This window comes from Eleutherodactylus coqui, chromosome 1, assembly GCF_035609145.1.
Source record: "Eleutherodactylus coqui strain aEleCoq1 chromosome 1, aEleCoq1.hap1, whole genome shotgun sequence".
NCBI lineage: Eukaryota > Metazoa > Chordata > Amphibia > Anura > Eleutherodactylidae > Eleutherodactylus > Eleutherodactylus coqui.
In genome coordinates, this window is record NC_089837.1 from 404,370,206 (window position 1) to 405,523,638 (window position 1,153,433).

A 1,153,433-nucleotide genomic window follows, 5' to 3' on the forward strand; every position below is an offset into this window, starting at 1 on the left:
TGAGTATGTATAGCTGCCATGCATTAATTCAGGCAACAGAGAAAATTAGATGTATCAATGTTTTGTAAGGACCACAAAGGCTTTGCATCATATAAAATTATATATGGGCGACCATTAGCCTGCATGGTCACAGTCATCTTTGGTATTATTTAGGATTCTATGTATCTCTATAGATTGAAGTGCATTTATACAGAAGCACAGAAATCAATCAGATTATAAATGAGTGATTAGATTCTTCTTTGTGTGCAACCTATTTGTTCAATGCCTGGCACTGAATGCAAGAGGCCAGTGCCAAGGAAGATCAATAGTTTAACCAAATTTATAATGACTAATATTTTATCCATTTTTTGTATAAAGAACATTATCATGTTAGGGAAATCACAAACAATAAATGAGCAAGCTATCTAAGCAACATTGCACTGACACTTACAACCACAAGGTGGCACTGGCAATATATGTTGTGAAAATACTGATGCGCTATGAAGATTGTACAATGTAAACTGCAGACTTGTTTGAGCAAAGATAAATGTCATCTCGGTGTTATGAAAACAAAAACAAACAATAGTTTTGTGCAGCAGAAGGATCAACCCCCAGCTTTTCACAACTTTAGTTGATAACTATATTACTGCCAAACTTTGTTATATCTGATGTTCATGAAATCCACTGCTGGTCTGCTTTAATTACTGGGATTTGTGCTGATTGCAGCAAAACCTAAAAATAAAATTATATTCACTGACACTGGGCAGTGATTTCATTATCAGAACATGACAAAAGTTATTAACTCCTATGTCTTATGTTGTTAAGGCAGCAGTATGCAGTCCTAAGCTCTCACTCACAACCTGAAGGCTGCAGGTTCAATCCTCGCATGGTTCAGGTAGCCGGATCAAGGTTGAGTCGGATTTTTGCTGCATACATTCATTCTCCATAGCCTATCTTGGTGTGTATGCACATGTAATATGTGCCAAACTAGAACATCCCACAGTTTTTCCGTATGCGTATTTTGTGCACATAGTGTGAGTGGCACATTGTCAGTGTATGAATATTAGTACTGCTTATTAGGTGCGCAGAAACTCGGTGCATAACACACAGTGAACATACGCTCACGAAAGTGAACACTTGGTCTTCTCTAGAAACAAAACCATTTCAAAATCAAACTTGTACCTCATTGAAAAAACTGGTATTATTCAGTCATATTTTCTCTTGTTGTCCACATAACACATTATGTGACACATTAAATGAAATAATTAGTTATATATCTCTCCCACTATGGATCCCATAACAATCATTTTGTCTGCCTCTATGAGATGTAAGCTCCTGATTAATGGTAAGTAGTTAATGGAATAATCGGTTCGTGTTGGTATTGGTCTAATTCCACGAAAATCATCATGAATTGGGATGACTGATTCCAGGTTCACTAATCTGCCCTCTAAAAGGTCCAGAGTGCAGCCAAAGACCCCCAAATTGCACAGGAATTCAGCCACACATCTGGAGAACACTGTGCTCCTCCCAAAATTTGGTCAAAATAAAGTACAATGTTGTAGGGGTCAATCTTAGCTAGCGGGTGTCACTGAAAACAAAAAAGACCTACATATGGTCTCCTGGATCAAAAATTGCACCAAGGATGACTCTACCAGGTGAAGACAACACTCAAAATGGGCCTACTCCAGGGAATAGCTGTCAAAGCTTTACCATCTCCACCACTACCACTACCAACTCATCCCCTACTCCTTGATTTCTTAATGTTTTGTTTTTATCAATCTGCTGTGGCTGGACTAGCGACTTTGAATAACGTCTGTGGCTGCTGACATGCACTGTGTGTATTTGCTGTTTTTCTGTTTGTTTTTTTATTTGTTTTATAATAACAAAGAAACACCACCAACTAAATAGGCTGCAGTCCCCAGGAGACACAATATATGAGAACAGAAAGCCACACAGTACAGCTTGGGCAACCCCAATTCCAAAAATATTGCGATGCTCAATAATTAAATGAATGCAAAGAAAAAAGAATGCAATGATTTGGAAATCTCTTTATAACCATCCAGATCATTTATAAAATGTTGAACAACACTGGGCCCAGGCACACAGCCTTGTGGTACCCCACTTGATGCATTCTTCTATTTGAATGTGCAGCCATTTATGACCACTCTTTGAGTATGATTACTCAGCCAGTTCAGAATCCACCTAACAGTTGCCTTGTCAATCCCATATTTGGTCATTTTTTCAATAAGTATGGTATGAGGTACTTTGTCAAATGCTTTACTAAAGTCAAGATAAACTATATCCACCGCATTTCCCTGATCAACCCAGTTGGTGATTCTATCATAGAAGGAAATTAGATTAGTCTGGCATGACTTGTTTGTTACAAACCCCTGCTGGCTCTGGTTTATTACTCCATTTTTATCCAAGTACTTGCATACATGCTGTTTAATAATTTGTTCAAAGATCTTTCCCAGTGTAGAAGTCAGGTTTACAGGCCTGTAGTTTCCTGAATCCACCGTCTCCCCTTTTTTGAAGATAGGGACAACATTTGCCCCTTTCCAATCTCCTGGGACTTCCCCTGTTCTACAGGAATTTTCAAAGATTATGGCGAGTGGTTCAGTAATTACCTCTGCCGCTTCCCTTAGTATCCTAGGATATAATTCATCTGGACCTTGAGATTTGAATTCATTTAAGTTAGCTAAGTGTTCCCTTACCATCTCTCAGCTTATAGATAGTCTGCATTCTTTTATTGCCCCAATAGCACAGGGAAGATCAGTTGATGTTCCATCTACTTTCCGAGAGAAAACAGATACAAATTAGGAATTTAAAAGTTCAGCCTTCTCAACATCATTCTTAACCAATTCACCATTTTCATCTTGTAAGCATTCAATAGCATCTTCTTTTATAAAAACCTATATGGAAAAAATTAATAATGTAAAAATTAGATAAAAGCAGCAGGGAGACAGAGAGACTTATTACCAAAGAGAGTAAAACTAACTCTAAAGTGCTCTTTAACTATATAAATAGTAAAAAGATTAGTACTGAAAGTGTAGGAGAAATTGTGGAAGGTTATGTCAAGAAAACAAGTCTATTAAGTAGCTTTTCCTCCAGTGTGTTCACAGAGAAAAATGAAATGATGATGAGATGAAAATGAGATGAGATGCAGAGTGATAATGTAAACTCTCCGATAAATATCACTGGTCAAACCCAGGAAGAAGTTCAGAGCTGTCTTAAAAAGATTAAAATAGACAAATCACCTTGTCCCATTAGCATACAACCCCCAGGTTTTTAAGGGAATTAAAGGGGTTGTCTCGCGGCAGCAAGTGGGGTTATACACTTCTGTATGGCCATATTAATGCACTTTGTAATGTACATTGTGCATTAAATATGAGCCATACAGAAGTTATTCACTTACCTGCTCCGTTGCTAGCGTCCCCGTCGCCATGGTTCCGTCTAATTTCGGTGTCTTCTTGCCTTTTTAGACGCGCTTGCGCAGATCCGTCTTCTCCCTTCTTCTCCCTTTGGCTCCGCTCGGCAGCATCGGCATTTTGGCTCCGCCCCCTTGTACGCATCATCGCGTAGCTCCGCCCCATGACGTGTGCCGGTTCCAGCCTCCTGATTGGCTGGAATCGGCACATGATGGGGGCGGAGCTACGCGATGACGCGAAAAGGGGCGGAGCCAAAACGCCGATGCTTCCAAGACCAGCCGAAGGGAGAAGATGCATCTGCGCAAGCGCGTCTAAAAAAGCAAGAAGACACCGAAGTTAGACGGAACCATGGCAACGGGGACGCTAGCAACGGAGCAGGTAAGTGAATAACTTCTGTATGGCTCATATTTAATGCACGATGTATATTACAAAGTGCATTAATATGGCCATACAGAAGTGTATAGACCCACTTGCTTTCGCGAGACCACCCCTTTAAGTAATGTGATACACAGACCCTTGTTTCTTATATTTTAAGGACTCTATGGTGACTTGTGTTCCACCAGATTGGTGCATAGTCAGTGTGGTGCCGATATTCAAAAAGGGCTCAAGAAGTGAACCTGGAAATTAAAGGCTGGTAAGTCTTTCTTTTATTGTGAGTAAAATCTTTGAAGAGTTTCTAAGAGATGCTATCCTGGAGTACCTCAAGGAAAATGGCTGTTTAACTGTGTAGCAGCATGGGTTTATAAGAGATCACTCCATTCAAACCTACCAGATGAGCTTCTATGAGGAGGTAAGTTCTGGACTAGACCGGGGAGAGTCATTGGATCTTGTGTATCTAGACTTTTCCAAAGTGTTTGATACTGTGCTACATAAAAGATTGGTATATAAAATGCAAATGCTTAGTCTGGGAAAGAATATGTGTGAGTAAGTAACTGGTCAGTGAAAGGAAGCAGAGGGTGGTTCTTAATGGTACATACTCTGATTGGGTCAGCATTACTAGTGAGGTACAACAGGGGTTTGTTTTGGGCCTTTTAATTTAAATATATTTATTAATGACCTGGTAGAAGGATTGCACAGTAGAATATTAATATTTGGAGATGACTCAAAACTACGTAGAGTAATTAACACAAGAGAGGACACACAGCAGTTTTTCCCAGTGGTTTCCTATTTACTGACATGGAAAAGCACTTGGTGATCTTAGACACAACGATTTTCGCTCAAAAATCGCTCAAAACCGTCTTTTGAGCGATATTCGTTGTGTCTAACTGCATTGACATTGTGCAGTTTTCGTTACGCCGTCGCTGATTGCTGATCATTCAGCATGCTGAAAGATCATCGATCAGTTATTAGGAATTCACAGCGGGATGCAGATGATACTATTGTTTCAGCTGTATCCCGCACCCTGAAGACAAGCGGGGTATGAAGAACTCAGCAGTCCAGCTGTGTTCTTCATCCCCCGCTCGGAGAGCTCGGCTGTATAACAGAGATCAGCTGGATGTAGAAAACAAGCGGCCCGGTTGTCTTCTGCATCCCCTGCTCGAAGCGCTCAGCTGTATAACAGCCGAGCACAGGATGCAGAAGACAAGCGGCCCCACTTGTCTTCTGCATTCCACGCTCAGAGTATTCAGCTGTATAATAGCCAGGTGCTCCGAGTGGGGAACAGTTGGATGCAGAAGACAAGCGGCCCCGCTTGTCTTCTGCATACCTTGCTCGGAGCGCAAGGTGATCGCTCAATGTTTGAGTGATCACCTTGTGCTGTAAAAAAGCACACAACAACTATCGAACATAAATCGCTCAAAAGATTTTTTGAGCGATAATCGTTGTGTCTAAGCCAGGGTTATCTGTAAGCTTAACTGGAGCAAATAGTGTCAGGCAGCTGCTGCCAAGGCAAATAGGATCATGAAGTGCATCAAAAGAGGTGTAGGGGGCATATGATGAGAACATTGTTCTTCCTCTTTACAAGTCACTAGTTAGGCCAAACATGGAGTATTGAGTACAGTTTTGGGCACTAGTACTCAAGAAAGACATATCAGTGCTGGAGAGGGTGCTAAGGCGAGCAACTAGAGTTATAAACAGAATGGATGGACGGCAACACCCAGAAAGGTTATTGAAATTGGGGTTATTTAGTTTAGAAAAAGACAGCTGAAGGGTGACCTAATAACTACGTAGGGACAATAGAGAGATCTCTACCATCTTCTATTTATACCCAGGACTGTGACTGTAACAAGAGGTAATCCTCTACATCTACAGGGAAAGACGGTTTGTACACCAACAAAGAAGGGGGTTCTTTACTCTAAGAGCAGTGAGACTAGGGAACTCTCTGCCTGAGGAAGTGCAGATGGCGAAATCACATTAAAGAGTTCAAGAGAGGACTAGATGTTTTATGGTGCTTAGTCCTGGGCTTTAATCCCAGCCAATAGTAAATATACAGCGGGGGATTAAAGCCCCTGCTTCTGCAAGCAATCAGAAGCAGGACAGGTTGTCAGCTGTTAGTCACAGCTCATAACCCGCAGGAGGGGGGAGAAGTAGTTTTTAACCACTTCTGCCTTCTCCTTTTCCGAGTACACAGCACTCAATGAGTGCTATGTACTAAAGAGTGAAAGTGGAAGTGTTTCTTCCACTATGCGAGATGGCGGTCACGTAACCGCCAGGATCCCCTGGCACAGCAGAGTTACAGAGTCCTAGAAGACGCTGATGCCAGTGTTATTGTCACTACGGGGGGATGTTTTTCCTGTAACTGGGGCTCTTTTGGATGCCCCAGCTACAGTGAAAAAATGGCAAATAAAAAAAAGACCATGTGAATGTCCCCAGAGGTCTTATATAACATCATGGGGGACATAAATAGTAAAAAACATAATTACATAAATAAGTAAAACAAAATTACAGAATAAAATTAAAATATATACATAAGAAAGAAAATAACCTAAAGCCGACGCCAACCAAAACCGTTGCCGTATGTGCCCTGTAATCCCAAACCATACATATTATATATCAAAACGTCTGAAACAAAATGAGGAACCCATTCCCATACATTATATTAGTGTAAATATACTAATTTAAAAAAACAAACAAACTATAAATGTTAAAAAAAAATCATTTTTTTCGCTTTTTACCCCAATAAAACTAAAAAACATTTTTAAAAAGTCAGTGAAAAACATTTTTAAAAAAACAGCCTTATATGTCACGGAAGAAAAAACGCTGCAAAAATAATATTGGTAGCTGAAGGAAAAAAAAATAGGACAGTTAGCCCACTACATGGGTAAAATTCCTAAAAAGTGTTTGGTCCTTAAGGTACAAAACAACTTGGTACTTAAGGGGTTAAATATACATTATATGTTATAATCATTAATCACTTCAAAAGGATTGTTGACCTGGGGATTATTCCAATTGCCAGATTGGAATCAGGAAGGAATTTTTTCCCTTAAATGGGGAAAATTGGCTTCTACCTCATTAGAGTTTTTTTGCCTTCCTCTGGATCAACATGGAGCTGTAATAGGCTGAACTGGTTGGACTTATGTCTTTTTTTCATCCTTACACACTATGTTACTTTATGTGTCTAAAAATTGTGGAATAATTTAAGAAAAATGTTCATCCACATAAAATTGTAAAGACTTTGAATATCCCACTGTGAAGTAACCTAGAATAATGTTGTATTATATCATACCTTCATTACAGTTCACAAAGCAACATGTCAGTACCTTATAATTAACTGTTCTTTTTAAGTAGACAAAAGTCCTTGTAGTTGTAATTATGCCTCCAGATATTTTGGCATTCTTCATAGCTTATGTAGTAAACGTACTCTTTCAAGGCCTCATTTTCTCACTTTAATTATTTTATGTTACATCACTGATAGGCAATTCTTTATGAAATGCTTATTATTGTGCATAACCTTACTATAATTCGCTATGAATTGCTTATTGTATTATGATCGGATGCTGGCAGGGCGAGGCAAGCTCATGATCAGCTGCTGACAAGTGCTAAAGTTTGCTATAAAAGGTATATCGTTGTGGTAAAAGCAATAGGTCATATGTAAAAAAAAAAATAATCACATTTTGATTCATTGCACCCAGGTGGCCAATTAGTGAACTACACCAACTGCAATTTGTGGTATGTCATCCCACAAATGAGAAACCGTCAAATTCTATCTCTTTCTATAGGACGAATCAAAAAGATGGGGCAATGGGAATGTCTTTGTCTCTACTGAAAAGTTTGATAGATTTGACATACAACCTAATGCAGTCACCTTAAATATATGCAATAATGATACTTCAGAAGAGAAGCTTGAAACACCATCTTGTCTGTTTCACATGTATTCTTCATTGATGCATCATATATACAATTGGGCATACTTGGTTGATGAGGCTACGATACCCTTTGAGTCATGATTGTGTAAAGTGAATACTTCCAGAAATCATTGCCTGTGAACACAGTTCGCAGTGCAATCTACAAAGGCAAGTTAAAGCTGCATCAAGAAACACCAGTATCTTCTCTGGCCAAAGCTCATAAAAATGGACTGAGGCAGAATAGAAAACTGTTCTGTGGTCAGATGAATCAAAATTTGAATTTTTTTTCAGAAACCATGGACGCTGAGTCCTGCAGACTCAAGAGGAAAGGGGCCATCCAGGTTATTATTAGTGCAGCGGAATATGTTGGCGCTATACAAATAAAGATTATTATTAGTGCACAGTACAGAAGCCTGTATCTCTGATGGTATGGTGTTGCATTAGTGCCTATGGCATGGGCAGTTTACACATCTTGGAAGGCACTAGTAATGCAACAGCAATAGACATTTTAGAACAACATATGCTCCCATCCAGACAACGTCTCCTTCAGGGAAGGCCTTTAATATTTCAGCAGGACAATGCTAAACCACAACAACAGAGCTTCGCAGAAGAAGAGTCCGGGTGCTGAACCTGCAGTCCAGACCTTTCACCAATAGAGAACATTTGTCTCATTATTAAATGAAAAATCCGACAAAGAAGACCCAAGACTGTTGAACCACTAGAATCTTACATCAAACAAGAATGGGACAACATTCCTCTCCCAAAACCCCAGCTATTAGTCTCCCCACTTCCCAGATCTTTACAGACTGTTGTAAGAAGAATAGGGATGCTACACAATTGTAGACACGGCCCTGGCCCAACTTTTGTGAGATGTATTGCTGGCATCAATTTCTAAATGAACTCATTTTAAAAAAAATGAAAATGGAAAAATGTCTCACTTTCACCTTCTGATATGTGTTCTACATGACTAAAATCTATATAATTAAAGGCGAAAGCCCTCACTGACTGCCCCACTGACTCACCACTAATTCTCTAACTTCCCGATGTCATACAAACATGAAATTTGGCAAAACCATTCTTTAGGTCCTAAGTAGGAAAAGTAAGGGAATCACAACTCGATTATTTAATGCTAAGTGCAAAAGTAAATGAATCCCCATGTAATGTACCTAATCTAATTCTCTAACTTTCTGGTGTCCTACAAACTTAAAATTTGGCACGAACATTCTTTAGGTCCTAAATAGGAAAAGTAAATGAGAAACAACTTGATTATTCAATGCTAAGTGCAAAAGTAAGTGACCCCTATTTTATGTAACTTCCTGGTGTCGTACAAATGTAAAATTTGCCATGACCATTCTTTAGGTTCTAAATAGCAAAAGTAAAGGGGTCACAACTTGATTATTCAATTTGTAGTGCCAAAATAATTGCACCCTTATGTAATGTATCTAATCTAATTTCCCGGTGTTGTACAAACTTGAAATTTCGCACCACCATTGTTTAGGTCCTAATTAGGAAAAGTAAAGGGGTCGCAACTTAATTATTCAATACTAAGTGCAAAAGTAAGTGACCCCCCATGTAATGTAAATAATAACACACGTGAAATTTGGCGAAAGCATTCTGTAGGTTGTAAATAGGAAAAGTAAAGAGCTTGCAACTTGATCAGTCAATTCTAAGTGCAAAAGTAAGTTACCCCCTATGTCATGTAACTTCCCAGTGTTGTAGAAACGTGAAATTTAGCACAACCATTCTTTAAATCCTAGGTAGGAAAACATATAGGGGTTGCAACTTGATAATTCTAAGTGTAAAAGTAAGTGACCCCAATGTTATGTACCTAATCAAATTCTCTAACTTCCCAGTGTCGTACAAACTTGAAATTTGCCACAGCCATTTTTTTATGTCGTAAGTAGGAAAAGTAAAGGGGTCACAACTTAATTATTCAATTTTAAGTGCAAAAGTAAGTGACCCCGTATGTAATGTAACTAAAAGCACACATCTGAGCTGCAGAAACAGGAAATTTGCCACAACCATTCTTTATGTCCTAATAGGAAAAGTAAAGGGGTTGCAACTTCACAATTCAATTCTAACTGTGACAATCTGCGATACATGAGATAATTCTTTTCTCAGAAACCATAAAGCCTAGGGAAATGATTTGTTTACTGAGGAAAATCTACCTCACCTCTATGTGTATATACTGAGGAGAAGCTAACTGACCTCTGTGTGTATATACTGAAGAGAATCTACCTCATCTCTATGTGTATATACTGAGGAGAATCTACCTTATCTCTATGTGTATATACTGAGGAGAATCTACCTCACCTCTATGTGTATATACTGAGGAGAATCTACTTCACCTCTATGTGTATATACTGAGTAGAATCTACCTTACCTCTATATTTATATACTGAGGAGAATCTAATGCTCCTCTATGTGTATATACCGAGGACAATCTACCTCACCTCTATGTGTATATACTGAGGAGAATCTACTTCGCCTCTATGTGTATATACTGAGGAGAATCTACCTCACCTCTATATGTATATACTGAGGAGAATCTAATGCTCCTCTATGTGTATATACTGAGGAGAATCTACCACACCTCAATGTGTATATACTGAAGAGAATAAAAATGACCTCTGTGTTTATATACTGAAGATAATACAACTGACCTCTGTCTGTATATACTGTGGAGACTCTAATTGACCTCTGTTTACTTATATACTGAGGAGAATATAATTGATCTCTGTGTGTATATACTGAGGGGAATCTAACTGACCTCTGTGTGCATATACTGAAAAGCTGTAAAATACATAAGGAAGTCACGATAGACTGCAGGAATAGTGCATGCCTGTAAGGCTAAGAAGGGGCTGCAACCTCCAGTCTGGGGTTAAATTTGAATAAAAAGGGCCATTACCTTTAAGGGTAAAAAGTGAGGAGAATGGGAAGGGTGGCACATTCTGCAGAGGGACATCGGTACATGCAGTCTGAGGATAACTCAACGCACCTCTATGTGTATACATATTTTATTCCTCGGTTCCTCTGAAGTAACCACGACTTCATAAAATTTTCCATGCAAACAACAGAATTAACTTGGGTGAAGCCTGGCATATCAGCTAGTATGGTTATATGAGACTTCCAAATCACTGCATTCTGTTTTTTATTTACATTTTACACAACTTCCCAACTTTGTTGGAATTGGGTTTGTATATTTGTGCACTACCCCATTGCAATTGAATTTCCCTTACCCCACTGCAAGCTGCATAAGGCCTGCAAATAATTCGTAGTAGCCAAACTGGTGGCTTTGAACGACATCTGAAGCAGCGACACACACTGTGTGTATTTTCTGTTTCTTGTTTGGGTTTCTTTTTGTTTTATATTAACAAAAAAACTACTGCCAACTAAATAGACCACATTCCGTGGGCCACAGAGTATAGCTTGTATCTATGTAAACTGTCCCTGTTTGGTGCAATGTAATTGAATTTCCCATACACCCTGAAGTCCTGCAAATAATATATGGTTACCAGACTTGTCGCTGCATAACGTCTGAGGCCGCTGACAAACACTGTGTGTATTTGCTGCAATTCATGAGTGGCACGATATGTTGGAAAAGAAAGTCACACAGTACAGCTTGCATATTTATGCACTGTCCCTGTTTGGTGCAGCATAATTGAATTCCCAAAACCCCACTACTAGCTGCGTGAGGTCTAAAATAATAAATAGTGGCTGACTTGCAACTTTGAATGATGTCTCATGGCCACAAACAGAAAACTGTAATATGGGATGGCCAGAGGATCTGTCTCTATTTTTTGTTTTTCCGTTGTGTGTGTGGCTCAGGACTAGCAGCTATAGCTTTAGCAACATCGCTGTCTTGTAAGGCAGGATACTGCCCTTGTGCATTCAGACTATTGGGTGTCAATATATATAGCACTTGATATAAAGATTTGACATATAATTGGTAGTCTTCAGTAGAGTGAACAAATTGGCACTTACTGAAGAGAGATTTACAATCTATCGGATAGCTTACTTCCTAGTTAAAAGAACACACGCACCATCATTAGTCTATTGGACTTGGTGTTTCATAACACGGCGCTCAGCTCATTTCAGATATCCTTTGGACAAATTCGTCCCAGAGATCTGGGTACTGTCTGAATATCTATTGGAGACATGTGTCTTAGATCGATGTTTTCACTGTGGAGCTCTCTTTGTTCCTGATGATCCGCAAATATCAAGCAGTGAAACGCGTTGAAATGAAACATTTAAGAGCTTCAAGTTGAAACATCAGAGCTTTAAATAAAAATAATAATTACAAACTATATGAAAAGGAACATCCATAAGCTTGAAGTTGAAACATTAGCATTAGAGATGAGCGAGCACCAAAATGCCCTGGTGCTCGTTACTCAAGTCAAACTTTCAGTGATGTTCGAGAGTTCGTTTCGAGTAACGAACCCCATTGAAGTCAATGGGCGACTCGAGCATTTTTGTATATCGCCGATGCTCGCTAAGGTTTTCATTTGTGAAAACCTGGGAAATTCAAGAAAGTGATGGGAACGACACAGAAACGGATAGGGCAGGCGAGGGGCTACATGTTGGGCTGTATCTCAAGTTCCCAGGTCCCACTATTAAGCCAGAATAGTGGCAAGAGTGAGACCCCCCCCCACTGTCAGAATAAAGATCGTTCTCCTCTGCCACAGCTGTAACAGCTGTGGCAGAGAAGAACGATGTTAGCCCATTGAATTCAATACAGCCGGCTCCATTGAAAGCAATGGGCTGCCGGCGATTGCGGGATGAATTGTCGGGAAGGGCTTAAATATATAAGCCCTTCCCTGCAATTCATCCAGAAATGTGTAAAAATAAAAAAAATATATATTCACCTTGTCCCGGCAGAACGATGTTAGCCCATTGAATTCAATGGAGTCGGCAATACAGCCGGCTCCATTGAAAGCAATGGGCTCCCGGCAATCACGGGATGAATTGTCGGGAAGGGGTTAAATATATAAGCCCTTCCCTGCAATTCATCCAGAAATGTGTAAAAATAAAAAAAATATATATACTCACCTGGTCCCGGGAGACGGAGTTCAGCGCGGCCGGCGGCAGTCCTCCTGAACTGCTCTGAACAGCTGTGAGTAGTATTCAGCAGCCGGGGATTTAAAATCCCCGCCTGCTGAGTGAGCTGCCTCTAATTGGTCACAGCCTGACCAATCAGAGGCAGATTCTACTCACACACCCATTCATGAATTTATGAATGGGTGTGTGACTGCTGCCTCTGATTGGCTCAGCGGGACCAATCAGATGAGAGGCAGCAGTCACACACCCATTCATAAATTCATGAATGGGTGTGTGAGTGGAATCTGCCTCTGATTGGTCAGGCTGTGACCAATTAGAGGCAGCTCATTCAGCAGGCGGGGATTTTAAATCCCCGGCTGCTGAATACTACTCACAGCTGTACAGAGCAGTTCAGGAGGACTGCCGCTGGCCGCGCTGAACTCCGTCTGCCGGGACCAGGTGAGTATATATATTTTTTTTATTTTTACACATTTCTGGATGAATTGCAGGGAAGGACTTATATATTTAACCCGTTCCCGACAATTCATCCACGCGATCACTGGCAGCCCATTGCTTTCAATGGAGCCTGCTGTATTGCCGGCTCCATTGAATTCAATGGGCTAACATCGTTCTGCCGGGACAAGGTGAGTATATATTTTTTTTATTTTTACACATTTCTGGATGAATTGCAGGTAAGGGCTTATATATTTAAGCCCTTCCCGACAATTCATCCTGAGATTGCCGGCAGCCCATTGCTTTCTATGGAGCCGGCTGTATTGCCGGCTCCATTGAATTCAATGGTCAGTGCTCGTTTAATCGAGACGAGTACCGCGTGGTGCTTGTCTCGAGTAACGAGCATCTCGAGCACCCTAATACTCGAACAAGCATCAAGCTCGGACGAGTATGCTCGCTCATCTCTAATCAGCATCCAACGATTCTTAGATATTAGCAACCCATGACCATTACAACATACTGCATTGGCATGTATATTGCTGTTGATCGAACATTAGCGGACAAATAATGTGGTACCATATACATCAAGTTTGCTAATTCGGGTTGCACACTACATCTTTAGTCCACAATCACTGTGATCTCCCTTGCTGCTCACTTCCAAGAGCTTATTGTAGTTTTTTCATTTTTTTGCGTTCTTGTTCATGTCCCTGTCTGCCCAATTGTGAGACTAGTGACACTGCTCCTCTCCCCTTTGGGGCATTTTGTGCCCTCTAGTGTATATATTTTTTAAACTATAATCAATAAAATAATATTTTATTTAAGTCTATTCTTTGAAGGGCGTTATATATAATTATAGACTTTTTCTGCTTTTGTGAACAGAATGAAGTTACCATATCATTTTTTCCAACACTGTGAGCACCGTGAAACCAAGATTCCCTCCCCCACTTTTTATTTTCATTTCCCCCCACTTAGAAATTTTCAAAAGTCTTTTCAATACATAATATCACACATTAAATCATATAAAAAGCAACACCTTGTCCTGCAAAAAAGCCCTAATATGGCTACTTTGACAGAAAAACAAAAAACTCATAGATCTTGGAATGCGAGATGAAAAAATGAAAAAATGAGCAGCTGAAAAGTGGCTGGTCATTAAGGCCTCATGTCCACGGGCAAATTAAGATTTTAAATCCGCAGCGTTTTTCCTACACGCGGATCCGCCCCCCCTATAGGGATGCATTAGACACCCGCAGGTAGTTAAATACCTGCGGATGTCATTTTTCCCTGCAGGCGCGGGTCCCACGTGCAGGAAAAAATCCAGACATGCTCCATTTAGGTGCGGGTCTCCCGCAGGGACGGCTCCCGCAGGCTTCTATTGAAGCCTATGGAAGCCATCCGGATCTACAGGAGACCCGCGCCTGAATTAAACTCACCTGCTCCGGGTGATGCAGGTCTTCCTTCCTTCGCAGCCGGAAACTTCTTTCTTCGGCCCGGCAGATGTGCCCGGCGCATGCGTGCAGCACGCAGCCAGCGTGCCGAGCACATCCGCCGACCGAAGAAAGAAGATCCAGACGCGAAGAAGGGAAGACCTGCACGGCCCGCAGCAGGTGAGTTTATTCTTATTTTCAGCCCTCATGTCCGCGGAGGAGGAGGGACCCGCTACGGATTCTCCATGGAGAATCTGTAGCGGGCCTGATTTTCCCCGTGGACATGAGGCCTAAAGGGGTTCCTGCCGAAAAACAGCTAGAAGTGGGACAACCCCTTTGAGGGATTCATATTGCTACTCTCAAAAAATGTATCCAGGCCTTTTTTAACTCTTAGAGGATTCACCAAGGCAATTACCTCTGGCGGAGAGTTGCATAATCTCATTTTCTATGTTGGTGTAGAAACGTCCTGTTCTTTAGGGCAAAAACACGTGGGTATATACGCAACCAAGGTGGGATTTTTTGCATTGGGCCATTCAAACTATGTGCCATAGTGTTCGAGTTTGGAAAAAACAGCAGTAAGATGGGTCCTGCCCTATCTTTCCTGCACGTAGTAATTTATGCAAAAAAGGAAGATAGAACAATACCTCTGCAGCACCACCTATTGGATGGCAGCATCCCTTTAAATCAATGTACGACTCTTTAGCATGTAAAACAATGATTGGGAATAGGAAACCAAGCCAGAATCTTCCTTATTCATAAAATATGTACTTGTGCTCAAATAACTAAATTGGGCAATAATAAGACATTAACACTAAAATGGGCAAATTGAAAAACAAACAAACATCATAGTCCTACAAAAAAGCCGCATGAGAACAAGGGTACAGTAGATACAATATAATGATATGGTAGCTTAATGCCTAAAGTTGATAATATTGTTAATAATTGTAACTCAGGATGTAACAACATGAGGCTGAAATCAAACAAGGAAAAAGACCAATGGTGTGAAGCAATCAATGTAACACAATCTGCATATCCACACCAGATGAGTACATGGAAATAAAAACAGTAACACCAGACTGATGTAATTGAAAAGAACAATGAAATCATATGTTAAAAACAGATAATAAATACTCAAATAGCACAGATATAACTTGCAAAAAACTTTAAATGATGGTACAATTCTTAGCAATTTCTCAATCAAGAGAGGCATTTATGATTAGGACGTGATTGTACCATCATTTAAAGGTTTTTGCAAGCTGTCATATTTGCATTGTTTTATTATTTATTATCTGTTACACCCTGAGATACAATTATTAACAAGAAGCATTGAGTTACTATATTACTATATTGTATCACTTGTACCCTGTCCTTATGAGACTTCTAGAGGACAGTCATTTTTGCGTTGTACAATTTTGTTGTATTAATGTTGCCTGATTTAGTTAGGTCACCCCTGACACGTTATGGGAGTGATTACTTAGCGACGTCACCAGCCACTATTTCTCGTGGCTTCTAAATGCTTGTTCCTTTACTTGTTGGTTAAAAACAGCCCTAGAGAGGTACAATTCAGCATTGAAACACATTGCCATTAAAGGATATTAACTCACTGCAGGGTCTCTACACTTCTGTCAAGCACCCAACGGCTCCTCATTTTTCCCTGCATATCTTTTGTTCAGAGACACTTCACTGGTCCGTTTGGGGATGCAGCTGCTAACTGGCAGGTTCATTCTTGTGTTGGGCCATTGCACAACCATTGGAGGTACCATTTTTCCTTATCTTGTCTGAATGTCCAGATCACAATGTTCGGCCCCTTTGCCTATGAAGCTCTATTTTTTATTTTAAATGCATTTTTACAGATGATACTGAACTGTGGAAAGAAATTAACACAAAAGAAGATTCTCTTTTATCTTAATTACTTTACATAGTAAAGTTATTACCCACCCTCAGTTTTCCATCAGTAACCCAGTTACTTAGGTATTTACACAATTTTTTCCATAGTGCAAGCATTCTCATTTTATATGCCAACCTTTTATGCGGTCTAGTCTAGAACTTACCTCCTCATAGAAACTGATAAGTTACTGTGACAGGACCGATTCATTCATAAACTCATGCTGATATTGAGTTACATGTTTATTTTCAATGTGATATTTTAGGAATAACATCTTTTAGAAAACATTCAAACATTTTATATGATAGGGGTCAGACTTGCAGGTCTATAGTTTCCAGGCCCTCTTTCTGTCCCCATTTTGAATATTGGCATCACATTTGCCATGTGCCAGAACTGTAGAACCCTGGGACTATATTACATGGTCATGAATTGGAAATAGTGGATGACTACCATCATACCAATATTTTCTTGTCTATGTGGAATTGGAATTTAACTTAAAATACATCCATACACCCAAGTATATAACTCTTGCTCTGACACTGACACACAACATATAGCAAATATTTTATTGTGAAATGCACCACATCAATTTGAGTTATTTCAGAATATTTCTTCCTAATTTTGTAACTTTCAAAGTTGGCAGCATGTTTTGTTTTACTAGTTGACAAATATAGACAATGAATGTAATTTTTTCAAGTTTTCATACAGCATACCTGTAACCTGTACTTTAATGATGGAGCCAAATTACCAATAATTCATGCTAGAATTTTGTCCTAATAAGTAATGGTATTTTTTTTATTTGACTTCTTTACTTTGACATGAATGCTTGTTGCAGGCATATTGCCATCATGCTTATGGTATCCCGTACAATTTAGATCTAGTACTCAAACAGTATAAACAAATAAATCAGCAACAGTATAAAATGTTAATGAACTCTTCCTTTTCAATTGCTGAAGTAATATTTTGATTGGATACCCATTGATCCTTTAAGAGCTTGACCTATTTCTAGCTGTTTTGCTGCAGGAAGCAGACAGCTCTGTACATTGCACAGTGGCCCGGGTTGGCACTGTAGCCTGAGTTCTATTGAAAAGAATACGACTCAGCCTGCAGTACCAACTCAGACCACTAGGCAATGTACAGACCTCTCTGCTTTCTGCAGCCAAGAGCTTCTCTGGAACTTAGACACTGATAGCCCACTTTTAGGCCTGTTTCACATGGGCTACAAGACGCGTGTATGTAAAGCCCATGATTTCCAATGGGTTCATTTACATGAGATGTTTTGTAGCCTAAAAGAACCCATTAGAAACCATGGGCCTCACATACATGCGTTTTGTAGCCCATGTAAAGCAGGCCTTAATAAAGGTCATCAATGTTTTTATTAATGGGGAGTCCAACATTTGAGATCTGCGGATCAACACAAATTGAAATTGCACTGAGGAAGATATTCAATTGCTCATGATGAGATGAGCTAGACAGCTTGAGGACTTTGAGTCTCTAATTGAATTACTGGCATAGGGAGTAATGGGCATAGTCCAGTGAGATAAATGAAGTACAGGGTTTGCTCAGGTACATCCACTTGGTGATCCCACTAAATGTTATCTCAGCAGTAACAAATTGCAGTAATTGTGAGGATTGGGATTTTATGCCTTACTTGTAGCTTGTGGAGCAAGTTAGGAGTGTCTACCCAATTGACGTCAGTGAGTCATCTGCTACCACAATGAAAGCCTCAAATAGAAGTATTGTGATACCGTTTTGCATTATCAAATCTTCGGTCACAATTGTGGCAAAACTGTAGTATTAGGGAGCCTTCACGTGGTGTGTGTCTGGGGTGGATTCTCAGAGGTGGAATACCTGCAGCAAATGCCACGGTGCCCAAATCAACACCTAAATAGTGTGGACTTGGTTGTGTTTTTAATTGCAGGAATGCTGCAGATTTTAACCCTTTGCAATCCAATTTCCTAGGGAGCTTTTTCTTTCTGCTATTATACAATGGCACCATCTGCTGGCTAGAGCCAGTACTGCAGTATGCGACATGCTGGAGAGGCCCCCCGACAACAGAGCGGCCAGTAATATACAGTAAGAATACCCTGCCGGACGTCTTCTGACATTGGAGCTGTACAACCTTCAATCAAAATGTCTTCAGACGTTAGACAGTGGATTGAAAAGGGTTAACCTTTGTATTCCAAGACGTCTTCACACGGCAACCCTTGAAATATAAGGGTTAAAATTCACCGCATTTCTGCAATTAAGAACACAGCCAAATCCTTACCACTTAGGGCTTCTTCATACGACCATGTATGTGTGGATATTTGTGCACACAAAATCTGTGCACGCTAATCACAGAGAATAGAACTCATTGATGTCAATAGGTTGATTCTCATTAACGTGCTTTGCGGTAAAAAGTAAGAACTGCTCTGTATTCTTGCGGTTTGTGCAGAAAAAGCCACATAGAAGTCTATGGGAGGTGCAAAAATACGCAAGAGAAAGTGTATGACACTGCGTCAAATGCAGGGTAAATAACACATTTGGACCTCATAAGGCTTAAATGGCCATTAAATCCACGGGAAGGGTATTTCACGCATGCAACTCTACCTCAACAGCCTCGTTCATGCACAGAAATGTCAAGCAGAGGTGAGGCTGCTGAGGAAGGCTTGAGTTCCACAGAATCCATAGACATGCTGTGGATTTAGAATCTGCAGTGCTTTTCTGTAGAGTGTGAAGGAAATTTTAGAAATGTAAGGGTTCATGCATTCGCGGCTGCAAAATCTGCACCCTGAATGTGTAGCAAGTAGAACCCATTAATTTTGATGGGTTCCTTCATGTCTTATTTTTTTTCGCACGCATTTTGAGGGTTGGGAAAAAACCTGACATGCTCTATTTTAGTGCACACCGAAGGCCACCATCTTGCTGAAATCCCACACTGATTAATGCAAATTCTACAGGGTTAAACCATCACACATGGGACTATGACGTCAGCTGACCTGCCTACTAAGTCAGCTTACTCGTTTAGGCCTCTTTCACAGGGGGACCTATGCGCGCATAAAATCTGCAGAATCTCTACCATGTGCGAAGGCGCACCTAAGGGCTTCGAAAGACGAATGCATGCGCAAATACGCTTGCCACAACGGAGCGTATTTGCAGATGTACAGGTTTTGGAGAGGGCAATTATCAGACTGCTACACACGTGTCTGCACATAGTACTATTATTTTTGTGCTTGTAATGGCAGTTTACAACTGCTCATTACCCGCTTTTTTCTTGAAATGGAATGGCTATATAAAGCCAAATAAGGAGCAGCTGTCCGCTTTTTTCTGCGTTTTGCGCAGTGTCACACCCTTCCCTTGGTTTTGTTGATGCTGCCATAGACTTCTATGGCAGCTTGCTGCTTAAAACGCAGAAAGATAGGGCATTGAAATCAAGGGGTTCGATTTGCCACAATTTGTGTGCGTGATTGTCACATGCACAAAAACGTGTGCAAACACGTTCGTGTGTTCAAGCCCTAAGTTCCATGTGAAGGTGCCCTAGGCTGTCGATGGTCATAATACGACTCCGTGTGGCTTTCTGTGTTTTGTTCTGACGAGATCTGATCTCATTCTTGACACAAAATATACAGCGCCCACACGTAGCCCTATTAACCCTATTAAGAGACATTTATTTCTTACATTTCTTTTTTATTCCATACCGAATCAGCACACTATAAAACTATGTGTTTTAGTAACAGTAGTCTATATCTTTAAACAACCAAATAGATAAAAATAAAAAAAACACAATAAAAATGTTCTTAGGCAAACTGACAAGTGAAAATGTAAATGAAAGCAGAACAGATATAGTCACATAGCATTAGGTAGATATTCTTGCTGGATCATTTACGGCCCTTTTTTTAAGGAAAAAGTAATGTATAAACTATTCAATAAGTATAAAAGAAATAGATTAGAAATCACATAAATATGGAGTGGGTGACGTATATGGGTAGTGTGCCATTTAAACAATATATAATGAATGTGCGCATCAAATTCTTTTTATGTACAGGTACAATTTTATATTTTCTGAAAGCAATAGAATTTACATACTAAAAGTCTCTGGGAATGAAGACATTTATTTAGGGAACATCTGGAGTGAGATTTCTGCTGGAGTAGAGAAATAAAGACACTGGGATATGAGTAAGAAGAATGTACGTAGAAAATTGTCAGCATTTGGAGGGAAATGGTCCATTGTCCAGGCGTGTATTAAAAAGAAGATAATTGACTAGAACTAAAACAGTTTCTGTTGTTGTCCTGGAAATGTTTTGATTATCTCCATTGTCTCCCCAGTACTAGGACGATTGACGTGAATGGAACAACGAGTGAATGTTTAAGAGTCGGTGCTGCAGAATATTCCAGCTCTCTCCTATCTGGCTCGAAGGGTAGAGCTTCCGTGGTGATGTAGTCATACTCCGTCGGACAGATATCATCAGTGCAGCCACTGCCACTTCCTGAGCCGCTTGTTTCTTCACCTTTTAGAACACAAAAGACAAATATCCATTATATATTCCTCCATGTCTGATAGTAGCAAATAGACATGTGTTTTTGTCTATAGTGTATCAGTGTCCAAAAACATTCAAAAAGATCATGAAGCTGTCGTTACATGTTGAGAATAATGTATTGACTACTACTTTTGCTATGGATTAGACTTAGATGTGAGTGGGGGTACTTTCGTACATGATAGCAACTATTGCTCCATTGTCTTGTTCTATAGGAACGCTTTACATCATAAAATATAAGTGAAAATCAAAGCATCTCATTCACACCAGCTTTTAAATTGTAACTCATTGCAACGTCAGTGGGATTCAACATTTGTATGATTTCAATTAAACATATTAGTAGTAGCTGTATGGTGTTATGTCTCCTGCTTTTGACATGTATGCATCTGTTACGTCTAGTTCATACGTGAACTAGAGAACTATGAATGGGACTCACTGGCAGACCTAACACAACGACTGACAAACACCAAAACACTTACCTAGCATACCTGCACACATAAACACATGGAATCGCTACAGTACATACAAGATATTGGTTTGTATTTTGGCTAATATACTTAAGCCCACAAGCCCGCAACAAGGGTCCTCATTGTCTCGTGGGTCCCTACTCTCCCAAGACAACTTACTCCATGAATCCTGCATGCAGAGCGATCATCTCAGTAGGGACGGCTCCATGCTGGAACCTAAGGACCTGACTCACCATAGATGGAAAACGATCCAAGCAGAACAGGACACAGTTCACACCAACAAACAATGGAATGCATACCACATGGAACAGGACTGTTCACTTCAAGTCTGGCCACCTGCATAGACACACACAACACGTCGCTGTTCATACCTATACACCCTGAACAGGACTGTTTACCTCTTTTTTGTTCACCTGCACAGACACACAGCACATGTCACTGTTCACACCTACCCAAGACTATATGGATGCAAACATTAGGATATTGGGAGGGAACTAAGGAAACCAACACCCTCCAGCTAGAGGGTTGATATTTATATGCAACAGATCGGTGGTGATTGGCTGGCTGGAGAACTCCACACTCAGCCAGCTCAAACATCCCACACTTGCGGCAGTGTGCTCCCATAGAAATACAGATTCCAGGAGCACAACTTAACATATGGACTGTAGTCTGAAGAAATGAAGTGTAAAATGTAAAACTTTTCAATGAAGTATAGTAAATCTCAAGAGACAGGCCAATTTTACCTTGTGCTCCATTTTTAACAGAAGGAAGCATGAATCACATGTTGTCATCATTACTTTAAGGTGCTGTCCAACTTTTTAAAATTGTAGCTAAACAAGTCCTCATAGAGAAAAATAAGAAATCAGCTAATATCCACCTCTCCCAGCTCGCAACTATGTCCAGCACCACCTCTGTGGGGTCCTTTTCTGACATGTTGTTTAGAGGTTTCAGCAGCCTGTGAATGAGATGTGACAGGCTGCTGCAGCCAATGACAGAGCTCAGTGATTAATTGCTGGGTTGTCATTGGCTGGAGCACCCTGTGAGGTCCTGTAAACAGAGTGCTGCAGCCTGTAAGCATTGCATCAGAGAGGAGGCCTGGAGTGGCAACGATGGACATAGCAGGGGACTGAGAGAGGTGAGTATTCGTTGATTTGTTATTTTTTACCATTAGGACCTGTTTAGCTACAATTTAAATAACTTGGGCAGTCCCTTCAATGTTTGCCTAAAAATGGTACTGCTACTGTGACTTCTACTACTATTACTATTAATTCTATTGCTAACTATAGCAACTACCACTAAGGATAATAATAACTATGCTAGCCTCATGTGGCTAACTCCAATCCAGTTTTCATGGCATTATGTCAGGTAGACCTTAATTTCTCTTGGCTGTTAATAAGCATTCCACATTATGGAGCAAAGTTTTGCTGTCCAGGTTAGTGTTTGCTTCCCCACCAAACCTTTTCTATGACTCTGAGGCCAACTTCATAACTTATTTGTTAACAATGCAGTTCTACTTGAGAACAAAGTTTTGTATGGGATCTTACTACCTAATAACAGTGGGGATTGGGTCAACCAAAGATGGGTGCAACTCTCCAAGTGCCCCATAGCAGCCACATGATTTGTCTCAATGTTATTTACACTCATGTTGAAGGACTAATAATTCTCTTTTTCGTATCCATGCCTGTGAGCAAAAAAAAAAAGTATAGAAAATTGCACTCTGTGATCTAACCATGTCGAACTTCCGGGAAGCAGTAACCGTGTTGCTATCAGTATGTGAATAAGACCATGGAAGTAGAAGAAACAGGTATTAAATTCAGTCTTCACTTAAAAGTACTCATTTTATGCATAAGAACTGCTACAACTTACTTGTATCCTGAAAGTTCACGTCATTGCCAGTGAGAGCGTTCCTCAGCTTGTTTGTCATTGCTCGTAGTGCCATTATTTGCTGTCTTACAAATGTGTCCGGCCTTGTGATGTCTACATCCACCTCCGGATTATTGATCTGATTTATCAGGCCATCCGTCATGACTTCAGGCAGATACCTGGAAAGTCAAACTGTAGTTAATTTCATAAAAGTCGATTTCTAAGGAAACACAGTTCTGGATGACAGGATTCTGCCCTTCTTTTTCAAGGATTTCTTATGTTGGCAGCCATTCTGTCTTGGAGCGCAGAGGTCAGGCTTTGTCTCTTAGGCATTTTTCTTCATTTTTCACATTTGGACATTTCTCAATGTAGTAGAAAACTAGAGAAAAGTCTATTTAAGTGTTACAATAATTTCACAGTAAGTGCACTTGTAAAAACGAAATAAAGAGATCTGATGCTATGTATTACCATAATTTGTGGCTGCAGTTGAGAATTCAATGGCTGGGTACATTTTGTAGAAATCCATCTGCTTTGTCCTCTTCTGCTTTCATTTTCCCATCACACAGGATGTAAAGAACATTAATCTGTGTGAGATCACTTATCGTTGGGGAGCTCTCAGCTGCATTTCATGAGAGCGCCACAGTTCAATATCATGAATAATTTGTCAGCATGAAAATTTGCTCTATTATAAACATCTGATAGATTAAATGTTATAATAGCACTTGATTGAATGGATTTATTTTTGCAGGATGCTGCTTTATGATGCTTGTTTTCATTCCTAATGATGAACTATCCCTCTCCCCTAATATAATCATCGCTAATGTTAAAAAAGAGCCTAGAGAGTAAATCATCTCAAGGACTCTCTCTACTATGTGCCACTAGTTAAATCAGTGACAAATGAGCAGGACAGAGAGCACTCTCCTAGTGTTTTTCAAGCCTGTATTTGCCTATTTATCAATTTTTACCGTCTATCAAAGGTTATTGTATTTTGTTTGTCACTTTCATCAGTTACACTTTACAGGGCTGCCATGTCTAAACATGTTCAATAACTTTCTCGATTATATTTTTACTGGATCTGGTTTGCCTGGTCAGATAATAATGTTGAGGTATGCAGTATAGGATCGAGGGTAAAGGATGTGGGTGAGAGGAAGGAGGGGGGAATTAGTTTTCTTCTATTAAGGCTACCGACACACTTGATGCATGTCCGAGTTATGCTCCATAGTGGCTCAGGTGCAACTTGCATCAGACACCTGGCCATGTACAGTTGGATATACGAACAGTCCGCACATTGACATCCCAATTCTCATTGATGATACAGAATAGGACATGTGATGAGATCATACACTAGTGGCCAAAATTGTGGAAATCTTTTGAAAAAAGTGCATTTTTTATGTCTGTTGGCACATTTCTCCATTTGTTTTTGTAATATTACCATAAAATTATATATCTTTGGAAAAATCAATTTCAGTGTTAGAGATGAGCGAGCGTACTCGGAAAAGCACTACTCGCTCGAGTAACTTGCTTTATCCGAGTATCGCTGTGCTCGTCCCTGAAGATTCGGGTGCCGCTGTGGCTGACAGGTGAGTCGCAGCGGGGAGCAGGGGAGAGCGGGCGGGAGAGAGGGAGAGAAAGATCTTACCTCCGTTCCTCCCCGCTCTCCCCTGCAGCTCCCCGCTCCGTGCCGGCACCCGAATCTTCAGGGACGAGCACAGCGATACTCATATAAAGCAAATTACTCGAGCGAGTAGTGCTTTTCCGAGTACGCTGGCTCATCTCTATTCAGTGTAGAATGTAATGCAACTTTCTATCCAAAGTTATTTATTTTTTACTGGTGGAAGATGGGGGAGGAGGTACATAGTATGTTAGGCTGGAAAAGATATATCCATTTAGCTCAGCCTATCAACCCTCAGTTTTGATCCGGAGGTAGGCAAAACCCCCCCCCCAATGAAATAGAAGTCAATTTTTCTCATTTAAGAGGAAAAAAAATCTTCCTGACTCTGGCAATTGGAATAATCCCTGGATCACCAACCTTTCTGAAGTAATCAGTGACTATAACATTTAATATTTTAGATTACAAGGATGCCCTCTTGTTACAATCACAGTCCTGGGTATAAATACACTATGGGAGAGACCTCTGTATTGTCCCCTGATATATTTGTACATAGTTATTGGCTCACCCCTAAACTTAGCCACCCATTCCATTTATAACTTTAGTCGCCTGCCTTTGTACCCGCTCAAGCTCCAATATGTCCTTCCTGAATACTAGTGTTCAAAAGAACACGTAATATTCCATTAGTGGTCTGACCAGTGACTTGTAAAGAGGAAGAACAATCTTCTGGTCCTGTGCCCCTAGGCCTCTTTTGATGCACCTCATGATTCTATTTGCCTTGGCAGCAGATGCCTGACACTGGCTGCTCCAGTGAAGTTTACATTTAACTAAAGTCTCCAAGTCCTTTTCCATGTCAGTGTTACCAGTGGTTTCCCATTTAGTGTGTGATTCTGACATATATTTCCCCTGCCCATGTGCATAACTTTACATTTATCAGTGGTAAACTTCTTTTGCCACTTTTTTGCCCAATCCTCCAACTTATCCAGCTCTATTTGCAACTGCAATCTCTCCTCCCTTGTGTTATTTAGTTTTCATGGTTTTGCATCATCTGCAAATTTTTATATTTTTTTATGCAAACCTTCTACCAGGTCATTAATAAATGTATGCATTGAGCTCATGATGCAAATCTTTTCCGACTTTAGCAACATCCCTGGTTGCTTGTGTTGCATGGGTTGCATGGGTGGACCTCCTAAGAGACCCAATGATGCTGCAGGAAGCTCCAAGCAGATCACAGCCAGCAATCATCAAGTGCGGTAATGAAGAGGGGATCCCAATTTGAACTTTTGCACGCTTGAGCCCTTAGCTACAACCCTTGTGATGGCATAAAGTACGTAAGGAGAAAAAGTGGAAAAGATTTGCATCCGGATTGCCTTACAGCTACCATAAAGCACCCAGTTAGTGCTATGATCTGGGGATATATGACAGCAAAAATTATGAGCAGAATGTGTGTGATTAATGGGATTGCAAATGCTATACCAATACATGAATGAAATAGTTAAGTCCAAAGTGAAGCCTTCTGCATGTGATCTTTTCCAAGGTAATAAAGCCTTTGTATTACAGCCGGATTCAGCTCCAAGTCATGTTACTGCTGTGTGCAAGAAGTGGGTTCAGGATAATCATATTCCACTAGTAGAAGGAGATGGAAATAGCCCTGATCTTAACCTCATCTAAATCTTTCAAACTCTGCACTATTCCACGTGCGTTTTGAAAAAAAAAAAAAAAGCGGGAAGATAGGTCCTGGCCTATCCTTTCTCACTCGTACTATTTAACGGGTGAGAATACCGCTAATGAAACCATTGAAATAATGGTTTTGTTTCGTCCCGTTATGCGGTAGCATAACAGGACTAAATCACGCCCACGCATTTAAGCCTTAAGGAAAATGTAAAAAATGTTGCACCCGAGATTCTTGGGCGCAATTCAGATTGGACGGCACACAGATATCCTGTCTGTGGGCTATCCAATCTGTGGGACACTGCACATTGACATGTACTATTTTTATTCGAGATTCAGACAGAAATAGGACATGCTGCATTTCTTTTTTACTTGGACTATTTGTCCGGGTTAAAAAAGCCCATGTGAATACAGATATTTATTGGGGGCTATTTTCATTTGTTTTCTGAATTGATTTTTCAAACCAGACGGAAAAAAATGTCCGTGTGCCTGTACTATAATAGAAGCATTAACACAATCTTGGTTCCACATTATAACAGGTAAAGAACTAAAAAACCTTGGCTCACTCCATGGGAAGGCATTGTAAAGATGTAATTAAAGGGGTTGTCTCGCGAAAGCAAGTGGGGTTAAGCACTTCTGTATGGCCATATTAATGCACTTTGTAATATACATCGTGCATTAAATATGAGCCATACAGAAGTTATTCACTTACCTTCCCTGCGCTGGCGTCCCCGTCTCCATGGCTCCGTCTAACTTCAGCGTCTAATCGCCCGATTAGACGCGCTTGCGCAGAAGGGTCTTCTGCCTTCGGGTCTGTTCAGCAGCAGCGGCGTTCTGGCTCCGCCCCCTTCCACGTGTCATCGCGTAGCTTCGCCCCATGACGTGTGCCGATTCCAGCCTCCTGATTGGCTGGAATCGGCACACATGACGGGGCGGAGCTACGCGATGATGCGTAGAAGGGGGCGGGGCCAAAACACCGCTGCTGCCGAACAGACCTGAAGGCAGAAGACCCTTCTGCGCAAGTGCGTCTAATCGGGCGATTAGACGCTGAAGTTAGACGGAGCCATGGAGACGGGGACGCCAGCGCAGGGAAGGTAAGTGAATAACTTCTGTATGGCTCATATTTAATGCACGATGTATATTACAAAGTGCATTAATATGGCCATACAGAAGTGCTTAACCCCACTTGCTTTCGCGAGACAACCCCTTTAAGGCTTAAAAGGGTTTTCCCATTGCTTAAAGTTTCTTCACAGCCACTCTGTCCTTCCTGGTTGCTGTTGACCAGGACATGTGACTGCTGCAATCAATCGCTTGCCACAGCAGCAACATTCTATAGGCAGTGATTGGCTCCAGCAGTCACATGTCTTGATCAACAACAACCAGGATTGACAAAGTGGTTGTGAAGCAATTTTAAGCAATGGGAAAACCCTTTTAATAATTCCCAACTTGGCATTAACTGACATGCTGAGAAGTTTTGAATATTAGTTTTTTTTCTATGTGTTTCCCTTTTTTTTATCTATAACTGCTGTTCCACTATGTGTTCTATCATAAAATGTATTGCATTACATTCCACATTATGTTATCTTTCCAATGATATGTAACTTTATGGCATTACAACAAAAACAACTGTTATGAGTTATATGAGCCATCAAAAATGTACTTTTTTCAAAAGGCTCCCCAATTTTTGTCACTAGTGTAGTTCTACTTGAAAAAAACGGTAGAGTGCATTAGCCCCATAGGCTCTAATAGGGCCTTGCGCCGTCTGTGAATTAACAAAGACAGGAAATGGACCCAAATACGCTAGTGTGCCAAAGACCTAGTCAAAAGAAAAGCAATGTAAAAGAAAATGGCATGAGTCAAACTGTCCTAAAAGGAATAAATAAACTTCTGGAGCCCAAGTGACAACTAGACTGGTTCAACTTTCATACAAGAATTCTGTACTTTTACCTTTATCTCACTATAAACATTCAGGATCTGTGAGTACTGTACATTTTCAACAGTTGTTCTTAAAAAGGATCTACAACCTAAATGATTTATTATACCAAAATATGTTTAATATGGCAAATATAAAATCTTGCCAAGTTTCTGTAAACCTTTTCTGCCCTCTGTTCAGTGACATTTATGCCCTGACACTTCAGTAACTTGAGATGGACTGGTTGCTAACAACCTTCTACCAGGCATAGCAGGGCAAAGAGCAGTACTAAACATAGACAAAATCTGGAAAAGTAGGGATATCGGTATAGCAACTAACCACCGCTTTCCCCCATAGCCATGTATGGATGTAAAAGCTGAACTGCGAAAAAGTTGATAGAAGGAGGATTGATGTGTTTGAGCTGTGGTGCTGGCGAAAGCTGCTGGGTATACTCTGGACAGCAAGAGTAACAAACAGGGAAGTTGTGAATCGTATAAGACCCAATATATCACTGGAAGGCAAGATGACCCGGCTCACGCTCACGGATTTTGGCCATATAATTCAAGCAGAGTCACTAGAAAAATCTATAATACTTGGACAGATCCATGGCAAAAGAAGACCTAATAGCCAAAGAACATGATGGCTGATACTGTCAGAGCTGATACTGGCATGGATATCACACAACTGAAAGATGCAGTGCAAAACCGAAAAACATGGAGGGAGCCTTTAGGGTTGGCAGGGTCATGAATGACTAAACGGCTTACAACAACAACTACCAGACAAAGGCACTCACAAAGACTACTTGCTGGCATGTAAATAAAGAATGGCTGGGGGCCCACCTGGGAATTGTCTCTGGAGCCATGGGAATTTAATGGGTGAAATAAATATATTTTTTATTTTATTACGTTTCTTTTTATACTTTTTGAACCCCTTTTAACGTGACTCTTAATATTGGCCCTAAGGCTTTTCTTTTCATACACAAGTACATGAAAGCTAATTGTACCTCTGTAGGAATATATTTTGTATTGAAAACAGTGAGATTCAATTACATTTACTGTTCATTCTATTATATTTAGTTTATTTACCGAGCTTTGCTGTGACCATTCCAGCACTGTTCTTGATTGAGCTCTCCTACTGTCATTCTCTCTTCCTTGCAGATAGAATGCGGTAAAGTAGACCACATTTTCTTTGAAATCTTCAGTCTGTCTTTGATTTCTATTACCTGTGTAAAAAAGATAAATATGAAAATAAGTTTGAAGTGGTTTCATACATAGAATTTTTAGAAAAACAGCATTCCAGTTTTTTTGCCATTGTGTGGCAAAAAGATCTTGCCCTCAGATGATTGATGTAAGTAAGTAGGAAGGTATTAAACACACTGCAAACAGTGCATTTTTGTGGCGTGTCTTATTGCATCTATGCACTTTTAGGATTTTTGTCTTTTTAAAAAAAATGCAGAATACTCTAGGAATAACATTTTTTGCAGGTGGTTTTCCATAGACTTTAGAGATGAGCGAGTATACTCGCTAAGGCACATTACTCAAACTAGTAGTGCCTTAGCTGAGTATCTCCCCGCTCGTCTCTAAAAATTCGGGGGCCGGCGGGGGTGGGGAGCGGCGGGGGAGAGCGGGGAGGAACGGAGGGGAGATCTCTCTCTCCCTCTCTTCCCCCCGCTCCCCCTGCTCCCCGCCGCAACTCACCTGTCACCGGTGCCGGCTCCCGAATCTTTAGAGACGAACGGGGAGATACTCGGCTAAGGCACTACTCGCTCGAGTAATGTGCCTTAGCGAGTATACTCGCTCATCTCTAATAGACTTCTCTATAAGAGAAGGAAAGCCTGAAAAGAAATGCATGTCAAAAACCACTTCCAAAATGACACCCCAAAAAGTATGCGTGAAGGAAGATGTATATTAAGTCATTTATTTCTAGGTAAGCTGCATGACAAACAATATGACAGACATGACCACTTCCACAGGAGTTGTCACCATCTATTCTGGAACTCCCCGATTTGATTTAGAATCAGGATAACCAGGTAGCATCCGCTGGGAGAATTATATTAGCATTCATTGGACATCAGATAGCTTTCTCAAAAACATATTACATTTAATACGATGTCTGTGATTGGTTCATCGCTGCGGCGCTCGAGAACCACTTCCTGGAAGTGGGGATTTTTAACCTCAAAACCAAAAAATGCTCACTAAAAACTACAAGCAAGTCTGCCGAAGCTGCAGAGAAGATGTGCAGCACCTGATAGGTGATGTATTCTTTTTTTCTTTTTTTATGCAGATAGGCCTTATTTTCAAGGTAGGGATTATATTTCAACCCCCCCGGAAAATCGCTGAAAAAAAAAGCACTACAAATTCACACGACTTTGTAGCGCCACGCACAATTTTGTAGTGGCAAAAAATCATGATATCACACTGAACACAGATGCGATATCGCTGCGATCTTCTTGTGGCGATATCGCTGTTGCCCGTGTTAAAGATGCCTTAAGGTACATAATAACGATTTACACTGAATTTACTTGTAGTTTATCTCAATAAACCATCCCCAAATCCCTTCTAAAGGATCAATGAGATTAGAAAACATGGCTGCTTTCTTCCAAAGACAGGCAAATTCATGTCTGTAGCCGTGAGTCTGGTATTGCAGCCCTCATCCTTGAAGTGAATAAGATTAAAATGTAAGGGCTTCTTTACATAGGCATATGTGTAGCTACGCTCGCTGCTACTGAGCGTAATTGCGCATGAACCGTTTTTTTTATCTGGCCATTCAAGCCCCACACCAGAGCATGTGAGTTTAAAAAAAACAGCGGGAAGATAGGTCCTGTTCTATCTTTACCGCATGTAGTTAAAGGGGTATCGTCATAAAAAAAATTTCTATACTCACCTATTTCTTCCCTGTCAGCCTCCTTGCCACATCTTCTCCTGGCTGAGCTTCTGCAGTGCCCCGGGTCACCTAACTTCATGCTGACTGGCTTGTTATGAAGGCTGCATTCCTCACATTACTTCCGGCCGGGTCAGTGAAGGTCACGTCCCTGTGCTGTAGCGTTCACTGCCTTGGAAGGAATGCTGATCCACTTCTGAGAGAGCTCCGATGAGCTGTCTCTGAAGTAGATCAGCACTCCCCCTGCTGGCCTGTGAGCTGTGATGTAACGTACATTGGCTGGCAGGAAGGAGACCTTTTGTGAATATATGTAACCTCACAGCAAGGAGAGGAATCAGCCAGGTGGAGGTAAGGTGACTCCCTCCCCCTGGACTGCAAGAGACAGGAGAATATCAGTGAGGTGAAGATCTGGTAAGTAGACTGACGGGGGAGGAATAGGTAAGTATAGATTTTTTTTTTGTTTTTCAATGACAGAAGCCCTTTAATACCAATTGCGCAAAAGATAGGGCAAATCCTATCTTTTCTTGCCCATACTATTAACAGGTGAGTATATCGCTAATCAAAATGAAGCAATTGAAATCAGTGGTTTCATTTTGTCCAGTTATGTGGCCGTGATTATCACATAATGGGACTAAAACATGCCCCTGTGAAGAAGCTCTAATACAAGACGCAATCCATGCAGTTTTTACATTTTTAGAGTACTTCAAATGTATTTTACGTAGCCAAAGGACAGTTACAAACTGTCTCCCATTGGATTAAGGCCTCAGGCCTCAGTCACATGGGCTTAAATACGCTCATAAAAACCCACGGCGTTTTTACGCACGTAAAAACGCACCTACAAAAGATAGAACATATTGGTGGCAATGGACATGGTCGCACGTTTTTTTAAACGTGCGTATATACGCACGTATATATGCCCGTTTAACTGAGGCATCATGTCCACGGGCTTTTTTTTACTGTGTATTACACATGTGATGCACTGCTGCATGGTAGGTGGTGAATGGAGTCAATGAAAGTCAATGTACTTTCAGAGTTCCATTTACATTATTGTGTAGACACTGCGTATGAATATGCGTGAGAAATAGATCACAGCATGCTCTGTTTCTTTGCATACCACCCAGCGTGAGCCCTATACATTTGTATGGCAGTGTATGCAGCACTGTCCATACACAATATATTAGGCATGGGCGATAATTTCATTCACAACGCTGCTATGAAATAAAAAAAAAAGTCAGGGCTCCTTCATTGCGTACATGTTTGCATGCAGAAAATTGGCCACAGCAACCACAGCCATTAAAACCCATAGGTTTCAATGGGTTCACTCACATTGGTAGATTTTCTGCGCGCATATTTGCCGTCAGCAAAAATACGCAACATGCTCTATTTTTGCCTGTACACACCTGAGGCTCCAAATGCATGCCCGTGTGCTCGAAATCACTTATGACTTCAAGGTGATAATTACTAGCACTGGCGACTAATTAAGCTTGCGCGCCTACTCATTGGACTCTGCCTGTTCAAACATGACACACCCATGCCGATGTGAACAGGGTCCGCAGTGCAGAAAAGAATATTTACTAAAGATGAGCGAGTATACTCACTAAAGGCAATTGCTCGAGCACCGGGGGAGCGGTGAGTAGCGGCAGTCAGCTGGAGGGAGTGGGGGGCAGAGAGGGAGAGAGAGATCTCCCCTCCGTTCCTCCCCACTCTCCCCCGCAGCTCCCTGCCCGCCGCCGGCACCCGAACCTTCAGTCTCGAGCGGGCAGGTACTCGCTAAAGGCAATGCTCGCTCGAGCAATTGCCTTTAGCGAGTATACTCGCTCATCTTTAATATTTACCTGTGCAGGAACGCTCTAGCGAAGGGAAAATACATCTGAAGCTCATTAGGCTTTAAATAGCCAATAAATCCTTGGAAATGGTTGGTCATACATACATGTGAACTTGCCTTGCGGGCGCAAAAAGTGCAGTACTATGTGCAGACACGCACACAACATGCAGATTATGTACCTTTTCAAACCATGTTCATGTGCAAACACATTGTGCTGCGGTGAGAGTTTGCGCATAGAATTGTGTAAAGCAACCCTCAGAGTTAGAAATGCATGTATTTCTTTGATGTGGAAAGCGATACAGCTTATGTGTATTTCCACTGAAGCCTCAGCTGTTGTCTTTTCGCACTACTTGGCTATATGAATGAAGAAGAAAGCAAAAAAGAACATCCTATTTTTTCCCTCTGTTACTAAATACGTGCGTTACTTGATGTCAGGGGCGTAAATAAAGGCTCAGGGACCAGGGCGCAAAAGCTCAGCTTGGGCCCCCTCCCTACCTGTACCAGTACCCATACCTAAACCGCACTGCAAGCAGCTGCAAAACAAATTTCCATACATGATCTAGCACCTTGCCATAACCTTTCCAAACATAACTCATTTCCTGGACCACATGAAAATTTGTTTGTAGCCCCTCAGCTAACTTCATATAGGCGAGCGTGATATCGGGCCACGAATCACATCCCAACATCTAATATCCCCAGGGATGTGAGGCGTTTTTATATCAAAACCGGCAGAGGATTGCAAAGTGTCTCTCATTGTTTTCGATGGGAAGACTTCACATTGCACTTGCATGCAGTGCAATGCTGCCGCTGGCCCCTTTAATAACAATGGGCCAAGCAATGCGAGGGCACGCCCAAAGAAAGGACGGGCTGCAATTTGTTTCATGCCCAAAGATAGGATGTGCTGCAATGCGGGAAAAAAATTGCCGATGTGAATGACCCTATTCAAAAGAATGGGGTTCATATTCGTGTGAGATTTGTGTGTCTCGCAAAGCACAAATCTTGTGTGATTTTCTCAGCTATGTGAAAATGACCTTAGGCTGCAACCTGGAGCTGAAACGGCATATGGCAGGGGCCCATGGGCCCCTGTTTGCCAAGGGGCTGTGTCGCAGTTGCGACTGCTAGTGCTGTGGCGGTGCTTGATACTATGCAATACAAACAATCATCTACCTTTTAGACCATCGCTTTGTCCCTACTATGTACCTTATAGAAGATCCACCTTACTAGCTACATTTTTTTCTCTTTCCGTTATTATTAGTGATGTTGTTATTTTTCACTAGTTTGTTTGCTCAAAACCCGAAGCTTTAGTTTGCTTTATCCTGTAACCAATAAAACCTCCCATAAAAACACAAATGTTTAGATGGAACTAGTCATTTTTCCTAGACTTTTTTCACTTCAAATGCATGCAGCGCCTTCAGGAAGAAATCAAAATGTCTTGCAGATTCACCTTCAGGATACAATATCTGTGTATGAAGAGTGCAGGCTGAACTCTAAATACCTGTTCAGAATCAGGTGTCATACCCTACATTCATTTTTCATTGCAGGTAAAATAGTTTTACTATAGAAAATGCTCAGTTGTATAGATGAGATGATACAGAAAGTAAGGAGACGGAAATAGGGGTTAAAGGGATCTTGTGTATTAAAAATGTCTAATAAAAAATCTGTCAGCTGCAAATGTGATAACATAAGTAAAAAAGCCCGTACATTCTATATCCTCCATTGGAATATTCATTGTTTTAAATAAATGATAAAGTGAGATGATACTTTTTATGATTGTTACCCATGCACTTAGACCTGCAGCATTTATCATCGTTACTACATGCTAAATGTAAACTGAGAAGGTTTTTCACTATTCCCAAGTCCCTTGCCGATTGATCTATACCATACTTACAGTACATTAGAGAGCTTTGCAGGTTTTAGGTAAATAAACTGCATTCATAAAAAGTTTTGCAAGATTCTGAAATTTAGTAAAGACTAGCTGTCTTACGCCAGTCTTTACTCCTCATTTCCACCTTTTGCCCCCTTCCTACTCTCCACAAAGGTGGCATGCACCAAAATGTACTATTTTTTTCCGGTCAGGACTCTGGTGCAAATGCGTAGATGTATCCCCTGTTAAGGGCGGTTTCAGACAAATGGTATTTTCTCCCCTTATGCAGAACGGGACAAAACAAAACCACTAATATCAATTGACTTCAGTGGTTTCATGTTCCCTGTCTCTCTCCTCGGCCATTAATACTGCGGCTAAGAAAAGATAGGACCTGCCCTATCTTCCTGCACGTAGTGAATACAATGTGTGGGATTAATTGGCCAGGTGCTATCTTCCCGCGGCTTTTTTAAAACTCTATTAATACTAGGGCTGAGATAAGAGCTAGTGAAAACGAAACCATTGAAATCAGTCCTTTTGTTTTGTCCCGTTATGCAGCCGTGATAATCACGACCACATAAGGGGAGAAATACATGTTCGTCTGAAACCGCCATAAGTATTGCAATCCTCTGTCATTGAAACACTGAAGACTGTAGAAAAAGAGCACATGGTCCATCTAGTCTGTCCTTATATGTCTCTCTTAGGATAGATGTGTGCTTATCCCAGGCATGCTTACATTCATCCACGGCAAAAACACATGGGCGCATGCACTATTAAGCTCGCCACTACAGAGCGTAGAAGTGCATGAATCAGGGTTTTTCTAGACTATTCAAACATGCGCGAGTTTGAAAAGAAAAAAGTGAGAAGATAAGTCCTGCCCTATCTTTCTTGTACATGGGAAAACTACTATCTTTTCTCGCAGGCAGTATTAATGTACAAGAATCCTGATAGTGAAGACAAGACCATTGAAATCCATGGTTTTATTTTGCCCTGTTATGCAGCTGTGATTTTCACGACCGCATATTGGTACCACAACACGCCCATCTGTTTAAGCTCTTATTGTTGATTTTCCAACCACATCTGCTGGAAGTTTGTTCCAAGCATCTACCACTCTTCTCGAAAAATATTTCCTGAAATTGCTTCTGATCTTCCGCCAACTAAACTCAGATTGTTCCCCTACTTCATATGTTTAGTTTCTTATAAAAAAAACACACTTTCTCCTGGACCTTAATTATGTCTTTAAAGGCTTAAACAGACTAACGTGATTTGAACGGGGGATGTGGTTTTCATACTTACCCGGTTCCTATTGTGTTCTCCCGTGAAGTCCAAGAAAGGTCTGAAAGCTTGGCGCTTTTCAGACGGCTGTGCTTGTGATCTTCTATAGACGTTTATAGGAGAGCGCACACAACGGAATGAAAAGAATCAAATGTTCAGACCGTGCGTGGTCTACAAGGGTGGACACTGCAGGAACTGGGGAGCTGGTGAGTATAAAAATCACCACATCCCCAACTTAGTTTATGGTGCTGTTCTGTGGTGACAGTGTCCATTTAAAGGTTTCCATCATGTCCTCCCTTTCTCCTCTTTCCTGCAGGCTATACAAATTAACATTTTTCCTTATCGGTTATATACTTAAAGGGGTTTTCCAGAGAAATAATATTGATGACCTTGTAACTGCAGGCACGGTTCTCATTGAAATTAATGGGAGCCATGCCTGCATTTATAAGTGCCAGCCACTACATGGCAGGTCAGTGTGGAGACTTCCACTCCAAATATACAGAGGTCAGAGTGGAAGCCTCCGCGACGACCTCCTCACCGACCTCCTTATAGTGGCCGGCGCTTGTAACCACATGCATGGCTCCCATTGAAATCAATGGAAATCATGCCTGCATGTAACAAGCCCCGGCCACTACACATAGGTCGGCGCGTAGGCTTCCGCTCCAACCTTTGTGCATTTGTGGCGCTGACAGCATGCGCCCGCTCAGCTGATCGGTCAGGGTCCCAAGCGATAAACCTCAGCCAATCAACTATTGATGACCTATCCTGATAACTTTTTGATTATAGTTATTGATCCAGTAATAATAAAACTGTACTTTGTTTCTGTTTACACCCAGAGCCTGACTACTGTCCAGGATGTTCAGTCTAGTCCCGCTCTTAGCTACAAAGTGGATACAATCCTATTCAGTCTAGACAATGCTCTGTGAGCTAAACTGACTGCATTCTAAACAGATACATTGTAGCAAGCTGCCAGAGAGTGCAGAGGCTATTGATGTTTTGAGTTCACATTGAATAGTTGAAAGCAAACTTATTATTCAAACAAGTTCAAACAAACTATTATTGTATTATTTTATGCAAACTGGGTTGCATAAAATAATACAATAATAGCTTGCAGTATATTGACCTTATTATTGTCATCAACAGGGATTACATGTCAAGTGACAGCAGTAGACAGTGACTACCCACCAAGGTAATTAATATGTCAACCAAAGCGCTGTCACTGCAGCAGGTGCTGATTGGCTGTTCTGGTACCCTACAGAGAACAGAGGGTCTAGTAGATGAGAAGTGTGAGAGCGATAAGGTAGAAGGTTTATTATTTTACTTTTTTGGGTCCTTCTTAAAAGTATGTAGACAAATGATACATTTTAAGACATATTCTTACCCCTTCCAATTTCAGGGTTTTGTAAGTCAGTTGAGGAAATTACAACTTTTTTTTTCAATCAGTACATGGTAATAATGATAAATACTGCACGTCTTACTACAGATACTAAAAAGTCTAATCTCACTTTTATGACTTATTTAAAGCAGTAAATATTGTCCAAGAAAGAAAAGCTGAAGCTCGTCCTAAAGCCGAGGGAGCGATGCTCTAGTTTATTTCTGTAATTTTATTAATAATATGGCTGAATGTGTAATAGGTACATGGACTGCGATTGAACGTTCTTTGAACTTTACTTCAATCATCATGAGAGATTAGCTCCTAGATGGCCTTTAGTGGATGAAGAGCCCATCATATAATTGAGTACAGTGTATATAAAATGATGATTATCTCTGTAGGCTGCAAACCTCGTGACCTGGATACAAACATAAAATCATTCAGGACAGTGAATCACATTCATCATGTTTTATAATAGTTACATTTTTTTTAAAGCGATATAACATGCATCATTTTCTACTGTGAATTAGACCAAGTTTAAGAAAATATATTAGCTTTTTCTGCCACATTTTCTGATCTACTGTTTAACCCAATGACATCATACTGTGAACCCAATGATGTCACCCATGTAAAGCAGGGATGCTGAAAACATATTTGCTAAGGTTATCATGCAGATTATACTAAATCCTATAAAAAGAAAACATATGCTATTATTTATGTGCACTGTAGGCAAATGATATCCTGATCCAGTTCTTCCTTGTGACACTGCACTCTGCTGAAGTCTCATAACAAGTGCCACTATAGTCTATGGAAGACGACTTAGACTTTGGGTGATTTCCCATGAACATATTATGGGCGCATTTATGCATAAGTACCCTGTTTCCCCGAAAATAAGACGTGTCTTATAATAATTTTTGCTCCCAAATATGCGCTACGTCTTATTTTCAGGGGGTGTCTTATTCTTCAATGAAGAAGAATTCACATCTATTGTTTAACAAAAAAAATGAACACTTGTAATCAGGGATGGTATTGCAGCTTCTGGCCACCAGGGGGAGCTCATCACAGCAGACATGAACAGCAGGAACAGAATGTACAGTATGGCATTTTCCGGCCAGCAGGGGGAGCTCACGACAGCACACTCGTACAGCACAGCAGGGACAGGATAACAGCGACAGGAGAAGGGGTAACGGCAGATTTTCTGCAGATCTACCGATACATCTGGCAGTAGGAGACAACGGGGATGGCAGCAGGGGATGGGCCTCTTGACATGCCTGCACATTTACAAGCGATGGCCGTGGAAGGAAACATCGGGATCGGTGGCAGGTGACTGTCTTCATGTCCTGCATACAGCTGCTCTGCAATGGACGGTGAAGGTAGGGGACAGCGCCGGCGGGCTAAAAAGCATCCCAGCTGCATGCTGTGGTGTTCTATTCAGCAGGCATGCTTACATACAAACACACTTTACTATGCCTTACTATCGGGGGGGTGCCTTATATTTGGGACTTCTTCAAATGTTTTACTGTGTCTTACTTTCAGGGGGTGCCTTATTTTCGGGGAAACACGGTAATACAGGCAAGTGTCCCAGCCCAACTGCAGACCCAATTTCAGAGTATCATCAGAAACTATGATGCCCTTTATTTAGGTCAAGATTCCTGCGGCCAGACCAGGAGGCTAGTGCATACTATGAAAACATAAATGCACCCATAATATGCTTGTGTGAAACCAGCTTATCACTTTGACTCACTTGCGGGTGGGAATAGCGAATTCCCTGAATCCATGAATGGAAGAAAAATCGCAGCATGCTCTATTTACCGCGGATTCCGCTAGTATGAGCTCCACTGATCTCTATACATGTGTTCAATCTGCAGTGCATATGCAATTAAATTGAGTGTGGATGCGGATTCATATGCAAGTTGCTAGGAGACAAGATAACAAATGGAATAAAGAAAGCAGGAATTTGTTGGCAGACAATGCAGGACAGAGTCTGGGGTGCAACACACCCATCCAGTGTGTCTAAAACCTCCGCTTATTCTTCTGGGCTCTTCCTCCACAAGAATAAGTTTTTTTTTAGTGGTTTATACTACTTCCAAAAAAGTAGTGTAAACCAGGCAGGCCAAGAGAGCAGAATCCTGTTCTGAAGACATGGTTCTTAAAACATGTCTCACTATGACAGTAGAAGAGAATGTTGCTTGGGTGGTCGCCTGAGCGATAGAAGGGTGTTTCCCAGGGGTTAGGCAACTGTCTGAGGTCATTTCCTGATTGTGTTTGTACTACCACGCAGACGATACACTGTCCTTAAATGTACATTCACGTGGAAAACCACACGCATTAGCGACCATACGCAATTTGCTTCTGTGATTACATGCAGATCTACTGCTGCAAATATCCACTAGCAGAATCCAACCTGTTCGTGTGAGCCTGGCCTTAGTAGAGACAAGTCTGGGTCACTACATGTCGAGCACCAGTCGCCTGATAATAGTAGCCAGAGAACTAGCGTGTGGGCTCATAATTTTTCCCTTGCTGCTAGGTAGAGATGAGCGAATATACTCGTTTCGAGTAATTACTCGATCGAGCACCACGATTTTCGAGTACTTCCGTACTCGGGTGAAAAGATTCAGGGGGTGCCGGGGGGCAGGGGGAGGCGTGGCTGAGCGGGGGGTAGCAGCGGGGAACAGGGGGAAGCCCTCTCTCTCTCCCTCTCCCCCCCACTCCCCGCTGCAACCCCCCACTAACCCACGGGCCCCCCCGAATCTTTTCACCCGAAAATCGCGGCGCTTGGGCGAAAAAGGAGCGTGGCCGAGTAGGTTCGCTCACCTCTACTGCTAGGGTTTCAGTATGTCAAAAAGAAAACTAATGCTGAAATAACTTGTTTTCTTGTGGAAGAAGACAACCTTCCGTGACGAAAAATTAGATTCTGAGTCAAATGACAGTGAAGAAGATCACGTGAGTGTTGTGAAGTCCCAGATGAGCAAAGTACTAAAAATTTTGATGACGATTTGGAAGGTAACAGCGCTGCACTGCTAGCTGCTGAAAATTCCTGCTATGTAGGGAAAGACGGCTTCCTGTGGAAAAGAAATCCACTAGTGCCATGCAAAGTGAGAAGACCCAATATTATCAAGTTGCAAACAAATGTGGTTAAGCTTCCACCTTTGAAGATATTGGAGAGTCCAGTGGGTGCTTTGGATTTGTACAACACAAGTGATATTATTGAAAAAAATGTTAAATACAACAATTTAGAAGCGGAGAGAATTTATAAAGAAGAAATTCATGCTTTATGTGGCAAATTATGTGCGATTCAGTAGAAATTCAAGGTTTGATTGGACTGCTGGTCAAAGCCAAACAAATGTGGAATAAAGATCTTCTAGATATGTGACTACAGCTACTTTTACCCACTGAAAGGCTTGCCCTACTTGGGTAAAGAAGGCAACGTGAGGTTAACAAATATTGCATTCAAAGTGGTGAATGAATTGGCAAGAGGGTACTTCAGCGACCCATCGAAATATTACCATGGACAATTTCTTTACATCAATGGAACTCACTGACCACTTGCTGAAGAACGGGCTAACACTGGTTGGCATAGTGCGTCAAAACAAGACTTTTATACCAAAGGAATTTCTTCCCAGCAAACACAAGGCAGTGAAAAGTTCTCTTTTTGGTTCCACGAGAAACCACTCCTAAGTGTCCTATGTGCACAAAGCAGGAAAGAGTGTTGTGCTTCTCTCCACAATGCACCATTTGTCTGATGTTATTGCGGAAGACCCTTGCAAATGATAAATAATTATATTATATATAAATATATTATAATTCTTCATTACAATAACGCAAAATGAGGTGTTGATTCTCTTGATCCGTTGGTACAACAAGGAAATGCACCATTACATTATTCATGATCTGCATTGATGTAACCGGAGTTGCGGACTTGCGGACTTTTTGGTGAAGAATCCTGATTGGACTGCAAATTTAAAAAAAAAAACAGATATAAATCTTCCTTACTGATCTAGCTGAAGATTTGGTTCAGGTACATATTAGAAGGAGGTCAAAACAGGCGCTGCATAAAAACATCATTCAGTCTATAGAAGATGTTGCTTCTCCTAATGCCAGTAGAAGCTCATTGTCAGGATGGGCTGCTATCGGGGTCGCCGTGCCCGCACGGCGGACGCTGTCGCCCCCGCTGCGAGTTCGTGACGCAGGGAGACTTCTACGCTGGTCATCACTCCTGGCCGCACGGCTCCTACACGGCGCAGAGGTGCTAGGAGCATGGCGCCTGCTGCCCGGCGCCGTGTTCCTGTTTCCATGGCAGCCTGTTGCATCTCCTCTGACCCAGTTTGGTCTGCTAGTGCTGAGGGAAGTTCTCCCAGCACTCTCTGATTATCCTGCTGTTGTCAGGTGCTCCGCTCCTATCAGCTGCTGGGGCGGGAGCTCTGACAGCATTTAAACCCCTCAGTTGCTTCCTGACACTGCCAGTGTTTGTATAGGCTTCCTTGCACTCACCAGCATTTACTTGTATTCCTGAGCATTAGTGTTGTGACCTCGGCTTTTCCCCTGACCTGACTTTGTCTCCTTCTGTACTGCGTTTCTCCAGACTGACTTTTAGTGCTTGACCCTGGCTTGCTCCTGGACTGGTTTGCGGTTTTCCCTTTGTGCTTCGCTCTGGTTGTCTGTCTGTCCATTTGTTTTCTGTTTCCAGGGATTGTGGCTTTCCCCAGCATTCCCCTAGCCAGTGTAGGGACCGTCGCCCAGTTGCCCGCCTGGGGTTAGCGAGGAGTGGAGGCAAGTAGGCAGGGACAGGGGTTGTGGGCTACGTTGCAGGGACCCCCAACTCCTGCTTTCCCTGGTTCCCTGACACTCACCTGTCGCTACATCAGATACCGTATATACCGGCGTATAAGGCGACGGGGCGTATAAGACGACCCCCCAACTGTCACCTTATACGCCGGTATACAGTGGAGAAAAAAAAATAAATTCATTACTCACCTCCCACGGCGTTCTGTCGCGCTCCGGCAGGATGTCACTCGCTCCTCGTCACCGGCGCAGCATAGCTTTCTGAATGCGGGGCTTGAAATCCCCGCTTCCAGAAAGCTAATACACACGCCGGCAGCCATGACATCATTGAATGGCTGTGATTGGCTAAAGCACACGTGGCTTCAGCCAATCACACTATTCAATGACATCATTGAATGGGTGTGATTGCTAACACGTGCGCCTTCAGCCAATCACAGCCATTCAATGATGTCATTGAATAGTGTGATTGGCTGAAGCCACGTGTGCTTTAGCCAATCACAGCCATTCAATGTTGTCATGGCTGCCGGCGTGTGTATTAGCTTTCTGGAAGCGGGGATTTCAAGCCCCGCATTCAGAAAGCTATGCTGCGCCGGGGACGAGGAGCGAGCGACAGCCTGCCGGAGCGAGCGACATCCTGCCGGAGCGCGACAGAACGCCGTGGGAGGTGAGTAATAAATTATTTTTTTTTACACTTTTTTTTTTTTTGTATTACCGGCGCATAAGACGACCCCCGACTGCAGAGCAGATTTTTCGGGGTTCAAAAGTCGTCTTATACGCCGGTATATACGGTACATCGAAGAAAAGTACGAGCCACTTATGTGATCCCAAGAAAGGACATATGCAGAACACTGTATATGATAATTGTAAGAATGATGTATGCAGTGAATACTCTTCATCTACAAGGAAATGTCAAAAATGTTTTAATGCTCGCTAGAGAGTGACGTCATTGCGCTCTGCATGGAGCACGATCATGTCTTCTCACTGCTATTTCCACACAGGTAGCTATACTATTTTGCGCTGCTGGACCAGTTTACATTGGTTTTGAACTGGTTCAGCAGTCTAATAAGTCTTCAAAATGAGCAATTAGCACTATGAAATCGCGCTGCTACGCGAGTAAGAGTATGAATTAGGAAATAAAGAGAATACAATTAACTGTCAGTTTAATGGACTCACATGGAGGGTCCATGTGAGTCAAAAACCTTTGGAGTTCCAGGGTTAAAAAATGTAATCTGTTCATCGAAGAAATATGTGATTTTTTAAAAGTGGTTTTCCAGAAGCAAACATACGTATATCTTCTCTTCCTCAGATAGTTGACTATTTGGCCTCTTTTGGAAGGCGAGTCTAATCCTCTCACATTAAAGGGAAAATGTATTAAGATAGACATCTTAAATGCCGGTCTTAATAATATTTCTGCGGATGCGTGATGTAACTAATACCGGAAAAGGAAAACATCTTGGCACATCCATGCAGCTACGTAGAAATGAACACGAGATCTGATTACGCATTCATTTTTGGTACAATTTACATTAGTTTCTGGTGTAAATTAAATATATTGGTTTGTGGCAGCTACGCCCTCTCACATCAAGCCCCTCCTGCTTTAAAAAAAAGTGTCAGATGGAGGTGCAGAAAGCAAAAAGTCATACGTTTTTGCAAATTATGATTTTTTTTTTTTGCTTTGGAAACTAGAAGGAGAATCAAATGAAACTTTCTCTGTGTGATTGTACTGTTTATAAGTGATTACAGTATCAGAGCAAAATGATAATGTATTACGGAAAACTGAACACTTGATGGGAGGCTCTAGTACCCTCTGGCTTGGATAAAAGATGTAATGCAGGCATGGAGGCTCTAGTACCCTTTTGTACCATCTCTAGCTTGGATACAAAATGTGATATGGATGGGCATAGGGGCTCTAGTACCCTGTAGTACCCACTCTAGCTTGGATACGAGATGTGATACGGGTGAGCATGGAGGCGTGGAGGTTCTGTATGGTATCCTGCGGTATATCATTCCACATTTACTGTAACTGTGCCTCTAGATCGTACAAACTCATAGGCTGGTGAAGTTGGCGTCCCAGATGGTCCCATAAGTGTCCTATTGGCAATACTTCAGGCAACTAGGCAGGCCACAGAAGTGTGACAATGTTGTATTCCTGTGTGTGGCCAGGCATTATCCTACTGGAAAATGTTTCTTAGAAACCCAGCCATGAGAAACAACACATGTGGCTGCAGGATGTCATTCTCCCTTGTGCCACTACTTATGGTGATCGACTGTCACATACGATGGCCCCCAGACCATCACACCAGCAGTGGGATCAGTGTGCTGGTTTACAGCAAATTAGGATTGAGTTGCTCACCCCCAGGTCTCCAGACATGAACACGACCATCATCAGTATGCTGAAGACAACCCGGATCTACTCTGTAGCAGTCCAGGCAATACATGTAAAAAGCGCTGTGAGACCAAATTCCCTACAGCCAAGTGCCTGGAAAGGATTCCAATGGACACAGGGACCTATAATGATGGTGCCACCTGTCTCTGGATGGCAGACAACAAAATAGTTGGAGCTGCTTGTGCGACGATCCTCTCTACTGGTGGTCTGTCGAGGGCATCCTGAGCCCGGTCATTTTGTGTGTATGCCCTCTCATATCCACTGTTCCCAACACCTCCTAACAGTCTGGTCAGAACGGCCCAGGTGACGGGCAATTCATGGATATGACCATCCAACTTCTTGCTATACAATAATGTGCCCCCTCTAAAACTCTATTAACTGGTCAAAATCTTTTGGATTGTGTCGTAGAGTGTTCAACAAGCTCTACACCAGCGGTAAAATAGGTCACACTACACACAAATAGCGCCTGAGAGCCTTTTACTAGGACAAGGGTGGAACCACGTTTAGGATCTCAGGTGGCAAGACCATTGTTTTAATCATGAGCGCTATGAAGCCTGGGAAGGCTACATAGCGCCTGTGTATTTGTTGTGGATGTTCAGCGTGCAAAAGGGCATGATATTCTGCATGTATATGAGGGGTGTATAAGTACTACAGAACTTCCCAGTAATATACAACATGAAAACGTCCATGCACATTGCATATTCTACCTAAATCTAGAGCTAAACCTTCCTGCAGTATTTAGTTGCAAACTAAAGGAGGAATAGCACAATTTTTCAGTTTATTTAACCCGTTTATCAAGTTTAATGTTTATTGATCTTAATCACTGTATAATGAGACGTTCTGCAATTATTTATCAAGACTGTCTAACAGAAAAACTGGCCTTGTTGCTCATAGCAACCCATCAGAGTTCTGCTTTCATTTCCTAAACTGCTCAGGAGACGTGAAAGCTAGAGATGAGCGAGCACCAAAATGCTCGGGTGCTCGTTATTCGGGACGCACTTCCCGCGATGCTCGAGGGTTCGTTTCGAGTAACGAACCCCATTGAAGTCAATGGGCGACCCGAGCATTTTTGTATAGGACCTATGCTCCGCTAAGGTTTTCATTTGTGAAAATCTGGGAAATTCAAGAAAGTGATGGGAACGACACAGAAACGGATAGGGCAGGCGAGGGGCTACATGTTGGGCTGCATCTCAAGTTCCCAGGTCCCACTGTTAAGCCACAATAGCGGCAAGAGTGCCCCCCCCCCAACAATTTTTACTTCTGAAAAACCCTCATTAGCATGGCATACCTTAGCTAAGCACCACACTACCTCCAACAAAGCACAATCACTGCCTGCATGACACTCCGCTGCCACTTCTCCTGGGTAACTTGCTGCCCAACCACCCATTTCAGTAATAGTAGCAGTCAAGACAGGCCCCGGTAACAATTCCAAAGCAGCAGTATAGGGGGAGCACAATATTAGTTCCATTTCAGTAGTAGTAGCAGTCTAGGGTAATAATGAGCGACTACTACCCCCAGCAGACACGCAGTAAACTGAACACGGTCACAGGCAGCCCAAAGATTTTTTTTTCCAATTTTTTTTAAAAAAGCCCACTGCCTATATAGCCAGTATATCTCTTTCCCTGTACCACTGTCCCTGCCTCACCAGTACTGCCCCTATACTCTGTAAAATGACTGCAGACTGAGGACGCTATGGTCTGCACGCCCGATATACAAAAAAAAAAAAAAAAGTGCAAAACTGCTAAAAGCAGCCTCAACAGTACTGCACACGGTCAGATGTGGCCCTAAGAAGGACCGTTGGGGTTCTTGAAGACGAAGATAACAGCCTAACACTCTCCCTATAGCAGCTACAGCAGGACGGCACTTTCCCTAATGTCTCTCAGCGTGCATCTGTGGCGAGCCGCAGCCAGCCCCAGTTTATATACTCGGGTGTCACCTGATCTCCCCAGCCACTCACTGCAGGGGGGTGGGTTGGGCTGGAACTTCACAGGAGGAAGTTGTAATGCCTTCCCTGTGTTTCTATTGGCCAGAAAACGGCGCAAACTTTTCTGGGAAGAAAATGGAAGTGACTCGAACACCGCGTTGTGCTCGTCTCGAGTACCCTAATACTCGAACGAGCATCAAGCTCGGACGAGTACGCTCGCTCATCTCTAGTGAAAGCTGTTCTGTAGAGATGAGCGAACCTACTCGGCCACGCCCCTTTTTCGCCTGAGCGTCGTGATTTTCGAGTACTTCCGTACTCGGGTGAAAAGATTCGGGGGGTGCCGTAGGTGAGTGGGGGGTTGCAGCGGGGAGTGGGGGGGGGGGGAGAGGGAGAGAGAGAGGGCTCCCCCCTGTTCCCCGCTGCTACCCCCCGCTCCGCCAGGCCTCCCCCCGCCCCCGGCGCCCCCCCGAATCTTTCCACCCGAGTACGGAAGTACTCGAAAATCTCTGTGCTCGATCGAGTAATTACTCGAAATGAGTATATTCGCTCATCTCTACTGTTCTGTGATCAGTTGTTATGGGAAACAAGGCTGTTTTTTCCTATTAGATGGTTTTGATAACTAAGGCTAGTTTCATACGGACAATCGTGATTTTGCCACAAGAAAATCATATCAAAATTGCGTGTTTGTTCCTGCAATTTTTGAGCATCAGCGATGCTTTTTCTTGAAAATAATCTCGCACCGCATCACTGCTGCTTGCGATTAAATAGCGCTATTTTTTATCGCAAAAATCTATAGGACTTTCTAATGTTAAAAATGCATTGCACGAACAACGCAAGTTTGTATGTTGCGATGCGATAAAAAGAAGGCTCCATAGGGAAACATGGGAGCTAAAAAAAAACGACATCGCAAAAAGATAGAACATGCCGCAATTTTTTTTCTCGCAACACCACAAGAATGAAAACGTCGCAGGTGTGAAGGAAACTATTGAAAATCATTGGTTTCATAATTCTGCTTTTTTACTCACTTTTGCATCGCGTGCAAATCGTGTAATTTTATCGCCCGTGTGAAATTACTCTAATTGCAGAAATTCTCACTATACAGTAATTAAGATTTTTTTTCCGCACGCGGTGCGATTTTTTTTTCCGCGCATAAAATCCACTCCTCTGACCAAGTCCTTATGAATTTTAAAAAAGTTGTCAAGTAATTTGTGTCCATAACGCAGGTTGAATGTATGATTGCGTATGAATGTGTCAGTAAATAGAGGTTATTAATTCTTACTAACTAACATTAGTACATAGCCAACTATTCAAGTTGATGTACAGCATATACAGTGCTCCAGCCCGTCTGTAGGCTTGTGAGTGCCATGTACGTCCTCTAGATGCCACTATTGTTCAGTGATGGAAACTTACACAGAAAGCCAAGTGTAAGATGTGGGAAGCTGACGACATTCCTGCTCTTATAAATTCCAATCCGACAGACTGCTATTTTAATGATGTTTGTTGATGCCAAGTTTAACCAAATCTTCATTTTCCTAGAAACTATAACATCCTGGCATGTCATCTGTAAGACTGCTGTATGAATCCATTAGTGTACATCTCACTTCACATGCAGCTTCCCCATCTAATGATTCCACTGATACATTGGTGCCATAATAAGCATGGTGGCACAGCAGGTAGATAACTATAGGATCAGATCACAGAGTGTACAGAAATAATCAGGACGGTCGTGCAGTCAACATTAGGTTATTTATCTCTATTGATGAAAATTTCCAGTGTTTATATTGTCTCACTTTCCAGAAATTCCCAGACTTATCCCTCAGACATCATTATGTGCTATGGCATTCTATCTGCAAGGGGGCGCTCACTATGCCAAGGTACACTTCACACTTATATTCTAATCGGCTATAGGTAAAGGACCCAGGTACATGTTTAGAGAAGAAAAAAATCCTTCACTCCGCTTCAGGTGGAAGTGCCTTAAAAATATCTCTGCCAATGCTTGAAAAGGGCAAACCATGTAACTTGCCGAAACGCGTTGCATATTTGAATAAAGAAGAATTATATAGACCGCAGAGTCTATTACTAATCCTTGGGATCCAGGAGCGCGGACCTTTTTTTTCTTTTTGTCTGCCAATGAGTATATTCCACAAAACAGGTTTAATTGCTTAAAACCAATAGCATAAAAAGACCCCTTATAAGGTCAAACAACAAGGTAAGAAATGAAATAAAAACGAATGCATGCAACACGTTACCGCGGAAAAGTCCGCCTTTCTCAAGCATACAAATATCGCACAAACAGTGTCTTAAATAGTACTAAAAACATACCATATGGATAATTAGCCCAAGAGAAATCCTCCGTCTCTCTTCTGAATACAGCGCCATTAGGGCGCATACTGATGACGCCACTTACGTCTGTGTCATCAAGCAGTGCCATATGGAACGCACGTTGCGTTCCACACTACGTAGTGACAGACACAGTGCGCGATGACGTACCCCACGTGTGACGCGACAGAGTTTTCAACAGAACTCCCCTATATGTGTCACGTGAGGACGTGATGATATAGTGCGATAATATGTGATGAAAACCCAAATGGTGTAAGATTATGCACCTATGAGCACCACAGAAAGGCTCAAGGTTTTGTTTCTTCACACGCTCACATACACCGTACTAAAGCTCAAAGGTGATATTACTTCTACGCGTTTCACCGCTTTAATTTGGCGGATCATCAGGAAAGGAGTTGAGCTTGATTAGAGAGTAATTCTTATAGACATAGATTTTACGCTGATATCTAGTGTCAGTTTTTGTTTCACCGCTGTTCGTTTAGGGGATCAACAGAATAAATGAGCTTAATTAGAGCGTAAGTCATACAGATACAGGTTTTATTGTACTAATATGCAATTATCAGATTATTGGTTCGTGTTCAATAACATGAGCCAAATGTATCCATTGAGTGCTTCCACCTTACTACAAAGGTCTGGGAATAGATCTGTTATTTCAGTCAATCTTCTACTAAACTATTGCTCCTAAATAGAGCTATTTTACTATATTGTTTGTTAATTATAGGCAATCCCCACTCCCAGTCTTCACTGTTGATTTTAGTGCTAGAGAGCACCAGGTGTGGCAGAAAATAATAAAAGATGCATAGCCTCCGGCCTTGATGGTAGGTAAGGGCTTATGTTTGTAACAAGTTTGTATCATGGTTTAAAAGCCTCAAGCTACAACTGTGTCCCATCGTTATCATGACCTCCACCCCCCTACCCCAATGGCCCTGCATCATGCTTCACAAAATGCTTTGTCTGGAGCATTCCTCTAGAGGAGTATATACCCTTATTGAGCAAATGTTTATACCCCAAGATGTTTCAGTTCTGTGCCACCTGCTATTTCTATTCTGGGTCCACCTCAGTAAATGTTCCAAGGTGGTCACACATGCTCAGTCTTGCTTCTTTCTGCTCCACTAGGTATGTGGAGGGATCCCTGGTATGGTGAGCAGCTGCTTCTGAAGTTGCAGAAGAGATGCAGGTGATAAGAGAGTGAGATAGCATTACTGACACAGCAACTTCAGAAGTAGCCACTCCCCACACCAGGGATCCCTCCCCATACCTAGTGGAGCAGAAAGAAGCAAGACTGAGCATGTGTGACCACCCTGAAACCTTTACTGAGGTGGACACAAAGTAGAAACAGTAGGTGGTGCTTGTCAGGGTTTGCAGCTATCGGGGTCGCCGTGCCCGCACTGCTGACACTGTCGCTCCTGCTGCTGGTGTGCGGCGCAGGGGAACTCCGGCGCTGGTTACCACTTCTGGCCGTGCAGCTACTATATGCCGCAGAGGTGCTTGGGACACGGTGGCTGCTGCCCGCTGCCGCATTCCTGTTGCTATGGCAGCCAGCTGCATTCCCTCTGGCTTAGTCTGTCCTGCTAGTGCTGGGGGCGGTTCTCCCAGCACTCTGTGATTATTCTGCTGCTATCAGTTGCTCTGCCCCAATCAGTTTCTGGGGCAGGAGCTCTGACAGCATTTAACCCCTCAGTTGCTTCCTGACACTGCCAGTGTTTGATTAGGCTTCCTGTCACTCACTAGCATTCCTCTGCATTCCTGTTGGATGGTGTATTTGACCTCAGCTTTTCCCCTGACCTGACTCTGTCTCCCCCTGCCTGTACTGCATTTTCTGGACTGACTTTTAGTGCTTGACCCTTGGCTTGCTCCTGGACTGCTTTGCTGCTTTCCCTTTGTGCTGCTCTCTGGTTGTTTTGTTTGTCTGTCTATTCGTTCTCTGTTTCCAGAGATTGTGGTTTACCCCATCATTTTCCCTAGCCAGTGTAGGGACCGTTGCCCAGTCGCTGCCCTGGAGCTTAGGCCAGGGGAACAAGTAGGCAGGGACAGGGGTTGGGGGCTACGTTGCAGGGACCCTTGACTTCTGCTTTCCCTGGTATCCTGACAGAAACACTGGCCCAAGCATTTTCTGGTTCCTACATCCGTCCAGCCAAACTAAGTTCATCTATGGAAGCTGTTTCAGCACTAGCTAATCAGGTGCAGGTCCTGACAAGTATGGTGCAAGATCTAACCACACATTTCCAACAGCAGAAACAGGCCGTGGCTAGCGCAGCAGTGGTTCTGCCTCCCGCTCATGTGGTTAAGCTTGAACCCAAGGCTACCCTCCCCGATTTCTTTTCCATTCATTTCTAGCCATTAGAGCCGACCGCCGCCTTAGGCCGAGATGCACTCCCAAGACCAGTTCTGGGTTATCAGCCCATGGGACCAACATCCAGGGTTCTCCAGCCGTTTCCCCAGCATCCATGGAATTGGGGTCCATGTCTCCCAGACAACGCAAGGAGTTACGTCTGAAGAACTGACTCTGCTTGTACTGTGGAGAACCAGGACATTGAGTTGCATCCTACGAGATGCAATTTCTGCTCCTAAGTGATGTCCGGGAGGATCGCTTAGGAGCTCAGGTACTCCCGGAGTGCTCCAAGTTGCTATTAGCATGTTCTATTGTTTTTGATTCCTTCCATGTTTCGGGTCAAGCCTTTATAAATTCTGGGGCAGCCGTCAATTTAATTAATTTTGATTTCATAGCTCCCATAGCCAAGGTGTTAAGAAACCTTGAGCCTCCCGTCCAGGTTTCTGGACTGGATTCTACACCCTTACTAGCTGGGCAGGTCAGTCGGGTTACTCCAGAGCTTAAGTTTTCTGTGGGGGCCTTGCACACAGAGTTTTGTACCTTTCTGGTCATGGAAAACTTATCGGTGGACGTGGTGCTCGGCCTACCGTGGTTAAAGGTACATAACCCAGTTATCAGCTGGGAGACTCTGGAGTTTATCCGATGGGGGGCAGGGTGTAGTGATCACATGCCCGCAGTTCAGGTCCATTCTACTGAATAAAAGGATCTGACACTGCTGCACTATTTGGCCGAATTTGTGGATGTATTTTCTAAACAGCTGTCAGAGGCATTACCACCTCATCGCGAGTAGGATTGTAAGATCAACCTTATTCCTGGGGCTAAACTTCCGAAGGGGGGTATATATAATGTCACTGTACCAGAGTGAGAAGCCATGAAGGAATATGTTTCCGAGAGATTGGCCAAGGGCTATATCCGCCCATCTCAGTCTCCTGCTGGGGCAGGATTCTTCTTTGTAGAGAAAAGGATGGCGGCCTTCGGCCATGTATCGACTATAGAGGCTTGAATAAGATCACAATCCGTAACCAGTACTCTCTCCCTCTGAACCCTGATCTCCTAAATCAAGTATCGGGAGCTAAGTGGCTCTCCAAGCTTGATTCGAGAGGAGAGTATAACCTGATCAGGATAAGAGAGGGAGACGAATGGAAGATGGCAGGCATACTTTGATGTGGATTTGCACAAAAATTTGCAGGGGATTTTTAAGTGAGTCGATGCCAGTACACCTTACCTTTTATATATCAGGGCAATATGGTTTTTGCTGAATGCATCTGTTAACATGGAAAGAACAGGCATTATGTGGGCTTTAGGGCTTAAACAGACAAATGTGTATAGTGGTTTTTGCATGTGTGAAAATCACGCCGCCTAAGGGTGCCTACCCACTGGAGTTTTTTTTCCAGTTTTTTTTCCCTGCGAAATTCGCAGCATTTTTTTTCTGAAGAGGTCTATGGGACTTGTAATGTTAAAATCGCGATCACGCAAAATCGCAATTTACCGCAAAATTGTGGTAAATTGCGATTTTGCGCGATCGCGATTTTAACATTACAAGTCCCATAGACCCTGCAGAAAAAAAAAATGCTGCGAATTTCGCAGGGAAAAAAGAACTCCAGTGGGTAGGCACCCTAAACGTGATGAAGCGAAGGCATTATTTTAATTGTTTGATTCTCATGAGTATGTTTCTCGTGTGCAATTGCTACATGCAAGAAAAGATAGGTCCTGCCCGATCTTTCTGCTTTTTTTTGGAAAAGGGGAAAGCCCTGGATTTGAACAGTTAAGAAAATGAAGACCTTTAACTTGTTTGTGCGCAAATGCGCTATGTTGCGGTAAGCATATTTGCACATATGTTCGTCTGTTTAAGCCCGTATATGGAGTGAAACATTTCATCTATCTTTAAAAGTGTTACTATGATAGCATTGATTTAGTTGTAGGTATTTCAGAAAAAAATCCTTACATATAATGAAATTGTTAAATTATATTCTGGGAAGTATTCTTCAGTGGCTACAAATAATTTTCATGTGAACAAGATTTGACTTTTCATGTTTTGGGTTGAGTTTTCATGGAGTACACTGTTTAATAACAAGTGTATGTATAATTAAAGACTCTAAAGTGTATTCAAACAAATATTGTTCAACCAGATCCATTTGCTTATGGAAAGGAGCAGCGTGCAGGCTGTGGTGATGTAAGGCCAAGAACATAGCCTAATTACCCCCATTGAAAGCAGGGCAAGTATCTCCAGCATTATTGATTGGCAGATAATCTGCAATGTTCTGACTTTTGCTACTGCTGTTTTTTTGTGATTTAGTTGTAAGAACTCAGCATTCAAACAATCACAGAAAATGGCCATATACGTACTGACTAAGGAGTGCATATAGCTGCATCCTCCTCTCACCATGCAGGTAGCAGACTACCAAATGAGGGAGCCAATAACACCTGTAAGGGACACTGATGAGACAGCCACTCACACTGCCTCTTAATATAGCATAATCCCACACAGAGTGGATACAAAGTGGCAGACCTTCTGATACATGTAGTGCACTCTGTTTGGGATTATACACCAAGCAGCTACCGACTCTATATTAAGAGGCAGTGTGAGTGGCTGTCTCATCAGTGTCCCCCACAGGTGCAATTGGCTCCCTCATTTGGTAGTCTGCTACGTGCATGGTGACAGGATGGAGCTATATGCACTGCTTAGTCAGTAAGTATATGGCCATTTTCTGTGATTTTTTTAAAATTTCCCCTTCTGTGATGTATTTATATTAGTGTAGGGACCCACTACATGCAGGGAACCTTGATGTGGTTAGTGAGCTGATGTATCTTGGCCAAAATCCAACCAATGCCTTGCATTTATTATCTATCATTCACATGCAACGTGGCTTTAAGACTCCAGGGGTAGCCCAGGGTGGCAGTACCAATGTGGTTCACTGATGGAAGTGCAGGGCAACCCGACGAATTATCATGGCGTCATTAATAGGTTCCTGGTCTGTATGGTGAGCTACATATATCAGAATGGTCTGGCACTTTGTATCCACTATGTGTGGGAGTATACGCCAAGCAGCCACCCCCCCTCTATATTAAGAGGCTGTGTGAGGGGTTGTTTCATTGGTGTCCCTCACAGGTGTAATTAGCTCCCTCATTTGGTAGTCAGCTACCTGCATGTTGAGAGGATGCAGCTATATGCATTCCTTAGTCAGTAAGTAATGGCTGTTTTCTGTGATTGTTTTTATGTTTTTATATTTCCCCTTCTGTGATGTATAAGAAGTCAGCATTACTTCATTTTTAATATCCTCTTATGTGTGAAGCTAGTTGACAACAGGATGCTCTGAGGAAAGCTTTTGGCATAGCCTTTACCTTTTGTTGCTTTCTCTATCAGGTACTCCAGTAATACTTACCCAAATCTACTATTTTCCTACATCGTATGCCTCATGCCTTTTTGTGATTCATATGATGATACATAATCATAGTAATGTGCAACATTTATTTTGTTATGGTGGTGTGCAGCATGCTCCATTACAAGCCACAGTACCAAATTATATCCACCTTTACAACCCCTTTCAGTACTTCTAGTCAGGAACATGGTGCAGTATATAAGACAAGGATATTGAGAAAAAGGACTGTAATATTGCTTCTTATTGTGTAGTATAGTAGCATAATATGTAAGGCCAAAAAAGGCATATGTCTATCCAGTTCAGCCTATTACCCCCCAAGGTTGATAAGCCCACAAAGGCAAAAAAACCCCCAATGACGTAGAAGCTGATTTTTACCATTAAAGGAGAAAATTCCTTTCTGACTCCATTTGGCAATCAGAATAATCCCTGGTTCAACAACCATTCTCAAAAGAGACATCTAGGCCCCCCTTGTACTCTTTTATCAAATTTGCCATCCCCACGTCCTCAGCCAGAGAGTTCCACAGTTCCACAAAATTTTCAGCAGTATCGTAACACTATAGTTATGTTACAAATGTGAAAATCTACAGCCTGCCTTCAAATCTTGATTGCTTGATTACTTTGATTATGATTGCAAATGCTCACTGGTTCATAGGTTCAATTAAACAACATTCAGTGCAGTATGAGGAAGTTTGCTGATGTGGTAATTGAGCTCAATAAATAAGTGATCTTATGATAATTACTTTTGGATTAGGAATGCAAAGTGTTGGATAAAATAAACAAATCAACGTTTATAAGCTTTAGGTTATGCAGCTTCAGACAATAGTGTAATGTATATTTCTTTAAATCATAGCTATCATTATAATATATATTTTTTTCATAAGTCAGTAGCTCCATGTGACAACTCCCAGCAGCCTATAGATTCCCCTTCCTTGTCTACAGGCTTTCTACAAAATGTTCAACCTCCTCAGTCGGTCCCAAATTTGAAATTATATCATCAGACAATTTAAACAGACCCTATATGAACATGGTGGCAGAAAAATAAAATCAGTTTGCTAAGTATAGAAAATTCATACTTATCCTTTTAATCTACAACAACCTGCCTATAAGCAGAATATATAAAGCTTACAAATCTAAGATTTTCATTGGGGACTATAGAAGAAACTTTCAGAAAAAATTATATTTGCGTTAGATGAGAATAGAATTTAGGCCACTAGTATATACTATTCCCAACCATATAACAGTATAGATAATCTTGGAGATATGTATGAGGAAATCAAGTTGAAGATCTTTTTGTACTTGGTTGTAAGGTATTGCCCCATCCAAATTCCTGCGGGATCACAAGAATTTGAACGATTCTGAACAATAATCATCCCATGTAAATGGGCCTATAAGTCCATGTCACTTTATAAGTCAGAACGCCAGGTCACCTGGAAATTGCCGCAAGTACTGCGGGCTAGTGCTCTTGTTAGTGATACAAGTAGGTTACACAGTTACATGTTTGTTATTATGAATCCATAGATACTAGAGATGAGCGAGCACCAAAATGGTCGAGTGCTCGTTACTCGAGTCGAACTTCCCGCGATGCTCGAGGGTTCGTTTCAAGTAAAGTCAATGGGCGACTCGAGCATTTTTGTATATCGCCGATGCTTGCTAAGGTTTTCATTTGTGAAAATCTGGGAAATTCACAAAAGTGATGGGAACGACAGAAACGGATAGGGCAGGCGAGGGGCTACATGTTGGGCTGCATCTCAAATTCCCAGGTCCCACTATTAAGCCACAATAGCGGCAAGAGCGCCCCCTCCCCCCCCCCCCCCGCACTGTCAGCATAAAGATCGTTCTCCTCTGCCACAGCTGTAACAGCTGTGGCAGAGAAGAACGATGGTAGCCCATTGAATTCAATGGAGCCGGCAATACAGCCGGCTCCATTGAAAGCAATGCACTGCGGGCGATCGCGGGATGAATTTTTGGGAAGGGCCTAAATATATAAGCCCTTCCCTGCAATTCATCCAGAAATGTGTAAAAATAAAAAAAAAATATATACTCACCCGGTCCCAGCAGACGGAGTTCAGCGGCGTTCTCTGAACTGCTCTCTGTAGTATTCAGCAGCCGGGGATTTAAAATCCCCGCCTGCTGAATGAGCTGCCTCTGATTGGTCACAGCTATGGCAGAGGAGAACGATCTTTATGCTGACATATTTTTATTTTTTTAGTTTTACACATTTTAGGATGATTTTCAGGTAAGGGCTTATATTTTTAAGCCCTTCCCGAAAATTCATCCTGAAATCGCCGGCAGCCCATTGCTTTCAATGGAGCCGGCTGTATTGCCGGCTCCATTGAATTCAATGGGCTAACATCGTTCTTCTCTGTCACAGCTATGGCAGAGGAGAGCGATCTTTATGCTGACTTATTTTTATTTTTTTATTTTTACACAATCGTTCTGCCGGGACAAGGTGAATATATATTTTTTTTATTTTTACACATTTCTGGATGAATTGCAGGGAAGGGCTTATATATTTAAGCCCTTCCCGACAATTCATCCCGCGCTCGCCGGCAGCCCATTGCTTTCAATGGAGCTGGCTGTATTGCCGGCTCCATTGAATTCAATGGTCAGTGCTCGTTTAATCGAGACGAGTACCGCGTGGTGCTCGTCTCGAGTAATGAGCATCTCGAGCACCCTAATACTCGAACGAGCATCAAGCTCGGACGAGTATGCTCGCTCATCTCTAATAGATACCTTTATTAGAGATGAGCGAACGCGTTCGTCCGAGCTTGATATTCGTGCGAATATTAGGGTGTTCGGGATGTTCGTTATTCGTAACGAACACCATGCGGTGTTCTGGTTACTTTCACTTCCTTCCCTGAGACGTTAGCGCTCTTTTCTGGCCAATTGAAAGACAGGGAAGGCATTACAACTTCCCCCTGCAACGTTTAAGCCCTATACCACCCCCCTGCTGTGAGTGGCTGGCGAGATCAGGTGTTCGCCTAATATAAAAGTCGGCCCCTCCCGCGGCTCGCCTCAGATGCGGTGTGAGTTAGATGAGGGACAGTGCTGTTTATACCGGAGCTGCTGTAGGGAAAGAATTGGTAGTTAGTGTAGGCTTCAAGACCCCCCAAAGGTCCTTATTAGGGCCACTGATAGCTGTGTGTTGGCTGCTGTTAGCAGTGGAATTTTTTTTTTTCTCAAAATCGGCTCTGCAGAGCGTTGCACCTGGCATTAGGGACAGAAGTGCTGCATAGGCAGGGAGAGTGTTAGGAGTGAGTGTAGCCTTCAAGAACCTCAACGGTCCTTTCTAGGGCCATATTTATCCGTGTGCAGTACTGTCCAGGCTGCTGTTAGCTGTGCTGCATTTTTTTTGGGCTTCTCAAAATCGCCTCTGCAGAGCATTCCACCCTCCATTGATACTGCAGGGAAAGAATTGTATAGGCAGGGCCACAACACAGTTATTATTCATAGAATATACACAGTGCTGCCTTTTGGTGGAAAAACAAGTGGAAACAAATCTATTTGTCCAGCCTGTGTCTGTCCTTACGGGCGGTGGACACGTGTGAGCTGCGTGAAAAACATTGCTAAATCATACGCACCCAGCTACGCTTTACTGCTGGCTTCGCCATTTGCTTTCCTTAATTGGGAAAAAAAATACCTGCTCTGCCAGAGTTATAATAACTCTGCTACCCTCACGTTCTGTGACACATAAGCAGGGACACAGCACAGTTATTACACTTCTCATGTTCATTGAATATACGCAGTGCTGCCTTTTGGTGGGAAAAAACTGAAAACAAATCTATTTGTCCAGCCTGTGTCCGTCCTTACGGGCGGTGGACACGTGTGAGCTGCGTGAAAAACATTGCTAAATCATACGCACCCAGCTACGCTTTACTGCTGGCTTCGCCATTTGCTTTCCTTAATTGGGAAAAAAAATACCTGCTCTGCCAGAGTTATAATAACTCTGCTACCCTCACGTTCTGTGACACATAAGCAGGGACACAGCACAGTTATTACACTTCTCATGTTCATTGAATATACGCAGTGCTGCCTTTTGGTGGGAAAAAACTGAAAACAAATCTATTTGTCCAGCCTGTGTCCGTCCTTACGGGCGGTGGACACGTGTGAGCTGCGTGAAAAACATTGCTAAATCATACGCACCCAGCTACGCTTTACTGCTGGCTTCGCCATTTGCTTTCCTTAATTGGGAAAAAAAATACCTGCTCTGCCAGAGTTATAATAACTCTGCTACCCTCACGTTCTGTGACACATAAGCAGGGACACAGCACAGTTATTACACTTCTCATGTTCATTGAATATACGCAGTGCTGCCTTTTGGTGGGAAAAAACTGAAAACAAATCTATTTGTCCAGCCTGTGTCCGTCCTTACGGGCGGTGGACACGTGTGAGCTGCGTGAAAAACATTGCTAAATCATACGCACCCAGCTACGCTTTACTGCTGGCTTCGCCATTTGCTTTCCTTAATTGGGAAAAAAAATACCTGCTCTGCCAGAGTTATAATAACTCTGCTACCCTCACGTTCTGTGACACATAAGCAGGGACACAGCACAGTTATTACACTTCTCATGTTCATTGAATATACGCAGTGCTGCCTTTTGGTGGGAAAAAACTGAAAACAAATCTATTTGTCCAGCCTGTGTCCGTCCTTACGGGCGGTGGACACGTGTGAGCTGCGTGAAAAACATTGCTAAATCATACGCACCCAGCTACGCTTTACTGCTGGCTTCGCCATTTGCTTTCCTTAATTGGGAAAAAAAATACCTGCTCTGCCAGAGTTATAATAACTCTGCTACCCTCACGTTCTGTGACACATAAGCAGGGACACAGCACAGTTATTAAACTTAGATTATTCATTCACTAGAGGCAGTGGGGCCTTTCGTTTTCCCAAAAGGGCAAAAATTATATTTGGCCTGCAGTCTTGCGCCAATTTATTTCCTGCCTGTTAAATCAAATCACTGGTAATACAGCATGCTGAGGGGTAGGGGTAGGCCTAGAGGACGTGGACGCGGCCGAGGACGCGGAGGGCCAAGTCAGGGTGTGGGCACAGCCCGAGCTCCTGATCCCGGTGTGTCGCAGCCGACTGCTGCGCGATTAGGAGAGAGGCACGTTTCTGGCGTCCCCACATTCATCGCCCAATTAATGGGTCCACGCGGGAGACGGTTATTAGAAAATGAGCAGTGTGAGCAGGTCCTGTCCTGGATGGCAGAAAGTGCTTCGAGCAACCTATCGTCAACACGCAGTTCTGCGCCGTCCACTGCTGCAAATCCGAATCCTCTGTCTGCTGCTCCTCCTTCCTCCCAGCCTCCTCACTCCACTACAATGACACCTGCTCAGGAGCGGGAACACTCCCAGGAACTGTTCTCGGGCCCCTGCTTAGATTGGGCAGCAGCGGTTCCTCTCCCACCAGAGGAGTTTATCGTCACTGATGCCCAACCATTCGAAAGTTCCCGGGGTCCGAGGGAAGAGGCTGGGGACTTCCGCCAACTGTCTCAACAACTTTCTGTGGGTGAGGAGGATGATGACGATCAGACACAGTTGTCTTGCAGTGAGGTAGTAGTAAGGGCAGTAAGTCCAAGGGAGCAGCGCACAGAGGATTCGGAGGAAGAGCAGCAGGACGATGAGGTGACTGACCCCACCTGGTGTGCAACGCTTACTCAGGAGGACAGGTCTTCAGAGGGGGAGTCAAGGGCATCAGCAGGGCAGGTTGCAAGAGGCAGTGCGGTGTCCAGGGGTAGAGGCAGGGCCAGACCGAATAATCCACCAAGTGTTTCCAAAGCGCCCCCTCGCGCAATGACACCCTGCAGAGGCCGAGGTGCTCTAAGGTCTGGCAGTTTTTCACAGAGACGCCTGACGACCGACGAACAGTGGTGTGCAACCTTTGTTGCGCAAACCTCAGCCGGGGAGCCAACACCAACAGCCTCACCACCACCATGCGCAGACATATGATGGCCAAGCACCCCACAAGGTGGGACGAAGGCCGTTCACCGCCTCCGGTTTGCACCCCTGCCTCTCCCCCTGTGCCCCAACCTGCCACTGAGATGCAACCCCCCTCTCAGGACACAGGCACTACCGCCTCATGGCCTGCACCCACACCCTCATCTCCGCTGTCCTCGGCCCCATCCAGCAGTGTAGTTCAGCGCACCGTTCAGCCGTCGCTTGCGCAAGTGTTCGAGCGCAAGCGCAAGTACGCCGCCACGCACCCGCACGCTCAAACGTTAACCGTCCGCATAGCAAAATTCATCAGCCTTGAGATGCTGCCGTATAGGGTTGTGGAAACTGAGTCCTTCAAAAGTATCATGGAGGCGGCGGCCCCGCGCTACTCAGTTCCCAGTCGCCACTACTTTTCCCGATGTGCCGTCCCAGCCCTGCACGACCACGTCTCCCGCAACATTGTGCGCGCCCTCACCAACGCGGTTACTGCCACGGTCCACTTAACTACGGACACGTGGACAAGCACAGGCGGGCAGGGCCACTACATCTCCCTGACGGCACATTGGGTGAATTTAGTGGAGGCTGGGACAGAGTCAGAGCCTGGGACCGCTCACGTCCTACCCACCCCCAGAATTGCGGGCCCCAGCTCGGTGGTGGTATCTGCGGAGGTGTATGCTTCCTCCACTAAAGCACCCTCCTCCTCCTCCTCCTCCTCCTCTGTCTCGCAATCAAGATGTGTTAGCAGCAGCATGTCGCCAGCAGTCGGTGTCGCGCGGTGTGGCAGCACAGCGGTGGGCAAGCGTCAGCAGGCCGTGCTGAAACTACTCAGCTTAGGCGATAAGAGGCACACGGCCCACGAACTGCTGCAGGGTCTGACACAGCAGACCGACCGCTGGCTTGCGCCGCTGAGCCTCCAACCGGGCATGGTCGTGTGTGACAACGGCCGTAACCTGGTGGCGGGTCTGCAGCTTGGCAGCCTCACGCACGTGCCATGCCTGGCCCACGTCTTTAATTTGGTGGTTCAGCGGTTTCTGAAAAGCTACCCACGCTTGTCAGACCTGCTCGTAAAGGCGCGCCGGCTCTGCGCACATTTCCGCAAGTCCCACACGGACGCTGCCACCCTGCGTACCCTGCAACATCACTTTAAGCTGCCAGTGCACCGACTGCTGTGCGACGTGCCCACACGGTGGAACTCTACGCTCCACATGTTGGCCAGGCTCTATGAACAACGTAGAGCTATAGTCGAATACCAACTCCAACATGGGCGGCGCAGTGGGAGTCAGCCTCCTCAATTCCTTTCAGAAGAGTGGGCCTGGTTGGCAGACATCTGCCATGTCCTTGGTAATTTTGAGGAGTCTACCCAGGTGGTGAGCGGCGATGCTACAATCATTAGCGTCACCATTCCTCTGCTATGCATCTTGAGAAATTCCCTGCAAACCATAAAGGCAGCTGCTTTGCGCTCGGAAACGGGGGCGGGGAAAGACAGTATGCCGCTGGATAGTCAGGGCACCCTCCTGTCTATTTCTCAGCGCGTACAGGAGGAGGAGGAGGAGCATGAGGAGGATGAGGAGGAGGGGGAAGAGACAGCTTGGGCCGCTGCTGACGGTACACCGGCTGATTGCCTGTCATCCTTTCAGCGTGTATGGCCTGAGGAGGAGGAGGAGGAGGATCCTGAAAGTGATCTTCCTAGTGAAGACAGCCATGTGTTGCGTACAGGTACCCTGGCACACATGGCTGACTTCATGTTAGGATGCCTTTCTCGTGACCCTCGCGTTGCACGCATTCTGGCCACTACGGATTACTGGGTGTACACACTGCTCGATCCACGGTATAAGGAGAACCTGCCCACTCTGATTCCCGAAGAGGAAAGGGGTTCGAGAGTGTTGCTATACCACAGGACCCTTGCGGACAAGCTGATGGTAAAATTCCCAGCCGACAGCGCTAGTGGCAGAAGGCGCAGTACCGAGGGCAAGGTAGCAGGGGATGTGCGTAGATCGAGCAGCATGTACATCCCAGGCAGTGCAACAGTCTTTAAGGGCCTGGCCAGCTTTATGGCTCCCCACCAAGACTGTGTCACCGCTCCCCAGTCACGGCTGAGTCGGCGGGAGCACTGTAAAAGGATGGTGAGGGAGTACGTAGCGGATCGCACGACCATCCTTGGTGACGCCTCTGCCCCCTACAACTACTGGGTGTCGAAGCTGGACATGTGGCCTGAACTAGCGCTGTATGCCCTGGAGGTGCTTGCTTGTCCTGCGGCTAGCGTGTTGTCGGAGAGGGTGTTTAGTGCGGCTGGGGGAATCATCACAGATAAGCGTAGCCGCTTGTCAACCGACAGTGCCGACAGGCTAACACTCATCAAGATGAACAAAGGCTGGATTTCCCCAGACTTCTGTTCTCCACCAGCGGACAGCAGCGATACGTAAGCAATACGTAGGCTGCACCCGCGGATGGAAGCTACGTTCTCTCTCACCATCCAAAACGGGGACATTTCTGCTTCATCAATCTGTGTCTAATATTCCTCCTCCTCCTCCTCCTGCTCCTCCTCCTGAAACCTCACGTAATCACGCTGAACGGGCAATTTTTCTTAGGGCCACAAGGCTCACTCAAATAATTTTTCAGAACAATTTTTATAAGTTTCAATGCGCTTAAAAGCATTGGAACTTTAACTTGAACCAATTTTTCGTTACACTGGGCTGCCTCCAGGCCTAGTTACCACTTAAGCCACATTAACCAAAGCGATTAATGGGTTTCACCTGCCCTCTTGGCTGGCCATGGCCAATTTTTGGGATGTACATTAGTACTGTTGATACAGCAATTTTTGTGGGCCCTCGCCTACAGTGTAATCAAATTAATTTTTAGCCCACCTGCATTACAGCTGACGTTACCTCAGCTGTGTTGGGCAATGCAATTTTTTATGTACCGCCGCTGGGTTCCAGGGAGCCACCCATGCTGTAGGTGCACACTGAGTTTTTAATACATCTGTACACTTCTAAAGAACCCGTCTGACTGGGGCATGCAGTGTGGGCCGAAGCCCACCTGTATTACGCACGACATTACTACCTCAGCTGTGTTGGGCAATGCAATGGGATATTTCTATGTACCGCCGGTGGCTTCCTGGCACCCACCCAGGCAGTGGGTCCACAGGGAGTTTAACCTACATGTGTCCACTTGTAAAGAACCCCAGTCTGACTGGGGCATGCAGTGTGGGCCGAAGCCCACCTGCATTAACCCTTTCCAGTCCACTGTGTGACCTGTGAAGACATTAGGGTTTAAGGCTGTACAGCTCCGTTGTTGGTAGACGTCCGTCGGGGTTCTCTTACTGTATATTGCCAGCCTCTCTGCTGTCGGAGCCTATCCTACGTGTCAGCTCATGCAGTACTGGCTTTAGCCAGCATATAGCGCCGTTGTATAACGGCAGAAAAAGAGTAAGCCCCCTAGGAAAACCATATACAAATTGGATTGGAAAGGGTTAAGCACAACATTACTACCTCAGCTGTGTTGGGCAATGCAATGGGATATTTCTGTGTACCGCCGGTGGGTTCCAGGGAGCCACCCATGCTGTGGGTCGACAGGGACTTCACAATAGGGAGTTGTACCTGCCTGTGTCTATGAATTAAAAAGCCCGGTCTGACTGGGGCATGCAGACACCTTGACAGAATGAATAGTGTGTGGCACATAGGTTCCCCATTGCTATGCCCACGTGTGCAGCTCCTGATGGCGGTGGCACAGGATTCTATTTCTCATTGCTTCTGTACAGCATTGTGGGCTATCGCTCCGCCACTTTTAAAGAGGGTCGCTGCCTAGCCGTGCCAACCTCTGCAGTGTGTGCCTGCGGTCCCTCGTCATGGCAGACGCAATTCTAAATAGACATGAGCGTGGTGTGGCATGAGGGCAGCTGAAGGCTGCCCAGGGACACTTTGGTGTGCGCTGTGGGGGGGAGGGGGGGCGGTTGGGCAGCATGTAACCCAGGAGAAGTGTCAGTGGAGTGTCATGCAGGCAGTGATTGTGCTTTGTTGGAGGTAGTGTGGTGCTTAGCAAAGGTATGCCATGCTAATGAGGGCTTTTCAGAAGTAAAAGTTGTTGGGAGGGGGGGGGGGGGCCCACTCTTGCCGGTATTGTGGCTTAATAGTGGGACCTGTGAACTTGAGATGCAGCCCAACACGTAGCCCCTCGCCTGCCCTATCCGTCACTGTGTCATTCCCATCACTTTCCTGAATTGCCCAGATTTTCACACATGAAAACCTTAGCGAGCATCGGCGAAATACAAAAATGTTCTGGTCGCCCATTGACTTCAATGGGGTTCGTTGTTCGAAACGAACCCTCGAGCATCACGGGAAGTTCGTTCCGAATAACGAACACCCGAACATTTTGGTGTTCGCTCATCTCTAACCTTTATCCATTTCCAGTGGGTTGCAATTCCTGAGATATCCCTCCTCAATATTTTCACACACTATATGTAAATGAACCCCTGTCCGTCCCATGGGTAGTCCACCTCTCTCTGTGGTCGGAGTTTGCTTTCTTCCCATTGCCTGAAAAGCCACCTCTTTCAGTCTTTAGTGATGTCTTCAGCTTCACCCGCTGAAGACATCATGTGTTCTACCACAATGTGCGTATGTCACTTTGAATGATCAGACGCATGTGCGTTGACTGCTTCTCTTAAACATGCATGCGACTGATCAGTCAGAGCGGCGCACACACATTGCAGTGGAACGCATGGGGTCTCCAGTGGGCAGAGCTGGAGATGTCACCAAGGACAAATGGTGACTTTTCAGGCAATGGGAAGGGATTGACAGAGGTGGACCACCCCTTAACGAACAGGGGTTAATTGGCATATGACGTGTGAGAATATTGAGGAGGGATATCTCAGAAATGGTAACCCGCTGGAAACTGATAAAGGTATCTATGGATTCGTAATAACACACATGCAACTGTATAATCTGCTTGTATCACTAACATTAGGTGACATACTGCTTAGTGGCTGGCATAACTGATGCACTTGGTGATTGATTCACTGAAGCTAAGGTGGTAAACTTGGTATCCTGCAATGACTGCAATTAATTTACTGACTGCCTATTTAAATATAAAAATTTCTACTTTATTCCTTTTTATTTAAAACCAAATATGTAGATTTGGGAAAAAAAAGAAAAAAAAAATCATTGCAGAGTTACTTTCTTTCAGTCAGTTTCCTGTCCTCCATAGACAAGGTCTAAAATGCTGGAAACCACAAATTTCTGGGTGGTTTACAGATTTTTACAGAAGAAGCTACACTATTCCCTGTTGTGCCAGAAGCTAGAGGCCTTGGAGTCTATTGAATTTATGCTTAGACTTCAATAGAAGCAGATGGTATGGATATATGTGAGAAACACAGCCAAGATATTGGGAGACTGAATTTTTAATGGGAGTATATTACAGAAGGAGAAGTTGTGCAGCACACAGTTGACTGAATTATTTCGCCTCGACTTGCACAACTCCTTAAAGTTTTTTTTCTATTTTGACAGTTGCGAAGAATAGAACAAAGAAGATAAAGAAATGGCCCAGAAAGACCATCCAAACACTTTAGTAGGTTTTAGAAAGCTTCTTCTCCTGCATGAGTAGTTCTCTAGATAGAAAGAATTTGTGCACTGAATAACACTTTCGCTATTTGTATAAAAACAGCAAAATATAGAAGTAAAACTTAAGTTCACATTTAGTAGCAAGCAGTGAGATAAAGATGGCTCTGCATTTTCTCTGAATTATGTAGCTTTTTTTTAGCAAAGTCGAATGACATTCAATTGACACCTTTTAAGTTTTTCTGTAGGCTTGGTATTCTGTTATTTTAAGGTTTTATGGAAAATAAGACAATAAATGTCCTTTTTAGAATTCTCTTGGTGGTTTTGAAATGTGCGAGCTGATAGAGATTATTCCAATGCAGAAATATAAAGTTCAGAGGCACAGGACACACAATTACTTCCTCGGCGTAAGTTATAAGTTTGTTCTTTCCTATATATCAATAAATATTCAAGATATGACTCAAGTGCTCTCATCACATTGTCATGAAAATATATTTTTCACCTATCGTTGCTTCCCAGTAGAAATGGACAGGAGGGATATACACTCAGACGTTATAATTGCTATTCATCCTTCACAGTCAATTGCAGTTTCCCTACAGAATCTGTGTCCTTTTATGTGTGCCCCAACATTTTCCATGTCAAGTTTCAGAGATTGACCTTTACATCTAAACTAATGACTGCTATCCCTGCTAAGTTCTTGTGTATCCTACTGTCCTTCACGATCTTACTACCTATATCACTGCTACACCGGAATATACTGTACATTGCCAGTTTTAAAGGGCTAACTAGGAGGATGGCCACAGAAATGTCAAAGAAACATGCTTTATCTACAGTGTTTACTAAGGTCACAGAAAGGTATAATAATTAAGTTTTGTTCCTGCCATTCAAAACTTTTTTCTGTAAAAAATAAGAATATATTGGAAATAATAATTCAGCAAGAGAACAGGCAAAAGTGTAGTGTAAGAAAAATGCTTAAATCACTGCTTATATTTTCCCGTCAAGTTCCTGATGCTTTCTGAAGGTCAGAGTATGGCTCTCGTCACAGCACCATCATGGCTTCCATTCATAGCAAAGCTAAGAAACTGTGAGGGTTCATTTTTTTAAAAGGAATCCCAATGTATCCTGGCAGGTTTATTGACTTATAGTGGTTAAGCAATGGTTGAGGGTCCAGTGGGGTTTAAATCAAGAATTATGCTATCCTTGCAGTCAAAAACACCGGAACCCCAACAATGTGGAAAAATGTTAATGTGAACAGAGGCTGATGTAACATGTTTTATTCCATCCAATAACAAAATGGATATCTGACAAAAACATTATTGGCATTAGAGGATCATGCTACGTAGTAATAGGTCCTTTAAAACCATCATGGTTCCTGTAAAGATGGAAGCCATGATGCCAGTGTGAACTGAGCCCAATTCAGAATTATGTGGACCACAGGATAATAGCAGAGCATGATTATAATGCCCATCTTAATATTATGTGCTCTGCTTGCTACGCATAAACTGTAATTTTTTTTAAATAATGGACTAGCTTGCCTGTCACGCGTTACCACAAAGACAAACAGACAGACATACATTCGTTTTTATATATATATAGATAACAACCAATCACAGCGCAGCTTTCATGTTATCTCAGCGGTATAATATATAACAACTAGAGATGAGCGAGCACCAAAATGCTCGGGTGCTCGTTACTCGGGACGAAATTTTCGCGATGCTCGAGGGTTCGTTTCGAATAACGAACCCCATTGAAGTCAATGGGCGACCCGAGCATTTTTGTATATCGCCGATGCTCGCTAAGGTTTCCATTTGTGAAAATCTGGGCAATTCAAGAAAGTGATGGGAACGACACAGCAACGGATAGGGCAGGCGAGGGGCTACATGTTGGGCTGCATCTCAAGTTCCCAGGTCCCACTATTAAGCCACAATAGCGGCAAGAGTGCTCCCCCCTCCCAACAATTTTTACTTCTGAAAAGCCCTCATTAGCAATGCATACCTTAGCTAAGCACCACACTACCTCCAACAAAGCACAATCCCTGCCTGCATGACACTCCGCTGCCACTTCTCCTGGGTTACATGCTGCCCAACCCCCCCCCCCCCCGCACGACCCAGTGTCCACAGCGCACACCAAAGTGTCCCTGCGCAGGCTTCAGCTGCCCTCATGCCACACCACCCTCAAGTCTATTTATAAGTGCGTCTGCCATAAGGAGGAACTGCAGGCACACACTGCAGAGGGTTGGCACGGCTAGGCAGCGACCCTCTTTAAAAGGGGCGGGGCGATAGCCCACAATGCTGTACAGAAGCAATGAGAAATATAATCCTGTGCCACCGCCATCAGAAGCTGCACACGTGGGCATAGCAATGGGGAACCTATGTGCCACGCACTATTCATTCTGTCAAGGTGTCTGCATGCCCCAGTCAGACCGTGGTTTTTTATAAATAGTCACAGGCTGGTACAACTCCGCAATGGGAATTCCGTGTGCACCCAGAGCATGGGTGGCTCCCTGGAACCCACCTGCTGTACATAAATGTATCCCATTGCAGTGCTCTGGACAGCAGAGCTAACGTCAGATTAAATGCAGGTGGGCTTCGGCCCACACTGCATGCCCCAACCTGACCGGGGTTTTTAATTCATAGACACAGGCAGGTACAACTCCCTATTGTGAAGTCCCTGTGGACCGACAGCATGGGTGGGTGCCAGGAAGCCACCGGCGGTACATAAATATATCCCATTGCATTGCCCATCACAGCTGAGGTAATGTCATGTTTAATGCAGGTGGGCAAAAAATTTATTGGATTACACTGTAGGCGAGGGCCCCCAAAAATTGGTGTACCAACAGTACTAATGTACGTCAGAAAAATTGCCCATGCCCAACCAAGAGGGCAGGTGAAACCCATTAATCGCTTTGGTTAATATGGCTTAATTTGTAACTAGGCCTGGAGGCAGCCCAGTTAAAATAAAAATTGGTTCAGGTGAAAGTTTCAATACCTTTAATGAGCATTGAAACGTATAAAAATTGTTTACAAAAATTATATGACTGAGCCTTGTGGGCCTAAGAAAAATTGCCCGTTCGGCGTGATTATGTGAGGTTTCAGGAGGAGGAGTAGGAGGAGGAGGATGAATATTATACACAGATTGATGAAGCTAAAAGGTCCACGTTTTTGATGGTGATAGAGAGCAATGCTTCCATCCGCGGGTGCAGCCTACGTATTGTTTAGGTATCGCTGCTGTCTGCTGGTGGAGAAGAGAAGTCTGGGGAAATCCAGGCTTTGTTCATCTTGATGAGTGTAAGCCTGTCGGCACTGTCGGTTGACAGGCGGGTACGCTTATCTGTGATGATTCCCCCAGCCGCACTAAACACCCTCTCTGACAAGACGCTAGCCGCAGGACAAGCAAGCACCTACAGGGCATACAGCGCGAGTTCAGGCCACGTGTGCAGCTTCGACACCCAGTAGTTGTAGGGGGCAGAGGCGTCACGGAGGACGGTCGTGCGATCGGCTACGTACTCCCTCACCATCCTTTTACAGTGCTCCCGCCGACTCAGCCTTGACTGGGGAGCGGTGACACAGTCTTGCTGGGGAGCCAGAAAGCTGTCAAAGGCCTTAGAGAGTGTTCCCCTGCCTGTGCTGTACATGCTGCCTGATCTCCGCGCCTCCCCTGCTACCTGGCCCTCGGAACTGCACCTTCTGCCACTAGCGCTGTCGGATGGGAATTTTACCATCAGCTTGTCCGCCAGGGTCCTGTGGTATAGCATCACTCTCGAACCCCTTTCCTCTTCGGGTATGAGAGTGGAAAGGTTCTCCTTATACCGTGGGTCGAGCAGTGTGTACACCCAGTAATCCGTAGTGGCCAGAATGCGTGTAAAGCGAGGGTCACGAGAAAGGCATCCTAACATGAAGTCAGCCATGTGTGCCAGGGTACCTGTACGCAACATATGGCTGTCCTCACTAGGAAGATCACTTTCAGGATCCTCCTCCTCCTCCTCCTCAGGCCATACACGCTGAAAGGATAACAGGCAAGCAGCATGGGTACCCTCAGCAGTGGGCCAAACTGTCTCTTCCCCCTCCTCCTCATCCTCCTCATGCTCCTCCTCCTCCTCAACGCGCTGAGATATAGACAGGAGGGTGCTCTGACTATCCAGCGACATACTGTCTTCCCCCGCCTCTGTTTCCGAGCGCAAAGCGTCTGCCTTTATGCTTTGCAGGGAACTTCTCAAGAGGCATAGCAGAAGAATGGTGACGCTAATGATTGCAGCATCGCTGCTCACCATCTGGGTAGACTCCTCAATGTTTCCAAGGACCTGGCAGATGTCTGCCAACCAGGCCCACTCTTCTGTAAAGAATTGAGGAGGCTGACTCCCACTGCGCCGCCCATGTTGGAGTTGGTATTCCACTATAGCTCTACGCTGTTCATAGAGCCTGGCCAACATGTGGAGCATAGAGTTCCACCGTGTGGGCACGTCGCACAGCAGTTGGTGCACTGGCAGATGAAACCGATGTTGCAGGGTGCGCAGGGTGGCAGCGTTCGTGTGGGACTTGCGGAAATGTGCGCAGAGTCGGTGCACCTTTCCGAGCAGGTATAACAAGCGTGGGTAGCTTTTCAGAAAGCGCTGAACCACCAAATTAAAGACGTGGGCCAGGCATGGCACGTGCGTGAGGCTGCCGAGCTGCAGAGCCGACACCAGGTTACGGCCGTTGTCATACACGACCATGCCCGGTTGGAGGCTCAGCGGCAAAAGCCAGCGGTCGGTCTGCTCTGTCAGACCCTGCAGCAGTTCGTGGGCCGTGTGCCTCTTCTCTCCTAAGCTGAGTAGTTTCAGCACGGCTTGCTGACGCTTGCCCACCACTGTGCTGCCGTGCCGCGCGACACCGACTGCTGGCGACGTGCTGCTGCTGACACATCTTGATTGCGAGACAGAGGTTGCGTAGGAGGAGGAGGAGGAGGAGGGTGGTTTAGTGGAGGAAGCATACACCGCCGCAGATACCACCACCGAGCTGGGGCCCGCAATTCGGGGGGTGGGTAGGACGTGAGCGGTCCCAGGCTCTGACTCGGTCCCAGCCTCCACTAAATTCACCCAATGTGCCGTCAGGGAGATATAGTGGCCCTTCCCGCCTGTGCTTGTCCACGTGTCCGTTGTTAAGTGGACCTTGGCAGTAACCGCGTTGGTGAGGGCGCGTACAATGTTGCGGGAGACGTGGTCATGCAGGGCTGGGACGGCACATCGGGAAAAGTAGTGGCGACTGGGAACTGAGTAGCGCGGGGCCGCCGCCGCCATCATACCTTTGAAAGCCTCCGTTTCCACAACCCTATACGGCAGCATCTCCAGGTTGATAAATTTGGCTATGTGCATGTTTAAGGCTTAAGCGTGCGGGTGCGTGTCAGCGTACTTGCGCTCCAACACTTGCGCTAGCGACGGCTGGACGGTGCGCTGAGAGACATTGGTGGATGGGGCCGAGGACAGCGGAGGTGAGGGTGTGGGTGCAGGCCAGGAGACGGTAGTGCCTGTGTCCTGAGAGGGGGGTTGGATCTCAGTGGCAGGTTGGGGCACAGGGGGAGAGGCAGCGGTGCAAACCGGAGGCGGTGAACGGCCTTCGTCCCACCTTGTGGGGTGCTTGGCCATCATATGTCTGCGCATGCTGGTGGTGGTGAGGCTGGTGGTGGTGGCTCCCCGGCTGATCTTGGCATGACAAAGGTTGCACACAACTGTTCGTCGGTCGTCTGCACTCTCAGTGAAAAACTGCCAGACCTTTGAGCACCTCGGCCTCTGCAGGGTGGCATGGCGCGAGGGGGCGCTTTGGGAAACAGTTGGTGGATTATTCGGTCTGGCCCTGCCTCTACCCCTGGCCACCGCACTGCCTCTTCCAACCTGCCCTGCTGCTGCACTTGCCTTCCCCTCTGAAGACCTGTCCTCAGTAGGCGTAGCAAACCAGGTGGAGTCAGTCACCTCATCGTCCTGCTGCTCTTCCTCAGAATCCTCTGTGCGCTCCTCCCTCGGACTTACTCCAATTACTACTACCTGAGTGATAGACAACTGTGTCTCATCGTCATCGTCCTCCTCACCCACTGAAAGGTCTTGAGACAGTTGCCGGAAGTCCCCAGCCTCATCCCCCGGACCCCGGGAACTTTCCAAAGGTTGGGCATCGGTCACGACAAACTCCTCCAGTGGGAGAGGATTTGGAACCATTGCTGCCCATTCTGGGCAGGGGCCCGAGAACAGTTCCTGGGAGTCTGCCTGCTCCTCAGAATGTGTCATTGTAGTGGAGTGAGGAGGCTGGGAGGAAGGAGGAGCAGCAGCCAGAGGATTCAGAGTTGCAGCAGTGGACGGCGCAGAACCCTGGGTGTTCGATAGATTGCTGGATGCACTTTCTGCCATCCACGACAGGACCTGCTCACACTGCTCATTTTCTAATAAAGGTCTACCGCGTGGACCCATTAATTGTGAGATGAATGTGGGGACGCCAGAAACGTGCCTCTCTCCTAATCCCGCAGCAGTCGGCTGCGATACACCTGGATCAGGAGTTCGGCCTGTGCCCACACCCTGACTTGGGCCTCCGCGTCCTCGCCCGCATCCACGTCCTCTAGGCTTACCCCTACCCCTCAGCATGCTGTATTACCAGTAGTGCAGAAACAGAACGCTGTAATTAAATGTGCCGCTTATTGGCCTGTGGTTGGAGGCTGACTTCGCTTACGTAACGCACAGCAGAGCCCGGAAAGAATTTTGCGCAAGCCTGCTGTAACACTTAGCTGGCTGCGTATGAATTAGGACAACTACCCCCAGCAGAGATGCAGTACACTGAGGACAGTCACAGGCAGCCCAAATAGATTTTTTTCCCAAATTTTTTGGAAAAGCCCACTGCCTATATAGACTGTATATGTCTTTCACTGTCCCTGCCTCACCACCACTACTGGCCCTGGACTATGTAAAATTACTGCAGACTGTTTCACTCTGGACAGGATGACAGCGGTGATGTAAGAGGCAACGCAGAGCCAGGAAAGAAGTTTGCGCAAGCCTGCTGTAACACTTAGGAATTAGGACAACTACCCCCAGCAGAGACGCAGTACAGTCAGGACGGTCACAGGCAGCCCAAATAGATTTTTTTTCCCAAATTTTTTTGGAAAAGCCCACTGCCTGTATAGACTGTATATGTCTTTCACTGTCCCTGCCTCACCACCACTACTGGCCCTGGACTATGTAAAATTACTGCAGGACGCAATGCTCTGGACGCAATGCTCTGCACGGCCGATATACAAAAAAAAAAAATGTGCAACACTGCAAAAAGCAGCCTCAACAGTACTGCACACAGTCAGATGTGGCCCTAAGAAGGACCGTTGGGGTTCTTGAAGTCTAAAATTAATCCTAACACTTTCCCTATAGCAGCTCCGGCATCAGCAGCACTTTCCCTGATCTCTGTCAGAATGCATCTGTGGCGAGCCGCGGGAGGGGCCGATTTATATACTCGGTTGACACCTGATCTCGCCCGCCACTCACTGCAGGGGGGTGGTATGGGGCTTGAACGTCGCAGGGGGAAGTTGTAATGCCTTCCCTGTCTTTCTATTGGCCAGAAAAGTGCGTTAACGTCTCAGAGATGAAAGTGAAAGTAACTCGAACATCGCGTGGTGCTCGCCTCTAGTAACGAGCATCTCGAACACGCTAATACTCGAACGAGTATCAAGCTCGGACGAGTACGTTCGCTCATCTCTAATAACAACCAACAACAATATAAAGTGAACGTGCGTGCAAACAACCAACAACATCAGAACTGTAAACAGACATATGAGCAGACATCAAACAATGACTAACAACTGCCAAAACACTTACCAAGAACACCAACACACATCAGTAGATGGAATAACTAATAAATCTGAGTTATTGTTAGTGCTTTGGGCAAAATACAGAAGCTCACAAGCCCACGCCAAGAGTCCTCGTTGCCTTGTAAGTCCCTAGCAAGACAACTAACTCAAAGGGAATCCTACCTACAAGCAGGGAAATCACCCTGATAGGGACGGCTGCACACTAGAACCTAGGGGTATAATTTCGCCCTAGATGGAAATGAGCAGAAACGCAAAACAAGGAAGTTACAACATACAAACTGACCATGTCACTGTTCACACCAACAGACAAGAGAAATACAACATATCAACTGACCAGGACAGTTTACACCTAATGTTTGGTCACCTACAGCAGATACTGAACAAATAACTCTTCACACCAACAAACAGACAAAGAAATCCTACTCAGAACCTCATGCATCAAACCAAAGCAGAACATTTAAGACTCCAAGCATCAGGGTTCTGGGAGCTAATGAAATAAATGACAAATGGATAAATGACCAGCGCTCTCTAGTAAGAGAGGCTGGCATTTATATGCAGCAGACTGGTGGTGATTGGCTGGCTAGAAAACTCCACACCCAGCCAGCTCAATCAGCCTCCACACCTGCAGCAGTGTGTTCCTGGAAACCCACAGAACTACAGGTCCCAAGAGCACAATGTGACAATTTAGATCCATTTAGTGGGGCAGCTATTGGCGATGCTGAGATTGGTAGTCTGATTTTGGGCCCTTACAGTAGCTCTAAGAGGTACCAAGATGTGAATATGCAGTATTTGAATGTTTGCCTACAGTTAGGCCAGGCTCACATTATCAGTATGATAACCATGTATTATGCGTGCGTTGTAAGCTCGTATGATACACAGTAAGGTCTTAGTCACATGGGTGCATCGGCGCCCGTGTTACTGCAGGTAGAAGACGGCCGCACTTCAGGACGGACATCTCTCTGCAGCGCCGGAAGAAAGAACATGTGACCGGCTTCATTGCCGGTCATGTGATCTTTCTTCAGCGCTGCAGGGAGTTGTCCGTCTTGAAGTACGGCTGTCTTCTTCCTGCAGTAAGGGCTCAGTCACACTGTGCATCGGCGCCTGTGTACGGGTGCCGATGCGCCCGTGTGATTAAGCCCTCGCTCACAGGCAATCAAATACATTGCCTTATGCAGTTCTGCTCACATTAGTGTGTCGGAATTGCGTAATACACAAGCACATAAAAGAAGGCAGCATGTTCTATTTTGCTGTGTTTTTATTTAGTTGTCTTTAATATATAACATTTTATTTTGTTATATAGCTCATTCATTTATTTTTTAATTTGTATTATTATAGTTATTTACATTGGCCACTAACATTATTGCTAAGGGAGCTTTTGTCATCTTTATATATAAAAATGAATATATGCGTGTCTGTTTGTCCTTTATGCATTACTACTTCATCCGATCGCCATGAAACTTTGCATGTCCCTATTCCTTATCCCTTTTACTTTTTCCAGCTCTTGCTTGGGTTCTTTCTGTGTAAGTCATTGTTCCCATGGCCTGCACGGACGTAACCAGCCCTTTATATGTATTCCCCCTGGACATGGTGCGTCCTACGGTCAGAGCAAACGTGGCATAAATAAGACAGTCTATATGAAATATCTAATTGTACATCTAGTGTGCTTAGATCCATTATGAAAGAACATTCTCTTTATACGGTATTTCCTAAATTATCATTAACTTTTATATGCAAGAATAGTCCTAATTTGTATAATAAAAACAACACCTTTATTTGTATAGTGCATACTTTTAATAAAACTATTATTGTCATAAGATTTGGGAAACTTTTCATCTTTGTGTTTAGTTACCAAAGAGCTTCAGAGATGTGAAACTTGTATTATTTATTATGGTTCCACTTCAAAAACTTTTCCATATTTTCCAGAAGCTTATTTTGAAAATGGATTTTCAAAGTTCATTGAATTTATTATTGCACACTTGTGTGGGAGTTGCATTATATTTTGTAAAATGACATAAAAAAAGAAGTAACTCACTTATGGAGAATATTTTCAATGTATCAAAAGTATACCCACATTTCTTTTTAAGTGTTTTATACGTAGAGTAATATGGCTCTTCTACTGAACCACCAACGGCAGCACAGCATGGAACTGTGAGAGAATCAAATTAAGATTTATTTGTTGAAATATATCATTGTAATTAGAGATGAGCGAGCATACTCGCTAAGGACAATTACTCGATCGAGCATTGCCCTTAGCGAGTATCTCCCCACTCGGAAGAAAAGATTCAGGTGCCGGCGCGGGTGACAGGTGAGTTGCGGCCATGAGCAGGGGGGAACGGGGGGGAGAGAGGGAGAGAGAGACCTCCCCTCCATTCCTCACCGCTCCCCGCCCGCCGCCGGCAGCCGAATCTTTACTCCCGAGCGGGCAGGTACTCGCTAAGGGCAATGCTCGATCGAGTAATTGCCCTTAGCGAGTATGCTCGCTCATCTCTAATTGTAATCAAACATATTATACAGTCCAGAAAAATACATGGGAAATTATCACTGTCACCTGTCTAGGCATATATGGAAACACCAATGTAAAATAGCTGGAAATTCCTAAAAGAACTAAAAGCATATAAGCATCAGAGGAGATTTGTTTGACAGAGGGAGCCATGACACTCCAAACCCATGATATCAAGTACACGCTACAAAAGCAGATGTCTCCTTGGAGCCCCTCCCTCCAGACACTATGCAATCTACCAGCAATGAGCCACTGTCACACTAAAGGGCATGGATTGAAAATATTTATTAGCATAACAAAGTTCTATGGACATCAGAAGATTTACAGTGAGTTCAAATAATTCTTCAGACTCTCACTTTTTTTTACATTTTGCCATGTTGTGGCCTTGTGCAAATTAAAAATAAATTCAAGTTTTCCTCCTCATTCTGCACTCAATACACCATAAAGACAAGGTGAAAACGGAATGTTAGAAATAATTGTACATTTTTTAAAAAGTATTCAGACCCTGTAGTCAGTACTTAGTTGAAGCACCTTTGGCCACAAGTACAGCCTCCATTCTTCTAGAGTACAATGCCACAAGGTTTGTACACCTGGATTTGGGGATTTTCTGCCATTCTTATCTGCAGATCCAATCAAGCTGTGTCAGGTTGGATGGGGGCCATCTGTGGACAGCCATTTATAGATCTCTCCAGAGATGTTCAATTGGGTTCAAGTCATTGCTTTGGCTGGACCACTCAAGGACATTGGCAAAGTTGTCCCTAAGTCACTCCTGTGTTGTCTTAGCTGTGTGCTTAGGGTCATTGTCTTGTTGGAAGGTAAACCTTCTGCATAGTCTGAGGTCCCTTATGCTGTGGATCAGGTTTTCATTAAGGATATCTCTATACTTTTCTCCATTCAGGTTTCCATTAACCATGACCAGTCTACTTGACCCAAACGATGGAAAATACCCCAACGGCATGATGCTGTCACCACCATGCTTTACTGTAGAGACGTATGTAGTGCATAGTTTCCTCCAAATATAATGCTTAGAATTGAGGCCAAAAAGTTCAATCAAGGGAATCTGGTTTAGTACAGTCTGAGAGTCCTTTAGGTGTTTTTTGGCAAACTCTAGGTGGGCTTTCATGTGTCTTTTACTAAGGAGAGAGACTTCTTTCTGACCACTGTACCATAAAACGCAGATTGGTGTTGTGCTGCAGTGAGCTTCTGGAAGTTTCTCTAATCTGCACACATGATTGTGGAGCTCAGCCAGAGTGACCATTGGGTTCTTAGTCACTTCTCTTACGAAGGCCCTTCTTCCCTGATTACTTAGTTTAGTGGGTTGGCCAGTTCTAGGAAGAGTCCTGGTTGTTACAAACTTTTTCCATTTAAGAATTATTGAGGTCACTGTGCTCTTGGAAATTTTCATTACAGCAGAATTGTTTTTGCACTGTACTTCAAATCTGTGTCCTCAAACAATCCTGTCTCTGACGTACTTTCCTCATCATAGCTTGGTTTTGGCTCTGATATGCATTTGAAACCTTAAATAAACAGGGGTGTGTCTTTTATGGTTCAAAAGTATTTTTTTGTCAAGATGTGAATAATACATAATACAAAAGCATAGAAAAAAATTAAGGTATACGCAATGTTTGAGAACAAAATAGAGGTCAGTATGTACAGTAAATAAACCATATAGACATCTATGTAATGAGCATCGCCCTGCCAATCCACATCCCCATTTTTCAATATAACCAGCATACGTAAACAAGAACCTGAGACTAAAATTACCGGTAGACAAAAAGACCCCAAGACGGAGGTGAGTAGTGATGGGAAGCTGACCTGGCAGACAGAACAGAGTTTCGTATGAGCGGCTGGGACGAGGGGAGATTGTTCTTTGTCTATCTTTTCTTCTCAGTTTTTGGCATAGGATTTCTGACATGGACCTAAGTCAACTAAGACAGCCTCATGTGATTGCGAGCTGACGAGTCCAGGCTTGGTTTGATAGCTAAAACAGAAATCACTACATGCCCAATTATTGTGATATTTGGTAATGTCCATTTATGCCAGCTTTGTATTTTTTTTTTAAACGAATAGACATGATTGCTTATATGTTGTTAATACGCAAAAGGACATTTAAGAATCTGTTTCAGATGATCTGCAAATGAAAATTCTTTAATAAAAAGTAATTTAATTTAAAAAAAAGACCCCAAGACATAGGAGGCAAAGGGAAGAGAAAAAGGAACTAAAAAGGGGGAATCTATTGGAGAAGGAAATAAGGGAGCCATGTTAACAAAGGAAGGAGAACAATAGGTGATATTCTGGGCTACATTATGTAAGAGCCCAGAGCCGTATTGAAAATCTTGTAGCATAGAAACAACTAGTCTAGGGTACCTGTTGACATCCAATGAGCAAAAGCAGGAGACTCTCTAAACCAGCTCCAAGGCGACCACACCCGAGTAAAGACTTCAAAAGTGTTATGACCTGAAGTGGAAAGATCTTCCATCCTCATAATTGTATTAATATCTGGTCATTATGAGGTGAATCTCCACAACCTGGGAATAAGGAACCCTAATGGCCATCGAAGAAAGACAAAGGAGGCCCTTTTTAAAGTAGGACATTGTTAACGATGCAATGGAGAGCAGGACCAGTTCTGGGCTATTCAAAATAAAGGTTGGGCATAACTTGTTATATAGAGAAATAATCTCTCCCCACATAATGGGGTACGTATTTTTAAATTGTATCCAATCAGCTGAAATTACCACAGGTGGACTGCAATCAGGGCGTAGAAAAATATCAAAGATAATCAAGAGAAATGGGAGGCCCCCACACCTCATTTCAAGTGTCATACCAAAGAAAAATAGGATGCTTGGTTGATTTGAAAAAAGTGACTTGCTTTTATTTAAATTTTTCTACCATAAAATACAGGGAAACACAGAGAACATGTTTCCAACCTGTTAAATGGGTTCTTGAGATGAACAAGAGCCAGTTTAAGGGTTTGAAACACCCTTTTTTCTTGGACCTGGTTTAAAGGAAGCTGCTGTGATTGGGTGGCATGGTTTGACAAGGAGAAGTGATTTTGCGAGAGTGGACAGGTGCAAGATCCCAGCAAAGTTGAGCTCTCTTTTTTCTTTTTGAATCTATATGGTCATACCAAAGAGTCTCAATATTTGTAAAAAAATTACAAAGATTTCAATTTGCACAATATAACAAAATGTAACAGAGTTGAAAGACTTCCCAAACCCACTGCATTACTCTTATTCAAGAACATTCCTGTAGATAAGTGTCAGGAAACGTATATAGAGCTTTGTTGTGTTAAAAAAAATCTTCAGTTCAAATCTGCTGGCCTGATTTTAAGGATCATTGGAGGTAAAGTGTATGCAGGAGAAACTCAAAGGAGACATCTTCAACTGAAGCTCCTACTTAGCATCAGGAATTCGGAGTTAGATAGCTACTCCTGTGAGATGAGTCTCTTCTAAAACTCATATGCCCATGTCTCACAAGTGCTTGTAGTTTCTTCAGTGCTCTCCAATTGTTCTCCATTTCTGTTATCATACATATATACAGTATATATATATTTTTGCTGTGGTTGATAGAAAATGATTGGGTAGGTATTTCAGGATTTTGTGTGTGTGTGTGTAGAGAGCGGGGGATTCATAAACCCCACAGATGAGCAGATACAGTGGTGTTATCTATAGAGAAGGGAGGCATTTTTGTGAATTTATGTACATATATATTTTTTCTCTGTCTCTCTCCACCTACAGTTTTGTTCCTGTTGAGCTATAGTCCTTTGTAGTCCTTTCTGTCAGTAAGCATTATACATGACTTACAATGGTACTTGTCCAGGCAAAGCTCAGTTTCAAAGTTCTTGGTGAAGAGTTATTAAAAGGGAAACAAAGAGATAAATAGTAATAATAAGTCTTTCACATGTGCTTGCAGGCCTGAATTGAATTATTGAAAGTTAGAGTATAAAGTGCACATCATTAAAGGGGATTACCTGTTATCCCTTATCAACTGAGACCCCCACTAATCTCGAGATTGCCCCCCTCTGCCTGTCACTGGGGCAGTAATTTTCCCTCCCACAGTGACATCACAGTGAATGGACTGTTGGCCAACCATACATTGTCTATGCTCCATTCATTTCAATGCAGCTGATGAAGATGTATGGAAGCATAATACAGTAACCTAAAACATGTATGTGGCCCCACTGTACCTCATTTTTTTTCTATTTCATACTCTTTTTCCATATGGAATCCAACAGAGAAAATATCTGGCATGCTCCATTGGATTGTGTATTATGGAGGTTTTCTGTCTTAGAAGCATTGATTCTAGTGGATAATATCTCCATACTATGTGCCATACAAAGACACCATATGGGGAGGCACGAAATTTCTAGGGCAGCATAGCATGGTGCCAAAGATATAGTGTGTGACTGTGCAAGCCTCTGCGGTTATTAGTGATCTGATGAGTATAATTAAGATGTGTCTGATTAGTTTGAAAAACATCTCATGTTATTGTTATTTCTCTTGTAAGTTATTTTTTGAAGACTGTATAAAACTGTGACGTTATTCTCATTTCTAGAAGGATTTCTATGTCTACGTATTGCATTTTTTGATAAAAGGTTACAGAATAATTCCCTTACAAGCATTCGGTTTTAAAATTCATATGCCTTTGAAATAAACAATTACGTTTTTGTTGTTACTCTCTAAACTCCAAACTCCCTTCTTCCAACTTATTTGCCTGACAAATAAATCATGTTGAGTCCAGAATGCATAACGGCTTTACTGCATGAGGACATTCATGCATGTGTCAGTTAGAACTCAGAAAAGAGCATAGCATAATTTCATTTCCCAAAGGTAACAGCCTATGAAGTAAGAATTTCTTTACTTTATTTAAGAATGACTCATCTTGTCTGATCTACAAGGTGTTACGGCTTTGTGACATTTCAGATTAGGAGCTAAAAGAGAAATGTCCTTGAGCAACTTTAAATAAACCAAGCGTAATCCTTTGTTTAAATTTTTATTAAAAACCTAAACTTTATGAGTACAAAATAAGTTTCAATTCTCAACTTTATTACGAGCAAAATACAGCTTATACCTGCTGACTCTGATGTGCATCCATAAACATGAATATATAAGGTATTAAAGTGTTCACACAGTATTTTTCTAGTGACTGATTTTCTTCTATTGGATAACTTAAGATCAAAATCCTAGCAGTGAGCGGTTCACACAGGGTGTTCTGTTTTCCTGCTGCCATATGGATAAGATTATAAAATATTCAATAATTTGCTCATTGAATTTTTGGTTTTGAGATTGTCAAACATTTTTGCTTTGATTGTCTGGTATAATAGTGGTGTGTTGAGATCTCCTTACATATCTTAAAGGGGTTACGGCAAAAAAAAGTTCCTTATTATTATTGGGCTTCCTAATAAAAAATCTCCTGGACACTATGTTAGTTAAGCATTGATTCTGGAGATGTTCAGGCAACTGGTTAGTAACAAGGGGTGCATTTCATGGGTGACAATGATGGTTTTGCCTGCCAGGTCTTGTCTAGGACCTAGAAAAGGGCCGGAGAAGCATATCTCTGTGTCAATTAAGGAACTAGTCACTGAAGAACTCAATCTTTTACTGTCATAACTACCGTCCACATTTTGAAATACTTCTCTCACTACTTAAGGGCTTAGTCATACGGGTGCATCGGCCCCCGTACACGGGTGCCAATGGGCCCGTGTGACTGAGCCCTTGCTGCAGGAAGAAGACGACCGCACTTCAGGATGGACGACTCCCCGCAGCACCGAAGAAAGAACACACAACTGGCAATGGAGCCGGTTACATGTTCTTTCTTCCGGGTATGCAGAGAGACATCCGTCCAGAAGTGCGTCCGTCTTCCTCGTGCAGTAAGACGGGCGCCGATGCGCCCGTGTGACTAAGCCCTAAAGGGAACCTAGGAGCTCTAACATGTTGTCCAAACTGCAGGCATCCTGTTATAGGGCAAAAGTAGGTACCCATTTCTCCCAGGCTAAGATGAAACCACCTTGGTCACCTGGACGTTGGTAGATGGGCCAATGTAATTTGACTAAATTATATACCAAGAACCTTGCATTATTTAATGTGGTTAGAGTATTGATGATAGGTATGTATACCTCTGATAGTAAATGTATTATGAGTGCTGTTGCCATTTTTGGTTTCTGTTTCTTGTGTAGGTTGTAGCTGTGGTTTAATGTGCACCTATAGATTTCTATTGGGAGGTGCTGACCTATTTTAACTTTTTTTTTCTACAAATATTGTGAAGTTTTGGCTGCCTTCACCTGGTCGTGCACGCCTATCGCCCATTTACCTTGTGTCTCTCCTACTAGACCATGCAAATGGTATCTTACCTTCCCTGGTTTTATTTGTAGGCTTAGTCCCAAGAGAGCAGCATTCTGAGAGGTAGGTACCCATCTTTCCCAATTTAAGATAAAACCACCTGCAATTAGCGTTAGGACCTTTCTTAAAGCTTAGTCACTTGGACGTTGGTAAATGGGCCAATATAATTTGATCAAATTATATACCAAGAACCTTGCATTATTTAATGTGGTTAGAGTATTGATTGGTAAATGTATTATGAGTGCTGTTGCTGTTTTTGGTTTCTACTTCTATGTTATAGAGCAGGAGGAGCTGAGCTTATTGATAGTTTTATGGGGAAAGATTCAGTATAACTTGGGTTTTGCTTATTTAAACTTTTGCACATTCTGAGCTGAACAGTCCAATGGGCGGTCCTATCAGTGATTGCCAGTTACCTATGTATGACTATACATACAGGGGTAGCCATCTATTACTGATAGGACCGCCCATTGGACTGTTCAGCTAAGAATATGCAAAAGTTTAAATACATAAAACCCAAGTTTTACTGAATCTTTCCCATAGAACTATATATCAATCTGCTCAGCTCCTCCCGTCTATAACATCATGCCTGCAGTTTGCACAGCATATTCCAGCTGACAGATTCCTTTTAAATAATGTTTTGTTCCTTCCTCCTCTTCTCATGTTCCTCTTGCATGATATCCTCTTTGGTTTAGTGTCTGATATTTATGTGCTCCATGGTCATTTCATAAGTATGTGTTCATTGAAACGATTACTATAGCTTCCGTCTTCCGTTTAAGCTATTTGCTTCAGAACTTCCAGTAACATGGGTTTCGACCTTCAGTGCATTCTATCCACATCACCCCCTCACTTCTTCCCCCGCCCGTGTATAGCTGACACGGACTATTCACTTTCTGAAAACCACCTCAAACCGTCTGATTCTACTGTGAAACAGACGTAGCTCTCAAAAATCTCTCAACCGTCAGATCTCCCTCTCCATTTTCCTGCTACTGTGTGGGACACCTCTCCTAACCAGGTCCACCTGCTATGTCTACTAACTTCAACTTCTTACTGGTCCCTCAAATAAACTCTTCAAATCTGGTTAACAATTATTCTTTACCTTGTCCTGTGCCCTTTAAATGCTTATGCTAAAAAGATGTGTAATCCACTAGAAGTGGCCGTACTGTTGCGTGCTATATTAAAGTGTCTGTACTGGTAATTCTTTGTATGCTACTTAAAGGGGTTGTCTCGCGAAATCAAGTGGGGTTATACACTTCTGTATGGATCTCCCTCTCCATTTTCCTGCTACTGTGTGGGACACCTCTCCTAACCAGGTCCACCTGCTATGTCTCCTAACTTCAACTTCTTACTGGTCCCTCAAATAAACTCTTCAAATCTGGTTAACAATTATTCTTTACCTTGTCCTGTGCCCTTTAAATGCTTATGCTAAAAAGATGTGTAATCCACTAGAAGTGGCCGTAGTGTTGCGTGCTATATTAAAGTGTCTGTACTGGTAATTCTTTGTATGCTACTTAAAGGGGTTGTCTCGCGAAATCAAGTGGGGTTATACACTTCTGTATGGCCATATTAATGCACTTTGTAATATACATCGTGCATTAAATATGAGCCATACAGAAGTTATTCACTTACCTGCTCCGTTGCTAGCATCCTCGTCTCCATGGTTCCGTCTAAATTCGCTGGCGGCTTGCTTTTTTAGACGCTCTTGCGCAGTCTGGTCTTCTGCTCTGAGCACGAGCCGCTTCAGTGTGCTCGCCGCTACAGCTCTTCTGCGCATGCGCAGAAGAGCTGTATTTTCTCAGGAGCGCGCTGGAGCGGCCATTCTGCTACCATCCTCTCTTAGAGGAAGGTGCAGAGCCGCCCAGCCGCCCAGCAGAGCCGCCCAGCCAAGCCGCCCAGCCGCCCAGCAGAGCCGCCCAGCCGAGCCGCCCAGCCCAGCCGCCCAGGTAAGTGATGGGTGACGGACTGACGGGGGTGACGCGTGACGGACTGCCGCTGTGGCCCCAGAGCCTACTGCTGTGGCCCCGGAGCCTACCTCTGGGCCCCGGAGCCTACCGCTGGGTCCCGGAGCCTACCACTGGGCCCCGGGGCCTACCACTGGGCCCCGGGGCCTACCGCTGTGGCCCCGGAGCCTACCGCTGGGCCCCGGAGCCTACCGCTAGGCCCAGGGGCCTACCGCTGTGGCCCCGGAGCCTACCGCTGGGGAGCCGGGGCCTACCGCTGGGGAGCCGGGGCCTACCGCTGGGGAGCGGGGGCTAGCGCGGGGAAGCCGGGGCTAGCGCGGGGCAGCTGGGGCTAGCGCGGGGGAGCCGGGGCCTAGCGCGGGGGAGCCGGGGCCTAGCGCGGGGGAGCCGGGGCCTAGCGCCGGTTACCTGCTGCCTGGCGGTGGGTGACTGGTCGGCCGCATTCAATCCTGGGGTCCGGTCGGCGGCTGCGGGGCGTCTGGTTGTCAGGGAGACACAGCTGGTAGCGTCTCGGGAGCGCGCACGTCGGGCTACAGCAAGCGACGGGAAAAGAGCCGGTGGCCATCTTGGGGAAACTTTTTATAAGTTGCTGAAACGCTGGAACTGTAAGTAGAAACCGGCTAGAAAAGTCATTTACAGGGGGGCTTAGTAATGTATGCTTAATAAGGGGGACTGGGCAAAAAAAAAATTTCACTGCTTCCGCGAGACAACCCCTTTAACATTGCTGTGTCATCATTCTGACGGAAACTGAAGAGTGTTATAATTTGCTGCACTGTAAGACCTACATGCTCCTACATGCCTACCATGGAAGCATCAATATGGCCAGGGCAAATTGCTCTCTCAATAGAACAGTATTCCAAAGAAAATGATCCTTCTTCCTTTGCATGAAAGGCATAATGCCCCACAAACAATATATATATAACACAGCAAGATGCCCCTAAAATACAGTAGCAGGTGCTCTTTAAAAGAAGTGCCACACAGACACAGCTTATAAGAAATGACAAATTATGGAAATAATTGGCTCCAGATAACCCTGGAATTGGACAGTTTCATTTTTCAGATTGCAAAGGAGTGAAAGAACCCTTTCCTTAATTGACATCGGTGTCCAGAAACCAATGGTGTTTCTTATACAGTATTTCTTTGCAGTTATGATATTTTGCATGATATTTTAATACCGGTTAGGGCAGTTGCCTAAAGGTGGCCATATACATTACATAGAAGTAGGTTGATGTTTGAACAACTGTTGAATGAATGAAAATCTCGTGAACGATCATTTGGCAGATGTTGCCTTACAAATGTAAGTCTATATGGGCCATCAGTCATTTTAACTGGTCTTACCTTACATGACACCGGGCGATAGAGGAAAGATCTTTTTGGGAACATTCTTTCAAAGAAAGATAGTTTGTGGTCAAAAGATTTCTCATCCAGCAATCATATAAAAGTTACAAATGGGGCTGACTTCTTTCCGGTCTATTGTCGGTTGGCTAAAACGATTGGTTTTATTGAAATCATCCATTTTCATTAACTTAGTCAAATGTGTTTGGGCACCCTAAGCACATGTTCACACAGGGAATATAACTGTCAGATCCATGTCCAATTTTTCCTATGTGGATCTGACAATTTAATCTGTGACAAAACTCCAAGACTAGCCTCGCAGTTCTGTCATAAATTTTACCTGAACCGCATGCGAATTTAGTCCCAGTCAATGGAGCAGGTCCATGTGCGGCCACCTGATGTAGATTTGGCGCAGAAGCTGTGCCAATAATTGACATGTCAGTTCTTTATTCTACAACACAGATTTCAAAAATCCTCATTAGGAAAAATTCATGCCATGTGAACTACAGTGTGGATTTTCATGGCATTTAATAGAATGCTAAAATGTTATGGATTTCACTGCAGATTTGGATTCTGAATCCACACCCAAATCTGCAGTGAAATGACATCATGTGAACAAGGCTTGAGTTACATACTGCTGAGGTAGTATAATGCCCCGTAAACTACTATGTTTGCTTGCATTATGCCTGTGTGTTCTTGTGCTTTAGGATGATGTGCACTAGATGAGAATTATTGATGTACCATATTTAGGTTAAAAACTTAGAATGCTTACTGATTCTTTAAGAAAGGGGCAATGTTATTTGCCATGTGAATTCTACTTAGGAGTTACTTAAGGCAACAAATGAGTCACCTTTTTGTCCCCCAGAAAGTTTCTGAAGGATGCTGGAGTTGTCTCTTTTATTGATGTATAGGATGCCAGGCATTCCCAATAGGTGTGCTTAATTATTCCTTATTTTTCCTTATTACTAATGCTTATTGTTTAATATTCCTTTGTAATACACTTATGACATAGTATGTTAGGGTGAAAAAAGACAAATGTCCATCCAGTTCAGCCTATTTCTAGTCCCCTCATAAACTCTTCTATCAATTTTGCCATCATCACGTCCTCAGGCAGAGAGTTTCCCAGTCTCACTGCTCTTACAGTAAAGAACCCAGTTCTATGATGGTGATGAAACCTTTTTTCTCTAACCGTAGAGGATGCCCTCTTGTTACCATCAGAGTCCTGGGTATAAACACATCGTGGGAAAGATCCTTCTATTATCCCCTAATCTTCTTTTTTCTAGCGTGAATAATCCCAATTTTGTTTTAATCAAATAGTTGTTATTGAGCTTTTTCCAATTTTTCCAAAACACACAAATTCCTATTTCCCAGAGGAGCAAACAAAAACAATTTTAATGATTCTTTCCGTCCCTTTCCCTTCCAACTCCCTCTCATAATAACAGACCGAATTTTGGTGGAAGTCCATTACTTAAAATATTGCTCAAAATTTACTATATCTTACAATATACCAGTATAATCCGAGGTTCATGAGTTGCAATTAGGACATTCAACATCCTTATGAACAGTGTACTCAATGAATATGTGAACTTATTAAACTAAAGATTTAGACTATCATAAAGAACATTCACCGAATATTAAAAATCAGTGGGAATCATTAAAGGGGTTGTCCCGAGGCAAAAGTGAAATTGTTTTTTTTTGCACAGTCCCCCTTCTAAAGCAAACATTACTATGCACAAGTGTAAATGGCTTTTAAAGATGGTATCTACTCATCGTTCTAGCGTTTCATCAACTTATAAAACTTCTTCCAAAGATGGCCGCCGGTCCTTTCCCAAGGTGCACCGTGGGCTCTGTGCGGTCCATTGCCAATTCCAGCCTCCTGATTGGCTGGAATCGGCACACGTGACGGGGCGGAGCTACGCGATGACACGTAGAAGGGGGCGGAGCCAGAACGCCGCTCGTGCCCCGACCGACCAGAAGGGAGAAGACCCTTCTGCGCAAGCGCGTCTAATCGGGCGATTAGACGCTGAAATTAGACGGAGCCATGGAGACGGGGATGCTAGCAACGGAGTGGGTAAGTGAATAACTTCTGTAAGGCTCATATTTAATGCACGATGTATATTACAAAGTGCATTAATAATGCCATACAGAAGTGTATAACCCCACTTGCTTTTCGCGAGACAACCCCTTTAAGTAACTGGGTTCATACAGCAGTATTAACGTCTCAATCTATGCATATCTCTTACAGACATACTCCAAGGCAATAGACTATACCTGGGGTAGAGTCTTATCTACCCAGTAACATCATGCTGATCAGATTCATTGGGGCCAGTCCCGGAGTGTCAAACCATTTTTTCCACATCGTAATGAATTTCATCCCTGCATTACGTTTCATATATATACTTTTTTCCCACACCAGCAGCTCTGTCATGGAAATCTCTTATTGTAATAAAATATTGAACCGGCAGCATATAGGGATGGAATAAAATAGTGATTTGTTCTGTCATCACAAGATAGTAGCGACGTTTCGGCCTTACGGCCTTCCTCGAGCTTGGGGAAGGCCGTAAGGCCGAAAAGTCGCTACTATCTTGTGATGGGAGAATAAATCACTATTTTACTGCATCCCTATATGCTGCCGGTTCAATATTTTATTTCTTCTAGACTTTCATGGAGTTGAAGGTTTGAGGCTCCTTAACTGGCTTTGCACATGGTGGCCTGACCGGATTCGGGAGGATTTTGGTGCTGCTGATACAATCTGTATTTTTGACTTTGGAAATCTCCTATTGTAAGAGGTATCTCATCTAGCCAGTGCGGCGCTATCAGTTTTCTTGCTATATATAGAAGACTCGCCACTGCCACCTTTTTACGCCTCCTCTAGCTGCAGGTCATCTATATACACGAGGATACGCACTAGTGGTCTGTCCTCCAAGCTAATCTGAAATACAGCATTATTCAAAGAAATCACCTTGGTCCAGTATAGTTTTGGGCATCGCCATACCATGTGGATGAGTCCTGCTGATTGGGTCTTGCATCGTGTACACAGAGGATCTTTTTTCATTCCAATATTATGTAGGAAGGCTGGGGTATGGTACACCCTATCTAGTAGGTATATCTGTGATAAGCGATGTGATTGACTGATTGACAATTAGGGGGTCATCTGCAGTAGGTCATCCCACTGTTTATCTTCTATAGGGCCCAGATCTGCCTCCCATTTACTTTTAATCACATCTGGGTTTCTGTGATTTAATTGATTCTGTATTTTTTTGTATATAACTGATATTGTGTCTGCTGTACACCATGCTGTGCCGATAATGTCAACTAAGGCAAAATCAGAGATTTTTATTGGTGTGGAATTCACCTGGGTGTTGTAAGCATGTCTCACTCAACTGCAAGTATCTGTAGAATTGGGTCTGTGGTATATCAAATTCAGTCTCCAGTTGTTACAATGTTTTAAGCTCACCATTCAATAGAATTTTGGAGATTCTTTCTACACCCCTAGTTTTCAACCCTCCAACTCTCCAGCTTATGCATTTCAGGGAGCCATGGGGTGTCCCAGGTGGATGTGTATTGCGTACATTCTGCAACCTCCATCAGTTGTCTGACTCTCCACCAGATTTTATGCATGAGTGAGATTGTGGGTAGCACTTTAGTATTACTACAAAATCAATGTGCCTCTAAGCGTGGCTTCACACGAGTGTGTTTTTGTGCGTACATAGGTGAATGCTGGTCCGTGCATTGTTTTCAATGGAGCCGCGGCTGCTGCTGGCGGCTCCATTGAAAACAATGAACTGCCAGCACCCCTGCATTCTTTTTCAGGGAAAGGCTTTACATATAAGCCCTTCCCTGAAAAAGAAAAATTTTAGTGTAAAAAAAAAATATATATATATATTTACCTGTCCAGATGTTTCCTTCATATCTGCTAGTTAAAAGAATTTCCTGCTGCTACATCTGCCACATCTGTGACAGATGCAGCAGAGGAATTCTTCAATTCTTTACCGCAGCTGTCACACATGTCAGCTGCGGTAGAGGATTCTGCTGCCAGCAACTGATTTCAGGGAAGGGCTTTAAATATAAGCCCTTCCCTGAAAATCAAGTAAAAGTGGTTTAAAAAGCAAAAAAAAATAGATACTCACCTTGCTTCAGCTGCCGGGGCTCAGCAGTGTCTTCTCTTGCTGTCCCCTGCACTGTGGTGCTGATCTATCAGCAGGCGGGGATTTAAAATCCCCATCTGCTGAAAGAGCTGAATGTGATTGGCTGAGGTGCTCAGCCAATCACAGGCAGCTCTTGCCCGTCATTCATAAATGTACAAATACTATCACCATTTAAATTACCGACATAAAGTTACTGAACAAAACCTACTATACCGAGATGAACACTATCTATGTAAGGGCCAAATAATACTGCCTCAGGATGATCCTATACTTCCATCACATAGTGATTAAAACCTCAAAATCATGTTAATAGAAACTGCAGCTTGCTCCGCAGAAAAAGCCCTCACAGCCGGGGTGGGGGGTAAAAAGGTTAAGGCGGAGTCAGAATGTAGTGACAAAAGCAATTTTATTTATCAAAGAATTTTATTTTTTTAAAGCAGTGCACCATAACAACTATATAAGTTTGGTATCGCTATAATCATACTCACCCAGAAACCGAAGGTAACATGTAGATTTTACTGCAGTGTAAATGCCATAAAATAAAAATCTCCCCAAAAATGGAGAAGTTGTGTTTTTTTCCATTTCACTTCACTTAGAGATTAAAAAAAAAAATGTTCAATATATTATATTATGCATTAATACAAGTAGTTCCACAAAAAACAAGTCCTCATATTGTTGTGTCACAAAAAAATGTAAAAAGTTATGTAACTTGGAAGACGGGGACAAAAACCAAAAATATAATGAAAAATCTCTGGTCTTGAAAGAGTTAAGGAGGCGTATCCAGGAATAGAAGAAAGGGGTCTGCAGAAACAAAATCATGTCTGTCCACAAGATGTGCCTGATATTGTATCTCATCCCCATTCAAGTGACTGGACCTGAACTGCAATACCAGACACGGCCCATGGGCAGACGTGGTGCTCTTTCAGCAAACATAGCAGACCCTTATGTCTAATCCTGTTCAAAACCATTTAAAGGGGCACAGTCATCACCTTTGAGCCTCATGAACTAATTAATGGAGCTCAAAGGTAAGGAAACAAAGGGGTACCGGGAGGCGTCTTTCATACTCACCGAGTGCCCTGTTCCCGCACTGCATCCTTGCAGAGTCAACGCGCATCAGCAGAGCAACCCTTTCAGTACCTGCACTTCCCATAGAAATGAATGAGAAATGCACGCACAGAAAGATTCAACCTGCTGGCTCGTGCTGACTTCACAGAGATACAGCGCTGGAATGAGACTCTTGGTGAGTATGAAAGATGCATCCCTGGACTCTCCATTCCCTCAACTCTGAGCCCTATAACTTAGTTTATGGGGCTCAAAGGTGATGACTGTGTCCCTTTAATCTATGGTTATCTCTATATCTAAATTAAGAATCATAAAATAGTAGAGTTAGAAGGGACCTCCAGGGTCATCGGGTCCAACCCTCTGCTCAGTGCAGGATTTACTAAATCATCCCAGACAGATATTTGTCCAGCCTCTGTTTGAAGACTTCCATTGAAGGAGAACTCCCCACCTCCCGTGGTAACCTGTTCCACTCACTGATCACCCTCACTGTCAGAAAGTTTTTTCTAATATCTAATTTGTGTCTCCTCCCTTTCAGTTTCATCCCATTGCTTCTAGTCTTTCCTTTGTTGTTTTATACTTCCCTGTTATAAGTTCACAAAGGAAAGACTTACAACTTACATTTATTTTGAGTTTGTTAATTCATTACTGTACACAAACTAACACTCTGTGTCCTATAAGTTATTTGTTTGCAGGATATCCTTGACTTCCTACATAGTCAAATCCATCAAACTGACTGATCCGGGTCTCAAATTGCCCTGAGGTTAATGAGCGCTCATTAGAAACTGCTGTTATTGCATATCTATCCAATATATATACATTTAGTAGTGGGGCGGTAGTTGTGCATTATCTGTCAGCACTTTTTAAATTCATTTTACATATGTTTCACCAATACTTGTGCGTAAAAAAACCACTATTTATTTCCTAAGTTCTTTTTATTTCTCCAAAACATGAATATTTATAATATTATTCTGGTGGTATGGCCTGCAAGATAGTGTCAAAAATTATATATTAAAAAAGTGGTGACAAATAACCAACAAGTACTAGTGGGATTATTATGTAACAATAAAGGAGCCCCTCCACAAATCTAATTGAAGATTGCACTGAATTATCAAATTGATCGTTCTATGCAGAATTCCATACAGTATATCTGGCTATGTTGCTAGAATCTCTTTTATTGGACTGGTTCTACCTTTCCCTACGGCAGGCTACATCTTTGCACTTAAATATGTTGTAAAAGCTGTAATATTACAAATTGATGATTGCAAAAACTGGGATAAGGCACCCACATTTAATAGAAAATATGGAGTCAAAGCATATACCTGACCTCTCTTCTATTAACACCACTGAATATAATGCACTTCAGGGCAATATGCCCCTTCACCAAATAATGCTGGACTGTGCACTGTTACAAGATATACCAATGGAAATTACAGTCTATACTAGAGATGAGCGAACGTACTCGTCCGAGCTTGATATTCGTGCGAATATTAGAGTGTTCGGGATGCTCGTTACTCGTAACGAGCACCACGCGATGTTCTGGTTACTTTCAGTTTCCTCTCTGAGACGTTAGCGCGCTTTTCTGGCCAATTGAAAGACAGGGAAGGCATTACAACTTCCCCCTGTGACGTTCAAGCCCTATACCACCCCCCTGCTGTGAGTGGCTGGGGAGATCTGATGTCACCCGAGTATAAAAATCGGCCCCTCCCGCGGCTCGGCTCAGATGCCTTGTGAGTTAGCTGAGGGAAAGTGCTATCGTGTTGGAGCTGCTGTAGGGAGAGCGTTAGGAGTTAGTGTAGGCTTCAAGAACCCCAACGGTCCTTCTCAGGGCCACATCTAATAGTGTGCAGTACTGTGTTAGCACTGTATTTTTATTTTTTTTTTCAAAATTGGATCTGCAGAACATTGCGCCCTGCAATAGGGACAGAAGTGGTGGTTAGGCAGGGAGAGTGTTAGCAGTGAGTGTAGGCTTCAAGAACCCCAACGGTCCTTTCTAGGGCCACATCTATCCGTGTGCAGTACTGTCCAGGCTGCTGTTAGCAGTGTTGCATATTTTTTTTTCTTTCTCAAAACCGGCTGTGCAGACCATTGCACCCGGCATTAATACTACAGGGATAGAATTGTGTAGGCAGGGCCAGAAGACATACATTATTCATTGAATAGACGCAGTGTGGCTTTTCCTTTGAAAAACAAGGGAAAAAATTCTATTTCGCCTGCCTCTGACAGTCCTCAGGGCTCTGAGTACGTGTGTGCTGCGTGCAGAACGTTAAAAAAAATCAGACGCAGCCAGCTACGTTTTACTGCAGGCTTGCGCCAATTTTTTTCCTGCATGGGAAATCCCTGATCTGCTGTAGCGAATAACTTTGCATCACTGCAGTTCTGTGACACATTTGCAGGGCCACAACACAGTTATTAAACTTAGTAGTATTCATTGAATACACGCAGTGTGTCTTGTCCTTTGAAAAACAAGGGAAAAAATTCTATTTTGGCTGCAGGCTTGCGCCAATTTTTTCCTGCATGGGAAATCCCTGATCTGCTGTAGCGAATAACTTTGCATCACTGCAGTTCTGTGACACATTTGCAGGGCCACAACACAGTTATTAAACTTAGTAGTATTCATTGAATACACGCAGTGTGGCTTGTCCTTTGAAAAACAAGGGAAAAGATTCTATTTTGGCTGCAGGCTTGCGCCAATTTTTTTCCTGCATGGGAAATCCCTGATCTGCTGTAGCGAATAACTTTGCATCACTGCAGTTCTCTGACGCATTTGCAGGGCCACAACACAGTTATTAAACTTAGTAGTATTCATTGAATACACGCAGTGTGGCTTGTCCTTTGAAAAACAAGGGAAAAAATTCTATTTTGGCTGCAGGCTTGCGCCAATTTTTTTCCTGCATGGGAAATCCCTGATCTGCTGTAGCGAATAACTTTGCATCACTGCAGTTCTCTGACGCATTTGCAGGGCCACAACACAGTTATTAAACTTAGTAGTATTCATTGAATACACGCAGTGTGGCTTGTCCTTTGAAAAACAAGGGAAAAAATTCTATTTTGGCTGCAGGCTTGCGCCAATTTTTTTCCTGCATGGGAAATCCCTGATCTGCTGTAGCGAATAACTTTGCATCACTGCAGTTCTCTGACACATTTGCAGGGCCACAACACAGTTATTAAACTTAGTAGTATTCATTGAATACACGCAGTGTGGCTTGTCCTTTGAAAAACAAGGGAAAAAATTCTATTTTGGCTGCAGGCTTGCGCCAATTTTTTTCCTGCATGGGAAATCCCTGATCTGCTGTAGCGAATAACTTTGCATCACTGCAGTTCTCTGACGCATTTGCAGGGCCACAACACAGTTATTAAACTTAGTAGTATTCATTGAATACACGCAGTGTGGCTTGTCCTTTGAAAAACAAGGGAAAAAATTCTATTTTGGCTGCAGGCTTGCGCCAATTTTTTTCCTGCATGGGAAATCCCTGATCTGCTGTAGCGAATAACTTTGCATCACTGCAGTTCTCTGACACATTTGCAGGGCCACAACACAGTTATTAAACTTAGTAGTATTCATTGAATACACGCAGTGTGGCTTGTCCTTTGAAAAACAAGGGAAAAAATTCTATTTTGGCTGCAGGCTTGCGCCAATTTTTTTCCTGCATGGGAAATCCCTGATCTGCTGTAGCGAATAACTTTGCATCACTGCAGTTCTCTGACACATTTGCAGGGCCACAACACAGTTATTAAACTTAGTAGTATTCATTGAATACACGCAGTGTGGCTTGTCCTTTGAAAAACAAGGGAAAAAATTCTATTTTGGCTGCAGGCTTGCGCCAATTTTTTTCCTGCATGGGAAATCCCTGATCTGCTGTAGCGAATAACTTTGCATCACTGCAGTTCTCTGAAACATTTGCAGGGCCACAACACAGTTATTAAACTTAGTAGTATTCATTGAATACACGCAGTGTGGCTTGTCCTTTGAAAAACAAGGGAAAAAATTCTATTTTGGCTGCAGGCTTGCGCCAATTTTTTTCCTGCCTGGGAAATCAAATCACTGGTAATACACCATGCTGAGGGGTAGGGGTAGGCCTATAGGACGTGGACGCAGGCGAGGACGCGGAGGCCCAAGTCAGGGTGTGGGCACAGGCCGAGCCAGTGCGGTGGCCAGGGGTAGTGGCAGGGCCAGACCGAATAATCCACCAACTGTTTCCCAAAGCGCCCCCTCGCGCCATGCCACCCTGCACAGGTCAAGGTGCTCTACCGTGTGGCAGTTTTTCACAGAGACGCCTGACGACCGACGAACAGTGGTATGCAACCTTTGTCGCGCCAAGATCAGCTGGGGAGGCACCACCAACAGCATGCGCAGGCATATGATGGCCAAGCACCCCACAAGGTGGGACGATGCCCGTTCACCGCCTCCGGTTTGCACCACTGCCTCTCCCCCTGTGCCCCAACCTGCCACTGAGATCCAACCCCCCTCTGAGGACACAGGCACTACCGTCTCCTGGCCTGCACCCACACCCTCACCTCCGCTGTCCTCGGCCCCATCCAGCAATGTCTCTCAGCGTAGCTTCCAGACGTCGCTAGCGCCACAGTTTGAGCGCAAGCGCAAGTACGACGCCACGCACCCGCACGCTCAAGCGTTAAACGTGCACATTGCAAAATTGATCAGCCTAGAGATGCTGCCGTATAGGCTTGTGGAAACGGAGGCTTTCAAAAGCATGATGGCGGCGGCGGCCCCGCGCTACTTGGTTCCCAGTCGCCACTACTTTTCCCGATGTGCCGTCCCAGGCCTGCACGACCACGTCTCCCGCAACATTGTACGCGCCCTCACCAACGCGGTTACTGCCAAGGTCCACTTAACAACAGACACGTGGACAAGCACAGGCGGGCAGGGCCACTATATCTCCCTGACGGCACATTGAGTGAATTTAGTGGAGGCTGGGACAGAGTCAGAGCCTGGGACCGCTCACGTCCTACCCACCCCCCGAATTGCGTGCCCCAGCTCGGTGGTGGTATCTGCGGGGGTGTATGCTTCCTCCACTAAACCACCCTCCTCCTCCTCCTACGCAACCTCTGTCTCGCAATCAAGATGTGTCAGCAGCACGTCGCCAGCAGTCGGTGTCACGCGGCGTGGCAGCACAGTGGTGGGCAAGCGTCAGCAGGCCGTGCTGAAACTACTCAGCTTAGGAGAGAAGAGGCACACAGCCCATGAACTGCTGCAGGGTCTGACAGAGCAGACCGACCGCTGGCTTGCGCCGCTGAGCCTCCAACCGGGCATGGTCGTGTGTGACAACAGCCGTAAGCTGGTGGCGGCTCTGCAGCTCGGCAGCCTCACGCACGTGCCATGCCTGGCCCATGTGTTTAATTTGGTGGTTCAGCGCTTTCTGAAAAGCTACCCCCACTTGTCATACCTGCTCGGAAAGGTGCGCCGGATCTGCGCACATTTCCGCAAATCACACACGCACGCTGCCACCCTGCGGACCCTGCAACATCGGTTTAATCTGCCAGTGCACCGACTGCTGTGCAACGTGCCCACACAGTGGAACTCTACGCTCCACATGTTGGCCAGACTCTATGAGCAGCGTAGAGCTATAGTGAAATACCAACTCCAACTTGCGCTGCGCAGTGGGAGTCAGCCTCCTCAATTATTTACAGAAGAGTGGGCCTGGTTGGCAGCCATCTGCCAGGTCCTTGGAAAATTTGAGGAGTCTACCCAGGTGGTGAGCGGCGATGCTGCAATCATTAGCGTCACCATTCCTCTGCTATGCATCTTGAGAAGTTCCCTGCAAAGCATAAAGGCAGACGCTTTGCGCTCGGAAACAGAGCCGGGGGAAGACAGTATGTCGCTGGATAGTCAGAGCACCCTCCTGTCTATATCTCAGCACGTTCAGGAGGAGGAGGAGGAGCATGAGGAGGAGGGGGAAGAGACAGCTTGGCCCACTGCTGACGGTACCCATGCTGCTTGCCTGTCATCCTTTCAGCGTGTATGGCCTGAGGAGGAGGAAGAGGAGGAGGAGGATCCTGAAAGTGATCTTCCTAGTGAAGACAGCCATGTGTTGCGTACAGGTACCCTGGCACACATGGCTGACTTCATGTTAGGATGCCTTTCTCGTGACCCTCGCGTTACACGCATTCTGGCCACTACGGATTACTGGGTGTACACACTGCTCGATCCACGGTATAAGGAGAGCCTTTGCACTCTCATTCCCGAAGAGGAAAGGGGTTCGAGAATGATGCTATACCACAGGACCCTGGTGGACAAACTGATGGTAAACTTCCCATCCGACAGCGCTAGTGGCAGAAGGCGCAGTTCCGAGGGCCAGGTAGCAGCGGAGGCGCAGAGATCAGGCAGCATGTACAGCGCAGGCAGGGGAACATTCTCCAAGGCCTTTGCCAGCTTTATGGCTCCCCAGCAAGACTGTGTCACCGCTCCCCAGTCAAGGCTGAGTCGGCGGGAGCACTGTAAAAGGATGGTGAGGGAGTACGTAGCCGATCGCACGACCGTCCTCCGTGACGCCTCTGCCACCTACAACTACTGGGTGTCGAAGCTGGACACGTGGCCTGAACTCGCGCTGTATGCCCTGGAGGTGCTTGCTTGTCCTGCGGCTAGCGTCTTGTCAGAGAGTGTGTTTAGTGTGGCTGGGGGAATCATCACGGATAAGCGTACCCACCTGTCAACCGACAGTGCCGACAGGCTTACACTCATCAAGATGAACAAAGCCTGGATTTCCCCAGACTTCTCTTCTCCACCAGCGGACAGTAGCGATACCTAAGCAATACGTAGGCTGCACCCGCGGATGGAAGCATCGTTCTCTCTCACCATCCAAAACGGGGACATTTCTGCTTCATCAATCTGTGTATAATATTCCTCCTCCTCCTCCTCCTCCTGAAACCTCACGTAATCACGCCGAACGGGCAATTTTTCTTAGGGCCACAAGGCTCACTCATATTATTTTTCTAAACAATTTTTATACGTTTCAATGCTCTTCAAAGCGTTGAAACTTTAACTTGAACCAATTTTTCGTTAAACTGGGCTGCCTCCAGGCCTAGTTACCACTTAAGCCACATTAACCAAAGCGATTAATGGGTTTCACCTGCCCTCTTGGTTGGCCATGGCCAATTTTTTGGATGTACATTAGTACTGTTGATACAGCAATTTTTGTGGGCCCTCGCCTACAGTGTAATCAAATGAATTTTTAGCCCACCTGCATTACATCTGACGTTACATCCGCTGTGTTGGGCAATGCAATGGGATATATTTATGTACCGCCGGTGGCTTCCTGGCACCCACCCATGCTGTGGGTCCACAGAGAATTATAAATGCATCTGTTTCCACATCTAAAGAACCCCAGTCACACTGGGGCATGCAGTGTGGGCCGAAGCCCACCTGCATTAAGCACAACATTACTACCTCAGCTGTGTTGGGCAATGCAATGGGATATTTTTATGTACCGCCGGTGGGTTCCAGGGAGCCACCCATGCTGTCGGTCCACAGGGACTTCACAATAGGGAGTTGTACCTGCCTGTGTCTATGAATTAAAAACCCCGGTTTGACTGGGGCATGCAGACACCTTGACAGAATGAATAGTGTGTGGCACATAGGTTCCCCATTGCTATGCCCACGTGTGCAGCTCCTGATGGCGGTGGCACAGGATTATATTTCTCATTGCTTCTGTACAGCATTGTGGGCTATCGCCCTGCCCCTTTTAAAGAGGGTCGCTGCCTAGCCGTGCCAACCCTCTGCAGTGTGTGCCTGCTTTTCCTCTGGCAGACGCACTTATAAATAGACATGAGTGTGGCGTGGCATGAGGGCAGCTGAAGGCTGGGCAGGGACAGTTTGGTGTGCGCTGTGGACACTGGGTCGTGTGGGGGGGGTGGTTGGTCAGCATGTAACCCAGGAGAAGTGGCAGCGGAGTGTCATGCAGGCAGTGATTGTGCTTTGTTGGAGGTAGTGTGGTGCTTAGCTAAGGTATGCATTGCTAATGAGGGCTTTTCAGAAGTAAAAGTTGTTGGGGGGGGGGGGGGCCCACTCTTGCCGGTATTGTGGCTTAATAGTGGGACCTGTGAACTTGAGATGCAGCCCAACATGTAGCCCCTCGCCTGCCCTATCCGTTGCTGTGTCGTTCCCATCACTTTCTTGAATTGCCCAGATTTTCACACATGAAAACCTTAGCGAGCATCGGCGAAATACAAAAATGCTCGGGTCGCCCATTGACTTCAATGAGGTTCGTTACTCAAAACGAACCCTCGAGCATCGCGAAAATTTCGTCCCGAGTAACGAGCACCCGAGCATTTTGGTGCTCGCTCATCTCTAGTCTATACATAAGAAAAGATACAAAAAAAGATTTTAAAAAGATAAGAATGGGAATACAATAAAGGAGGAAACAATAAATAAGCATATTTATTGAAAAATACATTTTCGGAAAGTATTTACCCAGCCATATATAGTGCTGCTTCCAACCATATACAGAGGCAAAATACAGACAAGCAATGTGCAATGCATCTAAGGCTCCTTCCCACAAGCGTATTTTTCATCAGTATCTTCTGAGCCAAAACCAAAAGCGGGTCCAAAATACGGAAGAAATACAAATCTTTCCATTCCACCTTCTGTGCGTTCCACTTCAGGTTTTGGCTCACAAAATACTGATGAAGAATACGCCCTTGTGAAGGAGCCCTCATACTGGTTTTTGCTCTTACTGGTTTTATCATCCATTACACTCACTTATCATTAGTGTAGGCACTAATGTAGGTTGGCAGCATTGCATACAACGGCAGATTAGGAAATCAAGGTGGCCTGGAAAAAAAATTACAAAAGTGGCCTCATATTGTAGGTGGCCCAAACTGGCAGCAAGTGGGGCAAATACAACTAGGCAGGGGGTCAGCAAATTGCTTCCTACAGCCACAAAAATGATAGAAGTGGAGAAGCCTGTGCGGCATGCATAGCTATTCACAGCAACTTTTACTTTGAAGTACAGAAGATGTTAGAACTGTAGTAAATAGGTGTCAACTATTTCTAACCCGTTAACCTCCATGACATACATGATCTCATATGCTAGCTTGTCTTTAGCTGCTATGACAGACGTTTATGTCATGTGTCCTGCACTCACATCATGCCTGCGTTGACTGACAGCCGAGCTCTCTCTGTAATGGCCAGGATCAGACAGACTGTGATCTCTGTCATTTAACTCCCTAGATGCCACGATCAAAGTGACCATGGTATCTAAATGAGTAGACAGAGAAAGGGAGCTATCTTTCTCCCAATCTGCCCACCACAAATGCAATTGCGGGATGCCAATGTGTAACCATGGCAGCCAGATGCTGAGGAAAGGCCACCAGGCATGCCACAGCTGTGTGACTATTAGGCTGATCCCTCAGCATAACCTAATAGATTGTTTTGAAGTTTTATATGCACATGGAATAATTCTTCGCTATACTGAGTATACCAAAGATCATATTGTGGGTCTAAATAAATAACAAAAAAATCTTAATAACGTTTACTAAAAAAATTTGCGCAGTTAAAAAAACAAACATTTTGTAAAAGTGAAGAAAAATAAACCACACATACAGTATCACTATAATCATCATGGCCCATATAATTGCCTCCAAAACCCACTATACCAAGACCACCATTACCAATAATAATACTACATAAGGGGCAAATAATACTGCCGCCACCCCGTGATCACATATTACCACCACATAGTGATTAATATCAACATAATGACACTGAATAAAGACCACTGCAAAGATCAATACAACCAATAATATTTACAAGTGCCAAATAATACCCCCAGACCATAATCCCATACTATTACCACAGTGTTGCTGAAAAAATCATTACACAAAAACTAATATTACTTCCCCCCCACACACAGTGATCATATAGCTGTATATACTAGATCTACACTTAACTTTGCTGACCATTTAAATGATTACAGTACTGTTATATCTAGTGATCACAGGTAATCTCCCCTTTGACTGGAGTTGTTCACTTTCCCTTTTTCTTCATCTGGCCCAGACCGTCATGATGACTTCTCCCAGTCACAACTTGTCTCTGCAGAATTTGACACAGACATCTTTGACTCTTCAATTTTCCAGGAATCTAGCTTCATTTTCCAAATTTCTATATAATCTCCCCATCCATATTGCCCGAGACAGTAGTTATGCCACTTGAGGTGACCCACACCATAATAGTATCCACCTTTTTGTGCCCCCTGTAGATCCCACATAGTAAATGTCACTTTTCTTGTCCCACACACAATAAAGGTGCCCCTACATAACAATAATGCTCCTATTATTCTGTCACTCAGAAATAATGCCCCAAATAGTCCCCCACTTAGTAATAATGCTCCATATAGGCTCCCACTCAGTAATAATGCTGCATATAGGGCCACATGCCTTTCAAGTAATTTATTTTTTACCCCCCAGCAAGCTGGGTACTCATTTTACCAACCTCAGAAGGATGGAAGGCTGAGTCAACCTTGATCCAGCTACCTAAACCATGCAGGGATTCAACTCGCAAACTTCAGGTCATGAGTGAGAGCTTAGGACTGCATTCCTGCTGCCATATCGCTCTGTGCCACACGAGGCTCATAATAATGCCACATATAGGCCCCTGCACTGAAATAATGCCCGACAGGTCCACACTCTGTAATAATATCCCTCATAGACCCTCACCCAGTAATAATGCCCCATATAGGCCCCTGACTCAGTAATATTGCTCCATATAGTCCACTACTTAGTAATAATGCCCCATATAGACCCCCATTCAGTAATAATGCCAATTATAGGCTCCAGCCACTCCAGTTAGTAGTAGTGCCCCACATAGGGCCCAGCCTACTCACACAGTAACGGTGCCCTTTAGATATAGGTAAAAACAAAAACAAAAAAGGTTATACTCACCTGTGCCAGTGGGCCACTCCTCCGCTTCTAGCCTTTGCAAACTGCGCCCACACAACTCACCCACTGGCTTCCTGGTAGAGCGATTATGTGATCACGTATGCATGTCATATGATTGCTCTACCCAGAATTCAGCAGGGGAGGATATGAAAGTGGATTTCAGAGACCAGAAGTGGGAGGAGCAGCACACTGGCACAAGTGTGTAAAACTTTCTTTTGTTTTTGACATTTAACTGAAAAACCTCCTCCCTTTCACCAGCCCCAGGACTGATTGGCCCATTGGGAATTTTCCTGCTGCGTTGAATGGCTAGTTTATCCCAGACTGCATACGGAAAATTTTATGAAGCTGTGGTTACTTCAGAGAAACCAAGGCATAAAATATGTTCCACATTTTGCATGGTTCGTCGTGTTACCCAGGAAACAAGATGTAGAGGTGACCATTTGCAAACTTTAGCGCTTTGAATTGAAATAATGGTTGTGGCAAATTTCAAGTTTGTACAACAGAGGGAAGTTAGAGAATAAGTGATGATTCAGCCAGTGAGTGAGTGAATCAGTGAGGGCTTTCACATTTATATATAGACTAACTGATATACCCGAATTCGAGTTAAATTGGCACAGGTGTTTACCTGTTTTTCGCACGGAAAATTTTATAAAGTTGTGGTTACTTCAGAGAAATGGAGGAATAAAATATGTATACATAAAGAGGAGCATTAGATTCTCCTCAAACCGCATGTACCGATGTCCCTCTGCAGATGGTGCTACCCTCCCACTCTCCTCACTTTTTACCCTTAAAGGTAATGCCACTTTTTATTTAAATTTAACCCCAGACTGGAGGTTGCAGCCCCTCCTTAGCCTTAAAGACATGCTCCATCCCTGCAGTCCATGGTCGCTTCCTTATGTACTTTACAGCCTTTCAGTATATGGACACATAGGTTAGTTATTAGAGATGAGCGAACGTGCTCGTTTAGGACAATTACTAGAACGAGCATCGCTTTTTTCGAGTAACTGCCTACTTGGGCGAAAAGATTCGGGGGGGGGGGGGGCTGGGGGCAGCAGGGGGGAACAGGGGGGAGCTCTCTCTCTCTTTTCCCCACACTCCCCACCGCAACCCCCCGCTCACCCCCGGCGCCCCCCGAATCTTTTTGCCTGATTAGGCAGTTACTCAAAAAAAGCAATGCTCGATCAAGTAATTGCTCTAAATGAGCACGTTCGCTCATCTCTATTAGTTAGATTCTCTTCAGTATATAGACATAGAGGTGAGGTAGATTCTCCTCAGTATATACACAGAGAGGAGCATTAGATTCTCTTAGTATATACTAATAGAGGTGAGGTAGATTCTCCTCAGTATATACAGATAGAGGTGAGGTAGATTCTCCTTAGTATAGAAATCATTTCCCTAGGCTTTATGGTTTCTGAGAAAAGAACTATGTCATGCATTGCAGATTTTCACAGATTTTCATGCTTACAATTCAATATTGAAGTTGCAATCCCTTTACTTTTCCTATTTAGGACTTAAAGAATGGTCATGCCAAATTTCATGTTTGTACGACATCGGGAAGTTAGAGAATTAGTTTAGGTACATAACATAGGTCACTTACTTTTGCACTTGGAAAAAGTAAAGGGGTCACAACTTAATTAATCAATTCTGTTTATGACCTATAGAATGGTCATGCTAAATTTCAAGTTTGTATGACACTGGGAAGTTGGAGAATTAGATTAGGTATAATACATAGAGGTTCAATTACTTTTGCACTTAACATTGAATAGTCAAGTGTGACCCCTTTACTTCTCCTATTTAGAACCTAAAGAACAGTAGTGCCAAATTTCAAGTTTGCACGGCATCAGGAAGTTAGAGAATTAGATTAAGTACATTACATAGGGGTGCACTTACTTTTTCACTTAGCATTGAATAGTCAAGCTGTGTCCCCTTTACTTTTCCTATTTAGGACCTAAAGAACAGTTGTGCCAAATACACATTAGGACTTCTTCTCATGGGTGTGATTTAGTCCTGCTAAGTGGGCGTGATAATCATGACTGCATAATGGGACAAAAACAAAACTATTGATTTCAATGGTTTCATTTTCATTAGCGATACTATTAACGGGAACGAAAGGATAGGGCAGGACCTATCTTCCCACAGTTTTTTTCAAACTTTCTCACTATGGAGCGGAGTTTAAGAAGTCCAAGAAAAAACCCCGTTCATGCACAACTACAATTTGTAGTGGCAAGTGTAAGTGTGCATATACCTGTGTGAAGAAGCCCTAAAGTTGAGGTAGATTCTCCTCAGTATATGCAGAAGGTGAGTTATATTTTTTTCAGTATATACACAGAGAGTTGAGGTTGATTCTCCTAAGTATATAAACAGAGACGTAAGCTGGATTCTCCTCAGTATATACATATAGAGGTGAGGTAAACAATCAAGTTGTGACCCCTTTACTTTCCCTATTTACATACTGAATTTCAAAGATTTACTTTTTGATCACGAATTATCGCAGTTGGACAACAAATTTCTCAAAAAGGCCTGCTTAGTTTGCCTTAGACTCATAGAATGGTAGAGTTGGAGGGGACCTCCAGGGTCATCGGGTCCAACCCCCTGCTCAGTGCAGGATTCACTAAATCATCCCAGGCAGATGTCTGTTCAGCCTCTGTTTGAACACTTCCATTGAAGGAGAACCCACCACCTCCTGTGGTAACCTGTTCTACTCATTGATCACCCTCACTGTCAGAAAGTTTTTCTAATATCTAATTTGTGTCTCCTGCCTTTCAGTTTTAGCCCATTGCTTCTAGTTTTACCTTGTGCAGATGAGAATAGGGCTGATCCCTCTGCACTGTGACAGTCCTTCAGATATTTGTAGACAGCTATTAACTCTCCTCTCAGCCTTCTTTTTTGCAAGCTAAACATTCCCAGATCCTTTAACCGTTCCTCATAGAACATGGTTTGCAGACCGCTTACCATCTTGGTAACTCTTCTCTGAACTTGCTCCAGTTTGTCTCTGTCTTTTTTTAAAGTGGTGTGCCCAGAACTGGACACAGTATACCAGATGAGGTCTGACCAAGGAAGAGTAGAAGGGGATAATTACCTCATGTGATCTAGACTCTATGCTTCTCCTAATACATCCCAGAATTGTGTTTGCCTTTTTGGCTACTGCATCACATTGTTGACTCATGTTCAGTCTGTGATCTATTAGTATACCCAAGTCTTTTACACATGTGCTGCTGCTTAGCTCAATTCCTCCCTTTGTGTATGCGTTTTTTTCATTTTTCTTGCCCAGATGTAGGACTTTGCATTTCTCCTTGTTAAATACCATTCTGTTAATCGCTGCCCACTGTTCAAGCTTTTTTAGATCTTTTTGAATACTCTCTCTTCTCTAATGTTAGCTATCCCTCCTAGCTTTGTGTCGGTGGCAAATGTGATTCAGTGTGCCATCAATTCCCTCCTCCAGATCCCTCCCTTGATGACCAGAAGGTAGTGTGTGTGCAAAAAATAATTTCCCTAGGCTTTATGGTTTCTGAGAAAAGAACTATCTCATGTATTGTGGTTTTTCACACGTTTTTGCACTTAGAATTTAATAATCAAGTTTTGACCCCTATTGAGGACCTAAAGAATGGGTGTGCCAAATTTCAAGAAGCTGGAGGTCATATCGACGAATTGGTCACCACCTGGGCCGTTCTTACCAGACTGTTAGAAGATGTTGGGAACAGTGGATATGAGAGGACACGAACACAAGGTGACCAGGCTCAGGATGCCCTCGACATACCACCAGTAGAGAGTATCGTCCGACAGCACAAGCAAATCTGTTTAGTTGTCTGTCATCCCAAGACAGGCGGTACCATTGTTACAAGCCTCTGTGTCTGTTGGAACCATTTCCAGGTGCTTGACTGAAGGACATTTGGCCTTACAGAGCCCATTACATGTATTGCCTTTGACGCCCACCGTCGCCTCTATTTGCAGTGGTGTCATGAATGATGAAACCTGAATGATACAGGGTGGAACCGGGTTGTCTTCAGCAACGAATCCAGGTTTAATTTGGGCTGTATTAGTGACTGCAGACCTAGAGATGAGTGCCTTAATCCTGCCTTTGCTGTGAAGCATGACATTCCTCCCATTGCTGATGTGATGGTCTGGGGGCCATTGCATATGACAATAAGTCACCCTTAGTAGGAGTATGAGGGACAATGGCGGCTCAGCGATATGATCAGCACATTTTGCTGCCATGCAGGCTATGGCAGGGCTTCCAAAAGGCATTTTCCTGCAGGATATTGCTGGGCTGCACACAGCAAGGGTGTCATAGGAATGCCTCCACAACATTGTCACACTTCCATGGCCTGTCCGATTGACAGATTTTTTGTCAATAGAACAGCTATGGGACCATCTGGGAAGCCAGCTTTGACAGTCTACAACATTGCACAATCTAGAGGCTCAGTTACAGCAAATGTGGACTGATATGCCATAGGAAACTATACAGAACTTGTATGTCTCCATGCCCACCCATATCACATCTTGTATCCAAGCTTAAGGAGGCCCAACAAGGTACTAGAGCCTCCTTTCAGGTGGTCAGTTTTCCACAAGAAATGATACTTATGCTCTGATATTGTAATCAATCACTTAGATCAATGTTACAATCACACATAGAAAGTTTTATTTGATTCCAACAACTACTTCTAGGTGCTTGATTTTTTGACAATTAGATTGATGAGATATTCGCAATGTGAACATTAAATGGGTTCATTCACATTTGTGATGTTTCCCTGCATGGCACTGTGTTGCGATGCGATTCCTTCAGCCCCGCAGGGATGAGAGGCAGTTTCCAAGTGAAAATTCCTTACATCCAGGGGTTTCCACATGGATTGCAGGGACGATATTGAGCCGTGATTCATGGCCCCATATTACCCTCGCCAGTGTGGAGGAGCCATGACTCTCCCTAGTGGCACTGTTGACTGAAGCACAACCGCGCTGTTAGACTTAATATAGGAACTTTGAACTTACCTGACCGGTCACTCAATGTATCAAACTCAAATTTTATGATTTTATGGCGGTGGGGAGAATGTCAGAAATCTAATGACATCCAAATCATCCCCCAAAGATCACGCAAAGGGTTCCTAATGTGGTGCAAGAAAAGGCCGGAAGCTTTTTCATATTAGATACAATGTTTTTTTTACTTAGGCCGGTTTCACACGGGCGACAAAATTGTGGAATTTTCTTGCGATGCAACAGCGCCACAAATCGCATGTATGTGAAGCCCATGCTTTCCAATGGGTTCCTTCACATTAGTGATGATTTGTAGGTTGCTACATTGTGAGTAAAAAAAATTGTGTGTTTCTAAATATTGCCACAATTCGCTATGTTTTGAAGCCCATGTTTCCCTTTGGAGCTTTCCTTTTTGTTGATCACATCACAGGAAAACATGTTTTTTTAAACTTGAGAACCAATCAGAGCCAGCGCTTCCCAGAGGTGGGGATTTTGAACCCCTGATCAGGAAGCGCTAGTTGAAAACTAAAAGCAAGTCTGCTGCAGCTGCCAAGGAGACATGCGTCAGAGACGGACAGCACCTCTTAGGTGATGTATTGTGTTTTTTTATTGCCGCCAGGGCTTATGTTCGGGGTGGGGCTTATATTTCAAGCCCCCCTGAAAATCCTCGCAAGAGTGCTACAAAATCGCGATATCCTCACGAGAAAATGCAGCGATATCGCACAGAACATAGATGCGATATTGCTGTGATTTTCTCGCAGCGATATCGCTATCGTTCGTGTGAAAGAGGCCTTAATATCATGAAACATGTTGTCAGTTTCATTATTTTCAAGTGTTGTTTGAGTATTTCCTACTGGATATTATGCAGTTCAGCTCCTCCAATCTGTCAGCCAATCGTTGTGATTGGACATCTCATACATCTCTGGGACTATTTAAGGGCAAGTATTGTTTTTTGTGTGTGAGGATTGGTTGTAGGTCATTTGGACCTTATTTATTCGTTTAGCTGTTATATGTACACTTAAATATATTATTCTTAAGGCCTCATGCCCACGGCCGGGTCGGATTCCGCCTGCGAAATATTGCAGCAGAATCAGACCCAGCGCCCCCCAGAGACCCTATACTCACCTCTCCGGATCCAATGTGAGTATCTCGCCCGGCAAGCTGGCGAGCATGAGTAGTGAAACGCATGACGCGCTGGTGCTGGGCTGTGACGTGGATTCCTGAAATACTTCCGCTGTGCCCACTGCATGGAATGTCGTGGGACCGATAGCTTCCATTGACTGCAATGGAAGCCGTTCGCACGATTTTTTGCACAGAATAGAGCATGTGGCGATTCTCCCCCACAAGCGGAAAATCGCTGTTGATTTCTGCTCATGAGCATGGGAGAATTGTATTACACAGCATTTCTATGAATGGACATTGCAGCGGGTGTTTGAATTCCGCAGCGATAATCCATCTGTGGGCATTCGGCCTTAGTGATATATGTTTTATCTTTTCAGAATTGTTAGTGTTTTTAAATCTTTGTGTCCTCAGTAAGGCCTAGTGCCCACGGCCGTGACGGGATCTGCAAGTGGAATTCCGCAGGGGAGCCCCTCACGGCGCCCGTTCAGAGACCCCATACTCACCTCCGGATCTGCTGTTCGATGTCCCGCATCCTGGTGCCAGCGCGCGATGCCCACAGCGTCACATGATGCGCTGGCTGGGTCATATGACGTGGGTGTCGGTGGGCGGGGAAGCGGTGATACTGTGGAAGATAACGTGAAAGACGGCTCCCATTGACTGCAATGGAAGCCGTCAGTGCGTACACCCGCGGGTGATTACAGGTGATTTCACAGGGTGGAATTCCGCACCGTGAGCAGTGCGCTATTAGGTTCAATAGAATCTAATAGCTGCGGGTCAACGCCGCGGATTTCCGACGCGTGACACGCGTCGGAAATCTGCCCGTGGGAATTAGTCCTAAAGCTTATATATACATATCACCGAGGCAGATAAGTTCCCTTGTATTGAAAATGTTTCACCGTAGGGAACCACAAAATATTAAAACATAACGTTTATTAGTTCGCAAAAAGAAAAGAAAAAAGAGGAAATTTTGTGCGTGATAAATGTGACAAAGTATTCTCTATGCTAGTCAAATAAAAAAGAGATGGGGTCTGTTCGTTTCTTTTCTGTCCTTGAGCTAATACAATATCTTCGTAGCAGGAGTATTGTATTATCCAATATACCTTACATGGAGTTTGTGTTTGTAAACGTTATGACAATGGTCTACAGATTTTAATCTTCGCAATTTACTGGAATTTGTTGCTTTATTAAAAGAGAAGATAGAGTATATCATTGACCATTGTACACAAGACACCAGAATAATACAGGGTATTGTCCCCACTTAACTGCTGTGTATTATTATAAACAATGGAGCTTTACTATCTGTCTTCCCAATTTTCTCGCGGCTTTTTTACCGTATTGAGATGAAGTGTCTTATTAGATATACCTCTTCATTGTCTAGGGATTTGTATTAGACTCAAGTAGTTTGCCAAAAACAAGAAAAATGGCAAAGACGGAAATATCTTTGGATACATATATATATATATATATATATATATATATATATATATATATATAGAGTCTATTATGAGAGTGGCATTTACTTCTGTCATACTTAGGGCGGATTCACACAGGCATATTTGCGTATTCAAAATTTGAGCATGCAATACGCAGAGAACAGAACCCATTGATTTCAATGGGTTCATTCTCACTTTTTTTTTTGCATGCGTGTTGCACACCAAAGGTCTCACTGAAGTCCAATGGGGCGTGCAAATATGCACGCAATGCACAATGGGATGCGCAATATCAACTTATCAACAAATTACAGACAATATTTTCACAGACATTGGAAAAACATATGGAATGATAAAGTGATAGCTGTTTCTATGTCAGCTACTCATAAGAGCTCATTACCAGCATTTACTATGAGCTGTAAAATGACGATAATTACAGTCATAATAAGCTGCTGGAGTACTAACAGCCTCACAGAAGAACAGATGCATCCATTTTTTTAATGAACACAGGTAAAAGTGCCCTATCTTTGCAGCCTGTCTGTCTGGGAATTTCTGGACAGTTGGCAACCTTGCCCAATATAAGATGGGCCACAAGAGGTCACTATAACTAACAAGGGCCACAGGGGGGAGTAAAACTAAGAAGGGCCACAGACTCAATATGTTTAAGGGGAGCTACAGAGGGTGATTATAACTAAGAAGTGTCATATGAGGTCAGCATAACTAAGAAAGGCCACAGAGAGGCACAATTTACCAACTGCATTGTAGTTGCTATCAGGCCACGGTCAGATGAGCGTGCTTTTTGTGCGCGTAAAATGAACATTTCTAAAAGAACCAATGGGTTCCTATAGACGTGTGCATATGCGCTGAATTAGGTGCGCAAAATGCCACGCACCTGAGAAAGATAGGGCATGCACTGTCTTCGGTATGCAATGGGTCAAGAGTTTTTATTGACTCCTATGAGAGCAGGAGTTAATGGAAACTCCTGTGCAGGGAATAGCTTCCCCGCTGCTTACAGCAGGGCATTTAATAGGTGCTTCTGGCCAGCTCAGTATTCCTCCTGCTCCCCTGCCGCGCAATTCCCCAGCAGCAGGGGACAGTAGGGGACTTTCCCCACCTCTCTCCACCAGGAATTTCCCTATTGCAGTGAGAGGGAGGGTGGGGTTACAGGGCTTCCCTGAAAGCATGGGAGGAGGGGGCGGGGCTAGACAGATCACCCTCTAGCCCTGTCCCCTACAGTTTTCTATAGGGATTCTCACTCCTGCCCTCCCATGAACTAGTGCCATTTAACGACAAGTGAACAAACCTACAATGATTTTTACTCCTGCTGAAACTGAACGGCAGGATTCTTCTTGTTAGTCATTCAGTCATTAGCTTGCATGAAGATATAATGATAATTGTTCACTTTTGTTCGTTTGAGCAAATTTTGAGCGCCGATTGTTATGTGTAAACGGGCCATTAGCTGTACTATTGACAAAGGTATTAGGATGCAGATGTGAAATTTCTAAAACTGTTTCTCTGTTAGGTGACAAATATAAAGATGTGTCAGTTAAAAAACAAAAACTGGTACAACATATCTTATCATTTATACAATGCAGACGAGTGTCCTGGTGTTATTGTGTGCCTCCTGACCTGAACCAGGGCACCATCGGAATCAGTAGACCCAGGACTGGGTCATAAATGCGCCCATAATATACTCTTGTAAAAATATTTACTTGACTACATTGAAAACACATTATATCATGGTGTCTGGTCCCTGCCTATCAGCTCAGATAAAAGTGAAGGTTATAGAAGGAGCCTGCAGAGGAAAAAAACAGGTGATAATTCCATATACAAGTCATATAATAGCCAGAAATGGTTATTCTTCATGTACACACACAACAGCTGATTCTGAAAAGTCACCTGAAAAGTTACATAAACTTTAAAGGGAGCACCTAGTGGATTTAGTCCAGGCTCGCCCCATCTGAAACATCTTGTGAATTCATTGCTGCGCTATACAAAACCATATGTCCAGGCTGAAACCACATGTCCAAGCGAGAATTAAACAAAATATGTTTCACGTATAACAATCTGGTTTTACTCTCTAGACAGTGAATGTCTGTATAACAGATGTGCACTTTGCCAATACAGAAATAAAATCTGCCAAATCAATATGCAAAGTTGATAATGTTGTCCCTTCAATTTATTTACCAGTCAGTTTCAAGCAAACATCTGGAAGCACAGTTATTAGATCTCATCATTAAGAAGAAAGTTGCCATGTTTCCAGTAAATAAGACATTTATGATGGGATGAGCTGAACGCGTCTTAGTAGCAGATGTTTATATGCTCATTAAAATCAGATGATGTTTTCTGCCGTCTCTAATTCTTGGAAGTGTGTTATCATCTGCAGCACTCCAGAGGAAGTCAGCGGTACTTGCTTCAGTACTCTCACACACATTCTAAAATACAACTCGGATAGTTAAGAAAAGTCTTACCCTATACTGCATCGTTCTCCAAATTGTCCTCTTTAAAAGCATACAATATATAAAAGAGAAGAAAATGAGAAGTTAATAATAGCAAACAATATGTCTATAAGGCTAAGCATGCTACATTTTATAACTGCAGGATCAAGGGAAAATGTTCTCTTCCCCACAGCGATCACTTATTAGATGTCATTAGTGTGACTACATAGGACAGCTAGCCGCAGATGTCTGTCTGGTTGCTATGAGTTACAGAGTTCCACTGTCATTTCCAATGCCGGCTTCTGTTTAATACATCTATAACACGAGCGGCTCCTGATTATAGCCTGTCACACACAGCGTTTTGTATCCCAAGCCCGGTGCTATCCATAGTCACAAGCCTCTGCATGGATTTAGTAATATGTATCAATTTTTATACTAAGCAGGATTTAGAGCTCTCATACTTGAGGTATGTTCCCACGCTGCAGATTGGTTACAAATTAGTAGATTCGGAACAGAAAAAAGTGCAGTTTAGGGCTTAAACACACGGGCGTGTTTTTGGCCCATTTTGCTGTCGTGATCTTCACAGGAAGCCATTGATTTCAATGGTTTAATTTTCACTATTGGGATTCCTGTGCGTTAATACTACGGGCGGGTTTGAATAGTCGAAAAAAAAATAGCACTGGTTCATGTGCTAACACGCCTGCCCGTCTGTTTAAAGACCCATTTACATGTAAAGATTATCGTTCAAAATTTGTTCCAACAACCGAAAATGAGCGATAATCGTTACATGTAAATGTGGGCATCTTGCAGTTTTCACTTGAACGATGATTTTAAGGTGAACTTAAAATCCATCCTGTAGCTAGTGAGAGATAAAGTATCTCTCAATAGACCGCAGGCTATGATCTCCACAGGAGGCGGCAGATAAAATTGCAATCTGCCAGCAGGCATGAAGAGAACAAAGCAGCTGTGTGCAAACTTGGGTGTGTGCTTATTCACACGCTGGGCTCTGCAAACAGCTCCAGGAGGCCCTTTTACATGCAAATGTAGATGATAAAGTGTTAATGGCCATTAATATACATTAACACTTTATGTAAATAGATCGCAAAATCTTTTTATCTTTCAGTCGTTTGAAAGATTATCTTTGCATGTAAATGAGCCTTAATCCTTTACGTACATTACAGTGCATGTGAATGAAGTTTAACAAATCACACAGCACACATGTTGTGAAATCAAATTACAAATATACAATGGGTGAAAAACATAACCAGACGGTTTTGTACTGGATTTCTGGCCACTAGGTAGTGGATTATGAGTTTAGTTAGGGGTGACTTCAGAAGACCGCACTTGCGTGCGCATTGCACAGTAAATAGAGCCAATTACTTTTAATGGGTTCTTTCTCACGTTTTTTTTTGGGGCATGCAAAAAAAACAAAACTCAACATGCTCTGTGCACTTGCACCACTTGCACACCTAAGGCACCATAGGGGTCTATGCGCACCCGATCTCCATAAAATTGCGCAATGAGCTGCACTATTTTGTGGGAATATCAATAACACTGGGTACTAATTAGGCTGCAAAGCCTTTTCAACCACAGCGTGCGACATGGTCTCTAGCAGTGCAAAAAGTACAGCAAAACACATGTGATAGCACAACCTTCACAGCGCAAAAAGCCGTGATCCCGCTTGCGTTTTTATGCTTATGCTAAACTGAAGCCGCTATAAAGGTCCTTTTATGCAAATGTGAGTGCAAAAAAAGGAGATGTGAACAAACCCATTGAAATCAAAGTGTTCTATTCTCTGCATATTGTGCGTGCATGTGAAGCTGCCCTAACTGGGCAATCTGTCAGATACCCAGTTACAGAAAATACAGTCCTCTCCTGGGACCCAAATCATGAAGAGGACATTAAACAGTCATATGACCAGTAGAGGCAGCGGCATTGCCACAGTCTCTGTTCTATACACAGTACCTGTAAGTATGGCTGTCTACTGTGTACAGAAATACTTTAGTGAATCATGTCAGGTAAAGAAGTAATGACACCTGAGAATATAACTAATTAAGTTTAGTCATATCCTATATTCTGCCTATATTGTGAATTTCATTCCTGCATAGCTGTTTACTTTGGCTGTAAATTCATGCAGAAGTCAATACACAGCAGCTCCCATTATTAATCAGCAGGTATATGCTGAAGATTTATTTTAAACATTATAGGAACTGCACTTGTTTGCAATGATTTATTTGCTGCAAACATCGGTTCATAAATAAACAGCAGCATTTCTAATGGCATAGCACCATGGTGATAATTAGTGCCTATTACTGCTAATATGCGCTATACATTTAAGGAAAGTCTAAGAAATACTATTTTCAATGAGAAATTAAACCTATAAGGTAAAAAAAAAGTTGATGTGAACTTAAAGCACTTCTTTACAAATGTTTTTGTATGTTATTAAAAACAGAAAACAAACTAAAATGAAAAGATGACACATATTAAACAGCCACCAATGTCACACAGCAGAAGATAGGGTCACTCGCAGATTGTGGTAATATCAGTCTCACTGTAACTCGTTAGTGACCTTGTGTTGCTGTGCAGCATTAGCCTAATATGTAAAACTACTGGTGAATTTATCTGTAAAAATGCCTCTATTTTCTGGTCGTTGAAATAAATGAATTATTGCTGTCAATATAAATAAAAACCTAACCCTTAACCCTTTCCAATCCAATTTTGAGTTCAAGGTTTCTAAGAGGCTTTCTCTTTTCGCTGTTATACAACGATGCCATCTGCTGGCTAAAACCAGTGTGTGTGCACCAGAGAGGCTCCAACAGCGGAGTGGCTGGCAATAGATGGTTAGAATACCCTGTCGGACGTCTTCTGACATTGGAGCTGTACAAGCTTCAATCAGAATCTAGGAAGGCGTCGGACATTGGATTGGAAAGGGTTAAGGCTTCGTTTATATATATTTTTGGGTGCATTAAAGATGCCATGAAACATTGCCCAAAAGCTACAATAATATAAACTGACAGTTACTGTTTTTAGGCAGTTTTGGTCTACATGTAAGTCTAAATAGAAAACATTCTAGAAAGAATCCAAAACTAGAGTATGATGAGTTCCTAAATAATGCAATAAATAACTATGAAATGGGAAAAATGTACTTAGCCACGTACTCTAGAATCCCTACTCAAATTGCACTGAAAAATTGCCATACATGCTATGTACTATAGTTCTATTTTGTATTTTGGAAACTTTTTACACTTCGCTTTGGAAAAGTATCTAGAAAATGTAATGTGGCTAAGATTAAATGTAAAATACGCCAGATTTATTAAGGACATTATTTTAGAGGAAAATATTCCTGTAGAGCAAGGTATATTGCTATATTGGTATGTTGCGGTGGTGTAGGGAGAGAAAAGAGCTAACGTAGCAAGCAGCAAATTTGTGCCAAATTTGCACACAGAGTGCGCCACTGTGAGATATTTTGTGCAGTGCCTGTCAGTATTGTCTAGTTTTAAGCTGTCTAATGTTAGGACAATAATAAAAAATCTGCTGATATATGTGATGAGGACTTCATGTTCTCCTCTTAACTACTGGCAAATTTCAAGACTCTGTGATTTTAACAAGCAAAAACAACTAAAATGCCTCTGAAATGTGACTAATACATAAATGCTGGGTCACATCAGCATAACGCTTCCTCCAAATATAGAGGGAAATTTAACAAATCCTGTAAGCCAGTATTCTGGTATAAAAAGTTGCAATGTTTTGCACAAATTCCACTTGCTCAAAAATGTGAGAATTTTAGGCCCTTTTGCGCCCCATTCGCCATGTTTCTAAAAGTTGGCGTTTAAAAAAAAAGGAGGTGTAGCCTCATTGTCCCATAAGATTTACTATAATTTATGCCACAAGCTGGTGTATGTCCACTGGTGAAGATCCATTAGACGTCCCTCAGAAATGCGGCTAGTTGAATATGGGGCATATGGAGAGTAGCAGCAACCACTGCTGGTGTAGATAGATGAAGGGCAATACATAGCTGTTTTTGTGAAAAAAATTTCTGGCTTGTAAAAAATGCCATGAATTTCATATTTCATATTGTGTACAAGTATTTTTGTCTGTATTTATTTTTTTGATACAGACATTTCTGTTCCGTATTTTCGTTATACATTTTTCCAGTCCTATACAGAAGCCTATGGGAAAATACCTCAAATAAACGCCCCACCTAGAGTATGCTGCATTTTGATACAAATGAGCACAAAAAAAACCAACAAAAGTGAAGAAAAATGTCACACAAAAAAATGTCCCTTAGGCTGCATTCAGACGAACGTATATCGGCTCGGTTTTCACGCCGAGCCGATATACGTTGTCCTCGTGTGCAGGGGGGGAGGATAGAAGAGCCAGGAGCAGGAACTGAGCTCCCGCCCCCTCTCTGCCTCCTCTCCGCCCCTCTGCACTATTTGCAATGGGGAGAGGTGGGGCAGGGGCGGGGCTAAGTTTTGAGAATTAGCCCCACCCTCTGCTCGCCTCTCCCCATTGCAAATAGTGCAGAGGGGCGGAGAGGAGGCAGAGAGGGGGCGGGAGCTCAGTTCCTGCTCCTGGCTCTTCCATCCTCCCCCCCTGCACACGAGGACAACGTATATCGGCTCGGCGTGAAAACCGAGCCGATATATGTTCGTCTGAATGCAGCCTTAGGATTGAAGCGTGTCTACAACATTTACACTCTCTACATTTAGACCCCTGTATGCAAGTTAATAGATTCTATATGCAGCTATTTAAAATGTTAACAATGGCCCAAGTATCTCTTTCAGAGTAAGGGGTTAATGGGTTTGTCTGAACTACTGATGATCCATCTTCAAGATAGGCCATCAGTAGTTGATTGGAGAAGGTCCACTAATTGGATGCCTGTTATCCAGGAAGCTTACAGCTCTGGTCACATTGCAGCAGCCCAGGTTGTTAATGAATTCATTGAATTCAACAGGAGTTACCAACCGGGGTCTCTGAAATGTGCATGGCACTCTCAGCTTCCGGCTCTATACATACTGTCAACAGCCCAGAAAACAGCTGATCACCGGGGGTTTCAAGTGATGGATCCTCACCAATCAACTATTGATAACCTATCCAGAGGGTAGGTAATTAATAGTTCAGCCAAGGACAACCCTGTAAGAGAGATGTGTATAGACAGAATAAGTTTACAAATTAGTCATCAAATCCATGTATTGCCATTTTCTCATGAGAGGGATATTATTTACAGTACATAAAACAGGAAAAAACCTACAGGCATTGGCTTAAAATCCCTATTTCTGTCTAGATAGAATCAGACAGCATGGTTAGTGCATGTCTGAAGATATATAAACCTGTCAACCTGCTCAGTCAGTGAGTCTCCACATAATTAATTATAGGCAAACAATAAAACATTATGTCATTAATCATGTCAGAGCAAAAAACTACATTGACTCTGTTAAAGTGTATAAAGTAGCTATAGTGTGTAAGTGTATATCTATACAACAATGCACCAAAGAAAGCAAATGTACAAAGCAACTAAAATGGCTTAAAGGGGTTTGCTGTGGAAATACTATTGAGGACTTGTCCTCAGGATAGGTCATCAATAGCTATAGTTGATCGGCTGGGGTCCACCTCTCGGGACCCCAACCAATCAGCTGTGCACCGACCTCCCATGTAGTGGCCGGAACTTGTAACTGCAGACACGTAGTTACAAGTGCTGGCCACTGCACGGAGGCTGGCTCGGAGGCTTCCGCTCAGATCTCTGTTTATCGAGGCACTGACAGCATGCACTCGCCCGATCAACTATTGATGACCTATCTTGATGATAGGTCATAAATAGTATTTCCACGGAAAACCCCTTTAATTTCTTTATTGGAGCAGTGCCTAAAGTATCCTTCAAACCATTAGGATCCATAATATTTTCATAGTGGCGAGCCCAGAAAGCTTAGTTTAAACTTTTTCATGGATCTATCCTTTATTTATACAAAAGGAAAACAGTTGGGTAAAAATGAGACTACTTTGTAGACTTTATTCTGTAAGCTCATTTGTATATGACTATTGAATGGATATTATGGGAAAAAACATACCAGTCTGTCCATACTAGTTCCAGCAGCAGTTGTAGGTTTTTCATGTAAACTGTAGGGTTTGAAATATAAGTTATGCCTTACGGAGAATGATCTCAATGTTCTTGTTGAATGAAGTGATTTAGGTTGGCCACATCCAAGAAATACCTGAACAGATGAAGACAAATGACAGAAATTACTTGCATTACATTAAGTTTCTTGACAATACTTTTTGAACAGGTCTTAAATAGAGATGAGCGAGCACCAAAATGCTCGGGTGCTCGTTACTCGAGACGAACTTTTCGCGATGCTCGAGGGTTCATTTCGAGTAACGAACCCCATTGAAGTCAATGGGCGACTCGAGCATTTTTGTATATCGCCGATGCTCGCTAAGGTTTTCATTTGTGAAAATCTGGGCAATTCAAGAAAGTGATGGGAACGACACAGCAACGGAAAGGGCAGGCGAGGGGCTACATGTTGGGCTGCATCTCAAGTTCCCAGGTCCCACTATTAAGCCACAATAGCGGCAAGAGTGCCCTCCCCCAATGGTTCCCCAGAGGAACCATTGCTGCCCATTCTGGGCAGGGGCCCGAGAACAGTTCCTGGGAGTCTGCCTGCTCCTCAGAATGTGTCATTGTAATGGAGTGAGGAGGCTGGGAGGAAGGAGGAGCAGCAGCCAGAGGATTCAGAGTTGCAGCAGTGGACGGCGTAGAACTCTGGGTGGTCGATAGATTGCTGGATGCACTTTCTGCCATCCACGACAGGACCTGCTCACACTGCTCATTTTCTAATAAAGGTCTACCGCGTGGACCCATTAATTGTGAGATTAATCTGGGGACACCAGAAACGTGCCTCTCTCCTAATCCCGCAGCAGTCGGCTGTGATACACCTGGATCAGGAGCTCGGCCTGTGCCCACACCCTGACTTGGGCCTCCGCGTCCTCGGCCGCGTCCACGTCCTCTAGGCCTACCCCTACCCCTCAGCATGGTGTATTACCAGTAGTGCAGAAACAGAACGCTGTAATTAAATGTGCCGCTTATTGGCCTGTGGTTGGAGGCTGACTTCGCTTACGGAACGCACAGCAGAGCCAGGAAAGAATTTTGCGCAAGCCTGTAGTGAGACCTAGGTGCGTATGACTGAGCTAGTGGAATTCACAGCGCAGAAGCAGTCAAGTGTCCAAAGGCCACTAGTAGGCCTTAAGTATTTTGCTTCTATTTTTTTAAAGGCTGAGCTGAGACAGCAGACAGATACTGTAGGCAGTGTATATATGTATACTGTTTCCCTCTGGACGGGATGACGGCGGTGATGTAACGGGCAACGCAGAGCCAGGAAAGAATTTTGCGTAATTAGCTGCATAATAATTAGGACTACTACCCCCAGCAGAGACGCAGTACACTCAAGACGATCACAGGCAGCCCAAAGATAGTATTTTTCCCAAATTTGTTTGAAAAAGCCCACTGCCTATATAGACAGTATATCTCTTTCCCTGCCTCACCAGTACTGGCCCTATACTATGTACAAGGACTGCAGACTGTTTCCCTCTGGACGGGATGACGGCGGTGATGTAACGGGCAACGCAGAGCCAGGAAAGAATTTTGCGCAAGCCTGCTGTAACACTTAGCTGCGTAATAATTAGGACTAGTATCCCCAGCAGAGACGCAGTACACTCAAGACGATCACAGGCAGCCCAAAGATAGTATTTTTCCCAAATTTGTTTAAAAAAGCCCACTGCCTATATAGACAGTATATCTCGTTCCCTGCCTCACCAGTACTGGCCCTATACTATGTACAAGGACTGCAGACTGAGGACGCACTGCTCTGCACGCCCGATATACAAAAAAAAAATGTGCAACACTGCAAAAAGCAGCCTCAACAGTACTGCACAGGGTCAGATGTGGCCCTAAGAAGGACCGTTGGGGTTCTTCAAGCCTAAAATAACTCCTAACGCTCTCCCTATAGCAGCTCCGGCACCAGCAGCACTGTCCCTGATCTATGTCAGAATGCATCTGTGGCGAGCCGCGGGCGGGGCAGATTTAAATACTCGGGTGACACCTGATCTCACCAGCCACTCACTGCAGGGGGGTGGTATAGGGCTTGAACGTCGCAGGGGGAAGTTGTAATGCCTTCCCTGTCTTTCTATTGGCCAGAAAAGCGTGCTAATGTCTCAGAGATGAAAGTGAAAGTAACTCGAACATCGCGTGGTGCTCGCCTCTAGTAACGAGCATCTCGAACACCCTAATACTCGAACGAGCATCAAGCTCGGACGAGTACGTTCGCTCATATCTAGTCTTAAACCTCATTCCTGTCACCTAACACTTGTAAGGCTGTGATACCTGTATGAAGGCAGAACACTGCTGAGGCCAGCGCCAATGTGGATAGACAGCTCTGGAATGGCAGGGGATTAAATGGGTGTGCAATGTTTATGTTCTTTTATTTTCAGCATTTCCTGCCTTTAAAAAAACATTGTTTTATCCCAGAGAACCCCTTTAACTTAATTGCCAGTTAAACTGTGAGGCTCCTGCTCTAAACTTTGCTGTAGAGTCCTTTGAATCCTAGTTAAAGTGAAACTCCTGGCTTCAGGGAAAGTTTTTAGAATTAGTAAAACGGACCTAATAAGTTCATTTAAAATGCTGTGTGTGTTAATCATTTCACTCTGGTTGTTCAGTTGTAAGTTTCTACTATACTTTGTTCTCTGTAAGTCCCTAATGCCACAAGAAATAGTGACTACTGCTACAACATGTGACCTAATAACTATGTCTAAATATATCAGGGGACAATACAGAGATGTCTCCCATCATCTATTTATACCCAGGAATGTGACTGCAATGTGACTGCAATCTACGACTAGATGGTAATGGTGATGGTGAATTCGCTAAAAGAGTTCAAGAGGGGTCTGGACGCCATTCTTTAAAGTAACAATATTACATATTATAGTCACTAGATTATTTGAGAGGGGTTGTTCATCCCGGTTGTTATTCTGACCGCTAGATTTGGAAGGTATTTTTTCCCTACAATGAAAATTGGTTTCTACCTAGAGATGAGCGAGTATACTCATAGTAACATAGTAACATAGTATGTAAGGCTGAATGAAGACAATGTCCATCTAGTCCAGCCTGTCTATCCTACTGTGTTGATCCAGAGGAAGGCAAAAAAAACCAAGGCCAGAAGCCAATTAGCCCTTTTGGGGGAAAAATTCCTTCCCCACTCCCTAATGGCAATCAGACTGTTCCCTGGATCAATCCCTAATAGTTCCTACCTGCCTGTAAACCAGGATTGACACCTAACCTAATATTTATATCCTGTAATATCCTTCTTTTCCAGAAAGACATCAAGTCCCCTTTTAAACTCCTCTATGGATTTTGCCATCACCACTTCCTCCGGTAGAGAGTTCCACAGTCTAACTGCTCTTACAGTAAAGAATCCCCTTCTATGTTGGTGATGAAACCTACTTTCCTCTAATCGTAGCGGATGTCCTCTTGTTACCGTCGTGGTCCTGGGTGTAAACAGATCGTGGGAGAGATCCATGTGTTGTCCCCTCATGTACTTATACATGGTTATTTGGTCGCCTCTTAACCTTCTTTTTTCTAGAGTAAATAGTCCCAATTTGGATAGCCTCTCTGGGTATTCCAGTCTCGTCATTCCATGTATTAGTTTAGTTGCCCTTCTTTGAACCCCCTCAAGCACTGTGACATCTTTCCTGAGCACCGGTGTCCAGAATTGTACGCAGTATTCCATGTGAGGCCTGACAAGTGCCTTATATAATGGAAGGATAATGTTCTCGTCCTTCGCCCCTATACCTCTTTTAATGCACCCCAAGATTTTATTTGCCTTTGCAGCAGCTGACTGGCATTGGTTACTCCAGTTTAGTCTATTATCCACTAATACCCCCAGATCCTTTTCCATATCACTTTTCCCTAGTGGTACCCCATTAAGTGAATATTAGTGACATCCGTTTCTCCTGCCCATGTGCATAGTCTTACATTTTTCAACATTGAACTTCATTTGCCATTTTTCTGCCCAAGCCCCCAGCTTATCCAGGTCCGTTTGTAGCCGCACATTGTCCTCCGTTGCATTAATTATATTGTATAATTTTGTGTCATCTGCAAATATTGATATTTTGCTGTGCAGCCCCTCTATCAGGTCATTGATAAATATGTTGAACAGAGTGGGGCCTAATACTGAACCCTGTGGCACCCCGCTAGCGACTGTGGTCCAATCAGAGTATGAGCCATTTATTACCACCCTCTGCTTTCTATCATTGAGCCAATTTTTTACCCACTTACACACGTTTTCGCCCAGTCCGAGCTGCCTCATTTTGTATATTAGCCTATTATGTGGCACGGTGTCAAAGGCTTTAGAGAAGTCCAGATATACGAGATCAATAGATTCTCCCTGGTCCAGCTTAGAGCTTACTTCATCGTAGAAACTGATCAGATTTGTCTGACATGAGCGACCCTTCATGAATCCATGCTGGTGAGGAGTTATTCCCTTAATCTCCTTGAGGTACTCATCGATGGCGTCTCTCAGAATCCCCTCGAAAATTTTTCCCGTTACTGAAGTGAGACTTACTGGCCTGTAGTTACCAGGCTCACTTTTGCTCCCTTTTTTGTAAATTGGAACCACGTTGGCAATGTGCCAATCCAATGGTACTACACCGGTTTTGATAGTGTCTAGAAATATTAGGTATAGCGGCCTAGCTATCTCGTCACTTAGTTCCCTTAGTATCCTTGGGTGTAATCCATCTGGGCCCGGCGATTTATCAATTTTAGTTTTCTTTAGACGCTTCCGCACCTCCTCCTGCGTTAGGTATGAGATATTTTGTGAGGGGTTCGTTTTATTCCCCTGCATCTCGTGTGGCATTTCCTTTTCTTTGGTGAATACACTTGAGAAGAAACTGTTTAGTAGATTTACTTTCCCTTCGTCATCATCAATGATTTCTCCTGCATTGTTTTTTAAAGGGCCAGCGCTCTCCCTGCATATCCTTTTGCTGTTAATGTAGTTGAAAAATAGTTTCGGGTTGTTTTTGCTCTCTTTGGCGATCCGTCTTTCTGCTTCCTCCTTGGCAGTTTTGATCGTATCTTTGCATATTTAGTTTTTTTCCCTGTATGATTTTAGCGCTTCTTCGCTGCCTTGTTGCTTTAGTAGTTTGAACGCTTTCTTTTTTTCGTTTATTGCCCCTCTTACCGTCTTGTCGAGCCACATTGGTTTCCTTTTAGCTGAGTTTCTTTTATTTTTAAAGGGAATGAACTGCTCACATGAGGCGATTAGGATCCTTTTGAACTTTTCCCATTTGTCCTCCGTACTGATATTTTTGAGGATGTTGTCCCAATTAATGTTACCGATAGTAGTTCTAAGCTCATCAAATTTTGCTTTACTAAAGTTTAGTTTCTTTGTCACTCACTGATAAGGCTTCCTATTGATTGACAGCTGGAAGTTGATTATATTGTGGTCACTGTTCCCCAAGTGCCCCTCAACCTGCACCCCCGTTATTCGGTCCGGTTTGTTGGTTAGTACTAGGTCCAGAATGCCCCTCCCTCTTGTTGGTCCCTGCACAAGTTGGTTCAGGTAATTGTCTTTAATTACTCTCAAGAATTTGTCACCCCTGTGAGATTTGCAGGTTTCCTTCTCCCATGTTATATCTGGGTAATTAAAGTCCCACATGATAATTACTTCGTTTCGCTTTGACACCTCTTCTATCTGCCTTAGTAGTAAGTTTTCAGTTTCTTCTGTTGCTTTTGGTGGTCGATAGAAGACCCCTATCAGGATTTTGTTATTTTTTCCTCCCTGTATTTCTACCCACAGAGATTCCACCTGTTCGTCTCCTATCCCTATATCCTCCCGTAGCCTCGGCTTCAAGTTGGATTTGACGTACAGACATACCCCTCCCCCTTTCTGGTTCCTTCGGTCTCTTCTGAAGAGATTGTACCCCTGCAAATTCACCGCCCAATCGCACTTATCATCAAGCCATGTTTCCGTAATTCCGACTATATCATAGTTTTCATCAGTCATTCTCGCTTCAAGCTCACCCACTTTACCAATCAGACTTCTTGCATTCGTGGTCATACAATTTATATCATTTTTTTTGTTTTTTAAATTTGTTTTGTTGCTATTCGTACTTATGGCTAATCTATCAGTTCTAACTGTACTAACCCCAACCCCTGCTCGACCCCTATTCCCTTTGCTTGGACCCGGATCGCTAGTTACACTGGCTACCCCACTATTTCTCATTTTACCCTCCCCTCCAGTCCCTAGTTTAAACACTCCTCCAGCCTTCTAGCCATCTTTTCCCCCAGCACAGCTGCACCCTCCCCATTAAGATGCAGCCCGTCCCTACGTTAGAGCCTGTAGCCGACAGCAAAGTCAGCCCAATTCTCCAGGAACCCAAATCCCTCCTTCTTACACCAACTCCGGAGCCACTTGTTTACCTCCCTAGAATCCTGCTGCCTTTCTAGTGTGGCTTTAGGTACAGGTAGTATTTCCGAGAAAACTACCCTGGAGGTCCTCGCCCTAAGCTTGGACCCTAAGTCCCTGAAATCATTTTTGAGGGCCCTCCATTGACCTCTAACTTGTTCATTGGTGCCAACGTGCACCATGACCGCTGGATCCTCACCAGCCCCTCCCAGTAATCTGTCAATCCGATCCGCAATGTGTCGAACTCGAGCGCCAGGAAGACAACACGCCGTTCGACGATCCCGGTCTTTATGGCAGATTGCCCTCTCTGTCCCCCTAATAATTGAGTCCCTCACCACTAGAACCTGTCTAGCCTGCCCTGCGCTCCCCGTCTCACTGGAGCAGTCATCCCCCTGGCGTTCAGAGGGCATGTCGTGCTGCAGCGGTGCTGGCTCTGTAATGGCATCGCCCTCATCTGCCAACGTTGCAGACATGTTGGGTTGTGCCAGTTCAGGACCAGCCTCCCTGGATCTATTCCCTCTACGCCTCCTTCTATCTGACACCCAGCTGACTGCCTGCTCCCCCTGCACTTCCGTACTACCATCCGCCATCGCCTCTACCCCAGCGAGTGCCTGCTCAGTGAGCACCAAACTCCTTTCCATGATGTCAATCGCTCTCAGTGTTGCCAGTTGCCCATTTAGATCCAGAATTTGGGCTTCTAAATGTGCGACATGCACGCATCTTGCGCAACAGTATGCACCCTCGATCGGCTGATCAAGGACCGCATACATTGCACAAGTAGCACACTGGATGACATTGCCAGACATGGAGCTCATCCTAATGGGGATCTACAATTTACTTGTGGAAGTAGTGAAGATAGACTTGTTCACACTCCGCTCACACGCTGCTATAATCGCTCACACGCTGCTGCAACCGCTGACCCGCTGCTGCAACCGCTGACCTGCTGCTGCAACCCCTCATCCGCTGCTGCAACCCCTCACCCGCTGCTGCAACCCCTCAACTGCTCACACGCTGCTGCAACCGCTCACACGCTGCTGCAACCGCTTACACGCTGCCGCTCTCGCGCAACCTCTTACCCGCTGACACTTATGCGCAACCAGTCACAAAAATTTTTTTTTTAATTTATTTATTTATTTATTTTTTTACCCCCCTCACAAACACTTAGACCCCCAGACACAGACACACACAGAAGACACAACTAACCAGATACACAGAAGACACACACTTAGCTCACAAACACACACAGAATATACTTATCAGCTCCTCCACTCCTCCACTCCTCCTGGTGACGTCACCCACTGTCCCGGCGGCCGCTCACTCTGCCCTCCTGTCTCAGCTGCTCCGTTCTGGTCCCCTCCGCTGCTGCTGGTGCTAGACTCCTGGTGGCCTCTTGGCGCTGGCTGCTGCGCTCCGGTCTCTCCGGTCTTCTCCTTGCTGCCCCCGCACCTGCTTCGGCTGCTGCCCCCGCACCTGCTTCGGCTGCTGAGCTGCTCCGCTGTCCCCTTCAGCCCCCCGCTCGTGCCTCCATCTCGTGCCGCTGCTCCTGGCGTCTGACGTCACTTCCGGTTAGAAAACCTTACTCAAGCGAGTAGTGCCTTAGCCGAGTATCTCCCCGCTGGTCTCTAAAAATTCGGGGTCCAGCGGGGGTCGGGGAGTGGCGGGGGAGAGTGGGGAGGAACAGAGGGGAGATCTCTCTCTCCCTCTCTCTTCCCCGCTCCCCCCTGCTCCCCGCCGCAACTCACCTGTCCCCGGCGTCGGCCCCCGAATAATGTGCCTTAGCGAGTATACTCACTCATCTCTATTTCTGCCCCATGTTTTATTTGCCTTCCTCTGGATTAACTTTGCACAATGGGCAGAATAGGATGGACGTGTCTTTTTTCAGGCCCAAAACCTATCTATGTTACTGGCCTGTATAGGAGAAGTTGTCAAAATTACGCCCGCTTCTCTGACATCGCTCAGTGCTGCATCTTACAGATTTACAGCTGTACATTACACTATTAGACTGAGAACTATATGCTTCTTTAAGGCAATTCTCCGAGTTTTGTGGTCCAAGTGCAGGAGGAAAAAATCAAAATGAAGAAGAGAGATCTCGTTATTAAGTTGTTTTCAGAGCGTATTTTCACTAATACAGTAGTTCACTCTTTTTATCTGCCCATAATGCAGAGCTAATGTAAGGGCCCTTTTACACTGAAGATTATTGTTCAGATCTTCATGGGATCGCGGGAATCTGAACGCTGATCGTTCAATGTAAATGCCTGCACGATCTGAACAATAATTTCATGCAGACATAAAAATCAAATGATGATCTGTGTTTGTAAACAGGCAGTTGTTGATCTATGAATAACTGCCTATTGACTTTAAATGGAGGCGGGCGGACTAGAATGATCTCTGGCCCGCTCCGCCTCCATTCACTGAGCGATCCTCACTCCTGTGTGAAAGCACAGGAGCAATTATTGCTGGGATGACTGTTGGATGCTTCAATGCCCGAAAGTTGTCCCGTGTAAGATGAACCCCGGTCTATGAGTCTGTTGACATGAATGTATTAAATACACACATACATTAAAACTGCAGCAGGCACTACTTTCATCTGTTTTGCAGATAGAAAATTCCCATTGAAGACTATGGAGAGAGCTTAAAGTATAGCAGGTTCCAAACTGTGTCTGTATTGCATCACTATTCCATTGATTGGTATTATATTTGTCATTAATATAGATCCTCAATACAGACAAAGTGACATTAGTATTGCATTTGTAGTTGCATTGTTTGGTATTAATCTCTACTGGGGAAAAGTAGATTATTTTTGCTCAATAGTAATTATACTAGAGATGAGTGAGCATACTCGTTAAGGACAGATACTCCAGTATCGTCTCTTTCGAGTACCTGCCTGCTCGCCCGCAAAGATTAGGGTGCCGGCTGGGGGCGGCAGGGGAGAGCGGGGGGGGGGGGGGGAACAAGGGGTAGATCTCTCTCTCCCCACCGCTCCCTCCTGCTCACTCCCGCAACACAGCGCTCACCCCCACCGGCACCTGAATCTTTGCAGGCAAGCAGGCAGGTACTCGGTAAGGACGATACTCACTGGAGTATCTGTCCTTACCGAGTACGCTCGCTCATCTCTAATTAATACCAATCATACCAGATCCAAAGTGGACTTCACTTTGGCATCTTCACCTACACAACTCAGTAACATGCAGCAGTATCTGTTGCTGCTTATGGTTTAAAGGCCCTATACTGTACAGAGCAACATGGCAACTTGCATTTCAGGGACCAGAATGAAATAATTAATTGCCCTGGTAAGTTCACTAATCCAAATTGTTTCATTTTAGTAATTAAGAACATTTGAAGATAGTACTACTATAGTACTATGTGAAAGGAATGATTTCTGTAACTTGCTAATATAATATAATACAGTAGCTCTAGACTGGAGCTTTACTTTAAATGCTGCGATTGATTGTATCCTTACTATGGTATAGTTTGTGGGTTATCTGACTGCATCGAAAATGTTTTCTAGTTTAAAACGTTATCTTCAGTATTTAGCAGAATTGACCCTGGCTGTAAGGGTAATGATTGGTAATATATGGAAGTGGTATGTACCCATTCCAGGTAAGAGAACAGCATACTATTTTGATTTGAAATTGAAGTGTACATTTGTTGAATCTTAGATAGAAGGAAAATAAATTGGTTCTCCAAGACATACTGCCTGTAGAGTGACAATCTGTGCTAGTATAACTGCTAAATTTCTGAAGAACAATCCAAGTCGATTAAGAGTTTAATATTAACTAGCAAACAGCTGTAGGCATGCTGCAGAATACCAATAAATTGTATCCCTCTGATCAAATAAAGAGCTTAAATTGGAAGGCGAGAAATAACTATCATTGTAGATGTTTATTGTCATGTCAAAGGCTCTCTAAAATGGAGCAAATTGAACAAGTAAAAGACCAGAGAACTTAATAATATTTGTCCTAAGTGAATGCAAGACACACCACTTTGAATGTGAAATATATAAGCCATAGTTTTCTCTCATCTAAACTGATCAATAAACAAGCTCAAGCATCGCTTTTATTGCAGGAATAATAAAAAGGCGAACACTGATGGCTTCCTGTGAAGCTTATCTCAACAGATATCCAGGGACAAAACATAAAACATATGAGCCTATACGTATTGCAATAAATAGTGAAATTATATTTATTCTAAAATTGTAACATATCCAAGACTATTGTTTTCACTATCTCTATACTCTTAAGGGTACTTTTATACAAGCCAACAATCGCCCAAGTAATCACTCAATAGAGCAATAATGGGCAACTGACGGCCCTTGTAAGCATGGGACAAACAGTGCAAGTGAGCAAGAATTGCTCGTTTGTCAACTCACTTAAAAACCAAGCAACGATCGATTCGTTTACACAAGTAGTCATTCATCCATAGACGACTGCCTGTTTACTCCCAATAGGCAAGAGTGGCCAGAAGAGATCTCATGTGAGCTTAGCCTTCATTCAGTAAGAGATGATCGCTCGGATGACTGTCACTTAAGCACCATGACAGTCATCCCATGTAAAAGTACCTTTACCCCTTAGTGACCAGCGCATTGCCTTTTTATGTCCTAGCTTGCTGGGCCTTATTCCCTGAGGACGTAGAAACATGTTTACTGCAGGGATTAAAGGGGTTGTCCCGCGGCAGCAAGTGGGGTTATACACTTCTGTATGGCCATATTAATGCACTTTGTAATGTACATTGTGCATTAATTATGAGCCATACAGAAGTTATAAAAAGTTTATACTTACCTGCTCCGTTGCTAGCGTCCTCGTTCCCATGGAGCCGACTAATTTTCGGCCTCCGATGGCCAAATTAGCCGCGCTTGCGCAGTCCAGGTCTTCTCCTGTTCTCTATGGGGCTCCGTGTAGCTCCGTGTAGCTCCGCCCCGTCACGTGCCGATTCCAGCCAATCAGGAGGCTGGAATCGGCAATGGACCGCACAGAAGCCCTGCGGTCCACGGAGACAGAGGATCCCGGCGGCCATCTTCAGCAGGTGAGTATGAAGACGCCGGACCGCCGGGATTCAGGTAAGCGCTGTGCGGGTTGTTTTTTTAACCCCTGCATCGGGGTTGTCTCGCGCCGAACGGGGGGGGGGGGTTAAAAAAAAAAAAAAAAAACCCGTTTCGGCGCGGGACAACCCCTTTAAGGCCTTGCAAGCTGAGGATGTGACAGCTCCATGTTGCCAGCTCCAGGAGGTAGCCAGCAACCTGGAGCTGCCATTCCGGGCCACAGGTCCCCTCTCCCGGTCACATGATCTCCGGCATTTACCGAATGCCGGAGATCATATAAAAGTTAATAAGTTTTAAAAAGTAAAATATTCAGCTGCCTCGATGGATCCGATCCATCAGGGCAGCTAAAAGTACTCACCCGCATTCTCTGTGATGACCCGCGGTGTCCTGGCCTCCCGGGTCCCATCGGCGCCTTCTGCGCATGCGCATCAGACGTCGGGCACGCGCATAGAAGGCACGCGCGACCTGGGATATTTTAAAATTCTCCTGCTCCCGGCTCCCATGTGTAGACGAGAGAAGAGAGATGTCACTGGGAGCCGCTGTATGCAGTTCCCAGTCACATGATGGCTGCTATCCAATGGATAACAGCGATCATGTAAAGTAAAAAAAAGTTTTAAAAAAGTTAAAAAAAAAGAAAAAAAGTTTAGGTGTCATCTCCCCTCATGGATCATATCCGTGAGGGGAGATGAAATAACGTACCTAAGGCCCCGCATTTATCCGTGGACTCCACCACGGCTTCTGCCAAGATGGCGGACACATGTGCAAAAGTCGCAGATTGCCAGGGTAATTTAAAATCTCCCTGCTCCTGGTTACCAAATGTAGCCAAGAGCCTGGAGATTTCACATGGGCCTGCAAAACGTGGTTCCTGGTCACGTGATCGCCGTTTTCCAATTGAAAACGGCGATCGAGTAAAAGTAAAAAAAGTTAAAGTTTCACCTCCAATCACGGATCAGATTCATGAGGGGAGGTGAAATTACTTACGTAAGGCCTCTAGCGATGTCTCACGATCGGATCTTTATTTGCAGACCTTTCCCCAACTTTGGCGCATGTGCCCATTAGCAAAATGCCGGATGCAAGCGCAAAAGCTGTGGAGGGCCTGGGAAATTCAAAGTCTCCTTGCTCCTGGCTACTAAAGGTAGCCAAGAGCCTGGAGCAGTGACCGAGGGCTGCAGTGAGCAGTCCCCAGTCACGTGATCACCATTATCCAATAGATAATGGCGATTACGTAAAAGTTAAGACTGTTGAATTTTGATGCGCCTTTCGTTTTGAGCCCCATTGTGCAGACAGACATAATATTAGGGCCACAATGGGTATGTCTCTGAAAACAGGACAAACGGGGGTATCCATTTTGGGGTGAATGTCTTCATTCTTATGTACGCTATACAAAAAAATTGTTTTTAAAATGACACAATTGCCAAAAAAATTAAAATCGTAATTTTTTCCATCTGCTTTGCTCAGATTCATTCAAAAACTGTGGGGTAAAAATATACAGTACACCCCTAGATGAATTTGTTAGGGGTCATTTGTGGGGGTCCTCTGTCGTTTTGGCCGCTCATGGGCTATACCAGTGGGCAATGGGGCCTAAAACGCCTTCAAGATATCTGTTCTAAAAGCCACCGGCTGCTCCTTTCATTTTGGGCCCCATTGTAAATACAGACATAATTTTAGGGCCACAATGGGTATGCTTCTGAACACGGGACAAACAGGGGGATCCATTTTGTGGTACAAGTCTTCATTGATATGTATGCTGTACAAAAAAACGGTTTTAAAAGTGACATAATTGCGAAAAAAATGAAAATCTTAATTTTTTTCCTCCTGCTTTGCTTGGATTCATTCAAAAACTGTGGTTTCAAAATGCGCAGCACACCCATAGATAAATTCATTAAGGGGTCAAAATGGGGTTATTAGTGGGGGTTCTCTATCATTTTGGTCCATCAAGGGCTCTACAATTGGGCAATGGGGCCAAAATCACCTTTAAACAAAATGACTGTTCTGAAAGTCACCATCTGCTCTTTTCGGTGTGGGCCCTGTTGTGCATACCAACACAAGATTAGGGCCACAATGGGTATGTTTCTGAACACAGGACAAACAGGGGTATGCATTTTGGGTGCAAATGTGTATTTTCATGTGCATTATAGAAAAAAAATCCCGTCTTTTAAATGGCATATTTGCAAAAATATGAAATTTTATTTTTTCTCCTCTAAATTGCATTAATTCCTGAAAAAAAACTGTGTGGTAAAAATACTCACAACTCCCCTCAGTGAATAAATTAAGGGGTGTAGTTTTTAAAATTGGGTCATTTGTGGGGGTATTTATCATTCGGATACCTATGAGCCTTTGTAATCTTGGCTTGGTGTAGAAAAGGAAAATGTTCCTCAAAATGTTAAAACTCAATGTTAAATTTGCACGTCTCTTAAATGGTTAAAAAAAAAGGGAACTTTTTCCAATATGTGTCCAGAATAAAGTAAACAGATAGAAATATATATCTTATCAAGAATTTGTACAGTATGTTCGCACATATTTGAGATATCGCAGTTGAAAATGTGAAAAAATGAAATTTTTTTCAAAATTTTCCCAATTTTGATGCTTTTAATAAATATACACAAATTCTATCGGACTATTTTTAGTGCCTAAATGAAGTACAATATGTGGTGAAAAAACAATGTCAGAATCACTTGGATAAGCAAAAACTTTACGGAGTTATTCAATGTCAAAGTGATACATGTCAGATTTCCAAAATTTGGTCTGGTCATTAAGGCACAAACAGGCTTGGTCACTAAGGGGTTAAGGGTGCTCTATCTTTGGCTAAAACCTTAATTCCACTGCTATGGCTACAAAAAACACCTCTGACTCTGATCCAGTGGAGAGAGAAAGTAGACCTTATATATAATTTGGAGGAACTCTCCAGCTGGTCAAAGGGCTCACACAACAAATTTCTCCCGATCAGTTTTGGAGACGAAATTTAGTTTTTCAGGCTTTTGGGCTTCTGGGGGTTGAACGAGGTGAGAACGTGATTCAGACCCCACATCAGTATTTTTGTTTTCGAGACCCTAGGCGAGAAGTCGGAAGTGTCCATGATCCCATGACTGGGATTCTCACTAAATGGAACGCATAGTGCGTTTCATTTAAAACTATCTGCAGTTAAACCATACTTGACATATAAAACATATACGGTGAAAATCCACCTATAAAATACATTCCATCCATATAAAAACTCTCCCATTAAACTTTAAAGTTATCAAAAGAATAAATATATATACATATATACGTAGAAAAATCTTTTTCCAAATTCATACCTATTAATGTCTCCTAAAATAGGATTATATAAAATAAACATTATTATTATTATTTTTTTTGACTAGGGCACATGATCGGATCTCCGCCCTAGGGAGGATGAGCTTTCTGATGGCGTCCACTGCAATTAACACATGTGTGAGTCTTTTCCTGTGTGTATATAAGATGGATTTTTTTAATGTATTTGTATATGTTGCTTGAAAAAGGCAGTATTTGAAGGCCGAAACGCGTAGCAAAATAAATATTTTTGACAATTTACGGACCTGTGGTCTGTATCTGATGGTTAACCCTTGGAGCGCGGTGAAGAATTTTTGTCTTTTCTTTGCTGATTTGTGAAAGCCCTGGTTATCCTATGTGCTTTTCTTCCCGAGCGGCTTCTCATATTCAGTGAGACCAAGGATTTAAGAGGTGAAAAGGCAATCAAGGATACTAGGTGCCGGCGGATATGCCTTTGGGGGAATCTGCTGAGCACCAGGTGAGTGCTGTTTACTATTTTGGAGACATGTATTGGAGGATTTTGTTTTCTATGATCAGGCGCTGATTTGTGTTCCTTTCTATTACTTTTATGGAAATCATTATAAACACTAAATTGCTAACAAGGTTTCTATATTATATATTCCAAAACATATAACACAACATTATATTCATCTAGTAAGAAAACAGTATTTACTCCGGTTTAGCTTGAAGGTCTTCAGGTGCTCAGGCTGACTGTGAGTCAAATGACTTAAATAGCAACAACAAATAAAATAAGCTGGCTCCTTAAAAAAAACTTCTTTTATTTCAAAACATCCATAAAATTACAAATGGTAGATTCAGTGTTCTTGATCACAACTAACCAGCTGTGATCAAGAAAGTAGTCTCGTTCGAAACCCACCTGGAGCATAGACATAGCCTTCTATGGTACCTACCATTTGTAATTTTATTTTTTTTTTTTATAAAAGAAGTGTTTTTAAGCAGATAGCTTTTCTTCCTTTCTTGGTACATAATATATAGTCAACTGTTTACATGGTGTCATGTCTTCAAAGCCATTACAGCTCTAATGGATCTACCTTCAAATGGATCCCAATAAATTTTGATGGACCCCATTGACTGATCACAAGGTCCATCATGTTTCTTTTGGGGTTACGGTATTGTTGACAGAAAGAATAAATCTGCAGATGATTATCCTAGTCATCAAAAAGCAGCACTATCACTTATGAAACGAGAAAAAACAAAAATGTTGCTACAGCCTAAACAGTTGTGATTAATTGCAAGATTGACTCATTTGTCATATTTTAATCAAAATATCAGTGCTCCTCAAAACTGAAATTTTTGAAATGGGCCTGTCCTGTATCAAACTGGCATTTACTGTAGTTTGTATTAAAAAAGTAAGAAATCTCCCAAGTTCTTGCTTGATATCAAAGCCCCATGTGTGATGTTCTAATGAGATTCGATACTTTATCTTTGTTCATGCCACCCCAGCTGGCTGAGTCATCACTATTCCTCCACTATGAAAGTATCCTTTGGTCAAAGTCAATAACAGTATATCAGGAGATTTGCAGGAGTATTTGTTGTCTGAAGCGATCCCCACAGGAATTCTCCACAAAACTTCAGATCCAGAACTACAACGTCTATGGAGAAAGAAACTGTTCCTAAAGAAGAATCTCATTTTAAGGAACTCCACTGATTCTAACTCTAGCAATCGCATCCACCAAATACTAATTCCACGTTGGGATGCAAGTCAAGTCCTGGTGGCGTATCATGATCAGTCTGGACACTTTGGTGTGCACAAAACTGAAGCTACTATTTGACACCGATTTTATTGGACAGGAATGCAAGATGATATCAAAAAGTAGTGCCAAGAATCTTCTATTTGTGAAATGAAACAATGAACCAAAAATGATCAGAAAGCTAATCTTCAACCCATCATTGCTCGCAAACCTCTATGACTGTTGGTTATAGATCATTTGAAAATTGAAACTAGCTAATCAGCGTATAGTTATGTTTTGACCATGATAGACTATTATACCAAGTTCACACTAGCTGTTCCTATCAAAGATTTAACAGCCGAGACCGCTGCTGCCATTGTGTGGAAACACTTCATCCTCTGCTACGGTTGACTGAAAAAGATTCTCTCTGACCGTGGATCCACTTTTGAGTCACAGTTATTTCATGAACTTTGTTATTTCTACAAGTGCCAAAAAGTTATAACCAATGCGTATCACCCACAAGGGAATGAATTTTGCGAGAAAGCTAACAAACCATCCTAGACTTGTTGTGAACTATTCCTTCTAATCAAAGAGCGTGTTGGCCTGACATCTTCCCAGAACTCATCTATACCTATAACATTACCACTCATTATTCCACTGGCTATACTCCTTACTACCTAATGTTTGAAAGACAAGGGAAATTGCCTGCAGACTTGGAATTTGGAAACCAAGTCCCAGATTTGACAACCACAGAATGGGTCCAAGATCACCAATAGCACCTCAAAGAAGTCCAGCTCATTGTGGATACCTGTCTAGAAGATGTATGGAAGAAACATTAGAAAGACTTTAACAAAAATGCTTATGTTACCATATTATAAGTTGGACATAGAGTTTGGCTCCATTAAGAACATTGTACAGGGAAACTTGACTCTCGTTGGGAACTACAACCCTACAACATCACAACTGTACCTTTTGAAGAGAAAGGACTGTATTGTATTGAACAGCCTAACAAGAGATCCCAAATGGTACATCGCAATCAGCTCAAGATATACCTTGCCATTTAGAGACTCTGAGATAACAGACACTGAATCTGATGCTGAGACAGGGAAGCAAGACACTCTGTGTACATCTGCTTTTGAGCTGAAGCAAGACACTTCATGTCCATCCTCTTTTGAGCTAAAAAATCTGATTCAACAAGACTACCAGGAATTCCAGTACTTGCGACGGGAAGATCTACTAGAATTACCCAAGGATAACGACCACTACATTATCAAGAATAATTCTTTTCTTTATTTTTTTGTGTGTGTGAAATGGTTTTCCATTTTTACTTTTCTGTCTGGTGTTTTGTGGTCAATGTGGTATTTTTCCATTATGCCCTGGGATTGTAAATACCCCCTAATTTATAGAATACAAATACTGCAGTTTGTGCCCTGAGAAACTACTTGGAGAAGTTGGTAATGCTTGCGAATGCACCTCAAGAGACTACTTGAAGACTTATGTTGTTTTTTTTTTCTTGTTCTTCTTTTCTTCACCTTTGCCTGTTGTTTTCCATTGACACTGGACTAGGATACCGCAAGGTGCATCCTGGACTGTTGGTTTGTATGCTTCTCTGCTCCGCTGAACTTGTTCTTGTCTTCTTTCAGCAAAGCGGTCACCCAGAAGGTTTGCAAGCTTGGACTCAATAATGTCATGTTGCATGCTTCCTTTTCATGTTGTTTTCATGCATATGGACTTTTTAAAGAACTTAACAGTCATGATTTTTGTCTACCATTTAACCCTTGAATTCTTTCCCTTGCAGGTTTCCGACTGTACAGTACATATTTGAAATGTTGTTTCATGCATTAACCCTTTGCAATTCAATTTTGGATTCAGGGTTTCCTAGGGGGCTTTCTCTTTTTGCCATTATACAATGGCGCCATCTGCTGGCTAGAGACAGTACTGCGGTATGTGACATGCCGGAGAGGCCCCCGACAACAGAGCGGCCAGTAATCTACAGTAAGAATACCCTGCCGGACGTCTTCCGATATTGGAGCTGTACAGCCTTCAAATCAGAATGTCTTTAGACGTCAGACAGTGGATTGGAAAGGGTTAATGTAATTTATGCAATTTGTTTGACTGTAGGGAAAAGAATAATGTAGGGGCCCCATATCTAGCAGGGACTTAAGACTCCATCTTAGCCCAACGTGTTCCCTTAAAAATGGCATTCTTGCAAGTACTCTAGTTTCCTTAATATAAATGTGCTGTCATGAATTCCAGTAGGTCAACTGCTTCGTCCTACGGACCTTATTTCATGCTGAGGATGGCTGTGTTTTAAATAGGGGTAACGGTAGAGACCCGGAGGGTACTACAGGGTAGTCAATTAGTCTGAAAGTCCTTAATACCTGGCTATGAGCTCCTGTGGAGACATAGAAGGTATCTTTCAAAAGAGAGACTCTGTCTTTCCCCTTAAACTGTGGACTACAACTGTTCTGCTTGGCAACAGCTAGCTTTGGATTGGCTGCTTGCTAGCAATATTCTGATTGGTAGAGGGGGAGGTGTTGAGGCAAGCCTGGGAAAGTGAGCAGGGGAAGGCAGGAAATGAAGGAGGAGTTGAGGAGTTATTGTTTGGAAGTGATTGGGAGTGGAGTTAGACTGTGGAGCTGCAGTAGAAAACTAAAACTAACAGAGGTTGGGAGAGAGAGAGAAAAGCACCAGAAGCAAGCTGCAGTGATTGGAAAGGGACAAAGCAAAGTCTTCACAACAGTGAGTGTAACTTACACCTGGAATAATCCAGAGCCAGAGGAAGTTCAGTTAAGTCGGCCTGGTTTCCCCACCCCATACATCTACAAATAACTTCTTTGAGAAAACCCCCAGATAATTGAGTTTGGTGGGCTTATCTTGGCTAACAGAGTTAGAGTTAAGGAAATCTTGTGTGTTATTCTTACTCTCGGAACAACTGTTAAAGTTAATGCTTAACCGAAGTCTGCAAAGTGTGAACTCTTGAATGAAATGCAATTCTGTTACAAGCATAAACTGTGAACCTTCGGTTTACCACCAAGGCTAATTAGACTTTTCTCATTATTCCGTCTGCACTCACACGAGTCTTTTCCAAAGCTACTGGCATTACGTGACACTTCACCTACATACTTTATCATTGTTATTTTGCCATTACCACTATGTGCGGCCAAGCTAGGCCCTGCTCCGCCATTGTAGAGAGAGGGACCGTGGAGCCACCATTAACACCCATGTTGTCCCACACGGTCTTCCCTACAATGGCTGGTGCCCTCGGCACTGCACTGGCATAGATACCAACTTTGGCAAATGTATTGAGACTTAATACATTTGGTGCACTTCCACCTTTACTTAGAACTGACTAGATATATATAGTTAGCTGCACTTAGGTTTCTCATGAGGATGTGCTTATAAAGGGTGGTTTAGTCTCATGAACGGCAGTGATAGAAATCATAGCACTCTCTAAAAAGCTACTATATGATATGAAGGGGATAACTGTCTGATGAGCTGCTGTCCAAGCTCTGGGACCCCCATTGATCCTGAGAATAGAGGTCCTGAAGGTTCTTTCATGAATGGACCTCACTATTCTTTTCAATGGGACAGCTGGAGATAGACATGTTCAAGCTCTTTGGTATCTCCAGTAGTCCCAATGAAATGAATGGAGTGGTAGTGTACATGCTGACCATCTGCTCCATTCATGCAGAGACTTTTTGAACGCCAGTACTAATTCTTTACTTTCAGTCCTGGCACAACTGCTTTAAATACAGATTCCTCTCTGCTCCTTACCTTATTTTTGTCTACTGTCCACACCCTTTTACCTACAAAACTTATAAAACGTTACCTACAAAACTATATAATTTTTACACATGCCATTATTGATCCAGAATGCAGCTTTCCTAACCTACACTTTCTGCATTTATTTCCTCAATCTTTTTAGAATGTAGCTTTTAGGGTGCCTTCACATGGGATGAAATATTCTGCTGTCAAAATCCGCACCAAAATCTACAGGTCTAAATGTAGATTTTGATGTGGAATTGCCTGCAGAATTTTCAATTCTGCATCAAAATCCACATCCCAGACATACGTATTTTAGTGTGGATTTTTCCTGAGAAATATATTTGTCCCATGTAAAATACCCTTAGTAGTCAAAACTATATATCTTTAGTGTTAGATTTTATTTTGATGACTGTACTTGATTTTTCCCCCCAGTTTTGCTCTTCATTATACAGAAGATGATTACAGCACTTAATGAATAATTGTTTGAGCAACTTTCCAGTGAATAATATCTTCCTGTCTCACCGCTTCTAGAAAGTTTATGACCTGATAAGTCATAATGGGCATTGATTTATCACATTAATTATGATGAGTGATGTTGATTACCTTTCCTGACACTTGCACACTGTTTTCTTGCAGGTTCGTAATGGCTTCAGAAATTTTCACATCGATAGGATCCATAACTGACTCAATATTGAATGGCCCATCCAACCTGTCAGCAACTAGAAGCATAGCATCTGTCAAAACAACAACAAAAAAACAATCACAAGTTAAAGAAAGGTCAGCAACAAAATCTAACCGCCAACACTAAAAGGTCATATTACACACAGAACCCGTTTCCGAGCCAGGAGTTAATTGCTTCTTGACAATAAATAGATGTGTACACAGAATTGCAAACGCACCTCACATATCATCATAGACTACCTATAGAGAACTGCAGATTGATTGTTATAATAACAATGTTGAATACTTTAAAGAAAGTAATTGCTAACATTCATTTTCAATGCAAATATTTCTAAGCCAATAAAATACTTTTTTCAGTCTGGGACCATTCATAAAGTGGCTTACATATACTGTATGTATATGTGTGCGAGTAGATAAAAATTATATATACATTGTTACATCTAGGAGATTAGTCACTTCTTGGAACCAACACAACACATATACCTTGATGGACTTCATATCTGTATATACTCAAATACTGGCTAATGACCGGCTCATACAGCTTTATATACACTGACATGCCAAAAATCATGGAGAAAAACATCAAAGCAAACCCCTTTAGGCATCACAGAGTACCATAATAAATGTTGACAAATTGTTAACTCCAAGGATTAAATCAAGACCCATTGGGTGTGTGGCACACCAAGATCCACGTAGAGCCTTATACCAATAGGTGTATCACTTAGACAGACCAATCAGAAAACAATCCTTAAACCTCTGGTTGGAAGTGGGCAGCCCTTATGCTCACACCATTTTGTTATAGTATGTGCCAGGTAGTCCAGCAAAATGTGTTTTGACATTTGATGCCAGCTGGGTAGATTGGGGAATTAAAATCCTATTTAAATGTGATTACATCTGCTTTGTCTAATTTATTGTCCTGAGGAAGGGGATGCTTGTTGAAGCGTGTTGAGCTTTTTGTTATATTTTGTACAAACATTACTCGTTAAATAAAATCTGGTTGGATAAAAATTTATGAGGCTTCCAATTCACTGGATGAATCTTACTGCATTCTGGATCACTAATATGCCAACCTGGATTACAGGGGGTGAGCCATGACAGTCCTGATTTAGCTCCACCTGCTGTGTGACTATACTCTCAGTGATTGCTAAGCTATACACTATATCCATTTAGCATCATTATCCGGAGCATTGAATGCTTATCCTTTATATTTATTTTCTACACCATGCCAAAAGTCATGGACTAGCAGTATGTAAATTGATTATAAAAGTGGTGTTACCTCAAGTGAAGGCTTGGGAATGCTCACACCTGTATAAGTTTTGAGGTGGTATATTGTGAGTGAGGCTGAACACTGGCCAGTGTGCTCATGGTGTGGTGATGTGAATTGTTAAAGTTCGAATGAGGTGTGATATTGGGTGCCAGACAGATGGGACATTCCATTTCCAAAGTTGTGTGGGCATTTAATATTCCTTCATCCACAGTATCATGTGTGTACTGGGAATACGTCATTAAAGGCATTACCACCCACAGTGGACAGCACAATGACCCTCATGGGTGCTTAATGATCTAACTGGTAGAATCTGACTACAATTGTCCAAGAGGACAAGCGACTTTGGTAGAAAGTACATCCACAATCAATGCAGAAGGGCCCCACATGGAAATCCCACAGATCACTGCAATATTCTTTAGCTTATATAGAATATTGGAGCAGAAAACCCACTAAAGTGCCCCTGTTAACACCATGACAACAGACACAGCTTCTCACCTGGGCTTGTGAAGCTGCTAACTGGAGCCTAGACAACTGGCAACATATGGTATGGTCTGATGAGTCATGGTGAGGTTTTGGGCTGATGGCAGGTTCATATGTGGCGCAGACCCATATGAAGCCATGGATTCTAGTTCTCAACAAAGCATTATAAAGGCTGGTAGTGGTTGCATACTGGTGTCGGGTGTGTTTTCAAGGCATGAGTTGGGTCCACTGGTCCACCTTAACACATCAATTAATTATGCTGCTTGGTGACCAATTTCAGGCCTTAATAGATTTCATGTATATATATCATGAATAATTAATACAATTTGAAATTTATCTTGTTAAATAGAGGCTTTGCTTATGAAGGGGGGTTTTCCAAGAAGGGCAACACATGCAGTGCATGTGTGGTGTGCACTGGGATGTGAGCAGTCGGTGGTAATGGCGATGGTGGCTCCGCTGTCCTGCCAACCCACAAGCGGTGGCAACCAACAGAATAAAAATATAAAGTCTCTAGTCTAGTGTTTCTTTCTATGATGCTACCCATGAGTCGGGCAGGGTATGGTGGTAAATTGTGTTGTTCGTGATGCCAGCTCATATACAGGCCCAAACCTGTTCCGGGCAAAAATAAATTAAAAGGAAAAAATAAAATAAAATATGGGGGATGGAGTCCCTTCCCCTGGAAGGTGGTGTAGTACGCTTCAGTGCTGATGGTAAAGTGGTGAGAAGGAAAACTCCAGGAGTCAGGTTGAACAATAAAACATTAAAACAATTTCTGAGAGAGGTCATTTGATTCATAGAGTGGACACTTCTTGAACTATCTTGCAGAAAGTAACATAGACATGCTCTACTTCTGCATTTCATCCTAAGGTGAGTAATTACAGGTATCACATCTGTCCTCTTTACTTTACATTTATATTTTTCTCTTTGTATGTGTAAATCTCATTCTACTGCTATCCCTTTCTTTATCAATTTATCTTTCTCTATCCTTCTGCTTGTAATCTTCAGTCTCTAACCTTCTTCCAATATATAATCCTTGTCTTTATACCATGTTTCCCCAAATAGAAGCCCTACCCTGATTTTCAGGGGAGGCTTGAAATATAAGCCCTCCCCTAAAAATAAGCCCCAGCTAAACTACAGGCGGTGACACAGCACTCTCTTTCTGGGGCTTCGAATACCCCGCCTCCAGCAAGCGAGTGCTATGATCGGATCACGAGCTCCAATCTGAGTCGCGATCGATCATTCACAGCCATTCAGTTGGGCTGAGCTAGTGGCGCTTCTGATCCGATCACAGCGCTCACTTCCTGGAGGCGGGGTATTCGAAGCCCCGTCCCCAGAAAGAGAGTGCTGTGTCAACACTGAGAACACGGAAGTCTGCCACAGCGCCTGAGACCAGCTAGAGGTACTCAGATGCAGCCCACCAGGTGAGCAATAATTAATATAAGACAGTGTCTTATTTTCAGGGAAACACGGTAATTTTCTTTTTTTAATGCAATCCTTCTTTCTATATTCTTCTTCGTAATGCTGCCTTTCTATATGCTTTCAGTCCAATCTTTTCTGTTACTAACTACACCTTCTCCTTCCCATTGCACTGTATACCTTTCTCTCCTGCTCTGGTCTTTGCTTTTTCTCTCTTCTCCGGTCTATCTTTAACTCCAAACTAACACTGCTCTGACAGGAATTAACCGGCCATCCCATGCGGAGAACTGCTCCACCAATCCCGGGCTCTCTCACCCCAACTGTCCGGTCCTCTAATTAGTAAGCTGTTGCTGGGGATTACGCAAGCCAATGGAAATCAGGGAATTGGCAGCCAATCAGGAACGCTGCAGGTTGTCAGGAGGATTATGTAGTGAGTAACAAACATGCACTGAACATTTTAAAGGCATATACACACATTTAAATAAAAGTAACCACAAAAGTAACCAAATTTCAGGCCTTCATGCTTCATGGCTCTGGGCCACTACAAATGTAATTTTTTTAATATCAAGCCACATTTCTAACCCCATATCTAACTTTTCTTTGTGCCCCGACACAGCATCTCCGCCTGCTGTTATCGTAAATACACTATAGAACCAAACTCATAACCTAAATATGGCACTAGGATCAAACTCAGTATATAAATTCAGCACTCAAATAGAGCTCAATATATAAATTCAGCACCAGAACTAAGGTTAGAGCATAAATACAGTAGCAGAATCAAGTTTAGCAGATAAATACAGCACCAGAACTATGCTCAAGACAGGGATAAATTGCAAAGTGAGGTTATACCTTGCTATATTTGTATCGTGTGAAATTATGGTATGTCCTGAAAAATGTTAAATAAATGCAGAGAGTTGTTAGTTCACAAATAAGAATGCTACCACTCATTATCACACTGTAGACCATACCATAACTACAGGACTAATCAGAGACAGTCAGTGGTAGAATAAACAATGGCATTTAGTGACTAACAAGTGGTCTGATTTCCCTTTCTTGTCCATCCAGCCCTAAGGCTGCATTCAGACGAACGTATATCGGCTCGGTTTTCACGCCGAGCCGATATACGTTGTCCTCGTGTGCAGGGGGTGGGAGGATGAAAGAGCCAGGAGCAGGAACTGAGCCCCCCCCTCTCTGCCTCCTCTCCGCCCCTCTGCACTATTTGCTATGGGGAGAGGCGGGGCAGGGGCGGGGCTAAGTGGGGAGAATTAGCCCCGCCCCGGCCCGCCTCTCCCCATAGCAAATAGTGCAGAGGGGCGGAGAGGAGGCAGAGAGGGGACGGGAGCTCAGTTGCTGCTCCTGGGCTCTTCCATCCTCCCCCCCTGCACACGAGGACAACGTATATCGGCTCGGCGTGAAAACCGAGCCGATATACGTTCGTCTGAATTCAGCCTAACTGTCATGAGGACTTCTTCCAGTGATAACTAGTCACCGCAGTGTTTGCCACACAGATGTATTTTGCTGTTCATTTGTTGAAATCCTTAAAGAGCATTAACGTACTTCATGTGAGGCCAAAGATCATATTAAAAAATATTTCCATTTAATCAACTTATATGTGATCAGCAGTAAAATAAAAAAGCACATATTCCATTATGACACACGGAAGTATTTCATTTTTCTTGCAGTTAATGTAAAATGAGCTCATAATTTCAAATGAACATCTGGAATAGATTGCTGAAATGGATGCTATGCAGCAAAGGGCACATTATGAAATGAAAAAATGCATTCATAAATCAGAGTCAATCCCTGTTACAGAGAAACGGAGAAAAAATTTATGTGTATCTTTTGGTGCAGGAAACAGCTTTATAAATGCAAATCTGTTTTAACTTCCTTAATAACTGCAATGTTTTAGCTAGTTATACAAAAAGTAACATTTCTGGTGCACCTTATCTTGTGTAAATATAGAGATGAGCTAAATGTTTTGCTGCATTTAAGAATTAACAGCAAAATTAGATTGTGCCCAAGGTTTGTGAAAAGATTTTAGAATTGTAAACCAAAACAATCAATTAGGAGTGTTGCATGAAATGGTGACACAACCATCTATCATGAGGAGGTGCAGTGCAGGGCTATTTTCACAGAAGATTGGGACAGAAGGAGAGTGCTGCTCATCCAGTTATTGACAGTGCACCATTATAGGTATTAAATTGCTACCTTGTTTTTTGTGTTTTGCTGGTTTGGACTTTCATTCTTCTACCTAGGAAACACAACAAGGCAGCCATATACCTCATTTATCTAAACAGTCTAACGAAAGACTGTTGTTATTGACAGTAGCAATCAACCAGAGCTCAGTTTAAAAATTTTTAAACTGCTTTAGAAAAATGAAAACTGAGCTCTGATTCATTGCTATGAGCAATATGGACAGTTTTTTTTCTATTTGATAGTTTTAATAAATGAGGCCCAATGTGTTCTGCAGCAGTTTACAATTAGTTTTTCTTAATCTTTAACATGGTGTACTGTCATGGAGTCAAGAACTTTACTAGTTCAAATGGGCCTCCGGGTCCACTGATAAGAAGAAATATTCCAAAGAGTTGTAACATATGGAGTTTCCTTATTAACTGCTTCCTGACCAGAAGTTTTATCACCTTCCTTAAAGAAACCCTATGGGCTTCACCAAATAAAGAGCTTTTCTTTTCCTTTTCTCACTGTGGATACACTAAAAACACTCACTGTTGCCCTCATCCACTCTCGGCTCGATTACTGCAACTCGCTGCTGATCGGCCTCCCCTCCCCAGACTCTCCCCTCTCCAATTCATCCTAAATGCGTCAGCACATCTTCCTGTCCAGCCTCTACTCGGACGCTTCTGTCCTGAGCCAGTCACTACACTGGCTGCCCATCGAATACAGAATTCAATTTAAGCTCATTACCCTCATCCACAAAGCTCTCCATAGTACCGCGCTGCGCTACATTGCCTCCCTCATCTCAATCCACCACCCAGCCTGAGCCCTCTGCTCCACTAACGAAATCAGACTGAGTGCTCCTTTACTTTGAATCTCTCATTCCGGCCTCCAAGACTTCTCCAGAGCAGCACCAGTCCTCTGGAATGCGCTACCCAAAACTATCCAGGAAATCCCTGACACACAAAACTTCAGGCATTCTCTAAAAATGCCCCTCTTCAGGGTGGCATACCATATTCCCTAAACCAAACCCCTCTGTACTCCACCTGATAATATGCTCCTTGTCCCACACACTGCAATCCCTGCTAGCTTCCATCAACCGCCCCCTGCAGTCATACAAATTCAGCCACTATAAGGCTTATATCTGTCCATTGTCTATGTATATAGCATCCCATACTCTCTGTCTTGCCATACCTTGTACATCTCCAGCCCCTTTTATCTTCTGTATCCCTCTAGTATTTGTAGTATGTAAGCTCGTTGGAGCAGGACCCTTACCCCTACTGTTCCCATCAATTGATTACTACATGTAACCGTGGTTTTTGTATATTTGTACTTTTGTCATTCTGTATCTCCCTGTTTTTGTAAGCGCTGCGGAATATGTTGACGCTATATAAATAAAGATTATTATTATTATAACGATGGCCGCACCAGATTCTCTGATTACTTGATTCACACTGTGGATTATTATGTATCAGTAGTTTAGACACTACATCTGCTTTGAAAACCAGTGCTGTCCACATGAGTAGTGCTGACTAATCAGACCAGCGTGTAGTATCTTACACTACTGATGCATACTATGTACAGTAGGCATCAGGTAGTCAGAGCAGTGGTCCAGCTATCTTTGTTTCCCCATTTTTATTTCTAACAAGCATAGGCTACCTGGATGGTTATAGTCTACAGTAAATTAGAAACTTGTTAGAGAGTAAACAAAGTGTTTTAATCCTGGAAAAGAGTCTACGTTAAGTACTCACACTTTTTGAGAGGTCTATTTAAAAATTAAAGCAGCAATCTGGGGGCAACACCTCAACCTTTTCTTTGTACTAGGGATATATCTCTCCAGATATCATTACCAGTTTTAACTGAGTGGATAAAAAAAATGCTGGAAATTTTTAGCTAAGTATGTGATACTTTACTATTTACAGACCTCATTTACATATGAAGAGCACTAATTTTAAATTTCAATTCACGCAAATATTTCCCCACCTGTTAGATCATATTAACAAAGTTTATAAAGTTTATGTTAAAAATGATTCCATAGGTAATATCACCAGTCATGGCTCTTCTTTAATAATAAATATAGACGAAATTAAAATAGATACCTTTTATTGATAACTTGTTTAAAATTAGGGCCACATAAATCATATAACAAACACTAACATACGTGGACTAACAACATGAATCGTGCTGTGTGACTCAGTGACCGGATGGAGTAAGGGTCTAAGTTCCCCCCTAGGTATCCAGTCAGGTTAACCCCTATTAACAGAATTAGGGGACTGGGTCACTGGTTTATAGCGGTATGTCACAATAAGAAGGTTCCCAATCTAGCGTGGCTGGTTCCCAGCCGGAAACCCCTTGACCGTTATTATCGCTATTTTCAATAAGGATCATATGGTTGATCAAAAGATCTATGTTACACCATACTAGATACGTCGTCACTTGTGGTACGTATATTTTGACGTTAATAATGGGGGAATTAAACCCCTCAGTGGATGATCGCTCAGATATTAATATAGGTGTTCCAACGTCAATAGCTGGGTAGTCACTCAGTGCTCACTCAAGCATTCTTTTCATGTCTTGAGATAATTCCTCAGCAGGTAGGTGACTACTCAGATGGCTTGCAATGTTTCGGCACTTATAAACGTACTACTTCAAAGTTGTGTATTGATTTCACACAGCGAGTGACTGCTCAAGTATTTAGTGTACGTATTACGAATGGTCACTATAGTGGTCACTTAGACGTACATCAGTTTGGAGCAACGGAATAATTACTCCAAGAGTGCGTGATCACTTCCGTGGCCATTCGTTTGTTTTGTTACAGAATTGATTTACTTAAGGGATAGGACATTAGCTCAACGCGTTTCTCCGTCCCTGTCTGGGGCGGTTCTTCAGGAGCAGGGCCGAAAATTGCCCTAAATTCTATGTGATAATCCCTATGAATCCTATTTTAGTGAATAAGACCCTTGTTGGTAGTCCTTGTCTTTGTAGAAGGAAATAAGACAAAGGTTCTCCTCCTAATAGTTCCCTAGGCTCAAAAATTAAATATGAAGGGTCGCTTTGCTTGATGAAGATAGCAAGCGGACCGATGAAAGCCTACAGGTATATTAATAGCGACTTTACTAATTGCAGTGAGACCGGTTGTATTATATGATTCTCACGGCAAGTAGAGAAAAGTCGCAAAACTCGACTCCCCGTTCTCAGAAGGAATCTCAAGGGACGATTCCCTCAAAGACACGATTTGAGTCGTGCCTCAAAAAAAATAATAAAGGGCTAGTCCCATAGACCTGTAGTTTCAAGTCTATAGGTACTGGATCGGTGCCCAATTACAGCCTGTGGCCTGTAAAAAGTAGTCTAATAGGGTTGGATCAATCATCCAATACGCCAAAAAATAAATAAGTAGTGCTGCCCCAAATGCCGGACAGGGCTGCGTAGCCCTACTAGTAAGGGGAGTCAAGCTGCAAGAGGAAGAGAGGAGAGATATAGTGCCTGCGGCTCTGATGGTGAGCGGCTGGCAATGAAGTCCCAGAGCTCACAGCAGGGATTAAAAAGGGATATAGCTCCTCCTAGTTCCGGGGGCTTGTCAATGGTTAACCAATCTGTTCCCTAGTGGGGCGGGTCTGAACTTAACCAGGTAATTGGCAATGCATTCAACCCGATAACCCACTACCTATGTTATCTGTTGTGGTACCAATTCTAGTCCGGATCGTAGCGCTGTTGGCCCAGTATCTGCCATGACCTAGCGATTCTTTAATAGAGGGCTGCGATCGGCGGCATAGGTACGGATGCGGCACTTCCGCGTCCCATGCTGGAACGCATGCACCGTCGCCTAGTGACGTCATCACGCATAGTGCGCTCCCATTGGACGGGAGGGCGGCACTGCAATGACGCCAATTGGGTACTGTGTCCGTGGGCGGAGAGAATGTTATAACAAGGACATCCCTTAGGCAGCCTATGAGTGGTCAAAGCCGCTTTGTCGCTGCCTCCTCGAACGGTATACAAACGCTTCCGCGTTCCAAGCTGGAACGCATCCTACGTTGCGGAGTGACGTCATCGCGCACGCAAATCACCGCTTCCCCAAGGGGGCGGCGGCGCGATATCGTCACTGGCCGACTGAGCCCGTAGGTGGAGTATACAGGTAAGAGGTATACCACAGACACAGACAGTATGGGCGTGGTTGCACTTCTGTTTCTCCGCCCCTAGATGATCGGTGTGTCAAAACTGGTAGCAGATGGAGTACAACTCAACAGATAATAAAGATCGCAATGTCCGGAATTAGCCTCCTTAAAGGGGCAATGATGGTTTAAATCTGCATTATGTTGTAGTGGGGAACGGACTACTCATGGTAGGGAGCTCAAGGTTTATATATATCCCATGTAGTGATAATTTCTGGGATGTTAGTTATGTAAAGTATGTGGACCCCAAATATAATAATTTTTAATAGTCAGGGTTGTAATTTAAGCATACAGGCAGGGGAACAATGTACAACGGCACAATGTATCGCTACCAGCATGCTAAAATATAAGTCATGCGGGGAGGCTGTCATGGCCCAGAACAACATGCGAGAAATTTATCGCCAGTTTGTCTGGAAAATACTGGACATATATGAAGATAATCCCCTGTTTAACCCACAATAGGGCAGGGAGTAGATCCGACATGGGTCAGGAGTACCGGAAAACAGCGGAAGAGGCAATCAATTTTTTAGGGGGCTGAGAATTTTTTCACATCAGCGATAATCAGTCTAAAGGAAACAGTTGAAATTTAGGGTTGCATTAAGACCTGCGGGGGTTACCGTATTTAGCCTAAAGATCCAGGCCGCTTCTTTTCTAAGGAGCATCTTGTCAATGTTGCCCCGTCTGGCGTTCGTTCGTAGGTTGGCTGTCTGATGCGGGTGCAGTGTTCTCTGAAGGAGAATTTAGCCGACAATCTCAGGAGAACTCCATTAATTCATGTTTTAAGGAGTTGACGGCCCTATACCGGGAGTTCACCAGAAACTGGTGGGAGGTGCAAGGACTTGAGCGATACGAAGAGCATAAAATTATACCTAGAGGACTCAGAAATCCAATTATCCCCCCTAAACGTATCAAAAACCCAGAATTCAATAAGAAATGGGAGAATGAATCCACTGCATTCTCCCTTCAGCTAATCAAGCTATTATTGGAAGAGGAAAAAACTACATTAGCGGTTAATCAGAAAAAACTGGATGACTTGATAGCTAAAACTAAAACATTCTCCTCAGACCCAGATTTTCCAGCTAAGGAAAGAACTCTTCAGACCAATATTGAGAAATTTACTCTGCAAATCAAAGAACGTAAACACATACAGTTCAATAGAGACCTACAGGATTTTCGTGAAAACCGGGTTTATACAGATAGGGGTAGATTTCCTGAGACAGACATTAGCTCCTCAGAGCCTGAGCAATCAGATAGTGAGAGAAACAGCAACAGAAGACCCACACGACCACAAAGACGAGGCTCATTTGCACAACAATCAAGGAGACGTGGGAGACCAACACAACCTGCCGGTTTTTTAGAACAACCGATCTCTCAATACTTCCTGAGAGGGAGGAGAGATCTGTGATTAGAAAAGTAACGAATAAATCTAGAACCGGTAGGAGACTACCACAATACCGACCCAACCCCTCCTCGGGCTCTAATACAGTGGGGATCACACCTACAAACAAACTACAGGTGGTAAATCTATCTGACCACCACCTCACCCTGGACGAGAAACGAGTGTTGGAGAGGGGGCTGTCCTTCGTCCCCACGACGCAATATAATCCGTTCGTGTGGGCGAAGGACATCTCCCTCTTCACCCGTAAGTTGCGGTGGCATAAATACTTTGGCACTAAAAACCGTGAGCGTGCTAAAGAATTGGGGCTCGCTGTCGCAGACCTCCCTGGCCTGGACACACTTCAAGCCCTGGAGGACGAAAATATGAGAGAAATGGGAACCGGTCCCTTTACGGACCTTAAGGCACCTAACACCTCAAATCCTCCAGCATGTCCATGTCCAGAGATTGATATCTTTGAGCGCCTAGTCACGGCGGACCTGAAGATCATCAAGCCCCATAAAAAACGCCCCAACTTATCGCAAGGGGAGAGTATAGCATTACAAAGACTCAAAGCAAATGAAGATCTAATAATTAAATCAGCGGACAAGGGGGGGAATGTCGTTGTTATGAATAGGGATGATTATAAGCAGATGTGTCATCATCTGCTTGATGATCCTGCCACATACAAAGTCCTCACCACGGACCCAACATCACACTTCCAGAGGGAACTAAGGGAACTCCTCTATAAGGCCCGAGAGACAGAATGCATCGATAGGAATGAATTCATATATATGAATCCAACACATCCAACTGTGGCCACGTTCTACGCCTTACCTAAGGTCCACAAAGGGACAAATCCCCTGCGTGGTAGGCCCATTGTGTCTGGCATTGGGAACCTTACACAGAATATGAGTATTTACGTGGACGAGATACTACGCCCCTTTGTGACATCCTTGCGTTCCCATGTCAGAGATACCATGGATGTTCTCAGAATCATTGATGGGATTTCTGTCGACTCCGATACTCTCCTCGCCACATTGGATGTGGAATCTTTGTACAGTTCCATCCCCCATGAGGGAGGTCTAATGGCCACACGGTTCTTTCTGGAACAAAGAGGGACACAGTTTCTGCAACATAACCAGTGCGTTCTGAATTTTCTATCATTTATTTTGACCCACAATTTTTTTCTGTTCGATACCCAGTACTTCCACCAGCTCAGGGGGACTGCGATGGGGACATCTTGTGCCCCATCGTATGCCAATCTCTACCTGGGCTGGTGGGAGGAAAAGTACATATACCCAAATGAAGAATGGGCTGAAAACATCACCCTCTGGTTGCGTTTTATTGACGATATTTTGGTCTTCTGGAGAGGTTCTGAGGTATCCTTCCATAGATTCGTAGAAACACTCAATACCAATAACTTAAATCTTAAACTCACCTCGGAAATCAATTGCGAATCAATCACCTTTCTTGATTTATCGATTCAGAAAAATATCGATGGATCAATTACATCGACACTGCATCGTAAAGCAACGGCGACAAATAGTCTCCTTAAATGGGATAGTTACCACCCCTTTACCTTAAAGAAAGGAATCCCAAAAGGGCAGTTCCTTAGAGTCAAACGGAACTGCTCGAGGGAACAAGATTTCCAGAGAGAGAGCGAAAGTTTGAAGCAACGTTTCTTGGAAAGAGATTACCCATGCGATATAATTGAAGACGCACTGAAATATGCAGAACTACAGCCGAGATGCGATCTCTTAGTCCCTAGACAACGTAACAACTTGAGATCCTCAAGGATCATCGGGACCTTCGATACAGGAACGAGAGAGGTTCGCCATATCCTGGAACACTACTGGACCATTCTCTCCAATGACCCTGACCTAAGAGACATTATACCAACATACCCGATGATTACATTCCGGAGGGGTCATAACCTTAGGGATCACCTTGTCAAGAGCCATCTAACCCCTTGTTCAAAGGAAAACTGGTTGGGTAGCCTAAAACCATGTGGGACATTTCCCTGCCATGATTGCGAGGCGTGCACCTTTATATTGAAAAGCAAGACGTTTACAAGCGCCAGTACCAACAGAATCTATTCCAACAGAAGTTTTATTAACTGTAAAACACGAAATATCGTTTACATGGCGTCTTGCCCGTGCCCCAGGAACTACGTCGGTAAGACTATTCAGGAATTCCGGCGTCGTATCCTGGGGCATGTGGGGAATATTCGACGCCGGGAAAAAACACCACTGGCGGACCATTTCCTAACGGTGCACAATGGCAATCTGGATGACTTGAAATTCCAGGGAATTGAAAACCTACGAACGAACGCCAGACGGGGCAACATTGACAAGATGCTCCTTAGAAAAGAAGCGGCCTGGATCTTTAGGCTAAATACGGTAACCCCCGCAGGTCTTAATGCAACCCTAAATTTCAACTGTTTCCTTTAGACTGATTATCGCTGATGTGAAAAAATTCTCAGCCCCCTAAAAAATTGATTGCCTCTTCCGCTGTTTTCCGGTACTCCTGACCCATGTCGGATCTACTCCCTGCCCTATTGTGGGTTAAACAGGGGATTATCTTCATATATGTCCAGTATTTTCCAGACAAACTGGCGATAAATTTCTCGCATGTTGTTCTGGGCCATGACAGCCTCCCCGCATGACTTATATTTTAGCATGCTGGTAGCGATACATTGTGCCGTTGTACATTGTTCCCCTGCCTGTATGCTTAAATTACAACCCTGACTATTAAAAATTATTATATTTGGGGTCCACATACTTTACATAACTAACATCCCAGAAATTATCACTACATGGGATATATATAAACCTTGAGCTCCCTACCATGAGTAGTCCGTTCCCCACTACAACATAATGCAGATTTAAACCATCATTGCCCCTTTAAGGAGGCTAATTCCGGACATTGCGATCTTTATTATCTGTTGAGTTGTACTCCATCTGCTACCAGTTTTGACACACCGATCATCTAGGGGCGGAGAAACAGAAGTGCAACCACGCCCATACTGTCTGTGTCTGTGGTATACCTCTTACCTGTATACTCCACCTACGGGCTCAGTCGGCCAGTGACGATATCGCGCCGCCGCCCCCTTGGGGAAGCGGTGATTTGCGTGCGCGATGACGTCACTCCGCAACGTAGGATGCGTTCCAGCTTGGAACGCGGAAGCGTTTGTATACCGTTCGAGGAGGCAGCGACAAAGCGGCTTTGACCACTCATAGGCTGCCTAAGGGATGTCCTTGTTATAACATTCTCTCCGCCCACGGACACAGTACCCAATTGGCGTCATTGCAGTGCCGCCCTCCCGTCCAATGGGAGCGCACTATGCGTGATGACGTCACTAGGCGACGGTGCATGCGTTCCAGCATGGGACGCGGAAGTGCCGCATCCGTACCTATGCCGCCGATCGCAGCCCTCTATTAAAGAATCGCTAGGTCATGGCAGATACTGGGCCAACAGCGCTACGATCCGGACTAGAATTGGTACCACAACAGATAACATAGGTAGTGGGTTATCGGGTTGAATGCATTGCCAATTACCTGGTTAAGTTCAGACCCGCCCCACTAGGGAACAGATTGGTTAACCATTGACAAGCCCCCGGAACTAGGAGGAGCTATATCCCTTTTTAATCCCTGCTGTGAGCTCTGGGACTTCATTGCCAGCCGCTCACCATCAGAGCCGCAGGCACTATATCTCTCCTCTCTTCCTCTTGCAGCTTGACTCCCCTTACTAGTAGGGCTACGCAGCCCTGTCCGGCATTTGGGGCAGCACTACTTATTTATTTTTTGGCGTATTGGATGATTGATCCAACCCTATTAGACTACTTTTTACAGGCCACAGGCTGTAATTGGGCACCGATCCAGTACCTATAGACTTGAAACTACAGGTCTATGGGACTAGCCCTTTATTATTTTTTTTGAGGCACGACTCAAATCGTGTCTTTGAGGGAATCGTCCCTTGAGATTCCTTCTGAGAACGGGGAGTCGAGTTTTGCGACTTTTCTCTACTTGCCGTGAGAATCATATAATACAACCGGTCTCACTGCAATTAGTAAAGTCGCTATTAATATACCTGTAGGCTTTCATCGGTCCGCTTGCTATCTTCATCAAGCAAAGCGACCCTTCATATTTAATTTTTGAGCCTAGGGAACTATTAGGAGGAGAACCTTTGTCTTATTTCCTTCTACAAAGACAAGGACTACCAACAAGGGTCTTATTCACTAAAATAGGATTCATAGGGATTATCACATAGAATTTAGGGCAATTTTCGGCCCTGCTCCTGAAGAACCGCCCCAGACAGGGACGGAGAAACGCGTTGAGCTAATGTCCTATCCCTTAAGTAAATCAATTCTGTAACAAAACAAACGAATGGCCACGGAAGTGATCACGCACTCTTGGAGTAATTATTCCGTTGCTCCAAACTGATGTACGTCTAAGTGACCACTATAGTGACCATTCGTAATACGTACACTAAATACTTGAGCAGTCACTCGCTGTGTGAAATCAATACACAACTTTGAAGTAGTACGTTTATAAGTGCCGAAACATTGCAAGCCATCTGAGTAGTCACCTACCTGCTGAGGAATTATCTCAAGACATGAAAAGAATGCTTGAGTGAGCACTGAGTGACTACCCAGCTATTGACGTTGGAACACCTATATTAATATCTGAGCGATCATCCACTGAGGGGTTTAATTCCCCCATTATTAACGTCAAAATATACGTACCACAAGTGACGACGTATCTAGTATGGTGTAACATAGATCTTTTGATCAACCATATGATCCTTATTGAAAATAGCGATAATAACGGTCAAGGGGTTTCCGGCTGGGAACCAGCCACGCTAGATTGGGAACCTTCTTATTGTGACATACCGCTATAAACCAGTGACCCAGTCCCCTAATTCTGTTAATAGGGGTTAACCTGACTGGATACCTAGGGGGGAACTTAGACCCTTACTCCATCCGGTCACTGAGTCACACAGCACGATTCATGTTGTTAGTCCACGTATGTTAGTGTTTGTTATATGATTTATGTGGCCCTAATTTTAAACAAGTTATCAATAAAAGGTATCTATTTTAATTTCGTCTATATCTGTGAAGGGCATTTCTAAGGCTATATAGATTCGGAATACCACTGTGATTTTTCTTTAATAATAAACAAGTACCAGAAATATGGAGTTATTTATATTTTTAATGAAGGAAACAGATGTCTTGTTTACAAACCCAATGATAACTACTTAGAGCTTTTGCATATTTAATAATCTTAAATACCGTTATATTACAAGATGGAAGGCAGAAACATTACACACAACTGTACTCCAGTAATCTGATGCAGATGTGTGTCATAAACACTCAGCCACACCAATCAACGGTAATGTTAAAATAGGAAAAATAATCAAACAATATGTTACATTGAATCAATTCATTAATGACTATGTTAGCACACCAGATGTTCACCCGAGCTTCTGATTAGTGTGCATATTTCACTAAGGAGATGACAATTAACAACTTTGACAAAGATTGCAGAGCCTGCCTGAATATTCCCTCGGGTAGAAATTTTCCACTTGACAGAAATCTTTAAAATAATTGCATGATAAACAAGGTGTTTTTTTATTTTATGTTTCTTCAACTTTATATCAAATATTAATAGCCAAATAGCCATCAAATTCATAACGCATTAACAATGATATGATATCCCCATACCATTAAATATCCAGTCTGTGATTGTTGCACAAATAGTGGTTCCAAAGATGTGCAGTGGGGACACTACCTAGAAAGAACATGAGCCAGATCACCTGTGCAGTGTTTTGGAGGGGCCAACCCCCTTCTAGTGAAATTGATGATGGCTTTTACCATTTGGTGTAATCATGTTATTGCTTATGCATTCTAAATTTGTAGGAAGATTAATATATGATATAAAGTTGAAGAAGCATAAAGAAAACACATATATAACATGTTATTTTTATGTAGATACACAACTACGTGGGCTAGGAAAGGCCCTGGATTATGTACAGATTAAGTGGTTGACTGCTGTTTGGTTAGTTTCTCTTGACATAGGACACTTAAAGAAATGCCATATATCTGAATAAAGAAATAAAGGTACAGCACACTGGACATGCCAAATGTTTTGCTAGTTTAAAATAGAAATGAATTTGTTAACTGTCAAACATTTATATGTACTTTAAATTCTAATGTTATTAGTAGCAATCAAGGATTTCTATATACTACTACCAGTGTTTCTGGTGGCGCAATGTGCCACTTACTAATATAAAATGGTAAAAGGGATTGGGGTTGGTCAAAATATTTCTGTGCGCTACACGTGATTTATGAACTTCAGCAGCTCACTGAGAAGACATGTTGGCTCATTGCTTTCGCATATCAGCTGCATGTGATTTATGAACTTTAGCAGCTCGCTGAGAAGACATGTTGGCTTGTTGCTTTCGCATATCAGCTGCATGTGATTTATGGACTTCAGCAGCTCACTGAGAAGACATGTTCGCTTGTTGCTTTCGCATATAAGTTGTATGTGATTTACGAAATTCAGCAGCTCGCTGAGGAGACGTTTGCTCATATCTTTCACATATCAGCTGCACAAGATTTACAAACTTTAGCTGCTCGCTGAGGTGAAATTGTGGCTTGTCGCTGTGTCATGTAAGCTGCATTAGCCACACGGCGGCGTTCAACACTTTGTGGTGACATGTTTGCACAACAGCGATGGCTTGTTTCAACACTGGACAACGGTTGATGACTAGATGAAGGCTGGACTGGTGTTGGCAGCATTAGCACTTGAGATGACATGATATCACATTCAGGAGATGTGAAGATAGTGGTGAAAGACTATGCTTCAATGTTGTTGGTTAATATACGCCGTGAGCTATGCAGGTGTACATTTGTGAGGTGTCTTTTAATGGAGTCTCCATACAGGTGTCCAGCTGTCTCACAACCAGCTGCAAACTGCCAGACTGAGTACCGTTGTATCCATAGCAACTGAGGCCACGGAGGTTTGTTGGGGATGTAGTCCGCCTAAATCCCTTAATCAGTGCACAGGGATGAAGGACTTGTGATGACATCACTGTCATGTGATATGGGGCAGAGCTCAGAGCCCAGGTGACTGATTACATAATCATGACATCATCACGTGATTCACACAGTCACTCAGTCACTCATCACTCACAGACAGGTGGTTGTTAGTATTTTGATAAAGATAAGTGCCCATAAATAAAAGTAGGGATTCTTCCTGGGAAGATACGTCTTATAAAAATACAGTGAAACCGGAGGCCAGAAGAAACTACAGAGTAGGCCCAACTATTCACCTCATGCATCGCCTTTAGGCCTTAGTCAGACGGGCGTTTTTTCACGCGATTTGCGCATGCGTCCGGCGATTTTTTAAAACACATGAGCGCTTTTTATGCGCTCGTCCGATAAATTATAGAACAGAAATCGCAGATCGCACCTATCTGCGATCTGCGATTCCTGTTCTCTTCTCTATATGCGCTCAATGGGGTCGGCGGCAGCAGCGCCGACCCCATTGAGAACATATAGAAGACAAATCATTCTTCTCTGCCACAGCTGTATCAGCTGTGGCAGAGAAGAACGATGTTTGCCCATTGAATTCAATGGAGCCGGCAATACAGCCGGTTCCACTGAAAGCAATGGGCTGCCGGCGATCGCGGGATGAATTGTCGGGAAGGGCTTAAATATATGTATATTTTTTTTATTTTAACACTTTTCTGGATAAATTGCAGGGAAGGGCTTATATATTTAAGCCCTTCCCGACAATTCATCCCACAATCGCCCGCAGCGCATTGCTTTCAATGGAGCCGGCTGTATTGCCGGCTCCATTGAATACAATGCGCTGGACAGCTCCGGCCCGTTTCTAATGAAACGCGACTAGGAGCAGATTTTCGGGCACCGGTCACGCGATTTGCGGATGCGCATCCGTCATGCGATCCGCAAATCGCGCGAACAAACGCCCGTCTGACTAAGGCCTTAGTTAGAAATATAGTAATTGAGATGCTGGTTGTTCAGAAGAAGGGAAATGCTTATATTGGTATAAAAAAGTTACCATAAATGGTAAAAATCTATATTCTAAAATCATAATTTAACTTGCAAAACATCTTTTATACAGTTTTTATTAAACTTAAAGGCTTATTCCTATCTCAGACTTTTATAGTATATCTACAGCATGTGTCATAAAAGTAAAATAGGTGCATGAACCACCTCTCTCATCTCCTGTTCTGGCCCCTACTGCCTTTGGCCTGGCTACAATGTAGCTGAGGGTGGTCAGGATTATGAAAACAATCAAATGAGCTTCGCTACAATGTTTCAGTAACTCTCATAACAGTCAATAGGAGTTATGCAAGCAGAGTAGTGAAGCGAGCTACTTTGTTTCAATAACTCCCAAGTTACATGCGCTTGCTTTACTGATACCATAAAACCCATTGTGATCACATTTATGGGAATTAATGAAGTGACAGACGGAAACTTCCCGCTGTCGTACAAACATGAAATTTGGCACAACCATTCTTTAGGTCCTGAATAGGAAAAGTAAAGGGCGGTCACAACTTGAATATTCTATGCTAATTGCAAAAGTAAGTGCACCCCTATGTAATGTAACTTCCCAGTATCTTACAAGCGTGAAATTTGGCACAAGCATTCTTTAGGTCCTAAATAGGAAAAGTAAAGGGGTCACAATTTGATTATTCAATGCTAATTGCAAAAGGATTGTCCCTCCTTTGTAATGTTCCTAATCTAATTCTCTAACTTCCTGGTGCCAAACAAAAATGAAATTTGGCACGACCATTCTTTAGGTCCTATATAGGAAAAGTAAAGGAGTCACAACTCGACTATTCAATGCCAATTGCAAAAGTAAGTGCACCTCTATGTAATGTAACTTGCCGGTGTCATACAAGTGTGAAATTTGGCACAAGCATTCTTTAGGTCCTAAATAGGAAAAAATAAAGGGGTCACAACTTGATTATTCAATGCTGATTGCAAAAGTGCACCCTTACATAATGTAACTTCCTGGTGTCCTAAAAGTGTGAAATTTGGCACAAGCATTCTTTAGGTCCTAAATAGGAAAAGTAAAGGCATCACAACATGATTACTCAATGCTAAGTGCAAAAGTAAGTACACCCCTATGTAATGTGACTTCCTGCTGTTGTACAAGTGTGAAATTTAGCACAACAATCTAACTGGCTTCTGTGTGCATATACTGAGGAGAATCTACCTCACACCTATGTGTATGTTCTGAGAACAATCCAACTGACTTCTATGTGCACATACTGAAAGGCTGTAAAGTACATTAGCCTTTAAGGCTAAAAAAGGGCTGCAATCTCCAGTCTGGGGTTAAATTTGGATTAAAGGGTTGTTACCGTAAAGGGTAAAAAGTGAGCAGAGTGGGAAGGGGTGGCAGATTCTGTAGAGGGACATCAGTACATGCAGTCTAAGGAGAATCTAATGCTCCTCTATGTGTACACATATTTAATTCCTCAGTTTCTCTGAAGTAACAATGACTTCATGAAAATTTTTCATGTGAACAACAGGTAAAGAAACACCGGTACCAAATAACTCGGGCGAAGCGAGTATATCAGCTAGTTTTATATATGTGGGTATTATTGCTTTTTGGCCATGTATACTGCTTTGCTCTTGTTTTCTGTTTAGACTTTATTAATGTGTGGCCATTATTGAGTGATTGTACTCACAGAGTGGTCATAAATGGCTGCACATCCAAGTGGAAGAATGTATCAAGTGGGGTACCACAAGGCTCTGTCCGAGGCCCAGTGTTGTTCAACATTTTTATAAATGATCTGGAGGAGGGAATTAATGGGAAACTGATCAAATTAGCTGATGACACAAAGCTAGGAGGGATAGCTAACACTAGGGAAGAGAGAGTATTCAAAAAGACCTATAAACGCTTTAACAGTGGGCAGATAATAACAGAATGGTATTTAATAAGGAGAAATGCAAAGTCCTATATGTGGGCAAGAAAAAGGAAAAAAGCACATACAGAATGGGAGGAATTGGGCTAAGCAGCAGCACATGTGAAAAAGACTTGGTTATACTAATAGATCATAGACTGAACATGAGTCAACAATGTGATGCAGCAGCCAAAAAAGGCAAACACAATTCTGGGATGTATTAAGAGAAGCATATAGTCTAGGTCACATGAGGTAATTATTCCCCTCTACTTTTCCTTAGTCAGACCTCATCTGGAATACTGTGTCCAGTTCTGGGCACCCCACTTTAAAAAAGACATAGACAAACTGGAGCAAGTTCAGAGAAGAGTTACCAAGATGGTGAGCGGTCTGCAAACCATGTCCTGTGAACAGCTAAAGGATCTGGGAATGTTTAGCTTGCAAAAAAGAAGGCTTAGAGGAGACTTAATAGCTGTCTACAAATATCTGAAGGGCTGCCGTGGTGCAGAGGGATCAGTCCTATTCTCATTTTCACAAGGAAAGACTAGAAGCAATGGGATGAAACTGAAAGAGAGGATACACAAATTAGATATTAGAAAAGACTTTCTGACAGTGAGGGTGGTCAATGAGTGGAACAGGTTTCCACGGGAGGTGGTGAGTTCTCCTTTAATGGAAGTGTTCAAACCAAGGCTGGACAAATATCTGTCTGGGATGATTTAGTGACTCCTGCAATAAGCAGGGGGTTGGATGAGATGACCCCGGAGGTCACTTCCAACTACTATTCTATGATTCTATGATTATATATATTCATGTGTGGTGCCAGCCATCTTGCTTTAGTTTTCTTCTTTTGCAGCACTGCTGTACAAAGGCAGTTCTTCAGAACTAGTCCCTTAAACAGGTACTGGGAAAAAAATATACAGCAGTCATTAAAGGGTTCATCTAGCTGAGCTGAATGCTAGACACAACCATGGACAGGTGTTTTTCAAAGAAAATCCCTTTAAGTGCAGAAGATGAGAAAAATTTCAATATAGTTTATTTAAGTTAAGGCTGATTTACACGCCATGATTATCGCTCAAAATTCGTCCAAACAAAGGCTTTTGAGCGATAACCGTTGTGTGTAAATGTGTGCCCATCATGCATTTACCGTGCACTCTTAGTCCGTTCAGCTTAGCATAAAAGCCGTCATCCCTGATAAGAGGGACGGCATGCTGTGTTCTCCGCAGGCAGCACTGATAGAATTGTATGCATCCTTCTGCCCTCAGCAGAACAAAAGCGATGTATTTAGAGAACTAGCTACCTGCTTTTCTCTTAGTACATGCAAATGAAGCTAGTTAGCTACTAATAGGCTGATTAGCCCATTAGTATCTCATGCAAAATGATCGCTCAAACCTGTCAGTTCCAGAGGAATTTTGAGCGATCACCTTTGCTTGTAAATGGACCTTTCCTTATTGGTGAGTGCAGAAAATCTTTTTATTTGAAATCTTGTTATTGCCCTAGTGGTCATACTGTATTTATACATTCTGTGGTATAAAGTTACTGCCTAAAAATACAGGGTTTGTACTTCTCTAAAACAGCCATCCTACAGTCATATGTGGTTAGACCTAGTGTCCATACCTCATTACCATTCTACTGCATGGTTGGATGAGACACTGACTGTCACAGCAAGCCTACTGAATAACTGAACGGGGTAGCTTAGAAGTTCCCAGCAGTATGTGTATTATCAGTGCATTTACCAATGGCAGTAACAATACAGAATACTGATATTATACTGTGATGCATACAATATACAGTTACATTCATGTAATATATTTATTGCTTGGATAGACATAAGAAGAAGCCATACTACCCACATCTTTTATCCCTGTGGTTGTTAAGCCGATTATATCAGCAACTCTTTGGCATTTGACATTTTAATAATGTAACGTTATAATTCACATGGTTACTATGTCAAGAAATAGTGACTCTTAGAGCTTGTTCATTGATACAATGTTTCATTAGGATTTTAATAAAATAAAAGTTATATTTTAATCTAGTAGCCACACACCTTTCCCTCGTCTCCTTGTAACAAATTTATTATTAGGTGGTGTACAAATTTGTGACATTTTTTCATCAATTGTCCCTGTGATGTATGAAGGTTGAATACCTGCAAATCTATTTTAATTCAGCTATGAGAATACCCCTCTAGAAAGCAATTTTAACTGCAAATTTTGGGCTGTAATCTCAAAGACTTTTTAGGATTTTTTTTTCAATGTACTTAGGCGACAAAGGTAATTTATGCTGACATGCCCTACCACCACTGGCATAACTATAGGGGATGCAGGGGATGCTGATGCACCCGGGCCCATGAACCTTAGGGGGCCCATAAGGCCTCTCTTCTCCATATAGGGAGCCCAGTACTATGAATAAAGCATTATAGTTGGGGGCCCTGTTACAGGTTTTGCATCGGGGCCCGGAAGCTTCAAGTTACGCCTCTGCCTACCACTATTTGATTGATTTCTCTCTTTGGTGTTTTTATGGATAAGTAAAATAGCAAAAGTAAAATACCATATAAACATACAATAATAATAAGTTATCGCTTTATTTCATTTAGCTAACTCAAATAATTCCACAATGGGTCAATTTCGCATTTTAATGTATGTCTTTTTCTTAAACCATAATGTAATATGAAAGTCTCTGTAATATCCTGAAGATGTTTTTAATGCCTCTCCAAATCAATGAATGACAACATAACAAAAAAAGAAAAAAACAAGCCAGAATGTTCATCACCTCTTACAAATATATTCTGCTAAAGTATGTCTCTGCGTGTCTGGTGATATTATTTGGCTCTCTTATGAATAAAAAGCATAAAGATTCATGCAACTGTCCAGCGCACAAGTGAAGATAGCTCCAGTAACACTATACAAAAAGTACTTCCAAACAAAATAGCTATTCTGCCTTCAGCAACATGCACATAACAATTTGATGCTCCCCCTTATGTATTCTAGATACAGTAGAAATTTCCTTATTTCACACCTCTCCAATATTACAAACCCATGCATTTTAAAGTACAGATACACAACAAAAACTGAAGCACAGACCACAATACTATATCGGATCTCTATATATTCACAAATATATAGACTGCTTATTCCTCTTTGCTGTAGGAAAGAAAACATTTAAAGTGGTATTCCTATCTCAGTGTTTCATGGCTGAGAAAAGAAACCTCTTTCAGGTTGCAGCCCTACGCTATTTCCATAACTTCCATTGAAGTAAATGGATGTTATTGAAATTGGGAAATAGCTATGGGTTTCTTATCTGAGCCATAAAACTCTGAGATGGGAATACTCCTTTAAGGAAAATTAACGAGCCAATTTGTTTACTGCTATTATTGCAAATGTGCATGCTCAACCAGCCCTCCATCCATGCACTTGGCAATATCACAAGAGTAATAAACATATTTGATGTGTGGATTTAACTATGTGTCATTTATGATATATAAAAGGCCACTAAGAACAGAGTAATTCTTACAATGTATCAAAAGTCAAGTCTTTGGTTAATATCCGTTTTTACTCAAGCTGAATGATGAACCAACAAAGTTCAACCAAGCTTCTGATCCTATTATGTAAGTATATAACCACTGGGTGACTTCCATTCTTTATTCATGATGTCAAACATGTTTTATTTACAGCTTGAATAATTGTTGAACCACTTATGTGTTTGACTTAACAAAGACAGTAGATTTTAAGCTGTTTGGACATGTTAGGATATTCTATTAATAACTAATGACAAAATTAATTAAAATAATAATATAAAGAAATAAACTAAAAATAAGTGACTAGCAGGGCTTCGTAATTTATTTTTAATGACATACAGATGATGGGTTCTATAACCACTAGTATATATTAAGGAATCACCACATTTATGGGATATTGACCAAGCTTTTTTAGGCTTCGGTCAGACAAGCGCTGCCTCTGATTGGCTGAGCGCTGTGACCAATCACAGGCAGCGCTCAGTTGTCAATCAATGAATGGCTAAGCACTGCCTCTGATTGGTCACAGCACTCTGCCAATCAGAATAGGACTAAAACTGGCAGTGGAGAAGGCGCAACACTCCAGGTTAAAGCAAGTAGGAAGTGACCAAAAGTATGTGATCAGCTATAAAAACGCATTTTGGGCAGAACCCTTTCATCAGTTAAGCTGGTGTTTAAAATATACAAATAGTCCTACAAATGACCACATTTTGAAAACAAGACCGAATGGATCCATGAGGGCAGCTGAAACTTTAACTTTTTTAGACTTTTCTTTCACTTTTCCGTGATTGCCATTATCCATTGGATAACAGCGATCATGGGCCTGAGGACCAGTCACCGTGGTCCCCGGTAGCCAGGAGATTTCAAATTTCCCGGGCCTCCCAGCCTTCTGTGCATGCTGCTGATGTAATGACGTCTGGCGCACATGCGAAGAAGATCAGCATCAGATCCTGAAGCACCAGATCGCTGCAGGATAGCACCGATCGTGGGACCGGAGGGGGGGTTCTTCCCGCTGCCCCTCATGACAGCTCCAGGATGTCGACTACCTCTAGGAACTGACAACATGGAGCTGTCACATCCAAAGCTCATGTGGCTTTAATCCCCAGAGGAAGCATGTTTTTACACCCCTGGGAATTAAAGCCCACTAAAGCAGGATGTAAAAAGGCAATGGGGTGGTCACTAAGGGCTTAATAAAGCATTACTAATTTTCAATATGAGCGAACCTAGGTGACAATTAATATTGCTGCACTTCCTACTGCCACTTTAGTATGACTGCCACAGCTGAATAAAACAATGTTAAAACAAGTAAAATTATTAAATTTTGCCAGCTTATCTAACTTCTGAATTACTATTTTATTGTGTGACCATTTTTTAGGTTTTGAGTGGAAATACTCTTTAAAAAGCTATCTAGAGCATGGTGCGAAATATGTTCCAAGTTTTCTTGATTTGTTTTTATTAAATTGTAAAGGTTTTTATTTTGCTTGCTTAGTCAGAGCTCTAGTCTAAACAAGAAAAAGCATTCTGAAAAGCCATAAATCATGACAATAATACAAGTACTGTAGCAAATCACAGCAACAAACAACAAACACATAAAGCATTTTGTTGTATGATGTCGTATCATTTTTCAATTCAAAAATGGCAACAAGGTGCAAACAAAATGCAAGTGTTCAGAAATGATACGCACAGTAAACCCATGCCTTATAATTAACCTGGAGGCAGATTTATAATCATTACGATGCATCAGCAGGACTTGTCGACAAAATTAATCCATTATTCTAAACAGATTCTTTGCCTCACGAAAACTATTTATTAATTTAATAGTTTAAATCTGCTTTTTTAAAACTACATAAAAGTTAAAAATCCCTAAAATATTATTTGTTGTCAAAATAATTGTCTGTCCTATCAATGTCCTGACCCTTACTTGTTTTCCTTCTAATCCCAGGATGCTGTCATTTCCATTAATTATTCATAGGCAGTAATGAGAATCCCCTCTTTGAGTTAAATGGTGATAGCAAGAACCTTCATGAGAGAATTTGATTCCAAGATCTAATATACAATAATTGTATTTCAAATGATCCTTTATTCCCAGGTATGCATAATGAATGTGTAGCAATTGGAATAAGTATTTGTTAATTGACTAGAATGCATGAAGAAGAATGCATCCTCTATTACATTTATTTTATTATTTTATTGACTGCCAACGCTTGGCTAGATAACATTACATTTCAAGTAATGCCTTTTAGTAGACATCTAGAGCAGGGTTTAAATGATTAATTGCATCAGTGCTACACACAGTTGCAATATCTACAACGTCTTGATTTGTTCAAAATAATAATGAGGTACTCATAGATACTGATAAGCAATTTGTGGAATAATCGATTTGTTTCAGTATCGGGCCAATTTCACAAATATCATCGGGGATCAGGACAGTCGATTTCAATTCCCATAAAAGTCAATGGGAGGAAGATTCAGATTAAATAATTTGCCCTCCAGAAGATCACCAATGCAGCCAAAGCATCCCAAGTTGCATGTACAATTACATGTCACACATCTGGAGAACTATGTGCTGCTCACAAAAATTGGTCAAAATAGTCATTGAGGGGGTCACTTGTAGTACAGAGGAGCTACTGAAAACAAAAGAATGCCCATATAGGGTCTCCCAGATCACCAATTGCACCAAGGAAGACAGAAATTACATACATCTTACCATGAGAAATTGAACACAACACTCAAGCACAGGCCTACTCCAAGAACAGTTGTAGTGCTACCAAAAAATTTTATTACACAAGACAGCAGGTGTAGTGCTTGTTTTTAAAGCAATGTCATAAAGTTTGCAAATAACAAGTTCTAGCAGGTGAACAGAACAACCAAGCACGGGTCTACTCCAAGGAAAAGCTGTAGAGCTACAGCTGTTTCTTGTGCTTTCGAAAATTTTCATTTTGGGAGAAGGAAGAGGAGAAGAAAACATGGTGCAAGAAGGAAGAGCAAACATGAAGGAAGCAGGAGAAGAAGAGAGGCAGCAGTTCCAGCAGCAGCAATAGCACCTTGAGTGCAGAGTTTTCTCCTCATGGAAACATGACAGCTGTAGCTCCGTATTGCCATATTGCCATATTTTTCATCTGGGCGGGAAGTAGTAGGAGGAAACAAAGTGGAAGCAACAGAAGGAGAGCAGCAGCACCACCATCACCAACAGCAACATCACCTTGAGGGCACAGTGTGGTCTTTGATATTATTACATGTGAGTAAAAATTGCCAGCGTGCTAACTAATCAGTGGAATCTGCCATGGGGGTGTAGTTGTCAGGTGAAATTCATGCCTGGCTCATTTTTATGAACCTCAAGCGATCCACGTTTTCTGTCAACAGGAGGCTACGTGTTTAGTTATCACACTTCCAGTGCTGCTGAACACCCTTTCTGATATTACACTGGCAGTAGGGCAGGTAAGTACCTCAAAAGCATGTTGTGCAAGCATTGGTCCCTTGTCCAACTTAAATACCCAGAGATCAAATGGGCCACTGCCATGTCTGAGTAAATTAACACGGTTGATTTACTCTTGGCTGACATACTCTTGGATCATCATGCATAAGTGCTGCCTGTGACTGTGAATCAGACCTTGTGCTTTTGCTGCAGCCTTTAACGGGCTGAAAAAACTATACCACACCTCTGTTAGACTTTCCCTGCCACCACCGGTGTTGCTGCTGCGACTTCCTGCTTGTCCACCATGAGCGACAGAGCTGTGATCCATTGCGGATGCATCCCCGTGGCCATGGGAAAATGCTCTGTTCAAACTGCTTAACAGTCTATCCTAATAGTGCTGCATTTTGAGATCCTTCTCCAGTGCCAGAATATAGATTTGTCATTTTGGCCTTATAGCCGGGATCAAGGAGGGTGGCCACCCAGTAATGATCTGATGTTTCGATGTTGGATATATGATATTCCTGCTGCAGCATAAAAACACTCATATGCCTCAAAGTGTATTAGGGTGATGGCACACATTCCTCAGAGTCAAGGCCTAACTGTGTCCTCTGACTGGTCCGCAAATCACATAGAATAGCTGGGGTTAGGGATGGATGGAGGAACATTGCATAGCCCCCTCCCCTGCCTCTGGTCCTATATTATCCACTTCCTCTTCTTTCTCTTCTATACTTCTCCATGGGTGGAGAAATATGTAGGAGAAGATGACTCCCTTTTTTCCCCAAAGCCACCCTCCTTATGATGTTGAGCACTGGTGGACTGGCCAGACAGTTGGGAGATTGGTATCCCTTCCTCCTTCTCCTGTGACACATCATTGTCCCCGATGCCCTGTAGCATCTCTTCCAGCAGGCAGACAACAGGGATGGTCATACTGATCAGTGCAAGATCATGATTGACCATTTTGGTCGCTTCCTCAAAGCAGGCTAAAACGACACACACATCTTTGATCTGCAGCCACTCCACAGGCATTAAGTGACCAATCTCCGTACAGCATCTGCTAATGGCATACATCATCTGATACTCTGTGATCACTCTTTGCTGCTGGCTTAGCCTCTGTAACATGTGCAACGTGGAATTCCACTATGTAGGCATTTCACAGATGAGACGGTTTGGTGATAGCCCGAACTGTCACTGAAACTATGCCAGATGGCAAGCGGTGTTATTGCCGAAAGTGTGAGCACAGTTTCCTGACATTTTCAAGCACTCAATGTAATCTGGGTAATTGTTTAGGAAGTACTGCACTACCAGGTTCTGCACTACCAGATCCCCATCAGTCCCAGTTAGCTGCGGATGGTGCTCGATAGATTACTATGAGGTCTGTGTCTGTAATGGAGGCTAGGGTAAAGCTATGCTTTCTCTGTTTTTTCAGCATAACAGGGCCTCGTAACATTCACTGTTGCTGTAGTAGGATTCCAACCTATTTTTCTCCACACTGCACTGGTATAGAGACGTATCACGTGCACCACTGTATGAAGGTCAGATTTTATTATATACGGATATCTGTGCCGATGCAGAGGGTGTTGAAAGGTGGTATGAAGAGATGGAGAAGAGAAGGAGGAGAGGGCTGAGAAGAGAACAGACAAGAATGAATATCCCACAACTCTTGGGGGGTACCATGAAACATAGATCAACCCCTTTCAGTTTCAGGCCACACCTGCAGGACATTGACCCAATGTGCTGTTAAGGATATGTAATGCCCCTGGACCTGTCACTAACAGCGTTGTTTAATTCCAGGTACACGTTACCACTCACAAGGTGATGCAGGGCAGGGATGGCTTCTCAGGCAAAGAAATGGCAGCTGGGCATCTGGGTAATGTCAGAGTTCGAAAAATCTGAAAGTTAGGTAGATTAGGTTGTAGAGTATGGTGGTGGCCGCACTTTATTTAAAGAAATCAGGTAGCAGCAAGTTTTAATTTCAATAAGCGAATGATACCAATGATCCTTTCCCTGTGTATATTTATACTCAAAGCTTTTTAAAGATATAACATCTATATATATAAAAATGAATGTATGTCTGTGTGCGTGCGTGTCTGTTTGTCCTTTATGCGCTACTACACCATTCATCCGATCGCCATGAAACTTTGGGAAGTTGTTGAGTACACTCCTGGGAAGATTATAGGCATAGTAGATTTATCCTACGTTAAATGGCGCGCGTGCGAGCGTCGTCGACAGTTACGCCCCCCCCCCCACGTAGATCGTTCGATTTCCATCACTGCCACTAATTCTCTCACTTCCCAATGTCGTACAAGCATGAAATTTGGCACGAGTATTGATTATGTCATAAATAGGAAAAGCTAATGGGTCCCAACTCTATTATTCAATTGTAAGCGCCAAAGAATTAGCGTCCAAATTTTACGTACGGAATCTAATTTTCTCGCTTCCCAATGTCATAGAAACGTGAAATTTGTCACGGGCATTGAATATGTCATAAATAGGAAACGCTAATCGGTCCCAACTCGATTATTCAATTCTATGCGCCAAAGAATTAGCGTCCAAATTTTACGTACGGAATCGAATTTTCTCGCTTCCCAATGTAATAGAAACGTGAAATTTGGCAGGAGCATTGATTATGTCATAAATAGGAAATGCTAATGGGTCCCAACTCCATTATTCAATTCTATGCGCAAAAGAATTAGCATCCAAATTTTACGTACGGAATCTAATTTTCTCGCTTCCCAATGTCATAGAAACTTAAAATTTGGCACGAGCATTGATTATGTCATAAATAGGAAAAGCTAATGGGTCCCAACTCCATTATTTAATTCTATGCGCAAAAAAATTGGCGTCCAAATTTTACGTACGGAATGTAATTTTCTCACTTTCCGGTGTCATAGAAACGTGAAATTTGGCACGAGCATTGATTATGTCATAAATAGGAAAAGTTAATGGGTCCCAACTCGATTATTCAATTCTACGCGCAAAAGAATTAGCGTCCAAATTTTGCGTACGGAATGTAATCTTCTCACATAGAAACTTGAAATTTGGCACGGGCATTGAATATGTCACAAATACGAAAAGCTAATGGGTCCCAACTCGATTATTCAATTCTATGCGCAAAAGAATTAGCGTCCAAATTTTACGTACGGAATCTAATTTTCTCGCTTCCGAATGTCATAGAAACTCGAAATTTGGCACGAGCATTGAATATGTCATAAATAGGAAAAGCTAATCGGTCCCAACTCGATTATTCAATTCTATGCGCAAAACAATTAGCGTCCAAATTTTACGTACGGAATCGAGTTCTCTCGCTTCCCAATGTAATAGAAACTCGAAATTTGGCACGGGCATTGATTATGTCATAAATAGGAAAGGTTAATGGGTCCCAACTCGATTATTCAATTCTATGCGCTAAAGAATTAGCGTCCAAATTTTACGTAGGGAATCTAATTTTCTCGCTTCCCAATGTCATAGAAACTTGAAATTTGGCAGGAGCATTGATTATGTCAAAAATAGGAAACGTTAATGGGTCTCAACTCGATTATTCAATTTTAAGCGCAAAACAATTGGCGTCCAAATTTTACGTACGGAATTGAGTTTTCTCGCTTCCCGATGTAATAGAAACTTGAAATTTGGCACGAGCATTGATTATGTCATAAATAGGAAAAGTTAATGGGAAGTTGTTGAGTACACTCCTGGGAAGATTACTGGCATAGTACATCTATCCTACGATAGGTGGGCTGCGTGCGAGCGTCGTCGACAGTTATGCCCCCCCAGACAAAGATCGTTTGATTTCCATCTCAAGCACAAAAGCAAAAGGCATTACGAGCAACGGGATGCGTGTTCAACTACAAAATGATGCATCCGCCGAACGTATCACAAGACAATTCCTGGATATTGAGAATGCTGAGGTAAAATAAAAGCTGTGCTGTGATTGGTTGCTATATATTATACCGCTGAGGTAAAATGAATGCTGCGCTGTGATTCGTTGCTATTTTTTATATTGCTGAGGCAGAATGAAAGTTGCGCTGTGATTGGTTGTTATTTGTCTTACTGCTGACGTAACATGAAAGCTGCACTATGATTGGTTGTTATATTTTATACTGCTAAGGTAACATATAAGCTGCGCTGTGATTGGGTGTTATATATTATAAAGCTGAGGTAACATGAAAGCTGCGCTGTGATTGGTTGTTATATATTATACCACTGAGGTAACCTAAAAAAGCTGCGCTGTGATTGGTTGTTATCTAGATATATAAAGACGAATGTATGTCTGTCTGTCTTCGCAGCAACGCGCGATGGGTAAGCTAGTACTAAATAAAACGTATTATCTTAAAGACTTCACAAAAATCTTGGCATTAATGTAAAATTTTCAGGTATACTTTTTAAAGACCCACAAACTTGGCATGTTATAACACCATCTGCTCAATGTCAAATATTGTTAATTTGATCAGTGACACTCACTCCTACATTTACTTCCCGCATGCTTATGAGATAATAACCCATAAATATCAGCTTCCTCTTACTTCTTAGAATTTCATAATTATAGCTTCAAATTTCAGTCATATTGTACTTGACCAGCAGTCTAGAGTAAAGGTCACCATTAGGGCTTAGTCAGACGGGCGTTTTTAGCCGCGATTTGCGCATGCGCATGCATCCGGCGATTTTATAAAACCATTGCTTTGCAATGGTATCGGACACATGAGCGCTTTTTATGCGCTCGTCCGATAAATTATAGAACAGAAATCGCAGATCGCACCTATGTGCGATCTGCGATTCCTGTTCTCTTCTCTATATGCGCTCAATGGGGCCGGCGGCAGCAGCGCCGACCCCATTGAGAACATATAGAATACAAATCATTCTTCTCTGCCACAGCTGTAACAGCTGTAGCAGAGAAGAACGATGTTTGCCCATTGAATTCAATGGAGCCGGCAATACAACCGTCTCCATTGAAAGCAATGGGCTGCCGGCGAGCGCTGGATGAATTGTCGGGAAGGGCTTAAATATATAAGCCCTTCCCTGCAATTCGTCCTAAAATGTGTTAAAATAAAAAAAATTGTATACTCACCTTTCCGCTGCAGCCGGAGTTCTGCCGCGGCCGAACTCATGAATGGGTGAGTGACTGCTGCCTCTCATTGGCTCAGCGGGAGCTGCCCCTGATTGGTCCCGCTGAGCCAATGAGAGGCAGCAGTCACTCACCCATTCATGAATTCATGAATGGGTGTGTGAGTGAAACCTGCCTCTGATTGGTCAGGCTGTGACCAATCAGAGGCAACTCATTCAGCAGGCGGGGATTTTAAAGCCCCGCCGGCTGAATAGTGCCGAGAAGCAGTTCAGGAGAACTGACAGCGGCCGCGGCAGAACTCCGGCTGCAGCGGAAAGGTGAGTATACAATTTTTTTTTATTTTAACACATTTTAGGAAGAATTGCAGGGAAGGGCTTATATATTTAAGCCCTTCCCAAAATTCATCCCGGGCTCGCCCGCAGCGCATTGCTTTCAATGGAGCCGGCTGTATTGCCGGCTCCATTGAATGCAATGCGCTGGACAGCTCCGGCCAGTTTCTAATGAAACGCGGCTAGGAGCAGATTTTCGGGCGTTTTTTCGGCCGATTTTTCGGCGCTGGTCACGCGATTTGCGCATGCGCATCCGTCATGCGATGCGCAAATCGCGCGAAAAACGCCCGTGTGACTAAGGCCTTAAACTGAAGCCACAGTGTCTTAAAGACATCAGTATTCTTAAACGCTACCAAATTTCTCTATCATGGGATAGCATGGTGAATCATGTTGCAGAAGGCATCTGTCTCCACTAGCCTGAAGGACAGCATTTCTATTGCCAGCAGCTGTGCAATACTTGTGTCCAGGCTCTGTGCTTGTGGATGATTGGGATGGTATTTTTTTTTTACATTCTCATAGCTGGTAGATGGAGGACCAGCTGACCTGAAACATGTTGGAATATGGGGTAGATGTCAATGTTAGTGAAGGTGGTGTTGATGATGACAGCTCAACTTCTGCTCTCCATTTCCCACTTCTGGTTATGAAGTCTGTAGCCCAATTGTCGATTGCAAAGGAGAAGTCTGCAGTAGGCGTGCTACTGCCCCTACACAAAACTGCCCGTCTGTGCTCAGAGGCTACTCCATGAACAGGGAGGTAGATGAAGGAAGAGACAGCAACAGCAATGGAAGAGGGAGCAGGATGAGGCTGACTCTTTGCCCTCTGGCCCAGGTGGACTATCCAAGAAAGGTGGTGGGAATATCCAAGATATGTATGCGACTGTTCATACATGTGGTGTTGAGGTTGTTTACATTCCTGTCACATTTTAAAAGCTTACTGTATATCTTACAGATGGCCACTCTTTGGTCATTACGTGCGGTTTCAACGAATTCCCATGTAGATGGGAAGGGCTCAAAGTTGCACCGAAATGTTCATGACCAGATAAAAATGTTGTAAAGTTTAATAATTAATGATGATGATAGGTGTAGATCATGCATAATATGGTTTATTGCCATCTATGGCTAAAGTGCTGCTAATGTACATTGTGATGTTCTGTTGAAGAGATTGGTGGTCGAGAACATGTGATGGATGTGCCAGGATCTGGAAGGGGTTGGAGGCAGGGTCAGAGTGTGTAACCGCAGAAGCAAGTGGACGTGCTTTATATAAGGCATAGACATGAAAGCCTCATAATACATTTATCTCACCTGGCAGCACCTTTATGCGTTAGATGGAAACCTACACCAGCTATGAGCTGTAGTACGCTAGTATGATGTACACTAATTTCTGGTATTCATTATACTAAATGGGACTGGCTGTGCATGCTCATGCACTCTAATGCTAGGCCAAAATGTGACTTTTGTATGCCAGAAAATTGGTATATAGGGTATAATATATACTCTCCACTGAGTTTTGATTACATATGCACACTTACAGTATACTCTCTATGAGCATGCATAAAATGTTACAGTTACTTAGAGTTTGCTCCCTGCTCTCCACTGCCCCTCTCCATTCACTGTAAGCATTGGCCGTTCAGTACTGAACGGTTGCTGTTTACACTGAAAGATAGTCGTTCAGGATTTTAAGCTGTTTAAACTGAACGACTTTACGACTCTCTTCCAATCATTCAGTTTCTGCATGCCTTTACATGGGATGATTATCGTTCAAAACCCTGCAGGAGCGTAAACGACCAGAGCGATAATCATCCCGTGTAAGGGCCTTAAGTTGTGAGGTTTTATTTTATGAGTGAGGCTGAACACTGACCAGCATACTCATGGCAAGGCAACATGAATTACTCTATGTAACAAATTTTAACTTTTTTTCTGTTCTTGGGCATTAATTGTGTTTTCCTGTTTCCTTGTATCTAGAAAGTACAGAAAATGGCAATTATGTTGTAAAATGTTTGCTTTTGTGGACAGGACATTCATATGTGGAATTTGCATATTTTTACTTTCCATGTATGTGATTATGTTATACATTTGCATGCTGTGATACATATATACTTTGCCTAGGAAGAAATGATAAGTTGGAGCCACAAAATAGGGTGCCCAAATACCTTAATGTATAGAGTTAAAAGAATTCTATCTTTATTGAAGCCACCTAGGGAAATAGAATGGCGTCAAGAAGCTGCAAACATCCAGCAGACTCGTTTTGCTATGTCTGTGGTGAATTTCTCAAGACAAAAGCAAAAAAGTACTCTGTACAAGCATCACAGAGAGCGTGTAAGGCCTACAAAGCATATTTTGGAATGCTAGTTGGCGATCAGGATAAAACATGGGCACCTCATTTCACCTGCGAGAACCACAAAAGAACTCTAAAAGGTAAAGTAAAATTAAGGTAGTTGTTACTCACCAGATGTCTTAGTTTTACATTGATTTCTTTTTGTTCTTCTGCAGGATGGTACAGAGGAGAGAAAAGGGCCACAAGGTTTACAATTCTACAAATTTGGAAGGAACCTACTGACCACACAAGCAACTGTTACTTCTGCTTGGTGGACCCTTGAAAATGCCGATCAGGTAAAAATGCACAACCAGTGGTGTATCCAGACAGTCCTTTATCAATCGCCCAAGTGCCACACAGCTTAGAGTGCTCAGTGCCCACTCCACCAGCAGCCAAAAACAGGTAAGATCCTTTGAAAGTAGCGAATCAGACAGCGAAGGAGATGAAGATGCTGATCACCGACACTGCCACGGACAAAGTGCCATATTTCCCAAATCAACATGACCTGAATGATTTGATTAGAGATCTTGGATTCACAAAATCTAATGCTGAGCTGTTGAACTCTGAGCTCAAGCAGTGGAACCTTTTGGATGAAAGTGTAATGTAACAGACCAGAGGAAGCACCACCACGTTTTTACAAGTTTCTTCACCAGTCAAGATGGACTATGTTTCTGCCATGATATGAGACGTCTTTTTGATGCAATCGGCATCACATACAGTGAGAATGAGTGGCGCCTTTTCATTGATAGTGAATGCAAGAGCCTCAAGGTTGTCCCGTTACCTTCTCTTCTTCTGGCGCACTCAGTGCATCTCAAAGAGGACTATGAAAATGTGAAGATTTTACTGCACTGACTGAGGTATGATGAGCACCGGTGGGAGGTCATAGGAGATTTTAAAATAGTGGCATTTTTTGATGAGTCTCCAAGGTGGTTTTATGAGGTTCCCTGCTATCTTTGCCTTTGGATAGTAGGGACACTTATTCACACTACCATAAACAGGACTGGCCACTGCGAATGGAGTTTTTAGTTGGACAGAAAAATGACAATGTTAATAATAATAATATTTTATTATTACACTAGTCAACACAATTTTTATAGCACAAGGTGTGTTTTAGCTAACCTTGGGGTGCTGAATCCAAATATGTCATCAAATTTTGTCCATTTCATCAGGTTTTTGAAATATGAGTAAGTGCATTTTCACTAGAAATCGTAATTTTATGTTCGGCGTAAAAGAAGTAAAAATAAAGAGATACAACAAGTTTATTAATTTTGGTCATGCTATGGCTGCATAAACTTCCTCTTCTTTGACCTTATGTGATGCACAGTGTTTGGAACATCTCTCATAATGCTGAAGCAGTAATCTGCTATCAAATTGGAGTCCCATCGGCTTTGGTAGTGTTCTTCCATTAGATTAATATCTTGATGAAAGCATTCACCTTGCACTTCACCAACATCACACAGGTTATCTGGAAAGTCACCCAAGTGGCGATGTAAGTAGTGCACCTCGATACTCATTTTACATCCAAGTAATTGAAAACTCAAGAGCAGCTCCTCTACAATCTCTTGGTAGTTGTCAGCTTTCCTGTTCCCAAGGAACTTTTGCACCACATTAGAGAGAACATTCCAAGCTCCAGCTTCTGCTGCATCCATTGTTGTAACAAACTGGGCATTCCTGAGAAGAGTTCTTATCTGAGGTCCTTCAAATATTCCTGCCTTTTTCTTCTCGTCACTCATGCTTGAACAGGTTAAACATATGTGGTGGAAGCATGTCTCAGATGTGATCAAGGGCTACATATTGCTTAATCAAACCATGTTTTATGTGCAGTGGGTGAAATATTTTTTTCCTATGAACCAGAGGATCATTAATGACATTTTTGTCACCAGGCATTTAACTGATTCTTAGTGGCCAATCCTTTTTCACCCAGTGGTCTGTTGTAGCCCTACTGTCCTAATAGCACAAGAAACAGGGTCATTTTGTGTAACCTGCATGCCGGCCCAGCAGTAAGTTCACCATTTTCAAATTCACATAAATTACCCATCCATGTACATGATATTTCATATTCTCCAAAACAATTTTGATGCCGGCATATTCTAACTATAAAACAATCCATGCCTATCCGCAGTCATTAACCGTCCACAATGCACACCAATCTTTAACTGCCTAATATTTTATTTGGCTGCTGTAAAGAAAATGCGCGATGCCAGATGTCACCGGAAAAATAGCTCTGCATATGTTTCAGAATAGCTAGTAATAAAAAAAATCCTATAAACTGAGCTATGTAGTAACAACCTGCAATCATGACTAATGAAAAGGTAACATTACTGGTAAAATCCATGAAAATGGGGTATAATGAAAGCGCAAAAACGTGATGTGATAGAGCAAATTCGAGATTAGATTTGGATTCAGCACCACAATATTGGTCTATAACAGCTCTAACTTTCCTTTCCAGAAAAAAAAATGCTTTTAGTTTACCAGTGTTATAAATCTATATATCCTTAGAAAAAAAAATCACACCATATTCAAAAGATTACATTTTCACTTCTTAAAGAAAATATATATCCTGAGAACAGACGTATTAAAAAGGATCATCGAACAGGGGGTTAAATTTCCTTTTTTTGTAATGTAACAAAATAACACTGCTGTTTGATATGTAAAGAACATTGGATTTGCTTTTGGCCATTTTAATATATGACCTTCTACTTTGCTGCATCAGCTTATGGAAAATACAAAAGGTCTTTTGAATGTTATTAAGAGCTTTGTCAAAAGGTCATTTTTTTAAATAATGGAAAATGCAGATTTCTGTGGGTACTGCCTATAGTCAAAGGAACCAGAATTTTGATCCCTACAAATAAAAGTGCTAAGAAACACATTACATCACTGTGTGGCATCCCCCACCAGAACAATGTGGGCAGAGAAACAGCGTGCCGCCTGCTGTTATATTACATATTAAAACATGCAATGAGGTCCTTTCCATTGTCTAAAGTATGCCAGTGAGCATTAATATCAATTCGCATGTTATCTTTAATGGCACCCTGGGCAAATTCTTATACTGGTAGTGAACCATAAAATACATTTGCAGACTAAGTGGTTTCTTCAAAACTTACATGAATTTTACTTTTATAAACTATCAATGTGAGTGCTACTATTTAGGAAATCTATAAAACAACCAGTCTAATTGCACTTTTCATGTATTTATTTTTTATTTATCTGCATGCCTATTGTACAATGATTGCTTGATCAATGGGACCACTCTTTTGGCACCCGCTGACCTCAGCAGACAGTCCCAATAGTTGTCTATAGTCTATACTTCATGCATTGCTTAGAATAAAAAAATAACATGATAGATTAGTTCCAGCATTCCTATAAGATAAATCACTGTAGGGTTCGAGAGAGAAAAACTAAAATATAACTTTTATTAAATATTGCTTTAAAAGGGAACTTGGAATACAAGTTTCCGAGGGACACACAAAAAACATAAAAAAAATAAAAAAATTGCTCCCCAGCGGGTGATCCCGACAGTGCTCTAGTGAGGGATGCCGTATTTCATAGAGAGCAATAAGCTCCAATATAGTACGAATATATGTTACAGCTTTGACGATAGTTAAAGGCTACCCTGTACTGCAAATGGTGTAGCTATAGCCGTTTGATTAAAGGGTCAACCAGACTAGTATATTCAGAGTTTACTCAGAAATTTCCTTGGTCTACTGATAGATAATTCCTTGGTCTGGTTTGTGCCTGGGATATGTATAGTTTCCCTTTTATAGCACCCTTTCTAGTTATGACCAGACGGAAATTTCTACTGAAAGGAATCTTACCCTATCAGGAGATGGTGCACGGGATATAGATAAATCCCTGTTTTATGCACAATCTAACTGAGTCACAAGGACTAAGGGTAGACTCCTTTCACGAAAGAGGACGATATCGATGGACCGTACTTAACAGAAAACAGCCATAGGCTGCATATAGAGGATAAAGACGTCGCTTTCAAATGAAATCCGCGGTTCAACGCGTTTCTGCTGCAATCATCGCAGCGTCATCAGGAACCTATTTCTTAGCAGTACGTCAGACAGAAAGGTAGAAATATCCTCAAATGCTAAACAGTAGCGCAAGCCAAACTGTAGCTAGAGAGCTACCACAAGGGCTGGTGCTGGTACCACTCTGGTCTTTTTTATTTTTGAGGGGGAATCTCTACTCCTTCCTAGTGATAGTATTATCTATCTCTCCTCTCTATATCTCTAGCTACAGTTTGTCTTGCGCTACTGTTTAGCATTTGAGGATATGCTTTTAGCATATGAGTTTAGCAACCGCGGATTTCATTTGAAAGCGACGTCTTTATCCTCTATATGCAGCCTATGGCTGTTTTCTGTTAAGTACGGTCCATCGATATCGTCCTCTTTCGTGAAAGGAGTCTACCCTTAGTCCTTGTGACTCAGTTAGATTGTGCATAAAACAGGGATTTATCTATATCCCGTGCACCATCTCCTGATAGGGTAAGATTCCTTTCAGTAGAAATTTCCGTCTGGTCATAACTAGAAAGAGTACTATAAAAGGGAAACTATACATATCCCAGGCACAAACCAGACCAAGGAATTATCTATCAGTAGACCAAGGAAATTTCTGAGTAAACTCTGAATATACTAGTCTGGTTGACCCTTTAATCAAACGGCTATAGCTACACCATTTGCAGTACAGGGTAGCCTTTAACTATCGTCAAAGCTGTAACATATATTCGTACTATATTGGAGCTTATTGCTCTCTATGAAATACGGCATCCCTCACTAGAGCACTGTCGGGATCACCCGCTGGGGAGCAATTTTTTTATTTTTTTTATGTTTTTTGTGTGTCCCTCGGAAACTTGTATTCCAAGTTCCCTTTTAATGCAATATCTAATAAAAGTTATATTTTAGTTTTTCTCTCTCGAACCCTACAGTGATTTATCTAAATTGGCCATCTGGTGTTCGTCCTGCTTCAGTGATTTTTTCAGCATTCCTATAAGGTACACAAATTAAGCTGAAATTGTGTAAAAGAGGGGTTCATTATATTGTGATATAAGGCTCTGTATTGTACCATAGCAGTTGTGTGCTTTGTATTTTCTTTGCTCACACTTTTCACTATGAGTTTGACATGACTTTTAGTACTTTACGTTAGCTTTCTGTGTCACAGTTGATTTACTCTTTTAATTGCTTTACATAAGAGAACAATAGTTTTTTAATGGGTTAAGATTAGAGGTGAGCGAGCATGCTCGGTTTAGAAAATGACTCGAGTGAGCATCGGCATTTTCGAGTAACTGCCTGCTCGTCCGAAAAGATTCAGGGGGCGGCGGAGAAGAGCGGGGAGGAACGGGAGGGGGGGGGGGAAATCTCTGTCTCTCTCCCCTGCTCCCCCCCCCCCCCCCCGCAACCCTCCGCTCACCCTCACCACCCCACAAATCTTTTCGTACGAGCAGGCAGTTACTCGAAAATGCCGATGCTTGCTCGAGTAATTTCATTAACCGAGCATGCTCGCTCATCTCCAGTTAAGATAACTTAAACAAAAAGTTATCACAATCAAGTTAAACATTGTTGCATGTGTAGTGTGTGTTTAGTAAAAGAACTTTTGGTAAGTCTAGTGAAACTCATTATTTCATCCTGACAGGATGAACAGAAAGTGTTTCGGCTTTACTTTAACATGACTTCTGGGCATTTTAGAAGCAGATTGATATGACAAACCGCCTCTCGGGAACATTGCGTTTTGAATGTTCATGAAACCATTTTAGCTTTTGTTAATCCTAAATTACAGTATAATCTTTTGATACTACATAAATGTAAATGACGACCACTTTTCAAATCACACCTGTACACCTAAATTGCAGAAAAAGAGAGAAAAGCAACATTGTTTAGTAAAAGATCTGCAAAAGATATATTTCATACCAAAGATCCAGCGGTACTAATGGTAGAAGCAATTTCTTGTGACTCATATTGATTCAGGTATAAGTTTTGGTTCATCTGGATTTCTAACAGATTCACTGCATTACATTTCCAAGAATATCAGTCTATGACTGCAGTCCAATATCAGTAAAGACTGATATAATTAGGTTCTCCACTGCAATGTATTATTTTTACTTAAAAAGTAACTGTCCTATTTCGGGGAAGGGGAAAGGGGTTGACTTGAATATATAATTGTAATATACACACAGCTTCTGTACTGACAGTTGCTGCAGAGTGCTGTTTCTATGTATAATCATACATCACTTCTTAGGAAGTGGTATAGGGACTGAAGATTCTGTGTACGGGGGAGCGGTATTTTCTGCTGTTCCACGCTCCAGAAACAGAGGCTGTTTCAGCAAAACCTGTCTTCTGAGTATTGCCTCTTTAGGTTTTGCAGTCGGGATACATTTCCATTCTTGGTAGCAAACCCCCCCAAAAAAGTATCTGACTAGAGAAGTACTGAGCAGTGTGGATGTGATTCTGGTAGTTGTAACTCACTTACCAGTTAGCTGCTGTAGCATCTATGGTCTATGTGACTCTTTACTTTTGTCTCCTGTGTCCTATTCCCTCCATAAACCTCCATGGGCTACATGAGGCAACATCCCCCACTTACTATGTTCCATCTTGTTATCTCTGTTACTAGAGATGGACTTCAATTCAAAACAGGCAGCAGACAGCAACATAGAATGCAGTAAGACCCCTGATGGCCAACACTTTAGATTGCTTTCAGCACAAAAATGTAATTTTAGGAACATAATGTGATTTTCATTTTTGCTGGTGATCATACTGGCTATCACATAAGCACAAGTTTGTTGAAAAGTTAGTGACTATCTTGAGACTAAACCTGGTTTTGCCTCGTACAATTCTGCATATTTGACATTAATAAAAAAATCTATTTAATAAGCAAATAAATCACAATTTCATGACTTGTTCTATTTTCTGGGCAGAGTTCTTAACGGTAATCTATAGGGGGAGACGTCAGAATTTTCTGCTGCATTATGCCTATTACGTGACAGTCTTGTAAAATGAAGATTTATTTAGCTTGACGGAGTAACATATAGAATATATATACCAGAGGTTCCAACCTAGATGTGAAACAAGCCTTAAGCAGTGTTTGTAACTAAGCAAGCTACATGTCTGTGCCTCTTCTCTGTTTATTTATATTAGTTGTATGTCAATTAATGTTGTCATATTTAATATTAAAATCTAAACAGAGTATCTTTACTCTTGATTACTGGATTAAGTTAATTCATTCATTATACTGTATATTAGTAATGCAGCCAACTGAAGTCTGTATTAGATTGTACCTGATGTGGGCCTGTGTTTCTATGGCAACCTATTAATATCCATCTAGGTTAATAATTGTAATATGACTTGCATGGATGTGACAGATAAACAGCAGTACTTGAATGTCCATTTACTTTGTTACATTGATATTAAGCAGAGTTGTATAACTGAGCAGGCTACAGTACACGTGTGCCTCTCCTGAGGCAGACATCATTCTGCTTCCACACACCCATAGCAAAAGCACATGGGAAAGAGTCGTTCCTGCTGCTCCTTCTTCTGCTCTCTTCTTCCAAGTGATTCTCCTCTTGTGTGGCGATCCTCCACTTCCTTTGGCCGTTCCTCACTACCCTGTTAACCCCCTCCTATCCACTCCCCTTTAATTCAGGTGGCCTCTGCCCATGGCCATGCAGGCCCAATATGGCCTTTCTAGACCATCCTGGTGTTGGGAGATTTATTAAGACTGGCATTTCATATGCCAGTCCCAGTATTATCCATGTGAGGGCGAGAAGCACCTAATATATCAAGAGACGCATCTCGGCTACTTCAAATGCCCACACAGGAATCTACAGCAGATAGATTTCTAGTATAATTAGCACAAGTTTCTGACATAAATTATATATACATATGTCAATCTGGGGTGGCCATGTCCCCTCTAAAAAGCTACACCCCTTTCGGGAAAGTGGCATAGAACAGCGTAACTGTAAAAAAAATCACTAACTTTTTGTGACTCTTTTACACCACAAAACCTATAATGAATCTGCCTCTATATATTAAGTAAGATTTAACTAAATTCTACCATATAAATGTCCTGAAACAATCATTTTCAATTGAAAAAACAATATTACCATCTCAGATGGCAGCAAACAACAGTATTTGGATGATGTTGACATGTACTATAAACGGAGTGTTGTCATAGTCATAATAAGGCTCCTTTTACACCTGCCTAGGTCTGCAGTTGTCGAGCACTGATTTCAGTGCTTGTTTACCTGGCCTTTCACACAGGCCAAGTCAAACTCTATGTGGGACGAAAGATCATTAAACCTCCATTCATTTCCATCATGGTTGGCAGCACATACCCTGTTGACCCAGGAAGATGTGCTGCAAAAAATAATGGATTTTTCTGGTTGCACAAAAAATGCAATTTGCTAAAGAATGAGCAATTGCTGGTATGTTTGTTGATCACTACCATGTTCGAATGAATGCTCGTTCATAATCATTGGCCCATGTAAAATGGTCTTAAGATGGTAAATTAGAAAGCAAGATACAAGCACATCTAATTTAACCCCTTGATTCTGCAGTATTGATCCAGAAGCAAGAAGACAAAAAGAAACAGTCCATATGAGGCCGAAACCAATTGTCCACATTTTAGGAAAAAACATGTATTCTAGACACCAAATCAGAATAAATCCCTGGATCAATGATGCATCTATAGCAACCTAGTACATATGACCTGCAATGTTATTTCATTCAAAGACAGCATTCAGGCTGCAGTGAAAGTAATCTTTTATGGATTTCATTTTCAAAAATATTTTTGGAATCGTAATAATCCTACAGTGGTGACAGGGTGATAAATATGTTATCCCGCTTACGAATACGGCACTGATTCTATTTTATCTCCCAAACTGCGTCATGATAAACAATTCTCTAGAAATATTTGTGTAATACAATTAACATGTGGCTATGTTAGCAATATGAATGACCCTATACTAATTATACAAGTATAGCTGGTGGTTGGATATGTTTTTATTATAAAAATGTTTTCAAAGGTCCCCGTTAGGATATTTCTCGATATACATACGAGAACTTTGGTATGCATTTCCAAAGCTTTCACGTAACAGGTATCTTAATATTTTTGGATATAATGATATTGGTTCATGAGTGATGATTAAATTGGTCATCTATAATATCTGATCATGTATAATATCTAATATATTAAAAGGTGACTGTTGTAATAGCTGTTTCTGTATTGGAGTAGCATAACATTACAACTAGAGATGAGCGAACGTACTCGTAATGAGTACTTACGCACCCGAGTACCGCCATTTTCGAGTACTTCAGTACTCGCGCGTAAAGATTCGGGGGGCGCCGGGGGGCGGGGAGAGGCGCGGCGGTGCAGGGGGTAGCAGCGGGGAACAGGGGGGAGCCCTCTCTCTCTCCCTCTCCCCCACACTCCCCACTGCAACCCCCCGCGCCGCCACGGCGCCCCCCGAATTTTTTCGCCCGAGTACGGAAGTACTCGAAAATCACGGTATTCGGGCGAAAAAGGGGCGGGGCCGAGCACGTTCGCTCATCTCTAATTACAACATTTTTCATAATTGCTGTTTAAAAAGCATAGGTGGTAGAGATGAGCGAGTATACTCGCTAAGGCACATTACTTGAGCAAGTAGTGCCTTAGCCGAGTATCTCCCCGCTCGTCTCTAAAGATTCGGGGGCCAGTGGGGGGCGGAGAGCGGCGGGGGAGAGCAGGGAGGAACAGAGGGGAGATCTCTCTCTCCCTCTCTCCCCCCTGCTCCCCCCCTGCTCCCCGCCGCAACTCACCTGTCACCGGCGCCAGCCCCTGAATCTTTAGAGACGAGCGGGGAGACACTCAGCTAAGGCACTACTCGCTCGAGTAGCTTGCATCTCTAATAGGTGGCATTGGGCATAAATAATAAAATGCCCTCTCTATGGGTAGACCTGGGAAGGCAAGAATTGACCTTTCAACCCACCCTAGTGCCAACTCCCAAGTTGGGACTTGTCCATTGTGAACTAGTGTAAACTACAGGAGCGGAGTGAGTGCATTGTATGGGGCGTTAGGACTTATCCTATGTATCTGATAAGCGGTGGCAACATTAGTGACCCTGCATGTATTTGCGGGTTTTGTTATGCTCACTTTGTAGCCTGTGTGAGGGGTATCTGTGAGTTTGAGCTGCCAAATAATGTTTTCCATTATAGTTCCATCCACAAAATTAGTCCCAAAATTCTCTAAATGAGAGAGTCTTTACTAGAGGTGGTAGACATCATCTGATATTCATAACAAAATCTATTTAAAGTTTGAGATTCAGAAAGAATTAGAGTGATTAACAAATAATCAGCGCAAAATAAAACTTCTAAATATCCATTCACTATTGGTCACTGCAGTATTGATTAGTCTCTTGACTCTTTAAGGATGCAGACTATTTTGGAGTTAAGGATGTGGTGATGTCTTTCCAGCCTTGCCTTCTGAGAACCATATTTTCTATTAGTATTACATCTATATAACCATTTGAGGTCTTGATTTTTGGGAGACAAGTTGTACTTTTTAATAGCATTATCTGTGGATACCTATAACATGACTACCCACTGACATCCCTCATCCTCACATTGTACTCTATTATTGATTTGCATTGTACATTATTTCTAGCAGAGTTTTTGTTATGTTTCATTTTTATTAGTACTACGCACTAAATGCTCTTTTTTTCACAAATGTTACTTCAAATAGTAGAAAACCATTAACTATTGTGGTAAAATTCTTAAATCTATACGATCCTAAAAGCAGTTTCTTTTCAAAACATTGCTTTGTAAGGGCCCAGTCAGACAAGCATTCTTTTTAAATTTTCACATCTATGTGCGCAAAAAAAACCCGCTCCATGCATGTTAAAAATGCATGTGACTGAAGCTCGATGCCTATTGCTTTCAATGGGGCCGGTGTTACTGCAGCAGTGGGATGCAGGCAACCCCCCGCCGTGATTTTCCCCTTCACTGAAAATCATCCCTAGCTGGTGTAAAAAATTAAAAACAATACATACATGGCCTGAATTCAATGAATGCCTCTGATGCATCTGATTGGCTGAGCACTCTGAACAATCACAGGCAGTGCTCAGCTGTCATTTAATGAATGGCTGAGTGCTGCCTGTGAGTGGCTGAGTGCTCAGCTAATCAGACTAGCACTTTCTGGAGGCAGGGATTTTTAAATCTCTGGCCAGCAGAAAGTGCTTCTGTGCAGTGTCGGGGACCAAGCAACAAGACCCGACAGCAGTGGAAGGTGATGTATACTTTTATTTTATTTTTTACACCAGCTATGGATGATTTTCAAGGAAGGAAACAATATTTAGTACTATGACACATTGCTCATTCTGTACAAATTTAAGAATATGATTAAGATGAAAAAAATAATTTGGGAATGTGGTCAAGCATGCTCGGGAGTAAAGACACAGATAATGAAAACTGAACTACTGTATTCTACAGCAAACTGATGTTTTGCGAAAAGCATGACAGTCAAGAATAAAAGTGGGAAAATTACTTGCTTAATACTGAAGTTGCCCTTTAAAATAAGTAACACAAACCTATGGTCTACATGACTGTAAAGTCTTTATTGACAGGAACTACAATCCCACATGAAAGTACAGTGTTCACTAGGTTGGAAATGGATGGCTCACGTAGAGATCTTTCACTTCCTCATACAAAGGAGAGAGTGCTCATTTAAACATAAGCCATACACCCATAGTTTCTAGTCACACTACACAAGCTTAGCATTCTGTTGGTGAAAACTCAAGAGAAACAGGACTAGATTTTAGAAAACATATTACTGCATACAAGTCTGTTACCTGACATATAGCTGAGTAAAACTCAATGAGTAAAACTATGGCTGATTGACCATTGAAATTGTTCACGCTACGAAACATATGTTGTTTGCAGCTCTGAATGCTTGTGAGATTGCTTGTCCTTTCTCTCTTCTTCTCTGCTGTTTCGATTACGAAGAACTACAAACGCCTGTTTCCACAAGTGGATGTTCTGCCATCAAATGCTAATTTTTAAGTCATCATAAAAGTTACAATACACAACAAACCTGTAAATTATTGCAGATTGTTCACTGGCTGTGCATGTTCACACTATACAATTATTGGGAACTTTCACTCACTCTAATGATTATTTAAATGATAACCTCCCAGTATAAGGTATTGTAAGGCCTCCTTCCCACGAACGGATTTCCGCCGCGTAATTCGCGGCGAAAATCCGCTGCATTGCACGCAGCTATTAGGTTCTATTGAACCTAATAGCTCCATGCTCACGATGCGTAATTCCACCGCGGAATTACGCACCGCGATTTCTCCCGTCCTCACCCGCAGCATGCTCTATTTTCTGCGGGTGAGGACGGGCTGTACGCACTGACGGCTTCCATTGCAGTCAATGGAAGCCGTCCATTCACGCTATCTCCCGCTGTAACCAGCGGGAGATAGCGTGAAAAAACGCTTTCCCGCCCACCGCCGAGCGTCATATGACGCCAAATGACGCGGTCCGGCCGCATCACGTGACACGGCTGGTGACGCGAGAGCGGTGGGCGGTGACGAGCGGTGACGAGCGGTGACGCGGCGGTGGTGGGCGGGGAAGCGATTTCACGCTATCTCCCGCAGGTAAGTATAGGGGCTCTGGGGGGCGCCGTGACGGGCTTCACAGCGGAATATTACGCTGCGGAGCCCGTCACGCTCGTGGGAAGGAGGCCTAATACACATTTTTAGCTTTCTTCCAGGACGTTCGTCAGTTTGGCTGTCCTATCACTTGAAGGGGTTTTCTGGGACTTAAGAAAAGGTTAAACGGCCTAAAAATAAAGACAAATTGAATACTTACTTGTCCCCACTGAGTGAGTGGCTAAGCGGTCACGTGCACAGTGAATGCAGCGTGACCACTTGCTGCTTCTTTTGGGTTATGTGCGGCAAGCAATGAGACTGAAGTGCTGAACAGGGACTGTGAACACAGGTAACTATTACATTTTTCTTTATTTTAAGGCCCTTTAACCTTTTTTTAAGTCTTTTTAAACCCACTTTGTAAACACAACTTAGGTTGTGCACAGGCACATTATATGTACTGCAGGCTTTCTGCAGCAGAAAACCAACAGCTAATACATCACAAATCTGCAATGGCCAAATCCATACTCAAATGTTGCGAATTTTACTGCAGACTTTGATGTGGATTTGCCACGGGTGATGATAACACTTGTATTTTATGATTTGAAAACTGCAGCAAAAATCCACAGCATATTGTGAACATAGCATCTGCAGAGTATTTCAAATATGCTGCTGATTCTGTGTGTAAATTTTCTGCTCCATGTGGAAGAGATTTTTGAAATCTTGCGCACATGGTTTGTACTGTAAATGCTGCAGAATTTCTGCAGAGAAATCCACTGCAGAAAATCCTCAGCATTTATACCATACGTGAAGGCACCCTAATAAAGACATTCAATCAAACGTACACTCTGGATCCTTTTGGTGAAGTAGTCTTCACTAATTGTCAGTTGCTGAACTAGATTCATTGGAGAAGTTAACTCAGGCAAATAAAATCAAAAGGGTGGCGGTGCCTCTGGAACGCACTCCAGGAATCAGTGGTTCCAAATTAATATAAGTGTACTGCATTAATCTCTTTGTTATGTGTTTCAGAGTTCAATTGCCCCTTCTTCAGGTTTAAGATATGTCATAAAAAGCAATCTCAGGACTTATAAAACAAAAGTCAGTGGGATCATAATTCTTTGTTTAATGTATTTTAGCTCTTGATCTTGTGATCCTATGCACTTTGATGTGGTCTTAGCACCACTTTTTGTTTTAAAAGTCATGAGATTGCTTTATGTAATACATCTAACTGCCTAAAAAAGGGGCAATTAAAAGCCCTTTTACACGAGTGAATGATTATATACAAGAATTCATTAGAACAATTCTTCATTCGACCTTTGATCATGTAAAGAGGGCAGTGATCAGACAGCAAACAACCAAACACTTGTTTGTCATAGAATAATAGTATCATAGAGGTGGAAGGGACCTCCGGGGTTTTCGAGTCAAATGACCTGCTCAATACAGGATTTGCTAAATCATTCCAGACAGATGTCTGTCCAGCCTCTGTTTGAAGACTTCAGTTGAAGGAGAACTCACCACCTCCTGTGGCAACCTGTTCCACTCATTATCATCCTCACTGTCAAAGTTTTTCCTAATATCTAACATGTGCCTTCCCCTTTTCAGATTCATCCCATTGCTTCTAGTCTTTCCTTGTGCAAATGAGAATAGGGCTCATCCCTCTGCAGTGTGATAGACCTTCAGATATTTGTAGACAGCTATTAAGTCTCCTCTCAACCTTTTTTTTTTGCAAGCTAAATAGTCCAAGATCCTTTAACCATTCCTCATAGGACATGATTCGCAGACCGCTCACCATCTTGGTAACTCTTCTCTGAATTAGCTCCAGTTTGTCTATGTCTTTTTTAAAGTGGGGTGCCCAGAACTGGACACGGTATTCCAGATGAGGTCTGACTAAGGAAGAGTAGAGGAGGATAATTACCTCACGTGTTCTAGACTTTGTTTGTTCAGCCTCTGTTTGAAGACGTCCATTGAAGGAGAACTCACCACCTCCTGTGGTAACCTGTTCCACTCATTATCACCCTCCCTGTCATAAAGTTTTTTCGTAATATCTAATATGTGCCTTCTCCTTTTCAGATTAATTCCATTGCTTCTAGTCTTTCCTTATGAAAATGAGAATAGGGCTGATCCCTCTGCACTGTGACAGCCCTTTAGATATTTGCTATTAAGTCTTCTCTCAGCCTTTTTTATTTGAAAGCCAGATCCTTAAACCTTTCCTAATAGGACATGGTTTGCAGACCACTCAGCATCCTGGTGGCTCTTCTCTGAACTTGTTCAAATTGTTGATGTCTTTTTTAAATTGGGGTGCCAAAAGCTGGATACAGTACTGCAGATGAGGTCTGACCAAGGGAGAGTACAGGAGGATAATTACTTCACATGATCTAGACTTCTCTTAATACATCCAAGAATTTTGTTTGCCATCTTTGCTACCGCATCACACTGGTGACTCATGTTTATTCTGTGATCTATTAGTATAACCAAGTCTTTCCACATGTGCTGCTGCCTAGCCCAATTCCTCTGATTCTGTATATTCTTTTTTGATGCCCAGATGTAGGACTTCGCATTTCTTCCTGTTAAATACCATTCTGTTAGTTGCAGCTCGCTGTGCAATTCTATCTAGATCTTTTTGAATCATCTTTCTCTTTTCTCTACTGTTTACAATCCCTCCTAGCTCTGTATCATCAGCAAATTTGATTAGTTTCCACTTAATTCCATCATCTAGATCATTTATAAAAATGTTGAACAACACTGGGTCCCAGACAGAACCTTGTGGTATACAACTTGAGACATTTTTCCAACTGGATGTGCAGCTATTTATGACCACCCTTTGAGTAAATCAATATGCCAGTTGTGAATCCACCTAACAATTGCCTTGTCAATTAAATATTTAGTCCATTTTTAAATAAGTATGGTATGAGATACTTTGTCAAATGCTTTGCTGGAGTCAAGATATACTATATCTACCACATTTTCCTGATCAATCCAGTCAGTGATTCTGTCATAGAAAGAAATTAGATTAGTCTTGCATAACTTGTTTGTTACAAGCCCATGCTTGTTCTGGTTAATTACTCCATTATCATCCAAGTACTTGCATACATGCTGTTTAATAATTTGTTCAAAGATCGTTTTCAGTATAGAAGCCAGGCTCACAGGCCTGTAGTTTCTTGGGCCCACTTTCTTCCCCTTTTTAAAGATAGGGACAACATTTTCTCTTCTCCAATCTTCTGGGACTTCTCATCTCCAAGAATTTTCAAAGATTATGGCAAGCTTTTCAGCAATTACCTCTGTTATCTCCATCAGTAGCCTAGAATGTAATTCATCTGGACGTGGAGACTTGAATTTATATAGGTTAGCTAAGTGTTCCCTCACCAATTCTCTGCTAATAGATAGCCAGGATTCTTTTATTCCTTCAGTATCATGGTGAAGATCAGTTGATGTTACATTTACATTATGAGAACCAACAGATACAAAATAGCTATTTTAAATTTTTACTTTCTCAACATAATTTTTGACCAATTCGCCATTTTCATCCTGTAAAAATCCTACAGCATCTTTGACTTTTCTTTTGCATTTGACAACCTTTAAAGTCCTATTTTCATTGCTTATGGTCTCTTTTGCAAGCCTCAATTCCTTATTGGCCTCAGCTATTCTGACATTTGCCCTGTAGTTTCTGCAGACTGCATTATATTCTTCTTTAGATATGCCCCCTCTGTTCATTTGATAAACATTTCTTTTTTCCTTTTTAGCATGTGTTTAAGTTCTGTGTTCATCCATCCTGGTCTCCTTAACTGCTTCCCATTCTTCATTCTTTTAGGGATTTTTAAGGACTGTGCTTTGCAAATCTAATTTCACAAAATTTTCCATCCTTCTTGAACTTTTTTGTCTTTAAGAACACTCATCCATGTCATCCAAAAATCAAGGATAGCATAATCACTGCCTCCTAGGTCCGAGACACCCATACTTCCTCAACCATTTCGTAAAAATTGGGTCCAACATAGCAGATCCCCGTATTTTCTCTTCTACCTTTTGGAAGATAAAATTGCTATCAAGAGAGGATAATATTTTATTGGACCCATTAATTTTGCCTAAGAGATCCCTAACAAATGTCTGGATAATCAAAATCTCCCATGATCCCTATGTCATACTTATTTGAGAACTTGGCCATCTGATGTAGAAAGAGTTCATTAATATCTTCTGCTTGTCTAGGCGGTCTATAGTAAATGCCTGTAATGATGTCTTTTCTGTTGTTTTCTCTTTGTATTCTTACCCAGTTTCTACAAAATTACCATTCTCAGAAGCTTGAATCTCTGTGGAGATACATGCTTTCCTAACATACAATGCAAAAGTTTGTTTCTTAAAAATATATAGTAGCCTTCAAGCCTTGTATTCTAATCTTATGTCAGCTGATCTCACCTTTTGTACAGCCAAAAAGATGATTGCTCTCATTAGCACATTTCACTGTGTGAACTGAGTATGTGCTGCCAAGAGAGATGAAAGTGAATGAGGGATGATCAATCATACATAAGGCCATCCCGCAATAGAGACTGATTGGCCTGTGTAAAAGGCGGTTAAACATGTCCTGATCTTGATGATCGGCGCTCATTTAATGCTGATATCGACGCGTTTAAAAGAGCCCTGAGCTCAGAAACTTGTGACAAATAGATTAAAGTCTGCATTATACCTCTATACCTGTATTAATTCAAAACCATTGATTCTTAGAGTGTGATCCTAAGGTATCTCCATCCTTTTTTTATCTGCTTAATGCCAAAAATGTATGGGAGGCAGTCCTCATCCTATAAAATGTGCCAGTCCTTAAATAGTGAGCAAGTTTAGATACTTCTGAACTCTCACATGCTATCATGGCAATTTATTTTTGTACCAGTTCTAGGTATATTTTTCTCCTTACCCTCAATTAAAGATATAGTTATTTCTTCTTCCTATAAATATTCAGCAGGCTTACTTTTGCTTCAGGAGGTTTAGAATTTCTTATCAAGTGTTCTGTCTACACATCACTAAGCCTGTTCTTGTTAGAAAGCAAATGAGAATGTTTGAGCAAACTCATTCACTACTTTTAACACAACACAGCAAGTAACAGATACCAAACTTTCATGTCTCCTGGAGCTGACAGCCTGATTCTGATAATATTAGATCTATCCTATTTCATTATAGCAATACACGTACTAGTATTACATTTATTTATAAAGATGTACCGCCATTATAATTCAGATGGTACATGCACTAAGAAGATCAGACACTACAGAGTAACAAACTAATTAAGAATTCAGACCAGAGGGGTGAGAGCCAGCCATCTTTTATAAAACTGCACCCAGCCAATATCTATGTATATAGAGTTATGAAGTGTATTAATGAAGTGCATTAAAGGGGTTGTCCCGCGAAAGCAAGTGGGGTTATACACTTCTGTATGGCCATATTAATGCACTTTGTAATATACATCGTGCATTAATTATGAGCCATACAGAAGTTATTCACTCACCTGTTCCGTTGCTAGCGTCCCCGTCGCCATGGTGCCGTCTAATTTCAGCGTCTAATCGCCCGATTAGACGCGCTTGCGCAGTCCGGTCTTCTCCCTGGTGAATGGGGCCGCTCGTGCCAGAGAGCTGGTCCTCGTAGCTCCGCCCCGTCACGTGTGCCGATTCCAACCAATCAGGAGGCTGGAATCGGCAATGGACAGCACAGAGTCCACGGTGCACCATGGGAGAAGACCCGCGGTGCATCGTGGGTGAAGATCCCGGCGGCCATCTTACTAAGGTAAGGAAGAAGTCGTCGCAGCGCGGGGATTCGGGTAAGTACTAAACGTTTTTTTTTTTTAACACATGCATTGGGTTTGTCTCGCGCCAAACGGGGGGCCTATTGAATAAAAAAAAAACCTGTTTCAGCGCGGGACAACCCCTTTAAGCTGCCAATAGACATTCAAAAACTGTCGGATGAATGATCGTTCATCTGATAGCAATTCCCCTGAAAGCCCCATAGAACATGAAAGTTCAGCTCGGACGAACATTCATGTGCCTAGAAAGGTAAGCCACAGCCAGACATCTCTGATGCTGGCTTATTCCCTGATGGATAAAAGGGTGAGGGTTTGAGATTTAATGTCCCTAACCCTTCTTTCCACCAACATCATCTGCCGTCCCTGTACACAACACAGATTCATCAGGCCACACTGTAATTCGAAGGTCTGGATAACTTAAGTCTATGTATGGGGATCCTACATATGCAAAGAGTGTAAGAGTGCATAATATCAAAAGAAAGGATCAGGTTCTTAGGAATAATGTAGAAGGTGGTTAAAAGGAAAGGAGACAGATTAGAGAATGTGATAGGTCTACCAAATAGTGGTTTTAAATAGTTTTATATAGTTTTTGAGTTGAAACCAGAAGTGGATTTGAAAGATATGGGAAATATAAGGGCTTATGTCCACGGACGGAGCGGGATTTACACAGCAGGAGTACCACGGTGGTAAACAAAAAGTCCCTGCTGGTGATTGCGGAAAAACGCAAGTTTTTCTGCGGTCTGCATTAATACTATGTTAATAGAGACCTTCACTGCGGAAAAACACGATGAAATAGAACATGCCGCAATTTTTTTCCTGCAGAGGAAATCTGCGGCAGAATCACGCATGTTCAATAGAACCTCATAGCTGCATTCTTCCGCTGCGGGGAATGCACCAGAAATCCGTCCATGGGCATTAGCCCTTAAGGAAAAACTGAAACTTCTCCTTCCTGCTGAATCCAGTTCTACATATGGCACAAAAACTACAAGAAAAGCTGCCACAAAACTGCAACTTTAAAATAAAAATAAAATAACAAAACTAAACTATGTGTGAAGCCATCCTACATAATTGAGATGAATAATGATTATGATAAAGTTCTCAAACACCAATGAAATGTACCTTCATAAATAACAGTGTTTCTTCAAAGAATGACAGCATATCATGCTGTGACTTCCTGTCAGGTAAAAAGAAAAATGAAAACCTGACTGCATGGAGGGATTACTAATCATAACAGATCATAACAGATCTATCATCTGTTATGGATCTTGTATAAGGAAAAGCAATGTCATCAGTGGGAAATAAGAATTGAGAATACACATTTTGAAAAGACAAGTTTGTTTTACATTAGGATTTTTATATTTTCTAATGCTTGAAATGAGTCACACATGGGTCATAAATCATAAGGTGCATTGGACATGTCTCCATAGTGGCAGAATGCATAAAAACATCTTTACTAAAATTATTTAATGGATTCAGGCCCAGGTTATTTTTGCTTTTCGGAAACAGACATAGTTTAGCTGTCTTTAGCGTGTGTTAGTTTAACCCCCCTACAGTTTAGGACAAATTATCTTAATTCTGCAAGAAAAGGATATTATACCATAATTTTGGGTGAACAGAGCTTGACCTACTTCAAAGGGTTGCAGCTCTAGTTTTATCAGCACTATCGACATACTTTTGGTGGGACAGGGAAAGCGAAAGGAGAATTCCAAATCTTCTATGCAGCCAGCGTGTCCCCCTTCCCTCTCCCTCTCTGCTTTGTATACTGAGAAGTGACAGCTGTAAAGTTAATATTCACCACCCTACTTCAATTGGGTATAGCTCTGGCTCTTTAGATTCTATTGACACACTGTTGGTGTTATTTTAAAGCCAAGAATCTTGCAGGTGCAGCTCACATTGAGTTTAATGAGAGCTACACCTGCAATTACAAGTGCTGACCAATACGCAGAGGTCGGAGCCTTCTGCTTCCATTTCGACACCTGTGCATTATGATGCTGACAGCGAGCGCACAATCATCTGATCAGCCAGGATGATAAGTGGCTGACCCTAGCCAATCAACTACTGATAACTTATGCTGAGGATAAAACCCTTTAAAGGCTAGCCTATTATTAGGCGTAATGGTCAGTGGAAAAACTGCAGGATTGTAGCATTTTTAAAACATAGTTTGTGACATTGGAACCTAAAAAAGATAAAAATTCTTTAAAAATGTTTAACATAAAACTTTAGCTGTTTATTCTTATCTCATTATCTAACTTTAGAACTTATATGTCCCATAACTTGGGCTGCTTACTATCAGAAAATCGATCATTTCACCTTTCATTGTTAGATATGTGAACTGATTGAAATGTAGAAGCGCGTGCATTAATCTACGGCTGATGTCTTGGTATATGAAATATAAAAAAGAAATATAAACATATTTAAGATATTCCAGTAGACACAGGGAGAAGGCCATAAAATAGTTCACAAATAATATTGAATTAGTGCTACTATAGTCTGAGGTTTATCCAGACAATTACATTATAGCTTGTGGTTCAATAGGATAATAACTGCTGCAATCCCTCAGACAATCAGGAGGAGAGGGAGGGACCACATATCAGGACATGTATATAAACAAGGCTGGTTTCACTCCTGCCTCAGGGATTCCACTTTCCGACACCGTTTGGGGAACAGGAAAGTGGAATCCCTGTGGCCAAATGGCTCCATTGTAGGATGGAGCTTAACAGACCCTCTTGGCTATAATGGGATATGTTTCGCTTTCTGCTCAGCTGTCTGGCTTTTAACCAGAAGGAAAAGTGCTGCATGCAGTGCCTTTTCTTCCAGTATTTTTTTGTCCGATTTGCGACAGAACCTCAGACCGGAGTTTCCAATGCAGATGTGAAACCATTCTTATTTACCCATATAGTGCTCTGTATCCTTGACAAATTAGAACGGACTTCTCAGCCAAGTAGAAAGAAAGAGGGACTACACATGTGAACCCAATTTAATTAAGCTGTGAGGTGGGTATGAAACACACAGCATGCCTAATGTCTACTTCTCACTTTTTCATCCAGTCAGAAGAAGGGAGGGACACATTGGGACCCAGTATAAGAAACTCTGGCTTTATTATTCAGCCAGCCTAAATGGCTAAATGGCCACTCCAGCAAATCCACATGTTACCATCCCTGCACCCCTCACCTGATTGCCTAAAACATTCTGGACATTTCCTATGTATATTGTATAACTTCCATGCAGTGCAGGCTCCTGCCTGATACTTATGAGGCACCATCTTGATACTGTGATTTCTCACTGCTTTCACTTTTACTAATCTGTACTAGCAATCCCATGATGCATCAGCATAGCATCACATGAGCAGGTAGAGCCTGTACCATCTCTGCCTGCTGGGAGGATACTGTAATTATCATTGCTCTCTATATTCACCTAAATAAGCCACAGAACATAAGTATACAGTCAGGAGACTGATCTGTCAGCTCCTTCATTTTAACTGTGTGATATTAGCCTCTAATCTTTAGCAGTAACTGTGATAGGAGTTTCAGTGTTCTCTTCTAAAAAGCTTGTGAGGTAGGGTCCATCACACCGGATTTATGCTGACTGAAAAACTGACTTTTTGAAAAAACATAAAGGCAAGTAAAAATCAGCTTGGTGACTTTGACAATAGGCAAAGTAACTTTGACCATAGGCAGATTTTTGGTGTCCAGATGTGTGGTGCTAGTGTTCCTGAAACAGTCATACTTGTTTGCTTTTCCTAAAGCATGATATCAAGAGTCTAAAAAGACTTATCACTGTCTTGATGTTTAGATTTCTCCTGGCTTTCTCTTCCCCTATGCAGTGCTATCAATCCCATTTTGCATCAGCACAGCAACACATGAGGCAGTACCATCTCTGCCTTTTGGGAGGAAACTGTAATTATCACCACCTCTTGTTTTCTCCTAAAAATCTAAGTAGCATAAGTATACAGTCAGGGAGGATCAGCTACCATCTTCTTCATTATTGCTATAATAGGAGTTTCTTTTCATCATCAATAACTGTGATAGGATTTTCTTTCTCCACCTTTAAGAAGCCTTTGTGGTACAGTTCATGTAATATCAAACAAGAATTATGGTATCTAAAAAAGTAACTTCTTAAGAAAACAAAGCCAAGTAAATGTCAGATGGCCACAATGAGATCATATGACCACCTGAGGAGAAGGTCTCCAGGGATTTTCACATAAAAAGGAATAACTAAACAAGGTAATACTAGCTGACATATATACTGGGGGACTAGTTACATAAGGAATGAAAAAAAAAATCACAGAGATGGCTGTTTAACTGCTGTAATGGTCATTACTGACCCACAAATTAAGGGTACTGCAACATTACCATATAGAACCATATGCAGGATAGAAAAGCAACATATATCTTAAACATATTTAACAACTGATGTATAAGATGAAATCCAACGATCTAATAAAACAGATTTTTCAGGTAAGGAAGGTCACTGTGTGTCAACTGTTTTCTGTATGAGTAGTCTGGGAATAAAAATCCCAAATCAATTAATACATTTCACTTTTTAGAAATCCCTGTTAAAATGGAAGAAAAGTGATTTCTTTTCCTCCCACTGGAGTAATGTTTACTTTATTGTTTTATGTCTAGTGATGTTTTAGCTCCATATAACTGTATACTTATACAATTTATATAAAATTTGTATATTTGATGTTCAAGTTCTGATTTTTTATTGGACATTGTGTTATTCCTAATATCTGTCACAATTTATATTTCAGTAGGGTGCTACCCATTTAAAAGTCCTACATTGTATATTGGCGTATTATCTTATATAGCTGAAAATACATTCATGTTCTAAAGAAGAAGGCACCTACTTCTCAGGGTCAGATCTAGTTATAGTTTGCCCTCATTCAATATTTATAAACACACTATACTGTAGTTCTATGGTCAAGTACTGATGGAGAAATTGTCCTCAGCTATATCTGGAAAAAGTCAAGCCGGGACCTTGGCTGTTTCTTTTTCTGCAATTCTTCTTGCTTTTTGGAAGTTCAAATGCTGTTTTCCAAGAAACAACATTGTAATATTTTTCTTTAAAACTATACATTTGTATCAAGTTAAACAGTCAATCTGGTGAATTTCATTTTCATGCATTGTGCAACTAGCCCCCCAGTATATACTAAATACTCACTAGTACTACACAATAACAGGTTGGTCTACCGTTTTGGATGATCATGACTTTCAGATGTCAGGAAATAGATTCCACAAGATGGCAAACACCTTCCATACTCAAATTGACCCATGCCATAGTGGCAGAATGCATAAAAACATCTTTACTAAAATTATTTAATGGATTCAGGCCCAGGTTATTTTTGCTTTTCGGAAACAGACATAGTTTAGCTGTCTTTAGCGTGTGTTAGTTTAACCCCCCTACAGTTTAGGACAAATTATCTTAATTCTGCAAGAAAAGGATATTATACCATAATTTTGGGTGAACAGAGCTTGACCTACTTCAAAGGGTTGCAGCTCTAGTTTTATCAGCACTATCGACATACTTTTGGTGGGACAGGGAAAGCGAAAGGAGAATTCCAAATCTTCTATGCAGCCAGCGTGTCCCCCTTCCCTCTCCCTCTCTGCTTTGTATACTGAGAAGTGACAGCTGTAAAGTTAATATTCACCACCCTACTTCAATTGGGTATAGCTCTGGCTCTTTAGATTCTATTGACACACTGTTGGTGTTATTTTAAAGCCAAGAATCTTGCAGGTGCAGCTCACATTGAGTTTAATGAGAGCTACACCTGCAATTACAAGTGCTGACCAATACGCAGAGGTCGGAGCCTTCTGCTTCCATTTCGACACCTGTGCATTATGATGCTGACAGCGAGCGCACAATCATCTGATCAGCCAGGATGATAAGTGGCTGACCCTAGCCAATCAACTACTGATAACTTATGCTGAGGATAAAACCCTTTAAAGGCTAGCCTATTATTAGGCGTAATGGTCAGTGGAAAAACTGCAGGATTGTAGCATTTTTAAAACATAGTTTGTGACATTGGAACCTAAAAAAGATAAAAATTCTTTAAAAATGTTTAACATAAAACTTTAGCTGTTTATTCTTATCTCATTATCTAACTTTAGAACTTATATGTCCCATAACTTGGGCTGCTTACTATCAGAAAATCGATCATTTCACCTTTCATTGTTAGATATGTGAACTGATTGAAATGTAGAAGCGCGTGCATTAATCTACGGCTGATGTCTTGGTATATGAAATATAAAAAAGAAATATAAACATATTTAAGATATTCCAGTAGACACAGGGAGAAGGCCATAAAATAGTTCACAAATAATATTGAATTAGTGCTACTATAGTCTGAGGTTTATCCAGACAATTACATTATAGCTTGTGGTTCAATAGGATAATAACTGCTGCAATCCCTCAGACAATCAGGAGGAGAGGGAGGGACCACATATCAGGACATGTATATAAACAAGGCTGGTTTCACTCCTGCCTCAGGGATTCCACTTTCCGACACCGTTTGGGGAACAGGAAAGTGGAATCCCTGTGGCCAAATGGCTCCATTGTAGGATGGAGCTTAACAGACCCTCTTGGCTATAATGGGATATGTTTCGCTTTCTGCTCAGCTGTCTGGCTTTTAACCAGAAGGAAAAGTGCTGCATGCAGTGCCTTTTCTTCCAGTATTTTTTTGTCCGATTTGCGACAGAACCTCAGACCGGAGTTTCCAATGCAGATGTGAAACCATTCTTATTTACCCATATAGTGCTCTGTATCCTTGACAAATTAGAACGGACTTCTCAGCCAAGTAGAAAGAAAGAGGGACTACACATGTGAACCCAATTTAATTAAGCTGTGAGGTGGGTATGAAACACACAGCATGCCTAATGTCTACTTCTCACTTTTTCATCCAGTCAGAAGAAGGGAGGGACACATTGGGACCCAGTATAAGAAACTCTGGCTTTATTATTCAGCCAGCCTAAATGGCTAAATGGCCACTCCAGCAAATCCACATGTTACCATCCCTGCACCCCTCACCTGATTGCCTAAAACATTCTGGACATTTCCTATGTATATTGTATAACTTCCATGCAGTGCAGGCTCCTGCCTGATACTTATGAGGCACCATCTTGATACTGTGATTTCTCACTGCTTTCACTTTTACTAATCTGTACTAGCAATCCCATGATGCATCAGCATAGCATCACATGAGCAGGTAGAGCCTGTACCATCTCTGCCTGCTGGGAGGATACTGTAATTATCATTGCTCTCTATATTCACCTAAATAAGCCACAGAACATAAGTATACAGTCAGGAGACTGATCTGTCAGCTCCTTCATTTTAACTGTGTGATATTAGCCTCTAATCTTTAGCAGTAACTGTGATAGGAGTTTCAGTGTTCTCTTCTAAAAAGCTTGTGAGGTAGGGTCCATCACACCGGATTTATGCTGACTGAAAAACTGACTTTTTGAAAAAACATAAAGGCAAGTAAAAATCAGCTTGGTGACTTTGACAATAGGCAAAGTAACTTTGACCATAGGCAGATTTTTGGTGTCCAGATGTGTGGTGCTAGTGTTCCTGAAACAGTCATACTTGTTTGCTTTTCCTAAAGCATGATATCAAGAGTCTAAAAAGACTTATCACTGTCTTGATGTTTAGATTTCTCCTGGCTTTCTCTTCCCCTATGCAGTGCTATCAATCCCATTTTGCATCAGCACAGCAACACATGAGGCAGTACCATCTCTGCCTTTTGGGAGGAAACTGTAATTATCACCACCTCTTGTTTTCTCCTAAAAATCTAAGTAGCATAAGTATACAGTCAGGGAGGATCAGCTACCATCTTCTTCATTATTGCTATAATAGGAGTTTCTTTTCATCATCAATAACTGTGATAGGATTTTCTTTCTCCACCTTTAAGAAGCCTTTGTGGTACAGTTCATGTAATATCAAACAAGAATTATGGTATCTAAAAAAGTAACTTCTTAAGAAAACAAAGCCAAGTAAATGTCAGATGGCCACAATGAGATCATATGACCACCTGAGGAGAAGGTCTCCAGGGATTTTCACATAAAAAGGAATAACTAAACAAGGTAATACTAGCTGACATATATACTGGGGGACTAGTTACATAAGGAATGAAAAAAAAAATCACAGAGATGGCTGTTTAACTGCTGTAATGGTCATTACTGACCCACAAATTAAGGGTACTGCAACATTACCATATAGAACCATATGCAGGATAGAAAAGCAACATATATCTTAAACATATTTAACAACTGATGTATAAGATGAAATCCAACGATCTAATAAAACAGATTTTTCAGGTAAGGAAGGTCACTGTGTGTCAACTGTTTTCTGTATGAGTAGTCTGGGAATAAAAATCCCAAATCAATTAATACATTTCACTTTTTAGAAATCCCTGTTAAAATGGAAGAAAAGTGATTTCTTTTCCTCCCACTGGAGTAATGTTTACTTTATTGTTTTATGTCTAGTGATGTTTTAGCTCCATATAACTGTATACTTATACAATTTATATAAAATTTGTATATTTGATGTTCAAGTTCTGATTTTTTATTGGACATTGTGTTATTCCTAATATCTGTCACAATTTATATTTCAGTAGGGTGCTACCCATTTAAAAGTCCTACATTGTATATTGGCGTATTATCTTATATAGCTGAAAATACATTCATGTTCTAAAGAAGAAGGCACCTACTTCTCAGGGTCAGATCTAGTTATAGTTTGCCCTCATTCAATATTTATAAACACACTATACTGTAGTTCTATGGTCAAGTACTGATGGAGAAATTGTCCTCAGCTATATCTGGAAAAAGTCAAGCCGGGACCTTGGCTGTTTCTTTTTCTGCAATTCTTCTTGCTTTTTGGAAGTTCAAATGCTGTTTTCCAAGAAACAACATTGTAATATTTTTCTTTAAAACTATACATTTGTATCAAGTTAAACAGTCAATCTGGTGAATTTCATTTTCATGCATTGTGCAACTAGCCCCCCAGTATATACTAAATACTCACTAGTACTACACAATAACAGGTTGGTCTACCGTTTTGGATGATCATGACTTTCAGATGTCAGGAAATAGATTCCACAAGATGGCAAACACCTTCCATACTCAAATTGACCCATGCCAACTGCAGCAGCTGTTGCACATTTTACGAAAAAACACGAGTAGATTTCTCACAGCCCTTTCCGGCATAACTTAAAAATGTTAAATGGGGATTATAGTCCGATGAGTTTTGGGGCCAAAGCAGTGTAGAAAATTCATTGTTGTGTTCCTCTACCCACTCCCTTGTGATCTCAGCTCAATGATACAGAGTGTTGTCCTGTTGAAAGATGGCAATGTGGTCAGGGAAGTTTTCCTGAAAATATAGGTGCAGATTGTCAGCTAACAGGTCCCTGTAGCATTCACCATTCAAGGATTGTGGTATCATGACCAATAGCCTTAAGCCATGCTAGGAAAATGCTTTCTGACCATGACACCCTCACCACCAGCCCATTGAACTCCAATGGTGCACTCATGAGATACGGCTTCCTGCTGTTTACACCAGATTCAGCAGAAAATGAACCATATGATTTTGCAGAAAATGGGACTCATGACTCCAAACAATCTTCTGTTATGTATCCAAAGTCCATTGACATCTTTTATGCATTGTTGGCAATGACATGGGGTCATCAACGGCACCACTATCAGTCTTTGGCTATTGAACCCTGTCAATGCAAGGTACACTACATGCTCTTTGTGGAAATTTGTCTAACTTTACCGCTTTTGTACTGTTGGGTCAGTTGGACCACTGTGGAATGACATTGCTGAGATACCAGATGTGCTACCTGAAGCTTGCCTCTAGCATCAAGCACATATGACCTGCTGCAGTGTAATCTTCTTTCAGATGTCTGTCCATGGTGCAACCAGTCTTGTTACACTCTTAATACCATGTTTCAGTAGAAGTCAACAAGTACGACTGTTTCAGAAATACTAGCACCAAATATCCAGGCACCAACAATCTGCCCATGGTCGAAGTCACTTAAATCATCATGTTTACTCGTGACTGCCAAATATTGCCTTTTGCTGTGCCGAGGAGAGGTCAGTACATTATTTAAGAACAGATCATGATGCTACCATAATGTGGTATAGCTTTACTGATAACAAGATGTCACATGCTAGCTGCTCCTAATGGAGTGATCATTTAATGTATATAAGTTGGCTAGTATTACCTTGTTTTGTTATTTGTTTCTTTATGAAACTTCATGGAGTCCTTTTTCTCAGGCGGGTCATGTAATATCATTCTGACCAGCTGATATTTACTTGGCTTTATGTTTTTTCAAAAAGTCAGTTTTCAGTCAGCATAATTCCTGTGTGATGGACCCTACCTCAAAAGCTGTTTAGAGGGGAACACATACACTCCTATCACAGTTACTGATGAATATTGGAAGCTCCCGTCACACACTTATAATGAAGGAGACGATAGATCAGCCTCCTGACTGTATACTTATGGTTTGTAGCTTATTTAGGTGAATATAGAGGGTAATAATAATTACAGTATTCTCCCAGCAGGCAGAGATGGTTTTGGCTTGAGCTGTTGATGTGATGACAGGCAATCAGGTGAGTGGGGGAGAAATGGAAAAATGTTCTTTCACCAGAGTGACCCTTTAGAATTTTATTTTTATTTACATATTTGGTATATCATTTGGTGTGAGGTTATCAATAGCAATGTTATGCCTGAATAGATCAACTTTAATTTAAATTAGGTCTTAAAGCCCTTTTACAATAGCTGCACCACTTAACAAACTGATGACATTTTTGCATAAAAATACATGCGCAGATGTCTTTTAATACGCTCCATTTCTCTAATTAGCTTAAATAAATTTAGTAGCAGATGTTTGCTCAGGCAGGCATGTGTTTATGCGAGGGATTATTTGAGTGGCAGATTTCATTGTCTTCTCCTGGCATGAGTAAACAATGTACTCATTATGTATGCAAGGCAAATACAATGAGTACATTCAAGTCTGCAGGCTGCTCAAAAGACTGCATGAATTCCATTCAAATGGAACAAATTTTGAGCTGCTTGACAATGTTTTTTATGTGAGTAAAAAAAACAGCGGCCAATGACATATAAATGAATAGTGCATGACTGCACTCATTTACACGTAATGATTTTCGCTCACTTTTGGTCGTTTGAAAGAATTTTGAGTGATAATCGTTGCATGTAAAAGGGCTTTTAGTAAGTTTGTGATAAATTGAAAATTGCTTAGGAAAATTGAAACGCAAACAGACCTTTAGATAGTGAGCCTCCTGCCTAAGTTCGATAATGCGAGGTAGGAATAGCTTAAATATTGGATTGGTTTCTTACACAGGCGAAGACAGAGGGACTGAAGCTGTAGCATTTTATCTATCTGTCTATGCATTCGTTTATCTGGACCATTTAGAATCTAAATTTTAGAATATGAGCATGATTCAGTTACAGGACAGATTAAAAAGTTATGCTATGTCAGTACTGTCACAAATAAATGATACAATTTGCTTGAAGTGGGGATAGATTCTACTTGTTGAGTGAACAAATATTGGGTTCTTTTTCTGTTTACTGAAAACGTATCTAGGTTTGATTAGTATATAACAGGATGTAACATGAGCAATGAGCCTATTTTAGACAATTAAGTACAGCTTTGCTTTCTTCACCTTGTGAAACATATCACCATTTATTTATTGATTTTCTTCAGTGCCCTTCTGATAGCTTATCTCCTTTACTAGATTTCCTTGCAGACTTTTACCCTGCAAGCAATTGTTTATTTTTGTAATTTAAATGTATGTGATCAGTGGCTAGACAAGTGTCAGAATATCGTTTTCTGATGTCTACATAGCCTAGTTTATTGTTTTCTGTGAATAATAATAACAATCTTTAGTTGTAACCCCAACATATCCTGTAGCATTGTACAATTCAGAGGGCATGTACAGACAAAATCAGGCATTAGATGGTCCAATCATCGGTCCATCTGAATATGCCTGTAATCAGCTGATTGGATCTTTTATGTGGGAATAAAAAATAATTATTTATGGAGGTGCAGCCTGAGAGGCAGCAGGGTGTAGGAGCTCCCTCACTAGCTCTATAAAAAAGCAGCACAAAGCAAAATATCGGGTGATAACTCTTACATAAAATGAAAGAAGCACTTGGAGAGCTGCTCTGAGTCTAAGAGGAGAAAACCAGTGAGTAAGGCTGCCTGTCCATGAGTGGGTTTTAATTGCGTTCCCCGCAGCGATAATCCAGCTGCGGGGAAAGCAGTGATAGCTCTATACAGCGTTGCTATGGAGAGCGCTTCCCCCCTGTCCATGAGCGAAAAATCATTGCGATTTTCCGCTCGCGGTCAGCAATTGGCAGCAAGCTGTGAATTTACAACTATTCTCTGCAGTCAGCCTATCTGTCAGATACGCTGACAGCGGAGATCAGTCTGCTGGCTCTGGCTCCTGGGCGGCGGTATCCCATGGCGGATCTCCGCCGTAGGATACTGCAACGACCATGGACAGGCAGCCTTAGGTGCAGCAGATTGCCTTTCAGGTGTGGCCTAAGGCCCCCTGTCCACGGCAGTTTATTCGCCGGTGGTTTCCATTGCTATGGAAAGCGCCGGCACCTGTCCACGAGCGAAGAATCATTGCGATTCTCCGCTTGCGGCGGGCAATTTGCAGCATGCTGCAAATTGCCCTGATTCTCCGCGGTCAGCCTATCTATTAGATAGGGCTGACCAGCGGAGATTCGCCGGCGGCTCCCGCGACGGAGCTTCGCCGCTGGATACCGCATCGCCCGTGGACAGCCGGCCTAAGAAGGGAGAAGAATCCACAGATTCCAGCATCCATAGAGCAAACCGGAAGTGACCTCTGGAGAGGAGGTGACAGATAAACTTAACTGAAGGCTGCTCCGTGGGAGAGGAGAGGGAGGAGTGCCTTCATATCACTGCACAAACCTCCAGAAGAGGGACTGAGCACTGAGGCTGGAGGTTCTTCTACAACACAGGGCACTCAGAGCAGAGAGCTGCTATGCATGCTCAGCACAGGACTGTAAGCTGCTTCTCTGGAGAGGGGGGAGAGGAGTGCCTCTGTCCCCCTGTATGAGTCTCCATAGGAGCCATACTCTGCCCTGAAGCTTGGAGCTTATCTGTCACACTGAGTGTTATATGCATTGCATCTACAAATCAGATGCTGTTCTGAAGAAAGGTTGTGAGATATCTATAACACCTTGCACAAATAAGTAAAGGGATCAAGTTGGACATTGGAGCTGAGGGCTCAATAACTAAATGCTGCACTCAGATATAAGAGCAGTGTCTGTTTTATTCACACAACACAGACCGAAACCTGCACAAATTATCACAGAGAAACCACAACATACTAGTGCTCAGCTCACATTTGTATTATATAGCCCCCAGACGGAGAAGATGTATGCTATATCAACATCAACAGCATACTAGGGTGAAAACAAAACACAGACAACACCATCTACACTTTTCAACCAGTCATTGTACCCATCAGGCTCAGTAAAATATACTTGGGCTTGATGTATTGTTAGCATTTTATACATCCAGCCATGCCAAAAAGCAACTTGAAGAAATCTGAATCTATGAAACTAACCCTTTTCTACCCTAATCATCGATTGATTCCACAGAATTCCTAAAAGATCTCATATATCACAATCTACATAAAGAGATACGCTGGCAAAAATTATTCCAAGCAGATTCTCTTCAATCAACATGTTTGCAGACCTCAAAACTCAAACGCAGAAAGGACTTTGCCCCTTATACAAAAATTCTTTGTGAAAAGGAAATACCATACAGATGGGGCTTCTTAGTAAAACTGATTGTGCAAACAAATGGTACAGCCCATGTCCTTCCCTCTCCATCTGCAACAGAGTCCTTACTTGAAGAATGGTTTCCTGGCTTAAACCCGAAAAATAAAAACTCCCCAACAGGCCGCAGGCTGTCTGATCTTTCTCCAGAGTGGAAAAACATAAGCTCTCCCAAAAAATAACCATGAACATCAAGCTTTATTACGTTTTCTATAAGTGGTAATTTATGCCATAAATACTAATCAGCCCGATATGTTAATGTTAAATTTCATTAAGCTACATTAACGAGAGGGACAGATCCTCATTTCTTTATTATATGATGCAACATTTTCTCTTGCCTTCCTTATATCTGAAGAACAAATGTTGTTCTCAGCTAATTCATTTTGAACACATAATTTTACAAATATTGGTTAAATTGTTCTTGCTTATAATTTTATTACTAAGCCTTAAACATGACTACTTTGAGACAATTATGTCTTGCATACTTAAACTATCACATACTACCTGGATCATGCACCTGTCACTCTCTATGCATAGGTACTATATGACCCAACATATCCTACAATCATCTTACTACTCAGAGATATCACTTTTTGGATATGGTGTTTAAAATCTCTTACCTCAATGTTAAAGGGTTGAATAGCCCTTTTATAGATCTTTTTTGGGGGGCGAGAAAGCAAATCATTAAATTGTGATGTCCTGTGTCTTCAAGAAACCCATCTCCTAGCTACTGAAACCCATAGAATAAAACACAAAAACTTTCCCTATATTTATTTCACCCCAAATATTAACAAAAAAACGTGGATAGCTGTAAAAAATACTACAGCTTTTCAACATGTGAAACCCATTTTAGATAATCAGAATAGATATATTCTTTTGAACTGTGTCATAAACAAAAAATTTTGTATACTCCCCATATATGCACCAAACAAAAACAGGGCAGATTTTTAAAACATGTGCTTGGGATCCTGGACAGAGAGAAGTTCGGTTCTGTGATAATCTGTGATGACTTTAATAAAGTTCTTGATCCTCATTTAGATAAAAGCCATAGCACAACCAAAGAAAATAACTGATATATTTGATATCCTTTATAGGGAGGATCGTCTTGGAGAACTACACATACATCAGACATAGACTATACTTTTTTCTCTGATCCACATAAGATCTACTCAAGAATTGATTTCATAATAGTAGACAAGTGGCTCCTTCAACATGTCAGTAAAGCTTCCATTGGTATGATAACATGGTCTCACCATGCTCCTGTATCTATTTCTGTTAAGGAACAATTTGATACAATTCCAATGTCGCCATGGTGTCTTAATACTTCCCTCTTATCTTCTGACCCCAAAACCCAACAGATTGAAACAGAATTTAAAGAATAGTTTTTAAACAACAACCCAAACGATACATCCAGACATAATTGGTGTGCACATAAGGCCTACATAAGAGGTTGTTTTAGCAAGTTATCTTCCTCAATTAAGAAAGACTGACATAAACCACAAAACCTCTGAAATAAAATCAAATAATTAGAAGATTCCAATAAACAAGCTTTCTTGCACAGCACAAATACTGAAAAAACTAAGATACCAGTTATATCAAATTTTGTATTATAAGCACGAACTTGCCCTTGCTAGAACCAAAATGCTTTACTATTGTCAAGGCAACAAAACAGGGAAACTATTAGCCAATAAATTTAAAAATAAATCTACTACAACTAGAATTTCATTTATGTTTGACAAACACAAAACAAAAATTACTAACCCTCAGAAAATTGCGGACACGTTGGCTGATTATTATGTTAATTTATACAACCTTAAAGGATGTAGTTCTATAAACCATCCAACGGAGTCAGACTTTGCAAGGTTCCTTGTCAACCTCAACCTCCCAACATTAGAAGAAAATGATCTTGACTTACTCAATAGAGATGAGCGAGCACCAAAATGCTCGGGTGCTCGTTACTCCAGTCGAACTTTCAGTGATGCTCGACAGTTCGTTTCGAGTAACGAACCCCATTGAAGTCAATGGGCGACCAGAGCATTTTTGTATATCGCCGATGCTCGCTAAGCTTTTCATTTGTGAAAATCTGGGCAATTCAAGAAAGTGATGGGAACGACACAGAAACGGATAGGGCAGGCGAGGGGCTACATGTTGGGCTGCATCTCAAGTTCCCAGGTCCCACTATTAAGCCACAATAGTGGCAAGAGTGAGACCCCCTCCCCCCCGCACTGTCAGCATAAAAATCGTTCTCCTCTTCCACAGCTGTAACAGCTGTGGCAGAGAAGAACGATGTTAGCCCATTGAATTCAATGGAGCCGGCAATACAGCCGGCTCCATTGAAAGCAATGGGCTGCCGGCGATCGCGGGATGAATTGTCGGGAAGGGGTTAAATATATAAGCCCTTCCCTGCAATTCATCCACAAATGTGTAAAAATAAAAAAATATATATACTCACCTTGTCCCGGCAGACGGAGTTCAGCGCGGCCAGCGGCAGTTCTCCTGAACTGCTCTGAACAGCTGTGAGTAGTATTCAGCAGCCGGGGATTTAAAATCCCCGCCTGCTGAATGAGCTGCCTCTAATTGGTCACAACCTGACCAATCAGAGGCAGATCTCACTCACACACCCATTCATGAATTTATGAATGGGTGAGTGACTGCTGCCTCTCATTGGCTCAGCGGGACCAATCAGATGAGAGGCAGCAGTCACTCACCCATTCATGAATTCATGAATGGGTGTGTGAGTGAGATCTGCCTCTGATTGGTCAGGCTGTGACCAATTAGAGGCAGCTCATTCAGCAGGTGGGGATTTTAAATCCCGGCTGCTGAATACAACTCACAGCTGTTCAGAGCAGTTCAGGAGGACTGCCGCTGGCCGCGCTGAACTCCGTCTGCCGGGACCAGGTGAGTGTATATATTTTTTTTATTTTTACACATTTCTGGATGAATTGCAGGGAAGGGTTTATATATTTAACCCCTTCCCGACAATTCATCCCACGCTCGCCGGCAGCCCATTGCTTTCAATGGTCAGTGCTCGTTTAATCGAGACGAGTACCGCGTGGTGCTCGTCTCGAGTAACGAGCATCTCGAGCACCCTAATACTCGAACGAGCATCAAGCTCGGACGAGTATGCTCGCTCATCTCTATTACTCAACTCTTCTGTTTACATATCCGAATTAAATACAGCAAACCAATAACTAAAATCTTACAAATCTCCTGGTCCAGATGGACTGACCAATGAGTACTATAAAAATGTTTGCACATCCTGTCGCCTCATCTTCTGCAACTTTTATGATGACATTTTAAAAGGTGACAGCTTGCCTTCTGAGATGCTCAGTGCTACAATAATAACCTTGCTGAAGCCAGGCAAGACTCCAGACAGACCAGAAAATTTCAGGCGATCTCTCTTTTAAACAGCGATTTGAAAATCTATTTAAAAATTATTGTAAATAGAATAATTGACTTCCTAACTCAGTCGGTTAAAAACTATCAAGTTGGCTTTGTAAAATAGACAGACGGGAGACGCTACCAGAAGACTAACAAACATTATCCACTATGTGTCAGAATGTCGGATGCCTTCTCTTCTCCTATCTTTGGATGCAGAGAAGGCATTTGACCGAACACAATGGTGATACCTGGAATCGGTCCTGTGTAAATTTGGATTTGGCTGTCCTATACTCACAGCTATTTCAGCCCTTTACTCATCTCCATCAGCCAGGGTCTTTATATCTGGTTTCCTCTCTCAGTCATTTCCTATCACAAATGGCACTCAACAAGGGTGTCTACTCTCTCCTCTAATTTTTGCGCTAAACATGGAACCTCTGGCCGAAAAAATAAGAATCTCTACAAACATAAGAGGGTTCAGGTGAACTTGCATAAACCTTTTTGTAGGTGACATTATCTTGATTTGCTCCTCTCCAGAGGTCTCCAATATTATCTAAGCTTTTAGTGACACCTCCTACTATAAAGTCAATAATTCTAAATCTTTGATGCTAAACATGGGCCTACCAAAGACAGTAGAGTCCCACCTCCAGAATCATTTTCCTTACAAGTGGGTAAATAAGTCCCTTCCTTATTTGGGAATAAATGTCACCTATCCACTGAGTGATCTTAATGAAGCAAATTATTTACCTCTACTAAAAAATCTTAGACAATATCTTGCTAAACTAAATGTTCAGGGATTTTCATGTTTGGGTAGAATTGCGGCAATCAAGATGTTGTTTCCCCCCCAAATTCTCTATCTATTTAGAAATATCCCAACATATCACCCAATATCTTATTTACAACAATTTCAAACAATAATTATGCAGTTTATTTGGAAAAAATCTAAACCAAGAGATAAAGCTGCAATACTATTCAGACTAGTAAAGGATGGAGGTTTGAGTTGTCCTTCTGTATTGCAAAACTATTATGCCTCTCTATTAGATCAAGCAAAATACATATGGCAGGGTGACACTTCCAAGATTTGGGTCCAATTGGAATTATTTTTACCCTGTCAGATCTTTTGTATGCAACACGGTGTTTAAAAAGACGACTCAAACAAATCACTCCACCATAAAGGCTATATTAAATATGTGGTGCAATAAGATTAATAAAAGTAACCTATTCATATGTAATCAGCTACATTGGGATGTGACAATTTTGGAGGCACCCATACCATTTCTAAATTTGGAAATGTGGAAAGCCAGTGGTTTATTAACAATCTCTGACTTATGGTCAGAAGATAATATGGTGGATTTTATTACTCTATCTAAACAGTTTCTCTTCAACAAACAAGATTCCACTTTGCAAACTATTTCTCAACTCCAAATTTGGCTTACATCTACTGTGTTGCGAAAAGGAGGTATATCTTACTGTTATAAAATGCTTCTGAACTCTTATCCAGATGATATATCATCATACAAATCCCAATGAGAAAATGACGTAGATGAGCAATTTCTACCTTTGTAGTGGTCTATGTCTTTTTCGATAATAAGCTCCATATCCAAATGTACTTCCCACTTAGAACTAAATAGAAAAATTCTATATCACTGGTATTATACTCCTATACTCCTCTAACAAATGTTGAAGATGCTCATCGGTGGGCACTATGATTCATATATGGTGGGACTGTCTCCCAGTATTAAGATTATGGAAAAAAATAGGAAAACCATTTGCAGCTTCCCAATAATAATAAAGGCCCCTCTGGCTCTATTAGCTTTAAACATAGAAAATTATCCAAGAAACAGCCAAACCGTGATTCTACATTTTACTCTGGTAACCAAAAATAAGATAGCTAAATACTGAAAAACTGATAAAGTCGTCACCCCCAAACAAATGATAGCATAAATCTAAATTGCTGATATGAATCTATGATTGCATCCTCCTGTGATGAAAAAGCAATCCTTTTATAATAAATGGGATTTATGGTTATCAAGCAGACATAATACATTAATGTATTAAAAATCGCCAAGTAGTGACTATATATTCCATTGGAATAAAGAATCTGGATCATATATATGTTGGAGCACTATAGGCATGTATTTTTTTCATATATATATATATATATATATATATATATATATATATATATATATATATTTTAGTTATAAGTTGATATGCAATATCTTAATATGTTGAATATAAACCTGTGGTGAACTATTTTGAGCAAATTGATTGTATAGAACATGAAGCTATTACCTTAATATCATAGTTCAGTATAAAACTATACGTACCAGGAGGTGCTGATATGTCTTTTGCTTTTTTTTTTTGTTTGTTTCTATGGTAACGAATATTACATCAGATGAAAGCCTTATGTGTCTAATATATGTTTTCAAAATTATGTGCTTGTAGCTTATGGCAGCAGTGATCTAGGCACTGGTGGAGTCTAAGGCGATATTCACAGCAAGTGAGAGCAGAGGAGTGATAACATTCTTGTTTCTGCAAGGAAAGTCCGTGAAGGATATTCATGGTGATATGTCGCAGACATTGGGTGATCAATGCCCTTCATATTCTACAGTTAAGAGCTGGGTTGCCAAATTTAAAACGGGCCACTTCAGCACCAATGATGAGGGACATCCTGGATGACCGAGAGAGGTTGTTGTTCTGGAGATCGTCGATGCTGTGCACAACCTCATACTGGAGAATTGGACAATTTCAGCTAAAGGAATAGCAGACATCATGGGGATTTCTCGTGAAGGTGTTTGTGTCATTATCCATGAACATTTGCACATGAAGAAGCTATCTGCAAAGTGGGTCCTCAAATGTTTGACAACAGATCAGAAAAGCATGCGAGTGAAAACTTCCCAGTCCATTTGTCAGCGTTTCCTGACTGATAAGAACTTCCTGGATCGACTGGTCACTATGGATGAGACCTGGATTTATTTGTATGACTCTGAAGCCAAAAAGCAGTCAAAAGAGTGGAGGCACAGTGGTTCTCCTCGCCTAAAGAAGTTCAGGGTGCGAAAATCAGCCACTAAGGTGATGGTGTCTGTGTTCTGGGATAAGAATGGCGTGCTGCTGGTGGACTACCTTCAAAATGGTTCCACCATTAATGCAAGGTATTGCATTGAACTTTAGGACCAATTGAAGGCAGCTCTGAAGGCCAAAAGGCGCCGTAAGCCGTCCAAAGCAACGCCTCCGTTCACACTGCACAAGCGACCACTGGTGGAGATAGGCTTCCAGCTGGTTGACCACCCACCTTATTCACCAGATCTAGCTCCCTCCAACTTTGATCTGTTTCCAAACCTGAAGAAACACCTCAATGATACCAAATTCCATACCATTTTTGATGCCAAGGTTGCTACGGATGACTGGTTTGAGGCACAACCGAAATCCTTCTTTTTGCAAGGCTTACAGAACTTGGAATACTGAATACTGATGTAAGAAGTGTGTTGACATCAGTGGAGAGTAAGTAAATCAATGACGGTCCAGTCACTGGTACTACTATGATTGTTATAACTGATAATTCCAGTCCCTTTTTCCTCATTGTCTGCGTATTTCCACTGAAAAGGAGTTGCATGGGAGGGTGGATATTTGAATGTCTAGATAATAGTCTTATTACTTTAGAAGAAGCTCTTCAGGAACTGGTTAGTCTGTGCACTTTGAAGTGGAAGTTCATAAAACAGCTTATGACTACATGTTGAATACTGATATACTAATATGATTGATGGTCATGCGCTATACCTTGTAGAAATGCATATGTGATCACGCTTCGGAATCTAGTGGATAGGCTTTATACTTATTTAACTTACAGTCCCCTTAAACCAGCTCTAGTTGCCTGCATTGGCATAGGTTCTGTGACTCTGCATTGTGTTATAATTTACTGTATCCTTTTGCATAACTTAAAGGAGATGTCCCGAGGCAGCAAGTGGGTCTATACACTTCTGTATGGCCATAATAATGCACTTTGTAATGTACATTGTGCATTAATTATGAGCCATACAGAAGTTATAAAAAGTTTTATACTTACCTGCTCCGTTGCTGGCGTCCTCGTCTCCATGGTGCCGACTAATTTTCGCCCTCCGATGGCCAAATTAGCCGCGCTTGCGCAGTCCGGGTCTTCTCCTCTTCTCTATGGGGCTCCGTGTAGCTCCGTGTAGCTCCGCCCCGTCACGTGCCGATTCCAGCCAATCAGGAGGCTGGAATCGGCAATGGACCGCACAGAAGCCCTGCGGTCCATGAAGACAGAGGATCCCGGCGGCCATCTTCAGCAGGTAAGTATGAAGACGCCGGACCGCCGGGATTCAGGTAAGCGCTGTGCGGGTGGTTTTTTTAACCCCTGCATCGGGGTTGTCTCGCGCCGAACGGGGGGGGGGGGGTTTAAAAAAAAAAAAACCCGTTTCGGCGCGGGACATCTCCTTTAAATAAATCTACATATTGCATACATCCAATTCAATTACTACACTTGTTTCTGGAAACTTATGAGCAATTTGCCTAATTATGCAGCAAAGATTTTTTCTCTGCTGTAAAACATTCTCCCTTGGTGTAAGTGGGTTCAATAGTGAAACACCTGAAAATAGCATCAACATAAAAAGTTCTAAGGTCTCATTCACACCCGGCATATGCAATTTTGGTGCATGAAAATTGCACCGTTTTTACTGCAGATGTGTGTATTTACTACTTTTTTGTGCACATGCAGGATTTTCATGCACTTGCAAAAAGAAACAAACAAAAAAACTGTGATTGATGTCACTTTTATTACCCACTGTCTCCTGGCAACATGCATGGAAATGCAGTGAACACACATGCAACTGATCACATAGACTTTAATGGGCGATTTTGGTCTGTGATACAAATTTTTTTAATGTGTATAAAATGTGTAAAAAACGCAAGTCCGAATAACTAAATGCAAATCTATGGAGTTTATGCTGTTATGCTGTATAATGCACATAAAAAAATACATGTAATATGGAATGAAAATATAACCTAAGCCATGTTAGTGGTCTGCTTCCACTGAAATGTACAGATTTGTAGACAACCTCTTCTCTGAAAAGATTTACCAGCAATCAGCTGTTATTGTCAGGGAAAATGTAACTTTAAAGGGGTTGTCCCGCGCCGAAACGGTTTTTTTTTTCTTTTGCATAGGCCCCCCATTCAGCGCAGGACAAACCCAAGGGATGTGTTGAAATGAAAAAAAAATTTACTTACCCGAATCCCCTCTCTGCAACTTCTTCCTTCTTTTCCTCCAAGATGGCCGCCGGGATCTTCACCCACGATGCACCGTGGGTCTTCTCCCATGGTGCACCATGGGCTCTGTGCGGTCCATTGCCAATTCCAGCCTCCTGATTGGCTGGAATCGGCACACGTGATGGGGCGGAGCTATGTGATGATGCGTAGAATGGCGCGGAGCCAGAACGCTGCTCGCGCCCGGACCGACCAGAAGGGAGAAGACCCTTCTGCGCAAGCGCGTCTAATCGGGCAATTAGACGCTGAAATTAGATGGCACTATGGAGACGGGGACGCCAGCGCAGGGAAGGTGAGTATATAACTTCTGTATGGCACATATTTCATGCACGACGTATATTACAAAGTGCATGTATATGGCCATACAGAAGTGTTTAACTTAACTTGTGATCGTGGGACAACCCCTTTAAATGCCTGTCATTTATGTAAATGGTCAATCAGGGTAGGAGTTGCTCTTGTTTAGTGGCTCCTCTTGGACAGAGGATGTCTTAGTAAGAAAACCCCTTAGGACTCTTTCACACAAGCAACATACGCCCACAGTGTAGCAGCATGCATAGCTGGCGGCTACACTGCTCTAAAGATTGGGCTAATTCTAACTACGTCAAAATAGCCCATTCACACGATATGAGGTGTGTGGAGCATGCTTTCCAGCTCCCATAGAAGTGTATGGAAAGCACGTAGCAAAGATCGGACAGATCCTATCTTTGCGTGCACCTTGGAGTTGACATGCGACTTTGCACTCGCATGCTCTATCTTTGTTAGATGCACGGATTCCTCGCGTCTAACAATTGATCATGTGTATGAGGCCTTAAGTGGTATATACTATAGCTGTTACATGATAGATATGATGATAGTTCCTGTATGATATTCAGAAATGTATCAAGATATCACTTACTTTAACTCTGGTGCTCCTAATGTATTTTTAATAGGGTCACTATAGAGACCTTGTCTTAATTTCAGAAGGATATGATATACCGTATATACCGGCGTATAAGGCGACGGGGCGTATAAGACGACCCCCCAACTGTCACCTTATACGCCGGTATTCAGTGGAGAAAAAAAAAAAATTTATTACTCACCTCCCACGGCGTTCTGTCGCGCTCCGGCAGGATGTCGCTCGCTCCGGCAGGCTGTCGCTGGCTCCTCGTCCCCGCCGCAGCATAGCTTTCTGAATGCGGGGCTTGAAATCCCCGCTTCCAGAAAGCTAATACACACGCCGGCAGCCATGACATCATTGAATGGCTGTGATTGGCTAAAGCACACGTGGCTTCAGCCAATCACACTATTCCATGACATCATTGAATGGGTGTGATTGCTAACACGTGCGCCTTCAGCCAATCACAGCCATTCAATGATGTCATTGAATAGTGTGATTGGCTGAAGCCACGTGTGCTTTAGCCAATCACAGCCATTCAATGCTGGCATGGCTGCCGGCGTGTGTATTAGCTTTCTGGAAGCGGGGATTTCAAGCCCCGCATTCAGAAAGCTATGCTGCGGCGGGGACGAGGAGCCAGCGACAGCCTGCCGGAGCGAGCGACATCCTGCCGGAGCGCGACAGAACGCCGTGGGAGGTGAGTAATAAAATTTTTTTTTTTTACACTTTTTTTTTTTTTGTATTACCGGCGCATAAGACGACCCCCGACTGCAGAGCAGATTTTTCGGGGTTCAAAAGTCGTCTTATACGCCGGTATATACGGTACTTAATTAATTTAAATAATATTGCTTTTATTTTTTCTTATTGCAAATTATTTTTAAACAAATTAAGTTACAGTAATAATAATAACTCTGGTGGCTCTACCTTGATCGTTGCCAGCTTAGCACTTACTTCTGTTATTATTAACCAAGTTAAACATTTAACACATCATAATAGTATAATATTTGCCACATCAAGTTGTTTCTACAAAAAGTTTTGTCATCAAAATATTTTTTACTTTTTATGACTTTCTTTGGATTTATTGCAGCTATAACCTAATATAATCGTACACTGAACTCGCCTATCACACAAAGATTCTGGGATATCTTTTCCATCCACCTGCAGGCTGGTGTCTGTAATCCATTGCTTGAACAGTAAATCCTGTACAATTTAGGAGTGCTTTACAGAATAGACAATGCAATTATAGATTGAATTGTTGGAACAGACATAATAATATCTCACTGTAAGTTAAGAATATCTGAAGTGACTTTAGCTATATTAAGACACATGAAGGAATGGTAACAATTACTACTTATCCCATTTCAATGACTTTGCTGTTGGAAATACCCAAGGGCCATTGCTAATTGTGAAGGTGGAAACTGAGGCAAAAAATGACTTAATGAAAAGTAGAGGCAGCCTTGTTGTCTGCGTTATATCCATCACTTGGGTTATTCTTCTGATTCAAGCTACTGATAGGATTGCTGTCTGCTGCCTGTGCTTTATCATCTGTCTACTTTTTCACTATAGCTTCTGTATTCTAATACTAGGGTGATCTCAGCCACCTTGTGAAATGTTTCAAGGACTCACATGTACTTTATTTTTTAGAGAACTTTATAACAAAGAAGACAAATACTTTAGTAGCGCTAATTATGCTAATAAGAAGGACTATGTCTCAGATGTTATAATATAATGATCAGAAGTCCTTGGAACCTATCTACACTTTTCAGTTAGAGAAGACTGAGCCTTTTATTGCTGCTTTGTTTAACGGGAATCTTATTAATTATTAATGCAAATTATGATCTGTGATGACTATAATTAATAGAAATAGTATATACATATATATTTGCAACAAAAACTAAATCAGAAAACAAAGAAAACAGTGTAAAAATCAGAGTTGTGGTATGTAGTGTCTCAGCCATTGAATTCCACCCAAACCCATTCTGTTTTAATGATGGTGTACAGTGATGAAAACGAAATGTACTCTTCAATGGATTCTTCACTGATTTCTATTGCAAAAACAGCCATTTTTGAACCAGCAAACATTTCCCCAAGGCTGCTTTTACACTTCAGCACTTTATATATTTTTTTACAACCATAAGAAGATCCTAAACATCAAAAAAATTCTAATGGAAACATTTATAATTTTCAATCCTGAATCCACTCCTGATTTTGGCCTAAAAATGGATGAAAACTATTAATCAAATATTGAGGTTTGAATTTGGCCTAAAGGTGAGGGTCCCAGAAGGGAAACCTCAACTATTAAACATTTATGGCATACACCTTAAACCTATTGCTACTAGTTTAAAGGGAATGTGTCATTAGAAAATTACCTATGGTTCAAATCAAGTTTTTATGTTAATATTATGGTTTAAATATTGATGATTTTTGTTTTAATTTTCTATGTCATGTGTATTAAAAGAATCCAAATATCTTAAAGTTTTGACAGTGGCCACTAAAGGTGCATTTAGACACAAATATGATTGCTCAAATGATGGCTTTTGAGTGATCATTTTGCATAAAACTACTACTTGGTACTAATGCCTATTAAAACAATAGGTCATTTTCTAATAATACATGTCCTTTAGGCTCATAATGCATATGAAAACAGTATTAAAAAGAGAAGCATGTCCAGTTTGTCCACTAAAATATGAATGACCCAGATTCTGTTTACAGAGAAGTCCTGTCGTGGCTCTTTTTTTAAGTACCCAAAAATAATTAACAAGTACCATTATTACCTGAACATTAGGTAGCCCTCATGAATACTGACTATGTCTATGTGTTAATTTACTTTCTTTAATTTAGAGTGGTCAGTAGAGTTGAGCGAGCGTACTCTGTGGAGCTTGATGCTCATTCGAGTATTAGCGTACTCGATGGTTGTTCGACCCCACCCCAGTTTTTGGCTCCTCCCCGCTGTGACATGCCTTTTTTTTGGGCCCCGCCGCGACGCAGCGCGCGTCATTGGCAAATTGATCAAAAATGATCAAATTTTTTTACTAATCTTGCCAGCTGCATTGATGTCTCTATTTTGTTGTATTTTTTATATTTCTACTTTATGTAAAAAAATAGTTATTTTCCAAAAGATGTGGAATTGCTATTCCTATTCTGTAAATTTAAAATGACACATTTTATAGCAATGGTCACCTCCAAACAGGGACACCTAGAAGACTGTATATAAAAATGTTTTGTGACCTTTATCAAACAGTTTCAAAAGATCAACGCAAAGAATGATTATTCCACTTTTTTCAGGCCCTTATACATGCAAACAGAAAAGGCTTACCAGTCAGTGTTAAAAACAGAATGCAAGGCTCAAACTAAACATGACTTATGAAAGAACCATTTTCTCAGAATGAATAGAGCAGTCATTTCAAACAGGTTTGGAATTAAAGCAGTCAGATTTATGTGCACTATGGAAAGGTAACTTAGATTTAGTTTTTACCTTCTGAGACTTTTATGCATTCTTTCAGTGATATAAGCATGATATAAGGCCAGCCTCATTGCTTCAAACACACTCCTAAGATATTTGCATGTAAATAGTGTTGACATTTTTCCTTTCGAACAGTTAGATATATCCTTTCATTAAACCATGACAGTGGAGCATGAAAAATAGATAAAGCTCTTCAAACCACATTGTTTGTACAGATTGTGCTCCTGAAAGTAAATCGTGCTTCCCTTGCATTTTGAGTTACACATTGTTAATCTTGACAAGAAATTGCAGCTAGAAGTGGAGAAAGCTTAAAATGCCTTTGACCTTTTTAAGATTGTGGTAATTTTTGACGAGAGTATATCAGGTCTCAAAGGCATATGAGTCAAAAACTACGAACGGTTATTAATCAGTATCTATGTTGTATGTAGGCTACAGCATAAAATGTAGCATTTATATATCTGGATGATACAGACAGGGAAAAAATGTATGAGTATTTAATGATATCACTAATTACTAATCAGAATTTATTCCTTGGCAGCATTATTTGACAAAGGAGGTGAGCTTGAACTTTTTATGTCATTTCTATGATGGACTACAAACATTTTATGAAAATTAAAATGTTTGAACTATTTGGCTTCTGCGGTTTACATGTATTACAATACACAGCAAGATGCTTGATGTGATTAGCTATCAGGGCTCTTTTACATGAGCGTATATCGGCAGCCGTTTTCATGGCCGCCCGATACATGCTACGATCTGAGGAGTAAAAACTCATGAACGGGCGCACAAATCTAATGTTTGTGCGCCCATTCAGACATCATGGGCCCGGCACATATACGCTGAGGCCACCATGCCCCTTCCCTCCCCCTCGCCAGCTCACCTTCTCTCTCCTCCCCTCTGGCTGTTTGCAATGGGAGAAAGCGGGTTGGGGGCAGAGCTAAGCTCCTGCCCCTTGTCCACAGCGAGCAATGGGAAGAGGTGGGTCGGTGCCTAGCTCCACCCCATCCCTCCCCTCCCATTGCAATCAGCCAGTGGGGAGGAGACTAGGGGGAAGGAGTTTAGCAGTCACACTGCTAAACTCCCTCCCATCTCCCTTCTCTGGCCGCTGTCATTGGCTCCCATAGGAGTCAATGCAGCGGCCGACGTATTACGGACTGAAAGATAGTTCCAGGACTATCTTTTGGGCCTGACGTAAAAGCGCACGGTGCTGTATTGGCCGGCTGGGTGCTTTTACGTCGCTGGAATATAGCCATGTGATCTGATGCATTGAAATCCAATGCATCAGATCGTAGCGTATATCAGCTGGCCGTGAAAATGGCGGTCCGATATACACTTGTGTGAAAGAGCCCTCAGACTGTCTAACAGGCTGGCTTCCAGTCCCTCCTTTCTCTTCCTTAATACTCATCTGAGCTGAATTCTAAAAAAATTCAAATAAAATCAACTTTGATTTGATCACACTTCAGCTTAGTATTCAGTTTACAAATCCCGCAGTACTAATACGTGCTGTGTTAGAGCACTAATCTGTTAATGAGCCACGCCGCGCCTTGGCACAACTGTGCTAATTGTGTAGCACTGGTACCATTCACTATGAATGGCAGCAGCCATGCCACGCAATTACCATAGTGCGTCCAAAAGGCGCACAGCGGTCTGCATGATGAACACCCTGTTTGGCATTGCTACGTCTTTGGTTGAGTTTGAAACTTATGAATACCTTTTGGGTCTAATTTTTTACTGAATTGCCCTTTATGGGCTAAAAACATTTTTGTAATATTTTTACTTACAAATTTTGAACCATTTCGTTTTTACAGATTGCAAGTATTACAATTCATAGCAAGGTCCTCGATCAATTTCGATTTGATGAGAATTCAGCTCAGATGAGTGTTCAAGAGAAGAAAGGAGGGGCTGGAGACCAAACTGTCAGACAGTCTATTTGATTTGAATTGATAATTAACGGCATGGAGCAGCTTGCAATGTATCATTATATATTCAAGATATAAAAGCCAAGTGGTTTAAATTTTTTAATAAAAAGACCAAATGCTACATATGTTTTAATCCATAATACAGGCAATGCAGAAAAATAACCCAAAGCTGCCTGTAGACTTTAATTTATTAAGATGCTTAGTTAACTATTCCTTGTATTTTTATGATCATGATAACTAAAAGTAGTTCTTCCCAAATTTGTACCTTCTCTGCTATTTACTATATTGTATGTGTAAATTCAGGACTGAATTTAAAGGCATACCAATGCCAAATGACAAAAACACTTTTAGTGTCATAATGATAGAACAATACTTTATACGTTAAAATTAAGGTATCAGAAAAATTATTTTCTGCCACAATCATTCATGGCAACGATGATGTAAAATATAGTACTATAATGGACAGACACAGACAGGAGAGGGTCCCCGTACAAGAACAGTATATGAGCCCCTTGGTTATAATAGAGCACCCCCTCTTTAAAGGTGGCTTCACACGAGCGTGTTTTTGTGCGTACATAGGTGCGTACGTAAGTGCGCACCCATGTACGTGCAAAAACACGAGCGAATGCATTCCCTATGGTGTACGCATGTCCTATCTTTACAGGCACACACTTGTAAAACACGGACATGTGAACACACCATAGGGAATGCATTGTTTCTAATAGAAGGGTGTTTTTGTGTGTGCGTATGTACGCACAAAAGCACGCTCATGTGAAACCGCCCTAATGTCTTTGTATCAATCAAGAAGTAAATCTGAATCACAAAATTCATTAGCTCAGTCCTTTGCATGAAATTTAATAGATAGCAGAAGGTACTTTTAACCCCTTAGCCTGGGAGCCAAGTCTGCTTTATACACAGCTGGTCTTGGTTGTCTATGACAGCTGAGACCCAGCCACAACATTCGAAATCAGTGTTCAAGCGGATCATGGCTGCTAACCTTTCAAGTGTCACCGTGAATTCTGACAGAGGCATTTCAATGGCCTGATTGCCGATTGGAAGCCTCAAACAGCTTCCCTTGTGCTGTACAGGTGTCATGGTAGCCAGGGGCCTTCTGAAGGCCCTCAGAGCTGTCATGTATTTCGGCCTATTAGGACTGAAGTATTGCAGTTTAGGCCTCAGTCACACGGGCGTATTGGCATCCGTACACCGGCGCCGATACGCCCGTGTGACTGACACCAGCAGACGGACATACCTAAAGATGGCCGTCTCTCTGCAGCGCTGGAGGAAAGAACATGTGACTGGCTTCATTGCCAGTCATGTGTTCTTTCCTCCGTTGCTGCAGAGAGACGGCTGTCTGCAGGTACGTCCTTCTCCTTCCTGCAGTCACACAGGCGCATCGGCGCCGGTGTACGGTTGCCGATGCGCCCGTGTGACTGAGGCCTCATGGTGTAAGTTGTCAAATGATTGCAAATTCAAGACTCCATAGGGGACTAAGAAAAAAGTATGTGAAAAAGGTTTTAAAAAATAAAAAATGCTTAAAGTTTATTTTTAAATTTAAAAAATTTCTGGTATTTATAATAAAAACATAAAAAAAAAAAAAACATATTTGATATGCCCGTGTCTGTAAAAGTTCTATCTATCAAAATAATGCAAAATTTATTCTACAAGGTGAACATTGTTAGAAAACAATATATACAATTCCAGAAGTGCACTTTTTTTGATCATCCTGTCTCCAAGAAAAAAATTAATAAAAAGCAATCAAGAAGCTGAATGTGCTCCAAAATGGTACTAACAGAAACTGCAGATTAGCCTGCAAAAACGAGCCCCACAAAACCTCATTGATGAAAAGATGAAAAAGTCATGGCGGTCAGAAGATGACTTGTTGAAAATGTTTTCTTTTTAAAGATACTGATTTTTTTTTAAAGTAGTACAGCAAAAAATAAACCCTATAAACTTGGTGTAATTGAAATCACACTGACTCATAGAATAAAGTCCTCATATCATTTTTGCCATAGTGTGTACAGCATAAAAACAGCCCCCTCCCAAGATGGCACAATTTTGATTTATTTTTCCATTTCACTGCACTTTTAGAAACTTTTTCAAAGTTTTTCAGTACACTATATGGTACATTAAATATGAAAGATACAACTCATCCCACAAAAAAACAAGTCCTGAAACAGTTATGATGAAGGAAAAGCAAGACTTGTGAATTTTGTAGGAAAAGGGGAAATGACTGAATGAAAGAAAAACAGGACCCCATCATTGGTGCAACCTTCTGCTCCTTGGCAAACAAATATGGACGAATTGCTTCTCTGACTATCTAATACATACTGTGCATTAATATGCATTGGTTGACTAAGACAGTGTTCCCCAACTCCAGTCCTCAGGGACCGCCAACAGGTCATGTTTTCAGGATTTCCTCAGTATTGCACGGGTGATGTAATTATTGTTGGTGCCTCAGACATTGCCACAGCTGTTCTTACAATAGGATATCCTTAAAACATGACCTGTTGGAGGTCCATGAGGACTGGAGATGAGAAGCACTGGTTTAAGACACAACATGCTGCTCTGACTGGACAGTGCTGCTCACATGGGCACCACTGGCCAATTACAGCAGCCTGTAATGTCTTAGAATAATAATGCACTACTAGTTTTCCCTTAAAGTAAGACCTACTCCAAAAGTAAGCCCTACGCTGGTTTCTGGGGGAGGCTTGAAATAAGGCCTAGCTAAAGTACATGAAAAGAAAAAAAAACATCAAAACTCACCTGGCCTGTGGCGTCTGAGTCCCTTACAATGGTCTACGGTGCTACGGCAAGCTACCATGTTCTCCACTCTGAGATATTGTCTTCTTTCTGGTGATGGGGTTTTGAATACCCCGCCTCCAGCAAAGCAAGCGCTGTGATTGGACCGAGCGCCAGCCAATCATAGCCCGCGCTCGATCATTCACAGCCATTCAGTGAATGTCATCACTGAATGGCTGTGATTGGTTCATCGTGCGCCAGCACTGATTGGCTGGCGCTCAACCCCATCACAGCACTTGCTTTGCTGGAGGTGGGGTATTCAAAGCCCCTTTACCAGAAAGAAGTGGTTATCTCAGTGCAGAGGACACTGCAGACTGCCGAATCATGCCAGAGACCAACAGCGTGAGGCACTGGGATGCTGCGGACTAGGTGAGTGTAAAACCTACCGAAAATAAGACACGGTGCCTCTTTTGGGTCAAAAATTAATATAAGACAGTGTCTTATTTTCGTGGGAAACATGGTAGCAATACACAGTGTGCATCAGGTGGTCCGAGAAGCAGTGTGGCCATCTTTGTCCAGAACAAGAGTGTCGCTTTAAGAGGTTACAGTAGCAATGTCCTCCTTACATAATGGGCCTTTTTTTAGCTGCACAGGTTGCACATATAGTGTATCTGCGCCTGAATACTGTACTCTTTCATGTTCATGAAATCCCCTAGGCACATACCTAAAGGAACACTAAAGAGAAACACAATATCCGCATATTTATTAGATATACTTAAATGCAGTCCTGGTTATATTGTTAAATAAAAATGCATTTATGAAAAAAATTGAATAAATCAGTAAAAATAACCGAATGTTGTCAGTGATACAAAATCAGTACCTTAAGGCGTATTGTACTGACATAGGTACAGAATTATGCATAGTACAAGTCGGTGGAATATTATTTTCCTGATTAGCATAGTAATGAGCGCATTGGTACCAGGAAGTTTTTGTGCAGCGCTGGGATTTTTGGATTTGCTAATACAATATAATGGCTTTAAGTGTCTATTTGTGTTCATCAAATACCTGTTTATGCTGCACACATCCTCCACCATATGTGCCGCATTCAAGTCCGTTTCTATATTCGCAGCTATTTTCAGACCAAACTCTATTATCTAAGACAATTTTGTTTAAACATTTTGGCTGGCAAACTCCTGATTGACATTCACAGTAATTTGCTATGAAAATACTGTACTTGGCTGTTTTACACTAATCTACAAGTCCGTGAGTAGCACCCACCCTTCCAGCTACGCGCCATTCAGCAAAAGGCATCACGTTTCTTAAAATGATATTCCTAAAATATGTCAATGTTTTCTTTTCAGAAGGAAGCAAGAGGCACGATGGAGGGAACATAACTATGACTTAGATAAGGTAAAGCTGGACAGGATATTCTTGCTACATCTCTTCTCCGGGAGGAGGAGAAAGATTGTCTACAAAATGTTACTATTGGGATCTGAAAAGACACATTTTGGAACACTTGCACCTATTTGTTTTGGGGAATAAAACCTGATATAAGTATACAATGCGGAGAATGTTCTGCAGAGAATCATATTTGCAATTACACAAAATCCATGCTAGTTCATATTGGCAGTATGTTAGAGTACACTTTCCTCAGTCCTTTAATCCTTTCCATTAAGGTTAATGTACAAATGGGAATTAGATTCAATATAAAGTCTGTACAAAGGGAAAATATCTGACTGTATACAGAGATTTCTCTGTAGGCTTTAACCCTTTCCAGCCCCATGTTGTAGTACGAGGTCACAGACACTTTATCGTTCCCACTAGCCGCTGGAGAATTACACTGCAGTGATAGTGCGGGCTCAGGTGCGGTGCCCACACCATCACTTGTGAGTGCCAGCGGTATCTTACAGCTTACTCCACACTCTAAAGGCTTAAACACATGGGCGCATGTGCTAATATGCTCACTGCTATAGAATGTATTAGCGCAAGAACCGCCTTTTTTTCCCTAAACTATTCAAACTCTGCACTATTGCACGCAAATTTGAAAAAAAAAAAAAACGAGAAAAATCGGTCCTGCCCTATCATTGGCGCATGTAGAAAAACTACACGTGAGAAGAATAGGGCAAGTCCTATCTTTTTTTCTTGCATATTATTATGGTTTTGTTTTGTCCCGTTTTGCAGTGGTGATTTTCACGATTGGAAAATAGGACAAAATCACAGTGGTGTGAAGAAGCCGTAAGGGTTCCTCCAGAGGAGCATATTTGCGTGCGCAAAATTTACTGATGCAATACGCAGGGGATAGATCCCATTGATTTCAATGGGTTTGTTCTCTCTTCTGTATTTTGCGCACTGAAAATATTAGGACCTGCTATATTTTCCTCCATATTTGTGCCCAAGAGCCCCATAAAAGTTCATGGGAGGTGCGCAGTTCCATGGAAAAAAGAACTTATCCAGACCTCATTAGGGTAAGTAGTCTTTTAAATCACAGCATGGGTGTGCTGCATGTGCGATGTGAACAGTACATCCACAAAAAGTACAGTACTATGTGCTGATACGCTCGCAAACGTACCGCATCAACCTCGTTTCCTATGTAAATGCATTGCACTGAAGTGTGTGTAATTGCACACACAGTCGCCTGAAGCTGCTCTTAGGGATCATTCACAGGGACATTCTGTGCTGTTTATAAGGGCAGATTCACAGTGCTGTAGGCACAACTATGCTCAGCCGCACAGAGCGTAGCTGCGCCAGAATGAGGGAAATTAAAAAAGAGTTGGGAAGATAGCGGCTGCCCGATTTTCACTGCACTAACTGTCTGGAAAAGATAGGGCAGGTCCTATCCAAGGTGGTGAAAAGGAAACCACTGAAATCCCATAGAGAATCAGTGGTTTTGCTTTGTCCCGTTATATGGCTCTATAAGGGGACAAAATACGCTCGTCTGTATCTGCCCTTACACTAATATTTTTTACGCGTGTTATACACAGTGCTGAATCCTCATTGATTTGCATTGGGGTATTCAGATGACTTTCAATTGTGTGAAAAATATGCCGAATGTCCTATTTTGGTGCATATTACGCACCAAAACAGTCCATTGCAGACAGCGGGGGTGCGCAGATACGCAGTGAATACACGTGATACATACATATTCACTGTGTATTTCTGCATAAAATCAATGAGCCCTACTTGCTTTTTTTGCATGCCTAAATTAGCGTGCAAAAAATGAAGGAGTAATGAAATACACAAGGAATAGGTGAGAGTCGGTCTGTGAATATGCTGCATATTCATGGACCGAAATGTGCATACATCTGAGTGAAGGAGCCCTTAGATGTTGCGGTCTGCATTGACAGGACGGTGGGATGCTGATGGTTTGCCATGGCAGCTAAAAGCCTAAAAATGGGTCGGGTAGTTTAACCATTAATCTTTAGTGTTTCACATAGGATTATATGTACATAATGGAGATTGGACAATACCTCTGCAGCGCCACATTGGATGACAGCATTCCTGCAAATCAATGCTTGACCCTTCATACAGGCCTGTAGAGCAATAATTGGTAATTGAAGACCAAGCCAGAATCCATACACATACAGCTGTCTCATGGTTCTTGCCCCTCATTAGTGTGCAGTGTATGCATTCTGGATTGGTTTTCAATTCCCAATCATTGCTCTACAGACCTTTAAAAAGATTCAAGCATTGATTTGCAGGAATGCTGCCATCCAATGGGTGGCGCTGCAGAGGTATTGTTTCATCTTTCTTATTTGCATATAATCCTATATCAAACACTAAAGATCAATGTTTAACCCTTTGCAATCCAATTTTGGATTCAGGATTTCCTATGGGCTTTCTCTTTCTGCCATTATACAATGGTACCACCTGCTGGCCAGAGACAGTACTGCGGTATGTGACATGCTGGAGAGGCCTCCGACAGAGTGGTCAGTAATATACAGTAAGAATACCCTGCTGGACGTCTTCCGACATCGGAGCTGTACAGCCTTCAATCAGAATGTCTTTAGATGTCAGACAGTGGATTGGAAAGGGTTAAACTGCCCGACGAGTGAATGAGCCAGTGTTGGTTTTTATGCTGGCTGAAACTGAACGACAAGCAAGAACCTAACGATTCTCGTTCGCCGTTCTGTCGTTGGTCATGTTGAAACTGGACGATTATAATTAAGTTTCGCCTGTTTGCATGATTTTCTGAACAACAATCATCCAGTATAAACGCAGCATAGGATATGATTAGAGAGGCAGAGCAGGAAGGTTCACCTAATTAGGTCTTTAGCTTTCTTTCCTGACGCATCCCATCCTCTTGCAGGAGTAGGACGGCTTCTGTGTTTATTTATTGACAGCGGCCAATTTCATTCCCCAGGGATTGCACATCAGCAAAATGAGAGGTTAGAAATGACTGAAGCTATTTAGGGACCTCTTTATAGTACTGTGTATACTGCATTATTTCTATCTTTTTTATTTCATGGATAATCCATTTAAATAGTAGCATGGCTTATTTTATATTAGTTATATACTTCCCATTGAGCTGCATTCATCAGTTCTCACGCGAAGATTGTTTTAGATGACTAAATCACACAAATACACATGCCCTCCTCTCATACAGCAGGATTACTCCTGGGATGATGGGATTGACTGCTATATATTCTTTTCACACACTTCTTCATGGCCAAGAAGGAAACAAAATCACTTCTGTTACTATATATATTAATAAAGTTATACAGTCAATTTTGTGTTACAATACAGAGCAACTGTAGAATACTGATGTGACTGGTGTGAGAGGAAAATGATGTATTGCTGCCAATTCAATAATTTGTTTAAGGATTTAAAAACAACTTTATACTTCCAATTTGTAATTCTATGTTACCAATGTATTGATTTACTGTTGCTTATATAGCAGCAACATATATATCCCCAATAGGGTTTACAATCCAATTCCCTAATCTCAAACACAAGGCCTGGACTGGCCACCTGGCAGGTCTGGCAAATGCCTGATGGGCCAGTGCACAGTGGGTTGGCTGACAGTAGTTTATATTGATTCTGAAGCTAGAAGCCTATTCACTCTAGATGTTTAATCAAGCTCATCTGTATGTGGCTGCTAATCAGAAACTGCAAGAGATTGAAGGGAGGAGAATGAATTATGGTTATCTGCTCAATCAAGCAAGGAGCAAGCAATAGAGAGGGCTGTGCTCACCGAACCAGCCCAGAAGTGGTTAAGAGTTAGTAACTTGTTTTAAAGTGTCGTCATGATATCTGTAGCTGCATCTTCACTTCAATAATGATATTTGGTATTGTACAACACATATGGTCAAGCAAAATTGGCAAATTTAATTGACATAGATCTGAGAAAGCGAGTGTGGCTGGATATACAGGGGGTGGACAAAAATATGAAAACATTATACGAAACACATGAGATTTTAACCAATTTGCAATGAGCTGCCCTTTTGACCTTTGCTTGGCTGAGAGCTTTACCACCAAATTTGTGTTTACTTCACCACTTGCCCTGCTCTGGGTGGTTTTGGGAGCCAGCTGGTAACAGCAGCTGATTGGCTCAAACCCCTGACCAATTGAGCCTTGTTGACTGGGCAGACATTCACTTCTGCCTGGCAGCATCTGTGTAATATTACCTCCACTTAAAATTGGTCTCTACATTTTTTATTGAAATAGGATTTATAATCCCATTGTTAGTGCAAAAATCAATATTTGCTATACCATATGCTTTTGGGGTCCAAATTCTTAGTTAGAGGTAAAATGAGCTCAGGGGATTAACTCTCACCACAACAACACTTAGCATTGATTGACAGGCAACAGTTTTTATAGGGGCACATGATTAAATTATCATAAGTCAAATCTATTATAATTCATTTATTACCATTGGTCAAAGAAACATAAACAAAATATGAATATGCAAGATAAGGAATTTAAAAGCTAAAATGCAAGGCAAACACAACACAGGCGCAGAGACAATCATATGTGATTAACTTCTTAGAATACAAAAATACAGTAAGTATAAACAATAAGCTATTTGGAGAGTAATGGAAGAACAGGGTGTAATGACCCGAGACGTTCAGTTTAGAGCCTTGGAATGTTCTAAACATTGAGGTCTGTTTTTACTAACAAGATTTAAGCAAATCTTGTTAAAGGAAAAGTACAAAACATTGACACACACTATATCATACAAAACAGAACGAGCATATTATAAGACAGTCAAGGGAAAATGAAGTCCTATTCATTTCACTAACACCATGCAACCTAAGGCATGCATTTCATACAGTGTTTCCATATTTTTGTCTACCCCCTGTACTATATGTATATATGTTGTATGAGGCCAAATATCACTGAAGTGGAGATGCAGCTTCATATATTATGGTAACAACACTTTAAAAGAGGTTACTAACACTTAGCCACTGCTGGGCTGGTTGGGTGAACGCAGCCCTCTCTATTGCTTGCTTCTTGCTCGATTGAGCATATAACCAACCTCATTCTCCCGCTATAATATCTATAGCATTTTAGATTCAAATTTTTATTCAGAACCGGTCTGCCATAATTAGATCTCTACAAATTTTTCTTTTCAGCTCACATTGAAGGGAACTCCCTTCTATGTAAGGAATTCATCTTTGTAATAGCTTCCATCACAACACATCCATAGCTTCTTGCAATTTATGCTTCTTTATATAGCAGCCTATTTGAAATCGAAGTCATTTGTGTCATTGGTAAGTATTAATGGAAATTTCAGAGCAGTGCAGATCAATTGCATTTATGTCACCCTTACTACATTCTTTCTGTGTTTTAGTGTTACTATAAAATTAAATCAGGGTTGGATGACATGAGAGAGTGCTAATATCAATCTACTTCCCTCAAAGTAAAGGCAATTTTGTACTAAATTATGCATTGTGAGAGTCACCATGAGTCAGTAATACACTTGTGGTATAATAAATCGCCATTCATACTTGTGGCAGGCCAATACCATGGATTTACAGGTGTTCTAGAAGTGACAAGGTATGATTACTTTTTAAACACTTGAAATGAAACTGCATAGTTTTGCGTTATGTGTTGCATCTTTGCACATACTGGATGACTGATCTGCTTTGTTGTCTCAATATTACAGATTTATGATGGCTGAACAGATGAAGAATGGTATCAATTATTGAAAGTTAGATTTCCAATTTATAAGGAACTCGGCAATAACCCTTAACTCAAATTCTTAAGCTCTTAAGTTCCACGTTTTGTAGCAAAGGCATATCAATGCGATTAGGTACATGGGCAAAAAAAAAAAAATCAGCCACAGTTGTTGAGAATATTTCCTTATGGTAGGTTTACAAAGATGGAGAAGATGTTGTCTTTTCATGAATAACAGTAAGTATTAAGTGATGATATAGGAATACAGGACAGAACTAGAAGTAAGAAAAAAAAGATAAAAATAATTCTGTTTCTCAAGCTCTGTTAACTGCTTCAGAGATGAATAGAGCTTGGATTCATACAACTGTGCACCCAATTCGTTATATTGTTCTATTAGCTAATATGGTACTGGCTAAATCCTGGAAGTCATCCAGTATTAAAGAGGTTGTCTACCACCCAATCTGACATTGACCGTGGAGAGACGCAACTGCATGTTGGATAGTTTAGTTGATGAGTATTATGCATAGGTCCTAAGCTAAAGCTTGGTTGAAAGCAGATGATACAACAGGACAATGATCCCAAGCACAGGAGCAAATCTACATCAGAATGGCTGCAAATCCCATTAATTAGAATAGGACGCCTACATGATACTTGTTGGGTGTAAAACAGTTTCCCTACCACTAAGCATGTAGTTACATCTCTTCACCGGATGTCAGATCAAGCGGAAATGTGACCGGCTAGTTGGACCCCGTTAATGAAGGGCATCTATAGAGGTGCTGCAATAGTATGTGGTACATCACTTTACTAGGATCATCTTATGAAGTTATGACAGATTCCATTTAGGCATAAAGTTGAGGATAATGATAAATAATAGAATTTATTACAAACTCCTTTGTTATTGGAAACTTTTCCATAGAAAAGTGTTCACCAACTATATGAGTTTACGAATACTACTTATCACAAATGTACCACACTTAGATTTGTCCATTGTTTCATGTTTTTCCTTGCTTCATATACAGCTACTATACTGTGTCCACGGCATTACATTCTTTCAGAGTGTAAGACACTAGGCTTCTATTGTCATTATGGAAATTGAAATCAGCACATTATTTGCTATTTATTTAAAGTCATACATAGAAAAGTTCCAAAAAGTTACATGTACTTGCAGACATCAACAGAGACCAAATGAGCTTCCAGCAATGGCCTAGCCAATGAAAAATAACTTATTTACAGGAACATTAAAAGGTATGCATCTAGAAGTTACTAAATGTGTTTTTATATGGAACAATTATTGTTCGTATTCCCGCAATCCAGCGAGAATCTGAACGATTATCATTGAGTCTACATGCATGCACAGACTGAACAACATACGAGAAGTTATTAACTTTTGCCATCTCGTCCAACAAACGAGAAGTCATCAACTCCACTTCCATTCACTAGCAATGTTCGTTGCTGTGTAGAAGCATATGAATTATTATCACTGGGATGACTTGTCGGGCATCTGTTGCCTGACAGATTTTCCTACGTAAAAGCACCCTTAGGCTTCCCTCACACCAGCATATACAGAAACGCAGCGTTTTTCAACGCTGCGTTTACTGTGGTTTCAGCAGCGTTGTCATGCATTTTTGATGACATTTGGCTGTGTTTTCAGCACAGCTGAAAATGCAGCAAAGGAAGCTGAGAAAGAAAATCAATCCTCACCTAGCAGGCACCATCCGGATCCCTGTTGGTGTTCTCCATGGCTCCAGGCAAGCTTCCGATGACTTGTCATCGGAGACAGAGAATCTTTTCTTAGTGACTGGGTTTGAAGACCATGCCTCCAGCAAGAGATTGCTCTAATTAGCTGAGCTCTGAGGCTGAGCCAATTACAGACTGCATTGAATGGCTGTGATTGGTTCATCAAGAGCTGGCTCTGATTGGCTGAGCCCGCTGGCTCAACCAATCAGAGCAATCTCTTGCTAGAGGCGGGGTCATCAAACCCAGTCACTAGCAAAAGATGCACTGTTTAGGTAGTGTAGCTAGTGCTTGCATTTAGCACTGTTAAAAAATGTACTAAGTTTCAATGGGCAATGCACAGCTGAAAATGGCCAAAAATACAACATGCATCACTATCAAAGCGCAGCGTTGATGACCCTGTGTTTAGACATTTGTGTGAGCAGCCCCATTAAAATGAATAGGAGCATTGTACAGTGCTTAGTGCAGTTCTGAAAAAGCAGCAGTAAACGCTGTACAAAAACGCCTGTGTGAGGGAGGCCTTAGGTTTAACCAGAAATCACAGAGGAAGATGGCCACCTACCCACCATCAGGGCAGGAGGCCACACAACTCTCTATCTAAACTTAGCCTAATAGAAAGATGCTCTCTACTCAGCGCTCCTATTTTTAGTCTAGACAGTTATCTAATGCGGTCACGACTATCTGACCAAGGCTTGAGCTAGTTTAGCAAGCCGGTCGATTGATTACTTTTGCAGGTCTAGACTTAGGCTGGTTTCTCATGGGGCATATTCCGGCCGGAAATCCTGCGGTTTGGCCGCAGCAAAAACCGCAAGATTTCCGCCGGGAGAAGCGCCATGGAAAAAGCCACGGTGGCTTTGAAGCGGCCCGGCCGCTCGCTTTTCCGTTGCGGCCGGCGCTCCCATAGAGGAGAGTGCAGCCACGACGGAAGTAAACAATAAACAGACATGCTGCATCTTTTGAAACCGCGGCTGCCGCAGCCACGGTTTCAGCCAGACTTACCGCAGCGGATTGGCCGTCCCGTGTGGACGAGATTTCTGAGAAATCTCGTCCACATGGCTGGCTAATCCCGAGATTAGCGGCCACGGGCAGATTTGCCGCGGCGAAATTCCGCACGGCAAATCCACCCTGTGTGAACCCAGCCTTAGGCTAAGGGGTATTGCCCCCTGTTTTATGCTGAGCTTTGAAAGTTTTGGCTTTGATATCAGGGCAATGGGGTCATGGTAAACGGACCTTGCCTTAGCTAGCGATATTATCAAATCGCTTTGACCAATCTCTAGATATTAGGAGACGGGTCATATATTTTGATTGATATCTGCCAAATCAAGGGAGCTGTGATTAGTACCATCTAGTATGGAATAACTATCCTGAGGTCTCAAATCTTCTATCCATTGAGATCAGGATATATTGGTAACTACCTTTGCTCCTTCACAAAGGAATCAATTATCTAGATAAATCTATCCTGATGTCATTAGTCATATGTCTGTCAAGCTTGTACATGGACAGACCTATGAATACATTTTAGACCATTGACCACCTGGTTCTTGAAAAGTCGAGGGTCCAACTGAAATGCATTGAACCTTGAATTCTTAACCTCGAACTCTGAACTGATTACATTAACCTATGAAGGTCTGGAACTATCTGTTCATTTAGGCTAATTTTATATGAACAGTAAAAAATGTTTGGTCAGTCCATTAAATTGAATCAATAAAGGAAAGTGCTCAACCAAACCAACAATAAACTGGGACAATATATTGTGCGGAGGTGTGACCCCAAAACGATCACACTACAACACCCCAGATCTATATGAGATACGATTTGAAACATTGGTTTTTCTAATGGGAAGTTTTCTTAGCATGAGATTTACGTAGCTACATCCCAGACATATGAATTTAGTCTCATTCTGAAACTTCCCTTGTGTGGCAACACCGTGATATCTATGAGCACGTGTGTCTTGTTTGTTGTTGTTGTCTTGTCTCTGTCCTTTATTTCATCAGTTGATGATCGAGCCCAATGTGTTTTTTAAGATATTTGAAATAAAATATTATAGTTTTAAGGGATCTTCTGTGATTCGGCCTTAGGTTTAACCCTTTCCAATCCACTGTCTGACATCTAAAGACATTCTATTTGAAGGTTGTACAGCTCCAATGTTGGAAGACGTCCAGCAGGGTATTCTTACTGTATATTACTGGCCGCTCTGTTGTCGGGGGCCTCTCCAGCATGTCCCATACCACAGTACTGGCTCTAGCCAGCCGATGGCACCATTGTATAATGGCAGAAAGAGAAAGCCCCCTAGGAAACCCTGAATCCAAAATTGGATTGCAAAGGGTTAATGCCACTGGTAATGAGTAGTGATCAATAATGAGCATTTTAGTCTTCGCTCCTGAATAATATGTACATGGCAGATTATCTCTAGCATGGGGACAAATCATAGTTACTATGACAGTTCATCCTCATAAAAAATCTACTCAGTGGTAGCGCATCTGCCTTTTTACACGTGGAGATGCGTTGCCGACGAATTAACATTTTTAATGCATGCATAAAAAACATAATCAGCCAACAAATGAGAGAAGCGCTGACAGCCATTGGATGAGTACCCATGTGCATACATACAATCCTCAGACCTTCCAGATATGGCAGATATATGTATATATATATGTGTGCGTGTGAGCACAGGCAGATAAATATATAGTATATTTATATACTATATTTTTTCAGATATATCTAATTATAAGCGTGATGAAGGGACCAAGAAGTCTCAAAAGCTCACTGAAACATCATTTCCTTATGTTAATCATTAAAAGGTATCATATCTCCAAGATTTTATAGCTATTATAATGCATAATGTTAGCAGAGCAGTGTAGCAGCTCAGGCAACATGTGCCTATATCCATGTAAAGGCAACTATAAAAACTCACTATGCGAAAATAAAACAAATTACGGAATAATGTTTGTCAGCATCTGGTTTGGTAAGCAAAAAAATAAATAAATAAACGTTTTGCATTTCCTTTAAGATCATCTATCCAGGGTCAAGCTCAGGAGGAATGTGAGATCCTGGAGTAGAGTTATAGACAGAAATGGGCCTTAAGGTTTTTGGAATTACTTTCATCTTTTACTGCACTGAGCAACAAAGATCAGGTTTTTGGGTTTTTTTCATTTAACCATTTGAATGAACGCAAGTGAACAAGAAAAAAATATCAAAAGTGATATAAGTGTGACTAATCTATCTGTTTTACAAAGATACATGTTAGGGCGGCGTCACACGTTTGCACAAATATACTCACTGCAGCGCAACATATTTGCACATGAAGGTTTGAAGAGGACCACAATCAGGGTGTTGTGCACGTGTCTGCACAAATTACTGTAATGTTTGCGCGCACCCTTTCCGTAGAATTTGATGGCTATTTAAGCCTAATAAAGCCCAACTATCTTCTTTTTGATGAGATTTGCGCAGTGTCTCACCCTTGCCCTTGTGTATTATCGAAACTTCCATAGATCAGGTTCTTTTTTTTGGGCTCGCACAGGAATGTTTTGGCTCACAGACTAATTTTTTTGGCATGCGCTAAAAATGCGCTTATGAGAACGACTCCATTGAAATCACTGGATTTTATTCTGTGTCTATAGCGCATGCAAATTTTGTGGGTGCAAAAACGTTCGTTTGACTAACGGACATTTTACTAAGGTTAATAATTAATGGTGTTTTTTTTAATCATTTGAATAAAAAAGATTTTTTTTAATTTATTATTTGGATGATTACTGTAACCTGTGCTATGACAGTTTGGAAATGACAGGTTCCCTTAAAAAAGGTTAAGAAAGTCCATACATCCCTTAGGTGTTGAGTTCAGCCCAGTTTTACCACTATAACGTTTCTTGATATATCTCAAACCTGGAGAACACCATGCAAAACCTAACTTTATCCTTCATGGGTAGGGCCAACATCATAAAAATGATTGAATTCCCTAGATTGTTATATATATTTTCCAATATATTTATGCCCGAAGCATGAGAAACACATTAACTTTATCTACAGAACATACATCTGGGACGGAGTGAAAGCCAAGATTCCCTTTCACATTCTTCAACAGTCAAAGTTAAATGGAGACTTCAATTTCCCTAATGTCCATATATTTATAACCTAGCAGCACTGATGAGGCATAACGTATTGGATCAGTTCACCTCTTTTCATACTAATGTGCCACTAGATCAGACATTTTCTCCTGGCGTGTGGCTTGGCTGCTGGACTGAATAGCTGACTAGTGCTGACCTCCTGAACCTCCAGGGCCCAAAAGCGGCATTGCAGCGGCAGAACAAACAGCTAAATGGGCCTAATCTGTTGCTTGTACACCCTGGATGCTATGGAGGGGAAAGCGTCCAGCCGTTATTCCAGGCTAGCCTACTAATTTGTTGTTTTCACGGTTCCTGGAGTGAGACCAAGATGGTGCGCCCTGAAGCTCATGGGGTACCACTCCTTCATCAGAAGACCTTGTGCGAGCGCATGGATTCCATAGAGCAGCAGCAAGGTAACAGCTCCAAATCTTCACACATTAAGGCTTTTCTTCCTAGTCACACAGTTCTGATCGCTCCGGTGCCTGACAATTTTGGAGGGTAGTCTTGCAGAAACCAGGCAGGGCTCCTCTCAGATGCGCCTCTTCTCCCTTTGCTATCCCAGAAAAGCACAGGCATAAACTGGACACTCCAGAAGGGCCATCAGATGCAGAGGTGAGTGATTCATCACATACTACTGCTATATCCTCATCTTTAGCAGGCATTTTGGATGACATTCTGGTGACTGATAGATCAGTCATAGATACCACCATGAAAGCCTTGTTGAATGCTCTGCAAATTTTTATACAATCTAAATTTGTTCAACTTATACAACCCATAAACTTCACTATCACTGAGGCAGAATCAATCATGTGGAGACAAAGATGGCAGACTTTGTAACATCACATAACTCTTTGATGCAAGTTACAACTTGGAGTCAAAGCTAGATCAACTTAGAGCTAAGGTGGCTGACTTGAGAGACAGTTCACGCAACAACGTGACATTTTTAGGGATCCTAGAAAGTGTGTCTGGCTCTCAATTGATGTAATATCTACAGATTGCTGCTGGATTGTTCAGTATGGGACTTTCTAATTGACAGGGCACACAGACTTCCCTGCCCTAAACATCTGGAAGATCATATACTGAGAGATGCTTTAGCCTGGGTCTATTTCTTACACAAAGGAGAAACTATTGCAGGTTGCTGGGAAAACAAACCCTTTACCTGCGCTACACCAATCTGTGTTTTTGTACACAGACCTGCGGCAACCATGGCTCAAAGGCAACAATTATTCCCCATTATCATGACACTCTGGGATCACAAAATTCCATGCAAATGGGGATTTCCTATAGTCTTCTGATGACCAAAGACAACACCAATTTTGTTACAAGAACAATGAAACTTAAATGTTTCCTTACCCGCCAAAGATGCTACTTGATTTCCGCAACAACTGAAATCTCACAAGCAATCACAGCATTAACTGTATAGTATTCCCTGTTGGTGTGTTAAGACCCATTTAGATGGGACGAATGTCAGGCTTAACGATGCCCGACACTCATCCTCACATACACTCACTGCCGTGCTGTTGCACGAGAGCTAGTATCACTGGCTCGCTCACAGAGAGACTAGCAGGGGGACGGGACGGCTGCAGGAGATTTCACTCCTCACTCTCTCCCGCCCCTCTCCATTGCCTTAACATAGCGGCCGCTCGATACTAAACGGCTGCCATTTTCACTGAACGATAATTGTTCAGCTCATCATGAATCCTTTATACAGCATAAACAATGGAGGATGAACTGAACGATGATCATTCTGTTTAAATAGCAGCCGTTCAGTACTGAATGGCTGCTATGTTAAGGCAATGGAGAGGGGCGGGGGAGAGCGAGGAGTGAAATCTCCTCCACCTTCCCCACTGTGAGCCAGCGATACTGGCTCCCGTGCAGCAGATGATCGTTCAGTATAAATAGCAGACACTTTTTAAAGGCAATGGAGAGGGGCGGGGAAGCGCGAGGAGAGAAATCTCCTGCAGCCTCCCCGCCCTTGCTTGTTGCTCTGTGAGCGAGCCAATGATACTAGCTCCTGTGCAATAGCACAGGAGCGAGTGTACGCGGGGACGAGTGTCGTGCATCGTTTGCCCGACATTCGTCCTGTCTAAATGGGCCTTTACAAATGCTTACTTCGAAACCTTCCAAGCGATTTTATCTCCACACATGTGTAAAGCTTTTCAGATAGCAATCACAGAGGGTTCCTTTCCAGATGAAAATCAAGAATCTTAAACCCCGTAAGGACACGGCCTATTTTGGTCTTAAGGACGCAACGATTTTGATGGATTTTCATCTCCATTTTTCAAAAGCCATAACTTTTTTATCTTTCTGTCGATGCAGCCGTATAAGGGCTTGATTTTTGCGTGGTGAACTGTAGTATATATTGGTGCCAATTTTGGGTACATAGACTACATTGTGAAACTTTTATTATTTTTTTATGATAGCTGGGCGATAAGACACATAGATGTTTTTTTACAGCATTAATCATGCAGCATAAATGCCACAATAAATGTCTTCTGCGTGTCGGTACGATTACAATGATACCAAAATTTTTATTTTTTTAGGTTTTTCCACTTTTCTGTAATAATAACCCTTTTCTTGGAATTGTTTTTTCTAAATCGGTGCATTCAAAGTTCTGTAACTTTTTTATTTTTCCATGGACAAAGCTCTTTAAAGGCTTATTTTTTGCGAGATGAGCTGTAGTTTTTACTGTTACCATTTTGGGATACATAGGGCTTTTTTGATCACTTAAATAGCGTTTTTTTGGGAGGTAAAATGTTAAAAATTAGCATTTTTCTCAGTTTTTTTTTTACACATTTTTTCGTGCAGGAAAAAAATCATGTTGAACTTATTGTACGTGTCGTTATAGACACGACGATACCAAATATGTGGGATGTTATTTTTTTCATTTTTTATGCTAATATGAGAAAAAGCAAAAAAAAGGGGTTTTTTTTACATTTTTCTTTTTTGTACATTTTCTTTATCTTTTTTTTTTTTTTACACCATTTATGTCCCTGCGGGGGACTTGCATCATACCACCGATGATCGCTGTGATAAGGCATTGCAGGACTTCTCTCCTGCAATGCCTTATCACTTGTTATAGCGATCATAGGCAGTGGTAATACAGGACACCTGTAGGTGGCATCCTGTTACCATGGCAACCAATTGGGCTCTCTGCGATTACATCATGAGAGCCTGATGACGTCACAGAGGTAGCATGCTTCCTCTGTAAACCCTTCTACATAGATCACCAGCAGGGAAATGGTTAATAGCGGGCGGCGCATCTCTGATGCACCACCCCTTGTTGCAGCAGGAGGCCGGCTATCAGTGACTGCCAGATAGCACGAGATCTCTTCTAAAAAAGGTTAAGAAAGAGTAACTATCTTAGTTTGCCATTGAAAATAGTTCTTGAATTGTAATTCAAGCATATTGTTATGATTGATGACATAATTGTCAGATGAACTCAATAAGGGACTTTTCACACGGAACAGAACAAGCAGCAGAATTTGCCCCTGCAGATATCTGCACCAACATTTGCATGTCTGAATGTGGATTTTGGTGAGCAATTTGCTACATGATAGCAAAGGCAGCTGCTTGTTATGGACCATTCACTTTGTGTGAAAGGTCCCTAAAGCAGGTATGAAATGTGTTCTAGTTACACAGGTGACATTGATTATACAAAATTAAGTGAGTCTCATTTAGAAAAATAATATGTAGATAAAACAATCTTCTCTTCTATTGCTGCACGCGTCAAGATCCTCCTCCTGAATTGCTGGGTCGTTTTTCCCTCGTTATCAGGGGACAGGAGCATCTCGCTACATAAACGACAATAGTTGTACGTCAGTTTATGAATTCTCTGTTTCTGTATGTGGTCTTAGTTGATACACTGGTAAAGGAAGTACTTTTGTTAATAAATGTACAGGCAGCGCAATTAGAACAAGGGAGTGTGCCAACAAATCTGTTTCCCTAGCCACATTTGGTCTATTGTTGGTTGACTCAAATGGCTTTTAACCAATCTGTTGCAAATACTTAAGTTACGACGGAAGGTAAAAGCAGGAGAGTGAAACACTCACCGACAGTCCACCATCAGGGCTGTTGGTTATGCTACTGCTGTTATTTTCTATCTTCCTTAGCCATGCAGGCAGGGTTATTGCACCTCCTTTAGTACTGCTATTTTAAGGGCTGATCATTTGCCAGAGTTTCTAGCCTTAAAATGCATGGGTGAAACTATTTATTAGTCCTATTATGTTTCTGTATTTTATTTTAACACTTTACTGACGGGACCAGCGATAGTGCCTTCATAAATGCAGAGATATATGAGGTTCCTGATGAATTGCACCCTCCGGCCTTAGTCACACGGGCGTTTTTTCACGCGATTTGCGCATCGCATGACGGATGCGCATGCGCAAATCGCGTGACCGGCGCCGAAAAATCGGCCCAAAAATCGCCCGAAAATCTGCTCCTAGCCGCGTTTCATTAGAAACGGGCCGGAGCTGTCCAGCGCATTGCATTCAATGGAGCCGGCAATACAGCGGCTCCATTGAATGCAAGCGCTGCGGGCGTGCGCGGGGTTAATTGTCGGGAAGGGGTTAAATATATAACCCCTTACCTGCAATGCATCCTTAAATGTGAAAAAATAAAAAAAAAGGATGTTCTCACCTGCTCCCGACAGCTGGAGATCCCGGCGGTCGGCCTGCAGTGGGTGTGAAGGAGGTGTGACTCAGGCTTGCCCCTGATTGGCTCAGCGCTGAGCCAATCAGAAGCAAGTCTCAGTCACACCCATTCATGAATTCATGAATGGGTGTGACTGAGCTCAGCCTCTGATTGGCTCAGGCTGAGCCAATCAGGGGCAAGCCTGAGTCACACCTCCTTCACACCCACTGCAGGCCGACCGCCGGGATCTCCAGCTGCCGGGAGCAGGTGAGAACATCCTTTTTTTTTATTTTTTCACATTTAAGGATGCATTGCAGGTAAGGGGTTATATATTTAACCCCTTCCCGACAAATAACCCCGCGCACGCCGGCAGCCCATTGCTTTCAATGGAGCGGCTGTATTGCCGCTCCATTGAATTCAATGGGCAAACATCGTTCTTCTCTGCCACAGCTGTTCCAGCTGTGGCAGAGAAGAATGATTTGTCTTCTATATGTTCTCAATGGGGTCGGCGCTGCTGCCGCCGGCCCCGTTGAGCGCATATAGAGAAGAGAACAGGAATCGCAGATCGCAGATAGGTGCGATCTGCGATTTCTGTTCTCTAATTTATCGGACGAGCGCATAAAAAGCGCTCATGTGTCCGATACCATTGCAAAGCAATGGTTTTAAAAAGTCGCCGGACGCATGCGCATGCGCAAATCGCGGCAATAAACGCCCGTGTGACTAAGCCCTCCAGGGAAATGCGTTGAACCAGTGCATTAATGAATCTATCTAAACCTATTTATCGATTAGGAGTTTTGGCTTACTCTCTGCAATTTGAGACAGATTGAGTAGCAATCACCTTTTCTCCTTTATCCTAGAGAATGGACATTATCAATTACCAGGGACTATATTGAGGCCTGGGTCCTTCTGTATATATTTTGCCTTAGGAGACAAATTAGAATTTGTTTCTGCTCCTGATCTGTTACCGTCTCCTTAGTGCAGGAGTCTACCTATTAGATCCTCTTTCTTTTTGTTTTGTGTGTTTGTGTTTGTGTTATCCCTGAAAAACATCCATCATTTGTGTTTATACTATAGACTGGGGGGTACTGTGTCACTCATGTGTCTGCCTAAGGGCTCATTTACATGGGCATAATTATACACTGTATTGCGAGTGTATTTTTACGCTTCTTCATATAGGTTTGATTTTGTTCTGTTATGCGGTCGGGATAATCACAGCCGCATAACAGGATGAAACAAAACTATTGATTTCTTTCAGTAATTATTAGGACATTATAGTAGCAGTATTTCTGGTGGCCCATCACACACACAACAGATTGATTACCACACAAGACAAACACAGCTTGGATCCTCCCACAGCAGTGGCATCACCACAGGTCCTTTAGCCCACCGGATCTCTATGGTGGTGGTAGGTCAATGTATTCTGTCAGGACTGCTGAGTTGTAGGAAATAACAGTACTGGTGTTTCTGGTGGCACAATGTGCCACACAGCTATGGTTCATGCATTATGATCCCCACACATCACATACACAGCAGCTTGATTACCACACAAGACAAACACAGCTTGGCTCCTCCCACAGCAGTGGCATCACCACAGGTCCTTCAGCCCACCGGATCTCTGTGGTAGAGGTAGGTCAGTGTCTTCTATTAGGACTGCTGAGTTGTGTCTGAAATTATAATGGCTTAGTTGTATTGTCATTTTGTTATTTTTGTCTTTCCCTTTTCAAGAGCCCTAACTGTTTTGTTCTTCCGTCGGTCAGGCTCTGTGTTTTATACATGTTGTAGTACCTTCGATGATGTCACCAGGGGGCGGAGCATAAGGATCACTCACACACATACATACAGACAAGTGGTCATTAGTAGTTAGATACAGTTATCCTTCTGTGGATGCTGCGATCCAGCACTGGTGCCCGCTGTGGTTCATTAGTTTCTTCTGACAGATGATGTTACCGGAAATCATGTGACCGCTGCAGCCAATGAGAGGCTGCAGCATCATGTTCTTGAACTAATGGCATCATAGCATGCCAGGGGAATGACCAGTGAAACTGTAGATTCTTATTGGCTGCAACGGTCACCCAATTTCCTGTTACATCATCTGTCACAGGAATCATCTGGACTGCAGTGAGCTGCAGCACTGAATCCTGGTGCTAGGGAGGGTTAAGTATATTTCTGTTCATTATTTTCACACAAGGGGCCACATTGAAAAGAGGTGTCCAGTAACCGGACAACCTCTCTAATATTCCATTTCAAATTAAGATGCTAACAGCTTTACAGCCAAGAATTACTATTTAGCCAAAACATACTAATTACCACCTCCACCTAGACAAATTTTTAAAAAACATGCTCTTTACATATTGTGGCAAGGGGGTTTCTCGCTTGTGGATCGCCGACCTCTCGGAACAGAATGGGCACCACACATGTATACACAAATTCTCCAGGAGACTCTACTTTCTTTAACTCTGGTACCTGCCAGTTTTATTCTACAGCAAACACAATATATCACAGTCCATAAGCTAGGGTTTCACCAACCACGGGGTCCCAAACTGGTCTGCGCTGGACAACAGGCACTCCGTTTCCTCAAGAAAATTAGCATAAGCTTGCATGAGTGACTTTCCACTTTCCTTTACATTCTGGACCACAGTGTCCGAGCTGATTACATCTTTTGTCCCATTAGAAGTAGTCTGCTTTGCACGATTCCTCTGTATCACTAGAAGCATATTTGTGCTTACCACCACTTGGATGGTGGCTTAATTCTCTGTAGCACCCCGTTCAGACACTGGCTTCATTTGGGAAACATCTGTACACATTTTAGGTTTAGCATATATAACAAATATGCATTCCACAATCCCCGACACATTGTCAAGAATACAATTCTTAGACATATCTTCATTCAATATCCATGTACACTATGCAGCTTTTTCAAATCCATAAAACAGAACCTTTTTGATGGACTCTTCTCTGGACTTATATCATAGTTCCTTGGCAGGGACACCTCCAATTGTGCTCTTAAAGCCCCGCAGTCAGCTTCCAGCTGCATCGGGGTTTCCTCATTTTGCTCTTGGTGCTTGGCATTCATCTGCACCATCTCAGCATTCATCTGCACCACCTGCCTGAAGAGCTTCTCTATAGCTCACTCCCCAGCAGCAAAGTCATTCTTGCAGCAGAAGCAAAAAAACAAAGTCCACCAACTTGTCTCTCAGATGTACTCTGCATGACATTCATTGCACCTAAGGCAACTGCAATTTTTGGCCTCCTGGCCCTCTTAACCACTGCCTGCAGCTTGCAGCTTTGGTTGCTCATCGCAACAAACACAATTCAGCCTACTGACCCTTTAAATGCCACTTGCGGCTTTGCAGCAATGCTCAGAGCAGGCATCCACTTTTACCTCTGCAGTTATATGTGTGTCATTCCAGTTTGCCAACGCAACCTACCACCATATGAGGCAAGGGAGTTTCTTTCTTGCGGATCGTCGACTTCTTGGAATGGAATGGGCAAATGCTCCAGGGGCCTTTACTTTCTTTAAATTTGGTGCCTGACAATTTTATTCCACAGCAAACACAGCACATCACAGTCCATAAGCTAGGGTTTCACCAACTACAGGGTCCCAAACTGGTCAGCACCAAACCTCAGGCTCCAAGTCCATGACTCTCTGTCTCTCTCTGGTTCTCACTGCACCTTAGGCCTGCAGCCTGTCCAGCTTTGCTAAGCTGTCTCTTCTCCAGAGTGTGACAGAAATTCAGACTTTTATATTGCTTCCTGCCACACCCAGTTTCGGCTACAAAAAGCTGCTACAGTACTGTACTAAAACAAAAGTTGATAGTATATCTCTTTGCCAATGGAGAAATAGTTGTGTGGGAGGGTGAAACTTGTGAGCTGTAATACAGGTACAGCCACATCTGCTCTAACACAACAGAAACATTTAAACCATCTTAGAAAGGACATTTTTAAATCAGGGCTACTATCCTGCCTCAATTGATGACCAAATCACCAGAGCCACCAGGATACCCAGAAATCAACTACTCCAATACAAGGAGAAGGAAGGAAACAATTGTGTACCTATAGTAGTGACCTACAATTCACAGCTAGAGGTACTAAGGAAAACAGCAAACAAACTCCATCATACCCTACACATGGACCCTCCAAATTTGAGGAACTTTATAATCAGGATTACATTGCTCTCTGACACACAAACAGGAAATTATCCCTGCGATCTAAGGAGCTGCAAGACCTGCTCACATATACTGACCGCGGACAAATCCCCAACACACAGCAGGACTATAAGATCTCGGGAACATTCACATGTTCTACGGCCAATATTGTGTACCTATCCTGTGCAGTAAATGTCCTGTTGAGGGCCTTTATGTCAGAGAAACAAGAAAAAAACTGAGGTCTCAGTGCCACGCAATTAAAGAAAGAAAGACCGAGTTACCTGTGACTGAGCATGTTTCTAGCCACGGACACAGCATAGAACATATGAAAGTTACTATATTAAAAGGCAACTTCAAATCTTAACTTCATAGAAGAATTTAGGAGTAGAAGTTTACAACCATCTTTGACAGTCTCAAGAGAGGCACCAACATATCAAGGTATTTCATTCATCATTGGAGAATATGAGAAATCTGTAGCAGAGATAACATGCTGGCCTGGTGACACCCTAACACTAATTTAGAAACCATAAAACTTTTATATCCTCATCATTGGACTAATTAAGTACTTTGTCCTCTATTCGTCCAGTTCTGGTATTGTTTAAAATGAAAATTAATTACACTATGTCTGTGCCTTTTCATATGTATGTGTATATATATATATATATATATATATATATATATATATATATATATATATATATATTTCTTCAGATCTATTCCATTAAGCTTGAGGAAGAACCCTAAGTGGGTTTGAAAGCTTTATCATCATCATGTCTTTTTGTTAGCTATTAATCATTAATATGTATCATATCTACAAGATTACTTGGCTTCTCTTACTGAGAACAATCACATTTAAATGAGGAATAGCAATCTTTCTGCCAATTATATGACTAGTATCCTGTATTTTTCCCTGTGCGTGGTGTACATCTGTTTCCTTATACCCTCAGGACTGGTGGGACAAGCTGCTGCTGTGCTGGGTGGGCTGTACACTGTACACATTAAACTACTGAGATTCATGCTTTCTAAATGCTAATTGCACACACAGAGACATAATCTCATTAAGCAAGAGTGGGCATATAGACTTAATATGCTTTTAGATGGAATGATTATCATTCAAAAAAATCATTCAAATGAGCAAAAGCGAACGATAATTGTTTGGTCTAAAAGCAAGGTTACGACTAAATGACGACTGAGAATCAGGCATAAAAATCATTGTTAGCTCTTTCACTTCTCGTTCAGGTTAAACAGCGATCTTTAGTGTTTCACAAAGGAAATGTGTAACACCAAATGATACTGAACGATTTTCAATGAAAGAGTCAACATTGAATCTAAACAGGCTGCACAGGAACAAACAAGCTAGTGATGACGTCACTGGCTCGTTTGCTTGTGCAAACAAGAATCATTCAGTCAAAAAGCAGCCTTACCAATATGCATGTATATGAACAGCAGAAGCTTTCACCATTATCTCTACTTGTAGCTCTTTGTGCCTGAGTGTCTTTCTCTCCCCCTCTTCTCTGCATTGAGCTCAGTGAGCACTGATGAATCATCCCCTGCTTCATCCTAGCATCGCCACCTGTCAATGAAGAGCTAGCAGACAGTGAACAGCAAGCTAGCGGACAGCACTTCAGATGGATTTTTCAGAAAAATGTAAAGTACGTAGCAGTTTTGCTAATCATCACACTGACTATCATATAAACACAAGTTTCTCCCTGTCTAGGGTGTTTTGCTGGTCTTGCCGTTGCCGTGGGGGGGCCTCTATATTTTTTGGCAAGTCTCCAATACATAGCCCGAGAGTCTGTTCCAAACAAATAGGGGCAATGATAACAGTCTCTGAAAACATGTTTGCCTTACCAACATACATTAAACAAGAAAAGGAGATGATATACAACTCTGTGGTCATAGCGGGTCTGGATCTTTTTCTCTGTTTTCTTTTTTTCCCCTCTTTTTTCTCTTTTTCCTTTTTTTTCTTTTGTTTTATTACTTTTCTTTTTGGTTATATAATGTGAAAAATATGAATAGGGAGGATGTCCATACGTCTATCTGGTAATAGATAGCCACAGACTGTTATGCTATAACATTGTACATTTGGGTCCAGATTTTGGACAGTGAAAGCGTTAACAATGTCCGAGATATCACTGCAATGTTGGATTTGATTAATAAAAACTTTATTAAAAAACACACAAGTTGTTTGAAAGGTTAGTGCCCATTTAAACCTTACCACATGTCACACAGCATATCCCAAACATTCTACTATAGTAGATGATAGTAGATGTCAGATCAATAGGTGGATTTGATTTAGATTTCTCTATGTCCGTGTGATTTATGTGAAGTCAGTCTCTGGGCTGCTGTTCCCAGCTCAGACAAGGTGGATGAGACAAACAGACAGACAATCAGGAAATAAAGCATGCAGCAGGACAGATTTTGAATGATTTAAAGCCAAGTAAATCAATACACTCTCTTACAGGGTGAAGACCATCATGCAATATATAAGAAATTATCAGAATCAGTTACAATGACTTTGATTTTGTTATTTTTGGCAGTGAATAAATAAGAGAGAAAGTAGACTAAATAGAGTGCAGTGAGCATATGGCTAACAGTAATAGTTCCACAAAGCTGCTATAAATAATTGAAGCATTTGGAATGAGGCTGTTTAGTTTCAGACTATTGCAGCTATAACCAAAATACAAGCACAGCTAGCAAGGGAGCAGTTAAAAGTGGCACTGAAGTTATTCCACTGTAAAGTGCACACATATGTGACACTATAGTAATATGTAATAAGTCTGGAGGAGAAGTCGTACTGCATGGCTACATACTTTATATAAACTGCAGAGAATAATAACACATATACAGGATTTGACATTTTCTAGTGTTTCTGAACTCTATATTTATATTTTAAGTACTTGGGATAGAAGCGTCTGTTTATATTTTAATCATCTAATCTAAGCATAAAGGTATGCTTGAAAAAGGCACATACATGTGCCGAAACGCATAGCATTAGTCAATAAATACCCACGGATCAACCCTTTCCAATCCACTGTCTGACGTCTAAAGACATTCTGATTGAAGGCTGTACAGGTCCGATGTCAGAAGACATCAGGCAGGGTATTCTTACTGTATATTACTGGCCGCTCTGTTGTCGGGGACCTCTCTGGCATGTAACATTCTGCAGTACTGGCTCTAGCCAGCAGATGGTGCCATTGCATAATGGCAGAAAGACAAAGCCCCCTAGGAAACCCTGAATTTAAAATAGGATTGCAAAGGGTTAAACCTTATGGGAAGTTCTATGTAAAAAGTTTACTCTTTACCACTTCGAGCGCGGGGAATTTTTTCTTCAGTTGAATTAGCTTTACAACTGGCATCTGGTCATCCAGAAGGCTTGCATCCCGGTCGTCTCTCCTACCTCCAGTGGGATCGTGGATTGAGTGGATTTACTATACGCATACGCGGACACAAGGTGCCGATGGGGTTCCCTCTGTTAGGGTTAACCCATCGCGCACCAGGTAAGTAATATACCACCTACTACATTCACTTTTGTGAATAAGGTTTAATGCAAAATTTAAATTACAAGGCGCATTTTAATACAGAGTTTGTTTGAGTCCACTTCTATGTGAGTTATACAAACAGTGAAGGATACTTGAAATATTCCAGTTTTCACACTAGCAACTAGAGCACCCATACAAATAAAGTTCTATATGCATCTCTTCTATTACTATCTACATTGGGTGAGAGGCTTTTCTTCACCACTTCCTGAAAATGGTCTATAACATTTCTCTATCAATCAAATTCCATAAAGCCACACATTACTCGTGTTTCTTTAATATAACTGGCTTCAGGGAAGCTTTAAAAAAATAGCTACAACATAAAAAAAACTGGAACAAATAGTAGACTGGCCATATTTAAAGACTTTCCAGTCAATGTACTTTGACTGTCAAAATCATGTACTTATAAATTCTAGTAAAGACTGCCATGTAATTGTGCAAAGTGCACAAATGCACATATTTTACATTTATTTGATGTAATATTCAAGTGAAGGAGAAACAGACAAAATAGAAAAACAAAAATCAATTAAAATGCCATACACTTGTTTTGGAACATATTAAAAATTAAGCTTTGAGTAATGAATCTTCAAAAAACCCTGAAGCATGTTTTACCGTGGCATCTACTGGGGGTTTCAATTGATGCTATAGCGTTTTAATTACCTTTTCCTGTCTGGTTCATCTTTCTTGTTATGCTAGGCTTTGTTACGCTATTGATCTGCACTGTTAATAGCTTTTTGTCTTGTGTCAGGATCTTCTAAAAGTGATATAGCCTAAAAGCAAAAATCCACCCATGTCATATTTTAAATATATTAAAACTTGCAAACAACATTGTTTTAGAAAATTCAATAAAAGGAATCATATGATTTTAAAATTTCTTGAAAAGGGTTTAATTTAATCTTGGTCAAGCCATAAATATATAGTTGTGTAAATAAAACACATTATCATTTTATGCATACTATTATCTTCCATTATAACCCCTCTGTGTTTGGGATCTAGACCTGGATTTTGGCCTCATGTACACAGCCACCTTTCTGCTCTATTTTCTTTGATTAATAGGGCTCCCATAGAGGTCCTTTTGCCTATACTGTGTCTCCATATACTTCCCATTGCATACATAACCATGCAGAGTTTTGCTTTCTTATTCTGTGCAAAATTGTATTTACAGACGTAAAAAAAACTGTAAATTAAAGAGCAGCACCAATGCCTATTACATGGGCTAGTGTCACATTGTCTAGGTATTAAGGATGAGCGAGTATACTCGCTAAGGCACTACTGGTTCGAGTAATGTGCCTTAGACGAGTATCTCCCTGCTCGTCCATAAAGATTCGGGGACCGCCGCGGCTGACAGGTGAGTCCTGGCGGGGAGCAGGGGAGAGCGGGCGGGAGAGAGAGATCTCCCCTCCGTTCCTCCCCGCTCTCCCCCGCGAGTAGTGTGTTAGCGAGTATACTCGCTCATCCTTACTAGTTATGCTATTGCAAGTCCCATTCCATTGATATCTACTCTACTGACCTAGCACATACATCTGTATAAATTTAGTGTATACTTATTAGTCAGACAGCTTACACAGAGATGCTTTGACCTATAAGTGAAGTTAGGCCTAGCTTCAGATGAGTTTGACAACACCGACACACCAGAATCTTGCTGTGTAAGCTGACTAATAAGCATATACAGTAATACATTTATGCAGATGTGTGCTGTCTTTTTCCCATTGATTTCAATGGGTTTAGATGAAATGGGATACATTCAGTTTGATTCCGTTCCACTTTGGTTCAGTTTTTTTAACTTTACAAACAGGGTAGTGGGCAGTGCCATTCGTTCTGTTCAAACAAAACGGAACCATAACAGAATAAAATGAAACTAAATGCATTTTGTCTTTTGAAAGCCCATTGAAAACAATACAGAGAACAACAAAAACCTTTAATTCCATTTGAATTCTGGTTTTCAGCTCCAAAAATGAAAGAGACAGACTGAATTCTAATGGAAATCGCTAAAGCAGACATGAACAGGGGGTAGGAGGCATAAAAGGACACCTTTACCTTGTAATAATTCAATGTTAAAATGTTATCAACTATTTTTAGTTACAAGATAAACTTTCACTCAAAGTCAAAAGGTTTTTCACGTTTTTTAAACCATAATTTATTGTATGATTTATAGCTTATCCCAGTTATCTGCTTGTATGAGTGTCCTAGAATGCTTTTAATAAGATACTTGCTCCAAACACTTTCATTATTTCTAACTCTAAATATTTTATAGCAGCTTATATATATATATATATATATATATATATATATATATACTTCTAGCATGCAGCAGAAGAATTTTTTTTAAATATTTATTTTGCTTGTTTCATTAGTGTTAATAATTAATGTTATGACAAAAAAATGTGAAGGGAAATAGATATATCACATTACATCTGATTTAACCTCATTACTTTTTTTGTAATCTGAGGAAATGACAAAACGTTATAAAATGTGAGATTACCTAATTAAAAGTTGTGAATAGATGCAATATAATTTGTTGTTTTACAGGAATTCTATTTCCTTCAGGTGGCTGCTTTGGGTGTTATGATTTGATTACGTTGCTGGGCTTATTATTAGAGGAAAAATATTAACCCCTTGGAAAATACAATCTAAGGGAGCCTTCACACAAGCATGTGCGTACATAGGTGTGCACCCATGTAGGAGCAAAAACACGCGTGTTTGAAGGTCTGTCCATTGCCGTCCATGGAGTCGCGGCTGCTGCCGGCGGCTCCATGGAAGGCAATGATCTGCCAGCACCCCTGAAGTGATTTTTCAGGGAAGAGCTTTAAATTTAAGCTCTTCCCTTAAAATCATTCCTTTTAGTGTAAAAAACAAATAAATATAAAAATATATATATATATACTTACCTGCCGTGTCCCCCGCAGAGATGAAGAACTCATCTGCCACATGCGGTAGATGTTTTCTTCATCCCCACAGGGAATAAAGAATTCCCTGCTGCAACTGTCACAGATGTGACAGATGCGGCAAAGGAGTTCTTCATCCCTGCAGCGCCGACCCCATTGAGAACATATAGAAGAAAAATCAGCGCTGAGCCAATCAGGGGGCAGGTCTGACTCACACCCCCTTCACACCCACTGCAGGCCGGCCGCGCGGAACTCCGGCTGCCGGGAGCAGGTGAGTATATATATTTTTTTTATTTTAACACTTTTCTGGATGAATTGCAGGGAAGGGCTTATATATTTAAGCCCTTCCCGACAATTCATCCCACACTCGCCTGCAGCGCATTGCTTTCAATGGAGCCGGCTGTATTGCCGGCTCCATTGAATGCAATGCGCTGGACAGCTCCGGCCTGTTTCTAATGAAACGTGGCTAGGAGCAGATTTTCGGGCGATTTTCGGGCCCCGGTCACGTGATTTGCGGATGCGCATCCATCATGTGATTCGCAAATCGCGCGAAAAAACGCCCGTCTGACTAAGGCCTAACCCTTTCCCCCACCCTATTAAAATCGAAAAATTTAGAATATATATATTTTTTAAAAAGTGTTCATGCCACATAGGATGTCTAAAATTGGTGTACATGAGTTAGGAGAGGAGTTCACTTTTTTGAATGGAGGATGTTTTTTTTCATGTTATTTATTTGTGTTTATTCCTTTATTTTTTCGCGCTTCAATGTTTTTTTTACATGTTATACTATTTTCAGTTTCTACTTTAGGTCAGCATGTGTGCAGTTGAAGGCTGATTACTTAGCTCTTCACAGCAGGCAATGATCATTTCTGTCCTGAAGGAACCCAACATTCACAAGCTTCCCTCTTGTTCAAACCTTTTGCTACACCTGAACTGATCAGTTTCTGATGCATGCTTCTGGACCACAGGCCGTTAATTACAGCCAAAGCAGGAACTTTGAACCAGCAGGAAGCGTGCAGTTGCTGCTGGAAGGGGGATTATAAATATACAGCAGCTCGGCAAACTGGCAAACTACTGGCTGTTGTATATTTACCTGAGGTGGTTGGGAAGAGGTAATAAAAAAAATGCACTAGTAATCATCATACTGTATACATAGAAATAAGTTAAGAATATTTCTTACTAAAAAAGGAAAAGAAAGTAGAAACATTAGGAATTTAGGATACATTCACAGCAGTGAATTTTATCTTGATATGTTGAGGGATTGTATTACTGTTACATTTTTACATTTGTGGTCCAATACATCTTCCCATGACATCTTCGTGAAAAAAAGTCCAGAAAAGCATACATTTTTGAGATATGTGTTTTTCCAATGTGGTTTTTTTGTGTTGTGGTCAATGGAATATGGATTGGACAGCTGATGCTAAAATATATCAGTAGATTCACAGAGGAAGTAAATATATTAAATAAAATATAACTTTTATTTAAATACTTTAAAAAAAAACATGTCTTAGGCACTATACACATATGGACATATAACAAATAGTAATATGATCCCTTGGATATTTCCAACCCATATAGCAAAAATTTGAGTCGAGAGAGGGTACTCTATCCAGGTGGAGAAAACAGGCGCGGTAAAACGACCTTGGGCAAAAAAAAGCCCCACAGATAGATATCACTCTGTAAATATACACTGATTATAGATCCAATGCGTTTCAACTGTACCAAATCTCAACATGGGTCTATGTTCAGAAAAAAGAGAGTTAGGTATTTTCTGTATATTAAACACTTTATTTATGATCTTTATAGGAGGTAAGTATTCGTTTGTTTCTGAATGTTTCAAAGAGATTGCACTCTCCCTGTCGTTCTAAAATCCATTAGCATATTACAATATTTTTAATGTAAAGAGTGGATCAAGTGATCCCTTAAGTCTGGTAGTGCAGTAAACAGATTTCTAATGCCCCCCCTCCAGTTTTGGGGGAAAATAAAGCCCTTATACTATCTGTCACCTGCTACATAAATCACTACCTGTAATCACAAGTCAGTGGTCTATTTATCAAATAGGCTCCCATAATATGAAGGGAGCTGATAACCTTCAATAGCTTGTCACCATTTATCAATGTGATCCAACATCTCATCAGCACATCTCTCCCATTCATCTTTGTAGTAGCTTTCTACAGTGCAATCATTAGCATCGGTTAGCAGTAGAGTGAATATAGCACATCCTATCTACACTCCTAACTACAAAGATCAATTCACAAGTTCCTACCTTTCCAACTGCCTATAACAGCAGCACCAAATGCCTTTCTCAGCGTCTCAGGTGTAACTGGTAGCTGTGGTGAGTATAGCATTGGATTAAGGTTAACTAGGTATAACCCTGCCCTATTGGGGCATGTTTTATGACATCAATGACCAATCAGATACTGGTCATGTAACACAAAATCATTAGGTCACCAGACTGATGATCCAGCTCCTCCTCATTGTTTCCCAGGCAACAGAGACACAATCAAACTCTCTAATTACATAACTAGTATCTTCAGCAGCAATCTTGTTCTTTTTTTAAATACATGAATAGTTCAAACCCTTTCACACATAACAGTATATGGAATCAAAGTCATAATTTTAAAGCATCCTTACATGTAGTTGTTTAGCTATACATACAGTCAAACCTCTAAAGTCGTTGGTAATCTGTCTGAGAGTAATCTGCCAAACTCGAAATCAATGAAACTAGAGGCGTTTATTTCCATAGGAATCAATGTAAATCCAATTACTTTGTTCTAGACATTCCAATTTTCAGGAAGGGGGGTGGGTGGGGCTTAAAATATATGCCCTCCCCCTGAAAAAAGCCCCAACTACACGAAAAAAAAAATTACTCACCTCGCAGGCACTGTGCCCATTCCTCTTACTGCTCTCTAGGCACTCTGGCAAACTTCCGTGTTGGCTTCAGTGGTGAAACACCATTTTCTTCCTGACATTGGTTGAAAACCCCGCCTCCAGGAAAAGAATGCTGTGATTGGCTCAGAGTTGCAGCCTGAGTCAATCACAGCTGGCACTTGATGAGCCAATCAGAGCCATTCAATGATTGACCTAATTGAATGGCTGTGATTGGCTCATCAAGTGCCGACTGTAATTGGCTGAGCCACGGCGCTCCTGAGCCAATCACAGCATTCACTTCATGGAGGCAGGCTATTCAACCCACATTACCAGGAAGAGAATGGTGTTTCAACGCTGAAGCCGACACAGAAACCTGCCGGAGCGCCTGGAGAGCCGCGAGAGACAGAGATGCTGTCTGCGAGGTCAAGGGGGCCGACGGCCGCCAGCGTACACAGAAGCAGCCAGCAAAACTGGAGGTGAATTCCTGACTAAAATAAGTACTTATTCTGTTGCCGAACTCCAAAAGTGGGAACCAAACTAAGGTTCCTACAGTTTTCCCATGCTAGCAAATTTGCCAAGTAATACAGCAATATTAAGAGAGGAGATTAATACATTTCTATTCCCTTTTTGCTAGCCTTTGTTATGAGATGAATACTAGACATATGGACTAGATGTAAGGTAAGTTCAGTATCTGGGTAATTCCATTGTTCTGTTAGTCACTTGTTGTGTTAGTTACATTTTTTACTAAGTTATTTTTACTTTATTTTAATATTTATATTATTTTGTTTAAACCTTTTCATCTTTTTGTATATAACACAACCACCACAACTTGGAAAGTTTTTTTCACATGGAATTATCTACTTATTAGACTTCAGGTAAAGCTATGACCTAGTATTCTAAAAATGGGCCAGTGTAATAGCCAGTTTGTCTATTGCAATCAGATGTCTAATAAAACCAAACACAAACTACATCATGGATATCTATTTCTGTAAATATTTATAAGGCTCTGTTCAGATTAGGTTTGATCCTTTCATCAGATGTATATGCCAGGAGTATTACCGCCATCAAATGCCTTTGACATATGGCTTCGTATAGCATACCATTTGATTCCTATAGCTACTACTGTTAAAAATACAGCATAGTTTACATTTTTGGCAGCGGCCCACATTATAAAAAGGCACATTTTCTATACAGGTAAAAAATGTATGCTGATACATTCTTGGTGTACATTTCATGGATGGAGTCTTTGAATATGTTCGGCATATTGCGCTGGGAAGGTGTCCGGAAATATTCTATGCAAGCATAGCCAAACATTTCCATTAACAGAAGTGCTTAACTTCTAAGCATACTACACTAATATACCTTGGCATTTCTTTGATTGAAAGTGATGCTATATTATCTTTCCAGGAGATGTTAATCTTACTACACACAATATTGCTTCATGCTTCAACTCTGCATTCAAAATTCAATTTTTGTTAAGGAAGATAGCCAAGTCCAGCAGAAATTGATACAATTGCAATGGAAAGCATAGAACTATGTTCATTTTAAAGAACAAAACAGAAATTAGGGAATTAAGCTACAAAATGAAGCAAAGGGGTATAAGCTATTACCATGTGTAGAATTGACCCATACATTATTATTATTATTGTGTGTTAAATTTATTATTATTATGTGTTAAATGTTTAACTCAGTTAATACCGGTACCAAGTGCTAAGCCGATCAACGGTCAAGGTAGAGTGACCAAAGCAATGCAAAAATTGAACCAGTGTGTTGTTTGTGTGTCTTCAGGTCTACAAACTTCCAGACGATGTAACATCCATTTAGTCCGGCTGCTTTCTGCAGCAATATGAATATGTTTTTGTTTAGTTGTAAAGTTTGTAGACTTTTGTGTAGTTTATGTGGTACAACCACAGTGGTAGAAAGGATGACAGGCACAATGAGTATCCTATCCACTTTCTGCGGGCGTCAGGATAGGCTACAAGTTCAGTGCATATATTGATTTTCTCAGTATATGTATTTTGAACGTTGTGACTGTTTGGAATGGATATGATTATGATGGATGTGTGGTTTTGTTATGTTTGTCAATGAGTGTGAAGTCTGGTCTGTTGTGGTGGGTTGTTTTGTCTCTGTCGTAATGCAATTTGTGTGTGTTGTTTTCTAGGACTGCCTGTGGAGTGTATTAGTAGTATGGAATATGAGGGTCTGATAGTTGGTACTTGTATACAAGCTCTTGGTGGATTATATTTGCTGTTTGATTTTGTCTATAATCTGTCTGTGCCAAGAGCTTGCAACTGGAGGTGATGTGTTGTATTGTCTCTGCCACCATGTGGCATTTTCTGCACATGTCAACAGTAAATGTGGTGTCTTTTAGGATGTGTTTTCTGTAGTTTTTTGTGTTTCCGATTTGATCCTGTATGGCAATCATGAACCCTTTTGTTTCTCTAAAGAGCCAGCCAGCAGTTTGACGCAGTTTTGTCAACATGATTCCCGACTGAGGTCAAAGGCATGCCTACCATGGAGCTCCTTCTTAGTCTGTGATTGCTTAATGGTGTCGGCGGTTTTCATGTGTTGTGCAATGTCTAGATTACAGGAATGTAAGTTTAGAGGTGTGTTGTTTCTGTCAGCTAGAATTACTGCTCTATATAGCTGTGATTTCTTTTGTTTTATTATTATTATTATGTGTTAATTGTTTAATATTGGTACCAAGTGCTCAGCTGGACATTCGGAGAGTGCAAGTTTTGTATCATTTCAGATGTTATGCCTTGGCTGTTAACTTTTGTTTCATTGTGTCGATGTATTCAGCACTGTGTTTGTTATGTTACACTGCAGAATAAATTGGCGCTATACAAATAAAGATTATTATTATTATATTAAATTGAGTGTGTGTTTTCATTTTCCTAAAGAATTGTCTAACCTGTTTCATTAAATTAGGTTTTGTGTTGTTTCTAAAGTATTAGATGAGTCTGCCTAGTTATTGGTTAATGTAATTTATTTGTGTTCCTAGTATTCTGTGCCAGGCAAGCTTCTGAAAAGTGTCTTGCTTGGGTTTGTTTGTGGGTGTACCTTTAAACCATGTTGGGTTACCACAGTGACTGCACAGGTATAAGCTAATGTACACTAGCGTTCAAAAGTTTGGGGTCACATTGAAATGTCCTTATTTTTGAAGGAAAAGCACTGTACTTTTCAATGAAGATAACTTTAAACTAGTCCTAACTTTAAACAAATGCACTCTATACATTGCTAATGTGGTAAATGACTATTCTAACTGCAAATGCCTGGTTTTTTGTGCAATATCTACAAAGGTGAATAGAGGCCCATTTCCAGCAACTATCACTCCAGTGTTCTAATGGTACAATGTGTTTGCTCATTGGCTCAGAAGGCTAATTGATGATTAGAAAACCCTTGTGCAATCATGTTCACACATCTGAAAACAGTCTAGCTCGTTACAGAAGCTACAAAACTGACCTTCCTGTGAGCAGATTGAGTTTCTGGAGCATCACATTTGTGGGGTCAATTAAACGCTCAAAATGGCCAGAAAAAGAGAACTTTCATCTGAAACTCGACAGTCTATTCTTGTTCTTAGAAATGAAGGCTATTCCATGCGAGAAATTGCTAAGAAATTGAAGATTTCCTACAACGGTGTGTACTACTCCCTTCAGAGGACAGCACAAACAGGCTCTAACCAGAGTAGAAAAAGAAGTGGGAGGCCGCGTTGCACAACTAAGCAAGAAGATAAGCACATTAGAGTCTCTAGTTTGAGAAACAGACGCCTCACAGGTACCCAACTGGCATCTTCATTAAATAGTACCCGCAAAACACCAGTGTGAACATCTACAGTGAAGAGGCGGCTGCGGGATTTTGGGCTTCAGGGCAGAGTGGCAAAGAAAAAGCCATATCTGAGACTGGCCAATAAAAGAAAAAGATTAAGATGGGCAAAAGAACACAGACATTGGACAGAGGAAGACTGGAAAAAAGTGTTGTGGACGGATGAATCCAAGTTTGAGGTATTTGGATCACAAAGAAGAACGTTTGTGAGATGCAGAACAAATGAAAAGATGCTGGAAGAATGCCTGACGCCATCTGTTAAGCATGGTGGAGGTAATGTGATGGTCTGGGGTTGCTTTGGTGCTGGTAAGGTGGGAGATTTGTACAGGGTAAAAGGGATTCTGAATAAGAAAGGCTATCACTCCATTTTGCAACGCCATGCCATACCCAGTGGACAGCGCTTGATTGGAACCAATTTCATCCTACAACAGGACAATGACCCTAAACACACCTCCAAATTGTGCAAGAACTATTTACAGCAGAAGCAGGCAGCTGGTATTCTATCGGTAATGGAGTGGCCAGCGCAGTCACCAGATCTGAACCCCATTGAGCTGTTGTGGGAGCAGCTTGACCGTATGGTATGCCAGAAGTGCCCATCCAACCAATCCAACTTGTGGAAGATGCTTCTAGAAGCGTGGGGTGCAATTTCTCAAGCTTACCTCAACAAATTAACAGCTAGAATGTCAAAGGTGTGCAATGCTGTAATTGCTGCAAAAGGAGGATTCTTTGACGAAAGCAAAGTTTGATGTAAAAACAATGTTATTTCAAATACAAATCATTATTTCTAACCTTGTCAATGTCTTGACTCTATTTTCTATTCATTTCACAACGCATGGTGGTGAATAAGTGTGACTTTTCATGGAAAACACAAAATTGTTTGGGTGACCCCAAACTTTTGAATGGTAGTGTATGTCTGAGAGTGTTGAATCTGAATGAATGTGGTTTGGTAGAATGTGAGTGTTGACATAGTGAAGAGCTTCTCCAGCTTGTTTAGAGGTGTGTATTTTGGGTATTTGTGGTCTCCAACCCTATGTATTTAGTGAATGTTTCCTAGAATACAGATGACAGTTTTTTAAGTAAATCTGTATCTATATTATTATTAGTGGTTGCTGTTGTTACATCTACACTGTCATTGGTAAAAGATGTTGTATTATTGTGAATAAGTGCGCGATCCTCAGTGATGCCTGCAGGTTCAGCGTGTTGGTGTATATTTTTGTTGACTTGATGTTTAATATGTTCGAGTGTTGTTTATGGGATAAAGTTGTTATGTATAATGGTTCTTTTTTGGTCAACAACCCTCTGTTCAGTAACTGTGAGATGTGGGGATCTGTGTGTGAATTTGTCATGTAGCTATGTCTGTATGCTGTCATGCCTGTCTCGAGTTTTGTAATTATGTAGTATGTGGGGATGATAAATTCATTCATCTCATACATCAATTTCATCCATTGGCTTGGTTTTCCGGCCTTGGCAGTCTCTGGCTGTATTATTTCAGAGAAACACATTATTATTTTGACCTTTATCCAAGACCTTTGATAAAATATATTTTATTTTTTTAACTAATATCTAGAATATGGGTACATACTTTAAATAGTAGTTTAGGATTAGAGATGAGCGAGTATACTCGCTAAGGCACATTACTCGAGCAAGTAGTGCCTTAGCCAAGTATCTCCCCGCTCGTCTTCAAAGATTCGGGGGCCGGCGCCGGTGACAGGTAAATTGCGGCGGGGAGCGAGGGGGTGAGAGGGAGAGAGAGATCTCCCCTCCATTCCTCCCCGCTCTCCCCTGCCGCTCCCTGCTGAATCTTTAGAGACGAGCGGGGAGATACTCGGCTAAGGCACTACTCGCTCAAGTAATGTGCCTTAGCGAGTATACTCGCTGATCTCTATTTAGGATGCAGCACTTTTTTTTAAGTCATAGCAGTTTTTGATGCAGCTTTTTGAGCCAAAGCAAGTGGATCCAGCAGGAAGAAGTAGAAGTCCTTCCATTATACTTTCTTTTTTAGCTCAAATTTGTCTTTGTCTCAAAAAAACTGCAAAAACTATTTATGCTACCACTCTCAGGCTATGTTCACAAGCCTTTCTGAGGATTTTTGCAGCAGAATTAGCCACAGAAAAACAGCAGCATTTGCAGTATAGGCATTGTTGATGTGATTTTAAGAAATACCACTTACATACTGCAGAGAAAATCTGCAACACTGTGGATTTGAATCTGTAGCATGTCAATTTGTGGTGTGGATTTTCACAGCGGGTTCATTCAAGACGAACGTCTCTCTGCAGCGCTGAAGATAGAACACATGACTGGTAATGAAGCCGGTCACATGTTCTTTCTCCCGGCGCTGCAGAGAGACGTACGGCCGTCTCCTTCCTGCAGTAACACGGGCGCCGATGCTCCGGTGTGACTGAGCCCTAAAACTGAATCAAAATCCACAGAATCCTGCTGCAGAGAATCCTCAACATACCCTAACTGCTGCAAATATTGTTCATGTATGCTACTGCACATGTGTTATCTTGTCAACGGCAAACTTGCTTGAACTGATGGATCTATCAGTAAGAACTGATCATCTTACTGCCATTGAAAGAATGATTATCGTAGTCAACATTGCTTATTGTTTTATGGTTTCTAATTACTTCTGTCTATGTGAATTTTTAGTAAACACAAACCTACATCATCAACAGTCATTGGGCAACAGTTATTAAGCCTGTTGTTACATACATCTAAGGCCTCGGTCAGACGGGCGTTTTTGCCACGATTTGCGGATCGCTTGACGGATGCGCATCGGCAAATCGTGTGACCGGGGCCGAAAAATCGCCGGAAAAATCTGCGCCTAGCCGCATTTCCTTTGAAACGGGTCGGAGCACCGGAGCGCTGTCCAGCGCTGGGACCAATCAGGGGCAGCTCTCAGCTGTCATTCAATAGCTGAGAGCTGCCCCTGATTGGTCCCTGCGCTGAGCCAATCAGAGGCAGCACTCACTCACCCATTCATGAATTCATGAATGGGTAAGTGAGAGTTGCCTCTGATTGGTGAGGGCTGTGACCAATCAGAGGCAGCCCATTCAGCAGGCGGGGATTTTAAATCCAAGACAATCCAATTGCAGGAATACATCTTATTGTGGAAAAAACTTGCTTTTTATTTTCTTTTTGGTGCTTGAATAATACAGAGCACGCGTTTCGGTTATGAAACCTTGTTCACCTCTGACTAACAAAGCCATTGTGCAAACCTTAAAAAGGTTTAGTGAAAATAAGTGAATTAAAAACACATGTGCAATCAACCCATGGCAGTCTATTATTTCAATTACCAAAACCTGTCCCTCCTGCAGGAACTTGTCTTGGTTGTTATATATATGCATAATATATTAAATGATATATAGAAACAAACATTTATGTATTATATTATATGCTCCACTCAATAACAAAAATGTGAGATCTAAACATCATTATTACAGAAGCAAAAGTAAAAATAAAAGTAAGAATAAGAATAAACCTTCTGACAGCAACATAGAAATAAAACACAAATTATTGGTATATGGTAATGCAAGCAGTAACATATTATAATTAATAACAGTACATCATATATTATTGACAAAGTGGAATTATGTTGGAATTAATATCCATTTTTTGATGAACAATATTTACTGCAACTAATAAATGTATAAAAGGTCTGTTTTATAATTCATTCCTTTCGGGAATCTTGTGTTTAAGTTTAATATCCAAAATGCTTCCCTTTTAAACACTTTATCCGGGTTAATTGTTCCTTTCTTTTTGTTTATGACTTTTTCAATACCAAAAAATGAGAAAGTATTTAAATTTCCTTTGTGTTTCTCACAAAAGTGTTTTACCGCACCTGAACTATTCACATTATCCTTTTTAATATCGCGAATATGTTCATTGATTCGCGTCTTCAACTTTCGTGTAGTGCAACCTATGTAGTTCAAATTACACTCTCTGCAATGAATCGTATAAACTACATTAATAGTGTTGCAGTTAATAAAATTGTAAATTTTGTACTCTCTATTGCCATCGCTGTCAGAAAAGGTTTTTCTCTTATCCACTAAGTGACAAACAGTACATCTAGGATTACCGCAGCGGAAAAAACCCTGAAATTTCATCCACTGCGGTTTTTCCTTTTTGGAGGAAAAGGTACTAGGTGCTATTAGATCTCCCAAGTTTTTACTTCTTTTTGCAACACATTTAATTCCTTCCTTTAATATCTCATCAACAGTGTCATCCTGTCTTAAAACAGGCAAAAATTTGAAAAATATTTTTTTAATTTCATAAAAATTTCTGCTATATGCAGTAGAGAAAACCATTCCCTTATTGATATTCCCTTTTTTCTTTGTACATTTATCCTTAAGTAATACTTCCCTATTGATTGTTTCTATTTTGGTACATGCCTCATCTAATGATGACTGTTTATAACCTCTTTGATGCAGCCTATTTTTGATATCCATTTTAGCTGCATCAAAAAAGACATTGTCTGAACAGGATCTTTTTGCCCGTATTAGTTCCCCTACAGGGATAGCTTTAATAGTGTGTTTGGGATGACCACTATTTGCATGTAGTATGGTGTTACCTGCTGTCGTTTTTCTGTATAGTTTGGTCTCTATTCCTTTGGTGCAATTACCCCTCAGGGTTAAATCTAGAAATGGTACTTCTACATCGCTATGTGTCACAGTGAACTGTAAATTCACAGAATTATTATTGATATAATTTTCAAACTGACCAATTTGTTCATGTACACTATTTTGTTCCGGACCTTTGTTCCAAATGATTATTATATCATCAATGTATCTCGCATACCACACCATGCGGCCAGCAAAAGGATTATTATGATTGAATATAAAAGAATCCTCCCACCAACTCATAAAGAGGTTGGCTATAACCGGAGAAAATTTAGACCCCATCGGGGCTCCAGAAATTTGTAAGAAAAATTGTTGATCAAAGGAGAAAAAATTATGTGTTAATAAAAATTCCGTGGATAACAAAATAAACTCCTTTAATTCATTACTATAATTGCTGAAATTCTGTAAATGAAAACGTACTGCTTCTATGGCCGCATGGTGTGGTATGCAAGAATTAAATTCAAAGAATTAAATTTAAATACTTTCTCATTTTTTGGTATTGAAAAAGTCATAAACAAAAAGAAAGGAACAATTAACCCGGATAAAGTGTTTAAAAGGGAAGCATTTTGGATATTAAACTTAAACACAAGATTCCCGAAAGGAATGAATTATAAAACAGACCTTTTATACATTTATTAGTTGCAGTGAATATTGTTCATCAAAAAATGGATATTAATTCCAACATAATTCCACTTTGTCAATAATATATGATGTACTGTTATTAATTATAATATGTTACTGCTTGCATTACCATATACCAATAATTTGTGTTTTATTTCTATGTTGCTGTCAGAAGGTTTATTCTTATTCTTACTTTTATTTTTACTTTTGCTTCTGTAATAATGATGTTTAGATCTCACATTTTTGTTATTGAGTGGAGCATATAATATAATACATAAATGTTTGTTTCTATATATCATTTAATATATTATGCATATATATAACAACCAAGACAAGTTCCTGCAGGAGGGACAGGTTTTGGTAATTGAAATAATAGACTGCCATGGGTTGATTGCACATGTGTTTTTAATTCACTTATTTTCACTAAACCTTTTTAGGGCTCATGTCCACGGGCAAAATGACATTTAAAATCCGCAGCGGATCTCCCGCGCGCGGATCCGCACCCCATAGGGATGCATTGACCACCCGCGGGTACATAAATACCCGCGGATCGTCAATAAAAGTGATTTTAAAAAAAATGGAGCATGAAAAAATCTGGACCATGCTCCATTTTCATGCGGGTCTCCCGCGGGGACGGCTCCCGCGGGCTTCTATTGAAGCCTATGGAAGCCGTCCGGATCCGCGGGAGACCTAAAATAGGAATTTAAAGCATTTACTCACCCGCAGCGGGCCGCGAAGCTCTGCTCTTCCTCACGGCTGCATCTCCCTTGCTTCGGCTCGGCGGATGTGCCCGGCGCATGCGCGCGGCACGTCGACGACGTGCGGCCGATGTGCCGCCGGCGTCAGGAATTCATCCGCCGGCCGAAAATGAAGATCCGGCCGTGAGGAACAGCTGATCTTCGCCGTCCGCTACGGAAAGGTAAATGCTTTTAAATTGCTATTTTCAGCGCTCATGTCCGCGGGGCAGGAGGGACCTGCTGCAGATTCTACATGTAGAATCTGCAGCGGATCTGATTTTCCCCGTGGACATGAGGCCTTAAGGTTTGCACAATGGCTTTGTTAGTCAGAGGTGAACAAGGTTTCATAACCGAAACGCGTTCTCTGTATTATTCAAGCACCAAAAAGAAAATAAAAAGCAAGTTTTTTCCACAATAAGCTGTGTTCCTGCAATTGGATTGTCTTGCGTTTATTCAGAGCCAGAAGTAGCCGGATGGCAACAGCTTGTGAGTATACTTGCTTGCGGAACTGAGGCTTGCAGCACATGAAGATAAGGTGGGACTTTTGTTTTTTGTTTCCTGGGGATTTCAAATCCCCTGCTGCTGAATACTACTCAGAGCAGTTCAGGAGACCTGCCGGCCGGCTGCGACTGAACTCCGTCTGCGGGGACAAGGTGAGTATATATTTTTTTTTTACTTTTTACACATTTTTGGATGATTTTCAGGGAACGGCTTATATTTTTAAGCCCTTCCCGAAAATTCATCCTGCGCTCGCCGGCAGCCCATTGCTTTCAATGGAGCCGGCTATATTGCCGGCTTCATTGAATTCAATGGGCGAACATCATTCTTCTCATTGTTACAGCTGTGGCAGAGGAGAATGATCTTTGTAGTATATGTTCTCAATGGGGTCGGCGCTGCTGCTGCCGCCGGCCCCATTGAGTGCATATACAGAACACAAGGAATCGCAGATCGCAGATAGGCGCGATCTGCGATTTCTGTTCTATAATTTATCGGACAAGCGCATAAAAAGTGTCCGATACCATTGGAAAGCAATGGTTCTATAAAATCGCCAGACGCATGCGCAAATCGCGTGAAAAATCGCCCGTGTGACCGAGGCCTAAAACTGAAGTCTATTGGAGTAAAATGAGCCAGATTAATATGGAGGCTCTTACTATGAGCAGGCATAGATTTGTGCTTTTGTACCATTTCCTGGCTTAAAACAAAATCAAGTTATTAGACCACTCTTAACCACACCTTCTACTGATAAACCCCACCCTTTGCTTACCACTTTTTAATAGCGAAAAAAGAGAAAATAGTCACAAATTCTATTACAAAAAATGTTGTGCACCAAATATTGTGATTTTATGCCAAAATACTGGCACATAGCCTTGATAAAGTCCTCAAGTCTTTAAGAGAAAGGAAGATGGCAGAGAAGATATAAATAATGTCAATAATGAAGTTGGTCATACTTACTGGATTAAAATCAGCAAACCTTCTACTTTTGGTGGGATTGGCTGATGTTATAATGTATATAGGGCAATCTCATTAGTCCCCTATCACCTGCCATCAAGGAAAAAAAAATTCCTGCATGTTGGATCTTAACATGCCTGATCCCATTTCACTATGGCAGATAAATCTTTGCTGATTAAGACACTGCTATTAGCGGAAACATAAAAGCAATGTGTTTTTCTGTTATACAGCGTGTACACATATACACAGTATCCTTCAGCAGTTTAGAAACACCACTTAAAAATGTAATATTGGGAACAAATATTAAAAATAAATAGATAATTTGGGATGTTTATTAAGCTACAAAACAACAGCTCAATCTTCTAAATCACTCTGGGAGTCTAGAAATAACTTCATGTTGCGGACTCCTCAAAGTCCTCACCCTTTTCTGGTTTCACAACCCTGCATACTCTAAGAATGTGCACCATCAATTTTTAGTTTTTCTGGGGTTGGGATACCTTTCCATTTTTGGTGAAAAAGGATGTGAAAAGAACTGGTATGGAGGCGCAACCCTCTAAGCTACTAGAAGATGTCGATCAAAGTCCAATGTGTGATGGTGAAAGCACTTCTTTTTTATTATTTTTTCACAAATTAAAAACCAGCAATAGAATACGCGTTTCGGGGAAGAACCCCTTCGTCAGTTCGGCTGGATAGGACAACAGGATGCCTCGGGGTGACACGACTCCAAAGATGTATTGGATGTGTCGGAGGTCCAACAGGATGCCTGGGGGTGACACGACTCCAAAGATGTATTGGATGTGTCGGAGGTCCTGTGTGCAGGAGGGCAGGGGAGAAAAAAAGTGCTTTGCACCTCCATACCATTTCTTTTCACATCCTTTTTCGCTACACTCACACCCACACTGGTAGAGCGTCATCTGGTTGGCAGCACCTCCACCATTCAAAATACTCAATCATTGAAAGCTCTTTGTACTCCATAAATATTCCACCACCCTCACTGGGTCTTGCTCCACCCTCCTTTTTCATTTCTTTTACTTTCCATTTTTGGTGGAACCTCCCAGAAATGTTTCTAACTAGTGATTTGCTGTTTAAAGCATGGGATGTTTCTAAATTTGTAGAGAGCACTATATACATATTTTTTCTATTCTTTTATTTCTTTATTCTGCTGAACAATGGAAACACCATTTAATGTATTTGCACCACTATTAAATACATAGCACTGGCTTAAGGCAATATTCAGTATTTTAATGAATCTCAGATTAAACTGTTTCTAAAAGAGATGTTGCTGTAGCTGGATTAACATAGGAACATATCTGGCTCCTGGGATGCAGACTCCAATCCATACAAGTTATTCATGAACAATATCTTCTATTCAGATGACAGGAACAATAAAATACTCTAGACTCATTAAGATAATTTGCTTCAAGCACATATTGGGCAAAATCTATTTTTGTTCCCAGTCTTCTGATGTTAACATAGCCTAATGAAAATATAAAGGATTGTTCAAAAAGAAGCAGCCAGTTTGTGGATTTAATTATACACAAACTACAAAAGACAGTCCGCACATCATGGAAAAGAGGAAGGTTCAAAGTTTTTTAGAACATACCAGTGAGTTCTATTTTTTACCACACTGCAGCGCTGTTTCTTGTTGTTTAGAGTTTATAGGAAAATGGCGACACCGCAGGAGAAATCGTTTTGTGTGCTTGAGAGGGAATCCATTGTTCAAATGCATCTTGAATTCTGATGTTGATTCTAAAAACAGCTGCCTCGTCACACAGAAAATTATTGAACTTAGTTGCATACTCAAACAGAAAAGCACTGGTCGTCCATGCACGCCTCCTGAAAATGTGGAGCGTATAAAAGGCGTTCTTTAAATGAAAAATGAAACTTACTTGCACTCTTCTCAGTCATGTGCGGATTGTGTACCTGTCTCTTTTAGTTTGCAATAAAATCCTCAAATCTGCTCCCTCTTTTTGAGTAACACTATATATATTATAAAGAGAAAAGTTGTCTTAGGGCTCAGTCACAGCGGCGCATCGGCGCCTGTGTGACTCCCCCTCTCCCCTTATAGTCTTATTTTCCTTTAAAGCACTTAGGCCAGGCAGATCTTCAATCTCAAGGCCTAGTTCATTTGCTTTAGCCCTGTCTTTCACTCCATAAAATTTCTTCCATCTGATTTATACATTATTACTAGAGATGAGCGAACGTACTCGTCCGAGCTTGATATTCGTGCGAATATTAGGGTGTTCGGGATGCTCGTTACTCGTAACGAGTACCACGCGGTGTTCCGGTTACTTTCAGTTTCCTCTCTGAGACGTTAGCGCGCTTTTCTGGCCAATTGAAAGACAGGGAAGGCATTACAACTTCCCCCTGTGACGTTCAAGCCCTATACCACCCCCCTGCTGTGAGTGGCTAGGGAGATCTGATGTCACCCGAGTATAAAAATCGGACCCTCCCGCGGCTCGCCACACATGCCTTGTGACTTAGCTGAGGGAAAGTACTATCGTGCTGGAGCTGCTGTAGGGAGAGCGTTAGGAGTTAGTGTAGGCTTCAAGAACCCCAACGGCCCTTCTTAGGGCCACATCTACTAGTGTGCAGTACTGTGTTAGCACAGTATTTTTTTTTTTCTTTCCAAAATTGGATCTGCAGAGCATTGCGCCCTGCAATAGGGACAGAAGTGGGGGTTAGGCAGGGAGAGTGTTAGGAGTTAGTGTAGGCTTCAAGAACCCCAACGGTCCTTTCTAGGGCCACATCTATCCGTGTGCAGTACTGTCCAGGCTGCTGTTAGCAGTGTTGCATTTTTTTTTTTTTTTCTCAAAACCGGCTGTGCAGAGCATTGCACCCGGCATTAATACTACAGGGATAGAATTGTGTAGGCAGGGCCAGAAGACATACATTATTCATTGAATAGACGCAGTGTGGGTGTTCCTTGTAAAAAGCAGGGAAAAAATTCTATTTGCCCTGCCTGTGTCAGTCCTAAGGGCTCTGGGTACGTGTGTGCTGCGTGGAGAACGTAAAAAAATCAGACGCAACCAGCTACGGTTGAGTGCAGCCTTGCGTCAATTTCTTTCCTGCCTGGGAAATCAAATCACTGGTAATACAGCATGCTGAGGGGTAGGGGTAGGCCTAGAGGATGTGGACGCGGCCGAGGACGCGGAGGGCCAAGTGAGGGTGTGGGCACAGGCCCAGCCAGTGCGGTGGCCAGGGGTAGAGGCAGGGCCAGACCGAATAATCCACCAACTGTTTCCCAAAGCGCCCCCTCGCGCCATGCCACCCTGCACAGGTCAAGGTGCTCTACGGTGTGGCAGTTTTTCACAGAGACGCCTGACGACCGACGAACAGTGGTGTGCAACCTTTGTCGCGCCAAGATCAGCTGGGGAGGCACCACCAACAGCATGCGCAGGCATATGATGGCCAAGCACCCCACAAGGTGGGACGATGCCCGTTCACCGCCTCCGGTTTGCACCACTGCCTCTCCCCCTGTGCCCCAACCTGCCACTGAGATCCAACCACCCTCTGAGGACACAGGCACTACCGTCTCCTGGCCTGCACCCACACCCTCACCTCCGCTGTCCACGGCCCCATCCAGCAATGTCTCTCAGCGCAGCATCCAGACGTCGCTAGTGCCACAGTTTGAGCGCAAGCGCAAGTACGACGCCACGCACCCGCACGCTCAAGCGTTAAACGTGCACATTGTAAAATTGATCAGCCTAGAGATGCTGCCGTATAGGCTTGTGGAAACGGAGGCTTTCAAAAGCATGATGGCGGCGGCTGCCCCGCGCTACTCGGTTCCCAGTCGCCACTACTTCTCCCGATGTGCTGTCCCAGCCCTGCACGACCACGTCTCCCGCAACATTGTACGCGCCCTCACCAACGCGGTTACTCCCAAGGTCCACTTAACAACGGACACGTGGACAAGCACAGGCGGGCAGGGCCACTATATCTCCCTGACGGCACATTGGGTGAATTTAGTGGAGGCTGGGACCGAGTCAGAGCCTGGGACCGCTCACGTCCTACCCACCCCCAGAATTGCGGGCCCCAGCTCGGTGGTGGTATCTGCGGTGGTGTATGCTTCCTCCACTAAAGCACCTTCCTCCTCCTCCTCCAACGCAACCTCTGTCTCGCAATCAAGATGTGTCAGCAGCACGTCGCCAGCAGTCGGTGTCACGCGGCGTGGCAGCACAGTGGTGGGCAAGCATTAGCAGGCCGTGCTGAAACTACTCAGCTTAGGAGAGAAGAGGCACACGGCCCACGAACTGCTGCAGGGTCTGACAGAGCAGACCGACCACTGGCTTGCGCCGCTGAGCCTCCAACCGGGCATGGTCGTGTGTGACAACGGCCGTAACCTGGTGGCGGCTCTGCAGCTCGGCAGCCTCACGCACGTGCCATGCCTGGCCCATGTCTTTAATTTGGTGGTTCAGCGCTTTCTGAAAAGCTACCCCCACTTGTCATACCTGCTCGGAAAGGTGCGCCAGCTCTGCGCACATTTCCGCAAATCCCACACGAACGCTGCCACCCTGCGGACACTGCAACATAGGATTAATCTGCCAGTGCACCGACTGCTGTGCGACGTGCCCACACAGTGGAACTCTACGCTCCACATGTTGGCCAGACTCTATGAGCAGCGTAGAGCTATAGTGGAATACCAACTCCAACTTGCGCGGCGCAGTGGGAGTCAGCCTCCTCAATTATTTACAGAAGAGTGGCCCTGGTTGGCAGCCATCTGCCAGGTCCTTGGAAAATTTGAGGAGTCTACCCAGGTAGTGAGCGGCGATGCTGCAATCATTAGCGTCACCATTCCTCTGCTATGCATCTTGAGAAGTTCCCTGCAAAGCATAAAGGCAGACGCTTTGCGCTCGGAAACAGAGCCGGGGGAAGACAGTATGTCGCTGGATAGTCAGAGCACCCGCCTGTCTATATCTCAGCGCGTTGAGGAGGAGGAGGAGGAGCATGAGGAGGATGAGGAGGAGGGGGAAGAGACAGCTTGGCCCACTGGTGAGGGTACACATGCTGCTGGGCTGTCATCCTTTCAGCGTGTATGGCCTGAGGAGGAGGAAGAGGAGGAGGAGGAGGATCCTGAAAGTGATCTTCCTAGTGAAGACAGCCATGTGTTGCGTACAGGTACCCTGGCACACATGGCTGACTTCATGTTAGGATGCCTTTCTCGTGACCCTCGCGTTACACGCATTCTGGCCACTACGGATTACTGGGTGTACACACTGCTCGATCCACGGTATAAGGAGAGCCTTTGCACTCTCATTCCCGAAGAGGAAAGGGGTTCGAGAATGATGCTATACCACAGGGCGCTGGTGGACAAACTGATGGTAAACTTCCCATCCGACAGCGCTAGTGGCAGAAGGCGCTGTTCCGAGGGCCAGGTAGCAGGGGAGGCGGAGAGATCAGGCAGCATGTACAGCGCAGGCAGGGGAACATTCTCCAAGGCCTTTGCCAGCTTTATGGCTCCCCAGCAAGACTGTGTCACCGCTCCCCAGTCAAGGCTGAGTTGGCGGGAGCACTGTAAAAGGATGGTGAGGGAGTACGTAGCCGATCGCACGACCGTCCTCCGTGACGCCTCTGCCCCCTACAACTACTGGGTGTCGAAGCTGGACACGTGGCCTGAACTCGCGCTGTATGCCCTGGAGGTGCTTGCTTGTCCTGCGGCTAGCGTGTTGTCAGAGAGTGTGTTTAGTGTGGCTGGGGGAATCATCACGGATAAGCGTACCCACCTGTCAACCGACAGTGCCGACAGGCTTACACTCATCAAGATGAACAAAGCCTGGATTTCCCCAGACTTCTCTTCTCCACTAGTGGACAGCAGCGATACGTAAGCAATATGTAGGCTGCACCCGCGGATGGAAGCTACGTTCTCTCTCACCATCCAAAACGGGGACATTTCTGCTTCATCAATCTGTGTCTAATATTCCTCCTCCTCCTGCTCCTCCTCCTGAAACCTCACGTAATCACGTTGAACGGGCAATTTTTCTTAGGGCCACAAGGCTCACTCATATAATTTTTCTAAACAATTTTTATATGTTTCAATGCTCCTAAAAGCGTTGAAACTTTAACTTGAACCAATTTTTCGTTAAACTGGGCTGCCTCCAGGCCTAGTTACCACTTAAGCCACATTAACCAAAGCGATTAATGGGTTTCACCTGCCCTCTTGGTTGGCCATGGCCAATTTTTTGGATGTACATTAGTACTGTTGATACAGCAATTTTTGTGGGCCCTCGCCTACAGTGTAATCAAATGAATTTTTAGCCTACCTGCATTACAGCTGACGTTACATCCGCTGTGTTGGGCAATGCAATGGGATATTTTTGTGTATCGCCGGTGGGTTCCAGGGAGCCACCCATGTTGTAGGTGCACACGGAGTTTAACCTACATCTGTCCACTTGTAAAGAACCCCAGTCTGACTGGGGCATGCAGTGTGGGCCGAAGCCCACCTGTATTAAGCACGACATTACTACCTCAGCTGTGTTGAGCAATGCAATGGGATATATTTATGTACCGCCGGTGGCTTCCTGGCACCCACCCATGCTGTGGGTCCACAGGGAATTATAAATGCATCTGTTTCCACTTGTAAAGAACCCCAGTCTGACTGGGGCATGCAGTGTGGGCCGAAGCCCACCTGCATTAAACATGACATTACTACCTCAGCTGTGATGGGCACTGCAATGGGATATTTTTATGTACCGCCGGTGGGTTCCAGGGAGCCACCCATGCTGTCGGTCCACAGGGACTTCACAATAGGGAGTTGTACCTGCCTGTGTCTATGAATTAAAAACCGCGGTCTGACTGGGGCATGCAGACACCTTGACAGAATGAATAGTGTGTGGCACATAGGTTCCCCATTGCTATGCCCACGTGTGCAGCTCCTGATGGCGGTGGCACAGGATTATATTTCTCATTGCTTCTGTACAGCATTGTGGGCTATCGCCCCGCCCCTTTTAAAGAGGGTCGCTGCCTAGCCGTGCCAACCCTCTGCAGTGTGTGCCTGCGGTTCCTCCTCATGGCAGACGCACTTCTAAATAGACATGAGTGTGGCGTGGCATGGGGGCAGCTGAAGGCTGCGCAGGGACACTTTGGTGTGCGCTGTGGGGGGGGAGGGGGGGGGGCGGTTGGGCAGCATGTAAGCCAGGAGAAGTGGCAGTGGAGTGTCATGCAGGCAGTGATTGTGCTTTGTTGGAGGTAGTGTGGTGCTTAGCTAAGGTATGCATTGCTAATGAGGGCTTTTCAGAAGTAAAAGTTTTTGGGAGGGGGGGGGGGGGCCCCACTCTTGCCGCTATTGTGGCTTAATAGTGGGACCTGTGAACTTGAGATGCAGCCCAACATGTAGCCCCTCGCCTGCCCTATCCGTTGCTGTGTCGTTCCCATCACTTTCTTGAATTGCCCAGATTTTCACACATGAAAACCTTAGCGAGCATCGGCGAAATACAAAAATGCTCGGGTCGCCCATTGACTTCAATGGGGTTCGTTACTCGAAACGAACCCTCGAGCATCGCGATAATTTCGTCCCGAGTAACGAGCACCCGAGCATTTTGGTGCTCGCTCATCTCTAATTATTACTTGATCTATTGTCATCTGTGATATCGCTACTCATATTATGACTCATTATAGGTGATCCAGCAAGCATATGTGTGGATATCCTCCTGGAATAGCCCTCTATACCAGCGTAATGGCAACTTGTTCCAACATTTGGGCCATAATGAGGGGGTAAAATAAACTATTTACGAATCAACACCTGGCTGCACAACATCCAGGATGTTTTATGTAGGCTCAAATAGTGGTGTTCTAAGATGGCGTAATGGAGGGTGTATGTGGTTTGGTGGGGTATCTGACATTGCTTGGCAACCATAATCTCCGCCCATTAGGTGGGGAATTTGTGTTCATTTCCTATGATGTTTTTTGGTTGGGATGCCTTCTCCCCGTCCGGAATGGACCAGGCATTAAATCAATTGATAATTATGATGTTTTGGGATTGGGATTCTATCTCCCTTCCTGAATGGACCAGGCATTAAACTAAGTGATAATTTTTATCAGATTTACGTCCATTGCTTACCATTTAATTCCGCTTAGGTGCAGTATACATTATTAGGTGGGGAATGTGTGTACACCGTGGGATGACGTAGGTGCGCCGCAGACGTGCTTACGTAATCACGCTACCCGGAAGAGTGAAACCGCAGTCCAACTGTGTAGGGAATAGGATGGAGTCAGGAAACGTCATGACGCTGGACACGTGACCTGACGCGTTGCCGTTGCCTGGCAACAGGAGCCGCGGCCTCCGAAACGAAGGGCCCCTGATGGTGCCCCAGAACAATCAGCTGCAGGCTAAACCAAGAGGTGCACTCAGGGCACTTGCCCAGATACCGGTGGGGCACCAGATTGGTCTGATATATTAAATTATGGCACTGTGTGGACTGGTCAGCCAGGTCCAGCCCCCATTTAAAGGAGGATCTATACTGCCCTAAATCAGATTGGGTGACTGAGTACTTACCCTCAGTAAGTGGGTGGGAGCCCTGACACTATAAATACCTGACTTAGACACCGAGCCAGTCATTAGCCGCCAGCCTACCATAAGGGCTGGTGCTGCTGCCATTTTTTTTTTGTTCCTGTTTGGGATTTGGGTGGGGTGTGAGTGCTGCATTACTCTAGCTTCAGCTTGATAGGATCCACTATCCCTCACCCCTTTCTAGTATAGACGTTAATACCATATTGATCTATACAACAATGGGGCTTTTTTCAGCAGCTTCTAACTACTGCTGTCTCTATTGGGTTCCTGATGAAACTATCTAATGATAGTAGAAACGCGTCGAACCTTGAATTAGAACCTTGTATTATGAGAGAACTCTTAATCCTGAGATAATCTCGACTTTTGAGAATAGGATCTGAACTTAAAAATTTGCTTGAGAATTTTAATGTTCTATACTGAGATATTGCATCCAGAATATAGATATTTATAATGACCTTGATCCGTTTACACATACTGGATCACAGGAACAATACGATATGAGATTGAGGACCTAGTGGCAATGTGTCAGTTTATAGTTAGCTGACACCCTATCTTATCAGAATCCAGAAGTCACATATCTGGATTGTGACATTATAAGGTCCCTTTGTTGCTTTAGGGGTTAGATGTTTAGTCCCCTCTACCCGCACTCCGTAGCATTCACGGAGTACTGGAAATGATTGTTTTTTTGGACTTTTTTCCGTGTGTATATGTCAGACTTCAATTAAAGTCTTTTTAGATTTAAATTAAATAAACGTTATGTTATCTTACCTTAACAACAAAATCCATTGCAAAGCAGTTAAAAGAGTAAACAAGTAGTGACACAGAAAGTTATCATAATAGTTAAATCTCAAGTTAAACTCTGTTAAAAATCTGTAGTCTTATATTTAAGAAGCAAAATCTCCATGTTGTTTGTTTGCATCATATACAAATCCACAGTTCTGGTCTGATTTAAGTGAAATTTTGCATGAGAGTTTCCATTACCAGGTGACAAATACTGGGGTAATTAAAAATCTAAACTTACTGACTTCCCCTGTAATGTTTGTTGCGGATAGCAATGAATCACAGCCTAGCTTTCATTTCTTACACAGCTGAGGTAAAATGAAAGCAGCGCTGTGATTGGTTGCTATTTGCTATACTGCTGAGATAAAATAAAAGCTGTGCTGTGATTGGTTGCTATTTCCTACATTATTGAGGTTATGAGTTTGGTACTGGGCTCATATTTGTGGCACACTTTGCATATTCCAGGACTACTTTTCATAAATTCGCCCTGACAACGTAAGAGTATATCACCTGGTCCATGATAAAACAAGCAGCAACCAAAGCAGGTGAGAAACAACCCACACTTCCCAGGATGAGGACAAAATATGTGAGGTGGACTGGTCCTAGAGTTGAGTCTAGGAGAAAAAAATAACTTCATAAGGGCTCAGTCACACGGGCGCATCGGCACCCATACACAGGCGCCGATGCGCCCGTGTGACTGAGCCCTTCCTGCAGGAAGAAGACGGCCATACCTCAAGAGTTCTGAACACTACATTTCTGGTCTTGTCATCTTTTGCTAGTCTGTTTGTGTCATACAGCTCAGCTTTCATTTGGTATACTGCTGAGGTAAAATGAAAGCTGCGCTGTAATTGGTAGCTTTTTGTTATACTGCTGAGCAGAGGTGTATTGAAGCTCCTGGGTCTTATTGCAAAACCTGTAACAGGGCCCCAACTATAATGCTTTATTCATAGTACTGGCCTCCCCATATGGAGAAGAGAGGCCTTATGGGCCCCTTAAGGCTCTTGGGCCCTGGTGCAACCGCATCCCCTGCTTCCCCTATAGTTACGCCAGTGCTGCTGAGGTAAAATAAAAGCTGCCCTGTGATTGGATGCTATGGGCAACACAGAATTTCTTTAAAATCTCAATCCATGTTAATGTGTCTTTAGTTCAAGTTGTAAGACAAAATCTGTCTCTGTGTCGTACAGCTCAGCTTTCATTTATTACACAGCTGAGGTAAAATAAAAGCTGCGCTGTGATTGGTTGGTATTTCTTACACAGCTGAGGTAAAATAAAAGCTGTGCTGTGATTTGTTGGTATTTGTTATATTGCTGAGGTAAAATAAAAGCTACACTGTGATTGGTTGCTATTGGCAATACAGATTTTCTTTAAAATCTCAATCCATGTAAATGTGTCTCTCAATCAAGTTTTAATCCCGGGCAATGCCGTAGCTTAATCGCATACGTGGGCCAATGATGTCTGCCCGTTTGTGTAGGCGTAGTTTATGATGTGCACCCCCTTCCCCTCTGCCTCGCCGCATGGTGCCGGAGCCGTGGTGCGCCTGTGCATCACCAAATAAATCTGTCTTGTTGTGCTCCCTAGAGAAGTCTATAAATTTTCGGGATAAAACGTAGCCTATGTCCTTCCTCAAGATGCCAAATATCATCAAAATCGCTTCAACGGTTCAGCCGTGAAAAGGTAACAAAAAGACAGACAGACAGAGCTACTTTCGCATTTAATATATTAGTATGGATATCTATCTATCTATCTATCTATGCATACATATATATCTATATAGATATTTGTATATTTTTATCTATATATAGAGATAGATATAAATATATATCCATATATAGCTATATATGCCCACATTTAGTAAGTTATTTAACTTAGAAAATATCTATAAAATACTTTTCATTGTAACACCCTGAAGGATCTTTGTCTTTTAATATAAGTTTAAGTCTCAACATAAAAGTATTTCAAAAGTGAATATTACCATGGTAAAATCCAGAGGGACTGCTAAACTTGAAAGTATTTTTTCTACTTAGACAGCATTTTGTGCAAATGTATCCGTACTGCAGTTTTGTAAGAGGAATATATTAATAGCATTTCATATTCTCTTGTTTTGTAATTATTTAAGTCATTTTCTGAAAATTATTTAATTATTTTAATTCGTTTGTAACATTTTACATCAATCTCAATTTTCAGTAGTTTTTTTTAGCATGACCAGTGCGACTTCATAAATCTTCCTCTCAGAGAACATTGTTAAAATGGCTTTAGATTCTTCTAGGGTTTGACTTGAAGGGACAATCTTGTTAATGGCTGGGAGTCATCCAATACATAAAGCAAATTTTGACAGTGATTAAGTCTCTCGGTCGACATACAAAGACGTTATATGTTTGCATCCTATGAAAAACAAAAATTTCATCTCTCTTTTCCCTCATTGTGTAACCTCTGCAACCCATAGAATGTTCAAATTTATGGCTTTCCTTCTTCTCAGTCATTAAAGGGGTTGTCCCGCGGCAGCAAGTGGGTCTATACACTTCTGTATGGCCATATTAATGCACTTTGTAATGTACATTGTGCATTAATTATGAGCCATACAGAAGTTATAAAAAGTTTTTTACTTACCTGCTCCGTTGCTAGCGTCCTCGTTCTCATGGAGCCGACTACTTTTCGCCCTCCGATGGCCAAATTAGCCGCACTTGCGCAGTCCGGGTCTTCTGCTCTCTTCAATGGAGCCGCTCGTGCAGAATGCCGGCTCCGTGTAGCTCCGCCCCGTCACGTGCCGATTCCAGCCAATCAGGAGGCTGGAATCGGCAATGGACCGCACAGAAGAGCTGCGGTCCACGGAGGAAGAGGATCCCGGCGGCCATCTTCACCGGTAAGTATAGAAGTCACCGGAGCGCGGGGATTAAGGTAAGCGCTCCGGTAAGCTTTCTTTAGGTCCCTGCATCGGGGTTGTCTCGCGCCGAACGGGGGGGGGGTTGAAAAAAAAAAAACCCGTTTCGGCGCGGGACAACCCCTTTAATGTAAAACAAAGTCACTTAATATACTTTCACCAATAAAAATGTTTGATTGGAATAATTTTATTCAGGCATGTGATATAATGCTTTGGCTTTGAGAATCCAGGATTTTTTTTGTTACGTTCTACTATGTTCTATTGAAATTGGATATTTAATACAAATTGATCTTTGAGTGCCATCAAATTTTACAGTCTTGTAAAGAGATTATCATAATTCCTTATCTCCAGTGGGACACACAATCTAATTTCCTAATCTTGAACACACTGGCCTATTTCATAGGAAGCCAATTAACCTACCAGTGTCACATTAGCAGAGATGGCCAACCATAGAGCAGCATGCAATGTCTTAAACTATATTTGCACTACTAATGCAAAGTGTACATTGGGTAGTCAGAGGAGTGCTGTTGTCATCTTGAAAGACAAAAAATGGCCCTGAGAACTGGCACACTCATAGCAGAATGGCTGAAGAGGATACCAGCAGGTATTATTACTCTACACCCAGGGTTATTTCAAATTGTGTCCTTGGACCGAATGAAGGTCATTAAGGTTTTTCTGTCGACTAACAAGGTACATTTCACATTGTGCTCTGCAACTGACAACAAAAGTCACATCTTTATGTCATCTTACCCAGAACTGTATACTGTATTGCTTTAATTGGAACTGAAAGATTCATAAATGTTTGAGCTCCAGAGTAGTATGAAACTATTATGAGGCATACTATATGATACATTTTGGTACCATGTGGTAACAAGATATTTATACAGTTTAAATTCTTTTGCAAAGGTCTAATTATCTTAAATAAGTTCTTCTTGGGAAATGAAATATAATGCACACACCAAAATCATTTTATATGCTAGATTAACCCCTTTATGTCCACAATCTGTTTATAGCAGTAATAGCTGTTAATTCACCATGCAGCTAGGATATACTATATATGTAAGTCCTCGACTTTGGTAGCACATGTCATTGTATAGAGCACTGCTAGAAATATAGAAATTGGACCCGCACTTTGTCAATTCAGCCCTAATGAAGTGACAGGGAGTTGTAATGATCAGCTCTCAGCAATGAAAAGTGATAAACATAGCAGTCAAAGTGAGCAAAATTACCAGCAAGTGACAGGAGATACCAAAAAATAAATATGTGGACGGTAGCTCCCCGGTATTTCAGTGATGATAAGTTAATCAGAGTACAGATATTTGGTATTGTTATAAACAGGAGTGTGAAATTGTTTTTAAAAATCAGACTGGATTTTTTTGAAATGTATTACACTGAATTAGAAAAAGAAAAAAATGAAGACAATTTGAATTTGATACTATTTCTGCCCATTTTTTTCTATATAAAACAAAATGAAAATCTATTTAAATAATAATAATACAAATAATAATAAAAAAATTATATTATTATATATTATCCCTTAGAAATTACTGTTTTGAAAATATGAAATATTGATGTAGGCATCAAAAGCCTTGGTAACGAATAGAGATGAGCGAGCATACTTGCTAAGGCAAACTACTCGAGCGAGTAGTGCCTTATGCAAGTATCTGCCTGCTCGTCTCTAAAGATATGGGTGCCGGCGGGGAGTGGGGAGCGGCGAGGGAGAGCAGCACAAAGGTGTAGATTGTCGGCACAAATGTCATTAGTACATGACAAATACCATTGTCAATACTTAATGTTTTGTTTTGCAAAAGCAAATTGTTATAATTAACGCTGAGCCAATCAGGGGGCAGGTCTGACTCACACCCCCTTCACACCCACTGCAGGCCGGCCGCGCGGAACTCCGGCTGCCGGGACAAGGTAAGTATATATATATATTTTTTATTTTAACACTTTTCTGGATGAATTGCAGGGAAGGGCTTATATATTTAAGCCCTTCCCGACAATTCATCCCACACTCACCCACAGCGCATTGCTTTCAATGGAGCGGGCTGTATTGCCGACTCCATTAAATGCAATGCGCTGGACAGCTCTGGCCCGTTTCTAATGAAACGCGACTAGGAGCAGATTTTCGGGCGATTTTCGGGCACCGGTCACGCGATTTGCGGATGCGCATCCGTCATGCGATCCGCAAATCGCGCGAAAAAACGCCCGTCTGACTAAGGCCTCATCGTGCTAATTAGGGATGAGTGAGTATACTCGCTAAGGCACTACTCGCTCGAGTAATGTGCCTTAGCCGAGTATCTCCCCGCTCGTCCATAAAGATTCGGGTGCCGCCGCAGCTGACAGGTGAGTTGCGGCGGGGAGCAGGGGAGAGCGGGCAGGAGAGAGGGAGAGAGATCTCCCCTCCGTTCCTCCCCGCTCTTCCCCGCAGCTCCCTGCCCCGCGGCGTCCCCGAATCTTCAGGGACGAGCAGGGAGATACTCGTCTAAGGCACATTACTCGAGCGAGTAATGCCTTAGCGAGTATACTCGCTCATCCCTAGTGCTAATAATTAACTAATATGATAGAATGGTCTATAAAAAAATCATTACTTCCTTTACAAAGCATTCATATAATACTATGGCTCTTCCTTTTTGTCAAGTCTATAATAGTAGTACAGTTTTACTACTTTTAAATTTCTTTTTCTACTTTTTCTGCGATGTTGTATTGTGGTTTCATCTTTTTCCCTTTTTTCTTCTCCTATTATTCTCAACTTTATTATTAATAAGATGACAGTTACAGCATTCAGTTTTCTAAGAATGTGATAAACAGAGGCAACAATTCTTTCTTGAAATGAATAATGAAAATACAAAGCAATGTCTAGAAAATGAAAAAATGCTGAACTGAACTTTTATGCGTGTTGTAAAACATGAGTTATAGTTATACATGAAACGTTAAGCTGTATAGAAGCTAAAGAAATCAGTAATGGATTCCAAGGTAGGTTAGGGTTATTGAAGACTGAGAGAAAATGTTTCATTTCATGCATGGAATATTAAATGTTCTGCACTTTCATAAGGGGCTCATAAAGAAACTAAGAATATGTGATGGGTTTGTACAGGAACCTTGTCATAGGTGAAGTACTTCACATTTAACCACATCATCTGGGCACTAGAGGAAAATGGAGTTATAGGAAGTAATTTATGAGGAAGCTGAACATGCCAGAATGACTTTTCTCTTCTCAGTTATGACATTATGCACCTGCCTGGTCATGAGGGTTGTAACTTTGTATATCAATTTGCCTTTTTTTTTTTTGCAAATGAACACAGATTGTTTTGTAGATGAAGAGGATTGGAGTTTCCCATTAGTATAATGACCGATGGGCTTTGGCGAACTATTCTCAGTGCAAGTATCCATAAAGTAAAATTTGTCTGGAAAAATTTAACAAATTGAAGACATTTCCTATATTTTACCCAGAGAAAAAAAATCGCAGGAGATAAAGTTAATTTCTAATGCACAACATAAACCTTCTGCTTCATGGCTGTGTGTAATATGTAAATAGATATGATTAACATGATGTATTTCACAATTACAAACTTAAAAAGCAAACACAACATTCAGTCATTTTCCTTGTAAATATTTGTGAACACTTAGGGCTTAGTCAGACGGGCGTTTTTAGCCGCGATTTGCGCATGCGCATGCGTCCGGCGATTTTATAAAACCATTGCTTTGCAATGGTATCGGACACATGAGCGCTTTTTATGCGCTCGTCCGATAAATTATAGAACAGAAATCGCAGATCGCACCTATGTGCGATCTGCGATTCCTGTTCTCTTCTCTATATGCGCTCAATGGGGCCGGCGGCAGCAGCGCCGACCCCATTGAGAACATATAGAATACAAATCATTCTTCTCTGCCACAGCTGTAACAGCTGTGGCAGAGAAGAACGATGTTTGCCCATTGAATTCAACGGAGCCGGCAATACAACCGTCTCCATTGAAAGCAATGGGCTGCCGGCGAGCGCTGGATGAATTGTCGGGAAGGGCTTAAATATATAAGCCCTTCCCTGCAATTCATCCTAAAATGTGTTAAAATAAAAAAAATTGTATACTCACCTTTCCGCTGCAGCCGGAGTTCTGCCGCAGCCGCTGTCAGTTCTCCTGAACTGCTTCTCGGCACTATTCAGCCGGCGGGGCTTTAAAATCCCCGCCTGCTGAATGATCTGCCTCTGATTGGTCACAGCCTGACCAATCAGAGGCAGGTTTCACTCACACACCCATTCATGAATTCATGAATGGGTGAGTGACTGCTGCCTCTCATTGGCTCAGCGGGAGCTGCCCCTGATTGGTCCCGCTGAGCCAATGAGAGGCAGCAGTCACTCACCCATTCATGAATTCATGAATGGGTGTGTGAGTGAAACCTGCCTCTGATTGGTCAGGCTGTGACCAATCAGAGGCAACTCATTCAGCAGGCGGGGATTTTAAAGCCCCGCCGGCTGAATAGTGCCGAAAAGCAGTTCAGGAGAACTGACAGCGGCCGCGGCAGAACTCCGGCTGCAGCGGAAAGGTGAGTATACAATTTTTTTTTATTTTAACACATTTTAGGATGAATTGCAGGGAAGGGCTTATATATTTAAGCCCTTCCCGACAATTCATCCCGGGCTCGCCCGCAGCGCATTGCTTTCAATGGAGCCGGCTGTATTGCCGGCTCCATTGAATGCAATGCGCTGGACAGCTCTGGCCCGTTTCTAATGAAACGCGGCTAGGAGCAGATTTTCGGGCGTTTTTTCGGCCGATTTTTCGGCGCCGGTCACGCGATTTGCGCATCTGTCATGCGATGCGCAAATCGCGTGAAAAAACGCCCGTGTGACTAAGGCCTTACTTGTAAATTCCTTTTACTTGTGAATACTCTAATTGTGTATAAGGAATTCAAAAAACTTTCAGAAATGGGGTGCTCCATTTGACATAATAGACTTTTTCTAGACGTTGCTCATAGACAAAGCCCAAAAACATGGTAGATGCGAGAGTTGCCAAAGGTTTTCTTTCTCATATCATAATTATACTTTTCTAAAGCTATTTATTTATTGTTACAATTCCATCCTTGTTTTTTGCATTTCTTCATGCCATGCTCAGTGAGCTTTAAATAATTTCTAATTTTTTCCCAAAAGTCATTACAGTTGCAGCAATAGCATATACAGATGTAGCATAGTTTAACTTATCACTTAATGCTTTAAGAAAAGTTCCATGCCACAGTTTACTTGCCCTTTCAGTAGGTTTTTCAATGTCTTTTTGGGTAACCCTTTAGTGACCAAGTACTGTAAATATACAGTACTTGGTGCTGAGCTTTAAACCGCTGCAGTAGAAGGAATAGGGGATGTTAATCCATCTATGGGGATCCTGCTCATTAATGCAGCCTCTTTGGAAGGAGGTGGCGGAATTGTATAAGTTGATCTGTAATAGCCTAATTAACCTTACTGTTGAAATCACTTTGTTGTTCATGATTCCAGGCTCACTGACCCAAATAAAGGGTTCTCTTCTGAGTTTTTTTCTGCTGGTCATGAGGCAGATTATCCCTAGGAAATGGAGGTTTCCCTCCCCTCCCTCAAGGTTGATGTGGCTGGAGTCATTGGATAACCTAAAATATGTGGAAGAGCTATGTGCAAAAGATGACATGAGATTTACCAAAATCTATGCTACGTGGGCAATATGGCCACAATTTTCCTCCTCACCAGGATTGAATGCACGACTTATTAATGGTTCCATCACACCTTGACAAGGCACTCATGGCCTACTACCTACTAAACTGAATCCATGACTGGTTCCCTTGCTTAGTTTAGATTTTTGACCAAGCTGGACAGGTGAATCCTAGTTCCGGTTCCACTAACTTTATCCCCCTGCCCACCTCACCAGGGCACTCTTCTTCTTCTCTTTCCTTCTTTTCTTTTTTCTGAGTCTATTTCCTGTCTTTCTCTATTTTCCCCAGACCACCAGATCTCTGGGAGATACAAGTACTAGGGTTATTGGTAAAATTACTGCATAAGGCGATGGGTAACCAACCATCAAGTAAAACAGAAATCGTTTATGTTATTGTTCTTTTATTAGGCTTTGTAGACCATTGTATGTGCATTGCTATGAATAATGCAGTTGAAAAAAATACTTTTGAACCATAAAGCCCTGCTGTAGTAAATGTACGGCACAGGTTTAAAGCTCCTGCTTCTGTAATCTAGCAGGAGCAAGTTTGGTGATGAGCTGTCTACTGACAACCAAGCACCTAATGTAAGAGCTGGGAGTGGAGAAATTTCTGATTGCGACTGTTTAACCCCTTTCATGTGACGATTATTAGTGATCGCAGAAGGCTCCCCCTGTTACCTATTGGCACCTTGCAATGTGATCGCAAGCTACCGATGGGTTACAATAGCAGCAGGAGACCTCTGTGTATGCCATGTATTTCGGCCTATTAGACCCTGCCTTCAGTAGAGTCTGATTGGTTGACAGAATATGCATAGTATACTGAATTACAGAAGTAATGAAGTGTACTATATTAGAGATCAAAAAATTGTGCCTTCCATTTCCCTTCAGAGACTAAACAATTGTGTCAAAATAAAGTTCAATAAAGTTTATTTATCGTGTGTTAATGCAAAATGCTAGCTTTTCTTTTAAAAAAATTACAAAGATCTCTAACATTTCTTTTGTTTTCACTCTGTCATTATGGGGTGTTAAGTGTAGGATGATGGGGAAAAACAGATTTTTTTTTTATTTGCACAAGGCCACAAATAACAAAATGTAAAAAAGTAGAAGGGTCTGAAGTGTTTCCAAATGCATTATATTTACAAGTAGAGATGAGCGAGCGTACTCGCTAAGGCAAATTACTCGAGCGAGTATTGCCTTTTGCGAGTACATGCCTGCTCGTCTCAAAAGATTTGGGTGCCGGCGGGGGAGAATGGTGAGTACTCGCAAAAGGCAATACTTGCTCAAGTTATTTGCCTTAGCGAGTACACTCGCTCATTTCTATTTACAAGTTTTACTTACAATGCTTTGCCTATCCATATTGTTTTCCATTATGGAATATCCCTCCATGAGTGACCCCAAGCTGATAACTGTTATTCAACCACACCAATTATAGTACTACAATATGCATGTCAGTCATCTATGGTTTCTGCAGATAAAAAATTATGAATTATGCGTTTCTTGAATGTATTGCAGGATATAACATTAATGATAAATAATAGTTTTAAATGGCAATCATATATGTTGCTTGCAAGATAGATAGATAGATAGATAGATTACATTCAGAGTAGTTAACTATATTTTTACATAAGACGTTTTTCCAGATGCTTTCAAAAGTAGATGAATTGTTCATTTTCTCAGTTTTCCATCAAGGTCAAATGATTGTAACATTCTCTAGAGAGAAGCACAATATACATAAAGTATCAAAGACTGATGAACAGTGCCTCTCAAACACTTCTCACTATGTATTTTAGAATAAATGTGTTAATCCATGCTAATCTGATTCAATACTCTTCAAACAATTACATTTATTTTTCATACCACCTGGCACCCTGTCTGCTATTACAAATAAACTGCACTGCATATGATTTCTTCAAAATTGCAGGCAGCTGAAAAGCAAATATAAAAAAGACAATTTCATTTAATTTTTCCATTTTCAGAACATTGAAATATGTTTGAACAATCCATTATGTTTTATGTTCAATTTCCATAATATCATACAAGTAGAGTATTACTACAGTATGCATATGACCTTATCTTCTTAAGTGATTCAGAGTTAAATTTTTCAAGTGAAGGGTAACACTTATAAAAATTTATTGTAAATGTAGAAAGGGTTTTGTAGAAAAAAAAAATCAATATTAAAAATGAAGAATAGAAGGCCTTGTTAAATGAATGCTAATACTTTTCGAAAGTTCAACGAGTGCCACTTGATAGCACAAAAAATAATAATTATGTACCTAATATACATTTAATGCCACTAATTCTTACATGCTCTTTCCTTCTACATATTGCACTTTTACTGAAGAAATAAAGACATGGATTGTAACAATCATTTTCAGTAATTTTTCAATGGTAAAAAAAATTGCTATTGGTAGAAGCCAAATTAAAGATGTACTACATACAATACTGCATGCTACGGACATAAAATCTGTGTAATGTCTACAATTAGTTCAGAAAAGGTGGAAAAGCTGCAGAATGTCCGCTTCGTAAAACTTCATAGAAAATTCTTCAGCATTTCCGCATAAAACCCACATTAAATTCCCCACCCTAGCTACAGATTTTGAGCAGGAATCAGCTGCATATCCACAACTGATGTTACCAGTTACATCACTTTCCATCACCTTGGAATACATGGCACTGTCAGTATACCCCGACACAGGCCCCAAGTAGCCACTAGTGAGTGTCAAGCTGCTGGTCAGATGATTCCACTTCTGCAGGTTCTTATGCGGAAATGCTGCAGAATGTGCAGACAATCCATAGCATTCCTTCCCCATGTAAATGTACCCTTAGTGTTAAGGTTTTATGCTTCATTTGAATTTTGATTACATCTACTAAGGGTTTGACAATGGCTACACAGTAAACTGGTTCACAAGTGCTGGCATTGTTAATTAGAGAAAATTTTGTATATTTCTAGAGAAAACTGGCTTGTCTTGAGGCTGTATTTGTGATTTCATTTTCCTTGTAGTTGTTGGTGTGACTTAATGAAACTTAACTGATCTTCAGTCTCTATACCAAACCATCAAAAACACTACTGCAAATTCACAATTTATTTAGATTTCAATGTTAAAGCTCGGCAATCCACTGTTATCACTTGTTATACTGTTAAATGCAGCAAAGTACAGTAATAACGATAATAATCCAAAAACATAGCCTCTCCACAGAGTTGGGGAACATTGGCCATCTCTTTTTCTCTGGCAAGAACACAATGGCAACTCTTCTCCCATCTACAATAATACATATCTAAATCCTGACTAGGTAGAACAATAACCAATATGTGAGTATACTTGTATGTGTGAAGATTTATTTGGATCTTGATATGAACTGCAGATATGCACGATAATACTGAAATATTACTTTAAGACTTTCCTAGTCTTACAGATTTTGACTTTTCTGCCTGTAACTTCTAGAAGTCATATCTTTCACGGCACCAACATTGCTGTGACTTCCGGGTATTGGGCTGGACTGCCCCAGGCCACATAATACAACAGTCAGTGTATTTGCAATTTGAATTAGTGGTGAATATGGAGGGAGTAACACCTTCTTTTGATTCCAACTCTGATTGGCTGCCTGGGTTGTCTTTCAACCCAGTCAGCCTATCAGTTCTTGTGTAATGGTATTTAAACTGACTCCTTTGTGTAAAGGACACAGGTTATATGTCCTCCTGTTTACTGATTATATGCTGTGCCAGTGAGTTCTGTGTTATTAGCGCTAAGTGGATCTGTGCTCAAAAGTTCTAGTCTAGTGTGCAGCTATGTACTTTGAACCCAAATACTTTTAATTGGCATTCATTGATCAGAGTCATTGGTCCAACTTGAACTTGATGGATCCTTGCTTCTCTCCCACAGTGGGGTCACTGATTTCAGGGTGGGTGCTCCGCTTGAAGGATCAGTCTGGTTAGTTCTGGGTGCTATTGCCATAGTTAGTTCTTGTAGTCCATTAAGCCTTCTATGTTTGACCGCATTTATCCTGTTTATCTGTCCACTGGATAGTCCATGTGTTCTGCTCCAGAATTTGTCACCTTTATTTTTACAGATTCGCAATATCAGACGTGACAATATTTCAAGACTGAAAGCAGGTATGAATTCATATTGTAATTTTCTAAACTTTGACTTATTTCTTCTAGAAGATGTCCTTTAATTATTTTAAGCTTTAACATTACACAAAGTATGTAATTATTCGAATGGCAGAATTATACTAATTCTAAAATCATTACCAAATAATTTAGAGGTTTAATAAGTTCTCATTACAAATAGAGTTTATTAGAGAAAATAATGGGCACTAAGGACTGCTGTATGTTTTTCTAGGCTGTTTTAAGATGCTGTAACAGTACATACATGAATATATTATGCATATTTAATTTGGTTTGATCAAAAAAAACCTTTCCCATTACTAGAAAAAAAAAGTTTTTTTCTATGCTATTTATTTTAAAACTTGTCTTACTTACCTGGTAAGCTAATTACTTTCCCCCTTTAATTAATAATTGACTTAGTCAAAGTCATTATAATGTTGTACTTTTGAAAGTTTTGTACTTGAAAGTAATTAACTTTTATCATGTTTCATTGAAATTACCTGTCTGGATGAAAGCAGACTAAACATTTTTTTAAGTATTTTAAAGGACTTAAAGAAAACTACAAGAAGGTGAATTTATGTTAAGTAAGAACAACTCACAGCAGGAGCTTGCTTAGTCATCAAAAGTTTCTTTCAGCAACTTTCTTTTAAGTCAAACAAATTGAGTCATTACTCTATTCATACCTGTTACGGTTTTGAACAATATGACCCTAACATACTTTACAATATATTGCTGGTGCTACCAATACCTTTTGCATAGCAAAATCTATTAATGCGGTAATACCAGCTGTGTATCAGGTCATAGGTGATTGCTTGTCAATCTGCATTGCTATATCTTACACAACAGTTTTCTTTATTTTCTTTTTACACTCTTTTAAAACTCAAACTAATAATCAATCCTAAGGCTACTTTCACTTTGTTCTTGGGAAAATATTCTGCAGACAAATTGCAGTTTATATACAGTTCAATTGACTAATTACTCTTTTCTACAGTTGAGGCAAAGACATGCCAATATATACTGGCCAAACATATGCCAAAAGGATACTTTTTTCACATGCATTTGGCTAATGATGACTTATGAGCATATTAGACATATGGCAGGAAATTTCAAACAACCAAAATGCAGTATGAACCTATACTTCATATTAATGAATTTACTTTGATGTATTATTTAGTGCACTTTGTAGTAACAACTTGAAACAATCATCTCTTTATGATATCAGTAAATATTTGTCATTAATGTTGGTGATCTTTTCTACTTGAGTTTAATATAAAAATTGCTTAATTATTAATTTATTTAATTATTTTACTTTAGTAGGTAATCAATAGTGATGTGCGAACTTTTGAAAAGTTCAGTTAGCCCGTTTGCCAAATTTTACAAATTAGTTCAGACCTAATAAGAATTCATCAAACCCTTAATACTGAGAATGTTATGAAGGGATTTTATGGCTTTCAATACCAGTGTTCAGGACTACTGTTGAGTGAACTGAATCAGCAAAACCCTGTTTCAGGGAGAACTTTGCTAAAAGCTCAGTTTGGGTTTGTGCTGAACAGACCGTTTAGGAAAGTTCGACCCAAAACAGGGTTCTACTGGTTTGGTTCGCTCAACACTAGTGATCAAAATACAAAAATACTATGAATATTATTTAACACATCCATATATTAATACCTAGATCTAGTCTCTGTACTATGAAATAGCAAATGGGGTCGAGTAATACTGCAGATAGAGTTTTGTGGTCATAATTCAGCCAAAACAGGCCTTAGTAGCATGTCCAGAAACATACTGGCTGGTTAATTGGCTTTTTACAGTTGTATATGCGGCCAAATGAATAGCTGTGATGTGCGGCCATTTATGCAGTGCAGAAATGTTATTTACATAGCCGTTCATATACTCAGTATTAGATTGAATACACTACATAAATAGCATAAAGTTACATGGCATTCTACATTAATAGCATAGAGTTCCGATTGTTCATTTGGTTACTACGTCTGTACTATATTGGCTCAGTGTGTATGGGAGATAGGAAAATTTGATTATGAACTACACTGAGGGCAACGACTGATGAGTATGATGACAATCCCTGTACAGTGCAGCAGACTACTAACTGCGGTTTGATTTGTTTCTCTACTATTGGTCATCTGATCTGGCAATAGCACAACACACGCCTAATTCCCACGTGTACAACTGTTCAATCTACATCTATCTGGCTGTATTCCTCTGAGCATCTGAACTCTCACTACCAGCTCCCTCTTGGTTTAGCTCCCAGATTCTGTTCTACTCCTTTAGGGCTTAGTCACACGGGCGCATACGGGCGCAGATACGCCCGTCTTCCTGCAGGATAGGTGCGGAGAAAGAACACTTCACGGGCTCATGTGTTCTTTCTTTCAGTGCTGCGGAGAGTTGTCCATACCTGCAGTGCCGCCGTCTTCTTCATGCAGGAAGACGAGCGCATCGGCGCCCGGATGCGCCCGTGTGACTAAGCCCTCAGCCACACACAGTAATTAAGTGGGGTCTTGGATGCGCCATTCTGACTGAGCCTTGATAAGTTTTCCCCTCAAAGGCTTCCTAAGTCTGTCCACAAAAGAGGAAGCAAGCAGACACTTGTCTAAAATATTATGCTCACTGAAACCCATATCTGACCAATGTACCAAGAACTTATGTGCTCTTTTAAGCATCTTTTCACATCTTTTGACTGCCTGCTTGCCCTCCTGTTTGTCTACCAAATGCCTAGCAGTCTTCTGGGCAACGCCCTGTTCAGCGCCATTAATTTACAGGTTCCCCATAATTTCACTTCCTGTTTACTGTTGTATCTCCATATTCAATTTACACAGAAATACTCAAAACAAAACAAAGTCCTGTGCTAGCACACAATATGCTACACACCGGGGTGGCATATTATATACTACTCTTCCTGGCAGCATACCTTTTGGGGAAAAGTGGCGCAGTGCGTTATATACTACTCTCTTGGGCAATATATCTAAGCAATAAGCAGCTGAACACTAATATTGTCCTGATCAATCTCAAATTAAATAGTCAAAAAGGAAGAACACACCCAGGAGGGCAAAAGCAAACCCTTTCTCAAACTTTGCTCAAATTCACTTGTACTACACATATTACAATTTATGCGTCACATTACAATATTCTCTGGCTATGGGAGCAGGAAGAAGATCTGGACAGCACACAACCATTGCAAAATTAGGAGCATATAATCATCTTATTTGAATGAAAGTCTGGCAATAGTCTGTGGCAAGGGTACAACATGTAAATTAGGAGTATAACACTGCCGTCTATTTCTTATAGTACCTCTAGTCTCTTCTAAATTTACTGGGTATCTGCTGACTCTTATTAAGTAAGCCGTACAGTTTCTGTATTCTATATCTATTCTACAAACACTCTGCGGGCAGCGGTTCGTTAGATGATGAGGAGAGGCAGCTCAAACACAGTCAATTGAACTGTCCCCAACTTTACTGTATGCTGGCCTCCTGTGACATAAGATTACAAAATTAATCAAGTGCTAATGTATATGTTTGCTTCTAATTAAAGTCGAATTTATACAATAAAGCAGTTTTATATATATATATATATATATATAAAGTCCTCAGTCTGAGCGTGGCTTCACATGAGCGTGTTTTTGTGCTTCTGTTTGCAACAATGCATTCCCTATGGCAGTGTTTTCCAACTCCTGTCCTCAAGGCACCCCAACAGGTCATGCTTTCAGGATACTCTATAGTAAGATAACCAGTGGCAATGTCTGAGGCACCGACACAAATTACATCACCTGTGCAATAGTGAGGAAATCCCGAAAACATGACCTGTTGGGGTGCCTTGAGGACCGGAGTTGGGAAACACTGCCCTATGGCGTGTGCCTGCAAAGATAGGACATGCGTGCACCATTGGGAATGCACGCATTGTTTTCAATGGAGCCGCAGCTGCTGCTAGCGGTTCCATTGAAAACAATGGTCTGCCGGCACCCCTGCATTCTTTTTCAGGGAAGGGCTTTATATATAAGCTATTCCCTGAAAAAGAGAAATTTTAGTGTAAAAAATAAATAAATAAAAATATACTTACCTGTCCGCTGCTGCCGTGACCCCCGCGGGGATGAAGAACACATCTGCTGTATGCGGCAAATGTTTCCTTTATCCCCACTAGTAAAAACAATTCCCTGCTGCTACATCTGCCACATCTGTGACAGATGCAGCAGAGGAATTCTTCAATTCTCTACCGCAGCTGTCACACATGTCAGCTGCAGTAGAGGATTCTGCTGCCAGCAATTGATTTCAGGGAAGGGCTTTAAATATTAGCCCTTCCCTGAAAATCAAGTAAAAGTGGTTTAAGAGAACAAAAAAAATAGATACTCACCTTGCTTCAGCTCCTGGGGCTCAGCCACATCTTCTCCTGCTGTCCCCTGCACTGTGGTGCTGATCTATCAGCAATCGGGGATTTAAAATCCCTGCCTACTGAAAGAGCTGAATGTGATTGGCTGAGGTGCTCTCAGGCAGCTCTCCCCGAATGAATGATGCGGCTGAGGCCTGGCAGCTAAAGCAAGGTGAGTATCTATTTTTTTTGCTTTGTAAACCACTTTTACTTGTTTTTTAGGGAAGGGCTTATATTTAAAGCCCTTCCCTGAAATCAATTACCGGCAGCAGAATCCTCTACCGCAGCTGACATGTGTGATAGCTGCGGTAGAGAAATGAAGAATTCCCCTGCTGCATCTGTCACCCTTCCCTGAAAAAGAATGCAGAGTTGCTGGCAGACCACTGTTTTCAATGAAGCTACCGGCAGCAGCCACGGCTCCATTGAAAATAATGCACGGACCTGCATTCACGCGGGTTTTTGCATGTACATGGGTGCGCACCTATATACGCACCTACGTACGCACAAAAACACGCTCGTGTGAAGCCACCCTAAGGACACACCAGACAACACTTTCACACAGACATTCAGAAATTCCACCACAAGACATACCTTCTGTCAAGTTCTTTGGAACGGAAGCTTAGTACAACAGTCAATGCCCCTCCACGAGCAGTGGGGAGACAACAGATACAGCCTCAAGTCAAGAACGGTTATATTTGATAAGAAACGTTTCTTAGCGTCAGCAAGGTGTCACTCTCATTGGACCCACTGACTGTCTGCTGAAGTTTTGCTTTCTCACCACGTTAGGATATCCAAAATGTTACAGCACAGAAGGAGTGTGCTAAGGTAAATCTTATAGCTTCATATTATTAAGTATATTATATATATGTATATAAAAGCAGCTCAGAGGAAGAAACCCATTACACTCAGTGGTAATGAGAAAGTTTATGTTTTTTTTATTACATGCACCCTGGTTTTATAGACATTTGGAAACGGGATACATTATGCTTCCAACATGCGCATTAATCATCTCTGGCATGTATAAAAATATACATTTGCATGGTTTTAAGAGCTAGCATGCACAGATAATAATATTGTTCATTTTCTCGGCAACTTGGTTTAGGGCCTCATACACACGGCCGGGTTTGATTCCAACTGCAAGATTCTCGCAATGGGATGCAACCCATGCCCCTGCAGTGACCTCTCACTCACCTGTCCGGCATCTTCTCCCTCTGCTCTGCGATGTGCCAGGTGGCGCACAGCTGCACATGTGCAGAGCAGAGCCGGCGCGTCAGCGGTGATGTTTCTGTGCGAGGCTCTATGAGTAGAGATGAGCGAACGTGTTTTTCCGAGCTTGATATTCGTGCGAATATTAGGGTGTTCGGGATGTTCGTTATTCGTAACGAACACCATGCGGTGTTCTGGTTACTTTCACTTCCTTCCCTGAGACGTTAGCGCGCTTTTTTTGGCCAATTAAAAGACAGGGAAGGCATTACAACTTCCCCCTGTGACGTTCAAGCCCTATACCACCCCCCTGCTGTGAGCGGCTGGGAAGATCAGGTGTCACCCGAACATAAAAGTCGGCCCCTCCCGCGGTTCGGCTCAGATGCCTGGTGAGTTAGCTGAGGGACAGTGCTGTTTGTACCGGAGCTGCTGTAGGGAAAGAATTGGTAGTTAGTAGAGATGAGCGAACACCAAAATGTTCGGGTGTTCGTTATCCGGAACGAACTTCCCGCGATGTCCGGGTGTTCGTTTCGAATAACGAACCCCATTGAAGTCAATGGGCGACCCGAACATTTTTGTATTTCGCCGATGCTCGCTAAGGTTTTCATGTGTGAAAATCTGGGCAATTCAAGAAAGTGATGGGAATGACACAGTGACGGATAGGGCAGGCGAGGGGCTACATGGTGGGCTGCATCTCAAGTTCACAGGTCCCACTATTAAGCCACAATAGCGGCAAGAGTGCCCCCCCCCCCCCACTGTCAGCATAAAGATCGTTCTCCTCTGCCACAGCTGTAACAGCTGTAGCAGAGAAGAACGATGTTTGCCCATTGAATTCAAAAGCATTACTTACGTTTTTAGATGATCTGCGGCGCTCCTGCAGGCTGTCACTCCCTCCTAATCCACGGCAGACAAGCTTTCTCTATGAAAGGCTTTAAATCCCTGCCTCCAGAAAGACACGTGCCTTCAGCCAATCACAGCCAATGACAATGATGTCATTGAATGGCTGTGATTGGCTGTGTTTCTGGAGGCGGGGATTTCAAGCCTTGAAATCCCCGCCTCCAGAAACACAGCCAATCACAGCCATTCAATGACATCATTGTCATTGGCTGTGATTGGCTGAAGGCACGTGTGCTTCTGGAGGCAGGGATTTAAAGCCTTTCGTGGAGAAAGGAATACTTTGCCGTGGATTAGGAGGGAGTGACAGCCTGCAGGAGCGCCGCAGATCATCTAAAAACGTAAGTAATGATTTTTATTCTTTGCTCCACTGTATTACCGGCGTATAAGGTGACAGTTGGGGGGTCGTCTTATACGCCCGGTCGCCTTATACGCCGGTATATATTTTTAGTGTAACACATTTCTGGATGAATTGCAGGAAAGGGGTTATATATTTAACCCCTTTCCGACCATTCATCCTGCGATCGCCGGCAGCCCATTGCATTCAGTGGAACATGCTGTATTGCCGCTCCATTGAATTCAATGGGCAAACATCGTTCTTCTCTGCTACAGCTGTTACAGCTGTGCCAGAGAAGAAGGATTTGTCTTCTATATGTTCTCAATGGGGTCAGCGCTGCTGCCGCTGGCCGCATTGAGCACATATAGAATGCATCCATAGCGAACCGCGGGAGGGGCAGACTTTTATATCAGGCGGACACCTTATCTCCCCAGCCACTCACAGCAGGGGGGTGGTATAGGGCTTAAACGTTGCAGGGGGAAGTTGTAATGCCTTCCCTGTCTTTATATTGGCCAAAAAAAAGCGCTAACGTCTCAGGGAAGAAAGTTAAAGTAACCCGGACACCGCATGGTGTTCGTTACGGATAACGAACATACCGAACACCCTAATATTCGCACGAATATCAAGCTCGGACGAACACGTTCGCTCATCTCTAGTAGTTAGTGTAGGCTTCAAGACCCCCCAAAGGTCCTTATTAGGGCCACTGATAGCTGTGTGTTGGCTGCTGTTAGCAGTGCCATTTTTTTTTTTCTCAAAATCGGCTCTGCAGAGCGTTGCACCTGGCATTAGGGACAGAAGTGCTGCATAGGCAGGGAGAGTGTTAGGAGTGAGTGTAGCCTTCAAGAACCTCAACGGTCCTTTCTAGGGCCATATTTATCCGTGTGCAGTACTGTCCAGGCTGCTGTTAGCTGTGCTGCATTTTTTTTTGCTTCTCAAAATCGCCTCTGCAGAGCATTCCACCCTCCATTGATACTGCAGGGAAAGAATTGTATAGGCAGGGCCACAACACAGTTATTATTCATAGAATATACGCAGTGCTGCCTTTTGCTTGTAAAACAAGTGAAAATAATTCTATTTGTCCTGCCTCTGTCCGTCCTAACGCCGGTGGACACGTGTCGGCTGCGTGTGCAACCTGTAAAAATCAGACGCACCCAGCTACGTTTTACTCCTGGCTTCGCCATTTGCTTTCCTTAATTGGGAAAAAAAAATTCCTGCTCTGCCACAGTTAATAACTCTGCTACCCTCACGTTCTGTGACACATTAGCAGGAAAACAGCACAGTTATTAAACTTCTCATGTTCATAGAATATACGCAGTGCTGCCTTTTGGTGCAAAAAAACGGAAAATAATTCTATTTGTCCTGCCTCTGTCCGTCCTAACGCCGGTGGACACGTGTCGGCTGCGTCTGCAACCTGTAAAAATCATACGCACCCAGCTACGTTTTACTCCTGGCTTCGCCATTTGCTTTCCTTAATTGGGAAAAAAAATACCTGCTCTGCCACAGTTAATAACTCTGCTACCCTCACGTTCTGTGACACATTAGCAGGAAAACAGCACAGTTATTAAACTTCTCATGTTCATAGAATATACGCAGTGCTGCCTTTTGGTGCAAAAAAACGGAAAATAATTCTATTTGTCCTGCCTCTGTCCGTCCTAACGCCGGTGGACACGTGTCGGCTGCGTCTGCAACCTGTAAAAATCAGACGCACCCAGCTACGTTTTACTCCTGGCTTCGCCATTTGCTTTCCTTAATTGGGAAAAAAAATACCTGCTCTGCCACAGTTAATAACTCTGCTACCCTCACGTTCTGTGACACATTAGCAGGAAAACAGCACAGTTATTAAACTTCTCATGTTCATAGAATATACGCAGTGCTGCCTTTTGGTGCAAAAAAAACGGAAAATAATTCTATTTGTCCTGCCTCTGTCCGTCCTAACGCTGATGGACACGTGTCGGCTGCGTCTGCAACCTGTAAAAATCAGACGCACCCAGCTACGTTTTACTCCTGGCTTCGCCATTTGCTTTCCTTAATTGGGAAAAAAAATTCCTGCTCTGCCACAGTTAATAACTCTGCTACCCTCACGTTCTGTGACACATTAGCAGGAAAACAGCACAGTTATTAAACTTCTCATGTTCATAGAATATACGCAGTGCTGCCTTTTGGTGCAAAAAAACGGAAAATAATTCTATTTGTCCTGCCTCTGTCCGTCCTAACGCCGGTGGACACGTGTCGGCTGCGTCTGCAACCTGTAAAAATCAGACGCACCCAGCTACGTTTTACTCCTGGCTTCGCCATTTGCTTTCCTTAATTGGGAAAAAAAATACCTGCTCTGCCACAGTTAATAACTCTGCTACCCTCACGTTCTGTGACACATTAGCAGGAAAACAGCACAGTTATTAAACTTAGATTATTCATTCACTAGAGGCAGTGGGGCCTTTCGTTTTCAAAAAAGGGAAAAAATTATATTTGGCCTGCAGTCTTGCGCCAATTTATTAGCTGCCTGTGAAATCTAATCACTGGTAATACAGCATGCTGAGAGGTAGGGGTAGGCCTAGAGGACGTGGACGCGGCCGAGGACGCGGAAGGCCAAGTCAGGGTGTGGGCACAGGCCAAGCTCCTGATCCAGGTGTGTCGCAGCCGACTGCTGCGCGATTAGGAGAGAGGCACGTTTCTGGTGTCCCCACATTCATCGCCCAATTAATGGGTCCACGCGGGAGACGGTTATTAGAAAATGAGCAGTGTGAGCAGGTCCTGTCCTGGATGGCAGAAAGTGCTTCGAGCAACCTATCGTCTACCCGCAGTTCTGCGCCGTCCACTGCTGCAAATCCGAATCCTCTGTCTGCTGCTCCTCCTTCCTCCCAGCCTCCTCACTCCACTACAATGACACCTGCTCAGGAGCGGGAACACTCCCAGGAACTGTTCTCGGGCCCCTGCTTAGATTGGGCAGCAGCGGTTCCTCTCCCACCAGAGGAGTTTATCGTCACTGATGCCCAACCATTCGAAAGTTCCCGGGGTCCGGGGGAAGAGGCTGGGGACTTCCGCCAACTGTCTCAACAACTTTCTGTGGGTGAGGAGGACGATGACGATCAGACACAGTTGTCTTGCAGTGAGGTAGTAGTAAGGGCAGTAAGTCCGAGGGAGCAGCGCACAGAGGATTCGGAGGAAGAGCAGCAGGACGATGAGGTGACTGACCCCACCTGGTGTGCAACGCTTACTCAGGAGGACAGGTCTTCAGAGGGGGAGTCAAGGGCATCAGCAGGGCAGGTTGCAAGAGGCAGTGCGGTGGCCAGGGGTAGAGGCAGGGCCAGACCGAATAATCCACCAAGTGTTTCCCAAAGCGCCCCCTCGCGCCATGCCACCCTGCAGAGGCCGAGGTGCTCTAAGGTCTGGCAGTTTTTCACAGAGACGCCTGACGACCGACGAACAGTGGTGTGCAACCTTTGTCGCGCAAAGCTCAGCCGGGGAGCCAACACCAACAGCCTCACCGCCACCACCATGCGCAGACATATGATGGCCAAGCACCCCGCAAGGTGGGACGAAGGCCGTTCAGCGCCTCCGGTTTGCACCCCTGCCTCTCCCCCTGTGCCCCAACCTGCCACTGAGATGCAACCCCCCTCTCAGGACACAGGCACTACCGTCTCCTGGCCTGCACCCACACCCTCACCTCCGCTGTCCTCGGCCCCATCCAGCAGTGTAGTTCAGCGCACCGTCCAGCCGTCGCTTGCGCAACTGTTGGAGCGCAAGCGCAAGTACGCCGCCACGCACCCGCACGCTCAAACGTTAACCGTCCGCATAGCAAAATTCATCAGCCTTGAGATGCTGCCGTATAGGGTTGTGGAAACGGAGTCCTTCAAAAGTATCATGGAGGCGGCGGCCCCGCGCTACTCAGTTCCCAGTCGCCACTACTTTTCCCGATGTGCCGTCCCAGCCCTGCACGACCACGTCTCCCGCAACATTGTACGCGCCCTCACCAACGCGGTTACTGCCACGGTCCACTTAACTACGGACACGTGGACAAGCACAAGCGGGCAGGGCCACTACATCTCCCTGACGGCACATTGGGTGAATTTAGTGGAGGCTGGGACAGAGTCAGAGCCTGGGACCGCTCATGTCCTACCCACCCCCAGAATTGCGGGCCCCAGCTCGGTGGTGGTATCTGCGGAGGTGTATGCTTCCTCCACTAAAGCACCCTCCTCCTCCTCCTCCTCCTCCTCTGTCACGCAATCAAGATGTGTTAGCAGCAGCATGTCGCCAGCAGTCGGTGTCGCGCGGTGTGGCAGCACAGCGGTGGGCAAGCGTCAGCAGGCCGTGCTGAAACTACTCAGCTTAGGCGATAAGAGGCACACGGCCCACGAACTGCTGCAGGGTCTGACACAGCAGACCGACCGCTGGCTTGCGCCGCTGAGCCTCCAACCGGGCATGGTCGTGTGTGACAACGGCCGTAACCTGGTGGCGGCTCTGCAGCTCGGCAGCCTCACGCACGTGCCATGCCTGGCCCACGTCTTTAATTTGGTGGTTCAGCGCTTTCTGAAAAGCTACCCACGCTTGTCAGACCTGCTCGTAAAGGCGCGCCGGCTCTGCGCACATTTCCGCAAGTCCCACACGGACGCTGCCACCCTGCGCACCCTGCAACATCACTTTAAGCTGCCAGTGCACCGACTGCTGTGCGACGTGCCCACACGGTGGAACTCTACGCTCCACATGTTGGCCAGGCTCTATGAACAACGTAGAGCTATAGTCGAATACCAACTCCAACATGGGCGGCGCAGTGGGAGTCAGCCTCCTCAATTCCTTTCAGAAGAGTGGGCCTGGTTGGCAGACATCTGCCATGTCCTTGGTAATTTTGAGGAGTCTACCCAGGTGGTGAGCGGCGATGCTACAATCATTAGCGTCACCATTCCTCTGCTATGCATCTTGAGAAATTCCCTGCAAACCATAAAGGCAGCTGCTTTGCGTTCGGAAACGGGGGCGGGGGAAGACAGTATGCCGCTGGATAGTCAGGGCACCCTCCTGTCTATTTCTCAGCACGTACAGGAGGAGGAGGAGGAGCATGAGGAGGATGAGGAGGAGGGGGAAGAGACAGCTTGGGCCGCTGCTGACGGTACACCGGCTGATTGCCTGTCATCCTTTCAGCGTGTATGGCCTGAGGAGGAGGAGGAGGAGGAGGAGGAGGATCCTGAAAGTGATCTTCCTAGTGAAGACAGCCATGTGTTGCGTACAGGTACCCTGGCACACATGGCTGACTTCATGTTAGGATGCCTTTCTCGTGACCCTCGCGTTGCACGCATTCTGGCCACGACGGATTACTGGGTGTACACACTGCTCGATCCACGGTATAAGGAGAACCTGCCCACTCTGATTCCCGAAGAGGAAAGGGGTTCGAGAGTGTTGCTATACCACAGGACACTTGCGGACAAGCTGATGGTAAAATTCCCAGCCGACAGCGCTAGTGGCAGAAGGCGCAGTACCGAGGGCAAGGTAGCAGGGGATGTGCGTAGATCGAGCAGCATGTACATCCCAGGCAGTGCAACAGTCTTTAAGGGCCTGGCCAGCTTTATGGCTCCCCACCAAGACTGTGTCACCGCTCCCCAGTCACGGCTGAGTCGGCGGGAGCACTGTAAAAGGATGGTGAGGGAGTACGTAGCGGATCGCATGACCATCCTTGGTGACGCCTCTGCCCCCTACAACTACTGGGTGTCGAAGCTGGACACGTGGCCTGAACTAGCGCTGTATGCCCTGGAGGTGCTTGCTTGTCCTGCGGCTAGCGTCTTGTCGGAGAGGGTGTTTAGTGCGGCTGGGGGAATCATCACAGATAAGCGTAGCCGCTTGTCAACCGACAGTGCCGACAGGCTAACACTCATCAAGATGAACAAAGGCTGGATTTCCCCAGACTTCTGTTCTCCACCAGCGGACAGCAGCGATACGTAAGCAATACGTAGGCTGCACCCGCGGATGGAAGCTACGTTCTCTCTCACCATCCAAAACGGGGACATTTCTGCTTCATCAATCTGTGTCTAATATTCCTCCTCCTCCTCCTCCTGCTCCTCCTCCTGAAACCTCACGTAATCACGCTGAACGGGCAATTTTTCTTAGGGCCACAAGGCTCACTCAAATAATTTTTCTGAACAATTTTTATAAGTTTCAATGCGCTTAAAAGCATTGGAACTTTAACTTGAACCAATTTTTCGTTACACTGGGCTGCCTCCAGGCCTGGTTACCACTTAAGCCACATTAACCAAAGCGATTAATGGGTTTCACCTGCCCTCTTGGCTGGCCATGGCCAATTTTTGGGATGTACATTAGTACTGTTGATACAGCAATTTTTGTGGGCCCTCGCCTACAGTGTAATCAAATTAATTTTTAGCCCACCTGCATTACAGCTGACGTTACCTCAGCTGTGTTGGGCAATGCAATGGGATATTTTTGTGTACCGCTGGTGGGTTCCAGGGAGCCACCCATGCTGTAGGTGCACACGGAGTTTTTAACACATCTGTACACTTGTAAAGAACCCCAGTCTGACTGGGGCATGCAGTGTGGGCCGAAGCCCACCTGTATTACACACAACATTACTACCTCAGCTGTGTTGGGCAATGCAATGGGATATTTCTATGTACCGCCAGTGGCTTCCTGGCACCCACCAAGGCAGTGGGTCCACAGGGAGTTTAACCTACATGTGTCCACTTCTAAAGAACCCCAGTCTGACTGGGGCATGCAGTGTGGGCCGAAGCCCACCTGTATTACACACAACATTACTACCTCAGCTGTGTTGGGCAATGCAATGGGATATTTCTATGTACCGCCGGTGGCTTCCTGGCACCCACCCAGGCAGTGGGTCCACAGGGAGTTTAACCTACATGTGTCCACTTCTAAAGAACCCCAGTCTGACTGGGGCATGCAGTGTGGGCCGAAGCCCACCTGTATTACACACGACATTACTACCTCAGCTGTGTGGGGCAATGCAATGGGATATTTTTGTGTACCGCCGGTGGGTTCCAGGGAGCCACCCATGCTGTAGGTGCACACGGAGTTTTTAACACATCTGTACACTTGTAAAGAACCCCAGTCTGACTGGGGCATGCAGTGTGGGCCGAAGCCCACCTGTATTACACACAACATTACTACCTCAGCTGTGTTGGGCAATGCAATGGGATATTTCTATGTACCGCCGGTGGCTTCCTGGCACCCACCCAGGCAGTGGGTCCACAGGGAGTTTAACCTACATGTGTCCACTTCTAAAGAACCCCAGTCTGACTGGGGCATGCAGTGTGGGCCGAAGCCCACCTGTATTACACACGACATTACTACCTCAGCTGTGTTGGGCAATGCAATGGGATATTTTTGTGTACCGCCGGTGGGTTCCAGGGAGCCACCCATGCTGTAGGTGCACACGGAGTTTTTAACACATCTGTACACTTGTAAAGAACCCCAGTCTGACTGGGGCATGCAGTGTGGGCCGAAGCCCACCTGTATTACACACAACATTACTACCTCAGCTGTGTTGGCCAATGCAATGGGATATTTCTATGTACCGCCGGTGGCTTCCTGGCACCCACCCAGGCAGTGGGTCCACAGGGAGTTTAACCTACATGTGTCCACTTCTAAAGAACCCCAGTCTGACTGGGGCATGCAGTGTGGGCCGAAGCCCACCTGCATTATGCACGACATTACTACCTCAGCTGTGTTGGGCAATGCAATGGGATATTTCTATGTACCGCCGGTGGCTTCCTGGCACCCACCCATGCTGTCGGTCCACAGGGACTTCACAATAGGGAGTTGTACCTGCCTGTGTCTATGAATTAAAAAGCCCGGTCTAACTGGGGCATGCAGACACCTTGACAGAATGAATAGTGTGTGGCACATAGGTTCCCCATTGCTATGCCTACGTGTGCAGCTCCTGATGGCGGTGGCACAGGATTCTATTTCTCATTGCTTCTGTACAGCATTGTGGGCTATCGACCCGCCCCTTTTAAAGAGGGTCGCTGCCTAGCCGTGCCAACCCTCTGCAGTGTGTGCCTGCGGTTCCTCCTCATGGCAGACGCACTTCTAAATAGACATGAGCGTGGTGTGGCATGAGGGCAGCTGAAGGCTGCGCAGGGACAGTTTGGTGTGCGCTGTGGGGGGGAGGGGGGGCGGTTGGTCAGCATGTAACCCAGGAGAAGTGGCAGCGGAGTGTCATCCAGGCAGTGATTGTGCTTTGTTGTAGCTAGTGTGGTGCTTAGCAAAGGTATGCCATGCTAATGAGGGCTTTTCAGAAGTAAAAGTTGTTGGGAGGGGGGGGGGGGCCCACTCTTGCCGGTATTGTGGCTTAATAGTGGGACCTGTGAACTTGAGATGCAGCCCAACATGTAGCCCCTCGCCTACCCTATCCGTTTCTGTGTCATTCCCATCACTTTGTTGAATTGCCCAGATTTTCACACATGAAAACCTTAGCGAGCATCGGCGAAATACAAAAATGCTCTGGTCGCCCATTGACTTCAATGGGGTTCGTTGTTCGAAACGAACCCTCGAGCATCGCGGGAAGTTCGTTCCGAATAACGAGCACCCGAACATTTTGGTGTTCGCTCATCTCTATCTATGAGGCTCGCACAGAAATAGGACATGCCGCGATTTTGTTACCACGCAGATTTTCCACGATCAAAATCGCAACTGTCTGCGTAGGATTGCGTGCACGCATGCAATCCTATGACAGTGTGTAACGGAAGAAATTCCGTGCGGAATCTGGGCATTGGGCCTGAAGGGTATTTCATTATGGCCCATTATGGGTCCTAGACTGGAGAACTTTCCAGCCACTTCTTCATTCCTGCAAAACTTTGCAGGTCAGTTCCCCTGTGTAGCTTTCACATTCCTTAATATCAGCGACACTGAACCACAACTTGTAACTTGTAAAATGGCAAGACAAGGCCTATAATCTTTGACATATGTTTCACCAATACTATATAATCTACTTGACATCAATATGAATTATGACTGATTGATAAGAAAGTAATAAATAGATATAAGATATAAGGCAGAAATATAAAGCAATTAACTGTTTGGATATCGCTTGCCCTATCAAAAGCATCAGAGGATGCGAAATGAGCGGTCAACCTGTCAGCTACAACTTTCCGCCTTTGTGTGGATATTGCTTGCTAAAACTTTGTATGTCTTCTTTTCACAATAAAGTAGTTTTCTTTCCTACAAGATATATTTCTTTCCTTATAAAAGCATGCCAGGCAGCAGCAAAATTCCTTAAGAGTATAGTATCCTCATGAAAACAAGCCATCCAACATGAGTGATTAGTATTGTGAAACCCAAAGGAAGTCCTTAAGTGAGTTAACAGCAACTTTAGTGTAAACATATGTCACCCTATTCTGATGTATTAGGACAATATGGTGGGCAGAGGGAATCCTATGAGAACTTTAGTGCCAAATAGAAAATGCCAGTGGAGCCCTTGGGCATGCCATGCTAAGTTCAGCAACAGGTCACAATTATATTGCAGAGTATAATAGTTTAAATCTATGTCAAATAATAGTACATGAGTCCATAATTAGTGGAAAGGGGATATTGATGGTCATAAATCCGGGAGTCAGTTTTAATTCACAAGTATGCTCATTTCTACTAACAATAATAATGCTATACATCGATATATTTATATATATATATATATATATATATATATATATATATATATATATGCATATACTCATAGAGCACACATATACAGTATGTGAGCAAGAATGAGTTCAGGAAGTTGCTTGTCAAATTTTATAACTCAGTCTTAGCTGTGAATCTTCTACATCATATACATAATCATAAACAGTATGCAAATTTTAATAGTTCTTTGAAGTTTTTTTTAACACATAACATTTTAATGACACGCTGAAGTAACTATTTCCAAACTTATAGTGTAATAAAAAAAAGAACTTCAGCTAAGATCGAATAGAAAGACAACAGAGATGACAAATGAACATTTTATTTCAACAAGAAAGAAATCACTCAGTGTAGAAATGTAAATGAAATAAGGCATGCCATTAGAAAACACTGTCTTACATGACTGTTCAAAGCAGTGATTCTTCGATGCTCATCAAAACCTGCTTTGGCAAATGAATGTGCAATCAGGTATTTTCTGGAAACGACAAAATGCATCACAACTACAGTCTCAGTGTCGTTGCATTCCGAATGCATTTGATATTAATTTTGTGAAGCAATTATACTGAAAGGCGTCTGAATTTGCAAGCAATTTTTATTGCTTTGATGCATTCAGATTAAAAACAACTTAGAAAATAGACTTGAGTTAAAATAACCTCCTATTTTGCATCTATGACTCCTATGGAGAAGTATGTGTCTCCATGATTAAAGTTTTCTCACTACTTAAAATTGCTTCACAGCCACTCTGTACTTCCTGGTTGATGCTGACCGGGACATGTGACTGCTGCAACCAGTTACTGGCTGTAAAAACTGTTTGGTACGGTGTTAGCCAGTAAAGCAAAATATGATTGTTCTCAGTCAGAGAAACTAAGTAATCTTGTAGGTATGATACTTTTTAATGGCTAACAAAAATACATGATGTTACAGCAAGCTTTCAAACCTACGCAGAGTTCTACCACGGGCTTGTGGAATAGATCAGAAGAGGCAGAAATATATACACATACATATATCAAGGCATGGACATGATGTGATTGATTTGCACTTAAAACAATACCAGAACAGAATGAGAATAGGAGTAAATACTTAATTAGTTCACTGATCTAAATTTATCATATTCTCCACTGATGCAAGAAGCCCCCTCCAAGGATCATTTCGGTCCTAATAGTATCAAAGGTTGTTATAAATTTGTAATTCTTCTGTGATGCTGAGATTTAAAATTGCCTTTTAATATAATAACTTTCATATTTTCTATGGTGCCTCCATCTTGGGGCTAGTGATTGGCTGCAGCAGTCACATGTCCTGGTCAACAGCAACCAAGAAGTACAGAGTGGCTGTGAAGCAATTTTAAGTAATGAAAATAAAAAACCATTTAATCGTATTGTCCAACACAGATCAATTCTATCATCCATCCACAGGACAGGTGAAAAACATTGTCATATTTACAATTCACTCTTCCATAGACAATAAGCCTGAATACAGGCCTGAAAACAAGCAAATCAAAGAGGAGATTGAGAAGTGTACAACTCAATAATTGCCTCCATAATTGGCTGCTTTAGACCTCGGTCAGATGAGCGTGCTTTTTTGTGCGCGAAAAAAATGTGGTCCTTGCATAAGTGGAAAACGTGTAAATGAGCAAAGTTTTATATGTGCAGTGCAAGAAAATTGGCCTTACACTGGGGAAAAGAGCCAGACAGGGCTTTAGGTGAGTTATTATTTTTTTTTCTACAGCTAGGGATGATTTTCGGGGTAAGGCTTACATTTTAAGTCCCTCTTCCTCAAAAATCATCGCCTCGGGGGTTGCCTTCACCCCATTGCTTTCAATGGGGCGGCAGCAGCACCGGCCCCATTGAAAGCAATGGGATAGCACTGCGGTCCTCTGCCACAGCTGTGCCAGGTGATTCTTTCATCCCCGCGGGGAGTCCCACCATCACTGAACACTGTGAGAGCGTTGTCACAGCGTTCAGTGATGAGGGGCCTCCTCGCAGGAGTCCCCTCATCCTTGCGGAGACTAAGGGGTTAACAGTGGGACATTTATTGGGGTCTTCCGGCCAGAAGCATCTTTTAAATGCCCTGCTGTAAGCAGCGGTGAACCTATTGGCAGCGCAGGAGCTCCCATTAACTCCTGCTCCCATAGAAGTCAATGGAAACTCCTGCAAAATCTTTTTTAGGTGCACGCAGTTTTGCGCTTCAAATTCCACGCATATGAACGCTTCTATACAAACCAATTGAATCACACGTTAACAAAGGAGATTCATGATACAACTATTGTATATCATCAATTGTAATACTGTAAACATACAATGCATTCTGAAAGTCTTCAGACACTTTCACTTTTTTTCATTTTGTTATGTTCTGGCCTGGTGCAAATAAAAAAAAAAGTTCCAGTTTTGCCCTATGATTTTGCACCCAATCCCCAATAATGGCGAAGAGAAAAGGCATGCTAAAAATCATTGTATTTTTTTTAAATTGAAAAACTAATCTTTTGCATTGACATAAATTGGATATAAAAAGTCTACATAACCCTGTTAAAATGCTATGCTTTTGTCATGTTACAAAATGCAACAAAGATGAATCATTTCAGATCTATTTCCACCTTCAATGTGGCCCGTTATCTGTACAATTCCATTGAAAACAAACTGATATCTTTTAGGGTGGAAAAAGAAAACTAAAATAATGTGGTTCTAAAGAAAGAAACACCCTTTATTTACTCAGAATTCCCTAAAGGGTATTTGAGTTTGGGGTTTCTAAACCAGGCAATCTCTTTAATCAAAACTGAATAACCCCTTCTAATCTGGACAATATTTTTTTAATTGAAAAGATCCCCATTAATAAGATAATAATAAGCAGAGATAACCTGGCGTATCTGTAATCTTTGGGAAAAAAATGGCAAGAAGTGCTTACTGTCCCTGCAGTGCTACTACGGAGGAAATGAAATACACAGTTCTCATTGAAATCAATGGGCTTTTAATGCAATGCATAGATGAGCCACATCCTCCAGAGTCACACGCTAGTTGCAGCCACTTTCTGCTCTAATGAGAATACCTAATGGAGAATTTGAAAATGGGTTTTGTAAACCAGACAACCAATTCACAGCGAGCCTTTAGTTCACAGTAAGGCCTTAGTCAGACGGGCGTTTTTTCACACGATTTGCGCATGCGCATGCGTCCGGCGATTTTATAAAACTATTGCTTTGCAATGGTATCGGACACATGAGCGCTTTTTATGCGCTCGTCCGATAAATTATAGAACAGAAATCGCAGATCGCACCTATCTGCGATCTGCGATTCCTGTTCTCTTCTCTATATGCACTCAATGGGGCCGGCGGCAGCAGCGCTGACCCCATTGAGAACATATACTAGACAAATCATTCTCCTCTGCCACAGTTGTGACAGCTGTGGCAGAGAAGAATGATGTTTGCCTATTGAATTCAATAGAGCCAGCAATACAGCCGGCTCCATTGAAAGCAATGGGCTGCCGGCGATCGCACGATGAATTTTCGGAAAGGGCTTAAAAATATAAGCCCTTCCCTGAAATTCATCCAGAAATGTGTAAAAAGTAAAAAAAATATATACTCACCTTCTCCCGGCAGACGGAGTTCAGCCGCGGCCGGCCGGCAGTTCTCCTGAAACTGCTCTGAGTAGTATTCAGCAGCCGGGGATTTAAAATCCCCGCATGCTGAATGAGCTGCCTCTGATTGGTCACAGCGCAAGGGCAGCTGTGGCAGAGAAGAACGATGTTTGCCCATTGAATTCAATGGAGCCGGCAATACAGCCGGCTCCATTGAAAGCAATGGGCTGCCGGCGATCGCGGGATGAATTGTCGGGAAGGGCTTAAATATATAAGCCCTTCCCTGCAATTCATCCAGAAATGTGTAAAAATTAAAAAAAATATATACTCATCTTGTCCCGGCAGACGGAGTTCAGCGCGGCCGGCTGGCAGTGGGTGTGAGTGGGTGTGAGTGAGAGCTGCCCCTGATTGGTCCCTGCGCTGAGCCAATCAGAGGCAGCTCTCACTCACACCCATTCATGAATCGGTCACGCGATTTGCGGATGCGCATCCGTCATGCGATCCGCAAATCGCGGCAAAAAACGCCCATGTGACTAAGGCCTAAAAATGTCACTATACGTGTGGAATGTATAGTTAACATACCTGATGCTCCCCTTTTTATTCCTTTCAAGGGCAAAGTTTTTTCACGGTTTCATTTTTTTTGTTTTTTTTGTCCCCAACTTCAAAGAGCAAGGGAGTAGGTATCACAGAGACACACCATGCAGCTGCTATGGGGCTCATGGAGTGATGGGGGCCCAACAATATTTGGTTCTACTCCTTTTTCTATTGGGTGAAACCAGAGCATCATTTCTCTCTCCAAAGAAACTGAATTGCTTGAGTGGAAGGAAAACACCCGACCCTTCTATCTTGGGTGCCAAAATCCAGCACCTTATAAGGAGCCTATTTCATCTTTGCTATGAGGCTCCTTCTCCTCTATGTACGCCACTGTCCGAAAGCCAAACTTTAAAAAAAAAATAGGGGCAGGGCTTAACAGGCTAAAATCCCCAGCAACCAAATGCCACCCCATAGAAAACAAAAATACTAATTCCTGCAAGTATGAGATTCTGTTTTCTGAATATACATTATATATGCAGATAAAACTATACCTGTGCGATGTTCAAACCTGGATATCAAATGGATTTTGTTATTATATTTTAATACCAGTGAACTGTTGGGACACATACTATGTTTGCTTTTTAATTAAGGCACCAAAATTATATAATATTTACAGGCTCGTTACCAAATGTCTCCTTATTAGTATGTTGCAGAAGGATTATGAAGTCAGCTGAAACTTTGTTTGCAGTGTTTTATGAACCTTAATTGCATGGTTCTGTGAAAAGATCAGGTATTCCAATGTCAACAAATGTTATCCATTCATTTATATGCAGAGGAGCACAGTTGAGAATTAGTTAAGACCTCTATCAAAGCCATTCTGTCTTAATGGTCATTAAATCTAAAGCAGACGTTCACTTCCATAGAGAGTAAGCCATAAAGCTCATATATATATTTGTAAGGCACAAAGGCCTTATTATAATAAAGGATATTTTGGGTAGAGTTGTACTTGGGGAAAATCTATTTGAAGAAGGGATACACAACAAATGAAGGAATATGCAGCCAGCCAGTGCCATATTGCCATTTCTACTGACCTATAACATATATTTTTCATGAAACTACAGTACCTAGGTATCAGAAACAATAGATATAGATCCACTGATTCACGGACTGGTTTGGTTTTGGTCCAAATCCTGAGACAACACCTGAGGTACCCCATTGTTCACCCTTTAACCCTACCAGTCAGGATGTGGGTTTCACTCTGTGAAGCCCAAGTAAGTTACTCAGGAAATGGTCTCAGTACTATGATGGCTGACACTACTAAAGACCTAGGTGCAGTACCTTGGGGTGTGATCTAGAGCATAATCTAACAGTCTGGGACAGACCAGGAAGACCTAAATGTTCAGGCATCCTTCATAAGGGGGAGGATGTCTGATATAGTCAGATGTCAACCATTGGAGAGGGAACATTCAGTTTAGGCACACTGGGCCTTTAACAGTGCGGCTGGATGAGCATTAATGGAAGTGTGCATGTGTATTTGGTCTGCTATCAAAGCAAGTACAGATGCCGGGTACCAGCATCTGCAGGGCAATGGAACTGAGGTGTAAACTACTGCTGCAAAGAGAGGTGAGCGAGTCAGCGGCTGCCGCCACAATTTGCAACAGTAGCTAATATGTGAGGTCTCCTGGCTGTCTCTTGATGGCAGATGGCGTGGGAAAGTAGCGTCAGCCATGTTGAATTTCAATGTGCCTCATCCTTACTGCTGTGAAAGATACAGTAGCCGAATGAGGGGTCTGGCAGTAGCTCATTCACCTCTCCATATTGATTATGGAAATGTCAGGGAATGTAGCTGTCAGCCAGATAGCTAGCAGTTATCTTATGTGTATGGTCAGCTTACTGCCTTCATGCTCTGCACTGTACATTTATGGCGCACACAGGTGTTAGTTCCTTCACAGTGTCATAAATGTACAATATAGAGATGGCTCAGACTCATATACATACCGTATCACTGGAAAAGTGATCAAGATTATTGTATGCTCCAACAAAACAGCCATCACTAATGAGCAATACCTTAGAACATAACTTTTAACACTAATAAAACATGTGCTCATAATAATGATAAAATATCAAAATATCAACCACCGAACCAAAATAACACCACTGTACTGATGAATGGGGTATATTCACCATAACCAGCAAAAAAGTGTCCTGATATATTCCCAAAAGTTAGAGTCCATATAGAAAGTATCGGGCACAAGCCTTCTTTCAGATGGATGCATAGATACCATAACAATATCAAGAAGGTGCAATAAAAGGAGATGGTCGACCTAGTGTGTAATAACAAACTACTATCAATCAAAAACAGTATAATATTTTAACCCTCTCACTATTCTAATCAATGTCCCTGACAGAATACCAGCCCCACACATGAACTTAGTAATATGGCCTGATGTATCCCATTAGGGCTATCGAAAAAAAATGAAAACACCTAAAGGCCCATTTGAAAGACAATCTTTCAAACGACTGAAAGATTGAAAGATTTTGCAATCTATTTGCATAAAGTGTTAATAGTCGTTAACCCCTTAACGACCAGCCCATAGTGTTTTTACGTCCTCCTGAAGTGGGCTTTATTCTCTGAGGACGTAAAAACGTGTCCTGCAGAGAATAAAGCCCCTCGGGCTGTGGACGTGACAGCTCCATGCTGTCGGTGTCCGCAGGTAGCTGACAGCATGGAGCTGTCATCCCGGGCTGTTCGGACCCCCCCCCCCCCCCCAGCATTGCGATCGGCGCTATCCAATGGATAGCGCCGATCGCGAAAAAGTAAACTAAAGTTGAAAAAAAGTTACATATTCAGCTGCCCTGATGGATCGGATCCATCGGAGCAGCTGAAATTACTCACCCGGGTCCGGCACGCTGCTCCCCGCTCTCCCGATGCTCCGGGCCCCGTAGCCGTCCTTCTGCGCATGCGCGCCAGGCGGCATTACGTCAGCCGCATGCGCAGAAGGCCCGGTGGTGCGGGAAATTTAAAATCTCCTGGCTCCCAGCTCCTGTAGGTAGCCGGGAGGCAGGAGATTTTAGCGGGGACCGCGGTGAGCGGTCCCCGGAACCGTGATCGCCGTTATACAATGGATAACGGCGATCGCGGAAAAGTGAGGAAAAGTTTTTTTAAAAAAAAAAAGTTTCACCTCCCCTCATGGATCGGATCCATGAGGGAAGGTGAAAATACTCACCCCGCTTCCTCCATGTCCTCCGGCCAGTCTCCGGACCCCCCGCTGGCTTCTGCGATGTGCCAATGTGGCGCGCATGCGCAGAAGGCCGGTGAGTCCGGCAAATTCAAATTCCGCTGTATGCGGTTTCCAGTCATATGATCACCGTTATCCATTGGATAATGGTGATGATATAAAGTTAAAAAGTAAAAAAAAAAAAAAGTTAAAAGTTTATAAAGTTAAAGTTTCATCTCCCCTTACAGATCGTATCTGTAAGGGGGGATGAAATTACGTACCCAAGGTCCCCGGATTTGTTCCCTGATGGGATGTTGATCCGCGGACCTTACCCCAGCTTCTGCGCATGCGCCCGTCAGCATGATGACGGACGCATGCGCAAAAGTGAAATATTGCCCAAGAAATTTAAAATCTCCCTGCTGCTGGCTACCAAAGGTAGCCAAGAGCCTGGAGATGTCACGGGGAGCCGTGGTATGTGGTTACTGGTCACGTGATCGCCGTTATCCAATGCATAATGGCGATCACGTAAAAGTTCTTTAAAAAGTGGAAGTTTCGTCTCCCCTCACCGATGCGATCGGTGGGGGGAGATGAAACATCTTCTCGGAGGCTTCCGCATTTGAATCCAGATGCGATTATCCTCCATGGACCCTTCTGGTTGCTGCGCATGCGCCCGCCGGCAAAATGCCGGACACATTCGCAGGAGCCAGGGAGCCCAGGAAATTTTAAATCTCCTTGCTCCCAGCGACCAACGGTCACTGAGTGCTTGGAGCAGTGACCGGAGACCTCGTTGAGCGGTCCCTGGTCACGTGATAAAGTAGCGATCTAACATTAGGCCGATCACACATGACCGGAGAGGAATTATGGGTTCTGCATGCGCTTGATCAGCGGTAATCTACGGATCAATCGCATGCATTGGATTACACAATTCCCCCCAATTAGTGGGTCGGAATTACGTAATCCACTCACAGAAACAGAACACGGCATGCTATATTTTACCACGGATATCCGCGACCTAGAGTCCATTGTGCTCTATGACCGTGGATATACCCGCAGCCCATATGCAAACACATTGTGTACGGGCTGCGGGTACCCGGGTCATCTCTAAGCGACGGCACAGGAAATAAAAACAAACAACGGTGTACTGCGCATGACCGCCTGTGTGAGTAGGCAGTTATGCGCAGTACATTACGCGGCCATACGCAGGGTCACGGCCGGCTCACAGATGGGATCCGCTGCGGGCCTCCGCAAGCAGATTCCACCTGCGGCCGTGTGAGCCCGGCATTATTCAGACCGCTACCTGTAATCCGTAATTTACAATAAGCCCCGGGAACGCTCGCCTTCATGCAGTTCCAGGAGCAGCTTGTTGAGCGCCTTCTCTGTGAGACCGCTGCACCGCAGCAAGATTACAAAGCCTCACAGAGCGCCACTTTTTACACCCCATCCCCGCCGCTGAGGTTACAAAATACCCCCCAAAAAGCATGAGAGGAGGGGGGATACACGGTTTTCTTGCCCCATGTGCCCAACCCAACCAGCCTCTGTAATTACCCCTGTCTTCGGACATAAAACGCAGTCTATATTATTACCATTATCTAATATTTAGGGAATGCCAAAAAATGGGGATGGCGGGGGGAGGATTATTTTCAGGAAGTCAATTTTTTTCCGTATAAGTGGGCAATGGGGCCTGGAATTTATTCAGTTCTGCCCTGAAATCCAGCGGGCATTCCCTCCATTATGGGCCTAGCCATGTGTCCTGTAAGTAGATAAGGGCCACAATGGATATGTTTCTGAACACGGGACAAACGGGAGTATCCATTTTGTGGTGAATGTCTTCATTGCTATGTACACTGTACAATAAAAACAGTTTTTAAATTGACAAAATTGCCAAAAAATGAAAATCGTAATTTTTTCCTTCTGCTTTGCTTAGATTCATTCAAATACTGTGGGGCCAAAATACGCAGTACACCTCTAGATGAATTTATTAAGGGGTCTAGTTCTCAAAATGGGGTCATTTGTGGGGGTTCTCTATCGTTTTGGACGCTCAATGGCTCTACAAGTGGGCAATGGGGCCTGGAATTTATTCCGTTGTACCCTGAAATCCAACGGGTGCTCCTTCCATTATAGGCCTAGCCATGTTTTCTTTAAGTAGATTAGGGCCACAATGGGTATGTTTCTGAACACAGGACAAACGGGGGTATCCATTTTGGGGTGAAAGTCTTCATTCCTATGTACACTGGACAAAAAAAACTGTTTTTAAATTGACACAATTGCCAAAAAAATGAAAATCATAATTTTTTCCCTTCAGCTTGGCTTAGATTCATTTAAAAACTGTAAAGTCAAAAAAGTCATTGTACCTCTAGATAAATTCGTTAAGGGGTCTACTTTTCAAAATGGGGTCACTTGTGGATGTTCTCCATCGTTTTGGTCACTTAATGGCTCTACAAGTGTGCAATAGGGCCTAAATCTCCTTCAAGCAAAATTTCTGTTCCGAAAGCCACCGGTTGCTCCTTTCATTTTGGGCCCCATTGTGCATACAGACGTAATACTAGGGCCACAATGGGTATGTTTCTGAGCACGGGACAAACAGGCTTATCCATTTTGGGGGGCAAATTCTCATTTTCATGTGTACTATAGAAAAAAGGCCTGTCTTTAAAATGACATATTTGCAAAAATATAAATTTTAGTTTTTCTCTTCCAAATTGCATTGACTCCTAAAAAAAACTGTGGGGTTAAAACACTCATGACACCCCTCAGTGAATACGTTAAGGGGTGTAGTTTTTAAAATGGGGTCATTTGTGGGGGTATGTATCATTTTGACTCCTATGAGCCTTTCCAATCTTGGCTTGGTGTAGGAAAACAAAGTGTTCCTCAAAATGCTGAAAAGTAATGTTAAATTTGTACGTCTCCTAAATGGTTAAAAAAAACGAACATTTTTCCATTGTGCGCCCAAAATAAAGTAAACGGATGGAAATATATATCTTAACAAAAAATGTTTATATTATGTTTGCACATATTTGAGATATTGCAGTTGGAAATGTGAAAAAATGACGATTTTTTTTCAAACTTTTCCCAATTTTGGCGCTTTTAATAAATAAACACAAATTCTATCGGTCTTTTTTTTCCACCTAAATGAAGTACAACATGTGTCGAAAAAACAATGTCAGAATCGCTTGGATATGCAAAACCTTTCTGGTGTTTTTCCATGCTAAATTGACATGTGTCAGATTTCCAAAATTTGGCCTGGTCATTAAGGCGCAAACAGGCTTGGTCACTAAGGGGTTAATGTCCATTAACACTTTATCATCTTCATTTGTATGTAAAAGGATCTCCAGAAGCTGTTTGCAGGGCCCAGAATCAGATTAATCACATGCCTAGCTGAGCACACAGCTGCACTGTTCTCTTCATGGTTGTTGGCAAGGTACAATGTTATCTGCCGACTCCCATTGAACTAACAGCATGTGGTCTGTTGAGAGATACTTTATCTTTCACCAGCTGAATGATGGATTTTAAGTTCACCTTAAAATCACAGTTCAAGAGAAAAGTGCACAATGCCCGTGTTTACATGTAACAATTATTGCTCATTTTCGGTCGTTTGAACGAATTTTGAGCAATAATCATTACGTGTAAATAGGCCTTATTGCTCCAAAGAGTTTCCTCAAAAACTGGTTCATCAGAGGATAATCATCATACTTGTGGCACATATGACATCAGATAATATATACGCAAAAATCATGTAAAACCAACTCGCTTAAACCTGACGGATAACTAACCAACTCAATTACTATGCTAGTACAGATATATACAATGCCTCCTGCCAAAATTAACGAACTATTAATGATGGCAGACAAACATAAAGATTAGAGATGAGCGAACACGTTCGGCTCCGCCCCTTTTTCGCCCGAACACCGAACTTTGCGAACACTTCAGTGTTCGGGCGTGGCAGCGCGGGGGGGTGCGGCGGGGAGTGGGGGGGAGAGGGAGAGAGAGAGGGCTCCCCCCTGTTCCCCGCTACTGCCGCCCGCGCCGCCGCGCATCTCCCCGCCCCCCGGCGGCACCCGGACACTTACGCGCGAACACTGCAGTGTTCGGCAAAGCCGGTGTCCGGGTGCGGATGTGTCCGTAACGGACACGTTCGCTCATCCCTAATAAAGATGTATTGTAACCAGTGTGATATTACAACACTGTGTTTGGCGTTTCATATGTACAAACGCTCCATGGTGAAGCTGTGCCATCAGCAGGTGCCATCTGTAACATACAGCTGACACCTTACTGCAACTGCCAGGATTGGTGCCAACTCTGATCCCTGCTTTTTAACCCCTTAAATCCTGTGATGCCATGTATTATAGAAGTGATCAAATAATTGACATGGTCAAGTCCCAGAGTTGCAATAAAAAACCTGTAAAAAAATAGGCAATACAAAAAATATACACATATTTAGTATCACTGCTTTAAGCCCATCATCAATTATCTGGATTATAAATACACTGTGTTATTTGGAAAAAAAAATTAAAAAAATGATGCCAGAACAGTGGTTTAATCGCCCCACCTCTTACAAATAGTATACAAAGGGATCAAAAGGTCGTATACACCTCAAAGTTGTACTAGGAAAAGTAATCATCCGGCGAAAAAAGAAGCCCTCATTAAGCTGCATCAATGGAATACAGAGACACAAGAACAATTTTTCAAGTATTTTTTATTGGGTAAAAGTAATAACAAATAAAATGTCATTTACACCACATAGTGAATGCGATGAAAGCTAAAAAAACAAACAAACAAAAAAAGAATAATAGTGGAATTACAGTTTTTTCCACTCCACAAAAAAAATAATAAAAGTTACAGTATGTATTATATGTACCCAAAAATGGTAGCATTAACAATACATCACATCCCATAAAGAGCGAGTCCTCATAAGATTGATTATGTCCACAAAATAATAAAATAGTTATAACTAGAGAAGCTGAGATGGAAAAAAATAAATAAAATTGCTACACCCAAAAGGCTCCATCTACGCCACATTTTTAAGAGATTAAGAGTGTTAATCCTACCTGGGGTCATGCCAAACAGCTCAACTCTCTTATTTAGTTTGATTGACCCAATTTCTGGACTGAGGGTCTTTGCAGTATAAGTGTCCTGCTGCCTTGCAAGTCCGTGTAATGAAGGTTGATTTCTTATAGTCACCAATATTTTGAGGCCAGGTACCGTCCGATTGCAATCAATGGCAAATTCTGTCCTGCTGTAACCGTGGCAGCTACTTTTGGATCTAAACAGTATGTTTTGCCTCTCCAGCCAGTAGGGCATGTGGACAGTTCACCCAGTGGGCCCTGTCCACAGAATCCACATATGAAGGAGATACTCCTGCAACACTCCTTTTCCTAGACCTAGCACGCCACAACTGTGTGATCACCACTGGAAATCAGACATAAGACACTGAGGCAACCACATTCGAGGACTTCTATACTATCAGCTCTTCAACCTCGATGGTATTTAAAGGCATATTATAAAATTAAGGAAATAACATGGGGAAAAAAAACATATATAAATGCCCTAAATGAAAAGAGTACACTCTTTGTAAATCAAGCAATAATCAGTTCACAACATAAGACGAAAGATCTATCATTTTCATGTACATCCCGCCTAAGCTCCTCTGCTACTATAACATACATTGGTTTTTTTTGCAGCTTGTCCATGAACCCTCCCCCCTCCTGCCAGTCCATGCACAGTCTGCAAATGAAGATAAAAAATGGGACTATATTGGTTGGTTTGCAGATCCCCAATAAGTCATGACTAATCAGCACAGAACTCTTGTTGTCCAGGTAGAATGATGGTAAATGTATGTATAAATGAGGGGTGCAGAATTACTGTCCTCAAGGACCCCAACAAGTGATGTTTTCCGGATATCCTATAGAAAGAACACCTGTGGCAATGTCTGAGGACCGACAATAATTGCACTGAACACCTGTGCAATACTGAAGAATTCCAGAAAACTTGACCTGTTGGGCTCCCTTGAGGACTGGAGTTGTGCAATCCTGGTGCAAATGAATATTTCAAACTTAACAGTAGCATGAGAATTTTTTTTCTCACTCTTTGAGAATTCTAATTATCTTTTGTACTTTTTAGCATTTGTAGAAATCCCAAATAAAACTCAGTCACTATAACATGATTGCTGCTATTAGGATAATAAATTACTGGAGTATTATCGACTTTTATACCAATAAAGTAAATGTAAGCTCAAGACTTATCCCTTGTCATCTCCTATTATTTTTCAGAATTTTCTATCCGCTTTCCAATCACAGCAGTGGGGAATTGTTGTTGAAGGATTTACTAGTTTGTGTCACCTCAAATGGCACTTCAGAGATTTACCTGGTTTGTATTATTTTTCTATTCCTCGCTGTTAAAAGTATGGATCTTGCCGCCATTAAACTATTCTAAACATTCAACTGAAAATAGAAAAGAGCCATGGGACACTTCAGGTTTGAAAGAGTTGAAAAATATTTCAGAACACTATTTGAAGTGGACCTATCACCTATCTATTAAAAATGATGCAACAATTTCAAATGTGAACATTTTTGCAGTCTGTTATACACTTGTGTACTACTACATATTCACTTTTGTGACAATTTTATTAAATTGTTATTTGGTAGATGTATAGTAAAAATCTTCTCAGGCCAGTGACATCACATTCATTTGTCATGTAGCCTTTCAGCAGCTTAGCCCTATTCAAGCGAATTGAATTGACCTGTTATGCCAGGCACAGCTGCAATGAAATGTAGAGCACTGTTCCTGGCATGCATCGAAGAATCTGCGGAGCTTGCCCAAGTGCAGTAGCCCTTCAAACAGCTGATTGGTTGGGATACAGATTTAAGAGCAAAAACTTGGGTTACGAGCCTTGCTCTCAATGGGGCCGCTGCTGCTACCGGTGGCCCCGTTGAAAGCAATGGCCTGCCGGCAGCCCATGGGGTGCTTTTCAGGGAAGGGCTTTAAATATAAGCCCTTCCCTGAAAACCACCCCTAGCTGTAGTAAAAAATATATATTCACATGTTTCCTCTGGAGCTCAGGTGTGTCTAGCCGCTGCTTTTTCTCCCTGCATTTTTAATCCCTGCCTGCTGCAAAGCTTCAGAGCAGTGTAGGGAGAACAAGCGGTGGCTAGACGCGCCTGAGCACTGGCAGACAGGTGAGTATATATATTTTTTATTTTTTTTACTACAGCTACGGATGATTTTTAGGGAAGGGCCCATATATAGAAAATCACTGAGGGGGTGCTGACGTCCTATTGCTTTCAATGGGGCAAAGCCATCCCTATTAAAATCAGTGGGAGAGCTTCAGAATCCGGAACGGATTTATGGCTTTTCCATTCATTTCAATGGAGAAAATTAATTGACTTACGAGTGTTTTGGGTTAAGAGCTCCGTCATGGAACGAATTAACCCAAGGCACCACTATATTCATAACCTATCCAGAGGACATTAGATCCTGAGATCATCGATATCAAACTCATGTAAAATAAAACCTTTCATTATCTGACTTTTTCAACCACTCGATGCACTGAAAAATGCAGCTTTAGGCCTCCTTGACATGAATGTCATTTTGAAGCAGAGTAGGCGCATCAAAAAAAATTGCATCTAAAAGAGCCAATGGTTTCCTATGGGTTCTTTTAGACCAACAATTTTTTTATGCCGATATTTTAATGCTAAGCAATGATGGTGCCCCCCACTACTAAAATCTCTCCCTGTCCAGCAGAAAAGGGAGGGGGAGGGAGATTAGCAGTAGGGAGCACAGCTAAACAATGACGGATGTCCCCCACTCCTAAACTCCCTCCCCACTGGCAGAAAAAGTAAGGGGGAGGGAGTTTAGCAGCGGAGAGCACTGCTAAACAATGATAGGTGCCTCTAGTGAGGCATTTTATGTATTTGTACATTGTTCTGGAGGCCAAGACACCGCAGTCAGCCAGGCAAATTGCAAAAAATGACTTGGTCGCAGCTACTAATTGTTCATGCGATTTAGCGCTCAGATAGCCGTGATTTTTTAGTGCTATCATAGCGCTAAAATGATGTTCGTGTGAAAAAGGCCTTAAAGGAGTTATCCTTCTTAGGATAGGCCATATATTAGAATAGTGTGGGTCTGATTCTCAATCCCTCACCGATCAGCTATTTTAAGGGTTGCAGTCCTCTGTCACCTTCATTGTTCACCAGGCACAGGTCTGTACTTTGAGTAGTGACTGTAAATTATATTGCAGCTCAGTCTCATTGACTGCACTTGGACAGAGTTGTAGCGAGCTGTAATAACAAGCAAAGCTGCTACTAAAAGTACATAGCCTAATAAACAAGGTGAGGCATGCAGTCTTGCTAGAGAGCCGCAGTCCCTTCAAACAGCTGATTGTCAGAAGTGCTGGGAGGATAGTTCATCAATTTTAAAGTCCCAAATTTATCAGGTCACAGTCTAGCAATCATCTCATACTGTGTCCATAGAATTTAGAAGAATACATTGAGCAGAACCGTTTCTGCCTTTGAAGGTGACCATGGATATGTGATAATTGTTAGTCGAGCACGGTAAGAATTTAGCTGGAAACTATTTTATAGATGCTGTCAAAGTGCAATGGAAACCTGAATGAGGAAAACACCAGTACAAACAGAAAAAACTTCACATTATTAATTCCAATGTCATATTTTTATATTCAGCATAATAATGATAGTCCAGCAGTCTACAAATGATATAATGCTGTATTTGCTATATCATTATAGTGCTACAGTACTGAGCTATCGTTTCAATAATCTTAGCTTTAAGGGGCCACTCTAGTGAAAACATATTTTTACATCCCTGTCGCTTTACTGGATTGTCTGTCACATTCTGGAAATCTCCTATGTATAATGCAGTCACTACCATACAGTGCAGCCCCCTGTTTGATGCTTATCCAGCACTATCTGGAGCCTGTCATTTCTCTCTTCTCTATTCTCTGCTAAGACTTTCATGATGTATCAGTAGAGCATCACATGAACAGCTACCTCCAGTACCATCGCTACCTGCTGGGAGGACAGTGCCATTACCTTCTATATTCACCTAAATATACTAAAGACCATAACTATACGATGAGGAGGATGAGCTGTGATTAATTCATTACAAACACGTGGCAGGAGCCTCTAATCAGCAGCAGTAATTATAATAGGCTTTTTTGGCCCTTTCACCTATTAAATACTTGTGTGGTAGAGTCCATGTAATATCATCACACAGGGATTATTATGACTAAAAAAACACACTTCTTGGGAGAACCTAAAGGCAATAAAATTTCAGGTTGTCTGAATAAGACATGACCCACAGGGCAGAACGACTCCAGGAAGTTTCAAATAGAAGTAAACAACTAACTAAGGTAATAATACTAGCCAACTTGTACATATACTGAATGACTAGCTAATGAATGCAAGGAAAAAAAATCCAAAAATGTGAGTGTCGACTGTTTCTTTTTTAAAACTCTTTTTATTGTATCAATTTTTTTTCCATAAAACAAAAAAGTAAATAAAAATTAAACAGCATTCTCATACATTGTAAGGCCTCAGTCAGACGGGCGTTTTTTCGTGCGATTTGCACATGCGATCTGCGCATATATAGAACAATTGCTTCGCAATGGGATCAGTCACATGGCCGCTTTTTATGCGGATGTCCGATAAATTATAGGACACGAGGAATCGCAGATCGCAGATGGGGCCTATCTGCGTTCTGCGATTCCTTGTGTTCTATATACCCCATTGAGAACATATACTACAAAGATCATTCTCCTCTGCCACAGCTGTAACAGCTGTGGCAGAGAAGAATGATGTTCGATCATTGAATTCAATAGAGCCGGCAATACAGCTGGCTCCATTGAAAGCAATGGGCTGCCGGCGAGCGTGGGATGAATTTTCGGGAAGGGCTCAAAAATATAAGCCCTTCCCTGAAAATCATCCTAAAATGTGTAAAAATAAAAAATATATATATACTCACCTTGTCCCTGCAGCCGGAGTTCAGCCGCGGCCAGATGGCAGTTCTCCTGAACTGCTCTGTGTAGTATTCAGCAGGCGGGGATTTAAAATCCCCGCCTGCTGAATGGGCTGCCTCTGATTGGTCACAGCCCTCACCAATCAGAGGCAGCGCTCACTCACCCATTCATGAATTCATGAATGGGTGAGTGAGTGCTGCCTCTGATTGGCTCAGCGCAAGGACCAATCAGGGGCAGCTCTCACCTATTGAATGACAGCTGAGAGCTGCCCCTGATTGGTCGGTGGTCGTGGTCAGAAATCACTAAATCTTCAATTGTGGTCCTAGTAATTCTAGAAAGCAAATTAGAAGATAGCAGTATGTAGTCAATTCTAGACCAGGAATCACGTGCATGGGAGTAGTGGGTGAACTCATGGCCTTCTGGGTTAAACTCCCACCATATGTCTCTGAGTTCTTGCATAGATTTGAACCGTGGGGCGGTGTCATGATGTGTAGAAGGATTTTTCCTTGCAGCCTGGCTGCGACAATCCTCTAATGTACTAAATACTGAGTTAAAAATCTCCCCCTACTAGTTTATATTCTACCGTATCTGTCAAAAGCCTGTCTGATAATTCTGTGAAAAATTGTTTGTTACTATTGTTTGGGCCATAGACATTATAGATGCTAAATTCCTCCATGTTATTTTTAATATGTGCCTGTTGAATCCTGCCATTTGAGTCATGCCAAAGGTCTATTACTGTTAATCCTGACCCCTTTTTAATAAGCATTACTACTCCTGCCTTCAATTGGACTGCAGGTGATCCATATATCTCCCCTACCCATAACTTTCACATTCGGGTATAATCGGACTCAGTCAGGTGTGTCTCTTGCAGTAGAGCGATATCTGCCTTTAGTCGTTTCAAGTGGCGCAGAACCAACATGCGTTTTTGTGGTGACCGGAGTCCCTTCACATTCCAAGATATGACATGCATAGCTGACTTGAACTATACATATAAGTTGTATATATATACTTTAGAAATCACCACAATATCTTACCAAAAAAAAAAAATGTTAACAAAGATTTAAAACGTGGACAGTGGTAAAACAAACGAAAAACAAAAGTAATACGTATCTCACTTAATCTAAACAGAACAGATAATTGAGTTCTCGTGCCTCATGTCTAAAGTGGTGCAGAAATCCAAAAGAAAAAAAAATGCGGTCTCTTCTAGGGGAAAAAAAGTCTTACCAGAGCCCGAGAAGAGAGTGCATAAATTGAGGTCCTTTAATTCCACTTCGTGTGAAGCTTTCAAAAATAAAAAGATTTGCCTTGCTCTTTGCTCCTGTATAATACCATATTAGATTTACCACGATATTTCCGCTCCAGATATTTTATCTATCAATACTTAAAAAGTGAGCCATAACCCATAATGGCTATATACTTTTTTTTTCCTGCTTTCCCTTTCAGGCTAAATAATTACCAACAGTGAAACTTATAATACTATTTTGTCTAGTGTTCTGTGACAATCTCCGTTCAAGATATGTCACTTGATGTCGTATACTCATGACTCGCTTCATCTTCTCAAGTAGTAGGTGTCATTGTCATACTCATCTTGCGTCGCTGTTCTTTCGGTGACATAGGGGAGCCTAAGCGTCTTTCCTGCCAGTTCTCATTGTCGTTCCTCTTAAATTGGGGGTCACTGCTCTGTCGAGCTGGAAAAAGCCGAGGTGATGTTAGGCGCAATTCTCTTTCCGCTCTCTCAGGATCATAGAAAGTAAGGCTGGTACCGTCCCCGTTGTATACTTTCAGTATTTCCAGGTATACAAGTGCAAATTTCATTTGTTTCCTATAAAGGGCAGAGCAAATTGGTGAGAAGGCCCTACTTTTTCATTGGACCTCTGACGAAAAATCAAGCTCCAATGAGTTTTTGCGGCAGAATAAGAGATTTGTCGGTGTAATCTAGGAATTTAACAATGACTGGTCTAGGTCGAGTTTTTTTTAGGGAAGATGAATCGTTCGCTGAGGTTCGGACCTCTGGTCCCAAGCGGTGCGCACGCTCAGATTTCCAGGTGTGGAAGATTCCCAGTGCACTGGGGATAGTGAGCTCACATAGCTGGCGTAAGTCTTTTTGTAGGTATGTCTCCGGGACTCTTATGATACGAAGATTGTTTCATCTTGATCTGTTTTCTAGATCTTCCATGCGGTCCCAGAGTATTTTCTTATCTTTCCATAAATTATCAATGTATCTGTTTATTGAGCCGCGTTCTTCTGATATCTTTTCCATTTCGTACTCTATGGCCTCCAAGCAGAGGCGTAACTTGAAGCTCCCGGGCCCCGATGCAAAACTTGTAACTATAATGTAACTATAATGCTTTACTCATAGTACTGGGTTACCTATATGGAGAAGAGAGGCCTTATGGGCCCCCTAAGGCTCCTGGGCCCGGGTGCAACCGTATCCCCTGCATCCTCTATAGTTACACCCCTGCCTCCAAGCGAGTAACATGTTGTGTTACTTCGGCCAGGAGTTGTCGTAAAGAGCCTGCTACTGTAGTCGCTAGGGTCTCCTGGATGTCAGGAATATCAGCTTTGCCACATCGATTGCTAGCACCTTATAATCCATTGCTGGCATTTCTCCCTTACTGGCAGCCATGAGACTCTCACTCTCTGACGTTGTAGGGGAGGGAGGAGGCACAGTAAGCACAGATTCCATCCTATTAGCAGCACCAGTAGCTAGGGTTGTTTTCGTGCTTGCTCTTGGGCTTATATCCAGTTGTTTTCCTTTAGTTCGGCCCATTTTTAGGATAAAGTCCTCCATACAGTGTGTTGCTAGGCGTATATATGTTTACACGTTGTGTTGTTTAGATAGCTGAAGAATTATGCTTTTTGCTATATCTTAGCCTGAATAGAACTTAGGATTGTACCACGGTCGCTCCACCAACTCTCCCCCTCCGTCTTCTCTATATAGTGTAAAGGGTTAATTTGGTGTATTGTGTGTTCTTTTATTTTTGCTTTATTTTCTTTCTTTTACACAATTTTTTTTCTGTTTACACTTCTTCTGCCGCAAGGGACCCGGAGGTCATGTGGTCGCCCACAACCCCTGAAGTCAGCGTTGCAGAGCGTGACACCCCAGACCAGGAGTGGGGGAGAGCGCTATGGCTGCTGCAGGTCCTGTGGTGAACTGTGAAATCGTGTGTTCTTTTATTTTTGCTTTATTTTGTTTCTTTTACACTTCTTTCTTTTACACTATATTTTTTCTTTCTTTTACACATCTTTCTCTTTTTTTTCCTTTTTCCACTTTTTTTCCCTTTACACTCTTCCGCAGCCGGGTTTTAGCTCTGCTTTATGTTGCAGAGACCAGTCTCTTTCTCCTCACTTCCCCCTGGACTCCAAGATGGCTGCCGCTTGCACGTGGGAGCACTCAGTAGGAGCAGGAACACGCTCTCTCCTCCCTGCAGCGGCCCTATTCTCTGCAGAGGTGTGGCAGGCACCCAGACAGGAGTTCGGAATCACCTGCCCTGCTCCCGATCGCTGAATGGGCAGGAGCCTTCCCCCGAAGCCAGCCCTAATGTGTCAGGCCGGTGCAGGAGATACCCGGCGCCAGAGTGAGTGCAGGGGAGGGGAGTGGAGGGTTAATGGCGGGTAGCGCTGCTCAGTTGCCATCCACCCTGTATCTCCGCGTCTCGCTGTCAGCGCGATGTGTGAGCAGTAGCTGGTCCCGCTGTAGCAGGCTGGTGCAGGAGGTCCCCGTCATCAGAGTGTTGCGGAGGGGGGGATATAGACAAGGGTTAATGGCGGGTAGCGCCGCTTAGGTGACCTTCACCTCATACCTCCGGTTCATGCTGTCAGTGCAGTGTCTGAGCGAGCGGTGCAGTGGGGTCAGCGGCTTTGTTGTGCGAGTCTCTGGTGCGGTGAGGATGGAGCTGATGGCTGCTGCTTCCTCACTCCATGGCGCCGGAACCGGAAGTCTGATCAGAGCTGTTAACCCTTTAAATGCTATTGTCCATTCCACAATAAGATTGCCAGAATTGTGCTTTTTGGTCATCCTTTCTAAAATGTAATAAAAAGTGATCAAAAAGATGGTGGTACTCCAAAATGATGGCAATAGGAACTACAGGACGTTCCACAAAAAATGAGCCCAAGTAATCATAATGACCCATAGAATAAAGTTATCATGTCATTTTTGTTGCAGTATTTACACCGTAGAAACAAGACGCACCCAAAGATAACGGAATTTCATTTTTTTTCCAATTTCACTCCATTTAGAATTTTTGTTAAACGTTTTTCAGTACATTACATGCTACATTATATAGTACCATTGAAAAAGACAACTCAGCCCGCAAGACACAAGCCCTCGGACATCTATGTTGATGGTTAATTAAAAGAGTTATGATTTTTTAAAAAGGGAGAGGAAAAAATGAAAATAAAAAAAAAAAAAAAGTGCCGCGTTCTTAAGGGGTTAAGAGAAATATTAAATAGTACTATTTCTAAAACTCCTAAAACTCTTGAGACGGATTCCATTCCATTTAATTATTTTATATCACACTTTTCTTTCAGCTCTATCGTTTGCATATCATTTCTAGCAGATTCAATAGCCAGAGGAAATATGCTTTTTAAACCCATTGAAAACTTTAAATCAAAGCTTTAAATCATTTCAATATCAATGTATACTGTTCTAGAGCAGGTAACTTAATATATGGATCTAGTAGTAAATAAATTCTCAAAAACATTACATGTAAAAACGAGCACAATTATTTAGCGTTAAAAGGATTTGTCAGAACTGCAAAACATATGGCCTGTTCTTGCGATAGACCATCTATATTAGATTGGTGGGGATCCAATTGGCAGAAGCTTTGCTGATCGGCTGCTTGAAGGATCTGCAGTCCCCCAGTGAGTATCGCACTCTCTTCATTGTTTGCCAAACATAACTCTATACCTCTAGTAGTGGCTGTGTCTGGTATTACAGCTCTGTCTCATCCCAGCTGCAGTGAGAAGCACTACCAGACAAAGCCACTGCCAGAAGTATAGTTTCCAAATGAACATTTAGCGAGCCACATCTGTTTATTTACAAGCTAAATGTTTGGCATCTTGCACTATGTGTGTAGCCACTTGTATTCACACAGAGTCCCGTGCTAAGGCAGCAGAAATGCAGTGCCAAGTTCTGCTCATGACCTGAAGGTTGTGAGTTCAATCCCTGTGTGGTTCAGGTAACCGGCTCAAGGTTGACTTAACCTTCTATCATTCTGAGGTCAGGAAAATGACTACTCATGCATGCTATATTAAAGGGGTTGTCCCGCGGCAGCAAGTGGGTCTATACACTTCTGTATGGCCATATTAATGCACTTTGTAATGTACATTGTGCATTAATTATGAGCCATACAGAAGTTATAAGAAGTTTTTCACTTACCTGCTCCATTGCTAGCGTCCTCGTTTCCATGGAGCCGACTAATTTTCGCCGTCTAATGGCCAAATTAGCCGCGCTTGCGCAGTGCGGGTCTTCTTCTTTTCTGAATGGGGCTCCGTGTAGCTCCGTGTAGCTCCGCCCCGTCACGTGCCGATTCCAGCCAATCAGGAGGCTGGAATCGGCAATGGACCGCACAGAAGCCCTGCGGTCCACCGAGGGAGAGGATCCCGGCGGCCATCTTCAGCAGGTAAGTAAGAAGTCACCAGAGCGCGGGGATTCAGGTAAGCGCTGTCCTGTGTGCTTTTTTATCCCCTGCATAGGGGTTGTCTCGCGCCGAACGGGGGGGTGGGGTGGGGGGGTGGGGTTGAAAAAAGAAAAAAAACCGTTTCGGCGCGGGACAACCCCTTTAACTACACATATTGCCACACAAAATCGTACTTAGAAGTGCTACATCTGTAGGCTCTTGCTTTAATTATTACTCTGTAATGTCTGATTTTGTTTGTACAAATATTCGCTGAATTGTAAAGATAATTACATGTAGAATTGTCTGGCCCATTGCATGCCAAGGTTAACCCCATTATTCCTGAGTAGGAAAGCTTCTGATAATTTCAGAGCTTGGAATCCACATAACCATGATATATCAGAGTTTCTAAAACTTGTTCTTGAACTATACAACCAGTAAATGCTTTATGGATCCACTCAGGAGTGTAGCTAGATTAATTACTGCTTCAAACTATTTGATAAATCCACTTGTGCTTGTAATTAATCTACCATTGCTTCACTGATGAGATAAAAAAGCAGCCATTGCACAATCAGAAAGGCTTGATAGAAAGTCTTAGCAGCATTCTTCAAGACATTTATCACTACATCATTCATAAATCCTTCTTTTTCAGTTTTGAAAAACAATTCTTTTCTTCAACTCCGTTCTAATTTTCATTTTAACCCCTTAATGGCTACAGATAATGGTTGGTCAGTCATTACTCTATAACTCCACTTGGCTGGTTATCAGAGATAGTCTGCATCATAGAAAAGGAGGCAGACACAGTATTTTTCTTTTAAGACAGTAGCACTGAGTATTAACAAAAAAGTCTCCCCTAAAGAACTTTTGCCAAACTTCTGACTCCAAGTAGGGCATATTACATATCAAAATAATCCCATAATTATCTATTTAACCTCTTATCAATATATGTATATTTAGATCATAGTGTCCGAAAGGTGTGTGAAGTGGTCTCAAAAGTTGAGCTCCATACGTGGTGGGTGCTGGCTGTGTCATACAGCTGACCTCTGTCTGCAATGGACAAGAGTGGAGACAACTGTTATCCTGGGCGTTCAACCACAATGGAAGGAAGTTAACGTTTTTGTACGTGACTAAAAAAATTAGTTTGAACAGTAAAAAAGTAAATCCAACTGTTATGTGTGAAAAACATTTGGAATACAAAAAGGACACAAAGATACATTTAACTAAAATTAAATTAATAGGCATTTGAAAAGTATCTGAATGTTAGACACTCTCCATAGACTTTAAAGGGTATTTTCCAATTGTAAAATAAATGATGAGTTGAATCTTGTCATGTCTGACTGCTATCTGACGTCTGGTCTGAACTCTGGTGTATTGCTGTCTGTAGAACTCTTGTCTTACAGTGTTGAGGTCTTGTCAGTTACACTTGTTGCTGTCTTGCTTATCTGCCTACATTAGCTGGAGTATTGTAACAACTTGTTCCCTATTCTGTGGTTTTATAATGTGTACCATCTTTGCTACTGCTCCCTGCTGCCACCTAAGGAGAGACGGGTCATCCTAGTTTCCCAATGGGGAGTCACCCTAATTGAGGCAGGGTCCTCCGTTCCTGTAAAGACCAGGGTCAGTTTCCTCGTTGTTCATATTATGCCATGTAGTGTTATCCCCATTTGTATTAATAAAATATACATGTGTTGGCATATCTCTGCTTGTCATATTTTCATTCCCTGTTTGGACATAATATTGGTGCCCATGCATGCCTCATAAGTATAAGCCCGGCATGGCCGTAGTAGTTAGTCCTTTTAAGATATCTTACTAATGCTCTTGTACGCATGCGTAAATCAGTTCTGCATAAACATAACAGCAATCATGTCATACAACTGCAATAAATATGTTTCCATACCGACAAAGAGATTCCATTCAATATCCAAATCTGCCTGATTGGCCAAGCAGCCCTTCATAACGTTGAGGCAATAGTTGGTACAAGGCTTCAAATTGGGCATCCCACGACAATATGGACAATACAGCATCTTCAGTAACGCTCGGAGACATCCTGAATTTGGGCTGAGCTGCAAAGACAGAAATACATGACTGGCTATTTTACTGGAAAATAAGCAATTCCAGGATTCAACTACTTGTTGGTGAAAGACCAGTTTAGGTTTCCTCTATATAATGCTAGTTTCATATATTCCCACTTTTTCACCAAGGTACAATGATAATACTATGTTATCTGAGCAAAAGAAGGAACAACATAAAAACATGAACAAGCTCTGCTTACACCTCGTAGTCTTTACATAATCCATAAATGACTTTTTTATGAAAAACTAAAACTTTACAAATTTTAATTACACTGTAGAAAGGTTTCAAACACATTCAAAGCATGTTATTTTTTTTTTTACCAAAAGCCCCTCTGCTGTCTCAATTCAAAATATATAGGATCAATGGAAGTTTTGTTTATGTTGCACTCTATTAGCCAAAGGAAAAATGTGAGCCAAATATTTAAATGTAAAGATTCAAATGATAACTCATGTTTCCCATGAAAAGAATTAAATGACTTGTAAAGTCTTTATGATTGAATTTAAATGGAGTATGTCAATATGTCCCTGTATGAAATCAGAGGTGCCCAGGGGTGCAGTATCACTCATAGACTGTAATGGATATGTACTATTGCTCAATACAATGATACAGCAGTATGAAGGAGGCCTTTAGGTTCTTTAGACTGGCCAAGTTCTTGGTCCAGTCCAAGGGCTCAGTCAAACAAGCACATTTTCTCACATTATAGGAAAAAAAAAACGCACAACGCATGCACAAAAAAACAATCGCATGACCGGGTGCATTTCCACTCACATGTTCTAGCTTTTGCAGGTGCACTTCTAAAAAACGGACACATGACCGCTTTCATTGGAAAGCATTGGTTCTAATAGATTCGTTTTGAAAACTCACCTGTACATGAGTGAAAAATTCGCTCGTCTGACTGAGCCCTAATGAGCACTAATAGAAATGTATGTTGATTGGCGTGCATGTCATTTTCTTTCACATGGGCCGAGAATCGGCTTATGGGGACAGATGAGCGTGATTATGATTGTTAATCTGCATAGGCTGACTGCACATCTTCCTGTTCATACATGAAGATGTATAGCCAATCAACGAGCATGTTTATGCTTGCTGAAACTGAATGATCAGCTCTCGAATGACTGATCATTGAACCTTTTATGCAGCCCGATTATACGATGAACAAATGTTAAAAGGAACGTTCGGGCTGAAATCAGCCCTTGTAAAAGGGCCATCAGCTTTATAATCCTGAAAGATTTAATATAGAAATGTGCAAACAATCACTGGCTTTTAAGCATACTTTTTCTTATGGATTTTGGTGTAATGCATAGCAAAGGAATAGTAAGATGTTATCATACACACACAGTACAATAAAATAAACAATATGTTTGCGTTTTATTTTTCATATATATATATATATATATATATATATATATATGTGTGTGTGTGTGTGTGTGTGTGTGTGTGTGTAGATAGATAGATAGATAGATAGATAATTAAGATGATTCATAAAACAGGCAGATCATGATTTGAAATAAGCAACATTGCTTTTCATGCCATTTCTCTATGTATACTTCTCGGCCAGACGAGCATTTTTTTTTGTGCACCTGTTCAATGAATGGCTCTGCCTCTTATTGTTCACAGCACTCAGCCAATCAGAGGCAGTGTTTCCAGGAGGCGGGGATTTTTAAATTCCCAGCCAGAAAAAAATGCTGAAGAACAATGCCGGGGAACCAGAGAAAAGAAGTGCTGGAGCCCTGACAACACTACTAGGTGATGTATTATTATTTTTTTTTAATTCAGCTAGGGCCCTTCCCTAAAAATCACTGTGGGGGTTGCCTTCATGCAATTGCTTTCAGTGGGGTCGCAGCAGTGCTGGCCCTATTGAAAGGAATGAGAGAACATTGCGATCCTCTGCCACAGCTGTGGCAAGGGATTTTTTCATCCCCGCTGCAGTCCCCTCATCACTGAACATTGTGACAGTGCTGTCACAGTGTTCAGTGATTAGGAGACCTTGATGGAGCAGCTGTGCTTTTACAAGAACAGCTGCTCTAGTAACATGGAGCTTTAGTCATAGGCATTTTGCACAACCATGCAGCGCAATTTTTTTGCGCACATAAGTGACCGAGGGCTAAGAAATGGTTTGCCCAACATTCGTCCTGTGTAAATGGACCTTAAGTTCTCATTCTAGAGCCCCACTCATATGCTGGAATTTTTGCATGGATTCGGATGCAGATTATATGCCAAAATCAGTATCGGTGTATATGTGTTTACCACATGCCATTATTTTTAATTCTCTGAAATCTATGTTGTAAAAAAAAGTCACGCTAATTCTGGCCACAGTTTACTTACAGAAACTGCAGTGGATGATCACTAGAGATGAGCGAACGTACTCGGTAAGGCCGATTTCACAATCGAGCACCGCGATTTTCGAGTACTTCACTACTCGGGTGAAAAGTACTCGAGGGTGCTGTGGGTGAACGGGGGGTTGCAGAGGGGAGTGGGGGGGGAGAGGGAGAGAGCTCCCACCTGTTCTGCGCTGCTACCCCCCGCTCCACCACGCCACGCCCCGCCCCACAGCGCCCCCGAGTACTTTTCACCCGAGTAGTGAAGTACTCGAAAATCGCGGTGCTCGATTGCGAAATCGGCCTTACCGAGTACGTTCGCTCATCTCTAGTGATCACTCATAGTTTTGATCCACTGAATGGGGATAAGACCATGTATGGATCCTTAGGATTTTAATATACAAATTTGTGACAGAAATCCAAGGGTTAGTCTCGGATGTCTCAAGCGGGTTTTCCAACAGAAAAAATGAATAAATTAATGATGAAAAAAACTTTTGACATGTTCCGCTGCATGCCATATTTCAGAGGTGTCCTCCTCTACAGTCAGGGGCATAACTATAGAGGATGCAGGGGATGCGCTTGCACCCGGGCCAAGGAGCCTTAGAGGGCCAATGAGGCCCATCTCCTCCATATAGTAAGCCTAGTAGTATGAATAAAGCATTATAGTTGGGGGTTTTGCATTGGGGCCCAGGAGCTTCAAGTTACACCTCTGCCTAAGTCATTGTTGTACAGAGGTCCCATACCGTCCCGGTAGCTATGTAATGTTATGTCCATAACTTTTGCAAGAATCATACCTACAATTTTTGCTAGCTCCTGTTTATATTTATAGTCTGTGATAGTACAATATCTGAAGGACTACATTTGCAGGCAAAATACTGTAAATTTGTAAAGTCTGCTTTTTGGAGCAAGGTGAAGATAGAAGACAAGACAATGCAGGATTCCTCTGATTTACAGCACATCTCTTATCTTCAATGCCCTTGTATAAAATTTATTTCTACTCCAAATTTGTTGTATCTTATTTAAAATCTTCACAAAGTGAACTGTGTTCTGTTATGTACATAATGATATTCCTCATGCGAACATTGGACCGATGTTTAACACTGAGTTGCATTCAAAAGAGCGAAAGGGCATAGAAATAATATCAGTGAGGTTGTATATGAAATAAAGTAGCAAGTTGTGATTTATTGTTGATTTACTCTCAAGTTTTCATGTTTTTCTTCTATCTAAAAAACAACCTATGAAGTTCAACATCAATAACAGATGCAATATGTATGTCTGAAACTGATAGAAACACATAACATCGGCAGCAGGTTATTCATAAAATTGTTAAACAATACAAGAATACGTCTATTTGCTTGGAAATCATATTAAATCATATAGTATGTTCATGCTTGGTATTGTACTGGCATTTGAGATTATATACATGCTGTCATACAGATGCTGGAGACTGAGATCTTATGGTGCTTGTGCCAAGAAGAGGATCCAGATTGGGTATGCTGTGCCCATTGCACGTGCTTTAAGAGCTTCACACAGTTTCACACCTCTCTCTTTACTACAAGAGATGGCAGAGGGAATATTAGATGGAAGGGGAATTGGATCAAAGGGAAATATGTGCTACACCTAGGCTTCCCGTGATTATGGGGTATAGTGACAAAAAGCAGCGCCAGGAAGGGCCCACTTTTATATTTTTTGCATGCAGGCCCTTATATTTTTATATGTGTGAAAACATATCACATAGCTACATGTTAACACCCCTATAGTTTAAGATAAAGCACTGCGGAATAAGTTGGTGCTATACAAATAAAGATTATTATTATTTAAGACAATCTCTATTTGTTCTGCAGGAAAAGGACATTACAGTTTTGGATGAATAGAGCTCGTTCAACTTCAAGTGACTGTTGCTCCAGTTCTATTACCCAAGATCCTTGTCTTTAAAATGACATGAGCATCTTGTTTGTAGCACGAACATAACCCGAAGCTACATAACTGGGGTCGGAAATACTGAATTTACAATCTGTCACTTTTCAGTGTGTGTACAGAGCTGAGAGGGTACTAGCAGGCAGCAGAGATGTGTGATTCTCCTTTCATTACCCCTGTCCCAGGGAAAGTGTAACATGGACTTTTCTTTATGTAATCCCCCCCCCCCATCAATCAGAAAGCATATTGGCGCTCCCATTGTCACATATCAAAAAGTCATAAATACTTCAAAATAGTACTAATAGAAACTCCGAATAGTCCCGCAAAAAAAAAAAACCCTTGACAGAAAAATGAAAAATACACTGGTCTTGGAATATGGTGACACACAAGATTTTTTTTTTTTTTTTAAGTTTATACTATATAAAAGTAGTACAACATAATAAAACATCTTTAAATGTGGTATTGTCACAGTTGTAATGAGCCATAGAATAAAAATAACATAACATTTATACCACATGGTGAACATCTTAAAATTAGAGATGAGCGAGCGTACTCGGAAAAGCACTACTCGCTCGAGTAATTTGCTTTATCCGAGTATCGCTGTGCTCGTCCCTGAAGATTCGGGTGCCGCTGCGGCTGACAGGTGAGTCGCAGCGGGGAGCAGGGGAGAGCGGGCGGGAGAGAGAGAGAGAAAGATCTCCCCTCCGTTCCTCCCCGCTCTCCCCTGCAGCTCCCCGCTCCGTGCCGGCACCCGAATCTTCAGGGACGAGCACAGCGATACTCGGATAAAGCAAATTACTCGAGCGAGTAGTGCTTTTCCGAGTACGCTCACTCATCTCTACTTAAAATTCATCCTAAAAAAATGACAGTGAAATTGCTTTTTTTCCATTGCACTCCAGCAAAAAAGATTGATAAAAGTTATTCAATACATTCTTTGTACTCAAATTCAGTTTTTATAAAAACTAGACCTCGGTTTTTTAAGGCTAAAATCAGTAATGTCAGTAAGGGGATAACAATGCACTTAAGGCAACCAAGTTCTGTGCCAAATATATTTAAATGAGACTTAAATTCAAAATATAAGACAAAAAAGTTAAATGTTCACAAGGGTTTTTACCAATTTAAAGTGACTGTTGGGGGAGGGGCTAAAAGGAAAAGAAAGTAAACTGATTCAGTATTATATCTAATACCTTCAATCTTTGGTCAAGTCAGTGTTATTGTCTGATCGAATACTAAACTCTGTCCTTTAAGCAACTCTAGCAGCAGGAAAGCTTACATGACACAGGCAACTTTGCAGTTTTGCCAAAGCAATGAAACTGAGAAAAGTATTTCTTCAAATTGCACAGTCTGCTGAACAGATTTGTAGAGTAGTGTAGAGAAATGAGCAGCCTCTCACATTGTACGAAGGGACAATATATACAGCATTTTTCACCTGTATATTCATACTCAAATACTGCAATGAATACCAAATACTGCTTCCATACAATCTCCAAACAAAACTGCCATTCAGTGCCAACATAATTCCACCATCAATACCATTCAGTGTTTAATCATGCGTAAATGATGAAGGGATGGGTTAATAGAAAAGTTCCTGGAGGTTTGTAGCACTGAAGAGAATAGTAGCAAAGCTCTGGGAAGAGAGGGTTCACATGCTTCTGGGGATTAAGTCCTTGGGTGCCCTCCAGGATATAAAGACCCTGAATGATTGCCAAGCTTGAAACCCAATAAAACATGCCCAAAAAGGCAAGCTTAAGGCCTCATGTTCACGGTTGGGTTGGATTCCGCATGCAGGAGCCCGCAATCCTGTCTGGATTGTCACTACAGATCTGTGTGGATCTCCTGCTTTCCTGTAGAATCTGTGGCCCATCCGCAATTTAATTGCAGACAAGCTGCAGATCGGATGGCTTCCATTCACTTCAATGGAGCCATCTGTGCGGGAACCACAGCGAAATGGTGTATGTGGACCCAAAGGTCCACAAAACAAATCTGAATGCATTAATTCAGCTGCGTATGTCCATGTCTTCCAATGGCAGCTTGAACTGCAGAACGTCCACGTGGGTGCTCCACGCGGATTCCACAATTCAAATTTGCTGTGGACATTGGGCCTAATTGAAATGATTTTACTTTATTGAAAAATATAGCATGACCCACCAATCCATGTTTACCTCTTTTCACAGGGCTAAAACATTCAAATAGTTGTAAATTGTGTCATATCTTGGACATCTAAACCTTGTTAAATGTAACCCTAGAGACAATAACACAACCTACCAACAATGTTGGAGTAGGCAATATTTGCTCACATGACAGTGTGGTTGCCTTGTCGTCAAGGTCTGTCATGAGAACTTATTAAATGGGAAAAGAAAAAGTATTGACATAAATGATTAAATTTCACTCTTCTTTCCCTACACAGAGATAGCGAACATGAGTCTACTAGTAGAAGTGCAAAAGAGACTCCAGGGGTTACAATGTGAAACGTTAATAAAAGAAAATGGTAACTAATTTTGGCATATCTCCATATGATATATTATATACTCTGCAGTGAAATCCCATGGTATGGCTTACAGATTTACATTGGATCATGGGCACTTAGTAGTATAATATTTGAATAGCTTTAATGTTACTACCTAATTATACCTTTTACTAGACTATAACAGTTTTTATCTTTACAAGCTTGTCCAACAAAATTTTATTGATGTGACATTGTTTTTTGTTAAGCTGGCATTATCATTGTTTACGTAAAGGGATGAGCATGAAAGAACTATTAGACGTTTAAAAGGTAAAATGAGAAATGAAAGGTTGCCAAAAATGCCTCAAACAACGCCTTTTGTTATAGGATTTGCTTAGATGATGGCTCATTATTATGATGCCCCTGAAGCATGAAGGTTGTAAAGCACCAAAGCACAGTCGAGCTGTATGTATGGTATTCTGCATATTGCTAATGTTCATTCATTAGGCCATTAGACTTTTTTATTGCACCAAACAGTTGCAGCGGAATATTTCATAGTCCCACAATTCACAGAACAATATTTTATCAACTCTTTAATATTCTACATTATATCCTTATATTGTTCCCACAAGACATTAAAGTTGGCAAAGAGATAAATAAAAAGCATACTTTGTTTAAAACCCATATCTATAACTTACAATCTTTTTTTTTCCAGTGCAGCCATTAATTGCTCTATAATAGACTATCGCTGCATCTCAGTTTAATGTAACAAATGAAACATCTGTTGGGCTAACTAAATGTAACTTCACTTGGAGCCTTACAAATCTCCTACCGTCAGTCTTGGATACTCTATGAACAACTCAGACATATTTCAAAAGAAGGAATACTTTTAAATTATTGTAGATGCTTTACTTGTTTAGAATTTTTTGGCCTGTAACTTTGCATAAAGTTATTTAATACAGTGGGGAATTGCATAAAAAGCTTTTGCCTTATATATTGTGATTTGTGTAATTGTTCCCTTAAAGGTTGGATTCACCATGGACATACAGCATTCCTATGGGGGGACTAACGAGAATCAAGCGTAACTGCTCAGATCCTGGAAGATATTGTAAGGAAAAACAACAGGCTTATTTAACTAATTTGGTTTTTGGACAGAGCGAAGGATTTGTTAAGTGGTGTACAAAGGAATGACATCTTAATAACACACAAACTAGATCAAGAGCTTGATGCCTAAAAAAAACAACACAATCAGGTGTTGACGTTTTCTACAGAATTTAGTTTACAATACAGAAACGTAGTCAAAATAATTCAAAAACCTTTTCCAATTTTGTGTAAGGACCCCCTGGAACAGCATACTTTGCATAATAATCGAGGAAACAACAGGTTACAAAAAAATCCTGCGTTCCGACATGTGTGGTTATTATGCAAAGTAAAGGTATAAAGCTTAAACTTATTTCATTGAGGGGTTCATGACCAATGAACTCCTGAAAAATCCAGCTAAGCCTTGACAATAAATGCACATTTCATCCAGATTTCTTTTAGGAAAGTACATGCTCTTCTTAATTCCAAATACATACATTACATACATAGTAACATAGTATGTTAGGCTGAATGAAGACAATGTCCATCCAGTTCAGCCTATTTCCACCCTATAGTTGATCCAGAGGAAGGCAAAAACCCCAAGAGGCAGAAGCCAATTAGCCCATTTGAGCGAAAATTACTTCCTGACTCTATAATGGCAATCAGAATAATCCCTGGATCAACCTTGATGGTTCCTACCTGACTGTAAGAACCAGAACTACAAACCCGCTAGTGACCTAATGCCTATATCCTGTAATATCCTTCTAGAAAGGCATCTAGTCCCCTCTTAAACTCCTCTATGGATTTTGCCATCACCACGTCCTCAGGCAGAGGACAGTAAAGCACAGTGGAAAAAAACATGCCTTCCTCCTTTATCAAGCACAAACTGTAAGACTTGACTTACAGTTTGTGCTTGAGAAAGGAGGGAGGCATCTTATAAGGACCTGCGAAATGTGTTGAACTTTCCATACAGTACTTCAGTGTCTTAATGTATTTGAAATAAAGAAGGGAAGCAAATCTATCCTCCTAAAAGAAATCTGTATGGAACGTGCATTTAATGTGAAGGCTAACCTGAATTTTTGAGGAGATTCGTTGGTCATCACGAACCTCTCAACAACGTAAGTTTAAACTTTATACCTTTACTTTGCATATTAACCACACACTTCAGAACATGGGATTTTATGTAACTTGTTATTTCCTCAATTCTGCAGCCGAGGCACAGCCATGCCTTGGGCATTCCCTAGACACTCTCCCAGTCACTTTTGGACATCGATAGGGATTCACTGGTGGAGTGGATGACCATAATTGTGTCTATAGGTGAACAAGTATCAGCCATGTGGCAGCCTGTCTATTGACGGGTTGCTTACACCAGGTCCAATTTATTCTATACATACCCTCTGTGGCGCTGTACTCAAACAAATTGTGCACTTTACGTAATAATGTAAGATTTGTATTCAGGCGGCCCCAACCCTTATCTCCTAGCCTGTTTCTTTCTTGTTTTGACTAAAGAAGAACATGGTTATCCATCATTGGGTTTTTTCCCTGTGGTCATAAGGTGTGCATAACTTGCAATCATGCATAAAAGTCAGCTACATTTAAGTCATCAGTATCCAGTGTTAAATATAAAATACCTTCTTTCATAAATTGTAATACTGCAAATGTTTTTTTACTTAATCACTTGCCGACTTTTCAACATATAGTATGTCAGTTGTATAATGACAGCCTTTAAAGTTCACATCCTTCATCATTTGTCAGATGCCAGTGATTTTACAGCAATCAATGTATCTGTAGTATTGAGGCATTTCTCATCATTGCATGGTGGAGATGTCACAGCTTTTTTAAAAATAAGCATTAAAAAGGTGTTCAGACCCAAAAGAGGCGGTGCCTTGAAACGGACGTTATTAAATTGTGAGGCCAAGTGGATTTTCCTGATACATAGTCATGCTTCTATGGGAATGAACATCAGGCAAGGTGTATCATTACGTTATCATTAACATTACTACCATATGTTGCAAAAATGTTACACTCTGGCGAGAGTTACATTCAGATTTTACATTTGTTTCTCCTTTTCTGATGTTTCTCTACTGCCTCTACATTTGATTTATTAGTTTTATTCATGCGACTTTTCCCTATTTAGTAGCATTGGGTTTCGAGATATTCCTCTGTAACAAAGGATTCATTTCCGAAACGCATAGCTGTTGATCTTTTCTGCTGATGTTGATTGTATGTTTTTTAAATGGATTTTGCAATAAAGCGGAATACTAGTAAACATCTGTGACCATCAGAAAAGCCATATCTATGTATGTTAATTCTAAAGGGCTAAAAAGAGAAGGTTCACTGTTTATCAAGACACATAGTCCATATTATTATTGACCAGTGTTATTTTAAGAATACAGAGATCGAAATATTTTGTGTGTCCCCTGAAGTGCGTTCATTGCTTCTTAAATCATTTACTCCTCTAACCTTTTGATTCCTATTGCATTTATTGCAAAATTGATCTCTGGCAGCAGACAGTGATTAATGTACCAGAAAACTATTGATTCAACATTTCAAATGTACTTGGACATCGTTCACTTGTCTTCAGCTTAATCATTCACAAAAAGGGATTTAATATTTTTTTCTGACTAGGTATCTCCTCTCCCATTACTGCTAAAGATAAGAAGTTAGCTTATTAGTTCTCATTACTTAGATCCGTATTTTGGCAAATAACAAGGCAATATATTTTCCTAGAATTAAATATGCATATGATTACTAGCAAAATGTCAAGCTGCCACTATGTATAGATTAACTGTATTTCCTTTGGATTATAAATTTGCAGTCAAGCAGCCTTGTATATAGGTACTGTATATTCCACATTAAGGAAGTTTGTATAAGATTTTATTTAGTCACAAGCAAATAATTAATTTATAACTCGCTATAAAGCTAAGCAATATCCCAGGCTTTGAGCAATTTAGGAGTACAAATAAAATATCTAATGGCAGATTATGGCAGCAAGTGTTCAGTTCCCCTGTAGTGCCATCACAGAAGAAATAAAGCATTACAAAGTTCCTACTCAAAACTATTGACTTTCTCTGCAATATATGAATACATCGGGCGCTCCAGAAAAAAAGAGATATTGTTCATGGCTCTGGCTAATTGATCAGGGTGCTGAATAGGGAAGTCCCTTCTGTTAGAATCAGATTCTCTAGATGAGTATTGAAAATGGGCTTTCTAAACTAGAATACCTTCTTATAAAAGATTTTACTGTTGATTATTTTTTTATTTGCATCAAAGGAACACTAAAACTAGAAATGAATGATTAACATAAACAGAAGATAAACTTGCTGACACTCTTGTTAGTTTAGCGAATTTTCTTAATTTTCTTAACTTTTTCTGAAACTAACAATCATAGAAGTTCCTGCAGAGAACACAGGCGTTAGTTTCCTATTGAGTTCGTCTATAAAGGGCTGGTAGAGAGCTGAAGGGGGAGGCATAATAAGGGGGGAGAAAGTGGGTTCTCCGCTTTGGATAATCTCTATGGGTCTTTTTACATGAAACAACTGTTGTGTGCTTAAGCTTTCAGACAGAAGCGAGAATCGTTTACTAAATGAAGGTGGAGCACACCAAAGATTGCTTTCAAACACCCCCTCCATTCAGAGTAGCAAGCATTCATAGATAAATAACTGCTTGTGTACACTGTGTAGAGTCATAAACTGAATCACAAATGATAAGGAAAGGAATTGTTGCTTGTCAGTTACTGGCAATGTTTACACTGAACGATTAATTGTTCAGTTTCACAGGATCCAAGGATTAACTGAATGATAATCGCTCCTTGTAAAAGAGCCCTAATTGACAGAACTGTCTTAAGACAGTAATCAGATCTTAAAGTGTCCCCCAGCTACCCTGTTTCTCTGAAAGTAAGCCCTACCCTGATTTTTCAGGATTTTTGGGGAGGCTTGAAATATAAGCCCTACTCCAAAAATAAAGCCCTACCTGCATTACATTAAAAAAGGATTACATTACCTAGTAGGCTCAGTCCAGGTCTCTCCCACTGCTCTCCGGAGCCCCAACGTGCTTCTTGCAGTCCTCAGATGCCCACAGAAGATCACTTCCTGGTTACAGAATTCATAAATCCCACCTCCAGGAAGCGATGGCTCTGATTGGTTCAAAAGTACTGCTCAGCCAATCAATGCAGTGCTCAATGAACCAATGCGATGGCTGTGATTGGTTCATCGAGCACTGCATTGATTGGCTGAGCAGCGGTCGAAGAACCAATCACAGCCATTGCATTGTAGAGGCAGGATTTATAAATCCCATAACCAGAAAGTGATCTTATATGAGCGTCCTTGGACTGCGGGAACCACGTCGGGCTCCGGAGAGCAGCGGCAGGGACCAGGACCAAGTATGCTAGGTAAGTATAATAAGACCTAGTGCCTCTTTTGGGGAAAAAAATAATACAAGACAGAGTCTTAGTTTCAGGGAAACATGGTGTCAGCTGTAATTTGTGGGGCAATTTGGTAGTAAGTGGTCAATTTCCCTGCAGCACTACTACAAGGGAAATTATAATGTGAGAAAAAAATGAATGGAAGAGATTAAAGTTTGAATTTATTGGATATTTATTAATTTATTTTTGTACATTTTCTATGGGATAATTGGATGACTGAGCTTAAAAGTTCTCGATTTTAAATTGTGTAAATTTCATATTTTCGATATTTTTTTTACATGATTTATCTTTTCCACCCACCATTTTTTCATATTCCCCATATTGTATGGAGTGTAGATTGACATTTGTTCTGCACAGCTAACAACTGACCCATATGTAAGGAAAGATAACTGACATAGGATTGACATATGTCTAGATGTCATAAAACGTTGCCATGGTGGGAATAGATATTAACTGATAGAATGTAGAAGCCATGTTGTAGCAGAGAATAGCAAGGAGCATATACAATGTGTGAGCTAAATTGTTATAATATCAGGAATATAGATAGTGAACAATATTTAAACTATGAAATGATTTTCCTTCAAAAGACAAAACATGCATCATTAAACTATGAAATGAATACAAAGCTCAGTAAAATACTATATCTGTTACAAGGATGCCTGTTGCATTAAACTGAACTGTATTTAATGAGCCTGCTTTATTCATTTACATTTTGTGCTCACAGGGGGAATTTAAATTGCAGACATTATAGCGGAGAACAGATTGTGTTGGAACAATGTATAGCTCTTTTTAAGTAATGATCTTGTTTAACCAGTATCCCACGACAAGAATCAATATTCAGGCCACAGAACTTGCATTAATTTGCTTTTGGTTTGTCTCTAAATCCTGTAATAGTCTCACTTATTTGACACTCATAATTAACCTTGACTATAACCTAAGAAATAAATAAAGCAGTGAAATCCTATTTTCTTGATGGGGGTCAGTTATGCTCCCAAGGGTATTTATGATTGGATTTTCAATATATCTTTATTAACAAGATGCATGAACCAATTCCCCATCTTACACCATTAAACAATGAATCAAACTGTTTGCAAAACAATTCTGTAAAGTGAGAACAACCTCAACAGATCATTAGTAAATGTGATTCTCTTAATTTTTGGTAATCTTAGCTTGTGTATGTGCAGTAAAGTCGTGGCAATTTACTCTAAATGTCCAGCGTGTAGTATGGCTTAGGGGTGTCGCTGTCCTAAAATGGCACAATTGCAGCAAAAGAGAGACTTTAATGTTGTGTGCGGCAGATATCACAATGAGCAGGCAGCATATCCAAATCAATGAAGCAGCACAGCAAAACTTACCAACAGTGGGTCCAAAACTTTCAAGGACCATACTCCAAGTCCACAGTAGAGACCAACAAGATGAATAAAACCAATATCTTCTATGAGATATGCAAAGTTTATTCACCCAGTATCTCACAAATTAAGAAGACTATTGTGCGCCTATACAAGCAGCATTCAAGCATCTTCTATACAATGTGCAAGGTTTATTTATCCATGATATTTACTAGTAACACTTCTGATATCTCCCTGATGCAGGTGTATTGATGGCCAAATAAACTCAGCAGAATCTCTGTAATAACTGCATATTTGGCTCCTCCGGTGCCTACTTAAGACCTGCCTATCGCTCTGTTCCCAGGGTTACATCGCAACCTCCTCCTGGATTAAAAAGTGTACAGAACAGGACATCCACTCTCTTTGTTCAGACATTATCTTACCCTCCTCTGATGTGGCCTTTACTAGAAATATTGGCTTATACCACAGAAATCTTTTTTTCCTGCTAGGGCTTTTGCCATGCTGTTGTTGATGAGTAAAACCATCCCCTCTATAAAGTGTGACATGTGAGGAACATGGCACAAAAAGACCATGTAGAGTAGGTCCATACAAAACATGGCATCTGAGGCTGGAAATCCTTGACCTCTTATTAGTTGGGTATCACTAAACACAGCAAAGTTGATCCCACAGCAAAGCAGTGTTCTAAACAGTCTTAAAGACCTACCCAGAAGGGCCATGAGACCACAGGTGCTACAATGCAATGTTTGTTTTCTACATGGCGACATAGCAACAGATATATAATTAACCCTTGAGGTAAGTCAGTTGCTTGGAACTGCCATCTTTTCATGTATTGTGAGATGACTCCTGTGTATTGATATAATAGCAATTTCCAGTCCTGAGGTTGTGCACCATCTTTGAATGCCAGAACATAAGCTAAATCAAATAAGTAATGCATATGATATATTTACTTGTAAAATGTCAGTGTTTCCTTATGCTTGAGAAAAGAGGATATGTGATAACTTTGAAACACTTTGCAGTTGTCATTTCTTTAGCAAAATACACTGCTTAATACCTACCTGTGGAGGCTGGAATCTTTGGCTCCAGACAACTGATGCATGAATTTGTCTTGTGATAAGAGAACCTGGAAGGGGGTTGGTGATGGGGTTACCACTCATTGGTCCAAATAAGTCGATTTTGACTTAAAGAGGTTGTCCTGCGCCGAAACGTTTTTTTTTTTTTGCATAGGCCCCCCGTTCAGCGCAGGACAAACCCAAGGGATGTGTTGAAATTAAAAAAAAAAATTTTACTTACCCGAATCCCCTCTCTGCAACTTCTTCCTTCTTTTCCTCCAAGATGGATGCCGGGATCTTCACCCACGATGCACCGCGGGTCTTCTCCCATGGTGCACCGTGGGCTCTGTGCGGTCCATTGCCGATTCCAGTCTCCTGATTGGCTGGAATCGGCACACGTGACGGGGCGGAGCTACGCAATGACGTGTAGAAGGGGGCGGAGCCAGAAAGCCGCTCGTGCCCTGACCGACCAGAAGGGAGAAGACCCTTCTGCGTAAGCGCGTCTAATCGGGCGATTAGACGCTGAAATTAGACGGCACCATGGAGACGGGGACGCCAGCGCAGGGAAGGTGAGTATATAACTTCTGTACTGTATGGCACATATTTCATGCACGATGTATATTACAAAGTGAATGTATATGGCCATACAGAAGTGTTTAACTTAACTTGTCATCGCGGGACAACCCCTTTAATACACCTTTTGGCATTGGATTTCAACCCCTGAATACTGGTATTTCTTTTTTCTCCCCTATTCTTGTTTACTGAAATCAGTGTGGTTCTTTGGGTCGTTGGTACTCTCCATATGAATGCCATGTGGATAGGGGTACTTTTCATTCCACATGATTATTAAGGCTCCTTTGGACGTTTAGATGTAACAGTGGACCCTTTCTGGGTAATGTCTGTAGACCCGGTAAGTGCCATTTTTATTTCCATTAATTATTTTTGTCATCCCACTCAGGCCACTGTGTCCCTTTTTAATTCTTTCTTTTGAATATTTATTGCTTTACTGGTTTCTTGTCGAGATAACTGGAATGAGACGTGACAACCATTTTGTCTGAGATGGATCATTTGGAGAAAGAGAGGCATACACTACCGGCTTGGTTGTTACGTACACTTAGAAATGAATCTAATTGGAATCAATGGGCTTTGAATTTACCAGCAAATTTTGCACATTTTCTATGCTCCAATTCTTCTATAATCAACCATGAGCCCCTAATTAAGAAAAACATCCAAAATATGCTATAAAAATGGTATAAAGAATTTGTGGCAACATACGGTGCATTGGCTGTTTCTGATGATTTATAAAAACAGTAAGATAGGACTGAAAGGTTTGAGGTTGCCTTTCTGGATAGTCAATTCGCTGGAGAATGGAACCTCATGATTGATACTTTATCAAACTTAATTTGAAACTTTATCAAATTAATTGAAAAAAGGCAGATTGTGAGTAAACTTTGTTTGGATAAACTTCATTGAATACTAATCCATAATGAAAACAGGGATATAGAATATGCACTTAATACAACCAATAAATAGGAACATTTCATGTTTTTTAAAAAGCTGAATAAATTGAAAAGGGATTTGAGAGATTATAATGATAATCGAATTAGACTATAGGAATATAAGAAAACAGCACACTCAAAACTATTTAAGGAACCATAGTCAGGTACATCTATAAATAAAGCTCCTCATAAGAGTCAAATACACTACTCTAGAGCTTATAGTATTTAAAAAAAATAATTGTATGTTTAGATGATGAAATTTATTGCTAAATTTTCCACTTGAATTCTGCCTCTAAAAACTGCTTCAAAATCCACGTATTTCTGCTGCGGTTTCTGGCACGGATCAGCAAATGGACTTAGCTCTGTCAATGGGCAACAGCCGCATGCTTAATTACAACGTGGAAAATCGTGTCTGCATGTCAAGAAGTGATATGCCACTTCTTGACACAGAAATGCTCATTTCCGCATTGGAATTCTGTATGCGGATTTTGACTATTTTTAGGGCTAAATCTGTGCGAATCCATGCCAAAAACTGTGGCAAAATGCTGAGGATTTTGATTGTTTTTTTTAGGTGGAATTCTCAGTGAAGATTCTGGCACTGTCTGAACATACCCTTAAGATTCTGATCCTTATTCCATAAATAAAAAAAAGATCATAACTTAAATCTTAGTACCAAGGTCAGTCAATCTAGTGCCACAAGCACTAGAAGCTACACATTCATTCACAGTAAGTTCCACTGTGCAATAATAACATGTTTTCTGGCATTGGTAAGAAAAAAAACAGAACTGTGAAAAGTTATTGTCAGACTGGGGTTAAAAAGAGAGTGAGGTAGGGAAGACATGTTTTTTTCCAATGCCCAATGAATTAACCCCTTGAGTGGCAGGTTTCCTACCACCCTGTCGTGCCCACCAGGGCAGGTTTTTTTAAATGGTCTAATCATTGAATTTCAACTAGTTTTGCAGTTGCGTCTCAAGAGCCATAACTTTTTCATTTTTCCATTGACATGGCCATATAAGGGCTTGTTTTTTGCGGGACAAGTTGCGATTTTTTAAACAGGGGGGAGGAAAAAAAGAAATGGGGAAAAAAGAAAAAAAGGGGCCATGTCATTAAGGGGTTAAATAATGTATTAACTTCCTTCTCTGGGTCATTACGACGCACACGGATACCACATGTGTGATTGCATTTTTGATTTTTTACAAAGTAAAGGGAGACAAGTGTTTTTTTAATTTTTTTAATAATTTTTTTAAATTTTTTTTTTTTGTGTCCCTTTAGGGGACTTCCACAGGGATCCATCAGGACCCCCTGATCACATTCCGGGGGTCCAATGGTGACAGCCCTTTACATGCTGCAGTGACAGCCCTTTACATGCTGCAGTCACATAGACTGCAGCATGTAAAGGGTTAACACAGCAGAGATCGGAGGTTTTCTCTGATCTCTGCTGTAAGAGCTAGTACCTAGCTGTCCTCTGACAGCTAACAACCAGCTCTCCCTGCCACAGAGACCATCGGCTTGCTTCTGACAAGCCGATGCTCTCTATGGCAACTTGTAAACAAAGCAGGACATTGCCGACATGTCGGCAATATCTTCTGCTGGTTTTTCAAAGCCCTTGCTTTGTTCTCTGTGGGTCTGTGCAGGCAGAGCACACTGTCACAGCTTGTGGCATTGTGCTCTGCAGCTCCCATAGTGATACATAGCCTGGAAATCTTCCGGGCTATGTTGCTATGAGCAGTGGAGCTCGTCACGGAAATTTTCCGGGCGTGCCACTCAAGGGGTTAAGGGGTACGGAAAATTCCAACGTTCAAATTAATACAAGTTCTACACAAGAGTATTTAGAATTAGGCCTGTAAACAAAACTACCCCAATTAGTACAAAAAAGGACCATAACATAGAAAAGAGAATTATCAAATACTTCTTTGATAGAAGGGGATAAGCTGACAACAAAAAATCCAAGCATTCGGAAAGAAATACCAGAAAACAGGAAGACAACCCATCATTGCATCATCCCTAACTTTACAACAAATGGCAAGAGCCCTATTACACAGGACAACTTGTTGGGTACAGGTGCCCGACCAGTCATCCTAAATTGTTTAGACAGACCAATCCCTCGTTCAGTTTTCTACATGCAGAAACTGAACGACATATGAGAAGCAAACAATTTCTCATTTATTCAGTTAGGGCATGCAATTACATTGAATGATAACTGTTCAGATTCCAGCTAGATGTGGGAATCTGAATGATATATCAGCTTTTGTAAAAGGGCCCTGTCTCATCCTCCTCAATCCACACCAGTAATAGAAGCTTGTGGGAACAAGACCAAAATAAAAAACACACACTTCTTCCCATCAATATAAGCAAAAAAGAAAAAAATAGAAAGTCAAGTAAATATGGCATAAATGGGTGGGGGGCAGCATTATAAAGAAATTGAGAAAAGCAAGGGTTCTGTAGATGTAACAGAACATGGGATTTGTAATTATCCTCATCATCTTACAGATATTAAAATTAGTGTACTTACTGTAGGTTTGTGTCCTTCATATATCGCTAATCTCTGTGAATTTTTTGTTGACCTCACTAGTTTTTATCAGAAAATAAACCTTAAAATCATTAGATGGTACACTAAATAAATTTCCTATTATTACCCACAGAGACATGGAAATTGTTCCAAATAGTGGTGGCGGATGTAGCTAACCTTATATTTGATGCATTTCTCACAACAGATTGTTGAGTTTAATCAAAAATACAGAATGGAAAGGTACTTAGTTTGGGCATCTCTAGACTATACAGCCCTTTATACCCATATAGTACATGACTGAGTGTAGAAGCAATACAATACCTTTTAGCACAAGACCCTCTCATGCCTAGAAAACAACATCAATTTATTATTGAGGCTATTGAATTTATTCTCATCAATTACTTTGGATATAATAATGAATATTATCTACAAATAGGAGAAAGAGCCATGGGTACAATATTTGCCCCCAGTTATGCAAAATTATATATAAGTGCTTTTGAAGAATTAATAAGTGACCTTCAGATTAAATTTTATAGTAAGTACATAGATGATATTTTAACCCTTTCCAATCCAATTTGTATTCTGGTTTTCCTAGGGGGCTTGCTCTTTTTCTGCTGTTACACAACGGCGCTATCTGCTGGCTAAAACCAGTACTGCATGAGGTGACACGTTGGATAGGCTCCGACAGCAGAGAGGCTGGCAATATACAGTAAGAGAACCCCGACGGGCGTCTTCCAACATCGGAGCTGTACAGCCATAAATCATAATGTCTTCAGACGTCAGACAGTGGATTGGAAGGGGTTAATAATTTTAGATGGTAAGAATGAGTATTCAGAAACCTATATTAAAAGTCTAAATGTGCAAAATTGTAGCCTTGAACTCACGGGCTCTATAAATAATATTGAAATTACATTTTTAGATCTAAGAATTTTTGTGGAAAATAAAAACATTTTCACAGAAACATTTCAAAAAAGTAGATTTTTACAGTTCTTTATATTTTAACAATTTCCATTTAAAATAATTGAAAGCCAAAATACCCATTGGCCATTTTAAGAGAATTAGAAGGAACTGTACATTAAATAGGCATTTTATAGATTAATCAAGAGATTTACAAAAATGGTTTATCGATAAAGGATATCCAAAAGATCTGATACAGTCAGCAACAGAAAAAAAACAAGGAATTCCCTGCTGCAGCAGGGGATAGCGATCTTCTGCCATTGCTTTAAATGGGGCTGCACTATATGGGTGGCTTCATACGAGCATGTTTTTGTCCGTACATAGGTGCGTACATAAGTGCGCACCCATGTACATGCAAAAACCCGCGTGAATGCAGGTCCGTGCATTATCTTCAATGGAGCCACGGCTGCTGCCGGCGGCTCCATTGAAAACAATGGTCTGCCGGTACCCCTGCATTGTTTTTCAGGAAAGGGCTTTACGTATAAGCCCTTCCCTGAAAAACAAAAATTTTAGTGTAAAAAAAAATAAATAAAAAATAAACTTACCTGTCCACTGCTGCCGGGTCCCCCGCAGGGATGAAGAACACATCTGCCGATGACGGTCAAGAGCTGCCTGTGATTGGCTGAGCACCTCAGCCAATCACCATCCGCTCGTTCAGCAGGCGGGGATTTTAAATCACCTCCTGCTAATAGATCAGCACTACAGAGCCAGGGACAGCGAGGAGAAGATGCGGCTGAGTCCCGGCAGCTGAAGGGAGATGAGTATGTTTTTTTTTTGTTTTTTTTTACACCACTTTTAATGGATTTTCAGGGAAGGGCTTATATTTAAAGCCCTTCCTTGAAATCAATTGATGGTGTGCCAGCAGCAGAATCTTCTACCCAGCCGTCATGTGTGACAGCTGCGGTAGAGAATTGGAGAATTCCTCTGCTGCATCTGTCACAGATGTGGCAGATGTAGCAGCAGGGAATTCTTTTTACTAGCGGGGATGAAGGAAACAACTGCCGCATGCAGCAGATGTGTTCTTCATCGCTGCGGGGGACAGGGCAGTGGTGGACAGGTAAGTTTATTTATTTATTTTTTTTACACTAAATTTTAGTTTTTTAGGGAAAGGCTTATGTGTAAAGCCCTTCCCTGAAAAACAATGCAGGAGTGCCGGCAGACCATTGTTTGCAATGGTGCTACCGGCACACGCCTGTAAAGCACGGGCATGTGCACATACCATGGGGAATCTATTGGGGCTAATAGACGCATGCTTTTGTGCGCGCGTATGCACACACAAAATACATACTCGCCTGAAGCCACCCTTAGGCCTCGGTCAGACGACTGTTTTTTGCCACGATTTGAGGATCGCATGACGGATGCGCATCCGCAAAGCGCGTGACCGGGCCGACGATTCGCCGAAAAATCTGCAGCTAGCAGCGTTTTCGGCGAAACGGGCCCGATCAAAGGAGCGCTGTCCAACCCAATGAAATTCAATGGAACCAGCAATACTGTATTGCCGGCTCCATTGAATTCAATGGGCGAACATCGTTCTTCTCTGCCACAGCTGTTACAGCTGTGGCAGAGGAGAATGATCTGTGTAGTATATGTTCTCAATGGGGTCGGCGCTGCTGCCGCCGGCCCCATTGAGCGCATATATAGAACACAAGGAATCGCAGAACGCAGATAGGCGCGATCTGCGATTCCTCGTGTCCTATAATTTATCGGACATCCGCATAAAAAGCGGCCATGGGACCGATCCCATTGCGAAGCAATGGTTCTATATATGCACAGATCGCATGCGCAAATCGCGCAAAAAAACGCCTGTCTGACCGAGGCCTAAGTGTGAATTTTAGGATCATGTGCGAATCTTATTTTTTGCAGGTGCAAATTTTATTTGCCTGTAATAAACAGACAAGTGCTCGCTTTCAATGGAAATCATTGGTTTTAACAGATGCGAATCACAAATGCACCTAATATGCATGACAAAAACGCTTGTCTGACTGAGCCCCTATAGACACTTTTATACATGTGTGTATTTTGAGTTTAAGAAAATATGCAAATACTCTGCATAATTTTAACAACTCAAAGACTATACAGTGGTGTTGAAAGTTTGTGAACCATTCAGAATTTTCCATATTTCTGCTTATATTTTTTATATAAATTCTTTATGTATAGATTTGAGGGGGTTACAGAAGGAAAAAAGTAGAATAGGGGTACGGGTGAAACAGCACACCAAACTCTCACAACAATCATAATTGCAAAATTGCATTGCAATTCTATTACAATGAATAGAATTATAAAAAGTGAGCTAAATAAACAAGGGTAGGGGGTGGGACAGGAACAAGGGGTAATAAAAACTGCATCAGATTTTCACACAAGTCATAAAAGTAGATAAAGAATTCCAAATCAAACAAATGAGTCAAAGATATTAGACTTGGTGATTTATTAATTGAGGAAAAGGATCCACTATCACATGCATTTATGTGCTACACATAGAGATCTATGACACTGGTTTAGTCCTTACTAAAAGAACTAGTAAAATTACTATTTTGAAGCATCAATCGTTATTTTTGTTCACATTTTTCTCATTTTGTAGTGTAACTACTTGGCAATGTACAGCTATGTTAGCTCTTTTAAGATCTTATCTCGCCTTATTAAGAGAGGTGGACAATCTCTCTCTGAAATAATGACAATTTTACTGTTAGTAAGAAACCATCCTTATAAACTAGTGACTAAAAAGCATATCTAGCAGTAAATATTAGCCAATTTAAGGGCATTGCAGAGAATTTAATTGTCCAGACATGATTCCAACCAAGTGAAACAAGAACTAACATGAACCTTTCTTGTTATACAGAACTTTAAATTAATTGTCTTTTCTTTGCATCTGAAAAATATTTTTGGTAATAGACCACTTTACATTATTTTACTGAAATTGGCACATCAGAGAAAGTTTCTATTTCGAAGAGTGTTTAATTCCTGAAAGAACATCTTGCCAATTAAATTTACTGTGCTAATCGTATTACGCAAAATATCTACTCTCTCCACAAAGAACTTGTTAACAGTAATTAAATTTTAAGACATTCAATGATGAAAAACTGAGTACATCACTTTAGCAGAACTCTAATTACAATAACTGGAGATTTCTTATTGAAATGATGCTTTAGAAACAATGATTTAATTCTGAAGACAAGAAGAACACTGTGTTTCATCTGTAAACGTAACTAAAAACAAAATCAAATGTTGTCTATAATTCATCATGTTTTTGGCATGAAAGGCCAAAGCTCCCAGTAGAGAAGTGCAGTGATCCAAAACCCTGATTTGCAGCTAATCAAAACTGGTAGGGGGTGTCTGAGTTCAAGGAAAGAGAAGTCTGGTTGATTATTTGATGTTGCATTTTATGTTGCTGTTTTTGTAATTTAAGAAAACTTTATATTTTCAGTTTTACTTATAATATCCCTGCAGAATGGCTGCTCTGTGAATAAGCTCCTTCAACAGTTCTTCTATAGTGCTTCACACGTGATGTAGAATGCACAAATAACAGCTAAATTTCCACTTCGGAAGACACCTACCAACTGAAGACTTACGGAAAAATACAGGTCAGTCTAAAAATTGACCAAAACACATACATTTCTCCTCGGCAGTGCAGCATGACCCTGTTCAAGATGACACAGGCACTAACATCTCTCTCATCTCTCTCTCCACACAGCAGCATAGTGACGAGAATTTTAATTCCTCTGTTTGTGACTGACAGGATATTATGACAGGTAACAATAAGACCTCACTAGCAATATAGAAGCTGGACAAAAAAGATTATTTAATCTCAGCACAAGTCTCACCTTCAACAAAGGGGTTAGCTTTTTAAAAAAGCTCTTCACTCCATGATCTGAAAAACATGACCATAGGGATAGCTGGCCTTCTTTCTGGGACATTGAAACTTAAACTACCAATTGTGACACAACCCATTTAAGTAAATTGAATGAAAAAAGGTGAGCGATCTTGAAGATAGATCATGCCATTAAGACATTAAATTTAGAGCTAACGAACTACAGTCAGCTGTTATTGAGGATATGTTCCCACATGGCAGATTTGATGCAGATTTCCTACACTGGAAAAATAATCAGAAACTTCACATCAAAATCTGCACCATTTGGGTGTAGATTGTGGTGCAAATCTGCAGCAGACTTCATTACTTGAATTGAATTAGATTAAGGCCTCGGTCAGATGACCGTTTTTTGTCGCGATTTGCGGATCGCATGACGGATGCGCATCCGCAAATCCCGTGACCAGGCCCCGAAAAATCTGCAGCTAGCAGCGTTTTCGGCAAAACAGGCAGACACGAGGAATCGCAGATCACGCCTATCTGCGATCTGCGATTCCTTGTGTTTTATATATGCGCTCAATGGGGCCGGCGGCAGCAGCGCCGACCCCATTGAGAACATATACTACAAAGATCATTCTCCTCTGCCACAGCTGTAACAGCTGTGGCAGAGAAGAATGATGTTCTCAGCTGTCATTCAATAGCTGACAGCTGCCCCTGATTGGTCCCTGCAGTGAGCCAATCAGAGGCATTACTCACTCACCCATTCATGAATGGGTGAGTGAGAGCTGCCTCTGATTGGTGAGGGCTGTGACCAATCAGAGGCAGCCTATTCAGCAGGCGGGGATTTTAAATCCCTGCCTGCTGAATACTACTCAGAGCAGTTCAGGAGAACTGCCGGCCTGCCGCGGCTGAACTCCGGCTGCACGGATAAGGTGAGTATGTATATTTTTTTTATTTTTACACATTTTTGGATGATTTTCAGGGAAGGGCTTATATTTTTAAGCCCTTCCCGAAAATTCATCCCATGCTCGCCGGCAGCCCATTGCTTTCAATGGAGCCGGCTGTATTGCCGGCTCCATTGAATTCAATGGGCGAACATCATTCTTCTCTGTCACAGCTGTTACAGCTGTGGCAGAGGAGAATGATCTTTGTAGTATATGTTCTCAATGGGGTCGGCGCTGCTGCCGCCGGCCCCATTGAGCGCATACATAGAACACAAGGAATCGCAGATCGCAGATAGGCGCGATCTGTGATTCCTCATGTCCTATAATTTATCGGACATCCGCATAAAAAGCGGCCATGTGACCGATCCCATTGCGAAGCAATGGTTCTAAATATGCACAGATCGCATGCGCAAATTGCGCGAAAGAACGCCCGTCTGATCGAGGCCTAAATCGGTAAAATCTGCTGCAGATCCGCATCAAAATTCGCACCAAATGGTGTAGACTTTGCTGAGCATTTGTTGCAAATTTCTCAGCTGCTGAAAGTCTGTAGAAAATCCACCACATGGGAATATACCCGTGAAGAAATACTACATACCCATAATGCCTAAATTTTCATAATTGATAGAGGTCATCGTTTTTCAAAATCAAAAAAGCCCCAGATTACTCTCCCAGAGATTGTGAGAAAGATTTTTTTTTCCATTTCACTACACTTGGAAATCTATTAAAGTTTTTTAGTACATTATATTGTATGTTAAATAGTACCATTGAAAAATACAACTCACCCCACAAAAAACAAGCTATGTCAATAGATAAATAAAAGTTATGATTTTTTTAAATGGGGAGGAGAAAGCAAAAATTGAAAACAAAAAAGGGGCGTGTTCTCAGGGTGTAAATATTTGTAAAAAACCTCACCTGTTCTGTGTGTTAAAATAAAGAAACAACAGTTACACTTACAAGTTGTCACCTGAACAATTGAATTCAGTAACTTCTCCCTTTACAGATACAGAAGTAATCAAGGCTATCCACTCATTAAGACTAGACAAATCACCGGGTCCAGATGGGCTGTCAGATGGCTGTTATAAAAGATATGCTGCTGTTTTAATATCCTACTTGATTGCAATGTTTAATAAAGAAACATTTAATGGTACATTTCCTTCAGAGATGCCGTGCACATCCTAAGCCAGGGAAGGATCCAAACATACCAGAAAACATCTTTCTAAGGGCTTCTACTGACTAGTGTTTTTTTTTAACGCAGCGATACTGCTGCATTTTTTTCAATGGGACTTTCTAATATTAAAATCGCATCGCACAAAAATCACAAAAGCAGAAACCTGCGATTTTTGAGCAATACGATTTTAATAGAGATGAGCGAGCACCAAAATGCTCGGGTGCTCGTTACTCGGGACGAAATTTTCGCGATGCTCGAGGGTTCGTTTCGAATAACGAACCCCATTGAAGTCAATGGGGGACCCGAGCATTTTTGTATATCGCCGATGCTCGCTAAGGTTTCCATTCGTGAAAATCTGGGCAATTCAAGAAAGTGATGGGAACGACACAGAAACGGATAGGGCAGGCGAAGGGCTACATGTTGGGCTGCATCTCAAGTTCCCAGGTCTCACTATTAAGCCACAATAGCGGCAAGAGTGGCCCCCCCCTCCCAACAATTTTTACTTCTGAAAAGCCCTCATTAGCAATGCATACCTTAGCTAAGCACCACACTACCTCCAACAAAGCACAATCACTGCCTGCATGACACTCCGCTGCCACTTCTTCTGGGTTACATGCTGCCCAACCCCCCCTGCACGACCCAGTGTCCACAGCGCACACCAAATTGTCCTTGCACAGCCTTCAGCTGCCCTCATGCCACACCACCCTCATGTCTATTTATAAGTGCGTCTGCCATGAGGAGGAACCGCAGGCACACACTGCAGAGGGTTGGCACGGCTAGGCAGCGACCCTCTTTAAAAGGGGCGGGGCGATAGCCCACAATGCTGTACAAAAGCAATGAGAAATCCAATCCTGTGCCACCTCCATCTGGAGCTGCACACGTGGGCATAGCAATGGGGAACCTATGTGCCACACACTATTCATTCTGTCAAGGTGTCTGCATGCCCCAGTCAGACCGCGTTTTTTTTATAAATAGTCACAGGCAGGTACAACTCCGCAATGGGAATTCCGTGTGCACCCACAGCATGGGCGGCTCCCTGGAACCCACCGGCTGTACATAAATGTATCCCATTGCAGTGCCCTGGACAGCAGAGCTAACGTCAGATTAAATGCAGGTGGGCTTCGGCCCACACTGCATGCCCCAGTCAGACTGGGGTTCTTTATAAGTAGACACATGCAGTTACAACTCCCTGTGGACCCACAGCATGGGTGGCTCCCTGGAACCCACCGGCGGTACATAAATATATCCCATTGCAGTGCCCAGCACAGCTGAGGTAATGTCATGTTTAATGCAGGTGGGCTTCGGCCCACACTGCATGCCCCAGTCAGACTGGGGTTCTTTAGATGTGGACACATGCAGTTACAACTCCGTGTGGACCGACAGCATGGGTGGGTGCCAGGAAGCCACCGGCGGTACATAAATATATCCCATTGCATTGCCCAGCACAGCTGAGGTAATGTCATGTTAAATGCAGGTGGGCTTCGGCCCACACTGCATGCCCCAGTCAGACTGGGGTTCTTTAGAAGTGGACACATGCAGTTACAACTCCGTGTGGACGGACAGCATGGGTGGCTCCCTGTAACCCACCGGCGGTACATAAATATATCCCATTGCATTGCCCATCACAGCTGAGGTAATGTCATGTTAAATGCAGGTGGGCTTCGGCCCACACTGCATGCCCCAGTCAGACTGGGGTTCTTTAGAAGTGGACACATGCAGTTACAACTCCGTGTGGACCGACAGCATGGGTGGGTACTGGCCCTATACTATGTAAAATTACTGCAGACTGTTTCGCTCTGGACCGGATGACAGCGGTGATGTAACGGGCAACGCAGAGCCAGGAAAGAATTTTGCGCAAGCCTGCTGTAACACATAGCTGGCTGCGTATTAATTAGGACTACTACCCCCAGCAGAGATGCAGTACACTCAGGACGGTCACAGGCAGCCCAAATAGATTTTTTTGTCTCAAATTTTTTGGGAAAAGCCCACTGCCTATATAGACAGTATATGTCTTTCACGTTTTTCATTGTCCCTGCCTCAGCACTACTGGCCCTATACTATGTAAAATTACTGCAGACTGAGGACGCAATGCTCTGCACGGCCGATATCCAAAAAAAAAAAAATGTGCAACACTGCAAAAAGCAGCCTCAACAGTACTGCACACGGTCAGATGTGGCCCTAAGAAGGACCGTTGGGGTTCTTGAAGCCTAAAATCACTCCTAACACTCTCCCTATAGCAGCTCCAGCATCAACAGCACTTTCCCTGAACTATGTCAGAACGCATCTGTGGCGAGCCGCGGGAGGGGCCGATTTATATACTCGGGTGACACCTGATCTCGCCAGCCACTCACTGCAGGGGGGTGGTATAGGGCTTGAACGTCGCAGGGGGAAGTTGTAATGCCTTCCCTGTCTTTCTATTGGCCAGAAAAGTGCGCTAACGTCTCAGAGATGAAAGTGAAAGTAACTCGAACATCGCGTGGTGCTCGCCTCTAGTAACGAGCATCTCGAACACGCTAATACTCGAACGCGTATCAAGCTCGGACGAGTACGTTCGCTCATCTCTAGATTTTAACATTAGAAAGTCCCATTGAAAAAAACGCATTGATATTGCAGCGTTAAAAAAAAACGCTAGTGGATAGAAGCCCTTATATTGCTGCTAAACACAGACATGAAAGAAAACAGTATATGCTAAAACTTTTGTCAGTAGATAATTAAAAAATCTACCTTTACTTATACATCTGGAATAGGTATGGCCCATATTCAGCCAACAGGCTTTATTCGGTAACCGCCATTTCATCAATCTAAGGCTAAGAGCACACTAGCTGTGTGATTAAGTTCTGCCTCATTGGCTTTGGCGTAACTGGCATTGGACAGCACACTGTCTGTGTACTGTCTGAAATTCATGGACACGGCACATTGACATGCATTGGCATGTCCTAGTTCTTGTCTGTGAAAAAACGGTGCATGTCCTCATAGGCATATAATGGGGCTGTGTGCTGTATGTGGATTAACATGGACCACATAAGGCGCAAAATACCCTAGCCTAAATTAGCCTAAATTAGCATGTAGCACTCTCAGGAATTCCTTCACGGTTTCTTTCCCTGTATACAGAGAAGACATTTGACTAAATATATTGGGGATACCAAAAAGTGTGCTGGATAGCTTTGGATTTCAGGTATTTTTAAAATCAGTCATAATAGTACTTTACTCAAAGCTTCAGCCAGGATACATACTTCAGGATTCTTCATAGAATCATAGAATGGTAGAGTTGGAAGGGATCTCCGGGGTCATCTGGTCCAACCCTCTGCACAATGCAGGACTCACTAAATCATCCCAGACAGATATTTGTCCAGCCTTTGTTTGAAGATTTCTATTGAAGGAGAACTCAACACCTCCCGTGGTAACCTGTTCCACTCATTGATCACCCCCACTGTCAGAATTTTTTTTCTAATATCTAATTTGTGTCTCTTCCCTTCCAGTTTCATCCCATTGCTTCTAGTCTTTCCTTGCGTAAATGAGAGTAGGGCTTATCCCTCTGCACTGTGACAGCCCTTCAGATATTTGTGGACAGCTATTAAGTCTCCTCTCAGCCTTCTTTTTTGCAAACAAAACATTCCCAAATCCTTTAACCGTTCTTCATAGGACATGATTTGCAGACCATCTTTGTAACTCTTTTCTGAACTTGCTCCAGTTTGTCGATGTCTTTTTTAAATTAGTGTGCCCAGAACTGGACACAGTATTCCAGATGAGGTCTATAAAAAAAAATAAGTCCAGGTCCCCACATCCTCCAAGTTGCATGGATAGAGCATGGATACACTTGGTGAAAAGCTGTGTGAACACATGCAGGAGAAGAATATCCAGCTCATCCAATACTTGGAAAAAATAGTAAAATCTAAAAGCTTTAATTGAAAATTATTTAAAATATTTTGATGTGAGAGCCCAACATAACATGGTGTTGCTATTCCCTCTGACACATTTCCGATGCCATCCGGAACCCTTAGGCCTCATGTCCACAGGCAAAAGAAGAATTAAAATCCGCAGCGGATTTTAACTCTTCTCCTGCACGTGGATCCGTGCCCCATAAGGATGCATTGACCACCCGCGGGTAGATAAATACCCGTGGATGGTCAATAAAAGTGATTTTAAAAAAAATGGAGCATGAAAAAATCTGGACCATGCTCCATTTTCGTGCGGTGAGACCTAAAATAGGAATTTACTCACCCGCTCCGGTTCTTCCCTTCGCCGAGGTGCCATCTTCTCTCCGTCGCGACCAGATCTTTTTTCTTCCGGCCGGCGCATGCGCAGGGCACGTCACCGATGTCATCCTGCGCATCTGCCAAGCCGAAGAAAGAAGATTCGGCTGCGACGGAGAGAAGATGACGCCGCAGCGAAAAGGAGATCCGGAGCGGGCGGGAGGTAAGTGTATTCTTATTTATTCTCATTTTCAGCGCTCATGTCCGTGGGGCAGGAGGGACCCGCTACGGATTCTCCATGGAGAATCCGGAGCGGGCCTGATTTTCCCTGTGGACATGAGGCCTTAGACTTAGCTAATGAATTAAAAACAGAATGGAATAGTTAATAGCAAAACAACACCCGAAACTACTCATTGCCACCCAGAGGGTCAGGAAAAACACACCCATTCACTTAAGCACATGATCTAAGGTCCAACCGTCTAAAAATGAGCAATGATCGTTACATGTAAAAGCAGACATTGTGCACTTTTAGTTTGAACGATGCCTTTTAAGTTAAGTTTACTTAAAATCCATCATTCATCTACTGAAAGACTGAGTAGATACATTCCATTTGAATTTATTTTCCTCATCATTCAATAGACTGCACAATGTTCTCCCCATGGCATGTTTACACTAGCCACAAGGAGAAAAATGGAATCTGCCAGCAGCTGCTTGCACATCTGGGTTTGGGCTGTGCAAACAACTTTTACATGCAAATGAAAATGATAAAGTGTTAATTGCCATCAATGACCATTAACACTTTATGCAAATAGATCGCTAAATCTTTGAATCTTTTAGTCTTTGAATAATTTTCTCTGCATATAAAAGGGCATTAAGGCTGCTTGTCCACAGTTGTGATTCTGACGGCTATAAATCGCTGGTGAATCACGCTGTCTGAAGCTTTCCATAGCGTTGCTATGGAAAGCGCAGCTGCAGCATCCACGAGTGAAGAATCATAGCGATTCTACGCTTGCGGGATTCAAATTGAAGCATGCTGCGATTTGCCGCGATTCTCCGCAGTGAGCCTATCTGTCAGATAGGCTCAGTGCAGAGAACCGTCAGCTGTCTCCTGCTCCCTGGCGGCGGCTACGCTCGTGGACAGTCAGCCTAAGGCTCTAGCCCAAAAAAACTCACAGCTAATGGACTATCACTCAATCACTCTGGCACACCTGAAGCACTAAGAGCATATCTGCTTGCTATGCATATGTTGAACTGATAATTTTAAACACAGTATGCTGCATATGTTTGCTGTTAAATATTAAACATAAACAGAAGTGCACACCAAAGGGCATGCAACAGCGCCCCTATCAAAAAACAAACAGAAGTGCACACATAAGTAAAAAAGAATCATGTGAATGATCCCTTAGGCCTCATGTCCACGGGCAAAAGAAGAATTAAAATCCGCAGCGGATTTTAACTCTTCTTCTGCCCGCGGATCCGCACCCCATAGGGATGCATTGACCACCCGCGGGTAGATAAATACCTGCGGATGGTCAATAAAAGTGATTTTTAAAAAATGGAGCATGAAAAAATCTGGACCATGCTCCATTTTCGTGTGGGTCTCCCGCGGGGACGGCTCCCGCGGGCTTCTATTGAAGCCTGTGGAAGCCGTCCGGATCCGCGGGAGACCTAAAATAGGAATTTAAAAGAATTGACTCACCCGCAGCGGACCGGGAAGGTCTTCTCTTCCTCACGGCCGGATCTTTCTTGCTTCGGCTCGGCGGATGTGCCCGGCGACGTGCCGCCGGCGTGACGAGTTCATCCGCCGGCCAAAAAAGCAGATCCAGCCGTGAGGAAGAGAAGACCTTCCCGGTCCGCTGCGGGTGAGTTAATTCTTTTAAATTCCTATTTTCAGCGCTCATGTCCGCGGGGCAGGAGGGACCCGCTGCAGATTCTACATGTAGAATCAGTAGCGGGCCTGATTTTCCCTGTGGACATGAGGCCTTAGTGTCAAAGAAAAGGAATGAGCATAGATCTATAAGTGAACACTGTCATATAACTAACAAAATATACTGAAAAGTCACTAGATGAGTGCCCATTGTCCTCACATTTGCACTAGCTAGCACGGAAAGCTTTCCATTTGATTCCATTTCTGTTTTTACATGGAAGTAATAGCACTGCCAGCTGCACTATTTGTTCCATTTAAAAAATGGAACAGAAGCAAACTGAGAGCTTTCCATTAAAAAAAAAACATTGAAATCAATGGGGGAAATAACAGATTCATTGAATTGTATTTTAATTCTCTCTCTCTGTTCCAAACACAGAACAAAGAGACAGAAATCCTGAAAGTGGGCGAACGCTACTGTGAAGGAGCCCTAATCTTGGTCACATTGAAAGGGTTGCTTTTAAAGCCAGCCATATTTCTGTTAGTATCTATCACTCTTATTTGTGTCACAAAAAAGTGCATGGCAGAAAATGGTCTAAACTGTCATTTTCAACCATATAAAATGTTTACTGTATGGCCAGTTTTAAGGACAGTCGTAAAGCATCTACACATTTCCCAATGTGTTCATGTCATGGTATACAGAACATTTGTTTGACAAAGTATTATGCATGATGTATAAAAAGCTGATCAATGCTGGTAATGGATGCGCAACCTCTATTCAAGTTGGAACATTAAAGCATGCTAAAAGCTAACACATTCTTTTATCTCTAATAACCACTTTTCTTATTCTAAAAAAGATAGCATTGATAAGTATCTAGGAATATAATTCAAAGGATTCTCAATTTAGATGAAAAGGTTTATTTAAAAAAGTCACTGTATAAAGATACATTTCTACACTTATTATCAGTCTGAAGAACTGGAGACATCAGGAGCTTCTGAGTTTGGAGAATCTCAGACATAACCCAAGTACTCATGATATCCAGACTTCAGTAAACTTGGGAAGTCATAACTTTCTTAGAATTCCTCTTGAGATTCTTAAAGGAGACGTCTCGAGGCAGCAGTGAAATATTTTTTTTGCCCAGTCCCCCTTCTTCAGCATACATTACTAAGTACCAATGTAAATGGCTTTCAAAGCCGGTTCCTACTTACAGTTCTGGCGTTTCATGAACTTATAAAAAGTTTCCCAAAGATGGCCGCCGCTTCTTCTCCCTGCGCTTGCTTCAGCCCGACGTGCTCGCTCCCGAGACGCCGGTCACGCTTCGTATTAGCAGGGAGCTGTCCAGTGCTGATCCTTTCCCCCTGCACAAGTAACCCAGGCTTCGTAATAGCAGGGAGCTGTCCAGTGCTGAATTCTCAGCAGAAGGTACTGTAATGCCTCCCTGCAATTCACTTTCCACTGTTTTAGATGAAATAGTTTTTTCACCTAAATATATATGTGTGTGTATATATGCGTGTACACATTTTATATATATATCTATATATATATAGATAGATATATATAGTATACGTGTGTATGAGTATACGCATACGCGTATTCGTGAGTGTATATACACACACACATTATATATATATATATATATATATATATATATATATATATATATATATATATATACACACACACACATACCCACACGTGTTTTTTTATATGCGTGTGTATATATGTGTATGTGTATATATATATATATATATATATATATATATATATATATATATATAATGCGTGTGTGTATATATGCGTGTACACATCTTTTATATATATATCTCTATATATCTATATATAGATAGATATATAGAGAGATATATATATAGTATACGTGTGTACGAGTATACGCATACGCGTGTTCGTGAGTGTATATATACACACACATTATATATATATATATATATATATATATATATATATACACACATATATATATATATACCCACACGTGTTTGTATATGTGTGTGTGTGTATATATATATATATATATATATATATATATAAAATGTGTGTGTGTGTATATATATATATATATATATATATATATATATATACACTACCGTTCAAAAGTTTGGGGTCACCCAAACAATTTTGTGTTTTCCATGAAAAGTCACACTTATTCACCACCATGCGTTGTGAAATGAATAGAAAATAGAGTCAAGACATTGACAAGGTTAGAAATAATGATTTGTATTTGAAATAACATTGTTTTTACATCAAACTTTGCTTTCGTCAAAGAATCCTCCTTTTGCAGCAATTACAGCATTGCACACCTTTGACATTCTAGCTGTTAATTTGTTGAGGTAAGCTTGTGAAATTGCACCCCACGCTTCTAGAAGCATCTCCCACAAGTTGGATTGGTTGGATGGGCACTTCTAGCGTACCATACGGTCAAGCTGCTCCCACAACAGCTCAATGGGGTTCAGATCTGGTGACTGCGCTGGCCACTCCATTACCGATAGAATACCAGCTGCCTGCTTCTGCTGTAAATAGTTCTTGCACAATTTGGAGGTGTGTTTAGGGTCATTGTCCTGTTGTAGGATGAAATTGGTTCCAATCAAGCGCTGTCCATTGGGTATGGCATGGTGTTGCAAAATGGAGTGATAGCCTTCCTTATTCAGAATCCCTTTTACCCTGTACAAATCTCCCACCTTACCAGCACCAAAGCAACCCCAGACCATCACATTACCTCCACCATGCTTAACAGATGGCGTCAGGCATTCTTCCAGCATCTTTTCATTTGTTCTGCGTCTCACAAACGTTCTTCTTTGTGATCCAAACACCTCAAACTTGGATTCATCCGTCCACAACACTTTTTCCCAGTCTTCCTCTGTCCAATGTCTGTGTTCTTTTGCCCATCTTAATCTTTTTCTTTTATTGGCCAGTCTCAGATATGGCTTTTTCTTTGCCACTCTGCCCTGAAGCCCACAATCCCGCAGCCGCCTCTTCACTGTAGATGTTGACACTGGTGTTTTGCGGGTACTATTTAATGAAGATGCCAGTTGGGTACCTGTGAGGCGTCTGTTTCTCAAACTAGAGACTCTAATGTGCTTATCTTCTTGCTTAGTTGTGCAACGCGGCCTCCCACTTTTTTTTCTACTCTGGTTAGAGCCTGTTTGTGCTGTCCTCTGAAGGGAGTAGTACACACCGTTGTAGGAAATCTTCAATTTCTTAGCAATTTCTCGCATGGAATAGCCTTCATTTCTAAGAACAAGAATAGACTGTCGAGTTTCAGATGAAAGTTCTCTTTTTCTGGCCATTTTGAGCGTTTAATTGACCCCACAAATGTGATGCTCCAGAAACTCAATCTGCTCACAGGAAGGTCAGTTTTGTAGCTTCTGTAACGAGCTAGACTGTTTTCAGATGTGTGAACATGATTGCACAAGGGTTTTCTAATCATCAATTAGCCTTCTGAGCCAATGAGCAAACACATTGTACCATTAGAACACTGGAGTGATAGTTGCTGGAAATGGGCCTCTATACACCTTTGTAGATATTGCACAAAAACCCAGACATTTGCAGCTAGAATAGTCATTTACCACATTAGCAATGTATAGAGTGCATTTGTTTAAAGTTAGGACTAGTTTAAAGTTATCTTCATTGAAAAGTACAGTGCTTTTCCTTCAAAAATAAGGACATTTCAATGTGACCCCAAACTTTTGAACGGTAGTGTATATATATATGTGTGTGTGTCTGTCTGTGTATATATATATATATATATATGTGTGTGTGTCTGTCTATATATATATATATATATATATATATATATGTGTGTGTGTGTGTGTCTGTCTGTCTGTCTATATATATGTCTGTCTGTCTATATATATATGTCTGTCTGTCTGTCTGTGTGTCTGTGTGTCTGTCTGTGTGTGTGTGTCCCGGCGGCGGGAGGCTCGGGCAGCATCGGGGGCACGGCGGCGGGAGGCTCGGGCAGCATCGGGGGCACGGCGGCGGGAGGCTCGGGCAGCATCGGGGGCACGGCGGCGGGAGGCTCGGGCAGCATCGGGGGCACGGCAGCGGGAGGCTCGGGCAGCATCGGGGGCAAGGCGGCGGGAGGCTCGGGCAGCATCGGGGGCACGGCGGCGGGAGGCCCGGGCAGCATCGGGGGCACGGCGGCGGGAGGCTCGGGCAGCATCGGGGGCACGGCGGCGGGAGGCTCGGGCAGCATCGGGGGCAGCATCGGGGGCATGGCGGCAGGCTCGGGCAGCACGGCGGCAGGCTCGGGGGCATGGCGGCAGGCTCGGGGGCACGGCAGCAGGCTCGGGCAGCACGGCGGCAGGCTCGGGCAGCACGGCGGCAGGCTCGGGGGCATGGCGGCAGGCTCGGGGGCACAGCGGCAGCATCGGGGGCACGGCGGTGGGCTCCGGGGCACGGAGGTGGGCTCAGGGGTCGGGCGGTGGGCTCAGGGGCAGGGCGGTAGGCTACGGGGCAGGGCGGTAGGCTACGGGGCAGGGCGGTAGGCTAACACATCACCCCCGACCCCTCACTTACATGGGCGGCTTCTAGGCAGGGCTTCTAGGCAGGGCTTCTCGGCTGGGCTTCTCGTCTCCGCTCGGCTGGGCTGGGCTTCTCGGCTGGGCGGCTCTGCACCTTCCTCTAACAGAGGATGGTAGCAGAAAGGCCGCTCCAGCGCGCTCCCGAGAGGTTACAGCTCTTCTGCGCATGCGCAGAAGAGCTGTAGCGGCTAAAACACTGAAGCGGCTCGTGCTGAGCAGAAGACCGGACTGCGCAAGCGCGTCTAAAAAAGCAAGCCGCCAGCGAATTTAGACAGAACCATGGAGACGAGGACGCTAGCAACGGAGCAGGTAAGTGGAATAACTTCTGTATGGCTCATATTTAATGCACGATGTACATTACAAAGTGCATTAATATGGCCATACGGAAGTGCTTAACCCCATTTGGTTTCGCGAGACCACCCCTTTAATCATACTGACTGACAGCCAATGCTCTAACCATTATACACCAACATAAGCAAAATAAGTTGAGCCTCCTGGAGACTTGAGTTGGTGGAGATAAAATTTGGATATGGCCATCTTTACTAAAGATCAGAAAACAAATGTCTGAACAAATACATTAACTCAAACTTCAAATAACTTAGATCATCAGCTACTCCAAGGGGTTGTTTGAGTTGTATGTTTTCTGTAAAACCCTATTCCTCATGCACTAAAATATCTCACAGGCATATACGCACGTCTACCCACTGTATCCCACGCAGCTGCGTTGTCCTCTGCTCCAGTATTTGTTTTCAGGCTACAGTCCGCCCATTTTTACAGGATAATACAGGCACTGAAGCAAATGACAAAGCTCAGCAATCAAGTGCTGGGTGCTGTTATTGGCTGCAGCCTGTGGTCACCCCATACACAGCCTGGGGCAGCCTGTAAACCTGATGTTAGAGGGATGACCGGAGTGGCGGCACAGGACACAGCAGGTAGCATGAAGAGGCGAATGCATGCCTGTTACTTATTTCACTGCATAAGGAACAGGGTTTGAAAAAAAACTATGCAGTCAACCCCTTTAAACTTCTTCACACAATAGTCCAACCATACTTTTGGACTCCAAATACTCATTCGCCTCCAAGGAATGACTCCTTGGTTGTGAATCTGTCGCAGATTTTACTCCTTCAATTTAAGTTGAACTGTAAGGGTAAAATCTTCTGCAGATCAGCACTAAATAAGCTGTATGTGAATACACCCTAAGGCCTCCCTCACACAGACATTTTCAGCGCAGCACTAAATGCTGTACAACGCTCCTATTCATTTCCGTGGAGCTGTTCACACATGCACCAAAATGCAGCATCTTCAACGCTGCCCTTTGACAGCAATGCTTGTTCCATCTTTGGCAATTTTAAGCTCTGCGTTGCCCATTGAAAGGCGTGGGCAGTGGTTTCAGCACTGCCGAAAATGTGGCACAACTTGTTACCGCATTTTAGGCAGCACTAAGAGCCCTAGCTACACTACCTGAGGGAAGAAAAAAATCCATACTCACCTAGTAGGTGCTGTTGGGGTTTCCGCTGGTTTTCTCCATAGTTCTGGGCCAGCTGCCGAGCACTTGTCAAGCTGGCAAAGCATCTATTGCTAGTGACGTGGGTTAAGATCCCCGCCTCCCAGTGAGAGATTGCACTGATTGGCTCAGTCAGCTGAGTGACAGCCGACTCACCCAATCACAGTCAGTGCTGGATGAACCAATCACAGCCATTGAATGGCTGTGATTGGTACATCCAGAGCTGGGTTTGATTGGCTGAGCCAGCTGTAACTCAGCCGACTTAGCCAAGCAGAGCAATCTCTTGCTGAAGGCGGGTTCCTCAAACCTTATCACTAGCAAAAATCCTGTCGGCTTGACAAGTGCCCGGCAGCTGGCCCAGAACTACAGAGAAAACCATCAGTAACCCAATGGCACCTACTAGGTGAGTATGGATTTATTTTTCTCAGCATCCTTGGCTGCGTTTTTAACTGTGCTGAAAACTCAGCCAAAATGCTCCCATAATGGATACCAACACTTTTGAAATCGAGCTGAAAGCAATAAATGCAACATTGAAAAATGCTGTGTTTCTGCAAATGCCTGTGTGAGGGATGCCTAAGGCCTCATTCACACGGGTGTCTTTTTTGCACTGAATAGGCACGTGTTAAAAAGTGCCTATTAGAAACATTGGTTTCCTATAGAAACGTTCAGATTAAGGAATTTTAGACTTGCAAAGAACTCGCACCTTAAAAGGATAAGACATGTTTGGCTACAATGCACGCATCTAAGGTCCATGCTGGGTAAAAAGATAGGCCCTGATCTCTTTGGTGCGTGATCCACAGGAGTTTGCATAGACTCCTATGGGAGCAGGAGTTTAGCTGTGTCCGACGCTCGGAAAAAAAGATTCTTAGGAGGATTTCTGCCAAACATCAGCGGCACCACTACACCCAGAAACACATTTTAAATATCCCACTGTAAACTCCTGTTAGTCCCCAGGAGGATAAGGAGAAGCCCTGAGGGTTCAGTTCATCTCCCAGGAGGTTCCCTTAATCCCTGCAGGGACCAACAGGAATTTACAGCGGGACATTTAAAATGTGCTTCTGGGCAGTAAGTTTTAAATGTCCCACTGTAGGCAGCGGGGAATTCCTCCAATCCTACTGCTGTGCATTTCCCCAGCAGCAGGGGGCAGTAGGGGACTCTCTCCACCTCCCTCTCATCAGCGGGTTCCCCAAGGGTTTTCCCCATAGCGGGAAGAGAGAGGAGGGGGGGCTAGAGGGATCTGCCCTCTAGCCTTAACATAGTAACAGTTCGTAATGCCGAATGAAGACAATGTCCATCTAGTCCAGCCTGTTTATCCTCCTGTGTTGTTGATCCAGAGGAAGGCAAAAAAGCCCAAGAGCAGAAGCCAATTAGCCCTTTTAGGGGAAAAATTCCTTCCCGACTCCCTAATGTCAATCAGACTAATCCCTGGATCAACCCCTAATATTTCCTACCTGCTGTGTACCCAGATTAACAATTAACCTAAGATTTATATCCTGTAATATCCTTCCATTCTAGAAAGACATCAAGTCCCCTTTTAAACTCCTCTATAGATTTTGCCATCACCACATCCTCAGGCAGAGAGTTCCACAGTCTAACTGCTCTTACAGTAAAGAAACCTTTTCTGTGCTGGTGATGAAACCTTCTTTTCTCTAAACGTAGCGGATGCCCTCTTGTTAACGTCGCAGTCCTGGGTATAAACAGATCATGGGAGAGATCCTTGTATTGTCTCCTCATGTATTTATACATAGTTATTTGATCACCCCTTAGCCATCTTTTTCCTAGAGTAAATAATCCCAATTTGGATATTTGTAAAGTCGCAAAGAAAGTCTCACCTCGTCTTATCCACTTCGGCTTGCAGCATATATTTTACATGTAGGAGTATACTCACATACTTCATTAACCACTCGATCCGGTGGTATTTATACGTAATACAGATTCAGGCACGTGGGAACTTGAAGTGCCGTGAATAAAAACTCCTTTTATTGTAATCCGTGCATGTAAAAATCACAGGTCCAGAGGATTAGTTTCAGCTCCTCATGAGCCTTGATCACCCCTTACGAATAACATTACTAGCCTATTTAAATAGTCAAACTAATTAAAAACAACACCTGACTATTAACCCTTTGTTTACTCTTTCAAAACACTTCTCACCCCGTTACTTAAGGGTGGAAGTCATTTTGCTTGAAAAATCACTTAATCACAATTTTATGGATACACATGTAAACATGTATCCATGTAAACAACAGTAATGTTATTTGTGAGAGGTGATCAAGGCTCATGAGGAGCTGAAACTAGTCCTCTGGACCTGTGATTTTTACATGCACGGATTACAATAAAAGGAGTTTTTATTCACGGCACTTCAAGTTCCCACCTGTCTGAATCTGTATTACCCAATTTTGATAGCCTCTCTTGATATTCCAGTCCCTTCATTCCATGTATTAGTTTAGTTAACCTTCTTTGAACCCCCTCCAGCACTTACCCTCTCTCCACAGCCCCACTCTTTCTCTCCCTGCTATGGGGAAATCCTGAAGCCCTGCAGGGTTTCAGCTCTCTTTCCTCTTGGAGCAGCTGTGCTTTTTTTAAGCAACACGCTGTTCTAGTGAATGTGCAATTTTCACATGCATGAAGCTCGGGTCTTCTGCTCATGAAAAATTACCTGTTTATACGATTTTTAGTGCAGTATAGCCACAATTTTTTCACGCGCTTATACTGCGCTAAAACCACACCTGTATGAAAGAGTCCTAACAGTTTTTTTAATGCCGTCCATTGCATAAACACTATAGTTTTTATAGGGGAAACTTGATGAACCTGATTATTTCTTACCAACTATGCTACTCTTGCATTCTACTTTGTGGTAAGATTTTATTTGTGCATTCTACTACTATCCATCCAAAGTCACTTAACACTTCATGTTGATGGATTGCATTCACTAGCCAAATAAAAGTCTATGAACCTGTGAACACATAATTTGCTGTGAGTCATAGTTGCTTGTTAATCTTCTACCATTCAGTACTGCTTGTGATATATGATTTACCTTAATGTGAATCATAAAGTGTATTCTTTATTCAATAACAACTCTCATTACGAGTAAAATACGCAAGTCTCAAATGGACCCAACCCTTGTAAGAGCTAATTAAAATAGGACATTTGATTTGTATTTTATTCATTTGTATGTTAGTATATACAGTATGAAGTGCCACAACACAGATATGTTCTTCCTTACCTTTCTATTTGCCTTTAGAAATCCCAAGATATGTGACACCGTAATCTGCTCTGGAAAAAAAAACATGATTTTGTAATAGTGGTGCATCTATAGGGTTTGTAGGGGTCGCACTTGCAACCATGCCGCTATGCATGGGGGGCCCCGCAGACACCTCACACCACTCTGTGGCTGTATGAATTAATGGCTCACAGAGACCAGCGCAGCGATGCAGACTTGTGAGCAAGCAAGCCGTGGCCCGGCAGTAAAGATAGTTCGCAGTGACGGGGTAGATGGTTTTTGGCAACAGCTGAAATATGCAACTTCAGCTTACTCCTCGGGCTGTTTCTCCTGGGCATGTCTAACAGCTGACAAGTATAGGTTTGTGTCTGTGAAGATGGAGAAGGACGGGCAAGGCCACTGTAGAGAAAAGAACTGCAAGTACCTCTTTGTCCTTAGAATCTGTTGTATGCAGTCCCCACAGCAGCCCATTTTGCTGGTAAGCAAACAGCCCCCCAAAAAATTCTTTTGTTTGCTCTACTGTACTGGTCTTAGGAGAGCTGAGACACCATCTGGCACATGCCTCCATACTGCACTTCTTCAGGGCAGGCTCTGAAGAATATACGGGTCCAACATCACTAGGCTGGGTTTACATTGCATTTTAATGTGTGTTCAGCCATTCCATCCCAAGGTTCAATTTACTGCACAGGATAGCAGAGCTGACTATTATATTCTGTCCAGCAAAAATAATAGAAACAAACAGAAAACTAGTCAAACGGATATGAGAATTTAAAAATTTGGACTCCATTTAACTAATGAAAGCCTGTAATTTTATCTAAATGCTGTTTTTGGCCATTCAGATAGAACCCCAGATGGAAAGGCTGGGCACACACTGAAACAATGTGCGAACCCAGCTTAGGTATGGTCCCATGTGGTCACAAACATGCAAGTCTGTTCAGTTTTCAAAGTGACTCTTTAATATGTTAATATATTACTAATAGGCATGGTTTTCCTTGAAAACCATTTGACCATGTGACAGAATAAGAAGTGTACTCCAAAATGGCACTATTGGAAACTACAAGTCATCCTGCAAAAAAAACTAGCCTTCACATAGCTCTGTGTACAGAAAAATAAAAAAGTTATGGCTCAGAATACGGGAATACATAAAATTAATCATTTATTTTTCTGTTTTCTAGTACAAAAAGAGTAACAAAAACTATTACAATTGCAGAATTTCTGTCCTTTTACATTCTCCTAAAAAAAATACATAAATGATTTTCAACACATTATATGTATCCCAAAATGGTACAATTTAAGAATATAACTCGTCTTTCAAAAAAGTCATCATTCACCTATGTTGGTGGAAAAAAAATAAAACATTATGGATCTTAGAGGTGAATGCAAATGTCTGCAGTTCCACCTCCCTCGCCATGGAATGAGCCAGAAGGCTCTAGAAAGCGCTGAATCTGGAGGTGGAGACTAGGTTCTGCCCACTGTGTTGTCACAGTGGCCATCTTGGTCTGATGAAGTCATGCAGCTAGAGAGACACAGCTGAAGAGGAACTGAGCATGCGCACTAGAACAGCGATCTGTGAGCAGCAGAGAGGGATGAACACAGCTGTCCACAAGAAGGGGCCCAGCAGATGCCACAAAGTACGCGGCAGTAGCCATTATTTGTCTGGTATGTGCGTCACTGTCTCCATACTGGGAAGAAGAGCAAAAGAAGAAATGGGAAAAAGGGCCTGATGATCGGGACTGAAGAGGCAATGTCTGATATGCACTGGCCAGAGAGATCACAAGGACAAAAGATCCTGAAGCATGTGTGAGAAGAGGGAGTCTTCCCCCCCACACAATACTCAGTTCCAGATGATACAGACACGTATCCAAGCTGGTATAAAGACACAGGTGCCAGATAGTTGAAGTTGGTTTCCGGCGACTAACTGTGCACACACTTGATGCAAAATGACGGTGTGATTGACATGGACTAGGTAGTACCTCCCCACAAGAGCTTGTGTTATATGGGGACAGTGATGTTACAGTTTTAGTTGCTGTATTCAGAAATTATGACCCGCAGGACTGAGCCACCATGTTTGTTCTTCCTTATTTCTTCTCTGGAGGAAGAGGAGAAAAAATAACAAAAAAATAACATACAACGTCTAAACAGATGTTATCTTTGATTAAGTTTGAACCTAGGACCCCAGTGCAGCAAGGCAATAATGATAATGACGAAGCCACAATGCATTTTTTTCTTCTCCTTCTTCCTCCTCCCCTAGAAGAGAAAAAAGTGAGGGAAAAAGGGGAGTATAAGAAGAAAATCTTCTTCTTCTCTTTCTCCTCCTGCTCTGGAGAAGGAAAAAGCAGAAGGAAGAAGCTTGATGGCTCAGTGGTTAGCTCTGCTTTCTTATAACACTGGGGTTCTAGGTTCATGTCTGACTATGAACAACATATGCATGTTATCATTATGTTTCTTCTTCTCAAGCATGATGGCTCAGTACCTAGCACCGTTGGCTTGCAGTGTTGGAGTTGTAGGTTCAAATTTGGCCAAGGGTGACATCTGTATTGTTTTTTTTAATTTTCTCTCTGTATATTTTTCTTATACTTCTCTTTCTCCAACAACGAAAGAACAAGCCTGATGGCTCAGTTGTTATCATTGCTGCCTTTCAGTACTGGAATTGTAGCTTCAAATCTGACCAAGTGTCTTGGCTGTACTGAGGATTTTAAAAATGATGCTGCCCTTGATGAGATTTGAACCTAGGGCCTCAGCATTGTAAGGCAGCAACGCTACCAACTGAGCCAAATGCGTTGAAAAGGCACCTCCACCAAAACAGATGTATGTGGAAAGCTTACAGATGCTTTCCATTTTCTGATTTGTTTTTAATAAAACTGGATCAGTCAAAAAATGCTAGTGTGAACATAGGCTTATAAATAATATCCTTGATACAAATCTCATACAATAAAGCTCCATATCACTAGCTAGAAAATTATAAATATATAACAAATAAATAGAACAACAGTCAAAATAAATTGCTTTGCATTTCATTTTTCTATAGCTCAAGGCCAGATGCATAATGATCAATATCTGATACATTCTCTTTGGATGTTGTGCTTATGTATTAAATTGGAAAACTTTCAGAATGGATTTATACAGATCAGTAATTAAGAATTCATTATTTTCACATCTGTTACAGTAAAGAAGGCTAAATTGTGGTAGTTCAGCAATGAAAGTTTTGTATTCCAAATGCATCAAAGGTTTATCACACAGACATGCTTGTTTAGAGCCTGATGGGTGACTTTTCATGCTGCAAATGTTTTCCTTTCAGTAAGTTCAAAGGAGAATATGTTATGCGGATAGAGAATTATTACCCACATTTTACCATCACTTACAGATCCTTCTTCTATAATATGACAAAGATTGACAAAGTAAAAAAATTACAAAGTCAGTTCCCATTTTAAAAATCACCATGTTGGTCATGTACAGAGCTATCCAGTAGCATGGATTTTAGTAATCACAGATGAAAAAGAGTCCAGCTTGAAGACGAAAGGTCGATCTGAGGGGTGGGTGATTGAGCACATAAACTCGGGCTGTCTAGCCTGAGACAGATTTGCACACTAACATGTTGCCAGACAACATGGGTATTTGATAATCTTCTCTGTCGCTATCATGATAGTTAGATTTCCTGAATACCAACTTTTATTATTTTGTTCTCATTGGGATTGGATAGTCTTTTCTGTCGTTATCATGACCGTTTGTTTAATAAAGGTCCATTAAATTGACCTTAGAAACGCGTTGAGCTTGGGAGTGTGAGAGCTTAAAACTGCTGATATAGGAACAGATAGGGTGTTCTTAGAAATACCCAGCTTGTCCAGAAACAGTTGGGACTTTTTTAGGGGTGTCAAACTGGGTCATTATCACATTTATCTGACGTAACAATAGACACTAGCACCCACTAGAAGTATCCTATTAGAACAAGGTCTTTGTAGAGCAGCATCTACATTAGACTATGGTCAGTATGTATGCAATATGTTGCTATAGTCAATGTCAGGTTGCCGCTCAAATCCCCATCTAGGTGTAGCCACATGTTCACGTTTTTGACAAGTGATTATGAGTTGCTGTGAATTATCGATACACTGTGAGTGTGAAATGACAAGTGACCTTGTTATTATAAGTGTGGCAACAGTACGTCTCAGTACCCCAAGGAATAAAAGCAATTGCCATTTGCCTACAAATAGGGGGTTATTTATTGTTTGCGTTGCCTCGTTTGTAAATGAAGTTGTGGTCTTGTATAAAGGGATTTTTCTATAACCTCGTGACCGGGAGCTATAGTAATCACTCTACGGCTACAAAGCCATATATTTTGCGTTGTTTTTAATTATTATATAATAAAGGAATTATTTTTAGATTCAAAGCCGTGAGTAAATTCCTACTTTAGGGTGCATTCAGACCAGCGTATATCGGCTCGGTTTTCACGCCAAGCTGATATACGATGTCCTCCTCTGCAGGAGGGGGAGGATATAAGAGCCAGGAGCAGGAGCTGAGCTCCCGCCCCCTCTCTGCCTCCTCTCCGCCCCTCTGCACTATTTGCAATGAAAAGAGCCGGAACGGGGGGGGGGGGGCTAGGTTCTGAGAAGTAGCCCCGCCCCCGTTCCGCCTCTCCCCATTGCAAATAGAGGAGGAGAGAGGGGGCGGAGAGGAGGCAGAGAGGGGGCGGGAGCTCAGTTCCTGCTCCTGGCTCTTCCATCCTCCCCCATCCTGCACATGAGGACAACGTATATCGGCTCGGCATGAAAACCAAGCCGATATACGTTCGTGGGAATGCAGCCTTAAAATCACCATGTTGGTCAAACACAGAGCTATCCGTTAGCATGGACTGCAGTAATCACAGATGAAAAAGACTCCAGCGTGAAGACAAAAGATGGAATAAAACTCAAGCCTTACTGCAATTCCAGAATATATTGTCCAGATATTGATATATATAGGAAAGAGTCTATTCAATTACATGATCAACTAGCCCTATGGGGATACTCCCAAGTCCATACTTAGAGATGCAGCTTGCAAATTCGAGAATTCGTTCTGTCGGGATTTGATTTCCAATACTTCAGGTACAACAAAACAACTGAAAAATTGATCTCAGGTAGCGTTTGTTACAATTTACAATAGACAATTCAATACAGTTAGACAGAGTATACACAGAATTCCTCTGCTACATCAAAATGAGGTATTAAGCCACATGATTGGCTCAGGCATAATGATAACATCAAGAAAAGTGCACACATTGGGATCAGTTCTATCACCAAGTATGTTTGTAGAAATAGACAATTCTATGAAAACCCAAATAATAGTAAAAGGCAGTTATCGATGAAGACACAATAGGTACAAAGTTTGCCCTTTTATTGAAAATAATAAACATTTTTTCTCCTGTGTAATTGGGAACCAATACTATTTAAATACCTATGTTAATTGCAATACAGAATATGTAGTGTATTTGACAATATGTATAGCTCGCACTATATAATATATTGGCTGCACTGGCAATAGTTTGAAGATCAGAAGACGTTTGTCTGATATAAATAATGCCAGTGCAGTCAGCAATTCCATGTTATCACATCACTTTAGAGAACACCACACAAGTGACGCTGGAAGTTTAAACATATCTTCTGGTGTGAGGGTTTGCATACTACCCAGCGGTGGCCATCACTGAAGGAAACTCCTCAATAGTGAGTCCTATTGGATTTTTATTGTAGGAAGCCGACAACCCGCGGGTTTGAAAACGCGACATGATTTAATTTATCAATACGAGTGAGCAATGTCTTGTTACTTTTTCAATATTGCAATAAAGCTTGAATTTTATTCCACCTCTGCTTTCACATTGGAGTCCTTTTTGTCTGTGATTACAAAAATTGAGACATTAAAGGAAATGTCAACTATGTTGCTTTTTTACTAATTAAAATCAGTCACTGACACATGATGTTTTAATCTATTTTTATTTTGTGATGGTAGATTTTATTTAATCTAGTTTCTATACATGATAATAGGGGCAGTGATCTTGCCTGAGCTACTGTTAATACGGTAGTATTTAGAGGTATGCTTTACAGCACACAAATGGACTATAGGAACGTGTAGATGGTCACTGATTTCCATGGGAGAGCTTTATAAGCATGCCCTGTAATGTGTATACAAATCATTGTGCAGGGATGGGGAGGAGGTGATCTGTGTCCACGTCTTACCTATATGCAGGTGTTACGATTCATTATAATTAGTGATGAGCGAGTATACTCGCTAAGGGCAATTGCTCGAGCGAGCATTGCCCTTAGCGAGTACCTGCCCGCTCGAGAAAAAAGGTTCGGGTTCCGGCGGCGGGCAGGGAGCAGCGGGGAAGAGCAGGGAGGAACGGAGGGGAGATTTCTCTCTCCCTCTCTCCCCCCCGCTCCCCTCTGTTGACTGCCGCTACTCACCGCTTCCCCGCGCCGGCACCCGAACCTTTTGTCTCGAGCAGGCAGGTACTCGCTAAGGGCAATGCTCGCTCGAGCAATTGCCCTTAGCGAGTATACTCGCTCATCTGTAATTATAATCCTTACTGAGATGACTGCTGAAATGTTTTCTCTACAGAACAGTTAGTGCAAGAATTATGAGGCTCATTGGCCAGAATGAAAATTGCAGAAGTTCAAAATTGAAAAAAAATTAGTGACATGGAGGATAAAAAAAAAAAATCACCGAAAGTCCTAAAAATATTTTTTAACACCTTAAGGACGTGCCATATTTTGGACATAGACCCATTTTCAAATTGAGCATGTGTCACTGATTGTGGGAATAACTAATGCTTTTACTTTTCAATTATTATTTGTTTTTGTATAACATTTTACTCTATGTGAGTGATATATGGTGGTTGGTACTTTTTGGTGTTTATTTATAAAAAAAACCAGAGGTTTACAGAAAATTTGTAAAAATTTGCAATCTACTTTGCCAGATAGATACTCATGCCATACAAAATAGCTAATAAAGAGCATTAACAACATGTCCTAGTAATATGTTCCTAGCATCCTCTGTGGTAGCATCCAATCTCAGAACACAAATGTCACTAGTTATTGCAGAATCTCGTGTTCTGGCTACAAACTCTAGTTCCTTCATTAATAAAACAGTTATCAATCAAAATCTTATCATTGATAATTGCTTTATTAACTCTGAAAACGCTGCTTATTTTAGCCAGAAAGTGAGAACTTGTAATGACTAGCAAAATTTTGTATTCTGCGAGCTGCTGCTGCTGCAGGGAATGCTGAGGGGATGCTGGGAGCACAGTAATAGGAAGCCAGAGGCATAACTTGAAGCTCCTGGGCCCCAATGCAAAATCTGTAACAGGGCCCCCAAATATAATGCTTTATTCATAGTACTGGGCTCCCTATATGGAGAAGAGAGGCCTTATGGGCCCCCTAAGGCTCCTGGGCCCGGGTGCAACCGCATTCCCTGCATCCCCTATAGTTACGCCGCATGCGACAGAAAAACAGGGAACGATGTGCCAAATTTATTAAGAGGCATACAGCTTTTTATAAACTTGCTGCATTTTGGCTGTTCATGCACTAGAAATGAAAATCTATATTTACGCTATCATTTACACAAGCTTTTGGCATAAATTATAGCAAATATGGCAGATGGTGGGAGGCTAGACTACCTTCAACTTAGCCCCATGCTTTTTGGTAAACCCTTTGAAAACTAGAAACAGTAGCACAGAAAGAACAAAAAGTCACAAATGATTGTGCAACTGTGACATATGCCGCAATATGAGACTGTTTTATGATGCCAATTTTGCACAGCCAGTAATAAATTTCCCCCAATCAGTTTGGAAGACTTGCACAAATCAAGGGTTTTGCTACCATGTCACAATATTGTATTTAATTAGTTTTATGAGAAATTGCAAATTAGAGATAAAGTAAGTGTTCACATTTATGTATGTTTTGCCAAGCTTGTGTCACTAGTGACAAACACTGCACACGGAAATATTCTTTATTTGGTCAAAAGCATACTCCTGCTTTGTCTACAGCCCCCCTCTGCTTGCCTTAGCTAATGAGAATAGCAGATAGAGAAGGTTCAGATACTTTGAAATGATGCTTAGCTCTGTGATTGCTACGTTTGCTGAGAATGACCAATTACAATTGTGGGAGATATCCTATATGTATTTTATGTATTATTGTCAATTGTGAAGATGCTATGTTGTGTTTCCAGTCTGAACCACTGGGGGAAGGGAACATCACCCCCCACCCCCACCTCCACAAGAATTTAAGGATTGTCCATAGAACTGGTCAAACCGGTTCTAACTGGCAAAAACCTATCTAGGAATGCTTTGTCTTGGTCAAGCAGAGAGGAGAAACAGGATGTTCTCATGAGACCAAATTCAAGAATGAACTGAGCGTGCTCAACGAAGTTCCTCCCAGATGGATGACATCACAAGCTACCTCACAAATACCTCCCTCTGAGAATGACCAATCAGCACGCTAAATAATGTAACTGTGTCCTAAATTGCCTGACTTCCTGTGTTGAAACTTATTTAAGTTTTACCCACGCTTAATAAAGCTAGAGATTCTTTTGGGACACATGATGTAAGCCGTGTGGTCTTTGAAGGCTCTCCAGGCCTGTACACATATTATTTAATTTGGAAACGCACAGTATATCTGAAATAGCGAATTTTGCGCTAACAAAATTGGAGGCACTGCTGAGATAATGAAGATACAGAGATATGAAGATATTCATCGTTATCCGGATACAAGGGGACTTCAAAGCAGAGACGGACAGATAATGAGCTCAAACAAGGTAATAAGCTATTCTTATACATGTACCATCTCTCTCTCTCTGCTATGATCCGCCCCAGGCTGGGTGAGTTGAAATATGATAAGTCTGTATCAAAAGAACAATGAAGTAGATATACTGTGTGGTTTTTATGTTGTCTGTGAAGTAATGTCCTGAGTGTAAGAAGGTGTGAGCTATGGGGGGTTTATATATTGTCTCTGTAGTAGTGAATGGTGGGAACAGACTGTGCAGGTTAATAAGGAACAAAGAATGTGTAGTATAACTTGTTAAAAGAAAGTAAAAAGGAAGTTGATGTAAGCAATTTTAGCTGAAGGTTATAGTAGTGAGTAAAGTTGCTGGTTAAAAACAGTAGTGTGTCCATGCGGTGAGAGAGTCTCCATTGTTCAACATGTGGTTGATGAGGTCTCCCTTTGTTATGTGGGGGGGGGGGGGTGCACATGGAATGCTTGCATTTGCCATGTTGGCATACATCAACTCAAGGGAATTTGGGCTTGGAGTAAGATGTGGGCTAGCCAGAGATTCTGCTCTGATTATGGCTGGCCAAACGGACTGTTGAGGTTCCACAATGTGGTGCCAAAAGTACAGATCTGTGCCATGAGGTGCAGGAGTAGAGAATCTCAATTAATTAAGGATTTTTCCAATTATGACAAGATGGGCAGGGGCGAAATTGTAAGTGCTTATTAATAAGATAAGCCAGACCTGTGTCGTGAGGTGTGGGAAAAATCAAGTATGACTCACAAGCAAATTCAATGAGATGATGTTTGTAAACACAACTGGACACACAAAAATGGGAAAGGAAAAAGCAAGTCAAAGAGTTAAGGAAAGGTAGAAGGTTTAACAATGAACGGTGATAATGGTTGCTATCTGGAGTGGTGGATATAAGTATGTGGGTGGAAATGAGCATAAGTTGTATTATGTTTGTCATTGGATAGCCTATTCTGAACAAAATATGTAAAAACCGCGGTACATAAGAGTTTTTCTTATATATATACTTTGTTCAATATGGGAAGTTCTATGAACAGTAAATACAATCCCAGTTTCTACTTCACATGAGATACTTATCAGTCTGTGTATGAGTGAATGAAAACCCCAGTGTGTGTGAATTTGTGGGTATAAATGGAAGGGCCCGTATGAGAGTTAGATTGTGTTATATGGTGTGTACTGTCCGTAACCAGAAATGAAATGAGGCAAGAATGACCAAACACTGAGCCAGGCCACAGGGGGTGGAGCTAGGTGATGTAAGGAGATGGGAGGGAAGAACAATAGGAAGAGGTCTTGCTCCACCCTCAACACAGACCAGCCTAGGAGAGAAGTGTGTCTCCATTTAAGTGGATGTTGGTATAGTTATGTATATTGTGGTAATGTATAGAGGGAAGGTCACTCTTAGACTGCATGTTAGGTCTCTCCCTTGAACAAATGTAGGTGACCAAAGGAGGGGCATCTAATTTTATTCCTGAGGGTAGTTGTGTGAGATAATAGTCAAGAATTGCCACAGTATATTTATATTTATATATATATATAGGTTCATGGAGTATGTGGAGAATTTAAAAATATTGAGTTGTGTTAATTTGAATATTATTGGGAAAAGAAAATTGGTACTAAAATGAGATAATTGTGTACTTGAGACAGCTGATAAGTACTTTAGTCAAATTAATAGCAAAAGTTCTATTTTAGAGTGTATCTCATTTTCAATTAACAACAGTATTTTACATGAAAATCGTTACATTTGAAAAATAAGTAGATTTTGGATGCCAGTAATTGAGTATATCCCAAATGCTATCAGGGATATTAGTCCCTTAGTAAACCAGTAGTTAACCATCATTGGTGCAGTTGTTATGGTTGTAGATTGTAATAATAATATTTCCTCTCCTGTTTGCAGTACGTTTTTTTGCAGGTACCAGAGGTGGTGTGGGGCCCCTTAACGTCATGCTCCCTCAAGGGGTCATAAAAATACTGCATAGAGTGCAAACTAAACATCTTTCAGCTTCCAGACTAACTATGTATGAGACTGCCCTGCTAGCACCCTCACATATCGCAATCAAGTGGGGTATAGTTCCAAATGCCGTTTCATGTCTTTTACTGAATTTAGAAGGTTGAGAGGAAGGGGCAGCAGGTGCAGACCATGACATTAAATAGCAAGCACATGGTTGTATGATTGTCGGAAGATTAATGAAAAGAGAAACTTGGGGTCCTAACAATAATGTTGTAACTGCCATGATTAATGTAAATCTTGAGTTTTTCCCATAGATGGTTCCAAATATTGTGGAAATGGACAAGCAAAACAGGCTATGAAATGGTAACCAACAGAAAGAGGTAATTATACAAAAACCACTCTTTTCCTCCTGAGAGACTCAGTTACTCAGGAAATAGAGGTGATGGCGCTCACTGAAATATGTAAGCTGGCTGCAGGTAAGACTGTTTATGTCTGCACCGACTTAAGGTACACATTTGGAATCGTACACGATTTCACATCTTATATGGCACAGTGGAAGTTTAATGGGGTCCTTGAGTAAGCCAATCCAGAATGCAGAACCAGTGTCTTTGTTCTACCAGGTTTTAGCTCTTTCCGCACAGGTGACTTATCATCAGAGTCCTGGCTTATGCCAAAGAGACAACTACTGAGGCTGGAAGGAACCAGACAGCAGGCATCGCAGCAGCCTGACTTCCCTTGAATGAGGTAACGGCTGGTAACCTGCTTGCACCTGAAACAGGTGTAGATATTTTCTCTGTTGCTTGAATTACAGGAACAGGCCTCAAAAGAAGAAAAAGGAGGAGTGGAAAAGCGAACAGAATGCTACGGGGGTCTGGCAGAAAGGTAAATGCCTGTGCCTTCCCTGCACGCTGTACTCCATGATGTCACACCTGATCCCTGAGCTAACCCATTTATCCAAGGAGGTAACGTGTGGTATGGTGTCTTCTGCCTGGCTTACCCCAAGGTTCAACACTGCTGCAATAGGGTTGGTACAGGGATGCATAATATGCGCCCGTTACAATCCAAGCCAATTGGTCGAGGTACCTTCTCGGTGCGAGCCAGACTATCTGTTTCAGTGACTGCAAAGTGATAGCATACAGCTACCACAGGTAGGTGTTTGGAGTTGTTGGTTTGCATAGACCTCTTTTCATGTTATTTGGAGGCGTGGCTTGAGAAATAAAAAAAAAAATAAAATAAAAATAATTTTTAACCCGCCAAAAATATGACCTAAGAATATGTTTTATGAAAGTAATTTTGAATATTTGGATACACCAGAAGTAATAATAAATAATGGAGGTAAACATTTTATTAGTCATCTACTTGGTTAGAACCACGCCTGATTGTAAGACTAAGTTGAGTCCTTATGAACGTTTTGTTGCGTAGGGCTCCTGTAATAGGCCTATGCTTATTCCAGGCCAAAAAGGAGGGCCTCACTTCCCATGTGAGTGCCTTATATCAGGAGTTATATCAACTGTCACTCATAAATGTGTATTCTCCTTGTTTCCAGATCAGAGTTGCATAGTTTGCTTTCAGGTGGTTTAGTTGTCCTAAAAAGACACAAGGAAGAGCTTGAAATCAAGATACAAAGAACCCGTTCAAGTGCTGTTAACCACTATGATCACAGTGAAACTTGAAGAAAAGCTAATTTGGGTTCATGTCAGACATTGAATAAAGATAATCAAGGAAGGAGACAAATGTGGCCCATAATCCTTTGTTATATGTAGGACCCTTGCGGTCATTGGGCTGTCATTTCTCTTCTTCCTCATAAGGGTAACAGAAGACGTACATCCTATGAAGAGGGTTATTACTGTTTCATATGTAATGTGTAGAGGCGTAACTTGAAGCTCCCGGGCCCCGATGAAAAACTTGGAACAGGGCCCTGAACTATAATGCTTTACTTATAGTACCGGGTTCCCTATATGGAGAAGAGAGGCCTTATGGGCCCCCTAAAGGCTCCTGGGCCCAGGTGCAACCGCATCCTCTGTATCCTCTATAGTTACGCCCCTGGTGATGTGTCAAAGATCAGAAAAATGTCAATAGATACAATAAGGTAGCAGTAAGTGTACCAATGTTTCAGCCATATTGTGTAATCAGACCAATGTTAACATGTAACAAACAATATAACCTGAAATCACACCTTGGAAAGCCAGTCACATTCAACATGTTGTATCATCTAAACTATGAACAAGGTGGCTTATGCAGAAAATGTGAAAAAGATCAATCTTTCAGGAGCCATCTACCTAGAATACCGTTGGGAAACTGTAACGTGTTGTGTGGTATTTTCCTTATCCTGGATATCACCCAGTAGTAGGAAGGGATAATATTAGGAGACAGGGAAAGGGCCCAGGCGTGAGGTGTCACAAAGGAGGGAATTGTGGGAGATATCCTATATGTATTTTATGTATTATTGTCAATTGTGAAGATGCTATGTTGTGTTTCCAGTCTGAACCACTGGGGGAAGGGAACATCACCCCCCCACCTCCACAAGAATTTAAGGATTGTCCATAGAACTGGTCAAACCGGTTCTAACTGGCAAAAACCTATCTAGGAATGCTTTGTCTTGGTCAAGCAGAGAGGAGAAACAGGATGTTCTCATGAGACCAAATTCAAGAATGAACTGAGCGTGCTCACCGAAGTTCCTCCCAGATGGATGACATCACAAGCTACCTCACAAATACCTCCCTCTGAGAACGACCAATCAGCACGCTAAATAATGTAACTGTGTCCTCAATTGCCTGACTTCCTGTGTTGAAACTTATTTAAGTTTTACCCACGCTTAATAAAGCTAGAGATTCTTTTGGGACACATGATGTAAGCCGTGTGGTCTTTGAAGGCTCTCCAGGCCTGTACACATATTATTTAATTTGGAAACGCACAATATATCTGAAATAGCGAATTTTGCGCTAACACAGGAATTGCTGAAGTGGGGCCACTATTATTGGTCCAATATTAATATGTTAAAGGTATAGAGAAAACTATTCACACCACATAACAAAGTTTGGGAGGCAGATCTGGGCTTTTGTAAATGAGATAACCTGTTTAATACATTGTCTCCAGGAATGTTTAAAAACATTATATCAAGAGATGAGCGAGCACCAAAATGCTCAGGTGCTCGTTATTCGAGTCGAGCTTTTCGTAATGTTTGAGAGCTCTATTCGAGTAACGAACCCCATTGAAGTCAATGGAAGACCCGAGCATTTTTGTATTGGACACGCCGGGTGCTGAGCTTTTTTTTTTTTCCTCTCTCTCTCCCAGCCAGCCACATACTGCTGTAGACATGTGCACGCTGGCACGTCACAGCAGAAAGTGGTAATGCGGGGACGGGTCGAACACGGCGTGGTACTCGCTCGAGTAATGAGCACCATCGAGTATGCTAATACTTGAACGAGCATCAAGCTTGGATGAGCATGTTCGCTCAACTGTAATTACATCCCAAAAGTCTTGTACTATTACATGCAATTTTTTTCTTGCCAACTTAACGTCCATGGCCTGGGTATAACGGCATCCCCTACACCCGATTAGTTAGATCCCCAGCACAAAGTTTGCAATAACTGGCATCATTGTCATTTGTCTGGATTAAGCCCTTGGTTTGAATATTACTTTAACTCTACTTACACAAAACAAAAAGCGTGGAGTTATTTGTGCAATACTTTGTCACTTTGTAATTCAGTTTGTGCTTCACTTCTGATGTAGTGTAAAGAGAGCACATTTTGAAACTCTCTTTTTGTCAGACAAGTCTTTGGTGAGTTCCTGAAAATCGCATCTTATCATTCCATGCACTTGACTTCTGCAATTACACTACTCACACAACTCAGTTTACCACTACATATACTTGTCCTGTCAGTTACAGCTACAATGCTCTAGGAGATTCTTATTGATCCCTGAGAATAAGGACAGAGAACTTGAAGTATATTTTCAATTAACGTTACTTCAAACACTGTGTAATAGAAGATAATATATGAAAGTGTGAAGCAGATGTTATCTAGTTCGGAATGTGGAAAGACAACTTAATGCAAGTTCATTTGTCTATAGATTTACTATTGTATGATTTCCATATACAACGTCCCCCAGGCGCATATATTTTTTCTCAAACCAAATGAACCTGCTTGTTATTCTATAGCCTCTTTTCTGTTCTCTCCAGGGTGCCTTACTCTCCAATCCAGCAATATGCTGAAGATTCAGGGTCACTTAGATATTTAGAATGTAAAGATACAGTGGAGTCTAGTGCTTCAAATATATCTTACCTATACTACAGAAGTGTTGCATGCATATTGATTTGTAGCAATATGGAAGTGTAACATTCAGCTTTCTGAAGTACACACCATATGTCAAGGGAAAGTATACTCTGATCAAAACAACTGTCCATGATTTAATGAGACACCTCCAGCTTCTGTGAATCACTCATATGCACTTATACACCAATGACTACATATTTCAGATAAGGATATGCTACTGGCAGAATCATCTTGGACTTTCTAAGGTGATGAACAGAAATGCTTCTTAAAAAGTTTAATATGTTGTAAAAAATCATAAAAATGTCTATCTAATAAAGAATACATAGCTTTTACTATAAAATCCTTGCTGAATTTCAAATTAAAATATTCTACTATACGATTCTAAAAAGATCTATGCACTATATATAAATTAAAATTAAAGGTCCACCTATGGATCCACATTAAAGGGGTTGTACCAAAATCTAAAGTTTTACCACAGTATTGCACCATATGGTATAAACAATCAAACACAAGAAAAAAAAGGATTTTTTAATTATTATAAACATTTAAAATATTAAAAGTAAAAAAAAATAATTCCCAGTTATCACATCAAAAAATAAAATAAAATAAAAAATCTAAAAATTGGTATCACTGCATCTGAAAAGGTCCTATTTATTAAAACATTGCATTATTCATCCCATCTGGCTAACTCCATTCCCAAAATGGAACCAATACAAACTATATGCGGTCCTGCAAAAATCAAGCACTCACACAGCCCTATCGATTGAAAAATAAAAAAGTTATGGTGGTCAAAAGATGGCGACAGAAATCATTTTCTTAAGGTATTTAATTTTTTTAAGCATTACTATATACATTTGGTATCACTGTAATTGTACTTACCCACATAATAAAGACATGTTATTTTTAGTTCACCATAAAGTAAAAGTACACCCCCCATGGTGCAATTGGGTTTTTTTCACATTTCACTCCACTTAAAAGTTTTTTAAAAGTCTTCCAATACACTATATGGTAAGTTAAATTGTACTATTGAAAATTGCAACTTATCCCACAAAAAACAAGCCCTCATTAAGGCCTCATGCCCATGACCGTGACGGACCCCGCCAGCGGAATATTGCAGCGGAGTTCTGGATCTGCTGTGCGTGCCCCACCTGCCGAGCCGTAGCGCATGCGTAGTACAGCGCGTGATGCGCCAGCAGTGTGGGATAACACGGCCAGCGGTGGGCGGGGATGTGTAATTACATCATACTTCCGCTGTGCTCACAGCGGAAGTATAGCGTGATGGTCAGCTTCCATTGACTACAATGGAAGCCGGCCGCACATTTTTCCATGGCAATTAGAACATGCCACAATTTCTTTCACGCTGTGGAATTCCGCAGTAGAATTCCACAGCTTGAACATTGAGCTATTAGGTTCAATAGAACCTAATAGCTGTAGTATAATGCCCCGGATTTCGGCCGCGTGAAACGCGGTAGAAATACGTCCGTGAGCATTAGCCCTAAGATATGTTTAGATATGTCAATAGAAAAATAAAAAAGTTTTATTGAAAGTGTGGATGTCAGAAGTGCAGAATGCGACCTTGATGCAAGCGCAGCAATGGCCTTTGTTAATTAAAGGGTTAAGACTATATTAGTGAATAGAGATCAGAGAATCAGCTTCAATATCATTTTACAAATGGGGAAATGTATTATTATGGAGTCATATTTCTCCACCAATAAGACGATGAAAGATGAAATACTTTAACCCATTAGAAACCACTCATATGCCTTTTTTAGGGCGGCTACTGATGGTCTTTCTTCCGAGAAACACACCTTGCCATATATAGCAGAGGCTCTGCTGTCAGAAGTCAGCTCGCTCCAATCCCAACAACAACATCTAAAGAGGCTGACAGAGTGAGGAAGCCCCCTCTGTCAACGATCAGATCTCCATGAGGCCTAACTATTGCCTCGAGGTCAGTCATGTATAGTGATCTCTCAGACCCTGTAAGACACAGTGAGTAATATGCCTGAATAATAATTGGCAATTCTGAGGTATTGTCATGTACTTTATCAATGATCAAATTATATGAAGTTCAAGTCCTTTAATGAAATAAAAGTAAAAAGTGCAAAAAGGTTTAATAAAATGTAAAAAAAAAAAAAAGATTAAAAGAAAAGTATAACTTAAACCTCTTCTCTTTTGCCCTTTGTTATTAAAAAAAAAAACAATCACAAAAAAATGGTATTGCCACATTTGTAATGACCCCAATAAAAAGTCAACACATTATTAAACCTGCATAGTGAACTCTGCGAAAAAAAATATCAAAAACATGGCCAAAGTTGCTAATTTTGCATATCCCTTCTTGCAGAAAAAAATTGTTGCATGGAAAAAAGTGAAGCCATTACAAACTACAGCTTCTCCCTAAAAAACAAACGTTCACACAGCTCTATTTCCAGAAAAATAAAAATGGTATGGTTATTTTGAATGCGTTGATCTACAAAAAATATATATTATTCTCAAAAAGTGTTTTTACTCTACAAAAGTAGTAAAACATAAAAATAATATATACATTTAGTATCACTCCAATTGTACTGATCCAAAGAATAAAGACTTCATGTTGTTTTTGCAGCATGGTGAAGGCTTTAAAAACAAAACTCCAAAACAATGGTGACATTTTCCTGCCCACCAAAAAAAAGTTCCACAATACATCGTATGAACTTTCCAAACAGAGAAGCAGAAGTATTACAGAGAAGTGCTATATAAAGCAAATACAAGTGAGCAAGCAGGCTGAGCAAGTGTGTGTATTCTAAATGCCCTATATTCTAAAGTGTGCTGTTTGTTAAGTGTGTGATTTAGGATTCAGGGACTTTGGATGAGTCACTTGTATTTAATTACTGCTTATCTATTTTTTTTTATTTTTGCATATATTACATTTAATTTAATCTAACTGCATGATCCCCACTTAAAATATGCTCCGAGATTGACAATACCATCCAATGTACATCTTGTGCTAAATATGAAGTCCTTGAACAGCTGTTCGAGGGTGCATACTGCTGAATGAAATGTGAGCATGTTGCAAATTTGGAAGCTCAGATATAGTATCTAAATGTGCAGCTTGCAACACTGAGATCTATTGGCAACATGGAAATGATTTTGCAGCTCACTGAGCAGGCACTCACTGTGGCAGATGCGTCGGTGGATGATATTATGGGAGTGCAGGAAGATCAGACCACTAAACTGGGTAAAGGTAGAAGATCCAAGGAGGCTAGTCCTGAACTGGCATACTCCAGCAAGTTTGAAAAGTTGGCAGATGAGGTAAATGCCATTACAGGATTAGCACTGCTGCAGCACAGCATGACCTCTGATGGCCAAGGGGATGTCTGCTCCAGTAAGAAGGGAAATAGGCACAGGGCTGGCTAGACAGGTCCTGGTAGTGGAAAGCTCAATTATTAGGTGTGCAGACAGGAAAACTACCACTAAAACTGGGATCATCAAATAGTGTGTTGTCTACCTAGCGCTTGAGTTTGACAAATCAGGGAGAATGTTGACAGATTACTGGGAGGGGATCCAGTGGTTGTGGTACATATTGGCACCAATGAAAAGGTTAGAGGTAGGTGGAGGGTGCTTAAAAATGATTTCAGGTACCTAGGATGTAAGCTTAGGGCAAGGACCTCCAAAGTAGTATTTTCTGAAATACTGCCTGTACCTTGTGCCACATCTGAAAGACAGTGAGAGAGGTAAACAAGTGGGTCAAGAGTTGGTGTAGCAAGGAGGGGTTTGGGTACATGGAGAACTGTACTGACTTCGCTATTGGCTACAGGCTCTACTATAGGGATGGGCAGCATCTCAATAGGGAGCATGCAGCTGTGCTGGAGAAGAAGATGGCTAGAAGGTTGCAGGATTGTTTAAACTAGGAACTGGGGAGGACGGTGGGGGGTGGGGCAAATGCAGAATTAGAAGGGAAGAGAGTACAGATAGTGACCTGGAACTAAGTAATGAAAATTGGGGTGGAGTGGTGTGAGGGGTTAGTACAATTAGAACTGGCACAACAGTTAATAGGGATAGACGTTGTATATAAAATACCACAACCTCCTAAACTGTATGGTGACTAATGCCACATGTTTGGGCAGCAATGTTGACAAACTGGAAGTAATAATGTCTGAGGAAAACTATGACATAGTGGAAATAAGTTGAGACCTGGTTGGATGAAAGCTGTGACTGGTGGTAAATGTAAAAAATCGAAAGGGGACATGTTTGTCATTATGTAAAATCCTGTTTAAGCCAACACTACAGGAAGACATATGGAAGATGCATGTGAGGAAGATGAACATGTGGAGTCTATATGGAGGGAAGAACAATAATAAAATCCTCATAGGGGTTTTCTATAGGACATCAAACAGAAGTCACTGAAAATCTGTTACTGAAGCAAATAGATGAAGTATCAAATCACAATAAGGTAATTATTATGGGGGACTTTAACTATATAGATATAAACTGGGAGGCTGAAACCAATGGATCTCATAAAAGCAACAGATTTGTCAATAACTAAAAAGACTTACCCTTCACAACTTGTACAGGACCCAACTAGAGGGATGGTCAGTTTGGACCTAATATTAACCAACAGACCTGACAGAATAACAGGAGTTTAAGTTGACAGACTATGTGAAATAGTGACCGGTATGTAATAAATTTACACTTGTCTTTCAAAAGGGAGTTTTATCAGGAGCTACAAAAATACTAAACTGTAGGAAATTAAAGTTCAATCAGCTCAGAGAAGCTCTTAAACTTATTGACTGGGACAATATCCTTAAAAATAAGAGTACAGTCAATACATGGTAAATGTTTAAAAGTATCTTAATTATTTATTGTGATCGGTTCATACCTTACAGGAATAAAAGGGTTAGGAATAGGTGAAAACTAACGTGGCTCAATAAAGAAATAAAGTGGGCAATAAACAACAAAAAGAAAGTGTTTAAACTACTAAAAGAAGAATACAGCAAAGGAACTAACAACCTATAAGGAAAACAATAAATTCTGTACGTTATATATTTTATAATTAATAAAGCAGATAAAAGCAGCCAAGGTGGAGACAGAGAGATTCATTGCCAAAGAGAGTAAAACTAACCCTAAACTGTACTTCAATTATATAAATATTAAAAAGATTAATACTAAAAAGGCTTGTTCTTCAATACATAATGTAGGAAAAATTGTAGAGGGTGATGGAGAAAAAGCAAATCTATTAAACAGCTTTTTTTCTACAGTGTATTCACAGAGGAAAATGAAATGTCAGATGAAATGCGGAGTGATAATGTAAACTCTCCACTAAATGTCACTAGTCTAACCCAGGAAGTGCAGACCTGTCTTAAAAAGACTAAAATAGGGGTCCTGATGGCATACACCCCTGGGTTCTATGGGAATTAAGCAATGTGATACACAGATCATTGTTTCTAATATTTAAGGATTCTATTGTGACTGAGTCTGTTCCACTGGATTGACGCATTGCAATGTAGTGCAAAACTTCAAAAGTGGGTCATAAGTGAACCTGGAAACTATAGTCCAGTAAGTCTTACTTCTATTGTGAGTAAATGTTTAAAGGATTTTTAAGAGATGTTATCCTCGAGTACCTCAATTAAAATAGCTTATAACTCCATGTCAGCATGGCTTTATGACAGGTTGCTCCTGTCAAACCAATCTGATCAGCGTTTATGAGGAGGTAAGTTCTAGATTGGACTGAGGAGACTCATTGTATCTTGTATGCCTTGACTTTTCCAAACTGCTTGATTCTGTGCCACAGAAAAAGGTTGGTATATAAAATGAGAATGCCTGGTCTGGGTGAGAATCTGTGTAAGTGAGTACGTAACTGGCTCAATGATAGAAAGCAGAGGGTGGTTATTAATAGTACATATTCTGCTTAGGCAATTGTTCCTAGGGAGGTATGACAAGGGTCAGCATTGGGCATATTCTTTTTAATATAGTTATTAATGACCTGGTAGAGGATTCCACAATAAAATATCAATATTTGCCGATGATACAAATGGATCTGGATAAATTGGGGGCTTGGGCAGAAAAGTGGCAAATTAGGTTTAACAGTGATAAATGTAAGGTTATGCACATGGGCAGGGAAAATACATGTCACCATTAGACACTAAATGGGAAACCACTGGGCAGAATTGACATGGAAAATTACTTTGGGAATTTTAGTTAATTGTAAGTTTAACTGGAGCAACCAATATTGGACAGCTTCTGCCAAGGCATATAGGATCCTGAGGTGCATCAAAAGAGGTATAGGGGCAAATGACCAGATCATTGTTCTTCCTCATTACAAGTTGCTGGTCAGACCACACATAGAATATTGTGTACAGTTTTGGGAAATGGTACTCAAGATTGACATATCAAAGCTTGAGTGGGTTCAAAGGTGGCCAACTAAAGTAATAAATGGAATGGGTGGAATACAATACCCAGAGAGGTTATCAAAATTTGGGTTATTCAGTTTAGAAAAAAGATGGCTGAGGAACAACCTAATAACTATGTACAGATATATCATGGGTAGAGATGAGCGAGTATACTCGCTAAGGCTAACTACTCGAGCGAGTAGTGTCTTAGTCGAGTATCTGCCCGCTCGTCTCTAAAGATTCGGCTGCCGGCGCGGGTGACAGGTGAGTTGCGGCGGTGAGTAGCGGGGGGCGGGGGGAGAGAGGGAGAGAGAGATCTCCCCACTGTTCCTCCCCGCTCTCCCCCGCCCCCTGTTGATCCAGGGATTATTCTGATTGCCAGATTTGGAGTTGTAAAGGAATTTATTTCCTCTAAATAAGGAAAATTGGCTTCTACCTCATTGGAGGTTTTTCCCCTTCCTCTGGATTAACATTGAGCAGGTAATAGGCTGAACCAATCATTATGGGGTTAATATAGATCCTTTATTCATTCTCAGTTGTCTTACACAATGAAAATATAGTTTCCAGGCAAGATACATAATATGCTATAAAATAGTATTAGAAAGATTACTTATCTAATTACAAGCTCAAATTCCCCCCCCCCCCCCACACACATGCAGCACACTATAGCATTGCTTGTTCAGATTGGCTGCTATGCATAAACACTAGCCCACCAAAGCAGGAAGTCAATTCTTATAGTGTTGATTTTCATTACAAAAAAAATAGAATGAATATAAAAATCAGGAAAAAAATCAGGAAAGAAAAAAAACAACTACCTTTATCTTGAATGAAATTATTGTCTGTATGGTTCTTGGCCAATAATATAAATGTTTTTTAAATTAATTTTACATATTTATTTGCACAAGGGTCATGGCTTTTAATTACAGAATATATTAGGGTAGCACTCCTCCTGGCAAAGGAATATACCCCAATGGGCAATTAGTAGATTAATACAATAAAATCTGGACTCACCCAGTGTATAGTGGGGCCCCTTTAAGAGAGCTCCACTATCATCTCCACATCCAAGTGCGCTTCAATATTAATCTTCTATTAGTAATCCCTCTGTTTCCATGATCCTGATGGGCTATTTAGGAGAACTGCAAAGCTTCTGTGTCCCACTGCACTGTTGGACCCACTGGATCAACAACAAACAAATACCGAAAAATAGGCTGCGCTCCTTGTGGAAAAAATTCCAAGGTAAGGTTGTTCAACCTTCCCTCTGAATTTTTTTCCAGAAGGAGCGCAGGCTATTTTTCGGTATTTGTTTGTTATGGCTTTTAATTAGACCATAGAATTTGAAAGGACACTATTACAACAGGTATATTGTACAACATGCTCCTGAGATCTAAATCCAGTTCTGAATATAACAAAGTGTTTCCCTCAAAATCAACCAACTGATATACCAGAAGCATAAATGAACTTATTAGAAAGTATTCATGCTCTACTCAATCACAGATGCAATGCATTGCTTCTTACCAGTTGTAGACATGTGCATTAATATGGCATTGTCATGAGGGTACTATCAAGGGATTCCCTGTGTTTCTACAGTAACTTGGACTGTGTAGTTGCTTGAAGAGTAATGAAATAGGAATTTCTTTCAACTGTTTAAATAATGATCCACTGAATGCTATCGTTTGACCCCTCCATGAACTAATGACTTGCACATCCACAAATAAAGACACTCCACCGGGAATATTTGCCAAATGCTTCAGGAGATGAGCTTACCTCATCACCCTGTGTTAATCCGGTTTTCTGCACTGCAGAAGGCACTCTGGTAATCACAATTTACAGTCTTAGGATAGATCTCCAGCCACAATCTGGTTAGTTGGCAACTTTGCTATAATAAATATTCATGAAGCACAGCTATTTTATCTCATATTGCCCAACTTATTATAGATTCTTCGTGATAAAAAAGATTGAATATTATGAAACAGATATTTGAATCCTGAAATAGTAAATGAGCTGCTAATTAAAAAAAGAATCAATGGTCTATGCTACATTTTTTGGGTTCATGTGCGGTAATTCTCCAACCTTAATAAGTTTCCTACTGCACACAATTCCAGAACACCCAGTTTCAATGATGTATGGTGTAGCTAACTCAGTGAGCATCCAGTTAAGCAGAAAATGGAATGTGATTATGATGCTTACAGTGTTTTAGCTTCCACTTTGCCTCATGGGAAGCTTTTCTTAATACTTTCTGAAAATTAGATAATGGCATTCAAGGTGAAATCAGTTAATCCATGTTTAGCTCAGACGGCACTTTCCTTTAGTTTTAGAAATCTCTATACCCAATAACCTTTTCTTTTAATTTACAGGTCTATATGTTACTCTTTGTCACTTTTATGTCTCATTGTTGCACAGCCAATACCTTGACCTCAGACTCAAAAAACACAGCAAACAGAGCGTACAGCTCAAGGTCATAGGTAATTGTTCAACATATTCAAATATATTCAGGGATGGAAATTTGTCTTTGCATAATGCTGCATCCTAATAAGCTCCAATTCCTCTTTTAAAGTTTTAGCACAAACCAAAATACTCCTGTAATGATGGCAAATTAGAAAAAAATATAATCATGTTTAGGAAATGTTTTGTTCTTCCGATGCTTCAAATGGAAATTGTCTTGAAATCGGCAATTGCACAAAACTGTAATGAAAGACAGTTCTTAGCATGCAAATGTAGATAGTTATGAAGTAACAGCTCCTAATATACAATAGTTATCCTCTATAGCTTCTAATCACCTTGAAAGCCCTCTGGCAGTGGCTCTCTTTAGTTCAGTCTAAACCTACCAGTTTTGTGTTGTGCTTGCTTTCATTTAAATTCAAAATTGAATTAAAATAATCTATGATCTAGAAAATATTGATAGAAGTATTACCATTTCAAGAAAAAAAAATTGTTATCGAGTTTATGAGACTTCATATCTAAGAGCAGTTTGAGGGACCTTTCACATGGATGAAATTTGGAGGATACACAAAAACACGTGGAAAATTTTGCACTAAAATCTGCATTCCCCCACCTCCATGAAAATGGCCTAATTATGCCACATCAAAATCTGCATGTAGCCATGCGGATTTTGGTGCAGATTTCTACGACAGCAGCTTCAGTTGCAAGTAGCGATGCATCCTGCAGCCAAATTCTGGCTGATGTGAAAGATCGTATAGATGGCAAGGCATTTCTTTCCTTAGCCCTTGAGCTAATCCATGGTCCTCATAAGAGCCAATAGCTATAGTCTAAACTACTTTCTCCTTTGGTTTGAGAAAAGGGAAGAGTAACGTTTATCCTAAAGAGATTTTCTTAAAGGAATTATAATTTGATTGCTATTTTTCCTTTAAGAATTTAGGCGATGCATGGCTATTATTACTATGGAAATACATAGGGGCAGATTTACTAATTCAAATGCCCCACATCTATTATCTGTTTCAGATAGCTATTGCACCTTTCAAAACACGTTTCAAAAGTGTCTAAAAATGGAGGTGTGGATGTAAAATGTACAAGACTTATTATTACCATGTGCCAGATTTCCTGTACCAAAACTAGTCTAAAAAAATGGTAAAAGTAGGCAGGAGTTTAAAAAGTGCCAAATTTATCCCACAGAATGCTCCAGAGTGTGATTGATCATGTTACTGTCTTGTCTAAGTTTATGTTGTCTAGCTACCTAGCATTAGTAGATCTACCCCATAGATTTACAAGGATTTGCTGTACTTGATATGATTGTTGATTTGTCCATCCTTTCTCATTGTCTTTTTTTTTTTTAAAGCACTGAATCGTCTTGTAGAAATGCAGTTAGAATAGTGTCTTTGGGCTAATACTCCCTGGGAAATAGTAAAAGTAGCTCACCTTCAAAAGGAAAGCAGCTGTTTCTCTGCCACCTATAGGTGAAGAGGCATTAAAGCTCTATGACTTCTATATGCCCTAATAGGGTATAAGAACAGGGGTTGTCTTTGGTCAGAAAAGTTTAAAAAATACCCAACGACCAAGGTTTGGCACCCATGTCACAGGCAGGCACAGAGATAGTGTGACCACCATTGACAAAGCTAATGAGTGTTGAACAAGTAAATACCAAGCCCTGACACTTTATGGGCCAATATTTCTTAAAGGGGTTGTCCCGCGGCAGCAAGTGGGTCTATACACTTCTGTATGGCCATATTAATGCACTTTGTAATGTACATTGTGCATTAATTATGAGCCATACAGAAGTTATAAAAAGTTTTTCACTTACCTGCTCCGCTGCTGGCGTCCTCGTCTCCATGGTTGCCGTCTAATTTTCGCCATCTAAAATGGTCGAATGGCCAAATTAGACGCGCTTGCGCAGTCCGGGTCTTCTTATCTTCTCAATGGGGCTCCGTGTAGCTCCGTGTAGCTCCGCCCCGTCACGTGCCGATTCCAGCCAATCAGGAGGCTGGAATCGGCAATGGACCGCACAGAAGAGCTGCGGTCCACGGAGGAAGAAGATCCCGGCGGCCATCTTCAACCGGTAAGTATAGAAGTCACCGGAGCGCGGGGATTCAGGTAAGCGCTGAGCGGTTTCTTTTTTAAGTCCCTGCATCGGGGTTGTCTCGCGCCGAACGGGGGGGGGGGGGGTTGAAAAAAAAAAAACCCGTTTCTGCGCGGGACAACCCCTTTAAGTACCCATGATAGTGCCTTCTCTAATGGCTCAGGAATGCAATCATGCTTGGTCACTATAAGAATACAGTATATAATTTCTTGTATTATGCTTAACATTTTTATGTTGTATGTGATATTAGTTAAAATGGTAGGTGAAGTATTTGGAAGCATTTGGAAAGTGAAGCTTTGCTGTTACCCTGGACCCCTGTTAGTATGTCATGGGGACGTGAACTACCCTAATAAAAACAAAGAAAAACTAAACCAGTACTATACTCATTGGATATGAAATAGAGGTTTATCTTTTAGGGTCTGTTTACACTAGCATATGTCCAGCTGTAAAATACAAACAATTTTTGTCCAAAAAAACTGATGAAAAGATAGTGCCTCACAGATCTATAGGCTATAATGGGTTACACATACTCAAAACTATACATATGTTTGACTACGATTAGCCTTACATATGATTTTTATTTTTGGGGGGCATGAAAAGGATAGCTTGCTACATTTTGCTTACCCCCACAACAGGTATGGAAATGTATACTTTTTTAACATTGCAGTCAATAGAAAATATATGGAAGCATATTGCTGTACGATTCCTTAATGTTTTCTTTTTTTGTATTCTAGGGAGAAAAAAAGGGTCGAAATATCAAACTTTATTAGGAAAGAGTTTACAGTGAACAACATATACATTTTTCATATACAAAAAGGATCAAAACAGATGAAAATGGATGCATATCTAAAAAGTACGTGAAAGTGCTAGTGTGATCAGGCCTTTACTAATATAACTGTATATAGTTTTTTACTAATTTAGCTGTATGACTGTACTTGAGAAAGTCACAAGTCACATATATCTTCTCTTTACCTATGCTTGCTATATATTCTTCCCATAAATCTCTGAATATTCCTCTCATCTTACCATGTATGTAAATATGTATGTTTATATGTAAATGGTATATAATTCAGTTCGTACAAAAAAAATTTACTCTATGCAGTTATATATTGATAACCTTGGGGAATAATAAACCCTTGTCACAAGCTTAGCCACACTATATTGCACTCAAGCACTCAATTGAAGCAAATTATACCCACATATTTTACTAAATATCAATCTATCTTATACAGTCATACAAAAAACATATTTACGTATTTGGACATAAAAAAAATCTGGTTCTCAAATCAACAACAACACATGATGTATTACAGCTAGAGATGAGCGAGCGTACTCGGAAAAGCACTACTCGCTCGAGTAATTTGTTTTATCCGAGTATCGCTGTGCTCGTCCCTGAACATTCGGGTGCCGCTGCGGCTGACAGGTGAGTCGCAGCGGGGAGCAGGGGAGAGCGGGCGGGAGAGAGGGAGAGAAAGATCTCCCCTCCGTTCCTCCCCGCTCTCCCCTGCAGCTCCCCGCTCCGTGTCAGCACCCGAATCTTCAGGGACGAGCACAGCAATACTCGGATAAAGCAAATTACTCGAGTGAGTAGTGCTTTTCCGAGTACGCTCGCTCATCTCTAATTACAGCGTGTCATTATTTATTTGTCAAAAACTGGGGCAAAATGCAGAAGCAGTGTGTGAAAACTTAAACTCACTCTTATTATTTCCATATAAATTAGGAGGGTACTTAGCAGCCAAGTGCTACTTATCAAATGTCGTTGATTAATTGATAAATAACAAATGTGACCACCTCTGTAAAAGCAGAAGTTTTGACAGTTTGCTGGTCTGCAACATTTAGGTGGGTGTTAACAAAATCCAAATAAGAAAGACATCAGAAATTATCTTAGAGAAGCAATTGTTACTGCCCATCAATCTGGCAAGGGTTATAATACCATTTACAAACAGTTTAGAGTTCATTATTGTATGTGAGAAAGATTAACCACATGTGCCTGCAAATTCACCCCATGGTCAGACCATGCAATGCTCCGAGAAATGCAAAAAACCCAAGAGCTACATCTTGGACTCCATGCCTCACCAAGCTAAATGTTAAATATTTTAGTTCTTGACAGTACAATTGGAAAAAGACTGAATAAGTATGGCTTATTTGGAAGGGTTGCCAGGAGAAAGCCTTTTCCTTCTAAAAAGAACATGGCAACACAACTGAAGTTTGCAAAGTTGCATCAAAACAAACTACAAGATGTCTAGAATAATGTCCCCTGGACAAATGAGACCAAGGTAGTAACGTTTGGTGAAAATGCCAAGTGCCAAACCAAAAACCAAACACAGCATTGTGTTTTTCAGCAACAGGACCTGGGCACTTTGCAATTATTGAGTTGATAATATAGACGCAGCTGACCGAAATATAAAATTCAGTACAATACAAAAAGTAAGCTCAGCTTCTCCGTTTTATTTTAAACCAGCATAAAAAGAAGCATTTCGGGGCAAAATTGCAGCTCTGCCTGGCACACTATACATATACTGACAGCTAACATAAGGTGTATCCCCAGCCACAACTGAGGAAGGGGCGTTGCCCCGAAACGCGTCTTATTGTGCTGGTTTAAAATAAAACAGAGAAGCTGAGCTTATTCCTGGTATTATTATTGAACTTTATATTTCGGTCAGTTGCGCCTACACCCATCACATTTTTCTTTTCACTAATCCATCAGAATAGTCTCACCTACCAGTGTGACTATCATTGGCTTGGCTGCACCCAAACAACTAGGTCTTCTTCCATGACCCACCATCCTAACGACAGAGAAGAATCACATCTTTCACACGTTCCTCTACCTGTAATTTTTCCAAATTACTCACCAATTCAGGTAGCTCCACCCCTATTTTTGTTTTTTTTCTCCTTTTTACTTATTGAGTTAAACTCCTCTGTATACCTGTAGTCTGGAGTCAAATGTGAGGCCATGTATCCAAAACCTAAAGCTTGGCGAAATTGGGTCATGCAACAGAACAGTGATCCCAAGAGCACCAGCAAATCTACATCAGAATGGCTGAAAAAGAAATGAATCAAGGTGTTACACTGGCCCAGTCAAAGTCCAGATTTCAATCCATTTGAAATGTTATGACAGGACTTTCAGAGAGCTGTGCAAAAATGAATTCCCACAAACATCAATAAACTGAATCAAGATTGTAAAGAGTGGACTGAAATTCCTCTAGAATGATGCAAGAGACTGAAAAAGACATACAGAAAATGATTGTCACGTTATTACTGCTAACAGTGGTTTTATAAGCTATTGATTTATGGGGTGTATTTAATTTTCTCAAGACTGTAAATATATATATATATATATATATATATATAGAGAGAGAGAGAGAGAGAGAGAGAGAGAGAGAGAGAGAAACATGGCCATAATATCTATAATATTTCAGATTTTAATCTTTATTCATATTTATCTATCTATCTATATTGTGGGAGTGCAGTACATAGAAGGGCCTGTAGAGGGCAGACAGGACTTATGGTACTAAAAGAGAGAGAGAGAGAAGGCTATAGGAGCAGCCGTCAGAAACTTGAAACCTGAGGTCCGGTGCGGACCAGCTTGAACCCATCACCTGTCTAAAAGAGGAGGACGCCCTCTAGATGCCCTGGGTGGGGTTAGTGAAAGGAACCCAGTGGGTTGTGAATCTGGACATTATATGAACTTTTGTGTATGCTGCATGTTTGCTGTGATCTGAAATAAAAATGTCAGGTACCTCCTGCAGATGGCCGGGTCAGATCCCGCTGTGAGAATTCTCGCAGCGTGATACGAGCTGTGCCCCTGCAGTGACCACTGCGGCTCACCTGCTCCCGGCGTCTCCGTGCTCTGTTATGTGCTGGCTGCCAGCCAACTGGCACATGCGCAGGCCACAGCCGGCGCGTCAGTGGTGACGTTTCTGTGCGAGCCTCTGCGAGGCCTGCACAGAAATAGGACATGCCCTGATTTCTTTACCACGAAAGATTTCACGCACTCAATTCGTGGCTGTCTGCATAGGTTTGCATTATCTAATGCAATCCTATGGCAGCGGGCACGGGTGGAATTTCTGCGGAAAATCCTGTTGCGGAATTCCCATTCCTAACCGAGAGGTTGGTGATCCGAGGGCGAGTAACCCCCGTCTTGCCACAATATACATATATATATATATATATACATATATATATATATATTACAGTCATGTAGCACAATGTGTGAGTGCATTTTGCCTCAATTGAGTGCAAGACAGTATGGCTCATATTTATTTACTATCGGGAACTGTCACTTTTCAGCCTTTTTTCCTTTCCTTGCTTTTTATTTTTTCCTATAGATATTTGGTTTCAGTGATAATGATTTTGCATGTTTATACCAAAATATGTTGGAACTCTATTAATTAATTTATTAGAATGGTAATTCTTATATTTCCCCTTTGCCTGAAAAGCTGAAGGTTATATATTTCAATTAGTGAAGTATCTTCTAACTGTAGTTCTGTATTACATACAAAGATAAAATATAGCCGGACTATCTAGTCGGACACTAGGGTTGCGCTAAATATTGTTATTATGGAACCTAAAATGATCAGCGTGTCAAGGATGACATTGATGTGAGGTCCCACATTACCACGGTTGATCAGAGACACACCAATGGGAAATCTGAGTGCCGTGCTTGATTTGTCAACTTGTTGCTTTTATTTTGACAACATTTCAATGAATCATGTCATCACATCTGTTAAAATCCCTGGAAAAATTAGATACATCCTGACAACATAACTGTTGCACTCCATTTTGTTGTTGTTTATGCTTGGTTTGTCCTCCTGTGTGCCATCAGCCACAACCAAATGTCATAACAATTTCAAAGATACCATCTGTTTGAGGAGTATGATCCAAAGACATATACAAGTCTTTCTATGCAATGCATCCATCAATATATCATGTACTTTTCCACAGTAGATTAAGAGAGTGCTGTCACCAACCCTCAATGTTTACAAGGTAACATACAATTACACGTTTCAATTAAACAGATCATTTCTCTGCTTCTACATATCTTTCCAAATGCTTAATGAGTTTATTTGAATTGTGAACTAGGAGATTGAGAGACATTTTTAAAATACAGTTGTTTTCTCCAACTTAGGGCTTCAACAGATGAGTGCATGTGCAAATAGGCTCGCTGCTATGGAGCATATTTGTGCATGAACCAGTCAAATATTTAGTCTTTACCACTCAAACTTCATGCTATTGTGCTGGAAAAAAAATACGAAAGATAAGGTTGGACCTATCTTTTCTCATAAGTATAAAAACTACGCGTGAGAAAGATAAGCTAAAGGTAAAGTTCCCCGGTGCAATCGCCGAGTTATGAATGACTCTTAGGGTGACGTCACATTGTGAGGTTTTCTTGGCAGACTGTTATGGTGGAGTGGTTTTTACCCCCCCCCATCCCTGCAAGATGGGTACTCATTAAAGATGAGCGAATGTACTCGTCTAGAGCAATTACTCGATTGAGCATCGCTTTTTTCGAGTAACTGCCTAATCGGGCAAAAAGATTCGGGGGTGAGCGGGGCGTTGCGCTGGGGAGTGGGGGGGGGGAGAGAGAGAAAGAGAGAGCTCCCCCCTGTTCCCCCCTGCTCCACCCCGCTGCCCCCCCCCTGAATCTTTTCGCCCGAGTAGGCAGTTACTCAAAAAAAGCGATGCTCGATCAAGTAATTGTCCTAACGAGCATGTTCGCTCATCCCTGCAAGATGGGTACTCATTAAAGATGAGCGAATGTACTCGTCTAGAGCAATTACTCGATTGAGCATCGCTTTTTTCGAGTAACTGCCTAATCGGGCAAAAAGATTCGGGGGTGAGCGGGACGTTGCGCTGGGGAGTGGGGGGGGGGGGGGAGAGAGAGAAAGAGAGAGCTCCCCCCTGTTCCCCCCTGCTCCACCCCGCTGCCCCCCCTGAATCTTTTCGCCCGAGTAGGCAGTTACTCAAAAAAAGCGATGCTCGATCAAGTAATTGTCCTAACGAGCATGTTCGCTCATCTCTAGTACTCATAGATAGGGCAAGGCCTTCACGCAAGAAATCTCATGTGGAGACTACACCTGAGCCCTCAGTGTACTTGTTTTGAAGCAACAATACTCATGTGAGATTCAGATTTTTTATTGCGTCTTGAGATAAATAATTATTTACAATACAAAACTAGGAGGAATAGCTAACACTAGAGAAGAGAGAGAATATATGTCACTGAGGATTCCTCTAAAATATAACTTTTAATAAAGATCTAAAAAAGGAGGGCAAAAGGAAGCACCAACCTATATGAACCCCAGACAATAACCAGAAAAATAAACAAAATAGAAATAAACTCTGCTCTAGAGGCACTGATAATCCTGAGATTCTGATTAGTGATGCTACACACTTTCTTATGACAGCTTCTTATCATATGCCAAATTTTAGACTTCCATAATAATCCAATCCACTGGTCCCTCAAGTTCCACTACTCATTTTTTCCATGACAATCATTGTAAATTGAAAATATTATAACTTGAGATCATAACTCTATGGGAAACTAATAGTTACTTTTAAAGCTCCCCAAATGTCACCCCAAAATAAGAAAAAAAACTAAACTGATAATGTATACAGATAAAACAATTCCTTGTATGTCAAAGTCACAGAGAATAATTGGAAGCTGTAAATCACTTGCTGTATTGAGGACAGCAGCTTCTTCTGGGTCGTGTAGAGTACAAAGTGTGCTAGAAAAATAAAATGGAGCTTTCTCACCTTGTGTAAATGATTCAGCTCATTCTGGAACTTGTACATAGCAAAAGAGTAAATGCTGTATTGTACGGTACGGAGGAACTACTATATATCCAATCAATGCATGCACTTTAGTAATGCTGGCGTTTTATCAGGGAAATTCCCATGCTGACATGTGCCGTAGAGCCGAGTTGTCTGTTATGCTGTATGTTGAATCCGGGTTCAAGATATAATGGCACTGAAAAGACCATTGAATGCTAAAAATATAGTAATCTGAGGACATTGTAAGTTGTGGGACAAGTGTATACACTTGTCATATCAATCAGTGTTTGATAGATAACACTGTCTACAGTAATGCCCCTTTTCGATGATCCGTTTCCCGTTTGAACGAGCAAATGAGTGAATGAAGATCAATGCTAACTTATTCGCACTTGTGCAGCCTGTTTAGACTGGCAGATCATCATTAAGAATTATTTACTTTTTGGTCACTTAGCGAAGAGTCTTAAAATGCAACGAGAAGTGAATGAGCCAACGATGAAACTGAATGATTATTGTTCACTTTTGCTTGTTTTAATGATTTATTTGAACTGTAATCATTATATCTAAATGCACCTTTAGCCCCTATCTATAATCTAACCACATCTATAATTTGAACAGGCCTTCTCTCTTAGGAAAAACTTGTATCATGAATGTTTGATTATACAACTGAAGGAAGGGTGTGTACTGGTAGAAAATAGAGATGAGCGAGCATGCTCGTTCGAGCAGTAGCATACTCGAAGGTGCTCGTTACTCGAGCGAGCACCACGCGGCTTTACCACTTCCTGCTGTGACGTGCCAACCCTGTGCACGTCTATAGCAGTGACTGGCTGGGCTGATTAGGTGACCTCCGAGTATTAAAACTCTGGTCACCTGAGGCTCGCCTCACACGCATGCTGCATGAGCAGAGGGATAGAGCTGCTGCTATAGGGAAAGCGATAGTGTAGGGTACAGGTTGCGGTTAGGCAGGGATCTTTGCTCCAAGAACGCAACAGTCCTTTCTAGGACTACAACTCTTCTCATTGTGAGCATCAGCATTTTGGCTGGCTGGGATCAGTAATTCGCACCATTTTTTTCTCAAGCATCCCGGCTATATACTGCATACTGTTACCAGTTTTATGCAGTATACTGCTAGTGGTGTACACAGAGTAGATAGGAAGAAACATAACTCCTATCATTTTTCATTTTTTTTAGTTTTTTTTGCCTGCTAAAAAGCGTACGCTATATACCCGTGCCGTGAGCAGCTTAGGACTTAGTCACATGATGTTCATGTGACACGACGTGTGCCGCTCACGTGTGAAGTTGTTATCAACACACAAATTGATCACGTGTGGCAGCGTTGTTGACGCATGCGCTGTAAGTGACTGATCAGTGAGAGGACAGGGATGATCTGATTATATTGCGTGGAGTTCTGCAAATCTTGCGCATGCACGTTTGAACTTGTGCGTGTCGTGGCTGCTGATACTTTGTTGTTAACCCCGCTCCAGGTGACCAGCTGAGATGGCTCCATTTATTCTGATATTCATCAAGGTAATGCTTTGGCATATAACTAGTTAAATGTTGATGGATGATGATTACTAGTACCTCACCTGTACACAGATGTTTCTTGTTTGTAATTTTAAACTTTTGTACATATATGTGTTACATAGTCTGTATCCACCAAGCATGATTAAGACCCATTGACGGGTCGAAACGTCGATGGTGTTTAACATGGAGGAATAAAGAATTTAAAGTTTAATTGCATCTCCTGCTGCCTGGATATTTAATATATTTGCGAACGACTTGTCAGAGAGGGTGTTTAGTGCTGCTGGGGGGATTATCACGGATAAGCGTACCCGCCTGTCATCTGACAGCGCTGACAGGCTTACACTTATTAAGATGAACAAAACCTGGATTTCCCCAGATTTCTCTTTTACACCGGTGGAAAGCAGCATAACATAAAGAATCTTTAAGCTGGAACAGGAGAAACATGCACACTCTATCACCCCAAAAAAGGGGAGAAGTAGCTTGGTCTATCTTACTCTGATCTTCCTCCTCCTCGACCTAAACCAGCATGTCAGCAAGCGGAACAGCCAATTCTTCAGAGGGCCAAAAGGCTCTTTAAAAACTAATTTTTTCGGAGGGCTGCCTCCAGGCTCTGTTAGCAAATTAAGCAAGTACGGGCTGCATTTTAAAAAAAAATTCTGGGTTTCACCTGCACTCTGGGTAAACAAATTTTTCAGGGGTACACCTATGCTCTTGGTGCACAAATTTTTCTCTGGTTCGCCTATAGTCTTAGTAAACAAATTTTTTCGGGCTTCGCCTATACTCTTAGTAAACAAATTTTTCAGAGGTTTGCCTATACTCTTAGTAAACAAATTTTTTCGGGCTTCGCCTATACTCTTAGTAAACAAATGTTTCAGGGGTTCGCCTATACTCTTGGGACACAAATGTTTAGGGAGTTTGCCTATACTGTTGGTACACAAATTTTTCAGAGGTTTGTCTATGCTCTTGGAACACAAATGTTTCAGGGGTTCGCCTATACTCTTGGTACGCAAATTTTTAAGGTGTTCGCCTATACTCTTGGTACACAAATGTTTAAGGAGTTCGCCTATACTCTTGGAACACAAATGCTTCAGGGGTTCCCCTATACTCTTGGAACACAAATGTTTCAGGGGTTCGCATATACTCTTGGTATACAAATTTTTCAGGGGTTAGCCTATACTCTTTGTACACAAATGTTTCAGGGGTTCTGAGCTTATTGTACACTGTCTATTTTTGGATTTAAGCGGACGTAAAATACCCTGAGTGGTTTGGTTTGGGTCTGATAAACGCATGCATCCCTGGTGTTCAGCGCTGGTCGGCATGTATTAGCTCTCATTTTACCACACTTATCAGAGATACTGGATTGGAGCGTTCACAGGAAGTATAACTGATTTAATAAGACTTTCACAGGTTCACTGTATACCTGTGGTGGCTACTTTTGCAACACCTCCTGCTTCAAACCAATTGTTTTAGAATGGGTTGTTGAATTGTGGAGATGTGTAGAAGTACTGGCATCTGAGTCCCCTTTTGGGCATTTGTGGCTCCTGGCAATTTTGTGACGGAGGTGGCATGGGCATTGGACTTCTGATCATACGTTAATTTATCATCAATTCTCATCAGCATAGTGGGATATCGCCCACATTTTTAAAGGTGGTCGCTGCCAGGCCCTGCCAACCCTTTGCAGGGTGTGGCTATCAAGCGACTGTGTGGCATGAGGACAGCTGAACGCTGCGTTGGGAAAAATTTGAGTACGCTGTGGACGCAGGCTCGTGCCTGCGTCCTTGGGGGATTGGACAGCAATGCCAGCATGTAACACAAGAAAAGAGGCAGTGGTGTCACCCGCAGGCGGTGATTGGCCTTCGTTGCACCTAGTGTGGTGGTTAGCTAAGATGTGCCAGCACGTGTGCCTTGCTGATTATGGTCTGTCCCAACTACATTGCTAGGGGGGGTGACCACCAGGCTCTTGCCCACAATTTGGCTTAATAGTGCGACCTGGGAGCCTCAGATGCTTCCATGCATGCCCCTGCTGTTCCCTATCCATTTCTGTGGTATGTCCATCACTTTCTGATATTTTCAGGTGAATCACACACCCTCCCCTATGCAGAGCATGGGTCACCTTGAAAAATGCTCGAGTCTCCCATTGACTTCAATGGGGTTTGTTACTCGAAACGAGCTCTCGAGCATTACAAAAAAGCTCAACTCGAGCAACGAGCACTTGAGCATCTTGGTGGTCTAGTGATTTGAAATCAAGTACCTAATTTTTTCTGTACATTAAAACATGATTTTAAAAGTAAAATATATTTTATTAACTTACATCTTGATAATATAGGGAATGTGTTGCCAGAAATGTCATAGTGGAAATCCCATCCACATGAAATGACCTATCATTGCACTACTGTTGTTACTAGGGTTCAAGATCCCAGACCTGGGATTCAAGTTATAGAATCTGAGTGCACAGGTATATTGTAGGATGTAGATGCCATAACATCCTAGCTATAGAAGGAACTATATAAAAAGAAGAAGGAGGTATAAAGGAGGACATTTATCATTGTGAAAATGCTATATGCTTTATAATGTACAGAAAACAGGTGAAGTCTCTTAAAAAAAGGCATTAGAGTGAGATTAGATTTTAGAAAACAAAGGTATTAACAATTTACCTTCTAAGAAAAACCGAGCTACAGGAAGAAATAATAGCAGAAGCTACATCTATATACTGCTAATCAGGACGTGAATGACCCACCAGAGTAACAGTCTATCCTTTGGCTAGGATATAACAATAAGCCTCATTGATCCTACAGTCGGCAGCCACATTTGGAGTTGACTTTGAAGCCAACCATTTAATATTTCAGATTATTTATTGTGGTTTTCTTCACATATACCATGTTAGCTCTTATCGATTATATGTCATCTGTATATTAATGACAGCAAATATTAACAAAATGTATGAGATTTTTATCTGATAGCACTATTCACCTAAAACAATTAGCATTTTTATTTTGTGACCTTTCAACACATATTAGTAAAATTATACTGCCATCCACTTGAAAACTAACTTTGTATATATAATCATGGCACTACTACAAAAAATATATATATTGTTTTTATGCATTATGTAGATTGAACTCTCAAGTCCCTCCTCCTTTCGCCCTTATTCTTATGGATACCGAGGACTAAATAATTGGAAGGGAAATGCTTGCAATGTATGTCACCCATAGCATACATAAGATGTTTAGTGAATTTTAAACCTTTCCCAGGACACTTAGGACAAAGCCTAAATACCCAATTGTATATGTATATCTAACATAAGTCATAAGCTGTTTAATTTGATGTTCATCCAAGAAATTAGCTAATAAAAGTTTTCAATTTTTAAAGAACTTACTGGTGTGTCACTCTTTTTATCTCTGCAGCCTATTTGTATATAGAAATATTTTGTCTGCATGATTACCTCTGAAACTGAAGGTAGTAATAGTTAAAGCCATTTAAAAAATGCATCTTTTTGTTACTAGTAGTAGAACATAATTTTTTCATCACAACCTCATGATTGGCATCTCATCTGGTAATGAGTGAAAAAGCAAGGTCTGAGTCTCTAACAGTAAACTAACACACCATGTCTGGGTTATTAAATTTATCACTATATTTCAAAATCCTAGAGTGACTGTATAGAATGTATATGTTGCTTCAGATTTTGGTTCTTGACATGTGAGGCATGCCATGAGTACTCAGTTTGGTTGGGGAAAATAAATTACCTGAAAGCGCTGCGGAATAAGTTGGCGCTATACAAATAACAATATTAATAATGGAATTCCCTTTCCACAGCTACAAAAGATATTGGAGCTACCTGTGTGTCTGATCTTCAAGCATAAACAAAGAGTAAAGACCTTTTGGTGGTGACTCTATTAACCCTCTATTAACAGTCACATTAAAATTGGAATTGTATGGCTTTCGGAATTCCCTTTCACCATATACAAAATATATTGGAGCTACCTGTGGGTATGGGACCTTCCCTGATATTCAGGTATCAAAAAAGACCTTTTGGTGGTGACTCTATTAACCCACTATTAATAGTCACATTAAAATTGGAAAAAACCCTCCTGGGAATGTCTAGTTACTTTTTGAAATTTAAATGTCAGGTGTTGATGTGATAAAATAACAAATCAAGCAGTACATACCCATCTTTGGCAATGGCATTCCAGTGCTGCAACTCCAAGGTTCTCCTGTTCTCTGTTGACAGTGAGTCAAGTGACCACTGCCTGTCAATCAGAGGCTGCAACATCATTGTTTGGAACACCTGGCGCCAGCAGCCCTGATGACAAAACCCCATATAGGGACAATGTTTAGGGGCTAGGTCTCACTCCCATATGTGTCACAGGGAAAGGAAACCAGCGACCATCTTGGACTAGGAAATATAAAAGGCCTTGCCAGTGCCATTACAGGAGGAATGAACAATGCAGTTGAGAAGGAGAGCAGAGAAAGAGAGAGAGCCTCTGAAGTAGTAGAGGCTGCTACTGGTGCAGAGCATTGCATATGTCACAAGATAGGCTACTTCTAGGCCGTATGTGTAACCACTTCCCCATGCTAGAAAACACCTGCCACATATTATAACAGATGCGAGGTGGCAGATGCCGCAGGTGGACTGCATCTATTCTTGGAATAAAGAAGGTCTGTGGGGCAGTAATCTTTACACAGAAGTTGATGATGCACCGTGAAGAAGGAGAGGGAGTCTCCCTTTCTACACAGGACTCAGTCCTGGAAGGAGAGAATGGTGCCATGAACCCAGAAAAGGGACAAGCTGCAGGATATACAAGAGACCGGTCTCCAATGTTTTGGTCTCTGACCGCTCTTTCAGTGTCTGCTTTGCTGGCTCTACCTCCCCTCCTCTTCCCCTTGCTGTTGGGGTCCCCCAGGGCTCAGTCCTCGGCCCCTTCCTCTTCTCCATCTACACAGCCCCCATTAGACAGACCATCAGGAGATTTGGTTTCCAGTACCATCTCTATGCTGATGATACTGAGCTATACACCCCCCTCCTGGGACATCATAGCAACATTCCTCTAGAGCGCCACCAACTTTCTGTCTGCTGTCTCTAACACTATGTCCTCTCCCTACCTGAAAACTGAAACTCTCAAAAACGCACCTACTGGTGTTTCCACCCTCTACTAACCGACCTCATCCTGACATCTCCATCTCAGTGTGTGGCACCACTATAACTCCCAGACAGCACGCCCGCTGCCTTGGGGTCATATTCGACTCTGATCTCTCCTTCACCCACTACATCCAATCTCTCGCCCGAACCTGTCAGCTGCACCTCAAGAACATTGCTAGAATACGCCCTTTTCTCACCATGGACACGCTAAAACCGCTCACTGTTGCCCTCATCCACTCTCGGCTTGATTATTGCAACTCGCTGCTGATAGGCCTTCCCTGCTCCAGACTCTACCCTCTCCAATCCATCCTGAATACAGCAGCCAGGCTCATCTTCCTGTCCAGCCGCTACTCGGACGCCTCTGCCCTGTGCAAGTCACTGTACTGGCTGCCCATCAAATACAGAATACAATTTAAACTCACTACCCTCATCCACAAAGCGCTCCACAGCACCGCCCCGCCCTACATTGCTTCTGTCATCTCAATTCACCACCCAGCCCACGCCCTCTGCTCTGCTAATGAAATCACACTGAGTGACCCTTTAATTCGAACCTCTTATTCCCACCTCCAAGACTTCTGCAGAGCAGCACCTGTCCTCTGGCAGGTAAGCTCGTTAGAGCAGGACCCTCACCCCTATTGTTTCCATCAATTGACTACTTCATGTAACCGTTGTCTTGTGTTATTTCCCCTGTATTGTAAGCTCTGCAGAATATGTTGGCGCTATATAAATAAAGATTATTATTATTATTTTAGTGTACACACACTAGAGGGACAATGATGGACTGACGTGGACTGGGGGGAGTATCTCCACTAAGAGACTGTAGTTAAACAGGGATATGGATGTGTTGATTAGCAATAACTGGCTATGTGGGAGTCAAGCATTAGTATGATGTGAAGTGTGAAGTATGTTTTAATGAACGTGTAGATGGGAGTGATGCATTAGAGATATGCTTTTTCACCTACAGTGCATGAGTCCACAATGTTTGTATTGTGCTGTGGATCTCTGAAATTACAGTAAGCAAAGGAGATCGATGTATAGTTACCAGTATGGTTGGTGATGAGTGAAGTGTGACTAACAAAGTGCTTTGCCATTCTGAAATAGATATGTCTTTGTATGTTCCTGTTAAACCCCTAATGTTTAAAGTGGTTTTGTCATTACAACCAAACCCTGACCACCTGCTCGGCCTGGCCAAAAGTAAAAAAAAGAGGGAATACTTAACTGTCCTGAAGCCCCGGGAAGCAGCTGAGATCCGCCTTCGCTATCCGTGGCGACTTCTGGGTTGACGGCCTGTCAGAAGTCAGGCGTCGTCTGCGGCCAATCAGAGGCCACACCGTAACTGCACATATGTCACCGTATGGTAATGCTGCGGCCTCTTATTGGCCATAGAAGACACCTGACTTCTGCCGAGCTGTCTACCCAGGAGTCACCATCGATACCGGTGGTGGCTCACAGTAGCCTCCCAGAGCATCAGGACAGGCAACTATGCACTCTTTTTTTTTAGGCCTGGCTGAGCAGGTGGAAAATGTTTTGTTGTAATGACAAAACCCCTTTAAGTAATTTGTGCCCTCCAATGGAATGAAGCAAGACATGTTAGTAAAGTTTATCTTATTTGAAAAAATATATATTGTTTCCGCCTCCATGGGTCAGCTGCTGCATCATCATGTAACCTGCCACCCAGGAGCCTTACTCATGACTCATTTCATGTGCACTATTATTATGACACAGTTTGAGAAAATGCTTTGGAATATTCTGGAATAAGTCTGAATTATTTATGAGCCTTTCTTCATAATCATGCATGTAGTTTTCTCTTCTAGATGAGAAAGCTTGAGGATAGAAAGCAAAGGATTCTTTAGTGACCACAAATGCTGTTTTCATTCTTGCTATAAATCCTGAGTAAATAGAGCAATGGGATCTATATTGATGCAAATGTTCAAGTATCTGGGCAGACTCCATTTAGTCTGCAAAGCCTCACATATGTATGGGTACTATAAAACCCAAATGTTATAAAAAAATATATCACAATCCCAAATTAACTAATGAAAGGATAAGAAACCTTGTCACATCTCAGATCAGAATACTATGGGTCAAGCTAAGGCAGAGCTTCTGTTATCAGTAATGTCAGTAAATTACAGTGACTGACCGCTTAGACCCCCATGATCATCAGAACAGGGGTTCTGGAGGAGTAGTCTGGTATGCGCACTACAGGTCCATTCATTACAATGGGACTGCCAGAGATGGCTATCTCTGCCAGTCCAATTGAAATGAATGGAGCACATGGTTGACTGCTGATTCATTCATTTGGGCAACTTTAGTACTTCTGTTTTCATGATCCCAGCGGTTGAACTACCACCAATTAGCTACTTGTTCCCCATCCTGTAGATAGTGGATAACTTTGGTGGGAAAAAAAACTTTTAAGCTTTCTTTTCATAAAACTGGAAAGTGGCTTTAAAAGAAACCATAGAATATAATAGCTTACAAATCTTTACAGTTTGATCATGTAGTGATGAAATACATTGAATCTGAAATTATGTGCTTAATGTAATACAACATTGGGGAGAAACATTACTCAAGTGGTCCCTATGAGTATTTTATAAAGATTAAAATTGAAGGGCTAAGGTTTTTTTTTCCAACCTAATCAATTATGCACCAATGAAAAGAGTATATCATTTATTAATGAAGGATGGAAAACAGCCTACACGAGTTCAAGAAATAACAATAGACTCATTTGGACAATGTGTACTATTCAAATAGTACCCCAAATGAGGTCATCTGAAGTGAAAACAGGTTCAAGGCTCCATTGAAATGTGAAAAAGAAAGCCTTTGTATCTGTAGAGTGTGATTAATGTGGACAAGTTAAGGAACTTAATGGTGCTTATGAAGGCATAATAGTTTTGAGTTATTTTCTTAATAGTATATAAAATCCTCCATATAACTAGTATTTCATGTTAGGCTTTAACATTTAAAGCAATGCACCAAAAAATGATAAATGGTCACTGAAAGGTCATAAAATTAAAATGCCTACACGGGAAAAGAGTTCATTGAGCGCACTCATTTCATTGACCATTGAGTAACCCTTGCTTTAAAAGTCTATTGTTTTTTTTTTCACCAATAACAACTTAATCAATATTGCATATCTAAACTATTATCACAGTACCATATCACTCATCAGCCATAATATTAAAACATTGAAGTGAATAACATTGATTATTTTGTGAAAATGCTACCTGTCAAGGGGTGGGATATATTTGACAGCAAGTAAAAATTTAATTCTTGAAGTTGATATTTTAGATTGTAGTAAAATGGACAAGAGTAAGTATCTCAGCAACCTTGACAAGAGCCAAATTGTGATGGGTAGATAATAGGGATGAGCGAGTATACTCGCTAAGGCACTACTCGCTCGAGTAATGTGCCTTAGCCGAGTATCTCCCTGCTTGTCCCTAAAGATTCGGGGACCGCCGCAGCTGACAGGTGAGTTGTGGTGGGGAGCAAGGGAGAGCGGGCGGGAGAGAGGGAGAGAGAGAGATCTCCCCTCCGTTCCTCCCCGCTCTACCCCGCAGCTCCCCGCCCCGCACCGGCCCCCAAATCTTTAGGGACGAGCGGGGAGATACTCGGCTAAGGCACATTACTCGAGCGAGTAGTGCCTTAGCAAGTATACTCGCTCATCCCTACTAGATAACTATGTTAGAGCATCTCCAAAATGGCAGGTCTTATGTGGTGTTTCCGGTGTGCGGTGGTTAGTAAATACCAAACGTGGCCCAAGGAGGGGCAACCAATGAACCAACAGTGCCATGCGAGCCTAATCATCGATATACATGGAAAATGAAAGCTACCCTGTTTCCCCGAAAATAAGACGCGTCTTATATTAATTTTTGCTCCCAAATATGGGCTACGTCTTATTTTCAGGGGGTGTCTTATTTTTCAATGAAGAAGAATTCCCATTTATTGTTTAACAAAAAAATTTGAACATTTATTACTGCATATACTGCACAGTACCGTAGTTATCACCACAAACCAATATAGCTAGACAAACTGTGAAAACAAAGCAAAAATTACTCAATGACAGTCATGTCATCATTTTCTGGCACAGAAAATTTGCCTGACTCACATACAGGGCCACAAAAAAAAGGGCTGTAAAGTACCTGGCTCCCACACACTGTCTGGAGACTGTAATGCTCACCCCCTAAGGCTGGAAATAAACTCTGTGAGAACCCAGCCTTAAGAATCACACATATGGTTGCCTGACTCACACACAGAGCCATAAAAAAAATAAGGGCTGTAATTTAGTAACGTACCTGTCTGTAGACAGAAGTTCCTGTACCACTTGTAAGCAGGGATTGTATTGCAGCTTCTGACCACCAGGGGGAGCTCATCACAGCAGACGTGTACAGCAGGAACAGAACATACAGTATGGACCTTTCCAGCCAGCAATGGGAGCTCACAACAGCACACTCGTACAGCACAGGAGGAGGTAGGAGACAGCGGGGATGGCAGCAGGGGACAGGCCTCTCGACTTGCCTGCACACTTTAGTATGCCTTACTATCGGGGTGTGACTTATATTTGCGATTTTTGCAAATTTCTTAATGTGTCTTACTTTCGGGGGTGCCTTATTTTCGGGGAAACATGGTAGCTTTTGTGGTCCAATCCCAAAAAACGTCTGTAAAACATATTGCTGAAAAAGTTAATGTGGGCCATAATAGGAGTCGGTACACACAGGGAATTGCAGCTTGAATAGCCCATCACAGAGCCCACATTAACCCCTGTCCACCAACAAAAGTGCTTACAGTGGGTATATGAGCATCAGAACTGGACCACAGACTGATGAAAGAAGGTAGCTTCGTCTGACAAATTATGTTTTCTTGTACACTGCGTCAGGGGCGTAACTATAGAGGATGCAGGGGATGTGGTTGTACCCGGGCCCAGGAGCCTTAGGGGGGGCCATAAGGTCCCTCTTCTCTATATAGGGAGCCCAGTACTATGAATAAAGCGTTATAGTTGGGGCCCCATTACAGGTTTTGCATTGGGGCCCAGGATCTTCAAGTTACGCCTCTGCACTGTGTGTGTGTTTTTAGCCGGGGAATAGATTGCACCAGGATGCACAATGGGAAGGAAACAAGATGCAGGTGGTAGTGTCATATTTCAGGCAGCTTCTGTGTTTTTTGCTAACAGGGTGAATATCAAAAATGCGACCCTCCCCCCTGCTGAAAGCATTTCGAGAAATGTAGCATAGTTTCAAAGCAAATAAATATGTTTCTTAAAATTTTCTGTTATGTTGATCTTTAAGACATCAAAATTTAAAAAAGATTACTTTTCTCAACTGAATATGCACCTCAGCTGCTGCAGAACATCATTAAACAAACCTTTATATGATGCAGAACCTAATAATATATACTTTGCTGCTGCAGAACATTGTTATACACATCTCAGCTGCTGTAGACTCTCATAATACACACCTCAGCTGCTGCAGAACCGCATAACACAAACTCATAAAAGTGATACAAGCAATTTCCACAGGCTAGATATCCCTCAAAGGCCACATCCAGCACATACACTATGTGAAGATAAGGAATAGGCCAGTAGAATTTTTTCATTACTCATACACTGGAGGTGGCTTGTGATTATGTACTCAGCCTATGTTTTGCCAAATCTTGCACAATAAAAAAAGGACATAACTGTGAACCCAAGTAACAAGGAAAATGAATTCCACTATGGATATACTAAAACATTCTTAATCTGGAAGACCAACAGCCAGGGTGGAATCCAAAAAATATATTTCTTTATTAAAAATCCCAAGAAACACGTTTTGGAGTGGTATGTTCCATTCTTATTCATAGACACTACAGAGATACCACTCTGAAACGCGTCTCTTTTAATAAAGAAATCTATTTTTTTGGTTTACAGCCTGGCTGTTGGTATTCCGGAATAAAAACTTTTTAGTCTGTCCATAGAGGAGTGCACTTTGCTTCTTTGGACTATTTGTAACTTAACTGGTTGATACTTTTCCTCGTTTCTGGTGAATGCTGCATACCCTGGATAGCCATTTTGGCTATATTAGTGTTGTATACACAACCCTCTAAGGTAAGCAAGTTTCTTGCTTTCTTACCTATTTTATTTTATAGCTCTACTATCCATAAAACTCATCTGCCATTTTTGTCTTTTAGAGATTACTGTGAAGCTGTCACTATTCAGGCTAACAACAGGCTTAGGCTACTTTCATGCTTTTGTATCTTTCTAAAAAGATGGAAAGGGATGAAAACCTTGTGAAATGGAGAACTAAGTAAAGTCTATGGTTGTGCCTAGGGTTCTGTCTCAATGTAGTTTTCAGCATTTGAGATGGAACCCAGGGAGGGAACCCAGGAATGGAGTAGAAAATAATGAGCCTTAGAAACAGTGGCTCAGCTCTATCTGGGAATGTTTGGCTTGCGGAGAGGAACGGTTGAAGATCTGGGAATGTTTCGCTTCCACGGAGGAGAGCTAAGAGGAGACTTGATGGCTGTCTACAAATATCTGAAGGGTTGTCACAGTGCAGAGGGATCAACCCTACACTCATTTGCACAAGGAAAGACTAGAAGCAATGGGATGAAACTGAAAGGGAGGAGACACAAATTAGATATTAGAAAAAACTTTCTGACAGTGAGGGTGATCAATGAATGGAACAGGTTACCACGGGAGGTGGTGAGTTCTCCTTCAATGGAAGTGTTTAAACAAAGGCTGGAAAAAGATCTGTTTGGGATGATTTAGTGCACTGAGCAGGGGGTTGGACCAGAAAACCCTGGGGGTCCCTTGGAACTCTACGAGTCTATAGGTCTATGTATGGTAGTACACCTTTAAAATAATACAGTTCCCGAATTATCTGCACAATGCAGATAAAAGTGATTACCGTACAGTAAGACTAAATTAGTAGAATAATTGCTTTTCCATATATCAACCTAGCAACTTTCTAGCCTTTCATTAAAGTGTAAACAGAAAACTTTTTTTCCTAGAGCATTGTGCTGCTGAAAAACCTTGGGATCTAGCATTCATGTGGATGTTACTTTAAAATATACCACCTACCTAAAGATTGTTGCCAAATACACCCTTTACAGCAATGATATTCTCTAATGACTTTAGCCTCAAAATCTTGAAAAGCTTTCTTTTGTGAACTGAGTTTTGTGGCATTAATTGCCTTTCTCAACTGTCCTATAGATGGGGAGTTTTTTAATGAAAAATAAACTATCGTTTCATTCTGGTAGCTCTGTGATGTGCCATTACTTATTTATTTATTCCAAAGTCTGTCACTTTAAAGTCAATATTAATGAAAACCTTCACAATTGTGCACACTCCCTTCTCTATTTTAGTACCTAGGTTTTAAAGTGCCTCCATTACTCATATAACTATAAACTAATGCACTATATCTATATTTAGGATAAATCTGAAAAATATTTTGGAGGTTAAAATAGGTCTGCTTATTTCCTATATACTGGGCCACTCTTGTTTAACCCCTTCCCTCTCCATGACGTATAGGTACGTCATGGAGCGGCGGGGTATGTATGAAGAGAGGTTGCGGGGCAACCTCTCTTCATACAGTGCGGGCGTCAGCTGTTTGTTACAGCTGACACCCGTGGGCAATAGCCACTACTGGCCGTTCGGCCGATTGCGGCTATTAACCATTTAAATGGTTATTTTTCGGATTATTTGAGGACCATGGCCAATTCAATCTGAGAATCATAAATACAGTATTTTACAGTTGCTATTTACATGTCTGCCAAAGACACTGCATCTGTCCAAATGCACAGTCCCCTGCTTCTGCCTGTACAGCCCACCCATATACCTGCCCCCATACTTAAAGAGTCAATGTGTGCCCTACCAATATGTCCACAACCGATTCCCTGCTAGGCCTGATTCCCATACTTTAATTTCTGCTGCCTATCCTAACCTCAGCTAAGTCTCCCAGTTATGTCTCTGTTCACAGTCTCGGGTACCACTTCTTGTCTTGTGTAGCACCAGCTGCCCCATAACGTCTGTGTGCAATGGCATGTGGACCCCAGAACGAAGAGCAGATCCCAATGGGAGAGGTTAAGGGTGATTACTAGGGTACGCTATGCGCTGCCTCCAGATTTATTTCAATGTCAAAGAAGTCTGTGACAAATTGGACCCACTTCAGCTTGCTGCCGAAAATTAATTTGAGTGCTTCACATACTGTAGCTCAGCTCCTGTGATGTTGACTAAAGTTCATCAATGTAGTAAGCTTGCTCTGTGTATATTATTACTACCTTTTCTACATAACCAGCTGTAGGCTGTTCCTGGAAGACTTTGACTGTGAGCAGTGGCGATATAGATTCTCTATTGACTGACGGCGAACACAACGGATTTTATAATAAATATACTTTAACAAAATTAATTTGTTGTGCTTTACTAAATGGGCAACATTTATTCCAAAGTGAATCCGTACTTTAATGGTTTCCTTCTCTGTATATAAATGTAAATGCTCTCAAACCGGTAAGCTTTTCGAAAGTTCCTTGTTCTATATGAGTAGTAGAGCAGATCAAAATCATTGACACAGATAAGGCTTGACACGACAGCAATTCCCATTGCCTAACTCATACAATTCAGTACATCTCACTCTTTTTTATTTCTCTCCCGGAGGCACTCCAAAAACTCTCAAAATCCTTTTACTTGGAAATCAGGTCTCCCAGAGGTAGATGAATGACTTTTGCACGTCCTTAATATGTAGTTCAACTAATCTTGTTACATCTCATTGACAGTGTAACAAGAACTGAATGTCATATTGCAAAGAGGACAAGAGGACAAAGTAATTACTGTTAAAAGTATACTTCAATCAATGTACTACTTAATAAATTTCAAACAAATTTTAATTGAGTGTATGTATATATATATATATATATATATATATATATATATATATATATATATATATATATGAATTGCTATTAAAGATGAGAGCGGCAGAGCACTGAAAACATTAATTTTCTCTTGTGTGTACTTGAAATTATACATCAACCAATCAAACAATATCTAGTAATAAACAGTGAAACGAAGGAGCACAACTTATTCTTTCGCATAAAATAACTGGTGAATGGTCTTACCTGACTCTCCAATAGAACACAAGCCCAGGGGAAAAGACAAATATTAAGATGGAATGAGTATATTAGAGCACATCTAACCCTCTTTTAGACAAAAACAAGGTAGGATACTCAGCTTTCAATAGACATTGATGAGTAGATCCTAACTCTCAGGATACATAATTTAAAAGTTTCAACTTTAAGCAACACTTTACTGGTCCGAATTATTTCTTGTGTACATATGAAGGAAAATATGGAAGAAAGTCAGTGTTCTCCTTTCACCTCGCATGATAAACAGCACTTAAGATATCTCTCATTTCTATTTAAGCGGTATATATAAAATATTAAACACTGCTGGGGTAGAAGAAAATTTGTGAATTATCAATGCATTCAACTTTCTTTACCAGCAGTAACATATATAAGAATATTTTTAATGAGTACGCCATGCACATTAATTTGGAAGCAGCAGCTTGCAAGAGGAATTAGATGTCTTTTTTCAGACAGACCTTTAGCTTCGGAACACGCCCTGGCAGCAAGGAGACTTGATGTTAACAAAAAAGTTATGTTCCTAAGAAAAATGAATTGCCGAAGTTAGGTGATGATTCAAGAATTTCTGCTAAATTGAGGCCATAGAATATAGATTAGGAAAGTATTTAATAATTAATCAAGCCTGTCAAAGAGACTAGATTCATTTCCCAGTACACAAAATGTGCCTGAAAAACATTTATCTTCCACAACACAACAAGCTTAACAGCTTTAAGATACTGCAATAACTGTGATTCAGGTGAAGAAACATAAACTTGCTCTGAATATTAAATCAAGTCTTAGAGCAATATCATCAGTACTTTTGAAACCTGCGGAGATCATGTCACATTCTACATCGAGAGAGATATTTCCAACCGTTTAAGATGCGGCACTTCACATTTACTATTGCCATCAATTACATTAGTTACTGAACTTGATATCTGAGAATATGTGGACAAGTAAATCTGTGCAGGTATCAGAGTATAGCAAAATGATTTCTGTAGATAGTGCAGTTACATGTAAATTATTAAACAGTTCAATTTAGGACGTGTAGGTAAATCACAATACAAGTTAGCATTTTTTTTTGCTATTTTTTGTGATAAGTTGAAAAACAATATATGAATGCGAGCAGCATGACTTTCCATTTCACTTTGGCATGTTTGTGCACTACCATATGATTTACCAGTATGAATTTGTTACATTTCTTTACAAATTTATATTTTACCTACCTGAAGATTGCTGCTTATATTAACTATAAAGTACAACCACAGTTTCAAAACATTGGGACACTGTAAAATGCAAGGAAATTTAAAAAAAAAGAATGCATTGATTTGGAAATCTCATATTAACTACATTTTATTCACAATAGAACACAGAACTCATCGGAAGTGGAAAGTAAGACAGTTTTCCATTCATTTAAGGCCCCCTGTCCACGGTAAGGTGGAAAATCGCTAGCGATATTCCGCAGTAGGGGATGAGGGTGGAGAGCTGCCAGGTAACAGATAGGCTCGCCGCGGAGACTCGCTGCAATCGCAGCATGCCACGATTTAAATCCCACGAGCAGAGAATCGTTATGATTCTCTGCTTGTGGACGCCGGCACTGGGGCAACATAGCAACACTATGGAAAGCTTTGCAGAGTGTGATCCGCGGGCGATTTATCATCGCCCGTGAACAAGCAGCCTAAAAGAAATAACATATAGAAATTGATGGCAGCAACATATCTCACAAACATTGGGACAGGGGTATGTCTACCATTGTGTAGCATCCCCTCTTCCTTCTTTCTTTCTACAACAGTCTGTAGGTGTCTGGGTAGTGAGAATGCCATTTGTTGGGTTTTTTTCGGAGAGGAATGTTGTCCCATTCTTGTCTGATGTAGGAATCTATCTGCTCAACAGTCCTGGGGCTTCTTTGTCTGATTTTTTGTTTCACAATGCACCGTTTATTTATTGGTGTAATGTCTGGACTGCAGCAGCCAGTTCAGCTCCCGGACTCTTCTGCAAAGCAATACAGTTGTGATGGATTCTCTCTTTCAATTACATTTATGTGCATTTTACAGTATCTCAACTTTTTTTGAATGAGTTTTATTTTAACTTTATAATTTAGATTGAACTTGTAATGTTTAAAGGGAACCTGTCACCTCCCCACAGCACCATAAACTAAGTTATGATGTTTTTAGGGGAGGTGACATAGAGCCGGGTGATGTAGTTTTTACACTCACCTGCTCCCTGGTTCCATTTCTGTCACTTGCTGAAGATATTTCGCACAAGGAAATCTGACTCTTTTCAAATTGCCACATGTGTGCTCTCCTATTCAAGTCTATTAGAAAGCATGTGCACGGCAATCTGAAAAAAAGTTAGATTATCATGTGCTGCGCGATTTTCAGAGGGTGACAGCGTTGCAAACATGGAATTGGCGACTTTAAAAACTACATCACATTGCTTCCTGTCACCTCAAATAAGTGCTGATACTTCCGTTTGATTTTTGGACCAATTTTATATTGCGAAAATCGAACGGAAAAAAAACCTGCGTACATATATCTTAACCCTGAAAATCAGTGCATGGACTTTTGCTCATATTTCCAGGATTGGATTCGTAGTTCTGGTGGATACACATTGCTGGATGGTCACATCCAGGCTCTGGAATCTCCTATTTTTGGTGAGGAGCTTAGAAATGCGATTGCACACTATAAATCTGGTAATGCGCCGGGCCCAGATGGTTTTTTCTCCCCTATTATCATTTATTCATAGATAACGTTAGTCCTCACCTTTTGTCTACTTTTAATACCCTGATTCATGAGTTCTCTTACCTGGAAGACTCCCTATGGTCACACATTTCGGTTATCCATATACAATAAAAAGATCCCACCCAGTATTCCAGTTATAGACCAATCTCTAGACCCAACATCAATAACAAACTGTTCACTAACATCCTTGCTGGTAGACTGGTTCCTTTTCTAAGGACCATCATTCACCAGGACCAGCTGGGCTTTTTTATTTATGGAGGAGACACTGCAGAGCATTGGTTTAGGGCCCAGTATGCATCAGTGGATATTATCTCTATATGTGGGCCCCTCTGCTAGGGTTCTACTGAATGGGGTTCTATCTGAAAAGGCGATCATTCACAATGGCTCTTGCCAGAGCTGTCTCCTTTCACACCTAATTTTTATTCTTACTCTTGAGCCATTTCTTTGTTTTGTGTGTGCAAAAACTGACATCTCTGGGCTCTCGGTGTCTGGCTCTACTTACAAAGCGCTAAACATCTATCTCCCAAACAGTTTCAATAGACCCTTGAGAACTCCTTCAGCTTCCGATTGGCCTTCTAGTTGTTCAAATACTTAGACATTCACCTCCCTAGAGAACCTCAGACGAGTTTTCATTTAAACTTCCCTAGACTCTTGAAATCCATTCAAGATGACTGTTCTAGATGGTTGAATGACATATTTACCTGATTTAGACGTTGCATAACTTTTAAGATTAATAGGGTTAAGATCTCCCTAGGGTTCTCTGTCAAAATTCCAGTCTCTGGCATCTCTGCAAACTAGAATAATTTGGGCAAACAAGGCTGTCTGAGTTAAACATTCTCTATTTTCTATATCTAGGTTTAGGCAAGGTCTTCCTGACTTTTAAGCATATAACTTAGCTTCTCATCTAGTTAGATTTTTAGACTGGTGCAGGCATATAAATGAGAATCCCTGGGTTTCCATCTAACAAAGCTTCACTACGGTTCCCATCCAAGCCATTCCCTGGATGCACCCCTCTGTTGCATTTACCCTGAAAACCAATCCTACTATCGAGGCAATGATTTACTATCAGGACAACTCTCTTTCAGTTCAGATCCTTGGCAATCCTGGGAGACTTCTTCAGCTCTCCTGTTTTCTCCATCCCCTGCCACCTTGGTGCTCTTTTGTGTGGAAGAAAACTCCTTTAGAGCTACTATACTTGGGTGGTGGTCTGATTCAACATACTCTTGTCGATGTCCTACTCCTTTTGGCAATCTCATTGCAATTTCACTAACTCCTAAACAATTGTTACAAAGGAAAATAAACCTTCGTGTGTCGTTATCTCCTGAATAGAGGACTATATTTTTACTTTCCCTAAGACATCCATCAGCTCTTTGGTTTCAGAAAGCCAATTTTAAAATACTCGCATACTGGTACAGAATTCCTACTCATTTACATGCTCTCATGCTGGAGCTTAGTGATATATGCTGGAGATGAGGATACGTTCCTACATATCTTTTGGTCTTGCACTATCCTTCTCTCTTTTTGGCATGGTGTGAGTATTGTGATTTAAAAAATTGCTGGTCTAATGACTGTCCATAGCCCAGCTTCTCCATCAATTTCCGACTTCTTTTCTGAATCACAGATGGTCAATCCTCCGACATCTTGTGCTTGTGGCTTTAGCGTATTTTCCACTATTGTGGAAGAAACCAGACTTTTCTCTTTGGTTTTCTAAAATTAACAACATTATGCATATTGAAGACTTGACTTCCTCTCTACATGATACATATGGCAAGTTTTACAAAACATGGCATTACTGGTTGGAATTTCAATGGTATTTGGATGAGTTGTTACACTTCAGTCCTTCACTCTAACCTCCTCCCCTCTTGCAAAGGTAGCAGAGGATTTTTTTCTTCTTTCCTTCCCTCTTTTTTTCTCTCCTTTTCCATCCTCCCTCTGGCTTTGATATTTGTTCTTTGCCTGTTACTTTGCTTTAGTTCCTGTTTTACTAGAGTTATATCTTTTGAAAATCATGTGGTGAATCCAACGTTAGAGGCTTCTTATGCCTATTAGAATTTTTTCTGCTTCAAAGGATACGCTGTGAAAGTTGGATAGTCTCATGTTCTGCACTTTGTTTACTGTTTTCATTGTGGTGTGGAGGATTTTTTAGCATGTGATCCTACCCACTTGTGATCCTAACCACTTGTTAAATAAAGAAGTTATAAAAAAAAAGATAAAATAGTGTAGATATATGACTATTGATCACTAGCTATAGGGGGATTACATAAAGCTTGCACCCAGTTTATAAAAGTCGATGCAAACCCAAAGAGAGTAATTATATCACACACAGATACTTTCACTCCACAGAGCCAAAGGCTTTAGCTTGATCAATAAATGCCAGAGTGCACCTTGTACTATTGGAGCGTTCAAGCGTAAGATTAGTGAAAAGTCATTGGAGATTCATAGCCAAGCTCTTGCCCGACATAAAGCCTGACTGATCAGCATGAATAAACCCTTTGAGAATGGCATTAATGCAGGTGGCTGGTACATTAAACAAAATTATGATGTCATTATCAATGAGTAGTATAGGACAGTAAGAGTCGCATTCACCTGGATCCTTCCCAGGTTTGGGGATCTACACAGCCAGAACCTCTTGCATGGTAGTCAGCAAAAGTGCCTCTTGCAATATGTATTTATTTATGTCAATATAGATTTGCTTTAACTGAGCCCACACCATCCACAGGACATAAATGTACATGTTGTTGAGTTAAGAGTGCGCCAGCCAGGATGTAAACTTAGGTCCTCTAGCACTAAGGCATTAATAAAGTCCATAATAGTGGGACCAGCTGAAGGAGGCATAGCTGGTGAACCACAGTCAGAGGGAGACCCCAAGATTCATTAGAGATATTTAGTTGAAGATCTGTCACAGCACTGGACAAATTGCTGCAGTTTATTAGTAAGCTTGGTCTGTTTGGTAGGGCCCATACAGATGAAAGAAACACTCACTGATCAGAAATATGAGTATATGAAAACAGACACAAGACTGATGACAGGCTGAAGCTAATATATTTACAGAGGTATTCACAGAAAAAAAGGTTCTGTCATTACTATAACATCAAAGAGACAACAACCCATCACTAAAAGGCACAACTTGACATGCAGCTAGGTCTTTACAAATTAGAGACTGCCTCAGCTATTCTGGGTATCCTTGAACATAGAAACATAGAAAATTGATGGCAGTAAAATACCACATGGTCCATCTAGTCTGTCCTTATATTAGCTCCTTTTTATTTTTCTTTTAACCAGTTTAGAACCTCGGCCTCGGCCCACATTTCTGCCCTAGTCAGTCAGTGTATTTGTGCCAGACAGGTAAAACACTGCAATGGGAAGTCTTTGTGCACCCACAGCATAGGCAAGGCCAAGGAACTGAAAGATGGTATTACACATGAGGAAAACAGAGTGCCCAAACATGGCAGAGTTTCACCCCGCCAAGGGCCTCGGCCCACATTTCTACCCTAGTCAGTCAGTGTATTTGTGCCAGACAGGTAAAACACTGCAATGGGAAGTCTTTGTGCACCCACAGCATAGGCGAACCCAAGGAACTCAAACATGGTATTACACATGAGGAAATCAGAGTGCACAAACATGGCAGAGTTTCACCCTGCCAAGGGCCTCGGCCCACATTTCTGCCCTAGTCAGTCAGTGTATTTGTGCCAGACAGGTAAAACACCGCGATGGGAAGTCGTTGTGCCTCTAAAGCATAGGCGAGCCCAAGGAACTCAAACATGGTATTACACATGAGTAAATCAGAGTGCTAAAACATGGCAGAGTTTCACCCTGCTAAGGGCCTCGGCCCACATTTCTGCCCTAGTCAGTCAGTGTATTTGTGCCAGACAGGTAAAACAACGCAATGGTAAGTCTTTGTGCACCCACTACATAGATGAGCCCCTGGAACCCAAGGAAAGTATTACACATGAAGAAATCAGAGTGCCCAAACATGGCAGAGTTTCACCCCGCCCAGGACCTCGGCCCACACTTCTGCCATAGTCATTCAGTGTATTTGTGCCAGATAGGTAAAACAATGCAATGGGAAGTCTTTGTGCACCCACAGCATAGACGAGCCAATTAAACTCAAAGACGGTATTACACATAAAGAAATCAGAGCACCCAAACAAGGCAGTTTCACCCTGCCAAGGACCTCAGCCTTGGCTCACACCCTTAGTAATCGTGGGCATAAAACTGACTCGGATGCTAGTGCAGCTGTGAACATCTCTTTAATTCAGTTATGGTTGCTTCCATCGCTCCAAAGACTGGATGAACCACAAAGAAGTTCCACAGGCCATACCTTGCGCAGTTGATTCTTCCCCCCAGGACCTTGGTCTCTGCCCACACCCTCAGTAGTCGTGGGCCTCAAGCGGACTCGGATGTTAGTGCAGCTGTGAATGTCTCATTAATGCAGTAACGCTCCTTTTGTTTGGCCCAAACCACTGTCTCAGATAACTGTGGTAACACAAGAAAAAAAAAATGTTGCCCACCGCTGATCCCCAGACCCCAAGCAGAAGGAGGAGGTGGCATAATAAGGCCAAGAAACCATGACCGAGGTAGGACCCGCAATACTTTAAGCGCTGCGGAATAAGTTGGCGCTATACAAATAAAGATTATTATTAATATTATTACTCTGTGTGGGAAGTACGTGAGCGGGCCCTGGGTCAGGCTCGGTCTCAGCCTCCACCTTGTGTGATCGAAGGGGCCGTGAGTTAAACAGCTATGGGAAATCCATGTGTCCCCACACACTTCATTCTGTGTAGGTGTCAGGAAGCTGAACACCGCAATGGGAAACCTTTGTGCACCCACAGTATAGGCGGACCCCAGTAACATTTCTGTAGCAAGAGTATAGGCAGACCCCAATAACATTTCTGTAGCAAGAGTATGGGCGGACCCCAGTAACATTTCTGTAGCAAGAGTATAGGCGGACCCCAGTAACATTTCTGTAGCAAGAGTATAGGCGAATCCCTGTAACATTTCTGTAGCAAGTGTATAGGCGGACCCCTGTAACATTTCTGTAGCAAGAGTATAGGCGGACCCCAGTAACATTTCTATAGCAAGAGTGTAGGCGAACCCCTGAAACATTGTTGTACCTAGAGTATAAGCGAACACCTGAAAAAATTTGGTTACCAAGAGTGTAGGAGAAGTCCAGAAAATTGGTGTACCAAGAGTACAAGTCTACCCCTGAAAAATTGCTCAACTGCGAGGACAGGTGAAACCCATAAACATTTTTTAAAGATACAGCTCGCTGTTGCTTAATTTGTAACGGAGCCTGGAGGCAGCCCTGTAAAAAAATTGGTTTCTGTTAAAGTATAAATACTTTTGAAACTTTGAAAAATTGTAAAAAAACTTTTAAACAGAGCCTTTTGGGCCGCAGAAAAATTGGCAGTTCAGCGTGATGACATGCTGTTTTAGGAGAAGGGGTAGGAGAAGTAATAATATTTGAGAGTGATTGACAAAGCTAATTCCCCTTTTTTGTGGTGATAGAGGATGCATTTTTCTCCTGTTGCAGCGAAAAGCATCCTTAGGTTCCGCTGCTTTCCACCGGTGGAGAAGAGAAGTCTGGGGAAATCCAGCCTTTGTTCATCTTTATGAGTGTATAGCATGTCAGCACTGGCAGTGGACAGGCTGGGACGCTTATCTCTGATGATTACCCCAGCTGCACTAAACACCCTCTCTGACAAGACGCTAGCGGCAGGGCAGGCCAGCACCTCCAGGGCATGCAGCGCAAGTTTGTGCCACGTGCCCAGCTTTGACGCCCAATAGTTGTATGGAGCAGAGGCATCACGGAGGATGGTGCTCCCTCCGACTCAGCCTTGACTAGGGAGTGCTAACACAGTCTTGCTGGGGAGCCATAAAGCTGGCAAAGATCTTGGAGAGTGTTCCCCTGTCTGCGCCTGACATGCTGCCTGATCCCCGCTCCTTCCCTGCTACTTGGCCCTCTGACCTGCGTCTTCTGCCACTAGTGCTGTCAGATGGGAACTTTAGTATCACTTTTTCCATCAGGGCCCTGTGGTATTGCATCACTCTCGTACCCCTTTCCTTTTCAGGAATGAGAGTTGAAAGGTTCTCCTTATACCGTGGGTCGAGAAGGGTGTACACCCAGTAATCCATGTTGGCCAGAATGCGTTTAACACGAGGGTCACTGGAAAGGCAGCCTAACATGAAGTCAGCCATGTGTGCCAGGGTACCAGTACGCAACACATCACTGTCCTCACTGGGAAGATGACTTTCAGGATCCTCCTCCTTCTCCTCCTCTACAGCCCATACACACTGAACAGATGAGAGGCAGCATGGGTACCCTCTGCAGTGTGGCCAGCTGTCTCTTCCCCCTTCTCCTCCTCCCCCTTCCCCTCCTCCTCCTCCTCCAAAAGACGCTGAGATATAGACATGGGGGTGGTCTGGCTATCAAACGACATACTGTCACCCCCCATCTCCTATTCCAACCGCAAAGCGTCGGCCTTTATGCGTAGCAGCAAACTTCTCAGCAGGCAAAGCAGCGGGATGGTAACGCTAATGACTGCCGCATCGCCGCTCACCATTTGGGTAGACTCCTCAAAGTTTCGGAGGACCTGGCAGATATCTGGCATCCATGTCCACTCCTCAGTAAAGAATTGCAGAGGCTGACTACCACTCCGCCGCCCATGTTGCAGCTGGTATTCCACTATTGCTCTCCGCTGCTCGTACAGCCTGGCCAACATGTTTAGCGTAGAATTCCAGCGTGTGGGTACGTCGCACAGCAATCAGTGCTCTGGCAGCTGAAATAGACGTTGCAGGGTCCTCAGGGTGGCAGCGTCTGTGGTGGACTTGCGGAAATGTGCACAGGCACGGCGCACCTTGCCAAGCAGGTCAGACAAGTGGGCATAGTTTTTCAGAAACCGCTGAACCACCAGATTGAAGACGTGGGCCAGGCATGGCATGTATGTGAGGCTGCCGAGCTGCAGAGCCGCCACCAGGTTACGGCCGTTGTTACACATGACCATGCCCAGTTGGAGGCTCAGCGGCAAAAGCCAGAGGTCGGTCTGCTCTGTCAGACCCTGCAACAGCTCGAGGGCAATGTGCCTCTTGTCACCTAAGCTGATTAGTTTCAGCACGGCTTGCTGACGCTTGCCCACCGCTGTGCTGCCGTGCCGCAAGTTACTGACTGCTGGTAAAGTGCTCACACTTTTTAATTGAGAGGTAGATTGGCGGAGGGGGAGGGTTTGGAGGAGGTGGCATAAAATGCCGCAGATACCAGCACCGAGGTAGGACCCACTATTCTGGGTGTGGGTAGGACGTGAGCGGTCCCAGGCTCTGACTCGGTCCCAGCCTCCACCAAGTTCACTCAATGTCCCGTCAGGGAGATATAGTGGCCCTGCCCGCCAGTACTTGTCCACGTGTCCATGGTTAAGTGGACTTTCCCAGTAACTGCGTTGGTGAGGGCACGATTTATGTTGCCGGAATTGTGCTGGTGTAGGGCGGAGACGGCACACCGGGAAAAATAGTGGCGAGTAGTGCAGGACTGCCGCCGCCATCATGTTGCGGAAAGCCTCCATTTCCACAGCCTGTACTGCAGCATCTCTAAGCTGATTAATTTGGCAATGTGCATGTTTAAAGCTTGTGCATGCAGGTGGGTGGCGGCGTATTTGCGCTTTTGCTCCAATGCTTGTGTTAGCGACAGCTGTACGCTGTGCTGAGAGACATTGCTAGATGGAGTGGAGGACAGTGGAGGTGAGGGTGTGGGTGCAGGCCAGGAGGCGCTCATGCCTGCATCCTGGGAGGGAGATTGGATCTGTGTGCAAGGTTGTGGAACAGGGGAAGAGGCAGTGGTGCGACCCGGAGGCAGTGAATGGCCTTCGTCCCAGCTTGTGGGGTGCTTGGCCATCATATGCCTGCGCATGCTGGTGGTGGTGAGGCTGGTAGTGGTGGCTCCCCGGCTGATCTTGGTGCGACACAGGTTGCACACCACTGTTAGTCAAGCGTCCGTGCTCTAACTAAAAAACATCCACACCTTTGAACACCTAGCCCTATGCACAGAGGCTTGCTGTGAGGGGGTGCTTTGATAAACAGTTGGGAGATTCTTCTCTCTGGCCCTGCCTCTATCCCTGGCCACTCCACTGCCTCTTTCAACCTGTCCTGCTGCTGCACTTGCCTCCCCCTCTGAAGCCCTGTCCTCAGTAGGCTTAGCAAACCAGGTGGGGTCAGTCACCTCATCATCCAGCAGCTCTTCCTCCAAATCCTCTGTGCGCTCCTCCCTCGAACTTACTGCCCTTACTAGTACCTCACTGACAGACAACTGTGTCTCATCATCCTCATCCACAAAAAAGCTCTTGAGACAGTTGCCGGAAGTCCCCAGCCCCATCACCTGGACTCCGGGAACTTTCCAAAGGTTGGGCATCGGTCACGACAAACTCCTCAGGTGAGAGAGGAACCATTTTTTCCCACTCAGGGCAGGGACCCGAGAAAAGTACCTGGGAGTCTAAGGAGCAGCCAGAGGATTCAGAGTTGCAGTCCCTAGGCCGAGAGTAGTGGACTGCATAGAAGACTGGGTGGTCAATACATTGCTGGTCGCGTTTTCTGCTATCCATGACAGGACCTGCTCGCACTGCTCTGTTTGTAATAAAGGTCTACCACACGGACCCCCAAATTGTGATATGAAGCTGGGGAGGCCAGAAACTTGCCTCTCTCCTAATCCCTCAGCAGCCAGCTGTGATTCCCCATGCCCAGGAACTCAGCCTGTGCCAACACCCTCACTTGGACGCCCGCGTCCACGTCCTCGACCCTTACCCCTACTCCTCATCATGGCGGATTAAGAATAGAGCAGGGCTCAAATAAATTACCCCACTGTACAGCGCTGACAACTGTGGCTAATTCACCGAACACAAAGACTTGTAGATAGTGGACGCTCTATGCTGTGACTTGAAAAAATTAACCCGCTGTCTTGCACTGATACCTAGGGGTAATTTACCGCACAGAGGGACTTGTAGATAAGAGAGGCTGTATGGAGTGGGAGAAGCTAAAGCCAGTGGATAGTGTTGGTAACTGCGGCTATCTCAGCCCCCCCTCAAGGAAAGGGTATTGTGAGATGCTCTGCACAGTGGCAGAGCTGAAATACTTTGCAGTGGCCTAGAAAATATTACAGTACTGTTTCATGGTGAGAGCTCGTTGTAAGGCACTGCATGCTGAGAACGCTATACCTGAAAGGCTGGGAACAGGCCTAGATGCGTAATACAAAAGTTGGTGCACTACTGCTTACAGCCAGCCAGAACTATAATGCACATGGTGAGATGTAGCCCTAAGAAGGACCATTGGGGTTCTTGCACAGAGGATCAGGAGTCTTGTAAAACTTTCCCTATATAGGCAGCTCTGTCCCTAAACTCTGCGTAATGCACTGCAGACTGTTAACGCTATAGTTGAAATGGCCTGCACAGCCCAAGATGCTTAAAAAAGAAAAAATTGATGCACTACTGCTCCAAGCCAGCCACAACTATAATGCACACGATGAGGAGTAGCACTGAGTAGGACCGTTGGGGTGCTTGAAGACAGGATCCTACGCTAACACTATCCCTGTATAAGCAGCAGCACTTTCCCTAACCTCTGCCAGCATGCGTCTGAGGCGAGCTGCGGGTGGGACCATTTTAAGTACTTGGCGGTCACCTGATTGGTCCAGCGACTCCCTGCTGTTGGCGTGCAGAGGGCTGGCACATCAAAGCAGGAAGTAGTAATGACTTCCCCGCATGTTTATTGGCTAGAAAATGGCACTAAACATGCGGGGAAGGAAATTGACACGAGCACCGCGTGGTGTTCATCTCGAGTAACGAGCATCTCGAGTACCCTAATACTCGAATGAGCATCAAGCTTGGACGAGTGTGCTCGCTCATCTCTAGTCCTGGAACATTTGGGGAAATCTCCTATTTACTGACACAGACAAAATAAGAAAAATAAAAAGTGGAAGGGATGGCTACTAGATGATAGTACCAACAGTCAGATGTGCTTTCTGGTATACGCAGAAAGCACGGCAGGCACAGATTGAAGAGCAGGGATAACTGGGACCATATCACAGGTCATGGCAGCAGCTGGCAAGGTCTTCCACAAGCAGCACAAGAAATAGGAAGGCCACTGCATAGCTAGGCCCATCAGCACTTCAGTGGAGCCCTAAGATGATGCCAGCAGCTGCGGAACCCAGCAGGTCTCCTCACCACACTCCAGCTCCTCTTCTACCCAAAAGAGACTCTTGAGATATACTTGACCAAGCCAGTGCAACTCAGCTCAAACCATGCAGCTAAGGGTCCAAAGCACTTTCCGTGGGGTGCAATACATCAAACAAGAACAATTTAAATAGTTTAATGTAACTAATACAAAAAGTGGTTTCACCAAATTTCAAACAAAATACCAATTTTATTGATGAATGCCACTAACACTGGCTACAGTCGGTATTTGATGGGTTTTAGCACAAGTATATCTGATGCAACTAATGAAATCCTTGATTAGTTACATCAGGTATGCTTGAGATAACACCTGATTTGCAAATATGTGTTTTTATGAGAGATTCTATTCAGGCAGTTGAGTAATTCTAAGGGATTATTTAGACGACCGTATATCGGCTGGGTTTTCACGCTGAGCCGATATACGGTGTTCTTGTCTGCAGGGGGGGAAGGATGGAAGAGCCAGGAGCAGGAACTGAGCTCCCGCCCCGCCCAGCACTTAGCTCCGCCCCGTCCCGCCCTTCCCATTGCAAATAGTGGCGAGGGGCGGGAGCTCAGTTCCTGCTCCTGGTTTTTCCACCCCCCCCTGCAGACAAGGACACCGTATACTGGCTTGGCGTGAAAACCGAGCCGATATACGGTCGTCTAAATAAGCCCTAAGATTGCTATTGTCAGTCTCTAATGTCTTATACGCATCAAAAATAAAGTAGAAAGTTTTCCCATTGCACGAGTTCACTCTTCATCTCTATTTTCAGTTGTAACTAGTGGTTGATATTCAATTTTTTCTATTTGTAACCATAGAAATAGTTTAGTTATATCTATGAATTGTGTGAGTTTAGTGATGAGATATCCTTATGAGAACTATGTTTGCTAACACAGCTGAGCTTTTTCTTACATCTATGTTTTAGACCAGCGTAGATTCATTTTTAAAAAATGAGTCACACAAACAAACAAACACAGATGGATTCAGCAGGCAATCTGCTGGTACATTCTGTGTCGTTTGGATAATTTATTATTCTTCATTGATTGACAGAACCAGGGCTCCACATACTTTGAGCATTTTTGCTTAATCAACTTTTTTGTTCTTTGAAGAATCAACAAAATAGCAGACGCTTCCAAGTGCCGGGTGTTTGTAGTAATGGTACTTATGAGATAGCATCTCTTAACATCCAAGTTCTCATGTTGTATCTTATCTTCTTAATGAATCAGAGCTTGTTGAGACTTAACACTAAAATAAATGGATGGTACTTGAATAATTAATAACCTGAGACAGAGGAAGACAATGATTTTGCAAACCGCATAATAGTTTTAACTAAGTAGAAGCAGGGTTGGTATTCTAAAGAATTAAATTATTTCCTGATTTGCAACAAACCACTAAACATCTTAAAATAATGGTGGCTAGTTCTGCTACATTGATTTTACCTTGAGAGAACGCTATGTGTACTGAACATATTTAGAAATTAACAGTTTGGTTAATAGAGGGTGTTTCTTGCCATGATTGTACTTTAAAAGCACACTAAGGCATATTTCACATGACTGTATGCCATTTTACGGTTGCCCGTATAATTGCATAGCTGAAGTATTGCCACGATCGCGTTTGGAAGTTTAGCCACGTATTTTCTGCTGCTCACACAGGCTGCTGCATATAGGTAAAAAATACGCTGCAGCACGGAAATCCTCGGAATGACTACTAATGCTTAAATAGAGCCAGCTGCCTTCTTTTTCCAGCGTCGTACACTGAGTAACTCCCCACTCCCTTTTTTCCCCACTTCCATAGAAGTCTATAGGAGCTTCCTGCGTTTCTTGACAAAAGATAGGGCAAGACTTTTTTTTTTGATGCAGCGTATAAAATCAGCAACCAATGTGCTATTTTTCTCGGTGTTTTTTTTTACGTGCCCAAAAATAGTTCATCTGAATGAATACATTGTAATCCAATGCTTCAGATAGTCGCGATTTTGGGGTGATTTTTTGATGCAGCTAAAATCATGCAACATCTGAAATGCGAAAATTCTGCGGCAGAAATTATGTTGCATTTCTTCAGATGGTGAGAGTTAATGAGCTTTGCAGAATTTGCAGCAGTTTTTGTTGCAGATTTTGTATGTATTTGCATTTTTATGTGCAGATTTTCTTCTGTGGAATGACTGACTTGGGCAGAAATGTGGGCTGAGGCTGAGGTCCTTGGTGGGGTGAAACTCTGCCATGTTTGGGCACTTTAATTTCTTCCTGTGTAATACCATCTTCATGCACCCACAGCATAGGCAAGCCCAAGGAACTCAAAGACTTCCCATTGCGGTGTTGAGCTATCTGACACCTACACAGAATGAATTGTGTGTGGACACATGGATTTCCCATTGCTATGTAACTTGCTGCACCTTGGGTCACACAAGGTGGAGTCTGGGACCGAGCCTGACCCAGGGCCCGCTTATATACTTCCCACACAGAGTATTGCGGGTCCTACCTTGGTCATGGTATCTCGGTCTTAATATGCCACCTCCTTCTCCTGCTTGGGGTCTGGGGATCAGCTCTGGGCAACATGTATTTTCTCTCATGTTACCACAGTTATCTGAGACACTGGTTTGGGCCAAACAAAAGGTGCATTACTGCATTAATGAGACGTTCACAGCTGCACTAGCATCTGAGTCCATTTTATGCCCATGATTACTGAGGATGTGAGGGGAGGTTGAGGTCCTTGGCAGGGTGAAACTGCCTTGTTTGGGTGCTCTGATTTCTTTATGTGTAATACTTTCCTTGGGTTTCAGGGGCTCGCCTATGCTGTGGGTGCACAAAGACTTCCCATTGCGTTGTTTTACCTGTCTGGCACAAATACACTGACTGACTAGGGCAGAAATGTGGGCCAAGGCTGAGACACTTAGCAGGGTGAAACTCTGCCATGTTAAGGCATTCTGATTTCCTCATGTGTAATACCATGTTTGAGTTCCTTGGGCTCACCTATGCTGTGGGTGCACAAAGACTTCCCATTGCAGTGTTTTACCTGTCTGGCACACATACACTGACTAACTAGGGCAGAAATGTGGGCCGAGGCCGAGGTCCTTGGCAGGATGAAACTCTGCCATGTTTGGACACTCTGATTTCTTCCTGTGTAATACCATCTTTGTACACCGACAGCATAGGCAAGATCAAGGAACTCAAAGACTTCCCATTGTGGTGTTGAGCTATCTAACACCTACACACAATGAATTGTGTGGGGACACATGGATTTCCCATTGCTATGTAACTCACGGCACCTTGGGTCACCCAAGGTGGAGGCTGGGACCGAGCCTGACCCTGGGCCATCTCACGTGTTTCCCACACAGAGTATTGCTGCATTGTGGAGATGTGTAGAAATGCTGGCACCTGAGTCCCCTTTATGCCTACGTTTGCGGCTCCTGACAATTTTGTAACAGAGGTGGCACGGGATTGAAATGATGATACGTCAATTTATCATCAATTCTCAACAGCATTGTGGGCTATCACCCACACTTTCAAAGAGGGTCGCTGCCTAGCCCTGCCAACCCTCTGCAGTGTGTGCCTTCGGTTCCTCCTCATCCATTACGCACCTATAAATAGACATGAGGGTGGTGTGGCTATGAAGCGAGCGTGTGGCATGAGGGCAGATGAATGCTGTGCAGGGAAAATTTTGTGTGTGCTGTGGACGCAGGGTCGTATGGGGGGGAATTGGACAGCAATGCCAGCATGTAACCCAGGAGAAGAGGCAGCGGTGTAACCCGCAGGCAGTGATTGTCCTTGGCTGCAGTTAGTGTGGTGCTTAGCTAAGATGTGCCAGCGCGTGTGCCTTGCTAATAAGGGTTTGTCCAAAGTAAATTGTTAGGGGGGTGTGACGCCAGACTCTTGCCCCCATTGTGGCTTAATATTGGGACCTGGGAGCTTCAGATGTAGCCATGAATGCTGCCCCTGCCCTTCCTTATCCGTTTCTGTGGTGTTTCCATGACTTTCTGATGTTTTCTGGTGTTTGACAAGCCATCACCTATGCGGAGCATCGGTCCCATACAATGGGGTTCGTTACTTGAAACGAGCTCTCGAGCATTACGAAAAGTTCGACTCAAGCAACGAGCACCCGAGCATTTTGGTGCTTGCTCATCTCTAATTACTGCTGTATACAGATAATAAAAGATCCACCACTGATAATAGGAGATATTCACAGTTCACCTACTCCTCTCTCCACGTCACAGAGCATGCCTAGAACACTCTGCCATAGAAGACAATGAGACATCTCCAGACTATAGGCTATTTGAACGCTGCTATTTATGCTGTTAACATCAGCTCCAACAAGATGGCTACCCCTATAATCTTGCGCTAAAAAATGGATCAGAAAAAAGCATATTAGGAAAAAGAATATGTATCAGTATCAAACAATTCAGGTGATATATTTCTTTTAAGCCTGTAGGTGGTGTAAACAGGGATTAGTTGAAAACTAACTGGACAGTATAGACTGCGTATGTTGAAGCAGATTATCAGATTCAGTAACTTTTTGTAAGCTTCAATTATATAAATTTGCATAATAACTGAGTTCTTAGCTATTATACTGTAAATTAGTTAAACGTCCTCGAGAGTCTCAGTTTGAATTTTAAGAGGCCTGAGCATTATAAGTGTACAAATTAAGGAAATTCAATTACAATTAAACTCTTCTATAGAAATCTACTTTCACAGAAAAAGTACCCTAAAACATATAATCCTTATTAGTATATACGCTAAAAACTTTGGGCTACGGACTAACAAGAAAACAAACAGACAAGAATTTGTATATCAATGTGAGTTACACTTAGGTTTTTCAGACCTCTTATTAGTTTATAGGTTTATTACACTATAAGTCTCTCACAATAGCAGATATGCAATCCTAGTAACCCATGTATAGTACTCTCACACCTAGATGGACCCCTGATGTGGAGCAAAGCTATAACAAATTGTCCTCTCACAGCCCAGAAGGACCCTAGGGCAATGACAATCTTATATTACGCCTGTTTGATAGATTACGTCTGCTAAAACTGACCTGTACCTATAATTCTTCAGTAGGGGCAAAGAATAGTGAACTTATTCATGGAAAGCTGACAAAAAGTTATAATGTCTGCTTGAAAAAACCCTAATCTAGGGGGGCAAGTCCACCAGACTAAAAAAGGGGGTACAAGGTGGTTCAATGCGTTTCAGTTGGACCTTCAACTCATCAGGAACCAGGTGGTCTAATGTAATACTATAGAGCTTGATGTAGCTAGCATCCCTATCTATCCAGATCCACAGACCTACAACACTGTCTGGGGAATCTTGCCAGGATAAAAAATGCTCCAATGTATAAAAAGGTTTATGCTGCAATATCCCTGGATATTACTATAGTGCTGCCCTATTCTTGGATAACTAGCTATAATGACCCTTGAAGGCTGCCATACTGTAGGATCCCTATCGCAGAAATATCTCTGGATGCTACTATATTGCTGCAAAATTCTTGATTCTCAGGCTATGATGACTTCAGATAACTACAATAAAGGGAAACCCTATGCTGCCTTCCTAACATAAAGGAGACAGAGAGAGAAGAGTAGCATCGCTGCCAGCCCTGATGGTGGAGTGGTGGCTCTGTAAATACAGCTTCTATAGAAATCGACCACTTATTTGTACGTCCAGATTCAAATTAACGTATTTGCGCAGCATATTATGCATGAAAAATTTGCACGTGCAATATGCAGTGAATAGAACCCATTGATTGCAATTGGTTAGTTCATTTAAGCATATTTGGACACATCCTATGCTACTGAAGATGTGGTATGGAAGCTGTGGTCTTGTATATGATAGGAACGGTTGCTGTTCAGTGAATGGAGGCGGAGCGGGCTGGGGATCATCTCCATTCACAGTACACAGACAATCATTCATAAATGAATGACTGCCTGTTTTACACGGGCCGATCTGTCATTCAGTTTTATGCATGCATAAAATGAACACCAAACAAGAAGCAAATGAATTCTCATTCATCATTCAATCGATACATGTATTTACACTAAACAGTAATCACTAATATTCCCATTGGAGACGGGAATCTGAATGATTTATCGGCCCATGTAAAAGGGCCCTTAGTTTAGTGATTGAGCAATGCTATTTGGCAACTGTACAGTATTGTTCTTTGCATACAGTAACAATGTAATATATTTGCATTATATGGGACATCAATAGAAGGTAATGCACTGGGTATGAACCAAGGTTAAGACAGCTCTCCAGCTTGTTAAAGCCATTGTGTGGTTTCAACTTAAAGATATTTAATGGCTGGCATGATTTAAAATTAAAAAATAATGCACACTCATCTGCTTTCAGTAGCCTGGGGCACCGTTAACCAGCTCCCGCTACTCCGTCCCTGTCCTCTACTGCCGGAAGTCAGGTGACCGTTGCGGTCAATTCAGGGCCACAGCAAACTCCTGGCATCATGGCAGCCAGGATGTGAGCACTGATGCCAGGAGTTTGGAAAGTGATACTGCGACCTTTGATTAGCCGCAGCAAGCATGTAAATCATGCCTAGCCACTACATATCTTTAAGTTGAAACCACACAACGCCTTTAATATTTGAGCCAGCCTTACCTTGTGATTTTAGGATAATTCGGTATTGGTACTAGTGAGCTGTAGTTACAGAAGTGCTGCGCCTGATTTTATGGTATTGGCATGACTAATAATGTGTTAACCAGCATTGCGCACTGTATGTTACCATGTTATTTGCACCTTATAGAAGGCTTATTTTGTGTAGATTTTGAATACTAAGCATCCAGCTTTCTAATGGATGAGAGGTGCCTCAATAGTTGTCAAAATGTTCAGCTGAGCAAGCTAACCTTATTTTTCTTTTTCTCCATACAAAAAGCATTATATAAATTCTATTACTACTCAGTATGATGGAAATTACATTATTATATAATTTGTATTAATACATATACGTTATTGAAATGTATTAAATCTTGTTTACAAAGGTTCTATTCTCAAAGAAGCAAAGATTCAAAGGTTACTGGAATGTATGTTCTTTCTTCATAAAGAAGCTCTTTGTATGATTGTATGCTTGTATTGTTGGACACAGAGCCAGCAAAGTCGTGCACAGTAGCACAAAATTCAAAGGCTTATTTGCTTTCCAGCAGTGTCTGAGAAAAGAGTGGAGGTCAGCAAGATCCCATATTTTACTAAATTTACTCTAGTTACTGACGTTCTTCATAAGTCATAATGTTCTTGACTGGGTAATAAGCTGGATGATTTGCAGCCAAGACTTACATTCTGTCATTCTGTCATCCACAGTTTTCTTTACCATTATTTATTCATTCATCTATGTTCAAACCTTTAATGTTGTTCTTGAATATGAATATCATGGGACAATAAGCTGTTTACTCTGATTGCATATTATTTACCATGGATTTTAGTAGTTTAAGATTTTTTGATGGTATTATGTCATTATTTGATGGATATACACTTGCAGCATGATGCTATCTGTAGATTTCTAATTTTACTACATCATTGTTATCTCAACAGAGAATTGTTGATTGGTTGCCTTGCTCTTAGTCATCTCAGAAATGTTACTTTAAGTTAGGATCCAGTGGATTCCTACTCCCCTACAGTTACTTGATACACTGATAGAGGCATTAGACTTTCCCTTTCATTATTTCTTTAAAATGTTGTATTCGCACTCACAATAGGAGATTTAGAGAAGAATAAAAAAGTTCACAGCAATAAAAAGAATAGATGGACTGGTATGTAGTCTGTCATAGATGACAAGGCTCTACACCTATGGTTTCAAGGTTGCAGTATATTGTCCTCACAGGTGATCCTGTTCAATTGGTGTTATATCAGGAGAGCGGGAGGAGGCAGGAGGCAGGATTTATGAATTGGTCAATCAATGCCACAGCTGAGCCAATTCATAAATTCCCCCTCCATAACGTGATGGCTGTGATTGGTTATTCGATTACTGCTTAGCCAATCAATGCAGCATTCAATGAACCAATCAGAGCCATCACTTTCTGAAGGCAGGATTTTTGGATCCTGTAACCAGGAAGTGATCTTCTGTGGGCGGCCGAGGACTGCAAGAAGCGCATTGGAGCTGCAGAAACCAGCGGGAGAGACCTGGACTGAGCTTGCTAGGTAAGTATAATAGGACATCCCAAAAAATAAGACCTGGTGCCTCTTTTGGTGCAAAAATAATTATAAGACAGGTTCTAATTTTCGGGGAAACACAAGGCTATATTACTTTCATACTCTCCCATTCGCTACCCCTCAAACATTAATGATAAAGTTCCAAAGACAACTTTCTAACTATTTGTGGAAGAGGAAGTGCCCTAGAATTTCTCTCTTGATTTTGGCTCTACATTGCTGCCAAAGGGGAACAGTCTTCCCCAATCTTGAAGCATAACAATGCTCCACTATCCTAAACCAATCTCTCACATGGTTGGCATAATCTTGAAAGTTGAGCTAGCCCCTTTTAGAAAAAGAAATAATTGAAACCAGATCCTTGTCCTCCCTTCTATATGAAAAAATTCTAACAACAGTCTCCCCAGTTTTAAACTCTCCCTCTCTCCCTCCCTATGCAATCTTCCTTAATATCCTGGGAGAAGATGACAACAAATGCCTATGTCAAAAAACTGTAGACCCACAAATGTTCCCATAGCAATTCTAGAATATTCTATTTCTGGTCTAAAGACAACCTCCTGGTCAATTAGAGACGTTGAATACTTGGATTATTTAATACATACAGAACTTCCCAAGCCTTTTCATATGCTACAAGCTACTTTCAGCATCCCTGATAAAGATTTATATAAATACCTTCAGATATGTTCTTTTTTAAGGCCCAATTACACACACAGATATCTTACAAAAGATTGAAAGATCAGCGAACATTTTGCACAGAGTACTAATAGGCATTAATTGCTATTAGTACTTTATTAGCTTCATTTGTATGCACATGAGTTTCTGGGAGCTGTTACAGAACTCAGCAGGAGGTGTGAGCTCTGTAATTAGCTCCATTGTTCAGCCATGGACTCCCCATGGAGAATTCAGCACCATGGAGAGCAGACACAGAGTGTGATCCTGCTTATCAGCTGTTCTGCAGCCATAGCTGAGAACTGAGAACAGCTGTAGCAATGTTATCAGCTGTAATCAGCTCTCCCCGGACAGTGCATAGCGTGCAGTCCTGCTTATCAATTGTTCTGCTGAACAACAGTTTTCAAACAGAACTGAAAAACATTGTTCGGCCGAACAGTGAAAGATGGGCACATTTAGAAACAATGATTATTGCTCAAAAGACAGCTTTTGAGCAAATTTTGAGTGATAATCGTTGTGTCTAAATGGGCCTTAAAACTCTACTCAAATACATAAAATCATAATACCTGAATAGGTCCTAAATGGGCTATCTAATACTCGAATGCATGCTAAACCTTGTATTTGATTTTTCTATGATTAACTGGTCGTGGAATTGAAATCCACCAAAAAATGCCATATTCTGAATTTGGAGAAAGACTTGAGAGAGACTATCTCTACAGAGGAGTGGTTGAAATCTTTTGAATGGCCGTGTATCCAAAAAAGCAAACACAATCGAAACACATCTAAAGGTTTTGACAAGGTGGTATTTTTCCCTGGCTCAGCTACACTATAAAAAGCTAAACCCTGATGTTCTTTGTTGGAGAGGATGTGGAAGCGAGGGCACTCTCTTACATATCTGTTGGTCATGCAAGTTGTTGGATGATTTCTGGAGAGTAATGTACAAACTGCTTGGACATCTCACTAAAGTCACCATCCTAAAACTTCCCAGGACAGCTCTACTATTTATAAGCTTAGATATGTAACCTCCTACCAATAGAATTTTGGTCATATTCTCCTGGGAGCTAAGCTCTTGATCGCTAGAAAATGGAAATCCAGAATCGAACAGATTATTAGGGACTTAAAACGAATGATATCTGAACATGGTATCTATAAAAAAGTTTTGGCCCTGAGAAATAATGCCATATCGAAATAAGGTTGTGGGGAACCCTTGGTTTAAAACTGTACCATAATGATGTCTTTTTCTACTGTTTACATGGTTTAAAACATTTTTCTTTTTCCCCTATATGTTGTCCTTCCCTCCCCCTTCTTCCTCTTCTCCATACCCTCCCCCACCCCTCCCCTATTTCCTCCTCCCCTTACCCCCCCCCCCCTCTCCCTTTTACCCTATCTTTTTTATACTGTAAAGTTTTGCAAAATTTTCTGAATTTTACTATAAGGGCTCAGTCAGATGAGCAAATTTTTCACGCATGTATAGGCACGTGAAAAAATGTGCACGTTGCATGTAGAAGAAATCGTGTAACAGGGTGTATTTGCACTCACTAGTCCTATGTTTTGCAGGTGCGAGTTTTAAAGGCCTGTAAAAAACAGACATGTGACCGCTTTTTAATTGGAAAGCATTGGTTCTAATAAATCCATTTTGAAAATGCGCCTATACATGCGTGAAAAATTTGCCCATCTGACTGAGCCCTTATTATGGATATGCTATGCTGTGCAGATAGCAACACAAATGCATACTTTGTGAATATGTATTTATTCTGAAAAATACCAATAAAAAGTCTATTGCAAAAAAATGAAGATATTGAATTACATCTTCTTTAAGAAGTAATATATAAATTAATTAGTAAAGGAAACTCCACAGATTACAATTGTGCTTACTAATGGTTATCATTAAGGATGAGCGAGTATACTCGCTAAGGCACTACTCGTTCGAGTAATGTGTCTTAGACGAGTGTCTCCCTGCTCGTCCTTAAAGATTCGGGGGCCGCTGCGGGGGCGGGGAGCTGCGGGGGAGAGCGGGGAAGAACGGAGGGGAGATCTCTCTCTCCCTCTCTCCCGCCTGCTCTCCCCTGCTCCCCGCCGTGACTCACCTGTCAGCCGCGGCGGTCCCCGAATCTTTATGGACGAGCAGGGAGATACTCGTCTAAGGCACATTACTCGAGCGAGTAGTGCCTTAGCGAGTATACTCGCTCATCCTTAGTTATCATGCTTTATTTTCAAATATTACTCACCCTACCACTTATGGTAAATTCATTGTTCATCTATTCTCCTATCATTTCTATGCACTGTATTTAAGTGTCAGCCTTTCTCCTCCCTAAGTGGCCTTTATTGCAGAGTTCATCATGGTACACTATTTTTGGACCAGAAATAGAAAGCCAGGGCTCAATGAAGACATCTGAGCATTAAAAGAGATGGAGCAGGGATGATGTAACACTGCTGCATAACATTGCAGATACAATACCACTCAAGATCTGCATTAATGTGGAGAAAACCAGATTCTTTTGTCTCACAATTTGTTCGGAAGCCCCCTCTCTTTCTCTTTGACTTTCTCTCACCATATATATTAATATACAATGGTGGATTATAATAGGGGCAATTGAGGTGACCGCCCCTGGCCCAAGGCTCCAGGGGGCCCCACAGCCAATCAAACTGTCCTTATTATAATTTGCTAATGCCATCCTACAGACAGCTAAGCTCTCATAATCAAGTCTCGGCCATCCCTGAAGCTTTGGTTCCCAATTGCATCTAGAATGGAGTTGCACCTAGTAGGCCCTTCCTTTAGCAACTCTACTCTAGAGACTTCACTAATAAGTTGACTAGAATGCAGTTGTTGGTGGTTGCGAAGCCCTACCCCATTCTGTGATGTCATAGTTGTTAGGGGTAGCTCCACTCTAGAGTTGACCCTGTAGTTTCTCCCTCTGTGCTCCGTGCTGACATCACAGGGGTAATCCTTCTTCCCACCCCACAGGGCCCTTCCTCTCTTTTTCCACCTGAGGCTGCAGCACTTGAAGGGTGTCTCTTCTTACTCCCAGTTCTACAGGTGCTGCTCTATGAAATGTGCTGCAGACAGGAATCAGCACTCAGAAGTACACCGTCAGCTAGGAGGAGTCCTATCAGCGTAGGTCATATTAAGGGTATGCCATAAATCACTGCAGAAGAGAATCCTGGACTCATCATCTGAAGAGTTAGCTGAAGCTGATTCTTCACCCTCATCTTATGTCTTCACTATTAGAGCTCATTCACATGGCCATATTTATGCTAGGTATTAATAGAACCCCTTTTTTTTACCCCAAAAGGGCTAATTTGCTTCTGCTCTTGGTTTTTTTTGCCTTCCTCTGAATCAACAACACAGGAGGATAGACAGGCTGAACTGGATGGACATTGTCTTCATTCGGCCTTGGCATGTACTATGCACTGAAATAGGCCATAGTAGTGAATGGGACAGCGCAAATACACAACTGCATATTTGCACATCAAAACAATGGGCCCTCCTGCGTATTTTTTTTCATGTGTAAATATGCTGCATATTTATGCATGCAGCAAATAGCAGAATGGCTAGAAATCATCATTTTTTGGTTGTCTATCACGCTGCGTATTACGCAACCGAAGTATACATCTGACCAGACCTTTAATCAGACTATCCCCTTTGTCCTTCAGAACACACGGGTTGTTTAAGGGTCCTTTTACACTCAATGATAATTGTTCAGATTCTCGCTGGATTACAGGATTCTGAACAATAATCGTTGAATGTAAATGCTGACAGCGACTGAACAACAAATGATAATTCATTTGTTGATCAATTTCTTCAGACTTCAAAATCAAATGACGATTGTGTAAACAGGCAGTCTATGAATGACAGCCTGTTTACTGTGAATGGAAGTGGACGGCCGAAGCGATCTCTGACAAACTCCGCCTCCAATCACTGAGTGATGATTGCTCCTATGCAGAGGCCCATTCGGGAGTCCTGAATGCTGAGCAGGTCCCTTAAATGTCCTAATTGTCAGATTATTTTAAAATTTTAGACTTGATTATATATTTTCTCTGCTGGATGATGGGCTTGTTTCCTGTCCTCCTGTTCTAACTGGAATCCAGTCAAATTTCACTTCGATCTAGGAACCTATTGCATGCCTGGTTCTTGCTGCTAGTTTGAACTCTTCATAGTCCTCTGTTATCTACTTGCACATTTTGCTCCTCCAGCCTAGTGGGATTACCCTTTTTAGGGTGGATGCTCTGTGAAGTGGTCAGTGCCATGACAAGCAGCAAACAGCACCATGCAGGCTGTGGCATAGCAAGGTCAGGTGGTATCCCCCCCTCACTTTGAAATTTAGCGCAGCATGTTCTATCTCGGCATGTTGTACGTGCCGAGATAGAGCAAAGTATAAGCAGCACGCAGCAGCCTCACAATGTGCATTGCAAGATTGCTGCGTGTCCTGCTCTGCTGATGCGCATTGACCCGCTGCCTTCACATGCTGAAGGCGGCCTAAGGGTATGTTTACACATCGCTGTTTTGCTGCAGATTTTGTTGAGGATTTTGTTGCAGATCTGCAGCATATTTTGCTCTTCCAATTGAATTCAAATGAGAAGGTGAAATATGCTGCAGTTTTGCACCAAAATCTGCAGCAAAACAGCAATGTGTAAACATACCCTAGGGCCTCTTTCACATGGGCTACAAAATCGCGAGATTTTGTAGCAATGCAACTTCGCTACAAAATGCATGTATGTGAAGCTCATGGTTTCCAATGGGTTCTTTCACATGAGATGCTTTGTAGCCTGGAAGAACCCATTGGAAACCACGAGCTTCACATACATGCGTTTTGTAGCAATTGTACATTGCTACAAAATCTCACAATTTTGTCGCCCATGTGAAAGAGGCCTAACACTGTGTATTCAGCGCAGTGCCAGTTGTGGGTGCATAAACAAAAAACATTCCTGGTGAAGTGCAATGCCTTTTACTGCACTTTTAACGGAGGTCAGATGAGTTCCTCATAACACAGCCACTGGCAGCCAATCAGCTGCACGTTGCAACCAAATTTTAGCCTGTGTGAAAGCACCCTAAAGCTTCATTCACCTCAGCAATGGGGGTTCCGTTGATGATTTCCGCTAGAAAACAGGACGAAATAGCACAGCAACCGTACCATTTCATCCCGTAAACACCAGCTGGACGGAAATCAAATGGACCCCCTATTATAGTCAATAAAGGGGCGCAGCGCCCTTTTGTTCTGTCATTAGACAGAACTGTTCGGCCATGGGGTGCAGTTTTCCTGCTCCCCCAATGCTGATATGAATGAGCCCCAAGTCCTTCCCTTAGATTTCCTATTCCCACTGGCTTTGGCTCGAAAAAAGACATCAAACACTGTTACGAAACCGCAGCTCATTTCCAAAAAGAAAATGTACAAAATCGCCCTCAGGCATGCATTTCAGAACAAACCATGGCCCGCATTATACTAGCGCTCCACCAGTGTTAGTAAATGACCCCCACAGATCGTAACCATGAAGACCACGCTAGCTTACGGTCATGCAGTTCTGCTATTAATGCCATGTGCAGTTTTCTTTTTTCCCCCCCATAACCAAAAACTGTGAATATACCACAAAGAGGAGACATGTAAGGATATCTACAGATGGACAGGTCATAGAAGCACCGCTACCACCACAGAAACCCTACTGGCTGCACTGTTCTTGTATCTACCAGAGCCTCCATCCTCAGAAGTGCCACTGAGGCAGCATTTTATACCATGTGACAGGGATTATTTGTTGGGGGGGGCATTATTTGAAAGACAGAGCATGATGGGGCAACTTAAACCCTCCCCTAGGCTAAAGGTAATGGAGGGCAAAGTCACCTGCACACCTCCACCTACTCTGACAGCCTGTGTGTCACAAAAACGCGGGAACTATTCCTGAGTAGACTAATATATGAGGGGCAGCCCAGCTCTGCTACATCAGCTGGCGGGAAGTGAGGTGTGCCCAGCCCTTTCTGCCATCCTAGTACTGGCCGTTATGGATTACCAGGTGAGCACGCTGAGATGCCCTCACTTGGCAGTGTCTTGTGCACCGTTTTCCCCACAGCAGAAGGTGCGGCAGCCAGAGAAGATCACGGAGAGCTGTCTCGGACAGTGATGGTCCATTTAACTCCATGCTCCTTATATTAGCGCATGGAGAGCTCCTCTCTGCGCCAATCCCCCAATGTGACGATTGCTTCCCCTTCTGTGCAGTAGCCTGAAATGAGGGACTGTATTTAGAGCCGCCACCACTCCAACACAGGGGGCGGGGCCGCCACTTACACCATGTCCACAGCAGCCCAGTGAGCTCAGTAATGAGGCACAGCTGGGGGCAGTCAGAGGCGGAGAGTGCAGGTGTGAGAGTGCTGCTGCCTGGGAAGCAGGACTTCTGCAGGCAGTGTTCCTCTAAGTGTGTGATGGCTACAGCAGTCCTGCTAGCAGTGGTGTAGCGAGATTTTTGTCACCCCCCTCAGTGACAGCACCCGGGGTGGCCCGCACCTGCTGCACCTCCCTTTCTATGCCACTGCATACATGAACACAGAGTTATGCATTTTGTTAACAATTTATATTGAATGTGGCAACATGCCAGATGAGCATAACAAGTGTTTGGAGAAAAGTAACCTAATTGTCTAAGAATATCATGGATGTTTATTAACTGACTTATCAAAAGAGTCAGCCTGACAGGACAAGTTGTTACATACCATGCTGGCCACCTCGCAGGATGATATAGCTATGCAGCTGCAGTGGCTGCAGTTTTGAATCTCTTGAAGCAAAATTCCATGTCCTGCATTGAGGCAGTAGCATGATACACTGATTTTTCAAAATCCTAAGTACATCAGATTCTGAAGAGGAACAATCTTTTTCTGTATCATCAAAACCCATAGCAGCACTTTATCCTGGATATGCAGAGCATCACATTATTAACTGTGACTGGCTGTTATGGAAGTGAGCACAGCATCTGGATTTTACAACCTTCATCATGTGGACTAAACAGTACAAATTCAACCGAGATAGGTATTCAACATGCATAATCAACGTTTGGCATGATGGAACCAATTGGGCATTGGGAAATGTTGCAACTAGTAACAGTTCAGTATTAATGTCTGGTTAGGCATGTTCAGCCAACAGCTAGTCGATTTGGTCCTTCATGAGAAATCATGAGAATTATATATGTAGCTTATTCAGCAACATGTCAACCCCTTTATTAAACAATTACCCCTCGCTCATTATTAAAGAATTATGCTTTATTTTGTAAGACATTCTTCCAGCATGATGGTGTCCCAGCAAACCAACCAACAGCTGCAACGTGTTCAAGACTGACTACATGACTCTTTTGTGGACCACATAATTGCACAGTATTGGGGCAAAACTGTGTGGAATTCACCAGGTCACATTTTTGAAGGACATAGCTTATGGCACACGTTTGAATGAAATCACCACCCTTTGTCAAAGAATAATGGGTGCAGTTGGACAATTAATGCCAGATTAATTAATTGCTGCTAAGCACAAATGCATCCTTCATGCACATGGAGACACATTGATAACTTCTTGATTTAAACGCTTTTGCTCTTCCTGCACTTAAATCATACATTTACAAACAAAATCATATTTTATGCTTAAATTCGTTTTTTGCTTGCTTTTGATAAATAGTTTCATAGCATTACACATCAATGAAGTGGTGAAGCCTACATCACTATTTGCCCTGTCACCACAACAACTGGGACATCCTTTACATTTATTATTGGAAGGATGTCCAACACCACAAATTATGCAACTAATCTTATAAATCCTCAAGTGAATGACTAAATAATGTCACTATATACTTCACCGAAGCATATAGCGTTTCAATTTTGATAAAAAGGACAATATGTATGCTGTCAGCCTTTATAAAAAATAAGTAAAATGATGTGTCAGTGATATTAAAATCTACCGTATGGATCTAACTTTACCACATCAGCACTATTAATAAGCCTGTCAACGATTATTTAAATCCATTTTAATATATTTCTCAGCTTACAAGCTACGCAAAGTACCGAAAAATGCCTTGGGGAGCATTTTTGCTAGTTTAACTCTGCAGTCAGAAGGCGAATATATATATTACCCAGAATTACCCTTTAGAGTTCAAAAGCATACGTATCATAAAAGACCTTCCCTTACAACTTCCCTCCAACCTCATCCCTTTTACATACGCACAGTTCTCAATTCCAGGCCAGTTGGCCATCCCAACATGTCTGCAGTATTGTCCAGCAGCTATTGTAGCTTCTGTTCCAGCTCCAATCTCCTCATCTCACCTTTAATTGTGCTCCCCCGAAATTCTCGATATTATGTGAGATTTTACCAAATCAGTCAATGTGTAACAATTATTTAATATTAAGATAAACATTTGAGCATAACTGGAGTTGGCATCATTAAGATTCCTTAGTAAGAATGACCTCGCTCCCACCTGCTGAGCTGTATTCATTAATGCTGTGCATGAACATATTGTAGTCTTCCCCCATATCCAATTACCGTATTTTGAGCAGCATCCAACAATTTCCTGTAACTTAATTTTATTCTACTAAAATGACAAGCCATAATTGATTCATTCTAAGCCAATTAACCTTGGCAGGTTACAGACTCCATAAGACTTACATGATCCTATGAATTATTATTGGAAGTAGTACTTCATGTCAAGGAGCCATCATTACAAGGTGTAAGTACATGTGCTCAATAGACATACCCATGTATAATACATTGGTCCTAAAGTTTACAACAAAATCCTAAAAATAAATGTTATCTTTAATTTTTTTTTAAATCCCTATTTATATCAAATTTCTAGATAACTAACAGATTTACTGGGTATCCTAATGTTATCTTTTATAGTCTGTCTTGAGATATGTTGGGAAAAATGTACTAGGTAATCACACCAGAATTCTGGTTCGGTTTGCACTAAAAAATGTTGGATAGCCATACACCACATTTATTATGTGCTTTAAGGGGGCTTGACCTAGTGTAAACCGGGTGTGACTTAAAATGTTTAAACAGTGTAATGTCTACAGCAGGGGCGTAACTATAGAGGATGCAGGGGATGCGGTTGCACCCGGGCCCAGGAGCCTTAGGGGGCCCATAAGGCCTCTCTTCTCCATATAGGGAACCCAGTACTATGAGTAAAGAATTATAGTTGGGGGCCCTGTTACAAGTTTTGCATTGGGGCCTGGGAGCTTCAAGTTACGCCTCTGGTCTACAGTGACATTGATCATACATCACAAACTGTTACCTTACATGTAATATATGCTACTTAGAAGCAGAAGCTTTATAGAAAAGGTTATCCCTACAATTTATAGATGCAAGAGTCATTTGATATGGCAGTTACATTGTGGTATCCACAGTTTAATGATTAAAGAATGATCTAACAGCATTTCAAGTGAACTTCCCTACTTTGGCTTTAAATTTCTTTTGGATCAAGGTGCATTTTTTTCAAGTCATGGCCTCTTTAAATACTGTTAAAATTGGAAAATTAAAGTTAAAAGAGCAGCTGGACAACAGACTTTTTTTGCAATTCATTTTACAATGAATTTTAGAAACAAAATAAATACAGAACAGTCCAAGAAAGCAGCTTAATTGAAATAGTTGCAGGTTGAACTGAGAGATGTTATCTCACAAGCACAATTTTTTCAATTTTAACTCAATCCAACTGTAGCAGGCCGTGTAATAAGATTACACATACCAGAGTCAATGTACAAGGGCAGGTGAACTAATTAAGTTGTTACCGCTTAGCAACTTAACTCAGAGTTTGCCTTCTGCTTTGACTTTCAGAAAACTTCCTCTTTGCTCTTCGTAACTGAAATATTGTGAAATCATATAAGAAATTACTTCTTACACCATTTACATTTTGTAAAATAGAAAAATCAGCAATTTCATAAAAAAAATAACTTGTGTTACTAATATGTGTGTAGTTAACAGAAATTGGACTTTTTAACTCATGCTACAATGCTCGTTATTGGGTTGGACATTGACTTATGAACTTGCTAACTCAAATGTTGCAAAGGTCATGAAAGGGTCAAACATTGACTGATATGCTAGCTAGCTCCAATACGTGGCACTAGCAAGATCACTTTCTTCCTTTTGAGATACAGCTAATTTCTGTAATCTACTCCCATGGAACAGTGGCGATAAAACTCTATATAAAGCTTGTATCTCTAATGTGGTAAAGTCTACTGTGGTCAAATCTGGTTTGGGGCAAAAATGGAAATTGTAATATACAAGTGCAGTAGTATATAGTATATCCCTAAGTAAGTGACACACCCATAGTCCAGTTCTGATACTGACATGCAAGTGCAGATTTTTTTTAGCAGAAGACAGAGATCAGCATGAGCCCAGACTCTGGGAAGTCTACAGCGATGTAGACCCATATGCAGTAACCTGTGATATAGTGTGTGTTCTAACACCTTTCTATTGGTACCAACATTAACCTTTTCAGTGTTTATGGTACAGTACCTATTCTGTGGGATCAGGCGAGATGGACTATCCTTTGCTTCCCACACATATCATAGAGCTTCATTGAACCTCCAGTGTCCATGACCTTGTTACTAGTTTTACTTCCTTGAAACACTTTGATAGGTATTGACCACTGCATACTGAGAGCACTCCATAGGACTTTCGAGCAATTTCGAGATGCTCTAACCTAGTTGTCTATATATCACAATTAGTAATAACGAGTAACCAGTGTACCTTTAAGTAGACAGTACTTTCTTTTACATTGAATACAGCTTTTTAGACTCCATCAGTGCAAGATATGTAAACTACGGTTTCTGTGATGTAGGATTTATAGAGAGTTTTCACAAATCAATAAACCTCAGGTGAGTTGTGTGTAAATAAACCAAGAAGCACTTCTAATTATTTTTGTTGTTATTTTCACACTATGCTTTTGCATTAAAAAATTCCTTAGTAATATTTTTTTTAAATATGAGTTACATTAATAAAACTTTCATTATTCAAAGGATTTTCCTGTCCAATACTATTGATGACTTATCTTCAGGATAAGTCATCAATAGTACATTGACAGGAGCCCATCACCTGAAACCTCCACCGTTCAGCAAACTCAAAGTGGATGAAGGCTCAAAACGCCATCCGTAGCACAATAGTTCGAGATGGTAGTGCAGTGCTCTATCACACCAGGCCACTGTGCTGTACACAGTATTTTTAGACTTCTGGCTGGCCTACTGCTACTTCAATTCATCTGATCAGTGGGGTCACTAGCAGTGAACCCTCCCACCGATTTGCAATTGATGACCTATCCTGAGAATAGGCCATCAATAGTATAATGTTGAAGTCCTCCCCACCTCAGCTTGAGACAAATGCCAACTAAGCCATTCTTTGTAATATTGGAAACTCCTTTTAAGGGATCATGGACCTCTTCAACTCATAGAACAGAGCCTCTCAAACTTTTTCTACTGAGGCCTCACCAGTCAGAACACAATGATGTTTGAGCTGACCACAGTCTGTGTAAAACTTAAGGGGATTGGCTGGTGGAGAATACCACACCCAGCCAGCTCAATTAACCCCTTCTTGTGAAGGTGTGAACACCAGTAGAACCACAGGTCCCAGACACACAACCATAACAATTATGCTGTTAAACTATACATTGAAGAAGTCAAAGAAAGACCTAAGCAGGATATATATTTATTCACTTCCATGAAAACTGCCCTGCGAGCTGCCCCTTACCAACAACATTGTGTCTGATCTGATCACATTACATATTTCTATTTGTAGATCCGGTAACCTTTTTCAAAGTTCAGGTGATACATATTGTGGCTTGCTGCTAGAAAAGTTTCTTTTATAGAACTTCAAAAATATGCTTGTGGTTATGGAGATGGTGTCTGCCAATGGTTTTTAAATCTGAAAATCTCAAGAATAAACTAAACTGTGTATCTCTGGAATTGTGATCTTTTGTTTTGCCTTCTCTTTTATCAATATTCTCACTGAATTTGGGGTCAATATTCTCATGTGTCATCTTTCTGCCAGACTTTTCAAGTGTTCCATGCTTTTAAAAGTTTTTCATTATCTCTCTAAAGGTGCTCAATGGTCAAGGGACTGAGCACTCATGTTATAGCTATTTCTTAATCTTTGCACAGCCTTCTGTCTCATTAAATGTATAACGTTTAATGTACCGTACAATGCCCAAGTTATAATATAAATTGCAAAAATGAATTGCCAAAATATCACTGAGTAATATGGCCTAATCAATATACTAGATAATTAAGCCACATCCTGTGCATTTGGCTTTTCATATCTTTGAGCATGAAGTACTGGATCAGGGGTGCAAGCTCTGAGTTGCCCAGGCCACAAGGGCCAATGGCACCTATTTCTGTAAAGATAGGTTGCTCCCTATGCATGGTGAAATCAAAAAGACTTATCCAGCACTATATCTCAATACAGTTGTCCAATATTGAAATAACAATAGTGTACTTGAATAGGAAGGTATGGATGCGCTACGTGATGGTATGGTGCACAGGTCCCTGGGAACCTCAGAGCATGGATTTCAGTTTCATTGTGCACCTATGAGAGATGGAGATTAAAACCTAATTGCAAAGTTGAAGATTAGAATGTAAGAAGCAGGAATCCACTTCCATGTCTCTTTAAGTCCTGTGGGACTGCTGCTATGGCTGAACTAAGGATAGCATACTCAAAGTGGCCTCCTTCTGCTATAATAAGGGCAGATCATCCAGGAAGTCATCCACCATCATCTGCAGGTACTGTTCCATATTGAGAGTCTCTGGAATTAACACAGGTCCACTGAAGGCTCTGTGCATGTATCATAGCAGAAGGAGGCCACTTCAAGTATACAGTCATAGCAGTGGTCCCATTGGACGTAATATAACAACACTCTTGTAAGTATAATTACTCTTATATAAATGATTAGGATTTTCTCCTACCATTTAAATAATTTTATTTACGGTTCATTTTTTGCATATTTTTTTCCAATAATTTCTGAAGTCAACTACATACATAATCAGAAATTCTCATACAAGAGTAATGTGCAGGCTTCTGTGATGTAGAACTTGAGAAGTGATGCAGCAGGTCAACATTTTTATAAGTGATCTGGAGGAGGGAATTGATAAAAAAAACTGATCAAATTTGCCGATGACACAAAGCTAGGAAGGATAGCTAAAACTAGGCAAGAGAGAGAGAATATTCAAAAAGACCTAGAAAAGCTTGAACAATGGGTGGTGACTAACAGAATGGTATTTAACAAGGAGAAATGCAAAGTCCTACATCTGGGCAAAAAAAAAATGAAAAAAGCGCATACAGAATGGGAGGAATTGGGCTAAACAGCAGCACATGTGAAAAAGACTTGGGTATACTAATAGATCATAGACTGAACATGAGTCAACAATGTAATGCAGCAGGCAAAAAGGCAAACACAATTCTGGGATGTATTAAGAGAAACATAGAGTCTAGATCACGTGAGGTAATTATTCCCCTCTACTCTTCCTTAGTCAGACCTCATCTAGAATACTGTGTCTAGTTCTGTGCACCCCACTTTAAAAAAGACTTAGACAAACTGGAGCAAGTTCAGAGAAGAGTTATCAAAATGGTGAGTGGTCTGCAAATCATGTCCTATGAGGAACGGTTAAAGGATCTGGGAATGTTAAGCTTGCAAAAAAGAAAGTTGAGAAGAGACTTAATAGCTGTCTACAAATGTCTGAAGGGCTGTCACAATGCAGAGGGATCAGCCCTATTCTCATTTGCACAAGGAAAGACTACAATCAATGGGATGAAACTGAAAGGGAGGAGACACAAATTAGATATTAGAAAAAAACTTTCTGACAGTGAGGGTGATCAATGAGTGAAACAGGTTACCCCAGGAGGTGGTGAGTTCTCCTTCAATGGAAGTCTTCAAACAAAGGCTGGACAGACATCTGTCCGGGATGGTTTAGTGAATCCTGCACTGAGCAGGGGGTTGGACTCGATGACCCTGGAGGTCCCTTCCAACTCTACCATTCTATGATTCTATGTTAAATTATATTTATCAGTGGATCTGTACAATGTCATCACTGGGTGTCTTCCAGATTCCCACCTCCTCCACATCTGCAAGGAACTACCAGAATAGTCTGAAAACTGGTTATCCACATGTTCCTACTGAATCAAACATCCACATTTTGCTAATCTAAGCTTATAGATTTATAAAGAAGTAAAAAAAAATAACTTACAATTGCAAGAAAAAGTAGTTAAACCCCTGTGAATTACCTGGATTTCTGCATTGATTACCAATAAAAAATGTACAAATGAGAAGAGAACAAATTATTATTCGTCGTTCAATTGATGCATGCATTTACACTAAATGACAATCTTTCAGATTCTCACTCGATTGGTGGAATCAGAACGATTTATCTGCCTGTGTAAAAGGACCAAAGTCACAATTATAGGCAAACAGAATTTAACTATGCTAATAACACAAACAGTTGTACCATTCATGTCTTTTATTCAGTACTTTCAGTAAACCTCCATACTGCAAGAAGAAAGAAAAAGGGAACTCTTGAATTGAATAACTTGTAGATCCTCCTATAGCAGCTATCACCTCAACCAAGTGTTTCCTGCAATTGAAAATAAAATTTACACAATTTTGAACCATTTGTTCAATGCAGATGTGTTTCAGTTCATTATTATTTCTTGGATGCCTTCCATACACAGTCTGCTTTAGGGCATATCACCACATCTCAGTAGGGTTCAGATCAGAACTCTGACTTGACCATGCAAATCATCTTCTTTGTTATCCATTCTTCAGTTGAATTGCTTATGAGCTTTGGGCCATTGTTTTGTTGCAGCAGCCAATGTCTTTCAAGCTTGAGCTCATGAATTGCATCCTTTTTCTTAAATGTTTTAATACATCTTACAATTTATTGTTCCCTCAATAATATCAAGTCATCCAGGGCCTGAGGCAGCAAAGTATCCACGAATCATGATGTTCCTTCCATCATGCTTCACAGTTGGGCTGAGGTTTTGGTGTTAATGTGCAGTGTTCTTTGTCCTCCAAAATGTTGTGCATTTATGCTAAAAAGTTCCATGTTTGTCTTATCTCTCTGTATAACATTTTCTTAAAAGCATTGTGGAACATCCAGTTGAGCAAACTTGAGATGGGTCACAATTAGAGATGAACGAGCATACTCGCTAAGGGTAATTGATCGAGTGAGCATTGCCCTTAGGCCTTAGTCACACGGGCGTTTTTGCGAGATTTGCGGATCGCATGACGGATGCGCATCAGCAAATCGTGTGACCGGGGCCAAAAAAATCGCCCGAAAAATCTGCTCCTAGCCGCGTTTCATTAGTAGCGGGCCGGAGCTGTCCAGCGCATTGAATTCAATGGAGCGGCAATACAGCCGGCTCCATTGAAAGCAATGCGCTGCAGGCGATCGCGGGATGAATGGTCGGGAAGGGCTTAAATATATAAGCCCTTCCCTGCAATTCATCCAGAAATGTGTAAAAATAAAAAAAATATATATACTCACCTTGTCCCGGCAGACGGAGTTCAGCGCGGCCGGCCTGCAAACATCGTTCTTCTCTGCCACAGCTGTTACAGCTGTGGCAGAGAAGAATGATTTGTCTTCTATATGTTCTCAATGGGGTCAGCGCTGCTGCCGCCGGCCCCATTGAGCGCATATAGAGAAGAGAACAGGAATCGCAGATCACAGATAGGTGCGAGCTGCGATTTCTGTTCTATAATTTATCGGACGAGCGCAGAAAAAGCGCTCATGTGTCCGATACCATTGCAAAGCAATGGTTTTAAAAAATCGCCGGACGCATGCGCATGCGCAAATCGCGTGAAAAAACGCCTGTCTGACTAAGGCCTTAGCGAGTACCTGCCCGCTCGAGAGAAAAGGTTCGGCTGCCAGTGCGGGTGACAGGTGAGTTGCGGCAGTGAGCAGGGGGAGCAGGGAGGGGAGAGAGAGATCTCCCCTCTGTTCCTCCCCGCTCTCCCCCGCCGCTCCCTGCCCGCCGCTCCCTGCCCGCCGCCGGCCATTGCCCTTAGCGAGTATACTCGCTCATCACTAGTCACAATCTTTTTTTTGGACAGCAGTGGCTGCCTTCATGGTGTCCTTACTTGAATACTATTCTTGTTCAGCAATTATCTGCTAGTGGACTCATGAAATTAGGTTTTGCAGTTTGAACCACGTTCTGCTGTTATCCTGCTGGGATTCTTCTCCCTTTTTTCATTAGTTCTTATTGTGCTCCTAGAATGATCTTAACTAAATGCTCACTCCTAAGGAGAGTAGCAACTGAATTTTCTCTGTTTCTACATAATTCATCTAGCTGTGGATTATTGTATACCCAGGTTTTAAGCAATAATTTTGTAGTCATTTTCAGCTTTAGGCATCTTTGTGATATGCCTTTTAAGGTCTTCTGAAAGTTGTTTGCATCAAGACATGAATCAAAATAACATTGGGTCAATTTAGTTACTTTAATTGAAACACCTCTGCCATTTAATGTAGCACCTTTTGCCAATTTATTCTTGGAAAAGTCAATAATACCAGGGTTCACTTTCTTTTACTCCTGTGTGGATTCAGTGTGTTTGTGCTTGTCTATAATTGTGACCTATATAACAATCGGACCAAATTTCATTAATAATCAATGAAGAAATCAAGGTAATTCCAAAGGATTCACCTACTTGTTTTTGAACCTGTATTTGGCTGAAAGTTACTTAAATAGAGTCCAGAACATTTATTCCTTATCTGCTATAAAGAAACATAATAATGATTATATACAACACACAAACAATTATGTAAATATTATATTCATACATGCTATGTGCATACATCTTTTACATATTAGTTATATATAAATTATAGATCATATAATTGGAAAAGGCAAATAATAGAATGAAAAATCTAATGAATGTTGTCAGTAATTATAATGTTTATGGTAATGTCTCAGATTTGTATTTTAATTATATTCTATGGATCACTGATCAAGAGATTTATTCCAGAATTCATATTTGAAGTCATTAATGTCCTTTCTCTTTTTCACAACTTAGCAGCTTTGTCACATTTTTTTGTTCTTCTTGTAGATCAACAAAGTAGGCAAATAGCTGGTTGAAATTAATGAAATAGTTTATTTTCTAAATCTTATAATCTTACTTATGTGAGTATATTGTGACCTTAGGCATCTTAGTTTCTGTCCTTCTTCTAGCAATATAATGCCTGTAGGAAGATACATTTTCTATCTCAAAATACACAATCCAGCTACAAAATTACATTTACACATATAAAGCATTTAAGTAAATATGGCCTAATTTTCTAGTGCACTTTCAACTCTTTGCTGGTGTACGAATCTAAAAGATGATCCATGCATCTGTATACATTGTACATCAGATGTATAAGTTTATGTATAAGTTTATAAGTATGAGACTTTGAATAAGTATAAATCCAATAATGGATAGGCTGTGCCAGGCTCTGCTTATACTACTGTTACAGCTTTCAATCTTAAAGGAGCATGAAAAGTATGATGGATCTGTTATGTTTTTTTTTTTTTTTTTTTTAAAGGATGCCAACTAATCTTAGTGGAGTTCATTCATATATCATTATAAATATGTCTGTCACGTTTCTACAGGTTTAGGCCTCTTTCCCAGGCTTCTTTCCCATGAGCGTATATTAGCACGCCATTTTCACGGCTGGCTGATATATGCTACGATCTGATGCATTGGACTCCAATATAGCCTATATAGCGCCAGACGATTTTACATCGGGCCCAAAAGATAGTCCTGGAGCTACCTTTCGGGCCGGAATGCGTCGGCCGCTGCATAGGCTCCTATGGGAGCCCATGACAGCAGACGGAGGTGGGAGGGAGTTTAGCAGTGTGGCTGCTAAAATCCCTCCCTCTGCTCTCCCCCACCCCCCTCACTCTTTACAATGTGAGGGGGTGGGACGGGGCGAAGCTAAGCACTGCCCTATCCCACCTCCTCCCATTTCTGGCTGTGAAGCTCAGCTCCGCCCCCTCCTTAACCCTTGTCCACAGCCAGCAATGGGAGGAGGCGGGATGGGGCAGCACCCAGCACCGCCCCATCCCACCCCTCCCATTGCAGAGAACAAGTGGGGAGGAGAGCTGGGGTGAGCCTGCGAGGGGAAGGGAGGGGAAAGGGGCGATGCATGGTAGCCTCAGCATAGCCTCAAATGTTTGATTTGTGCGCCCGTTCACCAGTTTAATCTCTACCATCGTAGCATATATCAGCCAGCCATGAAAACGGCGGCCGATATACGCTCGTGTGAAAGAAGTCTTTAACTCATTTTGAAGGATAAATAGTGCTGTAGACTATGCTATTTTTCTGTAAACAAAAACACCTGAACCCTCATCAACTGGAAGCTATACTAGATACTATAAATCTCACACATTTATGCATTTTGCATAGCATGAACTGTTCTAAAATCAAATAAAAATCTTCAAATGTCAAAAACTCCTAGAATTTCAAATTTGATAAGTGACTTATCTTTAAGACAAAGATATATTGCATATGATTAAAATGCAGAAATAAATGATCCCTTGCAGTAGTTATCAAATCTGATTTATTTCAAGACACACAGTATTAGGTTAATTGTATAAAATAAATAAAAATACCTATGGAATAATTTATGCCTTAACTGATAATGACTGCTGCTTATATCAGTACAAGGTACATAATAGTAAATATACTTGAAGTACATGAGGGAAAGCTCCAGGAGTAAGTAGCACTGAAGATGAGCTCTTCAATTTATACCTTGTAATGAGCAAACTGTAAAACAAAACTTGGCAAAGTCTTCATCTATAGAGACTTCAATGCAAAAACAGTGAGAGAAAAAGTCTATGTGACCGCCAATGGAAACATCTTCATATTCAGAGCAGAGACTGACTGTCATAGTCCAGTATACACTGAGTGAAATAGCTATGATGACACAGTCAACAAAAGCGTCAAAAAACTGCTAAACCTCTGCCGAAGCCTGAGTCTTCACATGCTCAATGGCCACACTAAGGGAGACTAGGAAGTAATACAATGAACTTCAACGTAGATAGCAAGTAAACCATCTGTACAGAAAACACAGCAAAGCAGCCCCTACAACCTGCCTCAATCTTTTAAATAGTTCAGGCTGTCTGCTACAAAATATAAAGAGATCTCCAACAAACCAGAAATCAGGGAGTTCATATTCACTGAAAAAGCCAAAAATACAATACCTGAAGGTCTGCAAAGCAGACACGGTCGCCACAGGCACGATCGCCATAAGGCAGGCACAATCGCCACCGGCACAATCGCCGTAGGGCAGGCGCAATGGCCTTAAGCCCTGAAGATATGTAGTCAGCCAGACAATAATGTGTGGAGGAGCAGCTTGTTCCTGGCAGGCTAATATGCAGTCACCCACTCAACCCAGCCCAGATGGGGAGGAGTGACTGCATATACTAATAGCCTGCACATGTGAACGATACCAAAGATGTCAGCCATAGATGGGTGGTGACCCACCATACAGGATATCAACCCTGGCTGATATGACAGCGGGTTGCCCTGTATCTCCAAGGTGGGCCACACTGGCTGACATCTTGGGCTCCCCCACCAACTAGCAAACTACATACAAAGATACTAATGCATACTAATAAAATGCGGGTGTTGGTACTGCATTTTGGCCAAAACGCATAGGCTGACGGACCGCGTCGAGGTCACACCGGCGATTGTGCCTGCCTTATGGCGATCGTGCCTGTGGCGACCGTGTCTGCTTTGCAGACCTTCAGGTATTGTATTTTTGGCTTTTTCAGTGAATATGTGTTTTTTTTTTCTTTTTCCTCACCTCTGTGATTTTATGTAATTTATTGTGAGTTAGCGTAGGTACTGACGGAAGCGGTGTGACCTCGACGCGGTCCGTCAGCCTATGCGTTTTGGCCAAAATGCAGTACCAACACCCGCATTTTATTAGTATGCATTAGTATCTTTGTATGTAGTTTGCTAGTTGGTGGGGGAGCCCAAGATGTCAGCCAGTGTGGCCCACCTTGGAGATACAGGGCAACCCGCTGTCATATCAGCCAGGGTTGATATCCTGTATGGTGGGTCACCACCCATCTATGGCTGACATCTTTGGTATCGTTCACATGTGCAGGCTATTAGTATATGCAGTCACTCCTCCCCATCTGGGCTGGGTTGAGTGGGTGACTGCATATTAGCCTGCCAGGAACAAGCTGCTCCTCCACACATTATTGTCTGGCTGACTACATATCTTCAGGGCTTAAGGCCATTGCGCCTGCCCTACGGCGATTGTGCCGGTGGCGATTGTGCCTGCCTTATGGCGATCGTGCCTGTGGCGACCGTGTCTGCTTTGCAGACCTTCAGGTATTGTATTTTTGGCTTTTTCAGTGAATATGTGTTTTTTTTTTTCTTTTTCCTCACCTCTGTGATTTTAAGAAATCAGGGAGTTGCTCCATACCTATTACACCAAGAAGTTTGAGGTAAACACATAAGTGGTAAATCAACCCTTACATAAAAGAGTAGGGACAAGTGCAACTCAGCCAACTACCAAGGGATATGTTTCAGCAGCAATCTATGGAAACTGTTCAACAATATCCTGAACATGAGGATCCTCAGCTTCTTCAGCCAGCACAACGTCCTCAGCAAAAGTCAATCAGGATTCATGTCAAATCACTGCACCGTCGACCACAGCCATATCAAGAGCCATATCCACAACACAAATCAGGGAAAGATCTACGTTTGCTTTGTGGACTTTAGAAAGACTTTTGACTCTGTATGACATGGGGGGCCTGTTCCTGAAACTGCTGGAGAGTGGAATAGGAGGAAAAAATAGAATTACATCAATAGCTCCTACACTCAGAACAGATGCAGTGAAAAGGTGAGCAGGAATAGAACCGCTTATTTCCAGCAGAGTCGAAGAGTCAGACAGGTCTGTAGCGGGCCTAATGCTCCTTAACATCTACATCAATGAGCTAACCGCAGCCCTGGAGTCCTCCTCTGCACCAGGCCTCACCCTTCACAACATTGAAGTGAAATTTTTGCTGTATGCAGATGACCTCCGGCTACTTTCACAACCGAGATAGGACTCCAGGACAACCTGCAAATGTTGGAAAGATTCAACACCACATGGGCACTTCCCATCAACCCAAAGAAGACCAACATCATGGTGTTCCAGAGAAGAAACACAAAATTAATCTAGCTTCATGCTGAACAACTGTCCACTTACAGCAACTGAAAAGTACACTTACCTGGGCCTAAAAAGCAACCAATCAGGGAGTTTCAAATCAGTCATAGAGATTCTAAAAGACAAGGCATACAGAACATCTTATGTTATCATAATGACTATACCACCTCAAACTACCAGTGATAGTCTCGCTCAAAATCATTGACAGCATCATTGCCCAATCCTCCTGTATGGCAGCGTAGTCTGGGGTCCGTACACATACCAAGACCAGTGAAAGTGCAATGCGAGCCCAACAGAAGTATTCCACCTGGAATTCTGCAAGCACTTTCTCCAAGTCCATCGGAGCACAAACAATGCCTGTAGAGCTGACCTGGGTAGACTCCCTTACAATTCAGAAGAGGGCATTATCATTCCATTACACCTAAAAAGTAGCAATCCCAGCTCCTACCTTCACAAAGACTTGCTACACCAAAGGGCCCCCAGCCAAATTCAGCCAGAAAAATCACCACCCAGGGCTACCTCACAAAATGAACAAAACAATAAACACAAGCCAAGGGCAGTATATCAGTGACTGGAGGAATGGCATAAGAGCATCCCAGAAATGGATAATATACCAGGGGCTACAGAGGGACTACAAACTAGCCCCATATCTGGAAATCCAACAAACCACAGACAGCACCAGGTCATGAGCTGCTACTGACTGAAAGCCCACATTCTGGCAATTGAGTCAGGATGGCACAGGCAGAACTACAAATCCAGGGAGAGCAGTGTCAACAGTGCTACCAAGAGACCACAGAGGATAAATCTCACTTCCTGCTACAATGCTCCATGTACTCAGCAGCAATGGATGCTCACTTCAGGAGACTCTGCTCTCCACCCGGACTTCAGCTCCATGTAAGAGGAAGAGAAACTCCACATTCTGTTGGGGGAAGAGGAAGACACAGCGGCCATAGCAGCACAATATGTCAGTGCCTGCAATAGACTGAGAGGAGCGTGATATGCCATGGTCTTCTATACCCCATACATGATACACTATGGACCTCTATACACCATATTTAAAAAAAGCTGAAGACTATTTATTCTGGATAACAAACAATAAGGCTAGAATCACACATGCAGTTTTTGTAGCAGTTTTAAATAAGTTTTTTGAGCCAAATCAAAGATTGGATACAAAAGAAAAAATATATATTTATTTTCCCCTTTTACATCTATCCTTCTCTTGAATCTAATTCTATATTTGGCTCAAAAAAAGAGCTAGACTAGCCAAAGAGAAAATTGGTAATATCATACAAAAATATTTGTTTTTACCTTAGATACTTTGTTGGCCACTTCACGACCTAAAGTTAGTGCTTGGACAAATGTTCGAGCTGCAACAAAAGCTTTAGTAACTTGAGCTTTCAGTTTCCTAGGTACTTCTCCAAATGGTTTTAGTTTATCAATGTATTTGCTGACACATTCAAGATAGTCTTCTGAAAAATGATATTGAGGATTTATTAGCTGAAACATACGTTCTAGCAGACGAGCCCAGAAATCATTCAGCATTTCTTCCAGGTTGACATTTCCTCCTGTATAGTAGAGTTTTAGCTCAGTAAATAAGTCCTGGAATATTTCTGAATTCTGTGTGTAAAGCAACCCATATGTCCTTACAAATATTTCATGAAGAGACTTTTCTGCATTCTCCAGAAGGGATTTGAAAATTTCTAGAGAGACCAAAAATAAAAATTAAAAATAAATCATAATTACTAGAATAAATAGTATGACAATGCATAGGGAAAATAAAAGTTAAATTAAACCATGGCATATAAATATCAACAAGAAAGCATTTAGAAATATAATAAAATGTTTTGTCCTTGTAATAAAATTTACATTGCATATAATTTACATGTATCCTCATTGTAACAACCTGCACCCCAATTCCCAGTTATGTATATCACCAGCCGGGGACACAATGTTAAAGAATAGAGATGAGCGAACATACTCGCTAATGCAAACTACTCGAGCGAGTAGTGCCTAATGCGAGTACCTGCCCGCACGTCTCTAAAGATTTGGGTGCCGGAGGGAGGCAGGGAGTGGTGGGGAATAGCGGGGAGGAACGGGGGGGGAGATCTCTCTTTCACTCTCTCCCCTCCCCCCCCCCCCCCCCGCTCCTCCCTGCTCACTCCCACAACTCACTGCTCTCCCCCGCCGGCACCCGAATCTTTAGAAACGAGCGGGCAGGTACTCGCATAAGGCACTACTTGCTCAAGTAGTTTGCCTTTGCGAGTACGCTCGCTCATCTCTATAAAAGAACTATATAAAATATGCAAAAAAAGTTTTTTTTGGTAATCATTAACATCTAAATGTATGCAATTGCTTGAGCCTATTCATTTGTATTTAAAAAAAACACATTTATTGTCGCTGTTGAAACGCAGATATGGGGATCCCTGAAACTTGGCATTTCACATGCAGTTTATTTCCCACACTTTAGCCAAACACAAGAGTGGATTAAAAAGGGAGAAGAAGTATCAGCCTTTCCTTTACTCTTTTTCTTGTTATTTATCTTCATTTAGGGCTGCTTTACACTGGCGAAAAAATCGTGTGATTTTCACGCGGCAGAGCAGAAATTCAGCTGTGGGTGTGCCGCGGATCCGGACGGCTTCCATAGGCTTCAACAGAGGCCTGCGGGAGACCCGCACTACAATGGAGCATGCTGCGGGTGTTTTCCCATTCATGCAATCAGCGCCTCAGGGGAAAATGACATCCGCAGGTATTTAATTACCTGTGGGTGTCCAATGCATCCCCATGGGCGCGCGGATCACGTGTGCGGGTGATCCCCTGTGGATATTTCCCCATGGACATGAGGCCTTAGTGATTGATATTTATATTTAACCCCTTCCCACATCTAGATGGTAAAGCACATCAAGGGCCTGATATATGTTGGCATATTTTGATGTGCTATTATGTCAAGGTGAATGATTGGGTACTGTCCCTGTACACTATGCCACCACAACTGCCATGACTGGAGAAAACACTGATCCTGGGGTAGTGGCCCAAAGTCACTGGGGCCCCTCCAGAATGAATGCTATATGTAGGTTGTATTGTCTTGTACTTGCCTGGTATAGCGTCTTAATGTGGAGTGAATCAGTTAAATGTACTAATGTTTGCAGGAATGAGAGGGTTAACATCTGCAAATGTGTTGTCTATGTCTGGAAATGTATCATTTTATGTTGTGAGTTGGAAGTCATGTGACCATGCTTCATATATGTGGTTGCAAGGTGGAATGTAAGGGAGACGTTGGACAGTCAGTGAGAGACCTAGAGTGTAGTCTGCAAGAGAGAGAGGTAGATGCTTTTGGACCCCAACAGACACTGATTGGTCTGTACGTAGATAATGGAAGAGGCCGAGTGATTTCCCAAGAGTGGCCCTGGGACTACTACCCCCAAGAATTCTTCCCACTAAGCAGAGGAAAGGAGATCACCGCACAACTCTGAGAGCAACTGAAAGTGTGAGTGCTGACAGGTTGAGAGTCTGGCGGAGTGAGGAGCGTATTTTCTGGGTGTGGAGCTGCACAGATAACTGGGACTGTGGGCCCGATATTCATCCTGAGTTTTGCCTCCCTGTCTAACCACCAACTTTGCCTGTACTGGTGTTTTGCTCTGGCCTATGTACTGTTGGACAATTTAGTGTTGGCGTTTACCAGTAAAGCAACATTGCCGACTGTTCCTGGCTTTGTTTTCAACTATACTCTGTGTGTGTGTGGACATTTCATCATCCAACTTCACTGCAGAGGTAGGAATGGTGGCATCACGAGACATCGAACTGTAAGTTCTGAATTCGCAGCTTGGTTCATTGTTTGCCTTGAAGCCTCTCCTAAGTAGTGGCCTGGATGGGTTTCAATCATCCCCTATGGGGGAGGAGATGGTAGAGCCACTGTGACAAGTGAGATCTCTACTCCCGCAATCTCTTCAGCTGTGGGCCCGCTCCTCGCCTGCCCCACTTGCAGTTAAAGGGAACTGACTATGAGCACCATAATCTAAGTTATGGTTCTCTTAGGGCAGGTTCCCAGGAGCTCAGGGAGGTACTTTTTATACTTACCTGCCTCCTGATGCCTACGCTATCAGCCTTGAAAGTCAGTACACACACTGTGAAGGGGACTCATAGCCGCAGGCTGATAGAGATAGAGATTAGTAAGAGCGTGCGTGCACAGACTGAAGTTTTGAGTCTGATACACAGTCCTTTCGCTGACTTTCATAGGCATGTATAAGAAATACCTCCCTTTGCTCCTGGGAACCTGCCCTATAAGCCCCATAACTTGGTTCATGCCACTCATAGCAGGTGACAAGTTTCTTTTAATTTCTTATAATACCACAATCAAGCCTGATCATGGCAATGTAAAAGGGGAGGAATCCCCTGTAGCTGTGATTGTAAGTCAGGGTTGGCATCACAATGAAGACAGTCTATGCCGCTTTATATAGATCCAGGAGAGAGGCAGGTTTTGTGAACATCCCAAGGCCTATGGTCCACTTAATCCAAAGCGGGTTGGTCTCTTCAAGCCTATTGAAGGATGCACTGCCATTAGCAGTGACATGGGCGTAACTATAGGGAATGCAGGGGATAGGGTTGCACCCGGGGCCAAGAGCCTTAGGGGGTCCATAAGACCTCTCTTCTTTATATAGGTAGCCCAGTACTATTAATAAAATATTATAGTTACAAGTTTTGCAATGGGGCCCAGAAGCTTCAAGTTATGCCTCTGATCAGTGACATAGTTATGCTACAAAGGATCCTTTAAGTGTGAACAAAAATATGCTTGCTGTCAGGTAATGCGGATATCACAGAATTTATTTTCAAATAACACAACATATATCAAAAAATATATTGATTCTAGTGCATCTTGTGCTATTTATCTAATTTCCTGTGGAGCTTGCAGAGTACAGAATATAGGTTGCATAATATGCAGCCTTAAACCATGGCTTAGAAGATTTCTGTCTTATATATCCAGTATAGGTCAAACATTAGTGCTGATTACCTGTAGACCTCTAAGCATGACTCCTCTTGTTGTGCAAGAGATTAAGCAGGTTTGCTCTCCCCCTTGAGCTGGTGACCACAAATGTAAGCTTCTTAATTGTCAAACTTTCTGGAAACTCATTTTAGATATGAGCATCCTGCTTCTGTAGTTGTTGAATAGGAGGACAGATCCTATGTTCCAATTCCGAGTATATGTGATGGCCTCTGGTTGTATATGGGCTCTGTAAATATTTGTTAACTATATTGATAGGTTACCTTCCATACTTATCCTTGTCAGTCTTTTAATATGCAATATGCTATTAATTAATATTCAGCGGTTGTGCATAGGCGCCAGCGTGTGAGCAGTTGCGCATAGGCGGCAGCGTGTGAGCGGTTGCGCATAGGCGGTAGCGTGTGAGTGGTTGTGCATAGGCGGCAGCGTGTGAGCAGTTGCGCATAGGCGGCAGCGTGTGAGCGGAGAGTAAGCAAGTCTATCTTCACTACTTCCGTAATTTAATTGTAGATCCCCATTAGGATGAGCTTCATGCCTGGCAATGTCATTCAGTGTGCTACTTGTGCAATGTATGTGGTCCTTGATCAGCTGATCGAGGGTGCATACTGTTGCGCAAGATGCGTGCACGTCGCACATTTCGAAGCCGAAATCCTGGATCTAAATGGGCAACTGGCAACATTGAGAGCCATTGACAACATGGAAAGGAGTTTTCTTCTCACTGAGCAGACACTCGCTGGGATAGAGGTGGGGGCGGATGGTAGTACGGAAAAACAGGGGGAGCAGGCAGTAAGCTGGGTGACAGACAGAAGGAGGGGTAGAGGGAAGAGAACCAGGGAGGCTAGTCCTGAACTGGCACAACTCAACAAGTTTGCAAAGTTGGCAGATGAGGGGGATGCCACTACAGAACCAGCACCGCTGCAGCACAACATGTCCTCTGAATGCCAGGGAGATGACTGCTCCAGTGAGATGGGGACGGGGAGCACAGGGCAGGCTAGACAAGTCCTAGTGGTGGGGGACTCAATTATAAGAGGGACAGATAGGGCAATCTGCCATAAAGACCGGGATCGTCGAATGGTGTGTTGTCTTCCTGGCGCTTGAGTTCGACACATCGTGGATCGCATTGACAGATTACTAGGAGGGGCTGGTAAGGATCTAGCGGTCATGGTGCAAGTTGGCACCAATGAACAAATTAGAGGTCAATGGAGGGCCCTCAAAAATGACTTTATGGTATATCTCCTCACCAGCATGGATTCATGAAGGGTCGATCGTGTCAGACCAATCTGATCAGCTTCTACGATGAAGTGAGCTCTAGGCTGGACCTGGGAGAGTCTACTGATCTCGTGTATCCAGACTTCTCTAAAGCATTTGACACCGTGCCGCATAATAGGCTGATATATAAAATGAGACAGCTCAGATTGGGTGAAAACGTGTGTAGTTGGGTAATGAATTGGCTCAGAGACAGAAAGTAGGGGGTGGTAATAAATGGTTCGTACTCTGATTGGGCCACTGTCGCTAGCGGGGTGCCACAGGGCTCAGTATTAGGCCCCATTCGTTTTAATATATTTATCAACGACCTGATAGAGGGAATGCACAGTAAAATATCAATATCTGCAGATGATACAAAATTATACAATATAATCAATGCAATGGAGGACAATATACATCTACAAATGGACCTAGATAAGCTGGGGGCTTGGGCAGAAAGATGGCAAATGAAAATCAATGTTGATAAATGTAAGGTTGTGCACATCGGCAGGAGAAACGGATATCACCAATATACACTAAATGGGGTATTGCTAGGGAAAAGTGATATGGAGAAAGACCTGGGGGTACTAGTGGATTGTAGATTAAACTGGAGTAACCAATGCCAGAGAGCTGCTGCATAAGCTAATAAAGTCTTGGAGTGCATTAAAAGAGGCATAGGGGCGAGGGACGAGAACATTATCCTCCCACTATATAAGGCACTTGTCAGGCCCCACATGGAATACTGCGCACAGTTCTGGTCACCAGTGCTCAGGAAAGATGTTGCAGCACTTGAGGGGGTTCAAGGAAGGGCAACTAAACTAATACATGGAATGAAGGGGCTGGAATACCCAGAGAGGCTATCAAAATTGGGATTATTTAACCTGGAAAAAAGACGGCTAAGGGGTGATCAAATAACCATGTATAAATACATGAAGGGACAATACAAGGATCTCTACCATGATCTGTTTATACCCAGGACTGCAACAGTAACGAGAGGGCATCCGCTATGTCTAGAAGAAAAGCAGGTTTCATCGCCAACACAGAAAAGGGTTCTCTACTGTCATAGCCAAGTCACTGAAAGGACCACTAACATAAAATATAACTTTTATTATTTATACTTAAAAATTGGCGTATCCACGTCTATTTACTATTATCTTTGTGTAACTGAGGTCACACACTAAATAAAACCAAGATTTAGGTGGTATATTTTATTTAAATAATCAAATTTTATTTTACTCCACCACCATCACTAGATATGCATATAGATCACTGTTGATATAGATTGTTATTTATAGCGGTATGTCGATATACCACAGCTATCACTCCTAATACAGGACAAGTGACAAGTGACAGGATAACTTTCACTCTCTTATTCTTAAGATGAATAGAGAATTATGCAGATATAGTTTGACCTATCAAAAGATGGTAAGTGATGTCTGTCATAGAGACATCCTATTGTGTGTATAATTCCAACCGTCATACATAAAGACTACTCAGATGATATATGATTTATATAGTTCTTCAAAGATGACCTTTCAAGTTTATTAAACTATCTATTATAAGAGAAAGAGCCACAAAGTAGATTATGAGATCAATCAAATGATTTATTTACTCTCCATAATGGGTTAATAGTCCCAAGAAAGTCAATAAATAAGGGCAATTATCGCCTCTTATATAGTTGGAACTATACAACTATGTTGGGTAACCCTTATATTGCTGACTTTCCATGTGATAGGGTCATTGAAAGGGTAATACTCCCTAAGAAGTCGATGTGTATCAACAATTAGCACCGCTTATTCAATTGGGATCAATATCCTAATTGTACATAACCATGTTGGATAATTCTTATATTACTGTTGGAGTCTATAGCAAGTGGTCAGTGTACCTATACTCTTTGCTATGATCTACAGCTCTCTCATAGCTGTCAATTGTAAATCTCTATCCTAATTTGGCAATTAGAGTTTAATCATACATCTCTCTCAAGTCGCCTATGATCTTAGAGGAGTAAAGTATTTTTGATATATATATTGCCCCCCCCCCCCTCCCCATCAATGCGTTTCTGCAACATAGATATTTAAAGTTGTGACAACAGGATGGAGTACTAGAGGTACTGTGCGGCTGCTGGATATGGAATGGACAGAGATGGTAGGTAAGCTATGAATGTAGGCTTAAGTATGCGTTTCCCCGCCTCCCTTTATTAGGACTCGTTATGTTTGCTCCAATAGGCATACGATAATCCACCACCTCATACCTGCCGTATTATCGCGATGTACCATGACCTCGCGCGTGCGCTCTGGTTGGCCACAGCCCGGACACTCCCCCCGCCACTTCCCAACATGGGGACAGCAAGTTAAAGTGTTGTATCTCCTTGGCAACCCGCTGCGCCAATTGGCATCCGGTAACTAGCCCCATCATAGCTATCATATTATCGCGTTTGTACGGCGATCTTGCGCATACGCATAGTTGACAATGACCAATACACTCCCCCCGTCCTTGCTCCATAGGAGGACAGTGAGGTAAAGCATTGTATCTCTATGGCAACCCGCTACGCTGTAACTACACTGCAAAATAGATAATTTTCTTGGTATAAGGAAGAGAGTATGTGGGGGATTAAAGCCCAGAACATATATATGGCCACATAGGGTGATACCATAAAGCCAATCACTCATAAATAGTTGGATAAATGAGAAAATGAAATTATTTTACCATTAATACATTAGACTGAGACCAATGTACCTCCACCTATATATCATCGGAAGATATATATATTATTGAAGTTGGACCGAATATACCACTTATATTAATATAAGAGGTCCCAGGGATTTAACTTGCAGATTTTACTGTAAGAGCAGTGAGACTGTGGAACTCTCTGCCTGAGGATGTGGTGATGGCAAAATCCATAGAGTTTAAAAGGGGAATTGATGTCTTTCTAGAGCGGAAGGATATTACAGGATATAAATCTTAGGTCAATTGTTAATCCGGATATACAATCAGGTAGGAACTATTAGGGGTTGGTCCAGGGATTATTCTGATTGCCATTAGGGAGTCGGGAAGGAATTTTCCCCCAAATGGGCTAATTGGCTGATGCCTCTTAGGGTTTTTTGCCTTCCTCTGGATCAACAACACAGGAGAATAAACAGGCTGGACTAGATGGACATTGTCTTCATTCAGCCTTACATACTACGTTACTATGTAATTCCCTGGCACGTAACAAGTTTTCTCTAATATTATTGGCTATTATTTATTTTTAAACTACTTGTGTAAATGTTTTCACACGTTATGGCAAAGGGTCATTTTAGAGTTTGAAACATGTAAGCTGTGTTACTCTATATTCTGTTAAGGATTTTATATTGATTCAATAAAATGAAATGTTTTAATTTCATCACAATCTGGATGCTAGAATTACTTTATTTTGGAAACCATTTTTTACACCATGTAATTTCATTATTTGTCTTTTTTCAAACTTGAATAGTAAACATTTTTAAGAAGATCTAATTTAGTGAAATAACTATTCTAGCAGTAAATATTTTTTATATATAATATTTTAGTCTCACTGCCACCAATATAATCCAATTTACCCAAGATACATCCCATTAAACAATGAGGCATATTTACTTAGACTGGCATTTTACACACTGATCTAAGTAAAAACTGTGTGGGTGAAGATCTGCCAAATGCATGAAAAGGCACAAGCCATCTTTAAGCCGCCTATGTGCCAAATCTGAAATGCACGCCAGCTGGCGTAGATTTCAGCTATAATTTATGCTAGTTTCTGGCATAAATCATAGTAAATCTGACAGGTTTGTGATGCCAGTCCCCCTTTTTGCAAAACCCTGTACAGTTTTAGAAACATAGTAAGTGATGCATAAAAAGGTCCATCAGTTGGAAATTATGCTGCAAAAATAGGGTGCACCATAATCTGCAATATTTGTACACCAGAAATTTGGTGTAAAAGGGGTTCATAGATTCCTTCCAACATATTTTTAACTGATATCAAATCAAATTCTTAAAGTTATCAGAAAATTAGAGTAAAAGGAGTTGAGTTGTGCACATGACCTCACATGTAATCTATGTGTTAGTCTTTTAGATGTAGTGTGTAATACAATATACTGCACGTAAGATAAAGAATTATGAAATCCTGGTAAAATGCTGAAATCCCATAGAACATGTTAGCTTCTACTATTGGCTAATTAGCTCCTTTATTGTTTCCCCACTTAAATATAATTTTATTTTTAAATTCAATATTTGCTATGTCCTCTACAATTATCTCATTGTAAATATGTGATAAAAACCACTTATCATTCACTGTAAGTTATTAAAAGAATTAACCTTGACATCCTTTAATATAAAAACGTATTCAAATGCAAATGAAATATAACAAAGTACTACAGTTGAGAAATCTGTACACATTGCTATAAAAATATAGGTGAATGTGTTTCTTTTGATGATTGTTTAGCTTTTACATTTAATTTGACAGTTGATGAAAATGCATTAGTTATTAGCAAAAGAAATACAATGGCAGGAATTTATCATCAAAATAATTTTTGATGCCCCTTTTCTGGCATCCTTTTTGCCATCTCTAGCACAAAATGCACCAAATGTATCATATTGTCCAATGCTGATGAATGCATCACATCTTTAAATATTTAGACAGTTGATTCTCCAATGTTTACTCCACCCACCTACTGGACTGAAATTGTGCAAAAAGGTTGCAAATCATAAATCTGTCTAAAAACATCATTCCACTCAAACCCAAAAACTGCCTCTTGAGCCATGCTGTGCTACCAACTATGGACTCTTTTCTGACCTCACCTTCATATCCAAACTCCTGGAATGCTTGGTCTACTCTTGCTTAATCAGCTCTGTGATTTTTTTTACCCCTTACAATCTGGTTTTTGTGCTCTACTTTATACTTAAAATGTTCTTTTAAAGTGTCACATGATCTCCTGATGACCAAATCTAACAACAACTACATTCTACTGATTCTTTAGGATCTCTCTGTAAGGTTTTACTTCATAGAGCACAACTCCTCCTTAGTATGCCCCACTCTCCTTGCCTTAAGGACACTGCTCTCTGCTGGCTTTCTTCGAACCCTTCTGACAGCTTGTTCTCTGTATCATTTGCTGGATCTACTTCTCTTCTTCCTCTTGCTATTGGAGCTCTTCAGGGTTTGGTTATATGTCGTCTCCCCTATTCAATCTAAAGAACCTCTACTGGACAGAGTATCAGAAAATTTGGCTTTTAGTGCCATCTCTAAGCGAACACTCAATTATATACTTCTTCCTGTGACATTACACCTGCATTACTACAAAACACCAGTGATTGTGTGTCAGCTGTCTTTAACATCATGTTGTCTCTCCACCTGAAATTGAATCTTTCAAAAATGGAAATTCTTGTGCTTACACAATCAACTAACTGACTGAAACTTGAAATTTCTATTTCAGTGTGTGGCGCTACAATAACTTCTTGCATGCACACTTTTTGGGGGTTATACTTGACACTGATCTTTCCTTCACTAACTGTATTCAATCACTTGCATGCTCATGTCACTTTCACATCAAAGACATCCAAAATCTACCAATTTCTCATTGTAGATATATTAAAAAACCTTATTGTTGCTTTGATCTACTCCCTCTAGATTACTACAACTCAATACTGATTAATCATCCCCTCATTAAACTTTACCCTGTTACGTCCGCATGACACTAGGGCACCAAGCCTCAGCACAAATGCAGGATGGCATTTACACAAACACCAGAAGCGCACACACAATGCACACTGCACAAGGACTACAGGTATCCAGACCGTCTTCAGGGAAGGTGAGAGACACACAACAGACTAGACATGCAGAAAACCAAGCTCAGAGTGGGATTAACACAGAGTACAAAAACAGAATAAAATGACTAGCATTCTCTGGCAAGAGAAGCTGGTATTTATGTGCAACAGACCAGGGGGGTTAGCTGCCTGGAGTATTTCCCACCCAGCCAGCTCAATTAACCCTCATATGTGAAGGTTTGCTCATGGAAACCTGTAGAGCCACAAGTCCTAGGCCCACAACCTAAAATACCCTTTCTATTCTACCCTTAATGTAGCATCCAGACTCACCTTTGTGTCCAACCACTACACTGATGATTCCCCCTTGTGCCACTCTCTGCATTGGTTGCCCATCCACTATAGAATACAATTCAAATTGATCAATGTCATCCATATACCTCTCCATAATGCTTCACCATCCTACATATCCTTCCTCATTACAGCCTGCCCCCTTACCCATGCTCTCCATTCTGTTAATGACCTTACACTAAGTTTCTTGTTAGTCTACATGTACACAGATGATTTTTCTGTCCAATTTTAAGACTGAAAAATCGGTCAGAAAATTGGAAGGAAATAGGACCCATTCATTTAAATGGGTGTATGCATACAGGCTTTTTTTTTACTGAGACTGTTACCCAAGAAAAAAAATTGCAGCGTGTGCTATTCTTGTCCGATATTTGGATGTAAATAGGACATGTCAATGTGCCCTGTTCAGCACATCAGTTAGCACTTGTATGGGATGTCTGAGTGTTGTCTGATGTGAGTAGTGCCTAAGAATCTCAGGATCAACTTTTTAATTGCCTGTGTGTATGTACCCTTAATCTGAATCTCCCACTCCGATCCCCAAGATTACCCTCTAATGCATTTCAGATACTGGTAGATGACTGACACAAGCACATTTATTACAAATGAAATATGGCTCTCTAGGTGTTTAATCCACTTGGAAACAGCTCTGTATGTCACTAATAAAATGTAGCTCACTCAACCGTCAGATTTAGGGCTAATGCCCATGAACAGATTTGTACCGCGGTACCCGTGGAGTAATAACGCAGCTATTAGGTTCCATTGAACCTAATAGCTTTTTTGCCAGCCACTGCCGACATGAGTCATTTTACAGCGAATTTACACGAGCAGTAAAAAAACGCAGCACGTTCTATTTTCTGTGGATTTACGCCGCGGGAGGTCTCCATCAATATAGCATTGATGGAGACCGCAGAAAAATGCGCGAAATTCCGTGATCAGCAGCGTCCGCGGTTTGTTTACAATCGCGGTACTCCCGCGGCGTAAAACCGCTGGTGTATCTCGCTCCGTCTGTGGGCATGAGCCCTTGATCATGCACAGCTCACCATATTGATATTAACCCTTTCCCCCTTCATGAAGGGGTTAAATATATTTATATATTTAACATAGAAAAAAATATGTATAAAAAACATATATATAAAAAAACAATAGGTGGTTTCACCAATGAGCCCTAATGGTAAACAACAACACTACAGACATTTTAGTAAACATCAAATGTAACCATATACAATTACATTATATTAATCCTCATATAAAGCTAATTCACTACCAAATGTGGAAAATGTAGTTGTTATATCAATAGGTAGATTTGCTCATTTTAATGGGCCCAGGCAATAAAATGTGTCCTTATTTTCACAAAATTGAATCGGGTTGGTCTAAAACCGATTTTTGGTGAAAATCGTGAGAAGATCTAATTTCCCATAATGCCTGCTACAGAGGTCAGCCTGCAGCCAATCAGCAGACAGGGTGCCTTACTAATGTCAACAAATGCGTCCTTTATCTTTCATATGAGCAGCAGTTTAATTGGACTCCTGCGTCACATGACCTAGTCCTATATAACATAGGGAAAGTGTAATCAGGGACTATTTTACAGTTAAGCACAGGAGACAAAAGCTGCATCACGTTTATATGCCTATATAACATGTGGTCTGTTGTTAGTACTGACAGACATTCTACAGAGGAAATATTGCTGTTGGTGTGAAAGCTTGTATAGTAGGGTTATGAAGGAAGGAACAGAGAAAGAAGCTGCTGTATCACGTTTATGTGCCTATATAATACATAGTCTGTTAATCAGGACAGATATTCTACAGAAGATATATTGCTGCTGGTGTGAAAGCTTATATCCCAGCAGAGAACTTAAACGGGGTTCTACTGGTGAAAGCAGAGAAAGTTTCTGCATGAAGTTTATATGCGGATATATGAAACGCAGTGTGTACATTGGGGGAGGGTTTATTTCTGCTGCTGTCAATGTATATAGCAGCAAAGCAAGCAGACTAAATACAAGTTGGCATGGGAAATATTGCAGTTCTCTGTTTATGGCCTAAGACATCGTTTGAAGACATAAGTCCAGCCACTATGAATTATTTGCAGACCATACTGTATGTGGCTAGCAATGGGGTTTGGGAATTTATTACGCTGATCCAAATAGGGACTGCTCATGAAGACAGAACCAGAACTCTGTAGCCTTCTGTTGTCACATATCATGCCTCTCAGGAATTGCAGCTTTGTTAGTCGGCATTGTTTTTTGTGTTAATACAAAAAAAAAACCAAGCAGGGAAACGGCAAATATACAAAGTGTGTGTCAGTGGCCTCAGATGTCACTCAAAGTCGCCACTACAAATTATTTGCAGACCTTGTTTGCAGTGGTTTTCTGCAAAGTACAATGTCAGCTAAAAAGCTACATAAAACTACACTAAACGCTTAAGGACATGGTCCTTTTTTTATTTTCGTTTTTGTCTCCCCACTTTTATAAAATTCTAACTCTTTTTTTCTAATCCATCAACATAGATATCTGAGGGCTGTTTTGTTGCAGGACGAGTTGTATTTTTAATGGTACTTTGTAATGTACCATATAATGTATTGTAAATAGAGATGAGCGAACACCAAAATGCTCGGGTGTTCGTTATTCGAAACGAACTTCCCGCGATGCTCGAGGGTTCGTTTCGAGTAACAAACCCCATTGAAGTCAATGGGCGACCGGAGCATTTTTGTATTTCGCCGATGCTCGCTAAGGTTTTCATGTGTGAAAATCTGGGCAATTCAAGAAAGTGATGGGAACGACACAGCAACGGATAGGGCAGGCGAGGGGCTACATGTTGGGCTGCATCTCAAGTTCACAGGTCCCACTATTAAGCCACAATACCGGCAAGAGTGGGCCCCCCCCCCTCCCAACAACTTTTACTTCTGAAAAGCCCTCATTAGCATGGCATACCTTTGCTAAGCACCACACTACCTCCAACAAAGCACAATCACTGCCTGCATGACACTCCGCTGCCACTTCTCCTGGGTTACATGCTGTCCAACCGCACCCCCTCCCCCCCACAGCGCACACCAAACTGTCCCTGCGCAGCCTTCAGCTGCCCTCATGCCACACAACCCTCATGTCTATTTAGAAGTGCGTCTGCCATGACGAGGGACCGCAGGCACACACTGCAGAGGTTGGCACGGCTAGGCAGCGACCCTCTTTAAAAATGGCGGGGCGATAGCCCACAATGCTGTACAGAAGCAATGAGAAATAGAATCCTGTGCCACCGCCAGCAGGAGCTGCACACGTGGGCATAGCAATGGGGAACCTATGTGCCACACACTATTCATTCTGTCAAGGTGTCTGCATGCCCCAGTCAGACCGCGGTTTTTAATTCATAGACACAGGCAGGTACAACTCCCTATTGTGAAGTCCCTGTGGACCCACAGCATGGGTGGCTCCCTGGAACCCACCGGCGGTACACAAAAATATCCCATTGCATTGCCCAACACAGCTGAGGTAGTAATGTCGTGCGTAATACAGGTGGGCTTCGGCCCACACTGCATGCCCCAGTCAGACTGGGGTTCTTTACAAGTGGACACATGTAGGTTACACTCCGTGTGCACCTACAGCATGGGTGGCTCCCTGGAACCCACCGGCGGTACACAAAAATATCCCATTGCATTGCCCAACACAGCTGAGGTAGTAATGTTGTGCGTAATACAGGTGGGCTTCGGCCCACACTGCATGCCCCAGTCAGACTGGGGTTCTTTACAAGTGGAAACACATGCATTTATAATTCCCTGTGGACCCACAGCATGGGTGGGTGCCAGGAAGCCACCGGCGGTACACAAAAATATCCCATTGCATTGCCCAACACAGCTGAGGTAACGTCAGCTGTAATGCAGGTGGGCTAAAAATTAATTTGATTACACTGTAGGCGAGGGCCCACAAAAATTGCTGTATCAACAGTACTAATGTACATCCAAAAAATTGGCCATGGCCAGCCAAGAGGGCAGGTGAAACCCATTAATCGCTTTGGTTAATGTGGCTTAAGTGGTAACTAGGCCTGGAGGCAGCCCAGTGTAACGAAAAATTGGTTCAAGTTAAAGTTCCAACGCTTTTACGCGCATTGAAACTTTTAAAAATTGTTTAGAAAAATTATTTGAGTGAGCCTTGTGGCCCTAAGAAAAATTGCCCGTTCAGCGTGATTACGTGAGGTTTCAGGAGGAGGAGGAGGAGGAATATTAGACACAGATTGATGAAGCAGAAATGTCCCCGTTTTGGCCGTTTTGGATGGTGAGAGAGAACGTAGCTTCCATCCGCGGGTGCAGCCTACGTATTGCTTACGTATCGCTGCTGTCCGCTGGTGGAGAAGAGAAGTCTGGTGAAATCCAGGCTTTGTTCATCTTGATGAGTGTAAGCCTGTCGGCACTGTCGGTTGACAAGCGGGTACGCTTATCTGTGATGATTCCCCCAGCCGCACTAAACACCCTCTCCGACAAGACGCTAGCCGCAGGACAAGCAAGCACCTCCAGGGCATACAGCGCTAGTTCAGGCCACGTGTCCAGCTTCGACACCCAGTAGTTGTAGGTGGCAGAGGCGTCACGGAGGACGGTCGTGCGATCGGCTACGTACTCCCTCACCATCCTTTTACAGTGCTCCCGCCGACTCAGCCTTGACTGGGGAGCGGTGACACAGTCTTGGTGGGGAGCCATAAAGCTGTCCAGGCCCTTAAAGACTGTTGCACTGCCTGGGATGTACATGCTGCTCGATCTCCGCACCTCCCCTGCTACCTTGCCCTCGGTACTGCGCCTTCTGCCACTAGCGCTGTCGGCTGGGAATTTTACCATCAGCTTGTCCGCAAGGGTCCTGTGGTATAGCAACACTCTCGAACCCCTTTCCTCTTCGGGAATGAGAGTGGGCAGGTTCTCCTTATAGCGTGGGTCGAGCAGTGTGTACACCCAGTAATCCGTTGTGGCCAGAATGCGTGCAACGCGAGGGTCACGAGAAAGGCATCCTAACATGAAGTCAGCCATGTGTGCCAGGGTACCTGTACGCAACACATGGCTGTCTTCACTAGGAAGATCACTTTCAGGATCCTCCTCCTCCTCCTCCTCCTCCTCAGGCCATACACGCTGAAAGGATGACAGGCAATCAGCCGGTGTACCGTCAGCAGCGGGCCAAGCTGTCTCTTCCCCCTCCTCCTCATCCTCCTCATGCTCCTCCTCCTCCTCCTGTACGCGCTGAGAAATAGACAGGAGGGTGCCCTGACTATCCAGCGGCATACTGTCTTCCACCGCCCCCGTTTCCGAGCGCAAAGCAGCTGCCTTTATGCTTTGCAGGGAATTTCTCAAGATGCATAGCAGAGGAATGGTGACGCTAATGATTGCAGCATCGCCGCTCACCACCTGGGTAGACTCCTCAAAATTACCAAGGACATGGCAGATGTCTGCCAACCAGGCCCACTCTTCTGAAAAATATTGAGGAGGCTGACTCCCACTGCGCCGCCCATGTTGGAGTTGGAATTCGACTATAGCTCTACGCTGTTCATAGAGCCTGGCCAACATGTGGAGCGTAGAGTTCCACCGTGTGGGCACGTCGCACAGCAGTCGGTGCACTGGCAGCTTAAAGCGATGTTGCAGGGTGCGCAGGGTGGCAGCGTCCGTGTGGGACTTGCGGAAATGTGCGCAGAGCCGGCGCGCCTTTACGAGCAGGTCTGACAAGCGTGGGTAGCTTTTCAGAAAGCGCTGAACCACCAAATTAAAGACGTGGGCCAGGCATGGCACGTGCGTGAGGCTGCCGAGCTGCAGAGCCGCCACCAGGTTACGGCCGTTGTCACACACGACCATGCCCGGTTGGAGGCTCAGCGGCGCAAGCCAGCGGTCGGTCTGCTGTGTCAGACCCTGCAGCAGTTCGTGGGCCGTGTGCCTCTTATCTCCTAAGCTGAGTAGTTTCAGCACGGCCTGCTGACGCTTGCCCACCGCTGTGCTGCCACACCGCGCGACACCGACTGCTGGCGACGTGCTGCTGCTAACACATCTTGATTGCGAGACAGAGGTTGCGGAAGAGGAGGAGGAGGAGTGTGCTTTAGTGGAGGAAGCATACACCTCCGCAGATACCACCACCGAGCTGGGGCCCGCAATTCTGGGGGTGGGTAGGACGTGAGCGGTCCCAGGCTCTGACTCTGTCCCAGCCTCCACTAAATTCACCCAATGTGCCGTCAGGGAGATGTAGTGGCCCTGCCCGCCTGTGCTTGTCCACGTGTCCGTTGTTAAGTGGACCGTGGCAGTAACCGCGTTGGTGAGGGCGCGTACAATGTTGCGGGAGACGTGGTCATGCAGGGCTGGGACGGCACATCGGGAAAAGTAGTGGCGACTGGGAACTGAGTAGCGCGGGGCCGCCGCCTCCATGATACTTTTGAAGGACTCCGTTTCCACAACCCTATACGGCAGCATGTCAAGGCTGATGAATTTTGCAATGCGGACGGTTAACGTTTGAGCGTGCGGGTGCGTGGCGGCGTACTTGCGCTTGCGCTCCAACAGTTGCGCAAGCGACGGCTGGACGGTGCGCTGAACTACACTGGTGGATGGGGCCGAGGACAGCGGAGGTGAGGGTGTGGGTGCAGGCCATGAGGCGGTAGTGCCCGTGTCCTGAGAGGGGGGTTGCATCTCAGTGGCAGGTTGGGGCACAGGGGGAGAGGCAGGGGTGCAAACCGGAGGCGGTGAACGGCCTTCGTCCCACCTTGTGGGGTGCTTGGCCATCATATGTCTGCGCATGCTGGTGGTGGTGAGGCTGTTGGTGTTGGCTCCCCGGCTGAGCTTTGCGCGACAAAGGTTGCACACCACTGTTCGTCGGTCGTCAGGCGTCTCTGTGAAAAACTGCCAGACCTTAGAGCACCTCGGTGGATTATTCGGTCTGGCCCTGCCTCTACCCCTGGCCACCGCACTGCCTCTTGCAACCTGCCCTGCTGCTGCCCCTGCCTCCCCCTCTGAAGACCTGTCCTGAGTACGCGTTGCAAACCAGGTGGGGTCAGTCACCTCATCGTCCTGCTGCTCTTCCTCAGAATCCTCTGTGCGCTCCTCCCTCGCACTTACTGCCCTCACTACTACCTGACTGCAAGACAACTGTGTCTCATCGTCATCGTCCTCCTCACCCACAGAAAGTTCTTGAGACAGTTGGCGGAATTCCCCAGCCTCATCCCCCGGACCCCGGGAACTTTCCAATGGTTGGGCATCAGTGACGATAAACTCCTCTGGTGGGAGAGGAACCACTGCTGCCCAATCTGAGCAGGGGCCAGAGAACAGTTCCTGGGAGTCTTCACGCAGCTGAGCAGGTGTCATTGGAGTGGAGTGAGGAGGCTGGGAGGAAGGAGGAGCAGCAGACAGAGGATTCTGATTTGCAGCAGTGGACGGCGCAGAACTGCGGGTGGACGATAGGTTGCTCGAAGCACTTTCTGCCATCCAGGACAGGACCTGCTCACACTGCTCATTTTCTAATAAGCGTCTCCTGCGTGGACCCATTAATTGGGCGATGAATGTGGGGACGCCAGAAACGTGCCTCTCTCCTAATCGCGCAGCAGTCGGCTGCGACACACCTGGATCAGGAGCTCGGCCTGTGCCCACACCCTGACTTGGCCCTCCGCGTCCTCGGCCGCGTCCAAGTCCTCTAGGCCTACCCCTACCCCTCAGCATGCTGTATTACCAGTGATTTGATTTCACAGGCAGGAAATAAATTGGCGCAAGACTGCAGGCCAAATATAATTTTTTCCCTTTTTTGAAAACGAAAGGCCCCACTGCCTCTAGTGAATGAATAATCTAAGTTTAATAACTGTGCTGTGTCCCTGCTAATGTGTCACAGAACTTGAGGGTAGCAGAGTTATTAACTCTGGCAGAGCAGGTATTTTTTTTCCCAATTAAGGAAAGCAAATGGCGAAGCCAGCAGTAAAGCGTAGCTGGGTGCGTCTGATTTTTTAACGTTGTACACGCAGCTCACACGTGTCCACAGCCCTTAGGACGGACAGAGGCAGGACAAATAGATTTGTTTTCACTTGTTTTTACACCAAAAGGACCCACTGCGTATATTCAATGAACATGAGAAGTTTAATAACTGTGTTGTGGCCCTGCTAATGTGTCACAGAACTTGAGGGTAGCAGAGTTATTAACTATGGCAGAGCAGGTATTTTTTTCCCAATTAAGGAAAGCAAATGGCGAAGCCAGCAGTAAAGCGTAGCTGGGTGCGTCTGATTTTTTAACGTTGTACACGCAGCTCACACGTGTCCACAGCCCTTAGGACGGACAGAGGCAGGACAAATAGATTTGTTTTCACTTGTTTTTACACCAAAAGGACCCACTGCATATATTCAATGAACATGAGAAGTTTAATAACTGTGCTGTGTCCCTGCTAATGTGTCACAGAACTTGAGGGTAGCAGAGTTATTAACTCTGGCAGAGCAGGTATTTTTTTCCCAATTAAGGAAAGCAAATGGCGAAGCCAGCAGTAAAGCGTAGCTGGGTGCGTCTGATTTTTTAACGTTGTACACGCAGCTCACACGTGTCCACAGCCCTTAGGACGGACAGAGGCAGGACAAATAGATTTGTTTTCACTTGTTTTTACACCAAAAGGACCCACTGCGTATATTCAATGAACATGAGAAGTTTAATAACTGTGTTGTGGCCCTGCTAATGTGTCACAGAACTAGAGGGTAGCAGAGTTATTAACTCTGGCAGAGCAGGTATTTTTTTCCCAATTAAGGAAAGCAAATGGCGAAGCCAGCAGTAAAGCGTAGCTGGGTGCGTCTGATTTTTTAACGTTGTACACGCAGCTCACACGTGTCCACAGCCCTTAGGACGGACAGAGGCAGGACAAATAGATTTGTTTTCACTTGTTTTTACACCAAAAGGACCCACTGCGTATATTCAATGAATAATAACTGTGTTGTGGCCCTGCCTACACAATTCTTTCCCTGTAGTATCAATGGAGGGTGCAATGCTCTGCAGAGGCGATTTTGAGAAAAAAAAAAATATGCAGCACAGCTAACAGCAGCCAGCACAGTACTGCACACGGTTAAATATGGCCCTAGAAAGGACCGTTGAGGTTCTTGAAGGCTACACTCACTCCTAACACTCTCCCTGCCTATCCAACACTTCTGTCCCTAATGCCGGGTGCAACGCTCTGCAGAGGCGATTTTGAGAGAAAAAAAAAGGCACTGCTAACAGCAGCCAACACACAGGTATTACTGGCCCTAATAAGGAACTTTGGGGTTCTTGAAGCCTACACTAACTGCGATTTCTCTCCCTACAGCAGCTCCGGTACCAGCAGCACTGTCCCTCATCTAACCTCACAAGGCATCTGAGGCGAGCCGCGGGAGGGGCCGACTTTTATATTCGGGTGACATCTGATCTTCCCAGCCACTCACAGCAGGGGGGTGGTATAGGGTTTGAACGTCGCAGGGGGAAGTTGTAATGCCTTCCCTGTCTTTCAATTGGCCAGAGAAGCGCGCTAACGTCTCAGAGAGGAAAGTGAAAGTAACCAGAACACCGCATGGTGTTCGTTACGAATAACGAACATCCCGAACACCCTAATATTCGCACGAATATCAAGCTCGGACGAATACGTTCGCTCATCTCTAATTGTAAAACTTTTAAAAAATTCTAAGTGGAGTGAAATGGTAAAAAATATGAAATTCTGCTACGGCAGTATGATGTAATACCATAGTTTTACATTATAACATGATCTGTAAGGCAATATATCAAACCATGCGGCAGGTACGGCTTGATAGGAAATCTGCAATGGCAGCTCTGTGGCTTTTCAGAAGGCCCCTGGCCTCCAGTGCTCATTGTGAAATTGAGTCCACTCAGGAGGAGAAGGACAATGAAAAGGAAGAGGAGTTGGAAGATGATGAGGTGCTTGGCCCAACATGGACAAACAGGGATAGTTTTGTTAGGAGGCAGACATTGCAGAGGAATAGCCTGCCAAGGCAGTCAGTAGGGTGTCGCAGGAAAACAATAGGTCAGTGCCACCACCCTCAGCTACTAGCCACCACAGCAGTATCATGCCCACAGCTAGGTCTGCTCACAGGATTTGTACAGCCTGGGCATTCTTTGAAACCACACATAACGGCAGACGAATGATCATCTGTAAGATCTGTGGTAAACATTTAAAATGTGGCAAGAATATAAACAACCTCAATACAATGAGTGTAAACAATTACTTGAACTCCCACCACCCACAGACTTGGAAAGCCCACTCGGGCCAAAGGGCAAAGAGTTAGCCCCATCCTGCTTCTTCTTCCACTGCCTCTCCCTTCTTCTCCCTCCCTGTTCATGCAGTAACCTCTGAGCACTGAGAGGCAGTTTTGTGTAGGGGCTTCTCCTCTGCAATTGAAAATCAAGCTGCAGGCTTCTGAGTCAGGAGTAGGAAACGAAGAGCAGGGGACACCTACCCCATATTCCAGTATGTCCAAGGTCAGCAGCTAGCCCTCTATCCCCCAGCTATGGGATCATAAAAACATACCATTCCAACTATCCGCAAGCATGGAGCCTGAACACAAACATTGCACAGCAGCTTGCAATGGAAATCCTGCCCTACAGACCTGTTAACACATACACCTTCAACAAGATGAGGCTCCATGCTAACCCACAGTACCAGAGGCCCAGCTGCCATTTATTTGCCCAAAAAGCCACTCCTACACTACACTGCTATTTGAGTGATAACGTGTCCATGGCATTAATGAATGCTGTCAGTGACAGGGTGTTCTTGACTATAGATAGATGGTTTAGCAAGCATTGCCAAGGGCATTAGATACCCTTAACGGCACACTGGGTCTATATCCTAAATGAGGCATGAAGTCAAGAGTGATGTTCCACATTTCATAATAGCCCCAAGAGTTGTGGGACATTCAATCTTATCTGTCTGCTCCTCACCCCCTCTTCCTCCAAAAAAAAATATTTTCTAAAGTATGAAAAACAGCTGTAGCTCTACAGTTTTTTTTTGCTGGAGAAGCACTATGCTTGGCAGTTTTGTTTACCTGATAGATTTTGTCCTTTGTAAACTTCATGGCGTTGCTTTAAAAATAAAAAAACACGCCTACTATCTTGTATAGCAGAATTTTTGGTTGCTCTACAGCTGTTCCTTGGAGTAGGCTCATGCTTGAGTCTTGTGTTGATCTTGCAGAATTTCTCCTTGTAAAATTTATGACAATACTTTTAAAACAAGCAGCCTGTCATTTTAATCTAAGATTCTTGTATTTGAAATGATTCCAAAGGCATGTTGATAACCTTTAAAGAATCAGGGTTACAGGAGTTTGAAGTGGGGTCAGGAATAATGAATTTATAGTTGACATTTCAATCAGTGTGCACAGAGGACAGAGGGAGGGGGGGACTAGCCTGCAGCAGAGAAGATCTGTGATTTTCCTATATCTCCGGCTGTCCCAGTGAAGGAGTGACATAATTTTATGTTTGTTATCACCCCCCCTACATAAATCAGAGAGTATATTTGGTCTCTGATTGTCACATATGAGGTTATTCCAGAAGAGTGAAATAATGAGGGCTTGCACATTTAATCATTCCTCTACACTGCTTAACTCATTGCTGACAGTGTCATATACACATTTTAAAAGAAAACAAATTAAAAACGTCCCCTTACACAAGGGTTTAATTATTGAAAAAATAGAAAGTACAAAAAAATACACATAATTGTTATTGCCAAATACGTAACAACCCGTTCTTTAAAATATTACATTATTTATCAAGCAACATGTCAAAATAGCAGTTTTCTGATAAAGAAAAAAACATATATACCTCAAAAAGGGATCCAATTTACTGGCTCTTAAGGCTAGAATTAATTATGCTACTAAGGGGTTAAAAATTCACATGCCCACAACTCCAGCCCTTACAATTGTCTCACTTATTCAAAATCCTCTCTAAATTTAATGAAATGTATCCATCTACCTGGAACACACCATCATTGCACAAAGCTACCTCAGCAGGAGAATAGCCATCCTTACAAAGAAATTTATCGCTACCCAAGACACTTCCAAACCAACATTTATCATTTCACTCTCGAATAGAGACGTTAAAATTATTCTAAGCAACTCACAGGGCTTTTCTAGATGCACTAGACTAGAGGAAAACCATTACAAACTCTTTACAAGATGGTATAGATCTCCTGAGTAGCTGATTCTAACCTATGCTGATGCTGCAATGGTAGTGTGGGCACTTTAGCACACATTTGATGGGTCTGCCTAGTTTTATGACCTTTCTGGAGTCCGATCCAAAGTTCTATACATAATATTTGCTCCTATCAAAATCTTTTTTCAATTTACAAACTCTCAAAAACTAACCTAATCTCTCACGATTGCTGGGCAAAGCCCTCAATCTATGCTTTGTGGCTAGACTCATCTGCTCCTTCACATGAACAATGGATTGTTTAAATTAATGAAATTAGAAGACTTGAAGAATTAACTAACTGGGATAATAGATCACATGATAAATTTAGAGCTACATGGGACCTTTGGTCTAATCTGCTTTTAACTTAATTGCTTCCCAATTACTGTACGGGACTAATGTAAACTTGTAATTGCTGCATTGCTGAGCTTGTCTCTACTCTTTTGTGACTTTGAGAGTGTTCTGCTCTGTAATCCATTTATTCTAACTCCTCCCCCCTCTCTCACTTGAACTCGGGTCCTCTCCTCCTAACAATGCTCTCAATTCCTTTAACCTCCCCCCTTTTTCCTTTCCACCCCACATTTTGCGTAATCAATTAAGACGTAGTTATGCTTAGGTGTTGTAACTCACCTTATGTCGAAGGTATTGAAAATATAATCTACCTATGTTTTTTGCTTGAAAATTTCAAATAAAAACAGAATTTGTAAAAAAAAACGCACATAAGTTAACTGAGTTATGCATCAAATATACTTACGAGTCATAAATTCAAAATCTACAATACAAAAAGTGACATTTTCGGGAAAGTATTGACAAAACTATTCAGGTGTGTGTGTGTGTGGGGGGGGGGGGGGGTGGAATTAAAGAAATATCCACCAAAATGTAGAAACTGACCAAAAATATAGTGTGAAGGTATGAAAAAGTTTCTACAAATAAACTTAGCTGTTTTGTTGGCATGAGAGCATTGCCATTTTCTGTGAACTAACTAAAATGTAGACGTGACAACTGCACAGATCTAGGATTTTTCCCTCTTACTGTATCTTATACTGTTGATGATTTTTGGAAAAAAATTATTATTTTAGAATTTCCCCAGCATATTGCTTTTGTTTCATTTATCTTCCCGACCTGCTTTTTATAATTTATGTGACACTAAAACATTATTTGAAAGAGTATTGATTTCTCTTTAAGGTCACTGGAATTAGAAATTGATCCAACACTGTCTTCTTGAGATATTGAAAAATACATTTATCTACTATTTCGACCTGTGTACAGTAAATGTATTCAGCATTCCTTTAAATATTTTTGGCAAATTCATGTATAAAAGATTTTTTTATTTTAACAAATAATTTTTATTGGGTTTTACAAAATACAGTTGTGTTACAAGTCAAATCTTTTCTTTGAATTATACATTGTTAAGGATCCATATATCTTAAAATGCAAGGTGTAAATTAGTTGTTTTTCCAGCAACAATGTAAATAGCAGGTGGTATGAGCATCAGATTCCATTGACTTTACATAAGTAGTGTTTATAACGTCGAACAGAATTGTGAGAAAAAACTTTGAAACAGTTTTACATTTATCTCAAAACATTAAAACGTTAAACGGTCTTGTACATCACGTCCTCAGTAACATCAGTAAGGTTTCTTATATATATTTAATTAGTCAAGGGTTTTTTTGCATATATCTAATCCAGGGGTTCCAAGTGCTAAGGAAATTGGGCATAGAGTCCCCTGCCAAGGCGAGTATCTTTTCATATGAACAGTGATCTGCCATAATATCTAGTACTTCAGATATTGTTGGAGGGGTTGTAGATTTCCATTTCCTGGTTATGGCCAATTTCGCCACCATCAGCAAGTGGCATACCAACTTTCGGTCATGAGGAGGTATATTGCTGCAGTTCAGTAATAGTAGCGCAAGTTCCGGAGATTTAGGAACCATATGGCCCGAAACTCTCCAAACAATTTGGAAAATCTCTCTCCAGAAGGATTGTATAGATGTACAGTCCCAAAATAAGGGTATAAGGGAGCCCACTTGGCTGCAACCCCTCCAACAGTTTTTGTCGATGTTTGGAATGTATCTTGCTAATTTAGAGGGTGTATAATACCATCTGGTTAGGATTTTGTAATATACTTGGAGAAGATCTGCAGATAGGGTAGATTTGTTTGCCCAGGTAAAGGCTGTCAACCATTGGTCAATAGAAAATGATTTTCTCAGGTCTATTTCCCAGTTCAATAGATGCATCTTCTTTTTTGGGCCTAGATCTCCTGCAAGGACATTGTAGAGTCTCCCTGTCAGAGAGGACTTTAGTTGCTTTTGTCCGGAAAATAAAGAAATTAGTTTGATAGGTACAGAACATTTTTCCAGATGAGATGTTGTCAAGCAAGACCGTATCTGATAATATGTGTATAGCTCATTGGAAGGAATATTATATTTGTCTTTTACTGTTTGGAAGGAGAGAATCCTTCCCTCTGAATATAGGTCTGAGATACATGTTATTCCTGCTTTCGACCAAGCTGAAGTTGAAAGCCCTGGGATGAAATATGTAAGGGTCTCTATTGGAAGTTTGATTTCTTTTTTACTTAAGCTCGCTTTTGATTTAAGGTTGCAGATGTTCCATGCTTGTAAAGTGGCTAACATTGGAGGGGATAGGCCTTGTAGGTTCAGATCTAAGGGAGAATGAGAAATAGTTGCGGCTGATGTTGCTGCGAATAGAAGGGAGTTTAGCCCTCTGTTTTTATTGAATTGTTTTTCAATATAGAGCCATGGGGGGAGGGGTGCATCTCATCAAACCAGGATTTGGATATGTTTAGGCCTGACAGTATGCCCATAGATCCGGTACTCCCAGGCCCCCCTGCCTGCGGTTGAGAGATAGAATCGTGGACGCAACTCTGGGTCTTTTGTTATTCCATATGAATTTAGATAGTTGCTTTTGGAATTCCATCACTTTGGTGTGTGGTATTGGGAGAGCCATTGTGCGGAAGATGTATAAAAGTTTAATATTATCATTTTGTAAAGCGTGATTCTCCCAATCCACGAATATTCAAATTTGCTCAGGGAATTCAATTCCTCCTGAACTGAGAGGCATAGGGGGTCTAGGTTAGCTGAGATCATTTCTGAAAGTGGGTAGGATATGGTTATCCCTAAATATGGGATCGTGGTTTTCCATGTGTACCTGAATTCGGATTGGATGGCTTGTTTCAACAAGGAGATGATGTTTATTCCTAGGATTTGGGACTTATTTATGTTTAGCTTATAATAGGATGTGTTACTGAAATCTGCTATGATGTTTTGTGCTGCTCTTAAAGATTCTAGTGGGTTAGACAGCGTTAGAATTACATCATCAGCATATAATCCGATCTTGTGTTGTCTGCCTCCACTAGGGAAGCCACTGATGAAAGGTGAGGTTCTGATGAGCTCTGCCATCGGTTCCATTACCATTATAAATAGCAATGGCGAAAGGGGGCAGCCCTGTCTTGAGCCGTTCGTTATCAGGAAGGGCTTGGACAAGGTCCCATCTATTAATACTCTGGCAGATGGGGAGGAGTATAGAGCCTTGATTGCCCTTAGAAAATTACCTCCCACGCCAAACTTCTCCAGAGTGGCGAACATGAAGCCCCAGTGAAGTCTATCAAACGCCTTCTCTGCATCCAGGGCAAGGAGGAGAGAAGGCGCCTGACTCGACCCCATCCCGGCTAGGAGGTTAATAAGCCTCCTTGTGCCATCAGATGATTGTCTGCCCTTAACAAAGCCCACCTGATCGCTATGTATTAAATTTGGGAGTATTTGGAGTAGCCTTAACGCTAAGATTTTTGATAGTAGTTTTGAGCTGAGGAGGGAAATGGGTCTAAAGTTTGCGGGTGTATCGGTTGGCTTTCCGGGCTTAGGGATTGTGACAATAGTGGCTTGAAGCATCTCTGAGGGCATACGTCCTGAGTGCATGGCTTCATTAAAAATAGAGGCAAGGTAAGGAGATAGTATTTGGGCATATGTTTTATAATATTCATTTGTAAAGCCATCAGGTCCGGGCGATTTATAGTTTTTTAGTAGTTTTATCGCAGAGATGACTTCTTTTGTTGAAATGGGATCGTCTAGTGTATAGCGCTTTTGGGGAGGGACATTTTTTGTAGAAAGTTGTTGATAGTGTCTGAGTTTGGTTGGGGTGTTGCTGTGTCATTTTTTAGGTTATATAAGTTGGCGTAGAATGAGCTAAATTCGTTAGCTATGTCTTGTGGATGAGTAAGCTTAGTTTTGGAGTTGTTTGATTTGATTAGAAAGGGGATTTTTGCTTTGATGTGCTTTGGCTTTACTTTATTTGACATCAGTTTGGACGGCTTATTATGATGAGAGTAGTAGTTGGCTTTCATAAACATATGGTTTTTATTGTGTTCTTCTATAAGAATAGCCCGTAATTTTCTTCTAAGATTGCTTTTGGGATGTAAGTTTAAGTGACATGGCTATTAATTACCGTATTTTTCGCTCTATAAGACGCACCTGATGATTAGACGCACCTAGGTTTTAGAGAAGGAAAATGGGGAAAAAATGATTTTGAACTCCCCCAGACCAGGCAGTGAGGGAGGTATTACATAAGGAATAAAGAGCAGTAGTACTGCCTCGGAACGAAGTATATACCATCAGATCAACCTGCCATTAAGGATCCAGGAAAGCTGAGTGTAAATGTAATGGTTATCTTTCTACTTGTCACCTAGCTTTCCAGGAGCCCTGAATGCCATGTTTGACTAGTTATAGCAATGCATGTTGTATACATGCTTGAATAACTCTGGAGTTGGCATTCAGGATCCTGGAAGAGCTGGGTGACAATGTAATGAGGATTCCATTAGTTGTCACCCAACTTTCCAGGAGCTCTGCATGGCATGTCTCATTATGGTTATGTATGGAGTAGATATCTGTGCATAAATAGGCCAAAATGTACACAACATACAGGCAGCTCTCTCCCCTTCCCCCCTGCTATGTAGCCGGCAGATGTGATAGCTGTCTTTAACTACAGCTGATAGATAAGTCAGAGGGGGGGGCAGCAGTTCCTCTTACTAATCAGCTGTTTTATGGGCGCTGGGCTCTGCTATGGCACGCTGTCTGTGGGCTTCATAGCAGGAGCCGCTGGCTGCCCGACCAACTGTCGAGCTCCCTGCTGCTCCCCCCCTCCACCAATCAGCTGTTTTATGGGCGCTGGGCTCTGCTATGGAGCGATCATTATCACACTATCAGTGAGCTTCATAGCAGGAGCCGCCGGCCGCCCGTAAAACAGCTGAGCTCCCTGCTACTCCCCCGCCCCCACCAATCAGCTGTTGGGCCGGCCGCTCTGCTCTCCTGCTGTGTTGGCTTTGTACGCCGGCTGCACATTCGCTCTATAGGACGCACAGACCTTTTCTCCCCACTTTGGAGGGAAAAAAAGTGCGTCTTATAGAACGAAAAATACGGTAAGTGACCGGTACTACACTGAGAATAGTAAAAGACCGTGTAAACAATAACAACAACATTAATGCTTATACATACTGCTGGAAAGGCATCATGTTCTTTAAGTCGAAGAGTTGTAACACTTAAATCTTGATTCCTGCAAAGATAAGGTAAGAGAACAAAGCAGAAACGTAGAACAGTGTGGAAAGCAGGGATTATTGCCTGCATACTTGTGGGGAACGGATAAAAGTTCACCTAAAGTCAATCTCTTCCACTTGGAGTGCTTTGGAAAAAATTTACTCAAGGTAGGGAGAGTCGAGAGATGTGAGAGTATGGGATCCAACCGGGATTGGTTTTCAAGTGGTTGTTGCTCGGGCCCAGGAATTGGGGATTTTGTTTGATCTTGCAGCTGTGGTGTTTTGTGCATCCTTTGGTATGGAGATATTCCATGATGTTAGGATTTTGTTGCCTTCTTGAGGAGATGAAATCACATGGAGGGACCCCTCTTTGTGGATTAATAATTTCGTAGGAAAACCCCACTTGTATAGGATCTTATTTGCGCGTAGGGCTGCGGTGATCGGAGCGAATGATTTTCTTGCTTGAATTGTTGCTTGAGATAAATCAGCAAACATCTGAATTTTTGTGAAAGGTTCTGGGAGAGTGCCCATTTTTCTGGATGCCTGCATCATAGCTTATTTTACATGAAAGAAATGAATACGTGCTATGACATCTCCTGGGGTTTCAGCAGGGAGAAAGTTTGGTTTGGGGAGTCTGTGGGCTCTATCAATGATCCGTTCAGACTCTGGTATATCTGGGAGGATGGCGTTAATGAGCTGGGAAAGGTGTTTATTCAAGTTGGATTGGTTAATGTTCTCTGGTATCCCACGGAACTTTATGTTGTTACGCCTGTTCCTATCTTCTAAATCCGCTAGCTTATTTTTAATGGTGGTAACTTCGTCTTCTAAGGAATAATGGGAATCAATCAAATTGTTATGCGAGGTAGTTAACTCCTCCATCTTATTTTCTATGTGCTCCGTACGCTCGCCCAGATCTTGGAGGGATGCGTTTACAGCGGATGATAGCAGATTAAAATCATTATGCATTGATTTTCTCAGCGCAACCATTATATTTTTAATAAAGAGTTCCAAAGCAGGTTGATCTGAGGAGGGGAGGGTTAGCATCGGATCCTCAGATAAGTACAGGTTAGGGGTTGAGGGGGATGGTGAGGTTATTCTTGGCCTTTGTTTTTCTGGGCTTGAGGAGGGGGAAGGGTTTCCCTCTCTTTGAGATTTAGCTATGGGCGCCATTTTATCTGTTTTCCCGCCTGAATTATGGGGGAAAGTTTCTCCACTCACCCTTCTCTGACGCTGTTCTCGGGGTGCCTGTGGTAGTCTGCACTGTGCAGAGCCTCTGATGCTTCCTCCTGTCTCAGTGCCGGCAGTGTTAGCTTCTTCAGAGCAAGCAGCGGCAGCTGCAGGGCTCACATCTTCTCCCTCAGTGTCTGGGTTAGGAGGAGCGGGGGGCTGTCAGTGACTGCTGCTCCATCTCTGCCGACAGTGCGGGCTGTGAAGAAATCCGATACTCTGTGTGGAGGGTGTTTGGACGTCCTCCTTTTTGACATCTCTGCTGTGTCTCCGGTCTCTGCTGATGCTGGTAAGCTGATTTTTCCCTCTTTCTGTCGCTTGTGAGTCGCTAGGAAAGAGATTAAGCCGGGAGAGCTCAGTAAGATGCGACTGGCTCGGTCGGCATTCAGGCCACGCCCCAATGTATAGAAGATTTTAGACATTATGACTGGGAATTGTGTAAAAGTAGTTAAAAGGGCTGATTATATTCTCTATTAGGGTGGTTTCATATGGGCGAGAAAATTGTGCCATTTTCGCGCGATGCGAGAGTCAGTAAAAAAGCAGATTATGAAACCAATGATTTACAATGGTTTTCTTACCATCTGTGATGTTTTCACTCATGTAATGTTGAGAGAACAAAAAATCTTGGCATGCTCTATCTTTCTGCGATGTGCAATTATTTTATCGCCCATGTTTCTCTATGGAGCCTCCTTTTTATCGCATCGCAACGCAACAGACTTGTGTTGCAATTTGACTTTAACATTAGAAAGTCCTATTTACATTATGTTATCGCGAGTGGCAGCAATGCGATGCGAGATTATTCTAAAAAAAAAGTATTGCACACTCCCAAAAATTGCTGAAACAAAGACGTGATTTTCTTGCGGGAAAATCACAATCGCCCATGTAAAACAAGCCTTTGGGTGTATGACCGTCATACCAGAACAGAGAGCTCCCATTTTGAGCTATTCCTGTATTACAGGATGGCCATCCAAGTGAATGCCTTCCTGTAATCCGGTATGCCTGGCTCATCCATCAGCAAAATCGACTGTTTGCTGGGGAGCCGAGGGCAGGACCTGGGTGATCAGCTGTTTGCTCTGGGATCCACTTTCTGAAAGTGCTTGTGTATGTTATATAGTTGATCATGTGATTAGTTAAACCAATAAAGACAGTTACACAGTTTTCTGAGCATTGTAAATACTGCTATCAGGAAGGCAGAAAAGGTAAATTGTCCTTAATAATTTTTCACATATTGTTGCTGGCTGTAATAATATGGTGTTTTAGAATAAAGCCCTTTTATAACAGATGTTAAAAAATGTATTTGTGCTTAATAAGAGGGTAATGTATCGCACTGATATAATATCTAGTTTATTTTGTATCCACTACTAATAGAAAAAAAAATTACCTTGTAATTTGCTGCAGTCAGAGGTTATCTATCTTCCAAAATTTGTTCTATATCTGACTTTTATTTATTACATATTAATGTCAACAAAAATATGTCTGAATGTACATGAATAGTGATGAGTGATTAGTGGAATAATTGGTTTTTATCGGGATTTGACTGATTTTACCAAAATGATCATGAATCGGAACAGTTGATTCCAACTCCTATTGAAGTAAATAGGAGTAAAAATTGAGTTCACTATTTTGCCCCCCACATTGAATGGTAATACAACTACACCTGCAAAACACTGCACTCTTCTCAAAAATTGGTGAAAATTGTGTACATCCAGTGTCTCAAAAGTGCCTAAGGGTAATGGCCCACATTCCTCAGGGTCAAGCCTAAGAATGTCTTCGGGCTGGTCCCACCATCCACGTAGAATAGATAGAGTAAGTACACGATGGAAGGATCGTTGCATAGCACACTACCCTGCATCTAGATCTATATTATCCTCCTTCCCTTCCTCCTCTATATTTCTCTCAAGGGTGGAGAAACATGTTGGGGAAGATGCCCCACTTTCTTGCCCAAAGACACACTTCCTGGTGTGTTGAGTAAAAATGGACAAGCCAAACAGTTGGGAGATTGGTATCCCTTCCTCCTTCTACTCCTGTGACAATAACATTTGATTATCTCTGAGGCCCTGTAGCATCTCTTCCAGTAGGCAGACAACAGGGATAGTCATACTAATTAGTGTGTCATCACGACTGATCATTTTGGTTGCTTCCTCAAAGCAGGCTAAAACAGCACTGCACAGGCATCAAGTGACTAACCTCCATACAGCACCTGCGATTGGCAAACAACATCTGGTACTCTGTGATCGCTCTCTTCTGCTGGCTTAGCTTCTGCAACATATGCAATGTGGAATTCCACTGTATAGGCATGTCACAGATGAGATTGTTGGGTGATAGCCTGAACTGCCACTGCATCTCCACCAGATGAGAACACCGAAAATGTGAGCACAGTTTCCTGGCCTTATGCAGCATTAGAAGTAAACATGTAATTTTTTTAGGAAGTGCTGCACTACCAGGTTCATCACATGGGCCAAGCAAGATACATGTCTAATATTGCTGAGGTGAATGGTTGCCAGCCAGTTGGCCCCATTGTCACAAACGACCACACCTAGCTTCAGATTATGCGGGGTCAAAGAGCTTTTTGGTTGTTTGGCTGTGCTGGCCTAGACAGAGGAGTTGTAGGACACCATTTTGACATTTACCACCTGCACCACTGTATGGAGACCCGATTTTGTCTCATAAAGATACTTGTGTCAATGTGGAGGATGTTCAAAGGCAGTATAAAGAGGTGGTAGAAGAGAATGAGGAGGAGAATCATAGAATGGTAGAATAGGAAGATTCCTCTAGGGTCACTGGGTCCAAACCCCTGCTCAATGCAGGATTCACTAAATAATCCCAGACAGTTGTCTATTCAGCCCCTGTTTGAAGACTTCCATCGAAGGAGAACTCACCACCTCCCATGGTAACCTGTTCCACTCATTGATCACCCTCACTGTCAGAAAGTTTTTTCTAATGTCTAATTTGTGTCTCCTCCCTTTCAGTTTCATCCCATTGCTTGTAGTCTTTTCTTGCACAAATGAGAATAGGGCTGATCCCTCTGCACTGTGACAGCCCTTCAGATATTTGTAGACAGCTAATAAGTCTCCTCTCAGCCTTCTTTTTTGCAAGCAAAACATTCCCAGATCCTTTAACTGTTCCCCATAGACCGCTCACCATCTTGGTAACTCTTCTCTGAACTTGCTTCAGTTTGTCTATATCTTTTTTAAAGTGGGGTGCCCAGAACTGGACACAGTATTCCAGATGAGGAGAGGCCCAAAGCAGGTATGCTACTGCCCCTACACAAAACTGCCTCTGTGCTCAGGGGCAACTGCATAAACAGGGAGGGAGATGGAAGAAAAGGCAGCTACAGCAGTGGAAGAGGGAACAGGATGAAGCTGAATCTTTGCCCACTAGTCCAGATGGACTCTTCAAGGCTGCAAGTAATGGGAGTTCATGTGACTGTTCATACACATTGTGTTGAAGTTACTTACGTTCTTGCTGCATATAAAACACTTACAGCATATCTTATCAATGACCACTCTTCTGTCATCATGTGCAATTACAAAGATTGCACAGGCTGCACAGGTCCTGTAAGCAGACCTAGATGTGGACCTCATGTTGGTGCTGCTGTGACTAGACTGCGTTTCATATAAGCATATAAATGTGTTGCAGCAACTTTCTCTGCTCCCTCCAATAGATCCCTGTTTAAGTTCTCTGTTGGTATGCAAGCTTTCACACCCAGACGCAACATATTCCCTATAGAATATCTGTCCTTATTAACAACAGACCATGTATTATGCAGACAAATCATAGAATCATAGAATGGTAGAGTTAGAAGGGTCCTCTAGAGTCATCTGGTCCAACCCCCTGCTCAGTGCAGGATTTATTAAATCATCTCAGACAGATATTTGTCCAGCCTTTGTTTGAACACTTCCATTAAAGGGGAACTCACCACCTCCTGTGGTAACCTGTTCCACTCATTGATCACCCTCACTGTCAGAAAGTTTTTTTCTAATACCTAATTTGTGTCTCTTCCCTTTCAGTTTCATCCCATTGCTTCTAGTCTTTCCTGATGCAAATGAGAATAGGGCTGATCCCTCTGCACTGTGACAGCCCTTCAGATATTTGTAGACAGCTATTAAGTCTCCTCTCAGCCCTCTTATTTGCAAGCAAAACATTCTGAGATCCTTTAACTGTTCATCATAGGACATGATTTGCAGACCGCTCACCATCTTGGTAACTCTTCTCTGAACTTGCTCCAGTTTGTCTATGTCTTTTTTAAAGTGGGGTGCCCAGAACTGGACACAGTATTCTAGATGAGGTCTGACTAAGGAAGAGTAGAGGGGGATAATTACATCACGTGATCTAGACTCTATGCTTCTCTTAATACATCCCAGAATTGTGTTTGCCTTTTTGGCTGCTGCATCACATTGTTGACTCATATTCAGTCTATGACCTATTAGTATACCCAAGTCATTTTCACATGTGCTGCTGCTTAGCCCAATTCCTTCCATTCTGTATGTGCTGTTTTCATTTTTCTTGTCCAGATGTAGGACTTTGCATTTCTCCCTGTTAAATATCATTCTGTTAGTAGCCGCCCACTGTTCAAGCTTTTCTACATCTTTTGGACACACTTTTTGACACTCTCTCTCTTCCCTAGTGTTAGCTTTCCCTCCTAGCTTTGTGTCATTTCCCATCAATTCCCTCCTCCAGATCATTTATAAAAATGTTAAACAACACCGGGCCTAGGACAGAGCCTTGTGTTACCGTACTTGATACATTCTTCCACTTGGATGTGCAGCCATTTATGACCACTCTTTGAGTACAATCACCCCCCCCCCCCTTGTGAATCCACCTAACAGTTGCCTTGTTAATCCCATATTTGGTCATTTTTTTCAATAAGTATTGTATAAGATACTTTGTCAAATGCTTTACTAAAGTCAAGATATACTATATCCACTACATTTCCCTGATCAACCCAGTCGGTAATTCTGTCATAGAAGGAAATTAGATTAGTCTGGCATGACTTGCTTCTTAAAAACCCATGCAGGCTCTGGTTAATTGCTCCATTTTTATCCAAGTACTTGCATTCATGCTGTTTAATAATTTGATCAAAGATCTTTCTCGGTATAGAAGTCAGGCTCACATGCCTGTAGTTTCCTGAAGCCATCTTCTTCCCTTTTTTGAAGATAGGGACAAATAAACATGATACCGCTTATTTATCTGGCCCCTCAAATATACAAGCTTTCACATCAGTGGCAATATATTCTCTGTAGAATATCTAGCCCTAACAACAGATCACTTGTTATATAGGCATATAAACGTGATGCAGCTTCTCAGTTGTGGGCTCAACTCGTACTCTAGGCCAATATTATATCAGGCTAGGTGATGTGAGGCAGGCATCCAACTGCTGCCCATATGCAAGATGGAGGACATATTTGGTGACATCATCAAGGTGCCCTGGCTGATGATTATCTGCACACTGACCTTTGCAACAGGCATTATGGAAAATTCCAAATGCCAAAAATCAAATCAGACTTACTTGATTTTGAGCAATGCTTGCTTGAACTAGCTCCTGTTTATCTATGCATGCATGAGTTGGGGTTTGCCTCTGTGAGGTGAGAAAACGTTTAGGTGTGAATAAGGACTTGTTTAGTATATGTCTGAAGGTGTGGACTGCACTTAGTGGGAACAAGATTGTGTACAGTGTATGTTTGAAGATGTGGACTACACTAGGTGTAAACAAAGTCTTGTTCTGTGTGGTGTTCCTTTTATGTTGCAATCACTTAGTGTGAACAGGGTGGTCTTCTGTGTATGTCTGTAGGTGTTGAATACACTAGGTGTGAACTGTCCTGTTCAATGTGTATTATGTTGTATTTCCCTTGCCCAGTGCTCCTGTTATTACCATCTAGGGCGAGGCAGTTGGTCGGGATGGTCAGCCCACTTGTAGGCAGGATCTCCCTTTCCTTTGTTGTTGCTATCTTGTTAGTGTAGGGACTCACAAGACAATGAGGACACTTAACATGGGCTTGTGAGCTTACATGTTTTGGCCAAAATATAAACCAATACCTTATACCTACTTAGAGATCTGTCATATCTACTTTCCATCTGTCTGGTTGTTTAGTACATTGGTATTTATAAGGCCATCCAATGTGTTGTTGTATCTGTTGTTCCTATGTACCCTGTGGGTGTTTGTATGCTTGTCTGGTTGCTGCTTGTTTAATGTTGGTGTCCAGTTGTGTATGCATGTCCCAACTCTCCTTTTCCTTTGCGGTCATAAAATTGGTTGTGGTTGTGCAGGTCACTTTTCCCACAGCCTGCATGGATGTAGCATTAACATGCTGAGACCTTCCATACAATATGCACACAATGTTCAAATTCAGTGACCAAATAATGCCACCATCAATGGCTAAATAGCAAAAGATTAATTATGAAGTTCTGATGGTTTAGAGCATTGGGAGCATTGAGGAGGTTAATGGTAAATCCCTTGTGGTGCAAAGTAGTAGTAGTGAAAGTTTACATGCTTTAGCAGGGCAGTGTCAGACTAGCCTGCAGAGGGTGCTGGATAGGCATTCTGACACCTGCAAAATGAGAAGTAAAGGTTAAAACCTGATGGGTGGAGCAGGAAATGGCTACAAAAGAGCCAGTTCCTGCCAGAACCAGAGGGAGACATTGGTGGAGAGAGAGCCAGTGAGACAGCTCAGTGGAGCTGAAAGGGCTGCTAGCCCCAGGGTCTAGTGCAGACTACAAAAGGTGGGAGGATGACAGGGATGACAACCCTAACATCAACACCCAGGTGGGGTGCGTATATGGACTTTATGTTTTACTGAAGAATGTTATATGGACATCATTGCTTGATGTGCTGTGAATAAAGACTGACAGGAGCCAGGTTTAAAGAGAATCCACGTCTCTGGAGCATTTCTGCATAGCTGGCGGCCATTCCGGTATCAAAGGTGGACAATTCAGTGGCAAGCGGACCCCAACTGTCACAATGTTCTGTTCTCTGGATGCAAGATTTGACATAACACATAGCCCTACACAATCTATGTCACCCACTTCCATATAAAATTGTCTTTCTTGATTACGTAGTAAGTGCTTGTACACACAACAAATGACTGGCTCAGTAAGAATACATTTTATACCAATTGGTCTTCAGTTATAAATGTAAAATAAAATAGACAAGAATATAAGTATTTAGCAGCTGGTGTGTTTAATAATAGTTGTATTTACAGTCAATAATATTTTTCAGAGGAATCAGGTGGGAGTCTATTTTGTGAAAAGACTTGGACTTCATCCAGAAACTGCAGACTCAAAATTAGCCTGTAGCCATTCGTATGTACTTGGCTGTGTACCAGTAAATCCTTTTTAAGAAACGTTATTATGCCAGAGATTAATAAAATGAATATATTTCTATTTCTTTTCATTTCCATCTTCAGTAAATTCCTTGCCTAGAGTTTTAAACGTATACAAGTCTCATTTAAATATTCTGAGAAAGAAGTCAAAGTCACTTTTATTGTGATAAATAAAAGCCATGAAAAAAAAGAATGGAATGGAAATAGGTCTGATGTGTTGTAATACACATTCTCATTTCAAATTTCTATTTATCTCCCTGAATTACATCTATCAAGAACAAGATTTTATTCCAGTTTATTTAATTTTCTGAGATAGGAATATGCAGTACAATTAAATTATCATTACAAGACACTTCAAAATGTAAGTGTTTTCTCTCCTACATTAGTACTTAGATGATAAAAAAGCAACCTAAACAAAACATATAATATCTATAAAGAAGATTACATTTTCTCTACAACTAGCAATGATCTGAAAATCCGAAGGCAACTGTCATGTAATGTCGTGTTGTCCAAACTTGTCCTCAAGAAAACCAGTAATTTAATTAGTTTTTCAAAATCAGAATTAGAATGAGTGTTTTTTTCTTTTATTGGAAATCCTTAAGACATGGCATGTTGAGGTCCCTTGAGGACAAGTATTAGAAATACTAATGTTATGCATCTGAAGTGGTCATTATTGCCTGCGTGAGGGCTCAGTCACACAGGCGCATCGGCGCCCGTGTTACTGCAGCCAGCAGACGGCCGTACCCGAAGACGGACGTCTCTCTGCAGCACCGGGATGAAGAACATGTGACCGGCTTCATTGCCAGTCATGTGTTCTTTCATCAGCGCTGGAGAGAGACGGCCGTCTTCAGGTACGCCCGTCTTCTAACTGTCAGTCACACGGGCGCATCGGCGCCGGTGTATGGGTGCCGATGCGCCCGTGTGACTGAGCTCTCAAGGTGTGTTTAGACACAAAGATAATCGCCCAAAAGATGTCTATTAGTACCAATTAGTAGCGTGTGAGCCACTAGGAGCTGAATTTTCTCAGAGGACCACCGGCTGTTCTCTGAATAAATTCCTTTTGTTCTTCCCTGACAGCTGAGACAATGCAATCAGCTGTTATCAGCGGCCCCCGGGTAGAGCATAGCGTGCAGTCCGTCTTATCAGCTGTTATGCTGAACAACAGATTTCAAGCCACACTGAAATCCTTCGCTCAGTAGGAAAACTGAAAGATGGGCACATTTACACACAGCAATTATCGCTCAAAAGTTGGCTTTTAAGTGAATTTTCAGTGATAATTGTTGTGTCTAAATGGGCCTTTACACTTTTTTTACCACTATAAAACAAACCTCACCATTTTCAAACATTATATTATGTGAAGTTTACTTGACCAAAGATTAATTACTCGCCCAGTAATCAATTCAGTAAAAAAAGAGAAAGATGATGGTTCTGAGGATATTACCCTCAAGAAGACAGACAATGAAGACAGTGCTCATCTATTTGAGTCCTGTGTCTATACTGGCATAACTCTATATCTATCATATAGAGAGTTAGTTATTCTTGAGGTGACTACTGTTGCTCTTGAGATTGACAGTGGCAGGCATATCCTAATACTCAAATGATGTACAACAAAGAAAAAACTTCTAACTCTTCGTTAGACGCTATATGTTTTAACCTCATACAAAACAGGCATATTGAAACAGCAGCAATTGTATGTACACAATCAACATTATCATAATTAGGGTGAATAGAGTACAGGGGAGAGGGATTGAAAGTACTATTCATAATACTATTAAATATTGCTTTAAAACCCACGAACAGTATTTACTAAAATGTCTTTACTGCATTAATGCCATGGGGGTTGTGTTGTATTCAAACTAATTATTAAAACAAGTGAAATAATTTGTCTAAAAGACACTGTGGTGATGTAAATTAACTATGGCGACCTGGAGGGTAGATATAGCTGCAGGGAAATGCTAATCAAAGAAGCTGCCTAACAATTTGTTTCCAGACAAGATTCAGGCGGGATCATGCGGCAAGGCAAAATACATATCTGAACATCGTTATTGCCGCAGAGACTGTAGGGTGACACTACATTTGGTGTCCCGCTTTGTCTAAAGACAGCTATTGATTATATTTTACACAGCAATCATTTAGTTTGCTTGAAATATAAGCCCGGTCAACCAGAATACAGAAGTAGACTGCCGGGGACGGGGAGAAGAGCCAGACAGCGCTTCTAGGTGAGCTTATTTTTTATTTATTCTACAGCTAGGGATGATTTTCGGTGTAGGACTTACATTCCAACCCCCCCCCCCCCTCGAAAATCATTACTGCAGAAGTCACCTTCTTCCCATTACTTTCAATGGCGGCAGCAGCGCCAGCCCCATTAAAAAGAAATGGGATAGCATCGCGGTTCTCTGCCACAGCTGTCATAGATGTGGGAGGGGATTCTTTCATCCCCGCTGCAGTCCCATCATCATTGAACACTGTGACAGTGTTGTCACACTGTTCAGTGATGAGGGGACCTTCGTGGAGCAGCTGCTCCAGTGAATGGGCAAAGTTTCATGCCCTGCACATATGAAACTTTGCCCGTTCACATGTCTGCCGCTCATGCGAGCACCGTTTTTTTTTTCACACGCATAGGCACTCAAAAAAATACAGTCGTCTGAATGAGGCCTAAGGCTTTATTTGTCACCCATTTTAACTTACATCATTCACAACTAAAGTCTATTATTTCAAGACATTGGGAAACCTTGAACGGTGGCCTTTTTCTTAATAATGAGATTTCTGAACAATCATCATCTTTAAGAAAAATAGAACAATGAAAAACATTTTAGCTCTGTGTTTTCCCTTTAATTAAAAAAAACCCTCTTGTTCCAGTTAGGAATGTTATATCTGGATTTTTAAAGAGCTCTTTTAAATGTGGGATTTGAAATTTTAAGTTTTGTTATAATTTTCACCATGTAAGAAAGTAAGATTTTTATAGAGAGTGAGAATAAATACATCCATCTGAAACAATTTCTTAATTGCGGTTCAGGCTATATAATTTACCTTTTAGAATGTCTGTGTGGTCTCAGATATATCGGGAGGACTATAAATGCCCTTAGGACCAGAATAGACAAGCATTGTTTTAATATTCAGAATGGATTTCAAAAACACAGCGTATTCCGACACTTCTTTAGTGTGCACAATAGGAATCCCTCTGTGAGCAGATCACACCCTTCGAGAAGGTTACACAAGGTCATTTTACATATGTTACAACTTTATACTTTTATTCTTCTCACTTTTTGTCATTCCCATCCCCATTTTTTGGTTTTACTAGGTCTTTTTTATTTTATTTTAGTTTACAGTACCTAACAATTATTTCCCAAATACTATTTTCTACACCTCTCTAGAAAATTATTTAATTTTTTTATATATTTTTATTTTCCTATTTTTTAAATATTTTTAAATGTACGGAGACATTCTATTTATTTTCTCATATATCTGTCCCTGATCACTGTGTGGATCGCCATTAAGTCACACTACAAGATTAATCATCTCAGGTGTTCTCACCTATTTTATTGTATGTTGTTTATCTAAATGTTATATTTCGTTGTATATTCCATTTTTTACTATCTTATATTCTTTATCTTTATTGCATGGATATATTCCCATTGCTTTTATTATTGTTTTATTCAATTATTTTTCTATTGTTTATTTTATACTGAGTTTTTACATATTTTATTGTTTTTCTAGGTTTTCTTAATGATATTTGATTCCTTGATATACCTTTTTTGATATAGATTCTTTCTATTTGGGTCCACTGATTTATATTTTATACAATATAGTGGGCACCATGATTGTTCACAAACACGTACGTCCACTTACGAACATACAAATGTAACTATATTCACCCTACCCTCACGTTACCACCAAATCGAGAATTACTCTCCGAAGTGTGTTGCACTATCTTTGTACCTATCTAGTTTTGGATCTGTCTACTAAAGTTTATACATAGTTGGATTTAGTCTTGTGTCTAAGGAGAATCCCCCTCTAAGTGAGTACTTCAAAGTTTGCTAAATGGATTTTAGCACTGAATTTTAAGACTTTGAGCACTGGATTTCATTTTTATGTTTTATTTGCATAGAGACAGGGGATTTATGGAATAAGTGTAAATATTAATACGATAGTAAATTTTAAAGGCTATGGACTTCTTTCTATGGTTTTCTTTTTTCACTTAAATGTATGTATTTGGGGCTGACAATCATTCTTGCAATAGGGTTAATTAAAAATTTTGCCCTGTTTGTCTTCTACAGCTTCTACATATCATTGTATGTTAGAGATGAGCGAGCATGCTCTATATACAATAGAGATGAGCGAGCACGCTCGGATAAGTCAGTTACTCGAGGGAGCCTCGCTCTCCTCGAGCAACTGCATTCTTGTCCGAGCATGCTGAGGGGGGGGGGGGGGGTGATGGCGGATAGCAGGGGGTATCCGGGGAGAGATTGAGAGAGATCTCTTTCTCCCCCCGCACCCCTGCAACCCCCCCAAGCATGCTCAGACACGAATGCAGTTACTCGAGAAGAGCGAGACTCGCTCGAGTAACTGACTTACCCGAGCGTGATCGCTCATCTCTATTGTATATACAACCCCAATTCCCAAAAAGTTGGGACACTGTGTAAAATGTAAATAAATGTAAAGAAAAAGAATGCAATGATTTGGAAATACCATATAACCATATTTTATTCTGTGAAACATTTAACATCCAGAGTGTTATTAGTGTGCAGTTCAAAAACCTCCATCTCTGAAGGTATGCTGATTGTTTGGTGCCTATGACATGGGCAGCTCCCATCTAGAGAATTTCTCTTTCAGGGAAAAACTTACATATTTAAGCAATACAATGCTAAAGCACATACTGCATCCATTACAACGGCGTGGCTTCGCAGAAGAAGAGTCTGGGTGCTGAACTGGGCGCCTGCAGTCCAGACCTTTCACCAATAGAAAATATTTGGCATATTATGAAATGAAAAATCTGGCAAAGAAGACAGAGGACTATTAAGCAGCTAGACAACATTTCTTCCCCAAAACTTCAGCAATTGGTCTTCTCACTTCCCAGATGTTTACAGACTGTTGTAAAAAGAACAGGGGATGTTACACAATGGTAGACATACTCCTGTCCAAACCTTTTTGCGATGTGTTGCTGTTATCAATTTCTAAATTAGTTCATTTTTTTTAAATGTCTCACTTTCACCTTTTGATATGTTTTCAATGTTCTGTTTTACACAGCACCCCAAAGTTTTTGGAATTGGGGTTATAGAAACTGCAGTCTAAGTTTCAATAAGAGATTTGTTAGTGAGACTGGATTGCTGGTTTGGTTTTCCTCTGCTCTCTCCTCTCCTGCACATTCTTTTCAGCTACTTTATGACTACAACAAAGTATATCTATTTATTTATATATTTAATTTTCAGTTTTGTTTCTCGCAAGAGATCCCGCGAGAGACTACAACGGCAACTCCCACGCATGCGCGGTGAGTGCTGTTAGACGCTGGGACCACTTGGACATAGAGGAGGTGACGGAGGTGCAATATGTTTTGTTGTAGATTTATGTATGTAATTAGGGTACTATGTACAGCTGTGTGGTCTATGTACTTATTGGCTGATGTCTGTGTTAAGTGTTATTTATACCATGTATAGTTGCATTGGCTGATTATGCTTGACAAAGACCGGTAGCAGACTGGTCGAAACGTTGTAGCCAATTTTTAAGGCAGGGGAAAAAATTTGCTATACTTTTTATTGCATCCCGGTGCCGCTTCTACATTTTATTTTCTTAGCTCACTATTTATGGATTGTTCAATAAAAAAAAAAAAATATATATATATATATATATATATATATAGGGGAGGGTATGCTATACCTTTATGTATTAGTCTATCTTTGATTTGTTCACATCCTGTAAATGGTTTTAGCCTCTAAATATGTTTCTTCCCTTCTACAGGCTCCTTCTTGTGCTCAGAGGAAGTCATGTGTGATGAAACACAGTATCATGACAGCTCCATCTTTGCCCTATTCTATTTGATGTGAATTACAGCTTGACTCAACCTGGCTCCTTATCTGCAAGTCCTGAACTGGTAATTTGTCCATCACCTACCCTTTCTTCATGGCGGCTGCTATCTACATTTCTGAGGGCTCAGATGACAGTGTTATACCATTTACCATAATTCAGGTTGTGACTTCTCCCCCTTTTACTTTAAGGAAGGACGATATGCAGCCATGTTTACACACTGTACTGAAGCCATGGCATCTGATGGACAATTTGTAAAATATGTCAGTCTGGATATACTATTTATTCATCTGTAGTGATTTACTGGCTGTGCCATCTTGCCAATACGAGTACAAGTATTGGGATTGCTAATAATTCTATAGAAAAGGACCTGCACAGAATGGAGAAATGTGAACAGTAGAAATAATCCTTAAAGACTATGAAAACCTTTATGCATGAAAAATCAATACATACATATTTTACTATTCCCTGCAGGAAAAGATGCACTTATGATTTTTATTTTAACTTTTTGTATTGAGAAAGCCTCAAGCTCTGTTTGCAGGCTTTCCAACATTCAAATTTCTGGCTCAAGGACATTAACAGCAATGAGCAGCTCGTCACTCTCATTGATGTGCAAAAGCACAGCTTCCCCTTCCCTCTCCTCTTTCAGAGGCTGTGTGGCATAACCACACCCACTCAATACTACACAGCTAACTCTCATCTTCTCTCTGAGTAGCTGCTGGTCCAGTTTCCCCTCACTACTGATAAGAGCAGGAAATTTGCCTAGAGTGAATTACAGTCCTCTGTAATAGTAGCTTCCTTTGCTTTTTCTGTCCTCCTGATCTCCTTGACCATCCACCAGCAGTGTCATACAGCCCTCTATACAGCTCAGTGGAAAGGCAGTGAATGTACCTTCACAAAAGAGGGGCAGGTTAGAGGAGTCAGTCTGTTTATTCTGACAGGATTTGCTAAGATTTCAGTCTGCAGTGTCTTGTAAAACAATACAAACAGAAATCAAACAATAAGAAATATTTAATGAAAACCAGTTACAAAACATTTTCTTCTTTTCCAAAAACATATTGTTAAATTAAAAAAGAGCAAATAGGTGCAAAGCCTTTAATTACATACAACTGTAACATCTATTATTGTTAGATCAGGGATACTGTACATGTTGGCAACCGGATGGAAACATGTTGTTATTGGAAATTGCCATTTGCAGTGCCCACTTGTAAAAAGTAGTTGGTCCAGTACATCTGTGACACAAGAGCACTAAGGCTGTGTTCACATATAAGCACTGCCATGCAAACTCTCAGGAAACACTTGTTAGGCACTCTACCCTGAACCATCATGGGAAATAAATCAGATCTTTACACTTAAGGAGACTAAATAAATTCTGCAAATACCTATGGGATACGTGAGTGTTTGTTAGCCTAAGAAATAGTGTATGCAGACAGTGCGGGATGCTGAATATGAACCGTTGAGCATCCTTGGTTGCTCTCCAAACAGATATTATTATGGGGATAGTGATTAAATCTAAAGCATTAACTTCTTTGTAATTAAAAACAATAATTGGACATTACAGAGGGAGTCGGCGGTGTGTCCTGTGAAATTAAAGTGATGGCAAAGAGCCTCATAGAACAATATGTAGTGACCATATACATATAGAGAACGTTGGGGACTTAGTGAAATTGCGCACATCTATTTTGGTTGTGTGCTGGACACAACCAGGCTTGCATTTGATACAGTCACTAAGGTGGCAGCTGCCATTGCTTGGTTATGTAGAACATACAGACCAAAAACATGTGATCTGGTGCAACCATGTGAATTTCTATTGCTGCTCATAGCACTTTGCATGACAGTGGTCTTGGAACAGCAGCATTTTACTTACTTCTCCATACACCATATCCAATATTCTCATTATTTCCTGCAAATAAGACGAGGCAGGCGCTTAGACAAATCCACCAGCAGAGCTCTACCATATATTCACCCCAAGAGCAGCTATGCCCTATCTTTTATTATTATGGTGATATATCAGCCTTTCCTGGGTCAACAGTGAATACAAATTGTCCCCATAAAAAAATGCAGAGAGAAATGCAGGATTGATGCTACTCTTTTATACTCCTCAGTTCTTCTGGAATTTGTCTACTGTCACTACAAGAAAAGGGTCTGAAATATTTTTCTGCCTATCTTCTATATTCTTAAAGAGCTAAATAGTCTATTAATAGGACTTATTCTAAGAACACGAAGTCAGGTAGCATATATTGTATGCACCACAGTTCAGTGATCTTTAGATAGTCATGAGCGGGTAGAGCGGCTTTTCTCATTTAGCCCACAGGTGTGAGATAAAATTAATCTGGAACAGACATTTTAGCACATTGTAGTGTCAGGTCACATATATACAAGAAACATTACCTGTTTCCACTGCTTATATTGTCTTTAGGGTTTCATTTAATCTGTCAGGGACCAAGCTATGAAACTTGAAGAACAAGTAGGATTCACGCTTGTTAAGAGTTGATATTTGATTTAGTTGTAGATAGGAATCTCTTTTATGGAGCAAATTTAATACCTCTGAATGAGGACTTATGATGTTGCAACAAATGCCTAGATAAGCTATAGCTTAGAAAAACAGTTTAAAGCTAGAATTATTTAGCCTTATTGTTATTATCTGTGAGGTTCTCTCCACGTACTGAATGTCACAGTCACATTTAATCAAATTGCCAAATAAGAGCTACAATTTAAAAAAAAAAACTTTGAATGGAACTATTTTTGCCATGTTGGAACAATATAAACAATTCTTCTTGCCGAATTTGTAAATTACTGTAATATTCAGAAAAAAAACAATATTGCTTTTTAAGTTTTGTCAATTTTAGGCTACTCAGGGCAATGATATTTTTACCATTCTACCTCTTCTCAATGTGATATTTAGTCTTTTAGGACTCATTTTGCTTAGAATGTAGAGATGAGCGAGCATACTCGATAAGGCAAACTACTCGAGCGAATAGTGCCTTATGCGAGTACCTGCCCGCTCGTCTCTAAAGATTCGGCTGCCGGCGCGGGTGACAGGTGAGTTGCGGCGGTGAGCAGGGGGGAGCGGGGGGGGGGGGGAGAGGGAGAGAGAGAGATCTCCCCTCCGTTCCTCTCCTCTCTGGCCCCTGCCGGCACCCAAATCTTTAGAGACGAGCGGTCAGGTACTCGAATAAGGCACTATTCGCTTGAGTAGTTTGCCTTATCGAGTATGCTCGCTCATCTCTATTAGAATGTGATTTTTCAATAAAATCTTCCGATGTATCTGTAATGTGTTTCTGATGTAATGAATGTCTGAACAAAAAACAAATTATTAGCAAAGTTATTAGATGTCTCTACATTAAGTAATTAGAAGATTGCTTATGAATGCTGCCTTGTCCTCATGGCAAAAATGGCATTTTAATGGCAATATTGATAGCAAAGTGGCAGTTTTGCCATTGGCAGAAATTGGCAAAAATTGTTAATTGCTTGGCAAAATGACATTGCATTGTAATGTACTGAGTTGAAGTGGATGGAATAATAGGCTAAACTAGATGGATGTATGTCTTTTCAAAGGCTTAAAGGGGTTGTCTCGAGGAAGCAGTAACATTTTTTTTTTGCCCAGTCCCCCTTATTAAGCATACATTACTAAGCACCCATGTAAATGACTTTTCTAGCCGGTTTCTACTTCCAGTTCCAGCATTTCAGCAACTTATAAAAAGTTTCCCAAAGATGGCCGCCGGCTCTTTTCCCGTCGCTTGCTGTAGCCCGACGTGCGCGCTCCCGAGACGCTACCAGCTGTGTCTCCCTGACAACCAGACGCCCCGCAGCCGCCGACCGCACCCACCGCGGCCGCCGACCACGGCACACGCTCTTGGGCCACAGTCACCCACTGCCAGGCAGCAGGTAACCGACGCTAGGCCCCGGCTCCCCCGCGGCAGGCCCCTGACAACAGACGAAGGCTCCGGGGCCCAGCGGCAGGCTCCGGGGCCCGGCGGCAGGCCCCCCAGCGCACACATCACCCCCAACCCCTCACTTACATGGGCGGCTTCACGGCAGGGCTGGGCTGGGCTTCTCGGCTGGGCTGCTGGGTTGGGCTTCTCGGCTGGGCTGCTCAAGTTTCTGCACCATTCTCTAACAGAGGATGGTAGCAGAATGGCCGCTCCAGCGCGCTCCCGAGAAGTTACAGCTCGTCTGCACATGTGCAGAAGAGCTGAAGCGGCTCGTGCTCAGAGCAGAAGAACGGACTGCGCAAGCACGTCTAATAAAGCAAGCCGCCGGCGATTTTAGACGGATCCATGGAGACATGGACGCTAGCAAAGGAGCAGGTAAGTGAATAACTTCTGTATGGCTCATATTTAATGCACGATGTATATTACAAAGTGCATTAATATGGCCATACAGAAGTGTATAACCCCACTTGCTGCCGCGAGACAACCCCTTTAAGTTAAAATAACTTACCACAAAAAGTTATGACAACCAAGTTAAACCGTGCTATATCTGTGTTCTCCAAGAGGAGCAGCAAGAGAGATCTTTTGATAATTTTATTTTCCTAGTTTGGTTTTGATCTTGAAGCTTGCTTATATGTCTATGGACATTGAAAAGTATAGTGTAGGATGTAAGACAGGGATTGGATAGCCAGAGATCTCTATTAACGGTGGGAGTGGAAGAGAACCCATAAGTGATTGTTTACACAAGACGATTATCGCACAAAATTTGCTCAAACTAATGAATTTGAGCGATAATTGTACAGTGTAAATGCACAGAAATTGCTGACTATTCGTTCACAGTTTTTTAAGCTGGCGTTTCAGTCAGCTCAAAAACCATTGCTGGATCGCGGTCAGTGCTTCACATAGAGGGCTCAGTGACTGAGCCGTTACTGCAGAAAGAAGACAGCCATACCTGAAGACGGACGTCTCTCTGCAGCGCTGATGAAAGAACACATGACCGGCAATGAAGCCGGTCACATGTTCTTTCCTCCGACGCTGCAGAGAGACGTCCGTCTTCAGGTACAGCCGTCTGCTACCTGCAGTCACACGAGCGCCGATGCGCCCGTGTGACTGAGCCCAGAAGATGAAGCACTGAGCGAGTAGCGGATGAGAAGCCTGCAATCCAGCAGTGAAGTCTTTCAATGTAAATGCTCTGCACGACCTTAGTGGTGACGTCAGCGCTCATACTGTTGTTTACCCGACTATTGGTCCGTGTAAAAGGGCCATAACTGATAAACATATTAACCCCATAACCCCTATAAGAGACAATATGTTTAATGGAAATTCATTTAATTTTTTTCGTAATTAGCTGAAAGTTGGTGCACAAAATCATTCCCAATTAAATATCAATTTCATACATATAAGATTATAAATCTGCAAGGGAAAATATAGCCTTATCTATAGAATGAGGTATTATAGTGGTAACTGCTGTAGACTAAAGACTGTTTGTCAGACCAGTGATGGAATGTACTTGAAAAATGACAATGAACTTGAGGAACATGTTCAGAGCTGTTATCACTTATATTCCTCCACTTTTGGCAGGTTATATAAAGGTCTTTTATTTTAGCTAGTGAAGACAATAAGCATAGTAAAAGACTTTGAAATCTGTGGTTTATCCTTAGGCACAAAAGTAATAAAATTCAGCTTTAAAGAAAAATATAAATAATCATCAAGAAAGGATCTGAATGTCTATACCGTTTAAAGAAAACCTCCAGTTATTATATAATTTCATATTCATAAAACTCCTATTGGAACATGCAATAACAGATTTGAAATATATTATATCTCTTATTTTTCAATCAACTTAGGTCATATGAATAATCTGTTCGAGATACTATTTTGCTTGTCAGTCCTTCCAACCCTCTAAAAAGCTTTAAAGACCTTTTAAATGGGCTGATGATCATGAGGAGTGTTTGCCTGAACAACTCATTAGCTGATCAAAGTATTTTCCACAAGTATAAAAATGCATGCTGGTCAGTTGCAGAACACCCTTCTTCCCCAGCCATCCCGTGTGAACAAGGAGATGTGCAGCTGAGCAATGACAGCTCTATGGGGACAAATGATCATATTAACCATTGCTCTTCCCCAATCTCTTCCATCTTCTGCCATGTGTAAATTGGCAGGAATGAGGACTCATTGACCTTCTTTGTCAATCAGTGCTTGTTTACCATGGCTGGAGGATTGCTTAATGTAAAACGGATCCATAGTTGGAGTGTTAGTACACACACCTAGTAACCAGTATTTGTGAAGGAAGAAGTAACTAGCATTACAGGGGTTTTGTCATTCATTAAAAAAGAAAAAATTCTATACTTACCTATTCCTCCCCAAGCACTCTTTTTACCGCATCTTCTACTCACCCATCTTCCCACGACTCTTAAAGTCGCCCCAAGTAAGCTGGCCAGATCCTCTTCTTTCTGTTATGCCGTGGCTTTCTTTTTCCTGCAGGTCAGTGTAGGCTATGTCACTAGTGGCTTAGTGTTCACTGCTTAGCAGGGAGCGCCGATTGCTATGCTGGACTAATGCTTTGACTGTGCATGCACGCTGTCTCGCTGCATTACTATAGGAACACTTGCGGCGAGACATTTCACATGCGCAGTCTCGGCATTAGCATTCAGCGCTCCCTCCTAGGCAGTAAATGCTACATCACTTGTGACGTAGCGTATAATGCCCAGCAGAAAGAAGAATGACAACAATGTAAGTAATGTCACTGGAAGAAGAACATACTTACTCATCTCTGCTGAGATGCTCCCCCACCACCGCTGCATTCTTCTGTTTAATTCAACATTAGCGTTCTTGTGGTTGTTTACCCATATGACCTCTGCAGCCAATGGGCAGCTCAACAGGGGTGTCATCTGTGACGTCCTGTAAACCTGCTGGAGGCTTCTACATTAGAAGCCCATATGACAGGTTTACAGGATGTCTCCGGGTCTTCTGGTCCAGTGTTGTAATCTGTTAGATGCTATAGCACCGGAACGCCAAAATAGCTCTCTGATACCATGGTTGGTACATTGCTTTTATATAGTTTTGGGTATGGGGGGGGGGGGGGGGGGGGCAAAACTATATAAAAGAATTAAATCAATCCCCTTAAGATGTATGATAGTCCTGTAATTGTAATTGTAAATCATGTAAGTAATGTTGTTTTTAATAGTTATATAGAAAAACCTAAAGAAGTGAGGTAGATAGCTGCTGTAGTGGCATCTCTTGAAGCTATGAGGCATATTTAAATACTTTACTTGCAACTGGACCTTGTCAACAGCATGTTGACAGATATACCTCTTACAATTTATTACACCTTTTCTCTACATCAGGTAATTGTAGTATAAACATTACCCAAAATGCAATTTAGCAGAATATGTGCTATTCAGGCTCTGAATCAAGGGTTTGCAGTGATTTAGCTCTGAGTTTGCAAAATTGCTAATGCAATGTTTTAGCCTTTTTTGTTCTATCATAGCTTGAATGTGGTTTCCTGTGCAAATTTGGAATTCCTGAATTTCAGGGAGAATACCAACATTTTTTTCTGTATTTTTTTTAATTACACAAAAAAGCATCGACATGTGAAGATATTCTAATCCACACTGCAGCTCATCATTACTAGTAGTGTAGATAAGTTTAAGTTTAGTTTTTACATGTATTTTTATTTAAAACAAATCCAGATATAAACTGCGAAATGCGGTTGAAATGTGAACATAAGCAAGAAAGGATTATTTATAGAGATGAGCAAACGTACTCGGTAAGGGCGATTTCGCAATCGAGCACCGCGATTTTCGAGTACTTCACTACTCAGGTGAAAAGTACTCGGGTGCGCTGTGGGGCGGGGGGTTGCAGAGGGGAGTGGGGGGTAGCAGCGGGGAACAGGGGGAGCCCTCTCTCTCCCCCTCTCCCCCCCACTCCCCGCTGCAACCCCCCGCTCACCCACAGCGCACCCGAGTACTTTTCACCCGAGTAGTGAAGCACTCGAAAATCGCAGTGCTCGATTGCGAAATCGCCCTTACCGAGTACGTTCGCTCATCTCTAATTATTTATGGTAAAAGCAGAATCTCAAATAGAAGATACTATGAATTAGAGGATAGCATTAATCAAATAAAAACATCATAAACTAGAATCTAGACAGGAACATAACAGAATATCGCAGGTCCAACAACAGTGGTAATTAAAGCTGTCTCTACACAGGGTAATTGAGGTCAGATATTTAATTATAAATGATATTGCTAAACTGTCAAATTTATGGCATCTTTCTTCTATTTTAACAAATTCCAGTGACCTAAAAACCACTTGAATAGATAAATGTTTTAAGTGTCTTCAGAAAACCTCTTTTATAATTAAGAAGGTAAAAAAATATTCTGATTTATACAAGTATTTTCAGCTTTTATCGATTAGGTCTCTAAGCCCAACCGGCTGTACAACTGTCCATCGTTATTCGGCAATAGTTCTGACTTTGTTTGAATCCGAGAAATAATAAGCCTATGGAGAACAAGTTAGTATGGTGACCTTATGACCTGAAGTCATGACTTATACAATTGCAAAGACTAAATGTAGCTTTCCTGTTATGTATCACACCAGCAATTAGTGATATTTTATAGCCAGAATTACAGTTGCTTGTAGTTGCTTTGCAGAATTAAAATGGATTTTGTAACGGATTTTGTCACGGATATGACAAAATTGCACCAATTGTCACAGTGGACTTAAAAAAAACTACCTTGATTTGAAATAAATAAAAACTGAAAAATTTTAAGTGTATATGTATTCATATACTTTGCTATAAGACCACTAAATAAGGTCCAATCAATTAACTATAGAAGTAACATTGCATAGTTACAACAATTCACAACACGCTTAATACAGTCCCCCATGTGTAGTGTTACATGATCTGGTAAATGCTGTTAGAATAAATACACCTCTTCTGAAATGCCTCTGAGTCTTCAAACACCGGAAAGCAAGAAACACAAAATGCAAGAATCTCTCCAAACAGGCCATAGACAAAGTTGATATTTTCACAACCCAGTGTTGAGTTGTGAAAATATCCCAAACTTTGACTATCCCATGGAGGAACATTAAATCTATTATAACAAAATAGAAAGAATATGGCAAAACTATAACCTTGAGAAGTAAAGGCTATCCACCAAAACTCACAGTACTGACAACGAGGGCATTAATCAGAAATTCAGCAAAGACATCAACAATAACGCTAAAGGGGCTCCAAAGACTTATAATGGAGATAAAAGCATCTGTCCAAAGGACTACTGTAAGCCATACATTCCACAGAATGGGGCATTATGTAACAATGGTCATTAAAAAGCCATTGCATAAAGAAAAACTTTTTGAACTTTGCTAAACAGCATGTGGAAGATTCCCCAAACACATTTAAGAAAGTTTCCTGTTCAGATGAGACTAAAACTGAACTTTTTTGACCATCTTGAACACACTATGTGTAGTGCATACAAGCCTTCGCATTGCACCAAGAAAAACATTCTCACAGTGAAGCATGGTGATGGCAGCATTATACTGTGGGGATGCTTTTCATCGTCTGAGTTATCCGTGTCTTCACTCATTAAAAGTTTCAGATACACAATTCGCTGTATTTTAAGAAAAAAACTACTATTTTTGTACTAATGTTTTAGCTACTCTAGAATGTATCTACTGTGTGTGCAAGCGATGCAATTGCTTACAGTGACAAGTGATATAAATAAACTGAAAGTAGTTGGCAGTTGTACATGGGACCTACAGTAAATCCTCACCATACACTGAGTGACAATATTATTGCATAACTCCATGCTGCAGCGCATTTGTGTGCTTAATGTACACTTAATAATTTAATAAATGCCTCCAATTTTTTCAGCCGCATTGTTCTTTAGAATGACTTAAACTTGCTATTTCAGGCCATATAAATAATATAAAGTGACAGCTGAAAGTTAATGTTGTGCATGTGGGTACACTCATGTAATCATTAATGTACAATGTTTAACAGAAGAGATGACAGCTTTAGTACCCACAGGCTTAGTTATTGCATAGTAAATGCTTCCTGAGGAAAGACACATATAGTAGTTAGCCCCCAACTGTCATAACTGTCAGTACAAGTGTTCAGTCCTATGAAGATAAGCATTTTGGTGGAAATTAAAACTTGGAGTTAATAGATTTAAAAAAAAAGAGAAAATACCAACATTTTCCAAAAATCATGTCAGGTTATTTTGCTGAGCAGCTTGGCTGTACCTCAGAAAAGCCTATTACCCTGCTTCATGTATCATGTACTTACACTTTAAGTTAGCTCTAACAACTCAGAGAACTGTCAAAAGGAAATCTGATGCGTCGTTTTTTATTGATGATGATGATTATTATTATTAATGAGCGAAGAAAACCTGTAGAATCTGAACCGCAGGCAGTTTATTTTAACCAAACTGGAAGTTCATAAAACCCCCTAAAACTAGTATTGAACACTGTCTTAGGCCTCGGTCAGACGACCGTTTTTTGCCGTGATTTGCGTCATTCAATAGCTGAGAGCTGCCCCTGATTGGTCCTTGCGCTGAGCCAATCAGAGGCAGCACTCACTCACCCATTCATGAATTCATGAATGGGTGAGTGAGAGCTGCCTCTGATTGGTGAGGGCTGTGACCAATCAGAGGCAGCCCATTCAGCAGGCGGGGATTTTAAATCCCCGGCTGCTGAATACTACACAGAGCAGTTCAGGAGAACTGCCGGCCGGCCGCGGCTGAACTCCGGCTGCAGGGACAAAGTGAGTATATATTTTTTTTTTATTTTTACACATTTTAGGATGATTTTCAGGAAAGGGCTTATATTTTTAAGCCCTTCCCGAAAATTCATCCCACGCTCGCCGGCAGCCCATTGCTTTCAATGGAGCCGGCTGTATTGCCGGCTCCATTGAATTCAATGGGTGAACATCATTCTTCTCTGCCACAGCTGTTACAGCTGTGGCAGAGGAGGATGATCTTTGTAGTATATGTTCTCAATGGGGTCAGCGCTGCTGCCGCCGGCCCCATTGAGCGCATATATAGAACACAAGGAATCGCAGATAGGCGCGATCTGCGATTCCTCGTGTCCTATAATTTATCGGACATCCGCATAAAAAGCGGCCATGTGACCGATCCCATTGCGAAGCAATGGTTCTAAATATGCGCAGATCGCATGTGCAAATCGCGCGAAAAACGCCCGTCTGACTGAGGCCTAAGAGTGTAGTGGTGGAGGTCCATCAATGGATATGACTCAATGGTCATGGGGGTCCTAGGTTCAAACCTGACCAAGGATAACATCTGCATGAAATTTCTAAATCTCCATGCAGATGTTTTCTTTTGTCAGATTTGAACCTAGGAATCCAATGCTGCAAGGCAACAGTGCTAACCACTGAGTCACATCCATTGAAGGGCCAATGCCATCGCCTCATTGCATCAGGTCTCTTAGACAGTGTTCAATGTCAGTTTTAGGGGTTTTTATGAACTTTCCATTTAGGTTCAAATTAATGAACTTTTTGACGAAACTTATAAAGTTTGCTCATCTCTAATTATTATTTTATATATATACGTATAGTGTTTGGAATTACTTAAAATTTCTAGCTACAGATATTACATATCATAACACTAGAAATGTCATGCTTCAGTTTCATCTGATGCCACCAAGCAGAGATTGCAGACATTATTAAAGGCAACCTGTCAAGTCGTATGAGCTCCACAAGTTCATAGATTCACAAAAGATGGGATGTGGAGTCCAGGGGGCTGTTTTTTAAGCTTACTGTTGTTCCTATTCCCTCACTGTCAATCCTGAAAACTGGCATCCAGTTAAGAGGTTAAGAACTTGAAGATGTATCTTAACTAAGCTCCTTTTTCTTTACATAATTCTGGGGAACACATAAATATGGCACACGATGCGCTTAATATATTTTTTGCCCATTTTTGCTATAATTCTGGCAGTCTTACTCATTATGCTTGTTTTATGTAACCCATTAAAGATGTACCTCTTGTGGGACTTAAGTACACAGCGATTTATTTAGTTTTTTCCACATTCTGACAGCCAAAAATTTATTTCCCTGTTAACATAGTGGCATGAGAGATTTTTCTCTGTGATGAGTTGTTATCTTCAATGAGACCATTTGGGGGAACACAGAATTTATTAACTTCTGTTAACTCTTTCTAGGGAGAATGGAAAACAGCAATTCCTCCATTGATTTTCACCATTCATTAAGTGACATATATAATTTGTTACCCGGATCAATACAATTACAGCAATGCCAAATTCTTATATTTTTATGCTTTACTACATAAAAACACTTTGAAAAGAAAATGTATGTGTTGCCATGAACCAAAACTCGTAACATGTTTATTTTCCCATCGACAGAGATGTATGTGGGCTTATTTTTTGTAACGTGCATTGTAGATTTTATTTGTACTATGTTGCAGAATAGAGATGAGCGAGCATACTCGCTAAGGACAATTACTCGATCGAGCATTGTCCTTAGTGAGTACCTGCCCGCTCGGAAGAAAAGGTTGAGTTGCGGCCATGAGCAGGGGGGAGCGGGGGGGAGAGAGGGAGAGAGAGATCTCCACTCTGTTCCTCCCCGCTCTCCCCCGCCGCTCCCTGCCTGCCGCCGGCAGCCGAATCTTTGCTCCTGAGCGGGCAGGTACTCGCTAAGGGCAATGCTCAATCGAGTAATTGTCCTTAGCGAGTATGCTCACTCATCTCTATTGCAGAACAGACACGTTTTTGATCACTTTTTATTTCCTTTTTTGGTAGACAAGATGAGCAAAAAGTAGTAATTCTAGCATTGATTATGCAGGATAACAATGCTCTTGTTGTATAGTAAGGGCTGTTATGAGAAAATGACGTCTTTTCTGTTTTTTGGGATTTTTTTATTAACAGTATTGCTGTAACTGTCAGCTGTAAATAAATGATTATCTCTCAATACTGTCTCTAGTGAGTGCTATTCAACAACAGTTCTCAACCACCCTTAATCTGGCCCTGTCCACTGGGAGTAAACAATGTGAGTTTCTAGTGAATTACTATAAGCAGAAATCTTAAAAATTGTCAGGAATTGATACAGAAATATGGATTGGAAAATTCTATAACTTTTTACTATAGGAAGAATAAACTTTATTTGTTGTTAATTGGAATATCCCTTTAATTAATGTTATTTAACCCTTGATTCTGTCCCCTGGCAATATTGATGTCTGCATTAGAATGTTAAAGAAACCAACCTTCCAAGCAGCTGGGATTTAATTATCCCACACTTCTAGTTATCATTAAAGGCTTGCTCTAGTCAATATCAAGTCTCTCCAATTACTTTAAATGAACACAAAGAGAGCTGCAATTGTTGTGTCATTATAAGGCATTCCTTTAGATATGTTTCACAGGTTCCATTCATTAGCAATTATTTACCTGTAGTGAAATGCAAATCCATTTTATTTATGTACAGGCTTGCATGGCACACAATAACAATGGATTAGCTAATTACTCACTACAATTATGAAATGTGAAATGCATTATACAGGCATTATATAAAGTTCTAAATCTGTTGCATAGACATACCTAAAATAATAAATAAATCTTGTAATTTGCATAGCGCCAACTTATTCCGTAGTGCTTTGAGGTAATTTATTTATTACCCCCCACCAAGCTGGGTAGCCATTTTACCGACCTCGGAAGGATGGAAGGCTGAGCCCACTACCTGAAACTTGCGGGGATTAAACTCGCAGCCTTCAAGTCTGCTTGTTTGTGGATTAAAACATTCACAACACAGGGAGAAAAAGTAAGTGAAACCTTGATTTCAATAACATGTAGATCCCCCTTTTGCAACAATCACCTAACCAAATATTTTCTGCAGCTGCAAACACGATTTTGTCAAGCAGGAATTTTAGGCCTCCTTCACACGGGCGACAACACATCGCTGCAAAAAAAAATTGCAGCGATATCGCATCACTGCACCGTATGATATCGCTGCGATATTCTCACAGCAATACCGCGATTTTGTAGCGCTACAAAGTCGCATGTGATGCTACAAAATCGCGCGACTTTGTAGCATCATGTGCGAGGATTTTCGGGGGGGGGGGGGGGGGGCTTGAAATATAAGCTTTACCCCGAAAATAAGCTGTAACTAAGGAAGAAAAAAAAAAGTATACATCACCTATTCCGCGCTGTCCGGGGCACAGCCGCAGCTTCTCCCCAGGTGCCGGTACTGATGATCTTCTTTATCCACTGGCCAGGGATTGAAAAATCCCCGGCTGCTGGAAGCACTGGCTGTAATTGGCTGACACTTAGCCTATCACAGCCAGTGCTCGAAGAATGGCTGTGATTGGTTCAATCACTGCCATTCATCGAGCACTTGCTGTGATTGGCTAAGTGTCAGCCAATCACAGCCAGTGCTTCCAGGAGGCGGGGATTTTTGAATCCCCGGCCAGAAGAGAAGATCAGTGCCCGGACCTGGGGAGAAGCTGTGGTCGGGCTGACAGCTTGTCTAAGGTGATGTATGTGTGTTTTTTTTTCCTTGCAGTTAGGGCTTAGATTATAGCTTTGACAGTAGCATTTGCTCCTGTTAAAGTTGCATCGCATCGCATGCAAACCGCGTTTTCGTGCAATGCGATGCAACAGAGAGGAAGGCTCCATAGGCTAACATGGGCTACAAAACCTCGCGTGTCGCGGACATATCGCCGGACCTGCGAGGTTTGTGTGTCGTTTTGTAGCATGCTACAAAACATCTCATGTGTGAAGGAACCCATAGGAAACCATGGTCTTCTCATACATGCGATTTGTAGCATTGTGGCAACGCTACAAAATCGCGCGACTTTGTCGCCCGTGTGAAGGAGGCCTTAAGATCAGAATTTTGACTTGACCATTCCAAAATACTAATTTTCTTTTTAAAACATTCTTTAGTACATTTACCTGTGTGCTTTGAGTTATTGTCTTGTCCTTTCAGCTAAAAGGGAACCAGTCACCTCACTACAGCATTATAAACTAGGTTATCATGCTGCTATGGGAGGGAGGTGGGTATTGTGTTTTAAGTACTCACACGTTCCCTGGTTCCCATGGTGCCCACCGCTAAAATCCATGCTGCACACGAAAACTGACTCTTTTCAGAGTCCCGTGCACAAGCTCTTATATACAAGAATAAATTTAATTTATAGTGGTGTAGGGAGATGGCAGGTTATTTACTGCTATTCTTATATAAAATGTTTCATTCCACCTTTGAATTTGTTGTTCCCTTCGTGATTACAAGATATCGAAGTCCTGAGCCTGCAAAGCATGATGCTTCCTCCGCAACGTGAAGACGGGAGGAGATTTGGTGTTCAATATTCTTTTACTCCAAAGAAAGAATTATGCATTTTTGCTAAAAAGTTCCACTTTCTTCTCATCTACCCATAAACAATTTTCACAAAGATATTGTAGGTGGTCTTGGGCCGCCATTTTTTTTCTTGGACAACAACGGTTTTCTTCCTTGTGTCCTTCCTTGCATGCAATTTGTGTTCTGTGTTTTTTTAAAAATGGACACGTGAACAGAGTTTTTTTCAGTTTTGCTGTTACACTTGAAAATAAAGAGTGGGAGAGCGCCTTGGTGATGTCAAATATTGAAAAAGATAATACAATTGATATGCAAAATTAAACTAGTATTTGGTAAATCCACTGATAGGTGGAGAGCAGTACAGCTGGTTAAAACACTGGAAGCTATAAAAAGGATCCTGGAATATTACAGTAGAAAAGGATAGTCACCAGCCACAAATTACTGTGAGAAGATAAAAAAATATGTATATATAAGGGTGTGCACTTACTTTGAACAGTTAGAGTGAAAAGGAGAAACACAAACTCACATGATAAGAGGAGTCTTAGGCTGGGTTCACACAGGGCGGATTTGCCGTGCGGAATTTCGCCACGGCAAATCCGCCCGCGGCCGCTAATCTTGGGATTAGCCAGCCATGTGGACAAGATTTCTCAGAAATCTCGTCCACACGGGACGGCCAATCCGCTGCGGTAAGTCCGGCTGAAACCGCGGCTGCGGCCGCCGCAGCCGCGGTTTTAAAAGATGTAGCATGTCTATTTATTATTTACTTTCGTCGCGGCCGCGCTCTCCTCTATGGGAGCACCGGCCGCAATGGAAAAGCGAGCGGCTGGGCTGCTTCAAAGCCGCCGCGGCTTTTTCCGCGGGATTTCCGGTGGGAATATGCCCCGTGTGAACCCAGCCTTAAGATCCAACAAAGACTCCTCTAGGCAGAGACAGCAATCCCCCCCCAAATGGAGCTTTGTGCATCCCTATAAGACGTGTTAACACATATTATTACAGTACTCTACTTTATTGCAATTAGAGTAATTTCATCAACTCGGGTCATCATATTCCTTAATTTGCCCAAAGGGTCCGTATATTGCACAAATTCTTTTTTTAGTTTCCATGCAAAATTAAAGATTTTTAAGCTCTCTGTGGGCATGTTGAATCACTGTTGATTAGAGATGAGCGAACACCAAAATGTTCGGGTGTTCGTTATTCGTAACGAACTTCCCGTGATGCTCGAGGGTTCGTTTCGAACAACGAACCCCATTGAAGTCAATGGGCGACCAGAACATTTTTGTATTTCGCCGATGCTCGCTAAGGTTTTCATGTGTGAAAATCTGGGCGATTCAGGAAAGTGATGGGAATGACACAGTGACGGATAGGGCAGGCGAGGGGCTACATGTTGGGCTGCATCTCAAGTTCACAGGTCCCACTATTAAGCCACAATAGCGGCAAGAGTGGGCCCCCCCCCCCCCCAACAACTTTTACTTCTGAAAAGCCCTCATTAGCATGGCATACCTTTGCTAAGCACCACACTACCTCCAACAAAGCACAATCACTGCCTGCATGACACTCCACTGACACTTCTCCTGTGTTACATGCTGCCCAACCGCCCCCCCTCCCCCCCACAGCGCACACCAAACTGTCCCTGCGCAGCCTTCAGCTGCCCTCATGCCACACCACCCTCATGTCTATTTAGAAGTGCGTCTGCCACGACGAGGGACCGCAGGCACACACTGCACAGGGTTGGCACGGCTAGGTAGCGACCCTCTTTAATAGGGGCGGGGCGATAGCCCACAATGCTGTACAGAAGCAATGAGAAATAGAATCCTGTGCCACCGCCATCAGGAGCTGCACATGTGGGCATAGCAATGGGGAACCTATGTGCCACACACTATTCATTCTGTCAAGGTGTCTGCATGCCCCAGTCAGACCGGGCTTTTTAATTCATAGACACAGGCAGGTACAACTCCCTATTGTGAAGTCCCTGTCGACCCACAGCATGGGTGGCTCCCTGGAACCCACCGGTGGTACACAGAAATATCCCATTGCATTGCCCAACACAGCTGAGGTAGTAATGTCGTGCTTAATGCAGGTGGGCTTCGGCCCACACTGCATGCCCCAGTCTGACTGGGGTTCTTTATAAGTGTACAGATGTAGTAAAAACTCCGTGTGCACCTACAGCATGGGTGGGTGCCAGGAAGCCACCGGCGGTACATAGAAATATCCCATTGCATTGCCCAACACAGCTGAGGTAGTAATGTTGTGCGTAATACAGGTGGGCTTCGGCCCACACTGCATGCCCCAGTCAGACTGGGGTTCTTTAGAAGTGTACAGATGTATTAAAAACTCCGTGTGCACCTACAGCATGGGTGGCTCCCTGGAACCCACCGGCGGTACACAAAAATATCCCATTGCATTGCCCAACACAGCTGAGGTAGTAATGTCGTGCTTAATGCAGGTGGGCTTCGGCCCACACTGCATGCCCCAGTCAGACTGGGGTTCTTTACAAGTGGACACATGTAGGTTAAACTCCCTGTGGACCCACTGCCTGGGTGGGTGCCAGGAAGCCACCGGCGGTACATAGAAATATCCCATTGCATTGCCCAACACAGCTGAGGTAGTAATGTCGTGCTTAATGCAGGTGGGCTTCGGCCCACACTGCATGCCCCAGTCTGACTGGGGTTCTTTATAAGTGTACAGATGTAGTAAAAACTCCGTGTGCACCTACAGCATGGGTGGGTGCCAGGAAGCCACCGGCGGTACATAGAAATATCCCATTGCATTGCCCAACACAGCTGAGGTAGTAATGTTGTGCGTAATACAGGTGGGCTTCGGCCCACACTGCATGCCCCAGTCAGACTGGGGTTCTTTAGAAGTGTACAGATGTATTAAAAACTCCGTGTGCACCTACAGCATGGGTGGCTCCCTGGAACCCACCGGCGGTACACAAAAATATCCCATTGCATTGCCCAACACAGCTGAGGTAGTAATGTCGTGCTTAATGCAGGTGGGCTTCGGCCCACACTGCATGCCCCAGTCAGACTGGGGTTCTTTACAAGTGGACACATGTAGGTTAAACTCCCTGTGGACCCACTGCCTGGGTGGGTGCCAGGAAGCCACCGGCGGTACATAGAAATATCCCATTGCATTGCCCAACACAGCTGAGGTTACGTCAGCTGTAATGCAGGTGGGCTAAAAATTAATTTGATTACACTGTAGGCGAGGGCCCACAAAAATTGCTGTATCAACAGTACTAATGTACATCCCAAAAATTGGCCATGGCCAGCCAAGAGGGCAGGTGAAACACATTAATCGCTTTGGTTAATGTGGCTTAAGTGGTAACTAGGCCTGGAGGCAGCCCAGTGTAACGAAAAATTGGTTCAAGTTAAAGTTCCAATGCTTTTAAGCGCATTGAAACTTTTAAAAATTGTTCTGAAAAATTATTTGACTGAGCCTTGTGGCCCTAAGAAAAATTGCCCGTTCAGCGTGATTACGTGAGGTTTCAGGAGGAGGAGCAGGAGGAGGAGGAGGAGGAATATTAGACACAGATTGATGAAGCAGAAATGTCCCCGTTTTGGATGGTGAGAGAGAACGTAGCTTCCATCCGCGGGTGCAGCCTACGTATTGCTTACGTATCGCTGCTGTCCGCTGGTGGAGAACAGAAGTCTGGGGAAATCCAGCCTTTGTTCATCTTGATGAGTGTTAGCCTGTCGGCACTGTCGGTTGACAAGCGGCTACGCTTATCTGTGATGATTCCCCCAGCCGCACTAAACACCCTCTCCGACAAGACGCTAGCCGCAGGACAAGCAAGCACCTCCAGGGCATACAGCGCGAGTTCAGGCCACGTGTCCAGCTTCGACACCCAGTAGTTGTAGGGGGCAGAGGCGTCACCAAGGATGGTCGTGCGATCCGCTACGTACTCCCTCACCATCCTTTTACAGTGCTCCCGCCGACTCAGCCGTGACTGGGGAGCGGTGACACAGTCTTGGTGGGGAGCCATAAAGCTGGCCAGGCCCTTAAAGACTGTTGCACTGCCTGGGATGTACATGCTGCTCGATCTCCGCACCTCCCCTGCTACCTTGCCCTCGGTACTGCGCCTTCTGCCACTAGCGCTGTCGGCTGGGAATTTTACCATCAGCTTGTCCGCAAGGGTCCTGTGGTATAGCAACACTCTCGAACCCCTTTCCTCTTCGGGAATCAGAGTGGGCAGGTTCTCCTTATACCGTGGATCGAGCAGTGTGTACACCCAGTAATCCGTCGTGGCCAGAATGCGTGCAATGCGAGGGTCACGAGAAAGGCATCCTAACATGAAGTCAGCCATGTGTGCCAGGGTACCAGTACGCAACACATGGCTGTCCTCACTAGGAAGATCACTTTCAGGATCCTCCTCCTCCTCCTCCTCCTCCTCCTCCTCAGGCCATACACGCTGAAAGGATGACAGGCAATCAGCCGGTGTACCGTCAGCAGCGGCCCAAGCTGTCTCTTCCCCCTCCTCCTCATCCTCCTCATGCTCCTCCTCCTCCTCCTGTACGCGCTGAGAAATAGACAGGAGGGTGCCCTGACTATCCAGCGGCATACTGTCTTCCCCCGCCCCCGTTTCCGAGCGCAAAGCAGCTGCCTTTATGGTTTGCAGGGAATTTCTCAAGATGCATAGCAGAGGAATGGTGACGCTAATGATTGTAGCATCGCCGCTCACCACCTGGGTAGACTCCTCAAAATTACCAAGGACATGGCAGATGTCTGCCAACCAGGCCCACTCTTCTGAAAGGAATTGAGGAGGCTGACTCCCACTGCGCCGCCCATGTTGGAGTTGGTATTCGACTATAGCTCTCCGTTGTTCATAGAGCCTGGCCAACATGTGGAGCGTAGAGTTCCACCGTGTGGGCACGTCGCACAGCAGTCGGTGCACTGGCAGCTTAAAGTGATGTTGCAGGGTGCGCAGGGTGGCAGCGTCCGTGTGGGACTTGCGGAAATGTGCGCAGAGCCGGCGCGCCTTTACGAGCAGGTCTGACAAGCGTGGGTAGCTTTTCAGAAAGCGCTGAACCACCAAATTAAAGACGTGGGCCAGGCATGGCACGTGCGTGAGGCTGCCGAGCTGCAGAGCCGCCACCAGGTTACGGCCGTTGTCACACACGACCATGCCCGGTTGGAGGCTCAGCGGCGCAAGCCAGCGGTCGGTCTGCTGTGTCAGACCCTGCAGCAGTTCGTGGGCCGTGTGCCTCTTATCGCCTAAGCTGAGTAGTTTCAGCACGGCCTGCTGACGCTTGCCCACCGCTGTGCTGCCACACCGCGCGACACCGACTGCTGGCGACATGCTGCTGCTAACACATCTTGATTGCGAGACAGAGGAGGAGGAGGAGGAGGAGGAGGGTGCTTTAGTGGAGGAAGCATACACCTCCGCAGATACCAGCACCGAGCTGGGGCCCGCAATTCTGGGGGTGGGTAGGACGTGAGCGGTCCCAGGCTCTGACTCGGTCCCAGCCTCCACTAAATTCACCCAATGTGCCGTCAGGGAGATGTAGTGGCCCTGCCCGCCTGTGCTTGTCCACGTGTCCGTAGTTAAGTGGACCGTGGCAGTAACCGCGTTGGTGAGGGCGCGTACAATGTTGCGGGAGACGTGGTCGTGCAGGGCTGGGACGGCACATCGGGAAAAGTAGTGGCGACTGGGAACTGAGTAGCGCGGGGCCGCCGCCTCCATGATACTTTTGAAGGACTCCGTTTCCACAACCCTATACGGCAGCATCTCAAGGCTGATGAATTTTGCGATGCGGACGGTTAACGTTTGAGCGTGCGGGTGCGTGGCGGCGTACTTGCGCTTGCGCTCCAACAGTTGCGCTAGCGACGGCTGGACTGTGCGGTGCGAGACATTGGTGGATGGGGCCGAGGACAGCGGAGGTGAGGGTGTGGGTGCAGGCCATGAGACGGTCGTGCCTGTGTCCTGAGAGGGGGGTTGCATCTCAGTGGCAGGTTGGGGCACAGGGGGAGAGGCAGGGGTGCAAACCGGAGGCGGTGAACGGCCTTCGTCCCACCTTGTGGGGTGCTTGGCCATCATATGCCTGCGCATGGTGGTGGTGGTGAGGCTGTTGGTGTTGGCTCCCCGGCTGAGCTTTGCGCAACAAAGGTTGCACACCACTGTTCGTCGGTCGTCAGGCGTCTCTGTGAAAAACTGCCAGACCTTAGAGCACCTTGGCCTCTGCAGGGTGGCATGGCGCGAGGGGGCGCTTTGGGAAACACTTGGTGGATTATTCGGTCTGGCCCTGCCTCTACCCCTGGCCACCGCACTGCCTCTTGCAACCTGCCCTGCTGATGCCCTTGACTCCCCCTCTGAAGACCTGTCCTCCTGAGTAAGCGTTGCACACCAGGTGGGGTCAGTCACCTCATCGTCCTGCTGCTCTTCCTCCGAATCCTCTGTGCGCTGCTCCCTCGGACTTACTGCCCTTACTACTACCTCACTGCAAGACAACTGTGTATGATCGTCATCGTCCTCCTCACCCACAGAAAGTTGTTGAGACAGTTGGCGGAAGTCCCCAGCCTCATCCCCCGGACCCCGGGAACTTTCGAATGGTTGGGCATCAGTGACTATAAACTCCTCTGGTGGGAGAGGAACCGCTGCTGCCCAATCTGAGCAGGGGCCCGAGAACAGTTCCTGGGAGTGTTCCCGCTCCTGAGCAGGTGTCATTGTAGTGGAGTGAGGAGGCTGGGAGGAAGGAGGAGCAGCAGACAGAGGATTCGGATTTGCAGCAGTGGACGGCGCAGAACTGCGTGTTGACGATAGGTTGCTCGAAGCACTTTCTGCCATCCAGGACAGGACCTGCTCACACTGCTCATTTTCTAATAACCGTCTCCCGCGTGGACCCATTAATTGGGCGATGAATGTGGGGACGCCAGAAACGTGCCTCTCTCCTAATCGCGCAGCAGTCGGCTGCGACACACCGGGATCAGGAGCTCGGCCTGTGCCCACACCCTGACTTGGCCCTCCGCGTCCTCGGCCGCGTCCACGTCCTCTAGGCCTACCCCTACCCCTCAGCATGCTGTATTACCAGTGATTTGATTTCACAGGCAGGAAATAAATTGGCGCAAGACTGCAGGCCAAATATAATTTTTGCCCTTTTTGGAAAACGAAAGGCCCCACTGCCTCTAGTGAATGAATAATCTAAGTTTAATAACTGTGCTGTGTCCCTGCTTATGTGTCACAGAACGTGAGGGTAGCAGAGTTATTATAACTCTGGCAGAGCAGGTATTTTTTTTCCCAATTAAGGAAAGCAAATGGCGAAGCCAGCAGTAAAGCGTAGCTGGGTGCGTATGATTTAGCACTGTTCTTCACGCAGCTCACACGTCTCCACCGCCCGTAAGGACGGACAGAGGCTGGACAAATAGATTTGTTTTCAGTTTTTTCCCACCAAAAGGCAGCACTGCGTATATTCAATGAACATGAGAAGTGTAATAACTGTGCTGTGTCCCTGCTTATGTGTCACAGAACGTGAGGGTAGCAGAGTTATTATAACTCTGGCAGAGCAGGTATTTTTTTTCCCAATTAAGGAAAGCAAATGGCGAAGCCAGCAGTAAAGCGTAGCTGGGTGCGTATGATTTAGCAATGTTTTTCACGCAGCTCACACGTGTCCACAGGCGTTAGGACGGACAGAGGCTGGACAAATAGATTTGTTTTCAGTTTTTTCCCACCAAAAGGCAGCACTGCGTATATTCAATGAACATGAGAAGTGTAATAACTGTGCTGTGTCCCTGCTTATGTGTCACAGAACGTGAGGGTAGCAGAGTTATTATAACTCTGGCAGAGCAGGTATTTTTTTTCCCAATTAAGGAAAGCAAATGGCGAAGCCAGCAGTAAAGCGTAGCTGGGTGCGTATGATTTAGCAATGTTTTTCACGCAGCTCACACGTGTCCACAGCCCTTAGGACGGACAGAGGCTGGACAAATAGATTTGTTTTCAGTTTTTTCCCACCAAAAGGCAGCACTGCGTATATTCTATGAATAATAACTGTGTTGTGGCCCTGCCTATACAATTCTTTCCCTGCAGTATCAATGGAGGGTGGAATGCTCTGCAGAGGCGATTTTGAGAAGCCCCAAAAAAATGCAGCACAGCCAACAGCAGCCTGGACAGTACTGCACACGGATAAATATGGCCCTAGAAAGGACCGTTGAGGTTCTTGAAGGCTACACTCACTCCTAACACTCTCCCTGCCTATGCAGCACTTCTGTCCCTAATGCCAGGTGCAACGGTCTGCAGAGGCGATTTTGAGAAAAAAAAAAATGCCACTGCTAACAGCAGCCAACACACAGCTATCAGTGGCCCTAATAAGGACCTTTGGGGGGTCTTGAAGCCTACACTAACTACCAATTCTTTCCCTACAGCAGCTCCGGTATAAACAGCACTGTCCCTCATCTAACTCACACCGCATCTGAGGCGAGCCGCGGGAGGGGCCGACTTTTATATTAGGCGAACACCTGATCTCGCCAGCCACTCACAGCAGGGGGGTGGTATAGGGCTTAAACGTTGCAGGGGGAAGTTGTAATGCCTTCCCTGTCTTTCAATTGGCCAGAAAAGCGCGCTAACGTCTCAGGGAAGGAAGTGAAAGTAACCAGAACACCGCATGGTGTTCGTTACGAATAACGAACATCCCGAACACCCTAATATTCGCACGAATATCAAGCTCGGACGAACGCGTTCGCTCATCTCTACTGTTGATTTTAACTTTTCCTTGACATAAATGGCTAGTCCAATCCTTTTCTTTTTATCCTGTTTTTCCTGTACAACATGTATCCAGCTATGGCTGTTTCCCATTCTTTGTAATCTTTGAACCAGGTTCATGGTATTGCAACTAGATTCAGTTTATCTTTAAGTATGATAACAGTTAGCTAAATGATCTTGTTGCTTAAGCGATGGACATTGTATGAAGAACATTATATTTTATTTAATTCTACGACACACCATTAACTACATTAACCATAGCAAAGACTTTTTAGGATGGTATCAAGAAGTTGTCAGCAGCACTCAATGTTAAAGACAAAGGACCATATGGCTGGAGCATAGAAATATAAAAATATGCACGTCGGACCAAGGGACGAATCCAAGTCCCACAACGTGACAAAAGACCAAAAATAGAAAATGTCCGGCAGCAAACCAATGAAGCAAAAAAATATATTTATTCCTCTATAGACAACTAGAAAAAGTTATAACAAATTGGCGATGGCAACGTTTCAGCTCCTGGCTGGAGCTTTTCTCAAGCCTCAATGAGTATAAACGCCCCCATTTGTTTATCTGATTACAAATCAGCATTACCTCTGAAAATGCAACTGAATGTGTAATTTCACAAAGCTCCTGATTTTGTATTGAAATTAAATCTTTTTGGAACAAATTGGTTCAACTTCACTATTCCTACCGTCCCTACTTACATAGTAATATAGTTTGTAAGGCTGATAATATTTGCGATAGTCTTTCAACCCCTTTAGAATGTAGCTCCATCTTTTCTCTTTCAGCGCATCCACATTCTGTCATAAATTAACACGTCTAATGGTTCAATCACTAAGAAGAAAATACCTTCTCTTTTTGGTTCATCTGTTAACTGCGCCTGGCTGGTTTGTAGTGCAACACTCAGTAACTTATGCAAAACCACTTTTTCCTTGGAAATTACATAATCCTTCTTCTGTTCAGTAATTACATCACTATTTAATTCATAAAGAATACAAAAGAAATTGTACATGGATAGTCCAAAATTACCATGTTTGTGTTCTACTACTTAGAACCAGCAGTTGTCTACTGTGCACTTTTTCTCTAAAGTCTTGACGGAGAGGTGGTTGTTTCTAGGACTGGTAGACAGCACTCACTGGCTGAGATAGACTTAGAACTTCAGACTGAAGAGTGCAAACTTAAGACTGTAGCCAAGATATGTCATTATATAAACTATATATCCGCATACAGTGTTTGTAAAACAAATCACGCCCCTGGAACGAGTTGTCATTTTGCTACAAAACTATACATGCAGTTACATCTCAGGCAGAAATGCAATTGATTAAAGTGGTGGCGTGATTAGATGAACGGTCTTGTCATCTAAGGCAGTAAAATTTGTTCCACTCTCGATCTATAAAAAGGCTCTTAGGGGCTACTCGTTGACCACTAGACATCCTCTGTCATACAATTGAAGAGATTTCACTCAGTTAGCAGAGTTTGAGAAGGGGCACATAATTGGAATACAAGAATCTTGATGGTCATATTGATGAATTGCCTGCCACCTGGACCATTCTGACTAGACTATCAGGAAATGTTAGGACCAGTGGATGTGTGAGGGCACACACAAGGTAATTGGGCTCAGGACACCATCGACAGATCACCAAGATCGTCTGATCATCTGACAAGCATAAGAAGCTTCAACTGTTTTGTTGTCTGCCATCCAGAGACAAGTGGCATCATTGTTACAGACCTCAGTGTCTGTGGGAACCATTTGGTCTCACAGCGCCTATTACATGTACTGTCTTGGACACCAACCCACCATCACCTCTGTTTGCAGTGGTGTCGTGAACAACTGCACTGGACTGTTATGGAGTGGAACCGGGTTGCCTTTAGCGACAAATCCAGGTTTAGGTTAGGCTCTGAAGATGGCCATGTTTGTGTCTGGAGACCTAGAAGTGAGCGCCTCAATTTTACCTTTGCTGTGGAGTAGCACACTGCCCCAGCTGCTGGTGCGATGATCTGGGGGTCCATTGCTTACAGCATTTTGTCAGCCATAATAGAAGTGCAAAGGGACAATGGCAGCTCAGCAATATGCTCAGGACATCCTGCACCCATATGTGTTGCCTTTCATGGAGGGGCTTCCAAGAGGCATTTTCCAGGAGGATAATGCTCAGCCACACACAGCAAGGGTATCACAGGAATGCCTCCACAGCATTGACACACTTCTGTGGCCTGCCCGGTCACCAGACTTATCACCATAGACCATGTGTGGGACCATCCGGAATGCCTACTTTGAAAGCTTACAAGTTTGCATGATCTAGATTCACAGTGAGGGCTCAGTCACACGGGTGCATCGGCACCCGTACACCGGCGCCGATGCGCCCGTGTGACTGAGCCGTTACTGTAGAAAGAAGACGGCTGTACCTGAAGACGGACGTCTCTCTGCAGCGCTGATGAAAGAGCACATGACCGTCAATGAAGCCGGTCACATGTTCTTTCCTCCGGCGCTGCAAAGAGACGTCCGTCTTCATGTACGGCCGTCCGCTACCTGCAGTAACATGGGCGCCGATGCGCCCGAGTGACTGAGCCCTTACAGAACCTGTTTGCCTCTATAGCGTATCTTGCATCCAAGCTAGAGGTGGCCCAACAGGGTACTAGAGCCTCCATGCCTGCCCATATCATATCTTTCATCCAAGCTAGAGGCGGTACAACAGGGTACTAGAGCCTCCATGCCCACCCGTAAAATATCTTGTATCCAAGCTAGAGGCAGTAAAACAGGGTACTAGAGGCTCCATGCCCACCGGTATCACATCTTGTCTTCAAGCTAGAGGGGGTACAACAGGGTACACAGCCTTCATGCCCGCCCCAATCACATTTTGTATCCAAGCTAGAGGCAGTACAACAGGGTACTAAAGCTTCTCTTCAAGTGTTCAGCTTCCTGCTCTGATATTGTAATCACTTACTTATATCAAGTTACAATCACATAGAAAGTTTTCATTCGAATCTGAAAAGTCTTTTTAGATGCTTGATTTTTTTACAATGAGTGTGCAGCCAAGGTACAAAGTGTATTATGGAAAATAGCAGACAGATATTATAAATTTGGCACTGTACCAACCCACGGATCTCTAGGTTTAATCAGTAAACACAAACACTCACCAAAGTAAACGGCTGCTATTTTCAATCTAAATATGCACTGCTCAAAAACTACTGAAGAAGCATTCTGAAAATGCAAGCAGCTAATCACAGTGAGTCACACTCCCAACAGCACTGGAAAACTGCGGATTTTAGCAAAGATAGCTGCAGACAGTCAGACTCTTACCAGTAGCTGCTGCAGCGGAAGTGTAGGATTACCTGAAAGCCATTGGGCCATCCATCCAATACAGGAATGGCTGCAATCGCCACAACAGAAGTCAATCTCCTGGTGTGTTCTAACTCATACATAGGAGATTTGCTTCAAGGACTCTCATCTAAGATATTGATCAGATCGGGGGTTGTTTATATGAGTCAACCCCTTTAGGTCTGGGTTCTTAGGCCTTAGTCAGACGGGCGTTTTTTTGCGTGATTTGCGTCCGGCGATTTTTTAAAACCATTGCTTTGCAATGGTATCGGACACATGAGCGCTTTTTATGCGCTCGTCCGATAAATTATAGAACAGAAATCGCAGATCGCACCTATCTGCGATTCCTGTTCTCTTCACTTTATGCGCTCAACGGGGCCGGCGGCAGCAGCGCCGACCCCATTGAGAACATATAGAAGACAAATCATTCTTCTGTAACAGCTGTGGCAGAGAAGAACGATGTTTGCCCATTGAATTCAATGGAGCCGGCAATACAGCCGACTCCATTGAAAGCAATGGGCTGCCGGCGTGCGCGGGATGAATTGTCGGGAAGGGCTTAAATATATAAGCCCTTCCCTGCAATTCATCCAGAAAAGTGTTAAAATAAAAAATATATACATACTCACCTGCTCCCGGCAGTCGGAGTTCCCCGCGGCCGGCCTGCAGTGGGTGTGAAGGGGGTGTGAGTCAGACCTGCCCCCTGATTGGCTCAGCACTGAGACAATCAGAGGCATGTCTCACTCACACCCATTCATGAATTCAGTGCTGAGCCAATCAGGGGGCAGGTCTGACTCACACCCCCTTCACACCCACTGCAGGCCGGCCGCGGGGAACTCCGACTGCCGGGAGCAGGTGAGTATGTATATATTTTTTATTTTAACACTTTTCTGGATGAATTGCAGGGAAGGGCTTATATATTTAAGCCCTTCCCGACAATTCATGCCACACTCGCCTGCAGCGCATTGCTTTCAATGGAGTCGGCTGTATTGCCGGCTCCATTGAATGCAATGCGCTGGACAGCTCCAGCCCGTTTCTAATGAAACGCGGCTAGGAGCAGATTTTCGGGAGATTTTCGGGCACCGGTCACGCGATTTGCGGATGCGCATCCGTCATGCGATCCGCAAATCGCGCGAAAAAACGCCCGTCTGACTAAGGCCTTAGAGAGCATTCTATTATAGTTAAAATGCCACTATAATTCTGTTCTTCTGCTCTATATGACATCAGGCCTGGAGAGATGTGAGGAGTTTTGTGCAAGATCATACTGTAATAAATAGGAGCTGTGCTGTGCATGAGACTCATTAGTTGTCATATGACCTCAGCAGGTATTCAACTCTGCCTCACACCTTTGTCTCTCCAGACCTGAAGTCAGGTTGGGCCAGAGTATGGAAGTATGACATTTCAAAAATTCGACGGTGCAAAGTAGACTATGCACTGGATATTCTGTGAAATCGTGGGATTTATTTTCACATATTTTATTCATACAAATTTTTTTGTATTTTTTGGCTTTTTCTTCATAATATTTGGTTAAGACTGATGAAAGTTATTGCACATAATAAGTACTATATATGCGTATGTACTTAAATAAAAAGCAGTATTATTAACATTATAACATTCTGGGTCTCTCTTTTTCTTCCCAGTGGTGCAGTGTAGAATGGGTGGGCAGATGCTGATGATTGATATCAACAGACGGCCCACTCATTCAGAGCAGACTATTTTGACTTTTAACAATGCTAATAATGGGCATCAGCACAGTCTCTAGAAACTCATTCAGACTACAGCTGTCACAACATCTTATGGGGGAAAACAATAGTCTGAGGTTATAGTAATAAGTCACTGTAATCCCAGTAGTAGCTTTTTGTTATTGTAAAATATAAGCTAAACTCAAACATAATAATCTGTATGTAATAAAACTCTATATAATGTATATATATATATATATATATATATATATATATATATATATATACACACACAGGGCCAGCCTTTTGTGTGTGCGGCTTGTGCAACTGCACAGGGCATCTTACTCCACTAAAATGAAGGGGGTGCCTCCTGGCCTCTCTCCTAAAACTCCTGTAGATGTAAGGGGTTGAATTCAGTAATGCACACTCACACTGGCTGCTGTCTGAGTCTGTGACCTTGAGTCTATGTGCAATATTGGCACATTTTGGTCCAGGTTTTGGTGTGGATTTGCAGCAGATTTCACCCCCTCAGTTGCCAATTTGCACCAAAATACATATCAAAGTCTAGGCAAAATGGTGCAGAATGGTGCTGTGAATTTTTTCCATTGCAGAAAGTAAGCAGCAAGTTCACCATGTGTGAATATACCCATAGGGTGGGTCACTACTCATGGGATAGTATTTTGCACTTGCTTCCAATGCTAAAATTTGTCAGCCAGCCCCTGTGTGGCATTGTGCTCAGCTGGTAAAGCTGCAACTCACCTCTGTTGTCTGGGGTGACATCCCAACACTGTTTTAGGCCTTGTACACATGGCCGTGACAGGCTCCGCAAGCGGAATACCGCAGCGGAGTCCGTCACAGACCCCATACTTACCTCCAGATCCGCTGTGTGAAGTCCCGCATGACGCTCCGGTGTGCACGCGCAGTACAGCGCATGACGCACCGGCGGTGTCACATGGCACGCCGGCAGCGTCATATGACACGGCCGGCGGTGGGCGGGGCTCGTATTCACGCTATACTTCCGCTGTGCTACAGCGGAAGTATAGCGTGGTGGGCGGCTTCCATTGACTACAATGGAAGCCGTCCGCGCATATACCTGCAGCAAATAGGGCATGCTGCGGGTGGAATTCCGCAGCGTGTACATTGAGCTATTAGGTTCAGTAGAACCTAATAGCTGTGGTGAAATGCCACGTTTCACGCGGTAGAAAACAGTCCGTGGGCATTAGGCCTTACTGAGTTTTTCATACTATGATAGGGATGTGTAAAGGAGAGTCCCCGCAGCCTCCCTTACAATGTAAGTGCCTCACCCACTTGGAATCTGTCGCCAATGGCCGCATAGTAGAAGAATCAGCCAGTGCTATTTTGTAGAGCCTTCTAGAGGCTATGTCTGTGGAGAAGGACATTTGAGCATGCCCTCTTTATAGGGGATAATGTAGGACTGATCCCTCCCATAGTGCCAGGTTCTGCAAGCTCATCTAGCAGGCCTGTTGTCAGGAGACAAGTAGAAAAAAGCTGCACCACAGATTCAGTCTGTGAGCAGGAAGGCAGAGCAGCAGTGACAGCATTTGCTGATCTGAATCAGATCAGCTACATTAGAGAGACTGCAGAGCCATGGCCATTTTAGAACAGCTACTAGGGTGCTGTCTTCATGCCGGGAGAATAGCACATGACGAGGACTTTTAAGTATTTCGGTGTCCATGTTGGGTACCCAACAGAAAGTATGATGGACTAGAGGCCTATGGTGACACTAACAAGAGGCAGATATTGTGGACACTGCAAGGACCCTGATGATCAACGGGTCACGGAATACAGGAACAAGCAATGATTTGGAGAAAGACACAGACCGCATGGAAGGAGAGGGAGGCTCCCTTCTAGCAGAGGACTTGGTCCCGGAAGAGGGCAGAATGGTGGACCCAGATGCAAAGATGCCAGACATGTGAGGTCAGCCTCCAATGACTGACAGTGTGCACACACTTTATGGATTTTGCAGACTGACGAATGCACATGACCATTAGATTAAGAATTTATTATGTGTTGAGGTTTTTACCAGGCAATCGGTAGTTATGGGGAGTTAATAATGGTCATGTATAGGAATGGCAAGGCTCTTTATAGAGGCACTACCCACTGAAAAGAGACTATAATATGAAAGCTATATACTGCTGCTTCTATGTACCATTCGCACCTATTGTGTGTGGCGTCTGCGAGAAGGCAGAGCTCTGAATTATGAGTAAATGAGAGACACGGTCTGTATTAGCGTCTGCAGACAATTTGAACCTACGATGCGTGCGGCCATGAGGACAGTGTGATTCTGCAGACCTAGAAAAGTTTAGCATGTAATATGCTGATGCAGACTTAATTATTCAGTCTGGGTTCGAGTACCTTGCCTTTCCGAAAACGCTAATAAGTGTGACCAGTTCACCTTATTATGCAATGTTCACGTAGCGACCCCACCTATGGAGTGGAAATTATATGCCGGTTTCACTTCAGTCAAGTCTATTTTTATACAAATATTTGGCCTCCATCTCCATCTGTCAGCTGCTGCTCCGTCCTAAACCGGCGTTGCACCACCTCCTGACATGATGGCGGGGTGGCCAAGAAAAATGGTTTTATAATACTTATTAACTAGTGTTGGTGTGCTGATCAGCTTTATACAATATAATACAGAAAATAGTCATTCTCCCATGGAGTGATACATTTTGGCTTACAGTAAAATATAAACAGAGCATTACAGAAATAGTGTGAATGTCTGAGTATTAATGCAGTTACTGAAGCAAGGCAAAACATGGAGACATTTATTGTTTTTCATGCCTTCATATAAATGAAAACTGACAGGTAGTTTGTCATGATTCCAGTGGGGAATACCATGCAATTTAAAATAAAAATCTATCAATTATCAGCTGTTCCCTGAGGTTAATCAGCTGCATGGGTAGAGGGAATACGAAGCATGACATTATCTACCAACATTTTGTGCCCTCTTATATTTATATTGTTTTACTACATTTACTGCCTTCCAATAGTTGTGCAATGCTGTGATAATAAAGTATGACATGCAAGAAATTTATGATAATTAAAGCTACAACAAATCTGCTTTCCCTTTAAACTCCATTTTGCTCTGTAGTTGAAAAGGTCAATAAACTTGGTTTTGGATGTAATTCCACCACCAATCCATTAAGACGTAATGTACAGTAGTAAAAATGACCACATTAAATATTACTGTGTGCCAAGGAAACAACATGGCAGAGTGCAAGCACACAGGAGGGTGGTTGAAAAGTATTATTCAGGAGGGTAAAGGCCAGTATTCCTTGGCTCTAGAAAGTAATTTGTACATAAGAGATAAATACTTAATTGTACTCAATCTAAAAAAAATACTGTTATTTATCTGACTGAATTTAGAAACAAAATGATTAATGTTGACTGGCTGGTCAACAATATAGGTAATTGGCAGTGCTACCACATACAGATGCCACACATTTTACCTTGATTGTGATAGCCCAGCATAGAAGTTATCTTATCTTAACACATAATAAAGCTACCCTTCCCTTGTCTTAATGCAAAAAACTCTTTGTAAAGTAATTCAAAGTGTAAATAAACCACCCTGATAACACGGCCCACCATGGTATTATGTCATGTTAAGAGTCAAGCTATAGAAGGGGTGTGGACATGGTGGAGGACACATAGTCTCTTATTGCCAGCTTACACAGCTATAGAGCGGCACAGACAAACAACAAGGCACCCATTTCAGAAGCTCTATAAATCACCTCCCGGTTCTCTATCAGCACTAACACTGGAGGTAGTGATGGTCCACAGCAAGGGTCAGAAAAGTGCCTAGAAACTGACCAAGTTGTTTGCAGCCAGTGGGACTTCCCAAGATGGCACCGGTCAGCAGCAGTACAGCGTAGCTTCCCCCCCCTAGTAATGCTTCTTGTAAGTAGCTCACAAGCTGTGAACGATACATCGCTCCCATCAGAAGCTATGATGGGTCTGACTGCCTCAGCAAGCAGCCCTGCATCTGTAGCTGTACTGCCTGACCTAATAGCTGGGATTAAGGAAGGGGAGACTCTTGATGCAGAGGCAGCAAATGTCACAGTTACATTAATCCCTTCCTTCTCACTCTAATTTCCTAGGGAAGGCAGAGTGTCACTCAAAATAATAACACTTAAGTAACGCACATGTCCACTCAGGCTGCAGATATGCCTATAACGTAAGCAACAATGCACTCACTATCAACATTTCTCAAACTTTCAAAAGGATATACAGCAGGCATTTTCCTCTATGCAAGCTGAAATTACTTCTCTTGGTGACTGCACTTCCCATATTGAAAATAAAATTGCGGAATTAACATCAGCCCATAACGAACTCATTGATATTGTTAATGGTATAGAGCCTGATTTGGAAGCTATGAAACTAAAACTTGTTGATGTTGAGGACAGATCCAGATAAAACAATAGCAGAATCAGAGGTACCCCCGAGGGACTTAAAGAATCTCTCACCAACGTTTTCACTGTCCTCCTCCCTGATGCCACCCAGTATGACCTAGCAATTGGCGTATAAGCTCCCAAAGCCTAAATCCTTACCCACTTCTACACCAAGGGACATCATTGCCTGTATAGAGTTTTTTCACATAAAAGACAAACTGATGGAAATTGCTAGGTTTCCACCTGCTCTCCCAGATCACTTCAAGAATATCTCACTTTTCGCAGACTTATCAGCAGCGTAAGCATACAGTACAAGGCATTACATACAAGTGGGGCTTCCCAGTAAAATTGATTATCATAAAGAATGGCACAACATTCCCAGTGCAGCCTCTGGAAGAAGCCTTACAACTCTGAAAAGAGTGGAATCTCCTTCCACAAGACTTTTCCGTATTACTTGGACCAAATAGAAAGAAGAATTATCTAGCTTTTTGAGAGGAATGGTCCAAAGGCTCCAACGGCAAGTGATGTGTCAAATAATACCCTTCAGTAACCTGCTAATGTAACAGACTGCATAGCACTCCTTCACTGAACTTGGGTCGTCTCTCTCCTAAAATTACTGCACCTGGTATACAATCCACTATTATTCAGTAAATCCAGTCCCCCACTAGAACTATGGTTATGAGTATCCACTTATCTTGTTACATGTTATGTTGACTTTTTGTTTGGTTTATTGAATGTATACTGTTATTTCTCATTACCTGGTCTTGGATGCATTTACATATAATTGTTTGTGGTTTTGCTGTGGCTGGGGGAGGGTTGGCTGGGGGGCCCCATGTAGTGGTGACGATTTCTATATACATTGCATAGATTAAATAAAGCATCTTATTCCTCAGACAGAGCCAAAGATGTATCCACCTTAGATCAGCAACTCTAAGAGCTTCATGTCTATGAACATGACCTAGCTCAGAGGAAATTAAAAATTACATAATATGGGCATGGCAATAAACCTCGATCTGTATTAGCGAAAGAAGAAGTCAAAACCCGCATACCATTTTTTCACAATACTCAAAGTGTTAAGATATTTGTCCTCAAGGCATTATTGAGGTACAAGCAAACTACCATTAATCTCTATAAACATAAAGGAAGAAAGCTCTATCACCCAACCCATGAATAATGATATACTCTCATTCTTGAATAGTTTAAATCTACTGCTGAGTTAGACGCCATATCCTAGTCGTTCAACTCTGCTGAAATCCTCGAAGCCATCGAAACCCTTAAATCTAACAAGTCTCCTGGGCCTGATGATCTCATAAATGAGTATTACAAGGCCCATTGGTTTACTTTAGCCATTTATCCAGCCAATTTTTTTTTACAAAATACCCCACCAGAGAAGTTGAAAGTGCTCATTATCTTTACTAAATTAGGCAAGACCCCAGACTTTAAACTGATTTCCCTTTTAATCTCTTAACACCACAGGGCATACATCTTTGTCCTGGTGGTTCAGGGTTTGTATAGAGTGGGACCTCCTCCAGGGGTTTGTATGGAGGGAGATCGGGGTCCAACTCCATACAATGCAGGTGCCGGCAGTTTCTTACAGCCAACACTCACCTGCAGCAGCTGATTTCAGTTGTTAACCCTTTATATGTCCCAATCAGAGTTTGGGGGTCCCAAACAGCCTCCTGTGATAATATCATGAAAGCCTCCAGTGCTGCCATTGCCTATGGCATGGCTTGATAAATTGCCTATCAGTTCGTAGTATGATGTAATACTATGTTCATGCCCCCTATGAGGACTAAAATATGTAAAAAGCAGTTTAAAAAAGTTTTATCAATTATTAAAAAGGAATAGACAGTAATAACAGTTTAACCCCTCCTCCTCCCTTTTGCCATATTTATAAAAACAAAATCTAAATAAAAAAACCATAAACATATTTGGCATCACTGCATCCACAAAAGTCTAATGTGTCATAGTAATACATTATTTACCCTACATGGTGAACATCAGAAGACAGTGTCAAAAAATAATTACTAGAGGTGAGCGAGCACCAAAATGCTTGGGTGCTCGTTACTCGAGTCGAACTTGTGATGCTCGAGAGTTCGTTTCGAGTAACGAACCCCATTGAAGTCAATGGGCGACTTGAGCATTTTTGTATATGACTGCTGCTCCGCTAAGGTTTTCATTTGTGAAAATCTTAGCAAATCACCAAAGTCATGTAAAAAACACAGAAATGGATAGGGCAGGCGAGGAGCAACATGCAGGGCTGCATTTCGGGCTCCGAGGTCTCACTATTAAGCCACAATAGTGGCAAGAGTGAACCCCCCCCCCCCCCCACTGTCAGCATAACGATCGTTCTCCTCTGCCACAGCTGTAACAGCTGTGGCAGAGAAGAACAATGTTAGCCCATTGAATTCAATGGAGCCGGCAATACAGCCGGCTCCATTGAAAGCAATGGGCTGCCGGCGAGCGCGGGATGAATTTTCGGGAAGGGCTTAAAAATATAAGCCCTTCCCTGAAAAAGAAAGATTTTAGTGTAAAAAAAAGAATAAAAATGCAGGCATTCTCTTCAATGGAGCCGCTGCTGCTGCTGCTGGCGACTCCACTGAAGACAATGGTCCGCTGGCACACCTGAATTCTTTTTCAGGGAAGGGCTTTACATATAAGCCATTCCCTGAAAATGAATTAAAAGTGATTTAAAAAACAAAAAAAATAGATTCTCACCTCCCTTCAGCTGCCGGGGCACAGCCACGTGTTCTCCTGCTGTCCCCTGCACTGTGGTGCTGAACTGCTGTCATTCATCTGAGAGCTGGGCTGAGCCAATCAGAGGCAACACTCACTCACCCATTCATGAATTCATGAATGGGTGTGAGTGAGATCTGCCTCTGATTGGCTCAGCGCTGAGCCAATCAGGGGCATGTCTGACTCACACCCCCTTCACACCCACTACAGGCCGGCTGCGCTGAACTCCGTCTGCCGGGACAAGGTGAGTATATATATTTTTTTTATTTTTACACATTTCTGGATGAATTGCAGGGAAGGGCTTATATATTTAAGCCCTTCCCGACAATTCATCCCTCGATCGCCGGCAGCCCATTGCTTTCAATGGAGCCGGCTGTATTGCCGGCTCCATTGAATTCAATGGTCAGTGCTCGTTTAATCGAGACGAGTACCGAGTGGTGCTCGTCTCGAGTAAAGAGCATCTCGAGCACCCTAATACTCGAACGAGCATCAAGCTTGGACGAGTATGCTCGCTCATCTCTAAGGCCTTAGTCAGACGGGCGTTTTTTCGCGCGATTTGCGCATCGCATGTCGCATGCGCAAATCGCGTGACCGGAGGCGAAAAATCGCGGGAAAAATCTGCACCTAGCCGCGTTAATCGTCGCAGCAAAACGCCCGTCTGACCGGAGAAAAATCGCCGTGCGCATCAAAATGCGCATGAAACTTCGTCTGACCGGCGAAAAAAATGATTTTGGTGCGCACATAAAACGCAGAACGCAGATAGGCACGATCTGCAAATCGTCGTGTCCTATAATTTTTCGCATATGCGCATAAAAAGCGGACATGTGACCGATACCATAGCGAACCATTGGTTCTATATATGCGCAAATCGCATGCGCATGCGCAAATTGCGCGAAAAAACGCCCGTCTGACTAAGGCCTCATAATCGTGCCTATCTACATTTTTTTCCAAGGATATTTTATATTTTAAACGTAGTACAGAAAAACCAAAAAACTATATAAGTTTGGTATCATAATAACTTAACTGACTCAATGCTCAGTCACATGGGCATTTTTACGCGCATTTATCTGTGCATAAAAAAGATCGCACTGCGTGCGTAAAAAAAAGAGCGTGTGATGATGACCATTGCCACCCATATGTTCTATCTTTTGTCCGTTCGAATTTTATGTGCATGTAAAATTCAAACATGTGACCGCTGCCATTGGAAAGCATTGGTTCTATATAGTGCAATCTTTTTACCGCGCGAATAATTGGACGTTGAAACGCCCGTGTGACTGAGCCCTTAAAGAATAAAGATATAGGGCTCAGTCAGACGAGCAAATTTTTCACGCATTATAGACAAAAGAAAAAAAATTGGACATCGCGTGTAAAAAAACTCATGTGACTGGGTACATTTGCACTCACATGTCCTATCTTTTGCAGGTGCGAATTTTAAGCGCTTCTAAAAAAATTGACATGTGACCGCTTTCATTGGAAAGCATTGGTTCTAATAGATCCTTTTGTTAAATGCGCCTATACATGCATGAAAACTTCGCTCATCTGACTGAGCCCATAATGTAATTATAGTTGCAATGTGTACACCGTAGAAACAAAAGCCCCTCAAAGATGGCAAAATTTCATTTTTTTCCATTTTACTCCTCTTTTTTTTTTAGTTATTCAGTACATTATATAATACATTAACTAGTACCACTGAAAAATCCAACTCGTCACGAAAAAAAAAGCCTTCAGACAACTACGCTAATAGATAGAGTTCTGAGTTTTTTAAAAATGGCAAGGAAAAACTGAAAATGAAAAAATAAAATAAAGGTGTCTTTAAGATGTTAAATACAGACATAAAACTATATGCTACGATACTAGCAAACAGATTATCAAAGATTACACCAAATTAAATTGACAAATACCAAGTGGGATAAAAGGTCATCAAACAAGTGATGGCACACAACAATTTAATCATATTATTTCTACAGTATCCGCCCAGGGAACTCCCTTTCTACTCCTCATTTTGCATGCAGAGAAGGTGTTCGATTGTGTGTCTTGAGGCTATCTTAAAAAGGTGTTCCTGAAGTTTGTCTTTGGTGGTCCCCTGACCTCTTCTATAATGGCCTTGTATTCCTCCCCCTACCCTTCCTCTGGCTTCATCCCTAATTAATTTAATACCTCAAATGGGACCAGTCAGGAATGTCCATTGCCACTGATAATATTTGGCTTGGTGATGGAGCCCTTCGCCAGTATATGATTAGTTCATCTCCAAATATAACTGGCATCACTATAGGTAATGTTGAATATTTCATTGGCCTTTTTGCGGACAATGTAATCCTTAGCTTGACATCCCCAGAATTATCCCTCGGTACACTATCAGACTTTATTGAGCAATATAGCCTGATCAGCTACTATACATTTAATGCATCCTTATATTTAATTCTCAACATGATAATTTCTAGAAAACCTAAGCAAAATTGCAATCTTTATAGCCGTACAAATGATCAGATGGACAAATTCCCTACCTAGCTATCACTTTAACATTTCCCATTAGCCAATTGGGATCTATTAATTTTAAAGCTTTATTATTAGAGATGAGCGAGTATACTCGCTAAGGCACTACTCGCTCGAGTAATGTGCCTTAGCCGAGTATCTCCCTGCTCGTCCCGAAAGATTCGGGGGCCACCGCGGCTGACAGGTGAGTTGCGGTGGGGAGCAGGGGAGAGCAGGCGGGAGAGAGGGAGAGAGAGATCTCCCCTCCGTTCCTCCCTGCTCTCCCCCGCAGCTCCCCGCCCCACGGCGGCACCCGAATCCCTATTTATTATCACTTTTGGAAAAAGATAACAAAAAGTAAACTGACATATGGGTTTTCTAGATATTGCTAATGTTATTGCTTCCTATAATTTTGCATCTATTCCCGCAACCTCTGTATGGTTTAACGTAATACTATTCTAAATAGAAAAACTTACTAATGTGCTACATTTAGTGTAATCAGAAGGTGCGAGTACCATCCAAAGTGTTATATCTCCATCCTTCTCAAGAAGGCCTCGGCTGTCCTTGTATAAGAAATTATTACTACACCTCACTGCTCGATCAACTTAAAAGCTGGTGGCTAAACAATTTCTCCAAACATTGGATTCAGATTGAATCTAACATTACTGGATACTCTAAACTCTCAAACTTCCTATGAGTTTCTAGATTAATTTAAAAATTCCCTACATCTGTTTCCCCAATGATATCAGCCACTCCACACAATGTCTTTACTAATCTGGTTCCTCCCACTTCAAATTTCTAAAATGCCCTTGGAGGTGATCCACCTATTAAACCCAGACATAAATCTTGACACTTGGTGTACTAAAGGCATTTCTAAAATATTGAACTTATTTGAAGGCTCAATTTTGAAATTCTTTATTGTGGTATGCAACATACCACATAAAGAGTCTTATAAATCCCTTCAAATACATTACCTTTCATCGCTTACCCCTCCGACTACAACTTCACTTACAAAGTATGAATCATTTTTATATAATTGTGGAGAACAGATTAAAGGCATTTCTAAAGCTTATACGGCATTATCATCCCACTCTTCTTTAACTGCCTTTCTTTTTCAAACTAATTGGGAAAATGATTTCCAAGAGTCTTTTAACCAATGGTCACTGACATTTCAACTTAATCTCAAGACGTCTCATTGTGCAAGTCATTTAGAAAACAATAGATAAGTATGCACTGGATTCTTGCCAGTGCAATTATTTGGTTTATAGTTACCAGCTGAATGTAGAACATAATATATTTACACAATTTGATCTGTCTCAAGCACATTTAATATGTGATGATCTCACTCCTCCATGCATCTATAGTATAGGCAGCTTGCTATCTTGCACTATGAGGCCTCGGTCACACGGGTGTTTTTCCCCGCGATTTGCGGATTGCATGACGGATGCGCATCCGCAAATCGCGTGACCGGGGCCGAAAAATTGCCCGAAAAATCTGCTCCTAGCCGCGTTTCATTTTTTTACTTTTTACACAGTTTTGGATGATTTTCAGGGAAGGGCTTATATTTTTAAGCCCTTCCCGAAAATTCATCCTGAGATCGCCCGCAGCCCATTGCTTTCAATGGAGCTGGCTGTATTGCCGGCTCCATTGAATTCAATGGGCAAACATCATTCTTCTCTGCCACAGCTGTTACAGCTGTGGCAGAGGAGAATGATTTGTCTACAATATGTTCTCAATGGAGTCGGCGCTGCTGCCGCCGGCCTCATTGAGCGCATATAGAGAAGAACAGGAATTGCAGATCGCAGATAGGCGCGATCTGCGATTTCTGTTCTATAATAAATCGGATGAGCGCATAAAAAGCGCTCATGTGTCCGATACCATTGCAAAGCAATGGTTCTATAAAAACGGCGATCGCATGCGCAGATCGCACCAAAAATCGCCCGTCTGACCGAGGCCTTACTCTCTACTTACACAGTAAGCTGAAAATGCAGAGCAATAAACCATAATATCCTATTGAAACATTAGGTTACATGGCTACACAGTTATCAGAAGAATTGAAAGACACAAGTTCACCAAGTGCATGCTATTATTTCCATGATGTATTCAGTCATATCTAATAGCCTGCTGTTGAGCTTGAATTGAAGAGAAATTGTTCCCGTGAAGTTGATTACATCATGGAGCAGAACGAAATTTGTCAATGACTTGTGGGGAGTTATCCCTCCTGGATGTTACAATACCCTTCCAATATTGTTAACATCAAATATCACACTACTTTAGTTGGCAGGTCCTCTGGTGGCAGTAGGCTTGGTTCAAATGATAAATTTGATAAGCCAGTGTTAGTATTAAGTTATAGTCCTCAGTGCAATCAGATCAAAAGGATCATTCATAAATACTTAGCAGCTCTGTTTGAGGGTGGCAACCTTCACACTATTTCGAACGATGGTTATAGAATTGCTTACAAAAAAATACTCTTTCCAGTATTTTGTTGTCCAGCTTATTTGTTTCTTCTTGTTCCTCTAATAATTGTTGATTGTCATGTAAAACATTCTATAGATGTGGAGGCTTTCCATGAAAAACATAATCTTTTGCTAAAGCTGTGAAGAACTTTCATAACGCTGATATATTTCTCGGTCTCCTCATGTTCAGCAATATAGTATTTTTTTGTTATCATGTATTTTTTGTTTTGGAGTGCACTATTTGCAATAAGTTGGATATTGGTTGCCCCTCTATAATATTCAGGGTGTGCTTCGTAGAACATAATGTGATTGTTCCTAGCAAGAGAAACCACATTATCTTGTAGATATAATATCTTTTAATGGCTAACAAAAATACATGATGTTACAGCAAGCTTTTCAAGAGTTATGTATTGTTTTTAGCAGACTGTCGTCTTCTGGCCTCATCCTCTTGTATTTATGCTTCTACTCTATGGAATTTCTGATGGCTTTCTGCATATGTGGATACATCAGTTATGGATATCTTTGCTAGATTCGAAAAACCATCACTATTATCATTATTATAAAGCTGGTTTGTTGTATCTGCAAGATTTAATGTAATTTAGGTCAATTTGCCTCTGTTTGTATAAATCCTAATCTTTACACCTGACTTTAGATACAATATGATTCATGTCATGGGGCATGGGGTTCCTACAGCTGCTATTAGTACAATCAAGCTCACCATGCTGATTATGGCATACTGAGCATGTGCTAGGGTTCTGTATTGTAGTGATATGGCTTCTTGATAGCTGCCGATGGTACAATAGAACTCAGTGTGTTGTTCAGAGCATATTGGGCATGCGCCAGATTTTTGTTTCAGATCAGTATGGTTACCTCCGTGCATTTTGGTTCTTCTGTACCGGGGATGCACCAATGTTTGGTCATTGTACCTACAGCTCCCTCAATACCTCATGTGTTTGTCTATACTGGTAGTACTACAGGTCTGAGCACTCTCTTATTTGATATGTGGTACCATGATGTTATTTCATAATGGGGTGAGTAGAAATAATTATTATATCTCACATATTTTGCATTATTGTTTTCCATCAAACACTCCATAATATATATATATATATATATATATATATATATATATATATATATATATATATATATATATATATATATATATATATATATATATATATATATATATATATATATATATATATTGCAGATATGTCTTGTATGTATGATGTGTATATTTCGTGAGCTATTTGCTATGGCCATATGTTTTGGGTGTAGCCATTGAGGCACAACTTTTTGTGATGTTCAGATGATGTGATTCTAAATTAGTGGTATCAGATGAGTTATCACTATGGTTTTAAATACATTTTATTGTTTTTATTTTATCTTATTTTACATTGTCTGGGGCTCGACGAGTTGGGATAAAACCAACATGATCTCTATGTATCAGAGAGGGAAGATGGTAGTTAAGTTGGGTGGTCAGAATGCTTGTGAGGATTTTATAATCTAGATTTAGCAATGAGATTGGACGGTAATTTTTAGGATAGGTAGGTTCTTTATTCGGTTTAGGGATGACAGTTATGTGGGTGCTTAAAAATTCCTCAGGGATATCTTTTCCAGATAATATATCATTGTAAAAGGGATGTTAATAGATGGGATAGGAGTATGATAAATTTTTTGTAGTAGAGGGCTGTCAATCCATCTCGACCAGGTGCCTTGCCTAATTTGAGTTTTGTAATAGTCTCCTACACCTCCTCTTCAGTGATTGAATGGTTAAGTTGTTTGTTTTGTTCTGTAGTGGTTTTCAGGAGAGAGATAGTTCTCAAAATATCTGATGTAATAGATGGAGTTTTTAAAGTTTGTATTTATATAAGGTGCTGTAAAAATTATAGAATGTTTGGGCAATTTTAATTGGGTTCGACGTGGAAGAGCCATTTTCAGATCTGATGGGATGAACTGTGTTGATTCTCTCTTTTGCCCTTAGTCTTGCTGCTAAAAGTTTGTGGTTTTTTTTTTGGCTAAACTGAAATAGGTAGCTTGGACCCAGTGGAGGGCTTTTTCTGCCAAGGAAGTGTATAGGAAGTTCAGTTTTAGGTTTGTAACCTCAATGTCTTGGATTAGTGATATACTAGGTCTTTGCTGGTTGGCCAGTTTTAACAGAGTGAGACCTCTCTTGAACGCAAGTTCGGTCTGAGTTTTTTCTCTCTTTTCATGGGAGGCAATTTGGGAGATCTCGCCCCTCATGTAAGTCTTATAGGCCAACCAAATCCAAACAGGTTGCGAATCACCATTATTGTTTGTTGCGAAATATGGCATAAATTGTTCTGTTATCTATGCAAGAGATATGGGGTCCTTTTGCCGTGATTCGTTGAGCTTCCATCTCCTTGGGGAAAAAGGGGTACTTTGGTTCACGAAGTGGGACATGATCGTAAGCTTATCACGTACTTTATTAAATAAAAGTAGACGTTTTCCACACCTTTGGTCACTTCCTACTTGCTTTAACCTGGAGTGTGGCACCTTCTCCACTGCCAGTTTTTAGTCCCACTCTCATGATCTGACCATGCACAAGGAATATACGCTACTTATGCTAGAGCTGGCAGAAGGTGGGGTGGAGGTAAGTGTCCAGTCGATACGTAAATATGTTTATGTGGGGCTGAAAAAAAGGTGTAACCTCTTATTAGACCATGTGGCTCCCTCCACACATCACCCAGAGCCAAGTCCCCCAGGATGGAGGCCAGCGTTAACCTCTGTGATGCACGTAATTTGTCTGAACTGGAAGAGGAGCAATCTAGAGCAGGGGAGAGTACCATGTTAAAATCACCCATCCAATAGTTAGAGACATTATGCAGCATTTAAAGCTTGTCAGTGACAAGGGCGGTTAATTTATAGGGATTTTCGACAGGGGCATAGGAGTTGATAAATAACTACCTCATGGCCTAACAGGGTAGCTTGTTATATGATGAATCTGCTGTGTGGATCTATCTCTGTTTTATTTATCGAGAAGGGAAGTGAGTTATGTAGCATGACAGATACACCCTGGTGCTTCTTAGTGGCTACTAATCAGTATACCCGCGTATTGGGAGTAGAGGTATTTAGGGGCCAAAGAGGCAGACAAGTGGGTCTCCTGGAGACAGATGACATCTGGGTTGTATTTAAGATACTGAAGGAAAGCCTCTCTCCTTTTGAGTGGGGAATTAAACCCTTTTAACATTATGGGAAAGTATTAAGACCATTATGGCGGTAAGTTGTGGCCGAGTAAACCTAGTTTTCATGGGGGAGAGGTGAAGATTGCTCGCTACCTATGAGGAAACAACATCAAATATGAATAAGTCAACATTATAAAATGAATGAAAAAACTTAATAAAAAGCAATATTGGGTCTATGGACCCAAGGTAGCCCAGGCTAAGTGCTTCTCCAAATAAATATGTGAGGTGCATCTTGAGACTGGAGGGGAGGGAACATTAAATCTCTCTGCCCCATCCTAGCAAATTTTTAGATATATAAGGTTTAAGCTAAATAACCAGCCGACCAGAAAGGCTGGTCAGTGAACCATTTAACTGTGTCAGGGATTTATTAAACCTGGAATTAGAAAACTGCTGCCCTTTTCTAGATCCTCTTCACCACTACCTCCTCTCTCCCTCCCTCTGTTTCCCCTCTTTCTACTCTTCACTTCTTTGCAGCAGGAGGGATGCTGTCTCCTTTCCCCCAGCTCAAGATGGTGGACACCCAGTGGGAGGTGAGTGTGTAAGCCTCCCCGGGTCAGGGTTGCCCAGGGGGCACAGCGATCTGAGGAGCACTGGTTCTGCAGCAGCAGGGGGTTCACAGTTCAGGTGCTGTCAGACGAAGCTGCCGGTGGCGGTTTTACTCACCCAGCTGTAAGGTGGTAGGAGCAGGCAGCAGCTTCACTCTTTCAGGAGCCTCCAATAGATCCCCGCTCAAGATCGCTTGGGGAGTGTTGAGGCCTGTAAATAGGCATTACATAGCACTTTTAAGTTATGGGGATCGGTAATATAATAACTGGCTCTAGGGGTTTAATCTGAGTCAGTTTACGCAAAGGATGCAGGTAACCTAGCAACCAGATAGATTGTGATTGACTGCAGACAAACTGGTCAGGTGACAGAGATGATAAATAGCCATGCAATGGTCCCAGAAGCCAGAGAGTAAGACGCATTAGGCAAAGCAAGTTCCAGAGAGTAGAGGCAAAATACGTTTAAGCAATAAGTAAAGAGTAGTGAGAAAAGAGAGGTGACAGGCAGAGGAGTGCCAAGAAGAGGAGCACTAGGCAGAAAGAAAGAGTCAGAAATAAGAAGAGCCCGACAGGAGAAAAGAAAGTGCCAGGCAGGAGAGAGAAGTGAAAAGAGACAGAGTTTAGCCGTGACAGAGAGAGAAAGAGAGAAACAAGAGAAAAATCTGAGAAACCATGAGTAACTTAGGAAAGACAGCTTTGACAGTGAATAAAAAAATAAAATAAAAGAGATGTAAATATGAAGAGAGGGAGATAAAGAAATAAAAGAGATATAAATACAAAGAAGGATAGAGAGAAAAAATCTAGTAAGCTCCTAGTGTATAAATGAGTTAAACACAGGTGTCTACAGTGTTGCCATTTTTTGCATGAGTTATTATGCACTAATGTGATGAAGAAAACAACCTCATCTCACTGCCTTATTTAATAATATTGTGCTTACAACAATTTAAGCAAAATATCTGGCTCTGTATATTATTCCACACCTCACCACTCCCAACTACAAATTGTGCCCCCGGACAAAACAAATCACAATTAATTGCCCGCCATACATAATAATAATAAAACTAGCGTTCACCATAGTGCTTTGTGGCATCACTGTAGTGCTTTGGGCTGGCACGATAGCCATCTGTGGCGGCACGACAGGAGGAAGGCTTAAAGGGGTTGTCCCGCGCCGAAACTGTTTTTTTTTTTTTTTTCAATAGCCCCCCTGTTCGGCGCGAGACAAACCCGATGCAGGGGTTTAAAAAAAAAAACCGGATAATACTTACCCGAATCCCCGCGCTCCGGTGACTTCTTACTTACCTTGCGAAGATGGCCGCCGGGATCTTCACCCACGGTGGACCACAGGTCTTCTACCATGGTGCACCGTGGGCTCTGTGCGTTCCATTGCCGATTCCAGCCTCCTGATTGGCTGGAATCGGCACACGTGACGGGGCGGAGCTACGAGGAGCAGCTCTCCGGCACGAGCGGCCCCATTCAGAAGGGAGAAGACCGGACTGCGCAAGCGCGTCTAATCGGGAGATTAGACGCTGAAATTAGACGGCACCATGGAGACGAGGACGCTAGCAACGGAGCAGGTAAGTGAATAACTTCTGTTTGGCTCATATTTAATGCACGATGTATATTACAAAGTGCATTAATATGGCCATACAGAAGTGTATACCCCCACTTGCTTTCGGCGGACAACCCCTTTAAGCTGGGTTCTTCTTGAGTGCCAATACCTGGTAATTGAGCCTGGGGATGTTCAGGCCCTGCGGGTCGCGACGGGACCCCTGATCTGTTTGGACCTTTAAAAATCTCTAAATGTTCCCCAAGGCTGGGGAGTGAGGTGCAGAGCTTCAGGAGCCAGTCTCTTGACCCTCAGAGGTAGAATGGCGATGAATCTTGCCAGGCAGGGACGACCGTTCACCTTGCTGGCTCGTCTTGCTTTCTTTTTAATATTTTTTTCAGCTTCAAAATGTTACTAGCCATTGAGGCAGAGTTATAATACAGTAAGCTGAAAATTCAGAGCAATAAACCATAATGTCCTATTGAAAGATTAGATTACATGGCTAGATAGTTAGTCAGAAGAACTGAAAGACACAGGTTCACCAAGTGCATGCTATTATCTCCATGATGTATACGGGCTATGTAATAGCCTACTGTTGAGCTTGCTTTCTTTTTCCTTTCTTCTTCTGTTCTACTAACTTCTACAGCAAATTGTTTAAATTACTATTTTGCTCTGGAGTTACTGTGGTAGCATTAGGTCTAACTCCAAATGGACATCCTGCAGTGTGATCTCTTTTGCTGTTAATGTGTTCTTGTGAGTAAAGATCCACGAAGAGTTGGTCCATTGATGCTACCATTATCTTAACCTCTTAGTGACAAGCCAATTTTTTGTTTTTTACGGACAAAGCTCATTGACATAGCTATATGAGGGATTGGGTTTTTTGTGGGATGAGTTGTACCACTCTATATAACCTGTTGTGTAACTTTTATTAATTTTCCTTTTTAAAATGTTGCCATTGTTTTTGGTTCTGTTTTTACAGCATTCATCATTCTGTAAAAATAACATGATGACTTTCTTATCTAGATCAGCATGATTACTGTAATTTAGGGGTCTGGTTTGAGGTTTGATGTAACTTAGGGGATGGGTCTAAATGATAAATTAGTTTAGGGTCTGATCTGATACCTCATCGGATCGGTGAGTAGCAAGCGGCTTAAAAACCGCTTTAAATTGCTATTTTATGCCAGGGGGTGACAGGGGGAATGGGGTAATGTATAATTTTGATGTTTGCCGCGAGACAACCCCTTTAAGTCGAGAAGGTGTGAAATACCATCTTGTCAGTACTTTTAAGTGCGTTTCCATCATATTTGCGCATCTGGCAGCCTTGTTTGCCCAATCTAAAACTGCCGTCTCTCTCCCAACTTAGAAGGTGGCATTTTTCCCTCAAATTTCCTGCAATGTGGTCGTAAAAGAAATGAGTTTTAGATTTGTTAGATTGCTGAGTTTTGGCAAGGCTTAGAGACACTGCCTCTGGAATACATATAGACTGCAAGTGGGATGTTTGTGGAATTGAATGTACCTGGAGATATTTAAATGTATCTCTTTTAGGCAACCCAAATTAATTTTGTAGTGACCGAAATGACTTGAGGTTGTCGTCAATAAATAGGTCTGAAATGTATTTTATACCTTTTTTCAGCTGAGGGTTTAGTTGGAGTCCTGGACTGAAGGTATTCCAGGGTGTCAATAAGGGTTCTTTTTAGTCTGCAGATCGTAGTTTTGTTGGAGGTATGTACTAACTTCTTCCAAGCCTCAATAGTTGCCTGCATTGGAAGAGAGAGGTGGGGATGCACATCATCGAGCGTAAGTGAGGAAATATAGCAGTCAGGGTAGTCGCGTAGATCAGGGAAGACAAAAATTTGCATTCAACCATCTTTCACTCTAGATTAGGTCAGCTGATGGAAGGTATTTGATGGAACCATGCTAGGGATTGGTTTAAGGTAATGGCACAGTGATATGCCTCAAGATTAGGAAGGTCAACTCTGCCTTGAGTTTTGTGGAGGGCTAAGGTTGAAAGGGATATTCTAGGGGGGTTTCCAGCCCAAACATAGTTGGTCAGTTGTCTTTGGAATTTTAACATTATTGACTGGGGGACCGGTACTGGAAGTTTTCGGAAATAATACATTAGTTTTGGGAGAATCATCATTTTGTACAATGCGGCCAAACCAAGTTCTTTGTTGTTTTTATATGTATCAAGTTTGTTTTGTTTTGTAGAACTTTCAACAGAGGCAGGTAGTTTGTGGAGATCAATTCCAAAAGAGGGTGGCAGATTTGGATTCCTAAATAGGGGATACTTTTATCTTGCCACTAAAAGGGAAATTCACGTTGTATCTCCCTTTTTATTCTCCACTCATGTGTGCGCTCAGAATCTGGGATTTAGAAACGTTTAATCTGTAGTATGAGACCTCTGCAAACTGGGAGAGGGTTGTATATACTAATCGCAGGGAGGTCATGGGGTGAGTTAATGTTAGCAATATGTCATCTGTGAAAAGACTTATTGTATGTTGTCGAGCGCCTGCGTATACCCCATGAATCTGGGGGTTCATTCTGATATGTTCCGCCAAGTAAAGTAAAGTAAAAATCAGTGAGGAGAGTGGGCATCCCTGGTGAGTGCCGTTTGTGATGTGAAAAGGTTTGGATTGTGTGCCATCTACTAGAACTCTGGCCGTAGGGGAATTATATAATGCCTTGATTGCCTTAATGATGTTACGTGTAAAGCCGAATTTTTCAAGGACTGAGAAGGCAAAACCCCAGTGGAGCCTATCAAAGGTTTTTTCAGTGTCTTAAGCCAGTGAGAAGCAGGAAGAGCAAGTGGTGTCTATTTTTGTTAAGAGAATCAGAACTCTCCCTGTACCATCTGGGGCCTGCCTTTCTTTAGTGAATCCAACTTGATCCGAGTAGACAATGTTGGTTAGGATCTTCAGGAGTTTTTGGGCAAGGATTTTTGCGTATATTTTTGTATCACAATTTAAGAGGGATATTGGCCTAAAGTTGGCTGGTGAGGATGGGTCTTTACCAGGTTTAGGGATAGTAACTACTGTGGCCTCGAGCATCTCCCAAGGGAGTTTGCCTTGGAGTATACCTTGATTAAATGTAAGGGCCATGTGTGGAGCAAGGATGGATGCAAATAATTTATAATATTTGTTGGAGAAACTGTCTGGCCCCGGAGATTTTTGAGATTTTAATATTTTAATTGTAGCCAGAATTTCTGAGGTTGATATAGATTCATTTTAAGGCATTAGTCAGACGGGCGTTTTTTGCCGCGATTTGCGCATGCGCATGCGTCCGGCGATTTTATAAAACCATTGCTTTGCAATGGTATCGGACACATGAGCGCTTTTTATGCGCTCGTCCGATAAATTATAGAACAGAAATCGCAGATCGCACCTATCTGCGATCTGCGATTCCTGTTCTCTTCTCTATATGCGCTCAATGGGGCCGGCGGCAGCAGCGCCGACCCCATTGAGAACATATAGAAGACAAATCATTCTTCTCTGCCACAGTTGTAACAAGGGAGCTGGCAATTCAAGGGAGCCGGCAATACAGCCGCTCCATTGAAAGCAATGGGCTGCCGGCGTGCGCGGGGTGAATTGTCGGGAAGGGCTTAAATATATAAGCCCTTCCCTGCAATTCATCCTAAAATGTGTTAAAATAAAAAAAAAATTGTATACTCACCTTTCCGCTGCAGCCGGAGTCCAGCCGCGGCCGCTGTCAGTTCTCCTGAACTGCTTCTCGGCACTATTCAGCCGGCGGGGCTTTAAAATCCCCGCCTGCTGAATGATCTGCCTCTGATTGGTCACAGCCCTGACCAATCAGAGGCAGGTTTCACTCACACACCCATTCATGAATTCATGAATGGGTGAGTGACTGCTGCCTCTCAGCGCTGAGCCAATCAGGGGCAGGTCTGACTCACATCCATTCATGAATTCATGAATGGGTGTGAGTGAGACATGCCTCTGATTGGCTCAGCGCCGAGCCAATCAGGGGGCAGGTCTGACTCACACCCCCTTCACACCCACTGCAGGACGGCCGCGCGGAGCTCCGGCTGCCGGGAGAAGGTGAGTATATATATATTTTTTATTTTTACACATTTTAGGATGAATTGCAGGGAAGGGCTTATATATTTAAGCCCTTCCCGACAATTCATCCCGGGCTCGCCCGCAGCGCATTGCTTTAAATGGAGCCGGCTCTATTGCCGTCTCCATTGAATGCAATGCGCTGGACAGCTCCGGCCCGTTTCTAATTAAACGCGGCTAGGAGCAGATTTTCGGGCGATTTGCGGGCGACTTGCGCGCACCGGTCACGCGATTTGCGGATGCACATCCGTCATGCGATCCGCAAATCGCGTGAAAAAACGCCCGTGTGACTAAGGCCTAAGATGTACTTTGGGCATTTGATATAGAGGGAAGGTTCAGGTCCCTAAGGAACAGCAAAATTCCCAGCGGGGTTGGCTGCGGTATAGAGCCATCTTCTTTTAAGTTCTATAGTTTTTCATAAAATTGATGAAAGATCTCAGCAATCTGTTTCGAATGGGAGATTTTCTTCACTCCGTCTGTCTAGGCTATTTATGTAAGGAATTTTTGCTTTTATTATTCTTTTTTTTAACTAGATTTGCCATTAAACAGGAGGGTTTATTAAATGAGGTATAGTAATTAATTCGAGAGGCCTTCAGTGCTTTGTCAAAATTTTCCATAAGGAGGGTACGTAGTTTTTGTCTTAAGCGGAAGAGCTTCTCATGAGTATCATTTGAGGGAGAGCTACGAAAGTGACAGTTCAGTGTTTGTAATTTGTGAGAGTGTTTCAGTGATCTGGGACGATTTTTCTTTCTTGTATCTGGCACTCATCTTGATGAGAACCCCTCTGATAAAAGCCTTGTGTGCATTCCAGTCCATGAGCGAGCTCACCTACAGAGTGGGATTAATATCAAAGTACTCTAGTAGGGCCTCAGATATAGCCTTGGAGTGGTGAGGGATCCCCATCAAGTAGAGATTATCCCTCCATGACCTAATCCCCTCCCTGGACCATCTTCACGAAAAGATAGTTCGGAGCGTGATCAGACCAAGTTGCGGTTCCAATTCCAGCACTGACGACAAAGGGGAGTGTCCATCTGTCCACCAGTGTCAGGTCTATTTATGAGAAAGTCCTATGTCACGATGAGTAGAAGGTATATTCTCTGGCTGAAGCATTTAGACCCCGAAATGTATCATACAGCGCTTCTTTTTGCAGCCAATTGAACAGAGAAGGGGCATTTCTGCTTGACTGGCCTGTGGAATCCATAAGTCTGTCTGCTATAAGGTTCAAATCCCCGCATATCATCAGTCTACCCCTCTCGCGTCTCCGCAGCCTCTTGATTTTAGAAAAATGTATTTAGAAATCGGATTTGCGCCATGTTAGGCGCATGCAAATTTAATGTTGCTAAAGGGATAGAGTTTAGTGTTCCCGAAAGGATTATGAATCTACTTTCAGGGTCTGTTTTTTGGAAAGATACTTCTAGTTGGATAGTTTCTTTGAAGGCAATCAGGACACCCACTTTTTTATTGGGCGCACAGGCCAAGTAAATGTTGGGGAATTTTTTATGCGTTTTTTTGGGGGCATGAAGAGGCATGGAAGTGGGTCTCCTGAACACAGAATATATCTGCATTATTGGAGAGGGCTTCTTTCCACAGCAATGAGCGCTTAAATGGAGAATTCAGCCCATTAACATTTATTGAAAGAAGTTTAACAGCCATTGAAAAATAAACATTTACTGGTTAGAGATGTGGAATCCATCAGATGTCTTCTCAACATGGGGATGAAAAGTATAAATGTTGAATCAAACATTAAATGCAACAAATAAACTTGAGTATAGTATAAACCCAGGGGAAGGGACACCAAGAACCCCAGGCCCCCTGATTTATACAACCCTTCCAAAAGTGAAAGGATCGACAAGACCTTATGAAGTGCGGGCTTGTTCAGAGGGGGTGGAAAAGTTCACCTGTTCAAGAGCAGTGACCAGGCTCTCATTTTATGGACAGTCATTCGTATCCTCAGCGGTCCCGGTAGTCGGCAGATCTATTCTTCTCTGGGTCATCTAGTTGGTAGTGTAGATGTCTGTTCTGGGTCATCTAGCTGGTAATATAGATGTCTCATCAGTTGGATAAATGCCCCACGATTTCAAGAGAGGAGCCGCATCTTCAGATTTAGAGATCGGATGAATGACGCCTTCTTTTTGAATCAAAATCTTCAGAGGAAAACCCCATCTGTAGAGTACTTTTGCGTGGCGAAGGGCCTTGGTGATTGCTGAAAATTTCCTTCTTGCTTGCAAAGTGGCCTGTGATAAGTCCATATAAAGACATATATCTGAGTAAGGTGCTGGTAACTGGTTTAACTTGCGAGCTGCTTGCATAATAGCCTCTTTAGTATGGAAAAAATGAATCCGCGCTATTACATCTCTATGAACCGCTTTTATATAAATTTAGGCTTTGGCAGCCTATGAGCTCTATCAATTATCAAGTCCATAGGGGGTGTGTCAGGTAATATGGTTATCATAAGTTGCTGCACGTAGTTGTTAATTTCCAATGGATTCTGGTATCCCCCTGAACTTGACATTGTTGCGTTGATTTCTGTCCTCAATGTCTGCTAGTTTAACCTTAATCAGGTCAACCTCTTCTGAAAGAGCATAATGGGAATCAATATGGTCGTTGTGCGATTGAGTTATTTCTTTCATTTTGTTTTCAGTGTGAGCAAGTATTTCATCGAATTCTTACAAATTTGTTTTTAAGGTAGAGGTCAGAGAGTCAAAGTTGGCTTAGAGGGAGTCCCTTAAAGTAACCACCATCTCTTTTATAAATGCTTCTTTTGCTGGTTGTTCGGATGTTAGCAAGGAGGAGATGAAGTCATTTGCAGGAGCCATATATGGACCATTGCCTGCTCATGCATCAGCTTAGGACGTAGCTTGAGGGGGCTAACAGAGGGAGATTCATGTGGCTGCCCTTGTAGCTGAGAGGTGAGCACCAATTTGGAAACGTGTTGTGTCTCTCTGGGGGAATTTATCCCCTGTGGTGACTTTCTAGGCGCTGGTTCTAGGAGGAAAGAGCACCCGGGGGACTCATGTGTGAAGCTCACCTCAGGGTTTTCTTCCTGAAGTGGTATCAGGACTCATGGAGACAAGCTGAAGGAGTTCGGGGATCCCCCTTCCCCTCCCACCAGAGAGGCTGGTGAAACCTGTGTTTCACTGCTGACCGCGTGAGGAGAAGAAAGTCTCCAGACGCCTCGGCTGAGCACCAGAGGATTTGCGCCGGGGCATCTGTAAGCCGACGGGACTTTGAGGCTTCTATTGGTGTGCGTGACAGCCGGTGAGGGTGCTTCTTTGTTGCTTGGAGAGCCCTAGGTCACAGAGCTCTGGACTATGCGGCCATCATGGTGCTTGGCTAGGCCACGCCCCACCCTCACTGCATATCTTTGATAGTGTTTGCTACCATTGTCTCAGCTTGCTGTTTTTTTGTCATGTCCTACTTGAAGTTGTACTGTAGTTTTGCAGAAGTTGTCAGGTTTTGTTAACTGTGATTTGGCTGCAAAGTGTCGCCAGGAGCTCATATTTTTCAATATACTCAGCCCTCCCATCCAGCTATCTTACATAAACACTCACATATACAAATACACACATGTATATATAACAATACACATATGTGAGGGAATCACAGCACAACTTTTTCAGGAATTGAATATAAAGGAAAGCTATACTATGATTGTTTACTACAGGCAATTATGACTGTCCTTCTCTTAGACAGTTTTAGCAATCTCCTCCAACTCATAATATTGAAGCCTGGGCCTATTTATGGGAAATCACTGATGACGCCCTACTTTGGATCCTCCTTAGCTGCAGCGATCACATCGGATAAACAACCACGCCACTACTGCAGCCAATGTAAATAGAGACTGAATGGAGGATGCAGGCAAAAGCGGGGGAGCAGCAGGTCAGTGGAGAGGTAAGTATTATCATTCTTTTATATCTCATTCTCCCACCACTAGTATCACTGTTTTTTAATCAGAAAACCTCTTTAATATGTAAGGAAAAGAGCATACATAACTGTACATTTTTGTATAGCCATCACAGAACTGCTTCAAATTAGACCTTGTGCATAGCAGTTTGGCATGCACACAACTGAAGAGACAACAGCACTTTAAAGACTGACATTGACATAACTTTGCCACAAGCAACTAAAGTAATTATGACACCTCATTTTGGTACAGCTGAAATGACTCGATAAGAAACCATGACAAACGACATATCACACAAAGTGAGCAGTTTTATCAGTGGAACACTAAATCAGCATGTACTGTATTTCTGTAGTTCTCTTAAATCTTGCAATAACAGAACACTTTATGTGTCATGTAAGTGTATTGCAGACAACTTAGTACAAGAAGATGCTAGACATTCTTCTTTTATTAAAGTCTGTTCTTTGCTGTCCAGTTATGTCTAAAGTTCTTATTAAACAACGGAATGCTTCTATCTTAAATAAGATCAGTAATTATAAAAGTTGTAAAATTAGTTCCCTCAACTTTCAAGTGGCAATTATTAATGATTGATGAAAGGGATAAATTCTGGATATGGGACAACCTTAAAGTGGCTATCCTGTTACCGGACAACATTGCTGATTTAGGGCAGCTCTAACTGCCCTAAAATAGCAAACACAACAATACTTGTCCTCTGCCATAGGTATCCAGAGATGTTACCCCACTGTCCTCTCAGTGATTATTGTGGCATTAATATTCTACTGGCATCAGCGCTCACATCCCAGGCGCCATAATTGGCTACAACAGTCAGGTGTCTTCCGCTGATGTCATCTTCCTTAACAATCATCAGGAGGATGGCGAGGCAACATCGCTGGATCCCTGCAGCAGAGGACAGGTAAGGACTGCTCTGTTTGTTATTTTAAGGCAGTTGGAGCTATTTCAGAAATGTTGTCCAGTAACCCCATCAACCTCTTAAGAATGCAGTATTTTGGGCTTTAAGACAAACATGTTTTTTTTCATCTCCAGTTTCTAAGAGCCGAAACTTATCTGTCAATATAGCCATATGATGACTTGTTATTTGTGGAATGAAATAATTTTTTTAATGGTACTTTTTGGGGGCAAAGTATATATAATGCATTGAAACTTTTTTTGTGAAGAAAAATCTATAAACATCATCCTTCACTCTGTAAAGCCACTTAGAAGTGCATCATAAACAGATGAGATCAGAGTTAACCCTGATCCCAGCCACTGCAGCAGAATGCTAGCTGTAATATACATTTGACAGTTGTTAAAGATAGTGCAGGAACAGCTCATGTGCCCACAACTTCCCTGCCCCATACGTTCATGGCACTAGAAGATAACTATGTAGCAACAGTTGTACAAATGTATGTCAGGTGTTGCTGAGGGCTTAAAATAATAAAATGAGATTTAGAGCTCCTGCACACAGTAGTGCCCTATATACTGAGCTTGTAGGACTCCTTAGTAGCTGTCAGACTCTGTGTGTTCAGAGATATTTTGTCCTAGAAGCAATAATTTTTGGAGGGTTATCCATTAGAGATGAGCGAGCGTACTCGTCCGAGCTTGATGCTCGTTCGAGTATTAGGGTACTCGAGATGCTCGTTACTCAAGACGTGTAGAGGTGTTCGAGTCACTTCCATTTTCTTCCCAGAAAATTTTGCGCCATTTTCTGGCCAATAGAAACACAGGAAAGGCATTACAACTTCCTCCTGTGAAGTTCCAGCCCTATCCCACCCCCCTGCAGTGAGTGGCTGGGGAGATCAGGTGATCAGGAGTATTTAAATCTGCCCCGCCCGCGGCTCGCCACAGATGCACGCTGAGAGACATTAGGGAAGGTGCTGTCCTGCTGTAGCTGCTATAGGGAGAGTATTAGGCTGTTATCTTCGTCTTCAAGAACCCCAACGGTCCTTCTTAGGGCCACATCTGACCGTGTGCAGTACTGTTGAGGCTGCTTTTAGCAGTTTTGCACATTTTTATTTTTTTTGTATATCGGGCGTGCAGACCATAGCGTCCTCAGTCTGCAGTCATTTTACTGAGTATAGGGGCAGTACTGGTGAGGCAGGGACAGTGATACAGGGAAAGAGATATACTGGCTATATAGGCAGTGGGCTTTTTCAAAAAAATTGGGAAAAAATACTGTATTTGGGCTGACTGTGACTGTCTTCAGTTTACTGCGTGTCTGCTGGGGGTAGTAGTCACTCATTAATACCCAGCCTTGCGCATAATTTTTTCTGGCTGCACTGTGCTTTCAATAACCACAGTCATCCTCCAACAGGGAAATCCACATACAGGCTATATAGGCAGTGGGCTTTTTCCCAAAAATTGGAAAAAAATACTATATTTGGGCTGCCTGTGACCGTCTTCAGTTTACTGCGTGTCTGCTGGGGGTAGTAGTCGCTCATTAATACCCAGCCTTGCGCATAATTTTTTCTGGCTGCACTGTGCCTGCCAACCCTCTGCACTGTGTGCCTCCGGTTCCTCCTCATCACAGAGGCAATTATAAATTGACATGAGGGTGGTGTGGCTATGAAGTGAGCGTGTGGCATGGGGGCAGCTGAAGGGAGCGCAGTGACACTTTTGTGTGTGCAGCAGACTCTGGGTCGTGTGGGGCGGTTGGGCAGCATGTTACCCAGGAGAAGTGGCAGTGGAGTGTCATGCAGGCAGTGATTGTGCTTTGTTGGAGGTAGTGTGGTGCTTAGCTAAGGTATGCTTTGCTAATGAGGGTTTTTCAGAAGTAAAAATTGTTGAGGGGGGGGCCCACTCTTGCCGCTATTGTGGCTGAATAGTGGGACCTGGGAACTTGAGATGCAGCCCAACATGTAGCCCCTCGCCTGCCCTATCCGTTTCTGTGTCGTTCCCATCACTTTCTTGAATTGCCCAGATTTTCACAAATGAAAACCTTAGCGAGCATCGGCGATATACAAAAATGCTCGGGTTGCCCATTGACTTCAATGGGGTTCGTTACTCGAAACGAACCCTCGAGCATCGCGGAAAGTTCGACTCGAGCAATGAGCACCCGAGCATTTTGGTGCTCGCTCATCTCTATTATCCATACATAAGGAGTCGATGGAATATGGGTCTGTATGCCTCAGTTTGAAAATGAAGGCATACAAAGGTACATTACAGGCCTCATGGATCTCTTTGGTAGTCCTATTATGGAATACAAAATGACACCATAATATATCCGTATATATAAGCACTCATCTTCAACCAGATGCAAATTAGGATTTATGGCTACTTTGCTAGTCATAACTACAGTAATTTTGTATTAATGTACTCCCCAAAGACCTAAATAGTTTTCAAAACAGCATTATGAATGTAAGGCTAGACTGCTTCATGGTGCCTTTGTGAGGTACCATTTTCTTCTCCCTAGAAGCTACGCTTCAAAGGGAGAATTGCAAAATGAAGTGACATTATCTGGACCATGCTGCAATTGTTTTCTCATGGACTTTGTATAAATCTGGGGGAAAAAACCTGTGTGGCCGATTTAAAACCATAAAAACCTAATATAGGGCCACAGCCTTGATATGAGTTTGCACAAAATTGATCCATAATATGACAATGTGCATAAGCCATTAGAAAAGGAAAAGCTAACTGGAAATGTACATGTGATGTAAGCAATAGACATACATTTGGTTTGGACAATAACGATGCTTGTTTTCATTTCTATATACATGCTAGCTTGTTACCTGCTGCTTCGTCCATGTGGAATTTGTATTTTTTAATCTCATCTGTGTTTTGCTGTATATTGAAATACAAAAAGTTGAAATAGTGAAAGGAATGTAACTGCAGTATGCTATGTCAGCGCAGTTCTATACACTTCATTTTTGGTCTTGTCATTTTTTGCTAGGATATAAAGGTTTTGTGGACTGTATACATGTGAGTATGCAACATACAATTGCCCGTGAGAAAAACATGTTTTTTTTAAATGTACACCTGCAACCTTAAGTGTTTGCCCCTGAGCCTTATTGATTGTCATTGCAAATACTGTTGAATTGAAATGAAAATCTGTTGGTATTATCAGAATGCGTGGAATTAAAACACTTTCTTCTTTTGCTATTGCCCTTACATGTCTGCCCATTTGTGTAGGCATAGCTTATGATGTGCATCCCTTTCCCCTCCACCCTACTGCACAGCGGTGCGTCTGCGCATCACCAAATAAATTTGTCTTGTCACGTTCCCTAGAGAACTCTATAGGGCTGGGGTCACACGGGATATATTCCCGGGGGAAATCTCACGGTTTTGCTGCAGCGAAAAAGCGTGAAATTTCTGCCAGGAAAGCGCAGTTTCAAAATCCATGGCACTTAGCATGCTTTTGCAGTACGGTAAGCACTCCCATAGAGGAGAGTGCAGCCGCAACGGAAAAAAAAAAAGAATGGACATGCTGTGGCCGGGAAATCAGTGCCACAACGCCGGCTTCTGCTGGCATTGCCATGACGGATTCATTGACCCAAGTTCACAATATTTTTCACAACTCTCGTCCACATGGCTGGCTAACTGCAGAATTAGCGGCCGCAGGTGGACTCACTGCGGCGAAATTCCGGACGGAATTTCTGCGGCAAATCCGCCAAATGTTTGGGATAAAACGTAGCCTATGTCCTTCCTCAAGATGCAAGCCATCTCCCTGTTAAATATCATCACAATCACTTCATCGGTTTAGCCATGAGAGGGTAGCAAACAGACTGAGTTACTTTTGCACTTATAATATTAGTTTGGATAGTGCCTAGAGTTTTATTTGTCTGTAACTAAGACCATAGCTAAGCCAATCCTAGTAGCAGTATCCAACATAAGATATTACTTCCGTAAAAGGGTTTCCGAAAAATATTATCAGTAAAAATTCTTGAAATATAAAAATATTCTCAAAGGCTACTACGGATATTATACTGTAGCAGTTTCTTTCATCTGTGATCATTTTTAAGTGGCTAGTTTGATAGTTATTTCTGATTACTTTCATGTCTTCACCATTTGAGGAGACAAATCAGTAAACTGAGAGAGTCACATCATATTGAGGTCCCAAGCTTTAGCTTTCCCACAGGCTTCAGAAATTCTCTCAATTTCATGCTTGTCTGCACTGCTTTATTTACACTGAAACCCCTCCACCATCAGTTTCACAGCACAAACTAGAGATGATTTGTTGAAAATCTATTCCATATTATTTTTTAGAAAAATAAAGCTATTAGTCCCCAAAAGATTTCATGGTGTCAGCTAAAATTCAACTGAACTGGAAATCAAATAATGACTAAGTAAATTAAATCAACAGAGCACAACTACTCTTTATAAAACACAGAGAATATTTCTGATTTTAGAACTACAATTAATGTTCCTGAAATTGGTATTAAAAATAAGTTATAATAAAGCATACCAGGTGCATGGACACTAGAAAATGACATACTGCAAGTCATAGCTCATTCTTGCACACTTGCCTAACTTGTCCGTATGTATGCACATACATGTGCACACTTGCCTAACTTGCCTGAATGTATTTAACTGTAGGTGTCAAGACTAGAGATGAGCGAACGCGTTCGTCCGAGCTTGATATTCGTGCGAATATTAGGGTGTTCAGGATGTTCGTTATTCGTAACGAACACCATGCGGTGTTCTGGTTACTTTCACTTACTTCCCTGAGACGTTTGCGCGCTTTTCTGGCCAATTGAAAGACAGGGAAGGCATTACAACTTCCCCCTGTGACGTTCAAGCCCTATACCACCCCCCTGCTGTGAGTGGCTGGGAAGATCAGGTGTTCGCCTAATATAAAAGTCGGCCCCTCCCGCGGCTCGCTTCAGATGCCTGGTGAGTTAGATGAGGGACAGTGCTGTTTGTACCGGAGCTGCTGTAGGGAAAGAATTGGTAGTTAGTGTAGGCTTCAAGACCCCCCAAAGGTCCTTATTAGGGCCACTGATAGCTGTGTGTTGGCTGCTGTTAGCAGTGGCATTTTTTTTTTTCCTCAAAATCGGCCTTGCAGAGCGTTGCACCTGGCATTAGGGACAGAAGTGCTGCATAGGCAGGGAGAGTGTTAGGAGTGAGTGTAGCCTTCAAGAACCTCAACGGTCCTTTCTAGGGCCATATTTATCCGTGTGCAGTTCTGTTCAGGCTGCTGTTAGCTGTGCTGCATTTTTTTGGGGCTTCTCAAAATCGCCTCTGCAGAGCATTCCACCCTCCATTGATACTGCAGGGAAAGAATTGTATAGGCAGGGCCACAACACAGTTATTATTCATTGAATATACGCAGTGCTGCCTTTTGCTTGTAAAACAAGTGAAAATAATTCTATTTGTCCAGCCTCTGTCCGTCCTAACGCCTGTGGACACGTGTGAGCTGCGTGAAAAACATTGCTAAATCATACGCACCCAGCTACGCTTTACTGCTGGCTTCGCCATTTGCTTTCCTTAATTGGGAAAAAAAATACCTGCTCTGCCAGAGTTATAATAACTCTGCTACCCTCACGTTCTGTGACACATAAGCAGGGACACAGCACAGTTATTAAACTTCTCATGTTCATTGAATATACGCAGTGCTGCCTTTTGGTGGGAAAAAACTGAAAACAAATCTATTTGTCCAGCCTCTGTCCGTCCTTACGGGCGGTGGAGACGTGTGAGCTGCGTGAAGAACAGTGCTAAATCATACGCACCCAGCTACGCTTTACTGCTGGCTTCGCCATTTGCTTTCCTTAATTGGGAAAAAAAATACCTGCTCTGCCAGAGTTATAATAACTCTGCTACCCTCACGTTCTGTGACACATAAGCAGGGACACAGCACAGTTATTAAACTTCTCATGTTCATTGAATATACGCAGTGCTGCCTTTTGGTGGGAAAAAACTGAAAACAAATCTATTTGTCCAGCCTCTGTCCGTCCTAACGCCTGTGCACACGTGTGAGCTGCGTGAAAAACATTGCTAAATCATACGCACCCAGCTACGCTTTACTGCTGCCTTCGCCATTTGCTTTCCTTAATTGGGAAAAAAAATACCTGCTCTGCCAGAGTTATAATAACTCTGCTACCCTCACGTTCTGTGACACATAAGCAGGGACACAGCACAGTTATTAAACTTCTCATGTTCATTGAATATACGCAGTGCTGCCTTTTGGTGGGAAAAAACTGAAAACAAATCTATTTGTCCAGCCTCTGTCCGTCCTAACGCCTGTGCACACGTGTGAGCTGCGTGAAAAACATTGCTAAATCATACGCACCCAGCTACGCTTTACTGCTGGCTTCGCCATTTGCTTTCCTTAATTGGGAAAAAAAATACCTGCTCTGCCAGAGTTATAATAACTCTGCTACCCTCACGTTCTGTGACACATAAGCAGGGACACAGCACAGTTATTAAACTTCTCATGTTCATTGAATATACGCAGTGCTGCCTTTTGGTGGGAAAAAACTGAAAACAAATCTATTTGTCCAGCCTCTGTCCGTCCTAACGCCTGTGCACACGTGTGAGCTGCGTGAAAAACATTGCTAAATCATACGCACCCAGCTACGCTTTACTGCTGGCTTCGCCATTTGCTTTCCTTAATTGGGAAAAAAAATACCTGCTCTGCCAGAGTTATAATAACTCTGCTACCCTCACGTTCTGTGACACATAAGCAGGGACACAGCACAGTTATTAAACTTCTCATGTTCATTGAATATACGCAGTGCTGCCTTTTGGTGGGAAAAAACTGAAAACAAATCTATTTGTCCAGCCTCTGTCCGTCCTAACGCCTGTGCACACGTGTGAGCTGCGTGAAAAACATTGCTAAATCATACGCACCCAGCTACGCTTTACTGCTGGCTTCGCCATTTGCTTTCCTTAATTGGGAAAAAAAATACCTGCTCTGCCAGAGTTATAATAACTCTGCTACCCTCACGTTCTGTGACACATAAGCAGGGACACAGCACAGTTATTAAACTTCTCATGTTCATTGAATATACGCAGTGCTGCCTTTTGGTGGGAAAAAACTGAAAACAAATCTATTTGTCCAGCCTCTGTCCGTCCTTACGGGCGGTGGAGACGTGTGAGCTGCGTGAAGAACAGTGCTAAATCATACGCACCCAGCTACGCTTTACTGCTGGCTTCGCCATTTGCTTTCCTTAATTGGGAAAAAAAATACCTGCTCTGCCAGAGTTATAATAACTCTGCTACCCTCACGTTCTGTGACACATTAGCAGGGACACAGCACAGTTATTAAACTTAGATTATTCATTCACTAAAGGCAGTGGGGCCGTTCGTTTTCCAAAAAGTGCAAAAATAATATTTGGCCTGCAGTCTTGCGCCAATTTATTTCCTGCCTGTGAAATCAAATCACTGGTAATACAGCATGCTGAGGGGTAGGGGTAGGCCTAGAGGACGTGGACGCGGCCGAGGACGCGGAGGGCCAAGTCAGGGTGTGGGCACAGGCCGAGCTCCGGATCCCGGTGTGTCGCAGCCGACTGCTGCGCGATTAGGAGAGAGGCACGTTTCTGGCGTCCCCACATTCATCGCCCAATTAATGGGTCCACGCGGGAGACGGTTATTAGAAAATGAGCAGTGTGAGCAGGTCCTGTCCTGGATGGCAGAAAGTGCTTCGAGCAACCTATCGTCAACACGCAGTTCTGCGCCGTCCACTGCTGCAAATCCGAATCCTCTGTCTGCTGCTCCTCCTTCCTCCCAGCCTCCTCACTCCACTACAATGACACCTGCTCAGGAGCGGGAACACTCCCAGGAACTGTTCTCGGGCCCCTGCTCAGATTGGGCAGCAGCGGTTCCTCTCCCACCAGAGGAGTTTATAGTCACTGATGCCCAACCATTCGAAAGTTCCCGGGGTCCGGGGGATGAGGCTGGGGACTTCCGCCAACTGTCTCAACAACTTTCTGTGGGTGAGGAGGACGATGACGATCAGACACAGTTGTCTTGCAGTGAGGTAGTAGTAAGGGCAGTAAGTCCGAGGGAGCAGCGCACAGAGGATTCGGAGGAAGAGCAGCAGGACGATGAGGTGACTGACCCCACCTGGTGTGCAACGCTTACTCAGGAGGACAGGTCTTCAGAGGGGGAGTCAAGGGCATCAGCAGGGCAGGTTGCAAGAGGCAGTGCGGTGGCCAGGGGTAGAGGCAGGGCCAGACCGAATAATCCACCAAGTGTTTCCCAAAGCGCCCCCTCGCGCCATGCCACCCTGCAGAGGCCGAGGTGCTCTAAGGTCTGGCAGTTTTTCACAGAGACGCCTGACGACCGACGAACTGTGGTGTGCAACCTTTGTCGCGCAAAGCTCAGCCGGGGAGCCAACACCAACAGCCTCACCACCACCACCATGCGCAGACATATGATGGCCAAGCACCCCACAAGGTGGGACGAAGGCCGTTCACCGCCTCCGGTTTGCACCCCTGCCTCTCCCCCTGTGCCCCAACCTGCCACTGAGATGCAACCCCCCTCTCAGGACACAGGCACGACCGTCTCATGGCCTGCACCCACACCCTCACCTCCGCTGTCCTCGGCCCCATCCTCCAATGTCTCGCACCGCACAGTCCAGCCGTCGCTAGCGCAACTGTTGGAGCGCAAGCGCAAGTACGCCGCCACGCACCCGCACGCTCAAACGTTAACCGTCCGCATCGCAAAATTCATCAGCCTTGAGATGCTGCCGTATAGGGTTGTGGAAACGGAGTCCTTCAAAAGTATCATGGAGGCGGCGGCCCCGCGCTACTCAGTTCCCAGTCGCCACTACTTTTCCCGATGTGCCGTCCCAGCCCTGCACGACCACGTCTCCCGCAACATTGTACGCGCCCTCACCAACGCGGTTACTGCCACGGTCCACTTAACTACGGACACGTGGACAAGCACAGGCGGGCAGGGCCACTACATCTCCCTGACGGCACATTGGGTGAATTTAGTGGAGGCTGGGACCGAGTCAGAGCCTGGGACCGCTCACGTCCTACCCACCCCCAGAATTGCGGGCCCCAGCTCGGTGCTGGTATCTGCGGAGGTGTATGCTTCCTCCACTAAAGCACCCTCCTCCTCCTCCTCCTCCTCCTCTGTCTCGCAATCAAGATGTGTTAGCAGCAGCATGTCGCCAGCAGTCGGTGTCGCGCGGTGTGGCAGCACAGCGGTGGGCAAGCGTCAGCAGGCCGTGCTGAAACTACTCAGCTTAGGCGATAAGAGGCACACGGCCCACGAACTGCTGCAGGGTCTGACACAGCAGACCGACCGCTGGCTTGCGCCGCTGAGCCTCCAACCGGGCATGGTCGTGTGTGACAACGGCCGTAACCTGGTGGCGGCTCTGCAGCTCGGCAGCCTCACGCACGTGCCATGCCTGGCCCACGTCTTTAATTTGGTGGTTCAGCGCTTTCTGAAAAGCTACCCACGCTTGTCAGACCTGCTCGTAAAGGCGCGCCGGCTCTGCGCACATTTCCGCAAGTCCCACACGGACGCTGCCACCCTGCGCACCCTGCAACATCACTTTAAGCTGCCAGTGCACCGACTGCTGTGCGACGTGCCCACACGGTGGAACTCTACGCTCCACATGTTGGCCAGGCTCTATGAACAACGGAGAGCTATAGTCGAATACCAACTCCAACATGGGCGGCGCAGTGGGAGTCAGCCTCCTCAATTCCTTTCAGAAGAGTGGGCCTGGTTGGCAGACATCTGCCATGTCCTTGGTAATTTTGAGGAGTCTACCCAGGTGGTGAGCGGCGATGCTACAATCATTAGCGTCACCATTCCTCTGCTATGCATCTTGAGAAATTCCCTGCAAACAATAAAGGCAGCTGCTTTGCGCTCAGAAACGGGGGCGGGGGAAGACAGTATGCCGCTGGATAGTCAAGGCACCCTCCTGTCTATTTCTCAGCGCGTACAGGAGGAGGAGGAGGAGCATGAGGAGGATGAGGAGGAGGGGGAAGAGACAGCTTGGCCCACTGCTGACCGTACCCATGCTGCTTGCCTGTCATCCTTTCAGCGTGTATGGCCTGAGGAGGAGGAGGAGGAGGAGGAGGAGGAGGATCCTGAAAGTGATCTTCCTAGTGAGGACAGCCATGTGTTGCGTACTGGTACCCTGGCACACATGGCTGACTTCATGTTAGGATGCCTTTCTCGTGACCCTCGCGTTGCACGCATTCTGGCCACGACGGATTACTGGGTGTACACACTGCTCGATCCACGGTATAAGGAGAACCTGCCCACTCTGATTCCCGAAGAGGAAAGGGGTTCGAGAGTGTTGCTATACCACAGGACCCTTGCGGACAAGCTGATGGTAAAATTCCCAGCCGACAGCGCTAGTGGCAGAAGGCGCAGTACCGAGGGCAAGGTAGCAGGGGATGTGCGTAGATCGAGCAGCATGTACATCCCAGGCAGTGCAACAGTCTTTAAGGGCCTGGCCAGCTTTATGGCTCCCCACCAAGACTGTGTCACCGCTCCCCAGTCACGGCTGAGTCGGCGGGAGCACTGTAAAAGGATGGTGAGGGAGTACGTAGCGGATCGCACGACCATCCTTGGTGACGCCTCTGCCCCCTACAACTACTGGGTGTCGAAGCTGGACACGTGGCCTGAACTCGCGCTGTATGCCCTGGAGGTGCTTGCTTGTCCTGCGGCTAGCGTCTTGTCGGAAAGGGTGTTTAGTGCGGCTGGGGGAATCATCACAGATAAGCGTAGCCGCTTGTCAACCGACAGTGCCGACAGGCTAACACTCATCAAGATGAACAAAGGCTGGATTTCCCCAGACTTCTGTTCTCCACCAGCGGACAGCAGCGATACGTAAGCAATACGTAGGCTGCACCCGCGGATGGAAGCTACGTTCTCTCTCACCATCCAAAACGGGGACATTTCTGCTTCATCAATCTGTGTCTAATATTCCTCCTCCTCCTCCTCCTGCTCCTCCTCCTGAAACCTCACGTAATCACGCTGAACGGGCAATTTTTCTTAGGGCCACAAGGCTCAGTCAAATAATTTTTCAGAACAATTTTTAAAAGTTTCAATGCGCTTAAAAGCATTGGAACTTTAACTTGAACCAATTTTTCGTTACACTGGGCTGCCTCCAGGCCTAGTTACCACTTAAGCCACATTAACCAAAGCGATTAATGGGTTTCACCTGCCCTCTTGGCTGGCCATGGCCAATTTTTGGGATGTACATTAGTACTGTTGATACAGCAATTTTTGTGGGCCCTCGCCTACAGTGTAATCAAATTAATTTTTAGCCCACCTGCATTACAGCTGACGTAACCTCAGCTGTGTTGGGCAATGCAATGGGATATTTTTGTGTACCGCCGGTGGGTTCCAGGGAGCCACCCATGCTGTAGGTGCACACGGAGTTTTTAATACATCTGTACACTTCTAAAGAACCCCAGTCTGACTGGGGCATGCAGTGTGGGCCGAAGCCCACCTGTATTACGCACAACATTACTACCTCAGCTGTGTTGGGCAATGCAATGGGATATTTCTATGTACCGCCGGTGGCTTCCTGGCACCCACCCAGGCAGTGGGTCCACAGGGAGTTTAACCTACATGTGTCCACTTGTAAAGAACCCCAGTCTGACTGGGGCATGCAGTGTGGGCCGAAGCCCACCTGCATTAAGCACGACATTACTACCTCAGCTGTGTTGGGCAATGCAATGGGATATTTTTGTGTACCGCCGGTGGGTTCCAGGGAGCCACCCATGCTGTAGGTGCACACGGAGTTTTTAATACATCTGTACACTTCTAAAGAACCCCAGTCTGACTGGGGCATGCAGTGTGGGCCGAAGCCCACCTGTATTACGCACAACATTACTACCTCAGCTGTGTTGGGCAATGCAATGGGATATTTCTATGTACCGCCGGTGGCTTCCTGGCACCCACCCAGGCAGTGGGTCCACAGGGAGTTTAACCTACATGTGTCCACTTGTAAAGAACCCCAGTCTGACTGGGGCATGCAGTGTGGGCCGAAGCCCACCTGCATTAAGCACGACATTACTACCTCAGCTGTGTTGGGCAATGCAATGGGATATTTCTGTGTACCGCCGGTGGGTTCCAGGGAGCCACCCATGCTGTGGGTCGACAGGGACTTCACAATAGGGAGTTGTACCTGCCTGTGTCTATGAATTAAAAAGCCCGGTCTGACTGGGGCATGCAGACACCTTGACAGAATGAATAGTGTGTGGCACATAGGTTCCCCATTGCTATGCCCACGTGTGCAGCTCCTGATGGCAGTGGCACAGGATTCTATTTCTCATTGCTTCTGTACAGCATTGTGGGCTATCGCTCCGCCACTTTTAAAGAGGGTCGCTGCCTAGCCGTGCCAACCTCTGCAGTGTGTGCCTGCGGTCCCTCGTCATGGCTGACGCAATTCTAAATAGACATGAGCGTGGTGTGGCATGAGGGCAGCTGAAGGCTGCCCAGGGACACTTTGGTGTGCGCTGTGGGGGGGAGGGGGGGCGGTTGGTCAGCATGTAACCCAGGAGAAGTGTCAGTGGAGTGTCATGCAGGCAGTGATTGTGCTTTGTTGGAGGTAGTGTGGTGCTTAGCAAAGGTATGCCATGCTAATGAGGGCTTTTCAGAAGTAAAAGTTGTTGGGAGGGGGGGGGGCCCACTCTTGCCGGTATTGTGGCTTAATAGTGGGACCTGTGAACTTGAGATGCAGCCCAACATGTAGCCCCTCGCCTGCCCTATCCGTCACTGTGTCATTCCCATCACTTTCCTGAATTGCCCAGATTTTCACACATGAAAACCTTAGCGAGCATCGGCGAAATACAAAAATGTTCTGGTCGCCCATTGACTTCAATGGGGTTCGTTGTTCGAAACGAACCCTCGAGCATCACGGGAAGTTCGTTACGAATAACGAACACCCGAACATTTTGGTGTTCGCTCATCTCTAGTCAAGACCACAGTTAAAACTTTATGCTTTGTTTGCTACTCTTTAAAAAACTGGACCGTAAGGCATGGCTGACACTTGAAAGTTGAATACATGCACATTTACCGTACTTCATGTACAAATATCACACATGCTGCTCATGTATAGTTTACACTATTGCTGCTGATATGGAAAAACAGTCACAAAACGCCTAAGCTTGAGAAGAAAATGCAGAATCTAAGCTCTTGTAAGCTCTTGATCAGTTAAAGTCTAACTTCACAACTAATAGCAGGTGCGCCTCAAAAGGCACATTCCGTTTCTCCAGGGAGTAGTTGCAGTTTTGTGCTTTTCTGTGTATGGGTGTTATTTATTTGGGCAGATTGGGAGGAAAGTTAAATCATTTCTCTTAAAGTTTAAGTATGGAGATTTCAGTGATAATGTGTTTTGTTAACCTAAATGATGTGTTTTATGACCATGCACAATTGGTAAGGGGCTTAGGACCGTTATTGACTGGCAGCCCACTTTTAGTCGGCTTCTGACTGCTGACTGCAGTAAAACAATTGCTGACAAGATTGTTAAATCAGCCTTAGTGAGAACAAAGTCTTCCCTGCCATCCCAGTTTTAACAATCTCATAACCCTTACCCTTACTAAACATTGCTGCTATCGGATTGTAGATCAAAGGAGAGAAATAGCTGACAATGTCTTTCTCTAAAATGTCTGTTGATGTGACAGTTATGATCTTACAGGTCTTAAAACCTTATTCAATAGCAGTTATACAGTGCTGCACATAACCTGCAGATGTACTTAGGTACCTGGCTGTCACAGGTATATAGTCACGGCATGCATTATGTGCTTTATATACAATAGACACAGTGACAACTTTGCTATCTCTTCTGGTCCGGACAATCATGTGATCAGTGCCATCAGGTGCTCACTCATTCGTTAGCTGATTGGGAACCTATTCACATGGCCTGATGATTGGGCAAATGAACATGCTTATGAATGCTCATGCCAATCAGGGGCATTAACTGTGAGAATTATTAGTTCTGTATAGTTTTTAAACCTTAGGACGTATAATAAATATGTCCATTTTTTTAACATTTTTACAGTACATCAGCCGCAATATCAACTTCAGTGTAGTAGTGTCAGCCAATTGTCATACATTATGTTGCATGATATCTCATTGTGTAATGGTATGAAAAAAGCTGAAGTTAGTCGACGTCTGTATCTGACCAAAACTATTTTGTTACAGGTATTAATATTGTTATTGGCCATATTATACAGCCAATGTTAGTCAATATCCCCTCAGCTTTCTCATATTAAACATGTGCCAAGACATTTTGAATGTCCACTGATGTATGTTTCAAGTATTACTGATGAAAAGGCTTTTTATTACCTCAAATTGCGTTTATTACTTGGTATTGAATAAAAATGGAGACGTCAATCTAACTACTTCTGCATACTTCAGACACATTTTTCGGTTGACCCTTATTTCTCTCCAGTTGTATAATCTCCAATGTTAGTGAATGTGGCAGTTCATATATCTATGTAAATTTGTGGCCATATTGCCATAAAGTCTGGATGTCTAAAAGTTGACACCTGACAGCTTGTATTTTACCTAGAGAACCTGAAAAAACGTGATCCATAACATCTATAATATGGATCATTTTTTATACCCCATACGAGAGAAAATATAGGCAAAATAAACAGGAAAATGTGAATAAAACAACTTGAAACAACAATAGACTAAATATAAAAGATAGACCTGATACTAAAATACAGTCAACTACTGTAGATGCAATCAAAACAATCTATATGCTATCTACTTTGTATCCCCATATCTCAGAATGCTCTTCTGCACAAGGCCCAAGATTGAAAACAAGTTCATCTCCAAACGCATAAAGTTAAAGCTTCTGTTTCTAGAGACAAAAAACAACCTTTTTTGAAATCTCCTATGAACCTTCTAATATACGAAATAACGCTCTATTAGAAACTGTTTTGTCAGCATGTTCCATCAATCACAGAGCGAGTGTTTTATCACTAGTCAACTAATATGCTAACACTTCCTGTTCTTAGTTTTGTAAAAAAAAATGGCCACCATAACTGACTACAAAAATATAAAATACATCGGTAAGGGAATAAAATATCATTATGACCAAATTGTGGTTAGTGATCTAAATTCTGATTTACTAGTATGCAGCTGATTTTACATTTCGGATGGGAGTCTTCTATTGTTAGTTTACATCTTTACAAAATAAATACATTTCCTTTTATAATTCACTGTGTACAACCAATTTTATTGGTATTTAATGATAGTTCCCCTTTAAAGCATAGCACAAAAATCACTAGATCGTGAATTTCAATAAACCTAATCTTTAAAAGAGAACAAGAAGCCAGTTACAGCTTTCAGGCTTAATTGCAAGGTTGAATAAACTCCCTGGTGATTACAGATTACTGTCACAAATTTGTGGCAACAATTTAATGTTCTTTTTTTCTGGAAAATAAATTATTTCCATTCTGTGCAGGCCAATAATAAAGATCCATTCAGCGGTAGGCTAATATGCACACTCTAAGCATTAAGCAGCAGGGTTTTTTTTATATTATGAGCAGCAAGAATCAATTTTATGTTCAAAAGAGATTTTTTTATTGTTTCTCTCCATAAAAGTTCTTGAGTTGCGAGTATTATATCTCTTAGGAGATCTGGTTAAATCACTCCACATGGTGTAATGACAATTTATGATATAACAAATATATGATGTTTACCTTGTTCTGCTCCTGCACTGAAGTGCAATCGTGATAGAAAGTTTGATTTGTATTGCTTTAATTTATTACATAAAAAACGACTACAAGCAGAAACATTATGATCACTCAATATAGCTGTCAATTCTTGTTTTTGTTCAATGTGTAAATTAGCTCTTGTGACATTTCAGTTTCTATAGTAGACTCGGAGACCATTTTTTCCCTGATATTCACCAAATTAAATCATAGCTTACTTCTTTATCAACAGCAATTTGTCAGCTACATCAAAATCAGCTCTATGCACTAACAATGTCTGTTCGGTTCCACCATAAACAGAGTCTATTGAACTATTGACAGGGCACATTAATTCCTCAACCTAAGGCTACATGTACAATGAGCAAAAACCTTCTGCCTGCTCCTTTGCTATTCAACTGAGACCTCCTGTTGCTGACCCCTGGTTTCCCTTCTGACTATGCTACTTGCCTCCTCCATCTGTACATGTGAACCGATACCTCCCATTGCAGACTTGTGGCTTTTCCCAGCTACTACACCTAAGGCTCTACCCTAGTGCCTGAAAACACTACAGATGTTTTCCCTCACAACAATGCTGCAAGATTAAAAATCACAGTATTTCCTATCTTTTGGCGTTCCTTTAGAATGCCTCACTTATTGTTTTCAATGGGACCTTTAAAGAAATTACATGGCACTTCCATGCCATACGATGTGCATGCAAGTGTGATGCAATGATTCTCATTGAAATCAATGGGAAACACTTGCGATCCTCAAGCATGTGTGAAACACGTACCTGAGGATCTCAATTTCGCAGAAATGATGAAGGCTTTTCTTGAATGAAAAATGCCTTGCATCTGCATGTAAGATACACGTTGGCAGGTGAGATATTAGGCTGAGTGAATGTAGCCAAGAATGAACTACAATTAATGCACTGAGAGTCCATACAATTACATGAAGTTGAGAAGTTTGAAAAAAAAAACATAGTTTCATCAAGTACAGCCTATAATCCTATCCCGTTGATCCAGAAAAAGGAAAAAAATAAACATGGGGTGTATGTCAATTGCCCCATATTAGGGGAAGAATTCTTTTCTGATTTCAACCATGGCAATTAGAATAAAACCCTGGATCAACAGAAATTGAGTACTCATGATCTGTAAAACTATTAGTTTCAAGTAAGTTGTCCAGGCCGCTCTTGAACTTGTTCAATGAATCAACCACCACAATATCAAAAATTCTAAAGTCTCACTGCTCTTACTGCTAACATGCAGAATTAAAAAATAAAAAACAGAATTCTGAATCAAAATCCGCAGTTAGCCCTGAAGATTTTCGGGTGGAGTTCAGAGATAGCATATTCTGCAACGCTGTAGCGAAATATTCCATTATGTGTGAAAGGTCCCTTAGGCCTCGTTCACATGAGCGCTGTTTGCGTGCAGTATAGGCACGCACAGAAAGCGCTTCTATTGGAACCAATGGTTTCCTATAGAGGAAGCATTCACTTGAAGGAATTTTAGACACGCAAAATACTCGCACCTGTCAAAGATAGGACATGCGACCGCAATGCACACATCTAAGGTACGTGATGCTAGAATAGATATGACCTGACTAGAGATGAGCGAACCTACTCGGCCACGCCCCTTTTTCGCCCGAGTGCCGCCATTTTCGAGTACTTCCGTACTCGGGCGAAAAGATTCGGGGGGCGCCGTGGGTGAGTGGGGGGTTGCAGCGGGGAGTGGGGGGGGAGAGGGAGAGAGAGAGGGCTCCCCCCTGTTCCCCGCTGCTACCCCCCGCTCCGCCACGCTTCCCCCCTTTCCCCCCGGCACCCCCAGAATCTTTTCACCCGAGTACGGAAGTACTCGAAAATCGCGATGCTCGATCGAGTAATTACTCGAAACGAGTACGTTCGCTCATCTCTAGACCTGCGCTATCTTTGGTGCGTGCTTTCCATAGACCCCTATGGGAGCTGGAATACACGCACCACGCACCTCGGATCGTGTAAACAGGCTAATTAAAATAGCTGGAATTCACCTGTTTACGCGATCTTTAGTGCAGTATAGCCAAGATCTTTTCACGTGCCTATACTGCGCTAAAACAGCGCTCATCTGAACGAGACCTTAGAATACTACATGCTAATCCAGAATCTCATGAGGAGGAAATCAGGTGATTGAGCAAAAATACTAATCAAAAGACTATGCTGGTTTAAAACTTACTTTCCATCCTCTCTGCCCATTAATTAATATACGCTAATAAAATACAAGTTGGTGTCAGATTAAAGAAGTGTACTTACCATCAAACTTCTTATGCCACAATATAAAGGTGGTGCGGACAAAATGACTTGTTTCTTGAACTAGATTTTCAAACTCCAATTTACTTAGCTGACTAAGTTTATTTTCCATTTTAGTTGTACAGCATGTGTATTCCTGAGGACATACTCGAAGATGCTCTCCTGCCAGAGAAAAAAAACAACAGATACTTGAGTATAGACAAGCCTGAATATTTCATATATCAAAGGTATAATTATTTTAGCAGCACATTCATTACAGTCAGCAGCAGAATTAATGAAAACTAAGTTCATAATTTTGCTCATGTGGAATCTTTTTATGGTTTAATCACTTTTATTCAGAGCAAAAGTATATGTCAAGGTAGATTATCAGGTTAGTAGAGATGAGCGAGGGTACTCGGCCACGCCCCTTTTTCACCTGAGTACCGCGAGTTTCGAGTACTTCTGTACTCGGGCGAAAAGATTCAGGGGGCACCGTGGGTGAGTGGGGGGTTGCAGCGGGGAGTGGGGGGGAGAGGGAGAGAGAGAGGGCTCCCCCCTGTTCCCCGCTGCTATCCCCCGCGCCGCCACGCCTCCCCCCGCCCCCCGGCGCCCCCCGAATCTTTTCACCCGAGTACTGAAGTACTCGAAAATCGCGATACTCGATCGAGCAAATACTCGAAACGAGTATACTCGCTCATCTCTACAGGTTAGGTTAAATTTACATCTGCACTAGGGATTGCATTTTCCTGCTCCTTTATGTGAGCAGGAAAACAGAATCTTCTGGTGAACGGATTTGTCTCATAATGGAACCAAATTGTGCCAAACGGACCACATTGACTATAATGGAGTCCGTTTGGTTCCTGCACCTGTCTGGCATTTTTACCATACAAAAGAGTCCTGCATGCACGACTTTTTTGTCCACCGGTTCATGCCAGGTTTGTGCCGGGGCTTCTGAATGGAGCCTCTGACGCAGATGTGAATAGAGTCTTAACAGTACTGTATAACAGTTGGTATGAAGACACAGAATCATGGTAGTAAAGTAAAATAGGAAAAAGGGTGTGGGGTGAAGGGGAATAAAGAATGTCCATGCAGTAAGACAAAGAATACCTAAGTTATCAGCGCAGGCTAGAGAGCCATGAGGGTGGGGAGTTGGAACATTTAAACTAAATCCATGGTATCCATATTTTAAAAGGCCACTCCATTGATTGTTCTTTCATTCGTTATGTAACTAGCCCCCAGTATATACAAGTCAGCTAGTGTTATCTTGGTTAGTTATTTCTATCCATCTGCAAGAATCCCATTTTTCTTTCCATCTGAAACACTTGTCCTCTTTCTTGTCAGATGGATTATGTGTTCTCATTTTGTCCATCTCAAATTTAATTGGGTTTATGTGTTCAGTTTCTAGTCAGTGTCTCAGTCAGCATAACATTTCTGTGATTTTATTATATAGTGTACCACAAAAACTGCTTAGTGGGGATGCAAACACTTTTATCATAGTTACCGATGACGATTTGAGGCGCATGCCACATAATTATAATAGAGGAGGTCACAGCTCATTCTCATGAGTACTTATGGTCTGTAGCTTATTTAGATGAATATAGAATGTAATGACAGTCTCTAGCTGCTAATGTAATGCTGTGCTGATGCATCATGGCAAAAATCTCCCCATCATGATAGTACCGGATAAGCATCAGACATGAAGCTGCACTGTATGGAAGTGACTGCAATATACATAATAGACTTGAGCTTGACAGGTAATCAAGTGAGGAGGGCAGGATGGAAATATGTGTATTCACTAGAGTGGCCCTTTATGGAACTAATCTGTCCTGGGCTAATAGCGCCTTCATTCTATATTGAACTGAGTTAGTATCTAGCCATTCCCTCAGTAAAGAAGTTTGAATGTATTTTCGGTGTTGTGGTATTCGCAAGCAGGCTACTTTTAGAAAGAATCTCAAGATACCCTTTTTTTGAGGAAGTATGAGATCCTGGAAGCACAGACAAGAAAAGTATGGTATGGGCCAGGACATTATAGCAGAGAGTACATAAGTATATAAATTATTTGAAGTGCATGGGAGTTGTGCCTGCAATACCACACTGGGTCACTGAACAATGTATGGAGCTATCTTCTTCTGCCCCATATAGGGTGACACCTAGTCTGGAGAACTACTGATCAGCTGAGGGCCCATGTAGTAAAACTACGCTGATCATCTACAGATAGGTCATCAGTTTTTAAGAGCCGGTGAACTCCTTTAGGGCAGTAGGAGACTGGCAGAATACACAACATAAAAACTATTAAATAAAGTAAAAAAAATGTATTTCACAGTTAGAAATGAAATACAAATGTTTGTGTTCCATAGGTTTCTATGAGGTACAAACATGCTAAGAAGCAAAAGTGTTTCTTTAACTTCAATATCTACTCAAAATTCTGGGTGATGACTATTAGATAAATTAAAAATGGATGTCCTACAAACAGACTGATAATTGGTTAACTTATCTGTTATCGGGCCTCCCAGAGGGACCATTCATTTTCCACACTCTCTGACCCAGCTGTCCTTGTGAATCATTCATAGAAATTGAGTCGATGGCAAGTATATACCAAATAATGCTTAACAGGGAACAGTGACAGTCAGTCTTTGGACACTTTCCATCTGAGTCACTAAGCATTTTCAGAGCTTCTTTATTGGATATGTGGTGTATAATAGACTACTTATTTTGAAAGTCCACTACTATCTACTTATATGATTCATTACCTTTACTGACATTTTAACTGTTACAAGAAAAGTCTGTTTAGTAAAGCAACTGTGAAAGATGTAACCCCTCCAAAAGGTCTGTCACCTGAACCTAGCACTGCACAGTAAACCTATCATAAGATGTCAGACTTACAGACACTAACTGCACCTTTATTTTGTTCTACAGAGATTCCAATCCTGAATTACATTTTTCCACACTTCCCAAGGATTTACAAATTGCTGTTATAGTTCCATTTTCACCCAATAGGGTAAGATGATCTGTGCATGCATCGGTCTGTATTTGTGTGAAATTTGTATGGGTCTGTGGGAAATGTAGGAGACGCCAACCACATCACCTATTAGTCAGAGAGAATCAGAGAGATACATTTCAGAAACTAGCACTGCAGATAGCAGAAACAGTCTGGGCCTTCTTACCAGGCCATTTGGGATTCAGTACCATGCAGTGTGGGAAGTATTAACCCCTTAAGGACCTGGCTGTTTTGTACCTTAAGGACATTTTTATGTTTTATTGGGGGTAAAAAGCTAAAAAAAAATGTTAACATTTCTGGCAATTTTTTAAATTAGTATATTTACACTAAAATAAAGTATGGGAACGTATTCCTCATTTTGCTTTGGATGTTTCAATATATAATATGTATACTTTTGGATTACAGGGTGCATATAGCAATGTTAGAATGATAGCTGTGCGCTCAAATAGGAGAATAGTGATTATGTAGTGATCCTGAGTATTCACTCTAAGGGGGAAAGTTTCCACAATATGGCAAAATGGGGCATCACTTCCTCCCCTGGAATCCTGTAATAGCCTTTCAAATCACCAGGAGCTTATCCTCAGTCCAGATAGACACTATCCCCCAGCGATAGTTTCATCTTCTTTTATTCTTCTTTTCAAAGCGCAGCATACAAGGATACAGAAGCAATCCCTGGTGGGTTAAACATATAGCGACGGTTTTGGTTGGCGTCAGCTCTGGGTTATTTTTTTATGTATATATTGCTGTTTTGATCTGTAATTTTTTTTTACTTATGTATGTAATTATGTTTTTTACTATTTATGTTCCCCATGACATCATATAAGACCTCTGGGGACATTAATATGTTTTTTTTTTCATTTGACATTTTTTCACTGTAGCTGAGTTATCTATAGGAGCCCCAGTTACAGGAAAAAACATCCCCTGTAGTGACATTAGTCACTGGCAGAGCTGATCAGGGTCTGCTGGGATCCTGTAGCTCTGTTGTAGCAGGGAATCCTGTGGGTCATGAATTTGGCTCCCGAATTTGAAGAGCACTGGTCATTGAGCACTGTGTACTAACAAAAGGAGGCAGAAAGGGTTAAAACCCATGTCTCTCTCCTCCTCCAGGTTATCAGCTGTGACTAACAGCTGACAACCCATTCTGATTGATTGCAGAAGCAGGAGGCTCTAATCCCAGCTGTAATTTTACATACGGCTGGGCTTTAAAACCTGGGACCAAGTGCCGTAAATTTACAGTACTTGGTCCTCAATGGGTTAAACGTCATTTTGCAAGGTGTCTAGGCATTACAGGCTTTTATTAAAATAACAATAAAATAAAACGTTGCCACACTCTTTAATGTATTATTCCCTACATGCCATTGGTGTCACCAGAATCTAGTTGGTGCTGGGTTCCTTTTAAGTCAGAAGGCAAAAATGATTTGTTTAATTCTACTGGAAAAAAAGCAATCTATCAATGTATCCATATATTATTTAAACTACAATCTTCTAATTCATAAAATCCATATTTTATTTTGAGCTTAATTAATACAAACTGCATACAAGTTTTCAAATTAAAGTATATAGATAGCGCAAGAACCATAAATGCTTACTATGCACAAATATAGTATGGTTGATTATTCAAAGTATGTTTTGGGTGAATGCTTCATACTGATAGATTCCAGAGTTTAGTTACAGCAACTGAACTGTGATATTATGTGTGACAATCTCTCTCTTTTGTAATCAATTATTTTTTTATGAGACCTGACACGCTGTCTGAGTGGTGTCTGTCGTCAGTGAATTGATTCATATTGCATATGCAGAAGTGTCAGAATGTGTCCCAATGTACTGGTGTGGCTACACTATTGCATACCATAGGCACCATTCACACTGTTTGGCAATTGCAACGCTAGCCAAATAGCATAGTGGCACTTGGCAGTCTACACAGTTTTGGCATTGCCATATCTGTATACATATATACAGTGTGCCTTAAAAGTCGTTAAGGGGTTACAAAGGATTATGTTGTTAGAATGAAACTCAATAGTCACATGAGACAAGTATCAAATGAAAGATGAAGTCTTCCAGTGTTCCATCTCAAGATTCCATTTCGAGGTTGGCACTCTAGAGAGTGAAGAAATCAGTACGTAAATGTGCTTGACAATTAGGGCTCAGTCACACGGGCGCATCGGCACCCGTACACAGGCACCGATGTGCCCGTGTGACTGAGCCCTTCCTGCAGGAAAAAGATGGCCATACCTCAAGACGGACGTCTCTCTGCAGCACTGAAGAAAGAACACATGACCTGCAATGAAGGCGGTCACATGTTCTTTCTCCCGGTTGCATAGAGACGTCTGTCTAGAGGTACGGCCGTCTTCCTCCTGCAGTAACACGAGCGCCGATGCGCCCGTGTGACTGAGCCCTTAGGCTGCGTTCACACATGGTGTTTTTATTGTGATATTTAATTGCTGTTCTTTTACTATTAAAACCACATCAAGAAACCACATGTGGTCCATTTTTCTTTACGGAAAGCACCGTGACTAGAGATGAGCGAACACCAAAATGTTCGGGTGTTCGTTATTCGGAACGAACTTCCCGTGATGCTCGAGGGTTCGTTTCGAACAACGAACCCCATTGAAGTCAATGGGCGACCAGAACATTTTTGTATTTCGCCGATGCTCGCTAAGGTTTTCATGTGTGAAAATCTGGGCAATTCAGGAAAGTGATGGGAATGACACAGTGACGGATAGGGCAGGCGAGGGGCTACATGTTGGGCTGCATCTCAAGTTCACAGGTCCCACTATTAAGCCACAATACCGGCAAGAGTGGGCCCCCCCCCCTCCCAACAACTTTTACTTCTGAAAAGCCCTCATTAGCATGGCATACCTTTGCTAAGCACCACACTACCTCCAACAAAGCACAATCACTGCCTGCATGACACTCCACTGACACTTCTCCTGGGTTACATGCTGCCCAACCGCCCCCCCTCCCCCCCACAGCGCACACCAAAGTGTCCCTGGGCAGCCTTCAGCTGCCCTCATGCCACACCACGCTCATGTCTATTTAGAATTGCGTCTGCCATGACGAGGGACCGCAGGCACACACTGCAGAGGTTGGCATGGCTAGGCAGCGACCCTCTTTAAAAGTGGCGGAGCGATAGCCCACAATGCTGTACAGAAGCAATGAGAAATAGAATCCTGTGCCACCGCCATCAGGAGCTGCACACGTGGGCATAGCAATGGGGAACCTATGTGCCACACACTATTCATTCTGTCAAGGTGTCTGCATGCCCCAGTCAGACCGGGCTTTTTAATTCATAGACACAGGCAGGTACAACTCCCTATTGTGAAGTCCCTGTCAACCCACAGCATGGGTGGCTCCCTGGAACCCACCGGCGGTACACAGAAATATCCCATTGCATTGCCCAACACAGCTGAGGTAGTAATGTTGTGCTTAATGCAGGTGGGCTTCGGCCCACACTGCATGCCCCAGTCTGACTGGGGTTCTTTATAAGTGTACAGATGTAGTAAAAACTCCGTGTGCACCTACAGCATGGGTGGGTGCCAGGAAGCCACCGGCGGTACATAGAAATATCCCATTGCATTGCCCAACACAGCTGAGGTAGTAATGTCGTGCTTAATGCAGGTGGGCTTCGGCCCACACTGCATGCCCCAGTCTGACTGGGGTTCTTTATAAGTGTACAGATGTAGTAAAAACTCCGTGTGCACCTACAGCATGGGTGGGTGCCAGGAAGCCACCGGCGGTACATAGAAATATCCCATTGCATTGCCCAACACAGCTGAGGTAGTAATGTTGTGCTTAACCCTTTCCAATCCAATTTGTATATGGTTTTCCTAGGGGGCTTACTCTTTTTCTGCCGTTATACAACGGCGCTATATGCTGGCTAAAGCCAGTACTGCATGAGCTGACACGTAGGATAGGCTCCGACAGCAGAGAGGCTGGCAATATACAGTAAGAGAACCCCGACGGACGTCTACCAACAACGGAGCTGTACAGCCTTAAACCCTAATGTCTTCACAGGTCACACAGTGGACTGGAAAGGGTTAATGCAGGTGGGTTTCGGCCCACACTGCATGCCCCAGTCAGACTGGGTTTCTTTATAAGTGGAAACAGATGCATTTATAATTCCCTGTGGACCCACAGCATGGGTGGGTGCCAGGAAGCCACCGGCGGTACATAGAAATATCCCATTGCATTGCCCAACACAGCTGAGGTAGTAATGTCGTGCGTAATACAGGTGGGCTTCGGCCCACACTGCATGCCCCAGTCAGACTGGGGTTCTTTACAAGTGGACACATGTAGGTTAAACTCCGTGTGCACCTACAGCATGGGTGGCTCCCTGGAACCCACCGGCGGTACATAAAAATATCCCATTGCAGTGCCCAACACAGCTGAGGTAGTAATGTCGTGCTTAATACAGGTGGGCTTCGGCCCACACTGCATGCCCCAGTCAGACTGGGGTTCTTTACAAGTGGAAACACATGCATTTATAATTCCCTGTGGACCCACAGCATGGGTGGGTGCCAGGAAGCCACCGGCGGTACATAGAAATATCCCATTGCATTGCCCAACACAGCTGAGGTAGTAATGTCGTGCGTAATACAGGTGGGCTTCGGCCCACACTGCATGCCCCAGTCAGACTGGGGTTCTTTACAAGTGGACACATGTAGGTTAAACTCCGTGTGCACCTACAGCATGGGTGGCTCCCTGGAACCCACCGGCGGTACACAAAAATATCCCATTGCATTGCCCAACACAGCTGAGGTAGTAATGTTGTGCTTAATGCAGGTGGGCTTCGGCCCACACTGCATGCCCCAGTCTGACTGTGGTTCTTTACAAGTGGAAACAGATGCATTTATAATTCCCTGTGGACCCACAGCATGGGTGGGTGCCAGGAAGCCAGCGGCGGTACACAGGAATATCCCATTGCATTGCCCAACACAGCTGAGGTAACGTCAGCTGTAATGCAGGTGGGCTAAAAATTAATTTGATTACACTGTAGGCGAGGGCCCACAAAAATTGCTGTATCAACAGTACTAATGTACATCCCAAAAATTGGCCATGGCCAGCCAAGAGGGCAGGTGAAACCCATTAATCGCTTTGGTTAATGTGGCTTAAGTGGTAACTAGGCCTGGAGGCAGCCCAGTGTAACGAAAAATTGGTTCAAGTTAAAGTTCCAATGCTTTTAAGCGCATTGAAACTTATAAAAATTGTTCTGAAAAATTATTTGACTGAGCCTTGTGGCCCTAAGAAAAATTGCCCGTTCAGCGTGATTACGTGAGGTTTCAGGAGGAGGAGCAGGAGGAGGAGGAGGAGGAATATTAGACACAGATTGATGAAGCAGAAATGTCCCCGTTTTGGATGGTGAGAGAGAACGTAGCTTCCATCCGCGGGTGCAGGCTACGTATTGCTTACGTATCGCTGCTGTCCGCTGGTGGAGAACAGAAGTCTGGGGAAATCCAGCCTTTGTTCATCTTGATGAGTGTTAGCCTGTCGGCACTGTCGGTTGACAAGCGGCTACGCTTATCTGTGATGATTCCCCCAGCCGCACTAAACACCCTTTCCGACAAGACGCTAGCCGCAGGACAAGCAAGCACCTCCAGGGCATACAGCGCGAGTTCAGGCCACGTGTCCAGCTTCGACACCCAGTAGTTGTAGGGGGCAGAGGCGTCACCAAGGATGGTCGTGCGATCCGCTACGTACTCCCTCACCATCCTTTTACAGTGCTCCCGCCGACTCAGCCGTGACTGGGGAGCGGTGACACAGTCTTGGTGGGGAGCCATAAAGCTGGCCAGGCCCTTAAAGACTGTTGCACTGCCTGGGATGTACATGCTGCTCGATCTACGCACATCCCCTGCTACCTTGCCCTCGGTACTGCGCCTTCTGCCACTAGCGCTGTCGGCTGGGAATTTTACCATCAGCTTGTCCGCAAGGGTCCTGTGGTATAGCAACACTCTCGAACCCCTTTCCTCTTCGGGAATCAGAGTGGGCAGGTTCTCCTTATACCGTGGATCGAGCAGTGTGTACACCCAGTAATCCGTCGTGGCCAGAATGCGTGCAACGCGAGGGTCACGAGAAAGGCATCCTAACATGAAGTCAGCCATGTGTGCCAGGGTACCAGTACGCAACACATGGCTGTCCTCACTAGGAAGATCACTTTCAGGATCCTCCTCCTCCTCCTCCTCCTCCTCAGGCCATACACGCTGAAAGGATGACAGGCAATCAGCCGGTGTACCGTCAGCAGCGGCCCAAGCTGTCTCTTCCCCCTCCTCCTCATCCTCCTCATGCTCCTCCTCCTCCTCCTGTACGCGCTGAGAAATAGACAGGAGGGTGCCCTGACTATCCAGCGGCATACTGTCTTCCCCCGCCCCCGTTTCCGAGCGCAAAGCAGCTGCCTTTATGGTTTGCAGGGAATTTCTCAAGATGCATAGCAGAGGAATGGTGACGCTAATGATTGTAGCATCGCCGCTCACCACCTGGGTAGACTCCTCAAAATTACCAAGGACATGGCAGATGTCTGCCAACCAGGCCCACTCTTCTGAAAGGAATTGAGGAGGCTGACTCCCACTGCGCCGCCCATGTTGCAGTTGGTATTCGACTATAGCTCTCCGTTGTTCATAGAGCCTGGCCAACATGTGGAGCGTAGAGTTCCACCGTGTGGGCACGTCGCACAGCAGTCGGTGCACTGGCAGCTTAAAGTGATGTTGCAGGGTGCGCAGGGTGGCAGCGTCCGTGTGGGACTTGCGGAAATGTGCGCAGAGCCGGCGCGCCTTTACGAGCAGGTCTGACAAGCGTGGGTAGCTTTTCAGAAAGCGCTGAACCACCAAATTAAAGACGTGGGCCAGGCATGGCACGTGCGTGAGGCTGCCGAGCTGCAGAGCCGCCACCAGGTTACGGCCGTTGTCACACACGACCATGCCCGGTTGGAGGCTCAGCGGCGCAAGCCAGCGGTCGGTCTGCTGTGTCAGACCCTGCAGCAGTTCGTGGGCCATGTGCCTCTTATCGCCTAAGCTGAGTAGTTTCAGCACGGCCTGCTGACGCTTGCCCACCGCTGTGCTGCCACACCGCGCGACACCGACTGCTGGCGACATGCTGCTGCTAACACATCTTGATTGCGAGACAGAGGAGGAGGAGGAGGAGGAGGAGGGTGCTTTAGTGGAGGAAGCATACACCTCCGCAGATACCAGCACCGAGCTGGGGCCCGCAATTCTGGGGGTGGGTAGGACGTGAGCGGTCCCAGGCTCTGACTCTGTCCCAGCCTCCACTAAATTCACCCAATGTGCCGTCAGGGAGATGTAGTGTCCCTGCCCGCCTGTGCTTGTCCACGTGTCCGTAGTTAAGTGGACCGTGGCAGTAACCGCGTTGGTGAGGGCGCGTACAATGTTGCGGGAGACGTGGTCGTGCAGGGCTGGGACGGCACATCGGGAAAAGTAGTGGCGACTGGGAACTGAGTAGCGCGGGGCCGCCGCCTCCATGATACTTTTGAAGGACTCCGTTTCCACAACCCTATACGGCAGCATCTCAAGGCTGATGAATTTTGCTATGCGGACGGTTAACGTTTGAGCGTGCGGGTGCGTGGCGGCGTACTTGCGCTTGCGCTCGAACACTTGCGCAAGCGACGGCTGGACGGTGCGCTGAACTACACTGCTGGATGGGGCCGAGGACAGCGGAGATGAGGGTGTGGGTGCAGGCCATGAGGCGGTAGTGCCTGTGTCCTGAGAGGGGGGTTGCATCTCAGTGGCAGGTTGGGGCACAGGGGGAGAGGCAGGGGTGCAAACCGGAGGCGCTGAACGGCCTTCGTCCCACCTTGTGGGGTGCTTGGCCATCATATGTCTGCGCATGGTGGTGGTGGTGAGGCTGTTGGTGTTGGCTCCCCGGCTGAGCTTTGCGCAACAAAGGTTGCACACCACTGTTCGTCGGTCGTCAGGCGTCTCTGTGAAAAACTGCCAGACCTTAGAGCACCTCGGCCTCTGCAGGGTGGCATGGCGCGAGGGGGCGCTTTGGGAAACACTTGGTGGATTATTCGGTCTGGCCCTGCCTCTACCCCTGGCCCTGGCCACCGCACTGCCTCTTGCAACCTGCCCTGCTGATGCCCTTGACTCCCCCTCTGAAGACCTGTCCTCCTGAGTAAGCGTTGCACACCAGGTGGGGTCAGTCACTTCATCGTCCTGCTGCTCTTCCTCCGAATCCTCTGTGCGCTGCTCCCTCGGACTTACTGCCCTTACTACTACCTCACTGCAAGACAACTGTGTCTGATCGTCATCGTCCTCCTCACCCACAGAAAGTTGTTGAGACAGTTGGCGGAAGTCCCCAGCCTCATCCCCCGGACCCCGTGAACTTTCGAATGGTTGGGCATCAGTGACTATAAACTCCTCTGGTGGGAGAGGAACCGCTGCTGCCCAATCTGAGCAGGGGCCCGAGAACAGTTCCTGGGAGTGTTCCCGCTCCTGAGCAGGTGTCATTGTAGTGGAGTGAGGAGGCTGGGAGGAAGGAGGAGCAGCAGACAGAGGATTCGGATTTGCAGCAGTGGACGGCGCAGAACTGCGTGTTGACGATAGGTTGCTCGAAGCACTTTCTGCCATCCAGGACAGGACCTGCTCACACTGCTCATTTTCTAATAACCGTCTCCCGCGTGGACCCATTAATTGGGCGATGAATGTGGGGACGCCAGAAACGTGCCTCTCTCCTAATCGCGCAGCAGTCGGCTGCGACACACCGGGATCAGGAGCTCGGCCTGTGCCCACACCCTGACTTGGCCCTCCGCGTCCTCGGCCGCGTCCACGTCCTCTAGGCCTACCCCTACCCCTCAGCATGCTGTATTACCAGTGATTTGATTTCACAGGCAGGAAATAAATTGGCGCAAGACTGCAGGCCAAATATAATTTTTGCACTTTTTGGAAAACGAAAGGCCCCACTGCCTCTAGTGAATGAATAATCTAAGTTTAATAACTGTGCTGTGTCCCTGCTTATGTGTCACAGAACGTGAGGGTAGCAGAGTTATTATAACTCTGGCAGAGCAGGTATTTTTTTCCCAATTAAGGAAAGCAAATGGCGAAGCCAGCAGTAAAGCGTAGCTGGGTGCGTATGATTTAGCAATGTTGTTCACGCAGCTCACACGTGTCCACCGCCCTTAGGACGGACAGAGGCTGGACAAATAGATTTGTTTTCAGTTTTTTTCCACCAAAAGGCAGCACTGCGTATATTCTATGAACATGAGAAGTTTAATAACTGTGCTGTGTCCCTGCTTATGTGTCACAGAACGTGAGGGTAGCAGAGTTATTATAACTCTGGCAGAGCAGGTATTTTTTTCCCAATTAAGGAAAGCAAATGGCGAAGCCAGCAGTAAAGCGTAGCTGGGTGCGTCTGATTTAGCAATGTTGTTCACGCAGCTCACACGTGTCCACCGGCGTTAGGACGGACAGAGGCTGGACAAATAGATTTGTTTTCAGTTTTTTTCCACCAAAAGGCAGCACTGTGTATATTCTATGAACATGAGAAGTTTAATAACTGTGCTGTTTTCCTGCTAATGTGTCACAGAACGTGAGGGTAGCAGAGTTATTAACTGTGGCAGAGCAGGTATTTTTTTTCCCAATTAAGGAAAGCAAATGGCGAAGCCAGCAGTAAAGCGTAGCTGGGTGCGTCTGATTTAGCAATGTTGTTCACGCAGCTCACACGTGTCCACCGGCGTTAGGACGGACAGAGGCTGGACAAATAGATTTGTTTTCAGTTTTTTTCCACCAAAAGGCAGCACTGCGTATATTCAATGAACATGAGAAGTTTAATAACTGTGCTGTGTCCCTGCTTATGTGTCACAGAACGTGAGGGTAGCAGAGTTATTATAACTCTGGCAGAGCAGGTATTTTTTTCCCAATTGAGGAAAGCAAATGGCGAAGCCAGCAGTAAAGCGTAGCTGGGTGCGTATGATTTAGCAATGTTGTTCACGCAGCTCACACGTGTCCACCGGCGTTAGGACGGACAGAGGCTGGACAAATAGATTTGTTTTCAGTTTTTTTCCACCAAAAGGCAGCACTGCGTATATTCTATGAACATGAGAAGTTTAATAACTGTGCTGTGTCCCTGCTTATGTGTCACAGAACGTGAGGGTAGCAGAGTTATTATAACTCTGGCAGAGCAGGTATTTTTTTCCCAATTAAGGAAAGCAAATGGCGAAGCCAGCAGTAAAGCGTAGCTGGGTGCGTCTGATTTAGCAATGTTGTTCACGCAGCTCACACGTGTCCACCGCCCTTAGGACGGACAGAGGCTGGACAAATAGATTTGTTTTCAGTTTTTTTCCACCAAAAGGCAGCACTGCGTATATTCTATGAACATGAGAAGTTTAATAACTGTGCTGTGTCCCTGCTTATGTGTCACAGAACGTGAGGGTAGCAGAGTTATTATAACTCTGGCAGAGCAGGTATTTTTTTCCCAATTAAGGAAAGCAAATGGCGAAGCCAGCAGTAAAGCGTAGCTGGGTGCGTATGATTTAGCAATGTTGTTCACGCAGCTCACACGTGTCCACCGGCGTTAGGACGGACAGAGGCAGGACAAATAGAATTATTTTCACTTGTTTTACAAGCAAAAGGCCGCACTGCGTATATTCAATGAATAATAACTGTGTTGTGGCCCTGCCTATACAATTCTTTCCCCGCAGTATCAATGGAGGGTGGAATGCTCTGCAGAGGCGATTTTGAGAAGCCCAAAAAAAATGCAGCACAGCTAACAGCAGCCTGGACAGAATTGCACACGGATAAATATGGCCCTAGAAAGGACCGTTGAGGTTCTTGAAGGCTACACTCACTCCTAACACTCTCCCTGCCTATGCAGCACTTCTGTCCCTAATGCCAGGTGCAACGCTCTGCAGAGCCGATTTTGAGAAAAAAAAAAATGCCACTGCTAACAGCAGCCAACACACAGCTATCAGTGGCCCTAATAAGGACCTTTGGGGGGTCTTGAAGCCTACACTAACTACCAATTCTTTCCCTACAGCAGCTCCGGTACAAACAGCACTGTCCCTCATCTAACTCACACGGCATCTGAGGCGAACCGCGGGAGGGGCCGACTTTTATGTTCGGGTGACACCTGATCGCCCCAGCCACTCACAGCAGGGGGGTGGTATAGGGCTTGAACGTCACAGGGGGAAGTTGTAATGCCTTCCCTGTCTTTCAATTGGCCAGAAAAGCGCGCTAACGTCTCAGGGAAGGAAGTGAAAGTAACCAGAACACCGCATGGTGTTCGTTACGAATAACGAACATCCCGAACACCCTAATATTCGCACGAATATCAAGCTCGGACGAACGCGTTCGCTCATCTCTAACCGTGACATCACACAATTATTTCAACTTGATCTTTTAGCAACACGGTGAACCTCTGCTCTATGCATTATGGCAGGATAGTTTCAGACTTTCTTGAGGAATTGCTTTTGAAACTCTACTATGAACATGGAGGCTCCACAAACCTGGAGGCTTTGTCTTTCATTTGACGCCTCTTTCAAGTGTCTGTCAGGTTTCATTCCAACAAAATCACAGAAATTGCTCTCTTTCTTTTTCCTGACTGATTCCTCTCTGAATTTGCATTTTGTTAGTTTTCTTGTCAGTACTGGTAACATGACGCAGTAACTGCAGCCCAATCAGGTTACACAGGTAATCTTGCTTGTCCAGGATGGCAGTCCCATACATAATGTCGCAAAAAGATTTACTGTGTCAAGAGCACAGTGTGAAGATCATGGGGCAGATATCAGGACATGGGCTGTTACACGGAGACAGCTAGACAGGGCTGTAGAAGGGTATCAATCAAGCATTCAGAGTTCAGGACAAGTATCTGGAGGAGGAACAGGAGAAGTACTGCTTGAGTCCTGAGCTTCAATGGGCTACTGGTCTGTATGTTTCTTACCAAACTATCAGAAACAGACTACATGAAGATAGCATGTGGTCCAACATTTTGTAGTCCTCAAAGCCCAGCACTGTACAGCTCAATTGGCATTCTACTGAGAACAATAGTATTAGCAGGTCTGATATTGGTGCCCCATCCTCTTTACATATGAGAACAGGACCACACTAAGCACAATTGACAGACATGAAAGAGTCTGAAGGCTATAAAGAACATAAGGATCCGATTTGTGATTTAAGTGTTCCCTTAATTTTTTGAGCAAAGCGATCCCTTAATTTTTTGAGCACCTGCGATGGACTATGGAAAAAGCTCGAGAATACCAAAAGAATATCTACATGTGCTTTATCGACTACATCAAGGCCTTTGACTACATCAAGCATGACAAGCTATGGCAGGCCCCACAAGAGCTGGGTGTATGGGCACATCTAGTCAGGCTGATAAAATCACTTTATATCAATCAATAAGCCACTGTGAGAACACAGTATGGGGACACAGATCGGTTTGGGAAGGTCAAAGGTGTCCGACAGGGCTGCATCCTCTCACTATTTTTGTTTAACCTATATGAGAAAGTGATCATGTGGAAAATGGACCTAGACGAATTGGAAATCAGGGTGAAAATAGGTGGTAGAAAAATCAACAATCTACGTTATGCAGATGATACAACTCTGCTTGCAGAAACAGAAGCAGGTCTGAAGCAGCTGATATGGAAAATTAAAACTAAAAATGACAAAAAGTGACTCTACTTGAATTTAACGAAGACAAAAATTATGACAACTGCAAAAAATGGTCAAATTCAAATCAAAATCGACAATGAGGCCATAGAAGGTGTATAAGACTTCATCTTCCTTGGTTTGAAAATTGACCAGGGTGGAGAATCTATGGCGCAGGATAGCATTGGGACAAAGCGCAATGCTAAACATGAACAAAATCTGGAAAAGTAGGGATGTCGACATAGCAACTAAACGCAGGATTGTGCAAACCATCATATTCCCCATAGCCATGTATGGATGTGAAAGCTGGACTGCAAAAAAGCCAATAGAAGGAGGATTGATGCGTTTGAGCTGTGGTGCTGGAGAAAGCTAATGCATATACCCTTGAACATCAAGAGTAACAAATAGAAAAGTCCTGAATCGTATAAGACCCGATATACCACTGGAAGGGAAGATAGCCCGGCTCACGCTCACGTATTTTGGCCATGTAATGTGAGCAGAGTCACCAGAAAAATCTATAATACTTGGACAGATCATTGGCAAAAGAAGACCTGGCCGCCAAAGAACACGATGGCTGATACTGTCAAAGCTAATTCTGGCACTGGATTAGCAAAACCTCTTAATTCCTATGGAAGTATTAAAGGTGTACTTAATTTTTCACACACTGCTTCTGAATTTTGGCCTTTTTTTAACAGTATTGACATGGTGTAATTTGTTACCATGTTGTTGGTGTTCATCTGAGGTTGTATTTACCTAATTTTAAGATCTTCTAAGTAGCAATTTTTTTTATTGTATCGTGTATATAAAATCATAGGATTCAAAGAGTGTACTTAGTTTTTCTCATGACTGTATTTATTCAGATTTTGTACATTAATAAGCCAGTTGCTTTTACTACTGTAAGATTAACCAATTACACGTGCAATAAACATAGCTCGTTTAATTTAATCTTGTTGACTCCAAAGATAAAATACTACACTGTTCAATTCATATTATAGAAATCATAGACAAATAATTGAAAAAAATTGATCTGATTGTCTACGACAGAAGTAATTAATTCCTTAAATATAATTTGTATTTATGAAAGAAAGATACCAACAAGGAATATTAGGGAATTTACAGCTGTCTCGGGCGCATGAATTTCTAGCAAATATTTTAATCTATAGCAGAAGATTTTCAGAGTTATATGACAAAACTTCAGCCTCAGACATGTCCATTGTTTGGTCTTGTAAAACAGGTTACTATGAGACCTTTTACTTCCTGAAGCTTTTGAGTAGTGAATATACTTAATGGATGACCATAATATCCAAGTTTATTTTTCCCCTTTAGGCTTTAATTAACTTTCCTTGAATCTAATTGATAATAATAGCTTAATAACACACATCCTAGATTTGTCTATAGGTTGTACCAGAATTTAACAAAGTAGCCTTGAACTAATGTATATATCTTGGTACTACCTTTACAGTATTTAACCAACAGTAAAAATCAATGTATATGATATATAAGATGCTCCTAAAATATTTTACCTGAGTAGGTTTAACAAGGGATCTTGTGTACTGTAGTTAATGAATCGATACTCAATGATTAACTGTAACAATATTTTTCTTTCTAACAGCTTTGAGTAAGAGATTTTTTAATGAGTGCTTAAAAGAAGCACCTATGCATAGACCTGTTCAAATGAATAGGTGCTATTTTTGCCCAATTTTTGGGCCAATTTTTCTATTTGGAATTCGGATGGAAAAAAAGGCCTTGTACGCTGATGTAGCCTTTTGTGTTTTTCTCTCTGCCACATGTTGCACATTGGATACATATGTGATTATCTATTTACAAAATGTTCTTTGTTTGGTTTATAAACTATAAAATTTTCAATGAAAACCTGCTGAAATAAAAATAATCACAATAATGATACCTTATATAATGTCCATGGAGGCACCCTGAGGCAGACAGTTCTTAGGATGGAGACATAACTAATATGGACACAGTATTACTAGATAAATATAAACCTTATGCTCATTATCCAGACTAGCGCATGAAGAGTGCAATACGAACTGTGTATATAAGTGCATGGGGGTTAATTAAATAAAAGGAGTAAATGGAGAGTAATCACTTAGTTGGCCTAGTAAAAGGTAATACAACCTAAATCTACTGAGCTATGAATAGACCTTGTTGAAAATCCCAGTGTGGTTTTAAATGTGTCAGCACTCAATTAATTAGAGATAGTACCTATTGCTTTCAAAATTTAAGTATTATCAGGAATTAGGCCAGAGGAATATATGAGGTTTGTTAAGGCTCCAGAGAACCAGTAATTAAATAAGAACAGGAAAGGGCGAATAGAAAAGCTAACACTAGGGACAGGATATTCTCCAGGACACAGGCTTATTATTATACCAGTAGTAATATATGTTATAGGAAAAATAATCTAAGGAAAATAAACTGACAGATATGTTTACTGATATTGTTGCAAAAAGCACTATGTCTAGAGCTACACAAAGACATTTAGATGCTTGACTTGAATATGACTCTATTTACATCAAATGTGGCCAAAGAGTTGGCAGTATATATCCAGAAAATAAAATAAAGGATTCAGACTAGAGATGAATGAGCGCACTTGGTAAAGGCAGATACTCAAGCAAGCATCGCTTTTCTCATATAACTGCATACTCGTCCGAGCAAATGCGGGGGGTCGGCGGGGGGGGGGGGGGGAGAGAGAGATCTCTCCCACTCTCCCACCCGCTCCCCTCTGCTCCCCCCCCACCGCCCCCAGCATTTGCTCGGACAGGTATGCAGTTACTCGAGAAGATCGATGCTCCCTCGAGTATCTGCCTTTGCCGAGCGTGGTCGCTCATCTCTAATCCAGACCTTGTTTCGTATAATATCCATAGACTTCTACTGAGCTGTAAAATGCCGTCCTTTTCACATACATTCGGAAGGTTTACGTCTGCATGCCTTTTTTATAGTATGGAAAGTGCATGACTTTTCCAAGGAAGCATTGCATCGCTTATATAAGACTACCTACACTTCTGTGGTACTCTGCACAAGGAGATACATTACCTCTATTTGCATGTCTAAACTGTAGTGAAAAGCACATCTTATATTGCATTTCAATAAAACTGCATGTATACTTTTTCAAGAGGAATCAATGGCAGACCTCTGTAAGGGCATACATTCATCTGAACGTTACAAATGGTCACACTGGACATAGTGTCAAAAAAAGGGACATCCTGGGGAGTGGCCTGGAGTGAGAGCGAGACGGCCGCATCTCTGTAACCTCCGCTCGGTAGCGGCTCCCAGCGACATTTAAAGCGGACGGAGGGCAAAGGAAAACTTACCCTCGGCAAGGCATAACCTTTAGGAGCATGGCGGCAACCAGGAGGAGGACCTCCAAAGCGGTCCCGAAGCGGCTGGAGGAGTTCTTCGGCCCGCGCGGCTCCCTCCCTGAAATGGCGGCGGAGGGGACTCCTGCATCCACAACCGGAACCCCGGTAAGAGACCTCCGCAAGCCCCAAACACAGCTCCCGGCCAGTAATGAGGCAGGAGACAGGGAACAGGAGGGGATAGTGGCGGCGGGGGATGAAGAGAGAGGGACAGCAGGAGAACAGATGAAAAAGAAAGGGTCTCCCCCAGGCCGTACGGCTAAAAACAAAATGGCGCCGGCGGTGATGCAGGGAGAGCACTCTGCATCTAACAGTCCCGCAAAGCAGAGACAAAAGATGTCAGACACTGCAGCAGATGTCCCCCCTGCAATTAACTCTCCACAGTTCACAGATGACAGTGACATAAACAACTTGACAGCGACTGATAAGCCAGCCTCTGAATGTTATATTAAAGGGTCTCCCCCAGGCCGTACGGCTAAAAACAAAATGGCGCCGGCGGTGATGCAGGGAGAGCACTCTGCATCTAACAGTCCCGCAAAGCAGAGACAAAAGATGTCAGACACTGCAGCAGATGTCCCCCCTGCAATTAACTCTCCACAGTTCACAGATGACAGTGACATAAACAACTTGACAGCGACTGATAAGCCAGCCTCTGAATGTTATATTAAAGAGGCGATACTTGCGCTGAGGAATACAATCCAATCGGATTTAAAAAGCCTCTCGCAGTATGTTGATAAATCAGTTTCAGAAATCTCCAACAGAATGTCCAACACTGAAAACAAGATGGAGGAGTTTGTGAAATCGCACAACGAGCTCATAGATGCCCACTATGACCTGGAGGGGGTGGTCACCAAATTGCAGAGTAAACTAACGGACTTAGAGGACAGGAACAGACGGAACAACGTTAAAATCCGTGGCGTTTCTGAAAGCGTTTCCAACTCTGAGATTCCTGAGTATGTTACACGTCTGTTTCAAAAAGTCCTCCCAAACATCACAGAGCATGAGCTCAAGATTGATAGAGCTCATAGGCTCCCGTTACCGAAGTTCCTGAAAGAGAACACCCCCAGGGATATCATAGTGCGAATTCACCACTATTCCACAAAAGAGGCCTTGATGAGCGTAACGAGAAAAATGACGTCTCTGCCAAGCCCCTACAGCGAAATTCGGCTGTTTATTGATTTATCTCAGGCTACCATGGATGCGAGACGAAAGTTCGCAAGTGTGACACTCGCATTGAGAGAAGCTAGCATTCCATATAGGTGGGGTTTCCCCACGAAAATTATCGCTACCAGAGATAATATATCCCACGTATTTCGAGACCCCGTCTCAGCAAAGAACACCCTGATTTTGTGGGGTTTGAAGTTAAAGGATCTCCCTTCCTCCCGTGCCGAGGGACCTCGGGGCGGAAGCCGCGAAAGATTTCCTTAAATCCACAGTAAAGCAAGGATTTTGCCTTTCTCTTTTATCTAACATGCCCTCCTCGGATTTGGTCTTACGGACTTGAGGGCCGCACCGTAAACTCCGGTGAACTTTTACCCCCCCCCCCCCCCAAAAGATGTCGCAAGCATCGGCTTGCCCTTTTCAGCTAATGCTATTATGTTGTTTTACCTTTCTTGTTTACTGCATGACTCCGAAACAGGTTGTTTCATATGCTACTTGCATGTTTCTAGGTGTAATGCCATTTTGTTTTTTGCATAGTTTTGTTATACAAGGCATCGTGTACCACCCAAGGTCCCTGTCTCCTAGCTCCAGAGTGCACTCCCCAGCGGTATGGCTCTGAAAATATGGTCACTGAATGCCAACGGGATCAATCATCCACAAAAAAGAAGCTCAGTGTGGAAGGATGCCCTCCGTGAAAACTCCGATATTGTATGTATACAAGAAACGCACCTACTAGACGCAGACACACACCGCATGGCCCATAAGAAATTCCCACACACTATATTTGCATGCGCCACCAAGAAGCAGGCCGGGGTAATGATAGCGTTCAGGGAGTCCACGGCTTTCTCCCTTGAAAAGCAGCTATGTGATCCAGGGGGTCAGTACATAGTTTTGGTTGGCGATCTGAGAGGAAGTCCGGTTACTCTAATTAATGTCTATGTTCCAAACAAAAAACACCTGTTTTTTTTAAACAAGCTCATGAAAAAGGTGCGCAAAATAGCGAAAGGCCCACTGATATTTTGTGGAGATTTCAACTTAACCCCAGAGAGATCCATAGATTCCACTCAACAAACAAATAGATCAGGCGCCAACTTAAACAACTGGTTAAGAAATAACGCACTGTTTGACACCTTCCGCTGCCTCAACGCCGCGGCGAGGGAATATACATTCTATTCCTCCCGCCACAGGACGTTTTCGCGCATTGATCTCTGTTTGGTTGATAAACGACTTATAACAACGGTAGTGGGAGCTGTAGTCGGTACGGCCACGTGGTCGGACCACGCCCCAACAGTGACGAAGGTGGCCTGGAGTGGCCTCCGACAGACAGCTAGAGTGTGGAGAAATAACACTTATTTAATGCAAATCCCCAAATATAAAAAAGAAATCCAAAAAAATATTGAGGAATTTTTTACCTTAAATACCTCCCCTGATGTGGACCCATGTATTCTATGGAACTCCCATAAGGCCTTTATGAGAGGGGTCCTCATTAAGTTGGGGGCCAGTTATAAAAAAATAAAACTAAATAAGACTACGTCTTTGTTGTCAGATATACAAAGCTTGGAAAGTGAGATGCAACTCAGGCCTAATTTAAACACTCACAATAATTTACTTAAAGCTAGACTTGAACTTCGCAAGACGCTACAAAGCGACTTTGATAAAGAAGTCTTGACTCACAGAGCCAACATATATTCCTCACTAAATAAACCAACGAAATGGATGGCTAATCTGGTGAAGAGGAAGATAGCCAGGGCGTCTGTTCCCTTCGTGTGGAGCTCAAAAAAGAAAGAAGTCAAAATCACGCACCCGAAACAAATAGTGGATAAATTTCGCACCTACTATAGTGGTTTATATAATTTAAAAGATGACTCTAGTTTGGATCAACCAAATAGCGCCACGATAGACAACTTTTTGAACAATCTCAACCTTCCATGTATCGACAAAGCACAAGCGGAGCAATTAGATAGGGAGATATCCATGTCGGAGATTTTCACTACGATTTCGAGAATGAAAAACCAGAAAGCCCCGGGACCCGACGGGTTCTCATCCGAATACTATAAACACTTTTCAGGCTCCCTTACCCCATATTTGGTAAAGTATTATAATATCGCCATGGCGCGGGGCGCGTTTCCGGAAGAGGCTCTCCAGGCAACTATTGTGGTCCTGCCCAAAGAGGGTAAAACTCCAGATGACCCTGCAAATTTTCGCCCGATTTCATTGTTAAATTCGGACACAAAAATATACTCTAAAACTCTTGCCACGAGACTTCTTAAGATCCTTCCGGGAATAGTCCACTCTGACCAGGTGGGGTTTGTGAGGGGGAGGCAGGCCCCGGATGGCACTCGCAGGGTGTTAAATATCCTACACTCCCTAAAATCATCTCGTGCTCCCGCGGTCATGCTAACACTTGACGCCGAAAAGGCGTTCGACCGCGTCCATTGGGGTTACGCATTTCGGACGTTGGCCAGATTTGGTCTGGGGGAGGGGATGCGACGTGCCATCCGGGCTCTGTACTCCGCCCCAACGGCAAAGACATTGGTGGACGGTATGCTCTCTGAGTCGTTCAAAATAACAAATGGCACAAGACAGGGCTGCCCCCTTTCCCCTATATTGTATGTCCTTGCAGTGGAACCTTTGGCCGAGGCAATTAGGATGGCCCTCGAGATTAAAGGAGTCCCCTTAAACTGCCGACAACACAAGGTCGGATTGTTCGCGGATGATGTCATCCTCACTCTGACCCACCCCTTGAGCTCCTTGAGGGCTGCCCAACAAATTTTGCTGAATTTCAGCAAAGTCTCACAATATAAACTAAACACGAATAAATCCACGATCTTAGGAATTAATCTTACAAAAGAACTAAAAGAGGCGATAAAAAAAGAGTTCCCGTATGCATGGAGAGAAAAAGATTTGCCCTACTTGGGCATCCATCTGACTCCTAATGTAGAAGATCTGGAGGGGAGAAACTTTCCCCCGCTGTTGGGCTCCACACGGAGGGAGATAGACCGGCTGGCCGGCTTGAGGCTCTCATGGTATGGCAGAATCATGTCATACAAAATGAAACTTTTGCCTAAGATCCTGTACTTCTTTAGGGTCCTGCCAATCGCAGTGTCAAAATTTACATTAAACAAACTCCAGAATCAATTGTCAAGCTTCATCTGGGGCGGGAAAAAACCACGCCTCGCTTTGTCCATTTTGGCCATGCGGCGAGCCAGGGGGGGTGCCGATATCCCCAACATAGCACAATACCATAAGGCGTCTCTTCTGAACCAGGCCAGATATCTGATCTCTCGGGAAAATAAAGCGGGCTGGGTGGGGATAGAGAGAGGCCTGGCAAAGGTGACTTCAGGGGTTTCATTGCTGTTGGCAGCCTCCCTGGAAACAATGGCTAACTTATCGGAGGGGAGCATAGTCATAAACATAGTCACAGATTCCTTATCCCCAACTATGATGGCCTCAGTGGAGGCCTGGAGGGATTTAACCAAAAAAATGGCGCGAGGCGGCGCCATGGCTACTCCTACTATCCCTCTCGAAACATTGAACCTTCTTATACCAAACATGGACCTAAGAGACTGGACGGAGAAAGGGGTGCGGATGGTGTCAGACCTACTAACAGATAATTCTATAAAACCTTTCGAGGTCTTGTGTTCTATATATGGCCTGCAGAAACTAGACTTTTTCAAATACACTAGAATTAAACATTTCCTATCTTACTCTAGGTTACACACACTAAGGATACCACGGGAAATTAAAAACAAACTCTCTATAACACCCACACTGGAGAAGTCCGAAACAAGGAAATTTTATGATTCACTGACGGATAATGATAATCCCACTAAGAAAACTCAGATGCTGAATTGGGAGAGGGAGCTGGAGACATTTATCTCACTGGAGTCCTGGCATAACGCTTTCAGGTTGGCCCTGAGAGCAACTAAAGGGCTGCGGATTCTGGAAGTTCAGGTTAAAATCAACATGAGGTGGTACTATTCTCCGGCATTGTTGCGCAATAGACTTAAAAAGGGTGATGGTTTGTGTTGGAGGGAGTGTGGACACACTGGTACCCTCTCACATATTTTCTACTCATGCCCTAAATTGCAAGGCTATTGGCGGGAAATACTAAATCATTTAGACAGTCTCCTGCTTACTCGAATCCCTAGGGCGGCAAAACACATCATACTGCTGGTAGGTTTAGAAGAGACCCCTCCTCCGATGAGATATTTGTTGGGTCATGCCCTAATGACTGCTAAGACTATTATTGCGCAACATTGGAGAGGCCCAGACCCCCCACTCTTCAATGAATTAAAGGAGAGGATGGCGGAACAAAAGGTGTTTGAAAGATGGTTGGCATTCAGAGAAAATGCACTGGAGAGGCACGAAGAGATGTGGAGCATGTGGAGGGAACCGACTTAAGGGTGGTTTATGTAAAGATCTAGTGATGCCTTTTTTTTGTTGTTGTTGTTTCCCCTTCTTATTTTTGTTTTCTTTTTTTCTGGCTTTCTTCCTTTCCTTTTTTTTTCTTTTCTCCATTTACTATTATGATGATCTGCCGGTCAAAATAGATTAATATATATATTTAGGCAGCGGCGTGCCATGCTGGACCCTCATGGGGGCCGACAATACTAACAAGTTGACCACTGGTAGTCTAAAGATTAGACTTGCATTACTAATAAGTTAAAGTCTTAAGGATTAGGTGTTTCCTACTAGCGTGTGGACTATAATTGTTGATATGTACTCCTTGTCCTTTGGTTTCTGTATGGTATCCTGCAAAATGTTTAAATAATACTGTTTTTTCGCTTTTGAATAAAAATCTAATGATTAAAAAAAAAAAAAGGGACATCCTCATCTTTAAAGGCCACTCCAGTGAGAATATTCTTTATTATGTAGCTAGCCACCCCCGTCCCCCAGTATATATAGAGTGGGAAAGTATTACCTTGTTTAGTTATTCCTTTCAATCAGAAACTCCTGGAGTCCTTTTGCTCAGGTGGGTCATGTGCTCTCAATCCTGACTAGCTCAGAACTACTTGGAATTCTGTATTCTCAAACTAGTCGGTCTTGAGATGGGAACACAGACACTCCTATGACAGTTACTGATGATGATCACACAGCTTCTGTCACAGTTATGATTAGGAAAATGATAGTTCAGCCTCTTGACTGTATATGTATGGTCTGTAGCTTATGTAGAAGAATATAGAAGGTTATGAAAATTAAACTGTCCTGCCTGTAAGGCAGAGATGGTACAGCCTCTAGCTAATTAGCTGATCTTGTAATGTTGTGCTGATGCATCTTGGGATTGATAGTGCAGAACAGTCAAAGCAGGTTCAATATTTTTGCCTTGTAACTATTTGACAGGAGGCTGTACTGTACTGCATGGAAGTAACTGCAATATACACATGAGACCTCCAGAGTATAACAAGCAATCAGTTCAGGGGTATAGGGATAGAAAAATGTTTTTTTCTTTGCTGGAGTGGTCCTTTAAAACTATGTTCCCATGTGGCAGATTTGTTACAGGAATGTCTGCAACTGAAACTCTGTTCCATACATCTGAATAGGGTTGTTTTGGCAGCATGTGCATAGATTTTACAAACTTTGTTCAGCCATATGGAACACTTACTGAAATTTCTGCAACAAATCTTCCATGATTGATCAAAGCCTAAAATAACACTTTAATAAATCTGATGCAGGGCTCAGTCAAACGAGTGTTTTTTTCATTCATGAATAGGTTCGTTAAAAAAATAGATCTATTAGAACCAATGCTTTCCAATGAAAGTGGTCACATGTCCGTTTTTTACAAGTGCTAAAATTTCACACCTGGAAAAGATAGGACAGCATTTTTCACTTCACACAAAAATGTTGTTTTCGTGTGATGCGATGCAACTTTGACAGTAGGAAATCATACTATCGAGACCCTTAAATAAGTCCTAGCTGCAGTAAAAAAAATAAAAATAATACATTACCTACAAATGCTGTCTGGCTTCGACATGTGTTCTCCCCGGGTCCATGACACTGTTCTTCTTCATTTCCTTCTGGCCAGGGACTGAAAAATCCCTGCCTCCTGAAAGCACTGCCTCTGATTGGTTGAGCACTGTGACTAATCACAGCCATTCATCATTAAATGGCTGTAATTGGTCAAAGCACTCAGTCAATCAGAGACAGTGCTTCCAGAAGACAGGGATTTTTCAAACCCCAGCCGAAAGTAAGGGAAGAAGAAGAGTTCCAGGGTCCAGGGAGAACATGAGACGCAGCTGGACAGTGTTTCTGGGTGATGTACTTTTTTCCTGCAGCTAGAGCTTATTATTGGGGTGGGGGCTTATATTTCAAGCCCCCCCCCCCAAAAAAAAAAAAATCCCTGCAGGGTTGCTTTTATCACATTGCTTTCAATAGGGCAGCAGCAGGGCCGGCCTCACTGAAAGCAATGGGATAGCATTGCGCTCCTCTGCCACTGTTGAGACAGCTGTGGCAGCGGATTGCTTCATCCCTGCGGGGAATCCTGTCATCACTGCACACTGTAACAGTGCTGTGTTCAATGATGAGGGGACTCCCCACTGGGATTAAGGAATCCCCTGCCACAGCTGTCTCAACAGTGGCAGAGGATTGTGATTTTCTCTCTATGTTTTCGATGGGGCTGGCACTGCTGCCACCTGCCCCATCGTTAACAAGGTGAAAGCCCTGGATGTGACAGCATGCAGGGGTTTCACATCCAAGTAATTTCTGCTGCAGCTGTCACTGCCGGAGCAGGGGATAGTAATCCTCTCCCATTACTTTCACTATTTATGTGCAAATTTTAGCTTGGGTCACACGTTTTTTTCACATGCGTCCACCATTTTTTTAAATACGCCTATATATGCATGAAAAAAACCACTAGTCTGACTGAGCCCATAGTCTGGCATGTGTGCAGGGTCTGAGGGGAGCCATTAATGACACTAGAATTGTTAGTGAACTACATACATACCAGCCTAATTACCCGCATATTTCACATGTTGCCTACATGTACTGTCTACATATTATACAGGCCAAATAATCAGCAGAGTTCTAAATTTTGTATTGATATACGAGCCTCATTTGTCATAACTATCTAAAAGAAAAACTTTTTAAACTTTTTTCTTGTCTTCATTGTCCATAACAACCAATCACAGCGCAGCTTTTGTTTTACCAGAGCAATTTCAGTAACAAAAGCTGAGCTCTGACTGGTTTATATGGGTAGCAAAATCATTTTTTCTACTAGAAAGCTTTAATAAATGAGGACCAATATGTTTTTGTTGTAAAAACGTGTCGGTTGGGATTTTAGGGTTGTTAAAGCAGAATGTTTCTTACTATACAGTTTGGCAGTAAAACACCATTCTGCATGTACAGGATTTGCTTCTTCATGTTATGGTTTGTCTATTGTGTAACATTATTGGTGAGTTGTTGGAACTGTTGCATAGCTTTGTATAACAAGTATAGGTACATGCTACCTGTGGCTGAAAGCAAAAAGCAAACATCTGCATGGTGTAGCAGCATACTAATAACACCATGAAATATTCCAATAGTGAATACATGAAATCGAACTACATTATTCCTAAACATGCTATGTAAATAATTGGAGCTCTTAGTGCATATTTTGATCAAATTGTGTGAGCCCATTTGCCCTTGGGGGGGAAATTGAAATGTTGCTTCATAATGCTACAATGACCCAGTCCAAAATAGGTAGGAAATTATTTGTGAATCAACTATTAGTGTCCTGGATGATAAACTGACTAGATTTGGTTCAGAACCTGTTGGGGAACAGAAAGGGATGATTGATGGCTGATTCCCTTTAACATTGTCCTAGAAAACTCAGGAGACATTTTCCAAGTCATTGAAGGTATAATTGGAACAAAGTGGTGCCAAGTTTAAGCCACTGGACTGTGAAGAGGAGTCTGAGTAATGCAAGTTATCCAGCTTATCCATCCAGGAAGAAGCAGCTTTTGACTCCACAAAAGAAGGCTAAACTGGAGTTCTGAAGATTGGGAAAGGGTGTGCTTCACTGATAAGGTAATGACTGAACTCGTTGGACGATTGTTGCTTATATGTAAGATGAAAGCTGGGAAATAGAATTCCTAGAGGATGTGTTGTTCAAAAAGTTAAACATCTGGACAATTGGATGGTATGGGGTGTCATCTTGGTAAAGGGTCCACGTTGCCTGCATGCAATAAAAGGAATGATTGATCGATTCCACTATTGGATCGTGATTGAAAATCACCTATTTAATCAGCTCAATGAGTGGATTCTGAACAGGAACTGCATCTTTTTGTAGGATGGAGCTCCTTGCAACATGGCGAAAAGTGTGATACACGTGTTTAACAATTCTAGACTCAAGATACAATGGTCAGGCAATAGCCCATACATGAACACAAATGCACATTTGGTGCAGTCTTAAAAACAAAATTAATGCAGAAAAGACTGTAACCAACAGAGTTAAACTATTTGAGAGACTTTTGAAAGTCTGGTTCCACATTCCCAAAATAAAGGGCATGATCATAAAATCCATTCTAGATACACAAAATATTAAAATAAGTTGTTTGATGTTGCTTGTATGAAGTATTTTGCAAATCAAACAGTTTTATTTTTAATTCACTTCTGACTAAATTTTAGGAACATTATTGCACAAAAGCACTTATGCTGAATTAATTTGGCCATTACTGCACATGCATTACTAATTGTTCATATGAACTAATAGCTCTACAAGTATGCAGTTAACACAAGTATACAATGATCATTTTTATCTCAGAGATGGTTAATATTGCAATAATTCAATGTCGATATGATGGCCTATATGCATTTTTTTGCTCTCCAGGGAATTAAATATATGCTGAGACCAATGTATATTGAAGACAAAATTTCATGGATGAACTGTTATTTTTCCAAGTTATGAACAATATTTTCATTGGTCAGAAAAGAACAGCTCTGTCATTAATACTGCTCATTTGCGTGTTAACATGTGGAGCTGATAATCAGCATGTGCAAATGGACCTTCAAGGACTTAGCTAAAAATGCACAATTAGTTTAATAAAAACTCAAATTGTGTGAAGTAGAATTATTTTATTGCTATCAATTCTTGTGTGAATATCCATTCCCAAGCTATGAGGAAATTTCTTCAAGCAGATCTAAAATGTGCTCATGCTTAATGGCAATAGTTCACTTTGAAGCTCCAAAAACAGTAATACTGTGGGAGAATGTTGCCAGTGTATATGGCTAACTTTACAATATGATCCCTAGGCTAAAGGTCCATTCACACGGGCATATTTCCTAACTGTGTGTTGTCCATGTATTTCATGGACAGCGAACGGACCAGTTATAGTCAATGTAATGGACCAGAATTAGACATGCAATGTCCAAAACCTGCGGGCATCAGACAGCACACGGATGAGGTGTCAGTGTACTGTCTGACGCAAATTGTGCATTGTCCGAGTGTGAGATCCCAAACTAAGTCCTTAGCATTGACTGCTTGGCTGTTTATTTTCCAAATAGTTTATTAATATCAAATCTGTTGGGGTTCAACATCTGGTACCCAAGTCGATCAACTGACTGCTGGAGCTGCTGCGTTAGTGACGTGGGCTGCCTTATTTATTTGAAAGGGAACTCTGCCTTTAGTACCATTCTGGGTCACTGCAAAGTGTACAGAGCTGTGTGTTTCTAGCTAACAGGAGCTCCAGACAATAGCACAGTGGCTAGGATGATCAGCAAATCATGGGGTGCTGGGTATTGAACCCTTGCTGATCTACTATTGATGACCTATCTTGAGGATAGGTCACCAATAGGTTAAACCTGGAAAACATCTTTAAGTTCAGCTCTATTACTGCAGAGCTGTGATTTGTGACTTCAGCTAAGGGCCCATTCATGCTAGAATATGCTAGTTGTGCCCGAGGTTCGTGAGCGCATCTTGCATTGGACATCATATCCTTGTGCTGCCCAATACCCATGGAAAGTGGACATGTATAGTACAATTCTGGTCCTTGATAACATGAGTCTGTGTTAACAGTCTAACTGGCCAGATTATGGCGATTATGGTTCAGTATGCACACAGACTGGAAATATGACCATCTGAATGGTCCCTTAGTCTAGACATACCACTTGTCTTATCATTGGTTCCAAATGCAACTCCCCATCCTGTCTGCAGCTCTACCTCCTCAGATTGGAAGATCTATATAAGTCATTAATAAGGCCAATAGGAAGTTAGTCCATGGAGAACTAATACCCATTATAGCATTGGCAGAATGAGTATAAAGTACAGATTGCTAAACCACCAGAGAGGAAAAAAAGCTAATGAAGGAACTGCCACTAATAGACTAAAAGGTATGAGCCTAATGACTCTATTTGATGCTGTATATATAAAGATATCCCCCCAGAGGCAAGGCTTCTAGAATAAAATAACTGTGTACATGCAGTATCAGATGGAGCATGCCACCTAAATGTGTCTTCATTAGAGATGAGCGAGCACCAAAATGCTCAGGTGCTCGTTACTCGGGACGCAATTATCGCAATGCTCGAGGGTTCGTTTCGAGTAACGAACCCCATTGAAGTCAATGGACGACCCGAGCATTTTTGTATATCGCCGATGCTCGCTAAGGTTATCATTTGTGAAAATCTGGGCAATTCAAGAAAGTGATGGGAACGACACAGCAACGGATAGGGCAGGCGAGGGGCTACATGTTGGGCTGCATCTCAAGTTCCCAGGTCCCACTATTAAGCCACAATAGCGGCAAGAGTGCCCCCCCCCCACTCCAAACAACTTTTACTTCTGAAAAGCCCTCATTAGCAATGCATACCTTAGCTAAGCACCACACTACCTCCAACAAAGCACAATCACTGCCTGCATGACACTCCGCTGCCACTTCTTCTGGGTTAGATGCTGCCTAACACCCCCCCCCCGCACGATGCAGTGTCCACAGCGCACACCAAAGTGTCCCTGCGCAGCCTTCAGCTGCACTCATGCCACACCACCCTCATGTCTATTTATAAGTGCGTCTGCCATGAGGAGGAACCGCAGGCACACACTGCAGAGGGTTGGCACGGCTAGGCAGCGACCCTCTTTAAAAGGGGCGGGGCGATAGCCCACAATGCTGTACAGAAGCAATGAGAAGTCCAATCCTGTGCCACCTCCATCAGGAGCTGCACACGTGGGCATAGCAATGGGGAACCTATGTGCCACACACTATTCATTCTGTCAAGGTTTCTGCATGCCCCAGTCAGACCGCGTTTTTTTATAAATAGTCACAGGCAGGTACAACTCCGCAATGGGAATTCCGTGTGCACCCACAGCATGGGTAGCTCCCTGGAACCCACCGGTGGTACATAAAAATATCCCATTGCAGTGCCCATCACAGCTGAGGTAACGTCCGATTAAATGCAGGTGGGCTTCGGCCCACACTGCATGCCCCAGTCAGACTGGGGTTCTTTAGAAGTAGACACATGCAGTTACAACTCCTTGTGGACCGACAGCATGGGTGGGTGCCAGGAAGCCACCGGCGGTACATAAATATATCCCATTGCATTGCCCAGCACAGCTGAGGTAATGTCATGTTTAATGCAGGTGGGCTTCGGCCCACACTGCATGCCCCAGTCAGACTGGGGTTCTTTAGAAGTAGACACATGCAGTTACAACTCCCTGTGGACCCACAGCATTGGTGGCTCCCTGGAACCCACCGGCGGTACATAAATATATCCCATTGCAGTGCCCAACACAGCTGATGTAACGTCAGCTTTAATGCAGGTGGGCAAAAAATTAATTGGATTACACTGTAGGCGAGGGCCCCAAAAAATTGGTGTGCCAACAGTACTAATGTACATCAGAAAAATTGCCCATGCCCAACCAAGAGGGCAGGTGAAACCCATTAATCGCTTTGGTTAATGTGGCTTAATTTGTAACTAGGCCTGGAGGCAGCCCAGTTAAAATAAAAATTGGTTGAGGTGAAAGTTTCAACGCTTTAATGAGCATTGAAACGTATAAAAATTGTTTACAAAAATTATATGACTGAGCCTTGTGGGCCTAAGAAAAATTGCCCGTTCGGCGTGATTACGTCAGTTTTCAGGAGGAGGAGCAGGAGGAGGAGGATGAATATTATACACAGATTGATGAAGCTAAAAGGTCCACGTTTTTGATGGTGATAGAGAACAATGCTTCCATCCGCGGGTGCAGCCTACGTATTGGTTAGGTATCGCTGCTGTCCGCTGGTGGAGAAGAGAAGTCTGGGGAAATCCAGGCTTTGTTCATCTTGATGAGTGTAAGTCTGTCGGCACTGTCGGTTGACAGGCGGGTACGCTTATCCGTGATGATTCCCCCAGCCGCACTAAACACCCTCTCTGACAAGACGCTAGCCGCAGGACAAGCAAGCACCTCCAGGGCATACAGCGCGAGTTCAGGCCACGTGTCCAGCTTCGACACCCAGTAGTTGTAGGGGGCAGAGGCGTCACGGAGGACGGTCGTGCGATCGGCTACGTACTCCCTCACCATCCTTTTACAGTGCTCCCGCCGACTCAGCCTTGACTGGGGAGCGGTGACACAGTCTTGCTGGGGAGCCAGAAAGCTGTCAAAGGCCTTAGAGAGTGTTCCCCTGCCTGTGCTGTACATGCTGCCTGATCTCTGTGCCTCCCCTGCTACCTGGCCCTCGGCACTGCACCTTCGGCCACTAGCGCTGTCGGATGGGAATTTTACCATCAGTTTGTCCGCCAGGGTCCTGTGGTATAGCATCACTCTCGAACCCCTTTCCTCTTCGGGTATGAGAGTGGAAAGGTTCTCCTTATACCGTGGGTCGAGCAGTGTGTACACCCAGTAATCCGTAGTGGCCAGAATGCGTGTAACGCGAGGGTCTCGAGAAAGGCATCCTAACATGAAGTCAGCCATGTGCGCCAGGGTACCTGTACGCAACACATGGCTGTCCTCACTAGGAAGATCACTTTCAGGATCCTCCTCCTCCTCCTCAGGCCATACACGCTGAAAGGATGACAGGCAAGCAGCATGGGTACCCTCAACAGTGGGCCAAGCTGTCTCTTCCCCCTCCTCCTCATCCTCCTCCCCCTCCTCCTCCTCCTCAACGCGCTGAGATATAGACAGGAGGGTGCTCTGACTATCCAGCGACATACTGTCTTCCCCCACCTCTGTTTCCGAGCGCAAAGCGTCTGCCTTTATGCTTTGCAGGGAACTTCTCAAGAGGCATAGCAGAGGAATGGTGACGCTAATGATTGCAGCATGGCCGCTCACCATCTGGGTAGACTCCTCAAAGTTTCCAAGGACCTGGCAGATGTCTGCCAACCAGGCCCACTCCTCTGTAAAGAATTGAGGAGGCTGACTCCCACTGCGCCGCCCATGTTGGAGTTGGTATTCCACTATAGCTCTACGCTGCTCATAGAGCCTGGCCAACATGTGGAGCGTAGAGTTCCACCGTGTGGGCACGTCGCACAGCAGTCGGTGCACTGGCAGATGAAACCGATGTTGCAGGGTGCGCAGGGTGGCAGCATCCGTGTGGGACTTGCGGAAAAGTGCGCAGAGCCGGCGCACCTTTCCAAGCAGGTCTGACAAGCGTGGGTAGCTTTTCAGAAAGCGCTGAACCACCAAATTAAAGACGTGGGCCAGGCATGGCACGTGCGTGAGGCTGCCGAGCTGCAGAGCCGCCACCAGGTTACGGCCGTTGTCACACACGACCATGCCCGGTTGTAGGCTCAGCGGTGCAAGCCAGCGGTCGGTCTGCTCTGTCAGACCCTGCAGCAGTTCGTGGGCCGTGTGCCTCTTCTCTCCTAAGCTGAGTAGTTTCAGCACGGCCTGCTGACGCTTGCCCACCGCTGTGCTGCCACGCCGCGCGACACCGACTGCTGGCGACGTGCTGCTGCTGACACATCTTGATTGCGAGACAGAGGTTGCGTAGGAGGAGGAGGAGGAGGGTGGTTTAGTGGAGGAAGCATACACCACCGCAGATACCACCACCGAGCTGGGGCCCGCAATTCTGGGGGTGGGTAGGACGTGAGCAGTCCCAGGCTCTGACTCTGTCCCAGCCTCCACTAAATTCACCCAATGTGCCGTCAGGGAGATATAGTGGCCCTGCCCGCCTGTGCTTGTCCACGTGTCCGTTGTTAAGTGGACCTTGGCAGTAACCGCGTTGGTGAGGGCGCGTACAATGTTGCAGGAGATGTGGTCATGCAGGGCTGGATCGGCACATCGGGAAAATTAGTGGCGACTGGGAACTGAGTAGCGCGGGGCCGCCACCATCATAGCTTTGAAAGCCTCCGTTTCCACAAGCCTATACGGCAGCATCTCCAGGCTGATAAATTTGGCTATGTGCACGTTTAACGCTTGAGCGTGCGGGTGCGTGGCGGCGTACTTGCGCTTGCGCTCCAACACTTGCGCTAGCGACGGCTGGACGGTGCGCTGAGAGACATTGGTGGATGGGGCCGAGCACAGCGGAGGTGAGGGTGTGGGTGCAGGCCAGGAGACGGTAGTGCCTGTGTCCTGAGAGGGGGGTTGGATCTCAGTGGCAGGTTGGGGCACAGGGGGAGAGGCAGCGGTGCAAACCGGAGGCGGTGAACGGCCTTCGTCCCACCTTGTGGGGTGCTTGGCCATCATATGTCTGCGCATGCTGGTGGTGGTGAGGCTGGTGGTGGTGGCTCCCCGGCTTATCTTGGCGCGACAAAGGTTGCACACCACTGTTCGTCGGTCGTCTGCACTCTCAGTGAAAAACTGCCAGACCTTTGAGCACCTCGGCCTCTGTAGGGTGGCATGGCGCGAGGGGGCGCTTTGGGAAACAGTTGGTGGATTATTCGGTCTGGCCCTGCCTCTACCCCTGGCCACCGCACTGCCTCTTCCAACCTGCCCTGCTGCTGCACTTGCCTCCCCCTCTGAAGACCTGTCCTCAGTAGGCGTAGCAAACCAGGTGGGGTTGGTCACCTCATCGTCCTGCTGCTCTTCCTCCGAATCCTCTGTGCGCTCCTCCCTCGGACTTACTCCAATTACTACTACCTGAGTGATAGACAACTGTGTCTCATCGTCGTCGTCCTCCTCACCCACTGAAAGCTCTTGAGACAGTTGCCGGAAGTCCCCAGCCTCATCCCCCGGACCCCGGGAACTTTCCAAAGGTTGGGCATCGGCCACGACAAACTCCTCCGGTGGGAGAGGAACCATTGCTGGCCATTCTGGGCAGGGGCCCGGGAACAGTTCCTGGGAGTCTGCCTGCTCCTCAGAATGTGTCATTGTAATGGAGTGAGGAGGCTGGGAGGAAGGAGGAGCAGCAGCCAAAGGATTCAGAGTTGCAGCCGTGGACGGCGCAGAACTCTGGGTGGTCGATAGATTGCTGGATGCACTTTCTGCCATCCACGACAGGACCTGCTCACACTGCTCATTTTCTAATAAAGGTCTACCGCGTGGACCCATTAATTGTGAGATGAATGTGGGAACGCCAGAAACGTGCCTCTCTCCTAATCCCGCAGCAGTCGGCTGCGATACACCTGGATCAGGAGCTCGGCCTGTGCCCACACCCTGACTTGGGCCTCCGCGTCCTCGGCCGCGTCCACGTCCTCTAGGCCTACCCCTACCCCTCAGCATGGTGTATTACCAGTAGTGCAGAAACAGAACGCTGTAATTAAATGTGCCGCTTATTGGCCTGTGGTTGGAGGCTGACTTCGCTTACGGAACACACAGCAGAGGCAGGAAAGAATTTTGCGCAAGCCTGCTGTAACACTTAGCTGGCTGCGTATGAATTAGGACAACTACCCCCAGCAGAGACCCAGTACACTTGTGGACAGGAATACAGCGGTGATGTAAGAGGCAACACAGAGGCAGGAAAGAATTTTGCGCAAGCCTGCTGTAACACTTAGCTGGCTGCGTATGAATTAGGACAACTACCCCCAGCAGAGACCCAGTACACTTGTGGACAGGAATACAGCGGTGATGTAAGAGGCAACACAGAGGCAGGAAAGAATTTTGCGCAAGCCTGCTGTAACACTTAGCTGGCTGCATATGAATTAGGACAACTACCCCCAGCAGAGACCCAGTACACTGAGGACGGTCAAAGGCAGCCCAAATAGATTTTTTTTCCCAAATTTTTTTGGAAAGGCTCACTGCCCATATACACTAAATATGTCTTCTGTCGCTGCCTCACCACTACTGGCCCTGGACAATGTAAAATTACTGCAGGATGCAATGCTCTGCACGGCCGATATACAAAAAAAAAAAAAAAATGTGCAACACTGCAAAAAGCAGCCTCCACACTACTGCACACGGTTAGATGTGGCCCTAAGAAGGACCGTTGGGGTTCTTGAAGCCTAAAATAACTCCTAACGCTCTCCCTATAGCAGCTCCGGCACCAGCAGCACTGTCCCTGATCTCTGTCAGAATGCATCTGTGGCGAGCCGCGGGAGGGGCCGATTTATATACTCGGGTGACACCTGATCTCGCCAGCCACTCACTGCAGGGGGGTGGTATAGGGCTTGAACGTCGCAGGGGGAAGTTGTAATGCCTTCCCTGTCTTTCTATTGGCCAGAAAAGCGCGCTAACGTCTCAGAGATGAAAGTGAAAGTAACTCGAACATCGCGTGGTACTCATCTCGAGTAACGAGCATCTCAAACACGCTAATACTCGAACGAGTATCAAGCTCGGACGAGTACGTTCGCTCATCTCTAGTCTTCATATGATAACAAAGGCATATAGCACACATGGCAAACACAAGGCCCGCCGGCTGAATCCAGTCTGCCACCTAATTTTATGTGGCCCACCAGCCGTGCAGCAAGCTAGTAGGCATTCCACTCACTCAGCCAGCAGCAATGCTCTAGCAGTGGCAGTGCAGAGTCTGTGATCGCTGACCTCTGCCCCTAGATATTTGCGTGTTCCATCATGTCTGCAGTGCAGACATGGCTACTGTGAAACCAGAGCTGCAGGCTGGGTGAGTGGAATGCCTGTCGAGATGCTTGCTGGACAGAGGCCAATATGAGGGCTGAAATTACTACTAGGATTACTATAGGGGTCATTTATTACTTCTGGGGCCAATACAGGGGACAGTATTACTACCACCATGGGAGGTCATTATTATTACTTGGACCACCAATTTAGGGGATATTTACTATTGGGGCCACTATGGGTTTCAGTATTACTACTGGGGCCACTATAGAGGAGTCACTATCACTACTGAGACCCTATTAGTCTGGGGCCATTATGGGGGTCACTATTACTACTGTGGCCACTATGGGGGCACTATTAATACTAGGGCCACTATGGGGCACTATTATTACTGGGGCCACTATTGTGGACATTATTACTACTGCGGCCAATATAGGGACACTATTAATACTGGGGGCCACTGTGGGAGCATTATTATTACTACTGTGTTTCCCTGAAAATAAGCCCTATCCCAATAATAACCCCTACTCCGATTTTCAGGAGGGTGAGGCTTGAAATATAAGCTCTCCCCAAAAAATAAGCCCTAGCCAACTACATAAAAAAACAGCAATACTCACCTAGCCAGTGGCGTCTATGTCTCTCCAACTGGTGGTTGAAGCAGGCTCTGGTGCTGCAGCAGGCTGCCGTGTCCTCAGCGTCAACACAGCACTCTCTTTCTGGGGAAGGGGCTTTGAATACCCGCCACTAGCAAGTGAGTGCTGTGATTGGATCACGAGCTCCACTGGTTCAGAGAATTAGAGCCAGCACTCAATCATTCACAGCCATTCAGTGAATTACATCACTGAATGGCTGTGATTGGTTCATCGAGTGCCAGCCTGATTGGCTGAGCAACAATGCTCGTGATCCAATCACAGCACTCACTTGCTGGAGGTGGGGTATTCAAAGCGAAACACAGTAGAGCCACTTTGGGTTCACTATTATTATTTGGGCCACTATGGGGGCACAAATATTACTAGGGCCACTGTTATTACTGGAGAAACTATTACTACTGGGGCCACTATGGGAGCACTATAACTACTGGGGCAGTATGGGAGCGTTATTACTACTGGGGCCATTATGGGGGAAACTATTAGTACTGAGACCACTATCGGAGCACTATTACTACTGCATTTATTTCAGTGGGATCACTGGAGATTTCTGAATGTACTCCTATTGAAATGAATAGAGCGGCAATACACATGTGTGTCTGATGCTTTATTTGTGCACATTTACTGAGATAGTATGAATTAAAATAAATATGTATTATTTACTCATTGAAATGCTAATATCAAAACTCAATGTCTTTTTTATTTGTCCATCAGCCTCCTAGATAGCCTCTAGTTATGGCCATAAATATTGGTTTATCACTAATGCCATATTGACATCCAGATATTTCACCCACCAAGGTTGTTAGTGATGATTTATAGGTATATTACTTTGAATGTACTGTACTGCTGTGCATATTATAAACAGTGGACAGTACTTAATTAAGGATTGAAGTTGTTGACTCAAACATCCAAATACTTTGCCTGCGAAAGTTGTTTATGATGAACAATAAGTGTGTTACTTTGGATGTACTGTGCCACTACATATACTACAACTTGTGCCCAGTGCCTATTACAGACACAAAATGCTGACCCTAAGTGTCTTACTTTGGATGTACTGTACCACTGCATATAGCACAACCAGTTGACAGTACTTATATTATAAAATATGGTTGGACAGTCCTTTTATTATTAAAGATGTAAATTGTTGACACAACGCATTTCTAGTATCAACACATTTATTCTGAGGGGTTTGTTCATTTTTTCAAAGTATCCAATGTAAAAAAAAGTTTTTGATTTTGTTACTTTATTTTACTTGTGTTAATATCAAAAAGTAGATTTTGTAAAACCTAGAGGTTTCGATTAGGAGCCACTCATGCACAGGTTTCCCTTATGGAAGATATAAAACCTCTTTCCTATTAAGATCTACCCCTGAGTCTAACAAGAATAATTTTTTATAGTTTGTTTTTCCAATAGGAATAGGAAGCACTTCCAACTTTTGAGAATTATAAATTCATAATGGTGCAGGTTAAACAGTAAGTGGCATCTTAATACTGGTGAGGTCAGTCAGCCCCTACTTCTTACTCCATTGCACAAAAAAGTACCATACAATTCCCAAACTGTTTTTGGCTTTGAAGTATCACTCAATTAATTGAGTTATTCCCAAAGTTTCAATATGTTAGCACACAGCACCAATAGAGACAAACACTTTCCCTACATGGCTCCAATAAACTCCTTCCTAATATCAGTGCTAACCCACAGCAAGGCAGGAACATTCAGGACCCCCATTCTTGGGATTGGTGAGAAGTCAGACTCCTACTAAACCGTATCCCCTATCTTTGGTACAACTCCTTTGTTATAACTATTTTGCTAAATATTTTACACTCATAGCTCCCTGGATTAGAACATAATATAATCCTCCAATTCCCAATTTCAAACTGAAAATTATATAGTGAATGATAAGACCATTGCACTGATCATACATAGTAAAATCGTATTACAGCTCAGTATTGCTCGGCTTTGCCATGTCCCAGTTGCTCCTCTCATGCTGCTTAGCAACAGATTACAAACTGTCACTTTGTTAGCATTCACTGCTGTTTCATAAAGTGACAGTTTTCTGCTGAGGAGACAGTGATAAGTAACTGACAACATTTTAAATGGCATGAAGCAACTCTCAGCAAGCCTGAACCAGCATACTTTTCTGCCAATGAAACATGCAGCATATACTGAAACTTTCTTATCTTTTATGTATTCTATTTTCTGCAGGAGATTATGAGGGAAGACATATCGTGTGCATTGAGGCATCAGTAACTGTAGAGAATTGCTTTGAGGCAGGTACTTGGACATAAAAAAATATAATAATAAACTCATAGTAAAATCTCAAAACAACCTGTGTGTGACATGACATGCATGTAAGAGTACTGTATAAACAAATAACAGATGTATTGTAGATGATACAGAATAGATACATTATATAAACTCGCATAAATGCTAAGTCAGGAAGATCAATATCTTCTAAACAAAAAGAATGTTACATATCATGCAATGATAAACTAGAGTTACTTTGCTAGAGAAACCATATCTGTATGGTGACTAACAGTAGAAGCTGAAAACACATGATAATAACAGCAAAAACAAATATCTATATACATAAACCTCTCATAAATAAAAAAAAAAAGAAAAATTAAGGCAGGAGAGGGCTGAGCTGGGGGTCAGGGAGGCATCACATCTTTTGGGACACCTGATCCATCATTAAAACTTGGAACTGGGAGTCACATTGTGGCCATGGTATTTTCAGTCGCCAGTTCCCTACTGTGACATGGCATGACACTTGCCTGCCTCTGGCCTTTGGTAACATCAATGCCGAATCTCCAGAGTCCAGACATAACATTCATCGTCTCTCACCTCGTGTACAGCTGTACACAACACCTGCATGCTAAGCACCTAACTCCTCTCCCATACCTCTTGCACACACTATAAAAGATAGGGAAGGAGTCAGGTGCTCAGCAGTACTTCCAAGAGGGAGCCACACAAGGGTGACTATTACCTAAATAAGGCAACAGGAAGGGATTTGGGGGGTCAATATTATTTAGAAGAGGCCAGAGGGGGCATTATTGCAACTTGGAGCCACAGAGGGAACACTATTACAAAGTGGAGTCACAGAGGTGACACTGTTACCAAGTGTGGCCACACAAGAGGACACAGCTACCAAATTTGCAACTGAAATTTTCCAGCCAGACCCTATTTTAAGGAAGACAATAAATATTGAAAATACAAATTTATTACCTATTTAAATTACAAAAATGCAGCTTATAGGTTAGGGTTAGAGATGAGCGAGCATACTCGCTAAGCTTAATTGCTCGAGCGAGCATTGCCCTTAGCGAGTACCTGCCTGCTCAAGAGAAAAGGTTTGGGTGCCAGCGCGGGGGAGCGGTGAGTTGCGGCAGTCAGCAGGGGGGAGCATGGGGGAGAGAGGAAGAGATCTCCCCTCCGTTCCTCCCCCCTCTCCTCGCAGCTCCCTGCCCGCCACTAGCACCCGAACCTTTTCTCTCGAGCGGGCAGGTACTCGCTAAGGGCAATGCTTGCTCGAGCAATTGCCCTTAACGAGTATGCTCGCTCATCACTAGTTAGGGTGCATTCACACAGGCGAGCACTATATTGGTCCAAGAAACGCAATCTGATATCATGCTTGCAAAATTGCGATATTCACTGTGATATCATTGCAATTTGGGAGAAAATAAACACGTGATTTTCACATGCATTTTTCACACTCGTGAAAATCATATGCATTTTCAATAGCGAAAAATTAAAATTGCACTCGCATATACATGCAAGGGCGATATGAGTATGATTTTTTTCTCACCTACTGGAAATAATGGGCAAAATTTCTGGGGACTCACAGAATAATGGAACATGCTGCGATTTTTCTATCTCACAGCAATGCTGCAAGACAAAAGCCACACATGTTAATAGACCTATTGAAAACAATAGGGTCTATTTCAATGTGTGTTTTGTGCATCTCACAAAGCACAAAACTCATGCAAGAAACTTGCTTGTGTGAATACACCCTAAGGCCTCCTGGACATGAACGTATGCATAAATATGTTCGCCAATACAGCATTTACAATACAGAATTTTTAACACAATCATAATTGTCATTTTTAAAGCCGTTCACACTGGCAGAAATGCTTCGAATGGCAATTAAATGCCTAATTAGGGTAAGCTGTCTTCTTTTCCCAGCGATGTACACAGGGTAAACCCCCGCCCCCTCCCCCATTCCTTTTTTTTACAGCTGCCATACAAGTATATAGCAGCTTTCTGTGTAACACAGCCAAAGAGCGGTTAAGGCCTATCTTTTCACTCCCCGTATAAAAGATATGTTCGTGAAAGATAGAGCAGGTCCTATTTTTTCTCGCATGAATATTTTGCGGCAAAAAACCCCATTCACCTGAATGAAGCCATTGCAATCAAAAGCATCGCTTGGTCGCGTTATACGTACGATTTTTTAACGTGCGGAATTGCCTCTGCAACTACATTAGTGTGAATAAGCCCTTAGAGATAAAAGCAAATATTTAAATAGTAGCTGTAATCCTATGTAAAGCTGGATCTAATTAAAATGTAGCCATTAAGTCTTACCATATTGGCTACCAAACTGTATCAATAAACTCAAAATAAAAATCAGTTGTTTCAGTAAATACTGCAGCAAACAGCCAAAGTGGAATAGCATATTTGTGTATTTTTACTTCATTCATGTTCATTCATTTTACACGCTGTAATTAGAGTTAATATGAATTGGAAGAAACAAACATTTTGATTGTACTGAGATTCCCTAGAAATGCTATTATTGAAGAACCTAATTAAAATATAGATTTACAGAAAGTGTTGAGAGCTTCTGATGGTGTTAAGGTGTATGTCCCATGGTGGGTACTAATGGCTTCTCACGTTTTAATATTCTTCTCTGTGGCTTATCACGTAGCCGCACCCCTAGTTCTGTTAGGCCTTACCACATCAAATAAATCTGTCTGTTCCACTTTGTCAATCCTTTGAGAATTTTAAAGGCTGTTACATCTTCATGCAGCTTCTCAGCTCCGGGCTAAGGATATCAAGCATAACTAATCTGCTTGTAGCTTTTGCTTAACAATCTATTCTGTCATTTTACTTTGTCATTTTCTATTCCCTATTCAGAAGAAAAAACTAATTAATTGAGCTGGCATACCTGGTTGTGGAAAATACTTTCTTCCTTTAATTAAAATAAATATTGCTCCCAAAAATCATAATTATAAGTAATTGTAAAAAATCAACAATACCACAGAAGACTTGAAATGGTAACTGCCAACTTCAACATGATTGAAGATTTGTCAAGACTTTTTCATAGTTACTGAATAACATTGAGTGTAGTTCTATGAATATTGAATGATCATTGTTTAGATTAGAGTCATGCTAGATGTAGCAGATCCATTTGCTGATCAATACCAACATATTCTGATGGACCCAATTTACTTATGTTCCAGTACTTTTACGGTAAGAATAACCAAATATGCTATTATTTAAAAAAACAAAAAACAAACTAATGGACTGCTAAAAACTTCAACATATTACAAACACATTATAAATATGTTGATAAAAATTGGAAGCCGTCCGTACCCATGGCACAGCCGCAGCTGTTTTCGTGCTGTGCCGTGGATACGCGAGAGAGCAGGACTTAAAAAAAAAGGTGTGTAATTAAATAGATAATGAGTAGAGATGAGCGAGCACCCAAATGCTCGGGTCCGCGTTATTCGAGTCGAGCTTTTCATAAAATTCGAGAGCTCTACTCAAATAACAAACCCCGTTGACTACAATGGGAGACTTGAGCATTTTTGTATGTGGGACGCCGAGTCCCGAGCTTTTTTTTTCTAGGTCTTTCTTCCTCTCTCTTTCCCAGACAAAAAATTTGCTATTGATGCGCGCTGCGGCGGGGAGGAGCCAAAAACTTGGGCGGGGTCAAACACGGCTTGATGCTCGTTCGAGTAACAAGCACCATCGAGTACCCTAATACTCGAACGATCATCAAGCTCGGCAGGGTATATTCGCTCAACTCTAATAATGAGCAGAATTTACCTACGGCAACTCATATACCTTTCTTAGTGCAAAGTGTGCTGGAGTAAAATACAACAAGTGTAATAAAAGGCATAGATTTTTGTAATAATTTATGCCAACTTTGGCATAAGTTTTAGTAAAGTCACTCTTAAAAAGCAACAAGAAAAGTGCAAAATGCTAAAAGTTGCACATTGAGTTTTACAAATAAGGCTTGCAACTTTTGCTATGCCAGTTTTCTGACATACAGCTGTTGTTATGCAAAAGTTTTGTATGCTGTAAATATTTTTGTTGAGCTGAGAACATTTTTTAATGTTTTTTATGTGTAATACAAAATTATTTTTACCCATATGACGAGGATATTTAGAAAAGATATTGTACATTTATTTTGCAATATTTTTGAATCAGGAATTTTTGCTGCTGTATATGTGGCAGTTTTACGTTACATATTTTAGTTCATTGTAATTTTGTGAGCCGGCTCCTCTCTCATTATGTTTAGATTATAAATGAATGCAATCTCATGTCATTGCACCCTTTTAGTAACTCTACAGCATTGCCTATAATGTTGGCATTATTTTTAAAAAATAGCCTTTTGAAAAATAATTAATACTCATTGGTTGAAATAATTGTTTTTTAATGTAGCAAATAACACGCATTGAGGCCTTAGTCAGACGGGCATTTTTCCGCCAGATTTGCGCATGCGCATGCGTCCGGCGATTTTATAAAACCATTGCTTTGCAATGGTATCGGACACATGAGCGCTTTTTATGCGCTCGTCCGATAAATTATAGAACAGAAATCGCAGATCGCACCTATCTGCGATCTGCGATTCCTGTTCTCTTCTCTATATGCGCTCAATGGGGCCGGCGGCAGCAGCGCCGACCCCATTGAGAACATATAGAAGACAAATCATTCTTCTCTGCCACAGCTGTAACAGCTGTGGCAGAGAAGAACGATGTTTGCCCATTGAATTCAATGGAGCCGGCAATACAGCCGGCTCCATTGAAAGCAATGGGCTGCCGGCGATCGCGGGATGAATTGTCGGGAAGGGCTTAAATATATAAGCCCTTCCCTGCAATTCATCCAGAAATGTGTTAAAATAAAAAAAAAAGATACTCATCTTGTCCCGGCAGCCGGAGCTCAGCGCGGCCGGCCTGCAGTGGGTGTGAAGGGGGTGTGAGTCAGACTTGCCTCTGATTGGCTCAGCGTCTGCCAGGACAATGTGAGTATATATATTTTTTTTATTTTTACACATTTCTGGATGAATTGCAGGGAAGGGCTTATATATTTAAGCCCTTCCCGACAATTCATCCCACACTCGCCCGCAGCACATTGCTTTCAATGGAGCCGGCTAGGAGCAGATTTTCGGGCGATTTTCGGGCCATAGTCACTAAATTTGCGGATGCTCATCCGTCATGCGATCCGCAAATCGCGCGACAAAACGCCCGTCTGACTAAGCCCTGACAGAGAAGTGTTCTGCTACAATTTGAAGATGATTGGCTTCCTTATCTTAAGCTATCTTACTTTCATTGCTTTTGTAAACATATTGCAAACATGGATGGTAATGACATGGTTCTTGTGTAACTTTTTACTTTAAAGGGGTTGCCTTACTTTCAGAAATAACTGTCATAGAGCACAAAATGGTTTAAAATAAAGTCAGAAATTAGTCATACTCACTGCTCCGATCGCCTGCTGCTGTTCTCAACACCAGTCTGTGTTTACATTGGCTGCAGCAGTGATGTTCAATATCTACATGTGACCACTGCAGCCAATTACTGGCCTTAGTAGTCGGAAGCTGTATATCGCTGATGCCAGTGATTCCAATGATCTTGTTTATACAGAGTCGTCGCTGCAGTCAATATAAACTCTGACCGGCAGTGAGGACTGGAGCAACAACACTAGGCCAGTAGGGAAAATGGAGTGGTAAGTATTAGTTTGTTATTTTTAGCCATTTTCTCCTCTGTTGGTTATGAAAACTACTTTAACTTTATCTTTACTATTCATTTGTTTTACACACTTGTTTAAGATAATTTCCTATTCTACTTTTTTCTTTACGTTTTCTTAAATTACAAAATGATTGATACAATCCTCCAATTCGGGTCCGCCTGGGAAAAAAACTGTTACACATTATATAATCTGTCTTTATATACAGAATTGATCAGACCATCTAAAGGCCCTTTAAACACAACGATTATCGCTCAAAATTCATTCAAATGGTTTAAGAGCTAGAAGCCCTTTGACATGCAAATGAAGATGATAAAGTGTTAATGGCCATTAATGATCTCAGTAAATCTTTCAATCTTTCAGTCATTTGAAAGATTATCTTTGCATGTAAAAGGGCCTTAAGTTTACCCATACCTTTCTCTTCATGTGAAATTTGTTAACTACATTTACAGATAATGTACAGAGTCATGTACATGGAGCACGCCATGATTTTTTTCCTGTTGGTTTCTATATGTAATCCTCTTCAGTAGGAATGCATAGACTTTATGAGTGCCATATTGCACATCTGTACAACTCAGAGGTCATGTGCATGAGTTCTCACTATTAACTTCGCTGAACATGGATGTATTAGTCATATTAGTGTTTGGAATATTCTGATATTTTAGCCATCTTTTTTGCCCTTAATGATTTTTTCTTACATTTACGTTTCTCTTTATAGCAGCTGGTCAGAATTACCAGACTGTGATAAGAAGATGTTTGCAGTTGCTTGCTAGGGAAACAGCTTTACTTCAGAATGTCCGAGCCGGCCAGGAACAGAAGGTAAGAGAGCCCAAGGAAATAAATTAGAACTTGTCTAAAAACAATCAGCATTTCTATAAAGCCATAATGTGTGCTGATGTGTGCCAGTAAGTGTTTGAAAACTGTAGGGACGCGAGCAGCTGTCCGCTTTCAGCTCTACTCATCTCTACAGCTGAAGACGGATTTTCCCTAGCAACGTTCCTTGACTTTATAGGCAAATAGTGGCAGGGCACTATCTCAAAACACTTCCCTACTAAAAGCATCCTGAAACTGAAAAAGTCTTAAAATCACCAGCTCTTTACATTAGAAAATAGAAATAAAAATAACTGACTGTTACACTTTAAAAATGTTGCAACTCTATTAAGTTGTCAATCATTTTTTTGATGTTTTTTGCACAATGAGTATTTAGAGTTTTAACTGTGCCGAATCTTTGAGATATTTCCATTCTATTTTCTATATTTTCATCTCTGTATCTTGTAGAATTCCCCCTATATTTCGTTTATTTATCAGCTATAGATTTATACCTTATTTCTTGCTCTATGCATGCATCCTAGTAGATATTCTGCCACAATATTTCTAGACAGTCATAATGTTCTAAGTAGGGATTGTCTTTAATTATTGAATTCTCTTTAGGTGTATGAATAATTTAGAAGCTATGACAGATATTCGGTAATTAGCTGTATGTCACTGCAGACAGGTCTGCATGAAGTAAGAATTGTTATTAGCTAATTTCATAAATTTGATGCTGCTAGAGGAGACAGAGTAAAAGGGTTATTTAGTGCACCTGTAGTCATATTAATTAGCAAAATGATTTACAGTACTGTATATATTTCTAGCAATGCATCCAAATAAGGCAGCAGATCAGAATTTGAGGTGAATTTATCTCTTTAAGCCAGTGCGAATAAGCTATAAGTTTATTGTCGGGTTGTAATAAAGAAAAAAATTTGCCTATAGTGTGGTTCGTATCAAGAAGAATCACCACTGCTGCTGGAAGTTTTTGGACCGGCACATGAGTCAATGGGAACAAGGAATCTGCCTACAAAAGGGATACATGATCAGTACATGCGCCAGGTGACATCGTACTCCACGGACATTAGCATAAAGTGCGGGAGATTTTAGAAGATATTTTACACAGGTATGCTTTCAGAAGGAACACTAACAAAGTCATTTATGTAAATGGTGTAATTCACTAGTTTACTCCTGTAGTTAGTTCTGAAGTGTGGAAACTCACTGACAGAAACCCTTTAAGAATACACAAATGTAAATAACACCAATATGAGAGTAAGTAAATGACCCGACTTTCAGTCTACAGTTGCCTAATGCTATTTGAACTAATTCTATCCTAGGAATAGTATTAATAAATATATTTACGAAGCAGTAGTAATAACACTTTGCAAAAATCGCTCAAACGACAGTTTGAGTGACAGTTTTGAGCGATCATCTTTGCATAAACTCTTAAGTAGCTAAATAGCTACTTAAGAGTTAATGGAGGCGAAGCTGGCAGCTCCGAGAACAGCAGCTGCTTTGTATATGCAAACACCTGTTTTGTTCTCGGAGCTTTCAGCTGGTATCCCCCTGAGAAGTCCGAGCTGAGAACTCAGCGTGCGACGCTGATAAGAGTCATCACTGACTTTTAACTTGCTAAAAATCAGCGATGAACGAATAGTGCACAAAAAGTGCATGATGGTGGCGCGTTTAGACGCAACGGTTATCGCTCAAAGATGGCTTTTGAGTGAATTTTGATCAATAATCAATATGTCTAAGTGGGCCTTTAGTTCTGTTGCACTGAAATACAGTTCTTGTGCTGCAATACTCAGTCTTACTGAAAAAGGTTATCACTTCACTGCTATCAATATAATATAATATAACTGAACAGTGTCTCTACTCCAAGGGCTCATGTTAGTTTACCACGTTTGGTCACAGTTCAGTACTTGCAAACAATGTCCCTTGGACCAATAACTGTTGCTGGATTTCCTACACTACAGGCCTGTTGTGTGGCAGATCTAGTTTTTATTGGTGTCCATACCTGTGGATTAGGCAGAGAGTGCCTCACTTACAGTTTGTTGCTTGGGTTAAGAATCATCAATGTCCAGATGGTCCCTTTATTAATCTCCAATTACTCCATTTAGTAACTTGAGGCCTATTGGGGCAGCGCTTGCAGAAGTTGTCCTTTCTACAGATCAGTGCCTTTTCACTGTACAGGCCCCCAAAGCAGGCTCTCAGCAGTATCCAGGGTCATTTTTTCTCTAATCCTGGGATTCACAAATTCATGGGTCTATCTCCTGATGGCCATTTCTGCTCTGCAGACTGGAGCATCTTCTGAAATCTCCCCCTCAACAGCACCCCTAGTATACAGCAACACTCCTTGCACTCTTCTCAGCCTCTGGCGCAGTTGCCATGCCTTTTATAGTCCTGACTTAATCATCCCCTGAAAATTCTCACAGGTCATGCTCAGTAGTATACTGCCACATTTTCGCACGTGCAGTGAATTTGGCTCAAATTTTGGCACATCTTAGTTCAACCATTTAACCCTTAGTTCAACCATTTAACCCTTTCAAGATAGCCCCTTACAGCCCTACAGGCTGTTCAGTGCTGGGCTTTTTTTTTTGGTTCTGTTGATTTCTCCTAGCATCTGTATAGTGATTCATTATCAGCTCCACATCCTACACATCCCTTCTGTATACATAACATAGTAACATAGCATAGTATATTAGGCCAAAAAAATACATATGTCCATCCGGTTTAATCTTTTTCCCCCTTCAGTGTTGATCCAGAGGAAGACAAAACGACTGCAATGAGGTTGAAGTCAATTTTCCTCATTTAAAAAAAAAAAGTCCCTCCCCACTCCAATCTGGTAATCAGAATAATCCCCGGATCAACCCTTTTCTAAAAGAAGCAAATATGGTAATCAGCACACTGTCTGCTTTACCTATGCTGCCTTACTTCGTTGGTTTGGTTAGAAGACCAAGCTGCAGGAAGGAGGTAGGAGGTAATAGATATATGGTGTGTAAAGCCAAGGGAGTGCAGTGTCCAGTGTGTGTATACAAGTGTGGATGGGTGACTAACGGATGTATATAGCAATATAGAAAATATTGGTTCAGATAAGTCCGAATATATCCATAAAACATGTACTGCAGCATAATCTGTTGCTTTGCTGTCATTTGTATAGCTGGTTTAAATATGTATGTGGGGACCATTTTACCTTTTGACCTGATCATGTGACCGAGGAGAGCTTTTAAAGGGCGTGTTTACTGTGTACCTTTGGGTTATAACTAAGTCTTACAGCCGAAACGCGTAAACCAGATAGGCTATTTTTTATGTTTGGATGTTCTGCCACAAATGAATAAAGAACTTTCACTGTCTTCTAATTACATGCAGTGCTGGAAATGGTGTCATTTGCTTGTGGATCCATCATATATCACTCCAGGAGCCTCCGTGCACAGATTATTAGGATAATGCCAGGTGCTGAGCTGACCCCATGTGTTGTTTTGTTATGGACACTGAATGGAGCAGTATTGCACAAGCATGATTATTTCACCAAAACCAAGTAAATAGGTGGGTACTGCTTACTTCATAAGTGCATGAAGCCAGCACTAATGGTTGTAGTGATGATCAGCTTATGAAAAAGTAGTATCAGGCTCAGTCCAAAGCAGGAAATGTTATCCAATCCCTAAAGTGCAGCTTTTGTTCCATACTAGTAGGTGATACACCTACAGATAAAGGCTCCATTTAAAAGGATGACTCAGGATATCCATTATTGTGTTTAGTGGGGATCCCAGCTGTCAGACTTACAGCAATCACTGAGCCAGTGGATAGATGATAACTGTTGATTGCAGGCCAACTTCTTTAATGACTACTTTAAAAATAGTATTGTCATTAAAGGATTAACGTGACCCTCCAGTTTCGGGGCAAAATTCTGTCCTAGGACCAGAGAGTACAGAGGATAGAGGAGTTATGTTACTAATAGATGATCTACCTGTCGGTCTCTCCATTCCACCAGTACAGGGTGCCATTTTTGGAGAGCTAAAATTGCCGCTGAAATATTACAACTACACTATGAATTACTCTATGATTAGCCAGTGCTGACCATGTGAGGGGGGCGCGCCTGTTACAGAGCAAGTTTAGTGCATTTTCAGTCCTAGCATTACCAATGCACTATGTATGATTAGGTAATCTAAAGATGGTGGAAAAAAAACCTTGTCCCAAAACCAGAGGGTCGCTTTAACCCCCTAATGACCGTCCATACATCTTTTGATGGTGGCTGTTAAAAGGCTTTATTCTGAAAGGCGGTGCGACTGCGGCATATAAAAGGCAGATGTGATTGCAGGATCCTGATGGGTTGCTATGGTCCCTGGAGGCTTGGTTATAGCCTCCGTGTCTGCCAGCTATGGTGACCTATGAGGCTCAGTCTCTGTCTAACTTCATAGGCTTCCTAATACATTACTATACTGATAGTAGTGTATCAGAAGAATGAAAAAAGATGCTGATAATCAAGCCCCCTAGTGAGACAAAAATTAAAAGTTAATAAAGCATAAAAAAATAAATAAAAAATAAATACATCAAAACACCACCTTTCCCCCTTTAGGGCTCATGCCCACAGCCATGACGAACTCCGCCGGCGGAATATCGCAGCGGAGTCCATCACGGTGCACCCCCCAAAGACCCCATACTCACCTCCCGGATCCGCTGTGCATGTCCCGCCTAACGCACCGATGCGCATGCACAGTACAGCGCATGACGCGGCCGGCGGTAGGCAGGGTTCCTGTATTAATGCGATACTTCCGCTGTACTGACAGCAGAAGTATAGCATGATGGCAGGTTTCCATTGTCTACAATGGAAGCCGGCCGTGCATGTTCCCGCGGCAAATAGGACATGCCACAGTTTATTTCACGCTGCGGAATTCCGCAGCATGAACATAGAGCTATTAGATTCAATGGAACCAAATAGCTGTGGTGTAACACCGCTGATAAATCTGGTCGTGGGCATTAGCCCTTACTATGTAAAAAAAAAATAGTAAAAAATTAAAAAGTCATATGTGAGGTATCGCTGTATTCATAATGGCCCAGAGAAAAAGATTGTAAATTATAAAACCACATTGTACATACCAGAAAAAAAATACAAGAAACTAACTAACTAAAGTGATCAAAACGTTGCATGGATCGACAAACGGTGCTATTAGTCTTGCCTCTAGAAAAAAACGGAATAAAAAGCAATCAAAATGTTATATGTTCCCAAAAAATTAGATAAATGAAAAGTAGGTTTCATCCTGCAAAAAACAGCAAAGTATAAAAGAACTTTAGAAACTTAGGCCTCATGTCCACGGGGAAAAGAAGAATTAAAATCCACAGCGGATTTTAACTCTTCTCCCACCCGCGGATCCGCACCCCATAGGGATGCATTGACCACCTGTGGGTAGATAAATACCCGCGGATGGTCAATAAAAGTGATTTAAAAAAAATATGGAGCATTAAAAAAAAAAAATGGACATGCTCGATTTAGGTGCGGGCTTCTATTGAAGCCTATGGAAGCTGTCCGGATCCGCGGGAGACCTAAAATAAGAATAAACTTACCCGCAGCGGACCGTGCAGATCTTCTCTTCTTCCCGGCCGGATCTCCTTTCTTCGGCCCGGCGGATGTGCCCGGCGCATGCGCGCGGCACGCCGCCGGCCGAAGAAAGACGATTCGGCTGCGAAGAGAAGATCTGCCCGGTCCGCTGCGGGTAAGTTTATTGTTATTTTCAGCTCTCATGTCCGCAGGGCAGGAGGGACCCGTTACGGGCCTGATTTTCCCCGTGGACATGAGGTCTTAGTTAGAGATGAGCGAACGTGTTCTTCCGAGCTTGATATTCGTGCGAATATTAGGGTGTTCGGGATGTTCGTTATTCGTAACGAACACCATGCGGTGTTCTGGTTACTTTCACTTCCTTCCCTGAGACGTTAGCGCGCTTTTCTGGCCAATTGAAAGACAGGGAAGGCATTACAACTTCCCCCTGTGACGTTCAAGCCCTATACCACCCCCCTGCTGTGAGTGGCTGGGAAGATCAGGTGTCACCCGAACATAAAAGTCGGCCCCTCCCGCGGTTCGCCTCAGATGCCGTGTGAGTTAGATGAGGGACAGTGCTGTTTGTACCGGAGCTGCTGTAGGGAAAGAATTGGTAGTTAGTGTAGGCTTCAAGACCCCCCAAAGGTCCTTATTAGGGCCACTGATAGCTGTGTGTTGGCTGCTGTTAGCAGTGGCAAATTTTTTTTTTCTCAAAATCGGCTCTGCAGAGCGTTGCACCCGGCATTAGGGACAGAAGTGCTGCATAGGCAGGGAGAGTGTTAGGAGTGAGTGTAGCCTTCAAGAACCTCAACGGTCCTTTCTAGGGCCATATTTAACCGTGTGCAGTACTGTCCAGGCTGCTGTTAGCTGTGCTGCATTTTTTTTTGCTTCTCAAAATCGCCTCTGCAGAGCATTGCACCCTCCATTGATACTGCAGGGAAAGAATTGTATAGGCAGGGCCACAACACAGTTATTATTCATTGAATATACGCAGTGCTGCCTTTTGGTGCAAAAAAACGGAAAATAATTCTATTTGTCCTGCCTCTGTCCGTCCTAACGCCGGTGGACACGTGTCGGCTGCGTGTGCAACCTGTAAAAATCAGACGCACCCAGCTACGTTTTACTCCTGGCTTTGCCATTTGCTTTCCTTAATTGGGAAAAAAAATACCTGCTCTGCCACAGTTAATAACTCTGCTACCCTCACGTTCTGTGACACATTAGCAGGAAAACAGCACAGTTATTAAACTTCTCATGTTCATAGAATATACGCAGTGCTGCCTTTTGGTGCAAAAAAACGGAAAATAATTCTATTTGTCCTGCCTCTGTCCGTCCTAACGCCGGTGGACACGTGTCGGCTGCGTGTGCAACCTGTAAAAATCAGACGCACCCAGCTACGTTTTACTCCTGGCTTTGCCATTTGCTTTCCTTAATTGGGAAAAAAAATACCTGCTCTGCCACAGTTAATAACTCTGCTACCCTCACGTTCTGTGACACATTAGCAGGAAAACAGCACAGTTATTAAACTTCTCATGTTCATAGAATATACGCAGTGCTGCCTTTTGGTGCAAAAAAACGGAAAATAATTCTATTTGTCCTGCCTCTGTCCGTCCTAACGCCGGTGGACACGTGTCAGCTGCGTGTGCAACCTGTAAAAATCAGACGCACCCAGCTACGTTTTACTCCTGGCTTTGCCATTTGCTTTCCTTAATTGGGAAAAAAAATACCTGCTCTGCCACAGTTAATAACTCTGCTACCCTCACGTTCTGTGACACATTAGCAGGAAAACAGCACAGTTATTAAACTTCTCATGTTCATAGAATATACGCAGTGCTGCCTTTTGGTGCAAAAAAACGGAAAATAATTCTATTTGTCCTGCCTCTGTCCGTCCTAACGCCGGTGGACACGTGTCGGCTGCGTGTGCAACCTGTAAAAATCAGACGCACCCAGCTACGTTTTACTCCTGGCTTTGCCATTTGCTTTCCTTAATTGGGAAAAAAAATACCTGCTCTGCCACAGTTAATAACTCTGCTACCCTCATGTTCTGTGACACATTAGCAGGAAAACAGCACAGTTATTAAACTTAGATTATACATTCACTAGAGGCAGTGGGGCCTTTCGTTTTCAAAAAAGGGAAAAAATTATATTTGGCCTGCAGTCTTGCGCCAATTTATTAGCTGCCTGTGAAATCAAATCACTGGTAATACAGCATGCTGAGGGGTAGGGGTAGGCCTAGAGGACGTGGACGCGGCCGAGGACGCGGAGGGCCAAGTCAGGGTGTGGGCACAGGCCGAGCTCCTGATCCAGGTGTGTCGCAGCCGACTGCTGCGCGATTAGGAGAGAGGCACGTTTCTGGTGTCCCCACATTCATCGCCCAATTAATGGGTCCACGCGGGAGACGGTTATTAGAAAATGAGCAGTGTGAGCAGGTCCTGTCCTGGATGGCAGAAAGTGCTTCGAGCAACCTATCGTCTACCCGCAGTTCTGCGCCGTCCACTGCTGCAAATCCGAATCCTCTGTCTGCTGCTCCTCCTTCCTCCCAGCCTCCTCACTCCACTACAATGACACCTGCTCAGGAGCGGGAACACTCCCAGGAACTGTTCTCGGGCCCCTGCTTAGATTGGGCAGCAGCGGTTCCTCTCCCACCAGAGGAGTTTATCGTCACTGATGCCCAACCATTGGAAAGTTCCCGGGGTCCGGGGGAAGAGGCTGGGGACTTCCGCCAACTGTCTCAACAACTTTCTGTGGGTGAGGAGGACGATGACGATCAGACACAGTTGTCTTGCAGTGAGGTAGTAGTAAGGGCAGTAAGTCCGAGGGAGCAGCGCACAGAGGATTCGGAGGAAGAGCAGCAGGACGATGAGGTGACTGACCCCACCTGGTGTGCAACGCTTACTCAGGAGGACAGGTCTTCAGAGGGGGAGTCAAGGGCATCAGCAGGGCAGGTTGCAAGAGGCAGTGCGGTGGCCAGGGGTAGAGGCAGGGCCAGACCGAATAATCCACCAAGTGTTTCCCAAAGCGCCCCCTCGCGCCATGCCACCCTGCAGAGGCCGAGGTGCTCTAAGGTCTGGCAGTTTTTCACAGAGACGCCTGACGACCGACGAACAGTGGTGTGCAACCTTTGTCGCGCAAAGCTCAGCCGGGGAGCCAACACCAACAGCCTCACCACCACCACCATGCGCAGACATATGATGGCCAAGCACCCCGCAAGGTGGGACGAAGGCCGTTCAGCGCCTCCGGTTTGCACCCCTGCCTCTCCCCCTGTGCCCCAACCTGCCACTGAGATGCAACCCCCCTCTCAGGACACAGGCACTACCGTCTCCTGGCCTGCACCCACACCCTCACCTCCGCTGTCCTCGGCCCCATCCAGCAGTGTAGTTCAGCGCACCGTCCAGCCGTTGCTTGCGCAACTGTTGGAGCGCAAGCGCAAGTACGCCGCCACGCACCCGCACGCTCAAACGTTAACCGTCCGCATCGCAAAATTCATCAGCCTTGAGATGCTGCCGTATAGGGTTGTGGAAACGGAGTCCTTCAAAAGTATCATGGAGGCGGCGGCCCCGCGCTACTCAGTTCCCAGTCGCCACTACTTTTCCCGATGTGCCGTCCCAGCCCTGCACGACCACGTCTCCCGCAACATTGTACGCGCCCTCACCAACGCGGTTACTGCCACGGTCCACTTAACTACGGACACGTGGACAAGCACAGGCGGGCAGGGCCACTACATCTCCCTGACGGCACATTGGGTGAATTTAGTGGAGGCTGGGACAGAGTCAGAGCCTGGGACCGCTCATGTCCTACCCACCCCCAGAATTGCGGGCCCCAGCTCGGTGGTGGTATCTGCGGAGGTGTATGCTTCCTCCACTAAAGCACCCTCCTCCTCCTCCTCTGTCTCGCAATCAAGATGTGTTAGCAGCAGCATGTCGCCAGCAGTCGGTGTCGCGCGGTGTGGCAGCACAGCGGTGGGCAAGCGTCAGCAGGCCGTGCTGAAACTACTCAGCTTAGGCGATAAGAGGCACACGGCCCACGAACTGCTGCAGGGTCTGACACAGCAGACCGACCGCTGGCTTGCGCCGCTGAGCCTCCAACCAGGCATGGTCGTGTGTGACAACGGCCGTAACCTGGTGGCGGCTCTGCAGCTCGGCAGCCTCACGCACGTGCCATGCCTGGCCCACGTCTTTAATTTGGTGGTTCAGCGCTTTCTGAAAAGCTACCCACGCTTGTCAGACCTGCTCGTAAAGGCGCGCCGGCTCTGCGCACATTTCCGCAAGTCCCACACGGACGCTGCCACCCTGCGCACCCTGCAACATCACTTTAAGCTGCCAGTGCACCGACTGCTGTGCGACGTGCCCACACGGTGGAACTCTACGCTCCACATGTTGGCCAGGCTCTATGAACAACGTAGAGCTATAGTCGAATACCAACTCCAACATGGGCGGCGCAGTGGGAGTCAGCCTCCTCAATTCCTTTCAGAAGAGTGGGCCTGGTTGGCAGACATCTGCCATGTCCTTGGTAATTTTGAGGAGTCTACCCAGGTGGTGAGCGGCGATGCTACAATCATTAGCGTCACCATTCCTCTGCTATGCATCTTGAGAAATTCCCTGCAAACCATAAAGGCAGCTGCTTTGCGCTCGGAAACGGGGGCGGGGGAAGACAGTATGCGGCTGGATAGTCAGGGCACCCTCCTGTCTATTTCTCAGCGCGTACAGGAGGAGGAGGAGGAGCATGAGGAGGATGAGGAGGAGGGGGAAGAGACAGCTTGGGCCGCTGCTGACGGTACACCGGCTGATTGCCTGTCATCCTTTCAGCGTGTATGGCCTGAGGAGGAGGAGGAGGAGGAGGAGGATCCTGAAAGTGATCTTCCTAGTGAGGACAGCCATGTGTTGCGTACAGGTACCCTGGCACACATGGCTGACTACATGTTAGGATGCCTTTCTCGTGACCCTCGCGTTGCACGCATTCTGGCCACGACGGATTACTGGGTGTACACACTGCTCGATCCACGGTATAAGGAGAACCTGCCCACTCTGATTCCCGAAGAGGAAAGGGGTTCGAGAGTGTTGCTATACCACAGGACCCTTGCGGACAAGCTGATGGTAAAATTCCCAGCCGACAGCGCTAGTGGCAGAAGGCGCAGTACCGAGGGCAAGGTAGCAGGGGATGTGCGTAGATCGAGCAGCATGTACATCCCAGGCAGTGCAACAGTCTTTAAGGGCCTGGCCAGCTTTATGGCTCCCCACCAAGACTGTGTCACCACTCCCCAGTCACGGCTGAGTCGGCGGGAGCACTGTAAAAGGATGGTGAGGGAGTACGTAGCGGATCGCACGACCATCCTTGGTGACGCCTCTGCCACCTACAACTACTGGGTGTCGAAGCTGGACACGTGGCCTGAACTAGCGCTGTATGCCCTGGAGGTGCTTGCTTGTCCTGCGGCTAGTGTCTTGTCGGAGAGGGTGTTTAGTGCGGCTGGGGGAATCATCACAGATAAGCGTAGCCGCTTGTCAACCGACAGTGCCGACAGGCTAACACTCATCAAGATGAACAAAGGCTGGATTTCCCCAGACTTCTGTTCTCCACCAGCGGACAGCAGCGATACGTAAGCAATACGTAGGCTGCACCCGCGGATGGAAGCTACGTTCTCTCTCACCATCCAAAACGGGGACATTTCTGCTTCATCAATCTGTGTCTAATATTCCTCCTCCTCCTCCTCCTGCTCCTCCTCCTGAAACCTCACGTAATCACGCTGAACGGGCAATTTTTCTTAGGGCCACAAGGCTCACTCAAATAATTTTTCTGAACAATTTTTATAAGTTTCAATGCGCTTAAAAGCGTTGGAACTTTAACTTGAACCAATTTTTCGTTACACTGGGCTGCCTCCAGGCCTAGTTACCACTTAAGCCACATTAACCAAAGCGATTAATGGGTTTCACCTGCCCTCTTGGCTGGCCATGGCCAATTTTTGGGATGTACATTAGTACTGTTGATACAGCAATTTTTGTGGGCCCTCGCCTACAGTGTAATCAAATTAATTTTTAGCCCACCTGCATTACAGCTGACGTTACCTCAGCTGTGTTGGGCAATGCAATGGGATATTTTTGTGTACCGCCGGTGGGTTCCAGGGAGCCACCCATGCTGTAGGTGCACACGGAGTTTTTAATACATCTGTACACTTCTAAAGAACCCCAGTCTGACTGGGGCATGCAGTGTGGGCCGAAGCCCACCTGTATTACGCACGACATTACTACCTCAGCTGTGTTGGGCAATGCAATGGGATATTTCTATGTACCGCCGGTGGCTTCCTGGCACCCACCCAGGCAGTGGGTCCACAGGGAGTGTAACCTACATGTGTCCACTTGTAAAGAACCCCGGTCAGACTGGGGCATGCAGTGTGGGCCGAAGCCCACCTGCATTACGCACGACATTACTACCTCAGCTGTGTTGGGCAATGCAATGGGATATTTTTGTGTACCGCCGGTGGGTTCCAGGGAGCCACCCATGCTGTAGGTGCACACGGAGTTTTTAATACATCTGTACACTTCTAAAGAACCCCAGTCTGACTGGGGCATGCAGTGTGGGCCGAAGCCCACCTGTATTACGCACGACATTACTACCTCAGCTGTGTTGGGCAATGCAATGGGATATTTCTATGTACCGCCGGTGGCTTCCTGGCACCCACCCAGGCAGTGGGTCCACAGGGAGTTTAACCTACATGTGTCCACTTCTAAAGAACCCCAGTCTGACTGGGGCATGCAGTGTGGGCCGAAGCCCACCTGCATTATGCACGACATTACTACCTCAGCTGTGTTGGGCAATGCAATGGGATATTTTTGTGTACCGCCGGTGGGTTCCAGGGAGCCACCCATGCTGTAGGTGCACACGGAGTTTTTAATACATCTGTACACTTCTAAAGAACCCCAGTCTGACTGGGGCATGCAGTGTGGGCCGAAGCCCACCTGTATTACGCACGACATTACTACCTCAGCTGTGTTGGGCAATGCAATGGGATATTTCTATGTACCGCCGGTGGCTTCCTGGCACCCACCCATGCTGTCGGTCCACAGGGACTTCACAATAGGGAGTTGTACCTGCCTGTGTCTATGAATTAAAAAGCCCGGTCTAACTGGGGCATGCAGACACCTTGACAGAATGAATAGTGTGTGGCACATAGGTTCCCCATTGCTATGCCTACGTGTGCAGCTCCTGATGGCGGTGGCACAGGATTCTATTTCTCATTGCTTCTGTACAGCATTGTGGGCTATCGCCCCGCCCCTTTTAAAGAGGGTCGCTGCCTAGCCTTGCCAACCCTCTGCAGTGTGTGCCTGCGGTTCCTCCTCATGGCAGACGCACTTCTAAATAGACATGAGTGTGGCGTGGCATGAGGGCAGCTGAAGGCTGCGCAGGGACACTTTGGTGTGCGCTGTGGGGGGGAGGGGGGGCGGTTGGTCAGCATGTAACCCAGGAGAAGTGGCAGCGGAGTGTCATCCAGGCAGTGATTGTGCTTTGTTGTAGCTAGTGTGGTGCTTAGCAAAGGTATGCCATGCTAATGAGGGCTTTTCAGAAGTAAAAGTTGTTGGGAGGGGGGGGGGCCCACTCTTGCCGGTATTGTGGCTTAATAGTGGGACCTGGGAACTTGAGATGCAGCCCAACATGTAGCCCCTCGCCTGCCCTATCCGTTTCTGTGTCATTCCCATCACTTTCTTGAATTGCCCAGATTTTCACACATGAAAACCTTAGCGAGCATCGGCGAAATACAAAAATGCTCTGGTCGCCCATTGACTTCAATGGGGTTCGTTGTTCGAAACGAACCCTCGAACATCGCGGGAAGTTCGTTCCGAATAACGAACACCCGAACATTTTGGTGTTCGCTCATCTCTAGTCTTAGTGTATCAGGAATTGTGCTGACCCAGAGAATACTATCACTTTATTTAGTCTGCACATGGAACAACTTAAAAATTAAATAAAAAAAAAAACAAACAGCAGAATTTATTTATTTTTCCCCAATCCCCCTAAAAAAGTAATAAAAGTTATAGAATTCGTTATATATGTACCCAAAAATAAAGCTGTTAGAAAATACAGCTTGTCCCTCAAAAAATAAGCCATCATGTGACTTAAAAAAAGTTATGGCTCCTGGAATGTGATCAAAAAAACTGAAATATTAATTGGTCATAAAGGCACAACCAGGCTTTGACACTAAGGGGTTAAAGCTTGTATAGTAATAATAAGAATTAAGCACATATTAAGCCTTTATTATACACCTGCTATATTTCCTTGGACAATGTTGTGTGCAGTAGGTACAGTGGCTCATGTATTACATGCCAGCCTTATTGTTTTTCAACTCCAAAAGAAAGTCTTCTGTACGTGTAACTCATTTAAGCAATAAGCGGGAAAAAAAGCATAAACTATGCATGATAGATAAATCTGTGGAATTTTACCCTTGAGCCACATTTCACTTCCACTACATAACTGTGTTCTGAGGAAAAACACTCGGGCGTGAAATGAGAAGCTGAAATTGTTTTAAAATTTACAGCTAATTGTAGATATTTTGGGTCATATGCATACCTGGGTTTTATTGTTGTACGAGAAAAAAAGTATGTTTAGCTGAGTGAAGTATGGCCAGCAATGTGTATGACAGAACACATAAAGCTTCCTCATCTCATAGACCTTGTGGGTTTCTGACAGGTACAAATAAGATGTTAGTGATTTGTTTTTTTTATAGAGAATGTCAAAGAAAACATCTAAATCTGTAGCTCAGTAAAGTTGAAAGCTTCAACTTTTGACTAGTATGGGATATAAGATATAACATATTTTTTTGCTTATTTTGCTTTGTTTTTATTTGTTGCAGAATAGCAAAAATACATTGATAAATGCGATGTTATGCACATGAGCAGTAAGATGGCATGTATCATTTCATAAAAGTGGCAAACCTCTTGGTAAAACTTACATGGAAAAGGATTTGTGGATTTTAGTTAACTGTAAACTTAACTGGAGCAACCAATGTCAGGCAGCTGCTGCCGAGGCAAATAGGATCATGCGGTTCATCAAAAGAGGTCTAGGGGCACATGATGAGAATATTGTTCTTCCTGTTTGCAAGTCACTGGTCAGATCACACATGGAATATTTCATATAATTTTGAGCACCGATCCTCAAGAAGGACATATCAAAGATTGAGCGAGTACAAAGGCAGGCAACTAAAGCAATAAAAAGATACGGCGGATCAAAATACCGTAAGAGATTATCAAAATTGGGGTTATTTAGTTTAGAAAAGATACGACTAAGGGGCAACCAAATAATAATGTATAGATATATCAAGGGACAATACAGGGATCTCTACCATCATCTGTTTATACCCAGGACGGTGTCTGTAACAAGTAGGCATTCTCTGCAGCTAGAGGAAAGAAGGTTTCTGCACCCACAGAAGCACCATAAAGTAGTAACAATCGATTGCAGGGATACGTCTGTTGTGTGTATCAGGGCAGTACTTTTTGAGAAATGTGCATTTTAACAATAGCAGTACATGCAGAGAGGACTACTTAAAGTAGTCCTGGATATCCATGAGCTGCAGGCTAGCTACACTTAGCTCACCCTCCAGCCAATGATAGACAGCTCTCTGCTTATTAGAATGGGCTTTAACAGGCGTTATTCGGGGTGTGCTGCACACAAGAGACATGCTTGCAAGCACGCAGCACGTATACAATGCCTTGCATACTTGCTGCGTGCCGTCAATCACTATGCACGTTCTTGGTTTGTATGTACATGTAATACGCGCCAACATAGAACATGCTGCAATTTTTCTTGCACGTTTATTTAAGAAATTTGTGTGAGCAGCAACATGTAAGTGTATGGGGGATTCGTACAGAGCATACGTGCGTGCGTAATACCTTGTGACCATATGCTCGTAGGAGCCCGACCTGTGCATGGAGAGAGCCGCCTATCTTTGGCTGCAGGGTGAGATGGATTTAACCAGCCTGCAGCTCATTAATATGCAGGACTACTTCTGTGTCTGGCTGAAACTAAAAAAATACTAATTTCTCCCAAACTATTACACAGCAGACATATCACTGTAATCAGTGTGACAGTCACTACCTTATGGTGTTCTCAGTGAGGACTGCAAAAACATGGTGACAATGTCTCTTTAACTTTATCCTGCAGGTCAGTAGAATTCCGGCGATACCAAACATGTAGTTTTTGTTATAGTTTTACTACTTTTAAAATTGAATACTTTGCTTTGTGTCACTATGTTCTGACCCCATAACGTTGTTATTATTCCATTGATGATGTTGTGTGTGGGATTGCTTTTTGCAAGATGAGCTGTGGATTTTATTGGTACCACTTTGGGGTGCATATGATTATTTGATTCTTATTTCATTTTTTGGTAGCGGAGACCACATAACCAAATCACTGCAATCCTAGCATTGTGTATTTCTTTTTTATACAATGTGAGTTGCGGGAGTGAGCAGGTGGGAACGGGGGGGGAGGTCTCCGCCCCTCCTGCCCCTCCTGCCCCCCCCCCTCCGCCAGCACCCGAATCTTTTCTTCCGAGCGGGCAGGTACCCGCTAAGGGCAATATTCGCTCCAGTAATTGCCCTTAGCGAGTATGCTCACTCATCTCTAGTCCTTAAACATTTTCTTTACATTTTTTAGACTCAGAAGAGAACTTTAAAGCATTATCGTGAGTTCTACATTTTCATCTTATACCTAAGATTTTAGGGCATATTGAAATTAGAATGTGCGACAGAGGTATACTCCCCAAAATAGTCCTGATGAATACTTCTAAGGGCTCCTTCACACGTTAATATTTTTCATCAGTATTTTGTGAGCCAAAACCAGGAGCGGGTCCTAAATACGGAAGAAATGCAAAATATTCCACTTTCTCTCTGTACGTTCCACTTCTGGTTTTGGCTCACAAAATACTGATGAAAAATACGCTCGTGTGAAGGAGCCCTAAAGGAAGTCACCATCATATAAACATATATTATAATACTCCCTGATATGAGGGAGTATTATAATATATAACTGCCAAAAAACTCTCATTATCTGCAAGTGGCAAAAAGATACTCATCAGCTCAGAGGGGTTTTACAGATATGTGGTAATGCATACTAAGGGCCCTTTTACATGGAATGATTATTGTTCAAGTTGAGTCATGCAAAAATGAACAATAATCATTCAGTGTAAAACTTGGCCAAAGACTAAACAATTAATAACTCTCTCGCTTACTGTTTGTCGTTCATTTTATGCAGGTTTAAAAATGATTTTTTTTAGTGATTTGCCAGTCGTTCCGTGTGATTATTTAGTCTTTCGCAAACCATTTCCATGCATTTCCAGACTCCTTTGACACACCAACGATGGACTAAATGAGCGAAGATGAAAAAGTGTAATTATCTGCACATGAAAACGGATTTTATTTGAAAGCAAACAATGATTTCTTTCTCTGCAACAAAGAATTTCTTCATGGAAGAGGACCCTTACAAAGAATAACAGCTTTTATTCATCTGAAGTACAACCTCAATTCCAAATTTTTTTTTCTATTTGACTTTTTCACTGTAGCTGGAGCATCCATAGGAGCCTTAGTTACAGGGGAAAACATCCCCTGTAGTGACAATAGTCACTGGCAGAGCTGATCAGGGTCTGCTAGGACCCTGCAGCTCTGCTGTGCCAGGGGATTTTGGCAGTCATGTGATCGCTGGCTCGCGTGTTTGAAGTTACACTTCCACTTTTACTTCTTAGTACATAGTGCTGATTAAGTGCTGTGTACTAGGTAAAGGAGAAGGCAGAAGGGTTAAAATCCACTCCTGCCTTCTCCTTCGGGTTCTCAGCTGTGACTAACAGCTGACAACCTGACCTGCTTCTGCTTAATTGCAGAACAGAGGCTTTAATTCCTCACTGTATTTTTCCTATTGGCTTGGATTAAAGCCCAGGACCTTGATTAAAGCTTGGTCCTTAATGGGTTAACCATGTTTTGTTCACAATAGAACATAGATTACATATCAGAAGGTAAAAGCAAGACATTTTTCCATTTCATTTAAAAAAATCAACTTAGAGATTGATGGCAGCAACGCATCTCAAAAAATTTGGGGCAGGTGTGTAGCATCCCCTCTTCTTTTTATAATAGTCTGTAAACGCCTGGGAAGTGAGGAGACCAATAGCTGTTCATCAGTCCTAGGTCGTCTTTGTCATTTTTTTGATTTTGTAATGTGCAAATGTTCTCTATTGGTGAAATGTCTAAACTGCAGGCGGGCGGTTCAGCAACCAGACTCTTCTTCTGTGAAGCCATATTGTTGTGATGGATGCAGTATGTGGTTTAGCATTGTCTTGCTGAAATATACAAGGCCATCCCTGAAAGAGATGTTATCTGGATGGGAGCATATGTTGTTCTACAGCCTCTGTATACTGTTCAGCATTGATAGTGACTTTCAAAACGTGTAAACTGCCCCTGCTATAGGCACCAATGCAACAGCAAAGGTGCATGGCTTTGAACTATGCGCTAATAATAAACTGGATGGCCCTTTTCCTCTTGAGTCTGCAGGACACGGAGCCCATTGTTTCTAAAAAAAATTCAAATTTGTATTCATCTGACCACAGAACAGTTTTACATTTTGCCTTAGTCCGTTTTAAATGAGCTTTGTCTCTGAACACGCCAGTGTTCCTGGATCTTGTTGATATATGGCTTCTTCTTTGCGTGATACAGCTTTAACTTGCATTTGTGGATTGCACGGTGAACTATGTTCACAGACAATGATTTCTGGAAGTATTCCTGAGTCCATGCAGTGATTTGCATTAAAGAATCATGTATGTTTTTAATGCATTTCCTTGTGAGGGTGCATAGATCTTGAGCACGCAAATATTGACCGTTGGCCTTGTCCTTTGTACATATGAATTTCTCCAGATTCTCTGACCCTTTTAATGATATTATGTACTGTAGATGGTGGGATGTTCAACGTTTTTTCGATTTTATGTTGAGGAACATTTTTCTCCCATGCTTTTGTTGTACAAAAATTGACCCTGTAGCTGTTTTTCATTAATATGACTTAAGGCCCTTTTACACGCAACGGTTATTGTTCAAAATTCATCTAAACGCCTGAAATTACATATAAACGCGGACATTGTGCACTTTTCGTTTGTACGATGAATTTCAGTTCACAAAAAAAAGCCATCATTCACAACTTTGAAAGACTGAGCAGATACATTCCATTCGGATGTATTTCGCTCATCTTTCAATAGACTGCACAATGTTTGCCCGGTGGCATATTTACATTAGCCAGGAGACAACAATGGAATGTGTCAGCAGCCACAAGGAGATCAATGGAATGTTTCGACAGCAGTTTGGACAGCTGGGTGTGTGTTTAAACACATGCCCGGTTCAGAAAAAAACTTGTAGAGGTACTTTTACATGCAAATGAAGATGATAAAGTGTTAGAGGCCCATTTAGACACAACAATTATCGCTCAAAATTTGCTCAAAAGCCATCTCTTGAGTGATAATCATTGCGTGTAAATGTGCTCATCTTTCAGTTTTCTACCGAACGATGGACTTCAGTTCGGCTTGAAATCTGTCGTTCAGCAGAACAGCTTATAAGACGGACCACACACTGTGCTCTGCCTGGGGACCGCTGATAACAGCTGATTGCATTGTCTCAGATGTTCTCAGCTGTCAGCCCTGTCGGCCGAACAAAGAGAATTTACTCAAATAATAGCGGTTGGTCTTCTGAATAAATTCAGCTCCCTGAGGCTCACATGCTGCTAATTGGTACTAATAGGCATTAGTACCAATTAGCAGATTATCAAAATGATCGCTCAAAAGCCATCTTTTGTCTAAATGCACCTTAAATCTTTCAATCTTTCAGTTGTTTGAAAAATTATCTTTGCGTGTAAAAGGGCTTTTGCTTTCCCATCTTTATGGGGAAGTGTTGCTGCCATCTATTTCTTGATGAGTTTATTTTTTTAATGAAATTGAAAATAGTCTTGCTTTCACCTTCTGATATGTGTTCTATGTACTATTGTGAATAAAATATGGTTATATGAGATTTCCAAATCATTACATTCTTTTTTTCTTTACATTTATTTACATTTTATACAGCGTCCCAACTTTTTTAGAATTGGGGTTGTAGAAAAAAATAGACAACAGGATGATTTATTCTCCAATCATTACATTTGCTGTTGAATACAGATTAATTCCTTCTGAATGTGGATGAAGTGTCTGCATTTACTGGTCACAACATATTTGTGTTTATATTGCTCAGGGACGAGCTTCAGGATCTTAGAGCTTGGTGCTGCCTCCCATCAGTAATTATTGCTGATGCATTTTTCAGTGGTTTCCACTGCAGTGCTCAAAAACCAATAACCTTGACGTGCACTGTATATCATTTGTCACATGGCTCATTTACACCAATTTGGCAAAGACAGCATATTTGTCCTGTGATACCTTTAGGTTCAGGAGTTTTTAAGCCACAGGCTGATAATGTGGATTTTATAGGAAATGTGCTTTATCCATTATAATGGTTTATTCACACTTTAATAAAGCAGGAAGAATTATGTTGTAGGCAACAAATATTGAGTAATTTCAAAATCATTATTCTTCATTTTGCACCCTCTGCAGAATAACAAAATTCCCCTGACTCCCTTACCTGTGTAAATGAATTCTAGCCAGAATTGATTTCATACCAGTAGTCAGAGACAATTGTATTGTTTCTGAGTGAAACGTAAAATGACACTCCACTACCCAAGTTGGACTTGGGAAAGAGGAATGGGTACTTATGCTGTGCACAGTGAAGAGTTTTCAGATATAGGTCAGAAAGGAGCAGTCCATCAACAGGTCTTGCATGCATATTGGCAGGATTTCTGTATGCCAGGAGTACCCTGTCTCTGATTAGTGGTGGGATATATGACATATTTGCATTCCCTGCCATCAGGAAAGAGCATTTTTTGAGGCAAAGTGGTTGTCTCTCTTCTAAATAGCAAACATTGTAAAGCTTATGGGACATAACTCATACCAATTATATTATTGCTACCAATCAGTATATTCGGTATAATTTTTATTTGCCCTTTAATATAATTACATTTTTATACCATGGTATTCCATACTTTTCAACTAATATAGCAGTCTGTGACATTAAGGGTTACTCTGCACTCTGTATCCTCTTTATTTCAGGATACTTCTGGAAAATCTTGGATAATACACATCTCTATGCAGAAGGTATAAGAACTGCTGATGCATCAATATACACTAACAAAGTTGATATATACAAGAGCATGAAGCCCCAACAATGTCACTGCTGGCTGCAAAGATGGCAGTCATTTTGCTTCTTGCTTGGGCTTACATAAGACTGGGCCTGCCATCAGAGCATTACTGTCCGTACTGCCATCAGGTGACTAGACCTAATGAAAAGAATGGGGCCTGATGCCGCTATACACAGGTATGTTGTGCACTGGTGCCCGGCTGCCATGTTTTACTTTGAATCACTCACCTCACATACCAATGCCTTGGCTAGTCCAACCTCGCTTCTAATCTCTACTTTCACATCAATGTAACATGCACAACCCATTGTAAAGGGGGAGATGAGAAGGTGGAGTCATAATTTATAACACAGCATTGGGAATTCCAATAACTTTTACTGGACTGCCAGAAGGGAGCAGCAGATCAGTCATTAGTACTGGAAGGGAACAGTGTGTGCAGGAATTCTGACAGTGCCTGATGACTGTGTCAGACTGCTGAGTAATGGGCCATTTACACCAGATAATCATCGGTCAAAATTTGTTGAAACAAACAAATGTAATTGATAATCGTGCAAAAAAATCACTCACTTTTCGTTCACAGGTTTTATTGCTGACTTGTCAACTTGAAAACCATCCGTGGATCATGGGCTTGACATTCTGTATAAATGCTCCCAGCTCAGTACTTCACATAGAAGGTGAAGCACTGAGCGAGATGCCAGTGATCCAGCGGTAAGGTCTGTAAGTCTAAACACTCTGCATAAGCGCTGATTACCTTAGTGTTGAGTGTTAAGGCCCTTTTACACACAAAGGTAATCTTTCAAACGACTGAAAGATTGAAAGATTTAGCGATCTTTTTGCATAAAGTGTTAAAGGCTATTAATAGCCATTAACACTTTATCATCTTAATTTGCATGTAAAAGGACCTCCAGAAGTTGTTTGCAGAGCCAAGCATATGTTTAAGCACACAGCCAGCTGTGCAAACAGCTGCCGACATATTCCATTGTTCTCCTCGCAGCTAGTGTAAACATGCCGTGGGAAGAACAGCGTACAATCTATTGAAAGATGAGGGAAATACATTAGAATGTAATTTATTTGCTTAGTCTTTCAGCGGCTGAATGATGGATTTTAATTTTAACTAAAATCCCTCGTTCAAATGAAAACTACATGATGCCAGCGTTTACATGTAACGATTATCGCTCATTTTTGGAAGTTTGGGCGAATTTTGAGCGATAATCATTGTGTGCAAAAGGGCCTTTAGATTGTGGCACAGAGGGCCTTTAGGAAGTACTTCAGTTGAATTGTTTTTTTTTTAACTTCTTTATGCCAACCGCTGTTTCCCTCTTCCTTCAGTGTCTATGCCAGGCTATTTCTTCCTCACCAATATCTTCTCTCCTTCCTTCTTCCCCCTCCTTAACAGAGCCCTGTTAGATAATGTATCCCACCTGCCCCCATAGAGCACCTTTAAAGGTGTTGCTCCTACCCTGCCCTTTCCTGCAAATAGCCCCTGCAATCATTTCTCTTCCCCATTCTGTTGCTCTCTTTTCGCTGTCTAGTTATTTTGTCTTCCCACCTAAAGAACTCCTGATTCCACATGTCTTTCCCCTTTCCTTTACAAGGACTCATTTAGCTTGTTTCCCTGCACAGAGCCTCTGTTACCTTGCATCTCTTTCCTGCCTCCATTACTTACATCTTTTGTCACATCTACACAACATTATTCCACATAGATTAAGTCCCCTTGCTTTAAAAGAGGCTTGAGCCATGGTAGTTTGGGTCCCTTAATACAACCATATGTTGTAAAATGGGCAGCCCCTAACTGAGAACTTAATAGATATTTATAAAGGAAATGGAGACTTATTTTATCTAACTCCAAAATTCATGAAATATGCTACATACATCTGAATGTATGCTTTACAGTTGAGATAAGGCATGGTGTTGGTTTGTAGTTTTCTATTTTTCTCCAAACAAAGCATTGTAAATCTGTGCCAAAAAGTTCCATAAAATATTTTTCAGAAGCATTTTGGAACATCCAGGTGGTCTTGGGCAAACATGAAATGGGCCACAATGTGATTATTAGACAGTAGTGGCTTCCTGTATGGTATCCTACCATGAAGACTATTCTTGTTCAGTTTTTTTTCCCCAAAGTATGGACACATGAACAGGGATTTTTGCAAATTGTAAAATCTTCTGTAGGTTTTTTGCAGTTACTCTCAGGTTCTTCAGGATATCCTGTTGTGTTCTTGAAGTAATCTTAATGGGCGACACTGCTAGGGAGAGTAGCAACAGTAAATTTTCAGTATATCAGATAATTTGTCTGACCATGGATTGATGTACACTTGGGTTTTTGGCAATTATCTTGTAACCTTTTCGAGTTTCATGCATCTCTATAAAACATCTTCAGATGTTTTTGTAAAGTTTTTTTTATGCAAGACTTGGCTGATGTTATCCAATCTTTCTTGAAAAGAACAGATTTGTCAGTGGCTAGGCTTTGTGTGCTTTTATTTAATGGGCAAAGCACCTGTGAAACCCACAGTTCCAATCTCATCTCATTAAGTGAAACATCTCTTGTCAAATAGTTGTTTAGATTCCCGTGATCCAGCGAAAATCTGAACAATTATCGTTTAATGTAAATGCAAGCAACGACAAGCGATAATTCATTCGCTTATCATGCAATAAAAGATATTAATAGTAAAACTATTTGTTTGTTAGTTGTGTAGTTAGATTATTTCTTTGTCACTGTGATTTAAATAAGAATCCAGCAAACATTCTATTAGAATGCAAGTAATTTCAATGAATTTTACTTTTTCTTGTAGCTAAACGGAAACAGCCGATTGAATGCACTTGGCTGTTTCCATCTTAGATATAAAACGCTAAATCTGTTTGTTTGTTTGTTTGTGTTGTATATAAATCCACAGTTCTGGTCCGATTTGAGTGAAATTTTCCATGAGCGTTCCTCAGCACCAGGCGACCAATACTGATGCAATTAAAAATCGAAACTTCACCAATTTCCACTGTAATTTTTGTTGCCAATACCAACCAACCTCAGCTCAGCTTTTATTTCTTATACTGCTGAGGTAAAATAAAAGCTGAACTGTGATTGGTTGCTTTTTCTTATACTGCTGAAGTAAAATAAAAGCTGCGCTGTGATTGGTTGCTCTGGGCAACACAGATTTTCTTTTGGACAGCTTTTATAAGAGTGCGGTGCTGGGCTCATTTGTGTGGCCCACTTTGTATATTCCAGGACTGCTATTCATAAAATTGTCTTGCAAAACAGGGTATATCTCCTAGTATCTCATATAAATCAGCAATGAGGGAGGGTTAAACATTTTGGCTATGTGATACTCCGAAATTTCTGATGGTGGCCTTGTTAATAAGACCTCATTGGAACTCTGAAAGTCATTGAGTTTTATAACTTGTTTGTGCAGTGTCCCACTAAGATCGAATTTGAACAGGCTGTTCTTACTTTGTGTATTCTATCAATTGTACATCGATCGGACTGCTTATCTCAACTTTTCTTATTAATAAAAATCCATTGCACGTGCTTAGTTCCTTTATGTCTTGACAGCTATTGGAGTTCTATAGGAAACAGCAATATAGACACGCAATACTAACTCTTAAAAGGCAAAATTTAGCTTGATTGTGATAACTTTCTGCCACAAGTTATCTTATTTTAAGCCCCTAAAAAGCTATTGTTATTGTAAGACAACAAATGTCATTGAAAAGCTATTGAAGGCCTAAACAAAATGTGACACAAAACTTTTCCTTAATGCAATAAGTCTCAAGTTAAACTTTGCCACATGTGTAAGCTACTTAGAAGTTTTAAATAACTATCGCCTTGCTGTATGATAAGGCTTCCCAACCTGCTGTCTTTTTGGATGCTGTCCAGGAGTTCCGCAGAAGTCAGCAGCAGCAAAAGCTGTTACTCTAACATTATAGTTGGCCAAATAATTTCAGCCTAATCAGAGATGTTTGTCAAGAGAACAAGCAAAGGCAATCAACAATTTCAGGCAGAATATAGAATTATAAAATGGTTTACCTGTCCACTAAACAAAGCTTCTTTGAAGTAAGTAAGGAAGTTTAGGTTGCCTAGTATTGAAATGGTAATAAGGTTTATAATTAGAGATGAGCGAGCGTACTCGGAAAAGCACTACTCGCTCGAGTAATTTGCTTTATCCGAGTATCGCTGTGCTCGGGTCTGAAGATTCGGGTGCCGGCACGGAGCGGGGAGCTGCAGGGGAGAGCGGGGAGGAACGGAGGTAAGATCTTTCTCTCCCGCCCGCTCTCCCCTGCTCCCCGCTGCGACTCACCTGTCAGCCGCAGCGGCACCCGAATCTTCAGGGACGAGCACAGCAATACTCGGATAAAGCAAATTACTCGAGCGAGTAGTGCTTTTCCGAGTACGCTCGCTCATCTCTATTTATAATAACTGCTCTATAGAGTCAAATATTAGCATTCTCCCCATTCTGGTCACTGAATAGACTGCATTAAATGTTATTACTGTAGCGCATAGCAAAGGTTCTCGGATTGAAAAAGAATAAATTTGCATTTTTTCATGCGCCAGTTCTTCCCTCTATACAAAAATGAATTTTTATAAATTAAACATAAATTAAACACAATTCTGTCGAATGTTTGATTTATAACCCTCTTTAAGTGCATTTTATAGAAATATGTAGATATTAATTATGAGATTTGGAGTTGGATGATTGAAAAAGTAGCAATTCTGCTTTACAACATTTTATTCTAGAAAGGTTGAAACACGGATGGAAGTATGTTGTGTTCCAGTCTGAATCAACTTTATCCGTCTATACCATTTACAACCTGAGAGCTCAGCACAATTTAGTAAAACTATGTTCTACCACTGATCATTTCACTCTTCACCATGATTCCGGCAGTCAATTCTGTTTCACTCCATCAATTTCTCAAAGAGCAAGCGAAACGACAAGTGTCTGTTTTACAAGCCTCTCTTATTTCTTTACAGAGCATCTGTTAGTCTTAATTTGTATCATCAATGCATAGTATCAAAACGGAAATGTAACTGCAGATCTTTTCCATGTATCTATAGGCTATATGTAAAATAGTCTAAATCCTCTAAATATGAGAACTTTAAGTAAAGTTTTTATAATACAAAGTCAATGAACACTGAAACAATACAATCATCTCACAGACCATGACACAAGCAAGGCGTTCAATGATGCAAGTATGGTGGTGATGTGAACACGTTCAATACAAAGTATCTTTATATTCATTCCCACTCTTGTTTTAGACATATTGCTAGCAAATACAACATTCATAGATGGGAGCGCATTCAAAATGACTGCAATCATTTTAGCTTCTCTGCAAAACAACATACAGAATTTAAAGTCTGGGAAAAAAAAGGGATGAACAGATACAACGGCTGTATTGTGGTCATTCAGTAGGATAAACATTGTGTGCCTAGAGTATATGTACATCTCAAAGCTGCTTGAAGGTCAACAATGTAGCTTGCCCTTACCCGTACATTATTACAGTTGATATTCCCCAAATCCAAAAAAATGTAATATCAGTGCCAGACCTAGGAAGTTACTTTGCAAGGATTATCTATCACATTTCTATTTCAATTCCATACGGAGTTTTTAACCTGTTAACCTTAATTTTTCACTCCCCCCTGTCACTTTCCTGTGCTGCTCTCTTCCATCTGTCTTCTGTCCTAGTAGAAATGACTGCAAGATCAGATTAAACAGAGTTGACTTTTTTGTCTATAATCATGGAGTCTTTGCATTGAAACTGTATACACTAAATGGTAAGCTGTTTTTAATTAAAGATATTTCCAAAATTGCAATTTTTTTACTTAACTACAGATGTAGCAGAACTTAACTTGCCTAAGTGCGGTACGCAATGTAATTAACGTAGCACATCTATGCTATTTCTGTAGCTTGGCAGTCAACAGAAGACAATGGGCTAGGTAAATAGTGTAAGGAGCTGAATGAACATTAAGCTTTATTGCACCAAACGTTTGTTTGGTGATGGATAAATCTGTACATTAGAGCAAAAAAGGGGGGACGGGATGCAACTGTGTCCATAGCATTTAATCCATGTATAGTAGGTATTTATAAGGGATGGACCTCTACCTGAATTTAACGAAGACTAAAATTATGACAACTGCAAAAAATAGCCAAATTCAAATCAAAATTGACAATGAGGCCATAGAATGTGTGCAAGACTTCATCGTCCTTGGTTCAAAATTAACCAGCATTGAGAATCTATATCAAAGATGAGACAAAGGATAGCATTAGGGCGAAGCACAATGCTAAACATAGACAAAATCGGGTAAAGTAGGAATATCGGCATCACAACTAAACGCAGGATAGTGCAAATCATCGTTTTTCCTATATCCATGTATGGATGTGAAAGCTGCACTACGAAAAAAGCTGACAGGAGGATTGATGCGTTCCAGCTAGTGTGCTGGCGAAAGCTGCTGCGTATATACACTGGACAGCAAGAGTAACAAACAGAGAAGTCCTGAATCATATAAGACCCGATAAATCACTGGCAGACAAGATGACCAGACTCACGTATTTTGGCCATTTAATACAAGCCGAGTTGCTACAAAAATCTATAATGCTATAATGCTGGGGCAGATCAGTGGCAAAAGATGACCTGGCCGCAAAAGGACACGATGGCTGATACTGTCAGAGCTGATGCTGGCATGGATATCACACAGCTGAAAGAAGCAATGCAAGACCGAAAAACAGAGGGAGCTCATCTTTAGGGTCGCCGAGGGTCGTGAACGACAAAACGGCTATCAACAACTATTTAATTTCTGCATTATAGAGCATGCCATGACACTACAGTAGTCCAGATGTTGATTAAAAACATCTGCTTGTATTAAGCAGAGGTGACACTTGTGTAACAATATTCTGTCTATGGCTGTGCAGACATGTGCTCTCTTCCTGTGCCCATTTGTACTTCTACCCCTCCTCTGCCATTCTCTGTGCTTCCTGGATTCACAAAAAATGCTACACCTGGCTGATGATTGTCTCCTCCTGGTTGAGGAGGTGTGTTTTTGTCCCCACGATTCTCAGATGTCCTGTACTCCGGCACCCCATGAAGCAATACTGGAAGATGGCAACAGGAGCAGCTATGGGGTCACATTCAGCAAGAGCAGAAACTACCTCAAGGGCTAGGGGCTTCAGGATCAGAGCTGGTTGAACAACATCATTACATGGGTAAGGGTGCTGAGAGATGCAAAGAATCAGGCATTTACAGGACTATGAAAGGCCTACTCTGTGTACATATAACTAAGGATGAGCGAGTATACTCGCTAAGGCACTACTCGCTCGAGTAATGTGCCTTAGACGAGTATCTCCCTGCTCGTCCCTAAAGATTCGGGGACCGCCGCGGCTGACAGGTGAGTCGCGGCGGGGAGCAGGGGAGAGTGGGCAGGAGAGAGAGATCTCCCCTCTGTTCCTCCTCGCTCTCCCCCGCAGCTCCCCGCCCCGCGGCGGCACCCGAATCTTTAAGGACGAGGAGGGAGATACTCGGCTAAGGCACATTACTCGAGCGAGTAGTGCCTTAGCGAGTATACTCGCTCATCCTTACATATAACCAACCTTGATCAATGATGTATAATTAAAAATGTGGGGCCGGATTAATTTAGGGGTCCAAAGTTTATATTAATTGTGGGATCTGACAGCTGAATCAACTGTAGTGGTCTGCCAACAGAATTAATTTTTGTCTATGTGGTGTGTAAATTAGTTGTGAGTTTTGCATTACTTCTGAGATTTAACATCAGGGGTTTTTCATTAATTTTGCTGTGTTTTGTGTATTACTTGTTTTTAGTTTTTGCTGTAAAAAAATTAAAAATTTCAAAGGATTCCGCAGTGCTGGGACAGATGATAACCATTGGCATAAGGACATTATAGAGAGGAAATAGATAGCCACTTTGCAGGGGACTGCAGGGAAAATATCTGACCTGTCAAAAGTTTTCTATGGAAAAATGGACATTCGCACATCGTGGCCAGTCCAGCGAAGTTGATGGCCAAGGATCATCATTTCAGTGCTGGTGGTCTTTGCTTCTTCCAGAACACTAACATTTGTCTGCCTGTCTTCTTAAGAGATTTGCAGGATTTTTCTAAGGCAACACTGATAGAATCATTCCAGGAGTTGAGAGTGACATTTGTAGATGGTCCACGTTTCGCAGGCATATAACAAGCTTAGAAGGACAATAGCTTTATAAACAAGCATCTTGCTAACCCTACGAATGTCCTTGTCCTCAAACACCCTCTGCTTCATTTGTAAAAAAAAGCTGAATGCAAACTACACTTATGTTAACAAACTCATTGAAATCAATGAGTTCTACTCATTGCATATTAACCCTGCACAAATACATTTGTGTGAATCTGGCATAAGTATTGCACTGCTGAAGCAGAGCATATACAGGAACCGGTGAAATTCTATAGCAACACTACCTCCGGAAGCAAAAGGGATTCCCATTTTTTGTTCTGTTGTCTTACACAGGAAGGAAAAGAAAATAAAGTTGTTGTTGTAAACTTCAGGAGTGAATATGGGAAGGAATGGGGCAACAAACACTGGGAATCTTCCCAATGGATATGATACTAGCATGAGGGCTGCCAAGACAAAAGACACTGTGGCTTACTGTGCTGGCAGCATTTTTACTTTCAGAATCATTATTTTACCCACACAGAATTCATAATTTTGCAATGGAAAAATTGTTCTAAATCTCAGTAAATGGTGGTTCTTGCAGAATATGCATGACTTTCTGCAAGCCCTATCCAGGTAAATGGGACAGTCACAGAAATCTCTGCCATGCATAGATGAAGCAATCGTTAAGATCACTGTCTCATCATGATAACTTAATTTACAGAGTTGTAGTATAATGTAGTTAAGTTATAATAACGCATTAAATGTCAAATTGATGTTAGCTTAATCTGTATGAATTCACCCTAAATCTATCTTCTTGTTTGAACGGTCATTCACATTAGCCATAATATAAGTAAGACAAACTAATTTGAATAGTTTACTTAATTTGTAATGTAGATTAACCCATTAAGTATTAAGCATTGTAAATTTAAAGCACTTGGTCCCGAGTTTAAAGCCCAGCCGTATGTAAAATTATGGCGGGGATTAAAGCCTCTTCCTTCTAAAAACAATTAATCAGAAGCAGGACTGGTTGTCAGCTGTTAGTCACAGCTGATAACCCAGAGGAGGAAGGAGAAGTGGGTTTTAACTAGAGATGAGCGAGCACCCAAATGCTCGAGCCCGCGTTATTCGAGTCGAGCTTTTCGTAAAATTCGAGAGCTCTACTCAAGTAACGAACCCCATTGACTGCAATGGGAGATTCGAGCATTTTTGTATATGGGACGCCAGGTCCCAAGCTTTTTTTTTCTTGCTTCGTGTGTGTGTGTTCTCTCTCTCTCTCTTGCTCTCTCTCTCTCTCCTTCCTGCCCGACAAAAACTTTGCCAATGACGCACGCTGCATTGTGGCGGGGAGGGGCCAAAACAGGCACTTCACAGTGGGGAGGAGCCAAAAACTGGGGTGCCGTCGAATGCGATTTGATGCTCGTTCGAGTAACGAGCACCATCGAGTACACTAATACTCGAACGAGCATCAAGCTCGGCAGAGTATGTTCGCTCAACTCTAGTTTTAACTCTTCCTGCCACCTCCTTTATTCAGCACACATCGCCCAATGAGCGCGATGTACTAAAAAAGTGAAAGTGGAATTTTTTCTTTCACTACACGACCCGGCAGTCAGTGACCGCCTAGTGACCTCTGGCACAGCAGAGCTGCAGGGTCCCAGCAGACCCAGATCAGCTCTGCCAGTGACTAATGTCACTGCAGGGGATGTTTTCCCCTGTATCTGAGCATCCTTTGGATGTCCCAGCTAGTGGAAAAATGTCAAGTAAAAAAACACCAAAAACCTGTGAAAGTCCCCCAGCGGTCTTATATTACATCATGGGGAACATAGATAGTAAAAAAACATAATTACATACATGAGTAAAACAAAATTACAGAATAAAACAACAATAAAGAAAATAACCCAAAGCCGACGCCAACCAAAACTGTTGCTGTATGCACCCTGTAATCCAAAACCATACATATTATATGTCAAAACATCCAAAACAAAATGAGGAACCCATACTTTATTTTAGCGTAAATATATTAGTTTGAAAAAAATAACTATAAATGTTAAAAAATTATTTTTCTTATTTTTTTACCCCCAATAAAATGAAAAAAAAAAAGTCAGTAAAAAAGATTTTAAAAAATAGCCCTATATGTCATCAGAAAAAAAACAGCCTGGTTTTAAGGGGTTAAAATAATTCACATAGGGGAGCACCTAGCCTATCAGCTGTCTGAGGCAAAAATAATATGGCGTCTCGCTAGGTGTACATGCTGTAGGTTTCAATTGGGGAAAATTCCCATGTTGAATCACATTCCACAAAAATGAATAGGATTTACCTAAATCTTATTCACATGCTGAGGAAAGCTCCACATTGTCCTGCATGTTGAGGAGTTTTGTGCAAATCCGGTCTTCTATTTCCCCCTTGAGCCAAATATTAATACAGACCCCTCAGACTAGTACCCAAAATAAATACAGAATCCAGGGCAGACCCTATAGTAAATGTAGACCCCAGACCTCAAATAAGTACAGACTACAGATCAGAACCCCAAGTAAATACAGACCAGAGATGCAAATGTAATGGGTGCAGACTATATGATCAAACGTGGGCCCTAGAGCCTAAGGGGGTCCATAAAGTCACTCTTTCCCATAAAAGAAGAAAAGTACCATGAATGAAGCATTATATTTGGGGGGCCCTTCTACAAATTTTGCATTATGGTCAAGTAGTTCAATTTACATCTCTAATACAGACTCAAAAATATATACTGATCTATTTATCAGACCAAAGAGATAGTAATGGTCACTTTACATGCGACGACTGTCAGACACTTACGCACAGAAGCGATGATTGCTCAGTGAATGGAGACCAAGCGAACCACAGATCGCTTCCATTTACAGCGAACAGTTCATAGATGAACGATAACCTATTTGATTTTTTTGCCTGCTGAAACTTAGCAATGAACAAACATATTATCCCTCATCATTTAGTCTATGGCAGATTATTATTCAGATTCCCAAGATCCAATAACGATTATTATTCAGATTCCCAAGATCCAATGATAATCTGAACGATCATCATTGAGTGTAGTAGGGCCCTTAGGTAGATTTGAATTTTAGAGTATACAACTCTTTTTAGGTCTGTTGCCTGATCAGATTGATATATCACTCCATGTATGTAAATGAACAGCTATGTATTTTCACTTTTCATGATAAATGATTCCTATTTGCCAGTAAGAAGGATATTCAAAACAGTCATTACTTTAGTTGTGCCGTTCTGTTATTATTTGACACAGTTTTAATAGAATCTATGAGGCTCTGCTAATAGGAATGTGAGATTTAATTCTATTTTAATATCTTTTCATAAAACCTTGCATTAGCAACTAAATTTGCCTGAACTACTGGATACATTCAGTCTTCAAATACCTGTTGGCTAGACACAATTATGTGAAATGATAAGGTAGAGAGGCAATAGCATTTTCATGCTAAACTTGTGACTTTAATCCGCTTTAATATGTGGTCAGCTTAATGCATATTTCTAAAGGTCAGTGACAAAGTGGCATGCAGAGAATTTATTTCAGCAGCTATAATAGTATAAGCATACTTTACTAAAATCAAGATAAGCAGATAAATCATTTAAATATGTATTGCATGAGAAAAGACGGTTTACCATTAGATATTATAGTAATAAGGCATTATGAAAATATTAGATCCTTGACTTTGGGCCCTCCAGTCATCTTATCACATGTAGCTGGCATTCATAATTCCAGTATTTGAGCCAGACAAAACAAGACTGATTACAATCATTACATAGAATAGAAGCAAAGAGTGACAGCATCCAGTGGTGCAAAATACTTATGTCTGCTTTATTCCTCCCAGACATACAAATAGCAGCAATGTTTTGACTCCTGCGAATCTTTGCCAAGCATAAAACATTCATCTAATCGTGCCACAAAAGCCCTCAGAGACTACTTATCTATAGGTGCAATTTAGGTATTCTTCTCTCGCCAAATTGCACCTTCCAGGTCATTCCCCCCCCCCCCGGCTCCCTCTCTCACTTTTTCATCGTTTGAAGCCCATACCTTAAGACTCTTCTGTCCACTGTTCCCTGTGTGGCTCGAAAGTGCTGCGGAATAAGTTTTATTGTCATTATTAGTGGACCTCATTTTACACTTAAATAGAGCTTGTTGTCCACTAAACATGCCTCTATGATGTAATTGAGAAGATTTCGCTAGAGATGAGCGAGCACCCAAATGCTCGAGTCTGCGTTATTCGAGTCGAGCTTTTCGTAAAATTCGAGAGCTCTACTCGAGTAATGAACCCCATTGACTACAATGGGAGACTAGAGCATTATTGTATGTGGGACGCCGGGTGCCGAGATTTTTTTTTTTCTCTCTCTCTTTCTCTGCCTCTATTTTTCCCTTTCTCTGCCTCTCTCTCTCATTCTCTTCCTCTCTTTCTTTCTCTTAATCTCTCTCTCTCTTCTCCCTGACAAAAAATTTTCCAATGACGCACGCTTCGTCGTTGCGGGGAGGGGCCAAAACAGGCTCGTCACAGCAGGGAGGGGCCAAAAACAGGGCGTGGTCGAACACAGCTTGATGCTCATTCGAGTAACAAGCACCATCGAGTACACTAATACTCGAATGAGCATCAAGCTCGGCAGAGTATGTTCGTTCAACTCTAGATTTCGCCCATGCAAGAAGCTGGATGGCTGTATCAATGAATTGCCTGCCACCTGGGCCCTTCTGACCAGACTGTTAGGAAGTGTTGGGACCAGTGGGTGTGTAAGGACATGCAGATGAGGTGACCAGGTTCAGGATGACCTTGACAGACCACCAGTAAAGAGGATAGTCTGATCATCTAACAAGCACGAGCAGCTCCAACTGTTCAGTTGTATGGCATCTATAGGTGGCACCATCATTATAGGTCCCTATGTCTATCTGAACCATTTCCAGGTGCTTGGCTGAAGGACATTTGGTCTTACGGCACCCATTACATGTAGTGCTTTTGACACCCAATCACTGTCTCTCTTTGCAGTGGTGAATTGAACAATGAAACTGGACTGTTATGGAGTGGAACTGGGTTATCAACAGTGAAGAATCTAGGTTTAGTTTGAGCACTGATAATGGCCATGTTTGTGTCTGGAGACCTAGAGAAAGTGCCTCAATCCTTCCTTTGTAGTGGAGTGGCACACTGCCCCCACTACTCATGTGATGGTCTGGAGGGACCGAACATATGATAGTTGGTCACCCCTAGTAGTGGTACAAGGGACAATGACTGCTCAATGATATGTTCAGGACATCCTGCAGCCACATACGTTCCTCTCATGGTGGCTTGCAAGTGGTATTTTCCAGTAGGATAATGTTTAGCTGCAAAGGGGGTCACAGGAATGGCTCCACAACATTGCCACACTTCTGTGGCCTGCCCGGTCGCCAGACTTATTGCCAATAGAATATATACAGGACCATCTGGGATGCCAACCTTGGCAGTCTATCAGTTTGCACAATCTAGAGGCTCAGTTACAGAAAACGTGGACCAGTACCATACGGAACCTGTATACCTCCATGTTCACCCGTGTCACATCTTGCATCCAAGCTAGAGGTGGCTAAACATGTAGTAACCTTCAGCATAGGCTCAAAGTGATCCAGAATAAATAGTGGAACAATCTTGCATAGAAAACTCAGCTATGAGCAGACATCGATAACTATAAAGTATTTTATGAAGCCCTGGAAGCAGTTAATGGTCCTGACACTGAATTCAAAGTTCGTTGTGCAGTGCAGATGGTCTAATTCTCCTAACAGGCAAGGCATCTATTCTAAATTGGTGGTCTGATCATTTTTGAACCTTCTTCAGTTCAAACCATATGGTCCAGGACTTGGCAATACATCACATCCCAAAACAGCCAGAGACAACAGAACTTGATGAGATTCCCACCCTAGAAGAGACCATAAAAGCTATCAAGTGACTGAAAAGTTGCAAAGCAGCAGGAAATGATGGAATTTCACCTGGGGTTTAGATTCATGGCGGCTCAGTACTTCACACTAAACTCCATCAGCTCTTTGTCTACTGTTGGGAACCAGGTGGGTTGGCACATAAGAATATACCAAAGAAGTCGGACTGCTCCAACTATTGGGGGATACCTCCTGATTGGCTGGAATCGGCACACGTGACGGGGCGGAGCTACGCGATGATGCGTAGAAGGGGGCGGAGCCAGAACGCCGCTCGTGCCCGGACCGACCAGAAGGGAGAAGACCCTTCTGCGCAAGTGCGTCTAATCGGGCGATTAGACGCTGAAATTAGACGGCACCATGGAGACAGGGACGCCAGCGCAGGGAAGGTGAGTATATAACTTCTGTATGGCTCATATTTAATGCACGATGTATATTACAAAGTGCATTAATATGGCCATACAGAAGTGTATAACCCCACTTGCTGCCGCGGGACAACCCCTTTAACTTGTCTGAGCGCTACTTTTTGCTGTTGACACTGCACTTGTGTCCCACTCAGAAGCATCTTCTGCAATGTACAACAGTCTGCTTTGCAGAAGCTGCCAGCCTATTTGGGCTGGAGATTAGTTTGAAGACGTTCACTAACTTGAGGTGATCTATATGTTTAATAAAGACCCCCAGTGGGATTCTCAACAATAGATGGACATTAAACTGGAGTCGGCAGATCCAATGAAATATTTAATAAAACCCAATTAACATATAAAGGACTGAAATAAAACTGAAACATCCATATACACTGAGTAAATCATATGCAACGCGTTTCATGGTTCACACTCTTTCTTAAGCACAAATAGGCCATGGAACATACCCAGTCAACAGAGGAAATAAATAGGGAATAGGAATTATCCTGTTCGAAATGAGCATGTGCGACATCTGGAGTGGGGGAAACCCATGCCTCTACACACACACATCACCCAGTAGGAGGGGATGCAGGGTGTGCAGCAATTTGCTCCCAAGGGTGAACGCTTATATGTTCCATTATCTGTAAGGTATAGAATGTGTGCTACCACACCAATCGGCCCCAGCATCATATACCTAAGTACAGCGGCGCACACCCACTACCCAGGAGTGGACACACGGGCATGACATACTTTATCGACAAACAACAGAAGAGCAAAAATCAAATGAACATCAAAACAAAGTTATTAAAACCACTCTAAAAAAAGGATCAATTCATAATGAATAATAAGAAACTACTATGAATAAACATGGAAATAATCAGGATAAAACTCGTAATTTATCCCTGGCTCACCATGGAGACACTAAACACATTCACCATTGCCCTCATCCACTCTCAGCTCAATTATTGCAATTCACCTGCAGCAGATTTTCCCCTCTCCAATCCATTATGAATGCGGCAGCCAGGCTCATCTTCCTGTCCACCCACTTCCTGGATATCTCTGCCCTTTGCCAATAACTGCACTGGCTGCCTGTCAAATACAGAATCCAAGTCAAACTGCCTACCTTCATCCACAAAGCTTTCCATAGCACCTTAGCGCTCTATATTGCCTCCCTCATCTCAATCCACCACCTAGCCCATGCCCTCCACTCATTAATGAAATCCGATTAAGCGCCCCTTGAATTCGAACCTCTCATTTAGTCTTCCAAGACTCCTCCAGAGCAGCACCTATCCTCTGGAACGTGCTACCCCAAACCATCCATGCAATCCTTGACACACATAATTTCAGGCGTGCTCTAAAAGCGCACCTATTCAGGGAGGCATACCATATCTCCAAAATCAAACCCCTCTGTACCCCCCAGTTATGCCCCCTGTGATACTGATTGCAATCCCTGTTAGCCGCAATCAACCACCCCTTGCAGTCATACCGATTCAGCCACTATACTGCTTAAGTCTGATCATTGTCTGTGTATAGTATCCCACACTCTTAACCTCACCTTACCTTCCATAGCTCCAGACTATTTACCTTCTCTATCATCTCATTATTTGTAGCATGTAAGCTTGTTGGGGCAGGCCCCTCATCCCCACTGTCTCCAACAATTGACTACTAGATGTACCTGTTTTGTTTCTGTTCCCCCTGTTTTGTAAATGCTGTTGAATATGTTGACGTTATATAAATAAAGATAATTATTATTAAAAAAAGACGTAATTACGCTGAGCTGTACATATTTCCAGGATGGAGAACCACCGTCTGCCCAAAATTATGCTGTATTGTGAGCTTCGAACAGGTCACCAAAAGAAGGGCACCGAAGAAGGAGGTATAAGGATTCTATGAAGAAGTCCTGTAAAGCATGTCATGTTGATTATTACGAGTGATCTACTCTAGCCTCCGATCATAGAGCTTGGAGGTATATCACATTCCAAGCTGACTCTTCCTTTGAAAGCACTCAGGTTACTCTCAAAGACAAAAGGAAAAGCGCGAGAGAACCAGGACAATGCAGCATCAAATTCAGAACAAACTTTCCCCTGCAACCATTGTGGCCACTTCTGCCGATCCCAAATTGGACTCATCAGCCACCAATAAGCCTGTGGTAGATGTGGACAGACTCTATTTTTGTTCACAAAGCCAAGCCATACAGTATATGGTATCAAAATTACCTTTCATTAAACTTTGCAAATAAACGTATAATTCAAAATTGATACAAATTAAACTTTAAAAATCAGAAAAAGTAGGATACAAATGTTGCAATTCACATTATAGACAATAATAACACTGATAATAGTTCTACAACACAAAGCGCATATTAGTGGGTCATTAGTATGCCACAAAAGCCCTAAAACTATCTAAAGGAAGTAAAATCATGGTGCAGGATTATTTTAAGGATATTCTAGCACCATATTAATAAACTGAAAAAGATTTGGCATTGCGAATATCTTTGCATGATTGTACAAAAAAAACCCAGCAGAAAATAATTTTCTCATTTAAAGTTCATATATGAAGCAGCACACTGTTATGTCCTTCAGTTCTAGAAATGGCTCTTCTAAATAAAAACATAGGATCTGATATTCAGGAAAATACACAGTATTAACCCTTTTCGATCCAGTGTTGGTGTTCTGCCCAGCAGACTTAGAGGTACTACAGCAGCCTATTCTAGTTGTATTGTGGTTACAGCAGCACCTAGCTGTGTTAAAAATGTATGACACCTTGTTTTTCTGTCATAAAGACTGATGCATTATGGGTAGTTTGTGAGGCATTGTGGGAAGGAGAGACTCCCAGTCTTCAAGCCAGAGAATAAACCTGCCTTCTGCATTCTCTTTTCAAATTCCACTATCCTTGTAAAAGTATATCTGTTTTACCAATTAATCACATCATCACGAACGCGCGCTCGTATTCTACGATCTGTTAACCAATAAACTAGTCAGATTAAGAAGAACAGTTTGTTTATTTGGAAGACAGAAATGGTTGAACTGAATGTCAGACTGCACACCGTGTCAACGTGTAAGAAGACAGAACAGTGGGACCCTGTCCGACACTGAAATTTCCCTGCATAGCTTCCACATTGGGCAAGGTCCGACATGTTTCTAGCACTATGCAGAAAAGAGGTATCGGAGTTCTCTCCTATATATGTATATTACAGTATGCAGGAGAGAGGTCCGACATCTATATATAGTGTGTGTGTATATATATATATATATATATATACATACACATACATATATGAAAGTGGCAGAGAAATTGGATTAGAAAGGGATAAGAAGACCAGTAAAATCACTTTAGATGAACTGCTATTAAATGCAAGGAACTCCTATCAACATTTATGTATATGAAAAGCCATGATGCTTACCATAGATGTGAACACATATTGAGGGATTTCGTGTACTATAAGGTTTCTAAATATCATATTTCAAATGTTGAAGTTACCCTTAATGGCAGGCATGTGGTGCTACATGTTGGTGGTCCCTCTAGTACTCAGGATGCAGTATTACATGCTGGGGCTCCCTGCAGTATGCAACACTCTGTATAAACTAGTGGTCAGTAGAGATGAGCGAGCACCAAAATGCTCGGGTGCTCGTTACTCGAGTCGAACTTTCAGTGATGCTCGAGAGTTCGTTTCGAGTAACGAACCCCATTGAAGTCAATGGGCGACTCGAGCATTTTTGTATATCGCCAATGCTCGCTAAGGTTTTCATTTGTGAAAACCTGGGAAATTCAAGAAAGTGATGGGAACGACACAGAAACGGATAGGGCAGGCGAGGGGCTACATGTTGGGCTGCATCTCAAGTTCCCAGGTCCCACTATTAAGCCACAATAGCAGCAAGATTGGTCCCTGCGCTGAGCCAATGAGAGGCAGCAGTCACTCACCCATTCATGAATTCATGAATGGGTGTGTGAGTGAGATCTGCCTCTGATTGGTCAGGCTATGACCAATTAGAGGCAGCTCATTCAGCAGGCGGGGATTTTAAATCCCCGGCTGCTGAATACTACTCACAGCTGTTCAGAGCAGTTCAGGAGGGCTGCCGCCGGCCGCGCTGAACTCCGTCTGCCGGGACCAGGTGAGTATATATATTTTTTTTATTTTTACACATTTCTAGATGAATTGCAGGGAAGGGCTTATATATTTAAGCCCTTCCCGACAATTCATCCCGCGCTCGCCGGCAGCCCATTGCTTTCAATGGAGCCGGCTGTATTGCCGGCTTCATTGAATTCAATGGTCAGTGCTCGTTTAATCGAGACGAGTACCGCTCGATAAAACTAGTAATTTCTCCCTGGCTCACCATGGAGACACTAAACACACTAACCATTGCCCTCATCCACTCTCAGCTCAATTATTGCAATTCGCTGCTGATCAGCCTCACCTGCAGCAGATTTTCCCCTCTCCAATCCATTATGAATGCGGCAGCCAGGATCATCTTCCTGTCCACCCACTTCCTGGACATCTCTGCCCTGTGCCAGTCACTGCACTGGCTGCCTGTCAAATACAGAATCCAAGTCAAACTCACTACCTTCATCCACAAAGCTTTCCATAGCACCTTAGCGCCCTATATTGCCTCCCTCATCTCAATCCACCACCTAGCCCATGCCCTCCACTCATTAATGAAATCCGATTAAGCGCCCCTTGAATTCGAACCTCTCATTCCATCTTCCAAGACTTCTCCAGAGCAGCACCTATCCTCTGGAACGTGCTACCCCAAACCATCCATGCAATCCTTGACACACATAATTTCAGGAGTGCTCTAAAAATGCACCTATTCAGGGAGGCATTCCATATCTCCAAAATCAAACCCCTCTGTACCCCCCAGTTATGCTCCCTGTGGTACTGATTGCAATCCCTGTTAGCCGCAATCAACCACCCCTGCAGTCATACCGATTCAGCCACTATACGGCTTAAGTCTGATTATTGTCTGTGTATAGTATCCCACACTCTTAACCTCACCTTACCTTCCATAGCTCCAGACTATTTACCTTCTCTATCACCTCATTATTTGTAGTGTGTAAGCTTGTTGGGGCAGGCCCCTCATCCCCACTGTCTCCAACAATTGACTACTAGATGTACCTGTGGTTTTGTTTCTGTTCCCCCTGTTTTGTAAACGCTGTTGAATATGTTGACGCTATATAAATAAAGATTATTATTAATAATAAAAAAAGACGTAATTACGCTGAGCTGTACATATTTCCAGGATGGAGAACCACCGTCTGCCCAAAATTATTCTGTATGCTGAGCTTCGAACAGGTCACCAAAAGAAGGGCACCGAAGAAGGAGGTATAAGGATTCTATGAAGTCCTGTAAAGCATTTCATGTTGATTATTACGAGTGATCTACTCTAGCCTCCGATCACAGAGCTTGGAGGTATATCACATTCCAAGCTGACTCTTCTTTTGAAAGCACTCGTTGGGTTACTCTCAAAGACAAGGTGAAAAGCGCGAGAGAACCAGGACAATGCAGCATCAAATTCAGAACAAACTTTCCCCTGCAACCATTGTGGCCACTTCTGCCGATCCCAAATTGGACTCATCAGCCACCAACACGCCTGCAGTAGATGTGGACAGACTCTATTTTTGTTCACAAAGCCAAGCCATACAGTATATGGTATCAAAACTAACCTTTCATTAAACTTTGCAAATAAGCATATAATTCTAAATTGATACAAATTAGTACTTAGTTTATGTTGCACAGGGCACTGAAAATGTCAGCTACACTTCTTCAATTGCTAAACTTTAAAAATCAGAAAAAGTAGGATAAAAATGTTGCAATTCACATTGTAGACAATAATAACACTGATAATAGTTCTACAACACAAAGCGCATATTAGTGGGTCATTAGTACGCTGCCAAAGCCGTAAAACTATCTAAAGGAAGTAAAATCATGGTGCAGGATTATTTTGAGGATATTCTAGCACCATATTAATAAACTGAAAAAGATTTGGCATTGCGAATATCTTTGCATGATTGTACAAAAAAAACCGCGCAGAAAATAATTTTCTCATTTAAAGTTCATATATGAAGCAGCACACTGTTACGTCCTTCAATTCTAGAAATGGCTCTTCTAAATAAAAACATGAGATCTGATATTCAGGAAAATACACAGTATTAACCCTTTTCGATCCAGTGTTGGTGTTCTGCCCAGCAGACTTAGAGGTACTACAGCAGCCTATTCTAGTTGTATTGTGGTTACAGCACCACCTAGCTGTGTTAAAAATGTATGACACCTTGTTTTTCTGTCATAAAGACTGATGCATTATGGGTAGTTTGTGAGGCATTGTGGGAAGGAGAGACTCCCAGTCTTCAAGTCAGAGAATAGACCTGCCTTCTGCATTCTCCTCTTCAAATTCCACTATCCTTGTAAAAGTATATCTGTTTTACCAATTAATCACATCATCACGAATGCGCGCTCTTATTCTACGATCTGTTAACCAATAAACTAGTCAGATTAAGAAGAACAGTTTGTTTATTTGGAAGACAGAAATCGTTAAACTGAATGTCAGACTGCACACTGTGTGAACGTGTAAGAAGACAGAACAGTTGGACCCTGTCCGACACTGAAATTTCCCTGCATAGCTTCCACATTGGGCAAGGTCCGACATGTTTCTAGCACTATGCAGAAAAGAGGTATCAGAGTTCTCTCCTATATATGTATATTACAGTATGCAGGAGAGAGGTCCGACATCTATATATATATATATATATATATATATATATATACATACATACACATACATATATGAAAGTGGCAGAGAAATTGGATTAGAAAAGGATAAGAAGACCAGTAAAGTCACTTTAGATAAACTGCTATTAAATGCAAGGAACTCCTATCAACATTTATGTATATGAAAAGCCATGATGCTTACCATAGATGTGAACACATATTCATTGTTTTTGTGTACTATAAGGTTTCTAAATATCATATTTCAAATGTTGAAGTTCCCCTTAATGGCAGGCATGTGGTGCTACATGTTGGTGGTCCCTCTAGTACTCAGGATGCAGTATTACATGCTGGGGCTCCCTGCAGTATGCAACACTCTGTATAACCTCCTAGTGGTCAGTGTATGGTACTACATTTATTTTAAAGGACCTCCATCTGCTGTCACATGATTCAATAGGATTGTAATTTAAAATATTTTTTTGAGCACTGACAGGTGCCAGAATATTAGGTCTAATCCTGACTCTAGATTTGTGTCTATGATTTTCTATTCGTGAACCTGACTTTGGCTTGTGACTTCATTTCTGACCCTTTGCTTGTCATCCTGACTTGTGCCTCTCCACCGTCTTTGAACCTGGCTTCGTTTTAGCTATTTTCTTCAATCTCAGCTTAGCACTGCCTTTATATGCTGTCATCATCTATCTCCAACTAGCTATGCTAAGGGGTAGTTAGAGTGTCATGACCTGCAGGTCCCTGCACCTCTAGTCCATAGTACCTTGAAGTGGTCCCTGTTGAGACGGTGGGGGTATGTTAGACCCAAAACCTCAACACTATTTTATATAACTGTAATCTGAAGAATCAGAATGCAATACATTCTTGCTAAGTTTGTGATACTAACACTAAATTGCAGTACGAGCTCCAGCATTTGGACATGTTTTCAATAATATTTGCCCTTTTAACAACCGGTGTGGCCCTACACCATCTATCATACCTACAAGTGATCCGTAAACTAGAAAAAGTCAAGGACCTGTGCCATAGGACCCTATGATGATCTACATTTGGTACAGTCAAACAGCAGGAGATGAGGTGTTTTGCAGCAGTAATATAGACACTAAAGTGCCGTCATGTCGTAGCTGAATAACATTGGCCTTCTTCTAGATGCTCCTATACAGACTATATTATTATCTAGAATGATTAAAAATGCTAAATAAATGGTAATTTGAATTGCATCTTCTACTCACTCCACAAGTTCCCTTTTCTTTATTTCAGTGTATATACTTTTGTTTTACATGAAACATTGGTTAGTTCGGTGTGATAATAAAGTATTAAACCCATTAGACTAGAATCAGAAAAGTCTGACGGTGGACGTCAATGTGCTAAAGTTCCTTTGTGTACCTGTTAACCTCCAATGTTTACATTAATGTGTATTCACAACATGTTCTCTCTCTGAGTCCTTTTAACTTTTTGCTGTCTGGCAACTTGAATACCACTACCATGCTATCACTGATCTGTTGTACTTCTCACCTTTTTAATAGAGAAATATTCATTTTGTATCATTTTCTTAAAGATAAAATACGTTTTTAATAACTTGGGCATTGAATATGCCCATGACTAGTGATAAGATCCATATGGGATAACCTAAAGGCCTGGATTACAAATACTGATGTGTCCATCCTTAATTTCCCACAAATTTTGTTAAGGATTCAAATTTCTTACGATACATTTTCAATGTACAGTATTCTCACATACTAACAAGACCCACTATAGAAAGCAATGCACATCACAACCACTAGGAGGCCTGACATAGATGAATATAGCATGTGCAATGTTTGACAAAATCATGTTGTTTTCAAAGCTGGTCATCTTGAACCACACATTTCAGGATATGTCAAGCCAAGAAGTAAGGAAGGACAGGGAGTCGGGAAGGAATTTTTTCCCCAAAAGGGCTAATTGACTTCTGGCCTTGGGGTTTTTTGCCTTCCTCTGGATCAACACAGTAGGATAGACAGGCTGGACTAGATGGACAATGTCTTCATTCGGCCTTACATACTATGTTACTATGTTACTATGTTACATGTATATTCCTTAAAGAGATAAGAAAATGGAAAGGAGCAAGAAACATATTTGAAAGGGGAAGCAACTTGTTATTTATATAGCGCCAACTTATTCCGCAGCGCTTTCAGGTAATTTATTACCCCCCAGCAAGCTGGGTACTCATTTTACTGACCTTGGAAGGAGTCAACCTTGAGGCAGCTACCTGAACCATGCAGTGATTGAACAGGCAACTTTCAGGTCGTGAGCAAGAGCTTAACACTCTGCGCCACACAAGGGCCCTCGATATGAAAGCAGAAGTATATTTATTACGACATACTTATTTAACTGACCCTACGCTTCACATCTTTGTCGGGGGTTCCAGTTTCCTGCTCCATTTGGGAAGCAGGAAAGGGGAATCCCCAGACCCGAACGGCTATGTCTTATTCTTGGCTATAAAGGGATCCATTCACTTTCTGCTCAGCTGACCATTTTTTAGCCGAAATAAAAGGTGCTGCATGTAGTGCTTTTTCTTCCAACGCAGACTGTAGGTTCCAGCGCAGATATGAAACCACCCTAACTAAAATGAAGAACAGTAATAAAATTAAATCAAACAAAGCAATACTCCATCATAAGGTGAGACATGGGTTGGAGGGTGAGACCTCAGGTGAACTACTGGCAGAAATTCGAATGTTATATAAATCATCAGGCTGAATAGTAGCTATTAAGGATAATAAATATGCATATTCTAAATATCAATGATCAATTAGCATAAGTCTTTCGGATGACTTTTCAGAATAAGCTGCCACGTTTGTACATGAGAAATAGCATTATGACCCGTATCCTGCATTTATCACCAGTTCTTCTCTCTGGTAGATGATAGATCTGTAGGTATTTTCCAATACGTATGTACCTGTATATATATCATAAAGCAAACTCCACTGAATAAACTGAAGATAAGCCAAATAGCAGGAATACAGTGGCTTGTCTTATTACAGACATTGCTTTTGATTGAGCCATGTCATAGCAATTCAATATTGTGTGTTGTTCTTGGTACTACTCTATACCAAACGCACTGGGTCATTAGGTATTGCATTATGAATGTTCCAGATGATGTGTTTGTTGTAGAATTGCATGTTGGATGATGGTAATAGATATATTTAATTTAACATCTTTTCCAGTTTCAGTTATTTTGCCAAGAACCAATGTAACATAATAATGTGTCACTGCCTTAAGCAAATCAACACTGACTTATCAGCACTGCCTCCAAAAGTGTTTCTTCCAAACTATGTATGTGGCATAACTGAGCTTGTAGTCTATATACAGTAGATTACGTGTTCCTAAGGCTTTTGTTTTCTGGCATTTTATCATATCCTTTTACAACACTGTGGGTTCTGAATAATAGAAATATTATGAAAATGTGTACCATGTCAGTTATCAGCTATAAAGCAGCAGAGAAAGTCATTCGGTCTTACGAATAAACAAAGTAAAGTACTAAATTGGTTTGCAGGTTTGTAGTCATACAAGGTAATAAGTTATGGCAAGTTTTATTTATTCACTGGAGGGTAAACAGTAGCACAGATTCTGGCTGGTGAAGATCAGGAGCAAGAACAAACATATAGGAGAAGGAGCTAGTGAAAGAAGAAACCATCTACAGGCAAAGGCATAAAAGGCCATCCATCCAGTAGCACAGCATTTGTCTGGTTGTTTGGCTGTCTGATGCACTTGGCCATATCTTGCCTCTGTTCTGCATGGGGCAGTTATATGATGCCAAAGAGATACATGAAGCATCTACTGTACCTTCAGAAGTCTTTCGTTTCATGTAGAGGCACACTGAGGTTTTCTTTTATTAAAATCTCTATAAGTCAGACCGCTTTCACACAGCCTAAAAAATTAGCAAGATTTGTGCACAAATCTTGCCTGAATTGGAACCTCAATCTTTTGAAAGGGGTCATATACATGAGCGTTTTTTCCCCCACATTTGTGGGAGGATTGGCAAGTATTTCCCATTGTTATCTGTGGGAAACCTTGCATCACACTCCCATGCACCTCGCATGCTCTGCAGTGTTTTTGCCGGGCCAATGGGTGAGGCATTCCGAGGAAACGCCCAAAGATAGGACATGCCGCAATTTTTTCACACACCACGATCCGATGTGGGAAAAAAATTGCTTATGTATATGACCCCCTTCAAAAGAATGTGGTTCATATTTGTGCGAGATTTGTGCATCTTGCAACACACAAATTTCACATGCCTATCTCAAGCCTGTGAAAGTGGCCTAGAGGTACCTTTACACAGTACAACTGTCGGTTGCATAGGCATCCAACAGTCATTTCTTTCATACAGGAGCTTTCATACAGGAGCAACAGTCATTCAGAGCATGAAGGCAAAGTGGGCTGAAGATCTCTTCCATTCAGCCACTTCCATTCACTGCAGACAGGCAGTCACTTAAAAATTCAGCGACTACTGTTTATACTGAGAGAGAAGTCACTGAGATAGTGATTGTAAAGGGGAAGGGCTGTTGCTGTTTATTTCTAGGAGTATTTGTGAAGTGCCTTCATATGTAAGATAATAAGGGGAGCTGTCTCTTTAAGGTTGTGGTCAAGCATGGAGATATTGGACTGTCGGTTTGGCGAGCGTAGGTAATCAACTTTCCCATAACACTTTCCACATAGGTCAGCACACAGCTAATCTGCAGCCAGAGCACCTTGATGATGTCACTAAATGTGTCCTCCATTTTGTATAAGGGCAGCAGTTTCATTGGATGCTTATATCACATGACCTAACTATATATAACAAAGACACAGGGTAACCAGCGCCTACTTTACAGCTGAGCACAAGACAGAGAAACTGCATCACGTTTATATGCCTATTCCAAACGTGGTCTGTTGTTAAGGCACACATACTTTACTGAGGATATATTGCTGTTGGTGTGAAAGCTTATATACCAGTGCTATATTGGAAGGAACAGAGAAAGAACCTGCATCATGTTTATATGCCTATATAACACGTGGACAGATATTCTGCAGAGGATATATTGCTGCTGGGTGTGAAGGCTTGTATACCAGCAGAGAACTTAAACATGGTTCTATTGGAGGGAGCAGATAAAGTTTCTACAACATGTTTAAGTGCCTATATGAAATGTGGTCAGTACATTGGGAGAGGGTATATTTCTGCTGCTGTCAATGTCTATAGCAGCAAATCAGACAGACAAAATGTACTTTGGCGGGGGCATATTGCAGTGCTTTGTTTGTGGCCTCAGATGTCATTCAACATTGCAAGTCTGAGGCCACTACTGCCACATCCTCTTCCTCCCAATCACAGGCACACAGCAGTCAGTGTGCACCAGTCGCCCACAAACATCCCTCACTACTTCACCCTGTGCCAAATCCCCTGCACACTCTGAAGCACTCTACATGGATCACTCTGAGGAGCTGTTTGATCATTCAGTGTCATGGATGTCATTGGGGCAGTCCAAACAACCAGAGAGAAGACCAAACATTGAATGCACTAATGCGCAACCATTTTTTTCCTCTGAAAAGGAAGATGAGGGTGGGTTGTCGTGTGCAGTAAGCCCTTAACAGGCAATGTGTACTTCGGGATGTGGAAACAGATGTGCCAGCATCTAGTGCTCATTGTGATACCAAATTCACTCAGGAGGAGAAGGATGACAAAGAGGAAGAGGAGGTGGATGATGAGATGCTTAACCCAGAGACAGGGACATACAGGGATAGCAGCTCACAGGGGAAAGAGGAAGAGGCAGACTTGCAGGGCAGCACAACGCTAAAACAGGTAGTAGGGTGTCACAAAAAAACATAAGGGCTGCACTGTCACCATCACCTAATCCTAGTCACAGCAGTACCTTCACAAGGCCCACAGCTATGTTTGCTCACAGGACTTGTGTAGCCTGGTCACTCTTTGAAACCACATGTGATGAAGAGTGGTCTTCTGTAAGATCTGCAGTAAGCAATTAAAATGTGTTGAGAATGTAAACAACCTCAACACAATAGTCTATGAGCAGTCATGGGAATTACCACCACTCACTGCCTTGGAGAGCCCACCTTGGCCAGAGGACAGAGTCAGCCTAATCCTGCTCTCTCTTCCCCTGCCATAGCTGCTCCTTCCTTTAGCTCCCTCACTGTTCATGCAGCAGCCTCTGAGCACAGAGAGGCAGTTTTCTGTAGGGGCAGTAGCACGCCTACTTCACGCCTCTCCTTAACAATTGACAATTGGGCTTCAAGCTTCAAAGCCTAGAGTGGGGAACAGAGAGCAGAAGTTGAGTCACCATTAGAGATGAGCAAGTATATTCGCTAAGGCTAACTACTCGAGCGAGTAGTGTCTTAGCCGCTCGTCTCTAAAGATTCGGGGGCCGGCGGCGGGCGGGGAGCCGCGGGGGAGAGCGGGGAGGAATGGAGGGGAGATCTCTCTCTCCCTCTCTTCCCCCCGCTCCCCCCTGCTCACCGCCGCAACTCACCTGTCACCCGTGTCGGCAGCCGAATCTTTACAGACGAGCGGGAGGATACTCGGCTAAGGCACTACTCGCTCGAGTAGTTAGCCTTAGCGAGTATACTCGCTCATCTCTAGTCACCATCATCACCTTCATCGACATCTACTTCATATTCCAGCATGTCCCAGATCAGCAACCAGTCCTTAATCCTCCAGCTATGGGAAGATAAAAAAAAATCACCCCAACCATCAATAAGTCCAGATCCTGAACGTAAACATTGCACAGGTTCTTGCAATGGAAATGCTGTCCTTCAGGCTAGTGGATACAGACACCTTCTGCAACATGACGCTCCATGCTAAACCACATTTCGATAATGTGTCTAGGGGAGCAAAGCCACATGGCTGAAGACCTATTAATTGCTCGGCAGGCCTAAGCTGACATGTGGCTGACCCAGCACAAGCTGAAGTCAAGCAAGTTCACCATTTTAGCCTGCTTTGAGGAAGTGACAAAATGGTCATTTGTGATGAAGTACTGATCAGTATGACCATCTCTATTGTCTGTCTGCTGGAAAAGATGCTACAGGGCATCAGGGACAATGACGCATTGTTGTCAGTGCTGTGGAATTTGATGGGGATTTTTATGTGGATTTTCCTCTGTACTAAATCTGTCGGGTGTGAACGTACCCTTCAGGAGTTTAAGAAACTTTCTTACATTGTAAGGGCTCATTCACATAGGCATATTCAGTTTCGATCCATGAAATAATGAAAAAATGCAAGAATGTCTCATTAATTTGATGTGTAAATTTACGCAGTAGATACACATGGTTATTCATTATGTATTTGCGTGATCCAATTGACTTTAATAAGCTATTTTGGTCCGTAATACAGAATAGAATAGGACATACTATGTTTTTTTCTGCGCGCATTTAAAAACACGTATGATGCTTCAGTACAAATCAATTGGATCTCAGCTCTCTGTATTACGAGCTTACAAAAATATGCAGGTAATACGGAGATGTGATAGGCACATGTGAATGAGGCTTAAAGGGGTTGTCTCGCGAAATCAAGTGGGGTTATACACTTCTGTATGGCCATATTAATGCACTTTGTAATATACATCGTGCATTAAATATGAGCCATTCAGAAGTTATTCACTTACCTGCTCCGTTGCTAGCGTCCTCGTCTTCATGGTTCCGTCTAAATTCGCTGGCGGCTTGCTTTTTTAGACGCGCTTGCGCAGTCCGGTCTTCTGCTCTGAGCACGAGCCGCTTCAGTGTGCTCGCCGCTACAGCTCTTCTGCGCATGCGCAGACGAGCTATATCTTCTCGGGAGCGCGCTGGAGCGGCCATTCTGCTACCATCCTCTGTTAGAGGAAGGTGCAGAAACTGGAGCCGAGAAGCCCAGCCCAGCAGCCCAGCCGAGAAGCCGCCCAGCAGTGCCTAGAAGCCGCCCAGGTAAGTGATGGGTGACGGACTGACGGGGGTGACGAGTGACGGACTGCCGCTGTGGCCCTGGAGCCTACCGCTGGGCCCCGGGGCCTACCGCTGTGGCCCCGGAGCCTACCGCTGGGCCCCAGGGCCTACCGCTGTGGCCCCGGAGCCTACCGCTGGGCCCCAGGGCCTACTGCTGGGCCCGGGGCCTACCGCTGGGCCCCAGGGCCTACCGCTGCGGCCCCGGAGCCTACCGCTGTGGCCCCGGAGCCTACCACTGGGGAGCCGGGGCCTAGCGCTGGGGAGCCGGGGCCTAGCGCTGGGGAGCCGGGGCCTAGCGCTGGGGAGCCGGGGCTTAGCGCCGGTTACCTGCTGCCTGGCGGTGGGTGACTGTGGCCCAAGAGCGTGTGCCGTGGTCGGCGGCCGCGGTGGGTCCGGTCAGCGGCTGCGGGGCATCTGGTTGTCAGGGAGACTCAGCTGGTAGCGTCTCGGGAGCGCGCACGTCGGGCTACAGCAAGCGACGGGAAAAGAGCCGGCGGCCATCTTGGGGAAACTTTTTATAAGTTGCTGGAACTGTAAGTAGAAACCGGCTAGAAAAGTCATTTACAGGGGGGCTTAGTAATGTATGCTTAATAAGGGGGACTGGGCAAAAAAAAAAATTCACTGCTTCCTCGAGACAACCCCTTTAAGGCTCTGTTCACATCTGTGTTGGAGGCTCCATTTGGGGCCTCTGGTGAAGATCTGACACAAAATCATAGACAAAATCGTGCAGCATGCGGTGCTATTTTCTCCAGTAGAATGGCAGCTGGCAAGACTGCAGCCTGCTGGACCCCATTATAGTTGGGTGTGTCTGTCTAGCACTTTCCATGTCAGTTAAGTGTCGTATCCAGCCCCTCTGTTATTTTCATCATTCAGCCCCAATAATGGATCTGGATGGTGGAAATAATAGCACCAGTGTGAACCCAATCTAACTTTGGCTAGATTCAAACCATAGTTTCAAATACATTCACGCATACTACGTAAAAAAGAACTACAGGGGATATTTATGAAAGCGTCTAAAAGATAATCTGTTTTAGTTGCCCATAGCAACCAATCTCCAGCACAACTTTCATTTCTGCTACTGCTCTTGGAAAATGAAAGCTGCTGTGGCGACAAAGACAGTTTTTCTTTTAGACCGTTTCATAAATCCCACTCTGTATGTCTACTATTTGCTGTTCTTGATGGACACATATTTTCTTTTGTTGTTGTTTTATTTTACACTGGCAGTGGATATATTATTTTCTTGACAAGGGCAAACGTAAACTCAATTCTGGTAACATATCTATATAGTAAGCTTGGTTCTGGAACTGTATTTATATAATAAGCTTGTTTCTAGCATTGTATCTAATTAAGTTGGTTCTGGTAGTGTATATATGTTGTGTCAAATCATTTAAAAAGTGTATCCTGGTGGAGGCCCACAACCTTCAAACAGCCCAGGGCCCATTGTACCTTAGTCCGCTCCTGCTCTGCCTTTAAGGTGCTGTTGCTGGTGTTCTTGGCGGTGGAACTGGTGTTGCTGCTCTACTTCTCCTACTTCCGCCATGTTTCCTTCCTCCTTTTCCCCAAAAAAAAATTTTTACAAAGCACAAGAAACAGCCATAGCTCTACAGCTTTTCCTTGGAGAAGGCCCATGCTTGGCTGTTCTGTTCACCTGGCAGAATTTGTCCTTAGCAAACATTGCTTTTAAAATAAGCAGCACACCTGCTTTCTCTGTTGGTATACATCTTAGTAAAGTTTAGTAAAGTTTACTTGGAGGAGGAGAAGATGAATGAATGTACTTTAGTGTTTTGTTCACCTGGCTGATATTGTTTTAAAACAAGCAGCACGCCTGTCGTCTTGTGTAATAATTTTTGGTAGGTTTACCAGTTTAGTTCCTTGGAGTATGCCCCGGCTTGAGTGTTGACTTGGCAAAATCTGTCCTTGTAAAATTTATGACAATGATTATAAAACAACTACCACATATGCTGTCTTCCTTTGCACAGTTTTTGATGTAGGAGATCCTATATGGGCCATGTTTTGTTACACTCTGATTGATGCCTACACTACTGTACACGTTTTTGACCACTTTTTGGAGAAACAACAGTGCTCCACAGATGTGTGGCTGTATTACCATGCAATTTGGAAAGGGGATGCAAATTTCTGAAACCAATTTTCACTTCCATTGACTTTATATGAATCGAAATCGACCATCTCGATTTACGCTGATTTTCATGAAATTGGCTCGATTCTGACACAAACCTTTATTCCACTAGATGTCATAACAGTTATTCATAGAATAAGAAAGTTATACATCTTATTCATTGGAACATTATAATTTCATAATAAAGGGTCTTCAATTAGTAAAACAAATTCATATTCCGTGGCATTTTATGATTTGATATAAAATTGTACAATAAACAGTAATAACTGGGTTAGGAGTTGACAATACTTGTGTGATTGAAATGTTAAGAGTAGTTTATAAACCCATTTTGCAAGAGATCTTCCTTTATGATTGTCCCGCCAGGTACCAATGTAATTTTCCAGAAGTTGTTCACACTTTATTATGAGTTGAAATAAGAAAGATGTTGTTTACCTTTCATAACAAGTTTTATCACCATGATGACATCTTTCAATCTAGAAGCATAGCTCATCACAAGTCATCTTCTTGATCATATCCCCATGAAATCAGCATAATAATGTTTTGTAATTAGTACTGATGGCTGCCCTGATTACTTCTTTGTCTTCTATAGTCATATCCACATGATTGAAAAGATACTATGCACATGTAGCATTCACTAGGGAGATATACTACTCAACCAATGAATAATTGTAAGTGAGGAAACTATTCTCTATCGCAACCAGTAACCAATCAGTAAAGGAGAGAGAAAGAGTTTAGCTCTGTCTGAGGGATCTTTCACACAAGCTTATATCGGGCCCGCTTTTCACGGTCGACCTAAATACGCTGTGATCTGATGCACTGGATTCCAATGCATCAAATCGCATGGCCGTATTCCCTCAATGTAAAAGCACCTGGCCAGCCAATATAGCGCCGGGCATTTTTATGTCGGGCCGAAAAGATAGTCCAGGACTGCTAAACTCCTTCTCTCTTCTCACCTCCCCTCCGGCTGATTCCAATGGGAGGGGGCAGGACAGGGATGGAGCTAAGCTCTCGCCCCCTCCCCACCCCTTGTCTGCAGCCAGCAATGGGAGAAGGCGGAACAGGGAGGCGCTTAGCTCTGCTCCCATCTCGCCCCCTCCCATTGGAATCAGCCGGAGGGGAGGAGAGAAGAGGCGAGCCAGCAAGGGGAATGGGAGGGGAAGGGGCGACGGCATGGCAGGCTCGGCGTATATGCGCCGGGGCCCATGCCGTCCAAACGGGCGCACAAATGTTAGATTTTTTTAACGCCCTAGATGGCAGCGTATATTGGCTGGCCGTGAAAACGGCGGCCAATATACGCTCGTGTGAAAGAGCCCTAAGGCAGTGTTCCCACATGGCGCTTATAAGCTGTTTCTATCATGTTTTGATGTGCATGCTAAAGCAACCCTTCGGGCCTGTACAATCAAAGATAGCCAGATCACTTCTGTGACTACACAGTGTGCATAAGTATGCATTGGTAGTCTAAGACATTACCTCCTGCTCTTATTGGCCAGTGCTGCTCACATGGGGAGCACTGGTCAATCAAAACAGCATGTAGTGTCTTAGACCCCTGTCCACGGGCGTTGCGGTATCCTGCAGCGGATCTCCGCTGCGGGAGCCGCCGCCCAGGAGCAGGAGCCAGCAGACAGATCTCTGCTGTCCGCTCATGGACAGGGGGCCGGCACTTTCCATAGCAACGCTATGGAAAGCTTCAGATGGCATGATTCGACGGCAATTTACTGCTGGCGAAATCACGCCCATGGACAGGGGGCCTGAGACTACCAATGCATACTAGTGCACACTGTGTATCAGATAGTCACAGAAGTGGCATGGCTATTTTTTTTGGTTTGCATAATTGTATAATTATTGAAATAAATATTTTAATAATATTACATACAAATAAACCACAAAAGTATAAACAAAATGTGCAAGAGTATTACTTTCAAGTATTAAACCTGCTGGCAAAACATTTCTAGCATTACCTTCAATCTTTTACATAAGAAAATTACAGGGAAAAAGACTGTCAAGACACTTTACAGAAGGGTAGCAGAGCTTCTCCAAATCAGCTCCCACTTATCATCCAGAAGGATTTTACCCTGGAAAGCTTCCCATTTGGTCATGCAGGAGTGTCGAACCAGTTGATTAGATAGTGGGGGAGTTGAGCATTGTATATGCAGCGGAAATAAAACTCCTAGTAGATGTGCTAGTTCTACACAGTCTTTCAAACTAGGTGAGGGGATGAAACCTGGGTACCTCTAAAAAGGAGATGGCAAAATACCTAATTTGAACATAATGAAATATACTCTGCTGAGGGAGCTGAAATTTATTCCGTAAGGTCTTGAAAGAGTAGAGGGATTGGTCTGCAAATACAAATAAGCATTTCCCAAACTAAGGACTAGACATACTATCTGGGAGGCCCAGGTGGAAAAGAAAAGAGGTCATGGACGACACAGGAGAAGATAGTGAAATCAACCAGGACCACTCCTCTAGATCTCCCTAGTCAAGGCCATAGGCTTCAGCAGTTAGCAGGATAGTGGATTATAAGCTCCTGCCATAGCAGTGAGTAAGAGTACACAGGCGCAATCCAAAATTTTTTAATCTCCATCCACCTTGTGTAGAAGAGCAGGGTAGCCCAAGCTGGGATCCTCCTTAGTTGCGAAGCCCAATAGTAAAGTGTTATATTAGGGACCACCAATTCTCCACTAGCAATTTTGTGCCATTTATCAGATACATTTTAGAATGGATGCCTGAATGGCCTTGAGGTCTCTAAGGCCTCAGTCAGACAGGCGTTTTTATATATGTAGGTTACCTGCATTTGCAATCCATATGCATTAAGAACCAATGCTCTTCAATGGCAGCGGTCATATGCCCAATATTTACCTGCACACAAAAATGTGCAGCGGTAAATATATGGCAGCAGATTTTAAAACACAGGTAACTGCAAAATCCGTCTTTTTGGGTTGTGAAACCCCTGGATGCTGTCACATCCAGGGGGTTCACCTCGGGCTTAATGGGGTCGGCACTGTAGAACATACAATGAAGATTGCAATCCTCTGGCACAGCTGTCACAGCTGTGGCAGAGGAGCGCGATGTTCTCCCATTGAATTCAATGAAGCCGGCACTACAGCCAGCTCCATTGAAAGCAATGGGCTGCCAGCAAGCCCTGCAGTGATTTCCGGGGAAGGGCTTTAAATATAAATATAAATAAAAATATAAATATAAAATCATCCCTAAATTGTGTAAAAAATTTAATAAAATATATACTCACCTCTCTGCAGATGCCGGAATCAGGCGCATCCAGCCGGGTCTTCTCCCTGCACTGCTCTGAAGTGCTTTCAGCAGGTGGGGATTTAAAATCCTCACCTGCTGAAAGGGCTGCCTCTGATTGGCTGAGCATTGTGACCATTCAGAGGCAGCTCTCAGCTGTCATTCAATAGCTGAGTGCTGCCTCGGATTAGTCACAGTGCTCAGCCAATTAGAGGAAGCCCTTTCAGCAGGCGGTGATTTTAAATCCCCACCTGCTGAAAGTACTTCAGAGCAGTGCAGGAAGAAGACTCAGGTAGATGTGCCTTAGCCCCGGCAGATCTATTCACTATGTCTATCAGGTCTTATCTACAGGGAACAAAGCCCATTTGACCCTTGTGAATAAGAGAAGGCAGCCAGTAGTTCAACCATAAGGCTAAGAGCTTAGTAAATGTCTTCAAATCAGAGTTAAGTAGGCTAATGGGATCGTAATTTTTACCTTCTAAAACAATTTTAGAGTAAAAAGCAGTCTGGGAATTAAGTCAGGGGCATATTTTATAATATAGCTAAGGCAGCCCATCAGGACTAGGAGACTTTCCATTGGGCAGCTCCCTGATCCCCTCCTCAGAAATATAACCATGAGCTCCTCCTTAGAAATATAACCATTTAGAAAAGCCAATGTCTCTGCCAGGAGCCCAGGGAGGTTGCATGAGCATAAGAAATTTTGCAAGAGAGTCTCCCGCTGATTTACATCATAAGGGCGCCCACCCACTGGCGTTTGCGATTTTCGTGCGTGAAAAACGCAGCGTTTTCGCGGCGTTTTTCTCGCGTTTTCCGCACGTTTTTCGCGGCGTTTTTTGCCGCGTTTTCGCGGCTTTTCCATTAATTTCCATTGACTTTCATGGGTGCATTAGGAGAAAAATAAGGACACATATGCAACTGACAGTTCCTATGTTAAAAATCGCAACGCAACGCAAAAAAAACGCCAGTGGACAGGAACACATTCAATTCTAATTGCTCTTGAGAAAAAACGCAAAACGCAAAGAAAAAAAAATCGCCAGTGGGTGGGCGCCCTAAAAGTAGTACTCACAAAACTTTGTAGAGCTAGGATCTGAATCGTAGATTATGTAACCATCAGCCAGCCTGAGAGCATGCTAAATGGATTGCTACACCTGATCTTTAAGTTGCTTAGCCAGGAGGATATGGGGTTTCTTGCCCCTCTCATAGTAACATTGCCTAGTATAGAGTGAGAGTTTGTCATCCTTTCATAATGCTAAATCTTTCAATTGGGCACAAATCTCAATCAGGCGTTTAAGGGTGATGCATGAAGGGATTTTAACTATAGTTAATTCCAGTTGCTTCAACTTGACAGTTAACTCATGAGTCTGAAGGCCACATTTTGCTTGAGTCAAGTGCCTAGTGGAATGCAATGACCTCGAAAAACAACCTTTTGGGCTTTCTACAAAATATCTTCTGAGTTAACTGTACCCGTATTGGATGCAAAATAAAACAGTATATGTCCCTTAAGCTCCTCTCAATAACACAGGATCTCAAGCAAATATTCATTAAGTCACCATTGGCAAGCTTAAAGGGGTTGTCTCGTGGCAGTTATTCACTTACCTGCTCCGTTGCTAGCGTCCACGTCTCCATGGCTCCGTCTAATTTCGCTGGCGGCTTGCTTTTTTAGACACGCTTGCGCAGTCCGTTCTTCTGCTCTGAGCACGAGCCGCTTCAGCGTGCTCGCCGCTACAGCTGTTCTGCGCATGCGCAGACGAGCTGTAACTTCTCGGGAGCGCGCTGGAGCGGCCATTCTGCTACCATCCTCTCTTAGAGGAAGGTGCAGAAACTTGAGCCGCCTAGCTCTGCCGAGAAGCCGCCCAGCAGTGCCTAGAAGCCGCCCAGCCGTGCCGAGAAGCCGCCCAGCCGCCCAGGTAATGTGTGACTAACTGGCCTGGGCCCCGGAGCCTAGCGCTGGGCCCCGGAGCCTACATCTGTAGCGAGGGGACTGCCGCTGGGCCCCGGGGCCTACCGCTGTGGCCCGGGGCCTACATCTGTAGCGAGGAGACTGCCGCTGGGCCCCGGAGCCTTCGTCTGTTGTCAGGGGAATGCCGCTGGGCCCCGGAGCCTACCGCGGGGCCGCCGGGGCCTAGCGCGGGGGAGACGGGGCCTAGCACGGGGGAGCCGGGGCCTAGCGCCGGTTACCTGCTGCCTGGCGGTGGGTGACTGTGGCCCAAGAGCGTGTGCCGTGGTCGGCCGCGTTCAATCCCGAAGGCCCGGTCGGTGGCTGTGGGGTCCGGTCGGCGGCCGCGGTGGGTCTGGTCGGCGGCTGCGGGGCGTCTGGTTGTCAGGGAGACACAGCTGGTAGCGTCTCGGGAGCGCGCAAGGCGGGCTACAGCAAGTGGGGTGCACCATGGGAGAAACCCGCGGTGCACCTTGGGAAAAGAACCGGTGGCCATCTTTGGGAAACGTTTTATAAGTTGCTGAAACACAAGAACTGTGAGTAGAAACCTGCTTTAAAACCCATTTACACGTGTGCATAGTAATGTATGCTTAAGAAGGGGGACTGGGCAATAAAAAAATTCCACCCTTGCCTCGAGACAACCCCTTTAAGTAGGAGTTGCTAAGGATTTAAGCGTTATAGTTACCGAGATCATGGCACCCATATCTGCCTGCGGCAGAAGGAACAAAGTGGGAATGTTTCCAAAAGAGTAAACTGCAAAGTTAAAGGAACATGGCAGGTAAAATGAATCTCCTGGAGAATGGCTATATCCGCCCCAATCCAATTGCTCTGAGTTCAGTAAGAATTACATTTCTCTTAACAATGGAGTTGAGACCCTTGACTTTAAATAAATACACCCGATCATTGCAAAAGAAAATAAAAAGTTGAAGCAAGAAATAGTGAACCACCCAGTGAAGAACTCTGAATAACCAAAGGCTAGTGTTAGAGTATAAGCAGAAAGGTAGGAAAGGGGGAAGCAAGGTGACTATATGGGGAAGCAGGCACATGTAAAAGCTTCAAGAATGTCCCAGTATAAATAGCATTTACAACCAGAAGGAGATAACTGAGCAGATCAATAGGAAGTCGCTGCTGCTGGGCAGGTTGCCACAGTGGAGGAAGCAAAGATGGAGGAGAGTTCACTTCCCAATCAATTAAGGGTGGGACTGAGATGCCCAACCAGAAGCAAAAGATAGCAAGCTCTGAAAAGGACCATAAAGACAATGAGCAGCCCTCTTTCCTAGCCATGAGTGATAAGGGGAAACCCCAATGATGTTGTATCTAATAGCCATAGAGCAGAGTCAGCAGAGGGCAGAATGTCTGCGTTTCTATAATGTTATCCATGATAAATCTGGGAATGACTGAATAGTCAAAATTACGCATGGCCCTCGCCTTAGACATTGTAAGTGAGGAGGGAAGGTGCTCTGCAGAGTGCTGCCTGTCCTTATGGCGGGATGGAGAGTGGTAAAGGAGGTGCTGCCTTAGAGTGGTGGTCCGCGTGCTATACAATGTATGAAAGGCCTGCCCCTTGGGTGCTCTACCTTGCTGCCTTCTTTCCATGTGCTTTCTTCCCCATTTTGCCTGCGAGTATGGTATAAAAACTGTGTTTGTCCAGGCCGGAAGGGTTGCTTTGACATGTACATCAAATCATCAATGAAACACCATATGGGAACACTGCCTGAGACAGAGCTAAAATCTCTCTCTCCAATACTAATTGGTTACTGGTTACAACAGAGAACAGCTTCCTCACTTGAAACCATTCATTGGTTGAGTAGTATATCTTCCTAGAGAATGTGGCCATCATTGTTTGTCCAGGCCTGGAAGGTCGCTTTAATTGCACATCAAAATGCTGCTAAAAACTCCGTGTGTTTTACCACAAAACACTATTTTCTCAGAACATAATTTTAATGCAGCTCACCTGTAGAAGCCGATCTTCTAAAATCCACAAAACTGTGGCATTTCACAATGAGACACGTGTAGTCTTTAGCAGCATTTTTGTTGGGTAATTAACATAAAAACAGCAGAGATGCCATCCAAGCAACATTTGGGAATGCAATCTAAAAGTCTAGCTTGAAGTTTTCTCTTAATTCATTCGGTTTTGATAAATGAAGCCCAGTTTGTCTGACTCTAAATTGATATAGTAGCACCATTAGCACTTAGATCAGGGCTACATTATGAAGTAGTCCGAATGTTGCAACACAACATTGGGATATCATGCTTACTTTTCTTGCCTCTCAAGTCTACCATACCATGCGAAACTAAAGCACGGACAGAGTGTTCATGTTTCACATCCATGTTGTATATGTGCTGTTTGCAAACAAATGTGAATAAGTTCTTGGACTGCACAATGCTTTGGCTAGGGTGCAATTCTACCATGTGGCAACATGTCATCCCTTGTCACCATCTAGCTTTAGCTGCTTTCAGAGGCCCAGCACAGACTTCAATGAATTGCAACGTTTTATGTCAATTAAACTGATGTAGCTAAGCAAAAAATTGATTTGAAATTTGTTATGTTCAATAAGTTAACATGTGCCTCCCTCAAATAGGCCAAATGGTTCTTAGTTTTAAACTTTCTTTGCAATCTATTGTTAGAAATTCTGAAGAGAATCTTAAAAAAACCTTCCAAATCTAGGAGTTATATCCAAATGTGATCATTGGTTGAATAGAAGTATATCTGTATGTCAAAATGTTTAAGTGGGTTAAGATTCCCAAAGCACTGCGCTCTTGTCTGCAAGAGTACAGCTGTACTTCCTTTCAAATGGCATAGATCAGAAATATTTCTGATCTCTTCTGTGCCTTAGTGAGGACTCCAGGGATCTCCATTGACAGTGCCTGTTGCTAAAGCATATCTTATTATTCCTTACATTGGTGTAGCTATAGAATATATTTAAGCCAATGTGTCAGGGAATTGGGGTCCCTTGAGGCAAGGTTGTGGTTCCATTTGAAGTGAGACAAGCAGAAATGACCAGGGAGGACAAAACAGAATTCTTAGGAATGGAGATTTAAACAAAACAAAGATCAGGACAGGCACACAGGGCTAGGAACAGAAACAAAACAGGAAGGGCCGGTGGCTTGGGTCCAAACAGAAAACACAAGAGCAGAGAACATAGGAGCGTTGATTGCTTATCACAAGGCAAAGAATAGAAATCAAGTGAGCAGGCAAAGTCCAAAGCAACAGGTTAAAGGAGTATCCAGGGTTAGAAAAGCATGTCTGCCTTCTTCCAAACACAGCGCCACCCTTATTAATAGGTTTGGTGTTGCAGCTTAGCTCCATTACAATGGATATAAGTTGAGCTGCAATACTAGACACAACCCACAGACAAGGGTGGCACCGTGTTTGGAAGAAAGCAAACATGTTTTTCTAACCCTGTACAACCTCTTTACCTGTTTCTAGGTTGGATTAAAACAGCCCCACAGATAAAAAGTCATAAAGATGGTGCAGTTCATAACACAATGTTATGGCATTATCAATAACCTACATCAAGTTTACTGTTAAAAATAAATGGATTATTAATAGAGATGAGCGAGCATGCTCAGATAAGGCAGTTACTCAAGCGAGCATTGCTCTTCTCGAGTAACTGCATTCTCGTCCGAGCAGGCTTGGGGGACGGCAGGTGGGAGCGGGGCGGGGGGAGTGAGAGAGTATAAGCCTAGTTTTTCAGAACTTTTTTTGTGCTGGAAAGCCCCCCTCAGCTTATATTCGAGTCAGGGAAGGCTTAAAAAAAAAACCTCCATACTCACCTCCCAGCCGGCGTCTGTTTCCCTGGCGGCGGTATGGCAGGCTGCTTGAATTCTCTCCGCTGTCATCCCCCGCTGTCCTATTTGCTCAGTTCTGTCATCCCCTGCCGTCAGCGCTGTGTAAGTAAGAGCTGAGATTGGATCAAGTGTCAGCCAATCACAGCCATTGCTCGATCATTCACAGCCAATCAAGCTGCTTTAGAATTCTCCCCGCTGTCATCTCCCTGTTAGGCTTTTTAAATCCCCTGCCGTCAGGGCTATGTAAGTAAGCGTTATGATTGGATCGAGCGCCAGCTGTGATTGGCTGTTGCTCAATCCAATTACAGCGCTTACTTACACAGCACTGAGAGCCAAGCAGATAGGACAGTTGGGAGAATTCAAGCAGCTTGTCGCACAGACACAGATGCCGGCTGGGAGGTGAGTATGGAGGTTTTTTTAACTAGTATATACTCGAGTATAGCTAAGCTTTTGTGGTGAAAGTTATTGTCTCGGCTTATACTTGGGTCGGCTAATACTCGAGTATATACGGTAATTGGAAAATAAAGAAAGGCAGGAGAAGATAAGCAGCACACAAAGTCCAATTTATAGGTAGGAGGGCACAAAATAATCACTGCCCTGATTTCTTGGGTATCTTTGCAGACCAAACAAGTAGGAAAAAAAGCAGCAACATTTTAGTCACACAAACATGTATAATACTTCCACCTCCAAGAGGTCTGGAGACAAACTGAAAAGTTACACATTGTTATGAATATCGGCATATTGAGGGCAGATTCAGACGGAGCATAGGTGCAACTACACTCGGCGGCACGGAGCGTAGTTCTGCCTGAATGAGGGGAATTTCTTCCCCTTCGCCGGCATTTCAAACCACTCTCCATAGCGCAGGAGTTTAAAGATAACAGCAGTAAGGGTTCCTACCCACTTCTGTTTTTTAACGCTGCGATATCGCTGTTTTTTTTTTACGCGATTGTCAATGGGCAATTTTAATGTTAAAAACGCATCGCACAAAAATTGCACAGCACAAACTTGCGATGCGTTTTTAACATTAAAGTCCCATTGACAATCGCGTTAAAAAAACACAACAATATCGCAGAGTTAAAAAAAGAAGCCCTAAGATAGGTGCCGTCTGATCATTCCCGCACATAGTGTTGACAATGTGCCAGAAAGATAGGGCAGGTCCTATCTTTTCTCTGCCATACGATTAATGGCTGAGAATCCGGGTAGTGATTCATTGCATTGTCCCATTATGCGGCCGTGATTATAAAAAATGAGTATGAATTAAAAAAAATTTTTTTTAAATCTTTATGGTGCTCAGGTCCAAAATTACCCTTTCTAATGGGCCTTTAAGGGTAAATGTTCTGATGCTAGCAGGATTTTTCTGCTACAACATTAATTCATTTTGCCTGCATATTATACATTGCTAATAACCCTAAAACACATAGATATTGCATGCCTGTATATTGGGAGGCACTCTAAATCAGTTCACTCTACAAAACTAACCTTAAGAATTGCTTTCTGTTCATTGCAGAGAAAATATTGAGTGAAAAATCCACCCATCCTGAGTGAAAGCAGTGATTAGATTTCCCTTGTAATCATTTGGCACTGTCATTTGACCTTTGCATAATCCTATGTGTTGATTGCATTATGGTGATTACCATCCAAAACCTATAAATAAAGGTGTCAACAAATATATTTAGTGCAGAGCGCTGTCTACAGAGCTGCCAGCGGCACAATGGCACAGGAGGTCAGAATCTGGAGAATATCTAGTTGTATCATTTGATTTCTATTTAGTTTTCATGTGGTTTCTTTAACCACATTAGCTTAAAAAGATAATATATTTCATTAGAAAACAGCTATTACTGGAAACCACTGCCACGGCCTAGCTCATAGTGCTTTATCACAGAGTCCTACAATAATGCATTGCCTTTTTATCTGCATTATTAAACACACAGTGATAAGGAAACAGTTTTCACAATCAAGGGGGGACTTTACAGGCACCTCTGTGGACTTGTAATGTCACAGGACTTTCCTTGTAATACCAGCTTAAAAGTGGGTTGGGAAGTGTATTGTTTCTCCTTAAAGGGGTTGTCCCGCGCCGAAACGTTTTTTTTTTTTTTTACCCCCCCCCCCCTTCCCGTTCGGCACGAGACAACCCCGATGCAGGGGTTAAAAAAACAAACCGGAGAGCGCTTACCTGAATCCCGGCGGTCCGGCGTCTTCATACTCACCTGCTGAAGATGGCCGCCGGGATCCTCTCTGTCTGTGGACCGCAGGGCTTCTGTGCGGTCCATTGCCGATTCCAGCCTCCTGATTGGCTGGAATCGGCACGTGACGGGGCGGAGCTACACGGAGTCGGCATTCTGCACGAGCGGCCCCATTGAAGACAGCAGAAGACCCGGACTGCGCAAGCGCGGCTAATTTGGCCATTGGAGGCCGAAAATTAGTCGGCACCATGGAGACGAGGACGCTAGCAACGGAGCAGGTAAGTGAAAAACTTTTTATAACTTCTGTATGGCTCATAATTAATGCACAATGTACATTACAAAGTGCATTATTATGGCCATACAGAAGTGTATAGACCCACTTGCTGCCGCGGGACAACCCCTTTAAGGAGAGCACCTAGAAGGTAGGAGGAGACTTATAAGGTCATCCATGTTCCTCTGGGAAATATGCAAATGGAAAGATGGAACAATACTCTGCAGTGCCACCTAGTGGAAGGCAGCATTCCTGCAAGTCAATGTTAGACTTTTTAAACAAGACTTGTAACAATGACTAGGAATTTTATCTTCCCATTAGCTTAAAAGTGAAAAACTAGGTGATGGTCAAAAATCAATCTGTGAATTTGAAAGTACTCAGCATCAAATGGTGGTCCACTATTGGGCACATTGCCTGTATCGGTAGGGAATGCTATATCATAGGCCTACTTACCTACTAGGTCAGTCAGCTACTGCTAAGAATGTAGGAAGAGTCTTTAGCTAATCTTATTTTCACCATTATACTGTATTATTATTATCCTTAGCAGATAATTCATCCAACACAGCGGCCCACGTCAAGTAAGTAAACAGAACATTTAGTAAGCAGAAGAAGGGAAAAGGCACATATTTAAGACACAAATCAAAGTGAGAAGGGGCCTACTAGAGTTGCGGATCTGCTGGATTTCTGTAGGCTGACCCAGAGAGTGAAATCTAAGGGGAGATATGCTCTTCGCCCCCTGACCCCAGCAAGGAGGTATGAATAATCCTATGATTAATCTCCAGGTAGCTACCCCAGGTGTAGTCTCCATTATCAATGGCTGATGTGAGCTTGGTCAGTTGTCACCAGCTTGCAGTGCCAAATCAGGAAACAGAAAACCTAATTAGACAGGCAGAAGGTCAGGACAGGCTGAGTTCTAGCAAAATGAGAATCAGGTGGTAGGGCAGGTGAAAGACAGAAGGACGAGACTGAGAATAAATCAAGTTTTTAACAGAAAAGCATAAAACTGTACAAACACCTTTGCATGCTTTTGGAACCTAGGGAACCTATTGATCAGGCACTAGAGCAATGGACAAGAGGATTCCTAAATAGCTTGGGGCAGCAGGAGAAAGAATTCTATTGGCACATAAAAGCCCTTTAAGAGACCCGGAGTCAGCATGTGCCCATTAGAGGTCCTGGCAGCTAGAGTTTGTCAGGAAGTGAAGTGCTGAGCAATATGGTCTAAGCAGGCATCAGTGGCTATGAGGAGAGTAGCTGTGGCCACAAGGAAAGAAGCAATAAGTGAGTTGGAGGCTGAAATATTATACATGTTTGTATGAATAAAGGATTCACATTTTTGATCTGAATATGGAGTGCTCCTTTTTTTCTATTTGTTTGACTTGAAACCAAGAAAACAGGATGGTGATTTTTTTTTTTTGTATTCTATCTTCTACCTTCAAATAGTAGGTACTAAGTCTGCTCATAGCATGCACAGAAATAGTGGGCCAAGAGGTCAAAGTGTGTCAAATTATTAAAATATGTGCAATTTTTGAATAAATCTGGCGCAAATCCTGCTACATTCTGCTCTGTGAGGCATAAACTACCTCATTCTTATATCCTAAGTAGATGGGGCATTGGCTAGCCAATAATCTGTGATTTTGTTTGATCCATTTCAATTTGCATTTTGTGTATACGTTTGAAAATAGTGAGCTACCACAAGGTAAGCTGTAGAGGCTATATGCCCTCTCTCGTCTGTCAAGACAGAAACATGACTGGAACGGGGAGGAGAAAACATGTTTGTTCAATACCATAAAATATGGTGCAAAATGACCAGTCCTCAACTAATTATACACATTATGTAGAGCACACTACCGCCTTGTAGACTACAAGTTTCATTGATCCAATACAACATCTGACTGGGATAGTTTGATTAGATGTCAGGCAGAAGGTGCAATAAATGAGTTACATCATCTAAGCTGAAGAGGAGATCTATCTATCTATCTATCTATCTATCTATCTATCTATCTATCTATCTATCTATCTATCTATCTATCTATCTATCTATTTATCTATCTATCTACCTATCCATCTATCTATCCATCCATGCACCATTAATCCTATGTTCATATGTGACAGACTTATTGTAGAAATGTCTCTGACTGTTCAATACATCTGAAAGAGGTTTGTAAATTCCATGCGCATACTGCAGAAACAACCCTATTCGGATGTATGGAATGGATTTTCACTAGAGATGAGCGAGCACCAAAATGCTCGGGTCCTCGTTATTCGAGTCAACCTTTTCGTAAAATTTGAGAGCTTTACTCGAGTAACGAACCCCATTGACTTCAATGGGAGACTCGAGCATTTTTGTGTTCGTGTTCTCTCTCTCTCTCTCTCTCTCTCTCCCCTCCGCCAAGCCAGCCACAAACTACCATTGCCGTGCGCAGTGTCGCAGTGGGGAGGGGTCAAATCTGACACGTCAGCGGCGGGAAGGGGCCAAAACTGGGGCGGGGTCGAACACGGCGTGATGCTCGCTCGAGTAGCGAGCACCATCGAGTATGCTAATACTCGAACGAGCATCAAGCTAGGAAGAGTACGTTCGCTCAACTCTAATTTTCACAGAATCCAGCAACAAATCTGTTACTTGTGATTAAACCTTTAAATGTCTGATAAATCTCATGCAAAATTCGTCACATGTGGTCATATAGCATACTGAATGCTACCCAGCATTCCTACTGTAAGGTGTTCATTGGACATCCATCAATATATGTAAACTATTAAATGAATGATTTCGGTGGTCATATACATTAGAGAGCATTCACATCACATTTATGTTTACATATCCAAGTTCCAATCCGGGATTACCCCTGAATCCCAGTAAATGGGATAAAGTTAGAGCCCTTAATGGAAAGGCAAGCCATCATTAGTTAAATAGAAAACAATAAGGTCTCGGTTTGACTAGGTTTCTTCTTGAATTTGTGTTGGAAAGAATATACAAAAAATTGATCTCCGCTTGACTAATGATAGTCTATGGTTCTGTTCAGGGTTCTGACTGAATCCAATTTTTGGGGATTCAGATGGAACCCAATGCTGTAAACAAAAACATGATGTGAATACCCCATGACTTATGAGATTTCTATTTAACAGTCCATTCATTAACTTTATGATTTTATGTAAGTATAGCTTAATCATTATGTAAGTCAAAAATAGTGTTCCTCATAGTGATTGACCGGATTTTCAAATTGTGGCAATTTTTTGCAAAATTGGATCAGGTCATCCTGACCAAATTTTTGAAACAAATTGTCAGAAAATCATTTTACATATAAAAGAGTATGTTCCCTATGAATGTGGCTCAGTAACTAACACTGGTATCTTTCAGTTCTGGGTTGTTAGGTTCAAATCCCATCAAGAATTACAAATGCATGGACTTTGAAAAGCTTCATCCATACAAGCAGCAGTGCTAACAATTGAATCACCACACCTACCTTATCTGTTCTGTGCTGGTAGAGGAAAATAACAGCAGGAAAAAACACCAAGAGAATGTAAAAAACAAGCATTCAGGTGTTGCCTTTGAACAGATTTGAACTCACAAGGCAGCACCACTAACAAATGAGCCGCCCCACCAACCCTTTCTGTTCCAGAGGAGGGGGAGGAGAAAAGGCATGAAGAAGAATAAAACGATTTTCCTTCTCCTTCTTTTTCTCTTCCTCCAGAGAAGAACCAGAAGGAGTAAGAAGGAAGATGTTTGGTGGCTCAGTGCCTAGCACTGTTGCACTGTAACGCTGGGGTTCTAGGTTCATTTCCGATTATACGGAACGTTTGTATGTTTTGTTTGTGTTTAATATTACTATTGTTCTTCTCCATCTTCACTTCTTCTGGAGAAGGGAAAAGAGGAGTGTGCTGGCTCAGTTGTTGGCACTGCTGCATTGCAGTGCTGGGTTTGTAGGTTTAAAAATTCCAAGGGAAATATTTGGATGTTGTTGTGAAGTTCTCTTTGTGTTTATTCTTTCTATTCTTCTTCGCCAAATTCTGCAGAGATGTCCGTCTATAGACATGCTATGCTTCCCTGCCCACGAGCAGAAATCAACTGTGATTTTACGCTCGCGGGAGAGAATAACAGCATGTTCTATTCTGCATGGAAAATTGCACGGATGGCTTCCATTGCAGTCAATGCAAGCCGTGCATGCCGCGGCACTTCCGGGTCTGATTCCACTGCGAGATTTCGCAGTCGGAATACAACACGGCCATGGGCATAAGGCCTAAAGCAGTAAGGAATGGTGTGGTGCCTCGGTTATTAACACTGCTGCTTTCTAATGCAAGTTACTTTATGTTTCAAATTCTCAACATCTTCAAGATGTATGTTTTGTGTCAGTGAATAACAATACTCTTGTTTACATTCACTGGCAGCAAACTGAATCTAGTCCTGCTCTTATCAAAGCAATGCTCTTTGAGTTGAGCTATGTTCTCGTCTTTGTCAGAGGCGTCATTATGAGTCTCTGTCGCAGATTCCATTATTTATGATGGGTAGAATAATGTTGTTTTTTTACCACCAAACCAACAGACATCGGTGTGGCAACCGACAGGCTCTATTTTATGTCAATGGGTCTGCTGATCACTGCCGCTGTCCATCATGCCATGTATCCAGCCCTACGTCACAGTTTACATGTTCCATAAAACCATTAATCCTCTTCAACCTGTTTTATGGGGCAGTACAACAAAGGTCCACAACTAGGCCACATGCATAAACTAAGTGGACCATTACACAGTGGCAGAGTTGAGGGTCTACTCCTGATGCAGGCTGCAAACTGCAGCTAGTAGTGTGAACATACGGGATATCAGTTTTAATCATTATTGTTAGAATAATTCTTAAAAGGAGATGCAGACACATAGCCAATACTAACAAAATACTAGAAGGTTATTGTACAATGTAAATCAATCACTGTAAGCAGAAAATTAGTCACACATAAGCACAAGAAGCACTCGATGAATTGCACCAGAAGTGCACGTATTATTGTGGATTACAGCAGTTTTGAAATCTTGTGGCCACAGTAAATTGCCACCTGGCACACTGCCGATGCCATCCAACACTTCCGAATACACTAAACACAACAGCAAACAAAGCCTGGACTGAAAAAGGATCAAAGAAAATGTTTTATTTTCCATTTTTTATTTCAAATGATTACTAACATATACTAATCCATATTACTAATATGTAGAAGCTGCAGCGGACAGTCGGTGAAAAAATGTTGATTAAACTGTATCACAAAAATGAGTGCAAGCCCAAAATACAAGGGTACTGTTGTATTATGTCGCCAGCAGAACTTAGGGGTGGAGACATAATACAGCTGGCGTTACATGCAGGTGACGCCCCCAGCCTGTGATTGGATGTCCCTGCTTCAGTGCCATGCTGTCCCCACTGCGCTGGCCTGAGTGCTGTGAAGTGGCATGCACATCTCAACCCCCCTGGCCACCCCGTTGACGCCAACAGTTTCCTCGCCTCTGATGTTGTGGCACTCAGGGCTGTGGAACAGCCTGTTACATGCTGTCCCCAGCTTCAGCGGATGCGCCCGCTGATGCCAACTCTGCTCCCCTGTCTCCACTGGCTTCAGCAGCTGTCACAGGTGCCGCTAGCAAGAGGACGATGGAGAGCAGACTAGCCGTCAGTGGCTGCATCCCCCCGCGCTCCAGAGGCGTGGATGCCGACAGGCGCACTCCCTTGGCCAATGGAGCGCAGTGTATGGATGTTAGCACTTGCAGCCAGAAGCGCAGAGGAGAGGCCACCAGCGGGGAAGAGACTGTGTGATCGGCCATGTTCCATAGTGTACCATGCAGCTAATCCGCAGCTAGGGGCCTGACAGGGGCGTTTCCTTCTGCTAAGGGTTGTCAGACCCCTAACTTCCGGTGGTGTCAAGGTACAATATTACCAAATACATGCATTTAATTGGATTAAAAAATTGCCCCCCAAAGGTGTACATAGTCTTTAAATAATATTTCCAGTGCATTTTGCAAATATGCAATCAGTGCCTTCATTTTAAATAAACAAAACATTCCTGCTGGAAAATTGAATATTATAGTTGAGTATGTTCAGGTGGCCATATCAGTCTGGGACTCCATTCTTGAAAAAGGTTACACGCATAGAAGCATAACTTCAGGTTCCTAGACCCAAAATGAAAATCCCCACCTACTAAGTGCCATTTATAATACAAGTGTTCTATTATGTGGGGGAGGGTTACCACAGCTTAGGTGCAACCAGGCCCGGCATCAGCACCCAGCAAATCCAGGCAGATGCCAGGGTCCACTGAGCCATAGGGTGTCCACTCCAGCTGGTGATAGGTCACAGCGGGGCATGGGCTGCTGGGTCAGGCACTACAGTTGAACTACACCCCCCACCCCCAATTTAAATTTGAAGCATGTTAAATAGAGATGAGCGGGCATGCTCTTCCGAGCTTGCTACTCGTTCGAGTATTAGGGTACTCGAGATGCTCGTTACTCGAAACGAACACCACGCGGTACTCAAATCAATTGCATTTCACTTCCCCGCATGTTTAGCGCCATTTTCTAGCCAATAAATATGGGGGGAAGGCATTACCACTTCCTGCTGTGACGTGCCATCCCTCTCTTCCCCTATAGTAGTGAGTAGGTGGGCCGATCAGGTGACCGCCGAGTACTTAAACTGGTCCCACCCGCGGCTCGCCTCAGATGCATGCTGGCAGAGGTTAGGGTAAGTGCTGATGCTTATACAAGGAAAGTGTTAGCGTAGGATAATCTCGTCAAGAACCCCAACAGTCCTTCTTAGGGCTACTCCTCACCGTGTGCATAACAGTTGTAGCTGGCTGGGAGCAGTAGTGCACCAATTATTTTTTTTAGAGCATCTATCCCTCTGTAGAGCATTACAGCTATAGCATTCTCAGTCTGCAGTGCATTACGCAGAGTTCAGGGACAGAGCTGCTGAGATAGGGAAAGTTTTACAGTCGGGATCCTCTCTACAAGAACCCCAACAGTCCTTCTTAGGGCTACTCCTCACCGTGTGCGTTATTGTTGTGGCTGGCTGGGAGCAGTAGTGCACCCTTTTTTTTAACGCATCTTGGTCTGTGCAGAGCATTACAGTTATACCGTTCTCAGTCTGCAGTGCATTAGACCGTGGTCTCACCGTGAAACAGTACTCTAATACTTCCTGGGGCACTGTAAACAATTTTAGTTATACCGTTCTCAGTCTGCAGTGCATTAGACAGAGGTCTCACCGCGAAACAGTACTCTAATACTTCCTGGGGCACTGTAAACAATTTTAGTTATACCCTTCTCAGTCTGCAGTGCATTAGACAGAGGTCTCACTGCGAAACAGTACTCTAATATTTCCTGGGGCACTGTAAACTGGTTGCAACAATAAAACTACACCTTTAAGGTGCAGAGAAAAATATACTTCGTCCCGTGAAGCGCTAGTGTGGATACTTTTTCTTTGACTCCTAATATTTCCTAGGCCATTGCAAACTATTTCCGCTCTGCCACTGTGCAGAGCGTCTCACAATATGCTTTCCTTGGGAGGGTTGTAATTCAGGTTGAAATGTAATTTACGGGGTGTACAACTTCTTGTCAATGCTGAAGCAGTGTCACTCTCCCAAATTGAAATGCCATGAATTTTTATTAAGACAAAACCCCCTAAATCTACTTGGCCTTTATATTATAATATTAGCATTATGTTTACAACTGAAAGCTAAACATCACTCAAAACCTATTATTGAAACCTAACTTTTAATCCCCCTATCGCCATGTTTGCAAGTGCATAGAATGCAATCCCTTCATGTACAATCCTCAGGGCTCTCTGCACTGAATACTTCCCTAAGCTTTTCCCTCGGCTCTGAGTGGCTATAGCATCCAAGCGCGAGATCACTGGAGTTGTGCCTCATAGCAGAGGGGTGAGGTTCAGGAAGTGTTCAGTGCAGAGAGTCTGGGGCATTGAACATGAAAGCATCACCAGCTGGGCACTGGCAATCCTGGTGAAAGAGGGAATAAAAGTTGGTTTTATTGGTCATGCAACCTGCTGGGCAATAACCCCAGGTAATACTTGCATTGCTCTCCCCAGTTACTAATATAACTCTGTTAACAGTTTTGAGGAGTTTAAAATGCTGACAGAGGTCCTTTAAATAAGTCTTTCCCATTTGAGGTTTGTACTAAACCATGTTCATCGTAATGGTATGAAACCATGGTCATTAGATACCAGATGCTTTTAACATTGATTTAACAGCATTTGTATTTTCATTTGCAAGTAGCTTGTTACTTTTGAAGATTTCATTAAGGCATTAAATATTAACATGTAAATTGCATCTTAACTGTTAGATAAAATGATCTTACGTGTGACAGCTTACGGATGTCATCAGTGGAATTATTGCTGTATTTTAGGCCACTCTCACACATGCGCTTTGTACCATGATTAAATTAGAAACACACCCACTGATTGCAATGGGGCCTCGAAAACATGCGTTCGAATGCACTTCATCACTTCATCACCCATCACAATGAAAGGGTGCGTTAAAAAACGCTGTTGGATGCAGTAACCTGCATCTGCAAACAGCGGTAAAATTGCTGCGTTTTGTTAACATGAGATTGGCCTTCGTATGCTTATGATTTGTTGGTGTAAATAATGGAAACATACAAGAATATTCAAGTTATTCCCTTAACAATGACGGCCCCATTGCCTTTTTACGTCCTAGCTAAGTGGGCTTTAATCCTAGAGGATGTAAAAACATACATCCTCTTTGGATTAAAGCCCTCTTAGCTGAGGACGTGACAGCTCCACGCTGTCAGTGCCCGCAGGTAGCCGACAGCATGGAGCTGTCATCCTGGGCTGCGGGCAGTCCCCCCGGCAATGCGATCGGTTGTTCCTTCCATTATAGGCCTAGCAATGTGTCCTGTATGCAGATTAGGGCCACAATGGGTATGTTTTTGAATATGGCACAAACAGGGGTATCCAATTTGGGGTTAAAGGCATCATTCATATGTGTGCTGTGCAAAAAAAACCTGTTTTTAAATTGACACAATTGCCAAAAAAATGAAAATAATATTTTTTTCCTATGGCTTTGCTTGGATTTATTCAAAAATTGTAGGGTTAAAATTCTCAGTAGACCCCTAGATAAATTCGTTGTCGGGGGTTCTCTAGAGTTTGGGCCGCTCAAGGGCTCTACAAGTGGGCCATGGAGCCTAAAACAGCTTCATGCAAAATTTCTGTTCTGAAAGCCACCGACTACTTCTTTCATTTTGGGCCCCATTGTGCATCCAGACATAAGATTAGGGCCACTATGGTTATGTCTCTGAACACAGGAGAAACAGGGGTATCCATTTTGGGGTGCAAGTCTTCATTAATGTGTGGGCTGTACAAAAAAATCTGTTTTTAAAATGACAGAATTGCCAAAAAAAACGAAACTCATAATTTTTCCTTCTGCTTTGCTTAAATTCATTCAAAAACTGTGGGGTCAAAATACACAGCACACCCCTTGATAAATTCACTAAGGGGTCTAGTTTTCAAAATGGGGTCATTTGTGGGGGTTCTCTATGATTTTGGCCGCTCAAGAGCTCTACAAGTGGGCAATGGGGCATAAAAGGCCTTCATGCAAAATTTCTGTTCTGAAAGCCACCGACTACTTCTTTCATTTTGTGCCCGTTGTGCATGCAGACATGATATTAGGCCACAATGGGTATATTTCTGAAAACAGGACAAATAGGGGTATTCATTTTGGCGTGCAAGTCCTCATTCATATGTGGTTTGTTAAAAAAAATTGTTTTTAAATTGTCAGAATTGCCAAAAAAACGAAAATCACATTTTTTTTACTTCTGCTTTGCTTAAATTCATTCAAAAACGGTGGGGTCAAAATACATAGTACACCCCTAGATAAATTTGTTAATGGGTCTAGTTTTGAAAATGGGGTCATTTGTGGGGGTTTTCTATGATTTTGGCCGCTCAAGAGCTCTACAAGTGGGCCATGGGGCCTAAAACACCTTCATGCAAAATTTCTGCTCTGAAAGCCACCGACTACTTCTTTCATTTTGGGCGCCGTTGTGCATCCAGACATAAGATTAGGGCCACAATGGGTATGTCTCTGAACACGGGAGAAACAGGGGTATCAATTTTGGGGTGCAAGTCTTCATTCATGTGTGTGCTGTACAAAAAAACCTGTTTTTAAAATGACAGAATTGCCAAAAAAACGAAACTCGTAATTTTTCCTTCTGCTTTGCTTAAATTCATTCAAAAATTGTGGGATCAAAATACACAGTACACCCCTAGATAAACAGGGGTATCCATTTTGGGGTGTCAATCCTCATTTTCATGTGCACTATAGAAAAAAATATGTTTTTAAAATGACATATTTGCAAAAATATGAAATTTTATTTTTTCTCCTCTAAATTGTATTAATTCCTAAAACAAAACTGTGGGTCAAAATACTCCTGACCCCCCTCAGTGAATACATTAAGGGGTGTAGTTTTTAAAATGGGGTCATTTGTGGGGGTATCTATCATTCTGAAACCTATGAGCCTTTCCAATCTTGGCTTGGTGTAGGAAAACAAAGTGTTCCTCAAAATGCTGAAAAGTAATGTTAAATTTGTACGTCTCCTAAATGGTTACAAAAAAACCCGAAAGTTTTTCAAACATGCATCCAAAATAAAGTAAACACATGGAAATATATATCCTAGCAAAGATTTGTACAGTATGTTTGCACATATTTGAGATATTACAGTTGAATATGTGAAAAAAATGATGATTTTTTTCAAAATGTTCCCAATATTGGCATTTTTAATAAATAAACACAAGTTCTATTGGTCTATTTTTACCACCTAAATTAAGTACAATATGTGGCGAAAAAACAGTGTCAGAATCACTTGGATATGCAAAGCCTTTACGGAGTTATGATATGTTAAGTGACACATGTCTGATTTCCAAAATTTGGCTCCGTCACTAAGGCGCAAACAGCCTTCGTCACTAAGGGGTTAAAGGTTTCTGTTCAATTTCTAAACAGATAAATCAGAGGACCTGATTGAAATGTCATGCTTAGAAAAAGGAACGCTAATCACCATTGTGGCCATGACTTTGGCGTGTCAATAGCATATAATGGATACTGCTAAGACAAGTTCATTATAGAGAATAGGAAGGTTCTATTTATCAAGAAGTTCTGCTCCAATAAATATCTATGCAAACAGCCATCGCAGTCCAATCTCACAGTGAAATTCGTCTGATTGGTCAGAAAAGTATGTGTGCAAAGGTACCCTTTATGGAGGCAACTGCCGAGTGCATTAGCAATAGTTATTCAATGAATGGAGGTGGAGCGTGTTGGAGATCTCTTCCAGCTTCCATTCACATTCAACAGCCAGTTGTTCACAGATTGAGCAAATCTTGTTTACACTAAGCGAGAAGTCGCTTGCTTGTTTCTTTATTTCAGTGAGCTGAAATGAAGCGACTAATGAATACTGAGAGATCCCTCGCTAAGTGCACTGTAGGTGGCAGTGTGTACACTGTACGAACATTAACAGAAATCTTTATTTCAAGTGATTATTTGGGCATTAATCGCCTCATGTAAAGGCACTTTAAACCCAGCTAAAGGTTGGGTTGTGTAGATTCAGACATTCAAACCTTTACCTGCAAATCACAATGCTGTTAAATCAGTCTATCCATGATGGTCTAAGGGTATGTCAGCTCCCACGTGAATGTACTCAGACACAGTGTTGGTCCCTTTGGCTTCTAGGTGTCTAAGCTGGATGAGTGGCCAGAACTTGCACAACATGCCTTAGAGGTGCTTGCCTGCCCCACTGTCAGTGTGCTATAAAAAGGGAATCAGCAAAATTAGGGATGTATTAACTGACAGATGCATCTGTATGTCCATAGACAATATGGATTGGATGACATTTATAAAAAATGAACCAGGCATGGATTTAATCTTACTTCTGCCCCCTGATGGCAGATTCCACTTATTTGTTAGCATGCTAGAAATTTTTACTCACATATGACTGAGCATAGATTTATATAAAGGACCACACTGTGCCCGCAAGGGGTTGGTGATGGTGGTTGTGCTGCTGTCCTCCTGCTTCCGCTATGTTTCCTCTTCCCTCTCCTTTTCCTCCTTATTCCCCCAAAACCTAAATCTTCTAAAGCACAAGAAACAGCTCTAGCTTTACAGCTGATTATTGGAGAAGGTACGTGCTTGGGTGTTCTGTTCCTTTGGTAGAAATTGCCCTCTGCAAAAAGTATGGCAGTGCTCTTAAAATAATCAGCGCATCTGCTGTTCTCCTTGGTGTAATTTCTGATCTGCGAGACCCTATTTGGGCCTTCTTTTGTTTTCAGTGACTTCCCTCTGCTACCAGTGCCCCACACACCATTGTACACTATTTTTACCAATAGTGTTCCCCAGATGCTTGGCTGTTTTCTTATGTAATTTGGGGGGCTTTGGCTGCATTAGAGATCTTTTAGAGGGCAAATTAGTAAACCCAATTTTTACTCCCACTGATGTTAATGGAAAGCGGAATCGGCCTTCCCAAATCACGATGATTTTGATTAAATTGGTCCGATTCCGACCCAATTATTTCACTCATTGCTCATCGCTATTAGTGACTATTTTTACATTAAATTAAATAAATGAAACACACATTACTTATTGTATGTTTCAGGCTATAAGATACACCTCAGTATAGGATGCTACTTGGTTTAGACAACAGAAAAGAAGAAGAAAAATTCTTCAAACTTACACTTACAAAGTGGTCTAAGGTTGTGGATCAGTTCTGGTGATGAGAATATTACTAGGTAGGGTATTTAATTTTATTCTGTAGTGGTCAGGGATTACAATGCAGCCATGGCATACAATGAAAACCTGCCCACATTAGCACTTTTGGCTGTTATCAGAATTGCCATGTGCCATAAGAGTGTAAATTCCTGATCTTTTGTATCATAATATATTGGCATAAATCCATATAAAAGCACATAAGCCTCTGTAATCATTTAAAATGCAGATAGTTCTTAAAGGTTTCTGTATGTCTCCTTCACCATGAACTCACATTGGACTCTAGCAGGACTCTTTTCCTCTCGCCTGAAAGCACAATGAGGCATGTTTTACTTAGAGCGACATTTCATATGTCTGTCTAATTATGCACTGAGCTAAGAGCAAGAAATGTATTAAGAGTTTAAGAAACTTTAAAATAATATAAAATAACGCTTCCATAACTGGTCTGATGAAGGAGCTAGTGCAGCTCTGTAGCACGTAGCCCTCATTTCAATAAAGGTTATTAAATATTCTCCTTATCTCCTGAATATTTGAACAGCAGGGCCAATTTTTACATTTTTAGTGCCTTCCAGCTCCACCTTTGGAAACTTGGCAAATGCTAGCATAAAAAGACAAAAAGTCAGAAATGATGGCGCACACCATAATTTGCAACTTTTGTACATCAGAAAACTGTAGTACATACTTTAAAGCATATGCCTCAGTGGGCTTATGTCCCATTCCAGCCCCACTAATGAACTTTCTCCACCTTCAAGCCACAATGAAGATAAAATGGGCCATTAATTCCATCCTAGTCTTTCTGAAGAGCCCTCTTCCATCTTCAATAAGGCAACATAGGCTCCTATCTACCTCCTGATGTATCTAAATGGCTCTATACCTCTCCTTGTCTCCATGAATGTGGTCATTGATAGTGAGCTAATAAAAGATCCATAGCCCTCCTTCTGTGCTGTGACATACTGACTCTTGCATTCTAGAGTACCTTGTTACTATGCAGCCTATGAATTAGAGCCAGTCCTGTACCAACCTTTTGTAGTCTTCTCTAGCATCATTACTTGATCCTCTTTAGTGTGCTCTGGCTTGATGGTCGATGTCATAAGGACTTGATGTTGAATGACATTCTTCCCATCATTTGTAGACTTGTCTTAGGTGCAAGCTACAGAGGATAGGCAGGATGTCATTCAGCATCAAGTCCTTACTGCATTGTATATCAAGCATGCTAGAGAGGATCAAGCAATGATGCTGAAAATTGCAAAGGATCAAATGCTGATTCTATCTCAAGGACTGCATGGTACAAGATATGCTAAAATGCAGCAAGAGGGAGCATGTAACAGCAATTTGTGGGTCATGGACCTGTGCAAAACTTACACATTATACTGTCAGGCTGGAGAAAGAGGGGCTGTGAACAGTTGCACAGCTCTGGTTATTAATGAAGCAGTCAAGGAGGCCTTGCACTGCTGGACCCCCATTACTGCTAAAAAGCACATCTTATACTCTGAAACATACATTAATTACTTAGCTGCAGTGTCTGGTCTAGTGCTTTTTAATCTTTTTATCAAAACTATGGATGGATTGAAAAACGTAAAGTGTCAGCTTTTTCTAATGATACACGGTTATGCAGTATTCTTACAATGCAGAAGAATTGTGATATTACAGAAATACTTTGATAAGTTATTAGGATGCACGGTCAAATGGAGGATGGCATTTAACTTTAACAAGACTTTTGCTATACACCTAAACACCAATAATACTTATAATTAGTGTTGAGTAATTAATGAAATATTCACATCGGGAATACCCAACACGATTTTCTCAAAATTATCATGAATCTGGATGGCCAATTCTGACCTCCATTGAATCAATGCGAGTAAAAGAAATTGGCTTCAATACTGAGTGCGTGCCCCTTTTTCTATGAATGTGGCTCACTTGCTAGCACTCTTACCTTTCAATGCTGCTTTGCAGTGCTGGAGTTTTAGGTTCAAAGCTGACTAAGGGCAACATCTGGATGGAGTTTTTCAAAGTCAATCCAGATATTAACGTTGATAGGATTTGAACCTGGGAACCCAACAATGAAAGGCAAGAGTGCTAGCAACTGAGCCATACCTAATATAAATAAGTCTACAGGCTTTTTCTTACACCACACTTTCACCCCTTTGCCTGGCCTTAGGTGGCTGATTTTGGTGTCACTGGATTTGTTATATGCTCACAATCACTCTAAAATCCAACAAATTGTATTTGATACAATGAGTGACCTGTAAGGGCAGCTCAAAGTTCCTATGTTAAGTCTATGGGCACGTGCCAATAGGGAGACTAAAGCATTGCTAAGCGACGCTTATAGCGTGGACTGATGGCAGAGAGAGCGGGGGTACAGCCGTGAGTTCTGCTAAGAGAGCAGATAGCGACCATATCCAGCTTCACCGGAGGGACTCCAGAGCAACATTAGAGACTTGCCAAAGGAGGGGAGCGACGAAGCTGGCACACAAGCTGCTAACCAACTTCCTCCGCGTGCGGGAGACAGTAAAGTAGGAGGAAGTGCGAACCACACTCATGGCGGCATCAAGTGCTGCTGTCAGTGAAATGGAGAGTGGGCAGCAGGGGGAGCAGACACTCACCAGATGACAGAAAAAAAGCCAACATGCTGAAGAGATTGCAGAAGGAAGTATCGTGGCGACTGACTGAATTTTTCCTGGCGCGAGACACTGGAAAGACGGAAATGCAGGCTTCGAATGCAGGCACAGTACAGCCGCAGATCAAAAACATGATGGGCCCCAGGAAATTTTTGCGATGAGATGCAGGTAAGTAAGCTTCCCCATACCTCTCGCCTCCCACGCAGAGAGAGAGCGAGGAAGGCACAGAAGACAGAGAACAGAGAAAGAGTTGGAAGGCAGAGAAAGAGACAGAGCCAAAGATAGAGATAAAGAGAGAGAGAGAGTGAGGCAGAGAAAGAGAGAGGCAAAGAAAGAGAAAAAGAGAGAGAGGCAGACAGAGAAAGAGAGAAAAGAGAGAGACAGAGAAAGAGAGAGATTAAGAGAAAGAAAGAGAGGCAGAGAATGAGAGAGAGAGCAGAGAAATAAAGTGAGAAATGCAGAGAAAGGGAGAAAAAGAGGGAGAAAGAGAGGCAGAATAAGACAGAGAGAAAGAGGCAGAGTAAGGGCTGATGCCCACAGGCAAATTTTTGTTGTGGAATCTGCGGCGCGTGTCTGCCTGCAGGTTCCGCAGCAATGTCCATCAATAGGATGCAATGTTAAATCGGTTCTTCCACGTACACAAGCAGAAATTAACTGTGATTTACGCTCGCAAAAGAAAAATCACAGGATGTTCCTTTTTGGAGCGTTTTCCACATGGATGGCTTCCATTTAAGTCAATGGAAGCCATCTAATCTGCAGCCCTTCCGGAATAACAACTCCGGAAAGGTCACGAGAATGGCATCATTGCCCAGCGACAGCGTGGAGATATCTGTACTGCGCATGTGTGCCGGCCGGCACAGCCGCAGTGGAGAGAAAAAAAGACACGGACAGGTACACATGGTTGCTGGCAGCGGGCATGGGCGAATTGCATGCGGAATTCCCCATGCGGAATCTGTGCATACCCATGTGCAGAGAAAAAGAGGCAGAGAAAGAGAGGCTGAAAAAGAGAATGAGAGGCAGACAGAGACAGAAAGAGGCAGAGAGCGATAGAGAGAATGAGGCAAAGAGACAGAGAGAACCATTTTTCCAAACCTTTTATGTTCGCGTATCGAACTTTGGGTCAATCTAGTTCATAGAAAAAGGACACACACTTACTTATTTGCAAAAGGATTTTCAGTCAACTCTTGCTAAAAATCAGGTCAGGATGACCTGATCCAATTTTGCAAAAATTGGCTTGATTTTATCCACCAATAAAAGTTATATTTTAGGGTATTTGGTGAATCTACTTATAATAGAATGTTCAATACAGTATAGGGTACAAGAAGGATTTTGGATAACTGATTAACAAACTATGTTGTAATATTCAGTGCCAAACATCAGGTCCAAAGCAAAATAAAACTTTGGTTGCATAAAAAGATACATTTACAAAGATAAGTCTAACATTGAATGCATATCAATTACTTATGGGGCATCTTGGACAATGAGAGCCACAGAAAATATTTAGCAGGGTTGCTAAAAAGGCTTGTAAGTAGATTAAAAAAAAGCTTGTGAGATCTCTTTCTCTTTTCTTGAGAAACTTGTCATGGCTGATTTGAGAAAGAGCTCTGGATTTGATTACAAACAATCAAATACGTCTGGATGTGAATTTTCTTCTCTTCAATCATTTGAAGATGATCATCATATTGTTCCGGAGTCCTCAGACAAGGGTGGTAATATTGTAGTCTTGAATAGGGACTCCTACATATCCATGTGTAATCTTATTCTCAATGACTCTGCTACTTATCGAGATTTGGATAGTGACCCCACTGATCTCTTTTTAGTCACAACTACGAGACATTTTACAACAGGCGATGACAAATAAACTGATTAATCAGAAAGAGTTCCAATTTATGCTAGGCAGTAACCTTTAAATACCAACATTGTATGGCTTACCCAAAATACATAAAGGCTTACCAACTCTTAAGGGGCATCCAATTGTCTCTAATATTGACAGTATCTCTCAAAATTGTAGTATCTTTATTGATGAAATTCTGCATTCTTTCATTTGTGCACTTCCCTTATACACTAGGGATTCAATGGATATTCTACATCAATTAGAGGGTATCACTGTGACAAGAGAGGTGCAGTTAGCTAGCCTTGACGTTGAATCTCTATACAGTACTATTCCACATGAGAGGGGTATTGGTGTGGTTAGCTATTTTTTGGCACAATGGGGAACTCAATATTCGGGGCACAACCAATTCTGCACAGACCTATTAAGTTTGCTGCTAATGTACACCTGCTTTCTGTTTCACAGGAAATGCTTCCACCAGCTCATGGGTGGCCCCTGTGCTCCCTCATATGCTAATCTATACCTGGGCTGATGGGAGGAACAATTCATGCTTAGTGAGCTAAATAATCATTGTCTTTCAAGTATACTATTATGGTTGAGGTATATTAATTATATTTTTATTTGAGATTAGCGAATGTACTCTTCAGAGCTTGATGCTCTTTCGAGTATTAGCATACTCGATGGTGCTCGCTACTCGAGTAAGCATCACGCTGTGTTCGACCCCCCCAGTTTTGGCACCTCCCTGCCGCTGATGTGTCAGATTTGACCCCTCCCTGCTGTGACGCTGCAAACGTCAACGGTAGTTTAGGGCTGGCTTGGCGGAGGAGAGAGAGAGAGAGAGAGAGAGAGAGAGAGAGAGAGAGAGAGAGAGAAAGCTTGGCAACCGGCGGGTCCAATACAAAAATGCTCGAGTCTCCCATTGAAGTCAATGGGGTTTGTTACTCGAATAGAGCTCTCGAATTTTACGAAAAGCTTGACTCGAATAACGAGGACCTGAGTATTTGGGTGCTCGCTCATCTCTAATTTATATATTTTGGACTGATTCGGTGTTGGCCTTTCAGCAATTTATGGATCATCTAAATGATAACAACATGAATTATAAATTCCCATTTGATATACAAGGTAATTCCATCTCATTTCTGGATTTGAATATTAGTAAGGGTGAGGGTGGTAACCTTGAGTCTACAATATAGCGAAAATGTACATCTACCATCAGCCTTTTACAGTGGAGCAGTTTCCACCCTGCTCCTCTTAAAAGGGGTATACCCAAGGAACACTTTGTAAAGACTGTGGTTGTGGAACCACTGTGTCAACCTACCGGGTAGGTGAAGATCCAATCCAGCACGGCTGACAGCCAACCCCAGCATGGCAGGTAAGAAACCAGATAAACAGCTTCATATATGGATGGAAACTAGGGAAGGTATCTTGCCCTGAATTGATAACAAGGAGAGGGAGACCCCTGCCTATAAGTGGAGCACTCATCCCGATAAGGACGACCCCACAGTCTTCCTCTAGGCGATGACTTACCCTGGCGAGCCAGAACACCTTTAGGACAAAGATAGAACAACACTGGGGAGCACAGAACCAATGGAGGAAAAAGCTGACAAAGATAAACAGAGAAGCGGACAATGGGAATAACAGACCACAGAGTACACGAGCAAAGAACACGGAACATAAGCAGACAGCAAGGTAACTACCGAAGCAGCAGCTGGACATGAAGAGATATGAACAAACTCTCATCTACAATGCAGCAAGGTCTGAAAGGCCCAGGGCAGCTATATGGAGCGGTGAATGGAAAAGGTGCATCAGCTGAACATGAGGCCTGAAGCTATAAACACTAAGAGTGCTGGAAGAGAGTGAATATAAACTCAGGGAACAGATAGAATGGGACGACACCCATGTTTGCCAGAGACAGAAGCAGAAAATTGTGTCTGAACAGTGCACCTAACATAGTTTCTGTGTCTTCGTAGAAACCGTCCCAACGATAAGAATTTTCTGTCAGAATCTGAAAAAAATGAAACAGATTCATACAGCGAGTTATCCGCTTGATATTATCAATCAGGCCTTTGAAGACAGATCAGTTGTTGGTCCCGAGGAATAAGATAAATACTCAGGAATGTGTCATGGTTTGGTACATATGATGTAGATGCGTATCAGATTCGCTCTATGACCTGGACCTGGACAGTGACCTGGAAAAAGTGTTGTCGTCTACCTCAGCTATAACATATAGACATGGTAGGAATTTGAAGGACTGTTTGATTAATAGCCAATCTAGAACCCACTAGACCTATAGACACTTGGTTGAACAGCAATAAACCAATGATCACCTTTCGATGCACGGATTGTTGAGCTTGCTCTTTTATTCAGACGAGTGAGTCATTTGTTAGTGCATCAATAGGGAAAGTCTACAATAATAGAGAATGCATTAATTGCAAATCCAGGAATCTTGTATATCTATCTGGCCACATGTCCCTGTCTCTTTAATTATTTGGGAAAGCAACACAGGAGTTTAGACGTAGGATTCTCTCTCATATAGGTAACATCAAACGTGGGGAAGAAATGCCCCTGGCATCACACATGAGGGAATTTCATAACAGTGATGCCAATTTACTGAAATTTCAGGGGACTGAACTTTTGTGTCTAAATGGTAGAAGAAGCAATATAAGTAATAAACTATTGCACAAAGAAACATTGTGGATTTATCGACTTGATACCTGCCATCCTCGGGGACTTAATCAGAATATATAATTTTCTCTCTTTATATGACAGGTGGCTTGACTGGTTTGCATTTAATATTAATACCTATTGTATGGGACATTATTATATATACTATCTATGTATTACCTCTATATGCAGATCTTTTATGTGTATATTACACTACTCTATTCCTATCAGTTGGTGGAGTATATATAATTTTTATTTTTACTGGGTATCATGGTTGGGATACATATATTCTGCCCACAAGGAAGGCATTTGGGCTTGTAATAAAGACACCGTGCCTGCAATTTGGGCATCAGTGAAGTTTGGTTTCTCTTCCTGCACATGCGTGTTCTAGTTTCTTGACGGTGGTGCGGGCCTGGCCTTGTTATTCTGGTGGATGCTCTAAAGAACTTTATAAGGCAAGGTACGTATCTCCATGTTATCTGGCTCAACTAAAATGCCATCAGTCTGCCATCAAGGCTGACGGTTGTCACTCTTTTCTATTTATTTAATATTGTGCATTTCGCATCTCAGGCAGTGATACTAGAGATACAGCTTTCCTCGTTTCTAGCTAGGTAGTTGAACATTCATGCCACTAATTTGCAGGGACAGGATGCTCTATTAAAGAAAGACTGTAATTGTCAATGCATTATACATTAATGGCAGTTTGCTCATATTTATCTTTGGAACATAATTAGGTGTAAGGGTTGGAATTAGCCATTATAGCTTTCAGCTATTATACTGATTTTACATAGCAAGTGTAGTGATATACCCAGCTCCTCTGACTCTGTTTAGTAGGTTTAGCACTTGTGTCTTCGGTGCTAAGGGTCGAGGTACCTTGGCTAGAGTATTATAGGTGCTGGTCTATTATTTATTACGTATCGGAGGCAACATGCTTTTTCTAGCATCCCAGTGAAACGCCATTAGAGGTTTGGGATTATTTCTATAGTTTGCAAAAACGAGATTGATTTATTAGTCAGTTTTTGACACACATATCTTGCTCCTGATTATCTATCCTCAAGGCTAGAGAAATGTGTTGAGTAGTAATTTTGAGCAAACATTATATTTACCCATTAATTTGGGCCAAATGTCATGTATGTTCAATAAACGTTTCAGCTTATAGAATTTATTACAGGATATACTATAGGGTAGATTCCTGCTTGTCATTGTATATACTCATTAATCTGGGCCTAATATCATGTTCATTTAACTTTGAGTTTATGAGGGTTATAGTATCTTAATAGCCCCTCCCCTTTTCACTATGGTTGTCAATAGTTTGCTGTTGGTCTATATCACGTAGTGCAGCTACTTTAGACAACATAGGTGTAAATGGAGGGAATGCATACCCTTTCATTAGCGTGAAGGTTGGGGCAAGAAAGATAGAAACTTACTTTCCTTTCGCACAAAGTGTATGTGTTGTTTGCCTTAGTCCTTTATTTTTGGCCTCCTTAGGCATATATTTATCTTTTATTAATAAAAGGTATATTTTAGGGTATTTGGTGAATCTACTTATAATAGAATGTTCAATATAGAATAGGGTACCAGAAGGATTTTGGATAACTGATTAACAAGCTAAGTTGTAACACTCAGTGCCAAGCATCAGGTTCAAAACAAAATAAAACTTTGGTTGAATAAAAAAAATACATTTTAAAAACATAAGTCTAACATTGAATGCATATTAATTACTTACGGGGACATCTTAAACAATGAGAACCGTAGAAAATATATAGTAGGATTGTTAAAAGGCTTGTATGTAGACAGAAAAAAGCTTGAGAGATCTTCTTTATAGCAATATGCTTGAAGAGGCTATCCACCTCCTCACTGTTGATGACTTCCTCAAGATGGGTCATCAAAGTGGATTGGCAAAGGGTCTGCTATCCAGAAGGCTGGTCACTAAGCTCTTCTCCTGGTTGTTATCAGTGTGTAAGTAGCAGGAAGCAGATAGCTCTGTATATAGTACATTCCAGTGGCCTGAGCTGGTAATTTTGGCCCTGCTCCAATTCAGAAGTATTGTAGCGTATTACATGCATGATTCAAGGATCATATGTTAAGGCTCTACTACAATACAGAAAAAAACAGCTTTGCTTATTTATATCCTTTTTGTAAAAAAGAAAAACAGACAAATAAAGCAATTGGTATTGCCACCTCCATAGCAACCTGTACAATGAAGTGAATGCATTACTTATCCTGCAAGCTGAACATTGTAAAAAGAAAACTAAAACAAAATGCTGTTTTTTGTTCATTCAACCTCCAAAAAATACAATAAAACATGAATAGAAAGTTGTATGCATCCCAAAATTGTGCCAATAAAAACTACAGCTTGTTCCAGAAAAAATAAGCTCCTTTGAATGCAGAAATGGGAAAAATAAATTATTTAAAAAATAAAGTTTTTATTGTACAAAAGTAAAGAAATATTTGTACAATTTACTCATTGAATAATTTAAGTAATCATAACATTTATACCGCATGTTGAAAGCCGTAAAATTGTTTTTTCTCATTTTGTAACTCCCAAAAATGAATACAAGTTATGTAATATAAACACATCTTGGCCTGATGTGGTTTGGTTTGTTATCTAAACAACTCTACCCTCATGTGTATGCATTATGTACCACTCACTACACGCTATGACTCCCACTCATTCATCATCACCATAGCATCAACAGCAAACTTCATGCCTCACATCATCTACATCCACACAAGCGCCGCAAAGCTACCTCTCTCAATCAAACACACAAGCCTACATCATAAAATGTACACTTTTTCATCAATCATCTGCTGAGGTTCCACGATGACGGTTTCATAAAGTAGCAAAATCTTGATTTAACAAATCAGTCTTGCAAAATCATAGTATGTCTTCAAATGTATAATAGCGAAGAGGAGCGCCGAGCTGCTCAAGGGGAGAGGGCGAGACAACAAAGGGACCTCTAAGTATTGGTGTGCTCTGGGTATTTGAAATAGATGACACCTGTGTGTGATAACTATTATTCCTAATTCCACTTAACAACCTTCCTAGCTGTATATATATATATACATATATACATATTGGACAGGCTGTCCACTAGTTAATTGTTTGTACAGTAGTTCATTGTATGTACCCAGAAATTGTGCCATCATAAAAAAAAAAAACAGCTTGGCTCACAAAAAAAAAAAAAAAAAAACTTTGGCTATGTCAATGGAAAAATTGAAAAGTCATGAAATGTGGAGATTGTCATTAAAGAGCACCTGTCATGTACACCGGTTAGCATGGCTGTTTGTGCACATGTACTCTTAGGGCTTGGTCGCACGGGCACATCCGGGCGCCGATGCGCCTGTCTTCCTGCAGCATAAGACGCCCGCACTGCAGGTACAGACGATACTCCGCATCGCCGGCAGAAAGAACACATGACTGGCTCCATTACCGGTCATGTGTTCTTTCTTCCGGCGCTGTGGAGAGTCATCCGCACTGCAGGTGCTGCCGTCTTCTTCATGCAGGATGCGCCCGTGTGACTAAGCCCTTACATTTATATAATATGTATAACAGGCTACCCGAGCAATCCAGGACTCGCAGAACTTCAGGCATGCTATAAAAACGCACCTCTTTAGGGAGGCATACCGCATTCCCCAAACAAACCCCTCTGTACTCCGCCTGATAACATGCTCCCTGACCTACTGACTGCAATCCCTGCAAGCCATCATAAACCGCTCCTGCAGTCGTACCAATTCTGCCGTCACACGGCTGAATGTCTGACCATTGTTTATGTGTATAGTGTCCCTCAATCTCCACCTCTCCATACCGTGCACATCTCCAGCCCCTTTACCCTCTGTATCACCCCATTACTTGTAGTATGTAAGCTCGTTGGAGCAGGACCCTCACCCCTATTGTTTCCATCAATTGATTACTGTGTAACCGTGGTTCTGTAATGTTTGTACTTTTGTCTTTCTGTATCCCCCTGTCTATGTAAGTGCTGCGGAATATGTTGGCGCTATACAAATAAAGTTTATTATTATTATGTTTGCCATTGACTTCCATTACATATAGAAAAAACCTTAACATACAGGATTTTTGCAATCTCGTGTTTTGAAATGTTCTGCAGCTCCCTGGCAGATGTATGCCAAAATCAATCCCACCTTTGATACACTTCTGCCTACGTTACACATTTGGACACTTTTTAAATTTTTTGGGGGCCCAGTTATTTACTGCAAACTATATGGAAAATATAGCCTGGATAGAAACAAACTCCTGCCCTATTACCTAAATAAACCGCATGCGTTCAGTTTTAGAACAACCACACTACACACTATGCTGTCTAGATCCGTTTAACCCCTTAGTGACGGCGCTATTGTAAAACTACGTCCTGCTGTTGCAGGACGTGTATGGTGGGAGGTAGCGGCGCTATCTCCCTCCATACAGCGCGGGCATCAGCTGTTTATTACAGCTGACACCCGCGGGCAATAACTGCGCTCGGCCGTTCGGCCGATCGCGGCTATTACCCCTTTAAATGCCCCGAACGCTGTTCGGGGGTCCCGCACGCCCCCCCCCCCCCGTGGTGAGATCGGGGGAGCCGTGCAGGTGTCATGGCAGCCGGGGGCCTAATGAATGGCCCCAGGGCTGCCTTAGCAGACTGCCTATCAAGCCATCCACACAGGGTGGCTTGAAAGACTGCCCATAAAAAAGCAGTATGACGTAATGCTATAGCATTACGTCATACTGCAGGAGCGATCAAAGCATCGCATGTTAAAGTCGCCCAGGGGGACTTCAAAGTAAAGTAAAAAAAATAATCAATAAAGTTTTTTTAATTGTTAAAAAAAAAAAAAAGTTCTAAAAGTTTAAATCACCCCCCTTTTGCCATATCTATTATTAAAAAATCTAAATCATAAAATAAAAATATGTATTTGATATCGCCGCATCCGTAAAAGTCCGATCTATCAAAGTAGTGCATTATTTTTTCTGCACGGTGAACGTCGTCTGAAAAAAAAAATAAAGAACGCCAGAAATGCATTTTTTTTTTTACCCTGTCTCCCAGAAAAAACGCAATAAAAAGCGATCAAAAAGTCGTATGTATTCCAATTTGATACTATTGGAAACTTCAGGACATCCCGCAAAAAATGAGCCCTTGCTCAACTACGTCGCCGAAAAAATAAAAAAGGTATTGCGCGAACAAAATGACCGCAGAAAATAATTGAAAAAAATTAAATATCTTAAAAAAGTACTACAGCAAAAACAATACCATATAAGTTTGGTATCGTAGTAATCATACTGACCCATAGAATAAAAATATCAGGTCCATTTTGTTGCAGTTTGTGCGCCGTAGAAACAGGACGCACCGAAAGATGGTGGAATGTTGCTTTTTTTCCATTTCTCTCCGCTTAGAATTTTTTAAAAGTTTTTCAGTAAATTATATGGTACAATAAATAGTGCCATTGAAAAATATAACTTATCCCGCAAAAAACAAGCCCTCATACAGCGACGTCGATGGATAAATAAAGGAGCTACGGTTTTTTAAAAGGGAGTAGGAAAAAACAAAAATGGAAAAAAGCAAAAAAGCTCCGTCACTAAGGGGTTAAAGCATATGATCATCTTCCAGCCTCACACAAAGGGTGCAGTGAAACCTTCAACCACGAATGGATGAATGTCCTAAAGAGCTGGCTGCTGTTTAATTTAGCTAAACAAGTAGGTAATAAATGACTCTACAAGGTGTTTATAAACCCATTTACAAGACACCTGCATTTCCTCCTAGTGCTTTTCAGAAATTGTATGGCTACTGTCAGTGGTATTATGTAACAATTCCATCAAGAAATCTAGTTCCATGGGGAAGTTGTGCTTCTAATTAATGGTGCCAACATTCTAACATCTCCATTATTTAACTGAAGCTGTAAAATGAAAAAGCAAACCCAATTCGGGAACAATGTGCCTGCGATGGTGACATATTGTCAAATGAAATAATTTTCAGCCTGAATCAGTCTGTTAACATGAAAGGACAGAGTGTCTAGAGAGAAATGGAATTGTTTATGGTCTTCCCACAAACAGCACACTCTTACTGTTTCAGTTCATATACACTACCATGCTGAGAAAAAGCATTAGATTTGATAGCTTGTTCTATTTTTACTAGTAGACAATATATTTGGGTGATTCTTCCAGTATGTTTGGTGTAACGGTAGACTCTATTTTGCAGAGTGTATTTCATGCTGGTGATTTGTTTTCTCTTTTCCAGGAAAAAAATAGCTATAGATACAGTCAAATAGATCCTTCTTCTCTTTTACCAGAAAATATGATACCTTTATGGAACCACAATTTGTGCTGATAATCCTAAATTTGGCTTTTTAGAAAATGGAATCAATGCCACAGGAAGTGTCTTGCATTTTCGTAAAATAACTGAATTATTGTTTTGTAGTCAGAAATATTGAAGGACATCCTCAATTGTGTTATTTGAGGAGGCACTTAGCTAATGAGAAACCTGAAGAAAAAATAGTTTAGGCAAAATCATAAGACGCTTAGGCATGTTTAGTCGGGCTGTTTGGACCATATACCCATACAGTTGCATATGTCTGGCCTTGACTTCCCTTATAGCGGATCTGTCACTATACTATATTATCCTTTTTCACCTCTTAGTGACTACCTATTTGCCTTTTGAAGACAGTTACTAAGAGGCCTTATTTTTCTGAATATGCCTTTTTATGGCACATCGGAATCAAAGCGGCACAAATCTCCCATGCCGATAGTAGCAGGGACTAAGCTTTCTAATGATAACCAGTCTTCAGCTCTAATTGCTGGGACTGGAGAAACTTCAGATCCCAGTCGTTTAACCTTTTACATGCCACTGTCAATGGGACCACGGTATGTAAAAAACTTACAGAGGAAGGGGGCTCTCTTTTTCACTCATTAGTCACATTGAAGGATGCTGATGGATTGCTATGGCACTTGGAGGCTTGAATATGACCTCCAGATCAACCATCTACATCAGCCTATGAGACCTAACCATAGATAGGTTCTCATAGGCCAATCTAATACCCTGCAGTGGTTCATAATGACAATCAAGCTCTCTTGTGGGACTAAAGTAAAAAGTGTTAAAAAAATTGTACATGTAAGAAATATATATATACTAGCTGATATACCCGGCTTCGCCCAAGTTAATTTGGTACTGGTGTTTATCTGGTGTTCACACAGAAAATCTGAAGTCGTGGTTACTTTAGAGATACGGAAAAACATATGTTCACCATTTTGCATAGTTCTCTGCGTTACCCAGGAAACACCATGCGACGTTTCCGTTATATAAAAGGACAGCAGGAAGTGAGAGAATTAAATTTCGTACATAAAATGTGGACTCTAATTCTTTTGCGCTTAGAATTGAATAATCGAGTCGGGACCCATTAACTTTTCCTATTTATGAAATAATCAATGCCCGTTCAAAATTTCATGTTTCTATGACACCAAGAAGTGAGAGAATTAGATTCTGTACGTAAAATTTGGACGCTAGTTCTTTTGCGCTAGAATTGAATAATCGAGTTGGGACCCATTAACTTTTCCTATTTATGACATATTTAATGCTTATGGCAAATTTCATGTTTCTATGACATTGGGAAGTGAGAGATTTAGATTATGTACGTAAAATTTGGACGCTAATTCTTTTGCGCATAGAATTGAATAATCGAGTTGGGACCCATTAGCTTTTCCTATTTATGACATAATCAATGCTCGTGCCAAATTTCACATTTCTATGACACCGGAAAGTGAGAAAATTACATTCCGTACATAAAATTTGGATGTTAATTCTTTTGCGCATAGAATTGAATAATCGAGTTGGGACCCATTAGTTTTTCCTATTTATGAAATAATCAATGCTTGTGCCAAATTTCCCGTTTCTATGACACCAGAAAGTGAGAGAATTAAATTTCGTACGTAAAATGTGGACGCTAATTCTTTTGCGCTTAGAATTGAATAATCGAGTCGGGACCCATTAGCTTTTCCTATTTATGAAATAATCAATGCCCGTTCCAAATATCATGTTTCTATGACACCAAGAATTGAGAGAATTAGATTCCGTACGTAAAATTTGGACGCTAGTTCTTTTGCGCTAGAATTGAATAATCGAGTTGGGACCCATTAACTTTTCCTATTTATGACATATTTAATGCTTATGGCAAATTTCATGTTTCTATGACATTGGGAAGTGAGAGATTTAGATTATGTACATAAAATTTGGACGCTAATTCTTTGGTGCATAGAATTGAATAATCCAGTTGGGACCCATTAGCTTTTCCTATTTATGACATAATCCATGCTCCTGCCAAATTTCACATTTCTATGACACCGGAAAGTGAGAAAATTACATTCCGTACGTAAAATTTGGATGCTAATTCTTTTGCGCATGGAATTGAATAATCGAGTTGGGACCCATTAGCTTTTCCTATTTATGACATAATCAATGCTCGTGCCAAATTTCACGTTTCTATGACACCGGAAAGTGAGAAAAATATATTCCGTATGTAAAATTTGGACGCTAATTCTTTTGCGCATAGAATTAAATAATCGAGTTGGGACCCATTAGCTTTTCCTATTTATGACATAATCAGTGCTTGGGCAAAATTTCACGCTTCTATGACACCGGAAGGTGAGAAAGTTACATTCCGTACGTAAAATTTGGACGCATATCTTTTGCGCATAGAATTGAATAAGCACGTTGGGACCCATTAGCTTTTCCTATTTATGACATAATCAATGCTCCTGCCAAATTTCACGTTTCTATGACACCGGAAAGTGAGAAAATTACATTCCGTACGTAAAATTTGAACGCTAATTCTTTTGTGCATGGAATTGAATAATCGAGTTGGGACCCATTAGCTTTTTCTATTTATGACATAATCAATGTTCGTGCCAAATTTCACGTTTCTATGACACCGGAAAGTGAGAAAAATACATTCCGTATGTAAAATTTGGACGCTAATTCTTTTGCGCATAGAATTGAATAATCGAGTTGGGACCCATTAGCTTTTCCTATTTATGACATAATCAATGCTCCTGCCAAATTTCATGTTTCTATGACACCAGAAAGTGAGAAAAATACATTCCGTACGTAAAATTTGGACGCTAATTCTTTTGCGCATAGAATTGAATAATCAAGTTGGGACCCATTAGTTTTTTCTATTTATGACATAATCAATGTTCTTGCCAAATTTCACGTTTCTATGACACCGGGAAGTGAGAGAATTAGATTCCGTACGTAAAATTTGGACGCTAATTCTTTTGCGCATAGAATTGAATAATCGAGTTGGGACCCATTAGCTTTTCCTATTTATGACATAATCAATGCTCCTGCCAAATTTCATGTTTCTATGACACCAGAAAGTGAGAAAAATACATTCCGTACGTAAAATTTGGACGCTAATTCTTTTGCGCATAGAATTGAATAATCAAGTTGGGACCCATAAGTTTTTTCTATTTATGACATAATCAATGTTCTTGCCAAATTTCACGTTTCTATGACACCGGGAAGTGAGAGAATTAGATTCCGTACGTAAAATTTGGACGCTAATTCTTTTACGCATAGAATTAAATAATCATGTTGGGACCTATAAACCTTTCCTATTTATGACATATTCAATGCGCGTGCCAAATTTTAAGTTTCTATGACATTGGGAAGTGAGAGATTTAGATTATGCACGTTAAATTTCGGCGCTAATGCTTTTGCGCTAGAATTGAATAATCGAGTTGGGACCCAATTACTTTTCCTATTTTGGAGATAATCTATGCTTGTGCCAAAATTCATGTTTCTACGACATCGGGAAGTTGGAGAACTTTTGGCGAGTCAGTCAGTGAGTCAGTGAGTCAGTGAGTCAGTGAGTCAGTGAGTGAGGGCTTTCGACTTTTTATATATATATATATATATATATATATATATATATATATATATATATATATATATATATATATATATATATATATAGGAAATAATGTCAGTATCACAAATTTGACATTACCATGTTTGTGATGACCCATGCAAAAAAGTTAGCACATTATTTAATCTGCACAGTGAACGCTGTGAAAAACATATATGGAAATCCTTGCAAACAGCTAGTTTTGCATATCTTGCCTCACAGTAGATAGAATAGTAAGTGATCAAAAAGTCATATGCCATTTTTGGGCACACTAAAAACACCAAGAAATATGCGAACACTAAGCATACAAATTTGAACTACCATGCGTATAAATGAGGTTCTCATCGCACATTTTGATCAGATTGTAAGAGCACATCTTCCAATGACAAGGTGACCTCCTCAGATGGCACCTTACACGAGCAGACACTTCTCTTTAGACCTATGGCATGGATGATCCAAGGTTCAAGTTAAAATGAGCCTTGGACAGATGGCAGTAGAGTTTATGTCCAAGATTTTAGCAGTTAAACCTGCAAATATACAATGCAAAGGGAATCAGACAGCACATCCAAAGTGAAATAAAGGTATAGAGGTGCATGTTACTATTTACAGTGCCTGGAAGGCAAACATAATTGTTATAACAGCACTCTAAACACTGCAAGAAATACGCCATTTAAGACTGATTACAATACCTTATAGGTTATTACATGTATGCATGCTTCTTTCTAGTTTTTTCTAAGAATTAATTTAATAAGAACCTATAATAAAGCTGTATAAAAGTGCTCACAATACTCCTCCAGAGTCGCCTTTGGCTCTGCAAATGAACTGCATTACGGATTAAACTTGAATTTTGTACTTATCTGAAAAGGTTGTGTAGATTGAGGAGAGATTTACCACACTGCTCTGGAATTACTTTTGCTAATTAACTTAAAAAAGAATTCAGTGAAAAACAAGAGATAAAAGTTTAGCAGAACATAAAGGAAATTCATTTTTTATTTTCTGGAAAATCGTATAACTAATTTAAACTTTGAAAGAGTGAGAAAAAGGAATGTGAAAAGTATATTAGAATTCCTTATTAGAGCCTTCAACGTTCATCTGAAGTGAGTGGAGAAATACAATATCACAAAACATATTCAATATTTTATGTGACATACTCGAGTCTATGTGGTATTGTAATGTAATGATAAGATAGTACTTCTTTATGTGACCTGCATGCTGTTTTCTATTCACAGTGTTGTTCAGAATTTATAATAAAGTTAGACTGCATCGAAACAATAATTAATAGTATAGCAGCATAAAAAGGTCATTGCAGGATTTAATTCAGTTCTGGATATGTAAGTTTTCTTTGTTGATGTTTAATCTTCCTCCAAAAGGAATGTAACCATTTGCACCACTAAGCCAAGGAGGCCTTTTATTAATTCCAGGGTCACAATCGCGGTTTACAAAGGAACATGCACAAGATGGACGACACCAGTTAGAAAACTAAGAGCCACAAGCAATCTTGGTAGGTACAACATAAAACAAAAGAAAAAAAAACAGCACTCAGTCATATGACCACAAGTAAAATGAGTTAATCTCCTAAACTTACTTGGAGTAGAGGCAGTGGAATAATTTAGATACCCCTTTCCAGTATGGCTCCTAAATAAGTTCAAGGAGAGGAGCTGCAAGGTGTCTCATTAATTCAGTTATGCTTCTTTTGACTGGTCCAAACCAGTGTCTCAGATAACTGTGGTAACAGGAGAGCAAATACATGTCGACCAGCGCTGATCCCAGACCCCAAGCAGGAGGAGGAGGTGGCATATAATGAGCCCGAGAAACCGTGACTGAGGTAGGACCCGCAATCCTCTGTGTGGGAAGCACGTGAGTGGGCCCAGGGTCAGACTCGGTCCCAGCCTCCACCTGGTTGACCCGATATGCTGTCAGTTATGGTTCCTTTCATCGCTCCAAAGACTGGATGAACCACGAAGAAATTCCACAGGTCAAACCTAGCAGAGTTGCACTCTGCCCACTCCCTCAACATTCATGGCATAAAGCAGACTCGGATGCTGGTACATCTAAGCACCAGCACAATTCAACAACCCTTTCTAAAAAAAAAAAAGATTTCTTTTAAGCAGGAGGTGTTCCCAAAGTTGTCACCACAGCAATAAAGTGTCCCTGTGAAAGTCTCGTTAAATCAGTTACGGTTCCTTTGATTGCTCCATTGACAGAATGAAGTATGAAGAAATTAGAGTGGCCAAACATGGCAGAGTTGCACCCCTCCCTGGACCTTTGCCTCTGCCTACACCCTCAACAAACGTGGGCATAAAGCGGACTCGGATGCTGGTACATCTAAGCACCAGCACAATTCAACACCTCATTCTTAAACCAAAGATTGCCTTGAAACTGGAGGTGTCGCAAAAGTTGCCACCACAGGTATACAGTGACCCTGTGAAAGTCTCATTAAATTAGTTACGGTTCCTTTAATCGCTCCAAGGACAGCATGAACCGTGAAGAAATTGGAGTGTGCAAAGCAGGACAATTCATTCTGTGTATGTGTCAGATAGCTGAACACCGCTATGGGAAACCTTTGTGCACCCACAGTATAGGCGAACCCCTGAAACCTTTCTGTAGCAAGAATATAGGCAAAAAATGAAACCTTTCTGAAGCAAGAGTATAGGCGAACCCCTCACACCTTTCAGTAGCAAGAGTATAGTTGAACCCCTGAAACATTGCTGTAGCAAGAGTCTAGGCGAACCCCTGAAACCTTTCTGTAGCAAGACTATAGGCGAACCCCTGAAACCTTTCTGTAGCAAGAGTATAGGCGAATCCCTCAAACCTTTCTGTAGCAAGAGTATAGGCGACCCTAAGAAAAATTTGTGTACCAAGAGGATAGGCGAACCCCCTGAAACCTTTCTGTACAAAGAGTATAGCCGACTTGGTATACCAAGAGTATAGGTGAACCCCTGAAAAATTGGTGTAATGAGAGTACAGGTGAACACCTGAAAAATTCATTTACTGAGAGTATAGGCGAAGCCCGGAAAAATTGGTTTGCTATGAGTATAGGCGAAGGTCTAAAAAATTGGTTTGCTATGAGTATAGGCGAAGGTCTAAAAAATTGGTTTGCTGTGAGTATAGGCGAAGGCCAGAAAAATTTGTTAGCTATGAGTTTGGATGAAGCCCGGAAAAATTGGCTTGCTGTGAGTATAGGCGAAGTGCGAAAAAATTTGTGTACAAAGAGCACAGGTGTACCCCTGAAAAATTGGTTTACCAACGGTGCAGGTGAAACCCAGAAACATTTTTTAAAGATAGAGCTCGTAGTTGCTTAATTTGCTAACAGAGCCTGGAGGCAGCCCTCTGAAAAAATTAGTTTTAACAGATCCTTTTGGCCCTCTGAAAAATTGGCTGTTCAGCGTGCTGACATTCTGGTTTAGGATGAGGAGGGAGATCAGAGTGGGATAGACCAAGCAACTTCTCCCCTTTTGGGGTAATAGAAGACGCATGGTTCTCCTGTTCCAGCTGAAAGAATCTTTATGTTCCGCTGCTTTCCACCGGTGGAGAAGAGAAGTCTGGGGAAATCCAGCCTTTGTTCATCTTAATGAGTGTAAGCCTGTCGGCGCTGTCAGTTGACAGGCAGGTACGCTTATCCGTAATGATCCACCCAGCAGCACTAAACACCCCCTCTGATAAGACGCTAGCGGCAGGGCAGGCCAGCATCTCCAAGGAGTACAGCGCAAGTTCGTGCCACATGTCCAGCTTTGACACCCAATAGTTGTATGGAGCAGAGGGATCACGGAGGACGTTGCCACAGTCGGCAATGTACTCCCTGACGATCTTTTTACACTGTTCCCTCTGATTTAGCCTAGACTGGGGAGTGGTGACACAGTCTGGATGGGAAGCCATAAAACTGGCAAAGGCCTTGGAAAGTGTTCCCCTGCCTGAGGGGGACATACTGCCTGATCCCTGTGCCTCCCCTGCTACTTGGCCCACTGAAGTACGTCCTCTACCGCTAGCGTTGTCAGATAGGAACCTTAGCATCACCTTTTCCACCAGGGCCTTATGGTATTGCATCACTCTTGTACTCCTTTCCTCTTCGGGAATGTGAGTGAAAAGGTTCTCCTTATACCGTGGGTCGAGAAGGGTGAACACCCAGTAATCCTGATTGGCCAGAATGCATCTAATGCGAGGGTCACGAGAAAGGCAGCTTAACATGAAGTCAGCCATGTGTGCCAGAGTCCCAGTATGCAACACATCTCTGTCCTCCTTAGGAGGATGACTTTCATGATCCTCCTCCTCTTCAGCCTATACACACTGAACAGATGTGAGGGAAATAGCATGGGTACCCTCTGCAGTGTGGGCAGCAGTCTCTTCCCCTTCCTCCTCCTTCTCCTCCTCCCCCTCCTCCTCCTTCTCCAATATGCGCTGAGAAACAGGTGTGAGGGTGGTCTGGCTATCAAGCAACATACTGTCACCCCCCATCTCCTTTTCTAACCGCAAAGCATCGGCCTTTATGCTTAGCAGCGAACCTTTCAGCAGGCAAAGCAGCGGGATGGCTACGCTGATAATGGCCGCGTCGCCGCTAACCATTTGTGTAGACTTCTCAAAGTTTCCTAAGACCTGACAGATGTCTGCCATCCATGCCCACTCCTCTGTGAAGAACTGCGGAGGCTGACTACCACTCTGCCGGCCATGTTGCAGCTGGTATTCTACAATGGCTCTATGCTGCTCGTACAGCCTGGCCAACATATGCAACGTAGAATTCCAGCACGTGGGCACGTCGCACAGCAGTCGGTGCACTGGCAGCTGGAAGCGCTGTTGCAGTGTCCTGAGGGTTGCAGCATCTGTGACGGACTTCCTGAAATGGGCGCACACGTGAAGCAGATCAGACAAATGGGGGTGGTTTTTCAGAAAGCGCTGAACCACCAGATTGAACATGTGGGCCAGGCATGGCACGTGTGTTAGTCTGCCAAGCTGCAGAGCCGCCACCATGTTACGCCCATTATCACACATGACCATGCCTGGTTGGAGGTTCAGCGGTGAAAGTCACTGGTCGGTCTGCTCTGTTAAAGCCTGCAACAGCTCTTGGGCGGTGTGCCTCTTCTCTCCCAAGCTGAGTAGTTTCAGTACAGCCTGCTGACACTTGCCCACCGCAGTGCTGCAGCGCCTCGAGTACTGACTGCCGGCAACATGCTCACACGTGGTAATAGAGAGGTGGAGGGGGTGGAAGAGGAGGGGGGTGTTTGGAGGAGGCGGCATAATATGCCAGTGAAACCTTCACCGAAGTAGGACCCGTAATCCTCGGTGTGGGTAGCACGTGAGTGGACCCAGGGTCAGACTCGGTCCCAGCCTCCACCAAGTTCACCCAATGTGCCGTCAGGGAGATGCAGTGTCTCTGCCCGCCACCACTTGTCCACGTGTCTGTGCTTAAGTGGACCTTCCCAGTAACCACGTTATGTTGCGTGGGATGTGTTGGTGTAGGCGGGGACGGCACACAAGGAAAAATTGTGGTGACTGGGGACTGAGTACTGAGGGACCGCCGCTGTCATCATGTTGTGGAAAGCCTCCGTTTCTACTAGCCTGTATGGCAGCATCTCCAGTCTGAGTAGTTTAACGATACGCACGTTTAAAGCTTGTGCATGCGGGTGGGAGGCCGCGTATTTCCACTTTCGCTCCAACGATTGGGTGAGCGACAGCTGAACGCTGTGCTGGGACACATTGGTGGAGGCAGTGGAGGACCGTGGAGGTGAGGGCATGGGTGCAGGCCGGGAGGCGCTCGTGCCTGCGTCCTGGGAGGGGGATTGCATCTCTGTGCCAGGTTGTGACACTGGGGAAGAGGCAGTGGTGTGACCCGCAGGTGGTGAATGGCCTTCGTTCGACCTCGTGGGGTGCTTAGCCATCATATGCCTGTGCATGCTGCTGGTGGTCAGGCTGGTAGTGGTGGCTCCCCGGCTGATTTTGGTGCGGCACAGTTTGCACACCTCTGTTTGTCGGTCGTCCATGCTCTTACTAAAAAACCTCCAGACCTTCGAACACCTAGCCCTCTTCATGGAGGCTTGCCGCGAGGGGGTGCTGTGGGGAACAGTTGGTGGATTATTTGCTCTGGCCCTGCTTCTCCCCCTGGCCACCCCACTGCCTCTTCCAACCTGTTCTGCTGCAGCACTTGCCTCCCCTCAGAAGCCCTGTCTTCAGTAGGCTTTGCAAGCCAGGTGGAGTAAGTCACCTCATCATCCACCAGTCTGACTCCTCAGTCTGCTCCTCCCTTAGAGTTACTGCCCTAACAACCACCTCGCTAACAGACAACCTTGTCTCATCCTCATCATCCACAAATAGCTCTTGAGAAAGTAATTCAAAGTCCCCACCCTCATCACCCTGAGTCTGTGAAAGTTTCACATTTTCGGCATCGGTCACGACAAACTCCTCACATGGCTGTGGAACCGTTTTTTCAGACTCAGGGCAGGGACCCGAGAAGAGTTCTTGCGTTTATGCCTGTTCATCATAATCTCTCCTTTTCCTGGAGTGACCAAGCTGGGAGGAAGGAGGGGCAGCCTGAGGATTCAGAAGTGCATTCCCTTGGGTGCCGTGAGTGGACTGCGTTGAAGACTGGGTGTTGGATAAAATAGTGGAGGCATTATCCGCTATCCACGTCAGCACCTGATCGCACTGCTGTGCTTTTATTAATGGTCTACCACGCGCACCGGCAAAATGTGACATGACGCTGAGGAGTGGAGATATGCGACGCTCTACCAATCCCTCAACAGCAGGCTCTGGTTCACCCTGCCCAGGACCTTGGCCTCTGCCCTCACCCTCATTTGGACGCCCACGTCCATGTCCTTGGCCTCGACCTTTAACCCTATTCTTCATCATGTAGGATAAAGAATAGAGCAGGGACAGAAAAAATTTAATGAGTGGATACCGCTGATCCATGGAGCTAATTCACCGCCCACAGAGACTGGTAGATTTGAGAGACTCTGACCAAGGCCAGAAAATATTTAACCAGTGTATAACACTGAGACTTAGTCCTAAATCACCGCCCACTGAGACTGGTAGATTTGAGACACTCTGAGCGAGGCCAGAAAAAATTGAACCAGTGTAAAGTGCTGAGATCTAGGCCTAATTCACTGCCCACAGAGACTGGTAGATTTAAGAAACTCTGAACAAGGCCAGAACAAATTTAACCAGTGTATAGCGCTGACAAATTGGAGCTAATTCACCGTGCACAGAGACTGGTAGATTTGAGAGGCGCTGAGCTGTGCCAGAAATAATTAACCCACTTTATACCGCAGATACCTAGCCCTAATTCATTGCCCACAGACTTGTAGATATGACAGGCTGTATGCAGGCCCAGAAAAAATTTAACCAGCGTGTAGCGCTGAGATCTAGGGCTAATTCACAGCACACAGAGACTTTTAGATTTGAGAAAATGTGAACAAGGCCAGAACAAATTTATCCAGCGTATAGCGCTGAGAAATAGGGCTCATTCACCGCGCACAGAGACTTTTAGACTTGAGAGGTGCTGAGCTGAGCCAGAAATAATTAACCCACTGCATACCACAGATACCCAGCCCTAATTCACCGCCCACAGACTTGTAGATATGACAGGCTGTATGCAGGGCCAGAAAAAATTTAACCAGCATGAAGCGCTGAGATCTAGGGCTAATTCACCGCACACAGATACGTTTGGATTTGAGAAAATGTGAGCTGTGCCAGAAAAAATTAACCTATTGTATAGTACTGGTAGATACACTGCAAAACAGCACACACACATGGGTATATAGTGTACACCAACACACGTGGGCAGAATACAGCTGGGATGCTTGAAAAAATAAATTGATGCACTACTGGTCCCAGCCAGCCAAAATGCTACTGCACACAATGAGAGAAGTAGTCCTAAGAAGGACTGTTGGGTACTTGTAGTCAGGATCCCTGCCTAACCGCAACCTAATCCCTACACTAACACTTTCCCTATCTCAGCAGCTCTATCCCTAAACTCTGCCAGCATGCATCTGAGGCGGGCCGCGGGCGGCAACAGTTTAAGTACTCGGCAGTCACCTGATTCCACCAGCCACTCACTGCTGTAGATGTGCATAGGGTTGGCACGTCACAGTGGTAAAGCCTTCCCCGCATGTTTATTGGCTAAAAAATGACGCTAAACATGCGGGGAAGGGAAATGAAATTTACTCAAGCACCGCATGGTACTCTACTCGAGTAGCGAGCATCTCGAGTAGTCTATTACTTGATCGAGCATCAAGCTCGGACGAGTGTGCTCGCTCATCTCTATTGGGAATATATAACATTTTGATTGGTTTTTATTCCAGTTTTATCTAGAGGTGAAATTAACAAAATCTGCAATTCTCACATGTTTTTTTATGTCATTGATTGTGCAGTAGAAATAGTATGTTAAATTAATTCTGCAGGCCAGTACGATTATGTCAATATCAAATTGATTTAGGCTTGTTTTTTTTTTACAACTCTTTCACAGTTTTTTAAACAAATGCATTTTTAGTTTATTACTGCATTCAAGGATCCCCAACATTTTTCTTTTTTTCATCTATGGTGTTGTATAGGGTTTTTTTGTGGGATGAGTTGTACTTTTTAGTGGAATCACTTGCTGATCCATGCAAAGTTTTAATCACTTTCTTTTCTTTTTGTATAAGGCGAGATAGGCAAAATTAGCTATATTAGCCATGTTTTTTGTATTTTCTCTTTATGAAGTGCATTGTGTGGGTTAATCTACCAACTTTTTTCTCTGGGTCATTACAAATGCAGTGATACCATGTGTGGTTTTTTTTTTACTTTGTAACGGGGGCTTTCGACATTTGTTTAATATATACTTTTTAACTTTTCATTTTGGTCCCACTAGGTGAATTGAATATCACTATATTTTATCATTTTTCTAATACACTGCTATACTTGAGTATAGCAGTGTATTACAAAGCCTATCAAGCTTAGTCAGAAGTTGAGCCTCATAGGCCACTGCAGCTGGCAGACCCGGAAGGCTGTATTCAAGCTATAGCAACCCATTGGGACCCAGTGATCACATCGCGGGGGTCCGATGGGTGAGAAAGGGAGCCTCCTCCCTCTGTCAGCATTTTACATGCCACAGTCACACTGACTGCAGCATGTAAATGGTTAAACAGCGGGGATCAGAGGCTTCTCTCGGTCCCACTGCTTAAGCAGATGCCAGGCGGTTATCCAACAACTGAGCATCTACTTTCCCTGGCATGGGACACCCGTGCAGGCTTCTGGTGCAGCCACCATCGAAAGACGGCACAGCGCAGGGGGTGTGAGTCAGAGCTGTCCCTGATTGGCTCAGCGCAGGGACCAATCAGGGGCAGCTCTCACTCACACCCATTCATGAATTCATGAATGGGTGCGAGTGAGTGCTGCCTCTGATTGGCTCAGCACTGAGCCAATCAGGGACAGCTCTGACTCACACACCCTTCACACCCACTGCAGGCCGGCCGCGCTGAACTCCGTCTGCCGGGACAAGGAGAGTATATATATTTTTTTTATTTTTACACATTTCTGAATGAATTGCAGGGAAGGGCTTATATATTTAACCCCTTCCCGACAATTCATCCCGCGATCGCCCGCAGCTCATTGCTTTCAATGGAGCCGGCTGTATTGCCGGCTCCATTGAATTCATTGCGCTGGACAGCTCCGGCCCATTTCTAATGAAACGCGGCTAGGAGCAGATTTTTCGGGCGATTTTTTTGGCCCCGGTCACGCAATTTGCGGACGCGCATCCGTCATGCGATCCGCAAATCGTGCGAAAAAACGCCCGTGTGACTAAGGCCTTATATTGTTTTTGAACTCTTCCTACCCTATCCCAGATTAAATAATATCTAAACTCGAAAGCCAGTTGACCTCCTTTATTTGGAATGCTAAGAAACTCTATACTATATATGCTTCCTCTATATTATTGAAACATAGACATAAAGCAAAATTCACTTGTGAAAGGGGTTCTTTGATACCCCGAAACATGTTGCATATACTCCCTTGTATTTTGGTATACCTGCATGTTTGTTATTTTATACTCATCTGCTCCTTGGATTAATTAAAGAACATTGAATATACCATCACTGGCTATCTACTCCATAATAGAGGGGCCTCAAGGAAATAAGATCTCCCTTATAAAGTAAGTCAATGTTTGGGGTTCTTTGTTATTTATTATCCAGATGAGTGCTGGACACATTTTCTTATCCCTTCACATAAACATAAAGTAAGGAGTTCCAGACCTTTTCGCATCCTACTATGTGACTCTCTTATTTGAGCTTCAAGGATGGAAAATGTCATTTAGAAGATCTTGTTGGCTAGCTATAGAAGCACAGTTAGCTAACACCACTTCCTTAAGTCTTTAATACTACTTTGCTGTCTTCTCCATCCTTCTCTTCCCTTGCCTGGCTCTTCTACTTTACAAGCCTCACTTTAGGCATGGCTTAAATTTTATGAATGCTCAACAGATCATTCCTCTAAGGTGAATGTCCAACTTTACCCTGTATTTGCTGGAGTACCGCATACCTAATATCAGTGTTAAAAGATGGGTTCAAGAAATAATCCACATGTAGCAGAATTGTTCCTAGAATCACATATCAAATCATTCTCTCCAAAACGATGAGTATATGTCTTGTGAAAATTTCTGCATGGTGGGTGGAGTTGGGGGTCAGTGAAGACACAGCGGCACACTTTGTTCATATAAAAGTCTAAATCCCTATAGTTTCTTGCATATTCAGCAATAACAGACAATCTAGTGGAAAACAATAGCCATTGGCAGCACATACACTTTGTGCAACAAACAAAAGAAACACTTGCCCATCAAGGCTCTAACTATACAGTAGTACTCTTGCTTACTACTAATGTGCAGTAATGGTCAGCAAACAGCAGATGTCCACCAGGTAGATGTGCTCAACCCTGGCTCTGAAACTGACAGCCTAGCTTACAGCCTTTTATGTCCCAATGATTACCTCAGTGGATCCAGTTGAACTCACTAGGATCCAGAAGGAAGACCTGTACTGGAGTTTATAAGCTAAGCATTTGGGTGAAATGTACACTCCCTCTAACACATGTCTGCTCATCCCCCCCTCTTCTCCAGACTGGAGGGCTGGGCAACTTTAGCTGTACTGCCGGGAATCATTCACATTGACGCAAGACACACAGTTCATTGTGCAATGCGCGGGATTGGGTGCGCATCCCCATAGACTCCTATGATGCCTTTGATGCACAACTGCTCACCAAAATAGTGCATGTTGTGGTTTTTTTTGTGCACATCAATGAGTTCTATTCTCCATGCATTGCGCACATACTCACTAGTCTGAAACCGCCCTGAGGCATGTTTCACATTTAATCTACATTGGAGTATCCACAGGCTGATTTTACCATTGATTGGGCTAAATCTGTGTATAGATCTGTAACTTGGAACACATCAAAATCTGTGTCTGAAGTCCGCGTGCCTGCTGCTGATTTCTAATATAGATTTTAATTTTTATTGAGCTCCACCTCACAAAAATCTGGCACGATTAATGCCATAAGAACAAAGCCTTATAGAGTTTCCGTTGAACTAATTACAAATTCAAATATTAAAAAAAATATATGAAAATTTCAATTGAGGGTATATTTTCCTGGTTTGCTCATCCCTTGGAGATTTTACAATAATGCACCATCATCATTTATAATGCTTATATAAAGTGGGCTAAGGTAAAAAAAATATCCATTTGTGTTTATTTTATGTCTGTTTTGCTCTACACTGCATTTAACGGATATTGCAAATTTGGATACTTTTCATTTTTTTCCATTAATGGTTGGCTATGTGTCAAAAATTCTATAATTCAACTGCAAAATGAACAATTATAGCTACACTGTGCATTTACTTCTCTATCATTTCTTTGCATTACATGCCAAATTTCAATTGCTAGTTACTACAGAGATTGCTGGAAGGATAATGATTAGAAGATGCGTTCAGTAGTTTTCAAAACATCTTAAGTTTAACCCATGCAGCAAACATTTCGCTTGCAAGGATTGAATGGCTTGTGCAGTTTAGTATATTCATTTTTTTAAAGATTTTGTTTAATAAGGTACTATTACATGGATTAAAAAAACCTAATTTTAGAAACCCTGACTTGTACAGCTTGCAATGACCAATTTATAATGCATACTCCATAAATGATTGCAAAGCTCCATTTTCATGTTTCTTAGTGTGCTTGTATTTCAAAAAGCTATTCCGTGTGACAGATTGCCAAAATGTTCCTAATGTCTTGAGAGATGAGGGAAAATAGATCTAAAAAGAATAAAAACAAAAACAGAAGGCTGGAATACACAACTACACAAAAGGATAACTCCATCAGAATCTGCAGTAAGTGAAGAAGACACCTTACAGGTCCTAAATTGTCAGCTTCCATGAATAGAACCAGCAAAATGTCAGTTTTATCTGAAATAGTAAAAACAGATCTTGGCACGCTGATCTCACAGACAGAATTGCAAAGAAAAGGACATTCTAAAAACTGACAAATGTAAAGATAAAGAGGTCGGCTACTTTATAATTACTATACAAAATATTTTGTAAATGTTATCCACAGTGACTTACTGTACTTAACCCTTTGCAATCCAATTTTGGATTCAGGGTTTCCTAGGGGGTTTTCTCTTTCTGCCATTATGCAATGGTGTCACCTGTTGGCTAGAGCCAGTACTGCGGTATTGGACATGCTAGAGAGGCCCCCTGACAAAAGAGCGGCCAGTAATATACAGTAAGAATACCCTGCCAGACATCTTCCGACATCAGTAGCTGTACAGCCTTCAATTAGAATCTCTTTAGACATCAGACAATGGATTGAAAAGGGTTAATAATGATGCACATGAGTCTGTGAAGCCCCATCCCCTTGCATAACACAGCACAAAAGAACGTCACAAAATAAAGTGCAATACAAAACAAATTTCTAGGTTTGTCTGACTTCTTACATGTTCAGCAAGCCTAGCTGATGAGGCTGCTTGCCACCTCAAAAAACCCACATGGGTTTTTTACCACCCTTCCTGGTGTTAATAATCATGCACATGAGTCTGTGAAGCCCCATTTCCTTATTGTGTTCTCAACTGCTATTCCATTCATATGACAGCTGATTATGGAGGGACATGTGACAAGTGTTGTCACTTACTAGGATCACCATCTTTCTGCATAAGATGGTTAGCACACACTTGACATATCCTCCGAAACACTGCAGTCTGGTCTAAAATTGGTCCCAACCAGCTTTATTGTGCATAAACACAGCACAAAATAAAGTGCAATACAAAACAAATTTATAGGCTTGTCTGACCTCTAACATGTTCAGCAAGCCTAGCTGATGAGGGTGCTTGTCACCTCAAAAAACCCACATGGGTTTGTTACCACCCTTCCTGGTGTTCTGGATCTTTGAAAAACTCCCACCTGCTTTAAAGAGCTCTCCTAGGTGATGCACAATTAGCCCAATTGGCACTACCAAATGAGAGAAACCACTTACCTGCCTTCTGCCTCACAGCCTAACTTAAAAGTCTATAATTAGACTCCCTAGTGACCTACTTTAGTAGCTGCACCAGCAGAAGAGTCAAAGGGAGAAGAAGAAGAGAGATACCCTCAGATGTGTTGTTAGGGTTATTTGCTTCCATTCATTCACATCTGCACTGCTCAGTACTGCCATACACTGCACTAAATAATGATGTTATGTGTGTGTGTGTGTGTGTGTTATGGTTACGGAGCAGAATCATCTGTCTTCTCTGTACACAGTGTATAGCAGACATCATAAAAAATACTTCCACCAGCTCAAAGATAATTTAAAATCACAGATGCATCCTTCAGAGGGAAAAACTGGTGATAAATGCAGGATACAATTTATAAAATCGTTAGAAATAGTGTTATTCCTCATGTAAACACAGCGGCAGTTTATTATGAAAAGTCAGCAACACTTTAAAATTACTTAAAAGTCTTAATTTCTGGCAAAATATGTAGTAGCGTAAAGGTTTCTTCTAAATTGCTATGGAAATCAGTGAGATCTCAAGAGCTACGGAAATTTGTACATCAATGCAGTGTGAATATTTGTCTTTTCTATCACCTCTATTAATTATTTATGGCCATGTAAGATTTAATGAGCCTTAATAAATATCTCAAAGCTTATCTGTATAATGCAGCATTCACCGGGGAAATAAAGTATAATAAAGATATACAGTATACGAGCGATAATTCAGAATAATAAGGTCACGTCTGTTTATTTTCCCTGCTTATTTTATACTAGTACTACCTTCCCTGATAATAAACCTACTTTTGTTAGACATTTTAGTTTTGTGAGAAAAGTTTCTATTATTACTACCTCTTTTTAGGGCTCAGTCACACGGGCATTTTAATGTGCGATTATTTGCGCGTTAAAACAGATCGCACTATATAGAACCAATGCTTTCCAATGGCAGCGGTCACGTGTGCGAATTTTACATGCACATAAAATTCCAACAGACAAACGATAGAACATATGGGTGGCAATGGACGTGGTCATGCTCTTTCTTTTTACGCACGCAGTGCGATCTTTTTTACGCGGGGTAAAAAGGCCCATGTGACTGACCCCCTATTTGGAAAAATCTTTACAAATGTAGAAGTTATCAGACTATACAAACTGAATATTTTACTCAGAGACCAGGACTACAGAGTGACATGTCACCTGCCAGTAACAGGCCAACCCATCTTTCTAGGTGCCCATGCCTTGCTGTGTCCAGGGGCTGCACATTAGAGCTCACACTAGACCATCTAGTACAAACATTTAAAATGATAAATATGTTACACCTTTATATGTTGACCACATATCCCAACATATTGTTTTGGTGTAATCCGAGTTGGACAACCCATTCTATAATAAGGACCTACTTCCAATCAGTGGACCATCACAGGTCTAGCAGCTGAAACCCCCAGTGATCACCAAGGAAGCTTGGGCTGACTGCATATTTCTACTGGAGCTACTAGTGTGATATTTCATGATGTCAATTCAAATGGAAAGAAAATCACTTACGGTAATCTGGGATCAAATTTATAGCATATAAAAGAAAAAAAACAGATAGTGTATCACAAAAGTCATGGTGGGATTGTAAATGATTATGGGAAACACTGTACTCATTGACATATGGGTAGGTTAAAATACTGGTTCTCGGCAGGATGCAAATAAGCCATAACAAGGGTGTAGAGATGAGCGAACTGAACATGTAGAATCCAAATTCGGGTTGACGTTTACCAAAAGTTCGATTCAGCAAAAACTGAAACCTCAGGTTGTTTAATTTATTTGAACCAGAAGTTCATAAAAACTCCAAAAGATAGTATTAAACACTGTCTAAGGCCTCAGTCACACGGGCGCATCGGCACCCGTACACCGGCGCCGATGCGCCCGTGTGACTGACACCAGCAGACGGACATACCTGAAGACAGCCGTCTCTCTGCAGCGCTGGAGGAAAGAACATGTGACCGGCTTCATTGCCGTTCATGTGTTCTTTCCTCCGGCGCTGCAGAGAGACGTCCGTCTGCAGGTACGTCCGTCTCCTTCCTGCAGTCACACGGGCGCATCGGCGCCGGTGTACGGGTGCCGATGCACCCGTGTGACTGAGGCCTAAGAATGAATGTATTGATTAATACTGTTACCTTGCAGTCCTACATTCAAATCTGAACAAAGACAACATTTGTGTGGAGTTTTCCAATTCCATGCAGAGGTTGTCCTTGGTCAGGTTTGAACCTAAGGCCTCAGCACAGCAAAGCAACAGAGCTAATCACAGAACTAGACCTATCAAAGGATCGCCACCATGGTCTTAGACAGTGTTCAATACCAGTTTTTGGAGTTTTTATGAACTTTGGGTTCAGTTCAAACTAATTCAGACTGAACTAAACTTTTTGATGAAATTCGGAAAATTGGACAAACTGAACTTTTGAACAGTTTGCTTATCTCTACTAGAGAGGTTGTACAAGTAAAATAATGATGAATATTTACTCATATGAGTATGATTCCAAGGATGTAGCTGCTTAATATTCTAACTGCATATAAATAAGGCATCTGTAAGTTGCCAGTCGTACGGTTCGATGTTATGCACCATGCTGGCAAGCAGCTGATTAGTTAACCCTTTCCAATCCACTGTCTGACGACATTCTGATTGAAGGCTGTACAGCTCTGATATCGGAAGACATCCGGCAGGGTATTCTTACTGTATATTACGGGTCGCTCTGTTGTCGGGGGCCTCTCCAGCATGTCATATACCGCAGTACTAGCTCTGGACAGCAGATGGCACCACTGTATAATGGCAGAAAGAGAAAAACCCCTAGGAAACCCTGAATCCAAAATTGGATTGCAAAGGGTTCAACCCTTACTATTCGATCCGTTGACCTCACAAAGTACCACTACACTTTTCACCAATATCAGGAGGCCAAACTAGAGCTTGCAAAAATGATAAATATAATAGTGTGGTACCCCAAAAACATATTTTCCTTTTTATGTAATCTGTTATTATGTGTGGTTTGTTTTGCCTAATGTATTGCAGATGGTTGTTGGTCCTTGTTAAGTGGCACAATAAGGATTAATCAGCCATTTTGTGCTCAGTCAGCCAATCATAGCTAGGCCAGTGGGAGGAGCTAAGGTAAGGAAAAAGAAACAACACATACAGATTTAATCAGTCAAGATTGGCTGGAGAAAGTGAAAGTGAGAAAAAGAGACAGACCCGAGGCAGCATTCAGTTAGAGCTAACAAATAGAAGATTTATTCAGTTGGTCACTATATTAAAAGAATGATAGTCTAATACATAAGGATCGACAAGCTGGACTTCACCTCCTGCTAGACTCATGTAAAAAAAGTCTATATGCAACAGAGATCATATAGAACTAACAAATTAAGCATGTTGAAAGGCTAATCACACTTCTATAGGTAGGTTGCCCCTGAGTTCCTCAGGTGCGCACAGCATGGAGAAACACATCCATGTGCTGTCCAAGTGGTGGAGACAGTGGACACTACATGTCCTACTCTTGTCTGTAATATGGACGAAAATAGGATGTGCTGCAATTTTTTTTACATGTGTGAAAAAGCCCATTAAAGTCAGTGGGTGCATGTACTGTCTGTGTGCACTCTGTTGCAGACACGGACTGAACACAGACAAACAATACAGATACATGAATAAGCCCTTATGGAAATGTCTTACATGTTCAGCAAACATTCCAGTCCACTTGTGCCCTTCAGTAATGCTGATCAGTAATGCTGTCATGTCTGGAGAAATTATCATTACAACCCAAGAAGCATCAACTGTCAATCTGTCAATAGACATGTGATAAATTAGATAAGTCTATTAGTTGCTGAGCCGCCTCTAAGTCACCTAGAAGATGAAAGATACTGATATTCAATTCAACTGCACAGTCTGCGGTGAGAGGCAACCACAGCATCACTCAAACTACCTCCAAACTATGCTTTATAACTCCTGGAGCTGAACGTAAAAGCAGGCATAGAACAGAATAAAGGATTTCCTAATATAGCTGATTTGACTACAAAAGGTACAATACAGATTATTTAATAAACAGAAAAAGAAACAGAATTGGAAAGTGGAATGTCCTAAATTATATAATCTCTTAGTCGATAAAATACTATTGGGAAGTTTATTAGCAATATTGAATTAATTAAAGGGGTATTTATTAATAATAATAATAATCTTTATTTGTATAGCGCCAACTTATTCCGCAGCGCTAATTAGTATTTGACTAAAATAACATCTCTTATCCACATGAAAGGGGGTAACTTACTTATCAGTGGTGGCTTCCACTGGTCTCAAGAACAGCAATCCAGATTGTCCATGAGGGCTCAGTCACACAGGCGCCGATCCACCCGTGTTTCTGCAGGATAAGACCGCTGCACTGCCGGTGCGGACGACTCTCCGCACCGGCCGGCAGATAGAACACATGGCCGGCAATGGAGCCGGTCATGCAGAGAGACGTCCGCACCCGGTGCGGCCGTCATATCATGCAGTAACACGGGCGCATCGGCGCCCATGTGACTGAGCCCTTTGAATGAACAGAACAGCGGTTCCACATGCCGACTGTCACTCCATTCATTTCAACAGGGCTGACGGAGATAGTTGAGAGCTTGAACTCAACATGTCGTTCTCAGGATCAGTGATGGACCCAGCAGTTGCAACCCCATGATTAGTAAATTGCCTCCTATCCTGTTGTCTTGTTACCTTGATGGAGCAACCCCATTAACAATATGGCAAAAATAGCCTAGAGGTCACATGCAGCATGATAATTTTGCAAGAGATGTAATGGATACTTTTCTCTTTCTCATGCCATTTCATAACTAGCGTACTTTACATGATTTTGTTCCCACCAACATATGGCACACAACATTAAATTAAGTGTATTCATCATGCACCTTTTGGAATATTTTTCAAAACTGTCAAGGTAAGTGAAATTGTCTCTAAAGCATCCTATTGTCTGGTCTGGTGATGTATCACCACCCATGTCACTCTGGGGCATGGTTAACAAGCAGTCCTTAGAACAGCACAGCCACTCATTCTTGAAGCACAGGATGGTACCGTGCTAATCAGTAGAGCAAAATGTGATTGTTCCCAGCAAGAGGTATGCCTGAGGAAGAGCACTGAGAGGTTGGAAAGCTCACTATAACATCATGTATTTTTGTTAGCCATTAAAAGTATCATATCTACAGGATTATGTGGTTTCTCTTGCTGGGAACAATAACATCAAGCCCAGAAGTGATGAGTTCTTAAATAGGTACTCCCATTTTGAGTATTTTGACATATCTACAGAAAACCAGTAAAATAAAATATGGCTTCTCAGTGATATGCACTTTTATGGGGGTATTCTCTCCAAGCAGCATGGCTTCCAGTGGCAATAGATGCCTCATGGAGGCACCATACAGTGGCAGACAGAGTATCTCCATATGCATAATATAGAGCCATAAATGGCTGTTCATGCATACGTCTTCTTGCAACAATGTCAGCAAACCTCAAACTAAATATATCAGAGATTCTATATATGGCATATATTAGCACAAGAAGAATAATGAGTAGCCCTTCTGTCTTTTGTGATCTGAAGGGGCAGTTGTCACCTGACAACCAGAAGGAAGGCTTTGTGAAAACTCTTGACGTATGAAAACACAAGTTAATAAGTCAGGGAACTAGAGAAAGAGGAGGACTGGGACAGTGAATTAACTGCAGTCATCACATAATTATCAGGTTTTTGTGAAGAGTTTAAACTTAACTGCTAACTAAGGCCGGCTGCACACCACCGGGTCGGATTCCGCATGCAGGATCCCGCAGCGGAATCTGACCCTGTGCCCGGCCGGTGACCCTGCGTACCTGTCCAGATTCTGTACTGCGGATGTGCGGTCCGTGGATTCCGAGCCCTTTCCGCAATGATGATTGCGGAAGGGCCATGGATCAGACAGCTTCCATTGACTTTAATGGAAGCCGTCTGCATGGAACCCACCTAAAAACTGTGAGCAGGTAGCCTAAAGCTGCTACAAACATGTATGTAAATGATCAGACTGTATTTTGGATGTGTAATATACATTACCAACCACAGACCCCACCACAAGTGCATATAAGGTATTCATCTCTATAGTAAATTCTTTCATGAGAAAATATTCCCATCTAGATTCAACCTATCCCTTCCACAGGAAATATTATAAAACACTGCATGCATGTCGTGACATTCACTCAGAAACTGACAAAAACTTTCAACTAAACACAAGTTCAGTGCATTACAGAAAATTCTGCTTAAACCACAGAGTCTCCTAGTGGACAGACAGCAGAAATGTCTGAGCACTCGGTCCGGCTAAAGTGACATCAATTCCTTATTACACGTAAAAACCTTATTTCCTGTTATTTTTTTTACTTTTAGACTTTTTTAACACATGCTTTTTCAAAGGTTTTTTGTTTCTATGGAGAAGTCTATGGGAAAAATGCCTAAAAGAAGCACAAGTGCATGCTGCATTTTGAAAAAAAACTCAGTGGTCCCAAAAAATGCACAATAAGGCCGGATTCACACGGCCAAAAAAATCGTGCAAGATTTCTGCATTGCAAAATGCATAAATTCCGCATGAATTTAAACCCCATTCTTTTGAATATGGTGATACACATGAGCCATGACATCGCAGCATGTCCTATCTTTGGGTGTGCCCTTGCATCGCCCATTCTTTTCAATGGGGCCTGCAAAGCATCACACCACCTGCTAGGTGCATGCGAGAGTAACGTTCCCCCATTGAAAACAATGAGAAACACTTCACAATCCTCCACTGCGGCTGTCAGCCGTGCCGAAGGATTACTACTTTCCCGAAGTAATGTAAGGCAGTTTCAACACAAAAACACCTCGCACCCACGAGGACATTGCATGTTGGCGAGTGAGATATCGGGTTGAGTTTCACGCCCAATATCGCACTTGTCCGTGTGAAATTAGCCTAACTGAGGAAAAAAGGCACAACGAAAAATACTGTTTGTATTAATACATTCCTATTGAGCTGCAGCTAACAGCAGACGCTGGCATTTTTGCTGCAAAAGATGCCAGGAGAAAAGCCAAAAACAATTGTGTGTGAAACCATCCTGCACGCGGGCGACATGTAATCATGCTTGTGAGAGCGTGCCGTAACTGCGCTCTGAACAGAGCGCTATCACGTCCTCTCGCAAGTGTGACCACGCTCCTTTACTGTACTCTGATGCACTCCTGGGCCTGTTTACATGTTTGAACAGGCGGGGTGGGCCAGCCTAATTAGCCCCCGCTATAATCAATCAACACTGTGAAATCACGCTGTTCAATTTGTGCATCCCATAGACTCCTATTGTACCTCGGGTGCACAAACGCGCACAAAAATAGAGAATGTTGCATATTTTTTTACTCGACCGAAATGCGAGCGCAAAAACGCTCCATGTGATAATGTTTTTTTTTTTTAATGCTGAGCCCTTAGATTGTTTTTCTTTCATCATTTTATCGTAGCTGTTTATATATGTATATAATACTCCATCTGCAGAAAGCATACGCAGGCTGCCGTATGTGCTAAGCAAATAATAAAGATATTTGATGTATTCTTAATTCTTTAATATGCCATTTGAAAAACTCCATATTATACAGTTCTGAAAATAGGATATTAGGATTGATGTCTTCCCTTTATTTGTACATTGGGTTAGGCCTTCTTGCACTCAGAAAATAGAAACAGTTTGGTGTTCCCACCTCACAAAGTAAGATATCATCCATGAAAGCATCGCAGATGGGAAGGAAACCATTGAAAATCATTGGTTTCATATTCTACTTTTTTACTGACTCTCGCATCGCACGATTTTCTCGCCTGTGTGAAACCACCCTTACTTTAGGAACCATCACCAGGACCCATGCCTGCTGTTCTTCCCAAGCTACACAGTTTTTTTTCTGTTTCCTTTAGGTATGTTGATTGATAAATGCTATAGACTTATATGAAATGGCATGTAATACCTCTACACTATATCCCAGATCTAATATTCCCTGTATAAATCTACATTCAACTACTAAAATTCAGCGAAGCTGTATATTCTGTGATTCAATATTGAGGAGAAAGGAATTTTCTGAGAATGTAATGTAATAAGATCTTGACAAGCAGTCTTACAAGAATTTTGATGTAGAACAACTGCAACATAAATCCACAAGTGTCTATAGCTGTAATTAAACTTTGAATAACGTGTCAGAATAAACTATCATCTGTGTACACAAGGAATAGCAGCAGTTCTGGACAAGTTATAACTTGTATCCTTCCATTTATAGCTTTATTTGTTTTCTGTAGGCTCAACCTTGCGTGGTAGATTTCCCTTAATTGAAAACTAACTTTTGACAAAATGTATGCATGTATATCAATCTTGCAATATAGTTGCATTATTAGTTTTGCTTTTTGCACTGAAAATCAAGTTTGAAGTGGCTGCTACTAGGGGTCTCCCTTCTTGCACTTTTGCAATCCACTGCCTGTATTTAGGTATTTAGCTTCTCTAGCAACAGGCACATGGGGGCATTGCTAGTTATTACATACAACAGAGAGGCGGGCATTCAGATATGAGAGCAACATGAGAAGTGGGAGAGGAATGGGAGAGGAAGGCCTGGCCAACACAGTACTGGCAGAATGGTTGGCTTAGGATACTCCTCACCCCCTCCACCTGTAAGTGAATTGAAAACAGCAGGGCAGCAAAAATAAATAGGAAAATCTACATGGAATACTGAATTGATAGAACAATGAGGACCTGGACTGCTTTTTTGAAAACTGAGGCACACTTTAAGTTTAGTTTCATAGTAGATGGAAACTAGCTGGTATAATATCTCCCATAAACACCAAATATAGAGAAGAGGAAACCCTGTTCCACTATCTCTTTAGCACACCCCAAAAGCATTAGGAGCATGGGTGATATTATAATGCAATACAATAGCAGTATGGATCCAGTAAATCCAGCACTGAGATGAGATAAAACACTTACTAGAACCTGCAGCCCTGGCTCTGTATGTCTCCCTTCAACAGATCCATTCTTCTTCCTGCTCCCTCCTAATTTTTTTATGTGCTTCAGCTATTAACTGATCTGTCTACAGACTTCTGTGTTCGAACTTTATCAGTACAATCAGAGTGAGGGATTAGTGCAGGAGATGGGGGGAAGAAAATATGGCACTTGTTGCGTGTAAATGGGCCATTAGGGGCTGTTCGCTTAATAATTTCATTATGCGTCTCCGTCAAATAACAGAAGTGCCAGATGGGGCACATGATAGACTAGAATGGTGCCTCTCAGACGTCATCAACTGTAATGGGATCCATTGGTTTTCCATCATGCTGCACGTCATTTTACCAGACACAATAGCGTGTCATGATGCGTTATTTTGGCTGGAATGTTGTACCTGATCTGCGCCCAGTGCAGATGTGGGCAGAGTCTTCTAAGTGGAGAGAGAGGCATTTTTCTATAATAAAATATATTATACATTTTCTTATTTTCACTTGCACTATTGATTTATGGCAAAAAAATATTTAGTTACTCTGAATGTAAGGACACTGTAAGTGACTATGCTTAGCTTGCCTGAAGAGTTACGTTTTCAGCGATAACTTAAAGCATTCAGAGTGAACAAGCAACAACATTAAAGGGAACAGGGAAAGCAAGGGAAAAGTCTTGATACAGAAAACGGACTTAGAAACAAGGATTAGAAAGAATGATGAAAGGCAAACCTTCTTGGCAGGGTTACAGCATTTAGTAAAATTATTATCAAAGGAAATGAGTCTATTAGTCACATCTAAAAAGGTTTGCTAGCTTGGCAATGTGCACTCTAACTAGTAAATCATTACAATAGTTATGGTGGGAGACGATTAGTACAGTGCTATTATTCTCTTATCTTTGTGCTTTCTCTGCTTGTTATATCAATGTGCACATATATAAACCCAAACTATTCATAGAGATTACAGCATATAATTTTACCATGTGTACTGGTAAGAATCTGTTTCTAACCTGCATAATTACTTACATGACTTGCCATTTTATAACAAAATGTTTACTTAAAAATAACTTTATGATCAATGGGGGTCCAACAATGGGACCCTCCAACAATCCAGCCATCAGGGGTCCCAGAGGTTCCCACATAAATGGAGTGGAGGTCCCACATGCAGGCAGTTTCTCCATTAATTTCAATAAGAGTTCCGGAGATTGCCTAGCCCTTGTCCTCAGCCACTTCCAGCACTTTAGATGCCTTCAGGATACCCATTCTCCCAATTAGCAGGGGTTTCAGTAGTTGAACCCACATTGATTATAAAGCTATTCCTATCATGTGGATAGTTGATAACTATATATCTTGGCATACCTTTTTTAATGTTAATTGACACACTATGTGGACAAAAAAATTGATGCTTTTGCAAGGTACTAGTGACTAGGTTACCAATTACTGGGCTGCATGGTGGCTCAGTGGTTAGCAATGAGGTGTAATGTCCTACACACTTAAGTGATGGATGTCATGCAGATCATCACCTTGTGCACTGCAAACCTCGCCGCCATTTTAAACCTAAGCTAATGAGAAGATGTACCTTAAGGAAGAAGCTTCAGGTTGTAACCTTTATTCAGCTGATCTGAAAACTGAATTCCAGGTGACCCTCCAGTCAAAGCTTGAGGATTCCAGTGGTGCTACAGATTCTTCCCCAGATGAGTTCTGGGAAAATCTAAAAACTGCCATCTTGCAGATTTCTGAAGACGTTCTAGGCTTCTTCAAAAAGGAAAATAAAGATTGGTTTGACAAAAATGTTCAAGAGATCCAATAACTTCTGTCGAAGAAGAGATCTACCCACCAAGTACATTTTGCTCATCGATCACTCCTTAACGAGAAAGCAATTTTTAACTGTATGTGTACTGTGTTTCCCCAAAAATAAGACCCTGTCTTATTAATTTTTGCCCCGAAAGAGGCACAGGGTCTTATTTTCAGGGAGTGTCTTATACTCACATAGCAGGTGTCGTCCGGGTCCCTCCCAGTGATCTTCGGCAGGCTTCCGTGTAGTCCTCAACGTCAACAGAGCATCTCTTGCTGGTAACAGGGCTTGAATACCCTGCCTCCAGCAAGCGATTGCTCTGATTGGCTGAGGCGGCGCTCATGAACCAATCAAAGCCAGCGCTCAATGAACCAATTACAGCCATTCAATGATGTCATTGTCAGCATTGAGGACTGCATGTAAGCCTGCTGGAGCGCTGGAGAGCAGTGGGAAGGACCCAGATGACGCCTGCTAGATGCGTTTTCTTTGTGCATAGAATTGTCATATTGGTAATTAATGGCAATTTGTTGACAAATAGTAATTATATTACTTGTGCAGAAATGAGCAATGCTCGAAGAAGATTGATAGTAAGCTTCAGAACAGATATAAAAACTATACAGCTCAGCAGTTTTGGCCTTTTGATAAAATGATCCTTTTATATTCCTTTACAACCAAAATGTTATACCAGTATTAGAAATGAAACATTCATGAATTGTCTAAAAATTATATATTTAAAATGGCAAATAGCACAAAATGTGCATCGTTGGATTCCATATTAAAAACAAAAATTGTAAATGGAATATACAGTATATACATACATACTATATGGATATTTCCATATAAAAGTTTAGCATTCATACATTGTTTAGTTTAATGTAATTCATAAAGTCTCCTTTTTTAGCAAGTACAGGTGCAGGGTTTTTAGAGTGGCTTCCTGTGTGACTTTCAGGATTTTTTTTCAGTTGCATCCTCAAAACAGTCAAACAGGATGACAAGTAATAATTTTACAGTCAAGTCATCAAGCAGAGCTTTGATAGCTTGAATTACAATGTACAATTTTTAAATGCTCACTTTGCATACTTTAACCTTGTATGAATTCTGAGTGTCAATAATTTATTAAATGAAATTCCTACTTCTGCCATCCAGTCTACGAGCCAGTGGTTTAAATGGAACGACTGCCAAACTTCTCTAGATACACAGGCAATTTAAACATGCACATATCATTTTATTCCTGTTTGTACCCTCCTCTGAACAACATTTAGAGAACCTTGTGCTGTAACTTGAATTATGTGCCAGTACTTCATGCTGTTTAATTATTTCCCTGGGTTTACATACTTTACAAGTCCAGTCGTGGGCTAAAAGACTATGTCAGTACTAGTGGGTAATGCTCACTTGCTATTTATTCTCTTTAGTATTGACTGTTTGGCAATGTTTTGCACTATTGGGCCTTGTTCATATAGTGGAAATGCGAGACTCAACCTTGGGTTATGCCATCCTTTATGTGGTAGTTCTTAATGCTTCAATGCAGCTTTTGATGTGTAAAGGTGGCATTAGACCACAGTTCAGCTATCACTGATCATACCTATCTAAAACTATCAAACATTGAGCACTTCTTTTTACGCCCATGTTCAACCACTTTCCTTTCACAATTAATCATACAAGCTGCTTACAATGTTGTCCACATAGTAGAACATTGGTAACATGCTACGTTACCTTATGGCTTCTACATGGTGCCTCGATACAAACCAAATTATTATGTCTAAACAATGGCTAGTATAGCTATTCATATTCTTCATTACTCTAAATTCCTCACATAACCAGTTATGAAAAGTCTAGTTGTACTCTGTTCTACACTGTGCTCTGAGAAGGCAGAGGGTATGAAAATGGAAGGACTCAGCCAATCATTGCTCTTCACATGCTCCTTCTAGCTGTTTGTGAGAACTTAGTTGCTCATTCTTAAACTGGAGCCACTAATAGGTAACAACCTGGGTACTGATATATTTTTTAGCTTAAAGGGGTTTAAGATTGCTCCACAGCCACTCTGTACTTCCTGGTTGCTGCTGACCATTACATGTGACTGCTGCAGCCAATCACTGGCTATAGAAAGTCACTGCTGTGGTCAGCGATTGGCTGCACTGTGACAGGTCCTGGTCAGCAGCAACCAGGAAGTACAAAGTGGTTGTGGAGCAATTTTAGTTATTAGGAAAACCCCTTTGGTAATTTTTTTCTGAAAAATTGGTAAGAAGGACATATTAACATTATTGTCCAGAGCTAGAGCATTGCTTTAGATGCCACCAATTACACAATCTATTAAAGAGGATATTGAAGAAAAAAACTTGCCTGGAATCAACAACTATAATTTAAGAGATGGACTTCTTACCAACATCGGGATCTGATCAAATAAATGCTGATTAAAGTTTTGGAAAATGACTGTTTTTAGGGTGTGACTAGAGAGAATTCACAAAGATAGCATTTACAATATACATACATGTGGATCAAGGTTCTATATGTCGAAGTTTATAGAGCACCTGCCTGATGAAAACTCTTGCCATGTTTGGTAACTAACATTAAATTAGCCATTCTATTCTCCGGTAGTTCTCCATTCTATTAGTCAGCATTTTGCATCACAAGTTGTAAGCCAAAACCAGTACTGGAATCTACAAGGAAAAAAAATACTGATGCTAAACACTGACTGAAATACTGTGTAGAACAGGCCGTAATTGTATCAGATTACAAGTCAGCAGCGAAGATTATATTTTTAGTCCATTCTCCTCAAATATAATAAAATGACAAGGTGCACAGTTATAAACAAATGGATCAGTCTGCTCATCCAGAGCTAGTTTGTATGAAAACACCACAAATGCAACCCTTAACCCCTTAATGACGCAGCCCCTTTTTGTTCCATTTTCGTTTTTTCCTTCATCCCCTTTAAAAAAATCATAACTCCTTTATTTATCCATCGACGTTGCTGTATGAAGGCTTGTTTTTTGCGGGACGAGTTGTATTTATCAATGGTTATACTTAATGTACTATATAATGTACTGAAAAACTTTTAAAAAATTCTAAGTGGAGTAAAATGAAAAAAAAAATGACATTCCACCATCTTTTAGTGCGTCTTGTTTCTACGGCGCACAAACTGCAACAAAAATGACATGATAACGTTATTCTATGGGTCATTACGATTACTAGGATACCAAACTTGTATAGTTTTTTTTCAGACATTTAATTTCTTTAAATTATTTTCTGCTGCCATCTTTTGCGCGCAATAACTTTTTTGATCGCTTTTTATTGCATTTTTTTTTCTGGGAGACAGGGTAACTGAAAAAGTGCATTTCTGGCGTTCATTATTTTTTTTTTACGGACGACGTTCACCGTGCGGGAAAAATAATGCACTACTTTGATAGATCGGACTTTTATGGACGCGGCGATACCAAATATGTATTTTCCTTTTATGATTTAGATTTTTCTATTATAAATATGGCAAAGGGGTGGGGGTGATTTAAACTTTTATAACTTTTTTTTTTTTTTTTTACAATTAATAAAACTTTATTGACTTTATGTTATGCTTTGATCGCTCCTGCAGTATGATGTAATGCTATAGCATTATGTCATACTGCGATTTAACGGGTAGTCTATGAAGTCAACACACGGGGATGGCTTTATAGGCAGTTTGCTAAGCCAGCCCTGGGGCCTTTCAGAAGGCCCCGGCTGCCATGACACCTGTACGGCTCCCCCCGATCTCAGGGCCATTCAGGGAATTTAAATGCTGCTGTCAGAATTGACAGCGGCATTTAAAGGGTTAATATCTGCAATCGGCCGCGCGGTCGATTGCAGCTGTTGCCCGCGGGTGTCAGCTGTAATAAACAACTGACGCAAGTGCTGTATGAAGAGAGGTTGCCCTGTGACCTCTCTTCATAGATACCCCGGACGCTCCAGGACATAAATGTACATCCAGGTAATCAGCCGCCCACTGCTGATCATCAATAGTCATCAATAGTATTTGAAAACCCCTTTTAATTAAAAAAAACCCCAATAGCTAATTATGAGGGAAAAAAAGGAGAAAAAAACTATATTCATCTTTTCAATGCTCCCACAGTCCAATGCCACCTATCTGTCCCCTGCTGATCTGGTCCTGGGAGCTGGGAGCTGCTGCAATAGTCATGTGTCGTTGATCGTTCATGCCACCACTCTACTAATCACTGGCCTCAGCGGTCACTAATGCATGCTGAGACCGGTGATTAAATAATGAATGGCACGACTCCTGCAGCAGCTTCTTGGACTACAGCAACGGGAACCAGACAGGCAACATTCAAACAGAGGGGTCATTTAAAAGGTTAACATAGTTTTTCTCAAATTTTCACCATAATCATCTGTCCGGGTTTATGGATATATCAAATCCTTACACAAGAAACATCTATTTCGCCATTTTATAAATTTTAATAATTTATAAGGATTTAAAATATCCAGTAAGTCCTAATCTTTCGTGATGTTTTAATAGGCAGTGCATGGAAATTCTAAATTTCTACATGCCTATTGAAAGTCAAGCCGGTAACCTAAAGTGTTGCCCCATATTTCTCAATATTTTTTTCTTTTGTAATCTGGCCTTCTTGCTTTGACCAAGTTGTTACTTTTTAATTGAATTGTTATGCATTAATCTAGTTTTGTTCTTTCTGTTTTCTTACAAGCCTAGTATGTCAAGCAATGTCGTGTACTTTTCTGTTAAAGGGCTGTGCTGCTAAACAGAAAGATGCTCATGTTCCCCGATGTATTACTGTTAATTATATAGCAAACGCCATATGCAAAAAATGTTTTGACATTTCCGTGAACATTTCATTTGAAAGCCATTATTTTCTACACTATACAGATTTAATGTAGCATTTATTTGATATGTGGTTCTATTTGCCCATGCAATTTCTGTAACATACTACAGTGCATAAACTATAGATAAAATATTACAGAAGTACTTGTTGGCGGGTTAAAAAAATAGAAATGGCATTTTCATAGAAAGACCTTTTAGCAGCATCCTAACAATACAGAAAAATATATGTATATCATATACATGCAAGTAATTCTTATAAGTGACAACATAAATAAGAATGCCTTACAAAGGAAATATTCCAAAGAGTACATACAGCAATTTACCAAACTGACTTTGGGAACAATCTGTTATTTGGAGGACAGACTATTCCCTATTAAAAAAAGGTTACAAATTCTAAAGTATATAGACCAGGCCCATGCAGAAGGAAGGCTACCATAGTGCTAACTGCTTCAGCTGCTAAAGCATTTGAAGTTGTGCCACATGGGTTTTGTCATGGACCGTTCTGCATTTCTTTCATTTTAAGATGCTTTCTATAATGCCAAGTAAGACCTCCCTAATGTGATTGTGTGTTGGGATTTCATGACAAATCTCAAATTAAGGGATTATTTCTTGTTGTAGGATGCTGGTTGTAACCATGAAGAACTTTTCTTGTCAACTCTGTATGTATGTAGTATGCAGAGAAAATGAAGCAGCTCACCAGCAGGATGCACGGAGCTGACTGAAATCAATTGCAGAAGTCAGCAAGGAAATGATCCACCATCAATAAAATCACAGCTCTATTGAAGCATATTGAAATCCCAACAGGAAGGACTACAATAGAGCGACAATCTGACACATTTCAAGCTGTCACAGTATAAGAACATGGTACACCTGCTTACTTTAAAAAGAAACATATAACCAATAGGCAAACAAAAAAGTAATCATGTGACTAAGCAGAAAAAAGGAGACAAAATAGAGATAGAACACCTAGTAATTAACCCTTAGTAGTGCAAAATCAGGTCAGATCTCTTATTTAAATCAAAGGGGGTTTTCAATCGTAAAATCCAGTATGTTTCTCTATTAAGTAATTTTTGATGGTGGTCACCTCCCCTAATGGGATGATTTACCCATTTAATGCTGGCAGCGTGCATAGATTTAAAAATACTAGTATGTATTTCGAAAAAATGTGGAGAAACTGCAGAAACATTCTTGGTTGCCCCATTGGTACATTAGAGATATGGGAGATGCATAATTTCTTGCAGGCTTCCAACTTGGATATGAAGAAAATCAGATTATATCATTTATTTTAAACATTTTGGTTAGGGTGGTTTCACACCTACCTGGGGTTCCGCTTTCCTGCTCCATTCGGGATCCCATTGACTATAATGGGGTACATTTGTTTTCCGCTCAGCTGCCTGGCTTTTAGCCAGAGGAAAAAGCATTGCATGCAGCATTTTTTTCTTACGGAATTTTTTCCCAGATCTGAACAGAACTTCCAACCGAAGGTTCCTACGCAGATGTGAAACCACCCATATTCTTGCAGATTGTTCCCTTATTTTCATAAGGTCTGTTTCAGACGAGTGTATTGTAATAGTGTATTACTCTGTTCCAATATCCCATAGGTGGCCATGTTTCCGCTCGCATGAATTGCGTAAATTATGCGCTTTAAAAAAAAATCACAGCATGTTCTATCTTGGCACGTTTTACGTGTGCATAAATGCCAAGACAGTGCATGGCAATGGGTGGCACGCAGCCAGTACGCAATAACATTGCATACTGGCTGTGTGCCACCCGCTTATATCTTGCAGCCCGCAGGCTGCGAGATACAGACGTGTGAGCAGGGCCTAACTCATTATTTAAAGAAAAGAGAGGTTTTTTTATGCAACAAAGTGTATTACTTGTTTCATTTTCTTATGAATTGCTTAGATTTACTGTTAAAATTTACTATTGGTTGATTTTAAGATCCATGTTCGACATGGTTGCTTCACAGCATCCAAGGTAAGCTGTTGGGATCCATGGAGCTACTTGTTTAAGGGGTGTTACTAAAATAAGAAATTATGGCAAATCCTTAAAATATGTTAGAAAGTCCTGATCCAATGGGTCCAACTACTGGGTCTCCCTGGGATCCTTAAACCAAAATAACCAAAACCCCTTTGGCACTTTCGGAATAGCACCATTTCAAACATGGTACAGAGACTTGCAACACAACCCCAATAAAGTAAATGAGGCTAGATTTCAGTAACTGCTCAACAGTAGGTACCTATTCTTGATAGCCGATGCCTCAACAATGCAGGAACCTATGCCAGGTGAATGCAGGTAATATCCAACATGGTGGCTCATGCTACTTGCATTGTAATGAATAGGCTATGCAATGTAATATGCGCCTGAGTAGGCCCCAAGTAGCTACAGTAGAGACACAATATATTTTAAAAATGGTATATGTTCATTACCTGAAGTCATTACTATTCATAATTTACTGTTTGGTATTTATATCATAGCAACAATTTTTTTGATCATATTTATGAAAGGGGATTTGGTACAATCGGATGTTTATTCTTTCTGCAAGGAACTTTTACTGACACATATATGCACAGTAGTAAGGGCTTTCTGGAATTCACATTCACATTTCAGCAACTCTAAGTTTATCCTAATTACTGAAAGAGTGCACAGCAGCTCTCCAAAGTGCAATTCAGCATTATCTAGAGATGAACACACACAAAGCAAATACATTAGGGAAACCCATCCTGGTACCTCGGACCAGCGTTATGAGACAGTAGGCGATACAACTCAGTATATCTGGTGAAAATATATGAACACATTGCAAAGTCATTTGCTGCTGTCAATGTGCAAAGTGGTGCATTATGTTGTTTTAAACCTTCATTATCCCATATAATCTACTTTTCAGATATATCTTGTATCACTGCTGTATAGCAATAAGTATGAACTATAAGTAATACAATGTATTTTCCTTCTGCACACATATTTTTACAATATACAGTTAATACATACATTGCACAGTTTATTCTGTGGTGCTGGCGGTCAGGAAAAGAACACTGTAACAACTGGCAAAAGTGAAAATTCAAGTATTTATTAGCAGCCCTGGCCACAACGATAAACACAGCAGTTCATCAATAACTAACAACATATTATGTGTTTTGTATATTCTTGAAGAATAAACCAAAACAACAGATTCCATTCAGAATGAATCAAATAACAAAACAATATATTAGCTCTTTGGATATCACTGTAGCACTTTGATATGTAGCATCCTAGTCAATGTGTAGCAAGTGTTTACTCAGCTTTAGCACTGACATAAAAGATTAGTACTAACCACACAGCATTGTAACTGAGATGCCATGCAGATTGGACCCTGAGCCAATAATACACAGAATACATGTTCTTGGTCCAATTCTTTCATGTCAGCTACAACTATATTGAGGTTTGCCAACAGCGTTCCCTTACTTAGTGACATGTGTAATGATGGAAAATTTGTAGGATATACTTCACAGCACTCAATACCCTCATAGATGTTAAAGTGCATTCAAAGCAGGTGCAAACCTGTATCTAATACCTAGTTAAAAGTGTAATAGAAATAAACCATGCACAGAATTACACATTAGTGGCTATATAAATAGAGGTTCAAAAGTGCACCGAGAAAATACAAGCACAAGCGTATAATACATTGCTTGATGAGACCAGTGAGATGAAAGCTTATTCTTACCTGCTATCTCTTGGTAGGGAACATTGGCCAGGCTCAATCCCTTAGCACTATATGCCTGTCTGACCTCATTGCAGCTACTAGCTTGCACATCAGCCCCAGTGCAAAGTGACAGTAGCATAGGTCCCCAGATCCAAAGCATCGTGTAAGGTCTAATAATCCAATGTTAGGAATTCCCAGAATATCCCCGTCTTCTTATCAGAAAGATAAACACTTCCCAGTTCCTTATTGGCACTGCAATAACAGATAAATGTCATCCAACCCAATAGACCCTATGAGTGCAGTTGACAGAGGTTCAGAGCCCTTTTACTCATCCCTTCACAAATGGCAGAAAACTTTTCATTAACAGCAGCAGGATCCTTGCTTGCTCCTGTAGACAGATGTGAAGTGAGCAGCCTGGGTGTAGGATGCTGCAGGGATCACAGCCTCATATGCTAACCTATGTGCTATATATGTGCCCTGCCTGTACTATATGTTCTGCTCTACAGATGTCACACTGTGCCAGGCTACTGTGCATAGTGCATGCAGCTCTGCTCTACACAAGCTCCCTGACCCAGCTGCCAGCAGAAATCCTGGAGACACAGTGAGACGTGCTGTACATTGTATTGCCTCAATCTAGGAACAAGGCTGATAGGGAAATGTGGAGTGGAGTCACCACACGCTGTATAATTGCCTATCAGATTCTCAAACATTCTTCTCCTGTGTAGTCTGCAGTCATTCCAGTGATGAGATGGACAGTGCACAGAACTAGTGCACAGTGATAATCAATGTGCATGCTTTAGACTAACACATTTGTTACCTTTTCCTCTAAATTGAAATTCTGCATTAGCTTTATGATTCAATATTATTACTTTGCTTGCATTTGTCCACCTATGCACTCACTGCAATGTTTGTTTGTAATAGACTGCAGATTGACAGGATACCTAACTATTCAGTAGCAATTGCAGTAGCATTTAGACTATTAACCCTCAAACCACAGCCTGGTAAGGAATAAAAGACTTGCACCAGGTAACAATTGGATAAGTGGGTGACCCTGGTCATCCCATTGATTTGTTTGATAAAATTTGGCATGCAGAGGGATAGCAATGTAAGTGTAATGTCTTGTAGAGATGTGCTTCAGGGCGCACTATTATAATCAAATTTTATTTATAAATTGAATGTCTCACTATATATTTAAATATCAATTATGGATGTCGCCTCATGAGTTCTGTTGTCTAAAAGAATAGACTGTACAATGAACAGCTCCTAAAGTGCACTTGGACTGCAATATTGCTTGTCTAGTGCTGGCGTACTCTCAGTGCTGCATTTATCACCACAGCAGCACCATTTGCTAGTAAGAACTATTATACTGACACACACACACTCACTTTTTTCAATTCACTATATAGTTATTCCCCAGTATATATAAGTGAGCAAGTATTTATTTGGTTAGTTATTTCTTTTTGTCTGAAACTTCCAGCCTCCTTCTCCTCAGATGGTCATGTGATCTCAGTTCTGACCAGCTCAGATTTACTTGGGCTTGTGTGTTTAGTTTCTGGTTAGTTTCTCAGTTTGTGTGATGCTATTACATGGCCCCTACCACAGAAACTACTTAGAAGGTGACACAGGCACTTTTATCACAGTTACTGATGATTACACAGCTCCTGTCACACAGTTATAATAGAGGAGATCACAGCTCATCCTCCTCATTGTGTACTTATGAGCTGTAGCTTATTTAGATTAATATAGAAGTTAATTAAACTTCCCTCCAGCAGGCAGAAATGGAATTGCTTGAAAGGCATTGAAGGGTGGTTTCAAGTCACAAAGCCATAGAAGAATTTGGGAATATAAATTTATAACTTTTGACACTTTCAATGGAGGATTAAATTATTCACAAGGATTTATGCGTGACTGGGAGGTATGAGACATCTATAGCACAGATAAGACTGCTGGCCTGGAGAAAACCCCACACCCCACCAACATTGATTCAGGGACCATAAAACGTTCACTCCCTTATCAGTGTTATGTTAAAAATGTTTGTGTTTCTGTTGCAGTATTCCAGGCCTGGTGACCTCCCCAACAGTAAAGCTCCATTTAGACGGGATGAATGTCCGGAAAACGAGGCCCGACACTCATCCCTGTGTCTCTTTGCTCCCGTGCTGTTACACGGGAGCTACAAGCGCTGGCTCTCTCGCAGAGCGGCCAGCAGGTGGGCGGGGATGAGTGTCAGAGATATTTCTTCTCGTGCTCCGCCGCCTCTCTCTATTGACTCAACATAGAGGCCGTTCAGTATTGAATGGCTGCTATTAACATTACTGCATAAATGATGGATGATTAGCAGATCACTGAACACGCAGTGCAAATAGCAGCTGTTCAGTGTTAAACGGCTGCTATGTTAAGTGAATGGAGAGGGGCGGGGGAGCGTGAGGAGAGAAATCTTCTCCAGCCTCTCCACTGCGAGCCAGTGATACTAGCTCCTGTGCAGCAGCACAGGAGGTAGTATGTGCGGGGAATAAGTGTCGGGCATCATTTGCCCGACACTCATCCTGTTTAAATGGGCCTTAATTCAGGGACCATAAAACTTTCACTCCCTTATTAGTGAATAGTTAAAAATGTTTGCAGTATTCCTTTAAGAACAAAACAATCACTTCCATGTCTGTGCCTTGTTATAAGTATGTGTGACATAAGGGTGTATAAATATGCATGCCTCTTCGGAGGGAAGCCTGAAGAAAAACCCTGTGTTGGTTCGGAAGCTCGCTATAATATGATGTATTTTTGTTAGCTATTAAAAGGTATATCTACAAGATTATGTGGTTTCTCTCACTGGAAACAAATTACGTTTTGCAGTGCTAAATAACAGCACAGAGAACACAGTGATAACGCTGAGGACGGATGATGTATTGTAGTACAGAAGATGTCACTTGCAGTCCTATGTAACAACACAGAGAACACAGTGATAACGCTGAGGACAGATGATGTAGTATATGTGACCTGCAGTCCTATGTAAAACCAGAGATAACACACAGTAACATGTTCAATAACATGTTAAATGTTAATTTATTCTTTACAGTAGTTTTTTATATTCATTTGGTATACTTCAAAGGAAGACTTATATTCTACCAGTACCAGAGGACACAATATGGTGTGAACATGTACAAGCTGTGTGAGAATACACTAGGGTTCATTCATAAATTTCAGATTTATGAAGGGAAGGACGCCAAAATTCAGCTTCCAGAATCACACCCCCCCCCCCCCCCTCCGCCTACTAGGAACTACAGGAAAAATGGCATGGGAATTGGTGCCCGCACTGCTGGACCAAGGTTAACATCTCTAACTGGATAATTTTCACACCAGTATTCCTGTATTCAGAGCTCCTTTCCAGAAAAACTGCCTGTGGCATTGTTAGAAATTCGCTGCTTCAGTAAACTCTCAAAGGGGAGTTAGATGCAGCAACAAGGTACTGTGTGTCAAGTATAAGGACAAGACATATGTCCTTATGTTAAGCACAATATATGGCCATAGCAATAGCCCCTGCTAAGTACAAGGTACCAGTACAGAGACCCCAAGCCAGACTGCGTCCTTGACTACAATAGGCACATTGGAGGGGTTGACCTGTTTGATCAAGTAATCTGGCCATACAATGCCATGTGGAAAACAAGGTTGTTGTGTGAAAAACTGGCAATGCATATCAGACAGGTGGCGCTGTATAATGCCTATGTGCTATATCCATGTGCAGGCCATAGGGGCACCTTGAATTCCAGGAGGAGATCATCAACGCCCTAATATTTGGGGACCAAGAGGGCAGGTGTCAGATTACAGTCAGCACATGGTCAAGTATTTGCCAGCATACCTTTGTTTCTATGGATTCTATCCTGACCAGTAAAGGTTAACATCTCCTGGGTTTACTAGTTCAGGTTAATTAGTCCTGCAGCTGTCAGCGGAGTGTGGCTAGTGATTGACAGTTCTGTGAACCAATCAACTTCTCCCTCTTCCCTATATAATCCAGCTCTTCTTGGCTGGGAGTTACTGATGATTTTCAGTGTTCCCTGAGCAGTCTGCCTGCTCAGAGCTCCTGTGTTCGGGTTGTTCCTTGTTTGTCTGGTATTCTAGGTATTCCATGGTTCTTGTATTTTAGTTATTGTCTGTCTCTGTGTGTTCCTTGGTTGCCAACACTCTGATTCTACTCGGACCCCCATTCTGTCCTTGTAGAAAAAAGTGGGGTCGTCCCTTTCAGGACGGATGCTCCGCTGTGAGATGGGTTCAGTATGAAGGGTACAGAATGCCCTGCTCTGTCCATTTCCTCCCTTTTCTGTTTGTCCTGCATCTAGACACCTGTATAGCTAGTTTACATGTCCGTACTGGCTGTCCTGATACCAGGTTCCTTTTCACAGTCCAGGACGAACGTAATAGTAGAGTGCCCAGTACTGCTGGAAGCAAGGCCACATGTGTTGTACCAGGGCAACACTGTTCTAGTGAAATTCCCTCCACTGGTAAGAAGGGAAGGACTCAGAAAAGGTGCAGAGTCTGTAACAATGAGGGATAAAGTAGGACACCATCTATCACTGTGAAACATGCCCCACACAACCCTCTTGTGCATAAAAGATTGCTTCAAAATATACCTAGAATTTTAATTGTATTATTGCGTTGAACCACCATTATATGATTTACCCTGATGTACAGCTTGTACATAAAGCCACATGCGGCTCCTCCACTTCTGAGTCCTTCCATGTGCCCAAACAGCACTTTTATGTTTACATATGGGTCATTTCTGTGCTTGGGATAAATTAGGTAATATCGTGGACTGCTTTTTCTCCTATTGCCCTTGGAAAAAATTTTAAATTTAAGGCTAAACCTCCATATAACTGGAAAATTAAAATTTTTGTTTTCAAATGAAAATGTTAAAAAAATTCACAAAACACCTGTGGGTCAAAACGCTCACTACACTCCTCAAAAAATACCTCAGGGGCTGCAAACACAAGATGGTGTCTGAAAATCATTCCAGCAAAATCTACATTCTAAAAGCCAAATAGCGCTCCTTCCCTTCTGAGCCCACCATGTGCCCAAACAGGAGTTTACATCCACATATGGGGCATTTCAAAAAACTGCAGGATCCGGGTAATACATTGTGAGTTTTGTTTCTCTGCTAACTCCTGATGTGTTGTAGAAAAAATAGAACTGTTCTAACTTCTGATGCACTTTTAATTCATGTGGAACACCTAAACAGTTAATGCATTTTCTAAATGCCACTTTGTATACTTAGAAGGGTGGGATGATTCGTGGTTGTTTTCTGATTTATAGGCCCTTAATATACAAGTCAGAACTGAATTGGTTCTAAAAAAAATCAGCTTTTGAAATTTGCTAATAAACGTGAAAAATTACTGCAAAACTTATATACTTTGTGGTGTCCTAAAAAATTAAATAAAGTAGGCCTGTGGTAAATGTAATTTATTAAATATTTCGTGATGTTTGACTAAGTCCTCTTTTACATGAGTGACGCATTTTCAAATTAGCCATGTTGCGGTTGAAAATCATGTGAATGAAGTATAGCCACAATCAAGTCCTAATCAAAATTAGTGTTTTCTCATTCATTCACACGGGCAGCTGCGGTGTTGTGGCTGAAAAAATCCCTTGGTCGGTAGAAATCCTCCTTTTCCTAGCGTTGGACACTGCTAAACTCTCTCCCCCTCCCTCTTTGTTCAGCTCCCATAGAAGTCTCTGGGAGCCTCCAGCATATCTCGGCAAAAGATAGGGCAAGACCTATCTTTTCACACATCGTATAAAATCGGCAACCAAAAACGGTCGCCAATGTCTATTTTTGACTGCACCATTTTTTTACGCGCCCGAGAACCACTCATGTGAATGAATCCAATGCTTCACATGGGCACAATTTTTGCATGCAGCTACAATAGCTGCGTATATTCGCTCGTGTGAAAAAGGCCTAAGGCTAACTTCACACTGGCAAGCACGATATGGGGCCATAAATCCCGCCCCTATATCACGCTCGCACCATGTAAATTCCCTGAGACTGTGAGGCGGTTTCATGCCAAAACAGCCTTGCATCATTTAAAGGAAGAAGGGAATCCCCCATTGTCTTCAATGGGGCTGGCAGCAGTATTGCACCATGTGCTAGGTGTACGCAATGAAAACAATGAGAGACATTCAACTAAGATCGCTACTTCCCCAAAGTCATGCAATGCGGTTTTGATACAAAAACGCTTCACATCTGTGGCAAAATCGAATATTGGTGAGAGCGATATCACACTCACCCATGTAAAATTTGCCTAAATGAGGAAACCTCATTGTTTTTTTTTTCCTTCCTCTGGATCAACATTGGGGAGTAATAGGCTGAACTGGATGGACGTATGTCTTTTTTCGGCCTTACATACTATGTTACTTTGTGTTTCCTTTAGTGTAATGTGTTAGAATGTTTACATTGATGTCATAATATTAAATGGTATGTTTTGCCTAGTGCAACTGCTCTCATAACTATGCATGATAACGAAAGAAAACTCATACAGGTGTATTGTCACTGCATATAACACATATATTTTTTGCACACAATACGCAGTGCTAGAAGCATATTGATTTACATTGGACCACTCACATCTGTGTTTTGTCATGCACGTGTTATGCACATGAAAAAAAACTAGTATTTCCTATTTTGTTGTGTCACACGCCCATTATAGGCGTTAATACTGCCCACGAGAAAGTTGGGATTTGCCCTATCTTTCTTGCACATAGTTTTTCTGTGCTAATAGCTTCATAGCAGCGAGCGTATACTGCATGCGCCTGTCTGTTTAAGCCCTAAAGGTGGGCCCTAAGGGATTCTTCTTCAGACAACTATATTTGTGCGCGTTTGTGCTTGCGTAAAATATACGCATGCAATGCTCAGAGAATAGAACCCATTGATGTCAATGGGTTTGTTCTTATTAACGTGTTTTGCGCGCACATTTTGTGCGCTCACAAAAAATCGGACCTGCTCTATCTCTCTTAGTATTGTGCAGCAAAGTCCCCCCATAGAAGTCTATGTGAGGGGTGCAAATGCACACTCAGGGCTCAGTCAGACTGGCATTGTTTACTTGCTGTTACAGCAGCGAGAAAACAGTGCTGCTATAGGAACCAATAGGTTCCTATGGAAGCGCTCACATGGACGCTTTTTAGAAGCGCAGAATCTGCACTTCTAACAAAGAAAGGACAGCAAGTACAAACTCGCTTGTCAGCTCCGTGGTGCATCGAGGTACAGCGCTAGAAGTAGCCCATTTACACGATCTTTTCTGGAAAGATAGCAGCGTGGTTTACTTGTTGCTTAGCAGCGAGTAAACAATGCTCGTCTCATTGAGCCCTCAGTATGTGATTTTACTGTCCTATTTTTTTTTTTCTTCAGCTACCAAAAATATTTTTGCTGCATTTTTTTCCGTGAAATATTGGTCTATTTTTTATATCTTCTTTTTTCACTGACTTCTTTTCCCCAAACCAAATAAATCACTCGGCAAGTTTATTTACAGATTTGAATAAAATGATATTAATTGTAATATCGCATCTTATTTAAATGACTTTATGTGAATACAAACTGTTAAGTAGCACATATCAGAGCAGCAGCTATATTTCGATAACGTTGGTTGTGATTTAGAGAATGTCGACCCTCCCATAAAGCAAGCACAGCTGCCCATGTTTCATATAGTCCCTCGAGTAATTAACAGCGCCATAATCACTAGCTCTGATAATTAGAGGAAAAACATAATTTAGTGGAGATTCTTATAGGAAATTATCATGAGCAGATATTTTATTATGATGTGTAAAATTAAATGCAATTCTATTTTTGAAGATATATTGTGAAGTGCATTAAGGGAATCGTGAAGATTTGAGTTCTCTTCTGTGGTCCCAAAGTGGAGTAATCTATGACTCTTTTAATACAAGTGATAATGCAAAACTATAACAGTTCTTCCAAAAAGGAGGAAAACAAGAAGTATGAGGCTTATGTACAATTGAAAATACACGTTTTCTGGTGCAAATTTTCCCAGGAAACTCTCTTACATGCTTTGCATAACATGTTCTATATGTTTTTAGACACTTTTTTGTCTATATATTTTTATAAAAGTTTTTCCAACTTGATCTAAATTCCCCCCAAAATTGTGCCAATTGTTGTGAATTGTGCCAATATATTAGTGCAATTGTTGGCGTAAACTAGACCAACTAAAGAGTGGTCTAATCATTCTTAAAATTTGAAAGAGTTATCATTCAGTAGAGACACTATGATAAGTCTGGTGCATTTTAAGACTGTCTGACTTTTTGCGCTCCTACAGACGATAGCACTATTGCAGACTATTGTGTGTATCGGCACACTGGACTATTTTGCGCTGCCAAGACCATTCACATTGGCGTGGGACACACCTGTGCCGTGATTGAACAGGCTGTGCAGCCTAATTATCCCCGCTGTTATTGATTTCCCCATAAAGTCAAGCATTTCAGTGTGCAATTTCATGCAGATCAAGTCCGCATTTGCACACCCCTGTAGACTCCTATAGATCCTTTGGGGGCAAATGCGCACAAAAAGAGAGCATGTTGCGTATGTATTTTGCTAAAACGCATAATCTGAGGAAACCAATTGAAATCAATAGGTTCTATTCTCTGCATTTTTCGCAAGTGAATTTGTGTGCAAATACACCCAACTGCAAAAGCCCTCAGACAGTATTAAGTAAATAAGACCAAATGAGTTAACATTTATAAAGTTAATGTGCAATAAACGCAAGCATATCACTCTCATAGGGGACCAATAAAATCCTTTCCATAAGGGCTCTTTCCCACGAGCATATTGCGCCCGCCATTTTCACGGCCGGCTGATATCTGGGGCTTAGAAGATCGTGAATGGGCGCACAGATCTAACGTTGAGCCTTACCCTTCCCTCCCCCTCGCCGGATCACCACTTCTCTCCTCCTCTCCGGCTGATTCCAATAGAAGGGGGCAGTGCTAACCGGAGTCATTGCCCCGCCCCTTGTCCACAGCCAGCAATGGGAAGAGGTGGGATGGGGCGGCATTTAGATCTACCCCCATCCCGCCCCCTCCCATTGGAATCAGCTGGAGGGGAGGAGAAATGAGGGAGGGAGTTTAGCAGTCACGCTGCTAAACTTCCTCCACCTCCCTTCTCCGGCCGCTGTCATTGGTTCACATAGAAGCCGATGCAGCAGCCGACGTATTTCGGCCCAAAAGACCAGGACTATCTTTTGGGCCTGACATAAAAACGCCTGGCCCTATGTTGGCAGGCTGGGAGCTTTTATGTCATGGGAATACGGCCATGTGATCTGATGCATTGGAATCCAATGCATCAGATCACAGTGTATATCGGATGACCGTGAAAACAACGGGCTGATATACACTCGTGTGAAAGAGCCCTAAGGCTGGTTTCACATGGGCGACAAAATCGTACAATTTTCTCATAGTGCGACAGTGCTTAAAATTGCATGTACGTGAAGCCCAGGCTTTCCAATGGGTTCCTTTACATTAGCGATTTGTAGCCTGCGATTTTGTGAGAAAAAAAAATCACAGGTTGCTAAATATTGCCGCGATTTGCCATGTTTTGTAGCCCATGTTTTCCTACGGACCTCCTTTCTGTTGCATCGCATCTCATGAAAACATGGCTTTCCTGCAGTGCGATGCAACTTTTACAGTAGGAAATCATACTGCCAAAGCCCTAAAATAAGCCTAGCTGTATGAAGAAAAAAAAAAAAAAAGATTACATCACCTAAGAGGTGCTGTCCTGCTCTGCCGCATGTCTCCCGAAGCTCCCTGGCACTTTTTTGAAGTTCTACGGCATAGCTTCCTGGTCAGGAGTTTGAAAAACCCCATCTCCAGGTAGCGCTGCCTCTGATTGGCTGAGCGCCGTGGCTCAGCAAATTAGAGCCAGTGCTCGATGAACCAATCACAGCCATACAATGAAATTCAGTGATATGAATACGGACAGAGTGTTCGCATGCTGTGCGATGCAAGTCGCGCCCGAGAATGTCTTGCTCTTGTCCATGTGAATGCACCCTAAGTCAAGAGACTAAAGCCACGTGTGACCCACAATGACCATTTACTCTCCAATCAGCAGATCTTTGTACACTATCTCCCAACTGTATGTTTGTTTGGCCGCTGTCATGGCATGGGCTAGAAGAGTTAGGTCTCCTGCACACGGGTGGAAATTCCGTGGCGGGATTTCCTGCAGAATTTCTGCCCGTGCCCGCTGCCATAGGATTACAATAATGTAATCCTATGCAGACAACCGCGATTTGCGTGTGAAAACAAATCGCGGCATGTCCTTTTTCTGTGCGAGCCTCGCAGAAGGACGCACAGAAACGTCACTGGTGATGCGCCGGCTTTGCTCTGCGCATGTGCCGTCCGAGGAGGTGAGCCGCAGTGGTCATTGCAGGGGCACAGATTGCATCCCGCTGCGAGATCCAACCCGGCCGTTTGCAGGAGGCCTAAGGCCACTTTCACACAGAAGTCTTTCAATCCACATTTGTAGGAGTGGGTCCAAAGCATACAATTGGACATCTGCAAGTGTTTTCATTTTGTTTTTTCTCTATATTTTGCACTCCTGATTGTGACTTAAAAATACTGATGTGAAAAACTACCCAAAATGTACATTTTATATGCAGCCAGAAAACCACAAAAGGGTTAACCACTTTTTTGTATTTCTCGTCATTCTATAGATAAAACTCTGTATTTAAGATAAGAACCTTATGAGAAAAGTGCACCGCAGAGAACACCTTGACCTGGAAAATGGCCTTAGGCTTTTGGCTACTGTCTGACCGTAAAGTACAGTCATTACAAGTAGGAAGTTGAAAACACCATAAAGTGACAGAAATGAAAATGTATTCAAATTTGTTGAACTTACCTAACAAATACAAATAAAGAGTTCCCCTAAAGGAGTTTTCCAGTGAAATCCTATTGATGACCTATCCTCATGATAGGTCATCAATATTTGATCGGCTGGGGTCCGCCGCTCAGGACTCCCACTCATCAGCTGAGCGGGCACATACTGTCAGCGCTGCAATAACACAGAGGTCGGAGTGGACTTGTAACTGCTGTGCCTGCAGTTACTAGCGCCGGCCACTATACAGAGGTCGGCGCGGAGGCTTCCGCTATGACCTCTGTGTTATTGCGTCGCTGACAGCATGCGGCCGCTCAGCTGATCATGAGCGGCGGCCCCCAGCTGATCAACTATTGATGACCTATCCTGATGATAGGTCATCAATAGCATTCCATGGGAAAACCCCATTAATACAGCATTGTATACCAATCCACACTGAGATATCACCAGTAAGTTGTCAGGCACCACTGAAAGCTGTTTTCTCATTGGCCTCTACCACACGATGAAAACAGAACAGAATAATCAATTATTTACAGCAGTTTTCCAGTGTAAACACTTGCTAATTTTACTGCACACCATATTTGCACAAAAATGTTTGATCTTTCCCCACTTGTGTCGATAAAAGTGAGCAGGGGTCCAACAGATTTACTATAATTTACAACAGAAATTTGTGTAAATTATAACACAAATCTATGCCCGCTCATAAGAGGCATAGATTTCAGTTTCTTGTGCACAGACTCCAAAGATGCACAAAATGTATTATGGGGCGCTCGCACATTTTATACCAATGTCGGGGGTTAGTCTGCTCAAACAGACTAGTCAGTGATGTTGTCCGTTTCCAAATTGACCTAGGTAGGAGCGCTCCGAGAGGCAAAGCATAGACCAATACGCCGTATAGGTTGAAGCAATGAACTCTGTTTATTTTCTGTATGTCTTGGTTTTTATAGACAGTCGCCCTCGCAGGATGCGACTTGTGGTTAAACAGGGAAAAACTTGTGACTCCCCATATGACTTAGACTTGTGATTTCACATATGACTTAGACAAGCACATTCTTTTTAGGGACTGATAACTCTCTGTGGTTAAGCCATTTCTTGACAGACTAAGGAACATCTGCTCTGGTGACCTTCCTGATTCCACTCAGGTCAGGCGTAGAGCTCAAGACAGGAAACCACAGGCTTGTTCCTCAAATAGTCATCAGTCCTATACACATAAAATATTGCAGTAGTCATCCTTATTTTTTCAAATAGATTGCTAAGCAACATATATTAACCCTTTTAGCCCCTATCACCAACATACTTTGTCTTTGAATCTCTGGGTCATACATCTCCTAGTAAGGCACGAGGCATAACACAGAGAATGGTGGCCAGACATGTACGCTGTTCTCTCTGTTGTACTTTATGGAAGTTGTGAAATGCTCTGGTATTGCTGAGCTTACCATACACTAGACAATGGAGAGAGCCACAGACATAAGTGGCCTCCTCCTCTCCAGGAGTGCGAAGCAGGGGAGCTGGAGATCCCCACTCTTGGAATAGCTGAGAGTCCCAGAAGTATCAAACATTTAGGGCATACAGTGTACTATCAATATGCCAGAAATGTCTCAGAATATCCCTTTAAGGCTTTATTCACACAAGCGTTTTTACGCCCGGCCGAATATCACTACCATCTGAGGCATTGGATTCCATGAGTGATTTTGTGCTGCAAACAATCGGCCGGTTGGGAAAAATAGCACATATGCTGCTGATTCCGGCGGGCGCTTTTACTGGAAAAGATTGTTCTGCTTCTATCTTGTGGCTGGAATATGCCGGCGGCTCCCATAGACTCCAATGGAAGCTGGAAAAAATAGGGAGGGGAAGCAGTTTAGCAGCGTCCAATGCAGGGAAAATGCTTACAGGTGCTTCTATTTAGGCATTTGTAGTCATTCTGGGGATTTATGCTGAGCGAGAGGTTTCTGGGCTGCGGTGTATTTTTTCGTTAATACGTCGCACCCAGCCATGAGAATGGCGAGAAAACGCTAATTAAGCTAGAGACTTAATCATGTCATTTCTTTATTCACGCGATTTAACGGCACATGTGGGTGACGCATAGGCTCGTGTGAAGGCGCCCTCAGTTTTATTGTAGCCTTTGGGTGTACTGCCTCCTGATAAGATGGTCCTCGGATCAGTAAGTATTGAGCACCTCTCTGCTAGATCATTATTAATATTCAGGGAATATGCAGTGATAATGATCGCAAATGAAGCAAAGAATTGGAATCAGAGGTTTGTAGCCCTTAATCCTACATTCTAATTGCTATTTCTAAAAACAATGAATACGGCTCTTGGTAAGAAATGTGAGATTAATATCAGTGTATTCACAAACAATAGGGCCATTATTTTAGCTGACAGGCTGTTTAACTATAATGCCTTACCCAAAATGAATTTGATTGATCTGTGTTTCTCCACGATGAAGGTATTTCCAAGGTCGACAAGGTGCACACAGAAGTGCTGTCATTTTAATATGTGGGATGTCTCTAAGGTAACCAGTGAGTCAGAGGTTTCAAAATACAATCAATACCTTGCTTTCTTCAGATGCACGGTAAAATAAACACTTTTCATTGAGGATTAATCATAGTTTATGAATTTGTCCCCGAAGATCATGTATTATTGAATTATGGCTATAAAAAAGATTAAAAATCTAAAATGAAGACTGGAAAATACTTTTCATGCATCTCTCCCAATTTTAGGTACTAAAATATAGTTCCTTTCAGGCATTTTGCTGAATTCTATATATTTTTCGATAAAAAGAAGTGGAATGTGGTATCATCTTAGCTCTCAGTGGAAGCTGAGCTTTCATACTTAAAGTAATAATAACGTTTATTGGCTGTTTAAAACATAAGCAATTTCCAAGGTGATTCCACGTGGGTAAGCATTAGGAAGTGACATATGATTTCTTAATGCAGATGCAGGTGGAATTGCGTCAAAAATTCTGCACTCCGATTTTGCCCATTCGCAGCGCTAAATCCACATATGAATTTGTGGCAGAGTTCTGCTACAGTTTTTAGAGGCAAAATCTTTGTGGAAAAATCCATATCGGAATCAGCTGTGCGAACATGGCCTAAGAAATATACATCTCCAATTCAGCATCAAATGGGGTTGCCTTCTGTTCATTATTAAGTTAGATCTGGCCCAATAGGGATTCTCCTGCATTTGGTTTATTAATTAGGCATGGTTCAATACTGAATCTGAAGACAATTCAATGCTGAATAAAACAACCAAGCAGTAAACACTATATAGATAAAAGTATTTGGGCACTGCAGAAAATCGCGAAATATGCAAATACTGAGTTTGCCGAATGGTATGCTGGGAAGAGCTGCTCATTTTGTAATAACTATTCATTCATCCGATCGAGCACTTGTGGGACAAACTGGAGCGACAGGTATGACTAATCACACGCTCTGCTGTGCAAACAGCTGCATTGTTCTCCTTGGGGCTGCTGGCAGAATACAATGTAATCTCCCACCACCCATCTTCACAATAATCTCTTCTCACAGTTTTACATGAGGAATGGCGAGCTATTCATACGCGGACTTACAGAGAACTTGTGGAAAGTATGCCTCAACGTGTTGCCGCTGTAATACAAGCAAAAGGAGGGCGTACATGTTACTATATAGAATAATAAAGCACTTTTTCGGAAAAACATGCAGTGTCTAAATACTTTTGGCCATATAGTGTACATGTTAATACCCATTTACATACAAAGATTATAAACTTTCAAATGATTGAAAGTTTTAGCGATCTTTCTGCATAAAGTGTTAATGGACACTAATGTCCATTAACACTTTATCATCTTCATTGGAGCCTCCAGGAGCTGTTTGCTGAGCCCAGCATGTGACTAATCACATATCCTCCTGTGCAAACAGCTGCATTGTTCTCCTTTGGACTGCTGGCAGAATACAATGTAATCTCCAGCCTCCCATGGATAACACAGCATGCAGTCTATTGAGAGATACTTTATATCTTTGCAGCTGATTGATGGGTTTTAAGTTCACCTTAAAATCATTGTTCATATGAAAAGTGCCTGATGCCTGCGTTTACATGTAACTGTTATCATTCATTTTTGGTCATTTGAATGAATTTTGAACGATAATCGTTATGCGTAAATGGGCCTTTATCCATCAGCGATATTGTCCATTGTAAAATTAGATGGATGAAAGATAATGATTAGGATCACAGTTATTGAGGAATAGACATGAGGTTTGGAGAAAAAATAGGAAATGCACGGAAGAGTATCGCTAGATCTGATAGTCTTTATGGGTCAGTGAGGAAGATTGTGCTTGTTTTCCCTACTTTTGTTTCAAAATGTAGTAATTTTTACAAGGTTAATATATCAAAATTAATAGTTTACACATAAAAAACTTTATATAAAAACAGTATTCTCGTTGAATTTTTCAATATCCCTGTCTAGATATTACTGTTAGATACTGGTTATGGTTACCCCTGGGTGGTGTTTTCATTACCTCTCAGACTGTTCACCTAATATGTTCAACACCTATGAATACACCTGTCTAGTAGCTCACTGCCACTGTCCAGATTCTCTTAGGGCCAGTTCACATGGGTGTACGTGGGTTTCGGCTCTATAAATGAACTGCATATTTAAGTGACTGAAAATTATAATTGCTTGTGTGTTTTGGCTGTTCCTGGGGTTTTTATGTGCATAAATATGCTACATATTTCCACGCGTAAACAGAAATGCAAAAGGGCCCATTGATTTGCTGCACAAATATGCAGTGATTATGCAGGTTTCCTAAGTATTCACTGCGTATATGCGCTGTCACATCCATGTGGCACACAAGCACCACGCTCAGCACGGAAGCAGGGTGATGTTCACAACCACTGCAGTTGAACATACCACGCACTGTAGAACAGTGCGCACCACACTATGCTGAACAGTAGCACCCCTCCAAGTAGAAGGAAGCCTGGCCCTAACCTAGCAGGAGGGTGAAGGGTCCCTGCCTAGAAATGTAGTAATCGCCTCAATAGAGGCGGCCCCGTGGTCTTCTTCCTGGGCCCTGACACTCCCTAGAGAGACCCCTGGAGAGACAAACTGAACAGCAAAGCAAAACAGAAATGAAAACAGAAATACAACTGAAAAGTAAACTGCAGCAACTTATCTGTACATAGCAGTACACCCAACACAGAGGAACTCCAAACTCCAATACTCCTCTACGGAGCTGAATAAGCAGCACTGAGCACAAGCAGGGATGAGAATATAAAGCTACTCCACACCTGAAGACTAGAACAGCAATTTAAGAAGCACACCTCCAATCTTCTCCCAGGCATGACTAATCCAGCATGCATTATGCAGCAAAGAGAGACAGCACCAGCAGTCTCTACACATGGAGCATTAACCCATGTCCTGCATAACAAGTCGACAGGTCTTGGCCTGCATCAAGGCCACCATGACATGACGCTGTTGTGACCGACAAGCTGTGACATGTGCTGGCCCATTCACTTAAATGGCCTATTTTAGTACATAATATGCACTAAAACAGGACATGCTGTGTTTTTTTTCCCGTGTCTGAACATTGTGTGGGAAAATACACACATGTGAACAAACCTATAGAAATCAATAGGTTGTATTCACTGCGGCAAGCTGCTTTAGAATTCTTCCCGCTGTCATCTCCCTGCTCGGCTTTCAAATTCCCTGCCGTCAGCACTGTGGAAGGAATCGCTGTGATTGGATCAAGCACCAGCCAATTACAGCCGGCGCTCAATCATTCACAGCCAATCACAGCACTGATGGCGGGAATGACAGAGCCGAGCAGAGAGGACAGCAGGGAGGATTCTAGCAGGTTGCTGCACCACCGCCGGGGACACTGATGCTCGCTGAGAGGTGAGAATGGATGGGTTTTTTTAACCCTTTTGTGACGAGTATAAGCAGAGGGGGCTTTTCAGCACAAAAAAATGTGCTGAAAAATTCGACATGTACTCGAGTATATACGGTAATAGGCTGTGCAAATACACTCAGGTGAACAAGCCTTTATAAATGAATCCTGCAGCGATTCTTTTTTTTTACATCAATATTATTTTATTGAGTATATCTCAGCATGAAAATGCAAGTTGCATTAATATTAATTCAGGTTGAAAGACCTAGAATAGGCAGGAACACACAGGTCTCTAACAGAAATTATAAGTTTAATTACTTGTTAATGTAAAGTTAACAAACTATAGGAACTATAGGAACCTGGAATGTAAGATCAATGAACCATGGCAAAATTGGACGTCGTTATTCGTGAGATGTCAAAATTAAATATAGTGTGTCAGTGAACTGAAGTGAACTGGAATGGGCCACTTCACAACAGATGACCACCAGATCTACTACTGTGGACAAGAGGACCACAGAAGAAATGGAGTAGCCTTTATAATTAATAATAAAGCGGATAAAGCAGTGCTTAGATGCAACCCACAAAAATGATAGAATGATCTCAATTTGAGTTCAGGGTAAGCCATTTAACATCACAGTAATCCAAAGTTCGCAACATTGTTCATCAGATGGCAACAAAGAACGTCCCAAGGAAAAAAGAAAACCAAGAAGGCAAGATGGTTGTCTGCTGAGACACTGGAAGTAGCCCAAGAAAGAAGGAAAGCAAAAGATAGGTGGAGACATGCCCAATTAAATGCACAATTCCAATGGTTGGCCAGAAGGGATAAGGAACTATTTCTAAACAAGCAAGGCATGGAAGTGGAAGAAGACAATAGAATAGGAAGGACAAAAGACCTCTTCCACAAAATTAGAAACATAGGAGGTAAATTTCAGGCAAAAATAGTCATGATCAAAATCAAAGATGGCAGGGATCTAACAGAAGCGGAAGAGATCAGCAGAAGGTGGCGAGAATATACAGAAGATCTGTATAGGAAGGATAATAATATTGAGGCTAGCCATGATGGTGTGGTGAGTGAATTAGAACCAGACATCCTGAGAAGTGAGGTTGGATGGGCATTAAGAAGCATTGCTAATAACAAGTCAGCAGGAGATGACGGTATCCCAGTTGAACTGTTTAAAATCTTGAAAGATGATGCTGTCAAGGTAATATATGCCATATGCCAGCAAATATTGGAAACACAACAATGGCCAACAGATTGGAAAAAATCAACGTATATCCCCTGTAGAGGTGCACTATAGAGAATGGCCTGTAGGGGGAAACAGACAGGCATTCTGGTGCCAGAGAAAAAGGAAAACACCCACAGGTATGGTATGGAATGCAAGATATATGTCACAGAGGTTGTTAGCTTCTGTGATATAGATCCGTCCAATATTACTCCAGGCCAGATCTTACACCTGAATCAGCAAGCTATGTAAAGAGTCAGGTGGAAGTGAGAAGGAGGTGTGTGTGTCTGGGAGAACCAGACTTGTGTTGTGACCAGACTTCTGGTTAACCTGACTCCTGTTGTAAGCAGAGAGAGAGAGATGCTGTGACTAGGCGGAGAGCTGCATTGTTCTGGAAGGACGCTTGGGGAACTCTGGCCCTAGGATTGAGGTCTGGAGACGCTACGGCATGGTGATGAGCTGCGCTTCTAGACTACTACAGGTCTGTGAAGGTAAACGGACTGTTTGACTGAGTTGTGGACTTGATTGCTCCTCCTGTGGACTGTTGGAGGCTTAAATTGATGGACTTTGCAAACTTTATCATTTTTTTCTGGAGACCCAGTCATTTCTGTTCTGCTAAAACTTATGTTGAATAAACTAATAGAGGAGTGAAAGTGACCTTTGGCGTACTCATTAACCCCCGTGTTGCTACACCCCATATCAAAAAAGGGAAACACTAAAAAATGCTCTAACTATAGCACAGTGGCCCTTATCTCACATGCCGGTCAAGTAATGCTCAAGATTCTGCAAGGTAGACTCCAGCAATTCATGGAGCGAGAGTTGCCAGATGTACAAGCCAGGTTCAGAAAAGACAGAGGAACTAGAGACCAAATTGCCAATATCTGCTAGATAATGGAGGCAGGCAGGGAATTTCAGAAAATCATCTATTTCTGTTTTATTGATTATTCTAAAGCCTTTGACTGTGTGGATCATAAAAAATTGTGGCAAGTTGTTGGTGGTATGGGGATACAAAGTCACCTTGTATGCCTCCTGGGGAATCTGTATAACGACCAAGTAGCAACGGTAAGAACAGACCATGAAACAACAGACTGGTTTAAGATTGGAAAAGGAGTAGGGCAGGGGTGTATACTCTCACCCTACCTATTCAACTTGTATGCACAACACATCATGCGACAAGCGGGGCTTGATGAACCCAAGGCCGGAAGACTCATTAATCTTAGATATGCAGATGATACAACTTTGATGGCTGAAAGTGAGGAGGAGCTGAGGAGCCTTTTTACCAAGGTGAAAGAAGAAGCTGGGTTGCAGTTAAACATAAAAAAAAACAAGATTATGGTAACCAGATTGATTGACAGCTGGCAAGTGGAGGGAGAAAATGTGGAGGCAATGACGGACTTCATATTTCTAGGCACAAAGATTACTGCAATGTGAATAGCACAGCAGCACTCCAGAAAGATAGCACTGCTAGTGCAAGGCATAAATGACATGCAGAGCTTGCAAGCAGGAACCGATTCCCAGGATCCAAGAGAAACTTCATGAGATACAAAGAGGAAGCCGCATAGCCACATCTTGGTAAAAACTTCAATGCATTCACATGGATGCTCCTTCATTGATTTCAAAAATACACAGATACACAGATAATGCGCGACGTTTCAACCCCACTGGGGTCTTTGACAAACTTGACAAAGACCCCAGCGGGGTTGAAACGTTGCACATTATCTGTGTATTCTTGAAAGCAATAAAGGAGCATCCATTTGGATGCATTGAAGTTTTTACCAAGACGTGGCTATGCTGTTGCTCTCTGTATCTCACAAAGATTACTGCAGACGCGGACTGCAGCCAGGAAATCAGAAGCCATTTACTTCTTGGGAGGAGAGTAATGACCAATTTTAATAAAATAGTTAAGAGCAGACATTACACTGACAACGAAGGTCCGCATAGTTAAAGCAATGGTATTCTCCATAGTAACCTATGGATGTGAGAGCTGGACCATAAGGCAGGCTGAGCAAAGGAAAATAGACGCTTTTGAACTGTGGTGTTGGAGGAAAATTCTGAGAGTGCCTTGGACCGCAAGAAGATCAAACCAGTCCATACTCCAGGAAATAAAGCCAGACTGCTCATTGGAGGGAATGAAATTGAAGTAACTTGGCCACATAATGAGAAGACAGGATACCTTGGAGAAGATGCTGATTTTGGGGAAAGTGGAAGGCAAAAAGAAGAGGAGCCGACCAAGGACAAGATAGATGGATGATATCCTCCAGGTGTCGTACTGGAGCTCTGGCGTGGGCTGCACCACGAGGTCACGAAGAGTCTGAAGTGACTGAACAAATATGCAACAACAACATAAAGTTGCAATTAGATTTGTATTATTCAAGTATACAATAAGTCATTACTTTCCTGCAATAGTAATATTTTGGATTTAAGACAAACAAAACAGAAAACTAAAACAAAAAACAAATAAGGTAAGGTGCAGTGATTCTTAACTACTGCTCGCTATATGACATACATTTACGTCATGCAGGAGCGGAGTATCTATGAAAAGAGATCATGGGACAAACTCTCTTTATATAGCATGGGCATCAGCTGTTTATTACAGCTGACACCTGTGGGTAATAGCTGCAATCGGCTGCACGGCCTATCGCAGCTATTAACCCTTTAAATGCCGCTGTCAATTCTGACAGCGGCATTTAATTCCATCGAACGATATCTAGGGGTCCCATACGGTTCCCCCACGTGAGATCGCAGGAAGCCGTACAGGTGTCATGGCAGTCGGTGTACTTCTGAAAGGCCCCAGGGGGAATGCCTTAGGAGAATGCCTACCAAGCTGCTCCTGTGGGGTGGCTTGATAGACTGCCTGTAAATCACAGTATGATGTAATGCTATAGCATTAAATCATTCTGCAGGATTGATCAAAGCATCACTAGTTGTAGTCCCTCAGGGGGGCTAAAAAAAAGTTAAAATAAGATCAATAAAGTTTTATTACTGTATATACTCAAGTATAAGTCGAGTTTTTCAGCACAAAAAATGTGCTGAAAACGCCCCCCTCGGCTTATACTCGAGGGAGGTGTAAAAAAAAAAAAGAAAGAACACCCCCCTCCCCCCCCGCAATACTCACCTCTCAGCGCGGCAAGTTGCTTTAGTCTTCTCCCCGCTGTCATCTCCCTGACTCGTTCAATTCCCTCGCCATCAGCTCTGTGATTGGATTGGATCAAGCGGTGGCCATTCACCGCCGGTGCTCAATAAACCAATCACAGCCATTCAATGATGTCACTGAATGGCTGTGATTGGTTTATTGAGTGCCGGCTGTGATTGGCCGGCGCTCTATCCAATCACAGCGCTGGCTCCTTCTCCTGCCGCACAGCCACGGAGTAACCGGGAGGTCTTCTCCTCCTTCCACTGCCGGGAGTCCTCATTCCCCGGTGAGCGCTGCTGCCCGTCCTCCTGTCCTCCCTGCCAGACTGTCCTACAGTACAGAGCGACGCACAGTCTGCCAGGCCCGGAGGACATAATGGTGAGCGGCTCTGCAGCCCCGAAGCTCCTACTGTGCCAAACGGAGGGAAGATTCATTCTGCTTTATGTATGGTGTATGTAGTCTGCCTATATGGGGGGTATATGGCTGTATATATGTCTGTATACTATGTATGTATACTACTTATGTTTGTATATATGTCTGTTTACTACACTGTACAGTCTGTGGGTATATGGTATGTGTCTGTACATGTATAAAGTGTGTGTCTATGTATATATATATATATATATATATATATATATATACACACACACACAGACACCCTCAATATAGGAATATGTGGTCTGACACATATACTCTCCACATTTCTATTTAGGATCTAAAGAATGCTCCTGCCAAATTTCATGCTTGTGCGACACTGGGAAGTTAGAGAATTAGTGGCAAGTCATTGAGTCAGTGAGTGAGGCCTTTCACCTTTATACATATATATATCCTTGTAGACTTGGATCTTTAAGGCTTTGAGCCCTAAAGGATGTGTCCAAATGTTTAGGGTTTTTTGACATTGTAGCTCACATTCTTTACCTTATATGTTGTTGACTTTTTATATGACATTTAACACATTCGGGCTATTATTCTATTCCCTCAAGAACTGAGCTTAAGTAAACAAAACTCAATGTTCCATTAAATTATGTACAAGTTGGGAAGGCATTTTCATACACAAACATTAATTTTAAACATGATGATTGTACAATAATAATCAAATGTAACAAACATGCAAATAAGTAATTTCAGAAAAAAAGCTTTTTTCTAACATTCAAGGCTTGGTACCAAAATAAAAAAAAGTTTACAGAGAAATGATTTTATTCCAGTCTGTTCCATTTAGTTTGAACCCTACACATGGTCAGTCGTAGCCAAGCAAAAGGTTCTGCAAGGCTGAAATGTCACGTTTTTTTTCATGTGCCTGAGGGCTCGGTCAGACGAGTGTAGTTTACACGCTGCTAAGTAACATGTAAACCACACTGCTGACATGCAGGGATTATGTGCATTAACGGCGCTGGCCATAGCTCTGCGTACCAGCCCATTCACACATCCGTGGTGTGGGCAGCCTGCTTCCACGGCTCCCATAGGAGCTTATGGTAAGCACCCTAAACAGCGAGCACCATGGAACTGACAGGTGAGTCGGCAATCTGTCCGTTCTTTTTAGAAACGCAGTTCCTGCGCTTATAAAAAGGGTCTGTGTGAGCGCTTCCATAGCAAACTATTGGTTGCAATAGAAGCGTGGTCTGACCTCGGCCTGAATAAAATTATGTTTAATTAACTTTCAAGTACCTTGGAAACCTATTCGTCTATGTAAATACTGTGGTGAAAAGGGTAGAATAGAGAAGCACAGAACAGTAGATAAGAGGAATAGTTAAGGTGGTGCAGTAGAGCTACATTGTTCACTATTGTATAATATACTGTAGTAATAATAATAATCTTTATTTATATAGCGCCAACATATTCCACAGCGCTTACAATACAGCGGAAATACTAAAAGACAACAGTTACATAAAGTAATCAATTGATGGAAACAGTAAGGGTGAGGGTCCTGCTCCAACAAGCTTACATACTACAGATAATGGGGTGATACAGAAGGTAAAGGGGCTGGAGATGTGCACGGTATGGCGAGGTGGAGAGTAAGGGATGCTATACACACAGACAATGGTCAAGCTGTATAGTGGCAGAATCAGGATGACTGCAGGTGATGGTTGATTACGGCTACCAGGGATTGCAGTCTGTGGGACAGGGAGCATGTTATCAGGCGGAGTACCGAGGGGTTTAGTTTAGGGGATATGTTATGCCTCCCTGAAGAGGTGCGTTTTTAGAGCTTGCCTGAAGTTTAGTGTGTCAGTGATTGCCCAGATATTTTTTGGTAGCGCATTCCAGAGGACAGGTGCTGCTCTTGATAAATCTTGGAGGCCGGAATGAGAGGTTTGAATTAAAGGGGCATTCAGTCTGATTTCATTAGCAGAGCGGAGGGTGCGGGCTGGGTGGTGAATTGAGAGGAGGGAAGCAATGTAGAGCGGGGCGGTGCTGTGGAGCGCTTTGTGGATGAGGGTAGTGAGTTTAAATTGTACTGTATTTTAGTTGTACTGTATAATATACTGTAGGCACAAAGAGAACGATTCTATATTTTCTGTGACAACATTTTTTGTCCAGGAGTTTTTGAAGTTCTATAGAACTCCCATGAGAAGAAAAAAAAACACCTTAAGGCCTCCTGCTCATGAAACATATCAGTAAAACGCTACTGGTCTCCCCGCAGCGTTCTACCAATGTTTGTAAACATCGGCTCTGACAAAGTTTCGACTTTCTTGCAGTCTTAATCCAGCAGATAAAGACTACAAGACAGTCAAAATGTTGTCAGCTTAAGTGTTTGCAATAAAGATGGAGCACATATCTATGTGAGAATTGTGCCTTTAGTACCCCGGATGCGGCTCTAAATTATAAAGGACTGGACTCATGATGTGTGGTATGTAGAGGAATGGAGTGTGCTGCGATCTATTTCATGTGTGTATCAATACACAGTATGTACATGGACATGTGCATGGATCAATGAAAGTACATTGACCCTCATTGACTCTATGTACCGCGTATCATATGGCTGTGCAGCGAACGCATAATATGTGGTGAAAACGCACTTGCAGCTAATTTGTGAATCATTGTTTTTTGTGTTTCAGCTATTGGGATTACATCTACATTGCTCAGTACTTCTCTATTGTCCTTCCAAATGACGTTGTTTCTCTGTGTGTGCTTTGGTGAGTTAGGCCAATTCCACACAGGCGATCGCGATTTTGCAGCAATTTGGTGATATGTTCTATCTTTCTGTGTTTGTGTATTTTTATATCTCCCATGTTTTCTTATGGAGCCTCCTTTTAATTGCATCGCAAAGCATAAACTTGTGATTTTTTTGTGATGCAATGCATTTTTAACATTAGAAAGTCCTTTTGACTTTTGCGATAAAAAAATCGCAGCAAAATCGAGCAATAAAACACGTGAGAAAGTTGCAAGTGGCAGTGATGTTTTTGCAAGACAAAGCAGCGTTGATGCTCAAAAATCATGGAAAATTCGTGATTTTGCTGGGATTTTTCTCTTAGCGATATCACGATCACCAGTGTGAAGAAGCCCTTAGGGCAAAGTCAGACGAACGTTTTTTTGCACGCGCCTATGTGCACAAAAAAGGACATCTGATAAAACCATTGATTTCCTATGTAGTGTTCAGATGTCCGTCTTTTACAGGCGCAAAATACTCGCACCTGCAAAAGATAGGACATCCGTTCCCTGGAAGGTCCATGCTGCGTATTAAATATCCCCGTGGGAAGTCCCCTCATCACTAAACACTGTGACAGCACTGTCACAGTTTTCAGAGATGAGAGGACTCCCCATGGCGACAAAAGAATTCCCTGCCACGGCAGCCCCAATGAAAGCAATCAGATGCAGACAACCCCCGCAGTGCTTTTCGGGGACGGGCTTGAAATATAAGCCCTTCACTGAAAATCATCCCTAGCTGCTGTAAAAAATAAAAGAAATATATACATTATCTTCCTCCGCTGTCGCGGTTCCTGCGCGTCTTCTTACTTGGTCCCTGGCACTGCTCTGAAGCACTTTCTGCTGGCCAGGGATTTAAAAATACCCGTCTCCAGAAAGTGCTGGGTCTGATTGGCTGACTGCTCAGCTAATCAGAGGTAGCGCTCCCATTCATTGAATTCAATGAATGGCTGAGCGCTGGCTCTGATTGGCTGAGCGCTGTGACCAATCACAGGCAGTGCTCAGCTGTCATTCAATGAGTCTGAATGATTATGGTGATACTAAACTTATATAACTTTTTCATATTTTACTTCTTTTGAAAAAGTAAACAACAATTTTTTAATCAAAAATTGCTTTCCATTGCCAGATTCTAAGATCTGAAACCTTTTTTTATTGCTCATTGGGCTGTGTGAGGGCTCATTTTTTTACAGAGTAAGCTGTTGTTTTTCTTAATACTATTTTGGGATGCATATATCTTTTTGAACACTTTTTAGTCAATGTTTTGTGGGAGCCGAGGTAGCAAAAAAATAGCAGTTTGGGCATTCTGTACTTTTAATGTTGTTTACAGCATGGATTAATAGTGTGATATTTTATACAACCTTTTTCTACATTTTTTAGTATCTATAAAGGACTTGAATTTTGTTACTCGTACTATAGATTGCAATACTTCAGTATATAGTGATTTTTAATGTTGACTATTAGGCCATGCCAAAGACAGGATTTTATAGTCATCCATGCATGGTAGCTCTGGGAGCTTTCACAAGGCTGTGAATGCATCCTGGGCGGGGGGGGGGGGGGCAATGGGGTGCTGGATGCCCCCCCTCTGGTTAACTATCTAGATGCATGGTCAGTTTTGACCACAGCATCTAAATATTTAACTGCTACAATCGGAGCAAACTCCATTTGTGGTTGTTGCCAACAGCTGTTAGTGGTCAAAAAGAGCTTACATCCTCAATTAATATCTATTGACATAAGGAAAAAGAATAAAAACAGAAGTTGAGGCAGCACATCTAAAACAAAGTGAAATGAGTGTATGCAGGTGAACGCTGTTGTGGTTTGTACCGTAAAAGCAATCGCACAAAAAGGGTGTAACAGCAGGACAAAAGCACAATGAAATATGCCAACATTAAATGCATGAATTTTGAATCCCATTACTGCTATGTATATAAGCTTGAGATTCTAGGCATTTATTTTGATCAAAATGTGAGAGCCCATCTACCAGCAAGAAAAGTAGTCCCTTTAAATGGCCACTCCAATGGAAATACATTTCTCCATTACTACTCTACTGACCTGATTGCCACACTGGTCTACTAATGTGTTTCCTTGCACTCACTTCTATGCAATGCATATTTCTGTCTGATACTTATTAAAACCATCTGGATTTTAAGATTTATCTCTGCATTATGCTCCTCTAGGCTGTGGTATCAATCCCATGATGCATCAGAAGAGCATCACATAACAAGCTAGAGCCAGTACCATCTCTGCCTGCTGGGAGGACAGTGTGATTATCATTACCTTCAATAGTCAAGTAAATAAGCTAATAGACAATAACTATAGAGTCAAGGAGGCTGAACTGGGATCTCATTAATAATAACTGTGTGATAGTAGCAGTAACTGCCATGGTAGTTTATGTCTCTCACCTTCCCCTGACATAAAGAGTCTGTATGGTATAGTCCGTATAATATCATTATACAGGAGGTACAAGAGGCTGAGATTGTTCTCTGTATGGATCACATTGAGACAGATAATTCTGAGGCGGTCACAATCAGATCACATGACCCATCTAATGAGAAGGATTCAAGCAATTTTCAGCCAAAAATAAATAACTAAACAAGATAATGCTGGCTGAGTTATATATACTAGAAGACTAGTCATACCTTCACCCCAACAGCCACAAAAAAATGATCTTCCGAAAAACTCACACAGACGATGGCTCAATAGTACAGGACTGTGCAGAGCTGAGATCAACAGCAAAAGAGGTGGAATGACCTCAAATTTAAGGACCTGCGCCACTTGCGTGAGATACGGCGGGAAAATCGTAATCGGGAAAGAGGTAACCCGATTGTGTGTTAAGGTGAAGTTGAAAGCAGTGAAACATGTGCATGTTGGGCATGTGTAATGTTGGCCATTTAAGCCATCTAATTCAGCAAAGCTTTGGCCTGTGATTTATGCAACCGAGCAAATTTTGTGCACAAAAATGCGTTCTTTGCTCCAGGAACATAATCGCTCACAGCCTTTGAGATGTCATAACACCCAAGGAGTGTAAAATGTTGGTACAGATGGAATGGGTATTTCCCAAAGATTATAGGTGTATGCCTGAAGAGTGTCACATGTATGCCACCATGGCCACTGTGCAGATCACCCCCATTAGTCATATAGTTTGCCCTGGCCTTGTGAGGAACCACAGTGTCAAATATTAGAATGGCCTAGTTTTTGTGACAGCATCAGAAATTGATGCTTTTTTAAGAAGTATTTCCAATGTGTTTGAAAAAAGGATGGCTGTCTGCTACTGTGTGTCCATAGATGTGGCTATTATTTCAGCATGCCTTGGACCTGTTATTACAAGCATCAAGCTCTTTGGCAAATGTTAACAATTTCCTTTGTTCTTTATGTCCCAACAGAAGAGGCACGCCATTACAGGGCTGAACCAGGGCACACCGGACCCTCCAGTCCAAGGGTGACTGCCAGGCTACACCTCCCCCACAAGGCTGTAGGAAGGAGCATCCTAGTAGGTTTTTGAGTTCCCAAGAAATGTTGTCTGTTCTTGTTTGATGCTTTAGGAATTGTTTCTACTTTATCTCCTTTGCAGCAGAAGAGCCCCTTGCTCATTCCCCTGTGGGGGTGACTCCTCTGATGTCACCCCAGCCTTTGGTGGAGGTGGAAGCACCCCTTTTTGACCTGGGCCACCCTGTGACAGCTAATTGCCAAGCATATGTGAGAGACTGGGGCCCCCCAACTTGCCCATGTAGAAAGAGTATTCGAAGCTGGAAACACTACTGTAGTCTGTACAACTGAAGATGAACAGATGGCATAGACACCATCTCATTTGCATGTTTGTGTGACCCTTGAGATCTGATAAGTGTCCTAGAGAATAGTTCTAAACCATCGGAGAGTTGTAGAAGCAATCATTTGGTACCTTGCATGGGTAGAGCTATGGGCAACCGCCTTTTATGAGCTTGTCAGTTTAGCCAGAAGCTATTTGTAGCCCCAAGCAACCCCTCCAGTACGCTAATCACTTGGCGTATTTAACGTCCATGTATGGGGAACTTTCCTTAATTAACCCTGCCTTTCTTTTTGACATCTAAAAAATACAACATTAGTTTCACATAGTGTTCTAATACCAGCCACTTTGGCTTAATAAACTGACTCAACTTGGCCAAAGGATTCCTGCTCCTGGATGTGGTGCCAATGCAGTTTTGAGTGCAGCTTTAAGTGCAAACAAAACCCCACATGTGAACTCAGCCTTTAGCCTCATCAAGTGCTGTCTGTGATTGGCTAAGCGTCAGCCAATCACAGCCAGTACTTCCAGGAGGCAAGGATTTTTGAATCCCCGGCCAGAAGAAAAGAAGAAGATCAGTGCCGGGACCCAGGGAGAAGATACGGCCAGGCTGACAGAGGTGATGTATGTGTATTTTTTTTCTTCCTCAGCTACGGCTTATTTTCGAAGAAGGGCTTATATTTCAAGCCTCCCCTGAAAATTCTCCCATGTGGTGCTACAAAGTCGCGCAACTTTGTAGCACTACAAAATCACAGTATTGCCATAAGAAGACGCAGAGATATTGCACAGACCAGCGATGCGATATCGCTACGACTTTCTCACGGCGATGCTGTGTCGCCCGTGTGACGAAAGCCTTACTTGCAACCTTATGTATGTTTTGTTTTCGAACTGGACTCTGTGACAGACATATGCAGCTGCATAGACATAGTTGCATACATCACATGCATTTGAGTACTAGGTTTCATTATCACAGTCTATCTGAATTCAAAAGTCTAATAAACATACATACGTGATGGTTGTCCACAGAAATACCTGCCATGGGGCAAAAGAGTGTGGAGCATGTTTGTTCTAGTTTTAAAATAACCAAAGGGAATCAATTTAAGACAAATTAGCATAACAATGCAATGTCAAAAATAAATTAATGCAATCAGTGATATAAAATAAATCAGCCAGTCAATTTATTCTACAATGTTCCAGGCAGGCGTGGCTGTGTGAAAGGCATGGTTTGTATGAGCCATGTGATAAAAGACTCGCATTCTCATGCAAAGTAGTTGATGACATATTGCAAAAACAAGCACGGTTGTGCAGTGTGTACCTGTCACAGGTGAAGCTATACCTGTGTGCCGATTAGCAGTGGGTGAGATTGCCCTTAAGATTCACATGACCGTATACACTCAGCTATTTAGCTGCGTCAAAAAAACACTCAAAAATCGCGACCATCTGAAGTATTGGATTCCAATGTATTCATTCATATGAACCATTTTTGGGCATGTAAAAAAATTGTGCCGGGAAAAATAGCACATCAGTTACTGTTTTTGGTTACAAATTGTATGCGCCACATCAAGATAGGTCTTGCTTTTTTTTTGCCAAAATATGCAGAAATCTCCCATAGACTTCTATGGAAGCAGAAAAAAGGGAGGGGGGGAGTTACTCGGCGTACAATGCTGGGAAAAGAAGACCGCTGGCTTTATTTAAGCATTAGTAGTCAGTCTGAGGATATCTGCCGATCGATGGATTTCACGCTGCAGCGTATTTTTTTTGCTGATACACAGTTCGGAACTCAATTACGGCAATTCTTCATTCATTTGATTTTATGGCACGTTCTGGCAGATGGAAAAACATATGCGGTCATGTGAAAGATGACAGAGTTTGTTTGTTCACTCATGCAGCCTCTTTATACAAGCAGATAAATTATTTGCTCATTCACTAGCTAAATTGTTCAGTCATTCACATTCATTGTGTAAGTAAAGGAGAGCGACAGATCGGTATTTTAACTAAACAATTAGCAAACGAGCCAACAATGATTTTCATGCTTTCATGAAATGAACGATAAGCGAACAAATTATCGTTCATCGTTCAATTGTTGGAAGTGTTTACTCTTAACGATTGTTGTTAATTTTTGCTCTTTCGAATGATTTTTTTGAATGATAATCATTCCTTGTAAACGGGCCTTATGGCAGCCCACTGTTTTGTGCTACAGCCTTAAAAAAATAAGTGTTTGAGCAACATGTGTCATTACTTATCTTCTACTGTACCATCTTGTTTGATCCCAAGAGATAACAACAATGACCAGTATGAGTTTGTTAAAGCTGTACCACCACCAAGTGATTTGCACTGGCATGATGTTGCATAGGTGGCCGGTCCAGAACTCCCTGACTGGCCATCTAGTGAGTTTGCCATGGACTTACAAACCTGTGTTTTTTTCTGCAATCCAGATTAGACATCAGCATGTCTATTCTGGCTAAACTAATTTATTTATTGACATACACTGCTAGCACTGTGAATGAGAGGCCCGATGTATACATAAGGTGTGGGCTCCCCCATCCTTTTCACCTCTGATTGATAGCCTTCTCCCCATTAATATAATTTGAGAGCCATGTAAATAATATGACAGATACTAGTCATTATTAGGAAATTATAGTACCAGTGTTTCTGGTGGTGCAATGTGCCACACAGCTCTGCTACATGCACATCACACACAGAGCACTGCTACGTTGCTTTCGCATATGAGCTTCAGCAGCTTGCTGAGGAGACATGTTAGCTCATAGTTTTCGCATATCTGCTGCACAAGATTTACAAACTTTAGCTGGTGGCTGAGGTGACATTGTGGCTTGTCGCTGTATCATGTAAGCTGTGTTAGCTTCATGGCAATGTTTAACCCTCTGTGGTGACATGATTGCATGACAACAATAGTTTGTATCAACAATAGACAACAGTTCACGATTAGATGAAGGCTGGGCTGGTGTTGGCGGCATTAGCACTTGAGATGACATGATATCACGTGCAGGAGATGTGAAGATACTGGGGAAGGACTATGCTTCAATGTTGTTGGTCAATATGCACCGCCAGCTATGTATGTGGACATTTGTGAGGTGTCATTTATTGGATCCTCCATACAGGTGTACAGCTGTCTCACAACCAGCTACAAACTGCAAAGACTGAGTACTGCTGTATCCATAGCAACGGAGTCCACAGGAGTTTGTGGTGGATGTAGTCCACCCATAATCCCTCATTCAGCTCAGAGACCATGTGATTGATCACATGATGATGACATCATCACAGGTCCTTTGAGCACACAAACTATGTATGTGTACATTTGTCATTTATTGGAGTCTCCACATAGGTGTCCAGCTGTCTCACAACAAACTACAAACTGCCAGACTGAGTACTGCTGTATCCATAGCAACTAAGGTTCCAGGGATTTGTGGGGGATGTAGTCCATAATCCCTCATCTAGTGCACAAGGATAAAGGACCTGTGATGATATCACCGCCATGTGATCAGCGGGTGGAGCTAAGAGACGGTAACTGACATTCATAGGTGCTATTAGCCTCTGCATTTAACTCACGTCACACACACACGAAAAGACGGACAAGTGGTTGTTTGCACTTTGATTAGTTTGTATTTTTCCATTGGACATGCATCCACTCCTCAACAATAGGATTTTCTCAACTCGGATTCTTGCTATAGTGTTTTCTTCATGCCATAGCCTTCAAATGACTTTAATATAGTACACCGTGAAATCCTGAAGAAGTACACATTGCTTGTAGCAAAATCAGATATGATAATGGAAAATTATATCTTTTTTCATCATAACTCTATAAGCACCAGTTCTGGTTGGAGAAAGATCTAGTTTGCTCTCTTTATATAGAATGTAAAGCCAGGACAAGATCTGTTGCATCTTTCTGCCAAAGATGTCAATTATATTGATATATTAGTGCTTTGTTTGCAGACCACCTAGTTTATTTTCCATAAGCTTACTTTATTCCTCCATCAATTATAATTACTAAGTCTAAATGTAAGGTTATTACTTGCAACAAATATCGACATTGTGATTATGAAAAGACTTAGAAAGTATTCATGCACAACAAATCAATATTTATGTAATTAGGTCAATGCATACATTATTTAAAAACCATGTCAACCACTCCAGACATGCAGGAGATAAAATTAATTCTACTAATTTCATGTATTGATTTTTTAACATTTGTTGCACCATTAACATTCTGTCTTTAAAACTATGCAATGCCCTTCTATGTCATTTATACTTCACTATTCTGAAATTGTATGTCAAGTTTTTCTTTGCCATACTTTTTAACATTTTTTTACATTATAGAAAATCATATATGACCAGTGCAACACGTTACCATCTGGTTTTATTTGTGGTAAAAATTCATTTAGTGAGAAGGGTAAGTGCGTATTTTTCTTTTCAGAACTTATGAGGTGTGGAAATATAATGGAAGCATTTCTTCTATTTTTTTGTATCCACTCCCTTAGCATCTCGCAAAGTTGCATACATTTGTCAACAGAACAAGTGAATATAAGTAACTTTGTACTTAATGGAGAAAAATGCTTATGGCCTCATGCCCACGGCCGAGTCAAATTCCGCCTCCGCAACAACCCAGCAGAATCAGACCTGGGGACCCCCAGAAACCCTATACTCACCTGTACGAAGCCGCCGCAAGTGTGTCTCGTCCGGTGAGCCGGCACACATGTGTAGTGCAGCGCATGGCACGCCGGTACTGGGTTGTGAGGCGGATTCCCGTAATACTTCTGCAGTGCTCAGACTGTGGAAGTATTGTGGGACGGACGGCTTCCATTGACTGCAATGGAAGCCGTCCATGCATTTTTCTGCACAGAATAGAATATGCTGCGATTCTTGCCCGTGAGTGTAAAAAAATATATAAATTTAAAAAAAAAAAAATTAAAAAAAAAAAAAAAAAATTGCTGTTGATTTCCACTTGTGGGTAGGGGAGAATCATTTAACACAGCATGTCTATGTACGGACATTGCTGCAGAACTCACGGCGGGTGTCTGGCCACGATTTCCGCAGCAATAATCCGTCCGTGGGCATTTGGCCTATTTCTCGATCTAACTTATCAGTTAATTTTTCTCCTCCCCCTGCCTCCTGTACAGATTATTAACTCTGAAATACTGCTGAAGTCCACTTTGATATCGATTAACTGACTAAGAGATCAATTCACATATTGCCCATAGAAGTCTATAGAGAGGATGAATCAGCTGAAAAGTGAGTGGCAGAAAGATGACACACAGAAGCACTGCTTAGTGGTTTTTCTCACCCCAATGCTGGATTCATAGCTACTCATTGCTACTGTATCCCTATTGCTATTTTTAAAAGTGTGCCACAAAGAGGAAGGGCAGCAGAATTTCCGCTTCTGTGTGTGTTGTGCATGGGAGGTATAATAGTTACTAATAATCAGTTTGCTTAGGAAAATATGGCAATTAAGCATAGAGTCTGCAGACTGATTTCAGCCACAAGTCATACAATTACCAGAAATAATGCTATTCCTCATGTACACATGGCAGTTTCATCTGAAAAGTCATCTAAAATGACAGGGGTGCTTTAGGATGCTGTATTTGAACCCTAATGTACATATCAGTAAGTGGTACAAACTTAACACTTAATAAGTATTAGTGTAGTATGTCTCCACTGGAAGTATAGGTTGGCCAGGCTGACCTACATGTAAAGCCCAGGTCATGCCCCAGTGGAGACATACTACAGTATCGCTTGCTCGCTCACAGAGCGGCCAGCAGGGAGGAGGAGCGGCTGGAGAAGATTTCTTTCCCCGCCCCTATCCATTCACTTTAGCAGCGTCTATTCAGTACTAAACAGCTGGTGTTTACACAGAACGATCATCGTTCAGGATTTTATGCAGCTTAAAATCCTGAATGATGATTGTTCAGTGTAGATAGCAGCCGTTCAGTACTGAACAGGCGCTCTAAATTGAATGGAGAAGGGTGGGGAAGAATGAGGAGAGAAATCTCATCCAGCCGCCCCACCTTCCAGATGAGCGAGCCAGCGATACTCACTCCTGTGCAGCAGAACAGGAACAAGTACACACAGAGACGAATGTCGGGCATCGTTTGCCAGACATTCGTTCAGTGTAAATGCATCTTTACTGTAGTATGTCTCCACTCAGGAGCTTTTCAATAATACTACACTAATACTCACTTACTGTATCTTAGCAATAGATAGCTAGGTAGCTTCCCTCTCATTTTTTAAGCTAAGGGCTCATGTCCACGGGCAAAAGAAGAAATAAAATCTGCAGCAGATTTTAACTCTTCTCCTGCACGCGGATCCGCACCCCATAGGGATGCATTGACCACCCGCGGGGTAGATAAATACCCGCGGATGGTCAATAAAAGTGATTTTTTTTTTAAATGGAGCATGAAAAAATCTGGACCATGCTCCATTTTCATGCGGGTCTCCCGCGGGGACGGCTCCCGCGGGCTTCTATTGAAGCCTATGGAAGCCGTCCGGATCCGCGGGAGACAAAAATCAGATTTTACTCACCCGCTCCGTTTCTTCTCTTCGCCGCCGCGTTATCTTCTCTCAGTCACGGCCGGATCATTTTGCTTCGGGACGGCGCATGCGCGGGGCACGTCACCGACGTCATCCTGCGCATCCACCGGGCCGAAGAAAGAAGATCCGGCCGCGACGCAGAGAAGATGACGCCGCATCGAAGGAAGTATCCGGAGCGTGCGAGAGGTAAGTTTATTCTGATTTATTCTTATTTTCAGCCCTCATGTCCACGGGGCAGGAGGGACCCGCTGCAGATTCTCCCTGGAGAATCCGTAGCGGGCCTGATTTTCCCCGTGGACATGAGGCCTAATAGTAAATACTAAACAAATGCAAAGTTGGGCAACTTCAGTACATCTTATAAAATATTTTATTTACTAGCTTTAAAATAACCTTTGAGGCTGTGTGTAGAAGTAGTAATAAAAATAATGCTTATTTACCATTATCTTGAACTTTTTACTTCAGTGTCTTTTGTATTTGTACTTTGTCAGTATGACAGACAGCTGCCTCTCTGTAGGTAACTTTAGGTCAAAAACTTGCTGGTTTATCTACCAATTATCCAATGTGGCTTATCATAAATTAATTTGTTTTAATAGATGGGCTATCTTCCCTGGGACCCATTAATTACACTAATGCATTATTTCATTCACCTAGGCATCGACATGAAAAAATAAATAAATAAGGCAACATATGGTACTATCAGTGAGCATGACCTTGAATTTCTCCAAAGGTAAAGAAGCTATTCTGTATTTTCTAATACAGGGAAATTAGTCTCTATGTCTACAGGAAAACATCTCTAAAAAAAAGGAAAAATAGTTTTCATAAAGTCATCTTATGAACATCTGGTGCTAAGATAACTGGACTGGTTGGAGCTTATCAATAGAAGATTGCACCTAGGTGGTAATATTTAGCCTATGGTATGAAATGGGGGTATTTTAGTTTGTATTTCCAAATCTAGAAAGAGCTCCTTCTGAGCTCCCCTATTTTAGTACTTTTGTTATTTTTTTTCATTACCACCCACAAGCTCTCTTTGTGTGTGCCCTATGACCACTGAATGCAGATCATTGATGAACATCACTAATAAGCACGTGCAACTGTTTTTAGTGCAGGTGGGTTTTACTTGCAATTTTTTGTTAGGCCGGCTGCACATGGCCATGACGTGTGCAGTGCCGCGAATTAGCCCCGCCCCCGTCCCACCTCTCCTCATTGAAAATAGTGCAGAGGTGCGGAGAGGAGGCAGAGAGGGGGCGGGAGCTCAGTTCCTGCTTCTCGCTCTTCTATCCTCCCCTCCCCTGCAGATAAGGACGATGTATATCGGCTCGGCATGAAAACCGAGCCGATATACGTTCGTGTGAATCCAGCCTTAACAAGCAAACATTCAGCTGTTTAGCACGCCAAGCCACTGGAGAATATTTACTGTTATGCAGGTGTTCATTGATCTTATGATTGATCGTTCTTTATGCTTTTTTCAAGATGTTTTTACACCCACCTTTACCTGTCACCTTAATTGAAGCCATGTTATGTTTATTTTTGTGGACTAGCATCATTAATTATATACCTGAGAAATATGCCCAGGGAGGATTAAAATGTGTTACATGTGTTTAACACCCCTAAAGATTAGGAGGAGTTCCGTTTATTCTACTGGAAAAGGACATTACCGTTTTGGATGACTAGAGCTTGTTTTACTCCAAACAGCTGTAGAAGTGGTTCTATTAGCAATACAAACATACTTCGGGTGTCATTTTAACGCCAAGATTATTGTCCATAGCACCAATAGAACCAAAGCTACAGACGCTTGAAATGTAAGCAGGAATACAGCAGTAATGCGTTAGTCTGCGTGCAGAATGAAGGGTGGTTGGGGCAGAGGCGTAACTTGAAGCTCCTGGGCCCCAATGCAAAACCTGGAATGGGGCCCCTAACTATAATACTTTATTCATAGTACTGGGCTCCCTATATGGAGAAGAGAGGCCTTATGGGCCCCCCAAGGCTCCTGGGCCCGGGTGCAACCGCATCCCTTGCATCCTCTATAGTTACGCCCCTGGTTGGGGGATACCGAGTGATAAGCAGGCAACAGAGAACGAAGGATCTGTGTGTCATTCTCCTGCATCTCCCCTCCTTACCCCCTTATCAATCAGAGAACATATCCTATTGTCACATCTGGGGGTCTTTTTCCCACTGAAAAAGGAATAAGAAGATGAGCATTTACTCATTTATTCACTTTTCTATGCCGTATAACCATACAGGTGCTGAAGTCATTGCTGACCAAGGTATATAAATGTTTTACATGAAAAAAAAAAATTAAAAGCACTCTTCCTGCTGATAATTAAGCTGTAAATTAGGATTTGTAATAAAAACTTTCCTCAGCACTACCAACTACACAAATACATTTAAAACGGTTATCAAATGAGAATTGGATAGTAAATTTAATTTAACTATAGGAAACAATTATAGGAAGGAAAAGGAATTAGAGCTTTTCCAGAATTGGTTGTGCATATTGCAAGCTGTGAAGACCTGAAAGGAAAAGCAGCAGCACAGAGGGATAGAGCAATGGGCACGGGAGGACATAGCAGAGTTAGAACTTAATAAAATATAAAACAAATATTTATTAAGACAGTGTTATATGTGAACAGCTGTGCTTGCACTGTGCCTCTTCTGATATCCTGTTAAGTGAAAATGGATTTCCCTGGCAACTACCTAGCAACGTCTTCGTATAGCAAAAGAGATATTTTGAAGGAAAAGTGTATAGAATAGGTTAATAAAACATATTGCAAAAATGCTTAGAAACACCTATTTTGTATATTTAAAAAAATTATAAAATGACTTTATCACACTAAAATCACTTTCATTCAAGACAGAATTGTATGCATTTTAATACATTTCATCTATAAATATAAATGTGAAAGCCTTCAATCATTGACTCAAGCCCCATTCATACACACAGATGATCGTGCAAAGTTCAAAACTGACAGTTTTGAGTGATCATTTTATATTAGCTACTAATGGGCTAATCAGTAGCTAACTAGCTTCATTTGCATGTATTTGAAGAACACCGGGTGCTCTGTTCTCTAAATACATGACTATTGTTCTCCAGTGGGATAGCAGCTGAAAGAATGTTATCAGCACTGCCCACGGAGAACACAGCATGCGGTCCCTCTCAACAGGGACGACATACTTTAAGTTAAACTGAACTCATCGATGGACGAAAAGTGCGCGGTAAGTGCATGGTGGGCACACATTTACAAGTAACGATTATAGCTCAAAAGGTGGCTTTTCAGTGAACGTTGAGCGATAATTGTTGTGTATAAAAGGGCCTTCACTCACTGATGGACTCATCACTAATTCTCTAACTTCCAGGTGTCGTGCAAACTTGAAATTTGGTACAACTATTCTTTAGGTCTTAAATAGGAAAAGTAAAGGGGACGCAACTTGATTTATTCAATTCTAAGCGCAAAAATCCACAAAACATAATTATTTTCTCAGGGAACATACAGTCTAGGGAAATTATTTTTTTCACACACACTACCTTCAGGTCGTGGAGGCATCTTAAGCAGGCTTTTTTGAAAAAATTAATTGCCCACCACGATAATTTGCGATCAAAACGCAAATCTTGGAAATTCAGTTTGTAAATAGGGAAAGTAAAGGGGTCACAACTTATCTACACGCCTATGTGTACATACTGAGGTGAATCCAGCTCAAGTCTCTTGTTATATACTTAGGAGAATCTACCACACAACTCTACGTGTATATACTGAGGAGAATCTACTTCAGCTCTGAATATACTAGGAAGAATCCAGCTCAAGTCTCTGTTTATTTACTTAGGAGAATCTACCACACAACTCTATATGTATATACTAAGGAGAATCTACCTCATCTCTATATGTATATACTAAGGAGAATCTACCTCATCTCTATATGTATATACTAAGGAGAATCTACCTCATCTCTATATGTATATACTAAGGAGAATCTACCTCATCTCTATATGTTTATACTAAGGAGAATCTACCTCATCTCTATGTGTATATACTGAGGAGAATCTACCTCATCTCTATGTGTTTATATTGAGGCGAATCTACCTCATTTATTTGTTTATATACTGAGGAGCGGCTACCACACTATACGTGTATACACTGAGGAGAATCTACCTCATCTCTATGTGTATATACTGAGGAGAATCTACTTCATCTCTATGTGTTTATATTGAGGCGAATCTACCTCATTTATTTGTTTATATACTGAGGAGCGGCTACCACACTATACGTGTATACACTGAGGAGAATCTACCTCACCTCTATGTGTATATACTGAGGAGAATCTACCTCATCTCTACGTGCATATACTGAGGAGAATCTACCTCATCTCTTTGTGTATATACTGAGGAGAATCTACCTAATCTCTATGTGTTTATATTGAGGCGAATCTACCTCATTTATTTGTTTATATACTGAGGAGCGGCTACCACACTATACGTGTATACACTGAGGAGAATCTACCTCATCTCTATGTGTATATAGTGAGGAGTATCTACCTAATCTCTATGTGTTTATACTGAAATAATCTGCCCCATCTGTATTTGCATACACTCAGGAGAGTCTACCTCATCTTTAGGGCTTAAAAACATGGACACGTTTCAGTTTCACAGGCAGTTTCAGACAGCTGTATACGCAACTATGCTCGCTACTCTAACGTAGTTGCACATGAACAGCTTTTCCCCCCTTATCAGGCTTTTCAAACTCTATGCTATAGCACAGGAGTTTGAAAAAAACATTGGGAAGATAGATCCTGCCCTATCTTTGCCATACATAGTATTAACTACATGTGGGAAAGATAGGGCAACTCCTATCTTTTCTCGCTCGTACAGCTAATAACAAAACCATTAGGATCAATGTTTTTGTTTTGTCCCATTATGTGGACCTAATTATCATGGCTGCATAATAGGACAAAAACACGCCCATGAGTTTAAGCTATAAGTGCAGTTATGCGTCCGTGATAATCACATCCAAATAACAGGATAAAATGAAACCATTGGTTTCAGTTGTTTCGTTTTCACTGGCTCTTTTCTTGGGTGTGAATACTACGTCCAAGAAAAAAAAAACTTGCCCTATCTTTCCTGCATGTAGTTTTAATACTACAATGGGGAAAGACAGAGCGGGACCTATCTTTCTGCTGCTTCAGCCAACCTTGCGTGGAGTTTGAAGAGTCAGTGAAGAAAAAAGAAAATCGCTCTTCTGCAGCTATGTTCCGTAGTGGGGAGTGTAGTTGTACATCCGGCCATGTGTTTTTGACCTTATGTGTATATACCGAGGAGAATCTAACTTGTCTATCTGTCTATTTAGTGGGGATGAACATATTTTATTCCTTGGTTCCTCTGAAGCAACCACGACTTCATAACATTTTCAATGCATACAATGGGTAAACACCTTTACCAAATTAACTCGGGCACAGCAGAGTATGTCAGCTAGTAAATAAGAAGATTAAAATTCTTCTTTCAAATTTATTATACCCCTTTGAAAACTAGCAAGACTGGTCTCAAAAATATGCCTCTTTGAAAATTAGTAGGATTGGCCTAACGTTTATGCTCCATTGATAATGAACTAGACTTGCCCATACACAGAGCATAGAAATCATGCAATACCTTAAAACACTCCCTATTTACATAACCACACTCAATATGATCATGAGCACTCCTACAAATATCAAGACACACTGGTAAGTCCAACTCCATTGCTTGACTTACCTATGCTACCTGAGACCCTACAACCCTGATGCTTTTTGGGGGGGAAACTGCACGCCTGTGGGGTACTACCTGCCTGAAAAGTAAAAAGGTAAATATTGCAAAACAACATTTGGTAGAGCTTACAAAACCACAGGTCTTTATTTATTCAACTATATATCAAAATATTACAATAACCTAATCCATTTAACACTAGAGGGATATAGAGAAGATAAAAGGACACACAGACATGAGGACAAAGAAGCAATAGCAAACAAAATCCAGATTAGTAAAAAAACGTAGAAGGCATAGCTATCAACAGTGATTGCATATGGGACTTTCTATGGTTGCTTAATTATAGAATGCCAAAAACATAACACTTGAAACCTTGAGGATGTATTCACATGTGCCAGGTTTGTGTTGGCTTTTTAGGCATGAAATAGCCACATTTGAATGAATCCCTAATGCTTTATGAACAATGACTAATATAGCTATTTCAATTAATATAAATCTTGAAAATAGCTAATTTGGTAACGCGAATGTCACCTTCTGTAAAACCTATCGCCAGATTTATTTTTTATAAAATATTTTTAGGCACAGTTACTATTGATGGAAACGTTTGGAGGGCACAGATTTAGCAGGTTTGTATGTATGTTTCTAGACATCAATTGAGATTAAACTTAACTAATATGAAATGGAAAAAGTTTGCCCTAGTTTTGGGATAATCAATATCAATTGACTTGATAAAACAAGATATAGCAAATACCTGAACTTTTTTCTATTAGCAGTCACAACACTGTCTTCTGCAATCATCGTAGGCCAGTGATTTGAAAGCATAAAACACAATCTCCAGCTGTGAGATGTTCCATCAAATATAGCATCACGCTGGCCTTCAAATATATATCATGATATCTTTTCTTTTTTTCCCCCATTAATGCAAAACATTACGTTGTATGAACTTTCATGTTATCACAGTGTCTAGGTTTACATTTGCATTTAAGCATATCTTAATGATGCCTAAATTGTAGTCACTTCCCAGTAACATATTACATGTATCTTTTCATTGAATTATTGTGAATTAGTTTTTTTTAATGATGAACTGAAAACTGTTTACGGTTGGATTCACAAATGTGGTTTTTGGTGCAGATCATTATTATTATTATTTTTTTTTTAAAGCCAATGGCTTAAGCTAAGGGCATCAAAATTGATAATGTTGCAGTGCGAGTTCTTGACTCATCTTGTATTGATTCTAAAAGTAAACTCCCCTTGTCTTCCAGAACTATCTGCAGTTTCAAGAAAAAGTAAGGCTTCCTGCACACAGACATTTTTGTACAGCATTTAGCACTGCTTTTAGTGCAGTGCTAAATGTTGTACAACACTCCCATTCATTTCAATGGACCACTCACACAAGCGTCAAAACGCTATGCTTTGACAGCGATGCACGTTCTATCTTTGGCTATTTTTGGCTCTGCGTTGCCCAATTGAAATGAATGTGCAGCGGTTTCAGTGCTGCCAAAGACGTGGCACAGCCTGGTACAACGTCTTTGGCAGCACTAAATGCCCTAGTTACACTATCTGAGGGGAAACAAAATCTGTGCTCACCTAGCACTCCCAATCACTAGCAATAGATGCTTTGCCAGCTTGACAAGTGCCCTGAACTACGGAGAACACCGGTGGGGACCCTGATATCACCTGCTAGGTGAGTATGGATTTTTTTCCCAGTATTCTTGGCTGCGTTTTCAGCTGTGCTGAAAATGCATCTAAAATGCTGGCATAATGCATGTCAGTGCTGCTAAAACAGCAGTAAATGCAGCATTGAAAAATGCTGCGTTTCTGCAAACGCCTATGTGAGGGAGGCCTAAGTGAACCATTTTCAATTAGCTGGATTTCTGCATTGATTACTAATATAATATGTTGTTGTTGCTGCTATCTAAGTCATAATTACAGACAAAACACAATCTAGCAAAACTAATAACACACAAACAGTTGCACTAGTCATGTCTTTACTGAGCACATTTCGTAAATATTCTCAGTGATGATGAGATTCCTGGTGTGGGTTTTATAGCTACTTTGCCTGTTAAACGAAGGCACACAAAACCTTGTTATTGGCAACTTGGATCTTCACAAGAAAGGTTGATTAATGTGAATCATCTCTTTCAAGATACATGTAGAGATTTATAAAGCTAGGAAGGGCCACAAAAGTATTGTTAGAGATCTGGGCCTGCATTAATCCACCGTTACGTCTTATTCACATGATTCTTTAGCCCAGTAAAAAAAATTGCATTGGGAATAATAGGACATCGGCGACCGAAAACACCCTGTATTTTCCCGAGATACACTGAAGGCTCCCACAGGCTTCTATGGGAGCTAAAAAACTAAGGGAGGGGGAGGTAGTTTAGCTGTGTCCAATGCTGGGAAAAGAAGACAGGTGCTCCTATTTAGGCATTAATAGTAATTTTGAGGATTTTTGCCGATCAAGGGATTCCCATGTAGAAGCAGCATATTTTTTCACACATATGCAGCCGCCCGTGTGAATTGACGAGGTAATGCAGCTAAAGCTCAGGACTTAATTGCAGCTATTCTTTATTTACCCTAATTTTGTTTGCGGCGAGAGCGTAAAAACCCATATAGTAGTGTGAAAGTGGCCTTCAAGAAATTATCTTCATAGGATACGTGCGACTTCTTGTTCACTATCACTACATATTCAAATTTAATTGGGGGGTCTGGGTGATAAAGAAAAAAAAAAAAAGCTTTTCTGTCACAGTTTTTTTAATGTTAGATCGTGTTAAAGGAATGGAGTAGGATATTTTATCGTTGAAAAGCTTGTAGAATTTAAAACTATCTGGTCCCGTGCTTTGGCCTATTTTTAATTCTTAAATCAGTTCTGAATGCTTTCCATTTTTCATAAAAATTTACTTTGCTTAATATTTCATTTTTTAGTCTCTATAAGGGACTCGAATTTGCCACTTGGTTGCCTTTACAATATATTGCAGTATTTCAGTATATTGCAATTTTAACATTTGCCTATTCCCCCCCCCCCCCCCCCCTCCCCAGAACGAGGAAAATTGGCTTCTACCTCATGAAGTTTTTGCCTTTCCCCTGGATGGAAATTTGTCTTTCTTTCAGCCATACATTATGTAATAATAATAATAATCTTTATTTGTATAGCGCCAACTTATTCTGCAGTGCTTTCAAAGCACGGGGAAAACGCAAACAGTACAACAATTCCATTTTTCATAGAATTATTTGGAGACAGAACAGGGTTGGAGTGATACAGGAGGTACAGGGGACAGGAGAATGCCATACGGGGGAACACAAACAGTATGAAAATTACATTTGCTATTTAATTATTAGAAAACAAAACAGGGAGGGGCTGATACGGAGGTACAGGGCAGAAAATGTATATGATAGGTAAAGTCATAGTTGTAGCATGAAAGGGGTCTCCAGGGTCATCATGTCCAACCCCCTGCTCAGTGCAGGATCACTAAATCATCCCAGACAGATGTCTGTCCAGCCTCTGTTGAACACGTATATTGGAGGAGAACTCACCTCCTCCCATGGTAATCTGTTCCCCTCATTGATCACCCTCACTGTCAGAAAGTTTTTTCTAATATCTAATTTGTGTCTCCTCTCTTTCAGTTTCAAAAAGTTGAAAGTGTGGGGAGCCAAAGGGAGGGGCAGGGGTCATGTTGTTAGGTTAGGGGATTAGATCAGGAGATTTGATATGCCTCCCTGAAGAGGTACATTTTTAAGGGGCATCTGAAGTTCTGTGCATCCGGGACTGTCCAGAGGTTTTGGGGTAGTGTGTTCCAGAGGAGCGGTGCTGCTAAAAGACAGCATGTGAGAATTGAATTGGAGGGGCGTTTAATCTAATTATGTTAGCTGATTGGTGTGAGCGGGCTGGGTAGTATATGGACAAGAGGGAGGCAATGTATGGTGGCGTGACAGCTTTGAGAGCTTTGTGGATGAGGGTGATGATTTGAATTTAGTTCTGCAATGATTGAACAGCCAGCGCAGTGACTGTCATAGTGCAGAGGCATCTGAGAAGTGGCTAGACAGGAAGAGGAGTCTAGCTGCCATTTTTGGATGGATTGGAGAGGGGAGAGTCTGGTGCGGGGAAGACCAATAAACAGCAAGTTGCAGTAGTCGAGTCGGGAATGGATCAGAGCAATGAGTGTCTTTAGTGTGTCCATTGTGAGAAATGACTGGATTTTAGCAATATTTCTTTTTTTTTATTAAATCAGTTTTTATTTAAGATTTTCAGCATAACAGGTTGTAAACAACAACTGGGATCACGAAGCAAATCACATACATTCAGTGTAAGGCATAAGTTGTAGATTGCATAAATCAAATCGGTCGTCATGACATAACTTAAATATTAAATGGTTGCCTGTGTGGCTGTTGTGATGATCCGAGTATAAGGTAACAACCTTAAAAGGGTATCTTTCAAATAGGGGAGACAAGACGAAATCTAACAAAACAGAACATAGACAGGCGGTATAGGCAATCAAGGGGGTAGGGGGGGTAGGGAGGGGATGGAGGGGTCGAAGGAAGATGCACGGGTGGTGAGTCAATCGAAGAGAGAATGAGCAAGTTAGTGAGAGAGAATGTCAAGGAGTCTCAGGTCTCGCCAGGGAAACCAGATTTTGATAAACTTGTCGTGAGAGTTATTATGCCAGCTAGCCAATTCTTCTAGGTTGTAGATCATATCTACCTTATTCTTCCACTGTGGTAGAGATGGAGGTACCTCGCGTTGCCAGTGCAGGGGGATCAGAGCCTTTGCGGCATCTATTAAGAAGGCTATTAATTTATCTCTGAGAGGATGGAAAGATGGGGATGGTCTCCATAGAAACACCATCTCGGGCATGAGTGTGAGGCTTGGTTTGATCTTCCGCAAGACCTCCTCCACACCCTTCCAGAAGGGTTCCAATTTCTCACAGGTCCACCAGATGTGGAGATATGAGCCGACTTCCTTATTGCATCTCCAGCATCTGTCTTGTGAGGCCAGCTTGTAAGCTGAAAGCCACTGCGGTGTCCTGTACCACCTGACCAGGAGTTTATAATGAGATTCCTGTGCTAAGATACAGGGGGATAGACCGAATGAGGTGTTCAGGATCACTTTTGTTTCGCTAGGGGAAAGAGTTAGACCCAACTCTTTTTCCCAAGAAGTAATGAATGCAGGCTTTGTTGGATTGTGTGGGATGATGTAGTGCTTTCGTAATAAGGAGATTTTTCTTGAGCCTGGATTAGTGTATTTTAGAGATCTTTCAAAAGGTGTCAGGGATCTGTTTGTACTCTGATTTTTAAGGAAGTCCTCTATGACTCTGGCCACTGAGGCAAGATTCAGGAAAGAGGGAGACCAGTTAGGCAGAAGTTTTTGTATAATCTCAGAAGGAAGGAGATGATCTAATGCCTGTAAGTCCCCAAGTTTAGAGTTACGGAGTTTCTTCCAGACTGAGGTGGTGCCTGGGTCTGACGGCAGGTCTAGTATTTTATATATAGTGCTTAACGGGAAAATTGGGGATGGAGTCGGGGCCAAATCCTTTCTCACGGTGTCCCACACCTCACAGGGGCCCCTTAACAAAGGACAGAAGTACCTTGATCTATAACTGTTTCTGGCCCGCGACCACAAATCCTCCAAACTCCAGTCACAGTTACGGGCTAAGGCTAGTTTAGGAAGCAGGTTGTCTTTAATCGGAAGGACTAGGTCCAGCCAATGGCTCAACTGCGAGGCTTTGTAATAATCAGATATATTAGGGAGACCAATACCTCCTTCGGAGCTCCTCTTTATCATTAGACTGTATGCCAGTCTTGGTCTTTTATGCCTCCATACATAAGCCGCAAAAGCTGAGCGCAGAGATCTGAAAAAGCTATTCGGCAGGTGTATGGGAAGCATCCTGATCTTGTACAGAATTGTTGGTAGGATGTAGGATTTCAGAATGTTCCTCCTGCCGAACCAGGAAATAAGTGGAATATCGTAGTCAGCAGGAAGCTTTTTGACCTGGTCCAGCAGAGGAGCAAAATTAGCAGCATAAATGTCTCTTATTTTTTTTGGTATTTTGATACCCAGGTAGTTCAGAGAGGTCTCCGACCACGCGAAAGGAGAATCTGTACTGAGAGCCTTACTACGGGAGAGGGGAATGGAGACGTTAAGTACCATGGATTTATTGAAGTTTATTTTGAAATTTGAGATCTCGCCGTAGGCGTTCAATAGCTCTATTAGCCTGGTGAAGCCCTTTTCAGGATTGGTTATGAGGAAGACAATGTCATCAGCGAAAGCTGCCGTGGACAGAAGGTTATCTCCTATGCTTAGGCCCTTTACTTCAGGGTCGTGTCTGATCTGAGTCAGGAGGGGTTCTAGTGTCAGTATGAACAGTGAGGGAGAGAGAGGGCAACCCTGACGGGTGCCATTTTTGATATCGAAAGGAAGTGAGGGGCTGGCGTACAGGGTAAAAATGGCAGAGACAAATTCTTCTGGGATATTATAGTGCAGCAGGGTGCGTTTCATATAGCTCCAACTAACCCTATCGAATGCCTTTTCGGCGTCGGTTCCAATAAAGGCTAGAGGGATATTATGTGCCTGGGCGTAACGTGTGGCGTGGAGGAGTCTGCGACAATTGTCTCTGCCCTCTCTCCCCCCCACAAACCCCGCCTGTTCATCATTAATCAGAGCTGGGATGAATCTGTTCAGTCTTTTGGCTAAAAGTTTTGCCCATAGCTTGGTATCGAAATTAATAAGAGAGATGGGCCTATAACTACCACAAAGCATGGGGTCCTTACCGTCTTTGTGTAATAATGTTATGTGGGCCTCCTGCGCTTGTTTAGGCAAGTGGGCCCCTGATAGAAGTGCATTAAACAGGTCAGTCATTCTAGGGACCAGTGATGCTTCGAAGGCTTTGTAATAGGGCAGGGTTAAACCATCGGGGCCTGGGCTCTTATTTGGAGGGCAGGAATTTAGAAGGTCCTTTATTTCAGACTGTGTTGCCGGCGCTATTAATTCCCGTGCTTCATCTTTTTTAATTTTGGCATGTCCAGCCGGCTTAAGAACGAATCAATTTGTTCCTCTACATTGGGAGCTACTTCTCCTGAAAACTGTTTCTGAAGGTTATACAGATCCACGTAGAAGAGTTGAAACTCTTTAGCTATGTCTTCAGTTGAAGAAACTATATTACCAGAGCTAGATTTAATGGCGCTAATTGTGCTTTTAGCCTGCGCTTTCTTAATCAATGATGTCGTGAATTTGCTTCCTTTATTGCCTTGCGCGTATACAATGTGCTTCCTATATAGGTGTTTTTTGTTAAATTTTGAGTCAAGGCATAATTTTAGATTTCTTCTTAGTTCTGTTAATTTCTCTAGGAGGGAGCTAGTTTGTGATAGCTTTGCCATTTGCTCTATTTTAGCTATTTGTGACAATTTATCATCTATTTCTTTTTGAAGCTTCTTTTTTTATTACTCTGGAACCCAGGGCGATAAGCAAACCTCTCACGTAGGCCTTGTGGGCCTCCCACACCGTGGGTATTTCGACCTCTCCACCTAAGTTCAGTTGGAAGAACTCTTCAATTTGATTAGTCATGTTAATGACGTCCTCTTTTGAGTCCAGTAAGGTTGCGTTGAGCCTCCACCTCCATTCTCTGGGGCTCTGTTGTAAGGGGCGTAGTGTTATATGTACAGGTGCGTGGTCGGAGACTGTCGCCGAATCCACCCTAGCATCGGCGAGTGACATGAGGAGCCCGGAGGAAATAAACAGATAGTCAAGCCTCTGATAGGATGAATGAACCTGGCAGAAGAAGGAATAGTCCTTCACTGTTGGATTTAGCAGGCGCCAAGCGTCTATCAAACCCAGATCCTGCAGGCATCTGTTAAGTTTCCTCAGTCTCAACCGCGATATATGGGATCGGCCTGTGGAGGAATCAAGAATGGGGTTAAGGGTGGCATTAAAGTCCCCCCCCCCAGGACAATCTGGCCCACTGCGAAGTGTTTCAGCACCTCCAGCTGGGTGAGTAGCCAGGGGACTTGATCGGTATTGGGAGCGTAAAGATTGGCGATTGTGATCTGCTTATTGTTTAAGGAACCTTTCAGGAATAAAACTCTTCCTTCGCCATCAGTATACTGCGAGTTGCAGGTAAAACTGAGGGTTTTGTGGATGAGTATTGAAACCCCCTTGGAGGCCGATGTAGTGTGAGTGCTATGGAAGCTCTGGGAAAAATGTTTACCTGGCAACGCGAAGCACCTGTCTCCCCTGAAGTGGGTTTCCTGGAGTAGGAGGATTTTCGTTGCGTATTCTTTGATGAGAAGAGCAACGCCATGACGCTTTCCTGGCGTGTTGAGGCCCCTGACATTAAAGGAGGTTATCCGGAGATCGTCCATCTCTCACTGCTTGTAAAGGAGAGATAAGAAAGAGAAGTCACTCAATGCAGCACTTAGTCGGAAGCTGGAAATCGACTCCCAGCCTGGTGTGTAAATGTGACCGGGAGGAGGGGGGGGGGGAAGCAAGAAGGAAAGATACACTAGGGTATATAACAGTTAAGTTGTAAAGTTACAACACAGAAAACAGTTACGGTAGTATGGTATGAAAATATAGAGGGTCGATCGTACCTACTCGGCCCTCTCTGGTGGGTGGGCGAGCCACAACAAGGTAACACATAGCGGTACCTAAAACTGAAGAAAGAAAAAACACACAGCCTGACCTGGTAGGCACGGGTCAGGACCCTGGCTATTCGAGGGAACATGAGTAAAGGACAAGCCTAATGTCCATCAAGGAAGGATTAGACCGCGTATGGAAGGCAAATATAACAGGAGAAATTATACATGTAAGCGACTGAACGTTGAGCTTAACAAGTAAATATCATAGAAGGCCAAAGAGAATAACTGTTAGGGTTAAGGAGAGGGTTAAGGAGGGGGTAATTCCCCCTCTCCTTCGGCTGAAGGCTAAGCGTATCTCAACCGCCTCTGTGTTCCCATAAAAAAGGGAGGGCAGAGGGGTCATATTCAGACACTCCGAGTCCCCTGCCAGCAGCGGCTCGAAGAAGAATTGGAGTCAGGAGTAATTTAACAAGCGCAAGCGGGTGGCAGCCCTCGCCATCTCGGGCGAGCGATTAAAGATAACTCCAGCAAGCATTTTTCAAGTGTCCATCATGTCCAGATCCTCTCTGGTCTTCTTTTTTTTCCCTTTGGGAGATTTGTGGTTGCAGACCGGTGCCCAGCTCTCTGAAGCAGGAAGGCTGGGAAATCTGGGTAGCTCAGGTAGAGGTAGCCAGCTAGGAATTTCGATAGGGGTAATGTCCAGAAACTGCCAGCTCTGTTGGAGGTCCTCTGGAGAGCGGATGTTAATTTTACGGCCCTTATGGGTTATCCCCAGTCCAAAGGGGAACAACCACACATATCTTATCCCCTTCTCTCTGAGAGCCTCCAGGAGGGGGCGCAACAGTCGCCTCTTCATCAAGGTGGAGGGGGCCAAGTCCTGAAAAAATTGTAGTGGAGCATCAGCGTAGCGCAAGTCCTTGTGCAGCCTTGCAGCTCTTAGGATTGCCACTGCATCCGGAAATGAAAGCAATTTGCACACGACATCCCTTGGTGGGTCTGAGGCAGGGGGAGGGGGTCTGAGAGCTCTGTGGATGCGTTCAATGGTGATGTCAGCGGCCCTGTCCTCACCCAGCAGAAGACCAAATATTTCTTTGGCGACTTTCAAAAGGCAGTCCGCCGCCCAGGACTCTGGGAGCCCTTTAATGCAGATATTATTGCGCCGGTTCCTGTTTTCAATATCTTCTTGTTGTATTAAAGATTTATTGAGTTGGTCATGATGTTCTTTAAGAGCCTTTTCCATGTCTAGGGAATGTGCTGTGATGGAGGTAGCAGCCACCTCTAAATCCTCCACCCTGCGTCCCATGTGTCTAAGGTCTTCCTTTATATCACTAAGGTCTGCTTTTAGAGGGAGCAGCGCTTGAGAGAAGAGCTCTCTCATAAAGCCCCTGGAGACATTTTCTGTGTCCTCCCCGTCTGTGGAAGCCCCCTCCTCCCCCTCCTTACTTACTGTTATGTGCAGTGATCTCCTGAGCCGGCACCATCTTGAAGGGAGCACATGGAGAGCGGGTACTCCGGTCCTTCAGGTATCTCTGCATGTCAGCTTGTCCTTTATGCGATCTGGGAGTGCTCTGAGAGTCTCCCCCTCTGTCTCTGCTGATTTTTCCAATTCTGTGCTAAAAATAGCGGCTGTATCGGGTCCTGAAGGTGCCGGTGAGAAGGAGTTCTGTAATCAGCACTCCATCTTGCTCAGCAGTCAGGCTCCGCCCCGATTTTAGCAATATTTCTGAGGTGGAATTTTCGGGCCAGAGATGGGATGTGGGGGGGTGAAGGAGAGGTCAGAATCCAGTGTGACCCCAAGACAGCAGGTGTGCTGTCTGGGGGTTATTATGGTGCCAGGTACTGATATGGAGATGCTGAGGGGAGGTTTGCTGGAGGGCGGAAAGCCGAGAAGGTCAATTTTTGAGTGGTTAAGTTTGAGAAAAAGGGAGGACATAGTGTTATAGACAGTAGATAGACAGTCAGTGATATTTTAGAGAGATATTGCTGAGATTTCATTAGAAGAGGTGTATAGCTGGGTGTCACCAGTGTGGAGATTATATTAAAAGGCCAAATCTGTGGATTAGGGTGCTGTAGATAGAGAAGAGGAGGGGACCCCAACCAAGACCGAGGGGATCCCAGCAGTGAGAGAAAGTGGAGAGGCGGTAGACCCAGTAAAGGAGAAGCTGAAAGAGCAATCAGAGAGATAAGAGGAGAACCAGGAAAGAGTAGTGCTCTTTAGGCCAATAGAGCAAAGCATATCGATGAGAAGGTCATAGTTAGCAGTGTCAAATGCAGTGGAGAGGTCAAAGAGCACTAGTAGGGAGTAGTCTCCCCCTGACTTTGCAGTCATCAGGTCATTTGATGCTTTTGTGAGGGCGGTTTCGGTCAAGTGTATGGGGCGGAAGCTGGCATGTAGGGGGGGGGGGCTGTCGAGGAGATAGTTATTAGAGAGAAAGTGTAAGGTGGGAATAAACAGGCATTAGTAAGTTGGAGATGAAAGGGAGGTTTGAGATGGGTTGGTAATTGGCAGTATCAGTTGGGTTAAGGGTCAGTTTCTTTAGCAGGGAGGATATGATGGAGTGTTTAAATAAGGTGGGAAAAATGGCAGAGGTCAGGGAGAGGTTGAAGATGTTGGTATGGTGGGCAATGACGTCTGGAGAAAGGAACCAGAGGAGGTGTAAGGGAAGAGAGTTGCTAGTCTGGAGACTTCTTCCTCTGTCATTGGTTCTAGCTTAGAAATTGAGGTAGTGATGGAGGTAGTGCTGAATAGACCGGGATCAGGGCTAGCCATGCAGTTTTCAAAGATTTCTTTTCAGATAGTTTCGATTTTTTTTCTTTGAAATTAGCCACTAGTTCTCCAGCACTGAGATCCGTCATGGGGTCTGGAGTGGAATGTGTTGAAAAATCATTTGGGGTTGTGGGATAGTGAGGAGACAGGAGAGGGGAAGTAAGTTTGTTTGGCATGGTGGAGGGCAAGGTTGTAGGTTTTGTAGTATAAATTTGAAGTGGAGGAAGGGCTGCTTTCACTTTCTACATGGACATTCAGCACACCTAGGGCACCGCTGAATGAAGTGCATTTGGGGTGTGAGCCAAGGTTGTCATGATCTGCAGTGGACAGCTCGGGTCATGAGGGGGGAAATTCATCCAGGGCACATTTGAGGGTGATGGAGTTGTGTTCAGCAGCCAGATTGGGGCATGAGGGGAGGGAGATGAGGGACAAGGAAGACTATAATGTTGCTATTAAGTCCTGCCATAGACATACATGGAAACTCTGGGATCACATTGCAGGGGAGGGGCCAGAGGTAAGATAGTGCTTCTTTTTCTTGCTGACATCTTACATACCATGAATGTAAGCTGTCGAATGGCTGTAATTTTTGTTTTGGTTAGGCAACATTTTATGTTCATATTACAACTGTACCACCTACACACTTTCCTGCAGAGTACTATTGCATACAATTTACATTTTCATAGATCTCTAAATTTAGTTCGTACAACCATGCAAAGTTTAACTGATGGGTCTGTAACTTAGTTCTTAAATTGCAGCCATGTTATATCCAACCAAAGCTATGCACAGTGTCCTCGAATGGGGTAGAGAGATTATTTGAGCCCCCTCCACAGCTTTAGGACCAAGATGTGACCAAGGCTTTTTCACAACTTATACAACAATTCGAGCAACATAACACAAAGAGTGTTCTTAACAGTACATAATTAAAACTATGCTTGTTTAGAGAAAATATGGTACTTTTAAGAACATTGTAGAGCCTACAAGTAATTTCTCACCTCACATATTTCTTTAGATTGCATTGCTGGCTTAGAATTCTTCTGTGTGTCTCATTATTTTCTAAGCATAGTTTGATATGCAGAAAATAATGTGCTAGATTTAAAGTGACAACAAATCTTTAAGATCATCACTAAATGTTTCTTCAGTAATGTTTCATTATTAATTGCAATTGTTGCATTCAAAATGTTCTAATTACCAGAGAGACTGTACAAGTCAAAGAAATACATCTTTGTTTTCAGTTGAGAACAGAGGAAAATGATGAATTCCTTGTTAGAAAAGTAATAATCTTGCCATCTGTTCACTCTTTCATACACACAAACAAAATAATGCATCACTGCAGTGTTACTGGCATACTTCATCCGAAACAATCTTTGTTTGTAACAGAATTCAAATAAACATATTTGCTCAGACAAGAGTAGTAACTTTTTATTTTGTAGTAAATGGACTATAGGATGTACAACTTGCTTCAGAATAACTTCTGTTTCACTGATGTTTTTAGTACATTTAACGAAACTATCTTTAAATTTATTATTTTCCAGTTGGATATTTTATTATTACTCAACCCTTTCATTGCCAGGACAATGTTCACACTTGATAAACACACACCAAAAAACCTGAATTATAAAATTAAAAAAACATATCCCCATACCTATATATTTCCTGAAAGTAGACAACTTGGAATTCATGAAAATGCCAGCCACTACTTTGCAGTCATGGATCCTGTTATGCAATTTTGCAGCAAAGCCTAATGTCCTGTAAAAAAAAATGCTGTACATAAAAATGTATGCTTGTGGCTAAAAGTCAAAGCGCTCAGCCAATCACAATCAGAGCTACCAGCAGGTGGGGATTTTAAATCCCCGGCTGCTGATAGTTCAGAACTAGAAAGCCGGGGACAGCCAGGAGAAGACGTGGCTGAGCCCCGGCAGCCGAAGGGAGGTAAGTATGTTTTTTTTGTGTTTTACAGTACTTATATTTAAAGCCCTTCCCTGGAATCAATTAGCAGCAGAATCCTCTACAGCAGCTGACATGTGTGACAGCTGCGGTAGAGAATTGAAGAATTCCTCTGCTGCATCTGCCACAGATGTGGCAGATGTAGCAGCAGGGAATTCTTTTAACTAGCAGGGATGAAGGAAACATCTGCCACTAAAACACTAAAATGTTTCTTTTTCAGGGAAGGGCTTATATGTAAAGCCCTTCCCTGAAAAAGAATGCATGGGTTGCGGCAGAGTATTGTTTTCAATGGACCCGCCGGCAGCAGCCGCAGCTCCATTGAAAACTCTGCACGCAGCTGCATACACGGGTGTTTTTGCTCATATCTAAGTGCGCACGTCATACGCACAAAAACATGCTAGTGTGAACCCACCCTAAGGCTATGTTTCTGGACTTTAATTTGATACCAAAAATCTAGGCTCTAGCCCATACACAGCATTATCTGTGTATGACTGCTTTTTAGATCAAAGAAAGGATCATATTATAGCATAAATAATAGGCAGAACATACTTCCATTAGGACTTATTAGGGAATATTTATCCTCACCATTGTACCACTATCCAATTCTCATTTTGATCTTTGGAGAAAAAAAAAATTAAGGGAGATCTCTCAAACATGAAGTGAAGGTTTTAACCCCTTAACAACCGCCCATATGTGTTCTGACAGGTGCCGTTCAGGAGTTTGATTTTGACATGCCGTCTTTTAATGATGGTTCCATCAGAATCCTGGTGTAGGTCTCCTGTGCCATGGGGAGCAGGTGCTCAGCTATTCGATAACAGCCTAGCACCTGCTCTCACAGATGGGACTGGAGAAACCATTGATCTCAGCTGTTTAACCCTTTACATGCTTCTTTCAGATTGACTGGCATGTAAAGTGCTGACAGAGGAAGGAGCTTCCTATCTCACCTATCAGGCCCCCACGATGGGATTGCACATTCATAATGGGTTGCTGTGGCACCTGGAGGCTTGAATGTAGCCTCCGGGTCTGCCAGTTATGGTGGCCTATGAGGCTTTACAATACACTGCTATAATGAATATAACAGTGTATTGGAAGAATTGTAAAATATGGTGATATTCAAGTTCCCTAAAGGGACAAAAATAAAGAGTTAAAACAGTAAGAAAAAATAATAAAAACTAAAAATGTCAAAACCCCACCTTTTCCCCTTTGCTATGCAAAAAAGGGGGGTGGGGAAATCACAGATGTGGTATTGCTGCATTCACAATGACCTAAATAATAGCACACTATTTAACCCACACAGTACACTTTAAGAAAAGAAATATGGCGAAAATAGCTAATTTTGCTTGGCTCTCCTTACAAGAAATGGAATAGATCGTGAGCAAAACATTGCATAGATCCACAAATGGTACTATTAAAAAGTACACTAACATACAAAAAAAAAAAAACTTACACAAAGCCATTGACTAGAAAATAAACATGTTAGGGGTCTTTGAATGCGAATACATAAAAAAAGCGTGGAAGTTGCAAAAAAAACCCAAACAGCTATATCAATTTGGTATTAACCTAATCCTACTGGTCTGCAGAATTCATTTGACATATTACTTATAGTGCATTGTAAATTTAGTAAAAAAAAATAAAAACATGCCAGAATTACAGATTTTGTTACTCTTTCCTCTAGAAAAAAAATAGAATAAAAGGAAATCATAATGTTATATGTTCCCAAAAATTGGGTTAATGAAGAGATGTTCATACCACAAAAAACAAGCTCAATAAAAGTGATATGGCTCTTAGAATGCGGCAAAACAAAGCTTTAAAAAAAAAAGTCTTTTGTGTACAAAATTAGCAAAACATAAAACACTTTATAAACTTGGTGTCACCGGAATAGTGCTGACCCAGAGAATAAGGTTATCAGATTATTTATTTTGCACAATAAATGCCGTAAAAATGAAAGACAAGTGGCAGAATTCCTTTTTTTCCCCCAATCCACCTAAAAAAAAGTTATTAACATAGAAGGGAAGGGTTCTGGAATACAGTTTTCAGACAGTCATCCTTGTGTTGGGTATGATGGAGTTTCTTTGCAGTCTTCCCTAGTACCTCTAGCTGTGAATTGTAGGTCACTACTAGAGACACATGTTCGTTTTTTTCTTTCTCCTTGTATGGGAGTATTTGATTTCTGGGTATCCTGGTGGCTCCGGTGATTTGGTCATCAATTGAGGTGGGATGGTAGCCCTGATTTAAAAATGTCTTTTAAAGATTGTGTAAATGTTCCTGTCTGTTGGGTTGGAGCAGATCCAGTTGTATCTGATAGCCTGTCTGTAGACAATGGACTTTTTGATGTGTTTATGATGGGAACTATCCCATCTTAGGTATGTGGCTCGATTAATCGGTTTCCGGGATAGGGATGTCTGTATTGAGTTGTTTAAAATTTTTATGGTAGTTTCCAAAGAGTTGATTTCTGCATACGAGTAGCTGTTGGGGCAGGAGGCCAAAAAGTCACATTCCAGTTTTGTCATGAAAAGGTTGGCTGTTCTCTTCCCAATCGTTTTTTTTTAAACTTCATAAACATTCAGCACTTGACTTGTAATAATGTTGCCATCCAATAGGTGGTGCTGCATCTCCTTCCATGTGCAGGTTGAAGGAGAGATAAGAAACATCATAAAACTGTCACATTTCCTGAGCTCAGTGGACTGATTAAGTATTTATGTCTCAGGTCAGTTTTTGTCTGTTTTAGGTTTTGAGTGCAAAACAGCCTCAAACTTCTGTCTGAACATTTGTATTTCAATCAAGAGGGGTGTCCTCTCTGCATTTGTATATTATATATGTGCCCCATCCAAACCAGTTCCATTATAGCCTGAGGAAAGATTTAAAAAAAAAGACCCGAAAGCTTGCTGTAACATCATGTATTTTTATTAGCCATTAAAAGGTATATTTACAAGATTACTTGGTTTCTCCCACTGAGAACAATCACACTTTGCTCTTCTGGCTCACACTGTACCAAACCCTTTTTTTTGTTTTACCTAATTTGGATACACACTACAGTCTGCTGGAAATAATATCTTGATTATAGTTGAACAAATTAGAGGTCAATGGAAGGCCCTCAAAAATGATTTCAGGGACTTAGGGTCAAGCTTAGGGCGAGGACCTCCAGGGTAGTTTTCTCAGAAATATTACCTGCATCTAAGGCCACACTAGAAAGACAGGAGGATCTTTGGGAGGTAAACAAGTGGCTCCAGAGTTGGTGTAAGAAGGAGGGATTTGGGTTCCTGGAGAACTGGGCTGACTTTACTGTTGGCTACAGGCTCTACTGTAGGGACGGGCTGCATCTTAATGGGGAGGGTGCAGCTGTGCTGGGAGAGAAGATGGCTAGAAGGCTGGAGAAGTGTTTAAACTAGGGACTGGAGGGGGCAAAAAGAGAAATAGGGGGGAAGTCAGTGTAGCTATTGACCGGGGTCTAAGCAATGGGAAGAGGGGGGGGTCGAGCAGGGGATGGGGTTAGTATATTTAGAACTAACAGATCAGCCAATAGTAGCATTAGCAACAAAACGAATTTAAAGAACAAAAAAAACTGTATAAATTGTATGATCATGAATGCAAGAAGTCTGATCGGCAAAGTGGGTGAGCTTGAAGCGAAAATGGCTGATGAAAACTATGATATAGTCGGAATAACGGAAACATGGTTTGTTGAAAAGTGCGATTGGGCGGTGAATTTACAGGGTTACAACCTCTTCATAAGAGACCATGGACACCAGAAAGTGGGAGGAGTATCTCTGTACGTTAAATCGTACTTATTGCCAAGGCTACGGGAAGATATAGGTGTAGGAGATGAACACGTGGAATCTCTGTGGGTAGAAATACAGGGAGAAAAAAAAATAAAATCGTGATAAGGGTTTTCTATAGACCACCAAAAGCAACAGAAGAAACTGAAACCTTACTACTAAGGCAGATAGAAGAGGTGTCAAGCCGCAATGAAGTAATTATCATGGGGGACTTTAAGTATCCAGATATAATATGGGAAAACAGAACCTGCAAATCTCATAGGGGTGATACGTTCTTGAGAAGAATTAAAGATAACTACCTTAACCAACTTGTGCGGGAACCAACGAGAGGGAGGGCCATTCTGGACTTAGTACTAACTAACAAACCGGACCAAATAAAGGGGGTACAGGTTGAGGGACACTTGGGGAACAGTGACCACAATATAATCAACTTCCAGATGTCATTCAATAAGAAGCCTTATCAGGGAGCGACAAATAAACTAAACTTTAGTAAGGCAAAATTTGATCAGCTTAGAACTACTATCGGTAACATTAATTTGGACAACATCCTCAAAAATATCAGTAAAGAGGACAAATGGGAAAAGTTTAAAAGGATCTTAATCACCTCATGTGAGCAGTTCATTCCCTTTAAAAATAAAAGAACTTCAAGTAAAAGGAAACCATTGTGGCTCAATAAGATGGTAAAAGAGGCAATAAATGAAAAAAAGAAAGCGTTCAAATTACTAAAGCAAGAAGGCAGCGAAGAAGTGCTAAAATCGTACAGGAAAAAAAAACTAAATATGCAAAGATAAGATCAAAATTGCTAAGGAGGAGGCAGAAAGACTGATCACCAAAGAGAGCAAGAACAACTTGAAACTATTTTTCAACTATATTAACAGCAAAAGGATTTGCACTGAGAGCACTGGCCCTTTAACAAATAATCCCCGGTGCTCAGGAAAGATGTTACAGTGCTGGAGGGGGTTCAAAGAAGGGCAACTAAACTAATACATGGAATGAAGGGACTGGAATACCCAGAGAGGCTATCCAAATTGGGATTATTTACCCTGGAAAAAAGACGACTAAGCGGTGACCAAATAACTATGTATAAATACATGAGGGGACAATACAAGGATCCCTCCCATGATCTGTTTACACCCAGGACTGTGACGGTAACGAGAGGGCATCCGCTACGTCGAGAAGAAAGCAGGTTTTATCGCCAACACAGAAAAGGGTTCTTTACTTTAAGAACAGTGAGACTGAAATTCTCTGCCTGAGGATGTGGTGATGGCAAAATCCATAGAGGAGTTTAAAAGGGGACTTGATGTCTTTTTAGAGCGGAAGGATATTACAGGATATAAATCTTAGGTTAATTGTTAATCCGGGTATACAGGCAGGTAGGAACTATTAGGGGTTGATCCCGGGATTAGTCTGATTGCCATTAGGGAGTCAGGAAGGAATTTTTCCCTCAAAAGGGCTAATTGGCTCCTGCCTTTTGGGGTTTTTTGCCTTCCTCTGGATCAACAACATAGGAGGATAAACAGGCTGGACTAGATGGACATTGTCTTCATTCGGCCTTACATACTATGTTACTATGTTGGTAAGACAGTATTTTAAAAAGGCAGTTTAGACAATTAGACTTTTCCTTAGACTAGAAAAGCATTAAAAAGGCCAATTCATTCAGATTAAACATGTGATTTTTTTTAGATGTCAAGAGAGAGACTCTGATTTTTGTCAGGATCAATGCTAGCATGGGGATTTAAATCATTGAACACAATACCTAAGTTCTATCTGCCTGAAATAGTAGCTTGAATAGGGATACTCATGTACAGTTGCAAAAAAAGTGAATTCCATTGTCTCTGCAGCTTGAGGTCATGAACTGCTGCCCTTGCATTCTCCTGTAAAATGTTTCAATATGACTGAGAATTCATTGTTCCCTCAATGATCACAAGTTGTCTAGGCCCTGGAGCAAGCAATGATCTCAGAATAGAAAAACTAAGACAGAAGAAAAACATTCACTAAACTTTTTTTATACTAATAATGTATAAACACGTACCACATATAATAGTTAAACCATGGAATACTACTTATAAGCAATATGGTATTAATACAGTAGAATTTCAGTAAATGCTTAAGTAGGCATATTTTAACCTCTTAGATACCACAATCAAAGGCAACTGCAGCATCTAACAGGTTAAACAGCTGGGATGGCAGTTAGCTTTGATCCAGGCCATTACAGCAGACATCTGTTGTGGAACAAACCACAATATACAATTATGTGTGGTGTACAAGGGCATTAATGAATAAAAAGAAACTCAACATAGAGAGATAGCATAGAGAGACTCATCATTAAGAGACTCATGTAGAAGGTACTTATATTTCTAATCTGCAGTTTATTTATCATACAATAGTATACTTTCAACTTTAAAAAACACAATTTTGTATGATACTAGAAAAAAACTAAACACTAAGGCAACCTTCACAAGCATGATATCGGGCTTGTCGACGTGCGGTTTACCAGCAGATGCAGAGCATTTTTCATGCAAATTGCCTCAAATCACTTATATGAAATTCCAATCCTCCGATGCTTGTTTCACGTACGTAGGAGGATGAGCAAGAAACATCACATTGCACTTACGTGTACATTACACACCATGCAATGTGTTTGACTGTCCCATTGAAAACAATGGGCAATGTTTTCCGAGGGACGCAAAAAAAAAATAGGACATGCAGCAATTTTTTACCTTACAGCATCGCTGTGAGGGGAAAGAAAATCATGTTTATAGACTCCATTCAAAACTCGCACAGGATTCATGTTCGTGTGAATGTAGCCTTAGTGTTATAAAAACACAAACACATAAGACAAAAAAAATAAATCAACTGACATGTAGGGAATAAGTAAAAACAAAAAATATTTAGCATATGTCATAAATACGGTCTTGAGAGTACTATGCTAATTAAAAAAGTTAGAGGTACTTAGTGTTTTTTTAATGAGTGAGCTAATTAATTATACCATTGGGAGTTATTTTTAAACATAAAAGTTTAGCCTTAAATTCCACGGATAATTCATCATTAGCCTTTTGGCTAATTAAGTTTTTTTTTATTTTTCATAATTTCACAAAATATTAAGATTACATTCTCCATTGCATGAATAACAGTTCATAGAAAAATTCTCTTGAGTGAGACGAGATAAACGGCGATGTTCCGATCTGTATTGTTAATAACCAAATTCTCTCAAGTCATTATATTTTAATACATTTTCATTAACAGCACTACTAACATGTATCCCAAAGTAATTCAATGAACAAAGACGAAGTTACTAACCCGGTATATTTTATTTAGAATAGTTTGATATCATTTTTGTTGCCCTACCACCAAGATGACAAACTCATTAGAACTTAGAACCCTAAGGGCTCATGTCCACGGGCAAAATGTGATTTAAAATCCGCAGCGGATCTCCCGCGCGCGGATCCGCACCCCATAGGGATGCATTGACCACCCGCGGGTAGATAAATATCCGCGGATCGTCAATAAAAGGCATTTAAAAAAAAATGGAGCATGAAAAAATCTGGACCATGCTCCATTTTCATGCGGGTCTCCCGCGGGGACGGCTCCCGCGGGCTTCTATTGAAGCCTATGGAAGCCGTCCGGATCCGCGGGAGAACTAAAATAGGAATTAAAAGCATTTACTCACCCGCAGCGGGCCGCGAAGCTCTGCTCTTCCTCACGGCCGCATCTCCCTTGCTTCGGCTCGGCGGATGTGCCCGGCGCATGCGCGCGGCACGTCGACGACGTGCCGGCGACGTGCCGCCGACGTCAGGAATTCATCCGCCGGCCGAAAATGAAGATCCGGCCGTGAGGAACAGCTGACCTTCGCCGCCCGCTACGGATAGGTAAATGCTTTTAAATTTCTATTTTCAGCGCTCATGTCCGCGGGGCAGGAGGGACCCGCTGCAGATTCTCCATGTAGAATCTGCAGCGGATCTGATTTTCCCCGTGGACATGAGGCCTAAATAATTATAATACTCTCCAGTGTTCCATGCAAATGCAAATCAGGTACATACAAATGTCAAACCTAATGTAAAGATATTAAAGATCTTGCTACGAGATAACAGATGGCCATGATACTGGATGTGAACCTACACTTTAAATTGCTAAAACAATGTTTGACTTGTGTAGTAGTTGCGACAAGCCACAAAACATCATAGTAGTCATTTCTGCATTATGTCCTCCTGTCTACATGAGTGTTTACTGTAAATTCTGTCGTATTTGACATACAATATAGTGCTGCATATAACCTTATTTTTGCTGTCAAAGTTAAGGATAACTTGGGGGACAGAACCCATTGTAATTCAGAGGGTTTCATTGAGTGCCAGAAGTATTCATCGGACACCTGTGTGCAGCAGATCCAACAAGAATAAGCTGTAAATTCTTTAAAAAAATCACTGCACAATACCCCATTGATGGCACGCTCTCCAGATTTGATTTATTTGGGGTGAAAAAACACATTGTGGATTCCTTGGAATTACTCAACTGAAACAAATAACAATGAACTGTCATGATTATTTTATTAGCAATTTTCGTTCCAATCCACTGTCAGCCCTTGTCCGATATTGGAGCTAGGCAGTGGATTGGAAAGGGTTAAAGCAACAGAGGTCCTCAGTGATCTATAGCATACAGGATCCCTAACCCATCTTGTTAACCATATTAAGAAGTCCATGTGATGGTATGATCATAGCCAATAATCAACATGATATCAGCATGGATGAAGCACTTCAGTGACAGGCCATGTAGATACATGTTGTGATAGCATTACATATTGCTAGGAGATTAGAAGAACAGGGAACCAGTATCACAAAATTACATACAACCAATAAAATTATAGTTTTTTTTCTAGTTTTAAGCATATTACATTTTTAGCGATAAATTTAGTCATAAATTATTATTTAATTATATTTTTATTATTTAAAAAGAAGAAAATTATTGCATATAACAGGCGAATAAATTTACATTCAAGTCTTTCTCCATCACCCAAAAGCCTACAAAATTCCACCCCCTAACTATATAGACCCATAGATTATTTTTTATATTGCATTCATACTTTTTCCATTTACCCTTCAAATATGAAGAATTATCAACTATACCCCGATTGTGCAGGCTTATTAAACCTCATTTATCAATCATGGGTATGTTCTCACATGGTGGAATCTGCAGCAGAACTGGTTTCTGAAAACTTGCAGTGTATTACAGTAGAAGCAAAATGAATAAGTTTATGCTTCAGATTTTCAGTGCAGATTTTAACTCTCTAAATGAGGGGGTTGAAAATATATATATAAAACCACACAGTAATAAACTTCCTGGAAACATGATATAATGACATAACTGTGCAAGAATATACTTTGTAGCAGTCACATTTACCAATAGATATTACGGTGTTTAGTAACATAAAAACATATCTCAATGCATCTCAACATACAGTGCACAAATTCTATAATGCTTCATGCCTTAAGTTATAGCACCATGCAGTGGCCAATTCTGAGGCATACATCCTACAATAATATTTCTACTCTGAAGTGATAAACAGTATGTTCTAAATATTAATGCTGGAAATGCTACAAAATATGCAATTAAAGACTGATAAATTTAATATAATACATTTATTTTTGGACAATAATGCCCAACTAAACTCAAAGTCTAGCAATTCACGTATGATTGCCATCAAGCTTAATATTTTACGCTTACCATGTTCTGCAACTACAAGGGAAAATTGTTATATAAAAACCTGTACAAATTTATAATGTACTTCAGACAGGTATTTTTTATTATTTTGTTGTATAATCTATAAAAAAAAAATGAAATGCAAAAGGTAAAATTACCGCACGGCAATATAATAAAATTAATTATAACAATTCTATTTTAGTTTCAATATGAATCATTAATTTAACACATGTATATTTAACTATTAATGTACGCTTAAAAACTCTTAGGCCTCGGTCATACAAGCATTTAGATTGCGTCTTTTAGTACCAATGGTTTCCCATTGAGGCGTTCACATGAACAATTTTTAGACGAGAAAAACACTCGCACCTGCAAAAGACAGGACATGCGTGGCTACAATGCACACATCTAAGGTGCATGCTGCGAGAAAAGATAAGACCTGCGTTTTTTGCGGAAGTTCCCCTTTGACTCCTATGGGAGCTGGTTAACACACAGCATGCACCACGGATCGCGTGAACGAGCAAATTATGAGTGAATATAGATCGCGCCTTTAGCTTCGTTTACACCATTTCTCCACATGCGAGCCGTGATCTATTTACATAGCTATTGGTGCGCAAAAAAAAATGCTCACCTGAACTAGGTTTCCCCCCCCCCCCCACACGCAAACACACACACAATTTTGTTTGGTGACGCTGTTTGGGCATACATGAATGCATTTTTATTTAGGCTTTTTTACCTATGGGAAAACACCTGATAAAAATGCCATAGCCAGACTATGCTTGGTTTTAAAAAAAAATGCCATGAACCCAGGTAATACACAAAAAGTGAGGAAACTGTACTGCATTTTGCATCTTCGGATTGACCTACAATTAAGGGCTCATTCACATGGGCGTATTATCTCCACATATTAAGCACGTGTATTTCCTGTGCATAACACGAGGTGAATGGAGGCAATGAAAGTTATGGTATAAAGATATAAAGTGTCCCTTAACTGTCCATATCAATTTGCCATTCAGGCGGAGGCAACTCAATATTAGTTTCCCCCTCCTCCCCTCACATCTCTGATATGCATTCTTCCTCAGGAAGCATTTGATCAGGATTGCAATAAAATTAGCCAGTGACAGGTGGATGTTAATTGACACCCCACCAGTGAGGATCAACACATTGGATATTTCCCATAGACATGCTGGTTCCAAAATTCACATCAGAAGGAAATCTCTTAATAAAGATAATTGGTTATGTGAATGTCCTAGCCTGATATAAGTTATGTTTTCGGAATCGGACAGACTAACTGATCAAAACGCTTCCACACACATCAGGGTACGACCTCCAGAACACCCTGAAATGGCATATCCATGTACCTAGCATAATTTATGTGTCATGCTTAGTATCGCTGATTAGATAAAATCATGTCCAGAAACACGCCAGGCACATATGCCTGATCGGAGTATCTCATGCGGAGATATGGCAGAAATGGGATGGTTTTTCTACAAGCCCAATGCATGCACCCAGCCCTTCTCTGAATGACATCAGAGAGGGCGGGGAGAGTTCTATTGGGGGGAAAACCTTTTAAGAACCAGGGGTTTAGAAAGACAGATGTCAGACTTCAGAGCTACGTCTCGGCATAAGGCTGTTCCCATTTGCTTCAGTGACTCTGAATGAACAGGACATTGGGCCAAATATCCCAAATCTGGTATATTTCTTTATTTTTTTCCTTGTTTTATTTTAAAATACTGTCTGTTGTGTATGCCTGTAAACCTTATCTCCATTGTAACATTCTTTTCTGTATATTTTTGTATACATATAGGTATTTAGCACTGCTGGTCTTTTTTTTTTAGACTAAATCTGCACTTTATTAGTCAAGCATTGTCCATTTTAGAATAAACCATAACTTTGAAGATTGTATTCATATTTCATAAGTCTGGGTTCCAGTTAACCTGTAAAAGCTGGTGGTCATAGCAAGTCTGTGTGGGCATTGTAAAGTGTGGTGGCCGTTAGACCAGATCAGGTAGTGACTTGAGCTTTCATTTCGCAAGCCCGGGAAAGCTGGATACAAATCAGCCTGTATTCTAATGACTCCAAACTTGTAATCCTGCTAGAGTGATCGATTGAGGCTCTGTCATGACAAGTGGTAGCGGCGAGTGCGCTCAAAGTAGTCGATCCTTGACAGGGGTAGGACTGACCGGGGTCCCTCTCTCTCTCTCCGTGACAAAAGTCTATGGACTTTCATTCTTCCATTCACACTTGCATTGGAACTACAAGGGGACATCTATATAAAATGCAGGAGAAATAAATTACAGCATGCTCTATATCTCCTGTAGTAGAGTGAGAGGTGAAGTGTGGGACAGAAGGTACATATCACAGAGACTACTAGCATCCGTGATGTAAACCCGGTCCGTTCCTCACTCCAGTACAGCCAGTGAATAAAAAGCAACACGGACAGTATTTTGGTTGTGGCCTGAAGTGTGTTCCCCTGCGTTGCTACACTCCCTATTTTATCCTGAGCCCTTGAAGGGCTGTGTATTGAAACGCTGCCCCTTCGCAATGCCTGTAAGAGGGCAGCGTTTAATATGGACCCCCGCTCTGCACATAGCAGGAGATTTAAAAAAAAAAAAAGTCACACTGCGCATGTCTGTGACATCAGAGTCCCGGGCATGTGCAGTGCCTAACGCAGCCTGTATGCAATCTCTGCCGACTCTTCTGCAAGGCTTCTAGTGTTGTACTCATACGGCCATGTAAATGAGCCCTAACATCTGGCCGCATCTTTTTTTTTTTTTTTACAAAAATGTAGCGAAAAGGGGTTTAGTACAGCAAAAAAAATGTGGTAACTTTCTTAAAAATGCTGTTTGTGAAACCATCCTTACATCAGAAAAGGAAAATGTTTATTTATTTATACAAGAATAACCTTGTGTGCCTGTCATAAAAAAGGATTAAATCATTTTAACTCTTTTCTGTCAGCCATGCAGGCTATATATGTCGTAATTTCTTATGCCTCCGTACAGGTAAGACATATGTAGCCATCTACAGCATGAGCTGTGTATACAGTGGATCTGAGCCTGCTGCATACATGACAGCCATTTTCGATAGTCGACACTTGCTCTCAACACCCGTGAGCAGAGATAAATCAGATTGTGGCTATTAACCCTTTAAATGTTGCTGGCAATTCTGAGACTGGCATTTAAATGCTCCAATCAAGATTTAAATGCTTCTAATGGCCGAACCCCCTCCGTTTAAGGAAGGTGTGTTAGTGGTTGTTCATCAGTACCTTGCACCTGTGTAATGCTCCTCCATTTAGCAGTTTGGCTGTCTGCATGTTAAGGGATGTAGTGTCTGCATTTGCCCTCTTGTATAGTACACAGGTAAGTATATGGCAGCTTTCTGTGATAATTTTTAATCGGGGTTGAATGATTTAGATTGCAATTCAACATGATTTCATTAATCTCCAGAAGTCACCGTTTTGTCCTTGTGAATACAACCCAAGTTTTCAATTCTAACATATGTCACTTTAAATCGTAGGAACTTTGGACTGCTTTTACTTATCCAAGTAGTTTTGAGATTTTTTTTTTCTATTACATATAGTACTTTATGTTAGTGCTAAACTTTGGCTGATATGCTTTGCAATTCGTTTATTAAAAAAATTGGAAATTCAAAATTCCAGTAAATTGCCCCTTTTAAAAAAATTGCACCCCTCAAAATTATTCAGAATGGCATTTACAGCAAAGCAGGTTTTCAATTTCAAACCATTTTCCTGTAACACAGTAGGAGTTAATAAAGAAACATAACTCCATCTTAAAGGGGTTGTCTCGCGGCAGCAAGTGGGGTTATACACTTCTGTATGGCCATATTAATGCACTTTGTAATATACATCGTGCATTAAATATGAGCCATACAGAAGTTATTCACTTACCTGCTCCGTTGCTGGCGTCCCCGTCGCCATGGTGCCGTCTAACTTCGGTGTCTTCTTGCTTTTTTAGACGCGCTTGCGCAGATGGATCTTCTCCCTTCGGCTGGTCTTGGAAGCATCGGCGTTTTGGCTCCGCCCCCTTGTACGCGGCATCGTGTAGCTCCGCCCCCGTCACGTGCCGATTCCAGCCAATCAGGAGGCTGGAACGGCATACGTCATGGGGCGGAGCTACGCGATGCCGCGTACAAGGGGGCGGAGCCAAAACGCCGATGCTTCCGAGACCAGCCGAAGGGAGAAGATCCATCTGCGCAAGCGCGTCTAAAAAAGCAAGAAGACACCGAAGTTAGACGGCACCATGGCGACGGGGACGCCAGCAACGGAGCAGGTAAGTGAATAACTTCTGTAAGGCTCATATTTAATGCACGATGCATATTACAAAGTGCATTAATATGGCCATACAGAAGTGTATAACCCCACTTGCTGCCGCGAGACAACCCCTTTAATTATCCAGATTCTGAAGTTTTTATAAATATCCCACATCGAGTGTGTAAAATGACAAACACAGACCTCAGAAATGAAGAAGTGCCTTATGGATTTTTGGGCCTCCCTCTTATTAGGACATTTTCCAGGCACCAGTTCATGGTCACAAAGACATGGTCAAGGTTTAGAAAGAAAACAACAGTTAAAGATCACATTTTGGAGACCACAACCCTCAAATAATTCATTTAGGGATGATTGAAGCTTTTTTTTCCTCACAACTGTAGAACATGAAAAATTTCATTTTTTTCCTATAAAACAGGTTTAGTCTCAAATTTTTGCATTTTCATAACGGGCAATAGGAAAAAAAGCACCCCCAATTCTACCAATTCTTCCCGATTACAGAAATGCCCCAATTATGGATGTAAGCTATTTGGGCATAGGACAGGGCTCAAAAGGAAGTGCTACTATTTGCTTTTTGAAGCAGACTTTGGTGAAATAACTTTCGGATGCCATCTCGCATTTGTAGAGCTTCTGGAGATACCGAGATCAGTGGACCCTGAAAAGTAATTCCATTTTGGAAACTATACCCTTTAAAGAATTTGTCAAGGACTGTGGTGAGCATTTTGACCCCATGGGTGTTTTGTGGAAGTTGGGCCATGAAAATGAAAAATTGCATTTTTCCCAATAACATATCGGTTTAGAAATTGCAGTTAGAAAATTATGGTAAATATATCTCACAGTTCTGTATCAGTATTTTTTTTACAGCCAAGAGTAAAAAGGCTCAGAATATAAGAATCGATATTTATATTGGTGCTGTCCATGTTTAAAGAATATGGACATGTGTATTGAATGAGTTTGAGAAACTTGTACGCGTCTCTATGGAGATTTTGTGCTTATGCACAAAGCAATTTTATAATCATAGATATGCCCAATGGTGCATATGTTAATGCAGTCCATTAGGTTATGGCAAAGGCCAAGTTGGATATTGTGGCACCCTGAAATGGTTAGTAATTAAGAACTGAATTGTTAATGAGTATTGTGGCTCCTAGGCAGGATTTATGAAAAGCTACTTAATACTAATTATGGAATGTATGCATCTGGGATATGTTATGATGTATTTCTTGTTTAACTGTACATAAGCACTGGTCGAGTTAAACTGTAGACTTGATGATACATAGAGCATTGTAGTTGTAAGGGACAACACCAGGTTATATCCCCAATCAGCATGAGAGCACAGAGCGCCACTTCCAAGAGTCCAACATACAGAAAAAGGTCACAGCTTCACAAGGCAGAGATCCAGGACGTAAGATATGCTGCCTTATTAAAAAAATCCAGTAATGATACAATGCACTGTTTTGACAGGAGAAGGTGTCTTTTTCAAAGTCAACATGATAGGCATTTAAAGTAAAACACAGGCCATCCCAAAGATACCTAATACATAAAATTGTGCCTGAAAATTTTTCCAGAAGAAATGGCACCATAAAATTTGTGTTTTGGAAAAGTAGGTGGGTTCAGCTTGATCATGGTTCTGGGGTGGCTGTTGTGTAACAGATTCTGGCAAGAGACAATGAGATTCTCCATAGTAGTAGGTTAGAAAGATGGGCATGTGAGGGCCCAGAGGGCTGCACCCTCAACATACACTCAGAATAAATCAGCTGAATGATGATGATGCTACAGATGCTGGTATGGTCATTGTTGGAATCCCACCAGATTTCTGGAATACAAGAGGCAGGAGGTAGTCATCACAGATGTCAACTGTTCACTATTTAACCACTCACTGTAGAGGCCTGTATTTCAAGAGGTAAAAATTTATTGTGTGTGGTGATCAGTATAACAGAGTGCAGTTAAGTTATACTAAGATTTGGCTTCTGTTAGGGTCTATGTCAGGCAAAATAGTTTGGGGAGATCTCACATGTGTGTTATGCAAGTGGTAAAATGAAAGCAATTGGCAAATTAAGGCCTCCAAAGAGGTTTTTTGAGAAGTGGCACAAAGACAGTTAACAGTTTGTTTAAGTCCTGTAAGTTGAGAGGTATGGTCTCCATGGATCAGGCATGTTTTTCCAGCAGATCAGTGTTTCTCAACTCCAGTCCTCAGGGACCCACAACAGGTCATGTTTTCAGGATTCCCTCAGTATTGCACAGGTGATGTAATTATCGTCAGTGGTTCAGACATTGCCACAGGTGTTCTTACTGTAGGATATCCTGAAAAGAAGACCTGTTGGGGGTCCCTGAGGACTGTAGTTGAGAAACACTTCCCTAGATGTTTCCTGATATTTAAATCTAGAGAATTCATAGGTCAAGGCAAGAGCTTGAACCTTTTGTCAGTGCGGTAGGGTTCATTGTACTCCCAAAAGAGGCCACTCTCATTAGTGATTACCATGCAATGAAAGGGTATACTTAGATCTTCAACAATGCCAGAATATTTCCAGAGAATCACATTGCCTTCAGCAGCTTGCCTTCTTCCCATAGTACATCGTATGTGCCATTTTTTACCCAAGTAAGTCAGGAAGGGTATAATTTCTCTTGAGTGAGAATACCTAGAAAATGTGGGACTTTTAAGGGTGGCCTTATAAGTGTCCTCACACCTTCTAGGTGCTCTGCCTAAGGAGAAATTATACCATTTCCGACCCACGTCTATGGGCCTCTCACTAGCCAAGCTAGAAACCTACTGCACCCAGATGAGGGGCAATCACCCGGAAATAGCTGTCTGTGCATGGTTATCTTTGGCTCATAAGTCTCAGTTATTATTACAAGGCTTGTTAAAAGGTCTGATTTTGACTTGCAGGAATTGCTGCCTTCCAATAGGCAATGCTGTGGGGGCATTGCTCCCTCTTCCCATTTACCCAAGTAAGAGATGCACAGACAGCTGTCTGACTACAAGAAGTAAAAGAAATGTCATTCATCAGACCACAGATTATAGCCACATGCAGGCTACTGCCTTAGGCCACCTGCAGACGGCCCGGTCAGATCCCACTGCGAGAATTCTCGCAGCGGGACCTGAGCTGAGCCCCTGCAGAGACAAGCGCGTCACTCACCTGCTCCCGCGGCCCCGGAGCTTTCATGCATGCGCAGACTGGAGCCAGTGGCCGGGGAGTGACATTTCTGTGTGGGGCTCTGCGAGCCCCACACAGAAATAGAGGATACCGCGATTTGTTTTCTGCGCGGGATTTCGCGCAGACAAATCGCGGCCGTCTGCATAGGATTGCGTGTTGTAATGCAATCCTATGCAGGCGTGTATGGGTGGAAATTCTGCAGGGAATCCCGTCGCGGAATTTCCGCCTGTGTGCAGGAGGCCTTACTCAGAAGAACCAATGCATACATTGTAGGGCAGGTGTGTCTAGTTGCACAAGCCAGGTACAATATATTGGTCACTGAAATTACATGTATGGAAAAAAGACTTTTCACTGTGCACCATCTGCTGAACATTACCTTTTAGACCATACTTGAGATTAAAAAATGCTCAAAACACCCCCTAGCGGAATCCTTAAAGGGGTTGTCTCGCGGCAGCAAGTGGGGTTAAGCACTTCTGTATGGCCATATTAATGCACTTTGTAATATACATCATGCATTAAATATGAGCCATACAGAAGTTATTCACTTACCTTCCCTGCGCTGGCGTCCCCGTCTCCATGGCTCCGTCTAACTTCAGCGTCTAATCTCCCGATTAGACGCGCTTGCGCAGAAGGGTCTTCTGCCTTCGGGTCTGTCCGGCAGCAGCGGCGTTCTGGCTCCGCCCCCTTGTACGCGTCATCGCGTAGCTCCGCCCCCATCACGTGTGCCGATTCCAGCCTCCTGATTGGCTGGAATCGGGCACACGTGACGGGGCAGAGCTACGCGATGACGCGTAGAAGGGGGCGGAGCCAGAACGCCGCTGCTGACGGACAGACCCGAAGGCAGAAGACCCTTCTGCGCAAGCGCGTCTAATCGGGAGATTATAGAAAAACAGTGAGGACAGCGCCCCTCTTACGGATATCCAAAAGAAAACAAACAATAGGGTGAAGTAAAAATTGGAGATGACTTACCCGGTGTGGGTGGAGGGTGCTTCCCATGGGGGGCAAACCCTTCCACTCCACACCTCCAAGTCCTGGTTGGCACGTAGAATCAAAAGACGAGTGTCAGCAGAAACCAAAGAAATGGCGAATGTATTCCTTCAATAACACCCCGTAAAAACGGGGAGGAGCGTGCCCAAGTTTGTTATACCCCCAAAAACAAGGGGATGCAACTCCTCAAAGAGGAATACAAGTGAAAGAATGAACAAAAATATCTCAGGCGCTCTAAAGGAACATTCGTATTTGGATGTAAATGCAGGAAATTCCTGCTGAATTTATTCAAAGATAAATAAAACCATGGCACAGAAAAACAAATGCCAATAGCAAATTATGCAAATTATGCAAATTATGCAAATATGCAACGCGTTTCGTCGCCCCTATGGCGACTTTCTCAAGCATAGACATAAACACTCACATGTAGCCATATATATATAAAATCAAACACTTACATTAGAACACTGACCAATCCTGGTGCATTCATCCATTACCTCTAGCGCGTCCTTGTGGAAAAAAGCGCGCTGAGACTTGCCGCCCGGCAGGGTCCATAGGACTTCCGGGTTGCGGCCACTACGTAGCAAACGTCATGACGCCTAGAGCGTCATGACTGCCATCCGGTGGATGTACGTAGGCTTTCCAACCCACGGAACTCCATACGGAGGTATGATGCAATGACGTCCTGGCGTCCTCAAACATGTGACCGCACCTCGAGTATATCGGTTGCTATAGTTACATCACCAGTGCATGGTCACAAACGAGATTTAAACATAGAAGACAAATCTCTACGTGGCTCGTTCCTGCCAGTGGAAGGCCACATACTCTGATATAATCAACCCAAAGGATTTTTATAAACAAACTGTATTCTTAAAGAGATCCTATATCCCCACAAACCTACTACGGACTGCACCTAACCCGGGAAAGAAGGGGGAGGGGGAAGGGGGAACTTTTCTCTATACATGTTTAAAAACCCTGTATAAATACGTAATTAGACCTGAAAAATATCAAAGTTAGAATAAATATATGTACACATGGAAAGTGTCCATTACACATGCGTGCACATAAATACACATATAAATACCAGAATTGTATACATAAAATTAAAAATGATAAAATAAATATATAAATATATACAAACATATAGAGATATATAAATATATAGATATACACCCACCTATAGCATAAAATGTCTCATGATATTATTTTCAATAAAATTATTAAAATTTCTCTAGGACTTCATTTAAACCATGAGGAATAAGTGAACCCAATTTAAAAATCCAGAACATCTCCTTTATCCTCAAACCATTAACTGATTTCACAGATATTTTCTCCAATGGAGTAACTTTTAACAATGAGGAGTCACAATTATGAGATGTACTATAGTGTCTGGAGACACTATGTTTCATAAAGCCTTTTCTAATATTACTCTTGTGTTGAGAAATTCGGGAACTAAGGCAATTAGTGGTTCTTCCTACATACCTTTTGCCGCAGGGGCATTCGAGTAAATATATGACGTACCTGGACCTACACGTTAGATATTGTTTTATAGGTATTTTCTCGTTATCCCTACTGTTTACTTCTGTAGTACCATGAGATATATGTATACAGCTTTTACACCGTTTTTTACCACACTTAAAAGCCCCTGTTTTTCCTTTTGGGTCAAGTTTCTCCTCCATACATAATCTCTTTTCTTTTCTCGGACAGGATGGTGCCAGGAGGTTTTTAAAGGTTTTCCCGGGTTAGGTGCAGTCCGTAGTAGGTTTGTGGGGATATAGGATCTCTTTAAGAATACAGTTTGTTTATAAAAATCCTTTGGGTTGATTATATCAGAGTATGTGGCCTTCCACTGGCAGGAACGAGCCACGTAGAGATTTGTCTTCTATGTTTAAATCTCGTTTGTGACCATGCACTGGTGATGTAACTATAGCAACCGATATACTCGAGGTGCGGTCACATGTTTGAGGACGCCAGGACGTCATTGCATCATACCTCCGTATGGAGTTCCGTGGGTTGGAAAGCCTACGTACATCCACCGGATGGCAGTCATGACGCTCTAGGCGTCATGACGTTTGCTACGTAGTGGCCGCAACCCGGAAGTCCTATGGACCCTGCCGGGCGGCAAGTCTCAGCGCGCTTTTTTCCACAAGGACGCGCTAGAGGTAATGGATGAATGCACCAGGATTGGTCAGTGTTCTAATGTAAGTGTTTGATTTTATATATATATGGCTACATGTGAGTGTTTATGTCTATGCTTGAGAAAGTCGCCATAGGGGCGACGAAACGCGTTGCATATTTGCATAATTTGCATAATTTGCTATTGGCATTTGTTTTTCTGTGCCATGGTTTTATTTATCTTTGAATAAATTCAGCAGGAATTTCCTGCATTTACATCCAAATACGAATGTTCCTTTAGAGCGCCTGAGATATAATCGGGAGATTAGACGCTGAAGTTAGACAGAGCCATGGAGACGGGGACGCCAGCGCAGGGAAGGTAAGTGAATAATTTCTGTATGGCTCATATTTAATGCACGATGTATATTACAAAGTGCATTAATATGGCCATACAGAAGTGCTTAATCCCACTTGCTGCCACGAGACAACCCCTTTAAGCAGTGTAGTGTGCAAAATTAAGTACCACAAAGCCTTTGCAAAAGTGATATTGTGCCTGGAAATAATTCTAGCATAATTCATGCCTCAAAAGCCAAAAAGCACATTGGGCCTTCGCTTCCTAGCCTTGCCATGTACCCAGGCTGCTGATTACAACCCCATGTTGGGTATTGCAGTACTTAGGAGAGCTGGAGTAATAAACTGTGGGGTATTTTTTCTCATGTTTTCTTATATACCTGGAAAATTATACAAATAGAAAATACAGCTCATTCACAAAGTCAGTTATGACTCTTTGAATGCAGCAATGACAAATATTTAAAAAATAAAGCGTTTTTATTTTCCAAAATTGAGGGCTTGCTTGGTAATTTGCAGTCTCCAAATTTATACCAGGACAAAACCATGAATCAAACTCAATTGACATAATATACATAGTGAGGGCTAAGTCACATGGGCGCATCGGCACCTGTACACCGGCGCCAATGCGCTCATGTGACTGCAGAAAGAAGACGGCCGTACCTGAAGACGGACATCTCTGCAGCGCTGATGAAAGAACACATGATCGAAAATGAAGCCGGTCACATGTTCTTTCCTCCGGCGCTGCAGAGAGACGTCCGTCTTCAGGTACGGCCGTCTGCTACCTGCAGTAACACAGGCACCGATGCGCCCGTGTGACTGAGCCCTCACATAGTATGTTAGGCTGAATGGAGACAATGTTCATCTAAATCAGCTTGTTTCAAGCCCTTTGTTGATCCAGAGGAAGGCAAAAAAAACAAACAAAAGACAGAGGCCAATTAGCCCATTCGGGGAAAGAAAATTCCTTCCCGACTCCATAATGGCAGTCAGAATAATCCCTGGATCAACCTTTGATAGTTCCTACCTAAATGTAAAATCCTGGACGACAACCCCACTGGTGACCTAATGTCTAATTGAGGTATGTGTGTTACAACTAGAGATGAGCGAGCACCAAAATGCTCGGGTGCTCGTTGCTCGAGTCGAACCTTTCACCGAAGGGACAAAAGGTTTCGAAAAAGACTTATGGAACACCCCGCGAACCCTCCTTTTGAGATTTCCAGAGGACCGGCACACCTTCTGTCCCACCCTGCACGGCTCAGATACAGACAGACTCTTCCCACTACGCAACTGCATACGAGACCCCACCACTTCTAGATTCTTTTGCACTTCCTTCCGTCCCCCCTGCAGCACATCGGTGGCGACATCAGCAGCAGGACAGGCAGACGGGGTAGGAAGGGAAGTCAGACCACGGGGACTGAGCGCGGTATCAACTGAGCAGAGAGGAATGGGAGCAAGATGGCTATGGCAGGATGGTCCCCACTGGGTCAGCTCCCCAGTGGCCCAATCGAATTGGGGGTTGTGCAACGCCAGCCACGGCATCCCTAGTACCATGTCTACCGACATTTTCTGCATCACCAGGAATGATAGTTCTTCCGAGTGGGAACTCCCCACCGTGAACTGTAACACTGGGGTCCTCCATCGTACCAAGCCCATAGTAAGAGGGGTAGCATCAATGCTAGTAAAACGAATTGGCGTTTTCAGCGCCACAAATTCAGCCATCAGGGGTCTAACGAAATGCATGCTTATCAGGTTAGCGGCTGCTCCGGAATCAATAAACGCCTGCCCTGGGCGGGAAAAGTTCCGGAATCTAACCTGACAAGGAACCAGAAGTTTAGGAGGTACTTGTAGTCCTAGGCGATCCTCCCTGCAATCGCCTAGGACTTGGAGCTCTTCCATCGGTTCAGACTGTGATCGCTGAGGCCTCAGGGGGCAGGTTATCACCCGATGTCCAGCTTTCCCGCAGTAGAGGCAGAGACTATGCAATAAACAAATCCGGCGTCGCTCCTTGGGGTCCAGCGGGTGCACCTCCATAGGCACGGGAACAGAGACTGGTACGGAAGAGGAGGGAACAGGACGAACGACCTCCCTGACTCTATGAGACTGTCTATCTTGCTTCCCAGCCCTGAGCCTCCTATCTGCCTTCACCGCTAGTTCCATAGCCTCCCTTAAGGACCCAGGAACGGGATGGGAAATCAACAGTTCTTTAACCGTGTCGGAGAGGCCCTGCAGAAAAACGTCTTTCAGAGTGCTATCGTTCCATGCAGTATCACCCGCATAGCGTCTGAAATTGGAGCAATAATCCTCCACACAAAGCGACCCTTGATGCAACGCCAACAGCCGAGAAACCGCCAACCCCACACGGTCCGGTTCATCGAAGATACCCCCGAGTTCCTGGAAAAAAGAATCCAGCGACTGCAGGGCGGGGGAACCCTCAGGAATGGAAAAAGCCCAGGTCTGGGCAGAGCCCGCAGCAGGGACATTATAAGCCCGACCCTCTGGGCCTCCGACCTGGAAGAACGGGGACGCATCCGAAAAAATAACCGACACGCCTGTTGAAAAACAAAAAACTTGTTCCTCTCCCCAGAGAACACCTCGGGAAGAGGGCACTTGGGTTTGGGACTGGTTGAGGCGTCCCGCCCCTGCGACAATGCCCACTGCTCCTGGGCCACCATGTGAGCTGATAAATCCTGGATCACAGGCACCAGGGCTTGCAGCTGGGTTGTGAGGGAGCTGATCGCCTCCATGGAAAAAAAAACAGTTTAAAGGGCCAGTTATTATGTTACGGCACTCTGACCCCCGAGCGCCAGGTGGGGTGCCCTGAACTTCCCGCACCCCACTGTCCCTGCCTACTTGCCTTGGCCCTGGCTAATCCCAGGCGGACAACTGGACAGCGGTCCCTGCGCTGGCTAGGGACCTGGCGACTGACAATAGAAACTAACTGATGGGGGGACAGAGTGCCGACAGAGAGGCAGATGGAAAAGACCAACAGAACAAACAAAGCTACAGGCAGGCTGAAGGAAACTGACTGGCAAACTAGGGCTAGCTGAGAGTAGCTGCAGACTGACGAGTAAAAAGCACACTAGGAAGAGACTGACTAGCAACTAGTACTGACTGACTGACACAGGCAGAACTGACTAGTGGCTAACAGAACCAATAACTGGCAGTGAGCTCAGGTCACTGCCAGCCTTATAAACGAAAGACTCCGCCCTGGGGCGGAGAGTGGGAGGAGCCAGCTCCCCCACTACTGCACAAGAAAGGTGGAGGAGGGCGGGCGGCGCCCTACGGGCGGACACGCCCACGCCACCGGTCACCAGCCGCTCACGTCGCCGGGAGAGCCCCGACGTCAGGGCTCCAGGACGCCGGAGCCGACACCGGGGTGGCGCGCGCTGACCGCAAGACCCTGCGCTGCCTTGCATGGTAACACATGCCACACGCTGGCCCCATAGCCACACCACCCTCATGTCTATTTATAAGTGCATCTGCCATGAGGAAGAACCGGAGGCACACACTGCAGTGGGTTGGCAGGGCCAGGCAGCGACCCTCTTTAAAAGGGGCGGGGCGATAGCCCACAATGCTGTACAGAAGCAATGAGAAATCCAATCCTGTGCCACCTCCGTCAGGAGCTGCAAACGTGGGCATTGCAATGGGGAATCCATGTGCCACACAGTATTCATTCTGTCAAGGTGTCGCATAGCTCAATCGACACTGCAAGAGGAAAGCCGTCTGCGCTCTGCCCCCTACCCAAGTCAGTCAGTGTCTTTGTGCCAGACAGGTCAAACACCGCGATGGGAACTAAGTTTGCACCAACAGCATAGGTGGGTCTTAGGAAACCCAAGAAATGAACAAAAAATTGATCTGAGTGGCCAAACATGGCAGACTTGCACCGCGCCCACGGCATAGGCCTCGGCCCACAGATTAAGCAATCCTAGGCAGGAAGCAGACTTTTACTGCACCCAGGACATAGGCCTCTGCACAAACCCTCAGCAATCGTGGGCCTACAGCGGACTCCAATGCTAGCGTAGCTGTGCACGTCGCATTAGCGCTGTATTGCTCCTGTAGTTTGTCCCAATGCAGTGCCCCGGATAGTAGAGGTAACGTCAGATTAAATACAGGTGGGCTTCGGCCCACACTGCGTGCCCCAGTCAGACTGGGGTTTTTTCTAAGTATACACAGGCAGGTACAACTCCCTAATGTGAAGTCCGTGTGGTCCCACAGCATGGGTGGGTCCTAGGAAGCCACCGGCGGTACATAAATAAATCCCATTGCATTGCCCAGCACAGCTGAGGTAACGTCAGATTAAATACAGGTGGGCTTCGGCCCACACTGCATGCCCCAGCCTGACCGGGGTTTTTAATATATAGACACAGGCAGGAACAAATCCCCTATGTGAAGTCCCTGTGGACCGACAGCATGGGTGGCTCCCTGGAACCCACCGGCGGTACATAAATCCCATTGCATTGACCAGCACAGCTGGGGTAACGTCAGATTAAATGCAGGTGGGCTTCGGCTGGGGTTCTTTATAAGTAGACACATGCAGTTACAACTCTGTGTGGTCCCACAGCATGGGTGGGTCCCAGGAAGCCACATAAATAAATCCCATTGCAGTGCCCAGCACAGCTGAGCTAATGTCAGATTAAATGCAGGTGGGTTTCGGCCCACACTGCATGCCCCAGTCTGACCGGGGTTTTTAATACATAGACACAGGCAGGTACAACTCAATAATGTGAAGTCCGTGTGCAACCCACCGGTGGTACATAAATAGATCCCATTGCAGTGCCCTGGACAGCAGAGCTAACGTCAGATTAAATACAGGTGGGCTTCGGCCAAGAATGTTTTCATTGTTGGAGGAGGAGGACGGGGATGTTTTTGAGGCAGTACGTGTCCTGTCCCCGTGTCCGTGGTAATATGCACCTTACCAGTAACCGCGTTGGTGGAATAGTGGTCGCGACTGTGTACCTATTAGTGCGGTTTTATTTAGTTGGTTTTCGGAATGTGGCCAGGATTAAGTGGGCCGTGGTGGGGGGCTTTCTTATTGTGTCGTTTAAGGTAACGTAAAAGCAGTATGGGCAAAGCAGCAGTTAAACATTTCCCTGGCAGCAGTGTAGGGAGAGCAAAGTATTTGTAACATTTCAGTAGTAGCAGTATAGTCAGACCCCAGTAACATTAACGTAGAAGCAGTATGGGCAGAGCCCACTATTAGTTACATTTCTGTTATAGCAGTATAGACCTGCCCCAGTAACCTTTCCGTTGAAGCATTATGGGCAGAGCCCAGTATTAGTAAAATTACAGTAGTAACAGTATGCATCAACCAAGGTAACATTTCAGGAGCAGAAGTATCGGCAGACCGAAGTAACATTTCTGTTGCTGAAGTATAGTCAGACCCCTGTAGCATTACTGTGGCAGAAGTATAGGTAGGCAGAACAGAGTTACATTTCTGTAGCAAAAGTGTAGGCCAACCCCAGACACAGTGGTGTACCATGAGTGCAGGCGAAGCCCATAAAAATTACTTTGATTACATTGTAGGCGAGGGCCCGAAAAATTGGTGTACCGACAGTACAAATGTACCCCAGAAAAACTGCCCATGCCCAACCCAGAGGGCAGGTGAAACCCATTAATCGCTTAGCGTACTGTGGCTTAATTTTTAACTAGGCCTGGAGGCAGCCCAGTCTAAAAAACAATTGGTTCAGGTGGAAGTTTCAATGCTTTAATGAGAATTGAAACAGATAAATATTATTTAGAAAGTTATGAGCCTTTTGGCCCACAGAAAAATTGCCCATTCGCGGTGATTACGAGAGGTTTCAGGAGGAGGAGCCGGCGGAGGAGGACGAATAACATACACAGATTGACAAAGGTCTTTAGGTAGCGCTGCTGTCCGCTGGTGGAGAAGAGAAGTCTGGGGAAATCCAGGCTTTGTTCATCTTTATGAGTGTAAGCCTGTCGGCGCTGTCAGTTGACAGGTGGGTACACTTGTCCTTAATGATTCCCCCAGCTGCACTAAACACCTTCTCTGACAAGACGCTAGCCGCAGGGCAAGCCAACACCTCCAGGGCATACAGCGCGAGTTCGGGCCACGTGTCCAGCTTTGACACCCAGTAGTTGTACGGAGCAGAGGCGTCACGGAGGACGGTGGTAAGATCGGCTGCGTACTCCCTCACCATCTTCTTACAGTGCTCCCTCCGACTCAGCCTGGACTGGGGAGCTGTGAGACAGTCTTGCTGGGGAGCCATAAAGCTGGCAAAGGCCTTGGAGAGTGTTCCCCTGCCTGCGCTGAACATGCTGCCTGATCTCCGCGCCTCCCCTTCTACTTGGCCTTCGGAACTGCGCCTTCTGCCACTAGCGCTGTCAGATGGGAAGTTTACCATCAGTTTGTCCACCAGGGCCCTGTGGTATTGCATCGCTCTCAAACCCCTTTCCTCTTCGGGAATGAGAGTGGAAAGGTTATCCTTATACTTTGGGTCAAGCAGTGTGTACACCCAGTAATCCGTAGTGGCCAGAATGTGTCTAATGCGAGGGTCACGAGGAAGGCATGCTAACATAAAGTGAGCCATGTGTGCCAGGGTACCTGTACGCAACATATGGCTGTCCTCACTAGGAAGATCACTTTGAGTATACTCCTCCTCAGGCCATACACGCTGAATGGATGACAGGCAAGCAGCATGGGTACCCTCTGCAGTCGGCCCAGCTGTCTCTTCCTCTTCAGGCTCCTCCTCCCCCCCCCCCTCCTCCTCCTCCACGCGCTGAGATATAGACATGAGGGTGCTCTGACTATCCAGCGACATACTGTCTTCCCCCGCCTCCATTTCCGCCCGCAAAGCATCAGTCTTTATGCTTTGCAGGGAACTTCTCAACAGGCATAGCAGGGGAATGGTGATGCTAATGATTGCAGCATCGCCACTCACCATCAGGGTGGACTCCTTAAAGTTTCCAAGGACCTGGCAGATATCTGCCATCCAGGCCCACTCCTCTGTAAAGAATTGAGGAGGCTGACTCCCACTTCGCCACCCATGTTGGAGTTGGTATTCCACTATAGCGCTACGCTGCTCATACAGCCGGGACAACATGTGAAGCATAGAGTTCCACCGTGTGGGCACGTCGCAAAGCAGTCGGTGCACTGGCAGATTAAACCAATGTTGCAGGGTGCGCAGGGTGGCAGCGTCTGTGTTGGACTTGCGGAAATCTGCACTGACCCGGCGCACCTTGCCGAGGAGGTCTAACAAGTGTGGGTAGCCTTTCAGAAACCGCTGAACCACCAAATTAAAGACGTGGGCCAGGCATGGCACGTGCGTGAGGCTGCCGAGCTGCAGAGCCGCCACCAGGTTACGGCTGTTGTCACACATGACTATGCCCGGTTGGAGGCTCAGTGGCGAAAGCCAGCGGTCGGTCTGCTCTGTCAGACCGTGCAACAGTTCGTGGGCCGTGTGCCTCTTCTCTCCTAAGCTGAGTAGTTTTAGCATGGCCTGCTGACGCTTGCCCACCGCTGTGCTGCCGTGCAGCGCGACACCGACTGCTGGCGATGTGCTGCTGACAAGTCTTGATTGCGAGGTAGAGGTTGCGTTGGAGGAGGAGGAGGAAGGTTTACTGGAGGTGGCATACACCGCCGCAGATACCAGCACCGATCTGGGGCCCGCAATTCTGGGGGTGGGTAGTACATGAGTGGTCCCAGGCTCTGACTCGGTCCCAGCCTCCACTTAATTCACCCAATGTGCCGTCAGGGAGATATAGTGGCCCTGCTCGCCTGTGCTTGTCCACGTGTCCGTTGTTAAGTGGACCTTGGCAGTAACCGAGTTGGTGAGGGCGCATACGATGTTGCGTGAGACGTGGTCGTGCAGGGCTGGGACGGCACACTGAAAAATATTGGCGACTGGGGACAGAGTAGCGTGGGGCTGCCGCCGCCATCATGTTTTTGAATGCCTCAGTTTCCACCAGCCTGTAGGGGAGCATCTCCAGGCTGATCAATTTGGCAATGTGGACATTTAAAGCTTGAGCGTGCGGGTGCGTGGCGGCATATTTGCGCTTTCGCTCCAACGATTCTCTTAGCGACAGCTTGACACTGCGCTGAGAGACATTGCTGGATGGGGCCGAGGACAGCGGAGGTGAGGGTGTGGGTCCAGGCCAGGAGATGGTCGTGCCTGTGTCGTGAGAGGTGGGTTGGATCTCAGTGGCAGGTTGGGGCCCAGGGGGAGAGGCAGTGGCGCAAGCTGGAGGCGGTGAACGGCATTCGTCCCACCTTGTGGGGTGCTTGGCCATCATATGCCTGCGCATACTGGTGGTGGCTCCCCGGCTGATCTTGGAGCGACAAAGGTCGTCGGTCGTCCGCCATCTCAGTAAAAAACTGCCACACCTTTAGAGCACCTTAGCCTCTGCACGGTGGCTTGGCGCGAGGGGGTGCTTTGGGAAACAGCTGGTGGATTATTCGCTCTTGCCCTGCCTTTACCCCTGGCCACCCCACTGCCTCTTCTAACCTGTCCTGCGGCTGCAATTGCCTCCCCCTCTGAAGACCTGTCCTCAGTTGGCTTATCACACCAGGTGGGATCAGTCACCTCATCGTCCAGCGGCCCTTCCTCCGAATCCTCTGTGCGCTCCTCCCTCGGACTTACTGCCCTCACTAGTACCTCACTGATAGACAACTGTGTCTCATCGTCCTGCTCACCCACTAAAAGCTATTGAGACAGTTGCCGGAAGTCCCCAGCCTCATCCCCTGGACCCCGGGAACTTTCCAAAGGTTGGGCATCGGTCACGACAAACGCCTCCGGTGGGAGAGGAACCATTGTTGCTCAATCTGGGCAGGGGCCCGAGAACAGTTCCTGGGAGTCTGCCTGCTCCTCAGAATGTGTCATTTTCATGGAGTGAGGAGGCTGGGAGGAAGAAGGAGCAGCAGCCAGAGGATTCAGAGTTGCAGCAGTGGACGGCGTAGAAGACTGGGTGGTCGATAAATTACTGGATGTACTTTCTGCCATCCACGACAGGACCTGCTCACACTGCTCATTTTTTAATAAAGGTCTATGACGTGGACCCAAAAATTGCGATATGAAGCTGGGGACCCCAGAAACTGTCCTCTCTCCTACTCCCGCAGCAGCCGGCTGTGATTCACCTGGACCAGGAACTCGTCCTATGCCCACACCCTTACTTTGGACTCCGCATCCTCGACCGCGACCGTGTCCACGTCCTCTGCCCCTACCCCTCAGCATGCTGGATTAAGAATAGAGTAGAGACAGAGCGGTGTAAAAATGTTTGTGAATTATTACCGCGCAGTTGCTGGCTGCCAGTGGTAATATAACGCAAAATGAAGCCAGAGATAAATTATAAGGAAGGCTGCACTTAGACCTTGCTGTGAAGTATGCAGTTTGGATGGACGTGAAGTACCACAGGCCACGTAGGCAAATGCACTGGGTCACCGGTAGCCGTAAAAAGGAATTTTTTTTTTTTTAAATCTCCTTATTTTTCTATGCAATGCAGGCTGAGGCTATGCAGTGTGTATTGCACTTTCAAACTATGGGCGTCGGGCAGACCATGCACTTGTGAGACAGCACACGTATAACAGAGCGTTGTAAAAAATGTGTGGTTTCTTGGCGTACACTTTGAGGCAGACGAAACTGACACAACGCAAAGTGCGGACAGAAAAATGTTTAAATGAGGGCTGCACGCAGGCTCTGCTGTGCAATACAGAGGTACTACAACTCCCAGCAACCACAGAGTTAAATGCACACGGTCACAGGTTGCCCTATGAAGAACCGTTGGGGTTCTTGTATACAGGATTCTACACTACCAATGTCCCTGTCTGACCAATACTGCCCCTATACTCAAGTACAGACTGCAGCCTGAGAACGCTATAGCCTGCACGCCCGATATACATAAGCCACAACAGTAATGCACTAGGTGAGCTGTGGCCCTAAGAAGGACCGTTGTGGTTTTTGAAGACGCTAACACTGTCCCTATAGCAGCAGCACTGTCCCTGATCTCTCTTAGCGTGTGTCTGTGGCGAGCAGGAGCGGGGCTGATTTAAATACTCGGGGGTCACTTGATCTCGCCAGCCACTCACTGCAGGGGCTGGGATAGGGCTGGAACGTCACCGGAGGAAGTTGTAATGCCTTCCCTGTGTTTCTATTGGCCAGAAAAGGGCGCAAATTTCTCAGGGAAGGAAATGTAATGGAGTCGAGCGCCGCGTGCTGCTCGTCTCGAGTAACGAGCATCTCGAACACCCTACTGCTTGAACGAGCTTCAAGCTCGGACGAGTGCATTCGCTCATCTCTAGTTACAACAGATATGATCATAACAGGTATTAGGTGTGTCAGCTGGCAGATACTGGTACACATTTTAGAGTGAATGGTGCTACCCATGTGATCAAATCTTATCTTAAATCGCAATACATTTTTTGTTCTTTGCTCGACTTATTGTAGTTTGTTTTATTTACAATATGTGGGTTGCACAATTTGCTCATCGAAGCTTTGTAGTCCTAAACATCTGTTGGACAGTATCAGGACATTTATTTAAAAACTTGGGAGTATCAAGAGGGTTTTTAATCCCTTGTATCTTGTGGATCACAGGTGTAAAGCAGTCGACACACAGGACTTTTGGATCGACACTTTAGTTATATGCTAGCTGCAGGGCCTCAATTTGAGAGCGGATTTATTATACTATTACTGAAAAAGAACTTTTTTATTAAAATATTTGAATAAAAAGTATTTTAAGTATATGATTGAGGTCGCTTTATATATCCCTATGAATATTACATGCTCTAGGATGTCTCAATATGAGATGTCACTTATTAGGTTAATAAATAGAGATGAGCGAGCACCAAAATGCTCAGGTGCTCGTTACTCGAGACGAATTTTCCGCGATTCTCGAGGGTTCGTTTCGAGTAACGAACCCCATTGAAGTCAATGGGCGACTCAAGCATTTTTGTATATCGCCGATGCTCGCTAAGGTTTTCATTTGTGAAAATCGGGGGAATTCAAGAAAGTGATGGGAAAGACACAGAAACGGATAGGGCAGGCGAGGGGCTACATGTTGGGCTGCATCTCAAGTTCCCAGGTCCCACTATTAAGCCACAATAGCAGCAAGAGTGGGCCCCCCCAACAACTTTAACATCTGAAAAGCCCTCATTAGCAATGCATACCTTAGCTAAGCACCACACTACCTCCAACAAAGCACAATCACTGCCTGCATGACACTCCGCTGCCACTTCTCCTGGGTTACATGCTGCCAAATTCCCCCCCCCCGCACGACCCAGTGTCCACAGCGCACACCAAACTGTCCCTGCCCAGCCTTCAGCTGCCCACATGCCACGCCACCCTCATGTCTATTTATAAGTGCGTCTGCCACAGGAAAAGCAGGAACACACTGCAGAGGGTTGGCACGGCTAGGCAGCGACCCTCTTTAAAAGGGGCGGGGCGATAGCCCACAATGCTGTACAGAAGCAATGAGAAATCCAATCCTGTGCCACCTCCATCTGGAGCTGCACACGTGGGCATAGCAATGGGGAACCTATGTGCCACACACTATTCATTCTGTCAAGGTGTCTGCATGCCCCAGTCAGACCGCGTTTTTTTATAAATAGTCACAGGCAGGTACAACTCCGCAATGGGAATTCCGTGTGCACCCACAGCATGGGTGGCTCCCTGGAACCCACCGGCGGTACATAAATATATCCCATGCATTGCCCAACACAGCTGAGGTAGTAATGTCATGTTTAATGCAGGTGGGCTTCGGCCCACACTGCATGCCCCAGTCAGACTGGGGTTCTTTAGAAGTGGAAACAGATGCATTTACAACTCCCTGTGGACCCACAGCATGGGTGGGTGCCAGGAAGCCACCGGCGGTACATAAATATATCCCATTGCATTGCCCAACACAGCTGAGGTAGTACTGTCATGTTTAATGCAGGTGGGCTTCGGCCCACACTGCATGCCCCAGTCAGACTGGGGTTCTTTAGAAGTGGAAACAGATGCATTTACAACTCCCTGTGGACCCACAGCATGGGTGGCTCCCTGGAACCCACCGGCGGTACATAAATATATCCCATTGCATTGCCCAACACAGCTGATGTAACGTCAGCTGTAATGCAGGTAGGCTTCGGCCCACACTGCATACCCCAGTCAGACTGGGGTTCTTTAGAAGTGGAAACAGATGCATTTACAACTCCCTGTGGACCCACAGCATGGGTGGCTCCCTGGAACCCACCGGCGGTACATAAATATATCCCATTGCATTGCCCAACACAGCTGATGTAACGTCAGCTGTAATGCAGGTGGGCTAAAAATTAATTTGATTACACTGTAGGCGAGGGCCCCCAAAAATTGGTGTATCAACAGTACTAATGTACATCAGAAAAATTGCCCATGCCCAACCAAGAGGGCAGGTGAAACCCATTAATCACTTTGGTTAATGTGGCTTAATTGGTAACTAGGCCAGGAGGCAGCCCAGTTAAAATAAAAATTGGTTGAGGTGAAAGTTTCAACGCTTTAATGAGCATTGAAACGTATAAAAATTGTTTAGAAAAATTATATGACTGAGCCTTGTGGGCCTAAGAAAAATTGCCCGTTCGGCGTGATTATGTGAGGTTTCAGGAGGAGGAGCAGGAGGAGGAATATTATACACAGATTGATGAAGCGAAAAGGCCCCCATTTTTGATGGGGATACAGAACGATGCTTCCATCCGCGGGTGCAGCCTACGTATTGCTTAGGTATCGGTGCTGTCCGCTGGTGGAGAAGAGAAGTCTAGGGAAATCCAGGCTTTGTTCATCTTGATGAGTGTTAGCCTGTCGGCACTGTCGGTTGACAGGCAGGTACGCTTATCTGTGATGATTCCCCCAGCCGCACTAAACACCCTCTCTGACAAGACGCTAGCCGCAGGACAAGCAAGCATCTCCAGGGCATACAGCGCGAGTTCAGGCCACGTGTCCAGCTTCGACACCCAGTAGTTGTAGGGGGCAGAGGCGTCACGGAGGACGGTCGTGCGATCGGCTGCGTACTCCCTCACCATCCTTTTACAGTGCTCCCGCCGACTCAGCCGTGACTGGGGAGCGGTGACACAGTCTTGCTGGGGAGCCATAAAGAGTGTTGCCCTGCCTGTGCTGTACATGCTGCCTGATCTCCGCGCCTCCCCTGCTACCTGGCCCTCGGAACTGCGCCTTCGGCCACTAGCGCTGTCGTATGGGAATTTTACCATCAGTTTGTCCGCCAGGGTCCTGTGGTATAGCAACACTCTCGAACCCCTTTCCTCTTCGGGTATGAGAGTGGAAAAGGTTCTCCAGTAATCCGTAGTGGCCAGAATGCGTGTAACGCGAGGGTCACGAGAAAGGCATCCTAACATGAAGTCAGCCATGTGTGCCAGGGTACCTGTACGCAACACATGACTGTCCTCACTAGGAAGATCACTTTCAGGATCCTCCTCCTCCTCAGGCCATACACGCTGAAAGGATGACAGGCCAGCAGCATGTGTACCCTCACCAGTGGGCCAAGCTGTCTCTTCCCCCTCCTCATCTTCTTCCTCCTCCTCCTCCTCCTCACCGCGCTGAGATATAGACAGGAGGGTGCTCTGACTATCCAGCGACATACTGTCTTCCACCGCCTCTGTTTCCGAGCGCAAAGCGTCTGCCTTTATGCTTTGCAGGGAACTTCTCAAGAGGCATAGCAGAGGAATGGTGACGCTAATGATTGCAGCATCGCCGCTCACCACCTGGGTAGACTCCTCAAACTTTCCAAGGACCTGGCAGATGTCTGCCAACCAGGCCCACTCTTCTGAAAATAATTGAGGAGGCTGACTCCCACTGCGCCGCCCATGTTGGAATTGGTATTCCACTATAGCTCTACGCTGCTCATAGAGCCTGGCCAACATGTGGAGCGTAGAGTTCCACCGTGTGGGCACGTCGCACAGCAGTCGGTGCACTGGCAGATTAAACCGATGTTGCAGGGTGCGCAGGGTGGCAGCGTCCGTGTGGGACTTGCGGAAATGTGTGCAGAGCCGGCGCACCTTTCCAAGCAGGTCTGACAAGCGTCGGTAGCCTTTCAGAAACCGCTGAACCACCAAATTAAAGACGTGGGCCAGGCATGGCACGTGCGTGAGGCTGCCGAGCTGCAGAGCCGCCACCAGGTTACGGCCGTTGTCACACACGACCATGCCCGGTTGGAGGCTCAGCGGCGCAAGCCAGCGGTTGGTCTGCTCTGTCAGACCCTGCAGCAGTTCGTGGGCCATGTGCCTCTTATCTCCTAAGCTGAGTAGTTTCAGCACGGCCTGCTGACGCTTGCCCACCGCTGTGCTGCCACGACGCGCGACACCGACTGCTGGCGTCGTGCTGCTGACACATCTTGATTGCGAGACAGAGGTTGCGTTGGAGGAGGAGGAGGAGGAGGGTGCTTTAGTGGAGGAAGCATACACCGCCGCAGATACCACCACCGAGCTGGGGCCCGCAATTCTGGGGGTGGGAAGGACGTGAACGGTCCCAGGCTCTGACTCTGTCCCAGCCTCCACTAAATTCACCCAATCTGCCGTCAGGGAGATATAGTGGCCCTGCCCGCCTGTGCTTGTCCACGTGTCCATTGTTAAGTGGACCTTGGCAGTAACCGCGTTGGTGAGGGCACGTACAATGTTGCGGGAGACGTGGTCGTGCAGGGCTGGGACGGCACATCGGGAAAAATAGTGGCGACTGTGAACTGAGTATCGCGGGGCCGCCGCCGCCATCATACTTTTGAAGGACTCCGTTTCCACAACCCTATACGGCAGCATCTCCAGGCTGATAAATTTGTCTACGTGCACGTTTAACGCTTGAGCGTGCAGGTGCGTGGCGGCGTACTTGCGCTTGCGCTCAAACACTTGCGCTAGCGACGGCTGGACGCTACGCTGAGAGACATTGGTGGATGGGGCCGAGGACAGCGGAGGTGAGGGTGTGGGTGCAGGCCCGGAGACGGTAGTGCCTGTGTCCTCAGAGCGGGGTTGGATCTCAGTGGCAGGTTGGGGCACAGGGGGAGAGGCAGCGGTGCAAACCGGAGGCGGTGAACGGCCTTCGTCCCACCTTGTGGGGTGCTTGGCCATCATATGCCTGCGCATGCTGGTGGTGGTGGCTCCCCGGCTGATCTTGGCGCGACAAAGGTTGCACACCACTGTTCGTCGGTCGTCTGCACTCTCAGTGAAAAACTGCCAGACCTTTGAGCACCTCGGCCTCTGCAGGGTGGCATGGCGCGAGGGGGCGCTTTGGGAAACAGTTGGTGGATTATTCGGTCTGGCCCTGCCTCTACCCCTGGCCACCGCACTGCCTCTTGCAACCTGCCCTGCTGCTGCCCTTGCCTCCCCCTCTGAAGACCTGTCCTCAGTAGGCGTAGCAAACCAGGTGGGGTCAGTCACCTCATTGTCCTGCTGCTCTTCCTCAGAATCCTCGGTGCGCTCCTCCCTCGGACTTAATGCCCTTACTACTACCTCACTGATAGACAACTGTGTCTCATCGTCATCGGCCTCCTCACCCACTGAAAGGTCTTGAGACAGTTGCCGGAAGTCCCCAGCCTCATCCCCCGGACCCCGGGAACTTTCCAATGGTTGGGCATCAGTCACGATAAACTCCTCTGGTGGGAGAGGAACCACTGCTGCCCAATCTGAGCAGGGGCCCGAGAACAGTTCCTGGGAGTCTGCCCGCTCCTCAGAATGTCTCATTTTCATGGAGTGAGGAGGCTGGGAGGAAGGAGGAGCAGCAGCCAGAGGATTCTGAGTTGCAGCAGTGGACGGTGCAGAACTGTGGGTGGACGATAGGTTGCTGGAAGCACTTTCTGCCATCCACGACAGGACCTGCTCACACTGCTCATTTTCTAATAAAGGTCTACCGCGTGGACTATGAGTGTGGGGACGCCAGAAACGTGCCTCTCTCCTAATCTCGCAGCAGTCGGCTGCGATACACCTGGATCAGGAGCTCGGCCTGTGCCCACACCCGGACTAGGGCCTCCGCGTCCTCGGCCGCGCCCACGTCCTCTAGGCCTACCCCTACCCCTCAGCATGCTGTATTACCAGGAATGCAAAAACACAACGCTGTAATTAAATGTGCCGCTTATTGGCCTGTGGTTGGAGGCTGAGTTCGCTTACGGAACGCCAGGAAATAATTTGGCGCAAACCTGCTGTAACACTTAGCTGGCTGCGTATTTATTTGGAGAACTACTACCCCCAGCAGACACGGACCCAGAACACTGAGCACAGTGACAGGGAGGCCAAATAGATTTTTTTCCAATATTTTTTGGAAAAGGACCACTGCGTATATTCAATGTATAATATATGTCTTCGGGCCCTGCCTACACACTTCTGTCCCTGGAGTATTACTGCAGGGCGCAATGCTCTGCACGGCCGATCTACCAAAAAAAAAAAAAAATGTGCAACACTGCTAAAAGCAGCCTCCACAGTACTGCACACGGTTAGATGTGGCCCTAAGAAGGACCGCTGGGGTTCTTGAAGCCTACAATAACTCCTAACACTCTCCCTACAGCAGCTCCAACACGATACCACTGTCCCTCAGCTAAGTCACAACGCATCTGAGGCGAGCCACGGGAGGGGCCGATTTTTATACTCGGGTGACACCTGATCTCCCCAGCCCCTCACTGCAGGGGGGTGGTATAGGGCTTGAACGTCGCAGGGGGAAGTTGTAATGCCTTCCCTGTCTTTCAATTGTCCAGAAAAGCGCGCTAACGTCTCAGAGATGAAGGTGAAAGTAACTCGAACATCGCGTGGTGCTCATTACGAGTAATGAGCATCTCGAACACGCTAATACTCGAACGAGTATCAAGCTCGGACGAGTACGTTCGCTCATCTCTATTAATAAACTAATGTGGGATTTGTGGTGCAGTTTGAGTTGATGCCTGTTTTAATTATCCTCTTGAATGGTTCTGTCCTTCTACAAGTTCTTTTGTATATATTTAAAATTTGTATCAGTATTACACTTTTTAAGCCCTGACTAAAAGCACTTGATGATTAAAACAAATATCTGTACATGCATATTTATGTATTTATTTGAAATGATAACTTTATTTGGAGAGGCGTGGTGCTGGAATCTCCTTGTTTCTTTTATATTGGATGATTCCTATATTTGTGGGTGTACAACTGACCAACCATGCGCAATTCATGGGTTGGTGTTAGCAATAATATTCCTTTTAAGAAACCTGTTCTCCAGAATTGTGCCATTGAAAATTACAGCTAATCCTGTAAACAACAAGCTTGTACAGCTATGTCAACAGGAAAAAAAGAAAAAAGTTATGGCTTTTGAAATGAGGAGAAAAAAAAAAGAGAGAAGAATCACTTGGCTGTGTTGGGTTAAACAGGTTAAGGAGAAGTACACCTTTTAGAAATAACCAATCTGGTTAAATAAAACTACAAAGGGCACAATAAATGACAAAAAAAAAGTATTTAAACAACTAAAACAAGATGGTAACAAAGAGACATTAAAAAAATGCACTGTGAAGAGAAAAATATCAGATTGAAGCAGCGCTCACAGAGTGTGAAGATCTTAGGATGGCTGTGTAATGGTCATAGCGTGGCCGAAAAATCACGTGAACAGGCGTTAAAATGCCCCCTCCCATTGCAGTTGCTAGCAAGGGGCGGAGAGGAGGAGGGAAGGGGGGGTGAGAGTTTAGCAGACACGTTGCTAAACTCCCTCCCATCTCCCTTTGCCGGCAGCTCTCATAGGTGTCTATGGGACCGGCCATATTCCGGCCCGGAAAAGATAATTCCAGAACTATTTTTCCTGGCCGGTGTAAAAACAGCTGGCGGGAAAGCGCATTATATGTGCTATTTTTGCCGGCCATTTTAATGCATCGTGAATACATCCATGTGAACTGACGCATTGGTTTCCAATGCATCAGATAAGGAGTGTATATTGTCCGGCTGTGAAAACGCAGCCGATATACGCTCGTGTGAAAAAGCCCTGAGGCTGCTTTTACACAGGCTACAAAATTGTATGATTTTGTAGTGATGCAATAGCACTACAAAATGCATGTATGTGAAGCCCATGCTTTCCAATGGGTTCTTTCACATTAGCAATGTTTTGTAGGCTGCTACATTACGAAAATACAAAATTGCAGCATGCTCTATACAGCAGTGAATTGCGATTTATTTATTTATTTTTTGTAGCCCATGTTTTCTTGTTTATCACATAGCATGAACTTGCAATTTTCATGCAATGCAATTTTAACATTAGAAACTCCTATTAACTTTCCCCTGACAAAATTGTGCAATTTTATTGCACGAGAAAATTGCGGGTAGCAGTGATGCAATGCTACATTTTTCCCAAGAAAGAAGCATTAATGAGGCTACAAAACCATGTGTACATACTGGTAGCGATTTTGTAGCAGCGATATCGCTGTCGCTCATGTGAAAGAGGCCTAAAACGGAGAGAATCATTGGCATGGAAAGAAAAAAAAAAAGATAAAAATACTACATAATAAAAAAAACTTAAAACTAAAAACATTGGCTAAGATATAATCTGGGTGTAATAGTGGAGGGGTATGGGATTCTGTTGTGAGAATCAAGCTGCCCGAACCACAGGCAGCATGAACCCGAGACAGATAAGTCTATTGTCCCGATGATTGCTGTATTCTGAAATCCTGTGACGTTTCAGATTAAGTGCACATTAAAGTGCAAGTCACAGGGGCGGGCTGTGTTGGCCTCTCCCCCGCCGACTATATAAAGACTGACATGCCTGTTTGTGTATAGGGAGAGCTGTCAGAAGTACTGCAGTGTATTATCAGAGTGATCTTGAAATAGCAGGTTCAAGTTAGACATTAAAAAAAGTAAAAATACAAATAAATAAAATTGTGCACTTTTCCCCCTTTTTGTTTACAAAAAAAAGAGAAGTTTGATTATGTTACATTCATAATGAAGCGTCTAATAAGTTGAACAAGCTTTTTAACTGGCATGGCAAACGCTATTTAAAAAATATGTTCCAAAATGCTCTATTTGTTAATTTCACCTCCTAAATAAAGCACAATAAAAAAGTGATCAAAAAAGCCATATGTACCTCAAATAACCAAGTGCCAATAAAGAATATACCTAGCCACTGCTGCTGATGGAAAATTACAAATATAATGGTCTTTGACTACAGAGCTGCAAGAACTATGTATATATACAAACACAAATTTTCCAAAAGAAAGTCATTTACTGCGCAAAAGTGGAAAAACCTAATAATTATTTAAAATATATAGGACATTGGCATCGTTGTAATATACTGATGTACCAACCTACAGAAAAAATGTTACATCATTTAGCCTGGATTCTCACACAGTGGAATCCCCGCGGAAATCTCGCGGTTTGGCTGCAGCGGATTTCCGCCGGGATAAGCGCTGCTTCAAAACCCGCGGCACTTAGCTGCGGGTTTTGAAGCAGCCCGGCCGCTCGCTCTTCCCCTGCGGCCGGCGCTCCCATAGAGGAGAGCACGGCCGCAGCGGAGGAAGAAAAAGAATGAGCATGCTGCGGACGGCTAAGCTGCGCTGCAGTGCCGGCTTCTGCCGGCTGTGGTGCGGCAGGTGTGCCGTCCCGTGTGGACGAAATTCCAGACGGAATTTCCACGGCAAATCCGTCCCTTGTGAACCTAGCCTTATACTGCATGATGAATGTCGTAGCAAAAAGTGGCAGAATTGGTGTTTATTCACTTTGCTCTTCAAAATATGAATCCCATATCGCACAATTTTCTCGCTATGCAACAGTGCTACAAATCACATGTATGTAGACCCAATGCTTTCCTATAGGCTCTTCCACATTAGCAATGTTTAGTAGCCTGCGACATTGGGAGACTACAAAAGAGCGTCATGCTCCATAGAGCCAAGATTTGCAATTTTTTGTAGCCCATGTTTCCCTATTGAGCCTTTCTTTCTGTTGCATCGTATGAAAACGCAGTTTTCATGGGATACAATACTACTTCTAAAGTAGAAAATCCTACTCTAAAAGCCCTAAACTAAGCCCTACCTGCAGAAAAAAAAAAAAGACTACATCACCTAAGAAGTGCAGTCCTGCTCCGCTGCATCTTATTGCAGGTCCTTGACACTGTTCTTCGTCATCATCATCATCTCTTCTGGCCGGGATTTGAAAAATCCCCGCCTCCTGGAAATGCTGTCTCCAATTGGCTGTGACGTCTAGTCAATCAGAGCCAGCGCTCTATGAATGGCTGGAATTGGTTCACAGCCCTATTTTAAAAAAATATACACCTTAAATGTATTCACTGAGGGGTGTCATGAGTATTTTGACCCCACAGTTTCTTTTTAGGAATTAATACAATTTTGAGAAGAAAACACAAAATTTCATATTTTTGCAAATTGGATTTTTTTCTATAATGCACATGAAAATGAGGATTTGCACCCCAAAATGGATACCCCTGTTTGTCCAGTGTTGAGAAACATAAACTTTATGGCCCTAATCTTTATATCTGCATACACAACGGAGCCAAAACTGAAAGATGCAGCCGGTGGCTTTCAAAACAGACATTTTGCTTGAAGGTAATATAGGCCCCATAGCACACTTGTAGAGCCCTTGAGCGGTCAAGATCCCCACAAATGACCTCATTTTGAAAATTAGACTGACCCCCTTAGCGAATTCATTTAGCGGTGTACTGCGTATTTTGACCCCTCATTTTTGAATGAATCTAAGCAAAGGAGGAAGAAATTACGATTTTATTTTTTTTTAGCAATTATGTCATTTTAAAAAAGAGTTTTTTGTTTTTTTTTACAATACACATATGAATGAAGACTTTCACCCGAAAATAGATACCCGTTTGTCCCGTGTTCAGAAGCAAACCCATTGTGGCCCTAATCTTCTGTCTGGATGCACAACGGGGCCCAAACCGAACAGAGAATCAAACTTTAACTGTCTTTTAACTTTGATGTTATCACCGTTATCCATTGAATAACGGCAATCACGTGACCGGAAACTGCTCACCGCAGCCCTCGGTCACTGCTTTAAGTTCTCAGCTACTTTTAGTAGCCAGGAGATTGTAACGGATTGTAAGATTTTGGCAACAGACGCATGCGCCAAAGCTGGGGAAAAGTCCATGGATAAGGATCCCGTCGGGGGACATCGTCGGAGGCCTTAGGTAAGTGATTTCACCTTGCCTCATGGTTCAGATCTGTGACGGGAGGTGAAACTTTAGCTTTTTTTTACTTTTATATGATCACTATTATCCATTGGATAACAGTGATCACGTGACAAACAACCTCAGCCCCCCATGAGATCTCCAGGCTTTTGGCTACATTTAGTAGTCAGGTGCGGGGAGATTTTAAATTACTCCATGTTCCATAGAAGTTTATGGGAGCATGCTGCATGTCACGTCAAAAGATAAGGCAAGACCTATCTTTTCACATGGTGTATAAAACCAGTGACCAAGCACAGTCTCGTATGTGCCAATTTTTCCAGCGCAATTATTTTACACAACAAAAAAATCATTCATCTGAATGAAGCCATTGAAATCTAATGCTTCGCATGGCCCCTTTTTTCTGTAATTTTTTAAACAAATTGTTGTTTACTCATGTTTTATTGTTTTGATCAGCTTCAGTCTGCGCCATCTATAGGAAATAAACGTACATACATTTGCAGGAACAGTTTCCCACACGGAACATAAGTTTATATCCTGTGGTGGGAAGGGGTTAAGAGGTTAATGCTGCTGTTTTTCCCATGCTATGGCTTAGGGTCAGGTGATGGTACTTGATATATTGGGGAGGAGGGCTTTTAGCAAGTGTTCTAGTGTGAAGCAGCATTGAGAGAAGACAGGGAGAAAGGAATGCCTTTATCATGGTGCATCCTGTAGAAAAGGTTTTAAGGAAATCGTTCCTACAGGGCAGAGACTGCCTTGCTACAAATTAATGAAGGAGGGGGAGGTGCAGACCAATAGTTTCCACATCACAAAACGACACCCAAAGCAACAACTTCTTGGCCATTAGCGAAAAGCAAACCACACAGCCTATTTGGGGAACTCTTACTTGTTAAACGGTAAATTAACGTCCTTCGGCAAGGCATCTAGCATGTTGTCTGTGGATCTTTTGAGAGCTACAGCTATGGGCAGGCTCACACAAGTGTAATTTTGTTGTGTATTATGTGTGGTGAATGAAGTCAATAAAAGTACATTGTTTTCATTGATTTATTCAGAATTGAGTATATTCATTGTGCATGATATGCACGTAAAAAATTGCAGCATGTTCTATTTTACCACGCATTATGCAAGATGGAGCTCTATTGTTCTCTATGGTTGCTTTAAAAATGCTGTACACTTGCAATTACATTGCGTATGTGCAGCGTGGTGTACACATGTTGCTAAGAAACAAAACAAGGAAAGTTAAAAAAAAAAAGAAGAAAGCAGGAAGCCAAAACATGACAGCGTGCGAGATACGCTGTCATGTACAGGCATATATGATCAGATTCGCAGTAATCGCAGCTCCACATGCCAGTTAAACACGCTTTACCATACGCTTGTATGAGCCAGCTCTTAGGGTGCATTCAGACGACCGTATATCGGCTGGGTTTTCACGCCCAGCCGATATACGGCGTTTCTCCCTGCAGGGGGAGGAGGCCTATCCGCCCCTCTGCACTATTTGTAGGGAGAGGAGGCGGAACGGGGGCGAGGCTAAGTCCCAGGAATTAGCTCTGCCCCTGTCCCGCCTCTCCTCATTGAAAATACTGCAGGAGTGGTGGAGAGGAGGCAGAGAGGGGGCGGGAGCTCATAGCAATGCTCCTGGCTCTTCCAGCCTCCTCCCCTGCAGAGAGAGACGCCGTATATCGGCTGGGCGTGAAAACCCAGCCGATATACGGTTGTCTGAATGTACCCCCAGGTGTATGTCTGACCAACTGCAATTTAGACCAGTAAGCAGCCTACCACAAATTTATCCTAGGTAGATACATAATGGCTGCCCAGTATCTACTACCTACCCCAAGAAAGTGATGGTTGCTTTCACACCCACCTCTGCTATGACAAACTTGATGGGATCCCTTCAAGGATAGCAGTTTTTTTCTGTTTTCTCATAATTTCTTCTTGTGAGTCATAAGTTTGTAATTTTTCGATAAACAGTCCTAGTAAAGTTAGTTATTTACAGAATGTTTTTTAAAATTTATTTTAATGGCACCATTTCGGGGTATTTACTGTATATATTGTATAACATTTGTGGGATGGGGAAACAAGCAATAAACAAAAACAAAACCCTGCAGTTCCACCATTTTTTTTAGGTGTGGCGGGGTTGGGTTGTATAACATGATAGCTATTCTGTAGCTCAGAGCACTTTTTGTAAAGGTCTACTTACCTATGTCTGCCATTAAGCAATGGTCCAGCAGATCCAGGTTACAATGAGTTGCATAGTCTTAGTATTATCTTCTCACTATACTCTGCTCTATTGGTCTAAAAAACACTACTCTCTCCTGGTTCTCCTCCTACCTTTCTGACAGCTCTTTCAGCTTCTCCTTTGCTGGTTCTATCTCCTTTCCACTTCTTCTTGCTGTTGGGGTACCCCAGGGCCTGGTGAGGCAGGAACAGTGGTACAGGGAAAGAGATATACTGGCTATATATGCAGTGGGCTTTTTCAAAAAAATTGGAAAAAAAAAATCTTTGGGCTGCCTGTGACCATGTTCAGTTTACTGCATGTCTGCTGGGGGTAGTAGTCGCTCATTAATACCCTAGACTGCTACTACTACTGAAATGGAACGAATACTGTGCTCCCCCTATACTGCTGCTTTAGAATTGTTACTGGGGCCTGTCTTGACTGCTACTATTACTGAAATGCGCGGTTGGGCAGCATGTAACCCAGGAGAAGTGGCAGCGGAGAGTCATGCAGGCAGTGATTGTGCTTTGTTGGAGGTAGTGCGGTGCTTAGCTAAGGTATGCCTTGCTAATGAGGGTTTTTCAGAAGTAAAAATTGTTGGGGGGGGGGGCTATTGTGGCTTAATAGTGGGACCTGGGAACTTGAGATGCAGCCCAACATGTAGCCCCTCGCCTGCCCTATCCGTTTCTGTGTCGTTCCCATCACTTTCTTGAATTTCCCAGATTTTCACAATTGAAAACCTTAGCGGAGCATAGGTCCCATACAAAAATGCTCGGGTCGCCCATTGACTTCAATGGGGTTCGTTACTCGAAACGAACCCTCGAGCATCGCGGGAAGTTCGACTTGAGTAACGAGCACCCGAGCATTTTGGTGCTCGCTCATCTCTATTTAGTACACATCGCTCAGTTAGCGATATTTACTAAAAAGTGTTTCTTCCACTCCGGGAGCCCGAGAGTCATGTGACCGCCAGGATACTCTGCTACAGGATCCCAGCAGACCCTGATCAGCTCTGCCAGTGACTATTGTCATTACAGGTGATGTTTTTTTTCCCTGTAACTGGGGCTCCTATGGATACCCCAGCTACAGTGAAAAATGTCAAATTAAAAAAAAAAAAACATGTGAATGTCCCCCAGAAGTCTTATATGATGTCATGGTGGACATAGATAGTAAAAAACATAAATACATTCATAAATAAATGAAAATTACAGAATAAAACAATATATACATAAAAAAATAACCCAAAACTGACACCAACCAAAACCGTTGCTATATGCGTCCTGTAATCCAAAACCATACATATTATATATCAAAATGCTCGAAACAAAAACAAAATAAGGAACCTGCTCCCATACTTTATTTTAGTGTAAATAAACTAATTTAAAAAAAAGAAAAACTATAAATGTTAAATATATATATATTAGCTTTTTACCTACCCCCCACAAATCTTAAAAAATGGAAATAAAAGTCAGTGAAAAAGATATATAAAAAAATAGCCTTATGTGTCACGGAAAAAAAAAAAAAAAAGACAGCAAAAATAATTTTGGTAGCTAAAAGAAAGAAAACAGGCCAGTAAAACTACCACATGGCTAAATTCCCTAAAAAGTGTCTGGTCCTTAGGGTACAAAACAGCCTGGTCCTTATGGGGTTAAAACCACATGCCATTATTCAGAACCGCATGTGCCTTTTCAATGTGCTTCTTAATTGTGGTTGAACTATGCAACAAAAAACACCAAGTGTGAACGCAACCTGAAAATGTGACACATGGAGTTACTAGAAACCCCCATCTGCCTCATCTTCTAATAGTAAATAAGCCTATGTAATTAAAATTAGTAACTCCAGTCTGCCTAATACAAAGCATATGGTGATTGTGAGACACGTTGGGATTATGTGAGGCACATAATGTACACAAGGAGGAATAGGGTTGCTCATGTGAGGTACAAGGGGTTACTAAATTAATAATGCTCTGAACCTCATTTTAGTGCTATTAGTTGGAGACACATGAAGGTACTATTTTAATAACCCCATGTGCCTAATGTTGCCTGTACACATTGCAGCCAAGACGTCATGATTTCAGTTCTCAAGTAGAGGTGAAGCGTGTATGGGCACTTTCACATTAGTAACCTAGTGTTTTGGTTTTTTTAGATTTATAGCAAATTATATAGAGATGTTATTTTATTGCATGATAAACACACTTTTAGACAGTCTTCAAGCGGACGAGAAAATCATGCAAGATGTGTGTTTTCGAAACGCACAAATCTGAACCTAATTCTTTTGAATGGGCTCATACACATGAATGATGTTTTGCCGTATCACATGAAACAAGTCATGGCACATCCTGTCTTGGAGCATACTCTCACATCACATCTCTTATAGTTTCAATGGGGCCGGCGACAGCATCGCACCATGTGCTAGGTGAAAACAATGGTAGAAACTCTGCGATCCTCCACGGCGGGGAAATCGCTTCTTCCCTAAAGTGATGTGAAGTGGTTTCGATACAAAAACACCTCACATACACAGCAAAAATCACATGCTGGGGAGCATGAAATCGGGCCGTATTTTACAGCTTGATATCAAGGTTGTCCATGTGAAGTTATCCTTAGTGGAAAAATATAACTCAGACCACCTATAAGGGCTTAGATACCATGATCAGCATTGCTCACTCCTTTCAAGTGGCTAAACATCCACATTTAGACCTAGCAGATATTAAGAGTCATGATCCAGATGAAAAAAGGAAGTTAGGTTACACTTACCGCTAATCTTCCCGACAGCGTCACCTGAGATCACCTCCCCCTGATAGGACAGTAACACACAGTGAGGTTTAAAGCGCACCCCCCTCCCCTTCCTCAGTGTTTTATAATGAACTGTCCCGGATAGGAGCTCAACTAAAGTAACTACCTATAATGGTATGCTTTAATGAAAAAAAAATATATATTTTTTTTGTTTGGGGGGGGGGGGGGGGGGATGTACTAGTGCGGTCATGTAGACTCCCTAAGAAAAAGATAATTTCAGTATCATCTTCACGACAGCATCACCTGTGACGTACCAACTAAATTTCATCAGGGTGGGACTATGGCCGAAAATACCTTACTACCAAAAGGACCGATCCTCATCTACCTGAATGTCTAGTCTGTAGTGATTGCTGAAGGCATGCAGCTTTTTCCTGATGGCAGCTTTGCATATCTGCTCCACCGATGCAGAGGCGCATTCTGCCCAAGATGTGCATACCGCCCTAGTGTGCTTTAATGCTTTCCAGGGATTGCTGCGTAGGCCTCTGTGATGGCTAAGCAGGTTCCCCTGGCTATGGAGTTTTTCACTGTCTTCTTCCACTTATTGGGGCCATAGAACCATACAAATAAATTACCGTCCTGCCTCCACTGGTTCATGGCGCTGATGTATTGTAGCACCGCTCCCCTGAAATCCAGGCTGTTAAACCTTTGTTCCTGATCTTTTTTGGGATTATTGAAAAATGAGGGAATTATTATTTCCTGGGACCTATGAAAGGATGATGCTACCTTATGTAGAAAAACTGGATCTCATTTAAATATTATCTTATCTGTTACTTTGAAGAATGATTAGCAAATGGATAGGTCCTACAACTTGCTTATATTTCTTGCTGAAGTGAGGGCCACTAGGAAAATAGTTTTTATTGTCTGGGCCCTAATAGGGATTGAATCTACAGTACAGGTTTGCATTGAGCTGTGGATAGAGCTCTATGTACACTATTCTGATTCCATTTGGGGGGCTAAGTTAAAAATTCTGTGTTTTAACCTGTCCGCTGCTTTAAGAAATCTCAAAATCCAACTTATTTTGGAGAGTTTATCATAAAAGGCACTGAACTGCTACTAGAATCCTCAGTGTGTGCAGGACAGGTCCTTGTCTAAACCCTCATGAAGGACTCGAAGAGTGTAGGTATGTCAGGAAAAAAGAATTCAAATTCCTTCCCCTGGCACCATGATGAAAAGGTTTTCTAGATTTTGTGATATATTTTTTTGGTTGTTTCTTTTCTGCTGGATAAGAGAGTTCTTGTTACTTTTTCAGAGAAGCTTCTTTCCAGCAGCATGGATTTCTCAATATCTGTGCTGAAGGCTCGCTGGGTCTGAATAGTTTAGGGGGCCCTGTGTTAGAAGGTCTGGCCAGGCTGGTAGTAGGACTGGATCCTGCAGACATTGTTTTTTCAGTAGGCCAAACTAACGTCTCCCTGTCCAGAAGGGGGCTTCTAGTATGAGGGTGCACTCTTGATAATGGACTTTTTGGAGGGCCTTTGGAATTAGTGGGATCAGAGGAAATGCATAGACTAACCCTCTGCCCCAGTTTTGGGTAAAGAGTCGCGATTGGGTAGTCCTTTAGGCTGAGAGAGAACCTTTCCACCTAGCATTTTTTCTTTAATGCAAAACGGTCCGTCGGCGGAGTCCCCCACATTATCATCAAAGCTCAAAAGAAGTCCCGAGAAAGAGACCATTCCCCCGGGATCTAAATATTGTCTACTGACAAAGTCTGATTTAGAGCTCTCCTCAAGTGGGTCTCTGAAATTGATAAGACATGTCGTTCTGCCTAGTGAAAGATCCTTTGAGGAATGTTCTGTAAGGACAGGTCACTTGTTTCCCCCCTGATGGCAAATATAGGCTACTGTTGTGACATTGTCTGCCAAATTTTCAGGTGCAAGTCCTGGGTAGCACCTCCTGATCATTGTAGAGCCTTCCAGAAGCTCCCTGTAGTTTGGAGACTGGTTGCTGATTCCCTGGGGCCAGGACTCCTGGAGGTATAGGTCCCCTATGTGGGCACCCTGACCCTGGGTGCTGGAATCTATTGTGATGAACCCCCCCTGAGAAGTTCGAGGTTGATAGCCACCAAAGTAGAGACACCTTCACAGCGTTCCCCATGTGCATTTTATTGTCCAATGAGGACTGTCTCCCATCACAGGCAGAAAGGATTGCTCCCTGTAATGTCCTTGAGTGGGACTGAGCCCATGCCACCACTGCGATACATGGTTAGTTTTCCTAGCAGGGACATGGCTGCCCTGATTGAGCAGGTCTTTTGCTTTAGGAACATTCTGACTGGGAACTAGAGTTCCTGGATCTTGATTGAGGGGAGAAATTAACATTGACTTTGAGTTTAGTAGGACTCCAAAAATTATTTTTTTCTGGCTGAGGGTTGTGTCAGACTTCCACCAGTTGATAATCCAGTGTAGATATTGAAAGAGATGATAGCTATCACCACATGTTTTTTTGGGCGTTCCCTGGTCTCTGCTACAACCAAGATGTCTAAATATGGTACAATCAGGCTAGACCTCTGCATTAAGTTGGTTGCCAGCTCCCATGTATTTTTATCAAAATGATGGTGATCAAGGGAGAGAGCTCTGCATTTACAACGTCCTGTATTAAGCTGCATGCATTGTACTACACAGGCTCTTTGTAAGGGGAGGGAAGCGGAGTCAGAAACTCCTATCAAACTAACGTTTCATTAGAGGCTCGCACCACAGTTATAAGGCAGATGAAAATAGTTCATGCTCCCGATTATATACTTATGGTCTTTAGCTTATTTACAGGGAATATAAAATACAGAGGGTAATGACAGTGTCCTTTCAGCAGGCAGATTGTACTGGCTCTAGCTGCTCATGTGATGCTGTACTGATACATCATGGAATCTACAGCATAGAGGAAGAGATATTTGGCTAAACAATTATATTTGGCTGGAGAGGATTTAGTGATTCCTGAACTGAGCAGGGGATTGGACCAGATGACACTGGAGGTCCCTTCCAACTCTACCATTATATGATATAGCAAAAAAAAAAACAACAAGATGATGTCCCATAAGTAGCAAACAGGATGCTGCACTGTAAAGAAGTGAGAGCAATACACACAGGAGACAGAGTGTGACAGGCAATCAGTCAAGGAGAGCAGGGATGGAACAATATTTCTCTCACTAGAGTGGCTCTAATTAAATTAAACCTCAGTTGTCTTTTTCTCAGTGTCCCTGGTATTTCTTGTGCACCATTGCCCAAAACTGCACATACTATTCTCTGTGCAGTCTAACTAGTGATTTGTAAAGTGGAAAAACTATTTTCTCATCATGTACACCTATGCCATGGTGATGCAGCCTAAGATCTTATTTGCCATGACAGCAGCTGCCCGATATTGGTTGATCAAGTTTACTGTCAAACTGTCAACTGTTCAGTATCTACAAGAATTAATATTTTTCTGTGTAATCCGTCTACAAAGTCATCAAATATATAAAAGGGACTACCTGCTATGTACTGCTTTATACCGTTTTGTTTTAGTTAGAATAATTTCTTATTCTATAAAATACAAGGTGTGATCAAAAAGTATCCAACCTTTATTCATAACAAATTTGTATTCGAATACAAGAATCTTACTCTTTACTCCTTCAAAGTAGTCCCCTTGGGCAGCCACACACTTCTCCCAATGCTTCTGCCACTTGCAGAAGCCGTGCTGAAATGCCTCTTTTGAGATGGCGTGTAGCTGGTCCATCGCATTCTGCATGATGTCTTCTCTGGACTGTAATCTGGTTCCTTTCAGGGGCATTTTTAGCTTGGGGAAAAGCCAAAAGTCACATGGAGCCATGTGTGGAGAGTCCGATACCATTGATATGCTTCTATCTTTGAAGCAGTTATAACACTCCTTTAGCTGTGTGTTGCCCATTGCTTCGTCCTTGAAGGCCTTTTGAATCTTGCAGATTGCTTCCACTTGGGAATGAACAAGCTTTACAACATTTAATGCAGTAGGGTTGGCGCTCACTTACACTTCTTCACTCATTGGCTGTCTGCTGGCGATTGACAGCTTCTGCAGACAGGAAAAAAAAAATCCTAGCATACACATTGGGGGGGGGGGCACCTAAATACTTGTATTTGCACCAAACAACGCCTCCCTACCTTTATTTGTTAACACAAAAAGAATAAATGTTGGGATACTTTTTGAACGCACCTCGTACATGTATTTCAAATTCTGCTGACTTCTTTCTTATACTAGTGCAATTGCTGGTATCTGCACAGTAGATTAGTATAGTCCATGGACTAGACTGTCCATAGTAATGGATGTCAGTCATGTGACCCCTGGTTTACAAACTAAGGCTGCATTCCCACGAACGTATATCGGCTCGGTTTTCATGCCGAGCCGATATACATTGTCCTCATGTGCAGGATGAGGGGGGAGGGCAAGGATGGAAGAGCCAGGAGCAGGAACTGAGCTCCCGCCCCCTCTCTGCCTCCTCTCCGCCCCTCTGCACTATTTGCAATGAAAGGAGGCAGGATGGGGGGCAGGGCTAATTTGCAGAACTTAGCCCCGCCCCCACCCCACCTCATATGTCCATGGACTGTACTACTGTGGAGATACAGGCAACTACATTTGTATAAGAAAGGGAATTCTGACACAGAAAAATCTCTTTTCCCTATTGGAAAGAATTTGCCATATTAACCCCTTCATGACATGGCCTATTTTGGCGTTGAGGACCAAGCGATTTTTTGGTATTTTTCCATCTCCATTTTTCAAAAGCCATAACTTTTTTATTTTTCCGTGGACGCGGCCGTATAAGGGCTTGTTTTTTGCGTGGCGAACTGTAGTTTTTATCGATGCCAATTTTGGGTACATAGACTATATTGTAAATTTTTTTTTTTTTTTAATGATAGCAGAGAAAACGCATCAATTCTGCCATAGATTTTTTTTTTTTTTTTTTTTTTTACACCGTTAATCATGCAGCATAAATGAGACTTTCCATTTTTTCTGCAGACCGGTACGGTTACAACGATACCAAAATTCTAACATTTTTTTTAGGTTTTCCCACTTTTCTGCAATAAAACCCCTTTTTTTTGGAAATCTTTTTTCTATTCTAAATTGCTGCATTCAAAGTCACGTAACTTTTTTATTTTTTGATGTACAGAGCTCTATGAGGGCTTATTTTTTGCGAGACGAGCTGTAAATTTTATTGGTACCATTTTGGCGTACATACGACTTTTTTGATCACTTTTATTGCGTTTTTAGTGAGGCAAAATGCTAAAAATGAGCATTTTGCCTCCGTTTTTTAGCTTTTTTTTAGCGTTTTTTTCGGTGCACAGTCAAAAGCATGTGCAACTTATTGTACGCATCGTTACGGACGCGACAATACCAAATATGTGGGGTTTTATTTATTTTTTTTACCTTTTTTTATGCTAATCTGAGAGAAAGCATAAAAAAATGTTTTTTTTACTCTTTTTTTACATTTTTTTTAATTCATTTTTTAAATCTCTCTTTTTTTTTTTTACACTGTTTGTGTCCCTCTGAGGGACTTTAATCACTGCCCTGATGATCGCTGTCATAAGGCATGGCAGAGCTACTGCTCTCCCATGCCTTATCGCTCATACAGCGATCTCAGGCATAGGCAATACAGGACGCCAGTGTCTGGCGTCCTGTTGCCATGGTGACAGGCTGGGCTCTCGCGATGACATCGCGAGTTCCGGCCGGCGACACAGAGGGAGCCGCGCTCCCGCTGTGAACTCTTCCCCTGCCGCGATCTACTTAGATCGCGGCAGGGAAGGGGTTAAAAGTGGCGGGCGCATCTCCGATGTCCCCCCGCTGCTGCAGCGAGACGCCGGCTGTGACTGACAGCCGGCTCCCGCTGCGGGATAGCGCTGGATCATATGTGATCCCGCGCTATCTCCAGGACGTAAGTTTACGCCCTGTTGCGGGAAGTACCCCGCTCCCAGGACGTAAACTTACGCCCTGCAGCGGGAATGGGTTAAAGAGAAACCAGTCACTTGAACTGGAGAAACTCCTTTATGGCCGTTTGCAATGCGTTTAGTAGTCCTGGTATATATTAGCATACTTTTGTCCCCTTCTTTAAATTACTGGGAAACTACGGGAAATGTATGCAACTATGACATACACGGAAGACATGCAACCCTAGGGAATCGAAAAATTTTAAATTCTGTTCACATTAGATTTTTTTTTTAATATGTATTATGGCCCATATACAGACAGCGATGATCGCTCAAATGCCGTTTGAGTGACAGCTTTGAGCTATCATTTTGCATAAACTGTTAAGTAGCTACTTAATAGCTTATTAGCATGCAAATAAAGCCTTAGCTGAATGCAGTTAATAGCCAGATGTCTCTTATCTGCTTTCCGCTTCTTTGTTCTCCGATGGGTTAAATAGCTGAAACAATGCTATCAGCACTACTTGCGGAGAACACAGTGTGCAGTCCTGATACGATCACACGATGATTTTAAAGGTGGCTTGAATTTAACGATCAACTAGTGCACAATGACCGCACGTTTAGAAGCAGCGATTATCACTCAAACGATTGCCTTTGAGCAATCATTGCTTTAGGGAGACCCAAATAGGCATATAAATAATGCACAGCTGGGGGATTTTGTTAGGCCTCTGTCTTCCATGGTAATTCAATACTAGACAATTGCACCAAGGGGATAACAGAGACTCTCCCTTTCTAACCACTTATGTACCTTAATTGCTATTGATGGTGGCAATCAAAGGCCTACTTCCCATGACAAATTTTGGTGAATAAGTAGTGTGCATTCCTTGCCAAATTCACCTCCCATTTGATTTCAATAAGAATTCAGTAATGCCATTTATACAATATGCATATTTCCACAATTTTGCACTGAGGGGAGAGATGGAGTAGTCACTTGTCACTTCTTGATGCAGATTGCACAATAACGTTTTGCTTATAAAGTCAATGGGTGTGAAAATCTATGCAACTCGACCAAACAACTCAAAATTTGCATGCAAGTTTGAAAACTGCATTAAATATCTTCAGGTTAATGCACAGGTTTTAGACATGATTTCCACGTAAGATTTTTCTGCACCTTTAAACCATTGTGTAAGACCTCCTTCACACGGGCGACACCGCATCGCTGCGAGATCACGTGTGAAGGAACAGATAGGAGAGCATGGGCTTCTCATACATGCAATTTGTAGCATCGTAGCAATACTACAAAATCGCGCGACTTTGTCGCCCGTGTGAAGGGGGCCTAAAAGTACATTAAAGGGGTTCTGACATGAAAAAAAAAAAATTGTACTCACCTTGCCTGGCCCGATCGCCAGGCATGTCCCCTCCAGCCGGCATCTTCTTCTGTGCCTTTAAAGCAGAGCAGGAGCGGTCAAAAAGACCGCTTCCTGCTCTGGTCCGTCCGTCAGGCACTTCCGAGGTCAACGGACGGACCGCCACAGCAAGCACGTCACAAGCAGTGCTTGCTGTGGGCGGCCCGTCCGTCCGGCTGAACTCCGGAGTGCTGCGCATGCGCAGTGGAGACGCAGCCCGTCCTGACTCCTGTCAGAGGGCACTTCTCCACTGCGCATGCGCGCGATCCCGGAGCGGCGCGGCTGCTGGAGGAAGAAGACTGCCTGCCGGGAGGCATACTAGCACTTTCTGCTTAGGTTAAGCAGCGCTGCTGATTAGAGCCACCTGATTGGCTCTTCGGCACCACGTGACTGCACAGCGTGCACCAATCAGGTGGCTCTAGTCAGGCTGCTTAACCTAAGCAGAAAGTGCTAATATGCTGCCGGGAGATGACCCCCCGATGTCAACAACAACAGGAGACAAGGTAAGTATAAGATTTTTATGCTTTAGCAGCCATTAACCCATGGGTTCCCTGGGTCCATTAGGCAGACCAGGGAACAATGGCCGCTAAAGCATAAAAAAATTATTCATGTCAGAACCCCTTTAATGAATTAAACAGAAGAGCTCTTCCTAATCCAAGTCACTGCAGTGTGACAGAAGCTGTATATGACAGCTGCTGATGGAGCAGTCACAGGGGCACAGTGTATTTACAGCACAGTGAGGGAAAGGATTAACTGCTGCAGGTAAATTCACAGGTAGCCGAAAATCTGCACCATTAGTCCGGCTTTTGATGCGGATCCAGAACAGATTTCACCCTGCAGGGGTTAAGTCTGCTGCAAATCCGCATCAAAAGCTGCACTATTTCTGCTACATGTGAACACATATCCTGCGCATTGGTTGAAATTCTCTCTAATTTAACTCATATGCAAGTGAGGCACTTTGGCTTAAGATTGCCCACATATGTTTAGTTTAAGCCAAAACCAGATGTTACAAAAAATGTAGAGGAAGTACAAAAGGTCAGATTCTCCATTTCAGAATCTACTCCTGGCTTTCAATTCAAAAGTCGCACTAAAAATTGAAGGTGTGACTCCACTGTTTGCAATATGAGGGGCAGGGTAGGGGCGGAGCCAAGTTCCACCCCACCTCCTCCCATTGCAAAGAGGGGGCGGGAGCTCAGTGCACTGCTGCCGGTCCCCCTCCTCCTCCTGCAGAGAGGGACAGCGTATATCGGCCGGGCGTAAAAACCCAGCCGATATACGCACGTCAGAATAATCGCACTAATCTGTGATTAAAGAGACCCCGTCACCATTCTTCTGCAGCCCTCACTGGAGCTCCATAGTGCCGGTCACAGGGATTGCAGTAATATGCTTGTTGTGTAGATCTGTGCAGTAGTTTTGAGATCAGGGAAGTCGTGCAGTTGTCATGGCATCTGGGGGCCTTCTGAAAGGCCCCAGGGCTGCCTTAGTAGTCTGGTTATCAAGCCATCCCAGTGGGGTGGCTTGATAAGCTGCCTGTCAGAATGCAGCATTACATAATGCAATAGCATACTGCAGGAGCGATCAAAGCATTGCATGTTGTAGGCCCCGCGGGGGGGGGGGGGGGGGGGGGAAACATAAAAGAAACGTTTAAAAAGAGGATCAATAAAGTCTTAAGAATTGTAAAAAAAAAAAAAAAAAAAAAAAAAGTTATAAAAGTTTAAAATCACCCACCTTTTGCCTTATCTATAATTTAAAAAAATCTAACAATCACAAAATAAAAATACATACTTGGCATCGCCGCGTCCGTAAAAGCCCGATCTATCAAACTAGCGAATTATTTTCCCCGCACGGTGAACGTCGCCCGAAAAAAAGAAATGAACGCCAAAAATGCACTTTCAGTTACCCCGTCTCCCAGAAAAAAAACGCAATAAAAAGCGATCAAAAAGTCGTATGTATTCCAAATCAGTACTAACACTACAGGACATCCCGCAAAAAATGAGCACACGCACTACGTCGACGGAAAAATTAAAAAGTTAGAAGATGGCGGCGGAAAATAATTAAAAAATTAAGGTCCAGTAAAAATTAAAATTAGTCCAGTAAAAAAAAACAAAAAAAAAAAAACTATACAAGTTTGGTATCGTAGCAATCGTATTGACCCATAGAATAAAGATATCATGTCGTTTTTGTTGGTTTGTGTACGGTAGAAGCCAGACGCACTGAAAGATATTGGAATGGCGGGGTTTTTTTTTTCATTTTACTCTTAGAATTTTTAAAGTTTTTCAGTACATTATATGGTACAGTAAATGGCACCATTTAAAAATACAACTCGTCCCTTTAAGAAACAAGCCCTCATGCAGCAATGTTGATTGATATATAAAGGAGTTATGATTTTTTTGAAGGGGTAGGAAAAAACGAATGTGGAAAAATAAAAAAAAAGGGGGGGGGCTGTATCATTACGGGTTAAAAAGGGATATAAATGGGGAGAAATGCTAAAAAAAAAAAAAAAAAAAAATGCCAAAAAAACAATGCTAAGTGCCTAATGGTGTGATGCTGCTGCCTGCCCCATTGAAAACAATGGGTGCTGTAATGGCACGGCCAAAGATAGAATGTGCCACGATTTGTTTACCGAATCGCAACGCAGGGGGAACAAGAATGGGGAAAAAAAATGCTCATTTGTATGACCCCATTCAAAAGAATGGGGTTCATATTTGTGTGAGATTTATGTATCTCATAACACACATATTAGGCGATTTTCTTGGCCGGGCAAAAAATGGCTTAAAGCACATTCCTAATCTCAGCTTTCATAGGCTTGATAAATTGTGCCATAAGGCAGGACATTTTCCTACTGCTAGATTCTCCAGAACTGTCTAGGAACCTAAAAGCAGTATGGCTGCACAGATAAAATCTGGGTGGTTGAGTTTTTGTTTTTTTGTTTTTTTTAGCATGGCCCATCAGTAAAGTGCTCCCAACTAAAAGAATCTTGTCACGACAGACTCCTTTTAAGAGCCAGATGGATGCATTTAGTAGGCTCTTAAAACATTTCCGATTTACAGCATAAGTAATTTCTAGGGTAGCCTCCGTCCCCTCGGGAGTTTGCTAGACTTATGGTTTGTTGAGAATTTCTGTCTGTCTGTGACATGAAGGAAAACGCTCATTTTCTTTCCCAGATGGAAAGTAAATTGATCTACAAGGTTCAGACGAGTACATTTTTACACCTGTCATACCATTCTCCATAGCACAGACATGTACTAAGGAAGCTAACAAGCTTTGCATCATAAAACCCCACAAACCAGTATTGCTCAACCTTCTGGACTTCCGATTAGAATTCACTATTTTTTGAAACAGCATTCACCATGCAGTGAAAGTGGTGTTACCTTTATTCTGTGGATCAGTGCAATTACAGCAATACCAAAGTCACATTTTTTTTCTCTACTTAAACACAATACAAAAAAAAAAAAAAAACTACCCAAATTGTATTTGTATTGCTGTATTACAAGACCCATACTTTTCCCACCGACAGAGCTGTATAAGGATTTTCTATCTGTAGTGTAGTTCTCATTGATATAATTTTGAGGTACAGCCACCTCTTTAAACCCCTTAATGACGCTGCCCTTTTTTCTTTTTCCATTTTTGTGGAAAAATAGAAAAAAAACATTCTAACTCCTTTATTTATCCATCGACGTCGCTATATGAGGGCTTGTTTTTTGCAGGACAAGCTGTATTTTTAAATGATGCCATTTACTCTACCATATAATGTACTGAAACTTTTAAAAATTCTAAGTGGAGTAAAATGAAAAAAAAAAAAACACAAAACATTTCGCCATATTTCAGTGCGTCGTTTCTACTGCCCACAAACTGCAACAAAAGCGACATGATAAACTTTATTCTATGGGTCGGTACGATTACTACGATACCAAACTTGTATAGGTTTTTTTTTATACTATACTACTGTTTTTTTCAAAGATATTTAATTTTTTTCAATTATTTTCTGCGGTCATTTTGTGCGCGCAATACCTTTATTTTTCCGTCGACATAGTTGAGCAAGGGCTCATTTTTTGCGGGATGTCCTGTAGTTTCCGAGAGTACCTATTCGGAATACATACGACTAGGGATGAGCGAGTATACGCGCTAAGGCACTACTCGTTCGAGTAATGTGGCTTAGCCGAGTATCTCCCCGCTCGTCCCTAAAGAATCGGGGGCCGCCGCAGCTGACAGGCGAGTTGCGGCGGGGAGCAGGGGAGAGCGGGCGGGATCTCCCCTCCGTTCCTCCCCGCGGCGGCCCCCGAATCTTTAGGGACGAGCCGGGAGATACTCGGCTAAGGCAGATTACTGGAGCGAGTAGTGCCTTAGCGAGTATACTCACTCATCCCTACATATGACTTTTTGATCGCATTTTTCTGGGAGACAGGGTAACTAAAAAGGTGCATTTCTGGCGTTATTTATTTTTATTTTTTTCGGACAATGGTCACCGTGCGGAAAAAATAATGCACTACTTTGATAGATCGGACTTTTACAGACGTGGCGATACCAAATACATATTTTTTTATGATTTAGATTTTTTAATAAATAGATATGGCAAAAGGAGGGTGATTTAAAAACTTAACTTTTTTTTTTTACAATAAAACTATTGATTTTTTTACTTTACTGATGGCTTGATAGGCAGTCTGCTAGGGCAGCCCTGGGGTCTTTTAGAAGGCCCCCAGCTGCCACGAAACCTGCACTGCTCCCCGATCTCACCGCGAGGGGGGGGGGGGGTGAGGCTACGGGTTCGGGGGGGGGGTTTAATGCTGTCAGAAATGACAGTGGCATTTAAAGGGTTAATAGCCCCGATCGGCCGATAGCGGCTACTGGCCGCGGGCGTCAGTTGTAATAAACAGCTGACGCCCGCGCTGTATGAAGAGAGGTTGCCCCGCAACCTATCTTTATACATACCCCGAAGGTCTAGGGCGTACCCTTATGTCCTGGAGCGGGAAGGGGTTAATCACTTATTGCATGCTCGAAAAAGAGCAATTCTAGTATTTCTCATTTACAATGTTCACCATGCAGGATAAATGTTTTATAGCATTACCCATTATGTGTCCCCCTGCCCCCCCCCCCCAATAGGGCTTATTCACAGGGACATATATTGGCCACTCTTTTCATGGACGGCCGGCATATATACTACCATCTGAGCTGTCTTCCCCCTTCCCTCCCTGACTCTCCTCCCCACCAGCTGTTTGCAAATTGGAGGGGGGCAGAGCTAAGCCCCGCCACTTCCCCTTGTCCACAGCCAGTTTATTTTTTTGCAGGAAGAGTTTTATTTTTCAAAATATGCGTTACTATGATAGATCAGATTTTTATGGATCCGGTGATACAAAATACGTATTTTAGTTGCTGTGGTCGCTCCTGCACTATGATGTAATGCCAGAGTATTACATCATGCTGCGATTGGGCAGGCAGTCTATCAAAAAACCCCACAGAGATGGCCTGATCGGCATTCTGCCAAGACAGTCGTTGGGCCTTTCAAGGCCCCCGGCTGCCATGACAACCGCAAGGCTCCTGCAATCTCATCATAGGGGTGGAGGTGGGGAGGGCATTTGGGAGATTTAAATACCACTGTCAAAATTAGCAGCGGTATTTAAAGACTTAACAGCTCCAATGAGCTGCGTGGCTTATCGGAGCTGTTGCAGTCGAGTGTCAGCTGCAAGAAGCAGCCGGTGCCCACGTTGTATGAAGAGATCGCCCCGTGCTCTCTCTTCATACATACCCCAGAGCTCCAAGATGTAAATGTACGCCCTGCAGGGTTAACGCTACTGGCAGATGATAAATATGGTGCTGTGGGAAAGGTTTCAAATTTGTGTAATATATACTGTATTCTTATTTCTATTAGACACATTTAGCAAGAATAAAACCTTCTAAAAGTGTCCCTCCGCCTTATAGTCTGAATGGTCTCCCCCTCCCCCGCCAAGCACACAGCAGTGCTAACTTGGCTTCTCCCTTAGCTAAACTTTTAATTTGAATACGTCTTGAGTGACTAACTAGCATATTCCAGCCGCAGGTATTACCTGAACATTTGTCTATCTTTCTTATTCCTCTTTCCACTCAGGTCTGCTAAATAGGGTCTCCATCCTCAAATCCATGACAGTGAGGATTTAATGTCACCTGCCCACCAATCCATAAACTATTATGGTGCCATCATACAAGGAGCAAACTGCTTTTATTATATAAAAAAAAAAAAAAAAAAACACACCTCACCAACTTCCTGGTTCTAGCACCATCACCCACTAAAGTCCATGCGCCATGTGAAAATCTGACTCTTCAGAGTCAGATTTTCCTTCAGCGTGCAGACTTCAACGGCAGACACTGCAAGAACCAGTGGGAGAGTGTAAAAAAAATATTAAAAAGTACAGTACCAAGCTGGCACCTTGCCTAACAGTACTATAACTTAGTTTAATGGTACTTTAGGCAGACTACCAGTTCCCTTTAAGTCACAGGAGGAAGCTATGTTTAATAATGTGCAGTAATTGGAGCTGAAGCATTACTGAGAAGGAGGTGAAGCACCGAGAGATGTGCAAGTGAATGGAGAGGAAGGGGACAGAGGTAGAGATGAGCGAGCGTACTCGGAAAAACACTACTCGATCGAGTAATTTGCTTTATCCGAGTATCGCTGTGCTCGGGTCTGAAGATTTGGTTGCCGGCACGGAGCGGGGAGCTGCAGGGGAGAGCGGGGAGGAACGGAGGGGAGATCTTTCTCTCCCTCTCTCCCGCCCGCTCTCCCCTGCTCCCCGCTGCGACTCACCTGTCAGCCGCAGCGGCACCCGAATCTTCAGGGACGAGCACAGCGATACTCGGATAAAGCAAATTACTCGAGCGAGTAGTGCTATCCGAGTACGCTCGCTCATCTCTAGACAGAGGCCATCACTGCTAGAATTTGCCAGAAATGCAGTTGTCCAGTTTCACAGCGAACCCTCATAGTGCAGAGATGACATGTATACATCAGTACAGAGTGAACATACAATTGTGTATTAAGATACATTCGTGTCTACAAGCGTTCAGGAAAGCATATACCGGTATGTGCTTCTCGAGCACCAGTCAAGTTTGTAACACAAGCATTTATTACAACATCTGGCTAAAAACATAGGATTGCCATCAAAATAAAAAAATCCGTATGGAGACTGCATCAGTGCCTGTCTGAATGAGCCCTGTGCAGTTCAACACTGTTGTGCCCCCCCCCCCTCCCCTTATTATTGCACATAAGATATGAAAGCCCCATTTTACTCTACACCAGAAACCTGACACTACCCTGGCCACGTTAGTGACATTAGTATAAAATATTGTTTCCCTAATTTCTGTTGTCTAAAGCCTGGGTGTACCCCATAGACAGCTGGGTCATTTAGTACAAAAGTGCAGTATTTGTAGAATATAAATCTATTTCAATTTACCTGACTCTGTACTGGTCATCTGAATTACACATGGAGACCAACGGAACTCGAAATACACGGAATCAAAGGTTTAGGGCTCCTTCATACTGGCGATCACAATATCACTGCGCGACAATCAATTTTTGAGCAATAGGTATATAATCCAACAGGACTCACAGAAACAACAAGGCGGCCATGCAGGGAGGGGGAAGGAAAAAGAATGCAGAGCCAGAAAGGGGGTGATAAACCAAAACCCGATATACCGGCATAAGCAAAGAAAATCCAGCAGCATTTTCCTGCTGCTGGATTTTCTTTGCTTAATCAAATTTTGAGCGTCAGAACAGCTTTTTCTTGCGATTTTGCTGTAATTTTTTAGCGCGGAAGATACTCGGACATTCTAATAACACATTGCACATACATAGCAAGTTCCTGCTTTACAGTAAAAAAGGAGTCTCCATAGGGAAACATCACAAATGTGAAGGAAACCATTGGTTTCATAATTCTGCGCTTTCACTCTCTTGGGTGGCTTCAAAAATGCAGGATTTTCTTGCGAGTGTGAAGGCCCGCTTAGTTTTTTTTATATACAAAAACTATAAAATACACACCTTGCCAAATATATATATAATTTTTTCCCATGAGAGAATGGTTGAGAACAAAATCTATAAAAACCTGAAATATTTTTGTATTTCTAAGGCATGATAAAACGCCAGCGGATCACACTGTCTGATACCTTCCATGGAGTTGCTATGGAAAGCGCAGCCGCTGTGTCCATGAGCGGATAATCATAGCGATTCTCTGCTCGCGGGATTCAAATCGCAGCATGCTGCGATTTGCCGCGGTGAGCCTCTGTCAGATAGCTGACAGTTCTCCGCACTGAGCCCCGAGGGTGATCTGCCGCAGGATATCGCTACGCCCGTGGACGGGCAGCCTTTGACTAAGTATTGAGATTTTTGTGTGTTTTTAGTTTTTTATCCAAAACAATTTCTTTATTCCTTTGGTCTCTAGTGTTAAACACAATACTGGGTCATAAAGGAATAAATTGTTTTGGACAAACAACGAAAACATACAATAATCTCAGAAATTTTTAATAAAATCCATGACAAAAAACAAAAATCCATGACAAATCAGAAAATTCCAGGTATTCCATCACACGTATGAACCCTGGGATTTCCTCCGTATTGCACAGGTGATGTAATTACTGTCGGTGCCTCAGACATTGCCGCAGGTGTTCTTACTATAGGATATCCTGAAAACATGACCTGTTGGGGGTCTCTGAGGCCTGGAGTTTGGGAAACACTGGTTTAGCTGAACAAATTGTATGTGCAAAAGCAGATTTCTTACTCCATTTATGGCATGCATATTTAGATGGATTTCATCATATTAGATACCACTAAAATGGTTGTCCATATAGTGTGGTCACCCATCAAGATCAATAGCTATAACGAACACCTTCCTGAAATTTTGGGTTAAGAAACTTCAATGTACAGAACACACACACTTTTTCTTGCTCTGTCGTGCTTCAGTTTCAAAAATAAGTTAAATGAAATTTCTGTTCCAATTTTACTTTAACTTGTATTGGAATTGGTGTTGGGTTAGGAATAAACTACATATTACGAAGAGTGACATTTGCACATCTTCCTACGTTGCATAGTTTCCAAATTATCATAAATGAAGACTGTCTGACCCCACTGGTCTGAAAACTGGCATTTTTTTTTAAATATACTAGTAACGAACAAATGTGGAAAGGGTCGTAAAAATTACTGATGGTAAGGTGCCAGCTCTTAGGGCTCCTGTCCACGGGCATAGCGATATCCAGCAGCAGATCTCCACCAAGGGAGCCGCCACAGGGCAGAGCTGACAGCTCTCTAGACTTAGGCTCACTGCGGCAAATCGCAGCCTGCTGCGATTTAAATCCCACGAGCGGAGAATCGCTATGATTCTCCGCTTGTGGACAGCAGGGCTACGCTGTGGCCAGATTATCGCCACTGGAAATGTAGTGGGGGAAAAAAAGCACATGGACAGGCAGCCTTAGGCGATTTAACCTGGGATGATGACATAACTTTATTTTTCCCCATTGATACCTTTTTTGGGTAGATATAATTCATTGTATTACTTTTTTTAAATTTGTTTGGAGGGAGATTTAAAAAAAACAAACAAAAAAAAAAACAACCTAATTCTGACAGTTTCTATGCGTTTTTTTTTTTGTACAGAGCTAATCATGAGGCACAACACAGAAAATAGGGAGCAGAATTTAAGAGCTGCTTCCCCACAGGCACAGACAGACATAGCAGGTATTAATACTGTACAAGTACTGCTTCTCAGTAATCTACTATTCACATATAATATACCTCAGTGTTCCCCAACTTCAGTCCTCAGGGACCGCCAACAGGTCATGTTTTCAGGATTTCCTCAGTGTTGCACAGGTGATGTAATTGTCAGTGCCTGAGACATTGCCACGTGTTCTTACCATAGCATATCCTGAAAACGACCTGTTGGCGGTCCCTAAGGACTGGAGTTGGGGACCGCTGATATACCTGATCAATGTCGGTTGAACACCGGGGTCACATGACTAACATTTATTACTATGGACTGTACTATTATTTTGTACAATTAGGGACCATTGCACTGATAAAGGATGTGAGCAGAATTTTTAACACATCTTGAGATAATAGTGTTTGCCTGAAAATAAGTACTGCCCTGATATTTGGCTATGTTTGGGGAGGCTTGAAATAAGCCCTAGACCAAAAATAAGCCCTAGCTAGACTACATTAACCCCAGCCACACGGCTGATTGGCACTATTACCTCTTTAAATGCCAGTCAACATAAATCCCACGCACAATGTTCATGGATCCCATACAACCTACCTCTCAGCACTGTGTGCGGGTGTCATGGCAGCCTGGGGCCTTCTGAAAGGCCTCAGGGCTGTCTTAGCAGACTGCCCATCGAGCCATCCCCTTGAGGTGGCTTGATAAACTGCCTGTCCGATTGCAGTATGATGTAATGCTATGACATTACATCATACTGCAGAAGCGATCAAAGCATCACTGTTGTCGTTAATCTAAAACAAAAGACACACATTTGGTATCGCCGCATCTGCAAAAGTTCGAGCTATCAAAATAACATTATTTACCCCGCAGGGTGAACATCGCCCGAAAAATAAAACAAATGTGTAGCAAATAAATAGACGTGGATTAAAACCTATGAAGTCTCCATACGTGAAAATTGCATCTCAGCCACACTGAGTGCAGGGGCTTTTTTCCTACTTGAATTCAGTACATTATATGGTACATTTAGTATAATTTAAAATTACAACTCGCCCTGCAAAAAACAAGCCCTCATACAGTGACGTCGATGAATAAAGGAGTTTTTTTTTTGTTTTTTTTTAAAGGTGGGAAGAAAAAACAAGTAGAAAAAAAAAAGCTGTGTCATTAAGGGGTTAAGGCAAAAAAATGAATATATTACTAGCCGACACGGTCCAGGTCCCTCTCATTGGTCTCCAAAGTTTCGTAGCTTTGCCACACGTCCTGCGCTCCTCGGCTGCCAACAGATCACTTTGTGGTCGCAGGATTCATAAATCTTGCCTCAAGGAAACAATGGCTCTGATTGGCTGAGAGCAGCATTCGCTGAACCAATCAATGTAGTGCTTGCTGAACCAACACAACGGCTGTGATTGGTTCAGCGAGTGCTGCATTGATTGGCTGAGATGTGATGTTCTGTCGACGGCCAAGTTCAGAACGTGCAGCGGAACTATGGAACTTCAGAGGGCAGCGGGAAGGACCCAGACCGTGGCTGCTAGGTAAGTAAAATAAGGCATTCCAAAAATAAGACCTAGTGCCTCTTTTGAGGCAAAAATTTAAGACAGGATCTTATTTTCAGGGAAACTAGTATAAATTTCCTATTCTACAAATAAAAGCTGTAGTAAGCAGACAACCCCTTTAAGCCAAGGCTGAAGAGACAGCAATAGCTCCTATACAATTATGAAAAGTACCACAAATGTGTAACAACTATGGAATCCATTCCTGAACAGGTTTTTAAACCTACAGATCCACGTTTTTATTATCTAACAAAGCCATAGGTTTCCATGTGAGCAGGATGTATCCTTAAATGCAGTATGCAAATGCAAGAAGCAGTGTGCAGTTCCTACATTGGGCAGACCATGTTGTGATAATGAAGTGTATTATGAAACCGTTGACTGCTTAAAGCCTCCTTCGCACGGGCGACAAAGTTGCGTGATTTTCACGCATTGCGACAATGCTACATATCACATGCATGTGAAGCCCATTCTTTCCTACAGGATCCTTCCCAATAATGATATTTTGTAGCCTGCAGCATTGCGAGTCAAAAACCTTGCGGGTTTTGCGATATGCCCACGACTCGCGCAGTTTCGTAGCCTTCCTTTGTGGCGATTTTCGTGCGGTGCAATGCAACTTTGCCCGACAGAAATCCTGGCCTAAACTATGCCCTAGAAGCAGGAGGAAAAAAATAATACATCATCTTAGAAGCGCTGTCCAGCTCCATTGCATCTTCTTCCCCGGTCCTCAGCACTGTTCATCAGGTCTTCCAGCCGGGGACTGAAAAATCCCCGCCTCCTGGAAGTGCTGCCTATGGCTGAGTGCTGTGATGCTTAGGCAATCAGAGCCATCCCTCAATGAATCATTGAATGGCTGTGATTGGTTCATCAAGCGCTAGCTCTGTTTTCCCCAAGCAGAACAGCACTCAGCCAGAGGCAGTGCTTCCAGGAGGCAGTGATTTTTCAGTTCTAAGCCAGAAGAGATGATGGAAGAACAGAACTGGGGTCCGGGAAGAAGATGCAGCGGATTATTTTCGGGGGTATAATTTCAAGCCTCCCCCCCACCGAAAATCCTCACAAGTGGTGCTACAACATCGCACGATTTTGTAGAACTACCGTATATACCGGCGTATACCACGACTTTTGAACCCCCAAAAATCTGCTCTGAAGTCGGGGGTCGTCTTATATGCCGGTAATACAAAAAAAAGAAAAAAAAAGTGTCAAAAAAAAAAATCGTTACTCACCTCCCCCAGCGTTCTGCGGCGCTGCTGCAGGCTGTCGCTCCCTCCTGGTCCCCGGCAGAGCATTGCTTTCTGAATGCTGGGCTTGAAATCCCAGCCTCCAGAAAGCTAATACTGTGATTGGCTAACACACGCCGTCAGCCAATCACAGCCATTCAATGACATCATTGAATGGCTGTGATTAGCTAAAACACACGTGCCATCAGCATCCAGAAAGCAATGCTCTGCCAGGGACCAGGAGGCAGCGACATCCTACAGCAGCGCAGCAGAACGCCAGGGGAGGGGAGTAACGATTTTTTTTTTTGCTCCACTGTATTCCCGGCGTATAAGGTAACGGTTGGGGGGGGGGTCGTCTTATACGCCCCATCGCCTTATACGCCGGAATATACGATACTTGGAACTTGGTAGCACCACAAATTCACGGTATCATGGACCACCAATGCAATAGCGCGCCGTCCGTGTCAAGGAGGCCTAAACGGGTGCGTTTTATGCGAGTGTGATAACGGACTGAGAAACTGTGATTTTTGTGTGATGCATTTTGAGAGACATTTTGCATTACGGCACTTGTCATTTATTCCCTATAGGAGTAAAAAAGCATCACATTGCACTTGCATGTACATGTCAGCGCAATGTGTTTTTTTTTTCCTACCCCCAAAGGGAAGAATGGGCGATTGCTCATCAGAAACATCCCAAAATAGAACATGGTGCAATTTTTCCTGCAGCTCTGCAAGAGAAGAGTCTCACAGGTAAACGCCCCCCAAATTATGGGTTATCTTCTTGTGCATCTCGTTATGCACAGAAATCTTGCAGGAAAATCATAAGCTGGAGGCATTAAAAAAAAAAAAAATCAAAGTTATGTAGATACTGTAGCTCAATCTGTCACACAAAGGCTGGAAACCCTTCCATTTTCCTTTAAGGCAGTTTACATTCTTGAATAATAACGGATGAGCCGAGTGACTCCTCCTCCGGGGAGCGGCTTCTAGAGAACAAAAAATATATACATACATCATAAAAGTGAACAATGACTGATTTGTTCCATAGCTAAATATCTATTGCCAGCGTAGTACTGGTATGACAAGCCACACTATCAGGCCTCCCTCACACAGGCGGTTCTTACCGCGATTAACGCTGCCTTTTGAAGGCTCCCATCGAAATCAGTGGGGCCTCGCAGACGCGCTTGATCTCGGCGCTGGACGGCACTTTTCAGCGCTGTGATATTTCAATGCAGTCTGCTCTATCTTTGTCCGTTTAGTGCATCTCATCACGATGATGGGCTGCGATAAAACACGCTTTTGGCTGCAGAGAGCTGCAGCCAGAAGTGAAATTGCAGCGCTTTACCATGTTCATGTGTGAGGGAGGCCCAAGAGGTCACCCACACTTGTCAGTAGCTAGTGTACCCAAGCCTGTAAGTACAGAAGAGTCCGTACGGCATACTGCTACACTAGTCAACCAGTCGCAGGACATGTGCGCACTACTTGCTTTAGAACTTGTTTAATGGTTACGCAACAAACATTTACAAGTAGCAATAAGACAATACTTAGATAGACATGTCTAACGCTGAAATAACAGCTTTATTTGAAACTATTAAGCATTTTCTATAAACCACAAATACCTTCATAGAACAAAACATGACAGCTGCATTACATTCACAAAAAAGTTAAATCCCAACTATCCTCAACAGGCCGGGACAAGTGCAATACCACATAAACAACAACAGCATTGCAATCAATCCCAACCTGCACAGAAAGGGGCGTCTCGTTCTTTAGCGTCCGGCAGTATGTGGCGACATGATCAGTTTTGCATGGATTTGCACAGCGAGCCTTAGAGCAGCTGGAAGCAAACCTGCAAAACTACTCATGGGACCCCTGAGGAAACGAACTCAAAAGAAATACAGGTTAGTAGAAGATTTGTGGCTAGTAGTACTTTAAGTGCTCATGATGCAGTAGAACGCTATAAACTACCTGCACTATAAGCACTTTAGCACTACTGAAGCCATGATACAACGGCGCCCGCCGTGGTCGGGTGGTGGAATAGTTGACAGCACAGACCGCTATCAGTTTTGCATAGATTTGCACAACTCAATTCTTCTTGTAGTGCAACTATGCAAAACTTATAGAGGGCTGCATGAAGCATCAAAACGCAATCAGTGGAAGAAGGTCAATGGAAAGCGCACTTCTTATGCCAGAAGGAGCATTTAGGGCAGTAGATGCTAATCTACTTCACTATCTGCACTAGATGCACCTTAGAACAAAAAGTACAACATGTACCCACATTGGTAGCAGTATGCAACCTCCGCCAACATAATGCTACAAGTGCCTTCACTGCAGTAGGTTGGCTTACATAACTACCTGCACTGTAAGCACTTTGGCATTACCATTGACACTCAGCGATACCAAGCCTTCTGCCGCTCCACGATCTGAAAAAAAAAAAAAATTTGTATAATTACTACAAACAAGCTGTGAATCCACTGGTGCCATTTAAAGTTTGTGTAATATATTAAACTAGATTTAGGGCCCTTTTACACAGAACGATCATTAAAAAAAAATCATTGGATCGTGCGCACCTGAATGATAATTGCTTAGTATAAACACAATGTTGTAGCCTGTGAACAGCGATCAGTCATTCACATTGACTGGTACAGGGAGTGTAAACGACTCAGCGAACGCAACCATGAACTGCTCCTCTGCCCGTGTGAGCCAACTCTAATTGTTCACTCATGCAAATGCAGCCAAGTGACATCTTTAAAAAAAAAAAAATTAAATAAAATTGAAGAAGTTTCCGGACCTTGGAGATTAAGGGTGCGTTCACATGTGCAGGTTTTGCTCAGCTCATTTAATGCAGTTTATGAAGCCAAAACCAGGCGTGGACCATAAGAGGAGGAGAGGATGGATACGTGGTCCTCAAAAACTGCATGAAAGCCACCTGAACAAAGCCTGCCCGTGCGAGCGCATCCTAAGGGGCTGGTTAGGTGTGAAGAGGGGCATTTATATGGCAGAGTGCGATATGGGTCCCAGAAACTCGGATCAATATGGCACTTGTAAAGCAGATCGTGAGTGTGAGGAGTTGAGAAAAACAAGTTAAAAAGGTATGTTTTTCCCAATACTTCAAATTCCGTCACACTTGCGAGATGCAATTTTTTTTGCCTTCCATAGAAAACAATGGCCAATATTGACCAACAATAAGTCACACTTGTCCTAACTGACTGTCTGAAGCAGAAGCTCAGACAAGATGAACGCATTTAAAATAAGGTGTTCTCTAGGTTTTCTCTGCGCAGAAGTAGTGTGAAACCACTGAGATGGGGCATCACTAAGCCCTCACCAAGTCCTAGTGTCCCCTGCCCAGCCAGTGGCAGCCCCTTGGTGATGGGTGACACAGCGTGGAGGACATGTGACACAGGGCCTGCTCCTTTGTGGTGCAGAGAACGTGGTGAGCAGCCACACATCCTCCCTGGCCGCCACAGAACACAACGCCCCCTGCAGGCCGGCCACGTGTTAGGCCTCCGGACTAGGGGTGTCCCTGTTAGCAGTGAGGGAGGATAGTGCGGGGAGCTGCGCCTCTGCGGCCCTCATGGAAGCAGCACGTGTTGCTGCCGTGGCGCCGCTCACCGCTAGGGGCGCTGCGTAGATCCAGCCTTGCCCTATGCGTCTCCAGCGAGTACCTCACACGAACCCTGTGAACGAAGAGGCACAAGGCTGCGCAGTACTGCGCCACAATCCACACAGCCGGCCGAGCGGCCTCCTCCTCCCCGCCCGGGCCGTGTGCTGAGGTGAAGCTGCGGCATGTACCGCGAGGCCTCAGCGCTCTCCTGCGCAGCACTAACGTACTGTGTGCTCCCCTCCCCCACACTCCACTCTCCCGCCTAACATGGCGCCGTAGAGTCCCTCAGCTGTTCCTGCCGCTAACAATGAGCGGCGCGGCGGCCTTGGACTCCGCTTACGGGATGTAAACACGGAAGGTCACGGCGAGCGGGAAGTCCCGTCACACAAAGGGCTTTGTCCCCGTGGGAGGGCGGCCAGTCCCCGCGAGCCCGGCACAATGCGGAGCGGGTCCGCAGACAATGGGGGGCCGCACACGGTCCGGGCCGGCCTGCTGCCGCTTTGTTCCGCCGTGAAGTTTCCCTCCCCGCAGCCCCAGCCTCCACAGCCGCCGCCGCCGCTGCAGCACGCGTTTCAAATCTCCCTCATTCTTCCGCACTGTGGGAGAGCCGCGGCTGCCATGCGCTCCACTAGGATAAACACAGGGAAGCCTCCATCTTCACACGCGTCCCACCTCCGGCGCTACAGCCCCGCATCCAGCCTCCCAGCGCCCCGGACTCACCTCACAGCCCCCTCCGGAGGGGTAGCGGCTCCCCATTAGCAATACGGCCGCGAAAGTGGCGCGAATGATGTCTGAATCCGACCATGTGGGTGAATGAAGGGCGGCTCCCGCACGAACGTAAATATCTACAAGCCCAGTTGGTTCATTAGCATAAAAAAAAATGGACTTCCGACCCGCCGCTCAGCCAATCAGCGTCCCCGCAGCGCTCCGTGCACAGGGGAAGTGCTGCGCCCCCTTACTACACACAGGCGCGCAATACTACGAGCCGCACGAGACGACGCAGCGGCAGCGAACACACAACACAACGTGTTCCCACGGCCAACGGGGGCCCGCTGGGGACAAGCCGTGTGCAGGACCTCACAGCGGCTCATCACGTGTGTGCGGGCACCGCCGTGGGCACTCGTAGTAAACCGCACACGGCCATGGAGGGAGCTTCTCGTGTACTGCCTGGTGATCCTGCGTGTACACATACATGTGGCGGCCTCACACACGTGTGCTATGGAGGTCCTGGGTTCACACACACGTGTGCCATGTAGAGGGCACCTTTATACGTGTCCTACAATAAACGGTAGGGACTAATCACCCCGTACGGAAATGCTTTCACCTCCTGCTTCCTGTTGGAATCCAGTCCCATCCTCTGGTGATCCGGGCGTGGGAAGACACACAAGTGTTAGACAAAGAAGGGCTCACACCCGCACGGTTACTGTGAGCCGCAGCCATGGCATCCCGCCTCTGGACCGCATGCTACACACGGGCGATCGCCAGAATATAGCGCCAGTGGTCAGCAATGCGTTTTTTTAGAGAATAATCCCGCATCGCTGCCGTCCGCCGTAAAGTCGTGCGATTTTCTTTATCGCTAAATACAATGGGACTTTCTAATGTTAAAATCGCCAGGCATGTTTGTTGCGATGCGATAAAGCGCAGGCTCCATAGGGATACAGGGGAGATAAAGAGTCAAACATCGTAGGAAGATAGAACATGCTGCCATTTTTTTATTTCTCAACATCACATCAGTAAAACCTCGCAGACAGGAGATCATTGGTTTCACATTCTGCTTTTTTTTTTCTAATGCATCAGCTGAGAATCGTGCCATTTTCTCACCCGTGTGGAACCACCCTCAGTGGAATTTCCTGCATCTTGTAGCATGCCTTGTGGAATAATTCCGCTAGTGTGAAAGCACACTTATTACAGGGTCGCCATCATCCATAGTGTGACAGTATGCACTATTAATAGTAAATATGAAATACACACACATTATATATATATATCTATAGTGTATTGTGTGACATGGCTATGTGATTTCCACTAGCTGCTAAATTGTGTGGTATGATGAATATAATAACCAATTATTACATGTACATGAGCTGGTCCCCATAACTAAGAAGATAAGGGCTGAGCTTTGGCTGTGATGAGTGGATTGTATTACAGTAGTTCTAGTTCAGTGCTGCCGTCATTATAAGTTACAGTATTTACATGCAGGTAACAACACATAAATATAGAAGACGTTTTCTTCCCAAAACCAAGATTTCAGCTTTATTACATGGTGGCAGTATAGGGTGACTCAATAAAGGTGTGAAAGGATTATATTACTGATTTTATTTGTATTGATTAAAACGAAATAGAGAATCATATTACACTTTTTAGTCAGTTTTTGTTTTCTGATTGTAGCCGTTTTTATTCTGCTGTCTGTACATGACTGGGGGGGGGGGGGGGGGGCTGCCTTACTGAGCTGCTACTAACGGCTTTTAGAGCTATGCTTTACAGCAGCCTCACATACTGGACACCAGAGGACCCATTGACTTGTACTGGAGACTGTTCTAGGCATACTCTGTGACATGTGCAGAGGTTATTTTACAGGGAGGGGAGTAGATGGTCACAGCTTACACCTATAGTGAACTGTGGTATCTACATATAGGTGTTACCTCTCTCTGTGTAATCCTGCCTGTGATGTTAGTGAGATGACTGCTGAAAAGTGTATCAGGAAGTAACAGACTAGTATTAGGCTCTGTGCTCAGTTTAAACATGCAGAGTTTTAGGATTTTTTAAAAATATAGACTAGGACTGAAAAATAAAAAAAATACCAATAATACTTTTTTTTTTAAAGTGGTTAGCACAAAAATGGGATTATGGTGATTTTCTGCTGACACCTTCCCTGTAATGCTATTACTTTATAATTTTCCTCAATCACTTCATAAAGATCATAAATTATCTCCTGAGTTACAATTGTATGATCTTATACATCCCATAATGCACTGGTGTTTCACTTACACACCAAGTCTCGGCTATTAGAAGAATTTTATCCCATGATACTTATACCATGAGCAGGCTTGGTAAATAATGCAGTGATGTATAGAATATGTTTTATAGCATTTGCATCAATCACATTATTTCATCTCTCCTTGGTTTGATTCCCACCCAGCAACTGACTAAAAGCATTTAGCAATTTATCTGTAATAGCTGCAAAACAAACTTTTGGTTACATTTAGTGGGGAAATGAAAATTCAAGTTGTGTAATGTGTAGGTTTGATATGGTATACAAATATACGTGCTAGATCTTACATAGGATATCAGTATATTTCACAGAGAAGAAACATAAACCCATTGATTCTCACAGTGATGCTATTCTGAAATGCACTCTGAGTGAAAATCCTAGAATCAGAAAACTAATGCAATAGTTACAATATAACAACTATAAAGTACTATATGTTTGGTAAACAAACTAAAGCTTGTTTACACAAGTGCTGGGAATTACTATTACATAGCTTTTAAAAATAAAAAAAATATCAGTATCATGCAAAATTAATTGTATTTTTCAAATATCAGTCATGTCTATGATATGATTTCTATTATCTCCAAAGAATAATATTCTCTTTTACCCATAATACTCCCTTTTTAGATATTAGCATAAGGCTGTTTTCAAGTATTTAGAGTGTAATCTCTATTACCTTAACCTCATAGCCTCCTTACCACAAATTACTGTAGCATGAACAGTTTCCCAGGAGGGATCATGTGTATTGAACTCACTAATAGTACATAATGATCATTAGTTGCTTTTATAATACAAGTATGCTAAAACACAAAACAACCAATCCACAACTGGCTTTATGAGATATTGTTCCTACCACATTGTAGTTGTGTGTTCAGTATGTAAGCAGTAAACAATACGAATTGTTAATTTGGTTCAGTTTTGTACAATAGTAGGGCATTTGGAAGGTGAGGTGTTCATATGCAAATATATAAACAGTTTAGTATGCTTTGTGAATGGGTGAAAGTGTATGCTAAGGAAACTAGGCGTTAATTACCCTCAAAGTGTATATTTGCCATTCTTTATTAAGAGTTAAGGCCTCCCATCATGTGCAGAATAATGTGGCAGGAGCATCTGTCATTGCACTGTTTTCCCCTTTCTATCCTCCTGTTAGTATTAGCATTTTCATACAAACAGTACAACGATTTACATGTTACAAGACCAGTTTTTCTTTTGTCTTACTGCACATAAAGGAAATACAGTACTACAACCAAGCTAAAGTCATGTGAGATCAAATTGCTTCTAAGTTGTTTATGTAAATATTTTTTGTTTATAAGCATACAACTTATGGTAGAGTAATTCCGAAAAAAATGCTGTGCACTATAAACGTAGTCAGCTGCTTATGAGTTTATTATTGACACCTCAGTTTATTATCGGTGACGTCTTCATATGTAGTTAATTCTAAATTATATGATTCCCACTATAAACACTGAAAATTTATGAAATTGTCTAAAAGAAAAACTCTTCGTTGTCTTTAACAACCAATTCCAACACCGCTTTCATCTCTCGTAGTGCTCTTGGAAAATGAACCATACCCTGTGATTGGTTGCTGTGGACAAAATCGACATTCGTTTCATGTAACATTTAAAGCAAGTTTCAGATTACTAGCATTAGAACACATGCATTGAAAAAAATTTAAATTGTATTCATTTTTAAAATTCTGTTCTACCTGAATAATGTTGTAGATGTAGTCCGCATACTGTTACGCTTTACATCATCTTCGTCCTTCATGACTTCCTTTTGTGTGAAGTAAGAAAACACATTATATACACACGTATCTACATTATCTTTCCTTTCAACTATCTGATACCTTCACCTAAAACATTTTGCCTCCTACATCTTTTTCTATATCCAATGTTGTTTTAGAATTTAGAGTATTTAGAGGAGAATAGTTAGCAAATATGTGGACTTGAAGCTTATGGACTGTGAATTCAATACATTTTCAATATTCTTCTATTCACGGGCATTTGACATATGTATATGATAAATTAGAATTTCTGCCATGGAAAATACAAATGCCTTGAAGTAAGTAAACATGTCCAACTAAAAATAAGTGTTAACATCTAGAAGTAACTGAAATACTTGATGAACGGTCTTTAAAAGCTGATGTGTTATGTAAGTACTCATGAGCCATCCAATGCATGTGCAGAAGTGGATGGTAAACTTATTGATCTTTCCCTTAAAAGGTTCTAAAGAAAGGCTAAAATAAGTCTGAAAGTTATGCAGAAATGATTTGATGCTAAGGTTATTGTTGACAGTTTAGTATTTTAGCATACTGTAGTGTAATTAGATATATAACTACTCATGCATCTTCTTTTGAATCTCTTGTAATGTAGAATATGACTTCTTTCACATATAAAAGCTTTAAACATTCTCTGCAGCGTCTTAGGGATAAACAGAAACGCATTTACTTTGTTGCTAAGAATTATTGTCTGCACTTCTAATTGTTTAACATGAATGTAAGTAGCACCAGTGTATATGTATAGGGTAGTTAGCACCAGTGTATATGTATAGGGTAGTTAGCACCAGTGTATATGTATAGGGTAGTTAGCACCAGTGTATATGTATAGGGTAGTTAGCTCCAGTGTATATGTATAGGGTAGTTAGCTCCAGTGTATATGTATAGGGTAGTTAGCACCAGTGTATATGTATAGGGTAGTTAGCACCAGTGTATATGTATAGGGTAGTTAGCACCAGTGTATATGTATAGGGTAGTTAGCTCCAGTGTATATGTATAGGGTAGTTAGCTCCAGTGTATATGTAAAAGGTAGTTAGCTCCAGTGTATATGTATAGGGTAGTTAGCACCAGTGTATATGTATAGGGTAGTTAGCACCAGTGTATATGTATAGGGTAGTTAGCTCCAGTGTATATGTATAGGGTAGTTAGCACCAGTGTATATGTATAGGGTAGTTAGCACCAGTGTATATGTATAGGGTAGTTAAGCACTTCGGCTTAAAACCTGAATTGTGGAATATAATTTCCATATGCAGCCAATTACATGTGATCATCACACATTCATCAGTGTTCATTTCTCTTTATTATTATTTCTTAACATGGAGAAACCTTACACGTGTCAAGGTAAAGCACACGTATGTTAGACAGCCAGTATTAGGTTACACTGAATAAAACAGTGTTCTGAAATTGTACATTTTATGTGTGTTTATAGGAGAGAGGTTGGCTATGGATTTTAGAGAAACGTATCTCTAAACTGTAGTTTCCCATGTGTTCCATTAGGGGATTAAATGTGTCAGTTACTTTATTGCTGCTTTTTTCACAATGTATCAGATTCATTTCACTGTGGCCATTACATAGTGACAAGCTTTATTAGGATTCTGTGAGACTTTCTCTTCTTGAAGCAGTGGCTCTTTATGGGGACATACAAACTGCTATCTTAAATTAGAGAGTGTCCTGCTACACGGTTATGGCTCATACAGATGAAGGTGGTTTTCTGTGCTGCCAGCAGCGCACAGACCACGCTTCTAATAGAAGCCAATAAGTTCCTATAGAAGCGTTCACTTGGAAGTTGTTAGGTGCATGAAACTCCACGCACCTAACAAAAGATAGGGCATGCGAGTACAAACTCACATGTCGGCTCCGAGGTGCGGGAAAAGATAAGACATGTCCTATCTTTGCTGCGTGGTTTCCATAGGTTCCTATGGGAGCCTTGAAAGCACGAAGCATGTGAATGGGCTGCTTCAGGGAGCTTCAAGCAGCCCGTTCACGCGATCCTCACAGAGCTGTGCTCACTGCTAACATCGCAGAATTGTACTCTCATCTGAAAGAGCCCTTATAATGAAGATGATCATAGTTCAGCCTCTTTGGCTCTTATATTCTCACTTATTTAGGAGAAACTTGAAGAGGTTAAAGGGGTTGTCCAACTTACTGTACTCTATTTATAGCGAAACAGGCTGTCCATGTAAAAAAATTATTAAGGAGCGAATACCTCTATCGGCTTCCCGCTGTGTTCAGCGGCACCACTATGGGTTTTTCCCATGATGTTTACTGGTTGCATCAACCTGTGTACAAGGACATCACAGGCAACTGCAGCCTGTGAATGACACATCACACTCACAGAGGAGATTGGCAGCATTGGACACAGGTATTAACTCCTTTACTAATATTTCATATGGGCAGCCCATTTAGCTGAAAGTAGAATAAATCAAAACTCACCCTTTAAAGCGGTTGTATAAGAATTTCCAGCAAATGTACCAGAATAATTTGCTGATCAATTTGGGTCCCGTGTGCCCTGGCCTCCTCATTGCAAGCTTACTTTACCCCCTGCAGTGAGGAGGAGACTGAATGGAGTGCTGGTTGCGCAAATGCACTGACGCTTCATCCACTTTCAGCGTGACTGTGGAAATACAGGAGTGCTTGACGCTCAGCTAATTCCGTTAGCCCCAGTGAAATAAATGAAGTACTGACCGCTCATACTCGGGCGATGCTCCATTCATTCTGACGTTACTGCGCAGAAAATAGTGACCCTGCAGTGACAGGCAGAGGGGGACACGACCCACATTCTCAAGATCAGTGGGGTTCCTAGCTTTGAGACCCCCACCGATCAGCAAGTTATTCCTTATCTTGTGGATAGAGAATAACTTGTAATGCTGGTACAACTCCTTTTGTCATTCTGTATGCTCCAGTAACATGTATTTAGTATCGGAGTGTCCTCAATGAGTCCCTATAAGAACTTTTTCGTATGTTGTCAAGTGATTCTGAACTTCAAAGAGTACAAAATATATTCTTAGGAATGGATATTTTGACACAAGCCAATAGATGTGTTAAAAGCTTTGTTGATTGCATAGACATAAGAGGGGACATTAGAGAAAAGATGGCCATCCCTGCTAATTAATTATTGCCTGTTTTAAGGCTCATTTACAGCAGCCGATGATCGCTAAAAAATCGCTAATCAGTGATCGTTTTAGCGATTATCAGTGCGTGTAAATGTTCGCCCATCGTCCGATTTTCGGGCACTGCTGGCTGATTGCTAAATTCAAGCTAACATAGAGATCCTGCTTCACTTTTATCAGTAGTTCTCCATGGGGAATGCTGATAGCATTGTTTTCCCCTGGAGAACAAATGATCTGAGAGCAGATAATAGCCTAAGGCTATTAATTGCCTTCAGGGAAGGCTTCATTTGCATACCTAATTGGTATTTAAGTAGCTGAGTAGGTACTTAATACTTTATGCAAAATGATCGCTCAAAGCTGTCACTCAAACTGTCGTTTGAGTGATCTTTGAGTGATCATCGGCCCGTGTAAACCAGCCATTAGTAAATACGGTACTTGCATTCCTTATAAGGTAACAATTCTGGAGAATCGTTTCTTAAAACTCAACTTTATGCCATTTATTTCCTCTTGGAAATTAATGTCAAATTAACAACTGAATATGAATATTCTCCTGGTCTAAAAGGGCCTTTACCTAGACATTGACCAATCAGTGATGACAGTGTTTACACCCTGTTACCAAATAGAATGATAATATCCAGTTGTGATGAGTGCCACAGCCTCTTCTTAGGCCTGTGTCATTATGTTAATCGTCATATGGCCTAAGGGCGTCTCAGTCGCATTCAGTTTAAAGGGATTGAGCTAACATACCAGGAACAACTGCTGTGAAATGTACATTTCTGTGCCTGTCAGGCATTGAAGTAGCTATGGTACTCACTCATGATTACACTTGACCAAGTGCCGCACCCTCGTCAAGCAGCTGATCGGCAGGGTTATTGATCGGTGGACCGACATGGAATTGATATTCATTATGTATCCTGAGGATAGGTCATCAATATTTCAGTCCAAGAAAACACACAGGTTTGGCAGCCATGACGTACTATCAAGTACTTCAGCCATTCTGGATTTTTACATACTTAGGGAGTTTATGGGGTTCATATCTTGTTCCCAATCTGTGAGAAATGGAAAATTGACTGTGTTATTAGAATTAATCAACCTTTTTATTAAAACGACCGTCCAGGCTCCCTTTAGTAAGGCTGTCGGATAGATGCTCATTCAGCCGACAGTTATTTCTACTGACCCACCAATACACATGCACATTTTGCTTGGCTGAAGTGTGCCTGTATTTAGTGAAAAAGCTGCAGCCAGACACCTCTGCAAGCGGCTTATCTCCCCAGAACAAATAGATTAAGCAGATGAAATTCAGCTGGCCACTCTTGTCTTGCCAATATCTGCTGTTGGGAGGCTGAAATACACAGATAAAATCAACCCATCTACAATAAGGTAACCATCCCATGTATGTACTGCATTAAAGTGCCTGAGCACCCGACTGGACAGTTCTTTTAATGGTGGAAATGTGTTCCAAAAGTTGCTTGTATTGGAGAATAAGTTTTACAATCCAGCCTGTTATCTAAGCATAAAGGGGCAGATTTACTTAGATTAGTGTTTTATTCACTACCCCCAATGCAAATAAGGAAGATGGAACAATACCTCTGCAGCGCCACCTATTGGATTGCAGCATTCTTGCAAATCAATGTTAGACCCTTTAAACAAGTCTTTAAAACAATGATTGGGAATTGAAAACCAAGCTAGGAAACCATACACAGAGAGCTGTTTCAGGGTTTTCGCCCCTCATCAGTGTACCATAGGTACCTGCAAAACACATTGGCGTAAGATGTGCTTATATTTGGAGCATCTGGGGCCATGCTTGCACAAAGCCATGGAAATTTGCCACTTTTTCCACTATTTTCTGACATATAGCTTAACCCCTTCCCACTCCAGGACGTACATTTACATCCTGGAGTGTCGGGGTATGTATGCAGAGAGGTCGCGTCATGAAGGGGTTAAAGAAGTTTTCCCATGATTTAAAATTGCTATACAGCCACTTCTTCCTTCCTAGTTGCTGCTGTCCAGGACATGTGACTGCTGCAGCCAATCACTGGCTAAGGTCACTGCTGTGGTCAGTGACTAGCTACAGCATTTGCAGGTTCTGGTCAGCAGCCAGGAAGGTTGCGGCATGGAATTTTAAGCTGTGGGAAAACCCCTTTATTAAATCTGCTTGTCCAATGGTGCCCAACCACATCTTGATCACTCCAATCACTTTTTAAAAAATGATGAGAGCAGTGAAAAAAAAACATGTTAGTGCAATTACCTTATTGCAATTTTTTTTTTCTCTAGAAAACTAGTGCAAAGTCTTTGATAATTTCCCATTTAATGTTTGGTTAAGCAGACCCCAATTGTTCTCACTTAGTAAGTATTGCATAAATTTAACCCCTTAGGCTTCCCGCACACAGGCATTTGGCAAAGCGCCAGGATTTCAATCGCGACACTTTGCCACGGCCGACGGCAGAGTTTAGCATACCTCATCATTAATTAGGTGCGCTAAACGTCCAAAATAGAACAGACTCCGCTGGAAAGCGGCGTGATCGAGCGGCTGTCTGAGAGGATCTATTGAAAAGATGTATTTTTTTGTTTACCACTGCTATCAAAGACGCCTTATATTTTCCTTTTTTGTCAACAGTGCTATGTGAGGGTTTTTTTTCGCGGGAAGAGTTGTACATTTTTATGGTAGCATTTGCTGGTCAATCACAGCCAGCACTCAATGAATGGCTGTGATTGGTTCAATCACAGCCACTCATCCAGCATTGGCTGTGATTGGCTGATGCTTAGCCAATTACAGCCAGCACTTCCACAAGGCGGGGATTTTTCAGTCCCTGGCAAGAAGATGATGAAGAGCAACAGTGGCGGTACCTGGGGAGAAGCTGATGCTGCGTCAGAGAGCGCTTGTAAGGTGATGCATGTGTATTTTTTTATTTTTCCTGCAGCCAGGACTTAGTTTAGGGCTTTGACAGTAGGATTTCCTACTGTCAAAGTTGCATCGCACCTTTCATGCGATGCGATGCAAAAGAGAGGAAGGCTCCCTAGGGAAACATGGGCTTTAAAACCTCACGAGTCACGGGCATATCGCCAGACCGGCGAGGATTTTGTGTTGGATTGTCGCATGCTACAAAATATCGCATGTGTGAAGTAACCCGTAGGAAAGCCTGGGCTTCTTATACATGCAATTTGTAGCAACAGTGCAAAATTGCACAACTTTGTCGTTCGTGTGAACGAGGCCTAATTCCTATAGATGCATTAAGCGTGTACTTTGTCACATACTGCTTGAGCATTCTGATCAAATATTTGTTAAATAGACAATGTCACAGTGTAATTGGTCATGTTGTTGTTCATCTGAGGTTTTATTTACCTAAAGACCAGATTTTTTTAAATATCCTTTTACGTAAAACCATAGAATTCAGAAGAGTACTTAGTTTTTCCCATGATTATTTTTCATCAGTGTAATGAAACTGACTTCTAAAATAAGGTTAATACTTTATTTTAAAAATATTGCGCGTAGCATAATTATATATAACAAAAAACAATGCATTCATTTTTGTTTTCTTTCAAATTCCTCAGCAAAACAATATACAACACATAATCAACAAGTTATATATTCTATAAATGGTGGCATTGAAAAATAATACTTATTCAGAAAAAGCAAGGCTTTATACAACTACATATGTGTCTTCCCTTAACTTAACTTGACATAACCCAAGAGGTGTGGCGTGAGTTAAATAAAAAAGCCTATGTCTGGGCGAAGAACATCTGAGTCCTGAATAGGTCTCCTTTCCAAGTATCACATGTTCACAACTCCAATGGCATGGCACAACCATAATGGTTATAAGCACCCCAGTGAGAATCTCAGCAGGCAAAAATGCAGTCAGAATGAGCAAGAGTATATACTGCTTCACTGTGTCATGATGAATAAGAGCTTGAGGGCAGAATAAGGGATTTCTGAATTGTACATCGATAGCCTACTATAATTGTTGTCTACAACATTATGCATATAAGGAAAAAAAGACTGCTACTGTGAGTAGTGCCATCTTCTCCAGAGGTCCAAGCCTACAACTTTACTGCATTAAGTATAAAAAACAGGAAAACAAATGGCAGCCAATTCAACATCAGAGACTATGATTTATATGCTTTCATGGTAAGTGGAGGTGCTACTAGGACTTGTATTCTTGTCAACTTCATCATTGTGGCTAGTGAGGCCATTGGGCAAGTGTCAGTTATTTCAGACATGTCCTTGTTGCTGGTTCAGCTAACATGTTCTTGTTGGTTCCTCCAAAGGTTCTCCTAGGGAAACCGTGTTGGTGGGGGAATTTCCATGCGCCAGAGTGCTAGTAGTGTAGACTGCTGCTGAGTTGAATTTGACTATCCAGAATATCATGATTTTTTCCAGAAGACAGTAAGATGGCCAACAAAAAAATTATTAGAGGAGCACAAGATAAAACTTTTTTTTCTCTTGCTCTTTTTCTGTGCATTTGAGCATACTTGATTTCTAGTTTTCATCAATTTTCAAACACTAATGTCAGATTCTTCTTAGGAAAATTGTTCAGGAACTCTGCTATTCGACAGAACCAGCTGAGGAGTTGCCGCAGTCAGTGCTTTTCAGGAGTCAATGGTCTTAAACACTTATAAACTACAGAGCTTCTATGACACCGCCTTTCTGCTAGTGTCACTGCTGAAGAATGGCAGGTGGACTATTGATTTATGCAAACTTTATTGAAAGTTTAGGCATGCTTTTACTTGCCTTAATACTGTCTTTCTATTCTCTCTAGCAGTTTTGAGATGAATGCAGGCATGGTCACTGCTTTCTTCTGGCATGTAGAGGAGGAATTTCACTGCCAAGCATGTGCAGCACAGAGTAATCCCTACTAAAAACCCTAGAGAAGCAGCATAAAGATACTTAAGGCCCATTAAAACGCAACGATTGTTGTTTGTACGAGTTGACAACTTTTTTGCTTTAAAATGCTGAGCGTTTGCACTTAAAAGATAATCGTTTGAAATCCTTTCCATTTCGCTCATTAGCTAAGTAAACACTGTATATGATGTGGTGGGCGTGTGTTTATGTGGGGATTCTCTGGCCTGGGGGGCTTTAATTAGTGTGAAGAAAAAGCCATTGTCTTCTGCTGTATAAGGCATTGTGTTTAGCATGGCAAACAATCACCCCTCAAGTGCTTTGAAAGACTAAACGAATGCCATTTAGGCCTCGTTCACACGGGTAACATGGCATCGCCGTGAGAAAATTACAGCGATATCGCATCACTGGGCCATGCAATATCACTGCTTTTTCTTGTGGTGATACCACGATTTTGTAGCACTGCATGCAAGGATTTTTGGGGTTTGGGGGGCTTGAAATACAAGCCCTACCCCAAAAATGAGCCCTAGCTGCAGAAAAAAGTATATATCTTCTTAGAAGTGCTGTCTGGGGCTCCTCTGCAGCTTCTTCCCGGTCCCTGGCACTGTTTATCATCTCTTCTGGCGGGGGATTGAAAAATCCACGCCTCCTGGAAGCACTGGCTGTGATTAGCTGACGCTTAGCCAATCAGAGCCAACGCTCGATGAATGGCTGTGATTGGTTCATCGAGTGCTGGCTGTGATTGGCTAAGCGTCAGCCAATCAGAGGCAGTGTTTCCAGGATTTTTCAATCCCTGGCCAGAAGAGATAAAGACGAATAGTGCCAGGGAGAAGACGTGCCGAAGTAAACAGCACTTCTAAGGTGATGTATGTATGTATGTATATATATATATATATATATATATATATATATATAGTTATGGCTTTGACAGTAGGATTTCCTACTATCAAAGTTCCATCGCACCGCCTGAAAATCGTGTTTTAATGCAATGCGATGCAGCAGAGAGGAAGGCTCTATAGGGAAATATGGGCTACAAAACCTCCCAAGTCGCATGCATATCGCAGGACCCGCAAGATTTTTGTTCGGGGCTGTCTATGCTATAAAACATCGCACATGTGAATTAACCCACAGGAAAGCATGGACTTCACATACATGAGTGAATGAGGCCTTAACCCTTTCCAATCCAATTTGTATGCTGGTTTTCCTATGGCGCTTACTTTTTCTGCTGTTATACAACAGTGCTATATGCTGGCTAAAGCCAGTACTGCATGAAGTGACACGTTGGATAGAATCCGACAGCAGAGAGGCTGGCAATATACAGTAAAAACGCTGACGGATGTCTTCCAGCATCGGAGCTGTACAGCCTTAAATCATAATGTTTTCAGAGGTCAGACAGTGGATTGGAAAGGGTTAAACTTAATGACAAGCGAATGAACCAACGACTATTTTTATGCAAGCTGAAACTCAGTGATAAGCGACAAGTGAACGAATAGTGCACCATCGCTTTGCATTTACACATAATGATTATTGCTCACTTTCGTTCGTCTGAACTAATTTTGAGTGATAATTGTTGCGTGTAAATGGGGCATTATTCTAATTGAGAGGAAAGACAATAGTTGATTTTCTATTGATGCTTGCACATTCTAGTTATCAATTTTATAAATTAAGTTTTTGATAAATAGAGGCTTAGATGAATAGAAAAAAACTCTCTCTAATCCCCCCCCCCCAATCGAGCCTGCTCGGACGAGAATGCAGTTACTCGAGAAAAGCGATGCTCGCTTGAGTAACTGCCTTATCTGATCGTGCTCGCTCATCTCTAGCAGTGGTCCATCTCTCTTTATAGAGAAGCAGATCCCAATTCTCAACAATTTCAAGCTTTGCATTGTCTACTGCTTGCCTATCACTCTACATTTTATTCTTTATATGCCAAAATAATGGCCAGTCCAGAAGTAGGGAAAAGGGGGCATTACTTGGCATGTAAAGTCAGAGGAAGGGATGTGAGGAGCTCCACCATCGGATCTGGGAATCCCCGACATCCTGCTTCATCCAAGCTTCTTCCTGCCTGGATTGTCCCTGCACTGCTCTACCCTGCTCAGGGAGAGCAGTTTGAGACCTTTTAGGATCCATTTGGGGAACAATCTCAGATGGGATCTACTGAGGCCTAAGCATCACCTGGCTAGATTTCCGGGTGCTGGTGCCTAAACCCACTCCAACAGTGAGGATCAGCTGAGCGGGGCCCGGGAGCATCGGCCACTAGCGGGAAGTCCACTGCCATCATGAGACTTTTTATACAAGCCTTGTAACAATGACCAGTCAATAGTCAAAGACATTTTAAATTTCCCAGGTCCTCCCCAGCTTCTGCGCTTACGTCTGCTATTTTGCTGATGGGCGTATGCACCAAAGTTGGGAAAGGTCAGAGGATATAGATTCCATCAGGGGACATTGCAAGAGGCGTTAGGTAAGCAATTTTACCTCCCCTCATGGATTGAATCCGTGATGGGAGATGAAATTTTAACTTTTTTTTACTTTACATGATCTCCGTTATCTATTGGACAGCAAGGATCACGTGACCAGGAACCATGTACCACAGTTTCCCGTGAAATCTCCAGGCCACATTTGGTAGCCAGGAGCAGGGAGAATTTAAATTACCCTGACAATCTGTGGCTTTTGTGTATGCATCCGCCACTTTGGCAACAGGGTCATGCGCAGAAGCCAGGGTAAGGTCCACGGATAAGTCCGGGGGCCTTAGGTACGTAATTTCATCTTCCCTCACAGATATGATCCATGAGGAGAGATGAAACTTAAACTTTTTATCCTTTTTTTCCCTTTCTCTTACACTGTTTTTAACTTTAAATGATCACTGTTATCTATTTGATAACGGCGATCATGTGACTGGCAACCTTATACAGCAATCCCCAGAGACAGCTCTCTGATCTCGGCTATACATGCTAGCCAGGAAGAGAGATTTTAAATTTCCTGGGCCGTGAGCCCTTCTGTACACGTAAACATCGGGCGCGGATGTACAGAAGGCAACGTAAGGTTCTCGAAGGACCAGAATGTCGCAGGATATCACGGAGGACGAAGGTGAGTACTTTCAGCTTCCCTCATGGATCCATTAAATAAGGGAAGCTGAATTTTTAACTTTTTTTTAACACTTTTATGCAATTGGCGTTATCTGGTGGATAGGAGCGATCACGAGACTGGTTGTCAGCTACCTCCAGCAGCCGAGAGCATGAAGCTGTCATGTCCAGAGGTTCATAGCTTTAATATTCAGGGTGAACATGCTTTTATGGCCCTGAGGATTAAAGCCCACTTTGCCCGGACATAAAATGGCAATGGGTTGAAAATGGGTAAAAAGGCAAGGTTGAGGGACACTTGGGAAACAATGATCACAATATAATTAATTTCCAGCTGACATTCAAAAGGAAGCCTTATCAGAGAGTGACAAAAAAACTAAACTTTAGTTAAGCAAAATTTGATCAGCTCAGATTTACGTTTGGCAATATTAATTGGAGCAACAGATGATATGAAATTATGCAATGTAATTAATACAACAGGGGACAATGTACGGCTGCAAATGGACCTAAATAAATTGGGGACTTGGGTAGAAAAATGGCAAAGGAAGTTTAATATTGATAAATGTAAGATTATGCACATGGGTAGGAGAAACGGATATCACCAATATACACTAAATGTGGTACTGCTAGGGAAAAGTGATACAGAAATTGATCTGGTGGTACTAGTTGACTGTATACTTAACTGAAACAAACAATGCCAGTCAGTGACCATGAAAGCAAATAAAGTCTTGGGGTGCATTTATATAAGGCACTTGTCTGGCCTCACATGGAATACTGTGTACAGTTCTGGACACCGGTGCTCAGAAAAAATGCTGCAGTGTTTGAGGGGGTTCAAAGAAGGGCAACAAAATTATTAAATGGAATGGGAGGACTGGAATACCCAAAGAGGTCATCAAAATTCGCATTATTCACCCAGGAAAAAAAATGATTAAGGGGAGATCAGATTACTATGTATAAATATATTAGGGGACAATACAAGGATCTCTCCCATGATCTGCTTATACCCAGGACTGTGACGGTAATAAGAGGGCATGCTCTACGTCTACAGGAAAGAAGGTTTCATCACCAACATAAAAGGGGGTTCTTTACTGTAAGATCAGGGAGATTGTGGAATTCTGTGCCTGAAAACGTGTTAATGACAAAATCGATAGAAGAGTTTAAGAGGGGACTAGATGCCTTTCTAGAGTGCTATGATATTACAAAATATAGACATTAAATTACCTGAGGGGTTGTTGATCCGGGTCCTGGAGTCAGTTGGAACTTTCAAAACGTTGATATAGGGATTATTCTGACTGCCGTTATTTAGTCGGAAAGGAATTTTTCCCCTACTTGGCTAAATTGGGTTTTGCCTCATTTGGAGTTTTTTGCCTTCCTATCTATTAACAACGGGGGTGAAAACAGGCTGAACTAGATGGACTTTGTCTCCCTTCAGCCTAACATACTATCTTACATTACATAGTGGTGCACTTACTTTTGCAATTCACATTGGATAATCGAGTTATGACTAGAGATGAGCGAGCGTACTTGGGAAAGCACTACTCGCTCGAGTAATTTGCTTTATCCGAGTATCGCTGTGCTCGTCCCTGAAGATTCGGGTGCCGGCACGGAGCAGGGAGCTGCAGGGGAGAGCGGGGAGGAACGGAGGGGAGATCTTTCTCTCCCTCTCTCCCGCCCGCTCTCCCCTGCTCCCCGCTGCGATTCACCTGTCAGCCGCAGTGGCACCCGAATCTTCAGGGACGAGCACAGCGATACTCGGATAAAGCAAATTACTCGAGCGAGTAGTGCTTTTCCGAGTACGCTCGCTCATCTCTAGTTATGACCCCTTTACTTTTCCTATTTAGGACCTAAATAATGCTTGTGTCAAATTTCACGCTTGTACAACACCGAGCAGTTACATTACATAGGGGTGCACTTACTTATGCAATTTGCATTGAATAATCGAGTTGCAACCCCTTTACTTTTCCTATTTAGGACCTAAAGAATGGTGTTGCCAAATTTCATGTTTGTATGACACCAGGAAGTTAGAGAATTAGATTAGGTACATTACATAGGGGTGCCAATACTTTTGCACTTAGCATTGTATAATCAAGTTGTGACCCCTTTACTTTTCCTATTTAGGACATAAAGAATGCTCCTGGCAAATTTCATGATTGTTCAACACTGGTAAGTTAGAGAATTAGACTAGGTACATTACACAGGGGTGACAATACTTTTGCAGTTAGCATTGAATTTTCGAGTTTTGACCCCTTTACGTTTTCTATGTAGGACGTAAAGAATGCTCCTGCCAAATTTCATATTTGTATGACACCAGATAGTTAGAGAATTAGTGGCAAGTCAGTGAGTGAGTGAGTGAGTAAGTGAGTGAGGGCTTTCACACACACACACACACACACACATATATATATATATATATATATATATATATACTAGCTGATATACCCGGCTTCGCCCAAGTTAATTTGGTACTGGCGTTTATCTGCTGTTCACACGGAAAATCTTATGAAGTCGTGGTTACTTTAGTGATACAGAGGAAAAAAATATGTTCACCATTTTGCATGGTTCTTTGCTTTAACCAGGAAACACCACGTGGAGGTAACCATGCAACATATATAAAATAAAAAATTAAAATTAAAAACATTTATGAAAAACAAATAAGAAAACAATTGAATTTTAAAAGGAAATAATAATTCCTCGTTAAAACTAAAAAGGTAGTTTTTTGAAAATGCCACTACACAGAATGTGCCACCTCACACACGCTGCTCATAACACACAGATCAGATAGATTCCTCTCAGTGTATAGGCAGATAGGAGAGAGATTTATCTCAGACTGTATGTGATAATGTCACCCCACAGAATGTGCCACCTCACACACGCTGCTCATTTTTACCCTGAAAGCTAACGCCCCTTTTTATTCAAATTTCCTAGGTTGCAGCCCCTTGTTATACTTAAAGGCATACTCCATCCCATCAGTCCATGTCCACCTCCTTTTGTACTTTACAGGCTTTAAATACATACGACAGTCAGTTTTATTCCTGTCAGTATATACTCATATTTCTAAATGCGTTTTGTTTTGCTGAGAAGATAACTGTCTCATATATTGCAGGAGAGACCAATTGCCTGTGTGCTGTCTCTAACACAATGTCCTCCCTTTTTTTCAAACTTATCCACTTAAAAACTGACCTGCTTGTCTTTCAGCCCTCAACCAGCCGACCTCCCCCAGCATCTCCATATCAGTATCTGGCACCATCATAACCCCCAGACAACATGCCCGCTGCCTTGGGGGTCACACTGGATTCTGACCTCTCCTTTACCCCCCATATCCAATCTCTGGACTGAACATGCCACCTTCACCTCAGAAATATTGCTAAAATCTGTCAGTTTCTCACCATGGACTTGCTAAAGACACTCGTCGCCCTCATCCATTCTTGACTCGACTACTGCAACTCGCTGCTCATTGGCCTTCCCTGCACCAGACTCTCCAATCCATACTAAATGTGGCAGCTAGACTCATCTTCCTATCCAGTCACTTCTCAGGCACTTCTGCACTATGCCAATTGCTGCATTGGCTGCACATACACTACAGATCTCAATTCAAACTCATTACCCTCACCCACAATGCTCTCAACGGCGAAGCGCCAATGTATATCGCTTACCTTCTGTCCATAGATCACCCATCCTCTGCGATGTGCTCTGCTAACAAACTCAGTCTAAACACCCCTCTAATATGAACCTCACACGCTCGCCTCCAGGACTTCTCTAGAGCATCACCGATCCTCTGCCATGCTCTACCCCAAAACCTTCGGACAATCCCTGACGCACTGAACTTCAGACGTGCCTTAAAGATGCACCTCTACAAAGAAGCATACCAAACTCCATGATCTAGTCCCCCACATCCACAATATACCCTTTGCCCCTCTTTATGGCTGTCCACTTTTGCCTATCATGTACCCTTCCTGCCCCATACCTCCTATACTACCCTCACCCAATTTGTGTCCTAAAAAAATTGTATATTGCATGTTATCGTTGCATTGCTGTGTTCCCCCTTGCTCTGCTGCCTGCCCCTGTACCTTCTGTTATCACCTCCACACCCTTTGTTTCCAAATAATTGAATATCACATGTAGCTTTTGTAAATTCTGCAATATTCATATTGTTTGTGTTCCCCGTGTGTCTCAAAAGTGCTGCGCAATGAGCTGGCACCATACAAATAAAGATTAATATTACTTTTATTAGATTACAGAAACTGGGGACAAAAGATGAGTACATAGAATACAGAATAAACAGGAACACAGGGAACTAAACAGTAGACAGACAAGAGCCAGCCAACAGACAGGTAAGCAGAGACTGCTGACAATACCAGAGATACAGAAGTATAACCAGCACTTCTAGCCAGGAAGAGTCGGATTATATAGGGAAAGGGGAGAAGCTGATTGGCTGTCAGAGCTGTCAATCAGCATAGACAGTTCAGTGGCTGACATAATTAATGAACCTGACAGAGCTGTCAATCACCAGCCACAACCTCAGCCAATAGAAGCAAGGATATATTAACCCTTACTAGTCAGGACCAACTGAAGAAAATGTGTGCAGTGATGTGACAATTGTGTACCCAAGAAGATAACCAAGAAAAAATACACTTCATTTCCAATCAACAAAAAACTAATTAAATATAAAGACAGAATATGAAGAAACAAAAAAGGTTTTGTCTTTAATCTTTATTTTTCATAAGTAGTACAACATTCCTAAAAGCTCTATATTTTTATTTCAATGTAATCAAACTGACCCTTAGCGCTCATTCACACAACCGTTACCGTAAAATGCTACGGGATTCCCACAGCGTTTTACCGGTCTGTGTGAGCAGTCAGAGACCACGTATGGCAGCGAGTACACTGCGCATGTTTGCATATCTCACACACAGTCATGCGCAGTGTGACTGCTTTTTTTCCTTTTTAATTTCTTGCTCTGGTTCAAAGCGGGGTTTGCGTATGCAATAGCTTTTTAATTAGAAGTAGATGCTACTATCTTTCAAGACTTTAAAATAGGGAATTCACGGGATACTCATGAATATTGTTAACTTTTTCTATTGAAGACTGACAGGTCATCAATAGATGATTAGCAGGGACCCACTTGGATTCCCACCGATTAGCTGATTCCTAATGGAGGAAGCAGAAAGCACCGACCATTGCGCAGTTGCCCAGGTTGGTATTGCAGGTGCAGCTTCCATTGAATTCAATGGGAGCTATATTGCAATACCAACCCGAGCCAGTACGCTATGGTCAGCAGTATCAGCTAATTGGCGGGAATCCCAGCAGCAGAAAAAGTTAACAAAGACCAAATATTTCCCTTTAATATAAACAATAAATATGACTGTGTGAATAATCCTAAACTTTCATGTTAAAATTCATCAAAACGAAAATACTTATGTTTCTATATATGAGTTGTGTTTTGGCACACTCTGATTAGGAGTTGCTTTTTATATTCGCAGCAGTACCACCAGCACAAGTTTTAGAATGTGATTAAATAGTAAACTATCCTTCATAAGACCTTTAGTTTGGAAGTACACTTTCTGTGATTAGCAATAATTCAGTGTGTGTGTATAATATGTAGACATGGCCAGAAAATGACATCATGTAATAAGTAATAGAAACTAAAGGCTTTGAATATTGTGCTGCAGGAAGATTTGAACACTATTGACACTCTGTGTGGTCATATACGAAAGAAATAGTTAGTGCTTGGTTTTAGACAGATTTTTCTGCAATTAAATTTCAGACTCCAGATCCCCTAAATATATTCAGACTCCCTAAATATATTGGGATCCCTTATACTAATTCCAGATTCAAGGATAGACCACCTAGATATATTGGGACCCCATAGCCCGTATAATTATGTCAGACACCTAAACCAGCCTCCTAAATATATTCAGACCTCAGACCAGCCCCATTAAATACAGTCAGAAATCTAACCATACCTCTAACTTTATTCAGACCACAGTCATACAAGAAAAAATAATGTTCAGACCCCAGACTAGTCTATATATTTACCCTCCCTGCTTCCGGATTTTTTTTTTTAACTATTGGAATAATTGGTCCGGATTTCAATCTGACCAATTTCACCAAAATCATTGTGGATCGGGATGGCCAATTCCGACTCCCATTGTCAAGTCAATCGGATCAAATATCGGGTTTACTAATTTTCCCACCAGAAGGTCCCTAGTACAGCCAATGTCCCTCAAATTGCATGGGAATACAGCCACACATCTGGGGAACACAGGGTCTCCTAGATCAAAAATTATGCCAAGAAAGACAACAGGTGTGGTGCTTGTTTTACAAGCATTGTCATAAATTTTGTAAAGGACAAATTCTACCAGGTGAATATAACACTTACATATGGGCCTTCTCCAAGGAAAAGCTGCAGAGCTACCAAAATGTACGCCAAGCAAGATGGCAGGTATAGTAATTTTCATAAAAGTAATGCCATAAATTTTGCAAAGGAAAATTCTTCAGGATGAGCACAAAACCCAAGCACCGGCCTCCTCCAAGGAAAAACTTTTGGAACTAAAGCTGTTTATTGTGCTTTAGAATTTTATTTTATTTTTTTGGGGGGGGGGGGGGGGGATGAGAAGGAGGAGAGCAGAAGCATTAAAACTTTTCAGCATGCTAACTAACCCATGGAATCTGCCATAGGGGTGCAGAAGTAACGTAAAATCCATGCCTGGTTAATTTTTTAAAACTTCAAGCAATCCACATTGTCGATGGACACAGGGATGTGTCTGTCAGTTATCACATCCCCAGCTGTGCTAAACTCCCTTACTGATAGCACACTGGTAACTGGGCAGGAAAACATCTCGAAAACATGTTGGGCAAGCTCCAGCCACTCATCCAGCTTAGATACCCAGAAATCAAAGGGCCAACACCATGTCTCAGTCCATCCACATGGTAGCTGACATAGTCTTGGACCATTATGGATAAGTGCTGTCTGTGACTGAGTCCTACCCTGTGTTGTTGCTGCAGGCAGTGAGGGGCTGAAAAAACTGCCACACCTATGTTAGACTTACCCTGCCACCAGTGGTGGGGCTGCTGTGGTGGCTTCCTGCTTTTCCATAATGAGCCACAGAGCTACAATCCATTGCGGATGCATTTCCTTTGCCATGGGGAAGTGCTCTGCTCAGGCTGCTTAACAAACTATCCTGATACTGCTGCCTTTTTAGGTTCCTCTCCATTGCTGGAATGATAAGATTTGTAATTTTGGCCTTGTAGCAGGGATCAAGGAGGATAACCACCCAGTATAGTGCAATGGTTTCATGTGGGCTATACAATGGTCCTTCTGCAATCACTGCCACATTGTCACACAGACCTTGCCAGGCTCCACCTTGTGTGGGGTCAGCCCTGTATCAGCCTAGACCTGAAGAGCCATCAACAGCTCTTTGGCGATGTTGTTATGCTCCCCTATAGAGATGAGTTTTATCACTGTAATATCGCGTTTTTCTCATGCAGAACTGTGTGGAGACTGTATTTTCGTGCAATACTTTGGTATCATGTCTCTGAGCGGATTGGATTTTGCATGCAGGAGCCCACAGCAGAATCCGGCCCTACCCAAGGCCAAGGACCCTGCGGGTCTTCTACTTACCTGCCTGCATCTTTATTTTCTTCCCAGCGCACTGCCACACATTCAGTGTGGTTTTTTAAAAACTCCTGCTTTTCCATGGAATCCACGACCGCAATTTAAATTTTGGATGGACCGCGGATCGGACGACTTCCATTGACCTCAGTGGAAGCTGTCCGTGCGGAATCTGCACTAAAATGGGTCATTCTGCGATTTGTTTTCCAGACTAAAAGGTGCACAAATCAAATCCACATGCTTTATTTCATTTGCAGACACTATGGACGGCTTGATTTGTGGATCTTCCATGCAGGTGACCTGTGCGGATTCCGCAAATCAAATCCGCCCATGGACATTGAGCCTTAGCGTTGTGACCATAACTAATTGAATCCTTTTCTGTCTTCCATGGAAAATCTTTTGCAAAAAACAAATAATTTGATTGGCAAGATTTTAGAAATGCAACACACTAAATGGTCTAGCATCAGTCAGTAAAATATTTCCAATAACACTATTTCTCACTGCTTCAACGTAGGAATGAAGGAACCACTGATCCAGGAATGCCTTCTACTTTTGCCACTTGCAGAAAATGCATCAAAGACGCATCCATATGGTTTCCAAACCTCTGCTCCAATTAATGTCACTAATATCCATAGGATGTGGCTTCTCAGAACAGCACCTGCCGTAGATGAAAAAAATCACACAGTGCAGCAACATCTGGAATTGATTCCACATACATTTAATCTGCATCCTGTGGATATTAGTGACATTAATTAGAGCAAATGTTTGTAAAACCATGTGGATGCGTATTTGATGCATTTTCTGCAAGTGGCAAAAGTAGGAGAAATTTCTGAATCAGCGGCTCCTTCATTCCTATGTGCTAATTTTTTTTTAAATTTTACAGAGAATTGAACTCCGTTCTTTTTTCCACCTGCTCTGTAAAACTAAAATAAGCTCACCTGTCTTTAATAGCTATATATATAATATAGTAAGATATCCTTGACTAGGTACTTACAGCCACTGATGTGATTACATTGGACTTTTCTTAGTAAGGCTATACTCACATAGCATTATGATGACCTCTATTTCGGGTTTCCATCCGAGGGTTCCTTTTGGATTGCTGAAAATGGCATCCATATGGAATCTTGGATGGAACCATACGCTATGAATACAGCATTGGTCTCCATTTCAGCAGGTTTTTGTTTGTCTCTTGACTTTTATCTGTTCAGAATAGTGTTGTCGACTGTGCTATTCTGTCCGATTAACATGCTGGAAGTGAATGTCAACCTACTAAATGGAGACAAGAGTTGCAGCTTTGTTTTATCTTATAGTAATGATAGTCTATCGTTCCATCTGGGTGAAGTTTTTGATGATCCAGACTGAACCCCAGGGTGGAAGCATGGGACTGAGGCCATAACTTTATGTGAATGCAGCCCAAGATGTCAAGATGCGACTCAAAAATAAGTAGCCTCTTGTTTTCTACTTGGAAACTTGGGAGCATTATCATCAAAAGATTAATTAGGCAAATCCAATGCAGTCTGAATCCTCAAAGCTCGGATGCTCAGGCTTTAAATCAGGATCTGTTATGTCTTCTTTGTTATATAAATCAGTGAAGTTACTTGTTTTGTTACGTTCATTGTTGTTTTCTTCGACTGCTATAGTATTAGAAACATCTGCTTTGCTATTCAAAACTCTTTCTCTTGTGGGGTCCGTAATTGTGAGATTAGATGTGTTTCTTTTTTATAGAAGGAACAAGCTCCAAATTCACTATGTTGTGCATTACACTTTCTTTGGTACAGATGCTGTAGGCCAAAACCACAGGTTTTGGGGAAGTTTCAAAAATACATACATACTCTTCAGATTCAAATTCTTCTACTTTGTATTCATTACTGTTGACAAATGCAATCTTAGAATTTGCTCTAGTGAAGTCTGTGTACTTACATTGCATAACTAAGTTAAACTATGGGCAGAATCTAAAGGTACCTTTATACTGAGCAATTATTGGCCTAATTGTCACTGGAAACAGCAAATTAAAGCGATAATTGTTCCACGTACACACATCCGCCAACAGGGCACATAGCAAGATTTGTTGGAGTTGCTTGGTTTTTAGCAGAACTAAAATCCAAGAAACTGTAAGCCCATGGAAACCGGAGCCGTTCAATGTTTGAGCGACTCCATTTTATTTACTGTGAATGGAGGTGAGTGGCCAGAACGATCCTCTGCTGCTCTACCTCCATTCACTTGAATGACTATCACTCCAGTGTAAAACGCTACTGGGTAGTAGTAGCTCATGGGACGACTGTTGGATACTTATGCACCTGACAGTTGTCCCATGTAAAAGTATCTTTATTCTCTAGTATGGCCTTATGGACAATTTTGAGAGGAATTTGAGGAAGCAGCCAAATTAGCTGAACCCCTTTTGCAAGTCTTTCACTAATAAGACTCTTTCCCTCTTTGAGGCTTGGAAAAATTGTTATGAAGACCAATTCATGGAATTTCCTACCCCTAATGAAAACTATATCCATTTCAGTAGAAAAATGTAACAAACACAGCAAAGCTTAAATTTATGTTTATTTTCTTAAAGATTGGACTCCAAGCATGTGAATGCTGTGCGAGCCAGTTACAGTCATCACAACAAGGTTCATTCACCCCATTTGGATCAGAGCTCCATGATTCTGAGAGCATGGAGCTTTGTCTACACAGAAGGAAAAAAAAGCTCCCCTTTAAATAAAGTGAAGTTTATCTGTGAAAAAAGAGTTAGGCCTCGGTCAGACGGGCGTTTTTATGTGCGATCGCATGACGGACGCGCATCCGCAAATCGCGTGACCGGATGCCTGCAGCTCATGAATGCACCCAGCAGTCCAGGTTCACAACATGCACAGAAATACAGTGCATACTGCGTCTCTGAAAATCTAAATATACTGAAACCATAATGTCTTTACTCAGTAAATTGAAATTGTTGAGATTAGTGTCACTCCTTCATGCTGCTCTCAATGAAGTCATATTCATCCTGAATAAATGTTGATATATTTTTTAAGAAATAAAAGCAATTATTTTTAAAGGTGATGTATATTCTTACCAGTCATTGATGTAAAAAATAGCAATTATGCTGACTTTTTCTGATATTCTGTATTGGATTACTTACATAAATTGTATGAGAAATTCTCACTACCTTTATAATGTGCAAGTTGCTGCAGGATATCTTAATGCGATAATTTAATTTAAAATCTCATTAATTAGAAAATGATAATAAACACACTGTCAGCTAATTGGAAAATAAATTAGATGTGTGCATATAGCCTGTAAGGCAGAATTAGGAGGCTGTACGGCTACCTAGTATGGTGTTGTTTGACTCACGTGTTCTGCCATACCATGCTTTGTCAGGTGACGTATCTGTGTACCTCATTTTCCCTAGATGCATTGCAGGTGTAAAAGAAGAATTGAAACAAAAATGAATTAGGTCCTGACACTCATCAGAAGAAACACTATTGAAAAACCACAAATAAAATCTGCATACATCAACAGACAACTCTGTATTTGTATACAATGAAGACATTTTAACAGTAAATATCATTTTTTTCATCGAGATTGGTGTTATGTAATATATATAACATCATACGGTGAATCTTCAGGAACACTATCTTTTCTCCTTAGGGAGAGCACCTAGAAGGTGAGTAAGTGAGGAGACTTATAAGGCTATTCATAGTCCTATGTGTAATAAGCAAATAAGGGAGATGACTTGCAGGAAAGACATGCAAGAATCTGCCTTCCAATCGGTGGCGCTGCAGAGGTATTTCTATCTCCCCAATATGCACAGTGAATCTTGTCTGTGAGCAGATTTTGTTTGGGAATTAATTCTGCATAACTTGGCATCTATATATGCAAATTTTTGATCATTCTTTGTTTTGGAGTCCAATTGTCTCTCTTACTTTGTCTGCAAGAGGGCAGGTATATATACCATGTAACCCCCAACATGCAGACGGCCGGAATGCTAAATGGGGGAGGGTCCTTGCCTGTCTACTTTTATGTGCATCAGTTTATCAGTAAGCATATGGCCACTTTCTGTGATTGTTTTGTCTGTTTGAATATTCACCTTTTGTGATTTTACCCATTGCAAATTAGGTTTCTTTGCCAAATTTACAAATGTTCAGCTATTTGCAAAAAAACATAAATACAAATTAAACAAGAAAAATTCAAATAGACCAACACAACTACAGTAATATAATAAATTGTTTAGTTTCTCCAAATTCAACACAAAATGCTAATTCAACACACTGTTAATGAGTACTGAAGTCTCTAGAATCCCTCATAAGAGCACACATTTGCAAATTAGGCGTTGTCTCAAGCACACCTGATGCAACTAATTAAGGGCTTCATTAATTGCATCAGATGTACTTGAGATAAAACAAATCGAATACCTGGACTGTCTAGGGCGGTGTTGACTGTGACATTTCATTGCATGTTAGAAATATGGCTTAGGGTGATTTTACATGGAACGATTATCATCCAAAAAAATAGCTGAATCGTTTGAATTTGAGTGATAACACTGGTCTACAAAAAAATATGATTTCTTTGTCACAATTGAAGCAATATGTTGTCTTAATTTAACTTTTTGTGCTGTTATCAAATATATTTTTAGTTTTTTTTCTACCACGCGAGGTTTCTGAGTGACACCCACATGAAATTTTAGGGAAATGTTTATTTTAATACATGGGCCAACATGAAAAAAATATATTTATTTTCTTAAAATGTAGTGACAGAGGATATTCTGCTATATTTTTCTTATGGTACATCCCTCTTGAGTGTCCAGCAGTAATCAGCAAACATACTGGGACTCAATTTGCCTTGGTACCGCTTCTCCATGCTGGAGATATCTTGATGAAACCTCTCACCATGCTCATCGATAACTGCACCAATGTTGTCCGGAAAGAAATCCAGATGTGAATGGAGGAAATGGATCTTGAAAAACATGTTACATCCCAGTGTTTTGTAGGGAAGCAAGGGTTCATTAACTAAGTCACTGTAGTTTACGGGCTTGACATTTCCCTAGAAGCACTTGCAAAAGAGAATTCCATGCTGCTGCTTCAAATTCATTTAATCGATCTTCAAAATTTCCATCCTGCAGTAATTCTCGAATCTTTGGTCCAACGAAAATGCCTTCTTTGATTTTCACATCACTTATGCTAGGAAATTTTTGCTTTAAATAGGCAAATCCAGCAGCATTTTGATCTGTTGCTTTGACAAAGTTCTTCATTAATCCCAGTTTAACATGTAATGGTGGTAAGTAAATATTTTCAGACTCGACCAGTCCTGGAGTAAGGGTTTCACGGTTTGGCCAGTTCTTTTTTATGTAATGCCTTTCCCTGTCTCTACTATCCCACTCACACAGAAAACAACAACATTTTGTATATCCAAGCTGTAAACCAAGCAAGAGAGCAATGACTTTCAAGTCACCACAGATTTTCCAACTGTATCTGTCCTACTCTATCTTTTCCAAAAGCAGTTTCATTTTTTCATAAGTCTCTTTCATGTTGGCTGCATGTGTTACTGGCACTGATGGGAACCTATTTCCATTGTGAAGGAGAACAGCTTTCAAACTAACTTTTGAAGAATCAATGAATAAGCGCCACTCTGCTGTAATATGTTCATGATCAAGCGTTTCCATTACACTAACATCATTTCAGTACTCTAAATCATTTTCTTGTGAAAAGAAGTCTTTAAATTCATCTTGCCGTTTACGAAAAAAACATACTTTTGTGTCTTCGTGCAGCAGATTCCAGCCTTTTACCTAGAACCTAACAGTTTATTCAGTTTTTTGGAGAAATGTAAATCACATGCGAGGTCAGTCAAATCTCCCTGGGTTAATAAATGAGGTTCAGATGAAGCACCTAGTTCAAAATAGGTGTCATCCGACTCTTGCTCATGACTATCTGAATCTTTGCCACTAAATGTCACATTTTCGGGAGGCTGTGGCACAGGTAAATCATCACTATGAAGAACTGATCTCCTAGCAGAAGGCAAATCTGGATATTTAACAGTATGTTTCAATTTAGATGTAATACCCGTAGTCGTTGTCAAACAGAAATAACAGTCTGAAGAATGGTCTTTTGGTTCCCTCCATACCATTGGAACCACAAAAGGCATATGACGTTCACCTTCAATCCACCCTGTAAGAAGCAGAACACAAGTTGCACAACTTTGATGAGGAGCCCAAGTCTAATCTTGGTCACCCACTTTACATCCAAAGTAAAGTTCATAGCACTTTTTGATGAGTGGTGTAAAGTTTTGCTTTGAACTTTGAAAGCAAATTCCCCTCAGATGTAACAGAAGGTATCTGGAATATTTATGCAACAACTTGGCATATTGACACAGTCTTGTGCACACGATCTGTAATAAAAATTTGATAGAGATTATGTATATCCCAATATGTATATACAAAAAATATAATTTTATGAAAATGTTGTCATGTAAAAACCATGGGTTATAGAAAATTACTGATTACATTTTTGAATTCAGCATGAAAAGTTACATAAGAAACACCATCAATGTTTCTTTTGACCAAAATTGTGTTTATCAGTGTAATCGGTATTGTAAACACGGCCAGTGATGGAACAATGAGCGATAATTTATTCGCTCTTCATTCATCGTTCATTTTATACAAGTATAGAAATCCCTGTTGCCTTCTTTTGCTGATTGTTCGGTTTAAACACGGATTTGTTCTGTCATTCTCATTTACTGGTATGGTGAATTGAACAACTGGATAGTCCTATAAAAAATAAAAATAAACAAATTATCTGTGTGTTTAAACTGACCAAACGAGCAAACTGTGACATTATTGCTCACTCACTTAAGGAAATGATTTCTCACTTGTGAAAGCACTCAAAGTCAAGAAAGTTAGATTCCAACAGGACTGGAGGATGGATATGGCCTAGCGCATGATGTGAGCAGTGGAGACACACCAGGAGAGCTCCCTCCTGTTATGCAAGCTTCCTAGTTTGGTTTTCCATCTGAGGCGGTCCTTTTGACTCTGCTGGTACTGGTTGCCTTACTGGTCCATGGGCCTTTGGTTGTGGTCTGTTCTGAAGCCTGTATGTTGTTTAACTGAGCTGTGATGACAAGGAGGAAAGAAGCCGTCCGTGCACGTGCGCTTCACAATGGCACTCAGGGCAGCATCTGCGAATGCTACTGTAAATACTTAGAACCATGAGGCTATCCGTGCATCATTGGAGGCTATATCGAATGTTGAGCAGGGTGATCGTGTGGAATTCATGAAACATTTTGACCATTCTGATCATTTTACTGAAAAATGCCATAATGCGGTGAAAAGGTTGGAGAAATTTGCTCATTCAACTCCTCCTGCAACTCGGGTAACAAATGCTCATGCAACATCTATAGTTGTATTTTCCTGCTGTGATGGAATTTTTAACACGTTATCTCATTATGTTGAAAAGGGTAAGCATGGCTCTATTTTATATGCTTTATTTACTTCATTTTCCTCTGCGAATATTATTATGTAGACCATTTCAACGGAAGGTATTGGTGCATATGCAAAATATTACACAAAATGAACCTACTCTACCCTTTTCTCTCTGCTCACGTTGGTTGCCTGAAATAAGATTCTGGATTTATAAGACACAATTTGCAGAAAGTTACTGAGAAATTGTATAAAGCAGAGATGTGTATTAATGAACCTGAAGAAAAAATTGTAACAATGCAGGATACAATTAGTAAATGCAAGCAGTTTATCCTTGCTTTGCAATATAAATCCAATGTTCTGGAAAACAGACTAAGAAGAAATAATTTGTGTCTGTCCAGGTTCCAAAAAAAGGTGGTGAGGGGGGGGGGGGGGGGGGGTTATCCAAGAGATTTTTTTTAAACGATGGCTGAAATCAACTACTGGGGAAGATACTTTGTCAGCTTTACTTGCAGTGGAAAGGTCTTGCAGAATTTCTGCTAAACTACCTCCACATGGTGCTACACCCAGATCTATTTTGATGAAACTCCTGCTTTATAAAGATTGGTGCATTGTTTTGAACAAAAGCAAGAGAAATGAAAGCGTTGACTACTGTATAAACGGTCATCGTTTAACTGTTTTTCCAAATTATTTAGTGGAAATACAAAAAAAAAGTGATGCAGGTTCAAGATGTTAAGAGAAGGTTATGGGGTTTATAGCTTCTTTATGCTATTTTGTATCCAGCATGGCTGAGAGTTGCGATGCAGGAGGAGACTTTTTTCTTTGATAATTCTAGGGATGTTGATTCCTACATTGATAAATATTAACAATATTTATATAACATTAATAAGTAGTCCTTTTTATTTGTGAATAATTTGTAGAGTATTTTACAGCCTGAAATGAGATTATGTGTAAAGGTCCATTTATACAGGAAACAATGGCCGACATTCGTCCCTGTGTACCCTCACTTTCGTGCTGTTGCACAGGAGCTAGTAGCTCTGGCTCTCTCACAGAGTGGGCAGCAGGAGATTTCTCTCCTCGCGCTTCCCCGCTCCTCTCCATTGACTCAACATAGCGGCTGTTGAACACTAAATGGCTGCTATTTACAATGAACAATCAGCGCTGAGCCAATCAGGGGCAGCTCTCACTCACACCCCCTTCACACCCACTGCAGGCCGGCCGCGCTGAACTCCGTCTGCCGGGACAAGGTGAGTATATATATTTTTTTTATTTTTACACATTTCTGGATGAATTGCAGGGAAGGGCTTATATATTTAAGCCCTTCCCGACAATTAATCCCGCGATCGTCCGCAGCGCATTGCTTTCAATGGAGCCGGCTGTATTGGCCTTAGTCATACGGGCGTTTTTTCGCGCGATTTGCGGATCGCATGACGGATGCGCATCCGCAAATCGCGTGACCGGGGCCAAAAAAATCGCCCGAAAAATCTGCTCCTAGCCGCGTTTTATTAGAAACGGGCTGGAGCTGTCCAGCGCATTGAATTCAATGGAGCCGGCAATACAGCCGGCTCCATTGAAAGCAATGCACTGCGGGCGAGCGCAGGATGAATTGTCGGGAAGGGCTTAAATATATAAGAAATGTGTTAAAATAAAAAAAATATATATACTCACCTTGTCCCGGCAGACGGAGTTCAGAGCAGCCGGCCTGCAGTGATTGTGAAGGGGGTGTGAGTCAGACTTGCCTCTGATTGGCTCACCCCCTTCACACCCCCTGCAGGCCGGCCGCTCTGAACTCCGTCTGCCGGGACAAGGTGAGTTTATTTTTATTTTTACACATTTCTGGATGAATTGTAGGGAAGGGCTTATATATTTAAGCCCTTCCCGACAATTCATCCTGCGCTCGCCGGCAGCCCATTGCTTTCAATGGAGGCGGCTGTATTGCCGGCTCCATTGAATTCAATGGGCAAACATCGTTCTTCTAGCTGTGGCAGAGAAGAATGATGTGTCTTCTATATGTTCTCAATGGGGTCGGCGCTGCTGCCGCCGGCCCCATTGAGCGCATATAGAGAAGAGAACAGGAATCGCAGATCGCAGATAGGTGCGATCTGCGATTTCTGTTCTATAATTTATCGGACGAGCGCATAAAAAGCGCTCATGTGTTCGATACCATTGCAAAGCAATGGTTTTAAAAAATCACCGGACGCATGCGCATGCGCAAATCGCGCGAAAAAACGCCTGTCTGACTAAGGCCTAAGGCTGTAACTCCTGAGGCTCTAAAGAACCAGAGAGTAGACGCAGTAGCCGGACTCTCCTTAACTAAGGTATGGCTGTTAACTTGGTTACAACCGGAATGGATGTGGATACTTCTTTGTTGCTTATATTGCAGCAACATGTCTCTGAGGGAGACGAGAAATTGGTAGAAGGAAGGAGAATGGACCACACACTGACGGGGTCTAGAGGAAATATGAACTCCTGTGCTTTCCCCGCACGTTCTACTTCATGATGTCACACCTGAGCCATGAGCTAACTCATCAATCCAAGGAGGTACTGTGTGATATAGTGTTTTCTGTTTTATTTGCCCCAGGGTTCAATACTGCTGCAACTCGGTTTGTACTGGGCTGCATGGTATGCGCCTGTTAAAATCCAGAGCAACTGGTCAATGTACCTTTTCGCTGCGAGCCAGACTAACTATTCCAGTGAGAGCAGGTGACTGCATACAGCTACCAGAGGTAGTTGTTTTGGAGTTTTATATTGGTTTGCATAGACCTCTTTTCCACTAGAGGCGTTATTTGTAGAATAAAAAAATTAAAATGCCACTGCCGAGCCTACAGCTAAGAGATTAACAAATTAAGTAATTATATATATGTGTGTGTATATACTGTATATGGTGTACAAGAAGTCACAGAAAATAATACAAGTACACATTTTCTTGGTCATCTACTCAGTCAGACCTATGCTTAATCATAAGACTGGGTTCACACAGGGCGGATTTGCCGCGGAAATTCCGCGTGGAATTTCGCCGCAGAAAGTCCGCCTGCGGCCGCTAATCTCGGGATTAGCCAGCCATGTGGACAAGATTTCTCAGAAATCTTGTCCGCACGGGACGGCCAATCCGCTGCGGTAAGTCAGGCAAGAACCGCAGCCGCGGCTTTCAAATATGCAGCATGTCTATTTTTCCGCGGCGGCCAAATCGCGAGATTTCCGACGGGAATCTGCCCCGTGTGAACCCAGCCTAAGACTGAGTTGAGCCCTTATTTAGTTTGTTTGCTAGGGCATCTTTGAAATGTCTATACTTTCTCTAGTCCCAATTAGGTGAAACGAGAAAACTTCGGTACCGTGTTAGCCAGTAAAGCAAAATGTGGCTGTATATATATATATATATATATATATATATATATATATATATATATATATATATATATATATATATATATATATATATATCTTCAGATCTGCTCCAATAGCCTGAGAAAGCCCAAAGTAGGTTCGAAAGATCACTATAACATCATGTTTTTTTGTTAGCCATTGAAAAAGGTATTATATCTGCAAGATCACTCTGTTTCTCTTATTGAGAACAGTCACATTTTTCTCCAGTCCCGGCATGAGAATCTAACTTCCCATGTGAGTGTTTTATGATAAAAGTTAACTGTCACTCACAAATGTGTTTTCCTCAATTCCAGATCAGACTTAAAGTTATGTTTTAAGTTGACTGGGTTATCTTAAAAAGGAGATATGTGAAAAAAAGTTCAGAACCGAGATTTGATAGATCATACCAGATCAAGTTAATGACTGCCAATCCAGTCAAATTGAAAGAAAAAGATGATTGGGTCCATGCCAACCACTGTATGGCAAGTCTCCATCCAAAGGAAAGAATCAAATACCCACCAGACATATCTCTTAAGTTATGGTTATAGTACCATGGGTTGTGAGCTTGAATAATATGTTAGACAATAATATGTTAGATGATAATATGTTAGAAGATAATTGGGACATTATGTGTGTAAAAAAATTCTTAAGCACTTGTAAAAAGAAAAATGAAGAACTGTTTTATGTATACCTATACTCCTATAACATCCTCCTCTATGCTCTTTGTGTGTATACCTCTCATTACCTCATTATGAAGGAGGTTATACCATGTTTTTTAAAAAAAAGAGTTTGTGTGTGTGTATATATATGTGTGTGTATATATATATATATATATATATATATTCTTGGCACCCTTGTACATGGCTCGGTGACCCCTGATTAGTTCTCATGAACTCGGAATCACCATGTCATCCCATTTGTGCAGGAAAAAGTGTCACTATAGACTGACATCCATCCTAGATAAGATGTGCATGTGCGGTACTCACTTAGGCCTTAGTCAGACGGGCGATTTTTCGCGCGATTTGCGGATCGCATGACGGATGCGCATCCGCAAATCGCGTGACCGGTGCGCGCAAGTCGCCTGCAAATCGCCCGAAAATCTGCTCCTAGCCGCGTTTCATTAGAAACGGGCCGGAGCTGTCCAGCGCATTGCATTCAATGGAGACGGCAATACAGCCATCTCCATTGAAAGCAATGCGCTGCGGGCGAGCCCGGGATGAATTGTCGGTAAGGGCTTAAATATATAAGCCCTTCCCTGCAATCCATCCTAAAATGTGTTAAAATAAAAAAAAATTGTATACTCACCTTCTCCCGGCAGCCGGAGCTCCGCGTGGCCGTCCTGCAGTGGGTGTGAAGGGGGTGTGAGTCAGACCTGCCCCCTGATTGGCTCAGCGCTGAGCCAATCAGAGGCATGCCTCACTCACACCCATTCATGAATTCATGAATGGATGTGAGTCAGACCTGCCCCTGATTGGCTCAGCGCTGAGAGGCAGCAGTCACTCACCCATTCATGAATTCATGAATGGGTGTGTGAGTGTTTTCAGCCTCTGATTGGTCAGGGCTGTGACCAATCAGAGGCAGATCATTCAGCAGGCGGGGATTTTAAAGCCCCGCTGGCTGAATAGTGCCAAGAAGCAGTTCAGGAGAACTGACAGCGGCCGCGGCTGGACTCCGGCTGCAGCGGAAAGGTGAGTATACAATTTTTTTTTATTTTAACACATTTTAGAATGAATTGCAGAGAAGGGTTTATATATTTAACCCCTTCCCGACAATTCACCCCGCGCACGCCGGCAGCCCATTGCTTTCAATGGAGCGGCTGTATTGCCGCTCCATTGAATTCAATGGGCAAACATCGTTCTTCTCTGTCACAGCTGTTACAGCTGTGGCAGAGAAGAATGATTTGTCTTCTATATGTTCTCAATGGGGTCGGCGCTGCTGCCGCCGGCCCCATTGAGCGCATATAGAGAAGAGAACAGGAATCGCAGATAGCAGATAGGTGCGATCTGTGATTTTTTGTTCTAGAATTTATCGGACGAGCGCATAAAAAGCGCTCATGTGTCCGATACCATTGCAAAGCAATGGTTTTATAAAATCGCCGGACGCATGCGCATGCGCAAATCGCGCGAAAAATCCTCCGTCTGACTAAGGCCTTATAATGTAGTGCCTCTGTTTCCAAATCACACACCCTATGGGGATTACAATGAGCTACCTAATAAAATAGTATACATTATGTGAGATAAGACAGTAGAAAATCAGGCGAAAGCTATGCTCTGCCTTTTTAGATGGCAAGTTGTCTAGAGTCCTAGATCACACAGTAGTAGTCATGCTAATTTTGTGTTACTGCATAATGGTCTGTCATAAATGGTAAGCTCTGAGTGCACACTTTTCCAAGAGAGCTGCAGATAAGTGGCCGGGGACAAATAGTAAGCCTCATGTAATGTTTATGAACATGGCATAGTAAGTGATTTTATTTGCCCAATCATACTATGGACGAGGGATTAGTTGGTGCAAGCTGCCATTTGTCTAGATTATCAAATTTTTCCAGTATTGGGACTAGCTAATCAAACTAATGCAATTCAATATTAATTATTTATTGTTGTCATTAACCAATGCACAATAGTGCAAGATTACTTTACAGCTGCCCAAGAGTGGCATATGCTGGTATATTTTGTATTTTGTTACATTTAGGTATTCACATGTATCAAACACCTGACTACAATTTAGAGCTAATGGGAATCCTGTGTACTGGTTGAGGACTGTGATAGACCTTCCACACTGCTGCATAAGGCCTTAGTCAGACGGGCGTTTTTTGCCGCGATTTGCGGATCGCATGACGGATGCGCATCCGCAAATCGCGTGACCGGTGCGCGCAAGTCGCCCGCAAATCGCCCGAAAATCTGCTCCTAGCCGCGTTTCATTAGAAACGGGCCGGAGCTGTCCAGCGCATTGCATTCAATGGAGACGGCAATACAGCCGTCTCCATTGAAAGCAATGCGCTGCGGGCGAGCCCGGGATGAATTGTCGGTAAGGGCTTAAATATATAAGCCCTTACCTGCAATCCATCCTAAAATGTGTTAAAATAAAAAAAAATTGCATTCTCACCTTCTGCCTGCAGCTCCGGGCAGCCGTCCTGCAGTGGGTGTGAAGGGGGTGTGAGTCAGACCTGCCCCCTGATTGGCTCAGCGCTGAGCCAATCAGAGGCATGCCTCACTTACACCCATTCATGAATTCATGAATGGATGTGAGTCAGACCTGCCCCTGATTGGCTCAGCGCTGAGAGGCAGCAGTCACTCACCCATTCATGAATTCATGAATGGGTGTGTGAGTGAAACCGGCCTCTGATTGGTCAGGCTGTGACCAATCAGAGCAGATCATTCAGCAGGCGGGGATTTTAAAGCCCCGCCGGCTGAATAGTGCCGAGAAGCAGTTCAGGAGAACTGACAGCGGCCGCGGCTGGACTCCGGCTGCAGCGGAAAGGTGAGTATACAATTTTTTTTTATTTTAACACATTTTAGCATGAATTGCAGGGAAGGGTTTATATATTTAACCCCTTCCCGACAATTAACCCTGCGCACGCCGGCAGCCCATTGCTTTCAATGGAGCGGCTGTATTGCCGCTCCATTGAATTCAATGGGCAAACATCGTTCTTCTCTGCCACAGCTGTTACAGCTGTGGCAGAGAAGAATGATTTGTCTTCTATATGTTCTCAATGGGGTCGGCGCTGCTGCCGCCGGCCCCATTGAGCGCATATACAGAAGCGAACAGGAATCGAAGATCACAGATAGGTGCGATATGCGATTTTTTGTTCTATAATTTTTCGGACGAGCGCATAAAAAGCGCTCATGTGTCCGATACCATTGCGAAGCAATGGTTTTAAAAAATCGCCGGACGCATGCGCATGCGCAAATCGCGGCAAAAAACGCCCGTCTGACTAAGCCCTAATAGTGAAGCAATATTTCTGGGAGCATCAATAGTGGGGATCTGGGGACTAGCAATAACTAGTGGCAGCATAAGAAATGGTATAGCATTGGCAAGAGCAAGAGCACTTAAAATTACCTCATGGGCCTTTGACTTATTAGTGGTGGATGTACAAGGTACTTAAGAAGCTGTACTAAAGAACATAGCTACAATTGATGGTATTCGATTATAGATGTGAGAAATTTTAGGATATATATTGTATCAACCTAACTGATAGTTTGATTGCCTTCCTAGTTCCTGGTTCAGTGTATTTTTGAGTTTTTGCTTATTTTTCTGCATGCTTTGTAGTGTACTAGTAAATTGTATACTCAATTGCTATGTCATATCTGATCTAGTAGGTTATATAATAATTGGCTCATGGGTCCATTAGCCCCTTCCCTCCCCATGACGTAAGAGTACGTCATGGAAGCGGGGTACTTCCCGTAAAATGACGTACCCTTACGTCATAGGGATAGTGCGAGATCATGGCAGATCTTGCACTAGCCCGCAGTGGGAGCCGTCTGTCACTAGCAGCCGGCCTCCCACTGCAGCAGCGGGGGTGCATCGGAGGTGCGCCCCCCCCCCCGCTGTTAACCCCTTCCTTGCCGTGATCTATGTAGATCGCAGCATGGGAAGGGTTCACAGAGGGAGTGCGCTCCCTCTGTGAAGTTGCCGGGCTCTCGCGATATACTCGCAGAGAGCCCGGCCTGTTGCCATGGCAACAGGATGCCAGATACCGGCGTCCTGTGTTGCCAGAGCCTATGATCGCTGTATAAGAGATAAGTCATGGCAGGACAGAAATCCTGCCATGCCTTATCACAGCAATCATCATTGCTGTGCTTTAAGTCCCCCAGAGGGACATAGATGGTGTAAAAAAAAAAAGGTAAAAAACCCCTTTTTTATGCTTTTTCTCATAGTAGCATAAAAAAGGTAAAAAAAATTTAAATGGCACATATTTGATATCGACGCAATTTGATATCAATCCAATTAGATACAGCTAAATAGTTGCATCATGCTTTGTCATGCTATAATATGAGAGTGTAATCATAGGATAATGGGTGGTTCCTAGGAACCTCCAGCTTCCTGGTTAGGTAAAGCAACACATTCCCTAGTGGTTAGCTCAAGTTTTTGGAATGAGGGCAGAGGTCATGTTGTTATCGGTATGGGGGTGGGGGGTTGTGTAGCATGATAAAGCAGTCGCAAAAGGGGGACTGTTAGGGAAATGAATATGACTCCTTATCCATTTTGTAGTATGCTCCTTCCATTTTGTATGATATAGTCTGTGTTTTGTACTTTTCCTTTAACAAGATTTGCTGAAATGTATTAAACAGTAAAAAGGGACCTTGGTGGTTAGAATATCCAAGATTCTGAATGGCTTGGGTCGTAGCGCCCTGTTCTCCCATTTGATCCTAAATAGAGTTGAGCGAACATACTCTGCCGAGCTTGATGCTCGTTCGAGTATTAGCATACTCAGTGGTACTCGTTACATCAAGCCGTGTTCGACCCTGCCCTAGTTTTTGGCTCCTCCCTGCTGTTACATGCCTGTTTTGTCCCTCCTTGCCATGACGCAGCGCGCAACATTGGTAAATTTTTTTGTCTAGCAGGCAGGGGAGAGAGGGAGAGGGAGAGGGAGAGGGAGAGGGAGAGGGGGAGAGAGAGAGAGAGAGAGAGAGAAAAAAAAATAAAAAAAAAATGCTCGAGTCTCGCATTGTGGTCAATGGGGTTTGTTACTCGAGTACAGCTCTTGAATCTTACGAAAAGCTTGACTAAAATAACGTGGACACGAGCATTTGGGTGCTCGCTCATCTCTAATCCTAAACACCTTATTGTTTACCATTACTGTACTCTTGTGTACTGAAAAGCTAATCATATATCATTAGCTACTGCACCGGTGTGTGTTTCTTTTGCATTCTTCCTGCACAAGTGCGGAGACTAATTGCAGTCTCTGCTCGCGGTGGAAAAATTGCAGCATGCTCCATTTTTGTTCTGGTTTGACACGGACGGCTTCCATTGAAGTCAATGGAAGCTGTCTGACTTGTAGCCCTTCCACAATTGACATTTTGGAAAGGTCGCAGATTCCACGTCATCTTTACCTCAGCGAACTACAGGTACACACGGTTGCTGCTACTGCCAGGGTCGGATTCTGCTGTGGGCTCCCGCATGCAGAATCCAGCTCTGCCATGTGCAGGTAACCTTAATTGGGGCATGGGTTTAATGCTAGGAGCAAGAGTTAGGGTAAATGGTCATATTTCGAGACAGATGGTGTTCGAGAGAGGAACGAGGCAGAAGTGTTCCCTGTCCTTTTTTCTCTTTGCCTTGCCAATTGAGCCCTTGGCTGATTTGATAAGGCAATCATCATTGGATTACAGTATAAAGAAATTGAGGAACATATCTCATTATATGCAGCTGATCTGCTGTTGTATACAGAGGATGTCAGTAGATCAATGAGTCCTATCCTATTATGTCTATTTTTGATACATTTGGTAAGATGTCTCACTGTTAATTGGAGTAAATCTATAAATCTTCCTTTGAATTCCTTGCCAGTGGATTATTCATTGGGACATACGCAATTACAAATAATAAAGGAATTTAAATATCTGGGAGTTGTGGTATCTACTAAGCCTCAAAACTATATCTCTGCCAATTTTCTTCAATTGCTACAAAAGTTTGAGGATAAGGTCAAGGTCTGGAATCATCTCCCATTGTCAATAATTGGCAGGGGAAATCTTATTAAAATGGTTTTGATGCCACAACTCCTTTCTATACTTCAAAACTCTCCGGTTTGGATTCCATCACAATATTTTTCTAAACTCCATAAGATATTTAGGAGTTTATTATGGAACAAGAAGTCTGCTAGAAGTAAACTGGAGACCTTTCAAAGAGATAAATGGTCTGGAGGGTTGGCAATTCCAAATGTTTGGATATATTTTTTGGTGTCTCAATTGCAACCCCATAATTTGACTACTTTAACTGTAAACAACCCCCTTCCCATATAGATGCCTATGTTGCTTTTCCTCCACATGCAATGAATGGCCTTTGGTCCTTTAAACAGTCTCTGAAAAGAAGAAATACTGTCCCAGTTTTGTCCCAGTTTTGTACTGTCCACACATATATTTATACAGGAAAATGGCCATAAGGATGCAATGATTTTGGGGGGATTTTCATCTTCACTTTTCAAATGCTATAATGTTTTTCTTTTTCTATGAACATAGCCGAATCAGGGCTTGTTTTTTTGCATATCCAACTGTAGTTCTGGTTGGTACCATTTTTGTGTTCATATAATGTTTTTTAAAACTTTATTATTTCTTTTCTTTTTTTGAAGGGCAGGGAAGGAAAATATCAATTCTGTGTTTTTTACAGCATTAATCATGCAGCATAAATGACATGATAAGTTTTTCCTGTGTGCTGATAGAACTACGACTAGAGATGAGCAAGCACACTCGGATAAGGCAGTTACTCGCTCATCTCGAGTAACTGCATTTTCGTCCGAACAGGCTCAGGGGGGCAGGGGTGGCAGGGGGGAGCTGGGAGAAAGTGAGAGAGATCTTTCTCTCTCTCCCCCCCCCCTCTGCTAACCCTTGATGCCCCCCGCTCACCCACGCCGCCCCCCCGAGCCTGCTCGGATGAGAATGCAGTTACTTGAGAAGAGCGATGCTCGCTCAAGTAACTGCCTTATCTGAGTGTGCTCGCTCCTCTCTAACTACGACAATACCAAAATTATTTTGTTTTAGGTTTTTCCACTCCTTTTTTTGGAATATTTTTTTTACATTGTTGCATTCAAAGTCCAATGATTTTTAATTTTTCCATGAACAGAGGTCTGTGAGGGTTTTTTTTGCATGATTAGCTATAGTTTTATAAGTACCATTTTGAGGTACGTATGCTTTTTTTAAAATCCTTTTCATTGCACTTTTTGGGAGGAAAATGATCAAAATAAGCATTTTGCCTCCATTTTTGTACAGATGATTATAGATATAACAATACCAAATATATGGGCTTTTAAAAAATAATTTTTATACAAACGGGAAAGTGCTCAAAAGAGTTTCTTTGTTATTACTTTGTGTTTTTTTACACAATTTTTATTATTAATCATTTTTTATGTCCCTGTACGTGATTTGAACCATAAAAGCTATGATAATGCATTGCAGTACTTCTTGCCAATAACAATAGTAACCATAAGCAATGACAGGCCATGACATCAGTTTCTGTCATCTTTTTGCCATGGAAATCCATCCAATATCCGCAATGTAATTCCTTTACATGCCGCAATGTACATTGATTGTGGTATGTAGGGAGTTAATAGTGGGAATCGCTGTTCTCATCTATCCCCGCTGTTTCATTGGGAGCCTGGCTAACAGTCACAGCTTGCTCCTGCTGCAGAATGGTGTGGGTTTAATTCTGAGCTTGCACCATCCACATAACATAAGATTATGTCCTGTTTCATTGAGTACCCCCAGAAAGGATGTTAACTTCCTTTTTTATCTTTTATTTTTGTTAAAGTGTGAAAAAAGGTACATCAATTTGGTATTGAAGTAATTGTGCTGACCCACAAAATTAATTTAACATATATTAGTTATATTACATGGTGAACACCATAAAGAATAGGTATAAAAACCATGACAGAACTTCAGATTTTGTTACTCTTGCCTCTAGACAAAATGGAATAAAAACTGATCAAAATGTTATATTTTATCAAAAATTGCATAAACAAAGACTAAAGCTCATTCTGCAGAAAACAAGCCCTCATGCAGATCCATTGATGGAAAAATAAAAATGTTATGGTTCTTAGAATGAAGCAACACAAAAGCAAATCTGTAAAAAAAAGTATTTTAGTGTACAAAAATAGCAAAATAGAAAAAAAAAAAAGAAAAACTGTATGAAGTTGGTATTTCCGGAATTATGCTAACGCAAAGAATAATGCAATCACATTATGTATTCTGCATGCTGAATGATGTAAAAAGGAAATTGAAAACAATGGCATAATTTCTTTTTTTTTCAACCCCCCTTAAAAAATTTAGTAGAAGTTATACAATACATTATATGTATTGTAAACTAGAATGATTCCATTAAAAAATCCAACTTGTTCCACAAAAGACAAGCCCTCATATGACTGTGTCAATGGGAAAATTCAAAAATGATAACTTTTTATTGCTGGGAACTGTTCATTACAACTCCGGTTCACTTAATTAGGGTTGAACTGAAAATGTGCCAGACAGATCTTTTTACTAGCATAGCGCTATCCAATGAGCACTGGGTATGGAATAAAGACAGGATCATGGTGGTCAATTAACTAATCATGGGATAACCAGAATGCCACTAGGAAGGAGCCGCTGGGTTTCACGAGATCTAACACAGCCCCAAGTGTCTGTTAACATAACAATTTTTCTGTATGTCTAATATGCATGTCCATAGGACTCCATTAATCAAGCAGAATACCGGCCAGTATTCATCAGTGTACTGTAAAAAACAAAGTATGGAATGGAATAGTAGACTATGCTATTACAGTCCATGGTGCCCTCTATGGCACCTGTGACAGTCATCCATTTAATGGATAAATCACAAGATTTTCAATAGCTTTTAAATACGGATTCATGAAACAGATACCTTTATAGAGTATGGCTGATGGATCCATTAAAAGGATGTCTAAGAAATTGTCTAAAGGCATTTGTCACTCATAGGCTATAATCGTATCCATTTAATGGATTCATCATGAAAAAATTCACACTGTGTTATGAGATCCCATATTAGCTTATGGGTGACAGATGCTACTCAGGGCTTAGTCACACGGGCGCATTGGCACCCGTACAAGGGTTCCGATGCGCCCGTGTGACTGAGCCCTTACTGCAGGAAGAAGACGGCCGTACTTCAAGACGGACGACTCCCCGCAGTGCTGAAGAAAGAACACATGACCGGCAATATATGCCAAAATACAAGAAAGGTCCCTAATAGTGGCAATAATTGTAATAATAATTATAATTAGTCTAAAAGGGATGATATCTATTTTAACTGATTTAACCCAGCTGAATGGGGTTTACAAAATTAGAAAGAATCTCCTTTTTTTCCGGAAACATTCCTATGTTTACCCATGTGTTGTGCCTGGCATTGTAGTTCATCCCCATTTAAGTTAACGAAGATTTAACTGCAATACTGTGTTTTTTTTCTTTAAAGCAGAACTATTTTTTAAAATTCTGAATAGCATCTTTAGGCTGAATTACATGCTACTGTTTGAAGATGTTTTGTGGCCAGTTCTTTTACCAACATGGAACAGCAACCTAAATCTAGTCATATAAAGACTGATCTTGGATATGATGAGCGTTGTGATTTTTTAAATTAGAAAACGTGTCAAAGAGGAGGCAGAAACAAAAATATAAAAAGAAAAAAAGGGAAAAATATTTTCCAAGATATAAGTGATTTTCTCCACGAAAAATTGTTTACTGAATGAAACTCAGAATTGTAAACATATCTGTTTCTAGAATGTCAATCACCAGAGAAACCCGTAGTAGAGCTTTAGAAGCTACATGTTACATGATTGTCTAACAGTATAAAATACATGAAAAGTGTTGTATTTTCATGCTGTGACCAAAAGGAACAATTTTTGAAGCTGCTCCAGAGTTAAGAAACACTGTATTCAGTACTTAGTAAGTGTTCTGTCTTTGTGATCGCTGTCCAACTATTCAGGTTTCCTGTATCTAATACATTCTGCTAGGGATCAAAACTTTGTAAGCTAAGAACTACACAGTAGGGGCCATATGAAAGGGAAAAAGTATGTTATCATTCTTTATCATTGTTTCTATTTTTTCCCACTGACTCCTACCCATTGTGTAAACCATGCTCCCACTTCTTTGTATACAAAGTGTTGAGAACATAATGCTTAATTAACACAAATTAGTATGTTAAAATTAAAAGGCAACAATACAACTCTTTCTTCCTTTTACATATTAATTTTACTATATGTCTATCTTGCTGTTAAGATATTTCTCCCTGGGTACCTTAAATGTGGATGTTATCTTGCCATGTCTCCTGTTTGAATAGGAAGTGGTCATTTTGCCTGCTACTATAAGTAATACCACAAGTTTCCTTTTTGACAACACATCCGATTTCTTATAGCCGTTACCTATTTGAAGACAGATGGTTTCATTCCATGACAGATATTTGAATAATATCTCCAACCACACAATCAACTGTTTTACCACATTTCCAAGTGTTTTATAATATCCTAAAAAACTACGACATACAACACCTGGTAAACACTCTGAAAGAAGATGAAACAATGAATTTATCCAGTCCATGTTAATACGAACCTAAAAGGTATCAGATCTACAAGATGGTTTTGTTTCCCTTCCTGATAGCAATAAAATCTTACTAACATAAATGATTGGGAGTTGAGTTCTTACTCTTAATTATAATGAGGTTCAACAGATAAGAATGCTCACTTGGAAGTTTACACTTATCCCATTAATGCCTTTGGCACACTAGCGTATTTGGTAGCGTGTGCGGTCTGTGTTAATTCACATGTAGCACATGGCCACATTATATGGGGGTCTGCAGATTAATGTTTTGCATGTTCTATTCCTGTCCATATGCGTTGCATCCATGTGAATCAGATATCACATGGACAGGTCTGACATCAGCAAAGGCAGTCTGTGTGCTTTCCTATGTGAGTTGCACCCGAGCCTCTAGGGTGTAACTTGCAACTAGGTAAGTGTGCACCCAGCCTAACTATAATAGGGCAGACATTTATGGCACATTTTATATAGCACAAATATCTACAGTGGGAAGACAATTATTAATAGAAAATATTCTACTGCTTTTTGTCTATATCTCTTATGCGGTAGTTTAGAATGTAGAAAGATGTATTGAGCAGATTAATAAAAAGAGTATAACTACACAAGATTACACAGAGAGTTTGTAGTCTGTAGTAATGGAGACCCAAATGTCTTCATAACAGCTGTAAACACAAAAATTGTATATTTTTAATACGGAAAATTACAGAGTTGCGTCAAAGCATTAATTTAAAAAAAGTGGTTTCAACTGTGTACATAATCTTTAACTCTTTTGTGCTGTGGCCTGGGAAAGGTAAATTTATGTTAGCCACTCAGCTGGTGATTGTGGTCACCCTCAGTGGGTAAAACACCTGAAACAGGCTGTTACTAACAGCTTGTGGTTCAGGTGTCATCATTTTCACCTGATTGGTTTGGGTCCTGCCACTCAAGCCATTCAAGCCACTCCTAGCACTTTCCAGGGAAAGTTTATTATAGAAACAAACTTTCTGAGAATTTCAATGCTGTGAAAGTCTCCACCCCCACCGCCTCCACTCCCCCCCCCCCCCCCGTCTCCTGCCGGTGTCCGGAGAACAGAGAGCCTGGGCCCACTGTGCAACACAAACATAAACCAAATTAATCTATTGTATTAGAATCACCTACAGTATATTACTTAGTATAAGTGATTGTAGAGTGTATGGTTTATTTTTACTAGATTTATTTAGAAATAAATTAAATTTATAAGAGGACATTCACACATAGTGGATTTTGGTACAAATCTACAGCAATTTTTTGCGTTGCAGATTTTGGTGCAGATCTACACCAAAATCCTCATGAAATTCCACATTAAGGGCTTAGTCAGACGGGCGTTTTTTGCCGCGATTTGCGCATGTGCATGCGTCCGGCGATTTTTTAAAACCATTGCTTCGCAATGGTATCAGACACATGAGCGCTTTTTATGCGCTCGTCCGAAAAATTATAGAACAAAAAATCGCAGATCGCACCTATCTGCGATCTGCGATTCCTGTTCGCTTCTGTATATGCGCTCAATGGGGCCGGCGGCAGCAGCGCCGACCCCATTGAGAACATATAGAAGACAAATCATTCTTCTCTGCCACAGCTGTAACAGCTGTGGCAGAGAAGAACGATGTTTGCCCATTGAATTCAATGGAGCGGCAATACAGCCGCTCCATTGAAAGCAATGGGCTGCCGGCGTGCGCGGGGTTAATTGTCGGGAAGGGGTTAAATATATAAACCCTTCCCTGCAATTCATGCTAAAATGTGTTAAAATAAAAAAAAATTGTATACTCACCTTTCCGCTGCAGCCGGAGTCCAGCCGCGGCCGCTGTCAGTTCTCCTGAACTGCTTCTCGGCACTATTCAGCCGGCGGGGCTTTAAAATCCCCGCCTGCTGAATGATCTGCTCTGATTGGTCACAGCCTGACCAATCAGAGGCCGGTTTCACTCACACACCCATTCATGAATTCATGAATGGGTGAGTGACTGCTGCCTCTCAGCGCTGAGCCAATCAGGGGCAGGTCTGACTCACATCCATTCATGAATTCATGAATGGGTGTGAGTGAGGCATGCCTCTGATTGGCTCAGCGCTGAGCCAATCAGGGGGCAGGTCTGACTCACACCCCCTTCACACCCACTGCAGGACGGCTGCCCGGAGCTGCAGGCAGAAGGTGAGAATGCAATTTTTTTTTATTTTAACACATTTTAGGATGGATTGCAGGTAAGGGCTTATATATTTAAGCCCTTACCGACAATTCATCCCGGGCTCGCCCGCAGCGCATTGCTTTCAATGGAGACGGCTGTATTGCCGTCTCCATTGAATGCAATGCGCTGGACAGCTCCGGCCCATTTCTAATGAAACGCGGCTAGGAGCAGATTTTCGGGCGATTTGCGGGCGACTTGCGCGCACCGGTCACGCGATTTGCGGATGCGCATCCGTCATGCGATCCGCAAATCGCGGCAAAAAACGCCCGTCTGACTAAGGCCTAAAGCATAGGTGTGGATTTTGACACAGGCTTTGATGTGGATCTGCAGCTGATTTTACCCTTTCAACTGAATGGGCGAAGTCTACTGCAAATTCACATTAAAATTCACACCAACGGTGTAATGTGAAGTTTGCAGGTGATTTTGTTGTGGATTTTCTGCAGCTGAAAATTTGCAACCAATTTTTCTACATGTGAACATACTCTTAAACTAATTTTTTACTTCAATTAGTTATTACATCAATTAATTTTATCATCAATACCATGTATATAAATAAAAAATTATACATTAAAGGTTTTTTTTGTGAAATACTATTGATAACCTATCCATAGGATGGTCATCAATAGTTGATTGGCTGGGGTCCATCACTTGGGACCCTGACCAATCAGCTGTGCAAGTGCATGCTGTCAGCACTGCAATAACACAGAGGATGGCGCAGAAAGCTCCGCAACAACCTTTATGTAGTGGCTATTCCTGCAGTTACAAGCGCAGGTCACTACATGGGAGGTTGGTGCGGAGACATCCACTCCAAATACACGGAGGTCGGAGCAGACGCCTTTGCACTAACCTCCTTATAGTGGCCAGCGCTTGTAACTGCAGGCACAGCTCTCATTGATTTCAATGAGAGCCGTGCCTGCAGTTACAAGAGCTAGCCACTACATGGAGGTCGGCATGGAGGCTTCCACTCCGACCTCTGTGTTATTGCAGCACTGACAGCTTGCGCCCGCTCAGCTGATCGGTTAGGATCTCAAGCAGCGGGCCCTGGCCGATCAACTATTGATGATGACATATCCTGAGGATAGGTATTTCAATAGTATTTCACTAGAACACCAAAGTTGCAGTGGCAGAAAATGTCCTTAATATATATATATATATATATATATATATATATATATATATATATATATATATATATATATGTACAGTGGGGAAAAAAAGTATTTAGTCAGATACCAATTGTACAGGTTCTCCCACTTAAAAAGATGAGAGAGGCCTGTAGTTGACATCATAGGTAGACCTCAACTATGAGAGACAACATGAGAAAACACATCCAGGAAATCAAATTGTCTAGTTTTTAACGAATTTATTTGCAAATTATGGTGGAAAATAAGTATTTGGTCACCTACAAACAAGCAAAATTTCTGGGTCTCACAGACCTGTACTTCTTCTTTAAGAGGCTCCTCTGTCCTTTACTCATTACCTGTAGTAATGGCACCTGTTTGAACTTGTTATCTGTATAAAAGACACCTGTCCACAACCTCAAGCAGTCACACTTGAAATTCCACTATGGTGAAGACCAAAGAGCTATCGAAGGACACCAGAAACACAATTGTAGCCCTGCACCAGCCTGGGAAGACTGAATCTGCAATAGGCAAGCAGCTTGGTGTGAATAAATCAACTGTGGGAGCAATAATTAGAGAATGGAAGAGATACAAGACCACTGATAATCTCCCTCAATCTGGGGCTCCGCGCAAGATCTCACCCCGTGGGGTCAAAATGATCACAAGAACGGTGAGCATAAATCCCAGAACCACACGGGGGAACCTAGTGAATGACCTGCAGAGTGCTGGGACCAACGAAACCTACCATCAGTAACACACTATGTCGCCAGTGACTAAGATCCTGCAGTGCCAGACATGTCCCTCTGCTTAAGCCAGTACATGTCCGGGGCCGACTGAAGTTTGCTAGAGAGCATTTGGATGATCCAGAAGAGTATTGGGAGAATGTCATATGGTCACATGAAACCAAAGTAGAACTGTTTGGCAGAAACACAACTTGTCGTGTTTATAGGAGGAAGAATGCTGAGTTGCATCCAAAGAACACCATACCTACTGTGAAGCAAGGGGGTGGCAACATCATGCTTTGGGGCTGTTTCTCTGCAAAGGGACCAGGACGACTGATCCATATACATAAAAGAATGAATGGGGCCATGTATCGTGAGATTTTGAGTGCAAACCTCTTTCCATCAGCAAGGGCACTAAAGATGAAACGTGGCTGGGTATTTCAGCATGATAATGATCCCAAGCACACCGCCAGGGCAACAAAGGAGTGGCTTCGTAAGAAGTATTTCAAGGTCCTGGAGTGGCCTAGCCAGTCTCCAGATCTCAACCCTATAGAAAACCTTTGGAGGGAGTTAAAAGTCTGTGCTGCCCAGCAACAGACCCAAAACATCACTGCTCTTGAGGAGATCTGCATGGAGGAATGGGCCAACATACCAGCAACAGTGTGTGCCAACTCTGTCATTGCCAATAAAGGATTTATAACAAAGTATTGAGATTAACTTTTGTTATTGACCAAATACTTATTTTCCACCATAATTTGCAAATAAATTCGTTAAAAATCAGACAATGTGATTTTCCAGATGTGTTTTCTCATGTTGTCTCTCATAGTTGAGGTCTACCTATGATGTCAATTACAGGCCTCTCTCATCTTTTTAAGTGGGAGAACTTATACAATTGGGATCTGACTAAATACTTTTTTCCCCACTGTATAAGCCCTTCACAGCAAAGACTTATATTAAAATATTAAACTTTATTAAATGTCTCTTAAAAAACATTCACACAACGGGCACAGTAGCCACAGTAATTGATATCGTGTGATTAATCCTAAACTGGGCTAGAACAAATATGACATGCCACACGCGCACCAGAACACATACCCAATTAACGGCCAATTAGATAGTGTGTCGACGACGAATATCTTGATTATATCGTAGATAAATCTCTGGTATATCAAGAGAAGGTACTGTCGCATGGCATGTGGTATGGGCTTATTAATAGTGTATAATAGCCTATGTGTTCAATAAATACACCATTCAGAAGCTCATCTATAGTAGAGTTTGCGTATTGATGCGTTCAGAGAGCAACTAATGCTCTTCCTGATTATTCTGGGGAATATTGGGTATTTGCAATCTCGGCTAATCGGCAGGGTATAACTTTGCCTGATTGTAGGAGGTATGAACTACTCAGACAGTACGTAACATAATCTGCAGTAGCTCGAGTATTCTCCCTGCCAGTATGTGCTCACGTACACCAGACCACAGCTCAGTTGTTTATTATACGGTCTGCCATATACTGGTTGGCTGGAAAATTAGTGTACACTAATCCAAATGGTGTAAGATTATGCATCTATGCGCACTCAAGGTTTTGTTTCTTCAAACGCTCGCATATACTGTACTAAAGCTCAAAGGTGAAATTTCTTCTACGCGTTTCACCGCTTTAATTTATCATCAGGAAGGGAGTTGAGCTTGATTAGGGAGTAAATCTTATAGATACAGATTTTACGCTGATATCTAGAGTGTCAGTTCGTGTTTCACTAGAAAACCCCTTTAAAAAATGAAGGAAAATTGAAACAATTAAAAACTATGTCTTGAAGGGGTTAAAAAGAACATTTCACATCTTTTGATCAGCGTGATGAGCTGCATACATTTGGTGGTTTTATTTTTATTTTTCTTCTGCTTCTTCATTTGCCTGCTATTGATCCAGTGGTTTTTGGAGCTCGACACGAGTCTACTGTCAAGTGGCCAATCTCCATTGCCCGGTGTCAATAGATGATATGATGTTTTTTTGACGCCATGTATTGTAGACTACTTGAAGGTAGACCAGAGTCAGCCTCCAAAAGTAATCATAGCAATTGCAAGTAAATGGGGAAAATACATGAAAAAATCTGTAAAACCATCAATCAGTGGTGACACAGGTGTAAAGATATGCAGTCCATTTTGCTAGTCAGAGGACGTAAAAGACTTTATGGGCAGTGTCACATGAGCATATTACAGGCAAATTTTTCTGCCCCTAATGCGGATGATTATCTCGGCCTGACTCTGGGTCTGTCTACTGACCCAAACTCACAGCATCATAGGGATCCCTACCCCTATTCAGACTGATAGAAATGAAGGATAAAGAGAATAAAAATGACCCAAGGTAAACGCTAAGTATGATTCTTCTTTAGTTGAAACCAAAAGACAAGGCTAAAGAAAGGTTTGTTGTATTTTTGCTTGTAGCACTTATACACCTGTCATTGCTAGTTTAAATAAATGGCATGATTCCATTGTACTCTGGAGACTGTACAGATTTGCCCTAGTTACAAAATATATGTATTATTTAATGGCAGTGCCATTTGAGTAAGTGTTTAGAAAAGACAAGCTATTATATGACTTTAGAGTAAAATCCTGTGAAGAGTAGTGTATTTGATATCTCTCTACATTCCTAACAAAAGAGCATTCCCTTTATATTAATTAAAGGACCACGCCAGTATTTTTTTTCTTTCATTATATTACTATCCCCTAGAACATATGTGAGCTAATGTTACCTTGCTTAGTTATTCCTTTCTATCAGAATCTCCCCGCCTCTTTTTCCTCAGAAGGTCATGTGATCTCTATTCGAAAATACATAACACAACATTGTCTTGATCTGGTAAGTAAATAGTATTTACCCCGGCTTAGCATAAAGCTTTTCAGATGATCAGGCTGACTGGGAGTCGGACGATCTAAATAGCACCACCAAAGAGAAAACATGGCTCCTTAAGAACACTTATACTTCTTGTATTTTAAAAAAATCTACAAAATTACAATTTTGGTAGGTACCATGTGTGACCATGTCAACACTCAGACGTGTTTTGAAAGGTACTTCTTTCTTGGTCACAGGCAATCAGGTGTATTCGCAGAGGGGCCCTTTAAATACAGCATATTTTATTTTTTAGATAGATGGGTATGCATGCTTATTTTACCACTTAAAGAGCCATGTGACAAAACTACAGTTTGGGGTAATACTGTTTTTGGCACATATAAGTGACACTAAATAAAAAAATTGAGTTTTGCATATTGCTTTTTCAACATTGATGTTTAGGAAAAAAGAACATGAGTACTCAAAATTGAGAACATCTGGGCTTGCTGCTCTTATTATTAATAATAATTGGTGCTCTTTTTATTAATTTCTTTTTAAATTTAGTAAAACATAAAAAATATATAAATCTGCTATGACCATAATTGTTCTGAGCAATCAGAATAAAGTTAACATGTTAGTTTTATTGTATAACGAATGCAATAAAAATCAGAACCCCCCAAACAATGGCAGAATTGTGTTTCGTTTTCCATTCCACCATGCTTAAATGTTTTTCAATGTATTGTATTGTAAATTAATCATTTCATTGTGCTTTTTAGGAGGCAAAACAAACAAAATAATCATTTTGTGTCCGTTTTTTGGAGGTTTTTTTTAATTTTTTTAACAGTTTTTGCCATGCAAGATAAATAGTGTGTTCAATTTATTGTACAGGTCATCATTCGAGATAAGCGAGTACCAAAATGCTCGGGTGCTCGTTATTCGAGTCGAGCTTTTCGTAATATTTGAGAACTCTATTCGAGTAATGAACCCCATTGAAGTCAATGGGAGACCCAAGCATTTTTGTATTTGACCCGCTGGGTGCCGAGCTTTTTTTTTTTTTCTCTCTTTTTCTCATAGCTAAATACTAGGTTTTCTACTAAAATGTGCAGAATAAATAATTAAACATATTGCAAAAATGCTTAGAATTAGCTATTCTGTAATAAATAAATAAATTAATGACAATAACACTTTAAACATTGGGTGATTTTCTGATGACACATTCACTTTAAACAATCATAAATAAATATGCCTTTTGATCAAATGGTGAGTGTGAGAAGGAGTTGATCCATGAATAAGGATTTTAGAAGTCAGTAAGATGTTGTACTGTATGTAAGACATTATACAGTATATAAAAAGTGATGACAGGTTCCCTTTTGTCCCATCTGACCTGAGCGTAATACACACCATGCCCAGGATGAACGCAAATAGGACTGGAGGGAAAAGAATTGGACAGAGGAACGTGCATACATGCGGAACACCATAACAAGGTGAACTGCAAACAGGACATGTGAGCAGACATCCAACAATGACTGACAACCACCAAACCACCTACCTAGAATACAAACATGGCCGAGCAGATGGAATAGCTACAGTGTATTGGTATTTATTTTTGGCCAAGATATTTAAGCTCATGAGCCCACGACAAGGGTCCTCATTGTCTCATGAGTCCTTACTTTAACAAGACAACTTAATGCCCAGGGGTCCTGTCTGCAAGCGGGGCGATGGTCCTAATAGGGATGGCCGCACGCTAAAACCCAGGAGCCTGTCTTGCAATAGATGGTAAATGGCATACAAGCTGAACAGGACACAATTCATACCAACAGACAAGGAAATTACAGACAAGCGAATCTCACCCAGAACCTCATGCATGCAGCAACACCAAGCAAAACATGTATGACTCCAAACACCAATGTTCTGAGAGGGAACAAAGAGAAAGATAAATGACCAACAGCATCTAGCAAGAGGAGCTAGCATTTATGTGCAGCAGACCGGTGGTGATTGACCGATTGGAGCAATACACACCCGGCCAGCTCAATTATCCTAAACCTGTGAAAGGGTGCTCCTGGAAACACATGGTACTACAGGTCCCAGGAGCACAACGTGACACTTTTAGCATTTAATATTTTGTATCTTCTTTCATATTTAAAATTATTTTATTAAACTTTATTAAATTTTTTCTAGTTCCCTTGACTAGACTTGCACATACGATTGTCTGATTGCAGTATATTGTTCTTTCTATGTTACCCTATTGGGCTCTGTTAAATGAAGTTTTTATTAGGCACAGAGCTGGCATGGCAACCTATTGGCACCCCAATATCGCATTTAACAGCACTGATACCTGCCAGGTACGGAGAGGGCTTGAGTGCCAAACCTGTACCATGCTCCCCCAGGCCACTGAGGGCATACTTGTACACCCTTAATCATGGAGGGATTAAACATCATAAGAAATTCTTCCTCCCCAAAGTTTTCATCTTGCATTTTATAATTACCATGAAGTTCAGTAGTGGAAATTCTGGTGGGAATTGCAGCAGGCTGAAGGAGAAATGATAAGAAAGGTGATGTAACATTTGTGAGTTATGGAAAGTGCAAATCACAGAAAGAAAGTGAACTGTGCCATCTTGTCGATATTAGTTACATTTGTTGAAGGAGCTGGGAGCACTTCTAACAAGTTATTTTCATTTTCTTATGTACTTTGGTGCAACACCAAACTATTATTGTCTTCTCACCAAGCTCTTGTTTCTAGGTCTCATATTGTTTCCTCCATAATTTCTGTCTCTCCTTCTGTCACCTTTTTCTTCTTATTTGTTTGGTTCTTCCTGTACTTCTCCGTGGTGGTCAGGACTTCAGCATCCATGTGTTTGCTTGACTCTGGTCCATGTAGGAGCCACTTATTTGCACTCCTATAAATGACTATTCAATTTAGCGTAGGGCTTGCATTTCGCAACCTACACAGTATGAGCCCAACATCCCAAATTATTTCCCCAACCGCCCCAACTCTTTTGATCCGGTTTGTATATTCTTATAATTTTGCAATGTGAGGCCTTAGTCAGACGGGCGTTTTTTCGCGCGATTTGCGCATTCGCATGCGATTCGCGCATATATAGAACCAATGGTTCGCTATGGTATCGGTCACATGTCCGCTTTTTATGCAGATATGCGATAAATTATAGGACACGACGATTCGCAGATCGCGCCTATCTGCGTTCGGCGTTTTATGTGCGCACCAAAATCATTTTTTTCGCCGGTCAGTCTAAGTTTCATGCGCATTTTGATGCGCACGGCGATTTTTCTCCGGTCAGACAGGCGTTTTGCTGCAACGATTAACGCGGCTAGGTGCAGATTTTTCCTGCGATTTTTCACCCCCGGTCACGCGATTTGCGCATGTGCATGCGACATGCGATGCGCAAATCACGCGAAAAAACGCCCGTCTGACTAAGGCCTCAGGCAGAAAAAAATTGTGACATGTTCTATCAGACTCTGTATGTAAGAACATATTTCTCTATGGAAGCAGTACTTCTATGGCACCTGACAAAGCCTTTATAGCAGTATATAGATGTATGGCTCTATATGTACAAAAGGCATTACTGTAATATAAAGTATTAGATTTAAAACAGAGACTCAATGCAGAGTATATATGCAAGTGGCTGTTTATTGTTGCCTCCAGAAGTAACCATGCTATATGTCAATTTAATTAATGATAGTGCTGACTGCAGGAAAAGCAAACGGTATTGTTCAAGGTGTTGCTTGTTGTAGCAGAATTGGGAAGTTATTTTAATTAGAAACAGAATTGGAAGTTATTTTAATTAGAAACAGAATTGTATAAATCACTAAATAATGCAGTTTTTCTTTTCACATTTTAATGAAATGTCAATCTATAATTATAATGTCACTGAACCTGATGACAGTAGAGGGCAGTATTGCTTTAGATTTGTTCATCTGAGTTAAAAGCTTGTGTTTTCTGCGGAGCCAATGTGCATGGTATATTTATACAATTAAGTCTGAAAAATCAAGCATTTATTTTCAGCGCATTCAAGGCCCAAACCATTAGACAAAGTAAAAAATACATTACCTAGAATCTGTGCATTTTTAATAACGTGCAGACAAAGGAAAGTTTGAATAAGAGAGAACACTATGTCAATAGTAAGCTAAAATATCACTTCAGTCATTAGCTTAGTGTGTAGTTCACATTAGTTTCACTACACTAAAAATAACATAAAAGTGATAAGTACACATTTCTATAAATAATGCAAAAGGAAGCTTATACCTGAATTAAGCTAAACAAGTTACCAGCTCTCTGGTCTCCACTGAAAAATGATGAGTTGTCCCAAAAGAGAAATTGGGCTTAGTTGAATTAATAAGATCATCTCTTATATCTGTAACTTAAAGGGGTTGTCCCGCGCCGAAACGGGTTTTTTTTTTTTTCAACCCCCCCCCCCGGTCGGCGCGAGACAACCCCGATGCAGGGAGGTAAAGAAAGCTTACCGGAGCGCTTACCTTAATCCCCGCGCTCCGGTGACTTCAATACTTACCGCTGAAGATGGCCGCCGGGATCCTCTGTCTCCGTGGACCGCAGCTCTTCTGTGCGGTCCATTGCCGATTCCAGCTTCCTGATTGGCTGGAATCGGCACGTGACGGGGCGGAGCTACACGGAGCCTGCATTCTGCACGAGCGGCTCCATAGAAGACAGGAGAAGACCCGGACTGCGCAAGCACGGCTAATTTGGCCATCGGAGGGCGAAAATTAGTCGGCACCATGGAGACGAGGACGCCAGCAACGGAGCAGGTAAGTATAAAACTTTTTATAACTTCTGTATGGCTCATAATTAATGCACAATGTATATTACAAAGTGCATTAATATGGCCATACAGAAGTGTATAGACCCACTTGCTGCCGCGGGACAACCCCTTTAAGTTGGGGAAATCCAGTTAAATTTTGGGCATACAGCATATTTTACCAATAGGTGAAATAGATGAAGGCCGCCTGCAGACGGCCGGGTCGGATCTGGCTGCGAGAATTCTCGCAGCGAGACCCGACCGGAGCATCTGCAGAGAGCAGCGTGACACTCAGCTGCTCCCGCGGCCCCGGCTCTTTCATGTGCCGGCTGCCGGGCAGCCGGCACATGCGCAGAGCGGTGCCGGCGGCCGGTGAGTGACGTTTCTGTGCATGGCTCTGCCGAAAAGGAACCTGTGTGACAAGTTTTTAACCACCTAAATTGCTACCATATCATTATACTGGATGAAAGATTAACCGACTGGGGATTATGGGTGCTGCTGATACAAACGATTTAGGATTGATCAGAGAAGGTTTATTCAGAACTGATAACGCGTTTCAAGTTCAAACCGGTGCCTTCATCAGATCCTTATCTGGTGCTACAACCGGTTGGCTCAACTTTGCCAGGTGAGAAATGTTTTTTATCATATTTTAATACTTTCTATTTGGTGATATTTTTTTCTATAGTGGATTGTCCTGTACAGTAATAGTCTTCTAAAGACACCTTTGTATTATCTGCTTGCTGCCGCATGATATTAAAAATGCTCTTATAACATAATACTGTATGTAAATTATTGATGGAGTGGCATCTGGGCTTAGCGTGATGTAGAAGAGTCATGTAGTCATGTCGCTAAACATGATTTCTTGGCTGAATTCACATTCCACAGCCATTGCTAGTGCCTGCTTATGATGACGTATCATGGCCTGTGGGATGTCAGGAGCAAGGAAGGACATGTTTAGGATCCGGACTACATGAATATTCAGTATCACATTACATACAGAGAATTCTACACCGGTAATTTACATATAGTGCGTGTTATAAATTCAGTTTCTACATTTTGCAGTATTGGCAGCTTATGCAGTAGAATCTCTAGAATGCTCTAAAAACTAGGGTTCCCTTTAAAGTAGAGATGAGCATGAGGCTGAAGGTCATGAAATAACTATAACGTCAATTTCCAATTTTTTTGAGAATATATACAGATTTTTTGTTGGATTCCTTAGACAACGTTCAGATGTGACAAGAGTATGCCGAATTGCATTACAAATAGAGATGAGCGAGCACCAAAATGCTCGGGTGCTCGTTGCTCGAGTCAAACTTTTCGCAATGCTCGAGAGCTCGTTTCGAGTAACGAACCCCATTGAAGTCAATGGGCGACCCGAACATTTTTGTACTTTCACAGACTGAAATCCTTATTCAAAATAAATAAAACGTAACTTTTAATCACAATATCATAAAATCTTATATCAAGAACCGGGCCTCATAAAGTTTATTTGTGAATGAACAACAAATGGTTTAGTAGGGTATGCACCAGCGTTTGATTTGGTTAGGGCCAAAGAAGAAACCCTCAAACCAAATCTCCCCTAATCTATATACATAAAATTGAATGTATGTCTGTCTGCGTGCGTGTCTGCGTGTCTGTTTGTCCTTTATGCGCTACTACACCATTCATCCGATTGCCATGAAACTTTGGGAAGTTGTTGAGTACAATCCTGGGAAGATTATAGGCATAGTACAACTATCCTACGATAAATGGCGCGCGTGCGAGCGTCGTCGACAGTTACGCCCCCCCCCACGTAGATCGTTCGATTTCCATCACTGCCACTAATTCTCTCACTTCCCAATGTCGTAGAAACATGAAATTTGGCACGAGCATTGATTATGTCATAAATAGGAAAAGCTAATGGGTCCCAACTCGATTATTCAATTGTAAGCGCCAAAGAATTAGCGTCCAAATTTTACGTACGGAATCTAATTTTCTCGCTTCCCAATGTCATAGAAACTCGAAATTTGGCACGAGCATTGAATATGTCATAAATAGGAAACGCTAATCGGTCCCAACTCGATTATTCAATTCTATGCGCCAAAGAATTAGCGTCCAAAGTTTACGTACGGAATCGAATTCTCTCGCTTCCCAATGTAATAGAAACGTGAAATTTGGCAGGAGCATTGATTATGTCATAAATAGGAAAAGTTAATGGGTCCCAACTCGATTATTCAATTCTATGCGCAAAAGAATTAGCGTCCAAATTTTACGTACGGAATCGAATTTTCTCGTTTCCCAATGTCATAGAAACGTGAAATTTGGCACGGGCATTGAATATGTCATAAATAGGAAACGCTAATGGGTCCCAACTCGATTATTCAATTCTATGCGCCAAAGAATTAGCGTCCAAATTTTACGTACGGAATGTAATTTTCTCACATAGAAACTTGAAATTTGGCACGAGCATTGAATATCTCACAAATTGGAAACGCTAATCGGTCCCAACTCGATTATTCAATTCTATGCGCCAAAGAATTAGCGTCCAAATTTTACATACGGAATTGAATTCTCTCGCTTCCCAATGTAATAGAAACGTGAAATTTGGCAGGAGCATTGATTATGTCATAAATAGGAAAAGCTAATGGGTCCCAACTCGATTATTCAATTCTATGCGCAAAAGAATTAGCGTCCAAATTTTACATACGGAATGTAATTTTCTCACATAGAAACTTGAAATTTGGCACGAGCATTGAATATGTCACAAATTGGAAACGCTAATGGGTCCCAACTCGATTATTCAATTCTATGCGCCAAAAAATTAGCGTCCAAATTTTACGTACGGAATCGAATTTTCTCGCTTCCCAATGTCATAGAAACGTGAAATTTGGCACGGGCATTGAATATGTCCTAAATAGGAAACGCTAATCGGTCCCAACTCGATTATTCAATTCTCTGCGCCAAAGAATTAGCATCCAAATTTTACGTACGGAATCGAATTTTCTCGCTTCCCAATGTAATAGAAACGTGAAATTTGGCAGGAGCATTGATTATGTCATAAATAGGAAAAGCTAATGGGTCCCAACTCGATTATTCAATTCAATGCGCAAAAGAATTAGCGTCCAAATTTTACGTACGGAATGTAATTTTCTCACATAGAAACTTGAAATTTGGCACGAGCATTGAATATGTCACAAATAGGAAACGCTAATGGGTCCCAACTCGATTATTCAATTCTATGTGCCAAAGAATTAGCGTCCAAATTTTACGTACGGAATCGAATTCTCTCGCTTCCCAATGTTATAGAATCTCGAAATTTGACACGAGCATTGATTATGTCATACATAGGAAAAGTTAATGGGTCCCAACTTGATTATTCAATTTTAAGCGCAAAACAATTGGCGTCCGAATTTTACGTACGGAATCGAATTTTCTCGCTTCCCGATGTAATAGAAACTTGAAATTTGGCACGAGCATTGAATATGTCATAAATAGGAAAAGTTAATGGGAAGTTATTGAGTACATTCCTGGGAAGATTACTGGCATAGTACATCTATCCTACGATAGGTGGCGCGCGCGTGTGCGAGCGTCGTCGACAGTTATGCCCCCCAGACAAAGATCATTTGATTTCCATCTTAAGCACAAAAGCAAAAGGCATTACGAACAACGGGATGAGTGTTCAACTACAAAATGATGCATCCGCCGAACGTATCACAAGACAATTCCTGGATATTGAGAATGCTGAGGTAAAATAAAAGCTGTGCTGTGATTGGTTGCAATTTCTTATACTGCTGAGGTAAAATGAAAGCTGTGCTCTGATTGGTTGCTATTTCTTATACTGCTGAGGTAACATGAAAGCTGTGCTGTGATTGGTTGCTATATATTATACCGCTGAGGTAACATGAAAGCTGTGCTGTGATTGGTTGCTATTTCTTATACTGCTGAGGTAACATGAAAGCTGTGCTGTGATTGGTTGCTATATATTATACTGCTGAGGTAACATGAAAGCTGTGCTGTGATTGGTTGCAATTTCTTATACTGCTGAGGTAAAATGAAAGCTGTGCTCTGATTGGTTGCTATTTCTTATACTGCTGAGGTAAAATGAAAGCTGTGCTCTGATTGGTTGCTATTTCTTATACTGCTGAGGTAACATGAAAGCTGTGCTGTGATTGGTTGCTATATATTATACCGCTGAGGTAACATGAAAGCTGTGCTGTGATTGGTTGCTATATATTATACTGCTGAGGTAACATGAAAGCTGCTGTGCTGTGATTGGTTGTTATATATTATACCGCTGAGGTAACTTGAAAGCTGCTATCTAGATATATAAAAACGAATGTATGTATGTATGTCTGTCTTCACAGCAACGCGCGACGGGTACGCTAGTAGGGAATAAATCAGGTGTACCGGACTGATGTAGTATGATAATAATGTCAGTCTCAGCTGTCCGGTTATATCTTGCCCGGGTGCTTGCCCTCATTTAAACCCATATATTTAAAAAAGATGGTTTTATGGACATGTGTATTAGTCCAGAACTATGGGTTCTATAGATACTCCACTCAAAGAATAGCTAATTGCAGGGACTTATTTATTAGTCCAAAAAATATAGGCTCTATAGGTGTTTAGCTCGACGCGTTTCTATCGCTTGCGCGATTCATCAAGAACCATATATTCAAAAGAGAGTAGATGAATAACTATCTGTAATGATCCAGGGCAGATATCCTGGTTACGATAAACCAGAGTAATAATGGTGTCCGCCACCTGGATGATTTAGCTCTGATGTTGCCAGACCGATTTAGCGTGCGCAAAGTATAATGACTTATCTAGGAGTATAAGATAGTCAGGCCTAGACCTAAATGATTTGCTATCTTCTAACTCAATGGTCCCTAAGGTTGATAAAACCCACAGTTAGAGTAAATAATGAATGTCCTAACTGCTAAGTCCCTTGCTCATGACTCAATGCTGATCATTGGTCAGAATGTATGGACTGGAACCAAAATAACAAAGAAAATCGGCAGCAGCTCCAGCTCCGCATAGGTCTTCACTTGTGAAACTCTGGAAAACATCCGAAAGTCATGGAAACACCACAGAAATGGATAGGGCAGGGCAGTGGGAGCATGCAGGGCTACATCTCAGGTTCCCAAGTCCCACTATTAAGCCACAATAGGGGCAAGAGTCTGGCCCCCCCTAACAATTTTTACTTCGGACAAACCCTCATTAGCAAGGCACACCTTAGCTAAGCACCACACTACCTGCAACCAAGCACAATCACTGCCTGCGATTCACACCGCTGCCTCTTCTCCTGGGTTACATGCTGCCTAAGCCCCCGCACGACCCTGTGTCCACAGCACACACAAAAGCTTCCCTGCTCAGCCTTCAGCTGCCCTCATGCCACACGCTCGCTTTATAGCTACACCACCCTCATGTCTATTTCCAAGTGCGTCTGCGATGAGGAAGAACCGGAGGCACACACTGTAGAAGGTTGGCAGGGCCAGGCAGCGACCCTCTTTGAAAGGGGGGGGGGGGGCGATAGCCCACAATGCTGTTGAGAATTGATGATAAATTGACGAACAATCATCATTCCAATCCCGTGCCATCTTCGTCGCAAAATAGTCAGGAGCTGCAAACGTGGGCATGAAGGGGACTTAGGTGCCAGCACTTCCACACATCTCCACAATGCAGCAATATTCTGTGTGGGAAGCACGTGAGCGGGCCCAGGGTCAGGCTCGGTCCCAGCCTCCATCTTGTGTGACCCAAGGTGCCTTCAGTTGCATAGCAATGGGAAATCTATGTGTCCCCATATAATTCATTCTGTGTAGGTGTTAGATAGCTCAACACCGCAATGGGAAGTCTTTGAGTTCCTTGGCCTCGCCTATGCTGTCCGTGCACAAAGATGGTATTACACAAGAAGAAATCCGAGCGCCAGAACATGGCAGACTTTCACCCCGCCAAAGACCTCGGCCCTCATTTCTACCCTAGTCAGTCAGTGTTTTTTTGTGCCAGACAGGTAAAGCAACGCAATGGAACCCATTGTGCACTCACAGCATAGGCGAGCCCAAGAAACTCAAGCATGGTATTACACATGAGGAAATCAGAGTGCCCAAACATGACAGAGTTTCACCCTGCAAAGGGCCTTGGCCTACATTTCTGCCCTAGTCAGTCAGTGGGTTTGTGTCAGACAGGTAAAACATCACAATGGGAAGTCTTTGTGCACCCACAACATAGGCGAGCCGAAGGAACCAAAAGAAAGTAATAAACATGAAGAAATTACAGTGCCCAAACATGGCAGACTTTCACTCCGCCGAGGACATAGGCCACTGCACACACCCTCAGCAAATGCGGGCATGAAGCGGACTCCGATGCTAATACAGCTGAGAAGGTCTCATTAAATCAGTTACGTTTTCTTTCACCGCTCCAAAGACTGGAATAACCCAGAACAAGTTCCACAGGCCCAACCTGGCGCAGTTGCAGTTCCCCCAGGACATAGGCTTCAGCCCACACCCTTAGCAAACGCGGGCATGAAGCGGACTCCGATGCTAGTACAGCTGTGCATGGTCCTAGCATATATGCAGATGTAAAAACAAATGTCATTGATGTATTTGAACTACTTGGTTTTTTTCCAGCGCTGAAAAAGAAAGTGTGATGGAGCCCTGGTCTGAATGGTGTTCTGAGAAATTTTGTGATATAGTTAATTAAAGGGGTTGTCTCGCAGCAAACATCAAAATTTTACATTACCCCATTCCCCCTGTCACCCCCTGGCATAAAATAGCAATTTAAAGTGGTTTTTAAACCGCTTGCTACTCACCGATCCGACGAAATATGGAGTTATAAAAATCTTCTCCCTAAGATGACCGCCGGTCCTTTCCCAGGGATGCACTGCAGTTTTCTCCCATGGTGCACCGCGGGTCTTCTCCCATGGTGCGCCATGGGCTCTGTGTGTTCCATTGACGATTCCAGCCTCCTGATTGGCTGGAATCGGCACACGTGACGGGGCGGAGCTACGATGACGACGCGGTGACCAGCTCTCCGGCACGAGTGGCCCCATTCACCAGCCAGAAGCACGGACTGCGCAAGCGCGTCTAAAAACGCCAGAAGACATCAGAATTAGACGGATCCATGGCGACGGGGACGCCAGCAACAGAGCAGGTAAGTGAATAACTTCTGTATGGCTCATATTTAATGCACGATGTACATTACAAAGTGCATTAATATGGCCATACAGAAGTGTATAACCCCACTTGCTGCCGTGAGACAACCCCTTTAACTTGTTCTATACACTTTTAGTAGAAAAAGCTCTTTAAAATGCTGACACTTCTTTTAGCTATGCAGCTATGGGGAGCATTGCTAGGGAAAATCCACATTCAGTTGAGGATACTGAATACAGGGAGGTCTGTTACCCTGTGCCTGTACTGTCATCTGTACTGCCAGCACAGCACTGAAGAGATTCTAGTTTTTTTGTTAATTGCTAGTATTATTTTTTTAATAATTATTTTCCCCCCAACATCGGTATCTCTAATGATGGTGTGGGCCACAGGTGCTGAGTGATGAGAAACCATCCTTTGTTGTATATGGCCTATTTTCCTCACATTGCACCCACATTGCAGAGGGTGGTAATAAATGGTTTGTACTCTGATTGGGCCACAGTTGCTAGTGAGGTGCCACAGAGTTCAGTATTATGCCCCATTCTGTTCAATATATTTATCAACGAACTGATAGAGGAACTGCACAGTAAAATATCAATATTTGCAGATGATACAAAATTATACAAGACAATTAATACAACGGAGGACAATGTATGGCTAGAAAGGGACCAAGATAAGCTGGGGGCTTGGGCAGAAAAATGGCAAATGAAGTTCAATGTGGATAAATGTAAGGCTATGCATATGGGCAGGAGAAACGGATGTCACTAATATATACTAAATGGGGTACAGCTAGGGAAAAGTGATATGGAAAAAGACCTGAGGGTACTAGTGGATCGTGGATTGAACTGGCACAACCAATGCCAGTCAGCTGCTGCAAAAGCTAATAATGCCTTGGGGTGCATTATAAAGAGGCATAGGGGACAGAAATGAGAACATTATTCTTCCACTATATAAGGCACTTGTCAGGCCCCACATGGAATACTGCGTACAGTTCTGGACTCTGCTACTCAGAAAAGATGTTGCAGTGCTTGAGGGGGTTCAAAGAAGGGCAACTAAATGAATAAATGGAATGAGAGGACTGAAATACCCATAGAGGCTATCAAAATTGGGATTATTTACCCTGGAAAAAAGACAGCTAAGGGGACAATACAAGGATCTCATCCATGATCTGTTTATGCCCAAGACTGCGACGGTAACAAGAAGGCATCCTCTATGTCTAGAATAAAGCAGGTTTCATCACCAACACAGAAGGGGGTTCTTTACTGTTAGAGCAGTAAGACTGTGGAACTTTCTGCCTGAGGACGTGGTGATGGCAAAATCCATTAAGGAGTTTAAGAGGGGACTAGACGTCTTTCTAGAGCGCAAGGATATTACGGGACATAGACATTAGGTGACCAGTGGTTTGTAGTTCCGAATCTTACAGTAAGGTAGGAACTCTCAAAGGTTCATCCAGGGATTATTTTGACTGCCATTATGGAGTTGGGAAGGAATTTTCCCCCCAAATGGGCTAATTGGCTTCTGCCTTTTGGTTTTTTGCCTTCCTCTGGATCAACTAGGGGGTTGAAACAGGCTGAACTAGATGGACATTGTCTTCATTCAGCCTAACATAATATGTTACTTTCACTGCCGAGACCTGATGCACTGTGTCAGTATCTCAGTGATCAACTGTAATACTGAGACACACCTAATGTACTGCGACACTGAGAGTGAGCATGGGATCCTTATGCAGCACATGATGGCTGTCATGAAACACAAAACTAGACTGCTACAGCGACAAATCCAAGTTTAGTTTGGACACTGATGCCGTGTTTGTGTCTGGAGACCTAGGCATGAGCGCCTCAATCCTGCCTTTTTTGTGGAGCGGCACACTGCCCCTGCTGGTGTGATGGTCTGATGGTGTGGGAGTATCATTGCATAAGACATCAGTCACTCGTAGTAGTGGTACGAGGGAAAATGACAGCTCAGCAATATGTTCAGCACATCCTGCAGCCACATGTGTTTCTCTCATGGCAGGGCTTCCAAGAGGCATTTTCTAGCAGGATAATGCTTGGCCGCACACAGCAAGGGTGTCACAGGAATGTCTCAACAACATTGTCAGACCTTAATTACTTGCCGGTTGCCAGATTTATTGCCAATAAATCTGGGACACCAACTTCAACAGTTTATGAGTTTGCATGATCTAGAGGCTCAATTACAGCAAATGTGGACCAATATGTCACAGGCTACCATATGGAACCTGTATGCCTCCATGTTTGCCCATATTACATGTTGCATCCAAGCCAGAGGCGGCTTGACAGCTTGTTTGAGCTTCCCTTCAAGCCTTCAGTTTTCCACAATAAATTCATTCTGATATTGTAATGACTTACTTATATCAACATTACAATCACACATAGAAAGTTTCATTTGACTCTGACAACTCCTTCTAGATGCTTGATTTTTTTAACAATAAGTCTAATACCAGCAATTAATAAAAACAAAACTGTAATATCATCAGTTGAAAGGTGGGGTCTGCATAGAGAACACCCTTTAACCTCGTAAGTTAACATCCTGGCTTCAGGGTATTCAACACAACAGAACGTAAACTTATATAATGTGGATGGTGCAGGATCAGAAGCTGAGCCTGTGAAATCCCACAGCGGGAGGACACGATCCCCACTGTTAACCCCCTGCATGCCGTGAACTATATAGTAATGTGATTCACTAATTTGCCCTACAGAAGATCCCAAATGCATGCAAAGCCCCCCAAATTGAATGGGAATACAGTCATACATCTAAGAAACACTGTGCTCCTCGCAAAAATTGTTCAAAATAATGTACTTCAAAAGAAGTCCCACACAGAGTCTTCTTGATTAAAAATTGCTGCAAAGAAGACAGCAGGTATCATGCTTGTTTTAAAAGTAATGTATAAAGTTTGCAAAGGACTGATTCTACCAGGTCAATAGAACAGCCAAGCATGGCTGCAGAGCTGTTTCTTGTGCTTTAGAAAATTTTCATTTTGGGAGAAGGAGAGGGGAGTGAAGACGGGATGGACAAGGATGAACGTCCCACAACTCTTGCGGGTTACCATGAAACGTGGACCACCACTTTCGACTTCATGCCCCACCTGTAGGACATTAACTCAATATGCTGTTAAGAATATGTTATTCCCCTGGCCGTGCTTGCTTAACCTTGTGTCTGTGGTCAAGTGCACCCTGCCATTGACAGCATTTTTTATGCCATGGTCATGTTATCACTCACATGGCGGTGCAAGGCAGGAACAGCTTTTTGGGTAAAGAAATAGTAGCTGGGTATCTGGTAATGTGGGTTAGCAAGGAGCATCATGTTGTGGAAGGCATCTGTGTTCACCGGCCTGAAGTGGTAGTACTTGAGGCATACTGTGTCATACACTGTATGACCTGTTCTGCATTTTACAGATGAAATGCATGGGCTTAACCACTTCTAATGAATGGCAGTGGACTTGCCTTTCCTCCTAGAAAATGTAAAGATGCTGCTTCTGTTGGAGCTGCTGGAAGTGCCAACTTGGCCACCTCCTTCACCGACCAGTCCCTTCCCTCTTGCTTTCTTCATGTTTCTTTATTTATTTATTTATTTTTTATATCGTTTTTTTTACTTTTTTGTGTCTTTTTTATAACTTATCAGCTACCTTTTGTAGCGTGCAGAAAACCACTGCTAGCTATGTAAGGCCTCCTGCACACGAGTGGGACAGACCCCGCATGCAGGATTCCCACAGTGGAGTTCATCCCGCTGCCCGGCCAGTGACCCCTGCATACCTGTCTGGCGGCTCTGCACAGTGCTGCGAATGTGCTGTCCGGCAATCTGTCACGCATTCGCAGAAGCCGCTGGTGCTCTGTAGTGACATGGATTCCACAATACTTCCGCAGTGCTCACTGCAGAAGCACCGCGGGCTGGCCGGCTTCCATTGACTTCAATAAGCATGCTGTGATTTATTCTCTGCAAGCGGGAAATTGCAATCGATTTCCGCACATGGCGATGAAATGGCGTTTTGCCATTGAATACTATGGGCTGTATTTGCTGCGGAGTCTGGAGGCGAACACCTGCTGCAGACTCCGCAAAGCAAATACACCCATTTGCAGGAGGCCTAAAGCCTGTAAATAATTTGCAGTGACCATATTGTTGACTTTGAACAACCTCTGAAGCACCTCACATGCACTGTGTGTATTTGTTGTTTCCCTGTTTGGTTTTATTTTTGTTTTATATTAACAAAAAAGCATTTCCAACTAAATAAGCTGTAATACCTGGGAGGCATGATATGTGAGAACAGAATGACACAGAGTATAGCTTGTATCCTTGTGAGCTCTCCCTGTTTGGTGCAGCATAAGGCTGCCTGTCCACGGGCGTTGCGATATCCCGCAGCAGATCTCTGCCGTGGGAGCAGCCGCCAGGGAGCAGGAGCCGGCTGATGGATCTCCGCGGTGAGCCTATCTGACAGATAGACTCACCGCGGAGAATCACGGCAATTCGCAGCATGCTGCGATTTACTGTCCGCAAGCGGAGAATCACTGTGATTCTCCGCTCGTGGACAGGGAGGCTGCGCTTTCCATAGCAACGCTATGGAAAGCGTTTACTGCGTTTCCCGCAGCTGAATTATCGCCGAGGGGAACGCAGTGAAAATTCGCCTGTGGACAAGAGCCCTTACTGAATTTACTAAACCCCACTGCTAGCTGCGTATGGTCTGCAAATAATTTGTAGTGTCCAGATTGGTGACTTTGAGCAACATCTGAGGCACAAACAGAAAACTGCAATATTTGCCACATGAAAGCATATTTTGTGTGCTTTGCTGCTCTATATATTGACATCAGCAGAAATAGGCATATAAATGTGATGCAGCCTCCTTCTTTGCTCCCTTCAATAAAACTGTGTTTAAGTTCTCTGCTGATATACAAGCTTTCACACCCAGCAGCAATATATCCTCTATAGAATATATTTCCCTATTAACAAAAGACCATGTTTTATATAGGCATATACATGTATTATACTGTTTACAATATAGACCCCCTGAAGTAGCATACTAGCAATAGTAGTAGTGGTGAGCTGATCTGGATATGTGCCATTAATAAGCACCTTTTTGTTTTTATTACTAAGCCAGGTACCTATCCACTTACACACATTTTTACTAGTCCAAACATTCTTATTTATGTCCCAATCTTTTATACTGCACAATGTGAATTGTTTTGGAAATAAAATCTATATAAACGACATCTAATGACTTGCGATTGTTCAGTCTGGAACTTTACCCTTCGTACAAGCTAAGATTATTTTGACAGGACTGATCCTAAATAAAGGTATGGTAATATGTATACACTTAAGATGCTTAATACCATTTAGCAACAAAGATTATAGAGAGGATCAACATGGGAACGGAAGGCCAAAATACTTAATATACAATACTATGCAGTTAATAATCTATGCATAAGTTTAATTGTGATAAAAACACACAAAGAGACTCTGTCACCTACTTTTAACCCTTTCCAATCCAATGTCGGGCCTGCCCCGCCATCATCATTTTCCTTCACAGCTCCAATGTCGGGGCAGGCCCGACACTACAGTGCAGGAGTGCATCTGCACCTGATCGTCAGACACATCGGGTGCAGATGCACTCCTGCACTGGTCCTCACCATGGACCCCCGAGGAGAAGGCAGAAAGGGTTAAAAACCCTTTCTGTCTTCTCCTTTACACAATACATAGCGCTCAATTAGCGCTATGTAATGCACAGAGATTCCGGCCGGCGATCATGTGACTGCCGATGTCACCTGACCCCCAGCAGTCACATGAACGCTGAGTCGGGAGGCTGAAGGGAGAATGCGGAAGCAATACTTCCCCATTCCCCCCACGGTGTAGTGACCACCTGCACCCTCCTGAACTGTCAGATCAGGAGGGTAAAGGGAAAACTTATTTTTTCTCATCCACTGTCCCCAGTTCCAATTTATTTAGAGCTGGGGAGAATGGATGAGAAAAAATAAATGTATTAGAAAGGGTTAACTCTATGAGTTAAGCTTATAGGCTGAAAGTAGGTGACCCATGGAGTCCAGGGATGTAAGTTTACCTTTCCCATCGTTGCCTGGTGTGAGTACTGGAAGATGACATTGAGTGATGCTGGTAGGTAGTCAGCTTGTTCCAGCACTCACATTGGGGAACAACAGCGCTGAGCCAATCAGGGGCAGGCCTGACTCACACCCCCTTCACACCCACTGCAGGCCGGCCGCGCTGAACTCCGGCTGCAGGGACAAGGTGAGTATATATATATTTTTTATTTTAACACTTTTCTGGATGAATTGCAGGGAAGGGCTTATATATTTAAGCCCTTCCCGACAATTCATCCCACATTCGCCCGCAGCGCATTGCTTTCAATGGAGCCGGCTGTATTGCCGCTGGGCAGCTCCGGCCCGTTTTTAATGAAACGCGGCTAGGAGCAGATTTTCGGGCGATTTTCGGGCCCGGTCACGCGATTTGCGGATGCGCGAAAAAACGCCCGTCTGACTAAGGCCTAAGATGAAACACCCTTTAGATAAGGAGACACTTGCTCCCATACTTGCTTTTTTAGTTTGCTATTAAGAAGCTTTTCTCCACTTAGCTGCAGTGGATGCTACATGTAATTTCTTTGGCTGTAAAAAAAAGTATGTCAGACATACTCAAACTGTTACCTTTTCAATTGGTCAGTTACAAATATAAAGCTAAATTTACAGTGGAATTTAAGTTCACTGGTCATTGATAACAGGCTTATCATAGTTGCCAATTTGAGCATATTACCACATGGTAAAGGATTTCCATTGGTGTAGAATTTCTTGGGCTACAATATTTCACAGAGTAGGCAGAGCAAAAAGTCTCCAAATTTAACTTGAGTAGCCCTTTCACAGTGGTGACTTGAATTAAAAAATATAATTTTTATTTTGAACTTTTTAAAAATGCACATATAGGGGCACAACACATAAAACAACAAAAACAAAAAAAGTAAGTAAGGGGCGTGGTAAATACCATCCAACCACACCGTCACTAAAGATGGGCATCCAATTGTGCTGTGTGTGTGGGTGTTTGTGTGATCTGGTCACCGGCGACCACGAAGTTTTTTTGTCCTGCTTAAAGCCGGTAATGTATGAGGCAGGGGTATATTGGTACTTGGGGTTTGTAAGATAATCCCCAGTTGTTTTGGTCTTTTTTATTTATAAAGCCCACACACCGTAGATGGATGCAATTTTTAGTGATTTGAACGTTCGTTTCTTCACAATTCTTTTTTGCCCCCCCCCCCTTTTTTTTCAAAGGAGGGTAGAGGTACCTGACCAATTCCTAAATGGATAGTCGGAATTGGCCTTGGCCGTAGGGATCATCTCCCGAGGTTGCTAGATATGTATGATGCCAACCTCCAGAGAGAGTCTCCCGGTTAGTATAGGGCGGCCTCGCCTCTATAGATAAGGGTCGTAGTGTAAATACTTGACCCAAGCGTATTCGAATTTCCCTTTTTAGTATGCTGATTCTCGTATTTAATTGCTCGACGCGTTTCACCACTTCAATTCTCGTGGATCATCAGGAGCATTATAAATCGGGATTGAGTAGAGACAGTATAGGTGATATCATGAGGTCACCAATAGACCAATTGATAAAGAAACGAATATCTTAATTTTTGGAGGGCCTGTTCATGCAGCAGGTTTCTCAAAGGATCGGGTCTAGCCTGGGTAGAAAGTTCGATACTCAAATTTCTCTTATTGACAAAAGCAATAATTTGAGATTTGCCAGAGATAGCGTATCCTAATGACCCAAATCAGCCTTGAATGCGAATGTCTGGCGTGGGGTGTTCAGGACTGATACGGGAATGTTCAAGCTGCTACTACTCACAGAAACATACCATAGGGATCCAGTATTATGCTGTGAGTAAAGTAGTATTGGAGCAATCCGTCTCTGTCCAGAGATTGGATAGCCGGTTCGTCCTATGCAATATGCATACTGGGACGCTAAGCCGGTATCGCAAGGGTTTTTGTGCCTGTGCTTATTCAGGACACATATCCCCAGGTGAGGAAAAGGAGAGAAGCACTAGCCCCCTGCTTCTCTATAGAGAACACCCCGTTCACCAATCTGCTGCTTCTTTAGCTATCACATAAACAGACTAGTGATTTACTAGCCTGTTACGTGTAGGAGCTTATCTAACAGAACCCGCCCGAGTTTCTTTTCCCAGAGTGTCAGAATTGACAGAAGAAAAGGGTGGATACAAGATGAAAATAACAAAAGTTGGTGTCCATAGCCCAGATGGTAGGCTAGGGAATGAGCTCTGGATGCAAGGTGCTTGCCTTATATAGTGCAGTGCCCTCCTTCAAGAGGGTGTGATCAATTTGTCCACCTATCAAGATAGACTACGCCCCCTTGTGTACACATCATGTGGATGGGAAGGGCTCATTTGTTATTATTAGACTCCATGTAAACCCAGCACTGGATCAGGAGTCCTCAATGGTTACTGGAGTGTGGGTCCTCTGATGTTGTGGAAACGATCGTCCCTCAGGGCTCCTCTCCACTGGCGACGGCGATAATCGCTGCGAGAAAATCGCAATGCCAAGATCGCACCACATCGCCGCAAAACCGCAAGTTTGCGATTGCGCTGCGATGCGACGCGACATCCGCCCTGCCATTACGCTGTGTGTGCGAGAGAAAAAAAACGCTGAAACAATCCCCCTGCTGCGATTTTTAATCCTCGCATCGCAGCCTGCCCCCAAACATCGCCAATGGAAAGGCTGTCACAGAACCACACGTGCAGTCCTGAACACCCCACGCCAGACATTCGCATTCAAGGCTGATTTGGGTCATTAGGATACGCTATCTCTGGCAAATCTCAAATTATTGCTTTTGTCAATAAGAGAAATTTGAGTATCGAACTTTCTACCCAGGCTAGACCCGATCCTTTGAGAAACCTGCTGCATGAACAGGCCCTCCAAAAATTAAGATATTCGTTTCTTTATCAATTGGTCTATTGGTGACCTCATGATATCACCTATACTGTCTCTACTCAATCCCGATTTATAATGCTCCTGATGATCCACGAGAATTGAAGTGGTGAAACGCGTCGAGCAATTAAATACGAGAATCAGCATACTAAAAAGGGAAATTCGAATACGCTTGGGTCAAGTATTTACACTACGACCCTTATCTATAGAGGCGAGGCCGCCCTATACTAACCGGGAGACTCTCTCTGGAGGTTGGCATCATACATATCTAGCAACCTCGGGAGATGATCCCTACGGCCAAGGCCAATTCCGACTATCCATTTAGGAATTGGTCAGGTACCTCTACCCTCCTTTGAAAAAAAAGGGGGGGGGGGCAAAAAAGAATTGTGAAGAAACGAACGTTCAAATCACTAAAAATTGCATCCATCTACGGTGTGTGGGCTTTATAAATAAAAAAGACCAAAACAACTGGGGATTATCTTACAAACCCCAAGTACCAATATACCCCTGCCTCATACATTACCGGCTTTAAGCAGGACAAAAAAACTTCGTGGTCGCCGGTGACCAGATCACACAAACACCCACACACACAGCACAATTGGATGCCCATCTTTAGTGACGGTGTGGTTGGATGGTATTTACCACGCCCCTTACTTACTTTTTTTGTTTTTGTTGTTTTATGTGTTGTGCCCCTATATGTGCATTTTTAAAAAGTTCAAAATAAAAATTATATTTTTTAATTCAAGTCACCACTGTGAAAGGGAGAATTTCTTGGGCCCATCAAAAGAAATTATACACTGAACAGAGTATATGCACATATAATTTCAGTTACCTTAGTTAATATCATTGCACATGCAGGGCATATTATTATTAATAGGATGAATTAGGTTAGTTGAAAATCAACCTATAACAAATAAATCCTAATGGTAAGTGATTGACTCAAAAATCAGCTATAGGATTTTTGGTGTCCAATCCATTTACAGTTTTGAAGCTTGGGTCCATCAAACGATCTTCTAGTGTTCTGGTTGGCCAGTCCAATCCTTGTTTCTATGCTTGTGATAAATATTGCTCAATCCATTTAAGCAATATACCTATATTAAATATTTTGTTCCACTTTTGGACCCTTCAGTGGCATCACAAGTACTTATTAGATTGCTCTTGTGATAGTGCTTGTGAACACTCTTGATCTGGTCTTCTTCCGTCTCTGCTCTGTTTCCAACTTCACTAACTCCCCTCTCCCACTCTCGGATCATAACTTCCTCTCTTTCTCTGTCACGCTCCCTACCATCTCTCCAGACCCACCTACCTACAGTACCTACAGGAACCTTAAGGCCATTCACACCCAGGACTTTGCTGAATCCCTACAGTCCTCTCTGTCCCCCATCTCTCTCCTCTCCTGCCCCAACCTGGCTGCCGCTCACTACAACACCGCTCTCAAACAGGCCCTGGATGAAGCAGCGCCCCCCAGAACCCGAGCCATTCGATGCAGAACACGGCAACCCTGGCTCACACCTCATACACGCTTCATCCGGCGGTGCTCTAGAAGTGCTGAACGGCTGTGGAGGAAATCGCAAACGGCACCAGACTTCCTCCACTACAAATTCATGCTCAGAACCTACAACCTCGCCCTCCACCATGCCAAACAAGTCTACTTCACCTCTCTAGTCTCCTCATTATCGCACAACCCTAAACGGCTCTTTGATACTTTTCACTCCCTTCTCAGCCCAAAACCGCAGCCCCCAGTGACGGATCTCAGTGCTGAAGAGTTGGCTGCTTACTTCAAAAAGAAAATAGACGACATCCGTCAGGAAATAACTTCCCAACCCCAGACTAGCCCTGACCCTAGTCCTGTCAGCACTGCATCTAGCTCCTGCTCACTGTCTGTACTCAGACCAGCGACAGAGGAAGAAGTCTCCAAATTGCTCTTCTCTGCTCGCCCCACCACCTGCGCTAGCGACCCTCTCCCCTCACACCTCCTCCGTTCCTTCTCCCCAGTGGTCATCTCCCATCTCACCACTATATTCAACCTCTCTCTGACCTCTGGCATCTTTCCCTCTTCTTTCAAACACGCCATCATATCCCCACTGCTAAAGAAACCGACTCTGGACGCGACTGATGCTGCCAACTACAGACCCATCTCAAACCTCCCCTTCATCTCCAAACTACTAGAACGCCTGGTTTACTCCCGCCTTGTAAGCTATTTATCAGAGAACTCTCTCCTAGACCCCCTACAGTCTGGCTTCCGACCTCAACACTCGACAGAAACTGCCCTTACTAGGGTATCCAATGACCTACTGACAGCCAAATCGAGGGGCGATTACTCCCTACTGATCCTCCTCGACCTTTCTGCAGCGTTTGACACTGTTGACCACAAACTCCTCCTCAGTATGCTACGCTCCATTGGCCTAAAGGACACTGCCCTCTCCTGGTTCTCCTCTTACCTATCTGACCGCTCTTTCAGTGTCTCCTTTGCTGGCTCTACCTCCCCTCCTCTTCCCCTTGCTGTTGGGGTCCCCCAGGGCTCGGTCCTTGGCCCCCTTCTCTTCTCTATCTACACAGCCCCTATTGGACAAACCATCAGGAGTTTTGGCCTCAAATACCACCTGTACGCTGATGACACCCAGCTATACACCTCTGCCCGTGACATCTCTGCACCCTTCCTCCAAAACATCACTAACTGTCTGTCCGCTGTCTCTAACACCATGTCCTCTCTCTACCTAAAACTAAACCTCTCTAAAACTGACTTACTGGTATTTCGGCCCTCCACTAACCAACCTCATCCTGACATCTCCATCTCAGTGTGTGGCGCCACCATAACTCCTAGACAACATGCCCGCTGCCTTGGAGTCATATTTGATTCTGATCTCTCTTTTACCCCCTACATCCAATCTCTGGCCCGAACATGTCAGCTGCACCTCAAGAACATCGCAAGAATCCGCTCTTTTCTCACTGTGGAGACGTTAAAAACGCTTATTGTCGCCCTCATCCACTCCCGGCTCGATTATTGCAACTCGTTGCTGATCGGCCTCTTCTGCACCAGACTCTACCCTCTCCAGTCCATCCTGAATGCCGCAGCCAGGCTCATCTTCCTGTCCAGCCGCTACTCGGACGCCTCTGTCCTGTGCCGGTCACTGCACTGGCTGCCCGTTAAATACAGAATTCAATTCAAACTCGCTACCTTCATCCACAAAGCCCTCCACAGTACAGCGCCACCCTATATCGCCTCCCTCATCTCAATCCATCAACCAGCCCGGGCTCTCCGCTCTGCTAATGAAACCAGACTGAGCGCCCCTTTAATTCGAACTTCTCATTCCCGCCTCCAAGACTTCTCCAGAGCAGCACCGGTCCTCTGGAACGAACTACCAAAGGCTACCCGAGCAATCCAGGACTCGCAGAACTTCAGGCGTGCTCTAAAAACGCACCTCTTCAGGGAGGCATACCGCATTCCCTAAACAAACCTCTCTGTACTCCGCCTGATAACATGCTCCCTGACCTACTGACTGCAATCCCTGCTAGCCATCATAAACCGCTCCTGCAGTCACACCGTTTCTGCCGTCACACGGCTAAATGTCTGACCATTGTCTATGTGTATAGCATCGCTCACTCTCCACCTCGCCATACGGTGCACATCTCCAGCCCCTTTACCCTCTGTATCACCCCATTACTTGTAGTATGTAAGCTCGTTGGAGCAGGACCCTCACCCCTATTGTATCAATCAACTGATTACTATATGTAACCGTGGTTCTGTAATGTTTGTATTTTGTCTTTCTGTATTCCCCCCTGTCTATGTAAGCGCTGCGGAATATGTTGGCGCTATACAAATAAAGATTATTATTATTATTATTAGTGCTTCACCTTCTCATAACTCTTACATCAGCTGCTCTCTGGATTTTTCCCCTGACTCCTCATACATGATCAACAAAGTTGAGTTTAATCCACTTCTAGTAAGTTACTATGTTGTAGTCTACTAATAGATAGAATTGTTGTATTGAAGGTTTGGGGTCCTAGCTTTAAAGCTATTCAAGGTTGAAAGACATGTAGAAATATATTTATAATAGATACTTTATCTCTCTCAAACGCTCTGTAGATATACATATACTGGTAAGCAGAGAACTATTTTAATGGTTTTGATATAGAAATGTATGAAAGTTGAAGAACACTAGTGATCACATTTGTGGGCTTTATCAATTTCAAACAAGATGTAAAATTCAAGCTCTGTGTTTAATTACTTCCTGCTTACATAAAAGAGACTTAGGCTTTACTTAAAAAAAACAAAAACATAATTTACATTGCAGAATGAAAATTACTTAAAAAAACATAGTTTTCCACAAAAGAGCATCTAGAGTTTGTGGTGTGTAAAATAGCGTTCATGCAGAATAAATTCCAGGAATTGGAAATTATAGTTGCAGATCCATTTAACTGAAGCAATATCATTTCATATTTCTAATTTCTGTTTCAGCACATAAAGAACACACTCAATGTGGTTTTATTTCTGTTTAGTATTTTTCTTTTAAATTGAAATGCTTATGCTTTTATAATAAATTCATTTTATTAGCATTTGGTTTGTAGTCTGTGTAGCTTTTTAAATTTTGCATTGATGTTTTATGGAAACCTGGCAGCAAAGATAATGGTTTTAAATAATATTTATATCATTTTAAAAGTATATAAATGACAGAAACTATGCTAGTAGCTGCGTTTCAGGTCTGCAAGACAAAAGCCCATGAAAAATATGTATTTATTCAGAATAATATATAATTTTAGTATATCCCATTAAAAAATATGTAGAACATTCATTGCAAAAAAGGAAATAATTTTAAGCTGTTAATCTAAAGAAAGAAGGGAAATACTGAGTTGTTCTGTGTTTTCTTGTATAAAATGTACTACTTATGTAGAGTAGACTGATTTTGCTCCATTGGTTCAAGGTGAGTCAGCTGTTGGTGGCATGCTGGGTTTGTTAGTAGCCCTGTCTTGCATTAGTTCAGAGTTTTATTTGCAGAACATATAGTAGGTAATGAATTACATCCATCATTGGCCTTACAGTTCAGCAAATATAGCATCAACATTCAGCCTTATCATAGAATCTTAGAGGGAACCAGCTGCTCACCATCGAAACATGCTACAGGCTGTATCATGCTTTATTCAGTGCTGCCTGCCCCCCACAGTTATGAGAGTCATTAGGGCCAGGCCAACCTAGGAGGCCCTGAGCCCCATCAGCAGGGCAGGGAGAAAGAATAGTTAGGCATTGAGCAGCTTTTGAAGAGGTCAGCAATTTCAGGAGCAAGCATATTTGTTTCTTCTCTACTGGAGGAAGAACTATGTAATCTCAGACATCTGCAATATGATATTAATAAGTGACATTAATTAGCAGCTGAGGTCCCTGGGCCACCAGTTCAGGTACTCAGTCCAGTCTTTCGAATATTGGTAAAGACTAGTGACAGTGCACCCAGCAGAACAAACATCCCGACCCAAAGTCCATTTGGAAACACTAACATCATTAAATGGGTTGTCCAGGGCTAGAGTAAAGGCTCTTGGAGTATCTCAACAATTTTTGTTTGTCTGCTTTTTTATTACAGTCCTAGCAGACATGCACCTGCACATTTATTTCACTATGTTTGAATGTGCTAACTTTGTTTTTTGCATTGTATGTGTGAGGGCAATGACTGCTTTCAATTTTTTTCATACACTTCTCATACCTGTCCAAACTTGATTTTAATTGGAGCAGGGAAAAGCTGATTCCCACCTTTGCTGAGTTCAATTTGTAGGCCAGAGTCCAGGAAAGTCTTTTTAGTGTAAAACAACCCTCTGTTAGAAGGTACCTTGTTGTGGAAGGTGGGTTCACATAATTTGGTCAAACTTTGCAATTTAAAATAAATCATATATTCAGTGTTTCACATTTAACTTAATGCTTGGAAATTTCTGTTGCATTTTATGAGTATTTCATTTTGCATTACAGTCATAACATCCGTACACCTGCACATTTATTTAACTTTATTTGGCTGTGCCGGCTAACTTTTTTGGAGATAAGTTAAAGGTTTCTACTTTTTCCGAAAGATTATATCATAAATTGTGTCTAGTATTGCAGTTCATCCCTATTCAGTGAATGACAATTGCCTGTAATACCAGAAGACCGCAAATGAACAAGAGTGGTGCAGTTTCTGGAAAATATCTCACATTTTTTTCAGAATGCCCCTATCTCCTAGTCTTCTTTAAAAAAATGTATGTCTCTCATCTTATTGCTTGTATTACATCTGTCTCTTAATACATTTAATATCTCAACCTCTCTCATTTTGTTTACTTGTCGTATTTAAATAACTACCTAATGCCATATTTACCTGGCATTACTGTACTCCACTGAACCCTGCCCAACACGAAATCACTAAAGCCATGAATGCACCCAAAATGGGCAAGTGCTATTTTATTGAGCAAAAGGCCTGAGTTTAGACTCAGGGCCATCTGATCCTATCCAAAGAATTTTATATCACTAAAGTATAGAAATAATACCAGGCCATTTATATCTAAATATATATTAACCTGTGTGTCTAATAACAGCAAATAGTAGCAAAGGTAAATGCCATCAGTGATAGAAGACCACTGAGGCCTTATAACAGAGTGACTCAATTAGAGTAGTTGTTGGAATAAGAGTTGCAAAAATCAGAACTCTCCACTATTCTCCGACTCAATATCTCACATCATGGCACTGGAACTGTCAGACAGACCAACCTATCATTCAACTTCTTAGAGGTCAGATATTGTCTGAACTTACTCATAGTACAGGCTTCATCTTTTATGCCTGCTGCCTTTTATTTTTTAGATCTGGAGCTAGCTGCCCTCAAAGATCTGTGCACCATAATTTTCTTACTTTCTAGATTGAACACAAGTTATTATAGGGCTGACAGCTGTAGCCTGAATTTGTGCATTTCGGCAGCACTTGGCTAACAGTATATGATGGACTAATATCTTGCAAAACCTTGGTCTTTATCAGCTTGTATCACATGACAATATAATCACAAATAGAAGTAGCACTGCTTGCCTTTCTGCTATCTCTTCTCAAGCTAAAGGTTTCTCATGAATTGGGATTTATATGTGGACATTTCAAATAGTAAAGCGGGAGCTATTAGGTTGCTTGTCTTTTTTTTACCATAGCTTTAATTCTTGCACTTATTAATTTTGTGAGGGTGGTCTTGAATGTAAAAGGACCTACAGTCTTTCTTCATACCATACAGCATTGTAAACTTTTAAATAGTTTTGTACTTTTACATGGGATGACTGTCGGGAGCTAAAGCATCTGACAGCTGTCCCAATGATAATTGCTCCTGTGCCTTCACATAGGAGTGATCATCACTCAATGAATGGAGGCAGAATGGGACATGGATTGTTCCAGCCTGCTCACCTCCATTCACAGTAAGCAGGTAGTCGTTCATAGATGAATAACAGCCTGTTTACAGAGGTTGATGTAACAGCAGACCAGCAATTGCTTTTAGCTCTGCATGAAACATCGGACAACAATTTATTGCTATTCGTTCTTTTTACTGCACATGTTTACACCTAACAATTATCAGGCAAAGCACTCGATCAAATGAGCGCTTTCCACAAAATGTAAAAGGGCGTTTAAGTTTCATCTCAGAATTCAATCTGAAAACTACCATCCAGACTTTTCTTGTCTAATACTTCAAACCATGCTTAGGAATCACAGTAAAAGTATGAACACAATTGAAATGTTAAATCTCACATGTGGGATTTAAATACAACAATATCACTCAACTTCCTACAGCAGTGACTGTCCTACTGGTCAGGATTGGTAAAGAAACTGATTTTCATTAGAGAATAGTGCACATTGAAGTCAAAGTGGAAACTTTGGCAAGTAGTCCAACAATCGTACAAAGTTTCCCATAAGGAAATAGTCTCAGCCCTAGATAATGCTTTTTCAGAGTCTGCTCTAACCCATCTAAAACACCTGTGACCTACTGTGTCAGATAACTATTAGATGTTTCAAACAGCTTCAAACCCCTCTTAGTAAATAAACGTCAGACGTTATTTTCATATTACCCAGAGGAGCATGAATGACCTTTTGAGTCTCCTCACTCACCGTCTAGATGCTCTCCCTAAGAAGAAAAGATAGCGTTTCTGACCCCCGTCCTAGGACTCTCACTAGCAAAGCCAGACTCCTACTGTATACTGATGAAGGGCAAATACCCTGAAACAGCTGTCTGTACATGGAGTCTGGCTTTGCTTTTAATTCCCAGTCATTGTTAAAAGGCTTGTCTAAAGAGTCTAACTTTTGCTTGAAGGAATGCTTCCTTTTAACAGGTGGCAATGCAGAGGTATCGTTCCATCTCCCTTATTTACGTTTCAAGACGAAATGAAGCTGTAATTCAGTCAATTCTAGAGAAGCATAGGCTCAGGCCTTGAAAGATGCAATATGATGGACAATGTTTTATGTAGAATTTATAAAATAAAGGTTATGCACATTATATCACTCACCACATTTGCATTCTTGCCTCTTTTTAGCTTGAAGACCCCTTAAAAGAACCTTTTTTATGCAACAAAACTCAAACTCTTTTGTGTCTTATTCAGAACACAGTTGGGTGGTATCACAAAGGGTGCAGTTCAGCTGTTATAGGTTTCATTTCTAAATCTTAATAAAGGTTGATTGCAATGTTTCAACTCTGTCATATTATTTTGTTTTAAGGAAATTTGTCTCCTACTTTTAGCCCTATAAGTTAAGTTAACCCCTTAGTGACCAAGCCTGTTTGCGCCTTAATGACCAGGCCAAATTTTGCAAATCTGACATGTGTCACTTTAACATGGAAAAACACCAGAAAGGTTTTGCATATCCAAGCGATTCTGACATTGTTTTTTTGCCACATGTTGTGCTTCATTTAGGCGGAAAAAATAGACCGATAGAAATTGTGTTTATTTATTAAAAGCGCCAAAATTGGGAAAATTTTGAAAAAATCGTCATTTTTTCACATTTCCAACTGCAATATCTTAAATATGTGCAAACATAATATAGAAATTTTTGCTAAGATTTATATTTCCACCCGTTTACTTTATTTTGGGCGCACATTGGAAAAACTTTCGATTTTTTTTAACTATTTAGGAGACGTACAAATTTAACATTACTTTTTAGCATTTTGAGGAACACTTTGTTTTCCTATACCAAGCCGAGATTGGAAAGGCTCATGAGTGTCAGAATAATAGATACCCCCCCCAAATGACCTCATTTTAAAAACTACACCCCTTAATGTATTCACTGAGGGGTGTCATGAGTATTTTGACCCCACAGTTTTTTTTCAGGAATTAATTCAATTTAGAGGAGAAAAAGTAAAATTTCATATTTTTGCAAATCTGTCATTTTAAAGACATATTTTTTTCCTATAGTTTACATGAAAATCAGGATTTACACCCCAACATGGATACCCCTATTTCTCCCGTGTTCAGAAATATACCCATTGTGGCCCTATTGTTATATCTGAGTCCACAACGGGGCCCAAAATGAAAGCAGTAGTCAGTGTCTTTCAAAACAGAAATTTTGCTTGAAGTCCTTTTAGGCCCCATAGCACACATGTAGAGTTCTTGAGCGCCCAAAACCATAGCAAACCCCCACAAATGACCCCATTTTGAAAACTAGACCCCTTAAGGAATTTATCTAGGGGAGTACTGCATATTTTGACCCCACAGTTTTTGAATGAATTCAAACCAAGCAAAAGGAAAAAATTGTGATTTTCGTTTTTTCGGCAATTCTGTCATTTTAAAAACAGCTTTTTTTGTACAGCACACATATGAAGGAAGACTTGCACCCAAAAATGGATACCCCTGTTTGTCCCGTGTTCAGAGACATACCCATTGTGGCCCTAATCTTATGTCTGGATACACAACGGAGCCCAAAATGAAAGGAGCGACCGGTGGCTTTCGGAACACAAATTTTGCTTGAAGTCCTTTTAGGCCCCATTGCCCACTTGGAGAGTTCTTGAGCGCCCAAAACCATAGAGAACCCCCACAAATGACCCCATTTTGAAAACTAGACTCCTTAACGAATTTATCTAGGGGTGTACTGCGTATTTTGACCCCACAGTTTTTGAATCAATTCAAGCAAAGCAAAAGGAAAAAATTTGGATTTTTGTTTTTTTGGCAATTCTGTCATTTTAAAAACAGCTTTTTTTGTACAGCACACATATGAAGGAAGACTTACACCCCAAAATGGATACCCCTGTTTGTGCTGTTTTCAGAAATATACCCATTGTGGCCCTAATCTTATGTCCGCATGCACAACGGGGCCCAAAATAAAAGGAGTAATCGGTGGCTTTCAGAACATAGATTTTGCTTGAAGTCCTTTTAGGCCCCATTGCCCACTTGTAGAGTTCTTGAGCGCCCAAAAACATATAGAACCCCCACAAATGACCCCATTTTCAAAACTAGACCCCTTAACGAATTTATCTAGGGATGTACTGCATATTTTGACCCCACAGTTTTTGAATAAATTCAAGCAAAGCAAAAGGAAAAAAATAGGATTTTCATTTTTTGGGCTATTGTGTCAATTTAAAAACAGGTTTTTTTGTACAGCACACATATAAATGAAGGCTTTCACCCCAAAATGGATACCCCTGTTTGTCCCGTGTTCAGAAACATACCCATTGTGGCCCTAATAGACTTACAGGACCCATGGCTAGGCCTACAATGAAAGGAATACCCGTTGGATTTCAGGGTACGACTGAATAAATTTCAGGCCCCATTGCCCACTTATAGAGCCATTGAGCGGCCAAAACTATAAAGAACCCCCTCAAATGACCCCATTTTGAAAACTAGACCCCTTAACGAATTCATCTAGGGGTGTACTGCGTATTTTGAAGCCACAGTATTTGAATGAATCTAAGCAAAGCAGAAGGAAAAAGTTACGATTTTCAATTTTTTTGGCAATTTTTTCAATTTAAAAACAGTTTTTTTGTACAGTGCACATAAGAATGAAGACGTTCACCCCCAAAATGGATACCCCCGTTTGTCCCGAGTTCAGAAACATACCCATTGTGGCCCCAATCTACTTACAGGACGCATGGCAAGGCCTATAAAGGACGGAACACCTGTTGGATTTTAGGGCACAACTGAATAAATTCCAGGCCCCATTGCTTATTTGTACAGAATAAAGATTGACTCCCTAAAAATTCCCCCCCTCCCCCTCCGCGCCCTTTTTGGGCGTTCGCAAATCTTAGATAAAAGTAAAAATGTGAACTGTGTAGTATTTCCAAAGACAGGGGTAATTATGGAGGCTGGTTGGAATGGGCCCATGGGGCAATAAAACCGGGTATCCCCCCCCCTCCTCTCATGCTTTTTGGGGGTATTTCATGACCTCAGTGGCGGGTATGGGGTGTAAAAAGTGGCGTTCCGTGAGTCTCCGTAAGCTTGATGAGGTGCGGCGGTCTCACACAGAAGGCGCTCAACAAGGTGCTCCTGGAACTGCAGGAAGGCGAGCGTTCCCGGGGCTTCTTGTAAAATACGTATCACAGGTAGCGGTCTGAATAACGCCGGGCTCACGCGGGTGCAGGCGGAATCCGCTTGCGGAGGCCCACAGCGGATCCCATCTGTGAGCCCGGCTGTGACCCTGCGTACGGCCGCGTAATGTACTGCGCATAACTGCCTACTCACACAGGCGGTCATGCACAGTACACCTTTGTTTGTATTTCCCGCACCATCGCTTAGCGATGACGCGGGTACCCGCAGCCCGTATACAATGTAGTTGCGTATGGGCTGCGGGTATATCCGCGACCACGGAGCACAATGGGCTCTATGTTGCCGATATCCGCAGTAAAATAGAACCTGCTGCGTTCTCTTTTCTGCGAGTGGATTACGCAATTCCGACCCGCTAATGTGAGCGGAATTGTGTAATCCAATGCGATTGATCTGCGTAATACCGTGGATCAGAAGCATGCAGAATCCGTAATTCCTATCCGGTCATGTGAGACCGGCCTAAGGTAGATCACTACCTTTTTATCACGTGACCGGGGACCGCTCAACGAGGCCACCCGTCACCGCTCCAGGCTCTCGGCGACCGTTGGTCACTGGGAGCAAGGAGATTTTAAGTTTCCTGGGCTCCCTGACTCCTGCGCATGTGTCCGGCTTTTTGCCGGCAATCGCATGTGCAGAATCCTGGAAGGTCCACGGAGGAAGATCGCGTCGGGATTCAAATACGCAGGCCTCCGGTAAAAAGTTTCATCTCCTCTCACCGATCGCATCAGTGAGGGGAGATGAAACTTCAAATTTTTTTTTTTACTTTTACGTGATCGGCATTATTGGATAATGGCGAACACGTGACCAGGAACCGCTCACCGCGGACCCCCATTAAATCTCCATGCTCTTGGCTACGTTTTGTAGCCAGGAGCAGGGAGAATTTAAATTATCCTGGCAATCCACAGCTTTTGCGCATGCGTCCGCCATTTTGGCGACGGGCGCGTGTGCAGAAGCTGTGGTAAGGTCCGCGGATAAATCTGGGGGCCTTAGGTACGTACTTTCATCCTCCCTCACGGATATGATCCATGAGGGGAGATGAAACGTATGCTTTTTAAACTTTTAAAAACTTTTTTTTACTTTTTTTTTTTAAACTTTTTTACACTTTTTTTTCACTTTACATGATCACTGTCATCCATTGGATGACAGTGATCATGTCCCCGGTATAATCTCTCTGCTCCTAGCTACACATGGCAGCCAAGAGCAGAGGGATTTTAAATTCCCCGGGGCTCGAGCCCGTCTGTGCACGCGCCCGATGTCAATCATCGGGCGCGCATGCGCAGACGGGGATTCGGGTCCCGGGACATCGGGACACCGCTGAGGACTGGGGGTGAGTATTTTCACCTCCCCTCATGGATCCGATCCATGAGGGGAGGTGAAACTGACTTTTTTAAAACTTTTTTTTAACTTTTTCGCGATCGCCGCTAACCATTGGATAACGGCGATCGCGGTACCGGGGACCGCTCACCGCAGTCCCCGCTGACATCTCCTGCCTCCCAGCTACCTACAGGAGCCGGGAGTCAGGAGATTTTAAATCTCCCACGCCGCCGGGCCTTCTGCGCATGCGGCTGACGTAATGCCGCCTGGCGCGCATGCGCAGAACACCAGCTACGGGCCCCGGAGCGGCAGGAGAGCGGGGAGCAGTGTGCCGGACCTGGGTGAGTAATTTCAGCTGCTCCGATGGATCCGATCCATCAGAGCAGCTGAATCTTTAACTTTTGTGTACTTTTATTTACTTTTTTTGCGATCGGCGCTATCCATTGCATAGCGCCGATCGCAATGCCGGGGGGGTGTCCGAACAGCCCGGGATGACAGCTCCATGCTGTCAGCTACCTGCGGACACTGACAGCATGGAACTGTCACGTCCACAGCCTGAGGGGCATTATTCTCTGCAGGAAGCATGTTTTTACGTCCTCAGAGAATAGAGCCCACTTCGGGAGGACGTAAAAACACTATGGGCTGGTCGTTAAGGGGTTAATGGGCTAAAAGTAGGTGACCTATGGAATTCTGGGGATGTAAGTTGCATATTTACCTTTCCTCTCATTCACCTGGAGTCAGCACTGGCAGCCGTAGCTTAAGACGTCATTTAGCAACGCTGCTGCAAAGTCCGCTCATTCTACAGTTAGAACGGGCAGACTGCTTAGTACTGACACTGGGAAAAAAATAGAAAAGGTAAGTATGAAACTTACATTCCCGCACTCCATGGGTCCCTTACTATCAGTCCATAAGTTTAGCTTGTAGGGCTAATGGTAGGTTAGAGATTCCCTTTAATTAAGATACCCTTCGTAATTGACAGCTGCAGCCAGTCACTGCCTGTAAAAGATCACTGCTGTGGCTAGTGATTTGCTGCAGCAGCAACCAGGAAGGACAGAGTTGTTGTGAAGCAATTTTAAGTGGTGGGGAAACCACTTTAAGTACTTTAATGAATCAGTCACTATTAAAGTGTATCTAACTCTTTTTGATGACTTTTCAAAATAAACTGCCATGTGTGAACATGAGGAGTAATGATATTCCTGGCCATTATATGAATTGTGTCCTGTACTTTTCCCCATTTTTTCTCTGCAGGGTAAACATGTGATTCTCAGTCCTCTCAGGACTGATGGGAGAAACCTTGCTGTTGTGCTGTGCTCTGTAGACTGTAACAGAAAGCTGCAGAGCCTGATGTATAAATGTCTGTAACACACATAAACAAGAAGAAAAATATGAAAACAGCACTCCTCTACATTTAATATCTGAATAAAATTTCATAACTGTTGTGTATATTAGCAACATAAAAATGTAAGATTCTTAATATATATTTTGATCTAAGCATGTGGGCCCATCCAACATGTCCAGGTGACCACGCTTTTGGATGTGTCCTTACACTAAGAGATACCTGTTTTTTGGGTCCGAGCCTCCAATTAATTCAGGCTAGTAGGATACCAGGCTTTATGGACTATTTAAAATGTCTTGGTAAAGATGGGTGTCCTATTAAAATATCGCTCTTTAAGCCAAGACTTTAACACACACAGAGATGGTGGACTCAATTCTTTGTGTAAGAAAATATATATAAAGGACAGCGCTTCAGCCTTTGCAATAGGAAAACGCACAAAGAAAATCCACAGGACTTACCTGGAGTCAGTGGGGTTCCCCACTAATCCCTCCACGTCCTGGATAGCATATCAATACACTCACATATGGATAGATCCGCACGTCCTTCCCTTTTTCCTCCTGATAGGGTGAAGCAGGGGGGCTGCCTAGCCAATCGTACCTCCTTCCAAGGGGGTCCGTATAAGGATAGTAAAAAAACAAGAAAAGGGGCTCGGCGCTCAAACAGGAGAACAACAGTGGAATCTTGGATTTAGCAAAAAAAATCTCCTTTCTTTTAATTCTGTAATAAAAACATTTAAAAGTCCTGTACAATGCGTTTCGTTGCGATCACCGCGACTTTATCAAGTACTTGAGTTCACCCTATGACCTCGGGTGACATCACCCTCCATCCTTCAGATAGATCAAGTTTCTCAATGAACCAATGAAGAGCGATGCAACTTGTGAGGATCAACCATTCACACAAAGAATTGATAGTAAAAAAACAAGAAAAGGGGCTCGGTGCTCCAACAGGTGATGATGTCACCCGAGGTCATAGGGTGAACTCAATATTATGTGTGGTTGGCTGTTCCTCACAAGATATATTGGTCTTTATTGGCACATTGAGAAACTTGATCTGATTGGAGGACTTAAGTTGATGATATAGGGCTATAGGGTTAATTCAATATTACAAATGATTGGTGTTTTTTCACATGTTATATCGGTTCTTATTGGTTCACTGGGAAACTTGATTGGATTGGAGGATGCAGGTTAACAAGGTCATCAGAGGCTATAAATTGTCCTTCACTCCCCATTAGACTGCTATTTAGGCACAAACCCCTGATGAGATCACCGAGGTGGTGAAAAATGTTGCTGTTTGTTGCTTTTTAATTTCAGTAAACTCAACAATTGCTGATAGTAGATAATGAAAAAAAGAAATAAAATCTCAGCGCCTCAAAATATATAAAAAGATAGGTAAATGTAAAGAATGGTGAATAACAACTCACCTGGTGCACAGTGCGCTCCTAATCAAAGGAGCCACCGGCACCCGATATCCACGTTTGCCTTCAGAAAGATCCTGGTCTTCAATCCTGTGTCTGCAGGAGAGACGTCCCGGGGTGTAAAGCCTTCAGGCTTCCGACATCCAAACCAGTATAAAGAAAAAAGACGCCCGCGCTCCGGGACCAGGAAACTCCGTTATATAAATTAAATAACTTTTATTGCGACGCGTTTCAACGGTACACAGCCGTCTTTCTCAAGCATTACATACACAATCAAATACACACCTTTATATACATAAATAAATCAATCTTTTACTCACTACACCCGGCTCGGATAAACGCCGCGTCCCGGCGCCATCTTGAAACCACGTGGAGTGATGCAACATACAATCCACGTGATGATGAACACGTCATCTGTTTCATTCATAAAACAAACCTATTCACCACTGCTATAATCTCTATTAAAACCAAATCACATGGTCAAAAAATAGTCTTATTCCGTAAAGTTATATATTAAACAACATATCATAATTATCAGTAGATCATTATCTCTATTATATACAAAAATTCCCTTCCATTATATACTATCATAATATAATTATAAACATTTGTAGACTCAAACCATAAATCTATTAAATAATGAATATATGTTAAAAAAAACAATATTAAATAATGTACTATCACATAGTCCCTCTATATGGATAAATGAAAATAAATAAATAAATATATCTAATTATATAAGTATAGGTAGCATATTTTATCTAAACAATCATATCCTAATTATAATTCTATAAAAATTAATAAATATATTGTCATCATATAAATACTCTATAAAATTAATATAATAAATATGTTATATCTCAAATATTCTATCAATAATAAATCCAATATTTTCCCTTAATTCGTATTTATTTTAGGAGAGAAAAAAATATATAAAAATAAAAAAATAAATAAAAAATATTAAAAAATCAGACATCTCCGACGCAAGGAGATGTACTGGATTTATAAGTTGAAGACCCTGGTTCCTGGAGGTTTGAATGAAATATTAGAAAAAATCTAGATTTATTAGGGAGGAAAATATGAATTTTACACATATATATAGGAAAAAAATATATTTTTTTAGAGAAGTAATATATAAAAAATGTTTTTTAATATTTTTTTTTTTTTAATTTTTTTTATATATTTTTTTCTCTCCTAAAATAAATACGAATTAAGGGAAAATATTGGATTTATTATTGATAGAATATTTGAGATATAACATATTTATTATATTAATTTTATAGAGTATTTATATGATGACAATATATTTATTAATTTTTATAGAATTATAATTAGGATATGATTGTTTAGATAAAATATGCTACCTATACTTATATAATTAGATATATTTATTTATTTATTTTCATTTATCCATATAGAGGGACTATGTGATAGTACATTATTTAATATTGGTTTTTTTTACATATATTCATTATTTAATAGATTTATGGTTTGAGTCTACAAATGTTTATAATTATATTATGATAGTATATAATGGAAGGGAATTTTTGTATATAATAGAGATAATGATCTACTGATAATTATGATATGTTGTTTAATATATAACTTTACGGAATAAGACTATTTTTTGACCATGTGATTTGGTTTTAATAGAGATTATAGCAGTGGTGAATAGGTTTGTTTTATGAATGAAACAGATGACGTGTTCATCATCACGTGGATTGTATGTTGTATCACTCCACGTGGTTTCAAGATGGCGCCGGGACGCGGCGTTTATCCGAGCCGGGTGTAGTGAGTAAAAGATTGATTTATTTATGTATATAAAGGTGTGTATTTGATTGTGTATGTAATGCTTGAGAAAGACGGCTGTGTACCGTTGAAACGCGTTGCAATAAAAGTTATTTAATTTATATAACGGAGTTTCCTGGTCCCGGAGCGCGGGGGTCTTTTTTCTTTATACTGGTTTTGATAGTAGATAATAGTATTTAGATAGGATTTTTCCTGCTTTATATACATAGCTATCTGGGGAATATGGAAAATAGCTAATATATGTTATTGCAGCATGGAGAAGATACTGAATTTTTAAATACCTCTTTTTAAGTCATACAAATAAAGATTATACCTTTTAGTAAAGGCATACCATAATTTGAGTTATATTTCCTCAGGTAAATTGTGAGTTGTCTATTTTCCCCTGGTTTCCCTGGGGTCTTGCAATAGATTTGAGGTGACCAAAAAAAGCGCAATTCTGGCATTGTGTATATTTTTTTTTCAGGTGACACCCACCATGCAGGATAAATAATGTGATATTTTGATAGATCACATGTTTATAGATGTGGAAATACCAAATATGTTTTTTTTTTGTTTGTTTTCATTTTTATTATAACTGCTGAATTTTTTTTAACCTTTAATATTAAAAAACTTTTTTTCCACTTATTTTTTTAAATCACCATAGGCTACCTGAACTTGCAACCATTTGGTCACTTGTACCATATGTTGAAGTACCTCAGTATTGCAGTATGTGGTATTTTGGGAAGACATTGTATTAAAATGTGCCACAGGCATAAACAGAACTACATAGCTGCCCTGGGGTCCCATGGCTGCCATGACATTCAGACAACAGCTTATGATCTAATTGTGCGATGCCATTCAGGACCTCCAAATGCCATTCGGGGCATTTAAAGATTTAACAGCTGCAGTGAGCATGAACTCTGGCTGTGGCACTTGTGGCTAGGTGTCAAAGACAGCTGACACTTGCCATACATGGAGTGGGCTTCAGAGCCCATGCCATATGAACCACTTGCACCTGGGACATAAATATGTCCTGGTGTGCTATGAACATAGACACACCTGCCCTTTCACAATTTGACATGTGATCCTGAGGTCCATAAAATCAAATAAGCAAGGTTCTCTGTGGATCAGTTTTAGTTTGAGTCCACATTAGAGTTGTAAAATTGAGTAATCTCAGTAACTTTAAATAACGCAAGGTCATCGGTGCTAACTTGCCGGGGCCAGTATTTCAATAACTGCCCACCTTGTGGGTTTTCTCATGCACCAGTGTCAAGTATATACTAAGAATGGTATAATTGAAGAAAAACATCCGTTAAAAGGAAATTCTGTGGGTGTAAACAACTTGTGGACTAAAGGAGTCACAGGAGAATGTCAAAAGCATTCTGATTAACAAGTGGTGCACAGTAAAGCAAATTTCAACTGACACAAGCTGGTGCTCCAACCAATGTACCCAAATGCACAACTCATCATTCCTTAGCACAGATGGTCTGTAACAGCAAACAACCAGTTCCAGTGTCATTGCTGTCTAGGAGAAGCTGAAAGGTAAGACTTCAGTTTGCAGAAGAGTGCAAAAATTTAACTATTGAACAGAGAAAAAGCATTGCCTGGTCGCATGAATCCATTGCACCGTTCTGATTGAAAGGTCAGAATTTACCGCAAGCAGCATGAATCGATGAACCCTTTCTGTCAGATGTCAACAGTTCAGGCTTGCAGAGGTTGGTATAGAGAATGGTGTGGAGAATGTATTCCTGGCACACACTGGGTCCTCTGATATGACTGAAAGAACACCACTATGATTTGTTGTGATTCTGAAGGCCACAGAAGCTCCAACCTGTTACTAGATGGGGTGTCACTAATATAGGGACTATTCAGTGTTTAGCTAGATTAACAGGAATCCGATGTCAAATTACGTAATGTTATTACAATAAAATTGTAATCATATTATAGTAGCTGTTTGGGCATTTTTAGTGGTAATTAAGCATTATAACAAAAACAAGTTATTTGAAGCAAACCGAAGCTTAATTTACAGGGATCATATTGTTCACAGTTACAATTAGGCACCTATGCTACAAATAATATAACAGCGATCAGCAGAAGAGCCTCCAGTATTTTGATCCAGAGCTGTAAACCATAAAAAGGAAAGGACCGTGGCGATCTATGGGGTACTAATGTGACTACCAGCAGCATGATAGTCTAGATATGCAACATTCAGCTGTATATTTACTGTGATGAGCTGTTGATGTTGTTAATGGTGACATCAGAATAAGAGTTTTGTTCTGTAACATCAAAGGATATTGCAAAGGCATCTAAGTACATTGTGGACGTTGTTGCTAGAGATATGTGATATTACTATTAATGTCTTTGCTCTGCAAGGCTACTTCAGATATACAACTCATGTAGCTGCTATGCAATGAAACAGTATTTCGTAGATACTGTATAGCAATGTGTGATGTCATGGTTCACAGGTGTGTTGTATAGGAGGGGGACCTCAGTATAGATTTTGCTAATGGGTTTAAGTCATTTAAGCTATTAAAAAGTAGAATATATTCTTGGAGTATTGCAAATAACTTTTCACAGACAAATTGAATGTTTGCACTACTTTTCAAGGTCTATCAGTAGAAATGATGACATCAACCTACATTAAATTATCTTAATGGGCTTCGCTTATGCTGAGCCGGAGATATTTGTTACCTTGAATATACATATTATGTTTTTCATACAAGGTCTTCATATTTACTTATATTTCAAAACTATCTTAACGATGACCTACAGTCAATGCATAAAAAACACTGTAAAGTGCTTGAGATAGCTTAAGTAAAATGTGTTATTTAAACAAAAGGGAAAAAAACAAAGAAAAATACAGTTTCTAACCTTATTTTTTCAGTAACTATTAGTTTCTCCATAGTTCCTTACCACATCTTACTTTTTAATTTGCAGATCCAAGAACTGTATACCGTATATACTGGCGTATAAGACAACTTTTGAACCCCGAAAAATCTGCTCTGAAGTCGGGGGTCGTCTTATACGCCGGTAATACAAAAAAAAGAAAGTGTCAAAAAAAAAAAATCATTACTCACCTCCCCCGGCGTTCTGCGGCGCTGCTGCAGGCTGACGCTCCCTCCTGGTCCCTGGCAGAGCATTGCTTTCTGGACGCAAGGCTTGAAATCCCCGCCTCCAGAAAGCTACTGTGATTAGCTAACACACGCCGTCAGCCAATCACAGCCATTCAATGACATCATTGTCATTGGCTGTGATTGGCTGAAGGCACGTGTGTTTTCTGGAGGCGGGGATTTCAAGCCCTGCGTCCAGAAAGCAATGTTCTGCCGGGGACCAGGAGGGAGCGACATCCTGCAGCAGCGCCGCAGAACGCCGGGGGAAGTGAGTAATGATTTTTATTTTTTGCTCCGCTATATTCCCGGCGTATAAGGTGACAGTTGGGGGGTCGTCTTATACGCCCCGTCGCCTTATACGCCGGTATATACGGTAATTGATATAACCAGAAGCTATAAGTTCAGCCTGTATATTGTATACACTGATCAACCATTGCATTAAAACCACTTACAGATAAAGGTAATAAGATAAATTATCTTGTGACAATGGCAACTGCTATGGCATATGATATATTAGGAAGCCACTGAACAGTCAGTTCTTGAAGTTGAAACAGGAAAAATGGGTAAGTGTAAGGATCTAAGTGACTTTAAAAGGCCAAGCTATAGACAATAACTAGTTCAGAACATTTCCAAATTGTCTTATGAGGTGTTTACTGTGGTTATACCTACCGTGGTAGAGTGGCCACTGGAGTATCATGTCTATGCTAGTAGAGGGCCAAATTATAGTCATCCAGGATGCAGACAGTAGAGGAAAAGATATTTCTCTGCAAGGGTTTAAATGTTAGCCTGGAAAAGAGCCTGGATTGCTGGAGCTGGGGGAAGAAAGGACAGACTCCACTCCATCCATGCAGATAGTCTGGGTTTTGGGCTGTCCAGTAAACCTGTTATGGCATGTCCCCATTGCTCACCCCTATAAACTGCTCCTGGGGTTGCAATTGGATGCCGCCTGTCATATGATGCACACCACACCTCTGCTTGCTCCTTGCCCTCTACCAATAGGGCTGTCACGTGCCTCCTTAAAAGGTGAGTGTGCACTCCCTAATCTAGTTCCTCACCAATCACCAGCCATTCCCTGTTATATTAAGGAGGATACCTAAGAATTTGGTCTCATACTGTCGATTGCGATAAAGCCTCTGTTAGTGTATATTCTGGTTCTGCCTCTTGCCTGACTCTGCCACACTACAAGGATTTCCCAGATGAGTAATACCTTAAGGCCCATTTACACCAGCAGATGATCACTCAAAGATCCATCAAACGACAGTTTGAGTGACAGCTTTGAGCGATCATTTTGCATAAAGTATTAATTGGTATTTAAGTAGCTACTCAGCTACTTAAATACCAATTAAGTGTGCAAATGAAGCCTTCCCTGAATGCAGATAATAGCCAGAGGCTATTATCTGCGCTCAGAATCTTTTGTTCTCCATGGGGAAACAATGCTATCAGCACACCCCGTGGAGAACTAATAATAAAAGTGACGATTTTTAGGTTAGCTTGATTTTAAGGATCAGCTAACAGTGCCCAAAAAGCGGGTGCCCAGCGCCTATTTACACGCACCGATTATCGCTAAAATGATCGCCGATTAGCGATTTTGTTTTAGCGATCATCGCTCCGTGTAAATGGGCCTTTAGGCACTCCACAGCAAAGACCATATCCTGCTTGGAGAAGTCAAAAGGGAAAAGCAGGGTTCCTAAGGTGCTGCCTTCTCAAATAGCCCAAAGTCAAATTGGTGTGTGAAAGGTTGATGCACATCCATTTGTCTGACAGAACAAAATTAAGTATCACTTGTAAGGACTCAGTGAAACAGAGCTCCCAAACCAGGAAAGAGACAGGCCAAAAGGCCTGTGGGTATAAAGTCAAGGTGAGACTGAAAGGTACTGGCATGGTCTGTTGTAGAGATGAGCGAACACCAAAATGTTCGGGTGTTCGTTATTCGTAACGAACTTCCCGTGATGCTCGAGGGTTCGTTTCGAACAACGAACCCCATTGAAGTCAATGGGCGACCAGAACATTTTTGTATTTCGCCGATGCTCGCTAAGGTTTTCATGTGTGAAAATCTGGGCAATTCAGGAAAGTGATGGGAATGACACAGTGACGGATAGGGCAGGCGAGGGGCTACATGTTGGGCTGCATCCTAAGTTCACAGGTCCCACTATTAAGCCACAATAGCGGCAAGAGTGGGCCCCCCCCCCCTCCCAACAACTTTTACTTCTGAAAAGCGCTCATTAGCATGGCATACCTTTGCTAAGCACCACACTACCTCCAACAAAGCACAATCACTGCCTGCATGACACTCCACTGCCACTTCTCCTGAGTTACATGCTGCCCAACCGCACCCCCTCCCCCCCACAGCGCACACCAAAGTGTCCCTGCGCAGCCTTCAGCTGCCCTCATGCCACACCACGCTCATGTCTATTTAGAATTGCGTCTGCCATGACGAGGGACCGCAGGCATACACTGCAGAGGTTGGCACGGCTAGGCAGCGACCCTCTTTAAAAGTGGCGGAGCGATAGCCCACAATGCTGTACAGAAGCAATGAGAAATAGAATCCTGTGCCACCGCCATCAGGAGCTGCACACGTGGGCATAGCAATGGGGAACCTATGTGCCACACACTATTCATTCTGTCAAGGTGTCTGCATGCCCCAGTCAGACCGGGCTTTTTAATTCATAGACACAGGCAGGTACAACTCCCTATTGTGAAGTCCCTGTCGACCCACAGCATGGGTGGCTCCCTGGAACCCACCGGCGGTACACAGAAATATCCCATTGCATTGCCCAACACAGCTGAGGTAGTAATGTCGTGCTTAATGCAGGTGGGCTTCGGCCCACACTGCATGCCCCAGTCAGACTGGGGTTCTTTACAAGTGGACACATGTAGGTTTAACTCCCTGTGGACCCACTGCCTGGGTGGGTGCCAGGAAGCCACCGGCGGTACATAGAAATATCCCATTGCATTGCCCAACACAGCTGAGGTAGTAATGTCGTGCGTAATACAGGTGGGCTTCGGCCCACACTGCATGCCCCAGTCAGACGGGTTCTTTAGAAGTGTACAGATGTATTAAAAACTCAGTGTGCACCTACAGCATGGGTGGCTCCCTGGAACCCACCGGCGGTACACAAAAATATCCCATTGCATTGCCCAACACAGCTGAGGTAGTAATGTCGTGCGTAATACAGGTGGGCTTCGGCCCACACTGCATGCCCCAGTCAGACTGGGATTCTTTACAAGTGGACACATGTAGGTTTAACTCCCTGTGGACCCACTGCCTGGGTGGGTGCCAGGAAGCCACCGGCGGTACATAGAAATATCCCATTGCATTGCCCAACACAGCTGAGGTAGTAATGTCGTGCGTAATACAGATGGGCTTCGGCCCACACTGCATGCCCCAGTCAGACGGGTTCTTTAGAAGTGTACAGATGTATTAAAAACTCAGTGTGCACCTACAGCATGGGTGGCTCCCTGGAACCCACCGGCGGTACACAAAAATATCCCATTGCATTGCCCAACACAGCTGAGGTAGTAATGTCGTGCGTAATACAGGTGGGCTTCGGCCCACACTGCATGCCCCAGTCAGACTGGGATTCTTTACAAGTGGACACATGTAGGTTTAACTCCCTGTGGACCCACTGCCTGGGTGGGTGCCAGGAAGCCACCGGCGGTACATAGAAATATCCCATTGCATTGCCCAACACAGCTGAGGTAACGTCAGCTGTAATGCAGGTGGGCTAAAAATTAATTTGATTACACTGTAGGCGAGGGCCCACAAAAATTGCTGTATCAACAGTACTAATGTACATCCCAAAAATTGGCCATGGCCAGCCAAGAGGGCAGGTGAAACCCATTAATCGCTTTGGTTAATGTGGCTTAAGTGGTAACTAGGCCTGGAGGCAGCCCAGTGTAACGAAAAATTGGTTCAAGTTAAAGTTCCAATGCTTTTAAGCGCATTGAAACTTATAAAAATTGTTCTGAAAAATTATTTGAGTGAGCCTTGTGGCCCTAAGAAAAATTGCCCGTTCAGCGTGATTACGTGAGGTTTCAGGAGGTGGAGCAGGAGGAGGAGGAGGAGGAATATTAGACACAGATTGATGAAGCAGAAATGTCCCCGTTTTGGATGGTGAGAGAGAACGTAGCTTCCATCCGCGGGTGCAGCCTACGTATTGCTTACGTATCGCTGCTGTCCGCTGGTGGAGAACAGAAGTCTGGGGAAATCCAGCCTTTGTTCATCTTGATGAGTGTTAGCCTGTCGGCACTGTCGGTTGACAAGCGGCTACGCTTATCTGTGATGATTCCCCCAGCCGCACTAAACACCCTTTCCGACAAGACGCTAGCCGCAGGACAAGCAAGCACCTCAAGGGCATACAGGGCTAGTTCAGGCCACGTGTCCAGCTTCGACACCCAGTAGTTGTAGGGGGCAGAGGCGTCACCAAGGATGGTCGTGCGATCCGCTACGTACTCCCTCACCATCCTTTTGCAGTGCTCCCGCCGACTCAGCCGTGACTGGGGAGCGGTGACACAGTCTTGGTGGGGAGCCATAAAGCTGGCCAGGCCCTTAAAGACTGTTGCACTGCCTGGGATGTACATGCTGCTCGATCTACGCACATCCCCTGCTACCTTGCCCTCGGTACTGCGCCTTCTGCCACTAGCGCTGTCGGCTGGGAATTTTACCATCAGCTTGTCCGCAAGGGTCCTGTGGTATAGCAACACTCTCGAACCCCTTTCCTCTTCGGGAATCAGAGTGGGCAGGTTCTCCTTATACCGTGGATCGAGCAGTGTGTACACCCAGTAATCCGTAGTGGCCAGAATGCGTGCAACGCGAGGGTCACGAGAAAGGCATCCTAACATGAAGTCAGCCATGTGTGCCAGGGTACCTGTACGCAACACATGGCTGTCTTCACTAGGAAGATCACTATCAGGATCCTCCTCCTCCTCCTCCTCCTCCTCCTCCTCAGGCCATACACGCTGAAAGGATGACAGGCAATCAGCCGGTGTACCGTCAGCAGCGGGCCAAGCTGTCTCTTCCCCCTCCTCCTCATCCTCCTCATGCTCCTCCTCCTCCTCCTGTACGCGCTGAGAAATAGACAGGAGGGTGCCCTGACTATCCAGCGGCATACTGTCTTCCCCCGCCCCCGTTTCCGAGCGCAAAGCAGCTGCCTTTATGGTTTGCAGGGAATTTCTCAAGATGCATAGCAGAGGAATGGTGACGCTAATGATTGTAGCATCGCCGCTCACCACCTGGGTAGACTCCTCAAAATTACCAAGGACATGGCAGATGTCTGCCAACCAGGCCCACTCTTCTGAAAGGAATTGAGGAGGCTGACTCCCACTGCGCCGCCCATGTTGGAGTTGGTATTCGACTATAGCTCTACGCTGTTCATAGAGCCTGGCCAACATGTGGAGCGTAGAGTTCCACCGTGTGGGCACGTCGCACAGCAGTCGGTGCACTGGCAGCTTAAAGTGATGTTGCAGGGTGCGCAGGGTGGCAGCGTCCGTGTGGGACTTGCGGAAATGTGCGCAGAGCCGGCGCGCCTTTACGAGCAGGTCTGACAAGCGTGGGTAGCTTTTCAGAAAGCGCTGAACCACCAAATTAAAGACGTGGGCCAGGCATGGCACGTGCGTGAGGCTGCCGAGCTGCAGAGCCGCCACCAGGTTACGGCCGTTGTCACACACGACCATGCCCGGTTGGAGGCTCAGCGGCGCAAGCCAGCGGTCGGTCTGCTGTGTCAGACCCTGCAGCAGTTCGTGGGCCGTGTGCCTCTTATCGCCTAAGCTGAGTAGTTTCAGCACGGCCTGCTGACGCTTGCCCACCGCTGTGCTGCCACACCGCGCGACACCGACTGCTGGCGACATGCTGCTGCTAACACATCTTGATTGTGAGACAGAGGAGGAGGAGGAGGAGGAGGGTGCTTTAGTGGAGGAAGCATACACCTCCGCAGATACCAGCACCGAGCTGGGGCCCGCAATTCTGGGGGTGGGTAGGACGTGAGCGGTCCCAGGCTCTGACTCTGTCCCAGCCTCCACTAAATTCACCCAATGTGCCGTCAGGGAGATGTAGTGGCCCTGCCCGCCTGTGCTTGTCCACGTGTCCGTAGTTAAGTGGACCGTGGCAGTAACCGCGTTGGTGAGGGCGCGCACAATGTTGCGGGAGACGTGGTCGTGCAGGGCTGGGACGGCACATCGGGAAAAGTAGTGGCGACTGGGAACTGAGTAGCGCGGGGCCGCCGCCTCCATGATACTTTTGAAGGACTCCGTTTCCACAACCCTATACGGCAGCATCTCAAGGCTGATGAATTTTGCGATGCGGACGGTTAACGTTTGAGCGTGCGGGTGCGTGGCGGCGTACTTGCGCTTGCGCTCGAACACTTGCGCAAGCGACGGCTGAACGGTGCGCTGAACTACACTGCTGGATGGGGCCGAGGACAGCGGAGATGAGGGTGTGGGTGCAGGCCATGAGGCGGTAGTGCCTGTGTCCTGAGAGGGGGGTTGCATCTCAGTGGCAGGTTGGGGCACAGGGGGAGAGGCAGGGGTGCAAACCGGAGGCGGTGAACGGCCTTTGTCCCACCTTGCGGGGTGCTTGGCCATCATATGTCTGCGCATGGTGGTGGTGGTGAGGCTGTTGGTGTTGGCTCCCCGGCTGAGCTTTGCGCGACAAAGGTTGCACACCACTGTTCGTCGGTCGTCAGGCGTCTCTGTGAAAAACTGCCAGACCTTAGAGCACCTCGGCCTCCGCAGGGTGGCATGGCGCGAGGGGGCGCTTTGGGAAACACTTGGTGGATTATTCGGTCTGGCCCTGCCTCTACCCCTGGCCACTGCACTGCCTCTTGCAACCTGCCCTGCTGATGCCCTTGACTCCCCCTCTGAAGACCTGTCCTCCTGAGTAAGCGTTGCACACCAGGTGGGGTCAGTCACCTCATCGTCCTGCTGCTCTTCCTCCGAATCCTCTGTGCGCTGCTCCCTGGGACTTACTGCCCTTACTACTACCTCACTGCAAGACAACTGTGTCTGATCGTCATCGTCCTCCTCACCCACAGAAAGTTGTTGAGACAGTTGGCGGAAGTCCCCAGCCTCTTCCCCCGGACCCCGGGAACTTTCGAATGGTTGGGCATCAGTGACGATAAACTCCTCTGGTGGGAGAGGAACCGCTGCTGCCCAATCTAAGCAGGGGCCCGAGAACAGTTCCTGGGAGTGTTCCCGCTCCTGAGCAGGTGTCATTGTAGTGGAGTGAGGAGGCTGGGAGGAAGGAGGAGCAGCAGACAGAGGATTCGGATTGGCAGCAGTGGACGGCGCAGAACTGCGGGTAGACGATAGGTTGCTCGAAGCACTTTCTGCCATCCAGGACAGGACCTGCTCACACTGCTCATTTTCTAATAACCGTCTCCCGCGTGGACCCATTAATTGGGCGATGAATGTGGGGACGCCAGAAATGTGCCTCTCTCCTAATCGCGCAGCAGTCGGCTGCGACACACCTGGATCAGGAGCTTGGCCTGTGCCCACACCCTGACTTGGCCCTCCGCGTCCTCGGCCGCGTCCACGTCCTCTAGGCCTACCCCTACCCCTCAGCATGCTGTATTACCAGTGATTTGATTTCACAGGCAGGAAATAAATTGGCGCAAGACTGCAGGCCAAATATAATTTTTGCCCTTTTTGGAAAACGAAAGGCCCCACTGCCTCTAGTGAATGAATTATCTAAGTTTAATAACTGTGCTGTGTCCCTGCTTATGTGTCACAGAACGTGAGGGTAGCAGAGTTATTATAACTCTTGGAGAGCAGGTATTTTTTTTCCCAATTAAGGAAAGCAAATGGCGAACCCAGCAGTAAAGCGTAGCTGGGTGCGTATGATTTAGCAATGTTTTTCACGCAGCTCACACGTCTCCACAGGCGTAAGGACGGACACAGGCTGGACAAATAGATTTGTTTTCAGTTTTTTCCCACCAACAGGCAGCACTGCGTATATTCAATGAACCTGAGAAGTTTAATAACTGTGCTGTGTCCCTGCTTATGTGTCACAGAACGTGAGGGTAGCAGAGTTATTATAACTCTTGGAGAGCAGGTATTTTTTTTCCCAATTAAGGAAAGCAAATGGCGAACCCAGCAGTAAAGCGTAGCTGGGTGCGTATGATTTAGCAATGTTTTTCACGCAGCTCACACGTCTCCACAGGCGTAAGGACGGACACAGGCTGGACAAATAGATTTGTTTTCAGTTTTTTCCCACCAACAGGCAGCACTGCGTATATTCAATGAACCTGAGAAGTTTAATAACTGTGCTGTGTCCCTGCTTATGTGTCACAGAACGTGAGGGTAGCAGAGTTATTATAACTCTTGGAGAGCAGGTATTTTTTTTCCCAATTAAGGAAAGCAAATGGCGAACCCAGCAGTAAAGCGTAGCTGGGTGCGTATGATTTAGCAATGTTTTTCACGCAGCTCACACGTCTCCACAGGCGTAAGGACGGACACAGGCTGGACAAATAGATTTGTTTTCAGTTTTTTCCCACCAACAGGCAGCACTGCGTATATTCTATGAATAATAACTGTGTTGTGGCCCTGCCTATACAATTCTTTCCCTGCAGTATCAATGGAGGGTGGAATGCTCTGCAGAGGCGATTTTGAGAAGCCCAAAAAAAATGCAGCACAGCCAACAGCAGCCTGGACAGTACTGCACACGGATAAATATGGCCCTAGAAAGGACCGTTGAGGTTCTTGAAGGCTACACTCACTCCTAACACTCTCCCTGCCTATGCAGCACTTCTGTCCCTAATGCCAGGTGCAACGGTCTGCAGAGGCGATTTTGAGAAAAAACAAAATCCCACTGCTAACAGCAGCCAACACACAGCTATCAGTGGCCCTAATAAGGACCTTTGGGGGGTCTTGAAGCCTACACTAACTACCAATTCTTTCCCTACAGCAGCTCCGGTATAAACAGCACTGTCCCTCATCTAACTCACACCGCATCTGAGGCGAGCCGCGGGAGGGGCCGACTTTTATATTAGGCGAACACCTGATCTCGCCAGCCACTCACAGCAGGGGGGTGGTATAGGGCTTAAACGTTGCAGGGGGAAGTTGTAATGCCTTCCCTGTCTTTCAATTGGCCAGAAAAGCGCGCTAACGTCTCAGGGAAGGAAGTGAAAGTAACCAGAACACCGCATGGTGTTCGTCACGAATAACGAACATCCCGAACACCCTAATATTCGCACGAATATCAAGCTCGGACGAACGCGTTCGCTCATCTCTAGTCTGTTGGCAGGTGGTGATTTCAAGTAGACTAAAGCCAATGGTGTAAGATCAAAGAAGCTTTATTTAAAACTAGCACATAACACATTTTGAGGTTTGCTGACCTCTTCATTAGACAGCTGGACTTTTTTTGTAATTCTATATTAAATTCTCATGGTCCAACAAACAAAGACAAGGCTTGTGATTGAACAATTGGTGGTCAGCGCTGCTAGATGACTGGCTCCTTCCACGCTATCGGTCATCTATCGCTGCTGGTCACCAATGGTCTCAAATCTCGAAACATGTCCCTTGCTGGTTTTAAATTAAGTTTCTTTGCTCTTATGCCCTTGGCTATTATTTGTTTAAAATCACTACTTGCCAACAGTTGGTGCCAGTATATTTCACTTGCACCTTGACTTTATGTCAGCATCCAACGCTCATGTGACCTATGGTCGATCAGCGTACCAGGCCAGCAGCACTTAGTGTATTAAGCCTTAGGGCACTAGTACACTCTCTGTGCCACAGATTTATTTTTAGGGGTGCTCTAATCTTTTCTTTTATCCTGTTTCAAATAGCCTATACATAGTAACATAGTATGTTAGGCTGAATGTGCATCCACTTCAGCCTGTTTCAACCTTCCCCTTGTTGGTCCAGAGAAAGGCAAAAAAAAAACAAAGAGCCAATTTAGCTCATTTGGAGGGAATAAATCCTTCCTGACTCCATAATGGCAGCTAGAGTAATCCCTGGATCAACATTTGAGATCAACAACCCCGCTAGTCATCTAATGTATATATCCTGTAATATTATGGTGCTCTAGAAAGACATCTAGTCCCCTCTTAAACTCCTCTATGGATTTTGCCGTCACAGCATCCTCAGAGAGTTCCACAGTCTCATTGCTCTTAAAGTAAAGAACCCAATTCTGTGTCAGTGATGATACCTGCTTTGTTCTAGACGTAGAGGATACCCTCTTGTGAATGTTGCAGTCCTGGGTATAAACAGATCATGGGAGAGATCCTTGTATTGTCCCCTAATGTATTCATACATAGTTATTTGATCGCCCCTTAGCCATTTTTTTTCCAGGGTGAATAATCCCAATTTTGATAGCCTCTCTGGGTTTTCCAGTTCTCCCATTTCATTTGTTAATTTACCGTATATTCCAGCGTATAAGGTGACGGGGCGTATAAGAAGACCCCCCAACTATCACCTTATACGCCGGGAATACAGTGGAGCAAAAAAAAAAAATCATTGCTCACCTTCCCCGGCGTTCTGCGGCGCTGCTGCCGGCTGTCGCTCCCTCCTGGTCCCCGGCAGAGCATTGATTTCTGGACGCAGGGCCGTCAGCCAATCACAGCCATTCAATGACATCATTGAATGGCTGTGATTGGCTAAAACACACGTGCCTTCAGCCAATCACAGTCATTCAATGATGTCATTGAATGGCTGTGATTGGCTGACAGCGTGTGGTAGCCAATCACAGTATTAGCTTTCTGGAGGCGGGGATTTCAAGCCCTGCGTCCAGAAAGCAATGCTCTGCCGGGGACCAGGAGGTAGCGACAGCCTGCAGCAGCGCCGCAGAACGCCGGGGAAGGTGAGTAATGATTTTTTTTTTTTTTACACTTTCTTTTTCAAAAGTCGTCTTATACGCCGGTATATACGGTAGGTTCCATTCTTTGAACCCCCTCAAGCACTGCAACATCTTTTCTGAGCACCGGTGTCCAGAACTGTACATAGTATTCCATGTGAGGCCTGACAAGTGCCTTATATAGTGGAAGAATAATGTTCTCGTCCCTCACCCCTATACCTCTTTTAATGCACCGCAAGACTTTATATTTTTCCATATCACTTTTCCCTTGCAGTACCCAATTTAGTGTGTATTGGTGACATCTGTTACTCCTGCATATCCACATGGCTCGATGCAGTGACCTTGGATCCCCTCACCACCAGGTAGGGAGGGACATCTAGGAGCCAAGGTCAGGAAAGGCGGCCTGGACCTCTCTCCCATCTGAAGTACCTCCAGGATAGGGACACCTCATCCGTCTAGATCAGGGTAATACCCATTTCTATACCTGCGCTGAGTTCTCGCTCTTGTTCTGCTGTTACCTAGGTGTCAGCTGCCTCCCCTGCCAGGTGGTTCGATTTGGCAGGGAGACACAGTGGATCCACTAAATCCATAACACTTATACAGAAAGATGGCATTCCTGAGAAGTGACTAATACTTAAGTTGCAAGTTGTCACACTACCAAAAGTGGGTCAAGGAAGGGCAATTGGTGTACTGTTGACAGGGATGTGGATACCCAAGGCTCATTGAGGTGTGTAGGAAACAAAGGCTATACTGTTTGGGCCAATCCCTTAAAAAAAGAAAATGTTCCATAAATTGCTAAAAAAGTTAATGCTGGCTGTGGTAGAAAAGTATCAGAACACAGATTATAAAAGCATGCTGCATATAGGGCTGTATACCTGTGGGTACTGTTAGGTGCACTGTTCGGACACAATCTTCTGCTTCTGTGTCTGGCAAATATGTACGTCGTCCCATTCTCTCTATTCCCTGAGCTTATATTCACTTTCTTCCAGCACTCCTAGTCATTCTGGGCAATGCAAGACTAGCGAGTTAATTCACAGTCGGCACTGGTGACCATCCATGATGAAGGATATCCGCGATTTTGTGTCCCAATATAAATCACAGAGACTGAGACCTGCAGGGCCCTTGTGTCCATTACCCATACCCGAGGCTCTATGGCAGCAGATTTACCTCTGTCCAGTGGCTGTACTGTTATATGGGTAGTAGTGGACCGATTTTCTAAAATGGCCCATTTTGTGCCTCTGCCCAGTTTGCCATCCGCCAGTCAACTTGCCGAGAAATTCATTGATCACATTTTCAGCCTCCATGGCTTTCCTAAGCATATTGTGTCAGATAGAGGGGTGCAATTTACATCTAAATTTTAGAGATCTCTTTGTAAATTGATGGATATATCATTAGACTTCTCTTCGGCTTATCACCCACAGTCTAACAGCCAGGTGGAGCGTACCAACCAGATCCTGACCGGATATCTCCACCATTTTACCAATGCTCACCAGAATGATTGGGTCAGTCTTCTGTCCTGGGTGGAGTTTTCTAACAACCAGCACATCAGCGACTTCATGAAGACTTCTCCCTTCTTCATAGTATATGGGCATCAACCCAGAGTTCCCCTGCCAGTCCCCACGATGTCCGAGGTTCTAGCAGCACCTTCTTCAGCAGAGAGTTTTGCAAAGATTTAGCAGGAGACCAAGGGTAATCTGGAGAAGTCAGTCGCTTCCATGAAGAGGCTTGCTGATTGCAGGCGTCGGCCCTCCCCACAGTTTGTCCCAGGAGATAAAGTGTGGCTTTCCTCCAAACATATAAGGCTGAAAGTTCTATCTTATAAGCTTGCCCCATGATTTCTGGGTCCGTTTGAAGTGTTGGAGAGAATTAATTCTGTTTGTTATAGGCAGTGACTCCCTCCCTTCCCAACTCCTTCCATTTCTCTCTCCTCAAACCACTTGTGCTCAATAGATTTTCAAAAAATCCCAGACCAGATGCCACTCGAGTTAGTTCAGAGAACATCTTTGAGGTGAAAAATATCTTGATGTTAAGAAAGTCAGGAACAAAACCTTTTACCTAGTGGATTGGAAGGCTTAAAGGGGTTGTCCCGCGAAAGCAAGTGGGGTTATACACTTCTGTATGGCCATATTAATGCACTTTGTAATGTACATTGTGCATTAATTATGAGCCAAACAGAAGTTATTCACTTACCTGCTCCGTTGCCAGCGTCCCCGTCTCCATGGTGCCGTCTAATTTTCAGCGTCTAATCTCCCGATTAGACGCGCTTGCGCAGTCCGGTCTTCTCTGTGTTGAATGGGGCGCTCGTGCTGGAGAGCTGATCCTTGTAGCTCCGCCCCGTCACGTGTGCCGATTCCAGCCAATCAGGAGGCTGGAATCGGCAATGGAACGCACAGAAGACCTGCGGTCCACCGTGGGTGAAGATCCCGGCAGCCATCTTCGCAAGGTAAGTAAGAAGTCACCGGAGCGCGGGGATTCGGTAAGTACTACCCGTTTTTTTTTTTTTATCCCTGCATCGGGTTTGTCTCGCGCCGAACGGGGGGGCTATTGAAAAAAAAACAAAAACGTTTCGGCGCGGGACAACCCCTTTAAGGACGGGCGGAGAGGTCATAGTAGCCATCTGAGAACATCAACACTCCACGTCGGATTCAGGAAATTCTGCGGAGAACCAGCAGGAGGAAGAAGGGGCATATGGGGGGAGGTACTGCTAGGTGCACTGTTTAGACACAATGTTCTGCTTCTGTGCCTGGCAAATATGAGTGTCGTCCCATTCTCTCTGTTCCCTGAGCTTATATTCACTCTCTGCCAGCACTTCTGGTCTCCTGTTCAGCTGATGCTCCTTTTCTAATCACCGTCCTATATAGCTGCCCTGGGCCTTTCAGATTTTGCTGCAATGTTGTTGAGAGTTTGTTCCCTTCACTTCATGTCCAGCTGCTGCTTCGGTAGTTACCTTCCTACCTTGCGTTCTGCTTGCGCTCTGTGTTCTTTGTTTGTGTACTCTGTAGCCTGTTGTTCCTGTTGACCACTTCTCTGTTTATCCTTGTCCGCTTGTTCCTCCTTTATTTCTTTATTCCCCGGTGTTTTTCTATCTTTGTCTAATAGATGTTCTGGCTCGCCAGGGTAAATCAGCGCCTAGAGGAAGACCGTGGGTTGTCCTTATCAGGACTAGTGCTCAGCTTGTAGGCAGAGGTCTCCCTCTCCTGGTTATCAGTTGAGGGCAAGATACCTTCCCCAGTTTCCATCTATATATGCGGCTGTTCATCTGGTATCTTACCTCCCATGCTGGGGTTGGCTGTCAGCCATGCTGGATCGGATCTTCACCTACCTGGTAGTTTGACACAGTAGTTCCACATCCACAGTCCTTACACAGATTGATCAGAGTGGCCATGCTAACCCAATTCCAGCTGACACATGTGTACAATGAAAGCACTTTCATCAGGTATGAGAAGTCAGAACTGGACTACGGAGCAATGGAAGAAGATGGCATGTTCTGAAGAAGTACATCTTCTTTAACATCAGGTGGATGGTTGGGTGTATATGTATCCATTATCTGGGTAAGTCATGGCATATTATTGCACTAATGAAAGAAGGCAAGCCATAGAAGCAGTATGATGGCTTTGGCCAGTGTTCTGCTAGAAAACCTTGTGTTCTGGAATTCATATGTTAAATTGAGAGTAATCACCTACCTAAGCATTGTTGAAGACTAAGTACACCACTTCATGGTCCCTTTCAGCAGGACAACGTGCCCTACCACACTGCAAAAATTCTTTAAGAATGACTTGAGTAATATTACAAGTTTCAAGGTATTTACTTTGCCTCCAAATTCCCTTGATCAATTTGGAGCAGGGGCGTCCAACCTTTTGGTGTCTCTGGGCCACATTGGAAGAAGAACAGTTGTCTTGGGCCACACATTAAATACAAACACTAATAATGCAAAGCATCATCCTCCACAGTAGGCCACAAAATCCGCATTGTCTTTCACAGTCCTCCAAACAACTCACATATTATTCCACAGTCTTCCAAACAACCCCTATTGTCCTCCACTGTGCCTCTGAGCAACTAGACACAGAAACCTGTCCATTCTCACATGCAGTTTGTGGCCATGGTTACATTTCTGACACCAGGGTAGGGACACACAGCATTGGCGAAGATGATGCCACCATCTCTTATTCTCACCTTGATACAGGATAGGAGTGGTTAGGACTTGGGAGGACAGGCCGCAGGCTGAACTCTGAATGAATCAGTTGCTGAACTCTGTTATTAGCTGCAGCCCTTATGACATCTCATAAATTGGGCAGCACTGCAGCTGTAAACAGAGACCGGAGCGAGGGACTGAGCACTGTTGTGGGACACGGTAGGAGCCGGGAGAGTTAAGTATATGACTATTTCTTATGTAACTGCATAGAGAAGTCGTTCTGCCATGATTTTACAATTTGGATGACCCCTATAAAGTAATTATCTACATCCCTCATAATAATAAGCCACCAAAAGGTTCTGAGAATTAACCTTCTAGTATTGTTAATACCCATAGATAGACCCACTAACACAAAATCATGCATCTCTTTTAGTAGTTTAAGCTGTAAATGTACAGGAACAAACCATCTCCCTTGAGGAAGAATTGGCAGGGCTAAATTTCGAGGTTGTTTGACTTGCTTTTCCAAACCTAATGAAAGAGCTGACACTACTGCTCCCTCTGGGAAAATGGAAGCAGGCAAATCATCTAACATTTCATGGACAAAACTCCTAGACAAGGCATCAGCTTTTACATTTTTACTCCCTGGACGATATGTAACAACAAAATTAAAATGAGAGAAAAACAGGGACCATCGCATTTGTCTGCAATTTAATCTTAATTTAATTTAACAAATTTAAGATAAATCATGTTTTTGTGGTCAGTAAGAACTGTCATTTTGTGCTATGCTCCCTCCAGGTAATGCCAACATTCTTCAAAAGCCTACTTAATTGCTAGCAATTCTCTATCTCCAATATCATAATTTTGCTTGACAGAAGAGAATTTACAAAGAAGTAAGCACGTTGATGCTTAAATTGTTAAATTATTTTATCCCTGAGACAGGACAGCTTCCACCACAATCTCAGGTGCATCCACCTCAATCACAAAAGTCTTGGAAGTATCTGGTTGGATTAATATAGGAGCCGAAGCAAAACATTTCTTGAGAAATTTGAAGGCTTTCTTGGCCTTTGGAAACCACTTGGACAGATCTGCTCCCTCCTTGTTCACGTTAATGAGTGGTTTCACGCTCTCAGAGAGCCTAAGAATAAACTTTCTGTAGTAGCTGGCAAACTCTAAATATCACTGTAGATCCTTGAGATTCTCAGATTGAACTCATTCCAGAATGGTTCAAACTGTCTCTGGGTTTATTTTAAAACCCTGTGGTGTTATAAGATGATGAAGAAAGGAGAATTCCAGAACCGCAAACAGACATTTCTCTCTCTTAGCAAACAAATAATTTTTTCGAAGTTCCTGTAAAACTTGACGAACATGAGATATATGAGAAGAAAAGTCTGGAGAAAATATAAGAATGTTACATCAAAACAAAACAATCACTAAAGCTATGCAAAATGTCATTTATAAAGACCTGAAATATCGCTGGTGCATTAGACAAACAAATGGCGTTACCAGATTTCAAAATGCCCCTCTGGAATGTTAAATGCAGTCTTCCACTCATCCCCTTCTCTAATACGCATGAAATCTAAATCTAATTTAGAAAACCTTTTAGTCAACGAATGACAGCTGAGCACTGCCTCTAAGTGGTCATCTTGCTCAGCCAATCAGAGACAGCGCTTTCAGGGGGCGGGCATTTTTAAATCCCTGGCTAGAAGAAATGCTACAGAAGAGTGCTGGGGAGCCAGGGAGAAGACGGGCCGGAGCCCCGACAGCGCTCCTAGGTAATGTATATATATTTTTAATTTTTTACAGCAGTTAGGGCTTATTTTCAGGGAAAGGCTTATATTTTAAGCTCTTACCCGAAAATTCTTGCGGGGGTTGCCTTCATCCCATTGCTTTCAATGAGGTAGCAGCAGCGGCCCCATTGAAAGCAATGGGATAGCATCACGGTATGCTGCCACAGATGTGACAGCTGTGACAGGGGATTCTTTTGTCCCCTAGGGGAGTCCCATCATCACTGAAAACTGGGACAGTGCTGTCAGGGTGTTCAGTGATGAGGGGACTACACGCTGGGATTCTTTTTACCAAGCTTTTTGGAAGGAAGGATTGCAAAAAACTACAATTGTAGAAGTTTTTTTTTTCTTTATACAGCTTTCACTGTGTGGAGTCACAAAAGGTGACAAAATCCTGTGGATTTCCAGTAAACCAATCAGGATGACCAACTACCACAGGAGTACTATTCCAGCAGACTGGAAAGTTTGTTGTTTAACCCCTCAATTACCTTTTTTTTCCATTTTCATTTTTTCCTCCCCCTTTTTAAAAAGCTCTAAAACTCTTTTATTTACCATTGAGATAGCTGTCCAAGGTCTTTCTTTTGCAGGACGAGTTGTATTTTTCAGTGGTATTATTTAATGTACAATACTACTGAAAAACTTTTAAAAATTCTAAGTGTAGTTTAATGGCAATACGTCATCTTCGGGTGCCTCTTGTTTCTATGATTACTAAGATACCAAATTTATATAGTTTTTTTTCTGTACTACTTTTATTTTTTTCAAAGATATTTAATTTTTTTAAAATTATTTTCTGTCGTCATCTTCTGCTAGCCATAACTTTTTTATTTTTCCTTAGACGTAGTTGTGTGAGGGCTCATTTTTTGCAGGATGTCATGTAGTTTCTTTTGGTATCATTTTGGAGTACATACATTTTTTGATCGCTTTTTACTACATTTTTTCTGGGAGATGGGGGTGACCAAAAAAGCACAACTCTGGCGTTGCTCTGACAACATTCACCGTGTGGGGTAAATAATACATTACTTTGATAGAACACACTTTTACGAATGCAGCGATAATAAATATGTTTTTTTTTGTTTTATTATTTATATTCTTTTATTATAAATATGTGAAAAGCAAGGTTTTTAAAAATTTTATTACCTTTTACTTTTTAAAATGATTAGTAAAGCTTTTTAAAACTTATTTTAACTTTTTTAGCATGCAGAGGGGACAAGACCTTGTAATGCTTTGATCGCTACTGCCATGTGATAGCACAAGCATGGCTTAATAGGCACTCTGCAATGGCAGCCCTGGGGCATTTCAGAAGGCCCTTGGCTGCCATGACAACCGCACAGCAACCCGCGCCCTTATCACAGGGAGCCATACAGGACCCCCGAACATTGGTCGAGGCATTTAAATGTCACTATCAGAATTGACTGCAGCATTTAAAGGATTAACAGTTTCAATGAACGGCGTGGCTTATTGGCTCTGTTGCGGGCTGGTGTTGGCTGTAAAAAAACCTGCCAGTACCTGAATTGTAATTCTCCCCCATATATACCCTGAAGCTGCAGGATGTAACTGTACATCCTGTGTCGTTAAGGGATTAATCTAGGATAGGACATGTGAGTGCATGTCGGGTCTGAGGTGCAGACAAAGATAGGACACGTCCTATCTTTGCTGCATGCTTTCGATAGGCTCCTATGAGAGCCTTGAAGGCATGCAGCCCGCACCATAGAGCCTGTGAATGGGCTGCTTCAGGGAGCTTGAAGCACCCCATTCACACAATTTTTACAGCACTTTTTTTGCTGCTAACAGCGCTGTAACTACGTTCATCTGAAAGAGCTCTAAGTCAAGAAGAAAGATGTTACAACATCCCAAATATCCTTAGTTTTTATAAATAATAATATGGCAGCAGAGCCCCTTTAATCACTGTTTAAATGAAAAGTTCTACTACTTTCTAATATACTTTGTGCTTTAATTCCTCATTATTTTCAAGCTATTTGTTTACAGGCAGTGAATTAAAACACATTATTAGTAGAGATGAGCGAACGTACTCGGTAAGGCCGATTTCGCAATCGAGCACCGCGATTTTTGAGTACTTCACTACTCGGGTGAAAAGTACTCGGGGGCGCTGTGGGGCGGGGCGTGGCGTGGTGGAGCGGGGGGTAGCAGCGTGGAACAGGTGGGAGCTCTCTCTCTCCCCCTCTTCCCCACCTCCCCTCTGCAACCCGCCGCTCACCCACAGCGCCCCCGAGTACTTTTCACCCGAGTAGTGAAGTACTCGAAAATCGCGGTGCTCGATTGCGAAATCGGCCTTACCGAGTACGTTCGCTCATCTCTAATTATTAGCATCAAGAGGCAGCAAACCTGAGCACACCAAGTCCAGCAGAGAAGTGAATACATTTGTATCCAGTCTACACAATCTTCCATGAGCTAAACTGTCTCGATTGCAGACACATACATTTCAGCAATCTGCCAAAGAGAACTGTGCAGCTGCTACTGACGCATAACAAGAATAATCTCATTCACTAAAAGCAAGCAAGTTTCTTGAAAATTATGAGGAATTGAAAAACAAAAAGTGTTGTATACCTTTACATATATGTAGTGATGAGGCTTTATTTACATAAAACTAAATAGCCTTTTTTTAATTGATTAACCCCTTAGTGAAGGCCCCATAGTGTTTTTATGTCCTAGCTAAGTGGACTTCAATCCTCAGGGATGTAAAAACATGCACCCCCTGAGGATTAAAGCCCCGTGGACTGTGGACATGACAGCTCCATGCTGTCGGTTCCTGGAGGTAGCCGGCACCATGGAGCAGTCATGGAGGGCCTCGGGAAGCCAACCCAGTAATGTGATCTGCATTGTCCAATGCACAGTGCGAACGCAATAAAGTAAATAAAAAGTTTTAAAAATTTTGAGTTTCAGCTCCCCTCATGGATCGCATACATGAGTAGGGCTGAAACTACTCACCCTCATCCACCATGATGTCCTGCGATGATCTGGTCCAGAACAGACCCTCTGGCGTCTTCTGCACATGCGCGCCTAAGTGAAAATGGCGATGCATGCACAGGCAACCAGAGCGGCATGGGACATTTGAAATCTCATGCTTCCTGGGTACTGAAGGTAGCCGGGAAGCAGGAGATGTCACCGGGGACTGCAGTGACCGGTCCTCGGGTCCGTGATTGCCACTATCCAATAGATAACCGTGATCATGGAAAAGTTTTAAAAAGTAAAATAAAGTTAAAGTTTCACCTCCCCTCATGGATTGGATCCATGAGGGAAGGTGAAAATACTCACCCCCATCCTCTGCGATGTCCCCTGGCGATATTGTCCTTCCAGGACCTCACACTGCCTGTGCACAGAAGGGATGTGTTGCCGGGAGCAGAGAAATGTCACTGGGAACCACTGTATGGCTAACAGTGATCATGTAAAGTAAAAAAAAAGTTTAAAAATGTGAAGTTTCATCTCTACTCACGGATCATAATCGTGAGAGAGGATGAAATTATGTACCTAAGGCCCCCGGATTTACCCGCAGACCTTACCCCGACTTCTGCGCATGCCCCGTCGCCAAAGTGGTGGACCAATGCACTAAAGTCGCAGATTGCTCGGGTAATTTAAAATTTCCCTGCTCCTGGCACACTATCACGGTGTGCAGCGATACGCGTTCTCAGGTCACATGAGCGCTGCTATCCAATGAATAACGGCAATAATGTAGAAGTAAAAAGAAGTTAAAATTTCACCTCTTGTGATGGATACGATCCATGAGGGGAGGAAAAATTACTTGCCTAATGCCTCCTGCACACGGGCATATTTGCATTGCGGAGTTCATGGTGGGCATCGTCCTCCAGACTCCGCAGCAAATACAGCCCATAGTATTCAATGGCAAAACGCCATTTCATCTCCACAGGCGGAAATCGATTGTAACATTCTGCTCATGGAGAATAAATTGCAGCATGCTGCGATTTTGAGCGGTTTTTGCACAGCCAGCTTCTATTGAAATCAATGAAAGCCGTCCATCCCACGGCACTTCCATAGTGAGCACTGCGGAAGTATCACAGGATAGGTGTCACCCTCCCAGTGCTGGCGGCTACTGCATATGTGTGATTGAGTGCCAGGCAGGTACTCTGGGGTCACCGGCTGGGCACCGGGTCAAACTCTGCTATGGAAATCCTGCATGCGGTGTCCGACCTGCCCATGCATAGAAGGCCTCCAGTGATGTACCCTGACGGGATCTTTATCTGTTGACCTCTCCTAAACTTTGGCACATGCTCACGTCGGCAAAATGGCGGACGCAAGCGCAGAAGTTGGGTAGGGTCCAGGAAACGTAAAATCTCCTTGCTCCTAGCTACTAGAGGTAGCCAAGAGCCTGGAGCAGGGACCGACGGCCAAGGAGAGAGGTCCCTGGTCACGTAATTGCCATTATCCAACGGATAATGGCGATCATGTAAAAGTTGAAAAACTGTTGAATTTCAATTTTTTTTTCGGTTTGGGCCATGTTTTACAGCCAGACAGAAGATGAGGGCCACAATGGGTATATTTCTGAACACGGAACAAACAGGGGTATCCATTTTGAGGGGAAAGTCTTCATTCATATGTGTGCTGTACAAAAAAACTGTTTTTAAAATGACACAATTGCCAAAAAATGAAAATCTGAATTTTTTCCTTCTGCTTTGCTTAGAATTATTCAGAAACTGTGGGCTCAAAATACACAGTACACCACTAGATGAATTCATTAAGGGGTTTAGTTTTCAAAATGGGGTCATTTGTGGAGGTTCTCCATCATTTTGGCTGATCAATGGCTCTACAAGTGTGCTATAGGGCCTAAAAACACCTTCAAGCAAAATGTTTCTTCTGAAAGCCACCAGCTGCTGCTTTCGGTTTGGGTCCCCTTGTGCATACAGACATAATACTAGGGCCACAAAGGGTATGTTTCTGATCACAGACAAACAGGGGTATCCCTTTTGGGGTGTAAGTCTTCATTCCTATGTATTCTGTACAAAAAAACATGTTTTTAAAATGACACAATTGCCAAAAAAGTGAAAATCGTAATTTCTTCTTCTGCTTTGCTTAGATTCATTAAAAAACTGTGTAGTCAAAATATGCAGTACAGCCCTAAATGAATTAGTTAAGGGGTCTAGTTTTCAAAATGGGGCAATTTGTGGGGGTTACCTATCGTTTTGGCTGCTCCCCAAGTGTGCAATGGGGCCTAAATCACCTTTAAGCAAAATTTCTGTTATGAAAGCCACCGGCTGCTCCTTTCGGATTGCGCCCCTTTGTGCATATGGACATAAAATCAGGGCTACAATGGGTATGTTTCTGAACACAGGACAAACAGGGGTATCCATTTTGGGGTGTAAATCCTCATTTTCATGTGCACTATAGAAAAAAAATATTTCTTTAAAATGACATATTTACAAAAATGTGAAATTTTATTTTTTCAAAATACTCCTGACCTCCTCAGTGAATATAACAAGGGGTGTCGTTTTTAAAATGGGGTCATTTGTGGGGGTATCTATCATTCTGACACCTATGAGCCTTTGCAATTTTTGCTTGGTGTAGGAAAACAAAGTGTTCCTCTAAATGTTGATAAGTAATGTTAAATTTATACGTCTCCTAAATGGTTAAAAAAATGAACCAAGGAGCGTGGCCAAGCAGCCGAGCAGACCGGCCGCATGTGAGAGTAGCTCCTGTTAATGCCGACTTACCCGCTTATCCTGACCACATCCTGAGGGCCCCCGGATCCAGCAAAACACCACCTGAAGCTGGGGGAGAGGAGACTGAGCCGCCTGAAACATCCTCACAACACCCGAGGCAAAGGTAAAGCCGGCGGCGGACCCGCGGCCTCACGACCGCTGCCGCCGCCATCTTGAGAGCAGCGCCAGCCGGGAGAGGAGGAGAGACCCGGGGAGAACACTGGAGGAGCCTCCAGAGCGGAGGAAAACAGCATCGGGGAAGGCACTGGGTGAGCCGAGGAACAGAGGGGAGAGTGGCTGAAACCAGAGCCTCCGTACAGCCTTAAGAACGGGAGCCGAGCTCCTTCCCGCCATAAACCGCGGGGGGGCAGAGGGGGAAGCTGCACAGTATAAGTAGCAGAGACAAAATTACGCATAGCCCTGGGGAAAAAACACTCACCGGCATCACAGCACCGCTGCCACTTCCAAGAGTGTAGAGCTATTAACCCCCGACAGGCAGAGAACATAACACACCCAGCAGCCATCCAGGGGGGAAGGGAAAAGGAGAGCAAAGCAGCCTGCCTGCAGATGTGAGCACTACATACCTAAACAAAAGAACTGCCCTGCCATAACAGTCATCAAAGAGAAGCCACAGCAGCCCCTAAAGCAGCAGAATACCTGATAAACAGCCTATAAAGCACACACCCTAAAGAGACTATACAACAGAACAGAGACATTTGTAGGCTCCCTGCTGGGAACCTAACATCCTGCAGAACCCTCCTCCCCAAAAGAAAAATCAAAATGCCTTACCATGGGCCCTACTAGGCAGAATCCATCAGTCGACAAACTAAAAGCGTTTGCCAGGGGGGAGGCCCGCAAAGACCCTGCCCCTGAACCAACTACACCCGCTACAGCGGGAACATCAGCGACAAAAGACGCCAGCCCAGGTCCACCCGAGGGTACAGTCCAAACCCTACAACAACTATCTGAACAGCTCCTATCCGCAATACAGACATCTACAGCTACTCTCACCGGCAAAATCGACAAAGTAAAAATGGACGTAAGCCTACTAAGGCAAGACCTTCAAAATCTGAGAGAACGAGTCACAAGTACAGAAGACAGAATCTCTACACTAGATGACACCGTCTCTCCAATGTCAGCCACGATACGCGAACTCACACAAAAAGCCGAGTACTGGAGACAAAAAGCGGACGACCTCGAAAACCGTTCACGACGGAATAATTTGCGCATAGTGGGACTACCAGAACGAGCTGAAGGGCAAAGACCTGAAGAATTTATGGAGAAATGGCTACGCGAACTTCTTCCTAATGCAGGACTCTCACAAGTCTTCGTGATTGAGCGAGCCCACCGTGTGCCCATGAAGCCACCCATACCAGGGGCACCGCCTAGACCCTTGCTGGCAAAACTACTCAACTCCCGTGACAAAGACATAATCCTACAAGCAGCCAGAAAAGGAGGCCCTCTGCGCTATGACAACGCTGCAATTTCCATATTTCTGGATTTCTCAGCGGATCTCCAGAAGCAAAGAGCATCATTCTTTGGAATCAAAAGGCGACTCCGAGAACTGCAGCTCCCGTATTCCATGGTATACCCGGCACGATTGCGAGTGATAGATGGAGATCGCACCCATTTCTTTTCTTCACCAACAGAAGCAGAACATTGGTTGGCTACCAGACGTCCGCCAGAAGGACCGTAACGTATACATAACCGCCTTTCCTTCCCCCCTACAGGTGCCAGGACTCTCGTGTAAATACACGTACATGCATCTAACGTTACCCCAATGCACGCTGGGAACTGTACCTTAGACATACTTTGATAACAGAAGAACCCGAGACGTAAGATTGAGACCCCTACCATTTACGACAACTACCCGGCTCACTCCCTTCCGGAGATGGCGGCGGACCGCCCTCTCCTCCAGCACCAACCATATTTCTCCCTACCCCTCCCTCTCCCCCCCTCTTCCCCCTTCTCTCCCCCCCTCCTTTCCCTCCCCCCCCCCTGGGAAAAGTGCAACCCAGTACCCATAGAGAGTAAAAACAAACTCGGAACACCCAGAGAGGGGGAGTTTCCCTCCCCCCCTCCCCAAGGGGGCCCACCTGATTAATGTCCACCAGGCTAATGCCGGTTCCTACTACTGTTTCATTAACCTAACAATACCTCAAGTATAGCCTGAATTAAAGCTATACTATGTAGGTTCCCCCTAATACTAGTTTGCCACGAATACTATCTCAGCAGAGAAAGCATTTAAAGTTTGTTTAAAGACAAGTTGTCTGAGTTATAAGTTGGTAGTATACTACCGCAATGTTAACGAATTGTATACATCAAGTGCTCCATGTTGTTTCTGAAAAGGTATTGAAGTACTGTTGCATTATGTATGATAAAAATGTAACCGGGTGTCATGGGGGAACTCCTAACAGGCAGAATGATACAGGAAAATTTATCCGGACCCGATTAACCTGTCCTTGCCTATGGTAATTTTCGTGTCGTAGAATGTCAGGGGCATGGGATCAGCCAGAAAGCGATCAGCAATAAATTCCTTAATACTCTCCTGGCGACCACATGTACTATGCCTGCAGGAGACCCACCTTACACCCGAAACTACAAAAGCTCTGTTAAAGCCATGGGTTCAGTGGTCCGCTCACTCGTGTCACACGACATACTCCAGAGGGGGGTCCCCCTCCAGAGGGGGGTCACTAAGATGGGAAGTAGAACAAATTAAAAAAGACCCAGAAGGTAGATATATATTTGTATGAACCAAAATCAATAACGACCCATATGTCCTTCTATGTTGCTACAATCCACCACCAGCAACAACAGCTATTTTAGCGGACGGCGTTCAATTTGCATCATTCTCACCAGAGGCAACGGTTATCTGTATGGGGGATATGAATATGGTAATGGACCCCTTTACGGACAGATTCGGGGGTGGTGCTCGGAGGGAGGAGGACACGAGTATAACCCGACTGGCCTCTATTATATCAGTGACAGGATGGCTGGATTTGTGGCGCATATTTCATCCACAACTACAGGAATTTACTTGCCATGCAGCCCACAACCACGCGCTTAGTCGAATAGACTACATATTCGCATCTCCTTCATTATTTCCTAAAATCAACTCCATAGAGTTCCTTCCACGTGGAGTCTCGGACCATTCGCCAATTCGCATGGCCCTTAAAAACCCAAGTCTGACCATAGATAAAAGACTTAAAATACATCCATTTTGGCTCTCGTTGTTCGGCCCTAATGATCGCATACCAGACCAAATCCAAATCTACTATGAGGCACATGAAGCACACTCAGGCAAAACGCTAGTATGGGAGGCATTTAAGTCTTACCTTAGAGGATGCTTCAGATCCTCAATCTCCTTTATTAAAAAAGCCTCATCACGAGAAGGAGAACTATTAGTGGAGCAATGCCAACTACTAGAAAGAGAATTTACCGCAGACCCAACAGACATTAAAAGAGATAGATGGCTCCAGACAGGCAGAAATTACTTATTATACCTAAGAGAAAAAGCCCAGAGGAACCTTTTCTACACTCGACAATCCTTTTTTGAATTGGGAAACCAATCTAGCAAACTATTAGCCTGGATGGCCCGGCAGGAAACTGCGCCTCCGGCCGTGCTAAGAGTCAAATCAGCCCAGGGAGCAACACTCACAGATCCAAAAGAGATCCTAAACAGATTCCAACAATTCTATGACGATTTATACCAAACACGGACTGATTATTCACCTGAGGACCTGGAAAACTACTTAACAGACATAATATTCCCAGAACTACAAGATGCCCATAAGTCCCTATTAGACTCCCCCATAACAAACGAGGAGATTGAGGAAGCAATAAACGACATGGCAAAAAATAAAACCCCGGGGCCGGACGGTCTACCGATAGAAGTCTACCAAAAATACAAAAAAGAAATAATCCCACATTTACTCTCTCTATACGAACATATATTCAATAAAAAACAGCTCCCAGAATCAATGTTAGAGGCCAACATAGTCCTCATCTTAAAACCAGATAAAAATCCAGAAGACTGTGGCTTATATAGGCCTATTTCACTATTGAACACAGACTACAAAATTCTCACTAAAATACTGGCCTCACGCCTAAACCTAGCCATAAAAGATATTATTCACCCTGACCAAACAGGCTTCATCCCAGGAATGTCCACGTCGGACAAAATTAGAAGGACGCAGGTAATTACGCAGGTGGGGTGGAGGTGGAGATCGGACTGGGCCTTGGCCTCATTAGATGCAGCCAAGGCATTTGACTCAGTTGAATGGCCATACCTGATGAGGATCTTATGGAAGTTTGGATTCGGAGACGCCTTCATTAGATGGATCTCTATCCTATACAAATCCCCTACGGCTAGGGTAGTGGTGAATAGCTTGGCCTCCACTTCCTTCCTACTTCATAGAGGGACCTGACAGGGCTGCCCGCTCTCCCCCCTCCTGTTCGCAATCGCTATAGAACCCCTGGCCTTGAGGATTCAACAGCACACCTCATATAGAGGCGTCCAAGTAGGATCTAGAGAAGATAGGATAGGGCTATATGCAAACGACATAATACTATATACCCAAGTACACTCTACCACTAGGCATTTCCCTAATAGACAAATTTGGAAACTTCTCAGGCTTACGTATAAACTGGCAGAAATCCGCATACATGCCTCTAAGACCAGAGAGCTGGCAGACGGGGGAGATATTCTGCAAACTACAAGTCACCTCCCAATTTAAATACCTCGGGATCCATATCACCAGAGATCACACCCTGAGCCTTGACCTAAATGTCACCCCCCTACTGTCAACCCTACAACTAAAACTAAAATCCTGGAGCTCCCTGCCACTGTCTGTGCAGGCAGAATTAATCTCATAAAAATGATAATACTCCCCAAATACTTATATTGCTTAGAACATGCGGAAACAACAGTACCGCAGAAATTCTTCAAAAAAACTAACTCCCTAATAGTATCATTCATCTGGGGGAATACTAGAGCCAAACTCTGAATGGATACATTGCAGCGACCTAAAGAATTGACGGGAATGGCATTACCAGACTTCAGACTCTATTACTTAGCGGGACAGGTCAGATATATCTGCCACTGGTTGTCGAGCTCTCATCTCCCAAACTCCGAGCACCACCTGATGTTCTTCCTCTCGGAAGCATCACTCTGGATCCTCCTGGAAAAACCAGGACTGTTGACTAAACAGATGTTACCCATCCATAGACTTGCGGCTAATGTATGGTGGGCATGCAAGTTGCTGACCAAACGGGATGACACCCCTCTGGAGACTCCACTATGGGACAATAGAGCATTACCACACCTGGTGAATCTACCAGACAAACAGTTTTGGATAAACCTAGGAATCACTACTCTAGAACACCTATATATTAACCAAGTACTGATCTCCTTTGAGCAGCTACAGCAACTACACCAAATCCCAAGAACGGGCTTCTTCAGGTACCTACAACTCAGGCACGCCTTAACTGCACAATTCCCAGAACCCAGGCAACCCTTCTCGCAGTATCCATTAATAGGTATACTACGCACCCAAGGACCCAAAGACCTGGTATCGGTGTTGTACACTCATCTATTACAATCTAAGATCCCTGAAATGCCAATGACAGTGGTAGAAAGATGGAGAGAGCTCATACCCACCCTCACCACTGAGGACTGGGAAACTGCAATATCCACATACACTGAGGTATCACCAGCTGCAAACAACAAACTAACTCAATTATATATATTACACCAGTGTTATTTGACACTGAGCAGACTCCATAAAATGAATAGAACATCCAAAAACCATTGTCATAGATGTAGAGCCCCCAATGCAAACTTCAACCATCTAATATGGAGCTGCCCCAACATTTACACATACTGGGAGAAATTACAGAGTTCCTAACTCATCTGATGGGTATACCGTTGCCACAGGACCCAGCAGTATGCCTATTGGGTATCCTAGACGAAGAACAGTGGCAATACCATGACAGGATATTTCTCACTAAGACACTATTTTATGCCCGCAAAGCAGTAGCTCTGCGATGGATGGATAGACGCCCCCCGACCCTCTCAAATTGGCAGAACATAGTAAATCCTACCATATGAAAAAATAGTGTACAAAAATAGAAAATGCCCAGAAAAATTTGATAAAGTATGGGAAAAATGGTGTGGATCGACAAGTACAATATTTACGCAAGACCGATTCCAAAGCCTACTAAGAGCAAACGTTCCTGGAACGAACAGGTAAAACACGAGAAAACTATGGACCTCCACTGACACCATGAGCAAACATACAACCACACTGTATTCATTACCTGCATATGTTAATGTAACGTACCCAAATGTAATCACATAACCATAAGAGCCTAAGATGTAACTAAAGTTGTTTATTCATGTAATGTACAAAATATATACTGTTCAATAAAACGAGTTTAAAAAAAAAAAGAACCAAAGTTTTTCAAATGTGCGCCAGAATAAAATAAACAGATTGTAATATATATCTTATCAAAAAATTTGTATAGTATGTTTGCACATATTTGAGATATTACAGTTGAAAATGTGAAAAAATAACATTTTTCCGAAAATGTTCCCAATTTTGGCGCTTTTTTAAAATAAATATATACAAATTCTTTTAGTCTATTTTTATCAACTAAATGAAGTACAATATGTGGCAAAAAAACAATGCCAGAATCACTTAGATATGCAAAACCTTTACAGAGTTATTCTATGTTAAAGTGACACCTGTCAGATTTCCAAAATGTGGCTCCACCACTAAGGCGCAAACAGGTTTTGACACTAAGGGGTTAATGTAGTGAAATAAACAAATGGAGTTTTGAACTTTTAATTTATACGCTGATTTAACCGGATCCTATTTGAGTGTCTAAAGTATACATGGGTTTAAAAAGATAACTGTAAACTGTTTCTTTTACTACTTACCAACACATAATAACATAAAGGCTGTACTTATCCTTTCCAGATAAAATGTTAATACATTCTCTAAAAATATTTTTTTGCAGAACTGATATTCAGAGCTTGTCTCATTTTTTATCATTTGCGAACTACCAAGTTCATTTAACAAGTTAGCTATTGGAAAATATTTACATTTTCAGGTCTAATGATGTTTAGACTAGAAATCTGATATAAGTCCAGATTTCCTAACATTGTATCAATGATTTTATGGAGCTCACAGAAAAGAAATTCGGACATAAAAGCTAAATACAGTTTAAAATAAGTAAATTAAAAATACGAATAAAAGGATCCTAGATTAGAAATGCCAATAAATATTACATAGCAGTTCGATAAAAATCAGACAAAGAGAACTAAAAATAAAAAGACAGACCCATATTACATTGCACTTCTACTGAATGTTTCCAGTCCAAAGACTAAAATACATAATGGTGAGATGAAAATAACCTGTGTTCGTCTTTGTGAACATGTTGTAAATGCCATAAAGTCTACAAGAGAAATGAAGGAAAGAAAAGTACATGATCTGTTTGCAGCAAAACAAATTGTATAGACATGAAACAGCGACAAACAGCACTGGAAGAAAAATATCATAGATTGCATGTATTCTACACATTTACTAAAAGCTGGAAAATAAAAGAAAAAAATACACAGCATGTGGCACTTTCTTTGAAAGCTGCCATTTTATGGGTTATTTAGAAAACGAAAAATAAGGATAGGCGCTCAATACCAAGACAGATGACAGTGTGCAGTCGTGAAGATCAATGGAATACTTTCCTATGTGGGGAGAGTTGTAGGTCTAACTAGAATTACTCACCCCCTGCAGATCAGAAGGCTCATCACCTTCATCAAAAGAAAGCCCCTTTCTCAAAAGAAAACCATAGACAAAGAGTAATAGGCTATTACTAATAGCATAAAACATATATTAGCTAGGTTATTCACTTATATACTGTAACTGAGGTAATACCAAAACGTTGTCTGGGGGGACCCCGATCCAGCGGCAGAGGCAGTCCATATGGAGAATGCTAGGAGGTGTCCAGAAGCTACATTGTGACTTGTGAAATATAACTTGTGGAAACCAAATACCATATTTTTCGGACTTTAAGATGCACCTGACTATAGGAAGCACCCAGGCTTTTGACAACCGAAAAAAAAAAAAAGGATACTAATTAGAGATTAGATTGGGGGGGGAGAGAAATCTCTCTCACTCTCCCCCCCCCCCCCCCGCACCGCCCCCTGAATCTGCTCGGACCAGTAGAAGAGTGATGCTCGCTCGAGTAACTGCCTTAACCGAGTGTGCTCGCTCATCTCTAATACTAATGACACTCACTTGTCCAGATTAGTGTCAGTTTTTTTTGTGCTGCAGTGTAGAATGGGTGTTAACATTTTATTATAATAGTATTATAATTTGCAGTAATAGAGGGGATGGGAGAGGCACAACAGATTGCCTGTCTGAATGAGCCCTATGTAGTTCTCAGCACTGATGAAGTTTCTATATGGATTTTCTCTGTGGATAGCAATTCTATATTTTTAGCTAGATATTCTAATAAATGCTTGTTTTTAAACTTCAATGGATCCCAAAGACCACACACTGGTATATATCTTCCTGTGCAATCATACATTTACTCGTACCATCTCTGTGCACTGAGAGTTACCTATGAAAATGGACACCTGCATTTCTGGCATATTGTAATAGTGATTTTTTTCTGTCCACTTACTCTCCATTCACTTGCACATCATCTCACATCAGTACTGTGCAGGTTAGTGTGTTGTCCTGATGGAAAAAACAGTCACCTATTTGCCCACACAGCACTGACTTTTAACCAGTTTTTGATGAAAAACAGTATTACACACTTGCTTCACTCTTGGTTTTCACTCGAACTTGCTCTGTGCGACTTTTCTTTACAAATGCGTTAATCAGTTAAAGTTGGATCGTTTACCATGTATTGCTAGTTAGGTCCTCAGGTTCCAGTGTGGAGCCATCCGAATTGCGACAATCGCCCCGCTTGCAGGCAGGACTCCTGGGGTAAGTTGTGTTGTGAGAGTATGGACCCATGAGACAACGAGGACCCTTGCCGCAGGCTCATGGCCTCAAGTGTCCTGGCTAAAATACTAACCAATACCTCGTACCATATGTATTCCACCTGTTTATGTGTGCAGATATGCTAGGAGAGTGGTGTGGTCATTTGTCAGTCATTGTGTATGTCTGCCCGCAAGTCGGATTCACAGTTCACTTTTTCTTGATTTTCCGTGTGTGCACTTTAGCCATATTTCATGGCATTATTTTTGGTTCATGTGACTATATGATTGCTTTTTATTTAATTTTTTTTTGTGAAACAGAATATGCAGAATTATCAATTTTGTCCACATTGTTACCATTCCCTGTCTAGGTTTTAATAATGTGTTAACTTTTTATTGGGGTCATTTTGAGCATAAAGATGGCAATTTTATGGGCGGAGGGGGGGGGGGGTTGTATTTTTGTATGATAAGTGACAAAGGGGGAAAGGTTGGAATTTTTTAAGTTTTCTTATAGTTTTCAACCTTCTTTTTGAGAAAGGTTGAGAGGTTTCATGTTAATCAATTTTAAACAAGAATCTCACTCTCACTCTCCAAAGAGGATCTGCACCAGCATAGATGCCAGTTGCTATTATTCATATTATTCATATATGTCCCCCTAGGGTAAATCATTTAGAGTAATACTAGTCACCCACAAGTTCTGTGACATCCACTTGGCCTTCAAATAGCTGACTAGTAACATTCTTAGAATTTAAAGTGCAATATGAGTGGGTTGACTATCGATTTTAAGAAATTGTCCTACTTCTAGCTGTTTTGCTGCAGGAAGTAGATATCTCCATACATTTTGCAGTGGTCGGGATTGGTATTGTAGGCTGATTGCAATTACTTCAATTGAATTCAGCCTGCAGTTCCAACCCCCGCCACTGCACAGTGTACATAGCTGTCTGCTTCCTGTGGCAAAACAAATAGAAGTGGAACAACCCTTTTAAATCATCTAGAAGATAAAGGAAGCGGCTTGGAGGAGATTCAGTAACAATAGTAGAGTACACAAGATTTCATCTACATTGTAACTAGGCAAGGGGCCATGCAAATTTTTCCTTCAGTCTTGGGGAAAATTGGATTTCATAGTGAACTACTATGATGAATCTAACCAGGGTCAGAGTGTGGGTCTTTGGGCCAATCAGAGAAAATGATTCTGTGCTCCCACTCTCAACTCAATTCATTGTAAATGTTGTTGCTATTAATGCACAAACAGGACATGGCATCAATATGTTCAAAAAGAGTATTAGAATTTGGATAGATTCAAAAGGCCACCAAAGGATTTAACATGGCTGTAACAAATACAGTAACAAAAACATGTGCCTTTAAAAGGGTTCTGACTAGAGATGAGTGAGCACCAAAATGCTCAGGTACTCGTTACTCGGGACGAAAACTTCGCGATGCTCGAGGGTTCGTTTTGAATAACGAACCCCATTGAAGTCAATGGGCAACCCGAGCATTTTTGTATATCGCCGATGCTCGCTAAGGTTTCCATTTGTGAAAATCTGGGCAATTCAAGAAAGTGATGGAAACGACACAGCAACGGATAGGGCAGGCGAGGGGCTACATGTTGGGCTGCATCTCAAGTTCCCAGGTCCCACTATTAAGCCACAATAGCGGCAAGAGTGCCCCCCCCCTCCCAACAATTTTTACTTCTGAAAAGCCCTCATTAGCAATGCATACCTTAGCTAAGCACCACACTACCTCCAACAAAGCACAATCACTGGCTGCATGAAACTCCGCTGCCATTTCTCCTGGGTTACATGCTGCCCCCCCCCCCCCCCCCCCGCACGACCCAGTGTCCACAGCACACACCAAAGTGTCCCTGCGCAGCCTTCAGCTGCCCTCATGCCACACCACCCTCATGTCTATTTATAAGTGCATCTGCCATGAGGAGGAACCGCAGGCACACACTGCAGAGGGTTGGAATGGCTAGGCAGCGACCCTCTTTAAAAGGGGCGGGGCGATAGCCCACAATGCTGTACAGAAGCAATGAGAAATCCAATCCTGTGCCACCGCCATCAGGAGCTGCACACGTGGGTATAGCAATGGGGAACCTATGTGCCACACACTATTCATTCTGTCAAGGTGTCTGCATGCCCCAGTCAGACCGCGTTTTTTTATAAATAGTCACAGGCAGGTACAACTCCGCAATGGGAATTCTGTGTGCACCCACAGCGTGGGTGGCTCCCTGGAACCCACCGGCGGTACATAAATATATCCCATTGCAGTGCCCAGCACAGCTGATGTAATGTCATGTTAAATGCAGGTGGGCTTCGGCCCACACTGCATGCCCCAGTCAGACTGGGGTTCTTTAGAAGTGGACACATGCAGTTACAACTCCGTGTGGACCGACAGCATGGGTGGGTGCCAGGAAGCCACCGGCGGTACATAAATATATCCCATTGCATTGCCCCCATCACAGCTGAGGTAATGTCATGTTAAATGCAGGTGGGCTTCGGCCCACACTGCATGCCCCAGTCAGACTGGGGTTCTTTAGAAGTAGACACATGCAGTTACAACTCCCTGTGGACCCACAGCATGAGTGGCTCCCTGGAACCCACCGGCGGTACATAAATATATCCCATTGCAGTGCCCAGCACAGCTGATGTAATGTCATGTTAAATGCAGGTGGGCTTCGGCCCACACTGCATGCCCCAGTCAGACTGGGGTTCTTTAGAAGTAGAGACATGCAGTTACAACTCCGTGTGGACCGACAGCATGGGTGGGTGCCAGGAAGCCACCGGCGGTACACAAATATATCCCATTGCATTGCCCATCACAGCTGAGGTAATGTCATATTAAATGCAGGTGGGCTTCGGCCCACACTGCATGCCCCAGTCAGACTGGGGTTCTTTAGAAGTGGACACATGCAGTTACAACTCCGTGTGGACCGACAGCATGGGTGGGTGCCAGGAAGCCACCGGCGGTACATAAACATATCCCATTGCATTGCCCATCACAGCTGAGGTAATGTCATATTAAATGCAGGTGGGCTTCGGCCCACACTGCATGCCCCAGTCAGACTGGGGTTCTTTAGAAGTGGACACATGCAGTTACAACTCCGTGTGGACCGACAGCATGGGTGGGTGCCAGGAAGCCACCGGCGGTACATAAATATATCCCATTGCAGTGCCCAGCACAGCTGATGTAACATCAGCTATAATGCAGGTGGGCAAAAAATTAATTGGATTACACTGTAGGCGAGGGCCCAAAAAAATTGGTGTACCAACGGTACTAATGTACCTCAGAAAAATTGCCCATGCCCAACCAAGAGGGCAGGTGAAACCCATTAATCGCTTTGGTTAATGTGGCTTAATTTGTAACTAGGCCTGGAGGCAGCCCAGTTAAAATAAAAATTGGTTCAGGTGCAAGTTTCAACGCTTTAATGAGCATTGAAACGTATAAAAATTGTTTACAAAAATTATATGACTGAGCCTTGTGGGCCTAAGAAAAATTGCCCGTTCGGCGTGATTACGTGAGGTTTCAGGAGGAGGAGCAGGAGGAGGAGGATGAATAGAATACACAGATTGATGAAGCTAAAAGGTCCCCGTTTTTGATGGTGATAGAGAACGATGCTTCCATCAGCGGGTGCAGCCTACGTATTGTTTAGGTATCGCTGCTGTCCGCTGGTGGAGAAGAGAAGTCTGGGGAAATCCAGGCTTTGTTCATCTTGATGAGTGTAAGCCTGTCGGCACTGTCGGTTGACAGGCGGGTACGCTTATCCGTGATGATTCCCCCAGCCACACTAAACACCCTCTCTGACAAGACGCTAGCCGCAGGACAAGCAAGCACCTCCAGGGCATACAGCGCGAGTTCAGGCCACGTGTCCAGCTTCGACACCCAGTAGTTGTAGGGGGCAGAGGCGTCACGGAGGACGGTCGTGCGATCGGCTACGTACTCCCTCACCATCCTTTTACAGTGCTCCCGCCGACTCAGCCTTGACTGGGGAGCGGTGACACAGTCTTGCTGGGGAGCCAGAAAGCTGTCAAATGCCTTAGAGAGTGTTCCCCTGCCTGTGCTGTACATGCTGCCTGATCTCCGCGCCTCCCCTGCTACCTGGCCCTCGGAAATGCGCCTTCTGCCACTAGCGCTGTCGGATGGGAATTTTACCATCAGCTTGTCCGCCAGGGTCCTGTGGTATAGCATCACTCTCGAACCCCTTTCCTCTTCGGGTATGAGAGTGGAAAGGTTCTTCTTATACCGTGGGTCGAGCAGTGTGTACACCCAGTAATCCGTAGTGGCCAGAATGCGTGTAACGCGAGGGTCACGAGAAAGGCATCCTAACATGAAGTCAGCCATGTGTGCCAGGGTACCTGTACGCAACACATGGCTGTCCTCACTAGGAAGATCACTTTCAGGATCCTCCTCCTCCTCAGGCCATACACGCTGAAAGGATGACAGGCAAGCAGCATGGGTACCCTCAGCAGTGGGCCAAGCTGTCTCTTCCCCCTCCTCCTCATGCTCCTCCACCTCCTCCTCCTCAACACACTGATATATAAACAGGAGGGTGCTCTGACTATCCAGCGACATACTGTCTTCCCACACCTCCATTTCCGAGCGCAAAGCGTCTGCCTTTATGCTTTGCAGGGAACTTCTCAAGAGGCATAGCAGAGGAATGGTGACGCTAATGATTGCAGCATCACCGTTCACCATCTGGGTAGACTCCTCAAAGTTTCCAAGGACCTGGCAGATGTCTGCCAACCAGGCCCACTCTTCTGTAAAGAATTCAGACGCCTCTGCATTATGCCAGTCGCTGCATTGGCTGCCCATCCACTGCAGAACTAAATTTAAACTCCTCTGCCTCACTCACAAAGCTCTGCATGGCGCTGCGCCACCATACATCACCTCCCTCCTGTCAGTACACCACCCAGCCCGCTCACTCCGATCGGCTAACACCCTCAGACTAAACACCCCTGTAATACGAACCTCTCATGCTCGCCTACAGGACTTCACCAGAGCAGCACCCATCCTCTGGAACGCTCTACCCCAAGGCATCCGGACAATTCCCGATGCACGAAATTTCAGACGTGCCTTAAAAACGCACCTCTTCAGGGAAGCATACCAAATCTCCTGACCTAGTCCCTCGCCCCTCCCTATGGTGCTCCACCCTGTTTGCCTTCTGATAAATGATCTGTACATAAAATTTCCTATTGCCTATGTTCCCCAACCCCTGCACCTCCTGTACCACCCTCAACCCATTTGTGTCTAACCCAATGTACCTTATATTGTAATTGTTGTATTGTTTTGCATTTATCCATGCCTGAAAGCGCTGCGGAATAAGTTGGCGCTATACAAATAAAGATTATTATATTATTATTAATTGAGGAGGCTGACTCCCACTGCGCCGCCCATGTTGGAGTTGGTATTCCACTATAGCGCTATGCTGCTCATAGAGCCTGGCCAACATGTGGAGCGTAGAGTTCCACTGTGTGGGCACGTCGCACAGCAGTCGGTGCACTGGCAGATGAAACCGATGTTGCAGGGTGCGCAGGGTGGCAGCGTCCGTGTGGGACTTGCGGAAATGTGCGCAGAGCCGGCGCACCTTTCCGAGCAGGTCTGACAAGCAGGGGTAGCTTTTCAGAAAGCGCTGAACCACCAAATTAAAGACGTGGGCCAGGCATGGCACGTGCGTGAGGCTGCCGAGCTGCAGAGCCGCCACCAGGTTACGGCCGTTGTCACACACGACCATGCCCGGTTGGAGGCTCAGCGGTGCAAGCCAGCGGTCGGTCTGCTCTATCAGACCCTGCAGCAGTTCGTAGGCCGTGGGCCTCTTCTCTCCTAAGCTGAGTAGTTTCAGCACGGCCTGCTGACGCTTGCCCACCGCTGTGCTGCCATGCCGCGCGACACCGACTGCTGGCGACGTGCTGCTGCTGGCACATCTTGATTGCGAGACAGAGGTTGCGGAGGAGGAGGGTGGTTTAGTGGAGGAAGCATACACCGCCGCAGATACCACCACCGAACTGGGGCCCGCAATTCTGGGGGTGGGTAGGACGTGAGCGGTCCCAGGCTCTGACTCTGTCCCAGCCTCCACTAAATTCACCCAATGTGCCGTCAGGGAGATATAGTGGCCCTGTCCGCCTGTGCTTGTCCACGTGTCCGTTGTTAAGTGGACCTTGGCAGTAACCGCGTTGGTGAGGGCGTGTACAATGTTGCGGGAGACGTGGTCGTGCAGGGCTGGGACGGCACATCGGGAAAAGTAGTGGCGACTGGGAACTGAGTAGCACGGGTGCCGCCGCCGCCATCATACCTTTGAAAACCTCCGTTTCCACAACCCTATACGGCAGCATCTCCAGGCTGATAAATTTGGCTATGTGCATGTTTAACGCTTGAGTGTGCGGGTGCGTGGCGGCGTACTTGCGCTTGCGCTCCAACACTTGCGCTAGCGACGGCTGGACGGTGCGCTGAGAGACTTTGGTGGATGGGGCCGAGGACAGCGGAGGTGAGGGTGTGGGTGCAGGCCAGGAGAAGGTAGTGCCTGTGTCCTGAGAGGGGGGTTGGATCTCAGTGGCAGGTTGGGGCACAGGGGGAGAGGCAGCGGTGCAAACCGGAGGCGGTGAACGGCCTTCGTCCCACCTTGTGGGGTGCTTGGCCATCATATGTCTGCGCATGCTGGTGGTGGTGGCTCCCCGGCTGATCTTGGCGCGACAAAGGTTGCATACCACTGTTCGTCGGTCGTCTGCACTCTCAGTGAAAAACTGCCAGACCTTTGAGCACCTTGGCTTCTGCAGGGTGGCATGGCGCGAGGGGGCGCTTTGGGAAACAGTTGGTGGATTATTCGGTCTGGCCCTGCCTCTACCCCTGGCCACCGCACTGCCTCTTCCAACCTGCCCTGCTTCTGCACTTGCCTCCCCCTCTGAAGACCTGTCCTCAGTAGGCGTAGCAAACCAGGTGGGGTCAGTCACCTCATCGTCCTGCTGCTCTTCCTCCGAATCCTCTGTGCGCTCCTCCCTCGGACTTACTCCAATTACTACTACCTGAGTGATAGACAACTGTGTCTCATCGTCATCGTCCTCCTCACCCACTGAAAGCTCTTGAAACAGTTGCCGGAAGTCCCCAGCCTCATCCCCCGGACCCCGGGAACTTTCCAAAGGTTGGGCATCGGTCACGACAAACTCCTCCAGTGGGAGAGGATTCGGAACGATTGCTGCCCATTCTGGGCAGGGGCCCGAGAACAGTTCCTGGGAGTATGCCTGCTCCTCAGAATGTGTCATTGTAATGGAGTGAGGAGGCTGGGAGGAAGGAGGAGCAGCAGCCAGAGGATTCAGAGTTGCAGCAGTGGACGGCGCAGAACTCTGGGTGGTCGATAGATTGCTGGATGCACTTTCTGCCATCCACGACAGGACCTGCTCACACTGCTCATTTTCTAATAAAGGTCTACCGCGTGGACCCATTAATTGTGAGATGAATGTGGGGACGCCAGAAACGTGCCTCTCTCCTAATCCCGCAGCAGTCGGCTGCGATACACCTAGATCAGGAGCTCGGCCTGTGCCCACACCCTGACTTGGGCCTCCGCGTCCTCACCCGCGTCCACGTCCTCTAGGCCTACCCCTACCCCTCAGCATGGTGTATTACCAGTAGTGCAGAAACAGAACGCTGTAATTAAATGTGCCGCTTATTGGCCTGTGGTTGGAGGCTGACTTCGCTTACGGAATGCACAGCAGAGCCAGGAAAGAATTTTGCGCAAGCCTGCTGTAACACTTAGCTGGCTGCGTATTAATTAGGACTACTACCCCCAGCACAGACGCAGTACACAGGCAGCCCAAATAGAATGTTTTTTCCCAAATTTTTTTGGAAAAGCCCACTGCCTATACAGACAGTATATCTCTTTCACTGTCCCTGCCTCACCACTACTGGCCCTGGACTATGTAGAATTACTGCAGACCGTTTCCCTCTGGACAGGATGACAGCGGTGATGTAACGGGCAACGCAGAGCCAGGAAAGAATTTTGCGCAAGCCTGCTGTAACACTTAGCTGGCTGCGTATTAATTAGGACTACTACCCCCAGCAGAAACGCAGTACACTCAGGACGGTCACAGGCAGCCCAAATAGAATGTTTTTTCCCAAATTTTTTGGGAAAAGCCCACTGCCTATATAGACAGTATACGTCTTTCACCTTTTTCACTGTCCCTGCCTCAGCACTACTGGCCCTATACTATGTAAAATTACTGCAGACTGTTTCCCTCTGGACAGGATGACAGCGGTGATGTAACGGCCAACGCAGAGCCAGGAAAGAATTTTGCACAAGCCTGCTGTAACACTTAGCTGGCTGCGTATTAATTAGAACTACTACCCCCAGCAGAGACGCAGTACACTCAGGATGGTCACAGGCAGCCCAAATAGAATGTTTTTGCCCAAATTTTTTTGGAAAAGCCCACTGCCTATATAGACAGTATATGTCTTTCACCTTTTTCCCTGTCCCTGCCTCAGCACTACTGGCCCTATACTATGTAAAATTACTGCAGACTGTGCAACACTGCAAAAAGCAGCCTCAACACTACTGCACATGGTCAGATGTGGCCCTAAGAAGGACCGTTGGGGTTCTTGAATCCTAAAATAACTCCTAACACTCTCCCTATAGCAACTCCAGCAAGACAGCACTTTCCCTGAACTATGTCAGAATGCATCTGTGGCGAGCTGCGGGAGGGGCCGATTTATATACTCGGGTGACACCTGATCTCGCCAGCCACTCACTGCAGGGGGGTGGTATAGGGCTTGAACGTCGCAGGGGGAAGTTGTAATGCCTTCCCTGTCTTTCTATTGGCCAGAAAAGCGCGCTAACGTCTCAGAGATGAAAGTGAAAGTAACTCGAACATCGCGTGGTGCCCGCCTCTAGTAACGAGCATCTCGAACACGCTAATACTCGAACGAGTATCAAGCTCGGACGAGTACGTTCGCTCATCTCTAGTTCTGACATGAAAAAAAATTTTTTTACTCACCTTGCCTGGCTAGGACTGATCGCCAGGGATGTTCCCCTCCATCCGGCTTCTTCATCTGTGGTTTGTAGAAGCAGAGCAGGAGCAGTCTAAATGCACCAAACAAATTCAGTTAGCACGTCCTAGAAATAAATAAACTCTACAGGCACACATAAGCATGGCTACAATAAATACCATATGCTTCAAACTTTATTGATCCATTTTGAAGGTTCCAACTGATATAAAAGGACAGTAACTCTTGCACATTGCCGAGTACCCTTAGTCGTGGCCCATGTCTGTTAAAACCCCCAAAATAGTTAAGTGGATACTAACTAGAGATGAGCGAGCACCAAGGTGCTCAGGTGCTCGTTGCTCGAGTCGAACTTTTCGTAATTCTCGAGTGCTCGTTTCGAGTAACGAACCCCATTGAAGTCTATGGGGGACTCGAGCATTTTTGTATGGGACCAATACTCCGCATAGGTGATGACTTGGCAAACACCAGAAAACATCAGAAAGTCATGGAAACACCATAAAAAACGGATAGGGAAGTGCGGGGGCAGTATGCATGGCTGCATCTGAGGCTCCCAGGTCCCACTATTAAGCCAAAATGGGGGCAAGAGTCTGGCATCATCCCCCTAACAATTTACTTGGGACAAACCCTCATTAGCAAGGCAAACGCGCTGGCACATCTTAGCTAAGCACCACACTATCTGCAACCAAGGACAATCACTGCCTGCGGGTAACACCGCTGCCTCTTCTCCTGGGTCACATGCTGGCATTGCTGTCCAACCCCCCCCCCCCCCCCGCACGACCCTGCATCCACAGGCACCCAAAATTTTCCCTGCACAGCGTTCAGCTGACCTCATGCCACACATTCGCTTCATAGCCACACCACCCTCATGTCTATTTATAGGTGTGTAATGGATGAGGAGGAAACGAAGGCACACACTGCAGAGGGTTGGCAGGGCTAGGCAGTGACTCTCTTTGAAAGTGTGGGCAATAGCTCACAATGTTGTTGAGAATTGATGATAAATTGACGTACGATCATCATTCCAATTCCATGCCACCTCCGTCACAAAATTGTCAGGAGCTGCAAACATGGGCATAAAGGGGACTCAGGTGCCAGCACTTCTACACATCTCCACAATGCAGCAATACTCTGTGTGGGAAGCACGTGAGTGGGCCCAGGGTTAGGCTTGGTCCCAGCCTCCACCTTGTGTGACCCAAGGTGCCGCGGGTTACATAGCAATGGGAAATCCATGTGTCCCCACACACTTCATTCTGTGTAGGTGTCAGATAGCTGAACACCGCAATGGGAAGTCTTTGAGTTCCTTGGGCTCGCCCATGCTGTGGGTGCACAAAGATGGTATTACACAGGAAGAAATCAGAGTGCCCAAACATGGCAGAGTTTCACCCCGCCAAGACCTCGGCCTTGGCCCACATTTCTGCCCAGGTCAGTCAGTGTATTTGTGCCAGATAGGTAAAACACTGCGATGGGAAGTCTTTGTGCACCCACAGCATAGGCAGACCCCTGTGACATTTCTGTAGCAAGAGTATAGGCGAACCCCTGTAACATTTCTGTAGCAAAAGTATAGACGAACCCCTGTAACATTTCTGTAGCAAGAGTATAGGTGAACCGCTCAAACCATTCAGTAGAAACTTTATAGGCAGACCCCTGTAACATTTCTGTTGCAAAAGTATAGGCGAACCCCTGTAACATTTCTGTAGCAAGAGTATAGGCGAACCCCTCAAACCATTCAGTAGAAAAGGTATAGGTAGTCCCCAGTAACATTTCTGTAGCCAAAGTATAGGCGGACCCCAGTAACATTTCTGTAGCAAAAGTATAGGTGAACCGCTGTAACATTTCTGTAGCAAGAGTATAGGCGAACCCCTCAAACCATTCAGTAGAAACTGTATAGGCAGACCCCTGTAACACTTCTGTAGCAAAAGTATAGGCAAACCCCTGTAACATTTCTGTAGCAAGATTATAGGTGAACCCCTTAAACCATTCAGTGCAACTGTATAGGCGGACCCCAGTAACATTTCTATAGCAAGAGTATAGGCGGACCCTAGTAACATTTCTGTAGCAAAAGTATAGGCAGACCCCAGTAACATTTCTGTAGCAAGAGTTTAGGCGGTCCCCAGTAACATTTCTGTAGCAAAAGTATAGGCGAACCCCTCAAACCATTTAGTAGAAACTGTATAGGCGGACCCCAGTAACATTTCTTGTTTACCAAGAGTATAGGCGAAGCCTGGAAAAATTAGTTTGCTAACAGTATTGGCAATGGCCTGAAAAATTGGTGTACCAAGAGTACAAGTGTACCCCTGAAAAATTGCTCAACCGCAAGGGCAGGTGAAATCCACAAACATTTTTTGAAGATACAGCTTGTTATTGGTTAATTTGTAACAGAGCCTGGAGGCACCCCTCTGCAAAAATTGGTTTAAGTTTAACTTTTAAAACTTTAAAAACTGATAAAAACTTTTTAAAGTTTTAAACAAGAGCATTTTGGGCCATATAGAAATTGGCAGTTCAGCATGATGACATGCTGTTTTAGGAGGAGGAGGAGTAATAATATCCGAGAGGGATACACAAAGCTAATTCTCCCCTTTTTTGGGGTGATAGAGGATGCATTGTTCTCCTGTTGCAGTGAAAAGATTCTTTAGGATCTGCTGCTTTCCACCGATGGAGAAGAGAAGCCTTTGTTCATCTTTATGAGGGTAAGCATGTCGGCGCTGGCAGTTGACAGGCGGGTACGCTTATCCGAGATGATTCCCCCAGCTGCACTAAACACCCTCTCTGACAAGACGCTGGCGGCAGGGCAGGCCAGCACCTCCAGGGCGTACATCGCAAGTTCGTGCCCCGTGTCCAGCTTTGACACCCAATAGTTGTATGGAGCAGAGGCATCACGGAGGACAGTGGTACGATTGGCTACATATTGCCTCACCATCTTTTTACAGTGCTCCCCCTGACTCAGCCTGGACTGGGGAGTGGTGACACAGTCTTACTGGGGAGCCATAAAGCTGGCAAAGGCCTTGGACAGTGTTCCCCTGCCTGCGCTGTACATGCTGCCTGATCCACACGCCTCCCCTGCTACTTGGCCCTCGGAACTGCGTCTTCTGCTACTAGCGCTGTCAGATTTGAACTTTAGCATCACTTTTTCCACCAGGGCCCTGTGGTATTTCATCACTCTCGTACTCCTTTCCTCTTTGGGAATGAGAGTGGAAAGGTTTTCCTTGTATCATGGGTCTAGAAGGGTGTACACCCAGTAATCCGTGTTGGCCAGAATGCGTCTAACGCGAGGGTCACGGGAAAAACAGCCTAACATGAAGTCAGCCATGTGTGCCAGGGTCCCAATATGCAACACATCGCTGTCCTCACTAGGAAGATGACTTTCAGGATCCTCCTCCTCCTCTTCAGCTCATACACGGTGAACAGATGAGAGGCAAGCAGCATGGGTACCCTCTGCAGTGTGGCCAGCTGTCTCTTCCTCCTCCTCCTGCTCCTCCTCCTCAAAATGATATAGACATTAGGGAGGTCTGGCTATCAAGCGACATACTGTCATCCACTGTCTCCTGTTCCAACTGCAAAGTGGCTTTTATGCTTAGGAGCGAACTTCTCAGCAGACAACGCAGCGGGATGGTAACGCTAATGATTGCCGCATCGCCGCTCACCATCTGGGTGGACTCCTCAAAGTTTCAGAGGACCTAGCAGATATCTGCCATCCATGCCCACTCCTCAGTAAAGAATCGCGGAGGCTGACTACCACTCCGCCGCCTATGTTGCAGCTGGTATTCCCCTATTGCTCTATGCTGCTCGTACAGCCTGGCCAACATGTGCAGCATAGAATTCAGCGTATGGGCACGTCACACAGCAGTCGGTGCTCTGGCAGCTGAAACCAACGTTGCAGGGTCCTCAGGGTGGCAGCGTCCGTGGTGTACTTGCGGAAATGTGCGCAGACGCGGCACACCTTACCGAGCAGGTCAGACACGTGCGGATAGTTTTCAGAAACTGCTGATCCACCAGATTGAAGATGTGGGCCAGGCATGGCACGTGTGTGAGGCTGCTGAGCTGCCGAGCCACCACCAGGTTACGGCCGTTGTCACACGCGACCATGCCTGGTTGGAGGCTTAGCGACGAAAGCCAGAGGTCGGTCTGCTCTGTCAGACCCTGCAACAGCTCGGGGGCCATGTGTCTCTTGTCACCTAAGCTGATTAGTTTCAGCACGGCTTGCTGATGCTTGCCCACCTCTGTGCTGCCGTGCCGCGCGCTACCGACTGCTGGCGGCGTGCTCACACTTCTTAATTGAGAGGCAGAGGTGGCAGAGGAGGAGGAGGGGGAGGGTTGGGAGGAGGTGACATAAAACGCCGCAGATACCAGGACCGAGGTAGAACCCGCTATTCTGGGTGTGGGTAGGATGTGAACGGTCCCAGGCTCTGACTCGGTCCCAGCCTCCACCAAGTTCACCCAATGTGCCGTCAGGGAGATATAGTGGCCCTGCCCACCAGTACTTGTCCACGTGTCCCTGTTTAAGTGGACCTTCCCAGTATGTAGCAGGAGACGTGCTGGTGTAGAGCAGGGACACCGGGAAAAAGAGTGGCGACTGGGGACCGAGCAGCGTGGGACCGCCGCCGCCATCATCTTTTTGAAAACCTCCTTTTCCACAAGCCTGTACGGCAGCATCTACAGGCTGATTAATTTGGCAATGTGCACGTTTAAAGCTTGTGCATGTGGGTGTGTTAGCGACAGCTGAACGCTGCGCTGAGAGACATCGCTGGATGGAGTGGAGGACGGTGGAGGTGAGGGTGTGTGTGCAGGCCGGGAGGTGCTCGTGCCTGTGTCCTGGGAGGGGGATTCAATCTTTGTGCCAGGTTGTGGCATAGGGGAAGAGGCAGTGGTGTGATCTGGAGGTGGTGAATGGCCTTCGTCCCACCTTGCGGGGTGCTTGGCCATCATATGCCTGCGTATGCTGGTGGTGGTGGCTCCCCGGCTGATCTTGGTGCGACACAGGTTGCACACCACTGTTCGTCGGTCGTCCGTGCGCTCACTAGAAAACATCCACACCTTTGAACACCTAGCCCTCTGCATGGAGGCTTGCTGCAAAGGGGTACTTTGGGAAACAGTTTGGGGATTTTTCGCTCTGGCCCTGCCTCTACCCCTGGCTACTCCACTGCCTCTTCCAACCTGTCCTGCTGCTGCACTTGCCTCCCCCTCTGAAGCCCTGTCCTCAGTAGGCTTAGCAAACCAGGTGTGGTCAGTCACCTCAACATCCAGCAGCTCTTCCTCCGAATCCTCTGTGCGCTCCTCCCTCAGACTTACTGCCCTTACTACTGCCTCACTGACAGACAACTGTGTCTCATCATCCTCATCCACAAAAAGCTCTTGAGACAGTTGCCGGAAGTCCCCTGCCTCATTACCCGGACTCCGGGAATTTTCCAAAGTTTGGGCATCGGTCACGGCAAACTCCTCAGGTGAGAGAGGAACCGTTTTTTCCCACTCATGGCAGGGACCCGAGAACAGTTCCTGGGAGTCTGCCTGCTCAGAATATGTCATTTTCATGGAGTGAGGAGGCTGGGAGGAAGGAGGAGCAGCAGCCAGAGGATTCAGAGTTGCAGGTCGGGAGTAGTGGACTGCGTAGAAGACTGGGTGGTCGATACATTTCTGGACGCGTTTTCTGCCATCCACGACAGGACCTGCTCGCACTGCTCTGTTTGTAATAAAGGTCTACCACGCGGACCCGCAAATTGCGATGTGAAGCTGGGGAGCCCAGAAACTTGCCTCTCTTCTAAACCCTCAGCAGCCTTCTGTGATTCACCACGTCCAGGAATTCGGCCCTTGCCCACACCCTCACTTGGACGCCCGCGTCCACGTCCTCGACCCTTACCCCTTCTCCTCGTCATGGTGGATTAAGAATAGAGCAGGGCCTAAATAAATTACCCCACTGTACAGCGCTGACAACTGTAGCTAATTCACCGCACACAGAGACTTGTAGATAGTGGAGGCTCTATGCTGTGACTTGAAAAAATTAACCCGCTGTCTTGCGCTGATACCTAGGGGTAATTTACTGCTCAGAGAGACTTGTAGATAAGAGAGGCTGTATGGAGTGGGAGAAAACTCTAAAGCCAGTGGATAGTGCTGGTAACTGCGGCTATCTCAACCCCACCAAGGAAAGGGTATTGTGAGACGCCCTGCACAGTGGCAGAGCTGAAATACTTCGCAGTGGCCCAGGAAATATTACAGTACTGTTTAGCGGTGAGACCTCTGTCTAATGCGCTGCAGACATAGAATGATATAACTGAAATAGTTTGCAGTGGCCCAGGAAATATTAGAGTACTGTTTTGGGTTGAGACCTCTGTTTAATGCACTGCAGACATAGAACAATATAACTGGAATAGTTTGCAGTGGCCCAGGATATATTAGAGTACTGTTTCGCGGTGAGACCTCTTTCTAATGTACTGCAGACATAGAACGGCATAACTGAAATAGTTTGCAGTGGCCCAGGAAATATTACAGTATTGTTTAGCGGTGAGACCTCTGTGTAATGCACTGCAGACACAGAACAGTATAACTGAACTACTTTGCAGTAGGCTATGAAATTTTAGAGTGCAGTTTCACGGTGAGAGCTGGTTGTAAGGCACTGCAGGCTGAGAACGCTATTACTGAAAGGCTGGGAACAGGCCAAGATGCGTAATACAAAAGTTGGTGCACTACTGCTCCCAAAAAGCCACAACTGTAAAGCACACCGTGAGATGTAGCCCTAAGAAGGAGCGTTGGGGTTCTTGTACGGAGGATCGGGACTGTAAAACTTTCCCTATAGAAGTCGCTGTGTCCCTAAACTCTGCATTATGCACTGCACACACAGAACGGTATAACTGAACTACTTTGCAGTAGGCTAGGACATTTTAAAGTGCAGTTTCACGGTGAGAGCTCGTTGTACGGCACTGCAGGCTGAGAACGCTATAACTGCAAGGCTGGGAACAGGCCTAGATGTGTAATACAAAAGTTGGTGCACTACTGCTCCCAGCCAGCCACAACTATAATGTAGCCCTAAGAAGGACCGTTGGGGTTCTTGTACAGAGAATCAGGAGTCCTGTAAAACTTTCCCTATATAGGCAGCTCTGTCCCTAAACTCTGCGTAATACACTGCAGACTGAGAACACTATAGCAGAAATGGCCTGGACAGCCCGAGATGCTTAAAAAAAAAAATTGGTGCACTACTGCTCCCAGCCAGCCACAACAGTAATGCACACTATGAAGAGTGAGTAGCTCTAAGAAGGACAGTTGGGGTTCTTGAAGACAGGATCCTACGCTAACACTATCTCTGTATAAGCAGCAGCACTTTCCCTAACCTCTGCCAGCATGCGTCTGAGGCAAGCCGCGGGCGGGACCAGTTTAAGTACTCGTCGGTCACCTGATCGGCCCAGCCACTCACTACTGTGGGGGGGGAGGGCTGGCATGTCACAGCAGGAAGTGGTAATGCCTTCCCCACATGTTTACTGGCTAGAAAATGGCGCTAAACATACGGGCGGGGAAATGCAATTGACTCGAGTTAAGCGTGGTGTTCGACTCTAATAACGAGCATCTTAATTACCCTAATACTGGAACGATCATCAAGCTTGGACGAGTGTGCTCGCTCTTCTCTAATACTAACTAATCAAATTACCTTACTTTAATATTGCCATCATGAATATTCCTGAGGAACAGAGCATAGTCACCTCTTGAATTGGATTATGTCATAAATATTAAACAGGTAAAGCCTACCTACATATGACAGCCCTTCTGCATTACAAGCTAAAAAAAAGATTGTAGCAAGTTATAATAATATGCTAAGAAAATTGTGTCATGCTGTGAAATGAATAATATAATAAACAAAGTGTATAAATAGAATTAAGAAATGTGAATGGAGAACAAAAAGACCTTTGGTTGTTAGATATCAATAACGAAGCATAATTTCTCTTTTTAAATTTAATCCCTCTGGCATTCTGGTTTTAAGATTAAAAATCCAGCACACTTCACAATCTAATAAGAGTCGTTTTAGATCTCCCTCCGTGAAGTTAATCTGACCTCTTTTATGCCATACGTTATAAAACACTTGATGTGTCCCTCATGCTGGTTTTTAAAGTACTTGGCTGTGTTGGATACATCACAATCTTGATGATTGGAAATATTATGGAGGTGTTCCAAAATATGAATTTTAACTGTTCCATTGGTGCAGCTGACATACTTAAAGGGGTATTCTAGTATTGGGACTTTTAAAAAATTTTCACCCATCCACTGCATAGTTGAAAACTTATAGATCAGTGGGTGTCCAACTGCTGGGACCCCCACTGATCCCAGGAATGGGGGAACATTTCTATTTCACATTTCAAATTACAGTCTCCCATTTCTGTAGTGTAGTGGGGAATGGAAGCAGTAGTCGCACATGCGCAGCAGCAGCTCCATTTGTTTTAATGGCGCAGTGCTCAGCTATCTTTTTGCGCCATTAAAATGAATAAAGTGGCGTGGCTCCATTCATTTTAATGGGGCAGATAGAAATACCTGAGTACTGTGCTCAACTATCTCTGACTGTCCCATTAAAATGAATGACGCTGTGCCGCACCAATAATTTCAGTGGGGCAGACAAATAGCCAAGCATAGCACTCGGCCATCTGCCTGCGCTATTGAAAGGAATTGAGCCGCTGCTCAGCATGTGACCATAACTTAAACTGTGAAATAGGGGTCCCCCATGCTTGGGATTGGTGGGGGATCATTGGTTGGACCCCCACCAATTTATCAGCTTTCACCCATCCACGCAATGGTTGAAGACTGAAAAAAGTCCCATCATTGGAATACCCCTTTAGGATTGTTAGGTTTGCTACTTGTATCTGCCTCCCTCTTGCTATTCTGGGCAGACACGGGCATCGCTCTGCTTCTTCTATTTAAAAGTACTCTTTGTTCTATTTTCTACCACCAATGAAGGAGTTAACCTCTGTCAGTGTTTAAATAGCAATTATCCTCCTAATTATGTGAACTGGGTACCCTTCTTCTTTTCCTCAGAATTGATGTTTTTGATGTGTGTTTGCTTCAGACACCCAGCACATCTAGGTCGCCTGTTTCAGGACTGTTCTGTCTTTTGAGCCGGTATCTGCATCTATGTATTTTGTATGTTCTTTGCCTTATGCTTTAGCCTGTCTGCGTTTGTCCATTTCTGTCGAGTCTAGGCATTATTCCTGTTTCTGTAGTAGTCAGTCCTGTTCTGCGTTTTGTGTACACTGTCCCTGTTTTCTGCCAGGGACAATCAGCCCCAGGGTTCCAGTATGGGGCCGTTCTTATCAGGATGTCTACCCTGCTTATAACCGGGGATCTTTCCATCTTCCTGCTTAGCTAAGGGCAAGTTACCTATCTGAGTTTTCCCTGTCTCAGCACCGCTGACCACTGGGGTCAGCTGCCAGCCATACACGGTATGGTTAGTTAGCACACTGGGTCCACATGCAGAGCCCTAACAAAGATACACATTTATTGATGTGCAGCACCGTATTGATATTGCAATTAATATAATCTTCAATAGAATATTTGTTAGAATTACTCAACTTTGTAAATCCCAAATTTACATTGGGATACGAATATGCAGACCTTACAGTCATGGGATCCACATTTGTAGAAGCCCACATGTCAGAATCAAGCATGTTTAAATGTGGTTGATTTAAAAAGGTATGGGGACAACATGTTGGCTAAAGTTGGTGTTTTTTTGCACACAATTCTGCACCCAGCATGAAAAATACCACGTAACTGAATAAGATGTAGCAATCCATTTTTAATTTTTAACAAAGAAGAGCTTCACCTTGTTAATATTCATGACACTATCCAAAGTACCAGCTGACTATTGTTCCATTAATCATGAATATTTATGACAACCCTAATTGACAGTGTAATTTAATTTGATTAGTTTAGTATATGCTTAAATGTTGTGGTGGTCTTAACAGTCAGGGGCTATGACTAAGGATTTGCTTGTGTCTGAAATGCGGAAAGGTTCCTGTTCTTCTATGTCAGTTGCACTTTTAACATGGATCAATAAAGTTTGAAGTATACTTTACCTCTGCAAGCGTGCTGAATCATTTAGCTGTTTGAGATTCTACAGTACATTCCTAGACATTGATTTAAATTTTTCCTGTCCAAATCTTTTTATTCTGCTGAGTTAAAACTAAATAGAATTTCGGCTAAACTGAACATTAGCTTTAAAAAGAAAACTTAAAAAAACTGTACATCATAATCTAAACTATCTTTCCATTTGGAAACCTTGAAAACTTTTGTCCTCTGAATAGAGTTGCAATGTGATAGAATACAATGAGTACAAAATCTGAATCCTTGAGAGTAGGATGCCATTTTACAAGAGCACAGGTGCATTGTATGATATATAGTTAACCCATTGTGTTCTCAAGATAATAATGTAATTTTTTCTCTGTGCTTAGAATGGCATTTTATATAGCTCTAATGGATTATACAGTAGCCATACTTTCATCACAATGGAGTATTCTGGTACGCAGCACATTTACATTTCCAATAGAATTGTCATTTTTTTAAGGGCAAAGTGTGGTCATGTGCCTGAAGGTACCTTTACATGGTACCACTGTTAGGTGAATAAGCACCTGACAGCCGTTTCAGAAACTACTGCTCCTGTGCTTTTTTACAGGAGTAATAGTCTGTCAAAAAATGCAGGCAGAACGGCCAGGGATCTCTTAAGTCAGCAGGCTCCATTCACTACAAACAGTCACTCAAAGATTAATTGACTCCTGCTTACACTGAGTGAGACGTTGCTCAGTAGTCGTTCTGTTTTAGCTTACTCAAACGGAACTACTAATTACTGTTGACAATTTCTTGTTCAGCACCTTGTCGGGGGCCGTGTGTACCCGAGCTGACAGTCACTGAAATTTGGGCTTGTTTGCGCGATTATTCGTAAAACTTTCAGCCTGTGAAAAACTTTAGGTTTTTTTTTTAACCATTTAGGAGACGTACAAATTTAACATTAATAATTAACATTTTTAGGAACATTTTGTTTTCTTACAGCAAGCCAATATTGCAAAGGCTCATGTCAGAATGATAGATACCCCCACAAATGACACCATTAAAAAAATACACCCCTTGATATATTCACTGAGGGGTCTCGTCTATTTTGACTCCAAAGTTTTTATTTCAGCAGTTAATGCAATTTATAGGAAAAATAAATACAATTTCATATTTTTGCAAATATGTCATTTTGAAGACAGTGTTTTCAATAGTGCACATGAAAATGAGGATTTGCACCCCAAAATGGATACCCTTGTTTGGAAATTCCTGTGTCCTGCATTGACAACCAGGCCCTGCACATAACAGAGTACAGTAGTTTTACCCAGTGTTCCTTGAAATGTATTTATTATACCGACACTAGGTACAGATTCGAATGTTGTTATCAGAAAAAAGCCTAAATAAATTGTGAGATTGTGAGAATTTCACATCTGGTTGAAATTCTTCTTTTTAAAGTTGTGCTACTTAATTAAAGGAGTTATCCAGCAACAAAAACAAAGTAAGTTACTCATCCTGCAGATATAATAAAGGCTTGCTCACCTTACTCTATCTCCTGCCACTTCTAATGGTTCCTATCCCCTGCAGCTCTCTACTTCCTGCTGCAGCTATGACATCACCAACAACAGAGACATGGGAGCACTGCAGCCAATCACTGGCTCGCTTCAGTCAATAAGTAACTTCAGAGGTCACATATCCCACATGATATCTCCTTATTTTAATTTTAATGAAAAGTAGGATCAATCTTTAAAACTCCTCTACTCTCTATTTCTTGCTGCAGCAACAATGATATCCACAGAACAGGGACATGTGATCGCTGCAGTTAATCACTAGCCAAAGTCAAGCGGTGATCAAATGTCCCTGTTATTGAGCTGTCATCGCTGCAGCAAGAAGTAGGGAGTTGGGGGAACTGGGCACATTTGGAATGAGAATAGGGGAATTGAGTAAGGCTAAACATTTTTACAGTAGGCTAAACATTTTTATAAGAATTTTGATATTGGATAAGACTTTTAACAACAAGGCGCCTTCAGCTCACATTCAAAGCTTTATTTTAATTTTCTATCAAAAAGAGCATAGGATTTTGGAATTTTCCCCAAGGGACTATTTCCTCTCTCTCCCTTGTGTCCAGATCTAATCCTCTTTTTTACTAAAAGTAAGATAAGGGAATGCCATGTGAAGAGGGCCTAAAACTACTAGCATCTCACCATGTTTTTCCTTTTGTTTTTTTGTGATCATAATGTATCATGTAGCTACTCCAGCTTCCATTGACAACTGTTTAGATAAAGATCTAATCTAGGCTAATAAATTCATTAAACTTTTCAACCATTTTCATGGTGTGCACGCTGATAACATCAAGTCAATTGTAAACTAAAGTCTGTAATATAGAATAGCTTTATGTGTGGCCTACCAACAGTTTCTCTAGCAAATGCATTATCACTCCGTAACTCTATAGTAGATCATTTGTATTCTACCTGCTTCAGGGTGACTTTGAATCATACGGTATTTGGATAACAGTAATCAGTTATCAAATATACTAAACTGATTAGAAATTAAGTTCTATCTTAATCTGAAAATATTACTATGCATGAATCAATTAGCATATTTAGAAGTCTAATTGAAATAGATTTAAATCACACTTTAACAACTTCATCACATAATGGGAAGTTCAATTAATATAAGGAAAAAACATGTAAATTAAGTTGCAAAGAACTTAAAATAAAACATCTAGCTGCAATAAAAGTTTCAGTTTAAGATATCTGCATCAAAGGACATCAACTTTCTTCTGTTAAAAAAATACTCACATTTTGTGAACCTTTCTTCCTTAAAAGAACAGTCTTGATATGGCCTTAACCAGTTGGCATAGCAGCCACTCTTTCAGCTTTGTAAATGACTGAAAAACTGAAAAATGTGGAGTCACAGAAAACAGTGTAAAGAAAAGTACAGGAAGTGCTTATTCATCAAGACATCACACAGCACCTTTATTTTATTTCTTGACTGTTCCAAACGTCTTGATAAGATATCAATCTGTTAACATCGAGATGTCATAATTTTTGCAAATAGTCTTGTAAGGCGAATATATATATATATATATATATATATATATATATATATATATATATAAAAAGCAATCTTACCGAACTCCATGTTGCCTGTAATTTGTTTAATATCATGTGGGCCACAGTTCTTGGTATGAATATAAGGGTTGTCAAGATGTCCACTGTCCCTCAAAAACCCTTCTGTAGAATTTGCATGCACCCTAGTGATTCTAGTCTCAGGACAGCATGTGCCACCCTGGTCTGTCTGATTTATGTATAGTTTATGCCAGAAAGTGGCATAAACCAAATATCTACTCCAGTTCATGACAGTCAGGTGAATGGACAGTTCTAGATGGGCCTAATGTATGAAGAGGCATGTACCTCCCCATATAATAGGAACATCTTGCATCTGTTGAAATCATATTAGGAATGGGTTTTGAATTGCCAATCTTAATAAATTATCTCCTTAGTGTACAGGAGAACTCTTGTCTGAACATTTTCTTGGGAGTAATGCTTGGGGGAAACTGCACAATATGAATTTGTGTTTTCCTGGGGGGCTGCACATCTGGCACATAAAGGATGAGAGCTGTCAGTAGGCCATAACTGATCTATACTATCTGTTAATTGGTCTATTATTGTCATGTGGATAGAAGGCAAATCTATAATCTTACCGACGATCACGGAAAAGGGAAAAAAAAAGTAAAATTTCCAGTTGTCCTCATGAATCGCATTCATGAGAGCAGCTGAAAATATTCATCCCCCATCCTCTGTGATGTCCCGCGGTGATCTGCACCTGCCGCAGGCTTCTGCACAAGCGCCCATGTGGCAGAACGCCAGAGAGTCGGCAAATTTAAAATCTTCCTGCACCTGGCTGTCAAAGATAGCTTAGTGCAGGGAGATTTCACCAGGGACCGCTGTATGCGGTTCTCGGAAACATGATCACCTTTAGCTATTGGATAACGCTAATCATGTAAAGTTTAGAAGTGTAAAAAAAAAGTTTAAAAAGTTAAAGATTCATCTCCTCTTACGGATCATATCAATGAGGGGAGATGAAATTGCTTACCCAAAGTCCCCAGATTTGGCCCCCAATGGGATCTTTTATCAGCGGACCTTTCCCAGCTTCAGCGCATGCACCCGTCAGCATAATGGCGGACGCAAGTGCAAAGGTCAAGGAAATTTAAAATCTCCCTGCTATTGGCTACCAAAGGTGGGTGAGAGCCTGGGGGTGTCACGGGGAGCATGAGAAAAAAGCATGAGAGGAGGGTGGATACCCGATTTTATTGCCGCATGTGCCCATCCCAACCAAGCCTCTGTGAATACCCCTGTCTTCGGAAATACGACGCAGTTTACATTATTACTTTTATCTAAGATTTGGGGAATGCCAAAAAAGGCACGAAGGGTAGGGGATTATTTTTAGGGAGTGAATTTTTTTTGTGCACCAGTGAGCAATGGGGCCTGGAAATTATTCAGTTGTGCCCTGAAATCCAATGGCTGCTCCCTCCATTATAGGCCTAGCCATGTGTTCTGTAAGTAGACAATGGATATGTTTCTGAACACAGGACAAATGGGGGTATCCATTTTGGGGTTAAAGTCTTCATTTATAAGTGTTCTGTACAAAAAAAAGGTTTTTTAAAATGACACAATTGCCAAAAAAATGAAAATCATATTTTTTTCCTTCTTCTTTGCTCAAATGTATTCAAAAACTGTGGGGATAAAATATGCAGTGCAAAAATGGGGTCATTTGTGGAGGTTCTTCATTCCTTTGGCCGCTCAATGGCTCTACAAATGTGCAATGGGACTGGAATTTATTCAGCTGTGTCCTGAAATCCAATGGGTGTTCTCTCCATTATAGGCCTAGCCATGTGTCCTCTAAGTAGACAATGGATATGTTTCTGAACATGGGACAAACAGGGGTTTTCATTTTGGGGTGCAAGTCTTCATTCATATGTGTGCTGTACAAAAAAACTTGTTTTTAAATTGACACAATTGGCAAAAAAATGAAAATCGTAATTTTTTCCTTCTGCTTTGCTTAGATTCATTCAAAAACTGCGAGATTAAAATAAGCATTACACCTCTAGATGAATTTGTGAAGGGGTCTAGTTTTGAAAATGGGGTATTTGTGGGGGTTCTCCATCGTTTTGGCAGCTCAACGGCTCTACAAGTGGGCAATGGGGTCTAATACACCCTCAGGCCTTAGTCAGACGGGCGTTTTTTCGCCCGATTTGGGCATGCGCATGCGTCCGGCAATTTTTTAAAACCATTGCTTTGCAATGGTATCGGACACATGAGCGCTTTTTATGCGCTCGTCCGATAAATTATAGAACAGAAATCGCAGATCGCACCTATCTGCGATCTGCGATTCCTGTTCTCTTCTCTATATGCGCTCAACGGCGACCCCATTGAGAACACATAGAAGACAAATCATACTTCTCTGTAACAGCTGTGGCAGAGAGGAACGATGTTTGCGCATTGAATTCAATGGAGCCGGCAATACAGCCGTCTCCATTGAAAGAAATGGGCTGCCAGCGATCGCAGGATGAATTGTCGGGAAGGGCTTAAATATATAAGCCCTTCCCTGCAATTCATCCAGAAATGTGTAAAAATACAAAAAAAATATATACTCACCTTGTCTCGGCAGACGGAGTTCAGCGCGGCCGGCCTGCAGTGGGTGTGAGTGGGTGTGAGTGAGAGCTGCCCCTGATTGGCTGTATTGCCGGCTCCATTGAATTCAATGCGCTGGACAGCTCCGGCCCGTTTCTATTGAAACGCGGCTAGGAGCAGTTTTTTCGGGCGATTTTTCGGCCCCGGTCACGCGATTTGCGGATGCGTATCCGTCATGCGATCCGCAAATCGCGGCAAAAAACGCCCGTGTGACTAAGGCCTCAAGCAAAATGTCTGTTCTGAAAGCCACCAGCTGCTCCTTTCTTTTTGGTTCCCGTTGTGCATATAGGCATAAGATTAGGGCTACAATGGGTATGTTTCTGAACACAGAAAAAATAGGGGTATCCATTTTGGGGTGTAAATTCTCATTTCCACGTGCAGAATAGAAAAAAATACTGCCTTTATTTGCAAAAATATGAAATTTTATTTTTTCTCTCCTCTAAATTGCATTAACTCCTGAGAAAAAAACTTTGGGGTCAAGATACTCATGAGTGTAGTTTTTAAAATGGGGTCATTTGAGGAGGTATCTATCATTTTGACATCTATGAGCCTTTGCAATCTTTGCTTGGGGTAGAAAAACAGCGTTTCTCAAAATGTTGATAATCAATTTGTACGTAAAATTTGTATGTTTCCTAAATGGTTAAAAAAACTAACGTTTTTCAAATGTACATCCAGAATAAAATAAACAAGTGGAAATATATAGCTTTTCAAAAATTTGTACAGTATGCTTGCATATATTTGAGATATTGCAATTGAAAATGTGAAAAAATGACAATTAAAAAAAAAAATTCCCAATTTTGGCGCTTTTAATAAATATACACGAATTCTATTGGACTACTTTTTATGACCTAAATGCAGTACAATAGGTGGTGAAAAACAATGTCAGAATAAATTGGATATGCAAAACCTTTACGGAGTTATTCTATGTTGAAGCGACACATGTCAGATTTCCAAAATTTGGCTTGGTCATTAAGGTACAAACATGCTTGGTCATTAAGGGGTTAAAGGGGTAATGGACATCAACACTTTATCATCTTCATTTGCATGTAATAATACGTGCAGAAGTTGTTTGCAGAGCCCAGTGAATGTTTAAACATACTCCCAGTTGTGCAGACAGCTGCCGCCACATTATGTTGTTCTCATCGGGGATAGTGATACAGACTCCAATGTTCTCGCGGCTAGTGTAAACATGCTGTGGGGAGAATATTATGCAGTCCATTGAAAGATGAACGAAATACATTGAAATGGAATGTATTTCCTCTGTCTTTCCGCGGCTGAACAATGAATTTTAACCCTTTCCAATCCAATTTCCATCCTGGTTTTCCTAGCGGGCTTACTCTATTTCTGCCATTATAAAATGGCGCTATCTGCTGGCTAAAGCCAGTACTGCATGAAGTGACACGTTGGATAGGCTCCAACAGCAGAGAGGCTGGCAATATACAGTAAGAGAACCCCGACTGATGTCTTCCAACATCGGAGCTGTACAGCCTTAAATCATAATGTCTTTAGAGGTCAGACAGTGGATTGGAAAAGGTTAAGTGAACTTAATCCCATTGTTTAAACAAAAACAGCACAATGTCCCTGTTTACATGTAACAATTATCGCTCATTTTTGTCTGTTTGGACAAATTTTGAGCGATAATTCTTGCGCGTAAAAGGGTCTTAAACAAGATTTTCTCAAGAGTGTAAGTTAGCCCCTGTCCACAGGATAGGGATAACCAATCAGTAGGAATCTCAATCCTGGGACCCCTACTGATCCACTTGTATGAATGGAATTGTGGCCAAGAATTTACACTTCTGTTCCATTCATCTGTCTGTGGCTACCTGAGATAGCTGACTACAAGCGCTATTAATTATTTGGAGTTAAGAAACCATATTAGTGTAGCTCCCAAAGGGACTGCAGTGACGGCCTGGATGGCTAAGCATAAAGGTTCTTTATGTTATGGTGTTTTCTTATTGTTGCTACCCATAAATCGGGCAGGGTATGGTGCTATTAAGGTTATAAATAATAATTGTTCGTGACGCCAGCCCTTGCACTGGCCCCCAACCGGTTCCATGCAAAAATAAAATAAAATGGATAAAATAAAAGTTGGAGAACTGTCCTTTTTCCATGGAGGATGGTATTGGTGTGGCAGTCTTTAGTACTGATGTCAAAGTAGCAAGAAGGGAGTCAGTATTGAACGGTAAACCAAAATAACAGCTTATTTTGCCTTGAGAGCAGTTGTTATTAAATTCCAAGTCTCTTCAGGTAAATCCCCACAGTCCATTCATTTCTTGAAGTAAACTCTTTGTTATACGACTATAGAAATCACATCTGTACTCTTGTATTCTCTATATCTGTTGTTTTCTCTTAGGGCCTCTCCTTTTAAATTATGTCTTTCTCTGACTAACAATCTCTCTTTTCTTCACTTTCTTTCTTTCCAGATAAATATTATTTCTACTATCTGTTTGTCCTCTCTTTTCTTTCTCTACTACCCACACCTTTCTGCCTTCTTGCTGCACAATATGATTTTCCTCTCCTACTCCTGCCTTTGCTTCCTCTCTCCTCGACCGCTAAACTCCAGACACATTTACTATGTGCAGGATATTTGTGAGCATATTGTGGTAACTGTAATGGGTTGTATGTAAAAAAAAAAAATCAAATTTTGGTGTCTGGAATCGAACCAGAGACATCCTATACTCCAGCAGACAGCTGTCCCTGATGAGCCATCCAATCCTTTGGATAAATTTTCCTGTCTGTGGCTACCTGAGATAGCTGACTACAAGCGCTATTAATTATTTGGAGTTAAGAAACCATATTAGTGTAGCTCCCAAATAGGACTAAGTCCTATTCCATGATTCAGTGTATTTTAGTTCCTGCCTCTCTGTCCTGGCCCACCCTGCTTCCAATGAGGTTCACTATAAAAAACTTGACCCTAAAACTCATCCAGTGCAAGATTATTGTGCTCTATTGCCTTGATCAAACATCTTTTTCTAAACCTCCTCCTCTCTTGCATACCGTGATTATCTGTTTCTGACTTCTAGCTACCCCCCTGACTATGTTACCTGCCTCCTCCATTGTAATGCATATCGATTCTTTCTGTTGTTGATTCCTGGCTTTCCACCTGACTACTCTCCAGAGACTTGTGGCTGCTACACCTGAGGCTCCACCCTAGTGCCCAAACTACTACATTTGATTTATTAAGCCCTGGTGGCCAATCTAGTGAACTACACCAACTGCAATATGTTGTATGTAGAGATGAGCGAGCGTACTCGGAAAAGCACTACTCGCTCGAGTAATGTGCTTTATCCGAGTATCGCTGTGCTCGGGTCTGAAGATTTGGGTGCCGCTGCGGCTGACAGGTGAGTCGCAGTGGGGAGCAGGGGAGAGCGGGTGGGAGAGAGGGAGAGAAAGATCTTACCTCCGTTCCTCCCCGCTCTCCCCTGCAGCTCCCCGCTCCGTGCCGGCACCCGAATCTTCAGACCCGAGCACAGTGATACTCGGATAAAGCAAATTACTCGAGTGAGTAGTGCTTTTCCGAGTACGCTCGCTCATCTCTAGTTGTATGTCAATACACCAATGAGATCCATCAAATTGCCTCTCTTTCTATAGGACAAATCAAGATGATGGGGACAAAATGGGAATGTTTTTTGTCTCTCCTGAAAAGTTTGATAGATTTGACATTTACAAAAAAAATTATATTTAACAACCTATTGCAGTTACCACAACAATATCAGTTACGACTTTATTTGTGACAGCAATGATGATGTCTATGAGGTTTGCAGATATGTTGCAGATTTTTATTTATTGAAAATTAACAAATGTTGAAGTTGTACACAATATACCATAAAATATACCCACAATAAAATAGACCAATGACAAGAGTTTCTGTTGTTTTTAAATTTGCCTCACCTTTTATATGATTATTACATACAGATAATGTTGAAAATAAGGACATACAATGCACAAACATCAATGTATTTTTGGTATACGTACTACTGTATAATGAACTATATAGCTAGTCACGTAATCAGAGACATTAAGCAAATAATATTTGGCTTAACATCTGAAAGGTGTTTACAAAAACTTGGTAGTGCTAAATGCAAAAACAAAATTGAGGCAATTTTAATTATTTTTATTCTTTGCGGCTACATATTCTTCTTTGCCTAAATTTAAGGCTCCAGTATGCTTTTCCATATTACTTTTCCTCTTTGATGGCTAAGAAATGTATCTTGCTTTTTGCGGTATTAGATCAGTTTCACATTAGAATATTACAAGTACATTTACTGTATGCGTACATAATATGGACAAGCTCAACTGCAGGTCACTGACCCAAACCCAAACCCAGAGCATATGTATCTGAGTTATCAAGCCTAGGTTCTCTCTGATGCAAAATTCAGACTCATCTGGTTGTTTGGATGCTTGCATTTTATTTACCAAATAATTTGCAAGCAATTTTCAAGCAAAGAAAATTGAAGCTCAGTATCATGCAAACCACCTGTCAAGTTGTCTCTAATGGTATTTAGAGAAACTAAGATTTTTTTTAAGTTGTGTATCAAAGTCTGGAAGAAAATTACATCTGCTACATATAATGATCCTTTTTTTTTACCATAACTAAGTTGCAAATCATCATAGTCACCCCTTTGGGAATTGTCCAGGTGTTCAGATTTGATAGGTATTTCTGCTTGTTCTGGGTGCTCAGAAAGTTCTTCTTTCATCAGCAATTGGCTTTCAACTTCAGAGTGTCTGAAACAGAAGTAAAAGAAACCGCCACAATAGTTAAAATACTTTATTGATCTGTGTTAGTGTACTTTTGTGCAATTGAAGTCAGGAACATAAACGAGGTGACATATTTTGGGGTTAGGACTCCACAGTGACATTATTTCTTTTAACAATGCCATCATATTCAAACACAATTGAACATGCCATACTATCTACTATGCTACAAACACTAATATGACATTGTAAAAACTTTCAAATGATTTTTTATCATGGAGTCAATTATTCATGAACACACACAAAATCTGCCAAGGAATTAACCTACATTAGCATTATAAACTATTAAGTGAACTGCCTATGCAATGCCCTAATGAGCAACCGATTTTCTTTGTCATCACACTGAAAGAGCTTTAACCTTTTTATTTTTCATAGACATAGCCATTTGAGGGCATCTTTTATTGCAGAAGGATTCTTAATGGAACTACCTTGGGGTACATATAATGTATTTTAGCTTGTTCTAGTTTTCTTTGGTACCATTTGAGGGTGTATAACGCTTTTGAATCACTTTTTATTACACTTTTTCAGAGGAAGATGGACAAAAATTGACAGGTATTTTTTAAAATTTTACTTATCATTCACCATGCAGGATACAAAAACAACAATATTTTAATTGTTCAGGTTGTTACGAATGTGACCTATTATGTGTTTTTGAAAAAACAATTTGGTACATACATTGCAAAAACGTGTACGTGCATTAGTGACTGCCATAGAAAAGCATATTCGTGGTCATTAATGGTTTAATAAATGAATTGCAATTCAAGTTTTCATCTCTTATTATGTCTGAAATACAATTTTATATACTTTCTCCAGGCTCTACTAGGTTTTGATTTCTATAACATTTTTCAAAAATGTAAATCCTTGTTCAAGTTTCGATGAGCAGGTTTAGTTATGAGATTGGTATATAGATATTTAATTGAACCCAAATCCAGTGGAAGCATGAGTTTTCTGGACATTTTAACATACTATAGACCATCCCTGCTGGTGTACATATTGAACTGGTTTCATCAACAGAAAGATAAACAGTGGGTGTGCTGGGAGAAAGAAATCCTGGGATGTGTACAGTCGCATCTTTTATGGTTGGCCTCCAAGGATAGATCCCTTCTTTTGGTATCTATGATACGTTGCTTTTGGGATAGAAGTATGTTAACCCTTGGCCTTTCATCTTCCCTGAGTCTGCTCACCCCTATTTCTTACCAATCTGGCTTTTCCAGGGGCGGTGCATTGTTGACACTTCCTGGGACTTCACTAAATTGGGTACCATACAACCATGGTCTTCCTTTCCTATTATTAGTACTTTGTTCCCAAGTCGGCTGTTCCATATAGAACTCACTTCATTTGAACAACTGTGCACCCAATCCTCCCCTTCCTCTCACCTAGTGCTGCTGCTTTGCGGATTGCTCCTAGGGACAGTGGGACCCAATGTCCTGTCTTTTTATGTCTCTGTCTGTTAAGTCGAGCAGTAAAAGTCCTTTTCTCCTCGGGAATGGCACTAAATCTTTAGTGTAACCCACAAATCTTCAATTTCTTATAAACTACAAGAGAAAAGTTACAACGTGTTATCTAAGTGCTATAGAACACTATCAATATTGTGTAAATTCAACCCTCAATGCAGATACCACATTCCTACATATCTGATAGGGTTGTGCCAGAATTACTCTTCTTTGGAAGTCTATAAATGATTTATACAATAAAATATTTTCTACCAATCTTCCCTGGTCCTCAGAAATGGCTTTCCTGACCATGCTTTCTGGGCCCCTCTCTTCAGCAAAAAAGAGGCTTTTGAGATTTTTTCTTCAGGCTCCCAAGCTTATTATTTGAGAAGTCCACCCAGATTCCCTCATTGATCAAAATGGTTTGATACCTTCCATCAAACAAAGGAATTGCTGGCCCAGGCTATAAACATGACTGATCATTTCCTTAAGGTGTGGACTCTGTAGCTTTTATTCAAGGGAACTACTTTTCTACCCATATGTTTCAAGAAGAACATTTGACATTTTGGACTTAATATACTATAGTATACCACACAGTCACCACCATATCACCTCCCTTTTTTCTCTCGTTTCTCACTATACTCATAGAATCATAGAATGGTAGAGTTGGAAGGGACTGCCAAGGTCATCAGGTCTAACCCTCTGCTCAATGCAGGATTCACTGTATCATCATAGACAGATGTCTGTCCAGCCTTTGTTCGAACACTTTCATTGAAAGACAACTCACCACCTCCCGTGGTAACCTGTTTCACTCATTGATCACTCTTACTGTTAGAAAGTTTTTTTCTAATATCTAATTTGTGTTCCCTCCCTTTCACTTTCATCTCATTGCTTCCAGTCTTTCCTTGTGCAAATGAGAATAGAGCTGATCCCTCTGCACTGTGAAATCCCTTAAGATATTTGTAGATAGCTATTAAGTCTTCTCTCAGCCTTCTTCGCAGGGCCCCCTACCTAGACAGCTTTTTGGAGCCCCCTCTTTACCTTCCCCCTCAATACACAGCAGCTGCCTCCTTTCTAAGGTCCTTCTCCTCCGCTTCTCTGCTGTGCAGGACCTTCTGTCATGTGTCTATGGTCATATAAGGTCCTAAAACAGCTTTTCTATTTGCCCTGATTTGCATAAAATTATGGCAAAAATTCACCAATTTTTAAAACCCATGCCATGCAGGGGTGACTCAGCGCTATTCTGAGCTAATGGACGTGTGCTTGCACTATTATCAGCTGATCATTGCCCTATTTACACTGGGCAATAGTTGGGTGAATAAGCATTCTAACAAATGCTTTTTCACAACCAGAACATCTAAAAGGGCCTTTAGCGACCACTTGTTTAATGCTTTATTGTTTTTTTGAGGATGTCCTTATTTAAGGTTCCCGTGTCTCAATTCATATGTTTTATCAGGTCTAAAAAACGCTATCTTTAAGTATAAGGCACAAGCAATATTGTACTTTTAAACTTCAATATAATTGCTATTTAGTAACTTAATCAGTAGTTTAGGAGCTTCAACATCCTTACATTTTTATTAGAAAATAAACTAGAATAGGTATTTAAAATGCAAACCAAGTTGCCACAGGGAATGAATTCACAATTTGATTTAAAACCTTTTCATTCTAGCTATTCAAATAAACAAAACTGAATTGGTAATTAGATGTTTGTTTCATTATTTTTGTCAATCAATGCTATTCTTCTAAAGTCCAGGAAGCAGATTTTTTTCTGGCATTGTTTCAATATTAGAACATAAACTTCTTACTACACATTTCATGCATGGCTAGGCTAGTCTGGATGAGTGCAGTGCATCAATTATAATGTTGTTATTCTACATATTGGAAACTGCAGCAGTGCAATATTTTTAGAATTTCCGGAGAGGTTTATAACATCTATATTTCTATTGCAAACACAAATTGAAAGATAAATATAATAAAGCTAATAGAAGTGAAATAAAGCAACATGTTTTATTGTATAGGATATTGTGTTTTTATTGTTCCACAGCAGTGCTGGCAATTACAATACATTTAGCATAATGTAAATAAATTTTCATTATTCAAATCATAGAATCTATATTGTTTTTTTATTAGAATTGCTATAAACTTTATTAAATGTAAAAAGAAACCCTTACAAATTTAACCAGTGAGGAGATCATTTCTGTACTTGTTTTAGACAGATCTGCTATAATTTTTAATACTGATTGTTTATACTGTTCCATCCTGCCACATATATTTTATAGTTTAATGACATAAGCAATATGGTTTTGTGTAACTAGCCACAATAGGGTCCATTTCTTGACTAAGAACAATAAACCCTTAGAATTGGCTAGAGTAGCCAGGAATTTTTCATTGTCGTTGTAAGCGCATTACACCATTAAGTGAGGAGAGCTTAAAGAGGTTTTCCAGGACTAAAATATTGATGGTCTATCCTCAGGATAGGTCATTAATATTTGATCATTGAGTTCCGCCATCTGGATGGATTTAAAAGGCTGCTGCGCTAGGGTAAACATCACGTTCTCTTCTTAGGCCAATGATATTACGTTCATTCTTCATGTGCACTATGTGCAGCTCAAGTGAAAGCGATTGATCTGCAATACTAGGCACAGCTAAATATTAAATAAACAGCACTATGCCTGATATGCTGTGGCAAGCAGTGCAGCCCATTCAAATAGCTGACTAGTGAGAATCCTAGGTGGAAGACCCTGCTGATCAAATGTTAATAGCTTATCATGAGGATAGGTCATCAAAATGTTAGTTCCAGAAAACGACTCTAAACTCTTGAGTACAAGGCCATTTTCAGTTTTCCATTGACTTTCTTCATTTTCATGTTCCAAGAGCTATAACTTATGTATTTTTTGATCATACTATTTATTTGTTTTGATTTTTTATGGGAAGACTGGGAAAAGTTTTTTAAAATTTTTATATTTAAAGGATCTGTCATCTACTTTTAGCCCTGTAAGCTAAGTTTATTGGCTGAAGGTAAATGACCCATGGAGTCTGAAGATCTAAGTGTAATACTTACCTCCCCCTATTGTCCCTTGGTGACGGTGCTGAAAGCCACTGCTCAATGCATTGATCGAAGCTGAACTACATTGTCCCGTGTAAAAGTACTCTAAGTTTCAATAGGAGATCTGTCAGTAAGGTTGGGCTGACAATTTCGTTTTCAGCCCTTATCTTTTCTTTCCTGCTCCTTTTATCAGTTAATTTAGGACTACAATAAAGAGAAACCATGTTGCTGTTATATACTTACCAATGTACTAATGCAAGTTAGAAGGGCAGATAAAAACATCACATCCCTCAAAATGCAGATAACCAAACTGCTATATGGAGGAGCAATTGCTCAGATGCAAGGTTGCTGTTGTTAGTTGTTTAGTCATTCACGATCCTCAATGACCCTAAAGTCGAGCTCCCTCCATGTCTCTCAGTTTTGCACTGCTTCCTTCAGTTGTGTGATATCCATGCCTGTATCAGCTTTGGCAGTATCAGCCATTGTGTGCTTTGGCGGCCAAGTCTTCTTTTGCCACTGATCTGTCCAAGCATTATAGATTTTTCTAGCGACTCTGCTGGCATAACATGGCCAAAATACGTGAGTCTGATTCTGGACATCTTGCCCTCCAGTGATATATTGGGTCTTATATGATTCAGGACTTCTTTGTTTGTTACTCTTGCTGTTCAGGGCATATGCAGCAGCTTTCACCAGCACCACAGCTCCAACGCATCAATCCTCCTTCTATCAGCTTTTTTCACAGTCCAGCTTTCACATCCATACTTGATTATGGGGAAATCGGTGGTTTGCGCTATCCTGCATTTAGTTGCTATACCAATCTCCCTACTTTTCCAGATTTTGTCCATGTTTCGCATTGCACTTCTCCCCAATGCTATCCTATGTTTTATCTCTGGCATAGATTCTCCAGCCTGGTCAATTTTTGAGTCAAGGAAGATGAAGTCTCGCATGCATTCTACGGCCTTATTGTCAATTTTGATTTGAATTTGGCCATTTTTTGCAGTTGTCATAATTTGTGTTCTTTAAATTCAGGTAGAGGCCCATTTTTTCATTTTCAGTTTTAATCTTACATATTAGCTGCTTCAGACCAACTTCTGTTTCTGCAAGCAGAGCTGTGTCATCTGCATAAAGAAGATTGTTGATGTTTCTTCCACTGTTTCTTCCCTATTTTTACCCCGATTTCCAATTTGTCTAGGTCCATTTTATGCATGTTCAATTCCGCATATAGGTTAAACAAGAAGGGTGAGAAGATGCAGCCCTCTCGGATGCCTTTGCCGATCCCAAACCAATCTGTGTCCTCATACTGTGTTCTCATAGTGGCTTCTTGATTGGTATAAAGTGATTTTATTAGCTTTACTAGATGTGCCGATATGCCCAGGTCTTGTAGGGTGTGCCACAGCTTGTCAAGGTCAACCCATTCAAAGACATTGATGTAGTTGATGAAGCACATGTAGATATTCTTTTGGTATTCTTGAGCTTTTTTCATGGTCTATCGGAGGTTTACAATATGGTCATGGGTGCCGCATCCTCGCCGGAATCCTGCCTGCACAACACGGAGTGCCGCGTCAACTACTGATCTCAGTCTTTCCTGTATAATTTTGAAAAGGATCTTGCTTGCATGTGGAATGAGGGCTATTGCTTGGTATTGGAGAAGTTCTGGAAGTTGCCTTTATATGGTAGATAGATGAAGACAAATCTTTTCCAGTCCTGTGGCCATTGTGTGGATGCCCATACTACCTGGCACAGCGCTGTGATAGTTTTCACTGGTACTGGCAGCAATAGCTCTGCTGGTATGTTGTCTATGCCTGGTGCTTTATTTTTGTCTAGTTGTTTCACTGCCATAACCACTTCAGACTCCATAATGGAGGGCTCTAAGTCCACAGGCTCTACTTCATGCAATGGTCCACGTATGTGGTTGCAGGCATATATTTTCAGTCCGATGACTTCACATTGCATTATACAGGACACAAGAAAATCAAGAGGAATGGAGAAGCCTTTATTACAAACAAGCAGACCTTAACGGCAGTAGAAAGTTTTAGAACAATCAGCAATCATATCATTGCTATCCGGATGCGTGGTAAGGTCTGTGCCCCAATGACTGATGCTGATGAGGAAGCAATTGAAGATTTGTATACCAATAGCTAGAAAACTCTAAAAGGAGTGCCAAAAAAGGACATCATTTACATTATGGACGACTTCAATTCCAAAGTCGGCAGCCAGCCATGAGCGGCCATCACAGGAAGATTTGGGCTTGGTGAAAGAAATGAAGCCGGTGATCGCCTGATACAGTTCTGCCAAGAAAATCAGCCCTGGATAGCAAGCACATGGCATATGCAACCCAAATACCAACTGTACACGTGGACATACCCCAATGGCCTCAATAGAAATCAGATTGATTTCATTGTGTGTAATCATTGTTAGCAAAGTTCAGTCATTGCAATAAAAAACTTTCTTGGCACCGACTGTGGCACTGATCATGAACTCTTTCCAATTAAGATCAAAATCAAATTCTGTAGCATTAAGAAAGGTACTCCATTGGGGGATTTTAGAGGTGTCGAATTTTCTCAATCATACACTATGGAGGTAGCAAACTAATTCAAACTACTTGACACATCAGAAAAGCATCCAGAGGAACTACGGCACATTATACAGTCCACAGTTATGGAAACAGCTCAGCTAGTAAGCATCTCACCTATAAAAAGCAGGAAAAATAATGAGATTGGTTGTCTGAGCAAACCCTCAGAATAGTTGACAAATGAAGAGCAGCAACGAAGGCAGGCAACAAAAATGAAATTTGGCAACTAAAAGCCGATTTTCAGCAAGCGGCAAGGAAAGACAAGGAAATGCACTGGAATGAGCGCTGCAAACAATTCGAAGCAGAAGCTATGAAAGGCCATATGTGATGCCTATTCTCACAGATCAAGATGGCCTGAAAATGTTTTTTTGGCACGCAACAGCACAATCAAAGGCAAAAATGGGAAGGAACTGAATGACCAACAGAGTATCAAAGACAGGAGGAGGGAATACTCAGGTGCAAGTTACTGATAAACAACCACTCGCTCACCTTCCTTATAATGAGGTGGGCAGTACTATTCTTGCACAAAAAAGGGACTCAGGATGGATGGAGTAGAGCTGTTTGTGTAATGTGTGAGAATCAGGATGCATGTAGTAGAGCTGTGTGTGTCATTTGTGGGAATCAGGATGGATGTAGTAGAGCTGTTTGTGTAAGGTGTGGGAATCAGGATGGATGTAGTAGAGCTGTGTGTGTATTGTGTGGGAATCAGCATAGATGTGGTAGAGCTGTGTGTGTAATGTGTGGGAATCAGCATGGCTGTACCACAGCTGTGTGTGATATGTGTGAATCAGGATGGATGTAGTAGAGCTGTATGTGTGTGATGTGTATGAATCAGCATGGATGTAGTAGAGTTGTGTATGTCATTTGTGAAAATCAGCATGGATGTGATAAAGCTGTTTGTGTAATGTGTGGGAATCAGCATGGATGTAGTTCAGCTGTGTTTGTAATGTCTAGCCATCAGCATGGATGGAGTAGAGCTGTGTGTGTAATGTGTGGGAATCAGGATGGATGAAGTAGAGCTGTGTGTGATGTGTGGAAATCAGGATGGATGTAGTAGAGCTGTGTGTGTAATGTGTGGGGCTCAGCATGGGTGTAGTACAGTTGTGTGTGCAATGTCTGCTTATCAACATGGATGTAATACAGCTGTGTGTGTGATGTCTGGGAATCAGGATAGATGTAGTAGAGCTGTGTGATGTGTAGGGTCAAAATGGATGTAGTAGAGCTGTATGTGTGATGTCTGGGGATCAGGATGGATGTAGCATGTAGCATTGCACCTTCAGAAACACTGGTACTGTAATTTCCTACTAATTATTAGTCATAAAATATGATGCTCTTACATCAGGATATAAGACCTATTGTTCAATAAAGGCTGTTGAATCCAGACAACTGTTGTGTCATTTTTCCACAGTCTCTAATACACATCTTCTATTGCACTAAAAGTAAGGAGGGCTGCGAAAGAGGAAGAAAGAAGGAAAATGAAAAGGACACGCGGACACCTCTAACACCAGTTAAATGTGACTTTCAGACCCAGCTATGATTAAACAACTATTTGTTTCCCAGGAATCAACAGACACATGCGGCATCAAGGGAGTCTCAGAAGGGTGCATTGCCTACCGTGTTCTGGATTTTTAATATAACAAGCCATATGAAAGTCACATTACAGGTGATAAAGTAAATAATATTAGGCACATTTTTTGTGCTACAGATCAGCTATGGAATTTTTTTAACAATAGTAATTAGATTCTTATTTGACGTGAAGTGCTAAAAGGTCATGAATCTCGGCGCTGACATGGAAGTAGTTATGGTTATACCAGCTGAATATTTATAAAACAATTCTCATTTCTTCAGCATCTGTCCATCAGGCCAACTATCACCTATCCCCTATTACCATATCAGATCTCTGGAGAAATACAGTGTATCTAGAATTCGAAAGGCTAGAAACTAAAGATTAGCAGCCCTGTTAGATGAAGTCAAATAGGAATTATGAATGGGGTTTCCTAATACTGCTCCACTGCGAGACATAATGTTAACTGGTTGGTATGGCCTACTTGAATTTCTGAGGCATCAATGGTACCAGTAAACTGTACATTCAATAACATAGATAACATTGAACTATTAAAGTTGATATACTGATAAGTTCTCGAATATGAAATTTGAGACTACTACTGGAATTGGGGGAGGAAGTACATTGTTTCAAGACATTACAGACCTTACAGGGATGACCCTCACATTTATAATTCCCTGAAATGTGTCATATTTTTTGGGGAAACATTAGGAGAATAATAACTAGCGGCTTATCTGATGTTGGGGGGCTTTTTATATACTGTTTTACAACTATTTTCTAAAATGAAGGCTAGTTTTTCATCTTCAAAGAGGATCGGTAAATGCTTGTTAACGATGTTTTTAATTTTATTGAATTGTGGGCTATACCGTAAAACTAAAGTAGATTAACAAAGAGTTATGCCATAGTTACTATCTCTTTTGTCTGCCGTGATTGATGGTTTAAAAACTAAGTGCCTGAAGCAGGTACTTAATTTCACAAAAGCTAGACTAGTCCTATTAATAATGTGTTATTATAGAAATGAATCTACACTTATGGAGTGATGAGCAATCAAATCGCAGTTTCCTGATAATGCACTTTAACTGCACCTGTTAGCTCTTCTGACATGTCTATTTAGTAAATAATTACATTTGTAAGCCGGGTGGATTACCATTGAATGCAGGGTGTAACACAAAAGAAAGAGGTCTGGCAATTGGCTCTTTATTGATTACAGGAATTAGCTTACAGCCACAAAGTAAGACAACAGTTGTGTACACACAAGGCAGTATGATATCATACCCCACTCATATACACAAATGGGTAGTGGTAATGTCTTTCCCTCGGATGGATGCCCAATGGCCATGACTACTTGGCACTGGTCACTTAGACTGGTGATGGATTGAGAAGGCCCTGATGTCGCTGCGTTTCACTTTCACAGCTGGAGTCCCATAGCTCAACCCAGAGACTGACACTGCATCATCCTTTTTACTGCACTGTTTTAGCAAGCGCCAACTCTTGTCATATTACAATGCCATACAGACATCATTGGAACTCAAATCCTAATACATGTCTGACTCTTCAAAAAAAGGTCTTGGATTGGTTGTCATTGAGTGGGCGGTCATCTACTAATGGTGATTAGTTGTCAGGGTCCTGATAGGACAGTGTCAGGTAGAAGGTGGACCTTGGTTGTGTGTAGGTCACATGTTAAACAGTGGTAATTGAAATATAATATTAGCTCTATGGGGTTAGCTCTGAGAAGTTCAGTGGGGCTTTGGAAATAGCCTGCTATGGGATGCAGTGTAACAGTTGTACTCTCCTCAAACTCGAAGGAGGCTGTAATCAGGTCCTGGATAGGTTTATAGAGAATCCCTTTGGTGGACCAGGGAGACAGCCTTAGTGCAAACTGGTTGCCTTGCATACCATAAATCTGACCTAGTGGTGCAATCCTGGATTAGATAGGACTGTAGAGACTTGACAGGGTGAGTGCAATATCAGTCCGAGTTTCGCGAACCAATATCGCACTTGCAAACCTGTGGTTTTTTCTTGAATGAGATGAGTTTTGTAAGAAAATTGCAGTGCATTTGCAATGCTGCACTTGTGATTTACACATGCATGAAAATTGCCCATTATTCTGTATGGGAGAAAAATCGCATCACACTGCACTCGCATGAAAGTTGCATGTACATTTGTGTATGTGCATGTCTGATTTTTTTGTTTCCTACAAATAGAACCTCCCAAAAATAAGACATACTGCAATTTTTCTCTTGCATTGCTGTATCTCGCAGTACTGTAAGGAAAAATCCCACATGTAAATGCCAGCAGCGAATGCTAATTTGTTTGTTGTTCAGTTTCTGCAGGCATAAAAATCAAACAATGATCGACCCGTCTAAACAGGCAGTTGTTCATCTATGAACGATTGGCTGTTTACTAGTTAATGGAGGTGAGCGGGCAGAGCGATCTCTGGCCCACTCCGTCTCCATTCTTTAAGTGCTTCTCACTGCTGTGAGAAAGTGCAGGAACAATTATCGCTGGGACGACTGTCGAGTACTCAAGCGTCTGTCAATCGTCCTGTGTAAAAAGACCTTCAGACCTCGCATTGAAATTTGGAGTTTTTTAGCATTCTATTACTCGGTTTGCAATTATGCCACCTTGCGTGTTGTAACCACAAATAACTTTTCCACATACCTCTTAGATAGTAAACAATTGATGCAGAATGAAAGTGGCTTAAATCAGCCTGCAATTCCACACCATAATCTGCAATTAACTCTGCGGTTCCGCTGCATCCAAGTGGTTATATGCCTGTATGCAAGGGCATTTTTGGGGTATACATATATGACATTTCTATTGCTTTTTATTCACATTTTCTGGGAGGCGGAAAGAACAAACATCACAGTTCTGGCATTTTGTATTATTTTGCAGAGTTCATTGTGTGAGATAATGCAATGCTTTAATATTTTAATATTTTACCACTGCGGCAATACCAATTACATGTTTGTATATATATTTTTTCATGTTTAGCATTTTGTCTCAATAATGGAAAAATTGTGTTTTTTTTTTACTTTTAATTTGTTTTAACATTTTATTAAATGTAATGTTTATGTTTTTTCCCCCTCCTACTAGGAATCTGGAGCCATATAATACCCATCTGAAAGAATCCTTCAAGTAGGACTGTATATGGTGACTGTTTCAAAGAAGTTGGCACATTGATTATGTAACATTTTTCTGTCTTTATAAAATTGTATGTCAGTGATTTGAGACCTTATAGGTTTATGGGTATGTCCAACCTAGGTTTTTAGCAGTGTATTCATTACTAAAGCATGATTGTAAAAACAAATGCTGAAAAAATGCAACATGCATTGACCAGCTTCTGTGAACTGAAGAATTTTCATTAATAATATAATTAAGGTAATTTGTGATGTATTACTATTATACCAGGTAGATTCCATCTGTTGCTTTGAATGTGACTATAGGGGACCTTTCACACAGCATTGTGGAATATGCCCTCCCGTGGAATGATAGCATGCAGATTTTGATGTGGAATTGAAAATAGCTGAATCTTACCGGCAATTTTGGTGCGGAATTGAGGGTTGGCATATTGAGCAATGTTGTTGCAGAATATTGCATCCTGCGGGAAAAGTTCCTCAGGACTCATTCATATGGCTATACAGGGGTGCTTTCCTGTGAGGTGTGATTTTGCATTTTATGTAAATTTGGACATTGATTTGTTGCAGAGAAACACAGAAAATGTTCTTATATATACTAAGCAGCCATAAAGTCTCCACATAATATCTAAAGGCCCATTTACACGCAACGGTTATCACTCAAAATTCGTTCAAATGGCCGAAAATGTGCTATAATCGTTACATTTAAACACTGCCATCAGGCACTTTTCATTTGAATGATGATTTTAAGGTTAACTTAAAATCCATTGTTCAGTCACTGAGAGATAAAGCTAACACACTTATCATTCATGCTGTTCTCCCCCCTGTATGTCTACACTAGCTGGGAGAGAGTAATGGAATCTGCAGGCTGCCATGAGCAGAACAATGCAGCTGTTCGCCCAGCTGGGTGTGTGTTGAAACACCAACTAGGCTCTGCAAACAGCTCCTGGGGGTCCTTTCACATGCAAATGAAGATGATAAAGTGTTAATGGCCATTAACACTTTATGCAAATAGATGGCTAAATCTTTCAATCATTTTAGTCATTTGAAAGATTATCTTTGCATGTAGAAGGGCCTATATGCAGGCTGCTTGCACATATTTTGCCACAGGCATGAGCCCTTCACCAGAATTGCAGTGGGCTGCACCTACTTATTACTACAGAAACCTTCAATTTCATATAATATGGTCTGCAGACTTTATTTCTGAAGGTTAGAGCTGCTAAATGCCTTTGAGCCCCATTTGCTGACTACGGTCAAGTAGAAAGCTTTATAACAGCCTTATAGAAAGTCTGCTATTAGACTTGGAATGCGTGGCTCTACAGCTGTGGCCCTGCTGAATCTACCCTAGATATCTTTTTTTATACTCACCTTCTTTCGCCTGGATTGGCGGTGATGGTGCTCTCAATTTATCAAGTTAACGGTGCCCTCAGTTCACGCTCAATAGGTGACATTGGACTTAATTGACAGTCCAATGTCACTCATTGAGTGTGAGTGGTGGGGACTGCCCACTTGACACACTAGCAGCACTAAGATATAGATCTTAGAAGAGTCTTTCTGGATCAAGAAAGATGAGTAAGGGAAAAGAAACTTGGATAGAGTAAACAGGGCTGCGGCTGCAAAGCCATGCAGCCAGTTCTACTACTGAATCTGTTTCATGACAGGTCCTCTTTAATACATAAATGTTGTTACTCTTGATATTGATGTATCTATGTCTATTTTTTATGTTACCTTAAGGTTATGAACAATAAATATTGTCTTGCCTTATAAATAATGTAAATCTTTTAATGTGTTATTCAATTTTTAGCTGCAATAGTTTGTTTTAAACATGCAAATCACCCAATTAATTTGTAATCTAAGCACTCAATCCAACTTCTTTCAAGGAAAATTATAATACATATTTGACATAAACACATGGTTTTCAGCAAGTAATTATACTGAATCAGTATCACCAGGGGAAATCAATTGTGAAAAAGATGCATGCTATTAATACTAAAATGAGAATCCAAAGTTGTTCTAAAAACCTCGGCCCTTGTGATGCAAAGTCAGTAACTCTCAATCCAATCGAAACCAAAGATCACTGTAATCAAAGTGATTGAATTACTTAGACATTATAATTGCATTACATATACAATAGTCTATTGTATGTGATCACTAGTAGTAAAGCAATAAAAGATACTTGTGATAAACCTAGGAACATAATAGAAGGGCATCATACATGTTGAGAGAGAGAGAGAGGGAGAGGGAGAGAGAGAGAGGGGGGGAGAGAGAGAGGGGGAGATGGATTTTGATGTGTAGTTCTGCTGCAGAATATTTCACTGTGTGTTGCAGAATATTCTAGTACATTTGGTTAAACATCTGATTTGTTTAACCAGTCCTTTCTAAGAACTGATGTTTAAACATTTTAAACGCACGTGCTGCATTGAGAACATTCTGGTGGGTTAATTAGAGAACCCAATTTTTACTCCTATTGACTTTAATGGAAGTCGGAATTGATCGTTCCTATTCATCATGATTTTTGTAAAATTGGCTCAATATCATTATCATTGCAGACTGACACAAACTGATTATTACACTAATTGCTCATCACTTCCTATTCCTATACTTGTTATCAAAAAGACCACAAAAGAACATTCCAAAGTACGTGCCTTGCAGATGGCCATACCTGAGGGTCTGTGTGTATTCATTATCATATGTCTATGCTATCCATAGTCTCCTCATATTTGTATTATATTTACTTTCCCTGTTGTTTTCTATGTTCCATATGGTATTGCATGCTACAACTGAGAGTTAGAGTATAATAAAGTATGTATTGAGGCTTCAGTTTTTTATATGTATTTCATGTATTCATTTTTGTTGCAGTTTGTGCGCCATAGAAACAAGACACACCCATACATATTGTTTTTTTTTAAATTTTACTCCACTTAGAATTTTTGAAAAGTTTTTCAGTACATTATATGGTACATTACATAGTACCATTGAAAAATACAACTCACCTGGAAAAAAACAAGCCTCAGACATCTATGTCAATGGATAAATGAAAGCGTTAAGACTAGAGATGAGCGAACGTACTCGTCCGAGCTTGATGCTCGGGCGAATATTAGCGTGTTCGGGATGCTCGTTACTCGTAACGAGTACCACGCGGTGTTCTGGTTACTTTCAGTTTCCTCTCTGAGACGTTAGCGCGCTTTTCTGGCCAATTGAAAGACAGGGAAGGCATTACAACTTCCCCCTGCGACGTTCAAGCCCTATACCACCCCCCTGCTGTGAGTGGCTGGGAAGATCAGATGTCACCCGAGTATAAAAATCGGCCCCTCCCGCGGCTCGCCACACATGCCTTGTGAGTTAGCTGAGGGACAGTGCTGTTCTATTGGAGTTGCTGTAGCGAGAGTGTTTGTAGTGAGTGTAGGCTTCAAGAACCCCAACGGTCCTTCTTAGGGCCACATCTACGTGTGTGCAGGCTGCTGTTAGCAGTGGAGAAATTTTTTTTTTCTCAAAATCGGCAGTGCAGAGCATTGCACCTGGCATTAGGGACAGAAGTGGTGCTGCTTAGGCAGGGAGAGTGTTAGGAGTGAGTGTAGCCTTCAAGAACCTCAACGGTCCTTTCTAGGGCCACATTTAACCATCTGCAGTACTGTGCTGGCTGCTGTTAGCTGTGTTCCTTTTTTTTTTTTCTCAAAATCGGCGGTGCAGAGCATTGCACCCTGCATTGATACTACAGGCACAGAATTGTGTAGGCAGGGCCACAACACAGTTATCAGTCATTGAATAGGCACAGTGGGCCTTTCCTTTTAAACAAAAGGGAAAAAAGTATATTTGCCCTGCCTCTGACAGCCGTCAGGGCTCTGGGTACGTGTGTGCTGCGTGGAGAACGTAAAAAAATCAGACGCAACCAGCTACGGTTGAGTGCAGCCTTGCGCCAATTTCTTTCCTGCCTGGGAAATACCTGCTCTGCCACAGTTAGTAACTCTGCAACAGTAAAGTTCTGTGACAGTTTTGCAGGGCCGCAACACAGTTATTAAAATTATTATTCAGTGAATAGACGCAGTGGGCCTATCCTTTTAAACAAAAGGGAAAAAAGTATATTTGCCCTGCCTCTGACAGCCATCAGGGCTCTGGGTACGTGTGTGCTGCGTGGAGAACGTAAAAAAATCAGACGCAACCAGCTACGGTTGAGTGCAGCCTTGCGCCAATTTCTTTCCTGCCTGGGAAATACCTGCTCTGCCACAGTTAGTAACTCTGCAACAGTAAAGTTCTGTGACAGTTTTGCAGGGCCGCAACACAGTTATTAAAATTATTATTCAGTGAATAGACGCAGTGGGCCTATCCTTTTAAACAAAAGGGAAAAAAGTATATTTGCCCTGCCTCTGACAGCCGTCAGGGCTCTGGGTACGTGTGTGCTGCGTGGAGAACGTAAAAAAATCAGACGCAACCAGCTACGGTTGAGTGCAGCCTTGCGCCAATTTCTTTCCTGCCTGGGAAATACCTGCTCTGCCACAGTTAGTAACTCTGCAACAGTAAAGTTCTGTGACAGTTTTGCAGGGCCGCAACACAGTTATTAAAGTCATTGAATAGGCACAGTGGGCCTTTCCTTTTAAACAAAAGGGAAAAAATTATATTTGGCCTGCAGGCTTGCGCCAATTTATTTCCTGCCTGTGAAATCAAATCACTGGTAATACAGCATGCTGAGGGGTAGGGGTAGGCCTAGAGGACGTGGACGCGGCCGAGGACGCGGAGGGCCAAGTGAGGGTGTGGGCACAGGCCGAGCTCCTGATCCAGGTGTGTCGCAGCCGACTGCCTCGCGATTAGGAGAGAGGCACGTTTCTGGCGTCCCCACATTCATCGCCCAATTAATGGGTCCACGCGGGAGACCTTTATTAGAAAATGAGCAGTGTGAGCAGGTCCTGTCCTGGATGGCAGAAAGTGCTTCGAGCAACCTATCGTCCAGCCACAGTTCTGCGCTGTCCACTGCTGCAAATCCGAATCCTCTGTCTGCTGCTCCTCCTTCCTCCCAGCCTCCTCACTCCACTACAATGACACATGCTCAGGAGCGGGAAGACTCCCAGGAACTGTTCTCGGGCCCCTGCTCAGATTGGGCAGCAGTGGTTCCTCTCCCACCAGAGGAGTTTATCGTCACTGATGCCCAACCATTGGAAAGTTCCCGGGGTCCGGGGGATGAGGCTGGGGACTTCCGCCAACTGTCTCAAGAACTTTCTGTGGGTGAGGAGGACGATGACGATGAGACACAGTTGTCTTGCAGTGAGGTAGTAGTAAGGGCAGTAAGTCCGAGGGAGGAGCGCACAGAGGATTCGGAGGAAGAGCAGTAGGACGATGAGGTGACTGACCCCACCTGGTGTGCAACGCCTACACAGGACAGGTCTTCAGAGGGGGAGGCACGGGCAGCAGCAGGGCAGGTTGCAAGAGGCAGTGCGGTGGCCAGGGGTAGAGGCAGGGCCAGACCGAATAATCCACCAACTGTTTCCCAAAGCGCACCCTCGCGCCATGCTACCCTGCAGAGGCCGAGGTGCTCTAAGGTCTGGCAGTTTTTCACAGAGACGCCTGACGACCGACGAACAGTGGTGTGCAACCTTTGTCGCACCAAGATCAGCCGGGGAGCCACCACCAACAGCCTCACCACCACCAGCATGCGCAGACATATGATGGCCAAGCACCCCACAAGGTGGGACGAAGGCCGTTCACCGCCTCCGGTTTGCACCGCTGCCTCTCCCCCTGTGCCCCAACCTGCCACTGAGATACAACCCCCCTCTCAGGACACAGGCACAACCGTCTCATGGCCTGCACCCACACCCTCACCTCCGCTGTCCTCGGCCCCATCCACCAATGTCTCGCACCGCACAGTCCAGCCGTCGCTAGCGCAAGTGTTGGAGCGCAAGCGCAAGTACGCCGCCACGCACGCGCACGCTCAATCGTTAACCGTCCACATCGCCAAATTTATCAGCCTTGAGATGCTGCCGTAAAGGGGTGGGGAAACGGAGGCTTTCAAAGCTATGATGGCGGCGGCGGCCCCGCGCTACTCAGTTCCCAGTCGCCACTACTTTTCCCGATGTGCCGTCCCAGCCCTGCACGACCACGTCTCCCGCAACATTGTACGCGCCCTCACCAATGCGGTTAGTGGCAAGGTCCACTTAACTACGGACACGTGGACAAGCACAGGCGGGCAGGGCCACTACATCTCCCTGACGGCACATTGGGTGAATTTAGTGGAGGCTGGGACAGAGTCAGAGCCTGGGACCGCTCACGTCCTACCCACCCCCAGAATTGCGGGCCCCAGCTGGGTGGTGGTATGTTCGGCGGTGTATGCTTCCTCCACTAAAGCACCCTCCTCCTCCTCCTCCTCAACCTCTGTCTCGCAATCTAGATGTGTCAGCAGCAGCAGGACGTCGCCAGCAGTCGGTGTCGCGCGGCGTGGCAGCACAGCGGTGGGCAAGCGTCAGCAGGCCGTGCTGAAACTACTCAGCTTAGGAGATAGGAGGCACACGGCCCACGAACTGCTGCAGGGTCTGACAGAGCAGACTGACCGTTGGCTTGCTTCGCTGAGCCTCCAACCGGGCATGGTCGTGTGTGACAACGGCCGTAACCTGGTGGCGGCTCTGCAGCTCGGCAGCCTCACGCACGTGCCATGCCTGGCCCACGTCTTTAATTTGGTGGTTCAGCGCTTTCTGAAAAGCTACCCACGCTTGTCAGACCTGCTCGTAAAGGTGCGCCGGCTCTGCGCACATTTCCGCAAGTCCCACACGGACGCTGCCACCCTGCGCACCCTGCAACATCGCTTTAATCTGCCAGTGCACCGACTGCTGTGCGACGTGCCCACACGGTGGAACTCTACGCTCCACATGTTGGCTAGGCTCTATGAGCAGCGTAGAGCTATAGTGGAATACCAACTCCAACATGGGCGGCGCAGTGGGAGTCAGCCTCCTCAATTATTTTCAGAAGAGTGGGCCTGGTTGGCAGACATCTGCCAGGTCCTTCGAAACTTTGAGCAGTCTACCCAGGTGGTGAGCGGCGATGCTGCAATCATTAGCGTCACCATTCCTCTGCTATGCATCTTGAGAAGTTCCCTGCAAACCATAAAAGCAGCCGCTTTGCGCTCGGAAACAGAGCCGGGGGAAGACAGTATGTCGCTGGATAGTCAGAGCACCCTCCTGTCTATATCTCAGCGCATTCAGGAGGGGGAGGAGGAGCATGAGGAGGATGAGGAGGAGGGGGAAGAGACAGCTTGGCCCACTGCTGACGGTGCCCCTGCTGCTTGCCTGTCATCATTTCAGCGTGTATGGCCTGAGGAGGAGGAGGATCCTGAAAGTGATCTTCCTAGTGCGGACAGCCATGTGTTGCGTACAGGTACCCTGGCACACATGGCTGACTTCATGTTAGGATGCCTTTCTTGTGACCCTCGCGTTGCACGCATTCTGGCCACTACGGATTACTGGGTGTACACACTGCTCGACCCACGCTATAAGGAGAACCTTCCCAGTCTCATTCCCGAAGAGGAAAGGGGTTCGAGAGTGTTGCTATACCACAGGACCCTGGCGGACAAGCTGATGGTAAAATTCCCATCCGACAGCGCTAGTGGCAGAAGGCGCAGTTCCGAGGGCCAGGTAGCAGGGGAGGTGCGGAGATCGAGCAGCATGTACAGCCCAGACAGTGCAACAGTCTTTAAGGGCCTGGACAGCTTTATGGCTCCCCACCAAGACTGTGTCACCGCTCCCCAGTCAAGGCTGAGTCGGCGGGAGCACTGTAAAAGGATGGTGAGGGAGTACGTAGCCGATCGCATGACCGTCCTCCGTGACGCCTCTGCCACCTACAACTACTGGGTGTCGAAGCTGGACACGTGGCCTGAACTAGCGCTGTATGCCCTGGAGGTGCTTGCTTGTCCTGCGGCTAGCGTCTTGTCAGAGAGGGTGTTTAGTGCGGCTGGGGGAATCATCACAGATAAGCGTACCCGCCTGTCAACCGACAGTGCCGACAGGCTAACACTCATCAAGATGAACAAAGCCTGGATTTCCCCAGACTTCTCTTCTCCACCAGCGGACAGCAGCGATACGTAAGCAATACGTAGGCTGCACCCGCGGATGGAAGCTACGTTCTCTCTCACCATCCAAAACGGGGACATTTCTGCTTCATCAATGTGTGTCTAATATTCCTCCTCCTCCTCCTTCTCCTCCTCCTGAAACCTCACGTAATCACGCTGAACGGGCAATTTTTCTTAGGGCCACAAGGCTCACTCATCTAATTTTTCTAAACAATTTTTATATGTTTCAATGCTCTTAAAAGCGTTGAAACTTTAACTTGAACCAATTTTTCGTTAAACTGGGCTGCCTCCAGGCCTAGTTACCACTTAAGCCACATTAACCAAAGCGATTAATGGGTTTCACCTGCCCTCTTGGTTGGCCATGGCCAATTTTTTGGATGTACATTAGTACTGTTGATACAGCAATTTCTGTGGGCCCTCGCCTACAGTGTAATCAAATTAATTTTTAGCCCACCTGCATTACAGCTGACGTTACATCCGCTGTGTTGGGCAATGCAATGGGATATTTCTATGTACCGCCGGTGGCTTCCTGGCACCCACCCATGCTGTAGGTGCACACGGAGTTTAACCTACATCTGTCCACTTGTAAAGAACCCCAGTCTGACTGGGGCATGCAGGGTGGGCCGAAGCCCACCTGCATTAAGCACGACATTACTACCTCAGCTGTGTTGGGCAATGCAATGGGATATTTTTGTGTATCGCCGGTGGGTTCCAGGGAGCCACCCATGCTGTAGGTGCACACGGAGTTTAACCTACATGTGTCCACTTGTAAAGAACCCCAGTCTGACTGGGGCATGCAGTGTGGGCCGAAGCCCACCTGCATTAAGCACAACATTACTACCTCAGCTGTGTTGGGCAATGCAATGGGATATTTCTATGTACCGCCGGTGGCTTCCTGGCACCCACCCATGCTGTGGGTCCACAGGGAATTATAAATGCATCTGTTTCCACTTGTAAAGAACCCCAGTCTGACTGGGGCATGCAGTGTGGGCCGAAGCCCACCTGCATTAAGCACTACATTACTACCTCTGCTGTGTTGGGCAATGCAATGGGATATTTTTGTGTATCGCCGGTGGGTTCCAGGGAGCCACCCATGCTGTCGGTCGACAGGGACTTCACAATAGGGAGTTGTACCTGCCTGTGTCTATGAATTAAAAAGCCCGGTCTGACTGGGGCATGCAGAGACACCTTGACAGAATGAATAGTGTGTGGCACATAGGTTCCCCATTGCTATGCCCACGTGTGCAGCTCCTGATGGTGGTGGCACAGGATTCTATTTCTCATTGCTTCTGTACAGCATTGTGGGCTATCGCCCCGCCCCTTTTAAAGAGGGTCGCTGCCTAGCCGTGCCAACCCTCTGCAGTGTGTGCCTGCGGTTCCTCCTCATGGCAGACGCACTTCTAAGTAGACATGAGGGTGGTGTGGCATGAGGGCAGCTGAAGGCTGCGCAGGGACACTTTGGTGTGCGCTGTGGGGGGGGAGGGTGGGGGGCGGTTGGGCAGCATGTAACCCAGGAGAAGTGGCAGCAGAGTGTCATGCAGGCAGTGATTGTGCTTTGTTGTAGGTAGTGTGGTGCTTAGCTAAGGTATGCCATGCTAATGAGGGCTTTTCAGAAGTAAAAGTTGTTGGGAGGGGGGGGGGCCACTCTTGCCGGTATTGTGGCTTAATAGTGGGACCTGTGAACTTGAGATGCAGCCCAACATGTAGCCCCTCGCCTGCCCTATCCGTTGCTGTGTCGTTCCCATCACTTTCTTGAATTGCCCAGATTTTCACACAAGGAAACCTTAGCGAGCATCGGCGAAATACAAAAATGCTCCGGTCGCCCATTGACTTCAATGGGGTTCGTTACTCGAAACGAACCCTCGAGCATCGCGAAAAGTTCATCCCGAGTAACGAGCACCCGAGCATTTTGGTGCTCGCTCATCTCTAGTTAAGACTTTTTAAAAGGGGAAGGAGAAACCAAAAATGGAAAAAAAAAATAAGGGCGATGTCTAAAGGAGGAACCATTTGAAAATCAGCACCCTACAGAATCCAGGTAGCTAAGCTGTACAGGATAATGTAGCTAGTCCCATTGATTTTAATGGAGCAATGCTGCAGTTCTTTTGCACATCGGTTGCTTGGGTCACTGATGTGCAGATAAAGACTGTGAAGGTGCCACAATTGATTCTCAGGACTGGTGTGGGTCCAACAGACGAGACCCGCACTGATCATAAACTGATGGCATATTCTAATGATATATCATCACTCTATAAAACATAAATGCCCCTTTAGGCCTTAGTCACACGGGCGTTTTTTCCCGCGATTTGCGGATCGTATGACGGATGCGCATCCGCAAATCGCGTGACCGGGGCCGAAAAATCGCCCGAAAATACTGCTCCTAGCCGCGTTTCAATAGAAATGGGCCGGAGCTGTCCAGCACATTGAATTCAATGGAGCCGGCAATACAGCCGGCTCCATTGAAAGCAATGCGCTATGGGCGATCGCGGGATGAATTTTCGGGAAGGGCTTAAATATATAAGCCCTTCCCTGAAATTCATCCACAAATGTGTAAAAACAAAAAATATATATATACTCACCTTGTTCAGCCACGGCCGGCGGCAGTTCTCCTGAACTGCTCAGAGAATGAGCTGCCTCTGATTGGTCACAGCCTGACCAATCAGAGGCAGCTCTCACTCACACCCATTCATGAATTCATGAATGGGTGTGAGTGAGAGCTGCCTCTGATTGGTCCCTGCGCTGAGCCAATCAGAGGCAGCACTCACTTACCCATTCATGAATTCATGAATGGGTGTGAGTGAGAGCTGCCTCTGATTGGTCAGGCTGTGACCAATCAGAGGCAGCTCATTCAGCAGGCGGGGATTTTAAATCCCTGGCTGCTGAATACTACTCTGAGCAGTTCAGGAGAACTGCCGCCGGCCGCGGCTGAACTCCATCTGCCGGGACAAGGTGAGTATATATATTTTTTTTGTTTTTACACATTTCTTGATGAATTTCAGGGAAAGGCTTATATATTTAAACCCTTCCCGAAAATTCATCTCGCGATCGCTGGCAGCCCATTGCTTTCAATGGAGCCGGCTGTATTGCCGGCTCCATTGAATTCAATGGGCAAACATCATTCTTCTCTGCCACAGCTGTGGCAGAGGAGAATGATTTATCTACTATATGTTCTCAATGGGGTCGGCACTGCTGCTGCCGGCCCCATTGAGCGCATATAGAGAAGAGAACAGGAATTGCAGATCGCAGATAGGTGCGATCTGCGATTTTTGTTCTATAATTTATCGGACGAACGCATAAAAAGCGCTCATGTGTCCGATACCATTGCAAAGCAATGGTTTTATAAAATTGCCGGACGCATGCACAAATCGCGCGAAAAAAAACGCCCGTCTGACTGAGCCCTTAGGGTGTATTCACACATAGCTAGTTTGGTATGGATTTGTAGAAGACTTCAGTCTTTCAATAGAATTTAAATTGAAGGGGTAAACTCTGCTGAAGATCAGCACCAAAATGTATGACAAGATCCACAGCAAATCAGTTATTTGTGAACACATCTTTAAAAAGATTAGGGTATTGTATATTAGTTCTTGACATTATCATTAGTATATTTTATACTATGCATTGCTTTATACTGTAGCTTAAGTAATGGTCAAAATACATAATAGTATTTTAGCACTCAATTTTTTCCTCATTGTTCTCTAACACTGCTTGCATATTATACACATATATAATGATGAAGATAGGGAAGAGTTGGCAAACATTGCAGTCATTTCATGCAATTACACGCCATTGTTAGTGTTTTCTATTATTTTATGAACAAAAAAGTTATTTTCTTCCCAGTATTCTTTCTTTCTTGACACTCACATCACAATTTGACAATGAGTGCATTATCTCTTCTACTTTTGTAAGAATTCTCCAGTGAGTCACAAGCAGTTTAATGTTCTTTAAAATGGATAAATTGAATTGTCCACATACAACAAATTATAATAATTCAGCTTTACCATTTTTAATTTGAAGAAAATCTAAAAATGAAATTATATTCATGGTATAATGCGATAGAATTATATTCCGCAATTGCCAGTACAGACAGGGATATTACGATCTAGAATAATCTAATGAAATATACTTAATTCATAACTCAGCGTACAGTGGCGTCCTGCCTGAAATATGTCATATACTGTATTATGCAGAAAAATACTTTTTTATACTATAGCCTTTAGTGAAGAATGTTGCCCATCAATTTTATAAATACAATGACAATAGAAAATCATTGTAACCTTTTACGTGCCAATGTTCCCAAATGGAATAAATACTTTTCCATTTTTTTTTAGTGGCCCAAGTTTTACCACCTTTGTTAAAAAGGATTTGGCCACTTTTTGTAAACAAAAATTCCAGCCTGTAAAAGGTTTTATATTAATAGGTTATGGTTAGAGATGAGCGAGTATACTCGCTAAGGCACTACTCGCTCGAGTAATGTGGCTTAGCCGAGTATCTCCCCGCTTGTCCCTAAAGATTCGGGGGCCGGCAGGGGGCAGGGAGTGGCAGGGAAGAGCGGGGAGATCTCTCTCTCCCTCTCCCCCCCCCTGCTCCCCCCTGCTCCCCGCCGCAACTCACCTGTCAGCCGCGGCAGCCCCCAAATCTTTAGGGACGAGCGGGGAGATACTCGGCTAAGGCACATTACTCGAGCGAGTAGTGCCTTAGTGAGTATGCTTGCTCATCTCTAGTTATGATACAGCATATAGTGATGTTATTCTATGTACAAACAGTGTATTAAATAATTTCACATCCCATTCTCATAAAGGGAGGTTTCAGCATAGTTTCAAACAGTAATCAACCGCTACTGTTGAAATCCAGCCGTATGCAACCAAACCCTTTGGTTTCTGGAACATAGAAAGAAAGACAAAAAAAATGCCCTCATAACTAAAGAAACAGGTCACAAAAACATCATGTGGAATTAGTCTTACTCTAAAACTCCATTTACACACAACGATTATCGTTTCAACGAAGGAACGACTAAATAAATTACCAACTTTATTGAATGGAAATGCTAAGCATTTAAATGTGCAAATTTATCACACATCTGAAATCCTCCCCTTTTCCCTCATTAGCTAAAGTAAACACTCTATATGTTGTTTGCTCAGGTGGGTGTGTTTATGTGAGCAATTTCTTGCCCCAGCTTTTTAATCTGTGTGAGGACAACCCTTTGTCTTCCATGGACATGAGTAAACAAGTAGTCATTGTGCTTATGCAAGCCAAACAATCACCCCTCCACTCAAGTCATTAGTCTTTTAAAGACTGAACAACTTCTATTTACATGAAGAGAAAAGCAAATGAACTACCGACCATTTTTATGCAGGCTTAAACTCAGTGGTAAGCTAAAAATGAACAAATAGTGCACAATGGCTTTGCATTTACATATAACGATTATCGTGCAAATTTGTTCATTTGACAGAATTTTGAGTGATATTTGTTGCATGTAAATAGGCCTTGAGTCTCTGATCACATCTGTGTTGTGTCTTCCATTCGCAAGCTATGTTTCGCTGGATCCATTGTATGTCCAGTCCAGTCACCACCGAACAGACCACACTGACTTATAATAGGATTTGTTGGGGTTGTTTCAATGTTTTGTTCGTTGTGAGTCCAAGAATAGGGATTTATTCTGCTATTTTTGCTGTCAAAAGTGATAAAACTGGTGACACAGTCTCCTACCAGCAGTATGAACATAAGTAGGCCTGGACTCACAAACAGCCCAACTGGGCAGATTCCCAGTGGGCCACTTATAATATGGCAGTCACACAGTGGGCTGTTTTCCTTTATCATGCTTTGGCAAGGCACAGAAGGTCTCTGATACGAGTCAGCAGCTTACGGGTAGCAGCCGTGGAACACCTCATAGAAGTCAGCTCTTACCCTTCTATTGTCTCTCTCTTCTTTTGGCAGTTGGCACACAGCAGGACTTAGTTACCAGCTGAGCTTCCTTCACCAGGGCTCTCCTAGGTATTGTGTCATGTGAGTAGTACAGAAGTCGTGAGAGCCCTAGGGAAGAGCAGATGAAACTCAGTCTTGATATGTGAGTGTCTGCAGAGAGGAAAGCAGGCAGACTGGAGGGTAACAGCTATCCCTGATGTACTCTGGAGGAGAAATACTGGCGGGGATCAGAGAAATTACTAAAATACTGGTAGGAAGAACATATACTTGGTGGAGAGATACTGTATTTACTGGGTGAATTTATATACAGTGGGGAAGAGACAGGCTGTGGTTGGAAATATATACTGTAGGGGAGAACATATTGGTGGGAGAGAGAGAAAATAGTGAGGGTGATTCATATACTGTGGGGGCGAGAGGCATGTACAGTGTGGGGGAAGAGATGCATATGGGTGAAGAGAAATACTGTTTGAGGCAAAAAAAGGACAAAGGTTATTCAATTCATTATATGTATCCCAAATTCCCATTTAAAATGCAACCTGTCCCGCAGCAAATAAGCCCTAATACAGCTATTTTGACAGAAAAAAAATGCTTGGTTATTGCTTGGCACACATCAGTTTCATAGGTTCCATTCCGAACTTCCATTGCTGAATTATGTTAAAATACAGGATGATATAGCACTGCATGCAGCACTATTTCATCCTGAAAAATGCTTTACAGCTAGATGGCAATTTAACGGACCCCATTGTGGTCAGGGGAGTCTATTTGACGTTGTTCTGTTTAATCATGAAATGGATCTATTCAGCCACCGGTTGCTGTTCTCTTGCTATCATAGCAGACAGGAAGCAAAACTCACAGATGTGAATGAGCCCTAAGGCTCAAAATAGTCTGGGCCTGAAGGCATTGAAATAGCCTCATGTATTTCCAATAAATGAGGTACATTACAATATAACACTAGTTTAAGGATCTATAATGTTGATTTCACACACATACATTTTCATGGTATTTTAACAGCATCATTTTTGCAACTAAGAGCCTAAAGAGATGGGCATGTTTTTTGTCCCGTTATGCCGCTGAGAAACTCATGGCTGCATAAAGGGACAAAACAAAACCATTGATTTTAATGGTTTTGTTTTCACTAGTGGTATTCTTGCGCGGTAATAATACACTCGAGAAAAGATAGGACTTGCCCTATCTCTTCCGCATGTAGTTAATACACTGTTTATAGTTCAGCCTGCTTCACAGTGCTTTGCATCGGGGCCTCTGACTCCCATTGGTCAGCTGCCAGCCGCACCAGGTCTGCTCCAGGAGGTAGAGGCCTGCTCGGTTTCCCACGGTGAAGTCCAGGTCCCTTTACAGGGGTTAAAGAGTGAATACCAGGGAACCATTAGGATAATGCCCTAAGGATTAGCCCAAAGCCAAACCAGTTGGTTGGCATAGTGGGTCCACACAATTGGCATATTTTTAGGGGAAGCAGGGGTCGCGGTTGCGACCTGGCCCCTGAGCTGTGGGGACCCACAGGTCCCCCTCACCACAGTGTCAGCGTGCATTGGTGGCTCAGGGGAGCGGTTCCAATGATGCAGTGTCGGCAGCAAGAAAAACCTGTGCTGCTTAGCAGGGAGCAGCGCTTCATTATTGAAAGCGGAAAACAGTTACCAGGAGGAGAAGAGGGGGCGGGGTTAGGGGCAGGGCCAGTAGCAGGCTTCAGTTTGAACATGTGAAGACTTACCACCGGCACCGATCATCCCTCCCCCTCCTCCTTGGTAAAGGCAGTGGATGGATGAAGCACCAGGGAGGTACATGTATGGGACAGTATTCCTGTGTGTGCATGTATAAGCCTGCCTATGTGTATATACTCTGTGTGGTAAACTGTGTTCTTTGTGTACACTATATATGTGCATATATATATTGTATGTGTACAGTGTTATGTGTATACACTGTATATGTGTGTACATATACTGTATGTGTACAGTGTTCTGTGTATACAGTATATATGTGCCTTTATATGTGTATATATACTGTATGTGTACAGTGCGTGTACACACTGTATATGTGTGTGTATATACTGTATGTGTACAGTGTTCTGTGTATACACTGTATATGTGCCTGTATATATACTGTATGTGTACAGTGTTCTGTGTATACACTGTTAAGTGATTAAGATATGTCTAATGCCAAACTAATGGTTGAGAGCTACATGTGGCTATTGAGCCACTGGTTAAGAGCCATCACTTTAAGGCATCATGCTAATGCACATGGTCATATAACAGCTCCTAGGAGAAGCTATACATTTTGAGCTAAGGATGGGAACATATCCCATCCTGTTGAATCAGGAGAGCCTTTCCTATTTCCCCCAACTAGCTTTAAAAGGGCTCAATGTTTCAGACAACTTATGCTCATCTGTTAGCCAATGTGTGTCTCATCAATCTTGCAATATACTTTAATTATTTTATTTATTTTTCTCTTGTAAATTAAGGCTAAAGTGGCTTCCATTTCCTCTACAATCCACTGTCTGTTGTTAGATATTGAGCTTCTACAATAACTGGGTCGCTGGGCTGCTTTCTTACCTGTGGGGCAGGAGCTGTCTTCACAGGCTGCACCGCTGCACTGACAGACTGACAGATCTGCACACATTATGCAAGCAATCTCCACATTCTCTGCTTCTCCTGTTGCTAAAGCACATGTGCATGCACATTACTTTGTGTTTACTAATCATTTGGCCAGAATGTTCTGAATGCCCAACTTCTACATTTGTCCTGGGAAAGCAGAGGGGTGGGCATTCAAATACTACCTCCCTGCTGATTGGACTAGAGACAGTGCAATGCTTTTTGCAAAGTAAGGGAAAGGAAGTACAGGACAGTGAACTACTGGCGAAATTGTTGTTACACGCCCTCTGCTTGAAAATGGATTGCAAACAGAAGAAGCAGAGAAATGGGGGAGACAACCTGAAAATTAGAACTTAAAAATATGAAACAGGGTACAAACAGCAGCAAAATGAGCGGGTAAGGAGAACATGTTATATTTTAGAAAACTTGTTGAAATGCTTTAACCCCTTGAGTGGCACGCCCGGAAAATTTCCGGGGAACGAGCTCCACTGCTCATAGCGACATAGCCCGGAAGATTTCCGGGCTATGTATCACTATGGGAGCTGCAGAGCACAATGTCACAAGCTGTAACATTGTGCTCTGCCTGCACAGACCCACACAGAGCAGTGCAAGGGCTTTGAAAAACCAGCAGAAGATATTGCCGACATGTCGGCAATGTCCTGCTTTGTTTACAGGTTGCCATAGAGACCATCGGCTTGTCAGAAGCAAGCTGATGGTCTCTGTGGCAGGGAGAGCTTGGTGTTTGGCTGTGAGAGGACAGCTAGGTATTAGCTCTTACAGCAGAGATCAGAGAAAACCTCCGATCTCTGCTGTGTTAACCCTTTACATGCTGCAGTCTATGTGACTGCAGCATGTAAAGGGTTGTCACTGCAGCATGTAAAGGGCTGTCACCATCGGACCCCCGGAATGTGATCAGGGGTCCTGATGGGTCCCTGTGGAAGTCCCCTAAAGGGACAAAAAAAAAAAATTAAAAAAAAAAAATTAAAAAATTATTAAAAAAATAAAAAAAACACTTGTCTCCCTTTACTTTGTAAGAAATCAAAAATACAATCACACATGTGGTATCCGTGTGCGTCGTAATGACCCAGAGAAGGAAGTTAATACATTATTTAACCCCTTAATGACATGGCCCCTTTTTTTCTTTTTTCCCCATTTCTTTTTTTCCTCCACCCTGTTTAAAAAATCACAACTTGTCCCGCAAAAAACAAGCCCTCATATGGCCATGTCAATGGAAAAATGAAAAAGTTATGGCTCTTGAGACGCAACTGCAAAACTAGTTGAAATTCAATGATTAGACCATTTTAAAAAACCTGCCCTGGTGGGCACGACAGGGTGGTAGGAAACCCGCCACTCAAGGGGTTAAACAACACATCAGGAAAACTGATGAGCTGTGCAGTCCCTGCAAAAGGGATTGCCTAGTATATTATTTTTCCATGAATATTCCTTTCATTCACTGAAGAATAGTAATTGGAACTAATCAAACTCAAGGCAGCTCAGTATTCATTTTTTACCTTTTATATTTATAATTATTTTCATTATATATTGCAATTGTGCTAGCTTTATACTCTTGATGACTTGTAACATTTTGAACACTAATTTAATCCTGACATTATTTATTACTATTTTGAGGCTCAAAACTAATATAATATGCTGCACTTGTTTAATTATTTGTCATATAACTGTAAAATAGCTTTTTTGTGCGGATATCATTCATACATTGTCACATTTTTTGTTCTTGACTGTTGCAAATGTTTTCCTACATGAAAAACAGAACTTTCTAAATATTTAATACGCATAAAATATATGGGCTTGAAATTAATTTGATTAGTGTAGCAAAGAAAGGTTCCTCATGTACATATACTTTCATATGCCGTATTACCTGCTTATCTTACATTTTCTAAGCTTTGACATGTATCTATAGCCATTCAGAGAGCAGTTCAGGAGGTTCAGAATTTAAATAAAAATGGTAAAAATAAGACTACACTAAAAATAGACATTGGTCTAGTAAACTTGGGAAAATTTCAAAATACTGCTAAATTTTCACTTATTTCTTTTATGAACTTTCTTGCTTTCAATGTAAATCAACACATTAGCTAGACTACTATGGGTGGAAGAAAAAAAGTAAGTGAATCCTTTGAAATTACCTGGATTTCTGTATTGCTTGCTAATAAAATGTGGTCTGATTGTTATATAAGTCACAATTACGGACAAACACAATCTAACTAAACTAATACTACAAATACTTATATTGGTCATGTCTTTTATTAGGCACATTGAGTAAACTTTCACAGTGTAGGATGAAAAAGTAAATGAAACTCTGTGTTAATAGCTTCTCCAAGGTTTAATTGGCAAAAGGTGTTTCGATTAGGGAGATAAGATTTAAAGTGTAGTTCTCACAGGCGTGTTGCCTATTAAACAAAGGCTCACAAGGCTGGTTACTGACAAATCTGCTCTTGTCAAAAAAGATCAATTAGTGTGAACTATGCCTAGATGCAAACCACTTTCAGAAGAGCTCAGAAGATGTGTTATAGTGATGTAAGAGAATAAAGCTGAAATAGAATAAAAAAGCATTGCAAAAGACCTACGTACAAATTATCTACAAACAGAGAACATTTAGGACTGTTGCTACTCCCTAGGAGTAGACATCCTTTTAAAATCACTTTAAGAGCACAATGGACAAACCTGAAAGAGGAAGAAAGAACCTCAAGGGTAACAACAGAAGGGCCGCAGAAGATTCTGCAAGCTGTAAAAACCTTTGTTCTGAGGTGTAGGGTGTGGAGTAAACTGAACCAGTTGAACTTTTGTTTCAGGACGAACTTTGCTGAAAGTTTAGTTTGTAGCAGACCTGGACTGTGACAGATGCAGCAGTGTTGTCTTGCAGTGCTGGGGTCCTACGTTGAAATCTGACAACATCTGCCTAGAGTTTTTATGTTCTCCTTGAGTTTCATAGCAATCCCCTTTATTTATATAGCATATACATGTTACACAGCCCTTTTTATCAATGTGCATTTACAGTTTCTGTCTCCACTGGGGCTCACAATCTATATTGACAGTATGTTTTTGGAGCATGGGAGGAAACCCACAGAAAGAACATACAGTTTCCATGCAGATGTTGTCCTTGGTCAAATTTAAACCACAAGGCCGCCACACTTCCTCTTCCTGTTCCTCTTGCAACCTGTAAACAATACATCTTTTAGGCTGAGGTCAGACAAGCGTAGTTTACACGCTGCTAAGCAACGTGTAAACCATGCTTCTGTCATCCTAAAAAAGACTGCATGACCGGGCTGTCTCTAGCTCCGTGGAGCGGCCCGTTCCCATGTCCGTAGTACAGGCTGCGTGCTTCCAAGGCTCCCATAGAAACCTATGGTAAACACCCTGCACAGCGCACACTACAGAGCTGACAGGGACTCGCTGTACATTCTTTTTTAAAAGTGCAGATCCTGCGCTTCTAAAAAGGGTCTGCGTGAGCGCTTCCATAGCAACCTATTGGTGTAAATCACGCTCGTCTGACCGAGCCCTTAGACAGTGCTTCTTCAATACACAGTTACTCTTTATAAATCTTTTCTTCTTAACTATCTGTGTGGTCTCAAACTTAATAAAGAAAGAAGGGATTCTCTGATTTGTTTGAATAATGCATAACTGAATTCACTATTTTCGATGTGCTCTCTAATATGTGTTTGCCTAATTTACATAAACTGTGACCTGAATACTGTTGTTTTGCTTTTTTATATTCAGAGAGGAACAAATAATGCAACATTTTTCCAGATATTGTATATACTACCTTATTTGCAGTTGAAGAGAATGATCCCAGATAGTCATAGAACATTTATTATGCAAATATTACAAACCTGGCCGGGGTACTCATTATAGCTCCCATGTGTATTGTGTCATGAAAAGGCTGCCATACAGGTTAATGGGGCCTCTATATAACATTATATAAGTAGGCATCCATCGCATAACATTTTAATGTGCGATTTTCCCTCATATGACATATCAGCTTGGTACAGTGTCATAGACTGTGCCTCAGAAATAGATAATAAGCTGTAAGTAAAAAAGTGTGGAGGTTTTAAACAAAAATGAAATAATGATTTTTTTTATAATGCATTTATTTTTGAACAAATGTTCACTTTGTATGTAATATCTTTTTAATGAAAACATATATCACTTTCTAATATTAATACATTGCTTTTATTCTCTTATTGCAAACAGAGGGGTTTTTCCGATTGATATAAAACGGAAACTTTAAGGGTAAGTTTGCATATCAAGAATAAACTGCAGTATTTCAAGTGAAAATTCTGCAGCAATGTACAGTACAATGTAAGGCCTCATTCAGACAAGCATGTTTATATGCATTCATATGTCCACACAAAACCACACATCTATTAGAACCATTGGTTCCCTATGGTGGGCTGACATGTCTGTGTTTTACAGGCATGGAAATGTAGAAATCTGCAAAACATAGGATATGCGTGCACCTGTGGTGCGCGTCAAAATTCCCCACGGTGAGTCCCCTTGTCACTCAACACTGTGACAGCACTGTCACTGTGTTAAATGACAAGGGGACTCCCCAAGGGGAATGAATAATCCCCTGCCACAGCTGTCAGAGCTGTGACGGCTGTGGCAGAGGATCACAATGTTCTGCCATTGCTTTAAATGGGGCCGTCACTGTTGCTGGTGGACCCATTGAGAGCAATAGGATGCCGGCACCCCTGCAGTGATTTTCGGAGAAGGGGTTTAAATATAAGCCCTTCCCTGAAAATTATTCCTAGCTAGTGTTAAAAATAAAAATATATATATACTCACCTCTCCGCCACTCCTGGGGCTCAGGAGCATCTTGCCGCTTGGGTCCCTGCACTGTAATGAAGTTCTTTCGGCAGGCGGGGATTTAATCACAGGCAGAGCATGGCTATTCATTGAATTCAGCCATCAGCAGCGGAGAGGTGAGTAAATATATATATATTTTTTTTACACATTCTAGGGATGATTTTTTAGGGAAGAGCTTATATTTAAAGCCCTTCCCCAAAAATCACTGCAGGGGTTTCCCGCAGCCCATTGCTTTCAATGAAGCTGCAGAAGAGCCGGCCCCATTAAAAGCAATGGGAGAGCATTGTGCTCCTGTGCCACAGATGTGACAGCTGTGGCAGGGGAATTCTTCATCCCCGCGGGGAGTCCCCTTGTCACTGGACACTCTGAGAGTGCTGTCACAGTGTTCAGTGATGAGGGGACTCCCCACGGAGATGAAGAAATCATCGGCCACCGCTATCACAGCTGTAACAGGGGATCGCAATCTTCTCTGTACATTGTCAATGTGGCTGCCGCTGCTGCCGCCGGCCCCGTTGGCCACAAGGTGAAACCCCTGGATGTGACAGCATTCAGGGGTTTCACATCCAGGAAATCCTCTGCTGCAGCTGTCACAGCTGCAGCAGGGGATAGCGATGGCAACCCACTTTATGTGCAAATGTTAAATGCACCCAAGTGTGATTTTTAAACTGTGATGCCTGTTTTGGTCACGCAATTTTTTGACGCATGCATTTTGCATGCGTTTAATGCAAGTTAATGCGCTGCAAAAAAATGCTCATCTGACTGAGCCCTAATAGCGTAAAAAATCCACAGCAGAAAATAGTCATGCTGCAATACGTAGTGTGTATTTTCACAGCCCAAATTCTTAACATGGTGTGGTAACTTGGGGGATACTCGGTTCTCAGGATTGCCATCTTTGTCTTTTAGGTATCAGGAAATGGGCACCACATGCATAAAGGCTCAGGAGACTTAGGGTTTCTTGCAATTCTGGCACCTGCCAACATTTATTCTACATCACACACAGTACTTGGTACATGAGCCTTGTGTAGTGCAGAGTGTAAGCTCTCGCCTACCACCTGAAGGTTGCAAGTTCGATCCCTGCATGATTCAAGTAGCTGGCCCAAGGTTGACTCAGCCTTCCATCCTTCTGAGGTTGGTAAAATGAGAACCCAGCTTGGTAGGGGGATGGGGTAATAAGTAATAATTACCTGAAAGCGCTGCGGAATAAATTGGCACTATACAAATACCAAGATTTATTTTTATTTATATACAGTTCGTCAGGATTCGCAACCCACAGTGTCGCCATCACCATTCCCCACCAGGGGTGTCTAGAGGGCGTCCTCTTTCCAGCTGCTGTGATGAGCCCAGACGGGCCCACACAAACCTCAGGCTGATGGCTGCTGCGCAGCTTCTCACTCTGGCTAGTAGCCAGCTTGCCCGTGAGTGTGGCAGGAACTAGTCCTTTTATCTTACTTCCTGCCACATCCGCAGGTGTTCTCTCTCTTTTCAGGCATAAGAATGTGCAGCATCCAAGGAGAGGGCCTACAGCCGAGGAAATAACGGGGTAGATAAGGGCCTTGTCATGGTGGCACTACCATCTCCTCTCCTGAGGGCAGCTCGGGACCTGTCCAAGTTACTGCTGGGGAAGGTCACACGGAAAATGTAACCGGAGGCTACCTGCAGTCCTCCTGTCACTTATGACGCCACTGTTCTGTCTTCTGCGGTGAATCTCAGTGAAGTAAATAACTTGGTCCACACATGGGGATACTTTCTGGATAAACTGGGAATGGTCGGTAATGTACGTTTACTGTAAATCCAGAAAGTTTCAACGTATAACAGTAATTTGGCACAAATTATACTTCCAGAAGCTGGTGTGATAGGGAGGACCTCTCGAGGTAATCTGGGCAATCCACTGTGCCAGCCACCTACGTGATCCTGCTCCCTGCGACTCTCTTTCTCCCTCCAACACTCTATAGGTCAACACTGACGCTTATGGTTCTCTCTCTAGCAGCTGTCCTTCTTTCTCTCTCACTCAGTGCTTAGTGGTAGCACCGACATATTCTGGGTAGGGTAGGCCCAGGCCAACCCTATGTCAGGCGCACGGCCTGGGAAATTTTAAATCTCTCTGGCTCCCGGCTCCCATGTGTAGCCAAGAGCAGAGAAATGTCACCAGGAGCTGCTGTATGTGGTTCCCCGGTCACATGATTGCTGCTATCCAAAAGATAACAACGATCATGTAAAGTTAAAAAAAAAAGCTTGAAAAAATAAAAAGTTTAAGTTTTATCTCCTCTCACGGATCACATCCATGAGGGGAGATGAAATTAAGTACTTAAGGCCCCCGGATTTGTCTGTGGACCTCACCACGGCTTGTGAGCACGCACCCGCCGCCAAAATGGCAGACGCATGAGCAAAACCCGCAGATTACAAGGGTAATTTAAAATCTCCCTGCTCCTGGCTACCAAACATAGCCGAGAGCCTGGAGATTTCATGGGGGCCTGCAGTACGCGATCCCTGGTCACGTGATCGCCGTTTTCCAATAGAAAACGGCAATCACGTAAAAGTAAAAAAAGTTAAAGTTTCAGCTCCAATCACGGATCTGATCTTTGAGGGGAGGTGACTACCTAAGTCCTCCATCAATGTCCCCCAAAGTGATCTTTATCTGTGGACCTTTCCACAACTTCGGCACATGTGCATTTCAGCAAAATGGCGAACACAACCACAGAAGCTGGGGAGGGCCCGGGAAATTTAAAATCTCCTTCCTTCTGACTACTAAAGGTACCCGAGAGCCTGGAGCTGTGACTGAGGGCTGCAGTGAGTGGTCCACGGTCACATGACCACCGCTATCCAATAGGTAATGGCGATTACGTAAAAGTTAAAAAACATTTGATGCGCCTTTCGGTTTGAGCCCCGTTGTGGATACAGACATAATATTAGGGCCACAACGGTCATGTTTCTGAACATGGGACAAACGGGGGGATCCATTTTGGGGTGAAAGTCTTCATTCACATGTGTGCTGTACAAAAAAAAAATGTTTTTAAACTGACATAAATGCCAAAAAAATTAAAATTGTATTTTTTTCTTATTGCTTTACTCAAATTCATTCAAAAACTATGGGATAAAAATATGCAGTACAACCGTAGATGAATGTGTTATGGGGTCTAGTTTTGAAAATGGGGTTATTTATGAGGGTTCTCTGTCGTTTTGGCCACTCAAGGGCTCTACAAGTGGACAATGGGGCCTAAAACGCCTCCAAGCAAAATGTCTGTTCTATAAGCCACCGGCTGCTCCTTTCGGTTTGGGCCCGGTTATGCCTACGGGCACAAGATTAAGGCCACAATGGGTATGTTTCTAAACACGGGAAAAAAAGGGGTATTCATTTTGGGCGCAAATTCTCATTTACATGTGCACTATAGGAAAAAAAATCCTGTCTTTTAAATGGCATATATGTAAAAATATTAAATTGCATTAATTCGTGGAAAAAAAACTGTGGGGTAAAAATACTCCTGACACCCCTCGGTGAATATATTAAGGGGTGCAGTTTTTAAAATAGGGTCATTTGTACGTCTCCTAAAACAGAGGTTTTTCCAATGTGCGTCCAGAATAAAGTAAACTGAGGGAAATATATATTATCAAAAATTTGTATAGTATATTTGCACATATTTAAGATATTGCAGTTGAAAATGTGAAAAAAAGACAATTTTTTCAAAATTTTTCCAATTTTTGCGCTTTTAATAATTATACACAAATTCTATCGGCCTATTTTTACCACCTTAATGTTGTATAATATGTGACAAAAAAGAATGTCAGAATCACTTGGATATGCAAAGCATCGACAAAGTTATTCTATGTTAGGGTGAACACTCACTTGTGTATTTTTAACGCTGCGATATCACTGAGTTTTTATAATGCGATTGTCAATGGGACTTTCTAATGTTAAAAGCGCATCACACAAAAATTGCAAAGCATCAACTTGCAATGTGTTTTTAACATTAGAAAGGCCCCAAGGCCTCAGTGCATCAAATCACATGGCCATATTCCCGCAGCATGAAAGCGCCTGGCTGGGCCAATATAGTGTCAAGCGCTTTCACGCTGGCCCGCAAAGATAATCCTGGAACTATCTTTTGGCATGGAATATGTCAGCCGCTGCATGGGCTCCTATGGGAGCCAATGCCAGCGGCTGGAGAAGGGAGGTGGGAGGGAGTTAAAGGGGTTGTCCCGCGAAACAAAGTTGGGGTATACACTTCTGTATGGCCATATTAATGCACTTTGTAATGTACATTGTGCATTAATTATGAGCCATACAGAAGTTATTCACTTACCTGTTCCGCTGCTAGCGTCCTCGTCTCCATGGTGCCGTCTAATTTTCAGCGTCTAATCGCCCGATTAGACGCGCTTGCGCAGTCCGGTCTTCTCCGTGTTGAATGGGGCTGCTCGTGCTGGAGAGCTGCTCCTCGTAGCTCCGCCCCGTCACGTGTGCCGATTCCAGCCAATCAGGAGGCTGGAATCGGCAATGGACCGCACAGAAGACCTGCGGTCCACCGAGGGTGAAGATCCCGGTGGCCATCTTCGCAAGGTAAGTAAGAAGTCACCGGAGCGCGGGGATTCGGGTAAGTACTATCCGGTTTTTTTTTTCAACACATGCATCGGGTTTGTCTCGCGCTGAACGGGGGGGCTATTGAAAAAAAAAAACCCGTTTCGGCGCGGGACAACCCCTTTAAGCAGCGTGACTGCTAAACTCTCTCCCTCTTCTCTCCTACTATCTCTGGCTTTTTGCAATAGGAGGGAGCGGGACGGGAGCGGAGCTAAGCTCCGATCTGTCCCGCCCACACCCATTCCATTGCTGGCTGTGAACAAGGATTGGGAGCTTAGCTCCACCCCCGCCCCCTCTCATTGCACTCAGACGGACGGGAGGAGAGAGGAGGTGAGCCTTCGAGAGGGAGGGAGGGGAGGCCCAACGGCATTGCGGGCTCGGCATGTATGCGGTGGGGCCCAGGCTGTCTGAACGGGCACACAAACGCTAGATTTGCCGGCGCGCACACGTAAAATGCCTACGGCCGTGGGAAAGAGCCCTAAAGGTAACTTTACACAGAATGACTGTGGGACACATAAATGTCTGTCAGCTGTCCCAACTATCGCTCCTGTGCTTACACAGTAACAATAGTCATTCAAGTGAATGGAGGCCAAGCAGACTGAGATCGTTCTGCCCCACAGATCTCTATCCACAGTAAACAGGAGTTGCTCAAGCATTGAGTGCCTCCAGTTCCCACGGCCCAACAATCGCTTGGTTTTAAGAATTGCTAGAAACCAAGTGACTCTGAAAAGTAAGCAATTTCTCTTCTAAGTGTTCTAAATAACTTGTTTACTATATGTTTCTAGTGAGAGTTTGCCCTGCGTTAAGTAGCCTTAGGCCTTGCTCACACAGGCGTTTGCAGAAACACAGCGGTTTTCAAAGCTGCGTTAACTGCAGATTCCACCTAGTTTTGAGCAGCACTGGCATGCATCTCAGCAAATCAATACTCACCTAGCAAGTGAAACCACTGTCGGAACCTTGTGAAGCTGGCAGATTGCTGTGATTGGCTGAATCAGCTGAGTGACAGCCGGCTGAGCTAATCGGAGCCAGCACTGGATGCGTCCAATCACAGCCAATCAATGAATGAGTGGCTGTGGTTGGACGTATCCAGCACTGGCTTCGATTGGTTCAGCCAGCTATCACTAAGCCCATCAGAGCAATCTTTCGCTGAGGTGGGGATTTATTGTTACCAGCGAAAGTTCCTCTGAAGGCTGACAAGTCCAGAGAGTGCCGCCAGGTCCAGTGCAAGGTGAGTATTGATTTCTTTTTTTTTTTTTATAGCTAGGACATTTAGTGCTGCAAAAAGTGCGAAACCAAGTTCAAAGTGTCAAAGTGCAGCGTTGAAGACGCTGAATTTTAAGCCTTGTGTGAGCAGCCCCATTGAAATGATTGGGCGCGTTGTACAGCGTTTAGCACTGTGTTGAAAAAGCAGCACTAAATGCTGTACAAAAATGCCTGTGTAATGGAGACCTTAAGGGCTCGTTCATATGAGTGCTGTTTTTGTGCTGCTATGCAGTGAGAAAACCGGCGACTTCTAGCTCCATGAAGTCGTCTGTTCACACAATCCGTGGTGCATGCTGCATGCTTTCAAGGCTCCCATAGTCTATTCAAAACATGCAGCAAAGATAGGACATGTCTTATCTTTGCGTGCACCTCGGATCTGAAATGCGAGTTTGCACTTGCATGTCCCATCTTTGTTAGACGCGCTGATTCAGTCGTCCATGTGAATGCTTCTATAGCAGAGCTAAAAGCATGCTTGTCTGAACGAACCCTAATACCGTACCTTTTCACTAGCACTTTAAAGCAAACACTAGTTTTCAAATATTGCTGTCCTGTCACATTCACTGTTTTGTTCCCAGAGATACTAAAGTTCAGGGCTCAGTCACACGGGCGCATCCGGGCGCCGATGCGCCCGTTTTACTACAGTATGAGACGGCCGCACTGCAGGTTCGGACGACTCTCCGCACCGCCGGAAGAAAGAACACATGACCGGCTCCATTGCCAGTCATGTATTCATTTTTCCGGCGGTGCGGAGAGTCATCGGCACCTGCAGTGCGGCAGTCTTCTTCGTGCAGTAACACTGGCGCATCAGCACCCGGATGGGCCCGTGTGACTGAGCCCTCACTTTTTACTCTTCTGAACTCAGGCAGAACTTGCTACTTGCTTCTATTTGTTACTATGAACTGCACTTGTCTTTATACAGGCTTCTCTTGTCCATCTTTTCTTTTCCAGCATTAATTCCTTTCCCTGTCATATTGATTTGCCCATGTGCGCATAGACGGAGGGGGTTCTTACAGTAAAGAACCCCTTTCTATGTTGGTGTAGAAACTTTCTTTCCCCTAGATGTAGAGGATGCCCCTTTGTTATAGTCACAGTCCTGGGTATAAACACATCATGAGAGAGATCTTTGTATTGTCCCCTGATATATTTATACATGGTTATTAGGTCTCCCCTCAGCCATCTTTTTTCTAATCTAAATAACCCCAATTTTGATAACCTCTCTGGGTATTGTAGTCCGCCCATTCCATTTATTACTTTAGTTGCCCGCTTTGTACCCGCTCAAGATCTGATACATCCTTCTTGAGTACCGGTGCCCAAAGCTGTCCACAATATTCCATGTGTGGTCTGACCAGTGACTTGTAAAGAGGAAGAACAATGTCTCGTCATGTGCCCCTCTTTTAATGCACCCCATCATCCTATTTGCGGCTGCCTGACACTGGTTGCTCGAGTTAAGCTTACAGTTAACTAAAATCCCCAAGTCCTTTTCCATGTCAGCATTACCAGTGGTTTCCCATTTAGTGTGTGATAGTGACATGTATTTCCTCTACCCGTGTGCATAACTTTACATTTATCAGTGTGAAACATCATTTGCCACTTTTCTGCCCAAGCCCCAAACTTATACAGATCTTCTCTCGTGTTAATTTCTTTACATAGTTTTGTACCATCTGCAAATATTGATATTTTATTGTACAATCCTTCTACAAGGTCATTAATAAATATATTAAAAAGACAAGGCCTAAAACCAACCCCTGTGTAGATTGATTGTCAAATGTTAAAGCTTTAATTGTATAACTGCTTTAAGCCTATGTCCACATACATGCCATACATGTCTATCGAGTTATATTAACCCCACAGGGTCCAAAATAACATACTGGGCATCTGAAGGTCACTGTACAACTGAAAAATGAGCATGTTACAGCGAAGTAAACTCTGCTATTTTATTCAGCGATATCTAGTAATGAAACATATATATTAAAGGGAACCTGTCAGCTGGAACACGCTTTCCACACTGCAGGCATCACGATATAGAACAAGAGGAGCTGAGCAGATTGATATATAGTTTTATGGGGAAAGCTTCAGTAGAACTTGAATTTTATTCATTTATATCTCTGCTCATTCTGAGCTGAACAGTCCAATGGGCGGAGCTATCAGTGATTTGTGCCCTTGAGCCCCAATGGGCAATCAAACGGTGTACAGTTCTGTGGAAAAAAAGTATGCACTATGTATATAAGTGCCAAAAAAATAAAAATGGCAATCACTAGGAGCATTCAATTAATGTCTATATATTTTCATGCACAGTATGTTAGGCCATAAATGTGATGTCAACAGATATTAAAATTCTTATTCTCCTAAGTCTGTTTTTTTACATGGTCGAGAAAATCGCGTGAGATGTGTGTTGCGAGATGCACAAATCTCACACGAATATAAACACCATTCTCTTGAATGGGGTCGTACAGATTAGGGATTTTTCCCTACATTGCATTGCATCGTGATGCAGGAAACAAATTGCAGCATGTCCTATTTTGGGGATGCTCTTGTATCACCCATTGTTTTCAATGGGGTCAGTGGCAGCTTCGCATTGCGTGCTAGGTGCATGTGAGCATGATGCGACGTCTCCCCATTGAAAACAATAGGAGACACTCTGCGATCCTCCGCCACAACTGAGAACCGCATGTTGGCGAGTGCGATATTGGGCTGTGATTCAGTACGGAGCGTAGTTGTGCATGAACAGCTTTTTTTTTCCTTCTTGGGCTTTTCAAACTTCACCATAGTGCAGGAGTTTAAAAACAAACTGCAGGAAGATACCGTAGGTCATGTCCTATCTTTCCAGCATGTAGTAAATAATCCTGATAGTGAAATCAGTGGTTTCGCTTTGACCTGTTATGCAGCAGTGATTATAATGGCTACATAACAAGACTAAGGCCTCATGTCCACGGGGAAAATCGGGCCCGCTACGGATTCTACATGGAGTATCTGCAGCGGGTCCCTCCTTCCCCGCGGACATGAGCGCTGAAAATACAAATAAATAAGAATAAACTTACCTCCCATCCGCTCCGTTTCTTCTCTTCGCGGCGGCGTCATCTTCTCTCGTCGCGGCCGGATCTTCATTCTTCGGCTCGGCAGATGTGCATGATGACGTCAGTGACGTGCCCCGCGCATGCGCCGGGCCGAAGCAAAATGATCCGGCCGCGACTGAGAGAAGATGGCGCGGCGCCGAAGAGAAGAACCGGAGCGTGTAAGTAAAATATGATTTTTGTGTCCCGCGGATCCGGACGGCTTCCATAGGCTTCAATAGAAGCCCGCGGGAGCCGTCCCCGCGGGAGACCCGCATAAAAATGGAGCATGGTCCAGATTTTTTCATGCTCCATTTTTTTTAAAATCACTTTTATTGACGATCCGCGGGTATTTATCTACCCGCGGGTGGTCAATGCATCCCTATGGGGTGCGGATTCGCGCGCGGGAGAAGAGTTAAAATCCGCTGCGGATTTTAATTCTTATTTTCCCCGTGGACATGAGCCCTAAAACATGTTCAGCTATTTAAGCACTAAGGCTGGGTTCACACAGGGTGGATCTGCCACGGAACTTTCCTGCGTATTTTCACTGCGGCAGATCTGCCTGCCGCCGCTAATCCCAGGATTAGTCAGCCATGTGGATGAGTTTTTCTCAAAAATCTCGTCCACACAGAGCAGACAATTCGTCACTGCAAAGCCGGCATAAGCCGCCACTGCGGCGCGGATTCCTGGGACGCAGCATGTCATTTCTTTTTTTTTCCATTGCGACCTTGCTCCTTTCTATGGGAGGAAAGGGCCCCAATGAAAATGAATGCGGCAAAGCCGCTTCAAAACCAGCGGCTAGGTTCCACGGGTTTTGAAGCTACACTTATGCCACGGAAATCTTGTGGTTTTTCACTGAGGCAAAACCGCAAGATTTCTGCTGGAAAAGCGTGCCATGGGAACCCAGCATTAGGCTGCTGTCAAACAGCTTTGTTTGCAAAAAACGCAACATTTTTGCTGCAGGCATTTTTTGTCACTTTCTTGTGTCCAAAAAAAAACTTTGCATCCAGATGTTTGTTTGCTGTAGGTCAATAGCAAATATGAAATGCCCTACAATTTTTTCGTGGCATTTCTTTTAACGTTCTCATTTTTTTCAAAAGTGTTTTTTGCAGTATATTCTGGGTTTGACATTTTTTTCCTGGTAGTTTCCCATAGAGTTCTCTATAAAAAAAAAGACACAGGAAAAAAGCTGTAAAAAAAGGTGTAATCACAAAAATTGCAAACAATTTTTTCTGGCATTTCTTTTTTTACTAAAAAAAAAGGCAGAATAAAGACCATCTCAGAAGGAAGCCTCAGGCTTGCTTTTTGTTATTTATCATCGACTCTATAGCTTCAGATAGTTCTGGAAAATAGTATTTTCCTGGCTCTTCGTTGTAGTGTTAGTAACATACGCCAGATGGCAGTCTTAGAATATACATGTTCCAGCTTAATAATATCAGAGTTGTTCACAAATGTATGTAGCAGCCATTATTATTTCTAGAACAATTCACATAAAGAACATTTTACCATGTAATCCAAAAGAATACTATAACAAAATTGTGTTATTTGCTATGCCTGTTACTTTGTAGATAGTATGCAAACCAAAACATCAAAGTAACACTTAAATCTGAAATCTAAAGCTCTAAAATGTTGTTCTTTTATGTTCACATCACATGAAAAACAATCCTCCTTTTAATACTTCCTTTCAAACCATGATTCATGAAGAACTGCCTGCAAATAATAAGAGCCGGAGGTTTTGCCAATTGTTTTGTTAACATTTTAACTCCAGGATAGATCGTAATATCATTATCTTTCATACAAGTTCCTCCTTCATATAAATAAAATAATCGGAGTCCTAAAAATGCATTTTATAGGGATAAATCTGAATGTACAATTGAATAAAGCTAATTAAAGGATAATTATAGCAGTAATGTATTGTATTGCCTAAAGCTTATTTACTGGCTATTCCTTTCATGCTAAGGATCAGTCAATAAATATATTGTAATTTATACTATCGCTTTCCTTCTCAAAATTTCCCATATTACTCTTTATTGTTTCTTAGCGTGGCAGATAGTAGATGATCTACCATGTTCAGAATGGGTTATCCATTTGGGTCAAAACATATGGATAAACATTTAGCTTTAAAATGATAAATAATTTGGTTTTCAAGTCCTTGAATTGTCGTCAAGTTGCTAAAAACATTCTGTTCAGCTGTTTCTTTGTAATATCTGTTTTTTTAGAAAGCAATGACAATCAAATGCTGCCAGTACCGCTCTGAGAACTTTGCCATATGCACTCCTTAAAATTGAAATTGCAAATCCCAGACGGAAAAGTTATGGAATTATGGAAAACGCAGGATCGATAGACATGTTAATGATATGCAAATGATGAAAAGTTGGAAACAAAGTATTCAAACACATCTGGATTTCTTAGCATTGAATAGAAGCAATGCACGCACTTATGTAAGGGGGTAGCAGTGATCCACTCACCATTACAGACAGCGGCATGCAGCTCTGCAGCATGGAAGACTGCTGTGAGTTCTAGCCATGTCCTCTCCGGTCCTGGATTTGGCTGGGAGGGGGGCGAGGAGCAGGGCAGCAGATGGCACCTGCTAGTGCTGTGTAACCGGCTCTCTACCTGTGACCAGAGCCATAGCTGGGGCGAGGAGGCAGAGAGAGGCATACAGTTAGGGCCAGAAATATTTGGACAGTAACACAATTTCCGCGAGTTGGGCTCTGCATGCCACCGCATTGGATTTGAAATGAAGCCTCTACAACAGAATTCAAGTGCAGATTGTAACGTTTAATTTAAAGGGTTGAACAAAAATATCTGATAGAAAATGTAGGAATTGTACACATTTCTTTACAAACACTCCACATTTTAGGAGCTCAAAAGTAATTGGACAAATAAACATAACCCAAACAAAATATTTTTTTTTCAATATTTTGTTGCGAATCCTTTGGAGGCAATCACTGCCTTAAGTCTGGAACCCATGGACATCACCAAACGCTGGGTTTCCTCCTTCTTAATGCTTTGCCAGGCCTTTACAGCCGCAGCCTTCAGGTCTTGCTTGTTTGTGGGTCTTTCCGTCTGAAGTCTGGATTTGAGCAAGTGAAATGCATGCTCAATTGGGTTAAGATCTGGTGATTGACTTGGCCATTGCAGAATGTTCCACTTTTTTGCACTCATGAACTCCTGGGTAGCTTTGGCTGTATGCTTGGGGTCATTGTCCATCTGTACTGTGAAGCGCCGTCCGATCAACTTTGCAGCATTTGGCTGAATCTGGGCTGAAAGTATATCCCGGTACACTTCAGAATTCATCCGGCTACTCTTGTCTGCTGTTATGTCATCAATAAACACAAGGGACCCAGTGCCATTGAAAGCCATGCATGCCCATGCCATCACGTTGCCTCCACCATGTTTTACAGAGGATGTGGTGTGCCTTGGATCATGGGCTGTTCCCTTTCTTCTCCAAACTTTTTTCTTCCCATCATTCTGGTACAGGTTGATCTTTGTCTCATCTGTCCATAGAATACTTTTCCAGAACTGGGCTGGCTTCTTGAGGTGTTTTTCGGCAAATTTAACTCTGGCCTGTCTATTTTTGGAATTGATGAATGGTTTGCATCTAGATGTGAACCCTTTGTATTTACTTTCATGGAGTCTTCTCTTTACTGTTGACTTAGAGACAGATACACCTACTTCCCTGAGAGTGTTCTGGACTTCAGTTGATGTTGTGAACGGGTTCTTCTTCACCAAAGAAAGTATGCGGCGATCATCCACTACCGTTGTCTTCCGTGGACGCCCAGGCCTTTTTGAGTTCCCAAGCTCACCAGTCAATTCCTTTTTTCTCAGAATGTACCTGACTGTTGATTTTGCTACTCCAAGCATGTCTGCTATCTCTCTGATGGATTTTTTCTTTTTTTTTTCAGCCTCAGGATGTTCTGCTTCACCTCAATTGAGAGTTCCTTTGACCGCATGTTGTCTGGTCACAGCAACAGCTTCCAAATCCAAAACCACACATCTGGAATCAACCCCAGACCTTTTAACTACTTAATTGATTACAGGTTAACGAGGGAGACGCCTTCTGAGTTAATTGCAGCCCTTAGAGTCCATTGTCCAATTACTTTTGGTCCCTTGAAAAAGAGGAGGCTATGCATTACAGAGGTATGATTCCTAAACCCTTTCTCCGATTTGGATGTGGAAACTCTCATATTGCAGCTGGGAGTGTGCACTTTCAGCCCATATTATATATATATAATTGTATTTCTGAACATGTTTTTGTAAACAGCTAAAATAACAAAACTTGTGTCACCGTCCAAATATTTCTGGCCCTAACTGTATGTGGAGCCATATTGTAGAGTGCCAGGTAGCGTCATTTTGTTGTAGCCTCTTTGAAGCTGTACGGGAGGGGAAGTGTATGCAAATGTGTGATGCAGTTATGTTATGTAAGTGTCATGCATAAAGTGTAATGTAAAGTTTTAATAATGATGATGTGTCTATGATGCAGTAAGTGTAATGGCGTAGTGAGGCACATGACATAGAGCAGCAAGGATACAGATTTAAAGCAATGTGATTTGAGTAACGTAATGCAGGAGTTAAACCATAAGTATTGATGTGTGACGACCTCTGGATATGTATGTAAGTGATGTCTAACATGTGTGAATGTGTTCTTTGAGTAAGGACACTGCTTCTATGGGGCATTTGAGGTTGGAGCCTATGGCCATGAGGACGATGTATGTAGTGGTTATGCCGCAGATAAGAAAAGTGATAAAAGACGCTGATAGTTATGTGAAGAAGTGATAGTCATGTGCTTTACTGCTGCCAGGATGAACAAAATAGTATCACTATGTTAGTGAGAGACACCAGTTTATGAGAACGTATAGTTTGAGTAATGCTACCAGTTTATTGCATAATGTTTAAAGTACAAAAGCCCTCCTATGGAGTGAATGATATTATATTATATTGAAACATTGCTTAATTTTTAAAAAAATGTATCACCTTTCAGCCCATCTATCATTGCCACGCCATTCTGAACCTGTGTCGTACCACCACCCGCGACACATGCCTTGATATACTATCAATGTGGTTATTAATGGTTGTCTAAAGAATGCTCTGCCATGCTGAATGAACTTGTGCTTGCAAATTTATCAAAATGTGCTGCTGGCAGCTATCTTGGCAATTACTAACCAATAACGTCCCAGATGTGCTCGATGGGAGACAAGTCCAGAGACACTGAAGGCCATGGTAGTAAGCTTAGGCCACACAGGGTGCTCACAACTGTATGAGCAACATGCAGCCTTGCGTTGTCATGTTGAAAAACAGCTCTTAGGACACCACAAAAAGGGATATACCACTAATTCCATGACCAAATCAACATAACTTTGAGCTGTTAATGTACAAGGAATGAATCCTAGAGGATTTTGGCTACTACGTTATGCCACCCCACACCATAATCCTGGACCGATGTTACGTTCTCTCATGAAGGCGTCTTCAAGGCTCCAGACCAATCTATGGCTATCATTGTGTCTGAGACAAAAGTGGGACTACTCACTGAAGAGAATAGACCTCTATTCCAGCCTGCATTGTCATCTTGCTCTGCCCCATACTAGTCTTTGAGTGCAATGGAACACCTGTTGCTCGACATCTGGCAAGTTCCTTCTGATGGTTTGTGTAGGCATTGTTCGACGCTAGATTAGAGCTAGGTGCTTGAAAATGTGATCTTTTATATATCTTAGCTTCTTCAATTTCCTTCTTGGTGTTGCAATTTCAATGTTGAGGAGTGTAGTTTTTCAAGCTCACAAACAAAATAAAAGCTGCCTTGTTATGCATCGCTATGGAATAAAAGAATCATAGAGTTGGAAGGGACCTCTGGGGTCATCTGGTCCAACCCCCTGCTCAGTGCAGGATTCACTAAATCATCCCAGATAGCTGTTTGTTCAGTTTCTGTTTGAAGACTTCCATTGAAGGAGAACGCAATACCTCCTGTAGTAACCTGTTCCACTCATTGATCACCCTCACTGTCTAATATCTAATCTGATTCTCCTCCCTTTCAGTTTCATCCCATTGCTTCTAGTCTTTCCTTGTGCAAAAGAGAATATGACTGATCCCTCTGCTCTTCAGATATTTGTAGACAGCTATTAAATTTCCTCTCAGCCTTCTTTTTTACAAGCTAAACATTCCCAGATCCTTTAACCATTCATTGTAGGATGCATGATTTGCATCTTGGTGAGCAGTCTGAAAATCATGTCCTGTGAGGAACAAAAACAAGGGACAAAATATTAAAAGCAGCCAAACATATGAACAACAAACTGGGTCACCCAAACACTATGTGGGAGCTCATATAGCAATGCTTGAGTCGAAGTACATTATATATAATGAATGTAAACCAATTGCACAAGTCAGGACTCCCAAAAACTTAAAATATTAAATTACATCAAATCCACAATACATATAAATTCATCTGTGTAAAAACACAAAATTAAATGCTAAAGTGCTAACCACTAGGGGTCTCCCATCCTCCTAATGTATCGTCCACTGTTTTCTGTCAAATGAATATGACAAGAAGGCAGAATGGGAAGTGAAGGAGGGGAGTGAGCCCTCATGCTCATTGAAATCTATGAGAGCAGATGGAAGGGGAGTAGGAGAATCAGAGCAGCAAGAAAAGTGTTTACCATTTTCACAGTCAGAAGATAACAGATTCTGGAGTTTTTGAGGTACAGGTAGCATGAGAGTGCAAGTAATTCAATATAAGGAGTAAAAGACGGAGTTATAATAGTGCCACACAGTGAAATGGATGTCAGAATAGATGACAGAAACACAAGAAGTTCCGTTTTTGAAAGACTCAGTTTAATATAGAGAGAAGACATGATGACGTTAAAGACAGGAGACAGAAGAGGAAAAAAATCAAACGATACACTAAACAAAAGAGGTAAAAAGAAAACCAAGAGAGTGCAATTTCCTTTAGACCACCAAAGGATAGGCTTTACTCACATGGGCAAGTGGAATTTCAGTTATTGAAAAACTGATCAATTTCATGACTGTATGTGCATCAATTTTTGTTCCGTTATTCCAAATTTAATGCACAGGTGTCAAATTTGTAATGGCCGAAATCTGCTGACATACAGTATGTGGTTTTTTTTTCTCTGCACATTTAGCACACCTTAAGCACTAATTAACAAAAGAAATTTAAGGCATGTGCCCAGGCTGCTGCCATGTGTTTTGAGGGTTTGAGGTGAAGAGGGTATTCCTTCTTCCAGGGCACTTTTGAGTCATTTTACTGTAATATTTTGCAGCCTGATTGGAAAAGGGAAGGTAAGATGTTGGGAACAATGATGAAATAAGGGTGCCTATAAATTGCTGAGTCTTAATAGTGTGTAGATTTTAGTATATGTGATATGTAGAAGTGTCCTAAGAAAGTTGAGAAGTTTTGATAGTAAAAGAGAAAAGGCAGTGGTCAGGGAGCAGAAGGGGAAAGTTAATCAAGTCAGAAACTGATCAAAGCTGTCCAAAGCCAGAAGAAAAGCAGATCAAGTAAATTCCTGTGTTTCTGCGTAGGAGCATTAGTAAGTTGAGAAGGCGTGGAGAAGTAGTTTCCCAAAACTATGGTCATACTAATTTTCTAATATTGTTCTATCTAGAGATAACAGGTATCGTTTGACTGAACGGCCATTTTTATTATTTTCCTACATTTTATTACATCATTTATTTTATTGAACTTGTACTTTTAAGTAGTTTATAACAAATAATTTTATACTTTCATGTCACTGCTACACTAGCTTAAACTTTTATTTAGACTTGTAATTTGGAGTTAAGACAGCCTTTTTATATGGTAGTGCACTGATTATCTTTAGTTATGATATTTGATTTTTAGTTAAAGTACATTCTGAAAAAACAATCTAGTCCCCAGAAGAAGTTGTCATTTTGCTGCAAAAACGCGGGATGCAGTTACATCTCAGGCAGATATGCAAATAATTAGAGTAGTGGTGTGATTAAATGAATGATCTTACCACCTGAGGCCCTAGAAATTGTTCTTCCCTTCTGTTTTTCTGCTTCTGTAGAGCTTGTTGACCAATAGACGCTTCTATGCTGCATTTGAAGATATTTCACTCATTAAACAGAGTTTGAGAGGGGGCACATTATTGTAATGCAGAAAGGTGAATGGTCGTATCGATTAATTGTCCACCACCTGGGCCATTCTGACCAGAGTGTTAAGAGGCGTTGGGACCCGTGGATGCATGAGGACACGCACACAAGGTGACCAGACCCTGGATGCACTTGAAAGACCACCAGTAGAAAAGATCTTCTGATCATCTGACAAGCACAAGCGGCACTAATTATTTTGTTGTCTGCCATCCAGTGACAAGTGGCAGCATCACTACAGGCTCCTGTGTCTATCAGAACTATTTCCAGGTGCTTAGATAAAGGACATTTGGTCTCATGGCACCAATTACTTGTGCTGCCAGCAAGGGTGTCACAGGAATGCCTCCACATTTAAAAAGATTTGCATTATTGTCCCAGCGGCCAATCGCTGAGCCTTTTGTGGTGCATGAGAGTACACCCTGACAAACAATCACCCCTCCCTCTGAGTTGTTTGAATGACTGAATGACTGCTGCTTAAACTGAACAACAAGCCAACAAACTAGCAACTGTTTCTATGCAGGCTGAAGCTCAGTGACCAATGACAAGTGGACAAAAAGTGCACAATGACTTTGCATTTACACATAACAATTGTTGCTCGCTTTTATTTGTTTGAACAAATTTTGAGTGACATTTGTTGCATGTCAATGGGCCATTAGGAACAATGAGCTGTGTTTGGACACATTAGTTGAAGCACCAGCATTGTGTTCAGCTACCATATGCTTGACTGTGCAGCAATTGTTTGTCATTATTATTCTTGACATGCTCTCCTGACCTCTTAATGATAAGTTGTTTACTTTCACAGAATCCTATTTCAATAGATGTTTTTTTCCCAATCACACCATTCTTAGTATACTGTTGGCACTGCTATGTGAGAAAATTCCAAATGGTTAATGGCTCTTGAAATACTGGCCTATCTGGTCTAGCAGCAATGACCTAGCCTCATTCAAAGTTGCTGTCGCGGCTCGTCAGTCGCAACGGTGTCGTGGCATGGTGGCCATGACACAGGGTCTGACCAGTCACCCTGTTACTATGCTAAACAAGGGTTGCTGGCTGCTCTACCTATCAGCAGGTGTGGAAAGCTTTATATTCCTACTATGCCCTCTTCCCCCTGTTGTTGGTTTCACTTCTTTAGAGGAGTGAGTGGAGTAGGTTGGTGCCTCTACGCTGGGTGAAATACTTCCAATTCCATATAAGTACTGGTGGTCATTTCTGTTGTTTTTTGTTACCTTTATTGTTTTGTTTTGCTGTGTCAGTACACATCTGCGGGGGTTCCTGCAAGGGAAAGTCAGGGTCCAGGAGAAGACAGCGGGGCTGCCCTTGTCAGGGCTCCTCACTTCCCTGTTAGGTTAGGGACAGGTTTTTCCATCTTACTGTTCCTCGAGTGGTGTTCACTGTTAAGCATACCTTTGGTGTAATTGTTTTGTGTTCTATGTGAATGTCACCCTGCGTCCATGCTGTGGCGAGGTGCGCCCAGCAGACGTGACAGTTGCTCAGATAGCTTGATTTTCCCATTCTAATGTGGACTCACACTGAAACTAATCCATAGAAAACTTGCTCACATGATTTTATGCTGCACTTCAGGGTCGCATGTCTAATTTTCATGCAGGTAAGCTCCAACTGTGAAATGATCAGTTTCTCAAATTAAGAGGCCATTCATGTATGTATGCTACTTAGATTATTGATGTGTTCATTAGTAAAGTTCTTTGACAGTATGGATCATATATAGGCACCAACATGCTGAAGGAACACTACTTTAATTAAAATGTACTCCTTAAATGTGAAAGTCTTAATTATATATTGACATTTAAGAGTTTGATATATAGGTAAAAAATATATGTAGTGTTACTGTTATGTCCTAGCAGGATGCACTGGTTCGGTAACCGGAAATACTCACGCTACTACTCACACGGAACACCAAAAGACAGTGAACTGCAAACTGTACTCACGGGTAGACAAATACAATGACTGACAAATGCCCAAAACACTCACCTAGCATACCTCCACTCATAAACAGATGAAATAGATATGGTACGAGGTATTGGTTTGTATTTTGGTCAAAACACTTAAGCCCATGAACCTGCAAAAATGGTTCTCATTGTTTTGTGAGTCCTTCCTCTCGCAAGACAATTTACCCAGGAGTCATGCCTGCAAGCAGGGTGATCGTTCCAGTAGGAACTGCCCCACACTAGGACCTAAGGACCTAACTCGCCCTTAAAGGTAAATGATCCAAGCAGACAGGACACAGTTCACACCAACACAGGTATTGCATACCACACAGAACAGGAGTATTCATACACTATGTCTGGCCACCTGCTCATACCCACAGAACATGTCACTGTATGCACACACAAAACGAGATGCATGAAAGCAAAGACAAGGGTTTGGGAAACCAGCATCATCTAGCCATCTAGGGGCTGGTATACATGTGCAGCAGACATGTGAGGATTGGTTGGCTGGAGAAACTCCACACCCAGCCAGCTCAATTATCCCACACCTGTGAAGGTGCGCTCCTGAAAACCCATAGTACTACAGGTCCCAGCAGCAGAACCTAACAGTTACACACTTGTATAACAAATGTTTTAATAAAATTGAAAAAGTTAGTCTCTATTCACACCAAATGTGGTGTGTACCTCCGTATATGGGCTGAGAGGCACTCCCAACGTAAATGCTAAAAGTACCTATAAACCACTATGGACTCAGCAGATGGCAAAAGAGTGTCCATTGGACATCTTCTGGGCAGATACAGCACTGTGCAAAGGTTTTAGGCAGGTGTGGAAAAAATGCTGCAAAGTAAGATTTTATTTCAAAAATAGAAGGTATGTGATTGACCCCAATTTTTTTCTGCAACAGAGCCACAACCCCAAACATAGTCGGACATGATCTATCTCGACACCATGGATTCAGTTTGGGATTACATGAAGAGACAGATGGATTTGAGCAAGCCTACATCTACAGAGGTTCTGAGGTTAGTTCTCCAAGAAGTTTGAAAAACCTCCATGGCAAGTTTCTTCAAAAACTTTGTGCAAGTGTAGCTAGAAGAATTAATGCTGTTTGGAAAGCAAAGGATGGTCACACCAAACACTGATTTACCTTTTCTTTGGTTCATTCACTTTGCATTTTGTTAATAGACAAAAAACTATTAACATTTCTATTTTCGAAAAGAATTCTTACTTTGCAGCATTCTTTCCACACCTCCTTAAAACTTTTGCTATACAAATAGGAAAGTGAGTTTTGATAAGCAATCCTATACCTTGTGCCATTGTGAAAAACTGTATGTTAAACGGGAAACTTTTTTTTTTTTAACAAGGCAACCTATTGGAGACATATGCCATTGTATGGAATATAGTAGGATACATCTAGCCCTTATGTTCCCCAGAGTATAGGCTGAATATACTATAAAGGGAAAACATGGCATTAACAGGGCCTTAAACTATGAAAAAATAAAATAAAGTTATCACAAAGTGCACAGAAATGCACACATGCTTTATGAATATATCTGATTTTAGCCTAAGATTTAGACATCACAAATTATACTAATATGCATTTTATGTAAATCCTAGTAAAATATTTAATATAATGTATTATATACTGTAAAATCCTATCCCCCCCCCCCCCCCCTCCCCTCTTCCCCAGAAAATAACAAATGTTTGGAGAATAATTATAAAATTATGCTTGACAAAACTTGCAGAATACCAATAAAACAAAGTAAATGGATTTACTAAGTAGCCAATTTAAATTTTATATGTACATTTAGGTTGAATATTGATACTTTTAACTAAGCAACATGTTTATACAACTGCCGTTTGAAACTTATGAAGGTGTTAATAAGCCTGATTTTGATTATAATGGAAAGAATCTGCTGTGTTATTAGAGAAGAAAGAATTTAAACACATTATATAATAATTTTATTGCAGAATTGGGCCAATTATAAATACTAGTATGTCACTACACATTGTGCTATAACTTTTAATATCTATACATGGTCTTGCCTCCCAACTATCATGGATTTAACATTTGACAGTCCTGGATTTTCAGGGCTGTGTCACCATTGCGGGAGGCATGTATTATGTCCTGATTACCCCATCACCACCACCAAGTCCCAGCTGCCAAACCTATTTTCATTAGAAACAGTTAATTTCCTCTTTATCATTCGCTCATTAAACTACATCCTCCCCCCTCTCCTGTACAGTGTGTCCGGAGAGCGGGAGATGGGAGAAATGTCCAGCTATGCTGTACAGAGCATACAGTCCAGTACTACTGAGTGAGTGATGATGAGAGTTTTTGCTGCTAGTAATAGACAGAGATCTATGATTGGAGGCTCAGAGGTCGGGGCACAGTTAGTAAGTTGGGCCATAGATGGAGCTCTGTACCAAAGCAAATAACTTAAAAATTGGTCCCGTACGACCATAACATTATGCCAAGACTGTCGAAGAAGAAATAAAAGAAAAGCATACCAAACAAGTACATACGAAACACAAAATAATGTTAACCTGTAATACAGAACCATGTACGCCTATACAACAATATTACATAAACTATACAAACAAACATTACATCTGACCTTTTACCTTGGATGCTTTTAGGGTGCTTTTACACAGGACAATCTGTCGGGCAACAGATGCCCTACAGGCTGTCCAAGCAATAATCATTACTGTGCTTCTACACAGGAATGAGCATTGCTGACTGAATGAAGGTGCAGTAGTGAATGGAGGTAGAATGGGGCCAGGAATCATACCAGCCCACCTGACTCCATTCACAGTAAGCAGGCAGTCGTTCATAGGTGAATAACTGCTTATTTTCATGCAACGATGCGTTGTTCAGGTTTCTGTATGCAACTAAATTGCCTGGATGTCAGCCTCCAGGCTGGTTCTTCCCCCTGAGATACTCTTTGGTGGGGATAGTGGTCCAATCACAGTCTTTTTGGATTGTAGAGCTGGTGTCAATCTAATTCATCAGGAGACAGTAACAGGTTTGGGATTAGAGGTAAAAACTCTGGATTCACCCATTCCGGTCTCGGCCATCGATGCCTCTCCACTGTCACAGAAGTGTTTGAAGTTTCGTGTTCCGGATCTTTGTCTCAATATCGGATTATTTCATACAGAGACTATCGCCCATTATATTATGGAATCCCTTCTAATGCAGGTAATCTTAGGTTTGCCTTGGTTATGGTTGCATAATCCCCTGGTGGATTGGGAGAGGGGAGACATTTCTAAATGGAGCCCTTTCTGTAAAAAGTGTTGTATATCTGTAAAGGTGTCTTCTGTGCAAGTGGCTGATTTGCCTAAATATTTATCTGACTTCTCTGATGTCTTTGCACAGGAGGGGTCAGACAAATTACCACCTCACAGAGAGGAGGTTGCTCTAGTGAACTCACCCCAAACTGTAAACTGCCTAAAAGTCACATGTACAACCTAACTGCTCCTGAGAGACAGGCTCTAAAGGTTTATATCCGGGACAGTTTAAGAAAGAAACACATACACCCCTCAAATTTTCCACTGTCCGCCAGGTTTTTTTTTGTTAAGAAAAAGGATGGGGATTTGCGTCCCTGTCTAGATATCAGGGAGCTAAACAAGATCACAAAGCACAATCCATACCCATTGCCTCTAATTCCAGATCTGTTTGCACAATTGAATGGTGCCAACTGGTTTTCAAAATTAGATCTACGAGGGGCATATAATTTGGTTTGGATCAAGGAAGGGGATGAATGGAACACCGCATTTAACACCCCTGAAGGACATTTGGAGATCTTGGTGATGCCGTTTGGTTTAACAAATGTTCCTGCAGTTTTCCACTCCTTTATTAATGAAGTCCTCTATGAATTTATTGGGCGCTTCGTTCTAGCATATCTTGACGATATTCTTATCTTTTCATCTGATTTCGATTCACATGTTTCTCATGTTCGTCAGGTCCTCCTAGCTTTGTGCGATAATAGTTTGTTTGCGAAGAAGGAAAAAATGTGGTTTTTCTACACAGCAGATCACATCTCTAGGACACATTATTACCCCAAGAGGTTTCAAGAAGGATCTGGAGAAGGGCGGTGCTGGACTGGGTGTTATCAGAGAATATGAAGGTGCTTCAGAGGTTTCTGGGGTTCACAAATTATTATCGGAAGTTTATCAGAAGATTTTTGGTGGTGGTTAAAACATTGATGGATATGATAAAGAAGAGTTGTTTCCCTTCGAAATGGTCACCAAGGGCATTACAATGTTTTCAATGCCTTGATGAGATATTTTGCGATGGCCCCAGTTCTAATGCAACCAGACTCATCCAGACCATCTGTGGTGGAGGTTGATGCCTCAGAAGTTAGGGTTGGGGTGGTGCTATGCCAGGGACAGTGCAGTGCAAGATCTTCGTCCGTCAGTTACTTGCTACATCTAAAGCTAAGTACTGCATTTGTTTGCATTGTTATTTTGATTTCCTGGTTTTGTTTCCTTTCCCCATGTAGGGTCAACTAGGGGCCAAGGCATGTGGTCAGGGCCGTCCTTATCGAGGCAATTGCCCTGTTTGCAGGCAGGGCTCTTCCCAGGGTTTGGTTGTATAGGGACAGTGTTTCCTATATTTTATTTCCATTATTGTTTTGTCATTTATTTCCATTTTTGGTAGATCTGCGAGTGACAGATCCAGCGCGTCCAGGTTGAATGTAACATATTGAAAAACAAATCCTCTTCATAGGAAAGGATCCCTACTTGTGCCCAGCCTCTCATATTTACCAAGTCATCCAAGTGGTTCCTACATAACTGTTCCACGGGGAGGATTTTTCGCTGCAGCAGAACTATACGCTGTGCATTCCAAATGTAAAAATAAAGTGCACTGGTCCCTATGATCAAAACCTCTGAAAGTCTCATAGGTCCATTCCACATAGAAAAAAACAGTCAGCCCAAGCCAACAAATGGAGGTACCAGAAGTCCCTAGTCTGTTTTAAACCACTCTGTTAAAGGGCCCCAAAACAGGAAATGCTTGGTGATTTCTGGCATGTTACCACACTCCTCACAGAGAAAATCCCAACTGCTGTACTTAAATTTGTCCCTTACTTACAGCTGCCTGTGGAAGCAGCTCCAAGCCAAATTTTAAAACCTCAAGGGGATCCTAATAGAATTCAATAAATGCAACCAAAACTTCAGGTCTCAATTTGGGTAGCTCCTGACCACCAGAAGCTTCTGGAAATGGATCAACAGAACCTATTCATCCCAATCCCCACCATAGGCCCATAATCAGCTTTTCTGTGAGATGATTTGCAGGGATTTTGTTACAAACACGTATAGCAAGGATCTCAAAAGACAGTCCAGACAAACACGCAACCCAACCTCAAAAGGGTGGCTAGGTCAACTGTTAACAATTAGAAAAGTCTCAGTGCCAGCATATAAAATCTTTTGTCAATCAATCCCCCTTCCACCAGGCCATACCTAAGAAGGAAAGACCAGAGATTTTTGTGATTGACACCATGAAATGTTTTTGCCTGATCAAGGACAGCATGTGCCCCTCCAAGGGACCAGCTCTACTCTATTCCACTGCTCTCAGACACCAAGAACACCACTAAAGGTTCTACAAGCAATGCTGGGTCCCTTAAAGGTTCTCTCTTTTAGATCACTACCCTTTTACCAAATGATCAAGGCTGATTTCCTCATTGACGTTCATTAAAGGAAACTTGTCATCTGGGTTTTCTTATGCAATCTATGCTATGCATGTAGTAGTGTTGATAATGAGATTGCCATATTGCCATATACATTTACAATCCACTTTGGATGTTTTCCAGAACTGTAATAAAATTAAACAAAAAGAATCAGATTTTCTCTGCATGGCCATGCCAGGCAAGCCACGCGGTCTTCATGGATAGGCATATTAATTTTCTATCCTCTCAAGAAATCCCATCAGGCGCCGATTCAAAAGAAGACCCGAGCTTGCGTACTTATGTCCAACTTTTCTTGCACACACTTCATGTGCTGAACGCGCATGCATTTTCTTGGCCATTAGTTACAGGATCACCTGACATCAGCCGCTGTACAGCCGCTGAGCTAAATACACATGCATTTAAGAGTCTGGACAGCGTCTATGTGGTGTGACACCACTCTAACACAGTCAGTCTTTATATACTGTAATGCAGAACTATTGCAACACATTATGTAAGCAATTAAGGATGACAAGTTCAAGTCACTTAGTGAGAGGAAAAAATTAAATAGAGTTGATAAGTGAGTTAAGCAAAAAAATGATTTTACTCTGTCAAGACATTTTACTTTGTAAAAGTATTAAAAAGTGAAAAAGCAGTACATATTTAGTATTGCCACATTTAACCCTTTCCCATCCAATTTGTATCCTGGTTTTCCTAGGGGGCTTACTCTTTTTCTGCCATTATACAACAGCGCTATCTGCTGGCTAAAGCCAGTACTGCATGAGGTGACATGTTGGATAGGCTCCGACAGCAGAGAGGCTGGCAATATAAAGTAAGAGAGCCCCGACGGACGTCTTCCAACATCGGAGCTGTGCAGCCTTAAATCATAACGTCTTAAGAGGTCAGACAGTGGATTGGAAAGAGTTAATATATTTTCACACTGTTTATCCTATATGATAAATGGAAATAAAAACAAGTGTGGTGCTGAAAAAACAATCTTTTTTTTCAAAGAAAAAGTGCTTTTGTGGACTACAAAGATAAAAATACTTATTTAGTATCACAGTAATCATAATAAATAAGCAAAAAGATAGAACTTGTTTCACAAAAATAAGCTCTCATTCAGCTATTTCAACAGAAGAAGAAAGTTATTGCGGCTATGCAAAAACTAAACGAAGTCCTGAAGGCTCAAAAATAGGTTGCATCTTTAAAGGGGTTGCCTGAAAGACATTTTTTTAAACTCCTGGTCTCCCTTGTGATGTACTGTTTACAGGCTGCAGCAGCAGAGCTCTATGATTGGTTGCAACGGCATGTGAAGCCCTATACACAGGCTGGTGAAGCCTGTAAACAGTATGTCACAGGGAAGACCTGGAGTTGTCAGTGCATCACATGCAGGGACTCAGAAACCCAGGAGAGGTGAGTATGAGCATGTTTATAATTGTCTACTATGGGGGACTATTTTTTATTTTTTTTTAAACTTCATCTCGGACAACCATTTTAAGAGGATAAAATGGTAACACGCCTTCTATTTGCAGCCACCACTAAAGGCAGCTTAGATGTTTAATGGTTACTGTTATAATTGAACTTACTAAATCCTGTATGACGTGTGTTTTAAAATTTCTTCTATTGGTGGCTGCATATAACATGAACGTAATCTTTTAAATGTACAGTAGAGGATGTGGAGCTCTGTATCAGAAAAATGGAACTCAAAGTGCTATAAAGATATATGTCTGAAAGGTTAATCAGCGCAGAATGTTGGACCTGCAAATAACATTATGATAAAATTTGTATATTCACCTTAAAGGGTTAAATCTCATTAAAAGATTCCTAAAGCACTAGATTACAGGAAACATGCAGTCTATGGAGATAAAGAGATTTCTAAAGGGAACCAACAGCCCAAAGAAGAAAATAATAAGATTGTTGAACAGCGCCTTGCAGAATGTACTAGCATTTACCTAAATGCATATATATATATATATATATATATATATGTATATATATATATATATATATATATATACAAGAAAGGGACTTACCTGTTGCAGGGCAGGGTTCCTATAGCCAGGATCACCTGCCCGCACCCCAGAGTCCAAGTTCACTTTGTATCAGTAGCTTAGATCCTGTCTGTATCCAGAGTGTCCTGGAGAGCTGCTGAAGGGGATATATATGGTCCTCAGTGGACATAAATATGCAGACAGTCACTACAGTGAGGCCCCAAGATTAGCCTCTAAAAAAAGCCCTCTGTGCTTCAATCAGTGGCTGTATATTCACACCAATGTGTGAAAGTATTAAATGGCAGGGAGACTGCATTTCTTGGTGGAGGAGACATTTTTGGTGGCCATTTTGAACGTCACGATATTGAATTCAGCTCAGGTTTTTCTATGAAATGAGAGTCGAGTCATGTGATATTAATCTTGGCTAGAATTTAATCATAAACAAACTGGAAGTGTCAGTTTTGCCCTATCTTTAATTGTCTAGGAGTTTTCTCTGATATTCCAATGCCTTTTTTAATTGACAGATCACTTAATGGTAAGAAGTACCTCCAGATGCTACAAGATACCACAATCCCATATGTGCTCAATGAGAGTAGTGAGTACCTATATTACTTTCTACAGGATAGTTCACCTCCATGGTTTGTTGTGGCTGTACCCAGATGGCTCGGTATGCAATTGCCTGGGCACTGGATTGGGTGTAGAGTTCCAAGAGAATAGCTGACCAGGTCACCAGACTTCATGTCTTTGTTCTTTTATCTGTGGGGCCATTTAAAGTCCCTTGTGTATGTGAAAAAATATGCAATATGGTTCACCTGAAAAGACGAATCCTACAATGCCGTGAAGAAATATCACCTTCAATTCTTCAGAGTGTGCACGAAGCCTAGGTTAAATATTTAACCATGTGCATCTGGCAGAATGGTGGACACATTGAACACGTCATGTAAATGCACTTTATGAAACTTTGCCCTACTTAACTCCTATACAAGTAAAGATAGGCCAAAACTAACACTTTGAGTGTGCTTCTGAGTAAGGTCTAGCTAAGACTGATATATCACATGCCCTCTCACATTCCCCTTTGAAAAAACCTGAGTTGAAATCAATATGGTGGAGTTCAAAATGGCCACCCAAAATGTCTCCTCTGCAAAAAAATGCAGCCCCCCTCCCAATTAATACTTTCACATATTTTAAGTCAATTTGCTCACTGTAACACCAGTTAGAAGGCTGTGTCCAGACTTTTGCCTCACATTGTATATTAGACAAGAATTTGCTTATGCTTGTGCCAAAAAGTGCAGGTAAGAAGAGAAGTCTGGAGAACAAATGTCCGAGCTTACCGGAAAAGCATTGCACAGGTCTTATATATAAGTCTAGAAATACATATTGTAGTTGATCTTTTGTTATTTGTAGTCTTAACACATTTTTTCATATAAGGCATGTTAAATCCCTGGAGAGCTTCAATAAAATAACAATTTTATGTTGTATGCCAATTAATATGCATATTGATTTAAGTTTTTATTTCCCAGGACATTACTATTGATTTATAACCTATGCTTAGGACAGACCATCAATATATGATTACTTGGAGTCCTGGCAGTTGAATGAATTCGCCTCAGCCACCCAACACACGTAACATCTCCTTTCATTGCTTAACTAGGTGCAGTGCTGTACATGGCTGTGTTTGGCTTTGCAACTTAGTCCCTAATATGCCATGGGCTCTTTATTCAGATGATCGGCAGAATTGCAGGGAGTTGGACCTTCTCTAATTAAATATTGATAGTCTAACGCTGAGGCCTGTGATTAGAAACAGCAGCCTGTGACATCCAGTAAACAGGCTGACTGCAACCTGTAAACACAGACCAGGCATGGAGAATAGATCTTGGACACGCAGGGACCCAGGAGAGGTGAGTGAGCTCTTTTATTATTTTTGGCCACGGGCAGCAGGATTTCAAAGACAAAAAACTCAGAAAACCCCTTTTAATCTTCCAGAAAACTAGATCTACTACCTAGTACCTGAAATACAACACCTTACAGAGGTGCGATGTAGTTTAACAATGTATTCAAAACATCTCTTTCCAATGTGTAAAACTGACAGATCTAGTAAATGAGCTGCAAATAGAGAACTTTTCTCATTGAGTAAAAAAAGATATAGATGTATATGAGGAAATGAGGTAGTGCAGCCAGTAATGTGCACAACCTGCATACTTTGATGCTTTTTTCATTCCTGCACATCATTTCTGTAAAAGTTCATTTTCTCTCTATAACTGTGTTGAGTGGGCGTCTGTGCAGCGGCGCTGTATGATCGGGCAATAAGTTTTCTTTTTCCTGCTGCTTCACTTTCACAGTGTTTCATGTATAGGCTCAGGCAGAGATGCTGTAGCACTGCTCCCCTTTATTTTCCTCTGAGTTTTCAGCTAAAGTGTCATTAAAGGTTAGCTTTTAAGTGCAGAAGACGTTTTAGATACTTCATATACAGCTACGTGTTGGGGGGTGGTACTGAGAAAAGGACTTTGTCCCTTGCAGCCTATGAACTGATCCTGTAACCTTTTTGAGTTGTATGTTTCCCTATACGCAAATAGGGGTGATGGAATAAAACCACCCCAGTGCCACCTATTGAAAGGCAGCATTCCTTTAAGCCAAAATCAGACTTTTTATACAAGCCTTGTAACAATAAGCGGGAATTAAAAGCAAAGCCAGACTCCATGTACATACAGCTGTTTCAAGGTTTTTGCCCTTCATCAGTGTACAGTAAGAGTCTGGCTTTGCTAGTGAGAGGCCTGGGATGGGGGTTAGAAACGCTATCTTTTCTCCTTAGGGAGGGCACCTAGACGGTGAGTGAGGAGACTCAAATGGCCATGCACGTTCCTCTGGGTAATATGCAAATAAGGGAGATGGAATAAAACCTCCACAGTGCCACCTGTTGAAAGGCAGCATTCCTAAAGCCATTTGAGACATGCTGAAAGTTAAGCATGTCTCATTTGCTTTTGTTATGGTGTTCAGTTAATTGTCCATGTTATTGGTCCGGGTCATGTGTGCAGATGTTGAAGCATGGTGTTGAACCACCAAGGACAGAATCCATAATTGCTTTGCATGCCTTGTGTGGTGCTCTGACATAGTAAAATTCATATGGGCCGAGCACGCAATTGTCTTTGTTAACAAAAACTGCAAGTTCTAATTAATCATCTTTAAATATAGGAAGAAATTTAGGAGAAAGAATGCTATGTGTTTCAGGCTGGCTCCTTACAGTCCTTCCTCACTATAGCATGGTACATAATGGTGCAAGGAGCAAGCCTGAAGCTAGCTGAGACAGCTATTACACTTCCAGCACTTCTAGCTCAGACACCATGGATGGGCACAGAGGTGTAAAGGGAGTGAGGCCAGGTAACTCACTTCTGGTCCCATCTCCTATGACGCACATTTGGCTTGCTGCATGTATAGCCTGGCCAGACTATCAGGTGACCACTGGAAATCACGAGCAGTGGGTCCCCAGTAATTAGCTATTGAGGACCTATTCTGAGGAATGTGCTTTCAGAAACTGACTTAGGGCCCATTTAGACACAACGATTATCACTCATAATCGTTGCATGTAAATGTGTCCATCTTTCACTTTTCTGCTGAACGATGAATTTCAGTTCGGCATAAAATCCATCATTCAGCAGAACAGCTGATAAGAAGGACCGCACACTGAGTTCTGCCTGGAGAGAGCTGACTACATTGTCTCAGCTGTCAGCCCCGTAGCAGAACAAAGGGAATTTATTCAGAGAACAGTGGGTGGTCTGTTCTCTGAATACAGCTTCCAATGGCTCACAGGCTACTAATTGCTACGAATAAGCATTAGTACCAAGTAGTAGTTTATACAAAAATGATTGCTCAAAAGCCCCTCCTCTCCAAATGAGAAGTTTATGAGCATATGGTCTTGACTAGCTTGAAAAAGGACATAGAAGTCCGAAACATTGCTATAAGGAAAAATCATTGAACTGCACGCCCTAAATAAACTATTTATTTGAAATAAAGAAGCTGTGTTTTAAGTGCATGTAAGACAAGCCTGTGTTACAACTTATTCCTCGCATACAATTTCTATCCTGAGGACAGGTCATCAATAGCTTTTCCCCATAAAACCTCCTTAACACAATGAATTAATCTAAAAGAAAAAAAAAAAACGAATCTCACAGTCATTCATTCTTATTAAATAACCAAGCGATTTTCTGGTAGCATGGCTTGACTACCTCTATACTTACCCAACAAAGATGTAGAAGGTATAAACCACCCTGAAGCAAAGAACAATATTTGCCTTGATTTAACTTTGATCGCTGATAAATTGTTTGATGTGTAGTCGCCGGCTATCCAGGTTTTCTAAGAGAAGAATTCAAACATTTTAATTTAAATGATGTCTGAGCCTTCTTATAGCAAAGGTATTGTCATGCATAATGCATTTCCTTTGGTGGTTTATTAATACGGAAAGCTAAACTCCTGTTATTAAAATTTATATGAGTTATTATGGCATGATATATGATTCTTACATTTATATGCAGTAAATGTATTTTGCAGTGTTTTGTAGAGGACAAATGACTGGTATATGGGCTTCACCAAGCTGCTTTCAAAGTTTATTTTTCTCCCCCACCCCCTTATCATTCCCTATGCCATTGTTAATTGGATAGACGTATAGCATTGGCCAAGGGCATTGTCTTTCTTTGCAATTGTTGCTGCTTAAAATCAAGGCTACACAATGCGATCTGTATGCATTCTGCATTCACCTTGCTTAGGATTCTGCCAGAACATTTTATCTGAAAATTTCACTGAACAGAATGGAACAGTTCCCAAGCACAGGCAGAGAATACACTATGTATAAAATGTGTAGCAATGATGAGGGCCAGCACTAATGTCAAGGACCAAATCTAGAGAGGATTTTGTAGCTGCAATAAATCACTTAATCTGACCACTATGTTGTGGTTATTTTCATTTTCCTATTCCTTTTAAGTGGTTTACCTAGTTCTGAATGCATTTAATGTATTTTAAACTTTAACCTACAGAGCCATTTACTTCCAGCTCACACAAGCATCCTGTCTGCCTGCGATTAAACAGACCAGCAACATGAACAACAACAAAAAAAATCCCTCCTGCCATAAATACTTGCTATGGAATTCCACAGCAGCAATTAAACGCCGTATCTGTCAGTCAGTGAAGACATTATCTTTCCATATTTGTTTTATTGCCAGTGCTCAATGGAATAGATTTTTTTGAGGAAAAAGATTGCATTTTCTTATATTGCCCACGCATAATCACACCTGAGGCTTACCATATAGTTTCATCATCAGTTTGCTGTGCATTCGAAAAATGCTAGAAAATAGCAAAAAAAAAAAAAGACCCAGACCTGAATAAGCATTGTTATGGAAATGAGGCCTCATTTGGAACCAGATCATTTTTTCTTAGAATAATATATTGTTTTCTAAACTCAATGCTGCATCAACTGATTGGAATGTTAATTTGATTTTGTTGGTGAATCTCTATTGTATTTTAAGTAGTGGAAGTACAGAAAATAATAATATATACACGTAATGCCCGTGGGGACTTACTCATATAGCAGATAAGTATGTGCTCTGTGACATGCAATAAAAACTAAGAGGAATATTGACTATTTTTGATAAATAACTCAGACTACAATGACATTGCCAAGCTTACAAATGCACATTACTTCTCAAGAAGCAAAATCAAAGTCCGCATCTCAGGCCATTGGAACTGTGGTATTGCCAAGACATATCACAATGCTTGAGCGCTATCTTAATATACTCTGACATTATTACAGCCATAAAAATATATTTACATTTATTGGAAAATGTGAAGTTAAACTCCAGAACAGTCTTGTAGAAATGAGTAAATAATAAGTTCAGTGTAAAGCACAGAGCATGAGAATCGCTCATATGCCCATGAAATATCCTGATAATTCTTCTTGTACAGATTAAATTGCTTTAATCAGATAGAGCACTGAATCTTGTTGCTTGATTTGTAGTATAAGTAAAGGTGACCTTGATATAGAGGCCTTCAGTTCCCGAATCTGATATAGCTTTGAGGATTTAATTAAAATGCCCATAGACATTGTGATTATTCGAGTCTTCTCGGTACCTTACAGGAAGAAATGGCACATCACCAGCTTCTTTAAAAGAGCAGTTCAACGTTACATTCAGTTCAGTTTAATATGTTCATTGATCAAAGGTTTTTAGCGAGTTATGCACATTTTACCCCTAACTGCTTTTATTAAATTTGCATTTTGTGATATATTAAGACCACGATGCCCTCCAGTGTCATTCCATTTGGTGCAAATTACTTGGGTCTACAGATGTAAGGATTTTTTTATGTGTCTTTCCTACTTAAAAAAATGCTTCAGCATCTACATGTTGCAGTTACATTCTTAAAAATGTACAAGATTGATGGCAGAAAAAGTCTACATGGTCCATCTAGTCTGCCCTTATATTATTTCCTTTTTAGTTTTCTCTTAGGAAATATATATGAGCTTAAATTCACTTACTGTTGATTTTTCAGCTATATATGCTGGAAGTGTATTCCAAGCATCTATTACTCATTCAGTAATGTAATATCCTCTGACATTGCTGCAGCTCTTCCCCTAACTGATTTCAGGTTGTGCCCCCTTAAATGCACTTCACTCCTGAACCTTATTTAAACCTTCAACATATTTAAATGGTCACTAAGTGTTCAAACTTGTGCTTATTTAATAACCAGTTTGATAACTAGTAAAAGTAGAAATTACTTTATTTACCTTAAATGACGTTATTGTGCTAAAAAATCCCTATGAAGTGCTGATCACTGCTAGTCTCCATACCTTTCAATTTGCTGTCCACTGCCTGTTGTTATGTGACATCCTTCTCTAGTAACAGGGATAGGTAGATAAGAGTGGAGGAGGGTGATGACTCATGCTGCTCTCGGAAGTATGTGGAGAGGTGAGGTAAGCAGGGAAAACAGGAGGATGGAAAAGTACTCACACTCAGACATGGCTGCTAGGGCTAAAGGTAAATGATTTACTGTCTATTAAATACTAAAATTAAAGCTACACTGCTCAGTACTTCTGAATAATGTACTACATGATGAAATCATTTATTTTGTTTGTTACAGAAAGCAGAATCTGCTGTTTTCTTCATAAGTGGTATATAGAAGACAGCATAACACCCATCCACCAGCTCAAAGAGGATTAAAAGTTAAAGATAACTTTCCCCTGCTGAGGGGAAAAGGGTGAATGTCATATACAAGTCATATAATGGCCGGGTATAGTGCTATTTCTTATGTACGGAACACACATATGGCAGTTTATTCTAAAAAGTCACCTGAAACGTTAAAGTTAGGTATGCTTTAAAGGTTTTCATCATGCCCCTCCCTGCTTTCCTACAGGATACAAAAACAAGGTCTCTCATGAAAAGCTTTGTGTTTGAGCCCCCCCCCCCCCACACACATCATTTTTGTAGCACATCTTTGGACCTTATCTATAGTATTTTATCAATATATTTTGGTACATGAGGGTCTCCAGAACTAAACACTGTATCTCAGATGTGGTCTCACCAGAGCCCTATGCAGTGGGATCACAATTTCCCTCTCTCTGTTGGTTATACCTCTACTGATACCTCTAGCTACTGTATGCAGCCAGGCAACTTGTTACTGCATCCCACTGTGGACCAGAATTCCTATAAAAGTGGTCAAACTCAAAAGTCCAAAAAATCAAGTTTCATAAATCGCGCTCATAACTGTGTGTTAATAAAGATAAGGGAACAGTCTGTTCCGATGGGTAGAGTCAGTTTTTTTTCCGATCACCACTTGTCTAATGCAATCATTTTAAGTCGCATCTTGTTCTTATATTTCGGATTGTAAATTTGCTATTTTTATTCTTTGTTTTGCACGATCTCTGTGTAAGGCCTCCTTTACACGGGCGACAAAGTTGCGCGATTTTGTAGCGCTGATACGATGCTACAAATCGCATGTATGAGAAGACCATAGTTTCCTATGGGTTCCTTCACACATGAGATGTTTTGTAGCATGCTACAAAACGACACACAAACCTCGCAGGTCCGGCGATATGCCAGCGACACGCTAGGTTTTGTAGCCCATGTTTCTCTATGTTGCCTTCCTCTCTGTTGCATCGCAGATGGCTCTGATTGGTTCTTGAGCACTGCTCAGCCAATTAATGCAAAGCTTGATGAACGAATCACAGCCATCGCATTGGTTCATCGAGCATGGTATTGATTGGTTGAGCAGCGCTCGAGAACCAATCAGAGCCATTGCTTCCTGAAGGTGGGTAATGTATTCATTTTTTTAATGTAATGCAGCTAGGCCTTAATTTTGAAGTAGGGCTTAAATTTCAAGCCTTCACGAAAATAAAAAAAATAAGAGCAGGGCTTATTTTCAGGGTAGGTCTTATTTTGTGGGGGGGGGGCAGGGTAGCATTCTCTCAGCTCCTCAAGCTTTTGTCCTGGAGTGCCATGATTACACTAATTTAACTCTGCTCTGGTCACATCTCCTAACTACCTCTCACTAGCATCACCAACTCTTCTCAAGGAAAAGCAGTTAAGATTGTGGATCTTAACTTAATTTTTTGGGGGCATTTCCGCATAAGAAGTTTATTTTATGTATTACCATTAAAAACATATTAAGAGGGACTAATAAGTTTTCCCTCTTAAGTTTAATTTGTTTGGTCCCTTGAAGAACCTCTTCAGTGGGAATCACTGTACTTCAACTAAACAATGTAATATTTAATAATAGGATTACCCCTTTAACTAGCTGCTATGTGTTTCTGTAATAATGACTTTGTTCATATAGGATAGGAATAATCTAAAAAGGCAATGAAAATGATGTCTCAGAGAAGTGATCATTGAAAATGTACATAGAAAATATTATCATTGTACTAGCAGAAAATGGTATGCACTTTTTAAGCACTAGCTTTATGAAAAATTTGAGCCACAATGTTTTGTTAATGAGAGATTTCCATATAGAATTACGTGATTTTACAGATTACAGACTTCCTCATATCCTAGTCAGAAGCACAGCAATGAGTATTTGAGCCCAGTGAGCAGGTCAGACACATGGAATTTGTAAAACTCTATAAAGGCTTTATGGAAGCCTCTACCACTGTGTGTTTTCCTGTCCTGTGGACTTTGTACAGCAAGTTTGATGCTTATGTGGGGCACATTGCTTGCTTTCTTTTTTCATTTTGTACTTGTCTGCTGCAGCAGGCTTACCTTGTCTGGCTCTGCAGTGGAGTCTGTGCAGTGTTAAGGGTTCTTAATTCATCTATTTAGAGAGTCTAGACTGCTGCCATGTCCAGCTTCCTTGTCAGACCCTAATCCCAAGAATCCCTTAATAAAGAGGTTCCTCACTTATAGCCATCTGCCCTATATTTACAGCAGATATACACTATATCAGAATACAGAGTGGCCTCAAAAGCTTGCATAGCAAGCACACAATGCATAGCAGGTGTCAGCTGCATATTGGAGAAGTCTTGCTTATGTAACCCTTTAGATGCCACTGTCAATATTGACTGCAGCATCTAAGCCGTTAGATTGAGAAGGGCTCACTTTATCAGCTCACATACAACACAATTGCACGGTGCTAATAAGTTGTCAGGACAGTTGGCATCCTATTGAAGGCCCCCATATCTACTATCTCTTATTAGGCTCCACCAGGGGAGCCATATGTGTGTTTCACCAGTATAATATTGTAGAGAATATATATTTAGGTCTACAAGAGTCAGATTTTGATTTTACAAGATAAGAATGATGTGAGAACTCATCTTACATTGGAGAATTTATAGCAGAGGAGAGGGGTAATTAAAATAGCCAGTAGATATGATTTAAAAAGCATTGTGCATCCAATAAATCATCTAAATTAGAAATAATAAAGGTGTTAACTGAACTATGGAATGACAATATAGATGCAACTCAAGAATTCTTTCTTTATACTTCTCTCCACAGCATCACATCATGCTGTCTTGTTTTTTTGAATTACAATACTCAGAAAGCAAAAATCTAATTTTTATCTAAGGATAATGACTCCTACATCAATGTTCTCAGTGCTCAGGCTTCTCTTAATGGTATGTAGGACACAGTATATTTTAAAATGTTTTCTTATCAGTTTGCCGCTTGATGTTTTCGCTGTAGAAATGCATTACTTATCTCAAAATATAACAGAATAATGAACTGTTGAGGATGAAAAGAAGAAACACTAAAGCGTTGGGCTGGTGTTTATTTATTTCTCATTTACTTATTTAGGAATAAGAGCTTGGGTTCACATCAGTTTTTAACCACATATTACACGTGCGATGTATGTCCACGTGATACGTCGTGAATGGAGTCAATGAAAGTCAGTGGACTTTCATTGATCTATGCACATGTGCATGTAGACACTGCGTATAGATATGCACAAGGAAGGGATCGCAGCAAGGTCTATTTATCTGCATACCACAGAGCCTGAGCCCTGTACATTTGTATAGGTAGCATATGCAGCACTGTCCATACACAATACATTGCTTATGGGTGGCAGTTTCATATGCAACCCTGCTATGAAACAGAGCAGGGAATTTAAAAAAAAACAGCCACACTACGTATGACCGCATGTGTGTGATACGTGGGCATGCGCAGTACACTCGTAGCCATACACGGTCTGTGCCGGCAGACCCAGTATTTGCAAACACTAGTCAAATGCGGTATTAGTGTATCTTGACACCACCAGAAGCTAGGGGTTTGACAGGGGGAACGCCCCTCTCACACCCCTAGCTCCCAATAGGGTCAAGCCTAGAAGGTCCTAGCAGCTTAGATCAGTAGCTGTAAATGCTGCCATGTTAGCCCTGTAACATGGCAGCATGTAAATTTAAGAATGTTAGGTTATGAATTAAAGTGACCCTCACCGTAAGGGCTCCCATACACTTGCGATTGCGTTTTTTGTTAACGCGATTGTCAATGTGACTTTCTATTGTAAAAAAACGCAACGTACGCAACTGCGTTTTTGGTGCATTGTGTTGCGTTTTTAACATTAGAAAGTCACACTGACAATCGCGTTAACAAAAAACGCAATCGCAAGTGTGTGGGAGCCCTTAGTCTGCAGGGGCTGTCAAAAAGAGTGCAGACCCTTGAGCCCTCAGTGTCACCGCAACAGCTGTCCCCCGTTGTATCTGTAGGCTGTCGTGAGTCTGGGCACACCAGATGTCCCCCATTGCATCTGGAGGCTACTTGTGGTCCGCTGCCTGTGTGCTGTGATGTAGGTGCCGGGCGCCGCCTCTGTGCTTGCTGAGCTGCGGTTCCTCCGCTGCCGGCACTCTACCTCAGTGCACTCAGGTGGGTGACGGCCGCCGCCTGGCTTCTGCGTCTCCGCTGCTCCTTCACTCACCACTCACAGCACCGAAAGCTGCGCAAGGGGTGTGGAGAGTCGCTTCCGGCCCGCTACCACAGTGCAGTCAGGTGGGTGACGGCCACCGCCTGGCTTCTGCCTCTCCACCGCACCCTCGCTTACAGCTCCGAAAGCTGCGTCAGTCCACATCACGGCACTTCGTCCATGATCAGGGAAGGGCACTGGTTCTGGGTCGCCGTGCCTAAAGACGCTTAACAGCATTTTACACTCCCTTGCAGCTACGACCAATGCTGTATGCCTTCGCAAGTAAGGCTTAGTGGCCTTCCAGGACCTACACGACCACCGCCTCTGCAGCCAATCACCATCAGGGGGCGTCACCCCCCCTGTCAACCTTGACCCCACCAGGACTTCCTGGGAGCGTCAAGATACACTAATACCGTCAAATGGTGAAGGAAGACCTGCAGTATTTGACCAATATGATCATGGACATGAGGCCTAACATATTCCACAGGGCTGTGTAAAGCTGGCAGTTGTTCAAATCAGTCCATGTTACCAAAGGAGCTCACAGTATAACTTCTTTATCTCAGACACACAAGCACACTATGGACATTTTTGTAGTTAGCCAATTAACCTATCAATATGGAGTGTAGGAGGAAACTGAAGTATGTGAGGGAAAATCACTCAAACATGGTGAGAACATAGAAACTTCACGTACATATTGTCATTGGTTGGATTTTATCACAGTGCTCCTGAAAATAAAGGATATGTTTATGCAAATAGGAACTGTAGTAAGGTATTGAACAATACCACCATACTATTAGCACATAGTGATAAGGTAGCAGCTAGACAGAAACACTCTGTAGACTGTTTAGATGATTACAGTACTGCTAAATCTAGTAACTCACAGATAATATCTTTCCTGATTGGAGTCATTACTTTTCTTCTCCATATGGCCCGGACTTCTATGATGTCTTCTCTTGAGAACTGTAGAATCTGCCATGGTCCTTCGTTTTAATAGCTGTTTTCAGACTGTATAGCAGAGAGCACAACCTGCAGCCCAAGAGCCACATGCGGCCCATAATAGAATTCATTGTGGCCCTCAAGCATCTGAACACAGAAATTTTTATGTGAATCTGCTTACTTGCACTTTCCATGTGATAAAGATGTGGCACCGAGCAGGGACAAGTAAATGCTAATAATGCACTGTAAAGTCATTTCTGGGTCCCCCATCATCAGGAAAATAGGTTCCTTTGACCCCTGTTTGGTATTTCAGAAAAGAGTTTGTGTGTTAGAGATAACAGGCTATGTGTGTAACTCTCTCCTAGTGTTAGGCCCAGAGGCGTATCTTGAAGCTCCTGGGCCCCAATGCAAAACCTGTAACAGGGCCCCCAACTATAATGCTTTATTCATAGTACTGGGCTACCTATATGGAGAAGAGAGGTCTTATGGGCCCCCTAAGGCTCGTGGGCCCGGGTGCAACCGCATCCCCTGCATCCTCTATAGTTACGCCAGTGGTTAGGCCGTTACCACAGCATTCATAATCTACAATTGTGAGAGGTACATACATGCATGATTTCCTTCACTTTTGAGTGCTGACTGTGGAAAAAAGGACCCATATTCTCCCATGATGGGAGTCATGGAAGTGGAACCTGCATGCATCAGACGTTAATGACATATGTTTCAGATCTGACATAACTGTCTCAAATAGTACTAAGCTTTTAAATTTTATTATGGTCTTTTTTAGTGGCTTCAATATGCCAATGTGTCCCAGAGAAAAGTTCTGCATCTATGCTCTATAGAAACAAGGACACACACATGCATGTTTATGTTAAACCTCAGTTGCTTATTACTAGAGGAGTTATGTATGTGATGATGTTGCATCCATTCATTACAAAATCACATCCAGGGTACAGACGGCATCCCTTCAGAGCAGGGCACTATCCTTCAATATAGTAAATCTCCAAGAAGTAGCAGAATCTGAGTAGTTTTCATATTTTTGTAACATTTCTGCTCAATCAAGCCTTTATCAAGAGACAAAAAGATGATGATGACATCAAGGACCAATCATAAAATAATAAGCATAATAAATTCAGTTAATGCAAATTAGGATTAGAAACCTTAAAAATAGGGCCCATACATCTAAAGAGTGATACGGAAAGTTAAAGAGGCACTCTGGATAATTTTTTTGTTTGAGAAATCCATCATAATACCAGTGATCTCTGCTGTGTCTCCTGCACTTTTCTTCTGGCCTCCAAGTCACATGACCAAAATTCTGACTCTGCTCTGTGTCCTGCAGCTAATGGGGCAGATTTATGACAACTCTCAAAAAGAAAAACAGTTTTTCTTTCAACCAATCACAGAACAGCTTTCATTTTGAAGAGCAGAATATGAAATGAAAGCTGACCCATTAACCCCTTCCCACTCCAGGGCGTAAGTTTACGACCTGGCAGCAGGGTACTTCCCACAACAGGGCGTAAACTTACGTCCTGGGGATAGCGCGAGATCACCTATGATCTCGCGCTATCCCATAGCAGGAGCCGGCTGTCAGTCATAGCCGCCCCCGCTGTTAACCCCTTCCCTGCCGCGATCTATGTAGATCGCGGCATGGGGAGAGTTCACAGAGGGAGCGTGCTCTCTCTGTGCTGTCACTGGGCTCTCACGATATAATCGCAGAGAGCCCGGCTGGTTGCCATGGTAACAGGATGCCAGATACTGGCGTGCTGTATTGCCATAGCCTGTGATCGCTGTATAAGTGATAAGGCATTGCAGGGTAGTAGCCCTGCAATGCCTTATCACAGTGATCATCAGTGCTGTACTGTAAGTGCCCCAGAGGGACACAAATTGTGTTAAAAGAAGATAATAAAAATGAACAAAAAAGAAAAATGTAAATGTAAATGAAAAACCCTTTTTTATGCTTTTTCTCATATTAGCATAAAAAAAGGTGAAAAAAAAATTAAAATCCCACATATTTGGTATTGTCGCATCTGTAATTTTTAGCATTTTGCCTCCCTAGAAACGTAATAAAAGTGATCAAAAAAGCCGTATGTACCACAAAATGGTACAAATAAAAACTACAGCTCGTCTTGCAAAAAATAAGCTCTCATAGAGCTCCGTACATAAAAAAATAAAAAAGTTACAGGACTTTGAATGCAGCGATTTGGAAAAAAATATTTTGAAAAAAGTGGAAAAACCTAAAAAAAAATGTAAGAATTTTGGTATCGTTGTTACCGTATCGACCCGCAGAAAAAAATGGATTGTGTCATTTGTGCTGCATGATCAATGCTGTAAAAAAAAAAATCTATGGCCGAATTGATGCGTTTTTCTCCCTGCTATCATAAAAAAAATAATAAAAGTTTTACAATATAGTCAATGTACCCAAAAATAGCACCGATAAAAACTACAGTTCGCCACGCAAAAAACAAGCCCTTATACGTCCGCATCGACAGAAAAATAAAAAAATTATGACTTTTGATAAATGAAGAAGAAAATCTGCCAAAAATCATTGCATCCTTAAGCCCAAAATAGGCCATGTCCTTAAGGGGTTAACTGCAGGACACAGAGCACTGTCAGAGTGCTGGTCATGTGACCTACAGGCAAGAAGAAAAGTGCTGAGTATACAGCCTGGAGGGAACTAGCTACAGAACTGGATTCTTCACAGCAGAGGTCACTGATGTTTTGACGGATTTCTCAAAAAAACGTAGACTGCTTCTTTAAATGTATTTTCCATGACTATATGTATGCTTATGTGTCAGTATGTCACAACATGTAGAGGGAACATCATTTCTGTGCAGCTGTGCAATCTACAGGTGTCCTATACCCTGCACAAGCTGGGAGGTGGGGGGGTGTACAATACATACATTAGCGCTCAGTTATGTGGACACCACAGGGTGGTAGAGAGGAAGTTTCTACACATAATTTACATTTAAAATTCCTCTTGTTCTTTATGGATAACAGCACTAGCAAAAATAAACATAATTATGGCCAAATCCATTCGGTTGAAAAATAAGATAAATCATAAATAATGTATCAAATGCTCATAAATAGTGTCTAAGGCTGACTATACATGTTAGATAGTTGTTAGCTCAAGTCTGTTGGCTTCCCCTTCCTCTTCCCATACACATGCAAGCTCAGCAGTGTATTTATGTGCTCTCAATGCAGAGAGGGGTATAAATTGCTACTAGGGTCCTCTGGTGGCAGCTAATTTTCCCTGAAAATAAAATTATCAAACATACTTAAATCTAATTGCCCTAAATTACCCCCTGTCATCATAGGAGAGTTCAGAGGTGTCCATATGCATTACATGGGAAAGGAGGTCAGACCAGATTTGGTACCTAAATTTTAAGATCAAAGCAGGATCAGGCAAAGACAGATCTTTTACAGGAAATTCATAGAAGATAAACAGGACAAATATCATGAAACTCATCACCAGAGCTGATAATGAAATTACAGTATCAAAGTAAAAGAGCTGAGAATCCTATTACAGTGTAAGATTAAATTAATCAGTTGCTTTACATGAATACTGCTGTCTAGCCAAATTATCTGTGATTCATACTGAATTCTACCATTACAGCCTTACTCTAATGGTAGATATTTTTTTGCTGACATACATTTTAAGTCTTTGAAATGTGTTTTTTGTTTAATCTTTTTTTTCAATTTTTTGTTCTGCTAGTCAAATTAAAATAATTGATGTATGTGAAAGGCCAGTGGTCAGGTTCAACATTTACGGGTCCTCAGACATTACTGCATTAAAACAGACATGATTCTGTAAAGCAAATCACTGCATGGGCTCAGAAATACTTCCAGAAATCATTGTCTGTGAACATAGTTCACCGTGCAATCCACAAATGCAAGTTAAAGCTGTATCATGCAAAGAAGAAGCCATAAATCAACACGATCCAGGAAATCTGGTGTCTTCTCTGGGCCAAAGCCAACATGGAAAACTGTCCTGGGACAGATGAATCAAAATTCATAATTCTTTCCATGGATTCAGGCCGGCTTCACACTGGCAATAGGCTTTCTTGTGATGAGAGAGTGAGTAAAAATGCACGATAATGAAACCAATGATTTTAAATGGTTTCATTCTCATTTGCGATGTCTTCACTCAACCCTCACAGCGCTAAGAAAAATCTGCACTATCGCCCATTGTTTTCAATGTGGCCGGCCGGGCAGCAGTGCCAGCCCCATTGAAAACAAAGGTAGTACATCGCATTCCCCTGCCACAGCTGTGACACCTGTGACAGCTATGGCAGGGGATTCCTTCATGAATCCCTTTCATGAATCTTTCATGAAACATTCCTTCATGAATCCTTCAAGGGGATAAAGGAATCCCCTGCCACAGCTGTTACAGCTGTAGCAGTGGTCCGCGATGCTATTCCATTGCTTCTAATGGGGCCGGCGCTGTTGCCACCCCATTGAAAGCAGTGGGTTGCAGGCAATCCCCGTAGCGATGATTTTCAGGGAAGGGCTTGAAATATAAGCCCTTCCCTGAAAATCATCCCTAGCTGTAAAAAAAAAAAATGGACTCACCTAGACAAGCTGTCCGACTCTTCTCTCTGTTCCTGACAGTCGTCTTCTGGAGGCTGGGGATTGAAAAATCCCTGCCTCTAAAAAGCACTTCCTCTGATTGGCTGAGTGAATGACAGCTGAGCACTGCCTGTGATTAGTCACAGCGCTCAGCCAATCACAGGCAGCGCTCAGCTGTCATTCATTAATTTTCTTTAGACTTCTATTTACAGCTAGGGATGATTTTAAGGGAAGGTCTTATATATCAAGCACTTCCCTGAAAATCATCGCTGCGGCGGTTGCCTCAAACCCACAGCTCTCAATGGGGCGGTAGCAGCGCCGGCCCCATTGAAAGCAATGGGATAGCATTGCAGACCTATGCCACAGCCGAGACAGCTGTCGCAGGGCATTCCTTCATCCCTGCAGTCCCCATGGGGATGAAGCAATCCCTTGCCATAGCTGTCACAGGCGTCACAGCTGTGGCAGGGGAGCACAATGTACTCCCTATGTTTCCGATAGGGCTGGCGCTGCTGCCGCCGGCCCCTATGCAGACAATGGGTGATAGAGCAGATTTTTCTTAGTGCTGCGAGGGTTGAGTGAAGACATTGCAAATGAGAATGAAACCATTAAAAATCATTGATTTCATTATCATGCATTTTCCCTCACTCTTGCATCACAAGAAAGCCTATTACCAGCGTTAGTAATGCTCTTTTGGAGAATAATATTGCATCACATCACTGCTGCTTACGATAAAATAACACATCAAATTTTGCAATGTTAAAATCGCATTACGTCGCAACGCGAGTTTGTAGCATTGCGATACAATAAAAAGAAGCCTCCATTGGAATACATGGGAGATACAAAATAGCACATCGCAGAAAGATAGAGCAAGCCATGATTTTTTATCCACTCAACATTGCATCAGTGAAAACATTGCTGATGGGAATTAAACCATTGTAAATCATTGCTTTCATATTCTGCTTTTTTACTATCGCAGCAGGCAAAAATCGTGCAAAAATTGCACGGTTTTCTCGCCTCTGTGGAGCTAGCCTCAAGACGAGAGGGACCATCCAGCTTATCACGTACAGTTAAAAAGCCTGCACCTTTTATGGTATGGTGTTGTATTAGTGGCTATGGCTGGGGCAGTTTACACATCTTGGAAGGCACTAGTAATGCAACAGTATATAGAGATTTTAGGCTGGGTTCTCACACACCAGATTCCTGGCAGAAATCTCGTGCCTTGGCCGCAGCGAAAAACCGCAAGATTTCTGCCGGGAAAGGCACTGCATCAAAACTCGCGGCACTTAGCCGCGCGTTTTGAAGAGGCCTGGCTGTTTGCTTTTCCGCTGCAGCCGGCGCTCCCATAGAGGAGAGCGCGACCGCAGCAGAATTTGTAAAAAATGTACATGCTGCAGCTGGCAGACGTAGAAGAGGGGATACTACACTGTTACTGCCATCAATTTCTAAATGAGTTAATTTTTTAAAATGAAAAGGAAAAATGTCTCGCTTAAAACATCTGATATGTCTTCTATTGTGAATAAAATATGATTATATGTGGTTTCTAGAGATGAGCGAGCACCAAAATGCTCGGGTGCTCGTTACTCGGGACGAACTTTTCGCGATGCTCGAGGGTTTGTTTCGAGTAACGAACCCCATTGAAGTCAATGGGCGACCCGAGCATTTTTGTATTTCGCCGATGCTCGCTAAGGTTTCCTTATGTGAAAATCTGGGCAATTCAAGAAAGTGATGGGAACGACACAGCAACGGATAGGGCAGGCGAGGGGCTACATGTTGGGCTGCATCTCAAGTTCACAGGTCCCACTATTAAGCCACAATAGTGGCAAGAGTGGGGCCCCCCCCTCCCAAAAACTTTTACTTCTGAAAAGCCCTCATTAGCATGGCATACCTTTGCTAAGCACCACACTACCTCCAACAAAGCACAATCACTGCCTGCATGACACTCCACTGCCACTTCTCCTGGGTTACATGCTGCCCAACCGCCCCCCCAACCCCCACAGCGCACACCAAAGTGTCCCTGCGCAGCCTTCAGCTGCCCTCATGCCACACCACCCTCATGTCTATTTAGAAGTACGTCTGCCATGAGGAGGAACCGCAGGCACACACTGCAGAGGGTTGGCACGGCTAGGCAGCGACCCTCTTTAAAAGGGGCGGGGCGATAGCCCACAATGCTGTACAGAAGCAATGAGAAATAGAATCCTGTGCCACCGCCATCAGGAGCTGCACACGTGGGCATAGCAATGGGGAACCTATGTGCCACACACTATTCATTCTGTCAAGGTGTCTCTGCATGCCCCTGTCAGACCGGGCTTTTTAATTCATAGACACAGGCATGTCCAACTCCCTATTGTGAAGTCCCTGTCGACCGACAGCATGGGTGGCTCCCTGGAACCCACCGGCGATACACAAAAATATCCCATTGCATTGCCCAACACAGCTGAGGTAGTAATGTCGTGCTTAATGCAGGTGGGCTTCGGCCCACACTGCATGCCCCAGTCAGACTGGGGTTCTTTACAAGTGGATACATGTAGGTTAAACTCCGTGTGCACCTACAGCATGGGTGGCTCCCTGGAACCCACCGGCGATACACAAAAATATCCCATTGCATTGCCCAACACAGCTGAGGTAGTAATGTCGTGCTTAATGCAGGTGGGCTTCGGCCCACATTGCATGCCCCAGTCAGACTGGGGTTCTTTACAAGTGGAAACAGATGCATTTATAATTCCCTGTGGACCCACAGCATGGGTGGGTGCCAGGAAGCCACCGGCGGTACATAGAAATATCCCATTGCATTGCCCAACACAGCTGAGGTAGTAATGTCGTGCTTAATGCAGGTGGGCTTCGGCCCACACTGCATGCCCCAGTCAGACTGGGGTTCTTTACAAGTGGAAACAGATGCATTTATAATTCCCTGTGGACCCACAGCATGGGTGGGTGCCAGGAAGCCACCGGCGGTACATAGAAATATCCCATTGCATTGCCCAACACAGCTGAGGTAGTAATGTCATGCTTAATGCAGGTGGGCTCCGGCCAACACTGCATGCCCCAGTCAGACTGGTAATATGTACCTTAACAGTAACCGCGTTGGTGGTAATGTGGTGGTGACTGCGGACCTAGTAGCGCGGTTTTATTTTGTTGGTTTTCGGAATGTGGCCAGGATTAAGTGGGCCGTGGCGGGGGATGTTTTCGAGGCACTACGTGTCCTCTCCACGTGTCCGTGGTTATATGCACCTTAACAGTAACAGCGTTGGTGGGAAATGGCCACGCCGCAATCATGTCTTTGGGAAGCCTCTGCTTCAACACCCCAGAGACATACCATTAGCAGCGGTATAGGCAGAGCCCAGAATTAGTAACATTTCAGCCGTAGCATTAGCGACAGGCCCCACTAACATATCACTAGCAGCATTATAGGGGGAGCACAGTCTTAGTTCCATTTCAGTAATAGTAGCAGCCTACACAGGCCCCAGTAACAATTCCGAAGCAGCAGTATAGTGGGAGCGCAGTCGTTGTTCCATTTCAGTAATAGTAGCAGCCTACACAGGCCCCAGGAACAATTCCGAAGCAGCAGTATAGGAGGAGCATAGTCTTAGTTCCATTTAAGTCATTGTAGCAGCCTAAACAGGCCCCAGGAACAATTCCGAAGCAGCAGTTCAGTGGGAGCGCAGTCTTAGTTCCATTTCAGTTGCTGCAGTATAGCCAAGGCCCAAGTTACATTTATGTAGCTAAAGTGTAGGCCAACCCCACACACACTTCTGTACCATGAGTGCAGGCGAAGAACATACAAATTGCTATGATTACACTGTAGGTGAGGGCCCAAAAAAATTAGTGTACCAACAGTACTAATGTACCTCAGTAAAAATTGGCCATGCCCAACCAAGATGGCAGGTGAAACCCATTAATCGCTTTGGTTAATGTGGCTTAAGTGGTAACTAGGCCTGGAGGCAGCCCAGTTTAACGAAAAATTGGTTCAAGTTAAAGTTTCAACGCTTTTAAGAGCATTGAAACATATAAAAATTGTTTCGAAAAATTAGATGAGTGAGCCTTGTGGCCCTAAGAAAAATTGCCCGTTCAGCGTGATTGCGTGAGGTTTCAGGAGGAGGAGCAGGAGGAGGAGGAGGAATATTAGACACAGATTGATGAAGCAGAAATGTCCCCGTTTTGGATGGTGAGAGAGAACGTAGCTTCCATCCGCGGGTGCAGCCTACGTATTGCTTACGTATCGCTGCTGTCCGCTGGTGGAGAAGAGAAGTCTGGGGAAATCCAGGATTTGTTCATCTTGATGAGTGTTAGCCTGTCGGCACTGTCGGTTGACAGGCGGGTACGATTATCTGTGATGATTCCCCCAGCCGCACTAAACACCCTTTCCGACAAGACGCTAGCCGCAGGACAAGCAAGCACCTCCAGGGCATACAGCGCTAGTTCAGGCCACGTGTCCAGTAGTTGTAGGAGGCCACGTGACACCCAGTAGTTGTAGGAGGCAGAGGCGTCACGGAGGACGGTCGTGCGATCGGCTACGTACTCCCTCACCATCCTTTTACAGTGCTCCCGCCGACTCAGCCTTGACTGGGGAGCGGTGACACAGTCTTGCTGGGGAGCCATAAAGCTGTCCAGGCCCTTAAAGACTGTTGCACTGTCTGGGCTGTACATGCTGCTCGATCTCCGCACCTCCCCTGCTACCTGGCCCTCGGAACTGCGCCTTCTGCCACTAGCGCTGTCGGATGGGAATTTTACCATCAGCTTGTCCGCCAGGGTCCTGTGGTATAGCAACACTCTCGAACCCCTTTCCTCTTCGGGAATGAGACTGGGAAGGTTCTCCTTATAGCGTGGGTCGAGCAGTGTGTACACCCAGTAATCCATAGTGGCCAGAATGCGTGTAACGCGAGGGTCACGAGAAAGGCATCCTAACATGAAGTCAGCCATGTGTGCCAGGGTACCTGTACGCAACACATGGCTGTCCGCACTAGGAAGATCACTTTCAGGATCCTCCTCCTCCTCCTCCTCCTCCTCAGGCCATACACGCTGAAATGATGACAGGCAAGCAGCATGGGTACCGTCAGCAGTGGTCCAAGCTGTCTCTTCCCCCTCCTCCTCATCCTCCTCATGCTCCTCCTCCTCCTCCTCAACGCGCTGAGATATAGACAGGAGGGTGCTCTGACTATCCAGCGACATACTGTCTTCCCCCGGCTCTGTTTCCGAGCGCAAAGCGGCTGCCTTTATGGTTTGCAGGGAACTTCTCAAGATGCATAGCAGAGGAATGGTGACGCTAATGATTGCAGCATCGCCGGTCACCACCTGGGTAGACTGCTCAAAGTTTCGAAGGACCTGGCAGATGTCTGCCAACCAGGCCCACTCTTCTGAAAAGAATTGAGGAGGCTGACTCCCACTGCGCCGCCCATGTTGGAGTTGGTATTCCACTATAGCTCTACGCTGCTCATAGAGCCTAGCCAACATGTGGAGCGTAGAGTTCCACCGTGTGGGCACGTCGCACAGCAGTCGGTGCACTGGCAGATTAAACCGATGTTGCAGGGTGCGCAGGGTGGCAGCGTCCGTGTGGGACTTGCGGAAATGTGCGCAGAGCCGGCGCACCTTTACGAGCAGGTCTGACAAGTGTGGGTAGCTTTTCAGAAAGCGCTGAACCACCAAATTAAAGACGTGGGCCAGGCATGGCACGTGCGTGAGGCTGCCGAGCTGCAGAGCCGCCACCAGGTTACGGCCGTTGTCACACACGACCATGCCCGCTTGGAGGCTCAGCGGCGCAAGCCAACGGTCGATCTGCTCTGTCAGACCCTGCAGCAGTTCGTGGGCCGTGTGCCTCCTATCTCCTAAGCTGAGTAGTTTCAGCACGGCCTGCTGACGCTTGCCCACCGCTGTGCTGCCACGCCGCGCGACACCGACTGCTGGCGACGTCCTGCTGCTGCTGACACATCTAGATTGCGAGATAGAGGTTGAGGAGGAGGAGGAGGGTTCTTTAGTGGAGGAAGCATACACCGCCGAACATACCACCACCGAGCTGGGGCCCGCAATTCTGGGGGTGGGTAGGACGTGAGCGGTCCCAGGCTCTGACTCTGTCCCAGCCTCCACTAAATTCACCCAATGTGCCGTCAGGGAGATGTAGTGGCCCTGCCCGCCTGTGCTTGTCCACGTGTCCGTAGTTAAGTGGACCTTGCCACTAACCGCATTGGTGAGGGCGCATACAATGTTGCAGGAGACGTGGTCGTGCAGGGCTGGGACGGCGCATCGGGAAAAGTAGTGGCGACTGGGAACTGAGTAGCGCGGGGCCGCCGCCGCCATCATAGCTTTGAAAGCCTCCGTTTCCACAACCCTATACGGCAGCATCTCAAGGCTGATAAATTTGGCGTGGCGGCGTACTTGCGCTTGCGCTCCAACACTTGCGCCAGCGACGGCTGGACTGTGCGGTGCGAGACATTGGTGGATGGGGCCGAGGACAGCGGAGGTGAGGGTGTGGGTGCAGGCCAGGAGACGGTAGTGCCTGTGTCCTGAGAGGGGGGTTGTATCTCAGTGGCAGGTTGGGGCACAGGGGGAGAGGCAGCGGTGCAAACCGGAGGCGGTGAACGGCCTTCGTCCCACCTTGTGGGGTGCTTGGCCATCATATGTCTGCGCATGCTGGTGGTGGTGAGGCTGTTGGTGGTGGCTCCCCGGCTGATCTTGGCGCGACAAAGGTTGCACACCACTGTTCGTCGGTCGCCAGGCGTCTCTGTAAAAAACTGCCAGACCTTAGAGCACCTCGGCCTCTGCAGGGTGGCATGGCGCGAGGGTGTGCTTTGGGAAACACTTGGTGGATTATTTGGTCTGGCCCTGCCTCTACCCCTGGCCACCGCACTGCCTCTTGCAACCTGCCCTGCTGCTGCCCTTGCCTGCCCCTCTGAAGACCTGTCCTGAGTAGGCGTTGCACACCAGGTGGGGTCAGTCACCTCATCGTCCTGCTGCTCTTCCTCCGAATCCTCTGTGCGCTCCTCCCTCGGACTTACTGCCCTTACTACTACCTCACTGCAAGACAACTGTGTCTCATCGTCATCGTCCTCCTCACCCACTGAAAGGTCTTGAGACAGTTGCCGGAAGTCCCCAGCCTCATCCCCCGGACCCCGGGAACTTTCCAATGGTTGTGCATCAGTGACGATAAACTCCTCTGGTGGGAGAGGAACCACTGCTGCTCAATCTGAGCAGGGGCCCGAGAACAGTTCCTGGGAGTCTTCCCGCTCCTGAGCATGTGTCATTGTAGTGGAGTGAGGAGGCTGGAAGGAAGGAGGAGCAGCAGACAGAGGATTCGGATTTGCAGCACTGGACGGCGCAGAACTCTGGGTGGATGATAGCTTGCTCGAAGCACTTTCTGCCATCCACGACAGGACCTGCTCACACTGCTCATTTTCTAATAAAGGTCTCCCGCGTGGACCCATTAATTGGGCGATGAATGTGGGGACGCCAGAAACGTGCCTCTCTCCTAATCGCGCAGCAGTCGGCTGCGACACACCTGGATCAGGAGCTCGGCCTGTGCCCACACCCTCACTTGGGCCTACGCGTCCTCGGCCGCGTCCACGTCCTCTAGGCCTACCCCTACCCCTCAGCATGCTGTATTACCAGTGATTTCCAAGCCAGGAAAGAAATTGGCGCAAGCCTGCAGCCAAAATAGAATTTTTTCCCTTGTTTTTCAAAGGACAAGCCACACTGCGTGTATTCAATGAATACTACTAAGTTTAATAACTGTGTTGTGGCCCTGCAAATGTGTCAGAGAACTGCAGTGATGCAAAGTTATTCGCTCCAGCAGATCAGGGATTTCCCATGCAGGAAAAAAATTGGCGCAAGCCTGCAGCCAAAATAGAATTTTTTCCCTTGTTTTTCAAAGGACAAGCCACACTGCGTGTATTCAATGAATACTACTAAGTTTAATAACTGTGTTGTGGCCCTGCAAATGTGTCAGAGAACTGCAGTGATGCAAAGTTATTCGCTCCAGCAGATCAGGGATTTCCCATGCAGGAAAAAAATTGGCGCAAGGCTGCAGCCAAAATAGAATTTTTTCCCTTGTTTTTCAAAGGACAAGCCACACTGCGTGTATTCAATGAATACTACTAAGTTTAATAACTGTGTTGTGGCCCTGCAAATGTGTCACAGAACTGCAGTGATGCAAAGTTATTCGCTCCAGCAGATCAGGGATTTCCCATGCAGGAAAGAAATTGGCGCAAGCCTGCAGCCAAAATATAATTTTTTCCCTTGTTTTTCAAAGGACAAGCCACACTGCGTGTATTCAATGAATACTACTAAGTTTAATAACTGTGTTGTGGCCCTGCAAATGTGTCAGAGAACTGCAGTGATGCAAAGTTATTCGCTACAGCAGATCAGGGATTTCCCATGCAGGAAAAAAATTGGCGCAAGCCTGCAGTAAAACGTAGCGGGCTGCGTCTAATTTTTTTTAACGTTCTGCACGCAGCACACACGTACCCAGAGCCCTGAGGACTGTCAGAGGCAGGCGAAATAGAATTTTTTCCCTTGTTTTTCAAAGGAAAAGCCACACTGCGTCTATTCAATGAATAATGTATGTCTTCTGGCCCTGCCTACACAATTCTATCCCTGTAGTATTAATGCCGGGTGCAATGGTCTGCACATCCGGTTTTGAGGAAAAAAAAAAAAATGCAACACTGCTAATAGGAGCCTGGACAGTACTGCACACGGATAGATATGGCCCTAGAAAGGACCGTTGGGGTTCTTGAAGCCTACACTCACTGCTAACACTCTCCCTGCTTAACCACCACTTCTGTCCCTATTGCAGGGCGCAATGCTCTGCAGATCCAATTTTGAAAAAAAAAATAAAAAAAATACAGTGCTAACACAGTACTGCACACTATTAGATGTGGCCCTGAGAAGGACCGTTGGGGTTCTTGAAGCCTACACTAACTCCTAACGCTCTCCCTACAGCAGCTCCAGCACGATACCACTGTCCCTCAGCTAACTCACAAGGCATCTGAGCCGAGCCGCGGGAGGGGCCGATTTTTATACTCGGGTGACATCTGATCGCCCCAGCCACTCACAGCAGGGGGGTGGTATAGGGCTTGAACGTCACAGGGGGAAGTTGTAATGCCTTCCCTGTCTTTCAATTGCCCAGAAAAGCGCGCTAACGTCTCAGAGAGGAAACTGAAAGTAACCGGAACACCGCGTGGTACTCGTTACGAGTAACGAGCATCCCGAACACCCTAATATTCGCACGAATATCAAGCTCGGACGAGTACGTTCGCTCATCTCTAGTGGTTTCCAAATAAATGAATTCTTGTCATTTATTTACATTTTACGCAGTGTCCCTACTTTTTTGGAATTGTGGTTGTAGACGCCTGCGGATCAGATGTATTCTGGGCCATTACTCTTGTGCACTGAGTTGATTTTTATAGCAAACAGACAGCCTTGTTCAACCTGCAGTGACTAGGCTTAGTATTGCAGGCAAAATTATCATTGAAGTGAATAGGGATACAGCCGGTAATACGAACCCTGGCCACTGTAGTGATAATGGAGCTGTGTACTTCCTGTAGAAATCAGCTCAGTATTCCCATAATAAGGAAAAAGACAGAAGCTGCTTGTTATGAGGAAGTCTTTGACCAATTTCCTTCCCAAGCAGAACCATGTATCAGTGGAGATATCGTGAATTAAGCGGTTTAATGCCGACAAGGGGATTGGGATTTTCTAATTATATTGTAAAACAGGGCTTTTTGTGAGGCAGGTTTTCCATGTGGAAAGTGTCGCTTGCACTGAGAGAATGAGGGGAGCATCCACAGGCAAATGAAAATTGGGGTAGGCCAAAAAGAAAGACCTCAAATTTTGGATTTGTGCGAGGTAAGATTTTAATGATGTCAATGTTTTGTCGGGGTAGGTCACACATAAAAATTTAATTTGATCTATCAGAAATGAGTTGTGGTAGTCTATTAAGTTGGGGAGACTCAGGCATTCTTATTTTGTATATTTAGTAATAGTGTGGAAGGCAACTCAGAGTTTGTTTTTTCCCAAATGAATGAGTTCAGTTGTTTGTGAAACAAGGTGAAGGTTGTGATTGGGAAAGGAATTGGAAGAGTTCTTAAATAGTAAAGGATTCTGGGGAGTATAAGCATTTTGTAAATGGTTATTCTGCCCATCCAACTCAGCTACTGGGAGGACAGTCTATCCAGGTGTTTTTGAATTGATTGAAGCAGGAAGGGGAAGTTGACTTCTACAAGGCCAAAGGTGCTGGGAAAAGACGGATTCACAGATATAGAATTTAATGGCGGCACCAACAGAATGGAAAATTAAAGATCAAATGTTGTTGAACATTATGTGTTAGGTTAGATCCCATCATCAGGGATTTGGAGGAGTTAATTTTATAATAGGATAATAAGCCAAATTTGTTAAGTTTATCTGCAACAGCTGCTATTGAGGGCCCTGGGTTGGTAATGGTTAATATGACATTGTCTGCAAATAACTTTATTTTGTGAGTTGTAGAACCCACAGTTATGCCACCTAAGTTGGCATTATTTCAAATGGTTTCCGCCAACTGTTCGAACACCATTGACATTAGAGATGAGCGAACGTACTCGCCCGAGCTTGATGCTCGGGCGAATATTATGGTGTTCGGGATGCTCGTTACTCTTAACGAGCACCACACGGTGTTCGGGTTACTTTCACTTTCATCTCTGAGACGTTAGCGCGCTTTTCTGGCCAATTGAAAGACAGGGAAGGCATTACAACTTCCCCCTGTGACGTTCAAGCCCTATACCACCCCCCTGCTGTGAGTGGCTGGCGAGATCAGATGTCACCCGAGTATAAAAATCGGCCCCTCCCGCGGCTCGCCTCAGATGCGTTGTGAGTTAGCTGAGGGAAAGTGCTGTTGTGTTGGAGCTGCTGTAGGGAGAGTGTTAGGAGTGAGTGTAGGCTTCAAGAACCCCAACGGTCCTTCTTAGGGCCACATTTAACCGTGTGCAGTACTGTGCAGGCTGCTGTTAGCAGTGTTGCATTTTTTTTTTTTTTTTCAAAATCGGCTGTGCAGAGCATTGCGCCCTGCAGTAATACTACAGGGACAGAATTGTGTAGGCAGGGCCAGAAGACATATATTATTGATTGAATATAGTCAGTGGGCCTTCCCTTTAAAAAAAAAAGGGAAAAATTCTATTTGGCCTGCCTCTGACAGTCCTCAGCGTTCTGGGTACGTGTGTGGTGGGTGGAGAATGTAAAGAAATCATACGCAGCCAGCTACGTCTAACAGCAGGCTTGCGCCAATTTATTTCCTGGCTGGGAAAAATCACCGCTCTGCTGCACTTCATATAACACTGCAGTTCTGTGGAACACATTTCTTATCTGATTGAATATAGTCAGTGGGCCTTCCCTTTTAAAAAAAAAGGGAAAAATTCTATTTGGCCTGCCTCTGACAGTCCTCAGCGTTCTGGGTACGTGTGTGGTGGGTGGAGAACGTAAAGAAATCATACGCAGCCAGCTACGTTTAACAGCAGGCTTGCGCCAATTTATTTCCTGGCTGGGAAAAATCACCGCTCTGCTGCACTTCATATAACACTGCAGTTCTGTCGAACACATTTCTTATCTGATTGAATATAGTCAGTGGGCCTTCCCTTTAAAAAAAAAAGGGAAACATTCTATTTGGCCTGCCTCTGACAGTCCTCAGCGTTCTGGGTACGTGTGTGGTGGGTGGAGAACGTAAAGAAATCATACACAGCCAGCTACGTTTAACAGCAGGCTTGCGCCAATTTATTTCCTGGCTGGGAAAAATCACCGCTCTGCTGCACTTCATATAACACAGCAGTTCTGTGGAACAAATTTCTTATCTGATTGAATATAGTCAGTGGGCCTTCCCTTTTAAAAAAAAAAAAGGGAAAAAATCTATTTGGCCTGCCTCTGACAGTCCTCAGCGTTCTGGGTACGTGTGTGGTGGGTGGAGAACGTAAAGAAATCATACGCAGCCAGCTACGTTTAACAGCAGGCTTGCGCCAATTTATTTCCTGCCTGGGAAATCACCGCTCTGCTGCAGTTAATATAACACTGCAGTTCTGTGACACACAGCAGGGCCACAGAACACATTTGTTATTAATTGAATATAGTCAGTGGGCTTTTCCTTTTAAAAAAAAGGGAAAAATTCTATTTGGCCTGCAGGCTTGCGCCAATTTATTTCCTGGCTGGGAAATCACTGGTAATACAGCATGCTGAGGGGTAGGGGTAGGCCTAGAGGACGTGGACGCGTCCGAGGACGCGTAGGCCCAAGTGAGGGTGTGGGCACAGGCCGAGCTCCTGATCCAGGTGTATCGCAGCCGACTGCTGCGCGATTAGGAGAGAGGCACGTTTCTGGCGTCCCCACATTCATCGCCCAATTAATGGGTCCACGCGGGAGACCTTTATTAGAAAATGAGCAGTGTGAGCAGGTCCTGTCGTGGATGGCAGAAAGTGCTTCGAGCAAGCTATCATCCACCCACAGTTCGGCGCCGTCCAGTGCTGCAAATCCGAATCCTCTGGCTGCTGCTCCTCCTTCCTCCCAGCCTCCTCACTCCACTACAATGACACATGCTCAGGAGCGGGAAGACTCCCAGGAACTGCAAGGGCAGCAGCAGGGCAGGTTGCAAGAGGCAGTGCTGTGTCCAGGGGTAGAGGCAGGGCCTGACCGAATAATCCACCAACTGTTTCCCAAAGCGCACCCTCGCGCCATGCCACCCTGCAGAGGCCGAGGTGCTCTAAGGTCTGGCAGTTTTTCACAGAGACGCCTGACGACCGACGAACAGTGGTGTGCAACCTTTGTCGCGCCAAGATCAGCCGGGGAGCCACCACCAACAGCCTCACCACCACCAGCATGCGCAGACATATGATGGCCAAGCACCCCACAAGGTGGGACGAAGGCCGTTCACCGCCTCCGGTTTGCACCGCTGCCTCTCCCCCTGTGCCCCAACCTGCCACTGAGATCCAACCCCCCTCTCAGGACACTGGCACTACCGTCTCCTGGCGTGCACCCACACCCTCACCTCCGCTGTCCTCGGCCCCATCCACCAATGTCTCGCACCGCACCGTCCAGCCGTCGCTAGCGCAAGTGTTTGAGCGCAAGCGCAAGTACGGCGCCACGCACCCGCACGCTCAAGCGTTAACCGTCCACATAGCCAAATTTATCAGCCTTGAGATGCTGCCGTATAGGGTTGTGGAAACGGAGTCCTTCAAAAGTATGATGGCGGCGGCAGCCCCGCGCTACTCAGTTCCCAGTCGCCACTACTTTTCCCGATGTGCCATCCCAGCCCTGCACGACCACGTCTCCCGCAACATTGTACGCGCCCTCACCAATGCGGTTAGTGGCAAGGTCCACTTAACAACGGACACGTGGACAAGCACAGGCGGGCAGGGCCACTATATCTCCCTGACGGCACATTGGGTGAATTTAGTGGAGGCTGGGACAGAGTCAGAGCCTGCGACCGCTCACGTCCTACCCACCCCCAGAATTGCGGGCCCCAGCTCGGTGGTGGTATGTTCGGCGGTGTATGCTTCCTCCACTAAAGCACCCTCCTCCTCCTCCTCCTCCTCCTCAACCTCTGTCTTGCAATCTAGATGTGTCAGCAGCAGCAGGACTTCGCCAGCAGTCGGTGTCGCGCGTCGTGGTAGCACAGCGGTGGGCAAGCGTCAGCAGGCCGTGCTGAAACTACTCTGCTTAGGAGAGAAGAGGCACACGGCCCACGAACTGCTGCGGGGTCTAACAGAGCAGACTGACCGCTGGCTTGCGCCGCTGAACCTCCAACCGGGCATGGTTGTGTGTGACAACGGCCGTAACCTGGTGGCGGCTCTGTAGCTCGGCAGCCTCACGCACGTGCCATGCCTGGCCCACGTCTTTAATTTAGTGGTTCAGCCCTTTCTGAAAAGCTACCCACGCTTGTCAGACCTGCTCGGAAAGGTGCGCCGACTCTGCGCACATTTCCGCAAGTCCCACATGGACGCTGCCACCCTGCGGACGCTGCAACATCGGTTTAATCTGCCAGTGCACCGACTGCTGTGCGACGTGCCCACACGGTGGAACTCTACGCTCCACATGTTGGCCAGGCTCTATGAGCAGCGTAGAGCTATAGTGGAATACCAACTCCAACATGGGCGGCGCAGTGGGAGTCAGCCTCCTCAATTATTTTCAGAAGAGTGGGCCTGGTTGGCAGACCTTGGAAAGTTTGAGGAGTCTACCCAGGTGGTGAGCGGCGATGCTGCAATCATTAGCGTCACCATTCCTCTGCTATGCCTCTTGAGAAGTTCCCTGCAAAGCATAAAGGCAAATGCTTTGCGCTCGGAAACGGAGGCGGGGGAAGACAGTATGTCGCTGGATAGTCAGAGCACCCTCCTGTCTATATCTCAGCGCGTTGAGGAGGAGGAGGAGGAGCATGAGGAGGATGAGGAGGAGGGGGAAGAGACAGCTTGGCCCACTGCTGACGGTACTTATGCTGCTTGCCTGTCATCCTTTCAGCGTGTATGGCCTGAGGAGGAGGAGGCGGAGGAGGAGGAGGATCCTGAAAGTGATCTTCCTAGTGAAGACAGCCATGTGTTGCGTACAGGTACCCTGGCACACATGGCTGACTTCATGTTAGGATGCCTTTCTCGTGACCCTCGTGTTGCACGCATTCTGGCCACTACGGATTACTGGGTGTACACACTGCTCGACCCACGGTATAAGGAGAACCTTTCCACTCTCATTCCCGAAGAGGCAAGGGGTTCGAGAGTGTTGCTATACCACAGGACCCTGGCGGACAAGCTGATGGTAAAATTCCCCTCCGACAGCACTAGTGGCAGAAGGCGCAGTTCCGAGGGCCAGGTAGCAGGGGAGGTGCGGAGATCGAGCAGCATGTTCAGCACAGGCAGTGCAACACTCTTTAAGGCCCTGGACAGCTTTATGGCTCCCCAGCAAGACTGTGTCACCGCTCCCCAGTCAAGGCTGAGTCGGCGGGAGCACTGTAAAAGGATGGTGAGGGAGTACATAGCCGATCGCACAACCGTCCTCCGTGACGCCTCTGCCCCCTACAACTACTGGGTGTCGAAGCTGGACACGTGGCCTGAACTCGCGCTGTATGCCCTGGAGGTACTTGATTGTCCTGCGGCTAGCGTCTTGTCAGAGAGGGTGTTTAGTGCGGCTGGGGGAATCATCACAGATAAGCGTACACGCCTGTCAACCGACAGTGCCGACAGGCTTACACTCATCAAGATGAAAAAAGCCTGGATTTCCCCAGACTTCTCTTCTCCACCAACGGACAGCAGCGATACCTAAGCAATACGTAGGCTGCACCCGCGGATGGAAGCATCGTTCTGTATCACCATCCAAAACGGTGAAATTTCTGCTTCATCAATCTGTGTATAATATTCCTCCTCCTCCTCCTGAAACCTCACGTAATCACGCCGAACGGGCAATTTTTCTTTGGGCCACAAGGCTCACTCATATAATTTTTCGAAACAATTTTTATACGTTTCAATGCTCTTACAAGCGATGAAACTTTAACTTCAACAAATTTTTCGTTAAACTGGGCTGCCTCCAGGCCTAGTTACCACTTAAGCCACATTAACCAAAGCGATTAATGGGTTTCACCTGCCATCTTGGTTGGGCATGGCCAATTTTTTCTGAGGTACATTAGTACTGTTGCTACACCAATTTTTTTGGGCCCTCACCTACAGTGTAATCATTGTAATTTCTATGTTCTTCGCCTGCACTCATGGTACAGAAAGGTGTGTGGGGTTGGCCTACACTTTTGCTACATAAATGTAACTGGGGCCTTGTCTATACTGCAGCTACTGAAATGTGAAAGAGACTGTTATCTCCGTAAACTGCTGCAATGGGAATTGTTACTGGGGCTTGTCTTGAGTGCTACTATTACTGAAATGGAATTAAGACTGCGCTCCTCCTATACTGCTGCTTCGGAATTGTTACTGGGGCTTGTCTTGAGTGCTACTATTGCTGAAATGGAACTAAGACTGCGCTCCTCCTATACTGCTGCTTCGGAATTGTTACTGGGGCTTGTCTTGAGTGCTACTATTGCTGAAATGGAACTAAGACTGCGCTCCTCCTATACTGCTGCTTCGGAATTGTTACTGGGGCTTGTCTTGAGTGCTACTATTACTGAAATGGAACTAAGACTGCGCTCCTCCTATACTGCTGCTTCGGAATTGTTACTGGGGCCTGTCTTGAGTGCTACTATTACTGAAATGGAACTAAGACTGCGCTCCTCCTATACTGCTGCTTCGGAATTGTTACTGGGGCCTGTCTTGAGTGCTACTATTACTGAAATGGAACTAAGACTGCGCTCCTCCTATACTGCTGCTTCGGAATTGTTACTGGGGCTTGTCTTGAGTGCTACTATTACTGAAATGGAACTAAGACTGCACTCCTCCTATACTGCTGCTTCGGAATTGTTACTGGGGCTTGTCTTGAGTGCTACTATTACTGAAATGGAAATAAGACTGCGCTCCTCCTATACTGCTGCTTCGGAATTGTTACTGGGGCCTGTCTTGAGTGCTACTATTACTGAAATGGAACGAAGACTGCGCTCCCCCTATACTGCTGCTAGTGATATGTTTCTGGGGCCTGTCCCTAATACTACTGCTGAAATGTTAATAATTCTGGGCTCTGCCTATACCGCAGCTAATGGTATGTCACTGGGGTGTGGAAACAGAGGCTTCACAAAGACATGATGGCGGCGAGGCCATTTCCCACCAACGCTGTTACTGTTAAGGTGCATATAACCACGGACACGTGGAGAGGACACATAGTGCCTCCAAAACATCCCCCTCCTCCTCCAACAATGAAAACATTCTTGGCAAATACCTTTGCATTGGTCCGTCTGGTGGCCTTTTCAAGAATTTCACCTTTAACGACACTACAACAGAGCACCACCACCATCCCCCCGCCACGGCCCACTTAATCATGGCCACATTCCGAAAACCAACTACATAAAACCGCGCTACTAGGTCCGCAGTCACCACCACATTACCACCAACGAGGTTACTGTTAAGGTACATATTACCAGTCTGACTGGGGCATGCAGTGTGGGCCGAAGCCCACCTGTATTGTATCTGACGTTAGCTCTGCTGAGTAGGGCACTGCAATGGGATATATTTATGTACCACCGGTGGGTTCCAGGGAGCCACCCATGCTGTAGGTGCACACGCAGTTTAACCTACATCTGTCCACTTGTAAAGAACCCCAGTCTGACTGGGGCATGCAGTGTGGGCCGAAGCCCACCTGCATTAAGCACGACATTACCTCAGCTGTGTTGGGCAATGCAATGGGATATATTTATGTACCGCCGGTGGCTTCCTGGCACCCACCCATGCTGTCGGTCCACAGGGAGTTGTAAATGCATCTGTTTCCACTTCTAAAGAACCCCAATCTGACTGGGGCATGCAGTGTGGGCCGAAGCCCACCTGCATTAAACATGACATTACTACCTCAGCTGTGTTGGGCAATGCAATGGGATATTTTTATGTACCGTCGGTGGGTTCCAGGGAGCCACCCATGCTGTCGGTCCACAGGGAGTTGTAAATGCATCTGTTTCCAGTTGTAAAGAACCCCAGTCTGACTGGGGCATGCAGTGTGGGCCGAAGCCCACCTGCATTAAGCACGACATTACTGCCTCAGCTGTGTTGGGCAATGCAATGGGATATTTTTATGTACCGCCGGTGGCTTCCTGGCACCCACCCATGCTGTGGGTCCACAGGGAGTTGTAAATGCATCTGTTTCCACTTCTAAAGAACCCCAGTCTGACTGGGGCATGCAGTGTGGGCCGAAGCCCACCTGCATTAAACATGACATTACTACCTCAGCTGTGTTGGGCAATGCAATGGGATATTTTTATGTACCGCCGGTGGGTTCCAGGGAGCCACCCATGCTGTGGGTGCACACGGAATTCCCATTGCGGAGTTGTACCTGCCTGTGACTATATATAAAAAACCGCGGTCTGACTGGGGCATGCAGACACCTTGACAGAATGAATAGTGTGTGGCACATAGGTTCCCCATTGCTATGCCCACGTGTGCAGCTCCAGATGGAGGTGGCACAGGATTGGATTTCTCATTGCTTCTGTACAGCATTGTGGACTATCGGCCCGCCCCTTTTATGGGGGGGTCGCTGCCTAGCCATGCCAACCCTCTGCAGTGTGTGCCTGCTTTTCCTGTGGCAGACGCACTTATAAATAGACATGAGGGTGGCGTGGCATGAGGGCAGCTGAAGGCTGGGCAGGGACAGTTTGGTGTGCGCTGTGGACACTGGGTCGTGGGGGGGGGGGGATTTGGCAGCATGTAACCCAGGAGAAGTGGCAGCGGAGTGTCATGCAGGCAGTGATTGTGCTTTGTTGGAGGTAGTGTGGTGCTTAGCTAAGGTATGCATTGCTAATGAGGGCTTTTCAGAAGTCAAAGTTGTTGGGGGGGGGGGGGGCACTCTTGCCGCTATTGTGGCTTAATAGTGGGACCTGTGAACTTGAGATGCAGCCCAACATGTAGCCCCTCGCCTGCCCTATCCGTTGCTGTGTCGTTCCCATCACTTTCTTGAATTGCCCAGATTTTCACACATGAAAACCTTAGCGAGCATCGGCGAAATACAAAAATGCTCGGGTCGCCCATTGACTTCAATGGGGTTCGTTACTCGAAACGAACCCTCGAGCATTGCGAAAAGTTCGTCCCGAGTAACGAGCACCTGAGCATTTTGGTGCTCGCTCATCTCTAATTGACATCATTGAGGTTAATAAAGAGCAGCATCGTTTTTTGCCATTTGAGATAGTTAATGATTTGGAGGGGAGCCTGTTGATCAGTACTGAAACTGAGTGAGAGGAGTAAAGAGCTCTGATGGCATAACATATTGTTCCCTTGAAGCCAAATTTCTGCAGTGTTTGAAACATATCCCCAATTTACCCCGTTGAATGCCTTCTCAGCATCTAGGGATAATGTTAGAAAAGGGGTTCAACCTATGGCAGCAGCATCCACCAGATATATCAGATGTATCTATCTAGTACCGCCTTTTGTAAAGCCCACTTGCTCATTTTTGATCAAGCTAGGCATCAATGTAAATAGTCTATTGGCTATAATTTTTGCATAAAGTTTCAAGTCTGAGTTGATAAGAGATATTGGCTGAAAATTGTTTGCAGAATTTGGGTCGTTACTAGAGATGAGCGAACGTACTCGTCTGAGCTTGATGCTCGTTCGAGTATTAGCGTGTTCGAGATGCTCGTTATTCGAAACGAGCACCACGCGATGTTCGAGTTACTTTCACTTTTATCTCTGAGACGTTAGCGCGCTTTTCTGGCCAATAGAAAGACAGGGAAGGCATTACAACTTCCCCCTGCGACGTTCAAGCCCTATACCACCCCCCTGCAGTGAGTGGCTGGCGAGATCAGGTGTCACCCGAGTATATAACTCGGCCCCTCCCGCGGCTCGCCACAGATGCATTCTGACATAGTTCAGGGAAAGTGCTGTCTTGCTGGAGTTGCTATAGGGAGAGTGTTAGGAGTTATTTTAGGCTTCAAGAACCCCAACGGTCCTTCTAAGGGCCACATCTAACCGTGTGCAATAGTGTGGAGGCTGCTTTTTGCAGTGTTGCACTTTTTTTTTTTTTTTGTATATTGGCCGTGCAGAGCATTGCGTCCTGCAGTAATTTTACATTGTCCAGGGCCAGTAGTGGTGAGGCAGGGACAGAAGACATATTTAGTGTATATAGGCAGTGGGCCTTTCCAAAAACATTTGGGAAAAAAAATCTATTTGGGCTGCCTGTGACCGTCCTCAGTGTACTGGGACTCTGCTGGGGGTAGTTGTCCTAATTCATACGCAGCCAGCTAAGTGTTACAGCAGGCTTGCGCAAAATTCTTTCCTGGCTCTGTGTTGCCTGTTACATCACCGCTGTATTCCTGTCCACAGTGAAACAGTCTGCAGTAATTTTACATTGTCCAGGGCCAGTAGTGGTGAGGCAGGGACAGAAGACATATTTAGTGTATATAGGCAGTGGGCCTTTCCAAAAACATTTTGGAAAAAAAATCTATTTGGGCTGCCTGTGACCGTCCTCAGTGTACTGGATCTCTGCTGGGGGTAGTTGTCCTAATTCATACGCAGCCAGCTAAGTGTTACAGCAGGCTTGTGCAAAATTCTTTCCTGGCTCTGCTGTGCGTTCCGTAAGCGAAGTCAGCCTCCAACCACAGGCCAATAAGCGGCACATTTAATTACAGCGTTCTGTTTCTGCACTATTGGTAATACACCATGCTGAGGGGTAGGGGTAGGCCTAGAGGACGTGGACGCGGCCGAGGACGCGGAGGCCCAAGTCAGGATGTGGGCACAGGCCGAGCTCCTGATCCAGGTGTATCGCAGCCGACTGCTGCGGGATTAGGAGAGAGGCAAGTTTCTGGCATCCCCACATTCATCTCACAATTAATGGGTCCACGCGGTAGACCTTTATTAGAAAATGAGCAGTGTGAGCAGGTCCTGTCGTGGATTGCAGAAAGTGCATCCAGCAATCTATCGACCACCCAGACTTCTGCGCCGTCCACTGCTGCAACTCTGAATCCTCTGGCTGCTGCTCCTCCTTCCTCCCAGCCTCCTCACTCCATTACAATGACACATTCTGAGGAGCAGGCAGACTCCCAGGAACAGTTCTCGGGCCCCTGCCCAGAATGGGCAGCAATGGTTCCGAATCCTCTCCCACTGGAGGAGTTTGTCGTGACCGATGCCCAACCTTTGGAAAGTTCCCGGGGTCCGGGGGATGAGGCTGGGGACTTCCGGCAACTGTCTCAAGAGCTTTCAGTGGGTGAGGAGGACGATGACGATGAGGCACAGTTGTCTATCAGTGAGGTAGTAGTAAGGGCAGTAAGTCCGAGGGAGGAGCGCACAGAGGATTCGGAGGAAGAGCAGCAGGACGATGAGGTGACTGACCCCACCTGGTTTGCTACGCCTACTGAGGACAGGTCTTCAGAGGGGGAGGCAAGGGCAGCAGCAGGGCAGGTTGGAAGAGGCAGTGCGGTGGCCAGGGGTAGAGGCAGGGGCAGACCGAATAATCCACCAACTGTTTCCCAAAGCGCCCCCTCGCGCCATGCCACCCTGCAGAGGCCGAGGTGCTCAAAGGTCTGGCAGTTTTTCACTGAGAGTGCAGACGACCAACGAACAGTGGTGTGCAACCTGTGTCGCGCCAAGATCAGCCGGGGAGCCACCAGCAACAGCCTCACCACCACCAGCATGCGCAGACATATGATGGCCAAGCACCCCACAAGGTGGGACGAAGGCCGTTCACCGCCTCCAGTTTGCACCGCTGCCTCTCCCCCTGTGCCCCAAACTGCCACTGAGATCCAACCCCCCTCTCAGGACACAGGCACTACCATCTCCTGGCCTGCACCCACACCCTCACCTCCGCTGTGCTCGGCCCCATCCACCAATGTCTCTCAGCGCACCGTCCAGCCGTCGCTAGCGCAAGTGTTGGAGCGCAAGCGCAAGTACGCCGCCACACACCCGCACGCTCAAGCGTTAAACGTGCACATAGCCAAATTTATCAGCCTGGAGATGCTGCCGTATAGGGTTGTGGAAACGGAGGCTTTCAAAGGTATCTGTGGCGGTGTATGCTTCCTCCACTAAACCACCCTCCTCCTCCTCCTCCTACGCAACCTCTGTCTCGTAATCAAGATGAGTCAGCAGCAGCACATCGCCAGCAGTCGGTGTCGCGCGGCGTGGCAGCACAGCAGTGGGCAAGCGTCAGCAGGCCGTGCTGAAACTACTCAGCTTAGGAGAGAAGAGGCACACGGCCCACGAACTGCTGCAGGGTCTGACAGAGCAGACCGACCGCTGGCTTGCGCCGCTGAGCCCCCAAGCGGGCATGGTCGTGTGTGACAACGGCCGTAACCTGGTGGCGGCTCGGCAGCTCGGCAGCCTCACGCACGTGCCATGCCTGGCCCACGTCTTTAATTTGGTGGTTCAGCCCTTTCTGAAAAGCTACCCACGCTTGTCAGACCTGCTCGGAAAGGTGCACCGGCTCTGCGCACATTTCCGCAAGTCCCACACGGATGCTGCCACCCTGCGCACCCTGCAACATCGGTTTCATCTGCCAGTGCACCGACTGCTGTGCGATGTGCCCACACGGTGGAACTCTACGCTCCACATGTTGGCCAGGCTCTATGAGCAGCGTAGAGCTATAGTGGAATACCAACTCCAACATGGGCGGCGCAGTGGGAGTCAGCCTCCTCAATTCTTTACAGAAGAGTGGGCCTGGTTGGCAGACATCTGCCAGGTCCTTGGAAACTTTGAGGAGTCTATCCAGATGGTGAGCGGCGATGCTGCAATCATTAGCGTCACCATTCCTCTGCTATGCCTCTTGAGAAGTTCCCTGCAAAGCATAAAGGCAGACGCTTTGCGCTCGGAAACAGAGGCGGGGGAAGACAGTATGTCGCTGGATAGTCAAAGCACCCTCATGTCTATATCTCAGCGCGTTGAGGAGGAGGAGGAGGAGCTTGAGGAGGATGAGGAGGAGGGGGAAAAGACAGCTTGGCCCAATGCTGAGGGTACCCATGCTGCTTGCCTGTCATCCTTTCAGCGTGTATGGCCTGAGGAGGAGGATCCTGAAAGTGATCTTCCTAGTGCGGACAGCCATGTGTTGCGTACAGGTACCCTGGCACACATGGCTGACTTCATGTTAGGATGCCTTTATCGTGACCCTCGCGTTACACGCATTCTGGCCACTACGGATTACTGGGTGTACACACTGCTCGACCCACACTATAAGGAGAACCTTTCTACTCTCATACTCGAAGAGGAAAGGGGTTCGAGAGTGATGCTATACCACAGGACCCTGGCGGACAAGCTGATGGTAAAATTCCCATCCGACAGCGCTAGTGGCCGAAGGCGCAGTTCCGAGGGCCAGGTAGCAGGGGAGGCGCAGAGATCAGGCAGCATGTACAGCACAGGCAGGGGAACACTCTCTAAGGCCTTTGACAGCTTTCTGGCTCCCCAGCAAGACTGTGTCACCGCTCCCCATTCAAGGCTGAGTCGGCGGGAGCACTGTAAAAGGATGGTGAGGGAATACGTAGCCGATCGCACGACCGTCCTCCGTGACGCCTCTGCCCCCTACAACTACTGGGTGTCGAAGCTGGACACGTGGCCTGAACTCGCACTGTATGCCCTGGAGGTGCTTGCTTGTCCTGCGGCTAGCGTCTTATCAGAGAGGGTGTTTAGTGCGGCTGGGGGAATCATCACGGATAAGCGTACCCGCCTGTCAACCGACAGTGCCGACAGGCTTACACTCATAAAGATGAACAAAGCCTGGATTTCCCCAGACTTCTCTTCTCTACCAGCGGACAGCAGCGATACCTAAACAATACGTAGGCTGCACACGCGGATGGAAGCATTGTTCTCTATCACCATCAAAAACGGGGACCTTTTAGCTTCATCAATCTGTGTATAATATTCATCCTCCTCCTCCTGCTCCTCCTCCTGAAACCTGACGTAATCACGCCAAACGGGCAATTTTTCTTAGGCCCACAAGGCTCAGTCATATAATTTTTGTAAACAATTTTTATACGTTTCAATGCTCATTAAAGCGTTGAAACTTTCACCTGAACCAATTTTTATTTTAACTGGGCTGCCTCCAGGCCTAGTTACCAATTAAGCCACATTAACCAAAGCGATTAATGGGTTTCACCTGCCCTCTTGGTTGGGCATGGGCAATTTTTCTGAGGTACATTAGTACTGTTGGTACACCAATTTTTTTGGGCCCTCGCCTATAGTGTAATCCAATTAATTTTTTGCCCACCTGCATTAAAGCTGATGTTACATCTGCTGTGCTAGGCACTGCAATGGGATATATTTATGTACCGCCGGTGGGTTCCAGGGAGCCACCCATGCTGTGGGTCTACAGGGAGTTGTAACTGCATGTGTCTACTTCTAAAGAACCCCAGTCTGACTGGGGCATGCAGTGTGGGCCGAAGCCCACCTGCATTTAACATGACATTACCTCAGCTGTGATGGGCAATGCAATGGGATACATTTATGTACAGCCGGTGGGTTCCAGGGAGCCACCCATGCTGTGGGTGCACACGGAATTCCCATTGCGGAGTTGTACCTGCCTGTGACTATTTATAAAAAACGCGGTCTGACTGGGGCATGCAGACACTTTGACAGAATGAATAGTGTGTGGCACATAGGTTCCCCATTGCTATGCCCACGTGTGCAGCTCCTGATGGCGGTGGCACAGGATTATATTTCTCATTGCTTCTGTACAGCATTGTGGGCTATCGCCCCGCCCCTTTTAAAGAGGGTCGCTGCCTAGCCGTGCCAACCCTCTGCAGTGTGTGCCTGCGGTTCCTCCTCATGGCAGACGCTCTTATAAATAGACATGAGGGTGGTGTGGCATGAGTGCAGCTGAAGGCTGCGCAGGGACACTTTGGTTTGCGCTGTGGACACTGGGTCATGCGGGGGGGGGGGGGTTGGGCAGCATGTAACCCAGGAGAAGTGGCAGCGGAGTGTCATGCAGGCAGTGATTGTGCTTTGTTGGAGGTAGTGTGGTGCTTAGCTAAGGTGTGCATTGCTAATGAGGGCTTTTCAGAAGTAAAAGTTGTTGGGAGGGGGGGGGGGCACTCTTGCCGCTATTGTGGCTTAATAGTGGGACCTGGGAACTTGAGATGCAGCCCAACATGTAGCCCCTCGCCTGCCCTATCCGTTGCTGTGTCGTTCCCATCACTTTCTTGAATTGCCCAGATTTTCACAAATGAAAACCTTAGCGAGCATCGGCGATATACAAAAATGCTCGGGTCGCCCATTGACTTCAATGGGGTTCGCTACTCGAAACGAACCCTCGAGCATCGCGATAATTTCGTCCCGAGTAACGTGCACCCGAGCATTTTGGTGCTCACTCATCTCTATTCAGAGACTTTCCAACATTCAAAACTTTCAAAACTTTTGTGTTTTAAACATACTTTAATGTAAAAGAATGCAGATATGGCATACAAAATGGTTAAAACAGTTTCTCCTCTAACACGCAACATTTTTAAGTGTATTTATAACCTTTATTGCAAAAGCATATTACGCCTATTTTTATTTACTTTTACTAGTATCTCAGCAGGCTACAATTGTGACATTTTTTGCCTTTTTGGTTATGACTTAAATGAATTGGGAATACAAACTAAAAGCATATGTATCTGGAATGTACCTTTTAGATGCAGTAAAGGCTCATGCACATAGTGCTTTTAAGGCTCTCTTTTGTATGGAACCATAATAAGTATGTCATAGGGATCCGTTGGCCCTCTACAGTCATTTTCCTTTTAAGGCAAATAGTGTAGTTTTGTTTAGTTGAATTTCATATGAATGCAATGGAAATAAATGTGGCATGCTCCACTGGACTGAGTACAGACTTACATTTTTGACCTTTTCATTGCACTGTGCACGTCAATAACCCCCCCCCCCCTCCCCAAAAAAAAAAAAAAACAACAAAGAAAAACAATGGAATAATTGCATTTTTTCATTTCAGCCCACCTAATTTTAAAGGTTATGCAATATACTTCAGGGTCCTGTAAAATACCTCATATGTCATCAGAAAAATAAAAAAAATATGGTTCTTGAACGGTGGGAATAAAAAAAGGAAATTAAAAAATGTCAGGCTTTCAAGCAGTTAACTAGTTGTGACAATGACAGTAACATATCACAAATGTCTCAATGACAAAATCCAGGACTTGCCATCCCTGTAATGAGTATATTTTTACCTTTAACATTTTGTAGTATTTTTTACAGATCCTTTAATAGGTGAGATATTTCTTGAAACTCTGTTTACAGTTATTTGACTGCAACACTGTTGTTTGAAAGTGTTAGTTCTCGTTCAGATAGAAAATATCCCCAGGCTTAGAATTAAATGTAAACTTTTCAAAAGAAACTGGATTGAATCAACATATCAGAAACAACAACTCCAGATGGCCTCAGTAATGTATTAAATAAGAAATGGTTTCATGATTTGTCTGATTTTCCTGAATTCTTAGGTACCTTTCGCAGAGGACGGAATTAGTTTGTGCGGACATTTCTGTGTCATAATGTTATCCCTATGGGGCTTGAATTCGCATCTGTTAAATTCCATGTGTCTTTACTTCAAAACCGCAAGATTAAATGCCACAATGGAAAAGCTTTCTGCTGCGGTATTAAGGACGTCTTGTTGAATTGTTGTTGTGGATTTCTAACATATAGAAGATGCAATTCTTCAATGAAAGTCTGTTGAAAAAAATGCAAGAAATTCCTCAGATCTCATTCCACAGTTAAATCTACACTAATTGACAAATTCTGCACCTGCGCTGCAAGATACGGACAATTCAGGCACATGTGAAAGGTCCCTTACATGTTTGGTTATTTTTCTCTATAGCTAGCTCTGCCTTCAGAAAGTGTATGCACACAGCTTGTTAAACTTTTATTAGGTTTTATTGCTGTAAAAATCTATAACAGATGTGTGAAAGGACTCTACCACTATTGTTTGTCTGCTTCAAAACTAACATTTCTGCACACCTTGGCAACTGGTCAGTGTGAGGAATGGTTTGCAACAACTAACTAAATAACTAGATTAGGGATTTTTATGCTGGGTTATCATGCTCAGTAATTGCTTGAGTTTGAATCCCCACCCATATAAATCAATGTCCACATAATCGTGTGGCCACTGACTGCCACAAGTGCTTCGAATGCATGTCATTACCAACAGCATGAAAGCCCAGCCTTACTATCATTTCCCTAATATAACATTATTAATGTACTTTAAGAACAAACAGTAAAGATCCAATAAAACATTTGCATGACTACAAAAGAACAAAAGACGGTCACGATTATAGAGCTACTAGTAATTATTAGGAAAATATAGAACCAGTGTTTCTGGTGGTGCAATGATCCACACAGCTGTGCTACATGCACGTTACATACACAGCACTGCTACATACATTGTTCATCCCATACAACAGGTATCAGAAGCAGCACAGCACTGGAGATGAAGGACCTGTGATGATGTTATTATGTCAATCATCATGCTTCGCCCCTAATCATATGATGGTGATGCTCATCCTGAGTGAATGACTTACATTCTCTGCCCCTGATCACATGACGGTAGCTACATCAAAGGTTCTTCATCGCCAGTGACCAAGTTACATGCTCTGCCCCTTATCGCATGACGGTGACATCATGAGAGGTCCTGCATCTTTGTGCAGATTACGGGCAGACTACAAACCCCTTGTGCAGCAAAGACTAGGCAGCATCAGATGGATCTTCAAAACAATTTTCCAATCTTTATTCCTCCAACAAAGGTAAAACCTGCGACGTTTCGGTCACAATTGTGACCTTTCTCAAGAATTGTGACCGAAACGTCGCAGGTTTTACCTTTGTTGGAGGAATAAAGATTGGAAAATTGTTTTGAAGATCCATCTGATGCTGCCTAGTCTTTGCTGCACATTTTCACTGATTAGTTGGTCGTGATCCAGACTAAGCTGGGCTGCTGCATCCACCTGCTCCTCACTTGCACTGTTTGCAGTGGAATGACCGGGACTGGTCTGGAGTGAATCCACGTGAGTGCTGCTGTTGCCTTTATTATTCATTTACAAACCCCTTGTGGCTTCAGTTGCTATGGAATACTAATGAACATGTAGCCAGACAGCAGCCGTGTGCGTACAGGACCTGTGATGATGTCACTGTCATGTCATCAGGGGCAAAGCATGTACGTCCCTCACTCGGGATGAAGGACCTTTGATGACATAACCATTAAGGGTGGAGCATGTAAGTCACTCACAAACTCACTCATGCATGGATGGACAGGCCGTCATTAGTAGTTTGATACAGTAAAGACCTCTGTTTAATACCCTAATATTCTTTTAGTAGTGGTTCATTTTCACCCAGCAAAGAACCCTGCAAAGTACAAAACAAGGTTTCTGAATTAAAAGCACCTACCTGTTCTATGCAATCACATGGTGTATGTTTTAGGAACTCTCAGCCAGTCAGAAATGCTGAACAGGATCTTGTGATACAGCCTGTGACTTATTTCTAAGGAATATATGTCACATGATCCTGTTCAGAGTTTCTTTTTTTTTCAAATCTGTTTTTATTAAGATTTTTCGGTAATGCAATCATGAATAATCACATATTCGACTCATAGAACACGTGTAACATAAAGACACCCATTAAGCTCAGTAGGCGCAATAGGGCTACAGCAATCCAATAGGCAGACGTCAACTTAAAATAGACAAAAAAAATTATACAAGACAGTAGGTTACAAACTATACCAATGGGGGAGTAAGTGAGGGAGAGAGGGGGGTAAGGAGAAGTAGATACTTGAGTCCACAGAAATCTAGAAAGTGAAGACATCGAGCATTCTCAGTATGGCAGCTTTATATAAGTTTATAGCCAAAAACCCGTCTGAGATACGAGCCATGCCAATCAAAAGTATAAAGTCAAATCTGACATGGGGGTGCGGACCTGCGACCTCCATAGTCTGATAGCCAAGCCAACGTTTACTCTACAAGCCAGGTCTCACCTCGCGCCAAGGGTTCCATATCACCAGGAATCTGTCATGAGTGCCCCTTGACCAGCTCAACAGTTATTCCAAGTTGCAGGCCAGATCAACTCTATCCCTCCACTGAGTCAATGAAGGGGAGGACTTTAGAAGCCATAGCAGAGGGATAAGTGCCTTTTCCGCATCCAGCGCAGATGCAATTAACCTCTGTTTCAGTGGGTGAAACCCCTATGATGACCTCCAGAGAAACAGGATCTCCGGGGTGACAATGAAGTTAGGGGAGAGCTTCCGTAGAATCACTTCGACCTTGTGCCAAAAGGGGGTCAAAATCGGGCACTCCCACCAAATGTGCAGGTATGAGCCCGTTTCCGTGTCACATCTCCAGCATCTACAATGTGAGGCCAATTTATGATCAAAAAGCCACTGAAGTTTGTAGTGAGCCTCTTGTGAGAGGGTACAGGGAGATAGACCATAGGCCATTTTTAGGATTAGTTGAGTATCTCCTAAAGACAGGTTAATACGTAGTTCTCTTTCCCATGAGTAGAGAAATACTGGTTTGGAAATAAGCGTGGGCGAGATGAAATGCTTACGAAGGAAAGCCATTCTTCTAGACATGGGCTTGCCATTGCTTAAAGTCTTTTCAAACATGGAGAGAGGTCTCGTAGAGACGTATGCCTTCAGGAAGTTCCAAAATACTTTCTCCACCTGTGCTGATTGTAGGAAGGAGAAGGACTGACTGGGTAGAAGGGTCTGTAGGGCCTCCCTCGGACTCAAGTGGGCAAGGGCTTGTAGGTCTCTAAAGTTCCAGCCAGTAAATTTGGACCAGAGGCTTGCCAGACAAGGGTCCGACGGAGAGCCCATAAAGCATGGTAGCGTGTGGAGAGGGGTGAGCGGTGAAGGTTTCGGGGCCAGAGTCTCCCTCAGAATGTCCCAGGTCTCACATGGACCCCATAAAAGGGGATTAAAGCTCTTGGCTCTCTAAATATTCTTCCTAGGGAGCCAGAGGTCATCCAGGAAAGAGATACCATACGTATTTTTGACTAAGTGTAGCAAAAGGGGATCTCTTAGAGAACTGGCCATCTCCATCCAGTAACTGAGATGGGATGCTAGGTAAAAGTCACGGATGCAGGGCAAACCAATCCCCCCCTCTGAACCTCTCTTTATCATGAGGCTATATGCCAGTCTGGGCCTCCTGTCTCCAAATATATCCCGTGAATACCGAACGAAAAGTTTAAAAATAACTCTCCGGGAGATGGATCAGAAACATACGAATCGTATAAAGGATTATAGGAAGTCTGTAGGATTTTAGTATGTTTTCCTACCGAACTACGAGATGATGGGCAGGTCGTCGTCACGTAAGAGAGTTTTAATTTTGGCGATAAGAGGTAAAACGTTAGAGGGGTATAGGTCTCCTATATTCATAGTTAATTTTACACCAAGGAAATCAATTGCTGAGTCTGACCAACAAAACTGGGAGTTATCTTCTAAAGCTCTACTAAGGCCTAGAGGGATAAAGACATTTAAAACTGTTGATTTGGCGAAATTAATTTTGAAGTTGGAAAGGTTCACGAACTGTTCCAGGAGGGAGATAAGTTTAGGGAGGTCTGCCTCTGGTGAAGTAATCAAAAAGAGGATATCATCTGCAAACGCTGCAGTAGAAAGCCCCTGCCCCCCCCCCCCAGGGCCAGGCCCTGTATCTCGTGGTCTAACCTGACACTCTGAAACAACGGCTCCAAGGCGAGAATAAAAAAGGTAGGGGAGAGGAGGCAGACCTGGCGGGTACCATTTCAAATGTTGAATGGCGGGGACAGAATGTCATTAATTTTCAGTCTGGCATAGGGTTCAGAGTATAGAGAGAAATGGCTGAGACAAAGCGGAGGGGGAAGTTAAAGTGGAGAAGAACAGTATGCATATACTGCCAGTTGACCCTATCAAAAGCCTTTTTGGCATCAATACTTACTAAGGCTAGGCCTGTTCAGAGTTTCTGACTGGCTAAGAAGGATCATGTGAATCTTTGCAGCCACCCTTGTTTGGCACTTTACAAGGCTGTCTAGTGGATGCAACTACACTTAATAGTATAACTCTAGAAGGATATCTTTCCCTTATTATATCCTCAAACTCCTGTCTTCAAGACTTCTCCCATGCTGCATTGATCTTATTTGGAACTCATTGCCTGAGAGCATTTGGCTGGTTCACTATCATGGTGACTGTTCACAGTTGATAGCATCTTTTCACCTCCTCCTTCCATTGGTCGCGGGCAAAGCCATGCACACTGCATTCTCTGATGAAGGTGCTGCATAAGCTGTCACTTTTTTTTGGTACCGTAGGGTTTGTGCATGTTCCAGAACCTTTCTTTAGAGGGCTAGCATTTGCACCAAGGATTTCCATCCTTGGCCACTCCAGACAAGCCTCTGGCTATTTAAAAAGTAACTGCACTTTTAACTTAACTTCACAAGGCCACTTCTGGTAAAGGGCTCTCGCCAGGCCTAGCAGTTCCAAGGAAGGCCAGAGCTGAAACAGGTCAAGACACCACCCAACAGGGTCTCAGGATTAACAACTTGAACAGGGTTCACTAGCCAGAGCCAACTCCACTTTACACAAATTATATTCAAACTTGTGTAGCCGAAATAGCCATACCTGACACTTTCTGTACACTCTATTGTTTACTATGCACAATTCACTACAAGAAATACTAACAAGCCACAGTTGTAGTCTCTGACTCTTTCTTCAATGCATCCCATGTGGTGCCATGATCCAGCATCTGTGCCTTCGACCAGATCTACAGGTCCCAGATATCACATCCTTGCAGGCTATGGGAACAATGATCTACACAGACGCAACCCAAATAAGGGCTGGAGGGAAATGATTGAGGTGGAACATGCATACATGCTGGGCACTAACGACAACAACATAAACCAGAACGTGTATACATGCTAGACACCATAACAAACTGAACATTAAATGAGACTTGCGTGCAAACATCCAACAACGACTGACAACCACCAAAACACTTACCTAGAATACCAGCACACATCAGCAGATGGAATTACTAATGAATTCAATGTATTAGTTAGTGCTTTGGCCAAAGTACGAATGCTCACAAGCCCTTGCCAAGGGTCCTCATTGACTTGTGAGTCTCTACTTTAACAAGACAACTTAAACCCAAAGGGAGTGGGGCGATCATACCTATAGGGACAGCTCCAAGCTGGAACATAGTAGCCTGGCTCGCTTTAGATGGTAAGAGACAGGACACTGTTCACACGCACCAACAACAGACAAGGAAAATACATACACACTAAACAGGACTGTTCACATCTCATGTCTGGTCACCTACACAGACACTGAACACGTCGCTGTTCACACCAACAAAAAAACTCATGCATACACATATTAAACCGAAGCTAGTGCAAATGACTTCACACCAAGCAGAAAGAGCATCAAACACCGAACTGACATAAAGTGAACTATGTCAGGCATTACCCACCTGACAACACACATGGCATCAGACATCTGGAAGCCACACCTGTCAAAGGGGGAAGGGAGAGGGATTCCACAAAACATGCAAACAAGGTATCCAGTAGAGATGAGCGAACGTACTCGTCCGAGCTTGATATTCGTGCGAATATTAGGGTGTTCGGGATGCTCGTTACTCATAACGAGCACCACGCGGTGTTCCGGTTACTTTCAGTTTCCTCTCTGAGACGTTAGCGCGCTTTTCTGGCCAATTGAAAGACAGGGAAGGCATTACAACTTCCCCCTGTGACGTTCAAGCCCTATACCACCCCCCTGCTGTGAGTGGCTGGGGCGATCAGATGTCACCCGAGTATAAAAATCGGCCCCTCCCGCGGCTCGCCACACATGCCTTGTGAGTTAGCTGAGGGAAAGTACTATCGTGCTGGTGCTGCTGTAGGGAGAGCGTTAGGAGTCAGTGTAGGCTTCAAGAACCCCAACGGCCCTTCTCAGGGCCACATCTACTAGTGTGCAGTACTGTGTTAGCACTGTATTTTTTTTGTCCAAAATTGGATCTGCAGAGCATTGCGCCCGGCAATAGGGACAGAAGTGGGGGTTAGGCAGGGAGAGTGTTAGGAGTTAGTGTAGCCTTCAAGATCCCCAACGGTCCTTTCTAGGGCCACTTCTATCCGTGTGCAGTACTGTCCAGGCTGCTGTTAGCAGTGTTGCATATTTTTTTTCTTTCTCAAAACCGGCTGTGCAGAGCATTGCACCCGGCATTAATACTACAGGGATAGAATTGTGTAGGCAGGGCCAGAAGACATTTATTATTCATTGAATACACGCAGTGGGGTCTTCCCTTTGCTAAAAAGGAAAAAAATTATATTTGGCCTGCCTGTGTCAGTCCTAAGGTCTGCGTGTACGTGTGTGCTGCGTGTACAACGTACAAAAATCAGACGCAACCAGCTACGCTTTACTGCAGCCTAGCGCCATTGTGTATCCTGACTGGCAAATACCTGCTCTGCTAGAGTTAATAACTCTGCTACACTATACTTGTGTGACACTTTTTGAGGGCCACACCACAGATATTAAACTTCTTGTTCATTGAATATACGCAGTGGGTGCTTCCCTTTGCTAAAAAGGAAAAAAATTATATTTGGCCAGCCAGTGTCAGTCCTAAGGTCTGCGTGTACGTGTGTGCTGCGTGTACAACGTACAAAAATCAGACGCAACCAGCTACGCTGTACTGCAGCCTAGCGCCATTGTGTATCCTGACTGGCAAATACCTGCTCTGCTAGAGTTAATAACTCTGCTACACTATACTTGTGTGACACTTTTTGAGGGCCACACCACAGATATTAAACTTCTTGTTCATTGAATATACGCAGTGGGTGCTTCCCTTTGCTAAAAAGGAAAAAAATTATATTTGGCCAGCCAGTGTCAGTCCTAAGGTCTGCGTGTACGTGTGTGCTGCGTGTACAACGTACAAAAATCAGACGCAACCAGCTACGCTTTACTGTAGCCTAGCGCCATTGTGTATCCTGACTGGCAAATACCTGCTCTGCTAGAGTTAATAACTCTGCTACACTATACTTGTGTGACACTTTTTGAGGGCCACACCACAGATATTAAACTTCTTGTTCATTGAATATACGCAGTGGGTGCTTCCCTTTGCTAAAAAGGAAAAAAATTATATTTGGCCAGCGAGTGTCAGTCCTAAGGTCTGCGTGTACGTGTGTGCTGCGTGTACAACGTACAAAAATCAGACGCAACCAGCTACGCTGTACTGCAGCCTAGCGCCATTGTGTATCCTGACTGGCAAATACCTGCTCTGCTAGAGTTAATAACTCTGCTACACTATACTTGTGTGACACTTTTTGAGGGCCACACCACAGATATTAAACTTCTTGTTCATTGAATATACGCAGTGGGTGCTTCCCTTTGCTAAAAAGGAAAAAAATTATATTTGGCCAGCCAGTGTCAGTCCTAAGGTCTGCGTGTACGTGTGTGCTGCGTGTACAACGTACAAAAATCAGACGCAACCAGCTACGCTTTACTGCAGCCTAGCGCCATTGTGTATCCTGACTGGCAAATACCTGCTCTGCTAGAGTTAATAACTCTGCTACACTATACTTGTGTGACACTTTTTGAGGGCCACACCACAGATATTAAACTTCTTGTTCATTGAATATACGCAGTGGGGTCTTCCGTTTGCAAAAAAGCGAAAACATTATATTTGGCCTGCAGGCTTGCGCCAATTTATTTCCTGCCTGGGAAATCAAATCACTGGTAATACAGCATGCTGAGGGGTAGGGGTAGGCCTAGAGGACGTGGACGTGGACGTGGCCGAGGACGCGGAGGGCCAAGTGAGGGTGTGGGCACAGGCCGAGCTCCTGATCCAGGTGTGTCGCAGCCGACTGCTGCGCGATTAGGAGAGAGGCACGTTTCTGGCGTCCCCACATTCATCGCCCAATTAATGGGTCCACGCGGGAGACCTTTATTAGAAAATGAGCAGTGTGAGCAGGTCCTGTCCTGGATGGCAGAAAGTGCTTCGAGCAAGCTATCATCCACCCACAGTTCTGCGCCGTCCACTGCTGCAAATCCGAATCCTCTGTCTGCTGCTCCTCCTTCCTCCCAGCCTCCTCACTCCACTACAATGACACCTGCTCAGGAGCGGGAATACTCCCAGGAACTGTTCTCGGGCCCCTGCTTAGATTGGGCAGCAGCGGTTCCTCTCCCACCAGAGGAGTTTATCGTCACTGATGCCCAACCATTCGAAAGTTCCCGGGGTCCGGGGGAAGAGGCTGGGGACTTCCGCCAACTGTCTCAAGAACTTTCTGTGGGTGAGGAGGACGATGACGATGAGACACAGTTGTCTTGCAGTGAGGTAGTAGTAAGGGCAGTAAGTCCAAGGGAGCAGCGCACAGAGGATTCGGAGGAAGAGCAGCAGGACGATGAGGTGACTGACCCCACCTGGTGTGCAACGCCTACTCAGGACAGGTCTTCAGAGGGGGAGGCAAGGGCATCAGCAGGGCAGGTTGCAAGAGGCAGTGCGGTGGCCAGGGGTAGAGGCAGGGCCAGACCGAATAATCCACCAAGTGTTTCCCAAAGTGCACCCTCGCGCCATGCCACCCTGCAGAGGCCAAGGTGCTCTAAGGTCTGGCAGTTTTTCACAGAGACGCCTGACGACCGACGAACAGTGGTGTGCAACCTTTGTCGCGCCAAGATCAGCCGGGGAGCCACCACCAACAGCCTCACCACCACCAGCATGCGCAGACATATGATGGCCAAGCACCCTACAAGGTGGGACGAAGGCCGTTCACCGCCTCCGGTTTGCACCGCTGCCTCTCCCCCTGTGCCCCAACCTGCCACTGAGATCCAACCTCCCTCTCAGGACACAGGCACAACCGTCTCATGGCCTGCACCCACAGCCTCACCTCCGCTGTCCTCGGCCCCATCCACCAATGTCTCGCACCGCACAGTCCAGCCGTCGCTAGCGCAAGTGTTGGAGCGCAAGCGCAAGTACGCCACCACGCACCCGCACGCTCAATCGTTAACCGTCCACATAGCCAAATTTATCAGCCTTGAGATGCTGCCGTATAGGGTTGTGGAAACGGAGTCCTTCAAAGCTATGATGGCGGCGGCGGCCCCGCGCTACTCAGTTCCCAGTCGCCACTACTTTTCCCGATGTGCCGTCCCAGCCCTGCACGACCACGTCTCCCGCAACATTGTACGCGCCCTCACCAATGCGGTTAGTGGCAAGGTCCACTTAACTACGGACACGTGGACAAGCACAGGCGGGCAGGGCCACTACATCTCCCTGACGGCACATTGGGTGAATTTAGTGGAGGCTGGGACAGAGTCAGAGCCTGGGACCGCTCACGTCCTACCCACCCCCAGAATTGTGGGCCCCAGCTCGGTGGTGGTATCTGCGGCGGTGTATGCTTCTTCCACTAAAGCACCCTCCTCCTCCTCAACCTCTGTCTCGCAATCTAGATGTGTCAGCAGCAGCAGGACGTCGCCAGCAGTCGGTGTCGCGCGGCGTGGCAGCACAGCGGTGGGCAAGCGTCAGCAGGCCGTGCTGAAACTACTCAGCTTAGGAGATAGGAGGCACACGGCCCACGAACTGCTGCAGGGTCTGACAGAGCAGACCGACCCGTTGGCTTGCGCCGCTGAGCCTCCAACCGGGCATGGTTGTGTGTGACAATGGCCGTAACCTGGTGGCGGCTCGGCAGCTCGGCAGCCTCACGCACGTGCCATGCCTGGCCCACGTCTTTAATTTGGTGGTTCAGCGCTTTCTGAAAAGCTACCCACGCTTGTCAGACCTGCTCGTAAAGGTGCGCCGGCTCTGCGCACATTTCCGCAAGTCCCACACGGACGCTGCCACCCTGCGCACCCTGCAACATCGCTTTAATCTGCCAGTGCACCGACTGCTGTGCGACGTGCCCACACGGTGGAACTCTACGCTCCACATGTTGGCTAGGCTCTATGAGCAGCGTAGAGCTATAGTGGAATACCAACTCCAACATGGGCGGCGCAGTGGGAGTCAGCCTCCTCAATTCTTTTCAGAAGAGTGGGCCTGGTTGGCAGACATCTGCCAGGTCCTTCGAAACTTTGATCAGTCTACCCAGGTGGTGAGCGGCGATGCTGCAATCATTAGCGTCACCATTCCTCTGCTATGCATCTTGAGAAGTTCCCTGCAAACCATAAAGGCAGCCGCTTTGCGCTCGGAAACAGAGCCGGGGGAAGACAGTATGTCGCTGGATAGTCAGAGCACCCTCCTGTCTATATCTCAGCGCATTCAGGAGGAGGAGGAGGAGGATGAGGAGGATGAGGAGGAGGGGGAAGAGACAGCTTGGCCCACTGCTGACGGTACCCATGCTGGTTGCCTGTCATCATTTCAGCGTGTATGGCTTGAGGAGGAGGAGGAGGAGGAGGATCCTGAAAGTGATCTTCCTAGTGCGGACAGCCATGTGTTGCGTACAGGTACCCTGGCACACATGGCTGACTTCATGTTAGGATGCCTTTCTCGTGACCCTCGCATTCAACGCATTCTGGCCACTACGGATTACTGGGTGTACACACTGCTCGACCCACGCTATAAGGAGAACCTTCCCACTCTCATTCCCGAAGAGGAAAGGGGTTCGAGAGTGTTGCTATACCACAGGACCCTGGCGGACAAGCTGATGGTAAAATTCCCATCCGACAGCGGTAGTGGCAGAAGGCGCAGTTCCGAGGGCCAGGTAGCAGGGGAGGTGCGTAGATCGAGCAGCATGTACAGCCCAGACAGTGCAACAGTCTTTAAGGGCCTGGCCAGCTTTATGGCTCCCCAGCAAGACTGTGTCACCGCTCCCCAGTCAAGGCTGAGTCGGCGGGAGCACTGTAAAAGGATGGTGAGGGAGTACGTAGCCGATCGCACGACCATCCTCGGTGACGCCTCTGCCCCCTACAACTACTGGGTGTCGAAGCTGGACACGTGGCCTGAACTAGCGCTGTATGCCCTGGAGGTGCTTGCTTGTCCTGCGGCTAGCGTCTTGTCGGAGAGGGTGTTTAGTGCGTCTGGGGGAATCATCACAGATAAGCGTACCCGCCTGTCAACTGACAGTGCCGAGAGGCTAACACTCATCAAGATGAACAAAGCCTGGATTTCCCCAGACTTCTCTTCTCCACCAGCGGACAGCAGCGGTACGTAAGTAATACGTAGGCTGCACCCGCGGATGGAAGCTACGTTCTCTCTCACCATCCAAAACGGGGACATTTCTGCTTCATCAATCTGTATCTAATATTCCTCCTCCTCCTCCTGCTCCTCCTCCTGAAACCTCACGTAATCACGCTGAACGGGCAATTTTTCTTAGGGCCACAAGGCTCACTCATAATTTTTCTAAACAATTTTTAGATGTTTCAATGCTCTGAAAAGCGTTGGAACTTTAACTTGAACCAATTTTTCGTTAAACTGGGCTGCCTCCAGGCCTAGTTACCACTTAAGCCACATTAACCAAAGCGATTAATGGGTTTCACCTGCCCTCTTGGTTGGCCATGGCCAATTTTTTTCAGGTACATTAGTACTGTTGATACAGCAATTTTTGTGGGCCCTCGCCTACAGTGTAATCAAATAAATTTTTAGCCCACCTGCATTAAGCACGACATTACTACCTCAGCTGTGTTGGGCAATGCAATGGGATATTTCTATGTACCGCCGGTGGGTTCCAGGGAGCCACCCATGCTGTAGGTGCACACGGAGTTTTTACTACATCTGTACACTTGAAAAGAACCCCAGTCTGACTGGGGCATGCAGTGTGGGCCGAAGCCCACCTGCATTAAGCACGACATTACTACCTCAGCTGTGTTGGGCAATGCAATGGGATATTTCTATGTACCGCCGGTGGCTTCCTGGCACCCACCCATGCTGTAGGTGCACACGGAATTCCTATTGCGGAGTTGTACCTGCCTGTGACTATTTATAAAAAACCGCGGTCTGACTGGGGCGTGCAGACACCTTGACAGAATGAATAGTGTGTGGCACATAGGTTCCCCATTGCTATGCCCACGTGTGCAGCTCCAGGAGGAGGTGGCACAGAATTGGATTTCTCATTGCTTCTGTACAGCATTGTGGACTATCAGCCCGCCCCTTTTATGGGGGGGTCGCTGCCTAGCCATGCCAACCCTCTGCAGTGTGTGCCTGCTTTTCCTGTGGCAGACGCACTTATACATAGACATGAGGGTGGTGTGGCATGAGGGCAGCTGAAGGCTGCGCAGGGACACTTTGGTGTGCGCTGTGGACACTGGGTCGTGGGGGGGGGGGGGGTTGGGCAGCATGTAACCCAGGAGAAGTGACAGCGGAGTGTCATGCAGGCAGTGATTGTGCTTTGTTGGAGGTAGTGTGGTGCTTAGCTAAGGTGTTCATTGCTAATGAGGGCTTTTCAGAAGTAAAAGTTGTTGGGAGGGGGGGGGGGGCACTCTTGCCGGTATTGTGGCTTAATAGTGGGACCTGTGAACTTGAGATGCAGCCCAACATGTAGCCCCTCGCCTGCCCTATCCGTTTCTGTGTCGTTCCCATCACTTTCTTGAATTGCCCAGATTTTCACACATGAAAACCTTAGCGAGCATCGGCGAAATACAAAAATGCTCTGGTCGCCCATTGACTTCAATGGGGTTCGTTACTCGAAACGAACCCTCGAGCATCGCGATAATTTCGTCCCGAGTAACGAGCACCCGAGCATTTTGGTGCTCGCTCATCTCTAGTATCCAGGTATCCAGACCATCCTCAGGGAAGGTAGGAGAAACATTTCAAACTAACATCATGTATAACACCATGCTCTGAGTGGGAATAAGATAAAGGATGAATAAATGACCTGCACCCTCTAGTGAGAATGGCTGGTATTTATAAGCAGCAGACCTGTGGTGATTGGCTGGATGGGGACACATACTATGTAAGGGGGGTGCTGTTCATGATTGCAGGTGGTTCATTTACAAAGCTCTGTAGCACAATGCAGGCTATAGCTCTGGATCAATACAAGAAAAGTAAAGCAATGAGTTTACCAAGTTAGACCTAAATCTGATATCAATCATTTGTAAAGGAGATGTATACCTAAATCCACTCATCATGTGTAATCAGGAAATACTCTCTGTGGGAAAGGATTTCTTCATCATGTAAGGAAGGATGGTGGGAAGGTGAGCTCACCCCCATAGACTGTTTAAAGTGGCCGAAGTACTGCACATTGTGCTGCAATACATTATCATTCACAATAGCGATCTCAGGCCATGGAAGCCCCAGACACAACACTGCATGGTGTCCAGTTGCTGTGGCAACCAATAGGCCCATCCCTGAGGACCATTTACATCAGTATGCTCCCTCTGTGAACCCTTTATATGCTGCAATGTACATTGATTATGACATGTAAGGGGTTAAGCATGAGTATCGGTGTCCTCATTGATCTATGCTGTTGCAGTGGGAGGCCAGTTATTAGTCACAACCTGCTCCCACTGTGGGATGGTGCGGGCTTACTTCTGAGCCCATGCCACCCACGGAACATAAGTTTATAACTATAGATGAGCGAGTATACTCGCTAAAGGCAATTGCTCGAGCGAGCATTGCCTTTTGCGAGTATCTCCCCCACTCGAGACAGAAGGTTCGGGTGCCGGCGTGGGGGAGCGGTGAGTAGCGGGAGGGAGCGAGGGAGAGAGAGATCTCCCCTCCGTTCTGCCCCGCTCTCACCCGCAGCTCCGTGCCCGCTGCCGGCACCCGAACCTTCAGTCTCGAGCGGGGGAGATACTCGCTAAAGGCAATGCTCGCTCGAGCAATTGCCTTTAGCGAGTATACTCGCTCATCTATAGTTATGACCTGTTGTGTTAACTGTCATCCTGCCAGGATGTACACTTATGTCCTGTGGAATTAAGCGGTTAAAATAAAAAAAAAACTAGTCATGAACTAAAAGTTGAAAACCGAAACCCCTTAAATACTGTATCTTTCTCTCTAGCAATTTAAATATTAGTCTCTTTGGGAATTTAAATATTTTATTCAACTCTTTAAAATGAATAACATCACAGACTTTATATTCATTACTCCCAAAGAAATGTTAGTTTAATAATATCACTTATACCCTTTGGTAATTTGGTTCTGTTCTAAATTTGTTCTGCAATATATGAATAATATTACTCTTAAGTATTTCCCATTTTTCTGTTTCACCTGGGAAAAAGTTTAAGGTAGTTAATGTATTAGAAGCATTGTGGAGTGAACTTATTCTTATTTTTAGAATTGATGTAGATATAACTTCGACGTTTAGTAAAGAGTATCACCAATAAATATAAGCTGTCTAGGAGGCATAATGGTTTCTACTTCCTGTCGCTAGTATTAGATAATAGACAGGGAATTAAGCAGCTGAAGTGAACTTAAGGTGTATTAAGATTTTTCTTCACAAAGTACAGCATAAAACTAAACAACCCCAACAATTGTTAGACACTTCATACATTTAAATGACTAATACTATCAGAAAGCAAAGTATAACATAGTAAAGTAATATAGTTCAATTACAGCAAAAATGAGAGAGCTCATAAGAATATATAGTAGCTTCAAAGGGCATTCTATGACTCATCTGTTTATTCCTACTTGTCCCTATTTTCTGTGACATTAGACTGGGGCCAAAGTTATGGGTTCTGAAGCAAGTATGCTATAAGCCTACAAATTTATTAGGAGTAAGACATTAAACAAAAGGGCACTCTAAAAGAATACAATAAGAACACTGGTACCTCCACAAGTTGTGCAGGGGTACAGCAACATAAAAGTGCTAAAAAAAACCGCTCCAACAGCTACCGACATCCACGGAACAGAGCAGATCCATGCAGGATTGGACATAGGTTCAGAAATGGAGGACCAGGAGTGTAGCGAACAATTAATTTAATCACATAAAGACAAAAGGCAATGAGTTTATGTACTGGATCAACACCTTTGTTTGGCCATTAAAAGAGCAGTGCAAATTACAAAATACTGTCTGGAATCTGTTTAAATCTGCCTGTATTATGTATTGCCCTGTGAACGTGCCTGAGGAACGTGCCAGTCCAGCACAGAAACGTGTTGCCTTTTGTCTTTATACAATGTAATTAATTATTCACTGCACTCCTGGTCCTCCATACAGTGCTTCAGACTTCTTTCCTCAACCCTAATTTGTCAGGTGACTGAATTCCATTTGGATTAAATACTAATCCAACAACATTGCCTTGAAAGGGTTTTATGAGGCTTAAAAAATTGTGCCAGCTTAAAATTGTATGCCATAAAGAAAAAAGACACATTCCCCCTGCTCCAGTGGCTCCATGTTCAGTGCTTGAGTCTTGGTGCCTGCTGCACAGAACATGAAATAATCTGGTTATGGTCACTTGCTATTCAATCACAGGCTCCAACAGCTATGGGAGAATCATCCCAGAAGCATGTCATTGGCTGAATGGTCATGTGCATAGTGAACAGCACATGGCCACTCTGGCTTCTTCTGGGTTCTGAGCAGCAGGACAGGAAGCCACTGAATGCCTTTTTTCTTTATTTTACACAATTCTAAGCATTGTAGAGAAGTTTAAAGGGGTATTCTAGGCACAGACTAACAATTTAAAATGTAACCTCTTAGTGATGACCCCATAGTGTTTTTATGTCCTAGCTAAGTGGGCTTTAATCCTAGAAGACATAAAAACATGCATCCTTTTAGGATTAAAGACACATGGGCTATGGACATGTCAGCTCCATGCTGTCGGTTCCCGGAGGTAGCCGACAACATGGAGCTGTCATCTCCCCCTACCCGGATCAGATGTCCCACGGTGAACTGGTCCTCCGGGACCTGACGCTGCTCTTCTGCGCATTCACGACAGACGTATGACGTCACGCGCATGCGTAGAAGACTGGAGGCCCTGGCAAATTTGAAATCTCCTGGCTCCCGGCTCCTGAAGGTAGGTATACAATGGATATCGGCGATCATGAAAAAGTAAAAAAAAAGTTTAAAAAGTTAAAGTTTCAGCTGACCCTATCGATCAGATCCATGGGGCAGCTGAAAATACTCACCCCGTCCTCCGTGATGTCCCACAGTGATCAGGACCTGCTGCGGGCTTCTGCGCATGTGCAGAAAGCCGGAGAGCCTGTCAAATTTAAAATCTGTCAAAGATAGCCGAGTGCAGGGAGATGTGACCATGGACCGCTGTATGCGGTTCCCGGTTATATGATCACTGTTATCCATCGGATAATAATGATCATGGAAAGTTAAAAAAAAGTAAAAATAAAAAGTTTAAAAAGTTTCATCTCTCCTTATGCATCGTATCCCTGAGGGGAGATGAAATTACATAACTAAGGTCTCCGGATTTGTCTCACAATGGGATCTTTATCCGCAGACTGTACCCCGGCTTCAGGCACATGCGTCCGACTGCAAATGGCTGATACATGCGCAAAAGTTGAGGATTGCCCAGGAAATCTAAAATCTCCCTGTTCCTGGCTACTGAAGGTAGGTAAGAGCCTGGAGATGTCACTGGGGGCTGCGGTGAATGTTCCTGGTCACATGATTTCCGTTATCCAATGGATAATGGTGATCATGTAAAAGTAAAAAAAAAGTTGAAGTTTCATCTCCCCTCACCATTGCGATCAGTGAGAGGAGATGAAACTTTTTACCGGAGGCCTCTATTTCTGAATCCCGACGCGATTCTCCTCCGTGGACCTTCCCCGCTGCTGCGCATGCCCCCACCGGCAAAATGCCAGACACATTCGCAGGAGCTGGGGAGGGCCCTGGAAATCTAAAATCCCCTTGCTCCCGGCGACCAAGGGTCGCCGAGAGCCTGAAGCAATGGCCGATAGGCCGGTCTCATATGAATGGATAGGAATTCTGAATGTGTCTGATCCGCGGTAATACGTGGATCAATCAAATGCACTGGATTACACAATTCCTCTAACACTAGCGGGTCGGAATTATGTAATCACTCGCACAAAACAGAATGCAGCAGGTTCTATTTTACCTTGGATATCCACAACATAGAGCCAATTGTGCTCCATGGTTGTAGATATACCCATAGCCCATATGCCAGTACATTGTGAACGGACTGTGAGTACCTGCGTGATCGCTAAGTGACGGCGCAGAAAATACAAACAAAAAACTGTATACTGTGCATGACTGCCTATGTAGGTACGCAGTTATGAGCAATATATTACGCGGCCGTACACAGCGGCATGGCCAGGCTTACAGCTGGGATCCATTAAAGGGCTCCGCAAGCGGATTCCACATACAATGTGAGCCCAGCATTATTCAGACCACTACCTGTAATGCGTAATTTACAAGAACGCCCAGCAACGCTCGCCTTCCTGCAGTTTCAGGAGTAGCTTGTTGAGCGGCTTCTGTGCCACAATGGATATATTTCTGAACACGGGACAAACAGGGGGATCCATTTTGGGGTTAAAGTCTTCATTTATATGTGTGCCGTACAAAAAAACCCTGTTTTTAAATTGACACAATTGCCAAAAAATTGAAAATCATAATTTTTTCCTTCTGCTTTGCTATGATTAATTCAAATACTCTAGGGCAAAAATATGCAGTACACCCCTAGATGAATCAATTAAGGGGTATAGTTTCAAAATGGGGTTTTCTATCGTTTTGGCCACTCAATGGCTCTACAAGTGTGCAATGGGGCTGGAATTTATTCAGTTGCATCCTGAAATCCAACAGATGTTCCCTCCATTATAGGCCTAACCATGTGTCTTGTAAGTAGATTAGGGCCACAATGGGTATGTCTATGAACATGGGATAGACAGGGGTATCCATTTTGGGGTGAAAGCCTTCACTCATATGTGTGCTGTACAAAAAAAAAGATTGTTTTTAAATTGACACAATTGCCAAAAATACGCAGTACACCCCTAGATTAAAGGGGTTGTCCCGCGGCAGCAAGTGGGTCTATACACTTCTGTATGGCCATATTAATGCACTTTGTAATGTACATTGTGCATTAATTATGAGCCATACAGAAGTTATCAAAAGTTTTATACTTACCTGCTCCGTTGCTGGCGTCCTCGTCTCCATGGTTGCCGTCTAATTTTCGCCGTCTAATGGCCAAATTAGACGCGCTTGCGCAGTCCGGGTCTTCTGCTGTCTTCAATGGGGCCGGTCGTGCAGAATGCCGGCTCCGTGTAGCTCCGCCCCGTCACGTGCCGATTCCAGCCAATCAGGAGGCTGGAATCGGCAATGGACCGCACAGAAGCCCTGCGGTCCACAGAGAGAGAGGATCCCGGCGGCCATCTTCAGCAGGTGAGTATGAAGACGCCGGACCGCCGGGATTCGGGTAAGTACTACCCGGTTTGTTTTTTTAACCCCTGCATCGGGGTTGTCTCGCGCCGAACGGGGGGGGGGGGGGGGGGGGTGTTAAAAAAAAAAAAAAAAACCGTTTCGGCGCGGGACAACCCCTTTAATTCCTTAAGGGGTTTAGTTGTCAAAATGTGGTCCTTTGTGGGGGTTCTCCATTGTTTTGGCCGCTCAAGGGCTTTAGAAGTGGGCAATGGGGCTTAAATCAACTTCAAGCAAAATTTCTCTTCTGAAAGCCTTTGGCTGCTCCATTTAGGTTTGGGCCCTATTGTGCATAGAGACATAATATTACGGCCACAATGGTTATGTTTCTAAACACAGGACAAACAGTGGTATCCATTTTAGGGTGCAAGTCTTCATTCATGTGTGTGCTGTATAGAGATGAGCGAGCACCAAAATGCTTGGGTGCTCATTACTCGGGACGAAATTTTCGCGATGCTCGAGGGTTCGTTTCGAGTAACGAACCCCATTGAAGTCAATGGGCGACACGAGCATTTTTGTATATCGCCGATGCTCGCTAAGGTTTTCATTTGTGAAAATCGGGGCAATTCAAGAAAGTGATGGGAATGACACAGCAACGGATAGGGCAGGCGAGGGGCTACATGTTGGGCTGCATCTCAAGTTCCCAGGTCCCACTATTAAGCCACAATAGCGGCAAGAGTGCCCCCCCCCCGCACTGTCAGCATAAAGATCGTTCTCCTCTGCCATAGCTGTAACAGCTGTGGCAGAGAAGAACGATGTTAGCCCATTGAATTCAATGGAGCCGGCAATACAGCAGGTTCCACTGAAAGCAATGGGCTGCCAGCGTGCGCGGGATGAATTGTCGGGAAGAGCTTAAATATAGAAGCCCTTCCCTGCAATTCATCCAGAAATGTGTAAAAATAAAAAAAATATACCGTATATACCGGCGTATAAGGCGACGGGGCGTATAAGACGCCCCCCCCAACTGTCACCTTATCTGCCGGGAATATAGCGGAGCAAAAAATAAAAATCATTACTCACTTCCCCTGGCGTTCTGCGGCGCTGCTGCAGGATGTCGCTCCCTCCTGGTCCCCGGCAGAGCATTGCTTTCTGGACGCAGGGCTTGAAATCCCCGCCTCCAGAAAACACACGTGCCTTCAGCCAATCACAGCCAATGACAATGATGTCATTGAATGGCTGTGATTGGCTGACGGCGTGTGTTAGCTAATCACAGTAGCTTTCTGGAGGCGGGGATTTCAAGCCCTGCGTCCAGAAAGCAATGCTCTGCCAGGGACCAGGAGGGAGCGACAGCCTGCAGCAGCGCCGCCGAACGTCGGGGGAGGTGAGTAATGAATTTTTTTTTTGACACTTTCTTTTTTTTTGTATTACCGGCATATAAGACGACCCCCGACTTCAGAGCAGATTTTTCGGGGTTCAAAAGTCGTCTTATACGCCAGTATATACGGTATATACTTACCTTGTCCCGGCAGATGGAGTTCAGCGCGGCCGTCCTACAGTGGGTGTGAAGGGGGTGTAAGTCAGACCTGCCCCCTGATTGGCTCAGCGCTGAGTCTGATTCACACCCCTTTCACACCCACTGCTGGCCGCCGTGGCTGAACTCCGTCTGCCGGGACAAGGTAAGTAATAGTATATATATATATATGTATATTTTTATTTTAACACATTTCGGGATGAATTGCAGGGAAGGGCTTATATATTTAAGCCCTTCCCGACAATTCATCCCGCGCACGCCGGCAGCCCATTGCTTTCAGTGGAACCTGCTGTATTGCCGGCTCCATTGAATTCAATGTAGCAGCTGTGGCAGAGAAGAATGATTTGTCTTCTATATGTTCTCAATGGGGTCGGCGCTGCTGCCGCCGGCCCCATTGAGCGCATATAGAGAAGAGAACAGGAATCGCAGATCGCAGATAGGTGCGATCTGCGATTTCTATGGCCTAAGAAGGACCGTTGGGGTTCTTGAAGCCTAAAATCACTCCTAACGCTCTCCCTATAGCAGCTCCGGCATCAACAGCACTTTCCCTGAACTATGTCAGAATGCATCTGTGGTGAGCCGCGGGCGGGCAGATTTTAATACTCGGGTGACACCTGATCTCGCCAGCCACTCACTGCAGGGGGGTGGTATAAGGCTTGAACGTCGCAGGGGAAGTTGTAATGCCTTCCCTGTCTTTCTATTGGCCAGAAAAGTGCGCTAACGTCTCAGAGATGAAAGTGAAAGTAACTCGAACATCGCGTGGTACTCGTTTCGAGTAAACGAGCATCTCGAACACCCTAATACTCGAACAAGTATCAAGCTCGGACGAGTACGCTCGCTCATCTCTAGTGCTGTACAAAAAAAACCTGTTTTTAAAAGACACAATTTGCAAAAAAAATTTAAAAAAATAGTGATTTTTCCTTCTGCTGTGCTTAGATCCAT

General features: G+C 42.9%; 1 protein-coding gene and 1 long non-coding RNA gene across 3 annotated transcripts; both read right to left on the minus strand.

The window, feature by feature from the left end:
• Nucleotides 1-20,776: 20,776 nt before the first annotated feature.
• Nucleotides 20,777-752,329, minus strand: GPC6 (glypican 6). Its single transcript, XM_066588819.1, has 10 exons — nt 752,212-752,329; nt 579,982-580,140; nt 463,580-463,971; nt 330,061-330,226; nt 139,216-139,346; nt 118,438-118,581; nt 112,403-112,432; nt 29,614-29,750; nt 23,340-23,515; nt 20,777-20,979 (listed from the first exon to the last, which is right to left on the minus strand). Exons 1-10 carry the CDS (start codon nt 752,327-752,329, stop codon nt 20,777-20,779), a joined length of 1,656 nt encoding a protein of 551 aa, XP_066444916.1.
• A 119,688-nt stretch (nt 752,330-872,017) lies between these two features.
• On the minus strand, nt 872,018-876,186 carry LOC136612603 (uncharacterized). Of its 2 annotated transcripts, none has more exons than XR_010790407.1 (3): nt 876,105-876,186; nt 874,162-874,203; nt 872,018-872,766 (listed from the first exon to the last, which is right to left on the minus strand). It is a non-coding gene; the product is annotated as an uncharacterized lncRNA (long non-coding RNA). The 2 variants fall into 2 exon arrangements; XR_010790406.1 differs by having other exon boundaries at nt 874,136-874,203.
• Between the last annotated feature and the right edge of the window lie 277,247 nt (nt 876,187-1,153,433).

Bases quoted from the DNA above. Each gene is read 5' to 3' on its own strand.
- GPC6 (XM_066588819.1), bottom strand. From the start codon at position 752,329: ATGCTACTGTCACTTTGCACTGGGGCTGATGTGCAAGCTAGTAGCTGC. The intron at 139,347-330,060 runs GTATGGAAACAT...TTGTTTTGACAG, and splicing joins TGAATGGAATCTCTTTGTCG to ATGCTATGCTTCTAGTTGCT. The intron at 118,582-139,215 runs GTAATCAACATC...TCATCTGTTCAG, and splicing joins GTGTGCAAGTGTCAGGAAAG to GTATTTCTTGGATGTGGCCA.